General features: G+C 41.9%; 1 protein-coding gene, 8 non-coding genes and 1 pseudogene across 13 annotated transcripts; 6 read left to right on the forward strand and 4 right to left on the reverse strand.

Annotated features, from left to right (window-relative positions):
• The first annotated feature begins 199,468 nt into the window (after nt 1-199,468).
• On the forward strand, nt 199,469-827,398 carry MAGI1 (membrane associated guanylate kinase, WW and PDZ domain containing 1). 5 transcript variants are annotated; one of them, XM_038772794.1, is made up of 26 exons: nt 199,469-200,237; nt 567,621-567,737; nt 683,029-683,148; nt 700,719-700,925; nt 706,398-706,608; nt 711,380-711,462; nt 717,331-717,366; nt 726,165-726,222; nt 732,303-732,391; nt 733,745-733,837; nt 740,102-740,259; nt 743,465-743,519; nt 746,712-746,894; nt 747,698-748,318; nt 774,733-774,764; nt 786,284-786,500; nt 790,993-791,076; nt 794,494-794,585; nt 795,287-795,479; nt 801,067-801,360; nt 804,034-804,237; nt 815,953-816,043; nt 816,153-816,213; nt 816,766-816,912; nt 820,846-820,984; nt 824,740-827,398. In XM_038772794.1, exons 1-26 carry the CDS (start codon nt 199,934-199,936, stop codon nt 825,468-825,470), a joined length of 4,620 nt encoding a protein of 1,539 aa, XP_038628722.1. In that variant the 5' UTR covers nt 199,469-199,933; the 3' UTR covers nt 825,471-827,398. The 5 variants fall into 5 exon arrangements, with proteins under 5 accessions (XP_038628722.1, XP_038628727.1, XP_038628723.1 ...); XM_038772799.1 differs by lacking the exons at nt 740,102-740,259; nt 743,465-743,519 and adding an exon at nt 822,915-823,003 and having other exon boundaries at nt 816,769-816,912; nt 824,740-824,887; XM_038772795.1 differs by lacking the exons at nt 740,102-740,259; nt 743,465-743,519 and having other exon boundaries at nt 804,070-804,237; nt 816,769-816,912.
• Nucleotides 232,794-232,900, forward strand: LOC119920520. The gene has a single exon (XR_005448262.1). It is a non-coding gene; the product is annotated as a U6 spliceosomal RNA (small nuclear RNA).
• Nucleotides 447,625-447,762, forward strand: LOC119920450. The gene has a single exon (XR_005448195.1). It is a non-coding gene; the product is annotated as a small nucleolar RNA SNORA7 (small nucleolar RNA).
• LOC119920507 lies at nt 599,872-600,009 on the forward strand. Its single transcript, XR_005448249.1, has one exon. It is a non-coding gene; the product is annotated as a small nucleolar RNA SNORA7 (small nucleolar RNA).
• LOC119920079 lies at nt 807,593-807,730 on the reverse strand. Its single transcript, XR_005447846.1, has one exon. It is a non-coding gene; the product is annotated as a small nucleolar RNA SNORA7 (small nucleolar RNA).
• Nucleotides 827,399-863,636: 36,238 nt separating the features above from the next.
• LOC119920632 lies at nt 863,637-863,773 on the forward strand. The gene has a single exon (XR_005448363.1). It is a non-coding gene; the product is annotated as a small nucleolar RNA SNORA7 (small nucleolar RNA).
• Nucleotides 863,774-928,415: 64,642 nt separating this feature from the next.
• LOC119949865 lies at nt 928,416-929,028 on the forward strand (annotated as a pseudogene).
• A 2,976-nt stretch (nt 929,029-932,004) lies between these two features.
• On the reverse strand, nt 932,005-932,142 carry LOC119920239. The gene has a single exon (XR_005447996.1). It is a non-coding gene; the product is annotated as a small nucleolar RNA SNORA7 (small nucleolar RNA).
• A 131,030-nt stretch (nt 932,143-1,063,172) lies between these two features.
• On the reverse strand, nt 1,063,173-1,063,305 carry LOC119920365. The gene has a single exon (XR_005448116.1). It is a non-coding gene; the product is annotated as a small nucleolar RNA SNORA7 (small nucleolar RNA).
• A 2,048-nt stretch (nt 1,063,306-1,065,353) lies between these two features.
• Nucleotides 1,065,354-1,065,493, reverse strand: LOC119920610. Its single transcript, XR_005448340.1, has one exon. It is a non-coding gene; the product is annotated as a small nucleolar RNA SNORA7 (small nucleolar RNA).
• Nucleotides 1,065,494-1,153,433: the final 87,940 nt, after the last annotated feature.

Genomic DNA, 1,153,433 nt, shown 5'->3' on the forward strand with positions numbered 1-1,153,433 from the left:
TTTTCCAGAGAGTATCCACTCTGTCACTGTCTTCAACCTGTCACACTGTTGACTTCTCCCCTTCTGCCTTCAAATATGATTAAATAAGCCCTCTCTCAATCCCATAGCCCCTCCAGCTATCACCCCATCTCCATGCTCCCATTCCTATCCAGACTCTGGAAGAGGTTGATTACACTAATTTCTCACCATGAACTCTCTTGACCTGCTTCAACCAAGTTTTTGACCCCTTCACTCTAACAAAACTGCATTATCTAAGGTTACTAATGACCTCCTCACAGCCAAATCCAAAGGTCCCTACTCTGGCATAATCTACCAATCACATTTATTGAGCGCTTTCTGTATACATAGCAATGTACTCCAGGCTTCAGGAGTACAGTATAACAGAGTTGGTAGACATGTTCCCTGCCCACAACAAGCTTACACCTTCTTGATCTTTCAGCTGCCTTCAACACTATGGACCACACCCTCTTACTTAAAACACTACCAGGACTTGGTTTTGTTGATGCTGTACTAACCTGAATCACCTACTTCTCTGAATTCTCCTTTCCATTTTCATTCACTGACTCATCTACCCCTCATCCCCAAGTGGTAGGCATTCTGCAAGGTTCTCTTTCTAAACTCACTCTATCAGATAAATTTTTATGGCATTTATTAAGCACTTACTATGTGCTAAGCACTGTTCTAAGTGCTGGGGAGGTTACAAGGTGATCAGGTTGTCCCACTGGGGGCTCACAGTCTTAATCCCCATTTTACAGATGAGGTAACAGGCACAGAGAAGTTAAGTGACTTGCCCAAAGTCACACAGTTGACAATTGGTGGAGCCAGGATTTGAACCCATGACCTCTGACTCCAAAGCCCATGCTCTTTCCACTACGCCATGCTGCTTCTCTAATAATGATGGCATTTGTTAAGTGCTTACTATGTGCCAAGCACTGTTCTAAGCACTGGGGGAGATACAAGGTAATCAGGTTGTCCCACATGGGGCTCACAGGCTTAATCCCCATTTTCCAGATGAGGTAACTGAGGCCCAGAGAAGTTAAGTGACTTGCCCAAAGTCACACAGCTGACAAGTGGTGGAGCTGGGATTAGAACCCATGACCTCTGACTCCCAAACCCGGGCTCTTTCCACTGAGCCATGCTGCTTCTCATTGACTCATATGGCTCCAGCTGCCACCATTATGCAGATAACTCCCAAACCTACCTTACCAGCTGGACCTCTCACCATATCTACAATCCCACATATCTCTTGCCTCTAGGACATCTCTTCCTGGATGTCCCATTGGCTCCTCAAAGTCAACATTTCTCAAGCATCATCCTTCTTATAAATCTCCTCCTCCTGTCCCATCTCCTTCTATCATCGTGATCCCTGTTGCAGAAGCCTACAGCCTTGTGTCATCCTTGATTCCTCTTTTTTATGGTATTTGTTAAGTGCTGTACTATGTGCTAGGCACTGTACTAAGCACTGGGGTATATACAGTCTATGTCCCACAGGGGGCTCACAGTCTTAATCCCCATTTTACAGATGAGGTAATTGAGGCACAGAGAAGCTAAGTGACTTGTCCAAAGTCACACAGCAGACAAGTGACAGAGTCGGACACTCTTCACTCTCTTTCAGCTCTCCCATTCAATGTACTGCCAAGTCCTCTGGTTTTTCTTCTACACCGCTTCCTAGATCCTTCTCTTTTTTCCACTCAGAATGCTACCATCCTGGTCCAAGCTCTGGTCATATCATGTCTATACATATCATGGCTGTAAAGACAAGCAGCATGGTCTGGTGGATAGAGCGAGGGATTGGGAGAAGGACCTCGGTTCTAAATCAGACTCTGTCCCTTGTCTTCTGTGTAACTTTGGGCAAGTCACTTCACTTCTCTGTGTCTTAGTTACCTCATCTGTCAAATGGGGATTAAGACTGAGCGCCCCATGTGGGACAGTGCTTGGCACATAGTAAGCGCTCAACAAATACCAACATTATTATACACAGAATCAGGCCCTTTGCTGGTCTCTCAGCCTCCAGCCTTTTGCCTCTCTGTGTTCCCATCTATACTACACACTGCTGCATGGATTATTTTCTTGATGTGTCATTCAGCACACGTCTCCATTCCTCAGAAACATACTTCCCATTTCCCTTCACAGTAAGTAAAAAATTTCAAGGCATTTCACCTACTCTCCCCATCCTATACATCTGCTCTCTTTGCCTGTGACTACCCAGATTATTCTCTTTGTTTCTCCCAAGCAAAACTTCTAACTCTACCTCATTCTTGATTCTCACTCCTCCATCCCCTCACTCATGCTGTTTTCCCCTGCCTGGAACTCACTCTCCCACCAAATCCAACAGACACAGCTCTCCTCATAATCAAAGACCTCCTCAAATCCCAGATCTCCCAACTGGCCTTCCCAGATTAATTCCTAACTTTCCAAATCATATCTCACCAGCCATCTCTAACATTTCTGTACTTATCCCATCCTCAGCACTTGTTTATTCCAATGTATATTCCACTTGTTTATTCCAATTGATGCTGATTACTCCAGTTGAAAATACTTTTATGTCCGTCTTCCTTTTTAGAGTGTAAGGTCCTTGTGGGCAAAGAACCTGTCTCTTCATTCTGTTCTTCCTTTCCAAACACTGAATATAATGCAATGTGTCCAGTGGATACTCAAATATCTTTACTAGTACTTAGTCCTACTTTCGACTCAACAATTTCACTTTTTTGTCATCACATAGGAAGTTATTATTATTATTATTATCCCCATGTTACAGAAGAGGAAACAGACACAGATGACTCACCCAAAGTCACTCAGCAGGTCACAACCAGAGCTGAGTACTCAGCTCTCCTGGTCCTCACTCAGTCCCATGTTCTTTCTTTTAGATCTGTTGCTGTTTTTGCTCCAAAGAGAGAGATTTGGGAGTTTACTGTGATATTAAGCAGACTTCCTAAAAGAGGTGAGTCCCTATCTTTTATTATAATTATCATTATTTTAATAATAATACTACTAATAATTATTAACCATAATAATGGCATTTGTTAAGTGATTAATATGTACTGAGCACTGTACTAAGCACTGGGATAGATACAAGACAATCAGGTTCCACATTGGGGCTCACAGTCTAAGTAGGAGGGAGAACACAGGTATTGAATCCCCATTTTGCAGATGAAGGAACTGAGGCACAGAAAAGTTAAGTGACCTGCTCAAGGTCACACACACACACACACACACACACACACACAGCAGATACATAGCAGAGCTGGGAGTAGAACCCAGGCCCTATGAGTCCCAGGCCTGTGTTCTTTCCACTAGACCACACCGCTTCCCATGATGACCAAATTTTATGAAGAACAGATCCAAGAGTATATCTTATTAAAGCCCTCATTCTGTGGGTTTCACCATTTCCATATGTATAAAAAATGTGGAATATTTTCAGAGTGCATTGCATAGGGAATGCAATTCAGATATGTAAATACAAGTGCCAAGCTGCACATCGTTTATAAACAATTCGCATTTAGGGGCTTTTGAAAAGAAAGGCCAGAAACAACTGCCTAGATGGGAAATGTTCCCAAGTTATCCGAAGAGTTGAAGACTCTGTTCTTGCCTTGAGATGCTTGCAAACTAATGGGGAGGCCAGGTGGGGTGGAGAGAGAAGGAGATAACACACATAAAGAGAGTTCTAGGCAAAAAAGGTGAGAGAGATGAAGAGTGAGGAACAATGAGGTGGTTTGCTTGGGAGGAGCCAATAGCGCAAACGGGGGAGTAACAGTAAATGAGAAGATATGTAGGAGAGAGCACGAGCTAGTGGAAGGCCTTGAAGCCAATCATATGGAGGGAAATGGGTGGCCATTGAAGGTTTCTGAGGAGTGGAGGAAGGTTTGTTGAACCACATTGTGGAATATACTTTATAAACTTCCTAACATCCATGTCATCAGCCAAAGGTAAGTTTGAATAGATAGCTCTGCACGCGGTAAGTGCTCAATAAATATGACTGACTGAATGAATGAATACTCATATTTGCATCTTTTTAAGCAGGTCTTATACCTCTCACTTTGCAATAGTTTGAAAATAGTTGTTAGCTCCTTGGAATCAAAATGGCCGAAGTTAATGGGCAACTAAACCAAGGCAAACTGAGTATTTATTTCAGCCAGTAGATCCTTGCCACTAGAAGAGCCTTTCTATGAAATCCTGAAACAGAATAAACACCTTGGAAGGGAAAGGTCATTTGGGAATGGAAAAATATGTTGTATGTTAGTACTACTTCAGACATTTCAACATTTTTATTACTGAATGTAGGAGCCTCATTGCCCAAGAATTCATTCCAGAAGGAAGAAAAATGCAATGGCATCATTTAGCATAGCCTGGTGAACTGCTTGAAAACAAAATTTTCCACCAGCATCAAAGCTGAAAACTCCCCAGAGATATTCTCTAATGCTCCTTTAGGAAATGAACTAAAAAAACCAGAAAGTTGTTTCCATTTTTATTTTTGCTTCTCTTTCTGAAACCAGAAGCAATGTTGATGAAAGGTACTAAATCACTTGGCTTTGCTAAAGGACTACTATCCCAAAGGTAATAATGGTTGCTACCGAAATGTCTCACTGCAGACCTGAGATGCCCACCTCCAAAGTGCGGGAGTGGGCCTTAAAACCAATGGTTAAGGACAGCAAAATAATGAATGCAATATTATTTATTGCACTTTGTAGGGATCTTATAGAAGATTCAATCATATTTTAGAGTTTTCTTATTCTGAGCTGGTAAATTTTTCAGGATAATTTACATAGCCACATTAGGATAAATGTGGAGCCTTCACGATCCAAAAATGGAGGGTGCGGGTGTAAGGAGGAGAGACCCTCATTCTTTCATTCATTCAATCGTATTTATTGAGCACTTACTGCATGCAAAGCACTGTACTAAGCACTTGTTGGCATCATTATGCCTAGATCTGGATAACAGATGTTCTCTTAATATGGTCAGCTCCTTCCAATTTCTCTTAAAGCATTATAATTCACCTTGAAGTCATACCTAGGATCCCTGGTGCTAGACAAGTGTTGGTTCAGCACTTTAGCAAAATGCAATGTCATTAGAACCTATGCTTTTTTTTTGAAGTACATGGAAAATAAACTTTAAAATTATTTCACAATGTGAAACCGTGCTGATTTTAAACAAATACTTGCTTTCTGTTCATAACTTTGAATTTTCGAAATTGTTAGCAATATGGCCTTCCAGTTCAGAAACAATGACAAAATTTCAGTTCTTGTGATTCTCATCCTTCCCTTTAAAAACCAAATCTTGAGTTTAATAATGAAATTCCATTTTGCATAAAAAGTTTGCATTGTGTATTTTTAATCCTCAGTTTTCAAATTTTTACTACGTGTGTTTCTTTTTGACACTAACCATTTTGTATCCAATTTCCATATGGGAACAATGGCAGAAAAATGAATCTGACATTTGTTGATGCTATATGGCTGAACAACTCCTTCGAAAAAAAAAAAAATATTTAATCTCCAAGCAAAAAAAGGGAATTCTCTTTATGATGTGAGGCCTCATTCTCCTAAATATTCGCTACCCAATTCCCTGTTTGTGGTAATCACAAGGCTCATTACTGTCATTAGAGATCTAAACCTCCTTCTGTGGGGACACAAGACAGATTCCATTTTAGCATCAAAGGGTAAAGATCTGCTGTCCTAAAATTCTAACACACAAATAGAATAAACAGAGAAAAATAAATTATGCTCTTCAATTTAACCTTTCCTTTAATGACAGCTTACTGCTGAAGAGTGCTATGCATTTGGCAGAAGATGGTACTAATGCTTTCAAGAAATGATCATTTACTTGGATTGTTCTGATAGACAAAACTTAAGAAATCCATTAAACATTCTCCAAAACAGCATAATTACAAATAAAGAGTATGCAGAAGGCATTATTATGTGCTCTCTTTTTTAATGTTTCTAATGTTTCCAAGAGAAGAAAAATTGGTGGATTTGTCTGAATTCACCCAGCCTTTTCTTTCTCCACCCCTGGGTTGAGGCCACCAATTGCTAATAGAAAGCCTGCCCTGAAAAGTTCATCACAATTCTGATGTTACCTCATGACAGCTTGGCTATTCATGTCAGAGTTATGTTACCCTCATCTTCAATGGGGGTAAAGCAGGGATGCCTCACTGATCATATTCAATGTATTCTATACAGCCAGGCTAGAGGATGCAATAAGACAACAATTTAGCAGAGAAACAGCATGGCTCAGTGGAACGAGCATGGACTTTGGAGTCAGAGGTCATGGGTTCAAATCCCAGCTCCACCAATTGTCAGCTGTGTGACTGTGGGCAAGTCACTTAACTTCTCTGGGCCTCAGTTACTTCATCTGTAAAATGGGGATTAAGACTGTGAGCCCCCCATGGGACAACCTGATCACCTAATAACCTCCCCAGCACTTAGAACAGTGCTTTGCACATAGTAAGTGCTTAATAAATGCTATTAAAAAAATGAGAGAACTGAATAATTGAGCAGATAGACTAACATGGCATATTGCAGTAAATAAAGGGGTGAGTCTTTGTGAGCAGAAATTTCCAGAGCATCAGGGCACAAAGAGGCAGAATAATGATAATAATAATGATAATAATGATAATAATAATAATAATAATAATAATAATAATAATAATAATAATGGTATTTGCTAAGTACTTTACTATGTGCCAGGCACTATAGTAAGCACTGGGGTGGACACAAGCAAATTGGGTTGGACACAGTCTCTGTCCCACGTGGGGCTCACAGTCTCAATTCCCATTTTACAGAGAAGCAGTGTGGCTCAGTGGAAAGAGCACGGGCTTTGGAGTCAGAGGTCATGGGTTCAAATTCCGGCTCTGCCAATTGTCAGCTGTGTGACTTTGGGCAAGTCACTTAACTTTTCTGTGCCTCAGTTACCTCATCTGTAAAATGGGGATTAAGACTGTGAGCCCCCTGTGGGACAACCTGATCACCTTATAACCTCCCCAGCACTTAGAACAGTGCTTTGCACATAGTAAGCTCTTAATAAATGCCATTATTATTATTATTATGAGGGAACTGAGGCCCAGAGAAGTGAAGGGACTTGTTCAAGGTCACACAGTAGACAAGTCGCAGAGCCAGGATTAGAACCCATGACTTACTGACTCCCAGGCCCATGTTCTATCCACTATGCCATGCTGCTTCCCTTCTGCAGAAGAAAAGCAGTGTGATCTAGTAGAGAAGCGGCATGGTCTAGTGGATAGAGCAAGGGCCTGTGAGTCAGAGGACCTGAGTTCTAATCCTGGGTCCTCTACTTTTCTGCTGTGTGACTTTGGGCAAGTTATTTCACCTCTCTGTGCTTCAGTTACCTCATCTGCAAAATGGGTATTAAGACTGTGAGCCCCATGTGGGACAGGGTCTATGTCCAATCTGATTGCCTAAAGTGCTTGACACATAGTAAGTGCTTAACAAATTCCATCATTATTGTTATTATTATCTACCACAGTGCTTACTACGCAGCTTGACACATAGTAAACACTAAATACCATTTTTTTAAAAAGTGAAATCAGCTCCTGGGTCTGCATAAACAAACACAACAGCACAACAAAGGACAATCATTGTGCATGGTCTGGGTGGCTAGGACTGTGAGCCCCGCATTGGCCTTTTCAACCACACCAAATAATTTATATATACGTTTGTGTTATTAGTCCAGTGCTCTGCACACAGTGAGCAGTCATCAGTCAATCGTATTTACTGAGCATTTATTGTGTGCAGAGCACTGTACTAAGCATTTGAGTACAATATAACAATAAACAGACATGTTCCCTGCCTACAATGAGCTTACAATCTAGTAAGTGCTCAATAAATAATGACTGTTTGATTCCTAAAGGCAGGTCCCACTTATTCTTACTTCATCGAAGCTACTTAGCCTATATTAAACTGTAAGGTTCTGTAGACTAAAAACCATGTCATTTGTAGACCCTCAGGTAGTGGTAAAGGTTTTCCTTGTTACGCAATTTCACAGTCGGAAGAGAGGTCTGCTGCAGGAAAGAGGTAAGCTTATTGTGGGCAGGTAATGTATCTGTTTATTGTTATATTGTACTCTTCCCAGAACTTAGTACAGTGCTCTGCACACAGTAAGCACTCAATATTCATTCATATTTATTGAGCACTTACTGTGTGCAGATCACTGTACTAAGCATTTGGAAAGTACAATTTGGCAACATAAGTACAATTCTGCAACAAATACGACAATGAAAGGTAAGATAAATGCCATTTTCTTGGGTATGAGTTTCGGTTTGTCATGAGGTGCTTCCCTCCTTTTCATTTTCAGCCAATCAATCAATCAAATTTATTGAGAGCTTACTAGGTGCAGAGGACTGTACTAAATGCTTGGGACAGTACAATATAACAGAGTCCGGGGATGAAGTTGAGGTGGGGCTTCCAGGTGCAGAAGACAGGAAAAAGGAGAAAAAAGACAAAGACAGAGGAGGACTCAAGAGGAGAGAAGAGAGACATGCAGAGGCTGGGAGGAAATGAGAAGTTGGAGCTAGAGAGATAAAAGTACAAATTCATTCAATCGTAACAGATAGGAGATGGTCCAGGGAGACACTGGGTATCCAGTGTGCCAGCTGCAGAATACTTGCCGCAAGATACGGGCACTGAGCCTGCATCAGTCCAGGGCGGACAACCTGGTCATCTCTGGACCTTCTCAAGGAGAAGGTTCACACATTATTAATTACTATTATTATGGTATTTGTTAAGTACTTACTATGTGCCAGGTACTGTACTAAGTGCTGGGATGGACATGAGCAAATCAGGTCGGACACAATCCCTGTATCACGTGGGGCTCACAGTCTCAATCCCCATTTTACAGATGAGGAAACTGAGGCCCAGAGAAGTGAAGTGATTTGCCCAACGTCACACAGCAGTGACAGAGCTGGGATTAGAACCTTTGACCTTCTGACTCCCAGGCCCCTGCTCTATCCACTAGGAATATTAGCATCAAAACAAAGATCTTCCAGGAAATCTTTAAAGTTAAGGAACAGAGCAAAAAGATGGGCCTATATTTAAATGTCAAGGAAACAAAGATCATGACAACTGGAAGTTTTAACACATATGTAGTGGATGGAGAGAAGATTGAAATAGTTGACAGTTTTTCTCTCCTGGGATCAGTAATCAATAATAAAGGAACTAGTAACCAAGAAATACACCGAAGATTAATGTCAGGAAGAATTGATATGAAGAGCCTGGAAAAAGTCATGAAACGTGATGATGTAACAATTGCCACAAAAATACAAATTGTCAACTCTATGGTGTTTCCAGTGACAATGTATGGATTCAAAAACTGAACAGTGGAAAAAACAGGATAGAAAGAACATTGATTCTTTTGAAATGTGGTGTTGGATAAGGCTTTTGCAAATACCATGGACTGCCTGAAAAACAAACAAATGGATTTTGGAGCAAATTAAATCAAAGTGGTCTTTGGAAGGCCAAATGACTCGACTTAGATTAGCATATTTTGGACACACAATCAGGAGGACTAATTCCCTGGAGAAGACAATAACGTTAGGAAAAGTCCAGGGAAAACGTGGAAGAGGCAGACCAGCAGCTAGATGGATAGAGACCATAAGAATGATAACGGAAGAACTATTAGAAAGGTTGCAGATTTTGGCAAAGGACAGGACGTTCTGGAGAAATTATATCCATGGAGTCGCTATGAATCAGAAATGACTTGATGGCACTTAATACTAAGCAACAAAAAGGGAGGAATCAGTAGTTTATATAAACATGAAAGGAATTTCCTTTGAGAAGAGATTAATAATAATACTTGTTAAGTGCATACTAGGTGCCAAACACTGTACTAAACTCTGGGGTAGATACAAGATAATTAGGTCCCACATGGGGCTCACAGTCTATATGGGGAAGAAAAGGTTAACAAATCTCCATTTTGCAGATGAGAGAACTGAAGCACAGAAAACCTAAGTGACTTGTGCAAAAATCACACAGCAGGTAAATGGCAGATCTGGGATTAGAACCCAGGTCCTCTGACTCCCAGACCTGTGCTCTTTCCACTAGACCATGCTAGCTCCCCACATTCTATCAGCAAAAGAAAGAGGAACTTGCTCACCCTGAAGTACTCTGTTAGACTGGGAACTAAGGGGAGGACTCTGGAAAGTGTTGGGGAGTTTGTATTTCTTTGGTGATGAAAGGCACAAGCCTCTGCCATAAAGGTGTGAGTCAACCAGATGCTGATGGGATGGTGGACCTTGGCATATGGGGACAGTGGGTCCAATTAATAAAGAGGTTCTGTCATTAGCCATATTCCTAGTTTGTGGTCCCCTTTGGTCAGAGTTATGTAGCAGGACAGTCCTGGTACCTGAGTGATTCAGTGGTAACAGGGGAGACCCATGTAGAAGAGAACACACTGAGACAGATTAAAAAGCTAGGATAAGGAGAAGCCACAGATACAGGGACACAGAACCAGAGGTTTGACTTGTCTGCTATTCTTTGTGGGAAGATGCGGACGGAACCAAGCCAATGACAAGGCTGGGTCTCCATTCTCCTGCCAATGTCATCTTGTTGGGGACTATACCCCAAGATTTGGACCCTGAAGGGCCAACAAGAAGTATAAAAAGCCCTTGCCTGACCTGGAATCTGGTGAGTCACTGGATTCTCATGTGGGGCTCAGTGACTCCCTTCTCTCCTTCTACAGCCCACCCCGCACCCTCTGCTCCTCCGCCGCTAATCTCCTCACCGTACCTCGTTCTCACCTGTCCCGCCATCGACCTCCGGCCCACGTCATCCCCCAGGCCTGGAATGCCCTCCCTCTGCCCATCCGCCAAGCTAGCTCTCTTCCTCCCTTCAAGGCCCTGCTGAGAGCTCACCTCCTCCAGGAGGCCTTCCCAGACTGAGCCCCTTCCTTCCTCTCCCCCTCGTCCCCCTCTCCATCCCCCCCATCTTACCTCCTTCCCTTCCACACAGCACCTGTATATAAGTATATATGTTTGTACATATTTGTTACTCTATTTATTTATTTATTTTACTTGTACATATCCATTCTATTTATTTTATTTTGTTAGTATGTTTGGTTTTGTTCTCTGTCTCCCCCTTTTAGACTGTGAGCCCACTGTTGGGTAGGGACTGTCTCTATATGTTGCCAATTTGTACTTCCCAAGCACTTAGTACAGTGCTCTGCAATAGTAAGCGCTCAATAAATACGATTGATGATGATGACTTAACTCACCTTTCTCATTCAACCCACATATTCAGTCGGTCACCAAACCCGAGCAGTTCAACCTTTACAATGTCTCTAGAATCCACCCTTTCCTACTACACTGATCCAAGCTCTCACATCCCACCTTGATTACTGTGTCAGCCTTCTCGCTGATCTCCTGCTCCTCTTTCTCCAGTTCATCCTTCACTCTGCTACCTGCATCATTTTTCTAAAAAGATTTACAGTTCACATCTTCCTACTCTGAAAAAATCTCCAGTGGTTGTCCAACCACCACTGCATCAAACAGAAACTCCTTTTCGTCAGCCTTAAAGCACTCAATCAGTTCTTCCACTCCTACCTTACCGATTTCCTACTACAACCCAGCCTGCACACTCTGCTCCTCAAATGCCAACCTACTCACGCTACCTCACTCTCATGTATCTCACTGTCAACTCCTACCTCGCATCCTCCCTCTGGCCTGGAACTCCCCTCCCCCCCGGTCCTTATCTGCCAGATTGCCACTCTGCCCATCTTCAAAGCCCTACTAAAATCCTACCTCCTCAAAGAAGCTTTCTTTGACTAACCCCTCATTTCCCCACCCTATTCACCCTTCCCTCTGCATCGCCTATGAACTTAGGTCTGTAACACTTAATTACTTTGGTATTCTTTTATTCAATTGTATTTATTGAGCACTTACTGTGTACTGTGCTATGTGCTTGGGAGAGTACAATATAACAATAAACAGACATGTTCCCTGCCCACAGGGAGCTTACAGTCTAGAGCAGGAGACAGACATTAATATACATAACATATGGTATCTTTTACTCTGCTGCTTCCCCTATCTGTAATTCATTTTAATGTCTGTCTCCCTCACTAGACTGTAAGCTCCTTGTGGGCAGGGAGCATGTCTACCAACTCTACTGTATTGTACTGTATTATACTGCACTGTATTGCACTCTCCCAAGTGCTTAGTACAGTGCTGTTCACACATTAATACCACTTAACTGAAGTCAAAAATATCTCAGCTCAGCTCTCACTATTAGTAGAATCACAGACAACAGCTCCTGGTCCTGCTACAGAGCTAAATGGCAGTAAAGGAAGCCCTCATTAGGGCTCTGAAAGTAGGCAGTAATGAGAGAAACCCTTGACAAGGCCCCAAAGCTGAGCAGGGTCAAAAGAGTCCTTCATCATGAACCTAGCAATACAATTAATTGCTGGTTATCAATTTATTGCAGCTTGTCACAGCTGGTAATAATACTAACAACAATAGAGAAGCAGCATGGCTTTGGGTTCTAATCCAAGCTCTGCCAGTTGTTTGCTGTGTAACCTTGGGCAAGTCACCTAAATTCTCTATGCCTCAGTTTCCTCAACTGAAAAATCAATCAATCGTATTTATTGAACGCTTACTGTGTGCAGAGCACTGTACTAAGCGCTTCGGAAGTACAAGTTGGCAACATATAGAGACAGTCCCTACCCAAAAGTGGGCTCACAGTCTAGAAGAATGAGGATTCAATACCTGTTCTCCCTTCCACTTAGACTATGAACCCCATGCGGGACAGTTACTGTTTCCAACCTAGTTAATATGTACCTTGGCTTCACAGTCTCTGTCCTCTCCTGGTTCTCCTCATCTCTCCGGTCGTTCATTCTCAGTCTCTTTTGCAGGCTCCTCCTCCCCCTCCCATCCCCTTACTGTGGGGGTACCCCAAGGTTCAGTGCTTGGTCCCCTTCTGTTCTCGATCTACACGCACTCCCTTGGTGACCTCATTCACTCCCACGGCTTCAACTATCATCTCTATGCTGATGACACCCAGATCTACATCTCTGCCCCTGCTCTCTCCCCCTCTCTCCAGGCTCGCATCTCCTCCTGCCTTCAGGACATCTCCATCTGGATGTCTGCCTGCCACCTAAAACTCAACATGTCCAAGACTGAACTCCTTGTCTTCCCTCCCAAACCCTGCCCTCTCCCTGACTTTCCCATCTCTGTTGACGGCACTACCATCCTTCCCGTCTCACAAGCCTGCAAACTTGGTGTCATCCTCGACTCCGCTCTCTCATTCACCCCTCAAATCCAAGCCATCACCAAAACCTGCCGGTCTCAGCTCCGCAACATTGCCAAGATCCGCTCTTTCCTCTCCATCCATACAGCTACTCTGCTCGTTCAAGCCCTCATCCTATCCCATCTGGACTACTGCATCAGCCTTCTCTCTGATCTCCCATCCTCGTGTCTTTCCCCACTTCAATCCATACTTCATGCTGCTGCCCAGATTGTCTTTGTCCAGAAACGCTCTGGGCATGTTACTCCCCTCCTCAAAAATCTCCAGTGGCTACCAATCAATCTGCGCATCAGGCAGAAACTCCTCACCCTGGGCTTCAAGGCTCTCCATCACCTTGCCCCCTCCTACCTCACCTCCCTTCTCTCCTTCTACAGCCCACCCCGCACCCTCCGCTCCTCTGCTGCTAATCTCCTCACCGTACCTCATTCTCGCCTGTCCCGCCATCGACCCCCGGCCCACGTCATCCCCCGGGCCTGGAATGCCCTCCCTCTGCCAATCCTCCAAGCTAGCTCTCTTCCTCCCTTCAAGGCCGTACTGAGAGCTCACCTCCTCCAGGAGGCCTTCCCAGACTGAGCCCCTTCCTTCCTCTCCCTCTCATCCCCCTCTCCATCCCCCTCATCTTACCTCCTTCCCTTCCCCACAGCACCGATATATATGTATATATGTTTGTACATATTTATTACTCTATTTATTTTGATTGTACATATCTATTCTATTTATTTTATTTTGTTAGTATGTTTGGTTTTGTTCTCTGTCTCCCCCTTTTAGACTGTGAGCCCACTGTTGGGTAGGGACTGTCTCTATATGTTGCCAACTTGTACTTCCCAAGCACTTAGTACAGTGCTCTGCACACAGTAAGCACTCAATAAATACGATTGATTGATTGATTGTACCTACCCCAGTGTTTAGTCTAGTGCCTGGCACAAAGTAAGTGCTTAATTACCATAAAAGTTTTTTCCAATTTTTAACTCCCTTAAATCCCAACTATGCCCATTTCCCTTCCCTTGTCCAGGTCCTCCTCCACCTTCCCAGTCTCACCCCGCTTCTCCTCTCTTATCCTTCCCAACCATTCCTCAATAGGGGAACTCCTGTCTCCTTTCAAAATCTTCACCCTCCAACCTGTGCCTCCAACTCCATCTCTTAGCACCTTATTAAAACACTCACATCTCCCTTTCTCCCCCACATCCACAAACTGCTAACTTTAGCTCCTCACTCTCCAATGGCTCCTTTCTCTCTGCTTTCCAACATACCCACATATCCCTTTTCCTAAGCACTGAGGTAGATTCAAGTTAATCAGGTTGGACACAGTCCCTATCCTACAAGGGGCTTACAGTCTAAGTAGGAGGGGAGTAAGATCTAATCTCTATTTTGCAGATGTAGGAACGGAGGCACAGAGAAGTTAGGTGACTCACCCAAGGTCACACAGAAGACATGAGGCAGATCCAGGATTAGAATCCAGGTCCTCTGACTCCCAGACCTGTGCTCTTCTCACTAGGCCATACTGTACTGAATGCTTACTTTGAGTAGATAACTGTACTAAGCACTAAGAGAAAGGGAGAGTATAATACATCATCATCATCAATCGTATTTATTGAGCGCTTACTATGTGCAGAGCACTGTACTAAGCGCTTGGGAAGTACAAATTGGCAACATATAGAGACAGTCCCTACCCAACAGTGGGCTTACAGTCTAAAAGGGGGAGACAGAGAACAAAACCAAACATACTAACAAAATAAAATGAATAGAATAGATATGTACAAAATAAATAAATAAATAAATAAATAAATAGAGTAAAAAAAATATGTACAAACATATATACATATATACAGGTGCTGTGGGGAAGGGAAGGAGGTAAGATGGGGGGGATGGAGAGGGGGACCAGGGGGAGAGGAAGGAAGGGGCTCAGTCTGGGAAGGCCTCCTGGAGGAGGTGAGCTCTCAGCAGGGCCTTGAAGGGAGGAAGAGAGCTAGCTTGGCGGATGGGCAGAGGGAGGGCATTCCAGGCCCGGGGGATAAAGTGGGCCGGGGGTCGATGGCGGGACAGGCGAGAACGAGGTACGGTGAGGAGATCAGCGGTGGAGGAGCGGAGGGTGCGGACTGGGCTGTAGAAGGAGAGAAGGGAGGTGAGGTAGGAGGGGGCGAGGTGATGGACAGCCTTGAAGCCCAGGATGAGGAGTTTCTGCCTGATGCGCAGATTGATTGGTAGCCATTGGAGATTTTTGAGGAGGGGAGTGATATGCCCAGAGCGTTTCTGGACAAAGATAATCCGGGCAGCAGCATGAAGTATGGATTGAAGTGGAGAGAGACACGAGGATGGGAGATCAGAGAGAAGGCTGATGCAGTAGTCCAGACGGGATAGGATGAGAGCTTGAATAAGCAGGGTAGCGGTTGGGATGGAGAGGAAAGGGCGGGTCTTGGCAATGTTGTGGAGCTGAGACCGGCAGGTTTTGGTCACGGCTTGGATGTGAGGGGTGAATGAGAGAGCGGAGTCGAGGATGACACCCAGGTTGCGGGCTTGTGAGACGGGAAGGATGGTAGTGCCGTCAACAGAGATGGGAAAGTCAGGGAGAGGGCAAGGTTTGGGAGGGAAGACAAGGAGTTCAGTCTTCAACATGTTGAGCTTTAGGTGGCGGGCAGACATCCAAATGGAGATGTCCTGAAGGCAGGAGGAGATGCGAGCCTGGACAGAGGGGGAGAGAGCAGGGGCAGAGATGTAGATCTGGGTGTCATCAGCGTAGAGATGATAGTTGAAGCCGTGGGAGCGAATGAGGTCACCAAGGGAGTGCGTGTAGATCGAGAACAGAAGGGGACCAAGCACTGAACCTTGGGGAACCCCCACAGTGAGAGAATGGGAGGGGGAGGAGGAGCCTGCAAAAGAGACTGAGAAAGAATGACCGGAGAGGTAAGAGGAGAACCAGGAGAGGACAGAGTCTGTGAAGCCAAGGTCAGATAGCGTGTTGAGAAGAAGGGGGTGGTCCACAGTGTCAAAGGCAGCTGAGAGGTCGAGGAGGATTAGGACAGAGTAGGAGCCGTTGGATTTGGCAAGCAGGAGCTCATTGGTGACCTTTGAGAGGGCAGTTTCGGTGGAATGTAGGGGACGGAAGCCAGACTGGAGGGGGTCGAGGAGAGAGTTGTTATTGAGGAATTCTAAGCAGCGAGTGTAGACAACTCGTTCAAGGAGTTTGGAAAGGAATGGTAGGAGGGATATGGGACGATAACTAGAAGGTGAGGTGGGGTCAAGAGAGGGTTTTTTTAGGATGGGAGAGACATGGGCATGTTTGAAGGCAGAGGGGAAGGAACCAGTGGAGAGTGAGCGGTTGAAGATGGAAGTTAAGGAGGGGAGAAGGGATGGAGCGAGAGATTTCATGAGAAATCTCATAATATAATATAATACAGTAGAGCTGCTAGACAAGTTGCCCACAAGGAGCTTACAGTTTAGAAGGGGATGTCGACATTAAAATAAATCACAGATAGGGGAAATGGCAGAGTATAAGAATATGCATATAAGTGCAGTAGGGCTGGAGGCAGGGTGAGTATCAAAGTGCTTAAGGTGTACACATCCAGGAGGGTAAGTGATGCAGAGTGGAGGGTGGATAGCATGGGGAAATACAGGCAAAGCCTTCACAACATTGCTAAAATCTACCCTATCCTCTCCATCCAAACTCCTATCATGTTAATCCAAGTGTTTAATCTATTCCACCTTGATTACTGCATCAGCCTCCTTGGTGACCTCCCTGCCTCCCTTCTCTCCCCACTCCAGTCCATACATAATAATAATAATGATGGCATTTATTAAGCGTTTTACTATGTGCAAGCACTGTTGTAAGTGCTGGGCATCACTCTGTTGTCCGCATCATTTTTCTATGAAAATGTTCAATCTACATTTCCCCATTCCTCAAGAATCTCCAATGGTTGCCCATCCACTTCCACATTAAACATAGGCTTTAAAGCATACGCAATCACCTTGCCCACTCCTCCCTTACCTCACTGATTTCCTACTACAACCCAGCCCACACACTTCACTCCACTAACGACAACCTAGTCACTGTAGCTCGATCTCATCTATCTCACTGCTGACCCTTCACCCATATCCTGCTGCTGGCCTGGAATACCCTCCCTCTTCATATCCAACAGACTATCACTCTCCCCACATTTAAAACCTTATTAAAAGCACATCTCCTCCAAGAGACTTTCCCCAACTAAGCTCTCATTTTCTCTTTTCCCACACCCTTCTGTGTTGCCTTTGCACTTGGATTTGCACCCTTTATTCACCTCTTCCTCATCCCCTCAGCACTCCTATAAATATCTCTAATTTATTTATATTAATGTCTGTCTCCACCTCTAGACTGTAAACTTATTGTGGGAAGGGGATGTGTCTACCAACTCTGTTATATTGTACTCTCCCAAGCATTTAGTACAGTGCTCTGCACGTAGTAAGCTCTCAAAAAAACAGTGCTTGGCACATAGTAAGTGCTTAACAAATATCATCATTATTAATACAATTGATCCATTGATTGAATTGTGGGCTTAGTCAGGGAAGACCTCTTGGAAGATAAGTTATTTTAAAGGCTTTGAATATGGACAGAGTGATGGTCTGTCGGATATGAAGGGGGAGGGAGTTCCACAGAGTATTGACACCGGTCTACTTGATTTTTTTTTTCTCTCTCCCCCTTCTAGACTGTGAGCCCATTGTTGGGTATGGACCATCTTTATACGTTACCGATTTGTACTTCCCAAGTGCTTAGTATGGTGCTCTGCACATAGTAAGCACTCAGTAAATATGATTGAATGAATAAATGAATCTGGGCAAGGGGTCAGTGGTAAAACAGACAAGATCGAGGGACAGTGAGTAGGATGGTGTTAAAGGAGCAAAGTGTGCAGGTTGGGTTGTAGTAGATCATTGAGGTAAAAGAAAGTGGGAGAGAGTTATTGATATTAATAATGGTAATTGTGGTATTTGTTAAGCACTTACTAAATGCCAAACACTGTACTAAGTGCTGGGTCAGATACAAGATAAACAGGCCCCACATGGGGTTCACACATTAAGTATGAGGGAGAACAAATACTGAATCCCCATTTTGTAGATGAAGGAACAGACACAGAAAAGTGGAGTGACTTGCATAAGGCCACACAGCAGCCAAGTGGCAGGGTTAGGATTAGAACCCAGGTCTTCTGCCACCCAGGCCCATGTTCTTTCCACTAGAATATGCTGATTCTCTGTACCTTCAAATCTCTTCTAACTCCCTCCTCCATCCCCTGCAATGTGGGTTCTGCCCCCTTATCTCTACTGAGGCTACACTCTCCAAGTTCAGCAATGATCTTCTCCTTGCTAAATCCAATGGCCTTTACTCCACCCTAATCCTCCTGGACCTCTCTGCTGCCTCAAACACTGTGGACCACCCTCTTTTTCCTGAAAACACTGTATAACCTTCATTAATCTGATACTGTCCTCTCCTTTTAATCCTACTTTTCTTATGGTTTCTTCTCTTGCCAATTTCTTCTATCCCCCTCCTCAGGACTGGGTTCCTTTCTATTCTCCATGTATACCCATTTTGTTATGGAGCTTATGCATTCCTAAGGCTTCAACTACCATCTCTAAACAGATGATTCCCAAATCTACCTCTTCAACCCTGGCCACTAACCTTCCCTGCAATCTTGCATTCCCCTGGTTTCAGGACATCTCCCCTTGGATGTCTTGCCATCAAACTAAACAGGTCCCGAACTGAACTTCTCTTCTTCCCACCAAAACCCTCTCCTCTCACTGGCTTTCCCATCTCTGTTGATAACACAACCATTCTCAGTCTCCCAAACTTACAACTTAAGCATTATGCTAGAGTCATCTCAGTCTGTTAATCAGTAAATTACAAAAACCTGGCAGTTCTATCTGCACAGCATTTCCGGAATCCATCCCAACCTCTCCATCCAAACTGCTACCCTGCTGGTCCGATTACTCATCACAACCCATTTTGATTACTGCATCAGCCTCCTCTCTGACCTCTCTCCCACCAGCCTCAACCCCCTATAGTCACACACCACTCTGCTGACCCGATCATTTTTCTCACATCATTTCTGTTGAAGCCTAGTCTCTCCTCAAAAGTTCCACTACTTGCTCATCCATCTCCCCATCAAACAAAAACTCCTCACCATTGGCTTTAAGGCATTCAATCAGCTCTATAGCCCCTCATGATCCTTGCTCTCTCCCACACATAGCAGCCACACACTTAGATCTTCTATTACCTACTCACCCCTCCTCACTCTGTCAATCTCTTGCTCATGCCTCTTTCCTGTCTGGATCTGCTCCCACCATCATATCCAGCAGACCACTACTCTTCTCATCTTCAAAGCCCTATTTAAAATCACATCTCCTCCAGGAGAACTTCCCTGACTCAGCTCCCCACCCTACTGCATCACCTACGCACTTGAATCTTTATTCCCTAAGCACTTAGAAACTCACCCACCCCACTCAAAGCACTTAGGTACGTATCTTTAAATTATATATTATAAATTGATTATTTATCTTAATATCTGTCTTCCTCTCCAGACTGTAAGCTTGTTCTGGGCAAGGAACCTGTCTGCCAATTCTGTTGTATTGTACTCTCCCAAGCACTTAGTACAGTGTCTGTACACAGTGAGTGCTCAATAAATACCATTGATCATTTTCATGACCTTTAAACTTGGTTGTTTTCCCTATTTGTAGTTTATTTTAATGTCTGCATCCTTTGCTAGATTGCAATTTCCTCAAGGGCAGGCATCGTGACTAGTTATTCTATTGTATGTTCCAAGCACTGCATACAGTGCTCTGCACAGAGTAAGTACATAACAAGTACTAACTGATTGGGAAAGAACCTGCTGCCAGTTAAGGTGGGAGCTGGAAGAAACCTAACCCAGACTGGGGCCTGTCTCTAAGGAAGTGGCTACTCACATCCAGCTCCACATGGTAGAGCAGGCTTCCTGTGGTTTCCTGTCCCACCCAAAAGGCTGTGTGGGCCAAGTAGCTAGTTTAATAAATATCAAATTTTATTCTTCTGGTGTCTAAGGCAGTAACGGATAGGCAATCTGAGAGGTGTTTTAATTCTTTTAGGTCATGGCAACATTGCATTAATTTTTGTTTTTGTTGTTAAGCATTTACTGTGTGCCAAGCACTGTACTAAGCCCTGGGATAGATACAAGCTAATCAGGTTGGACACAACCCATGTCCCACATGTGGCTCACAGTCTGAATATCCATTTTACACATAGGGTAACTGAGGCACAAAGAAGTTAAGTGACTTGCCCAAAGTCACACAGTGGACAAGTGGCAGAGCTGGAATTAGAACCCAGGTCCTTCTAATTCCCAGGCCAGGGATCTATCCACTAGGCCATGTTGTTTCTGTAATTAATATAGCGAGCAGGGGTCTGAAGAGTTAATCTACCTCTCGAAGTGCCCAACTGCTATCATGGCTTGGAGGAAAATCAATCTCAAAACTGATTGAAGATAAAAGGTCTCAAGAATCTCTCCCTCAGTAAAACCTCCATTGATGTGCTGACTAGCCTCATTTTTCTGTCTCTACTCCAAAATGGGAGACTTCCTCAAGCAAGATTTACCTACAAAGACCTATCAAGACAGAGCAGAAGAGAAACTTCCCAGAGCACAGCCTCCCTGAGTATAAAGAGTAATTACAGCCAAAAGACTGAGCCGAAGCTTTCCAAACTGTTGTACTGACAAAGCCAAATCTTCAATAACTTCTGAGCCTGGTTTCCTTAGCTGAAACTTTTCAGTCAAGGCAATTACAAATCTCTCTAGACCTCTGCAAATCAAATGCTCTTTCCATATCCAACTCCAGCTTAATAGAAGAGTAGAAACTGTTAGTTGGCCTGACAGGATTTATTAAACTTTTAATCATTCCAACATATGTAATAAACATTTACATTCAAATCAAGATCTCCAGTCTTGGCAATATACAAGTCTACCACAAACAGGCTAATACCTTCCATTGGAAATGAAAGAACATTTCCTCCTATTTACTGTATTTAACTAAGGAAAAGAATGGGTTAAGGGCCTTTCTAAAGGTTTAAAAGTTTCTTCCATAAACTATCTTTTTAAAAGCTTGCTATTTGTGAAGAGCTTTAAAAATAACAAAGACCACCACTCTATCGGGGAGAGTCTCTGGGACTGTGCCACTATTTGTTTTACTTTCTTCGACATTTCCAAACAGATAAAGGCTTGCCTTAGAGAAGAAAGTGCACTGAGTTCTGATCTTAGAACTAACCCTGGTGGTTCTTTGACATTTCTCAGGCAACAAGGCTTGATGCAGGATTTAATGGGTTGCATGAATAGCAGCCTGGTGACTGACACCCGAAAGGAAATTGCATAGCTATGTTGCTATTTAGCATCTTGTTAGTTTTTACAGAACCACTATGAAAGGGTAGGACTTCTTGAGTTGTTCGATTTTTTTTTTCTTTTGAATAGCTCAATTGTTTGGTCATTTCAAAGGTAAACTGATTCAGAGAGCTCAGCAGGCTTAATTAAGGTGAGTTGGTTTGAAGTCAGCTAATCTTCTATATTATTGGGTAATGTGCCTGAGAGAGGGATTACGAATTCTACATGTCACCAACAGTGGGTGGGAAACAAGACCTTTCATATAAAATCAACTTAATGAAGGGCCTGAGCTAGATGCAATTAACTAAAAACACAGTGCATGCACCACTGGGTAAGTTGACATTCCCATCTAGGTTTCCCTGGGGAGAATATTTACAAAATGACTGCTTGTGCTAAAGTTCATAATTAAAGCTCTAAATCTTGACTTGCCACTGAACTCCCCTTACATGTGGAAATAAGAGAAGGGAGGAAGCAAAAGAAATTTATCCATTTCCCCTGGGTGGCCTTGTTCACCACTATTTTGTAGGTTTTATTATTTCTGGAGTGTTTCCCAGGTTTGTAAAGTTATGGGGAGATTCATATTAGCCTATGGCAATGGTTGACCTCTGCTTTAGATAAGACTTTTCAGAACCTGATAGCATCAAAATGCCACCCAGCTTGCCTTTCTCCATGGAATTCCTCCTTGCTGCCACCCAACTCCCCCCCAGAAAAAGAAAAAAATATACATACAGTCAAACCTGGAGGTGCCTTTCTTTTTAAGTAATTCGTTTTTGCACCTCTGGTCACCTCTGTTATGATACTAAGCACTTAGAGGAGTCTTTGGGGAAGGAGACTCAAACCCATAACAAACGCGTAAATAGTCCAATTTGCAAAACAAAAAAAATCCTTAGAAAACTTAATCTAATTTCCCATAACGTCGGTGGAATCCCCATCTTCACCAGAGGCCTGAGGAAAATATAAGAGCCAATGCAGGAAGACTCTGTCTGGATGCTGAAGTCCTTTCAAGGAAGTTAAGTTTTCTATTTTCACAAACAAATGTTAAATTAATGGGTCAGGCATATCAAAAGCATTCCTGGGGATGGGATTGCTTCTGGGGTTATACATCCACTTGTGGGCCTCACTTTAAAACTGCTGCATATGACTAACAAGTTCTTAATGAACAAATTAGCCACCCAAAACATTTTTAAATTAGGTAAAAAGGAAATTCTTCTGGAATTAGCAGCCAGGTTTCTTTGAGGGCAAAGAGAGTGTTTCAAGATTAGGGGAGGGGAAATAGCAGGTAAGGGAGAGACATAGGTGGGCTTTGAGTCCAGGACAGACCCTCTCCTTACTCCTATTGGGCACTGGAACCAGGCTAAAGTCTCCTTTCATCTCCAGCATAGTCCTGGAGCCTAAACTAGCTTTTGCTGAGCTCCAGGGTTAGGTCAGAAGTTCCTCTTTTTCTCAATGGGCTCTGAGACAGCAAGATGCTCTTCTCTCCACTGACTGGCTCTAAGGCTTACAAGGGGTCTTTGGAGCAAACATACCAGGTTCTGAGACTGCACTGGAGCCTTTTCTCTGATCTACCTGATTCTGGGGCCAACAGGGGGCTTTGTGCAGCCAGCCATCCCTCTCCTCGGAAGGGTTGCCAACCGTCCCTAAATTCCTTTTTTTTTTTTGTTTTAATGTTATTTATTAAGTGCTTACTATGTTGTAGGCACCACACTAAGCACTGGGGTAAATACAAGCTAATCAGGTTGGACACAGTCCATGTCCCACATAAGGCTCACAGTCTTAATCCCCATTTTAAGGATGAGGTAACTGAGGCCCAGAGAAGTTAAGTGACTTGCCCAAGGTCACACAGCAGAGAAGTGGCAGAGTCAAGATTAGAATCCAGGTGCCTGATCTATTAGGCAGTGCTGCTAGAGGTGCCACCAAAAGTGCTGGGGCAGAGGCAAATTGAAGTCCACTGCTGCATTTATGAATATCAAACTATTTTCACAGATTATATGGCTATAAGAACATTCAGATCCATTACATGGATTGTCTGTGAAGTGATAGACCTTTTGGTGGCAGCTGCAGTGGCAGGCACAGCTGCTCCTGCGCTTTCAGCTGAGGCAGCAGCCACATTTATGTGAATTTTATGGACAGTTGGCAACCGGGCTACCCTGGCTTTGGGACCAGATTGGAAGATTTTCTTTACTCCACCCAACTCTGGAATCAGTCTATGGGCTTCATTCCCCTGCATCAAGCTCCAAAGCCCAAGCCATGGCTCTTCGCAACCTATCTGGCTTCAGTGAGGGTTGGTGGCTTTTAGTGTCCCTACCAATCTGTCTCTCCCTTCTCTGTCTCTTTTTTTCCCTGTCCCTGAAAGCCCACCCCCATCCAAGTTTGCCCCAGTACTCAAAATATAAATGTTCACCCTTATGGTCCTTGCTATTGTCAGTAAGTCAGGGATTGTTTGTTAGGAAGGACCACTTTTTTTTTCTAATGGTATTTGTTAAGCACTTGCTATGTGCCAGGCACTGTACTAAGCACTGTGATAGACACAAGCTAATCAGGTTGGACACAGTCCCTGTTCCACATGGATCTCATAGCCTTAATCCCCATTTTAAAGAGAAGTAAAGTGACTTGCCCAAATTCACACAGCAGACAAACGGCATAGTCTGGACCGGAACACAAGTCCTTCGGACTGCCAGGCCTGTGTTCTATCCACTAGTCCATGCTACTTCTCATGCAGAGTGGCTTCCCAAAATATTGGCACCCCAGAGGATATCTTCTAGCATAATAATAACAATAATAATGATGATAATAATAATGATAATATTTGTTAAACACTGACTACATGTCAAGCACTTCTTTAAGTGTTGGTAGATACAAGATAATTGTGTTGGTCACAGTCCCTGTTTCACACTGAGCTCACAGTCAAAGTAGGAAGGAGATCAGGTACTGCATTCCCATTTTATAGAGAAGTGACTTTCCCACAACAGACAAGTCCTCCCCTTTTATTCCCATGCTGCCGGACCAGCTGTCTGGCACAGAACATAACAGTGGTTCTCCCTTGGAGAACTCATTGGTTCACATGGCTTCAACTACCATCTCTATGTGGATGATTTCCAAATCTACCTCCTCAGCCTTGATCTCTCTCCTTTGAAGTCTCACATTTACTCCTGCCTTCAGAACATCTCTACTTGGATGCCCTGCTGACACCTCAGACTAAACATGTCCAAAACAGAGCCCCTCATGTTCCCATCCAAACCCTATCATCCCCATCACCTCTATCGTCTCTATCTCAGGGACCCCTAACCTTGGCATTATCTTCAACTCATCACTCTCATTCAATCCAAATATTCAGTGTGTCACCAAATCTTGTCAGTTCTACCTTCACAACATGGCTAAAAGGATATCCATCCAAACTACTTCCATGCTGATCCAAGCACTTATTCTATCCCACCTCGACTACTGCATCAGCCTCCTCGCTGACTTCCCTGCCTTCTGTCTCTCCTCACTCCAGTCCATACTTCACTCTGCTGCCCGGGTCATTTTTCTCAAAAGAGTTCAGTTCACTTCTCCCCACTTCTCAAAAACCCCTAAGGGTTGCCCATCCACCTCTGCACAGAACAGAAACTCCTTACCATTGACTTTAAAGCATTCAATCAGCACTCCCCCTCCTACCTTACCTTGGTGATTTCGTATTACAACCTAGTCCCCACATTTCACTCCTCTAATGCCAACTTGCTCACTGCATGTTGATCTCATCTGTCTCACCTCCATCCCCTTTGCCACAACCTCCCTCTGGCCTGGCACTCCCCCCTCCTTCACATATGACAGACCACAACCTTCAAAGCCTTATTAAAATCACATCTCCCTGAGGCTTTCCCCCACTAAGCCCTCATTTCTCCTACTCCCTTTCCCTTCTGCATTACTTATGCATTTGTATCTGTACTCCTTTAAGCACTCAATATTCACCCTACCCCCAGCCCCACAGAACTTATCAATCAATCAATCGTATTTATTGAGCGCTTACTGTGTGCAGAGCACTGTACTAAGTGCTTGGGAAGTACAAGTTGGCAACATATAGAGATAGTCCCTACCCAACAGTGGGCTCACAGTCTAAAAGGACTGTATATATCTGTAATTTATTTATATTAATGTCTGTCTCCCCCTCAGGATGCAAGCTCCTCATGGGCAGGAAATGTGTCTACCAATTCTGTTGTATTGTACTCCCAAGTGTTTAGCACAGTGTTCTGCACACAGTTAGCACTCAATAAATGCCATTGATTGAATGGATCACCTGCATCACGTGAGCCCCGTGTGTGAGATGACTGACAGGTAGAAGGTACAACAAACAACTCTATGGAGCAGAAATATTAGGGCACGGTTCTATTTTCAGTAATGTTTTTGTTCTCTGCTTTATTCAATTGTCACTAAGTCAAAGCAACACCATTCTTATGAACTATGGAGATTTAATATTGCAAACAGTAATCAGCCTCCCACACTCAAACCTTTCTTCCCTTGCATTTCCAGCATGAATCACACATGCTTTCTCATTTAGAGGAGTATTTTGGCTGGGCCCAAAGGAAGTTAGCCAAGCTGCTCTTTAGCCTATTCATTAACAGGCACTGGGATAGGAAAATAGAACACATAAAAGACCAGTGGCCATATTTAAAGATTCTATGGGTGCCTCTATGGTTTTAGCTAAGCTTAAAATATTCCCCTGAAATCCTAACATTTCCAACACAAAAGGTTGGAACCAAACAAAAAAATTCTTCCTTATTGACTTCAACATTCATGTAAATATTCCTGATGACCTTCCAACTGCCAGCTTCCTCTTACTTCTCAACTACATAGACCTTCGGTTCCATCCCACCTCATGCATTCACCAACTTGGACACATGCTGCATCTCATCATTACTAACAATCCTGGGAACCAGAGGCTCCACCACCTGTTTGCCGTGTGACCTTGTGCAAGTCAGTTAATGTCTCTGTGCCTCAGGTTCCTCAACTGCAAAATGGAGATTCAGTATCTGTTCTCCCTCCTATTTAGACTGTGAGACCCATAAGGGACAGGGACTGGGTCTGACCTAATTAATTTGTATCTACTCCCAGTATTTAGAACAGGGGTTGACATAGTAAACACTTTACAAATATAACAAAAACAAAATCCAAAATCCCACTCACCTGTCACAACCTCCTAATCTGCCATCTCACCCACACTTTTTTTTGCACAACTGTCCTTGCTCCTCACCAAGACTTCCAGTCCATAAACACCCCCCACCCCACACTTATGCCAGTATTTATTCATTCATTCAATCACATTTATTGAGCGCTTACTGTGTGCACAGCACTGTACTACGTGCTTGGAAAGTACAATTTACTTCACTTGGACTCCCTTCCACACCACCCCTCTGTAAATGGACAGATCCATACCTTCAACGACGCCTCTTCTCCATCCGCTGAATTCAATTCCATCTTCCCCATGTTCCTTTTCTCTCACACTACCAACCCCTAGTCATGGATCATCTCCACAGTGCACTCCCTCCACTACTGAGCCAATGCTGGAGATCGCTGTTTAGAGAAATCCAGGGGCCATACCAATTTTGGCCATTTTAAATTCAGCCCTACTTGCTATAACTTCACCCTCCCACACTCAGCAATATTACTTCTCCTCCCTCAGTGACAACTATGCCCACTGCTCCACCAATTATTCAAGAACTTTAAGTCCCTCCTAATGTCTCCATTTCTCCCACTTCCTCCGTTACCTGCCCCTGATGAGTTTTCCAATGACTCTGTTGTCAAAATTACAACAGGCAAGAGCTCCCTCAACATCTTCCCCTCAGCTTCCCACCTCCCTCCCAACCTTATATCCACACACTTATCCTTCCCACCCATTTGTCAACTATCAAATTTTAAACCCTCTACCTGTGCCTCAGACTTCATTCCTTCTCACCTCCTAAAAACACTCAAACACACTATTCTTCCCTCCCTCATTGCTCCCTTCGGCCACTCATTCCTGTTGGTCCCTTCCCTTCGGCCTTCAAATATGGTCATATCTCCCTCATACTGCAAAACCCCTCTGGATAACCACCGAAACTTCCAGCTATTCCCTCCACCCTTTCTGTCCAAACTCTAAAAATGGGTTGTGTACACCCACTGCCACTTTCTGCCAGATTGACCTCTCCAATCCAGTTTTAGCCCCTATCAGTCCACTGAGACCCCACTCTCCAAGGTCACCAATGACTTCCTTCTTGCCAAATCTAAGGGCTCTATCTTAATCCTCATTGACTTCTTGGCCTCGTTTGATACTGTGGACCACTTCCTTCTCCTGGAAACACTATCTAATCAATCAATGTAATCTTGGCTTTCAATCAATCAATCAATCGTATTTATTGAGCGCTTACTATGTGCAGAGCACTGTACTAAGCGCTTGGGAAGTACAAATTGGCATCACATAGAGACAGTCCCTACCCAACAGTGGGCTCACAGTCTAAAAGGGGGAGACAGAGAACATAACCAAATATACCAACAAAATAAAATAAGTAGGATAGAAATGTACAAGTAAAATAAATAAATAAATAAATAGAGTAATAAATATGTACAACCATATATACATATATACAGGTGCTGTGGGGAAGGGAAGGAGGTAAGACGGGGGGATGGAGAGGGGGACGAGGGGGAGAGGAAAGAAGGGGCTCAGTCTGGGAAGGCCTCCTGGAGGAGGTGAGCTCTCAGCAGGGCCTTGAAGGGAGGGAGAGAGCTAGCTTGGCGGATGGGCAGAGGGAGGGCATTCCAGGCCCGGGGGATGACGTGGGCCGGGGGTCGATGGCGGGACAGGCGAGAGCGAGGTACAGTGAGGAGATTAGTGGTGGAGGAGCGGAGGGTGCGGGCTGGGCAGTAGAAGGAGAGAAGGGAGGTGAGGTAGGAGGGGGCGAGGTGATGGACAGCCTTGAAGCCCAGGGTGAGGAGTTTCTGCTTGATGCGCAGATTGATCGGTAGCCATTGAAGTTTTTTGAGGAGGGGAGTAATATGTCCAGAGCGTTTCTGGACAAAGATAATCCGGGCAGCAGCATGAAGTATGGATTGAAGTGGAGAGAGACACGAGGATGGGAGATCAGAGAGAAGGCTAGTGCAGTAGTCCAGACGGGATAGGATGAGAGCTTGAATGAGCAGGGTAGCGGTTTGGATGGAGAGGAAAGGGCGGATCTTGGCAATGTTGCGGAGCTGAGACCGGCAGGTTTTGGTGACGGCTTGGATGTGAGGGGTGAATGAGAGAGCGGAGTCGAGGATGACACCAAGGTTGCGGGCTTGTGAGATGGGAAGGATGGTAGTGCCGTCAACAGAGATGGGAAAGTCAGGGAGAGGACAAGGTTTGGGAGGGAAGACAAGGAGTTCAGTCTTCGACATGTTGAGCTTTAGGTGGCGGGCAGACATCCAAATGGAGATGTCCTGAAGGCAGGAGGAGATGCGAGCCTGGACAGAGGGGGAGAGAGCAGGGGCAGAGATGTAGATCTGGGTGTCATCAGCGTAGAGATGATAGTTGAAGCCGTGGGAGTGAATGAGGTCACCAAGGGAGTGCGTGTAGATTGAGAACAGAAGGGGACCAAGCACTGAACCTTGGGGAACCCCCACAGTAAGAGGATGGGAGGGGGAGGAGGAGCCTGCAAAAGAGACTGAGAAAGAATGACCGGAGAGATAAGAGGAGAACCAGGAGAGGACGGAGTCTGTGAAGCCAAGGTCAGATAATGTGTTGAGGAGAAGGGGGTGGTCCACAGTGTCAAAGGCAGCTGAGAGGTCGAGGAGGATTAGGACAGAGTATGAGCCGTTGGATTTGGCAAGCAGGAGGTCATTGGTGACCTTTGAGAGCACAGTTTCCGTGGAATGAAGGGGACGGAAGCCAGACTGGAGGGGGTCGAGGAGAGAGTTGTTGTTGAGGAATTCTAGGCAGCGCGTGTAGACAACTCGTTCAAGGATTTTGGAAAGGAATGGTAGGAGGGATATGGGACGATAACTAGAAGGTGAGGTGGGGTCAAGAGAGGGTTTTTTTAGGATGGGAGAGACATGGGCATGTTTGAAGGCAGAGGGGAAGGAACCAGTGGAGAGTGAGCGGTTGAAGATGGAAGTTAAGGAGGGGAGAAGGGATGGAGCGAGAGATTTCATAAGATGAGAGGGAATGGGGTCAGAGGCACAGGTGGCCGGAGTAGCATTTGAGAGGAGGGAGGAGAGTTCCTCTGAGGATACCGCTGGGAAGGATGGGAGAGTAGCAGAGAGTGTTGAGAGCCGGGGGGTTGGAGAAAGGGGGGAAGAGACTTTGGGGAGGTCGGACCTGATGGATTTAATTTTGTTAATGAAGTAGGAGGCCAGATCGTTGGGGGTGAGGGAAGGAGGAGGGGGAGGAACCGGGGGCCTGAGAAGGGAGTTGAATGTACGGAAGAGCTGGCGGGGGTGATGGGCATGGGTGTCAATAAAGGAGGAGAAATAGTTTTGTCTGGCAGAAGAGAGGGCTGAGTTAAGGCAGGAAAGGATAAACTTGCAGTGAACGAGGTTGGCATGGTGTTTAGACTTTCGCCAGCAGCGTTCGGCAGCTCGAGCATAAGAGCGAAGGAGGCGGACAGTGGCAGTGATCCAGGGCTGTGGGTTAGTGGTGCGAGAGCGGCGAAGGGAAAGGGGAGCGAGCGAGTCTAGCTGAGTAGAAAGGGTAGAGTTGAGAGCAGTAATCTGATCATCAAGACTGGGTAGAGAGGAGAGGGCGGCGAGGTGGGGTGTGAGGCGCTCCGAAAGATGGGTGGGGGTCCAGAGAGCGGAGATCTCTGTGAGGGAGTAATACGGATTTACAGGGGAAAGGAGTGTGAGTGAGGAGGCAGGTGAGAAGATTATGATCAGAGAGAGGGATCACAGAGTTGGTGAGGGTGGACACAGTGCAGCGGTAGGAGATGATGAGGTCGAGGGTATGACCAAGTTGGTGAGTGGGTGAGGTGGGGTGGAGGAAGAGGTTGGCAGCGTCAAGGAGAGATAGAAGGCGGGCGGCAGAGGAGTCGTTAGGGATATCCATGTGGATATTGAAGTCTCCGAGGATCAGAGTGGGCATGGAGAAGGAGAGAAGGAATGTGAGGAAGGGGTCAAAGTCGTTAAAGAAGTTGGAAGTGGGGCCCGGAGGGCGGTAGATGACAGCTACAAGAATCTGGAGGGGGTGGTAGAGGCGAATAATGTGGGCTTCAAAGGAAGGGAAGGAAAGGGAAGGGGGAGGAGGGATAGTGCGAAAGCGACATTGGGGGGCGAGAAGGAAACCGACACCTCCTCCTTTTCCGGTGAGTCTGGGGGAGTGGGAGAAGAAGAGGCCTGCACTGCAGAGAGCAGCAGAAGAGACCGTGTCGTCCGGTGACAGCCATGTTTCAGTTAGGGCGAGGAGGAGTAGAGAACTGGAAAGGAAAAGGTCCAGGATGAAAGGGATCTTGCTTAAAACGGAGCGGGGGTTCCAGAGGCCACACTTGGCATCAGCTGTCGAGGGTGGGGAGGGGGGGGGAAGGGTGCGAGGGGTGGGGAGGGTTTGGATTGGGATGAGTTGGCGGGGGCCTGGGCGGGGAGAGTGGGAAGGGGGGTGGCGATGGGAAAGGAGAACTGGGATGGGGTGGGGACAGGGAGAAGGGGAGGAGGGGGGCCGGGAGGGAGAAGCGGAGGACCTGCGCTGGTACAGAGGAATCCTTGGTAGGGCTTGAGGGGGAGCGGTCTTGGTGGGTGAGAGGGAGGGAAACAGCTGGGTGGGAGAGGGGAAGGGGAAGGTGAGGAATGGGAATGGCAGTTGGGAGCAAGGGAACTGAAAGTTCATGGTGAGGTCAGCAGGGCGAGTGACAGTACCGCGGGGGGTTAACAATTGAGATGCAGAAGCAATAAAACAGTAGCAATGATAAAAGTAGGCGATGGCATCACAGGGTGTAGTTGAGCAATCAATATGCTATGGCAATAATAGAATTGGGAGACAATGATGCCACAGAGAGCAGATACAAACTATTAAGAGCTGGAGTAGGGTGGGCCAGTTAAGGGGGGTCAGGGAGCAGAGATACCTGGGGAGGGGAGCGAACAGTTCTCCCTGGTATCTCAAGTTCAACACCTTCAGTACTCAACTCATCTTCCCTCCTAAATCTTCTCCTCTACCTAATGCTCCCCAGACAGACAGACAAAAGCACCAGCCTCCATTGTCTAGAGCCCATAACCCTGACATTATCCTTGACTCCTCCCTCTCTTTCAATGCCTATAATTTGCTTTGTCATCAAATCCTGTCGGTTCTTCCTCTACATCTTCTCTAGACTCTGCCCCCTTCCTTTCCATCAAACTGCCAGCATGCCAGTCTTGGCATTTATCATAGCCCAGCTCAACTATTGCAACAAACGTCTTGCTAACCGCCTTGCCACCTGTCTCTCCAATCTCCCATTATACTACATTCTAGTCCATCAGTCAACTGGACTTATTGAGCACTTACTGTAGGCAGAGCACTGTACTAAGTGCTTGGGAAAGTACGGTATAACACCATAACAGACACATTCCCTGCCCAGAACTGGATCATTTTTCTAAAACATTGTTCTGTACTCATCTGCCTACTCCTTAAAAACTTCCAATCATTGCTCATTCCACTCTCATCAAGCCAAAACTCCTGACCACTGGCTTTAAGCCACTCAATCAACTCTCCCCATCCTACTTATTCTCTCTCAATTACACTCCAGTTCCCACGCATTGTTCCTCTCAAGTCAACCTAATCCCTGTGTCTCATTCCCCTCTCTCCAGCTGCTGACCTCTTTCTCACATGTACACACCCTTCCTCCTGACTGGAACTCCCTTTTCCATTCATATCTAGAAGAACATTGTCCTTCACATCTATAAAGCCCTTCTGAAATTACATAACCTCCAGCAGGTTTTCTCTGCTTTGTCTCATCTCCCTAACCTATGCCTCCCCCACCCCACCCACCAACTGCCTCTCTGGTAAATTTGCATCAACTAAGCATTTGGGTACTCACACCCCACTGAACTTATGTACCTATACTCTATTGCATCCTCTTACCTAAAATTTATCTTGGTGTCCATCTACCTCAATAGATTATGAGCTCCTTGAGGGCAGGTATCATGTCTACTAATTTTTTTCTGATATTTGTTAAGCATTTACTATGTATCAGGCACTGTACTAAGCACTAGGGTAGATAAAAACGAATCAGGTTGGACACTGTCCATATCCTACACAGGGTTTACAGTCTTAATCCCCAGTTTACAGATGAGGTAACTGAGGTTCAGAGAAATGAAGTGACTTCCCCAAGGTCACACAGTAGAGAAGTGGCAGAGCAGGGATTAGAACCCAGGTCCTTCTGATTCCCAGGCCCATGCTTTATCTACTAAGCAATGCTGCTTCTCAATACTATGTGCTCAATAGATACTACTGATTGATTAGTTGATTGAACAAAGCCTGGGGCAAGGGCATCAAATTTCAAGCTAATCTCCAGGGAAGTTAATGTGTAACAGAATAAAAAAAAAAGAAAAAAGGAAATGGATGTTTTGGCTATAATGCATGTCAGCCCAGCCAGAGGTAACCACCAGATTGGTACATTCCTTTCCACCCCCTTTTTAGAGTGTATGGAATAATGTGGGAAGGAAGTGGCTTGGTGGATTAGAGCAAAAAGCTCCCCCCACCCCCTGGGAGGAGTGAGGGAAGGAGACTGGGTCTCAGCAGGATAATGTGAGGCAGGAGGTCTCAGTCTTGTCCTGAAAGATCCATTTGCATGTGATAAGTTATTGCTCTCTCACAAAGCTACATCTGGGATAAAAAGGAAGGGAAGGTTGGTTTGGGTTAACTTGTTTATAAGTATTGTTAGTGAATTTTTTCAGGCTCAACTCAGGTTTTCAGGAATCTCTTAAGCAGTTTGGCCTGGCCACCACATGGCCTACTACTCAGAATTGATTTCTAGGAGAATGGTCCATGAATCAGTCCTAAAACCCTTCAGGAGCTGTAGATAATTATCTTGCAATTCTCTCCCTCAATATTAAGAAGTAGTGTGGCCTAATGGAAAGAGCATGGGCATGGGAGTCTGAGAGCCTAGCTTCTAATCCAGACTCTGCTACTCACCTGCTGCATGACCTTGGGCAAATCACCTTACTTTTCTGTGCCTCAGTTAACTCATCTGTAAAAATAGGGCTTAAAACTGTGAGCCCCACATGGGACATAGACTGTGTCCAACCTGATTAGCTATAGTAAGCGCTTAACAAATGCTATTAAAAAAATTTCTGTGTTTTTCTGTGTTCTTAATTAAATCCTGTTTGTTTCTCTTGCTTATGCTGGATGCACATCAATCATGGCCCCTGGAACTCATGTAGCCTTATAATGGAATCCTGGGTGGAATTTCTAGTCCATACCATCCTTTGATACAGGATGGCTGGGGTTGGTCCGGGTTTATTGGCATACAGCAATGCACATCCCAAATTAAGTCCAGGGAGAAAAATCAATTAGTCATATTTGGGTGATTACTGTGTGCACAGCACTGTACTAAGTTCTTGGGAGAACACAATACAATGATATAATAGAGTTGGTAGACATATTACCCTGCCCACACTGAGCTTACAGTCTAGAGTAAAAGTATTCCTTCTTCAGAGCCTAATTATGCAAAAGTCTTTTGGAAGAACCTTACGCTATAGAAAAATCGCTTTGTAGTAACCATTAATTCAATGGAAATTAATTGGTTAAGGGGTAGATGTTTGGACGATATAACCATGATGAGCATTTTAATAATAATTCCCATATTATTATGTGGCCCCGGTAGTAGAATGCTTTAAATTCTTGCCACTCATTGCTATTTTAGTGCATTCACTGTGGCCAGGGAAAGGGTCTATCAACTCTCTTATATTGTACTTTTCCAAGAATTTAGGACAGTGCTCTGCACCCAGTGAGCTTGATTGATTGATTAAAGTTGCAAAAATAAACACAAAGCATTGTACAGTAAAACTGAGGCAGAATCTGGGAAGCACAACAGTAGCCTTCCTTGGCTGGTGCCATTCGTATGTACACAACTGTTTCTCCCTACGAGAAAAAAAACCCACAAAAAACCAACTACTTTCACGCATGTGGACACTAACGTTATACCAGAACAGGCTCACGTTGTGGGAAGAGCCTTCTCTAATTCTTCCTGCATAATGGAAATATACTGTACATGATCAGGGCTAGGCCTAGACACATTGCCACCTGAAATAGAGGGCCAATTACTGGTCTCTTTATCACCCTGGTTCTAATTTTCATTCTCTGCTCTCCAAAGGGCAGCAGAATATTCAACGGAAGGAGAAGGTGCTGATGACAGAAGGTTTCTGTCCCCTCTGCTAGCAATGTTGGGACATGCCCATCTTCAACACACTTTCTCCTCGTTCCTTACCTTCCTCTCCTCTGATGGGGAATATAATAATTATGGTACTTGTTAAGTGCTTACCATATGCTAAGCACTGTTCTAAGCACTGGGGTAGATACAAATGAATCAGGTTGCACATAGTCCCTTTCCCACATAGGGCTCACACTCTTATCCCCATTTTACAGATGATGTAACTGAGGACCAAAGAAGTGAAGTGACTTGCCCAAGGTCACACATCAGATATGTGGCAGAGCCGGGATTAGAACCCAGTTCCTTCTGACTCCCAGACCCGTGTTCTATCCTCTAAGCCAGGCTGCTTCTTACTAAGCCACAACATTCACACTTCACACTGAGCTGCCAGCATGTCTCTACCAGACACTGTGCCTCTGGGTGCCCCAAGTGGAACTGTATATAATACATGACATTTCTGGAGCACCTACTCAAACTGTAAGAATAATCATCAGGAAATATACCATGCCCTTGCAGAAATATGTGGGTTTTTTTTTTTGTCATCTGCAGTGTGCTGCCATTTATAGCAACCGAGGTGAAACCTGGGTACTCAGAAAAATGGAGAATTACCAAGTCATTTTCAGCTGAAGCACAGCATTCTAATGTGAATGTCCCACCATACACATACAAGAAAAATGTAAGTGCATATCTAATGCTAAGAACCAATCAGAATATTTTTTAGTAATGTCAGAAAATTCTGCCCTGTGACGTTACTATTAACACCTGAATCATAAATAATGTTTTTCAGGAGATTTGTCAGTTTACATTCTAAGGAGAGTTTAATCATCTTAATTTTAATGAATACTCACTCCAGAAATAGCTAATAAGATTTTTTTAGAAGGCGGTTTGGCTTTGTTTAGAAGGTCAGCATTCATAAGACCATTTTGGTGTAAAAGAATGCTAGTTTAAGAGAGAACAAGGGCAGAAAAACAGTGTGACAATTTAGCAATAGGGTGAGAACTGAAAGGATTGGAATTCTAATACAAGCTCTGGCATCAGTTCTGGGACATTTTGAGTTAGCCACTCTGTGCCTTAGTTTCCTCAAAGGGCAATAATACTCTACTGCAAGTGACTGTGAAACACTCTACAAAAGTCTGTTACAAACTCAACTGGAAAAACTAATCACCCAATCAAATCTTAATTCAGTCAACAACCATTAGCCTACTCACAGTTTATCCTGGGAGGGAGCTCCTGTTCACAGAGACAAAACGGCCTCCTGTACTTTGGATTCTCCCACTCTTGGGGTAGAAACAAGGTTTTAATAATAATTGTCGCATTTGTTAAGCAGTGGTTTTTTTAAAATGGTAGTTGTTGAGTGCTTACCATGTGCCAGACACTGTACTAAGCACTGGGGTAGATACAAGCTAATCAGGTTGGACACAGTCCATGTCCCACATTGTTAATCCCCATTTTACAGATGAGTTGACTGAGGCACAGAGTAATGAAGTGAGTTGCACTATGTGCCAAGCACTGTACTAAGCACTGGGGTAGATACAAGATAATCAGATCTCACATGGGGCTCACAGTCTAAGTAGGTAGAAGAACAGGTGTTGAATTCCCATTTTGCAGATGAGGAAACTGAGGCACAGAAAAGTTAAGTGACTTGTCCAAGCTCACACAACAGGCAAGGGGCAGAACAGGCATTGGAACCCACATCCTCTGACTCCCAGGCCCATGCTCTTTCCCCTAGGCCATGATGCTTCAAGGTTTTGCTCATACAATAATAAATCAGATCCTTCCCACTGCATAAGCTATATCTGAGAGGGAGGGAGTGGTGAGGAAAGGTGAAATGAACACTTCAGAAAGCTGTAGACACTTGATATCATCCCACTCTCAGCCACACAGCACTTATATACAGGTCTACAATTTAGTTTTGTCCATCTGCCCCTTTAGATCCTAAATTCACCATGGTTAGGGAAAGTACAAACTCTGTTGTATTATGCTCTCCCAAGTGCTCTGCACACAGGAGGCACTCAATAAATACCACTGATTGATTGTTACAGCCAAGTAGAAAGCAATTTACTGACTGGTGCCATGAATGGTGCCTGACTGTGAGAAACTGACACTCAACATTCTTCCTGATTTTTGGACTAATCAATCAATCATATTTATTGAGCAGTTACTGTACCAGAGCATAACAATGGAGAATACAGTATAACTGAGTTGGTATATATGTTCCTTGCCCACAAGGAGATTAGAGTCTATTTCAAAAGGTAAACACAGGACAAGCAAAGAAAGCTTTAGGGTACAAATGTTTGGCGCACAAATAATTCAAGTTTTCGACCTAAAGCACACCAAGAAAAAACTTACATACCTAAAATAAACAGAATGTTTATGATCATTGTCATTAAAGTACTCTAATAAATGTCAGTAATTACTCAAAATTTGATACAGAACTTAATCTCTAAAACATCCCAACAGTGGATACAAGGCAATGCCAAATATTTATGACTATATCTGTGTGGAAGATGATGGAGGCATATGATTGATGACACCAAGGAAACACAAAGCTAAATTCTCGGCTACTATATATTCAGCAAGAAAGCAGTTCTGCACAAATCTCTGAAAGGAGAAACCTTATTGTAGTTAAACCAGAGAGTTTCAGTTGTTACCAGTGCTTAAATGACTCTGTGATACTGCATAGCTGCCCTTCCTGTTTGAAAATTAGTTTACTGACAGAGAGATTGCATCTCTGTGTGTGCCTAATTTGAGAAGCGATCTCTTCCACATTGTGTTTATGAAATTATGGTGGTGTGCTTTTTCTGGCCTCTTGCCATTTGAGAAGAGCATCGCATCTCTAAGTAGGGTTTCTTGGACACCAAGAGTACTGTTGAATGTCACTACTGTGTATTTTAAACAACAAGGGATCTGGCAGTGAGGCTCAGTGGAAAGAATGTGCCAGAAATTCAGGATGCAGCATGGCCTAGTGGAAAAAGTATGGGTCCGGGAGTCAGAGGATATGGGTTCAAATCCCAGTTGCTTGCTGTGTGACCTTGGGCAAGTCACTTAACGTATCTGTTTCTAGGTTTCCTCACCTGCAAATTATTTTGCTAGTGTTTGTTAAGAGCTTACTGTTTGCCAAGCAATCAATCCTATTTGTTGAATGCTTGCTGTGGACACCATATTGTACTAAGCACTTTGGAGAGTACAATATAACAGAGTTGCTAGACACACTCCCTGTCCACAGTGAGTTTGTAGCCTAGAAGGAGATACAGATATTGATATAAATAAACTTTGGGTTTATACATAAGTGCTGTGGAGCTGAGGGAGGGTTGAATGAGTGGTGCAAATCAAAGTGCAAAGACGACACAGAAGGGAGTGAGAGAAGAGGAAATGAGGACTTAGTTGGGTAAGGCTTCTTGGAGATGTGCTATTAAAAAGGCTTTGGAGGTGGGGAGAGTGATTTTCTGTCGGATATGAAGGAAGTACAGTCCAGGCCAGTGGCAGGAAGTAGGCAAGAGGTTGGCGGTGAGATGACAAGATCAAGGGGGAGTGACTTGGTTGGCATTAGAGGAGCAAAGTGTGCGGGTTGGGCTGTAGTAGACCAATGAGGTGAGGCAAGGTGATTGAGTGGATTAAAGTCAATGGTAAGATGTTTCTGTTCGATGCAGAGGTGTCTGGGCAACCACTGGAAGTTCTTGAGGAGTGGGAAACATGGATTGAACGATTTTATAGAAAAATGATCCAGGCAGCAGAATGAATAATAATAATAATAATAATGTCATTTAATAAGCACATACTTTGTGCCAGGCACTGTACTAATCTCTTAGGTGGATACAAGCAAATCAAGTTGGGCACAATCCCTGTCCCACATGGGGCTCAGTCTCAATCTCCATTTTACAGATGAGGTAAATGAGGCACAGAGAAGGGAAGTGACTTGCCCAAGGTCACAGAGCAGATAACTGGCAGAGCTGGGATTAGAACGCAGGTCCTTCTGACTCTCTGGTTCGTGCTCTATCTACTAGGCCTTGCTGCTTTTCACACAACATGAAGTACGGGCTGGAGTGGGGAGAGGCACGAGGCAGGGAGGAAGCTGATGTGGAAATTGAGGCAGGACAGGATAAGTGCTTGCATTAACGTGGTAGTAGTTTGGATGGAGGGGAAAGGGAGGATTTTAACAATGTTGTGGAGGTGGAACCTACAGGTTTTGGTGACAGAATGAATAGGTGGGTTGAATGAGAGAGATGAGTTGAAGATTATGCCAAGATTATGGGTTTGTGAGACAGGGAGAATGGTGGTGCAGTATACAGTGATGGGAAAGTCATGGGGAGGACAAGCACTGTACTGAGCACTGGAGGTAGATACAAGCTAATCTGGTTGGAGACAGTCTGTATCCCACATGGGACTCACAGTCTTAATCCCCATTTTACTGATAAGGTAACTGAGGCACAGATAAATTAAGGGACTTACCCAAAGTCACACAGCTGACAAATGGCAGAGTCAGAATTAGAACCCAGGTCCTCTTTCCACTAGGCCAAACTACTTCACTACATGAAAATTCAATACCCATTTTCCATCCTACTTAGATTGTGAGCTCCTTGTGGGACAAGGATTGTGTCTGAACTGATTAATCTGTATCTACGCCAGGGCTTAGAACAGTACTTAAGACATACTATAAGGGCTTAGCAAATACAATAATAATAAGTCTGTTTGCTCATGCCATCTCTGTCTCTAGTTTGCTGTGTGATCTGGGGCAAGTCATCTGACCTCTTTGTACCAAAATTCCCTCATCTCTTATGGGTTAACAATACATGCCCAGACCTACCTCCTAGAAGTGTAATGAGAAGAAAATGGGAACATTCATATGAAAGAGCTGCAAGGTACTGTTATGGGGCTGTTTTCACTACATAGGACATTACTTATAGTTGGAGGGAGAGGAAAGACATACATTTGGTTTGCTTTACAGTAAATGGAAAGACTGTGGTCCTGGAAGTCAGAGGACATGGGTTCTAATCCTGGCTCTGCCATTTGCCTGCTGTGTGGCCTTGGGAAAGTCTCTGTGCCTCAGTTCCTCAACTGTAAATTGGGGGATAAATACCTATTCTCACTTCCCCTTAGCCTTAGACAGGGCTGATTAACTTGTTTCTACCTAAGTACTTAATACAGTACTGGGAACATAGTAAGAACTTAAATATCACCATTATCATTATTAAGTAGCAGTAGGGGTGGATGTGACTGGCTAGAGGAAGACACTATATACTAAGGCAGGTGCTTAAGGAGTTTCAGTATTTTAGGCCACTAGGGGACCCCAATAAGTGCTTACAAAATGGATAGCACTTAGTATGGTCCAAGCATTTAATAAATGACTGATTGAGAGGATCTAGCTTTAGGCCTCTTGGCTGTGCTGTCTGTGAAACCCAGGTTATGATGTATAATACATACCATGTGTGGGTGGCCATGTATTTTTTTTAATGATACTTAAGCATTTACTATGTGCCAAACACTGTTCTAAGCACTGGGATATAAACCAGTGTATTATATTTATATTCTTGTCCTTTATACTAGGGACATGACAAAGTCAATTTTACCTATACATGTGGGTATGATTGAACAGGCCATTGCATGATTTGCATACATGAACACTGCCTCTCTTTGGGCCTATATGATTGCCATTTTAAAATACACTGTAGTGTTTTCATTTTTTCTTCTTGAACCCCTGAATTTTCCATATCTCTGTTGCACTGAACTCTCTCCACTACTCAGTACAGTTCTCTGCACAAAGAAAATGCTCAATAAATACCACTGATTGAGGAGATCTAATTACTTGCAGCTCACTGGAGACCAAGCAATGCAGATAGGGTGGCTGTTTGTCCAAATTTACAATGGACAGTCCCTTTTTCGGGTGTTCTTTCCCCTGAGTGGTACAGATCACTATTATTATTATTATTATTATTATATGTGTTAAGCACTGGTCAAGTCAATCACAGATAGAATCCCTCTCCCACTTGGGGCTCACAGCCTAAGATTAGGTACAGGATGCTTTCATATATGTTAATTTTCAGGAACATAGTTCCTGCTGCAGAATTCTACAGCTTGTATATAGAAGGGAATGTAAAGCCTTTGGAGCAATTGGGATGGTCAGAATATACTAGAGAAATTTTTAAATTAGGGTTGAATCAGGAAGACATCCACAAAAAATGACATCTGTATGTTGGGCTAATTTATGTGATGTCATGTGTCTTGGAGCCTAGTTTTTTGTTGCGCTGTCATGGGCCATATTTAGGGGGATGGGGAAGGGGGGAAGAGGGAGAGGGAGCACATGCAAGTGGACTCCACAGTCATTTAGGGACTATGGGAAGGGCTGGATTCAAATCCTAAACTAGGTAAGCCAGAGGCAGTTGCAGTCTCCCTCCTCCCTCACAAATACTTAGAAGAAAATTAGTATACAGATAGTGAAAAGAAACTAAGTTTAGACAAAAAAAATCCCAACCATACAAATAGCAAAGAAAAAACATGCCGTAGCTCAAGCCATCAAGATTTATTTGAAGGAAAGGACTCGGATTAAAGAACCATTTGCAGCAAAAAAAGAATGTATCCTCAACACCTTATATCTCCTCATGATCTTGGCAAGAGAGGCCTTTAGAAACTGGCATCATGACAGGAACATGAAGAAATCCAAAGGCTTTTTTTCGCCGCCAAACTAAGACCTTCTATACATTCCTGAAAGAGCTATGTGGACCAGTCAGTCAGTCGTATTTATTGGGTGCTTACTGTGTACAGAACACTATACTAACCAGTAGGGAGAGTAAAATACAACAATAAACAGACACATTCCCCCCCTGCACATAACAAACTAAACCATCATGGTATTGCTGAGGAAAGATGGTTCCACCTTCATCGCAGATTAGAAGGGGATCCTGGAGAGATGGTAACTCTTGTACAATCTCTTGTACATACTTTTCAGGAATTTGCCCCACTAAGCACAGAAAACCCACCGTGGCTCTAGTTTCAGCTTTTGACGGAACATCTGCAGTCAAAGCCATAAAAAATGGAAAGCTTTCTGGACCTGCCAAGACTTCCAAGTAGGGAAGTCCTTGGTCCCCTGCATGAACTTTTTCTCCAAACTGGAAAATTCAAAAGTCTGATCAGAATTTCTCTAAGGAACTACACCATCCAGTGTAAGCAGCCATTGGCAATTCTGTCAAGTGCATTAAATGTTCTCAAAAGAAGCCTCAAACAACTCCAAACTTTACAGGCTCATACAACATTAATATAAGCTAGCCTCTAATCCAAAGTGGAAACAACAGGATAGCTTTTAAATGATCTCCAGTACAGTAGTTATTTCCTATAATGGTTTCTATTATAGCCAGATGCTATGAAAATACTTTATTGATTTGGTAAATAGAGAAAAAGAAACAGCTGCTGATATTCTAAGTTGGGAAGACACAACACTGTGCCCTTGGAAAACTGCAACACTACAATGAGTACACCTAATAATCGATCAATGGTATTGATTGATCTCTTACTGCGTGCAGAGCACCATACTAAGCACTTGGGAGAGAACAATACAATACAACTGATAGAAATGCTCCCTGCCCACAAGGAGCTTACAATCAGTCAATTGTATTTATTGAGTGCTTACTGTGTGCAGAGCACTGTACTAAGTGCTTGGGAAGTACAAGTTGGCAACATATAGAGACAGTCCCTACCCAACAGTGGGCTCACAGTCTAAAAGGGGGAGACAGAGAACAAAACCAAACATACTAACAAAATAAAATAAATAGAATAGATATGTACAAGTAAAATAAATAGAGTAATAAATATGTACAAACATATATACATATATACAGGTGCTGTGGGGAAGGGAAGGAGGTAAGATGAGGGGGATGGAGAGGGGAACGAGGGGGAGAGGAAGGAAGGGGCTCAGTCTGGGAAGGCCTCCTAGAGGAGGTGAGCTCTCATTAGGGCCTTGAAGGGAGGAAGAGAGCTAGCTTGGCGGATTGGCAGAGGGAGGGCATTCCAGGCCCGGGGGATGACGTGGGCCGGGGGCCGATGGCGGAACAGGCGAGAACGAGGCACAGTGAGGAGATTAGCGGCAGAGGAGCGGAGGGTGCGGGGTGGGCTGTAGAAGGAGAGAAGGGAGGTGAGGTAGGAGGGGGCGAGGTGATGGAGAGCCTTGAAGCCGAGGGTGAGGAGTTTCTGCCTGATGCGCAGATTGATTGATAGCCACGGGAGATTTTTGAGGAGGGGAGTAACATGCCCAGAGAGTTTCTGGACAAAGACAATCCGGGCAGCAGCATGAAGTATGGATTGAAGTGGGGAGAGACATGAGGATGGGAGATCAGAGAGAAGGCTGATACAGTAGTCCAGACAGGATAGGATGAGAGCTTGAACGAGCAGGGTAGCGGTTTGGATGGAGAGGAAAGGGCGGATCTTGGCAGTGTTGTGGAGCTGAGACCGGTAGGTTTTGGTGACGGCTTGGATGTGAGGGGGTGAATGAGAGAGCGGAGTCGAGACCTTTCAGTCGGGGTATTCAACTGATGATCTTGGAACCCAAAGGAATGGAGCGGTAATTCAAATCCAGAGTTTTTAATGGTATTTGTTAAGTGCTTACTATGTGCCAGGCACTGTACTAAACACTGGGGCAGATACAAGTTAAGTAGGTTAGACACAATGCATGTCACACATAGGTCTTACAGTCTTAATCTCCATTTTACAGATGAAGTAAATGAGGCACAGAGAAGTTAAGTGACTTGCCTAAGCTTAAACAGCAGACAAGTGGCAGAACTGGGATAAGAATCTTGTTGAATAATTTTCAGACTACAGCTTGCCAAACGGATGGAGATGTGGAATTTGGGCATGCCTCTATGAGGGACCAATGATGGGTCTTACTGAAAGAAACCATTAAATTGATTTTATTCAAACTAGTAGTAGATCTTTGCCTCCCCGCTCCACCCACCCACCCACCCCCAGCCACACACACACCTTTCCCCAGACCCGCAGGTCTGTTACCTTCCTCTCTTCTGTACTTCTGGTAGGGGAGTAGAGCTGATAATAGTGACCTTGTCTGAGAATAAATGCAAATTCCACACAATAGTTGTCCTCTAAATACACCTGACTGGGACCCTTGGGAATAATTGAACAATAGCAAGGTTTATAGCAGGCAGATAGTTGAGTTTACAGTTTAGTGTGGTTGTTCTTCAGTCCTGAAGATGCGAGTGATGGCGAAATTCAGTTATAGGTGTTTGTGACTGAAAAATACAATGTGTGACCTCCAGTTCTAACGACAGTGTGACCATACGAAAACCATACTTTGGCAAAGACAGCTAACGAAAGCACCACAGATAGGGAATTTACTGCAGCATGGAGTAGTGGATAGAGGATGGGCCTGGGAGTCAGAAGGCTATGGGTTCTAATTCGGGCTCTGCCACTTGCCTTCTCTGTGCCTCAGTTACCTCATCTGTAAAGTGGGGATTGAGACTGCGAGCCCCACATGAGATGGGGACTGTGCCCAACCTGATTTGCTTGTATCCACCCCAGCACTTAGTACAGTGCCTGGCACATAGTAAGCACTTAAATACCATAATAATAATTATTATTAACATTATTATTATTCCAGAGAGAAAGGCCAAAAAGCATTCATACTTTGCCATGCTTCCTTTGAACTACTTCTCAGCTCTCTAAAATAAAGGGACCATTATTTTTTTTTTAGTGGTACTTGTTAAGTGCTTACTATATTGCCAAGCACTGTACTGAACACTGGGGTTGATACAAATTAATCAGGCTGGATACAGTCTCTGTTGCACATTTTTTCAAATGGTATTTGTTCTTACTACATGCCAGGCACTGTACTAAGTACTCAGTAGATCAATCATTTGTATTTATTGAGCATTTATGTGCAGGGCACTATACAAAGTGCTTGGGAGAGTACAACAGAATTAGCAGACGCATAGATACAAGATAATCAGTTTGGACACTATGTCCTAACTGGGGCTCACAGCTTTAATCTCCATTTTACAGATGATGAAACTGAAACTGAGACCCAGAGAAGTAAAGTGACTTGCCAAAGATCACACAGCAGGCAAGTGGCAACTCCAGAATTAGAATCCAGATCCTCTGGCTCCCAGGCCCATGTTGGGAGTCTCTCCAATAGGCCATGCTGCTTTCTTCTTCCTGCCTACATCTCTCCATCTGACCAAATAGTTGAAGAGCTAGTACATCAGTATTCTCAATAGGACTGTATTAGAAGTCCATATTGGGGCTGCATTTTCAGTAAGTGACACTGAGCAGTTTAGTTGGTTTATATTTTCAAAAAACTAAGGATAGAAAACTACTTGGGGAAAATCTAGTTAGTCCCCAAACAAGCACAGGATTACTGAACTTCTCATCTGTACTATTTTTTTCTCATTTTATTCTAGCCTAGCTCCAACTGAGGTAGCTTCCAACTAAGAAACCATTTCAAATCCTAATTTGTAACCATGGTAACATTTCAACCATTCCTTCCTAGGTTTTATTTCCACCACTGTTCTTTCTATTGTATGCAAGTCTTCTGTTATGCATTATTGACTATAACACCCCCTTCTCTCCCATTTTAAAACTGACTTGCCAAAATAACCTGTATAGAAAGCCAACTAAACCTTGGGAGACTATTCTCCTGAACAAAAAGCCCAAGCGCTCCTCTTCCATCTCCCCAGCTCAGTGAATAGCAACTTGTTTTCCTTTGGATGCTGTCATCCACCTCCTTATTCATGACTAAGGAGTGAGAGAAAGGAGATTCTCTTTGAAACTGCAACTCCAGATAATCATTTTTCAAGATGCCTAATTATCCATAAGTATTTTGGTGGCACCAGTGGGTATTAAAGTAAGTGAGGCATTTCCATACTGGTCCTTTGCTATCATTTAAGTAGAATGAGGATGAATTCATTTCACTGTCAGTAGAGCAATCAATACTGAGATCTGGGGCTGGGAAGCTGAGACATACGGGAAGCTGAATCTTAGAAGTGCAATGGGTAGGTACCATATGGAGGAATTGGGCTAGATATTTCTTCTCCATCAGATTGAAAACTTAATGCTCCTGACACTGAACACTGTCACAACTAAGAGCACGAGCATTAAGAGGTTTATAGCTGAGCCCTGCAATAGTGAGAGGGTGGAATAATAATGATAATGATAATAATTTGTGGTATCTGTTAAGTGCTTACTATGTGCCAGGTGCTGTACTAAGTGCTGAGTGGCGGGGGGGGGGGGGGGGGGCGGGAATACAAGAAAATCAGGTTGGACATAGTCCCTGTCCCACATGGGGCTCACAGTCTCAATCCCTATTTTACAGATGAGGTAACAGGTATAGAGAGGTGATTTGCCCGAGGTCACACAGCAGGCAAGTGGCAGAGCTGGGATTACACATCAGGTCCTTCTGAATCCCAGGCCTGTGATCTATCCACTAAGCCACACTGCTTTTCAATAGTATTTATGGAGCACTTACTGTATGCAGAGCATTGTACTAAGCACTTGGGAGAGCACAATATAACAGAGTTGGTAGGCACATTCTCTGCCCACAGTGCACATCAATCAATAGCATTTATTCAGTGCCTACTGCATGCAGGGCATGGGGCTAAATACCTGGAAGCATGCAACAGCAATAGTACACATAAACCCTACCCTCAAGGACTTTACAATCCTCCATTGGTATTCTAGCTGGAAGAATCATTAAGGTTATATATGATTCTGTCTCTACCCATCATGCTTGAAACTTAATATGGTAGGGAGGCTGAATTTTAGGACAAAAATCTTCACTCATTGCCTTCATTTGGCTAGGAATGTTGATTTTATTATCCTTTATCCAGAATTCTGCAAAACAACTCCCACAAAAGTCTAGTCACCTTAACACCAGTGCATTTATAATGAAGACAGCAAACCACAGCTTTCAAAATCAACCACATTTTCCCTTCGCCTATTTCTGAAAGCTGATGGGTTGATGGCATTCCAAATTTATAGCATTTGTATTAAACAGGTAGGCTCAAGATAAGCTTGCTTGCTCACTAAGTATTTTGTCTATGAACCTGAGGTGGGGTGACTTCAGGGAAGGCAGAGGAGTACAGAGTTTCTACCTTACAATATTTTTTCTCATTGCCTCATCTCAGCAAAAAGCTTTCAATACTACATAAGATCATAAGCAATGCCATTAGCCGGTCAGGCCAAAGGTCCATCCTGTAAAATATTCTGTACCTGACAGTGGCAACAGATTACTTGCAAGAACTGCATGATGATTGCCCTGAATTCATTCATTCATTCAATTGTATTTATAGCATCCATCCCAGTGTTTAGGGATATACCATATACAACTTGGGAAGCAGCACTGTGTAGTGGATAGAGCACAGGCCTAGGAGTCAGGTAGTCATGGATTCTAATCCCAGCTCCACCACTTGTCTGCTGTGTGACCTTGGGCAAATCACTTCACTTCTCTGGGCTTCAGTTATCTCATCTGTAAAATGGCAATTGAGACTGTGAGCTTAATGTGGGACAGGGACTCGGTCCAACCCAATTTGCTTGTATCCACCCCAGCACTTAGTACAGTGCCTGGCACATAGTAAGCACTTAACAAATAACATTATTATTATTATTATTATTACCTACATCTCTAGTAATATTCCCTCTAGTAACCCATTAATCCAAACCCTTATTGAACCCTCTGATATTTTTGACCTATGCAATTTCCTTTGGCAATGGTTTATGTGCCTATCACCCATTGTGTGAAGAAGGGTTTCCCTTATATTTATCTGGAACCTTTGAGACTGCATAAGTGCCCATCTCCCTAGTGTTATGACATTGGGAGAGGAATTCCATTGCTGACCTGTCCACACCCATCAGGATTTTGCAAACTTCAACTGTGTGCCTTCCCAGACTTTGACTTTCAAGAGTCATAATCTTTTAAGTTCATGTTTATATGCCAAATCCAATGATCTCTAGTCCACCCTAATCCTTCTTTACCCTCTAAGATGCCTTCGGACACTGTGAACCACTCCCTCCTCCTAGAAGCATTATCTAACTTGGCTTCACTGACACTGTTCTGTCCTGGTTTCTTCTCCTATCTGGCCACTCATTCTCAGGCTCCTTTCAAGGGCTGCTCCTCTTCCTTCCATCCCATAATTGTGGGAGTCCCTCACGGCTCAATTCTGGGTCCCCTTCTATTCTCCATCTATACCCACTCCCTTGGAGAACTCATTCATTTGCATGGCTTCAATGTGGCTTCTATGTGGATGATTCCTAAATCTGACCTATCTCCTCAATAGTCTCACATTTCCTCCTGTCTTCAGGACATCTCTACTTGGATGTCCAGCTAATACCTCAAACTTAACATGTCCAAAACAAATCTCCTCATCTTCACACCCAAACCCCACCCTTCTTATATTTTTCCCATCACTAGAGACAATATTACTATCCTCCCTGTCTCACAAGCCTGTAACCTTAGCACTATCAACTCATTTCTCTCATTCAACCCACATATTCAATCTGTCACCAAATCTTGTCAGTTCAATCTTCACAACATCTCTAAACTCCACCCTTTCCTTTCCATCCATTCAATCATATTTACTGAGTGCTTACTGTGTGCAGAGCACTATACTAAGCGCTTGGAAAGTACAATCCAGCAATAGAGGCGATCCCTGCCCACAACAGCTTTAAAGTCTAGAAGGGAGGAGACAGACATCAAAACAAGTAAACAGGCAACAATAGCATCAATATAAATAAATAGAAGTATAGATAGGTACATATACACACAAGTGCTGTGGGGCAGGGGCTAGAGCAAAGGGAGCAGGTTGGGGCTAGGGGAGGGGGAGCTGAAGAAAAGGGGGGCTTAGTATGGGAAGGCCTCTTGGAGGAGGTGAGCCTTCAGTAAGGCTTTGAAGGGGAAAGTGTGATTGGTGGATTTGAGGAGGGAGGGCACAGTGAGAAAGTTAGCACCAGAGGAGTGGAGTGTGTGGGCTGGGATGTAGAAGGAGAGAAGGGAAGTGAGGTAGGAGGGGGTAAGGTGATGGAGATATTTGAAGCCAATAGTGAGGAGTTTTTGCTTCATGTGAAGGTTGATAGGCAACCACTGGAGATTTTTGAGGAGGGGGGTGACATGCCCGGAGCGTTTCTGTAGAAAGATAACCCGGGCAGCAGAGTGAAGTATAGACTGAAGTACGGAGAGACAGGAGGTTGGGAGGTTAGAAAGGAGGCTGATGCTGTAATCTAGTAGGGATAGGATGAGTGATTGTACTAATGTGGTAGTGGTCTGGATGGAGAGGAAAGTGTGGAACTTGGCGATGTTGTGAAGGTGAGACCAGCAGGCTTTGGTGATGGATTGGATATGTGGAGTGAATAAGAGACATGAGTCAAGAATGACACCAAGTTTGCGGGCTTGTGAGTTGGGAAGGATGGTAGTGCCATCCACAGTGATGGGAAAGTCAGGGAGAGGACAGGGTTTGGGAGAGAAGATAAGACGTTCTGTCTTGGACATACTGAGTTTTAGGTGGTGGGAGGACATCCAAGTAGAGATGTCCTGAAGGCAGAAGGAGATGTGAGCCTGGAGGGAGGGGGAGCGAGAACAGGGGAGGAGATATAGAATTGGGTGTCATCCACATGGAGATGATAGTTGAAGCCGTGGGAATGAAGGGAGTGAGTGTAGATGGAGAAAAGAAGGGGACCGAGAACTGACCCTTGAGGAACCTCTACAGTTAGGGGATGGGAGATGGAGGAGGAGCCAGCGAAGGAGACTGAGAATGAATGGTCAGAGAGATAAGAGGAGAACCAGGGGAGAACGGAGTCAGTGAAGACAAGGTTGGATAATGTGTTGAGGAGAAGGGGATAGTCCACAGTGTCAAAGGCAGCTGAGAGGTCAAGGAGGACTAGGATGGAGTAGGAGCCATTGGATTTGGCAAGAAGGAGGCCATTGGTGACCATTGAGAGGGTGGTTTCAGTGGAGTGGAGGGAACAGAAGTCAGATTGGAGGGTTGGAGGAGACGAATGAGTCAGCGAATGTAAACGATGCTCTGGGCATGTTACTCCCCTCCTCAAAAATCTCCAGTGGCTACCAATCAACCTACGCATCAGGCAGATACTCCTCACCCTTGGCTTCAAGGCTCTCCATCACCTCGCCCCCTCCTACCTCACCTCCCTTCTCTCCTTCTACAGCCCAGCCCGCACCCTCCGCTTCTCTGCTGCTAATCTCCTCACCGTGCCTCGTTCTCGCCTGTCCCGCCATCAACCCCTGGCCCATGTCATCCCCCTGGACTGGAATGCTCTCCCTCCCCACATCTGCCAAGCTAGCTCTCTTCCTCCCTTCAAGGCCCTACTGAGAGCTCACCTCCTCCAGGAGGCCTTCCCAGACTGAGCCCCCTCCTTCCTCTCCCCCTCCTCCCCCTCTCCATCCCTCCGGCCTTACCTCCTTCCCTTCCCCGCAGCACCTGTATATATGTATATATGTTTGTACGTATTTATTACTCTATTTATTTTACTTGTACATATCTATTCTATTTATTTTATTTTGTTAATATGTTTTGTTTTGTTGTCTGCCTCCCCCTTCTAGACTGTGAGCCCGCTGTTGGGTAGGGACCGTCTCTATATGTTGCCAACTTGTACTTCCCAAGAGCTTAGTACAGTGCTCTGCACATAGTAAGTGCTCAATAAATACAATTGATTGATTGATTGATTGACTCGCTCCAGGAGTTTGGAAAGGAAGGGTAGGAGGGAGATGGGGCGATAACTGGAGGGGGCTGTGGGGTCAAGGGAGGGGTTTTTTTTAGGATGGGGGATATGTGGGCATGTTTGAAGGCAGAGGGGAAGAAGCCACTGGAGAGTGAGCAGTTGAAGATGGAAGTTAAGGAGGGGAGGAGGGAAGGGGCAAGAGTTTTTATAAAGTGGGAGGGAATAGGGTCTGATGTGCATGTGGAGGGGGTGGCACTTGAGAGGAGGGAGGAGAGCTCCTCTGAAGATACTGCTGGGAAGGATGGGAAAGTAGAAGAGGGGATCAAGAGGAGGAGGGATGGAGGAGGGGAAGGGGTGATTTTGGGGAGCTCAGACCTGATGGTGTTAATTTCCAAATGGCTTACTATGCTGATTCAAGCACTTACTATATCCTGCCTTGACTACTGCATTAGCCTCCTTCCTGACCTCCCTGTCTCTCCCCATCCAAGGGCTTACACTTCACTCTCCTGTATGGATCATTTAAAAAAAAACAACAAGATTCAGTCCATGTCTCCCCACTCCTCAAGAACCTGCAGTGGTTACCCATCCATCTTCATAAACAAAACTCCTTACATTTGGCTTTAAAGGAATCAAGCAGTGGTGTTTTTTGAGTACTTCCTGTGTGCAGAGCACTGTAACTAAGAGCTTGGGAGAACACAATACAAAGGAGTTGGGAAACAAGTTTCCTGCCCATCAGGAGTTCACAGTCTAAAGCAGGAGACAGACCTTAAAATAAATTATAGATATGAACATAACTGCACAGGCAACATAGAAAGAGGGAGTAGGGAAAAATCAGGGCTTAGGGGAAGAACCTTGGAGGAGATGTGATTTTAATAAGACTTTTAAGTTGGGGGGACTGGTGATCTGTCAGTTATGAAGGGGGAGGGAATTCTGGGCCAGAAAGAAGACATAGGCAAGGGATTGGCAGCGAGATAGATGAGATAATAATAATCAATGTAGAATGAGTATGTTGGCATTGGAGGAGCAAAGCCTGAGGGCTGGGTTGTAATGGGAAATCTTCAAGGTAAGATTGGGTTAGCGGTAAGTTGGTAAGTGCTTTAAAACCAATGGTAAGGAATTTCTGTTTGATGTCTGGTGGATGGGTAACCATTGGAGGTTTTTGAGGACCGGGGAGATGTTAACTGAATTTAAAAAAAAAAGAACTGTTCTGCAGAATGAAGTATGGACTGGACTGGGCAGAGACAAGATGTAGGAAGGTCAGCAAGAGAGCTAGTTCAGTAGTCAAGGCACACCCTCCCCCACCCTGGAATGCCCTCCTACTTCATATACACTAGACCACCACTGTCCCCACCTTCAAAGCACTATTAAGGTCATATCTCCTCCAAAAGGCCTTCTCTTTTCCCGGGCTCAGTTTCCCTTCTGCATCATCTATGCACTGTCATGTGACCTTGGACAAGTCACTTCACTTCTCTGGGCCTCTGTTACCTCATCTGTAAGATGGGGATTGGGACTGTGTCCAACCTGATTTGCTTGTACCCATCCCAGCACTTAGTACAGTGCCTGGCATGTAGTAAGCACTTAGATATGATAATTATTCATTATTATTATAAATTGGTCTGGTTAAGTGTGGAAGTGTGTTTTTCCCTGTAAATTACTGCGTGCCTCACTCCTTCAGTTCACTATGGTTTGGCTCTGTGGATTATCATGCTTCTCTAGAAGCCACTTTGATTAAACAACCTTCATTTTACAATGTATTTAGGAAGTCAGGCAGATGAGGGAACCCTTAATGAAGAATTGCTTCAAGCTCAATTGCTTCCCTTCACCTTGAAGATGTGTGTCTTCCAAATATACAGAGGTATGTGATGAGCCTATTGGTGTTTAAAAGGGCAATGAGGAAATAATTTGACTGTCAAGTGATATCTCCCTATGCTCCCATATTATAAATTTGCAGAACAAGAACCTTTATTACAATTAATTACTTTGGTGCAAAAGGTAATTTCATTAATGGGCCTATTCCTTTAAATGGTGAGCCTATCCCATAGTTTCATTGCCCAAGGAAGTACGAGATATAATAAAGAGGAGAGAGAGTGTGTTTGTGCATGTGTGCGTGTTGGAAGGCAGGAAGTGAAAGGAGAAAGGAAAAGGGAGAAAAAGTGGAACTGAGGGAAAGGAGTGGAATGGTGGATGGAATAATAATAATAATAATAATTGTGGCATTTGTTAAGTGCTTACTATGTGATAGGCACTGTACTAAGGGCTGGGGTGGATACAAGCAAATCTGGTTGGATGCAGTCCCTTTCCCACATGGGGCTCACGGTCAATCCCCATTTTACAGATTAGGTAACAGGCACAGAGAAGTGAAGTGACTTGCCCAAGGCCACACAGAAGACAAGTGGCAGAGCTGGGATTAGAATCTGTGATCTTCTGATGCCCAGGCCCATATTCTATCCACTATGCCATGGAAGAGAAGGGAAAGAAAAAGAGAGCAATGAATGCTGGCTAGATGGCTTTGGTTACAGGGAGGAGAAGAGAAAGGTGGCACAGTAAAAAAAAAGTCAGGGGGGGAAATATTTACAGAGGTGATGGTTGAAGGAAGGAGAAAAACACCACCAAAGCTGTCATTTTGAGGTGCAGTCACAGCCCATCTATGGTTCACTGGAGTTAGGAAGATGCTTTTTTAGAGTCTGCAGCCAGCACCCTGCTCATCAGGTCACGTGATATCACGCCGATAGCATAAATACATTACCTAAGTGGCAGGATCAAAAGAGTTTGATTTTAATTCCAGATTCATTCATTCAATCGTATTTATTGAGCACTTACTGTGTACAGAGCACTGTAATAAACACTTGGGAAGTACAAGTTGGCAACATATAGAGACGGTGTCTACACAACAACAGGCTCACAGTCTAGAAGGGGGAGACAGACAACAAAACAAAACATGTAGACAGGTGTCAAAATCATCAGAACAAATAGAATTAAAGCTATAGCAGATCAGAAATGCGTATGATTTCTTAAGGGAGAAAAAATAAAGTAGCAGGAAGAATAAGGAAAAGATATGCAGAGAAACTTTGTAGGTATCTGTAATTTATTTATATTCATGTCTGTTTCCCTCTTAGACTGTAAGCTCGCTGTGGGCAGGGAATGTTTCTGCCAACTCTGTTATGTTTTTGTATGGTACTCTTCCAAGTGCTTAGTACAGTGCTCTGCATGCAGTAAGTGCTCAATAAATAAGATTGACTGATTACCTCAAAAGCTTGGTGAAAAAAATCACTTCTTCAACTGCCCTGTGCAGAGCTACTACATCTATAGATTTTGCCTGGTAGACCCTCTCTGGCCTCACCCTCATCCTCACCCTACCCTCCCCATTCTTGAGTTGTCACTGGGAATGCTTTTATGTCCCTCACTCACCACAGCCCATACTCTGCTCCTCCTCCTCCAACCCCAAGCTCTCCTCACCTCCCTGGGGTAGACAACATGAGATTAAAGAAGAAAACAAGAAAAATGCAAGCAGGAAAAATACAGATTAGGCCAAGGAAAAGGTCATGGGGCAGGGAAAAAAAGGCAAAGAAAGAGAGCAGAAGGAGATGGAGGAACTAAGTGCTGAACCGTCAACTCTACCATTGATTCCTAGAAAAATTCAGAAACAAGTAGAGGGCCCAGAGATGTGCCCAGAGTCCAGCACAACACAAAGACTGGAGTGGAGAGAGAAGAGGGAAAGGAAGAGGCCAAAAGCCAAAATAAGCAGGAGGATGAGGAGAGAGGAAAATGACATACATTTTTAAAATGACACTACAAAGTGATCAGTCTTGTGACTTCATAAGCTGAAGGAGGAGGTATGGGATGTTTCCTAATACAAGAAACCTGATTGTAGAGTCAAGAAAACATGAAACAAGCCAAAGACTAACTCCCTGAGGGCAGGGATCATGTCTATTTAATCTATTTTACTCTCCCAAGGATTTAGTATAGTGTTCTGCACACAGTAAGCATTCAATAAATACCAGAGATTGACTGAGATGTGCACATGGGGTGAATTAAGGGGGGTAATTAAGAGGAAGTGTTATCAAGATTTTTTTTATAACCCATAATATAAAAATGAGGAGGGTGGTAGAATCTTGGGTGGGGAGGAATCTTTAAATGGACTTAACATGGGGAAGAAATAAACTTCCACTTGTTTTTTTAAAATGAACTCCAAGTAGGGCTATCCTAAGAAGAAATTTTGGTTGCAGGATGAATCAAACATTGTGGAAAGGTCAATGTTGATGAGAAGGATTGGGCAGCAGGCCAGACATCTGGAGGCAATTTGTCAAAAAACTAAAGGCACTGCCGATCAAGGCAGTGGCCTCACCTATAAAGAGGGGAAGTTGGCCAGTAGAATTGGTAAAATATATGTGCAGGAGAGGGAGGAGGTTACAGGATATGAGGTGAGAGAAACTTGTTTCTCAGACTGTTCCATGATTAATGTCACTGTGAACTTTGGGGATAAAGTAAAATTTGAGAGATGGATTTGGAGGATGGGCACAGACTCTGAGGAAGAAAGAAAAGCAGAAAGGTCATAAAAATGAATAAAAGGGCAAGAGGTTTTTATTAAATCACTAGAAAAAAATCAGAGTGGTGGGAGAAGCTAACTCTTCCAATTGTTTAAATGTTAAGTAGGTTGTAACTGTTCTAACCAAGCACAGCTCAGTTTGGAGTGGTGAGGAGTCAAATAACTGTTCCTTCTAGGTATGATGAACTGGCTCTTTCAAGAAGTAGTATGGCCTAGTGGAAAGAGCCTGGACCTGAAAGTCAGAAGACCTGGGTTCTAATCCCACTCTGCCACTGGTCTGCTGTGCCTTGGGTAAGCCACTTCTCTTCTTTGTGCCTCAGTTTCCCCATCTGTAAAATGGGGATTAACTCCTACTGTGAGCCCTATGTGGGACTGAGATTGTATCCGACCTGATTATCTTGTTTCTACCCCAGCATTTAGAACAGTGTTTGGTACATAGTAAGTTCTTAAGTATCATTATTATTATTGTAGGGTTAATTTTTACTGAATTTTCCTGCTTCTCTGTTTCCTCGGGTGTCTGTCCTCAATCATTTAGACTATGTCACCTCTTGGGTAGGGACTCTGTCTGATTCAGTGTCCTTCTACCTGTTCCCAGTGCACAAAAAGTGAGCTCTTAACAAATCTAAGAAACAATAATAAGATATTGATGTGTTGTGGAAAAATTGTGTTGCGTTGTGGAATGTAGAATTGTTTAAGGAGAGTTAGGGAGATGGAGATGAGATTGTGAAAAAGGCCACAGGAGATTGGCAAAGAGATTGAAGGGAATAGTGTCAAACAGCACAATTGTATTTCCAGATATTTTAACGTAACTATTTGCGTGAATGGCTTTTATTGGGTAATTTCTGTAATAACAGAATAAAAAAAATAAAGAAAGAGTGTCATCGGGTACTTATAAAGAGCTTCCAGTCTCTGCTACTGAGTGGCTTATGTTGGGACAGGATGGGAATACATTTTTCTTTTCCAACACTTGGTAGCAAAGAGAGGGAGAAGAGAGAGATAAAGTGTGAAGGGAGAAAGAACAGGTGAAGACACAGGTGTAATGGTGTGATGCTACCTCAGAGACTAGCAGGGAAGAAACAGAGGTGGGAAGAGGCAGGAAAAGGAAAGAAAAAAAACAGGTAGAGGAGGAGGGGAAGAAAATTTGATCTTGACATGTGAGGGCTATAAGGTGGGCAAAGGAAATTGTATACAATCAAAATGTAATAATAATGGCATTTGTTAAGTACTTACTGTATGCAAAGCACTGTTCTAAGCACTGGGGAGGATACAAGGTGATCAGATTGTCCCACATGGGGCTCACAGTCTTCATCCCCATTTTACAGATGAGGTAACAGGCACAGAGAAGTTAAGTGACTTGCCCAAAATCACACAGCTGACAATTGGCAGAGCAGGGATCTGAACCCATGACCTCTGACTCCCAAGCCCGTGCTCTTTCCATTGAGCCATGCTGCTTCTCTAAAATGTGCAAAAAAAGAGGAGTCTTTCTATGGAAAAAGGTAGGTGATGGGTAAAAGGGGATGAAAAGGGTTAAGTATTGCAGAGTTTTATGGGATGAAGGAAAAGCATATATGGGAATATTTAAAAAAAAAACATACTAATTCTCCAATCCTTGTTTTAGCAATGATCCTTTTATGTGGATTTTAGTAATACCTAAATAAGTAAATTTCCTGAACTACAACTCTAACTCTGACTTCTCCCTCACTATTCAATCTCTCATTTCCTCTTGCCTCTACTCATATGGTCAGTTCTTCCAACATCTTTCTTCCTAAACCTTCTGGTCCTCACATTTTTTCCATCTTTATAGGTAATAGACTTGCTCCCTTTGTTCTCCCCTCTCCCAATCCCACAACACTTATGTACACATCTGTAATTTGTTTATACTGTCTGTTCTTGCCCCCCCCCACCCCGCCGCTAGACTACAAGATCATTGTGGGCAGGAAATGTGTCTATTATATTGTACTCTCCCAAGTGCTTAGTGCAGTGCTCTGAACACAATAAGTGCTCAATAAATGTTTGAATGAAAGTAATACCACCACTCTCCCTGTTCCAGAAACCACAATCTTACTGTCATCCTTGACACTTTTTTTAACTTCATTTAAGTCCCCACTATGTACCAGGCATTGTACCAAGTGCTGGGGTAGATATAAACTAACCTGGTTGGACACAGTCCATGTCCCACATGGGGCTCATTTTACAGGTGGGGTAACAAACATAGAGAAGTGATTTGCCCAAAGTCACATAGAAGAAAAGTGGCAACAGAGCCAGAATTTAGAACCCAGGTCCTTCTGACTCCCAGGACAATTCTCTATCCACTAGGCCATGCTGCTAGTTCTAAATAAGTTCTGCTGTTAAATCCTGCCAATTCTTCCTTCAAAACAGTACAAACTACACCAGATCTCAGCCCTACCCACCTTCAAAACTCTCCTAAAATCCCACCTCCTCCATTCCCCTACACAAGTCATATCAAGACAACAACCACTCCTAGCACTTGCATATTCTATTTATAACCCACCTCAGCACTTGTATTTAATTGTATATTCAATTGTGCAATTATTTATTCTGGTTTTTTCCTAGGGCTACTCTTTGTTAATATTTTTATGTCTCTCTCTCCTCCATTATGTCATAAGCTGCTTATGGCAAGGAATGTGCCCTATGCTTCCTTCATACTTTCCCCAGTCAGTGGTCTTTAATGAGTGCTTACTGTGTGCGTAGTACTGTATCAAACACTCAGTAAAGACCATTGATTTATTAGGGAAAAGTACAATACAACAGAGTTGGTAGATGTGATCCCTGCCCACAAGGAGTTTACAGTCTACTGGGGGAGACAGAAATAAAAATAGATCAGGGATAGTGGAAATTGTTGAATTTAAGAATATTTACATAAGTACTGGGCTGGGGGCCGGGGGGAAGAATCAAAGTGTTTAAGAGGCACACATCCAAGTTCATAGTTGACAATGAGGATATGGCAGATAGTGGAAATAAATACCCAAGTGTGGGAAGGCCTCTTGGAAGAGATGTAATTTTAGGAGAGTTCTGAATGTGGGGAAAATGGTGGACTGTCAGGTATCATGGGGGAGGGAGTTCTAGGCCCAAGAGACAATGTAGGCAAGGTGTCAGTGACAGTATACATGAGGTCTAGGTACAAAGAGTAGACTGGCATTAGATGAGTGGAATGTGTGGGGTTGGGCTACAGTAGGAAATCAGCAAGGTAAGATAGGAGGGGTAGAGCTGATTGAATGCCTTAAAGCTGATGGTAAGGAATTTGATGTGGAGGTGGACGGGCAACCACTGGAGATTTTTGAGGAGTGGTTCTGAGTGGATTTTTGGGAAAAATGATCTGGGCAAGAGTGAACTATGCTGTGGAGAGGGGAGAGACAGATTGCAGGGAGGTCAATGAGGAGGCTGACTCAGTATTCAAAGTGGGAAATGATAAGGGCTTGGATCAGTAGAGTAGCAGTTTGGATGGAGAAGAAAGGGTGAATTTAGCAATGCTGTGAAAGTGAAACCAGCTGGGTTTCATGATAAATTTGAATGTGTGGATTGAATGAGAGAGATGAGTTGAGGATAATGACAAGCTTACAGATTTGTGAGGTGAGGAGAACAGTGGTGTTGCCTACAATGATAGGAAAGACAAGGGAGGAGCAGGGTTTGGGTGGGAAGATGAGTTTTACTTTGGACAAGTTTAAGGCATCGGTGGGACATCCAAATAGAAATGTCCTGAAGAAATGAGAAATTGCAGAGGACAATGTTTAGCAGGTGCTCTATAAATATCTTTACTAAGATTAGGCCTGTTAATTCTCATTTGCCTATTTCTGACTCTGAAGTCTGCTTTTTGAGTACCCTCTTACAACACCCACTTGCCTTGCCATCAGCCTGTCTGACCTGGATCTTTGACATATCTGTAATTTATTTATATTCATGTCTCTGTCCCCCTCTAGACTGTAAATTCATTGTGGGCCAGGAACATATCTACTAAATCTGTTACACTGTACTCTCCCAAGAACTTAGTACAGTGCTCTACACACAATAAGCCCTCAATAAACATGATTGATTGACTTGGAGATCTTCAGACTGTCTTAGATCCAGGTTCCACACCTCAGAATCACAATTACAAATCATAAGGAGTTCTGTGAAAGCTTATCTCCCAGGATTAATGATGGAGTAACCAGGGAGAAGTTCACAATCACTCTTGTTATTATTAATCAATCAATCAATCGTATTTATTGAGCGCTTACTATGTGCAGAGCACTGTACTAAGCGCTTGGAAAGTACAAATTGGCAAGACATAGAGACAGTCCCTACCCAACAGTGGGCTCACAGTCTAAAAGGGGGAGACAGAGAACAAAACCAAACATACCAACAAAATAAAATAAATAGGATAGAAATGTACAAGTAAAATAAATAGAGTAATAAATATGTGCAACCACATATACATATATACAGGTGCTGTGGGGAAGGGAAGGAGGTAAGATGGGGGGATGGAGAGGGGGACGAGGGGGAGAGGAAGGAAGGGGCTCAGTCTGGGAAGGCCTCCTGGAGGAGGTGAGCTCTCAGCAGGGCCTTGAAGGGAGAAAGAGAGCTAGCTTGGCGGAGGGGTAGAGGGAGGGCATTCCATTAACCACCATAGTCTCAGACACAAAGGATTAGTTTAATATACAGCAAGAAAAAAAGGTAAAGAGGGATCAAATTCAAATTTTCACTAATTATATAGGCTTCAATAAATACACAACCTTCCATAAACACACCACCAAACTTACATTAATACCTAAAGTTCTATAACCTCTCCTGAGCAAACTACTTACAATTCTCCATTATGGTCAGAGGAAACTCCATGTCATTTAAGACAACCTACCTCATAAAAAGCTTAGTGAGTCAGCAAAATGTTAGAAAGTTCTTCTCTCCTGGTGCCTGATTGATTGGCCTCCCAGCAGGCTTCAATCTCCTGGAGAATTCTGAGAAATGTAATTATGCTAAATCCTGAGAATTTCAACTCCCTCTGGACTTAGTTCTTGCTTCCAAAAGAGGAAGAATATTTACATCTAACTCTGTTTTAGGTGTCCTGCTCTGTCCTCTGTCTGTTGGACCAGCCCACTTTGCCTGCAATCTGCCCAAACCTCTGCCCACCTGATCCTTATCATCTGTTTTTAGTCCAGATCTCTGCTCTAGCTGGCTTTACCGTTTTTTTCTGGGCTGCTGGGCTTCATCAGTATTTCACCAGCTGCTCCTGATACTCAAATCTATACAAGGTCAATAATTCATATGGAGACCCTGAAATCAAATAGTTATAGTCTAGTTGAGGAAAATTCTTTGTTTATGAGGTATGAAAGAGATCCAAATGAGATCACAGGATCATATTAAACCAATTCTGGGGGCTTGAGAAGCAGCAAGGCCCAATGGAAAGAGCACAGGCTTGGGAGTTGGAGGACTTGGGTTCTAATCCTGCCTCTTCCACTGGTCTGCTGTGACCTTGGGTATGTCACTTCACTTCTCTGTACCTCAGCTGCCTCATTTGTAAAATGGGGATTAAGACTGTGGGCCCCACATGAGACAGGGACTGTGCCCAACCCAATCATTTTGTAACTACCCCAGCACTTAGAACATTGCGGGGCCTATAGTAAGTGCTAAACAAATACCACAATTCTGGGGGCTTGGTAGGGCTTTTTAATCTACTTCAAATGATTTGAGGTAGTAGCAATGTTTTTTCTCCTGTGTTCAGGCCGTTTCCCAAAGGTTATTTCCTATATTCTGGCTGGTCCCAGATATTTTCCCCTTTCTCCTATGTGTCAACACTGAGATGGGCATAAATGACAACCCCTTGGGGAAGACTGTTTGGAAACCTGATCAGGACTTAGAGGCATTGAATGTAGTCAGGTTGATTTTTATCTGAAAAACACCTCATGGAGGATAGCTTTAAGTAGCTGCCAAAATATTTATCAGCTCTCACGTCTTTATTATTTCTTTGGTATGTTCCTCCAAACACCTAGTAGAGTGCTCCACCCACATTAGATGCTCAATAAATATTGTGGATGAGAATAAACAGGCCTTCAAAATGTTTTTGTGTCTGATAGTACATTATGCATGCCTGGCTTTCATTTTGGATGGGGAAATCATAGTTTTGTGTTTATCAAACACCGAAATATAGGAACTTAAAATCACAGAGAAAGGACTTTAGAAAGCAACAAAGAAACATTTAGATACAGTATTCACATTAAAAGTATTGTATTGTCTAAGCACAATCATTTCTGGAGATGATCAGAGGATGTTTCTAACTCATTTATTAGTGGAGAAATAGCTGAAAAAACCTCAAGATGTAAAGGGAAAATCAGTTTAAAGCTTTAATCTCCTTCTGAAATGCAGATACACATTTAAACTAGTTTATTAAGACTATGAATGTATTACTTAAATCACCAAAGCATCAGAAGCAATCCAAATATTAGAACAGGTATTCTCTTTCATTCTTGGTGTAATACCTCCTATAAGATTTATAAATGTCTGACATAAAATTTATGTAATGTAGTTTGCCTCTTGACAGAATATCCATCATAAAGAAATGGATTTTAAAAGAAAACCCATAAGGCATCTCCTCTATATGGAAATCTTTGCTATAAATTATCTTAAATGAATAAACACATTAAAGGATATTGTTTTAATGAACAACTAAAATAAATGATCCTTCTTATTTGGATTACTGTGCTCAGTAGAACTTTTTTTACTGAATTCCAAATTAGGTGCAAGTTAGCTTTATGTTGGTTTACTTATTTTCCATTTTATGTATTCACCTTTCGTGTAGTATTTGAGCAGTTCATTGGCAGCAATCTGCAGCTGCCATACAACTCATTTCAGGAAAAAAGAACTTTCTTATTCTCAATAAAAACAGAAACAACCTGAAATCAATGCAAGCAGTAAGCACAGTGTCTCTCTCCAGGATACATTTTCAGAATTATAATTAGTTATGAGGGTCCTTTCTATTCAGGAACCTCAAAATGCTCCCATAGAAGATAATGTATTTTTAACCAAAAATGAATCGAAGTATAGTAAATAGCATGACGATGCACGTATGAAACCCAATTAAAATGCACAAGCAAAGATCATTATGGCTAATGAAAGGCAGAATTGATCAGAAATGGTGAAATTAATTCCTTAGGCAGATATGCAATACTCTAAACTGAAAAGGGGGAAAGCTTGCTTTCTTTTATGAGAAAATGTCAACAAAATGTGCATTTTTGTAATGTGAAGAAGTATCCATCTCAGTAGAAAGATTTGAAAAATGTTCCAACCCATTGAAAAATATATCCCAATTATACCTGAGCTTAAATATGGTTATGATGTTTTATATAGAATAATAGAGACACTTAAACCTAAGTGTCTCTTAAAAGAAAGTGCAAAGAATATGGAGAAGAAGGGTATTTTTGTAGGGGGTCATCAACAATTTGTTTTGAATTGAATGAATTCATCAGACATTCAGTTCTAAAGCAGAGAACCAGGGTGAGAAAGCATGCATTGCAGCTTCTAATCTCTGGAAATGAAGCATTTCTTTCTCTTATCAAAAAAGAAGAGAAGGAAAAAGATAAGCAAGCTTGAAAGGCTGCTTTCAAAGCCTGCCAGAGAATAATGATTTATGTTGTGTCATGCTAACAGTGATCTTTGTCAAAGAGGTAGAGCAGGATGATGCATGTGGCCAACAAAGTGGTAATGACTCCAACTGACCATAATCAATATCTGAAATATGGAGGGAGACAATCAGTGGCACTACTAAAAAATACATATTACAGGGAAAAGGACATACAGGGGACAAAGCATATTTCTGGATGGGTGCAAAGCTTTCAAACTCCATGTTAGCTTTTGGAACAAGAAATAAATGGCCTCTTTCACATTAACATTCCCATTTTAATTCCTAAACATCTCTGAGGCAAGGCTTATTGATTTTTCCTTCAAGTAGCTACAGCAAATAGCAGATAGCTGTGAAGTGGGGGAGAAGCAGCCTAGCAGAGACAAGCACAGGGCTGGGAGTCAGAAGGACCTTGGTTCTGATCCCGGCTTTGCCAATTGCTTGCTACATGACCTTGGGCAAGTCACCTAATTTCTCTGTGCCTCAGTTTCCTCAACTAAAAATGGGGATTAATTACCCGCTGTGCCTCCTACTTAAACTGTGAACCCCATGTGGGGACCAGGACTGTCTCTGACCTACCTCCTTTTTGCCAAATCCAATGGCTCCTACTCTATCCTAATCCTCCTCGACCTCTCAGCTGCCTTCGACACTGTGGACCACCCCCTTCTCCTCAACACACTATCCAACCTTGGATTCACAGACTCTGTCCTCTCCTGGTTCTCCTCATCTCTCTGGCCGTTCATTCTCAGTCTCCTTTGTGGGCTCCTCCTCAGCCTCCCATCCCCTTACTGTAGGGGTTCCTCAAGGGTCAGTTCTTGGTCCCCTTCTGTTCTCTATCTACACTCACTCCCCTGGTGAACTCATTTGCTCCCACGGCTTCAACTATCATCTCTACGCTGATGACACATTATTCGCCTCTACCACCCCCTCCAGATTCTTGTAGTGGTCATCTACCGCCCTCCGGGCCCCACTTCCAACTTCTTTAACGACTTTGACCCATTCCTCACCTTCCTTCTCTCCTTCTCCATGCCCACTCTGATCCTCGGAGACTTCAATATCCACATGGATATCCCTAACGACTCCTCTGCCACCCGCCTTCTATCTCTCCTTGACGCTGCCAACCTCTTCCTCCACCCCACCTCACCCACTCACCAACTTGGTCATACCCTCGACCTCATCATCTCCTACCGCTGCACTGTGTCCACCCTCACCAACTCTGAAATCCCTCTCTCTGATCATAATCTTCTCACCTGCCTCCTCACTCACACTCCTTTCCCCTGTAAATCCGTATTACTCCCTCACAGAGATCTCAACTCTCTGGACCCCACCCATCCTTCGGAACGCCTCACACCCCACCTCGCTGCCCTCTCCTCTCTACCCAGTCTTGATGATCAGATTACTGCTCTCAACTCTACCCTTTCTACTCAGCTAGACTCACTCGCTCCCCTTTCCCTTCGCCGCTCTCACACCACTAACCCACAGCCCTGGATCACTGCCACTGTCCGCCTCCTTCGCTCTTATGCTCGAGCTGCCGAACGCTGCTGGCGAAAGTCTGAACACCATGCCAACCTCGTTCACTGCAAGTTTATCCTTTCCTGCCTTAACTCAGCCCTCTCCTCTGCCAGACAAAACTATTTCTCCTCCCTTATTGATACCCATGCCCATCACCCCCGCCAGCTCTTCCGTACACTCAACTCCCTTCTCAGGCCCCCGGTTCCTCCCCCTCCTCCTTCCCTCACCCCCAACATTCAGGCCTCCTACTTCATTAACAAAATTAAATCCATCAGGTCCTACCTCCCCGAAGTCTCTTCCCCCCTTTCTCTATCCCCCCGGCTCTCAACACTCTCTGCTACTCTCCCATCCTTCCCAGCAGTCTCCTCAGAGGAGCTCTCCTCCCTCCTCTCAAGTGCTACTCCGGCCACCTGTGCTTCTGACCCCATTCCCTCTCATCTCATGAAATCTCTTGCTCCATCCCTTCTCCCCTCCTTAACTTCCATCTTCAACCGCTCACTCTCCACTGGTTCCTTCCCCTCTGCCTTCAAACATGCCTATGTCTCTCCCATCCTAAAAAAACCCTCTCTTGACCCCACCTCACCTTCTAGTTATCACCCCATATCCCTCCTACCATTCCTTTCCAAACTCCTTGAACGAGTTGTCTACACGCGCTGCCTAGAATTCCTCAATAACAACTCTCTCCTCGACCCCCTCCAGTCTGGCTTCCGTCCCCTGCATTCCATGGAAACTGCCCTCTCAAAGGTCACCAATGACCTCCTGCTTGCCAAATCCAACGGCTCCTACTCTGTCCTAATCCTCCTCAATCAATCAATCGTATTTATTGAGCGCTTACTATGTGCAGAGCACTGTACTAAGCGCTTGGGAAGTACAAATTGGCATCACATAGAGACAGTCCCTACCCAACAGTGGGCTCACAGTCTAAAAGGGGGAGAGTCTCTCGACCTCTCAGCTGCCTTTGACACTGTGGACCACCCCCTTCTTCTCAACACACTATCTGACCTTGGCTTCACAGACTCCGTCCTCTCCTGGTTCTCCTCTTACCTCTCCGGTCGTTCTTTCTCAGTCTCTTTTGCAGGCTCCTCCTCCCCCTCCCATTCTCTCACTGTGGGGGTTCCCCAAGGTTCAGTGCTTGGTCCCCTTCTGTTCTCGATCTACACGCACTCCCTTGGTGACCTCATTCGCTCCCACGGCTTCAACTATCATCTCTACGCTGATGACACCCAGATCTACATCTCTGCCCCTGCTCTCTCCAGGCTCTCTCCAGGCTCGCATCTCCTCCTGCCTTCAGGACATCTCCATTTGGATGTCTGCCCGCCACCTAAAGCTCAACATGTCGAAGACTGAACTCCTTGTCTTCCCTCCCAAACCTTGCCCTCTCCCTGACTTTCCCATCTCTGTTGACGGCACTACCATTCTTCCCGTCTCACAAGCCCGCAACCTTGGTGTCATCCTCGACTCCACTCTCTCATTCACCCCTCACATCCAAGCCGTGACCAAAACCTGCCGGTCTCAGCTCCACAACATTGCCAAGATCCACCCTTTCCTCTCCATCCCAACCGCTACCCTGCTCATTCAAGCTCTCATCCTATCCCGTCTGGACTACTGCATCAGCCTTCTCTCTGATCTCCCATCCTCGTGTCTCTCCCCACTTCAGTCCATACTTCATGCTGCTGCCCGGATTATCTTTGTCCAGAAACGCTCTGGGCATATCACTCCCCTCCTCAGAAATCTCCAGTGGCTACCAATCAATCTGCGCATCAGGCAGAAACTCCTCACCCTCGGCTTCAAGGCTCTCCATCACCTCGCCCCCTCCTACCTCACCTCCCTTCTCTCCTTCTACAGCCCAGTCCGCACCCTCCGCTCCTCCACCACTGATCTCCTCACCGTACCTCGTTCTCGCCTGTCCCGCCATCGACCCCCGGCCCACGTCATCTCCCAGGCCTGGAATGCCCTCCCTCTGCCCATCCGCCAAGCTAGCTCTCTTCCTCCCTTCAAGGCCCTGCTGAGAGCTCACCTCCTCCAGGAGGCCTTCCCAGACTGAGCCCCTTCCTTCCTCTCCCCCTCATCCCCCTCTCCATCCCCCCATCTTACCTCCCTCCCTTCCCCACAGCACCTGTATATATGTATATATGTTTGTACATATTTTTTTACTCTATTTAATTTGTTTGTACATATCTATTCTATTTATTTTATTTTGTTAGTATGTTTGGTTTTGTTCTCTGTCTCCCCCTTTTAGACTGTGAGCCCACTGTTGGGTAGGGACTGTCTCTATATGTTGCTAATTTGTACTTCCCAAGCGCTTAGTACAGTGCTCTGCACATAGTAAGCGCTCAATAAATACGATTGATGATGATGATGACACCCAAATCTACATCTCTGCCCCTGCTCGCTCTCTCCCTCCCTCCAGGCTCGTATCTCCTCCTGCCTTCAGGACATCTCAATCTGGATGTCTGCCCGCCATCTAAAACTCAATATGTCCAAGACTGAACTCCTTATCTTCCCTCCCAAACCCTGCCCTCTCCCTGACTTTCCCGTCACTGTAGACAGCACTACCATCCTTCCCGTCTCACAAGCCCACAACCTTGGTGTCCTCTTCGACTCCACTCTCTCGTTCACCCCACACATCCAATCTGTCACCAAAATCTGCCGGTCTCACCTCCACAACGTCGCCAAGATCCGCCCTTTCCTCTCCATCCAAACCACTACCTTGCTGGCTCAATCTCTCATCCTATCCCGACTGTATGACTGCATCAGCCTCCTCTCTGATCTCCCATCCTCCTGTCTCTCCCCACTTCAGTCTATACTTCACTCTGCTGCCTGGATTATCTTTGTACAGAAACACTCTGGGCATGTTACTCCCCTCCTCAAAAATATCCAGTGGCTGCCTGTAAGCCTATGAATCAAACAAAAACTCCTCACTCTCGGCTTCAAGGATCTCCATCACCTCATCCCCTCCTACCTCACCTACCTTCTCTCCTTCTACAGCCCAGCCTGCACCCTCTACTCCTCTGCCGCTAACCTCCTCAATGCACCTCATTCTCGCCTATCCCACCGTCGACTCCTGGCCTACATCCTTTCCCCTGGTCTGGAAAGCCCTCCCTCCACACATCTGCCATGCTAGCTCTCTTCCTCCCTTCAAAGCCCTACTGAGAACTCACCTCTTCTAGGAGGCCTTCCCAGACTGAGCCCCCCATTTTCCTCTTCTCCTTCCCATCCTCCTGCCCTATCTCCTTCCCCTCCCTACAGCACTTGTATATATATTTGTACAGATTTATTACTCTATTTTACTTGTACATATTTACTATTCTATTTATTTTAATGGTGTGCATATAGCTATAATTCTATTTGTTCTGATGATTTTGACACCTGTCTACATGTTTTGTTGTCTGTCTCCCCCTTCTAGACTGTGAGCCCATTGTTGGGTAGGGACCGTCTCTATATGTTGCTGACTTGTACTTCCCAAGTGCTTAGTACAGTGCTCTGCACACAATAAGTGCTCAATAAATACGATTGAATGAATGAACTAACTTTCACCTACCCCAGCACTTAGAACAGTGTTTGACACACAGTTAATGCTTAACAAATGTCATAAAAAAGGGAAGAGAGAAGCAGAGAAGGAACAGGAGAAAAGCAGGGAAGGAACATGCTTCCTTATACACCCTACTGTGCCATCTTGAAAGGAAATGTATAACGTTTATTTCTTGAAAAGTGAAGTGCTTATTCTTTCCACATCCAAGTTAGTTTGTATTGCATTTGGGAAGCTTGGTTGGATTTCTGCTTTGAGATAGATAAATCAGTTAAATGCAATGCTAATGACTCTCCTTTCAAGAAGAAAATACTCAGCAACCCATAACCAATGTCCTAAAACCTCCACCTTCTCTAGCAATCAAGAGAGTAGGAAACGGTTGGGTATTTTAAGATATGGATAAGGCAGAATGTAAATGTAAATAGCACAGTTATTCTCCTCTTTAATGGAGTGCCTTTGATTTTTTGAAATAATAATAACGTTGGTATTTATTAAGCACTTAGTGCCAAGCACTGTTCTAAGCACTGGGGTAGATAAAAGGTAATCAGGTTGTTCCATGTGCGGCTCACAGAGCATTGCAAGCTGCAGGTAACTGTAAGACAACCACAGCATTTCACCATAGCAGTTTGGACTTGACAGACATTTCTTTCATGGCAGCTTTAGCTATGGAAATATCTGGTTTCTATCCCTTTTCACTTTCCTCAGTCCCCCCCCCCCAATAACAAGCATTTTTCTTCTCATGTTGATGTGTGCTTCAGCTTCTTTCAAAGGTTTGCCAGAATATGACTATCCTTTCCCCAACTACCCATAAATAGAAACCTGTTGGCTATTAGTTCTTGACCAATTTGATGCTTCAGGGTGTCTAGTCTTTATTTCTCAGTGATAGTTCAAAGAAACAATAGAAATTTTTATGTTCACATTTGATTATTTTTAGTCTTTGGACTGTATTCTCCTAGGGCCTAAGTAATTTTGGGACTATTAAATGAATAAGATTTGGAAACTATTAGTTATTCAGTCAGCATGTTAGTTATCTGCATATATTGTGTGACTACTGAGTGGAAAACACTGTTCTAAGCACTTGGGAGCATATCAAAAAAAGGTAGGTAGACAGTCCCTGTCTTCAAGGAGCCTCCCATCTAATGGGATTGAATACAGAATTGGTAAATAGGAAGATGAACATAGATATAATTAGTAACAAAAATAGGTCAAAAACAACAAATAAATAAGTGGAATACATAAACTAATATTCCCATAAATGTCAAGGACAGTTGATGGGATGACCCGGAAGTACAAGATTTGTAGGATAATTTTGAAAGTGGAGAGAGGGATGTGGTTTGGTGGGTTTGATGGGGGAAGTGTGTGCATAGTGGGTTGGAGAAGGGATAGTGGACAGTGAGGAACAGTGACAGGGTAACCTTGAGAGAGCAAAGAGCATAGTGGGATAAAATTGCAGTCAGGCAATAAGGAATTAGTTGGTGGAGACTCATGGATCCATAGGTCTGTTTGATGTGAAGGGGTAGGCACTGGAGGTGTTTGATGAGGGGAGTAATATGTTTTGAAGCAGCACTGCCTAGTGGATGGAGCATGGGCCTGGGAGGCAGAAGGACCTGGGTGCATTCTAATTCTGGCTCCACCCCTTGCCTGCTGTATGACCTTGGGCAAGTCGCTTGGCTTCTCTGTGCCTCAGTTACCTCATCTGTAAAATGGGGATTAAGACTGTGAGGGCCATGTGAGACATGGCCTGTGTCCAACCTGATTAGCTTGTATCTGCCCCAGTGCTTAGCACAGCATCTGGCACCTAGTAAACACTTAAATGCCACTGGAAAAAAATGGTGTTTGAGGAAGATGGTCAGGACAGAAGAGTGTAGGAAGAGAGAGGAGAGACTGAGGCTGGGAGAATAAGCCAGGGGGTGATTGTGATGGGGTCTCCTGTTGTGAACAATAGATGAGCTTCAGTCCTGAGACTTTAGGACTGAGAACCTGCACAAAGGAAAGTCGAAGCATAATTGAGTAAGTGCTTAGTACATTGCTCTGCACACAGTAGATGCTCAATAAATATCATTGATTGGCACAGTGAGAATTATACACAGTGCTTCTCACTGACTACAGTACCTCCATAAGAATTTTGAAAACATTTAAAACAGTTTCATATCACTTCACTCCCCCACTTCAAAGCCTTATTAAAGGCACATCTCCTCCAAGAAGCCTTCCCTAAGCCCTACTCTTCTCTTCTCCCACTCCCTTCAGCATCTCCCTGACTTGTTCCCTTTATTCATCCCCACAAGCACATATGTATATATCTGCATATATCTGTAATTTATTTATATATATTAATATCTGTCTCCCCCTCTAGAGTGTGAGCTGGTTGTGGACAGGGAATGTGTCTGTTTTTATATTGTACTCTCCCAAGTGCTTAGTACAGTGCTTTGCACACAGTAAGCACTCAATGAACGAATGTATTCTCTGCACACGATAAGTGCTCAATAAATATGATTGAATGAATAAATCATTCATGAGAACAACCTATCTGAATGAAAGGAGATATGGATCCACTAAAAAACAAAAAAAAAACCCACTGATCACCACTCAGAAATATTCCTTTGGGGGAAATGTATATTTCCAAATTTATCAGTGGCCTCCCGAAATTATTACAGGGTCCAGGGTTTGGCTGATGAATTTGCTTTTTAAAATGACCTTTGCCTAATAAAGGCCTCTTGGACAGGATATTTGTTTTTGAAGAAAAATCACCAAATGGGACCACATTTTCATTTAAATAACCTGTGAATTGCCTATAGTAAGAGCTGCATGAAAAATTGAAGGGCTTCACCCATGGAGAGAGATTCTAAATAGGCATTTATTCAAGATGATGTCAGTGCAATTGATTGTTACGATCCTGAAAAGTACAGCCAATTTGAGTGTTTATTGAAAATGGTAAAGAACATTGAGACAATTGAAAGGCTGAATGCACTTCCCATTTTTCCAAATAATACACATTTGTACCCACACAGCTATGATTTCTATCAAATATTTTCTTTCTAGGAACAGTGGAAGGAGGATCTGTAGCTGATTAAAGCTAGGCCAAAACCTATTTTGTGCTGCTAAGGGGAAGAGAAGCACTTCATTTGAATCTTTTAAAAGCTCAGTTTTAGTAGAGCATACAATCAAGACCTGAATCAAATTACAAAGCGACACAAGCCTGTGAAAGATGGGAGACCATTCCTCTTGTTGACAGCATAATTTGGGATCACATTCCAACTAAGACTTAAAGGGGCCTCTCCTCTCTAGGAAAACAGCAACTTCCTTTTTAATTTTGGGAGTGGGGGAGTGGTGTGGAAAAAATGGACCATTGTGAAGAATCCTTCTTGTCTCTTTTCACTGTTCAGCATTTTCTGCTGTAGAAAATCAAACTATTGCTGCTCTAATTAACTTGTGTGTTAGGCAACTGCTCAACTTATCAAAATTATTCTCTTATGAAAAGAATAGTAAAGGCAGCTTTTTTGTATAGAAGATAAAGAAGAATCATGGGCTTTTCTCTTCTGACCAATACACATTCTGTTAAACTTTGGACTCACACAGAAGCATGGACGTTGACTGATTTTTTTCAAACCAGAAATGACTTTCATGTAGGTTAGAAACATAAACACTGGCCTCTTCACTGATATCAAACATACTGGAGGGCTTCATAGCTTTGTTTTTTTCCAATACATCCCCATTACGGTGTATTAAAACTAGATTGGTTTGCTAAACTTTCACAAGACTTGCTTCTAAAAGCTCAAATGTGATTCACTAGAAATTAGTGGGGACTTGAAGAAAGGGATTTTGACTAATTTGGCTTGCCAGAGGCCCGACAAACCCACGCTATTTTTTTTTTTTCCTCTTCAGGTATTGTCCTTTACATGGTTCCTTTTACTTTGATTTCAGCAATGGCTAGACGGGTAAGGGTGCAACGATATCTGTTTGTCTACTGTTCCTCAGTTACACAGCACAGTCACATGAAGGGGACAGGGCCACCAGATGAGGGAACGTAGGTGGTTCGACAGAACCCTCATGACTCCTGGAATGACAAAGCAAGTGCTTGTCTTGCTGATGGAAAAATACCCTTCTTCTCCCACTCCCTGATATTATCTAAGTAGACAGCCTAATATTGGACTCCCATTGCTGTCTTTTGATAGCATCCTTGGTGTTTAAGCAGCCCTATTTATAAATGGACTGCTTTCTCATGCTTGACATGGGGCTTAAAAAAGGGCCCAAAGTCTTTTCGTGTTTACAGTATGGAAGAAATTGTCTTTTGTGTCACACCCAGACACACATACTGATGAACTCTCACTATCAGGGGTGGTGATTTTTAAATACAAAGGAACCAGGTAGTTAGATATGATAAACTTAATTTCCTTCCCTGAGAGACAAGAAACAGATATTGTTATTTCTGTTTTGTATCTACTTTGGTGGAGAAATTGAGACCCAGAGACCCAGCAAGATTCTCACTTGGGCTTCTCCAAAATTCCTAGTAAAAAGCTCTGCACAAAGTGGGCATGTTCATGAAAAATACTAATACTACTGTTGCTGCCTGAGCTGGTCAGTTTGTCCAACCCACACCTTCCTTCTTGCCATCAAAACTCTTCCTTCAGACATATTTTTCCATTGTCTTCCTGGAATAGGCAAAGATATTGCTTGATCTTCTAGACCCTGCTGTCTCCTTTTCATCATCGTTCCCTTCCAGCTATTTTTACAGATGAGAAGAAAGCTTCATTAAGAATATCTTCTGTAAGTGGAATGTAGAAATATTTTAGATCGAAGAGGAGAAAGGGATAGGATCCTGATGGGACTATCATCTCGGGTGAGAAATGCACAGGTGCTCCAAAAAGATAAAATCTGCTACTATCAAACGGAGATGAACAAAAGAGGAAGTAAACAGGTTGCCTTCAACTTTTAGAAGAATATGCATTTGAAGTAATACCTAAAGCCATACCAAATTAAGGAAAATAGATGGATTATTTTTTCTTTTGAAAAAAGTATGGAAAACCAACCACCAGCACCGAAATAAAAACTGCGGTAGGATAAGTGCCCTACCACAATGGCAAGAGGCTCTGGTTTGAAAGGGCGATACAATTTGCATGGAACATATTTCAAAACGTTTCCTTCCTAGTCAAGAGCAACCCAATGATGTTAAAAGGTTTATCCTTTCTTTGCTTTTGTCAAATGTCCCTATTTATAATTTCCTTACAAAGGCAGGACTGAAGGATTTGAGTGCCTCAAAATTGCTTTCTCTACTAACATTCAGAACGTCTTATTCCTTGTTCTTATTAGTAAAAACATATAAACATTTACTGTGTGGAACATCAGCTTCTATTGAGAAACACTCAGGGGAAAAGGAATAGTGGATTGATGACAGCAGTGTTGACTCCACACACCATTCCATGAAAAGTAACTGTTGCCTGTTGCAGAAAATGTAAAGAAAAGTCATTTCTTGTGTTTATTTCATCTTTGAATTTCACAGACATCATGATGAGATTCTAGAGCAAAGAGAAAGAGAATTAAGCGGCTTGCTGTTTGGATGCCAGAAACCATAAAAGTTTTCTTATTCATCTATCTAATCCTAGTGACACATGATGCATTACTAGCATTAATCTATCTAACAATATCAGGCTTCAGAACTTGTGAGCCATATGTTCATGTCATTGCTTTTTGTAAATAGATAATTCTAAATATGCATTGATCTGGCACATTTCATTATTATTTATCAAAATGTTCTCTTGTCTTCTAACACTTAAATTAATAACAATAATAGAGAATAATACTAAGTACTAACCATGCAGAGAGATTCCAAAATACATATTTAATTTGCAAATTTAATGAATGCTATTTGTAATCATTAAGGAAAAAAAAACACATCATTTTGCTTTTCAAGCACAGCTACAAAAACAGCCTCAAATCTATTAGACAGCCCCATATTCTAGGTGGGCATGACCAAGGGAAGGTGAAAATACAGCTGCATATAAGACACATCATTTATTGCAGTAGCTCTCAGAAGCATTATGGTCTATTGGAAAGATCATAGGCCTAGGTTCTAATCCCTGCTCCACCATTTGTCTGCTGACCTTGGGCAACTCGCTTCACTTCTGTGTACCTCAGTTTCCTCATCTGTAAAATGGGGATTCAATACCTGTTCTCTCTCCTGCTTAGACTGTGACCCTAGTGTGGGACAGAGATTTGTCCAACCTGATTATCTTGTATCTACCCCAGTGCTTAGTATAGGGTTTGGGATCTAGTAAGCACTTAATGAATGCTGCAATTATCATTTTTATGTGTGTTTACACCAAATCTGTCTGTATCTCTATCCTTTGGGCTCCTTTGACATTAATGTGTTTACTAGCAAAACTGCCTTGCCTTACCTGGAGTTAGGAAGACAAAGGGCAGGAGCAGCCCCACTGACACCCTATCACACCCAAATACTCAGCCACTGTTGAGTACTCTCTCTCTCTCTCTTTAAGGGTAAGGGGCCACGTTGTCTGGGGTGGAGAGGAGAGAACAACAGTGACAGAGGGACAGATAAAACAAGGGATGGGGAAGAGTGAGTCAGAGAGAAGAGAACAGAGGAAGGGACAGAAAGGAAAAGATAGGGATAGAAGAGGAAAAATCAATCAGTGGTATTTACTGAGTGCTTACTGTGTGCAGGACATTGTACTAAACACTTGGGAGAGTACAATGCAATAGAGTTGGTAGTCAGTTTCTCTGTCCACAACAAGCTTACAGTCTAAAAAGTGAGAGAAAGAGGATAAACAAGGGAGACAAAGCCTGGATTCTCGAAAAGAGGTCTGATTTGTTGTTCAATGACCCGTGATGAAATTGGAATTATCTACTCTGGAATCCTCATCCTTCAGAAATCTATTTGATAATTCAAATATATTCATCTACCTTTGTATATACTTGTCTCATGCATCTAGATCAATCATATTTATTGAGCACTTACTGTGTGCAGAACACCATACTAAGTGCTTAGGAGAGTACAATATAACAGAGTTCGTAGACAGGTTTCCTGCCCCAAATGAGTTTACAGTCTAGATGGGGATACAGACATTAATATAAAGAAATGACGGATATAAACACGAGTGCAGTGGGGAGGAGGGAGGGGTGAATAAGGAGTGCAAATCTAAATGCAAGCGTGACACAGAAGGGAGTGGGAGAAGAGGAAATGAGGGCATAGTTGGGGAAGGCTTCTTGGAGGAGATATACTTTCAATAAGATTGAAATGTAGACTGAAATGGATATGTTTTTGCCATCTTAAAAGAGGTAGCAGTAAAGATAGACAGAAACTGTTACAGTTCTTCCTATTAGGGTAGTCCCTGATGACAGTCGACGCTGCTGTCATAAGCACTGGGGTAGATACAAGCTTATCAGGTCAGATACAGTCCTTGTCCTACATGGGGCTTAAGTCTAAGTAGGAGGGAGAACTGGTATTGAAATTTCCATTTTGCAGTTGAGTAAATTGAGGCACAGCAAAGCAGTGTGGCCTGGTGGAGGGAAGATGGAAGTCAGAAGGCCCTGTATCCTAATCCAAGATCCGCCACTTGTCTGCTGTGTGATTTTAGGCAAGTCACTTAATTTTTCTGTGCCTCTGTTACCTCATTTGTAAAATGGGGATTAAGAGTTTGAGCCCCATGTGGAATATGGACTGTGTCCAATAGCTTGTATCTACTCCAGTGCTTAATACAGTGCCTGACACATAGTAAATGCTCAACAAATACCATAAAAACAAACAAAAAAACCAGAGAAGTGACTTGCCCAAGGTCACATAGGCAAGTGGCAAAGCCAAGATTAGAACCCAGGTCCCCTGGCTTCCAGGCCCATGCTTTCTCCATTAGGCCATGCTGCTTCCCAGGGCAGAGCCCTAACTTTCTCAAGAGCCTTTGTATTCCTCTCTCAGATTCTTCGGAACACAGGCATCACATCCTAGCTGTACATATCAGAGGCAGGAATCAAGATGGGTGCAGTCTGGAGGTTAAAATCAAAATACAGGACATCTAGGGTTATATCCGTAACCAATGGGAATGGACCAGCTGAAATCCAGACTTCCGGGTAAAAAACAGGGTTAATGGCTACCATAGTTCCTAGTTGTTCCGTGATTTTCACATTGGAAAAGTTTATCTTTAAGAGAAGGATTGTCTACAGGAGACAGAAAGCACAGAGTTCAAGCAGAAGAGGGCTTGACACAGATTCAAGCTAAATAGTTCATTTGCTGGGGGGGTCGGGGAACACCCGGGGTGGCTTCCTTCCTGACAGAGTGAAGTCCCATCCCCTACAGAAGAGGGGGAGAGTGAACCAAATCAGAAATCACCGTGGCTTGGAGCCCCCATGCCAACTGGGACGCCAGAGTGGCTCAATGCCAGAGCCAGTCTTCCTCATGATACCTAATATCATGGGAATGAAGCGCCCCCCCCCCCCCCCGCTTCCCCCCGCCCCCACACCATGGGAGTTCAGAGTAGGCAGAAGCCAGCTACAGAAAATGTTAGGACAAAATTGGGAGGGTTGTGGCTGTTAGAGAAGCAGCGTGGCTCAGTGGAAATAGCTTGGGCTTTGGAGTCAGAGGTCATGGGTTTGAATCCTGGCTCTGCCACTTGTCTGCTGTGTGACCTTGGGCAAGTCACTTAACTTCTCTGAGCCTCAGTTACCTCATCTGTAAAATGGGGATGAAGACTGTGAGGCCCCCGTGGGACAACCTGATCACCTTGTAGCCTCCCTAGCGCTTAGAACAGTGCTTTGCACATAGTAAGCGCTTAATAAATGCCGTTATTATTATTCCTCTTTCAATCAGAAACTCCTTACCATCAACTTTAAAGCACTAAATTGGCTCTCCCCAGCTTACCTCACTGATCTCCTCATATAGTCCAACTCGCACACTTCGCTCCTCTAGTACCAGCTTACACACTGTGCCCCAATCTCATCTATCTTGCCACCGAACCCTCTTCCATGTCCTCCCTGTAGCCTGGAATTCCTTCCCCCTCCATATATACGAGACCACCAGTCTCCCCCTCCTCAAAGAATTATTACAATCCCATCTCCTCCAAGAGGCCTTCCCCGATTAAACCCTATTTTCATTCAGTCAATCATATTTCTTGAGAGCTTACTGTGTGAAGAGCATTGTACTAAGCCCTTGGGAGAGTACAATATAATAAACACATTCCCTACCCACAACAAGCTTACAGTCTAGAGCGGGAGGCAGACATTAATATAAATGACAGATATGTACATAAGTGCTGTGGGGCTGGGAGGTGGGGTGAATAAAGGGAGCAAGTCAGGGTGGTACAGAAGGCAGTCAGAGAAGAGGAAAGGCATCTTGGAAGAGATGTGCCATCAGTCCCTGGCTCTCTCTCCTTTCTTAATCATCTATGCACTTGGAGCTGTGATTTTGGGGCATTTGATATTCGTCCCACCCTCAATCCCACAGCACTTACGTACATCTCTTTAAATTATATATTTTAAATCATTTATATTACTGTCTGTCTCCCCCTCTAGACTGTAAGCTCATTGTGGGCAAGGAACACATCTGCTAACTCTACTGTACTCTTCTAAGTGCTTAGAACAGTGCTCTACACATAGTAAGCACTCAGTGAATACCACTGATCAATTGAGTGCTTTCTCACCAAGGACTATTTACCTGGGACAGTGAAATACCTGAAGGAAGTTGTATACCGCTTGCGTATTATACTCAATATTTTTGATTGTTGAATTCTGAATTTTTTCAATGGCTCCTTGGATGATATGCTTATTGTTCTTTGAGCCTGTCCTCTCCTACTTAGACTGTGGGCCCTTTGTGTGCCAGACACCATGTGTGAATTGTTTTTTGTCTAGTCATCCCTGTGCTGTGAACATAGCTTTACATACTGCAAGGTCTGATAAATATCAGGAATAGTAGTAATAACTCACTTATTTCATTCATTAAACTTGTAGTGATTGCATTCCTTATCAATAAAGATACACAACACTCCACCTCTGTTTAAAAATAACACAATGATTTCACTAAGTCTAAGAGCACATAACGATATTTAAATTGTCTCAAAAACTGCTGAAATTCTGTTCCTGGGTACTCCCTTCCATTTCAACCTCTCACGGTAGCTGTTTGAAGTCACTTTGTCTTGTCATATACCAAGTTCAAGGAGGTAGCCCCAGTCAATCCATCATATTTATTGAATGTTTACTGTGTGCAGAGCACTGCACTAAGCGCTCAGGAGAGGATACAATAACAGTCACATTCCCTGCTTACAATGAGCTCCCAGCAATTCTTGTCTGAAGCACTTGCTTACACTATCCAAGTTTTTGAGTTCTTCTGCAAACAGTTAAAAACACCACGCAAAAAGACAAGGAATAAAGTTGGACAGCATTAAAGAGACAGAAACCCAGGAATAAATGCAGAGAGCTACACATTATGGGAGAGACACAAATACGGAGAAGCAAACACAGAGACCTCTGTGCTCAGAGACACTGTGACAGCAAGAGAGAAAGGGGGAGGAGAGGGAGGTGAAATAGGCACATCATCATCAGTGGTATTTATTCATTCATTCATTCAGTCATATTTATTGAGCTCTTATTGTGTGCAGAGCACTGTACTAAGTGCTTGGGAAGTACAAGTTGGCAACATATAGAGACGGTCCCTACCCAACAACGGGCTCACAGTCTAGAAGGGGAAGACAGACAACAAAACAAAACAAGTGGACAGGTGTCAAGTCATCAGAATAAATAGAAGTAAAGCTAGATGCACATCATTAACAAAATAAATAGAATAGTAAAATATGTACAAGTAAAATAGAGTAATAAATATGTACAAACATATATACAAGTGCTGTGGGGAGGAGAAGGAGGTAGGGTGGGGGGAATGGGGAGGGGGAGAGGAAAGAGGGGGCTCAGCCTGGGAAGGCCTCCTGGAGGAGGTGAGCTCTCAGTAGGGCTTTGAAGGGAGGAAGAGAGCTAGCTTGGCAGATGTGCGTAGAGAGGACATTCCAGGCCATGTGGAGGACGTGGGCCGGGGGTCGACTGCGGGACAGGCGAGAATGAGGCACAGTGAGGAGGTTAGCAGCAGAGGAGTGGAGGGTGCGGGCTGGACTGTAGAGGAAAGAAGGGAGGTGAGGTAGGAGGGTGCAAGGTGATGGAGAGCCTTGAAGCCGAGAGTGAGGAGTTTTTGCTTGATGCGTAGGTTGACTGGTAGCCACTGGAGATTTTTGAGGAGGGGAGTAACATGCCCAGAGCATTTCTGCACAAAGATGATCTGGGCAGCAGCGTGAAGTATAGACTGAAGTGGGGAGAGACAGGAGGATGGGAGATCAGAGAGGAGGCTGATGCAGTAATCCAGTCGGGATAGCACCTACTCTGTGCAGAGCACTGTACGAAGCACTTGGAAGGATATAATACAACAGAGTTGGAAGACACGTTCCCTGCCCATAATGCACTTATAGTCTAGAGGTAAGCATGCACACATATTTCCCATCTCCCCGCCCTCCCTGCCCTGTCACACATACACTGCAAAATATACACACTTACACATAGAGGAACACTCCAGGTTATGTTCATTTATGTACACTCTCTTCCTCTCCCCTCCCCCTTCTCCCTATGCCCCCTTCGACAACAGCTGGGAAAGAATTCCCTTTTTGTACCCTGTTGATATTCCATCCCAGTCCCAGTGGCAGCAGTGGAGAAAGAAACAGCTCTGTGCCTCCTCTCTTGCTGCTGCTCCTTGCATCACAACCTGCTACAAGGAGCTGTTACTGCTCAATTGCACTGTGAGACTGCCTGGTACATGATACCCTGCACTGGAATCTTCCAGAGAGCAGATTGTGGAAGTGAAAGGGCAGTAGGAGCGGTGTCAGCATCACAGTAGAGTGGGGAAGGTCATGGACTATCTTCACCCTTCCCACTGATCCAATATTTCTGCTATCCTGGGCAAAATGTCCTGTCACTACTATTCCAGCTGCTGTGGAATTTTCCCTCCACCCAAGCCAAAAGCTGGGGCCTTTAATGGAGCCACTGGCTATTTTTCAAGTGGTGAGATCAAGCCTGGCTTCAGATGATAAGTGAGGTAAGATATTGCCTCAGGGTGTGATGGGACAGAAGAGGCCAGGTGAGACTTTTAAAATATCAGTCAATCAATGGTATTTAGTGAGTGCTTACTATGTGCAGAGCACTGGACTAAGCGCTTGGGAGAGTTCAATGCAATCTACAATCTAGAGGGGGAGACATATTAAAAGAAATTGCAGGTAAGGGAAATGGTGGAAGATAAAGATTTGTACATAACTCCTGTGGGTGGAATATCAGAAGACAATGGCTACCTGGCAGTACTTGAAGAAGGTGGCAGAGTCTCTGCCTTTCAAAAGATGGCAGCAGGATGGAGCATAAGTCAACCTGCCTGGGGCCTTTGGTTAAAGTGCATCTGTGGGGAAAGCAGCGCAACATGCTTCCACAAAATGTTGCATATGACGTCTCTGCTTTTTGTCACATCCTCCCGTAGCTTGAGGTGATGGTGTCATGCAGAATCAATCAATCAGTGGTATTTATCAAGCGCTTACTGTGTGCAGAGCACTGTATTAAGTGCTTGGGAGAGTACACTAGAACAGAATTGGTAGACTCTGTTGTAGCAGGGGCAGCCCTTTTGGCCCCCCAAAGGGCAATAGAATATTGGAAGCAAATCCTGTATGGGATAGGAACTTACAATTGTAGTCAGGCCTATCTGGGCACATTAATCAAAATAGAACAGTGCACAACTTGTGCTGGAACCTGTACCCCTTTGTGAGCCCAGAACCAGTGAGTTGAGACCAACGCAAGCTGTTGAGAAGCTATAGAACCATATAGGAGCACATGGAGAGAAGGTTCTCTCAACACCCGTTTTTATTTCTTTATTGTATCCATTAAGCACTTACTATGTGCCAGACACTGTGCTAAATGATGTGGTAGATTCAAGCTAATCAGGATGGACAAGGTCCCTGTCCCTCCTGGGGCTCACAATCTTAATCCCCATTTTACATATGAGGTAACTGAGGCAGAAAGCAGGGAAGTGACTGGCCCAAGATCACCCAGGTGGCGGAGTTGGGTTTAGAACTTAGGTCTTTCTGACTCCCAGGCGCGGGCTCTATCCTTTAGGCCATGCTGCTTCTCTTAATCATCCAATTGCAAAGACTAGATTACATCTCAGGCCAGAGGGCAATGTAGGACTGAGGTCACAATTCAAATGATTCATGCAGAAATATCACTAAACATCTAGATCATTGTCTTAATTACCTCAGATATAAAAAATAAAGGCCGTAGTCTTGGAATACCAGAAACTTGGGATTGCAAAGAAGCACAATAGGTCATTTATCACTGGATTAATTGCATTCTCACCTGTCCCGCCATCGACCCCCAACCCACGTCATCCCCCTGGCCTGGAATGCCCTCCCTCCCCACATCCGCCAAACTAGCTCTCTTCCTCCCTTCAAGGCCCTACTGAGAGCTCACCTCCTCCAGGAGGCCTTCCCAGACTGAGCCCCCTCCTTCCTCTCCCCCTCCTCCCCCCTCCATCCCCCCCGCCTTACCTCCTTCCCTTCCCCACAGCACCTGTATATATGTATATATGTTTGTACGTATTTATTACTCTATTTATTTTACTTGTACATATCTATTCTATTTATTTTATTTTTGTTAATATGTTTTGTTCTCTGTCTCCCCCTTCTAGACTGTGAACCCACTGTTGGGTAGGGACCATCTCTATATGTTGCCAAATTGTACTTCCAAAGCACTTAGTACAGTGCTCTGCACAAAGTAAGCACTCAATAAATATGATTGATTGATTGATTGATCTATACTGATTTACAAATGGGTACCAAACTCCTTTCCCTCAGGGCAACTGGGGTGCAGATCCCAAACCTTTCTTGATTTTTGCTTGACTTTTCTCCTCCACAGTATATCCTATTACTGTAAAAAGGTTTGATTTTTTAAATTATCAATAGTGTTCAAATGTAGTTTTGATTTACTGGGCTCTTAACTGAAATTATATTAGTGCATGACCTCATAAGAAACAAGGATGGCCAATAGTAAAATATGCCATACATGGCTTTTCTTATTGCCTCTCCCTCAACCCCAAAAACATTTATTTTTCTTGCTCTTCATGTGTATTCAATTGGGGAATTTTCTTAGATCCCATACTACAGTCTGAACTTTTGGCCCAGAGTTTTCCTAAATAGCTATACATTTTTACAATCCGCTAGATTGCAAACTCCTCGAAGGCGGTGTTTATGTCTACCAATTCGACTGTATTCTTCCAACCCCTTAGTAGAGTGCTCTGCACACAGTAAGTGTTCAATAAATGCCAACAATTGAATGATTTTTCATTTCAAAAAAACTCATTAAAGAGTTTTAAAGTAATTCCTGCCCACATGTCTGTAAGCTCATTATGGGCAGGGAGTGTGACTGCTAATTCTGTTGTACTGTACTCTCCCAAGCACTTAAAACAGTTCTCTGTAAGTGCTCTGACTGATGCCTGAAACAAGATGATTACTTATAACTGGCTGTGGGGCATTTTCCTTTCAAGTTTTTTTTTTTTACTAGCTGGGTGTGGTGTTGGAGCAAAGATATTTTGAACTTTTTCAAAGAGTGGTGTTTAAACACACATTCAGGCACAATTAATGATTTGAAAATTTACTTCCTAACTCGTCAAAATATTTAATGGAATTTTGACAACAGGCCAGCAATACCCTACTAAAACCATGAGGAAAGTTTTCAGCATGGTAATGCTTTGTGATATTTTCATAATGCATTTTAATAATCCTGACCATCTCATTTTTCTTCTCTAAAAATAATGAATATTAATAATTGTTCCAGGTATACTGTCTAGTCTCATTTCTATTCTCTTATGGGAGCTTTGTCACATGAGCAATTTGGCTAAAATAAGATTCAAGCAGTTTCTAAGCTGGCACAAAATGAGAATACTAATATAAAAAGCAATTTCAGGAAAAGAGGGAGGCATAGTGGAATGAAAGTAGGCATCTTGACATTGGGCAATATAACACCAAAGGTAGATAAGTGGCAGCGTTATCAAAGGATTGTTGGGGGACTTCAATCCTGTAAAGTGTTAGAGAGACTTTGAATAAATGAGGCAAAACACTGGTATTGTAATTCATCTATCATCTATTAAGCACCTGTGTGCAGAGCGCTGTAGAAAGTGCTGATGAAATTACAAGGAAAGATAGAGCAGATCAGGAACATTATTGAATGGGATGTTAAAAAGAGAGACCCCTACCATTTCTCTCTCACTTCATACCATGTTTTATACATCATCCCTTGATTTTCCAATTAGTATAAAATAGATATAACCAGACTGGATAATGACACTGGTCCAATATAATGAATAAAAGTCAAGACCTACTAAAATCCATTGACATTAAATGAGACTCAATTGCTGTGATGTATGGGGCTCATTCAGACTATCTCGATAAACTCGACCAATTCGATCCAGGTTTTAAAAGGGCTGAAACTAAGGGGAACTGTAATTACTAAGCAAGTAGGATTCATCCAGAAGAGGGCAGCAGCACATATCCATACAATGATTTTATCCTTTCATTAGTAAAAAGTGCAAAGAGTCATACATTAATTAACTTTATGTGATTATTCATACCACCCCTCTTCTGGCAGGTAGGACTACACCTAAACCACCCTACAAATATGAGAAGCTCCCTTATTCTTACCTCTGGAGCTTTTCTTCTCTCGGGAATAGCAGCATGGCCTAAGCTAAGCACAAGCCTCAGGGTCAGAAGGACCTGGATTCTAATTCCATCTCTGCCACTTGTCTGCTGTGTGACAGACAAGTCAATTAACCCCTCTGGGCCTCATTTACCTCATCTGTAAAATGGAGGTTAAGATTGTAAATCCCATTAGGGACATGGGCTGTGTCCAACCTGATTGGCTTGGATTTACCCCAGTGCTTAGTACAGTGCCTGGCATGTAGTAGGTGCTTAACAAATACCATTAATAATTTTTTAAAGAAGTATGTTGCCTCACTGCCACCACATCTTTCATTCGTCTGACTCCATTGTCAAGAAATGCTTCCTCATAGCTAACGTACGACATTCATCATCCATTTAGAGAAAACACTATGTTTTTTTTTCTCCCTCCAATTTCTTTTTAGAATGTCCAAATTATTACAGGATCTTTTTCTAAGCCCGGGCCTAAATTTACCTTTCAGAAGAGGAACACAAAGGGATGAAAATGTGAGAAATGCAGGGGCAGTGGAATTCGGGGATCGCCTGACGGTTTACAAATGCTATTCCGATCAGGGGGCCCCTAATTATTTCCACTTTTATCACATATAATTCTAAAACTTTGGAGCCCTATTAAAATCACTTTAAACTGAAGCTTGAACCTGTCAAACATGAAAATGAAAGAACCGTAGCTACTGTCACCAAGTAATATATTTTTAATGGCAATGATCTCAAAGACCACTTTTGAGACTGGGGTTTCAAAGTGAATTGGAAAGTTTCTTAATGGCCATTTTCAGATCCATCTCCCTTCACATATCCCAAGAGTACTTTGCTTTGACTGAGCAGTTTTTAATATTTGTCAAAAAATAGCAATAGAATTCAAAACAAAATGAAAAATATCTTGCTTTCCACTAGCTTGCTGTTGGCAATGAATACACTTGCATTACAATTTGGTACTTTTGTTAGATGCTGAAGCTCAGTTTTCACTGAAAGGCAGTGATCTCCAACAGTTACAAATTTTAGTCCAAATTCTTTTCTACATTTGGAGATGTGGTTAAGTGCTGTATTCCTAGCAGATGTCTTTCAAATTAAAAAAAAAATGTAATTTCAACTCTGAATTTATTTTAGAGTTCCACAAGGATTTTTGCAAAATGGTTTTAAAATATAAAGATTACTAAAAAGCCAAATTGAGAAAAGAAATTAGAGGAAACATCTGCAAAAGTTTTTCAACTCTTTCAGAATTTCAGGAATGTTTATGTAACAGATTCATCTCAGTGCAGATGAAATAAAGTGCACTGAATTATGTAGTGCTTCAAAATTTAAAACTGAAACCCTCTAGGTACAATTGAGCAAAGTATCCAGGGAACTGTGGCAACCTTATGGTTCTTGTTATGAAGTAATGTAAAAGCCTGGTTTTATTAAACTTTTAGCAGCCATGACTTTGTAACCCATGCTTAAGAGTGCCAAGTCCTTTAATTCTGTTATTGAACTTGTTAAAAAATGAATAGATAAGTGGCATTAAATTTAGTACAAAGGGAAAAAATTGGAGTGTTTAGGTACTAAAATCAAAGATTACAATAGAACAGAGTGCTATTAAGTTCTTCCACATGCAGGCTGTAGTGTTAAGAGCTACACAGAAAATATTACAGCAGTGCGGCATTAATGCATTAAATGTTTCTCAAGGCACTTTATTCTTGGGCTGTGTCTTAAACAAAACAGTCTTGAGTGGACAAGAAATCCCAGATGATAAACATGAAAAGAAAGAAATTTGATACTCTTAATGGTATCCAATGAGATCCAAAGAGATTATACTCTTCCAGTCAAAAGGCTCGGTTGAAGTAAAAAAAAATAAAAAAGGATTTCAGGATAACTCTTAATGAGCGGTAAAAAGAATCCAATAATGGGTAAAACATATAACTATATTAAACCTATCCTTTACAACATACCTATTGATAGTAATTCAACCACATATCAGTAAAACTGTTTTCTGTCAAAGCTAAGGCCTCTAAGACCTTTTTCTCATCTCTCAAGAAATGAATTCTTTAACCCCATACCCAGTGTGTTAGAGGTGGGGGAGGGCTCAAAAACAACATGATTCTGACTTACATAATTTTTAAAACATATTGAACATTGCTTAGTACATTTCAAAGAAAGATCTATATGTTTGGGTTCCTTAAGCAGTAACCGAACATGATACAGATGATTAAGTGACAAAGATGGATAGAGTAGAGTTAATTATATTTTTCACAGCCTACTGGACCTGAGAAAAATAGTCATCCAAGTGGTTACTTGCAATCTGAATACAGTGTTATGATCATCAACAGAATCTACCAACTCTATTATGTTGTCCCCTTCCAAGCGCTTAGTTCAGTGTACGGTGAGTGTTTAGTAAATATGACTGATAAATTGAGTATCATGGGCTCCTCCTCCCCCTCCCATTGCTTAACTGTAGGGGTTCTTCAAGGGTCAGTTCTTGGAACCCTTCTGTTCTCCATCTACACTCACTCCCTTGGTGAACTCATTCGCTCCCACAGCTTCAACTATTATCTCTGCACAGACGACACCGAAAATCTACATCTCCTCCCCTGTTCTCTCTCCCTCCCTCCCTCCAGGCTCGTATTCATTCATTCAGTCGTATTTATTGAGAGCTTACTGTGTGCAGAGCACTGTACTAAGCCCTTGGGAAGTACAAGATGGCAACGTATAGGGATGGTCCCTACCCAACAATGGGCTCACTGTCTAGAAGAGGGAGACAGACAACAAAACAAAACATATTAACAAAATAAAATAAATAGAATAAATATGTACAAATAAAATAGAGTAACAAATATGTACAAACATATATACATATATACAGGTGCTGTGGGGAGGGGAAGGAGGTAAGGTGGGGGGGATGGGGAGGGAGAGGAGGGGGAGAGGAAGGAGGGGGCTCAGTCTGGGAAGGCCTCCTGGAGGAGGTGAGCTCTCAGTAGGGCCTTGAAGGGAGGAAGAGAGCTAGCTTGGTGGAAGTGGGGAGGGAGGGCATTCCAGGCCAGGGGGATGACGTGGGCCGGGGGTCGATGGCGGGACAGGAGAGAACGAGGCACGGTGAGGAGATTAGCAGCAGAGGAGCGGAGGGTGCGGGGTGGGCTGTAGAAGGAGAGAAGGGAGGTGAGGTAGGAGGGGACGAGGTGATGGAGAGCCTTGAAGCCGAGGGTGAGGAGTTTTTGCCTGATGTGTAGGTTGATTGGTAGCCACCGGAAATTTTTGAGGAGGGGAGTAACAAGCTCAGAGCATTTCTGCACAAAGACGATCCAGGCAGCGGCATGAAGTATGGATTGAAGTGGAGAGAGACAGGAGGATGGGAGATCAGAGAGGCGGCTGATGCAGTAATCCAGTCGGGATAGGATGAGCGATTGAATGAGCATGGTAGCGGTTTGGATGGAGAAGAAAGGGCGGATCTTGGCAATGTTGCAGAGGTGAGACCGGCAGGTTTTGGTGACGGCTTGGATGCGAGGGGTGAACAAGAGAGGGAGTCGAGGATGACACCAAGGTTGCGGGCTTGTGAGACAGGAAGGATGGAAGTGCCGTCAACAGTGATGGGAAAGTCAGGGAGAGGGCAGGGTTTGGGAGGGAAGACAAGGAGTTCAGTCTTGGACATGTTGAGTTTTAGATGGCGGGCAGACATCCAGATGGAGATGTCCTGAAGGCAGGAGGAGATGCGAGCCTGGAGGGAGGGAGAGAGAGCAGGGGCAGAGATGTAGATTTGGGTGTCATCAGTGTAGAGATGATAGTTGAAGCTGTGGGAGTGAATGAGTTCACCAAGGGAGTGAGTGTAGATAGAGAACAGAAGGGGATCAAGAACTGACCCTTAAGGAACCCCTACAGTAAGGGAATGGAAGGTGGAGGAGGATCCCGCAAAAGAGACTGAGAATGAACAGCCGCAGAGATAAGAGGAGAACCAGGAGAGTACAGAGTCTGTGAAGCCAAGGTTGGATAACGTGTTGAAAAGAAGGGGGTGGTCCACAATGTCGAAGGCAGTTGAGAGGTCGAGGAGGATTAGGAGAGAGTATGAGCCATTGGATTTGGCAAGCAGGAGGTCATTGGTGACCTCTGAGAGGGCAGTTTCCATGGAATGTAGGGGATGGAAGCCATATTGGAGGGGGGCGAGGAGAGAGTTGTCATTGAGGAATTCGAGGCAGCGCGTGTAGACAAGGAGTTTGGAAAGGAATGGTAGGAGGGAGATGGGGCGATAACTAGAAGGTGAGGTGGGGTCAAGAGAGGTTTTTTTTTAGTATGGGAGAGACGTGGGCATGTTTGAAGGCAGAGGGGAAAGAACCAGTGGAGAGTGAGCAGTTGGAGATGGAAGTTAAGGAGGGGAGAAGGGATGGAGCGAGAGATTTCATAAGATGAGAGGGAATAGGGTCAGAAGCACAGGTGGCCGGAGTAGCACTTGAGAGGAGATCTCCTCTGAGGATACTGCTGGGAAGGATGGGAGAGTAGCGGAGAGCATTGAGAGCCGGGGGGTTGGAGAAGGTGGGGCAGTGACTTTGGGGAGCTCAGACGTAATGGACTTAATTTTATTAATGAAGTAGGAGGCCAGATCATTGGGGGTGAGGGAAGGAGGAGGGGGAGGAACCGGGGGCCTGAAAAGGGGGTTAAATGTATGGAAAAGCTGACGGGGATGATGGGCATGGGTGTCAATAAGGGAGGAGAAATATCTCCTCCTGCCTTCAGGACATCTCCACCTGGATGTCCGTCTGCCACCTAAAACTCAACATGTCCAAGACTGAGCTCCTTAGCTTCCCTCCCAAGCCCTGTCCTTTCCCTGACTTCCCTGTCACTGTGGACAGCACTACCATCTTTCTCACTATCATCTTTCCCATCTCACAAGCCTGTAACCTTGGTGTCATCCTTGACTTCGCTCTCTCATTCACCCCACACATCCAATCCGTCACAAAAACCTGCCGGTCTCACCTTCACAACATAGCCAAGATCCTCCCTTTCCTCTCCATCAAAACCGCTGCCTTGTTGTTAGAATCTCTCATCTTATCCCAACTGGATTACTGCATCAGCCTCATTTCTGATCTCCGATCCTCCTGTCTCTCCCCGCTTCAGTCTATACTTCACGCTGCTGCCTGGATCATCTTTGTGCAGAAATGCTCTGGGCATGTTACTACCCTCCTCAAAATTCTCCAGTGGTTGCCTATCAACCTTCACATGAAGCAAAAACTCTTCACTTTTGGCTTCAAAGCTCTCCATCACCTTGCCCCCTCCTACCTCACCTCCCTTCTCTCCTTCTACAGTCCAGCCCATACACTCCGCGCCTCTGCTGCTAACCTCCTCACTGTTCCTTGTTCTTGCCAGTCCCGCCGTCGACCCCTGGCCCACGTCTTACCTCTGGCCTGGAATTCCCTCACTCCTCACATCTGCCAAAGTAGCTCTCTTCCCCCCTTCAAAGACCTACTGAGAGCCCACCTCCTCCAAGAGACCTTCCCAGACGGAGCCCTCCTTTTCCTCTGCTCCTCCTCCCCATCGCCCCTATTCATTCAATCATATTTATTGAGCACTTACTGTGTGCAGAGCACTGTACTAAGCGCTTGGGAAGTACCAGTTGGCAACATATAGAGAGGGTCCCTACCCAACAACGGGCTCACAGTCTAGAAGGGGGAGACAGACAACAAAACAAAACATATGGACAGGTGTCATCAGAAAAAATAGAAATAAAGCTATATGCACATCGTTAACAAAATAAATAGAATAGTAAATATGCACAAGTAAAATAGAGTAATAAATCTGTACAAACATATATACAGGTGCTGTGGGGAGGGGAAGGAGGTAGGGTGGGGGGGATGGGAAGGAGGAGAGGAAAAAGGGGGCTCAGTCTGGGCCCTACTCCCTCCCTCTACTCTACTTCCTTTCTTTCCCACCCCACAGTACTTGTGAATATTTGTACATATTTATTATTCTATTTATGTTACTAACGATGTGTACATACCTGTAATTCTGTTTATCTCTTTTGATGCCATTGATGCCTGTCTACTCGTTTTGTTGTCTGTCTCCCCCTTCTAGACTGTGAGCCCCTTGGTGGGTAGGTATTGTCTCTGTTGCCAAATTGTACTTTCCAAGCGCTTAATACAGTGCTCTGCACACAGTAAGCGCTCAACACAATTGAATGAATGAATGAATGAAAGCCTTTACTATGCACCAACTTGCACATGTTGCTGTGCTAAGAATATACACTTACCTTAGACTGCTTCATGAAGGCATAACTAGCTGTGACAGAGCTGGGGTGCCCTGGCTGATCCATTCCCCGTCAAAAGTGGAGTAAAGAAGGATGCATAGTGGGCTGGTCCTGTCCTGTTCAGTGTACTTTACACGACCATGCTAGAAGATGCAGATGTTATAATACACTTCTGTTCCACTGAGAAACTCTTCAAACTCAAAAATCTCTGAGCAACATCCAAAGTTTCGGAGACAGTCAGTCGAGATATGCTGTACACCGTTGATTTGTGGCTCATATTGGAGTAGTCATACAAATGATTGTAAATGACTTTTCTGAATCAGACTAAGGCAAAAGAAAACTGAGCTAATATATCAGCCTGCACCAGGGAAACCATGCACACCAAAAAATTCAATATTAGAAGCACAGAGCTAATCAGTTACAGAATTCTAGTATCTAATGCAGCGGTGAACAACAACACAACAATTGACAATCAATCAATCAGCAGTATTTATCAAGTGCTTACTATGTGCAGAGCACAGTGCTAAGCACTTGGGGTGGTACGATACAACAGGATTAGCAGACATGTTCCCTGCCCATAACAAGTTCACTGACTATAATCAAAATAAAATGGCAAGAAAGGGTCACAATGATCAGCCTCCTGTCACTGAAGCTACACTCACCTCCCACAGCTTTCTGGGTCGACATATGAGACTAGACACCATGTGAACAGTTTCTTTCCGGAGCAGCTCTTTTTTGCAAGCCTTTTGTACGGATTATGAGACAAGGAGTCTCCCTATTAACGTTTCCCTCTTTTGTCAAACAAATCCATGCCCTAAACATCATCATTTTCACAAAACTCAACTCCCTCACCCCTCTCTCCCTTTGCGTATCTCACACCACCAACCCCAGTCCTAGATCACCCCGACAGTATGCTTCATCTGCTCTTGCACTCATGCCACAGAGAACTATTGGTAGATTCCAGATACTCACTTCTGCCATTTCAAATTCCTCCTCACCTGCTTAGCAACACTACTTCTCCTCTGTCATCAACTCCCATGACCATTACCCCCACCAACAATTCCAGACATTTAACTCCCTCCTGAAACTCCCAATACCCTCCCTTTCACCTGCCAACTATGAAATCAAAATTATTGGCAGGAACTCCACAAAAAACTCCCCCTAATCTTCCTATATCCTCCTACTGTCACTTCTGTCCTTCCACACTACCTAAGCATTTGGGTACTCCCACATTCCCATAACATTTAGGTGTATATCTTTATACTCTTTTAATTCCTCCTCTATGTAATTTATTTTAGTATCTGTTTCCCCAACTAGCGTGCAAGATCCTTGAGAGCAGGGATCATGTTTCCAATAAGAGACAGAATCTCTGTCCAATGGAGTTCACAGTCTAGTGAAGCCATAAAATAATTTACAAAGAGGAGGAAGTGCTCAAATAGTAGAATATGTAAAAAGTAGTATTAATAGTCTTTATTAACCTTATTATTATTATTAGATTGTGAGCACCTTGAGACTGAGGGAGTGTCTTATTTTCACTTACTGTACTGTACTTTCCCAAGCACTTAGTACAGTGCTCTGCACACAGTAAGTGCTCAATAAATATGATTGAATGAATGAAAGAAGGAGAAGGAGCAGGTAGGTTGGGGAACGGGGTTGATCATTTTTGAGGATGGGTTTTAGAGGGACTCAATAGCTGATAAATTGAGAGGTACTTCTCAGATTAGCTGGGGGATATATCTCATGATTATATTCAGAAAGAGACCTTGATCGATGAAAAAAGTGACCAAGTTGCCCATGTAGTAACTGGAGTTCTGGAGCCGATTCAGCTAGTTTCTGGGAGTTTTGCCAACAAACCTTTCAAGACTAAAAGGAGAGGGAAAGGAGTAGTTTTATCAACTGGCTGTGTTCTGTTTATAAATATCTTCAAAAGAGTAATCTCAAAGACTGATCCTCAGCATTTAGAGGTCATTTGACCTCTGCCCTATGCCCCACCACAATATAGAACAATCTCAACACCTTCCTTTTGTCTTAGGGCACCACAATTGCATGAGCTGGACCTAACCATTATCATACCAACCATAACCCTTAATATATTGGCCTTCCCACTATCCCCGCCTGTGTCTGCTTGCATCTCTCTCTCAAGTCTACAATGAACTTCTTATGGACAGGTCCAACAGACTCTGCTCTGTCCTAATCCTCTTTGACCATCTCTGCTGCCTTGGACACTTTTGACCACTCCTCCAGGAAGTCGTCTCTGAGTAATTCCCAACATCTCCAAATGATATCAGCCCAACAGCCATCTTGAGCACCTTTACATTTATATCCCCCTTCAGCATTCAGATGGGGTGTGTTCTAGTGAACCACTAATATATAATTCAGGCTCGCCTTGTCTTGTCGACTGATCTCCAACTCATAGCTACTCCATGGATACATCTCTCCCAGAACACCCCATCTCCATCTGCAATCATTCTGGTAGTGTATCCATAGAGTTTTCTTGGTAAAAATACAGATGTGGTTTACCATTGCCTCCTTCCGCGCAGTAAACTTGAGTCTCTGCCCTCAACTCTCTCCCATGCCTCTGCTGCTCAGCACAGGTGAGTTTTGACTTGTAGCGGATTGCCTTGCACTTGCTAGCCACTGCCCAAGCTAGGAATGGATTAGGTATGCCTCTGCTTGACTCTCCCTCCTGTAGCCGAGCCCGGTAGAGTAATGGAAGCTCTCCAGGCACAATACTGAGAGGAGACAATTCAGGCTAGTGAAACCTCTAAAACATCCCTTCTGCAGCCTGAATGTTAAATCCAATAAAATGTTTACATTTAAAATTGTAATTTCATAAAATTAAACATTTTAAAATATATTTTATTCCATATTCTTAAAAAATCAGGAAAATAAGTGCAACTTAAAAAGAATATGAGTTTTGACATCTATCAATCAACGGTATTTATTGAGTGCATACTATATGCAGAGCATTGTATGAAGCCCTTGGAATAGTACAATATAACAGTTGGTAGAAAAGTTCCCTGCCCACAATGAGTGTACAATCTAGAGGGGGGAGACAAGATTGTGAGGCCATTGTTGGGTAGGGACCATCTCTCTATATTGCCAACTTGCACCTCCCAAGCACTTAGTACAGTGCTCTGCACACAGTAAGCGCTCAAATATGATTGAATGAATGAATTAATAAAATTCATACTATATAATTTAAAGATATGAATAAATTGAAAGGGGACCTCACACATTGCTCTTTCCTCCTTCTGTTTGTGTGAGCTTTTATATTACAGTATTCAAATATAGAACTCTGGGGGAGCTAAAAGCTGCCCCGAGCACAACTAGACTAGCTTCAATTTAATTTAGACAAATAGTGTTCTCTGTTCTTTTACATCTATCCAAGCCACCCCAAAGCAGCGTGGCTTAGTGGAAAGACCACAGGCTTGGGAGTCAGAGGTCGTGGGTTCTGATCCCGGCTCTGCCACTTATCAGCTGTGTGACTTTGGGCAAGTCTCTTAACTTCTCTGTGCTGCTATTACCTCATCTGTAAAATGGGAATTAAGACTGTGAGCCCCATATGGGACAACCCGATTACCTTTTATCTACCCTAGCACTTAGAACAGTGCCTGGCACATGGTAAGTGCTTAACAAATACCATAATTATTATTAATTATTATTCTATCTGACTCCACTTCCTGAAGTAGTAGACCTGAAAATAATCCCAGGGATTAGAATGGAGAAAGCCCAGGAGGCAGTAAAACAGACCCAATAGGCAGGATCACCTAATCTGGCATCTCTTTCCTTCAACAGGTCCAGTCCCAGGGATAAAAATCAACTAAATAAATCTTATAATCAATAAATATCATTGATTGATTAATTGACTGTAATGAAGCTAAAACACAAGTGGGCTACCAAAGGAGGTGGTGAGGGTTACAGTGGTACAGTGGCCATTTGTAACAACATTTTACCCACTTTTGCTAACAGGTCTGTAACTTCCTGCTTGAGTTCCTTTCCTTTTTTTCCCCACCAATTTGTGTAAAAGAAAGAAGTCCTCAAAGTCAATTTCAGTGTTTGCCCTGAAGTTTTGTGGTGAATCTTTTCCTTACTATCTATATCTTTTTTAGAGTTTCATAATTCATTCAATTGGCTAATTTTTGCTTTTTAAAATGTTTTCAAAGTTATACTGCTTCTGGTAGAAATTTTAAATTCCTCTCAACATTTCAAAATCAAACTGAAATGCAGACTTTAATAATTCTAATATGTCCATTGCAGCCTATCAAAACATTATGACCTTACTTTTGAGTTTCTCAGGTTTCATGGCTTTGAGCCAGACCTTTAATACTGTCTGAATTTGACCCTCTATGGCTTTTAGTCACCTATGAATTAGTAGCCTACAAACAAGTAGCCACATCATTTTCTACTTGTAAAGCTTCTAATTCTGTCATTAAACATTTTCTGCAGGTGGATCATACTCATAAAGTGTCTTTAATAGGTCATAGAATACTTCATCATTAGATTAAATTTTAAGGGACAGGAATCATTGATACTGAAAGGGTCCCCACCTTGAAAGCCAGTGCTCTGTGAAATTACTAAAGGAATTGCTTCACTTGTTCAAGATGGCAGAAATCCTCTACCAGAATTAATGGCATATTCCTTGCAATGATTTTGAATGCATTTGTCCAGACTTATGAAGTGCAGGCTAGCCACTACAAGTCATCGTCTCAGTCCTTTGAAGGACAAGGAAGGGGTGGAGCTAAATGAATCAGAAACAGATGAAAAATAAAATCCAAGTTTTTATGTCAACAATGATAAAAATCTGCACACAGATAAAGTCTTCAGGAAAAAAATCTATACATTTTAGACAAGTCCATATTTCGTTGTCATTTTCAGAATTTATAGCTGGATTGTCTCTGTTGCTGAATTGTACTTTCCAAGCGCTTAGTACAGTGCTCTGTGCACAGTAAGTGCTCAATAAATACGATTGAATGAAGAGGGGAGAAAACAAATGTACCCTTACCTCAGCTCCACATTTATGCAGAAGGAAGCTAATATTTTCAGATTATTAAACTTTACTTCTGAGGAAATTAACTTTGTCTTATGCATACAATGTTGCTGAACTACTTAAATTATTACCTAAGATTTTCAAAATCATGTTCCCGAGAAGGAAGCACAGAATTTTGTATGATCAATCAATCAATCAATCAATCGTATTTATTGAGCGCTTACTGTGTGCAGAGCCCTGTACTAAGTGCTTGGGAAGTACAAGTTGGCAACATATAGAGACAGTCCAATTTCAGGTTTTATTCAGCCTATGATAAAAATGAATCAGGCAAAGAAAAAAGAGGCAAATTATTCCACTTTAGCTCCCAATAACGTTAATAAAGAACATTCTCCACTAAGATTAAACTTTCCCTAATTCTTGCTTCCTTTTTTATTCTGATAGGGTATCTTTCTCTTGTGTACTTCAATATAACAGAATTTAGAAAACTGACAGAAAGAAGGCAAAGACATTCCTTTTTACTTTAAACAGGAGAGGAAGTTTCAGACATCTGTCCATCTTATTGCAAAATCCAAACAGAATGCAAATTTACTATTTAACACCAAGAGGAAGGATTAGTTTTAAGCCATCCTATTCATCAATCAATCAATCGTATTTATTGAGCGCTTACTGTGTGCAGAGCACTGTACTAAGCGCTTGGGAAGTATAAGTTGGCAACATATAGAGACAGTCCCTACCCAACAGTGGGCTCACAGTCTAGAAGGGGGAGACAGAGAACAGAACCAAACATATTAACAAAATAAAATAAATAGAATAGATATGTACAAATAAAATAAATAAATAGAGTAATAAATATGTACAAACATATATACATATATACAGGTGCTGTGGGGAAGGGAAGGAGGTAAGATGCTGGGATGGAGAGGGGGACGAGGGGGAGAGGAAGGAGGGGGCTCAGTCTGGGAAGGCCTCCTGGAGGAGGTGAGCTCTCAGTAGGGCCTTGAAGGGAGGAAGAGAGCTAGCTTGGCGGATGGGCAAAGGGAGGTTATTCCAGGCCAGGGGGATGACGTGGGCCGGGGGTCGACGGTGAGACAGGCGAGAACGAGGCACAGTGAGGAGATTAGCGGCAGAGGAGTGGAGGGCTGGGCTGTAGAAGGACAGAATGGAGGTGAGGTAGGAGGGGGCGAGGTGATGGAGAGTCTTGAAGCCGAGGGTGAGGAGTTTCTGCCTGATACACAGATTGATTGGTAGCCACTGGAAATTTTTGAGGAGGGGAGTAACATGCCCAGAGCGCTTCTGGACAAAGACAATCCGGGTAGCAGCATGAAGTATGGACTGAAGTGGGGAGAGACACAAGGATGGGAGATCAGAGAAAAGGCTGATGCAGTAGTCCAGACGGGATAGGATGAGAGCTTGAATGAGCAGGGTAGCGGTTTGGATGGAGAGGAAAGGGCGGATCTTGGCAATGTTGTGGAGCTGAGACTGGCAGGTTTTGGTGACGGCTTGGATGTGAGGGGTGAAGGGTGAGGGGTATTCATGGCAATCAACTCTCCCTCTTCCCCCTAACCACACTTATCTTCCACTATAACCCAGCCCAAACAATTCACTCTTCTAATCTACCAATCTAGTCACTCTTCCTTGCTTTCACCTCACCTGCTACTGAAAACGTTCTCACTTCCTCCCTCCTGCCTGGAACTCTCTCCCACTATCCAACAGAACAGCATTCTCCCCATTTTCAAAGCCTTACTGAAATCATATCTCTTCTGGGAAGCCTTCCCAAACTTCTCACCTGCCCCCCACCCTATTTTCCCTCCCTACTGCCTCTCCCAAGCGCTTAGTCCCACCCTATATGCACTTAAGTACTCCCCCACACTCTCACCCCCACCTACACTGGATTTATGTCCAACCTTATTAGCTTGTATCTATCCCAGTGCTTAGTACAGTGCCTGGCAAATAGTAAGCACTTTACAAATACCATAATAATGATAATAATAACAATAATGATTTATGTACACCTCCTTATAATCAGTTGCTTCCCTTACCTGTTCAATTAGATTGTAAGCTCCTCATGGGCAGGGATTGTGTCTACCAATTGTACCATACTCTCCCAAGTGCTGAGTACAATACTTTGCACAAAGTACTCAAAAAAATACCAGTGATTGATTACAACAACCAACAAAAAATCATTTGGGAAATATTTACAGAAATGAAATCTCTGTTTTGACCATTTCATAAATACAACTTGTAGGTTGATTCAGTCAGAAAAGAATCAACACAATCATTTACAGACAAAATCCAGTCATCATAGGTAATACAGTAAAACAGACCCAAGTCTGGGGAGTGTGCATATTACCAAATGAAACAAAACAAAAAATGGACTCACACAGCTTATGGAAACCTAAGATTGACTCACCTTTACTTAAGGCCATGTGCTGCTATCTTGACTTTTGTCTTGTAGTTTTCATGGTCCTCGATGTTGAATCCATAGCTTTCTCTTTGGGGTTGGATACCTTCAGACTCTGTAGCACCATGCAGTCCAGCTCAACCACAATCTTTAAAGGGAAAGAGGAATAGAGAGGCCTGTTGGACCCAGCTGGAGTAGATTTGGGCTGAAATAATAGAGGCCAGATGGGAGCAGTGTGAGGGAAAGCTCCACAAGTGAGAGATGTGGCCTCTGTGGGAGAAGGGAAATCCTTGGAGTCTTAACTGGGACAGAGGAGGAGAGAGAGCCAAGAAGTGTAAAACAGGGAACCAGAGTTAAGGTCTAGGTGAGAAGTGATGTTTCTGACTATAATCTATGTACAGCACCTACTAAACCAAGAACATGGTGCCCAAATGATTTCAATGCATTGTGAAGGTTGCATGCTTCAGTTATGTCCCCCAAGCCATTTACTAGTAGTCTCCATTCCACACAAAGACTCTGGATGGAATGAAAGTGCTTTATCCCTTTATCCTTTATGTTCTTTGAAAACCTAAAGGCAATTCCTTGTGATATCATCTATGATACGCAGCCTGGACATGCAAATCATACAAGAAGTCTAAAAATGTGTTAATAATGCTGCATAATAAAATGTGGGCCCATTTTAGTTTAATATATGCTCATTATGCTTCCTTTGTGCCTCGGTGGTACAACTCAGTATACTATTAAACCCCAAATCAAATCGTGTAAATTCAGCATGCCTTTCTTGTGCGTCCAAAAATGTCTTGTTTTTTTGCAAGCCATCAAAACTGTATCGGGAGGCAGCGTGGTCTAGTGAAAAGAGCATAGGCCTGGGAGTCAGAGGACCTGGGTTCTAATGCCGGCTCTGTGAGTTGTCTGCTGTGTGACCTAGGGCGAGTCATTTTAACTTCTCTATGCCTCTGTTTCCCTAACTGTAAAATGGGGAATCAGTACCTGTTCTCCCTCCCACTTAGACTGTGAGCCTCATGTAGGAGAGGGACTGTGTCCAATCTCATTAATTTGTATCCACCCCAGCGCTTAGGGCAGTGCTTGACACATTGCAAGTGCTTAATGAATACCATAATAAATAAATTTTTTAAAACATGTAGAAATTCAGTTCAAGTCATGCTGTGTTAAAAGGAATTAAGGCACCTGCAGAAATAGTTTTGGGGAGCCAGTGAGCCAGGGGAGGGGGCAAGACTGATGCTTGGAAATTAGGGGGGTCTGGCATCCTAGACTCTTGTGGTTCCCAGGAAACTTCTTAGGCAGAGGGGATGAACTTCTAGGGGGAAGGATGTGGGGAGGGCAGTGGTGATTAGTAGAGAATGAAAATAAGACAACAGCAGCAGCAAAAACCATCTTTAGATCAACAAGAAAGATGAGGCTGTTACTGCTGGGTCTTGCTTTCTTTCCTTCTAATGGGGGCTAAAAAGAAGTCAGTAAAAAACCCCTGGTGTTGGCTATTTTTAAGCTTTTCCAGGTACATGATGTGTCATGACACTGTAATTACTGCTTGACACTATAAAATCTACCACATGCCATGATTAGCAGTTCACCTTTTCACAGACAGCAAAAATATGAAACAGGGATACTGATTGTCTTCTTCAGAGATGGAGGTTTGTACCAGAAAAGAGTTTCCAGTCACAGCGGAATAAACATATACTCAATTATTTCCTTAAAATAAAAAAATCACTAAGAAAGATCAGGGAAGAAGCATGCCATTACCATGATTCAGCCCAGAGTATCCTTCTCACAACTGATCTCAGTCCTCCAACAGAGAAATGCCAACTGGAAGTCCAAGGGTGTTTTGCCTATATTTTGAGGAAAAAAAAATCAATCAATTAATTGGAACAGTTAAAAAATTTGCCGAGGTGCAAAAACGACAGCCAGTTAGTCCCTTTGCATATGGAGCCCTCCACCAAGCAGGCTGGCCTGCACAGAAACTTTGTGCCCCTCACACCCAGGAGCACTGTAGCAGTGTGGGGTGAAGATGGAACCTCTGCAAGTACTCAGAATAGGGTGAGAGTTGCTGTTTTTGGAGTATGAATGAAGGACCAAGCACTTAGTACAGTGCTTTGCACAGAGTAAGCACTCAATAAATATGAATGATGTGCATATAACTTTAATTCTATTTGTTCTGACAATTTTGACACCTCTCTACGTGTTTTGTTTTGTTGTCTGTCTCCCCCTTCTAGACTGTGAGCCCATTGTTGGGTAGGGACAGTCTCTATATATTGCAGACTTATACTTCCCAAGCACTTAGTACAATGCTCTGCACACAGTAAGCACTCAATAAATACGATTGAATGAATGAATGAAAAGAGATGGAAAAAGATGATTTTTAATGCTAAATTATCCATTCTTTTGGGGATTTGTCTTTCTTCCATGTAGCCTACTCATGGGCAGGTAGTTTTTGATTTACCTGTTTCTGTATATCTAAGCAATTAAAATGGTGCTGTACACAAAGCAGGGATGCAACAGTTTTTTAAAATAAAAATGCCAGCTCAGCATAGCATCTTTCAGTTTCTTAACAAATATAATCTTTTGGCTCTTTTTACTACTATAATCTTCCACTATTGACTTTATTATTATTTTATTATGGTACTTGTTAAGTATTTACTATGTGCCAAGCACAGTTCTAAGCACTGGGGCACATACAAGTTAATCAGGTTGGTTACAGTCCCTGTCCCACATGGGATTGAGTCTAACTAAGGAGGAGACATTAAAAACTGCAAGAAAGATGGACATATCAGCAGATCATCCATAAATATAGACCAGGGAACATAAATTCAGAGTAAAGGAATATTTCTCAAAATGGAGAAATATAAGTTAACAGCCCAAAGTGTGTTAAATATGGTTTCTGCATTCATTTTCTTGGAAGAGCTGCTATCCATTTTGTTTTGTGGAATAAACTGAGGAAGGTTATGTGGTACTAGTTACTCCCTATTGTACCAGAAAAAATAATAATAAAAGAATAAACTAAAAAGAGCTAATACCAGATGATAACTCTTTAGTACCAATCAAATTCAGGTAACAAGATGACCCTTATAAAGTTATTTTTACTTTCCACTACCACATCAGATTTCAGGCTGTTAATAAAACCAGCATGGAATGGCAACTATAATTGGGAATTTTAGTGCTGGAGTACATGTTTCTGAGAATGTTCTTGCCTTTAAGAGTCCTCATGTCAATAGTGTTAGCGTGGGGACAAGTTATGTATTCACATACACAGAGTCTTAGAGTGTGCAATATTTACTTCCATGAAGCCCAGAGCTGTAAATCATTACACTCATTTTCTATGTATCCTTGCTCCTTCATTCCAATGTTTTCCCTATCTCCATATCTCCAAGCAATAATTTCCTTTGACCTGGTGCTCTTGTGCACTGTGGGCAGTATAAATCAGCAAAGCAAATGAAGGAATGTGAGTGTATTAATGTTTTCGACCCGGTAATCCCTTCTTTTAAATAGGTTGTTCATGTGTCACATCATGACCAACCATCTTTACTGCTTATTTAAATTCACTAATGAAATGGTCATGGTGCTCATTGTTTATTTATGTGAGGGAGATGGCCTCATTCTAAATTCTAACTCAATCTTCAGCCCCTGTTAGTAGGCTAGGAGCTATAATGACTGCAGAAGAAATGGTCATTGCCCCAGATGGAGTTATTAAAAGAAAATTGTTCCCAATGAAATTCTTATCTTCTGATGGAGTAGCTGAATTACTATAAATTATGAAAGAGGAAATTGCAAATGTGTCTTGCTTTTCTTTTTATTGGAGGCATTGTTTTATCACAACTGTCAAGTAAAGCATACACCTATTTTGAAAGCTTTTTACATCTTTGAATTAAAGACAAATGGGAAAATAAGAGGCTGTTCAATTGCGAAGGCAAATAGGGCTGACAGTTTTAGCATGGAAAGGCATTCACACATGTAATCACTAGGGAAAAAGAGACAGTGAGACAAAGAGATCACTGGAAATCTAGTACAAGAATGGTGGATGATAATAATTGTAGCATTTGGTAAGTGCTTACTATGGGCCAGTGCTTAGAACAGTGCTTGGCACATAGCAATTAACAAATATCATCATCATCATCATCACTGTGCAAAGCACAGGAGTACATGCTGTATAATTAGGTTGGATTCAGTCCTTGTCCCATATGGGGCTCTCAATCTAAGGGGGAAGGAAAATGGGTATTTAATCCCATTTTACAGATGAGAAAACAGGGGCACAGAGAGCCAAAATTACTTGCTAAAGTCACACAGCAGGCAGAGTTGAGAATAGAATGCATGACTTTAAGGAAGCTACTTATGCCTTATTGGAATTCATTATTCCTAAGGCTAAGGATAAAAAGATGAGTCAGAAGGTATTTGCTGATCACTTATTGTATGCACTTAGTCCCACCACTTAAGCCCTTAGGAACATTCTCCTGCCGGCACGACACTTACATACCTATCCTGATACTCAGTTGCTTCCCCTGGCTATGCTGTATTTTAATGCCCTTTTCCCTCAGACTTTAAGCTCCTTGAGAGCAGAGATTGTGATTGTCACCTGCACTGTACTTTCCCAAGCGCTTAGTACAATGCTCGGCACAGGTAAGCACTCAATAAATACCACTGACTGATAGATTGATTAGGTCAACAGTAATAAGAAACACATTTCCTTTGTTGTCCACCAGTGCAGGGTTTCTTAGTGGAAAGAGCACAAGATTGGGAGTCAGAGGATGTAGGTTCTAATCCCACCTCCGCCACTTGTCTGCTGTGTGACCTTGGACAAGCCACTTAACTTCTCTGTGCCTCAGTTACCTTATCTGTAAAATGAAGATTAAGACAACCTGATTACCTTGTATCTACCCCTGTGCTTAGTACAGTGCTGGGTACATTGTAAGCGCTTAACAAATACCATCATCATCATTCATTCATTCAATCGTATTTATTGAGCGCTTACTGTGTGCAGAGCACTGTACTAAGTGCATGGGAAGTACAAGTTGGCAACATATAGAGACAGTCCCTACCCAACATTGGGCTCACAGTCTAGAAGGGGGAGACAGACAACAAAACAAAACACATTAACAAAATAAAATAAATAGAATAGTAAATAATGTACAAGTAAAATAAAGTAATATATCTGTACAAACATATATACAGGTGCTGTGGGGAGGGGAAGGAGATAGGGTAGGGGGGATGGGGAGGGGGAGAGGAAGGAGGGGGCTCAGTCTGGGAAGTCCTCCTGGAGGCCTTCATCATCATCAATGCCCAACCAAGGACTTGGCCAATCCCATGGGGGTGATGTCCCAACCAGCGTAGCTGTGTTCAAGTTGAACATAGCTTTGATGTAGAAAACTGATTAGGTTCCTGAACTCGTGGTTCATGATCTTGTCTTGCCATTTGATATTGAGTATGGCCTGTAAATGACACTGATGGAGCTGCTCAGTTTGCGGACTATGGCACCAATGTGGGGATCAAAGCTCTGGAAAAGTTTGGACAGCCCTGGAACCCAGTCAGAGTCCTCTCACCTCTGGACCAGCTAGGCAGGCTGGTGGGTGATGCTGGAGCCATGTGGCTGACCAGCCTCAGGAGCCACCTCGTGGAGCCAGAACTACCATCTTCGGCCTCCACTGCCCTCTGTTGCTACCACTACTAGCAGCTGCCATCCAGTTAGCCCATTCTGGGCTTCTAGGAACAGCCTAGCCTCAAGCTAGACACAAAGATTTCAAAAGATAGTGGAGATGGCATGGTAGCAAAGGATGAGTATCCTCACTTTCTTTACCTATTCTCCCTCACTCTTCTCCCCCTTCTTCCTGTTCCCCTTCTCCCTCCTGCCTGCCCCTGCTCCATTTCCCCAGGCTCCACCTAGTTCAAACCCTGTCCCTGTTATACCTAAGGTGGCCAAAATCCTGGTTACTTTAGTCTCACTAACTGGTCCAGCCAGACAGCAAAATGGGTGGTGTAAGTGTAAGTTGGAGGCTCTAGGGAGAATCCAGAGCTTCCTCTTTAATCACTCATTGGTATTTGAGTGCAATAGACTGTTATGAGACTTGGAAGGGGTAACTGCAAGGAGCTCACAATTTAAAGGGAGGCAGCATGGCCTAGTGGATACAGCACGTTTCTAGGAGTCAGAAGGACATGAGTTCTAGTCCCTCCTCTGCCACTTGTCTGCTGTGTGACTCTGAGCAAGTCAACAAACTTCTCTGTGCCTCAATTACCTCATTTTCAAAATGGGCAATAAAGCTGTGAGCCCCATGTGGGGCATGGATTGTGTCCAACTTGATTAGTCCCAATGCTTAGTACAGTGTCTGGCACATAATGAGTGCTTAATACATACCATTAAAATAAATAAAATAAAAATAAATCTCTGCTCCAATTTACTCCCACATTGATAATGAAAATATGGCACTGCTGCCTCTTGGGGTGCTTGAGTATCCTGAGCCCAATCTGGAACTACCAGGCAGGCTCTTTCCTTCTCCTGAAGAGCATGGAGTGAGGCACTCCCCATCCCTTCCTTCCTCACCCCTGTCCCCCCTCCATCCCCCCCATCTTACCTCCTTCCTTTCCCCACAGCACCTGTATATATGTATATATGTTTGTACATATTTATCACTCTATTTATTTCTTTATTTATTTTACTTGTACATATCTATTCTATTTATTTTATTTTGTTAGTATGTTTGGTTTTGTTCTCTGTCTCCTCCTTTTAGACTGTGAGCCCACTGTTGGGTAGGGACTGTCTCTATATGTTGCCAACTTGTACTTTCCAAGCACTTAGTACAGTGCTCTGCACACAGTAAGCGCTCAATAAATATGATTGATTGATTGATTGATTCCTCCCAAGGAGGGTACTGAGAAATTTACTAGACAGCCAGCAGCCCACATTACCATGAGGGCTCCAAGGGCCCACGGGAGTCCAATCCATCCAGTGCTCAGGATGGCCTCCTCCTCCCCGCCACTGAACATCACAGAATGAAGCCTGGTTTTATGACTTGTAAAATGTTATATATGATGTGGCAGTTTGTAACCCTGGACTGTTGGCCTGCACAAAGGGTTCCACTTGTATATTTTACTAATGATATCTTTGATTGTTGAGTTGTAATTTCTTTTCAGAGTTTTAATTATAATCTTGTTATATTTGTCCTCTCCCACTTAGATGATGAGCTCTAATGAGCCAGGGATCATAACTTACTTGATTTTCTTGTAATTATTACAGTGGGTGGTTTGCACATTGTAAGCGCTTAATATCCAGTAATTTTGTTACTACTGATAATAATACTAATGATGGACACAGACGGATCTTGAGGTCAGTGAAGTTCTATTCAGGTGAAACTATACAGAATCCCAGTGCCAGGGAGGAAACTGTTGAGAAGAGGATTTGCTGGCTCTTAATTAGATAGCAAAAGGGCACATTCTGCCATCATTGTTTCTTAGAGACAGCAGAGGGAGCCCACGTTCAATGGGTGATTTTCAAAATTTCTCAAATAAACTCACGCATCAGTGATTCAAGAGCTGATTCATCCGTCTGGGGAGTAGCATGGGCCCTTCGGTTTTCTTCCTCTCTCCCTCTGAATTTCCTTTCTGAGCAGTTCAGTTCTCCAGAATACCTCCACCAGTGGATAGGTAGGGAAGAACGATTGTAAATCATTTTCCTAATTCAGCCAGGTTAGTCCAAAGAAAACTCAGGTGATTCATTCATTCATTCAATCGTATTTATTGAGCGCTTACTGTGTGCAGAGCACTGTACTAAGCGCTTGGGAAGTACAATAGTAGGTAAGTAGCAGAGCTGAGATCAGAACCCAGGTTCTCTGACTCTCAGGCCTGTGCTCCTCCTACTGGACCAATTTGCTTCTTAGTGTGTCAAGGAATCCAAGAACAAACCCTACTAATTGCTGCCCACAAGATTACAATCTGTCCACTAGGGTGGTCTCCAAACTGTGAACTCTTTTCTAGAGACTGTCTTCAAAACTATTTGTTCTGCTCTGCTTGCTCACGCATTTCCCATTTCAGTTCACCACATAGCAGTTGCTTCAGAATCCTACTTTTCTATTTTTCCTACATGCCCCTTCCCTGCTAGTGAAGCCGTATTGGACTTAGTATTGTCTCATCGCTCACTATCTGACTATTGACAAAGAGGCTTGGGAATGCAACCTTGTCCAACTATTTGATGTCAAGTTTAAGTAGTTGGAAAGGCTGGTGTAACTGATCAGGAAACTAGTTGTGGCTTCTCTAGTAAATCAACAGATTACTGGAGATTAGCAACCTTCCATTCGATAGGAAATTTACTTTCCTGTCGTTGCCATTCTCTGTCACCCTCCCCCAAATCATGCTGGCCTTTAGAATTGTCAGCTGCTTCTCAGTAGTAAGAGTAGTAATGTAGTAGTGATCACTTACATAATGGGGAGCACCATGCTAAACTCTGGGTTAGACAGCCCCACATATAAAAGGCCATAAAAAGACACAAAGAAAAGAGTGAAACACGAAAGTTAATAAAAATAAACAATCCAGGATTACAATGCCAAACAAAGTAGTTTGAGGTACCTGGTGGAGGAGTCGCTATAATTGGCTAATGGAGAAGACCACTTTCAGCTCTGACCCACCCATCTCTATTTCTAAATAAGTAGCTACATTTGCAGAGCACCTCAAAGAGCCCTTGTCTGAATAGTGAAGTAAGGGAAAGTGAACAGTAAATAGAGAAGCAGTGTGACTTAATGGATAGGGTACGGGCTTGGGAGTCAGCAGGACCTGGGTTCTAATCCCTGTTCCACCACTTGTCTGTTATGAGACTTTGGGCAAGTCACTTAACTTCTCTGTGCCTCAGGTGGCTCTTCTGTAAAATGGGGATTAAGACTATGAACCCCATGTGGGACAGGTGATGTATCAACCTGCACCAGGGAGGCCTTACCCATCCCAAAAAATCAATGTGGGCAGCTAAACTTTATTACAGAATTCTGTTACCTAGGCAGAGTCCTGACCAATGATGCACCAATGGTCAAGAAGGCCAGCATATCCTTTGGGGGCTCTCAGACAGAATGGGGTGGCCATTTGGTATCAAGTTCCAGGCCAAACAAAAGGGTGTTCAGTAGTGCTCTAGACTGTAAGTTTGTTGTGGTCAGGGAACGTGTCTACCAACTCTGTTGAAGCACTTAGTACAGTGCTTTGCACACAGTAAGCACTCAATACATACAACAGAATGAATGAAATACTCTCCCTAGCACTTAGTACAGTGCTCTACACACAGTAAGCGCTCAATAATAATAATAATCACAATTTTGGTATTTGTTAAGTGCTATGTGCCAAGCACTGTTCTAAGAACTGGGGGAGATACAAGGTAATCAGGTTGTCCCACATGGGGCTTACAGTCTTAATCCCTATTTTCCAAATGAGGTAACTGAGGCACAGAGAAGCTGATAAATGGCGGAGCTGGAATTAGAACCCATGACTTCTGACTCCCAAGCCCACACTCTTTCCACTGAGCCACACTGCTTCTCTATAAATACCATTGATGATGGTGAGAGGGAGGACAGTAGTGCTGTCCAACCTTCTATAGAGCTGTGAGACCTGTACCCCACATAGGTGCCATAGCCAGCAAATTGAGCGGTTCCATCTGTGTCATTTACAGGCCATACTTTGAACAATGAATTCTGGAACTTAATCAGTTTCCTACATCAAAGCTATGCTGACTTCAACACAGCTACCCTGGGTGGGACACGTGAGAAGAATGGAAATCGACAAAATATCTAAAAAAACCCAAACTGCTGCATGGAGAGTTGAAATTGGAAATCAAATGCAAGGAGGGCAGAGGAAATGTTTTAAGAACATGTCAAATGAAGCTTCAGACAATGCTGCACCCCAGCTGAAAACTGGGAGTCAATTGTTGAGGACGGACCAGCATCATGTACTGCTGTCAAGAAAGTGGTTCTTTTCAAGCAAAAGCTTCACAAAGAATGAGACCCAGAGGCAAGAGAGAAAATAGTGCCAGATGCAGAAGATATTAAATATAATGACACAAGAGACAGCCTTTTCAAATTCAGAATGTCTGTTTGACCATTTCAGTCACCCATATGCTCATAGGTGAATTTCACAGTCAGTGGTATCTTCTTCAGATATGAAGGATAGCTTTATATGGAGGCAGAGAAGGGGACTCAAAATCCATTTAAATCTGTTAATTTGCTAACTGCTCTGGTAAAATTTTTAAGAAATTATTGGCTAAAATGAGTTGGTCTTTTATTACTGTTACTCCTTTCAAGGTCAAGCTTGGAAAAGGGGCTGGGAGCTGCAGGGGGGTGTGGAACATCTTTATTCATCAGTCAATTAATAATATTTATTAGTGTTTACTGTGTGCAGAGTAGTATACTAAGCATTTGGTGGAGAGTACAATATAACAGAGTTGGTAGACACACTCCCGGCCCACAGTGAGCTTTCTGTCCTTGGCCTTCTCCCCTCCTCTCTCCTGTCTTACATGCCCCTGTTCCCTTCTTGATATAGGGTTGATAAAGCACAAGAGGCTAGAGAGAGAGGGTACACATTCTCAGGAGGAAGCCTAACTTTGGGGGTTCACCTACCAAAACCAAAAGACCCAACAAGAAGCACGCAGTCCACAAGTTTGGGTAGGATTATCCTGATTTAACCCTTTCCTACAAGAAGTCTGATGAAAAGTTTTTATAAAGGCAAGTACTTATGTTTCTGAAATCTTAGTATGGCCTTATTTGCAGTGGTGTGGCAATCAGAAAGTTTAAATAACTCTTGTAAGAGAATTGTGGCTATCACATACACTAAATAACATTGAAGGAAAATTTAAATCCCTATTTGGGAAAGAGGCTGGAAGCAGGAGTAGGGTCAGTGTTTCCTATTCCCTTAAGTAGACCTCCTTTCTCCCAGCACCAAGACTTATTTGGACAAAAATATTTCCGTATTAGCAGATGTATATATTTTGGTTTTACGGTTGCCATCTAATCCTCACACTCCTATTTCCCTACAGCTGAAATTATGCAAACCCTGAAATTAATTGCAAGAACAAGAAGTGAAAGAATAAAAACATTTCTGCCCCTTGGGACAAGCCCTTCAAATTCCACCTACAATGATGGCAGTGTTCAGTGAAAAATGATAGAGAGTTCATTTTATTAGAAAATGGGTACTTCTCAGCATTTATCATGATCATAAATAATGTCAAGGGTTATCAAACCAGGATATCTGTGTTTAAAAGAGAACTGATAAGGAGACAAAGCATGCTAGTTATCTCTACTTCATTTCCCACCTTGAGTGAAGTTTACTGAAATAACTTTCCCAAACTGTAAAGGTGCAAGCCCAGCACAAATGACAAGTTTAATATACTATTCCTTTTCTCCTTTAAATTGATTATGACTAACAGAGAAAGCTGGGTCATTTAGTCTATATTTTCTATTGCAGCAAAATAGGATTTCTCTCACTGTGTTTCTGTAATTATCTGTTATATTTGCAGAATCTGAATGATAAATTAAAGTGTGATGAAACCCAGAATATTTCCAACTTTAAGTACCCTGATAACTAACCAAGGCACCACTTTGTTTTTACATTTTGTTTCCATTTTCCACATTTTAGTAACTGGAAACAGAAATAAGACTGCTGTAAGTTCACTCATATTTTGGATGCTTGAGCATTTCCTGGTAAGGCTTATGATAGATAATAGTCACATGTAGTCATTTCCTTGGATTTTCTAACATATTAAAATTCAATAATATCCTTTTTTTCTGACAAACTATGGAAAAAAAGAGCATGGAATTTTTACAAAAATGACTTCAGTTGGTCTGGTTGATAAGACAATGGAAGAAGGCAATGGTAAACCACCATTCACATTTTTACCAAGGAAACTCTATGGATATACTACCAGAATGATTGCAAATGGGAGGTGGAGTGTTCTGGGAGAGATGTGTCCATGGCATCTCTGTGGGAGGGAGATGATGACAGCATAAGACAAGACATTATTTTTATAGGTGTTTTAGCCCCATTTGTATCCTCCCTTTTAAATGCTATATATTCATTAAATACTTCAAATTTGTTTTTGCATGAAATATACAGTGATTTGTGAATTTAAGCTAAAATACTACATCCACAGTGCTCACTGTTAGATCCACATTCCTTCCTATTGATTATCTTTCCAAGTAGTGGTTTAATAATAATGATAATGGTATTTGTTAAGTGCTTACTATGTGCCAAGCACTATGCACCAGCTTAGTTCTGCTGTCCAGAGCAGTTTACTGGCCCTAGACAGTATCTATAGTCATAATAGGTGTTAAAAAGGGGCAGTAAAAACAATAATTTTTCTATTCAAGAAGGTGAAAAGGATTTTTTTTAATAACTGAATTCCATGAAAATCCCATGTAAATACAACTTAGAAAAAAACTGAAAGCACCAGTATAGGCTACAGCTAAAAAATATATTGCAGAGCTAAATATCAAAGCCTTTTCTAATAATGCACGCTAAATAGGAGTCAACATAAGGAAATGGTTTTATATCAGGGTAAGCTCAGGCCTTTTAAACTGGAATGGCATATTAAGCTCTTACCATGTATCTCCTTGAATAATGCCTACATTAAGCAGAGTTTGGTTATGGGCTGGCTACATTTTCCCTAAAAATCTCTCTCCAGGCCTTAATCTCCAAAGCAGTTCTAGAACATTTCTCAGAGGTGCTCTTGCCTGTCAATGCTCTGTTTTTCTCCATTATGTTTTCTTCATTTTTTTCCTTTCAATTCACCATATACCTCAGATAAAGCAAATATAAGCTGTACCAATTATGTGAGACAAACACTCTGCTCCTAAAGTCATGAACTCATGCCACCTCCTGAGAAATAGAAAAATGGCTAGGCAGAATGAAGAAGTTTTTCTCCAATCTCAAAAAAAAAAAAAATCACACAACTTGGAGTCTGAATACACTGTGAATATACTGGCTCTCCTTCCCAAATTCAGTTTTGAGTGAATTAGCACAGCTTGTATTGTTACTCTCCCAAGCTCTCAGTACAGAGTTCTGCACACAGTAAGTACTCAATAAATACCACTGATTGATTGATATGGTCAGTGGTGTGAAGGTAGAGGAGATGGATTTAGAGAGTAGATAAGACACTTCTTCTGGGAAACAGCAGAGAATTTGGAGAATGACTAGACAGGGATAGTGGAGATGATGGAGAAATTTTGAGACGTTCTTGCTTGATGGTTTCAATTTTGCTTGCAAAGTAATTGGCAAGGTTGGTTAGGGAGGGAAGGGGAGGAAGTACTTAAGAATAATAATGATAGTATATTTAAGCACTTACTGTGTCAAGCACTGTTCTAAGAGCTGGAGCAGATACAAACTAAGCAGGTTGGACAAAGTCCATGTCCCTCACAGGGCTCACAGTCTTAATCCCCATTTTTACACATGAGGTGACTGAGGCCCAGAGAAGTCAAGTGACTTGCCCAAGTCACACAGCAGACAAGTGGTAGAGCCGGGATTAGAACCCAGGGCTTTACGAAGGTAGTTAAAAGTTTCCAATTGGAGTTGTGGGCATGGGGTTCTATGAGGGAGGAACAGAAGAGTTGTTCAGCAGAATAGACAGCTGAATGATAGCAGGGCAGAGTAAACTTGTGATGGCAGAATTTGGAACTGTGCCGGGATTTCCACCAACTTCCTTCAACTGTGCTACCAAGGAGCAAAGGAAATGGGCTGTGGAGGTGATCAAAGACAAAGGAGGTTGAGGGGGGCAAGTTAAGAAGCAGCATAGTCTAATGGAGAGAGCACGGGCCTGGGAGTCAGGGGACATGGGTTCTAATCCCTGCTCTGCCAGTTGCCTTCTGTGTGACCTTGGGCAAGTTGACAACTTCTCTGTGCCTCAATTACCTCAACTGTAAAATAGGAATCAAGGCTGTATGCCCCGGTGGGACATAAACTGGCTCCAACCTGATTATCTTTTATCTCCCCCAGTGTTTAATATAGTGCCTGGCACATAGCACTTAAATACAATTTTTAAAAAAATTTGATCTCATCAAAGTGAAAGGAATATATTTTCACATTAAGGGAGGGGAGGGCGGGCATGGAGGTCCACAGCAGGTGTGACAGCCAGAGCCTAGATGTTGCCTGGGAGGGGATTGGGCAAGGTGGCAGATGAGGAGGTTGTGGGCAAAGAGTGGTAAATCAGAATTGGTGGGGATGGAGACTGTGCAGTGTTTCCAGGGAATGTGTTATATTGTATTCTCTCAGGTGCTTAGTGCAGTGCTCTGCACACAGTAAGCTCTCAATAAATACAATTAACTGTCTTTCTGAAAATTAGATTTAGTTTGTGTCCGCATTGATGAATGGCTGAGGTAGGGTGAATCAGGAGGTCAGCAGAATTGAGAAGTGAAAGGAAACATGGCTGGAAGGTCAGAGAGATCATTTAGATGGAAGTTGAAATCTGCAAGGATAAGAGTCAGAGAAGGGAGTGAACATTAGGAAAGCAAGAAAGACAGCAAGATCAGTCAGAAGCACAGAGATGGGGCCAGGAGAGTGTCATAGATAATGGTGACTAGTAGAGGGTGGTAAAGATGATCCAAGGAGGAGAAAGAGAGAGAAGGAGGGATGAAAGAGTGAAAGTGACACTAGGGAGCTAGAAACAGGCCAACTCCCTTCGCTTTCCCTATGAGATGGGGAGAGTGGGAGAATGTGAGAGATTGACAGTGGTAAGGAAGACCATGAGATCAAGTGAGACACACATCTGTAATTTATTTATTCATATTGATGTCTATCTCTCCCCCCTCTAGACTGTAAGCTCATTGTGGGCAGGGAATGTGTCTTTTCATTGTTGTATTGTACTCTCCCCCAAGCATTTAGTATTGTGCTCTGCACACAGTAAGCACTCAGTAAATACAATTGAATGAATGAATGAACAAGTCTCTGGTATGGCAAGGAGGAGGAATAGAAAGAAGGGTGAAAAGAGATTGTCCACAATGGAGTAAGTCTTCTCACACAACAAAGAAATAGAGCTGGGGAAGGGGAAGGTAGAAGGCAAGGAAAACAGGGATGGATAGGAGATGTCAGATGGGAGAGCTGTGACATACTGCGTGGTGTTTTGGGGGATGGATAGTTTTAGGGGACAATGGGAGTGAAGAACAGGGAAGTGGAGAAAGGAGAGCAGAGATTAAGGTCATGGAAGGCTAACTGTCCAGTACAAACTTTGATCGATTGATTAATTAGGGAAGCATCATAGCCTAGTGGAAAGAACATGGGCCTGGGAGTCTGTCTCAACCCTGCCACTTCCCTGTTGTGTGACTTTGGGCAAGTCACTTAAGCTCTCTATGCCTTCATTTCCTCATCTGTAAAATGGGGAGTCAATGCCTGTCCTTCCTCCTACTTAAGACTGTGAGCCCCATGTGGGGCAGGGACTGATTATTTTGTATCTACCCTAGCACTTAGTAAGTACTTGGCACAAGGTGCTTAACAAATGTTATTATTACTATTATTATTATAAATTATTAGGGAAGCAGCATGGCTTAGTGGGTAGAGCACGGGCCAGGGAGTAAGAAGGACCTGGGTTTTAATCCTAGCTCTGCCACATGTCAGCTGTGTGTCCTTGGACAAATCATTTAACTTCTCTGGGCTTCTGTTCTCTCATCTGCAAAATGGGGATTAAGAGTGTGAGCCCCATGTGCGACAGGGACTGTGACCAACCTGATTACCTTATATCTACCCCACGCTTAGAACAGCGCTTGACACATAGTAAGCTCTTAACAAGTACCATAATTATTACTATCATTATTATTATTGGACATAAAGATGGCCTGTCTGCCTTTGTGACCTTGGGCAAGTTACTTCACTTGGCCTCAGTTCCCTTATTTGTTAAATGGGGATTCAATACCTGTTCTCCCTCCTAGACTGAGCCCCATGTGGGACCTGATTATCTTGTATCTACCCCAGAGCTTAGTACAGTGCTTGGCGCATAGTAAGCACTTGACAAGCACCGTAATTATTATTAATTCGAGGGACTTCTAACTCAATGGGTTGGTTCCCATACTGACATGCTCTTCTATTGACTTTCCATACCCAATTCACTGCATTCAAATCATTTTGAGTGTTTCTACTATTTTTTTTTTTCCCATTTAAAAAATTCTGCATTACTGAACTTCTACAGTTGGGTTTTGCCATTTTGCTGACTCTGGCTGTTGCTGCTTGCTTCTTTCACCACCACTACTCACTCATCTGCCACCACTGCTTGCTAGCTAGCCTCCTCCAGTCCTTCCTTTTTAGTTAGCATTTCTTCTCATTCATTCAATCGTATTTGAGTGCTTACTGTGTGCAAAGCACTGTACTAAGTGCTTGGAAAGTACAATTCAGCAACAAATAGATACAATCCCTACCCAGTGATGGGCTCACAGTCTAGACAAGGGGAGACAGACAATCAATCAATCAATCAATCAATCGTATTTATTGAGCGCTTACTATGTGCAGAGCACTGTACTAAGCGCTTGGGAAGTACAAATTGGCAACATATAGAGACAGTCCCTACCCAACAGTGGGCTCACAGTCTAAAAGGGGGGGACAAAGAATAAAACCAAACATACTAACAAAATAAAATAAATAGGATAGATATGTACAAGTAAAATAAATAAATAAACAAATAAATAGGGTAATAAATATGTACAAACATATATACATATATACAGGTGCTGTGGGGAAGGGAAGGAGGTAAGATGGGGGGATGGAGAGGGGGACGAGGGGGAGAGGAAGGAAGGGGCTCAGTCTGGGAAGGCCTCCTGGAGGAGGTGAGCTCTCAGCAGGGCCTTGAAGGGAGGAAGAGAGCTAGCTTGGCGGATGGGCAGAGGGAGGGCATTCCAGGCCCAGGGGATGACGTGGGCCGGGGGTCGATGGCGGGACAGGAGAGAACGAGGTACGGTGAGGAGATTAGCGGCAGAGGAGTGGAGGGTGCAGGCTGGGCTGTAGAAGGAGAGAAGGGAGGTGAGGTAGGAGGGGGCGAGGTGATGGAGAGCCTTGAAGCTCAGGGTGAGGAGTTTCTGCCTGATGCGCAGATTGATTGGTAGCCACTGGAGATTTTTGAGGAGGGGAGTAATATGCCCAGAGCGTTCCTGGACAAAGATAATCCGGGCAGCAGCATGAAGTATGGATTGAAGAGGAGAGAGACACGAGGATGGGAGATCAGAGAGAAGGCTGGTGCAGTAGTCCAGACGGGATAGGATGAGAGCTTGAACGAGCAGGGTAGCGGTATGGATGGAGAGGAAAGGTTGGATCTTGGCAATGTTGCGGAGCTGAGACCGGCAGGTTTTGGTGACGGCTTGGATGTGAGGGGTGAATGAGAGAGTGGAGTCGAGGATGACACCAAGTTTGCAGGCTTGTGAGACGGGAAGGATGGTAGTGCCGTCAACAGAGATGGGAAAGTCAGGGAGAGGACAAGGTTTGGGAGGGAAGACAAGGAGTTCAGTCTTCGACATGTTGAGCTTTAGGTGGCGGGCAGACATCCAGATGGAGATGTCCTGAAGGCAGGAGGAGATGCGAGCCTGGAGAGAGGGGGAGAGAGCAGGGGCAGAGATGTAGATCTGGGTGTCATCAGCGTAGAGATGATAGTTGAAGCCGTGGGAGCGAATGAGGTCACCAAGGGAGTGCGTGTAGATCGAGAACAGAAGGGGACCAAGCACTGAACCTTGGGGAACCCCCACAGTAAGAGGATGGGAGAGGGAGGAGGAGCCTGCAAAAGAGACTGAGAAAGAACAACCGGAGAGATAAGAGGAGAACCAGGAGAGGACGGAGTCTGTGAAGACAACAAAAGAATACAAAAACAAGTAAACAGGCAATGATAGGATCAATATAAATAGAATTATAGATATATACACATCACTAGTAAAATAGATAGAATAATAAATATGTAAATATATACCCAAGTGCTGTGGGGAGGGTGGGAGTCGGGGTATTGGGGAGGGGAGGAGTAGCAGAGGAAAAGGGGGGCTTAGTCGATAAACTCATCATGGGCAGGGAACGTGTCTGCTAATTCTGTTGTACTGTATTTGCCCAAGTGCTTAGAACAGTGTTCTGCATATAGTAAGCACTCAAACACTACTGATTGATTGATTTTCCTTCACTATTTCTGCCACTTCTGAGGCTGCTTTAAATAATACTAGCATGATTCAAAATCAGGGCTGCTTCATTTTGACCAATTTTTGTGGTATAAAAAGCCACTAGTAAACAAGAGCAGTTCTAGAATTAGTGGCAGTGGAGAAACCATAATGGCATTTGCAAAGGAAGAACCTCTCTTCCTGGAAACTCTCTTGAGCCTTAGGTTTAAGATGCAGTACAGAAACAGTGTTGCCTAGTGGATAGAGCATGGCCCTGGGAGTCAGAAGACCCGAGTTCTAATCTTGGATTTGCCACTTGTCTGCTGTGTGACCTTGGGCAAGTCACTTAACTTCTCTGTGCCTCAATTGCCTAATCTGTAAAATAGGGATTAAAGCTGTGAACCCCATGTGGGACAAGGACTGTGTCCAACCTGATTATCTAGTATCTAGCCCAGAGCTCAGTACAGTGCCTGGCACATAGCACTTAACAAATACACCCCCCCACCCCCCAAAAAAAGTAAAGGCAGTCCTCGGACTTGACATCCATTCATTCCTGAAAATTGTGCCTTAAGTCAAAACACAATAAGCACTTTATATCATAATGATAAAACAAATTGGAACTGATTTTTGAACTTATAACTGATGTTATGAACGCAAGATTGGTTACCCAAATTACCCAGAACTGAGTACTCAGTCAATACGAGAAGCAGCATAGCTTAGTGGAAAGAGCACGGGCTTGGGAGCCAGATGTCATGGGTTCTAATCCTGGCTCTGCTATTTGTCAGCTCTGTGACCTTGAGCAAGCCACTTAACTTCTCTGTGCCTCAGTTACCTCATCTGTAAAATGGGGATTAAGACTGTGACCGCAACGTGGGACAACCTGAATACCTTGTATCTTCCCCAGTGCTTAGAATAGTGCTTTACGTATAGTAAGCACTTAACAAATACCATTATCATTGGATAAATAATGGAGCTACATCCATGTATTCATATTGAATCAAGGTGGTAGCTGACTAAGTTCATCATTAGTAAAATGGTGATGTCTACCTTCCCTGGTGACTCAACCTGGTGATCAAGTAATCCCATCCTGCCCATCCCCCAGGTTCTCCTGCCCTCTTGAAACTTTCCCTCTCTTTTCCCCTCCCATCACAGATTTTAAAATTGTTTCCCCCTTTCCCAACGGCTCCCACATGCCTCCCAGATCTAGTGCCAAAAAGAGTGCTAGTGATGGAGAGAAGCAGCATGGCGTAGTGGATAGAGCACAGGCCTGGGAGTCAGAAGGTCATGGGTTCTAATCCTGACTCCACCACTTGTCTGCTGTATGAGCTTGGGCAAATCACTTCACTGTTGCCTCAGTTACCTCATCTGTAAAATAGAGATTGAGATTGTGAGCCCCACATGGGACAAGCGACTGTGTCCAACTCGATTTGCTTGTATCCACCCCAGTGCTTAGTAAAGTGCCTGGCACATAGTAAGTGCTTAACAAATACCATAATTATCATTATTATTTTTATTATTAAAGTCAAAATTGATTTGTTGCTAAGTTGAAAGAGGGCACAAATTTAGGTATGTTACATCTGCCATTTAACCCAACTTAAAACATCAGATCGAAGACTGCCTGCACTTTCCTGGTTTTTATCCTAACTCTCATCTCTCCTCACTTTCCTGATTCCACTCCTTCTCCTCATCTTTTAACTGTAGATATTCCTCTGAACTCAGTTTTGGACACTACTTTTCTTACTTTGCACTTATTCTCAGTGGGAGTGCATGATTTCAACTGGAGAAGGCCAACAAGATGATAAGAGGGAATGGAAAAACTTTCATATGAGAATTGGCTGAATAAAGTAGGAAAGATGAAAGCTCAATGGGGACCTGCTAGGAACTTTAAAAATCATGAAAGAGGAATATGGAATTGTTTTTCACAGAACCTCACAACACGTGGGCAACAAGATGCACATTGAAGCTTGATGGTAGTTCAAAGCAAGCAAAAGGAAACACTTCACACAGTGAGCAATAAACATCTGGAATTCATTGCCATAGGAATTTGTGCGGGCTGAAAATATCAGTAAATTTTGGAAAGGCATGAAGAAATTCATGCATGAGGCATCCTTAATGAGTTACAAGAGGAAGAGTCAGGGACATTAGATGGAACATCCATAACCTGTCTTTAAAGCAATCAATCAACTTCCCCATTCCTACTTAACCACTTTCTTCTCTCACTACACTGTTCCTCACATGCTTCAAGCCAACCTGCTCCCTGTGCATTGTTCCTGTCTCTCCTGCCCCTGACTACATTATACTCACACTTTCCCTATCACCTGGAACTCCCTGCCCTTTACCTTCTAGCTGATCACTGCTCTACCCCTATTCAAATCCCTTCTTAAATCACATCTTCTCTTTCTGGAGTCCTTCAATCAGTCAACAAATGCTATTTATTTAATGCTTACAGTACGTGGCTGCTTAGAGAAGCAGCGTGGCTCAATGAAAAGTGCATGGGTTTGGGAGTCAGAGGTCATGGGCTCTAATCCCAGTTCTGCCACATGTCTGCTGTGTGACCTTGGGCAAGTCACAACTTCTCTGAGCCTCAGTTACCTCATCTGTAAAATGGGGATGAAGACTGAGCCCCACGTGGGATAACCTGATCACCTTGTATCCCTCCCAGCACTTAGAACAATGCTTTGCACATAGTAAGCACTTAAATGCCATTATTATTATTATTATTATTATTATTACTATTATTATTATGTGACACACTGCGCTAAGAACTTGGGAAAGTAAAATCAGTAGTTTATTTAGATTATTGTTTGTCTCCCTCTCTAGACTTTACACCTTCCCGCTTCCGCCATTTGTCTGCTGGGTGACTTTGGGCAAGTCATTTAACTTCTCTGTGCCTCAGTTACCTAATCTGTAATATGGGGATTATGACTGTGAGCAACCTGATTATCTTGTATCTACCCTAGCTCTTTTCAGTGCCTGGCACACAGTAAGCACTTTAAAAATACCATTAAAAAAAAGGGGGCGGGAGGGGGGAATGGCATCTTTAGGGAAGGAGAGACAACAGAGCCTACTTGTCAACGGTTTAGACAGGGGCTTAGTCAGGGAAGGCCTCTTATGATTTGAGTAAGGCTTTGAAGGTGGGGAGAGTGGCGATTTATCACATATGAAGGGGGAGGGAGTTCCAGGCCAGAGGGGGGATGTAGGTAAGGGGTAAGTGGTAAGATGGATGAGATCGAGATACAGTGAATCTGTTGGTGTTAGAGGAGTGAAGTGGGCAGGCTAGGTTGTAGTACCTCAGCGAGGTAAGGTAGGATGGAGAGAGGTGATTGAGTGCCTTAACTCCTATAGTAGGGAGTTGATGTTTGAGACAGAGGTGGATAGGCAACCACTGGAGGTTTTTGAGGAGCGGGGAGACAGACAACTTTCTTTTCAAAAAAATGATCCGGGCAGTAGAGTCAAGTATGGACTTGAGAGCGGAGAGAAGGGAGGGAGAGAGGTCAGCGAGGAGGCTGATCTAGTAGTCAAAATGGACTATGATAAGTGGATCAGTGTAGCAGAAGTTTAGATGGAGAGGAAAGGGCAGATTCTAGAGATCTTGTGAAAGTTGAACCACCAGAATTTGGTGACAGACTGAATATGAGGGTTGAATGAGAGAGATAAGTTAGGGATAATGATGAAGTTATGGGATTGTGAGACAGGGAGGCTGGTGGTGTTGTCTACATTGATGGAAAAGCCAAGAGGAGGAAGGGCTTGGGTGGGAAGATGAGGTGTTCTGTTTTGGACATGTTACATTTGAGGTGTTGGCTGGACATCCAAGTTGAGATGTCTTGAAGGCAAGAGGAAATTCGAGACTGCAGAAAAGGAGAGCTAAGGGCTGAAGAGGTAGATATGGGAATCATCCACTTAGAGATGGTTGTTGAAGCCCCGGGAATGAATGAGTTCTCCAAGGGAGTGGGTATAGATGGAGAATAGAAGGGTACCCAGAACTGAGCCTTGAGGAACCCCCACAGTTAGAGGGTGGGAGGCAGAGAAGGAGCCCACAAAAGAGACTGAAAAGGTGCAGAGAGATGGGAAGAGAACAGTGTCAGTGAAACCAGGGCCCATTACCAGCCTTGTCATGTTAGTGCAGCTGTTTTCCCAGGTCCCTAGTAACCAGTGTTGACTCCAAATTCCTCACTTGGAAGGGAAAAAAAAAAATACCTGACAAAGCCCTCCTCCCAACTAGCTGAGTTACCTGTTGAGTAGATCAGGTTGTTACTCTCATTCATTTGTTCACTCATTCAATCTTATTTACTGAGTGCTTACCATGTGCAGAGCACACAGTGCTTGGGAGAGTTCAATATAACAATAAACAGGCACATTCCCTGCCCACAACATAGTTTAGAGGGGTTTTACAGTCTAGAGGATCAGAAAACTTGGTTCCACTAGGGCTCAAACCCAGGACCTTCTACATCTAAAGCAGATGTGTAGTGGTTATCTACACTACATGGTGGAACTACATTCCTCTTCAGCCTGGACCTGCTCTGCTCTGCTTATGGGTCCTGAACCCTCAGCCTGAGGAGGAGGAGGAGAACGCTACTGAGAAGTTGAATGTGTCATTACAAGAGCCTGGATGTCCATGTGGATAAGGTCCTAGGTCCTAGTGTACTCTGGCGGGTGGAGGAGGGTACTGGAGATTCAGGAGGAGCTTTCTTCTCTCCTCCTCTTTCTTCACTGCCACTGGCCAATAACAACATATGCAGCATGGCATGATATCATATATTACATGGGTGACCCCGCAAATAATAATAGTTGTAGTATTTATTGAGCACTTATTATGTGCCAGGTACTGTTTTAAGCACTGGGGTGGATACAAGCAAATTGGGTTGGACACAATCCCGGTCCCATGTGGGGCTCATGGTCTTAATCCCCATTTTATAGATAATTGAGGCACAGAGCAGTTACGTGACTTGCCCAAGGTCATACAGCAGATAAACTGGATTAGAAACCAGGTCCCTCTGACTCCCAAGCCGGTGCTCTATCCACTAGGCTGCTTCTCCTAGCAAAAACTGATTAGTCTTGGGGGCTCAAGCGGGGCTCTATCCACTAGAAAGGGAGAGAGAGGTCAGAGCTGGAGAGGTAGATTTGGGATTCATCACCATAAAGATGGTTGTTGAAGCCCTGGGAACGGATGAGTTCTCCAAGGGAGTGGGCATAGGTGGAGAATAGAAGGGAATCCAGAACTGAACTAGAACTAGATTGGGTCCAAAAAGTCTGTGGAGGTTGTTGAATGGCTTAGCACCACCTATATCTGTCAATCAATGAGTAATTGTCCCCATGACCTCCCTCTCACTCCTCCCTGCCCCAAGCAAGTTGCCTCTAATTTGACACAGGTTGAGAGAAGATTCATATTTTTTAGTCCATACTCTTTTTGAATTGAAATTCACAGTTGGGCAGACTCTCTCCTTTCATTCTTCCTAATTTGCCCCACCCATTCTTCCAGCTTCTTCCCAGTCCTTGGAGCGCCTGAGCCTTATTTTAGTCACTGAAATTAGGACCATTTTCCAGAAGCTGCTGAGTGGTAGCCTAGGAATCCTGATATTTAAAACACTCTACTTTTCATGGTAAAAGAGTCAGTTATTAGCTCTTGTCAGCCTTTTATATGGCAGTGGCTGAAAGATTTGAAGTCTTTCCCCAAATAACTTCCAATTCCTTTGCCTAAACAAAGTGGCATGCAGACAGTTCGTGAATTAATAAATTTCAAATTAACAAGAATAATAATAATCACAATGATGGTATTTGTTAAGCACTTACTATGTGTTAAATACATAGTAAGCATTTATCTTTTATCTTGTACCTACCCCAGCACTTAGCATAGGCATACAGTGGCATACAGTGAGCGCTTAAATACTATTTTTATAAAAGCACTGTTCTAAGCAATAAGTAGATATAAGTTCTGATGTTAGACATAGTCCTTGTTCCACATGGAGCTCACAATCTAAGTAGGAGGGAAGGCAGGTATTGAATCCCCATTTTACAGATGAGGAAACTCGGGCACAGAGAAATTGATAGACTTGTCCAAGGTCATAAAGCAGCCAATTGGTGGGGTTATGATTAGAACCCAGCTCCTCTGACTCCCAAACTCATGCTTTTTCCATTAGGCCAAGCTGCTTCCTACAACAAATGGCACTTGCAATTTTTCTAAATTTATACCCTGTTTTGGTTGATCAGTTTTAGTTGATTTAGTCCCTCTTAGGACAAAGGCTGCATCCAGCCTGATTAACTTGACCTGCCTCAATGCTTAGCATATAATAAGCACTTAATAGCATCATTAAGCTGATTATCAATCAATTAGTAGTATTTGAGCACTTACTGTGTGCAGAGCACTGTACAGATTGGGAGTGTATATTATGACAATATAATAGACACATTCCCTGCCCAAAATGAGCTTACAGTCTAGAGGGGGAGATAGACATTAATATAAATAAATTACAGATACGTACATAAGTGAGGTGGTGCTGGGACGGGGGCAGTTAAAAAAGGGAGCAGGTCTGGGTGACAGAAGGGAGTGGGAGAAATGGAAATGAGAGTTTAGTCAGGGAAGGGCTCTTGGAAGAGATGTGCCTTTAATAATGCTTTAAAAGTGGGGAGAGTAATTGTCTGTCAGATATGAAGGGGGAGTGCATTCCAGGCTAGAGGCAGGATGTGGGTGAGAGGCTGGCAGTAGACAAGCTCAAGGTACAATGAGTAGGTTGGCATTAGAGGGGCAGTGTTTGGGCTGAGTTGTAGTAGGGGAGTAGAGGGTGAGGTAGGAGGGGAGGCTAGGTGATGAGCTTTAAAGCCAATGGTAAGGAGTTTCAGTATGATTCAGAGGTAGACGGGCAACCACTGAAAGTTCTTGGAGTAGGGAATCATGGCCTGAATGTTTTCGTAGAAAAACAATCTGGCCAACAGAGTGAAGTATGGATTGGAGTGGGGAGATACAGGAGGCAGGGAGATCAGCAAGGAGGCTGATATAGTAATCAGGGGACAGGATAAATGTTTGGATTAACATGGTAGCAGTTTGGATGTGGAGGAAAGGGCAGATTTTAGAGATGCTGTGAAGGTTGAACTGACAGGATTTGATAGACTGAATATATGGGTTGAATGAGAGAGAGGATTTAAGGATAACACCAAGGTTATGGACTTTTGATTAGCTCATATCTACCCCAGTGCTTAGTACAGTGCCTGCCACATAGTAAGCACTTAACAAATACCATAAAAAATTATCAAGTATTGCAACTACATAGGTTTGGGCTTTACAAGACTTGTCTTCTTTATGGCAGTAGAGCTATTTACTGCCTACAGTAAAGTACTTCACTCAGGTGGTAGATTGGGGAAATGCAGAAAAAGGGGAAAAGATTAAAGTTATAATAGTGGGTGGAAAGCAGGAAATCAGTCAATGGCATTTGAGTGCTTACTATGTATAGAACACCGTACTGTACACTTGGGAGAGTATGATACAACCGAATCAGCAGATACATTCCCTGCCCATAACAAGCTAAAAAGAGTTGCACTTGGATATGTGACTGCACTTGGATCTGCACCCTTTGGACTTTGATAATCACCCACCCCCAACCCCACAGCACTATATAAATATATCTTTTAATTATATATTATAAATTACTTATTTACTCACATTAACATCTGTCTCCCCCTCCAAACTGTAAACGCATTATGGGCAAGGAACATGTCTGCTAATTGTTGTACTGTACTCTCCCAAGCGCTTGGTACAGTGCTTTGCTCTTAGTAAGCACTCAAATACCACTGACTGATTGGCTGGGCAGATGGCCCAGAGTGGGAGAAGCCTTGGTGCTACAGGCTTGAGAGGTAGAGCTACCAATGAGATTTGATAGGTTCAGTTCATATGAAGTGAAAGTCGGCTACACTTTCATTCATTCAATTGTATTTATTGAGCACGTATTGTGTACAGAGCACTGTACTAAGCTTGGGAGAGTACAACAATAAACAAACACATTCCCGGCCCACAGTGAGCTTACAGTCTAGAGACGAGCTCACAGTATCTTGGAACCTCTGAACTCGATATAAATACATGAATGTAGCTATGCTATTCATCTATAATTGACTGAGTATACAACTGTGAACAGTTCTGGCATAAATATGGTATCTGGCTGTACAGGAACCAATGCCCCATTTATAACATCGTTACTATGAGAAAAGGCGTTCCATTGTATAACATTTCCATTTAAGTTAATGTTTTCAGGAACCAATTGTGTTGAGTTTAAGGACTATCCTGCTCTTAGACATTTTCCCTAGGAGACTCATTTTAACATCTCATTATGTATCACATTAATTCAAGCACTGGGGGTGGAGAGAAAGCCCTTCACTATTCCTCAGTATTTGCTGCTTTTCATTTTCTTCCATGTTCTAACAATGGAAAGTTACTTTTAAAAACAAAAAAGTAAAAAAGTGACAATGCTTCTTCCTGTGGTGTCCCTTAGTACAGTTAATGGAGCTTATGAAAGAGAGAGTGAAACATCTGCCTTCTCTCTGCATACCATCCCAGTACAGAAAGGAATGGTCACTTAATTAAATTGATGGCTGGCCAATCTTGAACAATTAGGAGGAAATTTCTTCAGATTGAGTGTAGCAGGCCCCTGGAATCTTTGGGTCTTAAGAGGTCCAAAGACTGTAGTAAAATAGTCAAACACCAATTATCCAAGCTAAAGGTCCTTTGGCTAATTGATAGTTAAGATGATTGGCACTCACCTAACCACTGAGCCAGTGGAGGTTTCCAATTGCTTGCCCACCCCTACCCTCACTGATTCTGCATTTGTTGGGCTAATTTGTTACTTGATCTCTTCCTTTCTTTTTGCCAACTCCTGTGTGCATACTGTTAAATATTTCAACTTGCTACGGAAATGCTTGAATGAGTAAAAACAAATATTCCGGGCCAGAGGAAGACCAAACCAGACAATTAATAATAATAATGATAATAATAATAAGAAGAAGAATAATGGTATTTGTTAAGTGCTTACTGTGTGCCAGGCACTGTACTAAGCCCTGGGATGGATACAAGCAAATTGGGTTGGACACAGTCCTTATCAGTGGTTCATTCAATCATATATATCAAGCACTTACTATAATAATAATAATAACAATAATAATAATAATAATAACAATAATAATAATAATAATGGCATTTGTTAAGTGATTACTATGTGCCGAGCACTGTTCTAATTGCTGGGGTAAATCCAAGGTTATCAGGTTGTCCCATGTGGGGCTCACAGTCTTAATCCACATTTTACAGATGAGATAACTGAGGCACAGAGAAGTCAAGTGACTTGCCCGAAGTCACACAACTGATAAGTGGCGGAGCTGGGATTAGAACCCAAGACCTCTGACTCCCAAGCCTGTGCTCTTTCCACTAAGCCATGCTGCCTGTGTGCAGGGCACTGTACTAAGTGCTTGGGAGAATACAGTGTAACAGTAAACAGACACATTCCCTGCCCACAATGAGTTTACAGTTTAGAGGGGGAGACAGACATTAATATGAATAAATTACAGATATGTACATAAGGGCTGTGGGGCTGGGACAGGGGGGTGAATAAAGGGAACAAGTCAAGGCAATACAGAAGGGAGTGGGAAAAGAGGAAAGGAGGGCTTAAGTCAGGGAAAGCTTGGGGCTCCCAGTCTCAACCCCCATTTTACAGATGAAGTAACTGAGGCCCAGAGAAGTGAAGTGACTTGTCCAAGGTAACACAGCAGACAAGTGGCAGAGCCCAAATTAGAACCAATGACTTTCTGACTCCCAGGCACATGCTCCACTACACCATGCTGCTCCTCTATTTTCTGTGCATGCATCTATTTTTAGTTTGGATGACCAGAAGTTCAGATGATCAGCATTAATTGCATTCATTAAGGTGTTGGTAAACCCCTAAACTAACAATAATTGATTATGGTATTTGTTAGGTGCTTACTATATATCAAGCACTGTTCTAAGAACTGGGGTAGATACAAGTTTATCAGGTCAGACATAGTCCCTGCCCACTTGGGGCTCACAATCTAAGTAGGCAGGAGAACAGGTAGTGAATCACCATTTCAAAGATTTGGAAACTGAGGCACAGAGAAGTTAAGGGACTTGGCCAAGGTCACACAGCAGGCAAGAGGCAGAGCTGGGATTAGAATCCAGGTCTTTGGACTCCCAGCCTTTTCCACTAGGCCATGCTGCTCCTACAAACTAGAAACAGCATAGCCTAGTGGATAGGGTGCAGGGCTGGGAATCAGAAGGACTTGGGTTCTAAAGCCTGCTCTGTCACTTGTCTGCTGTGTGACCTTGGGCAAGTCACTTAACTTCTCTGTGACTTCTCAGTTACCTTCTCAGTTACCTCATCTGTAAAATGAGGATTAAGACGGTGAGCCCCATGTTGGACAGAGACTGTGTCCAACTTGATTAGCTTGTATCTACCCCAATGCTTAGTACAGTTCCTGGCACATAATAATGATGGCATTTGTTAAGCGCTTACTATGTGTCAAGCACTGTTCTAAGCACTGGGGGGGATACAAGGTGATAAAATCGTTCCCACATGGGGCTCACAGTCTTAATCCCCATTTTACAGATGAGGTAACTGAGGCGTAGAGAAGATAAGTGCCTTGCCCAAAGTCACACAGCTGACTAGTGGCAGAGCTGGGATTAGAACCCATGACCTCTGGCTCCCAAACCCATGCTCTTTCCACTGAGCCATGCTGCACATAATAAGTGCTTAACAAATATCATTTAAAAAAAAATTCAGCCTGTGACATATCAGATGTAAAATGAAAACACCTGGGAAAAGGAAAGGATTCCATGGTCCTATATGTGGGTAAGGAATACTTTGAAAGAAAGGGGTAAGCTTTCTTTAAATCAATAGGTCATAGACAGAATCAAAAAAAGCTAGTGATATGATAGGTTGTAACATTCTTTTTTTGGCTTGAGAATTTTTTTTCTTGATAAACTGACACATTCTGTGGTTTATGGGTTAAAATTCTAGTGATAAAATTACTCATACTTGGTCTAGTATTAATCAGTCCTAGAAGACAAGAATGCTGAGTGAAAATATTATGCTTCCCTATCAGGTCCATTCCTAATATATTTATATCAAGTGAAAGCATTCCTGATAGATACGCTATGATATATGAATGGAGAGTTCTAATGTTCTCAGCTCTACAGCTAAATAACTTATGGGATAAATCTATGGTTATTGTAGTAAGCCAAATGAACCAAGCTTGTGACTTCAAAATCACCCTAGGCTAATAGCAAACCTTGATTAATGAAAATTACCAGCAATAAATAGTTCATAGGGATTACATCTTAAACCATAACTTTTAAAGTCATGGCAGAAGCATTTTGGAATCAAGATAAAATTTGGAATCAGTGAAAAATAAAAAGAATATATGTCTTTGATACAGAGTATGGGAAACAGATGGGAGTGATTCTTCATACAATATAGCACTGCAGAGTCCAAAAAATTTTTAACTGAATAACCCTGATGTACTTTGAATGTTCCAATCCAACTTGAGAGATAGAAAATGCACTATAGGATACTATAGCCCTTATAGAAAAGCAACGTGGCTCAGTGGAAAGAGCTTGGGAGTAGGATATCATGGGTTAAAATCCTGGCTCTGCCGCCTGTCAGCTGTGTGATTTTGGGCAAGTCAATCAATCAATCAATCGTATTTATTGAGCGCTTACTGTGTGCAGAGCACTGTACTAAGCGCTTGGGAAGTACAAGTTGGCAACATATAGAGACAGTCCCTACCCAATAGTGGGCTCACAGTCTAAAAGGGGGAGACAGAGAACAAAACCAAACATATTAACAAAATAAAATAAATAGAATAGATATGTACAAGTAAAATAAATAAATAAATAGAGTAATAAATATGTACAAACATATATACATATATACAGGTGCTGTGGGGAAGGGAAGGAGGTAAGATGGGGGGATGGAGAGGGGGACGAGGGGGAGAGGAAGGAAGGGACTCAGTCTGGGAAGGCCTCCTGGAGGAGGTGAGCTCTCAGTAGGGCCTTGAAGGGAGGAAGAGAGCTATCTTGGCGGATGGGCAGAGGGAGGGCATTCCAGGCCCAGGGGGATGACGTGGGCCGGTGGTCGATGGCGGGATAGGTGAGAACGAGGCACGGTGAGGAGATTAGCGGCAGAGGAGCGGAGGATGCGGGGTGGGCTGTAGAAGGAGAGAAGGGAGGTGAGGTAGGAGGGGGCAAGGTGATGGACAGCCTTGAAACCGAGGGTGAGGAGTTTCTGCCTGATGCGCAGATTGATTGGTAGCCACTGGAGATTTTTGAGGAGGGGAGTAACATGCCCAGAGCGTTTCTGGACAAAGACAATCCGGGCAGCAGCATGAAGTATGGATTGAAGTGGGGAGAGACACAAGGATGGGAGATCAGAGAGAAGGCTGATGCAGCAGTCCAGACGGGATAGGATGAGAGCTTGAACGAGCAGGGTAGCGGTTTCGATGGAGAGGAAAGGGCGGATCTTGGCAATGTTGCGGAGCTGAGACCGGCAGTTACCTCATCTGTAAAATGGGGATTAAGATTGTGAGCCCCACATGGGACAACCTGATCACCTTGTATCCTCCCCAGTGGTTAGAACAGTGCTTTGCACATAGTATGTGCTTAATACCAAAATTATTATTATTATTATTTGGAATTTATTTCAATGCCTGTCTCTCCCTCTAGACAAATAAGGACTCCCAGTGGTTACTCCAGCGAGCTCCTTGTGGACAGGGAAAATATCTACCAACTTTCTTGTATTACACTCTCCAAACGCTTAGTCCAGAGGTCTGCACACAGTAAGCACTCAAATACCACTGATTAATTGAATGAGACCTCACTGTAATATCAACAGAGCAACTAAATACATTTTAAAGGAACTCAATCATATGGCGGTGTGACAATAAAATGTGACTAAGGAGTCTGGTGATCCTCTTAAATTCCTCTTTTGTATGCCCTGCTTGCCCTATGCTAATGGTTGTTATCTTTTTCTTTCTTTTAAAGTAAATATCTACCCACTGAAACCCCCAAATGTCACATGCTTTTACAGGAACAAACAATTGAATTCTCCAGCCTGGCTTATGAAGTGCATGCACTTTGCCCCAAACCATGTAACACCCACAGGTACATTTTAAAAATATGTACCCACGCTGAGAGAGGATTTCCACAGGCAAAATAAATGGTTCCATACACAGCTTGGAATGGATTTTTAGGATATTTCCTCAGTTACAATAATAATGTTGGTATTTGTTAAGCACTTAGTATGTGCCAAACACGGTTCTAAGCTCTGGGGTAGATACAAGCTATTCAGGTTGTCCTGCATAGGGCTCACAGTCTCCATCCCCATTTTACAAATGAGGTAACAGGCACAGAGAAGTTAAGTGACTCACCCAAGGTCACACAGCTGACAAGTGGCGGAGCCAGAATTAGAACCCATGATCTGACTCCCAAGCCCGTGCTCTTTCCACTAAACCATGCTGCAACCACACACTTGGATAAGATTGCACCCACCATGAGTAGCATCATCTAACCTGAAAAACAGATGTTATATATGCACATATGAAGAGGTGAGGTGATCATCGAGATAATTCAAGCCCCTAAACCTGCTAATGAAGGCGAATGAAGGCGGCGGTGGGGGTTGGGGGGAGCCGTTTTAGGCCCTGAATTGTCCAAACTGATGGTCTACATCCCTGTGGTCAATAAGATTTTGGAATATATTAGAAAATGTTGATTGTTCAGGGTCTGAAATGCAATTATGAAGGTTAGGCTATATTATCAAACATATTGTGACGTTGCCTCTTTGATAGGAATGAGTAACACGAAGCTGTTCAAACTTTAAGGCAACTCAATATGTGACTATTACCCTTGTCAAATAAACACTCCCAGTGGTTACTCCAGCAAGCCCTGATCTGGGTTGATCCAAACTGGCACAGTTTATGGAGCATGGACCTGGGAGTCAAGTCCTGGGTTCTAATCCTGTTCTGCCACATGTCTGTTGTCTGACCTTAAATCTCTTAAGTTCTCTGGGACTCAGTTCCCTCATCTGTAAAATGGGGATTAAGAGTTTGAGCCCCGTGTGGGACAGGGACTGTGTCCAACCTGACTAATTTGTATCTATCCCAATGCTTTGAACAGCACTTGGTATATAGTAAACACCTAGCAAGTATAATTATTACTACTATTATTATTATCCAAAATAGCCCACCTAGTCAAACTGGAGTCCGCTAAACGTGTTAACCATGGAGGAATTATCAAAGGATAAGAATCGGTGATATTTACAGATCCTGATGGACTATCTCCAAATGTGGACTTTGGCAAAAACATTCTAGAAAAGTGGAGCAGACCATTGTGTAACCTCTGCTCTGTTTTACATAAAAGTTTAACGTTCTGAATCTCCAAAAAATTATGGGAAAAAGCTCATGGAAGATCACTCACACTAAACACAGCTCTCCTCTTCTCATGATGCACATAGTGAATATAAAACAAAGGGTCATTTATACTATGCTAGTTAAAGGTTAATTATGTAGTTTACATTTGGCTATGTTAGAATGCTCAGGATAGTTTCACACACACGTACACACACCGCCCCCTCAACCTGTCTCTCTTCTTCCTCTTACTTTGCCCTCTTATATACACTCTTATGTCTCTGCAGAGGAATCCTCAAAGCCAACTCTGTTATCTCTCACTGTCGGCGAGATAAAGAAAACTTTCAAAAAAAAAAAAAAGCCAGAGGGATATAGTCCCCCTAAATCTTCCAGGGTCTCTTTCCCTGCTGTCTCACAGGGCCCCAACTTTTGTCTGCATTGTAAGGAAGACTATTTCCAGGTCTCAGTCATGCTAATACAGAGAAAAAGTTGTTCCTGGTTCTTTTACAGCAGCCTATAAAACGAAAGCATATGAAAGCATTCATCACCCCTATTAGTAGCTTGTTAGGTGTGTTTAGGAGACAAAGAGCCTGCTGTTTTTTGGTTCTTCCTAGTATGTGACAAGGCTCTGGAAACAGCTCCAAATAATCTCCGAGGGAATAAGGATCAATGTCACGCAGGCAAAACAAGCAATCTTGAAAAACATTAAGTAAAAACACGAGTCTTCAAATGATTCAGGTTAAGACTGCCAATAAAAGCTGGTTGTGGAGTTCTTAATATTTTAGTTATTTATACTTGTACTGGTAAATGTGAGGAGTTTTTTACTTGAAAAAAACATTAAAAAAGATTTGATCATTTTATTAAGTTTTTACGATCTTAATTATGGCCATGATTTCTGGCTTAACTCTAAAAAAAAAATTAGAAAAAAGTTCTGGCAATTAGTCCTTTATAGAAGCCAGTGATATGTAGAGCTGAAAAGAGTGTTTGAAATATAATATTGAAATACAAATTAGAGAGATTTTAAAATCGCTTTTTTAAGGCAGTTCAGTAACTTTATTCTGATTTGCTTTCAACTCTTTCAATAATGACATTAAAATGTTTCAGTAAATCCAGGAAGACAATATCAGCAAATGCAAATCCAGTGATTTATGATGCTTTGGCAAAGTATTTTTGTTGAAAAGCTGAGTGGAATCCAGATCTGATAAAATCCACTGTATCCTTCATCTTTACCTCCAGCTTCTTTTCAAATTTCAATCAAAATGTCACTGCTGAAATTATTTTTCTTCCCACTGTTTTGATACTCTCTGCCCCTTTCTCAAGCCCTCCACTGGATCCTACTAATCACTGCATTGAAGCCCATTCCAACTGCGCCAACTCCCTCTTCCATCATTAAAACATATTTAGCAATCAATTTACCAATCAGTGATATTTGAGAGCTGTGTACAGAGCACTGTACTAAGTGCTTACAAGGGAATGTGTTTTTTTATTGTTATACTGTACTCCCCCAAGCACTTAGTGCTCTGCACGCAGTAAGCGCTCAATAAATACGACTGAATGAATGAATCAATCAAGAATTAGTGGACACATTCCCTGCTCACATGGATGTAGTCTTCCTTTAGAGTGCTGAGTCCTGGGCCAAAACTGTGGTTCCAAGTGATGCTCTCCATCCATACTCCCTGGTCCCCAGTGCTGCCGATAATAATAATAATAATAGTATTCGTTAAATGCTTACTATGTGCCAAGCACTGTTCTCCTCCCCAAATGTACAAATGGAATTTTGGGGGTTTTTTTGTTTGTTTGGTCACTATAATTCTAAGAAGTCTAGAGAAATCACCCATGACCATCTATTCCATTCAAGGTCCCCATCACCTCGTTCTACAGCTCCTATTTCTACCCCTTCATCAATGTGTTCCTTCTGGGACTCTGGGAAAATCCTCTACTTGCCACCTCAGTAATAATAATAATAATAATAATAATAATAATAATAATAATAATAATAATAATGACATATATTAAGTGCTTACTATGTGCAAAGCACTGTTCTAAGCACTGGGGAGGTTACAAGGTGATCAGGTTGTCCCATGGGGGGCTCACAGTCTTAATCCCCATTTTACAGATGTGGTAACTGAGGCACAGAGAAGTTAAGTGACTTGCCCAGTCACACAGCTGACAACTGGTGGAGCCAGGATTTGAACCCCTGACTTCTGACTCCAAAGCCTGGGCTCTTTCCACTGAGCCACACTGCTTCTCCCAAGTAGTCCCTTGACTCAGAACATATGTGAAATGCCTCCTCCTCTATTGAATGTATTAGATGGACATGATGCTGTACACAATAGTCAATCGTATTTGAGTACTTACTGTGTGCAGAGCACTGTACTGACCACTTGAAAGAGTGCACTATAACAATAAACAGACACATTCCCTGCCCACAACAAGCTTACAGTCTAGAGGGAGCTAATAAAAAGACATGATCCCTGGAAGACTTTTACCCTCATACTTATACATCTTGCCTATTTGTCTGCAAGTTTTTTGTCCCCTAAATAAATGAAAGGGAGTTTACATCGACATTTAAAAAAAAAAAGATTTTCTAGGTTTTTCTATCTTGGGGGGGTTGGGGTTTTCATTCTTACAGACACAGAGTGAGGAAATATGGAAAGAAGGGGATAGGTTGCAGGGTTGATGGCTGTATTTATTTTAATGTCTGCTAAAGGCTTGTAAACTCCCTGTGGGCAGCGAACATGTCCATTATGTTGTATTGTATACTCCCAAGCATCTGTCTAGTGCTTTGCACACAGTAAGCACTCAATAACTGCCACTGATGAGGGTAGGGAAAATGGCCTGAGGAAATCTGGGGACCAAGTATGGAGGCAGAAATACAAATGCCAAAAGCAGACATTTTAACTTTCCATGGATGAACTTGCACAGTCGTGCTATAGGCTCTGCTTCCAGTTGTTCCTAAGCAGCTGGAGAAATCCTGCCCTTCTAAGTTGTTGGTGCTACCTGAACACATTCCCTTACCTTTGGAAGAGAATGATTACATTTTGATGATGTCAATATTCATAGTAGTTCCTGAATACTATAATTCAAATGTCAGACTTTTAATCAACAACAGCAGGAGAAACTAACACATTAATAATGCTGTTAAATGTTTGTCAGACTATTTCTCTCCTGCTTATGCATATGGTAGAAAATGGTACCTTGATAACATAATGAAAACGTCAATTACATATTCTCTAAAGCCATATCCATTCTGATTTATTTTAAGTGTGCAAAGTACTGATTACATTTCAGAGTTTGATATCTCTTGATTCCCATTAGCAGGACTTCAATATCAATCAATCAATCAATCAAGCGTATTTATTGAGCGCTTACTATGTGCAGAGCACTGTACTAAGCACTTGGGAAGTACAAATAGCCAACATATAGAGACAGTCCCTACCCAACAGTGGGCTCACAGTCTAAAAGGGGGAGACAGAGTACAAAACCAAACATACTAACAAAATAGAATAAATAGAATAGATATGTACAAGCAAAATAAATAAATAAATAAATAGAGTAATAAATATGTACAAACATATATACATATATACAAGTGCTGTGGGGAAGGGAAGGAGGTAAGATGGGGGGATGGAGAGGGGGACGAGGGGGAGAGAAAGGAAGGGGCTCAGTCTGGAAAGGCCTCTTGGAGGAGGTGAGCTCTCAGCAGGGCCTTGAAGGGAGGAAGAGAGCTAGCTTGGCGGATGGGCAAAGGGAGGGCATTCCAAGCCTGGGGGATGACGTGGGTTGGGGGTCGATGGCGGGACAGGCGAGAACGAGGTACGGTGAGGAGATTAGCGGCGGAGGAGCGGAGGTTGAGGTCTGGGCTGTAGAAGGAGAGAAGGGAGGTGAGGTAGGAGGGGGCGAGGTGATGGAGAGCCTTGAAGCTCAGGGTGAGGAGTATCGGCCTGATGCGCAGAGTGATTGGTAGCCACTGGAGATTTTTGAGGAGGGGAGTAATATGCCCAGAGCATTTCTGGACAAAGATAATCCAGGCAGCAGCATGAAGTATGGATTGAAGTGGGGAGAGACACGAGGATGGGAGATCAGAGAGAAGGCTGATGCAGTAGTCCAGACAGGATAGGATGAGAGCTTGAATGAGCAGGGTAGCGGTATGGATGGAGAGGAAAGGGCAGATCTTGGCAATGTTGTGGAGCTTAAACCAGCAGGTTTTGGTGATGGCTTGGATGTGAGGGGTGAATGAGAGAGCAGAGTCGAGGATGACACCAAGGTTGCGGGCTTGTGAGACGGGAAGGATGGTAGTGCCGTCAACAGTGATGGGAAAGTCAGGGAGAGGACAAGGTTTGGGAGGGAAGACAAGGAGTTCAGTCTTCGACATGTTGAGTTTTAGGTGGCGGGCAGACATCCAGATGGAGATGTCCTGAAGGCAGGAGGAGATGCGAGCCTGGAGAGAGGGGGAGAGAGCAGGGGCAGAGATGTAGATCTGGGTGTCATCAGCGTAGAGGTGATAGTTGAAGCCGTGGGAACGAATGAGGTCACCAAGGGAGTGCGTGTAGATTGAGAACAGAAAGGGACCAAGCACTGAACCTTGGGGAACCCCCACAGTAAGAGGATGGGAGGGGGAGGAGGAGCCTGCAAAAGAGACTGAGAAAGAACAACCGGAGAGATAAGAGGAGAACCAGGAGAGGACGGAGTCTGTGAAGTCAAGGTCAGATAGCGTGTTGAGGAGAAGGGGGTGGTCCACAGTGTCAAAGGCAGCTGAGAGGTCGAAAAGGATTAGGACAGAGTATGAGCCGTTGGATTTGGCAAGCAGGAGGTCATTGGTGACCTTAGAGAGGGCAGTTTCTGTGGAATGTAGGGGACGGAAGCCAGACTGGAGGGGGTCGAGGAGAGAGTTGTTGTCGAGGAATTCTAGGCAGCGCGTGTAGACAACTCGTTCAAGGAGTTTGGAAAGGAATGGTAGGAGGGATATGGGGCGATAACTAGAAGGTGAGGTGGGGTCAAGAGAGAGTTTTTTTAGGATGGGAGAGACATGGGCATGTTTGAAGGCAGAGGGGAAGGAACCAGTGGAGAGTGAGCGGTTGAAGATGGAAGTTAAGGAGGGGAGAAGGGATGGAGCGAGAGATTTCATGAGATGAGAGGGAATGGGGTCAGAAGCACAGATGGCCGGAGTAGCACTTGAGAGGAGGGAGGAGAGCTCCTCTGAGGATACTGCTGGGAAGGATGGGAGAGTAGCAGAGAGTGTTGAGAGCTGGGGGGTTGGAGAAGGTGGGGAAGTGACTTTGGGGAGGTCGGACCTGATGGATTTCATTTTGTTAATGAAGTAGGAGGCCAGATCGTTGGGGGTGAGGGAAGGAGGAGGGGGAGGAACCGGGGGCCTGAGACGGGAGTTGAATGTACGGAAGAGCTGGCGGGGCTGATGGGCATGGGTGTCAATAAGGGAGGAGAAATAGTTTTGTCTGGCAGAAGAGAGGGCTGAGTTAAGGCAGGAAAGGATAAACTTGAAGTGCCAGTCCTGACATTCATAAACATGAATTTAGCTTTTAATTAACTTTAAATCCACTAGATTTATATTTTATTGAATCACAATATACTAAAGTTAAAAAAAATACTGAATTTACCTCAAACAAGATGGCTTTCAAAATGTAATCTGCAAATAGAGTGAAAGAGGGCAACTTGGCATATTTTTGAACTGGCAAAAACTGCAGTAGATCACATTATTCAGTGGGTAATGTAATGTTAATGCACACTTATTGCCAGAGGGAGAGAACCCTCGATTTTAATCATTTTGCAATGCACTTGCATCAGCTATTACAGATTTGTCAACTGCCATAAATGAACAGCAATTTGATTCATTCTGTCATTTTGGGCTAACTATATTTTTCATCTGCAGCATAAGCAACTTAAAAATGGAATCTACTTAGGAATAAATTTAAAAAAGCACCCATTCAGAGAAATTCTGAGCATCTTTTTGATATGGCAGAGTGCTGTAAGTGTGCCATGGTGAACAACATTAAATCCTAAAACGTTGGTTTCCAAGAGTCTTCTTTAATGCAAAGATCCATTCCATTCAAAAGATTTTTATACTAAAAGGAATGCATAATTGATGAAATTTGGTTTATACATATTATTCCCAGTGGTCTCATAGGCATTTTCACTGAGTCTGAACTGACACAGACAGTTTTAGTGGCTTTTGAGAAAAAAAATCCCAATTCATGTAGTTTGCTTACAGTTGTTTTTTGTATCAGTGATATTTAAACCTGAAGGAGATAGCACATTTTCTAATAGGCTACAAAAAAGGTATCATGAACTGTATAGATGCAGTCTTATGAAAAAGAACTAAGTGGAATTTATGTAGCAACCAGTGACCTTCATCCTGTCTCACAATATAGTGTAGCTTTGCTTCGAATGAAATTGGCAAATGAAATCACCCCAAATGAATGATAACCAAAATGAATTTGAGATGAAAGTAAACCAAGAGCAGGTTCATCTGCAGCATTTACCTACAGAACTCACAATAATTTATACAGAAAATGCAGTCTATTCTTAGAGCAGGATGTCCTGATTTATAGATTGTGCATCTGTTTCACATAAAGTGGCTTAAGTAGAACAACCTCCTATGTTGTAGCAAAATGGAGAACATTTTTCATAAATCTTGCTACCTAGAAGATATATTCTGCTAAATTTCTGTTAAAGCCAGTGAGATCTTTCCATTCCAGAATTTTTTACTCCTTAAAACCTATCTATGCCAAGAAGTCTCCCTTAATTCCCAATACCTCAAGTCACATCACCTCAAAACCCACCCTTAACATTTATGTATATTCATTTATTTATTCAGCTTTCTCACCCTGGTATATTTGTGTTATCTTTTACATTCTTGTCCTTCCTCCTGCTCCCATTAATTGTATATAAATTAATTCTGCTTCATTCCCCATTAGATTGTAAGCACCCAGAAGGTAGGGATCATGTCTATTGCTTTTAGCCTCCTCTCCCAAGGCCTGAGCTCTTTACACAATAGTTGCTCAATAAGTACTGATGATGATTATTGGCATGGAAAACATAACATTTCAGATTTGTTCTCTTTAAAACATCATGCCTGAGAAATGTCTGAAATGTATGTTCCAATTGTTCTGCTTTTCAAAAGCAATTCCTGTAATGCTTTTAACTTGCAAGTAGCTACTGTTTAAATCATGACTAAATAATTCCTTGGAAATTATTAGAAACGTCTAAAAGCCTGATTGTTTCCTTAAACATATTTTAGGATTTTTCCTGTCACAATAATGCATTTTTGTCTCATCAAATGAATAATGTGTTGTCTATTCAAATGTAAAAAAAAAAGGATAGCTATTGTTTAACAAGAAATTACTTAAGCCAACACAAGGACACAATGAATGACTTGGAACAGTGGGCAATAGCCTCAGTTACCTACCATTCATTACTGACAATAAAGTCATATTGCACACTTAATGAATTGGCTGTGCTATTCATTCTTTTCTAATCACTGTCTTTGTCTATATTAGAAGAAATATAATTCAAAGAAATCTGGCCCGATCCGCACAGTCGACTAATGGCATTTACCAAGTCCCTACTGGGGGTGAAAAACTAAGTACTAAGCACTTGGGTACAACACATTCTTGGCCCTCAAGGATTTTACCATCTAATGGATCACAGAAGGAGGGATTAAGTGGCTCCCCCTTAGAAGGTAAGTTAGCTCTTTCAGTCTCCTAAAGGGAGTTTGAAAGTGCTTCCACTGTAGACATAATGAACTCCCCAAATGGAGTACCATTCTTTGCTATTCTAAGAAGGACTGTAAGCTCCTGGTTGGCAGGGAATATGTCTGTTTATTGTTGAATTGTACTCTCCCAAGCACTTAGTACAGTGTTCAGCACAGAGTAAGCACTCAATAAATACAACTGATTGAGAGTGTTGAGCAGAGCCAACAGAAAAATCATTCTGGTACTTTACCAAATTGGGCCTCTTGCTCCTCTAGACAGCCCCTCTTGAGGGCTGACCTTGGCCATGGTCTTCATGCTAGGGGAGCTGTTCTTAGCATTAAAATAGGAATAATGATGATGATAGTGGGATTAATCAAGCACTTAACATGCGCTGGGGTAGATACAAGGTAATCAGACCACATATAGTTTCCAATTCCACATGGATCTCACAATCTAAAAGTTGTGGAGAGCAATTGTGCAAATGCATCCTGGAAGATAAAGTGTTGCTCTGTGGGTGTCCCTCCATTTCCAGTGCCCCAGATTTCCAGCCATCCATCATCTGCTGACTCCCTTCCAAGTGGGGCCTAACTATGCTGTGCCTTTGCCAACTTCCTTGGCTGAGTCATTAGAGAATGCTTGGAATGTCCTTCCCCTTTATATTCCACAGAAGGTACCATAATCCTTTGGAAAGAGAGTAAACTGGATCTTAGAGAAGCAGCATGGCATAGTGGATAGAGCATGGACCTGGGAGTCATAAGGTCACAGGTTCTAATTCTGCTTCTACCACTTGTCTCCTGTGCAACCTTGGGAAACTTACTTTATTTCTCTGTGCCTCAGTACCTCATCTGTAAAATGGGGATTGAGACTGTGAGCCCCACATGGGACAGGTACTGTGTCAACCCAATTATCTTGTATCTACCCCAGTGCTTAGTACAATGCCTGGCACATAGTAAGTGCTTAACAAGTACCATCATTTTTATCATCATCATCATTATTATTATTATTAAAGACTCACACCTGAATTTTGCCCAGGTGAGACTCCAAAGGAAGTGACATTTTAGCCTATGTAAAATTTGACTCAGATCCATATCACATCTATATGAATTAATATTAGAATTCTTGAAAAAAGAGACCATTAAATGTATTTGTATTTTTTTGAGGAATAATAAAAGTATGGTTCATTGATCTGATTTTTAAGTTCATTTATTCATTCAGTCATATTTATTGACTGCTCACTGTGTGCAGAGCACTGTAATAAGTACTTGGGAAGTACAATTCAGCAATAGAAACAATCCCTGCCCACACCAGGTTTACAATATAGAAGTTCTTAGGGCTCATTATTTTGTAGAACTTAGACTGGTGAGTGTTAAAGTGCATTAGCTTTAATGGCATGTGGCGGTCAGCGCACGTGGAGCGGGAGCAGGGCCGAGCCTAGCCCAGTTCAGCCCGACCCTTCCCCTCCCTTGCCTTCCCTCCCCTCCCCTCCCCATGGCGGCCACGGTGCTGGCGGACGAGAGTGGCGGCGAGTGGGCCAGGCCCGGCGAGCCTGGAGCCGCCCAGAGGAAGAGGGGCTCGGGCCCGCTGGCCACTGCCTACCTGGTCATCTACAACGTCGTCATGACCGCCGGGTGGCTGGTCATCGCGGTCGGCCTGGTCAGGACGTTCCTGGCCAAGGGGGACTACCACAGCCTCTACTACTCCATGGAGAAACCGCTCAAGTTCTTCCAAACAGGAGCTCTCCTCGAGATTGCACACTGTGCTGTGGCCCAGCCCGCACCCTCAGCTCCTCTGCCGCTAACCTCCTCACTGTGCCTCATTCTCGCCTGTCCCACCGCCGACCCCTGGCCCACGTCATCCCCCTGGCCTGGAATACCCTCTCTCCACACATCCGCCAAGCTAGTTCTCTTCCTCCCTTCAAAGCCCTACTGAGAGCTCACCTCCTCCAGGAGGCCTTCCCAGACTGAGCCCCCTCCTTCCTCTTCTCCTCCTCCCCCTCCCCATCCCCCCTGCCTTACCTCCTTCCCCTCCCCACAGCACCTATATATATGTATATATGTTTGTACATATTTATTACTCTATTTATTTTACTTGTACATATTTATTTTATTTATTTTATTTTGCTAATATGTTTTGTTTTGTTGTCCATCTCCCCCTTCTAGACTGTGAACCCGCTGTTGGGTAGGGACCATCTCTATATGTTGCCAACTTGTACTTCCCAAGCGCTTAGTACAGTGCTCTGCACACAGTAAGCACTCAATAAATACGATTGAATGAATGAATGAATGAATTAGCTGTATTCACAACACCAGGCCTACTGAAACAATTTGCAGGTCTCCTTTCCACTGGCCCCAGGGGTGGAAGTAAGATGGAATGGTCCAGAACAAATCCCTGGTAAAAAGATAAGTCCCAGGTGGACAGTTCCAGGTGGAATTGCTTTAAAGTATTTTTTTTTTATTTTCCAATGCCAATTCAAGTCACTATCTAGGGGAAAAAATCCTCTAGCTACAGTTCTTAAAAGAATGCTAGCAGCTGTGAGCAGTGGGTGTGGCTGTATATCTGCATATGAATATCTGTGTGAATATGTAAAGGCTTTGTATTTTCTGTGTGCCTTGTGTGACATGCTCTTTGTGCTCCTTGTCCTTGAAATATTAGCTGCTTTGGCTAATATTTCATCCATGTTTCTCAGAACATCTTCAGGACATCAAGCAATCTCACAAATTACACAAACTGAAAATGCCTCTACATCAGGCATCTCTTGCCCACATCCTGCCTCTGTCCTGGAATGCCCTCCCTCTTCATATCCGACAGACAATTATTCTCCACCCCTTTAAAGTCTTATTGAAGGCACATCTCCTGATTAAGCCCTCATTTCTTCTTGTCCCACTCCCTTCTGCCTTGCAGTTGAATTTGCACCCTTTATTCATTCCTCCTTCAGCCCCACAGCACTTATGTACATAGTTGTAATTTGTTTATATTAATATTTGTCTCCCCCTCTAGACTGTAAATTGTAGTGGGCAGGGAACACATCTACCAACTGTTACACTGTAATCTCCCAAGCACTTAGTACCCGGCTCTACACACAGTAAGTTATCAAATACAATGGATGGATTGATTGATTGATCTCACTTGAGGCTACATATATGTGAGGTTTAATGAGGCCCATCCGCAAGGAAGCAGGAGGAGAGCCAGGAGCCAGAATGACCCATCCCCCACCTTTGATGGCAGCTCACAAGGAAAGTGAAATAATGATAACTGTGGTATTAAGTGTTTACTATAAGCCAAGTCCTGTAATAATAATAATAATAATAATAACAATAATAATCATAATAATAATAATAATAGTATTTGTTAAGCACTCACTATGTGCCAGGCACTGTTCTAAGAACTGGGGTAGATACAAAATAATTGGGTTAGACACAGTCTGTGTCCCACATGGGGCTCACAGTCTTAATCCCCATTTGACAGATGAGGGAACAGGCACAGAGAAGTGAAGTGACTTGCCCAAGCTCACACAGCAAACAAGTGGTGGAGCCGGGATTAGAACCCATGACCTTCTGACTCACAGGCCCATGCTCTATCCACTAGGCCATGCTGCTTCTCAGAGCATTGCATTGGTCTGGAAATGAACCCAGGCCTCCCACATAGCAGGTGAGAATTCTACCACTGAACCACTAATGCTTACAACTCTACTAAGCACTGGGGTAGCTCCAAGATAACAAGGTCCCATGTGGGGAGCTCAGTCTAAGTAGGAGGGAGACCAGGTATTGAATCCCCATTTTGCAGATGAGGGAACTGAGGCATAGAGAAGTTAAGTGACTCACCCAAGGTCATCCAACAGATATTTGGTAGAGCTAGGTTTAGAACCCAGAGCCTCTAATCCCCAGGCCCATGCTCTTTTCACTAATAGTACTCTACTTATTATTCATTCATTCAATCGTATTTATTGAGCACTGTGTCCAGAGCACCGTACTAAGCGCTTGGGAAGTACAAGTTGGCAACATATAGAGACGGTCCCTACCCAACAGCAGGCTCTCAGTCTAGAAGGGGGAGACAGACAACAAAGCAAAACATATTAACAAAATAAAATAAATAGAATAGTAAATATGTACAAGTAAAATAAATAGAGTAATAAATCTGTACAAACATATATATATAGGTGCTGTGGGGAGGGGAAGGAGGTAGGGCAGCGGGATGGGGAGAGGGAGAGGAAGGAGGGGGCTCAGTCTGGGAAGGCCTCCTGGAGGAGGTGAGCTCTCAGTAGGGCTTTGAAGGGAGGAAGAGAGCTAGCTTGGTGGATGTGCAGAGGGAGGGCATTCCAGGCCAGGGGGAGGACATGGGCTGGGGGTCAACAGTGGGATAGGCGAGAACGAGGCACAGTGAGGAGGTTAGCAGCAATCAATCAATCAATCGTATTTATTGAGCGCTTACTGTGTGCAGAGCACTGTACTAAGCGCTTGGGAAGTACAAGTTGGCAACATATAGAGACAGTCCCTACCCAACAGTGGGCTCACGGTCTAGAAGGGGGAGACAGAGAACAAAACCAAACATATTAACAAAATAAAATAAATAGAATAGATATGTACAAGTAAAATAAATAAATAAATAAATAGAGTAATAAATATGTACAAACATATATACAGGTGCTGTGGGGAAGGGAAGGAGGTAAGACGGGGGAGATGAAGAGGGGGACAAGGGGGAGAGGAAGGAGGGGGCTCAGTCTGGGAAGGCCTCCTGGAGGAGGTGAGCTCTCAGTAGGGCCTTGAAGGGAGGAAGAGAGCTAGCTTGGCGGATGTGGGGAGGGAGGGCATTCCAGGCCAGGGGGATGACATGGGCTGGAGGTCGACGGAGGGACAGGCGAGAACGAAGCACGGTGAGGAGATTAGCAGCAGAGGAGCAGAGGGTGCGGGCTGGGCTGTAGAAAGCTACTCTACCAAGCGATCGCAAGAGTATGATACAACAGAATAGCAGGCACGAGCTTACATAATGAGCTTACAGTCTAGATGCAGTTGGGGCGACAGACATTACAATAAACGGCAGATAGGGGAAGCAGCAAATAGGGTCTCCCTCTCTTTCTCCTTAACTCCCAGGAAAACATAGGTGACTCTGTTGGTGGCATTAATCTCCTAGGGTGGTGGAGATGAAACTGAACAAGGAAAATTTCCGGCTGAGTATTAGGTAGCAATTGAGCACTATCTGACTGTGCTATTCATCCTTCACAAGAATTTGGGCACTTCCCTTTACTAGATTAATGAATCAACCAATTATCAGTATATATTGCATGTCTTCCCTGTGCAGAGCCCCAAAATTTAAATGCAAACTGTAGGTAAACCACTCACAGAATTCAATCTTCTGTTCCGGGCTTACAATTAGAGGTAGCTCAAAGTACTCAAAAGGGCTAAAGAACCGCTATCTCTTTAACACATAACCAATCAGTAGCATCCATCTTATATGATCTGAGCAATCCCCTGGTTGAGAACAATCAGTTTTATTCTTCTTCTAGCAGGATGGAAAATAATTCCCTCGGACGGCCCTTTGCCAGTCCTCAATTTCATTATGGCCACTTCTCACAAGAGAACAGAGAAATGACAATAGAAGCATTTACCGCATCCTTCCTGTTGTCTATTTCCCCGGCCCCTTGAATTCAGTTACTTCTAGGCTAGCCGAGTGATATTTTGTCTACAGAAGGCCCCCAAACGAATACGGGGCTCGAGCTGTAATACCATCACGGTATGACTTTGTATCTTTCTATTAGAACTCATTTTTAAGTGAAGTTCAAAGACCAGAATTACTCATTCTTCTTTTTTTTTTAAAATGGTATTTGTTACGTGCTTACCATGTGCCAGACACTGTTTTTAAGTGTTGGGGTAGATACAAGCTAAACAGATTGGACATCCTCCTTGTTACCATGGTGCTCACAGTCTTAATCCCCATTTTACAGATAGGGTAGCTGAGGTACAGAGAAGTAAAGTTACTTGCTCAGGTAACACTGTAAACACGTGTCAGAGCTGGGATTAGAGCCCAGTTTTTCTGACTCCCAGGCCTGGTCTCTATCCACTAGTCCATGTTGTTTCTCATTATTCCTGATATTGAGTATCCACATCAGGCTAAGAATCCTCACAGCTCGCTTCAAGGCTCTACACCAATTCACCCCACTTTACTAAATATCTGCTCTCTTCAAGTCTCTCTTCAAATATCTGCTCTCTTGTGCATATATTAACATATTATTCTATTTTATTAATGATGTCTATATATCTATAATTCTATTTACTTATATTGATGCCTGTCTACTTGTTTTGTTTTCTGTCTCTCCCCTTCTAGACTGTGAGCACGTTGTTGGGTAGGCATTGTCTATTTGTTGCCGAATTGTACTTTCCAAGCACTTAGTACAGTGCTCTGCCCACAGTAAGTGCTCAATAAATATGACTGAATGAAAGTCAACTGCTACCCCTCAACCTGTTTCCTCCCAAGCTAACCGTCTCAATTAATTGCACCTTGCTTTTGCATCTCTCACAATGTTCCCCCACCTTGGAAGTCCCGCACCCCAAAATCTATCAGAACACAACCCTCCCCATATTCAAAATTCTCATGAAAGCCCACTTCCTTTAACAAGTCCACCATCTACAGCACTTCTGTACATATTTAGACATATATTCTATATTCAATTCTTCATTCATTTATTTTGATGACTCTTTGTAAATACTTATGTCTGCCTCCCCCATTAGAGTGTAAGCTTATTTTGTACTTCCCAGGGGCTTAGTACAGTGCATTGCACCCAGTGGGCACTCAGTAAACATCACTATTATTATTATTATTATTATCATCATTATTACTACTACTACTACTACTACTACTACTACTACTACTACTACTACTACTACTACTACAAGAATACCCTTAGGAAAAGCAGCACATTTTAAAAGTAACAAACTAAACTCATAAAACACTCTGAAAATAACCACTGAAATGAAAATGATTTATATTTCCCCCTGCCACTACTCTCCTAGATTCAGTTCAGTCATTAGTTTGAAACTGCATTTAATTTGGATGAGCACACAAAGCTGGCACCTCTCCCAGTAATGGATCAATCTGCAGTCCCATCCCAGGAGGACTGGGAAGGTAGAGAGTCGGGCAGGAGGAGGAAGATGGTGGTTTGTTTTAGGTTTAGCCCCAGTCCAGATTAAATTTTTGCTTGAAACCATGAGAGGGGAAATATTTCCAAAATCATTTTTCCTGAAGATAAGGAAAATCCAAGATTATCCTCTGAGACATTTGTATATAAGGAACATTAAAATTGAAAATAGGACAATACCAAACCGAGAGAAGGAAAGGAGAAATAATGACTGGGATACATTCCAATATGCAAAATGTTGATGCCTAGTCATGTACTATTTAGTGATGGATATGTATTTTCCAGATCAATTCTTTGGATTCTAAGAAACCAAATTAACAATCTTCACAGTTTTTCTGAATGACTTTTATACCAAATAAAGCCAAGATGACAAAATTCAGCTGAAGTCAAGAGTTGATATTATTAACCCAGTAGGGGTTTTTTTTGTATAACACCTTGGACTTGCTCAAATTACAACTGTGTTACAATGCTATTCTACAAGTGACTGAAGCAGAGCTAACTGAGAAAGCAGCCATTCAAGTCATAATTCAGAAACAGCAATGAAACAGGATCTATAGAAAAAAAATCACCAGCACTTAATGAGAATCAGATGCAATGTAATATAAACTGCAGGGTATATTCTGAGCTCAATGCCCAGGGAATTACATATATAAACAGACTAGAATTTGATTTTACTCAGGACTTTTCAAACCAAAAATACCCAAAAGGTACTTTCCAAAAGAATGCTAATCACTGCTAGTGCAATGACCCTTTAGGCAAACAGGGTAATCGTTATCCACTGGACATTAACTCACCCTTAGTATTGGACAATAAAACAGGTTTTTTAGAGGAACCCTGTTCTCCAGGAAGCAGGGATTATATAGATTCTCTCTCTCTCTCTCTCTCTCTCTCTCTCTCATATATATATATATAAGAGAGAGCACGCATGCGCGCTTAACACTAGAATATGCACTCTTTCGCATAGGGAGCAACACAAGGCAGACAGTTTAATATCTACTTTGAATAATGGCAGCTGAACACTGCAACATTGCTCCTGTGGATGTCATGGAACAACACAAAAGCATATTCATTCAATCGTATTTATTGAGCACTCACTGTGTGCAGAGCACTGTACTAAGTGCTTGGGAGAATACAACACAAAGCATTCAACACAACTCAAGGCATTTTTAGTCTTGAACTTTCTTTAATGGTTAGGAATGGAGTCAGGCCAGTACTTCATTCCTGGTGGGGGGAGGGTGGGGGGAAGACTTCAAATGTACCCACTTTAGTTCGATCCAAGTCAGCAATTTTGTCCAATTTTGCTTCTTACCAAGTGACATTAAAAACAACATTCTGGTCTTACTTTACCTAGTCTTCCTGGCTGATTGCAGTTCTGTTCAATTCTGTGGCTTCATTTGCCTTCATCACATTTATTCATATGCATAGTGTCTTGTTTTGTTGTCCATCTCCCCCTTCTAGACTGGGAGCCCATTGCTGGGTAGGGACTTTTTATCTGTTGCCTAATTGTACTTTCCAAGGGCTTAGTACAGTGTTCTGCACAAAGTAGGCACTAAATACGATTGATTGAATGAAAAGAAGAGGAGAATTCAGGATCATTGTCTATTGTAGTTTTATCTCCCTGCCTCAAGCTAGAGTATCTCACTTGGCAGAATGCCAAACTTTCTTTCTTAGGAATTTCACAAGAAGCAAAATAAGGATGGTAAAATTACATACAGGAAATTTTTCTCGTGGCCAAAAAAAGTGATATGTCACCTTTAGACTCCACTTTGGGCATGGAATATCTCCTGACATAATTAGTAGCTTAATGTTTCATTAAATTTTGGCCACATGCTATTGAGGAGAGATGGGGAAAATCTACTACCGCCTCTCAGCCTTTTCTTTATTGTATCTAGATTTACTCTGCACCTCATTCTGTAAACAAAGTTTAATCCTGCATGTCACATTGAATTGAGCCTTAGTTTGTATGCTTAAATGATTGGCAAATTATTAAAAATTACAACTACTTTCTGCTCTCTTGTAAAGCAAGTATGTAAATGGAAAACAAATTGCTTGGTTTAAGGCTGCCAGAAAGAAAGAATGCATATTAGAGAAAGATAACAGATGCAACTATTTACTAATAATTTACTTAACATTCATCTTATAGAAAACAATGCAAAGCTGAAATTTTTAAATTTGGACAAAAATGATTTTTTTAAGTTATGCTTGGGAGACTCTGTTCTTCCATAACACACATTTTCACTACTCAGTCAGGAAGAATGTTGTAAGGGAGTTAAAGGAACATGTGTAACAAAACAAACCATTTTGGATATAGCATGTCACAGTGTCAGTCAGTGATTGGTGTGCATGCATGTGGCATAGGAACTGGTGAGTACTGCAGGGAAATTTTTCCTTCAAGTGGGGTTTTCTAAGAACGCACCCTTAGCATTATAGAAGTGGTTGTTCCTGAGAATTGTAAAAAAGAAATCACTTTCCCTTTGATTTGTGCATCTAATTCAGTGATCCTCAGAACTAAGTACATATTTATTACTCTATTAATGATGTGTATATAGCTATAATTCTATTTATTCTAATGGTATTGACACCTGTCTGCTTGTTTTGTGTTATTGTCTGTCTCCTCCTTCTAGACTGTGAGCCCATTGTTGAGTAGGGACCATCTCTATATGTTGTCGATTTGTACTTCCCAAGTGCTTTGTACAGCGCTCTGCACACAAAAAGCACTCAAATACGATTGAATGAATGAATGTTATTGTTGGTAAAAAAAAAAAAAAAAATTGTGGTATTTGCCAAGCACTGAACTCGGTGCTGGGAGATACAAGATGAGATCATTCATTCATTCAATGTCATTTATTGAGCACTTACTGTGTGCAGAGCACTGTATTAAGTGCTTGGAAAAGTACAATACAGTAATAAAGAGAGACAGTCTCTGTCTATAAGGAGCTCGCAGCCTAGAGGCGGGGGAGGCAGACATTAATACAAGGAGACAGACATCAATATAAATAAATAAAATTACAGATATATACATAAGTGCTGTGGGGTGGGGGGGTGGAGAGCAAAGGGAGCAAGTCAGGGTGACAAGGAAAGGAGTGGGGGCTGAGGAAAAAAGTAGGAGTTAGTCTGGGAAGGCCTCTTGGAAGAGATGAGTCTTCAGTAAGGCTTTGAAAGGGTCCCTGTTTCACACCTGGCATGCAGTCTAAGTCAAAGAGAGAACAGGTACTAAATCCTCATTTTACAAATGAGGAAACTGAGGCAAAGAGAAGTTAACTGACTTGCCCAAGGTCACACAGCAGGCAAGTGGCAGAGCTGGGAATCAGATCAGATCTAAGAAGCAGTGTGGCTTAATGGATAAAACAAGGGCCTGGGAGCCAAAACGAACATGGTTCTAATGTCAGCTCCGCCACTTGTCTGCTGTGTGACCTTGGGTAAGTCACTTCTCTGTATCTCAGTTACCTCATCTGTAAAATGGGGATTGAGACAGAGCGCTATGTGGGTTAGGGGCTGTGTCCGTGGCTCAGTGGAAAGAGCCCGGGCTTGGGAAACAAAGGTCATGTGTTTTAATCCTGCTTCTGCAACTTGTCAGCTGTGTGACCTTGGGCAAGTCACTTAATTTCTCTGTGCCTCGGTTACCTCATTTGTAAAACAGGGATTAAGACTGTGAGCCCCTCGTGGGACAACCTGATCATCTTGTAACCCCCCAGCACTTCGAACAGTGCCTCGCACATAGTAAGCGCTTAAAAATGCCATCATTATTATTATTAAATACCTTGTATCTGCCTTAGTGTTTAGTGCAGTGCCTGGCACATAGTAAGTGCTAAACAAATACTGAACTATTACAATTATTATTATTAGGTTCTCTGACTCCCAGGTCCCGGCTCTTTCCACTAGACTATGCTGCTTCAGAAGACATTCCTGCGCTGCACTTATTACCTCCAAGGTACAGAGATAGATGCACCAAAGCTTCAATACTATCCTTCGGTTCAGTAGTCAAAGGCACTGGACAGGCCCAGGCTTTCAGCAACCCGGTCAACCTCAATAAGGAACATGTCACTTCATAGTAATAGAGCTGGTAGACAGGCAAGCCAAAGCTCAATTCCTGCTGTGGATCCTTTAACTACCACTAGATGTGGCATCTGAGAAGTAGCATGACGTAGCGGATAGAGTACGGGTCTGGAAGTCAGAAGGACCTGGGTTCTAATCCCAGCTCCTCCACTTGTCTGCTGTGTGACCTTGGGCAAGTCACTTCACTTCTCTGGGCCTCAGTTACCTCATCTGTAAAATGGGGATTGAGACTAGGAGCCCAATGTGGGGCAGTGACTGGGTCCAACCCCATCATCTTATATCTTCCCCAATGCTTAGTACAGTGCCTGGCCCATAGTAAGCACTTGACAAATGCCACAATTATACTGAGCTTTATACTCAGGAGGACCTATGCATACCACAGCTCAGAAGCCCTAAATTGGCCTGTTAACTGGTGCTACATAAGGAAACCTGATAGGTTCTTTTTGCCTAGGAAATTAATGGGTATGTGAAGGGAGTGAGAAGGGAGCAAAGCTGACAAAAGAGAACCTTGGGAAAATACACTTTTTCACGGCCAACATTCTGCATAATGTGACAAGTTGGATTTAAAATGCACTTAAGATTGATGACAGAGAGAAAGAGGGCTCCAAAAAATGGTAATTGTGACAACTTCACGGTGATGCTGTACCCACATGCCCTGTGGCACAAACTTGTGATACTTTTGAAAGAAAGGCCTAAATGGCTATTTTTATGTGATGACTATACCTAACCAAGTGAGCACTCAATAAATTCTACTGCTACTACTACTATTGGTATTACTACTGCTATTACTACCAGCACTGCTATTACTACTACTACTAATAATAATAATAATTGTGGCATTTGTTAAGCACTTACTATTTGCAAATCACTACACTAAGTGCTGGGGCAGATGCAAGACAATCAGGTCCCACACTGGGCTTACAGTTTAAGTAGGAGGGAGAACAGGTATTGAATCCCCATTTTGCAGGTGAGGGAACTGAGGCACAGAGAAGTTAAGTGACTTGCCTAAGGTCACACAGCAGGTATGTGGCGGAGCCAGGAACAGAACCCTGGTCCATGGCCTTTCCACTGGGCTATGCTGCTTCCTTTACTACTATCACTAATCTTTTCACAGACTACCATTTATAGGCTTACCAAATATGGGTTGTCCATCAAATTAATTGGGTTGCTCTAGTATCTGGAAACTTTTAATAGCAGTAGGGAGAAGAGACTAGCAAACACATTCTTTGATTTCTACAGAATTCTTTCCTTCAATGATCTTAAAGTGCTTCCACCTGTAGTTCGCCTAAAATCCTACCTGAACATTGGAGAGGGGGTTATTGGGTGCTCAACAGTAAAGTACAACGGAATGTCCAACCAAGTTGCGGAGGTTAGAGGCTAGAATCCAGGGGAGTGGAGAATATGAAGTGTGGATAAAGCAAAAGAAATAACACAGCACTAAAGCTGGTCACCTAAAAACTCTGTTGTAAAAGTTTGCCAAAAGAGTTACCCAAAATATTAGCCTGGGAAAATGGGAGTGGACTTTGGTGTCAGCCTCTATTGTCTCATAGTCCATTCCCATTTTCCCAGGCTACTCCTGGGAGTGGACTGGGAGTCGGAGGACCTGAGGTCTAATCCCAGCTCCGTGGCTTGCCTGCTGAGTGACCTTTTGCATGACACTTTACTTCTTAGTACCTCAGTTTCCTCATCTATCAAATGGGGATACAATATCTGTTCTCCATTCTACTTAGATTGTGAGTCCCATGTGGGACAGGGACTGTGTCCAACCTGATTATCTTGTATCCACCCCAGAAATTAGTACTGTGACATATAGTAAGCACATAAATACCATCATTATTCAATCAATAATATTTAGAGTACTTACAGTGTGCAGAGCACTGTACTAAGCACTGGGAGAATACAATATAGCAGAAGTTGTAGACATTCCCTGCCCACAGTGAGCTTACAGGCTGGAGGGGAAATTGTCATAGCAATAATAAATTATTATTATTGGGAGAAACATGGAAGGAAGTACACAATGCAGTTGACAGAGGTCATAAAAATGATCAAAATCTGGTTTGTAGCACAAACACTATTTATCATGCAAACTTGCAAATGTGGCTCTAGAAGAAGTGAAAAAGTTTAATGCAGAAACTATGCATTTGAGAATACAGAACCATCACCTATGTTTTAGTAAAACAGAGCCCAAATCAGAGACACTGGATTTATTGTGAAGAACATGATGTCACTGATAAAAAGTTGTGACATAATTCCTCCAAGAATAGTGACACATCCTTCACACCAGTGATCACAGCACTTTTAAAATAGTTTGCGTGCCGAGCCCAGAGTCAGAGGATGAATAAACTGATGACTTATACTAGGAAGTGTAAAATGTGAATCAAGATACCAACATGTACCATGATGAAAGTAGATTTAAATGCTATAATGAGACCAAAATAGAATAACCAAGAATACTCCATTTACAAATGTGGAAAAGGGCCAAGGAGTGAGAAGTTCAATGTGTTGCTTTTGCGAGGCCAAATATCTATATGAAATATACACAGTGTATCAAAAAGAAAAGCAAAGTCAGTAGAGCATGAAAGCCCCAAAGAAACAGCATAGCCTAGTGCAAAGGGCAAACAGAGCAAGGATATCTGAGTTATCTGGACTATATGTGTTGTGGGCAGGGAACATGTCGACCAACTCTGTTTTATTGTACTCTCCCAAGCACTTAGTACAGTGCTCTGCACACAATAAGCGTTCAGTGAATATAATTGACTGACCTACGGATTGAGGTCTAATCCTGGCTCCATCACTTGCCTGCTGTGTGACCTAGTGCAAGTCACTTACCTTCTCTGTAATTCAGTTTCTTCATTTGTAAAAATGGGAATTAAATACCTGTTGTCCCTTCTCCTTGGACTGTGAGTCAATCAATCAATCAATCATATTTATTGAGCGCTTAGTGTGTGCAGAGCACTGTACTAAGCGCTTGGGAAGTACAAGTTGGCAACATATAGAGACAGTCCCTACTCCACAGTGGGCTCACAGTCTAGAAGGGGGAGACAGGGAACAAAACCAAACATATTAACAAAATAAAATAAATAGAATAGATATGTACAAGTAAAATAAATAAATAAATAAATAAATAGAGTAATAAATATGTACAAACATATATACATATATACAGGTGCTGTGGGGAAGGGAAGGAGGTAAGATGGGGGGATGGAGAGGGGGATCGGGGGAGAGGAAAGGGGGGCTCAGTCTGGGAAGGCCTCCTGGAGGAGGTGAGCTCTCAGTAGGGCCCTGAAGGGAGGAAGAGAGCTAGCTTGGTGGATGTGGGGAGGGAGGGCATTCCAGGCCAGGAGGATGACGTGGGCCGAGAGTCGATGGCGGGACAGGCGAGAACGAGGCACGGTGAGGAGATAAGTGGAAGAGGAGCGGAGGGTGTGGGCTGGGATGTAGAAGGAGAGAAGGGAGGTGAGGTAGGAGGGGGTGAGGTGATGGAGAGCCTTGAAGCCAAGGGTGAGGAGTTTCTGCCTGATGCGCAGATTGATTGGTAGCCATTGGAGATTTTTGAGGAGGGGAGTAACATGCCCAGAGCGTTTCTGGACAAAGACAATCCGGGCAGCGGCATGAAGTATGGATTGAAGTGGGGAGAGACACGAGGATTGGAGAGCAGAGAGGAGGCTGATGCAGTAGTCCAGACAGGATAGGATGAGAGCTTGAACGAGCAGGGTAGCGGTTTGGATGGAGAGGAAAGGGCGGATCTTGGCAGTGTTGTGGAGCTGAGACTGGCAGGTTTTGGTGATGGCTTGGATGTGAGGGGTGAATGAGAGAGCAGAGTCGAGGCTGACACCAAGGTTGCGGGCTTGTGAGACGGGAAGGATGGTAGTGCCGTCAACAGTGATGGGAAAGTCAGGGAGAGGGCAGGGTTTGGGAGGGAAGACAAGGAGTTCAGTCTTGGACATGTTGAGTTTTAGGTGGCGGGCACACATCCAGATGGAGATGTCCTGAAGGCAGGAGGAGATGCGAGCCTGGAGGGAGGGGGAGAGAGCAGGGGCAGAGATGTAGATTTGGGTGTCATCAGCATAGAGATGATAGTTGAAGCCGTGGGAGCGAATGAGGTCACCAAGGGAGTGAGTGCTGCGAGAACTGTTTCTTATCTACTTATACTGTATCTACCCCAATACTTAATGCACTGCTCGGCACATCATAAGTACTTAAATATCACAGTTTTTATTACATACTAACAAACATGGAAAGCATCTTTTCCAATGTCTCAGTAGTATATCAAAGTATCACTTGCTCTGGCTCAAACCATCAAATACTGCATTTTAAGATATAAATTGTGTTTATCCAAGAACATCAAATTAAAAAAGCTGTCGTCAATGTGGGAAATACCAATTTCATTAAGAGGCTGCAAAGCAAATGCACATATCTTACCCTGAATATGTCTGCCTTGTGAATATGACTATTATGCTGCATTTCTTACACCCCTCAATTCATTATGTAAAAGTGAAAACACCACCGGAAAGAAATGAAGAGTTAAGAAACACAAAATTATTTCAAAAAGGAATCACATAGAAACTAACCAAAAAAACTGAGCATAAAAAAACCAAAGCATTTTAAAGAGGATTAAAGGCTATTATGCAGAGGTCATTCAAGAAGGTGAGAGAGAGTAGAAAATAAAGAGCGTTTGAAGAGTAAAAATTGGGAGACAAGCTAGATACAGACTATTTCAGACACAATAAAAGATGAAATGAAAAAAAGAATGAGAAAAAAATATGTACAAGTTCTCCAATGCCCTTTAATAATCTCAAGTCACGGTAAAGCACATTCAGAGAGAAACTGGAAGCAAATCTGGGAAATTATTTGGGTATAAGATGAATTTTCAGAAACCCAGACTGAATTTCTCAAAAGCAGGAAAATATCTGATTTTAAGAGCTAGCATGATGGGTCAACATATGCTTCATGAATAATCACACTCTGACAAAATAAAAAGAACAAAGCAATACTGGGTGAAGAGGCTCTGAAGAACTTTAAACCAGGGTTTGGCAATCTTTTTGTGCAGAAGAGCCAAACAAAATGAAACTTTTGAGCAACTGGTGTACAAAGAGCCAATCATACAATTGGTAGCCCTCCTCACATGACATGATGTCAATGCATTACACTGTACACTGTCCAATGTGATATCACTGCACTCTGCAGCTTGCCTCATAGCAGCAGCTGTTGTTGACAGTGGGGAAGGGAGGAAAAGAGGAAAGAAAGAAGGGGAAACAGTGGAAGGAAAGGAAAGAAAAGAAGAGAAAGGGAAGGGGAAATGGAGGGGAGGGGATGGGAGAAGGGAGAGGAGGGAAGGAAGATCTCACATCTCAATACCCTATTTCCCTCCAGCTACTGTCACTTGAGTACTTTTGCAGCACCTTAACACTTACTCACCTTCCTTCTTCCCCAGTCAGAAACAAATACATCTCTTTGCACTCCCCCATATCTGTCTCCCCGACTAAATTAAAAGCTAAATCAATAATATTTGAGGGCTTAGTGTGTACAGCACTCTGTACTAAGCACTTGTGAGAGTACAACAGAGTTCATAGATAAATTCCCTGCCCCATATTCTAGAGGGGAAGACAGACATTTAAATAAATTATGGATATGAGCATAAGTGCTCTGGGTCTGAGGTGGAGTGAATATCAAGTGCTTATAGGGTAAAGATCCAAGTGCATAAGTGATGCAGAAGGGAGAGGGAGTAGGGGAAATGAGGACAGTCCAGGAAGTCCTTCTGGAGGAGATGTGATTTTAGGAGGGCTTTGATGGTGGGGAAGCGTGGTGGACTGTTGTATATGAAGGGGGAGAAAGTTCCAGGCCAGAGGGAGGATGTGGGCAAGGAGTTGATGGTGAGATTGATGAGGTAGAGTTTCAGGGAGGTAAAGTAGGATCTGGTGAGCAGACTAAGTGCCTTAAAGTCAGTGGGCAGGTATTCTACTAACACTATTGTACTCTCCTAAAAACTTAGTACAGTGCTCTGCACACAATAAATTCTCAATAAATACTATGGCTTGGTCAAATGCTTGGAGAGGAGGGGAGAAGGAAAGGAGAGGAAAGGGGGAGAAGCAGGAAGGGTAGGATGAGTGCAATGGGCTGGCACCCCTATCCTTGTCTCCCCCTTTCTTCCCCTTGCATCAGGGCCCTGCCTTCACCACCCAGAACCACCAGTGGAGAACAGAGGCCTCTCACTTACTTCACCCAGGGGTTGCAATGGAGTTTCCAGACACAGGCAGGGCTTATTCACCCCAGCTTGTCTTATCCTGTGACCAGCAACAGGCTTCACCTATTGTTCCCCTCCCTCCAGCTGATTCAAGGGTCAGTCAGTCATGTCTGTCAAGCACTTACTTTGTGCAGAGCACTGTACTGAGCACCTGACAGAATTTGTAGGTGACCTCTGCCCACAAGGAGCTTACAGTCTACAGGGGGTGTTGGACATTAAAGTAGAATAGGGATAGGAAGGAATTCCCTCCCCAGGTAGTACAAGGAGAGAATTTCCTCACCCAAATAGCAGAGGATGGGTAGTATGAGCAACATTTTTCCAGCCTCACTCAGGGTGAGCTCATTGTGGGCAGGCAATGTGTTTGTTTATTATTGTATTGTACTCTTGCGAGCACTTAGTACAGTGTTGTGCACACAGTAAGCGGTCAATAAATACAACTGAATTAATGACCCAGCTCCTTGCGGACACTGAGGCAGGAACTGGGTCCTTGATTTTCTGGATCTTGGCACTCAAACGTCCTGTCTGGCAGAGGGTCCTGGGCGGGCTGCCTGCTGCTGATTCCCCTAACCTTCCTCTCACTTCTGCACCTGATGTGATGGGCTGGACAGAGCCCAGGGACCCCATGCCATTTACTTCAGCTTTTATGTAGCTTTTAGGTTGGAGCTGCTGTGCCATACATGGCAATGACACTGCATATTATAGGGTGTTCAGTGGGGGCTTCCTCTTATCACAAGGCCCTCCTTGAGAGCCACAGTTAGCCTCACAAAGAACCAAGTATAATAATAAAAATAATGAGGTTTTTTTTTAAAATGGTAGTTGGTGAGCGATACTATGTGCCAGGCATTGTATTAAGACTGGGGTAGATGCAAGATAGTCAGGTTGGACATGGTCCCTGTCCCACAAGGAGCTCATAGCCTAAGTAGAAGGGAGAACAGGTATTGATTCCTCATTTGACAGATGAGGAAAACTGAGGTTGAGAAAAGTGAAGTGACTTGCCTAAGGTCACACAGCAGGCAAGTGGCAGAGCCAGTCAATCATATCCATTGAGTGCTTACTGTGTGCAGAGCACTGTACTAAGCGATTGAGAGAACAATAAACAGACACATTCCCTGCCCATCCCCACTCTCTTTTGAGAAGCAGCATGCCTTATTGGATAGAGCACTGTTCTGGGAGCCAGAAGAACCTGGGTTCTAACCCCGGCTCTGCCACTTGTCTGTTGTGTGATCTTGAGCAAGGCATTTTACTTCTTTGATTCAGTTCCCTCATCTGTAACATCTGAATTAAGACTGAGCCCTATGTGGGACAGGAACCTTCTAACTACCCCAGTGCTTAGAACAGTGCCTGGCACATAGTAAGTACTTAAATACCATTGTTATTATTATAGTAGGCCACACTGCTTCTAGGTACAGCTCTAGAGCCATAGACTGCGACTCTTGCTTTAAACTATAATCCAATAATTCTACCCCCCAAAACTCTTAATCTACACGACTAAAAACTGCACACCAGCCAGAGAACAGGCTGCCTTCCATTCAGGATAGTCTTCTATTGACCACATCCACTTCCTTCAGAAAAAAAAAATAGAGAATACCAAATCCAAGTTTACTTTGAATTTTCCAAATACAAGAAAGCAGCCAGTTCAGTGGAATTCAGTGCTGTTTTCGATCTTCTCACCAAAACTGGAATGGACTCAACAGATGCAAACTTCCAAAGAGATGAATTGCAGAATGGAAAACAATGATATAACAGACAATGCTGGGTAAAACCTACACAGAGGAATCAGGTAGGAGAAGATAATCTCCTCAAAGCTGCTCATAAAGGATTGGTTTTGCTCACTATCAAACTCAATTAGGAAAGGGGAAATCAGATTAATGGTGAATATTTGAAATATGTCTATTCCCTGAGACGGTTCTATTTCTGCCAATTCCAGTATAGTCTCATCAGGGCTTAGTTCAGTGTTTAGCACAATGTAAGTGCTTAATAAATGTTTCTGGTGATAGTGGTGTTATATTTTTAGCAGTGCTGCATAAGAGGAAAAGGAAAGTGCCGTAACTGCAGCTGCAATCACATGAAATTGAGTCAGAGGTGAAACGTCTGCAGGCTAAATGGATATACACTGAATCTTGCCTGGAAGGAATTTATGAGGAAAACCTACGTCTACTAAGGCGAGGAATAAACACAGCCAACCCATATGATGGCTAAAACAGCAGGAGGAGCATCAAAGACATGCTGTATATTAATCAAAAACAAGGTGAGTAGATAATGTCATTCACAGATGGTCTTCCTGCCAACAGATCAGATCCCGTGAAGCAGAGAAGTATGCTTGGCAGGCCAAGAATACTTAAGGGCAGATTCACGGCTAAAATGTTTTAGACAGAGATGGATGCAGTGACCTTGAAACAGACCATACTGGTGTGTCGGTGCATTTTTAGAGGGGCAGATAGTTCAAGGATCCCTTAAAAATCCTTCTGAAAAACAGATAAATTTTGGCCATCCTCATTTTACAGATGGGAAAAACTCCATCATCTTAGAGGAAGCAGCATTACTTAGTGGACAGAACATGGGCCTGATCTATAAAGCACAGGCCTGGGAGTCAGAAGAACCTGGGTTCTAATTCTAGCTCCACCACTTACCTGCTATGAGACCTTGGGCAAATCACTTCACTTCTCAGTGCCTACATTCCCTCATCTGCAAAACAGGGATGAAGACTGGGAGCCCTATGTGGGACAGGGACTGTGTCCAACCTGATGAGCTTGCATCTACCCTGGCACTTAGAACAATGCCTGGCACAAGGTAAGCACATAATAATAATAATAATAGTGATGGTATTTGTTAAGCACTTACTATGTGCAAAGCACTGTATTAAGTACTGGGAAGGTTACAAGGTGATCAGGTTGTCCCAGGGAGGCTCACAGTTTTAATCCTCATTTTACAGGTGAGGTGACTGAGGCACAGAGAAGTGACTTTCATTCATTCATATTTATTGAGCGCTTACTGTGTGCAGAGCACTGTACTAAGTGCTTGGGAAGTACAAGTTGGCAACATACAGAGATGGTCCCTACCCAACATTGGGCTCACAGTCTAGAAGAGGGAGACAGAGAACAAAACAAAACATATTAACAAAATAAACAAATTAACAAAATAAAATACAATAAATATGTACAGATAAGTAGAGTAATAAATTAATACAAACATATATACATATATACAGGGTATATAGATATATATATACCCATGACCTCTGACTCCAAAGCCCATGCTCTTTCCACTGAGCCATGCTGCTTCTCCACTTCAGAAATAGCATAAAAAAGAAAAAAGACCTGGGTTCTAATCCCTAGTCTGACACTTTTCTGCTGTGTGACCTTAGGCAAGTCACTTCTCTGTGCCTGTGCCTCATCTGTAAAATGGGAATTAAGACTGGGATTCCTTTGTGGGACCTGCACTGTGTCCAACCAGATTACCTGTATCTACCTCAGCAATCAATCAATCAATCAATCAATCAATCGTATTTATTGAGCGCTTACTATGTGCAGAGCACTGTACTAAGCGCTTGGGAAGTACAAATTGGCATCACATAGAGACAGTCCCTACCCAACAGTGGGCTCACAGTCTAAAAGGGGGAGACAGAGAACAGAACCAAACATACCAACAAAATAAAATAAGTAGGATAGAAATGTACAAGTAAAATAAATAAATAAATAAATAAATAGAGTAATAAATATGTACAACCATATATACATATATACAGGTGCTGTGGGGAAGGGAAGGAGGTAAGACGGGGGGATGGAGAGGGGGACGAGGGGGAGAGGAAAGAAGGGGCTCAGTCTGGGAAGGCCTCCTGGAGGAGGTGAGCTCTCAGCAGGGCCTTGAAGGGAGGAAGAGAGCTAGCTTGGCGGATGGGCAGAGGGAGGGCATTCCAGGCCCGGGGGATGACGTGGGCCGGGGGTCGATGGCGGGACAGGCGAGAGCGAGGTACAGTGAGGAGATTAGTGGTGGAGGAGCGGAGGGTGCGGGCTGGGCAGTAGAAGGAGAGAAGGGAGGTGAGGTAGGAGGGGGCGAGGTGATGGACAGCCTTGAAGCCCAGGGTGAGGAGTTTCTGCCTGATGCGCAGATTGATCGGTAGCCATTGGAGGTTTTTGAGGAGGGGAGTAATATGTCCAGAGCGTTTCTGGACAAAGATTATCCGGGCAGCAGCATGAAGTATGGATTGAAGTGGAGAGAGACACGAGGATGGGAGATCAGAGAGAAGGCTAGCACTTAGAACAGTACCTAGCACACAGTAAGCACTTAACAAATACCATTAAAAAAAAGGCCCAGCATAATGCATTAATGAAATAAGGCAGTGCAACAGGCATTTATACATTCAAGATCAGATAGGGATTTAGGGAGAAAATGTCACTAACCTCAGTGACATATAGTGGAAATCAAACCACACCTCTGGTCACCAAGGCTAATATAAAAGCTTTACCAATGTGCAAGGGAGTGACACATACACACATTCATTCACTCACTCCACTCCATCAGGGATCCAATACCAGTGTGTGGTCAAAGGAGCCCATTCTGCCAATGCTTCTTCTTACTGCTTCCAAGTGTTATTGCCTTTTTACTTCCTCTCCGTGCCTCCGTGCTGCCTCCAAGTTCAGCTCCATTCGTTCCATCCATCCATCTATCCATCCGTCCATCCATCCATCCATCCATCCACACCCCCCACCAGTACGATTCAGAATGAGCGTCTTTTATCTGTCTTAGGCGTAGCCGCTGGGGCTCTACTTGACAGTCATTGATTGGTCCAGGCCGGTTACCGGGTAGAACAGGGAGAGAAAGCCCCACCTCTCTCCATGCTCCGACCCCACAGGCCAGCAATCACCTGTCTCAGGTAGAGCTCATCGGTGGCTTTGCAAAGTCTCTTCCTTGTTGCTGTTCACGGGATCATAAACAGTCATTAATAAGGAAGCTTACTGTGGGCTCAAGAGAAGCAGCTTGGCTCAGTGGAAAGAGCCCAGGCTTGGGAGTCAGAGGTCATGGGTTCAAATCCTGACTCCGCCACTTGTCAGCTGTGTGACTTTGGGCAAGTCACTTAACTTCTCTGTGCTTGTTACCTCATCTGTAAAATGGGGATTAAGACTGTGAGCCCCATGTGGGACAACCTGACCACCTTGTATTCCCCCCCAGCGCTTAGAACAGTGCTTGGCACATAGTAAGCACTTAACAAATACCATCATCATCAAAATGGATTGAATGGTTGGGAAAACGTGCCAAAGTGACAGTCCCAATGACAAAGTGTATCACAACCCAGTTTTTGAACTCCTCACCCTGGGCTTCAAGGCTGTCCATCACCTCGCCCCCTCCTACCTCACCTCCCTTCTCTCCTTCTACTGCCCAGCCCGCACCCTCCGCTCCTCCACCACTAATCTCCTCACTGTACCTCACTCTCGCCTGTCCCGCCATCGACCCCCGGCCCACGTCATCCCCCGGGCCTGGAATGCCCTCCCTCTGCCCATCCGCCAAGCTAGCTCTCTTCCTCCCTTCAAGGCCCTGCTGAGAGCTCACCTCCTCCAAGAGGCCTTCCCAGACTGAGCCCCTTCTTTCCTCTCCCCCTCGTCCCCCTCTCCATCCCCCCGTCTTACCTCCTTCCCTTCCCCACAGCACCTGTATATATGTATATATGGTTGTACATATTTATTACTCTATTTATTTATTTATTTATTTATTTTACTTGTACATTTCTATCCTACTTATTTTATTTTGTTGGTATGCTTGGTTCTGTTCTCTGTCTCCCCCTTTTAGACTGTGAGCCCACTGTTGGGTAGGGACTGTCTCTATGTGATGCCAATTTGTACTTCCCAAGCACTTAGTACAGTGCTCTGCACATAGTAAGCGCTCAATAAATACGATTGATTGATTGATTTGAATATTTAAGATCTGAGAAAACATCATAAAGACAAGGCCGGTTTCTTTTCTTACATCCTAGATCACAGCTTGGATAGTCCTTTCGACATTATGGCACATCTGCTCTGTTGAGGGCAGATGGAGAGTTCAGTTGTGGCTATTCCCACTACAATAATCAATCAATCAATCAATCAATCAATCAATCAATCGTATTTATTGAGCGCTTACTATGTGCAGAGCACTGTACTAAGCGCTTGGGAAGTACAAATTGGCATCACATAGAGACAGTCCCTACCCAACAGTGGGCTCACAGTCTAAAAGGGGGAGACAGAGAACAGAACCAAACATACCAACAAAATAAAATAAGTAGGATAGAAATGTACAAGTAAAATAAATAAATAAATAAATAAATAGAGTAATAAATATGTACAACCATATATACATATATACAGGTGCTGTGGGGAAGGGAAGGAGGTAAGACGGGGGGATGGAGAGGGGGACGAGGGGGAGAGGAAAGAAGGGGCTCAGTCTGGGAAGGCCTCCTGGAGGAGGTGAGCTCTCAGCAGGGCCTTGAAGGGAGGAAGAGAGCTAGCTTGGCGGATGGGCAGAGGGAGGGCATTCCAGGCCCGGGGGATGACGTGGGCCGGGGGTCGACGGCGGGACAGGCGAGAGCGAGGTACAGTGAGGAGATTAGTGGTGGAGGAGCGGAGGGTGCGGGCTGGGCAGTAGAAGGAGAGAAGGGAGGTGAGGTAGGAGGGGGCGAGGTGATGGACAGCCTTGAAGCCCAGGGTGAGGAGTTTCTGCCTGATGCGCAGATTGATCGGTAGCCATTGGAGGTTTTTGAGGAGGGGAGTAATATGTCCAGAGCGTTTCTGGACAAAGATAATCCGGGCAGCAGCATGAAGTATGTATTGAAGTGGAGAGAGACACGAGGATGGGAGATCAGAGAGAAGGCTAGTGCAGTAGTCCAGACGGGATAGGATGAGAGCTTGAATGAGCAGGGTAGCAGTTTGGATGGAGAGGAAAGGGCGGATCTTGGCAATGTTGCGGAGCTGAGACCGGCAGGTTTTGGTGACGGCTTGGATGTGAGGGGTAAATGAGAGAGCAGAGTCGAGGATGACACCAAGGTTGCGGGCTTGTGAGACGGGAAGGATGGTAGTGCCGTCAACAGAGATGGGAAAGTCAGGGAGAGGACAAGGTTTGGGAGGGAAGACAAGGAGCTCAGTCTTCGACATGTTGAGCTTTAGGTGGCGGGCGGACATCCAGATGGAGATGTCCTGAAGGCAGGAGGAGATGCAAGCCTGGAGGGAGGGGGAGAGAGCAGGGGCAGAGATGTAGATCTGGGTGTCATCAGCGTAGAGATGATAGTTGAAGCCGTGGGAGCGAATGAGGTCACCAAGGGAGTGAGTGTAGATTGAGAACAGAAGGGGACCAAGCACTGAACCTTGGGGAACCCCCACCGTAAGAGGATGGGAGGGGGAGGAGGAGCCTGCAAAAGAGACTGAGAAAGAACGACCGGAGAGATAAGAGGAGAACCAGGAGAGGACGGAGTCTGTGAAGCCAAGGTCAGATAACGTGTGGAGGAGAAGGGGGTGGTCCACAGTGTCAAAGGCAGCTGAGAGGTCGAGGAGGATTAGGACAGAGTATGAGCCGTTGGATTTGGCAAGCAGGAGGTCATTGGTGACCTTTGAGAGCGCAGTTTCCGTGGAATGAAGGGGACGGAAGCCAGACTGGAGGGGGTCGAGGAGAGAGTTGTTGTTGAGGAATTCTAGGCAGCGCGTGTAGACAACTCGTTCAAGGAGTTTGGAAAGGAATGGTAGGAGGGATATGGGACGATAACTAGAAGGTGAGGTGGGGTCAAGAGAGGGTTTTTTTAGGATGGGAGAGACATGGGCATGTTTGAAGGCAGAGGGGAAGGAACCAGTGGAGAGTGAGCGGTTGAAGATGGAAGTTAAGGAGGGGAGAAGGGATGGAACGAGAGATTTCATAAGATGAGAGGGAATAAGACAGCTGGGTAGAAAATAGAAATGTTGATATCCTCATCAGGTTCTCAGTACTCACAGGCAGGTTAATGACATTTTTTTAATGGTATTTGTTAAGCACTTACTAAATGCCAGGAACTGTTCTAAGCACTGGGGTAGATAAAAGTTAATCAGGTTGGATACAGTCCTTGTCCCACATGGGGCTCACAGTCTTAATCCCTATTTTATTGATGAAGTGACTGAGGCACAGAAAAGTTCGGTGACTCGCCCAAGGTCACACTACAGACATGTGGCAAAGCAGGGATCAGTACTCAGTACTCCGAGGCCCAGGCTCTAGCCACTAAGCAACACAGCTTCTGCTTCTCACATATATATCACGCAACACAAAAATATAACTCCTGAGAAGGCAGCACCATTCTTCCCATAGGTTTTATGAACAACCTATAGTTCAAAGAAAACAAGTATCACAAATTTGGTCTGAAATCCTATCAATCAGTTACAAAGCAACTAAAATCTAAAGAAGGTAAACACAGGGAATTTCAATAGAGCACCATGATTCTCTTTACAAAGTCTGCAAAACAATTATTTTTCTGAAAAAGAAATGTAGGACAACATTCAGTAAAACATAAAAAGTTGGAGTAAGAATTTAATATGTGATGTGTCCATAGTAGCTCTTCCTTGGAAACAACACAGATAATTACCCACAATCCCACCCCAATCCCCACCCCCTTCAAAACCACCAAGACTTTTCTAGTCTCATGATTCAATGAAAACCTTTAAACTATGCTCAAAATTTACTAAGAAATGAACATTTCAAAAAGCAAAGGCCCTTATTTCACAAGAAAGCATTGCTATACTGAGATGTCAAGGGATCAGATCCAAGCAATTGGTGGAAATTGTGCCAAAAGGATGTATTTGCTTCTATGTGAGAAAACACAAGATAAACTCAAACATGCTGTCACTTATTTTAAGGCTATAGGAATGAAAATGAAATTTTATGTGTCATTTTGGAAAAATCATTTATTATCTTATAAAATTATTTTCAGATCAAATGTTTTTTTCCTGTAAACACAGTATCTTGCTCAGAGCAAATAAAGTACAGGAAGCAGTGTGGCTCAATGGGAAGAGCACAGGCTTGGGAGTAAGAGGTCATGGGTTCTAATCCTGGCTCCGCCACTTGTCTGCTGTGTGACCTTGGGCAAGTCACTACACTTCACTGCACCTCAGTTACCTCATCTGTAAAATGGGGATTGACTGTGAGCCCCAAGTGGGACAACGTGATTATCTTATATCTACCCCAGGACTTAGAACAGTGCTTGCCACATAGTAAGTGCTTAAGAAATACCACTATTATCATTATTATTATTACATCAAGGACAAGCAATGTTAATACAATTATTTCATATCAAATCCCCAAGTTGAGAATGATATAATAATGATGCTGTCATTTTTTAACAGCTGTTTATTGCACAAAATCCAACGTTATCCAACATTTCTTTAGACATCAAAAATTCAGGGGTACAAAGATAACTACAAATACAACATGCTGCAGCTGGGGCTGCATTAAATGACTCTGTGTTGTGATCACATATTAGAAGCTTGATGTTTCACTGTGAACTTAACTAGGCTGGGGCAATACATGGAACATTCTCTCAATTTTCAGATTTTATTGGCATTCCCCTAGTGAGTGTCTCCTTTTGCTGAGGAATTCTTTGTATTGGCCCCAAATCATGAGCGATTTGAAAAGAGGTGGAGATCAATGGCTTTATGAGTGACCTGACATGTTGTAATTGGCTTCATTACTAAAATGGACCTGAAACATTTTGGCTTGACTTCTTTTGTTCCATTCCCATTTCCACACAGTGCAGTGAAGAGTTTTGATCAGGAAAGCCTGCTGATTGACCCAGCATTCTGCTGTCCTGACTTGCAAAACATTTTGTTGTTTAAGAATAAGGCTTATATGTCAAATTACACCTTCTTCTCACAGGGCAAGGAATTCAAACCACAGCTCTGGCTTTGGGAAAAATCACATTACATGAGGTGAGGTTTGGTTGTGAAATGAGCTAATTACTCATACATACCTCGGGGGATTATGCAAGAGATAATTAACATTTATGAACTCAATTCATTCCTTCACATAAAAGGAACCATTTCAATGCATCACACAACCATTTTGGTAATAGGTTGGGGCTACACCTTGTGTGCTTCCTTCAGGATGATCATTTAAAATGAGATGTTCCTCCTGATCTTGGGCGGCCAGTTGCTATTGTTAGCCGCATTTCACAGATAAGAAAGCTGAAGCATAGTCAGGTTAAGTAAGGCACCTACAGCTACAAAGAATATTTGTGACAAAGAAGTTAAGAGATGTCACATTGGCACTCATGCAAAGCACTCAGTCATGCTTCTTCTCTTGATCTGAGAGAAGCCTGAAGCAGAGGTCAACCCCACTGACTATATTAACACATAAAGGAATCCATCTTCCCACTCTCTTCTTTTTCCTATCTGCAATTTAGTTTGTGTGTCTCCCCTGTTAGACTGTAAACTCCTTGAGGGCAGGGGTTGTGTCTTCTAACTCTATTGAATGACCCCAAGTGCTTCCTATGGGGCTTTGCAAAAAGTATTTGTACAATAAACACTATTGATTGATAAGAAACCTGGCTGGTTACTTGCTCATTGTCCCTCTATCTCATCTATCAGGCCACTGACCCCTTGTCCAAGTCCTGCCTCTGGCCTGGAACTCCCTCCCCCTTCATATCTGTCAGACTATCACTCTCTCCACCTTCAAAGCCTTATTAAAAACATATCTCCTCCAAGAGGCCTTCCCCAACTAAGCCCTCATTTCTTCTTCTCCCACTCCCTTCATCATCACTCTTGCACTTGGATTTGCACCCTTTATTCATCCCACCCTCAGCCTCACAGCACTGCAATCAATCAATCAATCGTATTTATTGAGAGCTTACTGTGTGCAGAACACTGTACTAAGCATTTGGCAGAGTACAATATAACAGTTGGTAGATAAGTTCCCTGACCATAACAAGCTTACAGTCTAGAGGAGGAGACATTAATTTAAATAAATTACAGATATGTTCAGAAGTCTCCCCCTCTAGACTGTACACTCCCTGTGCACAGGGAACATGTCTACCAGTCCTGTTATACTGTATTCTCCCAACCACTTAGTACATTGCCCTGCACGCAGTAAGCACTCAATATGACTGACTGATTATGAAAGTGTCTGGTACATACCACAAATGTTTCTGATCAATCAACATCTTCAGCAACAGCAGCTTTTACTAAGTGCCTATTCTGAAGAGAAGCACTTGTGTAATAATAATAATAATAATTGTGGTATTTGTTAAGCACTTACTATGTGCCAGGCACTGTACTAAGTGCTGAGGTGGACACAAGTAAATTGGGTTGGACACGGTCCCTGTCGCATATGTGGCTCACAGTCTCAATCCCCATTTTACAGATAGGGATTACAACTGAGGCTCAGAGAAGTGAAGCGACTTGCCCAAGGTCACACAGCAGACAAGTGGCAGAGCCAGATTAGAACTCATAACCTTCTGACTCACAGGCCCATCCTCTATTCACTACACCATACTGCTCCGCAAGGAGTTTATAAACTAATGTGGAGACAGAAAGATAAAAATAGTACTCAATAAAAATAATGGGAAAAACATGGTAAGAAAAAGTGGTCAAGACAAACAGAAGCAAAAAATGAATGATTTAATGAGTAGGCTAAATCAATTTATATTAATTATTGTATATACATAGGTGCTACTGGTGGTTTCTACCCAATCAGCCACAAACTCAAGGAGCAACAAATAGAGAACGGGCCCTGGGGAGCTTCAGGGAGGAGCAGCTGGGAGTCAAGGAAGGAGTCAGCAGAGCTAGGCTCTTATGGGTTGAGTTTTTCCTTTTTTTAAAAAAAAATTGGTTAAGTGTTATGCGCCAGGCACTGTACTAAGCACAGGGGTAGATATAAGATCATCAGGTTGGACACAGTCTTAATCTCCATTTTCCAGATGAGGGAACAGAGGGCCAGAGAAGTGAAGTTACTTGCCCAAGGTCATACAGCAGGCAAGTGGTGGAGCCAGGATTGGAACCCAGGTCCTTCTGACTCCCAGGCCTGTGCTCTTTCCATTAAACCACATTGCTTTCTCCCACAGATTTCTCTGGGCTGGCTGTCTCTTGCTTCAGTTTCCACTATCACCACTGTTTCACCTCTGCATGTTATTCAATGGAGGCCTCAGCCTTATTTTGTTATTATTACCATCATTATTAATAATAAAAAACACCAAATGGAAACCAAAAGATTAGTATTTTCTCCTTGCCAGATTAGAATATTCCAGCCAGTGAAACAAGAAAATGGGGACAAGAATCCAACATGATGGGAGCTACTGAGTTTATTGGATCAGGTGCTACATGTAGGACTAACTGCCCCTAAGGGCAGTTTTCATTTGTGCACCTTGTCCAAACTGCTCCTGAGCTCCTGAGGATAAAGCAAGCCCCAGAGAAGGAGAATATCTGGATTCAGAGGAAATAAATGGGACATATCCTCCTGCTGACATCCCTGTACCCTTTGCTTCCAAGAAGTGGGTCACCGCAGGATAGACCAAAGTGCCAGACAGTCAATCATATTTGTTGAGTGCTTATTGAGTGCAGAACACTGTACTAAACACTTGGGAGAGTAAACTAAAGCAATATAACAGACACATTCCCTGCTCACTATGAGCTTACAGTCAAGAGGGGGAGAAAGACACTAATATAAATAAATAAATTACAGATATGTACACAAGTGCTGTGAGGCTGGGAAGGGTGATGAATAAAGGGTGACGCAGAAGGGAGTTGAAGAAAAGGAAGAGGGCTTAGTCAGGGAAGGCTTCCTCCTTCACATCTGACAGAACACTATGCTCCCTACCTTTAAGGTCCTACTAAAACTTCATCTCCTCCAGGAAGCCTTCCCTGACTAATCTCTCAACTCCCCACCCTATTTCCCTCCAGACTACGCACTAAGCATCTAGGTACACAACCTACCCCATAGCACTTACATACATATTTTTATACTCAGTTGCTTTCCCTAGAGAGAAGCAGTGTGGCTCAGTGGAAAGAGCATGGGCTTGGGAGTCAGAGGTCATGGGTTCAAATCCCGGCTCCGCCACTTGTCAGCTGTGTGACCTTGGGCAAGCCACTTAACTTCTCTATGCCTCAGTTACTTCATCTGTAAAATGGGGATTAAGACTATGAGCCCCACGTGGGACAACCTGATCCCGTTGTATCCCCCAGCACTTAGAACAGTGCTTTGCATGTAGTAAGTGCTTAACAAATACCATCATCATTATCATTATTATTACAAAATTTATTTTAATGACTGTCTCCCCTGCTAGATTGTAACAAACTCTCTGAGGGCAGGAATTGTGTCTATTTACTGAACTTTCAAGTGCTTAGAATACTGCTTCACACAGAGCAAATGCTCAGTAAAATACCGCTGGTTGAGAATGCAGTAGTAGGAAATTCAATTACCAATCAATCAATTCTATTAATCGAACACTGTGTGCAGAGCTGTGTATTAAGCACTTGAGACGATACAGTGTAATAGAGATGGTAGATATGTACTAGGCACAAAGACAATTTGAGAACCTTTCATACATTGGATGCAAAGACAGTGAACCTGCTGGATAGAGACCGGAGAAGAGTCAACTGCTGTGGTACATTTAGACTATCCATGATATAGGGGAGTGAAGGAAGAAAGTCTTATAGACCACATTTAGGTTCCTAGGCAGGAGTCTGAAGTCTAGGACCTCCACGGGAGCATCCAATTGAAGGGTCTGAAAGGCAAGCAGAGCTCCACTATCTCAGTGTGTGTTTAGTTAGTTAAGTGCTTGCCAAAGTGCCCATTAAGGAAAATTCTCACTGTTGCATTTACCCAATGTCTGACACCATGCACGACCATTTTTGCTGATGATGTTCTGTGTTGTATCCAGGCAGATGCACACTGTCGAAAGAACGTTCCCTCATTCTGCCGTCACATTCTATCCCAAGCATATAGTAATAATACACATCCTGGGAGAATTCAGTGAATTCATCGAGTACTTAATATCTACCAAGCACCATGCTAAGTACTGTGGCAAATGCAAGATAATTACATTACACATGGTCCTTGTCCTACATGGGACTCCATCTGCCTGGATAACAGTACAAAGAGGAAGGATATAGATATATTAGGGCCTGGAGAGCCTTTAGGGACAAGTGGAACTTGTTCAAGAAGGGTATTGTTCTACCTGTACCAAAAAGGCTCAATGCCGCTGATGCTAAAAATTAAAAAAACTAGGGGGAAGCCAGTGAGTGTGATGTAAGCGCACAGTGGGCAGGGAACGTGACTATGAACTCTTGTTATATTGTACTGTCCCAAATACTTAGTTAAGGGCTCTGTATGCAGTAAACATTCAATAAATACCACTGATTGATTAATGCAAGTCTTGAATGAACATAACTCCAGGAGGAAGGCCATGAGAGAGCTAAGGGGTGAGAAAGAACAGTAGTAAGAGGAGTCTAGAGAGAATCCAATGATATTTTTGAGGCAAAATAGGAGGACAAATTGCACTGCTCATGAAACAGAAATTGGCAGATGTGGAAATCAGCAAAAAAGCAAAGCCCAAATATATGAATGCTCCTTCATTAATCCCAAATGTCTATAACATAAAATGGGTGAATTGGAATGGTTGACAGCAGTAAGAAATTTAGGACCACTGCAAGCTAACCCACTCATTGGGCCTCATTCTTTGTCTCCCTCACTCCCAACCTCTTGCTCACACCTTTCCTCCTGACACCTTCTTTTCTCCCCTTCTCCTACCACTAAACACCTGGCAGACTACTGCTCTTTGAGGACCTTCTGAAATAACATCTTTTCCAGTAGGCCTTCCCTGACTAATTTGTCATCTGCACCCACAATTTCCCCTCCACTGCTGTCACTTCAGCATTTTGCAGATCAGGGAACTGAGGCACAGAGGAGCTAAGTGACTTGCAGACAAGTGGCAGAGCTGGGATTACAACCCAAGTCCTCTGACTCCCAGGCCCATGCTCTTTCCACTAGATCATGTTGCTTCTCTGGCTTGATCTTCTTGTTTCCTCTTTGTTCCTTCCCCAGCTCTATTATATCCTTCATATGATTCAAGCAATAAATCAGTGGTATTTATTGAGCAATTACTATATGCAGAGCACTGCACTAAGTGCTGGAAGCATAATACAACAGAATTAGCAGTGACTAGAACTGTACACAGTAATCTAGGTAGCAAGATAAGATAGCATAATGTCTCCTTGGGGGATCCCCAGAATAAGAGGGGATTGAATTCCTTGTCATAAATAAATATTGGATATATTGAAAAACCAAACTCACACCTGTTCATTTTTATTACTACTACTAATAATAATGATGGCATTTGTTAAGTGCTTACTATGTGCCAAGCACTGTTCTAAGTGCTGGGGGTACAAGGTAATCAGGTTGTCCCATGTAGGGCTTACACTTTAAATCCCCATTTGACAGATGAGGTAACTGAGGTACAGAGAAGTTAAGTGACTCACCCAAAGTCACACAGTTGACAAGTGGCAGAGCTGGGATTAGAACCCATGACCTCTGACACTCAAGCCCATGCTCTTTCCACTGAGCAACACTGCATTAGTGTACTCATGCAGGAAGAGAAGAGGAGAGACAACTGTATTTATTGAGCACTTACTGTGTGAGGAACACTGAACTAAGTGCTTGGGAGAGTACAGTATAACAGAGTTGGTAGACATGGTCCTTGCCCACAACAAGCTTATGGGTGACATTAAGAAACGGAGACTCTAAACCAGAATTCACTCAGAGCCTCAGATTGGAATGAGGGTTTACCAGTAGTCAGAGCTGGTTTTAGGGGTGATCAAAGGAGGTGGTTGCCTGGGGCCACCAATTTTAGGAATCTGACATTTCTTAGTTCATTCCCTTGCCACTGCAAGTAGATGAGTCCCTATGGGGTTCTTCCTACTTCTCCCCGAACACCCAAGTGTGCAGCAGTTTGTCTAGAAGCCCCTTCCAACCGGCATTTTACAAGCACCCCCGACTCTAGTGTACGGCAGATAGTGAGGGCCATTGGGAAAGTGGAACTACTTTCTTCTACAAGAGGCCCACTCTACTGGGGGCATAGGACAGTATTAACCCTGGAACCACAGACTCCCAAGATTGATGCTGGAAAGGGACAGTCTATAGGCCTGGGAGTTAGAAGGACCTGGGTTCTAATTATGGCTCTGCCCCTTATCTACTGTGTGAGCTTGGGCAAATCACTTAACTTCCCTGTGTCTCAGTTACCTCATCTGTAAAATGGGGATTAATACTGTGAGCCCCATGAGGGACATGGACTATGTCCAACCCAATTAGCTTGTATATAGCTTGTATCTTTAAAGCACTCAATCACCTTGCCCCCTCCTACCTCATCTCACTATTCTTCTACTAGGACCCGGGCCCCACACTTCCCTCCTCTAATATTAATCTTCTCACTGTGACTTGATCTTTATCTCACCGCCTACTGCTCACCCACATCCTGCCTCTGGCCTAGAATGCTCTCCCTCTTCAAATCTAATAGACAATTACTCTCCTCCCATTCAAAGCCTTATTGAGGGCACATCTCCTCCAAGAGGCCTTCCCTGACTAGGTCCCCCCCTTTCCTCTTCTCCTACTCCCTCCTGCGTTGCCCTGACTTGCTCCCTTTGTTCATCCCTTGTCCCAGCCCTACAGCAACTTCTGTCATATCTGTAATTTATTTATTTATATTAATTCCAATCTACCCCTCTCTAGACTGTAAGTTCATTGTGGGCAGGGAATGTGTCTGTTTAATGTTGTATTGTACTCTTCCAAGTGCTTAGTACAGGGCTCTGCACACAGTAAGTGCTCAATAAATGACTGAATGAATAAATGAATCTACCTGAGTGCTTAGTACAGTGCTTGGCACATAGTAAGCTCTTAACACATACCATTAAAAACCCTCACAAAAACCCCAAAACAAAAACCACAAGTATTAAAGTGCCAAGTAGTTCTGCGCCTCAAACCTTGGCTCATAATAATAATAATAATAATAATAATGATAATAATGGCATTTATTAAGCACTTACTATGTGCAAAGCACTGTCCTAATCCCTCTGGCCTGAGGCTAATAAGTATCAGCCTTCCTGGGCCACCAAGCTACTTGCATCAACCCTTCCAGAACATAAACCACGAACACTAGCTTTGGTTTAGAAGCTCAGTAACACGACTCCGGGTATAGCTTTGCAGATTTACTTTCTTTTCACCCCTGTAGTCTCTACAGCTGCTTCTGATCTCTTGCATAAGCAGGAAGAAAAACCAGGAATATTAGCTAGCAGGCACAAGCTTTTCCATCCTGCAGCCTTTTTTCACCTTCCTCTCAACCATCAGAAATGTAGGATGTTTTCAGTCCATTAGCATTTGGCATTTGGTTGTTCCTCCTTACCTCAACCTCTGTCTCACCATCCTCTTCCTGGGAAAACTTCCTCCCCACTCCCAAGCAGCCTGAAAATCTCCAAACTGTACCAAAAATCCCTCTGTACAATAAATTACTTTTTCCCTTTCCAGCTCTCAGTGAGGAGAGGGGAGCCTTAAAGGGACAGCAGCCTACCAAGGTTATATGACTGTGCATGCAGTAAGGAGTTGGAGATTGGTGGGAAGTGAATTTTGAAGCACGGGAATAGTTTATTTGATCCAAAAATGACCAGCCCATACTGACACTTGTGAAATAAATGTGCCCCTTTAACATAATTCAACCCAAAATCCAAGAATCACACCAGTGTCCTAATCCTCCTCGACCTCTCAGCTGCCTTTGACACTGTGGACCACCCCCTTCTCCTCAACACGTTATCTGACCTTGGCTTCACAGACTCCGTCCTCTCCTGGTTCTCCTCTTATCTCTCCGGTCGTTCTTTCTCAGTCTCTTTTGCAGGCTCCTCCTCCCCCTCCCATCCTCTTACTGTGGGAGTTCCCCAAGGTTCAGTGCTTGGTCCCCTTCTGTTCTCAATCTACACTCACTCCCTTGGTGACCTCATTCGCTCCCACGGCTTCAACTATCACCTCTACGCTGATGACACCCAGATCTACATCTCTGCCCCTGCACTCTCCCCCCTCCCTCCAGGCTCGCATCTCCTCCTGCCTTCAGGACATCTCCATCTGGATGTCCGCCCGCCACCTAAAGCTCAACATGTCGAAGACTGAGCTCCTTGTCTTCCCTCCCAAACCTTGTCCTCTCCCTGACTTTCCCATCTCTGTTGACGGCACTACCATCCTTCCCGTCTCACAAGCCCGCAACCTTGGTGTCATCCTCGACTCCGCTCTCTCATTCACCCCTCACATCCAAGCCGTCACCAAAACCTGCCGGTCTCAGCTCCGCAACATTGCCAAGATCCGCCCTTTCCTCTCCATCCAAACCGCTACCCTGCTCATTCAAGCTCTCATCCTATCCCGTCTGGACTACTGCACTAGCCTTCTCTCTGATCTCCCATCCTCGTGTCTCTCTCCACTTCAATCCATACTTCATGCTGCTGCCCGGATTATCTTTGTCCAGAAACGCTCTGGACATATCACTCCCCTCCTCAAAAACCTCCAATGGCTACCAATCAATCTGCGCATCAGGCAGAAACTCCTCACCCTGGGCTTCAAGGCTCTCCATCACCTCGCCCCCTCCTACCTCACCTCCCTTCTCTCCTTCTACTGCCCAGCCCGCACCCTCCGCTCCTCCACCACTAATCTCCTCACTGTACCTCGCTCTCGCCTGTCCCGCCATCGACCCCCGGCCCACGTCATCCCCCGGGCCTGGAATGCCCTCCCTCTGCCCATCCGCCAAGCTAGCTCTCTTCCTTCCTTCAAGGCCCTGCTGAGAGCTCACCTCCTCCAGGAGGCCTTCCCAGACTGAGCCCCTTCTTTCCTCTCCCCCTCGTCCCCCTCTCCATCCCCCCGCCTTACCGCCTTCCCCTCCCCACAGCACCTGTATATATGTATATATGGTTGTACATATTTATTACTCTGTTTATTTATTTATTTATTTATTTTACTTGTACATTTCTATCCTACTTATTTTATTTTGTTGGTATGTTTGGTTCTGTTCTCTGTCTCCCCCTATTAGACTGTGAGCCCACTATCGGGTAGGGACTGTCTCTATGTGATGCCAATTTGTACTTCCCAAGCGCTTAGTACAGTGCTCTGCACATAGTAAGCGCTCAATAAATACGATTGATTGATTGATTGATTCATGACCTCCTAGTACCCAAAGGGCAGAAACTGTGAGAAGCTCTACATATTTCCAAACAGGCTTGCTATTGTAGTTGCTGGATACTCTGTGACAGCAATCTGAAGGCAGCTCCAGAAGATAGAATCAGGCTACAGTGCTGCTTAGTGTGAACTTAGAAAATGATATATTAGAAACTCAATCCATGGGTCAAATAGCTCCTGTACACACAAACACACACACACACAAGTGTATTTACATCACTGTCCTTCACTTTCAAAGATGATCCTGCTGATGGTAAGATCTTATACATGTGTGAAAATGTGACTGAAAAGACACATACACACACATCCTGTCACACTATTTTCACAGGAAGGCTAGATCCTTGCTGCATTAATGAGTTTGTCTTATATAAGAACTATCTGTTTTGGGGACTGCCTCTTTGCATCCTGATCTTTGAAAAGCCTTTGTTAAAGGAGAACAACTCAGCTCCTGATTACTGTACACCAGACTGGTCTGTCCACTGCATGCTCAGCTATCAAATATATATATATATATATATATATATATATATATATATATATATTTATAGCAAAACTAGAAAACATACTCTCCTGCTCCTTTGAATATCATAACTATTTTCTCAAAGTTCAACAACTCTGTGGGCCTTTTCTTTACCCACTGCTGAAGTGAGATGTGTGATTTCAATCACTGATGAGCTACCAGATTTCAATTTCCAGACCACAAAATACTCCACCTTTGTTGATGATACTTATTTTTCGGAAGTGCTAAAGCTGTGCAAAGGCAGGAGCTACATTTAAGTCACGGACAAAGTCAATCCTGTGTGCAGGGTTGGTTAAACAGCTTTAGTATCCTTCAGGGTGAAAGGCACAATAGGAAATTCAAGTTGTTTGTTATTCCAGGAAGCTCCAATAGCGGTAATGTTGCAGCAATGAATTAGCACATATAAAATTTACAAGCCTTATAACTGTTCCCAAGATGTTTCCTAAATCTTAGTTTAAGGTACACGATGGTCCAATGACAGACAATAAATCTGAGGCTGGCATTTTCTCAGATGAACTATAATTTTTTTTCATTTTTGGAGATAATTGTAGGTGTTCCATTAGTTGGCAGTGATAAATATATATATACATATATATATTTATATGTATATATAAAAATTATCCAAGTATGTATTTTGTAAAAAATCAATTGTTCTAGGATGATGTATTTCTTACTAACATTCCATCTGACAAAAATACCACACACACACACACACACACACACACACACACACACACACACACACACACACACAGAGTTGGAATGATCTAGATGACAAGAAGGCATTGCTTCATTGAGCCCATTCATCTGGGGCCCATTCAAGAAGTTTTCCCACCTTTGTCAGAGTAAGTCACAGACACCTAGGGAGTTGAGAGGCAGGAGAGGAAGTGACCAGCCTACCTAGTCAACCCAACTTGAGGTGGAAACAAGAGTTCTGTCACGGAATTAAGGGCAGCTCTCAGAGCCACTGCACAAAACCCTTGATTTCCAGGTTCCGTCATCAGCTCTGAATATCTGTGGGATTTCAGGACCCTCTTTGCTCCTACCTTGGTGGTCTTGAAGAGTCCTATTTTTTTGTAAACTCTCCATGTGACCTATACAATAGCTGAATGGTAATGAAATACTAGTGGATCAATCCCAAAATAAAAATGTTCTGTTTCCTGTAAATCAACAGTAAACTGACTGATGGGTACTTTATACCACCCATTTGACTGGGGAAATGTCAATCAGCTGTATAAGTCCAAGGAAATTGCTTTTACACTGAACAATTTTTTTCCTCAGCCTTAAGCTAAGGTCCAGTTCTGTAATAATGTTTCTTCCTCCAAATCTAAGTCAGTGGTTCACTACCAGGGTGTAAATGCATCTTAAACTAAATGCATCCCCCAAGTTTTAGGTCAGTTAGTTATATAGAATTCCAATGATGCAGTTGATTGAAAATGTGGTAGTTGATCAGCAATGAAGTTTATATACACAAATCCAGTATCCAAGAGATACAAGCTACACACAAGGAAGAGTTTTAATAAGTGAAAAATTCAATGGAACGAGCACGGGCTTTGGAGTCAGAGGTCAGGGGTTCAAATCCCGGCTCAGCCAATTGTCAGCTGTGTGACTTTGGGCAAGTCACTTAACTTCTCTGTGCCTCAGTTACCTCATCTGTAAAATGGGGATTAAGACTGTGAGTCCCCCGTGGGACAACCTGATCACCTTGTAACCTCCCCAGCTCTTAGAACAGTGCTTTGCACATAGTAAATGCTTAATATATGCCATCATTAAAGCCCCACCATTCAGTCATTCCATCATATTTATTGAGCGCTTACTGTGTGCAGAGCACTGTACTAAGCGCTTGGGAAGTACAAAAGTTGGCAACATATAGAGACGGTCCCTACCCAACAGCAGGCTCACAGTCTAGAAGGGGGAGACAGATAACAAAACAAAATATATTAACAAAATAAAATAAATAGAATAAATATGTACAAATAAAATAAATAAATAAAGGGAATAATAAATTCCCTACAAACATATATACCTATATACAGGTGCTGTGGGGAGGGGAAGGAGGTAAGGCAGGGGGGATGCACCAATGATGTTCATTGTCATTAGAAGCCCTAGTGCATTAGATGCACTTATGTACATACTTATGGAGAAGCAGAGTGGCTCAGTGGAAAAAGCCCGGGCTTGGTAGTCAGAGGTCATGGGTTCTAATCCCGGCTCCTCCACTTGTCAGCTGTGTGACTTTGGGCAAGTCCCTTAACTTCTCTGTGCCTCAGTTACCTCATCTGTAAAAATGGAGAATAAGACTGTGCGCCCCATATGGGACAACCTGATTACCCTGTATCCCCCTCGGCACTTAGAACAGTGCTTTGCACATAGTAAGTGCTTAACAAATGCTATTATTATTATTATTATTATTATTATTATTATTATATCCTATACTCTCCCATTCCCCTATCAGTAATTTATTTCAATATTGGTCTCCCCATCTAAACTATGAGTTCCTTGTGCAAAGGCAGGAGCTACATTTAAGTCACGGACAAAGCCAATCCTGTGTGCAGGGTTGGTAAACAGCTTTAGTATCCTTCAGAGTGAAAGGCACAATAGGAAATTCAAGATAGGGAACATGTCTACCAACTCTACTGTATTCTTCTCTCCCATGCACCTAATACAATGTTCGGCATACAAACAGTGCTCAATAAATACTATTGATTGATGCATTGTTAGTTTGACATCAGCATTCATGAGGCAAGTCAATCACACTGTGTTTCAATTTCTCAGTTCATACTGATAGGTCAGGGGTGGCCAATTCTCATGAATTGAAAAGTCTAAACCAAACTATCCGGCCCTTTGTGAAGATAGGGTGACCACTGATAATGGTGGAGGGAAAATGTTGCTCCAGACGTTTTCAAACAATTCGCTGCCATCACAGATAGAATAATTCTAGTTTAATCTGAAAGAAAAAGAGAAAAGCTAAATTCAAGTTTCTCTTATTTGAACTACAGGAGAAGGCTTCTGCAGTGGGAGTTAGAAACCCTTCCAAAGGGGCAGTTAACACAACTTTAGCCAAAACTCACACTGCTACTGTAAAAAAATCACTCAACCAAATGACCAGGTTCTAATTTATCTCCCCAGCCCTCACATCACTACAACACTGAAGTTACAACAATTACACTTTCTCCGACATGAGCCTAGATACTGAGTCACATGGAAATGGTAGAGTACACATTGAAAAGACAGAGAAGGAAAGAGAAAGACAGAGAGAGGGAGAAAGAGAGAGGGGGAGAAAGTATGCAAGAACATGATTCCATTCCATTCCATTCATTCCATTCAATCATATTTATTGAGCACTTACTATGTGCAGAGCTCTGTACTAAGTGCTTGTAAAGTACAATTTGGCAACAGATAGAGACAGTCCCTACCTAACATGGAAGAGGATAGGGTTAATAGGTATCTGCCTTGGTTGGTTCTCATTGATGGATAGAAAAAACACCTGAGGAGAAAGAGATAGCAGTTTTACAGTACTGAAAAAACAAACTGGAGCTCATACTGACCTTCATTATTTACCAGAGAGACAGAGGTCAGTGGGTGTGTTTCCAGGAAGCCAGGTAAATAATGATTTATGACCTAATTATATATAGAAATTATTATGTGACATTCAGGAGAATTTCTATCCACCATCTTCTTCTTTCTCATGAAACGTTTCATTTTTTTTCCTTCTTCTGCCATATCACATGTTAAAAAACCTAAAAGGAACTTTATAAAGTCCTTTGTGAGGGGGGATATTTGGGATACTGTTCTGTTCTATAAATCACCTGGAAGGTTCCATAGCAAATGCATGAAGAAGCAGTGTGGCTCAGTGGAAAGAGCTCGGGCTTTGGAGTCAGAGGTCCTGGGTTCGAATCCTGGCTCTGCCACATGTCTGCTGTGTGACCTTGGACAAGTCATTTAACTTCTCTGAGCCTCAGTTACCTCATCTGTAAAATGGGGATGAAGACTGTGAGCCCCCCGTGGGACAACCTGATCACCTTGTAATCTTCCCAAGTGCTTAGAACAGTGCTTTGCACATAGTAAGCGCTTAATAAATGCCATTATTATTATTATTATTATTATTATGAAGGCATAGCAGTCATTTGGTATCATAGGTTACACAGCTTCAAAGAGACGGAAAGAAGCACTAGGACTAGTTATCTCAGGAGAGTGGTGGTGTGGGGTTGGGGGTTGGGAGGGGTGTGTGTGTGTGGGGAAAATACTCCTCCCATCAGTCTCAGTCTGTGATGTTCGGCTGGAAACGAAGTGAATCAATTATAAAGCACAGAAGCATTTGTCTATCTCTGTTGAAGGGAGATTTTCTAAACCCTGGGGAATCCTTTGTGTTCCTTAACTCTGCTGCACCAATCATCTTTATATCAAAAAACATTCAGTCCATATCTCCCCACTCCTCAAAAACCCATCTACCTCCTCATCCAACAAAAACACCTTACTATCAGCTTTAAAGTATTCAATATCAGCTCTTCTCCTCCTACTTTTGGCTCTTTAATCTACTACAACCCAACCCACACACTTGGCTCCTCTAACCCTAACCTACTCTCTTTACCTCTAGCTCATCTATCCTGCCACCAAGCCCTTACCTACATTCTCCCTTGGGCCTGGAACTCCCTCCCCCTTCATATCTAACAGTCCACCACCTTGCCTACTTTCAAAACCCTCCTCCTAAAATCACATCTCCAATAGGCATTCCCAGACTAAGCCCTCTATTTCTCCTATCCACTCTTCCCTGTGTTGACTATGAACTTGGCTGTGTACCCCTTAAGCACTTTGATACCCAGCCCCACAGTACTTACGTAAATATTCTTATACCTTACTATTTCCCCCATCCGTAATCTATTTTACTGTCTGTCTCCTGCTGTAGATTGTAAACTCCTCGTGGGCAAGGATTGTGTCTATCAACTATGTTTGCACTGTACTTTCCCAAGTGCTTAGTACAGTGCTCTGCAAAGAGCAAGCACTTAATAAATATCATTAATTGATTGATTGATGGGAGACCAGGAAGCCTCACTAGAGAGGTGAATTTCCAATTTTTAGCAGGCCTATTTTCATCCAGTCCATTCTTGCCTGGAATTACTATTATTGTTTAGTACTTAACATGAGTAAGGCATATGAGAAAATAGTATTATTATAGTCATTATTATTATTTCACCTGGAATTTATATGGCATCTTTCTTACAGTGAGCTCAGAACAGTTCACCTGTATTATCAAATTCACCCATAGCATTTCTATGAGGTAAAGTATTTTACATATAGGTAAGTAAGGTAGGCCCGCCACCTAAAACTCAACAGGTCTAAGACTGAGCTCCTTATCTTCCCTCCCAAACCCTGTCCTCTCCCTGACTTTTCTGTCACTGTGGATGGCATTACCAACCTCCCAATCTTACAAGCCCACAACCTTGGTGTCATCCTTGACTCCGCTCTCTCATTCACCCCACACATCCAATCCATCACCAAAACCTGCCAGTCTCACCTTCACAACATCGCCAAGATCTGCCCTTTCCTCTCCATCCAAACTGCTACCTTGTTGGTACAATCTCTCATTCTATCACGACTGGTTTACTGCAGCAGCCTCCTTTCTGATCTCCCATCCTCCTGTCTCTCCCCACTTCAGTCTATACTTCACTCTGCTGCCCGGATTATCTTTCTACAGAAATGCTCTGGGCATGCCACCCCCCTCCTCAAAAATCTCCAGTTGTTGTCCATCAACCTTTCCATGAAGCAAAAACTCCTCACTATCGGCTTCAAAGCTCTCCATCACCTTGCCCCCTCCTACTTCACCTCCCTTTTCTCCTTATACAGCCCAGTCTGCACACTCAAGTCCTCTGCCACTAACCTCCTCACTGGGCCTCGTTCTCGCTTGTCCCGCTGTTGACCCCTGGCCCACGTTCTACCTCTGGCTTGAAATGCCCTCCTTCCTCACATCTGCCAAACTAGCTCTCTTCCCCCCTTCAAAGCCCTACTGAGACCTCACCTCCTCCAGGAGGCCTTCCCAGACTGAGCCCCCCTTTTCCTCTGCTCCTCCTCTCCTCCCCATCACCCCTACTCCCTCCCTTTGCTCTACCCCCTTCCCCACCCCACAGCACTTGTATAAATTTGTACATATTTATTATTCTATTAATTTTGTTAATGATATGTAATATCTATAATTCTATACCAGTGCTTAGAACAGTGCTCGGCATGTAGTAAGTGCTTCACAAATACCATCCATTATTATCCTTCTCATCATGAGAAGCAGTGTGGCTCAGTGGAAAGAGCACGGGCTTTGGAGTCAGAGGTCATGGGTTCAAATCCTGGCTCCACCAATTGTCAGGTGTGTGACTTTGGGCAAGTCACTTAACTTCTCTGGGCCTCAGTTACCTCATCTGTAAAATGGGAATTAAGACCGTGAGCCCCGCCGTGGGACAACCTGATCACTTTGTAACCTCCCTAGCACTTAGAACAGTGCTTTGCACATAGCAAGTGCTTAATAAATGCCATCATTATTTATTTATTTATGATTTATCCTTGTTATTTATCTATTTTGATGCTGTTGATACCTGTATACTTCTTTTGTCTTGTTGTCTGTCTCTCCCTTCTAGACTGTGAGCCCATTGTTGGGTAGGGATTGTCTCTATCTGTTGCTGAATTGTACTTTCCAAGCACTTAGTACAGTGCTGTGCACACAGTAAGTGCTCAATAAATATGATTGAATGAATGAATGAATGAAGAGACAGGAAATTCAACTGGTTATGTAATGTCCCATAGATGGTCAGTGGCAAAGTCAGGTCTATAGCTCAGATTTCCTAATTCCCAGTTAAGTTCTTACTCCAATAGACCATTCCATATCAAAGTCCCTGCTGATAAGGGCTTAAAGTTTAAGTAAGATACACAAACTTGGGGGCAAAAGCACTTACAGAAAGTAGAAAGCTTGCTGTAATGACAGATGTGTAGTTATACCTATACTTTTTTGTAACTTGAGATGATGGTTTTGAAGGGTGGTTCTGTCTGATAACACAAAAGTGAATAGAGTGGAGAGAGGGAAAATAGAGGAACTACCAGAGAGTGACCTAATTATCTTGTATCTACCCCAGTGCATAGCATAGTGCCTGGCTTGTAGTAGGCATTTAATAAATGAAAATTAAGTATTTTTTTAAATATGGGGACTCTGAAAATGGGCTTCTCTCAATTTCACACCTGGAGAATTTCCAGTACTCTACCAATCTCAACTAGAGGATGGAGAGTCAAACAGAGGCATATCCATTCCATTCCTAGCTTGGGCAGTGGCTAGCGAGTGGAAGGCAACCACAACAAGTCAAAACTCACCTGTGCTGGGCAGCAGCGATATGGGAGAGAGTCAAGGGTGGAGACTCACATTTACTGTGCAGGAGGCAATGGTAAACCACTTCCATATTTTTACCAAGAAAACTCTATGGATACACTACCAGAATGAATGCAGATGGAGGTGGGGTGTTCTGGGAGAGATGTGTCCATGGCATCGCTATGGGTTGGAGATGACTCGACAGCATAAGACAAGACAAGAAAATAGGCTAGGGAAACAACCAGGATGAAAAAGCAATAAAGAAAAAGTAAAACCCCAAAATGTGTATTATTATTTCTATGTTCCAACCAGTCAAGAAGCATTTATTGAACACTCACAAGGTACAAAATACTGCATTAGGAACTTCCAAAGTGTTGACTGTCTCTTGGCATTCCATCCATTAAGACACAAAATAAAGGTTTCAAAAAGATACACATATTCGTAACTGGAGTAGTGAAACAATTCCAAGTCACTCTGTAGCATAAACTGATGGACAGACCCAACTCAGCAGTTCTTACCTTCCCTTAAAGCCAGTGTAGTATTTGAATGAAGAACTATATTTTCAATTTGGCTGCCAGCTGTATCAGAGATCCAAACAAGAAAATACAGAGCAGAAACTCAGTGTATCTCAGCTGTAATTCTAGCTCTGCCATCAACTTCCTCTGAGATCATAAAAAAGTCACTTAATTCTCCTGTGCAATGCTCCTATGCCACATGGGAACATTGTGAGGAATAACTAATGAAAATGATCAGAAAAACCCACAAATATAAAAAAGGCCAGCTATGGTTCATTATTATTATTTTTGCTCTTTTACTATTTTGTACTATGAGCAAGATTTTTGGTGCTCTTTCATCCTAGGGAATTATTATTCCAAGGAGGCATATTTCCAAAGGGGCAGTATCTCTTTCAACATGGGCTAATAATTGGTCTGGGCCATTTGAACCAGAAATACACTACCTATTGTTTTCTTGTTATGTTTCTTGTGGTGACTTTAACCACTGGAGAATTCTATTAATGGCCCTATTTAACAGACCTCTGAGTAACATAATATGATTATAAAACTGAACTTCATCTCTTACCTTTTAAAATATTGTTAAAATAAATTAGAGGAGGCTATGAGCCCTTGAGGAGGGCCTTTAATTTGAGGCTCATATTTACATTTTGCTGTCATCCCAGATGAAAGCAATCTACCATTTGGTGCACTTAATGCGGGAAAATACAACCCTATATTCTTGGGCAAACTAAGTTCAAGCCTATGACTAGATTCAAAATATTTTGAATGGAAGCTTCCGGGTTTGATTCTATACTCTAATATCTACCCTACCTTTAATTTATTTTAATGTCTGTCTTGCCCCATAGTCTATGAGCTCCCTGTGGGCAGGAATAGTGTCTTACCAAATCTTTGTATTAGACTCCCCCAAGTGCTTAGTACAGTGCTCTGCATACTATAAGCAGATAGTATCAATAAATACCATTGATTGATTGACTCCACATACATAACAGGGAACGACTAATCCACCAGGATATCAGTAAAAGTCCAGTGGGCCAGTAACTTTGTGACAAGTGTGGGCTGTCTCTGGCTCCAAGCAGCTCTAGCTGTGAGCTTGAAGCAAGCATGGAGCACTGAGAGCCATTTTGAGGCAGGCAGTAGATGGAATTTAAGTAGTCTTTCAGTTCTGAAACTCTACTTATCTTCCTTTCCCTTCATTCTCTTATTGGGTATTCTCATTGAGAGTTTTCGAGTCAATCCAGATCTGCATTTATATGCAAATATAGAGTATTTTATTGACATTAATACATAGTTCACTGCTGGGTTACTGGAAATTTAAGATTATCTACAAAGCAAAAACGAATGGTTGGGAGTCTAAATAACCACTGCATTCGATTTTAGGTTCTATTACCATGAAAAATGCAGAGTAATCATTTAGGGTGGTTTTTAATGGGCTGTCTCCTTCAGTCTGTGGGCAGGGAACATGTCTACCAAATCTGTTATACTGTACTCCCCTGAACGCTTACTACAGTGCTCTGCGCACAATAAGCACTTAGTAAACAACAATGATTGATTGATTCATTTATTCAATTGCATTATTGAGTGCTTACTGTGTGCAGAGCCCTGTACTAAGCACTTGGGAGAGTACAATATAACAATAAACAGACACATTCCCAGCCGACAATGAGCTTGCAGTCTGGGGGGGAAGACAGATGTCAATACAAATAAATAAAAATACAGATATGTACATAAGTGCTGTGGGGCTGGGAGGGGTGAAGAGCAAAGGGAGCAAGTCAGGGTGATGCAGAAGGGAGTGGGAGATGAGGAAACGTGGGGCCTAATCTGGGAAAGCCTCTTGGAGGAGATGTGCCTTCAATAAGGCTTTGAAGGGGAAGAGAGTAATTGTCTGGCGGATTTGATGAGGGAGGGCGTTCTAGGCTAGAGGCAGCATGTGGGCCAGGGGTCAGTGGTGAAACAGGCAAAATCGAGGCACAGTGAGAAGGTTAGAAATAGAGGAGCAAAGTGTGTGGGCTGGGTTGTAGAAGGAGTGAAGTGAGGTGAAGTGGGAGGGGGCAAGGTAGTGGAGTATTTTAAAGCCAATGGTAACAAGTTTTTGTTTGATGCGGCGGTGGATGGCCAACCACTGGAGTTTTATGAGGAGCAGGGTGACATGACCTGAACATTTCTTTAGGAAAATTATCCAAGCAGCAGAGTGAAGTATAGACTGAAGTGGGGAGAGACAGGAGGCTGGGAGGTCAGCTAGGATGTTGATGCAGTAATCCAGGAAGGATAGGATGAGTGATTGTATTAACGTGGTATCAGTTTGGATGGAGAGGAAAGGGCAGATTTTAGTGATGTTGTGAAGGTGGAAATGATAGAATTTAGTGATGGATTGAATATGTGGGTTGAATGACAAAGAGTAGTCAAGGATAATGCCAAAGTTATGGGCTTGTGAGACAGGAAGGAGGGTGGTGCAATCTACAGTGTTGGAAAAGTCAGGGGGAGGACAGGGTTACGGTGGAAAGATAAGGAGCTCTGTTCTGGACATGTTAAGTTTGAGGTGATAGGAGGACATCCAAATAGAGATGTCTTGAAGGCAGGAGGAGATACAAGACTGGAGAGAGGGAGAGACGTCAGGGTTAGAGATGTAGATTTGGGTATCATCCGCATAGAGGTAGTAGTTGAAGTCATGGAATCAAATGAGTTCTTCAAGGGAGTGGGTGTAGATGGAGAATAGGAGACCCAGAACTGAACCTGAGGGACCCCCACAGTTAGGAGGTGGGAGGCAGAGGAGGAGCCCATAAAGGAGACTGAGAATGAATGGCCAGAGAGATAAGAGGAGAACCAGGAGAGGACAAAGTCAGTGAAGCCTAGTTTGGATAATGTTTCCAGGAGAAGGGGGTGTTCCACAGTGTCGAAGGCAGCTGAGAGGTCGAGGAGGATTAGAATGGAGTAGAGGTCATTGGATTTGGCAAGAAGGATTGATTGATTGATTCCACATACATAATACAATCGACTAATGGATTGTCTTTCCCAGCTCTCATATTCACTTTTGTTGTAAAAAATCTGGCTCACTGGTAAGGGAAAGGAAGTGCCCGTTGTTGGGTAGGGACTGTCTCTATATGTTCCCAATTTGTACTTCCCAAGCGCTTAGTACAGTGCACTGCACACAGTAAGCGCTCAATAAATGTGATTGAATGAATTGAATGAATGAATGAAAGTGAGAAAGGGTGAGAAGTAACAGGAAACAACTGCAGAGTGAAAATACTCAGTTCTGCCATAACATGTTTTCATTAAACATTTTGACTAGAACTCTGTGAGAGAACTAAGGAATGTTCATCAACAATGCAAGCCTATTTGGCTACAACATGTCATGGTGTCAGAAGAACGCACATGCACTGGACACAGTGAATGAGCACTACAGTACAGGTTTTCCTTAATGTGGGGTTTTGCAAGAATGTAACCCCCCAACCCCCACATTAAAGGAGATCTGAGGCACTCCTCGTAAAGGTAGTAATACTTATTTTAAAGATTAGAAAGCTATCTGGGAAGAAACTTTGCATTATTGGTAATTATATTCAAATTATACTAATATATTCAAATGACCCTCTATTTCACACATACTCACAGCCCTTTGAAAAATCCTGAGGGAGATCAATATTTAAAATGTTTGCATATCCCCTGGTTCTGTAACCCTTCTCAGTGCCTGAGGTTCCAAGACAGACTATTTCTCAGTCCTTCAGATTTTAGTCTACATTTTCCCTTAGGAAGTGAGCTATGGAACTAGTTCCAGATTTAGTCCCCGCTCTTAGGGCTCATTTCCTAGGTATTACTATGCTGGATCATCCTTTGCTGCATTGATAGGGTTGGAGAAAGCAGGTTTTCATTATTGCAGCTCTTCGATGCTATCTTAGGTGTTCCTAGGACTTGAAAGCATAGAAACATTATCGACCTGTCAATGTTCATACCCCAGAAAAGTAGAAGACATAGAAAGCACCCTTTCTTGTTCTAGTGATAGTTTTGAGACTAATGACTTGAAGACACTAAGAACTCATATTTAATGCTCCTCAGATGAAAGTCTCAAAGGAAGATCAAAGTCAAAATGTATGCTTTCCAGGTCAGGATATAGAACTAAATAGTTATCAAACTCCATTTCATGGTTACTATACATTCAATTGGGTTTCTCTTATTTTAACACCCAGGTTCAGCTTTAGGTTTCAGCTCTGTAGGCAAGGCTTGTTTTTTGGTTTTGTTGTTGTCATTGATATGGAAAAATTTCAGAAGGAAAGCAGCCTAAATTATTTGGTTTAAAAAAATTATCTGAGTCACATATTTGCTTGTAAGTTCCCTCTTTATATTCTATGGAAGATCACTCTCCCCACCCTCAAAACCTTACTGAAGGCCCACCTACTCCAAGGGGCCTTCTCTGACTAAGCCCTCATTTCTTCTTTTCTCACTCCTTGTGAGTCACCCGTGCACTTGGATTTGCACGCTTTATTCACCCCTCCCTCAGCCCCACCGCACTTATGCATATATCTCTCTAGACTGTAAACTCATTTTGGACAGGGAATGTCATTGTTTATTGATGTATTGTACTTTCCCAAGTACTTAGTACAGTGCTCTGCGCATAGTAAATGCTCAATAAATATAATTGAATGAATATCCATAATTTATATATTTATGTTAATGTCTGTCTCCTCCTCTAGACTGACAGCTCACTATGGGCAGGGAATGTGTCTACGAGCTGTGTTATATTATAATTTCCCAAGTGCTTAGTACAGTGCTCTGCACCCACTAAGCACTCAAATACGATTGATCAATTGACTGTGCTTTGGGATTTGGATTAGTTTTTCCCCCTAGTTGGAACATCTACATAAAAGGATCACATTTTGCTGAGTTGTTTAGAAGTTGCTGCTACTGTTCAAACACCATCTATAAACCATTGTTAGTCATTGTTGAAATGCTTGTTGTAAGGATCTTGTCTAGTTTTACTGCATCTCACAGACAAGATCTTCCTAAATATTTGAAATTAATCCAGAGGGGATTTAAAAATATGTCATACATAGGCCAGAGTTACAAATTCCAACATCTCCATTGTGTGTCTTTTCTTTCCACCACCAAAAGCCACATCCTTATAAGTAAATCTATCATTGAATCAATCCTCTTGGTGACTATGATGGATAGTCTAGTCATCCTTACAATAGTCTGGTAAAACATTAAATTCTCCAAAGTACTAATGGCAAATGAGGCACTCTGAGAAGTTAAATTAGTGGCATCAAATCATTCATGAGGCACTGGCATATTTGGATCCAGAATTCTAACCACCAGACTAAATTTCCTCCCTAAAAAGGTCACATACTTGGAAATTCAGCTTCACACCTCACTCTTGACATTTAGTTGGAAACCCATTAGATGATGAAATAGAGGCGACAAATGATGACTGTTAGCTAAAAAGAGTGAATAGACACATAAGGAACTTGTTTGGTAGACTGGTGAATGACAGAAAAGGTTAAATCAACAGGAAAGATTTGGGAAACAATGTTGTACCATCCCCAGGGTAAGACTAAAAGACATATGCTTCAGAGAAGCTTGTAAGCAATTAAAATGTAAAGGGAGATTTATAATGTGGGGGTTCTGTTTATGAAGAGCCTTGTGTTATGGGAAAGTTGTATTAGAGTAACTCTTGATTCAATGGGAATTACTGAGTTAGGCTTTGAAGATGCTGCCATAACTGATGATTTTTGCTCCAAATAACGATAGCATTGTAGGTACACCACTAAGCTTTACATAATTGGTACACATTTTTTTATTGTATTAAATGCTTAATGCTGCAAAACACAAATAATTATCTGGGAAAGTATACTAAGACTGAGGCAGTGGTTAGGAAATATGGCAACATCATGCCTTGACTGTGCACACACACAATCATTTCTTCCTACACTGATCTACTTGTGCTAAATTGTGAATCATGTTATACCAGACTAGGCTCTTACTTTGGGAAGACTGCTTTACTAATTCTTCCATTGTGTTATATCCAAATTACATAAATACAGGTTATTATGGAACTGGGAGCATTTATAATTTAGGCCAAGCACCTAGTAGAGTACTCTGGACACAGCAGGTGTTAAATAAAATCTGAGGTTGATGATCATGATGAAAATATCTTTATAAGTCACTATTACAATTGGCTTGATTGAGAGTCTCCTAGAATTGGTAATCCTTTCTTAGGAAGATGACACTTCCTCCATAAGTAGGTACTTTCTACTCATAGGCTTTTCAGTGAATCATTTCTTCTCATTTTACACTCCAATCAATTAGTTGATAGTATTTACTGAGTGCCTACTGTATTCAGGACACTGTATTCTGCACTTGAGAGAGTACAATAGTGGCAGAAGACATAATCTCTGCCCTCAAGGCATTTATAATCTAACAAGGGAGACAGACACAGAACAAGGGAGGAAGAAAAGAATGGCAAAATGGATCTCCCCGCTTCATTGTATACTTCACTCTGCTGTCCGGATTATCTTTCTACAGAAACACTCTGGGAATGTCACCCCCACTCCTCAAAAATCTTCAGTGACTGCCTATCAACCTTCACATGAAGCAAAAACTCCTCACTATTGGCTTCAAAGCTCTCCATCACCTTGCCCCCTCCTACCTCACCTCCCTTCTCTCCTTCTACAGCCCAGACCACACACTCCAATCCTTGGCTGCTGATGTCCTCACTGTGCCTCGTTCTCACCTGTCCCGCCTTCAACCCCTGGCCCATGTCCTACCTCTGGCCTGGAATGCCCTCCCTCTTCACATCTGCTAAACTAGCTCTCTTCCCCACTTCAAAGCCCTACTGAGAACTCACCTCCTCCAGGAGGCCTTCCAAGACTGAGCCCCCTTTTTCTCTGCTCCTCTTCCCCTCCCTATTTCCCCTACTCCCTCCCTCTGTTCTACCCCCTTCCCTGCCCCACAGCACTTGTGCACATTTGTACATATTTATTATTCTATTTATTTTATTAATGATATGTATAATTCTATTTATCTATTTTGATGCTATTGATAATAACAAATAAATAATGATGGCATTTGTTAAGCACTTACTATGTGCAAAGCACTGTTCCAAGTGCTGGGGAGGATACAAGGTGATGAGGTTGTCCCACGTGGGGCTCACAGTCTTAATCCCCATTTTACAGATGAGGTAAATGAGGCACAGAGAAGTTAAGTGATTTGCCCAAAGTCACACAGCTGACGAGCGTTGGAGCCAGGATTTGAAACCATGACCTCTAACTTCCAAGCCTGTGCTCTTTCCACTGAGCCACATATAGAGACAGTCCCTACCCAACAGTGGGCTCACAGTCTAGAAGGGGGAGACAGAGAACAAAACCAAACATGCTAACAAAATAAAATAAATAGAATAGATACGTACAAGTAAAATAAATAAATAAAGTAATAAATGTGTACAAACATATATACATATATACAGGTGCTGTGGGGAAGGGAAGGAGGTAAGATGGGGGATGGAGAGGGGGACGAGGGGGAGAGGAAGGAAGGGGCTCCGTCTGGGAAGGCCTCCTGGAGGAGATGAGCTCTAAGTAGGGCCTTGAAGGGAGGAAGACAGCTAGAGAGGAAGGAGAAAGATGATGGAGTACCTTAAAGCCAATGGAGAGGAATGACTATTCAATCTGGAGAGGAATGGATAACGATTGAAGGTTTTTGAGAAATGGGGAGATGTGTGCAGAATGATCTTTTAGAAAAAGGATCTGGACAGCCTGGTAAGGTATGGATTGAAGCGAGAAGGGCTAGAGACAGGGAAACTAGTACGGAGGCTATTACTAGACTGTAAGCTCCTCTTCTCGATTGTAAGCTCCTTGTGTCTAACAGTTGTTCTTTACTCTCCTGAGCACTTAGTATAGTGCTCTACACACAGTAGGTCAGTAGGTGCTAAAGAGAAGCAGTGTAGCTTAGTGGAAAGAGCATGGGCCTGGGAGTCAGAGGACATGGGCTTTGATCCCAGCTCTGCTAATTGCTCTGCCAATTGCTTGTTTCTCTGCGCATCAGTTTCCTCAATTGTAAAGTGGGGATTCAATACCTGTTCTCCCTCGTACTTAAGATTGTGAGCCCCCAATACCTGTTCTCCCTCGTACTTAAGATTGTGAGCCCCCATGAGGGACAGGGACTGTGTCCAACCTAATTAACTTGTACCTACCCCAGTGTTTTGAACAGTGTTTGACACATAGTAGGCGCTTAATAAGTACCATAAAACAAATACTACTGATTGACAATGATTAGTCTAGCATATGAGTGCCTGTACCAGGACAGTGGCCATTTGGATGAAGAGAAAGGGGCAACTCCTGGAAATGTCGAGAAGGAAAAAAAAGAGATTAGATTTAGCCATAGATTGAATGTGAGAGTTGAAAGAGAGCTAGGTGTTTAGGTTGCAGGCTTTGGAGACAGAGAGGATGGTAGTGTTGTCAGCTGTGATGGGAAAGTTAGATGGAAGAGAGGATTTGGAAGGGAAGATGAGTTCCATTTAGACCTATTGACCTTGGGTGTCAGTGGGACATCCATGTAGCGATGACCTGGAGGCAAAAGGAAATGAAATATTGCATAGGGGGTGAGAGGTTGGGTTAACAACACAGAGTTGGGAGTTAGCTGCATAGCGATAAGCTCTCCAAGGAAGTGAGTGTTAAGAGATGAGTAGGAGCCTTTAGGGTTACTCATGATTAGCGGGTGAGAGGTAGAAGAGGAGCCAGTGAAAGAGACCTGAAATGAGCAGCCAGAGAGGTAAGAGGAGAACCAGGAGAGAAGTATGTTAGTAAAATAAAAATTGACTAGCATTTCCAGGATAGGTGAGTGACCTACACAGTAAAAGGAAGCCAAAAACTAAAGGCAAATTAGGATAGAGTGGAGCCTAGTACATTTGGCAAGGATATCATTGGTGACCTTGGAGAGTGATGCTCCAGTGAAATGAAGGGAGTGGGAACCAGATTGTAGTGGGTCAAAAGGGGGTTTGGAGGAGAGGGAGTATAGGCAGTGGGTGTAAACAACCTGTGTGAGGAGTTTGTACAGGAACTTAAGCAAGGATATAGGGCAATAGCTGCAGGAGTCCAGTGGGATCCAGAGAGAGCACTTTTGGTATGGGGAAACGAGCATTTTTGAAAGGAGGAAGGAAAAAACCATCAGAGAATGAGCAGTTGAAAGTGACTAGAAGGAAGAACAGTGGGAGCAAGTGTTTTTAGATTTGAGAAGCAGCATGGCCCAGTGGAAAGAGCATGGGCCTTGGAGTCGGAGGACCTGGGTTCTAATTCTGGCTTCACTACTTGTCTGTTGTGTGACCTTGAGCAAGTCACAACTTCTCTGTTCTTCAATTCCCTCATCTGAAAAATGGGGATTAAAACTGTGACCTACCACAGCTACCATGCTGATCCAAGCACTTATCTTACCCTGCCTTGACTACTATATCTGCATCCCAACTAACCACCCTGCCTCCTAGCTCTCCCCACTCCAGTCCATACTTAACTCTGCTGCACAGATCATTTTTCTTAAAAAAGTTGTTATTATTATATAAATGTCCATGTCTCCCTTTAGACTGTAAGTTTGTTGGGGGCAGGGAATGTGTCTGCCAAATCTGATGATGATGATGATGATGGTGGAGGGGAGCCCTATGTGGAACATGCTTGGTGTCCAACTTGATTAACTTGTATCTATCTCAGCACTTAGTAATAATAATAATGATGGCATTTATTAAACGCTTACTATGTGCAAAGCACCGTTCTAAGCACTGGGGAGGTTACAAGGTGATCAGGTTGTCCCATGAGGGGCTCACAGTCTTCATCCCCATTTTACAGATGAGGGAACTGAGAGAAGTTAAGTGACTTCCCCAAAGTCACACAGCTGACAATTGGCGGAGCTGGGATTTGAACCCATGACCTCTGACTCCAAAGCCCGAGCTCTTTCCAGTGAGCCACGCTGCTTCTCTACTCTGCTCTACTTAGTAGAGTACCAGGCACATAGTAAGTGGTTTACAAATACCATCAAAAAAAATGGGAGGGAATGGGGTTAGAGGCACATATCAAAGGGGCAGATTTATAAAGCAGATCAAAGATGTCTTTGGAGATGGCTAGGAAGGATAAAAGAGTTGACATATGAGTACTGGAGAGTTGGGGAGATGAGAAGACTTTGAGGAGCTCACACCTGACAGTTTCAATGCAATGAACAAAACAGTTGATGAGGTGGTCATCAGGAGAAAGAAAGGAAGGTGATAGAGAAACTGGGGGCTTAGGAGTCAGTTATAGTTCTGGAATAATTAAGTGGGGAAACGGGCATGGGAGTTGATGAGGGAGGAGTAATGTTGCTCAGCAAAAGAAAGGGGAGCATTGTAGTAAGTGAGGGTGAATTTGAAGTGGCAGCTGTTGGCCTAGTGTATGGATTTTCATCAACAGTGCTCTGCAGCATGAGCACCGGAGTGGAGGAAACCGACTGTGGGGGTGATGCAGAGCTGGAGATTGACAGGGTTAGAACAGTGAAGGGACAAGTGAGCAAAGGATTTGCGACTAGTGGTGTGTTCATTCATGTCAGGTCCACCAGCTCTATGACACCAACATCCTCCCTGTCCCAGATGACTGCATCAGCAGTGTATGTTCTAAGTTCCTCTTCTAGACTGTACTTTCCTTGTGGGTAGGAATCGTGTCTCACAACTCTGTTGTAATATACTCTCAAGTACTTAGTACAGTGCTCTACACAGAGTAAACACTCAAATACCATTGATTGAATTTCATCCTCAACTCTTTGCTATTGTCCATCTCTCATTCAAGAGACCGCAAAATACCGCACGTAATTACTACACATTTCCCTCATACACCTATTCCTCTCCACTCAGATTGCTACTACCTTGGTCCAAGATCTCATCACATGCATCATGGCTTTTGTAACAAACTCCTCACTGTTCTCCCTGCCTCCAGGCTTTCCCCCTCTAATCTATCTCTCATCTCACATATCCACTATTCTTAAATCTCCCCAATGACTTCCCATGTTCCTCTGCACAAACAAAAACTCCTCATGATTGGCTTCAAAGCTTTCTACCAACTTTCCCCATCTTACATGCCATCTCTCTTTCCCTGCTACCCTCCAGATCACTCTCTTGATTCCTTCCAAGCCAACCTTCTAAATTATCCCTTATTCTAGATTTTTCTGCCTCCACCCCTCACTCACACTGTTCCACCACCCTGACACTCCCTCTCCCTACTAATCGGAAACACCACAGCTCTCCCCACATTCAAGGACTTCCTAAAACCATATCTCTTCTAGCAAATCTTTCCCAATTAATTCCCCAAATCAAAGTCACATCAACCCATCAGCCACCTCTAACATGAACAGATTTACTTATACTCTGCCGCAGCATTTATGTATATGTTTGGTTGTTCTATTCTGATTACCTCATTTATAGTGTTTTTATGTAAGTCTTACACCAGGAAAGTGAAAGGTCCTTGGAGGCAGGGAATATGTCTCATACTTCTATTGTACTTTCTCAAGTGCTAAGTGCTGTAAATTGCACCCAATGAAGGCTCAATAAATACCTTTATTACTACCACTACTTTTCACTGCCTCCATCTTCCCCACTCTTCTTTTTATTTTCGAAAGAGCACCTAAATTTATATTTTCTAAAATGCTGTACTGAGCACATCACTCCCCTCCTCAAAATGGTTCTCCACTGCTTCTAATAAAACCAAAAACTTTGCACCATCTCTTTCGAGAGACTTCATCAGTTGCCTTCCTCTTACCTATCTGTTGCTCCACCTATGTCCCAACTCATAAGCCTCACCCTTCCCAAATACATCTTATAACTTTTCATCACTTTCCCACCTTGGATACACTATTTATATCTTTCTCCCTGCCTTGGAGACGCCCTGCTCTCTTTAACTTTAACAAACCACATTTTTCCTTTTCTTCAACACCTTTCCAAAAGTCATCTCCTACAGGAGATATCCCAATTAATTTCCACCTTATCTGTCTTCCCTTTAGCCACCACAGCACTCAGTCTGATTCAGTCTGCCATTGGTTTATATATCCACATATGTTTATTACTCATATCTACCCTCATACTATTTTACTTACTGTATACTCACCAGCCTGTCTTCCCCATTAGACTACGAGCCCAAGGGTAGGGATTGCATCCTATATTTCTGAATGTCTCCCAAGTGCTACAGTGCTCTGAGTATAGCAGGATAAATAAATGATGACAATGAAGATGATTCTTAGTCACGTCAGGCTGTTTTCCAGGTTGCACTCATTCTCTGCCCAGACTTGGTCATGCAGGCACTCTGCCTGCTATGATTACTCACCTTCACCATAGCTCCTGCTTCCCACCATTACTCTCAGTTCCAAACTGAAGGGTTTCGAGGATGGGTATCTCCATTTGCCATCAGTGAAAAGGAAAAAAAGCACTGAGATTTGGGGTAAAACCACAGAGCATCCCCCCATACCTTTAAATGCTTATTTCATTTGGTTAACAAGAAGTGAGGGCAGGAGTGGTGGATGGAACAAGGGAGAAGATGCTGATGGAGCAATAAGAGGGGAAGGGAGAGGTAGTATGTGGGTTAATAGGAGAGGAAAACTGATTAGAATCCATTTCAGAATTAGTGCCAGAAAAATTAGCAGTGAGGGTGCTTTATATGTACAAAGTGTACAGCATATTTTCTTATTTTTTAAATATTTTCCCATTTTCTTTATAACTTTACCAATAAGACCACTAGGGAATGAGACAGTTAATAGTCTCTAACTATTTTAACTTGGAGTATTTCCAAGTAGAAATGGCTTACAAGGACCTCATGGGACCCCATTGCTGCTATTGTATTTCTGGACAACAGGGGAGTAGCAGCTGTTTAGAGGTGCTTGTGACACCCAGGGAGAAGGGATTGGATTTACTTGCTAACAACCTTCAATATCACTCCACCAGCTGCTTCTTTCTTACCTTTCTGCTCTCTTCACTCACTATAGCCCAGCTCATACTCTTGCCTCCTCTCAAACTATCTTAACTATATATAGATCAATCAATCAATGGTGTTTATTGAGCATTTACTATGTGCAGAGCAATGTACTAAGCACGTGGGACAGTACAATACAGCAGAATTAGCAGACATGTTCCCTGCCCACAATGAGTTTAAAGTCTAGAGCACTTTCGCTGGACAATTGTAAACATCTTTCCTCCATTTCTGGAACTCCCCCCAACTTCAAATCCACCAAAGCACATTCCTTCTCATTTTCAATTCCTTTCTTTAAAAGCCACTTCCTCCCGAAAGCATTCCTTGACTAATTATGGCATCCCAGCAACCATGATTAGCACTCAGATGTATAATCTACAATTTCAGGCTTAGCAGTTAGAGCATGGGCCTGAGAGTAAGAAGGACCTGGGTTCTAATCCGGCTCCATCAAATCTGCTGTATGACATTGGGCAAGTCACTTAACTTCTCTGGGCTCAGTTACCTCATCTGTAAAGTGGGGATTAAGAGTGTGAACCCCATGTGGGAAGGGGACTGTGTCCAATCTTCCCCCTCCTACCTCACTTTGCTACTCTCCTACTGCAACCCAGCCCACATACTTGGCTCCTCTAAAGCTGAACTTCTCACTGTGGCTCGATCTCATCTAGTTCACCGCCAACCCTTCGCCCATGTCCTGCCTCTGGCCTGGAACTCCCTCCCTCCTCAAATCCGACAGACAATTACTCTCCCCCTCTTCAAAGCCTTATTCATTCATTCATTCATTCATTCATTCATTCAATCATATTTATTGAGTTCTTACTGTGTGCAGAGCACTGTACTAAGTGCTTGGGAAGTACAAATTGGCAACATATAGAGATGGTCCCTACCCAACAGCGGGCTCACAGTCTAGAAGACTGTTAGCACACCATTGCTAACACAGAGTTCTGGACCTCATGTTGCCCCTGTGATCTAGCAGTCTTTATTGAAGGCACATCTCCTCCAAGAGGCCTTCTCTGATTAAGCCCATCTTTCCTCTTCTCCCACTCCCTTTTGTGTCGCCCTGACTTGCTCCCTTTATTCATCCCTGCTCCCAGCCGCTCAGCATTTATTTATATTAATGTCTGCCTCCCCCTCTATCATCATCATCATCATCAATCGTATTTATTGAGTGCTTACTATGTGCAGAGCACTGTACTAAGCGCTTGGGAAGTACAAATTGGCAACATATAGAGACAGTCCCTACCCAACAGTGGGCTCACAGTCTAAAAGGGGGAGACAGAGAACAAAACCAAACATACTAACAAAATAAAATAAATAGAATAGATATGTACAAGTAAAATAAATAAATAAATAAATAGAGTAATAAATATGTACAAACATATATACATATATACAGGTGCTGTGGGGAAGGGAAGGAGGTAAGGTGGGGGGGATGGAGAGGGGGGCGAGGGGGAGAGGAAGGAAGGGGCTCAGTCTGGAAAGGCCTCCTGGAGGAGGTGAGCTCTCAGCAGGGCCTTGAAGGGAGGAAGAGAGCTAGCTTGGCGGATGGGCAGAGGGAGGGCATTCCAGGCCTGGGGGATGACGTGGGCCGGGGGTCGATGGCGGGACAGGCGAGAGCGAGGTATGGTGTAAACTCGTAGTGGGCAGGGAATGTGTCTGCTTATTGTTATATTGTACTCTCCCAAACACTTAGTACGGTGCTCTGCACACAAAAAGTGTTCAATAAATGCAATTGAATGAATAACTTGTATCTCCCCAGCACTTAGAACAGTGTTTGGCACATAGTAAGCATTTAACAAGTGCTATTATTATTATATAGTCATGCTTATCTCTAGCTAAATTTCAGGTAGTGGCATCCTCTTCAGTTACAAATGACAATGCTCTCTCTCTCTCTATATATATATTGTATACACAGACATCACTCCATGATCACCCTAAATATAGCCAGATTATTTAAAAAAAAATCCTAGATTGAAGATCAGGTGAGACTATTCCCAATACTAGATCTGTTTCCCAGATTCTTTTAAACAGTCTGGAATAATTATCATTTGGAATACTGTTTATTCCAAAGCATTCTCTGTACTGATAAAGTTCCTTTCTTTTGCTCTCTTCATAATCAATATAAACAGTGATCATTTACTAAGCAATGGTGCAGATTAAAAAAAAAGAAAATTAGGTCATAGTTCCTGTCCTACACAGGGCTCTCTAAGAGCAGAGGGAAAGCATAGCTCTTATCTGCATTTTACAGATAAGGAAACTGAGGCCTAACAGGTTAAGTGACTTGACCAAGGTCACAGCAAGTTAGGCTTAGAAGACCCTCCCTTTTCCTGACCCCCAGGAACATGCTCTTAGGGACAAAGAGAGTACAATATTATAGGACTATACTCTGGGCAGGACTGATTCAAGATATTTTAGTGACCTTGACAAAAGAAAGGGCAGAAAACAGTGGAGCCAAGGAGAGACACGGAAGTCAGAATGAGAAAAGAGCGACCCCTCTAGTGGAACAGGACCCTGGACCTAGTTTGTAAATGTGGTAGAGCCAGACACCTGTAATAAAGAAAAACCATCAGCAGAGACTCCTTTACATGTTGGAAGGTTGAGCATTAAGGAGCAGCACTGTCAGGACTGGTTTTATTTGGTCGTTATCAAACAGAACCTCCTGATCACTGGAGTCCTAGCTCACCAATAGCTGTTTCCACCTCACCTTTTCACCCTCATCACCCACTACAATCGAGCTCATTATTCTTCACTCCTCCCAAGCCAACGTCCTCACTGTATCCTGCTCTTGTCTGTCCCCTTCTCTGTGTCCGTTTATTTATGTTCTCCCCTCCCTACCAAGAACCTCCTCACCCTTCAAAAATGCCAGACCATAGCCCACCCCACTCTCAAAGCTGTGTTGAAAGGTTACTTCCTCCAGGAAGCATTCTCCATTTAATCCGTACTTCCCCTGGTCATTTCATCCTGTCTGCCACCCTTAGCATTTACATAAATATTAGTTTATCCCATTTATTTACATTTTTCTTTCCTTTTTTGGTTTATTTTTGCTACCAGGTTTATCATGTGTTTCGCCCTGTTCCCCCTATATGTATACAATTGTGTCATGTTGTTTTCCCTTTTAAATAGTTAGGTCTTCAAGGTTAGGGATGTCTTCACTTCTTTAACAATCATATGCTCCCAAATGCATGTTGTGGGCTCTGCACACAAGCGCTCAATAAATACAAATGATTGACTGTGACCCCCAACTGTCCTCTTACCCATCTATTTTACAGGAAGCATCTTACCAATTCTGGGAGTATTTCCCAAGATTCATTAAAAGTATGCTCCCTAAAAATTTGGAGGGGCCTAAAGGAAACATTTTCCCCTCAAAAATAATCAAAATAAAAGACAGAAGCACCACACAAAAGAAATGGTGGGGTTATTCCTAACCAAAAAAGTGAGTATTTTTTTTTAATCCACTAAAAGTTGCCCAGTAAGCAGAGGTAGCTCTTTAAGGATGTGTTCATTAAGACAAGAAAAGCACGTGACACTCACATAGACCCCAGATGGGCTCAAGCTGTCACCAAGGAAAACTGTGCCTCTTGAGAGAAAGATAGAACAATATACTAACCCTGATGAGCTTCCCTAGCTATTCTGGATGAGACCCTGATCTAGGATAATCTCACCAGAAGAGGGGAAAAGGGAGAAGTTTCTTTCCGACTTCTGGGCAAATCTGCTGGATAAAATAACTTCCCTGTGCCCATACTCTCTGTCAGCTCTGGGATAGTCTCTGATTCAGAGTCCAAAGGAGACAGAGCTGGCAACGTGACTGACCACTGGACACTAGCCTAATGCAGTAAAGCAGCTTGGGTGTGTGTGTGTGTGTGTGGTGTGTCCAGAAGAATAAGCAAATCCAAGCCCACCCACCTAGACAGCTTCTGATTAAACCAAAATCCAGATTAATTTTGTTTTTTTAAAAAATAGGGAAAGATTTTAACCCTTCAAAAATTGCTGGATTGAGATATCCGTGGGAGAAGGGAATAAACCAAGGAAAAGGAGGTCGCTTGTGTTTCCTATGGGATGCCTTTAGGACCCAGAGGAAGGAAGGCAAACTGGAATCTCCCTCTTAGAAGAAGAAAGGGGGGGGGGGGGGAGAGAGAAAGAGAGAAAGGAGAGTGATTGCCAAACGCATGCGCGTGCGTTTACCATAGCCGACCGAGGAGCTGTAGAACGGAATAGAATGAAATGTAACAAAACAAGCCGAGTCTTTGTATCTACTTAAAGGGACCGCTGTTACTTCCCTCCTTCCAACCTTTTAATGTTCCTGGGAAAGTTGTAGGAAGGGAAAACAGTTTTTCTGCTACCTCAGGGCAGCCCAAGAGCAAGTAAGAGCCCAGGAGTCAGAGAGGAAGGTAGAGCATTTAAAGTAAGTAAGAAAGAAAAAAAAGTCAGCCCCGAGTGGACTCTCGTCATTGGGTCAACCTAACCAGCGGTGTAACGTGGATTCAAAAGGACTGGAATGCAAACAAAGATCGCAGCCGGGAGTGGAAGGAGCGAAAAAGAGCTAAGAAAGTTGTTTTTTTAAAAAAATGATGGCTTGAGTGTGGTTATGTGTGCGGGGAGATTCTGAAAAGTTTCTTTCTTCTAACTCTTTTTTGATTTGGGGGAGCTTTGGGGAAACGCTTATGTGAGCCAACCGACGACGTGGACTGCTGCTGGGGGCCACCTGTTTCGCGTTCCTTTTGACTTTTGCGAGATAGATCACCATGTCTAAAGTGATCCAGAAGAAGAATCACTGGACGACCAAGGTGCATCAGTGCACCGTGAGCCGGGGGCCCAAGGGCGAGTTGTGCCTGACCGTCTTGGGGGGAGCGGAATATGGAGAGTTTCCCTACGTAGGAGCAGTGGAGCCGGGGCAGACGGGGCTTTCCAACTGCGATGGGCAACTGAGCGAAGGAGAACTACTGCTGGAAGTGCAAGGGATCCGGGTGTCGGGCTTACCTCGCTATGACGTGCTGGGAGTTATCAACAGCTGCAAGGAGTCTGTCACCTTGAAAGCCGTAAGACAAGGTAAGGCAGGCGCGTTCACAGTCCTTCCCTCCCTCCCCCAACACTTACTCCTTGCTTTTCAAACGGGAAACTGAGGCGCTAACAGGCGTCCTTGAGCGCGCTCTCCCTTGCTGATCCTCCCCTCTCTCCAGGTAACATTATCCTGCAGAGAGGTATCATGAACTCAAGGAGGGAATTGCATGTCTCCTGACCTGCTCAGGGGAAATAACAACTTTTCACCTGTTCTGGAGGGCTTCGCAGAGGAGGAGGGAGGTTGGCATGGGACACCGGAGAACTATTCGGGGGGCTGGGAAGGTGGATAATGCAAGGGAAACCTGATCAACCTCTTGCCTACCGCCTCGGCCGCAGCGTCCTTTAGCAAGCCGGGGCATCTCTGCTTAGATCGGGTTAACGTCGCCACTTCGTCCGGCAGGGAAGTTGGGAAAGGGGGCAGCTGTAGATGGCGCCTCGGGAACTGGGGGGTGGCGTGGGCAATGAATGCCCTGTTTGGGACGGCTGGCCCTACACTGGGCTCTCTCAGCTGGCAATGTGTGCCGCCTTCTCCTCTCTCCTTGATCCTGCCACTGCAGCCCAGAGCTAGGGAGGTGTGGATTCACCCGACCTCCTTACCGGCGTCTAACGACAGATGGGGGTCAGACGGCCCCCAGATGATTTTTCTTCCTTCATCCCCTTGCTCTCTCCCACGCATGCGTCTCCTGATGTTTCTAGCAAGCTGTCTGACTGCTACCTCCTGGACACCAAAAGCAGCAACGCATAACTGAGAAGCAGTGTAGCCTAGTGGATAGAGCACGGGCCTGGAAGTCAGAAGGACCTGGCTTCTTATCCCGGCTCTGCGACTTGTCTGCTGGGGGAACTTGGGCTAGTCACGTACCTTCTCTGGGCCTTGGTTACTTCCCCCCCTTCTAGACTGTGAGCCCGTTGTTGGGTAGGGATTGTATATTTGTTGCTGAATTGTAGTTTCCAAGCGCTTAGTACAGTGCTCTGCACACAGTAAGCGCTCAATAAGTACAATTCAATGAATGAATCTGGAAAATGGGAATTAAGACTGGGAGCCCCATGTGGGACATGGACAATGTCCAACCTGAGTAACTTGTATCTACACTGGCGCTGAGTGCAGTGCCTGGCACATAATAGGCACTTAACAGATACCATTTTTGTTAAAGTCCTAGTTTCTCCCCTGCAAGGATAGACCCTCACCTCAGGGGATAAGGATGAGGGTTCTGTGTTGGACCAGTAGATGCTTTTCTGTGAAAGCTAGGAGGACGGTGTGGTGGGGAGCTTAGGGGGACACAACTACCTTTCTGAGTCAAGTTCTTTCAGGGGAATGCAGCCCCTTGAGTTGTCAAAAAGCAATACCCAGCGTCTTCCCTTTAATCATCTGCTGGGCTTAGACCGCCTTTTTTTTCCTCTCTATCTTCAACCAGATAAGAAAGTTGATTCCAAAAGTACTCCAGCCCGGCTAATGATGAAATATGTGCTGGAATCTTTGAAACGTTTCTGGTTGTTGGAGTTAAAGGAATGTACATGAGATAGATGAAGGCACGTTGTAGAATGCTGGCAACAGAATATGAAAGGAAAACGTGTCGTCCCCCCCCCCCCCCCCTTTTCTCAAAAAATACCACTGTGTTTTGTGAGGCGAGGGAAGGATTGGGTCTAAACTATTCAAGAAAGCAAACACTTGTAATCTCCCTGAAACAAGGCATTTAGATGAAAGACATTTTCTAGATTGTTATGGTTTTGAAAGATAACAGATAACCACCGAGAAGCCACTTCACATCATTGTCTACAGAATAGGCATTTAACAGGATCCCACGGAGGATCTGGTTAAAGTAGACTTTCTAATTTTCACAGGGAGTAGATTTGAGGCTCAGGAAACAGTTACTGTAGCAGCTATGCAGGGTATTGGGATTAGAGATAGTTTTGAAATATGCAGAGTAGAACATTAAATGGGAATACCTGAGGGTCTTCATGGAGTTGTGCAGTTGAAGTTCTATATTTGGGAAGGTAATGAAGTCTAACTTCCTGCCCTGGGACCTGAGTGTTCCCCAGTCTTTTGTTCATTTACATTGTGACTTAGGGTAAGTTGCTAAATCTATGTAGGTACAGTTTTCCCAACATGAAAATAAAGAAGAATAATTCCTGTAACCTCACCCCACTAAGAGAAAGGAAGTTATTGGGAGGCTGACTTCTTGGTAAAACACTAGATTTTCTGGCTTGTTGATATCTTGTGAATAAAATTAAGAAACTTGATAATGGGTAGAAAGGAAGATTGAAGCCTCGAATACTGTAATTGCAAACATTAGTGCTTCATGGGATAGTTATCCAACAACAGTAAACCTGTGTAGCACTTTCAGTAACTATTAAGAGGAATCTGAGGCACTAAGGGTGGGTTTGGTTGCTCTATTAATCTTTCTTTTTTCTTATCTGGATTATAATGTACTCTTTTATTGTTACACAAAATCTACACTCCTGCCTTTTGACTCTATCAAAATAAAACTATTACAACCTTGTGGCCTCACATACAGGATTATATCTTTTCCCTATGACTGTGCATTTGTTGGCAGTATGTAAATGTCAAGATTGCATCACCTTCGGCTTCAAGGCTCTCCATCACCTCGCCCCCTCCTACCTCACCTCCCTTCTCTCCTACAGCCCAGCCTGCACCCTCTGCTCCTCTGCCGCTAATCTCCTCACCGTGCCTCGTTCTCGCCTGTCCCGCCGTCGACCCCCGGCCCACGTCATCCCCCTGGCCTGGAATGCCCTCCCTCCCCACATCCGCCAAGCTAGCGCTCTTCCTCCCTTCAAGGCCCTACTGAGAGCTCACCTCCTCCAGGAGGCCTTCCCAGACTGAGCCCCCTCCTTCCTCTCCCTCTCGCCCCCCCATCCCCCTGTCTTACCTCCTTCCCTTCCCCACAGCACCTGTATATATGTATATATGTTTGTACATATTTATTACTCTATTCATTTATTTATTTATTTTACTTGTACATATCGATTCTATTTATTTTATTTTGTTAATATGTTTGGTTTTGTTCTCTGTCTCCCCCTTCTAGACTGTGAGCCCACTGTTGGGTAGGGACTATCTCTATATGTTGCCAACTTGTACTTCCCAAGTGCTTAGTACAGTGCTCTGCACACAGTAAGTGCTCAATAAATACGATTGATTGATTGATTTTGCTGTCATAATGGACCACTGGAAAAAATTTTCAAAACAGTCTGCAAAGAATATTATTTGGATCTTAATACAATATCTCCTGTGCTTAAAAGGACAGAGATCCCTCTATGTGGTAGTGAGGAAGGAAAAAAGAAGGTAGAGTGGATGGGCAAAACTGAGGGAAAGCAGAATATGAAATAGAGGGAATTCAAAGAAAGTGTCCTTTCCTTCTCCTCTAGCTTCATTTACAGTGAGGAGCTTATTACAGTGGATATTTAATGATGGTAATAAGGTGTAGCAGCCCCAGAGTGAAGGCTGGCTGGTGGAGGATGGACAAAGGAAAAGGAGGTCAGATTAATTACAGCTGACATCTCAGTTACTAACTGGCTAAGTGCCCTTTTGGCAATAGAAAAAAAAAAAGCATTAAGATGGATTTCCAAGATTAATTGCTAAATTTCTGGGCATACCACGTTGTGGGAGGATTGTAAGTCACCAAAACCATCATAGAAGAGGATCAAATGAGCATAGAACAGGTCTAAGCTTGGGGAAATTCAGGACATTCAGAAGAAAGGAAGTTGTGTGTTTCTCTTCTTTTTAGTGCCTCAAAGTTAGGGTGAATGTGGACACTGCATACTGTAGTTCAATGCTGAATAAAGCATCCTTCTACCTACTTAGAGGTAATCAGACATCCTTGGAAAGGCCAGCCATACTTTCTTGATTTCTGTTCTGCTTAGTGAATGGCCTAAAAAAGAGAACATATTGGGGTCACTATGGCAGTGGTGTGACAGCCAGAATTGAACTGGCCTTTCAGGACTGCTGAAGGAAGTTTCCTGTGCATCTGTAAACACATCATCTGGCCAGGTTGGAAGCTCCTGTCCATAGCCCAAAAGGACAAATTTTTGACATGGCTGCTCCAAAGTCACTTTACTGATTTATTTATTTTATGGTATTTAAGTGCCTAGTATGTGCCGGCACTGTACTACACGCTGGGGTAGATATAAGCTAATCAGGTTGGACACAGTCCCTGTCCCACATGGGGATCACTGCATTAATCCCCATTATACAGATTAAGTAACTGAGGCACAGAGAAATTGAGTGACTTGCCCAAGGGCACACAGCAGGCAAGTGGCAGAGCCCCAATTAAAACCCAGTCTTCTGACTCCCAAACCTACACATGGAAGCCTGGCTATTATATAACTCCAAAATCACTTTAACCTTTGTGTTTGGGGTGTGGAATATGCAAATTGGAATTTGGGTAGCTCCCATTATGCTTGCCTCAACCTCAGAATTAAAATTCATGAGGCACCTGGAAACTGAAACCTCCACCTTATCCCCATAATTCAATCAATCAATCATATTTATTGAGCGCTTACTGTGTGCAGAGCACTGTACTAAGCGCTTGGAAAGTACAAGTTGGCAACATATAGAGACAGTCCCTACCCAACAGTGGGCTCACAATCTAGAAGGGGGAGACAGAACAAAACCAAACATATTAACAAAATAAAATAAATAGAATAGATATGTACAAGTAAAATAAATAAATAAATAGAGGAATAAATATGTACAAACATATATACATATATACAGGTGCTGTGGGGAAGGGAAGGAGGTAAGACAGGGGATGGAGAGGGGGACAAGGGGGAGAGGAAAGAGGGGGCTCAGTCTGGGAAGGCCTCCTGGAGGAGGTGAGCTCTCAGTAGGGCCTTGAAGGGAGGAAGAGAGCTAGCTTGGTGGATGTGGGGAGGGAGGGCTTTCCAGGCCAGGGGGATGATATGGGCCGAGGGTCGACGGCGGGACAGGCGAGAACGGGGGACGGTGAGGAGATTAGCGGCAGAGGAGCGGAGGGTGTGGGCTGGACTGTAGAAGGAGAGAAGGGAGGTGAGGTAGGAGGGGGTGAGGTGATGGAGAGCCTTGAAGCCGAGGGTGAGGAGTTTCTGCCTGATGCACAGATTGATTGGTAGCCACTGGAGATTTTTAAGGAGGGGAGTAACATGCCCAGAGCGTTTCTGGACAAAGACAATCCGGGCAGAGGCGTGAAGTATGGATTGAAGTGGGGAGAGACACGAGGATGGGAGATCAGAGAGAAGGCTGATGCAGTAGTCCAGACGGGATAGGATGAGAGCTTGAACGAGCAGGGTAGCGGTTTGGATGGAGAGGAAAGGGCAGATCTTGGCAATGTTGCGGAGGTGAGACCGGCAGGTTTTGGTGACGGCTTGGATGTGAGGGGTGAATGAGAGAGTGGAGTAGATGACACCAAGGTTGCGGGCTTGTGAGACGGGAAGGATGGTAGTGCTGTCAACAGTGATGGGAAAGTCAGGGAGAGGGCAGGGTTTGGGAGGTAAGACAAGGAGTTCAGTCTTGGACATGTTGAGTTTTAGGTGGCGGGCAGACATCCAGAAGGAGATGTCCTGAAGACAGGAGGAGATGCGAGCCTGGAGGGAGGGGGAGAGAGCAGGCGCAGAGATGTAGATTTGGGTGTCATCAGCGTAGAGATGATAGTTGAAGCTGTGGGAGCGAATGAGGTCATCAAGGGAGTGAGTGTAGATCGAGAACAGAAGGGGACCAAGAACTGAACCTTGGGGAATCCCCACAATAAGGGGATGGGAGGGGGAGGAGGAGCCTGCAAAAGAGACTGAGAATGAATGACCGGAGAGATAAGAGGAGAACCAGGAGAGGACAGAGTCTGTGAAGCCAAGGTTGGATAGCGTGTTGAGGAGAGGGGGGTGGTCCACAGTGTCGAAGGCAGCTGAGGGGTCAAGGAGGATTAGGATAGAGTATGAGCCGTTGGATTTGGCAAGCAGGTCATTGGTGACCTTATTGAGGGCAGTTTCCGTGGAATGTAGGGGACGGAAGCCAGACTGGAGGGGGTCGAGGAGAGAGTTGGTGTTGAGGAATTCGAGGCAGCACGTGTAGACAACTCTTTCAAGGAGTTTGGAAAGGAATGGTAGGAGGGAGATGGGGCGATAACTAGAAGGTGAGGTGGGGTCAAGAGAGGGTTTTTTTAAGATGGGAGTGACATGGGCATGTTTGAAGGCAGAGGGGAAGGAACCAGTGGAGAGTGAGCGGTTGAAGATGGAAGTTAAGGAGGGGAGAAGGGACGAAGCGAGACATTTCATGAGATGAAAGGGAATGGGGTCAGAAGCACAGGTGGCTGGAGTAGCACTTGAGAGGAGGGAGGAGAGCTCCTCTGAGGATACTGCTGGGAAGGATGGGAGAGTAGCAGAGAGTGTTGAGAGGAGCCGGGGGGTTGGAGAAGGTGGGGGAGTGACTTTGGGGAGGTCGGACCTGATGGTCCCACCCTCACGTTCATCAAGGTCCACTTACAGACCTGCCCTGGAGCCTGAAACACCTTGTTTCACCCCTGAATTGACACCTTTACGAGTCCAATATAAATCTAGTTATCCACACGAAATCAAAGGTCAAGATGATTCATATAATGCCTTTGAGCCATGTTTAAATTTGCTTTGACCAAGTAGAGGTTAGGTACTTTGAATGTCTGTCCTGAATCCTCTTTGACAATAGTGTATTTTTTTTTTCTTTTTTGGGCGGGGAGGGAGAGGTAGGGGGTAATGGAAAGCAGGGAGGAAGAAGTTAGCCTTTGGGCTCACTTTTCATTGTTGGTATCTCTTTAAAGCAATTTATTCTCTGATAAGATTTCCCTATCATTAAGGTCCAATGTGTGCATATAGTGTTCCTTTCACATAATGAAGGGTGTGTGGTTGGATAGAGGATAACTAGAAATGGCTGTTCAACAGCAACGGGTTACTCTATTATCTTTCCTCCATTCACAAGCTGACTATATAATTTAGGTCCAGTAAAAAGGAATGCTACTCCAGTTGTCAGGAGACTTGGCTTTTAGTTCTCCTTTTAGTTGGCTAACGTTCACATACCCCTTCTCAATGTGCTTGACCCCTGTCTGCCTACTCGCTCTGTGCCCTAGCGGGAGCATAACTGGCAGGGAAGAGAGATTGTGAAGGTCACTGAGCAACCCATTAGCAGTGTAATCAGTTCTTGTTTTATTTCTTGTTTGTTGGTTTGGTTTATGTTTTTACTATTTGTTAAGTATCAATTAAGTGCTAGGGTAAACACAAGATATTCAGATTGGACACAGTCCATGTCCTACATGGAGCTCAAAGTCTTAATCTCCATTTTACAGATGAGGTAACTGAGGCACAGAGAAATTAAGTGATTTACCCAAGTTCATTCATTCAGTCATATTTATTGAGTGCTTACTGTGTGCAGAGCACTGTACTAAGCACATGGGAAGTACAAATCGGCAAAGGGGCAGTCCCTCCCCAACAGCGGGCTCACAGTCTAGAAGCAGGGAGACAGACAACAAAGCAAAACAAGTGGACAGGTGTCAATACCACCAGAATAAATGGAATTATAGCTATAAGCTATACACACATCATTAATAAAATAAATAGAGTAATAAATATGTACAAATAGACAGGAGTGCTGTGGGGCGGGGAAGGGGGTAGGGCGGAGGGAGGGGGGCCATGGGGAGGGGAGGAGAAGCAAAGCAAAAGGGCAGGGGCTCAGTCTGGGATGTGACCGTTTATTGTTGTGGTGTACTCTCCCAAACGCTGAGTACAGTGCTTTGCACACAGTAATACTAACAATAATAATGATGGCATTTGTTAGGGGCTTACTGTGTGCTGCGCACTGTTCTAAACGCTGGGGTAGATACAAGGTTATCAGGTTGTTCCACGGGGTGCTCACAGTCTTAATCCTCATTTGACAGGTGAGGTAACAGGCACAGAGAAGTCAAGTGACTTGCCCAAAGTCACACAGCTGATCAGTCGCAGAGCCGGGATTGGAACCCATGTCCTCTGACTCCCAAGCCCGGGCTCTTTCTGCTATGCCACGCTGCTTCTCTTTAAACACTCAATAAATAGGATTGAACTAAAGAATGAATGAAGGAGTTTGCACTCATTCATTCATTCAATCAATCAATCAATCGTATTTATTGAGTGTTTACTGAGTGCAGAGCACTGCACTAAGCACTTGGGAAGTACGAGTCAGCAACATATAGAGACGGTCCCTACCGAACAACGGGCTCACAGTCTAGAAGGGGGAGACAGACAACAAAACAAAACATACAGACAGGTGTCAAAATCATCAGAATAAATAGAATTATAACTATATGCACATCATTAACAAAATGGAGTAGTAAATATGTACAAGTAAAATGAATAGAGTAATAAATCTGTACAAATATATACAATGGCAGACAAGTGGCAGAGCAGGGATTGGAATCCAGATCCCCTGACTCCCAGGCCCAGGCTCTTTCCACTAGGTTATGCTGCTTCTCTGTGCAGGTTCTTGGTTCTGAAGTCTCAGGACCAAGGTTCATCTGTTGTTCTAATAGGGGACTAGAATATATTATCACATAATTTATGTATGAAACTAGGGTAAGGGAAGATGGCTGTGGTCCACTCCATTGTGAGCCCGCTGTTGGGTAGGGACTGTCTCTATATGTTGCCAACTGGTACTTCCCAAGTGTTTAGTAAAGTGCTGTGCACACAGTAAGCGCTCAATAAATACAATTGAATGAATGAACTTCAAGTCTGAATGCCATGGTAGGATGGAAGCACAGACTTAGTAGTAGAGCCCAAAATCAAGGCTGTACCAACCAAACTGAGGCTGAGGTATACGGATGGCCTGATAGTTTAAGATGATTTAACACCCTGCCCCCCCCCCCCCCACCACCAACAAAAAATCCCAGTTGCATTCAAAATATGAAATTATTTTCATTTAAATTGGCTGAGATGATAGCAACACTTGTCTTGATATGACTGATGTGATGGAATGTTTTTTTTCCAGAATGGTAAACTGGAACTTTGTACAAAATGTGTCTTTTCCCTTGCCCTGAAATGTTTGTTTGGTACCCATCTACTTCATTCAACCTCTCACACAGACAGGTGTGTTTTACCATGCCTTCTCCTTATTTTACCTTTTGAGCATCTCAATTAGATAAGACATATCTTTGTGTTTTTTGCCCATTGGAAATCTTAACGTTTCTTTAGCAAATGAACTGGGTGTTTCATTTAAAACATGATTTTTTCCCTTTATTTTCCTGAGAGCAACTCATTTCGAGGGATATTTCAAGGCCAGTCTTTTCTTTGCCTTTTTCACTTCTTGCTTACTTGACATTGTTTAAGTGTATATGCTTGTTGTCACTACAAACCAGGTATTTGCTAAAGAAAAGCACCTAATTTGAATCCTCTGTGCTCTTTTCTTTCACTCGTGGTTCTTGTTTTCCCCATTGAAATGACAAAAATCAGTATGTGTGCAGTTGTATGTGGCATCAGAAGATCTGTCTGAGTGAAATTCAGCCTATTCTCAAATCAGAGAGTGGGAAAGGGAACCATAAAAGGCCTTTTTTATTTTCTTTGCATTTTTCAAACTCCACATTCAGGGCATACAACCCAATTTTGCTAAGCAGTAAATGTTCTGATTTTACCATTAGCTGCAGTATGATATTTAGAAAAATATATTAACTTGACCCCTTGATAAAACTTAAATATGGTAAAAGCACAAAAGTACACTATTTAGTGGCATTCATTATACAGTCACTTAAGGAATAGCTGAATCGATTCCATCCAGTAATGACAATGAAATCATGTCTTCCCTAGCGTTCTGTTATCTCCTCATCACTATACCTTTGGAGGAGTTGTTTTTTTTATCCCTGCTTATTTTATACAAAACATTGTAATTTTTTAATGTTGACGAGGACCTGCAAATTAATAGAGGGAGACTGATTTTGTGTGCACTGGGAAGGCTTTCAGATAAGTTCAGGGTTAACATCAAGATCCTAATTGGTTACTGCATAACTAACTGCCATTTTATGCAGCTTAGATGTGAGTGAGCTACATAACCATGAAATGTATGCAATGTATTTTTGTCTCTTTGCCCATAAACTCTCTGTACATGCAGTAGGGTTAAGGATACAAGTTTAAGAATGCACTTTATTTTCCAATAGTGAATTCTTTCCTTCTGGTTTTAGTAAATATTTTAATTGTGGAATAATAATCTTTGAGCCAACAATTGAGTGGGCACTGTTCAAAACCTAGAAATAGGAACAGTCCCTGCCCAGTTAAATTTTCTACTGAACATTTATAGGGGTTCCAGATCTGCTAAATTAAATCAAGACCTGTGAATTTTAAGTTTTTTGTCATCTCATGGTTCTAGGTTTAATCAATCAATGGTGCTTTGTGCAGAGCACTGTACTACTACTACTACTACTACTACCACTACTACTACTACTACTACTACTACTACTACTAATTATGGTATTTGTTAAGCACTTACTCTGTGCCAAGCACTGTTCTATGCACTGGTGTTTGGGAAAGTACAATACTACAGAATTAGCAGGCACGTTCCCTGCCCATAACGAGCTTATAGTCTAGACTGTTTAAGTCTAGCTCTCTTGGTTATAATAATTGAACTCTTGATATTTCAAACGTCATTTTAAAAATTCAAAAGTATCTTCACAGTGGAAACAAATCTGTAGTAGGCAAAAAGTATCAAACTTTTGAAGTTGACACACACCCTGTGCATGTACTTTTCTGTTCCGTCTCCAGTGAATTTAGAATGAGTTGTGTAAGAAAGCTACATTGTGATTGCTTTGAATTGTAATATTAGTGCTATTTATTGTAAAAAATTACATTTAAGCATTCTTATGAATGCTTATTTTTTTAAACATCATGATAAAATTAGGGCTCTTTAGGAGCTGTAGGATTATAGAACAATTAAATGACAACTTTAGAATAATATGCAGTGTTTCTATATTCTTGAGATGTAAGGTGTTCACCACCATAAAGTGCTTTTAAAATGACCTAGTGATTGTTAATATGTTCATAAAATGTTTCAGACTAACACTTAAGATATTCCATTTTAAAGCATGTGGCTTATATGGAAGCCCATTCTGATTTTTGCAGATGTGAGGCACTTCAACTAGTTCCTGAAGGAACTTGTGGTATTTCAGTAAATGTGTTTGAGTAGATTAGGTCCCAAATTTCTTGACATTTGCACATCTTTTGGCTGTAGTACAGAAGAAATCCTCACCTCCCAACCCTGAAGATGATTGGAATCAATAACTGCCTTATTGAAGTTTCTTCTCCAAGAGGCCTTCCCTGACTAAGACTCCATGTCCTCTCTCCCATCCTTGCACTTGGTTTTCTTCCATTATTCACCCCTCCCTCAGCACTTATATACATATCTGTAATTTATTTGTATTCATGTCTGTCTCCCCCTTAGGCTGTAAACTGTTGTGGACAGGAAGCTGTCTACCAGTTCTGTTGTACTCTCCCAAGCGCTTAGTACTGTGCTCTGCACACAGTAAGGGCTCAATAAATACAATTGATTGAATCAGCCATGGCTGGAAGGGGCAGAGAGCTCAGTAATGCTGAGGTTGTAGACCCTTTACATTTTTTCCTGTACAGTGAGGGAGAGTGCCTTGTCATTAAATGGCTCAGGAAGCCATGCCAACCTATCACCTCTGCATATGGTTGAAAGATGATTTGCCATCCACCATGGGAACCAAGGTGCCAAGGCATGCCTTGAGGGACCAAAGAGAGCTATCCTTTCCTAGAAGGTGGAAGATTGGACTTGTAGGGAAGCTGCATGGCCTACTCTAAAGAGCACAAGCCTAGGAGTCAGAGGACCTGGGTTCTAATCCCAGCTCTGCCAATTGCTTGCTGTGTAGCCTTGGGCAAGCCACTTAATTTATCTGTGCCTCAGTTTCCTCAACTGTAAAATGGGGATTCAATACCTTTTCTCCCTTCCACTTAAACTGTGAACCCCCTGCGGGAGGACTGTTTCCAACCTAATTAACATGTACCTACCCCAGAGTTTAGAACAGCGTTTGACACGTAGTAAGTGCTCAACCGATACCATTATTATTCTTTATCCCAGCTCCACCACTTGTCTGCTGTGTAACCTGGGGCAAGTCACTGAACTTCTCTGTGCCTGTTTCCTCAACTGTAAAATGGGGATTAAATCCTGTTCCCTCCTAGTTAGACTGTGAGCTCCATGTGGGACAGGGACTGTGTCCAACTTGATAATCTTGTATCTACCACAGTGCTTAAAACAGTGCTTGACACATAAGTGCTTAACAAGTACCATCATTATTATTAATTATTATTGTATGACAGGATGGTCAAATAAATCAAACCCACATTCCTAAATTAATTCCTGACCTAGGGCACAGACCAAGAATATCTGCCTCTTGAGATGTCTGTGGCCCTTTCAAAAAGAAGGAATTGCTCTGGGACAACTCTTTGTGGCTCCTTGGCTCCCAGACAAGTTTCTTCCTCTTTCCCCTCTACACCTCCCCCCGCCCCCATCCACACCCAACTTTGTCACACAGGGGCATTCTTTACCTAGTTCATCCCTCCACTCATTACTCCAAAGATAATTTCCCTCTTCTCCCCTCCTTCCTTGATGATCTATTTAAAAGGTGTAATGCTAGCAATAAAAAGTCTGGGGGCTTTGGTAAATGGCAGGCAGGAAAAGGAAACCCTTAAGCAGGGTGCCAAGCAAGTTCCTGAGTCTGTGAGGTTCCCTTTCTCCCAGCTGTTTTTCTTGCAACCCATAGTTCTGAAGATGATTTTATGCTGCACTTTCTTTGGTTACCTCAGAAATTTAGAAGAGGCTAGTACTAGGCTACTTAATTTCTTGGCCTTATGAATCTATGTAGTTTCCATCAATGTGCCTTATTTGGCATGCCATGGGTCTTGTTTCATACCTCCTGAAGATCCTGTGAGCTAAAATACCTGTAACTTATTTTAAAGACCAATCATGTGCCTTATTTTTACATAATGACTTAACACTGGTGTTTGCCAGTTGTTGTAGCATTTCGAACTGTAAAGAAATATTGAATTAAATTTGCGCTCAGGGCCTTATAAGGCTTTATTCTGACCAGATGTGTGCCCTGAATAAATCTGATTTTTGTGTATGTACTTCAGATAGAAAAGCAGTGGAATGCATCTCTTTAATTTTCATTTAAATAAAATCATTATTTCACCACCTGGATCTCTGGCCAAATGTCAGAATCTACATCTGAAACAGAGAGTGTGTTCATTTCCTCTTGCAGCTACAAGCCTGTTTAAATTTGTGACTTTACTTGAGGCTTGACTGCATATTAAAAAGAATCTCAGTTGTGGCACATGCCCGTTTTTCTACCAAGAGCACCTGACTCCAAATCCTAATATTATTTTCAAATGCGGAAAAAAACCCCTATGACTGTAAACTCTATAAACTCACATGTAAGCTGCAGCACACACCTTAAAGGATCCAGCTACCTTGAAGAGCTCATTCTGCCATATGCAACACAGGATCCTGTAGATGGAAGCTCTATTGTAATGTACTTTCCCAAGTGTTTACAGTGTTCTGCACACAGTAAGTGCTCAATAAATACCATTGATTAAGTGGGGAATTCTTACAGACATTTTTCAAATTCCATCTAAATGGAAATGAAAGGTGGACATTTTGCATGAAGGGGAGTTGCAGAATTTTTCCTTAAATATTCCCCTTCCTCTCCCCCTGCCCCCTCCACAAACTGTCCACCTTGAGGCCTTGATGCTAGACCCATCTTTTTAAAATGAAATTTGATTGTTTTTTTTGTATATGTTGGTCATGGCTGCTATTCTCTTTATTTCAATTGATTCCCATTTTCATTTTTTGTTCTGAGGTGCTTTTATCGAAAAATGAAAAATTAAAACGTTTTAAAATATGAAATTTAAGTGCTTACTATGTGCCAGGCACTGTACTAGGAGCTGGTGTAGATGCATCAGATAGATGAACAGCTATCCCTGTTCCGCACAGGGTTTACAGTCTTAATTCCCATTTTACAGATGAGGTAACTGAGGCACAGAGAAGTGACTTGACCAAAGTAACACCACAGACAAGTGGTGGAACGGGGATTAAAACCCAGGCGTGTGTTCTTTCCACTAGGCCACGCTGCTTCTCTACTTAAACTTAAAACTCAAAATGAAACTTGTGTATTTTAAAGCATTAGAGAATAAAAAACAGGTGTGGTACTTTGTGGTGTAAGTCTGTGTTTATTCCATCACTGGGGCTGAAAGAAATTTACATCTGTGGGTAGGTAAAATGATCAAGTTGCTGAATCTTCCCCTCCATATATCCTGTTTTTGCCTTCTTCCTGTTCTCTGCTCTGGAGAAAGGCAGTCCCTATATTGGTCTTTCTGGGAAGACAGCACCCTTTATGTCTTTACAAGTCGTAGTTAGGACTGTGTGGCTCATATCAATTAGTAAAGTGGCTAGAAAAGGTGCCCAACTATTTTTGTGTGGAGGAGCCTATTTTCTATTATTAATGTTTTTATTCAGTCTCACAACCAGGGACACAATTGGACCATCAAAACCATCCTCTCTTGTGTCTTTTTTTTTTCTGTCACCCTCCCCCCCCCACCCCACCCCCTTTCCCCTCATTCCTTTCTGTGTGTGTGCGCACACGATTTCCTGGGGATTTCTTGAATTTCAAGACATGAAAAGGAAAAACACGGTTGAAGGTTTTCTGCAGTACAATGGTTTATTTGCTTTTTTAAAAGAAAGTGATGACTGTAAGGCAAATGTGAGCTCCGCAGGAAGGAACTTTATCATCCAAGACAATACAATTACAAAGGGTGAGGCTGGGTCACTGAACTTTGTCATTCCAGCTTCCAAAGCCAGAATAATTTAGTGTGACACAAATTGGAAAAATGGAGACTGGATACATGCTGAGCTTTGGTTTTCCTCCTCCTAGGGAACTCTGACCTACTAAATTCTTCTTCTGAGGATGATGATGATGATGATGTCCTTAGGGCTGCCTGGCAAATGGCTTTATTTCAATTGCTAATTTCATTCATTACCTGTGTATCTTCTAGAGGGAGGGCATCTTTTCCACCAAGCCCCCTAAGGGCTATTCCTTATTGAGCAGTGTATCTTCTAGAGGGAGGGGATCTTTTCCACCAAGCCCCCTAAGAGCTATTCCTTATTGAGCAGTGCTTAAACCTTGATCATTTTAGACTGTTTGGAATGGGAAGAGGTAAGCACTCAATAAATGCAATTAGTGATTTTTACATTTCTCATTGCTGCTTATTGGGCAACTTCTTTAGGGAGAAAGCATATTTTAGGAAAGAGCACTGGATATGGAGTGAGGACACTTGGCTTCTAGTTTCAACTCATTCATTCAATCGTATTTATTGAGCGCTTACTGTGTGCATAGCACTCTACTAAGCGCTTGGGAATTACAAGTCGGCAACATATAGAGACGGTCCGTACCTAACAACGGGCTCACAGTCTAGAAGGGGGAGACAGAAAACAAAACAAAACATGTGGTCAGGTGTCAAGTCATCAGAATAAATAGAATAGAATAAATAAATTAAGTTGTTCCATGGGTTATAACTAGAAAATCCACTTAACTTCCCTTTGCCTCAGTTGGCCCCTCTTTAAGATGAGAGAGCAGATGGTTTTATTTCAGAGGGGTTATGAGGCTGTGGAATAAAAGTTCTATAACAATGGTTAATGTCTTGAGCTCCTTAGTTTCATTCTCTGAGAAATGGAGACTCCAATCCTATTTTAATTCCTGTTTTTTAAATACTATTTGTATGGCTCCATCTCTTTCTTCCTAGTCAGGAACCATCAACCATCTACTCTTAATTGTCTCCTACCACCACTACTACCACTCACACAGCTTTGGTGTTGGAACTCTGTGAGTATTTAGGACAGAGAGATATGGTTCAATCACAAAGACTTACTCAATGTGATTTGGTTAATCGACAAAATGTGGTGGATTATTCATATGAATTGAGCATAGTCTTGGGAGTCAGAGGATCTGGGTTCTAATCTCAGCTCTGCCACTAACCTGCTGTGTGACTTTAGGCAAGTCACTTAACTTCTCTGTGCCTCAGTTCTCTCATCCCCAAAATGGGGATTCAGTACCTGTTCGCCCTCCTACTTAAATTGTGAGCCCTATGTGGGGCCTGATTATCTTGTATCAATCAATCAATCAATCGTATTAAGCACTTACTGTGTGCAGAGCACTGTACTAAGCTCTTGGGAAGTACAAGTTGGCAACATATAGAGACGGTCCCTACCCAACAGTGGGCTCACAGTCTAGAAGGGGGAGACAGAGAACAAAACAAAACATATTAACAAAATAAAATAGAATAGATATGTACAAGTAAAATGAATAAATAGAGTAATAAATACGAACAAACATATATACAGGTGCTGTGGGGAAGGGAAGGAGATAAGGTGGGGGGGTGGAGGGGGGAGGAGGGGGAGAGAAAGGAGGGGGCTCTGTCTGGGAAGGCCTCCTGGAGGAGGTGAGCTCTCAGTAGGGCCTTGAAGGGAGGAAGAGAGCTAGCTTGGCGGATGTGGGGAGGGAGGACATTCCAGGCCAGGGGGATGACGTGGGCCGGGGGTCAACGGCGGGACAGGCGAGAACGAGGCACAGTGAGGAGATTAGCGGCAGAGGAGCAAAGGGTGCGGGCTGGGCTGTAGAAGGAGAGAAGGGAGGTGAGGTAGGAGGAGGCGAGGTGATGGAGAGCCTTGAAGCCGAGGGTGAGGAGTTTCTGCTTGATGCGTAGGTTGATTGGTAGCCACTGGAGATTATTGAGGAGGGGAGTAACATGCCCAGAGCGTTTCTGGACAAAGGCAATCCGGGCAGCGGCATGAAGTATGGATTGAAGTGGGGAGAGACAAGAGGATGGGAAATCGGAGAGGAGGCTGATACAGTAGTCCAGACAGGATAGGATGAGAGATTGAACAAGCAGGGTAGCGGTTTGGATGGAGAGGAAAGGGCGGATCTTGGCAATGTTGCGGAGCTGAGACCGGCAGGTTTTGGTGATGGCTTGGATGTGAGGGGTGAACGAGAGAGCGGAGTCGAGGATGACACCAAGGGTGTGGGCTTGTGAGACGGGAAGGATGGTAGTGCTGTCAACAGTGATGGGAAAGTCAGGGAGAGGGCAGGGTTTGGGAGGGAAGACAAGGAGTTCAGTCTTGGACATGTTGAGTTTTAGGTGGCGGGCAGACATCCAGATGGAGATGTCCTGAAGGCAGGAGGAGATGCGAGCCTGGAGGGAGGGGGAGAGAGCAGGGGCAGAGATGTAGATTTGGGTGTCATCAGCGTAGAGATGATAGTTGAAGCCGTGGGAGTGAATGAGGTCACCAAGGGAGTGAGTGTAGATCAAGAACAGAAGGGGACCAAGAACTGAACCTTGAGGAACCCCCACAGTAAGGGGATGGGAGGGGGAGGAGGAGCCTGCAAAAGAGACTGAGAATGAACGACCGGAGAGATAAGAGGAGAGCCAGGAGAGGATGGAGTCTGTGAAGCTAACTCCAGTGCTTAGAACAGTGCTTGGCACATAGTAAGCGTTTAACAAATATCACAATTAGGGTAGTAGCACTTGGATCATTTAAGGAATTCTGTTAAGCACTGATAGAGCCATTGGAGCATTCAAACACCTGGGAGAAAAGTAGACTTTCTGTAATGGAGAGTGCCAGGTGTCTTCCCTTCATTTTCTTCAACAAACTACAGAGCCCATCATTTTTTTTTCTTTTTTTAATCTGCTACTCCACCCTTCATTTGTCCAAACAGAAGATGCTACTGTATATTGTATGGCCAGTAGCAGCCCCACTTACTCTTTACATATTGGTTTCTGTAGGGGACTCCTTGGAGTTGGAAAATTAGCTTGAGCATTCAGTTCCCAGTGTGCACAGCTGCTTTTTTTATTTTTATTTTCTTTGTCGTATTCGTTAAGCACATACTATGTGCCAGTCACTGTACTAAATACTGGGGGTAGATACATGCTAATCACTTTGGGCACAGTCCATGTCCCACATGGGGCTCACAATCTTAACCCCCACTTTACAGATGAGGTAACAGAGGCCCAAAGAAGTGAAGTGACCACAAGGTCTCACACAGCAGACAAGTGGCAGAGCTAGAATTAGAACCCAGGTCCTTCTGACTCCCAGGTCTATGCTCTATTCACTGCTTCTTTTTTTTCCTTCCAAGAAGATGGGCTGAAATTTCTTATTTTTTTCCTACCTTAGTTTGTAGCCTGACCTTTCCTCTGATTAGCCTGGAGAATTTTGAAGACAGCATCATTTACCTGGACTTCCAGGACATAGACAGTTCAGGAGACAGGGAACAGTTTTGAGTGGATCTAGCCCTCCATTTCAAAAGGTCAGAAACATTAACCATACCCATGCCTTGGCATTTCTAATAGTTTTGTGAATTATGTTAGTGCCTGCATTCTTTTATGAAGCCAATCATAATTGGCTTCAATATCACCAACAGGAAAGGGTTCAGCCTTTCAAAAATTTATTATTCCAATTTTGTTGGGTTTTAAAAATATATATTGGGAGTTTATTGTATTTAATCTACTCTGTGTCTACCTGCTTAACTTATTGATTTTTAAAAAAGGATATCCATCCTCTCTGTTAGACTTTATGGAGCCTAGTTTGCTAGACAAAATTATATTTATTCCTCGGTATATTTCCAGGGTAATTTATTTAAAGATTAGATGTAGTCATTGAACACAGATGAAGAAATATGTACAATTGAAGACCAATGACTTAAATTTTTTAGGTAAAATGTTCAGTGTTCAAGATAGTCCTAGTTTGCACAGTTTAGTGTCTTGTTTTACAATTTTGCAACTACCCTTAATGTTAGAACAGTTATCTCTTAAAACTTTTTGCTTTCGAGAGACTGGTGTTAGCTGCTAATGCCAAAAATGCACACGTCATCTACTGTGTAATCATCCTGCATTGGTGTTTTTCAGCACGCCCGAACAAGTCATCCCATAATTTACCCTATAAGGTGAGCCACCTATCATCATCATCATCAATCGTATTTATTGAGCGCTTACTGTGTGCAGAGCACTGTACTAAGCGCTTGGGAAGTACAAGTTGGCAACATATGGAGACAGTCCCTACCCAACAGTGGGCTCACAGTCTAAAAGGGGGAGACAGAGAACAAAACCAAACATACTAACAAAATAAAATAAATAGAATAGATATGTACAAGTAAAATAAATGAATAAATAAATAAATAAATAGATTAATAAATGTGTACAAACATATATACATATATACAGGAGCTGTGGGGAAGGGAAGGAGGTAAGATGGGGGATGGAGAGGGGGGCGAGGGGGAGAGGAAGGAAGGGGCTCAGTCTGGGAAGGCCTCCTGGAGGAGGTGAGCTCTCAGTAGGGCCTTGAAGGGAGGAAGAGAGCTAACTTGGCAGATGGGCAGAGGGAGGGCATTCCAGGCCAGGGGGATGACGTGGGCCGGGGGTCGATGGCGGGACAGGCGAGAACGAGGTACGGTGAGGAGATTAGCAGCAGAGGAGCGGAGGGTGCGGGGTGGGCTGTAGAAGGAGAGAAGGGAGGTGAGTTAGGAGGGGGCGAGGTGATGGAGAGCCTCGAACCCCAGGGTGAGGAGTTTCTGCCTGATGTGCAGATTGATTGGTAGCCACTGGAGATTTTTGAGGAGGGGAGTAACATGCCCAGAGCATTTCTGGACAAAGATAATCCGGGCAGCAGCATGAAGTATGGATTGAAGTGAGGAGAGACACGAGGATGGGAGATCAGAGAGAAGGCTGATGCAGTAGTTCAGACGGGGTAGGATGAGAGCTTGAATGAGCAGGGTAGCGGTATGGATGGAGAGGTAAGGGCAGATCTTGGCAATGTTGTGGAGCTGAAACCGGCATGTTTTGGTGACGGCTTGGATGTGAGGGGTGAATGAGAGAGCGGAGTCGAGGATGACACCAAGATTGCGGGCTTGTGAGACGGGAAGGATGGTAGTGCCGTCAACAGAGATGGGAAAGTCAAGGAGAGGGCAGGGTTTGGGAGGGGAGACAAGGAGTTCAGTCTTGGACTTGGACTGAACAAGGAGTTCAGTCTTGGCACCTATCTGACAGTGACAGCTGTCACATAATATATTCAGGTCTTATAGCAACTCTGCCAGTTAGTATTAGGATTTGGAATGCCCAGGTTTTTAAAATCTATTTTCTGATGATATTTGTTAAGCACTTACTATGTGCCATCCACTATTCTAAGCACTGGGGTAGGTACAAGATAATCAGGGTGGACACAGTTCCTGTTCCACACGAGGCTCACATTCTAAGATAGAGTAGGATTTAATCTTTATTTTACAAATGAGGAAACTGAGGCACAGAGAAATTATGTGACCTGCCCACAGTCACACAGCAGGTATGTGGTGGATCCAGGATTAGAATCCAGGTCTTCTGACTTCCGGGCCCATGCTCTTTCCACACTGCTTCTCAGAAGAAATGGCAAAGCACTGTTGTTCCCATTCTGCCGGGAACGTGTCTACCGACTGTTATAGTTTACTCTCCCAAGTGCGTAGTACAGTACTTTTCACACAGAGAGTGCTCAATAAATGGGATTGATTGTATTTCTTGACCACTTACTCTGTTCAGGCCACCGCATTATGGATGGGAGAGTCCAATAATATATGATCCATGTCCTCGAGTTTACAATCTAGCAGGGGAGATACACTACAATAAACTACAGTTAGGGAGGAGGGAGGCAGAGGGGGAAGCTAAGTTAATCATTCTTTTCTGTTCTCTTCATTCCCACTGTTGATCACTTATTGACACCATCACCTCAAATTCCCTACACCTTCATATCCACTGGAACACAGCTTACCCCCATCTTCAGAGCTTTCTGAAATCACGAGTTCTGGAGGCCTTAACCAATTAATTCCCAATTGCTGCAACTATTCTTTCAACACTTCAGTGCTATCTAAGAACTTCTCTTGTTAAACAAGAGGAGGAGTTTTACAGAAGTGTCTTCTGTAAAACTTGGGCTTCATTTGGTGCCAGTTCAGGGAAATCTCAAAGCTTTCCCCTCTCCCATTTTCTGTACCCCTCAGTTTCTCCTCATCCCTCTCATTCACCCTCTCATTATTTGAACAAGCTGTATAGTAATAATACTAAGAAAGTGGTATTTGTTAAGCACTCCCTATGTGCCAAACACTGTACTAAGCCCTGGAGTTGATCAAAGATAATCAGATCAGTCACAGTGTGAGGGGGGAGGCAGGAATGAGGAAACCGAGGCACAGAGAAGTTGAGAACTTCTCAAGACCACACAGCAGGCAAGTAGTAGAACCAAGATTAGAACCTAGGTCCCCTGACCTCCAGGCCTTTGTTCTTGCCATTAGGCCTTATTATGTCCCAATATGCCGTCTCCGACCTCATCTGACCACCATTTGATATTTGAGACCACAACAACTTGTACTGTATGCCAGGTCTTAAGTGTACAAAATTTCCACGTTCAGTCCCTGCAGAGGCTCTAACTCCAGCCAAAGCACAGAGCAGTATTGACAAGGTGATAAATGAAACCAGCAACTGAGTGCAGCTATCAACACTGCCAGCTGTTTAGAGATCCTGCCACCTTGAGTCCTAGAGAAAGGCAACTGACAAGAACACTGGGGAGCAGGTTGCAGTGGCTGTGCTCAGCACTGCTGCTCTTTCTCCATGCTGTATTTACTGTGCCTTTTTTTTCACCTCCCACAACGACTCCATACTTGGCCATTGGCCCTAGAAGCCTTCCCTCACTTTTTTGAACTTCAGAAAATGCAGCTCTATCTAGATATAAGCACATAGTGATATTCTTCCTCCTATTACAATCTTCCCCTTGATCCTCCAAAGCTATAACTTGAAGTAATGAAGCAAAATTAGGGAAAAGGAAAAATTTAGAATAAATATTAAAATGATCCCTTAGGCCTCCCAAGAAGTGTGGGAAGCTCTGTCTGTGAAAACTGGACAAACCACTGGAGAGCTTTTAGAGAACGATTTTTATCTTGGTAAGAGAGATGGACTAGATAGAAGGTTTCTATTTACACTTTTTTTATTCTCCCCTTTCCTTACCTATAAAAGGTTTATTTATGAATGTGGACAAATATAAGGTACAGGCAGCACTCCAAGTTACAACACAATCAGTTCCTGAAAACTGCCTTTAGCCAAAATACGTCAGAACTAATTTTCTCGTACAATGCAGTCTGTCATCAGAAATGACCAATGAGCCTCGACCGGAGACTGTGGGGCTGATAACCAAGGCAAGCCAATTGATTACAGTGATTTTTTTTAAAAATGGTGTTTGTTAAGCACTTACTATGTGCCGGGCAGTGTACTAAGTGCTGGGTAGATACAAAATAATCAGGTTGGACATAGACCCCTCCCTACATAGTTAACAGTCTTAATCCCCATTTTACAGATGGGGTAACTGAGGCAGGGTAACTGAGGCATAGATGTGAAGTGACTTGCTCAAGGTCACACAGCAGACAAGTGGCAGAACTGGGATTAGAACCCAAGTCTTTGACTCCCATGCTCTATTCAATGTCACTCAAACTCTTTCATCTCCAGACTGTAAACTCCTTGTGGGTAGGGAACATGTCTACCAACTCTGTTATATAGCTTAGCACAGTGTTTAGTACAGTGCTCTACATGCAGCTCAATAAATTCATTCATTTAATCGTATTTAGCGCTTACTGTGTGCAGAGCACTGTTCTAAGCGGTTGGGAAGTACAGATCGGCAACATATAGAGACGGTCCCTATCCAACAACAGGCTCACAGTCTAGAAGGGGGAGACAGACAACAAAACAAAACAAGTAGACAGGTGTCAATACCATCAATATAAATAGAATTATAGCTACATACACATCATTAATAAAATGGAGTAATAAATATGTACGATTGTTTGATCCCTGCCAGTCTTGTTTCTGTTAGGGCACTGAGTGTAATGAGTGAGTAGGGTGGGCAGAGATGTGGCCTACTGAAAAATGCATGCAAAGGGTTTTTTTTTTGTTTGTTTAGTTTTGTTTTTTTAAATATAGGACCCATTTTCCGGCCAGGGTGGGCAAGTCACTTAACTTCTCTGTGCCTCAGTTACCTCATCTGTAAAATGGGGATTAAGACTGTGAGGTCACCAATGACCTCCTGCTTGCCAAATCCAACGGCTCATACTCTGTCCTAATCCTCCTCGACCTCTCAGCTGCCTTTGACACTGTGGACCACCCCCTTCTCCTCAACACGTTATCTGACCTTGGCTTCACAGACTCTGTCCTCTCCTGGTTCTCCTCTTATCTCTCCGGTCGTTCTTTCTCAGTCTCTTTTGCAGGCTCCTCCTCCCCCTCCCATCCTCTTACTGTGGGAGTTCCCCAAGGTTCAGTGCTTGGTCCCCTTCTGTTCTCAATCTACACTCACTCCCTTGGTAACCTCATTCGCTCCCACGGCTTCAACTATCACCTCTACGCTGATGACACCCAGATCTACATCTCTGCCCCTGCTCTCTCCCCCTCCCTCCAGGCTCGCATCTCCTCCTGCCTTCAGGACATCTCCATCTGGATGTCCGCCCGCCACCTAAAGCTCAACATGTCGAAGACTGAGCTCCTTGTCTTCCCTCCCAAACCTTGTCCTCTCCCTGACTTTCCCATCTCTGTTCACGGCACTACCATCCTTCCCGTCTCACAAGCCCGCAACCTTGGTGTCATCCTCGACTCCGCTCTCTCATTCACCCCTCACATCCAAGCCGTCACCAAAACCTGCCGGTCTCAGCTCCGCAACATTGCCAAGATCCGCCCTTTCCTCTCCATCCAAACCGCTACCCTGCTAATTCAAGCTCTCATCCTATCCCGTCTGGACTACTGCACTAGCCTTCTCTCTGATCTCCCATCCTCGTGTCTCTCTCCACTTCAATCCATACTTCATGCTGCTGCCCGGATTATCTTTGTCCAGAAACGCTCTGGACATATCACTCCCCTCCTCAAAAACCTCCAATGGCTACCGATCAATCTGCGCATCAGGCAGAAACTCCTCACCCTGGGCTTCAAGGCTCTCCATCACCTCGCCCCCTCCTACCTCACTTCCCTTCTCTCCTTCTACTGCCCAGCCCGCACCCTCCGCTCCTCCACCACTAATCTCCTCACTGTACCTCGCTCTCGCCTGTCCCGCCATCGACCCCCGGCCCACGTCATCCCCCGGGCCTGGAATGCCCTCCCTCTGCCCATCCGCCAAGCTAGCTCTCTTCCTCCCTTCAAGGCCCTCCTGAGAGCTCACCTCCTCCAGGAGGCCTTCCCAGATTGAGCCCCTTCTTTCCTCTCCCCCTCGTCCCCCTCTCCATCCCCCCGCCTTGCCGCCTTCCCCTCCCCACAGCACCTGTATATATGTATATATGGTTGTACATATTTATTACTCTGTTTATTTATTTATTTATTTATTTTACTTGTACATTTCTATCCTACTTATTTTATTTTGTTGGTATGTTTGGTTCTGTTCTCTGTCTCCCCCTTTTAGACTGTGAGCCCACTATCGGGTAGGGACTGTCTCTATGTGATGCCAATTTGTACTTCCCAAGTGCTTAGTACAGTGCTCTGCACATAGTAAGCGCTCAATAAATACGATTGATTGATTGATTGATTGATTGAGTGCCCCCCCCCCCGTGTGATAACCTGATCACCTTGTAACCTCCCCAGCACTTAGAACAATGCTTTGTGCATAGTAAGTGCTTAATAAATGCTATTATTATTATTATTATTATGGACAAAGTGACCCTTGTCAGAAGTAGGAAAACATAGTTCATAAAGCCCTCCATAGAGAGGATGTCATGAAAAAAAGATCTGGGACTTTAGGAATCTTGTTTGCACTTGTTTGCTCCAGTCCTTAGGAGGGAGAGGTCTTGATGGGTCTTTGACTCATTCTCCCACTTGGCATTTTGGATTGAAAGCTATTTGAGTGGAAACCAAACTAACTCCCTGCTTTTGTGGAATTGCTAAAATGGAATGGCTAAAATGCCAAAAGACAGCCTCCAGGGGATTGTTTATGTGGTGTTTGTGGAGCTGCCAGCCAGGGCAAGGAAACTGCATTCACATTGCTGGAATCCATAGATAAAAAGGATTCCACTGCTTCTGAAAGAGATGAACCGATAGCAGCCGAAGCCCAGGTTATGGGTTCGTGAGACAGGAAGAATGGTGGTGCCATCTACAGTGATGGGAAAGTCATGGGGAGGACAGGGTTTGGGTGGGAAAATAAGGAATTCTCTTTTGGACATGTTAAGCATTAAGCATGAGGTGAGGGAGGACATCCAAGTAGAGATATCTTAAAGGCAGGCAAATGTGAGACTGCAGAAGGAAGAGAGATCAGGGTGTATACCCCTTAAAAACTTAGATGCTAACCTACAGCACTTATGTACCTATCCTCATACTCTTCCACTTACCTTATCTGTAATTTATTTTAATGTCTGTCTCCCCCTGTACACTGTAAGATCCTCGTGGGCAATAATCCTGTCCACCAACCCTAGGATGGTGATGATAATAATAATAATTGTGGTATTTAAGTGCTTACTATGTGCCAGGCACTGCCCTAAGCGCTGGGGTAGATACAATATAATCGGGTTGGACACAGTCCCTGTCCCACATAGAGCTCACAGTTTTAATACCTATTTTACAGATAAGGGAACTGAGGCACAGAGAAATCCGCATTAGAACCCAGGTTCTTCTGACTGCCAAGCCTGTGCTCTATCTACTAGGCCAAGCTGTTCTTGGGTACTCACCCAAGTGCTTAGAGCAGTGCTATGCACACAGTAAGTGCTCAATAAATAGCATTTGAGTGATTCCTCTCCCCTTGATGAAACTAGCATTGCAGTGAACTTCGGGCTACTAATTTATTGTGGATGGTCACAGCTGGTGATTTGTGCATCTTCTCTCTTGATACTATGAATATTTTTTCATTTGTTCCAGCTTCATCTATATTACCATTCCAATTTTTTAATGATATTTGTTAAATGCTTGCTATGTGTCAAACACTGTTCTAAGCACTGGGGTAGATACAAGTTAATTAGATTGGACAGAATCTCTACATGGGGCTCACTGACTAAGTAGGGGGGAGAACAGGCATCGAATCCCCATTTTACAGAGGAGGGAACTGGGGCACAGAGAAGTTGTGATTTGCCCAAGGTCACACAGTGGGAAGTTGACAGAGTCGGCATTTGAACCCAGGTCCTCTGAGTCCCAGTCTAATGCTCTTTCCACTAGACTATGCTGCTTGTCAATGTTGAATGTTGTTTTTCAGGCAGCAGAATTCTTGCTGCCAACCACTACTTAGAAAGCAATTAAGAAGTTTTACATGAGCTCTTGCACAGTTTCCCTCTGGCATAGACATAAGGCTTAACCTCACTGAAATATTTGGATTGTGCTGAGATAAGTAGGGTTAGGGTTTTACAAGCATCTCACTGATTCCTTTCATTCATTATTCAGGCCCTTTGTTTCGCCACAGCCTCTTTCTGTTGTTGCCTTTTGCCCATTTTGCCTTCATTAGCATCTCCATCGGAGCATGGGAAAAGGAAGGAAAAGGAAGTCGAGGAATTTTAGTCGGTTAGCAACTCTGATAGTATTTTGGTGAGGAAGGAGGCCACAAAGGTTGGTTCAGATGAGGTCTCTGGATAGTTGTGAATTTCTTTAAGCTTTTATTTGTATGAATAAAATTAAGGTTTAGTGCATTAGTATTTCACTACAATCTAGATTGCTTTCTGTATATGGGAATTGTGATGCATAATCCCTCACATTTTTCGAGGCTGGAACAGGGAGGCAGAAAGTAGAAGGTAAGAAGTAAGGCAGATGCATTGGCTAACCAGGACTTCATAAGGGCATTCAAACAGAAAATTAGGTATTCTATAGAGCACCAGAACAGAAGAACTCCAAAGCAGGCAATATTAGAGGGAAGGAAATTATAGTGAGCTGATTTTTTTTATCAGCTGTATTGATTACTTTTTTGCTGGTTGCATATTTGGCATAAGATTATAAATCCCTTGAGGACAAGGGCTGTGTCTTTTACTTCTACTCTGCATTCCCAAATGTCTAGTCCAGAGCTCTGCACTCAAGCATTAAATTAAGATGTTGATAATCGCGATTAGGAAACTTGTAGAGAGTGAATGGGGAACCTAGAAATTTAGGCTCTTGTGCTCTCACATTCTCCCTTTCCTTCTCTCTTTTTCTCCACAACTATTTTATAGGCATATAAATACCTGTCATTTTCATCAGTAGTATTTACTGAAGGCCTGTTGTGTGCAGAGTATTGTTCCAAGCTTGGGAGACTACAATAGAATTAGTAAATATGATCCCTATCATCAAGGGGTTTACAATTCAGTGGGGGAAACCCACACCAAAATTGTTTACAGATGGGAAGAAGGAAAAGGGGATATGCATAGGAATTAGTGCATTAGTGATAGATTATGTAAGATGTTCTTAAAACTGCAAGTGTTTGTATGTGTGTATGTCCATGGTGAATATGCGCTGAAGTGGCTGTTGAGGGATATAATAATAAGGTGGTATTTGTTAAGCACTTATTATGTGCCAAGCACTGGGGTAGATACAATCCACATTCATAGTTAAAAGGAGAACAGGTATTGAACCTCCATTTTGCAAGTGGGGGAACTGAGGCACAGAGGAGTTAAGCAACTTGCCCAAAGTCAGACAGCAAGTAAGTGGCAGAAGCTGGAATTAGAACCCATGTCCTCCTTTCCCCCACCTGCTACTTCTCAATCTCTTTTTGCAGGCCCCTCTTCTGTCTCCTATCCTCTAATCAATCAATTGTATTTACTGAGCACTTAGTGTGTGCAGAGCACTTAGGAGTGTACAATGTAGCAGAGGTGGTATATATGGTCTCCGCCCCTAAGAAACTTATGTGGGAGTTCCTCAAGGCTCAGTCTGAGTCCCCTTCTATTGTTCATCCATACCCAGGCCCTTAGAGAACTCCTTCACTCCCACAGCTTCAACTCCATACCTACCGAGATGATACCTAAATCTACCTTTCCAGCCCCGTCCTCTCATTCTGTGCAGTCTCACATTTCCTCCTGCTTTCAAGACATGCTGCTATCGAGAAGCAGCATGGCATAGTGGATAGAACACGGTCCTGGGTGTCTGAAGGACTTGGGCTCTAATCCTGGCTCCGCCACTTGTCTGCTGTGGGGCCTTAGGCAAATCACTTTACTTCTCTGTACCTCAGTTACCTCATCTGTAAAATGGGGATTGAGACTGTGAGCCCCACGTGGGACAGGGACTGTGTCCAACCTGATTTGCTTGTATCCACTCCAGTGCTTAGTACAGTGCCTGGCACACAGTAAGTGCTTAACAAATACCACAATTATTATTAAGACAGCTCTGCCTTGATATCCTCCTGACACCTAAAATGGACTCCTCATTTTCCTCCCCAAACACTGGCCTGCCCCTCTCTTTCCCATCACTGCATCAGCCTTCTCTCTGATCTCCCATTCTCGTGTCTCTCCCCACTTCAATCCATACTTCATGCTGCTGCCCGGATTGTCTTTGTCCAGAAATGCTCTGGGCATGTTACTCCCCTCCTCAAAAATCTCCAGTGGCTACCAATCAATCTGCGCATCAGGCAGAAACTCCTCACCCTTGGCTTTAAGGCTCTCCACCACCTCGCCCCCTCCTACCTCACCTCCCTTCTCTCCTTCTACAGCCCAGCCCACACCCTCCGCTCCTCTGCTGCTAATCTCCTCACCGTGCCTCATTCTTGCCTGTCTCGCCGTCGACCCCTGGCCCACGTCATCCCCCTGGCCTGGAATGCCCTCCCTCTGCCCATCTGCCAAGCTAGCTCTCTTCCTCCCTTCAAGGCCCTACTGAGAGCTCACCTCCTCCAGGAGGCCTTCCCAGACACAGCCCCCTCCTTTCTCTCCCCCTCCTCCCCCTCTCCATCCCCCCGTCTTACCTCCTTCCCTTCCCCACAGCACCTGTATATATATATATATATATATATATAAATATGTACATATTTATTACTCTATTTTACTTGTACATATCTATTCTATTTATTTTATTTTGTTAATATGTTTGGTTTTGTTCTCTGTCTCCCCCTTCTAGACTTTGAGCCCACTGTTGGGTAAGGACCGTCTCTATATGTTGCCAACTTGTACTTCCCAAGTGCTTAGTACAGTGCTCTGCACACAGTAAGCGCTCAATAAATATGATTGATTGATCACTGTAGACACCACCACAATACTCTCTGTCTCCCAGCCCATGATCTTGGCATTATCAACTCATTTCTCTCATTCCACTGACATATTCGATCTGTCACCAAATCCTGTTGCTTTACCTTCACAACATCATTAAAATCCACTCTTTTCTAACTGTTACTCTGCTGAGCTAAGCACTGATATCCCACCTTGGCTACTGCATCAGCCCCTTCTCTGACCTCTCTTCCTCCTGTCTCTCTGCTTCCCAGATCATTTTTCTACAGGACGTTCAGGCACTGTCTTCCCCAATCCTCAAGAACCTCCAGTGGTCACCTGTCAACCTCAGCATCTAACAGAAACTCCTTAACCATTAGCTTTTAAAACACTCAATTAGCTCTCTGCCTCCTATCTTACTTCACTGATTTCCTATGACAACATAGCACATACACTTTGCTCCTAACGCCAGCCTACTTGCCATACTTTGATCAATCAATCACTCTTAGAGAAGCAGTGTGGCCTAGTGGATAGAGCTCAGGCCTGGGACCTGGGTTCTATTATACCGGCCCTGCCATTTGTTTGCTGTGTGACCATGGGCAAATAATATGATGCTTCTGTGCCTCAGTTACTGCATCTCTAAATGGGGATAAAAACTGTGAGCCCTTGTGGGATGTGGACTATGTCCAATCTGATTAGCTGTTATCTACCCCAGTGAGACTGTAAGCTCATTGTGGGCAGGTAACATGTTTGCACACTGTTGTACTGTTCCAAGTGCTTAGTACAGTATTCTGCAAATAGTGCTCAATAAATTCTATTGATGAATGATTGACTTAGGAATTTGGATCGGTACCCTTTGAGCATTTGCTATTCACCCCACCCTGCAGCACTTATGTACATATCTGTAATTCATTTCAATGTCTATCTCTCCCTTCTTGACTGTAAGCTCTTTGTAGGCAGGGAACCTGTCTACCAACTTTGTGGTATTGTACTCTCCCAAGCACTTAGTACAGTACTCTGCACCCAGTAAGTGATCAATAAATAATATAGATTGAATGAATTAATCAGGGAAGACTGCCTGGAGGAGATGTGATTTATGTTGTGCTAATCCTTACCTATATAACTGGGGATAACACCTCGTAAAAGACCCTGGAAACCCATACTAGAAGGTTGCTTTGTAAAGAAACTCTAATTGAGCAGTCTGTGAGCACCATGGAGACTCTTTAAAAACTCATGGATGCAGTTTGGCCATCCTTGGTTTATAGGAAAGGTAGCATCTAGCACTCTGAGAGCTCCAAAAATTCATGAACCTGGCTTGGCTTTCTCATAGGCCATTGCTCACTTCATAAAACACTTTTTTATAATGCTGCTTTAGAGTTTCATTTTGCTTCATAAAATGTGTCCATTATGTGGACCATGTGTCCATTCATGGCCTTGTTAATCTTTTCAGGATGTCAAGAGTTGCCTTTCTTTTATAATTTTTTAGGTTTCTTATTGAGGAAGCGCAGTGGCCACTAACTTTGCTGGCCTTAATACTGTTATTATTTGTGATAAACTTGTGTTTACTATGTGCCAAGCACTGTACTAAGTGCTAGGGTGGATATATTCATTCATTCATTCAATTGTATTTATTGAGCGCTTACTGTGTGCAGAGCACTGTACTAAGCGCTTGGGAAGTACAAGTAGGCAACATATAGAGATGGTCCCTCCCCAACAGCGGGCTCACAGTCTAGAAAGGGGAGACAAACAACAAAACAAAACATATTAACAAAGTAAAATAAATAGAACAGTAAATATGTACAAGTAAAATAGAGTAATAAATCTGTACAAACATATATACAGGTGCTGTGGGGAGGGGAAGGAGGTAGGGCAGGGGGATGGGGGAGAGGAAGGAGGGGGCTCAGTCTGGGAAGGCCTCCTGGAGGAGGTGAGCTCTCAGTAGGGCTTTGAAGGGAGGAAGAGAGCTAGCTTGGCGGATGTGCAGAGGGAGGGCATTCCAGGCCAGGGGGAGGACGTGGGCGGGGGGGTCGACGGCCGGATAGGCGAGAACGAGGTACAGTGAGGAGGCTAGCGGCGGAGGGTGCGGGCTGGGCTGTAGAAGGAAAGAAGGGAGGTGAGGTAGGAGGGTGCAAGGTGATGAAGAGCCTTGAAGCTTAGAGTGAGGAGTTTTTGCCTGATGTGTAGGTTGATTGGTAGCCACTGGAGATTTTTGAGAAGGGGAGTAACATGCCCAGAGTGTTTCTGCACAAAGATGATCCAGGCAGCAGCGTGAAGTATAGATTGAAGTTGGGAGAGACAGGAGGATGGGAGATCAGAGAGGAGGCTGATGCAGTAATCCAGTCGGGATAGGATGAGAGATTGAACCAGCAGGGTAGCAGTTTGGATAGAGAGGAAAGGGTGGATCTTGGCAATGTTGCGGAGGTGAGACTGGCAGTTTTTGGTGACGGATTGTATGTGAGGGGTGCACGAGAGAGCAGTATGATAATCAGGTTGGACCCAGTCCCTGTCCCACATGGATTTTGTGGGAGTGTGTCTGTTTATTGTTATATTGTAGTCTCCTAAGCACTTAGTAGAGTGTCATGCACACAGTAGATGCTCAATAAATATGATTGATTCAATGAATAAAGCAAGGGGAGCAAGAACAGTTCTATTAATTCCCATTTTATAGATGAAGAAATTGAGACACAGAGAACTTGTAATTTGCTCATGTGTTGGGATTAGAACCCAGGTCTTCTGACTCCTGTAGATGGCAAACCTCCTTTTCAAAAGCAGTAGATTATGCTTTTATTTTAAACCTTTTTAGAACTGGTATGGCCTGGACCTCTAGCAAAATCACCTTAAAACCCCCAAAATGAGTCTGCATCATTTAATTGAAGTTTCCCAAATGCTTAGTTCATCAGGCTCTGCATAGGGTAGGTGTTCGATCAGTTCATAGTATTTATTGAGTGCTTGCTATGTGCAGAGCACTGTATTAAGCCCTTGGGAGAGTGCAGTACAACAGAGTTGGTATACATGTTCTGTGTCTGCAATGAGTTTACAGCCTAGAGAGGGAGACAGACATTAGTATAATTCATTCAATCATATTAATTGAGTGCTTACTTTGTGCAGAGCACTGTACTAAGTGCTTGAGAGAGTTATTATTATTATTATTACAAAACAGAAACATTTCCTACCCACAATGAACCTGCAGTCTAGTAATTTATAGCTGTGTACATAGGTGCTGAGGGTGAGGCGAATACCAAATGCCCAAAAGGCACAGATCCAAGTGCAATAAACACTATTAATTAGATATCCCCATCTTTCTTTTCTTTAGTATTTGACAAAATGATATATTTAAAGTTTACATTATTCCTTGGAGTGGTTAAAATGATTTTGGGAGGTGTCAGAATTCTCTATGCCTCAAAATGTGCTCGCTTTGGCAGCATATATACTAAAATTGGAACTTTCCAGAGAAGATTAGCATGGCCCCTGCGGGAGGTTGACACACACATTCGTGAAGCATTCAATATTTTCCCCTGCTATTTCCCTGCTCAGCTATTTCCAGGATGCCTCCATTCTACTATTTCGACAACAATAATGTTCTGATAGAGTTGGAATGGATGTTACCCCTTTAAGAAATTAGAGAGCACAGTGTAAGTAGCTGGAGAGTTTGTTTGTTGAGTGAGACGAGGTGTTCCATTTCATGGGTGCCCAGCCCTTCTATTGGTGCATTTAATGGCAAGTTTTGTGTACATTATATGCTCTGTGTTTGTGATTGAGAGTGTGTCAGATTACAATGATAAAAGAGTACAAAAGGTTGTCTTGACTAACAATGTCAAATGGGCTTTACCTAAAATGAAAGAGGGTGTTTGGTCACTGGGTTTATTGAATGGCGGTGGGGGGTGGGGGAAACCAACACAAAAAACTGGGCCGTTTCAGTGATTCACTGAATAGTTTAGTGATTAATTTGAACTGGGCTTCATGCTTGTAGAAGCCTTCCCACCCCTTTGAGTTTGCATGCTTAATTAGCTGTTTGGCAGCTAGAAGCAGCATGGCCTAGTGAATAGAGCACAGGCCTGGGAGTCAGAAGGACCTGGGTTCCAATCCTGGCTCCCTCACTTGTCTGCTAAGTGACTGTGGGCAACTGTGTCTCAGTTTCTTCATCTTCATTCATTCAATCGTATTTATTGAGTGCTTACTGTATGTAGAGCACTGTACTAAGCACTTGGGAAAGTTCAATACAACAAAAAGCAGTGACATTCGCTGCCCACAATGAGCTCACAGTCTACAGTGGAGGAGACAGACATCAATATAATTAAATAAAATTACAGATATGTACATAAGTCCTTTGGGGTTGGTAGAGGGGAAGAGCAAAGGAATATATGAAATTACAGATATGAACATAAGTGCTTTGGGCTGGGAGCAGGGAAGAGCAAAGGGAATAAGCCAGGGTAACCCAGAAGGGAGTGGGAGATGAGGAAAAGTGAGGCTTACTGTTGGGTAGGGACTGCCTCTATATGTTGCCAACTTGTACTTCCCAAGTGCTTAGTACAGTGCTCTGCACACAGTAAGCGCTCAATAAATACGATTGATTGATTGATTAGTTTGGGAAGGCCTCTTGGAGGAGATGGGCCTTCAATAAGGCTTTGAAGTGGAGGAGAGTCGTTGTCTGTCAGATGTAACATGGGGATTAAAGTGTGTCCAGACTGATTAGCTTACCTCAGCCTTAGTACCTTGCCTGGCATGTATTAAGTGCTTAACAAACACCATTTAAAAAAAACAACAATTCGGTAATAGAACTTTAGGGCTCTACTCTTAAAGTCTTCCTCCCTTGCAGTTCGCACAATTTCATGTGCCCAAGAAAAATACCCTGGGAGAAAAAATCCATCTCCTTTCACCAGAGGAGCTATGAGGCATCACCCTTTCCCTGCAATGCACTGTCAGCTAAACTCCCAATCTGCCCCCTATTCTACAACCCCCAGCTGAAAGCAACCTGTCAAATTCCTGCTCCAGTATGGGCAAACTCTCTCTTATCCTTGGTCTGTTCCCAGCCTAATCACCTGTCTTTCTTACACTATCCCCCCTGCCACTCACCTTTTTCCATTCACTGGACAAGGTGGAAGAGGTGGCCTGCTCTTTGATCCCCTAATGCCCCTTTAAATAATTGTGGTACTTGTAAAGTGCCAAACACTGTACTAAGCGCTGGGGTAGATACAAAATATTCACATCCCAAATGGGGCTCACTGTCTAAGTAGGAGGGAGAACAGGTATTGAATCCCTGTTTTGCAGATGAGGAAACTGAGGCACAGAGAAGTTAAGTGGCTTGTCCAAGGTCCCCCAGCTGGTAAATGGTTGAGCGGGGATTAGAACCCATATCCTCTAACTCCCAGCCCATGCTCTTTTCACTAGGCCATGTTGCTTCCCTTTAACCTCATCCATGATTTTCTCTTACTATTTGCAGTCATCTATAAACTCTCCTGGTGCTACCTCTGCTTTTCTGAGTGACTTTTGAGCCTTTCTCTTCTTCCAGCTCTCCTTCTCCTTCCCCACATTGATCCTGGTTTTCTTGATTCCATTTTCTACTACACTGTTTAATGTTGGTCAGCGTGCTACATAGAATTCTGTAACAGTCTTTAGGTCTTTGATGCCAATGTAGATTTGCCAATGTAGATTTGAGGGACCTGAGGCACAGAGAAGTTAAGTGATTTGCTCAAGGTCACACAGCAGGTACTGGGCAGTGTGAGGATTAGAACCTAGGTCCTATGGTTCCCAGGCCCGGGCTTGTTCCAATTTGTACTTCCCAAGCGCTTAGTACAGTGCTCTGCACATAGTAAGCGCTCAATAAATACGATTGATTGATTGATTGATTGATTGTTCCACCAGGCCATGCTGCTGCTCATTAGGCTGCACTGATTCTCGGTATCAATGCTAACTGTGACATTACAATCTCCTGATAGAACAAATTATAACGGCTATTGTAAAGGGATTTGTTAAGCACTCACTATGTACCAAGCACTGTGCTAAACTCTTGTCCCACCTAGGGCTCACAATCTTAAGGGAGTGGGAGAAAGGTATTAAATCCACATTTTATAGATGAGGACACTGAGTCAGAGGAGTAAAGTGATTTCCCAAGGTCATACAGCAGGCAAATGGCAGAGACAGGATTAGAACCCAGGTCCTCTGCCTCCCATGCCTATTCTCTTTTCACTAGGCTATGTGGCTTCAGTATATTTGATGTTGGCATTCTGGCAATGAGACTGTTTAACCTTTTTTTGGTAGAGTTGGTATTTTTCTTTATCACAGTAGGAAGATATGTTCTGATGGTGGGAAAGCCTTTTTGTTCCAGGTACAGGCACAGTTTGTACTTCTGGTCAGACTTGGTAGGCCTGATATTAGTGATTCTGGGATATCTCCCATGGGCTGCATCTGAAGTATGAAGGCCTCTCCAAAAGGCAGTGGTCCAACACCTAGCTCTGTGAACTGGCTGTCTGGTAATCTGGTATTACTGGTGTTTTTAAACACCCACTGGGTGCTGTGCATTGTACTAAGATCTTGGGAAAATCTCACAGTGCTGCAATCTCAACTTTTTGTGTGAACTGGTAATTGGCCAGGTACAACTGTAGTTGTTCCTCTAGGCTAAAGACTATTTTCATCATCATGTAGCTTCCATAATAATGCTAATAATTGTGGTATTTGTTAACCGCTTACTATATGCCAAGCACTATACTAAGCACTGGTGTGGATACTAGCAAATTGGGTTGGACACAGTCCCTGTCCCACACGGGGCTCACAGTCTTAATCACCATTTTACAAGTGAGGTAACTGAGGCCCAGAGAAGTGAAGTGACTTGCCCAAGGTCACACAGCAGACAAGTGGTGGGCCGGGATTAGAACCCATGACCTTCCGATTCTCAGGCCCATGATCGATCCACTAGACCATCCTCCTTCCATTCAAGGCAAGCAGTATATTCCTAAGTAGGGCTGCTTTGACATCCAGGGTCCTGCTGAAATGGCACTGTGAGCCCCACAAGGGACACAGGGATTGTGCCCAACCTGATTTGCTTGTATCCACCCCAGCGCTTAGTACAGTACCTAGCACATGGTAAGCGCTTAATACTACAATTATTATTATTAATATTTTTTATTATTATGACATGGTTCCCTCTTCAGCGACTACCTGACTGATAGCCTGGATCACATACTTGCATTATACTCTTTCGAGTGCCAGGTATGAAATATCTCACTATCAGTAGGCATCACATTTTAGTTTTTCAAAAAGATGATTTGTGCTCACCCATCCATAGTGTCTCGCCCCATCTTGCTCCAATTTATAGCGCCACTGTAAGAGAGATGGTGTATGTATGTTTGTTGTCTGTGGCTGAGGGATGTGATGTGAGATGTTCACAGAGGTAATCTGGTCTATGGTCACAGACCCCAGTGATTGGTTCAGTGAATGTGAATGTCTCACAACAGTATACCAACTGGATGAGAGCCCAGCCGGGTCTGCTGTATGGAGATATTCTGGGACACTTATTGGTAGTCCCCCATGTCCCATAAGTGTTGGGGGCAAAGAAGTCTTCTAACCCTTTGACTTTATTTTTTATTTTATTTTATTTTATTTTTTCACTGTCTCGTTTAGTGTCAATCGATGGCATTCAAGCACTTGGTTCAGTGCTCTGTACACAGTAATAGCTTGAGAAAATATATCATAGAGAAACAGGTCCTGCAGGATTCCTGGCAAAAGTTTGTAACCTACCCTTACAAACCACCATTGTACTGGAGGACTGGTGAATTGCCAATTCAATGTCCATCGAGAAGAAGGGTTCCAGGGGTGTTCCTGGGAATTGTAGATAATAATTTTATTTGCTAAGCACGTACTATATGCCAAGATCTGGGGTAGATATCAGATAATCAGGTTGGACTCAGTTCCTGTATTATACTCTCCCCAACACTTAGTAAAGTGATCTACATATAGTAAGTGTTCAAGAAATACCATTGATTGATTCCTGTCCTATGTGGGGTTCACAGTCTAAAGGAGGAAAAACAGGTATTCGATCCCCATTTTAAAGATGAGGAAAATTGAGGCACAGGGAATTTGACTTTCCCAGGGCCTCCTACCAGGCAAGTGGCAGAGCTGCTGTTTAGACTTCTAGGCCTATGCTCTTTCCACTAGGCCATGCTGCTTTAAATGAGCCTTATTTGCATATCTGGCAAATTGGTGGATTCTTAAATCAAGTTTAAGATTAGCAAGCACACAGAAAAAATGCATCAAACAGAAACTCCTTACCATTGGTTTTAAAGCACTTAATTAGCTCTCTGCCCCCTACTACCTTACCTTGCTGAGTTTTCTACTACAACTCAGGCTGCATTTCATTCCTCTTACCGTCAACCTGCTCACTGTAAGTTGATCTCTATCTCACCAGCCCCTTGCCCATGGCTTGGAATTCCTTCCCCCTTCATATAGGGCAGACCACTCTCCCTGTCTTCAAAGACTTATTAAAATCCCATCTCTTCCAAGAGCCTTCCCCAACTAAGCCCTCATTTTCCCTACTCCTACTCCCTTCTGTGTTGCCAGTGCACTTGGATCTTTACCCTTTCAGCACTTGATATTCACCCCACCCTCAGCCCTGTAATTAATGTCGGTTTCCTTCTTTAGACTGTAAGCTCCTTGTGGGCAGGGGCTCTATCTACCAACTCTGTTGTACTTCCCCATAAATACTACTGATTGATTGAAATGGTGTAGTATTTACTACCAGGGACTCAGGAAAGCAGTAGCTTCATCTTCAAACTTGACTTTTATTGACTTTTTTATGGATTCATTCTAGAAAGCTTCCCAGTTATAAAAATATGTAGCCACTCCCAATAGTAATAATAATAGTGGTATTAAGTGCTTACTATGTGCCAAGCACTGTACTAAGCACTGGGGTAGATGCATGCTAATCAGGTTGGATGCAGTACCTGTCCCATAGGCCTCCCAGTCTTAATCCCCATTCTACAGATGAGGTAACAGAGGCACAGAGCAGTGAAATGACTTGCCCAAGGTCACACAGCAGGCAAGTGGTGGAGCCGGGATTAGAACTCAGGTCCTTCTGACTCCCAGTCCCGTACTCTGCTAGGCCACACTGCCTCCTCAAGTGCTTAGAACAGTCCTCTGCACATAGTAAGCACTCAATAAATACCACTGATTGATTGAAAAAAATAAAATAAATTTGCATATTTGTTTCTAAAAATTCAGGTCTTCACATGTAAAACATGAAAAAAGCAATTGTGCACTACTTTTGCTCTCCATTACCGACTATGTATCATCTTCACACCCAGTTGCTAGTGTTTGCCAGTGAAGATTTCTTTGCATATCTTTGGGAAAGAAAAACAATCCCTGTAAACTCAGTGGCAGTGAAAAAGATGGCCACTGGAGTCTTGCTGACTTAATGGAGGTCTGCATTAATTCAAGAGAGTGACTTCAGAGCCCTGAGGAGAGTTCTGGGAAGAAGAAGGGAATTTGGCTTTGTATCTATGATATGTTCTGTGACTCTATTGTTAAAAGGGCAAAAACATTGCCTTTGTTATTTAGCACTCACTGTATTGTTCATTTTCATTTTTCCTTTCCAATATTAGTGACAGCTACTCTTGCCATCTTTACTTTTTAAAAATTCTTTTCCCACACTAACATAGCAAGCAGATCAAATGTGCAACAGTACAAAACTGTTTAATTATCTCAATTTATAATTATTGTGGTATTTAAGTGCTTACCATGTGCCAGGCACTGTACTAAGCACTGGGTGGATACAAGCTAATTGGATTGGACACAGTCCCTGTCCCATGTGGGGCTCAGTCTCAATCCCCATTTTGCAGATAAGGTAACTGAGGCCCAGAGGAGTGAAGTGACTTGCCCAAGGTCACACAGCAGACAAGTGGCAGAGCCTGGAATTAGAACCCATGACCTTCTGACTCCCAGGCCTGCTCTCTATCCACTATGCCATGGTGGAGAGTGGTGGGTATAAGTGATGTATTTTGGGTTAAGGTGAGCAAGTTGGTAGTTTTGGTTTTTAAGGCTATGTAGCAATTGTGCACATGGGTGCAATTTACTTGCACATGCAAGTGTCAAGTTATATCTAGTTTTACCCATAAAAGAATATATGGATAAGATTTTTTAGAAATAGAAATGTAAGTGGAAGGCTCTAATCTTGATTTCCAACCTTAAGGCTAGCCTCTCAGGTGAGCTTTAATACTCTCTTCCACACTGAATACACTTACAATTAGCTTGGGGTATTTCTTAGCCCCTTGGCCAATTGGGGTGAGCAGTACATTCTAAAATCAGACATCAGCTATGTTTTACTGTCTGAAGGCTCCACAACTGCTTCATCACCTAAGGCATACACTTTTTAATATAAGATCTTTGTAAATAGCCCTTTCTTTTTTTCCTTGAAGACCAGTTCATAATTTGGGAGATAAATGGTCTTTTTGTGTTATCTGATATCTTTGTTCTAGGACTGTGAAAATATTTGTGCTCATATGTTCAGCCTTGTACAAGCTATAGACATTTCATAAGGAAATTTGAGAAATAATCTCTTAAAAGAAAAAAACCTCAATGCATCTTATTTTTTTTACCATCTCTCTTTGCTTGTTTAGCATCTTTGCCATTATCACCCAGATCTGCAAGCTCTTAATTTCTTGCAACATTTTGTCCTTTGATACTTTCTCATGTTGTCAGGCCCCTTTTTTTTTCCTCATTGCTGAAATTCTCATGATGGAAAGAATATTTTCTGCATGATTTTTAGCTATTTGATGTGTTGGGATTTATGTTATACCATTTTATCCCTGGCAACATTTGTCTAAACAGATATGAACATTTTTAACTCCATACCACAACAACAGATACCCCACTAACCACTGAATATCATCTCTCCCTTCAGACCAATTTGGGCTGTTTTACTGTTTGTTTTTTTGGGGGGGGTTGAAATGATTCCTTATGATCTGTTATCACATACGATAATGGGTGATCCTTACTTAAGAAATGCAATAGAACATTTTATCCTGTTGTGGCTGTTTCTATTTTGCAAGAACCACTCTGTGAATCAAGAACTGTTAATAAGAATAAGTTTGCTTTTGAGCAAGTACGGAGGTAAATGTTCTATTTGAAGAGCACTAATGAAATTCCCTTTATTGACATGAAGAGGCCAGAGAGCCAGGCACTGTTTTCATTTTTGAGTCAAAGGAGAAGGAGCTGGCAGAGAAGCAGCAAGTCATGTCAAAAGGCTGAAATGGATTCATGAACATTTTCACGTAAAATCTGCTTCAGTTTTGAAGCTGACGTAACTGACAGTGAGATGGTTATCCATTTGTGAGTGAGGCTGATGAGATGACTTGTGACTGACAATCCCTTCCATATGGTATGAGCAATGGTGGGAATTCATCAAGTGCATGTGCAAGATAGCTTTCATTTTCCAGATAGAAATTCTTTCAGCTACAGGCACATATGCAGACACATGAGAATAGACCTTTAAGCCCAGAATGACCTGACAAGAAATCAGGTCATTTCTAAAAGGAGAGGAATAGGAAGTTAGAAGGAGAGAATCTCACTTCTTTCTGTCCTAGGCTGTAGACAAGTAAGATTTATAATTAAAATAAGTGCCTTGCGAGCACTGACTTTTTTGTATATTTTTGTGTGTGTATGGTGTTCTAGGCTTCTGATGTTCTCTTCCAACAGATTCATCATCGCTATGATTTTATTGTAAGGGAGAAACTGGCAAAATAACCTTCTGCATAGTCTTCTCCCTTCTGCATTATCTATGCACTTGGATCTGTGACCTTTGGGCATTTGATATTCACCCCACCCTCAACCCCACAGTGCTTGTATATATATATTTAAATTATACATTATAAATTATTTAATAATAATGACATCTGTCTCTCTTTCTAGACTGTAAGCTTGTTATGGGGAGGGAATGTATCTGCTAACTCTGTATTTTACTCTTCCAAGTGAGTAGTACAGTGCATAGTAAGTGCTCAATAAATACCACTGATGTTCTTTTTGTGTGTGTGAGCTGGTAAACTTTTCTGTGGACTTTTGATTGAAAAAAATCACTATAAGCCTGTTAAATTGCTTTTTTTGTTGTCATCCTATCTTATTTTGCAGTGGCTACTTCTAAAATGTAGTGTCCAAAGTGATTCAAAACTGATAACATCTGCCTTCTGTTTACCAAATGAGTAAATTGTCTGGCATTTTTGGTATTACTGAAGCTTTGAAAATTTTTTTAAAAAAGAACTATTGGATGTTTCCTTTGGGATAATTTGTGAAGGATGGGAGGAGAAGAGAAAGCTATGGGTTATACTGCCTCATTGCCCTCCCTTGGAGCTCTTCTAACTTTGCCAGCATGCCTTTCACCTCCCTTCTCTCCTTCTACAGCCCAGCCAGCACACTCTCTGCTGCTAACCTCCTCACTGTATCTCGTTCTCGCCTGTCCCGCCATCGACACCCGGCCCACGTCCTTCCCCTGGCCTGGAATGCCATCCCTCCACACATCTGCCAAGCTAGCTCTCTTCCTCCCTTCAAAGCTCTACTGAGAGCTCAGCTCCTCCAGGAGGCCTTCCCAGGCTGAGCCCCCTTTTTCCTCTCCTCCCCATCCCCCTGTCCTACCTCCTTCCCCTCCCCACAGCACTTGTGTATATATATTTGTACAAATTTATTACTCTATTTTACTTGTACATATTTACTATTCTATCTATTTTGTTAATGATGTGCATATAGCTTTAATTCTATTTGTTCTGATGATTTTGACACCTGTCTACATGTTGTCTATCTTCCCCTTCTAGACTGTGAGCCCGTTGTTGGGTAGGGACCGTCTCTATATGTTGCCAACTTGTACTTCCCAAGCACTTAGTACAGTGCTCTGCACACAGTAAGCACTCAATAAATACCATTGAATGAATGAATGAATTGGGACCACCCCTAGTTTCCTCCCTGTCTGACTTCTGCCACGGTTGGGTGTAAACCTCTCTGGGCTTTACCCCATCCCCATGAAGCTGTGGATAGTGGTGAAAGAGGGATCTGATGGGATGTGTGTGTGTATTGAGTAGTTTGTTTTAACTTAATATTCTGACAGCTTTTAAGCTTTCCTATCTAGTTCTCATGCTTCTCCAGGCTTGGGGTCTGTTATGTTTTCTGACCACTCATCTAATCATCTCTCTTTTCTTGCCATATCTCTCCATCTGGCATCTCACACTGCTTTTGCCAAAGGTTCATATGTGTGTGGATGGGGAGAAAGGAAGAAAGGTAGGAAAGAAGGCAGCATAGCATGATATAGACATATGGAATAGGAAGGGAGTGGCAAAGTTTACCTCACCTCAGGGTGGATAAATGTCTGAAGTTGGCCCTATAGGCAGGCGTGCAAAGAAAAAACAATGAATAGGCTTACCTTGGTGGAAGATGGGACATTGCCTCAGTTTCCTCATCTATCTACAAAATGAGGATTAAATCCTGCTCCCTACTACTTAAACTGTGTTCCCCTTGAAGGATAGGGACCATGTCCACAATCTGATTACCTTGTACCTATCCAAGCTCTTAAGTAGTGTTTGGTGCAGCAGTCAATCAATCAATCAATGGTATTTATTAAGTGCTTACTGTGTGCTGAACACTGTACTAAGTGCTTGGGGAAGTACAATGTAACAAACGCATTCTCTAGCCACAGCAAGCTTACAGTCTAGAGCACTTTAGTAAATATCATAATTGCTATTATTCTAATGGAAAATTCTGTTCAGTGTGCATGGACCACAAGTAAAAGATGCACCTTCTTTGAGAACTGATGGTGTAGACTGTTCTGTCAAAAGGGAATTTCTAGTGTAGATGGACTCTCCAAAATAAAATACACTTCCTTATGGGACAGGATCCATGTCTAATGCCCACCTACGTACCCTTTCCCGGTGCTTAGTACACTGCCCTGCACAAACTAAGAACTTAATAATAATAATAATAATGGCATTTATTAAGCACTTACTATGTGCAAAGCACTGTTCTAAGTGCTGGAAAGGTTACAAGGTGATCAGGTTGTCCCACGGGTGGCTCACAGACTTAATCCCCATTTTACAGATGAGGTAACTGAGACACAGAGAAGTTAAGTGACTTGCCCAAAGTCACACAGCTGACAATTGGCAGAGCTGGGATTTGAACCCATGATATCTGATTCCAAAGCCCATGCTCTTTCCACTGAGCCACGCTGCTTCTCTGAATACTACTACTACTACTGCTACTACTACTACTACTACTGCCGCTACTACTACTACTACTACTGTAGAAAAGCCTAAGGCTCCACAGGTGGCTTGGATGTACTCAGGTACAACTAGATGTTAAATGTGGCCCAAATGGGTATCTTTGAGATGTGATCCTGTGCACACACTTTAAACCTCAATGTATCTGAAATGAAAAGACACTTATAAAACATCAGAAAGGATGTTTTCCTCCTGTATGTAATTCTCTGTTTAAATTAAATACATTATAATTATTTTTTCATTCAATGGATTAAGTAATGGAAATACATTGACAGTTATCCTAGGAAGCTGTACATCTTTAAAGTTTACTGCCTCAGTTTTATGAGCTTCAAGGCTTTTTTGCACTGGATGAAAGGAATACTGTCATAAAAATTGCTGTCTTATGTATACTCAGCATTTTAAAAAGAAGCTGGAGAAAAGTAATCAGATGACTTCAATCCATAACCTGCAAAAGGACCAAGTCCGACAATTTTTTTTTTTAGTCATTAAGACCCAAAATGACAGAGATTGGATTTGCTGCTACCATCAGGTATAATGCAAAGGAAGTTAAAATTTGTTGTGCATGAACTCAGTGATATTTTTCCTACCAAAGGCTTTACAAAACACTTTTTTTTCCTCTGTTTGGTGAGAATTTCACTGACCAAAATCCAGGAATTCAAAAGTGAAGCTTGGCCCACGATATTTTTAAGTTGGTTGTGCTTTCACTGAGTTCCTTGGTTCATTTTTCTTTCTCATGAAACTGATAGCGAAGGCAGCATTTTGTCATTCTAAGCACAACACCTACAAAATGGAATTGGCTTATAGATACATTTTTTCTGGCTTAGGCTTTGTTAGAATGTATGTATATAGCATATGGAGGTATGTTTGTACCTAAAGAGATTGAAGGTTTGGGTTCATTCATTTGAAGTTTTGTGGAACTGAAAAAGATTAAATCTGCTTTCTTTTGTCAAGAAAAATTTGGGGAGCCCTTGAAGTTACCTTATACCTAGCCCTAGTGGTTGGGGGAGATGGATTCTGCGCCACAGAGAGAATGGGATAGGAGGAATGGATGTCCTGAGTTCTTCTGTTGCCTGCCCTTATCCCAGGAATGCAGATGGCAGGATTTCTGAACTGGATCGAGGAAAAAGGAGAGGGAAGAGGAGTCCTAGAAGCACTATGGCTGCAGAAGTGTGAACAAGAAGCAATGAGAAGGGAAGTTGGCTGAAGGAAGAAAAACACAGCAGAAAAGGGATTATGCTAGGCAGGAGAGGGTTGATTCTTTAAGTGAAATTCATAATAAATAATATTGGGAATCTGGGATTTTGGCGGGACTTTGAAAACTGTTCCTTAAAGTATAGGGAAATTTGGTGGTTGCTAAAATAAAGGTTTATTATAGAAGGTTAACTGTACCTCTCACCTAATTCTTCCATTTTCATTCCCTGTTTACATCTTTGGTGCACAAGTGCTGGAGATGGCTAATGGTTTTATATGACTTGGGATGCTGGGAATTATGTTGGGAAGGGATGTTAGATGCGATGGCTTTTGAGGAGGTCTTGAATATGGGGAGGGCTGTGATGTGTTGGATTTGTGAGGGAAGAATGTTGCAAGATGGCAGAAAGCATAAGCATGGGATGGAAGTAGAAGAATTGGGTATGAAGTACAGTTAATCTCTTCCTCTAGATTGTAAACTCCTGGAGGGTAGAGATTGTGTCTACCAACACTCTTATGGTCTCTCAAGTGCTTTTGACAGTGCTCTGCACCCAGGCACTCAATAAATATTATTGATTGATGGCCCAACTAAAACTCTTTGGGCTATGTGCTTGTGTATTTATCTGCACCAAACCCTGAAGGGCCATTTTCAGTGATGTATAACAGAGCTTAGGACCAGGTGATCCAGTAGAGTAATCATAGACTTTAGTGTCTCAAATGGCATATCCTAGTTCTGACTCATTTATTTTCTGTCTGGCAAGTCAGAGTATAAACATGTTCTCATCTGTGTAGGGAAATGTGGAACTACCGGATATGGATGTTGTCAAGTTGGTATCATTAAATGGCATAAATACAACTGTATGGTAACTGCTTACAAAAATGTAAGATTTAAAATTTTTACTGCAGTTATTTAATGCAGAATCTAATTTAATGCAGAAGTCTAGCCATTTATACTGATAACCTCGCTTTTAACCCAGAAAGAATGCTATAAAACTCTCCCGAGAGTTCCACCCAGCTTCATTTTCCTTGCCATATGCTGCAGTGTCTATTGCTGAATCTGCCAGGGAGCACTTAGCAAATAGCAGGAAGCGTGGGAGTCCCACACCCAATTATGACAGACATGAGTGGCTAGGAACAAGCCAGAAGAAAAGTTAGTTCTCAGACTGGGTGGGTTACTTATGTTTTGGGTTGATTTGCTTTTGGGTTTGTGGTTTATCGCTAATTTTTTCCAGTGAAGAGAAAACTGGTGTGGCCGCCCTGTCCTCGTTATCCTAATAATTATGGCATTTATTATCCTGAGCAACTGGGCAAACTTTGAGTCTGTGATTTTTGTGGGCTTGAAAGGGGTGAGAATTTTATTAGCAAGGAAAATACTCTTGTTTCCATTTGAATTTAGGGACTAGAGGGGTTTGTGTGAAATGTAAAGCATCCATTTTTTTTCTTTAGAGAAAGATACTACAGTTCAAAAAGTAGTATTGAGAAGCAACATGGTGTAGTGGTTTGAGCATGGGCCTGGGAGTCAGAAGGTCATGGGTTCTAATCCCAACTCCGACACTTGTCTGATGGATGACCTTAGGCAAGTCATTTCACTTCTCTGCACCTCAGTTACCTCATCTGTAAAATGGGGAGTTAGACTGTGAACCCCATGTGGGACAGGGACTGTGTCCAATCCAATTTGCTTGTATACACCCCAGTGCTTAGTACAGCAGTGAAGCAGTGTGGCTTATTGGAAAGAGCATGGGCTTTGGAGTTAGAGGTCATGGGTTTGAATCCCTGCTCTGCCACTTGGCAGCTGTGTGACTTTGGGCAAGTCACTTAACTTCTCTGTGCCTCAGTTACCTCATCTGTAAAATGGGGACTAAAGCTGTGAGCCCCAAGTGAGACAACCTGATAACCTTGTATCTACCCTAGCACTTAGAACAGTGCTTTACACATAGTAAGTGCTTAACAAATACCATTATCATTATTACTGCAGTGCCTGGCACATAGTATGTGCTTAAATAGCATAATTATTAGTATTATTAATATTGAGTGCTCACTGTATGCAGTGCACTCTACTAAGCACTTGGGAGAGTACAATACATTAGAGTCGTTAGATACAATCCCCATGAGATTTTAAGCTTCCCGAGGGCAGGGAATAATAATAATAATAATAATAAGAATAAGAATAAGAATAAGAATAAGAATAATAATAATAGCAGATTTTGTTAGGCGCTTACTATGTGCCAAGCAGTGTTCTAAGTGCTAGGGTAGATACAAGGTTATCAGGTTGTCTCACTTGGGGCTCACAGCTTTAGTCCCCATTTTACAGATGAGGTAACCGAGGCACAGAGAAGTTAAGTGACTTGCCCAAAGTCACACAGCAGACAAGTGGCAGAGCAGGGATTAGAACCGATGACCTCTGGCTCCCAAGTCCATGCTCTTTCCACTGAGCCACGCTGCTTCTCTAACATACAGACATTAAACTAAATTACCAATTAATCAAATTTATTGAACACTTACTGTGTGCAGAGCACTGTACTAAATGCTTGGGAGAGTACAATACAACAGAGTTGGTAGCTTACAGTCTAGTGGGGGGTGACAGACATTAACGTAAATAAATAATTTATAGATAGGTGCGCAAGTGCTGGGGGGTGAATACCAAATGCCCAAAGTGCATCCAAGTGCATAGTGCATCCAAGTGCATAGATGACTAAAGGAGAAGGAGTTGGGAAAAAAAAAACCATTAACCCGAAAAGGCCTCTTGGAGGAGATGTGACTTGAAGGTGGGGAGAGTGGCGGTCTGGTGTATATGGAGGGGGAGGGTATTCCAAGCCAAGGAAAAAATATGGGACAGGGGTCGGCAGTGAGACAGATGAGATTGAGGTACAGTGAGTAAGCCGGCACTAGAGGAGTGAAGTGTGGGGCCTAGGCTGTAGTAGGAGAGCAGTAATAATAATAATAATGATGGCATTTGTTAAGCATTTACTATGTGCAAAGCAATAGCAAGCTGATTGAGTGAGTGATTTAAAACTGACAGTAAGGAGTTTCTGTTTGATGCGGAGGTGGACGGGCAACTATCAGAGTATTTTGAGGAATGAGAATCAGTGGACATGAACTTTTTTTTTTTAGAAAAATTATCTGGGCAGCAGAGTGAAGAAAGGACTGGAGTGGGGAGATGGGAGGCAGGAAGGTCAGCAATGAGGCAGATGCGGTAGTCAAAGTGGGATAGGACAAGTGCTTGGATCAGTTTAGTAGCAGTTTGGATGTAGGGGAAAGGGTGGATTTTACAGATTGGGGAAATGACAGAGTATAAGGATATGTACAAATGTGCTGTAGGGCTGTGGTGAATATCAAAGTGCTTAAGTTCAAATCCATATACAAATCGCCATATTGAAATTCACTTTATTCCAGCATTTTATGAGCACCCATTTAGGTGAATTACTCTGAAAACAAATGCACCTGAAAAATTGCCAGTGGGAGTAGTGAGCCCCACATGTGGAATTAACATTTAGCTGGATGAGAAGTGGAGTCTGCTAGACTGTGACACCCTAGGAATTCATTTTCAGTGTTTTAATAATTCATCCCTTCCCTCTTATCGGCGAATAACCTCAGGCAAATGTTTCTTTGTACTCATTATGTAGGTTTTGAGCATACTGCTTCAGTTGTGTCAATTCTTCATACTCATCTTAAGATCTTTAAGCAGAGTAGCTCTTTATAGGAACTTTCAGAGCATTAAATCCCCAAAGGAAAAGAGTAGGAAGAATGTGACCCTCTAGTCAGTCTTTCACTGTACTATTTTTAAAAGTTAAAATAAACTTCATTTTCTTGTGACAAAATCTGCTAAACATTTTTAGTCCTGGGCTGCCATGTTTTGGAAAGTTGGAGGCCACTTACCTAATAATAACTCATTAAGTATTGATTTTAGCTAAGCATCTTATGGTGTATGATCTGTCTTTAGTCCATATTGTATTTGGTTTTTATACAGCATTTTTCTCTACTTCCTCTAATAATAAAAATAATGGTACTTATTTTTTTCCAATGGTATTTCTTAAGCACTTACTATGTGCCAGGCACTGTACTATGCTCTGAGGTAGATACAAACAAATCAGGTTGGACAGAGTCCCTGTCCCACATGGGGCTCCCAGTCTCAATCCCTATTTTAGAGATGAGGCAACTGTTAGTGCTTACATGCCAAGCACTGTACTAATCACTGCGGTGGTTGCAAGATAATCAGGTTGTTTTAGTTCCTGTCCCACAGGCTAACAGTCCAGGATTTTATAGACAAGGAAACTGAGGCACAAAGAAGTTGTGATTTGCCCAAAGTCACACAGCAAACAAGTGTCAGAATTGGAATTAGAACTCAGGGCTCCTGACTCCCAGGACCATGCTCTTTCTACTAGTCAATGTTTTGTTGTTTTGCTTTAAATTTGTTAAGCTCTTACTATGTGTCAAACACTGTGCTAAGTACTGGGGTAGGTACAAGTTAATTAGGTCAAACACAGTCTCCATCCCTCATGGAAACCCAGTAGGAGGGAGAAGAAGTATTTAATCCCCATTTTACAGTTGAAGAAACTGATGCACCGAGAAGTTAAGTGACTTGCTCAAGATCACACAGCATGCAATTGGCAGAGCTGGAATTAGAAGCCGGTGCTTTGACTCCCAGGCCTAACTCTTTCCACTATAGGCCACGCTGCTTCCTGAGAACGTATTCTTCCACTTACTGTGAAGCTTAGAAAGAAGGCCTTCCCAAAGAAGACAAGGAACAGTAAAATTTGCTATATTTAGCAAATTCTTCTGGAACTTTTTGGCATAAATTTATCAGTAAAGAATTTTTTAAAATGCATATGGTTTGAAAGTCAAGTTCTATAAACTACATGTTTTATCTCAAGATGCTTTGTGAAAATTAGTTCATATAAAGGCTCAGCTTGGATAATTAGCACTATTTTGGAGACAGTCCCTTTCATATGCAATTGCAATAAGATGGATACATCATGTTAACCGTGTTTTTTGCCACTACCTACAGTAAATATTTGTAGAGATCAAACAATCTTGGGGTACCAGCTTTTCTCTAAACACTAAGGCACAGTGTTGTTAATTAAGTCTATAGTTAGTGTAAATTTAAAGTAATTACTTTCTTGGAGGACTAAACACTTTACCACGTGAAAATGAAAAAAGCCACAAGAATACACGCCTTATTGATTTTTCTCTCCAAAGAGAAAACATTTTAATCAAATATTTTGTTGCCAAACTAATTTCCCAGAGCTTAAAATAGAGATAGCAAAGTCAAATTGGCATATGTGACTTAGGCCGGGTTGCATATATGTTAACTCTAGTTTCACAAAGAAGAAATCCCAGAAAGGGGAGAGGCCAAAGAGTGTTTTTTTTCAATATTTGTGGAAATATTTCACATGAATTGAATCCTGGCCCCCAACCCCCACCCCCAACCCCCCCACCCCGACCCCAAATTAAAAAAATGCAGGATCAGCAAGTAAAAGAAGATAAGCAGTATGGTGTAGTGGCCTGGGAGTCAGAAGATCATGGGTTCTAATCCCGGCTCTGCCAAGCATCAGCTGTGTGACATTGGGCAAGTCACTTAACTTCTCTGTGCCTCAGTTACCTCATCTGTAAAATGCGGATTGAGACTGTGAGTTCCATGTACCACAAGGACTGGGTCCAACCCGATTAGCTTGAATCCACCCCAGTGCTTAGTGCAGTGCCTGGCACACAGTAAGTGCTTAACAAATACTATAATTATTTATTTATATTTATTTATAAACGTGGGGAAAATGCAAATTTTGGCTCCAGTTATGCTTTTCCCATTCTCAGTAGTAAACCCCAAAATAAACACCAACTATTTAGTTAGACTGTTTTGAATTATTTACATACATTAATAATAATTGTGGTATTTGTTATGCACTTTCAATGTGCCAGGCACTGTTCTAAGCACTGGGGTAGATACAAGATAATTGGGTTGGACATAGTCCCTGTCGCACATTGGGCTCAGAGCCTTAATCCCATTTCACAGATGAGGGAACTGAGGCCCAGAGAAGTTAAGTGATTTGTCCAAGGTCACCCAGCAGACAAATGGTGGAGCTGGGATTAGAACCCAGGTCCTTCTGACTCTCAGGCCCGTGCTCTATCCACTAGGCCACACTGCACATATATGTGCAATAGTGTTGTGAAGTTCACCTTCATACATGTGCTAAACACCTAAAAAGTCTTTCTTCCAGGGAAATATTGCAGTTAACATACTTATATTTAATACACAATGCCACTATCAAGCTATACATCAAAGTACAGCTTGCAAGATGGCTCTCTCCATTCCACTTAAAGATAATTAATCTCTTGTTGCACTTTCATAGTTGTTGCTTTTCCTGTCTTCATACCTCTCTGTCTCCAGTAATGCTATGCTTTCACCTTTATCTTCTTTAATACTGGTAAATTCTGGCACAGATTTGCTAGTTGATAGGCAAATCTCTTATTTCATTTCTAAGCACCTGAAGAGGGGTTGGGGGGAAGAGGTGCTGCTTTTTTCCTTTTGTCCCAGGGGAAAGACAGGTAGAGGGAGATGGAAAGACATACTTAAGATCAAAACCTTACTACTAGGTTTTCTAAATCTTAAATGAATGCCACCACATTAAACTTGGTTGAGACTCATTCCATCCAGATCCTCAACTTTCAAAGTCATCACTTGATCATCTTCCCAAGATTGGAGCTCAGAGTTCATACAGATGAGCCTGCACAAGCAAAGTTTCATTTTTTTCAAAAGCATTTTCCAAGGAATAAACACATGACTCTTGCTGCTTTAAAAAAAAATGTGGGGAAAATAAATATTTTTACATTAATGTAAAATAGTTTTGGAAAGGTCCTCCTGCAACACAAAGGAAAAATAATATTTTCTTTTGAGGGGATTTTTAGGGATATTTTCATTGTAATAAAGTTCCAGTGATAAAGAAGCACATATCCAGGGAACAAAACTGACCCTGCAGAGGACAATGTAAGATCTGTACTGGCCCGTGGATATTGCCTATATGCTTTTGGTGCCCCTCTCCCACCGTTGAGGTGGAGGCGTTATTGAGGTGAGTTGGGGCACAACTGAAGATGTGTGGGAGACTGAAGATCTCTTACTGCAGGTATCTTTCTCTCTTGCCTCCCCCTACCACTGTTGAGGATACCACCACCCAAAGTGGCAGTGATGTTCTTGAGCCGAACATGTGTGCAATCAGGGGACGTAGACATAGGGAGAAGCAGTGCAAGATGCCATTTATTGAGTCATTCATTAAATCATATATATTGAGCACTTACTGTGTGCAGAACACAGTACTAAGCTCTGGGGAGAGTACAGTAGAACAATAAACAGACACATTCCCTGCCCACAGTGAGCATACAGTCTAGATGGGGAGACAGACATTAATATAAACAAATTACAGATCTGTACATGTGTTGTGAGGCTGGGAGGGGGGATGAATAAAGGGAGCAAGTCAGGGTGGTACAGAAGGGAGTGGGAGAAGAGGAAAGGATTTATATCAGGACCCCCAGAGAAGTACATTACCAATGTGTATGCCTAGCCACAGCCTTGGAGAAATCTTTTTCACTAGGGATCAGAAGTCCAGGCAAGAGAAGCTATTCTTCTGAAAACTGGAATAGGAGTAAATAGGAGTATTCATTCTAAGTACCTACAGCATGTATACATTTCTTTAAGTATAATTCAAGTTTTTTTAATCAATCTATCCAGCTTTGCAAAATAAGGAAGAAATATAACATCACTGCTGCATTTGAAACTTCATGAGTGTGTTTGAGAATCAAATGACAGTTTTGCTCATAGAGTTTTAGAGACTTCTGCCAAATATGGACAAACTTGAACTACAGAGTAACTTTTTGGCAGGCAACCATACTAAATGCCGGCCATCCCTGAGGAAATTGCAAACTTTTTTTTAATGTAACATGTCTTGGTTGAACTGGCAATTATTTAGCTTTTTCATTTTTTTATTTTCTTTTAATAAATCAAATGGGTTAACCGGGCAAGGCTTCTCCCTAGGACAAAAAGATCCATCTTAAAATAAAAGCTTTACTATAATTAATATTACATATAAATATTAATAAAAATATATTAAATATAAAAATCCCACATTTTTAAAAGCTTAAAGGGAATTTTTAATCTGCACGAATGAAGTAGTTTGAGAAATCTTGATAATGAATAAACTGGTAACCTTGCTAAATGGAGATAGAGCATATCTATTCACCCATAAAAACATACAAATATAGGACACACCTTTATATAATAGAGAGCTTATATTGATTATTGTATGTTTAATTGTTATCAGTTCCTAACTGCAGGATATTTCCCTAATGCTTGAATTGAACAGCAGCTGCTAATTACCCACTCCCCTCTAAACCCTTCCTGATTACAGTTTGTAATGATGATGTCCTCTTCAAACTGGATTAATACCGCAACTCATCATTCATTTGCATGATGGGCTTGCAAATAATAGACCCAGCATTAACGTCATCAAGAAGTGATTGCTGCAGTATTATTTCACTAATGGAGGAAGATGGTTGAATAAAGACCTTCTATGTTACCATCTGCTGTTGGGCTCCATGGTGATACCTGAGTTTGTTTTCTTTGGGCCCATTGGCCTCATTATTGAAAAGACAATTGTGTCTCCCTTAACCTTGGTCTCTAGTGATTTCAAAAATAGCAGCAGCCACTGCTCCAGTTAAGAAGAGTGGGGTTACGAAATGGGAAGCTGTGGCTATTCTACTGCCGTAATATTCGGGGAGATTTTTGAGGAGGGGAGTAACATGCCCAGAGCGTTTCTGTACAAAGATGATCCAGGCAGCAGCGTGAAGTATAGACTGAAGTGGGAAGAGACAGGAGGATGGGAGATCAGAGAGGAGGCTGAGGCAGTAATCCAGTTGGGATAGGATGAGATACTGAACCAGCAGGGTAGCGGGGAAAAAAACCCTCTCTTGACCCCACCTCCCCTTCTAGTTATCGCCATATCTCCCTCCTACCATTCCTTTCCAAACTCCTTGAACGAGTCGTCTACACCCACTGCCTCGAATTCCTCAACACCAACTCTCTCCTGGACCCCCTCCAATCTGACTTCCGTCCCCTACATTCCACCGAAACTGCCCTCCCAAAGGTCACCAGTGACCTCCTGCTTGCCAAATCCAACAGCTCCTACTCTATCCTAATCCTCCTCGACCTCTCAGCTGCCTTTGACACTGTGGACCACCCCCTTCTCCTCAACACGCTATCCAACCTGGGCTTCACAGACTCCGTCCTCTCCTGGTTCTCCTCTCATGTCTCCGGCTGTTCATTCTCAGTCTCCTTTGTGGGCTCCTCCTCCCCCTCCCATCCCCTTACTGTAGGGGTTCCTCAAGGGTCAGTTCTTGGTCCCCTTCTGTTCTCTATCTACACTCACTCCCTTGGTGACCTCATTCACTCCCACAGCTTCAACTATCATCTCTACGCTGATGACACCCAAATCTACATCTCTGTCCCTGCTCTCTCTCCCTCCCTTCAGGTTCAGGTCTCCTCCTGCCTTCAGGACATCTCCATCTGGATGTCTGCCTGCCATCTAAAACTCAGTATGTCCAAGACTGAACTCCTTATCTTCCCTCCAAAACCCTGCCCTCTCCCTGACTTTCCTGTCACTGTAGACAGCACTACCATCCTTCCCATCTTACAAGCCCACAACCTTGGTGTCATCCTCGACTCTGCTCTCTCGTTCACCACTCACATCCAGTCCGTCACAAAAACCTGCCCCCCACAGCACACACACCTTGGCATGAGCAATATATTCAGATGTAGACCCTGACAGAGGCTGTACCCTGTCTGTCCACACAAGCAGCGTGGCTTAGTGGAAAGATCCCGGGCTTGGGAGTCAGAGGTCATGGGTTCCAATCCCGGCTCCACTACTTGTTCGCTGTGTGACCTTGGGCAAGTCATTTCACTTCTCTGTGCCTGTTACCTCATCTGCAAAATGGGGGTTAAGACTGTGAGCCCAATGTGGGACACCCCGATCACCTTGTATCTACCCCAGTGCCTAGAACAGTGCTTGGCACATAGTATTTGCTCAACCAATACCATAATTATTCTTACTATTATTATGATGGAAAGGGTCTCATTGGAGCTCTGGATAGGGAAATTACAAGGCATATGTCCCTCTTCTGAATTCTTGGCTCCCAACCCTAGTTGGCTCCCAACTAGGGTGAACTCTCTGCTGTCATAGCCCGTGATGCAGATCAACAAGAATAGCTGCTTTATCTTTTTCCTCAAATGATGGGCCGATGATTGTAAACTCCCTGAAAGCAGGGATTGTGTTAACCAAATATAGGACGCTCTCCCAAGTGCTTGCTTCATTCCAGGGCTCTGCACCCAATCAAGGCTCCATAAACACCACTGGTGGATCTGAGGAGCCAAACTCCAGTGGAGCCATGGAGGTGAGGTGTCTGTTCCGATGCACGTTTCTCCTTCTTGGCCTTCTCTGCACTTCTCGTACTCTTGACTCTAGCTCCTTGACTGGAGTCGGGCAATCCCATGGAATCCCAGATGAGTTCTCCACAGCCCCTGGGTCTCAGGACTGACTGATGGCTTACTCTCCATCCCTGGGTTTCCCTAGAGGTATCGAGGAGTGCGGCTATATGAATCATCAAGCGGATCTGCCCTTCCCGGCCAAGCGGCGGTCCGGTCCTCTCCAGGACAAGAACTGTAGCCGCCGGCGAGATATGTGCCCGGTTATGGAGGAGACCTGGGAGACTTAGGTTAACGACCCTGCGCTGTTTCCACCCCCTAAGGCTCCAGCGATGGGGCGCAGCAGGGGAAGAGAGGTGGTTGAGGGGAACGGGGAGGAGGGAAAGGGGGAACCAGGCTCCCCGCAGGAACGAGCCCTGGGGCCGGTCTATTCTGTGAAGGGAGGAGGAGGAGGAGGAAGGGTGTGGGTGAGGGAGTGAGGAGACTCCCGGCCTGTCCTCAACGCATCTGGAACTACGCCTTTCGTATTCAGAAACTTAGGTGAAATATTTGGCCATATAAGCTGAATAGGTATATCATTTTAAAAACTTCACATTTATCTAAGAGGGATTAAAATAGCCAGCTGCTGTCACAGGATGTAGCATTTCATATTTATTAACCACCTGCTCAGAGGAAATGGCACATTGTTTCAGAACAATGAAGGATTTGCAAACACAAAGCTGTTTGGCAGGAAAGACAATAACTGAACATTCAGAATTAGATTCTGTTTTTTAATTTCAGTCCAATTGTATCTGAGTCCAGGTGAAAAGGATTGTCTCTAAGTAGAAAATCAACTGACTGGTATTTTGAAAGTCTGGTCTGGAAAGTCCCTCAGGCAGAGTTCACAAAGTGACTTGATTTACCAAGGAAAGGACAAGTGGTTAGAGAATGTGGTTTTAGCTATTGTATCATTAGTGGAGGGTTCATCTCCTTTTTCTTTATATTTACCCTTGGAGCAAGGAGTGAGTATTTTAAGGTTTTTTTAAAGTATGAATTATTCTTCCCTAGAAACAGAGGTTAGGATGTCTATTCCATTCGTACAAGGAAATCCTGATGAAGTTGAAAATATTTATTTCAAATGTACTGAGCATTTGGAGCCTGTTTTCAGAAGATTTCAATTTGAGCTTGTTACTCTTTGATAAAATTTATAGTTGGGTGGATAAATTCCAGGGGCCATTCTGCTGGTTAAAATTTCACCTAGAACTCACAATTCCACTGCCAAGGCTGAAGGTCAAATTCTAGCAGGGAATTACCACCCCACCATCCCCTTTCTGAGGACATTTCTGATGAGCACCTGGTTGGGATGTTTTGTTAAAGTCTTGAGACCATGTGCCTGATAGTCCTGAAATTGGAAAGGAGTAACACAGTGGAACTCTGGAGCTGGAAGGGTGGGGGAGGTTGCTTATAAGAATGACTGTTGTGGAGATTTCTCAACTTCTGTAAGAGGTCTTAATAGCCAAACCACATTCATCTTAACGTTGAATGATCTTGTCATTGGATCTCGTGTTTCTCTCCTGTACTTTGCAGGTTATAGGCTGTTAGTAAACATCATAACTACTATTCCCCTTGAACTAGTCACCTAAAATCACATCTCCTCCAAGAGGCCTTCCTTGACAAAGCCTTTCATTCACCCTATTTGCCCGCCCCTCCCTGTTGACTATGCACTTGATGGTGTACCCCTTAAGCACTTTGATACCCACCCCAACCCCACAGCACTTATGTACATATCCTTATATTGTATTATTTCCCCTACTCATAATTTATATAGAATTTATACTAATGTCTATCTCCTGCTGTACTCTGTAAGCTCTCTGTAGGCAGATATCACATCTACCAACTCTGTCATTTTGTCTTCCCAAGACCTTAGTAGGGTGCTGTGCATAGGTGAAGCAAATGATTGATGGATTGCCATTTTCTCTTCCCTAGCAATGTGGAGTAATGCAAACTTGACTGTGTTAAATTATCTAGGCTTTATTTTCTCAGCCGGTAATGTTCCTCACTTACCCTTGCGAATATGGGTATTAGAACAAATGCAATTATATTTGCAAAGCTCTCTGAAACTCTTAGATGAAATCTGCTATATAAATACAGCCAGGATTGCTATTAATGTTATCTATGGATGGGTGGTGTCTCGCAGGTAGGGATCTTGCACTGGAGTCAAAGCTGTCCTTTTTTTTTTTTTTTACTAGAACAGAGGTATATAATTAAGTTAGAGGGATGCTCTAAGGGCTCAGCAGACCTAAAATTTGATCTCTCTGGATTGTTTCTCCTGGTGCCAGAGAACACATTACACTATCCTTCAGGAGAGCTACCTTTGCATACAATAAGATCCAAGCAACCTCAGGAACGAGGAATTGGTTCTTGTCTTGTCTTATGCCGTTTGAGTCAGGGGACTCCAAATCACAGCAGAGATTCAGTGGAGGAGGCTGGTTTTGAGGTGCAATTACAAATTTTGGAGGGCTCTTTTCATGTTTTAGGAAATACTTTAAATTAGACGTTCAGGGCATGTTGTTAGATTCTCGAAGGTTCTTATGGGATATGTCAAATCCTATATTTCAGGCTGAAACATTACCATCAGATTTTTTGGAGGATTATGCTACTTTAATTGCTGGGTGGTCTTTGTAAGGGCGTGGAGAAGTCTTGTAGTGTCAAGTTTGATTTGGTGAAGATTACATAACAAGGAGATTTGTGGAAATAATTTAGTATCATATAAATGCAGCATTAATTTCACTGTGCAATTTCATAACCTTGTATGTACCCCAGTGCTTAGCACACAGTAAGCACTTAATAGTTGTCTTTTTAAAAAATGTTTTTAGCAAGGACATCAACTTAAAGATAGGTGGGGGGTACAAAAAGAAGCAGTAGGGGAAAGAGTACAGACCTGAGTTCTAATCCCTGCTCTGCCACTTGCCTGATTTGTAACCTTGGGCAAGTCACAAATTCTCTGTACCTCGGTTTCCTCAGCTGCAAAATGGGATGAAATTCCTGTTCTCCCTCCTATTTAGACTCTGAGCTCCGTTCAGGACAGGGACTGTGTCTGACCTGATTAAATTGTATCTATCCCATCACTTAGAACAGTACTTGATATGTAGTTAAATGCGTAACAACTACCATTAAAAAGTTGGTGTTACTTTGTACATCAAGGAGAGTTAGCATATGTGCACGATCTTTTTCCTCTCTCACCTTGATAGTTGTCTGATGTTTCATCTCTGTGGTTGAATGTGGTTGAATTTTTGAGATCCTTTGTGATCTTTTCAGTGTATTTTATGTATGAGGAAAAGTTTATGTAAATGCTTCAGCATTGTATCACTTCCATGGCTATGTATCTCAACAGATCACTCTTAGGTTCAGGTGATTTTTTTTTCCATTTTATGTGACAATCTTCGATGATAGAATGTGTATTCAGGAGGCTGCTAAACATTTTCCTCTTGTCTGTGGTGACAATGGAGCTAGCTTTGCTATTCAGAAGTGTTGTAGAGGTGTGTTTGGGGCTGTGTAGCTTCTTTAGTGAGGCATAGAAATGGAGTGACTGTGTTTGTGTAGCCTTGGATCTCTTCAGTTTTGGCCTCCTCTTGTCACACAGAATTTATTGGCATGTTACAAAGTGAACTTTTATACACCTCTCTTTGATCAGGGTCTTGAGATACCATAAGGTGAGACTGCATTACAGAATGAAGCCAACAGGTAGAATGTGTCTCAGTTAAAATGAAAGGCAAGGGGAACATGACAGTAGGATTTTAATACTGCCCTCCAAAACAGAAAGATGAGGTGAATAAAGACTTTTATGGTCAACTCACCTTTGATGTCAGAATTAGGTGGGGATGGGAGATGTCAGTCAGTGGTATTTATTAAGAAGCACCATGGCTTAGTGGAAAGAGCACGGGCTTGGGACTCAGAGGTCGTGGGTTCTAATCCTGGCTCCACCACTCGTCAGCTGTGTGACTTTGGGCAAGTCACTTATCTGTGCCTCAGTTACCTCATCTGTAAAATGGGGATCAAGACTGTGAGCCCTACGGGGGACAATCTGATTACCTTGTATCTACCCCAGTGCTTAGAACAGTGCTTGGCACGTAGTAAGCGCTTAACAAGTACCATCATTATTATTGAGCTCTCATCTGGTGCAAGAGCAGTGTACTAAGCACTTGGGAGAGTACAGTACAACAATGTTGGTAGACAAGCATCTCTGCTCACAAGGCAGAGGGGGAGACAGACATTAAAATTACAGATGGGGAAAAGGCAAAGTTTAAGGATTTGTACATAAAAGCTGTGAGGGTGGGGTGACTTAAAGGGTACAGATTCAAGTGCATAGGTGATGCAGAGGGGAGGATGAATAGGGAAGGGAAATGAAGGCTTGGTCAGAAAAGACCTGGTGGAGAAGATGGCTTTTAATAAGGGTTTGAAGATGAGGAGAGTAGCAGACTGTTGGATATGATGAGAGAGGGAGTTCCAGGCCCTAGCTAGGTCACTTTCATTATTTGATCTGTACAAGCAGTTGAGAGTCTAGGTGCATAATATCTTTGAAGCAACCCCAAGATAGTTGCATTCAAGATTTTATGAGTAAATAAATAAGCAAGATGAAGTAAATTAGCCTCAAGAAATTTTAGTAGGCTCTAAGACACTTGTAGGATGGATCTGAAGATACAGGAATTGAAGAAAACAGATTGTTTTCTAGAAGACAGTTTTGCAAGACCCAAAACAACCATGTCAGTGCAGTACAACACTGTGGATAACTCGATACTAAATTTGTTAAACCAAGAACTCTTGAGGGGAGTGAAGGTAAATGGAAAAATTACCAGCAATATAAAATTAGCCAGAAAACTGTAAAGAATGAAGACAGAATGATAGTTTCAGAATCAGATTTAGAGAAGGAAATGTCTGAAAGGCAGTGTAACAAAGCATAAGGCTTAAAGGGGAAAAAGTATTCATTTCGTTTATGCAAAAGAGAAGGTTGGCAGAACAAACTAGAACTAGGGAAGAAACAGTTCCAGAACAACTTTACAAAAGTGGCTGTATTTATATTAGCAGGACCTGATAGCCTGCATTCTAAAGAATTTTGACAAGGGGCTATTGTCCCCCACTTTGCTTACCTCACGGATCTCCTACTAAAATCCAACCGTCACATTTGGCTCCTCTAACACCAACCTTCTCACAGTACCTTGATCTTGTCCATCTCGCTGCCGACCCATTGCTCAAGTTCTCCCTCGGGCCTGGAACTCCCTCTCTCATCATATCCGACAGTTTGCTTCTCTCAATCAATCAATCAATCAATTGTATTTATTGAGTGCTTACTGTGTGCAGAGCACTGTACTAAGCGCTTGGGAAGTACAAGTTGGCACACATAGAGACGGTCCCTACCCAACAGTGGGCTCACAGTCTTCAAACCCTTAGTAAAAGCCATCTTCTCCACAAGGTCTTTTCTGACCAAGCCTTCATTTCCCTTCCCTATTCATCCTCCTTAGAAGTGTATAAAATTTTAGGAAGCAATAAATTTAATCTCCTGTGATAGAATTACTTTGGTCAGTTTTGAACTTGGGTGAAACTGGACTAGTGTCAAAAGTGACAAAGAATGAGCAGGAGAATAGGTTACATGAAAAATGACATATATATGCCTGTCAACTTGTTTTGTTTTGTTGTCTGTCTCCCCTCTTCTAGACTGGGAGCCCGTTGCTGGATAGGGATTGTCTCTGTTGCTGAATTATACTTTTCAAGCACTTAGTATGGTGCTCTGCACACAGTAAGTGCTCAATAAATACAATTCAATGAATTGAATGAATGAAAAGAAAGGTTAAAGGAATTAGGATGTTTTTGTCTGGAGAAGAGAAGACTCAGGGTTGAAGGAATTGTTTTCAAGTATATATTTTATATAGGGTGGATGCTAACTTGTTTTGTGGAAAACAAGAGGACTGAAAAAATAATTATAAGATGGAATGATTTTGGTTGGTTTGATGAAAAACAGAAACTTGAAAGATTAATATAATGTTTGTTTCCGCCTCTAGACTGTAAGCTCATTATGGCAGGGAACATCTCTGTTAATTCTTTTGTATTGTACTCTATCAAGTGCTCAGTACAGTGCCCTGCACATAGTAAGTGCTCAATGAATACTGCTGAGTAAAGAAATAGAAGTTGACAGAACATAAAATAGGTGGTATCCATGCACAGATGTAATAAGTTCCCTGGAAGTAAAGTGTCATGAGAAGGCAAAAGGCAGCAAAGAAGCTCCCAAGCAAGAGTGTGGAGTTTCCATCCTGAGACTCTTAAGAAAAAAATCAGTGATATTTATTAAGCACTTACTGTGTGCAGAGCACTATACTAAGCACTTGGGAGAGTACAGTATAACAGAGTTGGTAGATATATTCTCTGACCACAGCAAGTTTACAGTTTAGAGGGTGAGACAGACATTAATATAAATAAATTGAATTATAGCTATGTATATAAGTGCTTTGGGGCTGAGGGAGGGATGTATAAATGGTACAAATCCAAATGTAAGGGTGACACAGAAGGGAGTGGGAGAAGAGGAAATGAGGGCTTATTCAGGGAAGGCCTCTTGGAGGAGATGTGCTTTTAATAAGGCTTTGAACGTGGGGAGAGTGATTGTCTTTGGAATGCGAAGAATAAGGGAGTTGCAGGACGTGGGTGAGGGGTTGGTGGAGAGATAGATAAGATAGTAGTACAGTGAGTAGGTTGGCATTAGTATGTGGGCTGGGTTGTAGTAGGAAATCAGGGAGGTAAGGTAAGAAGGTGCAAGGTGACAGTGCTTTAGCGCTTTACGGAAAAGAGTTTCTGTTTGATGCAGAGGTTCTTGAGGAGGGTGGAAACATGAACGGAATGGTTTTGTAGAAAAATGGTCCGGGCAGCAGAGTGAACTATGGATTTAAGATGGGAGAGACAGAAGACAGGGATGTCAGCAAGGAGGCTGGTGCACTAATCAAGGAGGGATAGGATAAGCACTTGTAATAATGTGGTAGCTGTTTGGACAAGGAAGAGAAGGTGGATTTTAGTGATGTTGTAAAGGTTGAGCTGACAGGATTTGGTGACAGATTGAATATGTGGGTTGAACGAGAGAGGTGTCCAGGATAATGTCAAGGTTACGGGCTTGTGAGACAGGGAGGGTGGTGGTGCTATCTACACTGATGGGGAAGTCAGGGGGAGGGCAAGGTTTGGGCGGGAAGATAAGGAGCTGTGTTTTAGACATGTTAAGTTTGAGGCATTAGCAGGATATCCGAGTACATTTGTCCTGATGGAAGGAGGAAATAAAAGACTGCAGAAAAGGAGAGAGATCAGGGCTGGAGATGTAGATTTGGGAATCATCTGCATAGTTGTAGATTTGTGAATCATCTTGTAGATGAAGCCATGGGAATGAATGAGTTCTCTAAGGGAGTGGGGTGTAGATGGAGAATAGAAGGAGACCCAGAATTGAGCCTTGAAGGATTCCTACAGTTAAAGGGTGGGAGACAGAGGAGGAGACTGAGAATGAGTGACCAGAGATATAGGAGGAGAACCAGGAGAGGACAGTGTCAGTGAAGCCAAGGTCAGATAATGTTTCCAGGCTAAGGGGATGGTAGACAGTGTAGAAGATATCTGAGAGATTGAGAAGGATTAGGATGAAGTAGCGGCCATTGATTTGGCAGAAAGATCATTGATGACCTTTGAGAGGGCAGTTTCAGTGGAATGAAGGGGGCAAAAGCCAAAGTGGAGGAGAGGAAGTAGAGGCAGCAGCTGTAGACAACTCGCTTAAGGATATTAGATAATATATAAAATAAAGAAGGGAGAAACCATCAGTCCTGGGTGGTTTATTATTCACCAGCCTGGGGGCAGGGTACTGGATTTGACAGTCTCTCCAGGTCCCTTCAGCATTATGGTCCTATGATGTATTGGAGGTAATCATTGCCACAGGGCTAGGAGAGAAGTGAATGTCAAGGTGTTTCATTTTGACCCATGCTTTGAGGATTGTAAATTTTAAAACAAACCAAAGATTAGAGAAAGGAAGAATATCTGAAAAGTCACAACTTTCAACAAGACCTCTTCTGGTGTTTTGAGGTGACTGTAAAAGAAAGATGGAACAATTGAGATTTATGGATCTCTTCAGGGAAGTGCTGACTTTCATTGCTATGACAGCCTGAGCCTCTAAAGATGTTCATCACAGCTTCTTCTGGGTTGCTGGGTTACATTGCTTTGAGGAAAAACAGAAACTGCCTTGAGTAATAAGAATAGCTAAAACCACATGTCCCACAGAGATTACAGCCAACTTTTGTTAAAGGAAACAGATTTAACCACCAGTATCGTTTTCATTGGATGCTGTTTTGATTGAACAACATGCTACTTCCCAATACTTTTTTTTTTCCCCTGTGTATCTGGACCTCAAGTGAAAGATGATTTTTTTTTCCTTGATGATAGAAATGTTCATGCAGAGAGATTCATAGGCAGAAGTGGCATGTGACACTAGTTCATTCGGTTAGATTACCATGAGATAAAACCAGGTTTTGGGGTTTTTTTGTTTGTTTATAAGAGTTTCCATTTATCCAGTCACTTACCTTTGGATCATAGTGAATGGACTAAACTTGGTTATTCTCTTTTAACCTGCCTTGTTTTTCAAGAAAAATGTAATCCAAAAAAGTCAATTCTTGGACTCATTGATCCCTTCTCCTTAAACTGTAAACCCTATGAGGGACAGGGACAGAGACCTGATTAACTTATATCTACCCAAGCCCTTAGTAATTAATAAAGCATTTAACAAATGCCATTATCATCATTCATTCATTCAATTGTATTTATTGAGCGCTTACTGTGTGCAGAGCACTGTATTAAGTGCTTGGGAAAGTACAATACAATAATAAACAGACACATTGCTTGCCCACAATGAGTTTACAGTCTAGAAAGAGGAGACAGACATCAATACAAATAAATAAATTACAGATCTGTATATAAGTGCTGTGGGGCTGGGAGGGAGAAAGATAAAAGGGAGCAAGACAGGGTGATGGAGAAGGGAATAGGAGAAGAGGAAAGGAGAGGCCTAGTCTGGGAAGACCTTTGGAGGAGATGTGCTTTTAATAAGGCTTTGAAGAGGAGGGAGAGTAATTGTCTGTTGGATTTGAGGAGGGAAGGCACTCCAGGCCAGAGGCAGGACGTGGGCCAGGAGTCGGCTGTGAGAAGCAAAACAAGTGATAGTGAGAAGGTTAGCACTGGAGTAGCTAACCTCCAAATGTGCAGGCTGGGTTGAAGAATGAGAGTAGTGTGGTGAAGTAGCAGGGGACAAATGATGGAGTGCTTTAAAGCCAATGGTGAGGAGTTTTTTTTTAATATGGAGGTTGATGGGCAACCACTGGAGTTTTTTGAGGAGCAGGGTGACATGTCCTCAATGTTTTTGTAGAAAAATGATCTGGGCAGCAGAATGAAGTATGGACTGGACTGGGAAGAGACAGAAGGCTGGGAGGTCAGCAAGGAGGCTGATGCAGTAATACCGAAGGGATAGGATGAGTGATTATATTAACATGGTAGCAGTTTAGTTGGAGAGAAACGGGTGGGTTTTCATCATGCAACACAGATACCAATTAATACATTAACTTCTCTTTTAAACTTGAGCATATAATCAGTGTTCCATATCTATGAAAGGTGACAAGGATGAGAGCTATCCTTGTTCTTGTATTTTACCTAACTCCATTTTGTAAGCAATTGAGGGGGCACTATTAAACACATAAAATATGATCCTATGTATTCTGCAACTGACCTGAAAAATCCACATGCATTTAAAGCAAAAATGTATTTTTCCACCTAAAATTATGATTTTAGTTAGTGGAATTATGGATGTATTGTAACTCTGATCAGGGAATAGACGTTTGCAAATGAAGGTTCCTGTAGGAAGATGACCTATGGTATGTGATTTGGTTAACTTGGAAAAAGCTTGCACCTTATGAATGGATCAATTGAATCAACAGTTCCATGTTTAAACAAAGCAATAATCACCTTTCCACTTCTCCCATCTAAGGGTTGCATTGTAGACATTTAGAACTGTTTTCTGGGTAACCTATGCTTCTGGTCTAAGTGCATTTTCTCTAGTTCATTTGAAAATTTCTGCCTTGTTCAGAATGTTATACCAAAGCTTCTAATAGGTTTAAAAACATGAACAATGCAGCTTTGTGGCTATCACCATGAATTTGCACACAGTCGCTCAGTGCACACAGTTATGATATTGGCGGGCAAGTCAGCAGATGCCTGTGTGAAAGATCCGGGAGAGACTGAAGTTAGTTTACAGGTGGACTGGTATAGTTCTATCATCTTTGTATTGCTGAAGTGGTAATTGTGCTCCAAATATTTGAATACCACCCTACTCAAACTTGGTTTTACTTTAAGGGCATTGGGAATCAACAAAGAGCAGAAATCACATAAAATATTGTTTTCCACCTAATTTTTGAGACCCTAAATAGCCGTTGATTTCTTCCCAAGGGGATTATATTCAAGTTAATCCCAATTTTAAAATGTCACCTAAAGCATTAAGCATCAATTAAATTAGTTTGCCACAAATCAACCTTGGTTGAATTAAGAGATGAAGGAAGCATGTCCCATGTAGGATGAAGTAGAAAAAGAACAACTCTGGGTAATATGCATATGTAAAACCAACACTGACCAATTTGATTAATAAACCAGTGGTGCCAGAACATTTACTCCTGTGTTTTATACCATGCTGAATGGTGTCATGGATTAATATTTTTTGCAGCTACCATCAAGGAAAGAAAATCTTTCTCTATCAGTTCTTAACTTTGGCCTTAGTCATTTAAAAGGAATGGGGTATCTTAAAAATCTGTTTAGTGAATTCATATACTTTGTTTAAATGCTCTAGTTTTAAAAATAAGATATAATATTGTCTTTGCTAGAGAATTCTGTTGCAAGATTTTAGGTGTGCCGTGGTCAAAAAGAAAAGCTAGATTGCAATTTCTTGAAGACAAAAATAATTGTTTAATGTAGCTAATTCCTCATTTTGTGCATTTACAATATAAACCAGGTGGTTGCAGGGTTTTTACAACTGCAAAAATAAACATGCTTCTCAGAGTTCTTAGTTTCAAGTCTCTGAGTTTAGTTACAGATTTTGAGAAGGCTTAATGAGGATCTGGGAACAATTATGTTCATTACAGCCTAGCAGTAGATAGACAGGTGTTACTCTATGCTTCTAATTCCCAAGGTTGGAGCACTCTATAAAACAGTAAATTCTCTGTTTCTTTAATAAGCAAGAGATTATTAATCATGACTACCAACTCTGTTGTACTCTCCCAAGCACCAAGTACAGTGCTCTGGACACAGTAAGCACCCAACAAATACCATTGATTAATGTTATGTGGGCTTATATTGTTGGGAATTTTTCTTCATAACTGAATGTGGTAAGCACTGATGCTGGCTGTGTTTGGCCATCAGAGCAATTCATTTTTAATGACCCTAATGAGCATTTTATGACTAAAATGATTTTAAATTGACTAATAAAAATTAGCCTTTTTCCTCTCTTCCCTCCTTCCTAACTGCTGTAACACACTCTCAATTTTTGTTGATTGTTTGTTTAGCAGTCTTATTTTTCCTGGGAAAATGTTTACTATTCCTCTAAAAAAATCAGAAAAAACAGATGGCATTTTAAGCTTCAAATCACACAATGTCTTGCTTTCAGCAAGAAAGGCATTTCAAGATCAGCTTCACAAGCTCTACCACAGGACAGCAAATGATAAATAAAAGGTGCTGGTCATAGGTGCCAGTTCCATGGGGCAATGGCAGTGATAGCCCCTGGCAGCTGTTGCAGCTGAACTCCCAATCTTGCATATCTCTGGTCTCTGAAAATTTTCCAAGTGAGGCTGATAAGGCCCAAGATGGTGACTTTCTGGCTTGGTCAGCCCTTTTGAATGTTGCCCCTCTTCATTACCCAGTACTCCCAAAATCCCTGCCACATTTTCCCTCCTACACTCAAAATGAAATGTTTTTGTTTTGTGTTTATGGTATTTAAGTGCTTACTATGTGCCAGGCACTGTACTGAGTGTTGGGGTAGATACAAGCTAATCAGCTTGTAATCAGTCCATGTCCCACATGGGGCTCACAGTTTTCATCCCCATTTTCCAGATGAGGTAACTGAGGCACAGAGAAGTTTAGCAAATTGCCCAAGGTCACACAGCAGACAAGTGTTAGAGCTGTGAGTAGAACCCTCGCCCCCTCCTACCTCACCTCCCTTCTCTCCTTCTACAGCCCACCCCGCACCCTCCGCTCCTCTGCCGCTAATCTCCTCACCGTACCTCGTTCTCGCCTGTCCCACCATCGACCACCAGCCCACGTCATCCCCCGGGCCTGGAATGCCCTCTCTCTGCCCATCCGCCAAGCTAGCTCTCTTCCTCCCTTCAAGGCCCTACTGAGAGCTCACCTCCTCCAGGAGGCCTTCCCAGACTGAGCCCCTTCCTTCCTCTCCCCCTCGTCCCCCTCTCCATCCTCCCCATCTTACCTCCTTCCCTTCCCCACAGCACCTGTATATTTGTATATATGTTTGTACATATTTATTACTCTATTTATTTATTTATTTATTTTGCTTGTACATATCTATTCTATTTATTTTATTTTGTTAGTATGTTTGGTTTTGTTCTCTGTCTCCCCCTTTTAGACTGTGAGCCCACTGTTGGGTAGGGACTGTCTCTATATGTTGCCAACTTGTACTTCCCAAGTGCTTAGTACAGTGCTCTGCACACAGCAAGCGCTCAATAAATATGATTGATTGATTGATTGGTCCTTCTGACCCCCAGGCCCGGGCTGTATCCCCTAGGCCTTACCGATTCTAATTGCTGTTTCATGTTAGCACCTATAGTGAGAAGGCATTTTTCTCTATTTGAAGTAAGTACCACAGATGAAATATTAAATAAGAAAAGTAAGACGAATTGGGCCAAAGTTGGAGGGGGGAGGAGGGAGGGAAGAGTGCAGTGGTGGAAGCTTTTTATAAAGAACAGTGTGTGTGTGTGTGTGTGTGTGTGTGTGTGTGTGTGTGTGTCTCAGTGTGCAAGTGTTATAAGCATATAAGCATAGTGTTATCTTCCTGGTGCCTACTAGTCTTTTTCTATCTTTAAATCTGCCTAATGCAAATAGAAATTTGTTTTGGTTTCTTCTCCCCATCCCATTCACCCCATTCATTTGGCATTTTGCTCTTCTCTAAGGTTCTCACAGTGGACTCTTCCACACTGAAATATCTCGCCACTGATTTATTCATTCATTCATTCAATCGTATTTATTGAGCGCTTACTGTGTGCAGAGCACTGTACTAAGCGCTTGGGAAGTACAAATCAGCAACATATAGAGACGGTCCCTACTCAACAACGGGCTTACAGTCTAGAAAGGGGAGACAGACAACAAAACAAAACAAGTAGACAGGTGTCAATAGCATCAGAATAAATAGAATTATAGCTATATACACATCATTGCTAAAATAGAGTAATAAATATGTACAAATATATACAAGTGCTGAGGAGTGGGGAAAGGGGTAGAACAGAGGGCGGGAGTAGGGACGATGGGGAGAAGAGAAGGAGCAGAGGAAAAAGGGGGGGCTCAGTCTGGGAAGGCCTCCTGCAGTAGGTGAGTTCTCAGTAGGGCTTTGAATGGAGGAAGAGAGCTAGTTTGGCAGATGTGTGGAGGGAGGACATTCCAGGCCAGAGGTAGGACGTGGGCCAAGGGTCAACAGTGGGACAGGTGAGAACGAGGCACATTGAGGAGGTTAGCGGCAGCGGAGCGGAGGGTGCGGGCTGGGCTGTAGAAGGAGAAAAGTAAGGTGAGGTAGGAGAGGGTGAGGTGATGGAGAGCCTTGAAGCCCAGTGTGAGGAGTTTTTGCTTGATAAGGAGGTTGATAGGCAGCCACTGGAGATTTTTGAGGAGGGGAGTTACATGCCCAGAGCACTTCTGTACAAAAATAATCCAGGCAGCAGAGTGAAGTATAGACTGAAGTGGGGAGAGACAGGAGGATAGGGGATCGGAAAGGAGGCTGATGCAGTAATCCAGTCAGGATAGGATAAGAGATTGAACCAGCAAGGTAGTGGTTTGGATGGAGAGGGAAGGGCAGATCTTGGCGATGTTGTGGAGTTGAGACCGGCAGGTTTTGGTGACAGATTGGATATGTGGGGTGAATGAGAGAGCGGAGTCAAGGATGACACCAAGGTTGTGGGCTTGTGAGATGGGAAGGATGGTAGTGCCATCCACAGTGACAGGAAAGTAAGGGAGAGGACAGGATTTGGGAGGGAAGATAAGGAGCTCAGTCTTGGACATGTTGAGTTTTAGACATCCAGATGGAGATGTCCTGAAGGCAGGAGAACAGCCTGATGCCACACTCCACATGTGCTAGACAATCCAGCAACTACACTCGCCTTCCCAAGGGCATCCCTTTCTTTGCCTTCTTTACAAATTGCTTACTCGTTTTCACTTAAAGGCTACAATTAAGGGCAATTACATCAGGAGAAAAATATAGAGCACTGTGACTGGATGGTAATGGCATGAAACACAGTGTGATGGGAATATCAGGATGATCACTGAATCAATCAATCAATCAATGGTATTTATTGAGTGCTTACTGTGTGCAGAGCACTGTACTAAGCGCTTGGGAAGTACAAGTTGGCAACATATAGAGATGGTCCCTACCCAACAGTGGGCTCACAGTCTAAAAGGGGGAGACAGAGAACAAAACCAAACATACTAACAAAATAAAATAAATAGAATAGATATGTACAAGTAAAATAAATAAATAAATAAATAGAGTAATAAATATGTACAAACATGAAAACAAGAAGTGACCTAAATACCTGTCCTAACAAGGGAAAGTTAGAAAACTGAAGATGGAAATGAATCCACTATTCAAGGAAACCACATATACTGGAAGCTTTAAAAAAGTGAATAGCAACTCCCAAATGAAAAAACCTCAGAAACAAGCAACACTGCAATGTTTCTTTTCTTATGAAATTAAATAAAAAATGCAAGCCCACTTTCTTTATAGATTATCATGCTTTCCTTCCAGAGGCATTCGAAAATTGGAAACATGAAGTCTTGTATCACTTCTGATGCACTGAACATTACTGGCCCACGATGAGTGAAAAATCAATTAATCAGTGGTATTTATCGAGCACTTTCTGGATGCAGAGCACTGTTCTAAACACTTGGGAGAGTACAGTAGTTTAAGTAGACACGATGCGGCTAGTCCCATGATTTTGTGGTGTGTGTGCCTTTGAAATAGCATTAGTATTTTATCTCCAGAGGAGAGAAAAGGGAAGGGAAAGACATAAATATTGGGTCTGATAGTCTGTACCAGGAATGACTAGATTGTGTCTGCTAAGACATTCGTACCTCTCATGATACCAATTTTGTCCTTTTACAATTGTTGATGAGCTCCATAAAAGTCAGTGGCCCCTCTCTAACCTGAATTCAATGTCTTGCATATCCTTTTTTTTCCTTTATAAGTAGATTTAGTGGGATTAGATAGAGTTCTGTAGCTGATGATTAATGCATTTTACTGTGCAACATAGATCTAGCAGAGATTCCACTTGGGAATAGTGTTCTAGATGAATGGATTACCTTTTGGACATGGATAGGCAGTGGGATTTGAGAAACTTGCTTAAGTGTATTTCAGTTCTGTTGGTCTGTCCCTTCTGAGTGGACATATGCTAAGTGATATTCATGTCTTGAGCCCCTGGGGAAGAAAAGAAGACGGTTAACTTGTCTTTGGCACTTGCCAAGATAGTTTGAGTATTTTTTTTTTCAGTTTATGCAGTGCTGGAGATGTATTCTGCATGTATTAAAGCAAGGGGAATTAATGTTTTTTAAACAACCCATTAAGTTTATAATGGGTACAATGAGTTTTTCTAGTAATATTAGGTTGGGTCAGTGTAGAGCTCCATTTTCTAATCCAATTGCTGCACTAAATTATCAAGCCCATTTCCCTTGTTCGAGTAGCATATGGCCCATGACATACTGCAGCCTGCACAGTCAAATGATAACACATAATTTAATTTGTCCTTTTTACCCTAATTTTGTTGGCAGGCAGTGTCTTCAAGTAACACTTCTTTTGCTAATAAGTTTGTGCCCCTTGCTTTTCCTTTTGTTCTTCAAGAGAAACTCATAAATAAACCAGTGGTACCTAAACATTTCCTAATGTTTTATTCTTTTCCATTGAGTACTAAAAGTGTATCTTCCAATTTGTTCTTGAGTTCAAGTGAATGTTTGACCACTGCCCCAAGACTAGTTAGATGATCAGTTCCATTAAGAGGGGCCAATGAAGCAGAGAAGCAGCATGGCCTAATGGACAGAGCCTGGGCCTGGGAGAACTTGGTTCTAATCTTGTCTCTGCCATTTTATTCATTCATTCATTCAATTGTATTTATTGAGCGCTTACTGTGTGCAGAGCACTGTACTAAGCGCTTGGAAAGTACAAGTTGGCAACATATAGAGACGGTCCCTACCCAACCACGGGCTCACAGTCTAGAAGGGGGAGACAGACAACAAAACAAAACATGTGGACAGGTGTCAAGTCATCAGAATAAATAGAAGTAAAGCTAGATGCACATCATTAGCAAAATAAATAGAATAGTAAATATGTACAAGTAAAAAAATAGAGTAATAAATCTGTACAAACATATATACAGGTGCTGTGGGGAGGGGAAGGAGGGAGGGCAGGGGGATGGGGAGGGGGAGAGGAAAAAGGGGGCTCAGTCTGGGAAGGCATCCCGGAGGAGGTGAGCTCTTGCTTACTGTGTGACCGTGGGTAAGTCACTTAGCTTCTCCGTACCTTAGTTTCCTCATCTGTAAAATGAGGATTCAATACCTGTTCTCACTCCCACTTACTGTGAATCCCATGTGGGGTAGGCACTGCATTCAATCTGATTTACTTGTATCTACCACAGTGCTTAGAACAGTGCTTGGCACATAGTATGTGCTTAACAAGTACCATTTAAAAATGGTATCTACTCCAGTGTTTAGTAAATGCTTAACAAAATACCATTATTAATATTATTATTGTTAAAAAAAATCCTGCCTATGTCTCCTCACTCCTCAAAAGCCTTCAATGTTTGCCCATCTATCACCACCTGGAACAAACCTCTTACCATCAGCTTTAAGATAAGATTAGCTCTCCCTCATATCTTACCTGGCTGATCTCCTATTACAGGCCAGCCAGCACAGCATACCTCCTCCAGGAGGCCTTCCCAAACTGAGCCCCTTCCTTCCTTTCCCCCTCGTCCCCCCTCCATCCCCTCCATCTTACCTCCTTCCCTTCCCCACAGCACCTGTATATATGTATATATGTTTGTACATATTTATTACTCTATTTTACTTGTACATATCTATTCTATTTTGTTAGTATGTTTGGTTTTGTTTTCTGTCTTCCCCTTTTAGACTGTGAGCCCACTGTTGGGTAGGGACTATCTCTATATGTTGCCAACTTGTACTTCCCAAGCGCTTAGTACAGTGCTCTGCACACAGTAAGCACTCAATAAATACGATTGATTGATTCATTCTTACTGTGCTGTGATCTCTTTTATCTCACCATCTGCTCCTTGTTCATACCTTTTATCCTGCCCGTACTTCTAAAGTTATGTTACATTTGCTCCAGAAGACTTTCCCCAATCACTCTCATTTTTCCCCATCCTATTTCCCCCAGCTACTATCACTTTAGCACTCCCATGTCACCTAGCACTGGGGTAAACGTTTGTAGTATTTATTTTAGCGTCTATCTCCCTCACTGGATTGTAAGCTCCTTGAGAGCAGGGATCAGCTCCCAATGGTACTTGCCCAATCAACCAATGGTACTTATTGAGCACTTAGTGTGTGCAGATCAATGTACTAAGTGCTTGGGAGAGTACAGTACAATAGAGTTGGTACTCAAGTTTCCTGCCCACAAGGAACCTAAAGTCTAGAGGGAGAGACAGGCATTAAAATAAATTACAGATATGTACATAATTGCTGGGAGTGGGATGAATATCAAGTGCTTAAAGAATACAGATCCAAGTGCAAAGGTGATGCAGAAGGAAGAGGGAGGGGGGAAATGAGGGCTTAATCGGGGAAGGCCTCTTGGAGGACATGTGATTTTAGGAGGGAATTGAAGGTGGAGAGAGTGGTGATCTGTTGTATATGTGAAAGGGGAGGAAGTTCCAGGCCAGAGGGAGGATGCAGGCAAGGGGTCAATGGAGAGAGATTAAATTAAGGTACAGTGAATAGGTTGACATTAGAAGAGCTTGTGCTCTTTGTACTGGACTACACTGTTTATATGATTGGGAAATTAAAAAAAGATGATATTTGTTAAGCGCTTACTATGTGCCAAGCACTGTTAGAGAATGTTTTCTTTAGAATGCAAGGCTGTTTAGGCTTGGCATGCTACATTATTGAAGAAACTGCTTGGGCACATAGCATTAGAAATGGGTGACTACCACAGGCCAGGTTTTTTTTTCTTTTTCTTTTTCTCTGTCTTTTTTTTTTTAAACACAAGCTTTTTCAAGAACCCAACCCTGGCATTATAGAGAAGAACTGGGTGTAGTTCTAAAAATTGTTTATATCCTCATGCATAATAAAAGAAGGTCCTATTTGCTCAGATTTTCAGCCTGTTGCTTCTACAGGGCCTGGGAGGAAGAAGGGGGGTGATGTTTTAGAAATGTGCTTGGTGAGGTTTAGATAACCCTTGTGATGAGGAAACTTTTCTGCCATCTATGGTGGGATTAGCTAAACTCCTAAACTCCTCATGTGTTTTGGAGAATAGGAGAATAATGTACCTGCATTTAGCGAAGAAAATATTTGAGATAGTTGATCTGTTCTGAGGATTGTGTTGTCTCTTTTCTAAATTCATAAAGAGTTATATCCATGCACAGAAGTATAATAGGGGAAACAGGTGCAGATAACTATCAAAATGGTTTCTCACTAATGTGGTTCAGGAGTGCAGGCTCATAAAATGGACTGGCTCCTTATCTCTTGACCTGAGCCTAACTGGAAAGAACATTAGATCAGCTGGACTTAATTTGATTATGGCAACAGCATCAAAATGGACAATTTAGTGAGTCCATGAGAAGTAAATCCACCATAATTCCCAGATTTGCCTGATTCTTAGAGTCTGTTCAGTGGGAATAAAGGTCTGAAACTGCTTTCGAAAAATAAACACAGGACAATGAGACAACCACAATAAACAATGAAAAACTATGATTTGAAAAGTATTAAGACTGAGAGACTTTGATTTCTTGCCTGAAAATGCAAGCATATTTATAGACCCATTATACTGCTGTATTAAAATGTTGGGATGACTGGAAGCTCCTTATGGGCAGGGCAAGTGTCTACCAACTATTGAATTGTACTCTCCAAAATGCTTAGTACTGTGCTCCGCACACAGTTAAGTGCTTAATAAATATCATTACTTGTGGTATTTTGAGCACGTTTCCTCCCCACCCCCCGGTGTTCAGTGGTTTATAAAAGCAAGAAAAACGTCATGTTTTGTGCGTCATTATGATGTCATAAAAATAGTTTTCCTCTTTGGTTCTCTGGTTCCTATTTAGAATCCAGAGAACAAATTAAATTCTGTATCTCAATGATCCGTATTTCAGCATTCCTAAGGTATCCATTCTCAATATTCCTATGTTATCCTAACATGTTAATCTGCAATGTTTCTTCAATTTTGTGACACAGATTTTCATGGGTCCCATAATAAAGTATCAAAATTAGAGTACCTAGATTGGAAAAAAAAGTAAGTTCGCCCACAGTGTGTGTTTTCAACATGCATTTTGCATAAGACACTTTTGGAGGGATAGGTAATGTTCCTACAAAAACCACATGCCTATTTTGGTAGAATGCACTGTTATATTGGATGATTCAGGTGTGTGTGTGTGTGTGTGTGTGTGTGTGTGTACACATGCATGACTGTGGCATAGGTCAATGAACTAATATCATAATGCTAGTTTTACTTGTTGTAGAACTAATCATAGTTAAAACATCTTATAATCTAATGCTCAAATTTCTAGAGTTGAATTTGAACCCACCACACAACCCCCATATGTGCAAAAAACCCACTTCTAAATTGTTCTTATCAATTTTTTTTTCATAGTGGCATTTGGGCCATGGATGAAAGACCTCTTTTTCCAAGTAAATGTATGCCACCAAAAGGTGGGACCTGCAATTTCCAGTAAAGAAAGTGAGTCCATCATTCACTGACATGAACTCATATCACTGGAAGTGGAAAAAAAGGCTTATCTATGTAAACTGCCAGTCCCATCCCCATCAGTGGCAGTTAACTTGGCTGAAAATGGAGTACCTCATTACTAACTAGTGACTTGATCAGAAAAAGGAGTCAAAATGAATTTCCCTTCAGTGGGAGCTGAAATTCATTTTGGTAAAGTCCTATTGATGGGAAATCAATGGTTGTTCTTTGGTGAGTTCATTTTGTTTTTCAAATCAAAGGCAAAAGCAAGTTTTTGATAGTTGAACTATATCTGTCTTGGATGAAATGTTATGATTAATCCCTTGTTATGACCATAACCCCTTACAAGAAATATATGTGCCAATATGGTCATGTTATTAGGAGGAAAGTGACAGAACTTTTTTTTTTCATTGGAATTTGTTAAGCTCTTACTATGTGTCAAGGACTGTTCTAAGCACTGGGCTAGATACAAGTTTATCTAGTTGGACACAGTTCCTGTCCCACATGGGGATCATGGTCTAAGTAGGAGGGAGAAGAGTTATTGAATCCCCATTTTGCAGTTGAGGAAACCGAGGCACAGAAAGGTTAAGTGACTTGCCCAAGGTCACACAGCAGGCAAATGGTGGAGCCAGTATCAGAACCCAGGCCCTCTGAATCCCAGACCCAGGTTTTATTCACTAGGCCATGCACGAAGTGGGATCGATTGCATTTTCACATCATAAAGACTCTTTGAGGGCAGGGATCTAGTCTCCTAGTGCCTAGTTCTTTCCCAAGTGCTTAGTATAATGCTCTGCACACAGTAGGTGCTCAAATACTATTGTCTGATAAAAGGAGGTGAGGTAGAAAGAGCATGGGGGCTGGGAATCACAGAACACAGGTTCTAGGCCCAGCTCTGACACAGGCCTGGTATGTGTCCTTGGACAAGTTACTTAGCCTTTCAAGCATAAATTTCCTCATCTGTAAAATTGTGATGTTAATCTCTGCCTCACCCTACTTCACAAAGGTGTTGTAAGGAGACGAATAAACAGTGTGGAAAGTGCTTTTGGAGAAACAGCATGGCCTAGTGGATAGAAAACTGGCCTGGGAGTCAGAGGATCTGGGTTCTAATTTCAGCTCCATGACTGGTCTGTTGTGTGACCTTGGGCAAGTCACTTAACTTCTCTACACCTCAGTTGCCTCTTCTGTAAAGTGGGGATTAAGACTGTGAACCCTATGTGGGACAAGGGATTGTGTCCAACCTGATTAGCTTGTATCTACCCCAGCACTTAGTACATTGCCTGGCACATTGTAAGTGCTTAACAAATACCATAAAAAAATAAAAGCACTGAATCAATTCAAGATATCTTTAAATTCAGAATATCTTTAAATTGAAACCAAGTTGGATGCACATGCAAAAAGTGAAACCATTGAATGTTCATATATTGCAGCATATGCTGAATGGGATTAATAATTCCCACATCCCAGATGAGTTCTGACAAAACGCACTGCAAGGAAGTGGCATTCTGACGAGAATTATTATGGGAAAAGTCATAAATTGTTATGAAATAAAACACCTTTTTATTCTTTAAATCAATTTCCAGGTTAATTTAAGAACATCAAAAACTAGTGGTTCTTTGACTATTTCCATATACAACTGGAAACTGAAACCAGATAGTTGTCTGCTCATTGTCATGATTTTTCTTTTCTGATGGTTCATTTAGATTAGCAAAACCTATTTCCTCTTATTTCCCTACAGGATAGAATAAGGAAGGGGGGAAAAAGTTGATAGTGTTTTTTTTGTTTTGTTTTTTTCTTTTACAGTTGGGGTTGCTGGAACAGCTTTGAATTCTTTGTGGTTGAGAAATAGCTCTTTTAAAATCCTGCAATTCTTGATAACAAATTTAGTGTAAGGATGTGCAGCTTGGTTTAGAGCTTCTGGGGTGGTTAGTTTAGTGGTGGGTGAATCAGCCAGGGAGCGCTAGTCTAGGAGATCCTGAAGGTGAAGAGGTAGAAAGCCAGTGAGAGAGACTGAACTGTGAGGAGCCTTGTCCTAGTGCCTCTGCTCAGCTTCCTTAGCTCAGTCCCAGACTCCCCATCCCTGCTATTGCCTGGGGAAAATGTCCAGACAGATTTAGAATGTCAGGAATTCCTGATGCATGTGCCAGAATTTCTGATAACTGACCCACATCCTTAGTATAATAGGAGGAAATGAGCATTATTGATTATTACCCAGCAAAAAGCATGTATGATTTATTTTTTTGGAGGTCAAGTCTCAGATCAAGGGCATAATTTATTTCTCAGGTGACTCCCGAGTGCTCTGCTTTGCCAGGCAATTTGGTTTAAGTTGCTTTTGTTTACAGTGCACAGTGCATTCATTATATTTATCAGCAAGAAAGTGTTTTTGTTTTCAGTGCAGCGGTGATTGAGGATGTATGGTAAAGGTGGTGGGGGAAAAAGAAGGAAGCAGTTAATTATTAAGATGATTGCAGCCTTTGTTGTAAACTAGTGCAACTCATTGCAATTGTGTGATAAATCAGTACTACTTTGAATCAAAGGCATTCTTTTTCACACAAACACTTGGGTTTTTTTGTTATGTTTCCTAAATTACTTAGCATATTGATGTTCTGCAAAACTATTTATAATCTGAAGCTAACAATGCTTAGTACATATTTTCTTTTAATAGAAATTTTGTAATTGCTATGGGCATGGTCTCAGAAAATACGGAATCTGGACAGTTAAGGTCCATATGAATCCTTTGTCAGTCAAAATCATTTATGGAGCATGCAGTTGAATACAGGCACAGTAATTTACCGAGCAAGTCGTGTAACGTTTGATGATTTAGGAATAAAAGCAGCATGGCCTAATGAATAGAGCATGGGCCTGGGAGTCAGAAGAACCTGGGTTCTATTCCTAGCTCCACCTCTTGTCTGCTGTTTGACCTTGGATAAGTCACTAACTTCTCTGTACCTCAGTTACCTCATCTTTAAAATGGGAATTAAGACTGCGAGCCCCAGTACAGTGCTCTGCACACAGTAAGCGCTCAGTAAATACAATTGAATGAATGAATGAATGTGGGACACAGACCATGTCCAACCTGAGTAGTTTGTATTTACCCCCAGTGCTTAGTAAAGTGCATGACACATAGCGCTTAATGATATATATATGTATAAATATATATCATATATGTGTGTGCATGAATATGTGTAAAGCAAATTTTTGTTAAATCAGTGTAGTAAATGAGAATTCTTCGGTGTTCATTTTTGGATGAGCAAATATGCATGATTAATTAAACATCAAACCAGCACCATTCTGGAGCTCTTAAAACATTAGACTACTGATACACATGCAGTTTTTGTTCTCATCTCCCCATCATTTCTCAGAAACCTTTCATACAATAAAACCTTATTCACTGTTCTCCCATCCCCTGAACAATTACAACCCATTAGAAAAACTATTTTCCTCAGAGCTAGTCTGAGTGGATTTTGCATTCATAACATCGATTACCTTCTCCCTAACTATGGACCAGAATGTGTGGCAGTAAAATACTTAAAGCAGCTGCTGTATGATGAGCCGAAATGAGGTGACCAAAAGCAAGAGGGACAGAAGAAATACTTTAAAGGACAGGGTAAAGCACAGCCCCAGAAATTTAGGAGATTCATTCATTCAATTGTATTTATTGAGTGCTTACTGTGTGCAAAGCACTGTACTAAGCACTTGAGAGAGTACAGTCTAACAATATAGACACATTCCCTGCCCACAATGAGCTTCCAATCTAGAGGGGATAACTTCACAGTTTGGTGCATGCTAAAGAAAGAAGTAATTTTTTTTTCAAGCTGAAGCTTTGAAAAGATTGGGAGTTGCTGCAAACACATCTCTGGGTATACCCTATGTCCTTGGGATTGGTTTTTTCAACCGTGCTTGCACCAGTAGATATTTTTCTTTAAATACACAGCATAACTTTCATCCATCAGCAGAAGAAGTGCAGGTGGAACAAATGGAAGTATCTTCTGGCAGAAAAAGGCGAGAGGAATGGGTTGTTTGGGAAACAATAAGGATCTGTGTGCCAGTCAAATTGTGGTAATATGGGACTCATTGTTGCTGCTTCCAGAGTACCACAAGGTCAAGAAATCAGGAATATAGATGGGGTGTGGCTTAAATGGCTTGTGTTTCTCCCCCAACTCTCCCCCACCCCGCCTTTTACTCAAATATCTGCCACACACACAACCTTTTTGCCTCATCATTGTTCTCTGATTAGCACGGCCCTCATTTATGTTATGTTAGCACCATTTACAAATGAACATAAAATTGGGTATTACCATAAAATTGGGTATTACCATGTAGCCTTTTCTATCCCTTCATGCCATGAAGCAGTGTGACCTAGTGGAAAGGGCAAGAACCTGGGTTCTAATTTTGCCTCCGCCACTTGTCTGCTGTTTCATCTTGGAAATGTCATGTAACTTCTCTGTACCTCAGTTACCCCATTTGTAAAATGGGGATTGCATCCTTCTCCCTCTGACTTGGACTGTGAGCCCCATGTAGGGACTGTGTCCAATTGAATTGTCTTGTATCTTCCCCACACTTAGTACAGTGCCTGGCACATAGTAGGCACTTAAAAATGCCTTTTAAAAAAAGTATTATAATTATCCGAGTTCCACCATTTGCAGGTTGAGTGACATTGAACAGTCAACTAACTTCACTGTACCTCAGTTTTCCCATCTGTAAAATAGGGATTCAGTGCCTGTTTTCATGTGGTACAGGGACTGTGCCTGATCTAAGTGCTTACTATTTTCCAAGCACTGGGGAAGATACAACCACCTCTCATCATTATTATTAACTATTATTATTATTATCAATTTTGAATAAAGCAAATAATTAGTGAGAGTCTATATATGAGATTTTTGTTCATCACCATATTAAATGCATACTCCCTTAACAAGGTGTCTCTTGAAGGGGCACATTGCTCAACTTGCCAGAAAAACAAGTGATGAATCCTAGTCCAAAATGTGTTAGTGCAGGTCCAGACTTCTTTCCTCTTCCCATCCCATTCCAAGTGGTCTGAAAACAGTAACGCCAGCTGAATATGAAAATATACTCAAATGCAACTCGTGAGTCATTGCCTGGTGTCAGTGGAAGCACATGTAACTGGGATTATTCAGTCATGTCACACTGAGTTCAGCCACAGAACCTGCCTGCAAGCACAGAGCCACCTCATTTCCATGTTGCTTGTTGGCAAATACAAACTCTTTGAGAATGTTTAAACTATTTGAATGACTCATAATAAAAGAAAGTGTAGATATGGGGTTTTAGATTTTTTTTGTTTTTGCTTATTAGCCTATTTTTTACTAGCAAACTATCAAGTTCAAATATTGATGGGAGGAATCAGCCATACTCTATTAAAAATAAAGTTTGAAACTTATTTCATGAGAATGTATACATTTCATTTTATTTTCTCAATAAAGATATAAAATAAGACAATTTCATAAAACTTTTCAGAAATAGTAACCAAGGCAATTAGAGATATGCCCAAGGGTGCACATTGGTGGACTAGGAACCAGTTTTCCGAGATTTAATTCAAAGGTCTAGTCACTTTTTTATTTCACTGACTGTTAGCTCGTTGTGGACAGGAAATGTCTGATATTGTTGTTTGTACTCTCCCAAGAACTAGGTACAGTGCCCTACAGTGTTCAGTAAATGTGATTGATTGACACAAGTAGAGATCCCTGAAACTCTATTTGCCATAGACATGCATATTTTAGCAGTAAATACTGTCTTTGCTATGGTAGTAGACACACAGATCAGTAACCCTGTTTTTATGAGGGAATAGGTCAGATTTTTTAATTTTTCTTTTCACACCTCTCTTCAGAAAATTATTTCAAGGTATTTAGAAAGTAATCCAGAAATGACATGGTACTTCTATTCTTTTCAAGTGTAAATCCAGAGAGGAGACCAATTTTATTTGTTGAGAGACCCTAGCAAGAGGTCAGGAGTTTGTTAGGACTCTTAATATGTCTCTACTGTCTTTATTTCCATCTAATTCACCCTCATTTACTATAATTCTGCCCCTTCTGCTCTTTATTCTAATAATTATGGTATTTGTTAAACCATTAGATGCTGGGGTAGGTACAAGATAATCAAGTTGGACACTGTCTCTGTCCTTCACTGGGTGTACAGTCTAATTAGGAGGGAAAACAAGTATTTTTTCTCCATTTTACAGGTGAGGAAACTGAGGCATGTTAAATGACTTGTCCAAGGTTGCAAAGCAGGCAGTGGCAGTTCTGGTATTGGAGCCCAGGTCCTCTGACTCCCAGACCTGTGCTCTCCCCATTAGGCCACTGTACTCATTACCTTCAATTGTTCAGTCTCTGATAGCTCTTTTCCCTTATGCCTTCAAACATGCTCAAGTCTGCCTCAATAAAAAAAAGCCTCTTCGAGGTGACAAGTTCCTCATGGGCAGAGAGCTTATCTATTACCAACTCTGTTATACTGTACTTTTCCAATCTGTTAAGCCAGTTCCCTGCATACAGAAATTGCTCAATAAATATAACTGATTGGATCCAACTGTACCTTATAAGTATCACCCTATTTCTCACCTCCCATTCCTGTCCAAGATGGATAAATTATATGCACCTACCTCCACTTCCTTTCTTCCAACTGCCCTTTTGAGCCATGTAAAATCAGGCTTCTTCCCACTTTACTTCACTGGAACTACGCTCCCTAAGGTCACCGAGGTCATTGGTGACCAAGTCTAATTGTGGCATTTTTTAAGCACTTACTATGTGCCAGGTACTGTACTAAGCGCTGTAGTAGGTACATGATAATAGGGTTGGACACAGTCCCTGTCCCACATAGGGTTCACAGTCTTAACCCCCATTTAACAGATGAGGTAACTGAAGTCCAGAGAGGTGAAGTGACATGCCCAAGGTCACACAGCAGACAAGTGGTGGAAGGGGGATTAGAACTCAGGTCCTCTGACTTCCAGGTCCATGTTTTTTCCATTATGCCATGCTGCATCTCTAATTGATGCCAAGTCCAATGATCTCTACTTGATCCTAATCCTCTTTGATTTCTCAGCCTCCTTTGACATGGTGGATCACTCTGTTATCCAAGTGCTATCTAATTTTGGTTTCTTCAACACAGTTCTCTCTCGGCTTTTCTCCTACCTCTCTGGCCACTTTTTCGGTGGCTTTTACTGGCTTCTCTTCTACTCCTCAGCCCGTAACTGTGGGTGTCCCTCAAGGTTCTATACTGCATTCCCTGAGGAAGACCATTCTCTCCCATCTCTGCAGATGCCTCCCAAATCTACGTCCCTAACCTGTCCTCTTTCTCTATCTACAATCTTGCATTTCCCTTGCCCTAGTAGGTCATCTCCTTATGGCATCTCCCAAAGGCATGTGAAACTCATAATGTATCAAACTGAAGTCCTCATCTTCCCCCACAGATTTTCTTCACCTAACATTTTCATCACAGTCAACAGTGCTACCATCCTCCCTCTTCCTGAAGCTCACAAGCTCACAACATGTATCATCCTTGATTCTGGACTGACTATGTTCCAGGCACTCTACTAAGCACCAGGGTAGATACAAGGTACTCAGGTTAGGCACAGCCCCTCTCCCAAATGAGGCTCACAGTCTTAATCCTCATTTTACAGATGAGGTAACTGAGATGCAGAGAAGTGAAGTGACTTGACCCAGGTCACAAAGTAGACAAGTGGCAGAGCTGGGATTAGAACCCAGGTCCTTATGGCTCCCAGGCCCACACTCTAACCATTGGCCCATGCTGCCTCTCTAGGCTGCTACTGTTTCAAATCTCATTTTCAGTGTTTTGCTAAGTCCTTTTGGTTTTCCCTCCACAGTTCTCAGATCTCTTCCTTCTTCCCCATCCAAGTTCCAGGTGCTTGTCATCCTGGCTTTACTACTGTTTCCGCTTCTTCCTACACTTCTTACTGTGAGCCAGGCACTGTACTGAGCACTGGGGTGGATGCAGGTATATCGGGTTGGACACAGTCCTTGTCCCACATAGGGCTCACAGTCTTCATCCCCATTTTACAGATGAGGTAACTGAGGCCCAGAGAAGTAAAGTGACTTGCCCACGGTCACACAGCAGACAAGTGGTGGAGCCGGGATTAGAAACCATGACCTTCTGACTCCCAGGCCCGTGCTGTATCCACTACACCACGCTGGTACAGGGGAAGTGGTGTAAAGTGGAAGAGTGCCAGTCTAGACGCCAGAGGACCTGGGCTTAAGTCCAGGCTATGCTGTTAACCTGCCATGTGACTGTGGGTGAGTCACTTAACTTCCCTGTACCACAGTTTCCCCATCTGTAAAATGGGGATAATAATACCTGCTTTGTCTCCCTACCTCACAGGGTTGTTGTGAGGGTTGAAATGAACTAATTAATGTGAGAGTGCTTTGGGAATAAAAGTGCTATAGTAAACCAGGTTTGAGAAGCAGCATGGCTTAGTGGCTAGAGCATGGGCCTGGGAGTCAGAAGGTCATGGGTTCTAAACCCAACTCCTCCACTTGTTTGCTGTGTGACCCTGGGCAAGTCACTTCACTTTTCCGTGCTTCAGTTACCCCTTCTGTAAAATGGGGATTGAGACTGTGAGCCCCACATGGGACAGAAACTGTGTCCAACTTGATTTGCTTGTATCGACCCCAGTGCTTAGTACAATGCCTGGCACATAGTAAGTGCTTAACAAATACCATGATTATTGTTATTATAACAGAACAGACAATCGGCAGACAAAAGGGCCCTGAGGCTTGGCAACGGAAGCAGAGCTGGGCTCCCCTCTAAAGAAGGAGGAAAGACGAAGGGGAGTAAGACCAAGTATAGAATAGATAACCACCTGGTGAAAGGGACTCCAAGGCCAGGCAAGACCCCACTGCTCCATGAACAGCAGAAACTGAGCTTGGCTTCCCTCCAAAGAGGGAGGAAAGACAGAGGGGAGTAGGAAGACGGGAACAAAACAGATAACCAGTGACCTGGATAAAGAGGCGCCCAAGGCCAAATAGAACCTCTTCCCATGAGAGTTGAAACCATGCAAGCAAATGAGTTCTCCCAGGGAGTGGGCAAATCTACATCTCTGCCCCTGCTCTCTCTCCCTCCAGGCTCGCATCTCCTCCTGCCTTCAGGACATCTCCATCTGGATGTCTGCCCGCCACCTAAAACTCAACATGTCCAAGACTGAACTCCTTGTCTTCCCTCCCAAACCCTTCCCTCTCCCTGACTTTCCCATCACTGTTGACGGCACTACCATCCTTCCCGTCTCACAAGCCCACAACATTGGTGTCATCCTCGACTCCGCTCTCTCATTCACCCCTCACATCCAAGCCGTCACCAAAACCTGCCGGTCTCACCTCTGCAACATTGCCAAGATTCACCCTTTCCTCTTTATCCAAACTGCTACCCTGCTCGTTCAAGCTCTCATCCTATCCTGTCTGGATTACTGTATCAGCCTCCTCTCCGATCTCCCATCCTCCTGTCTCTCCCCTCTTCAATCCATACTTCACGCCACTGCCAAGATTGTCTTTGTCCAGAAATGCTCTGGGCATGTTACTCCCCTCCTCAAAAATCTCCAGTGGCTACCAATCAACCTACGCATCAGGCAGAAACTCCTCACCCTTGGCTTCAAGGCTCTCCATCACCTCGCCCCCTCCTACCTCACCTCCCTTCTCTCCTTCTACAGCCCAGCCCGCACCCTCCGCTCCTCTGCTGCTAGTCTCCTCACCTTGCCTTGTTCTCACCTGTCCCGCCGTCAACCCCCGGCCCACATCATCCCCCTGGCCTGGAATGCCCTCCCTCTGCCGATCCGCCAAGCTAGCTCTCTTCCTCCCTTCAAGGCCCTACTGAGAGTTCACCTCCTCCAGGAGGCCTTCCCAGACTGAGCCCCCTCCTTCCTCTCCCCCTCTTCCCCCTCTCCATCCGCTCCGCCTTACCTCCTTCCCCTCCTCACAGCACCTGTATATATGTATATATGTTTGTATGTACTTATTATTCCATTTATTTAATGTGTACATATTTATTCTATTTATTTTATTTTGTTAATATGTTTTGTTCTCTGTCTCTCCCTTCTAAACTGTGAGCCCACTGTTGGATTGGTACCATCTCTATATGTTGCCAACTTGTACTTCCCAAGTGCTTAGTACAGTGCTCTGCACACAGTAAGCGCTCAATAAATACGATTGAATGAATGAATGTAGATGGAGAATAGGAGGGGGACCAGCACTGACTGTGAGAGATGCCCACAGTTAGTGGGAGAGAGGCAGATGAGCAGCCAGAAAGATAGGAGATGAATCAGGAGAGGGCATCAGTCATATTTATTGCATGCCTACTGTGTGCAAAGCGCTTGGGAGAGTACAATATGACAATATGCAGAGTTGGTAGACTCATTCCCTGCCCACAACAAACTTACATTCTAAGGGGGAGACAGACACCATGCCTTCTACTTCTATTATACTATCTTCCATACTTAGTACAGTGTTTTGCATACAGGCACTCAGTAAATATTATTAACTGAGTAAAAGGATGCCCATTTTCCAATAGCCTTTGAGAAAATTCTCAATTGGAACTATAGTTGGTCATTTAATGTTCATTTGAAGGACCTCCTCAGTGTCAAAATGAGAATAAAAAAATTGACTGGACAACACTTTCTTCCTATCTAGAAAAGCCTTCCCAAGAGCTGGTCCATTTGATTGTCAAATCCAAATTTAATTAAAATTCAAGCTTGCCTGGCAGAGAGAGCTTGCTTCAGCTTCAACCAGTGCAATTACAAATCTCAGGCAGTGGAACAGAAAAATTATTTGTGAACATAATTGGTTCAGAGTCTGGGTCACAGTACTGCTTGCCCTAAAATCCACTCTGTATCTCTGTATAATAATACTTGAGAGTTGACATACTAGACAACACAACTGGCACCTTACAAAGATCCTATGTGCTCTGTAATGGGGAAGACAGAGTTCCTATTCACAGGGCAAAAATTTTTTTTATAGCATAAGCCATCGTACCTTGATGTCATCTGTCTGGCCGTCGACCTCATGCCCACATCCTGCCTCTGGCCTGGAATGCCCACCCTCTTCATATCTGACAGATGATCCCTTGCCCCACCTTTAAAGCACATCTCCTCCAAGAGGCCTTCCCCAACTAAGCCCTCATTTCCTCTTTCCCACTCCCTTCTGTGTTGCCTTTGCACTTTGTTTTGCCCCCTTTGTTCTCTCCTCCCTCATCCCTATGGCACTTATGTACTTGTCTGTAATTTATTCATTTATATTAGTGTGTATCCCCCTCTAGACTGTAAGCTCATGGGCAGGGAACATGTCTACCAACTCCGTTAAACTGTATCTCCCAAGTATGCATTACAGTTCCCTGCACTTAGTAAATGTTCAATAAATACGATTGGTTGTGGAGAATGTTGTGCTTTCTCAGAGGTTTAATGGATTGACAAAACACCAAATTTTACATTATCCTGCTAGGATAGAACCAGTGAATATATTGGTAAATAGTTTCTTGGTCTTTTTCTGGAGCAGATTAGTGATCTATTTTTCTTTTGTTATCCAAGTCAATTTTCATCTTTTTATAAATGGAAACTTCAAAAGTGTGGCTGGAAGGTGAAGTGATCCCCCAACACATCTGTTATTGCTTGTCTAGGTTGTCAGGATAAACAAAACTTCCTGGGTGCCTGTTTTCCCTCCATGCTTTCTTTCTTTTTAGGTGAAGGGTATGAATATTCCTGCCCATTTTCTAACATTTTTTGCATTACAATTTTATACTTTGTTGAGGTCAGGGGGCCTGAGACTTTGAACTGGATTAACTTATTGATCTTCAGGTCACAGGTCAAAGCTTTGTCTCAATGGGACTGGAGCTTAAGCAGGATTTCTGTAAGGCTCTGGCCACCTCCCCTCCTGTTATTTTCAAATGGAAAAAGTGGTCATAGAATACTAGAATTCCAAACACTATTTTTTAAAAACTGGCATAATTCATAGGGAGGAGGTAGTCTTCTTCTATATAACAAAGGTAGTCTTCTTCTATATAACAAAGCTTAAAACATAAACATTCTTAGCAGGATTGACATAGAGAGGAGAAAAGAACCATACCTCAGTCTCATTTGTAAACTGAACAAAAATTAGCTTTTTAACTGGTATTTAACTTACACTTTTATCAGTCCCGTAGTGAAAAAGAAACTTCAACACTTCCACAACTGACAGGAGAAGAAAAAAAAAATCAGTGGCTATTAGGTTAGTTTGCTCCGGAGATTGGAATGTAACTGTGATAATTGAATGGTTAATGATTATGTTTTGTTTCTCCCAAAAGGTTTCAAATTTATTGAGACTAGATTCTCTAAGCCTTGGAAGCAAAGTGAACAGAGTTTCATGAAGTGAAAATAATTGTTTACCATCATCGTCTAGTTTGAGCATAGGTTCAGAGTTCTTTTTTATGTTCTCTTGCATTTAAATTGAGGCATCTGTATTAACAGTGTATTAGTGGTGCCCCCAGCCATGGAGGAGCTAACAGTATTGATTCATTCAATCACTCAATCACATTGAGGCCTACTGTGTACTAAGCACTTGGGAGAGTACAGTATAACAATAAACAGACACATTCCCTGCTCACAAGGAGCTTGCACTTACCTTAGAAAATCAGAGATGGTCAGTTACAGTGCAAGCGCTAGCCTTCTAGGCCTCCAATTCTGCTTTGTTCACTATGAATTAGTTTTTAACAATTCAGTTTCTGAGAGAAATAAAGGAAAATAACTACACATTTGTCAAAGCATGGATCTATTTGTTTTAGAATTTACCTGGGCCCCCAAATATTAAGTGTACCATGCACATTGACATGTTTTCTTATAAATTATTCCCTTAAACGATTAATCTTAGAGAAATACAGCACTTTATGACTGCTTTTTTGCCCTCCTGTGTGAGGCATTATGTAAGAGAGGTTGCTTGTAAAGTGTTTGTTCAGAGGAAATGAAGTCATTCAGTTTAGAATGACAGTGACCACAGGTGCTCATATCACCTCATAAAGTGGTAGTCAATATGCCAAAAAACCTCACATTTTGGTAAACTAAATCTTAAAATATCATATATATCACTATTCCTTGAATGTATCAATCCCTAAAGATGCTTGCCTCGAATAAGTTCCCTCTAGTCGCACACAGTAAATGCTCAATAAATGAATTGTTTGAGCATTTGCTGTGTGAAACACTTTCAAAATCTTGGGAAAAATTATTTTGACAGATTTTACCTGAGTGTTTGAAGTGTTAATAAATCAAAACATTCCTATGTTAAGAAATTGTTTAAAAAAGAAATCTGTATCTGGCCTTCTCTGTGCTTAACTTTCAGCATTACAAACCTTCACTTGTTCATAGAAATAAAGAATGTAGCCTTGTACACCTGCCTCCCTGGATACACCTGTCTAACTAGTTTCATCGGGGAGGAGATTTTACTGCTGAGTTGTTTAGACAGGCAGGTTTCTCAGCCTTGGCAACAGAAGGTAAACAGACTGGCCTCATGGAAACAGAGTTTTCTGTGTTCTACCTTGCCCTTAGATCGAAAGGGCTGGTGTTACGGAGTTGAAACTTGTCTTATCTCAAAACTCTGGTTCTACCTAGGAATTTTCTAGATAAGGGGGAAGAAAAAGCCAAGCAATGTATCAGTTGCTCCAAGTTGTTGATGAGTTTTCATTTTCTTTATAGCTAAAGTGTTTTATTTTTAATAGATTTACAAAACCTGTTTGTAAATGGCCAATTCTTGAAACAACTTCATTGTATGAACTATTTAAGGTTTTCCACAAATTACTTAGGGTAATATAAGCTCAAAACTCAATGAATACAAGTTAGCTCAAAGCTAATAAGGAAAAAATTGAGCTTCTTGGCTGTTTGCATAGTTGATTCATTTTTATCATGGACTGCTGGGAAATATTTTCAATGCCTTTATGAAATATCAAAATTATTTTTTGCTGGATTTTTCTCTTTGTGGAACTCCAATAAATTGAATACTCTGGAGTAGATTGTTAAGTAACATTTGCATCCCAAGAAGATTAATAGAATTGTTTTCCCTGTGTTTGTTTTTCAACACATCTTCCTTCCTTTCCTGTTGCCTGAGCAGAGCAAAAGTATTGGGAAAAAAACAAGGTCTTCCTTGTAAAATTGCTTTGACTGTGGTGGAAAACAGGAATCATGAGTCATAGGTTCCAAATGAACACTAATAGACAAAAGTAAAATGACATACAAAAGGTGGGTCACCTCCAGAATCAGGAAGAAAGCTGCATTGACAAAGTTTTGGATGATTATGTGGGTGGCTGTAGGATTGGGTGAATTTTGAAGTTTAACAATGAAGTCCTCTAATTTGAATTTTCTGCTCTTTCTGACATACTACAGAATATTTGCATGGAGAAAAGAAAAATGGAGAAGAGTGGAGAGATTTTCAAAGTGTCAGAAGAGTTTGTTCATGTCTATTATTAAATAATCATTAATTATTTAAATATAAATGTTATCAGTAATAATAATTGTGGTGTTCATTAAGCATTTACTATTTGCCAAGCACTGTCCTAGGCACTAGGGACAGAAAGCAAAATACCAATTAACAAGCTTATTAGGTAGTCAGGTTGGACACAGTCCCTGTCCCACACAGAGCACACAGTTGAGATTAGTAGGAAGAACAAGCTGAAAATCAACATGGCCAAGTGGAAAGAGCATGGGTCCAGAGTCAGAGGGCTTTGATTCTGATCCTGGCTCCACCGCTTGTCTGCTTTGTGACATTGGGCAAATCACTTAACTTCTCTGTGCCTCCGTTCCCTCACCTACAAAATGAAGATTCAAAACCTCCCTCCTACTTAGATTGTGAACCCCATGTGGAACCTGAATATCTCGTATCTACCCCAGCGCTTAGTACTGTGCTTATTAGCACATAGGAAGCACCTAACAAATATCACAGTCATTATTGAACCCCAATTTTGGAGATGAGGAAACAGAGGCATAGAGAAGTTGTGTCATGCCTAAGGTCACAACATGTCTGTAACTCCCAGCATAGCTCAGTGGAAAGAGCACGGGCTTGGGAGTCAAAGGTCGAGGGTTCGAATCCTGGCTCTGCCACTTGTCTGCTGTGAGACCTTGGGCAAGCCACTTAACTTCTCTGTGCCTCAGTTACCTCATCTGTAAAATGGGGATGAAGACTGTGAACCCCACATGGGACAACCTGATCACCTTGTATCCCCCCCAGTGCTTAGAACAGTGCTTCGCACATAGTAAGCACTTAACAAATGCCATTATTATTATTATTATTCCAGTGCTTAGAATAGTACTTTGCATATGGTAAGCGCTTAATAAATTCCATTATTATTATAAAGTGGTGGAGCTCGGATTAGAACCCAGGTCCTCTTGAATTCCAAGCCTGTGATCTTTCCACTAGGCTCTTCTGCTTTATAAATTATCTGTTCTGAATCAAACAAATGTGTAGCCTACGCAATACTACTTCTGGGATGATAGATTGGGTTTATCAGCTGGAAAAGCTAATAGCAACCTTCAGGATTTAATATCCATTTGTGTAAAAAAAAAGAGCCACATTTTTTGCCTTGAGCTATCCTTTGGTTTGTTTTTCAAATATGACAATAATTGAATTGTATTCATATGTGGATTCCAGTTTCATGTTTGATTTCCATGACAAAATAATCATCACTACCAGATCATGCAGTTTAATCTGGCTTACACACTGTCCTTATTGTAATGATTGTCCTCGACTAGTTACCTGATAATCAAATTCTTCATTTTCCTCTCTCCCACTGCCAGACCTTTTGCTTACACATCCCCGACTAAATGGAACTTCCTCTCTTTTCAGATCTGACAGACCACAGCTCTCCCTGTCTTCAAAGCTCCTTTGAGACGATCTCTCCTCCAGGAGATCTTAATTCATTTCTATTTTTCCTATTTTATACACCCCAATTGCCACTTCAGCCCTTCCATGACACCTAAACACTTAGGTTATTGTCACCCTCATAGCACTTGCATATGTACCTCATTATTTCCCCTCTCTGTATTTAAGTATCTGTTCCTCTCCCAGCTTGGCTTGACTCAGTTCTACCTTCTAAACATGGTTAAAATTCACCCTTTCCGCTCCATCCAAACTCTACCACATTGATCCAAGCACTGATCCTAGTCTTCCTTCATTAGGGCACCAGCCTCCTTGCCTCCAGTCTCTCTCCTTTCCAGTCCATACTTCACTCTGCTGCCCAGATCGTTTTTCTAAAAAAAAATGTTCAGTCCATGTTTCCCCACCCCTTAAGAACCTCCAGTGGTTGTCCATCCACCTCCACATCAAACAGAAATTCCTTAACATCAGCTATAAAGCACTCAATCACCTTGCCCCTTCCCATCTTACTCCACTGATATCTTACTTCAGCCATGCCTACTCACTTCGCTGCTCTAAACGCCAACCTACTCACTGTACTTCAGTGTTGCCCATTGTGCCTCCAAACCCTCATCCCACTATCTACTTTTGGTCTGAAACTCCCTCCCCTCTTCATATTTGACAAGCACTCACTGTACATTCAAGGCCTTATTAAAATCACATCTCTTTCAAGAGGGGTTTACTAACAAAACTTCCAATGCCCGTACTCCCTCTCCCTTCTGCATTGCCCATGTACTTGAATCTGCACCCTTTACTCATCCCATCCCCAGCCCAACAACACTTAATCACTGTGGTATTTGTTAAGCGCTTTCTATGTGCCAGGCACTGTACTACAAGCTGGGGTAGGTACAGGATAATTGGGTTGGACTCAGTCCCTGTCACATGTAGGGCTCACAGTCTTAATCCCTGAACCTCAGTTACCTCATCTGTTAAGTGGGGAAGTAAGATTTGCCCAAGTTCACCAAGTAGACAAGTGGCGAAGCTGAGATTAGAACCCAGGTTCTCTGACTCGCAGGACCGAGCTCTTTCCATTAGACCACACTGATATCTGTAATTTAATGTCTCTCTTCCCCTGTAGACTCTAAGCTTCCTGTTGGCAGGGAACGTGCCTACCAGCTATGATACATTGTAATAATAATAATGTTGGCATTTGTTAAGTGCTTACTATGTGCAAAGCACTGTTCTGAGCGCTGGGGGGATACAAGGTGATCAGGTTGTCCCACATGGGGCTCACAATCTTAATCCCCATTTTACAGATGAGGTAACTGAGGCTCAGAGAAGTTAAGTGACTTGTCCAAGGTCACACAGCAGACATGTGGCAGAGCCGGGATTTGAACCCATGACCTCTGACTCCCAAGTACTTAGTACAGTGCTCTACATATAGTAAGCACTCAATAAATACTATTGATTGTTAGACTGGATAAACCTTGAGGGCAAGGATTTTGTCTCCTACCTTTTCTATTTTTCCAGGATCTTAGTAGTCACCTGCAAACTGCAGGGGTCCAATAAATGCTATTTATTGACATATTTCCTTCCTCCACTCAAGCGCTCAATAAATACTATTGATTGACTGGATAAACCTTGAGGGCAAGGATTTTGTCTCCTACCTTTTCTATTTTTCCAGGATCTTAGTCCAGTCACCTGCAAACTGCAGCGGTCCAATAAATGCTATTTATTGCCATATTTCCTTCCTCCACTCTCCTTGCATGTTGCGAAACAAAGACACTTAGACATCTGAGACCCTGTTTATTCAGAAGATGAGTAGTTTGAAGATTATCCATCTCTCTGGTATATAGTAAGCACTTAATAAATGCTATCATTGTTATCATTAGACTAAACCCCTTGTTGTCTGGGATTCCATCGTGCGACACTACTGTACTCGCCCAAGCATTTAGTACAGTGCTCTGTAAAGGATAGTTGCTCAATAAATATTATTGATTGTCTAGTTTGTTCAGTATGATATCACAGACCTGGAATGGATTAGAGAATTATATCTTAAATCCCATTTAACCCTTACACTGCTTGGATTAAAATCAGAGCTTTTGACACATGGCTCCCTAATCAATCAATTAATCATATTTATTGAGCTTTTACTGTGTACAGAGCACTGTACTAAGTGAGTAGAGAAGCAGTGTGGCTCAGTGGAAAGAGCACGGGCTTTGGAGTCAGAGGTCAGGGGTTCATATCCCGGCTCTGACAGCTGTCAGCTGTGTGACTTTGGGCAAGTCACTTAACTACTCTGTGCCTCAGTTACCTCATCTGGAAAATGGGGATTAAAACTGTGAGTCCCGCTTGGGAAACCCTGATCACCTTGTAACCTCCCCAGTGCTTAGAACAGTGCTTTGCACATAGTAAACACTTAACAAATACCATTATTATTATTATTATTACAGTATAATAGAGTTGGTAGGCATATTCTATGCCCACAATGAATTTACCAAATCAATTCTAGTCTGCTGAGTATGCAAAGTTAAGAAACTTCATATTTTAGGCATATCCAGACAGGTTTCACATAGTTGATAATCAGGTGGTTTTGCCAAAAGTGTACTTCCTGGGTGTAATTCTTAGATTAATCCACTCTCTAGAAATTATGACACTGTGGCCATAATTCAAAAATGTTGCAGTAACTAAATGCTGAGCGAAAAATCTAGTTATATGACAGTATCCAGAAGTTATGCTTTCAGAATTAGACATAATATAATGGATTCTCTTTTGTCCATTAAATTCTAATTGGTGTAGGTAGATTAAACCCCTGGCTGCTATGTTTTGCACTCAATAATAAACAATAACTCTTTGTGACCACCCACAGTGTTATTTATGCATAGTGTTTGCACTATATGGGTGCTTAATAAAGACTTGTTAACTGTGAAACTACCACTTTTAGGTCATAACAAAATAAACAGGTCTTCTATTGGTCTAAATGAGTTGTTGAAGCTTGCAAAGTGCCAACATATACCTAGAAAAGCATCTTTTTCTATAAACTGACAAAAGCATGCTTACTACTACAGAGTGGCAGAATTTTTTCTTTACTAAGGAATAAATAGCAAGTTGTATATTTGTTGTAATGTGGAATGTTCCACGTAACAACAAGTGAAATGTATTTTAAATTAACTCAGAAAACTCTGGTGTTCTTACGACCTCGTAATCAAAATATTATTTAGGGCAATTTGTTCTTGTTCGAGAAAACACATTTTCTGCTGTGGCATATGTGGCTTCCTTAATTTGATTTATCTTAATTTAGTTCACATTTTGAAAAGAACAAGATCCCATCAGTTTTAAAACCAGATTCAGAAATGTTAATCCCTTTATAAAGTTACAAACATATTTTAGAGTTAAACAGAATACATGCAGGTTTTAGTCTGATGGCACAACTGTAAAAGCAAATATTTCAAAAGTATGCATATAAATTTTAAACTAGCTTTCTAGTGAACGTTAGTTTATGTTTTACTATAATAAAAGTAAGGGAAGATACATTACAGTTGCTAAAAATGCTAATTTAGGTTATTTTTCTGCAAAAACTCCAAATATTTCTTATTGTGGGTAGGGAATGTGTCTGCTATAATAATAATAATGATGATGGGATTTATTAAGCGCTTACTATGTGGAAAGCACTGTTCTAAGTGCTGGGAAGGTTACAAGGTGATCAGGTTGTCCCATGAAGGGCTCACAGTCTTAATCCCCATTTTGCAGATGAGGTAACTGAGGCACAGAGAAGTTAAGTGACTTGCCCAAAGTCACACAGCTGACAATTGGCGGAGCTGGGATTTGAACCCATGACCTCTGACTCCAAAGCCCGTGCTCTTTCCACTGAGCCATGCTGCTTCTCCATATTGTTGTGTTGCACTCTCCTAAGCACTTAGTACAATGCCCTGCACACAGTAAGTGTTTAATAAATATAATTGATTGATTTTGAAAGTGTAATTTTTGGTAGTGTGAAGCAGAATTGCGTTTATGTTCAGTTTTTCAAGGAATCATAACCCACCTGAACTATTATAAATTAAGGAAGGTCTCTCTGTGTGTGTGTGTGTGTGTGTGTGTGTGTATGTGTACATACCTCAGAAAATCATTTCCAAGATGAAAATCTGTGTCATTCATTGTCAGTCATATTTATTGAGCGCTTACTGTGTGTAGAGCACTGTACTAAGGGCTTGGAAAGTACAGTTCAGCCATAGAGACAATTCCTGCCACAATGGGCTTACAGTCTAGAAGGGGGGGAGACAGACATCAAAATAAGTAAACAGGCATCAATAGCATCAATATAAATAAATGGAATTATAGATATATACATATCACAACAAGTAAACGCTTAGTACAGTGGCTCAGCACACAGTAAGCACTCAGTAAATATGATTGAATGAATGAAAGTAAACAGGCATTAATATAAATAAATATAAATAAATATACACAAGTGCTGTGGGGCAGGGAGGGGGATAGAGCAAAGGGAGCAAGTTGGGACATTGAGGAGGACGGGGGAGCTGAGGAAAAGGGGGGCTTTGTCTGGGAAGGCCTCTTGGAGGAGGTGAGCATTCAGTAAGGCTTTGAAGAGGAGAATTGTGATTGTTTGGCAGATTTGAGGAGTGAGGGCATTCCAGGCCAGAGATAGGTTGTGGGCCATGGGTAAATGGCGGGAGAGGCAAGAACAAGGCACAGTGAGGAGGTCAGCGGCAGAGGAGTGGAGTGTGCGGCTGGGATGTGGAAGGAAAGAAGGGAGGTGAGTTGGTGGGGGCACGGTGATGGAGAGTTTGAAGCCAATAGTGTGGAGTTTTTGCTTGATTCAGAGGTTGATAGGCAGCCACTGGAGATTTTTGAGGAGAGGGGTGACGTGCCCAGAACGTTTCTGTAGAAAGACAATCCAGGCAGCAGAGTGAAGTATAGATTGAAATGGGGAGAGACAGGAGGTTGGGAGATCAGAAAGGATGCTGATGCAGTCATCCAGTTGGGATAGGATGAGAGATTGTACTAACATGGTAGCAGTTTAGATGGAGAGGAAATGGCAGATCTTGGCGATGTTGTGAAGGTGAGACCGGCACAGATTGGATATGTGGGGTGAATAATAATAATAATAATAATGATGGCATTTATTAAGTGCTTACTATGTGCAAAGCACTGTTCTAAGCACTGAGGAGGTTACAAGGTGATCAGGTTGTCCCACGGGGGGCTCACAGTCTTCATTCCCATTTTACAGATGAGGTAACTGAAGCACAGAGAAGTGAAATGACTTGCCCAAAGTCACACAGCTGACAATTGATGGAGTCGGGATTTGAACCCATGACCTCTGACTCCAAAGCCCGTGCCCTTTCCACTGAGCCACGCTGCTTCTCTAATGAGAGAATGAGAGAATGGAGAATGAGAGAATGGAGTCAAGAATGACACCAAGGTTGCGGACTTGTGAGACAGGAAGGATGGTAGTGCTGTTCACAGGAACAGGAAGGTCAGGGAGAGGACAGGGTTTGGGAGGGAAGATAAGGAGCTCTATCTTGGACATGTTGAGTTTTAGGTGGCAGGAGGACATCCAAGTAGGCAGGAGGAGATGCGAGCCTGGAGGGAGTGAGAAAGAACAAGGGAGGAGATATATATTTGGGTATCATCCACATAGAGATAATAGTTGAAGCCATGGGAGTGAATGAGTTCACCAAGGGAGTGAGTGTAGATGGAGAATAGAAGGGGACCAAGAACTGACCCTTAAGGAACGCCTACAGTTAGGGGATGGGAGGGGGAAGAGGAACTCACAGAGGAGACTGAGAATGAATGGCCAGAGAGATAAGAAGAAAACCAGGAGGGAACAGAGTCAGTGAAGCAAAGGTTTGATAACATGTTGAGGAGAAGGGGATGGTCAACGGTGTCAAAGGCAGCTGAGTGGTCGAGGAGGATTAGGATGGAGTAGGAGCCATTGGATTTGTCAAGAAGGAGGTCATTGGTGAACTTTGAGAGGTTGGTTTCAGTGGAGTGGTGGGGATAGAAACCAGACTGGAGGGAGTCCAGGAGAGAGTTGGAGGAGAGGAACTTGAGGCAGCAGGTGTAGAAGACTTGTTCCAGGAGTTTGGAAAGGAAGGGTAGGAGTGAGATCAGGTGATAACTGGAGGAGGCTATGGGGTCAAGGGATGGGTTTTTTTTTAGGGTGGGGGAGACGTGGGCATGTTTTAAGGCTGAGGGGAAGAAGCCATGAATGTTTAGTGTATTGATATTTAATTTCATTTTGTGGGGTTTATATTGATGTCCTCAGCATGTTTTTCTTCTTTTCAAACTCTTGAACCACACTTAACAGTGGAGAATCACTGTTTGTGGACATAAAGACAAGGCTCATTCTCTTAGTTTATGGCCTGTTTATTTTCTGGAACTTTGTTTTAAAAGAGACTCCAAACTTGTGTCCATGATTCTTTTGTCCCTTTATGCCCCATTAATATCTATTTTAAATAGCAATAATTTGAAAAATTGTATTTATATTTAAGATGTTCAGGCTAGGTAACATGTTTATAAAGTAAAATTTTACTTGGCATTGATTTGCAAATTACAATTAATTTGAATAATATACTGATGAGAAAAAAATTTAAACAAGAATTTAGTGACTACTTTCATTGTTATGCCATCTTAGATTTTACATCAAGAGCATAATTGTACAAATATATTACTTTGAATTCTCATGCAACCCTCTTTCCTATCTTATGTCATCCTAGCATTTTGAAAAATATATTTTACTCCTTCCAATCCTTGCTTTGTTATTCTTTTCTTTGGCTTGGTCTTACCACTTTTCATTACTCACCAACTTGGTCACACCCTCGACCTCATCATCTCTTACCGCTGCACTATCTCCACCCTCACCAACTTTGAAATCCCTCTCTCTGATCATAACCTTCTCACCTGCCTCCTCACTCACACTCCTCTCCCCTGTAAATCTATATTACTACCTCACAGAGAACTCTGCTCTCTCAACCCCATCCATCTTTCTGAGTGCCTCACACCCCACCTTGCCTCCCTTTCCTCTCTACCCAATCTTGATGATCAGATTACTGCTCTCAACTCTACCCTCTCTACTCAGCTTGACTCCCTCGCTCCCCTTTCCCTTCGCCGCTCTCGTACTACTGACCCACAGCCCTGGATCACTGCCACTGTCCACCTCCTTCGCTCTTATGCTGGAGCTGCTGAACGCTGCTGGTGAAAGTCTAAACACCATGCCAACCTCGTTCACTTCAAGTTTATCCTTTCCTGCCTTAACTCTGCCCTCTCCTCTGCCAGACAAAACTATTTCTCCTCCCTTATTGACACCCATGCCCATCATCCCCGTCAGCTCTTCCGTACATTTAACTCCCTTCTCAGGCCCCCTGTTCCTCCCCCTCCTCCTTCCCTCACCCCCAACGATCTGGCCTCCTACTTCATTAATAAAATTAAATCCATCAGGTTTAATCCATATCAGATGGATATGTCCTGAAGGCAGGAGGAGATGCGAGCCTGGAGAGAGGGGGAGAGAGCAGGGGCAGAGATGTAGATTTGGGTGTCATCAGCGTAGAGATGATAGTTAAAGCCATGGGAGCGAATGAGGTCACCAAGAGAGTGAGTGTAGATCGAGAACAGAAGGGGACCAAGCACTGAACCAATGATGAGATCTCCTCCCTCCTCTCAAGTGCTACTCTGGCCACCTGTGCTTCTGACCCCATTCCCTCTCATCTTATGAAATCTCTCGCTCTGTCCCTCTTCCCCTCCTTAACTTCCATCTTCAACCGCTCATTCTCCACTGGTTCCTTCCCCTCTGCCTTCAAACATGCCCACGTCTCTCCCATTCTAAAAAACCCTCTCTTGACCCCACCTCACCTTCTAGTTATCACCCTATCTCCCTCCTACCATTCCTTTCCAAACTCCTTGAACGAGTTGTCCACACGTGCTGCCTCAAATTCCTCAATGCCAACTCTCCCCTCGACCCCCTCCAATCTGGCTTCTGTCCCCTACATTCCATGGAAACTGCCCTCTCTAAGGTCACCAATGACCTCCTGCTTGCCAAATCCAATGGCTCCTACTCTATCCTAATCCTCCTCGACCTCTCAGCTGCCTTCGACACTGTGGACCACCCCCTTCTCCTCAACACGCTATCCAACCTTGGCTTCACAGACTCTGTCCTCTCCTGGTTCTCCTCATCTCTCCGGCCGTTCATTCTCAGTCTCTTTTGCTCGCTCCTCCTCCCCCTCCCATTCCCTTACTGTAGGGGTTCCTCAAGGTTCAGTTCTTGGTCCCCTTCTGTTCTCGATCTACACTCACTCTCTTGGTGACCTCATTCGCTCTCACAGCTTCAACTATCATCTCTACGCTGATGACACCCAAATCTACATCTCTGCCCCTGCTCTCTCTCCCTCCCTCCAGGTTCGCATCTCCTCCTGCCTTCAGGACATCTCCATCTGGATGTCTGCCCGCCATCTAAAACTCAGTATGTCCAAGACGGAACTCCTTGTCTTCCCTCCCAAACCCTGCCCTCTCCCTGACTTTCCCATCACTGTTGATGGCACTACCATCCTTCCCATTTTACAAGCCTGCAACCTTGGTGTCATCCTTGACTCGAATGAATGAATGAATTACTCTCTTACCTAATTGGCTCTGGTGGTAGCTCTTTCTCAGAATCAATCTTGGAGTTGAAGCAGGAAGGGTAACAAATTGATGATTTGAGGTCTTTTTGAAGTCTTAAATATCACAACATTTTGAAGAAATCATGGCTGTACAACAGTCAGTTGTGCCCACTTGGAAATGATGCAAATTTTCATATTTCTAGGATGAAAAGCGCTCCCTTTTATCATCTTTTATTCTTACACTTTTCTCATAACCATGAGAGTAACTTTGAAAGATCTCAAATAGGCAGTCCAAAAGATTACAGCAAAATTTTAATACTAAAAATCCACAAATGATAGGATCAATTCTGTAAGACACATAAATAAGCAATTTGAAGGAAGGGCAGAGATCAGAAATTAACCAGATGTTCAAATGAGTTCCATATTCATATCCGTCTCATTCTAGGTCTTTTCTTGCTGTTCGCCAATAAACTGAAGTGGAATACAATCCCTCTACCCTACCACTTTATCCCTATCTTCTTCCCCATTCATTGAATAGTAGTGTACGAAGTGATATAAAGGTGAACATTTGTGTTATAACAATGGGAAATATTTACTGAGAAATAATATGCCTCTGAGAGTAGCGATAACCATTCATCTGCGACTAGATAATACTCTTTTTGTTGTTGTCCAATTTGCAGATTGACCTCTGGGTCATTTGTGAAAACGCATAATGGGTTGGGCTGTGAGCAGCAGGGAAGCTAATAGGATCAGTCCAAATCACTGTAAGAGGCAGGCTTCCTATGTTAGAAATGACTTGCAGGAGATTCCTGCTAAGGAGATAGCATCTCTAGAGCCATGTTCAGTACTACCAGGGCAATGTATTGCTATTTAGTTAATGGTTGGAAACAATTCTGTGCAAGTTAGCTCATGAAAAAAGGGTATTTGAAATCTATTAGCATTTACATAGCCCTTTTCAAAGCTACTGTGCCGAGTAATGTTAACTAATAAATTCCTGTTAGGTTACCATGGTAAAAGGTACTGAAAACTTCCACAGAAATTTAGCCAGAAGCTAGAAGCTTAATGTTTGTTTAAGCTCTCTTGGACATACTCTTTACCAAAAGGTAAAGCCATTTATTCTCACCCTGAAACCCACTCTCAGAACAAAAAGAAATGCAGGGGAAAAAAAAAATGTTTGTACTCAGTTTCATTTGTTGAGGCAAAGCAAGGCAAATAATTTCTGATTATGTTATTACATTTGCATTTTACCAGTTCTCCAAAAGCATTAAACATGATGGTTTCCATATTGACCTTATATATAGTGGGCAATTCAAGATGTGTTGTTAAAACTCTTCCAGTTTTATTATCGTTTGAAAAAGATCATATTCTTCCTTTAGCCTTTGTAGGCCATCAAGAAACGCATTTCCTATACCCTTTTGCAAGGAGTTTTCCATACGTGAAACACCAGTAAGTGGGGCTAAACTGTGAGAAGACCCCTCATATAGTTAGAGTGGGCAGAATATTAGCATATGAGCTTCACTGTGACCAAATTCAAGGTAGCATATTGTATGTGTGTGTGTGTGTGTGTGTGTGTGTGTGTGTGTCCAATTCCAAAATATAATTATATGGGGATGGGCACTGGGTTACCAGTCACAACTCCAGAAAGAAATCTTTGAGTCATTGTCAACTCTAATGTCAATATATATGTGGGGACAGCCAAAAAGAAGCACCCAAATGCTGGGCATAAGTAGGAAGGGCTTAGAAAATGAAACAAGTGAGATTGCTTTGTCAATATATAAAATCATCATACACCCACCGTTGGAATTCTTTTCAGTTATGGTCACCCTATTTTAGAAAGGTCATCACCTCTTGGTTATCCTTTCCTGGCCCGTCTCTAGCTTTATGATCATGTGGGTGCAGAAATTTCTGCATGGGGATCATATGCAAATCTTAAACATAAATACAATTTTTCAAATTATTGCTATTTAAAATAGATTTTAAAGGGGCATAAAGGGACAAAAGAATCATGGACACAAGTTTGGAGTCTTTTTTAAAACAAAGTTCTCTTCAGTCAAAGGCTGAGAGGGGTTTTGATAAAATAATAAAGGGTCAATAAATACGATTGATTGATAGTGAGAAAATTAGGAGTGTTAGCAGGTACATCAAGGAGGGCAACCATCACACAGTATCACAAAGCATCCTGTTGCCACTGTAAGAGAAAGAAGGCTGGGCTAGATGGACCACTGTGACTCTTGACCCTGTAATTACCCCATTGCTTAATGTGGTACTTTGCAACTGATAAGCACTTATTAAATACCATTACTACTACCCAATAAAGGCATTACTAATGTTCTTCTGGAAAACTGACTGGGTTGGTTTAACCACTATTAGGGCTTATTGCTGCTGGCTTTCATTTGTTATGGCCCCTGTAGGAGGTTTTGTGTTACTGATTTTGTGGTCCTAGATTTTGTCCATTGAGGTATTGTTGAATTAGTTTCAAACTTATGAGGATTTTTGCAGGGGTGCTATTTACCTCAATCTTGTCTATTTCACCACTGACCTCTGGCCTGGAAATCCCTCCCCATTCATATACGGCAGATCACCATTCTCCCCACTTTCGCAGCCTTATTAATAATAATAATAATAATAATGATGGTATTTGTTAAGTGCTTACTATGTGCAAAGCACTGTTCTAAGGACTGGGGAGGTTACAAGGTAATCAGGTTGTCCCACATGGGGCTCACAGTCTTAATCCCCATTTTACAGATGAGGTAACTGAGGCCCGGAGAAGTTAAGTGACTTGCCCAAAGTCACACAGCTGACAGTTGGCAGAGCTGGAATTTGAACACATGATCTCTGACTCCAAAGCCCGGGCTCTTTCCACTGAGCCATGCTGCCTCTATTGAAATTACATCCCCTCAAAGAGGACTTCCCCCACTAAGCCCTCATTTTCCCTACTCCCTCTCCTTTCTAAATCACCTAAGCATTTGAATCTGTTCACTTTAAGCACGTGATATTTACCACACTACACTTATGTACCTATCCATAATTTATTTTAATGCCATCGCCCCCTCTAGACTGTAAGCGTCTGGTGGCCAGGGAACGTGTCTACCAACTCTGTTGTATTGTACTCTCCCAAGTGCTTAGTACAGTAAGCACTTAATAAATACGATTGATGGCTCTGCACACAGTAAGCACTCAACAAATACCATTGATTGATTCCCTTGGGAATTACAATTTAGCAGGCTGTCAGCCTCTAAATCAAAGCATGCAATCATTTAACTTTGGCGAAAGAAGATACAAAGGGGCCTTTATGAGATTTTGTGTCTGGGGAGTGAGGCGTGGGAAGGCAGTAAATATATGTGTTTCATCTATCTTTTTTTCTAAAAATGATATTGCTCATGTCAACGTACACAGTGGGCTCTGCCTTGCTTGGTATAGGGAAGTGGGACTTGAAAACTTTTCCAAAATGACCATGTTTCACAAATCGATTTGGTGAGGTTGAACCTCGGAATTAATGCTTCCTAGGCTTGATTTGGAGATGGGAATATTTAAGGAGCGGAACCTCTGTAACAGCAGATAGTTCTGCTTTATCAGCTCTTTTATATCAGCTGTTGTCTTCTCACATGGTCTCTCTTCTTCTACTCCACCCCAGCTCACACTTTTTGAGAAGTTGCATGGCTCAGTGGAAAGAGCATAGGCTTTGGAGTCAGAGGTCATGGGTTCAAATTCTGGCTTCACCAACTGTCAGCTGTGTGACTTCGGGCAAGTCACTTAACTTCTCTGGGCCTCAGTTACCTCATCTGTAAAATGGGAATTAAAACTGTGAGCCCCCTTGGGACAACCTGATCACCTTGTAACCTCTCCAGTGCTTAACAAATATCATCTTTATTATTATTATTTTCATTCATTCAATTGTATTTATTGAGTGCTTACTGTGGCATCTTCACTCCTCTCATCATGACTTTCCCATGTCCAACCCTTGTTGAGTGCCTTTCCCCCTGCCCCCTGCCTAGAACTTCCTGCCCATTCACATTTGTTAATTTGTGCTACTATTGTATTGGTGATTTTTTTTTTCTTACAGTGAAATCGCAAGGGAGACTAAGGATTAATCATCATGGTGATACAATGTATCATGGTCTTATCTAGAAGTGTTTAGAGATTTCTTTTTGTGTGGGCATTGTATCTAAGGCACTCGAAATTTAAAATAAGTGGCCTTGCAGAGAACTATGAGACTACAGCCAGAAGCAATTCATGATGGATTCACAGTATAGAAGATTGACTTTTATTGAATTTTACCCTTTATGCAGCTTCTCTAGAGGGTGGGTTAGTGAAAAACAAGATACGTTTTATGTCAAACTGTAAAGCTATAAAGAAACGATTATCTTTTTTTAAGGCTAGAGAGCTGTAACACAAGAATATTGTTTTTTTCTGTGCCTAGTTGGAGTCTCACTAACTAATTAGTTAAACATGACAGGATATTACACCAGAAAAGTGTTCCTGCTATTAACCTATGTTTTTTTGTTGCCCTCTTGATAAATGTTGTGCAGCTATCCTCATTTATAAACATTGCGTAGGAGGCAAGCAGGATTTTCCTTTGTCTCTGTGGAGAGCTTTTCCATTGTACCTTTCCTTCTGTCCCCATAAAATGATTTTGGTGATGTGGTCTTATTTCAGGAAATGCGTAACTAGCCTCTCTTAGGAATACTAAAAATATGTCACTTTTCTCCTAAAAGATAAATACATCCTCAGGTCTCTGATAATTATATTGTCCATCCTAAGCCACCTCAAAAGCATATATGCTCAAGTGATACAGCTGAATAAATGAATTAAGTTCTTTGGGGGGAGTCTAGATTTTTTTGATGCATTTAACTGTATTAACAGTTTGCATACTCAGCTTCCCAAATCTGGAAATGGATATTTTTAAACAAATTATGAGAATGAGGCTGCAGTAGGATGCCATCTTAAAGACGTTCGGTGTGCTGGCTTCAAACATATGCACAGGCAAAGCAACCAGGGCAGGGAAGAATTTCAATCCATTTTTAAAGCCCTCTAACGAAGGAATGGAAAGACTTCTGGAAAAAGTATCCACAACCTTCCTTAGGAACTCATCCAGTATTTCACAGCCATCACGATCATGAAATTCTTCTTTTGAGTTAACCTAAATCCCTCATGGCGTTCCATCTTTATCTGGTCACAAACCTGTCATAGCCTTAATCAATCAATGGTATTTAAAGAGATGTTCCTTTGTGCAGAGCCCTGTACTAAGCGCTTGGGAAAGTACACCAGAGGTAGTCGACGTGATCCCTGGGTAGCATTATATCATAAAAATTTCTCTGGAAAATTTTAAAAGGAAAATGAAGAGGTATGAAGGAATTTAGGATGGGCTGTGCTTCAAGACCAGTGATACAGCAAACGGATAGGGATCCAAATGCCACAGGTTGAGGTGATTTCCTGCCACAGGTCACGTGTTTGGACCCCAACAGCCTGGGTTGGCTGGTGAGAGAATCCATTTAGGCTTCCAGAGACAAAATATCATTCTGGATGCAGCCGGGCCAACTAGAGGAAAAAGCTGACCTCTAAACAATTTCCTGATAAAAATGAAGGGATTTCCTTAGCTCAGTGCTCTGTGTGTTGGCATTCTGAACCCTACAAAAGGTTCAGGCCTTGGGAACTAGAGGCAATGCTTGCTAAATAGAGATCTAATACAAAGGAAAAGAGAGAGTGAGTAATGATACAGAGAGCAACTTGTTAAGCACAAAAGCTTCAGAATCATTTGTCACATGGATGTAAAACTGCCCTTGCTCTGACAACTCTGTGAAAATGGAAAATAAGCTACTGTCAGAATTTGGAGTCTTTGAATTGTTATTGATTGTGATAATTTGCTTTTCAGACATGATTACTTTCTTAATGTATCCAGGTTGCTGGCTTTGCTATTGACAAATATTGCCAACCTGCTTTTCCCAACATGCTTTTCTTCAGAAAAAGAGGTGCTGGGTGCTGCTTAATGGAATAAATCAATCAAGACTTTGCAATTTTCCAGGGATTTCTGGTGGTGTTGCTGACAAATGGAACTATAGTACACTGACCATATCTTTCTTCTCCCCTCTTAATCCTCCTTGCTATCTGTGGGAATTGGTGCATTTGTAATATGAGACTCAATGTCCGGGAATTGCTCATTTGTTTCCCGTCTACTGAGGAAAATTTGAAACCTAATTTTTTGAAATTTCAAAGTATGATTCTAGCCCAATTTAAAAAAGACTAAGTACTGAATCACTCCCCCCACCCCAAAACTGCTTAAAGTTCATTATTGTTAGATTATGGAGAATAATTTTTCTGGAATAGACAAATGGAATATATGTTCACACCTCTTGTATCATCATCCATCATTTATTTAGTGCCTATATTTGACAGAGGGATTTAGAGACAAGCCCTATTCTCGAGAGAGCTCACAATGTGGTGTTTGTTAAGCATTCATTATGTACCAAGCACTGTTCTTGGCGCTGGGGTACATATAAAATAATCAGGTTGGACAAAGGCCCTATCCCTCATGGGGCTCACAGTCTAAGGTTTTTAATCCCTATTTTACAGATGAGGAAAATGAAGCACAGAACAATGAAGTGACTAGTCCAAGGACATACAACCGGCAAGTAGCAGAGCCGGGATTAGAACCAAGGTTGTCTGATTCCCAGGACACTAGGCTATCTGCTTCATAAGAGACAAGCATTGGTGCAGTTAATAGATCAACACTAAGGATTGCAAATTTCAAAAATTCATTCAATAGCATTTATTGAGCACTTACTGTGTGCAGAACACTGTACTAAGTGCTTTGGAGAGTACAATACAACAATAAACAGACACATTGTGGGGTGGGGGGGCAGGCATTAATATACATAAATAAATTATAGCTATGTACGTAAGTGCCATGGATCCTCACATCACACCACTGCTGAGTGGGATATGTAGGAAAAATGGATAGCAGTAAGTAACCCCCAAACACCTGTTATATAGTGAGCCAATATGTGGAAAGCATAAAAAGAGTGGTCCAAAGAAATGTTTTCAAGATTCATTAAGGCAAAACAATATGACACAGCTGTGGACTCTTGAGAGGGGCAGCAGTAAAAGACAGACTCCCTGGTGTACAATAATTAGAAATGGGGTGACTCAAAGCAAAGGCTTTAAGTAGATCATGACTCAAAGGGGAAATAGAAAATGGTGCTAGGTACTTATGTTAGCAAACCTGAAAATGCAATGAGGGGCGATCATTTACTGGTATGTAGTGCTGAAGGAATTTTTAGTTGCACCTTATCAACCTCATTCTTAAACACTGCTGCATCGTTAATTGTCAATGCTCATTTTGGAGCCCTGAATATAGTGCACTTGCTTGCGCTCTCTCTCTCTCTCTCTCTCTCTCTCTCTCTCTCTCTCTCTCTCTCTCTTTCTCTCTCTCTCATAGCCTAAAAAAGTAACTGCTAATTAAAAGCCAGTAAGAACATGATAATTTTATTGTTTCTAGTAGTGAAGTACTGTGCTAGTTGGCATGCCTAATGCACACCTGAGTCAACAAACATGGGCAAAAAGTGGGGAAGGAGTGAGAAGGGTTTCTTCAGGGTAGGAACAACCACAAGCAATGACAACACAGGCTTGCCCATTACACCACATACTTGTGTTTTCTAAGAGATTTCACCAATTTTAATCTCCAATTCTTGTACAGAGACCAAAATGTTGGTAAGCATGGTCTTCATGATCTTTGAGTAGAATTGCCTCTTATGAGAATAAATCAGGATTTCAGTTATCCAAGTTGACTCTCATATTGTCAACTGAGTTGCTGGAGGAAGGGAGGGAGTCATTAGCTACCTCTCTTAGTCCTGGAGACCAGTGGAGCCAGCGAGCCACCTTTCCAATCCTTTGTCTTCATGATCTATCCATTACACTTTGCCCAAAGTACCACTGCCGACAATTAGCTGGGCTGGGGTTAGAACGAACCCAGGTCCTTCTGACTCCCACGCCTGTGGTCTCTCCAATAAGTCATGCTGCTTCATTCAGGTTCTGGCTCTTGAAGTTTTCAACTTGACCAAGGTACATTTGTGGTTTATGAAAGGAAACTCCGTACATCTATGCTGAAATATAATTATTATGGTTTAAAGTGTATTTATTAATCCATTTCAAAATCCCTGTGTTTCTCAAGTTAGCATTTTATTGGGAATAGTAAGTCAGATTTGGCATAGAAGTAAAAGCCGAGAGAGTCAAAGTCACCTATTGACTATAAGTGCTATGAATTGCCTTGACTTCTTGATAATACTATCCTCTAATTATTTGTCCCTTATCTTTGGGATGATTGAAATTTACTCAGTTATTGAGTATACCAAACAAAATTTGATTTTGAGCATGACTGATATAGAAAAATGTAGAAAAAAAATCCAGTGTTGTGTTGCCTTATTCTTTATCTGATAAACTGCTAGGCATCATTTGCTAGTCTCTTTTGCGCTTCATTTTTTCAGTAACATAGAATTTTTACCAAAGAAACTCAATGCCAATCACAGCTTTATTTAAAATTGTTTCAGTCATTTTCAATATTTAGTTAAAACGCCTGCCTTCCCATCAAGAAACATGAAGCAGAAAAGATTGCATTGTTTTACTTTAAAGACAAAAATGATTGACATACCCCCACTGCTTTCACTTTTCTTGCATAACAACTTCTATTGTTGTTCCTCACTGATTTGAAAAGGTAGAATTTTAAAATGTGAAGTACTCACTTTCTAAAGGCAAATTGACACACTCATCAGAAGATTATAACTATAAAAATTAGACCTGGGAAAATAAACAAGAAAACTAGACCTGTAGAAGTAGATTTAATGGAATTCCTTTTCGGAGGTCCTCGTTTTTAATGCAACCAATTTTTTGGACATGCAGAATTAATAGACTCAGCAGTCAATTTATAGTAAAAATGTGGCACTAAGAAGCATCGAAAGTATATTTCCTTAAAATTTAGAATCTTCAAAAGTGGTGGATTGTTCTTTCCTGGACCAGGAACCAAGGACCAAGCAAGATTTCTTCCCATGCTAATTAACATTATTAAGGTCGCATTTCTTCCAAAGAGGCCTTCCCTGATTAGGCCCTCTTTTTTCTCTTGCTCCCTCTCCCCTCGTGACATCTGTGCACTTGGATATGTGATCTTTAGACATTGGATAATCGCCCCATCCCCAACCCCCACAGCATTTATGGGCATATCTTTAAATCATATATTATGTATTACTCATGTATTCACATTAATGTCTGTCTCCACCCTCTAGACTGTAAACTCATTATGGGCAAGAAACGTGTCTGCTAATTCTGTCATTCATTCATTCAGTTGCATTTATTGAACATTTATTGTGTGTAGAGTTCTGTACTAAATGTTTGGGAGAGTACAATGCAACAATAAACAGACACATTCCCTGCCCACAGTGAGCTTACAGTGTAGAGGGGTGAGACAGACATCAATAAAAATAAATATTTACGTAAGTGGTGTGGGACTGGGAGGGGGGAAGAGAAAAGGGAGCATGACACAGAAGATGAGGAAAGTGGGGGAGGTCTTAGATTGGGAAGGCTTGTTGGGGGAGATGTGTCTTCAGTAAGGCTTTGAAGGTGGGGGGAGTAATGATAGAGCCTGGGAGTCAAGGTCATGGGTTCTAATTCTGACTCCACCATTTGACTGCTGTGTGACCTTGGTCAAATCACTTCACTCCTCTGGGCCTCAGTTGCCTCATCTGTAAAGTGGGGCTTGAGATTGTGAGCCCCATGTGGGACATGGACTGTGTCCAACCTGATTACCTTGTAATCCTACCTATCCTACCCTAGCGCTTAGAGCAGTTCTTGGCACATAGGGAGCACTTAACAAATACCTCATGATGATGATGATGATGATGATGATGATGATGATGATTATTATTTGAAGAGGGAGAGCATTCCAGGCCAGTGGCAGTAAGTGGCTGAGAGGTTGGAGGTGAGATAGGTGAGATCGAGGCACAGTGAGAAGATTAGCACTAGAGGAGCAAAATATGTGGGATCAGTTGTAGAAGGAGCGAAGCGAGGTGAGGTAGGAGGGGGCAAAGTGATGGAGTGCTTTAAAGTCAATGGTGAGGGGTTTGGGTTTTTTTTGATATGGAGGTGGATGAGCAACCACTGGAGTCTTTTGAGGAGCGGGGTGACATGTCCTGAACATTTCTGTAGAAAAATGATCCAGGCAGCAGAATGAAGTATGGACTGGAGTGGAGAGAGACAGGAGGCCAGGAGGTCAGCAAGGAGGCTGATCCAGTAATCCAGGAGGGATAGGATGAGTGATTGAGGTGACAGAAGGACATCCAAGTAGAGATGTCTTGAAAAATAATAATAATTATGGTATTTGTAAAGTGCTTACTATGTGCTAGGCAGTGTACTACGACTGGGATAGATACAAGGTAATCAGGTTGGACACAGTCCCTGCTCCAGATATAGCTCACAGTCTTAATCCCCATTTTACAGAAGAAGTAACTGAGGCCCCCAAGAAGTTAAATGACTTATCCAAGGTCACACAGCAGACAAGTGTAGGAGCCAGGATTAGAACCCATGTCCTCTAACTCTCAAGCCTGTGCTCTTGCCATCTACCCTCAGCATTAACATATGCACATATTCAGTTATTCATTCAGTCACTTCATCCCAATATACTGATATTTCTAACCACTACATCCTTGTTCTTTCTCCTGCTATACCTACATGATTAACATCTGCCTGTCTCACCCAATTAGGTTGTAGGCCCCACTTCTCCCACAGCAGGGATCGTGGCTTTGGCACATGGTTGTGCTAACCAGAACAGTAAGCGCTAAGATGCCATCGAATGATTTGACTAACAATTAAACTCAATACAGACCAGTGCAGCCATAAGGTCCTGCCTGGTTATAACCTGGCTTATGAACCTAATCTTTAATAAGTGTGACCTAGATAACATTGTAGCATTACTTATTGCCATAGCCAATTTTCTCTTGGCCAAAGAGTTAATTTCTTGGCACTGAATCCCCAGTTTTCTCTTCATCTAATAGTGTAGTTCAATTAAAGTTTTGAATAAGCACAAGTTCAGTAGTCCTTATATTCAAAATAATATCCAAGTCATCCACCTAATGAAAATTGGAATCTAATGAAGAATCTCATAGTCCTCCCATCTAAGAAGCCCAGGATGTTCAGCTCTTGGGTTTTATGCAGGTAGCATTATGGAGCCTCAAACCTGACCTCAACTCCAAGGTGTCTGCTGCAATAAGCATCTTCTTGCTATAAAGGACCAGTTTGCAGCCTTTGATGATGGCAGCTTTATTTGATTGCCAAAAAAACAGCCTTCCAATATGGCTACACAATTTCTACCACCTTTCAACAGGAGCTTGATGGCCTGCTGAAATAGCCCACAACTGTTTTGAGTGGATAGAGCCCTGGCAGGTGAGAGCAAATCAGCAACCGGACAACCTTTCTACTTGAGTCGAACCCATCTTCCTTCATTTGGAGGACATGGGAGAACAGCTGAGTTGGCTCCAGGAAACTGCTTCCTCCCAAATTCCAATGAAATAAGGAACACCATTGTCTGGAGCTGGTTCTCAGTCACTCAGTGAGTGACCCAGGCTGGTGACCTAATGCAGCCAATTGACGGCCCTGGGGAGTTGGCAAGGTTCTACACCTCCCAACATATGGGCTGAGACAAGTGTGAACCTGGCCCAGAGACTTTCTCCCAAAGTGCAGTGTAGTCTGGCAGCTAATGCAGTATTGGTATTAACAAGAATCGACAGTCATTATGACTAGTGTACACAACTTTACACTAATTCAAACAAAAAACAAAATGCAGCGTTGATATTAACAAATACCAGCAGTCATTATGACTGTAGTATGCAACTTTACACTAACCCAAACTAAAACAACAACACAAAAACCCACAGATGTTTTCTATGCCTGGATTGCAGATCTAGCCTAAAAGCTAATGCCCCAAAGTGGTTGGGTTAATTTGAGTTATCTATCACAATATACCAGAGGTCACAGTGGAAGTTGGAAAGCAAAATGACTTAGCTTATTAGTGGTAGATAATGGATTTCTTCATATTATATTTTATTGAAACCATAGCTTTATCCAGAGGGCCTCATAATTTGATTCAAGCAGTGCAAGATATGGTCTGCCCCTCAAAAGAAGTACAATTTACTTCAGGTAAGGGCATGTGTTAGGAAGATCAATTGGTTTCAAAGCATATTTCACCTCTGGTGTGAAAGCATCCTTGGGTTGCTACTACTACTACTAATTAATGATAATAATAATAATAATAATGATGGTATTTGTTAAGTGCTTACTATGTGCTAAGCACTGTTCTAAGCACTGGAGTAAATACAAGGTAATCAGGTTGTCCCACATGGGGCTCACACTTAATCCCCATTTTACAGATGAGGTAACTGAGACACAGAGAAGTTAAGTGACTTGCCCAAGGTCACACAGCAGACAAGTGGCAGAGGTGGGATTAGAACCCACATCCTCCTACTTCCAAGCCCTTGGTCTTTCCACTAAGCCATGCTGCTTCTCTGGTACTTAGAGTACTTGCTAATAGCTTATTATTTCATTCATTCATTCATTCAATCGTATTTATTGAGCACTTACTGTGTGCAGAGCACTGTACTAAGCGTTTGGGAGGTACAAGTTGGCAACATATAGAGACGGTCCCTACCCAACAGCGGGCTCACAGTCTAGAAGGGGGAGACAGACAACAAAACAAGACACATTAACAAAATAAAATAAATAGAATAAATATGTACAAATAAAATAAATAGAGTAATAAATATGTACAAACATATACATATATACAGGTGCTGTGGGGAGGGGAAGCAGGTAAGGCGGGGGGGGATGGGGAGGGGGAGGAGGGGGAGAGAAAGGAGGGAGCTCAGTCTGGGAGCTTATTTAACAAGCACTCACTGTACTAAAATACAAGATAACTCAGACACGACAGTCCCTTGTCCCACATGGGGGCTCATAGTCTAAGTAGAAGATAATAGGATTTAAATAATAATAATGGTATTTGTTCAGCACTTTCTATGTGCAAAGCACTGTACTAAGCGCTGGGTGGTGGGTTGATGATGATGATGATGATGATGATACAATCAAGTTGGGTTGGACACAGCCCCAATCCCATGTGGGGCTCAATCTCAATCCCCATTTTACAGATGAGGTAACTGAGGCCCAGAGAAGTGACGTGCTCAAGGTCACACAGCAATCAATCAATCAATCGTATTTATTGAGCACTTACTGTGTGCAGAGCACTGTACTAAGCACTTGGGAAGTACAAGTTGGCAACATATAGAGACAGTCCCTACCCAACAGTGGGCTCACAGTCTAAAAGGGGGAGACAGAGAACAAAACCAAACATACTAACAAAATAAAATAAATAGAATAGATATGTACAAGTAAAATAAATAGAGTAATAAATATGTACAAACATATATACATATATACAGGTGCTGTGGGGAAGGGAAGGAGGTAAGATGAGGGGGATGGAGAGGGGGACGAGGGGGAGCGGAAGGAAGGGGCTCAGTCTGGGAAGGCCTCCTGGAGGAGGTGAGCTCTCAGTAGGGCCTTGAAGGGAGGAAGAGAGCTAGCTTGGCGGATGGGCAGAGGGAGGGCATTCCAGGCCCGGGGGATGACGTGGGCCGGGGGTCGATGGCGGGACAGGCGAGAATGAGGCAGAGGAGCGGAGGGTACGGGGTGGGCTGTAGAAGGAGAGAAGGGAGGTGAGGTAGGAGGGGGAGGGGTGATGGAGAGCCTTGAAGCCAAGGGTGAGGAGTTTCTGCCTGATGCGCAGATTGATTGGTAGCCACTGGAGATTTTTGAGGAGTGGAGTAACATGCCCAGAGCGTTTCTGGACAAAGACAATCCGAGCAGCCGCATGAAGTATGAATTGAAGTGGGGAGAGACACGAGGATGGGATATCAGAGAGAAGGCTGGTGCAGTAGTCCAGATGGGATAGGATGAGAGCTTGAACGAGCAGGGTAGCGGTTTGGATGGAGAGGAAAGGGCGGATCTTGGCAATGTAAGTGGCAGACAAGTGGCAGAGCAGGGATTAGAAAACATGACCTTCTGACTCCAAAGCCTGTACTCTACCACTGTGCCATGCTGCTCTGTAAAAAGTCTATCACGCCATCTGTAGAAAGTCCATTATACAGATGAGGAAACTGAGGCTCAGAAGTTGTGACTTTTCCAAAGTCCCAGAGTAGACAAGTGGCAAGCCAGGATTAGAACGCACATCCTGTGATTTAGGGTCCGTGCTCCTTCCAGTAAGCCATGCTGCTTCCCTGAAAGAGGACTGAAACAATATAAGGAAATACAATATTTGAGAGTCAATTCCATTCAACGGGGACTCAATGTACATGGAACAAGAGCTTCAGCTACTGCTCCAGCTCTCTAGAGCATTTAACTGCAGAGTTAACTTCATTAATCTGACTCATTTTAACATCTTTCGGCCACAATCCCAGGGTATTGTGTTAATTCTACCACCATGCCACGATCTATGGGTATCATTATTCTAGTGCTTACAAGAAATGCTAGATTGATGCAGATAGCATACCTGTAGGAATCACTATGCCAATTAAATGGTAGATATTTACCAACTCACAATTATCTGGGGTTGACTATAGAGTTAGGGGCATATCCAAGCCTGCAAATTATTTTCCTTTTCCATCCTCTTGTTAATAATGATGATGACATTTGTTAAACACTTACTATGTGCCAAGCACTGTTCTAAGCACTGGAAATAATGTTGATATTTGTTAAGCACTTACTGTGTGCCAAGCACACAGAGAAGCAGCGTGGCTCAGTGGAGAAGAGCACGGGCTTTGGAGTCAGAGGTCATGGGTTCAAACCCCGGCTCCACCAATTGTCAGCAGTGTGACTTTGGGCAAGTCACTTCACTTCTCTGGGCCTCAGTTACCTCATCTGTAAAATGGGGATTGAGACTGTGAGCCCCATGTGGGACAACCTGATCACCTTGTAACCTCCCCAAGCGCTTAGAACAGTGCTTTGCACATAGTATGCGCTTAATCAATGCCATTAAAAAAAAAGCACTGTTCTAAACGCTGGGGTAGATACAAGATAATCAGATGGTCCCACGTGGGGCTCAGTCTTCATCCCCATTTTACAGATTTGGTAACAGAGGCACAGAGAAGTTAAGTGGCTTGCCCACAGTCACAAAGCTGACAAGTAGCAGAGCTGGGATTAGAACCCACAACCTCTGACTTCCAAGCCCAGGCTCTTTTCACTAAGCCACACTGCTTCTCTTGTTGGCACTTCTTCTGAAGGGTAGGTATGTGAAATGAAAAATATGAAACAACAAACTGTCAATTTGATTACTTCTTGCAAGAGAAAATTTTAGAATATTAGCCCTGAAAGGGACCTCAAGAGAACAACTGATCCAGCCCCAATCCTGCCCCGCCTCATTTTTTTTTAAAAAAGGTATTTGTTAAGCACTTACTATGTATCAGGCATTGTTCTAAGCACTGGGATAGATACAAGATAATCAGGTTGGACATAGTCCCTGTTCCACATGGGGCTCACAGTCTTAATCCCCTTTTTACAGATGAAGTAACTGGGGTACAGAAAAGTGACTTGCCCAAGATCACAGAGCTGACAAGTGGAGGTTTAGAACCCAGGTCTTTCTGCCTCTCGGGTCCATTCTCTGTGCTATGTTGCTCTCCCTTGCTCCCTAGCAGGTGAATAAGTAAACCCAGATAATAAGTTAATATTTTTCCTTAAAGGTTTCCAGAGATGAGACTCTGCAATTTCCCTTGGTAGTCCCTGCCAACATTTTATGATCCCGAGAATCAAGAAGATAAATCTCATGTTGTACTGGCCTCAGTTTCCTCATCTGTAAAATGGGGATTCAATATCTCACCTTCCTCCTATTTAGACTGTGAGCCCCATGTGGGATGGGGACTGTGTCCAACCTGGTCACCTTTGATCTACCTCAATGCTTGGTACATAGTAGGTCCTTAAACACAACACATTTATTTCAACTGTATGTCTTTCATCATTCCACTGAGACTGAACTCATCAAAAGTTTCCAGTGTGCTCTGTCTGTTGAAATCTAATTATCCCTTCTCTACCCTAAGCCTCTTTAATCTTTCTAATGCTAGAAACTCTCCCCAGTCTTATTTTATCAACACAAAACCTTTCCAGTTTCCTTTGCTGGCTTCTCGTTCTTTCCTCACCTTTTATGGGTGTTTCTCAGGATTCCACTCTTGGCTCTCTAGTTATACTTTACACTCACACTCTAAGGAGGTTCATTGTTTGCATGGTTTCCATTACCACTCTGTGTAGATGACTCCCAAATCTCCATCTTCAGCCCTGATCTCTCACCTGATTTTCCATCTATATTTCTTCCTGCCTTCGAGGCGTCTCTATTTGCCAACACCTTAACATACACTTAAAACTGAACTCTTATTAACACTCTCATCTTTTTAACTTTCCCACACCAAGATAATAATAGTTGTCATATTTGATAAGCACTTACTATGTGGAGCAGCATGGCCTAGTGGAAAGACCACAGCCCTAGGACTGAGAGGGCCTGAGTTCTAACCCAGCTCGTTGCCTGCTGTGTGATCTTGGGCAAGTCACTTAACTTTCCTGTAATTCAGTTTTTCATCTGTAAAATGAGGATTCAATACCTGTTTCCCCATCCTAGACTGTGAGCCCCACGTGGGAAGGGGGCTGTGCCTGACCTAACTTGTTCTTAGAACAGTCCTGGACAAATATTGTGATAATAATAATGTGCCAAGGACTGTACTAAAGCACTGGGGTAGTTACCAAGTAATCAGGTCAGACAGTTTTTGTGCCACATGGGGTTCACAGTCTAAGTAGGAGGGAGACCAGGTATTGAACCCCCATTTTGCAATTGCTTCTTGTCCCAAAAGCTCACAACCTTGGTGGCAACTTTGGCTCCCCTTTATCATTTCCCTCTATCTGCAAATTCTACCAGTATTTCCTGGGCAATTTTTCTTAGATCCTCTCCTTTCCCCCATCTCCTTACTATCACTACCCAGATACATGCACTGGTCCTCTCCTACCTTGATTATTATAAGGGCCTCCTTACTGGTCTCCCTTCTTCAATGTTCCTTCAGGCGAAGCAGCGTGGCTTGGTGGACAGATACACATAAAGGTGATAGTTGAAGCCATGGGAGCAAATGAGTTTTCCAAGGGGGTGGCTGTAGGTGAAGAATAGAAAGGTAGCCAGACCTGACCCTCGAGGGACCCCCACAGTAAGGGGGTGGGAGGCAGAGGAGGAGCCCACAAAAGAGACTGATGATCGTCAGTGATGCTCCCGTGTTCATTTTCACTGGTCCTGGTTCTTGCTGCCCCTGCCCCTTTCATTCAAGTCCCATACTCTACCAATTTAAAAATAAGTCCATACCACTATCTCACTCAACTCAAGTGGGTGATTGAGTAATAGAGAGGACAAAAAAAAGCACATAGTAGCCTCTTTGATCAATGCTAACTAGTTTGTTATGATACAGCTAAATGGGAACAGTTCAAAATCATGTAGCAGGATTCAAATTTTGCCTGTGGTTCAGTTTGTTCATAAGAGTAAAAATATATAGAGAAGCAGCGTGGCTCAGTGGAAAGAGCACGGGCTTTGGAGTCAGAGGTCATGGGCTCGAATCCCGGCTCTGCCACTTGTCAGCTGTGTGACTTTGGGCAAGTCAATTAACTTCTCTGGGCCTCAGTTCCCTCATCTGAAAAATGGGGAAAAAGACTGTGAGCCCCACGTGGGACAACCTGATCACCTTGTAACCTCCCCAGTGCTTAGAACAGTGCTTTGCACATAGTAAGTGCTTAATAAATGCCATTATTATTATTATTATTATTATATAATCTAGATCAGTCTGGATGTCCTCTGTGTATCTAACATTTGCTGGGAAAATGTTTTCATCTGAGACCCCCTCCAGCACAGGAGTTGGTCGAGATTGCCTCAGAATTATAGAAGTGTTTTGAACACTGCCCTTCATGGTCTCAATGAGTAGGATTGATTTAGGCAGACTTTTTCTGTAGGCAGTCTGAATATTTAGGTTATGCTCGCTTTCATAACTGGTCATTCATTCATTCAATTGTATTTATTGAGCACTTATTCTGAGCAGAGCACTGTACTAAGCACTTGGAAAGTACAATTAAGCAAATAGGATAAAAATTTTGACATATAATAATTAAAAATTCTTAGGATAAAAATTTTGATATACAGTAATTACAAATTTTATCCAGGCCATTTTGAGAACAAATGGCAAAGTAAGAACTGGAGGGTGCTATATCTATTGTTCTTTTTTAAAGTAAGAACAGAGTCACCCTACCAAAGAATTCAATTTAAATATTTTCAATGTAGTCAGCAGAAATATTTATGGTTTAGGGACTAGTGATGAGGAAAGTAAAGAATAAAACCTGCACAGCAATTCAGGGTCCTATTAAGTTCCTAAGTGGTATCCAGTTTCAACATGGGGACCCATATAAATAGTAGGGGAGGTTGGTTTTGGTTCATTTTACTTTCATTTTATTTTTTTTTCTGTTCATTGATTTGCTGTGGATTCCTAATAGAAGACTATCCTTCCTTTGATACTTTGTTATGCCATAATGCATATTTTCATGATGTGTTTGGGCTAGAACATTGGTAAGGAGTTAGAGAACATTCTTTGGATAATGCAAGTGTGTGTGGGCAGAGCATGCCACGGTGTGAGAGGAAAATGCCAATGTGCATACACTGTAGTGCTAGTTTTCCTTAACACTGGGTTTTGCAAGAGCACAATCCCCACATTATGAGAGAACTGGGAGCACCTGTAATAGTTCTACTTATTTATCATTCAGTCTGGCTTCAGTCTGGCTTCCGTCCCCTACATTCCACGGAAACTGCCCTCTCAAAGGTCACCAATGACCTCCTGCTTGCCAAATCCAACGGCTCATACTCTATCCTAATCCTCCTCGACCTCTCAGCTGCCTTCGACACTGTGGACCACCCCCTTCTCCTCAACACGCTATCCGACCTTGGCTTCACAGACTCCGTCCTCTCCTGGTTCTCCTCTTATCTCTCCGGTCGTTCATTCTCAGTCTCTTTTGCAGGCTCCTCCTCCCCCTCCCATCCCCTTACTGTGGGGGTTCCCCAAGGTTCAGTGCTTGGTCCCCTTCTGTTCTCGATCTACACTCACTCCCTTGGTAACCTCATTCGCTTCCACGGCTTCAACTATCATCTCTACGCTGATGACACCCAGATCTACATCTCTGCCCCTGCTCTCTCCCCCTCCCTTCAGGCTCGCATCTCCTCCTGCCTTCAGGACATCTCCATCTGGATGTCTGCCCGCCACCTAAAACTCAACATGTCCAAGACTGAACTCCTTGTCTTCCCTCCCAAACCCTGCCCTCTCCCTGACTTTCCCATCTCTGTTGACGGCACTACCATCCTTCCCGTCTCACAAGCCCGCAACCTTGGTGTCATCCTGGACTCGGCTCTCTCATTCACCCCTCACATCCAAGCCGTCACCAAAACCTGCCGGTCTCAGCTCCGCAACACTGCCAAGATCTGCCCTTTCCTCTCCATCCAAACGCTACCCTGCTCGTTCAAGCTCTCATCCTATCCCGTCTGGACTACTGTATCAGCCTTCTCTCTGATCTCCCATCCTCATGTCTCTCCCCACTTCAATCCATACTTCATGCTGCTGCCCGGATTGTTTTTGTCCAGAAACGCACTGGGCATGTCACTCCCCTCCTCAAAAATCTCCAGTGGCTACCAATCAATCTGCGCATCAGGCAGAAACTCCTCACCCTGGGCTTCAAGGCTGTCCATCACCTCGCCCCCTCCTACCTCACCTCCCTTCTCTCCTTCTACAGCCCACCCCGCACCCTCCGCTCCTCTGCTGCTAATCTCCTCACCGTGCCTCGTTCTTGCCTGTCCCACCATCGACCCCCGGCCCACGTCATCCCCCGGGCCTGGAATGCCCTCCCTCTGCCCATTCGCCAAGCTAGCTCTCTTCCTCCCTTCAAGGCCCTACTGAGAGCTCACCTCCTCCAGGAGGCCTTCCCAGACTGAGCCCCTTCCTTCCTCTCCCCCTCGTCCCCCTCTCCATCCCCCTAATCTTACCTCCTTCCCTTCCCCACAGCACCTGTATATATGTATATATGTTTGTACATATTTATTACTCTATTTATTTTACTTGTACATATCTATTCTATTTATTTTATTTTGTTAGTATGTTTGGTTTTGTTCTCTGTCTCCCCCTTTTAGACTGTGAGCCCACTGTTGGGTAGGCACTGTCTCTAAATGTTGCCAACTTGTACTTCCCAAGCGCTTAGTACAGTGCTCTGCACACAGTAAGCGCTCAACAAATACGATTGATTGATTGATTGATTGATCATTCTTTTTTAGATTTTGGAAGGGCTCTATGACCCCAAGTTACTGAATGCTGTGGTAATGGTTTCTATCTAGTAAATGATAACTTTAACAAAGCTTATGTTTTGAAGTTCTCTCTCAGAATCTACTACCATGACATGGTGCCAGGGCTCTGGAAGTAAGAGTGATACATTTTTAAAGTGAGCAGGTTTAGTTTTTCAGTGCTGCTTGTGGCTTTCTGAATAGGATCTTTAAGGGGAAGACTGTTTCCATTATAACTGGACCTTTACAACTGAGCTAGAGACTCAAGACCATAAGCTTGTCCTCTAGACTGTTAGCTCATTATGGGCAGGGAATGTGTCTGCTAATTCTGTTGTATTGTACTCTCCCAAGCACTTAGTACAGTGCTCTGCACACTGTAAGCACTCAATAAATACCATTGATTGATTGAGGTATTCTCTATTAGTTCTCCTGACACTGAGAGTTAATCCCCTGTTATGCAACAATGCAGGAATCAAGAGTATGATCCCAGGCAACAGCAGTGAAGCAGTCTTGGAAAGGCTTGATCACAAACAAAATAATCAAATCAAAATCAAAATGATAAATGATCTACCGGAAAACTTTACAGATAGAGTTCCTGCCTCAGTCACCTCAGTCAGCGATCATGTTCAGGAGAGAATATGGAGACAGATAATTTCATCCAGGGAAATCTCATATCAATCAGTGGTATTGAGCGCTTATTGTGTGCAGAACACTGTACTAAGCACTGGGGAGAGTATGATATGGGAACTTAAGTTAATCTCCATTCTAAACTAATATTATTAGACCATCCTAGGAATTCTCACATGACAATCCATTCATATTCACTGTAGCCCCTCATTAGTAATTATATGTGGTGCCACTAGAGCACAGAAGGAAATATCTGTGGCCTGCAGTTTTAAATTGATAATTGATAAAGAGTACGGGTCTTTGTTTCTTTAGCAATAAACATTAATAGGATATTCCTTAAAATGAAAAAAGATGATTTTTCTAACCACTCATTGAAGCAATTAAACTTGAGAAATAAGCAGTTAGTAAATCATCTGCCTACAGTGAAACCTGAAAGCAAACAGGCATGATGCTAGTAGAATGGTGTCAGTGTGTTAAACCTACTACGCAATTTAGAGCCTCAGTCTGAGGTCACTGCAGAGACATGAGGGAGAAATCTAAATACAAAATAGATATAAGACCTTGCAACATTAATTCCTGCTTTATGTGAATTGGGAATGCTTTTTCAGAATTTCTGAAACACTTGGTGAAGAATTGGCCTATCATTTGGTGGGATAATGCAGTAATCTTACATATCCAAATGGCTGTTTCTTCAAGAGTTTTCAGGATCAGTATTCCAATGTCTGCCAAATCTGCATTGCAGAATACTGTGATGGTTTGAATTGCAATAAAATTCAAATATTGGCAATAGTTGTAAAATTATGAAAGAGATTTGGCAAAGGTTTCTATCAAAAGAGCAAAATTGCAGCCCATTTTTACTCAGTGTTTAGAAAAATTGCATGCAGCATATATAGGCTGTCATTTTGGATATAAATGTTTGCGCCTATAAATCCTCATATAGACTCTGCAATTGAACAGATATTTTTAATGCCTGGTGTAGATTTTTTGTTTGTTTTAAAAGGGAGCATAAAGGATAAAATGCACCAGATTTAATCACATCCTGTTTTGGAGGAAAATGTGCTAATGCCTAAGGGAGATAATGCAATGCAAGATAAAGAACTATTAGGGTTTCACTTGACACTTATTAGGGCATTAAGAAAAAAATACAAGATACCAAGGATCTCTAAACTATTTGTGTTCAGTACTGCCAGAAATAGATTAGAATTCACATCTGTTTTGCTACACTCTGTTAGAAAAAATAATATGTTTTGGGTAATGAAGCTTAGAACATCATGTTTTGTTTCAGGTCTTAATTACAAAGATAGGAGGCTTGGAGAAGATTTCTTTTTACTGATAAAGTGGTTTCAGTTGATTCTCCAATACAAGGGTTACAGAAATAGAAATTACCTCCACGTTTCTTGGCTATATTCCATAGGCATGGACATATTTGAATAAATTAATGAAATTAAAGGAGAAACCGGGAGCAGAAAAGTTACCGTTGCCTAGGGGATAGAGCACGGGCCTGGGAGTCAGAAGGACCTTGGTTCTAATCCCAGCTCCACCACTTGTCAGCTGTGTGACCTTGGGCAAGTCACTTTACTTCTCTGTGCCTCAGTTAACTCATCTGTAAAACGGGGATTAAGGCTGTGAGCCCCATGTGGGACAGGGACCGTGTCCAACCTGATTACCATGTGTCTACCCCAGAGCTTAGTACAGTGCCTAGTACTTAAGAAATACCATAAAAAAACTTAAGAAATAGCATGAAAAAAATTGAATTATTCATTAGAGTCAAGCCTGTACTGCTAGATAATGCTTGCCCTCAGGGGGATTAACAAAAATGCACTAAACAGCTCCTCCAGAATACTAGCTGTTATAATAGCCCAGTCAAATTTGTATGAGCAGTACAAATTTCAGTCAATCAATGATATTTATTGAGTTCTTACTGTGTGCAGAGCACTGAGCTATGCACTTGAGAGAATACAGTACATTTCTCCCTGGGCGGGGGGAGGCAGACATGAATTAAATAAATGAATTGCAGATATGCACATAAGTGATGTGGGGCTGCAGCTGGGCCAAATACCAAGTGCCCAAAGGGTGTAGATCCAAGTGCAGAGAGGATGTAGAAGGGAGAGGGAGTAGGGGAAAGGCGGGCTAATGATGAGAGAGCATGCTGTGTGCAGAACCACTGTACCAAGTGGTCGGGAAGCTGTGGTACAATGAACAGCCTTAACATTGTACACATATAATGCAGATTTGGGGGGCTGTGCCCTCCCACACCCCAATATTAAAGCAGGGTAAACCAAAAGGGCTAATAATAATAATTATAATTGTGATGTATGTTAAGTGCTTATTATGTGCCAGGCACTGTATTAAGGGCTGGAGAGGATACAACAGATGAAATTATCTGTCCTTCAGTCTTCCTTCTCCAGGAGGCCTTCCCAGACTGAGCCCCCTTTTTCCTCTCCTCCTTCCCTCCCCATCGCCCCTCCACCCTACCTCCTTCCCCTCTCCACAGCACTTGTATATATTTGTACATATTTTTTACTCTATTTATTTTACATGTACATATTTACTACTCTATTTTATTAATGATGTGCATATAGCTATAATTCTATTTATTCTGGTGGTTTTGACACCTGTCTACATGTTTTGTTTTGTTCTCTGTCTCCCCCTTCTAGACTGTGAGCCCACTGTTGGGTAGGGACCGTCTCTATATGTTGCCGACTTGTACTTCCCAAGTGCTTAGTACAGTGTTCTGCACACAGTAAGCGCTCAATAAATACAATTGAATGAATGAATGAATACAAGCAAATTGGTTTGGACACAGTCCCTGTCCCACATGGGGCTCACAGTCTACAGGAATTGGGTACAGTTTTGGAAAACTGCACTTCAACACCCTTCCCAAACCCGTTTACCCAAGAACTCTCCCCTGGGTCTACCACTGGGGATTTCCCAGGGTGGGCTTGTATACTTGATAGCCCTACACGTTATTCCCCAGCACTTGCCCCTTCCCGAATTGCCTCTAGAAAGAGCAGGGGGAGCCAGCGTGGCAGTCTTCTCTGCTGCCTTCTGGTTCTTCTTCCTGTGGTTCCATGGAGCACTAATTTGCCAAGAACTGCCATCCAGGGATCCTTGGGGAGTCAGGCTGTAGATCCAGGCACTCCACTATCCACCCCTGCTGTACTTACTGCCTCTGGAAAAACAGCACAGATTCCCAAAGCTCCCTTGAAGCCAGTCCTGTTTATTTCTTTTATAGAGAAGCAGCATGGCCCAGTGGAAAGAGCCCAGGCTTGGGAGTCAGAGGTCATGGGTTTGAATCCCAGCTCCACCACTTGTCAGCTGTGTGACCTTGGACAAGCCATTTAACTTCTCTGGGCCTCAGTTCCCTCATCTGTAAAATGGGGATTAAGACTGTGAGCCCCAAGTGGGACAACCTGATTACCTTGTATCCCCCAAGCGCTTAGAACAGTGCTTTGCACATAGGAAGCGCTTAACAAATGCCATCATTATTATTATTATTATTTCTTAGTTGGCAATGCCAGGGGGTGCTCGGGGAAGAAAACAAGTATGTTCACTATTAGTCTGGGTCCTTGCTGCCCACAAAGGGGCGTGGGTACCACGATGTACATGGAGTGATCAAGTAGGCTGTATACACCTTGGACCTCCTGCTGCATCATATTACTGGCAACTGGCAACGTGGGAGTCCCGGGAACTTTCAGGGTCCTTCAGTCTTTTGGAGGGACATAGTGGGCCCTGTATTCATTCATTCAGTCGTATTCATTGAGTGCTTACTATGTGCAAAGCACTGTACTAAGCTCTTGGGAGAGTACAATATAGCAATGAACAGACAAATTCCCTGCCCACAATTCATTCATTCCTTCAATCTTATTTATTGAGTGCTTACTATGTGCAGATCACTGTACTAAGCGCTTGGGAAGTACAAGTTGGCAACATATAGAGACGGTCCCTACCCCACAACGGGCTCACAGTCTAGAAAGGGGAGACAGACAACAAAGCAAAACATATTAACAAAATAAAATAACTAGAATAGTAAATATGTACAAGAGTAAATATATACTATGTGCAAAGCACTGTTCTAAGCACTGGGGAGGATACAAGGTGATCAGGTTGTCCTACGTGGGGCTCACACTCAACCCCCATTTTACAGATGAGGGAACTGAGCTCCTTGTGGTCATGGAATGTGTCTATTATTGTATTATAATAATAACGATGGTATCTCTTAAGCGATTCCTATGTGCCAGGCACTGTACTAAGCACTGGGGTGGAGACAAGCAATTCGGGTTGCGTACAGTCCCAGTCCCGTGTAGGGCTCACAGTCTCCACCCCATTTTACAGATGAGGGAACTGAGGCTCAGAGAAATGAAGTGTCACCCGGCAGATGAGCAGTAGAGCGAGGATTAGAACCCATGACCTTCTGACTCCTAGGCCCGTGCCCCATCCCCTGCGCCAGGCTGCTTCTCTGTTGTCTTCTCCCAAGCGCTCAGCCCAGTGTTTTGCCTACAGAAAGCGCTCAACAAATAGGACTGACCTGGGTTATCTGGATCTGTGGTCAATCATATTGCTTGTGTACCTGGAACACTCGGTGTCCTTTGCCCATCTTTACCTGGGTTAAATCTAAGTCATCAGTGACAGGATGGTATTCAAGAAAGCTCACAACTCTCCCTCCTGAGATTAATGAGAAGAAGTGTGGTCTAGTGCTAGAAGACAGGCCTGGGAGTCAGAGGACCTGGGTTCCAATCCTGCCTCTGCCACATGCTTGCTTTGTGACCTTGGGCAAGTCACTTAACTTCTCAGTACCTTAGATCTCCTGTTCTCCCTCTTACTTAGACTGTGAGCCCCATGCGGGACAAGGACTGTGTCCAACCTCATTACTTGTATCTACCCTAGCATTTAGAACAGTGTTTGATGCACAGTAAATGCTTAACAAATACCATAAAAAATGAATGACCCATCCTTTTCCTCATCAAACCAACCACATTTTGGGTGCCTCCTAAGTGCAGAGGGTTATCAATCAATCAATCGTATTTATTGAGCACTTACTGTGTGCAGAGCACTGTACTAAGCGCTTGGGAAGTACAAGCTGGCAACATATAGAGACAGTCCCTACCCAACAGTGGGCTCACAGTCTAGAAGTTCTTGAGAACACATACAACTAGAAGTAAAAGATATGTTCCCTGACCTCCCTGGGTGAGGCAGTGGATGCAAAACTTACCAAGAAAGCTTTCTCTATGCCTAGGGCATAGTTGTTTTTTTTCTAAACAACTGTATCTGATTACTTTAAAATTGGATTCAAGCCTGATCATGTCTACCGACAGGGCTCCCTATAGTTGTGACCCTGTCTTACTTAATGCTGCTCCTCTCCACACAGTTCCTCCCCATGTTTTTTTTTTTTTTTCCCATTCTCATTTCCCACCTCCCTGCAACAGCTAGGGGCAGTGAAGGAGGGGAATTTTTTGTCTGCTGTTTCAAAGTGATTCAGGCAACTCTACTCTTTGGATTAGTAGTTTATATTATAACATTTTGTGAGGGTACAGATAATATTAATTTCTAGAATATATATGTTGGAAAGAAAAGATTGGTTTTCATTTTGCTTAAAATACACATTTTCTTGCCAAAAAGAGCCAGACATGGTGTTTTATGGGTATATGGTCTACATTACTTGATATTAAGCATATCTCTATCCTCCCTGGAGTGTAATATTATCTTAAATCTCTAGTCTGTAAACTTGTTATCTACAGGGAGTGTGTCTGCTAATTTTGGTGTACTGTACTCTCCCAAGCACTTAGTAGAGTGTTCTGCACATAGTAAGTTTTCAATAATTACCATGGATTGATTGATTACATCTATTTACTGGTATTTCTGAGTTCAGAGAGTTTTGTGTGTCTTCCATTAAATGTTTTGGTGTCCCTGTGAAGCAGGAATGCTGCAGATATTATTATTCCATTTTATAATAATAATAATGATGATGGCATTTACTAAGCGCTATGTGCAAAGCACTCTTCTAAGAGCTGGGGAGGTTACAAGGTGATCAGGTTGTCCCATGTGGGGCTCACAGTCTTAATCCCCATTTTACAGATGAGGTAACTGAGGCACAGAGAAGCTAAATGACTTGCCCAAAGTCACACAGCTGACAAGTGGCCGAGTTGGGATTTGAACCCATGACCTCTGACTCCCAAGCCCATGCTCTTTCCACTGAGCCACGCTGCTTCTCTTTTATAACAGGCGAATGTACAGTGTGTGTATTTTTTAAGAAGTAGCAGACCTTCTGGTGTAAAGATGGAGGTGTAAACAAGGGAGGTGTTGATGAGGAGGGTAGCTGAGCAACAGCTCTACCTCAAAAGCCCTCAGTGAAGCCCCCATTACCCAGGTGGGAGATACTAAATATACCAGGACTCTTCATTATGCTTTTTTGGCTTTTTGTGAGGTGTGATTTTTTTTTTTCTAAATGACATATCCACTTATATAACATGGGACTACAACAAACCACAACTCTCCCCACCATCAAAACCTTGTTAAAATCACATTTCCTCCAACAGCATTCCCCTGTTTTCTCCTAAATATGCCCTTACACTTGGATTTATTTCATTTTAGCACTTGATATTCACCACACCCTCACAACACTTATGCACATATCTGTAATTTATTCATATTAATGTCTGTCTCACTCTGTAGACTATAGGCTCCTTGGGGACAGGGAACCTATCGACCAACGCTTGTATTGTACTCTTCCAAGCACTTAGTATAGTGCTCTGCACACAGTGAGTGCTCAATAAGTACTATTGATTGCATCTTTGCAGAACCATACTTTAAAGAACAGCTGTGTGGTAGTACTCACACTGTTTTCCACTGTGTGCATTGTCCCCAGATCATTTCTTCTAATACTGAATTGCGTGGTGTCTAGACAGGCAGGCATTGTTGGAAGAATGTTCCCTAATTCTGCCAGCGCATTCTGGTGGTTCCAAAACCACCTAGTGAAAACCTGCATTCTGGCAGAACTGCATGGTAAATAAAGATCATCCTGGGCAAAACCTTGTCTGTGAAATCTGTGAAAGTGTTCAAAGATGGAAATTTTTTTTCCTGCAAAAAGGACAATACTCCAGTGAGATCATTGCTTGGGTTTCTGGTGGTTGTGCATTAAGCAAAGTCAGACTATCACCAAATGCACAGTCTTTCTTATATGACCCACCTTCTCTTTCTTTTTAAAAGTTCCATTAACTACATATGATCCTTCTTTCCTTTCCTTCAAGTGAGTGGCTTTTCCCCTCCACCTAAGATGTTTTAAAGATAGTTAAGAAAAATGTCCTTGTGTTTTTCAATCCAGCATACTGTTTAGATATATGGATCTTTTATTTCTGTCCAGAGCTGAGTAGCATGTATTTTTTCCAACTGTGAGCTGCAGGCAGCAGAATAAGTCAAAAAAAATTTTTTTTAAATAATGTTAGGTTACCCTGCTATATTGGCTCCAGGTGTCCTAATCCACTTCTTGATTTAGTACAACAAACTTAATCAGCAATTGTGTTCTTGGCTTATTTTGTAGTGCAAGGTGGTCCTCTGTAACAAAGAGGATTCATTCATTCATTCACTCATTCATTCATTCAATCGTATGTATTGAGCGCTTACTGTGTGCAGAGCACTGTACTAAGCGCTTGGGAAGTACAAGTTGGCAACATATATAGACGGTCCCTACCCAACAGTGGGTTTACAGTCTAGAAGGGGGAGACAGAGAACAAAACAAAACATATTAACAAAATAAAATAAATGGAATGAATATGTACAAATAAAATAGAGTAATAAATATGTACAAACATATATACATATATACAGGTGCTGTGCGGACGGGAAGGAGGTAAGGCGGGGGGCATGGGGGGGGCAGAGGGGAAGAGGAAGGAGGGGGCTCAGTCTGGGAAGGCCTCCTGGAGGAGGTGAGCTCTCAGTAGGGCCTTGAAGGGAGGAAGAGAGCTAGCTTGGCGGATGTGCGGAGGGAGGGTATTCCAGGCCAGGGGGATGGGTCGACGGCGGGACAGGCGAGAATGAGACACGGTGAGGAGATTAGCGGCAGAGGAGCGGAGGATGTGGGCTGGGCTGTAGAAGGAGAGAAGGGAGGTGAGGTAGGAGGGGGCGAGGTGATGGAGAGCCTTGAAGCCAAGGGTGAGGAGTTTTTGCCTGATGCGTAGGTTGATTGGTAGCCACTGGAGATTTTTGAGGAGGGGAGTAACATGCCCAGAGCATTTCTGGACAAAGACAATGCGGGCAGCAGCGTGAAGTATGGATTGAAGTGGGCAGAGACAGGAGGATGGGAGATAGGTGAGGAGGCTGATACAGTAATCCAGACGGGATAGGATGAGAGCTTGAATAAGCAGGATAGTGGTTTGGATGGAGAGGAAAAGGCGGATCTTGGCAATGTTGCGGAGGTGAGACCGGCAGGTTTTGGTGACGACTTGGATGTGAGGGGTGAATGAGAGAGCGGAGTAGAGGATGACACCAAGGTTGCGGGCTTGTGAGACGGGAAGGATGGTAGTGCCGTCAACAGTGATGGGAAAGTCAGGGAGAGGGCAGGGTTTGGGAGGGAAGACAAGGAGTTCAGTCTTGGACATGTTGAGTTTTAGGTGGCGGGCAGACATCCAGATGGAGATGTCCTGAAGGCAGGAGATGCGAGCCTGGAGAGAGGGGGAGAGAGCAGGGGCGGAGATGTAGATCTGGGTGTCATCAGCGAAGAGATGATAGTTGAAGCCGTGGGAGCGAATGAGGTCACCAAGGGAGTGAGTGTAGATTGAGAACAGAAGGGGACCAAGAACTGAACCTTGGGGAACCCCTACAGTAAGGGAATGGGAGGGGGAGGAGGAGCCAGCAAAAGGGACCGAGAATGAACGGCCAGAGAGATGAGGAGAACCAGGAGAGGACGGAGTCTGTGAAGCCAAGGTTGGATAGCGTGTTGAGGAGAAGAGGGTGGTCCACAGTGTCGAAGGCAGCTGAGAGGTCAAGGAGGATTAGGATAGAGTATGAGCTGTTGGATTTGGCAAGCAGGAGGTCATTGGTGACCTTTGAGAGGGCAGTTTCCGTGGAATGTAGGGGACGGAAGCCAGATTGGAGGATTATGATCTAGTTTCTTTCAAGCTACTGTGCTTCCCAAATCCTGCTTTTTTCCCACAGAAAAGAAAGCTATTAAACCATGAAGCATCTGGCAGTGATCCTAGCAGTGTATACTATGCTGTGTATCCAGTCAACAGAGGAGTGCCTACAGACTATTAGTGTTCTCCTAGAGTCCTTAAAATTCAACCTTCTAATTATCAAATCTAATAACTAATGGAAGGAAGAAGGGGTATAGAGAGAAAAAGCCAAGGTGACCCATTGTTAATAATAACAATGATGATGTCATTTGTTGAGCGCTTACTATATGCAAAGCACTGTTCTGTGCACGGGGGGGATACAAGGTGATCAGGTTGTCCCATGTGGGGCTCACAGTCTTAATCCCCATTTTACAGATGAAGTAACTGAGGCTCAGAGAAGTTAAGTGACTTGCCCAAGGTCAAACAGCAGACATGTGGTGGGGCCGGGATTAGAACACTGATCTCTGACTCCCAAGCCTGTGCTCTATCCACTGAGCCATGCTGTTTCTTATCATTGTTGTCCTCAAGTCATTAGTAAGAATGAGACAATATAACACATTAGAACAGTTAGCTTTGAATTCACATTTTGAACCATCCAGAGTTGTGTTTTGATGCCATTTTAGGCCACGGAAGTTTAAATCTGTGCTTTAGAGGCATCACCTGATGCTAGATTACTATGACCTTTTTAAGACTATGGGGTTGTCTGTTGAGAATGACAGAGGAACTTTGTTATGGTATTTGTTAAGTGCTTACTATGTGTCAAGCACTGGGGTAGATACAAGTTGATAAGGTGGGACACAGTCCCTGTCCTGCATGGGGTCAACACCCTAAACAGGAGGGAGAACAGGTATTGAATCCCCCATTTTACAAGTGAGGAAACTGAGGCACAGAAAAGTGATTTGCCCAAGGAAACACAGTAAGTGGCAGAGCCAGAATTAGAACCCAGGTCCTCTGACTTTCAGGCTTGGGCTCTTCCGTTAGGCCACACTGCTTCTCACTATGTTCCGGAGACTTCAGGCTGAAGAACGCATGTACAGGAGCTGATTGATTCTAGTCATAGTGGCTTTCCACAGCACCCTTCCCACTCTCTCATCCCTGTTAGTCAATCAATCAATGGTATATTAAAAAAAAATAATGGCAGTTGTTAAGCACTTACTATGTGTCAAACACTGTTTTAAGCACCGGGGTAGATACAAATTAATTAGGTTGGACGTAGTCCCTGTTCCACATGGAATTCACCATCTAAGTAGGAGGGAAAACAGGAGAACTGAGGCACAGAGCAGTTGTGACTTGCCCAAGGTCACAAAGGAAGCATTTAACAAAGCTGGGATTAGAACCCACTCTGAATTCCAGGCCTGTGCTCTTTCCATTAGGCCATTGAGTGCTGACTATGTGCAGAGCACTGTACTAAGTAGTTGGAAGAATACAGTGTATCAGAGTTGATAGACATGATCCCTGCCCACAGTGAGCTAATAGTCTAGAATAATGTTGTTGTCACTGGAGTGTGACATTCAAGGAGTGAGTAAGCCAGCAGGGGTGCATACATTATGAAGTGCAGGTGAAGATTTTTATATCTTTTCCTGAGCAGGACCCATTTCTGGGCAAAGTAAACTGCAGCATAGGGCTGCCCTGCCACACCACCACAACCCAGCACATTCATTCATTCAATCGTATTTATTGAGCGCTTACTGGGTGCAGAGCACTGTACTAAGTGCTTGGGAAGTACAAGTTGGCAACATATACAGATGGTCCCTACCCAACAACGGGCTCACAGTCTAGTAGGGGGAGAAAGAGAACAAAACAAAACATGTGGATAGGTGTCAAGTCAGCATCCACTTCTAAATTCCTTGAGGGCAGGGACCATGTCTCCCAACTCCATTGTACTCTCCCAAGTGATTAGAACAGTGCTTGGAATAGAGTAGCGCTCAGTAAGTACCATTAATTGAAGTGGTTGCCTTGGTAGATACTTTTGCCAGGTAATTTTCCGAATTACATCTGAGTTTCTTCACCATGCAGAATGTCCTAGATGGTCAGTCAATCTATCAATGGTATTTATTGAGTGCTATGTACAGAGCACTGCAGCGTGGCTCAGTGGAAAGAGCCTGGGCTTTGGAGTCAGAGGTCATGGGTTCAAATCCTGGCTCCGCCAGTTGTCAGCTGTATGATTTTGGGCAAGTCACTTAACTTCTCTGTGCCTCAGTTACCTCATCTGTAAAATGGGGATTAAGACTGTGAGCCCCCCATGGGCCAACCTGATCACCTTGTAACCTCCCCAGCACTTAGAACAGTGCTTTGCACATAGTGAGCGCTTAATAAATGCCATCATTATTATTACTAAGCTCTTGTAAGACTACAATACAATAGAATTAGCAGGCATGTCCCCTGCCCATAATGAGCTTACAGACCTTCACCATTGATGGCATAGCTCCAGCAGGTAGAACCCAGATTGGGCAGGTGTGGAGCCAGGACTAGAACCCGCATCCTCTGACTCCCAGGTCCAGCCTCTTTCCACTAGGCCATACTGCTTCTCTGGCCCACAAGGAGCTCGTGCTCTCTCTGCACTGGCTAAATACTCACCTGCAGTTTTCTCCTGTACAACATCTCCTGTCTTCACTTGTTCCTCACCACCTAGATGGCTACCTCCCCCTCTAGACTGTAAACTCATGGGCAGGGAACCTGTCTGCCATTCTGTTACATTGTACTCTCCCAAATGCTTAGTACATTACTAAGCACACAGTAAGCGATCAATTAATGCTATCATTGATGATGTTTAGAACTTCTGTCTATTGATTCCCAGAGCCATGCTCTTTCCACTCTGCAAACCTTTAAAAAAAAGCAGAGGCAAAATGTTTTCTTCAGAGGTTTTCTCACTTATCACATAATCTTTGCCCACATAAAGGCTTAAAATACCCAAAGTTAATGGTAAGGCAGCTGATACTTTCCATTAGAATAACCTATCAGAGTTGATGTTTTTTCTAATCAATTGTTAATTCAGAAGCAGCAAGGTCTAGTGGAAAGGGCACAGGCTTGGGAGTCCGTGGACCTGGGTTCTAATCTCAGCTCTCACTTGCCTGTGGTATGACATTGGGCAAGTCACTTAACTTCTCTGTGCCTCAGTTTCCCCATCTGTAAAATGGGGACTAAATCCCTCCTCTCCTTCCTACTTTCATTCAATCATATTTATTGAGCACTTACTGTGTGCAGAGCACTGAACTAGCACTCTTTGACTGTGAGCCCCGTGTGGGGCAGGGACTTTGTCCTACCTGATTATCTTCTATCTACCCCAGTGCTTAGTACAGTGCTTGGCACATTAGTAAGTGCTAAACAAATACAATAATAATTATTGTTATTATTATCATTATGGCTAAAGGACATTTTCTAGCCAGGAAGTCCAGTTTTCCCCTTTGACTTAGAAAATCAGAGAACCCACTAGTTATTTTTCTCTGCTGCACCAACCCCCCAAAACATTGAAATTTGGTGTTTGGTACTGCAAAAGAAAATTGAAGAACTAATTCCTCCAATGAAATTATCTCCTCACTAGCCATAGTGTCTTTTATAGGCTGAGGAAATATCCTCTTGGCACCTAACAATGTCATCTTTAAATTATTTATTTATGTTCATGTCTGTCTCCTCTAGACCATAACCTTGTTGTGGGCAGGGATAGGATCTGCCAGCTCTTTTATAATATACCATCCCAAGTGCTTAGAACAGTGCTCTGCACAAAGTAAGCATTCAGTGAATACCACTGATGATGAGCTCATTCTTTTTTTTAACTTTCCATCCACCAATAGTATTTATTGAGTGCTCACTGTGTACCGTGCACTGTACAAGTGCTTTGGAGAGTTAAATAGAGGAAATAGACACGATCCCTACCCTCAAGGAAGTTGCAATCTAGACAGGGGGAAAGCAACATTAAAATAAGTGACAGTAGGAGAAGTAACTGAGTATAAAGTGTTATATGTAAGTGCTTTGGGGGTGGCATAGTGAGGGGATTTAGGAAAAACCACAAGTGCTTAGGGGATAGGAACCCAAGGGCAAAGGTGATGCAAAAGAAAGGGAGATTCGGTTGTGGAAATGAGAGATTGGTCAGGGAAGGCTTCCTGGAGAAGGTGTGATTGTAATAGAACTTTGAAGATGGAGAAAATGGTGTTCTGTTGAATGTGAAGAGAGAGGGAGGTTCTAGGCAGGAGGGAGAGCATTCTTGATAACTTGTGGTTGAAAAGAGAACATTGTTTGGGAATAAACAGAGATGATTGTGCTGGACTGCATTCTGAATCAGAGCATGATGGAAATAAAAAAGTTATTGAAGATTTGCCTGGTGGCAAAGCTTTTTTTCTTCCCATCCATGCTTTGATGGGAGAAAAGTGAGCATAGATCAGAATAAAAATCCTCAAAAAAGTTCTCAAAAGCCATCACACTTCATGTATCTTGTGCTTGTTCTGTCAAAACTGCTTACAAATATTTATGTTTATTGTCACTCATTCTACATAATTCAGTGCAAGAATAAACATATGATTGTGCACTAACTCCTCACAAAAATAACTGTGTAGGGCTGTTTAGATTTCTGCAAAGTGCTAAATTCAGAAATAAAGTAAATGGAGAAAAGCCATATATATATATATATATATATATATATATTTGTGATGAACTATGATGGTTTCTCATTCTTCTACATCTTTTAGCTTGATTTAATGCACACTCTTGGCGATTGGCTGATCCATATTAACAGTGTTTATGGCGTGCCAATTGTGTTAAAAGTATTGTAGTAGGCATTTGAGAAACATACTAAAGCACTGAAACTCACAGCAGTGGAGCTCTGCCCTTCACTGTGGGCAGTTGGTGGGCAGAAACCTGGATGCATCCTGCCCGTACCTCTGTGTCGGCAGGGCTCTAAGTTCTGTGTCGGAGAGGGTGGCATGAGGCTTGTATACCCGCTACTTCAGGAGTGAAATCCCACCCCTCATAGGAGCAGACAGAACATACCTGTACAACCTTTTGAACATTGGCAAGGTTCTGGTTCTGCTTGGAGAGGTGAGGAGGCTATAAACTAGTTATGGGCAGGGAACGTGTCTACCAACTCTGTTATACTGTGCTCTCCCAAGGGCTTAGTTCAGTGCTCTGGACACAGTTAGCACTCGGTAAATATGATTGGTTGATTGAGACCAAGGACTTCCAGAAATAATGCAGTTTATTTTTTACTCGATATTTTTTCGCTTGTTATTTTTTGCTCTTTGTGGCTGTCCTTTTAGATTGTGACACTCTGGTGGGTCAGGGGCCATCTCTTAGTAGGTTACACATAAGAACTGACTCAGTAACACTACTGGGTTGAAGTGTTATTGAAGTACAATATGCTGTCCCTGCCCACAAAGAACTTACACTCTAATGAGCAATCAATATTTAGGAGTTAGATACACGTGAATAAAAATGTAAGCACATAAATACATGGGTGCTTAGGTTACGATGGAATGGATGGTTTGACAAAGAAGGTGAAGATACTTCTTGTAGAGGAGTGACCCTTTAGAAGGGCTTTGTAAGCTGGGAGGGATGTGTTCAGTGAAGCCAAAAATATCTATCTCTCTAGCCCCTCATTCTCGGTCTCTTTCGCAGACTCCTCTCCCCTCCTTCCTGCCCCCCCACCCCCCCGCCAAATTTAGGGAGGTCCTCAAAATTTAGTTCTGTGTCTCATTTTATTTGTTGCTGAATTGTACTTTCAAAGCAATTAGTACAGTGCTCTGCACACAGTAAGTGCTCAATAAATACAATTGAATGAATGAATGAATGAATTATCCATGTACAGCCACTCCCTCAGGGAACTCATTCATTCTCATGGCTTCAGCTACCATCTCTACGCAGATGCTCCCAAATCTACATCTCCAGCCCTGATCTCTCTCCCTCCTCTGCAGTCTCACATTTCCTACTGCCTTCAAGACATCTCTACTTGGATGTCCCATCGACAGCCCAACCTTAACATATCCAAAACAGAACTCCTTATCTTCCCACCCATACCATGTCTTCCCTGTGATTTTCCCATCACTGTAGACAGCAACACTGTTCTTCCTGTCTCACAAGCCTGTAACTTTGTTGTTTCCCTTCACTCTTCTCTTTCATTCAACCCACATATACAATCTATAATTAAATCCTATCAGTTCAACATTCACAACATGGTTAAAATACATCCTTTCATCTCCATCCAAACTGGAACCATGTTAATCCAAGCATTTATCCTACTCCCCCTTGATTACTATATCAGCCTTCTTGCTGACCTCCCTGCCGCCTGTCTCTCCCTACTGCAGTTCATTCTACATTCTGCTGCCCTGATCATTTTTCTACAAACTGTTCAGTCCATGTTTCTCCACTCCTCAAGAACATCCAGTGGTTGCCCACCTCCACATCAAACCAGTTCCTCACCACTGGCTTTAAAGCACTCAATCTCCTTGCCCCGTCCTTCATCACCTGACTGCTCTCCTATATGCATATAGAATCAATCAATACTTTTCAGTGTCATGTGCAGAGCACTTCACCCAGCACTTAGGAGAATACAATAGAGTTAGTAGACATGACTCCTGACCTCAAGAAGCTTATAGGTAAGGTTTGCTAGTTTTATGGGGAGTGAATCCAAGGTTAATTTGCTAGGCTTACGGGGAGCGAATCCAAGGTTTGGGAGCAAAGAATTCACATGTCATAGTATGGGGCTATGCTTAGTAGTTATGCTATTTATTGAGTGTCCATTTGGTGTGGTGTACTGTACTGAGCACTTGGGAAGTACAAAATAATGAATTGGCAAGTTAGCTGCTCACTAGATGCTGACACTCAAATAGGGGAGACAAATGTAAAAGTATTTACAGCTAGCGTGGTCTAAAAGAATCAGTTGAGCATAGATTGAGTACAAAGGAGGGTGCAAATAAGTTTACAAGTGCTGGTTGGACCCCAAATTGAACAAAGAGTTGGCATTAACTAGGCCATTCCTGTATAGAAAGTAGTTTGATTAGACCTAGAAATAGAGTAATATGTTTTCGGATCATAAATAAATATCAGTTTGTTGCATCATACTTTCTCAAGCGCTTAGTACAGTGCTCTACACAAAGTAAGTGCTCAATAAATGTGATTGAATGAATGAAATGGCCAGTTTTTATCAAAGACATGAGCTGCCTCCGTATATCTCTGAACTCATTCTTGCCTTACCCTGTGCCTTTAGATTGAAACTGGCAGGCAACCATTAATGTTTGTTGTGTCTGTCAAGGCAGAAACATTATGAGATGGGTTGAAAAGTTGACAATGACATTCTGACTTCTTAAAACCACATTTCATTTGAAAGCCTAAAATAAGAAGGAAAAATAACCAGTGGATGTATTGGAAGGTTTTTCTTGGATCCCTTGGAATATCTGCATGACTGAGCTCGCAACTTAATTTACACCATATGGTGGAGACATGAGGGCCAATGCAGATGCTAATTCAGGAGTGCTGTACAGTAATTGTTTCGAAGTTTAAAGTTGTCCACCATCTCACATTATCTGCTCGGACCAAGAAGGGGCTGGGGAGAGAAGAAAAGGAATAAAAATGATTGGATTATTGCAGATGGAAAAGCTAGGTGGGGATCGTAACAAAAACAATTAAGTAAAGGATTCTGGAAGCTGCAGCTTCCCAGGCATGATGGTAATGAGTTAGGCTACTGCAGATTATGCGTGTTTACAATTTTGCACCTGTATCAAATTGTCCGTGCAGATTTTTTTTTTCCTCCTAAGGGGAACTGTTGACCTGCAGGGCATGGTGAGCAAACCCATTCTTATTACTCAGGATTTTGATAATAATATGTTCCCTGATAGTCCTTTTGTAGTGTTATTCATTTAGATTGTAATGAATGAATCCAGATAATTAATGAGAGCATTTTGGAGTGATACATATATCAAATGATGGCGAGTCCCACATTTGGAGTAATCTAATTCCAGGCACAATTGCCATCTGTGTCCATCTCGCCTCAACTGGGGATTGGCTGGCACTGATGTTCAAGACACCTGGGCTAGCCTATTAGCAGCCAAGCACTAAGTACCCAACTCCTCTGAGAGCAAGAGAAAATGGAAGCAGGAGAGGATATGAAGGTATTAAAGTAGAAGAATGGAATGGAGGGATAAAGTGCTACACATGAAGCAAGAAAAAGAGGAGTATTGAAAGGTGAAGCAAATATGAGTAGAGACACATCAAAAAGATAGAGTATAGGGAGAGGAATGCTATGACAGAGAGAGGGACAAATAAGTAAATAGAGGCAGCACTTTTTTAAGGTATTTGTTAAACACTTATGCACCAGGCACTGTTCTTAGCACTAGGGTAGATACATGCTAATAAGGTTGGACAGAACCTAGGCTATGCAGCTTCAGAGGCGGGGAAATATTGCTGTCTCTTTCCCTTAAATATGACACTATTATGCTCTACTGTTTGTGTTACACTGAACATTCAGCCTGGTGTAGTGGATAGAGCATGGGTCTGGGAGTCAGAAGGTCATGGGTTCTTATCCCAGTTCAGCCACTTGTCTGATGTGTGACCTTGAACAAGTCACTTCACTTTTCCATTCCTCAGTTACCTCATCTGTAAAACAGCAATTGAGACTCTGAGCCCCACATGGGACAGGGACTGTCCCCAACGCGATTTGCTTATATCCACCCCAGCACTTAGTACAGTGCCTGGCATGTAGTAAGTGTTTAACAAATACCATTATCATCATCATCATCAATCGTATTTATTGAGCGCTTACTGTGTGCAGAGCACTGTACTAAGCACTTGGGAAGTACAAGTTGGTAACATATAGAGACAGTCCCTACCCAACAGTGGGCTCACAGTCTAAAAGGGGGAGACAGAGAACAAAACCAAACATACTAACAAAATAAAATAAATAGAATAGATATGTACAAGTAAAATAGAGTAATAAATATGTACAAACATATACACATATATACAGGTGCTGTGGGGAAGGGAAGGAGGTAAGATTCGGGGGATGGAGAGGGGGACGAGGGGGAGAGGAAGGAAGGGGCTCAGTCTGGGAAGGCCTCCTGGAGGAGGTGAGCTCTCAGTAGGGCCTTGAAGGGAGGAACAGAGCTAGCTTGGCGGATGGGCAGAGGGAGGGCATTCCAGGCCCGAGGGATGACGTGGGCCGGGGGTCGATGGCGGGACAGGCGAGAACGAGGCACGATGAGGAGATTAGGAGATACCATTAGTATTATTATAATTATTATTATGTTACATGGACATTGTCCCAACCTTAGCAAGTTGCTCCAGGTGGGACCGCTGCACCTCTCCCTGCCCCTCCCCACCAACCCAACACCTTTTTGATCCCCTCCCAGATCCCTCTTAACACCTGTGTTGCTTCCAATCTGAGGGGAGTGAGATTGTGTGTGTGTGTGTGTGTGTGTGTGTGTGTGTGGTGGTGGGCTTTCAAATTTTCAGTGGTGACTGCCTCCCTCCCATAGTGTGCCCCAAGGTGACTGCCTCACTCATTGTCTGAAGATGGTCATGGGCACATATCAAATGAGAGAGGATGAGAGATGGGTAAACTGATCTGAACTAACTGAGGTAGACTAGCAGGTAAACTAAACAAGAATCCATGGAAAGAGGAGAGATTTATAAAGAGAGAACTAAAACCAAGGGTACTGAGATAGAGATCTAGGAAAAGTATAGCTTCTATTTAAACCAGGAAAAAGTCATTATTTTTGCTAGTAATGTAAACATTTTTTTAAAAAAATGCTATGGAATTCCCTTAAGACTTCCAATTCTCTGCTTCTATTGAAAGCCACTTTCCATCAGCTTGGGCTTCTTTGCCCAAAGGATGGTGATGTGATTCTAGGCCAGGGAAAGGCAGAGACCTTTGAAATACCACTGCATAGCATAGTAACAAGGAAAACGTAGCTGGATGCATAAGGGGAGGAACAAAATAAACATTTTGCTGGAATATGTATGTCAAGCTACCCAGGGCCATTGAGCATCTCAAGTTGAGAAATTCGGGGGACAAAAAGATAAAAGGAAAGTCTGTTATTCCCTAAGAGCAGCTCCATTTTAAACAAATTTAGCTGGGTTTTCATTTTCTTCTTATAAACTGTCTTTTATTTTTTTAGACAAAAGAATGGGGTGTTTTGAAAGCCCCATAAACACTTATAAAGCTCCAAATAGTTTGGTAAACCTCTCTCACTACCCAAGTTGTTTCACAGTCACAAATCTGTATGAAGATACCTGTGTAGGGAATAAATCAGCTTGGCCTTAGTGGCTGGCAATCTTTGTTAGCTATGTTATATGACTGTCAGACTAATATGCTCCGGGCCCCATGGATATTTGCTTCTCTTATGTGTTGGAAAAGTGTGTTTTTCTTCTATAAGTTTAACAACATAGCAGGCTTTTCCTAGCGGTCCCCAGTGAAGTGAAATAGCAGTATTTTGTTGATCAGGAACACGTACCTAAGGGTATTCATAAAAACCTAAATAAGTGGACTTCCATGGGGGTGGGAACAATGGTCCAGGATTGGGGAGAGGGAAGAGGAATGTCAGGGAAGAGAGTTTCCCTTACTCTCTCCCCGCCCCCCAACCTCCTGTCATGTCCACCTCTTAACCAAGCAATGGTACTTATTATTTATTTAGTCTTTGTTATAATCTATATTATTATTTTATTGTTATTATTTCTTCTTTAATATTTGTTTATTATTGAGCACTTATTATGTGCAGAGCACTGTACTGAGTGCTTGGGACATACCCATAACATGCTTACAGTCTCCTCTTCTTCTCTTTGGTCCCTCCCTTAACTCACAATGTGATCCTGACACCGGTAATCAAAATTCATACCAGTCCCTAGCTTCGGAGGAATATTAAGCAAAGAAATGTACTGGCTTCGTACACTGAGTTGTGCCAACAGTGTAGGAGTCTGGCCACCTTCAGTCAGTCATTTGGGTCCCTCACGATGCAGTTCTAGTTTGTTTTTTTTTGCTGTGCAGATTATCCAAGTGATGATCAGAAAACAAAAGTAGTGGCAGCAGACAGAAATAATCATGCGAATGGCACAGCTGTTGGCACTAGGATTAGTGCCCCAGTTATGTCGAGGGGTTGGCTTTGCAGTCAGAATGGCTTGGAGTGGGGATTGTGATGCATTTGTTATTGACTGTCATTGAATAGTGTAGCCCACACCAGGAAATGCAACCTTGGCAGGGTGAGAAAGAGGTCCACCCAATATCTGGTATCCAGTTACACTCCTACCCCAGTAACCACAATGATCATTGGATCAAGGAATTGTCAGTCGTTCACTTCTGCACATTTGGAAAGAGCATGCTAGGAATGCTCATTTATAATCCCACACAGATACTGCTCCAATAACAAAATGAAATGTTCTTGTATAATTTTATTGAGTCCAACAGTGTGCTTGTCTCTTCTCCTCTTTCCCTCTCTTGCTTTCTTGCTTCCTCTTGCTTGCTTTTCTCTCTTCCTTTCCCCATCTCTCTTTCTCTCCCTCTCACTTTCTCACTCTCTCACTTTATCTTTCTCACCCCTTCTCGCTTTCTTGCCCCATCTCTTTCTCTTCCCTCTCTTTCTCCACCTTTCTCCTCTCTCTTTCTCTCCCCCTCATTCTTTCTCTCACTCTTTCCCTCTTCTCTCTTCCTCCTCTTTCCCCCTTCCCACTCTTTCCCCCATTGTTTCCCCTGTCTTTCTCCCACTCTTCCTTTATCTCTCCTCCTCTTCCCCCTCCCCCTCCACTGTCTCCCCTCTATCTCTCCCACTCTCCCCCTCTCTCATTCTCTTTTCTTGTCTCTTTCTTCCTCTCCCCTTCATTCTCCCTGTCCTGCTCTCTTGCTCTTCTACTGTCCATCCCCCCTCACCCTCTCTTCACTGTACACTCTCTCACACACTACCAACCAGGTATTTCTAGTAAATAGGTCAATGCTTATCTCACCCTACTTAGATCTAACAAAGGTGAAATTTGTAAAACTGGTTTTGATGACAGTTGATTTGACTCACCTTTGTGTGTTCTCTCTCCCCTTTCTCCCATCTTTGTTTGCTGGGAAACACCTAAATTTTGTGCCTCTCTCAAATGGATTCTCATTTTGGGGGGTTGGAGGGTGTTGGAAAGGGTCTTTCTAGAGCCAATATCAGGTTCCACTTAAGTTGGATTTCATTCGATGACATGGAATCAGGTAACTAATGAGTGTGTTTGAGGAAGTGGATTTGACTGGTCATGTGTTCAATTTGCAATCTCTTAAAATTTGGCAATGAATCCATCACAGAAATCATGCTGGACTCTTAGTGATTCCACATATGACATATCAAATGATTTTCATTTGATTTCCATGTTAAGAAGTCACGTAGCTGTAACTGGCTGTCTGCTTCCAAAGTTCTAAAGAGTGCCTAATAATCCTCTGACTTGACTGCCATCAAATCTAAACCTCAGATAGAGGGAACTTGATTTAAATTCTCTATTTGATTTTCTCCCTAATTGTTGATTGTATTAAATTATTAACACTAAATAGTTTTTTCTCTGCGTCTCCTGTCTTTCTCTTAAGATTAATAATACTGTTCAAAAGTGAATACTTACTGTTTTCACCATATCCGTGTTACAAAAAAAGGGTGTGTGTTGAATTTGGCTCTACAACATTATGTTCTGAGCATGCCCAGTTCCTATACTCACGAAAGAAGATTTTTGTAAGCCCCGCCCAAATCTCGTAGTTCGAGTGAATGCTCTGGCTGAGGATCACAAATTAAACTAAGAGGAAGGGAGGCAGAGAGATCCAGGTAAGAAACTTTTTTTTCAAGCACCTTTGTTTAAAAACATGTTTGTACTAAGGAAAGGCAAGAACCTGTATACATTCCTGTGAAAGGAGCATGAACACTGTACTGAGGAATGAATGAATTGTAGAATTCTTTAATTTGGCTCTTCGGTGACTGTCACAGCAGTCTAAAATCAATTTATATGTTACTCCTTGTTCAGTTTCATTTTGTATTTCATTGTTAGGAAGCCATCTTGACATATAGATTTTGTTATAGTATTTTAAGTTGTGTTTCTATTCCAGAATGGTGTCAGGCAGGGAACTTTAAACCAATCAGATACAGAGGCTTCACGGCAAGGCAGATACCCTGGAGCCTTGCTCGTATAAACTAGAGAGAGGATTGTTTTTTCCTTCTTGGTTTGCTTTTTTTGAGTTTTTTCTAATATCACAACTACAGGTTTCATTCAATCAGTGGTATTTATTAAGCACTTAGTGCATGCAGAGCAATGCAGTCACTAAGCGATGCAAATTCAGGTGCTGTAACTCAGTTTCTGTTAGTAGTAAAGTATGTTGTTTTAATCTTTTCAGGTAATTAAAAGAAAAATCCCGAGTATGCAGTATTCAAAATTGCTTTAAACAATTTAAATAGAATATGGTATAGAAACTGAAAAACAAACCAAAATTTCTGAGGGTAAAGTCGTTTTGATACAATGGAAGTGTTCACTCTTGACCTAGGAGAGTTTCGATATACAAATATGAGTAGAAAGAATATAGGTAAAATACTGTTTTATAAGCAGTGGTATGAGGCTCCTTTAGGTTCTTGGATAGTAGTGTTTTCAGTTGAGGGGTTTATTTTCCCATATTGAGAAGAGGTAGGAATGTGCAAACAAGAGCTGAATTGTATATTTTTTGTGGCTGCAAAAACCTTTTACTTCATCAGAGGAAACAATCATTCTTGAAAGTGGGCAAGATACTCATTCAATCATTCATTCCAGAGTATTTATTGAGCACTCACTGTGTGCAAAGCACTGATCTAAGTGCTTGAAAGAGTACAATATAACAGTAAACGGACATAATCCCTGCCCACGGTGAGCATCGTAATGGCATTTTAGAACTTTCACAGAAACTGAAATACTAAATACCCAGTTATGGGCAGATACTTAATCAGTTATACTTATTGAGTGCTTACTGTGTGCAGAGCACTGTATGAAGTACATGGGAGTGTGCGGTCCTACAGAGTTGGTAGACACGTTCCCTCCCCACAAGGAGGTCACAGTCTAGAGGGGGAGACTTTATCTTATACATTAGGGTTCATATTGATAGAATGATCCTAATGGTGAAAAACTCAATGATGTGTTGAAGGGAATATTTGTTTTTGATGCGTAGTACTGTATGTTAGAATCCAAGTATATTATCCACTAGAGATGGGGATGGGGAGGTCATAGACAGTGAATGGAAAGCCAAACACATCTCCAAAACTTTATTTTGAACAGTAAGTTCAATATTTTCTTATCAAATATTTTAGCAGGGCTGCTAGCAGTGATCATGACTTAAACTCTCTTCATTTTCCTTGCCTATCTTTTGGTTAAGGTGCTAAAGGGAGATGAAATTGTTGTAAGGCAGGAAGCCTGAAGAAGAAGGAGAAAGAAAGTCCTGGTTCGATCAATCAATCAATTGTACTTATTGAATGCATACTATGAGCAGAACACTGTACTAAGCATTTGGGAGAGTTGGTAGGCATGCTCCCTGGCCACAACAAGCTAAGTCACAAACAGCGTTATTCACCTTTGAGTGATTCTGATTTGATTATAGATCCTTCCATCATTCTGTGGCATCACATAGCTCCTTCTTCCGTTGTAGGAATCAATCAATTAGAAAGATATAGACATGGACAGAAGCATGAATGTATCATTCCCTGTCCACAGGGAGCTTACCCTGTAATGGGGAAAGAAACATAAAAGTCCTTAAAAATAGAGTAATCAGAATAAATGAATATTCTGATAAAATGTGTGTGTTGTGGGAGGTTATAAATATACAAGTACTACAGGTCGTCGATAGGTTGCCATAATTTGAGGTGTCTACCATCAAGATCTGTGAAAAAGAGATTGCTTTTAAACATTACACTCAGTTCTGCCAGAAGGTGTATTTTCCCAACACGTGTTAGCTAGTATGTAGTCAAGAAATTGGGGAAATGTTCATTTGATATCCCAGCCCATTTGGCTAGACTGTGACGCAGGTTCAATAGAATGAATTGTGAGAGGCATCAGACATTATGTACTGAGGCTGAGTTGTCTGTAACGTGGGGTTTTGTGAGACTGCAACATTTTAAGAGAATTGCTTCCTACCCCTTGAGAAATAGGGTCAAAACTTAGTTTTAGGCATGTTCAAACTCTCTCAATGTGGAATAGATTAGCATGTTACTTGTTGGGCAAAACTAATGCACTGAGGAAAAGTTATTTTTAATTTACTTTAACATGCCTCAACCCCTTTCCTCAGGTCTAATTAAAAATTGCACGGATGCTCTAACTTGTTGAAATGTATTTGTAATAGATGGACGGTATCACCTGCGGTTGAATTGGCTGACCTGCACAAATTTAGGAAAAGATGTAAATGCTGGGGAAGTGGGAGTGTCCTCACTAAAGTGCTCCACCTCACATTGACTCTCAGCCACTCATGTGTATTCCATTGCCTGGACTTAAATGTTGGGCTGGAGCATACCCAGTACCTGTAATATGTGTCTCTAGAGGTTGGGGGACTTTATCTCTCCTAGCTTACTCACTTTCAAAATTACCAGAGAGAAGAGAAAAATACACATACCTAGCAGGGTATCGTAATATTCCAATTTTGGGTAAATATAAGGTGGACCTTTTAATAGGAATCAGATTGCAAGTCACCTTGTGTTCGTTTGCTTGTGTCCTGAAGCATCTGTGAACATCTTGGCTTGAAATGTTTCATTGCATAAAAAATGGATGTTACTGCCCTTTCCCCCCATTTGCTTTTCTGTTATTGCTGCCTGTATCTGACCTACTCTGACCTATGTGGGTTAGCTATTAGAGGTTAATGCATTTCCATATTTCTCATAGTTTCTAAAAGGATCCAATTTAATCTAAGACTTACTGACTTTGTGATAGTGATTATCATTTCATGTTAAACCTGATTGCAGCAAAAGCAGGCTCATAATGGACAGTTATACAGCATTAATCAAAATTGTAGAGAATAAATCCTCCCCTGCCCATCACTGGGGCTGAGCCATTTCTAGAAACTAGTAGGTGACTAGTTTCTAGAGTCTTTCTCACAGTCTTCATTCCCATTTTCCAGATGAGGTGGCTGAGGCCCAGAGAAGTGAAATGACTTTCCCAAAGTCACACAGCAGACAATTGGCGGAGCCGGGATTTGAACCCACGACCTCTGACTCCAAAGCCCGGGCTCTTTCCACTGAGCCATGCTGCTACAGATGATTCCATTAGAGTCCCTCTCTCTTTCCCCAGCCTTTTGCTGTAATTAACTTGTAATGCTGCCCTCCACAACATTTTTCTTCTGTCAATAATTGGTGAAAAAAACCATTTGCTTCACCCATAAGTAAGTGCCACTTCCAAGGAGGGTTCATTCCCAGGTTTCTGTGGTGATTTGTGCGGTACTTTGATAGAATATTTTGAGCACTCACTGCGTGCTGAGGCCTGTACGTAGCACTGGGGAAGAATAGAGTGGTGGAAAAGTTTGACCCAATCCTAGATAATCCCAGAGACTCACAGTCTAAGGAGGCATTGGGTATTCTATCCGTGTTATTGTTCTCTCTCCAGTGCTTAGTAACGTGGCTTAGCGGCAAGAGCCCAGGCTTGGGAATCAGAGGTCATGGGTTCTAATCCCAGCTCTTCCATTTGTCAGCTGTGTGACTTTGGGCAAGTCACTTCACTTCTCTGTGCCTCAGTCACCTCGCCTGTTAAATGGGGATTAGGACTGTGAGCCCCACGTGGGACAACCTGATGACCTTGTATCAACCCCAGTGCTTAGAACATTGTTTGGCACATAGTAAGCGCTTAAATGCCATGATCATGATCACACGTAATTGATTGATTCATTGATTGGAGGCTGAAAATTGCAACCCTCAAATAAGTATATTCCCTTCTAGACTGTGAGTCCGCTGTTGGGTAAGGACCGTCTCTATATGTTGCCAACTTGTACTTCCCAAGCGCTTAGTACAGTGCTCTGCACACAGTAAGCGCTCAATAAATATGATTGAATGAATGAATGAATGAATGGAGAACAAATTCCCATTCTTATCATCATGTCAGAGATGCCAATGTCTCACTTCTTCCTTCCCTGACCATCATATTTTCAATGGCTCCTTCCTCACTGCTTTTAAGCATGCCTGTGATTCTTTATCCTAAAAAAACCCCAACTTTTCCATGACACACACACCCCCCCCCCCCACCTGGCCCTGCCCCCCCGGCACCCTCTGGTCATTGCTCCATCTCCCTCCTACCATTCCTTTCCAAACTCCTCAAGCAAGATGTTTACAACTGCTGCCTCCACATCCTCTCCTCCAATTCTCTCCTTGACCCCCTTAAATCTGGCTTCCACTCCACTCCACAGAAACTGTCCTCTCCAAGGTCTCCAATGGCCTCTACTTCATCCTTATCCTCCTCAACCTCTTAGCTCCCTTTGACACAATATAGACTACTTATTTCTCATGGAAACATGATCTAACTTTGGTTTCTTTGACCCTGTTCTGTCGTGGTTCTCCTCCTATTTCTCTGGCCTCTATTCCTAAGTGTCCTTTGCCGCCTCTTCCTTTGCCTCCCACCCACTAACTGTGGGAGTTCCTCAAGTTCTGAGTTCCCTTCTCTTTTTCATCTACACCCACTCCCTCAGAGAACTTAGTAGGTACCATCTCTATATGTTGCCGACTTGTACTTCCCAAGCACTTAGTACAGTGCTCTGCACACAGTAAGCGCTCAATAAATACGATTGAATGAATGAATGAATTCGCTCCCACAGCTTCAACTTCTATCTATATGTGGATGATTCCCAAATCTATCTCTCCTGCCCTGATCACTTTCTTTCTCTGCAGTCTCATATTTCCTCCTGCCTTCAGAACATCTCTACTTGCATGTTCCACTGAAACCTCAAACATACATGTCCAAAACTAAACTCCTCATCTTCCCATCCAAACCATAGCCTCCTGGAGACTTTTTCATCAGTGTAGACAGCATTACTATCCTCAGTCTCACAAACCCAAATCCCTGGCATCATTCAACCCACATATCAGTCTGTCACCAATTCCTGACTGTTCTACCTTCACAACATCTCTAGAATACACCACTTCCTCCCCATACAAACTGCTTCCAATGCTGATTCAAGCATGTCTCATATCCCACCTTAACTACTGCATCATCATCCCCACTGACCTCCCTTGCCTCTTGTCTCTCTCCTCTCCAGTTTATACTTTGCTGCCCAGATCATTTTTCTAAAGAAGTTCACTCCATATCTCCCCATGCCTCAGAATACTCCATTTGGTTGTCCACATCAAATAGGAAGTCTTTCCTATCCACTTTAAGGAACTCATCATTCCCCCTGTCTGACTTTACCTTGCTGATTTGTTATTACAAATCAGCCCACATCTCATTCCACTAACACCAGACTACACAATGTAGCTCAATTTTGTGTAGCTCGATGAATCCATCAAAGTATTTATAGAGTGCTTACTATATGCAGAGCACACAAGTAGTAAGTGCATGGGAAAGTACAATAGAGTTGGTAGACGTGTTCCCTGCCCACAAGGAGCCTACAGTCTAGAGGGGGAGACAGACAGTCATATAAATAAATGGATTACAGATATTTACATAAGTGCTGTGGGCTGGGGAAGGGATGCCTATCAACCAGTCATATTTATTGAGGGCTTACTATGTGCAGAGCAATGTACTAAGCGCTTGAGAGAGTACAACACAACGGAATTAGCAGATATGTTCCCTGCCCATAATGAGCTTACAGTCCAGAGGGGGAGACAGACATTAATATGGGTATGTGAATAAATTATAACGTATAATTTAAAGATGTGCTGTGTAGTTGGGGGTGGGGCGAATATGGAATGTCCAAAGGTCACAAATTGAAGTGCATAGATGATGCAGAAGGGAGATTGAGCTAGGGAAAAGAAGGCTTAATTGGGGAAGGCCTCTTGGGGAAGATGTGACCTTAATAATGCTTTGAAGGTGGAGGGAGTGGTGGTCTGGAAGGGGAGGGAGTTCCAAGCTAGGGGGAAGAAGTGGGAAAGGGATTGTTGGTGAGCTAGACAAGATCCGGGCACAGTGAGTAAGCTGGCGCAAGAGGAGTGGAGTGTGTGGGTTGGGCAGTATAGCAGGAGATGAGTGAGGTGAGATAGGATAGGCCAAGCTAATTGAGTGCTTTAAAGCCAATTGGAAAGGAGTTTCTGTTTGATGTAGAGGAAGATGGGCAGCATTGGAGGTTCTTGAGGAGTGGGGAGACATGTACTGAATGTTTCTGTTGATAAGTGATCCGTGCAGTAGAGTGAAGTATGGATTGGAGTGGGGAGAGGCAGGAGGCAGTGAGGTCAGAGAGGAGGCAAATGCAGTAGTAAAGGCGGGATAGGATAAGTGCTTGGATCAGCATGGTAGCAGTTTGGATGGAGAAGAAGTGGCAGATTTTAGAAATGTTCTTTAGATAGAACCAACAGGTTTTGGTGACAGATTGAATAAAAGTATCAGCATCCTTTCAAAATGAACATGCAAATAGAAATCTTTTTTCCTGTTTTAAAGCCTTGGAACACATAGTGGGTTCTCAGTATCAAGAGATCAAAGACCCAGGCTAGGATTAGATAGCTGGCAAGAGGAAGGGTATTTAAAGATTCTGCCACCAACAAAGACGCTGGACCAACCTTGTTATAGTTTTACTGTCTCATTGTCAGGTTTAGATCCACAAATTATCAGTTCTGGAATCTTTGTAGGAAGAGAGTATGCACTTAGAACAGTACTTGGCACAGAGCAAGTGTTTAAGAAATACTATCATTATTATCATTATTATTATTATTATTATCATCATCATCATCATCATATCATCTAGAAGCAAAAAGTCCTGTTTAAGGCCAGCAACAATAGCATTAGTTTTTCATTCACTGAGGTGAAAATGGACCTACATAAACTGAGGGGTGTGGTTGCTACCATTTTAGACCTAGATTTCTCTGCTTATTTAAATTCTTCACATTCATTTTTACATGTGACAAACAGTTTCCTTGTCTTTTCTGCGAGAGGAGGATCACACATAGCCAATGCACATTTAGCCTTTCGAAAATGTGTTTTTCTACCATTGCGCAAAAATCTGTTTGGCTGCCCGCGCCCCCCCCCCCCCCCCACCTTCTACACACAATGGATTCTGCTTTCTTATCTGAATTAGAGGTGTAGTGAATGAATGTTTTCAGTATCTTTCTAGAATCTTAGTACAGTCAATATATAGAGTTGAGGAATTTCTGACATATTAGCAGGTTTCCAGGGAGATACTAATTGCCGCTGTTGGATTCTCTTGCTCAATGTTAAGTGCAATTTGATTATTAGAGAGTTATTTCAACTGCTCAAGGATTTAGAGGAAAATGAACTGGTAATACAAAACTATATCCATTTATATATGCCTGTATTTAACATGGAGGATAATTTTGCAACATTTACCACTATTGAAATACTTTCAGTATGATGTCAGCCATTAACTGCATTCTTGGCACGTAAAGCGACAATTAATTTAGACTCAGGTATTCTTTCATAATAGCTAGAAAAGTGGTAGAATGAGTGCTTGTTAATCATCAAAAACATTTTAAGGGCCCCATCATATTAAAGGAATGGTGGTGGTTGGGAGTAGGGGAAAGAGAAGCTGTGGGAATTGTTACAGGTGCTGTTGGGAAAATGGAAGCAGGCCAGGAGAGCTGGAAGAAGAACCAATCAGTCAATCAATAGTATTTATTAAGCACTTACTATGTCCAGAGCACTGTACTAAGGTCATGGGAGAGTACAATATAACAGAATTAGCAGTTACGTTCCCTGTCCGTAACAAGCTTACAGTGTAGAGACTAGAGTGCTGGTGAGAGATCCAGCCTCTTTCTGACTGCCCTCATTCGAATGAACATCTGACATTTGAGTTTATCCCAGGCCCTCCAGCTTCTCAGGCGCAGCTACAACTCAGTCAATCAAACATATTTTTTGAGCACCCACTGGGTGCAGAGCCCTGTTCTAAGCGCTTGGGAGAGTACAGTATAACAATAAATAGGCACATTCCGTGCCCACAATGAGCTTACAGTCTAGAGGGGGAGATACAGGATCTATGTGGGAAAGTAAAGTAGCAAAAACACATGTTGGGGAAGAACTGAGTGTGTATGTCCAAAATGTAATAGTTGATTGTGGGGAAAATGGAATGTTGAGTGTATTCAGTATTGAATACACTGCCCTTTTATAATTTGTGCCCCTTTATAATTTCTGGACTTCGATCCAGGAAAACACTGAAGTGCCAGAATGGTAGCTACAGATATAGCCATTTTTTTGTAACTAGTTATTGCATACTTAATCACGCAGCATCTTTGGCCATAGACTCACAAAGAAGCAGGTGTTTTATTGTGAGGTCATGTGGGAGAATCATATTTTTCTTAAACATTTTGTAAAGACCCTAGAAAATGTTCAGCTGAGAAAATCCTTAAATTGCCTGCATTCACAATACAATTTTCATAGGCTGTGTTTCTTTAAAGAGTAGCTGTTTTTGATGATAATAGTTCATTTTTTCTGGGAATGTAATTATCCTGGGTATGTGTTATTGTGATTTTATGTCAGAGTGCCATGGAAACAATAAGCCTTCATTAGAGAAAGCATTCATATTGCACCTTTTTATTAGACCAGGAATCTAGAATTATGCAAATAGATGCAACATGAAATATCTATTGTGAAATTCAGAATTCTAGGAGGTCACATAGTTTGGACTGGTTCTATTAAGGCATTTGTTAATTAGGGTTGAGAACCCCATTCCACATCTTGGCACTGAACAAAACTTGTAAATTGTTTTATAAGGTTAGCCTAGTTGCTCAAGTTCAGTATGTCCAGTGCAGAAATTATTCAGTGTGCTTTGTATTGAGATTCATTTTTCAGAGTCGTTAGGCTGAGTGGCACCCTAATTTAAACAAGACCTATATGCTTGTTGTGAGCAGGGAGTGTCACTGTTTGTGGTTGTATTGTACTTTCCCAAGTGCTTAGTACAGTGCTCTGCACACAGGAAACACTTAATAAATATGATTGAATGAATGAATTAATATGAGCATGGGACATACCTAGCTAGCATTGCTGCTGTTTTTTAGAAAAATCCTGAAATGAAAAGACATTGTTCGATGTTAGTCACCTCTGTGGTGACTGTGGAGTTAGCGATGACACCCTTATCCAATGATTTGTTGTCTAAATGTCTACCTTTAGGATTTTCACCTTCCTGCCTCTTTTCCCTGGGTTCGTCCCTGGGTGCATAAATACCTCACAGTATGTTGTAATAGCATGCCAAATTCCTCATCCCCCTCCCCCACTTCACAGGCAACATAAACATGCAGAAGCATGCACACAGTCTCTTGAGAACTCAGTAAAAACTATTGGTTTAATCCTCAGCTATAATTAATGAAAGCTTCATAGTTTTACACAGTGAATCATCAACTGTTAACATTATTTGATATTTTGGAAGTACTGAAATTTGAGAACAGATTTTGTTGGTTTCAAGGGAGGTTCACATTGCTTAACATTGCTATTTGGAGATGCAGCTACTAAACTTTCTTCTCTCCGTTGTTGTTTTCATTGCCTTGGTGTGGTTTTTTTTTGTGTGGGGGAGAGTAAACACAGTAAGCTCTCAATAAATACCATTGACTGATTGATCAGGTGTTATATTTTGGGCATTATTGTTTGAAAGCTTGCTTAATGGTGAGTTGATATTAAATACTCATCATGATGGGGTGCCAAGATGTAATTTCAAAGTACAAATGTGAAACAGCATGGCCTAATACAAAGATCGTGGGCCCGGGAGTCAGAGGACCTGAGTTCTAATTTTGGCTCTGCCACGTGCCTGCTGCGTGACCTTAACTTTTTTTGCCTCAGTTTACTCATCTGTATAATGGGGATTCATTACCCATTCTCCCGCCTACTTAGACCATGAGCCTAAAGTGGGCAGGGACTTTGTCCGATCTAATTATCTGGCAGCTCATTGTGGGCAGAGAATGTGTCTGTTTATTGTTATATTATACTCTCCCAAGCACTTAGTACAGTGCTTTTCACACAATAAGGGCTCAATAAATACAGTTGAATGAATATCTACCCTAGCGCTTAGTACAGTTCTCGGCCCGTAGTAAGCTCTTGACAAATACCATTATTATTATTATTATCATTATTATTATGATGATTTAGTGCCCCATTGTACTTATGTGGAGAACAACTTTATTTTAAGTGGATTTCTGGGATACCAATGAAGTACTTTTTAATCCATTTGAATGTGCAGTTCTGGTTCAGGTCTTGTTAATTTAGGGATCACATTGTTTAAAATCTTATTATAAAAGTTGGAATTTCATTTGGAGATTAGGGACAACACACTGTCCCCACTTATCCAAATTAAAATGGGTGAATAGGTGAGCCCACTAGTTTGTATTTGTATAGTTACCTGAAAATCAGTTAGACTTAATCTGCTTCACTTAAATGGTATTTATGGAGTGCTTGCTAGGCTATGACCTGCACAGAGATCCTGGGGTATGCTCAGGTGATGCGGATCAACTTAATTTGGACTTCAGTGGCTTCACGGCTTCAACTATCATCTCTACGCTGATGACACCCAAATCTACATCTCTGCCCCTGCTCTCTCCCCCTCCCTCCAGGCTCGCATCTCCTCCAGCCTTCTGGACATCTCCATCTGGATGTCTGCCCACCACCTAAAACTCAACATGTCCAAGACTGAACTTTCCTGTCTTCCCTCCCAAACCCTGCCCTTTCCCTGACTTTCCCATCATTGTTGACGGCACTACCATCCTTCCCGTCTCACAAGCCCGCAACCTTGGTGTCATCCTCGACTCCGCTCTCTCGTTCACCCATCACTTCCAAGCCGTCACCAAAACCTGCCGGTCTCACCTCCGCAACATTGCCAAGATGCGCCCTTTCCTCTCCATCCAAACCACTACCCTGCTTGTTCAAGCTCTCATCCTATCCTGTCTGGATTACTGTATCAGCCTCTTCTCCGATCTCCCATCCTCCTGTCTCTCCCCTCTTCAATCCATACTTCACGCTGCTGCCCGGATTGTCTTTGTCCAGAAAGGCTCTGGGCATGTTACTCCCCTCCTCAAAAATCTCCAGTGGCTACCAATCAACCTATGCATCAGGCAGAAACTCCTCACCCTTGGCTTCAAGGCTCTCCATCACCTCGCCCCCTCCTACCTCACCTCCCTTCTCTCCTTCTACAGCCCAGCCCGCACCCTCCGCTCCTCTGCCGCTAATCTCCTCACTGTGCCTTGTTCTCGCCTGTCCCGCCGTCGACCCCCGGCCCACATCATCCCCCTGGCCTGGAATGCCCGCCCTCCCTCCCAACATCCGCCAAGCTAGCTCTCTTCCTCCCTTCAAGGCCCTACTGAGAGCTCACCTCCTCCAGGAGGCCTTCCCAGACTGAGCCCCGTCTCCATCCCCACCGCCTTACCTCCTTCCCTTCCCCACAGCAGCTGTATATATGTATATATGTATATGTGTTTGTACATATTTATTACTCTATTTATTTTACTAGTACATATCTTTTCTATTTACTTTATTTTGTTAATATGTTTGGTTTTGTTCTCCGTCTCCCCCTTCTAGACTGTGAGCCCACTGTTGGGTAGGGACCATCTCTATATGTTGCCAACTTGTACTTCCCAAGCGCTTAGTACAGTGCTCTGCACACAGTAAGCGCTCAATAAATACCATTGATTGATTGATTGAGCTTAACATTTTGACTTTGACCTGCATGTCAACAGAGGATCATTGCTAACAGGGCAACTCTAGGGGTGAGATGGGCTCTGATTCTGGCTGTGATATAAAGGGCATCCTTTTGCAGTGTGGACCAGCTATAGCTCTATACTGGTTTTTAGGGTAGCCTCCTGTAGAAACACATTGCAGTAGCTCAGTATGGGTGTTACATTAGCATAGATAAAAGGGAAAAATTGGCCTTGCAGGATGTAAATTTAAGGTTGACATTTTAAGAAGGTGGGGTTCAGAAGGAAAGGTCTGCTGGATCCAGAAAGTAAAGGAGCAACTATATTTCCCAAAAGATTTTCAGGTTGCAACTCTCAGTTTGAAAACTATATGAATATATAATTCAGTTGCTCTCAGATTCTGTACCATCTGGGTTAAATAAGCAAATATAGATGAGTATTCTCAGCATATATAAAAATCCTTCTACTTCCCAATTATTTCTTCCTATTTACTTTCTTCCAGAAATAGAAAATGAAAAGCTTTAACTCCTAATAGCTTGCTGTTTTTAAATTTAGTTTAATTTTTAAGTTACCCATAAAGGAATTATTGTGGCATTTTGTCATTTTACTTACAGAATTTGCATTCTTCCTAATCCAGTTTTTAATTATATTTTTAAAAAATGCTTCTCATTTAAAGATAGGGTATTTTTCATAATCCATACATATGCATATTGCAAGTGTACTGTTTTCTGCCACATGGTTATGATTTGAAATGTCTTTAGAATGTTTCTTCTTAATAGTTTTAGCAGAATGCAAGCATCAATAAATAGTTTTTATTGAGCGCCTACTGTGTGCAGAGCAGTGTACTAAGTGCTTGAGATTGTAAAATATAGTAGAGTTGGTAGACACCATTTCTACCTTTAGGGAGTTAGCAATCTAGTAGACAGGAACATAAATTATATATAGGAAATTTCAAATAAGAGCAAGTAACAGATTATTAGATTAGAGAAACAGCTTGGCCTAGTGGATAGAGAATGGGCCTGGGAGTCAGAAGGAGTTGGGTTTTAAGCCGGGCTCCACCACTTATCTGCTGTGTGACCTTGGGCAAGTCACTTCACTTCTGTGCTTCAGTTGCTTCATCTGTATAACAGATTAAGACTGTGAGCCCTATGTGGGACAGGGACTGTGTCCAACCTGACGACCTTGTATCTACCCCAGTGTTGAGAATGGTGCCCGACACATAGTAAGTGATTAACAAATACCATTTAAATAATTATAAAGATATGTGCATAGGTGCTATGTAGAGGTGAGGGGATTTATGGTTACTTCATTGTTTGCAGGGTGCAGAAGTGTTGAAAAGGCAGTTGGGGAGATTAGAAATTAATAGGAGAAGGCCTCCAAGAAGAGATGTGATTTCTGAAGGCTTTGAAGATAGGGCAGTGTTCTGTTGGATGTGAAGAGGGAGGGAGTTGCAGGTAGGAAAGAGGGGATAGGCAACAGGTCATTAGCAGGAAAAAAAAGAATGAGGCCCAACGAGTAGGTTAGCTGGTGGGGAACTATAAGGGTGAGCAAAACTGAAGTGGAGGCAAAGGGTGGATAGGTAGGAAGGAGAGAGCTGATTGAGTACCTTAAAGCCAATGGTCAGGAGAGGAATTGGCAACCATTGGAGTTTTGTGAGGAGTGGGGACACTTGGGTAGAGTGATATTTTAGATAAATGATACAGGCAGTAGAGCGAATTATGGGCTGGGAGATTTGCCTAAGGGAGGTGTTAAGCCAACCATTAGGAACTTCTTTTAATAGCAAATTTTGGAAATTTATGGCACTGGTAGAAAGCATAGTGAGGACAGGGACTGTAGTCATACTATATATAACCCCCAATCATTCATTCATTCATTCATATTTATTGAGCGCTTACTGTGTGCGGAGCACTGTACTAAGCGCTTGGGAAGTACAAGTTGGCAACATCTAGAGACGGTCCCTACCCAACAGTGGGCTCACAGTCTAGAAGGGGGAGACAGACAACAAAACAAAACATATTAACAAAATAAAATAAATAGAATATGTACAAGTAAACTAAGTAGAGTAATAAATACGTACAAGCATATATACATATATACAGGTGCTGTGGGGAGGGGAAGGAGGTAAGGCGAGGGGGAGAGGAAGGAGGGGGCTCAGTCTGGGAAAGCCTCCTGGAGGAGGTGAGCTCTCAGTAGGGCTTTGAAGGGAATAATAAATGCCATTATTATTGTGTCGTCTGGGTGACCCGGTCGTCTGAACCCGTCGGTCCGTTCGTCTGCTTGAGGCCAGGCTCCCTGTTCAGTACATTATAAAAAGGGGGTGGGTGGGTGGGGTGTGTGTGTGTGTGTGTAAACACACACACACACAATATATATAGATAATATTTTTTAATGATGATATGCTTGGTCCTTCCTGTAATACATGCAACCCACCATGAATATGATGACCATTCCATTACCATCCAGTAACAAGTATATCCAGTGGACATAAGTACCAAAGAGAATACACCCAAGGTTCTCGATTCACAACAGGCCCTCTTTATTTAAGCACCTCACTGCATCCTCAAGGCAGGGCTCACCATTGCAACATAATCCAGTAGGCCTAACTCAGTCACTATGAGAACATTGCCTTTTTATGTGCTACAAACTCCTCCCAAAGCCTCTTTAAAATAAATGCCCCCATTCCAGGCCATCTGCCCTTTCCTCAATTCCCATTTACCCCCACCCCCACCAACCACCACTTGCAAACAGAAGCACTGTAGCTCTTGAGGTTAACCTCAGTTCAGCTTGTAGTTAGGAAGCAACAAAAATATGGGCACCCCAGCAAGAACTGTCCTGGCCCAGGTATGACCACATTTACTGATCTCCTCACACCCAAGTATCCATGCTAACCAGCTGCAACCCTGGGCTTTGGTGCCATTGAATTTTTTTTTTTTCATTCCACTGTGCTGAAGAATTACAGCAATCCTAGACCAGGAATTAATAGTCTGACCCCACCTTTGGGTGACTCCCAAGGCTAAGAGATTGACCTCAAGAAATGTGGGGCAGGAAATCTTTAGCCCTTCCACTGGAAGGGCACCTACCTTCCTTCCCCAACCCCCAAAAATATATCTGCCTCTGCCTGAAAGTGATATTTTTCCTTCCATGTGCCATTTTTCCACACTATCATAACTTATACAAGGAAAAAGGGGGAGGATTCCTACAGAGAAGGGTGTCACTGGAATCAATCAATCAATCAGATTTATTGAGTGCTTACTAGGTGCAGTACACTGTACTAAGCACTTGGGAGAGTACAAAAAGCAATACAATAAACCTATTCCCTGTCCATGATGAGCTTACAGTCTAGAAGGGGAGACAGACATTAATAAAAATAAATTATGGTTATATGGCAAGTGCTATGGGGCTGGGAGCAGAAGTGGTGAATAAAGGGAGCAAGTCAGGGCAACACAGAAGGGAGTGGGAAAAAAGGAAATAAGGGCTTAGTCAGGGAAGGCCTCTTAGAGGACATATGCCTTCAATAAGGCTTTTAAGGTAGGGAAAGTAATTGCTTGTCAGATATGAAAGGGGAGGGCATTCCAGGCCAGAGGCAGGATGTGGGTGTAGAGGTTGGCTGCAAGTTAGATGAGATCGAGCTATGGTGAGTAGGTTGGCATTAGAGGAGCGAAGTGTGCAGGCTGGGTTGTAGTAGGATAGTAGTGCAGTGAGGTAGAAGGGGGGGCAAGGTGATTGAGTGCTTTAAAGCCAATGGTAAGGAGTTTCCGTTTGATGCGGAGGTGGATGGGCAACCACTGGAGGTTCTTGAGTATTAGGGAAACATGGACTGAATGTTTATGGAGAAAAATGATCTGGGTAGCAGAGCAAAGTATAGAGTGGTGTGGGGAGAGACAGGAAGCAGGGAGGTCAGCAAGGGGGCTGATATAGTAATCAAGGCAGGTAGGATAATTGCTTGGATTAACATGGAAACAGTTTGGATAGAGAGGAAAAGCGTGGATTTTAGCGATGTTCTGAAGGTGAACCGATGGATAGGACCTAGTGATAAATAGAATATGTGGGTTGAAATAGAGAGCGGAGTCAAGGACAATGCCAAGGTATGGGCTTGTGATATAGGAATGATGGTGGTCTTGTCTACAGTGATGGGAAAGTCAGAGAGAGGCTAGGATTTGGGTGGGAAGATAAGGAGTTCTGTTTTGGACATGTTAAGCTTGTGTTGATGGCTAGACATCCAAGTACAGATGTCTTGAAGCTAAGAGGAAATGCAAGACTGCAAAGAGGGAGCAAGAGGAGGGCTGGAGATATAGATTTGGGAATTGTTCACATAGAGGCGGTGGTTGAAGTCATGGGGGCAAATGAATTCTCCAAGGAAGTGGGTGTAGATGGAGAATAGAAGAGGACCCAGAACTGAGCCTTGAGGGACACCCACAGTTAGGGGGTAGGAGGCAGAGGAGGAGTCCGTGAAGAGAGACTGAGAATTTGAGGCCATAGAGATAGGAGGAGAGCCAGGAGAGGACAGTGTCAGTGAAGCCTAGTATTTTCAGGAGAACGGGGTGGTCAACAGTGTCAAAGGCAGCTGAAAGGTCAAGGATGGAGAAGAGCCTGTTGGATTTGGCAAGAAGGAGATCATTTGTGACCTTCGAGAGGGTGTTTCTGTGGAGTGAAGGGGATGGAAGCCAGACTGGAGGGGGTCAAGGAGAGAACTGTTAGAGAGGAATTGGAGGCAAGGGGTGTAGATAAGTCACTCAAGGAGTTTGGAGAATGATAGAGGGAGTTGGGGTGATAAATGGAGGGAGCCGTGGGGTAAAGGGAGGGTTTTGTTTTAGGATAGGGGAGACATGAGCATGTTTGAAGGCAGTGGGGAAGGAGCCATTGGAGAGAAAACAGTTGAAGATGGCTGTCAGGGAGGGAAGAAGGGAAGGAACAAGTGTTGTGATAAGGTGCGAAGGGTTGGGGTTAGATGCGCGGGTGGATTTTGAGAGAAGGCAGGTGACCTCCTCTTGATATATTGCTGGGAAGGATGGAAGAGTTGAAGGGGCAGAAGGTGGGAGAGTCTCTAGACTGTGAGCCCGTTGTTGGGTAGGGACCATCTCTATATGTTGCCAATTTGTACTTCCCAAGCACTTAGTACAGTGCTCTGCACACAGTAAATGCTCAATAAATATGATTGAATGAATGAGTGAGTGAGTGGAGAGGAGCAGAGGAGATTTTAGGGAGATCACACTTGATAGTTTCAATTTTTTCATTAACGTCGGTAAACCATGTTATTAGGGGCAAAGGATAGGAGAAGTGGGTAGACAGGGGTTTGAGGAGGGAGTTGAACATCTGGAACAACTTGTGAGGGTAATGGAAATGGGTATAATTTCCTTCAACCGTCCATCAGCTTAATGTAGATATAAGTGCAATGCTCATGATTGGAAAATGTGCTTGTGATACTTTTTCTGTGGCACTGTAAAATGTCCCTTGAGAATCTTTTGTCGTTTGACCCTAAAAAATGTAAAGGCAAGAGTACTGTGGGGGCTAATAATAACCGATTTTAATAAATCATATATTTTTTATGGGAGTACCTTTTAATTCAACCAGAAAATAAAACTATTTCAGCATGGGTGTCTGATGATGGAAGGCCTTTCTACTTATTACAACTTTATTATCTATATATCCAATTTCAACATCTTGGTCAATAGCCCTTTTATTTTTTCATTTTTCTCCTTGTTGGTTGATGAGCATACTTTTTAACCAATTAAGTAGAAATCAGTAACTTTATTGATGGATGTGTGCTTTGTTGTCTATTGAAGCATTGACCTATCTCCCAAAGTTGCTAGTGTTGCCCAAATAAAATATGCAGTATTTAAAAAGCTAAAAAGTATTGTACTACTACTTCCTAACAAAAAAATATCCCTTCAAACATCTGCCTTGCCCATGTAATAGGTGTGGTGCAAAGTTTTAAATGGTAGCAAAGAATTATATAAACTAGGTAAACAGGATCAACATCTACTTCCCAGTTCAGTGACTAAATGCCCCTTATAAAATACTAGCTTCCTTATATTTAATTGGTTTTGCACATCATTGGGAAATTAAATGAAAAATTTTAATTGTCTAAAAAAGTTATTTGCTCATCTTACCTTTTCCTTTTGTGAATTTTCATCCAATACTCTTAGCTGTATTCTCTTGTACTAAGCTATGTGCTTTATTCTCCCATACAGACAGACCCTTGTTCTTCTCTATATTCCTACTTTACTTCAGAGCTCTCCAGTTTGCTTCTTTTTAAATGAACACCAGTCACTTCTCCCATTATATGAATATGCTTGTCTTTGTTCATGCTTCCTATAATGAACCCACCTTTTTAAATACACAGATCATTGACTGCTTGATAACAAATGTTCCCTTCTAATATGTTAGATTGTCTTGTCTTATGCTGTCTAGTCGTTTCCATCACATAGCGACTCCATGGACACATCTCTTCCCAGAATGTCCCACCTCCATCTGCAATCATTCTAGTAGTATATCCGTAGAGCTTTCTTGGTAAAAATACAGGAGTGGTTTACCATTGCCTTCTTTCGCAGTAAACCTGTCCCCACCCTCAACTCTCTCCCATGTCCCTGCTGCCCAGCACAGGTGAGTTTTGACTTGTAGTAGATTGCCTTCCAGTCGCTAGACACTGCCCAAGCTAGGATTGGAATGGGTATGCCTCTGCTTGACTCTCCCTCCCGCAGTCGTGATGGGTAGAGTACTGGAAATTTTCCAGGTGCCATCCTGAGAGGGGAATAAGCTACATTAGCTCTCAGTTATATTGTAGATGCTTTGATCCAATTAGCTAGCCTCTATCACCCTAGATAATATTCAGATTTGCTGGTTTTTTGCACTCTTATTTTTGTATTTTGTGCTAGTTTCTCTCTCCTCCCCACTTGAACCTTACTTGGTTTTTTAATCTTTTAATGCAGTGATATTCTTTTTCTTTTTTTGTTCTTGGAGTAAGGAATTGAAATGCCTAGAACCTTATATATTTTCGATAACTTTCTTTTAAACTATGACTTTTTATAAATTGGAACCATATCAATTTCAGCAGATTTCTTTTGTGGAGTCATTTTTTTTTTTACCAATTTATTAACATAAATAAAGCCATTAGGATTAAAAAAAAGCTTATTTCAGCCATCGTTTTACTTCTGCTTGAGATGAGGGTGTCAACAAGAAGAAAATTCAGGGCAACATGAGAGTTTAGGGTCTATAGCAATCGTAGCTCCAGTTTACAGCAATATGCCGGTGTTTGGAGCTAACCACTTCTGAGCCAATATTTAATTGTATGTAATTTAGTAATTGACATTCCATTTTAACTGGGTGGTCCATATGCATATACACTGGTCTTTCAGTTTGTTGACAGGTTACCTGAAGTTTAATGGATTCCAGGAAGAGTTCATTTTTATAATCATTATTATTATTATTATTATTATTAATAATGGTATTTGTTAAGCACTTACTATGTGCAAAGAGCACTGTTCTAAACACTGGGGAGGATACAAGGTGATCAGGTTGTCACATGTAGGGATCACAGTCTTAATACCCATTTAACAGCTGCAGTAACTGAGGCACAGAGAAATTAAGTGACTTGCCCAAAATCACACAGCTGACAAGCGGCGGAGCCGGGATTTGAACCCATGACCTCTGACTCCCAAGCCTGTGCTCTTTCCACTAAGCCACACTATTATAAAGGATGATGTTAATTCTGTTCTCCCTCTCTAGACTATAAGCTCTTTTTGGTCAGGGAATGTGTCTTTTCACTGTTACATTGTGCTCTCCCAAGCACTTAGTGTCTTTTGAACCTATAAAAATGTACAGGCAAGAGTAGTGTGGGGGTTAATAATAACCAATTTTAACAAATCATATATTTTTGATTTTAGTGCTTAGTGTCCAAGCACTGTGTACTCTGCAAACAGTAAGCTCTCAGTAAATATGTTTGAATGGTTTACTTTCATAACAATGTATTGAACTCTTACCTTTACCCTCTTGTGAAATATCAGTTGCATTCTATACTGATTTGACTTGGAAATGCCAGTTTTGAATTCTGAAGGTTGACTGGCTTTAGTATTATATTCCATTTCATTCTGATTATAAATAGTATGTTCCTGCGATCTTAGATAAGTGGACTTTAGACTGCGTGAATTGTAATTTTAACAAGGAAACTAGATTGTTTCTTAAAAAGTGGTTATGCTCTATTTAAAAGTAAGGACAGGAACTGGGCCAGAGCACTCAGAGTTTGCCATGGACAATAGTATTTATTGAACACATACTGTGTGCAAAGCACTGTACTAAGCACTTGGGGGAATACGATTGAGTTGGAAGACAAGTTCCCTGTCTTCAAGGAGCTCACAGTATAGTGGGAGAAGCAGCCACAAAATAATTATAGATATGAGGAAAAAAGGGAATGGGCAAATGGATATATGACTATGCTTGAATAGGGTATGTAACTTTATATGTATAAGAGGGCTATGGGAGTTTTGAGAGCACAAGTGTGGAAGTGACACAAAAGAGCTGACGTGATATTTGGGAGGGTATATAACTTAAGGAGCAGAGCTATTAAATATTCTTATTACATTTCTGGCTGATTTTGGTAAAAATAAGCATCTGGTCTTGTTTCAGGAATCAATCCCCCATTTATAAAATTGTTCTTATGAGAAAATTGCTTCCAATTTGCATTGTTTTGATTTGGCAAGATTTGAATCCAAGGATTGCCTGTATAGTGAATGAAACTGGTCACGTTAAGTTAATAAGGGTTTGACAGGAGTAGAGTATAGTGAAAGGAGCACTGCCTAGAGGATAAAGCACACAACTGAGAATTGGAAAACCTGGGTTCCAATCCCAGTTCCACCACCCGCCTGCTGTGTGACCTTGTACAAGTAACCTAGCTTCCCTGTCCCTCAGTTTCCTTATCCCTTAAGTGGAGATAAAATTCCTGTTCTCTCTCCCTTTTAGACCGTGAACCACATATGGGACTTGACTGTGTCCTATATGATTACCTTATTTCTACCCAAGTGCTTAGCATAGTACTTGACACAAGTCTATAAATGCCATCATTATTATTATTATTACTGCATATTTTCTCTTTCTAACGATGATACTACACCACTGACTCATATTTTCCCAAGCGCTTAGTACAGTGCTCTGCACACAGTAAGTGCTCAATAAATACAATTGAATGTTCAGCTTTTTCTTAACAATGTGGCATCTAGATGACGGCCCACGTCATCCCCCGGGCCTGGAATGCCCTCCCTCTGCCAATCCGCCAAGCTAGCTCTCTTCCTCCCTTCAAGGCCCTGCTGAGAGCTCACCTCCTCCAGGAGGCCTTCCCAGACTGAGCCCCTTCTTTCCTCTCCCCCTCGTCCCCCTCTCCATCCCCCCGTCTTACCTCCTTCCCTTCCCCACAGCACCTGTATATATGTATATATGGTTGTACATATTTATTACTCTATTTATCTATTTATTTATTTATTTTACTTGTACATTTCTATCCTACTTATTTTATTTTGTTGGTATGTTTGGTTCTGTTCTCTGTCTCCCCCTTTTAGACTGTGAGCCCACTGTTGGGTAGGGACTGTCTCTATGTGATGCCAATTTGTACTTCCCAAGCGCTTAGTACAGTGCTCTGCACATAGTAAGCGCTCAATAAATACGATTGATTGATTGATTGATTAGATCCTTTTCTTCTGAATATAGCCACTCTTTCTCCATCTCCTTTAGAACTTTCTCTACACACTGTACTGAACTTTCACCTTCCACTTCAATCACATTGGGAATATGAATTGAATTAAAATGTCTGTTCTAATTTCAGTTTGGTCCTCATGAGGTTGTTTTTATGGTATTTGTTAAGCACTTACCATGTGCCGGGCAGTGTACTGTACTAAGCACTGGGGTAGATACAAGTTCAGAGTCACTTCATGCTGTATTATTGCATAGAGATACTGCCACATTCACAGCATGACCTGTGAGCTGGTCAGAGTCTACCAGAGAAGCAGCATGGCATAGTGGATAGAGCACAAGCCTGAGAGTCAGAAGGTCATGAGTTCTAATCCTGACTCTACCATCGACTAATCCTAACTCTCGTCTGCTGTGTGACCTTGGGCAAGTCACTTCACTTCTTTGGGTCTTAGTTACCTCATCTGTAAAATGGGGATTGAGACTCTGAGCCCCGTATGGAACAGGGACGGTGTCCAATCAAATTTGCTTATATCCACCCCCCGGCTTAGTACAGTGCCTGGCACATAATAAGCACTTAACAAATACCACAATTATTATTATTATTATTATTACCAGCCAACCCCAATAGGGCTCAGTCAGGAAATGGTTGGGAGATGATGGTGTTTGCTCAGAATTTCCCATCCCTCTGAGTCAGCATACAGATAATTCTTTAGGTTAATGTTAAGGGACACGAGTGCTAAAAATAGTGTTTTCTGGAAGAACTGGAAAACCCTGGCCCTATTCAGTTGTAGGCAGTATGCTTCAGTTGTGTTACCAATGGTCTGCATCACTGGGCAAGAGTACTGGTGCTGTGCTAGAGCATACCCTATTATTTTCTTTATTCCTCCTGGCCCATGCTTCTAGGCAAAAGAAAGTGGCACAACTTCCCTTTTTCTATTCTCTGTGGCAACAGGACATACCTTTCCCCACTTAACCATTAGTATCTGTGGTTTGCTCACATAACAGGCAAGGGGAGAGCAAAGGGGCAGTAATGTATTTTCATGGACAAAGAATATGTGATTCCCTCGCAAAGATATGGACACTCTTGTATGCTGTCTCCCCATCAGCAGCATCGCCTTGGAACAAAAAGCAACTCTATTAGTCCCAGAGGATTGATTGCTCTCCTGTTTGCTCCAGCACTGTAGCTAAGTGCTCTGTGTGGGTGCCTCTTTGAACGCTATGTAGGCACACCCCACACATGACGTGTTAATTGGGCCACCAACCCTCTTGTCCTTCTGGAATGCTTCTGTTAGTTCATGTGTCCTGCGTGGCACCATTCGTTTTCTTCTGGATTTTGTTGCTAATTAACCTTGCGGTGTAGCGGTGGTGTGCTTTTGTGGTGCACCACTGAATTAGCTTAATGTGATGAAGTGACTGTTAATTTGTGTGTACCAGTTTGAGTGTGGTGCTCTGGGGCCACTGGGAAAGAAAGGTTCAACAGAAAGTAACTGATACTTCCATATATACAATGTGGAGGAGCTGGAAATGCCTGTTTCTGAAATTGTGTTTAACATTTCATTCTAGGAAAATCATTGCCCATAACTTGCCCTCTACCCAAAGAGTCTTTGCTACTGTGTGCCCAGAAGCCAGCAGCAGATGTTGAATAAAATCCTCTTAAGTTTTTTTTCATTAGCACAAAAGAATATATTGTATTTTCGTGTTTCCTCCATAGGGTAGAGTACCCTGCATTGTATTCATTCTCCCAGGTACAGCTTCTTTTCCCGTTAGTGTAACTAAGAAAAACCCCATCTAAAGAATTCCTCTCAACACTGACCTTTTATCTTCCTAACATTTTGATGGCTTAGAAAAACAATAAGTGGACTGTGTTTCCCTACAACTTGAAGTTGATGACCCTTCATCTTTGCTTCAGATTTCAGTGCCATAGTGATGACTTTTCATGGCATAAATTATTTAGTTTTGATACTCTGATCCTCTGCCCTTTGGTCTTGAATGCTTTTCATAAAGGTCTGGAACAGATATGTTATTAGTAGAAAAAATTAATAGCTTACATTCTTAGGCAGCTTTTCCTAATCCTGTTGCTTATTTTGCATGTTGGAAGATGGCATTATGCTCAGCTCTTCCTAACCAGCTACTGATTAGTGTACTGAACCTAAGAGGTTTTCTTCAGAGATATTTAGCCTATGTGGGGATCTAGCTCACAGGCATCAAGCGTCTCCAAGGGTGTGCTAGATGAGGTGGGGACTGATTGAAAAGATGTTTATCCTGCTGAGAGAAGTTTTAACTTTCTTTGCAAAAAGCCTTTTCACCTGATATTTTGAAATGGTTTTACCAGCTGCAAAGAGGAGCACACTATTCTTCCAGCTTTCAGTCCGACACCAGATGATCACTTTTGTGCCGAACTCCGAGTTCTGTCTCCACTACCTAATTTCAGTTCTTGCATCAACAAGTTTGGAAGCTTTCATGAGACATCCAGTCCAGGAGTCTCTGGTGTATTGATAGAGCTGACTCATCACCAATTAAATGCTGCCCTGTTGGGGATTGCCTTGTTTATCAAGCCTGTTTTTTTTTAAAGAGGTATCGATGGCATAGCAAGAGCATGGAAGCAATGCCAGTATTTACTTTCATCACTCAATCAATCAGCTGAATCTGATTCCCAAGTAATAAAGCATAGGAGGGATGAAAAAATGAAACCAGTGCCTTCTCTCCAGAAATTTTTTTTAAGATGCATTTGGAAGCAATGTGAGATGTTTAAAATGTGGCAGCTTCTGTTAAGAGCACACCATTAAATCATTGCACTGGGCATTCCTGAGGGCCCTGGTCATAAGTAAGATTTCCAGCTATTTGTAAACTTACTGACAGGCTGCACGTGACGTGAAGTATTTAAACTGTCAGATAAACGAGTATGCACTACTGTTGTGTAACATTTATTTTGTTCCCAATGAGGTTTCTGAATTTTTCTTATTATTGTTTGCTCCCTTTTCTTCCCCTTCCCCACAAACTATAACTGGCCAATAATTAGGACTTGTTTTTAGAAGGCAAGAAGGTGCCAGATTTGTTTCATCTTGATAAGTTAGTAAGTGCCCTCACAGTTTAGGAAGTGATCCTTGTTTCTATGCCTATGTTTCCTTAATCCCCATTTTCCAGATGAGGTAACTGAGGCACAGAGAGGTTAGGTGACTTGCCCAAGATCACACGGCTGATAGGTGGCGGGGCTGGGATTGGAACCCATGACCTCTGACTCCTAAGCCCATGCTCTTTCCACTGAGCCATGCTGCTTCTATGTTCCAAGGCTTATTATGTGCCAAGAACTGTTCTAAGCGCTGGGGTAGATTCAAGGTAATCGGGTTGGACACAGGCCCTGTCCCACATGGGGCTCACACTCTTTTCTAGACTATGAGCCCACTGTTGGGTAGGGACCGTCTCTATATGTTGCCAACTTGTACTTCCCAAGCGCTTAGTACAGTGCTCTGCACACAGTAAGCACTCAATAAATATGATTCATTGATTGATTGATTAATCCCCATTTAGTGGATGAGGCAACAGAGGCCTGGAGAAATTGTGGCCAATTTATGCCCTTCTAGACCATGAACCCGTTGTTGGGTAGGGACTGTCACTATATGTTGCCAACTTGTACTTCCCAAGCGCTTGGTACAGTGCTCTGCACACAGTAAGAGCTCAATAAATACGATTGAATGAATGAATTTATGCCCACCGCCGGCCCGCTGGCCTCCAAGTCCGACCGGGGTGTGACGACTCCCTGAAGTTAACAGAGGGGTGAGAATGAGGTTCAGCAGTGTCCCAAACTCTCTGTTCCCACGTCTTTTTTTTTTAAATGGCATTTGTTAAACGCTTACTATTTACCAGGCACTGTTCTAAGTGCTGGGGTAGGTACAAAGTAATCAGGTTGGCCACAGTCCACATCCCACATGAGGCTCACAGTCTAAATTCCCATTTTACAGTAATAATAATACTGTGATATTTGTTAAGTGCTTACTTTGTGCCAAGCTAATCAAGTTGGACGCAGTCCATATCGCACATGGGGGTGCCCAGTCTCAGTCCCCATTTTACAGATGAGGAAGCTGAGGCCCTGTGAAGTGACTTAAGTAGCCCTCTAGAGTAGAGAAGCAGCGTGGCTCAGTGGAAAGAGCGCGGGCTTGGGAGTCAGAGGTCATGGGTTCAAATCCCAGCTCTGCCAGTTGTCAGCTGTGTGACTTTGGGCAAGTCATTTCACTTCTCTGTGCTTCAGTTGCCTCATCTGTAAAATGGGGAGTAAGACTGTGAGCCCATATGGGACAACCAGATCACCTTGTATCCTCCCCAGCGCTTAGAACAGTGCTTTGCACATAGTAAGCACTTAACAAATGCCATTATTAGTATTATTATGCCTCACCTTTTCTCAGGTACCTGTGTGTGTTTGTGTGTGGCTGTCTCTCCCTCACTTTGCCAGCATGGGCAGCAGTTTTGTGATGTTGCACCCAACTTTTCAACACTCCTTGATGCTTGATATATATGTCGGTAAAATGAGTGAGCAAGACTGTTTTCAAAAACCCAAGCAATAGCTTACACTCACTCGCCTAGATTTCAGAAAAGTCGAGGTGCTTATTTTTTTTTAACTCCAGCTTCACTCTGGTTCACTTGGTTACTTAAAAAGATGTAAAAATGTGTCTAAGGGTAGTGCTCACCCCATAGGCACTCAGTATAAAATTTAGTTGGCCATTATCATTTCAAGGCACTAGCAAGAAAAAATGTGAATTCTGAAAACTTCCTTAGATACATATAGGACCTTTCTCCTTACTACCATAACTTTCTGTATTAGATATCATTATAGCATCATTTAGGTAAGAAAGAACATACTTGTTTTGGTGGAGAGGAGTAAGGAGAACTTGCCAGTGGCTCTCAGTTTTCCTTATGAGGTTTATTTAACAGAGTTGATCATACTAACAGAAAAGAATTAGAAGAGTCAGCGGTTCCATGTGTACCAGTGATTCAGTCTTGGGTTAGTTAAAACGATGATTTCTGAAACAACACACCTGCATAGGATTTCTATGTCAGTAATGTTGTCTTCAAAGATGGACAGCCATGAGTTGGTATCGTCTCTACCACACGATGTGCTGCCCCTGCAAAAATTTAGTCAGTTTCGTAGCACCTACATTTTGGGGGATGATGTTTTCAAGCTATCACATACTTCCTTCTCTGCCCAACCTCAAAACATATTTTGTCTTCCTTTCTCTGCTTTCCATCATGCAGCATGAGAAGCTGCACAGCCTAGATGGGCCTGGGAGTTAGAGGATCTGGTTTCTAATCCCAACCCTGACACTCATCTGCTGTGTGACCTTGAGCAAGTCACTTTACTTCTCTGGGCCTAAGTTTCCTCTTCTGTAAAATGGAGATTCAATACTGTTCTCCCTCCTACTGTGAGCCCCATGTGGGACAGGGACTGTGTTTGACCTGACTAACTTGTATCTACCCCAGTGCATAGAACAGTGTCTGACACTGAGTGCTTAAGAAACACAATAATAATAATGATAATTATTGCTATTATTATATTGCTGTAGAGTCCACTGTAACATCAGGGAATTTTTCAGGTTTTTCCAGAAGAACTGCTCACCTTCACAGGGCCACACCTAGGCCTGTCTAATTGCAACACAAGTATCATTAGCAGGTTAGAAATGAAGCCTTGTGCTTTGCTGTAACAGTAAATGTATTCCCAATCATTATAGGCATTTATTGAAATCATGGGCTGGAGCCCATAGCAGTAATAAATGTTTGGTATTCTTGCTGGTATAAATAACTTTTTCCAAGAAGAGGTGTATTTGATGAAGAATGAGTAGCACAATCTGTAAAAGTGGCGGAGTCAGTTGTAATGGTAGTAAATGATACAGCGCATGGTTGCCTGGGCCCCAGCAAAATGTATTAAAGTGACAATGTTTTTTTCTCGACACAAATACTGAAGCAGGGAAGGAATGAGTTTGGGAATCCTGGAAATCCTCCTCATCTCCCAATATCTCAACAAATATAATAATATCAATATCTACTACTCACTGTCAGTTGGTTTGTGGAGTTTTTTTTCTTTGTTTTGTTTTGTTTTTTGCTCCTGATTTGGGTTAAGTAATCAGTAGGATTGGAAACAGGACCATATTGATGGCGGTGGTTGTTCCGGATGGCCACCAAGTCGCCGGGTGACTAAAGAATTAGTCAGACAGCATGTGACTGCCGAAAATTTTAATACAGTTTTATTAATAAGGCCGAAGACCGAATAGGGGGTAATGCACCCGGCGAGCTCATTTCCATAAGGGAAAAGGCCCCGAAGACAGAATAGGGGGGTAACGCACCCAGCGGGCTCATTTCCTTAAGGGAAAAGGCCCCGAAAACCGAATAGGGGGTAACGCACCCAGCGGGCTCATTTCCTTAAGGGAAAAGGCCCCAAAGACCGAATGGGGGTAATGCGCCCGGTGGACTCATTTCCTTAAGGGAAAAGGCCCCAAAGACCAAATAGGGGGTAATGCGCCCAGCGGGCTCATTTCCTTAAGGGAAAAGGCCCCGAGTGCCCGATACAATGGGCTTATATACCGCTATTGCTGATCACAGTGATTGGTAGATTTGAAAACAGTGGGGACTGGATTGGTGCAGATTTGGTACAGAGCTGGGCGGAGTCTACCTCCTTATTTGGTTTGGTTCCTGGACCCAGCCAGTGGGCTGCAGGGTCCAAGGCTCATACCAGATATGGCAACAGAACCGCGTACATTCAAACAATATCTGCAACCTTTCCGTGGTGCATGAGGGGCCCCCATCAATATCATGCGTAGGTGGGTCTTGTCCTATGCTGTTGATTCGTCTCTGACCCATAACAACTCCGTGGATATATCTCTCCCAGAATGCCCCGTCTCCATCTGCAATCATTTTGGTAGCATATCCATAGAGTTTTCTTGGTAAAAATTTGCAAATGGTTTACCATTGCCTTCTTCCATGCAGTAAACTTGAGTCTCCACCCTCACTGTCTCCCATTCAGCTGCTGCCCAGCACAGGTGAGTTTTGACCTGTAGCAGATTGCCTTCCACTCTCTAGTCACTGCTCAACCTAGGAATGGGTATGATGCCTCTGCTTGACCCTCCCCCCCTCAACCCCAGTAGCCGAGACTGTTAGAGTACTGGGAACTCTCTAGGCCTGATCCTGTTGGGGGACTAAGTGGGTACTCTGGCACTTTCCATCTCCCACTCTTTGACTCTTTGACCTTGGCAAGTGGCTTATCCCTTTCTCCCCCCAGCACTTATGTACATATCTTGTCTCTAGATATAAGCTCCTTATGTGCAGGGAACATGTCCACTATTTCTGTTGTACTTCCCCGAGAACTTAGTACCATACTCTGCACATAATAAAGCTCAAAACATACCAATGATTGATTGATATCTTTTAACTCCATTGTTTCCCCCTACCTGTGATTTATTTTAGCATCTCCCCCCCCCCTCCCCCCCATGGTAAAGCTCCTTGACGGCAGGGAACTTGTTTACTAACTCTATTGTTGTCTCCCAGGCTCTTAGTACAGTGCTCTTCACAGATTAAGCACTCAATAAATTCCTTTGATATGTTGAATTCGTGATACCAACATGGGAGTTGGAAGAAATAGCTGGGAAAATCAGCAATTCACAAAGAGGGACAGCAGGGGAGAAGGGAAACATATGTTTTTCTGGCCCATTATATATCTCAGACTGAAATTAGTTTTGATTGGAATTGAAACCAGGGAGAAATTTACTTAGGGCAGTGGTTAACAATCATAATCCCTGAACCTCAAAGAGTCACATCTGACTTGCTTGAGAGAAAAACAAAAAACTAAAAACAATAACCTGCATTTACAATGTCTTCGTTTTCTTAGAACATTATTGTAAATGATCTCATTTAGCTTCATGGTATTCCTCTGAAATAGGAAAGTCTATCCTGAGTGACCTGCTCCTGCCCAGGCCTAGTGAAGGGGTAGCTTGAACCATGACTTTGCACAAGGTAGACCTCCCATTTGGATTGTTCAAGCCATAAAAAAAAACCCATATGAGCCCTGAATTATCCAGATAGGCTATTTACATGGAGCAAGCATTCAGATAATGCTCTAGTCTCTAATTCATTTGGACTGTGCACAGTCAGTCAGTGAGGCAGAACTGTGTCTCTACTTCCAGCCCGATGCCTCTTGCACCTGACTACACTGCTTTATTCCTCGGTAACCGATTTCATTATTTTACTACTAGTTCGAGACTCCTTTAAAGCAAATTACATATTAATACACTCTTCTCCACTATCTATTGCCTGGAAAAATCCCGGTTTTCTCTACTGAATACAAATATGGACAAATCTCAGTTCCTAGGCGACAGTGAGGGCTTGGGCAAAGGCATGATAAGCAGGCAGGACTGCGGTATATTTCTCACATGTTGGAAAATAAAAGAAAAAAGCTAGCTGGCTGTCCTGTAAAGAAATCCAGAGACAAGCATCAGAAACTTAAGGAGGATAAAATATTCTTCTCATTGCCACTCTTCCTCTCACCTTCTGACAGAGAAGACTGGTTTGAGCTTGGTATTTGAAGCTGAAAGAGTTAGGTTTTTTTTTTCCATTTTCTGACTAGCAGCTGCACAAAGCCAGACCTGTCAAGCACAGCTGATCAGCCTGTGCTATCGGCTCTTTGCAACTTTGCTTCCATTCCTGCCATACCTCCCTCTTCAAAATCAACGTGTGCGGGGGTGAAGCCTTTGATGGACAGGCTCCACATTGCAGACAACTTCCGGTTGCTCTCCCCATCTCTGTGATTGGCACCCAACTTGATGACAGGTGCCTTTTTTCCCCACTTTCCATGAAGGTTAGCCACCCCTTCAATCGTGCCCAAGGACAACATACCACCCGTTCCAATGAGGAATTCAAACCTCGTCTGCTAATGGCACAGCTTATCTTTTCTGACAGCCTTGATGCTCTCGAGTGGAGAGAGGATGGATGGAAGCTAAGAGAAAAAATGCGCAAGTTGCCAACAAACAGTTGTTTCCCTTGACCTTTGTTACATGCAGTCAGAGCATATTAGGTAATAGCAGCTTGAATGGAAGTCTGCTTTCAGCCATTTGGGTTTTTTGTTGTTATTGCTTTTATGTCCTCTTTGGTGGCAATGCAAATGATTTACAGTGCAGACAGCTCAGGAGCAATATCCCCTGTTTGAGGGCAGCCACCTCCTAGACAATGGTATTTAACATTCAGAAATGCTATGGTAAATGTATAGGTTACTCTATACATTTTCTTTTATTGTCACCTGTGTTTTTATATTGGTTACAGGTGAGGAAAGTGAGACATAAATTGGCTAAGTGACTCCTCCACTGTCACAAATCATTTTCAGCCTCAGGACTGAGAACTGGAGTTTTTGCTTAGGCTACTGAATCAGGGCTACCCTGCAGCATTTCAGAGGAAACTGTGGTTTCCTCATTCTCCGGATAATATTATCTCTAAGTAATAATGATAATAATAATGATGATGATGGTACTTGTTAAGCACTTACTATGTGCCAAGCACTGTTCTAAGTGCTGGTGGGGGGGAATACAAGGTAATCAGGTTGTCCCATGTGGGCTCACAGTCTTAATCCCCATTTTACCGATGAGGGAACTGAGGCACAGAGAAGTTAAATGACTTGCCCAAAGTCACACAGCTGACAAATGGCGGAGCCGGGATTAGAACCCATGACCTCTGACTCCTAAGCCTAGGCTCTTGCCACTGAGCCATGCCGCACAGCATGGCATGGGCACAGCATTTGATTTTTCCCCTTCTGTATTTGTCTATTTTTCCATCTTGTAACTCCTAAAAAATAACAATGAATCTATTATACGCCTAGGTTTTTAATTCATTAATCCCCTGATGAACTGATGGAATTCATGCAGTGTTTGGAAGAGTCTGTGGTGGATAACAGCTAGCCAACTCCCAGGGGAAAATTTTGAAGGCTGGAGATTTTGTACAAACACGGCTGCCTGCTTTTCTTCACCTTCAATTCTTTGTTGGGTGTTTTTCTTTTGCAATATGTTTTGCAAAGCTGTCCTTTGTAAAGTTAGATTAATTAGTAATATTTTAAGCTAAGTGAGCCTGACTGCTGCTCAGCATGTCCTGTGCTGGTTCCATGGAATCATTTGACCAGGTGTCAGAACAAGTCAGCCAGCTCTGTGTTGCTCGCTCCAGCTCTGAACACTTCTTTTCATTCCGGAACTGCCATTAGTTCATTAGTTGTCATGGAGTCCTTCCTCCTTTGCCCTGTTTAAAGAGACAGTCTGCAACATTAGGGTAGGGCTTTGAGAAATTCATTCAACCTTTTTTGCAGCAGAGAATTTTAGAATAATAATGGTGGTATTTGTTAAGCACTGTGTGCCATGCACTGTACTAATCAATCAATCAATCAATCGTATTTATTGAGCGCTTACTGTGTGCAGAGCACTGTACTAAGCACTTGGAAGTACAAGTTGGCAACATATAGAGACAGTCCCTACCCAACAGTGGGCTCACAGTCTAGAAGGGGGAGACAGAGAACAAAACCAAACATATTAACAAAATAAAATGAATAGAATAGATATGTACAAGTAAAATAAATAAATGAAGTAATAAATATGTACAAACATATGTACATATATACAGGTGCTGTGGGGAAGGGAAGGAGGCAAGACGGGGGGATGGAGAGGGGGATTAGGGGGAGAGGAAGGATGGGGTTCAGTCTGGGAGGGCCTCCTGGAGGAGGTGAGCTCTCAGTAGGGCCTTGAAGGGAGGAAGAGAGCTAGCTTGGCGGATATTGGGAGGGAGGGCATTCCAGGCCAGGGGGATGACGTGGGCCAGGGGTCGACGGCGGGTCAGGTGAGAACAAGGCACGGTGAGGAGATTAGCGGTAGAGGAGTGGAGGGTGCGGGCTGGGCTGTAGAAGGAGAGAAGGGAGGTGAGGTAGGCGGGGGCGAGGTGATGGAGAGCCTTGAAGCCGAGGGTGAGGAGTTTCTGCCTGATGCGCAGATTGATTGGTAGCCACTGGAAATTTTTGAGGAGGGGAGTAACATGCCCAGAGCATTTCTGGGCAAAGACAATCTGTGCAGTGGCGTGAAGTATGGATTGAAGGATGGGAGATCAGAGAGAAGGCTGATGCAGTAGTCCAGATGGGATAGGATGAGAGCTTGAACGAGCAGGGTAGCGGTTTGGATGGAGAGGAAAGGGCGGATCTTGGCAATGTTGCGGAGCTGAGACGGACAGGTTTTGGTGATGGCTTGGATGTGAGCCTGCTAAATATTGGGATAGGTACAGGATAATCAGGCTGGTCACAGTTCTTGTCCCATGTGGGGCTCACAGTCTAAGTAGGAGGGTGGACTGAAATTAAGTGAATTGAAACTTAATGGAGTACAGATTGGGGCATAAGAAGAGAAAATATAATTTTGATTTAGAGATATCACTTAGGCGGACCCAGGAGTTAGTTAACTTGGTTAACTGCTTTGGTTTTCTACCTGAGGTGAACTTTTAGTTTGCAAGTGATGGCTGGCATAACATCCCTGGATTGCTTTAAAGCACAATATGGATCATTAAGAGGGGACATATCTGTTATATTGTTGTGTTACACTCTCCCAAGTGCTTAGAACAATGTTCTGCACACAGTAAGTACTCAGTAAATACCATTGATTGATTGATAGGAGACATTATCCTGTTTTTAGGTCACTTGGATTAGTACTATTTTGATTTTCCCTGCTGCAGACCTGGCCTTAAAGAGTGAGGTGGTAGAGTTTAAAAATCAAATGGCTGAGTCAGTGTCAGAACTCGAGTATTCTGTCACTGCCAGGGCATTTTCTGAGGCCTTCTCCCATTAGCAGCAGAACACATAACCTCAACAGCTGATGGTCTCACCCAATCCAGAGGGCTACACCTCAAATAAATTTTTCCTACATTTGCTACAAGCAGTCTTTTTCTCCTTAAAGAAAGGACTGTGTCACAATTAGCAAATCTTATCTTTTTCCAAGTTTCAAGTACTTCTGCAACCTAGACCTCACACTTTGCTCCTCTGATGCCAACATTCTCACTGAACCTCGATCTTGCCTGTCTTGTCATCAACACCTTGCCCACATTTTCCCTCTGGCCTGGAACTCCCTTCGTTGATAGATGAACACTTTCTCTACCTTGAAATTATTATTAAGATCACATCCCCTCCAAGAGGCCTTCCCTGATTAAACCCCCTTTTCCTCTACTCCCTCTCTCTTCTGTGTCATCTGTGAACTTGGATTTGTACCCTTTGAGAACTTGATATTCACCCCATCCTTAACCCCTCAGCACTTATGTACATATCCATAATTTATTTTAATGTCTGCCTTCCATTCTCGATTGTAATATCTTGGTGGTCAGGGAACCTGTCTACCAACTCTGTTGTAACGTACTCTCCCAAGTGCTGAGGACAGTGCTCTGCACACAGTAAGCACTCAGTAAATAGCACTGATTGATTTTGTGTTCTTTCTTTGGGAAATAAAGTGGACCAAACATGGTACAGAAAATTAGAGTTTTTAGAAAACTTAAATTTTGCCCTACTGTAGCAGTTATGATTACATTTAATGCTTTCGACATTCTGTGAGTGACATTCAGCTGCTGATAGTCAGCCGAACCAAACCATTAGTTAAGGGACATCTAGGGCCCTATTTTCTTTGTGCTTTCACTCTTGGCATATGTCAATTTTAATGTATTTTAAGTATGCGTGATGTGCAGCACATCTTTCTTTGAAATGTTTCAGGAGTATATTAAGGTCTCTGTACCTGATCTGTATCTCAAATCCCTCTTCTGTGGTAATAGGGTGGTATGTTTCAAAGGGAAGAAAGACTCTGTGGGCAGGGTGGAGGAGGAGAAGGAGTAGAATCAGAGAAAGTGAGCAAGTAACATATATTCTCTAATCTCTTCCCCTATCCTTTCACCCTGGAAGTCTTAATGAACCTAGATAAAACACTAACAGTTGCATCTTGGGAGAGCTCTCTAACTTAAGGAAACCAGGCATCCCGATTGCACCAAGATGGTTGCATCTTTTATCCCTCCATTCTATAGGCCCAAGGAAGGTCGGGTTAAAGGGGCCCACATATTGGCTGAGGTGGTGAGAAAGAACCCATTTGCCGTGGTGATGATAGTGCATCAGCAGGGAGGCAGCCACCCCTACCACTGTTGCCACCATCACTGACAAGTTGAATTGGTTGTTCTGGTTCAACCACACCTGAAAAATCTCACCCAGCCACTTTGGAAACTCCCATGCCCAGGTGTGGGCAGGTAGCTGTGTTGATTGCTACTGGCCTTCCCTGATGCAACTGCCCAGGTCTTTCTGGGCAGGGTACCCAGGCCATGGGCAGGGACAGCAGGAGCCTGCCTCTGAAGCTTTTTGCTAGCATCCTGCTGTCAGAGCCTGGGCAATGACGATGACTGGTACCTCCCTGGGGAAGCTGTGATCCATGCTTCTGCTGGGATATGGTCAGTGGCTTAAGTAGCAAGCCCTGGACCACAAGTAGATGCCCCAGGTGGTGTGTTTTTAAGTGTATGTGTGTTTGTAAACTGTGACTATGTTCACCTCACCCCTGCCTTCCAAACCCATTTTTTAACCTCCATATCTTCTGTCTTCCATAACTCTTGCTCATTGTAAACACCATTTGTCCCTTTCTCACTGTTCCACTCAGTCCAGTAATCTTTTTACTTTCCCCTTCTGTCACTCTTTTTTTCTTTCTCTGTCTGAACAACTCTGGCCCTTCATCTTTCTTCTCTTTTCAGCCCCGTTCCCTGTTTCACTTTGAACTTTCCAAATCTGGTCATGTAATTAAAGCAATAAGACTGGAAATCATACACTAAAGACATTATATGAAAAACATCCTTCAAAATCATGCATAATTTGTGCAGTTTACTCTCCAGTACATGCAGTTTGGCTGAATTTTCCTGGAAGACATCTTTAGTTGCAATCCCACACCTCAATGAACTTATTTCTACCTTCTTTGAAAATGTAGCTAAATTCCCCTCTTCTTTGCAGAGAGCAAAGTGCAACACAGAACATAGTGGTGATAATCCCTTAATGGTATTCATTAAGCTTACCATGTGTAAAGCACTGTATTAAGTGCTTGGGAGTGTACAGTACAGTAGAGTTGGTAAACATGACCTTTACCCACAAGTGTGTGTGTGTATGTGTGTGTGTGTGTGTGTGTGTGTGTGTGTGTGTGTGTAAATAGCTGTTAAAATTACTTTAGACTACATCCTGAGTATAAAACATTGCCTCTATCCTTCTCTGCAGTTTCACATTTCCTCCTGGCCTCAGGACAACTCTACTTGGATGTCCCACCGACATCTCAGACTTAACGTGCCCAAAACAGAACTCCTCATCTTCCCACCCAAAATCTGTCATCACCCTGTCTTTCCCATTACTGTAAAAAAAAAAAAACCAAAGCCATCACTATCCTCCTTGCCTTACAGGCCCGTAACCTTAGCATTATTCTCGACTCATCTTTCTCATTCAACCCACATATTGAATCTCCTGTGAGTTCTACCTTCACAGCATTGCCAATATCCATCATTTCTTCTCCATTCAAACTGCTAGCATGCTGATCCAAGCGTTTATCCTATCTCATTTTGATTATGCATCAGCCTCCTCATTCATTTCCCTGCTTCCTGTCTCTCATTCATTCATTCATTCAATTGTATTTATTGAGTGCTTACTTTGTGCAAAGCACTGTCTCTCCCCACTCGAGTCCTTACTTACTCTGCTGCCCAGATCATTTTTCTAAAAAAAGTTCAGTTCACACCTCCCCACTCCTCAAAAACCAATAATGATTGCCCATCCACCACCACACCAAACAGAAACTCCTTACCATCAGCAGTAAAACCCTCAAACGTCAAAGGTCTATCTTATCGAACTGATTTCCTCCTACAACCTAGCCTGCACATTTCACTCTAATGTCAACCTACTCATTGTACTTCAATCTCATCTATCTCCCTGCTGACCCTTTGCCCCCCTCCTCCCTCTGGTGTGGAATTCACTCCCCATTCATATATGACAGTCCACCAGTCTCCCCACCTTCAGAGCTTTATTAAAATCATTCTCAGTCTCTTTTGCAGGCTCCTCCTCCCCCTCCCATCCTCTTACTGTGGGGGTTCCCCAAGGTTCAGTGCTTGGTCCCCTTCTGTTCTCAATCTACACGCACTCCCTTGGTGACCTCATTCGCTCCCACGGCTTCAACTATCATCTCTACGCTGATGACACACAGATCTACATCTCTGCCCCTGCTCTCTCCCCCTCTCTCCAGGCTCGTATCTCCTCCTGCCTTCAGGACATCTCCATCTGGATGTCTGCCCGCCACCTAAAGCTCAACATGTCGAAGACTGAACTCCTTGTCTTCCCTCCCAAACCTTGCCCTCTCCCTGACTTTCCCATCTCTGTTGATGGCACTACCATCCTTCCCGTCTCACAAGCCCGCAACCTTGGTGTCATCCTCGACTCCGCTCTCTCATTCACCCCTCACATCCAAGCCGTCACCAAAACCTGCCGGTCTCAGCTCTGCAACATTGCCAAGATCCGTCCTTTCCTCTCCATCCATACCGCTACCCTGCTCATTCAAGCTCTCATCCTATCCCGTCTGGACTACTGCATCAGCCTTCTCTCTGATCTCCCATCCTCATGTCTCTCTCCACTTCAATCCATACTTCATGCTGCTGCCCGGATTATCTTTGTCCAGAAACGCTCTGGGCATATCACTCCCCTCCTCAGAAATCTCCAGTGGCTACCAATCAATCTGCGCATCCAGCAGAAACTCCTCACCCTGGGCTTCAAGGCTGTCCACCACCTCACCCCCTCCTACCTCACCTCCCTTCTCTCCTTCTACAGCCCAGCCCGCACCCTCCGCTCCTCCGCCGCTAATCTCCTCACCGTACCTCGTTCTCGCCTGTCCTGCCATCGACCCCCGGCCCACGTCATCCCCCGGGCCTGGAATGCCCTCCCTCTGCCCATCCGCCAAGCTAGCTCTCTTCCTCCCTTCAAGGCCCTATTGAGAGCTCACCTCCTCCAAGAGGCCTTCCCAGACTGAGCCCCTTCCTTCCTCTCCCCCTCGTCCCCCTCTCCATCCCCCCCTTCTTACCTCCTTCCCTTCCCCACAGCACCTGTATATATGTATATATGTTTGTACATATTTATTACTCTATTTATTTATTTATTTATTTTACTTGTACATATCTATTCTATTCATTTTATTTTGTTAGTATGTTTGGTTTTGTTCTCTGTCTTCCCCTTTTAGACTGTGAGCCCACTGTTGGGTAGGGACTGTCTCTATATGTTGCCAATTTGTACTTCCCAAGCGCTTAGTACAGTGCTCTGCACATAGTAAGCGCTTAATAAATAAGATTGATGATGATGATGATGATGATGATAAAATCACATGCCCTCCAAGAGGCCTTCCCCGATTAAGCCCCAATTTCCCCTAATCCCTCTCCCTTCTGTGTCATCTATGCACTTGAATCTGCCCCTTTAAGCACTTAATATTTACCCCCTCCCCAGCCCCACAGCACTTATGCGCATATCCAAAATCTATTTCAATGTCTGTCTTCCCTTCTAGACTGTAAGCTCCTGGTGGCCAGGGAACATATCTACCAACTCTGTTGTACTGTACTTTCTCAAGAGCTTAGTGCAGTGCTCTGCACACAGTAAGGCTCCATAAATACCAGTGATTAGTTGGTAGTTGGTTGTCAGTCTGGCCCCTTTCATGGCCAAGTCTCTCTTACCACAGCTGAAAGACGAAATAAAGGAGAGGTATAGACTAAGGCACTATGGGGGAGAAAGGCAGGTTGAGGACGATGTTCATTCATTCAATCGTATTTATTGAGCACTTACTGTGTGCAGAGCACTGTAATAAGCACTTGGAAAGTTCAATTCAGCAACAGAGACAATCCCTAACTTCATTCTCCACTCCTCAAGAAATGTTTGATTACTGCTGACAGCAGAGACAGGCCAAGTGCTAATCTAGCATGCTTTATTCACCCTATTGATGGGCTTTGGAATTGAGAAATCAATCTGTGGTGTTTATTGAGTGCTTACTGTGTGCAGGGCACCGGACTATGCTCTTGGGAGAGTACAATGCCATTTGGTAGTCATGTTCTGTGCCCACAATGAGCTTACAGTCTAGAGAAAATAGTAAAGAGTCAATTCAATTAATTAGTTTATTTAGTGCCTACTATGTACAAAGCACTATATTACGTGTTGAGGGAGGACAGTAGAAATAACGGACATGATCCCTGCCCGTGAGAAACTTAAAATCTAATGGGGAAAGTTATAACAAGAGAATAGAAAGAGAGTGTTATTAGGTGCATAAATAGAGTAGGTAAAGCAATATCAAGTGGGAGAGGAAATTAATCAGGAAAAGCCTCCTGGGGAAGATTGACATTGAAAGGTGGAGGAGGGAGGGTGTTATGGTCTGGTAGGCTTGAAGGGGGAAGTGGCTAAGTTCCTTGGCAAAAGAGAGGCCTGATCAAGGAGATAAGACATAAATTGGTCTTTGAAAAATATGGAATGTTGCCCATGAGCTACTCATCAACCTTGAATTTACCCTCTCAGGTCTGTAGCTTTGTTGTGCCTCATATCTGTGTGTATTCATGTAGTATGATATTTGTATTCCTAGTATGATGATACTCTCAAAGAATATTGCCTTTTATGTGTGGATGAATTTGAAAAGCAGCCGTTTTTGCTTTGTGCATTTGTAAAGCATGTCCTTTGCATTCATTCATTCATTCATTAATATTTATTGAGTGCTTACTGTGTGCAGAGCACTGTACTAAGCGTTTGGGAGAGTACACTACAACAATAAACAGTCACATTCCCTGCCCACAACAAGCTTACAATCTAGAGGAGCGGAGACAGACATCAATACAAATGAATAAAATTACAGAGTGCTGTGGGGCTGGGAGAGGGGAAGAGAAAAGGGAGAAAGTCAGTGTGACACAGAAGCTAGTGTGAGATGAGGAAAAGTGGGGTTTAGTTTGGGAAGGCCTCTTGGAGGAGATGTGCCTTCAATAAGATTTTGAAGTGGAGGGAGAGTAATTGTCTGTTGGGTTTGAGGAGGGGAGGGCATTTCAGGTCAGAGGCAGGAAGTGGGCTAAGGGTCTGTGGCCAGACAGGTGAGATTGAGGCACAGTGAGAAGGGTAGCACTAGAGGAGTGAAGTGTGTGGTCTTGGTTGTAGAAGGAGAGAAGCTTTAAAGAGTGCTTTAAAGCCAATGGTGAGGAGAGTTTGTTTGATATGGAGGTGAATGGGCAACCACTGGAGTTTTTTTTGAGGAGTGGGATGACATGTTCCAAAAGTTTTTTTAGAAAAATGATCCATTCATCCAATCGTATTTATTGAGCGCTTACTGTGTGCAGAGCACTGTACTAAGAGCTTGGAAAGTACAATTTGGTAACAGATAGAGACGGTCCCTACCTAACAATGGGCTCGCAGTCTAGATCCAGGCAGCAGAGTGAAGTATGGAATGGAGTGGGGAGAGGCAGGAGGCTGGGAGGCAGCAAGGAGGCTGATGCAGTAACCCAGGTGGGATAGGATGAGTGATTGTATTTATGTGGTAGCAGTTTGGATGGAGAGTGATCATAATAGCCTAGCACTGAAATTTCCTGAACCTGTAGGAATGAAAGTAATGCCATTTCCGAGCTCTTTCAGTGTTCTGTCTCCAATAATAGCTGTAAAAGATGCTTGGGGAAAGAGCGTGATGCTCCTTTGCTTGACATCCATTTTTCAAGAACTGCACAGTTCGGGTTGGCCAGATCCTAGGCTTCTCTATCCTCTATTACCGCTTCCCAAGAATCCAGTGCTTTTCCATATTGCTTGAGGTTGTGTTAACAGTGTCTTTAAAATCTTTCTTCTGCCTTTCCATTTGCACTACAGAAGCTGCTTTGTTATCTTTCTGTCATCAAATCTCTCTATTGTATGCCTTGTTACAGTACTTCATTCCTTTTAGTCTACTGCAGTATTTCAGGACCTCCACTGGGGTCCTGTCTTGCTCATTTGATAAGGTGCAACAGAAGTAATGCTGATGTGACTGCTCAAAAGTTTGGATTCTGACACATCTTTGGATGGTCTAAGTCCCGCAGATATATAGAAAAAGTTGGACAATACGGTTTTTCTGCCAGTTTGGATCTGTGTACCCTTTAAGCACTTGATGCAATGTTAGCTCCACACTTGGGTCATTTTCCACAATGACATACCCGTCCTCTGGATGGGCCATTTCATTTTTTGGTCTATCAGTGACAGCATGCACTGAGGCCAATCCTCCCCTACTTGAAGGGATTTATCATCATCATCATCATCAATCGTACTTATCGAGCGCTTACTATGTGCAGAGCACTGTACTAAGCGCTTGGGAAGTACAAATTGGCAACATATAGAGATAGTCCCTACCCAACAGTGGGCTCACAGTCTAAAAGGGGAAAGGGGATTTATAGGAAGAAATGTCAGGATTTTAGGAAAGAATCTGAGAAAATAATCTCTTCTTGTCCCCAGTGATCATTCCCAACAATTACTGTGTTGGAGGAGCTAAAACCATGCCCACCCTACCTACTTCCAGGTTCTTCAATGGAAACATCTGTCCTAGGCTTCACACCCAGGGGACTATGTCCCTCTCATCAAGAAGGCCTCTGGACAGGCCTTATCAGGGAGGGAGAGATAAGAGTGGTACCGTGCCTAATTGACCAGCCTCTCTCACTCCTGTGCGCATCAGCCAATTAGGCCCCTCTCCAGAGGTTTGGGAAGACTTGGTAGAGTGCTCTTCCCCTCCTTACCTCTTTCCTCCCACCTTGGACCAATGAGAGCTGTATGGAGTTAGTGGTTCCAGGTTCTTCTCTACTTCCCCCCACACCCCCCTTTGGGAGCCCTGCCCTTGTGTGTCTGCAGATGGGGGATTTCCCCGGCCTCTGTGCATATTCTGCCCTTGGGACCTTGTGAAATCTGCTACCTCCATAGAGAAGATCCTGTGGACAATATAGCTTTGACCGATAAGGGAATCACCTCAGCCTTCCCTTAGAAATATACCTATTTCCCCTCTAGATAAATCATAGTGTCTGGTAAAAATGAAGCTTAACACCTACTTCCCCCTAGTGGAAAGATGAGTTTTTTTTTTAATTCAGAAAATCAGCCATTGATGGACTTAAACCTCAGTGGAGTTCTAAAGGACAGTACCCCGCCCAACAACAACAAAAAATTGTCGTCCTTCCCATCAGACAAGTTAAATCAAGATTCACATTTAAAATGATTGTATTTCTGGAAATGATTCTGTTGTGTGGTGCAATCCATCCCTCTGTGCAGAAGCATAGACCCAACTAACCCTTAACACAATGGGGAAATATTAGCTGAGTGATGTCATCCATGTAGCATTATACATTCATGTTTGTGTTTATCACTGCTTATATACAAGTTTTAGTTGCTGGCTTTTTCTACAGTGAGAGAAGAGAGGTGAAATGACTAAGCTTTTAGGTCTCTAGAAAGTTCTGGAAATTGAGAAGTTCAAACAGCTGATACCTGTGTTTGGGGAAGGGTCCCTTGGTTGTAGTTCATTGGCCCTATATTTGTATATTGAGATTGTCCCACCTCTGGATGAAAAACCCATATTGGTGAAGTACCCACAACATTTTACACCCATTTCTGAGCTTTTATTCCTTGTCCAGTGTTCCATTTTCATATCTCCCCCTGCCTCACCACCTGGTCTCCCAGAGTTTACATTCCATTCTAGGAGGGCTGCTGTAACAAATGCCACTCCTGTTCAGGGATTTGGCTTGGAATCTTTTGGACTGTAAGCTCCTTGTGGGCAGGGAGTGTGTTGACCAACTCTACTGTACTTTCCCAAGCACTTAGTGCAGTACTCTGCACACAGAAAGTGCCCAATAAATGTGATTGATTGGTTGACAACTCTTAGCTTATAGTCTTGCCCAGGCAGCAATTTTACTAAATAATTATCTTAAAAATCTCTTTTCATTTTAAAAGTTTACTTCATTTTCGAACAGTTCAGGGTTTCCTTAGTGCAGCTTGGAAGAATCCTTTGGAATCTTCAGGCTAATTATCAATCTTAGCCTTTTGTTTATCAAGAAAAAGAATTTAATCATCATTTCTCTGTCTTCTAATATGTGCCCTTTTGGAGCACAGTCATTATTCCAGAGCACAATCATTGAGTAGTTTCTGTATGGAGCCTGTTGAGAATGAAGCATTTCTTTCCCAGAGGGGTGGAAGCATATTCTAACACAAGCCTTCAAATGCCAGATTCCCTCATCAAACCTGTGAATCAGTACAAAAATATGGCAGAGCTCTCAAAAATGCCAAAGTTTCTGGAGTGTTAGATTACACATTTTTTTCACAATTTCTCCTGAACCTTACATGACTGTCCAAGTCATTTAGATCTGCTGACAGTATTTTTCTGCCCTTCTGTGGATTTATTGTATTGTCTGCTGAAAGAATGTGGTGGAAATGTCACTGCCTTTCAAACGTCATGGTCTTGAGGGCCAATAGGGTCCCAAAGTGGAAATCCAGGTGAGGTGAACTGTTTTTGATAGAGCCACCTGTTAAAAACATTTTACCAAAACCAGAAGCCTTATATTTTAAACCCCTTCTCTAGAGCAAACATTAAAAATGCTTTCTCTAAAATGGTTGAGCCTGAATTCCTACAAGAATAACATTAAATGGCATTGTGTCTTGGAACTCTTCAACAGAAAGGCCCTATACATGGCAGATTCTATATTTAAAATAATTATGGCTACTGGCAGCAATTCATTTATGTTCCTCTGAAGTAACATGCCCACTTTGCAGATATGAAAACTGAGTTTCAAAGAGAATATAATGAATATTGGGGGTCTAGAGAGGCACTTGAAAAGCTGAGATTCAGTCTTTGCTTAGAAATATACAGGTTCTCAAGAAGAACAAGTGTTGTAGTGAAACCTTTAAAGACTAAAGAGAGCTTTCAAAGCATTTTGTTATATTAACTTTGGCATTATCTTCGACTTGTCTCTCTCATTCAACCCACATGTTCGGTCTGACACCAAATCCTATCAGTTCAACCTTCACAACATCGTTAAAATCTGCCCTTTCCTCACCATCCAGACTGCTATTATGTTTTTCCAAACACTTATCCTATCCCTCCTTGCTGACCTCCCTGCCTCCTGTCTCTCCCAGCTTCAGTCCATATTTCACTCTGCTGTCAGGATCATTTTTCTACAAAACTATTCAACCTATCTTTCCCCAGTCTTCAAGACCCCCCAGTGGTTGCCTATGCACCTCTGCGTCAAGCAGAAAATCCTTACTATTGGCTTTAAAGTGCTCAATTACCATGTCCCCTCCTACCTTACCCCTCTGCTTTCCAGTACAACTCAGCCCACACACATTACTCCTCTAATGCCCACATACTCTCTGTACCTGGATCTCCTCTATCTTGATGCCAGTCCCTCATCCACATCCTGCCTCTGGCCTGGAACTCCCTCCCCATTCGTATCAACAGACAGTCACACTCCCCACCTTCAACACCTTATTAAAATCACATCTCCTTCAAGAGTCTCCCCAACTAAGTCCTTATTTCCTCTTCTCCTACTCTCTTCTGTCACCCTTGTACTAGATTTGCACCCTTTATTCACCCCACCCATAGTCCTATATATGTGCATATCTGTAATTTATTTATTCGTATTAACGTCTGACTCCCCCCTCTAGATTCTTAACCTGTGAGTAGGGAACCTGTCTACCAGTTATATTATACTCTCTCAAGCACTTAGTAGAGTGCTCTGCACACAGTAACACTCAATAAATGTGATTGATTTCTTTGCACACAGTAAGCTCTCAATAAAATGATTGGTAATGCTGCGACTACAATTTAGAAGAACCCTATATCAGTGGAGAAGCACTGTGGCCTGGGGCAAAGGGCATGGGCCTGGGAATTAGATGACCTGGGTTCTAACTCTGCTCTGTCAGTTGCGTGCTGTGTGACCTTGGTCAAATCACTTAACTTTGTGCCTCAGTTACCCCATCTGTAAAATGTAAATTCAATCCCTGTTGTCCCGCCTACTTAGATCGTGAGCCCCATGTGGGACAGGTACTGTGTTTGACCTGATTAACTTGTATCTTCCCCACCCCTTAGGAGAGTGCTTGGTACATAGTAAGTGCTTAAATATCAATATGATAATAAAGGAACTTGTGTTATAGTACAGTTAGAAGCAGTATGGCATAATGGATAGAGCACAGGCCTGGGAGTCAGAAGGCCATGGATTCTAATCCCGGCTCTACCGCTTGTCTGCTGCGTGACCTTGGACAAGTCACTTCATTTCTCTGGGCCTCAGTTACCTCATCTGTAAAATGGGGATTGAGACTGTGAGCCCCATTTGGGACAGGGACTGTGTCCAACCCAATTTGCTTGTATCCACCACAGTGCTTAGTAGAGTGCCTGGCACACAGTAAGCACTTAACAAATGCCACAATTATTATTATTATTACATCCACCTTGACCAACAGTGTACACCTGCACACAGCCATTACCTCCGACAAAACCTCTTTACCATCATCTTTAAGGCACTCAATCAGCTCTCTCCCTCCTACTTGACTACTCCTACCACAACCCAATCTGCTTGCTCTGCTCCACTCATACAAACCTACTCTTCACCTCAGTCTTCTCTATCTTGCTGCCGACACTTTGCCCACCTCCTCGTCTGGCCTGGAACTCCTTCCCCCTTCGTGTCTAACAGTCTGCCAGTCTCCCCACTTTCAAAACCCACCTAAAATCACATCTCATCCAAGAGGCCTTCCCTGACTAAACCTTCATTTCCCCTACCCATTGTCCCCTCTGTGTAACCTGTGCACTTGGATCTGTACCCTTTGAACACTTAGTATTCACCCCACCCTCATCCAGGCAGTACTTATCTAGACTGTGAGCCCATTGTTGGGTAGGGACTGTCTCTATATGTTGCCAACTTGTACTTCCCAAGCACTTAGTACAGTGCTCTGCACACAGTAAGCACTCAATAAATATGATTGAATGAATGAATGAACATACCACTCTGCCATTTCCTCTTTCTGTAATTTATTTTAATGTCTTTCACCTGTCTAGATTGCAAGGTTCCTGTGGGCATGGGTGGTATCCACCAACTCTATTGTATTGTACTTTCCCAAGCCCCTACTGCAGTGTTCTGCACAAAGAATCGCTCAATGAATACAGTTGATTGTATTTATTGAGAAGCAGCATGGCGTATTGGGTAGAGCGTGGGCCTGGGAGTTGGAAGGACCCACATTCTAATACTGGTTCTGCCAATTGTCTGCTATGTGACCTTAGGCAAGTCACTTCTCTGTGCCTGGAACATGGAGTGTGTCCAACCTGATTAGCTTGTATTTACCCCAGTGTTTAGTACAGTGTCTGGCGTGTAGCAAGCGCTTAACAAATAACATTAAAACAGTCCTGCCTGATTAGATTGGCTCTACTCCAGCGCTTAATACAGAGCCTGGAACATAGTAAGTGCTTAACAAATACCATTAAAAGAATTGATTGACACCACGTTGTGCTCTATTCAGAGTGACATTGTTGGGTGAATAGTCCCTCAACCATATTATTTAGCTGTTTCATTCATTCGTTCAATCGTATTTATTGAGCTTACTGTGTGCAGAGCACTTTACTAAGTGCTTGGAAAGTACAATTCAGCAACAGAGACAATCCGTACACAACAATGGGCTCACAGACTAGAAGGCGGAAGACAGACGTTAAAACAAGTAAACAGGCATCAATAGCGTCAATATTAATAAATAGAATTATAGATATATACATCATTAATAAACTGAATAGAATCATAAATATGCATATATATACACAAGTGCTGTGGGGTTGGGAGGGGGGTAGAGCAGAGGGAGGGAGTAGGGGCGATGGGGAGGGGAGGAGGAGCAGAGGAAAGGGGGCTTAGTCTGCGAAAGCCACCTGGAGGAGGTGAGATTTCAGTAGGGTTTTGAAGGGGGGAAGTGTGCTAGTTTGGCGGATGTGAGGAGGGAGGACATTCCAGGCCAGAGGTAGGACGTGGGCCTGGGGATGATGGTGGGACAGGCAAGAACGAGGCACAGCGAGGAGGTTAGCGGTACAGGAGTGGAGTGTGCAGGCTGGGCTATAGAAGGAGTGAAGGGAGATGAGGTAGGAAGGGGCAAGGTGATGGAGACCTGTGAAGCCAATAGTGGGGAATTGTTTAATAAAATTCCACCTTGAATAAAGCAAGTTCACTGACCTTTCAATCCAATTACAACCCTATATTTTAAAATGAAATAAATTAGTTCAATTGGACAATACATGTTTGATAAACCTATTGAAGAAAATGCTACTTTCCTTAAATAGTCAAATGTGCTTCTCAGTTATCTCCTATTCGTTTTAATTAAAGATTGGTGGTCAGCCTTGTTGAAGTGTTTTATTATCGTAAGTTGAACAGTAATAGGCTCCAAGGGGGAAAACTAATGAACTTCAATACAAAATGAGATTCACAATCAATAGGCGGTCTACTGGAGCATCCGAGTTGTATCATGTAGAACCCTGCAGGTGGTTTGGGAAAAGACGGGATATTCTGCTGTATAATAACAGAGTAACATCAGTGATAGGACTTGAAAGGGAAGAACTTTCCAGTATCGCTACCATCAGAGTTAATAAGACTAAATAAATTAATGCTTTACAAATTCTAATGTACTCTGCCAAGCTCTGAGTACAATGCTCTGCATACAGTAGGAACTCAATGAATGCTAGTAAGTGATTGGATTAAATATGCATGATACCTGATTCATTTGATGATTAAATTGTGGAGAGGGTAGTTATTTGAGGAAATGTATCTATATCATTGAGATTCAATTGGGGAGCTGAAGCTGCTCATCAGAATGAAAATGGGAGGTTACTTTTGCCCTTTTCTTTGTGTTCCTCACTAAGTTCCAGAGAAAGGACCTAAACCAGGTGGGGCTTAGCATTTCTTAATCTGCAGGGGTAGACTTTTCATTTAATGTTCTTTCTTTCTACCAAGGAGTTGTGTGAACACTTTGCTTTTTCCTTTTTTTATTTGGCATTCGTCCATCTCTCAGGCATAATGTTATCATCAATATTGGAATTCTAGAGTCTTAAATCTGTATATGATTTATGATCTGACATGCTAAAATTATGTCTTAGCTGATCAATCAATCAATCAATCGTATTTATTGAGCGCTTACTGTGTGCAGAGCACTGTACTAAGCACTTGGGAAGTACAAGTTGGCAACATATAGAGACAGTCCCAACCCAACAGTGGGCTCACAGTCTAGAAGGGGGAGACAGAGAACAAAACCAAACATATTAACAAAATAAAATAAATAGAATAGATATATACAAATAAAATAAATAGAGTAATAAATATGTACAAACATATATACATATATACAGGTGCTGTGGGGAAGGGAAGGAGGTAAGATGGGGGAATGGAGGGGGGGTGAGGGGGAGAGGAAGGAGGGGGCTCAGTCTGGGAAGGCCTCCTGGAGGAGGTGAGCTCTCAGTAGGGCCTTGAAGGGAGGAAGAGAGCTAGCTTGGCGGATGTTGGGAGGGAGGGCATTCCAGGCCGGGGGGATGACGTGGGCCGGGGGTCGATGGCGGGACAGGCGAGAACGAGGCACGGTGAGGAGATTAGCGGCAGAGGAGCGGAGGGTGCGGGCTGGGCTGTAGAAGGAGAGAAGGGAGGTGAGGTAGGAGGGAGCAAGGTGATGGAGAGCTTTGAAGCCGAGGGAGAGGAGTTTCTGCCTGATGCGCAGATTGATTGGTAGCCACTGGAGATTTTTGAGGAGGGGAGTAACATGCCCAGAGCATTTCTGGACAAAGACAATCCGGGCAGCAGCATGAAGTATGGATTGAAGTGGGGAGAGACACGAGGATGGGAGATCAGAGAGAAGGCTGATGCAGTAGTCCAGACGGGATAGGATGAGAGCTTGAACGAGCATGGTAGCAGTTTGGATGGAGAGGAAAGGGCGGATCTTGTCAATGATGCGGAGCTGAGTCCAGCAGGATTTGGTGACGGCTTGGATGTGAGGGGTGAACGAGAGAGCAGAGTCGAGGATGACACCAAGGTTGCGGGCTTGTGAGACGGGAAGGATGGTAGTGCCGTCAACAGTGATGGGAAAGTCAGGGAGAGGGCAAGGTTTGGGAGGGAAGACAAGGAGTTCAGTCTTCGACATGTTGAGCTTTAGGTGGCGGGCAGACATCCAGATGGAGATGTCCTGAAGGCAGGAGGAGATGCGAGCCTGGAGGGAGGGGGGAGAGAGCAGGGGCAGAGATGTAGATTTGGGTGTCATCAGCGTAGAGATGATAGTTGAAGCCGTGGGAGCGAATGAGGTCACCAAGAAATTGAGTGTAGATCGAGAACAGAAGGGGACCAAGAACTGAACCTTGGGGAACCTCCACAGTAAGAGGATGGGAGGGGGAGGAGGAGCCTGCAAAAGAGACTGAGAAAGAACGACCGGAGAGATAAGAGGAGAACCAGGAGAGGACGGAGTCTGTGAAGCCAAGGTCAGATAGCGTGTTGAGGAGAAGGGGGTGGTCCACAGTGTCAAAGGCAGCTGAGAGGTCGAGGAGGATTAGGACAGAGTATGAGCCGTTGGATTTGGCAAGCAGGAGGTCATTGGTGACCTTTGAGAGCGCAGTTTCCGTGGAATGAAGGGGACGGAAGCCAGACTGGAGGGGGTCGAGGAGAGAGTTGTTGTTGAGGAATTCTAGGCAGCGCGTGTAGACAACTCGTTCAAGGAGTTTGGAAAGGAATGGTAGGAGGGATATGGGACGATAACTAGAAGGTGAGGTGGGGTCAAGAGAGGGTTTTTTTTAGGATGGGAGAGACATGGGCATGTTTGAAGGCAGAGGGGAAGGAACCAGTGGAGAGTGAGCGGTTGAAGATGGAAGTTAAGGAGGGGAGAAGGGATGGAGCGAGAGATTTCATGAGATGAGAGGGAATGGGGTCAGAAGCACAGGTGGCCGGAGTAGCACTTGAGAGGAGGGAGGAGAGCTCCTCTGAGGATACTGCTGGGAAGGATGGGAGAGTAGCAGAGAGTGTTGAGAGCCGGGGGGTTGGAGAAGTGGGGGGAGTGACTTCGGGGAGGTCGGACCTGATGGATTTAATTTTATTAATGAAGTAGGAGGCCAGATCGTTGGGGGTGAGGGAAGGAGGAGGGGGAGGAACCTGGGGCCTGAGAAGGGAGTTGAATGTACGGAAGAGCTGACGGGAATGATGGGCATGGGTGTCAATAAGGGAGGGTTTTTGTACTAATTATAAAACAAAATGAAGCCCTAATTTATCTTGTGGTTACTTTTTGCAGTCATCCCATTGTGATCAAAGCCGAGGTCCAAATGTGGAGATCTTGAAAAATGATTAAGTAGTTATTTGGTTTAAAAAAATGCCCATAACTTTTTATGTTCAGTTGCTCTTTGATGAAATAGTATTTTCAATGAAATGGTAAAGCTTCATTCCCCTTGGTGAGGAATAGGGCAACACAGTCTAACCGGAAGAGGAACTCAGTATACCTGTCAATGAAAAGGGTGATTTTATAAATACTTAAGAATAGAGTTTATGGCATGAAATATAGGCCCTAACCTGACAGATAAGCAATATTGCATTTGGCATGCTGACAAATCATACTTTAAGTATTTGTTTATAATGAAAACATTACAAAAAAATGTTCTATTCAGCCTGGTTTTTCAGGCTCGGGTTGAAGCAAAGTTATTATTTCTAATCATGTTTCAGTCTAAGTCAACCTATGCAACTCCTGGAGGAGATCAAAGGCCTAAACATATGGTGAGTCATACTGTGCCCATTAGCAACACGAAAGATGCTCACCGCTTTGGACATAGGCTGTTTTAGAGAATCCAGCGTATACTGAAGAGAGCCTGCAACTGGAGTAAAAATAGAGTTAGCTAATAATGGCAGTGAAATCTACCAGGCTCTGTTTTCTTTTCCTTAAAGTGCATGTGCTGATTTCTTTCATAGTCAAGTGTTCCAACCTGAGACCTGGGCATTGCAGTGCTTCTAAGGCTGGTTTCTAAATCACACAGAAGGTGCCTTTCAAGTTTAGACAGAAGGAATTATCATCATCAGATCTTAATTTGCTGATTTTTGTCGCATGAGTTTTATTAAAGCCAAAAATCAGGTCAGTTTATAGGCCAAGACAATAATGACATTTCTTTTCAACTCTGCAAGAGTGAACGTGGGTTGAAGTAAGGGCATATGAGAAATAGCATGGGGGTGGCTGGAAGTATATGGGAGAGACATCTGGAGCCAGCTTCAGCATGTCAAATGGATTCTCTAGCTGGTAAATATGATGGGTGATAGAAACTTTGCTAGGATAAGCAAGGTGCACCTTTCCTTTATATTGTTTTGCCCCCTGCCTTCTCCCCTCACCCCCTTAATTTAAAAAGTGCCTGTTTCCAATTTTCAGCCTCCTGTTTCCTGCTTCAGGATTAGATGAATAAAGCCATGGCACATGTGCAACTAAATAAGGGTCAATTGGTCAGCTCATCTCTGCCCCTAACTAGCCAGTGACCTTTGTGGCAATTGGGAAAGAGAAACGAGAGTTAGGGAATAATTGTGCTTTGGTCTGAATATTTCTTCCACCTGGGAACTAAAAGTTCATAGACATCCATTTAAGGTGACTAAAGTAGTAGTGAGGACAGGTATGAATTTTAATCACCTCCTTAGCATTTTTTGTGAACACACAGATGGTCTCCCATCAAAGCTACTGAAACGGCGAGGAGACTGAAATGATTAACATGGTTTCTCATAGGTGAAGAAGACAATAGGAACCTTTTTGAATGCTCAGTAAGCACCCAATTAATACCACTGATTGATTGGTATAGCATACCAGTATATTGGTACATAAAAAATACTATTCTAAGCCTATCAGAAAATGTTCGCCAAGATGCAGCCATTTGTGATACCACCATATTTTCAGGGAACATAGCCCTGTTTTATTGTGGACTATACTCATTTAGAAGATCCCATGGTATTTCAATAAATACAATTGAATGAATGAATGAATATTTCACGGTGGCTTAGCTATTCAGAGTTGGGCTAGGTGGCATGTGTCTGACAGGCAACCTCTGGGAGCAGGGAAATTTTCAGGAACAGTGGGTTAGATTCAAGAACCATCTATTGAGAGAAGACCTGTATTCCTAACACGGTAGTTTTACTGAGGCCTCAACTGCCCTAGTTCTGCACCAGTAGACACCTCCCCACCCCTCAAACACCTGGCTATGTGAACCTTTTATTTTTGTTCTTTGCTTGGAACTGCAAAGCTGTTTGAAGAGCAAGACCTCCAATTGGAAGCTTGACACTAGCTGGGTGTGTTAAGGATTTTAGGATAATTGTGTAAAGAAACCTAGAAATAAAGTGGGAACTGTGTCAAAAGCTATGTGTGAAGGACGATATAACGAGAACCGGACACATTCCCGCGAGCTCAGAAGACTATAATAAAAATAATAATGGCATTTATTAAGCGCTTATTCTGTGCAAAGCACTGTTCTAAACTTTGGGCAAGTCCCTTCACATTTCTGTGCCTCAGTTCCCTCATCTGTCAAATGAGGATGAAGACCGTGAGCCCCCCAGGGGACAGGCTGATCACCCCGTCACCTCCCCAGCGCTTTGAACAGTGTGGCTTAGTGGGAAGAGCCCGGGCTTTGGAGTCCGAGGTCATGGGTTCAAATCCCGGCTCCACCACCTGTCAGCTGGGTGACTTTGGGTGACTCACTTCACTTCTGTGGGCCTCAGTTCCCTCATATGGAAAATGGGGATTAAAACCGTGAGCCCCCCTGTGGGACAACCGGATCACCTGGTCACCTCCCCAGTGCTTAGAACAGTGCTTGGCACCTAGTAAGTGCTTCACAAATACCATCATCATTATTATTACTTGTACATATCTATTCTATTTGTTTTATTTTGTTAATATGTTTTGTTCTGTTCTCTGTCTCCCCCTTCTAGACTGTGAGCCCACTGTTGGGTAGGGACTGTCTCTATATGTTGCCAACTTGTACTTCCCAAGCGCTTAGTACAGTGCTCTGCACACAGTAGGTGCTCAATAAATACGATTGATTGATTGATTGCTCACAAAGGAGGGGGCTTAAATTAAATCCTGCTCTGAAGGGCAGGCACCAATGGCTCTTATAAGCACCTCCCCGTCCTGCACGTCTGGAGCTTTTCATTTTTAGCATTGTACAGTGTAGTAGCATACTTTAAAGGAAGGACTAACAATCAGCTGCAACTCCTAGTGGAGCTCACTTCTTTCAGATTGCTTCAGGGCCCTAATTTTAAATTTAGGCCACTGGTGGAAACTCAGGAAAATGATTGCTACAGATGACTAGTTGGTTGTTAATCTTCACAAGGCTTTAAACATCTTATAAAATTAAGCACAAATCCCCCATCAACACGCATGTGAGAATTGCCCCAGCCCTTTCACATTTTAATCATCCCGACTTCCTAATGACCCTTTAATGACTTAGCAGCAAAAACATAACTGCAGCCTGTACTATACCACCAATTAAACAAGCCCAAATAGACAAGATGCCAATTTCCAAGACTGGTGTCATGATTGCAAGCAATTTGATGTTGAAAATCAGCACCAGAGGCATAATCGATCCATTAATGGGATTTATTAAGCACTTAGTGTGTGCAGAGTGCTGTAGTATAGTTTTGGAAGAGTACAATATAACAGAGTTGGTAGGCATGCTCCCTGCCCGCAGGGAGCTTAACGGTCTAGAGAGGGAAACAAACATTAGATAGGTCTTTTACTCAGTTCTCTTAGAACAAAATGTATGATACAATTTCTCATGCAATTTTGTAATCAGTGTTTATGCCATATGGTCACAATGTGTTCTTCCTCTGAGCATAGAGAGAGCTGTTGTCCATGCTGCAATGTGACAACAGAGGTGAATTTGAAATCTAATATTTGTCAGTGATGTTTACTTGCCTTGTGTCATCTTATGTGATCCATGCAGTCTTGGCTGCTGCCCTACAACAGAGAGTTGAGCTTACAACTATTAATTTTTGAGTAGGATTATCAAGAACAAAAATGCAAAATTCACAGATAAAGCAAAAATAAAGAGTATTCTGACCATTTAAGTACAACATAAATCAACCATCTCTATATGTTGCCAACTTGTACTTCCCAAGTGCTTAGTACAGTGCTCTGCACACAGTAAGCGCTCAATAAATACAGTTGAATGAATGAATGAATGGTCTTGAAGCTTTCTTCTTCTTGGTTTAGGTTGATTTTTATGGATTGAAAATATTGCATTAGCCTTATTGTGAATGCCTCTGTGCATTTTCTTTGAGAGAGCTGTTTTGGGCAGGGAATGTGTCCGTTATATTGACATATTGTACTCCCCCAAGCACTTAGTACAGTACTCTTCCCACATAAATACTCAAGAAATATGATTGATTGACATACTAAGAGCAAGACAAAGTGTTATCTCTAGGATTTTAATGACTAATGAATTTAGCTGATACTCGGTTATATATGCCAGGTAATGCTGTTTTGTTATCCACTTTATTATTTTGAGTACTAAGGAACCTTTGAGTAGATCAACTTATTAAACGGACACTTTATTTGTGCACTGGTAAAGTGTTGGGTCTGAATGAAGAACAGATGCAGGATCTAATTACCAATAAAAAAACAAACAAAAAATGAAAGTTCTGCTCAATAAATACATCCAATCCCCAAGCTATAAATTCTTCCACCAGAACAGCACCTGTGAATCCATGGCTAGTGCAAAAAGCAATAGGTTAAGGAAAAAGAAAGATTGGAAGAGTTTTGTCCTGATGGCTTAAGGTGTGAAAACCTGTGACTGGCCAGGATCTTGACTCGAAAAACTGTGCAATTGTGAAGCCTCATGGCCTAGTGGCAAGAGCCCGGCTTGGGAGTCGGAGGACATGGGTTCTAACCTTGGTTCCACTACTTGTGTGCTCTGTGACCTTGGGCAAGTCACTTAACTTCTCTGTGCCACAGTTACCTCATCTGTACAATGGGGATTAAGAATTGTGAGCCCCATGTGGGACAACCTGATTACCTTATATCTACCCTGGCGCTTAGAACAGCCCTTGGCACATAGTAAGTGCTTAGCAAATACCATCATTATTATAGAAAGGTAATAATTTAATCAATAAGGACAAGAGGTCATGTGGTGGACTCCACTCAGAGAGGAAAGATTCCTAAATGAAAAGCCCTTAGTGTGAGGTGGTTACTTTTACGATAGGTTGGTTGAAGTGAAGACTGCACAGTAGAAGTGAAAGTGTAGGGGAAAAATGAAAAATAGCAGAGGCAATAAAATTGATTTTATTTTTAGACTCCTAGGCCAGATTTCAGCCTTGTTATTTCTTCGCTGAATTGATGGAAACCTGGAATGGGTGCATACTGATAGTTAAATATTCACAATATTCATAATAATAATAGTAATTATGGTATTCGTTAAGCACTTACTATATGCCAGGCACTGTACTAAGCATTGGGGGTAGATATAAGCAAATGGGGTTAGACACCGCCCCTGTCCCACCTGGGGTTCACAGTCTTAACCCTCATTTTTACATTTGCGCTAACTGAGGCATAGAGAAGTGAAGTGACTTACCCAAGGTCACACAGCAGACCAGTGGTGGAAGCGGGATTAGAATCCAGGTCCTTCTGACTCCCAGGCCTGTGGTCTATCCACGAGGCCATGCTGCTTCTCATCTAATCTAGGGACAGCTACAGCTTGACAACGTGCCTTATTTTGCCAGTTGTGGAAAACTTGACTAAAAATTAAAACAATATTGTGTCGTCAATTTTAATGTTTCTCCTCGAGGATAGTGCATTAGATAAGGACACTGCATCATTATTTTGGGCATTTAACCCAAAGAGAACCACCATCATGCAGGTATTCCATACACTCTGCTACTATTCGTGGACCCAGAACATTGGCTGGATTGAAACTTTGCGTTGATAGACCGATAGAATTTCTTGAGCTATGCTACGGCAGAGTGCCTAGTTGGCACCAAGATTCTTTCCAAAGTGAAGGTCTACCAAACCTGAACCTACCACAAGTACCACTTAAAATTCATAGTGCCACCCTTATGCCCTACTCAGGAGTAAGACAGAATCACAAACAGTGACGTTCCAGAAATACAGTAAACCCACCAGACATGAAACAGTCCTCAATGAATCATACCTTCAATGGATGGGACAAATGAGGAGAATGTCAACAGCAGGGTACTGAAACAATTGGTAGATAGTGAGCTGAAGGTGAGCGAATCCTTAAACAAGGAGGGTAGAGAAATCACTTTAGAGACTAGTAGTAATAATTGCAGTGTTTGCCAAGTGCGTACTATGAACTGAGCACTGTATTGAACACTGGAGTAGAAACAAGATAATCAGGTCCCATTTGGGACTCACAGTCCAAATAGGAGGGAGAATGAGGTATTGAATCCCCATTTTGCTCCTGAGGGAACGGAGGCACAGAGAAGTGAAGTGAACTGCCCAAGGTCACACAGCAAGCAGGTGGCAGATCCAGGATCATAACCAGGTCCACTGAATTCCAGGCCCGTGCTCTTTCCTCTTGGCTGTGCTTCAGTGACATACACCTCAGGTAGATGTGGTACAGCCTTGGACTGGGAGAGACAGCAGAAGAAGGAAAATCATCCCGGTATACTCATTTCTTCCATAATGTATTAATTATATTCTTAAAGGGCCTCATATTACAGGAAAATCAAATAACCTTTGATTCTATGGAATTTTGTAGATTCAAGTGTATGTTGTCTGATGATGACACCATGACTGACATTTTCTGATACAAATTCCTTTGTTATTATTAAATACACCACTAGCAGAGTACTTTACACCCTTGCTACTTTTATTTTACTCTTTAAAAAACTGTAATCATTGTAGAAATACAAAGAAAAGTAAAGATGAGGCAGAAATTTCACAGCATCTGGCCTTAACCGACACCATTTGCAAATACACAGCTGTTCTTTCCTACACAGGATATACTTGAAACAATTTATGAATTCTTATTCCTGAAAAGACTCATGCTGTGTGAAGAACACCCCCTAATTCTTCCATTATGCTACTGCTAAACAGTGTAGTAAGACATGTTGTAGCAGAACTGACTATATGGCATCAAAATTAGATGACTCTTAAATGAAGGCTTTGAGAAAATAAAAGCTGCCATATGGGTAACATTGCAAACAGGGACCATCTTTACATAGACACAATGTGACAGAAATTTTCTGCATACATACTGGTTTCCTAATAAATCTCACTGCTAAGTAACATCCCCTTTGAACCTTAAAGGATAGCTTGTGTGTTCACTTCCAGGAAGGTGAAAACAAAATAAGTTTACATTTTTACCTCTTACAAATAAAAAAAGTAAATGATAGGTATTTAGTTGAAAACCTGAATCCTTTCATATGATTAATTCATAATATAATAATATAGGTTAAAGTAGAATAACAGACAGGAAAGTTTATGGAGAAGGCTGGTGAACATATTAAAAATACTTAATAGCTCTGAAAAGGAGAATCACAATCCTGTTCTCTCTGCTAAACAATGGAAGAATGAGATTAAATCTTACTTGGTAAAGGAAACCTGTTTTATTACATTCTTATTAAACAATTAATGATAGTGAGAGTTTACTTTGTGCTAAGCACTTGGGAAAGTATACTAATGTTGGTATTCATATCATTGAACTCTAGGAGCTCACAGTCTAACAGGGGTGACAGACATTAAAGTAAATTACAAGTAAGGGAAGCAACCTAGTGTAAGGATATGTATATAAGTGCTTTGGGGAGCTCTGGGGGAGGAGCAGTACCTCAGTGTGTAAGTGGTAGGACTAAGTCCATCGGAGAGGCAGTAGAGAAGGGAAATAGGGCAGAGGGATGACAGTTTTGTCTGGAATGGCTTCTTGAAGGATATATGATGACAGTAGGGCTTGAAGACGGGGAGAGTGCTGGTCGGTTGGACATATTAGTAGAAGGGGGGATATGAGCCAAGTGGTTGATGGGATGTGAGGTAAGAGTGAAGGGCACTTCTAGTCTAGTGCTTAATCCACACCAAGGAAAGTATGTATAATAATAATAATAATTGCATTATTTTTTAAGGGCCTACCTAGTGATTAATCCACACCAAGAAAAGTATGTATAATAATAATTGTGTTATTTGTTATGGGCCTACCATGTGCCAAGCACTGTGCTAAGCACTGGGGTAGGTGCAAGATAATCAGGTTGGGCATAGTCCCTGTTCCACATGGTGCTCATAGTAAAAGGGGAGAGAGAACAGATATGGAACCCCCATTTTATAGATGAGGGAACTGAGGCACAGAGAAGTTCAGCCAGTGGCCCAAGTGGCAAGTAAAGGAGCTGAGAAGCAGCATGGCCAAGTGGATAGAGCACAGACCTGGGAGTCAGAAGGACCTGGGTTCTAATCCTGACTCCACCATTTGCCTACTCTGTGACCTTGGGCAAGTCATTTCACTTCTCTGTGCCTCAGTTACCTCATCCATAAATTGGGAATAAAGACCGTGAGCCGCATGTGTACATGAACTGCGTCCAACCTAACTAGCTAGTATCTACCCCAGTGCTTTGGACATTGGCCAGCACCTAGTAAGTGCTTAACAAATACCATAAAAAAAAACTGGGATTAGAACCCAGGTTGCCTGATTCCCATGCCCTTTGTCCTAGGTCACACTGTTTTTTTGAAGTGTGGGAGAGGCTGGAGGTAGGGATGTCAGCGAAGAGGCTGATGCAGTAGTTGAGATGGTATAGGACAAGTGCTTGAACCAGTCTGGTGGCAGTTTATATTGAGAAGAAAGAGTGAATTGTGGAGATGGACTCAACAAGATTTAATGACTGACTGAATATGCAGGTTGAAGGAGAGCGACAAGTTGAGGATGAGGCCAATGGTGCAGGCTTGTGATACAGGAAGAATGCTAGTGCTATCTATAGTGATGGGAAATTTGGAGGGAGAAGTTCGAGAGGGAATCAGTGGTATTTATTGAGTTCTTACTATATGCAGAGCACTATAGTAAGCACTTGGGAGAGTACAATATAAAAGATGAAGAATTCAGTTTTGAACATGTTGAGTTTGAGTTGATAGCAGTGCATCCAGTGGAGATGTCCTGAAGGCAGGGGGAAATGCAAGATTTCAGAAGAGAAAGGATGGGGCTGGAGAAGTAGATTTAGAAGTCACCCACATAGAGATGGTAGTTGAATTTGAGGGAGCAAATGAGTTCTCCAAGGGAGGGGGCCTGGAACTGAGCCTTGAGGGACTCCCATAGAGAGTGGGAGGCAGAGGAGGAGCCTGTGAAAGAGACAAAATGGTGATGAGAGAGAAATATGATCCATATTTCTTTTGTTTTCATCTCCTTCTGTGGTGAGCTTTTGCGTGCTTATTTTTCAGCTTCATTCCATTTGAACCTTCAGGAATAAATCCTGTTTCTCTTGGCAGTCCTGAACAACAAGTAGGAGATGATGTATTTTTATTTCTTTGTATTGATGTCTTTCTCCCCCCTTCTAGACTGTGAGGTCGTTGTGGGCAGGGAATGTCACCATTTATTGTTATATTGTACTTTCCCAAGCGCTTAGTACAGCGTTATGCACACAGTAAGCACTTAATAAATACAAATGAATGAATGAATGAAATCACTTGTCAGAGCTATAGTAAAAAACAAAAAAATTGCAAATACAAAAGCAGTATATAGTTATAGTCTGAATCAAATGTTTTACTAGGGTCATAATGCCACTGTTATATCTGTATTTCAAATATTGTGATATTCATAGTGGCCAAGGATGAACTGACTTTTTTTATGGTATTTAAGTGGCTACTTTGTTCCAGGTGCCGTACTAAGCACTGGAGTAGATCCAGATAATCAGGTAGGACACAGTCCATGTCCCATGTGGGGCTCAGTTTTAATCCCCATTTTGCAGATGAGGTAACTGAGCCAGGATAAGAATCCAGGTCCTCCGACTCCCAGGCCCATGCTCCTTCCACCAGGCCACCCTGCTTCTCAACTTTAGATTTACTGTGATGAAAATCTAGTCTCTGTGTATGTCAGATTATTCTTGTTTTTGTCTATGATTTCCAGCCTGAATGTTAGCTTGTGGTGTTGGCAATCAAAGCATTATTGGCTGTGGGAAGAACGTGTTGTTGGAATAAGCTTCAAATGACAAAATGAACAGGACTGATGAGGAGTGTAAAGTTAACAGGGAAAAATATCATAGCTTCTGATTAGAAAGTGTCTAAATTCCCCCCTCCACCCTCCAACTGGACAAGAAATTCCATTATGCAGATGAAAACCATTCAGGCAGACAAAGGCTTAGTTTAAATTGTCTTGAAACTCATCTGCTCTGTTTGAACTGAGAAACCGTTGGACTGTTGTCACCACATTCTAAAATTATGTTAATGTATTATGAAACTGACTACAGATGAAGATAAATTTTTTTGCGAGCTTGTGATTTTCAGTATTTCTGGAAGATGAATTTGGGGAGAATTCTGGTTGATTCACTTTCACAATTTTCAGCATTGGACTCTCAAATAGCTTTAAGGAAATGTATGTTGCTTGTGTCTCTGGTCTTGCAACTGAAGATATCATTTTTCTGATTGTACCACAGCCAATTAAAAGGATCTGAAGGTTATTTAAACTTTGCATAAATCATCAATCGTATTTATTGAGCACTTACTATGTGCAGAGCACTGTACTAAGCGCTTGGGAAGTACAAATTGGCAATGTGATGCTTGGACTTTAAACTGTTGATTTGTCTCTTGCTTCATTTTATCTCTCACTGGGAATTGAATGTTTGTTGTATTATATGTTGGCTCCTTTTGTGATTTATGTATATCTCGGGAGATGAATTGTTTATTACAGTATTTGGAGGTGATGGTAACAAAGACATTACCATTCATTGTGGAGTTAGTGGAGCTTAATACATTTGGATAGAATGCCCCTAATTACAATCCTCTCCATCTCCTATCTCCAGTTCATCCCATAAAAGTACTAAAATATGTTTGAAAAGATATCCTAGTGTAGTGCTGCACTTTGATTTTTATTTCTTTCAAGAAAATGAGAGTAATTTCTAAATGCTAAGGGAACCTTGAAAAAAAACTCTTTTGAAATATTATTTTGGTTTTGAGGGGCAGAGAATAAAATAATGGAGTTACACAATAAACTCTATGGCTCAATATCCAGCATGCACAAAATCTGTAGAAAGTAAATCATTTCTTAAATCAATCAATCATATTTATTGAGCACTTACTGTGTGCAGAGCACTGTACTAAGCGCTTGGGAAGTACAAGTTGGCAACATATAGAGATGGTCCCTACCCAACAGTGGGCTCACAGTCTAGAAGGGGGAGACAGAGAACAAAACCAAACATATTAACAAAATAAAATAAATAGAATAGATATGTGCAAGTAAAATAAATAAATAGAGTAATAAATATGTACAATCATATATACATATATACAGATGCTGTGGGGAAGGGAAGGAGGCAAGACAGGGGGGATGGAGAGGGGGATGAGGGGGAGAGGAAGGAGGGGGCTCAGTCTGGGAAGGCCTCCTGGAGGAGGTGAGCTCTCAGTAGGGCCTTGAAGGGAGGAAGAGAGCTAGCTTGGCGGATGTTGGGAGGGAGGGCATTCCAGGCTGGGGGATGACGTAGGCCAGGGGTCGACAGCGGGACAGGCGAGAACGAGGCACCGTGAGGAGATTAGCGGCAGAGGAGCGGAGGGTACGGGCTGGGCTGTAGAAGGAGAGAAGAGAGGTGAGGTTGGAGGGGGCGAGGTGATGGAGAGCCTTGAAGCTGAGGGTGAGGAGTTTCTGCCTGATGCACAGATTGATTGGTAGCCTTCTAGTTTATCCTGGATTATAGAAAGTGAAAACAAAGAGTTTGTGTTAGAACCTCAAAGTGAATTGCTGAGTGTTTTTGAAGGGCTACCAGGAAATCAGAACAGTTGAGTTACTCAGTGGAGGGGCTGAGGATACTGACAGTCAGTGAATGTAAAGATAGATGGAGAAATAGCAGTAAGGGCAAGTTGAGCAGGAAGTACAACATTTTCTTTTTCTTACAGCAACTGTGTCCCCATCCTGGGATATTTAAGCTTTATAAGGCCATAAAATGATGTCCATTATTCTGCTCCTTATTTTTCAGCTTTCCAAAAATGATCCAAGGGTGGAAATTTTCAAATGGTTTCCCTGGATAGAATCATGTATAATTTGAGTCAAATCTATTTTAAAGTGAAAATCCCTCATCTCTTTTTAGGCTTTCAAAGAAAGTTGTTATTCTTTCTCCCTTTTTTTTCATGCACAGCTGACTGTCAGCCATTTTGGAAAAGTGCCATGTCCCTCTCAAGAAGTGTCTTGTGGTCATTTAGCATCTGTTGAATCTTCAGAATTTCTTTGGAAATATCTCTGCTGATTGGTCCCCATGAGGAGAGGGAAAGGGGCATATTGTTTCTCTTCTGTTCCTAGTTATTCTCACAACTTAAAACATTTTCACACCCCTGCTATAAGATTTAATTATTGGAGTACAAGAAGAAAAATTGTGGCTTTAATATTTATACTTCCTTCTTAAGAAGCCTAAACATCAAATGTTAATTTCGAAATGAAATTTACATGAGCAGTTTGGTTCAGAAGGAAACTGAGTGTGTGTGCATCTTCCATTTCTGCCCAACACTGAACATATGAAATAAGACATTGAAAGTCCTTGGCAAAAGATTGGGTCTGATTAAGGCAGCATATGGACATAATTCTCCTAATGAGGGCTGCTATGATAAAGTGTGTTAGCTCTATTTATGCAATTTTCCTAAAAGCTTTCCAGTGCCTTTCATATGGTTTTAACTGCCATAGAATGGAAAGTGAGTTAGGTTCACTGGTCTGCCTTGTTTTTTTTTCCATTCATGCAGCCCTCTTCATTGGTTTACATTAATTTAAGATAGAAAGCTGTAAATCACAAATGTACTGGATTACTTTGGCACTTGCTAGGGATGTTTGAACCACAGAGGAAATGAAAAGAAAGCCAGACAGTGAAGCAAAAATGAACTCCAATCATGTGAAGGACCCCTGATAAGGTAATTCAAAATCCTCTCCCTTCTGAGCTCTCCTAAGTATCAGGGACCCCAGAAACAACTGACAAAATGAGATGGTGATAGACTATCATAAGAGTTGGAAGTGAGATGATTGATTGAGGATAATTTGAATCAATCAATCATATTTATTGAGCACTTACTGTGTGCAGAGCACTGTTCTATGTGCTTGGGAGAGTACAGTATAACAGATATGGTAGACACATTCCCAGCCCACAGCAAGCTTAAAGTCTAAAGGGAGAGACAGCCATTAATATAAATAAATTGCAGATATTTAAATATGTGCTGTGGGACTGAGCGAGGGTGCACATCCTGAGCGATACACAAATGAATGGTAGTAGAGGAAATGAGGGCTTATTCAGGGAAAGCCTCTTGGAGGAGATGTGCTTTTAAAATGGATTTGAAGGTTGAGAGAATGATCAACTGAATGTGAAGAGGGAGGGCATTTCAGGCCAGAGGCAGGGTGTGGGTGAGAGGCTGATGGAGACATAGATGAGAGGCTGATGGAGCATAGGAGAGCAGTGAGGTAAGGTAGGTGGGACAAGGTGATTGAGTGCTTTAAAGCAGCCGGTAAGGAGTTTCTGTTTGCGGAGGTGGACAGGCAACCACTGGAGATTCCAATTTCAGGTTTAGAAGAATCATTTGCTCATCTATGAAAAGTCAGTATGCATGTACATATCTTAAAAAATTCTTACAAAACACAGAATTAGTGGGCATTTATTTTCTTTACAATATTTTTTTAACTGTCAAGAGGAAGGCACTCAAGGATAATAATAATAATGGCATTTATTAAGCCCTTACTATGTGCAAAGCACTGTTGTAAGCGCTGGGGAGTTTACAAGGTGATCAGGTTGTCCCACGTGGGGCTCACAGTTTTAATCCCCATTTTACAGATGAGGTAACTGAGGCACAGAGAAGTTAAATGACTTTCCCAAGGTCACACAGCTGACAAGTGGAGGGGGCCGGGATTTGTACCGATGACCTCTGACTCCAAAGCCCATGCTCTTTCCACTGAGCCACGCTGCTTGCCTAGGACAAATTTTCAGTTACATTTGTTGCATGTAGTAATGTGTAACATACATTGTGTTGTGGAAGAATGCACAGTAGAAATTAAAGGAGATGAATGACAGGAGGGGGAGTGAAATTTGTAGGCAGGGAAGTGTATTATAGTTTTCTAATTGTACAGAGTTAACCTGGAACTTTGTGCTACTTACCTGAGAGGGGAATGACAGTTAATGAGTAGTTTTCTGTAAACTAGAATTAGCTTTCTTCTTACTAACGGGTGGGCTTTGAATTTTCCAAATTTTGCCAAGATCAGAATCAATCATAATATGTGGAAGGCAGAGTCCTGGAGGCACTTACACTCACAGATGCATTCTCCCTGCTGGCAGTACCATCTTCAACCTCTATAGAGTTTTGATTATCGGATTTGAGAAGGGCATAGAAAAACTGCAGAGAATCCAAAGAGCAACAAAAATGAGTAAAATACTGGAAAATGGGTCCTATGCGGGAAGGTGGTGTTTTGGCCTGAGAAACGAAGTCTGGATGACTATTCAAGATCTTAGGGATGAGCAAAGTGCAAAAAACTGGGGTGTACTGGGAAATGTAGAAGGTTAAGACTGGAGCCAGCTGATTGACAGCTTTGAATTGGGTAACGGGGAGCCTTTGGGAGATTGTTGACTAGGGACTTGATGTCCCCCAGATGGCATTTTAAAAAATATACATATAGCTGTAGAGTAGAGATTGATGTTTTGCATACATCTCCCCCCTCCTCAAAAACTTCCAATGGCTGTCCATTCCCCTGTGCATCTTGCAGGATCTTGTTCCCATCCTAGCTCCTGCCACCTCACTGCAGGACTCAGCCTCGGCTCCTGGGTCACCGGGCTCAGGTAGCTGGAGGAGGTTGTGACAATCGCGGCTGGCCCTGCCTGGGCTGGAGCTGTGGGTCAGCCCAGAATGCTGCTGAGCCACGCTGGGGAACGTACTAAGAGGGAGTGTAGGTGGCTGGGCCATCCTTTGGGAGGAGAACAGAAACAAAGAGAAAACATGAAAGAAGAAGAGAAAAGAAAGGTGCTCCTCGAGAAGCAGCGTGGCCTAGTGGTTAGAGCGTGGGCCTGGACATCAGAAGGACCTGGGTTCTAATCCTGGCTCCGCCACTTGTCTTCTCCGTGACTTTGGGCAAGTCACTTCACATCTCTGGGCCTCAGTTGTCTCATCTGGAAAATGGGGATCAAGATTGTGAGCCCCTGTGAGACATGGACTGTATCTAACCTGATTATTTCGTATCTACCCCAGCACTTAGAACAGTGCCTGGCACATAGTAAGGGCTTAACAAATACCATTTTTTTTTTTTGAAAAGGCTGTTACTTTTTGGAAAAAACCCCAAAAACTAAATGTAAGAGGAAGCCAGAAGCCTAAATGCTTGAAAGAGGAAGACCCAAGACCAACCCAGAAAAGCTGAAAGAGCCATCTTCAAAGGACCCACCTCCTTCCTGTGTCCCTTAGCTGACACTTCTCCTTAGACCCCCAACTGCTTCATATCTCTCTCTCTCTGTGTATGTGTGTGTGTGTGTGTGTGTGTGTGTCTGTCTCTCTTTGTGTGTCTCTGTCTCTGTCTTTCATATTATGTGAATTATATTATTCCTGGACCTCCAACAGAGGACAAGAACATAAACCCACACCCATAAGTACTCAGCTATAGCACCAGCGGGCCCAAAATACCAAGCCTCAAATAATGACGACTCACACCATTAGTGAAATCTGCCCTTTCCTCTCCATCCAAACTGCTACTATGCTGATCTAAGCACTTTTACTATTCTGCCTTGATTACTGCATCAGCCTCCTCCCTGATCTCTCTGCCGCCTCACTGATTTCTCTGTCTCTGGTCTCTCCCTACTCCAGTCCATACTTCATGTGGCTACTCAGACATTTTTCCAAAAAATTATTCAGTCCAGGTCTTCCTCGCGTCCTCGTCAAACAGATCGTTAGAGAGAAGAGACTGTTGGAGGAAGGGAAACCAATATGCAGGCTGAACTTAGCCAGGAGGTCAGTAAAATATGTTCCAGGGTGGTCGTTGTAAAAACTGAGGGAAAAATCAGCAAAGCTCAGAGAAGGATGACTGTAGGAGGAAGTGAAAGAAAGGAGTCAAAGATAAAGTGACCTGCTGTACTACCAGATTTGGACAGTTTGGAAATTTGACAGTTCATCTTGCTGCCAGCTTTCATTCATTCATTAAATCATATTTATTGAGTGCTTACTGTGTGCAGAGCACTGTACTAAGCGCTTGGGAAGTACAAGTCGGCAACATATAGAGACAGCTGGTCTTAAAAGACACTGTAGGAACTTCACAGTTCTCTCGCTTCTTACAAGAGGAGCAGGGAAACAAGGGAGAAAAGAAACAAGCCAAATTCTTTGGAGCCCACCCCTAAGAGCTGGGTCCCATCTGCAGAGAAGAGATAGTGGACACCACCCAGGTGGAGATGCTGAACAGATGAATTTCCCAAGAGTGCAGGCAAAATGAAGGGAATGAAGGAACTGGAACTCAGCCTTGCAGGGCACCTACAGTCAAAGCGAAGCAAGAGGAAAAAGAACCAGCAAAGAAAACTGGGAAAGGAGTAGTTTATAATAATAGTAATCATCATAATAATTATGAAAGTGAATGCTTACTATGTGCCACACACTGTTCTAAGCACTGGGATAGGTACAGGTTAATCAGGTTGGACACTGTCCCTGTCCCATATGAGGCTCATACTCTTAATCCCCATTTTACAGGTGAGGGAACTGAGGCACAGAGAAGTTAAGTGACTTGCCCACAGTCACACAGCAGACTTGGAGAGCTACAATGAAACCCAAATGAGTCTGCAAAGCCAAAACCAGTTTCTAGGATGAGAAACTGGCCAAAAGCAGCAGAAAGGTCAAGGTGAATTAGGACAAAGCAGAGATTAGATTTCCTGGAAGGGGGTCATTGGAAACCTCCGTGAGGGTGGTCTTGGAGAGGAGTTCTTCCAAATATTTTAATGTTCTGTACCCTATCCAAATATGCATTATTAGACAAAGGAGTTGAAAACAGAATCAAGAAGACCAGCATATCCTTTGGATGAAAAACAGGATGCAGCGATAATGGGGCTTCACCCTTCATATTAATCAAAAGGTCTACAGAGCTGTGTACAACCATGTGTTTGGCTGTTTCCAGGGATCTCTCTAAAATAGCAGTTTTATGGAGCATGCTTTGCATTTAGTGCAGAATAATTGCACTATATATACCACAGTTAGGAGCTATAGCATTTTCTTTTTATCTGAAGAATTTGCTCTTACAACAGTGCAGATTTGTTTTTGTTTGGGTGCTGATTAGATTCTACTGTGATTCAATTTAAAGGCCCACAAGCTGAACTGTTTGGCTATTATTGTGGCTTTCTGAGGATATGTTTTGTTTTCTGTCTTTGAGTGGGTGTATATGTGCAGACTATACATACACCACAGCAGTATATGAAGATAGCATTGTGTTCATTTGAAATCTCAGAATTATGCATATCAACGATTACCTATTCATTATGTTTGAAGCACTGAACATATAGAACAGTGCAAAGTACATCCTGGACTATAGAGAAACAATTGATCTTCATCACGGTTTTTAGTTCATTGAGCAGTGCTTCTTATATTTTGTTTTAATTTTAAATAATAGTTGTGGTATTTGTTAAGTGCTTACCATGTGTCTTACAAGCACAGGGAAGGTACAGGATTATTGGAGTGGGCAAAGTCCCTGTCCTACTTGGGGCTCACTGTCTAAGTAGAAAGGAGAACAAATATTAAATCTCCACTTTATAAATGAGGAAACTAAAGCACAGAGACATTAAGAGATCTGCCAATGGCCACACAGCAAAGTAGAGGCATTAGATTAGAACCCAGGTCCTGATTCTTAGTCCTGTGCTCTTTTCACTAGGCCATGCTGCTTTTCAGTAGGCATTTATGTTTTGTTCCATTTAATATTTTTTTTAACTAGCCTCATGATCACAAGACTTCACTTGAAGTATGGGAAGCAGCATGGCCTAGTGGAAAAAGCATGGACATGGGAGTCAGGGAACCTGGGTTCTAATCCTGACCACTTGCCTGCTGTGTGACCTTGGGCAACTTCCCTTTGCCTCAGTTGCCTCTGCTATAAAAATGAGAAGATATCTCTTTTCCCTACCACTTAGACTGTGACCATCTCTGATCTGCCTATAGTGTATCTACCCAGTGCTTAGTACAGTGCTTGGCACATAGTAAGTGCTTACCAAATGCCATAACTATTATTATTGTGATCATGACTATTAAGTAAATTCCTTTTGATTAAATGTACCACACAAGTGGAAACAAAGGTATCAACTCAAATTTGCTCTTCAGTGTACAGTTCTTTCAGGATTTATCAAGACATAATACAAAACAAAACAATATATTTTTTCAGAAAATGCAATACAGGATTTTTTTTAAAAAAATTGAATTAATGAATTTACATATATTTAATTGGCTAAATGTAATTCAATATAGTATAAAATTCAGGTAGAGGAAAAAACTCAATAGTTGATCATTTGAGTTCTATTTTATTGACCTGAGAATGAAATTATTTGTATGGGTAAACAAATTTTTCTTGCCAGAATATTATAGGCTAATGTCATAGAGCACTTTAGTTATATTAAAAGAATATTAAGTTTGTGTGTTAGAGGGTGGGTGGTGAGGTGAAGGGACAGGGTGCTTTCAAAGTGAGGTTAAATTGGAAATGAGAATATTTGAATTGGAGCTAAAAATGATTCTAATCAAACACAGATTAAATTTTCCCTTCTCAGCCATACTTTGGCTGCTACAAAGTTACTTGGATTGGGCATAAATATTCCTGGCAAACATTGAAATTTCATGATCCAGGTATCACAAGTTTGGTCAGTTTCTAACCCAATTACTACTTACCTACACTACTGTGTCTTGGAATTTCAAGAGAGTATGAGCATCCATGACCCAAATATGAAATACTGTAGGTTAAGGGAACTGAAAATATTGATGGCTGATCAATCACTGGACTGGGTATGAGATCAAAATGAAAATGGTATTGTCCCAAATGATCAAAGAAACACTAGGATGTTTCAAACCTGATTACATGTAGCAGGGTGAATCTGGGTTCTTCTGAAAATAATTGGAATGGCATTCCACTCTCTTTTAGTGTTTGTGTGCTTCAGTTTCAAAGATAATTCTTTTGTTTGTGAAGGGTTTTTTTTTAATCCTTGTGTTCATTGTGGCAGAAAAGACTGATGTATGACTGACAAACCTTTCTGCACTGAACACATATACAGAATGTCCTTTGCTGTGCCTGTTGTGTGGGTTATATATAGTGCCAGGTAGTTTTCACTTTTTCCTCTTAGAATCACTATCTTCCTGGAGCTCCCCTGCAAAAGAGCCCATTCACTCCTAATTGTCACTTGTCATACAAGTCTGTCATACAAGTCTGTCCACCATAATTCTTCTCTCAACAGTCAGTCTGTAGTTATGCTGCATCTCCTGATATTAGTATAGGGCATTCTTAAAATGTTGCTTTTTTTCTCCTGCCCTTTTTGTTAGTTCTGCCCTAAACTTTAGGTTCATGATACCGAAGCTTCTTACAGCCATCTATTTTCATGTGAGAAGCAGCATGGCTCAGTGGAAAGAGCCTGGACTTGGGAGTCAGAGGTCATGGGCTCAAATGTTGGCTCCGCCACTTGTCCACTGTGTGACTTTGGGCAAGTCACTTCACTTCTCTGTGCCTCAGTTACCTCATCTGTAAAATGGGGATGAAGACTGTGAGCCCCACGTGGCACAATCTGATCACCTTGTATCCTCCCCAGCACTTAGAACAGTGCTTTGTACATAGTAAGTGCTTAACAAATACCATTATTATTATTATTATTATTATTATTATTATTATTACTATGTGTCCAGTTCTAAAAATGTCTGCCATGATGACCATTGCTTAATAGCTGTCAAATTGACTTGGCTGTCAAACAGTGGTATGTGTGTATCTGAATAAAGTAAGAGTGTGTGTGTGTGTGTGTGTGTGTGTGTGTGTGTGTGAGAAAACAGAAACAATAAAATGCTAAATGTTCCCCTTTATATTTAAATGCTGTTTGTTTCCACTGCAACATGAATTATTTTGAGTATTCCTTCTGTTAGAGATATAGGATAAATTGGGGATTGATATACTGATATACTTTTACTGCTGTAGAAGTCAGATGTAGCATTCATTCATTTAATCGTATTTATTGAGCGCTTACGGTGTTCAGAGCACTGTACTAAGCGCTTCGAAAGTACAATTCAGCAACAAATAGGGACAATCCCTACCCAACAATGGGCTCACAGTCTAGAAGGGGGTAGCATCTGTGGTAAATCCAGGTTCACAGCCACAAAAAAGGGTTGGACACTCCAACTGCTTTGAATGCTAAAGATATCTGGCACTGACTGCACTTTTTTTTTTAAGGGTATTTTTTAAGTACTTACTATGCATCAGGCACTGTACTAAGTGCTGGGGTGCATACAAGCTAAGCAGGTTGGAAATAGTCCCTGTCTCACATGGGGCACAGTCTTAATCCCTACTTTAAAAGTGAGATAACTGAAATAAAGAGAAGTGAAGTGACTTGCTCAAGGTCACACAACAGTTGTGTGGCAGAGGTGGGATTAGAACCCAGATCCCACTGAACCCAGGTTCATGCTCTATCCTCAAGGACACACTGCTTCTTTTTCTGTCAGATTCTCAAAGTACGCACTAGAGTTGCCCAAATGATCAGAATGCTATTCTGAGCCCAGACTCACTGTTGCATCCTCAAGTGTTGCTGCATAGACTAGGTTGAACAAGACTGGTTCTACTGTACACCCCTACTTTAGATGGTGTAATGGGGAAAGGATCAGACAAAGATCATCCAATCTGACAGGACCGTTTTGGAATGCAGTCAGTCTACCAGCATTGAAGCAATACTCTTTTTTACAACTTTGCTGGAAGACAATGAGGAGAATAATTTCCCCCACTCCCCTCCCCACCCCAAAAACACACATCTGACTCCTACCCCATCCCTTCTCATCTTCTGACAACGCTCATATCTACTCATTCATTTTCTGATTAACATCTTCACCCACTCTTTCTGCAATGGCTCCTTCCCCTCTGCTATCAAACACACCCACATCTTCCCTGTCCTACTCGCCCCCCCCCAAAAAAAAAAACCTGTTAATGCAACTATTGCCCCATCTTCATTCTCCCATTCCTGTCCAAACTGCTAGAACAGGTTATCTATTCATTCATTCATTCGACCATATTTATTGAGCATTTACTGAGTGCAAGTCACTTTACTAAGTGCTTTCACTGTACTAAACGCTTATATCCAGTGCTTCCACATCTCCACTGAGACTGCTCTGTGGACCACCCCCTTCTCCTCAACACGCTATCTGACCTTGGCTTCACAGACTCCGTCCTCTCCTGGTTCTCCTCTTATCTCTCCGGTCGTTCTTTCTCAGTCTCTTTTGCAGGCTCCTCCTCCCCCTCCCATCCTCTTACTGTGGGGGCTCCCCAAGGTTCAGTGCTTGGTCCCCTTCTGTTCTCAATCTACACTCACTCCCTTGGTGACCTCATTCGCTCCCACGGCTTCAACTATCATCTCTACGCTGATGACACACAGATCTACATCTCTGCCCCTGCTCTCTCCCCCTCTCTCCAGGCTCGTATCTCCTCCTGCCTTCAGGACATCTCCATCTGGATGTCTGCCCGCCACCTAAAGCTCAACATGTCGAAGACTGAGCTCCTTGTCTTCCCTCCCAAACCTTGCCCTCTCCCTGACTTTCCCATCTCTGTTGATGGCACTACCATCCTTCCCGTCTCACAAGCCCGCAACCTTGGTGTCATCCTCGACTCCGCTCTCTCATTCACCCCTCACATCCAAGCCGTCACCAAAACCTGCCGGTCTCAGCTCCGCAACATTGCCAAGATCCGTCCTTTCCTCTCCATCCATACCGCTACCCTGCTCATTCAAGCTCTCATCCTATCCCGTCTGGACTACTGCATCAGCCTTCTCTCTGATCTCCCATCCTCGTGTCTCTCCCCACTTCAATCCATACTTCATGCTGCTGCCTGGATTATCTTTGTCCAGAAATGCTCTGGGCATATTACTCCCCTCCTCAAAAATCTCCAGTGGCTATCAATCAATCTGCGCATCAGGCAGAAACTCCTCACCCTGGGCTTCAAGGCTGTCCATCACCTCGCCCCCTCCTACCTCACCTCCCTTCTCTCCTTCTACAGCCCAGCCCGCACCCTCCACTCCTCCGCCGCTAATCTCCTCACCGTACCTCGCTCTCGCCTGTCCTGCCATCGACCCCCGGCCCACGTCATCCCCCGGGCCTGGAATGCCCTCCCTCTGCCCATCCACCAAGCTAGCTCTCTTCCTCCCTTCAAGGCCCTGCTGAGAGCTCACCTCCTCCAAGAGGCCTTCCCAGGCTGAGCCCCTTCCTTCCTCTCCTCCTCGTCCCCCTCTCCACCCCCCCCATCTTACCTCCTTCCCATCCCCACAGCACCTGTATATATGTATATATGTTTGTACATATTTATTACTCTATTTATTTTACTTGTACATATCTATTCTATTTATTTTATTTTGTTAGTATGTTTGGTTTTGTTCTCTGTCTCCCCCTTTTAGACTGTGAGCCCACTGTTGGGTAGGGACTGTCTCTATATGTTGCCAATTTGTACTTCCCAAGTGCTTAGTACAGTGCTCTGCACATAGTAAGTGCTCAATAAATATGATTGATTGATTGATTGATTGATTGCTCTCTCCAAGGGCTCCAGTGACTTCTTTCTTGCCAGAACTTGCCAGTAGTAGATTCTACTCTGTCGTATTTTTCTCATTCTCTCTGCTGCCTTTTGGCAGGGTGGGTCATTCCCTTCACCTGGAAATTCTATCTAACTATGGTTTTCCCAGTTTTCAATTTTTGGTCCTCAAACTCCCTGTGTCACAAATTGTGCTGCTGAGTTCCATGGGTCAGACACTGCCAAATTTCACACTAACCTGCCAGGGGAATTTAAAGGAGCTGAAGCAAGTGGAGCTATTAGGATCCCCTTGGAGAAACACTCCAGGACTGTGCAAAAATTGTGTACTTCCAGAAAATGGCACTCGTGGCATCATCACCTGATGCTGCATGCTTGGCATGACATGTACAACATCACATATATCTTCTTGTCCAGTATGTGGGAGGGTTGTCAGTGACTGCCCTACTCATCAATCGCACTTGCACACACTGATGAAATCTCACTATCCATCATGTCATCTTCAGAGTGAAGAGGCCTCCACCTATAATCTACCAGTATTTCAGGTTTCAGGCTGCCCATATTCATGCATTCCTGTCCAGTTTTAAGGCACATGCTTTGAGATTCACCATTTGAAAACAGAGGGAAACTGTATGATGCCCTTCTTGTGTTTTAGTGGAGATCGCTCATTGCTATAGCCCTGAAGAAGCAAGGGAGGATCACAGGGAGTGGGTGTGGAAAAAAGAAATTGGAAAGAGAGGAGAACACAACTGGGCCAACTCAAAAATGATAGACTGGACTTTGTACCACTGTGGGAATATCTTGGCGTATTTTGCCGTCTTCATTTCTAGAAACATGATTAGGGAATAGCTAGTAAGGTGATATGATTGAGCAAAGAAAAGTGAAAGACTGGGATTAGAGAGCCATCAATTCACTTTCTACTTTCTCCACATAAAACGCAGCAGTGCTGGTGAGAGAAGCCACCAGGCAGATCTTTGGGCCAGTGACTTAACTCAGGGAGATGGAAATGTTTTTCAATCGCCTTTAAAAGCAGGCTCCAAGCCATTGCAGTTAATGAAGCACTTGCTGTATCCTTTTTCTATTATTAATTTTCTGATAAATTTAATTTAAAACCTGACAATCTTTCTGTAACCAAGAATAGGATGAGTGCAGTGCCCCTTTTATTTGTTTCTAAGTGCGCTAGTGTTTTTCTTTTCCCAACTCTTCATACCATTCACAGTTCTGTGGGAGTGAGCCTGTTACTAAGTAGTCAAATTCATGATCTTAAGTAAATTAACCTAAAAGTCACGTCATAAATGTGTGATCGTTTTATATTTTGTGAATTTCTCATTTGTCGTCAGTTTACACAGTGAATTGATTGTGGTAAGGATTGAAAAGGTGAGGAGGTCCACACAGAGTTAATGCTTCTCTAGCAATAATGACTGTCAGCCTCAGCAGCCTAAAGAGGAGGCATTTAAATATGTGAATCAAAAGCACAAGACAAAAATTAGCATGCTCTGCATTGTTTGCATGTTATTTCCAGATTTCTCACTTTTAGAAGTATCCTATTTTGTTCTTCAAGTGTTTAGACTAAAATTCCATAAAGCAATATTAGTACCTTGGAGTTTCGTTTTTGACAATTCGAGAGCTCTATTTCAAGCTGAGATTACTTGCAAGTCTGGAGTTATTAGTTGTATTTGTTACGGGTTTACTGTGTGCACGGCCAAGTACTCGGCACAGCCATGTACTAAGGAAAAGAATATACAGGTGAAACTTAGGCACCGTAGTCACTTAGTGAGAGATCACAACAAACTAGAATATTTCTCAGTCTTGGGGAATAGAAGTTGGGCAGGGGACTGGCAACAGATGTCCTGGAACTCTCCCAGGGTCTGGTTCTGTGGGTGGGTTGGTGGGATGGACCCATTTCTCTCACCCCCATCCCCCACCAAACCACATTAGTGAAGATCATGTACCTCTGCAAGCTTCCCATTGGGGGTATTGGGAAAGTTGTGGAGATTTGGCCTTTGCTGACATGTTGATTTTACTGTTGTTGTACTTGAATTAATTGGCTGTTAGGGTTTTTTGTTGTTGTTGTTTTCTTTCCTGTGTGATTGGTCTTCTCTCCTGTAGATTCCCAGAATCATACTTCACTTACCAAAGGAGCTTAATAAATGTTAATATTGATTGACTAGGGAGAGGACTAGGGATTGATTGGTGACAGGGCAGAAACAGAAAAACATTTCCACCCCCTGAGTTAAGTCACTGGTCTAAAGATCAGTTTGGTGGTTTGGGGAATGGGAAGGGGCAGTTTTGGAGAGGCTGAGCAACACATTTTTTTTAATGGTATTCAATAAGCACTTATTATGTGCCAGGAACTGTACTAAGCACTGGGTTAGATACTGCCTGCTCTGCACATAGTAAGCGCTCAAAAACTGTGATTGAATGAATGAATGAATGAAGTTAATCAGGTCAGACACAGTCTGTGTCCCATGTGGGGCTCCTAGTCTTTATCCCTATTTTAAAGATGCTCACTGAGGGCAGGGAATGTGCTTGTCATTATTATATTGTGTTCTCCCAAGTGCTTGTACAGTGCTCTGCATACAGTAAGTGCCCAGTAAATACAATTGATTGATAGATACAGATGAGGTAACTGAGGCACAGAGAAGTTAAGGGACTTGCCCAAGGACACACAGCAGACAAGTGGCAGAGCTGGGACTAGGGCCCAGGTCTTTTGACTCCCAGGCCCATGCTCTTTTCATTAGGTCATGCTGCTTCTCAGAATTCTAAGTGATGCTCTCCCTGACCCTTTTTTAAATCTTTTGCTTATCAAATTGAATTTAATTGTAGCTCATTACTTAGGCAGCGCACTGGTCACAGTGCACCAGAAGACAAGGAAGTAGACCATCACATCCAAGAGGCCAACAGTGGAATTTAGGTTAGTTGGTGGGCTTAGGATTTGCCTCACTTGTGTTATTTTTATTTAGAAATAAAGTTGTCCCTACCTGTAACCACATTCTCTACCCTCAGTCCCATCCCCCTCCACCCCTTGCTTTACCCGTCAAGGACCGAAAGGTTCAAATAAGCTCATTTGTATTTCTTTTTTTTTAATGGTATCTGCATGGAAGTGTACTAAGCACTGGGGCAGATACAAACCTATCAGGTTGGACACAGTCCCTGTCTCAAATGGGGCTCACGGTCTTAATCCCCATTTTACAGATGACATAGCTGAGTCACAGAGAAATTAAATTACTTGCCCAAGATCACACAGCGGACAAGTGGTAGAGCCAGAATTAGAACTCAGGTCCTTTTGAATCCCAGGCCCATGCTCTTTCCACTAGGCTTTGCTGCTTTTTCACTCAGCCATCCGACTGTTTTATTCTCTCTAATGGGGATCCATTTCAGATTAATTTTTTCCTTTGTCTGAGATCCTTCTGCACTTAAATTTTATGAATAATCAGCAGAATAGGTGACCTGTTCGCCATATCTGCTTCTGTTTTTCTTACTGCATGTTTCAAAATGGCTTCCTAGATAAATCCTAATCCAAAACCCTGCTTTACTCCACTAGGAATGAGGAAAAATTAGACAAGGCAAATGTGATGGGCTTAACCCTAGCATTAAATAGGGAGACCACAGCAGAAGATTGACTTGTTTAGCACACAGCAATTGAAAATTCATTCATTCAGTTGTATTTATTGAGCACTTACAGTGTGCAGAGCACTGTACTAAACACTTAGGAGAGTACAACAATAAACAGACACATTCCCTGCCTACAAGGAGTTTACAGTCTAGGGGGGGAGGACAGACATTAACGTTCAACCTGATGAACTTATCTTCCCCACGGCTTAGGACAGTACTTGACACATAGTAAGCACTTATCAATCAATCGTATTTATTGAGCACTTACTATGTGAAGAGCACTGTACTAAGTGCTTGGGAAGTACAAGTTGGCAACATATAGAGACAGTCCCTACCCAACAGTGGCCTCACATTCTAAAAGGGGAGACAGAGAACAAAACCAAACATACTAACAAAATAAAATAAATAGAATAGATATGTACAAGTAAAATAAATAAATAAATAGAGTAATAAATATGTACAAACATATATACATATATACACTTATCAAATACTATTGTTGTTGTTATTATGTTATTATTATTATGCACTCAGTAAATACCTTTAATTGATTGGGGCCAGGTGCTGCAAGTAGCAAATACATCAATCAACCATAAAATAATTTGTATGTGCTCTCAGTGTGAAATGGGTTGCTTAACACGGATAGGTTTTTAACCTATCCTGCCTCATGGATGGAATTTTTCCATCCTGGTCCAATTTGTATGTGAAGAACTTTGGACTACTACTTTGGACATTAGGAATTTCATCCATAACAGTGATGGAAATGATGTTCATTGTAAAGTCTCTATTTGTACTCTCCCATTTAATTATTATTTTTTAATGGCATTTATTAAGCGCTTACTATATGTAAAGCACTGTTCTAAGTGCTGAATACTGTTCTAAGTACTGTTGTGTTTGCAGTTGTGGGGTATAGTATCTCATTGTTAAAATAGCTCTTATTCTGCACAAGGTCACTTGATGGTCCTAAGAGCTGTTCATATCTCTGTTGGTGTTCCTGTTTTACAAATATTTCTCTGACTTTAAGTAGCTATTTAGCTATTTGTGAATTCTTTCTATAGTCCCTTTTTGTCTACCAACTCTGTTATATTAACTCTCTCAAGCACTTAGTGCAGTGTTCTACACACAGTAAGTGTTCAGTTATCAGTATTTAGTGTCTACGGTCTGCTGTGTTGTGGGGGGACATATAAGTAAAGTCTAAAATGTGATCCTTTAATCTTATAACAATATTCTTTTGGAATGACAGTTGTGCAAACGTACAATCTATAATCCCATTTTCAGCAGAGGCAGTGTATCCTGAGCCTTTGTGTACCTTTAGTAATGAGGTACTAGAAAAAAAGGTTAGAACTAAAATATTTTCTTTGCATGTATGTCTTTGCACATATTGACAAATGTTCATTTATGAAGGACAAGGATTTCTATTTTTTTAGAATATGCACTACAAAATAGAAACTTTAGTTTTGGAAGAGACAATGGAATCATGCTCTAATGTGGGCTTTTATTTTAGACATCCCGAACTGAAATAATGAAAACATGCCCTCTGTTCTTGGGAAGAAAAGGTGTACCTGAAGCCAACTCTTCTCAGAGAGAAACAGCCTGTGCTGTTCTAGAAGCCAAGGGCATTCTTCTCAAAACAGAAAAGAGGTGACAGTTTCAACTATATTCCTCTTACTAATCTATTATGGGCCTCTCAGAAATCAGAGGTAGGCCTTGTATTATAGGCTTCTTAGTGATATCTGTTTCTCAGTTTTCTTCTAGAAAGTTGGACTAGTAAGTGAAAAATGGCAGTCAGTGGTATACTGATATTCCCTGAGGCCAAGAAGAAATTGCACCAACAGAGCAGAATAGGAGCTCAATTTCTGAATCTCCCAGCCTTCCCCTGACCTGCACACGAATGCCAATTCTTCCTGTATTCTCCCTTACCGTGCACACATCTTAGCTTTTGAGCCCAACCATGCCTCATTGCTTCATTCTTCCTATACAAGTAGTATTATTTTTAAAATGTGCTTTCCCTTTTTTCTCATCCTTTGAATAAAGTGAATAATAAAATTTCCATAAACAAGCAGCTTACAAAAGCAGCAGTTGCCTTTTTGGATGTCATGGTTATTAAAAAGCCTTTAGGTAGTACTGTTCCAAGGCAAGGTGTCTGAAGTAGCATCTCCTCATAAAAGCCTCTTAGGGAGCTTCATTAGTTCTCACAGAGCCAGTGTTTTAGAAAGTGGAGGAGGAATTCAGAGAGCAGAACACGTCAGCCAATCTGGAGGAGGAGAGCGTGGTCTGACCTTTTGTTGATTTTTGTTGTTGTTTTTTTCCCCAAACACAGAAATTGCTGTTTTGTTACTTGATGAGTTATTTTCTTTTATTTGGATGAAAAATAACAGTTTGGTTAGTCACATTCCCAGTCCTGAAGCCACACCTCATTTTTTGTTTTTTTTTTTTGAAAAACTGCAGATAGTAACCAAATATTTCCTTCAATCAAAATGATTGGAGAGTAAAATGTGGCAGGGGAAGAGAAGGCACTTCAAGGGCTGTACTTAATACTTTTCCACTATCATAATGTTCTCTTGCTCTTCTAGGGCCAAAGTCCTCTTTCTGTAGGGATTGGGTGTTCCTCACACATCTATTTCCAAAGGGCAGGAAAGGGTCAGTCCTTTCTACTCATGGAAACAGATACTGCTATTCCATGGTCCATTGGAATTGGAAACCATCATCGGGGGTGGTCACATGTGCATGTGTGCATATGTGTTTGCGATTGGGGATTCCCTATTACCTGGAGACTGTGAGAAAATTGAATTGGATAGTGAGGAAACAGAGGATTTATGATACCCTAGACCAAAAGTGTTTTCTTCAGGTTAAGTGTTTAACGCACTGCATATTTAGAAAGTGAAAATAGGTGTGTAAGAGGACATTACAAGGTGTTTTGGGTAAGGAGGAAATATAATATCACATACAGCCAAGCTCAGTGGCTCTCACTAATGCATCTAAGACTCAGGAAGATTTTTGTGACATCTTTTATATATAATTTTATTGATAATAATAATTGTTGCATTTATTAAGTGCTTACTATGTGCCAGGCATTCTATCAAGCGCTGGATAGTGTGGCTTAGTGGAAAGAGCCTGGGCCCGGGATTCAGAGGTCGTAGGTTCTAATCCCGGCTCTCCCACTTGTCAGCTGTGTGGCTTTGGGCAAGTCACTTAACTTCTCCATGCTTCAGTTACCTCATCTATAAAATGGGGATTAAGACTGTGAACTCCATCCGGGACAACCTGATAAGCTTGTATCTCCCCCAGTGCTTAGAACAGTGCTTGGCACACAGAAAGCACTTAATAAATACCATCATCATCATCAACCTAATCGGATTGAACACAGTCCCTGGCTTACATAGGGCTCACAGTCCTGTGGAAAATGTCCATTTTACAGGTGAGGTAACTGAGACCCAGAGAAGTGAAATGACTTGCCCAAGATCACACAGCAGACAAGTGGCAGAGTCGGGATTAGAACCCATGTCCTTCTGACTCCCAGGCCTGTGCTTTATCCACTAGGCCATGCTGCTTCTCTGTATTATCTGTTAAGCGCTTAGTACAGTGCTCTGCACACAGTAAGCGCTCAATAAATACGATTGATTGAATGAATGAAAGAATCTGTCCCCCTCTAGGCTGTACGCTTGTTGAGGGCAGGGAACATATCTAACAACTCCATTGTATTGTTCTGTTCCAAATGCTTAATACAGTACTGTGCACATAGTAAGCACTTGATAAATACTATTGATCGATCTGTCGATTGATCTTTAAAACCTACCATGAAGTCTGCCCCATGTCTACAGGGCCAATTTGGAGATTACCTCCTGGAGTACAGATGATGTGTCTCATTGTACTCCTGGGTTTTCAGGAACCTTTCTAGCTTCTTTTACCTTCCACTCCCGGACTTCCCCTCTCTTTTAGTTTCTTTCCTAATTCTGAACTCATTGATAAGTCCATTTTCTGATCAATCCTCTTCTTTTTTCCCTGCTGATAAATCCTCAACAAATAAAACCCAAATGTTCAAATTCTTAAGGGGTTTTACCAGTCAGGGCAATTTTGATTGCCATTAGCAATTTATGAGAAACTTTTCCCTTACACTAGCTGTAAAATTAACAGGTTGCACAGCATGACAACCTATGTTCCAGGAAGTAGGAACTTACCTCTTTTAACGTTTAAACATAAGTATTCTGTAATGATTTTAAAAAAGAGTTAGGTTCCTGACCACCTACCGAGGTCCACTGGAAATCCATTTGCCATCCCTTTACCTCTTACTTAGAGAGAAAAGGAGGCTAGTCTGAGAGTCCAGAAATATATTTCTTATTTAAACCCTTCTATGGACAGATGGTAAGCCAATGAACCAACCAGGTAGGTCTGATATATTGATACTACCTCTCAAGCACAGTTACCCTAAGGCCAGGTCCAAGTTGTAGTCAGAACAGACCAATAACATATACTGTCATGACATTTTGCTTCAGACGAAGGCTTTTATTGCAACAATCTCCTGTCAGCAGTACAATTCGAGAGGCTATAATCTTCCCTGTTGGGTTGGACAGTTAAACTTCAGTAGCATCCATCGATTAGACTCAAAGACAGGTTATCCATTACTCTTTCATTTAATCTCTCGATGCTTTGCCAGAAACAAGGTGGTAAATTGCCATTTCATCTGCCTGCTCAGTAAATTGTTAACATAACCCGTGAGCACTGGCCACCTATTTAAGACCATGCTGTACTGTTCAGAACAGGTTGCCATCATAAAATATGTGATGAAGCATTAACCTCTGCAATAATAACTAATTTGGTTCCTAGTCAAGAAAGCACAAATCACTCTGACTACTACAGAGAGCAGAAGAGCTTTCTAACCAAAAAATGCAATCACAAAAAGCAGTTTGGGAGCCGATGATTCTGTGTAAATATTTGTAAGCAGGCCACAAACCTGTCTCTTGCATTCTTCTTTTCCCCTTACCAATTACATGAAACTTATCGAAGTGGCAGGGAAGATTAAAATGTTAGCTCTGCTAGCTATTTTGAATTTTTTTTGGTGTGCAGGCCCTACAGTTGCCCTTAATTTTGCATATTGTGCTTTTTCATTTTGAATTGTGTGTTGTTTAACATTGGATAGTGAACAACTTTGATTAGTAGAAAAATAGAGGGTGTTTAATTTACAGGCTATTTTTACAAGTAATTTTTCATTCCTAGCCTTTTGCTTGTAAATGATATTGATTTATGTTGTGGTGAAAAAGTATTGTCACAATTATTGGACTCTTAATTAAAAATATAAATGTGAATTTTTGTTTGTCGCTTGGTGAGAGTTGCTTCCTTGGTTGAGAAAAGGGCACAAAGGGCAGGATAATACTTCTAGAGAAATGTTTCTAATCTTTGTCAATGACTTAGTTCCCACATTATCTTGTTTTCTTATTTTGGTCATCTAGCTATTAGGGTAAATTGCAATGGAAAAGGGATCTTGTGAGTTGTTTTTAGCTTTTCATATCTAGGATAAGATGTCCAGAAAAGGCTTTGGCGTGTCCAGAAATAACTACAATGTTGAAAGCACACACTTTGTGCCTCTCCTGGGCAAACATCTCTGGATTTCATGGATTTGGCTATCACATAGAGAAGCAGCATGACCTTAGTAGATAGCACATGGGCCTGAGAGTCAGAAGGACCTGGGTTCTAATCCTGACTCTGCCACATGTTTGCTATAGTGACCTTGGGCAAATCACTTAACTTTTCTGTACCTCAGTTACCTCATCCGTAAAATGGGGGTTAAGAGAGTGAGCCCCATGTGGGACAGGGACTGTGTCTAACTTGATTAACTTGTATCTACTTCAGCACTTAGAACAATGCTTGGCACATAGTGCTTAACAAGTACAATCAGCAGCAGCAGCATTTCTGATACTAACTTGAGTTGGCCAGAAATCATTGACTCAGAGATGCATAATGATGGCTTTCTCACCTGAACTTGTCAGATTTTCCAGCCTACCTGCGTTGTAGGTTGTAATGGTGATAGTTATTTACTGTAGTGGATGCTGCCTGTCTCTTTCCCCAGTGGATTTGGTGGAACCTTCTCTCTTCGTCTCCTGTCTTTCTCTTTGATTAGGTGATCCTTTGCAGGTTGATATAGAAATAATGGCAGAGAGTGGGAGCTTCAGGAAGAGTTGGAGTAGCTCAGTGAATCAATCAGTGGTATTTATTGAGCACTTACTGCATGTAGAGCACTCTACTAAGCAATTGGGAGAGTACATTACAACAGCTTTGGTAGACACATAATCCCTGCCCACAAGAAGCTTAGTTCATAGAAATATGGGCACTTGGGCTGCTCATCTTGAGTAATTGTTTATTGGGCATAACAAGAATAATTATTATCATGCTTTCTCTCCACCATTTTTTAAAAATTGTGTTGAATAGTTGGAGATGATCACTTGAGATGGAGGAGAAAAGTAAGCAAGCATAGGAAATGCCTAAGTATTACCTCATATTTTGCAAGGATCTGTTGGGCTGACTTTGTAGGAGACCAATTTGGGCTAGTGGATAGAGCACAGGCCTGAGAGTCAGAAGGACTTGGCCTCTAATTCTGGCTCTGCCACTTGTCTGCTTGGTGTCCAGGCAAACCATTTCACTTCTCTGTGCCTCAGTTACCTCATCTGTAAAATAAGGATTAAGACTTAAGCTCCATGTGGGACATGGACAGGGCCCAACTTGATTAGCTTGTATCTACCCTAGAACGTGGTACAGTGTCTGGCATATAGTAAGTGCTCAAAAAATACCACTTTTTCCCTCTAGACTGAAAGCTCATTATGGGCAGGGACCATGTCTACTAATTCAATTGTGTTGTACTCTCCCAAGTACTTAGTACAGTGCTCTGCACATAGTAAGCATTCTATAAATACCATTGATTGATTGAGAAGTAGACATAAAAATAACAAATATAGTTCATCTAGAGGTACCGTTAGCACATCCTTTTACTCCTCTTGAAAACCATTTATCTGCTGTTGCTATTTAAAATAGTAATAATAATAATAATTGTGGTGTTTGTTAAGCACTTACTATGTGCCAGGCACTGTACTAAGCACTGGGATGGAAACAAGCAAATCGTGTTGGACAGAGTCCCTGTCCCACTTGGGGCACACAGTCTTAATCCCAATTTTACAGATGAGGTAACTGAGGCACAGAGAAGTGAAATGACTTGCCTGTGACTCATCAAGCACTAGAATATTCTGACAGAGCACATAAACCAGATGACACCTAAATCTATATCTAAATCAACATCTCCTCCCCTGGTCTCTCCCTCTGTCCAGGCTCATATCTCCTCCTGCCTTCAGGACATTTCCACCTGGATCAATCAATCAATCATATTTATTGAGCGCTTACTGTGTGCAGAGCACTGTACTAAGCGCTTGGGAAGTACAAGTTTGCAACATATGGAGACAGTCCCTACCCCACAGTGGGCTCACAGTCTAGAAGGGGGAGACAGAGAACAAAACCAAACATATTAACAAAATAAAATAAATAGAATAGATATGTACAAGTAAAATAAATAAATAAATAGAGTAATAAATATGTACAAACATATATACATATATACAGGTACTGTGGGGAAGGGAAGGAGGTAAGACGGGGGGATGGAAAGGGGGACGAGGGGGAGAGGAAGGAGGGGGCTCAGTCTGGGAAGGCCTCCGGGAGGAGATGAGCTCTCAGTAGGACCCTGAAGGGAGGAAGAGAGCTAGCTTGGCGGATGTGCAGAGGGAGGGCATTCCAGGCCAGGGGGAGGACGTGGGCCGGGGGTCGACGGCGGGACAGGCGAGAACGAGGCACGGCAAGGAGATTAGCAGCAGAGGAGCGGAGGGTGCGGGGTGGGCTGTAGAAGGAGAGAAGGGAGGTGAGGTAGGAGGGGGTGAGGTGATGGAGAGCCTTGAAGCCAAGGGTGAGGAGTTTCTGCCTGATGCGCAGGTTGATTGGTAGCCACTGGAGATTTTTAGGCTGTGAGCCTGCTGTTTGGTAGGGACTGTCTCTATGTGTTGCCGACTTGTACTTCCCAAGTGCTTACTACAGTGCTCTGCACACAGTAAGCACTCAATAAATACAATTGATTGATTGATTGATTTTTGAGGTGGGGAGTAACATGCCCAGAGCATTTCTGGACAAAGACAATCCAGGCAGCAGCATGAAGTATGGATTGAAGTGGAGAGAGACACGAGGATGGGAGATCAGAGAGAAGGCTGATGAGGTAGTCCAGACGGGATAGGATGAGAGCTTGAACGAGCAGGGTAGTGGTTTGGATGGAGAGGAAAGGGCGGATCTTGGCAATGTTGCGGAGCTGAGACTGGCAGGTTTTGGTGACGGCTTGGATGTGAGGGGTGAACGAGAGAGCGGAGTCGAGGATGACACCAAGGTTGCGGGCTTGTGAGACGGGAAGGATGGTAGTGCCGTCAACAGTGATGGGAAAGTGAGGGAGAGGGCAGGGTTTGGGAGGGAAGACAAGGAGTTCAGTCTTGGACATGTTGAGTTTTAGGTGTCGGGCAGACATCCAGATGGAGATGTCCTGAAGGCAGGAGGAGATGCGAGCCTGGAGGGAGGGGGAGAGAGCAGGGGCAGAGATGTAGCTCTGGGTGTCATCAGCGTAGAGATGATAGTTGAAGCCGTGGGAGCGAATGAGGTCACCAAGGGAGTGAGTGTAGATCGAGAACAGAAGGGGAACAAGAACTGAACCTTGGGGAACCCCCACAGTAAGGGGATGGGAGGGGGAGGAGGAGCCTGCAAAAGAGACTGAGAATGAACGACCGGAGAGATAAGAGGAGAACCAGGAGAGGACGGAGTCTGTGAAGCCAAGGTTGGATAGCGTGTTGAGGAGAAGGGGGTGGTCCACAGTGTCGAAGGTAGCTGAGAGGTCGAGGAGGATTAGGATAGAGTATGAGCCATTGGATCCGGCAAGCAGGAGGTCATTGGTGACCTTTGAGAGGGCAGTTTCCGTGGAATGTAGGGGATGGAAGCCAGACTGGAGGGGGTCGAGGAGAGAGTTGGTTTTGAGGAGTTTGAGGCAGCGCGTGTAGACAACTCGTTCAAGGAGTTTGGAAAAGAATGGTAGGAGGGAGATGGGGCGATAACTAGAAGGTGAGGTGAGGTCAAGAGAGGGTTTTTTTAGGATGGGAGAGACATGGACATGTTTGAAGGCAGAGGGGAAGGAACCAGTGGAGAGTGAGGGGTTGAAGATGGAAGTTAAGGAGGGGAGAAAGGATGGAGCGAGAGATTTCATGAGATGAGAGGGAATGGGGTCAGAAGCACAGGTGGCCGGAGTAGTACTTGGCCCACCAACTAATGTCATCCGATTGTCACTCCATTACATGTCCAAGACTCATCTCCTTATCCTCCACCCCAAACCCTGTCCTGTCCTCGACTTTCCCATCACTGTGGATGGCATAATAATAATAATAATAATAAGAAGAAGAAGAAGAAGAAGAAGAAGAATAATAATATATATATATTATTTATTTACATATATTTATTTATATACATATATATGTATATATGTTTGTACATATTTATTACTCTATTCATTTTACTTGTACATATCTATTCTATTTATTTACTCTATTTATTTATTTATTTATCTTGTACATATCTATTCTATTTATTTTATTTTCTTAGTATGTTTGGTTTTGTTCTCTGTCTCCCCCTTCTAGACTGTGAGCCCGCTGTTGGGTAGGGACTGTCTCTGTGTGTTGCCGACTTGTACTTCCCAAGCGCTTAGTACAGTGCTCTGCACACAGTAAGCGCTCAATAAATACGATTGATTGATTGATTGATTTCAGGGAAACTAAAATTTTAAATGCTGGAAGATGGCCTTATTGGAGCAGGCCATTCAAACTGACTGTATCATTGATTATTGGTACCTCTTTCACCAGTGGTTTTTGAATAGTTGGATTTTGAATGAGGGACTTTTCTTCTCTAGCACATACTTTCATTATACAGTTGCGATAAAATACTTGGAAGTATTAGGGAACTGCCCCTTCCCATGAGTTCTGTTCTGGTGTCACACAAACCACAGATTGGCACAGTAGATTCTGTGTAGGAAGAAATGGTTGTGTGCAAGAATGTGGCATCATTCAAGGTGTGATGCTGCTATGCTTCCCAGCTTGTTTCAGGCTCTCTGCACTTTTTATTCCTTTGTGTATTTGCAAGGTTGTAAGTCATGTCAGTCATGCTGCTATCTTTGGAATAAAATTCTTCCATTTAACCCACTAATTCCCATCGAGTTATTCTTTTTATTTGAAAACTTGCATTAGAGGAATTTTTTTTTCAAGAATTTAGCCACTACATTATAGCGGAAATGATTGTATTAACCCAAATTGTCATCCAATTGTCACTCCATTATTCCAAAATAACATTGACAGTATGGAGGTCTGAGATCAGCTGCACATACTTCATTTTTAAATGTGCAAGTTTGAGTTTATAGAATGAAAGGAATTCTTGCTTTCTGAACTCGAATCCCTGTGGGATAACAGGGTCCCTGTTAATTGTTGCATCATGAAGTGTTTAAACATCAAAGCTTATTGAAATATGAGATTGGCTTGATGATAGACTGAACAGTAAATCAGGTTTCTTCTAAGGAAACCATCTTGGCTGATGATCTATTAATAGGCACATTGATGGAAGCACTCTGAATGTGAATAGACCAGAGGAATAAGAAAGAAATAGGCTTAGGATAATGCTAAATTATTCCTTGAGAAAGGAATTATGATACTTAACCTTAAAAAGCAGTAATGTCATTGTGGGCAGGGATATTTGTTTATTGTGATATTGTACTCTCCCAAGTGCTTAATATAGTGATCTGCACATAGTAGGTCCTCAGTGAATATGATTGAATGAATGAAAGGAATTGAAACTGCACAATAGGTGCATATTTTGTGAGTTTATTAATATACTTTGTTCATTTGTATAGGACTCAAAATATTCCCGAGGATGATCTCGACAGCATGCTTCTATATTACAGTATAATGTAGTATATATGTATTGCCTGTATGTGATCTAGTTTAGTTTTAGAATGTTAAACAAAGAAGTGTGGAACACAGTATGTAATGTTGAATAATGGTGGTGGGAAGGAATTATTTAAAATACTGTCTTGTCATCACTGAAAACTTTATTTAGCAATTACCTTATTCATTATATATTTTTGTTCTGGGAAAAGGATTTCAATAATTAGGTCTGATTTGAATCTTTCAACAAAATTACTGTGTTCCAGGAACAACATTCTAAGAACTCTGAAAACAGAATAAGAAGGGTGAAAGAAAAAAAGATGAAAAGTGAAGGAGTAAAAATGAGGGGGTAATGAAATGTACATACCGACTGTATTACTCTGTTATTCTTAAGTGTCGTCATGGCTTAAGCTTGCTATTGTGGTTAGAAAATTCTCGTGCAGTGTCTATGAAGAAAGTACCCTCTTGTGGTGGCATATAGCATTTCTTCACATTATTTGCTGCTGTTATTAATTATGGTATTTGTTAAGCACTTTCTATGGGCCAAACATAGTGCCGTTGGGATTTTATATTATTATAATGCAAATATGATAAAATTCGTGTCAAATTTAGGTGATTTCATAAAAAAAATCGTGATATGACTTGACTGCCCAGTGATCTTCATTTTCTGATTTAATGCAAAAATCAAGAGAAATATAAACAGAACCTGACGAACAGACCGCGTTGTTTGCTCAGCCTTCCAACAAAGTGTTAAGCTTATATTCTAAGCTAATTCTAAGACAATTCCAGAAACTATGCCTTCTAGTAAAAGGGTCATGATAAAGATGGCTTTCCAATACCAAATGGTTTATTTACTATCTTGATCTTTGTCAGAATGACCAAAAAGGGCTTTTAAGGCCTATAAACTTCCCTGTCCTGAGAAATATTGTTGTCCAAAAAACGATTATTGCAATTGTGTCTTATCTGAGTATCTCAATGGGATGCTATATAGAATCTGCAGCATCCAGTTCAGGTGTTTTCAGTTTTAATATTTCAGTTCTACATCTTTCCCAGATTCAAATCCACTGTACATCAAAATTAAACAACTTTTGCAATCACTTTTTTCTGTCTTATAAGATGATATCTCTTTGTCCAGAGATTTAACATTTTAGCATATAACCTACTACACTAGGTTTTCCAGATTCAAAGTTAAAAGTAACTAAAATGATCTGCTTCCAATACATTATTTTAGACCATTGTTGGGCTTTATTTTGGCCACTTCTTAATGGGTAATTCTAAAATGCCTGCTTTTAAAAACTAACCTACATAATTGTATTTTGGAAAATTGCCTCATCTTAGAATCAGATGTTGACTTTGATAAAATCTGCACATATTTAATAGAAAAAAGTGTATCCCATCCCCATTACTTTCTCTAGTTCTAACACTGAATGGGTTTGTAGTAGATGCCAGTGGTAGCCAAGCTTCATGAAGTGATGGAGCCACATACCAAAAACATAATATGGCTAAAAACTGAAGTTTTTTAGAAGTGGCTTTAACTAGAATGGTGAGAGGCATTCAGGGTGAGTGGCAGAGAGCAGGGTTCCTGGTCTTAGTGGGGCGCATGGGGAAGGGATAGGAGGTGGAATGAAATAGGGGCAAACAAGAGACAAGTGGGACAGTGGCTGGGGGCTGGGCCAAGCATCTCATCCCTCCCTGATCAAGGCCCTTGTGAGCAGGAGCACTGCTGCAAAATGGCTAGAGTGGTGATACATTGCACCCTGCCACAGCAGGGGCAAAATTCTAAGTAATTGAGCATACATTACCTGGCTTTTCATCCGGAATTATGCCGCAAATAAAGAACAGCCCATCAATCAGTCAGTCAATCAATTGGATTGTGGTATTTGTTGAGCGTTTATATGTGCCAGGCACTGCACTTAGCGCTGGGGTGATAAAAGCAAATCGGGTTGGACACAGTCCAACATGGAGCGCACAATCTCAATCCCCATTTTACAGATGAGGTAACTGAGGCAAAGAGGAGAGAAGTGACTTGCCCAAGGTCACAGCCTACAAGTGGCAGAGCCAGGGAGAGTACAACCCAACAATATAACAGACGCATTCCCTGCCAATGTGGCGTGTGAGCTTTAACTTGCCCACAGCTGGTAAAATGCTTTCACTCTCTTTGTTTCTTTCTCTTGTGCAGAAAAACATTCAGAGAATCCCAAGTTTCTATCTTGCAGGTGGTTTCCTTTTTAGTGAGATTTTTGTCCTTCAAGATACACTTTGTAAACTGCATTGTCAATAATAATCACTAAGTCTTCCAAGAGCTCTTAGGGAGACTTTATGCTATTGTTTTGAAAAACAAGTACTTTATCATCTCATGAGCTATATGTTTTGGAGCTCTCTAAAGGAGTCAAGGGTTTTTTTCTTTTTTTTTTCAGCTGTTGTTGTTGTGTTCACATTTTGTAGGTAAAAGCATGGTTCCAGAAACAGATTTCTGGATCCAAAAATTTTAGACTAGTATTTGTAGAGAGTGGGTCAGAAGCACTGATTTAAAGGCACATATCCATTATTGTGTAACGCCACACTATCCTGTTGAAAAGTGTTTATAAGTCATCCTTCAATCATAAAAGTACTTGCAGTATGATGATAAAAAAGAGAAGCAGCATGGCTTAGTGGAAAGAGCATGGGCTTGGGAGTCAGAGGATGTGGGTAATAATAATGATGATGGTATTTGCTAAGCTCTTATTATGTGCCAAGCACTGTTCTAAGCTCTGGGGTAGATACAAGGTAATCGAGCTGTCCCACATGGGGCTCACAGTCTTAATTCCCATTTTGCAGATGAGATAAATGAGGCACAGAAAAGTGACTTGCCCAAAGTCACACAGCCGCCAAGTGGCGGAGCTGAGATTAGAATCCATGACCTTTGACTCCCAAGCCCGAGCTCTTTCCACTAAGCCACGCTGCATTCCCAGCTCTGCCACTTGTCAGCTGTGTGACCTTAGGCAAGCCACTTAACTTCTCTGTGCCTCCATTACATCATCTTTAAAACTGGGATTCAGACTGTGAGCCCCACGTGGGACAACCTGATTACCTTGTATCTATCCCAGTGCTTAGAATGGTGCTTGGCACATACTAAGTGCTTAACAAATGCCATCATTATTATTATTATAAAGGCATGGGCCAATCCAACAGTGATTGAGAAATGATATTGTTATGTTACAAACTCATCTAGTAATAGCTTTGGTTATTTGGAGTTCTTGAAGAATGGGGAGAGGGGGTGTGAGCTAATTAAATTTGCTGGTTATCTAAAAGTTAGGACTGCCCAGGGTCTAATCTCACAGAGCAAAATCTAGCCCTAGGAAGAAGGATAGTAGAATACTGTTTGCTAATCACAGTAACAGGAGAACAAATCCTACTAAGACTCTGAGATCTTTGATAATTATGCAGAGGCTCAAGTAATGTCACTCCAGAAGCCCCAGTAAGAATTGTTAAGAGCAGTCCAGTGAGCACCTGGCCTTATTTAGGTTCAGCAGATTGCCAATCAGATTTGTGGGCAATTTGCAGTAGCATCCCAACTCTCTTACATTGTACTCCCCCAAGTGCTTACTGCCCAATACATACCATATATTTTCATACACCTTGGCACTTCTCAATTGATATTGACTTACTCTTATTTATTTATCTAGTTATCCTTACATACTTTTGTTTTCAGTAGCTATATCGTTTGTGAATTCCTTGTTTCTGTTAGTCTCCCCGTTAGAGCATTTAACCCTTAAGAGCAGAGAGAGTCTCCTTCTCTACCAAGCACTTCATACCATTCCCAGTATTCATTCATTCATTCATTCAATCGTATTTATTGAGCGCTTACTGTGTGCAGAGCACTGTACTAAGCGCTTGGGAAGTACAAGTTGGCAACATATAGAGACGGTCCCTACCCTACAGCGGGCTCACAGTCTAGAAGGGGGAGACAGACAGTAAAACAAAACATATTAACAGAATAAAATAAATAGAATATGTAAATATGTACAAGTAAAATAGAGTAATAAATCTGTACAAACATATATACAGGTGCTGTGGGGAGGGGAAGGCGGTACGGCGGGGAGATGGGGAGGGGGAGAAGAAGGAGGGGGCTCAGTCTGGGAAGGCCTCCTGGAGGAGGTGATCTCTCAGTAGGGCTTTGAAGGGATGAAGAGAGCTAGCTTGGCGGATGTGTGGAGGGAGGGCATTCCAGGCCAGGGGGAGGACGTGGGCCGGGGGTCAATGGCGGAACAGGTGAGAACGAGGCACAGTGAGGAGGTTAGCGGCAGAGGAGCGGAGGGTGCGGGGTGGGCTGTAGAAGGAAAGAAGGGAGGTGAGGTAGGAGGGGGTGAGGTGATGGACAGCCTTGAAGCCGAGAGTGAGGAGTTTTTGCCTGATGCATAGGTTGACTGATAGCCACTGGAGATTTTTCAGGAGGGGAGTAACATGCCCAGAACGTTTCTGCACAAAGATGATCCGCTCAGCAGCGTGAAGTATAGATTGAAGTGGGGAGAGACAGAAGGATGTGAGATCAGAGAGGAGGCTGATGCAGTAATCCAGTCGGGATAGGATGAGAGATTGAACCAGCAGTGTAGCGGTTTGGATGGAGAGGAAAGCGCAGATCTTGGCGATGTTGCGGAAGTGAGACCGGCAGTTTTTGGTGACAGATTGGATGTGAGGGGTGAACGAGAGAACAGAGTCGAGGATGATAACAAGGTTGCAGGCTTGTGAGACGGGAAGGATGGTAGTGCAGTCAACAGTGATGGGAAAGTCAGGGAGAGGGCAGGGTTTGGGTCACGGAGAGGGCAGGGTTTGGGAGGGAAGATAAGGAGTTCAGTCTAAACAGGTACTCAGTATTATTGTGTGTGTGTGTGTATGCCTGTGTATCAATCACTGGTATTTATTGAGTGATTAATATGTTCAAGAGCACTGTAATAAGCACTTGGGACAGTATAATACAATAGAATTAGCAGACACATTCCCTTCTCATAATGAGCTCACAGTCTAGATGTGTTTTGTGTATTTGAAGAAGACATCACTGACAGTGAAATTCACCTATGAGCGTATGTGTGACTAAAAAGGCCACTATGGGACTCAGGGTCCCAGCTATATTGTACACAAAAAAGGAGGTCCCATGCCATGTTGTCATGCTTACAGTTTGTAGCATCTGATGCTCTTTTCTCTTTTGCCTGCTTTCCCCTCCAACAGAGCCTTTTCCTTCTTGATAGTGGCATGCCTTATGTTTGGCAATAAATTCCCAGTTGGAAGCTGGGTTACAACATTGTCTGAGGCTATGTGTTACTTTGTATTTAAAAGGCTTCCTCTACTCTCCTTACTTCGGATAGCTCACTTTTAGCCCTTCCAAGCAGTGGTTATTTGGGTATCCTGTTACATTTCATTCTCCTCAAGTGTCCCACCTAGTATAGCCAGGTTGAAGTGAGCTTAGCTTCGATGTTAGGAAATTAACTACGTTTCAGAATTTCATTGTTTGTGAGCTATTAATTTATTGATTGATTGCTCATAAATTGCAGTTAAAAAGAATGAATGTTTGCAGCACAAGGGCATACCCTGCTAGGACCTTGGGGAAAGCTTATGCCCAAGTCCTAGACATGAGTGGTGTGAGCCAGCATACTAATGGGCAGTGAACTGAAGCAGTTTGCCATTCAGATTAGCAGAGAGTTTATGCAAACACTTTGGAGAGGATTCAAATCTTGTAAATTCCTTATCCTCAAGGTAACAGTCAACCAAGGATGCCCTTTATGGGGGAATTCTGGTTGGCTAGAGCTCTTCAGTTGCTTGGTGCTGGAGAAAGCAGATTTTCTATATGTGGAAAAGCATTGACCTTTACAACTAAAAATGTCACTCCCTGTCCCGTGTTGATATGGTCTAGGCTCTTTCAGAAACTAATCCAGACTTTCTTGCATCAACTTAAGATGAGCATCAATCAATTTTTTCACCTCTAGTTGGAGAATAGGGCTGCTCGTATTATTGTTGGCCATGTCACAGACCCATGATGGAAGAGGTCGTATCTGCAGTAATGTGTGCCGAAGCATAAATTTAATAGTTGAGCAGAACGAGAGACTCAGTAAGTTGCTATTCTGTGGAATTTAAGAACTTTTTCACTGCTTAGTGCAATTCATTTGAAAGTCAATGATTGGTAACCATCCACTTGATGTGCTCCTCTGGTCCTTAGAGCCTTTTAGCAATTTTTTTTTGTGTGTGTGACAAGCTGTGTTGAGAGTTGGTTTAAAAAACAAAAACCATAAAATTGAAAGTGAATTATAAAACAAAGTGAATTCACATATTTCATGACACATTTTCAAATCTTGCTATTTTAAGTGTCGGAATACGGAACGGGGATAAACAGTATGAAGCATTCTTTTATTACATCTATATTAGAAGTGTACATTTTCATGTATAAAATACTCATATACAATTCACTGTACGAATGCTGACTAGTAGTGCAGCCAGGTTCCCTGATAATGTTATCCCTGTGTTAAATATTGATAGCTGTTTTATGAATAAACAGATCTGTTTGAATAGATCTTGGATAAATTTTCCTATAATATTTATTCCTAAGTAACTAGAAAGTAAGTCTAGTGGCTAGAGTCTTAACTCCCTTTTAATGCTCCCCAGGAAGTGGGTATAATGGTAATTGGATTGTTCTTTCATGGCTAGTTCAGTCACGTATAAATGAGGGTATGGAAAATACTTTTTGAACTCTTTTGTTGTTAATAAGTTGCATATAAAAATATTGCCAGTATATGAATGAAATAGCCAATGGTTCAGTGTAAAAAAAAAAATTGAAATCTAGAAAGGATGGAAGAGATTGAATGACCCTTTGTTCATGAATCACACAAATGTCTTTCAGCTGCTTCTGGCTTTAGGCAGCATGTATGCATGTTTTACATTAAAGCTGTGGTTACAATGAGGGGCACTGGTTTTCAGTGCTGTCATTTTTTTTTTTTCATTTGGATGGTCTAAATCTGGCATCAATTATTTTAGCGGCATGCCTCCCCAAACTCTTCTGGGGTTGCCAAGAAAATTAAATATTCTAGTAAAGTCTTAAAATTGCTCCAGATGTCCTCTATTATATCTGAGAAATCAGCCTTTACAAAATGATCTGAAATGTATAAACAAACTAATTTGTTTGACAGAATAACTTGTATTTTTTGAAGGGAAGATACATATGTTTTATTGCATATTTTGGAACATATAAACCATGAAAGATATTTCAGTAAACAATATTTGGCATCATTATCTTTGCACCCTATAATTTTTTAGACACTGTGAAATTTGGGGATTTTATTAGTAGAAGACAGTGTGGTTACAGCAGCCCTGCAAGGTGTCTGTGTTCACATTGTGTCCCATTCACCTGTTGGATATGCAGATTCTCACTGGTGATCTTAAAGAATGCTGTTTTGTATATTTCCGTGAGGGAGGAGAGTCAATCAACCAGTCAATCAATCATATTTATTCATTCATTCATTCAATTGTATTTATTGAGTGCTTACTTTGTGCAGAGCACTGTACTAAGTGCTTGGGAGAGTGCAGTATAACAGAGTTGGTAGACACTCTCCCTGCCCACAAAGAGCTTATGGTCTAGAGGGGGGGACAGACATTAATATGAATAAACAAATTACAGATATGGACATAAGTGCTGTGGGCCTGAGGTGGGGAGCAAATCAGAGCAACGCAGAAGGGAGTGGTAGAAGAGGAAATGAGGGCTTAGTCAGGGAAGGCCTCTTGCAGGGGATATGCCTTCAATAAGACTTTGAGGGTGGGGAGAGTAATTGTCTGTTGGATATGAAGAGGGAGGATGTTTCAGGCCAGAGGCAGGATTTGGGTGAGAGGTTGTCTGTGAGATACATGAGATTGAGGTACAGAGAGAAAGTTGGCACCAGAGGAGCCAAGTGTGTGGGCTGAGTTTTTAGCAGGAGAGCAGCAAGGTGAGGTACGAGGGGGCAAGGTAATTGAGTGCTTTAAAGCCAATGGTAAGGAGTTTCAGTTTGATACGGAGGTGGTTGGGCAACCACTGGAGGTTTTTGGGTAATGGAGAAACAAGGACTGAACGGTTTTGTAGAAAATTGATCTGGGCATCAGAGTGAACTATGGACTGGAGTGGGGAGAGACAGGAGGCAGGGAGGTCAACAAGGAGACTGATACTGTAATCAAAGAGGGATATGATAATTGCTTGGATTAACATGGTAGCAGTTTGGATGGAGAGGAAAGGGCAGATTTTAGTGATGCAGTGAATGTTGAACTGACAGAATTTAGTGATAGACTGAATATGTGGGTTGAATGGGAGAGATGAGTCAAGGATAATGCCAAGGTTTTGGGCTTGTGAGACAGGAAGTATTGTTATGCTTTCCCCAGGGATGGGAAAGTCCGGGTTGGGGGACAGGGTTTGGGTGGGAACATGAGGAGTTCTGTTTTGGACATGTTAAGTATGAAATGTTGGTGGGACATCCAAGTAAAGATGTCTTGAAGGCAGGAGGAAATGCAAGACTGCCGAGAGGGAGAGGTGTAGGTTTGGGAAGCATCCACATGCAGGTGGTACTCGAATCCATGGGAGTGAATGAATTCTCCAAGGGAGTGGGTGTAGATGGAAAATATAAAGCAACCCAGAATTGAACCTTGAGGGACTCCCACAGTTAGGGAGTGGGAGGCAGAGAATAGTTTGGTTAAATACACACATGCACCCACAGAGGTATTACAATTTATTATTATTCAATTTAGTTTATTTTGAGTGGCCAACCCCTCTTTCCCTCCCTGTAGCCAAATCATCATGCTAATTAATCTCTTCCCTAAAATGGTTCCTCTATTTCAGGGGCACTAACTATTTGGACTGGATGGGCCACTTAATGAGTTTTAGTAAACTGTCTAGGGCTAAACGGCTGCTGTTCACAATTATTGAAGATGGTTATGTATTTTAAAAAGAGCCCTTAATGTCATTTCCACCTAAAATTACAATACATCTACATTATATATTATACATTTGTAATTTATATACATTATTCATAATGTATATATATTTCATCCAAGACAGAAGAGTTTTCATATGCATTGTAGTCATTCATCATTGTATTTTAGCTGAAGCAGTTTGGCTAAAGGATACAGTTTATTGTAACATGCTTTGACTAAGAACCAATGCTCACCTACATCCTTAAATATAGAGTATAAATGTAAACCATTTATTCTAAGAGGTTATTTTTTCCATTCTGCTTGTACCTTTGAGGCTATCCTTGTTCCGCTGTTCCCTTGAGATTCACATGTAATTCCCATTAAAAGAAACCTGCACTACAATTTAAAACGAATTCTAATCAAAATTACAAAAAGGAAGTAATTGAACATTAGTGCCATGAAATATAATTGAAGAATAACTGTCAATTGGGAACCTGATCTCCGAGTAGTCCGAGGAAATAAGAAATTTGAAAATGTCGAGCAAAAGAATAATTGGGAAACAAGTCTGTCCAGGGATATTTCATTGGGCAACCAACAGTAGTAGTAGTAGTAATAATAGTATTTATTAGGTACTTACTCTGTGCAGAGCACTGTACTAAGAACTAGGAAAGAATGCACAGTGCGAATTAGGCTTGGTCCTTTAGGGGGCTCACAATCCAAAAATAAAAAGGGACAGAGGGGACTGGCAGCAGATAAGGAGAGATAAAACACAGTACTAAGTGCTTTTACATAAAGACAAAAACAGAGCTCAGTAGGGCACTGTGGGAAGCAGCATGGCCTAGTGGAAAGAGCTCAGGCCTGGGAGTCAGAAGACCTGGGTTTGAAACCCAGGTCTGCAATTTCCTTCTGTGTGACCTTGGGCAAGTCACTTAACTTCTCTGTGTCTCAATTCCCTTATCTGCAAAATGGGAATTCAATACTTGTGCTCCCTCCTGATTATCTCTCTCTAGACTGTAAGCTCACTGTGGGCAAGGAGTGTCTCTCAGCTCTGTTGTACTGCCCCAAGCACTTACTTAGTACAGTGCTCTACACACAGTAAGTGCTCAGTAAATGTGATTCAGTTGATTGATTGTGGCTTGAAGAGCAGAATTTCAGGCTCCTTGTGGCTCAGAGTTCGCAGTCACAATTATGGCCACAGTGACCACTGCAGCAGCAGCCACCACAGCCCTTGTGGAGGTGGGGTAATACCATGACTTCTTTTCTCTGTCCTGGTAAGATAGTAAAAGGCAAGTCAATGTGCAGTTGAGCTGGTGTGAGATCCTGGGGAGGCTGCATGGCACTCGGAACAGTGAGGGACCTGGGAGCCATGTTGTGGGGTCGCATGTCCCTTGAGGAGTCACTTGGCCATTTGGTGGAGAGGTCTGGAGTGCACTCCACAGGAGCTTAAGTCCGTGAGAGTAGCCCATGGTGCCCAAGGCATGTCAGGAGTGGAGCCTTGGGAGTCAGAATGGAGGGATGGCAGGCACTCATCATGTGGTTGTGTGTGAAGTGTTACCATTACCATTTCAACATCTTACATATTAGTTCTCTTTCCACTACCCACTCACTCAGATATCATCTTCTAACTGTACCGTGATCTCTGTTTGCCTGTCTCCAACTCCTGGCTCATTCTGTTCTCCCTACCAGGAACTCCCTCCCCCTCAATATGCGAGGCCACAGCACTTCCTATTTTCAGAGCCAGTCAGTTGTATTTATTGAGTGCTTACCATTCATTCATTCAATCGTATTTATTGAGTGCTTACCATGTGCAGAGCACTGTACTAAGTGCTTGGGAGAGTATAATATGGCAATATAACAGACACATTCCCTTCCTACAACGAGCTTACAGTCTAGGGGTGGAGGGACAGACAGTCCTACTAACATCCCATGCCTTCCAAGAAGCCCTCCCTGGTTTAATTCTGTACAACTCAAGCTGCATAAACCCATGTATTGTATTGTACCCATCCTTAGAACTTATGTGTTTATGTATTTTCAGATCACTGTTTTTAGTCCAGTGTCCACTACCCTGGGAATCAGGAGACCTGGGTTCTAGTCTAGATTCAGCCTACTGGGGCGCTGCCATCAGTGAAGAAGGTTTCTGACCAAAGGACCACCTAGGGAGTTTTGTGAGAGAGACAGGCCCTGCAAGAATCTCGAAAAATGGTGGGCCCTAAGACTGCTATGCCACAACATCAGCACTATGCTGTAATCACTTTGGCTCTGAATTGGTCCTGCATGTAAAAAAAACCCAAAACAACCTCATGTTCATGTCACAGTATGTTGCAACCCTGTCCAACATGATTGGTAGGGATCAGAGAATCTGATTTGTACTGTGCCAGCCACTATCATGATAGTCAATTTATTAGTGCAAATTCTCAGGCCTGAAGTTGTTTCCAGTGTCCCGCTTGGGTAACAGGATTGTCCTGCTAGGTAACTAATTACCCTCAGTGGTGTTTATTGAGTGTATTTAATGTGCTGCATTGGGATTCAGGGACCATAATCAATAGTAGAATGTCTTGATTAGCATTTAAGAACCCAAAATAAGCATGATCATGCTCGTGACATCACAGTTAAAAGAACAAGTAGGTCTTTTGCAGTATTCATTTTAGTGACCTGAAGGTGGGAAGTTAAGTAATGAAGTGTCTGAATGTATCTTGAGGATGCTGGTGACTATCAGACTGCATCAGTTTTGGCCAACCTTTATGAAGAAATGGCTGGAAGGGAAATGTTTCCCAGGTAATGATGCTTATGGATACCTCCCAGAAGTGAAGCCACTTGAGGAATGAATAGGGAAGCAGTGTGCCTAGTGGACAGAGCATGGTCCTGGGAATCAGAAGGATGTGGGTTCTAATCTCAGCTCTGCAACCTGTCTGCCATTACCTCGTCTGTAAAATGGAGATTGAGAGACTATGTAGGATAGGGACTGTGTCCAACCTGATGAACTTGTATCTACCCCAGTACTTAGTACAGTGCCTGGCATATAGTAAGTGCTTTAACAAATAAAGAAAGAGAGAAAGAGAGAGAGAAAGAGAGAAAGGAAGAAAGAAAGAAAGAAAGAAAGGAAGAAAGGAAGAAAGAAAAAGAAAGAAAGAAAGAAAAGAAAGAAAGGAACATTTGAAGTCCAGTGGGGCATTGAAAAGTGAAATGACTACTCGTCTGGGTGAAATTCCTGCACCAGAGGTTCTAGGTCAAGCTCTCTACAAGCTGGAGTAACACTCTTTAAAGTGTGATGGTTTCACTCCACCTGCCAGTCTATGATTGCATATCCCCATAGTGAGGCTCCTGAGAGCAATAATGTTGTCAAATGCTTCGAAGGTCACAATATTCCAGTTGTGGGATTCTGGAACTTGAAGTTAAGTTGATTTGAAGAGAGTGTAAGACTTGTTAAATTACAAAAATGGTTTGATCATCCTAGTAAAACAAAGTAAAAATATGTTTAAGGAATAAGGCATTTTCTTAATTTTAGGGAAAGTAAGGACCCTGAAGGACTAAAGCAAGTGACACCACTTATATCCTCTAGACTGAAAGCTCACTGTGGGCAGGGAATGTGTCTACAAACTCTGTTATATCATTATTTTGTACTCTCCTAAGAGCTTAGTACAGTACTCTGCACACACTAATCGCTCAATAAATAGAATTGATCGATTGATTGTTGTGCTCTTTGGGATATTCTCTATAAATGTAAGCAAGCATTATGGATTCCACGTTCCTTTCCAGAGGATTTTATATGCTAAGCCTGAGAGCCTCTTTTTCTCTTCTTGTACTTAACGTTTATTTGAGCTGTAAATGGAACTCAACCCCAGAAATGGGGAGTAAAGTGGAAGCCAAGTGATCAGTAACACAAATGGAGTCAGAACTATGCCTCCAGTATAAATTGAGACAATGATACTTTTCTAAGTGAACAAATGAGACGTCTTCATCATAGCATGCCAGTGGTTTGAATGCTAAAATGGATATGTTTGTCAGTACTTCTGCAATTTTGGTATCTTTCTTTTGCCATGCATAGCCTCACCTGGTGTCATTCTGAAATTTGGACAGATTTTAGCTGCCCTTGGAGACTGAAAAGAACCACCACCACCTTCCTAGTCAGAGTAGGTTTTTAGAAGGAAAATGATATGAAAAGGTCTTTTCCCTCATCTCCCTTTTTCTCTTTTCCCTTCCTCCTTCCCTCCATCTCCGCCTCACATTTAGTGCTTTCTTTTCCCGCTCTCCCCTCTTCCCTCTGCCTCCCTCTCTTTCCTTCCTTCTGTTTCTCTCCCTTTCCTTCCCTCTCCCTCCCTCCTTCCTAGCTAATTACCTGTGAACACATTAACAAATTCACTGTAGTCAGCTCTGCAGCAAAAATACCCTGGGTTCTGATCTCTTAATTGAATTTTAGGCTAATCTTTCTTCTCCTGTAAAGTTGCTAAAAATGTAACCTGTTTTGGTTGTAAATTATTTAATAGATATGACTAAAGTCATTTCATCCCTGAGTTGAATTAATTATGTGGAACTGCAGAAGCCATTGGTTTTTGCCAGAAAGTATTTTAACGTACTGCAGTTTGATTACAATAGTTGGTTTTATGTTCAAATAAAGCAAAATATCAAACTTGATTAAGGTGAATGGCCTCATTATCATTCCTGGAATCTCGTATGGCAGACCCACTGTAGTTACATTAATTTCATTGCCTCTTGATAACGTGTTTTCTTTAATAAAGTTAAGGCATTCACCTTATCATGTATCTCCCCTTCACAGTCTGAGGGTTATTGGTAATTTATTCTCCACTTGCAACAGTGACAGTTTTTAAAACAAGGATTTGACGGTTCTTGTTGTTCCTAAAAACTAGTTGTTTTTGATGATTTCTAAATTATGGCAAAGTTGTGTGGCAGACGTTATTAAACTGGGTATATTTTAGAAGAAAGTGATGCATTCCTGACATAAGCACTGAGTACAATGTAAGAGTAAGCCCTCAATAAATACCATTGATAATCCTATCTTTGTTTCTGCCTTCTCCCTTTCTTCTTTCCCCTTCTCCTGTCTTCACTGTCATTATATTGAAGAGGAATTTTTTGCTCACATTCTGTTTTGCCCTGGAAATAGTGTTGCTGGACTATACTTAGCTATGTGGTTTCAATCTGCATTATGCAAAGTCACCATCTCCCTAAATGCCTTGATTTAGGGGATAGTTTCAGAGTCACTGGGTTCTACTCTGTCCAATGATTAAATTGTTAATTAGTAATAAATCAGATGTTTAGGGCTCACTGGGGTGATAATGCACTAAGTGACTCATAGTGGCCCAAAGTGTAAATCTATTTCAGCAGTCACTTAAACTTCTAGTACTTCTTGTAAACTTCTAGCAGGGAGGGATTTAGGCACTGAGATATGGATCAATATGAGGAAGGGGTCTTTAGCTCAGTAGTCTCCTGAAATATTAGCAATTTCAGAGATTATGTTTGATTATACTGATGCACTAATTCTCACGTGGCTCCTTCCATACTATGGCTATTTGTTAAGGTGGACATGTCAAAAAAGTCATTTTTGACCAGAAAATTCATTGGACTTGAACTTAAATGAGGAATTCACCTTAGGACCCTTGTCTAAAATATACTGGTTAGAAATTGCCCATTTGGAGCCTTCTCTCTCCTTTGAGGAATTCTCCCGCCTCCTCTCAAAATCCACCCCTCCACCTGCACTTCCAACCCCATCCCTTTACACCTTATCAAAACACTTTCTCCTTCTCTTCTTCCCCCCTGACCACAAACTTCTACCATTCCTCTCCAAACTCCTTGAGTGAGTTGTCTAGACCCACTGCCTCAAGTTCCTCTCCTCCAATTCTCTCCATGAACCCTTCCAATCTGGCTGCCACCTCCTTCATGCCACTGAAACTGCTCTCTCAAAGGTTACCAATGAATCTGCGCATCAGGCAGAGACTCCTCACCCTGGGCTTCAAGGCTGTCCATCCCCTCGCCCCCTCCTACCTCACCTCCCTTCTCTCCTTCTCCAGCCCAGCCCGCACCCTCCGCTCCTCCGCCGCTAATCTCCTCACCGTACCTCGTTCTCGCCTGTCCCGCCATCGACCCCCGGCCCGCGTCATCCCCCGGGCCTGGAATGCCCTCCCTCTGCCCATCCGCCAAGCTAGCTCTCTTCCTCCCTTCAAGGCCCTGCTGAGAGCTCACCTCCTCCAAGAGGCCTTCCCAGACTGAGCCCCTTCCTTCCTCTCCCCCTCGTCCCCCTCTCCATCCCCCCCTTCTTACCTCCTTCCCTTCCCCACAGCACCTGTATATATGTATATATGTTTGTACATATTTATTACTCTATTTATTTATTTATTTTATTTGTACATATCTATTCTATTTATTTTATTTTGTTAGTATGTTTGGTTTTGTTCTCTGTCTCCCGCTTTTAGACTGTGAGCCCACTGTTGGGTAGGGACTGTCTCTATATGTTGCCAATTTGTACTTCCCAAGCGCTTAGTACAGTGCTCTGCACATAGTAAGTGCTCAATAAATACGATTGATTGATTGATTGATTGATTGATCTCCTTCTTGCCAAATCCAATGGCCTTTATTCCATCCTAAACCTCCTCAATCTCTCAGTTGCCTTTGACACTGTGGACCACCTCCTTCTCCTGGAAAAATTATCCAACTTTGGCTTCACTGACACTGTCCTCTCCTGGTTCTCCTCTCTCTCTGGCTGCTCATTCTTATAATCTCTTTCATGAGCTCCTCTTCTGCCTCCCACCCCCTAACTGTGGGAGTCCCTCAAGGCTCAGTTCTGGGTCCCCTTCTATTTTCTATCTACACCCACTCCCTTGGAGACTTCATTAGCTCCCTTGGCTTTAACTACCACCCCTATGCATCTCCAGCCCCGATCTCTCTTCTCCTTCTCTTCAGTCTTTCATTTCCTCTTGCCTTCAGGACATCTCTACGTGGCTGTCCCACTGACACCTCAAACCTAACCCAGGCAAAACAGAACTCCTCAACTTGCCACCCAAACACCATCCTCCCCATGACTTTCCCATCACTATAGACAGGACCACCATCCTCCCTGTCTCACAGGCCTTTAATCCTGGCACTATCACTCCTGAATGAGAAGCCACGTCAGTTTCTGTCAGCAAATCATAAACTGCTACTTGGTTATTCTCAGGGATATGGTGAGGGATACCTGGCATATAAGAGAGGTTTAATTATAAAGGACCAATATAGCCGGTTTTCCCTCTAATTCTTACTCAGCATGTGTATTCCTGGTGTATGAACTGATTGCATATGTAAGCAATTGTTTCAAAAGTGAGCACTCAATGCTGTTGCCGCTACTACTACAAATATGACTACTACACTACTTCTATCAACCTGTGGTTTTTATTGTGCTTTAACTGTATGCAGAGCACAGTACTAAGTTCTTGGGAGAGTACAACAGAGTTGGTAGACATATTATTATTATTATTATTATTATGGGAACAAGGACCCCTGAGTTTGGTAACCTGTTGTGATGTCAGCCTTCATCAAGTTGTTTAACTCTTCATTTAACATGAAGAGAAATAGCATTCACCTATCTAAAGATTAATTAAATTTGTGAAGTGCCTTGCAGATGGAACAGTGCTAAGAAAGTGTTGGTTAATTAGTATTTAACTTTAGGAAAAAAATCAAATATCCATAGCTGTTAATTGAAGAAGTGGAGAGATGTTAGGCATATTTCAACTTGCTCTATTTATCTCAATTTAAAAAGGGAACTTGGAAGTGGCTATGAAGTTATGAATGAAATAGCACCTTTTGTGTGTGTGTAATGGAAGTAATTACAACATTACAGAATGTATTTGCTATTTCATAAAGAAGAGGAAGTAACTACAATGTATTTACCATTCAGATAGTAATTTTATAGTTTAAGTATTGGTTGTAGATAGTATATTTGCCAACTGATTTTTTAGTCATATAGCTTCTGTCTGTCACTGCCAACTGGATGGAAAAACAGAAACATCATATTGCCAATAGATAGGAAATTAACTCTCAAACTTTGGACTGACTTACTTTTTTGGGTTTAGTTCAGTTCCTCCCGTGATGTAATCTAATGGAAAATACTCATTGTTCAGGTTTCCAGTAATTTCCTTCTCTCCCTCTCTCAAATGTACAATAGTTTCTCAAGGTCCTAGTCCATATGGGAAACTTGCTTTTAAAAGTTAGAACTCCCTTTTTAGAAAAGGCTCAACTCACTGCCAGACAGCATCCTCCTTAAAATGGCCAAGCATTTTGTACGTTGGACTCATTGACCAAGACCTCCAAGACCCCCTGCCCATTATGTTTTCAATAAAGTGATACATCCTTCCATATTTAGCAATATGGGGCTTAATTTAGTAAGTGTAGGTACCATCCCAAAGGTAAGTGGTTGGTCAAGGCTGTTCGAAGTGGGATCTCCATGGAAAGTGTGCTTTTAGGATATATTTCATGCCCTAGGGATATATTTGCTCTCAGAAATGGTATAGTGATGAGTCATTTGGGGAAGTACGCTTTCTGTAATGAGCATTAAGCGGTTGTCACTTTATCAGTCAATTGATCAGTGGAAAGATCACGGGCTTGGGAGCCAGAGGTCATGGGCTCTAATTCCGGCTCTGCCATTTGTCAGCTGTGTGACTTCGGGCAAGTCACTTAACTTATCTGAGCCTCAGTTTCCTCATCTGTAAAATGGGGAGTAAGACTGTGAGCCCCACATGGGAAAACCTGATCACCTTGTATCTGCCCCAGTGCTTAGAACAGTGCTTCACACATAGTAAGCGCTTAACAGATGCCATCATTATCATCAGTGCTCTTTATTCAGTGAGACCCCTCTCAGGGTTGCACCTGGAGAATTTCCAGTACTCTGCCAGTCTTGAGTACAGGAGGGAGAGTCAAGCAGAGGCATACCCATTCCATTCCTACCTTGGGCAGAGGCTAGCGATTGGAAGGCAATCTGCTACAAGTAAAACTCACCGGTGTTGGGTAGCAGCAACATGGGAGAGAGTCGAGAATGGAGACTCAAGTTTAATGCATGGTAGGAGGCAGTGGTAAACGATTTCCATATACTTATCAAGAAAACTCAGTGAATAGTCTACCTGAACGATTGCAGATGGAGGTGGGGCATTCTGAGACAGATGTGTCCATTGCTTCCTGTGGGTCAGAAACGACTTGACAGCATAAGACAAGACAATCTATTAAGCCCTTACTTTGTGCAGAGCACTGCAGTGAGCATCTGGGAGAATACCTTTGACACTGTGGACCACCCCCTTCTCCTCAACATGCTATCCAACCTTGGCTTCACAGACTCCGTCCTCTCCTGGTTCTCCTCTTACCACTCCAGCTGTTCATTCTCAGTCTCCTTTGCAGGCTTCTCCTCCCCCTCCCATCCCCTTACTGTAGGATGTCCTCAAGGATCAGTTCTTGGTCCCCCTCTGTTCTCTATCTACACTCATTCCCTTAGTGAACTAATTTACTCCCACGACTTCAACTATCATCTCTACGCTGATGACACCCAAATCTACATCTCCGCCCCTGTTCTCTCCCCCTCCCTCCAGGCTCATATCTCCTCCTGCCTTCAGGACATCTCCATCTGGATGTCTGCCCACCATCTAAAACTCAATATGTCCAAGATTGAAGTCCTTATCTTCCCTCCCAAACCCTGTCCTCTCCCTGACTTTCCTGTCACTGTAGACAGCAGTACCATCCTTGCCGTCTCACAAGCCTGCAACCTTGGTGTCATCCTCGACTCCGCTCTCTCATATACCCCACTCATCCAATCCGTCACCAAAACCTGCCAGTCTCACCTCCACAACCTCCACAACCAAGAGCTGCCCTTTCCTCTCCATCCAAACTGCTACCTTGCTGGTTCAATCTCTCATCCTTTCCCGACTAGATTACTGCATCAGCCCCCTCTCTGATCTCCCTTCCTCCTGTCTCTCCCCACTTCAGTCTATACTTCACTCTGCTGCCCAGATTATCCTTGTACAGAAACACTCTGGTCACGTCTTTCCTTCCTCAAAAATCTCCAGTGGTTGCCTATAAACCTTCGCATGAAGCAAAAACTCCTCACTCTCGGCTTCAAGGCTCTCCTTCACCTCGCCCCCTCCTACCTCACCTCCCTCCTTTCCTTCTACAGCCCAGCCCGTACCCTCCGCTTCTCTGCCGCTAACCTCCTCACTGTGCCTCGTTCTTGCCTGTCCCACCGTCGACCCCTGGCCCACGTCCTACCCCTGGCCTCCCTCCACACATCTGCCAAACTAGCTCTCTTCCTCCCTTCAAAGCCCTACTGAGAGCTCACCTCCTCCAGGAGGCCTTCTCTGACTGGATTGAGCACCCTTTTTCCTCTCATTCATTCATTCATTCAATCTTATTTATTGAGTGCTTACTGTGTGCAGAGCACTCTACTAAGTGCTTGGGAAGTACAAGTTGGCAACATATAGAGACGGTCCCTACCCAACAGCGGGCTCACAGTCTAGAAGGGGGAGACAGACAACAAAACAAAACATATAAACAAAATAAAATAAATAGAATAAATATGTACAAATAAAATAAATAAATAAATAGAGTAATAAATATGTAGGGAAAGGGAGGGGAAGGGGGTAAGGCAGGGGGGATGGGAAGGGGGAGGAGGTGGAGAGGAAGGAGGGGGCTCAGTCTGGGAAGGCCTCCTGGAGGAGGTGAGCTCTCAGTAGGGCTTTGAAGGGAGGAAGAGAGCTAGCTTGGCGGATGTGCAGAGGGAGGGCATTCCAGGCCAGGGGGATGTCGTGGGCCGGGGGTCGACGGTGGGACAGGCGAGAATGAGACACAGTGAGGAGATTAGCGGCAGAGGAGCGGAGGGTGCGGGCTGGGCTGTAGAAGGAGAGAAGGGAGGTGAGGTAGGAGGGGGCGAGGTGATGGAGAGCCTCTCCTCTCCATCCCCCCTGCCCTACCCCCTTCCCCTCCCCACAGCACTTTTATATATTTGTACAGATTTATTACTCTATTTATTTTACTTGTACATATTTACTACTCTATTTTGTTAATGATGTGCATATAGCTGTAATTCTATTTATTCTGATGGTTTTGACCCCTGTCTACATGTTTTGTAGTTTTGTTTTGTTGTCTGTCTCCCGCTTCTAGACCGTGAGCCCGTTGTTGGGTAGGGACCGTCTCTACATGTTGCCAACTTCTACTTCCCAAGCTCTTAATACAGTGCTCTGCACACAGTAAGTGCTCAATAAATACCATTGAATGAATGAACAGAGTTGGTAGACACGTTCCCTTTCCACAAGGAGCTGCAGTATAGGGGGCGCTAATAATGGCATTTGGTAATAATAATAATGGCATTTGTTAAGTGCTTACAATGTGCAAAGCACTGTTCTGGCATTTATGAAGTGTTGACTATGTTTAGATAGCACTCTTCTAAGCATTGGGGTAGAATTGGGGTAGATACAAGTAATCATTCGTATTTATTGACTGCATATTGTGAGCAGAGCACTGTACTAAGCACTTGGAAGAGTACAGCACAACAATATAATGGACACAGTCCCTGCACACAGTTAGCTTACAGTCTACAGGGGGAGACAAACATTAATATAAATAAGTAAATTATGGATATGTAAATAAGTGCTATGGGGCGGCAGGTGGGGCGAGTAAAGGGAGCAAGTCAGGGCAATGCAGAAGGGAGTGGGAGAAGAGGAAAGGCAGGGGGCTAGTCTGGGAAGGCCTCTTTCAGGAGATGTGCCTTCATTAAGGCTTTGAAGGTGGGGAGAGTGATTGTCAGATTTGAGGAGGGAGGGTGTTCCAGGCCAGAGGCAGGATGTGGGCGAGGGGTTGGCTGTAAGATAGACAAGACCGAGGTACAGTGAGTAGTAGGTTGACATTAGAGGAGTGAAGTGAGTGGGCTGGGTTGTATTAGGAGAGTAGTGAGGTAGGAGGGAGCAAAGTGATTGAGTCCTTTAAAGCAGATGGTAAGGAGTTGCTGTTTGATGCGGAGGTGGATGGCCAACCGCTGGAGGTTCTTGAGGAGTGGGGAAACATGGACTGAACATTTTTTAGAAAAATGATCCAGGCAGCAGAGTGAAGTATGGACTGAAGTGGGGAGAGAGAGGAGGCAAGGAGGCTAGCAAGGAGGCTGATACAGTATTCAAAAGGGGATAGGATAATTGCTTGGATTGATGTGGTAGCAGTTTGAATGGAGAGGAATACATGGATTTTAGCGATGTATGAAGGTTGAACTGACGAGTTAGCGATAGATTCAATATGTAGCTTAAATGAGAAGGGGTCAAGGATGATGATGATGACATTTATTAAGCGCTTACTATGTGCAAACCACTGTTCTAAGTGCTGGGGAGGTTACAAGGTGATCCGGTTGTCCCATGGGAGACTCACAGTCTTAATCCCCATTTTACAGATGAGGTAACTGAGGCACAGAGAAGTTAAGTTACTTACCCAAAGTCACACAGCTGACAATTAACAGAGTCAGGATTTGAACCCATGACCTCTGACTCCAAAGCCTGTGCTCTTTCCACTGAGCCATGCTGGATAATGCCAAGGTTACTGGCTTGTGAGACAGGAAGGAAAGTGTGCCATCTACAGTGATGGGAATGTCAGGGGTAAGGCAGGGTTTAGGTTGGAAGTTAAGGAGTTCTGTTTTGGACATGTTAAGTTTGAGGTGACAGTGGGACATTCAAGTACAGGTGTTTTGAAAGCAGGAGGAAATGCGAGACTGCAGAGTGGGAGAGCGATCAGGGCTGGAGATGTAGATTTTGGTATCACCAGCAGAAATTGTAGTTGATGCCATGAGAGCAAATTAGTTCTTCAAGGGAGTGTCTGTAAGTGGAGAATAGAAGGGGACCCAGAATTTAACCTTGAGGGAGGGAGCCCCACAACTAGGGTGTTGGAGGTAGAAGAGGAGTCCACAAAAGAGACTGAGAATGAGCAGCAAGAGAGATGGGAGGAGAACCAGAAGAGGAAAGTAATCAGGTTGGACTGAGTCCCTGTCTCACATGGGGCTCACCATTTAACTAGGAGAGAGGGAGGAATATTTAATGCCCATTTTACTAAGAGAAAACTGTTAGAATGACTAGAATGGACACTTTCCATTCCACTTTCGATTCCCCCTCTAGACTGTAAGCTCACTGTGGGCAGGGAATGTGTCTGTTAAATTATTGTGTTGTATTCTCTGAAGCACTTAGTACAGTGCTCTGCACACAGTATGCACTCAATAAATACTATTGACTAACTGACTTTAATGTACACTAGATAGAACCCGTGCCCTCATGGCTTTCACTAGGGCAAGTATTTGAGCATTCCTTGAAAGTGGGTTCATCGTCCTTGGGATCCTTTGATACTTATTTTAACAACCAAAGAAAAAAATGCAGGGCAGATTGACTAAAGTGGTGGCTTCCTCCTGAGAGTACTGATTTTGATATTGTGCTTACTCTTTTTTTCTTGTAAGCCCTTTGTACTCTACTTGCACTCTCAGGGAACTTAAATGCAATTCCTATGTGAGCTTAGGTATTAAAGAAAGAAAGAGCACTATAGAGGTAATACATTGCAAGATGGATGGGTTTCAGATTTAGTATTATCCACTGGGTACTCTGAATTTCAAATTCTAGGGTGCAGGATGAGAAACTCAGAGTAGCTGCCAATGAAAATGGCCTTCAGTGAGATATTCATGATTCTTGTTTAAAAGAAAATACTTGAATGGTGATTGTTCTGTGGATGGCCTGCCTAAACCTAGGCAGGGAGCTTTCAAGTGGCTTTTATCCCTCAGCCACACGGGAATGCAATCATAAGATGAGAAATTTAGCACTTAGAAAAACTGTTATAACTTACTTTTAAAAATTATTCCAAGACTCTCCTATTGATTACCTGAGCGCTTGATGGCAATTAGGAATAGAATTCCCACCTTATTTCCTAAGGAATGGTGCCAGAATCATAAAGCAACACTCATTTTGGGCCACAGTGCTGGCCCATTTAGGTATTTGATATGAAGAAAAGACCATTTTCTGAAATGTCTTTCCATTATCCTTGTCTTATTCTCCCCATCTCCTTCCTGCCCCCTACACACACCTGACTTGTTTTCACAAGCACTTGGAAGCTCAATAATCTTTGAAAGGAGAGGTAGAAATGACACAGATTGCACACCTTACCAAGTGATACTGGTAAAGGAAGACAATCTATGTTATCTGCAGCCATCAGTAGCATCTGTTTTTACCTGATTAGTTTAAATTGTATATTCTGGACTCATTCTCAGCCTATTAATGAGGAGCAACTATCCATGGAGTAATGACTTCTATAATAGCACTTTATATTCATTTTGTGGGTTGGTTATAACAACCTACTGATCTGTTCTCATGTGTGCTTCCTACCCATCTTCCTTTTCAGTTTTTTTGGCTCTTGTACTAAGAGCTATAGACCAAGAAGAAATATTACAATGCTGCTTGTTGGATTTTTTTTGACTAGTTATCCAAATATGATTAAGAAATTTTGCTTCTCTCACTTCCAAATACCTATCTCAGTAAAATAACTGGAATGAAGATGCTTGACACCACCATCCTCCCTGTCTCACAAGCCTGTAACCTTGGTAGTATCCCCAACTCAACTCTTTCACTCAACCCACACATTTAATCTATCACCAAATTTTTTCAATTCTACCTGAACATCTCCACAAGTCACCCTTTCCTGTCCATCCAAACTGCTTCTAAGCTGATAATAATAATGGTAATAATAGTAATAATTGTGGTACTTGTTAAGCACTTACTGTGTGCCAGGCACTGTACTAAGCGCTGAGGTAGATACAAAATAATTGGTTCAGACACAGCCCATGTCCCGCACAGGGCTCACAGTCTTAATCCCCATTTTACAGATGAGGTAACTGAGGCACAGAGAAGTAAAGTGACTTGCCCAAGGTCACCCTGCAGACAAGTGGCAGATCTGGGATTAGAACCCAGGTCTTCTGACTCCCAAGCCTGTGCTCTTTTCTACTAGGCACTTATCACATCCCACCTTGACTACCGCATCAACCTCCTCGCTGACCACCGTGCCTCCTGTATCTCCTCTCTCCAGTCCATATTCCACTCTATTCTTTTTCTGAAAATATATTCAGTGCATATTTCCTCACACCTCAAGAACCTCCAGTGATTGCCCATTCACCTCCACATCAAACGGAAACTCCTTACCATCTGCTTTAAGGCACTCAATCAGCTCATCCCTTCCTTCCTTACCCCACTGATCTACTACAACCCAGCCTGCACACTTTGCTCCTCTAACGTCAATCTACTCTCTGTACCCCAAACTTGTCTATCCTGCCACCACCCCTTTGCCTATGTTCTCCATTGCCTGGAGCACCCTCTCCCTTCATATCTGACAGTTTACCACTTTCTCCACCTTCAAAGCCCTCCTAAAAATCACATCTCCTACGAGAGCCCTTCCCTGACTAAACTATCATTTCCCCTACCTGACTTCCCTCTGCGTCGCCTATATACTTGTTTGTGCACCCTTTTAGCACTATGATACTGACCCCAGCCTCACCATACTTATGTATACATCCTTGCATTCTATTTCCCTTATCTTTAACTTTTTTAATATTAATCTCCCCCAAGTAGACAGTACGCTCCTTGTATCCGGGGAATTGTGTCTACCAACTCTATTGTATTGTATTTCCCAAGTGCTTAGTGTAGTGCTTTGCACACAGTAAGTGCTCTTGTACATCAATCAATCAATTGTATTTATTGAGCGCTTACTGTGTGCAGAGCTCTGTACTAAGCGCTTGGGAAGTAAAAGTTGGCAACATATAGAGACAGTCCCTACCCAACAGTGGGCTCACAGTCTAGAAGGGGGAGACAGACAACAAAACCAAACATCTTAACAAAATAAAATAAATAGAATAGATATGTACAAGTAAAATAAATGAGTAAATAAATAGAGGAATAAATGTGTACAAATGTATATACGTATACACAGGTGCTGTGGGGAAGGGAAGGAGGTACGACGGGGGGATGGAGGGGGGAGGAGGGGGAGAGGAAGGAGGGGGCTCAGTCTGGGAAGGCCTCCTGGAGGAGGTGAGCTCTCAGTAGGGCCTTGAAGGGAGGAAGAGAGCTAGCTTGGCGGATGGGCAGAGGGAGGGCATTCCAGGCCAGGGGGATGACGTGGGCCGGGGGTCGACGGAACGAGGGACGGTGAGGAGATTAGCAGCAGAGGAGCGGAGGGTGTGGGCTGGGCTGTAGAAGGAGAGAAGGGAGGTGTGAGGTAGGAGGGGGTGAGGTGATGGAGAGCCTTGAAGCTGAGGGTGAGGATTTTCTGCCTGATGCGCAGATTGATTGGTAGCCACTGGAGATTTTTGAGGAGGGGAGTAACATACCCAGAGCATTTCTGGACAAAGGCAATCCGGGCAGCAGCATGAAGTATGGATTGAAGTGGGGAGAGACACGAGGATGGGAGATCAGAGAGAAGGCTGATGCAGTAGTCCAGACGGGATAGGATGAGAGCTTGAACGAGCAGGGTAGCGGTTTGGATGGAGAGGAAAGGGCAGATCTTGGCAATGTTGCGGAGCTGAGACTGGCAGGTTTTGGTGACGGCTTGGATGTGAGGGGTGAATGAGAGAGCGGAGTCGAGGATGACACCAAGGTTGCGGGCTTGTGAGACGGGAAGGTTGGTAGTGCCGTCAACAGAGATGGGAAAGTCAGGGAGAGGGCAGGGTTTGGGAGGGAAGACAAGGAGTTCAGTCTTGGATATGTTGAGTTTTAGGTGGTGGGTAGACATCCAGATGGAGATGTCCTGAAGGCTGGAGGAGATGCGAGCCTGGAGGGAGGGGGAGAGAGCAGGGGCAGAGATGTAGATTTGGGTGTCATCAGCATAGAGATGATAGTTGAAGCCGTGGGAGTGAATGAGGTCACCAAGGGAGTGAGTGTAGATCGAGAACAGAAGGGGACCAAGTGATGTGCATCTAGCTTTACTTCTATTTATTCTGATGACTTGACACCTGTCCACATGTTTTGTTTTGTTGTCCGTCTCCCCCTTCTAGACTGTAAGCCTGTTGTTGGGTAGGGACTGTCTCTATATGTTGCCAACTTGTAATTCCCAAGCGCTTAGTACAGTGCTCTGCACACAGTAAGTGCTCAGTGAATACTGTTGAATGAATGAATGAATAAATTACCACTTATTGATTGATTGACTACATATTTAGATCAGGAATCTACAAAATAGCTAAAATTGAGAATTTAGCCATTTTCAGGCTACTGATTCCATTCAGTTTAGTTGGGTTCTATAGAAATAATAATCTTAATAGCTTCACCTAGTGGTTTTACATAAAATCCTCCCCTCCCCTACAAATATAGGTAGGTATTGCACCTGTCCCGCCGTCAACCCCCGGCCCATGTCCTCCCCCTGGCCTGGAATGCCCTCCCTCTGCACATCCGCCAAGCTAGCACTCTTCCTCCCTTCAAAGCCCTACTGAAAGCTCACCTCTTCCAAGAGGCCTTCCCAGACTGAGCCCCCTTTTTCCTCTCCTCCTCCCCATCCCCCCCTCCATGCCTCCTTCCCCTCCCCACAGAACCTGTATATATGTATGTACAGATTTATTAGTCTATTTTAATTGTACATATTTACTATTCTATTTATTTTGTTAATGATGTGCATTTAGCTTTAATTCTATTTATTCTGTCGACTTGACGCTTGTCCACATGTTTTGTTTTGTTGTCTGTCTCCCCCTTCTAGGCTGTGAGTCCATTGTTGGGTAGGGACCATCTCTATATGTCGCCAACTTGTACTTCCCAAGCGCTTAGTACAGTGCTCTGCACACAGTAAGAGCTCAATAAATACAATTGAATGAATGAATGAACGAATATAGAGCCAACCTCCATAATGAAAATATAAACCTTCCCTCCCCATATAAATATAGGTAGATATTGCACATGTGTATATATAGAGCCAACCTCCATAATGAAAATACCACTACTGATGGTGGTATTTCACATATTGTATAGCATTTGTCAACAGGAGAGACACATTCTAAACATGAAATGATTGAAGGACACACTTTGTAGAGCCATATTCAATTAGAATGAACAGTGCATTTCTCTATTAGATTTGTCACCTGTTTAGGACATCTCCAAAAGGGATTGTGATCTCATCAGCAGCCCCTCAATCATACTTTCCCAGAAAGACTACTTTTCCTGAGATTTTAAGGGACTTCTTTATCCCAGGTGTACAAAAAGTCTTGTCTTATGCTGTCGAGTTGTCTCCAACCCATAGCAATGCCATGGACACATCTCTCCCAGAATGCCCCACTCCCATCTGCAATTGTTCTGGTAGTGTATCCACATAATTTTCTTGGTAAAAATACAAGAAGTGGTTTACCATTGCTTCCTTCAGCACAGTAAACTTTGGTCTTCACCCTCAACTCTCTCCCTTGCTGCTGCTGCCCAGCACAGGTGAGTTTCGACTTGTAGAAGATTGCCTTCCACTTGCCAAAAACTGCCCAAGCTAGGAATGGAATGGATATGACTCTGCTTGACTCTCCCTCCTTAGTTGAGACTGGTAGAGTACTGGAAACTCTCCAAGTGTGACCCTGAGAGGGTGCATAAAAAGTAGTAGTCATAATTAATAATCATTATGATATTGGAGCCTTGGAGATGGAAGTGGCTCTTTCCATTTCTAGTAAAACTATAAATTTTGAAACATTTTTCCCCCTGTTCTGCAGGACCTTTTATGAAACATAACAAATTTTTTGAATGTATACTGTCACGGCTATATAATCGCATATTCGGTTATTGAATCTTCTGAGGTAACCTTTTTAGTGTTTTGAGAGCTTGTAATTGAATGGAGTTTATGGTAGGTTAGGGTGCTACTGATTGTGAAGTCATGTCCTTGGACCCTATAATTGCTAATCTTGTCCTGCCTTCTGACGTTGATTGTGACTTGTAGGTGGTTCAATGAACTGGATGTCCACAATTTTTATAGCCATAAGTAGGATAGTACTGCAGTTTTACAAACCTGTAATTTTGTTTAAAGACGGATGCATTGTTGATGATCAATTTTCATTTTCCTATCTAGCTGTGCTTTGTTGAATAATGTAGATTCTAGGTTGCAGAATTTGATGACAACGTTGCATTCTTAAAATTGATGGACAGCTATGGTGTTCAAGTGCTTACTCTGTGGCAAGCATCATACTAAACACTGGGGTAGATACAAGATAATCAGGATAGAAACAGTCCCTGTCCCACATGGGACTCACAGTCTATCGAAGAGGGAATAGATTCAATCTTCATTTTACATTTGAGGAAAGGGAGGTACAGAGAAGTTAAATGACTTCCCCAAGGTCACACAGCAGGCAAGTGGCAGAGCTGGGAGTGGAATCCAGATTCTCTGACTCCCTAGACTACACTGCATCCCATCCATATATGAAAGTTATGAAGATGATAAAATAGTTAAATTTCACCAGAAGTCCTTGTATATAACATGACAACTTTTTTTTTACTTCTATTCATTGTTTTGCCTTAGTTCTCTTAAGCAGTAACATTTGGATTTTTCTCCCAAATGTCTCCTGAGTAACTCTTTTTCTGCATTTACCTTTTTCTATTTTATTTACCTAATTACAAATGCTAACTGATGGTGTTAGTGACTATAGCACACTATTTATAAAATTAAATAATATTGATAAAATAGGACATTTTCCTTGGGATTATTACTTGCTAAAGAGACATAACTTTGATGTGCTAAATGCTAACCGGAGGGTTGCATAAAGGACTTCAGTTACAAGAAGAGAATGTTTGGTTAGTCATAAGGAAGAATTTCTTGACTGTAAGGTGAAAATGCACTGGAAAGGTTGTGGAATCGCTATCCTTGGAGGCCTTTGAAAAAGAGATAATTAGTCATCTCTTTCGGTTGGTTTAGGCATAGTTTAGCTCCTTAAGACAAGGCTGTGGACCTTTTGGGCTTTCTAATAGTTTTACGTTTCTAGACTGATGGGAAGACATCTGGTACCATTCATCTACCTCAACTAGTTGTAATAAATCAGAGTGCAGAGCCGTGTACTGAGCACTTGGGGGAATACAATGCAGTATAGTTGGTAGACCTGATCCCTGCCCTCAAGGAGCTTTCCATTTAGGTGCAGTTTGTCAACCAGGTGGGTATACTAATGTCAGGGTTCCTGAGGTGGGCTCTGAGATAGAAGTAATAGTATGTGATTCTCAAGACATTAGGTTCTTTTGCAGAGGGAGGTCCCACAGATGTTCTTTTGGCAAAAGGGATTTGTAACAGTGGAGATTCAGGGAGAAAATGGTTATAAATGAATGATAATAATCCACATGTGGTTATTACAAATCCATGTTTAGTTACAACAAAGTCATACAGTGAAATTAGAGTTTGCAGCAGTGTGGGCTAGTGGATAGAGCACGGGCCTGAGAATCAGTAGGACCTGGGTTCTAATCCAGGCTCTGCTATGTGTCAGCTGTTTGACCATGGGCAAGTCACTTCACTTCCCTGCTGCTCGGTTACCTCATCTGTAAAATGGGATTTAAGATTGTGAGCACTATGTGGGACAGGAACTGTGTCCAGCCTGATTAGTTTATATCAACTGTAGCACATAGTAAGCGCTTAACAAATACCATAAAAAACTATGTGCTAAAAGGGCAAAGAGCAATTCAAACAATACTTATGTACATAATCTCTAAATTATATATTATAAAGTATTCATTATTTATTTATATTGATGTCTGTGTTCCCCTCTAGATTATAAATTGGGGGGGGGGGGGGGTGCCAGGCACTGTACTAAGTGCTGGGTTAGATACAAGCTAATCAGGTTGGACGCAGTCTTTATCCCCATTATACAGATGAAGTAACTGAGGCCCAGAGAAGTGAAGTGACTTGCCCATGGTCAAACAGCAGTCACGGGATTAGAGCTGGGATTAGAACCCATGTCCTTCTAACTCCCAGGCCCGTGCTCTATCACTAGAAAACACTGCTTCCCATGCTTCTTGTTGTGGGTAGGGAATGTATATACCAACTCTATTGTATTGTATTCTCCCAAGTGCTTAATACAGTGCACACAGTCAGCACTCAATAAGCTCCATTGATCGATGGATTTATCTGATTACTAACATTTTGAAATGTTTTAAAAAATAATCAGTGGTAGTTATTTGCAAGAAAAATGTATAAGCCACCTTTATTTCTCATTCCCCTTTTTTGAAAGAGAAGTTTGGGGTTACATTTAATACTGATTCTCCCCCATGAGACTCTTTACAATTTTTTTTTTTGTAGGCGATTAAGACCATCTATTTTATCCACTATAGTACTTTATAGAAGCAACTCAAGTAAGGTTGTGAGATTAATCTCATAAGATTCATGAAACTCTAGAAGTAAAGTGAAGAATTTTTTGAGGATCATTCCTAATTTGGCACCAGGGCATCAAACTCTTCAGACCTTTGCTATCTGTGTAAGGATCAAGGTGATTAGTCATCAGAGAGCAGTCCCCAAGTATGTTATTAGTGAGGTGAGTTTCTGGCACTCTTCTGAAAAGATTGAGTGTTAGCCAATACTAAAACCAGTTGAAAACATGGAAAAGCAGCCACAAAAAAAGTCACTTTGGATAGAAATCTTATGGAGATGGAGCACCATCCTGCTTCCTCTCCATCCAAACCGCTACCCTGCTCGTTCGAGCTCTCATCCTATCCCGTCTGGACTACTGTATCAGCCTCCTCTCTGATCTCCAATCCTCTTGTCTCTCCCCACTTCAATCCATATTTCACGCCGCTGCCCGGATTGTCTTTGTCCAGAAACGCTCTGGACATGTTACTCCCCTCCTCAAAAATCTCCAATGGCTACCAATCAACCTACGCATCAGGCAGAAACTCCTCACCCTCGGCTTCAAGGCTCTCCGTCACCTCGCCCCCTCCTACCTCACCTCCCTTCTCTCCTTCTTCAGCCCAGCCCACACCCTCCGCTCTTCTGCCCCTAATCTCCTCACCGTGCCTCGTTCTCGTCTGGCCCGCCATCGACCCCCGGCCCATGTCATCCCCTGGCCTGGAATGCCCTCCCTCCCAACATCCGCCAAGCTAGCTTACTTCCTCCCTTCAAGGCCCTACTGAGAGCTCACCTCCTCCACAAGGCCTTCCCAGACTGAGCCCCCTCCTTCTTCTCCCCCTCCTCCCCCTCTCCATTCCCCCGCCTTACCTCCTTCCCTTCCCCACAGAACCTGTATATATGTATATATGTTTGTACATATTTATTACTCTATTTATTTATTTTACTTGTACATATCTATTCTATTTATTTTATTTTGTTAATATATTTGGTATTGTTCTCTGTCTCCCCCTTCTAGACTGTGAGCCCACTTTTGGGTAAGGACCGTCTCTATGTGTTGCCAACTTGTACTTCCCAAGCGCTTAGCACAGTGCTCTGCATACAGTAAGCACTCAATAAATATGATTGATTGATTGATCGATTAATTCTTAAGCTTGAATTCAGACCAATAAAACTGATGCTCTGTGTGCCAGTTCAAACTGATATTCTATCTGCTGTGAAAATAAAAAAACTTAACCAATGGGGCCGGGGGCGGGGGCGGGGCGGTGACAGGAAAAGTTTGCTTTCAAGTTTATTGATAGGTGGAATTTGGGTAGAGATTTTTTTTTAACTATCGAAGGCACTCTGATTGCCTCAGAAGTTGTTTTGATGACAAATTACAGAAAGAGATTGGTCCTTTTTTTTTTACAGTTTATAAATCTTGTCTGGAAAAAAAACTGTTTGAGGTCATAAGATTGCGCACTTGCCACTCAAAATGATTCTCTGCTAAGTTTGAGCAAGAGTGAAATTTGATCAATTTTATAGTCTTAACTAAAGCGGGTTACTTAGAGAAATACATTGAGGGACTAAAATGTGGAACTTACAATTTTACGATTAGAAGTAGAAGCTCTACCTACCATTTGTATAATTGGATAAGTAAAGATTGTAAATTGGAGTTTGTGAACCATCTCTGGTGTAGTCTATTTGGCAAAGCTTTGTTAAATTTGAAATGTAAGGGATTGGGAAAAAGTGGGACTTGAGTGTCTATGTTGTATTGAAAAACAATGTTAGCTGGCTAATAGCCATTATTTTCAACTATTTGAAAGAGAGGTTAATGAGGTTAGTATATTGACTTGTTCTCAGGCAAGGGTGTGCTTTAGTTTCATTATTCATGTTCTCTGACTTGGGTAGTTTTCATGACCATTCCTCGGGTATCTTATTTTTGTGATTGACAAGACAAAGCATTAAAAAAATCAGCTACAAATCATGGGCATGTGAGTGTGCATTTGGGGGCTTTTATTTTAGAGTGAAAGTAAGTATTTGGACATTTTCTGAACAGGTATATAGGTTATGCTTATATGTTATCCTAATAGCTAAATTTATTAGTCACCTACCTCAGTTGCTAAATTCAAAATTAAATAGCAACTCTAATCTTTTCATTATTCTCTTCCCCATGCTCCATATTTATTCCTCCCACCTTTGGATAAACAACAAACATTATGCTTTTGTCAATAAAACAATTTGAATGAAATAAAAATTTATTCTCAAATTTTTTTAATAGACATTTAGTTGTCCTTTGTATTCCAAAATAACACCACCTATGGTGGTGATTGCCTATGCCACATTATAGTAGAACTGTGAAGAAATTCATAGAAACAGCATTTCTAATTCACTACTAAACTAAGATAATGGAAATCATTTGGCAGTCATAGCATAGTGATATAAAAAAGGAAAGCATATTCATTATCCCACTTGCTTTGTTATTAATTTGTTTACATCAAATTTGTCTTGTTTGTTTTGCCAAAGTGTTGAACAAAGTATTTGAATACCAGGTTGACTTTGCATTTATTAAATGTAACTGCCCATCTCTTGTTGCTCCTTTTGAAAATATTGAGACTGCTTTAGAAATTAGCTTTCTTTTGATAATTTCTTTATAAATAGCACTAACGTGCATAATGCACCTTTACAATGCCAGTTTTCTGAGAGTTGTGGAAATATCTTTTCTGCAAACGAGAGCGATGAGTTCTTGGGAACAAAACAATTCAATGATCATAAAATCTGGTGAATGTTTTTGTTTAAATCTCTGAATATTAAGTAAGTCTTTGATGGATATTTTAAATAGTTACTTTTTCTTTTTTGTCACTAATGATCCTTTTATTCTTTTTTTCCCAGCAAGTGTCACTAAGAGCGGGAGAGGAAATTAATTTTTAATGCACTATTGTCTTTGGAGCATAGATGTCGGTTTGCATGTTGAATTAATGTGTGTGGTGTTTTTCAAACTGTCAGCTTACAAAGTAGGGGTTATTAGCTTTGATTTGGTACTCTGAAGTGACTGGTAAAGGTTTGTGTGCATTATAAGAATACTTACTTTGCTAGTTTTGCTTTATTATATGTTGGGGATTAGCTTCTGAATGGCAAAAAGCACACAAATTTGAACCCATTATGTTACAGTGGCCTTTGTTCCGCACTTGCTATGTGCCAGTCACTGTACTAAGAGCAGGGATGGATACAAGCTAATTGAGTCGGACACAGTCCATGTCCCACATGGGGCTCACAGTCTTAACCCCCATTTTACAGATGAGGTAACTGAGGCCCATAGAAGTTAAGTGACTTGCCCAAGGTCACACAGCAGACAACTGGCAGAGACAGGATTAGAACCCAGTACCTTAAGACTTCCAGGACCGTGCTCTATCCACTAGGACATGCTGTTTCCTATTCACCCATTAATGAGTCCAGTTTCCCCAGGGCCTAAGTTTATATTACCTGATAGTAAAATTGTCATTTGCGGAGGAGCAACTAACTCTTTTCCTACTACTTGGAGACTGTTTAATACCTTGTGATATATTGTGCAAACCCTAAATTGGGCTCACAAATTCTAGTAATTATTTATCATCTTAAAATAATGTTGAAGAATTGCAGTTTAGAGGGAATTGTTTACATTCTACTTGAAAATGAAAAACTATTAATAAATGCGTGAATTTCATTAATTTGAGGAGCAGTGTGGCCTAATGGATGGAGTATGATGTGGGTTCTAATCCCAGCTCTGCCACTTGTCTGCTGTGTGACCTTGGGCAAGTCTCTTCATTTGTCAATATCTCAGTTACCTCATTTGTAAAATAGCGATTAAGACTGTGAACCGTATGTGGGACAGGGACTATGTCCAACCTGATTATTGTTTACTACAGTGCCTGGCACTTAGGAAGTGCCCTAAGGACAAAAAAAAGTCAAACATTCTCATGATAGGCTAGGAATCTACTTTTATTTTGACAATTCATGCTATTTTCAGCTAGGGATCCATGAATAGGTTTCTCAGTATCAGCCTTCATTTTGTTGGAATTACCTGTTCTATCCAAGTCTGATTGAAATGAAAAGAATGCTTTTTTCCTATTCTTTTGGAAAGCAGCATTGCTCACTTTCCAGGAAATGACCTTTTTTTTTAAGAACAACATTGAATTCAGCCAAATTTTTCTGAAGATACTAGCAGCTTCATATCCTCACATAGGAAAGTAGCACCTCAAAGTAAGGCTGTGAGACCCAGTTTCCCCTCTCTACGTGACATGTCAAAACAAAATCCAAATATTAACTGTCCCTGAGGATTATAATTTACATTTTTTCTAATGCTTTAATTGGCCACCAGGGAGCAGAACGGATCTGCTTCAGTAATGGAAAAGCCGCCAGCATGGCACATTCCCTACGAAGCTCTTTACTAGCGCTATGTGGCAGACGGTTTTAAGAGATGGAATCAGAGAAGCTTATGGTTTCCAAAAGCCTGGTGAGGTCATCTAGTCCAGCTTCCCACCTTTTAGGCATAGGCACACTTGAACATCCTCAGCAAATTTCAGAGAAGGAGATAGCTTCTTCAGGGACAGTGTTTATCAACTCTGTTGTAGTGTACTGTCCCAAGCACTTAGTACAGTGCTATACAACAGCAAGCGCACAATAAATAACATTGATTGGGAGTGTTAACATCTCTGGTGATATTCATTATTTGCATCCTAAATGTCCTGATGATTCAGATAAAGCCTATTTCCTGTTGTCCGTTCTTCAGTGGAAGTAGAGAATAACTTTTCTCCTATCTATATAAAGTCCTTTCAGTAATTCAAGACTATCACTAAACCTGTCTATACATTAGGACCATTTACAAAGGTATGGTGGATAATTACAATACCCTTAACCATTCTTCACAGGTCTTAATTTCTAATATTGTAATCCTCCAAACCGTTTCTAAATTCTCCGCATCTCATTTTAGTTGGAATGCCTGGAACAGGATACAATAGTCAAGTAAGCACCCAACCAAGGCTAGTTATAATAGCACCTATGGTTGTCTTCCCACAGTGATGCTTCCTTTTATATAAACTTGCCATTATTGTTTTTTTAAAGTCTAGTTCTACATTGTTTAATTGTTCAATTTGTTATTCACAACGATGCAGAGATCTTTTAATATTTTGTTTCTGAAATTTTACATAACCAAACCTACCCCAGCTTGTATTTTTGCACTTTTTCTTATTTTGCCAGGTACATTAACCTGCCCTTATCTCTAACAGAACTTCATTCTATTTATTCTACTTCTCTAATATACCAGTCTCCCTTTCCTTTAATGGTACTTGTTAAGCACTTACTATGTACCAAGCACTGTACTAAGTGCTGGGGTAAATAGAAGATAATCAGGTTGCACACAGTTCCTGTCCCACATGGGGCTCACAGTCCAATCTTATTCATCAAAATGCTGGCCACCTCTACCATCTGGTTGCTGTCACCTGAAAATTGAATGAGTGGTATCCTTTTTGTCATCACCCAAATGATTGGTACAATCAGCCCTGGGTTATTGATTGGTACAATCAGCCCTGACTATAATTGCTCCACACTCCTTGATAATTTTCCCCAGGGTAACACTCATATAACTGCTGCCGCTCTCTGGACTTGATCCGTCAGCATTTACCTTATAGTTCAGTGGTTGAGGTCATATATTCAGTTTTGTGATTATCAGAAAGAGCAATCAAACAATCAGTGATATTTATTGAGCACTTACTGTTTGCAGAACACTGTACCAGGGGCTAGGGAGAGTATAATATAATATAGTTGGCAGGCATAATCCCTGCCCACAAAGATCTTACTTAGGAGCTAGTGAAGTGGAATCAAGAGGTTTGTTGGCATCAGCATGGACAGTGTCCACCACTGCTTCTCTATCTAATAGATTTATCACTGTTCTCTTTATACCCTCATTGTAGTTTGAGTATTTCTGAGTACAGTTTTAAGTGTTGTGTTCATTATACTTACTCTCTGAATAAATCAATTGCTGAAAAAATCCAGAGCGCCACAAAAGTTATGTGCTGGCAAATTGCAGCAGTATTTCCAATATGTATCTAAGTACAATTGTAGTTCAGGTCCTGAGAGGTTAGAGTGGTATAGACTTTTATTGCAATGCAAGTGGAAGGCTTGGGAATTTGTTTGATGGTTTCCCCTCTATATTGTAACCTCGTTATGGGCAGGAAAGGTATATATCAACTCTATTACATTGTGCTCTCCTGAGCACTTAGTTCAGTCCTCTGCGTACGGTACTCAATAAATAAAATTAATTGACTGATTGTTTCATCTGATATCCAGTGGAATGTTTTTCATTTTCAGTGTTAAAAATGTTTCAACCTGACTTGTTTAAGCCTATTTGTGTTTCAACCACATCAAATGTGCCGTTGTCTCTATTCAGAAATACAATACCTCATACTTTGTGAAGAAAAAAGGTACCAGAATGGGTGTACCCATAACTCTACAAAAATGGATGAAGCAAACCACATCTTAGTCAAATTCAAAAAATATTGTCATGCATTGGAGTCAGGAGCAAAACTGCAGCTAACGCAAATTGGAAGGTTATCCAACGGTTAGAGATTTAAAGGAGGATCTGAGCATCCATTTGACTTTCTGATTGCTTTTTCCTGAAACTGATAAATTATAATATTAACTACTGTCAAATCTAAATAGTCTTGGCTGCAGTAATTTCCTACATCTGCATTATTCACACACACATGTGTGCATATATATGTATGTGCATATATATATACGTAATACATATATATGTTTACTTGATAGAAGTGTTTACATTCAAAATGGGTTTAAGTGGAAAAATATATATCAAATTATAAATATCTTACATTGCCAAGTCTACATGTCAGATAGAAAAAAACTGATGATACATGTGACTTAAGATACTAAATTAAATATCAACTAATGCAGAGTAAATGTAACTCTATGTTATTGTTTATGTTTTTCAGGTAAGAAATTACATTTTGTTGACCATCGCTGCCTAGGAGACTTGACAGATGCTGCCTTGTGTTTATTTGCAAACTGCCAAATTAAGCATGGTATACTAGCCTGCAAAATTAGAGATTCTGATTGTAAGTAAACAACTATTAATTGTAACATGGTGGAGGTAATTTTGAAGTTGAAGCTCAGGAATATTTTGGATAACATACAAAATAGATCTAAAGGCAACAGCTAATGGAGAGAGATCCACTTATCAAAACAAGGTGAGATTTGAGATTATGTTGCTGAAATTTTTACTCTCAGTTATAGAAGTAGAATAAGAAGCCGCATTATTACATTCCATTAGGGACGATTACATGAATAATACATTGCAATGTATTAAAGTCATCATTCTTTATTTTGATGCAGAAGATGTAACAGAGATTGTGTTTGCACAGAGCATGCATGTTTTTTGAAGAGATTTTTCCAGTAGAAAAATTGGTTTGAGCCCAAATTTGTGAAATGCTAACATCAAGTTAGTAGGGATTGTGCCCTACCAACAAAGTCTTCATTTTCATTATTAATAATAGCAATAATAATGTAATTATGGTATTTGTTAAGCACATACTATGTGCCAGGCACTGTACTAAGTGCTGGGGTGGATATAAGTAAGTCAGATTGGACACAGTACCTATCCCGTATGGGCTCCCAGTCTTCCCAATTTTACAAATGAGGTACAGGCCACTATTTCTGTGCTTTGTTCTCTCAACTCAGACCTCTGACTTCATTTCAAGGGTTCAATCATTCGAAGACCTGTGAAGCCTGAGAAGCAGCATGGCCTAGTGGAAATAGCAGAGGTCTGGAACCTGGGTTCTAATTGTGCTGTGCCCTTGCTTGCTGTGTGACCTCATGCAAGTCACTGAACCTCTCTGTGCATGTTACCTCATCTGCAAAATGGGGAATAAATACCATTTCTTCTTCCTATTTAGACTGTGAGTCCCATGCAGGACAGGGACTGTACCCAACTTGATTAACTTGTATCTACCCTAGTGCTTAGAACAGTGTTTGGCACATAGTAAGTGCTTAATATACTATAATTATTATTATCTTTCCACCAGGCCATCCTGCTTCCTGTAATTGGTAGAATAACATCATTGAATTGCATCACACCTATTCAGCCCTCCCTCTGCTGCCTTTTCTAAACCTAAATTCCCACCCTTCCATCCTCCCTTTTGTTCTGCCTGCCTCCCAAACCTCCACATCTCAGTTCTTGGGACAAAGTCAAGACCACAGGTGCCCGCTCACATGAGCTGGGGAGTCCCCGTGATCTCCCATTAAGATTTGTTGATGTCTAATCAATCAATTTTATTTATTGAGCACTTAATGTGTGCAGATCACTGTAATAAGTGCTTGGAAGAGTACAAGATGACAATATAACAGACATGGAGCACAGTCCTGGGAGTCAGAGAACATGAATTCTAATCCTGGCTTTGCCACGTGTCTGGTGTGTGACCTTAGGAAATTCATTTCACTTCTCTGTGCTTCAGTTACCTAATCTGCAAAATGGGGATTAAGTCTGGGAGCCCCATGTGGGACAGGGGCTGTGTCCAACTTTTCTCCTTCCCCGCAGTCCCACATTTCTTCCTGCCTTCAGGACATCTTTCCTTTGATGTGCTGCCAATACTTCAAACTTCTCATGTCCTAAACAGAACTCCCCATCGTCCTACTGAAACCCTGTCCTCACCCTGACTTTCCCATCCCCGTACACAACACCACCACCCTCCCTGTCTCACAAGCCTGTAACCCTGGTATTATTTTCAACTCATCTCTCTCCTTCAACCCACCGATCAGTCTGTCACCAAATTCGGTCTGGTCTACCTTCACAGCATCTCTAGAATCCACCCCTTCCTCTCCACCCAAACTGCAATCATTCATTCAATCATATTTATTGAGCTCTTACTGTGTGCAGAGCACTGTACTAAGTGCTTATGCTGATCCAACCACTTGTCCTATCCTACTTGGACTGCTCCATCCATCTCCTCACTGACCTCCCTCCCTCCTGTCTCTCCCCTCTTCAGTCCATACTTCACTCTACTGCTCAGATCGCTCTTCTGAAAAATTGTTCTGTGCACATCTCCCCACTTGCCCCAAAACTCTAATGATTGCCTATCCATCTCTTCATCAAACAGAAACTCCTTACTGTTGGCTTTAAGGCTCTCAATCAGCTCCCACCTTCCTACCTAACCTCACTAATTTCCTACTACCACCTGTCGTACACTTTGCTTCTCTCACGCCAATCTACTCACTCTGCCACTTGTCTGCTGTGTGACCTTGGGCAAGCCACTTAACTTCTCTGTGCCTCAGTTACTTCATCTGTAAAATGAGGATTAAGGCCGTGAGCCCCACGAGGGACAAACTGATTAGCTTGTAAATACCTCAGTGCTTAGATCAGTGCTTGGAACATAGTAAGTGCTTAACAAATACCATAATTATTATTATGATTATTACCTCAGTCTCATCTGTCTCACTGTCAGCCCCTTGCTCACGTCCTCCCTCCTGCCTGGAACTCTCTCGCCTTTACATCTGACAAGCTATCACTCTCTCATCTTCATAGCTGTAAAACTAAAATCACGCATCCTTTAAAAGGCTTTCCCTAATGTCCTGCATTAAAAATACCATAAACAACAACAAAAATATTCTCATGAAGCAAGTTGACCATTATATTTTAAATTGCCATGAAGAATTGCAGAAACAAATGGCAGATGATAGGAAACATATAAACTATTGTAAAATATAAAAAAGTCAGGCTTCCTTACCAGCAGATTAAAAAAAAAAAACCTCAGGCTTCATGTGGCACTATTTGCATTGCATTTTGCACCTTGAGAGACCTTTATTTAATACCATAGAAACATTCTCTTGCCTCTGGTTTATTGAAAAATATCACAAAGTTCTTTAGGGAGTGATTTTTTGAAATGTCAAAATGTTTTTAGTTCAAACCCACAAAAGCACTTGGAAAAAAAATCACAATTCTTTAGACCTTCATAGAATGAAGGTCTAATACCTTGCATATATGTGGATGCCTATTTATTGTACTAATTATTCCATTTTAAGAAGAATACAGTCTTTTTAGCCATTTTCTTACATATGGATAGAGCAAACACTCAATAGGGCCATCTTAGAAGGTTATATTCATACCTAATCTTACCATGAAAGTAGGAAAATCTAGGAATGGTTATATGGCTCTAGTGGCCATGTTTTGCTTTCTGAAGAAGAGAAACAAGCTTGGAAGCCCTAATGCGCTATGCATAGTGATTATATTAATATCTGACAGTGGAGGCAATATAAGCATCTTCAGGTTTCACTTTGGGTAATGCTGAGTGTTGGACTGATTCATTCCAACCTTTTACTAAAGATAAAACTAATGTTTTGGAAAGTGGAATCCAAACCACCAAGACCGTAGCTGCCTTTTTTTAATGGTATTTATTAAGCACTTACTTTGCACCAGGCACTGTTCCAAGCGCTGAGGTGGGCACAGTCTCTGTCCTGTATGGGACTCACAGTCTTAATCCCCATTTTACAGGTGAGTAACTGAGGCACAGAGAAGTGAAATGACTTGCCCAGGGTCACACAGCAGACAAATGGAAGAGTCGGGATTAGAACCGGCCCGTGCTCTTTCCACTAGGCCATGTTGCTTGATTCTCCAGGTCAAATTCCTGGAGAATGAAGACACATGTAAGAAACTTTGCATCAGCACTGAACCAGTTCAATTAGAGCAAGAAGCCCATCTGCCTCCACCAGTCTTCCCATTGAGTTAGAACTTTTAAAAGGTAAAGATCAACCAGATAAAAAAATGTATTGCACACCCAAATAAAAGCATAGCATACATAGCATATGGCCAGTCCTTTCTAATTTACTGTATGTTTTTGACTCTCCTACAAAGCAATAATCCCACTGAGTTCTGTTCCATTTTTGAACAAGATGTTTGCTTTTGGAGAAATGACTTTGGGTTTAAAATGGGAGGAGAGTTTAAACCAGTTTTCAGACCAACGGAAGTGAAAATAAAGGTAAGGCTAGGACCTACCTCCTTGGTGGTTCCTCTCTGGAGAGGACCAATCATTACCACAAGGATTTGTAATAGCCACAGAAATAAGACCTCGTAACAGAATTTGACAATAGAATTGTGGTTTCACTGCTGCCATCTTTTCCTTGGTGGTATTTTCCTGTTTTTCCTTGTGGTTTCCTGATTGAAAAAAGACTTGGGCCAGCTGTTTTAAAGATTCTGTACTAGATTTTATTTTTCTATATGATACCACTTTATTAAGAAACTAAGATAAAGCACCCCAGTATGGAACTGGGAGCAGACATAAGCCATTTGTAATATAGAGCATCTGTTCCTATTAACACTATGTTCTTTCACTGAATAGATCTCAAGCCAGTTGTTTCAAAGATTAATTATTTTTCTTTAGTGATTACTTTATTGTCTTCATTCATTCATTAATTCATTCATTCAATCGCATTTTTTGAGTGCTTACTGTGTGCAGAGCACTGCACTAAGCGCTTGGGAAGTACAAGTCGGCAACATATAGAGATGGTCCCTACCCAGCAACGGGCTCACAGTCTTCTTGATTTGGGATGTCCTGGTATCAGGAATTTCTAGTTAGCAATTAAAATTGAGATGGGAATTACCTCTTTAAGCTAGTTTTACAAATCACATAAGCATTTTGTCTTAGAGAAATGATTTTGAGCAAACAAGTCTTGAAGAATGCTGACTTGATTACCCATGTACCTTTAAAGTTGATTTTTAAGGGAAAAAATAAGGGTTTTGCAAATTGATTATACCTATCTACAAGGAAGTTGTAGTACTTTTGTAGGTTTGGTCACATCTTTAAAATCGTGGTTGGTTTAACATACCATTTATTTATGCAAAAAAAAGCAGTGTTCATTAGACTAGGCTGGAGGGGCAACATTTGGGGAGAGAAAGGGCAAGATGTGAAAGGAAGAGGTTGCTTTGTATGTGTTACTCTATGCTATATATTGTAGGCGTATAAAAAAATCTTTTTGTTCAGAAATTGTAACTTCAAGGTGACATGTCCTAACCTGATTTTAATCCCTGAGCTTTTGGACAAGTGCTAATTCATAAAGTAGTCTATTTTAGTGAATATGGGTTTCATAAAGCTAAAAGCAGTATGTTTACCTGTAATGTTTAGAATCATTGAATCACCAATGGATCTGGGCCAAGAGTTTTTATCAACAGCATCTTGCACTGTGGTCAACACTTCACCATTGCTACCCTTTTCATCTTCATCCTGATCCTAGCTCCAGAGGTTTAACAATCCAGTATTTCTATTCTTTGCAGAACATCTGCAGTACTGTAAATTCTTACCTCTGCACAAGATGTCAAGCCTAGGGACAGGACCATCTTCCTCGGGTTGCCACCTGCCGATAACCTGCCCCTAGGGTTGCTGTGTCTTGGTTTTGTGTCCTTCACACTATTTTTGTCATTGAGCAGAGTTACAAATAGCACTGTAGCAGATGCCAAGCAGAATATGGAGTGGCAAGACAGGCTACAATTCTAAGAATCAGCATGGCTTAGTGGATAGAGTATTGGCCTGGAAGTCAGAAAGACCTGGGTTCTAATCCTGGCTCTGCCACTTTTTTGCTGTGTGATCTTGGGCAAGACACTTCACTTCTCTGTGCCTGTTACCTCATCGGTAAAATGGGAATTACCTCATCTGTGAGCCCCATGTGGGACATGGACTGTGTCCAGCCTGATTAAGTTGTATCTACCCCAGTGCTTAATATAGTGCAAGGCACGTAGTAAGTGCCTAACAAATAGATATTTTTTTGAAAAAGCAGAACTCTGGCAGCTCCTTGTGGGCAGAGAACATGTTCATCAGTTCTGTTACTTTTCACTTTCCCAAGTGCTTATTAGAGTGCGCTGCACACTGTAAGTGCTCAATAACTGATTGATTGATTGATTGGCAGTTGTGACGAAAGATGAGCTGCCTGACATTGAATGATAAATGTGGCAATTAAGTGCTTATTATGTACCAAGCAATGTAGTTAGCACTGAGGCAGATACAAGATAATCAGGTTGGACAAAGTCCCTGTCCAACATGGGTCACACAGGCTAAGTAGGAGGGAAAGGAGGTATTGATTCCACATTATACATATGAGGCAACTGAAGCACAGAGAAGTTATGTGAGTTACACGAGATCTCACAGCAGGCAGGTGGCAGAGCCAGGATATGAACCTAGGTCATCTGAGTCCCAAGACCATGCTTCTTCCACTAGACAATGAGAAGCAGCATGGCATAGTAGATAGAGCATGGGCCTGGGGCTCAAAAGGGCCTGAATTCTAATCCTGACTCTGCCACTTGTCTGTTCTGTGACCTTGGGCAAGTCACTTAACTTCTCTGTGTCTCAGTTACCTCCTCTGTAAAATGGGCATTAAGACTGTGAGCTCCATGTGGAACAGGGACTGTGTCCAACCTGATTATCTTGTATCTACCCCAGCGCTCACTACAGTGTCTGGAACATAGTAAGCACTTAACAAATCCTATTATTATTAGGGTAGGGACCATCTCTATATGTTGCCGATTTGCACTTCCCAAGTGCTTAGTACAGTGCTCTGCACACAGTAAGCCCTCATTAAATACGATTGATTGAATGAATGAATTATTATTACTTTTAGGCTACTTGGCTACGTAAACCTTCTGCAATCCAAACTGCAGTCATTTCTCATTTTTCATATCTGCACTATTGATTCATTCAATTGTTTTTATTGAGCGCTTACTGTGTGCAGAGCACTGTACTAAGCGCTGGGGAAGTACAAGTTGGCAACATATAGAGATGGTCCCTGCCCAACAGTGGGCTCACAGTCTAGAAGGGGGAGACAGAGAACAAAACAAAACATATTAACAAAATAAAATAAATAGAATAAATATGTATAAATAAATAAATAGAGTAATAAATACATACAAACGTATATATGTATATACAGGTGCTGTGGGGAGGTGAAGTAGGTAAGGCGGGGGGGATGGAGAGGGGGCAGAGGGGGAGAGGAAGGAAGGGGCTCAGTCTGGGAAGGCCTCCTGGAGGAGGTGAGCTCTCAGTAGGGCCTTGAAGGGAGGAAGAGAGCTATCTTGGTGGATGTGCAGAGGGAGGGCATTCCAGGCCAGGGGGATGATGTGGGCCGGGGGTCGACAGCGGGACAGGTGAGAACGAGGCACAGTGAGGAGATTAGCGGCAGAGGAGCGGAGGGTGCGGGCTGGGCTGTAGAAGGAGAGAAGGGAGGTGAGGTAGGAGGGGGCGAGGTGATGGAGAGCCTTGAAGCCAAGGGTGAGGAGTTTCTGCCTGATGCATAGGTTGATTGGTAGCCAGTGGAGATTTTTGAGGAGGGGAGTAACATGCCCAGAGCCTTTCTGGACAAAGACAATCTGGGCAGCAGCGTGAAGTATGGATTGAAGAGGCGAGAGACAGGAGGATGGGAGATCGGAGAAGAGGCTGATACAGTAATCCAGACAGGATAGGATGAGAGCTTGAACAAGCAGGGTAGTGGTTTGGATGGAGAGGAAAGGGCGGATCTTGTCAATGTTGCGGAGGTGAGACCGGCAGGTTTTGGTAACGGCTTGGAAGTGATGGGTGAACGAGAGAGCGGAGTCGAGGATGACACCAAGGTTGCGGGCTTGTGAGACGGGAAGGATGGTAGTGCCGTCAACAGTGATGGGAAAGTCAGGGAGAGGGCAGGGTTTGGGAGGGAAGACAAGGAGTTCAGTCTTGGACATGTTAAGTTTTAGGTGGCGGGCAGACATCCAGATGGAGATGTCCTGAAGGCAGGAGGAGATGCGAGCCTGGAGGGAGGGAGAGAGAGCAGGGGCAGAGATGTAGATTTGGGTGTCATCAGCATAGAGATGATAGTTGAAGCTGAAAGAAAACTGATTGTATTCATTGTCAGTATGTATGCCTCCAGGAAGCCTTATTTTGTGTGTTCAATACCTAAAGAAACCATATCAGTATAGTTTGTCTTAATCTTTTTTCTATTGTTTCTTTAGAGTAGGATGTGAGGCAGATGTTGAAAATACAACAGGGCATATTGTTGGTGAAAACCTGTCTAATTTTTTAGTTGAAGATAAGGCCTCCATAACATTGGCAACAACAAAAAAGTAAATCCAGCAATATGATTAATTAAATCATTCTGTACATCAAGCTTCCCTATATAGTCAAATATAAGAAATAGGGAGCTTGGTATTTGTGATAATTTACTTTTGCTCTCTTTTCTGCAATTCTCTCATTCCAAGTCTTCCCTGCAATACTCTATTTCCAGTAATGATTAAGGGTATAAAAAATCAGTCGTAAGAGGAGCAGCTTGTGAGACTTTGGTATTTGATATTCAGTACAACTTTTAGGAGCTGAGGAAACTGCTCAAGAAATTGAATATGAAGTCTGTTGTGGGTTCATGCCTCACAGTGATAAAGAAGGTTGGATATTACAGTTTGCTTTGTAGGCCTTCAGCTTGATCTGAAGCTCAGTGTAATGTTAGGGTACACTTTCAGCTTCCCCCAAATCACTTTGTCTGTGTATTGCTAATTTGATGCCTATCCAGCAGAGTTACATCATTTAGCCCTGGATTAATGATGAAAATGTTTGGTTGTACAAAGACATTCCTGGTGCACCCTGGAACATAATTTTAGCCTTCTTGGGTCAGCGTGGCTCAGTGGAAAGAGCATGGGCTTTGGAGTCAGAGGTCATGGGTTCAAATCCCGGCTCCACCAATTGTCAGCTCTGTGACTTTGGGCAAGTCACTTAACTTCTCTGGGCCTCAGTTACCTCATCTGTAAAATGGGGATTAAGACTGTGAGCCCCCTGTAGGACAACCTGATCACCTTGTAACCTCCCCAGAGCTTAGAACAGTGCTTTGCATATAGTAAGCACTTAATAAATGCCATCGTTATTATTATTTTTATTATTATCAATCCACCATTCTTTGCTAATTCAGTAAATCAGATCGTAACCAGTTCTGTGTTTTATGTGCATGTCCGCTACCAGAGCTCAGATAGCAGCATATACCTTGTTTTGCTGAATAATTCTAGGTCTTTTGATATACCTTGTTTTGCTGAATAATTCTAGGTTTTTTGATGATGCTTGTAGCCTGTTAAGATGAGAGTGGCACTGAAATGGCAGGAAATGTATCCCAAAACCAGGATTCTGGCTCCTTCCTTACATCCTCAAGCATTCCCATAGGGAAGAAGTTAAATGTAACAAAACCTGTTATAAAACCCTGATTTACTCTATTGGTGGTAGAGAAAAGGTCAGACCAGGCCTTGACCTCTGCTAAGATAGGTCATGTCAATATGGAACAACCATAAGATTTCCATAAACTCCTCAGGATAGAGAGCTTTGTTTACTAACAGAGCCTGTGACTACTGGTGTTTTGTGTTTTGATATAATCTAATAATAATTGTGGTATCTGTTAAGCACGTACTACATACCCAGCACTGCACCAAGCACTGGAGTTGGACACAGTCCCTGTCCCACACCGGGCTCACAATCTAAGTAGGACGGTGAACAGGCATTGAATTTCCATTTATGAAGAAGAAACGGAAGCTCAGAGAAGTTGAATGACTTGTCCTAGGTCACACAGCAGACAAGTGGCAGAGTTGGGATTGGAACCCAGATCCTCTAACTCCCAGGCCATGATCTTTCCACTATGCCACACTGCTTCTCAAATTCCATATAGAACCATAACACTTTTCATACATTTGGGGTTTTATTTTAGCTTTTATTTTTATGGTACACATATCATAACATCTCAGCTCCATGATGTATTATTTTTTCAGTAATCGTACTCCTTTCCATTGTGTGCAAATATTTGGCAAAGAGTTATATAAGCACTCATTTATCAGCATTTAAGTGCCTGGGTGCTTGGGGTATAAAATTTTGAAGGCAAAATCCTTGGCCTTGGAGGAGCTTAAAAAACACTCAACATCACTGTTACCAGTTGGTATACATAGGAAAGGTAAGGCCTATTTACTTATTTCAGGATATTACTACTTGAGTATCAGTATAAACCCTAGCCAAATCTTGGTTTTGATGTGAGGACAGTATATAGTAGAAAGAAAAATGATGGCATACACAAGTCATTAGGAAAAACAAATTCACTTCTGGGTTCACTCATCCAAAGACACCTTTACAGAGTTGAGTGAAGCAAGATCTTCCAAAGACAATAAAATAAATTTAAACTTTCAGATATTGCATTCCAAATTCTATTGAGGACTGGAAATACTGAAAATTGCTCACACTGTGGCAGAATTAGGGTGGATTTGTAAATGGCAGTGGAAGGGTAAGGAAAACAATAAAATACTGGGAAAAGGTACATGGATGAAATAATAACTTGGTGCCTGGTCTCCAAGGGAATCACAACCCAGAGAACAACCATCATACAGTTCCTACATACACGATCTTGCCACTCAGAGATTGAAAAAAAGGCTGGAGATCATGAATCTGAGTCATGAATCATGAAAAGATCATTGATCTAGTAGTGCCATTGCATATTAGCAGAAATTAACATATATTTCATCAGCTATTTTTTTTTCACTTGGACGTTAGAGTCCCTGGTAAGCTTTGCTTTTTTGGGACTTTCCTGTCAAACTCAGAGTGTCTGATCTCCTTACCTCAGTAGGGCTCAGAATTCTTTGTATTTGCCAAAGCGTCTACCTAGATTAGCAGTCCCTACCGGGATCTAGGCCTGCCAACCTCTTTCTTTTACCCTCTCCTCTTTCTCGTCTGTTGAGTCTTGCTTTGGGGTTTAGCTGAGCTGAGAATGTGGGGCTACTTATGTGTGATGACTCACAGAAATCAGTCAATCAATCATATTCATTGTTTGCATTGTTTTATGGTATTTGTTAAACTCTTACTATGTGTCAAGCCCTGTTCTAAGCCCTGAGGTAAATAAAGGTTTATCAGGTTGGACACAGTCCCTGTCCCACATGGGGCTCACAGTCTAAGTAGGAGAGAGTACTATTTTACAGTTGAGGAAACTGAGGTACAGAGAAGTTAAGCAACTTGCCCCATGCTGCTTATTTATTGAGTGCTTACTGCATGCAGAGCACAGTACTAAGCACTTGGGTGAGTACAGTATAACAGTATAACAGAGTTGGTGGGCAAGTTCCCTGCCCACACTGAGCTTACAGTTCGGGGTGCGGGGGTGGGGGGACAGACATTAACATAAATAATTACAGATATGTACCTGAGTGCTAATTCCATATGTGTCTGTGGGGATGTATTTATGTGACTCTCTTCATCCCCAAGACAGGCCCAACCAAATCTGGACTAGAAGCAGAGTAAGTGCAGGAGGCTGAAGACCAAGTATCAGGAGGCAGGCAGGGGTGTAGCACATTGAGAAATGCACACAAAGGTCCTCTAAACGCACCCACATATGGTCGAAGTGACCACAGCAGGGTGTCGCTACTGTGTCGTAGTGCCATGACCCAGTGAATGGTTGCCTTGGTAGCTGCTGTGGTGTCTGCTGCTGACATTAGCCAGCTACTTTCCAGGATTCCTACTAGGCCTTTCCACCTCACATTATACTCTAGGTGTTCCTTTGGTCAGCACTGAAGACTTAACTCCGGTAGGCACATCCCTACTTGCAGAGCTAGGCTGTAGCCCTGTTCTGCTAATTCCTAGGTTTGTGCTCTTTCTCCTGGACTAAGGGTAACCTGCACACAGTAGGAGCTTGATGAATTCTGCTACTGTTGAGGAGAAAAGGCCTGTTATTTAGTGACTGACCCTTTAGCAATCTGGGCTTTTACCTACTTGATTAATGATACCTTTAACTGGGCAGATGAGCAACTTCAGGGATTTGTTTCTGAGAGATGGAGCAGAAATATACTTGTTTGTTGAAAATGCCTTTCTTTAATCCAGTCTCAGTCTCAAATTAAAATAATTGTGGCGCCTGTGAAGTGCTTTCTCTGCACCAAGCACTGTGCTAAATGCTGGGAAAGATGCAATGCGGTAGGATCAGACGCAGTCCCACATGAAAAGTGGAATTGACCCTGAGAATGCAAGAAAAGCTGTTGTGATGCAGGATGGAAAAAGATCAATTCGACATTTAACAATAATGAAATTGACACATTTGATTCAAATGAAATCGCACAACTCAGCAGTTCACTTGATTAAAAATGCATTTCCCATTATGAGGTTCTGACATGGGGAGCAACTGAGAGGAAATGCAGCCTGGGTAATTTTTGTTTCACATCAGGTTCACAGTCTGAGAGGGAGAACAGATATCTTATTCCCGTTTCTATAGATGAGGAAACTGAGCCCAGAAAATTAAGTGATTTGCCCACAGTCACACAGCAGGCAGGCTGTGGACCTGGGGTTAGAACCCAGGTCTCTGACTCTCAAGTTTGTACTCATCCCACTAGGCCATACTGCTTTTCCCACACTGAGCTCTGTTATCAGATCAGCTAGATAGTTCAGCCTTAAAGGCTGGATTTTTTTGTTTGTAAATGAATAAATTCAAATGAAACTTGGGTGCTTTGTATTCATTCATAAGGTGCACAAAATCCTATGATTAAATTTATTATTTTGTTAAAATGATCTGGCATAAATATTTCATTGATGCATTTTCTGTTATTTGATTATTCTATAGGATGACTCATGCCTGACACAAGTGCAAAACCTAGTTTTTAGATTGAATTTTAATGGCTAAATTCTCCTGCATGTTTTGAAATTGAGTGTACTTTAGCCAGGTGCCCCCCCATAACCCCCTTCCCGACTTTCTAACCCACATGAGAGGTGGATGTGACCCTGAGGAAGTAAAGAAAAGAGGTTGTGATGCAGAAAAGGAAAAGATCAGCTTTGCATTTAACAATAACAATGCAATAGACATATTTGATCTGGGTGAAATCTTAAAACTCATCAGTTCACTTAATTAAAAATGCATTTTACATTATGAGGTTCTGACACATGGAACGACAGAAAGGAAATCCAGCTTGTATAATTTTTCTTTAAAAAAACTATGCTAGGGAGAAGATACTTGGAAGAGAGAAGATAGGTGATACTCCAGGGGAGGGAGGGGCAGAACAAACTCTTATATAGACTTCTTCCTTTCAGCAATCAATAGCCTTTGGGTATTTACTGAATTATCAATCAATCATATTTATTGAGTCATTGCTGCATGCAGAGCACTGTACTGGGTGCTTGGGAGAGGACAATATAACAGAGTTGTAGACACATTCTCTGCCCACAAGGAGCTTACAGTCTAGAGGGGGAGACGGATATTAATATAAATAAATAAATTATGGAAATGTACAAAAGCGCTGTGGGAGTGAGGGTGGGCTGAATAAAGGGTGCAAATCCAAGTGTAAAAGCAACTCAGACGGTAGTGGGAGAAGAGAAAATAAGGGCCTAGCCGAGGAAGGCTGTTGGATGAGGTGTGCTTTTAATCAGGCTTGGAAGTTGGGGAGAGGGATCATCTGTAGGACATGAAGGGGGAGGGAGTTCCAGGCCAGTGGCGCAACATGAGCGAGAGGTCAGTGGCGAGACATGAGATGGAGGTAGAGTGAGTAGGTCCTCTGGGGAAATCCAGGTTTCAGTGATAATGAAGAAAAGCAGTGAATGCCTGGTTCAGGAACAGGTCAAGGACTGGATCTCACATTTGATTAAAAAAAAAAATCCTCCTCAAAAATAGAAAGACAAAAATTAACCAGCTACCAACAACAAAGCAAGAAATGCACCAACATTTTGTGCATCATCCTGATTTTAACAAACCAGAGACCCATAAATAGCTGTGACCAATAAGATATGCATGCTAAACTGAGAAACATGTGGGCAGGGAATGTGTCTGATATATTGATTCATTGTACTCTCCCGAGCACCTAGTATTCTGCTCTGCACATTTAAGCGCTCAATAAATAAGGCTGATTGATTGATTAAATGATTGAGCAGTTGTGGCATGCCAAAGCTAAAGAGATCCTGGAATATGCTAACCACTACCAAACTAGGGGTTTTTACCCATCTCTAAAGAAGCTTTATGGTCCCATAAATATATCAAAGACTGAAGGCTTTTATTTAACTTAATTATACCATGACTCATCATCAAAGGTATTTATTGAGCATTTACTGTGTGCAGAGCAGTGTAAAACAGAGTTGATGGGCATGTGCCCTGCCCATAATAAGCTTATGACTAAGAGGGGAGGAAGACATTAATATAAATAAATAATTTAATTCAAAAGAGCGTTTTCACACGAAAGACTGTCATAAAAATATGCCAGTAAATTTCAATTCGATGTGAAATTAGTGGAGCAATTAAGTTGTAATAATAATAAACAAACAGCGACATGTTATTATCAAAATCCCCAGTGGGTGGCAGTATGCTAGACTTTTGACCAGAAAAGCTGATTTTAGTCTCTGGTTGGTTTCCATGGTGATGATTGCAGCTTTAATCGGGCTTCTGTAGAAATGAAGCAAAGGAAAGAGGCCAGTATTGCATTAAAACAGCAGCTGAACAGCTCAGAGCTGCCACTGTGACCACAGTGAGCAGCAACCACTGCAAGTAGGCATGTAATATAATCAGGAATTGTGAGTGCTTAAAGAACCATCTTGTATGATTCCCCCCTCCTTAAGACTGCTAACCCCTTCAGTTAGCCAGATAGCATCATCAATAGTATTTATTGAATGCTTATTGTGTGAAGAGCACTGCATAAAGCACTTGAGAGAGTCAAATACAGCAGAGTTGGTTCCCTGACCACAATGAGGTAACTCTCAGCAGTCTGAAAGGGGCTGAAAGGTAAAAGCAAAACAAACTTGGTAGTTATATGTATGATGGTGTTCACCTGCCTTTTCTCCAAGAGAATTCAGTTTTAAGGGTTTTATATTAGATCACTGAAGGTGCAGTGATTTTCAATTGAAAGCTAGTCATTTAAGCGATTTTGAAGTTCTTAGAACCATTCTTTGTTTGCCCTTTCTATAAATTCTCTAGTAAGCACTTGGCTTGTCAGTTAATTAAGAAAGAATCAATTTTCCTAGTCTTGAAATTAGTTATTTTTGACATGTAATTAACTTAGTTTTTGCCTGATTCCTGTTTCTGCTAATAGTTCTGAAAGTGGATAATTCTTGTATTGACTGATTCCCTTTGAGCAGGGGAGATGCATCAACTATTAGGCTGCAGAACGTAGCTCTCTCCCTTTCAAAAATGGAACAATCAACTAGACTTGGTAGACTTAAGCAGTCAGGGACCAATATGTAGATGCAATTGCCAATTTGAAAATTTGAAATTCCCAGAGGTACTATTGAGCCAAATATCCTTCTGTAGGGAGGTGAGGGACAGGAACACAAGGGAAGACAATTTGTGAGCTCGCAAATTGTCATGGAATCTCATTTACAAGGCTAAGAATCAAAATTGGTTAGTGTTCATTCCATCTTCATTAGCCCTTACTGTGGATATTTTAATGATTTGCTTATTTCCTGCATGAACTAACAACAGCTAGATCCCAGGCTACAAACCAGCATTGCATTGAATGGCTCCAAAGCGTATGATTGAATGAAATTGAGATTTAGAAATAACAGCACTAGCAAGCTGGTGACCGATTTCATCAATTTAATAATAATTGAGCACGTACCCGATGATCAGCGGTGGATTACATAAAAAAAATAGCATTTGACATTTGGAGGAAGCAGAATGCTTTACTGAGAACCTGTACCTGGAGGTTGACAATTTGAGAATATAAATTCCCGGAAATATCATGTCATTTTGGTTAACTGTTATATTTGATATTATATCTGTCTTTGTTATTTCTTGCCAATCTAGTTCAATAAGTATTATCTGATAGTAATGCAGCTGCATTGGGAAGCTTAGGTTCAATTTTTAAAATATAACTTTTATGAAATAAGATGTTTAGAAGGGGAAGGAGGAGGAGGTGGGTAGTAGATAGTAACCAGGGTGTTGGGGACAGAAATGGCAGCTGTATTTGAGCACATGCCTATTTATTTTATTTTGTTAGTATGTTTGGTTTTGTTCTCTGTCTCCCCCTTTTAGACTGTGAGCCCACTGTTGGGTAGGGACTGTCTCTATATGTTGCCAATTTGTACTTCCCAAGCGCTTAGTACAGTGCTCTGCACATAGTAAGCACTCAATAAATACGATTGATGATGATGATGATGACATGCCTGCATCATTTGCTACCATTTGCCTACCTTGCTACCGTCTCCCATTAAGAGAACTAAGCCTCTGCCAGGAAGTCTCACTTAAGTCTCACATAAGTCTCGCTGAGAAGCAGCGTGGCTCAGTGGAAAGAGCATGGGCTTTGGAGTCAGAGGTCATGGGTTCAAATCCCAGCTCTTCCAATTGTCAGCTTTGTGACTTTGGGCAAGTCACTTAACTTCTCTGGGCCTCAGTTACCTCATCTGTAAAATGGGGATTAAGACTTTGAGCCCCCCATGGGACAATCTGATCACCTTGTAACCTCCCCAGGACTTAGAACAGTGCTTTGCACATAGTAAGTGCTTAATAAATGCCATCATTATTATTATTACTAAGGGGCTCAGAGCCTTGGGCCTAGGATATAGTATGGTGCCATCCAAAATTTTCTTGAGTACTTCTTTTTTTTCCTCCTTTCCTCTAGCTTTACTTCCCCACTTTCCCATGCTACTTTAAACACAATGATCAGAGCTAGGTAGACTTCTTGAGCAGCTGGGTGGTTAACATGCTATAATTATTATGAATTATTATCTGGGACTGGGGAGCCTAGGGAGAGCAGGAATGTAATAGCAGGGACAGCAGGGGAATAGCTCAGAGCCACCATATCCCTATTTGTAGGTTACAGTGAGTGTATAATGTAGAACTTTCTACTAGGATATTTTTCATCCATCTTTATTGGCTTCCTGAGAAAATACTATTAGTCTTCATTTACTGGTTTTTATGAGCTTTGGTGGTTGTGCCTACAGAATTCTCTTGTCTTTCATAGGCTTTGGGGAGTTGGCTTAGTACAAAGCAACTCTGTCACTCAACAAATTGTTTTTAGTGAGTGCTTACTGTGTGCAGAGCACTATACTAAGCACTTGGCCACTTGCAATACAATAGATCTGGTTAATGAGATTCCTTTCCACAAGGAATTTACAATCTAAGTAGGGGGAGACTAGATTAAAATACATTATAGACATGGGAAGCAGCAAGGTATAGGAATATGTACATAAGTGCTGTGGGGGCTGGAGGGGAGTAACAAAGTACTTAAGGGGGACAGATCCAAATTCATTCATTCATTAATGTCGTATTTTTTGAGCGCTTACTGTGTACAGAGCACTGTACTAAGCACTTGGAAAGTACAATTCGGCAACAGATAGAGACAATCCCTACCTAACAATGGGCTCAAATGCCTAGGTGGTACAAAAGGGTGGGGAAATAAGGGCTTTCTCAGGGAAGGCCTCTTGCAGGAGATATGATTTTAATAAGGCTTTGAAGGTGGGGAGAGTAGTGGTCTTTTGGATATGAAGGCAGGAGTGAAGCTGTGAGCAAGGGGGCTGAGGTGAGACAAAGGAGATTGAGGCACAGAGTGTAGTTTGGTGTTAGAGGAGTCGAGTGTGAGGGCTGGATTGTAGTATGAGACAAGCAAGGTTAGGGATTAAGGGGAGAACTAATTGAATGCCGTGAATCCAGTGGCAGGGCATATCTGCTTTATGCTTGGATGGATGGGCAGCCGTTGGAGGATTTTGAGGAATGAAGAGATAATGTACAGAATGTTTTTTTTTTTTAGAAAAATGATCTGGGCAGCAGAGTGAAATATGGACTGAAGTGGGGAGAGGCTGAAAGAAGGAAGGTCAGCAAAGAGGGTTTTGAGGAGGGAGTTATGTCAAACTCTCTGAGAATTACACTAATCAGTCAATCAATGATATTTATTAAGTACTTACAATGTGCAGAACACTGTACCAACCGCTTCGGAAAGTACTGTTCAGTAGAGTTGGTAGACATGATCCCTGCCCACAAGGAGTTTACAGACTATTGAATTGTACCTGCTGTCTTCAGCCCCCCATTAGATTGTAGCTTCCTTGAAAACAGGGACTGCACCTTCTACTTCTTTTATAATCCGTTCCCCCTGTCCTTCTTGTGTAGTACAGCATTCCGCACAGAGTAGGTTCTTGAAATACCCTGTTAACCACCGGAGAGATGATACAGCAGTGTGTCTGGCTTATAAATAGCAAAGCCTGGCCATTAACTTTACCCAAAGAGACAAATTAAAACAAAATCCTTATAATAAATCCTCCTGCAGGAGAAGGATGATGGCAGGTTTCCCAAGTAGCTGCTGAATCGGGAACTAAATGGAAGGCATGCAAGCAGGGAGGGCAGACAACTGATTTAAAGATAGTGTGGAGCAGTCTTAATACATCGTAGCGGTATACTGTTGGGAGCCACTGTAGTAGACGGATCAATCTGGAACGTGGCCCAGCAGAAAGAGCACGGGCTTGGGAGTCCGAGGATCTGGGCTCCAATTCTGGCTCTGCCAATTGCCTGCTGTTTGACCTTGGGCATGTCACTTAACTTCTCTGTGTCTCAGTTTCCTCATCTGTAAAGTGGGGATTAAATACCTGTTCTCCCTCCCGCTTAGACTGTGAGCCCTATGTGGGACACGGCCTGTGTCCAACATGATTAACTTGTACCTACCCCATTGCTTAGAACAGTGCTTGGCACATAGTAAGTGATTAATAAATTCCATATTTAATTAAATTTTGGTTGGGAGCTGGTCTTTAGTGGTGGCTTTGTGAAGATTGGGATAAGAAGAAGTAGTCTCAAAACCCCACAGATTCTGTATGGGGAAATGCATTTGTGCCATAAGAAACTATCTTTATGCACACGCAATGTGGAAAAGAGTTAGTTGAATATCGATCTCACAAATACATTTCACATCTGTGTAATCATCTTTGATCCCTGATCTTTGATCCCCTTCTAGACTGTGAGCCCACTGTTGGGTAGGGACCATCTCTATATGTTGCCAACTTGTACTTCCCAAGTGCTTAGTACAGTGCTGTGCACACAGTAAGTGCTCAATAAATACGATTGAATGAATGAATGATAATGGATATAGGTTGAAAGATTTTATATATGTATATATATCAGTGTATCAGTTTGCATATTTGACCTACCCCTCTTGGGACCTCCTTATTATAGCAGTTGTATAATTATACTTTTATACCATATGGATGTATAGTTAAAAATAACTAATAAAAAGAATCTCAATATTTAAAAATCCAAAATTTCTATCATTTTTATTGCTAATGCTATGTTATCAGATATTTGCTTCAAGAATTAGTTGGACTCTAATTCAGTATGAACGGTGGACCCATACTACTCTAGTCAAAATGATGTGCCAATGATTTTTCAATATCAACTCTGAAGAAGATCTTAGGGGTCTATTTTAGGGCATCAATATTTTATTGAGTTTGTTTCTTTCAATACATTCATGAAAATGCAATTAGAAATCTTAAAGAGTTTTCTAAGTGTAGTGAGAGGAAGAAACTTTTAATTGTTGGCCAGTGAAAGTATTTTCTCTCTGCTTTTCCAGGGAGTGTCTTTGCCAGTTCAGCAGGTCATTTTGATTATTTTCAAAATGTGCCCATAATTTTCACTTTGGTGTATCAACTCCGGAAAGTAAGATTGTAAAAGATTGTAAAAGTAAAAGTAACCTGCCGGTCTCAGCTCCGCAACATTGCCAAGATCTGCCCTTTCCTCTCCATCCAAACCGCTACCCTGCTCATTCAAGCTCTCATCCTATCCCGTCTGGACTACTGTCAGCCTCCTCTCTGACCTCCCATCCTCTTGTCTCTCCCCACTTCAATCCATACTTCACGCCGCTGCCTGGATTATCTTTGTCCAGAAATGCTCTGGACATGTTACTCCCCTCCTCAAAAATCTCCAGTGGCTATCAATCAACCTATGCATCAGGCAGAAACTCCTCACCCTTGGCTTCAAGGCTCTCCATCACCTCACCCCCTCCTACCTCACCTCCCTTCTCTCCTTCTACAGCCCAGCCCGCACCCTCCGCTCCTCTGCCGCTAATCTCCTCACCGTGCTTCGTTCTCGCCTGTCCCGCCGTCGACCCCCAGCCCACGTCATCCTCTTGGCCTGGAATGCCCTCCCTCTACCCATCCGCCAAGCTAGCTCTGTTCCTCCCTTCAAGGCCCTACCGAGAGCTCACCTCCTCCAGGAGGCCTTCCCAGACTGAGCCCCTTCCTTCCTCTCCCCCTCATCCCCCTCTCCATCCCCCCATCTTACCTCCTTCCCTTCCCCACAGCACCTGTATATATGTATATATGTTTGTACATATTGATTACTCTATTTATTTTACTTGTACATATCTATTCTATTTATTTTATTTTGTTAATATGTTTGGTTTTGTTCTCTGGCTCCCCCTTCTAGCCCACTGTTGGGTAGGGACCGTCTCTATATGTTGCCAATTTGTACTTCCCAAGCGCTTAGTACAGTGCTCTGCACATAGTAAGTGCTCAATAAATACGATTGATGATGATGATGATGATGATGTCTTAGGGAGTGAATATTTCAGTGTGTATTTAAATACTTGCCTTCTCTAATGCACTGGTGCAAATGGAGAGAAAATCGAACTTGTAGGTGGAATTTGACTCACCACCCTTGATGTCTAAACAAATGGGGGTGGCCGGGGGAAGGGTGGTGGGGAGGAGGGTAGGGTGGAACTCTGTCAGGTAGCAGGAGATGTAAATGTTTCCGTATATAACCTCAAGTTCCCTCAATCCATTTAGTTTGACAGGAAAATAAACAGACCTGCCTGCTAGGAGATGTTTGTTTAGTGTTCACCCTTGCAGCTTGGCCCCTTTGTTGAATCCATGACTGAATGATTTGTTATTCATTTCTTCTCTTTGGCCTTTAACAAAAAGTAGTAATTAAGGTCACCTACTCTCTAAATTATTCTATATTCCACTTTGTGATTAGAAAAGATACTTTCTCTTTAAAAAGATGATGAGGGAATATTTTAGTGCCTGTGTTATATACAGTTTTAATTGATGTTTTGTGTTGTTGGAAACTGATCTTAGAAGATCTTTCTTTTTCTGTCTCTAAGTCTACATTTCTTTCTCCTGTGTTTTCCATCATCTTGTGCATGTAATAGACTACAAAGAAAAATACGATGGATTCAGAATTTGAGTTCACACTAAAGTCTGGAGTGCTTGCTTAATGCGGGCAGACTGAACTGAGCACTTAAGAAAGTACAATAGAGTGGGTAGACATGATCCCTGCCCTCTAGGAGCTTTTATGTTGTAACTGTCTCTTTCTAGGATTCAGCCAAAGCCTAAGGAGACACAGGTTGTATTGCCCAGTAGCTTGATGGTTCACTAAGTACAGTTTGGCTAGCACTAGGGCCACCTTGCTCTTGAATGGGAGCCAGGCAGTGGATTAGTAGATTATCAATTGATCCTTAAGTTCTTGTGCATCTCCCTACCCCATTACGTGACCTGGTGATATCATACTACTTATGGCATCACAGACAGAACTGAGCCAAACTAAGCTTAGCGGGAGGGAAGGGCCTGGAGACTTCCCTTCCTTGGGACCCTGCAGGCTTTGGACTCTGTCTTGCTCAGAACCCTGGTGGAGCCAGTGAACCTATCGAGAAGCAGTACGATCTTATGGATAGAGCCCGGGCATGGGCCTGAGAATCAAAAAGACCTGTGTTCTCATCCCAGTTCTTCCACTTGTCTGTGTGTGACCTTGGGCAAGTCACCTCACTTCTCTGTGCCTCAGTTGCCTCACCTGTAAAATGGGGATTAAGACTGTGGGATAGGGATTGTGTCCAGCCCACTTTGCTTATATCCACCCCAGTATTTAGTACAGTGCCTGGCACATAGTAAGTATTAACAAATTCCACAATCATTGCCCCTTGAGACTGTAAGTTTGTTGTGTGCAGGAAACATGTCTGCCAACTCTATTATAGTTCACTCTCCCAGGCCCTTAGTACAGTGCTCTGCACACAGTAAGCCCTCAATAAATATGATTGATTGATTGGTTGATCACACGGCCCCCATATACTAAGGTTAGTAGTACTCTCTGGAGCCTGTTAGTTCACTGGGCCCCCTGCTCCAGTCCTGGGCAGGTCCTGCTGGGCCCTGGGATGATGGGATAAGTGCCAGGCAAGGGGTTGATGGGCTAGATGCCAGATCCATTGTGACTGGGAGCAGGATCATTGGCCCCTTTTCTTTCCAACACAGTGTGAACGTGTTTCCTGGCTCAGTCCCTGCTCTGCCCACTAGTAGCTGAGCTCTGGGCACCAGCCACCCCACTCCTAGAAAATCCCCATGGGCAGCAGGAAATGTCACTTGGGCGCCAGAATGGGAACTGATAGCCCAACCCACCTTTCCTCTTTCCCTCTAAGTGCAGCTGAATCTTTCTGGTTTTCCTCCCAGAAGTCTGCAGCGCATCCTCATAGACCCACACACACCCTCTGGCTTCTGGTCCCACTAAGGTAGCCTGGCCTGATCTCCACCACTCACTCTCTGCATTTCCCCTTTCCCTTCATCACCCACCATTGCCCTCCTCCCTGACCCCATGCCACACCACACTGCCCCTCCGTGTCAGACTGCTGGGGACCACCGGAGTCACTAGCGGGAAAAGAAGAGAGGAGAGAGGGAAATCAGTGATCCAGTAGTGCTTCAAAGGAATGCTAGGCCTGGGACATGCACAAGCCCCCCACTGCTGCCTCTGCTGCTTTGGCTTCTTCTCCTGCCAGAGGATTCTCCTGCAACCCCTCCCAGTAAACGTATGAGTTGGATCAGTGCCCAAATCTTCTGCCCCTGCCTTGAGCGTGGCCTGGTCCTCCTGGTATCTGGCTGCCCTCAGCCCAGGTGTGCAGTCTGGATTGCTAAAGCTGCAGTCTCCCAGGCCTGTGGGGAGCCTGTGCCTAATGGGTCTCCTTACCATTGCCTGAATAAAAAGTAAAAAAAAAAGCCCAAATATACCCTATGACAGAGATGCTTTTATTTTAAGGGGAAGAGGAAGGAATGCTGGGGAAGGGAGGATCACACTGAAGAATGAAACAAAGATGGATGCCTCACATGCACAGAATGGAGGGGTTTCTGCCTGGTCACCATGTTTATGTGGTCTGGTCTGGGCCCCATCTTAATACTATCCCAAGTGCTGACCTTCTCTAGTGACTCTTGAGTGTGGCCCTGACATCATCACATACCTTGCTTACTATCTTAGGCTGGTCCTGTCCAGTACCCAAGATGCCATTAAGAGTTCTCCACAGGCCTTCCTCACTGGGGCAGCAACTTCCAGTCTGTCGTTTCTGTTATGTCCTTTTTGGAAAACAAGCATCTCAGTCCTTTTAGGCAATAGGATCATGTTGATAGTCAAAAACTGTCGGTTGTTTTTGTTTTTTGTTTTGCAATCTCTTTGATAAAACAAGGTGAATTCTACAACAATTGTTTTGCAATCTAGTGATGGATTTTTCTTCAAATCCATAACAAGAAATGGTACACCATCCACAGCATCAATCAAAAGTGTTTAGAGAAATGAATTTATCTAGGTTTCTGATGCAGCAAGAGCTGGCACATCTTTGTAATGAAATCTAACCTTTTTGTTTTGCTTGAACACGAAGTGTTGGCTGAAATGAATATATCTATTGGAACCATTTAGAGGAGCATTTGAACATAAGAACGTAAGAAATGCCATTACCAGGTCAGGCCAACAGTGTATCTAGCAGAGTATTCTGTCTCCCATTGTGATAATAGGAGGCTTTGCTGGAGCAGTGTGATTTGCAATTCAGTGGATTCCTGCGTACGGTGGAAAAGCCGACCCCATATTGAAAGCCACTCTCCACATGCACCAGGAAATTGGATAAAAGGAAAAGTGTATCTATCTTTAATTGGAACTAAGTATAGTGGGTATCTAGAGAATCATTTTTATATTCTCTAAGCAACTAACTAGCAAATGGAGGGTGCTGTATTACCAATAAATATTGATTAACTGGTGGATGAAATCATCATGTATTTTTGTGGTATTGGTTTCTGCTTTCCAAGGCTACAGTGGGGTTCCCTAGGGTATCTGACTTCCTGGACATCTTGGGCGTAACCGGACCCCTGTCCCCTGCCAAACTCTCTCCCTTACCACCTGCCACAGTTCTTTTAAAAATTAGCTCTGGATAAGATTAATTGAGGTGGCCTGTTAAATCTCTCACCAGAAGTTAAAACAAGGAGAAGGCTGAGGTTGGAAATGTTGCTATTCTAGACTTTGGAGGATTTTATGTCCATATTTTAACCCTAACTCCCATAGATGCAGATGTGAGAAATTGGCAGTGGCTTCCCTCTATAACCACATCTGTTGTTCAGCTCTCACTCTCCTCTGATATTTGCTTGGGTTTTCAAGCAGCTCTACAACTCATGGGCAAGACATTACAAATCTCAGTATGCCATGCCCCCTCCACGTCACTGTGTGCTGGGAGGATGTCTGCAAAGCTTGTCCTTCAGTCTGCTGTCACCTATGTTAATTCTGAATATTTATGTCCTTGCCGTCATGATGATCAGCTGGTAAATAGCTAGCGAATGTCTTCTTTTTGCATCACTCTACATGTCCCAGTGGGCCCTGCATCATGTGCTGATGTGAAAGGGTAGGAACCTTACCCTTTTTCACAATCCTGCCACAGTGACTGCTGCCACTTCTTGCCCAAGAAGAAACCAGGTGATTTATTTTGGGGGTCACTATTTCCGACATAGCCTTGTTGGGTTTTCATTTAGGCCCATCTAAGCAAGGGAACCAAGCACCAGTCATCAAGCTGTATAGGGCTTTTATCATGTGTTTTCGCTCACCCAGTAGAATTCTTGGCACCTGCCCCAAGTCCAGACAGACTTTCTTTCCTGAATCCCAATGTCTGGAATTCAATTGCTTCTTTGACTTCCGGCATTGGACCTGTCCCCAGACACTCACGTGTGCTTATTCTTCCGAGATTAGATAGCTTGAATGTAAGGGGACTAAGCATCCTGATTATAGTGGGATAGCCAACTCACTCACCAATTTAGCCTCAGTTTCCCCTGTTACTTTTTGTGTTTAATTCCTTATACACCTTCTCTTGTAATGTAGAGGTGAAATACTTGCTAACCCCAAATTAAGGAAAGCTCTCACTGTACTGAGAAGCAGTGTGGCTTAGTGGATAGAGCTTGGACCTGGGAGTCAGAGGACCTGTATTCCAATCCCAGATCCTCCACTTGCCTGCTGTGTGACCTTGGACAAGTCACCTTATTTCTATGTCTCTCAGTTCCTTCATCTGCAAAATGGGGATTCAATTCCTGTTGTCCTTCCTACTTAGATTGTGAGCCCCATGTGGGGCCTGAGTATCTTATATCTACCCCAGCACTTAGTACGGTGCTTGTCACATAGTGAGTGCTTAACAAATGCCACAGTTATTACTATTATTATTATTATTATCCATACTGCTTGTTTACTCCAGTTAACAATGTCTCCCCTGCTGCTCTCTTCCAAGGGGATCCCAATTTTTCACAATCTCCTTCACCATGAAACGAGGAGGAAAGCTTTCCCTCACCTCCAAATACCACTTTGGCACCATTCTCCCCCATCCCTTCTCCATCTGTCACCATATCTTCCGTTTAAACCCATGTCATCTGACTCTATCACCCATTACTAATTACTATTTGCTAATTACTATTTGCTGTCATATACTGTCCCCTGGCTCCACCTCCAATTTCCCAAAGGATTTTTATGCCTTTCTTACCGTTTTGCTCTCCTCCTCTTTCCTTACACTGATCCTCAAATAATTCAGTTTCCTTCTGGATGCTCTTAATAACACACCAGCTTTCTGCTACCTCTTATTCCTCAACTCCACTGAACTCCTGCTCTATCCAACCTCATCCACTCACCAATCTGGACATGTGGTGGATCTCATCATCACTGGCCATTCCACAACTTTGAAATCCCACTCTCTTTTCATTTTTTAATATAACAGTATTTGTTAAGCACTTACTACATGTCAAGGCATGACACAGTCCGTGCCCTACATTGGGCTCACAGTCTAAGATGGAGGAAGAACACATATTTAATTCTTAGACTGTGAGCCCACTGTTGGGTAGGGACTGTCTCTATATGTTGCCAACTTGTACTTCCCATGCGCTTAGTACAGTGCTCTGCACACAGTAAGTGCTCAATAAATACGATTGATTGATTGATTGATTTAATTCCCATTTTACGGACGAGAAAACTGAGGTACAGAAGATGTGATGGGCCCAAAGTCACAAACCAGTTCTTCCCTAGTTTTCTCTCTACCTCTCTGGCTGACTCTTCTTGGTCTCTTTCTCTGACTCTTACTCTGCCCCCAGCTCCCTATCTGGGTGTCCATCAAGCCCATTCACTTCAACTCACCCGTCTTATACCTCTTGTTCCTGCCCTCCGTTCTGCTTGGAATGGCCTCCCTGTTCACATACATCATATCACTGTTCTCCCCATATTCAAAGCCTTTCTGAAATCATATCTTCCCTAGGAGGCCTTCCCTGATTCATCTATTTTCTTCCTATCCTATATTACTCCTCAACTCCCACTTCAGGACTTCCATATCATCTAAGCACTTGGGTACTCACTATCCTCGTAGCACTAAATGCGTGTCTTAGATTCTATACTATTTCCTTATATCTGTCATTTAATGTGGTGTCTAACTCCCTTGCCAGATTGTAAGTCCCTTGAGGGCAGAGATCATGCCTACTAATTCTATTGACTCTCCTGCCTGCTTAGAATGGTACTCTTCACACAGTAGGTGCTCAATAAATACTATTGATCAGTGTATCGATTAATTGAATAACTGTTGCCTGGAACAGCACAGAACTATGTGCAGAGACGTTGATGTGATTGGAAGAACGTTCCATAATTCTGCTAGCCAAAATATGCAGTGAAGCCACTGTTTTGACAGACCTGCCATATCTGAAATATAGGCGGGTATATCTTTAAGACCTCTATCTACTGAGACAAGGGAGAGGAACATTGGGAAGGCAAATTGGTGGGCTTTTTCGACACAGCTGTGAGAGAGGATAAGAAACAATCTGCTTTGTAGGACATAACAAAGGGCTGTGAAAGTGAGGGTTTAGCAAACTACAGGAGAGGAACAAGAGGCCACAGCCCAAAAAGTAGGTTGCATAGCTGCTGAGGGGCAAGTGTGCAAATATTGAAGAAGGAAGACAAGAGAATGAGGCTAAAAGGTTGTGGAATGGAGTGAGACAAACAAAAGGCAACCGTTTTGAGGTTCTGTCTCATGTCTGAAGTGACCCTTTGGATGGGTATGGGGATTTGTGTGTCTTCTCTAGATATAGATGAATATTTATGTGTATATAATTTTCTGCCGCATTCCCCTGGAAGCACTCTTTTCCTAGAAACACTCGTTTCCCCTTAGTAATTTAGAAAATTAGATTTGTAAAATGGGGATTAAGACTGTGAGCCCCAAGTGAGACAGGGACTGTGTCCAACCTGATTTGTTTGTATCCACCCCAGTTTTAAGTACAGTTTTTGGCACATAGAAAGGGCCTAACTCATACCACAATTAGTATTATTATTATTAGCAATCGTGGCCGATTTGATGCATTGGCCTAGTTAATAGAGAATAAGGTTGTAGTGTTTTGGTTCTGCCCAGATGAGTATTCATCTTTTTTGCATACTTTTTGCTTATATTCTCTGCTAATTTGATTTACAAGCAGGCTCATTCTCCCTTTACATCCCACCTCCATCTTTATTTTTCCATCCCTCTAGGCCTTGTTCCCATCTAAAGAATTCCGGTCACAATGGTGACTCTCATGATCTCTAGCACTTTCATTTCCTCAATCCAATGAAAAGAATCAGAGTTTCATTTAAGTGTAAAAGCTCAGGCATTCAACAATATCCTTGCTTCCCAAATCCTTTCCCCACACTTAACTTGGATAGTTGTGACATGTGTTACATTATTATTCGGATAATTTTTATCTTGTATTGATTATTCAAAGTCAGAGTCATTAAATAGAAATTGGAAATGCTGCAATTGAATTTGGTAATCATAAAATGCTTAAATGGATTATGTACCAACATCATCAGAGGCTTTTCAGCATTATTCTCTGTTGCTGGAGTTCTGCTGTGAATGATTAAGTTTCCCTAAGGGAGTAACAATGTTGCTGGTATTGATTTTCTTTAGTATTCCTTTGATATTTCTCATTTAGTGGCCTTGAAGGAGCTCTATTTCTCTTTAATTAGAAATTCAGTGCATATGACTTCTCCTATAGGAGTGAAGTAAAACAGTTCCTTTACAAACTATGGGGTAGAAAATGTGCAATATTAAAAGAACAGTTTGTAACCATAATTTTGTATTACTTAAAATAACATTTTATTATCTTTTCCTAATCTTATGGAATTAGGAAAAGATAATAAAATGTTATTTTAATGGGCTTCAATAAGACCATAAGGATGCAAATCCCATTTCATTAGAAAACGATAGTAATTCTCAGATACTCATGGAGACTTTTATAAAAATTGGATTGAAAGTTATGTCCATTATTCATATCATATAACTTGTCCCTCTTTCTGACCAACCATAACACCTTTCTCTCCTTCCTAGGGTTTTTTAATGCTATTTGTTAAACATTCATTCATTCAATCATATTTATTGAGTGCTTTCTGTGTGCAGAGCACTGTACTAAGTGCTTTAACAGCATGTCCCAGGCACTGTTCTAATCACTGGGGTAGATACAATGTAGTCTGGTAGGACACAGTCCCTGTCCCATGTGGGGCTCACAGTCTTAATCCCCACATTACAGATGAGGTAACTGGAGGTAACTGAGGCACAGATAAGTGAAGTGACTTACCTAAGGTCATACAGCAGACAGGTGGTGGAGCCGGGACTACAGCTCTTATCCTTCGTTCTCCCAGGCCCACTTTCTATCCCCTGTGCCACACTGCTTCACGTTTGCTCACTCCCTTTTCCTGCCCTGATGCTTCGGGACTTCCACCACTATGTTCATAATCTCTCTGACCCTCCCACAACAAGCTTCTTCACACTATTCAGCTTTGCCAACCTCTTGCTTCACCCTATTTGAGCCGTACATTAGCTTGGGCGCACAATAGATCTCATCATCTCTAGACAATATTCCATCTCTAGTCCCACCAACTCCAGTCTCTCACTGTTCAACCACAACCTTCTGACCTGCCACCATACTCCCTTCACCTCCAAATTCTGTCCATATCCTCTCCAATCACCGCCAAATTCTGTCCCTATCCTCTCAAAAGTTACCTTTTGATTCTGGACCCATTCCATCTGTTCTAGGTGGTCACACTTCCTGGAAGACCTACCAATCCTCTCGTCTCTTGTTGTCCATTGTAGGCAGGGAATGTGTTTGCCAACTCTGTTATATTATACTCTCTCATGCACTTAGTTCAGTGCTCTGCACACATAAGCGCTCAATAAATATGATTGATTGATGCTAATATCCACACCATCAATACCGCCCTCGCCCTCAAACTCAGCTCCCCTCTCTCCCTGTCCCTCCAATTCTCTTGAGCCACTTACCTCCAGCCCTAGACCACCCCCACAGTTTGTTTCTATCACTCTTACACTCATACAGCTGAGCATTGCTGGACAGAGTCCAGATACTTGGCTGATTTCTGCTAGTTCAGATTCACCCTGTCTGTCTTTAATTCAGGTCTGTCTTCTGCTTTTTACCTATTCTGTTTATCCTACATTGATTCCCAAACCTGCAGACCCCACCAATCATTTCAGGCTTTTAACTCCATCCCCAATGGGATGATCCCTCGATGACCTTCCAAGTACTTTGTTGGTCAGTCAGTCATATTTATTGAGTGCTTACTGTGTGCAGAGCACTGTTTTAAAAAAATTACTGTACTTGTTAAGTGCTTAGTATGTGCCAGGCACTGTACTTAAGTTCTGGGGTAGATACAAGTTGATTAGGTTGGACACAGTCCCTGTCTGTCCCACATAGGGCTCACACTTTTAATCTCCATTTTACTGGTGAGGTAACTGAGGCACAGAGAAGTGAAGTGACTTACCTAAGGTCACACAGCAGACAGGTGGAGGAGCTGGGATTAGAACCCAGTTACCTCTGTCTCCCAGGCCTATGCTCTATCCACTAAGCCATGCTGCTTCTCAAGCACTGTACTAGGCATTTGGGCGAGTACAGTAAAACAATAAACAGACATATTCCCTGCCCGCAAGGAGTTTACAGGCTAGAGGGGAAGACGGACATTAATATAGATGAATAAATTACATTGGTAAAATAGAAACCATTAGGAGTGAACTTTCCATAGCCCCTCCCTTACTTTCCCACTGCTCAATTACCCCATTCCCCCCACCCCCCCAACCCGGCATCTCTTCTGCTTCCCAGCCCCATCTCAGGAGATTCCTTTCTAATCTCCACTGCCTCCGACTCCATACCTTCTCATCTCTTAAAGACAATTCCTGCCACTCTCCTCTTCTCCTTTACCACTATCATCAAATTATCTCGCTCTTACCCTTCTTCTTGGCCTTCAAACGTGCTCAAGTCTCAGGAATGACTTCCTGGCCAGCAGCGAATCCCAATACCCACATTCAATACACATTTGACGCAGATGGGATTTTGTGTGGTTTACTACCTAATATGCCTACTGGTTAGGAAGATGAAGGCCCCCCTCTCAGATGTCCCCAAGCCAGAACAAGAATTAGTCACAAGCAGTCCATTCTGGCTGCCTCAGGAGGAGCGAGCCCTCTTTTATTCACTAACACACAGCTTTATGCACAGTTTGCCCTTTGCCATGCAAGTATCCAGCACCTGCATTTTTTGTTGCTTCATGGTAAATCCCTAATGACTGCAAGCACCCATGTTTCATGTCCTGTGTATCGCCAGTCAGTGAACACTGTCCTGGGTCACTCTTGCCAGTCTTGAGGGACCGGGTCTGGACTTTTGACATCATGCTTCAGAGATGTTTGAGTCATCAGCTCAGCGTGGCTCAGTGGAAAGAGCCCGGGCTTTGGAGTCAGAGGTCATGGGTTCAAATCCTGGCTCCGCCACTTGTCAGCTGTGTGATTTTGGGCAAGTCACTTCACTTCTCTGGGCCTCAGTTACCTCATCTGTAAAATGGGGATGAAGACTGTGAGCCCCCCATGGGACAACCTGATCACCTTGTACCCTTCCCAGTGCTTAGAACAGTGCTTTGCACATAGTAAGTGCTTAATAAATGCCATTATTATTATTATTATCGGCTTCACATTGGATCCCAGCTCTTTGATATCTCATGGCTCCCTGCCCCCCACCCCGCCCCCCAGACTCAGAACTGGGCTTGTAGAGGGCATCCCCAGATATCGAGAGGGGCATTTCTAAGTGCTTTTGTATAGTTTTGGGGGTAATTCATCAGAAGTTTGTTTTCTCTTTTTTTTTGGACAAAGGGGAAACTCGTCATCAAACACACATGCACACTATTGCTCTCTCTTCTGCAAATATACACACACACATACGTACTTTGCACCAACTCTCTTGAATGCTGCTGTCAGGATTTTGGCCCCTTCACTCCATTAAGACTGCCTTTTCTGAAGTCACTGATAATCTCCTCATAGACAAATCAAATAGCTTCTAGTGTCATAATACTCTTCGACCTCTTGTTGGGCTTCCAAGCTGTTGACTACCCCTTTCTCCTTGTAACACTATCAGATGTTGATTTTGTGGCTGTTGTACTCATCTTATTCCCCTCTTACCTCCCTCTTAGGTTCATTTCCTGGCCCCTTGTCCACAGGAACCAATCTGATTTCCTTTTCTTTTCACTCAACACCTTCTCTTTCAGGAAGCTCATCCACTTGAATAATAATAATAATAATAATAGTATTTGTTAAACGCTATGTGCCAAGCACTGCTCTAAGGGCTGGGATAGATAAAAGGTTCTTGGGGTGTCCCACATGGGGCTTCTAGTCTTAATCCCCATTTTACAGATGAGGTAACTGAGGCACAGAGAAGTTGTGACTTGGCCAAAGTCACAAAGCTGACAAGTGGTGGAGGCAGGATTAGAACCCATGACCTCTGACTCCCAATCCCATGCTCTTTCCACTAGGCCACGCTTCTGATACTGCCTCTGGGAGGATGACTTCCAAATCTAACTGTTTCTCTAGCCCTGACCTGTTTTCTGCTCTTCAATCCTACATTTCCCCTGCCTCCAGAACATTTCCTCTTGGATGTTGCACTGGCACATCAAATTCAACATATCCGAAGACTGAACCTCTTCCTTCCTGCTTCTCCAAACCCTCCTTAACGGTTCCATCTGATGATGATGATGATGATGGTATTTATTAAGCGCTTACTATGCGCAAAACACTGTTCTAAGCGCTGGGGAGGTTACAAGGTGATCAGGTTGTCCCGTGGGGGCTCACAGTTTTAATTCCCATTTTACAGATGAGGTAACTGAGGCACAGAGAAGTGAAGTGACTTGCCCAAAGTCACACAGCTGACAGTTGGCGGAGCTGGGATTTGAACCCATGACCTCTTACTCCAAAGCCTGGGCTCTTTACACTGAACCACACTGCTTCTCTCCATCTCCATCAATATACCAGTATACTCCCTGTTCCAGAAGCCCACGACCTTGGTGTCATCCTCTTTCAGCAGACACATTCATTCAACCACTAAGTTCTACCAATTCTTTCTTCACTTAATTTTCCAAGTCTACATCTTCCTCTCCAGCCAAACAGCTACCATGGATCAAACTCTCATCATAACACGATTAGACTCCTCACTGATCTCCCAGCCTCTCTCCTCTTCAGTCCATTCACCACTGGATTATCTTCATGAAACGTCACCAAACACATGTCACTCCCTTTCTCAAAGGCCTACAATGATTGCTCATCTTCTGCCACATCAAACCAAACCTGATTATGGAATTCGTTTTCAAATCATCTCAAATCGCCGTGGAACCATCTAATCAACCCCACCTGTGCCCATTTTGTGGCAGGGGAAAAGAGGGAAGAAAAGGAAAGGGTTTTAAAAATGTCTCAATTTGGCCCAACATAGGAAGGAAAAATATGTTTTGCATCTGTTGTACTTTCCAAAGAACTTAGTACAGTGTGTCACAGTCAGGAGGTGCTCATTATATGCCCTGAACCAGGACTGATTAGCTGTTGGGCCAAACAGACATTTTTAATTCATTTGGGATTTGATAGGAGTAGGTACAATACTTGAAAGTAGCTGAGTAGAGAAGAGAAATGAGAATTTCTGGGAAAGAAGAGCAATGAGGAGATCACAGTTCTGAAGGAAGTACAGAAAGTCCTCCTTCTAACAATGCAATTAGATTCTGACAACTGTGTTTTAAGTTGAAGTGCACTGGAAACCATTTTTCCAGAAAAACAATGTTACAAATGGGAGCTTGGTGACTGAGCCAAGACTGGAGACTGTTTTAGCCACATTATCCTAGATTGTGTGTGCAATTATAGATGACTAATGCAGGTACTTTAATGTATTTTATGTTGTCAATAGCAATCATATTGACATAATTATATAAAAAAGTTGAAAATACAGGACATAAGGGGATATAGTACAGTACTAAACTCTATATTGTGAATTGCCTCTATTTTTCATCTAAACCCAGTGACATTTAAAAACCCTTTACTTCTTCCTCTCCCTTCCCCCCACTCTGCCACAAAATGGGCTCAGGTGTGTTTGATTAGATGATCCCAGGGTGATTTGAGATGATTTGAAAAGACTTTTTGAAGGGCTCTAGCTGGCATCTTCCCAAGAGTCCTACCATAGTTTTTTTCAGCAGTTTTGTCTGTATTGGGCAGTTGCTGTCCCTGCTGCCACCAGCGTCTCTGCAATCTGTGATTCTTGCCTTCTGGTCTTGCCCCAGTCCAGCCCCCTGGCTTAGCAGCACAAGGGGAGCCTGGCTGTGGCCATGACATAGAGTGTGAGGGGGAAGAGCTAATTCAGAGTTTTGAAAGTGCTGTTGATTTTACCGCAGACTCTAAAGGATAGAAGGAAGAAAAAAAACTGTGGTCCCTTCTGCAAAAGACTTTGACCATGCATATTTACACTAAAAAAAAGAAGTTGGACTAATCAATCAAGCGTGTTTATTGAGTGCTTACTGGGAGCGGAGCACTGAACTAAGCACTTGAAGAGTACAATATCAGTAGACATGGAGTTTACAGTCTAGAGGGGAAGATAGACATTAAAATAAATTATGGATATGCATGTGGGTTTTGTGGGGCTGAGGGTGGGGTGAATAAAGGGTACAAATCTAAGTGTAAAGGCAATGCAGAAGGGAGAGGGAGTAGGGGAAAAGAAGGTTAGGTTGGGGAAGGCATCTTGGAGGAGGTGTATTTTTAATAAAGGTTTGAAGGTTGGGAGAGTGATGCTCCGTCAGATATGAAGGGGAAGGGTGTTCCAGGCCAGCAGCAGATTGTCTCTCCATCCCCCCCATCTTACCTCCTTCCCTTCCCCACAGCACCTGTATATATGTATACATGTTTGTACATATTTATTACTCTATTTATTTATTTATTTATTTTATTTGTACATATCTATTCTATTTATTTTATTTTGTTAGTATGTTTGGTTTTGTTCTCTGTCTCCCCCTTTTAGACTGTGAGCCCACTGTTGGGTAGGGACTGTCTCTATATGTTGCCAATTTGTACTTCCCAAGCGCTTAGTACAGTGCTCTGCATATAGTAAGCGCTCAATAAATACGATTGATGATGATGATGATGATGATGTAAGATTGTTGTGGGCAGGGAGTGTGTTTGTTTATTGTTGTAGGGCATTCTCCTCAGTGCTTAGTACAGTGCTTTGCACACATTAAGCACTCAATAAATAGGATTGATTGACTAATGACTTATAGTATTCTTAATAAAAAATCTTATCAACTCCAATGGTTTCTTCATCAAAATTTGCAACCTTCTAAAGTTAGATTAATATAAATCCATATGGCAACTGAAATTACTCAACCTGGAGATGTCCCCAAATTCCTTAGGATGATTGTGGATGTAAAATTCAACCTGAATTTGTGTGGGTAATTTTGACTTGAAATTCTGATCATTTTCAGAATTGAGGAGTAGATATCTGAGAGACTATATTAATTTAGAGCAATCAATCAATCAATCAATCAATCAATCGTATTTATTGAGCGCTTACTATGTGCAGAGCACTGTACTAAGCGCTTGGGAAGTACAAATTGGCATCACATAGAGACAGTCCCTACCCGATAGTGGGCTCACAGTCTAAAAGGGGGAGACAGAGAACAGAACCAAACATACCAACAAAATAAAATAAGTAGGATAGAAATGTACAAGTAAAATAAATAAATAAATAAATAAACAGAGTAATAAATATGTACAACCATATATACATATATACAGGTGCTGTGGGGAGGGGAAGGCGGTAAGGCGGGGGGATGGAGAGGGGGACGAGGGGGAGAGGAAAGAAGGGGCTCAATCTGGGAAGGCCTCCTGGAGGAGGTGAGCTCTCAGCAGGGCCTTGAAGGGAGGAAGAGAGCTAGCTTGGCGGATGGGCAGAGGGAGGGCATTCCAGGCCCGGGGGATGACGTGGGCCGGGGGTCGATGGCGGGACAGGCGAGAGCGAGGTACAGTGAGGAGATTAGTGGTGGAGGAGCGGAGGGTGCGGGCTGGGCAGTAGAAGGAGAGAAGAAAATTTTAGGGCAGGGAGATGAAATAAGGACATAAGGGAGATGAGTAGTCAGGATAAATTTGTAGATTAATATCTGGGCATAATGGTGAGGATGGTGTCATGAACAGAGTACAAACAATTAGAAGATCAGGATAGTGAGAAATGAAAGGATGAAATTTAGGAAAGATAATGTTCTATTAAATCAATCACCAATGTATTGGAATAAACAACAACGAGTCTGAGTTGGGACATTTGATAATGATCAATGGTGTTTAGCACTCGCTGTGTGCAGAGAACCGTACTAAGCATTTGAAGAGTACAATACAATAGAGTAAGAAGACCCAATCCCAGCCTTCAAGGAGCTTGCAGTCTGTTGAGGGAGACAGGCATTCAAATAAATTCAGGTAGGTGAAGCAGCAGAATATAAAGAGATGCACATAAGAGCTGTGGGATGTTTGTGAAATAACTTCTTTACCAATCTGAGCACCAAAGTGGTTCCATGTTTACGTTGAAGATAGTATATCTTTTAACATTTTACACAGTTACTGGGGTCTAGGGTAGTAGATCCTGTTAACCTTTTTTCTAGTTACAGCTGATGTGGCTCTATAAAGTGTTTTTTCAAGGATGATTTACCGGGAAAGCTTCAAAAACACATTTTGTCATTATAAGAACTTAAAGTTTAATTTACATAATGTTTGAGGTTTGTGGTTCTCCGTCTTGCCAAATCCAATGGCCTCTACCCCATCCTAATCCTCCTCAACTTCTCCGCTGCCTTGGACACTGTGGACCACCCCCTTCTCCTGGAAATGTTATCCAACCTTGGCTTTACTGACTCTGTCCTCTCCTGGTTCTCCTCTTATCTCTCTGGCCGTTCATTTTCAGTCTCCTTCACAGGCTCCTCCTCTGCCTCCCACCCCCTAACTGTGGGTGTCCCTCAAGGTTCAAGGTTCTGTTCTGGGTCCCCTTCTATTCTCCATCTACCCCCACTCCCTTGGAGAAGTCATTTGCTCCCATGGCTTCAACTACCACCTATGTGCGAATGATATCCAAATCTACATCTCCAGCCCGGATCTTTCTCCCTCTCTCCAGTCTCGCATCTCCTCCTGCCTTCAAGACATCTCTACTTGGATGTCCTCCTGTCACCTCAAACTTAACATGTCCAAAACAGAGCTCCTTATCTTCCCACCCTGTCCTCCCACTGACTTTCCCATCATGGCAGATGGCACCACCATCCTTCCTGTCTCACAAGCCTGTAACCTTGGCGTTATCCTTCACTCCTTTCTGTCATTCAACCCACATATTCAATCCATCACTAAATCCACGTGGTCCGACCTTCACGGCATAGCTAAAACCCACCCTTTCCTCTCCATCCAAACTGCTACCATGTTAATACAATCATCCTATCCCACCTGGATTACTGCATCAGCCCCCTTGCTGACCTCCCTGTCTCCAGTTTCTCCCCACTCCAATCCATACTTCACTATGCTACCTGGATCATTTTTCTAAAAAAATGTCCAGGACATGTCCTCCTGCTCCTCAAAAAACTCCAGTCGTTGCCCATCCACCTCTGCATCAAACAAAAACTCCTCACTATTGGCTCTAAAGCACTCCACCACCTTGCCCCCTCCTACCTCAACTTTTTTCTCTCCTTCTACAACTCAGCCCTAACACTTCACTCCTCTAGCCCTAACCTTCTCACTGTGCCTCCATCTCGCCTATCTTCTCGCTGAACCCTAGCTCATGTTTTGCCTCTGGCCTGAAACGTCCTCCCTCCTCAAATCATCATCATCATCATCATCATCAATCGTATTTATTGAGCGCTTACTGTGTGCAGAGCACTGTACTAAGCGCTTGGGAAGTACAAATTGGCAACATATAGAGACAGTCTCTACCCAACAGTGGGCTCACAGTCTAAAAGGGGGAGACAAAACCAAACATACTAACAAAATAAAATAAATGGAATAGATATGTACAAGTAAAATAAATAAAGTAAATGGAGTAATAAATATGTACAAACATATGTACATATATACAGGTGCTGTGGCGAAGGGAAGGAGGTAAGATGGGGGGATGGAGAGGGGGACGAGGGGGAGAGGAAGGAAGGGGCTCAGTCTGGGAAGGCCTCCTGGAGGAGGTGAGCTCTCAGAAGGGCCTTGAAGGGAGGAAGAGAGCTAGCTTGGCGGATGGGCAGAGGGAGGGCATTCCAGGCCCGGGGGATAAAGTGGGCCGGGGGTCGATGGCGGGACAGGCGAGAACGAGGTACGGTGAGGAGATTAGCAGCAGAGGAGCGGAGGGTGCGGGGTGGGCTGTAGAAGGAGAGAAGGGAGGTGAGGTAGGAGGGGGCGAGGGGATGGACAGCCTTGAAGCCCAGGGTGAGGAGTTTCTGCTTGATGCGCAGATTGATTGGTAGCCACTGGAGATATTTGAGGAGGGGAGTAATATGCCCAGAGCATTTCTGGACAAAGATAATCCAGGCAGCAGCATGAAGTATGGATTGAAGTGGGGAGAGACATGAGGATGGGAGATCAGAGAGAAGGCTGATGCAGTAGTCCAGACGGGATAGGATGAGAGCTTGAACGAGCAGGGTAGCGGTATGGATGGAGAGGAAAGGCCGGATCGTGGCAATGTTGCGGAGCTGAGACCGGCAGGTTTTGGTGACGGCTTGGATGTGAGGGGTGAATGAGAGAGTGGAGTCGAGGATGACACCAAGGTTGCTGGCTTGTGAGACGGGAAGGATGGTAGTGCCGTCAACAGACGTGGGAAAGTCAGGGAAAGGGCAAGGTTTGGGAGGGAAGACAAGGAGTTCAGTCTTGGACATGTTGAGTGGGCAGACATCCAGATGGAGATGTCCTGAAGGCAGGAGGAGATGCGAGCCTGGAGAGAGGGGGAGAGCGCAGGGGCAGAGATGTAGATCTGGGTGTCATCAGCGTAGAGATGATAGTTGAAGCCGTGGGAGCGAATGAGGTCACCAAGGGAGTGTGTGTAGATTGAGAACAGAAGGGGACCAAGCACTGAACCTTGGGGAACCCCCACAATAAGGGGATGGGAGGGGGAGGAGGAGCCTGCAAAAGAGACTCAAATCCCACAAACAATTATTCTCCCCCACTTCAAAGCCTTATTGAAGGCACATCTCCTCCAAGAGGCCTTCCCAGACTAAGCCCCACTTTTTCTCATCTCCCATACCTGTCTGCGCCATCCTGACTTGCTCCCTTTGTTCTTCCCCCACTCCCAACCCCACAGCACGTATAATAATAATAGTAATAATAATAATGATGGCATTTATTAAGTACTTACTGTGTGCAGAGCACTGTTCTAAGAGCTGGGGAATTTATAAGGTGATCAGGTTGTCCCATGTGGGGCTCACAGTCTTAATCCCCATTTTACAGATGAGGTAACTGAGGCCCAGAGAAGTTAAGTGACTTGCCCAAAGTGGCGGAGTCGGGATTTGAACCCGTGACCTCTGACTCCAAAGCCCGTGCTCTTTCCACTGAGCCACGCTGCTTCTCTTCTACATATGTACATATCTGTAATTTTATCTGTAATGCTGTCTGTCCCCACCACTCTAGACTATAAGGTTGTTGTGGCCAGGTAATGTGTCTGTTTATGGTTGTATTGTACTCTCCCATGCTCTTAGTACAGTGCTGTGAACACAGTAAGCACTCAATAAACACGATTTGATGAATGAATGAACATACTAAGCACTTAACAAATACCATAAAAATATATCTGCAATACTGTACTTTTCCCAAGTTCTTTGCACAGGTGCTCTGCCACAGTAAGCACTCAATAAATATGACTGACTGCATTCAGGCAGGAGTCTCACCCCTCCTCATTCTAAACCTCTCCGAAAAGCCATATCCTGAAGGAAGATCAGTTTCTTCATTGCTCTACTCTTCTTTACATGCCATTATCAGCACTCTTATTACCTTAAAATATTTGCTATTGACTTATTTATCCATATATGTTTATTTCTATGTACTTTGAAATCATTCAACTATTGTTTCATCTGTTTATGTTGCTCTGTCTTCCTCCATTAGATGCTAAGCTCCTCAAGGGCCAGGATTGTGCAGCATTACTTAGTGGAAAGAGTACAGGTCTGGGAGGGAGAGGAGCTGCTTCTTTTTTTTTTTGTATTTGTTAAGCACTTACTATGTGCCAGACACTGTAATAAGCATTGGGATACATACAAGCGAATCGAATTGGACACAGTCCATGTCCCACATGGGGCTAACAGTTTTTTTTCCCCATTTTACAGATGAGGGAACTGAGGCACAGAGAAGTTGTGATTTTCCCAAGTCACACAGCAAACAAGTGGCTTCTAATCCCAGCTCCGCCTCTTGCCTGTTTTGTGACGTTGGCCAAGTCACTTGACTTCTCTGTGGCTCAGTTTCTTCATTCTGTAAACTAGGAATTAAATGAATGTTCTGCCTCCTACTTAGATTATGAACTCGTTGAGGGACAGGGACTATCTGACCTATTTATCTTATATCTACTCCAGTGCTTAGTACAGCGCTCAACAAAGACCACTGTTGTTGTTCTTATTATTATCATTATTATTATGTCCCACAGGATCCTCCTACAGTGAGCTCTGCACATAGTAGGTACTCTGTAAATACTGTTAATGTAATGATAATGAACAACTTGAATAAAATTGATCACAGATGATTCCTTTGGAAGTCCAGGATCCCAGAATGACATTTCCACATTTACCACCATGGTTATCACCATATCCATGGTCAGGGACCTTATGAAATGTGACCCTTGGTGACTCTTACTCTTTTCAGTGTCTACCAACTGCAAGGAAGTATTCCCTTATTTGCACATACCTTAAGGGTCAGAATAAGGGCAGTAAGCTTTGTGGCTGACCTTAAAAAACAAGCATCTGAATCAAGAAGGAGACTGTGAACTTTCTGCTTTGCTTCTTGGAAAAAAAAAGTAAATATTGAATTGCAGTATCCAAGATTCTGGCAAGAGTTTGTGTTTGCCAGAGAGAATCAGCAAAAGATGCTTAGGCCTTAAATTATGATCCTTTGAAGCCTGTCTGGCTAATATAAATCTTGGTGTGCTGTTTCTCTGGGAACAGTAGATCCAGGGGATTTCATTTAATATTGATATCCCTCTACTTACAGATCCCACCTCATATGGAATTTTTTTGTCCTTAATTTCCTTTGCAGATTGTAGTAAGATTCAGAACAGTGACCTTTTAGAATTGACGGAGAGGGAGATGCAGAATGTCTTTGTCTTGCATTCTGTGTACTGGAAAAGGGATTTTTTTGACATAACATAATGAGGCAATCTCTATTTTAAGAGGGCTTTACCATGTGTATAATCATAATAGTTACTGATAGCTGTGCAGTAGCTAAGGAATTGCCTCTATTTCTATTCAGAGACCTGAGATTCTTCTCTAAAAATCCTGTTTGGACTAATATGTGTTGTACAAGAAGAGAGCTCTAGTACAGGTACATTGATTTGTAAAGACATAGGGTTCATCTTGTTCTACCCTATTTGAATATTTCAGGTGGCTGTGGAAATTCTTATTGAAATTTCTGGTCAGTAGGCACATATGCAGATATTATGCCAATAAAACGAATCAGAAAACTTTCCCGTAATATCTGAATCTTGGGAAGTTTTCAGGCATCGCAGAGCAGATAATTACGGGGCATATGGGTTTGTGTTTTTCTCTCACTCACCCACATACCTCTAATTGTTTGTTCAGCATTGCTCAAAAACCTACAGGATTTAGATATTTGGAGAGTGGTATCAAAAATGGAGGAAAGTGTCTGTGGGCTTACACTCTTTCCCTCTGTCTTTCTCCTTCCCTCTGTTCCTCTCTGTTTTTGATGCTACTAATGCTGAAATACTTTGCATACATGTGGGTATGGCAGTAAAGACAACAGTCCATTCTCCATTATGGGCATGTGGAGATAGTTCCACACTGTGCTCATGCCTTTGCTACCTATAGCCCTGTCTCTGTTCTGAGACTGCTTTTTGGCAGTGCAATCTTTTGCAGAGTTTTATCTCTAAGATAGCAATTAACCTCTTGATTGCTGCCATCCAGGTTTGTTTGTCTGCTGTGGTGTTGGGAGAAGCTATGTAACAATAGGTCTTTACAATATTTCTTCTGCCCTCTGTGCATGTATATGCCTTCTTTCAGTTCCCCAAACAGCAGCTGCTTGGATATCCACTATCACGCAATCACTAGCATTGCAAAAAACTGCAACACATTTTCAATGATTGGGACATCTTAAGAGAATGGGTGATAGTGCTTAGCTGCTGTTGGGGAAACTGAAAGGAGACATATACAAGCACAGAGGGCAGAAGAAATATTTTAGAGACCTAGAACAGGACTTCATGATTGATGCTCTTGCCCTGCCATTTGCTGTCATGAGGTTGGTAGGTGACAGTGATAAAACTAACCCGGAAATGAGATTGATCAATCCATTAGGAGTGCTTACTGTGCACACAGCACTGTACTAAGCGCTTAGAAGAATCCAGTACAATAGAGTTGGTAGACACGATCCCTTCCCACTAGGAGATATACCTTCTGTTCTGTCCAGGTCTTACAGACATAGAAGGTTGACCATTCCTACAGTTGACCATCCCTACAGCTCTATAGACCTTTAATTTGGCATGCTGACCTCATTGTGTCTTTGTCTATCAGACCATTGTTGGATAGTGTAGTGCCTAAGCAGCAACATTTATGGACAGCATTAGGTTCTGTATCATCAAAGAGAATCTTTGACTGTGTGCAAGCTTCCCGGGTACATAACCTTGTTTTTTGGTTTTTTTTCCAAATTTATGGTCCATCCTTCAGAAGAAATTCAAATCATTAACATGTCTTCTATGTGTGCCTCAAGAACACAGTCGCTAGTCAGCATTTACGGGGTGATTCTTTGCAAGAGTTTTGGTGATGCTTATAGACTTGAGTTGGAAGAGTTTCCTGTTGGATTGGAAGCACACTTTGACTTCAGCTCCCAGACCTCTCATTGCATTCCCAAGCATGGTGGTATTGAACAGGACTATAATCTACCACACTGCACTGCTTTAATTGGATGGTGATGGGTCAGTCAGGACACCGCCTTCAACTCTAACTAGACCACTCATACTGTCGTGGAGTGTTCTTAAGAATTTGTTGAACTTCTCAGGGTAACTACATGCGCTTACAATGTGCCAAGCACTATTCTAAGCACTGGGGTAAATACACGTTCATCAGTCCTGTTTGTTGGTGTTCTTTAATTCCTTCTCAGGTCTCTGAAAATGACCTAGAGATCTTGGAGTTAGGCTATACTCTCCTCCTGTATCAGTGTTGCTGCAAATATATAGTCTGCTGTGATGTTTTGGCCTGAAACCATGTTGGAATTCATATTGGACATGGCTATCCATTTTCTTCAGTAGCCTTTCCAAAGTGATTATATTCTAGTTAGTTCCCTATTGTGAATGGTGACTGCAGCTCTGGCCCTGCAGAATAGAGCTGTAGTTTATATACACTCACATTTGTCTTTTCAATTATCCCCTTTGGGAACAATTAAAATTGCCTTTTGGAAAATACGTTTTGTGATTTGCTATTATTACAAGATTTTACATACCTTGCATTACAGGATTTAACATACTCATTTCTACCATAACTATGTTTTCATTCTGCAATTTGGAAGGCTAAAGGAACAAAACTACCATAATGGATTAGCTATACCGGATGGGGTTCTGCCAGAAATGCAATTTCAAGCAGATGCGTGGAGCCCTGTTATCAGTCCACCATTAGCATCTCAAAGGGAACCATTGAAAATATTTAAAATTCATTGTTTATTAGAAATTGATTGTAAGCAGTGCAGGTTGCTTCACTTGGAGGGTACTCATAAGTCTCAGGTATCAGAATAATGTCAGAAAACAAGGGAAATGTATAGTTCAAGCTTTATAAGGCCAGAACCTGAAAGAAACAAGCTTTATTAAAGCTTTTTTTGTCTTCCACAACCTTCTTGGATTTCACCAGGTGTTGTGGAAACCATGTAGTATTTAAGTTGTTTTCAGACCCATGCAATTTAACTTCTAGGCCTACTTTCAGTTTTATAGCTCAAGTTTTATATTTTGTTCACCCCCTCCCATTTGCCACATTCTGCCGTGATAGTATTTCCACCCCACCCCTCAAGAATGCTGCCAATTTCTGTTGAGTTTGCCTTTGACTGTTTCCTCCTCTTTCTATACCTTGTACCTCTACCCCAGTTTCTGTTCTTCCTAGCCTGCTATCCCACCCAGCCCCATAATTTGGGCTACAGAAGCCCACATACAAACTACCGGGATTCCTCAGGACTATATTTAAGGAGTTATAGTGTATTTTATTGACCTGTCAATGAGTCAGTATAAGGGTGCTGTCTATCATGGTCACAGAAAGTGCCATAGCAACCCCAGCATTCTGTTTCATTACCATGAGCTGGTAGGATGCTTAAAGAGGTGAGGAATATTGTAGTCAAGAAGGAATAATGGTAAAATAGCACTAGAAAGGATAAAAGTGTTAAAGATCTGGTTTGAGGCAAAAGGAAAAAGTTGAAGTTATGAAAAAGAGAGGAGATAATCAAACAGGAAAAATGCAAAGCACTATTCTGAAATAGCCACCTCCAAGATTAGGCAGTAATGCACATCATATGGCTAACTACATTATGTTGTCGCTGTTATAAAGATGTGGCCAGGGAGTAAATAACAATGCTGTCATCAGTTGCTCGCCCTGAATCCTATGATGCAGTAAATTCAATTTAATGTGGAACAATACTACAATTTGGGAGAAGATCATGTTTTGTAATTGTATCTTGGGATGGTTTAAGTATAATCCTACCTGAAGGCAGTCCTATTATCTCATATTTAAGCCAAACATTTAGGTAAATGTTAAAACTTCTGTTAAATTAGAGGAAGATCGTTTCCATTAGTCAATTGATTAGTGCCCATTTCTTGAGCTTTCTTCCTAGGGTAGCAAGGAGGATCTAGAAATGTGGGTAGTGATTAAAAAGATCTCAGTGAATTTTTTCTCTCCACCTAGTCTGGTATACCTGGTAGAGTGCGAGTACAAGTACAGTTGTTAAAACATTGCAGATTAGCAGTTGAATTAGACATATGGATTAGTGATAACTTAATATTTAGTGATGCTGAAATTGAGGTCTTAGACTTCTTTTTAATTATGTTTGTTTCTGCCCCAAGGGATTGGACACACTTCTTCCATGAGAGGTCAACACTGCAGTTCGTGTAGAACTGGAAAAAATTGTCTTTCTATGGTGATGTAGGGGCAGAACTGCCTGGAAACAGGATAACCTATATGATTTCTTGAGGCCCCTTCCAGAACTGTAATCCTATCACTGTTTGTCCTCTCCGAGTGTTTGTTTCATTGGGATACTTTTCCAGAGATCTGTTCCAGACAGTTAGACTTGTTAAATTACCTTTATGGATGAGTCAGAAAAAGAATCAAGTGAGAGAGCCAGAGCAATGCCAGCTGGGATGCGGATGAAGCACTAGGTGGAGAATCAGAAAATAAAAGAGAAAACAAAGAAATAGTGTGACCCAGTAGAAAGAGCACAGGCTTGGGAGGCAGAGGACCTGGAGTCCAATCCTGGCCTACCACTTGCCTTCAGGGTGACCTTGGGCAAGCACTTAACTTGTCTGTGCTTCGGTTTCCTCAACTATAACATGGGGACTAAATAATTGGTGTCCTAAATAGACTGTTAGCCCCACGTGAGACAGGGACTATTGTCGTGCCTCTACCTTAGCACTTCATACAGTGCTTGGTACATAATAAGCACTTAAAAAGCCCACTATTATTGCATATTTTTTTGCCCCAAACCCCCTCCCCTTGAAACCTTGGACAAGTAAGTCATCTTCCTGAGCCTCATTGCTTTCACCCCGACTTCATCTAAATCACAGTGATATGGTAAGGAAAAATGAGATAACAAATGGAAAGGTACTTAGAGCTTAGCAAATATGCAGAATATAAACACTTGTTATTAGCCAGGAAGCAGCATGGTGTAGTGGCTAGAATATGGGCCTTGGAGTCAGAAGGTCATAGGTTTTAATCCCAACTCTGCCACTCATCTGCTGTGTGACCTTGGGTAAGTCACTTCACTTCTCTGAGCCTCAGTTACCTCATCTGTAAAATGGGGATTGACTGTGAGCCCCACGTGGGACAACCTGATCACATTGTATCCCCCCCCCAGCGCTTAGAACAGTGCTTTGCACATAGTAAGCGCTTAACAAATGCCATCATCATAAGCAGGAGCCTGTCTGGGGACCGTGAAGCAGCATGTCCACTTTAAAGTCTATATTCCGAGGTGCCCTTGGGAAATAGCCAAATAATAATAAACATTAAAAACCCCAAAAGATAGATGCCCCTCTCCCCCCTTAATGGTTTGTACAGCAGATGGGATTTCCACCCTGAACAAGAGTATAAAAAGCGGGAGAGGGCCCAGACCTATCTGCTGCTGCAGAGGGTGTATGGAGATAGTCTACCCCACACCCACAGACTGCACCCCTAACTCCAAGTAGCCATCTCACAGTGCGTGCTGGTGGTCAGAGGGGGAACCGGGAGAGGGAGTGTGGATGGCTCTGCACAAACCATCACCACCCTTTTGAAGGAGGGAAGGGCATTAAGGATGGGGGGAATAGCAGGAATCATCGATCAAAGGTGGGAGAGCCGAGTTCGGGGGTTGGTTGTTAGGAACAGTGCTGAAGCTAGAATACATTTCTAGGGAACAGCTTTAACTTCCTACTCGATACACTGAGTATGCAGCATAATATAATGGCATCAGAGGGGGGGCCAGGTGCCCCAACTTCTCCCTCTCCCCCATCTGCTACGTATCAAGTAGGTGGAGGCAGGACAGACATGCCCAGAAAGGGGCCATTTCCCTTCTTATAATAATAATAATTTTTGTATTTGTTAAGGGTTTACTATGTGCCAAGCATTGTACTAAGCACTGGGTAGATAATAATAATAATCATCATCATCATCAATCGTATTTATTGAGCACTTACTATGTGCAGAGCACTGTACTAAGTGCTTGGGAAGTACAAACTGGCAGCATATAGAGACAGTCCCTACCCAACAGTGGGCTCACAGTCTAAAAGATAATAATAATTATAATGGTGGCATTTATGAAGCACTTACTATGTGCAAAGCACTGTTCTAAGTGCTGGGGAAGTTACAAGGTGATCAGGTTGTCCCACAGAGGGCTCACAGTCTTAATCCCCATTTTACAGATGAAGTAACTGAGGCACAGAGAAGTGAAGTGACTTGCCCAAAGTCACACAGCTGACAATTGGTGGAGCCGGGATTTGAACCCATGACCTCTGACTTCAAAGCCCGGGCTCTTTCCACTGAGCCATGCTGCTTCTCTACAAGATAATCAGATTGGAAACTGTCCCTGAACCACATGCGACGTATGGATAAGTAGGAGGAAAAACAGGTATTGAATCACCATTTTATGGTAGTAGTAGATAGTATTAAGCATTTACTGTGTGCGGAGCACTGTACAAAGTGCTGGGAAAGAGTTTGAGTGGGAATTAGACATGGACCATGTCCCTCAGGGGGCTCACAGATGAGGAAAGCTTGTTGTGGGCAGGGAATGTGTCTGCTTATCGTTATACTGTACTCTCCCAAGCACTTCAGTTCAGTACTTTGCGCACAGTAAGTGTTCAATAAATACAATTGAATGAATGAATGAGGAAAGTGAGTCACTGAGAAGTTAAGTGATTTGCCCGAGATCACACAGTGGGCAGGTGGCAGAGCTGAGATTAGAACCCAGATCCTCTGTTTCCTAGGCCTGTGCTTGTCCCGCTAGACCAGACTGCTTCCCCTCCTCTCCCCCAACCCCGGGCACCCAGAGCGGTTTTCCTTATGGCCAACATTTTGGGTCACACAGGGGCTGGAGGGCCGGGCCACTCCACCCTCTCAGATGCATGCTCTCCCTCCTCTCCCCTGGCTCCTCCATCCCAGGATCTGGCCCTGAGCACCCCCAGAAGGAGGATGGAAGAGAAGGGGAAGGGAGGGAGCAAGCTGGTCGGAATTGCCTTTTCCCCAGAAACCAGGCTCCGGACAAGGCGAGAATGAGAAATGAAGAGCAGCAGTGGATCCCGAGGTGGACAGGGAGGCGACAGCTGGGCGACCGTACTGGCTGAATTGGGTGGATAGAGCATGGGCCGGGGAGTTGGAAGGATATAAGGTCTAATCCCAGCTCCACCACTTGCCTGCTGTGTGACCTTGGGCAAGTCACTTTACTTCTCTGTGCTTCAGTTACCTCATCTGTCAAATCAGAATTCAGACTGTGAACCCCATCTGGGATAGGGACAATGTCCAACCTAATTACCTCGTATCTACCCCAACGCTTAGAACAGTGCCTGGCACATAGCAAGCACTTAACTAATACCATAAAAATAAAAGACTGGCAAGGAAGCTGATAGAGTTGTCTAGCCATGGTATGACTAGAGTTTGTACCATAGTGGGTTGCTATTTGGGATGATTAGATGGGGAGGATCCTGTCCGATCAGTATTTTGGGATATAATTCTGTATGGAAGACAGATGAAGGCAGGAAGTTCAGTAAGAAAGCTTTACATAAGCACAGCCCGATTGGATTTTGGCTTGTATTTGGGTTGTGGTGTAAGTGTGGAGAAAATAGGGGCAGATCAGTAAACATTATTTGATATCCATATTCCTAAAGACATGATCTGAAACATGTTCCCAGGCTTCATCAATACCTTTGAGTTTCGACTGATGGGAACTTTGTTAGTTACTAGCTGATCATCTGAAGCCATAGTTTAAATCGGGGTATTAAAATGGAGAAGGCTTTATGTTTTCATAGAGCAGACATCAGAAAGGCTTGAATATTTGCAGAATGGGAGAAAGGGATAGAACTGACATTGTCCAAAAGACAAATGGAATATTAGCATGTACTAAATTATGTATTTCCATTCAAGCTATTGCTACTTGAAAATGTGGCATAGCTAAAATGTTGCTGTTAGCGCTATTCTTTACCTTGCTACTTCTTTTTTGTTACCTGGCAAACTTCCTAGCTGGAAATACATGACTTCTTGTTCTTTTTTCCTTTTATTTAATGTATCAACATTGAACAAGCTTAACTCTTTATTTGTTTAGAAGCCCCTTGAGGTAGAGGTAAATATAATCTTTTTGTGAAGTGGCCCAATTTCTGCCCCCAATAATGAAATTTTAAATGTTAATGATCACATTTGTGCCAAGCCATGAAAGCCAAGTGAACCAGCCCTAGATAAGGTTTCTACCTTACTACATAAAATCAGAATTCTCATTTGAGGAAAAGCCATTTGGGCATCTTTGCCTGAATCATGGAATATATATATTTTTTCCCTGCCTGCTTTTGAGGCTCCTTCTTGGAAAAAGGTGAATAAGCGTGATTTTCTCTTTGGCTGCTTGAACAATAGTCTGACTTGTTAAGTGGCAAGAGGGCTTTGAATTAGATTCTTTAGACAAACCAAATTCTCCCTTGAGAAGACGACAGTGGATATTTCCAGTTTTGAATGTAAACAGAAACCCAGTTAGACCACTTAAGTTTATTTAAAGAAAAAGTTTGTTGAGGTTATCTCTTTGAGTCAGGTTTCCAAGTAATATGCCATAAGAAGAGGAATATAAATTGTAATGTCTGTTCCAGGAACAGACATAAACTTTAATGGAAAGCCCTTCTTTTTCTTGAAGATGTTTGGGTCCTTCATTTGGGGTGAAAAAGATGTAAAGCATGTTAGGGGAAAACAGACACATTATGCAGAGAATACTAACAGTTCTTTGTATATTTTTAGTCATGTCATGTTAGGAAACAGAATTGAAGCTATTTTCCCAGGGCCAGATTTTGGAGTGGAGTAGTCTTAATGGAGAGATTGCCCAGGGGCTCCAGGCTTCTGCAGATCTTTGTGGGACACTGGAATAAATGTGGTGAATGGGAAGGACAAGAGCCGGGCTACTGCTGCTGCTTTTCATCATCCTCTCTTCTTTTTCTCTTCCCCCATTCCGAGACACTGAGTGTGATGAATTGCTTGGCCCATTCCATCATCCCAACTGTTGGTGAGACAAGGGATTCCCCATTACAAAGTATTTAAACTGCTGTCCAGTATAGGCCCCAACTTAAGAACCGACCCCAATGATTATGAGCCCCCACTCCGGCTGAGCTCCTAATTTCCCTTGGCTGGATCTGAGTGGTCCAGCCGGACTTCAGTACAGATGAGGTGAGATATGGCTGTTAAGTGTACACATCTGGAGTTTGTCTTCCTAGCAGACCCACCTGGAAATAGTAGCACATGTGTACTGAGATGCTGAAGCCACTTCACTTGCCTAGAGCCAGGGTCCTTTCTATTCAGTCTGCTGATGGATGAAGCAAAGTCCATTTCACGGCAGCTGAAACTTTTCTGTGATCCAGCTTCCAGAGCAGACCCAAATGTATTGCAGAGCTGTAGTCCAAGGGCCAGCTCTGACATGGAAGCATTATGCTTATGCATTCCCAAGGGTAGCCATTGGACTGGTTTGATGCTGGGCATTCGGGTTTTAGCAAGTTTGTCCCCTGTCCCAATATCACTGTGTATATCTGGGAAGAGTGGGGGAGGTGTTGGCAAAGGGGTGTGCAACAGTCTTGATTACCATCAGTGGCTACCCTGTCCCCTCCCTTCCCCTCTCTACACTGCAATTACCTTGGGAACTGGTTAGGCAAAGGGGAGACTAGTATGGAATTTTTGCTGGTTTGTGTGGGGCCTCTTACCCAAACCTAGTTTACACCCTTCTAACCTAAGGGCACTCTAATGCTCAACTATTGTGAGGCCAACATCTCAAATTCCAATCTGAAAGATTTCAAGAGCCATGATAATAGGTTGTATACATATTTCCAGAAATAAAGACCAAGGCCAAGGTAGCTAGCACCTTAGATGATGAGAACTCCAATCCACCTCAGAAATGGCATACACCTTAGAGTAAAATTGGTGGTAGGCCACAATAAATACTTGGTTGACGAGAAATTAAACAAGACTGAGGAATGGCTGAGAAAGTGCCATATAATAATAAAGATGGGAAGTTTCATTTTGATGTGGATTACCTACTTAGACTGAAGATTAGCTGGTTCCTAAATCTTCAGTAATATGTCAGTGGAGGTATGAAATAGTTGCATTTTAATTAAAAACTGTTAAATTGATAGCAGCCAGAGTGTTGAAGAATTCAGTGAATACTTAATTCAGGGTACTTAATTTAACAGACTGTTAATGTTGAATTTCAAGATAGAAAAGAAATGCTACAACAACCGATAATTTACTTTGTAGAGAAGAAGCATCATAGGCAACAAAATCTAAAAGAAACGTGCATTGAAGTTCAAACGAAAGATCAGGCATGGGATCTCTTTCAGGACCCCAGACAAAGGTGGAAATGCAAAGCTCTGAACTTCCTTGAGGGAGTAAGAGATGAAAGGGAAGACTGGAAAGATGGCAGGATGGAAGGGAGCTAAGCAGAGTAGAGCCAATAGACCTGGATTTATAGAGGAGGCTATTGCCTCCAAACTGGAAAGCATGGGTAAGGTGATAGTATTTTTCAAGGGAGGAGGAACAGAAATACAAGAAGTAATGATTATAATGATTAATAATTATAATATTTGTTAGGCACTTACTATGTGCCAATCAATCAATCGATCGATCAATCAGTCATATTTATTGAGCGCTTACTGTGTGCAGAGCACTGTACTAAGCGCTTGGGAAGTACAAGTTGGCAACATATAGAGACAGTCCCTACCCAACAGTGGGCTCACAGTCTAAAAGGGGGAGACAGAGAACAAAGCCAAACATACTAACAAAATAAAATAAATAGAATAGATATGTACAAGTAAAATAAATAAATAAATAAATAGAGTAATAGATATGTGCAAACATATATACATATATACAAGTGCTGTGGGGAAGGGAAGGAGGTAAGATGGGGGGATGGAGAGGGGGACGAGGGGGAGAGGAAGGAAGGGGCTCAGTCTGGGAAGGCCTCCTGGAGGAGGTGAGCTCTCAGTAGGGTCTTGAAGGGAGGAAGAGAGCTAGCTTGGCGGATGGGCAGAGGGAGGGCATTCCAGGCCCAGGGGATGACATGGGCCGGGGGTCGATGGTGGGACAGGCGAGAACGAGGCACGGTGAGGAGATTAGCGGCAGAGGAGCGGAGGGTGCGGGGTGGGCTGTAGAAGGAGAGAAGGGAGGTGAGGTAGGAGGGGGCGAGGTGATGGAGAGCCTTATAGCCGAGGGTGAGGAGTTTCTGCCTGATGCGCAGATTGATTGGTAGCCACTGGAGATTTTTAAGGAGGGGAGTAACATGCCCAGAGCGTTTCTGGACAAAGACAATCCGGGCAACAGCATGAAGTATGGATTGAAGTGGGGAGAGACATGAGGATGGGAGATCAGAGAGAAGGCTGATACAGTAGTCCAGACGGGATAGGATGAGAGCTTGAACGAGCAGGGTAGCGGTTTGGATGGAGAGGAAAGGGCGGAGCTTGGCAATGTTGAGGAGCTGAGACCCGCAGGTTTTGATGACGGCTTGGATGTGAGGGGTGAATGAGAGAGCGGAGTCGAGGATTACACCAAGGTTGCGGGCTTGTGAGACGGGAAGGATGGTAGTGCCATCAACAGAGATGGGAAAGTCAGGGAGAGGGCAGGGTTTGGGAGGGGAGACAAGGAGTTCAGTCTTGGACATGTTGAGTTTTAGGTGGCGGGCAGACATCCAGATGGAGATGTCCTGAAGGCAGGAGGAGATGCGAGCCTGGAGAGAGGGGGAGAGAGCAGGGGCAGAGATCACTGGGGTGGATACAAGCAAATCAGGTTGGACACAGTCCCTGTCTCATATGGGGCTCACAGTCTGAATCCCCATTTTACAGGTGAGGTAGCTGAGGCCCAGAGATGTGAAGTAACCTGCCCAAGGTCACACTGCAGACAAGTGGCAGAGCCAGGAGTAGAACCCAGACCTTCCGACTCCCAGGCTCGTGCTCTGTCCACAACAGAGTAAGACAAAGACGGGAGACAGAAAGAGAGATGTGTGCAAGGGTGATAAACATAATAAATTCAACACATGCGAACATAACTCAGCCTATTAATGATAATAAAAAGAATCATAGTTGTAGTGTTTGTTAAGCACTTACTATGTTCCAAGCACTTTTCTAAAGCCAGGGAGAGATGCAAGGTAATTAGATTGGATGCTGCCTCTTTCCCCCATGGGGTTTACAGTCTCTGAGGGAACAGGTATTTTATCCCCATTTTACAGATGAGGAAAGTGAGGCACAGAAAAGGTAAGTAACGTGCCCAAGGTCACACAACAGGCAAGGAGCAGAGTTGGGATTAGAACCTTGGGCCTCTGACTCCATGACTTGTGCTCTTTCCACTGGGCCATGCAGCAGGTGGAGGGGGAGGAAGAGGGAGAGGGAGATGGGTAGGGGATGCCAGGTGGTCCCTCCTTCCATAGCACAACTCTGCTTTGCTGTGTTCTTCACAGGCTTTTATCTAGAGGTTTCTGATGTGATCTCTCCCTCTACAGTTAAGCCGTGGTAGCTTCTACTATCCCCCTCCGGGCTTATTGCAACTGTTGTCACAGCCCATATCAGATCTGAAGGGAGTCCCACTACCATTTTTGGGGATAAAGGACGGTTCTGCTTTTGGAGTTAGTCTAGTGTCTGTCTGAGATTTTTACTTAAGATTCAACCATATGGAGAGTTTCATTTAACCTTTGATTGTATTCCTAAAATAATATTGTCATTTAATTTTCCTCTGGATTCTTGCATTTCAGTGGTCCACATTCTGAATGAGGGACACCTGCTGGATAAATGTATGCTAGGAGGATTAGGACGCATCAGTACATAATGTTATTCCCCCAGATAATTTCAGACTCTTTTATCTTACAAGATCCTGCCGGCCTGCTGCTTGAGAACCTCGGCAGTACGGCTTCAGAATGTAAATGTGTTTCTTTTCCCCCCTTCCTTTTGGCCTTCCGATTCTGAATTCAAAACAACATCAGGAATGCAGATTACAGGGTCTGTAGGAAGTTTAAAGTTTATTAACACAGAATACATCTGTTGGGATGTAGTGATGAGATTAATCCTCATTTTTAATATTTGATTTAGGACTGATTAATAGCTTCAGGCTTTTACCCTGGCATGAATCCAGGCTACTAATGTACAGAAGAACTAACAAAGTCTTGCATTATTCAGGAAAGTAGAAGATGTATTTCTAGTAACTAACCAATAAAAATCTGAGCACTGGGTTGTGGATGGAATCCAAGTGCTTGAATGGTCAAGTGCAGAGGAAATTATAATTAATTGATCACAGTCAGTTACAGATTTCTTCTCTCGAGACTTTGTATGATCCTTGTGGCCAGGGCAGGTCTGTACTTACTCTCTTATATTGTACCCTCCCAAGCACATAGCACAGTGTGCTGCACATACACTAAACACTCAATAAATATGATTGATTGATTCATTTTGTTGGACTGTTGTCCTACAGTTCAAGGGGATGGTGAAGGCAGTGATCTTAAAAAATAATAATGTGCTCTCCCATGTAGGAAAGGCAGAGCCAAGTAATTAACCCTCTAGATGGGAGACAAGTTTTGAATAATAGTTCAGGAGCCGGGGGAGGAGAAACAGAAGAGTCTATTCATTTGAACAGACTACTCCTCCCTCCATTCAAGTAGGCTTTTCTGGAATGGACTTTCAAGAGCAGTCAAGGGTTTGGAAAAAAATCCCTGAGTGGCATTATCGTGAGATGGAAAAACCTCATTGGGTGGGTAGAATTGGTCTTGCTCACTAAAGCAGTTTACTTGCCCTACCTTTCTAAGGTTCATGCTTCCAAGGGTACAAAATGGAGGGAGGCCCCATGCCAAGCTCATTTGGATAATAATAATAATCTCCCCTTCTAGACTATGAGCCCATTGTTGGGTAGGAACTGTCTCTATCTGTTGCTGAATTGTACTTTCCAAGCGTTTAGAGCAATGCTCTGCACACAGTAAGCGCTCAATAAATATGATTGAATGAATGTTAAGCACTTACTGTATCCCCAGCTCTGTTCCAAGTGCTGGGGTAGATACAAGGTCATTCAGGTTGGACACAGTCCCTGTCCCATATGGCACTCACGTTCTTGATCCCCATTTTACAGATGAGGTAACTGAGGCAGAGAGAGTGAAGTGACTTGCCCGTGGTCACACAACTGATAAGTGGCAGAGCAAGGATTATAACCCACTTCCTCTGACTCCCAAGCCCATGCTCTTGCCACTAGGCCACATCGCTTCTCTAAGCAATGTGGAGTTGTCACCTCTGCCGTAGTAAGTCCAGTGATAGAAGGAAGAACCAGGATTAGGTGGTGTTGTTCCCCTTTGGGACCAGTTATCCTTGGGAATTAACTGAGGATACAAATCGACTAGAATTGTAGATGCATCCAACGCAAAGCAAAAACTTTTCATGATTACAGAGTTGCAAGGTACCTGCAGCCCTCTCCCCAAGCCCTTAGTGGATTAAGACAATCCTCCACCTTCTAGATTGGAGAGCAAAACCAAAACCAGCTTTATATGAACCATATTTGGTACAATATTAGGAAATTATACATTATACTTGTAGTACCATTGTAGCAATACCACTAAGCAAAATTTAGGCCCCCTTTATACCATTTAGCAATGTGGCATATCCATGTGATTTGTTCAGTTTTGAAATCCAATATGCCTTCTATATTTGCTGCTTTGAAATGTATTCTAAATTTGTGTTATCTTGTTAAAAATAGGAACCTATTTTGATATTTGAAGTGAAAATTGATTCTTTTTCACCCATATAACAGGAAGATTTTTTCCTGTTCGAAGAATCAATAAATCATTCCTATTTATTGAGTGCTTACTGTTTGCAGAGCACTGTACTAATTTCTTGGGATAATGCAGTATAACAGAGTTGGTAGACACGTTACCTGCCCGAAAGGAGCTTACAGTCTAGAGGGGGAGGCAGACATTAATATCAATAAATAGATTAAGGATATGTACATAAGTGCCGTGGGGCTGAGGGTGGGGTGAACAAAGGGTGCAAAGCCAAAGGGAGAGGGAGGAAAGGAATTGAGGGCTGAGTTGGGGAAGGCCTCTTGGAGGCTATGTGTTTTAAATAAGGCTTTGAAGGTAGGGCAAGTGATCGTCTGTCAGATATTAAGCCAGAGGGAGCTTCAGGCCAGATGTGGGCGAGGGGTCAGCGGCAAGATAAATGACATAGACAAGATCAAGGTACGGTGAGTAGGTTGACGTCCTCTCATATTCCTACCCCAGAGTCAAAGATAATTTTAAAAATTATAGATAAAATAACTAGGGTAAAGTAACCTTGAGATAGTTTCCTGCAATTTAAGCCTTGTTAAAATCACTTCTCCAAGAGGCCTGCTTTTCCCCTACTCCCTCTCCCTTCCGTGTTCACCTTCACAGCATTTATGTACATATCTGTAATTTATTCATTTCTGCCTCCCCCTTGAGACTTTGATCTCCATAAGGGCAGGAAACATATTTACCAACTCCATTGTATTGTACTCTCCCAAGCACTTAGTACAGTGTTCAGTATACAGTAAGTGCTCAAATACCATTGATTGATTGTCTGACTCGTAACAGACATTAAAACAGATTAGTTTGGAAAATGCACTTTCTGTTTAAAGTACTAGTTCATCAACAATATCCTCATTTTATCTTTAACTTTTAACTAGTGTTCACGGGTACAGTAATTGTAGCCTTACCGAGTTTAGCTGCAAATTTCCCCTTGATTGCTTACTCTACCATTAATGTTGCAGGGCTCAGGTTGTGTAAGGATTTTTCCATAGAACTACCCACATTTATAACCAGTAAGTTTAGAGGAAAACATATCCTCATGATGCAGCCATTTGTGATACATCTGTTTTAGAAGAACACCACATGGCTGTATCATTGGGTATGCCTGAACGTAGTAAACCCTATTTCGAAGCTGTTCCTGGTTTTTTGAAACTGGATTTTCAGTGAAGCAACAGTCATTCTATATCAAGTGAGAGTTTGTATAATGAGAATTGAATCCTAGCTTTCTCAAAAGTGCGATGGAAATTACTCTTACTGACTGAGGGTGAATTAACTAGATATAGAATATATCTGTTCCTCAGCCATCAATCAAATAATCATTAGCTTTTATTGGGCATTTACTGTGTCCAGAGAACTGTACTAAGTGCTTAGGTTAGTGTAATAGAAGTAAAGGACAAGGTCCTGGAGCTACCAACATCTGTTTTATTCTTCATTTTCTCTACAGGAAAGGCTGTCAGATTCTTTTTTGGCTAAATTGCCTAATGGCTGCAAGCAGTAAGATGTTTAAAAAGTGGTTCAATCCAACTTGCTCCTTTAGGAATTGATTAAAATATTGATGAATCATATCAGTGGATAAAAAGATTCAGATGTTTTTCTGTGTTTTTTTCGAAGACCATAGCCAAATAAATATGAGATATCAAACTCTTAGATTAGAAGCAGTCCCACTGCCCAGACTGACATTGGACATTCCAAATTTCACTCTCTCTCCCTGTTGCTCATCTCCTCATTATATTTCCCTCCATATTGCATCACCCAACTACTCGAGTCCTTACCTGCTAAGGACTTTTGATACTCATTTCCTGCCCCCCCCCCCCCCCCACACACAGCACGCTTTCTGCAACACAAAAGAGGGAAGAAAGTTTTAGAAATAAGAATGTGTTCATCAAGTGAGGATGTATTTTTTTTCTTTAGTTTTAAATAAACAGTTCTCTTGCCTTAACTGAGTGGATAGCTTTGATGAGGAGGTCATGTGGTGCTTCAGTGCTGGTGAACTGACTGGTTCACAGCAGGCAAATGACAGTTGCGATCAGAACCCAGGCCCTCTGATTTCCAGGCCCATGCTCTTTTCACTAGACCATGCTGCTTTATTTATTTATCTATTTATTTGTTTATATTAACGTCTGTTTCCCCCTCTATACTGTGAGCTTGTTGTGGGCAGGAAGATGTCTGTTGTTATATTGTAGTCTTCCAAGCTCTTAGTACCGTGCTTTGCACACAGTAAGTGCTCAATAAATAAGATTGACTGAACGAATGAATGAATGAATGGTTCACTAGGATGCCATCGATGTTAGCTATAGCTTATAGGTGATGATAGCCTCCTCAAGAACTTAGTCATTGCTTTTCTGGAAGTTCACGTCTCATGGCCACATAGAAGGCTGGATGCTACTACAGTTTGATATGAGGTTTGATTCCCCATTTTGCTCATACTCTGGCAGTGTCCCATAGCATCTGTTGGTTGTAGGATTCAGTAACTCCATTCAATTTTGTTATTACACTGCTTGTGGATCTACTTTTCCTTGTTCAGAATGGTCCTTGGCCTTCTGGCCTATTTCAATCTAAACTGCTGTGTCAACTCTACATAGTGCCTACAATCATCTATGTGTTTGTGTGTGTGCACTAACAGAGACCAAAGTTAGCAGTCCATAGAAATTAGCACTTTTGATGAGGCCCATAACCTGCTGAGTTGGTAGATGATCCAAGTACACTATTTACATTGGAATCACTTTCCCCAAGGGAAATATCTACCTTAATCTGAGTCAGAAGGTAACCTTTAGGTTTATATAAAGGTTTTTAATCATCATGTGGTCTACCCCTGAATGGACTCAGTGATGACATATCAGAAGTCAGGAAAGTCCGCAAGTCCAAGATGGAAAATGGAGATGGGATGGGATGGCCTCCTGTGTGTGCTGTGTTGTACTGAGGGGATGAACTGTGTGCACTAGATTATCATAAACATTGAAATATATAGTAATTGGTTTCTGAAGGAACTGGGGGCTACAAAGATGATTGATCTGGAGTGCACAAAAGAATCAAGGGAAAGTCAGAGAGCATAAAACTGACATAAACACTGATCAGATCATATTGGCAGATTGGTCTGCTGGTTTCTGTGGCTTTGCTAGCATTTATAATGAAGATGAAGATTGTTAGTAATTAACTGTGGACAGAAGAGCCCTTAAGCCTTCACATGAAACACACATAAATTAAAACTGAGAATACAGATACTATTTCTGATTGATACTATTTCATGCCCATTGCCCTTCCCAGTTATTCCAGACATTTAACTCCCTCCTCAAAACCCCATCCTCTCCCTCGCCGCCTGCCCACCGCCTCCCCCATCTCTTGCTCTTAATGACCTGGCCACCTACTTTATTGAGAAAACAAAACTATCAGGCGTGATCTTCCTAAAATCTCCCCTGCCCCTCCCCAGTCCCTCCCTCCTCCTGACTCTCCTTCAACTCTCCCATCTTTCCCAGCAGTGTCTCAAGAGGGTATCTACTGTTTTCTCTAAAAAATCCACTCCCACTACCTGTACATCTGACCCATCCCTTGACACCTTATCAAAACACTTTCAATCAATCAATCGTATTTATTGAATGCTTACTGTGTGCAGAGCACTGTACTAAGCGCTTGGGAAGTACAAGCTGGCAACATATAGAGACAGTCCCTACCCAACAGTGGGCTCAAAGTCTAGAAGGAGGAGACAGAGAACAAAACCAAACATACTAACAAAATAAAATAAATAGAATAGATATGTACAAGTAAAATAAATAAATAAATAAATAAATAGAGTAATAAATATGTACAAACATATATACATATATACAGGTACTGTGGGGAAGGGAAGGAGGTAAGATGGGGGGATGGAGAGGGGGACGAGGGGGAGAGGAAGGGGGGGCTCAGTCTGGGAAGGCCTCCTGGAGGAGGTGAGCTCTCAGTAGGGCCTTGAAGGGAGGAAGAGAGCTAGCTTGGCGGATGTGGGGAGGGAGGGCATTCCAGGCCCGAGGGAGGACGTGGGCCGGGGGTCGATGGCAGGACAGGCGAGAACGAGGCACGGTGAGGAGATTAGCGGCAGAGGAGCAGAGGGTGCAGGCTGGGCTATAGAAGGAGAGAAGGGAGGTGAGGTAGGAGGGGGCGAGGTGATGGAGAGCCTTGAAGCCCAGGGTGAGGAGTTTCTGCCTGATGCACAGATTGATTGGTAGCCACTGGAGATTTTTGAGGAGGGGAGTAACATACCCAGAGAGTTCTGGACAAAGACAATGCGGGCAGCAGCATGAAGTATGGATTGAAGTGGGGAGAGACACGAGAATGGGAGATCAGAGAGAAGGCTGATGCAGTAGTCCAGACGGGATAGGATGAGAGCTTGAACAAACAGGGGAGCGGTTTGGATGGAGAAGAAAGGGTGGATCGTGGCAATGTTGCGGAGCTGAGACCGGCAGGTTTTGGTGACGGCATGGATGTGAGGGGTAAATGAGAGAGCAGAGTCGAGGATGACACCAAGGTTGCAGGCTCGTGAGACGGGAAGGATGGTAGTGCCGTCAACAGTGACGGGAAAGTCAGGGAGAGGGCAGGGTTTGGGAGGGAAGACAAGGAGTTCAGTCTTGGACATGTTGAGTTTTAGGTGGCGGGCAGACATCCAGATGGAGATGTCCTGAAGGCAGGAGGAGATGCGAGCCTGGAGGGAGGGGGAGAGAGCAGGGGCAGAGATGTAGATCTGGGTGTCATCAGTGTAGAGATGATAGTTGAAGCCGTGGGAGCGAATGAGGTCACCAGGGGAGTCTCTTTTTCCCTCCCACTACCATCTTCAACTGTTCACTCTCCAGTGACTTCTTCCCCACTGCTCTCAAACATGCCCATGTATCCCATATCCTAAAAAATCCCTCCCTTGGCCCCACAGCTCAGTCCAGTTATCACCCCATCTCCCTCTTACCATTCCTTTCCAAACTCCTCCACAACATTGCTGAAATCTGTCCTTTCCTCTCCATCCAGACTGTTACCACATTAATCAAAGCACTTATCCTATCCACCTTTATTACTTTTTCGGCCACCTAGCTGACCTCCCTGCCTCCTGTCTCTCTCCCACTCCAGTCCTTATTTCATTTGGCTGCCCGGATCATTTTTCTACAAAAACATTCAGTCCATGCTTCCCCACTCCTGTAGAACCTCCAGAGGTTCCCCATCCACCTCCGCAACAAATAGGAACTCCTTACCATCGGTTTAAAGCACTCAATCACCTTGCCCTCTTTTACCTCACCTCACTACTCTCCTATTACAACCCAGACCGCACACTTTGCTCCTCTAATGGAAACCTACTCACTGTATTTCTATACGGCCTATCTCACTGTTGACCCCTCATTCACATCCTGCCTCTGGCCTGGAATGCTCTTCCTTTTCATATCTGACAGATAATTTCTCTCTCCCCCTTCAAAGCCTTACTGAAGGCACATCTCCTCCAAGAGGCCTTCCCTGTCTAAGTCTTCTTTTACTTTTTTTCCCACTCCCTCCTGCCTTTCTGTGCTGCCCTGACATGCTCCCTTTATTCATCCTCCCTCCCATCCCCACAACACTTATGTACACACCTATAATTTATTTAACTATATTAATGTCTGTCTCCCCCTCTAGGCTGTATGCTTGTTTTGGCAGGGAATGTGTTTGTTTTATTCTATTCTCCCAAGCGCTTAGTAAAGTGTTCTGCACACTGTAAGCCCCCAATAAATATGACTAATTATTGGTTGATTGATTTCTTTTGAAGAGATTGATTCTCGTGTCTTAGTCATATGAGCTGATTTGGTTATCCTTCCTGCCTTATAACATATTTTTGCAATAAAGCAATTGAAATAATTGAAATAAAAGTCCCATAGTGTTCAATTGTTATGAAATTCCAATAGTCAATCCCTCCCCTGCTCTTCAGGAAATTCTCCATGCTGCACTCTCCCTCCTGGAGGTTCCCCACTCCACTGCTCTACCAACAACTGCTATCCCATTGTTCTCTTCCCTGCATTCTCTAATCTTGCTTCTCCCCTTTACAGAGGGATTCCTAGTCTCATAATCCTCTGTATATGGGGTGGGTTCCCTCCCTTTCTTATCTCTCCCTTTATTCCCCTCCCCCATCCTTTTGTTTTTAATGGTATTTGTTAAGCACTTACTAAGTGCCAGGCACTGTACTAAGCACTGGGGTAGATGCAAGCTAATCAGGTTGGATACAGTCCATGTCCCACATGGGGCTCACAGTCTTAATCCCCAATTTCCATATAAGGTAACAGAGGCTCAGAGAAGTGAAGTGACTTCCCCAAGGTAACACAGCAGACAAGTGGTGGAGCCGGGATTAGAACCCAGATCCTTCTGACTCCCAGTCCAGTGCTCTATCCACTAGACCATACTGCTTCCTTTCCTTGAAGGACTTCCCCATTTATCTCTCTTTCCTTCCTCACTGGGATTTCCAGAGCCAGTAGCAAAGACAGCAATATACATTGCATAATCCAGGCAATTAATCTTTCTCATTTCATTCATTCAGTCATATCTATTGAGCAATTACTGTGTGCAAAGCACTGTACTAAGTGCTTGGAAAGTACAATTCAGCAACAGAGATTGGTTCCTGCCCACAACGGGCTCACAGTTTAGAAGGAGGAGACAGTCGACAAGTAAACAGGCATCAATAGCATCAGTATAAACACAAGGAATTATAGATATGCGTATATATATGCATCAAAACAAGTGAACAGGCATTACTATAAATAAACAGAATTATATATATGTACATATATATACAGCATTAAAAGTTCAAACCAATTAAACTGAAAAATAAAAAGGCTTATTTTGTCCTGAAAATGTACTTAAATCAATGCTAGATAGTACCACAGGAATAAGGACTTTAATTTGTCAATCAATCAATGATATTTCTTGAACACTTACTGTGTGCGGAGCACTGTACTAAGCACTTGGAGAGTACAACACAGCAATATAAGATATATGTTCCTTGCCCACAACGAGCTTACAGTCTAGAGGGTGAGCTTAACGTCTAGAGCACTGTACTAAGTGCTTGGGAGAGTACAGTACAACAGAATTGCCCTGCCCATCATGAACCTACAGTCTAGGGGGGGAGACATACATTAATGTGAATAAATAATTTATAATACATAAAGATATGTACATAAGTGCTGTGGGGTTGGGGGTGAGTCGAATAACAAAGGTCCAAAGGTCACAGTACAGAGCACTGTACTAAGCACTTAGCACAGTGCTCTGCACACAGTAAGCACTCAATAAATATGATTGCATGAGTGAAGTGCTTGGGAGAGTACAATAGAACAGAGTTAGTGGACATGTTCCATCTGGATGTCTGCCTGCCATCTAAAACTCAACATGTCCAAGACTGAACGCCTTGTCTTCCCTCCCAAACCTTTCCCTCTCCCTGACTTTCCCATCACTGTAGACGGCACTAACATCCTTCCCATCTCACAAGCCCGCAAACTTGGTGTCATCCTCGACTCCGCTTTCTCGTTCACCCCTCACATCCGATCCGTCACCAAAACCTGCCAGTCTCACCTCTGCAACATTGCCAAGATCCGCCCTTTCCTTTCCATCCAAACCGCTACCCTGCTCGTTCAATCGCTCATCCTATCCTGACTAGATTACTGCATCAGCCTCCTCTCTGATCTCCCATTCTCCTGTCTCTCCCCACTTCAATCCATACTTCATGCCGCTGCCCGGATCGTCTTTGTGCAGAAATGCTCTGGGCATGTTACTCCCCTCCTCAAAAATCTCCAGTGGCTACCAATCAACTCAGCATCAAGGCTCTCCATCACCTCACACCCTCCTACCTCACCTCCCATCTCTCCTTCTACAACCCAGCCTGCACACTCTGCTCCTCTGTTGCTAACCTCCTCACTGTGCCTCATTCTCTCCTGTCCCGCCATCGATCCCCGGCCCACGTCATCCCCCTGGCCTGGAATGCCCTCCCTCCGCACATCCGTCAAGCTAGCTCTCTTCCTCCCTTCAAAGCCCTACTGAGAGCTCACCTCCTCGGGGAGGCCTTCCCAGACTGAGCCCCCTCCTTCCTCTCCCCCTCCTCCCCCTCCCCATCCCCCCCGCCTTACCTCCTTCCCCTCCCCACAGCACCTGTATATATGTTTGTACGTATTTATTACTCTATTTTATTTGTACATATTTATTCTATTTATTTTATTTTGTTAATATGTTTTGTTGTCCGTCTCCCCCTTCTAGACTGTGAGCCCACTGTTGGGTAGGGACCATCTCTATATATTGCCAACGTGTACTTCCCAAGCGCTTAGTACAGTGCTCTGCATATAATAAGTGCTCAATAAATACTATTGAATGAATGAATGAATGTTCCCTGTCACAGTGAGCTTATGCACAGTTGTGCCTTGAAAGTAAAAACAAAGCCCCCCCCCCCCAACGGGCTTTTCTCTCAATTACATTTTAAGATGCCTGTCACTTTCACCTCCAGCTATAGAGTTATTGAGTTAGAAGCAACCTGGAAAGATCATTTGGTTCCATGTCTTGCCTCCAGGCAGGTGAATACCTACATCATCCAGGACACATGCCTGTCTATTCTATTTTGGTGAGGTTGGACACTTTAATTCAGCAACTTGGGCTCCAAAACAGGTACTCACTCCAATGTCAAATTATGGAACCACAACAGTGTCAAGATAAAACATGGCCAAGTGGAAAGGTCACAGGCCTGGAAGTCGGAAGACCTAAGTTCCAGTCTTGGCTCCTCCACTTACCTGCTGTGTGAGGAGTTGTCCAAGTCACTTAACTTCTCTGTGCCTCAGTTTCCTCATTTGTAAAATGGGAATTAAATATTTATTCCTCTTATTTACACTGTGAGCCCTGTGTGGGACAGGGACTATGTACAGCTACATTAACTGTATATACCCCAGTGCTTTGTACAGTGGTTGGCACGTAGTATGTGCAGAACAAATATCATCATCATCATTGTCATCATTGTTATTATTATCACTATTACAATAAAAAGTGGGACAAGTGCATAAACAATTGAGAGGAACTGACAGAAATATTTGACCCCAAATCCCCTCTTTTTCTTCCCATTCCTTAATGTAAGTTCTGTCCATTAGCATCATAGGTGCATATGCATTTGAGAAGAATGCCCTCTCCCTGAAGAAATAGGTGTAATGTATTAATAGGTGAGATGTACACACACACACACACTTTGATTCAGTGTTCTATTTAACCTGCAGTTGATACCTGTTCTCTACTGATGATGTGTTTAAGTGCATTATGCTTCTTTGAATTTGGTTTGTTGAAAATTGTACCATTTTTGTATTACTTGTTTTTTTGTGACACTGTGATCTTGGTAGAAATTTTGCTGTGCCTTTCTTTTTAGTTTGAATGTTGGCATATGTCTTTTCTCTTTGGAATGAAAATATTCGTAAGCTTAAGTAGATATTTTTCTCCCAGTTTGTTTCTGTTTAATTGTAAAGTGCAGTGTTTAATAAAATGCTTAATCCCTAATAATGTCACGTTTATACCTTTACTAATAGGAAATCATTTATCTTGCAATTTACATATGGTAATGGAGGCACCACTTGAAATTTGCTTCTCTCCACAACCTATCTAGATTCTAGGCAGGGACCGACTAGGCTTTCAAACTAGTGGAAATATTATAAGATATAAATAGAAATATAACATGAACTAGTGGAAATAGTGGAAACCAGTATGGTGACATCTGTATTTCTATTTTAAATTCACTGAGGGCGCTAGTCATAGTTTTATCACAAGCCAAATCTAACTGATTTTTAATTTTTGAATGATGGGGATTTAGATTTTAAATATCAACTGCATTTCCCCAAGAAACTTGATTTCTTGAGGGTGCTTCATGTGTCTAGAAGCAAATTGCTATGTCCTCAAATGTTTGAATATTTTCTCTTTTTAGGATAAAAACGTTTCAATTTGCTAATGCAGAGTGGTATATAATTTAACTACATGCTGTAAACACCACACTGGGTCCATCAGTGGCAGGCCATGGCCCCAGCTTCTTACCTGCCTGCCTGTAAAGTGTCTGTATGACCTCCTGGAAGGATTTTTCTAAGCATCTTAGTGTGCACATATATGTGAAACTGACACTATTTAAAAAAGCAAACTACCAGTTGATTGTATTTATTGAATGTTTACGGTGTGCAGAGCACTGTACCAAGTATTTGGGAGAGTGCACTATAGTAGAGTTGGTAGACAAATTCCCTGTACACCATGAGTTTACAGTTTAGAGAAGAGCTAACAGTCTAGAGACGTTAAGTGCTGTATTGATGTACGGCCTAGAGAGTCTAGTCTCTAGACGTCTAGAGACATCTTAAAATCTAGAGAAATGGAGAAGCATCTCCACTTCCCCTTTAGCAGGAGGATAAGTGGAGATACTGGGGTTCTGGGTTTTCCAGCTAGGTTGGGGTCCCAGAGGTTGAAAATCTCATACCATTTACCTTATTCTCTGTGTTAAGGTATGTTTATGGGGAATCTGAATTCAGGGCTTTGGGTGTTGGACTGAAAATCTCTGGGGAATTTTTTGAACGAGGTCCAGAACTAGAGGGTTGACACTTACAGATGCTAAGATGGCCCGCAGGTATGGTGAGATCCGACCATCCTAAGTGAATGAGTTAATTGGAAAACCTGAGTGTGAGAATACCATTTCTTGAAATTACCCTGGGACACATGTGCTTGTTTTGTTAATTTCATGATCATTTATATGTGTTTAATATCAGCAACTTTTAGTTTAAGCTCTCTACGAACTGACATCTGTAAAACATTCATGGTAATTTCATATTTCTAATTTATTCTTTATTATTGCATTCTTGGTTTTCTCTCCCAGCTTCTTCAATGACCTTTGCATACTCCTTTGCTTCTGTTTGTTCTCTCAGATCATCTATCCCTTACCCCTAGTCCTCTAATAATTCTGTCTTCCCTAAATGTCATCTCTTTTTATCTCTGTCCCTTTACTCTTCTCCTGTGCTTACCTTTTCCTCTTCTCCATAAATCTTGCATTTTTCTACCCATCTGTCTTTGTTTACAGAGCCTAAGAAATGCCATTGTTAGGTCAGACTAGTGTTTCATTCAGCCCAGTATTGTAGCTCTGAAATGGCAGTCCTTTATATTTAGGCATGTACTATCTATTATACCTAACTGTTAACTCTCCCACCCCGTACCTTACAGTCCTGTTTAAATGTAGTCCCTGGAACTCCTGCTCCATCATGGGCAAACTCCCCTTTATATTCAGCCTGTTTCTGACCCAGTTACTTCTCCTTATCATCATCGCTGAGACCTGGCTCATTCTAGAAGACACTGTCTCCCTTACCACTCTCTTTCCTAACCGGACTGCATCTTCTCCCACTCCACCCCACTTAATAAGATAGGAAGAAGCATGAGGGGTAGACCTATTCCTTGACCCACTATGATGATTTTGCCCTGTCTTCCAACACTAAATCCCTCACCTTCTCTACCTTCATCTACCTGTACCACCCACAAAGATGACTAAATGCTACCATTCATTCATTCATTAAATCGTATTTATTGAGCACTTACTGTGTGCAGAGCAGTGTACTAAGCGCTTGGGAAATACAAGTCGGCAACATGTAGAGGTGGTCCCTACCCAACAATGGGCTCACAGTCTAGAAGGGGGAGACAGACAACAAAACAAAACATGTAGACAGGTGTCAAAGTCATCTGAACAAATAGAATTAAAGCTATATGCACATCATTACCAAAATAAATAGAATAGTAAATATGTACAAGTAAAATAGAGTAATAAATATGTACAAATATATACAAGTGCTGTGGGGAGGGGAAGGAGGTAGGGCGGGGGAGATGGTAAGGAGGATAGTAAAAAGGGGGCTCATTCTGGGAAGGCCTCCTGGAGGAGGTGAGCTACCACCTTCCATTCTTTTAGTTATTGTGATCCTTTCACACCTTCCTTCTCTCCCTCTTCCCCTCAGTCCCCAGCCACCCTCTTCATTTATTCATTCATTCAATCATATTTATTGAGCACTTACTGTGTACTAAGTGCTTGGGAAGTATAAATGGGCAACATATAGAGACGGTCCCTACCCAACAACGGGCTCACAGGCAGAGACGGACAACAACACATAACAAGTAGACAAGAACTACACAGAACAAGATGCCTCTTCCCCATCTCCTGTGCTATGTCTTGTAGTACCTGTGCTTGGTTTTGTAGTGCCAGCCTGAACAGCATGGCTTAGTAGAGCACGGGCCTGGGAGTTCTAATCCCAGGTCCGCCACACATCTGACCTTGGGCAAATCACTTAACTTCTCTGGGCCTCAGTGGGCCTCAGTTATCTCTTCTATAAAATGGGGATTAAGAGTGTCAGCCCCATATGGGTCAGGGTCTGTGTCCAACCTGATTAACTTGTATCTACCCCAGACTGAGCCCCCTCCTTCCTCTCCCCCTCCTCCCCCTCCCCATCCCCCCCACCTTACCTCCTTCCCCTCCCCACAGCACCTGTATATATGTATATATGTTTGTACGTATTTATTACTCCATTTATTTATTTATTTTATTTGTACATATTTATTCTATTTATTTTGTCTTGTTAATATGTTTTGTTTTGTTGTCTGTCTCCCCCTTCTAGACTGTGAGCCCGCTGTTGGGTAGGGACCGTCTCTATGATGATGATGATGATGATAGCATTCATTAAGCGCTTACTATGTGCAAAGCACTGTTCTAAGCACTGGGGAGGTTACAAGGTGATCAGGTTGTCCCGTGGGGGGCTCACAGTCTTGATTCCCATTTTACAGATGAGGTAACTGAGGTATAGAGAAGTGAAGTGACTTGCCCAAAGTCACACAGCTGACAATTGGGGGAGCCGGGATTTGAACCCATGACCTCTGACTCCAAAGCCCGGGCTCTTTCCACTGAGCCACGCTGCTTCTATATGTTGCCAACTTGTACTTCCCAAGCGCTTAGTACAGTGCTCTGCACACAGTAAGCGCTCAATAAATACGATTGAATGAATGAATGAATCTATCTCAGCACTTAGATCAGTGCTTGGCATATAGTAAGTGCTTAATAAGTACTATTATTATTGTTATAATTATTATTAGTATTTTATCATCTAACCTATCCAGTCTCTTGGTCTCAGGCCTTCCCAGACTTTTCTCTCCAACCCCTAGCACCTTCAACCTCACTTTTCTTATCACACCTATGCCAGAATGCTTGCTTAGCCTGCTGACATACACACAAAGAGATGGACAACTATACTCCATAAATTTTAGATATGCTTCCTTCAAGCAGTGGAATTTGTCTTTGTTGCACTGTCCCTCAGAATGAAACAGTAAGAACTACTAACATCTGTCTGAATGTTCTTTTCAATGTTAGCTTGACCATAAAGATCTGAGTTCTGAAGTCCTGTCAACTTCTCTTGGTGGTTTATGCTTTAAGAAAGAAAATAAGCACACACACGCACATACACACACATTTCACTAAAATAAATTCCAAATGCCAGTCTGAAAAATGAAGTAATAATAACAGTGATTTTATTTTGGACATTCCAGGAACCTTCCTCCTAATGCCCTGCCAGAGCAATGAACAAACATGGTGTTACCAGGACTTTAAACTGAAATCAGGGCATTGCTGAATTCTTTTTTACACACCAGGAACCACTTGTGAGGTGATAACCAGAAACTGAAGGCTGGGACCATTCTAGGTTAATGCTTCTATTTGGACCACTGAAGTCACTTGAGTGTCTTTTATCTTTGTACAGGAAGGGGCTCATCCTTTCTAGCAAGAGTAAGAAATGTCTAAACTGCATAGGGTTCCCATATTTTATCTGGATGCTCTTCATTTGAACTCAGATTGTAGGCGCTAAGATTCAGTGATTATGATGAAGGCTGGAGGATCCTAAACAATCATGCGTCACCCTGATTTGCTGCCTTTATTCACCAGTCTCTCAGCCTCACAACATTTATGCACATATCCCTAATTTATTCATTTGCATTATTTATCGATTATGTAGACCCTAAGCTTGTTATGGGTAAGAAATGTGTCTCCCAACTGTTATATTAAATCGGTGGTATTTGTTGAGTGCTTATTATGTGCAGAGCACTGTACTAAGTACTTGGAAAAGTACAGTACAACACAATTAGCAGCCGCATTCCCTACCCATAACAAGCTTACAGTCTAGAGGGGCAAACAGACATTAAGTGTATGTCTCTTATGGTGCAGATTAGAACCATTATGAAGCACTTAGTACAGTGCTCTGCACACAGTAAGCATTCAATAAATGCGATTGAATGAATGAATGACAAAGATTGCTCTGTGATGAGGAGGAGGCTTTTAGTTCCCCAAACCATTTGGTTGAAACGTGAACAGTGACAAGCCTAGGAATGCTCCAGCAGATGGTGCTTATGGGCCAAAGTGAATTGTTCATCAGCATTTGGAAGAAGCACCTGAACAATCTAATAATAATAATAATTATAGTAGTTGTTAAGGGCTTACTATGTGCGTAGCACTGTTAGGTGTTGGGGTAGATACAAGTTAATGAGGTTGGACACAGTCCCTGTCCCACATGGGGCTCACATTCTTAATCCCCATTTTACAGATGAGGTAACTGAGGCCCAGAGAAGTTATGCGACTTGCCCAGGGTCACACAGCAGTCATGTGGTGGGGCCAGGTCCTTCTGACTCCCAAGACAGTGCTCTATCATCATCAGTCGTATTTATTGAGCGCTTACTGTGTGCAGAGCACTGTACTAAGCGCTTGGGAAGTACAAGTTGGCAACATATAGAGACAGTCCCTACCCAATAGTGGGCTCACAGTCTAAAAGGGGGAGACAGAGAACAAAACCAAGCATACTAACAAAATAAAATAAATAGAATAGATATGTACAAGTAAAATAAATAAATACATAAATAGAATAATAAATATGTACAAACATATATACATATATACAGGTGCTGTGGGGAAGGGAAGGAGGTAAGTTGGGGGGATGGAGAGGGGGATGAGGGGGAGAGGAAAGAAGGGGCTCAGTCTGGGAAGGCCTCCTGGAGGAGGTGAGCTCTCTATCCACTAAGCCATGCTACCAAAAGGGTGTTAAATCAACCTGGACTGTTGGAAAGGCAAAGGATGGTAGCTAAATCTCATCCAAGCTACTTGGATGAGCATTGATTTTCCCTGTTGTAAGAAAAATAATTGAAATGCATGGTTGACAATGTGGGCTCTGTCTGATTTACAAAATACCACACAGCATAATGTATTGAAATGCATCGGTGACCATTTTTTCATCACATTCTCTCTATGCCTTGCTTTTCTGGATGATCCTTCCAAAACACAGTAACGACAAGTGTGGTTAGCACTGCAGTTGCCATATTCATTGACCTCTTAAGGATCAGTAGCGAGCTACCTGCCCCAAACCCCACTGGCCCTGGCGCCACAGGTCAGGGATAGTGGGAGTGAGGTCACGCGATGTTTGTTTTCTAAATGTGATCCTTTCTCATGCCCTTCTCCCCTTCCAGCGTGCCCATCACCCTGCCTACAACATTTAGACAGGCAGAATGAGGGCAACTCTATGTATAGAATTGACCTTTGAGTTGGACTTCTGGGTTACATCTTGAGCCTTGGGAGATGGTGAGATGGAAAGGAATTTCTTTAAGGTGGAGGGGGAATTAGCTTCCTCAGTGATGCTTTAAATGACTCATATTGTTTGTAACTTGGATGCCTTTTTCTTCATTCTGTTTTGAGTTTTACATTACTGGTGCTTCCTCCTATTGTCACATCACTTATTTGGTACACCCTGAAAAATAAATACAGGAACGAAAATGTTTGTTTTGTCTGGCTGATAGAAGCAGTTACTTATTTCCTTTTCTTTTAACCCCCATTACACTTCTTGAAATATGAGGTACTAATGACAAAACAACTTCAGAAGAACAACTGTCTTAAATGTCATCCTTGAAATCTCAAATTCAAGGAATCATTTTTGAATTACAACTAAGTGATCTATATGTGAATTTGGGTCACGTTTATATTCAACCCAACAATTCTGAAATCATATACCTAGTGATTGATTAGGGGGACTTGCTTGGTTGTTTTTTGTTTTATTTTCCTCCTTCCTACTCCAGAACGTCCCCTTGGAGCACGGGCTTTGGAATCAGAGATCATGGGTTCAAATCCTGGCTCTGCCAACTGTCAGCTGTGTGACTTTGGGCAAGTCACTTAACTTCTCTGTGTGCCTCAGTTACCTCATCTGTAAAATGGGGATTAAGACTGTGAGCCCCCCATGGGACAACCTGATCACCTTGTAACCTCCCCAGTGCTTAGAACAGTGCTTTGCACATAGTAAGCGCTTAATAAATGCCATCATTATTATTATTATTATTTCCCTGCCTATTAATATCTCCAGCAGATGGAAGAGAGTATGGTAATAATGAGTGCTTACTATGTGCAAGCACTATACTAACTGCTGAATAAAATGGTGAATGGATCTCAAGTCAGTCAACTTCTACTTGCTAATAGTTCGGGCCAAAGACTAGACCGGAATGAAAATTAGGATACATTATGGATTTTAGCTATTCCCCCATTTCAAATAATAATTAAGATGGGGTAGATTCAGAAGAAAATAACGTCTCATGTTTGAAGATTTTATTTGCTTTATTCCATAAACTGTTTAAGTAATGCCACAGAACTGCCCAGCCCAACATGTTTGTTAATTGTCCAGTAATGGACAGATCTTTTCAATGGTACTTTTAGAGGGCATCTGGTGTTGTAATGAGCAAGTTCTTGCTAAGACACAATGTAAATAGGAAATGATTTAGGAAACGTTAGTTTCATTTCAAGAGCTGAAACACGTAATTTTTCCCCCTATCCAAAACTTGGGAATTCATCACCTCTTGGCATCACTTAGCCTACTGAAGAGAGCCTGGGAGTCATAAGGACCTGGCTTCTAGTCACAGCTCTGCCAATTGCTTGCTCTGTGACCTTGGGCAATTCAGTTTACTTCTCCGTGACTCAGTTTCCTCAATTGTTAAATGGGGATAGGGTACCTGTTCTCCCTCCTACTGCGACTGTGAGCCTCATGCAGGACAGGGACTGTGTCCACCCTTTTCATTCAATCGTATTTCAACCTAATTTCATAATTCAACCTAATTATCTTGTATGTACCCCAGTGTTTAGAACAGTGTTTGACACATAGAAAGCGCTTAAATACTATGAAATTTTTTAAAAATTCTCTGCTCCAAACCTAACTCTCACCACGCCCACCTCCCCTATGATTCCAGGTTTCCTTTTCTCCCTTTTCTTAGGTGCCTACCTCTTATTCCCATTCCCTGTCCTCATCCCAGGCCTGATCTCTTGACCCATGAAAGCAGGATTTCCCCATATTGCATCTGTTCAATTGTCCCTTTGAGGACAGGGACTGTGTATGATATCTCTTTTGTATGTTCCCAAGTCTCTATCATCATAGTGCTGCACTGCTGCTGTTGCTGTGCTTATTGATTTCTGATTTTCTGATTTCCTATAAACTGTGAGCTGATATCAGAGCAGCTGAAATCTTTCAGCAAAGGAAAGGAAGAACTTGATTGTTGAAATGTCAGGAGTATATTGAATCAGTGAATTTTAACCAAATGGCAATGCATGGGTTTCACTCAAGCACTGAAATAGTGATACTAGTCCATAATAAGTTTATTAAAAGCCAGTGTGAGTATTTATTTTGGGGATGGTATTATTACTTTAGTGACTTGAGGGTTTGAAAATTATAATTATGGAAAGGAAACTGCTGAATGTTAATCAGCAATCTCTTCAACTGAGGTTGTTTTAAACAATGGCTCTTTTTAGTGCTATGTGCTCAGTCTAAGTAGGTACAAACACTTTTCTAGGAGACCCGTAAATTTCGAAAGTCTGCAAGACCTTAATTTGAGGTTTCCTTTGGAAATATTTTTGTTAGTAAAAGTGCATTTATAATCAGAATCAAATTTTTTTCTGTTTCATTCTGTTGTGGGTTTATTTTATACTTTTTTCTGCAAAATAGGGATTATAGGCAGCAACTAATAACATTGCGTTCTTTGAGATTCGAATAAAAAATGAGATGCAAATTATAAATTTTTGTTCTATAAATGTTTTAAGATCTTAGCAAATTTAAAGCTATCTGAACTATCACAAAGTAAGAAGATGCAAATATGCAAGGTGGAAATTATTTAAAATACATTTTCATAAGATAATTTATAAATAGGCTCTTTATTACCTTCTCCCTGTACTCTTTTAGGTAGTTATTTGGGCTGGTTTGTGGACTGGATGGGCTGTTATCTAGTTAGAAATGGTTTTAAGATGAGAAGTAAATTTAAATAATGCTTCCACTTGTTTATTTACTTAAAAGGAAGGCTTAATATAATTTTCTTATGTACTGTAGAAAGGAAAGTAATTATTTTGCTTCAGTATCCTATTTTCATGACTTCAATCAATCAATCAATCGTATTTATTGAGCGCTTACTGTGTGCAGAGCATTGTACTAAGCGCTTGGGAAGTACTTCAGTGCACTATAGAAGATGCTTCAAAGAACATTTTACTCTTAAGGTATTGCAAGAGTTACAACTGTCCTGAATAGCAAATAAATAATACAATGAATCATGCCTCCCTTCTCATCTAGACCACGTGGAAGAGGGGGAGGAGAAGGGGTTTAGTGCAGGTGGATTTTATTTCCATTGGAATTGTATCCATTCTTTTGGAACAAGATTAGTTGCATTATGCTGACAAACATTGATGAAACAAATATGCTAATTTTAGTCTCTTAGAGAATTCAGAATACATGGCTGTTATGTTCAGCAGTATTGAATTTTAATGTACAAAAACTGTGCAACTGGTTAGTATTGGTTGCTCAGTTGGGAAATAAATTTATAACCTTTAGAAATGATTCCCATCCAGTGTATTTGTTGTCTCAGATTTTCTTTGTTCATATAGGTTCATTGAACTATGGTTAGTCTACAAGTGACAACTTTTGTGTTTAAACAAATAAAGCAATAGGCCTATCTCACATAGACTCAGTGGTTTTTGAAAATGAAGCCATCAAAGTTTTGTTTGTTTTTAATGATGGTTTTGAAAACAGCATGTGTCTCTTTTTAACCAGATTCAAATTAGACTTTAATGCGAGCAAAACCTAAGGGTTCACTTCATACACAGGATAAAGCATCCCCCCAAACTTTGAGGATAAATAAAGCAAAACCTATTAGTATAAGTATTAAAATACTCAGAACCAAATAGCCTGATGCTGCTGTTCAGATTTCCCACAAGGTTAATGAGAGGAACACATGTTTCAGAGCTTGTCTCAATATACTGAGGAATATTTTCTCCATTTTGTTGGTAGAGTGGGGTGAGGGTTTGATTATTGCTTCCTAAAATTTTTGTTATGAAAGTGAAATCCAAACTTTTCTTATGGACTGTTATATATTTGGTCTTGGAGCTTTCCTTAGTATTAGAATCTTTGGGGATTTAAAACAGGCTTTGTTGAATTCACACAAAAAATAGAAGCGTATACTGAATTTTTGTTTCTTAAATGATGTTACCTTCAGTCATCTCCAACAGCAGGGTTGTTTCCTCTGGATGAAATGAAATAAATTTTCAACTTTCAATGTCTTCTGAAAAGAGCATTTTTTTTCTTTACAAAGAATTCTTAATTCTGTTGTTTCATTTTAAAAATAAAACGATAAACTCTGTTTTCTATTTTTCTCTTTCCTTTGGGGACAGCAGTGAAGGAATCACATTTTATGCCATCATCTGGGACTGTAGGGTATTTTTTTCCCCCATAGCCCTGCACCCTCTGCTTCTAGCCATTAAGCTCTCAAACTGTTAAAATGCAGATGAGTTGAATCACAGAAAAGAGAGACTCCCACTGGTTATGCCTTCACATTGGTGGGAGAACCTCTTGAAGACAATAGAGCTGGAGAATATAGAGCTCTTAGTAACAGTATTGCAGCTGTGCTTGCTGTTCCAAGGAGAAGACAATTGTCACTTTTCAAAAAAGATATAAAAGAAATGAGGATGATAAAAATGTCTGTTAAAATTTCTGACCTTCAAATATGACTACTCTCTATACTATGCATTTTTAAAATTGTCCACTTTTAAGGAAACGCATCAACAAATAGCTATGTCATACCTCCGGCAACTGATGCTGGTGTATGAAGCATTAGAGATATAATGGAATTGCAGGTTTGTGTGTTTGTTTTGTTTCCCCCGTGTTCATTTCTGGTTTGATTCTGTTTCATCCTTCAGTCCTCTAGAGCAAAGATTTAAGAGAGTCTGTTTCTAAATGAAAGAAAATGATGTTTATTTGACCCAGCATGAAAAAAAAATTATGCTACTTAATAAATGAATGTCTTAAAATATCTTTCAAGTACAATATTACATGAAAAAATTTGGTCATTCGAAGAATACCTTTTTTGATGGAACATTGGATTTGTAGTGGTTAGGAATATTTTTTCACTGGAAATATTTCTCACTGACTAGAGAATCATGAAGTCACCCAACATTGAATATTAAAACCTGATCTTTCCTTCACTACAGTCTTGTATTTCCTTCTGCCTCAGGACACTCTACTTGGATGTCCTGTGGACACCTCCAACAAAACATAACATTTCCAAAATAGACTTCCTCATTTTCCTACCCAGCCCTGTCCTCCATTCCCCTTTTAAAAAAAAAAAAAAAACGGTTTGTGTTAAATGCTTACTACATTTCAAGTACTGTTCTAAGCAAGTCAGTCAGGTGGGATGCAGTCCTTTTTTAGTGATATTCCTTGAGCGCTATGTGCCAGGCACCGTACTAAGTGCTGGGATAGATGCAAGCTAATCAGGTAGGACACAATCCCTGTCCCACGTGGTGCTCACAATCCACCCCACATGGGGCTCACCAGTCCAAGTAGGAAGGAGAACGGTTATTCAATCCCCATTTTACAGGTGAGGCAATGAGGCACAGAGAAGTTAAGCGACTTACCCAAACTCACACAGCAGACAGTTTGCAGAGCTGGGATTAGAATCCAGGTCCTATGACTCCCAGGGCCATGATCTTTCCACTAGATCATGTTGCTTCTGTTTTTCCCATCAGTGTAGACCCCCTGCCATGATCTCTGTCTCACCATCCCATAAACCTGGCATTCGCCTCAGCTCATCTCTGTCATTCAGCCTACATATTAAATCTGTCACGAAATCCTGTCAGTTCTACCTTCACAAAATCTCTGGACTCTTCCCCCTCCTCTCTATCCAAACTACTACCACGCTGATCCAAACACTTATATCCTGCCTTAACTACTGCATCATGCTCCTTGCTGACCTCTCTGCCTCCTATCCCCAACCTCTCCAGTCCACACTTCACACTGCTGTACAGATAATTTTTTGGGAAAACCATTAAGTCCACATTTCTCCACTACTCGAGAACCTCCAGTGGTTGTCCATCCACCACCATATGAAACAGAAACTCTTTACTATTCACTTTAAGGTATTCAGTCAGCACTTTCCCTCCTACCTTACCTCCTACAAAAACCCAGGCCACACACTCCACTCCTTGAACACTAACCTATGCAGTGTACCTCACTCTCATCAATTTTGTTGCCAACCCGTTACCCATGTCCTCCCATCGGCCTGGAACTCCTTCCCCCTTCATACCTGACAGTTCATCACTGTCCCCACCTTCGTTTCCTCCAAGAGGCTCTCCCTGGTTAAAAATGATAATAATCATCATCATAATAATAATGATATTTGTTAAGCCCTTACTATGTGCCAAGCACTGTTCTAAGCACTGGGGGGATACAAGGTAATCAGGTTGTCTCATGTGGGGCTCACAGTCTTAGTCCCCATTTTACAGATGAGGTAACTGAGGCACAGAGAAATTAAGTGATTTGGCCAAAGGTCACACAGCTGACAAGTGGCGGAGCTGGGATTAAAACCCATGACCTCTGACTCCTAAGCCCATGCTCAATGTCCTTTCTTTTATCTACCCTCCCTACACTTCCACATCAAACAGAAACTCCTCACCATTGACTTTAAATCATTCAATCACCCTGCCCCCTCCTACCTCACCTCCCTACTCTCCTGGTACAACCCATCCTGCACACTTTGCTCCTTTAATGCCAGCCTTCTCACTGTACCTTGAGCTCGTCGATCTCACCCCTGACTTCTTGCCCACGTTTTGCCTCTGGTCTGGAATGCCCTCCCTCCTCATATCCAACACGCAGTTACTCTCACCTTCTTCAAAGACTTAATGAAGGCACATCTCCAAGAAGCCTTTCCTGACTAAGCCCTCCTTTCCTCTTCTCCCATTCTCTGCTGCATCACCCTGACTTGCTCTGTTTATTCATCCCCTCTCTCAGCTCCACAGCACTTATGTACATATCTGTAATTTATTTATTTATATTAATGTCTATCTTCCAGCTCATTGTGGGCGGGGAATGTGTCTGTTTATTGTTGTTTTGTACTATCCCAAGCGCTTAGTACAGTGCTCTGCACACAGTAAGCACTCAATAAATACAATTTACTGACTGACTGACTTTACTGTTGACTATGCACTCGCTGTGTGCTCCTTAAGCACTTTGATACTCACCCCAGCCCCACAACACTCCCATACTGTACTATTTCCCCTAGCTAAAATTTATTTTAATGTCTGTCTCCCCCTGTAGACTATAAATTCCTTGTGGGCAGAGTTAATGCTTAATTACTACTACTACTAGTAATAATAATTATGGTGTTTGTTAAGTGCTTACTCTGTGCCAAGCACTGTTCTAAGTCCTGGGGTAGATACAAGGTTATGAGGTTGTTCCACGTGGGGCTCAGTCATAGTCCCCGTTTTACAGATGAGGTAGCTGAGGTACAGAGAAGTTAAGTGGCTTGCCCAAGGTCACACTGCAGACAGGTGGCAGAGCCGGATTTAGAACCCATGTCCTCTGACTCCCAAGCCCATGCTTTTTCCACTAAGCCATGATCCTTCCCACCTATCATTATTACTATTATTATTATTAGATTTGTTAAGCATTATGCACCAAGAATTGATGTAAGGGTTAGGGTTGGACACAGTCCCTATCCCACATAGAGATTCACAGTCTAAGCAGGAAAGAGAATAGGAAGTTAATCCTCATTTTACAGATGAGGACACTGAAGCACAGAAAAGTCAGTGATTTGCCCAAGGTCACACAACAAATGGCAGAGCAGGGATTAGAACCAGGGTCCTTTGGCTTCTAGATATGTGCTCTTTCCACTAGGCCACGGTGCTACCAATACCATAATTTCTTAAGTGCTCAGTATAGTGCCCTGCATACAGTAAGCACTCAGTAAATACCATTGATTGAATGATTGATCCCTTATTCTGTAATCAACCATACAGTCTCATACTCAGCTTTCAACTCTGACCAAAGGATGCTTGGAGTAACTGTATTGTTCTCTGTTACATCCATCATAATGTTTAGCACTGTGCCACCTAGCAGCCCTAACTTTCCCCTTTATGTCCCTAACTAGCCACAACCACAGCCCATCATTTGTTTCAAAGCCCCTCTTAAATTAACTGGTATTTGTAGTCTATACAAATTATCTGGCAATCAAGTACATACGTTTGTATCTGATTTGTGGAAAATGTCCATATATTGTTATATTGTGGTTTCCCAAGTACTTAGTACAGTGCTCAATAAATATGATGGTTTGATTAATATATGAGATAGGTTTGATCTCAAAGGTATGTGTAGGTCTTCCCAGGTCACCAGTCAATCCCTTTCAAGTGCCTGAGGAATTTGAGGCTCGTTTAAAGCTTCTGGGCTGGCCTGCCGAGAGTCTTGAGTCCAGCCAGTTGGGTCCAGACTCTCCCTTCCTCCTTGTTCCTCCTTCTGATCACCTTTTGGGATCTCTGGGCATGGTAGCACATCAATCAATCAGACAATCAATGGTATTTATTGAGCACTTACTGTGTACAGAGCACTGTAGTAAATACTTGAGGGAGTACAACACAACAGAGTTGGTAGACACATTCCCAGTCTACAAGGGGAAACCGACATCAAAATAAATAAATTATGGCTATGTACCTAAATGCTGCAGGGCTGAGGGAGGGGTGAATATCAAATGCTTTAAAGATCTAAGTGCATAGGCGACAAAGATGGGAGAGGTAGTAATGGAATAGAAGACTTAATTGGGGAATGCCTCTTTGAGGACATCTGGTTTTAAAAGGTTTTGAAGGTGGGAAGAGTGGTGCACTGTCATGTATGAGGGGAGAGGGAGTTCCAAGCCTGAGGGAGGACATGGGCAAGGAGTTGGGGAAGAAATAGGCGAGACTGAGATACAGTGAGTAGGTTGGCATTAGAGGAGCAAAGTGTGTTGGCTGGTTTATAGTAGGAAATCAGCGAGATAAGGTAGGATGGGGAGAGTTGATTGAGTACCTTATAGCTAATGGCAAGGAGTTTCTGTTTGATGAAGAGGTGGATGGGCAACCACTGGAGGCTCTTGAGGAGAGGGAAGATAGACCTAATGTTTTGAAGAAAAATGACCCAGGCAGCAGAGGGAACTAAGGACTCAACTGGGGAGAGAGGAGTCAGGGAGGTCAGTGAAGAAGCTGTTGCAATAGTCAAGGCAAGATATAAATGTTGGATTAATGTGGTAGTAGTTTAGATAGCAGGGAAGGGCAGACTTTAGCGGTTATAAAGGTTCCTGACTATTTTTGCACTGATATTGTTTAAGCACTTTGGAGGTAATGCTGAATTTGGAACTTTTCCATGTTGACATTACCCCTTTAATAGCTTTTTAGTTTTTCTTGAGTCTTTTAAGTAGGGATGTAGATTTTAATATATGTTTATATATACACATTCACGTACCATGTATGAACTGTAAATAAGCCTACATTGATAGGAGATGAAAAGAGCTTGCAATAATGAGTCCACCATTGTAAAGTCAACAGAGATGTTATATGAACCTTACAGACAATTTTAAAGGCAATTTTAGTAGGTGAGAAAATGCTGACTTCAAAGGCAAAGGAAAAAAGAGAACAAATATTATTTCTTAAATACTTTAGAAATAATATGAAAAATTATTACTACTTCTGTTGGAAGGTGTAGGTGTAAGAAAAGCATGTGGCACCACAATGGAAAATCAACTGAAGTGTCTTATATCTGTAGAAACTTACATTGAACTAAATGGAGAATTTTAACTGCAGGTAATAACTTGACATACCCACGGAGTAATCTATTTCTTTGTAGTGTATGAAACAAAAGCTCTCAGTTAGGATTGATTATCTCAGCTCTGCTTTCTTTATTACTCATTCTGAACGCCACTTTTGGATGGAATGAGTGCACTGTTTTCAAGTGCACAATAAAAATCATTCTTGGTTCTTTGAAAATGTTAGGTTGCTTTCTTCTTGCACATGCTGGGTCTCTGGTATAATGAAATAGAGGGAAGGCAGAGAATTAAATTACTCATTCACTGATGTGAAGTCAGTTGATTCATGGTGTAGCAGGTGTCTGATGTACAATTGCTGAGGGAGTGGTTTTGATACATATGTACAGCTCTCATGGTTTGGAATTTAAACAGGTGGCAAATAAAAAAACTCAAGGTACAAGTTGTTCCAAATATAAGACCAGTATAAATGGAAATTTGAAATCATTAGCTTGAGAACACTGTAAGGCACTAAGAGGCTAGTGCAATCTACTTGCTGATGGACAATTGCTTTCGCCTTTGGTAATTTCTGATTTGCCACTTCCTAACTCCAATAGCCTACAATCTTGAACTGTCTTACTCACTGCCATTATATCCCTTCCTGGGAAAAATTTTGGTTTAGCCAAATGTGAGCTGGTTTATGCTTAAGTGTGAATACAAATTAAAGTGACGCTTGTGAAATGAGTTGAATTGGAAAATAAAAATGAGATGGGCAAAAATAGACTTCCATCCTGCATGGAGTATTTGGTCCCATCTCTGATCCCCATGCCCCAGGAATACTTTCTTTAGCTCAAGATCTTGGTTTATCGTTCTTTGTGAAGCTTAGCATCCCCTCTGTGTTGACTGCAAATTAAGCTGCTTTATCTGCTGCTGTTGACTCTGTCTGCTACTCTGTCACTATCTTTGGAACTAAGATTGACTATGTCTTTAAAACATTTGTTCCAGCCTCCCTGCTTTCATGTGCTCCATTTCAGTCTACCATACACCCTGAAACACCTTCAGGGGAGGCAACAGTATTTATTGAGCACCTGCTATGTCCAGAGAACTATAGAAATGTAGAGAAACTATGGCCCTGGGGAAAATGCAAGAGAAATGAAAGATTCAATCCCTACCTGTGAGGCATTTACAATCCAGTGGGGTTTTGAAGATATTGAGAGAGTTTCGTCAATTTATGTCTGTCATGTCCTGCTAGACTGGGTTGCAATGAACATAAATTCTATAATGAGCTGATGGCATTCCAGGACCTCCTTGTTGTTCACCGTGGGTTGCCATTTTATGGGAGGCATGACTTGATGAAACTGCTCAAAAAGTGAATGTGCTTTCTGTGATGAGTCCGAGTTCCCTTCCCTAGAGGTAGCATGGCCCAGTGGGAAGATCACGGGCTTGGGAGTCAGAGGTCATGGGTTCTAATTCCGGCTCTGCCATTTGTCAGCTGTGTGACTTTGGGCAAGTCACTTAACTTCTCTGTGCCTCAGTTCCCTCATCTGTATAATGGGGATTAAGACTGTGAGCCCGACGAGGGACAACCTGATTACCTTGTATGCCCCCGACCCCCCACCTCCCCCATGCTTAGAACAGTGCTTGGCACATAATAAGCACTTAACAAATGCCATTATTATTATTATTATTCCATGCCCTGTATATTTAGATTCTGAGCCCGAAGAGAGCCAGGAACTGTCTCATTCTCACCCATCATCCTTTCCCAGTGCAGTGCTTTGTACACAGGAAGTGCTTTAATAAATGTCGCTGCTACTATTATTACTTCTAGTACTTTGCTGCACCTACAGTTCCAACTCTGCCTCCATACCATATTGGGTATCCTTGAAATTTTGGTAATCTCAGGATATCTAAATTTGCTTACCAGTTGCCATAATTGTGCTGTTGTTCCAGACAAGTTAACATTTCTGAGTCTGTTTCCTCGCCTGTAAAATGGGGATAGTCATTTTTGCTTCTTTTTCATGGGAATGTTAAGCTTCTTGAAGGCAAGGATTATGTATAATAATTTTTTATGGTATTTGTTAAATACTAAGTGCCAGACACTGTACTAAGCACTGGGGTAGATACAAGCTTATCAGGGTGGACACAGTCCCTGTCCCTCTTGGGGCTCACAGTCTTTATTCTGCATTTTACAGATGAGGTAAATGAGGCACAGAGAAGTTAAGTGCCTTGCCCAAAGACACACAGGAGACTAGTGGCAGAGCCAGGATTAGAACCTGGGTCTTTCTGATTCCCAGGTCTGAGCTCTATCCACTAAGCCTCACTGCTTCTCTTTTGCACACTGTCAAGTGTTTAGTGCTCAATTAATACTGTTGATTGATGTGCTGTGATGTGAAATGCTTTTGAAAAATAGAAGCTCTATGATTAGAAGATGGTACTATAACATGGTGGCATGATGTCAGTGGTTTTTATAAGGTCCACAGATACACTATTGAATTCTAGGTGTCGGATCCTGGAGTTTTCCTTTTTCAGTAGTGCTGCAAAATTATGTCTGCTGTGTTGTGTTTTGGCCTGAAGTCACATTGGGATTAAGGGAGAGCATGGTTATTGCTATTCTTCAGTAGCTTGTTCAGACATATTCTTGCTAGATTTTGCCAGCAATAGGTAGCAGTGAGACGTCATGGGAATTTTCAGGCTTGGCTGCCAAATTTCCTTTTGTAGATGTTGATTATGGCAAAGTCTTTAAAGACTTGTGGCATTTTCTCAGTGGTGAAGAACAGCTGTTACAAAGCAAGGGAGCCTTGCTCTTCCTTTTAACCCTGAGTACTCACCCAGTTCAGCCAGAATGCACGTTTTCACCATGTGTTTTAGCTAGAACATCCAGCACCGCTAGCCTGTTTGGAATCAGGAAGCTGCAGTGTCAGAAGAACCAGTGTATGCCTATGGCATTGGTGAACGTGAGCACTACAGCATGAGTCTTTCATAACATGGATTTTGTTTGAATGCAAACCCTACACTGTAGAAAAGTTGGGTGTTTAGCAATTTTAACAGCACAGAATCTTTGGTAATCAGATCCTCTGTAAGATACTGACCAGGAGTCACTTTCTTGGCTAAGCACCAGAGTAACGTGTGAATGTAAGAGGGCAGAGGTCTTTATAAATCTAGGAAAAATCTACTTAGTTTTGTGCTTTCCTGTATATTTGGAAAGCACTTAAAATCAGAGGCTGTATTGGCAAAATAACCTCCCAAACCATTGTAATTATTAATCAAAGAGCAGAGTTTGCTGCAAAAGTCCAATCTCTCCTACCAGTTAAATGTCCATTCAAGGGAGACAGTATTAGAAAGCAAGCAAACAATAAATGGAACTGCAAAATAGAAAATATCAACCTAGAAAGAAAGGTTACTGTTGGAGAAATTACATCGGTAAATGGAGGAACCAAACACTAAATTTAAGCCAAGGAAAGATTTAAAAAAATTTTTTCCCTTCTAGTTTTGTCAAATGTATTCCTTGCCATATTATGTTAAGATTTGTTCTGCTAAAGCTTAGCAGCACCTTCTGCTTTTTCAAGCTGATCTGGCTTTCACAACTCAAACACTAAGCCCTAGTTTTGAAACAAAACTAGGAGATAGATGGAATTGTGCATTTAACTATTAAACAGGTAATTCCTATTACAAGAATGATAACTTTTTTCAGTGTAAGCTTCTTTTTAGTACTAGGTTTTTTCCTTCTTTCATTTGAGCAACTTCCTAGACCAGAAACTTTTTAAGCTTAAAGAGAAAAGCAAATGTTAACCCAGTCCATTTGAGGTGAAAACATATAAAGGAAAATATGTGGTGTAACCAACTTTTCAAGTCCTAGCCTGGCTTTAGTTGTGCAAAATAAAAAACAGTGTAACTGAAATATAGATTAATAAGCCCTTTATATCCATCATATATAGATAATATACATTTCTGGGGACCTAATATTGGAGAATGTAAAACCTGAAATTACACATATAACCTAATGTAGGGTACTTTGGCTAAGAAGGACTTTCTTTTTATCTGTAATATCTTGTTTCTCTGACAGATGTTTTTGGCTCCTTTTTACAATCGAGTATGTCAGTGGTTTTTATGCTTAATCATGGGATATGAAAGTATATGCATATCTTTAAATCTGTAAATTATGTATTTATATCAATGTCTGTCCCCCATCTAGACTGTAAGCTCATTGTGGGCAGGGAATGTGTCTGCCAACTCTGTTGCATTTTAATCTCCCAAGTGCTTAGTACAGTGCTCTGCACATCGTAAGCACTCAGTAAATGCCATTGATTGTTATCTGAAGAGATATGCAACTAAAGGTTTGGGTGCTCCTTGCTTGATCCATTCTTTAAAAATGTGCTGAAAAGAATGTATTCTGCAATGGTATGTTGGAAACTTTTAGAAACTGTTGCCGGCATTATTTTAATATTGAAGTTTAACAAGAATTTATATTCACTGGGTAGCAGACTTCTTGTCAAATGATCAGATTGGGTGTTAGAGATCAGTAGTCAAAACGATGATCCCATTAATGAAACTTCCATTGCAGTCGTGAGTAGTCTCATGAGACCTTCTGTAACTTTATTCTTTTAACTTCACTAGTTATCCCTGAACTTTCTAATGGGTTGGCACCTCATTCCACTTAAGAATTCAGGCCTGTCCTTGATGTTTTCATTTCATCCCTGAAATGTCCTGCATTTGCGCTCTCAGCAGGTCCTTTTTCTCACCTTGCTCCTTGTCAATTACAGACATCTGAAAACCTAGTTCATCCCCTCCCGTGTGTTAGATGTTTGTTCTTCAAAGAAAGGAATACCTGAACCAAATGTAAGTAATAGACAACTTTCCTCAAGAATTGGTATGGAGATGAAAAGGGTAGCTGAGACATCATAAAAGCCATGGAAGTAAACAGAAGTTAGTCCTCCAACTCAAAGGGGATATTTTATATTGTGTTAATTGTTTTTCCCTAGCAATGTCATTGTCCTAGTACTTGAAACCCAACTCTGTTTAACATTGATTGAAATAAACCTGGATGCTAATCAAGAAAATGGATTATAACAATATTAGCGCTCCTCTCACCATTATCTACATTGATAATTTTAAAATACTAATTTTTCCCTTGAAAATACTAATGCTCATTCCCTCTCCTTCCAATTTTTGGATTAAAAACACCCCCAAAATTTCTTCCTAGAAAATAATGGCAGAGACAGCATACATTTGCATTTTTGGACTAGATATGGCTTGGCTATAAATTGAGGAGCTCAAGTGTATTTCTTATAGTCATGTTGAATTATCATTTAAATTCTGAATTCCACATCTTTGCTCAACAGGTTAAGAGCTGCCTGAAAATATATGTATACCAGGAAAGTTGTTCTCAGCTTTTTCGGTTAGAATACCTTAGAAAATTTTGAATTGAATCCTCATCAGATGCCTACTCTCATCCCACTAGCTTTAATGTTAGATTCACTATGGAGGAGTGAGAGGTATCTTGTTTCCCTGACAAATTTCTTTGGCCCCTTTGTATTACTCTGGAGTGTGCCTGTGATTTGAATGCTTAATCATGGAATTTGAAAATATGGTTTTATTAGCTCATTTGGTGTCTTGTGGCACAGGTTCTAAAATGTTATTTTAGGAGTTTGTTCCCTAGGAAATATATTATGCTAAATGAGGAAGCACTAGCTGAAAGGATGTTACAACTCCCCTTTTATTATTATACTGGATTTAGAAATCCTGAAAAAAAAGTCATTAGAGGAGTTAGTAGTGAAAGAAAGTGAACAATGAGGTCAGTGTTCTAAGGATTGGATTTGCTTTTGTTGTGTATTACTGGCAGTGCATGCTCAAACTAATCATTATGGCCTTTATTTAAGACAGAGGTTAGGAATTATACTCATTTTGTAGACAGGTCCTGTCCTATACTCCCTGTAGAAACTAAAATACTTGGTTGGGTAATGATGATTTGTCAGGGACAAAGATGATGGAGCCAGAAATAGAGTTCTTGACTCTAAGTGCTTGACCCACACCAAGCAAGGTGTATAAATAATAATAATAATAATAATAATAATGTAAGTGTTCACTAAGTGCCGAGCACAGTACGAAGCACCGGGGAAGATATAAAATATGAGTACAGTCCACATCCCTCATAGGGCTCACTTATTAAATAAGAGGGAGAACAGGCATTGAATCCCCACTTTACAGATGAGAAACTGTGGCCCAGAGAAGGTAACATAGCAGACAAATGGCATAGTTGAGATTAGGACCTAGGCCTTCTGACTCCCATGACCGTGCTCTTTCCATTAGGCTATGCTGCCTCCCTGTATGCATATTTCTGGCCAACAAACTGAAAGCAATCTTTTCACTAATGGCAGATGTGTTTGTGGTCCTCTTCTTATGCGCCTTCCAATAATAATGATAATAATGGTAATAATAATAATAATAACGGTGGTATTTGTTAAATGTGTACTGTCTGCCAGGTTCCGTGCTAAGTGCTGGAAGATAATTAGGGCAGACACAGTCCCACATGGGGCTCACTGTTTATGTGTTCCCAGCCAGTTTAAATGGGTACGTGCATACTGTCTGATACAGTGATCAGGAATAATACACAGATCTCAATTAGTGTGCAGACTTGTGTATGGAAAATGTAGCTTGTTTTACTACTTTGTTTTATTCACTGAACATCGTTATTAGAGATTAAAAAAAGAAACCCAACTATGATCAGAATAGTTGAGGTAAATAATATATAATCCAGATAGGATATCCTTCCATTATAGTTACAGCCTAATCACCACCATGATCTCGTGGATTGTTATTTTTGTGTGTGTGAAGAGTGTTTATATGTATATTCTACAAATGTCTTCCCTAATCTTGGCAGAAAGATTTTCTAATGTATTTCTTGTCAGGTGTCTAAATGTTTATTTAAAAAGGTTATCTGCATTGTGTTTTCAAGGGGGAAAAAATCACACACAAAGGCAGCTAGCTATGCACTGCTGACCACTGCAGATCTTGGTTTGAAAAGCAGTTAACTAAGATATGGACTTTAAAAAGCTTCTTGTTTGTGGGACCAGATTTTGTGTTTTTAGGCCCTCAGAAATCTGTTTTGGTGTTTATTTGGGCTGTCTCCCAGATAATGCAGAAGCGAAGAGCTTTGAACTGAGCCAGTTAAACATTTATCCTGTGTTCTTGGGCGTGTTAAAAGGGAAGAGTGAGAGGGTACGCTAGATTTGTTTTACTCTGTTGGGGGGGGGGGGGGGGGGGGGTGATTTTAATGATTTTTTTTCTTGCTTGCCATCCTGTCTGACTCCTATTCAGGAAAAATATCTGCTAAGAAAGATGTTGAGTTATGACCTTAAAGTCCCATCAGTGTGGAAACTGGGCTGGCAGATGTGATACACTTGACTTACATAAATCACTCTCCTTTGTTGTGGCTGGCATATGGCCAGTGAGTGTCCTAATTATTGAATGGCTTTTATAGCCCCATTATTTATAATCACTTATGAATAGCAGCTGGAAGACTAGCATGGAATGAAATGAAAGAGTTCAGAAGTATTATCATTTGTGTAGCAGCTACTGGGATTAGAAATATTTGATGATGATATTGTTTGAGCACATGCTCTAGTTAAATGAGAAACCCACTCTACCTTGTATTTGTTGGCTCCTGTAATGAGCTATTGTTTAGGGATAAGTTTGATTAGCAGTGGATTTATCATAATAGTAAAAATATGTGCATATCTACTAGAACACTCCACAGGATTTCAGTATGCACCCTAATATGAAAAGTTTATAAATGTTTGTATTCATAGTATAGCGCTTTTCAAGGCTGATGATGGCAGTGATGATGACCTGGTTTGTTGCTCTGTGCCTTTGTTTATCTGTTGGTTTGTTTGAATTTGTCATCATCTCAGTGCCTTTCTGCCTCCTGCTTCTATGTTTGCTAATTACACATTGGATTAAACGGGCATTTTTCACAGAACACTAATAAGTAGAGTGTATTTGCCGAGCTCAGAAAAGACTGATGCAAAGGGAAATAATTGCATTTGTGTTTGAGAGTTGCTACCTGATAACCAGTGTTTTCCAAGAACATTCCCTTTGCTTTGGCAGCGGTTTAGTTAAATCTATTAATTTTAAGTCACCGGTTGCTGTTGTAAAATCTGGTCAGGGGGAGGAAGCTCTTGGATAGTTATAGTAGTGATCGTCCTATGTTATGGAAGTCTTTTCATTCTTGGCCTCCCAGTTCCATGTCCTCTGGCCTCAGATTTGATGAGACCCTTTTCATGGCAAAAGCAAAATATCGCTAGCCTGTCTTTTTCCTAGGTGTGCAGTTTGCCCTTATTTTCAGTCAGAACACCTGCCAAGTGGTTGTATTTCACAGCTGCCCTGTAAGCCTTTACATTCTTACGGGTTCATGCTGGTAGTGATTGAGAGTGCATCCTTCAGATTTCTCTTTCACTCAGTCTTTAGCAAATTTAGACATCTTGCTGGGGAGAGGAATTGTGTTGCTGCTCCACTAATGGGAAATGGTCCTTGTCTCTTCAAATCTATTAGGCAAGTGAAAGGTTGCCATTCGTCTGTGCTCTATGGTTTAGGAAGAGATTGTGATTAGGTACCAATGTGTAAACCCGATAGTGTGAGATTTCTAATGTAGGTCAGAGTCCATAGTGTTTTGGCCTCAACCTATTGCTGCATGAATGTGATTTGACAGTTTGGGACTTAGCTATGCCAGTCTCTGATAATAAATGGACAGGGAGGAGGAGAGGGGGCAGAAACAGCTGCAGTAATTACTATAAACGTTCAAGGCTGTAGAATGCCAATTGGATCCCAGATTGCACTGGTATAAAAACAGATTTAAAACATTTAAATGCTTAATCGTCTGCAGACTATATGTCACAAGGCTCAAGAGTACAATGTTTAAATCCTTCCTGAAGATGTTCTGCCTATATAGATGGTCCATTCACCTGAATGTCTAGCTGTCTAGCTGAGCATTAGCATAGTTGTTCTCTGGGAGCCTTGTCCAGCTAACTAGATGCTTTTAGGATTCTGTTTAAACAGGACCTCCATTCAAGTGAGAAGATGGGAGTTTAGAAAGGTAGCTGGCCACAATTCAGCACTCATGGAAAGCAGCTTATAGTTGTAAATGTTTCTCATCTGATGACTTGGGAAATGTATAACTACTTGAGAAAAATTATGGAGTTGGGAACTGAGAGAATCGTGTTTGAGAAACATTTATCAACTTGCTGAACATTTAAAATACTTTGGGGCAGGGGATTGAGAGGTGGTGGAGAGTAACACATAGGATTCTAACCAGACCTCTTGATTAATTAATGGGTAAGTAAACTAGTACATAGCATGTTGGATCAGTGAAATCTTCCCACTTTGAGCTTAGAAAACCTCTCCCTTAAGCCTCATTCCCTTTATCTACTCCTGCAGATAGCTCTTCTTCTGGGCCCAAAAGGTTATCTGACTGAAGCTCTGCAAGACTCGAACAAAGAGTGACTGCCCGACTCTTAGGACTGTCTTTTCAAAGTGCTCAGCCTTCTGTCTTCCGGGTTTCAAACCCAGGAACTGTCCACAGAAGTTTCTTTTCTGTCCTCAATTGTCTGCATGGTCGGAGGGCTGGAAATTTATTATTGCTGGAAGCACGTTCACATAAGCAATATTACTTTCCCCTCATGGGTGTATTTTCTTAATGCTTTCCTTCTTTGATTCATTTCTTTTTCTACTCTGAAATATTATTCTACTAACATGGTTTAACAGCAAAAATATATTATAGAGGTCATGACTGATGTTATAATGGACGAAGTGGATATGAGCAATTAAAGGGGGTGAGCTGATCTACTTAATTTTATTTTTTAGTTCAATCTTTTTTTCTGGAGGATGGAATTTATTTGGAAAAAAATGATACACCACGGGAAGAGAAAAAACAGACAAGGAGGACAGGAAATAAGAAAGGTTTCTTGAAACGTGACCAAAGGTTTTTATGCTAGGATGTCCATCTGTGTGAGCAGTTAACTGTAAACAATTACATCTTTGCTTTCATCATTGTACTTCAATTTCTAAAACATCCTTTGTCTTTTCTATCACCAAACTAGATTTTCATCATTTGTTTTTTTTAAAAAGAGAAAGATACAATCTCTGTACCACTGGTATGAATCTGGTCTTTGCTAAACTGATGAGATTATCACCTGCTTAAAACCATGTGACATGCAGATTTATTTGTTTTCTGCCTTTCAAGTGTTATTGTGTGCCCAACAATTGATGACAGTATGATAGGAGTGTGAAAGACAAGAACCTCATTTTTTCATGGAACAGTTAGGACATGTAAGATCACACAAGTTCCTATTCTGCCTACCCACTTGCTTAAAATTAATATTTTCTATAGGAAGTAACCCAGAAGTGTCCCTGTAGCCTTCCCAGATTAAGCCCTCATTTCCCCTACCCACCCTCCACTCTGTGTTGCACTTATATATCAATCCTTATTTCCCCTATCTGTAAATTATTTTAATGTTAGCCTCCTCTTGTAGTATGTAATCTCCTCATGGGAAGGGATTCTAACTACCAACTCGTACTGTACTTTCCCAATCTTTTAGTACAGTGCTCTGAACATAGTAAGTGCTCAATGAATACCATTGATTGATTGAAAAATATGGGGATAATTTATTTCCAGATTTAGCATTGGGTTTTTCAATTTTAATTTTAGTAAAAATATGGAACAAAAGAGAAGATCTTGCTACTAGACACAGTCTCATGGTTCATTTCTTCATTACAGCAAATAATTTATCACAGTTTGAAAACATGCTGTTGCTATTTTGACCTTATATCAACCTCATTTGTGGATATTTATTTTCGTTTGGTGGTAGAATTTTCAGAGCATGACATTATGATAAGACATATGTTTAATTCATGATAGTGAGAAAAGTGTACATCCACATGCCCTATTCATACCAAAAGCTCTAGCCAAACTCATTGTGATAGCTCTAAAGATTTAATACTATAAGGCTCTCAAATATGAAGACAAAAAAGCAATATAGTTCCATCTGTAGCAAATGGTGTGGCTCATATCACACCTAATAATGAAAGGATAATAAATGACATTCACCCTCATTTGTTTAAGTTTAATTATTACCGAGGTCTATACTACTAATTCACAAGCTCTTATGGGCAGAGAGATTGAAAGAAACAAATTACTGCATTATAGGAGAGAAACCAGTTTTTGTGAAGTGATTCACTATCCTGCTCAAAGCTCATTAGTGTGAGCTCGACAGCGCTGATAAAAATGGCTTCCGTTTAGCTCCCAGAACAGTGTCTGGAATTGGAATTCTTGAATAAAGTGGTGAAAATGATAACATGGTGGAATTTTGTTTTATCAAATATTTCCAAAGTCAGATTTAAAAGCATGCTTCTACCTTTCTGTGAGTGATTGCTAAATGGATCATTTGTTTATGGATTTAGAATAAATGTTGAAGGAAAATCCCAATAATGTTCACATTCTTTATAAATCAGAGATGCTGACCCAACACAGATTTGCTTGCATTATTATCTCATAGTACAAACCATTTTTTAAAAACTTCATTACATTTAACATTTTGACATCTAGGAGAAACTGAACTAAAGCAAAAATCATCTGAATATGCGGTTATCTAAAGATCATCTTTTTTTTTAGTTATTTTAGATTTGCTACTGTCTAGGTAGACTTTATTAAGGAACGTATTCATTAGCATTGGATGATCCAAAGAATGATTTATTTTGTGATTTCTGGTTCAGTAACATTTAATAAAGAATAGTCAAGGTTTAGTACCTACCAATTATTTGATGGAACATTACAACAAAACAAAAAATAAAATGTTCATTTGCTACAGATACTGGGGTGCAGCTGTGTGTGTTATGTGTGTGTGTGTGTGTGTATATATATATATATATATATATATACATATATATGTATAGGATTGGCTGAAGATGAACAGGGAGTAAAGATTGGAGGACGGAATATAAACAACCTTAGTTATGCTGATGATACAGTGCTACTAGCACAAAGTGCAGAAGATTTGAAGGGCTTATTATTAAAAGTTAAGAAACAGAGCAAAAACATTGGCTATATTTGAATGTCAAGAAAACGAATATCATGACAACTGGAAGTTTTAACACATTTGTAGTGGACAGAGAGAAGATTGGATGTTGGAGAAGGCTTTTACGAATACCGTGGACTGAACGAAAAACAAACAAATGGATTTTGGAGCAAATTAAACCAAAGTGGTCCTTGGAAGGCCAAGGCCAGTGACTCCGAGCATTAGCGGCACAGCCCCGGAGGACTCACTTCAATCAGCCACAAGTAGAACGATAAAGCCACCAAGGAACCATTTTCACTTCTAGTAGCAAACACAGCGATGATGATTCACCGGTTCCTGAAGTTATAAATTAAACCAAAGTGGTCCTTGGAAGGCCAAATGACTCAACTCAGATTAGCATATTTTGGACACATAATCAGGAGGACTAATTCTCTGGAGAAGACACTAATGCTAGGAAAAGTCCAGGGAAAACGTGGAAGAGGCAGACCAGCAGCTAGATGGATAGAGACCATCACAACGATAATGGAAGAACCATTAGAAGGTTGTGGATTATGGCAGAGGACAGGATGTTCTGGAGAAAGTAGATCCATGGAGTCGCTAGGACTCAGAAGTGACTCAATGGAACTTAATAATAATAATATACACAGAGGTATATATATATATATATGTATATGACGTGTATACATATAGATAGACATATAATGAATGCTCTGTGTATACATTTTTTATTAAGCGCTTACTATGTGCAAAGCACTGTTCTAAGCACTGGGGAGGTTACAAGGTGATCAGGTTGTCCCACGGGGGACTCACAGTCTTAATCTCCATTTTACAGATGAGGTAACTGAGGCACAGAGAAGTGAAGTGACTTGCTCAAAGTCACACAGCTGACAATTGGCAGAGCCGGGATTTGAACCCATGACCTCTGTCTCCAAAACCTGGGCTCTTTCCACTGAGCCACACTGTTTCTCTATGTGTATATAGCCTGAATTATGTACATATATGTCCTGTTGGTATGAAGATAAGTACTGTGAAATTATCTTGATATATTTGGATCCCACTGTACCATCTAAATACTGTCCTCTTTTCTTTCTACTATTCCTATCCTAGAATGGGCATTTTTCATGGGTTCCTATTATGTCATCCACCTTGTAACTGTGGGTGTTTCTCAAGACTCTGTTTTGGGTCCCCTATTCTTCTCACTTTATACTCAGTCCCATGGGTAGCTCATCCACATCCTCGTGTCTCTCCCCACTTCAATCCATACTTCATGCCGCTGCCCGGATTGTCTTTGTCCAGAAACTCTCTGGGCATGTTACTCCCCTCCTCAAAAATCTCCAGTGGCTACCAGTCAATCTGCGCATCAGGCAGAAACTCCTCACCCTCGGCTTCAAGGCTCTCCATCACCTCGCCCCCTCCTACCTCACCTCCCTTCTCTCCTTCTACAGCCCAGCCCACACCCTCCACTCCTCTTCCTCTAATCTCCTCACTGTGCCTTGTTCTCACCTGTCCCGCCATCGACCCGCGGCCCACGTCATTCCCCGGGCCTGGAATGCCCTCCCTCTGCCCATCCGCCAAGCTAGCTCTCTTCCTCCCTTCAAGGCCCTACTGAGAGCTCACCTCCTCCAGGAGGCCTTCCCAGACTGAGCCCTTTCCTTCCTCTCCCCCTCGTTCCCCTCTCCATCCCCCCATCTTACCTCCTTCCCTTCCCCACAGCACCGGTATATATGTATATATGTTTGTACATATTTATTACTCTGTTTATTTATTTATTTATTTATTTTATTTGTACATATCTATTCTATTTATTTTATTTTGTTAGTATGTTTGGTTTTGTTCTCTGTCTCCCCCTTTTAGACTGTGAGCCCACTGTTGGGTAGGGACTGTCTCTATATGTTGCCAATTTGTACTTCCCAAGCGCTTAATACAGTGCTCTGCACATAGTAAGTGCTCAATAAATACGATTGATGATGATGATGATGATGATGATCCACTCCAATGGTTTCAGCTATCATTCTGTGCAGCAGACTCTCAAATCTATCACACTAGCTTCGATCTCTCCTTCCAGTTGCTTTCTCACATTTCCTTTTTCCTGTAAGGCATCTTCATCTAGACATCCTGTTGGTACCTCAAGCTCAATAGGTTAAAAATTGAACTCCAAATCTTCTCTCCCAAATCCTGTTTTCCACCTAACCTTTCCCTCGATTATCCACCTGACTTCTAATTCTGCAACCTTGGCATAATCCTTAACTCCTCACTCTCTTTCAATTTTCACGTTCAGGCTGTTGCTAAATCCTGTGATTTTTTTTTTTCCGGCCACATTTCCTATATCTGTCCTTCCTATTCCATCCAAATGGTCTAAACAGTATCAGTCTCCTCATAGATGTTTCTGTCTCCAGCCTCACCTCTCTCTAGTCAATGCTTCACTCCACTGCTTGGATCATCATTCTGTACACATCTTTCCTTTCCTCACAAGCTTTCAATGTTTACCTCTTTCTCTCTGTAACATATAAAAACACTTATCCATTGGCTTTAAGGCACTCCATCAGCTCCTTACATAACCACTTATTTCTCTTACTATAGCCCAGGTCACACTCCCCATTTCTTCCAAGATCACCTTCTCACTGTACCTCATTACCAAGCCTCCTGCCTCCATTCCTGGTCTCATGTCCTTCCTCTTGCCTGGAACTCCATTTCTGCTGCCAGTTCTCCTCTCCCCAGTTTCAAAGGACTCCTGAAATCCTATCTCTCCCAGGAAGCCCTTCCTGATTAGGTTTTTTCCCAGCTTACATCCTTCCAACTGTCATCTTTGCACTTTTTAATCACCTCAGCACTTTTGCATTCACAAAATGCCATTGCACTTTTGATTTAAATACTCTACTATCTAAGCAGATCTTCCTCCGATCTGTAAGTCGTTGTGTGGCTGTTTCCTAGGAGTTAAAAGTACAAATTGACTCATACTGGAACTGGGGCTGGGGAATACTTGCTGCCTCCCTACTTCCCTCCCTAACTGCCATCTTCAGCTGTTCACTTTCCAATGGCTTCTTCCCCACTGCTTGGGTGTCCCTCAAGGTTCAGTTCTGGGTCCCCTTCTTTTCTCCGTCTACACCCACTCCCTTGGAAAACTCATTCACTCACACAACTTCAACTATAAACTCTATGCTGATGACACCCAAATCTACATCTCCAACCCTGATCTTCTCCCTCTCTGCAGGCTCACACTTCCTCCTGCCTTCAAGACCTCTCTACTTGGATGTCCCTCCATCACCTCAAACTTAATATGGCTAAAACTGAACTTATCTTCCTAGCCAAACCCTGTCCTCCTGCTCACTTTCCCATCACTGTTGACGGCATCACCATCTTTCCTCTGTTGCTGAACTGGACTTTCCAAGTGCTTAGTACAGTGTTCTGCACACAGTAAGTCCTCAATAAATACGATTGAATAAATGAATGAACCCATCCACCTCCACATCAAACAAAAACTCCTTACCATTGGCTTTAAAGCACTTAATCTCATTGCCCCCTTCTACCTCACCTTACTACTCTCCTACTACAACCCAGCCCACCCACTTTGTTCCTCTAATGCTAATCTTCTCACTCTACCTCCATCTTGTCTATCTTACTGCTGACCCCTAGCCCACATTGTACCTCTGGTCTAGAATGCTCTCCCTCCTCATATCAGACAGATAATTGCTCTCTCCCACTTCAAAGCCTTATTGAAGGCATATCTCCTCCAAGACGTCTTCCTTGACTAAGCCCTCCTCTCCTCTTCTCCCACTTCCTTTTGTGTCGCTCTGAAGCAGCATGGCTCAGTGGAAAGAGCACGGGCTTTGGAGTCAGAGGTCACGGGTTCAAATCCCGGCTCCACCAATTGTCAGCTGTGTGACTTTGGGCAAGTCACTTAACTTATCTGTGCCTCAGTTACCACATCTGTCAAATGGGGATTAAGACTGTGAGCCCCCCGTGGGACAACTTGATCACCTTGTTACCTTCCCAGTGCTTAGAACAGTGCTTTGCACATAGTAAATGCTTAATAAATGCCACCATTATTATTATTATTATTCATTCATCCTCCCTCCCATCCCCACAGCACATATGTATATATCTGTATAAATCTGTAATTTATTCATTTATTCATATTGATGACTATCTAGACTGTGAGCTCGTTATGGGCAAGGAGTGTGTCTCTTGTTATATTGTACTCTCCCAAGTGCTTAGTACAGTACTTTGCACACAGTAAACACTCAATAAACCCAATTGAATGAATGAATGAATGAATGAACAGGGCATTTGAAGTTGTCTAGCTGCTCTGTGAGATCAGGCGTTATAGGTATGAAGCAGAGGAGAATATGGATGGGGCAAGGGTTTTCAAACTGCGACAGCAAGACTCTAGCTTAACCTGGCAGCTGAAAGAGTTGGGCCAGCATTTCCCCAAGGAGCAGTCCCCGCACAGTGCCATACCTGCTTTCTGTGGGAGCCGAGAGCTGCCAGGCACACCAGTTCAGCACCTGCATCACAGCCTTGGACATAGGCTGGTGCTGCAACAGAACCAAGTCTTCTCCCTTGCATGCACGACTGTGACAGGCATCCCAGCCCAGGCCTTGGTCTAGGAAGCTTGACTTGGCACTGGAAAAAAAACAAAACAAAGCACCCTCTTTGAAACTATTCAAACCAGAACAGGTGATGTGACACTTTGTTCTTTCACCAACACCCCATTCTGGACCATTCCACTTTATTAGAGTGTAAGATTTTTGTGGGCAGGAATCACGTCTCTTATGCCTATCCTGAATATTTCATATAATGTTCTTCCCTCAAGAACTCCATAAATACTACTAATTGATTCATGGATGCAGATTAAGGAGGTATTACCTTATAGAAGACTGTGGAGCCATTTGAGAGTTAGAAAATGGAAAAAACTGGAGTTATTTAGTGAAACCAAAGTTCACTTAAAAAAAAAACAAAAACAAACACCTGAACTTTTACTGAAAAAAGATTCCATTCTCCCATTTGGTGTTCTTTGTGTTTATATATACATTATATATATATATATATATATATATATATATATATATATATATTTTTTTTTTTTTTTTTAACAGATTTCTAGGGAAGTTGGAAGGCAGGAAAATATGACAGATTTTCACTCTTGCAATTTATTCTTTCATTGGATCGCTGCCCTTGACAATTAGAAGATTTATAGACATATCCCCTGAGTAATTGGCAATTAATTTTAGATGAGATGCCAAAACTACAGTACTTTTACCCAAATGGTAAGGTCGAGGATTCTTTTCCTCTCAAATATCATGCAACACAGATTAAATTTTAAAAGGCAGCAGGGTTAACTCTGCCCTTTTACCATCTTGGTTTCTGATATTAGATCCTAGACCATGTAGACTTTCCATCTTTGCATCAGAAATCTTCGCTGTGTATATTATTCTCATTTGGAATCCTGACCTATGAATACAGGCTACCCTAGTATATATGTAATTCAAGGGAACTGAATAGGAAAGCTTTCTTCTAAATTTTGAAAGTTGGAAGTAAATCTCACATATCTATTCATTTCTGCCTTTCTCCTCCAGTACTGTTTTGAGAGGTATGTGTATCTATATAAGGGCAGCTCTGGGCATATGCAGAAAGAAAACTCAAAATAGGATTCACTAAGCTTCATCCATCGGAAGACATTTTAAACGAACTCAGCTCTAAAAGCCTAGAAGGAACAGAACAAAGGAAAGAAAGCAGTAAGGAGAGAGGAAGCAGTGAGTTTGAGGAGCCAGGTATTGGTGACACAGAAGGCCTGCATAGAGAAATAAAATATGGCAGCATGCAAGTCCATACTCACTTCCAATTTGAGTCAGGCCTGCTTTCAGTCTGTTTTAGCACTTTTTAGGGTCAGTATTAGAGTAAGCAGTGGTTGAGGCAGTCTTGTTCGTCTGAACACAATCTGGGACTGGAGTGAACTTGGCTTCACAAGGTTCAAAATTTTGCTACATGCATAAGACTCCATTCGTTCAATCATATTAACGGAGCACTTAAAATAGACACATTCCCTGCCCACAACGAGCTTACAGTCTAGAGGGGAGACGGACATTAATATGAATAACTAAATAAATAACTGACTCTAGCACAGTTCAGTCCAGAGTGATTCTTCTACCCTTCCACCCTTGGGAAATCTGAGCCAGATGTTGAGACAAAAGTCCTAGATTTCTGTTGCCTTTTATCCTCCCCGGCATCATGTTGGCTTCTATTTCACATATTCAGCTCTAGCCAGGTCCAGCTGCTGCTGTTAAGGACACTTCTTCACAGAGGAAACACAACTTGAATTTCAGAACTACTTTAAGGTTATCTGCCTTCTGAGACCTACCTGAGGAAAATACAAAGGATCTAGAACAAGTTGGGAGTGTGTTTGTGGGGGACTCACTCTGGAATTGAGTGAAATTTTATGGTGTCTGTGATATCATCATATTACACTGTGTTCCTGGCATAGCATGTGTGATGCTACCTGCATCTCTGTGTCCAGAATGGCTATACGTGGCTACCCTAGCCCCCATCCAGAACCCCTGGGACACTGATGGATGTTGGGTGGATTCAGTCACTCTTAAAAAAAAAAAGAGAGTGTTATTTATTTTTTATCCAAACCATTGGCCAATTCACTCAAGGCCACATCCTTCCACTGCTTCATTCTTAGTTTATGCAAAACCCATGGGATGAGCCGGTTATCACTATTGCCTGTCTGTATTTGTATAGTGCTTATATGAGAAAGTTCCATGGATAGGCTATTCTTATATCAGAATCTTGCTTTATATGTACTGTCTTTGCTCAGACTGTGAGCCCATGTGAGACAGGACCTGTGACTGACCTGATTATCTTGTACCGACCCCAGTGCTTTAGTACTGTGTTTGACACAGAGTCAGTGCTTAACAAATACCACAAGTATTATTATTTTTATTATCATTGTTACATAGGTTGGACTCTATGCGTCACATCTGAGAAAGATGATTTATGGTAGGAGGACCTGAAAACATGGGCCATGTTAGCCTCTTGGCTTTGTAAGAATCTATGTGTCTCTTTTTTTATTGTATTTTTTAAGCACTTACTATGTGTCAATCACTGTTCTAAGGGCTAGGGTAGGTACAAGTTAATCAGGTTGGACATAGTCCCTGTCCTTCATGGGGCTCATATTCTCAATTTTCTTGTCTGTAAATTAGATCTAACCAGTCTCTGCCAATCTTTACTATCACAGTGAGGATCATTTTCCTTTGGATGTATCAGCAGCCTAAGTGACTGATGAACTCAGCTGATAGTACTATTCTTTCAACAGACAAAATTTTGAGTAATCAGTTTTTAGTTGGATTGTAATACTTATATGCCTGCTATTCTTATTATGTTCCCCAGATGATGTAGCAGTAGACTGCCTTCTTATGACATCTGCTTCTTCTCTATTTGCTGAATTGAACAAATGAAGTGAGAAATTGCAAGCTGTTTTAAGAGCAGCTGAAGGAACCAATGGGCAGTCAAATAAAATAGGGAGTTATCTAGGGATTATTTCTTGTGGAGGTGATGGAGAGAATGCATATTTTTACGGGACAAAGGATGTTAATGCCAGGAATGAATGAAAATGTAGCTCTCTTAATGGGAGACAAAATAATGCAGAGTAGATGCTCAGTAAATGTCAACAGTGTAAATGTAGATACTTTCGAATAAGTGGAGAGTTTTTTAAACAGCCAACCCAGTTACTACTTCCACTACCAAATGCTATGCAGAATTGTCTAGCTCCTGGTTTGAGGGTTCAGTATTATGGGGGACACTCACTGTCCTGACCTCCTGATCTTACATCTAGGTTTTGACTCAGATGCCCTAAGTCTTTTGGTGTAAAAAAAAAAAAAGAAGAAGAAGAAGCCTGGCTTGTGCTTATTTATGAAGAAAAACCAACACCAAAAGATTCAATTACTATGTGATAATTTAGGTGGAATTATTTTCCAGCACTCATCTTGGATATGATCTAAAGTCTGTTTTCTTTGCAGGAAGTAGACTAAACAAAGATCTGAGACACTTTCTCAATCAGCGGTTTCAGAAAGGATCCCCCGATCATGAACTGCAGCAGACTATAAGAGATAACCTGTATCGCCATGCTGTGCCTTGTAAGTATTCAGAATTATATGCCTCACTGGGTAAGGTGGAAGGAAAAACAGAGGGGATTTGTAGAAGACAACCAAGTGATCTAGACAGGCAACCGTAGATGTGTCAATTGAAGACAGCTGAGTAGCAGGAAAGACCACTTTGAAGGATGACAATTACACTAATGGTTGAAGGCAATGAGCTTTATACCTTTCCTCTCTTCATTCCAACCATTTACCAGTTCTTTTCCCCCTTTCAGGGTTGGGTGGGGCTGGTGCTGAGGTAAATCCACTCACAAGTGTGCAGAATGGATTTGGAGCATCTCCTCCAGATGTCCTTATAATTAACCATTCAAATCTACTCAGGTTGTATTTACTCCAAATGGCAATGTCTCAGTGTATACTGGATGTATCTTGGCCCTGCATTTGTCAAAAATGAGAGGTTTGTCATTCTTTCAGTGGCATGGAGGGAATAGTGTTTCTGGGGTTTGGGGTCACTTAGATGAACAAGACCTCCAAGAGTGAGCAGAGCAACATACTCTGCAGTCTTTGAGTCACTCTGTGCTGCCCCATTAGGAAGTCTACCACGCCAGGCTAGTGGCTGCTAAATCTGGGTTTGGGGGGACCAGATCCCAAATTTCACCAAGACCTTTGGACTTAGACTGGGTTGGATTAGGCCCCCATATCCTAATCCCTAGAGAGCTCTTGCACTTGGAAGTAATAAAAATGGTTAATTTCAGTGGAATTTTACTGTCCTCTCCCAAACAATGTAATATCTCTTATAGATGGTGGGGGGTTGTGTGAGGAGTGTGTTTTGGGTGAGGGTGGGGTGGGTAGTAAAATAAATTAATGGACAAGGACTTAATAATAGGATACTGTAAGTAAATAAATTATGGTATTTGTTAAGTGCTTACTATGTGCCAGGCACTGTACTAAGCTCTGGGGTGGATACAAGCAAATCAGGCAAGATGCAGTCTACATCTCTAACAGGTACTTAGAGCTGTAGAGGAGAAAGATGAGTATAGATGGAACATCCCTAACCATTAGACCGTATGTCAAAGAGGATGGCTATCATACTATCCCCACCTTCAAAGCCTTATTAAAATCACATCTCTTCCAAATACGATTGATTGATTGATCCAGGAAACAGAATAGTGGGCTAGATGGACCATTGGCTTGTCAAATCTTTCAAATCAGGTTGATTAGGTCAGAATTAGATATCCAAATTTTATTTAATTTTCTTTTGTTGAACAACTTAGATTTCAATAAGGGCTGCTCACTAGTACAGCTTCCCAGTTGTGCTGTAGCTGAATAAGACTCATGGTAAAAAAAATACTTTGTTTTGGTAGATATTCTTAGTCTTTTAGAGTCTTAAGCTGCAAAATTCCATTTGGTTTGAGTTTTTTCAGAGAGATCCCTCCCATTAGATTGCAGGGCTGTAGCTTGAATGGAGTTCTGCAGAGTCCATTTGCTGCAGAATCATGATTCTTCCCTACATGATTTTTCTTCTCCTTCCTACTTAAATTCCAATTTAAGAATCTAGGAATGAGGCAAATGAACATAATTCTGTTAAAGCATTTGCTGGGATGCCAAGGTTACATTTTGAAGTGCTTTCCATTGATTCTTTCCCCTGAGTTATTGGATTTGACTGTGAGCTAAACTGCTTGATTTTAAGCTTAACAAAGGCTTTGATTTAGGAATTGGAGCAACAATGATTTTAGCCTTTTAAGGAAGACTGAAAAATGTATTTAGTTTTTGTATGTATGGTTCCATCTATATTCACATTTCATTTGTGTCACAGATAGAGTACTAGGAGAGGTGATTAATTTATCAAGAAACTTTATTCCTCCTGAGAGAGAAATCTCATTCATAAGATAGCATTTTATATTCCTTTCCTAAATGGTGAAAAGATTCAGAAAGGACTCTGTTTCCGGATGTGGCGGTAATGTTAAAACTACACAACTGAGCCATATTGAAGGTCCCGAAATCAGGGTGACTTGCAATACTGTGTTAGATCTAACAATTAATCTAGCCGCATACTTACATATCATGATTCTTTAGTTCATGTGACTGTTAAATCCAAAGCTCTGGACCAATCTCTAGGGCTAATGGATTAAGAAGTCTTGTATTTTGAAAATGGAATTTCCTACTGATTATGTGGTAAACATTCCACAAGAGCACAAGGTCAATCAAACTGAGCATGCCAGAACTACCAGTGGCTGATATGGCACTGCTAATACCAGGGCTAAGATTTTTCCTATAGAAATGAATCAGAATTCATTCACGGTGGAAGTGGAAAACACTATCAGTGCTCAATAAATGCCAACCATCAGCAACAAAGAGAGGGTGTTGGAATCTAGGAACCACTATGTGAGGGTTTTAGGAGCCATTTTGTCCTCAACTACACCAAAGAATAGCCTGTAGCTCTAGTAGCTGGGACTCTCAGTGACCAACGGTGACTAAATCTATCTTCCCTAACCTAGAGGATTACATATCCAGAAGTCAACAGTTGTGTGACCTCTTCTTGTAAGAAAAAAGTGCAGGATTCAACAGTTAAAAGAGGTGATGATGACTAATGTAGGTTTGGCTATGTGTGGCTGGGGAAAAACTGGTTCTTTACCGCAGACCTGAAGGGATTTCTCTATGTATCCTTAAAATTTTGAAACAGATCCCTAGTAACCTAACTTGCGCATAAAGCCATAATTTTTCCAGTCTCATCCTCTTCTACTAAATGGAAGGTAGTTACTTAGCAGCATGAGAAAGATATCATTAATTTGTGTTTCCCAATTCAGAACCAGAGCAAATATAAAACAAGTGAGGAAGAGTCTGGAATCTGGTCCAACAACTAATTGTCACAAATGTTGAGCATTAGAAAAGCAGATTCAGTTTCTGAGGTTTTACAAATCCTGTTCTCATTCCCTGGGTATAAAAGATAAACTGTAAAGTGACTGTGCTTGGAAAATCAAAAAGGTTATTAATAAAAACATGCATCCAGTTTTCAAGTAAATTTACATGTATTCTTTTTCTTAAATATCCTATATTTTTCTTCTTTATTGCTGCAATCAATCAGTGGTATTCATTGAATACATACTGTGTGCAGAGCACTGTACTAAACACTTAGGAGAGCATAATAAAGCAGAGTTGGTATTGATATAAATGAATAAATTATGGATGTGTACATAAGTGTTGTGTGGCTGAGGGAGGGGTGAATACAGGATGTAAATCCCGGTGCAGTGGCAACACCGAAGGGAGTGAGAGAAGAGGAAACAAAGGCCTACTCAAAGAAGTAGGCTTTGAAGGTGGGGGGAATGATCGGCTGTCGGATATGAAGAAGGAGGGGATCCAGTCCAGAGGCAGGATGTGGGGGAGGAACCTGTAGTGCTATAGATGAGATTGAGGTACAGTGGTGGCATTAGAGGAGCGAAGTATATGGGCTGGGTTGTAGTAGGAAATCAGGGAGGTAAGGTAGGAGGGACAAAATGGTCGAGTGTTCTAAAGCCGATGGTAAGGAGTTTCCGTTTCATGTGAAGGTGGATGGACAACCTCTGGAGGATGTTGTGGAGTGGGGAAACATGGACCGAATGGTTTGGAGAAAAATGATCCGGCCAGCAGAGTGAAATATGGACTGGAGTTGGGAGAGACAGGATGCAGGGAGCTCAGCAAGGAGGCTGATGGAGTAATCAAAGTGGGCTCGCTTTGGTGAAATGAAGAGGGTGGAAGCCAGATTGGAGGGGGTCAAGGAGAGACTATTGGAGGAGAGGAAGTGGAGACAACTGGTGTAGACGGTCTGTCAAGGAGGTTGGAGAGGAATGATATGAGGGAGATGGGGCACTGCAGTGTACCTATTTAGAGAAACAGGTCCCGCAACAAATAAATATAATGATTTCCCATGCCTCTTAAACCTGCATTAATGTTCCTAACATTCATATAACTCCATGTCCCTTTGGCATTTGTTGCCTCTTTAATTCACTATCCTAACAATAGTAATGAACTACCTAAATAGTAATAAACAGAGAAGCAGCATGGCTCAGTGGAAAGAGCACGGGCTTTGGAGTCAGAGGTCATGGGTTCAAATCCTGGCTCCGCCAACTGTCAGCTGTGTGACTTTGGGCAAGTCACTTAACTTCTCTGTGCCTCAGTTACCTCATCTGTAAAATGGGGATTGAAGTTGTGAGCCCCCCGTGGGACAACCTGATCACCTTGTAACCTCCCCAGTGCTTAGAACAGTGCTTTGCACATAGTAAGCGCTTAACAAATACCATTATTATTATTATTACCTATAATAATAATTGTGATATTTAAATGCTTACTCTGTACCAATCACTGTACTAAGTGCTGGGGTAGATATAAGAAAATCAGATCCAACGCAGTCCCTGTCCTGCATGGTCCTCACAGTCTAAAAGGGAGGAATAACAGGTATTTCATCCCCATTTCAAAGATGAGGAAACTGAGGCTCAGAGAAATTACATCACACAGCAGACTAAAGGTGGGGGTCGGGATTATAACCCAGGTCCCCTGACTCCACGGTACGTGCTCTTTCTACTAGGTGATGCTACTTCTTTTAACTCCACATTTTTCCTTTGTTTCCTGTCTTGGAAGTAGTGGTAATGGAAGCATCTCTGCTAGATATTTGAATTTTTTCCCCCAAAGTTCATTCCTCTGCAACAATAGATGTCCCCGCTGCATCTCTTTAGTCTAGCAACAAATGCACTGAAATCCTGAATAGCATTTCATGTTATTTACTATCTGCTGGAGAAAATTTGACCCTAGGAGGGGCTGATTGCCCTTAGGATATCCTCATACAGTTGGTTTATCCACCCATACTTATTATTCAGATTTCTTTGTACTTTATCCAGTATTATGTAATTTAGCATTTTTTTCACCTTCCTGTCTATAGAGACACTGGCTGGAGTTGGCCTCTTTGCTTCACGCATTTATCTTACATGGCTTTGCCATTTTTAGTAAAATGCTTTAAAACATGAAGAACTTATCCAGCAGCAGTGGATCTCTGTAATACAGAGAGCATATCCAGGCCATCGTGAAACTTCTCTTTTCTCACTGTTCACCTGGAATTCTTCTGTATTCTTTATTCTTTTATCTTTCAAAGGCATATTTGTACCAGGTAGTTGAAGAAATGGAAGGTATATAGGCTGAATGCTTTCTTGCCAAAGGTTTTGCATGATACGCAAGTCACTTAACTTCTCTGTGCCTCAGTTACCTCATCTGTAAAATGGGGATTAAGACTGTGAGCCCCTTGGGACAACCTGATCTCCTTGTAACCTCCCCAGCGCTTAGAACAGTGCTTTGCACGTAGTAAGCGCTTAATAAATGCCATTATTATTATTATTATTATTACTCCTAAAATTACATGAGAAGTGAATCATCTATGAGAATAAAGTAAAAGAGATCCATAAATTAAATAAAAAACAGTGTGTTTTAACAGTTAAATCCCCAGATACTTAAAATAAACAATTGAAAATTTAGACAACTTTTGAAACCTGGAGATTAGAAATACAGCTGCAGAAGTAGTTCATTCCTACTAGATGAGGATCTTGATTTTAAAATAAAAATGGTCAAGCTATTTTCTAAGCTGATGAAAGATAGCACTGAATTTAGATGGCCTTGAAACCCATGGATTTTTGCAAAGCTTAGCAATATCTACTGAACAGATCATAGAAATGCCCAGGGAAGGTTACTTACCTTGCATTCCTGGACCTCCACTTTAGGCCACAATGGGCCCATTTTAGAATTAAGTAAAGCTTGAGTCTCTACGTCCGTGTTACTGAACAAGATTGATTGCCTATCAACTTCAATATCAAACCAAAACTCTTCACTATTGGCTTTAACACTCTCCATCACCCTGCCCCTTCTTACCTCCCCTCCCTTCTCTCCTTCTATATCCCAACTCACACACTCCACTCCTCTGGTGCCAACCTACTCACAGGGCCTTGATCTCCCCTGTCTCGCCACCAACCCCTGGCCAACATCCTACCTCTGGCCTGGAACGCCCTCCTTCCTCAAATCCACCAATCACTCTTCCCCCTTCAAAGCTCCTCCAAGAGGCCTTTGCAGACTAAATCCCCTTTTCCTCAGCTCCACCTCCCTTCCACGTTACCTCGACTCTCTCCCTTTGCTAGTCCCCCCTTCTCTCCTGCCACAGTACTCATGTATATGCCTATAATTCTACTCATTTATATTTATGCCTTTTTAATTCTGATGTCTGTCTCCCCCCTGTCTAGAGTGTAAGCCCATTGTGGGCATGGATTGTCTCTCTTTATTGTTGCATTGTACTTGCCAAGCTCTTCGTACAGTTCTCCACTCACAGTAAGCACTCAGTAAATACAGTTGAATGAATGAATGAATTTTTTGTAGAAAGAACACTAGTGATTGGATGGTAGGTCTACTGACAAGAAAGCTCACACCAGCATTCTGGTTAGAAGTGTGGTCACATAATAATAATAATAATAATAATAATAATAATAATAATAATAATAATAATAGCATTTATTAAGCACTTACTGTGTGCAAAGCACTGTTCTAAGCACTGGGGGGGTTACAGGGTGATCAGGATGTCCCACGTGGGGCTCACAGTCTTCATCCCTATTTTACAGATGAGGGAACTGAGGCAGAGAGAAGTTAAGTGACTTGCCCAAAGTCACACAGCTGACAATTGGCAGAGGCAGAATTTGAACCCATGACATCTGGCTCCAAAGCCTGTGCTCTTTTCCACTGAGCCATGCTGCTTCACTTGTGGATGTTTAGGTTTATAGGGCTAACAATGAATTAATATTTTTCCAGAGTGGAACTTGTCTGGCTTTTCCTTTTCTTTCTCCAGATCAATTCATTTGATTCTTCTCTTGTGGCTCCTTTAGGACACTGTGTGCCTTGAGATTTATTCAGACAGTGAGTTCTGAGTTGAAGGACTTTGGCAGCTACAGTCAAGTTCTTGGTTTTATTATTGGCTAGTGTATTCATTCATTCAGTTGCATTTATTGAGCGCTTACTGTGTGCAAAGTACTGTACTAAGTTCTTGGGAGAGTACAGTATAACAATAAACAGACACATTCCCTGACCACAACAAGCTTACAGTCTAGTGTAGTATGCCAAAACTGAGTTCATAGTGCAGAAGGGCACTATGAGTCAGCAATCACTTTCTTGTCAAATCAGGAATAATTTTCAATGTGCTAAATGTGTCATCTGTGGATTTTTATGAGATATGTTTTGTGTCCCTATTGGTTATAGCTGAGTTATCACCAATGGCATATTTGGAAGGGGAAGGTCCTATAGCTACCAGGCTTTTACCTTTATTCAGTCAATCAATCGTATTGACTTTCGGTGTACAGAACACTGTACTAAGTGCTTGGGAGAATACAATGAAATAAAGTTGGTAGATATGATCCCTGCCTTTGGAGAGCTTACAATCTAGTGGAAACCCAGTAACAATCTTGCTTGGAGTCCCCATTTGCTTTATGAGAAGAGGAAGATGCAGGGGTGGTGGTGGCGGGGGGCAATTTTACATGGGAGCAAAGTTGAGAGTGGAACTTAGCAGGGATGGAGCATTGGCGGCGGGGCTTTGAGGGAACAGGAGAGGACAAAGTGGAGGTGAATGGAGGAGGAATGGGAGGACATAGGGAAGAAAGAGGGAAAGGGAATGGAAGTCAAAGATGCAAAAGGAGGAGCTTCTCCTTCACTGCCTCTCCATCGGTCCTCACATGGTATTGTGGCTGGACAGAAGAGGCTCCTTTTGCCCCCACCCTGGAATAGGGAAGCAGCGTGGCTTAGTAGATAGAACACGGGCCTGGGAGTCCAAAGGACCTGGGTTCTAATCCCAACTCCACCACTTGTCTGATGTTTGACCTTGGGCAAGTCATTTACTGCCTGTCTACTTGTTTTGTTTTGTTGTCTGTCTCCCTCTTCTAGACTGTGAGCCCATTATTGCATAGGGATTGTCTCTGTTGCCAGCTTGTACTTTCCAAGCGCTTAGTACAGTGCTCTGCACACAGTAAGCGCTCAATAAATATGATTGAATGAATGAATGAATTTTTCTTCCCTGGGACTCAGTAACCTCATCTGTAAAATGAGGATTAAGACTGTGAGCCCCGAGTGGGAGAGGGATTGTGTCCAACCTGATTGACTTGTATCTACCCCAGCATTTAGAACAGTCCTTGGCACATAGTAAGTGCTTAATAAGCACCATAATTATCATATTATTATTATTGTCTGCTCACCTACCTCACCCCTTCTGGACCACACACCCCACAGGACCACCCAAATCCCATTATCGAGGCAGCTATGATGCTGCCACGCTCCAGAGTTCCAACACCTGCAAAGACCCCCGACCCTTCCAACCTCAGCTCCCACTTGCACTGTGGACACCCCATTCTCTAACCATACCGTAAAGACCCCAGCCCCGGTCTGTGCTACCAGGACCCCAGCCCCTGTGGACGTCATGAGGACCTCAGTTTGTGCTTGTGACACAAGGACCTCAGCCACTATTCCTGCTAATATGACCTACGCTTGCTCTGAGGACTCCATTCCCTGCTGCCTGGAGGCAAAGGGGTGGAATCATCATCGTGGCTTCTCTGAATCCAAGGTAGGCTATCTCTGCCACCCTTCCTACCCCTAGGACCTGGTGGGAAGCAAGCTAAGTGTGTCACTACCACAGTGCCAAGCCCCCAGGGGCTCTGGCCAACTTGTTGCCCTTGGCCCCCATGCCAATGTGGGGGATGTATGAAAGGGGTTAGAGTCAGTTCCTCTCTAATAGGCTTCTGTGTAGACCTTGCTTCTTCCTAACCTCATTTTAAATTGCCTAATTGTATGTTGCCTTCCTTTCTTATACACAGCCAATAAATACAGTCAATTGTGATTATTATTGCTACCTTACATTTATGGTAGAGTATTTAAGACAGAGGTTAATGATTGACAGATTTAATGAATAATAGTTTATGCTTTCGAATAGCATCATTTTCAGATATTCGCAACAGCCAAATCCCTAGTGTGCTGTTCATTCTAACATTTTTTTTTCGGTATTTTATGTTGCTAGATCTATGTGCCAAACCTGAGTTTCTAAGTTGATACTACTGTGTGCAGACTTCCTGAATTGATACCCTATTACTTGGAAAAGGACTGGGGGAAGGATGGGGATGAAGGGCCTCATTACCAATTTCATTAGACTTTGGTTCAGTGCACCTAGGATTCGCTTCGTTCTGAAAGTTTTTCTAGGAAGAAGGACTTTGAAAACAGCTTTCTTTGATGGTCAGGTAACTAGTTAATATGCAAATATTCCATTGCCCAGTCAGGAACAGTCCTTTTTCAAGTGCATATATACACATGTACTGTGGGGTGCTTTAAAAGGATCCTAAAGATACATTAAAAGTAATGGATCAGTAGAGGAATACAGGAACACAGGATACAGAATACAGAAATACACTCACCCATGTAAGTGTATTTAGGGTTAGTTAGCTTTTGTGAATCAAAGTTTAAAAACTTGTCCATATGTGTTGATTTGGTTTCAGTGTAAAAGTCCATTTTTTTCCCATCATTGAATAAAATTATTTCAGATCATGGCAAGCTGTTAAGTACATATACTTAATGTAGAACAGCGTGTTCCATGGTTAGGCTTCTAATATCTCCATTCAGTAGCAAAGTTAATTTATTTAATTGCTTTATAATTTTAGGTGACATTTTTCATCGGGATTTGTTGAAATTTTAAAGTAATTAATGAATGTACATGAAACTTTCCATGATATCCTTATACTTTTAATTTTTGTATTAATTAAATTTCATCATGTGCTAATCTCTTAGGTAAATAGTGAATCAGGAAAATGATACAGAATATATTTTCAAGGACTCCTTTTTAACAAAACTGTCAGATAATGGACTTTCATATTCCTTCTGTAATATATACATATATATTACATTATATACTGTATATATACTATCTATATATATATAAATATAGATATACACACACGTGGGTCTGGGAATGAGGAGACCTGGGTTTTAGTTCCAGATCTACATTTGGCGAATGTCTGTTGGGGCTGTCTTAAGCAACGTAAGGTTGATTATGCTGTATGTGCAGCGAAAGAATTCAACTGGCTATGAGTTCTAATTCATATTTTGTTGTCCAAGATATACTTCTCCCAAGCAATGTACAGAAAAACTATGGTTATGTTCAAGTTTGCAAACTGCAGTGCTCGAAAATTGTATATGCCAGATTGAATCCACTGCAGTTAGATGATTGGTAGAGTAGTATAGTATCTTTGTGTTTTACTTTTTAGTGGGGCTAATTTAGGAAAAAAGAATTGAGCTGTCAAATGTAATTAGAGAATAGGGTTCTTCTAATGAGCATGTAGTAGCTGGAAAATGCTAGTTTAGTCCAATAATAATTCATTTTTTTCTTCACTCAGTATCTTTCTTCTTAGATTTCAAAATGCTTGGCAAACTTATTTTGTTATACTCCATGACAACTTTAGGAGGTAGGTATGTGGTCATTGTACTACAACCATTCCCAGGAAGAAAAGATGGTGTTTATCCAATCAGTCAATCAGCCCATGGTTTTTATTGAGCTCTTTACTATGTGCAGAGCACTCTACTAAGTGCTTGGGAGAGTACAGTACAACAGAGTTGGCAGACATGTTCCCAGCCCACAAGGAGGTTACAGTCTAGAAGGATCACAGTAGGAAGCGAAGGAGCTCAGTGTACGACCAAGGTAGATTTGGAAGCTTAGCGCTTGTATATGAAGCCAGTTTCCTTTCTCTTGCCTACTTTACTGGGTAGACTGAACCAAAATTTTAGAATCAAAGTTTGGCAACTCAGACTTTTATTGATTTAGTGTATGTAGTGGACGTTCTATCTCTCAGCCTGAACAATAATCAGTTCATGGCAAATGCAACTGTGTGGCACATAGGCATGCGACCAGAATGTTTGCATGTAAAGACTTTGCCTTCTACAGTGCTATTACCAAATGTCTGGCTCCATCCCACCTCACCCTCTCACCAACTTGGAAACATGCTCAATATCATCACCTTACAGTCTCTACCCTCACCAACTCTGAAATTCCATTCTCTGACTTCAACCTCCTCACCTGTCTTCTTTCTCTCCCCCATCCCCTGGCAAAGTTGCCCTGTTCCCCTACAGAGATCTCCAATATCTCAATCCCATCCAATTGTCCAGTCATCATGCCTCATTTGTTCTCCAAACCCAAACTATGCTTTTGAAGCATAAATACACACCCTCAACTCCGTGCTCTCTACTGAACTCAACTCCCTTGCTCCCTTGTCCATACCACCAACCAGCAGCCCTGGATCACCTCCAACTGTATGCTTCCTCCACTCTTCTTCTTGAGCTGCATATTACTGCTGGCAGAAATACAGACCTTGTCAATTTCAAGATCATCCTCACCTACCCTAACTCTGCCTGACACCAATATTTCTCTATCCTTACTGACTCATTGCCCACACCAGCTGTTTCAGACTTTTAACTCCCTCCTCAAGCTCCCATGCCTCTGACACTCTATTTCACCCCTAATAACCTTGCCACCTACTTTGTTGAAATAAATGAAACCATCAGGAGTGATCTCACTAAAATCTCCCTTGCACCACCCCAGCCCCTCGTCTGCCACCCCCCTCATTGATTCTTTCATACTTCACAGCAGTTTGGCAAGAGGAGATCTCTTTCCTCTTCCTAAATCTTTCCCACCCCTTTGCCCCTCATTAAAGTCCTTGACTCCTCCCTTCTTCCCTCCCTGACCACCATCCTCAACTGCTCAGTCTTCAGTGGTTCTTTCCCCATTGTTTTCAAACATCCTCGTGTATCCCCTATCCTAGAAAAAAACCTCCCTTGACCAATGGATCCCTCCAGTTTTTGCCACATCTCCCTCTTACTATTCCTCTCCAAACTCCTGGAGCAAGTTGTTTACACCCACTTGCCTCCACTCGCTCTCCTTGAAACCTTGCAATCTGGCTTCCTCCCCCTTCACTCTGCTGAAACTGCCCTCTCTAAGGTCGCCAATGACCTCCTTCTTGCCAAATGCACAGATGAAGAAACTGAGTCACCGAAAAGTTAAGTTACTTGCCCAAGGTTACACAGCAGGCAAGTGGCCGAGCTGGGATTAGACCCAGGTCCTTTGGTTCCCAGGCCCACGCTCTTTACCCCAGGTCACACAGATTTAAGGCACTCGAATCAGCTTATTCTCTCCTATTTTACCTCAGTGTTCTCTTACTACAACCCAGCGCACACTCTCTACTCCTCTAACACCAACCTAGTCCCTGTACCTCGATCTCATCTACCCTCCGCCGACCCCTTGCTCACATACACCACTGGTCTAGAACTCCCTCCCTCTTCCTATACAGTAGACCACCTTCATAACCCTCCTAAAATCACATCTCTTCCAAGAGGCCTTTCCTGTCAGCCCTCACTTCCCATACCTACCTTTTCTTCCACATTGTCAATGCACTTGGGTCTCTACCCCTTACACCCTTTAATTTTCACCTCATTCCCACAGCACTCTCATACAGAAATTGATCTGAAATTATTTTAATGGCTGCCCCTTACCCCCAGACTTCAAATTCCTTGTGGGCAGGGATCGTGCCTATTTTCATTATATTGTACTCTCCCAAGTGCTTTGTACAGTGCATTGCACATGGAAAGTGTTCAATAAATACCATTTATTTATTAATTGATTCTGTTGATGAGAAATAGCTGTTGAGGTGAGGCACTCTAAAAATATAAAGGGGCCTGCATTAGATACCTTGCCATTTATTAACATTAAGGACCTCTGATGGCAACATCAAAATAGTCCGTTGAATATTCAGAGCTCTCATGTTTTACCCTCATTAATCCTGATTTGATGACCGTCCATCAGTCCTCTGAATGGATACCCCTGGAGAAGTCCTGACTTAATGAGCAATTTGGCTGCTTATGTCAACAATCACCCACCAAAGTTTGAACTGTGTATCAGTGTGGCTTAGTGGAAAGAGCCGGGCTTGGGAGTCAGCGGTCATGTGTTCTAATCCCGGCTCCGACACTTGACAGCTGTGTGACCTCAGGCAAGTCACTTAACTTCTCTGTGCCTGTTACCTCATCTGTAAAATGGGGATTAAGACTGTGAGCCCCACGTGGGACAACCTGATTACCTTGCATCTACCCTAGCGCTTAGAATAGTGCTTGGCACATAGTAAGCGTTTAACAAATGATATTATTATTATTATCATTATCAACTCCTTACAGTCATTTCAACTCTTTTTTATGATATTTGTTAAGACTTATATTTTCCAGGGTACTTTACTAAATGTTGGGGTAGATAAAGCTAAGTACATTGGATACACTCCATTTCCCACATGGGGCTCTCAGTCTTATCCCCATTATACAGATGCGGTAACAGGCCCAGAGAAGTCAAGTGACTTGCCCGAGATCACACAGCAGACAAATGACAGAATGGATCCTAGTAATTCTGTTGCATTTCAGGTCACATTTCATGGTTTGTGGTACATCGTGGTTCATGCCATCTTTATAGTAAATTATCTTATTGGGAAACTCTCTGGCTTGTATAGAAATGCACTGTAAAAATTGCATTTGGAAACACATTTAAATAATGCATCTTGAAGAACTATGTGTGAGAGTGGTAATTTGTGTCTGGCAGTCAGGAGGTGTCAGATCCAAAAAGTCAAAAGATAGCTTTAATCTTGATTTAAGAATGAAGTAATAATTCAGGAAAAATATTGGAGAATGGATTATATGTAACAGATTTTGGGATGAAACTAAAGTGGCAGTATGACCCACCAACACCTCAAATTTAACATATCCCAAATGGATCTCTTCAGCTTCCCACCCCAAACCCCACTTTCTGCGTGATAAACTAGAATTCTCAAAATGTGTCTGGGACAGTTTATAATAAAGTGTCTATTTTATTATAATGGGTGTAATGGTTTTATTCAGACCAAGGCAGTGCAAATATGCCCTCTGATCCCAGGAGATCCAGTATGAATTGAACCATGGCTTTCTGTTGCTTTCAACTATATATAGTGTTGGAATCATCATAAATATGTGTATATTTCATGCAGTAGCACAGCCATGCCATAGAAATACAGCTCAAGTCATACTATGTTGTGATATCTTTGGGCATGTGTAGACATTGTGCAGGAGGGACATGGATTGGAGGTTAGGTTGGATGCCCATGTGCAGGAGGAGCTTGGCACCATGTAGTCTTGTGTCTGCCACATTTTATCACCTTGGGAAGGAAGGAAGAGGCCTGAGGCAATGGAAGATTCATAGGAAATGAAAATAGGACTCTGGTAGCAAGGGACCTCACCTTTAGATCGATAACAAAGATGATGGCTGTTACTGGTGGTGTCCTCCTTTTGTTCCCTACTAATAGCTGCTATTGGGAATTTGGAAAACTTGCTGATGTAGGCTATATCCAGAATTTTTTAATGTATATTATGTTGCACCGGGAGAGGGCAAGAGATTCAAGGATGACACCAAGATTGTGGGCTTCTAAGACAGGGAGAATGTGGTGGTGGTATTGACTGAGATGGGAAAGAGGAATTCAATTTTAGATATATTGAATTTCAGCTGCTGATGAGACATCCAAGTGGAGATGTTTTGGAAGCAAAACGAAGTGTGGAATTGCAGATCAGGGCTGGAGAGAGGGATTTGGAAATCATCCACATAGAGGTGGAAGCTGAAACAGTGTGACTGAATGAACTCCCCAAGGAAGCCTCCTTGCTGGATCCCAGCCTCTTATCTCTCCCGGCTTCAATCGCCTTATACTACACAGTGCTGCATGGATCATCTTCCTGAAGCATCATTGCTCAGTTCACATCTCATCTTGCTGGATTCCTTTGTCATTCCTCATTTCCCCTACTCCCTGTCCCTTCTGCATTGCCTGTGCACTTGGATCTGTATCCTTTAAGCTCTTGGTATTTCATCCACCCCTGCAGCACTTATGTACATATCCTTATACCCTCCCATTTCCCTTATCTGTAAACTAAAATTGAATCATTCAGTGTCTGTCTCTCCCTCTAGACTGTAAGATCTTTGGGGTCAGGAGATGAGTCTACCTACTCTACCGTATAATAATAATAATAATGTTTGTATTTGTTAAGCGCTTACTATGTGCCAAGCACTGTCCTAAGCACTGGGGTAGGTACAAGGTCATCAGGTTGTCCCACGTGGGGCTCACAGTCTTCATCCCCATTTTACAGATGAGGGAACTGAGGCACAGAGAAGTTAAGTGACTTGCCCAAGGTCACCCAGCTGACAAGCGGCAGAGCTGGGATTTGAACCCATGACATCTGACTCTCAAGCCCGTGCTCTTTCCACTAAGCCACGCTGCTTCCAAGAGCCTAGTACAGTACTCAGCACTAAGAGCTCAAAAAATACCACTGATTGATTGATTAGCTTTGAAGTTAATAATAGTTTGATATTTTTTAAAAGATGGGTTATGTTTTGTGGTCAGAAAAAAAAACAGTATCTTCAATATCATTATCTTTTATGCTCTGGCCCTTATTCCAGTCATGTATTCAGCCTAGATAATGTCAGATTTATTGGGTCATTTTTGGTGCTTCCCTTCTTTCCAATTAAGCTCTTAAATTTTCTGATGAACATAATTTTGAGTTCATATTATGAATTAAAACTGCCATGACCAATAAAACATTTTCAGTGCACAGATGTGGTCAGCAGAGTTTGTTGCAGCAGTCCAGGGAATAAAGTCCTGACTTGGACTTTGTCATTTTTAGTAACATTTTATGGCTATCAGCTTACCTCTTTCCATCAATCAATGGTATTTATTGAGCACTTACTGTGTTAGAGCACTTTACTAGGTGCTTGGGAGAGTACAGTGCAACAGAGTTGGTAGACATGTTATGTACTTGCACAGTATGTAATTTGATCGTAAATATCCTTATGTTATAAATCTTTAGCAAGTTAAGAATAAAGGATAGTGAAGCACCTGTTAGTTTTCTCTTTTCAAAATCTAGAGCAGGGAAATATATACCACTTACCGAACATAACTATGCTCATGATCACAGAAGTCCTTCTCGTAAAGACTAGGGATATAATCTGTTTCTTTGTGTTTGTTTTCTAGTTGGGAAAATATAGTCTTCAAAATGCAAATTAAAAATAATTTATATTCTCATCAAGTACATTTTCAATCCACATAGAGGACATTTTTCTTTTCTCTACAGCAGATTGGAAGGCTTCATCCTTGAATACATATAGGAAAAAAGTGCCCCTGCTCTCTTTTTATGAAGTAAATAGCTTTAGTATTTTTCCCTTTGGTGCAGTATCCATGTAGCATCATCTGGAAAGAACAATTTAATTTGCTCTGTGAAATCGCTATCTAGTGGAAAAACTAATAAAATATAAATTCTATTTTTCAACATTAGGTTTAAGGCTAAACATTTCTCAGGATCTCATCTAGGATCTACTTCTCTTTTCTCTAGTTTCTCAATGTGATTATTCAAGCTGGTGATGTAAAATCTTAACTGTATTATGTCCAACTTCAGTAAAGCCAATTTCAGAACTTTTTTCTTTCCACCAAAAAAACAAAATAATTCAATTCTGATGACATTTAATCTTCTTAAATGTAGATACAAAGGTCAAATGATGTGAACTTCACCATTTTACAATGTTTACTACTCATAGAAGGCAGCCCTAGTCATTCTTTTCACAATGAGAGCTGGCATTAGATGACCCTGCCTCCTTCTTCAGTTCAAGTGCACGTCAACGTCGGGGTGTGTGCTTTTCCCAACAACTGTACTTTAGTGTTCGATTTTCCTATGTCTATTTGCAAGCTCTCTAAGGAGTGAAGTGTTGGGATTTTCTAAATTTGGCAGGTTAGGAGGATGCCTCCCAAGCAAGCACTGTAAGCACCAGTGACTCTTTGGGAATAGTAGATGCCAGGGTATAAGTGCGCATGGAAGTAGTTGGCTCTCTTCAAACACTAAAAGTGTGTTATTTCTAACCTCCTTGAGGTCAGAAACCATGTTTATGCCTTAAAACATACTCCAAGTATCTACTCTGTGGCCTAACATAGACTTGTTGACTGCCTGATTGATGTGTAGTGGTAGTAAAATTCACTTTGCTTTTCATTGTAATTAGCCTGTGGTGGTTTGTTTTGGAGAGAGGCAAGTAGATGGTAGTTCATTTTCTTGGTTTTATTTTTGTGGGGTTTTTTTGTCAAAGACTACTTTGACATGATTCAATTTTGGGAACTGACTTGTGTGATTGTTAAATACATCTGTTGTCTGTATCAACCTGCTACACCTCCAAGGTCCTGCTGAGTTCCTTCCCCACCCCTAAATCCCAGAAGACCTTAGACCCAACCTTTAGACAACACTGGCCAAATTTACAGCGTGTTTTTTTCCTCCCATCTTCCCCTCGAAGGGGTGTTTGTAGCTTTCATATTTCTGTCCAGTCATTAGGAGTCCTCTGCCCAGCCTGAAGGGGGTACTCAACTTGGCCGGAACAGAGGAACTCACTGTCATCATGCAACACAAAGCATGGATTATCTTCAGAAATCTAGGAAGCCAGCCACTCAAATGCTTGAATTATTCCACAGAACATAATTTTGGCAAACATAAAACACCCTGAGATGTAAGATCCAAACCCAGGAAGAATTTTTATAATATAAAAATGGGAGAGTATGTTTACAGGTTTAAAGGGAGAATTTTGAACCAAAGGGAAAGGTAGCAGACAAAAATCTCTGCATTCAAGTAGACAGAAGTGTTTCCTTTCCCATAGGTTTTATTCTTGATGATTAATATTAAAATCCAGATTCAGTGGCTTCCTTTTTAAAAATGGAAGAGCTGGGGAAGAGATAAGACAGTAAGAGATTCAGAAAAACCTACAAAGAAGAGAAGCAGAGTTACAGTGCCTCATCTTGGAATATGCCCGTTGAAAATGGAGTGCTGCATTTGCTACGAACAGAATTCTCCTTATTAATGTCTTGAAAACAGGACAGTACCATTTTCATGGTTTTCCTGGGCACAGCCTCACTATTAAAAATGCAACTGAGAAATTAAAAATAATGAGGGGGAAATCAGTGCCCTGCTCACTCCCATTCCTTCATCTAGGTGCCTTTTAATCCTCTGGCCTACATATTCAGCAGCCTCTAGGAATAGAGGAACTGTGATGTAATGCTCTTTTCTCACATTCCCATCTTAAATACAGATGGAAATTGTTGTCATGTGTTAGAAATGTCGCCAATAATATAAAAGGCGCAGGCTTCTGCATTTTCCCTTTTGCACTGTCAGCTGCTCCTGCCAGCTTATTCTCTTCTCTCAAACCTTTTGTCATATGGCAGAAATCCTGATGCAAGTAAGCCCTGTCCTCCCCCACTTCACATTTGATTCCTGCATTTTTGATTTCCTTCTGCTGCAGTACTGAGGATCATTACATACCACGACTTAAGGCAAGTCCTTACAACGGAAGGATTAATCTTGTATTTGTTGCTTGAATTTCGGACGACTCAGGCAAGTGCAAGCGTTTCCTTTTTCTCTCCTTCAACTCCTTCCGCCTCCCTCCCCCGACTCCATCCCCTACCCCCATACCCGGCCCCCACCCTCCAGATGCTAGCCCTAAATGCAAAGTAGGAAATCTGGTAGCAATACCCGCATTAACTTAACAAACCCAGAGGTTTATCAGCCTCCGGTTTTTATGTAAATGGTGATTTGAGGAGGAAATAGAGAGAGTGGATGGGGGGGGGGGGGGTTAGTGGAGGAAAAATCTAAACAGTTATAGTCCAGCCTGGGAGGACAGATGGCTAGAACTGCTTTTTAATTCATCCAGCAGGCTTTACGTGAGGCCCATTCGCAAATGGGTGTGCTATGAAAAGAGGGGTCAATGGGCACAAATAGGCTGAGATCAGGACCAGATGCCTACCAAACAATGGGGCTTTTGAAAGAAATTCAGGAGGAAGCGTGGCGCTAGCTTTGTATTGCCTCTGCATTGCAGGTTGGAATTGGGCAGCTACATTTTAATGAAGTGCATTCCAAAGTGTGGTCGTCAGCCTAGGCTACTGAAAAGAGACTTCTGAAAAGCAAGGATATTGGGCAGGGGTGGACTGAGCTACTGATGGACTGTAGAGGGGACGAATGCTGCCTTGGTGTTCTGAGGGCTGAGGCAGGGGTGAGGCAATTCATCCCTTTACAGCAGGTGTGGGTAAATTTATGTTCTAGCATTGTTTGGCTTTTAACCAGGGGGAGGGAGGGAGAGAGAGAGAGAGAGAGAGAGAGAGAGAGAGAGAGAGAGAGAGAGAGAGAGAGAGAGAGAGAGAGAGAGAGAGAGAGAGAGAGAGAGAGAGAGAGAGAGAGAGAGAGAGAGAGAGAGAGAGAGAGAGAGAGAGAGAGAGAGAGAGAGAGAGAGAGAGAGAGAGAGAGAGAGAGAGAGAGAGAGAGAGAGAGAGAGAGAGAGAGAGAGAGAGAAGGAAAAGACCTGCTCTACAATTCACTGATGCTGAGCACAAATTCCTTTGCACTTAGGAAGCTTTGCCTTTTCCAAGGGAAGTAGAGGGGAAAAGCAGGTCGAATTTCTCTTTCTAATCAATCAATCAATCGTATTTATTGAGCGCTTACTGTGTGCAGGGCATTGTACTAAGCGCTTGGGAGGTACAAGTTGGCAACATATAGAGACAGCCCCTACCCAACAGTGGGCTCACAGTCTAAAAGGGGAGGCAGAGAACAAAACCAAACATACTAACAAAATAAAATAAATAGAATAGATATGCACAAATAAAATAAATAAATAGAGTAATAAATATGTACAAACATATATACAGATATACAGGTGCTGTGCGGAAGGGAAGGAGGTAAGATGTGGGGGATGGAGAGGGGGTCGAGGAGGAGAGGAAGGAAGGGGCTCAGTCTGGGAAGGCCTCCTGGAGGAGGTGAGCTCTCAGCAGGGCCTTGAAGGGAGGAAGAGAGCTAGCTTGGCGGATGGGCAGAGGGAGGGCATTCCAGGCCCGGGGGATGACGTGGGCCGGGGGTCGATGGCGGGACAGGCGAGAACGAGGCACGGTGAGGAGATTAGCGGCAGAGGAGTGGAGGGTGCGGGCTGGGCTGGAGAAGGAGAGAAGGGAGGTGAGGTAGGAGGGGGCGAGGTGATGGACAGCCTTGAAGCCCAGGGTGAGGAGTTTCTGCCTGATGCGCAGATTGACTGGTATCCACTGGAGATTTTTGAGGAGGGGAGTGACATGCCCAAAGCGTTTCTGGACAAAGACAATCCGGGCAGCAGCATGAAGTATGGATTGAAGTGGGGAGAGACATGAGGATGGGAGATCAGAGAGAAGGCTGATGCAGTAGTCCAGACGGGATAGGATGAGAGCTTGAACGAGCAGGGTAGCGGTTTGGATGGAGAGGAATGGGCGGATCTTGGCAATGTTGCTTTGTTTCTAGCAACAAAGGAAATGCAAAAAATTGTAAGATTATGTTTTCTGGACATGACTGCGTTCTCTCTAGGTAAAAAGATATGTGTTTTTTGAAGGATTCAGTTAGAAAAGAAAGGCTATGTCTGAGGTCTCTAGAACTATATGCTTGTAGGTTGAATATGTATTCGAGACTTGTAAGTGAATGGGCAAAGCAGGAGGAGCCTGGACATTTCCTTAAAGGGCCAGTAGGCCTAGGTTACATGCTTTCCCTCCCTCCACCTATGTTCTTAAGTTTCACTGACCTAAGTACAAGACCAGAAACCAGCTGAATTTGTGAACAAAACACTCAGTCCCAAGGCTCTAGTTTATGTGCCCGTAGCATATATCGTATATTATTAGACAATGTGGGTTTGTATTTGGAAGTGAGGTTAGGGACAATGCAGTATATTTCACATAAATTGAAAATGTATCTTTCCCTCACACTTGGTGATTATTTGCTAATTGACTGAATATCTTTTTTATGAGGGTTCTGATGGCTCTTCTGGAATGTAACTAATGCATATAGTCACAGCCATATAAGGGAATACAGAAAAAAATTGAAGCCTTTTGATCGCAAATCAAACATTTTTATATTTTCTTGTATATTTAAATTTGTATTTTTTTTTATTCCCTAGGCTGTATTGCATATCACCACTGTTTTTGAAGGAAAAAAATACGTGAAAAGATTATTTGCTGGGTTTTTGTTCCTTGTGCTGGACTGTTTCTTTGGGGGAAAATGTCGTCTTTTTTGTAATTTTGGTTCAGTACCTAATATTGATGATTAGGTGGTTAACATGGTTTGAGATTATTTTTGTGGTTTGATTTTTATTAGAATTCGGTGGTCAGATTAACCTGATCTTCCTAAAAGAGTCTAGTGCTGTTTAAAGCAGTAGCAGAATTTTGTGGTCCCCACAAATTCACATCCTCCTACCTGCTGAGCAGACAGAAATCAGAGAAGCCCAGATGAAAGTCTAGCTTTCAGCACTGAAACTGTGAACTTTACCTTGAATATCCAAGTTGTTGTACCTTGGTTGTTGCTCCAAGATCTGATTTACTGTGATCCTTTCTCTTCCTAGTTTCAGTAGTAAGGGGTTTTATTTTTTTTTTCTTTCAAATGATTTGATGTATTTTGGGAAAGCATTGAAAGAGGATTAACCATTTTTCCATCCTGTTTAATTGTTCCATTCTGTTTAATTGCAGTCCTTCACATGGCCAGAAAATGACCTCTAGATCAGTGCATGTTTATTCTCAGACAAGACTGTACTTGCTGCTATATGTAGCTGGTCAACTGGAGTTTTGCCTATTGCCAAACATAGCATTGACCTCTCTAGGGTGATCAACATTCCTAACTTCCTATTAAGTGAGTCAGGTGGAGGAGTGGTAGCAAGTTGGTTTTGGAATTCCAGTAAGGATTGAATGGGGACTGCACAAATGTCATACTCAATAGCTATCAGTTACGTCATCTGTAAAATGGGGATTAAGACTGTGAGCCCCCCGTGGGACAACTTGATCACCTTGTAAACTCCCCAGCACTTAGAACAGTGCTTTGCACATAGTAAGCGCTTAATAAATGCCATTATTATTATTGTTATTATTCTCAGATAATCAACTGAAATTTCTAGTACCATAAAGCAACCCATGGCAGAGCACTAAATAAACTAAATCAACTGTAGAAGACCTTCAAATTACTGTGCTTTCCATTCTCTTCTTACTTCCTAGTATCACCAACTTACTTGCTTTCCATCTTAAAGGTGGAGATATTTTACATCTTTTTTTTATTACATTTTATACATGCAAATGGAAAACCTTAGAGTCTGAGGTTTCTAAAGCACAGTGGCTATTCTAGTTGCTTCAGACAGGGAACAGTCACATCCAAAAGGGACTCCAAAGGGACCTTGAATGCTCCCACTTCCATCCTTGCTTCTTTTCCATTTTGATATGAGTGTGAGAAAGCATGGAAGGCATCAATAAGGGAGACCAGGGCAGAGGTCACCTTACAAAAGTTTTAGTCGTAGTGCTTTCTTGGTGCGGTGCATTGTACTAGGGACTTAGGATGTACAAAATTACCTGACTAGAAGTAGCTTACACTCTACCAGGAGAGACAACCATAAGAAGAATATTATTCGACTGAATAAAATTAATAATTGAATTAATTGGGGAAGGCTGGTTGAAGGAGAGGGAGGTAAAATAATTGTCACCACTAAATACTCTGAATTGGTCAGAGACCATGCCTGGTTGGATACTGGCCAGGAGAGCTAGGCCATGAAAGGGCAGGAAGACCAGTTTGTAAGAGTAGGAGAAGGTTGGTTTGGCAGAAGTGTTGGAATCTGAGAGGATCGAGCCACCAGGGAAAATGGTGTGAGAAAAGGGTGGCAGAACTGCTCCTCGGGGGGAGAGAGAGAGAGAGACTGGTTTTGTAGGAGACAGGACCACTGACATGGGCTGTTGACAGGAAGAATGACAGGGGCAAGGACAAGGTCAGAGACAGCTGAGCATATAGTGGGTATTTCTGTTCTGTATAAATCAAGAGGGTGAAAAGAGGTTAAGTTGGAGCCGTTTCCCCTAGCTATGAGTATCTACTTAGTGGAATTCAATCAGTCAGTCAGTCAGTGGTAGTATTTATTGAGCTCTTACTGTGTGCCGAGTACTGAACTAAGCACTCGGCAGAGTACAATGCAATAGAGTTAGAATTAATGTTATCATCAATCGTCATCATCAATCGTATTTATTGAGCGCTTACTATGTGCAGAGCACTGTACTAAGCGCTTGGGAAGTACAAATTGGCAACATATAGAGACAGTCCCTACCCAACAGTGGGCTCACAGTCTAAAAGGGGGAGACAGAGAACAAAACCAAACCTACTAACAAAATAAAATAAATAGGATAGATATGTACAAGTAAAATAAATAAATAAATAGAGTAATAAATATGTACAAACATATATACATATATACAGGTGCTGTGGGGAAGGGAAGGAGGTAAGATGGGGGAATGGAGAGGGGGACAAGGGGGAGAGGAAGGAAGGGGCTCAGTCTGGGAAGGCCTCCTGGAGGCGGTGAGCTCTCAGCAGGGCCTTGAAGGGAGGAAGAGAGCTAGCTTGGCGGATGGGCAGAGGGAGGCCATTCCAGGCCCGGGGGATGATGTGAGCCGGGGGTCGATGGCAGGACAGGTGAGAACGAGGTACGGTGAGGAGGTTAGTGGCGGAGGAGCGGAGGGTGCGGGCTGGGCTGTAGAAGGAGAGAAGGGAGATGAGGCAGGAGGGGACGAGGTGATGGAGAGCCTTGAAGCCCAGGGTGAGGAGTTTCTGCCTGATGCGCAGATTGATTGGTAGCCACTGGAGATTTTTGAGGAGGGGAGTAATATGCCCAGAGCGTTTCTGGACAAAGATAATCTGGGCAGCAGCATGAAGTATGGATTGAAGTGGAGAGAGACATGAGGATGGGAGATCAGAGAGAAGGCTGGTGCAGTAGTCCAGACGGGATAGGATGAGAGCTTGAATGAGCAGGGTAGCGGTATGGATGGAGAGGAAAGGGCAGATCTTGGCAATGTTGCGGAGCTGAGACCGGCAGGTTTTGGTGACGGCTTGGATGTGAGGGGTGAATGAGAGAGCGGAGTCGAGGATGACACCAAGGTTGCGGGCTTGTGAGACGGGAAGGATGGTAGTGCCGTCAACAGAGATGGGAAAGTCAGGGAGAGGACAAGGTTTGGGAGGGAAGACAAGGAGTTCAGTCTTCGACATGTTGAGCTTTAGGTGGCGGGCAGACATCCAGAGGGAGATGTCCTGAAGGCAGGAGGAGATGCGAGCCTGGAGAGAGGGGGAGAGAGCAGGGGCAGAGATGTAGATCTGGGTGTCATCAGCGTAGAGATGATAGTTGAAGCCGTGGGAGCGAATGAGGTCACCAAGGGAGTGCGTGTAGATTGAGAACAGAAGGGGACCAAGCACTGAACCTTGGGGAACCCCCACAGTAAGAGGATGGGAGGGGGAGGAGGAGCCTGCAAAAGAGACTGAGAAAGAACGACCGGAGAGATAAGAGGAGAACCAGGAGAGGACGGAGTCTGTGAAGCCAAGGTCAGATAGCGTGTTGAGGAGAAGGGGGTGGTCCACAGTGTCGAAGGCAGCTGAGAGGTCGAGGAGGATTAGGACAAAGTATGAGCCGTTGGATTTGGCAAGCAGGAGGTCATTGGTGACCTTTGAGACGGCAGTTTCCATAGAATGAAGGGGATGGAAGCCAGACTGGAGGGGGTCGAGGAGAGAGTTGTTGTTGAGGAATTCTGGGCAGCGAGTGTTGACAACTCATTCAAGGAGTTTGGGAAAGAATGGTAGGAGGGAGATGGGGCGATAACTAGAAGGTGAGGTGGGGTCAAGAGAGGGTTTTTTTAGGATGGGAGAGACATGGGCATGTTTGAAGGCAGAGGGGAAGGAACCAGTGGAGAGTGAGCAGTTGAAGATGGAAATTAAGGAGGGGAGAAGGGATGGAGCGAGAGATTTCATGATATGAGAGGGAATGGGGTCAGAAGCACAGGTGGCCGGAGTAGCACTTGAGAGGAGGGAGGAGAGCTCCTCTGAGGATACTGCTGGGAAGGATGGGAGAGTAGCAGAGAGTGTTGAGAGCCGGGGGGTTGGAGAAGTGGGGGAAGAGACTTTGGGGAGGTAGGACCTGATGGATTTAATTTTGTTAATGAAGTAGGAGGCCAGATCGTTTGGGGTGAGGGAAGGAGGAGGGGGAGGAACCGGGGGCCTGAGAAGGGAGTTGAATGTACGGAAGAGCTGGCGGGGGTGATGGGCATGGATGTCAATAAGGGAGGAGAAATAGTTTTGTCTGGCAGAAGAGAGGGCTGAGTTAAGGCAGGAAAGGATAAACTTGAAGTGAACGAGGTTGGCATGGTGTTTAGACTTTCGCCAGCAGCGTTCGGCAGCTCGCGAGTAAGAGCGAAGGAGGCGGACAGTGGCAGTGATCCAGGGCTGTGGGTTAGTGGTATGAGAGCGGCGAAGGGAAAGGGGAGCGAGTGAGTCTAGCTGAGTAGAAAGGGTAGAGTTATGAGCAGTAATCTGATCATCAAGACTGGGTAGAGAGGAGAGGGCGGCGAGTTGGGGTGTGAGGCGCTCCGAAAGATGGGTGAGGTCCAGAGAGTGGAGATCTCTGTGAGGGAGTAATACGGATTTACAGGGGAAAGGAGTGTGAGTGAGGAGGCAGGTGAGAAGATTATGATCAGAGAGAGGGATTTCAGAGTTGGTGAGGGTGGACACAGTGCAGCGGTAGGAGATGATGAGGTCGAGGGTATGACCAAGTGGGTGAGTGGGTGAGGTGGGGTGGAGGAAGAGGTTGGCAGCGTCAAGGACAGATAAAAGGCGGGCGGCAGAGGAGTTGTTAGGGATATCCATGTGGATATTGAAGTCTCCGAGGATCAGAGTGGGCATGGAGAAGGAGAGAAGGAAGGTGAGGAAGGGGTCAAAGACGTTAAAGAAGTTGGAAGTGGGGCCGGGAGGGCGGTAGATGACGGCTACAAGAATCTGGAGGGGGTGGTAGAGGCGAATAATATGGGCTTCGAAGGAAAGGGAAGGGGGAGGAGGGATAGTGCTAAAGCGACATTGGGGGGCGAGAAGGAAACCGACACCTCCTCCTTTTCCGGTGAGTCTGGGGGAGTGGGAGAAGAAGAGGCCTGCACTGCAGAGAGCAGCAGAAGAGACTGTTTCGTCCGGAGACAGCCATGTTTCAGTTAGGGCGAGGAGGAGTAGAGAACTGGAAAGGAAAAGGTCCAGGATGAAAGGAATCTTACTTAAAACGGAGCGGGGGTTCCAGAGGCCACACTTGGCAGCAGCTGTCGAGGGTGGGGAGGGAGGGGGAAGGGTGAGAGGGGTGGGGAGGGTTTGGATTGTTATTATGTTATTATTATTAATTAGTATCATTAATGATTAATTAATTAATTAATAATTAATAATAATATTATTTATTATTATTATCAATAACATGTTATAATGTTATTATTCTTCTTCTTAGTAGTAGTAATAATAGTAGTAGTAGTATGGCATTTGTTAAGCACTTACTATGTGCCAGGCACTATACTAAGTGCTGGGGTAGTCAGAAGTCGAATTGGGTTGGATACACCACAGTCCCTGTCCCATGTGGGGCTCACAGTCTCAATCCCCATTTTACAGATGAGGTAACTGAGGCACAGAGAAGTTAAGTGACTTGCCCAAAGTCACACATACCAATACACCAAGATCTGGCTGCCTTTTAGAAATGTAGAAATGCTAGAGAATGAATAAATTGAATCAAGCAAAACTCCACGAATTGATCGAGTTGTTGATTTTTTTCTTTCGTTTTTCAGAGTGATTGTCAGGATGATAATAATAAATTCCCCATTATGTTTATTCTTTAAAAAATACTTCTATTGATAATCAAATCCAAAATATTTGAGCATAAGCACATCACTTGGAATAGTACTAATACCCTCTGACAGTAGGGAAACTGTCAGAGAATTTTTAAAAGTCTGTTGAAAAGAAAAAAGCAACAAGTCAAGCCATTAATTCAGTAATTCAGCAGATTAAATGGAGCAGGGCTCTTGACTTTTTGTCTGACAACACTATAGCTCATTGAATTTCAGTCATTTAAAGCAGTAAAATACAACAGCCTTAGATCTTGCCTTCACTTAACAACTTCAGATTGATGTCTTATTGACAGCACTTTGTCCTTTTTCAGATTTTTTTTTCTCTTGGATACCCACTGCAGAGAATAATTCATATTCAGTATATTTTACATAGTGATGTTGCCTGTCATTTTATTCAGTAATATGAGATTACATATTTAGAAAATTGACACTTCATTATTATCATTTCCTCTTGAATATTCTATCAAATGTGATGTCTGGTTCACTATGCTTTCTAGCTGAAGCTTTTCTGGAGTGGCTGTTGCTGTTCTGCATACTTGAGAAGGATTTCCCTCCTGGTATTAATATTTATTAATGTTTCTATAGGCTGTGAAATACATGCACCAAAGAGATGAAGAAAACCTTATGCAATTTATTTTTACATTTTTTTTATCATGGAGAACGTTCTTGAAATTGGAAGATGGGTATAATAAATTACTGATTTAAAAATAATGTGTAATGAATTTTGATTAATTATTGTTGTACAGGAAGACACTAGGCTGTGAGGCATGGAAAGGAGCACCCTTTTCAGTAACTTTAAGGACACCAGAACAAATCAATGGCACTTATAGAGTGCTTACTATGGGCAGAGCACTGTACAAAGCACTTGGAACTGTACAGTACAACAGAATTGGCAGACATGCTCCCTGCCCACAAGGACCTTACTGTCAAGAGGGAGAGATAGACATTAATACAAATAAATAATTTATGATTATATATTGTTTTAATATGACATACTCTTGTTCTACAGTCATGTCAAAATGAAAAATAATTTACACTCATATTGTTCATGAAAAATGATATTGCCCTCTTTCACCATGGACTTTAAGGTATTTCCAGATCTAGTTCTGAATATACGCATGTGTAGTTCTAACCCTATGAAAATTTGAGCTAGATCCATCAGTATGTTCCAGTGGTTCAGATGGAAGTTGGACGTTCTCCTCTAAGGCCATAAGTGATGTTATTTTTAATGAAACATTGGTTCTCTCCCCAATTTTCAGTTCTATAAAACACAAGGCAAGCTTAAAATTACTACTAAGAAATTACTTTCAATTATCTGCACTAATGGAGTGGTATCTGTATGCAGATAATTGAAAATCAAAGAGTCATTTGCTTCTCTAGAAGGAAAAATACCGACTGCTAAGCTTGGAGTTGTGTTCTATGCGGATTTTAGGGCTCACCAGGACACCTGCAAAAGACAGCATACATCTCACATGCAGTTTAACTAGACAGAGCCAGTAAATGACTGGAAAACATTGAGTCACTCTTGTCGGGCGTCAGAGTGATTTTAAACATAGCTCATGGCAAGTTCTCGTCTTTTTACTCTGAGGTAAGCTTAGCTGTATTTTCATATGAAACATAAGCTGAATACTTGTGGGTATTCATGTGTGCACCTGAGCCTTTATACATGTTTGTGCATGTGTTATGGTCCCTGTGGTGGCAGGGAGGCCCTCTGAAGGGAAATATATCTATATTTAACGGTACTTGTTGAGCACTTGACAAGTGGCACAGCCAGGATATTTGGAGAAGAGGGTGGGGGACGATTATGGAGACAGTGGAAACAGTATAGTCATGAAGGCTTCATTAGAAGTGGTAAAAATGTCTCCAAAGGATTCACTGAGAAAAATTAAATATGACAATGTCAATATATGACATTTTATTACTGAAATGATAATGTTTAAGATTGAACTTATATTTAATTTCCTGTTTTTCCATTATGAAATATATGGTGGAATGTTCATCTTAAATTCAATGTTAAGTTGGGTTCTTGGTGATCATTGACTAGCCCAGGGGTCAGCAACCTATTTCTGCAAAAGAGCCAAGCAAACTCTACATTATTCTCACCTCTCTCAGCAATGACCTCTTGCTCATGCCTCATTCCTGCCTGGATCTCCCTCCTTCTTATATCCGGAAGACCACTATATTCCTCATCTTCAAAGCCCATCTAAAATCACATATCCAGGAGGCCTTTCCTGACTCATCTCTCATCTCCCCATCCTATTGCCTACTCCTACTGATAGCTCATATGTACATGTCTTCATACTCAGTTGTTTCCTGTATCTGTAATATTTTTAGTGGCTTTCTTTTCCCCATCAGATTGTAAATTCCTTGAGGGCAGTGATCGTGTACTCTCCCAAGCACTCAGTAAAGTGCTCTGCACATAACACCTAGTAAATACAATGAATCATTCAGACTAAGACTTTAATCTTATATACCAAGTAATTATGTTTGAACTATTTTTAGGTGGAGTAGCAGGGGTAACACTATCTTTCCAAGCAGTATTTTTCCACTATTATGCTGCAAAGAGATCTTCCCAGACTAAATCCTTTATTCCCCTAAACCAGGCTTCCCTCTGTGTGAAACTACAAAGTTGGCCATGTATCCCTTCAGCACTTTGATACTCATCCCAGCCACACAGTACTTACATAGGTATTCCTATATTCTGCTTTAATGTCAGTCTCCCCCTGTAGGCTGTAAGCTCCTTTTGGGCAGGGATCACGTCTACCAACTCTGTTGTAGTGTACTTTCCCAAGAATTTAGGATAGTGCTCTACATAAAGTCTCAATAACGACTGATGAAAGTATCAAAATATATTTAGGTTGTAATAAATGAAATAGAAGCTTGTCACAGCACCTAGAACCAAAGAAAATAAGGCAACATACCTAAGATAATCAGGCAGCTGGTCTAAAAGATAGTGATTATATACAGCCCCCCCCCCCCCCCCATCAATTCACTTTTTGCTAGACTTTCAAGGGAATTGATTTTTGAGAGAATGCGCAAGCAGATAGATACTTAGATTAAATGTAATAGAAGGAGGTAGAGGAGACAGACGGGTAATAGTTGAATCACATTTTCACATTTCTAATGATTTTTGAGAACATTTGCAAGTCTTCATCATACATTCATCCCTGTCCAAGCAGTTAATGAGAGACATGTCGGGGAAGAGAGACTTTAAAAAAGCACATCTTTCCCTTGAAGGAGAACTTTTGAATTACCATTCACAAAAAGAACAGTCTGTTCTTTCATATTGACAACTTGTATTTGCAGTTGTTGAATCAGGGAGTTAGGTGGCACCATCAAAGTAACAGAAGTATAGTTGATTGCAATTTTTCTGTGAAATTTCCTTGGGTTTCTAGAATCAAGCACAGAATATAATGCCTAAGTGTTTATCTGTCTTCAGTAGGTGCTATTTGGGACCTATCTGGAAGCATCATCTAAATTTCTTTTCCTACCCTATCAAACGCCTGATTTCAATCAGGTAGAGAACCAGCTGGTAGGAATCAGGATACTGAGTTATTGGTGCAGCTCCAGTGCTGAAGCAAAGGGTAGGTAGAGCCAGTCCAGTTAGATGGGAGATGAAACAATATCAGCAACAGACTATTTATCTGAACCAGTGAGAGGTGAGACAGGAAGGTGAAAAAGCTGGCATTGGGTGAGCCAAAATGGTCAACCAGCAGTAAGCAAACAAGAATCAGTGAGGAGGGATTGGGTAAAAACCTCTTGCTGAGAAGCACCATGGCTTAGTGGATACAGCACAGATGTGGGAATCAGAAGAACCTGGGTTCTAATCCTTACTCCGCCACTTGCTGGCTGTGTGACCTTAAGCAAGTCACTTCATTTCTCTATGCCTCAGTTACCTCATCTGTAAAATGGGGAATAAGACTGTGAGCCCCATATGAGACATGGTATATGTCCAACCTTATTATCTTGTATGTACTTCAGTGTTTAGTACAGTGCAGTACACATACCACAAAAAACCCCAATCATCTGGCCTTGAGAGTGCTTTGGAGAGTTCAGTAGAATTAGTACACTCCCCACTTAAAAATAGTTGGAAATTGTTGTCATGAGTCAGAAATGTTGCCAGAAACATAGTAGATGCAGAATGGCATTCAGGTTTAATCATACTTATTGAGTGCTTGCTGTGTGCAGAGCTCTGTACCAAACACTTGAGTGCATACAATAAAAAAAAAATTGTAGGCATGTTCCCTACCCTCAAGAGCATACAGTCTAGAGGATGGGGTCTGACAGGTCCTGGATATTAACCCTTGGTGCAGTCACTGAATTGAGGTTCCTGACATTTATATCAGTCCCATCAATCGCTAACAGTATTTATTGAGGACTTATTGTGGGCAGAGCAGCACTGTGCTAAGTACTCGGGAGAGTACAGTGGAGTTAGGAGACACAATCACTGCCTTCACAGAGCTTTTACCTTCACTCCCCTTCACTCATTTAACAGATAGCTACATAAGAATAGGAGTTAATTTCAACAATTTTCTCAAAAAAAATTGAAAGACCCTTATCCTTAGTGTGGATGTTTTAATGTGGATCATTTTAAAAAGAATAATTCATGAGACTGTGTTTAAATAATCTCCATTCTAATTGCAACAATTCCTTCCTGTTTTTTTTACATGCCTAAAACACCTGTGTACTTACTTCACTATTGTTTCCTAGTATACCTAACATTCTCTTGCTTTAGTTAGCAAAAGGCCAAGACTTTAACGGGGTCAAATTCAGGATTGAATGATTCACCCATGTAACTGGCTGAGTTTCTATTCTTGAAAACTGACACAGAAACTGAGAATACAATGTCTCCAATGGTTTCCCATTTTTATTCTTACACTTTTCACTTCATGCTTTGAATTGCCTGCTGGATGGGTTTTTAGAGAAACTTCTATAGACAAATGAGCCACAGATATTGTATTTCCTTAACTGAAATGAGGAGAAGGAGAAGGAAGGGTCTTCAGCTTCAAGGAGAGAACTGACCAGCACATGGACTACAATCTCTCTTTCTCCCTCAGACTATATTAGCTGCATTCCATCAGTTACGTGCTTTTTTAAATCACTAGCTGATTAGGTACTAGTATTTATTCTCTCTCTCTCTCTCTCTCTCTCTCTCTCTCAGCTAGTACTATAATAAATAGCTGTGAATGCCTGAGAAATAGTGGCAGGAAAGTCAAAATTTGTATCTTTTCACAAGCATGTAGTATCAAATTTTGAGGAAAGGTCGGCCAGGTGCTCTATACCAATGAGAAGTTTGCTCCCTCTAAGCTCAAGTTTGACCAGAGAAATATTACCAATTATCAGTTGACTAAATAAATGACAGTCCTCTCAAGGTCACACCTAGAGAGTTTCCAGTACTCTACCAGTCTCGACTACAGGAGGAAGAGTCAAGCAGAGTCATACCCATTCCATTCCTAGCTTGGGCAGTGGCTAGCTAGTGGAAGGCAATCTGCTACAAGTCAAAACTCCCCTATGCTGGGCAGAAGCAACATGGGAGAGAGTTGAGGGAGGAGACTGAGGTTTACTGTGTGGATGAAGGCAATGGTAAACCACTTCTGTATTTTTACCAAGAAAGCTCTGTGGTTTCACTACTGGAATGATTGCAGATGGAGGTGGGGCATTCTGGTAGAGATGTGTCCGTGGTATTGCTATGGCTCAGAGACAACTCGACAGCATAAAACAAGGCAAATAATTGACTAACTACATAAGGGTCAGTCTGAACAAAGCCTTTGAAATTATGTTTCAGTATCAGTTCTCTGTAAATTGAATATTATTTAGAGTTTAAACATGCTCCATTGTCCGACAGTGTTTCCTCTTTTTGCTTTCCAGAGTATTAAGCATATTCTTTTTGCTTTCCAGAGTATTAAGCATATTCATCATCATCATCATCATCATCAATCGTATTTATTGAGCGCTTATTGTGTGCAGAGCACTGTACTAAGCGCTTGGGAAGTACAAATTGGCAACATATAGAGACAGTCCCTACCCAACAGTGGGCTTACAGTCTAAAAGGGGGAGACAAAACCAAACATACTAACAAAATAAAATAAATAGAATAGATATGTACAAGTAAAATAAATAAATAGAGTAATAAATATGTACAAACATATATACATATATACAGGTGTTGTGGGGAAGGGAAGGAGGTAAGGTGGGGGGGATGGAGAGGGGGAGGAGGGGGAAAGGAAGGAAGGGGCTCAGTCTGGGAAGGCCAAGTATATATACTCGTCTATACCTACCTATACAGCTTCATATTAGAAGGTGGCACCACTTAATGGTGAAATTCACCTATAAAGTGTGCGGGGCTGAAAAGGATAATGCAGAACCCACAGTCTTCACCACCATGGATGCACAAAAATGCTATCCTTTGTTGTGTTATCACATTTGATGTTTTCAGCGCTTGGCACCATTTTCCATTTTGTCTCCTCGTATCTCATTCCTTGCAAAGCTTTTGCTTGAAAAGAGCTGCTCTTTTCTTGATGGCAGAGTGTCATGCTGGCATATTCTTAGCAGTTAGTCCCAGCTTTAAGCTGGGATGCAGCATTGTCTGAGGCTTTGTTTTAGTGTGTCCTTTAGTGCTTTTGATTTCCTATTTACAGCTTTCTGTACTGCAGTTGTTTGGGAATTCTGCTGTCATTCCTTCTCCTCGTGTATTTCACCCAATATAGCTATGTTGAGGTGATCATAGTTTCAGTGCTGAGAGACTGAATTAGTTCTAGACATTGTTGTGATCCTGGTGTGCCATTTGATAGTAAAGAAATACAACTAACAATTCTGCATTTGCTAGAAAAGGAATTTTTATGGTATTTGTTAAACACTTACTAAGTGCTAGACACTGTACAAAGCACTGGGGTAGATACAAGCTAATCAGGTTGGACACAGTCCATGTCACACATGGGACTCACAGTCTTAATCCCCATTTTACATATGAGGTAAAACCGAAGCCCAGAAAAGTTAACTGACTTGTCAAAGGTCACAAAGCCGGCAGGCTTAAAAACTAATGTCTAATTATTGCCCAGTCTAAAGTGTACTTTTTCCGTCTTTTACAGCTATTTTTTTGTTATTGTTTGAAGGGATTTCCAATCTCTAGACCTTGTTCACTTATGCCAGGCGATCATATCTCACTTGGACTCCCTACCCAACCTCCCCTTTCTTGAGGCATGCCCGCAACACCACTTCTTGGCTGAGCTCAACTCCCTCACCGCCCACCGTCCTCTCTAACTCCGTCGGTTTCACAAAACATGATCCAGCCCTGGATCACCTCCACGGTACACCTCCTCACTCCTGTGCGCATGCCATAGGGCACTGTTGGTAGAAATCCAGGCCCCATGCTGACTTCAGCCACTTCAAATTCACCATTGCTTGCTACAACACTGCTCTCCTGCTCAGCTATATGTTCTTTTTTTAGTTACATTCACTAAGTGTATTTTACTTTTTATGGTATCTAAGTGCTTATTAGGTGCCAGGCATTTGGGTAGATAACAAGATGATTAAGTTGGGCACAGTCCCTTTCCAATATGGGGGTCATAGTCTAAGTTGGGCAGGGAATATGTCTGCTATTGTTATATTGTACTCTCCCAAGTGCTTAGTACAGTGCTCTGCACACAGTAAGTGTGATTGAATGAAAGGAAAGAGGATTTAATCCCCATTTTGCAGATGAGGGAACTGAGGCACAGAGAAGGTCACACAGCAGACAAGTGGTGGAGCTGTGATTAGAACCCAGGTCCTCTGAGTCCCAGACCTGTGCTCTTTCCATTAGGCCAATGCCGTTTCTTGACCGCTACTGCATTAAATATAGCAATGTAAAGTTGCAAAAACACAAAGCAACAGAAAGTGTGATTCAGTAAGGCTGATACAGTTCCATAAGGCTGTCGGAGAGACTAGGGAAGCCTAGGAGTGGCACACCAAGAATGACACCACTACACGTGTACAACTACTTACACGGAGAGAACTCGCAACTGTCGGAAGAACTTATTATGATTCCTAGTAGCATTCTATCTGAGTCATGCACTGTAAGAACTCAGTATACTATAGATACCTAGATCTTAGAGAATCAGCATGGCCTAGTGAATATAGCATGAGTCACAAGGGCCTTGGTTCGAATTCTGGCTCTGCCGCTTGTCTGCTGTGTGACCTTGGGCAAGTCACTTAACTTTTCTCTGCTTCAATTACTTCATCTGTAAAATGGGAATTAAGATTGTGGTCTATGTCGGACAGGGACAGTGTCCAACTTGACTAGCTTGTATCTACCCCAGCACTTAGTAGAGTGCCTAGCACATAGTAAGTGCTTAGCAAATACCATAAAAAAATGCCATAATGATAATGGTGTTTGTTAAGCGCTTACTATCATCATCATCAATCGTATTTATTGTGCGCTTACTGTGTGCAGAGCACTGTACTAAGCGCTTGGGAAGTACAAGTTGGCAACATACAGAGACAGTCCCTACCCAACAGTGGGCTCACAGTCTAAAAGGGGGAGACAGAGGACAAAACCAAACATACTAACAAAATAAAATAAATAGAATAGATATGTACAAGTAAAATAAATAGAGTAATAAATATGTACAAACATATATACATATATACAGGTGCTGTGGGGAAGGGAAGGAGGTAAGATGGGGGGATGGGTATGTGCCAAGCACTGTTCTAAGCACTGGGGTAGATATAATCAGGTTATCCCATGTCGGGTTCACAGTCTTATTTCCCATTTTACAGATGAGGTAACTGAGGCACAGAGAATTTAAGTGACTTGCTCAAGGTTACGCAGCAGCCAAATGGCGGATCTGGGATTAGAACTCACAACCTCTGACTCCCAAACCCGTGCTCTTTCCACTGAGCCACGCTGCTTCTCTGGGACCTAGTCTGAGCAGGGCATAGTGCCTTTTATCTTTGTAGGACAAGTGTCACTTCTCAGAAGTCACTCCAGTCCATACCTCACTCTGCTGCCCAGATCATTTTTCTAAAAAAAAAAAAATTCAGTCCATTTCACATCACGCCTCTAGAACCTCCAGTGATTGTCCATCCATCTCTGCATCAGAAACTCTTTATCATCACCTTTAAAGCACTCAATCAGCTCTCCCCCTCCTATCTTACCTCACTGATTTCCTTCTACAGCCCAGCCTGTACACTTCACTCCTCTGTCACCAACTGACTCACCACACTATCTCATCTATTTTGACACAGACCTCTTGCCCACATTCTCCCTTGTGTCCAACTAAATTAGCTTTTATCTACCCCAGTACTTAGTACAGTGCATGGCACTTAGTAAGAACTTAAAAAATACAGAGAAAAAATTATCTCCAATTTCAGTGATTTTTTTTTTTCCTCCAGCCACATCTTTTTCATAGCTGTAAAATTCAATTGCTTGTCTGTTCACTTCATTTAAATAAATTATATCTTACTTTGAAAAGAACATCACAAAACAAGGGTGGTGTTTGGAATGTACTCACTCTTTTAAAAAAAACTTGAATTCATATCTTTGAAGAGTCCACTGACATCCAAATAACTTTTATAACTTTTGCAAATGGTATTGGTGTTTAATTTTGTGATGATGCCTAAGGCTTTTTCTTTATTTTTTGTGTCTCAAATTGACAAAAAACATGGGGTCAATACGAGTGATTTCCCTGATTGAATTTTAGGGATAAAAGCAAAGCTATTGCTTTCACATCCATGGTGGTTGTTTCTGGGTCCTCAGTCTTGCTCATTCCAGATACATGACAAAAATTGAGAGATCCTCAGAATGAAAGAAAAGCCTGAATCAGTCCTTTCTGGCCTGTCAGCTCTTTGAAACCGGACTGCAGCTCATGCCAAGCTTTGTTCCCTTTTCTCCAGTGCTCTCAAAGTGAAAGTTGGCACCTACCGGCAAAAATAAATCCAGCTGTAGAAAAATAAGTTCTGGATTAGATTTAAAACTAGGTGGCCATTTTTTTGTCCAATCAATAGGAACATCTTTTTAAAAATAGTATTTGTTAAGCTCTTATGTGCCAGGCACTGTTCTGTGCTCTGGAGTAGATAAAGCTAATCAATTTGGACACAGTCCCTGACCCACATGGGGCTAACAGTCTTAACCCCCATTTTACAGATGAGGTAACTGAGGCATAGAGAAATGAAATGATTTGCTCAAGGTCACACAGCAGACATGTGGCCGAGCCAGGATTGGAACCCAGGCCCTTCTGATTCCCGGACCCGTGCTTTATCCAGTAGGCCAAGGTGCTTCCCTATTCTGATGTTGCCTTTTACAATGGAAGTTGCTGGTGCCTGTCTACAAAAATCTTCATTGACCTGTAACCAAATTTGGGAATAGAAATGGTTTGCTCATTTGTATGAACTGAAAAATTTGCATAGCGGTGAGCTCAGGAGAGCCCAGAGCTGCATTTGTCGCATTTCAACTGAACCTAAACCTCACATTAACACAGTTGTGTATCTGCCCTAACCACACTCCAGTGACTTGAATAATGTAGGGAGATTTCACTAGGCATTCAGTTAATAGCTCCAATCCCATCAAGTGACTTGGAACCCAGAAGACATGATTTTTGCTAACAGATCTAGAACTCAGTAACCATTCCATCGGTGTATAAAGAAGGTTTATTGAGAAGTGGCTTGCAAGGCTATTTCCTTGGCCAGCAACCTGCCAGATACCAGTGATGGGAAAGAGAAATCTCCCAAGAATCCAAATTGGAGCCTGCAGAGGCGGAACAGCAAGAGGCATTTCTTGTCTCTTTTTCAGGCTGGAACCTCCCACAGCTGGTAGTTTCTAAATAGTTTTTACTGTGAAAATGCTGGTATTTTGACTTCCTGCTATTTTTATCAAATACAATATGCCCAAGAACAAAACAGAACCCTGTTGCAGTGTGAGAAATGGTGGAATTCCATCTTTGGATAGATACACTTATGAGAATGGGGAAAGAAGAGAAACATGGGTTTTGGCACTTAGGAAATGAAAGCTGGTATTTGCACATAGCTTTGCTGCCAGAGACCCTGCATCTTGGCAGTTTAAGGTCCTGGGAAATCTGTAGCATTTGGTGGGGTCTTACCACGTGCAGACAGTCAAAATTAATCTCTAAAATATTTATAACTAATAATAATAAAAACTGGCAGCAACATGAACCATGTTTTATGTGGCTACAGGAAATGAAAATTACCAAGTAACAAATGAAGCAAGCCCAGATCACAGATTGCTGGCAAAGCTCAGCTAACAAATCTATAATACCTCTGGGCGTATGCATCAGATGTAAAATTTCCTTTCAAATCAAGGGAAGGTAATTCAGTCAGTCAATCAGTTGTATCTATTGAGTGCTTACCTTTAGCAGAGCACTGTAATAAGCGCTTGGGGAAGTATAGTATAGCAGAGTTGGTAGACACATTCCCTGCCTACAATGAGATTACAGTCTAGAGGAGGTGTCAGGCATTGATACAACTAAATAAATTACGGATCTATAAACAAGTGCTGTGGGGCTGAGGGAGGGGTAAATAAAGGGTGCCAATCCAAGTGCAGATTTTATCCAGAAGTCCAGTTGGGAAAGGATGGAGTTGGAGTGATTTAGTAGTAACATTATGACCGCACCATGGTACTTTCATTGGATTGGAATTGTTAGCATCACACTGACTCCAGCGTGAAGATGTTGACATCAGCACTTCCTCGTTTGCTGTTATCCTGGCCTAGCATTGGCTCTCGGCTGGATGTCATTAAGTGGCTCATTGGGGCTAGTGTGTGTGCCTATCCAGAACTTAATGAATCAGTGTGTAGAGGCAGCACAGTGATGTTCCCTGGCAGTAGGCCTGAAGCAAACAGAGAGTATGTACCAGCCAACACGACCAAATAGTTCAGCTGGTAAAACAGAATTTTAACATGGACATCAAATTCAGCTACCTTGACGGATTAATGAAGAAAATGAAAATAGATTAAAAAATAGCCCCTGTGGCTTTGGGAGATTTATCGTTGTCATCATCAGCAGTAGTCGTATTTATTATGCCTACTGGGTACAGGGTAGTAGTAATGGTATGTATTGAGTGTCCACTAAGTTCAATGCACTATATCAGGCACTTGGAAAAGTACAAGAGCAGTACAGGACACACTTCCTGCCCATTAGGTGCTTTCACTCTAACTGGGAAGACAAACATTAAGATATTTACGTACTATATTACTCACTTGCAATTTTGCCAAAGAAATAAAAGATGAATTTTCTGCCTTTGATAAATTTACAATCTGTGGGGGAGATAAGGGGGCACAGATCACCAAATGAGTAAAGGAGCCAGTAAATAGATGAAAATGAGAGGCACAAGTGAACAAATAGAGAAATAATAATATGATTATTATTGATATGAGCAGGAAGTGCAGGTTTAGTCAGGGAATGACTCCTGGAGTAGGTGACTAGCAAATGTTTGAAGGTGGGGAACTACAAAATTTGCAGAAGGGAGGTGGATAGTCATGAGCCATCAAGCGTCAATCAAATTTAATGTCTTTAAAGCTGCAGTGATGTCCAAAATTCTGTATGACTGAGACCTGAACACACCAACAAAAAAAAATGTTTGCCGCCTTAAGCAGTTCCATCAGTGTTATTTATGAGTCTTGCAGAACATTAAGGGACAAAACAAAATTAATAGCAATGAGGTCCTGGAATATCAGAACATGAATCTGAGAATCTGCTCTGTGGTGAACTAAAAGCAAGGAATAAATTCATTCAGTCAGTCAGTCATTCAATCGTATTTATTGAGCGCTTACTGTGTGCAGAGCACTGTACTAAGCACTTGGGAAGTACAAGTTGGAATTCAGTCATATTTATTGAGTGCTTACTGTGTGCAGAGCACTCTACTAAGTGCTTGGGAAGTACAGGTTAGCGTGCCTTAACTACATAAAGTACAGTCTCAAAAATATGATATAGTAGTGGACTGTTGGGGCATTGCCACAGAAAAGAGACTAGTCTAATACTAGTAATAATAATATTTATTCATGCAAGAGCCAAAGTGTGCGGAGCAGTCCCAATCTTGGAAAGACTTAATCAAACAACGATATTTATTGAGCCCTTCACTGTGTGCAAAGCACTGTATTAAGCACTTGGGATACCATTATAGAGTAGGTTGACCCAACATATACCATCAAGGAGCTTACACCTAGCAGAAGAAATACACAGATGAGCTAGAGGGACACACTCTAAGAATCAATCAATCAGTGGTCTTTATTGAGTACTTATTGTGTGCAGAGCACTGTATTAAGTGCTTGGGAGAGTACAACAGAGTTGGTAGATATGTTCCCTAATAATAGTTGTGGTACTTGTTAAGCACTTACTATGTGTCAGGCACTGTTGTAAGCACTGGGTTTGATACAGGATAATCAAGTTGGACACAGTCCCTGTCCCTTTTAGGGCTCACAGATGAGGTAACTGAGGCATAGAGAAGTCAAGTGACTTGCTTAGGATCAACACAGTAGACAGGCCCATGCTCTATCCACTAGGCCACACTGATTCCCTGCCCACAAGGAGCTTACAGTCTAGAGGGTGAGACGGACATTAACATAAATCAATTAGAATATGCACATAATTGCTGTGGGGCTGAGAATGGGGTGATCTCAAGTGCTTAAAAGGTACAAATCCTAAGTGCCCAGAAGACACGGAAAGAAGAGGGAGCCGGGGAAAAGAGGGCCTAATTGGGTAAGACCTCTTGGAGGAGATGCGACCTCAGGCATAGGAGGGCATAGAGGAGCTGGCAGTGCACACATAAGGAATGATGAAACAGAAACATTAAACATAAGGATAATGATAAATATGACAGGGGCAGCAAGGTTTCAGGCTTCTCACAGCCCAGACCAACAGTCATAGAACTTGCAGCTGCAGCTGTGTCTGACTTCAACATTGTAAAGGTTGAGAAAGTCTCATACTGCCCTTTGAGCCCTTCCCTAGATGGAGCAAAGGTCAATGGGAATCTTGGTGGAATATGAGTGGGGAAGCTTGGGGTAGGGGGCTCTTGTTGCTGCTGCCTAAATCCTAATGGGCAGCAATCCTTGAGCTGAGACATAAGGGTGATTAGGATCAATCAACCATATTTATTGAGCGTTGTGTGCATAGCACTCTACTAAGTACTTGGGAGAGAACAATATAACAGAGTTGGTAGAAACATTCCCTGCCTACAACAAGCTCATAGTCTGGAGGATCCCAAAAAGCCGTCTCAAAACTGGAGCCTCATTAGTCAATCAAGGATTGTTTATTTACTTCTGGTATTTGTTAAGCACTTATTATGTATCAGGCACTGCTTTAAGCACTGAGGTAGGTTCAAATTGATCAGGTTGGACAAAGTTCTTGTCTACATGGGGCTCACAGTATAATGAGAGATATAATCACAGTATAATGATGAGAAGCAGTGGGGCTTAATGGAAAGGGCACAGGCTTGGGAGTCAGAGGAGGTGGGTTCTAATCCCGGCTCCGCCACTTGTCTGTTGTGTGACCTTGGGCAGCCACTTCACTTCTCTGTGCCTCAGTTACCTCATCTGTAAAATGGGGATGAGAACTGTGAGCCCCACATGGGACAACCTGATTACTGTGTATCTACCCCAGCGCTTAGACTTTGTGTTTCGCACAAAGTAAGCACTTAAATACCTTAAAGACAAAAAAAGTTTCGAATCCCCATTTTATGATTGAGGAAACTGAGGCACAGAGAAGTTGAGTGACTTACCCAAGGTCACACAGCAGGCAACTGGCAGAGCCAGGATTAGAAGCCAGGTCCTTGAACTCCCCGCCCCGGGCTCTTTCCACTAGGCCATACTGCTTCCCAAAAGGATCTCCCTTTACATTCATTGAATGTGGAATATATTGTTGGCCATAAATTGCTCTTGTTAGTCATACTCTCACACAGTAGTAGGATCTCACTATTGGTAGCAACATCTTTTAACATGAAAGATAGTTCTGTGTGTGTGTATAAAGCATAGCTATTAGAGAAGTATTTGTATATGGTTCTGTATACATACACTCAAAAAGCTATTTCTTTATGACATTATCCTTGAGTGTAACTTCAGTAGCATTGTCAGGAAATCGATGAAAAATTACATTAGGCATCTGAATTCCAGATTTATTTCTTAAAGACTGTGGCCTTATAATATTTCTTCTGTAAAATCTGGAAATATATGTCCTCGAGGGAGTAAAGTTGAAACTGAATTCAAATAAGTATCTCCCTTCTTTCCAAAGCAAAAGCAGAAGATAACTTTTTTATTATGTATTTATAAAACATTCCTGAAAAATTGGTTACATACACTCAAATTCTACTTTAAATTACAAAATTTTTAAAAGGGAAATCAAAATTTCCTTTCAGCTTTCTGTCAAAACCTTGCTTTTTTTTTAATAATGAAAATTTCCAGAGTTAACCCTGTATGTGGGTTTTTACATTTTGTATTTTTATTTTCCGGGAGCCATTTCAAATTGATAGTTACTAACAGAAAATGGTCCAATATATGTCTTCATAATAAATGTTCATCAAGAGAGAATTCATCAAGACTGATTATTCTGTCAGGCAGTAATCATTGATAGCATGACATAAAGCACAATACTGTCTAATATTTTAAATTCAGATTAAAATGTTGTATGTGAATACAGGAAAATGGGTTTTAATGGGAAAAACCAGGGAAGCTGGAAATTTAGGTGTGATGAATGATCTAATTCTAGGATTTATAACAGTTGGCTACTGGGGAAAGTTTAAATTTTACTTAAGGGTTTTGTACGTCTTTGATTGAATCATGACTGCTGAAAGGACCTGGAAACAGCAGGTCATATAAGAATGGATTGGAATTTAGACCGACTTACATTGAAGTTATTACCGTTTAGGAAATTTGGACCTTTTTATATTTGTACATTTTAGTGTGTTTGGGTGGTGAATAACATTGGTGGTTTTAGGTTGCAGCCTTGCTTAATTTGTCTGCTTCCTTTCACTTGATTTCATTTTCTAGCCCAGAGGATATGGAAAATTGCCAACCTCTATTTCTTTTTCTTCATTGAAGTTGCCTGTATCTGGTCAGTTTCCATTGCACAATTTAATTTTTCCTTTCAAATTGAACTGATTAAATGTATTATTGAAGGTGGTAAAATCTCAGAGAAGCACATAATGCTGAAGTGGGAAAATCCTAATAAAATGCTTAGACTTAGGAACCTAAGGTTGTTGCTTATAATAGCCTTAGACAGTCTTTATCTTGATAGGAACATAAAAATGTCATTACTAGGTCAGATCAGTAGTCCATCCAGACAAATCTCTAGAGGTATTAGCAGTATGGTTCCAGGAGTAGTGTGGTGGTGGCCCTCCTTGTTACCCATCTTAATGGTTAGGGATATCCCATTAAACATCCCTAACTTTTCTTTCCACATCCCTAGATTTTCCTACAATAACCCTTTATGGAATGGACCTCTCATCCACAAACTTATCAAAACCCATTATGACCCTATTGATACTTTTGGTCTGCACAACATCATATGGTGTCAAATTTCACACATGTGCTGTGGGAAAAAAAGTGTGTTTTATTTATTTAAACCTTCTTTTGTTTGTTTGAACCTACCAATTTCAATACAAATTCATACCCGTTTACCCCAGTGTTGGAAGATTTGGGGAACAATGTTTGCCCTGTCAAAATGCTGTATCATTTTATAAACTTTAATCCTATCACAACCTCTTCAGCCTATAGTCCTCTGGAAGCTGTTGTACTCCTATTATTCTATACTTTCTTCAACTCTATTGAGCTTTTTAAAATCTATCATATTTACTGAGCCAAGGACTTGGTAATGGATGATACAGCAAGGGTTGGTACTCCACCATTTGTCTGCTGTTTGACCTTGGGCAAGTCATTTACTGCCTGTCTACTTGTTTTGTTTTGTTGTCTGTCCCTCCCTTCTTGACTGTGAGCCCATTGTTGGGTAGGGATTGTCTCTGTTGCCAAATTGTACTTTCCAAGCGCTTAGTACAGTACTCTGCACACAGTAAGTGCTCAGTAAATATGATTGAATGGTAGACATGTTCCCAGCTCACAAGGAACTTATAGCCTAGAGACTTTGACCAAAAAATACTGTCAGTGTTCCCGGTGTGAGCAGAGTTTTTATCAATTTTTGTTTACCTGTCATGGTTTTCTGTAGTGGCAAAATATACCTTTTGTTTTGTTTTTCATTGCATCACTGGTTGATCTTTTGGGCTGTCGTCATATTGAACCAGTGATTTGAAAGAAGAATCCTCAATGACTCTGAGGTCTATTTCATGAGCCATGACTAATAGCTCAGCTTTGTGATGTCTTCCTACACTTTATCTCTGTCTGCATGCAATTTATTACAGAAAGGTTTAGTGCAAAATTGGAGATTTCACTTTGTCTTGCAGAACATTTATGAAGTTACTAAACAAAATTAACCCTAGCACAGATCCCTGGAAGATCCCACTATTTACACATCTCAGTCCCCAAAGTTTGGCAATCATTCCTTCACAATCAGTCCTTTCTTTTAGCTCATTTTCTGTCCAGACTGATTACAAGATGTGAAACCTTATGTGAAGGCCCTTTGAAAGATCAAAGTGTATTATGCACTTATGTTGACTTGTCCCACCTCAATAATTGAAAGAAACAAAAGAAGATATAGGATTCCATTTTTGCTGGGCAGCCTTGCCTCTGGTTTGAAGAAGGGAAAATTAGTTTCCTGAAGATCAGGAAATAAAAGGCATTTAGGATGTATTAGGGTAACCCCTCCCCCCCCCCCCCCACACACACACAAATACACACATAAGGACTCACAAATACATATAGGGCAATAGATAAAGCAAGTGTTTTATATACCTATCCATGTTGGGCAAGTGACTATTGAAAGATGGAGGGTGTAAAAATTAGAAATGTTGTTACTAGGAGACATAAATAGAACAAACCTGAGGTAAATAAACTTAGAGTAGCAAAACCTATGAAATGGAGTGGGTTTTTTTATATAAGTAGCTAATGGTCTGTACGAAGTGCTTGGGAGGGTATAATAGAGTTCAATCAATCACACTGATTCAGTGCTTGCTGTGTACAGAGCACTGTATTAAGTGCTTGGGAGAGTACAGTATAGCAGAATTGGTAGACGTGATTCCTGCAAAAGGTAATTATGTACCAAGCACTGTTCTAAGCACTGGGGTAGGTACAAATTAATCAGGTTGGATACAGTCCCTGTCCCACATGGGGCTCACAGTCTAAGTAGGAGGGAGTAGGATTTAATCTCCATTTTCCCATTTTCCAGATGAGGTAATTGAGGCATAGAGAAGTTAAATGTCTTGCCCAAGGTTACACAGCAGACACACGGTAGGTCTGGGATTAGAACCCAGAACCTCTGACTCCCAGGCATGTGCTCTTTCCACTAGGCCATACTGCTGAATGTGTTAGAATGTGAATATTCCAGAAAATAATGAACTTCAGGCATACATGATATTACTGATGGCAAAATTTACCCATAGGTGTAAGTGTGTCAGAAAAGGTCAATTCAGGACTGACAGTCTGGACGACACCAAAGCCCAACGGTCTTGTTTGCTGTTTCCAGTGCCCAGTGATGTTTTTCTTTTTCCCTCAATCTGATATTCCTCTTGCTTCTTTAATTGAATGGTATTTTGTTTTTCTCTACATTTCCTCTAAATTGTTGGGGGAAGTCATGTAGTCTAGAGTTGCACTGCAATGTTACTATTGTAACTATTGTGACTAGTTTCTATTGTTATCATTCTTCTTAATGTTGAATTCCTACAGTGCACTTACCCACATCCTGCCTCTGTTCAGGAACACCCTCCCCTCTTCATTTCTGTCCGACAGTTAGTCTCCCCGTCTTCAAAGCCTTATTGAAAGCATATCTCCTCCAAGAGGCCTTCCCTGACTAAGCTTGATTTTCCTTTTCTTCCACTCTTTTCTGCGTCACTCTGACTTGCTCCCCTCCCAGCTCCACAGCACTAATGTACATATTAGTAATTTATTTATAATAATGTCCATCTCCCACTCTAGACTGTAAGCTTGTGGGCAGGGAGCATGCCTGTTTTATCGTTACAATGTATGCTCCCAAGCACTTAGTACAGTGCTCTGCACAAAGTAAGTGCTCAGTAAATAGGATTGATCGATTAGTGCCATCCTGAGTGCATGGCAGTAAATGCTGATAATGATGTTGTTGATGATGACTTAATCTCCAATTGGAAACTACGAATGATGCTCCGTCCTGGATCCTGAAACTTCAGGACTGAAAACTTGTGCAAAGGAATTGATTATTAAGCTGTTGGCTTTTGTGGCTTCTCACACTTTCCCTTGAGGGCGGGGATCATGTCTCCTAACTACTGTACACTCCAAAGCACAAAGTGCCCCCTTTGTGCTAATTGTTCAGTCCATATCTTCTCACTTCTCAAAAACCTCCTGTGGGTGCCCATCCATCTCCACATCAAACAGAAACTCCTTATTATTGGGTTTAAAGTATTCAGTCATCTCCCCCCTCTCTGATTTCCTACCACAACCCAGCCTGCACACTTTGTTCCCCTAACGCCAACCTGCGTTTTGTACCTTAATCTTCTCTGTCTCGCTTCCAACCCCTTGCCCATGTCCTCCCTTGGGCCTGACACTCCCTCCTCCTTCATATACAACAGGCCACGAATCTCCCCACTTTGACAGCCTTATTGAAATCATACCTACTTCAAGAGGTCGTTGCAGACTAAGCTCTCATTTCTCCTACTCTTTCTCCCTTCTGTAATTGCCTGTGCACTTGGATCTGTACCCTTTAACCAACTGCTATTCACCCAAGCCCCACAGCACTCATGTACATAACAGTAATTTATTTTACTATCTGTCTCCCCCGCTGTACTATAAGCTCCTTTCATTCAATCGTATTTATTGAGCACTTACAGTGTGCAGAGCAGTGTACTAAGCGCTTGGGAAGTACAAGTTGGCAACATATAGAGATGGTCCCTACCCAACAGTGGGCTCACAGCTCCTTGTGGACAGGTAACATGTCTACCAACTCTCTTGTACTGTACTCTCCCAAGCACTTAATACAGTGCTCTGCACTCACTAAATACTCAATAAATGCCATTGATTGATTTATTGCTTAGGAGAATACAAATGCAAATACATAAGTGACAAGAGTATCCTCTTCTCTTTTTATTTTTACTCTCCAAAACCTCCTTAGTTTTTCAGATAGCCATTTTTCCAGCTGTCTGAAGGCATTCTTTATGTCCAAGAATGTTCAAGATAATAATAATAACAATGATATTTGATAAGCACTTAACAAATTAAGAAGCCACATGGCTCAGTGGAAAGAGCATGGGCATAGGAGTCAGAGGTCATGGGTTCTAATCCCGGCTACGCCACTTGTCAACTATGTGACTTTGGGCAAGTCACTTAACTTCTCTGTGCCTCAGTTACCTCATCTGTAAAATGGGGATTAGGACTGTGAGCCCCATGTGGGACAACCTGATTACCTTGTATCCCCCCCCCCCCCCAGTGCTTAGAACAGTGCTTGGCACATAATAAGCACTTAACAAATGCTATTATTATTATTACTTACTGTGTGCCAAGGACTTCACTAAGTGCTAGGATAGATACACTATAATTAGATCCCTTGTCACACATGGGGCTCACAGTTTAAGTAGGAGGGAGTACAGGCATTGCATCTCCATTTTACAGATGAGGAAATTAAGGCACAGAGAAATTGTGACTTGCACAAGCTCAGACAGCCCAACTAGGAGAGCTGGGATTAGAACCCAGGTCCTCTGATTCCTGGGCCTGTGCTCTCCCACTAGGCCACCCTGCTTCTCATATAATAATCGAGGTAATTACATTCCCCAGTGTTTTTCACAAGGGAAATTGTCTGACTCATTAATGGGGTGAAACCAGGTCAGGGCACAGACTACATCTCTATTCCTGACCATACATTTCTCAATGTCTGCTGCTTGTCCCCAAAGAGTGACTAGGCAGGAAGATTGGGATGGGTCACTGAAGACCATCACCTTTGGAAAACAGTTCCAGCATCTGTCTTGCTGACAGTTGGTTTCCCTCTAAACAAAAGTCCTAAGTAACTAGGCAGCCCAGGATTTTGATCGTCCACTCATTGATGAGGAGCCGAGACATTTGGTGATAGCTCAGATGCCTGAGCAGTCCAATTTAAAAACATACTTCTCATTCCAAAGCATATTGCCAGCTTTATCAAAAACAAAACCATCTTGCCAGAAGACCTCACCTAGTAAACTTTAACCTTGCATAGCACTTGCTCCTAGAAAATTAATGCCTAGGAAGCAAACGGTGATTACATCATGGAACATCAGGACACTGCTGGACACCAATTACATATAATAATAGTAATGATGGTATTTGTTAAGCGCTTACTATGTGCCAAGCACTTTCTAAGTGCTGGGGGAGATACTAGGTAATCAGGTTATCCCATGTGGGGTTCAAAGTCTTTAATCCCCATTTTACAGATGAGGTAACCAATGTCCCTTATTGACACCCATGCCCATCATCCCCATCAGCTTTTCCGTACATTCAACTCCCTTCTCGGACCCCCGGTTCCTCCCCCTCCTCCTTCCCTCACCCCCAACGATCTGGCCTCCTACTTCATTAACAAAATTAAATCCATCAGGTCCAACCTCCCCAAAGTCACCCCCCCCCCTTCTCCAACCCCTCAGCTCTCAACACTCTCTGCTACTCTCCCATCCTTCCCAGCAGTATCCTCAGAGGAGCTCTCTTCCCTCCTCTCAAGTGCTACTCCGACCACCTGTGCTTCTGACCCCATTCCCTCTCATCTCATGAAATCTCTCGCTCCGTCCCTTCTCCCCTCCTTAACTTCCATCTTCAACTGCTCACTCTCCACTGGTTCCTTCCCTTCTGCCTTCAAACATGCCCATGTCTCTCCCATCCTAAAAAAACCCTCTCTTGACCCCACCTCACCTTCTAGTTATCGCCCCATATCCCTCCTACCATTTCTTTCCAAACTCCTTGAACAAGTTGTCTATACGTGCTGCCTCAAATTCCTCAACACCAACTCTCTCCTCAACCCCCTCCAGTCTGGCTTCCGTCCCCTACATTCCATGGAAACTGCCCTCTCAAAGGTCACCAATGACCTCCTGCTTGCCAAATCCAACAGCTCCTACTCTATCCTAATCCTCCTCGACCTCTCAGCTGCCTTCGACACTGTGGACCACCCCCTTCTCCTCAACACGCTATTCAACCATGGCTTCACAGACTCCGTCCTCTCCTGGTTCTCCTCTTATCTCTTCAGTCGTTCATTCTCAGTCTCTTTTGCAGGCTCCTCCTCCCCCTCCCATCCCCTTACTGTGGGGGTTCCCCAAGGTTCAGTTCTTGGACCCCTTCTGTTCTCGATCTACACTCACTACCTTGGTGACCTCGTTCGCTCCCACGGCTTCAACTATCATCTCTATGGTGATGACACCCAGATCTACATCTCTGCCCCTCCTCTCTCCCCCTCCCTCCAGGCTCGCATCTCCTCCTGCCTTCAGGACATCTCCATCTGGATGTCTGCCCACCACCTAAAACTCAACATGTCCAAGACTGAACTCCTTGTCTTCCCTCCCCAACCCTGACCTCTCCCTGACTTTCCCATCACTGTTAACGTCACTACCATCCTTCCCGTCTCACAAGCCTGCAACCTTGGTGTCATCCTCGACTCCGCTCTCTCATTCACCCCTCACATCCAAGCCGTCACCAAAACCTGCCGGTCTCAGCTCCGCAACATTGCCAAGATCCGCCCTTTCCACTCCAACCAAACCGCTACCCTGCTCGTTCAAGCTCTCATCCTATCCTGTCGGGACTATTGCATCAGCCTTCTCTCTGATCTCCCATCCTCGTGTCTCTCCCTACTTCAATCCATACTTCATGCCGCTGCCCGGATTGTCTTTGTCCAGAAATGCTCTGGGCATGTTACTCCCCTCCTCAAAAATCTTCAGTGGCTACCAATCAATCTGCGCATGAGGCAGAAACTCCTCTCCCTCGGCTTCAAGGCTCTCCATCACCTCGCCCCCTCCCACCTCACCTCCCTTCTCTCCTTCTACAGCCCAGCCCGCACCCTCCACTCCTCTGCCGCTAATCTCCTCACCGTGCCTCGTTCTCGCCTGTCCCGCCGTCGACCCCCGGCCCACGTCATCCCCCGGGCCTGGAATGCCCTCCCTCTGCTCATCTGCCAAGCTAGCTCTCTTCCTCCCTTCAAGGCCCTACTGAGAGCTCACCTCCTCCAGGAGGCCTTCCCAGATTGAGCCCCCGCCTTCCTCTCCACCTCACCCCCCTCTCCATCCCCCCGTCTTACCTCCTTCCCTTCCCCACAGCACCTGTAAATATGTATATATGTTTGTACATATTTATTACTCTATTTTACTTGTACATATCTATTCTATTTATTTTATTTTGTTAATATGTTTGGTTTTGTTCTCTGTCTTCCCCTTCTAGACTGTGAGCCCACTGTTGGGTAGGGACTGTCTCTATATGTTGCCAACTTGTACTTCCCAAGCGCTTAGTACAGTGCTCTGCACACAGTAAGCGCTCAATAAATACGATTGATTGATTGCACAAAGAAGTTAAGGAACTTGCCCGACGTCATACAGCTGACAAGTGGCGGAGTCGGGATTAGAACCCATGACCTCTGACTCCTAAACCTGGGCTCTTTCCACTGAGCCACACTGCTGTATCCATATCTGTTACTTGTGAACTGGTCAGGTGCAGAGTTGACATAGTGGCATTGAGCATTAGTCTTGTCTAGACTATAAACTCACTGTGGGCAGGGAAAATGTTTAACAATTCTGTTATGTTGTACTCTTCCAAGTGCTTTGTACAGTGCTCTGCGTGCAATAAGCACTCAACAAATTTGATTACTGATTGAATACATTGATTGAGGAAGACTAGGGTCCCTGATGAAAATAAACTCAAAGAAGTGTTTCCAAGTGCAACTTCTGGGTTGGTCTCTCCTCTTCAGTGATTTCTCCCTGGTTTGGGATTTGCAATTAGATAGTCTTTAGTCTCTGGCTTCCCAAATCCATCTACAAGCTTAAGTGACCAACTGATGACATTACAGCTACCTCTTGGGAGAAAATGCTACTATCATTAGAGCATTTGTCCAAACAGTGACTAGTGAACCAACGTGGCCTAATGGATAGAGCACAGGCCTGGGAGTCAGAAGGACCTGGGTTCTAATTCTGACTCTGCCACTCATCTGCTATGTGACTGTGGGCGAGTCACTCAACTGCTCTATGCCTCAGTTACCTCATCTGTAAAATGGAGATTAAGACCCCCCCACGTGGGACATAGACTGTGTCCATCCTGATTAGCTTGTATCTGACCCAGCACTTAGTATAATGCCTGTAGCATAGTAAACACTTAACAAATACCATAAAAACATGACTAGTAGTAACGTAGAGAAAAATTCTTGAAATATTTGAATAGACTGTAGCAATCCAACAAGCTGTTCATCGTGGAAGATTTCAAGGCCCCAGTAGGTAGTGACACTGAAATATAGGGAAAAAAAGCATGTGGCCTATTTGGATTGGAAAGCCCAGTAGCAATGGTCAACATCTGTCAGTCATTTGTATTTATTGAGCACTTACTGTGTGCAGAGCACTCTACTATGCACTTGAGAGTGCAATAAAAGAGTAAACAGATACTTTACCTGCCCACAGTGACTCAGAGTGAGTATGCCAAACATCAGCTTGTTAACTTCAACACTCTCTTCCTGCCTTCTAAATAGGAGAAAGGCATCGTAAATGTACCCAAGATCTAACTAAACGGTGGCATCTCAAAAGTTATATTGTTATCCTTCAGCAGACTTGAAAGATGTATGGATCGCTACAGCCATGCATGGAGCTGAGTCCTGGACTGGCCACTGATTCATATGCTCCAAACTCAGGCCATCAGCACAATAAAAGGATAATTATAAGAAGAATAAAGAAATCTGTAAAGCACCACGGGACATCACAGCATCCCTATTGAGATAAAGATTGTGAACCACTAAAGACAACTTCTCAGAGATACTGTGCATCAGGCAGTTATTCAGACTGTGGGTATGATAAGGAGACAGCCGCAAGGCTGATTTGTTACAAACAACTCAGAAATGGAAAAGCAGTCAAGAAATCTGTCAGCTATATCTTGTAGCTCCTGTGAAATGGAGGGCTACAAGTGTCTGATATGCATATCCCTGAAGAGGTGCGGGGATCAGCGTGGCTCAGTGGGAAGAGCACGGACTTTGGAGTCAGAGGTTATGTGTTCAAATTCCGGCTCCACCATTTGTCAGCTGTGTGACTTTGGGCAAGTCACTTAACTTCTCTGTGCCTCAGCTACCTCATCTGTAAAATGGGGATTAAGACTGTGAGCCCCCCGTGGGACAACCTGATCACCTTGTAACCTCCCCAGCGCTGAGAACAGTGCTTTGCACATAGTAAGCGCTTAATAAATGCCATCATTATATATTATTATATGTTGACCCACCACCAAACGTAGGACTTTACTGATGAGTGAAGGCAAGCAGTGTGCCCAGATGGATAAAGCACAAGTCTGGCAGTTAGAAGACTTGGGTTCTAATCCCGGCTCTGCTAATTGTCTACTGTGTGATCTTCAGTTACCTCATCTGTATAATGGTGATTAAGATTGTGAGCCCTTTGTGGGACATGAATCTATGCCAGCGCTTAGTACAGTCCCTGGCACCTAGTAAGTACTTAACAAATACCATAAAAAGAAGAGTATAAGAAGCATTATGGCTTCAAAAAACTTCATCAGTATAATAAAGGTCTATAGTAAAGCTCTGTAGTAAAGTAACCTACTGTTGTGAGACCTAGACCCCACCAGCCGTGAAGCCATGCTCATGCGAAGACATAGGAGAATGAGAGACAGTAGGATACCTAAACAGCTGAAAGTGGGAAACCAAAACAAGGAGGGCAGAGGAACTGTTTAAGAACACGGTAAAACAAAGTCACTGACAATGCTGCATCACAGCTTAAAACTGGGTGTCAGTTGCTAAGGATAGGCCAGCATGGCACACTGCCATCGAGAAAGGAGTGGCTCTCTTCAAGCAAAAGCTCCATATGGAATGAGAGACAAGGAGCCAAAAGAGAAAACATTGTCAAACGCTTGTGAACATTAGCTATAACAACACAACAAGAGGCAGACGTTTTGTGTGCACAATATGGCTGGGACTATGGGGTCCCACATTGGTCTTTCCAACCATACGTGCACTCATAGGTGAACTTCATCAACAGCAGAATCTTCTTCTAATGTGAAGGACAACTATATACCCCTGTACTGATGAAAATTACACATGGAAACACCTTCACCACGAAGAGGGAATCTTATGCAAATGACAAGAAGGCTATAATGAGTGTCTGAACAGCCTTTTCCTCATCAAGGGAAAGATCCTTTGAAGTATAGAAAACAGGCCAAAATGCAAAACTTGACCTTAGCTCCAATCTGATGAAGTACCAAAGTATAACAAGGATACAAAGAGGGACATGATAGATGGAGGCTGAATGCAATTCCAATACAATGGAAAACCCTGTAGCTCAACAAGCTTTAAACATCATCATTAGAGAAGCAGCGTGGCTCAGTGGAAAGAGCACGGGCTTTGGAGTCAGAGGACATGGGTTCAAATTCCGGCTCTGCCAATTGTCAGCTGTGTGACTTTGGACAAGTCACTTAACTTCTCTGTGCCTCAGTTACCTCATCTGTAAAATGGGGAGTAAGACTGAGCCCCCTGTGGGACAACCTGATCACCTTGTAACGTCCCCGGCACTTAGAACAGTGCTTTGCACATAGTAAGCACTTAATAAAGGTCATTATTATTATTATTAAAAGTCTTTGATAGATGACTTAGAAATTGTATCTGACTGTATCTTGAAATGCATACACGAGAAGACATACTAATGATTATGAGTCATTTTGCTTTTTCTGTACGGGGTATGACTGGCAGTAAGTAGGAAGAAAATTGAAGTTATGCGTCAGTCTACAGTAGGGGATTTTCTTCAACAACAGAAAATATATTGCCTTCATGGATTTCTGCTACCTAGGCAGTTTACTATCCTGTGATGCGTGGATAGACAAAGAAAAATTTCATGCTGGATAAATGCAAGATATAAAGTGCAACCTATATATCTTTATGTTGTGGAATAGGTTGTTTTCTTAGTCAATAACTAGACTTCTTGAAATAAGCGGGAATCGGTGTGGCCTAGAGGAAAGAGCACAGGTCTGGCAGTCAGAGGATCTAGGTTCTAATCCTGGCTCGGCCGCTTACCTACTCACTGTGTGATCTTGGACAAATCACTTAACTTCTGTGCCTGTAACCTTATCTGCAAAATGGGAATTCAATACCTGTTCTCCCTTTTACTACTCTTTAAGCCTTCTGATTGTCCTGTTGCTTAGTACAGTTCTTGGCATAGTCCTTAACAAGTACTGCAATTATTATTATTGTCATTATTAGAAATCATTTTAAATAACTTTCCAAGAGCACTTAATTTTAAAAAGGGTAAATGTGTAAACTTAATTTAAATAACATTTCAACAGAAATTTCTACTCTAGGTATATTTTTGAGCCTTTGTGCACTAAGCCTTCTCATTAAATTATTCTGCCTTTTTAAAGTATCCATTTCTTCCACTTAGTTGGGAAGAACCAATTGTCCACATTTTCTCCTTCTGCTAAGCATAGTGTTTTGTTAGACTGGGCCCGTTGTTGGGTAGGGACTATATATGTTGTCGACTTATACTTCCCAAGTGCTTAGTACAGTGCTCTGCACACAGTAAGCACTCAATAGATATGATTGAATGAATGAATTCAGTATGCAGAGTTGTAATCATAGCTGAAAATTCATTTTACTGAAACGCAGAATCATGAACATTTTGGGGTACTTATCTCCATATTCTCAAAACTATTTAAAGAGTATTTTAATTTTCTTATGAGCTATTGATTGTAAATCTCCATGCCCTGCTTTACAGCTTACTTCAGTTCTATTTTCACTGTTGATGCACATGCCAGTAAGAATCCAGGGACAGTCAGACATTTCTGCAGCAGCTGTCTTGGCTTTCAACAACTACAGTGATTCAGGATTCCAAGAGCCACTGTCATCCCAGATTCATAGCAATGGAAACACAGAAGCAATTTTTGTCAGGCTACCTATATTTGGAGGTACAGGCTCAGTGTAGACAGGGGGGAAAGGGAGGCCCACCAACATGAAAGATGGCTAATGTTGCATTGACCCCGATGTATGTGATGAGTGTTGTACTGAAAAATGTAAGATGGATCCTTACCATTCTAACAGTTCCCCTGAAGAAATTCTGAACCCAGAGAAGAAACCTGGCTTAGTGGAAAGAGCACGGGCTTGGGCGTCAGAGGTCATGGGTTCTAATCCCAGCCCCGCCACTTGTCTGCTCTGTGACCTTGGGCAAGTCACGTAACTTCTCTATGCCTCAGTTACCTCATCTGTAAAATGAGGATTCAAAGTGTGAGCCCCATGTGGGACAACCTGATTACCCTGCATCTACCCCAGCGGTTAGAACAATGCTTGGCTCATAGTAAGTTCTTAACAAACACCATAATAATAAGCCAGAAATGCAACCACAGTCCCTAAAAGGTGGAATCAGATGCCAATCATCCCGGGGCATGTTATCACTTATGATGTTCAAAAAACTGGCTGAGGTTAGTCATTGGTCTTCCTGGTTATTCAGACTGCCTTTGTGGAAAAAGAAGGATGGAACTCACTGAGTTACAAAAGATAGATTATGATATTTTAGGGTAACAAATTATGCATTGCAGATTTTACTACTTTTGAGATGGGTGGGAGTTTTGCTTGCAATTGACCTTTATTTGTGTCTTTTATAGACTTAATGCTGTTTTGGCCCCCATTGTTTGTAAATTACTATAAATCTGGCCATTGTATAAGCCTAGCAATAATAGTTATGATATTAAGCACTTGTTTTGTGCTAAACATTAGGCCAGACACTGGGGTGAATACAAGATAATTGGCTCAGACACAGTCCCCCTCCTGCTGGGGGGCACACACTCTAAGTAGAGGTAGACAGATGACAGGACAGTGCGAGCAAATTTAAGAAGAAATTCTTAAAACTTCAAGAATTACAAATACAATAGTAGAAAGATAAATTTACAACAAGTAAATAAATAGTACTTGGAGGGGGAGCCTCACGATCCACTACTGGAGGCAGCAATCAGCATGGCTTAGTAGATAAAGCTCGGGCTTGGGCATCAGAAGGACATGGGTTCTAATTTCGGCTTCTCCATGTGTCTGCTGCATGACCTTGGGCAAGTCACTTAACTTCTCTGGGCCTCAGTTACCTCATCTGTCAAATGGGGATTAAGTGTGTGAGCCCAGTGGGGGCAGGGACTATGTCCATCCTGATTAAATTGTACCTACCCCAGCGCTTAGAACAATGGCTGGCATATAGTAAGTGCTTAACAAGCACCGTAATTATTATTAACTCTTAGTTAGAACTGCCACCGCTGTCCCGGCATTCTGTATGTGCTCTAAAGCCAAGCATCAGTTACTGTGGTCTGCAGAGGCAGCAGGGGGGCTGATTTAGTCCCGGAACAGTCTTGTTGACCTGGGAGCATGTAGTTTTAAAGGGATCCCACGTCACATGGGTTTCCTGTGGTTTCTAGCCATCTTTCAATCCTGCAGACAATGGAGCTTCTGTCCTGGTGGTGTGTAGTGGCAATGAGGAGGCCTCCGGGCATGGATCTCTCTAGGTACGGATCTCCTCAGTGGGAAATTGAGGCAGTTATTAGGTAAATTCCAACAAGTGGCTTGTTCTCAAGGAGAAAAGCCTTTGGGATGTATTTTATCCCAGTTATTGTCCCATATCACCAAACTCACTGGATAATTGCTCCTCTCTCCACTGAGTGTTGTCTCTAAATACCCAGCTTGCCATTACATGGTGCATGGGAAACCTCAGCAGCTCTTTGCTGCCCTGATGTAGGTCTCTTATTTTCACGCTACCCTAGGGAATACCTTATGATGAATTTTTGTGCTGTCCCATCTCTCTTTTTAAAATGTTGATTCATTATTTTAAATGCTTTGAAAATTTTACACTTACATTCTATTAGTGTGCTGGTTGACGGAGTGTTTAGTTAAGAGCTATTTCAATGTTGACAAAAACAGTAGTGATATCAGTCAAAAGTATTCTGACAAACAGTCCCTTCTACTTATGGTTGTTAAATATTAAGCTACCTAGTACATTGAAAATGTTAAGGAAATAAATCTTTTCATTTCTTAGAGAAAAGGTTGTCCATAGAAATTAATTCCTAGGAAATGGGGGAATAATATGATTACCTACAGCTTAGTGAATTGAATTTTGTTAGAATCAGAGAGTGGATGACATCCAGAGAAGCAGTGTGGCTCAGTGGAAAGAGCATGGGCTTTGGAGTCAGAGGTCGTGGGTTCAAATTCCGACTCTGCCAATTGTCAGCTGTGTGTCTTTGGGCAAGTCACTAACTTCTCTGTGCCTCAGCTACCTCATCTGTAAAATGGGGATTAAGACTGTGATCCCCATGTGGGACAACCTTATCATCTTGTAACATCCCCAGCACTTAGAATAGTGCTTTGTATATAGTAAGCACTTAATAAATGCCATCATTATCATTATTATTATCCTGTTTGGGCTTCACTCTTCACAGTTATTCCAAATTTCTGCGGGGAGATATTTACAAAGAATTCTGTGGTTTTCATCCCATTCACTCCCCTGCCATCTAATGTCTCTTCATGTTGGTAGAGCTATTCAGCAAGCTAGAAAGATGGGAGGGAACCACAACTAATGGTAGAGGACAGCAGTGGGAACAACAAAATTAGAGCATTAGGAAAAGCGCTTTGCTCTCATTCCTTAACATAGATGTTTTTCATTAATTTTTAGTTACCCATCTATTTCTAGGTTAATTCCAAACTAAAATGCATTCATGTCACTTGTAGTAGTGACAGTATTTATTGAGAATTTACTGCATATAGAGTGCTGCACTAGGCACTGTGATAAAATAAATAAATGAGAATTACAGAGTCCAGGGCTAACAATATAAAAATAAAGTGGAGAAAGAATTGGAGACCTGGCAGTATAGGAAAGATGAGGTTCTTTTGGGCAGGCAATGTGTCTCCCAACTCTGTTGTATTGTACTGTCCCCCAAGCCCTTAGCACAGTGCTCTGCACACAGCAAGTGTTCAATAAATATGATTAATCGATTGATTGAGATAATATGCCTACTTGGACTGTGAGCCCCATGTGGGACAAGGACTGTGTCCAGCCTGATTAACTTGTATCTACCCCAGTACTTAGAACAGTGCTTGGCACAGAGTAAATGCTTAATGAGTACAATAATAATAATAATAATAATACCAATCAACGTAAAAGACGAAGTTCAGAGTTCAACAAGTCCAGTGATAAAGAGAACCTGAAGGGGCTCAGCATGCTGCCATTGAGAGTCCAATGATTTCCAAAGTTTCCAAATGTTCTAAACTCTTTAGGGACTGCACATTGTCATTGCCTAAATTATCCAGGACCTTGTATACACAGGTCATGCTGAGACCTGAAGCCCTGGTTGGTTGTTAGAGGAAGGTGGCAAGGGTTCTGGGTGATTTTTTCCATTTCTCAGTTGGCTTGTCTATCTCTGTGTATTGTGTCTCAACTAATACTGAATGTGAGTGAATGGATTGTTACTGAACCCTATTATGATTGCATGTGTAGTATCCTGAATATTGGGTGAGATGACAATTACAGGAAATTTGACTAATGAATTGTATTTCACAAGACTAGAATTAGGACTAGAATTAGAACTTTTCCATTTCAAAAAATTCAGGTTTATTTCACTCAGTAGACTGATACCTTTCATATGAGAATCATATTTTTCTAGGAGATCTCTTACTCATACTACCAATTATTCACTTAAGCTATATAGATAGCAAAGATAAATTAGTGACATCTTGGGACAGGAACAAAGTCACTGTTCCAGTATAGACCTGGGCTGGATGCAGTCCTCTTTTAACTGCAGGCTTCATTTGTCATTTTATTTGGTTATTTTAACTCCTGTCTGGAAAGTGAGCTAGCTCTTTGTTCTATTCCAGGAATGACAGCATGACTGTTCTGTGAACAGATTCCTACCTACTGCCTACTTTTAGCTGGGAATTTAAGATAGTAAGTGTGGGGAAAACTCCTCAGGCCCCCTGTTCCTCCCCTTCCTCCATCCCTCACCCCCAACGATCTGGCCACCTACTTCATTAGTAAAATTGACACTATCAGGTCTGAGCTCCCCAAAGTCACCCCTCCCCATTTTCCACCCCCTCACCCCGCTCTCAACCCTGTTCAATACTTTCCCATCCTTCCCTGCAGTATCTTCAGATGAGATCTCCTCTGTCTTCTCAAGTCTCACCCCATCCACCTGTGCTTCAGACCCCATTCCTTCTCATCTTATGAAAACTCTCACCCCTTCCCTCCTCCCATACTTAACGTCCATCTGCAATTGCTCACTCTCCACTGGTTCCTTTCCCTCTGCCTTCAAACATCCCCATGTCTCTCCCATACTAAAAAAAAACCCTCTCTTGACCCCCACTCTTCTAGTTATCACCCTATCTCCCTCCTACCTTTTGTTTCCAAACTCCTAGAATGAGTCATCTACACTCACTGCCTCAAATTCTTCAACTCCAACTCTCTCCTAGACCCCCTCCAATCTGGCTTCCGTCCCCTACACTCCACTGAAACTGCTCTCTCAAAGTTCACCAATGACCTTCTTTATGCCAAATCCAATGGATCCTACTCGATATTAATCCACCTCCACCCCCAGCTGCCTTCGACACTGTGGACCACCCCCTTCTCCTGAACATGCAATCCAACCTTGGCTTCACAGATGCCATCCTCTCCTGGTTCTCCTCTTATCTCTCTGGCCATTCATTCTCGGTCTCCTTCACGGGCCCTTCCTCTCCCTCCCCTTCCCTTACTGTAGGGGTTCCTCAAGGGTAAGTTCTTGGTCCTCTTCTGTTCTTCATCTATACTCACTCCCTTGGAGAACTCATTCACTCCCACGACTTCAACTGTCATCTCTACGCTGATGACACCCAAATCTACATCTCCACCCCTGTTTTCTCTTCCTCCCTCCAGGCCCGTATCTCCTCCTGCCTTCAGGACATGTCCATCTGGATGTCTGCCTGCTATCTAAAACTCAACATGTCCAAGACTGAGCTCCTTGTCTTTCCACCCAAACCCTGTCCTCTCCCTGACTTTCCCGTCACTGTAGATGGCACTACCATCCTTCCCATCTCACAAGCCCACAACCTTGTTGTCATCCTTGACTCCGCTTTCTCATTCACCCCACACATCCAATCTGTCACCAAAACCTGCCGGTCTCACCACAACATCGCCAAGATCCGTCCTTTCCTCTCCATCCAAACTGCTACCTTGCTGGTTCAATCTCTCATGCTATCCTGCCTGGATTACTGCATCAGCCTCCTTGCTGACCTCCCATCCTCCTGTCTCTCCCCGCTTCAGTCTATTCTTCACTCTGCTGCCCGGATTATCTTTGTACAGAAATGCTCTGGGCATGTCACTCCCCTCCTCAAAAATACCCAGTGGTTGCCTATCAACCTTTGAATCAAGCAAAAACTCCTCACTCTCGGCTTCAAGGCTCTCCATCACCTCGCCCCCTCCTACCTCACCTCCCTTCTCTCCTTCTGCAGCCCAGCCCGCACACTCCACTCCTCTGCTGCTAACCTCCTCACTGTGCCTCGTTTTCGCCTGTCCCGCTGTCGATCCCTGGCCCACAGCCTACCTCTGGCCTGGAATGCCCTCCCTCCACACATCCGCCAAACTAGCTCTCTTCCTCCCTTCAAAGCCCTACTGAGAGCTCACCCCCTCCCGGAGGCCTTCTCAGACTGAGCCCCCTTTTTCCTCTCCTTCTCCTCCCCTCCCATTGCCCCCCTTTGCCCTACCCTCTTCACCTCCCCACAACACTTGTATATATTTGTACATATTTATTACTCTATTTTATTAATGATGTGTATATAGGTATAATTGTATTTATTCTGATGGTATTGACACCTGTCTATTTGTTTTGTTTTGTTGTCTGTCTCCCCCTTCTAGACTGTGAGCCCATTGTTGGGTAGGGACCATTTCTATATGTTGCTGATTTGTTCTTCCCAAGTGCTTAGTACAGTGCTCTCCACACAGTAAGCACTCAATAAATATGATTGAATGATTGAATGAATGAAAAGCACTCAGCTGAAGCAGCTAAGGATATGAGGTTGGGTACTCTAGTAAATTCTGGGATTGGCTGTACATTCATGAGGGCCAATATTTTCTCATGAAAACTGCATTTTCTGGAGAGCTAGTTTGCCATTTACCAACAATGCACATTGGTAGCTCAGTGTTGCAATCTGTCAGAGTTATGGGTGTTGGTCTGGTTCAAAGTTTTAGAGGCTGCATTCCACATTAACCTTCAAAAGAATTAAGCTCTGATGTCAATTCCAGTAGAATACAGGTTTTTTTCATTCTCTTATATTTCTCACTCCATGAGGAGATCACCTTTCTTTTTCAGCGCTTTAATGTAAGGGTTTTCAACGTATACTCCTGTTTTCTCAAAGTTTTGTGTACCCTGCTTTCGAACTGGTGGAAAGCGGACTGCTCTGGGAGTCATGAAACTTGGGTAGTTCGGATTCTGCCCTTAGCTGGACAATATGGGGGAAAACCACACATGCAGTTCATAATGTGTTACACCTCTGCCTGTCTACTTACCCACTCGTTGGACTCCATGCTCTAGCGGGAACACAACTGGCAGGGAAGAGAGAGTGGCTCCTGTTGCTTTAGGCAATAATCACATGACTCCTAACCCTATCAATGTATCCACCACGTGGGACATTCTTAGAATGAACTAGGCCTTCCCAAGATGGCCACTGTGCATGTGCAACATCCCGGGTTGTTCACCTGGATGTGTGGTTTGTAGGGGCAGTCATGACAATCAGAGTGGCTTGCTGTCTACGCTCTCTCTCTCTCTCTCTCTCTCTCTCTCTCTCTCTCTCTCTCTCTCTCTCTCTCTCTCTTTCAGTCTTTTTCAATTTCTCTCCTGTCATGTCTCTGTGACCAGGGTTGGAATGTTGCAGTAAGTGCACACGAGTGAGACAGTGAGATATTGTCTGCTGGCTTTCAGTCCCTGCTGGTGAAAGTCAAGTCCTCTAGGTGTAAGCTCACTGTGGGCAGGGAATACGTCAGTTTACTGTTGCATTGTACTCTCCCAAGCGCTTAGTACAGCTCTCTGCACATAGTAAGTGCTCAATGAATATGATTGAGTGAATGAAATTCAGCTGGGGACTGTTCATGCCCACAGCTTCCCCTCCCCTCTCAGTGCAGGAGGGTCCTCCCAGATCCTGTTCCCATACTGAAACCTCCGTTGAGATTGTGGTGGAGACAAAAGGCCACACTCATTTATGACTTCAAATTTGGGTTTGGAGGCCTGGGCCGACCTGGTATCAGAAGAATCCTGATTCAGTTTGCTCCATGGACAAGTTGGATAGAAAGGGTATCTTTTCACCTGGGGAGCAGTGGCACAGTATATTTGCCCACTGAGTGGCAGTTCTTCCAATTCCCAGCATGTTCTTTGGCATTGAATCTTGGGTGGTTACTGGACAGTGGGCAGAGGACAAGATGGACAATTACATCTATTGCTGTTTACCACTGTTTTGCGCTGATAGTGGGTAATGTCTCTTCATTTGTAATGGTGCTTAACAAATGCCATTATTATCATTATCATTATTATTATTCACCTAATCAACATATTATCTTTATCCCAAAATATTTCAATTATTTAGACAACCTTTAAATAGGCCATATGTCCAGATAAGGACTTTCTCTGGTATTACCCATTTTTACCTGATTTCTACTCCCTGATTGTTTTTGATTTTTTAATTCAAGTTAAACACTCCTAGAACATTTGTTTCTGCCCTCAAAGCTTTCTGAATGTCTGTTGGCATCTGTTGCTCACCTAGTCATTCCATTTGAAGGAATTGCACAGTACAGAGCAACTCCATTGACATTACATATATAGCAGGTAAAGTGTCCATCTTTTAAAGGATATAAAATTTCCCAAGTAAAACTGTATCCCTTATCCCAAATGAGAGACTTTTGTCTCCTGCCTGTGCTGAAAGACCTTGCTATTTTAGGGCTAGCAAAGTCCCTGTTCTTAACAAAGAAAGAGAAAATAATCATCTTCATCGTTGACATACTTTATTAATCTTCCCGTTGCTCATATTTTTGAAGGGCTGTGACAGGATAAAATGCAATCTGCCCAGGCTATGATCAGATGTTATTTTATAGTTATTAATTGACTCTTGTGTGACTATGCAATTTAGTACCAGGTGTTCTGTCATGTAAAAGCAGTTCAGAGAGTAGCTAAAGGGGGTTAAGGCTGTGGGTATAAAAGTAATTTGCACAGAGAGCTTGTATTCATTGTAACTAAATTGTACTGTTCCCAGGAAGTCTAATTCCTCATTATCTAATGCCACTTTACTCAGAGCTCTGAATTATAAATTGCACAATACCTTACTGGATGAAACCTGAGGGTCGAATTTTTACCAAATGCTATGACTAACCCAGATCAAGTGTTTTCAGATGATACTCATTGGTACTCAGCCAAGAAAAATGTAAACTTGTTCTGATTTGCCAAGTATTTCTGCTTTCTCAAACAGTATGATAGTGTTTGTTTTGTAATTTTCATGAGAATTTAAAGACAGGAAAGAGCTGACAGGTAACTCTATGTATATCTTTTCTGGTTGCCAATGCATGTCTTTAAAAAATGAAAATCCATGAAATTATTTGTTTCAGCTTAATTTTTCAAGTGGCATGTTCCAGTAGGAAAGAAGGTGTCTATTTTTATTACTTCAGGTCTGAGTGGGTGATTAATCTGGCCGGAGTGCTAATTTATTAAGTTTTTATTTCACTTATTTTTGCTTATTTTTGCTGGATAATAATAATTATGGTATTTGTTAAGTGCTTACTATGTGCCAGGCACTGAACTAAGCACTGGGGAAAATACAAGCAAATCAGGATGGACACAGTCCCTGTCCCACATGGGGCTCACAGTCTTAATCCCCATTTTATAGATGAGGTAATTCAAATTCCTCAACTCCAACTCTCTCCTAGACACTCTCCAATCCATCCCCTACACTCCACCGAAACTGCCCTCTCAAAGGTCGCCAATGACCTCTTTTATGCCAAATCCAGTGGCTCCTACTCTATCCTAATCCTCCTCGATCTCTCAGCTGCCTTTGACACTGGACCATCCCCTTCTCCTCAACACATTATCCAACCTTGGCTTCACAGACTCTGTCCTCTCCTGGTTCTCCTCTTATTTCTCTGGCCATACACTTTGTCTCCTTCATGGGCTCCTCCTCCCCTTCCCATCCCCTTACTGTAGGGGTTCCTCAAGGGTCGGTTCTTGGTCCTCTTCTGTTCTCCATCTATACTTACTCCCTTGGTGAACTCATTCACTCCCTTGGCTTCAAACTATCATCTCTAAGCAAATGACAAACAAATCTACATCTTCTCCCCTGTTCTCTCTCCCTTCCTCCAGGCTCGTATCTCCTCCTGCCTTCAGGACATCTCCACCTGGATGTCTGCCCACCACCTAAAGCTCAACATATCTAAGACTGAACTCCTTTTTCTTTCCTCCCAAACCCTGTCCTCTCCCTGACTTTCCCGTCACTGTGGATGACACTACCATCCTTCCTGTCTCACAAGCCCGCAACCTAGGTGTCATCCTTGATTCCGCTTTCATTTACCCCACACATCCAGTCCATCACCAAAACCTACCAGTCTCACCTTCACAACATAGCCGAGATCCACCCTTTCCTCTCCATCCGAACTGCTACCTTGTAGGTTCAATCTCTCATCCTATCCTTACTGGATTACTACATCAGCCTTCTTTCTGATCTCCCAACCTCATTCATTCATTCATTCATTCATTCAATCATATTTATTGAGTGCTTACTGTGTGCAGAGCAGTGTACTAAGTGCTTGGGAAGTACAAGTTGGATTACTGCATCAGCCTCCTCTCTGATCTCCCATCCTCCTGTCTCTCCCCACTTCAGTCTATACTTCACTCTGCTGCCTGGATTATCTTTCTACAGAAATGCTCTGGGCATGTCACTCCCCTCCTCACAAATCTCCAGTGGTTGCCTATCAACCTTCGCATGAAACAAAAACTCCTCACTATTGGCTTCAAAGCTCTTCATCACCTTGCCCCCTTCTACCTCACCTCCCTCTCTCCTTCTACAGCCCAGTCCTCACAGTCCACTCCTCTGCTGCTAACATCCTCACTGTGCCTCATTGTCACCTGTCCCGCTGTCAACCCCTGGCCCATGTCCTACCCTTGGCCTGGAATACCCTCCCTCCACACATCCACCAAACTAGCTCTCTTCTTCCCTTCAAAGCCCTACTGAGAGCTCACCTCCTCCAGGAGGCCTTCCCAGACTGATCCCCCCTTTTCCTGTGCTCCTCTTCCCCTCCCCATCACCCCAATCCCTCCCTCTTTCCTACCCTCTTCCCCTCCCCAATGTACTTGTGTATATTTGTACATATTTATTACTCTAGTTTATTAATGATGTGTATATATCTATAATTCTGTGTATCTATTCTGATGACACTGACATCTGTCTACTTGTTATGTTTTGTTGTCTGTCTCCCCCTTTTGGACTGTGAGCCCGTTGTTGGGAAGAGACTGTCTCTATCTGCTGCCGGACTGTACTTTCCAAGTGCTTAGTACAGTACTCTGCACATAATAAGTGCTCAATAAATATGATTGAATGAATGAATGAATGTTGTAACTGAAGCCCAGAGAAGTGAAGCAGCTTGCCCAAGGTCACACAGCAGATAAGCGGCAGAGCAGTGGTTAGAATTCATGAACTTCTGATTCCTAGGCTCATGCTGTATCCACTAGGCCATGCTCCTTCTGTATGTAAAAGCAGTGGTCCAGATAAGAGCAGTTGGCTGATCGAATGTGGCATCCGAGCCACATTTTTCCCCACTTGTATTGCCACCTGATGAATGGCTAGAGGGAATCCCTAGAGGGAATCCAATTTGGGGACTGGTTTGGTAGTAGGTGCCATGATTGTTGTGGCAGCATTGGTAGAGTTATGGAGTCCAGTATGCAGTAGCAGTGACAGTACTTGAAAGTGAAGGATTGGCAGCCAAACTTGCCCTCACTTGCCACTCTGGCTGCCACGGCTGGCTCTTCCATGGCCTCGTTTCCAGGAAGGCAAAATTACACTGAGGGCCATCACACCACACCAGAAACCTCCAGAGAGCATCTTGATGAGTTGAATAATGGTGGCAGGAGCAACGGCTCCAGAAAGGCTCCTCTAGACTTTCAGCTCATTGTGGTCAGGGATTGTTTCTACCAAGTCTGTCTTATTGTACTCTCCTAAGCACTTGTGCTCTGCACAGAGTGAGTGCTCAATAAATACCATGGATTGATTGATTGATTCCAAATGGTGAGCAATAGTGAGAAAGGGGCTACTTGATATCACAATTTTCCATATTTGGCATCCTGTGATTTAGTTTGGGAAGCAGACTAAGTGACCCATTATGTATTTGGCAAAACAAACTCCAAAGCAATTATATATAAATGTTTACTTGGTGCATAATCTCTTAAAATGTGGTACCTTTGACATCTAGGAGAATTGTATGATGTATTTAAAAATCATTTAAGAGGCAAAATGAGAATTCACTTCCTTTAATACTAGCAGTACTTCCTACTCTTAAAAATAACACCGTTGATTCATGAAGTCACTGAAAGAAACCAACCCCACAAACTACACAACATGGGTGGCCTATTCGAATTTGATGTTAAAACACCCTGCAGCTAGTCAAAACAAAAACTTCTAAATTAGTATTATTATACTCTATGTAACTGATACAAATTGTTAGACTTAATGTTCAGGCTGTCTTTAGGAGGTTTCTAATACACAGTGCCATTTATTTAGCTAGAATGAGTGGGTGCATGACTGGTGGGAACATAAGTGGGAGCTTCCCCTTCTCTGGGTCCCAATCACCAGGAAGAGCATTGACGTTGCCTAACACTGAATGAGAATTGGTTGTGCAGATCTAACTCTGCTTTGAATTCTTTGCTCACTCATCTTTATTCTGCATCCGGCCCATTCAAATCTAATGAATTATCAGGAGATTCAGCTAAATCCTCTAGAGAATTGCTGAAGCGTAGACATAACCTATGGGAAATTAAAGGGAGGATTTTTTTTTTTTAAAAAAAGACCATTCAAATGTTTGAATAGTAATGCTTTTGAATGCACTGGTTCTGAAATCCTGTCAAAAGACAGAACTATTTGCTCTTACATTTGTGGATAACATTTCTGAGTGTGCCATGAGGCTCACTCTAGTGCCTTCCCTGGAGGATTGAAGCCTTATTCTGGGAAAACCATTATGTGCCCTCAAATTATCAAAAATGACCCCAAATAGACTTCCTTATTCCTGGAATCTGGGCACTTGGGAGCAGCAAGTTCAAAGGGATCTAAATGATCTTATGCATAACATTTCCCCAGGATTTGGGGAATATATCTCCTAGAATGCCAATTCACTTCCCCTCCAAATTGAAATGCAGACATGTGTCTGAGCTTCTCCAATGTCTTGTTTCCCATAATAATAATGGCATTTATTAAGCACTTACTATGTGCAAAGCACTGTTCTAAGTGCTGGGGAGGTTACAAGGTGATCAGGTTGTCCCACGGGGGGCTCACAGTCTTAATCCCCGTTTTACAGATGAGGTAACTGAGGTACAGAGAAGTTAATTGACTTGCCCAAAGTCACACAGCTGACAATTGGCAGAGCCATGATGTGAACCCGTGACCTCTGACTCTAAAGTCCATGCTCTTTCCACTGAGCCATGCTGCTTTTCCCATAGGTAGGGGTTCTACACTGTGGTAGACTGAAATTTGATTTCTTTCTCATGCCGTTGTTGCTGACTCACCTGCTAGGTGTTACATCTGGGAGGAAGAATCCCAGAGCTCATCTAATGTTAGGTAGTCACTGAGGCAATTCTAATGAAATCTCATGATTTAGAGTGCTGCCTGATGACAATAAGAAATTGTTTTCTTACCCATACATGTTCAGCTCTTACTGATGGAAGGACAGGGTGTTCTGACTTTCCCCTGGTGATTAGGTAGCAAATGAAATATATAGACCAGTAATCTGTCTTATTAGAGAAGTCTATGTTTTCTTTTAAGTAGGTTTTCTCTCTCCGTTTTCACCTAAACTCTAATCATTTCCCAACCCTGGAGTTTTGAACCCAACTTTGTGACAGAGAAATGAGATTTATGAATATTTTGTACAAAAATTAAGAAAAATGTACAAGGTATCTACCAAAGTAGCATCTTGTTGAGAAGGTGTTTTTAGAGATCTTATTACTTGAAAAATTAGTGACTATTCTGTGTTTAATAATCAGATATATATTGATGCCATTTCAAGGGCAAGAAGGGCAAGAAGTGCAGGTCATGAGAACTGGATAAATGTAGGATTTGTTTGAGGAAAGCATATTTCCATAAACAAGAATGGCTATTTTACCACATAGCCCACTGCTTGTTTTCTTAGAGACATTTATTCATGGCATTGAAGAGAGAGATTTGGGTTTTTTCTGGTTGCCAGCCAGCTTGAAAAGACAAGATGCTTTCCTCCTCCACACTTCTCCCCATTTGAAAGTCAGAAAGCTTTGAAGATTTGGATTCCAGTTGTGCTTTCCTAAACTTCCATCTTCAGAGTGTTTAAAGAAAGTTTCTGTTTCTCATCTGCCGTATTCTTTTGTATTCACCCAGAAACTTGTCCCACTCCTAAGACTAGATGTTTAAGAATTTGTTGATCAGTGAGAAGGCAGAAAGATATGATTTTGTTATTTCCTCTCAGTCCAGGTTACCCAATTATTTTTCATCTGCAAAAGAATCCTAATTTTTTATTAATGGTATTTGCTAAGTTCTTACTCTGTGTCAAATACTGTTCTAAGCCTTGGGGTAGGTACAAATATGATTAGGTTGGACACAGTCTCTGTCCCGCATGGGGCTCACAGTCTAAGTAGCAGGGAGAACAGGTATCCCTGTTTTACAGTTGAGGAAACTGAGGCACAGAGAAGTTAAGTGACTTACCCAATGTCACACTGTAAGCAATTGTCAGAGCTGGGATTAGAACACAGGTCCTTCTGACTCCCAGGACCATGGTCTCTCTACTGACTCCCAGGACCATGCTCTCTCCACTAGGCCATGCTGCTTCTCCAATCCTACTTACAAGTATTTTTGTTTCTTTGTCTTTTTTGGGGGGAGGGGGGATTGAGGATTGTCATAGCAAGAATCTGGAAGTACTATAGATAGTTTCAATCAGTTAATAGTATCTATTGATCACCTACTGTGTGCACTGTATGCTACTGTATTAAGCACTAGGATGCATGCTCTCTGTCCTCAGTAGTTTTAACATTCTAGCAGGGACAGACATTAAAATAAGTTATAGATAGAATGAAGTAATAGAGTACCAAGATGTGTCTATAAGTGCAATAGGGAGTTATGAATATTCAAATGTTTAGCTGGTGTGGAAGTGCTGATGAGGCAGTTGAGGAAATATAAAGTGAGGAGTTTAGAAATTAATTTGAAAGGCTTCCTGGAAAGGATGTGACTTCCAAAAGGCTTTGAGAAGAGGAGTGATCTGTTGGATGTGAGTGGGGAGGGAATTCCAGTCAAGAATGAGGGCATCAGCAAGAGGTTGGTAGGGGGGGTTGGGGGGGAGATTGAGACACATTGAGAGGAAAAAAGTGTGAGCTGGGGTGTAGTGGGAGAAGAGAGTGGATAAGTAGAAAGAAGAGAGAGATGACAGTGCCTTAAAGCCAGTGCATTCCAAGACTAGTGGCCCGATGTAATAAATTGAAATTGAAAATCACCTTCATGCTAACAAGTATTCAAAAAATTTCCCCTGTGGATATTTCCTCATTGCATAAGTTAATTCGGTCCAATAATTGCAGAAATTCGGAGAAACTTTGTGAGGAAGTCTGATATCTTCAAATTCATCTTTTCCCCCTAAAAGAAGCCCAGTTTTGCCCCCAGTTTTGTTTTGGGTTTTTTTTTTTTGTCTGTGTCCACGCATGTGTGCATAGTGGGTGGGGGTAGTGGTCTTCCTTAACATGTGTTCCAGAACATCAGATGAACAAATCTATTTAAACACACAATATTTTCAAGAAACTATGTTTTTCTTTGCTATACTATGCAGTGAAATGTACTTGGGCTACCAGTTCATAGGTAGCTTAGTTATTTTCCATTAATTCCGTTGCTAGAGATGTGATTTGATATTTCAGCTAAAATACCTAGTTTATCAGGCATAAACCTGGCCTAAAGTAAATCCCGAGTCTGCCACAAGTCTGCTGTGTGACCTTGGGCAAGTCACTTAACTTCTCTGAGCCTCAATTACCTCATCTATAAAATGGAGATTAAGACTGTGAGCCCCATGTGAGACAACTTGATCACCTTGTATCCCCCCCAGTGCTTAGAACAGTGCTTTGCACATAGCAAGTGCTTAACAAATGCCATTATTATTATTATTATTATTATTATTATTAATGGGTTAAGAAAGAGAACCATGAATTGAGATCACTTTATTATTTTTTTCCCCCCACATACAGAAGAAATAAAGAAGGAAATCTTTCAGGGGTTCTAAACATACCTGGTTCCAAGGAACCTCCCTTCCTCCTCTATCAGACAGACAATTGCTCTCTGCCCCTTCAAAGCCTTATTGAAATACATCTCCTCTAAGAAGCCTTCCTTAAGTCCTCCCCTCTTCTCCCACTCCCTTCTGTCACCCTGACTTGCTCCCTTTCATTCATTCCCCCCTCCGAGCATCATAGCACTTTTGTATATATCTGCATTTTATTTATTCATTCATTTATGTACAGTAATTTCCGTTTCCCTCTCTAGGGAGCTCCTTGTGGGCAGGGTAATGTGTCTGTCAATTGTTGTACTCTCCCAAGCACTTAGTGCAGTGCTTTGCACCCAGTAAGCGCTCAAAAAATACGATTGAACGAATAAATGAAAGGAGGAGGTGAGTTTGGTCAAGACGTTCATTTGGGACTAAAGCAAACTGACCAGCTGGAAGTAGTTATTATGTGGTAGACCTTTTGAAGCAAGAATCATTTTATTTCAAGTCTGAATCTCTTTACATCCCTTGCCTCGGCCATGTCTCAGTTTATCTGGGTAGAACCTTAAAAGACTAGGGGAATGGGAAAGATAGTGCTCTCGCTCTCCTCCCCTGCTTGCAGCTTTCTTCCCCACCCTCCCCTTCTCCCCAGCCCAGACTGTTGGCAGTCAGGATCATGTGATCTACACAGTGGGTGATGTGAAAGCCTTGTTTATCTGAAGGCCATGTGGAGGTGGGCGGGTGCACACCAGGGGGACAGAGGGACAGGAGAGCTTGTTTCACAGGAGAGCTGGCCAGTGAATAGCTCACATTGACTGAGCTGTCTAACGGGGCAGGACGACTAATTTGCTGTGCCTGTGGGTTTGATAAAAGAAGCAGCTGCTGGTAAGTGCTTTCTCAGATGCATGGAGATGAGGCAGAGGATAAACTGCAAAGGAAGCTAAGCACCCCCCCCCCCCCCCCAACAGCTTTGGATTCTTTCTTCTTCCTCGGTGAAGTTGCAGAAAATCAGGTAACTGTTTCAGTTCATGCTTCTATTTTGTCCTGGCTTCTGGAAATGTCAGAGGGAATGAATGAATGGAATGAATGAGCGAGTGAACGAACGAACGAATGAACGGACCGTATTGTGGACCGGGAGGCTGCGGTCCTAGTTTCCCTTTCTAAAGGAAGCCTGGTTACATGATCATCTTCCACCTGAAAATCCAGCTGCTGTGATGTTATGTAGCCCTAACAGCAGCACCACTGGAATTTTTCCGTGAACTGAAAACCAGCCTGAGCTCATTACTTCGTGTTTGCATCTAATGATGCACCAGCCAGCCATGTTTTCAGTGCAATTATCTATCCACACAGTGCTAGGTTTTGCTGAGAATGTAAGGGTGTTGGTTGCCCCTGAGGCACTGGGGCCCTGACAGTTTTTTCTATAAGAAGGTATCAGTAAAGAGAAATCAGTTTTCTCTGTACACTCGGATGTTTGGAGTCTGTTTAAAAGGATTTACTTTGGCTGAAATATATGGGGGAAGTGTTCCGCTATTCCCCTCCTCCCCCCTTGCTTCATTTGTCTGTTTCTAGTTAATTAGCTGTTTTACTTCCATTGCCTGCATTTTTTGGTGTTTTTAAATAAAGCCTAAGCTCAGCTGGAGAAAATGGAGAAACAGAAAGAATAAAAAGGATGGTCTTTTGTGTTGAGCTCTATTGTGCAGCTTTGCATCCCCCTTTACCCCCCTTCTCGCTCCACACACGGCTCCCAGAGGGAACACCAGCAGTCCTTAGTTAACTGCCCACTGCCTGCAGAAACAGGTTCACAGAATGGAGGGCCGGTGTTCTGCATTAGCTTATAGTGTGAGAAAGATGGTAAATAGTGTTCGGAATCCGCAAACTGGAAAATGCTGTCCAATAACTGAATGTGTATTACCTGCAGGGATTAACCCTATTTCCCAGCAAGCTTCTTTCTCTGGCTCCTGCTGACTGGAAATATGTCTGAGTTGAGAGGCTTGCATTCCTATGATAAGCAGAGGTAGTGTGGTAGGATTTTGCAGAGAGGAGGGACAGAGAGGGCTTAATCCTTTTCAGAATAGGATTGATTCAGCTTAATGAATACCAAGGAAATAACTGAAAGCCTTTAAATATAATTGTTACTTTATTAGTGCGATGGTAGACTATTTCATATAAACTTGGTACTCTGTGACTTATAAGTGCCCGTTTACATCCATAGGAATCCTGTCGTTAAATTTCCCATTAAATCATAGTGTTTTATGTCTCTACATCATGTGGTAGAGACATATCCCAATTTGATTTGTGGGATAAATTGTTGTTCATTATTTGATAACCTGGGAAGGATTTGGGGACTTTTAATAGTGACATTTTGGATCTAACCTTCCAAATGTGTGCCATGAACAATAGCTCTCTTAGCCATTGAGTACAATGAGCCCAATTGTGGAAAGTTACTTCTTGGTGGAAAGTTAAGCACTTTGGGAGGAACATTCACAGTTCCAGACTATGAGAGATCTATTTACTACATTGCTGCAGTGCATGGACAATGTATGCAGCACTGCACTTAACAGTCCCCTAGCGGTCTGAAAAAGTGAATGCTCCTCCCAAAGTGCCTAACTTGCTGCAAGGGAGAAAACTTGCACAAGGGAAGAATTGGGTTGATGTACTCTTTGGAATAAAATATTTCTATAGGTGACATTCATTTTTCTTTGTAGTTTATGTACGTACAAAAATTGAGGCAATTGTAGGTCCTCAAGCATTCATGAACCCAACATTATGAAGTTTAATATGTAGGCTATTCTATTAAGTCTTCCCTATTCAGCTAGGCGTAAGGTTGGGAAGATTTCCAAGTTAATTTTAGGGAAATAACTGGGGAAATTACTTGCCCACTTGGCATCATAAGCCCAAGAAAAAGTTGGGTTGGCTAGGATAGTTCTTTTGTCCTAGTCCCGTAAAGATGAATGTCCTAAATTATAATGGAGAAATGGAGACCTGCCAGTAGTAAAACTGTCCCAGCACCAGGCTCCTTAGTGAAATTTGGATTCTCTAGATAGGAAAATGCAAATATGTGTCATTTAATGAAAAACATTTCTGGACATTTCATCATGGTTCCCAACATTTCGCGAATATTACTATTTCGTTTGGTCAAAATGTTCATTTATAAATAGCTATTCCAATGTATACAGGGCATGGAAGTGTTTGGAATTAGGATTGGCTTGTAATTAAAACCAGCCTCCGGCCAATTCACCCGGTTCAAAGCTTAGTTCAGCACTGATGTCCTTTGAAAAGCCTTTCAGCATATCTGCCTCAATTTTCTTGGTTGTGAATGTCCCCATGATAAACCTTAATGTGCATTGTTAAGAATCCTTGTAATCCCTCTTCAAAGGAGATGCTTTGTAATTAGACTTTTTTATTCCATAACCTTTATTCAAATCTTTTCTACAGAGAGATCACTCCTCAAAAATTTGTGGAAGACATTTTATTGACATTTATTTGTGGAAGACATTTTATTGACATTTATAGAGTCCAGGGTTATTAATTAGATTGGGGGGGAAAGGAAACACATGGGAACTCCATTCTAGGACCTCCTGCCCGACCAGTTTCTGAATCATTAAAAAAACCACAAATGATTCAGTGGTATTACCAGAATAAATCATTGCCATTTCTATCTTCCACACATATGCACGTGTGTGTGCGCGCGCGCACGCACACACACACACACACAACCTCATTTTCTAGTGAGGGAAAAACACAATTTAAATAAGACTGGGCAAAAAGATGGCTGCTTTCCATTCAAAGGAAAATAGCACAGAAATGCACTTGAGATGCCATTTCTTGAAGCTGAAAACATAGGCATTGTCACATGTTAATTACAGAGGGGACTATGTGAACTTAAACTCCCTCTTGAGAGATGCCAGAGCACAGAAACGAGAATAATAATGGAAAGCAATCCCGATTGTGTCTTGGAAATGTGTATCTCTTACTGAAACATGTTTCTCAAGGAGCAGCCCTAAAAATGTGCCATTTACCTCAGTTGAGAGAGGGTGACCGCAGGCTGTAATCTGATAGACAATTTTGAGGAAGAAAATTCGGCTATTATGTTTTTTGTGACCACTAGTCATCATAACTCATGTCAAAGTCAGTCACTTCCTTATAGTGTTGTGAAATTTTAGTGATACTATACTTCATCGAGAAAGTAATTAATTGTGTATTTTTTTAATGATGAAGGTAAAATTCAACCTTCATTAATTACCCGCTAACACTCATCACACTAGTTATCATATAATTTTAATGCTAATATGCTGAATCATTGCTGGTGACCCAGAATCACCGATTTAACAGGGGTCTCTTTCCCTCTTATATGGGTCCAGCAGTAATGAGAAGCCTTGATCATAAAACCAAGGCAAGAGAAATCCCCTCTCTTCTGCTTTAACGTGCTATCTATATGTAAATATCTGGTGGCTGGGTTTAAGGGGCCAAGTAGCGATTCATTCTTAGGTCTTTCTCCACTCCCCCGTCCCCCCCACCTCCCCATCCTTAATGATCCGGGCATTCACCCTGTGTTAGCCTGCTAGAACTAAACCTCTTTTTAATGAAGCACTTCCAAAACAGCACTGAAGATAGAAGCACTGAGCCATGCAATAGCTCAGAATTACACCGCATGCCCTATGGATCACAATCACAAAATATTAAACAGATTGCTGTGTGTCACAGTCCCCTTGTTAAAGGGAACAAGCCCATTTACACCACCAAATGATCTGAGTCGCCAAAAAATTAGTAAAAGCAATTAGCTGTCTCTTGTTCAATTAGGTTTTAATACAAATATTTTAGAATTAAGCATATTTCCAGGTGAGGGTTTGACTTCCAAGCGCAGTGTCAATGTCCTTTGCACTCAAAGATGTTGCTATTGACGGTGAGATTTTTATGACTGTACATGTGTGTATGTGTTGGATAAGACCAATGTGCAATTGACAATCCCTTCCACATTGCATGCATATAAAGATTGCCCCTTGCTGCATTTACTAATCAGAATATTTGGCACCATTTTTGTTTCTCCCTCTTGGTGTCAGTATCTTCCTGAAACCTCAATTCCCAAAATTATTTGCCAGGTTGATCTCACTTCTGCTGTTTCACAGTCTTCCACTGCGATCAATCAATCAACCGTATTTATTGAGTGCTTACTATGTGCAGAGCACTGTACTAAGCGCTTGGGAGAGCATAACATAATGGAGTTGGTAGGCAAGTTTCCTGCCCACAAAGGGCTTGCAGTCTAGAGGGGGAGATGTCACACTGGAAGATTTGCTTCACTGTGTCCTTAAAGCATTTCTTCTGTAAACCTTGCTAATGATTTCCTCCTTTCAGGTCACCAGAGAGCAGCTGTTTGAGTATCCTGCTATTGTCCATTTTTCACACATGTCCTGCTCAGGGAAGGTGTGATGTCAAGCCTAGCTTTGATGAATTCCAGGGCCTGATTGATTGTTATCATATCTTGCCATTTGATGTTTTATTGCACATAGGTGGGATTGGTAGAACTGCTCTATAAATCAAATGTGGTAAGTCCCCATCTCAGAGCCATAAAGAAGGGTGAACAGTGAAGTTGTTCTCTAAAGCTTCAGTCTGGCTAGAAATATGATATTGTGCTGGTGCCTCACTCCATCAGTCTTCCAAATAGCATACTAGCCTTCTAGTCTTGGGTTTTCTAGCCATATGTTGGTTATGCATAATTGGAAAGAATGGATTGCCTAGGTAGCAGAATCCGGTGGCAACATTCAATTCTGTGCTGCTGATAGAGATCCTTGTAAAAACTTTGCTTGGTACATCATTAATCTGAAAACAGAGATTTTCAGTCTGTAGCATTTGACTGATTCTGAGACGCAGTCCATAACCACCTACCTATTTTTCTTGTGTGTATGCTCCCAGAACACATTGATTAGCATACAGACCAGGTCCTTAGTCATTTAATAATACCTACTCAGCACTTACTGTGTGCCTAACACTGTACTAAGTGCTTGGGAGAGTACAATAATGTAGTAGATGTCATCACTGACTTCACTCCAACCCAGCCTATATTGCTCCAGTAATACCAACCTACTCAGTGTCCCTTGCCATGACCCCTTGTTCGCATCCTTCCTCCTACCTGGAACTCCCTTCCACTTCAAATCCAACATACCAGCACTCTCTCCAAATCTTCAAAGCCCTACTAAAATCTCATTTCCTCCAGGAAACCTTCACTTATAAGTTCTAGCCCCTTATAGCACTTAGATGCTTGCTCCATATCCTTATACTTGGTTTCTTCCCCTCCCTGTAATTTATTTTAATGTCACCCCCATTAGATTGTATGAACCCTGGAGACAGGGATTCCAATTACTTAGTGGAGTGCTTTGTACAAAGGAAGCACTCAATAAATACCACTGATTGATTAATTGACCTCAAGGAGATTGCAATCTAGCGGAGGAGACAGACATTGATATAATTTACAGGTAGGAGGAAGGAAAATGTCAGTACATGAGTTAGTGTTTAACTATTAGGGTATGTAAGCTTTGTACACAAGTGCTACAGGATTGTGAGAATTTAAGTGCTTGGTGGTGAGGAAGCACTGAAGTGGCACTTTGGGGGATATAATCAGGGGAGATCAGCAATTTATTCAGGCAGGTTTCCTCAAATAGATGTGATTTCAGAAGTGCTTTGAAGGTGGGGAGAGCTGTTGTCTGTTGAATTTAAAAGGAGGGGGTGTTCCGGGCACTGAAATGAAATGAAAACAAGGCTTGAGAGAAGGAAGAGGGTGAGCAGGGGCCTAGGGGGATAGGTAGAAAGCTGTTAGAGCCAATGGGCAGTAGTTTCTGCTTGATTCTGAGAGAAATGGGTAGCTATTTGAGGTTTTTGAAGAGTGGGTAAGCATGTGCAAAATTATGGTTTAGAAAAATAATTCAGTGACTTTGGGATGATGCTTCCACTCTTTCGAGTTAAAAGACTTTCCCAGAAGTTTGAAATCCCATTCGACACCAGCTTCCAAATTCTTTGCTGTGGTCGTAAACATGGCTGCATAGAATAGATTGAGCAAGATGGGTAGTGAAAATTGAGTCTTCCTTCAGGAAAGGTAATTCAGCCTTAGTAGAAACTATAGACATCTTTCTTCTGCTTAGGCTGAAAACAAAGTCTTTGTAGGTTTCAATTAAGTAGGCTGATGTCCACATAAGTGCCTAGTATAGTGCTTGGCACATAGTTAATGTTTAACAAATGCCACTTTTATTATTGTTATTATTGGCACTTTAGACTCTATGACTATTTTAAGCTTTTAACTATGCCACTAGCTACAATTTCCCTTTCATATTTTTATGGTTTTTTACTTTGGAGAATACTACTTGATCAAAGAAAATGATAAATGTTGCAGGTGGAGTTATAAAAGAGGTGGCTGAGTATAGTGATTTCAGAAAGGGGTTATTCTTTTTTATTACACAGCATCTATCAAGGGGAGTGATAAGTGTTTCTTACTAACCATGAAGTTCAAAATAATTTATTTCCAAGGGTACCCATTTAAATAACCCGCTGTACTGTACTTTTATCAGTGACCCACTACTGTCAGTATTTGATGGAGTAGAAACAGTTTCCTCTTTGGCAGCAGGAATTGTATCTCATTGTAATTTTCTTTCTGCTATGGTAAAGGATTGTATGTTTGTGTGCTTTAATAATTGGGACACACAGACATCAAGGTTGTGGGGTTTTTTTAAAGAATGATTCCAACATTTGATATGAGCTGGTGCCACCATTTTAACTCTTGAGCTACTTCATTATTGGAGAGTGTTGAGTTGCCTCACAGATTTCTTCTCTTAGCCAGTTGGTTGGGGTTTGAATATACTGACTTGAAAACCCACCTAATATTGTTGGTATCAATTTATAGATGGCTAGAACATTTAAGTTATTTTGATAGGTAGGGAGGTAAATTGCAACTTAGCTGCTTGTTAATTGCAGTACTGAGGTTTAAAATAGTGTCCACCATATATATCTCAGGGAAAGGGCTAGATTTGGCAGTTGAAATTGCAGCAGCATATCTTTTTTAACTTGAAATGTATTAGCTGATCCATACAATAGTTTCAGTTTGTGTAATCTTTTTCATTGCTCTGTCAAGACATCTTCCTTGAAATCCTACTACTCAACTTTAAAAGTAAAGCTACAGGGCTAGAATTTAGGAACCCTGCACAGTAGTTCATTTGGGAGTGAGGGTTTCCTGCAAATCCTTCCAATGAATGGGACTCAATACTACAGCCATGGTAGTATATGCCTTGGTTTAAAAGAAATCAGGCAACAAGAATAATGGAAAAAAGGCAATAGACCTTGAAGAACTCAAAGATTCTTGTCCTTGTCCTTCCTTTTGACTTTATTAAGTTATCACTGGAGTTAAATTATCGGGTAACTTTGAATGTACTCTCCACAAACACTGGTGGCTCTCAGGTCTTGTGGTACAGGAGATAGGAGACAGGGGTTGCATGTATTTGAAAGTGAGAAGCAGAACAACTGGGAAATATGCAAAAATACACATATTGTAGAGAGCCTAATATACATTTTCTGTTGGGTTGCCCATATTTTGGGTCAATCAGCCCATTTAATTTCACATTAAAAAAAATCCAGCAGATTACCAATGCTCTTGAACTCCTCTAATAAATTTCACTTGTCAATCAATCAATCAATCAATCAATCGTATTTATTGAGTGCTTACTATGTGCAGAGCACTGTACTAAGCACTTGGGAAGTACAAATTGGCAACACATAGAGACAGTCCCTACCCAACAGTGGGCTCACAGTCTAAAAGGGGGAGACAGAGAACAGAACCAAACATACCAACAAAATAAAATAGGATAGAAATGTACAAGCAAAATAAATAAATAAATAAATAGAGTAATAAATATGTACAACCATATATACATATATACAGGTGCTATGGGGAAGGGAAGGAGGTAAGATGGGGGGATGGAGAGGGGGACGAGGGGGAGAGGAAGGAAGGGGCTCAGTCTGGGAAGGCCTCCTGGAGGAGGTGAGCTCTCAGCAGGGCCTTGAAGGGAGGAAGAGAGCTAGCTTGGCGGAGGGGCAGAGGGAGGGCATTCCAGGCCCGGGGGATGACGTGGGCCGGGGGTCGACGGCGGGACAGGCGAGAACGAGGTACAGTGAGGAGATTAGCGGTGGAGGAGCGGAGGTTGCGGGCTGGGCAGTAGGAGAGAAGGGAGGTGAGGTAGGAGGGGGCGAGGTGATGGAGAGCCTTGAAGCCCAGGGTGAGGAGTTTCTGCCTGATGCGCAAATTGATTGGTAGCCACTGGAGATTTTTGAGGAGGGGAGTAATATGCCCAGAGCGTTTCTGGACAAAGATAATCCAGGCAGCAGCATGAAGTATGGATTGAAGTGGAGAGAGACACGAGGATGGGAGATCAGAGAGAAGGCTGGTGCAGTAGTCCAGACGGGATAGGATGAGAGCTTGAATGAGCAGGGTAGCAGTTTGGATGGAGAGGAAAGGGCGGATCTTGGCAATGTTGCGGAGCTGAGACCGGCAGGTTTTGGTGACGGCTTGGATGTGAGGGGTGAATGAGAGAGCGGAGTCGAGGATGACACCAAGGTTGCGGGCTTGTGAGACGGGAAGGATGGTAGTGCCGTCAACAGAGATGGGAAAGTCAGGGAGAGGACAAGGTTTGGGAGGGAAGACAAGGAGCTCAGTCTTCGACATGTTGAGCTTTAGGTGGCGGGCGGACATCCAGATGGAGATGTCCTGAAGGCAGGAGGAGATGCGAGCCTGGAGGGAGGGGGAGAGAGCAGGGGCAGAGAAGTAGTTCTGGGTGTCATCAGCGTAGAGATGATAGTTGAAGCCGTGGGAGCGAATGAGGTCACCAAGGGAGTGAGTGTAGATTGAGAACAGAAGGGGACCAAGCACTTGTCCCTCATCATTGCATAAAACTCTGTCTCCTAATATGCTCCTTCTGGTTTGCATTCTTGTGGCTTGTGTAACCTGATATTTTTCACTCTGAAGTGTTCAAATACTATTGTCCCTTATTGTAATTCTTATATACTGTAGTTGTGAGGTTGATAGGAAGGAATTATATTGTATTGGGTTAACAAGAGACCCTCACTTCCAATAGAAGCTTCAAAAGACCTTGGGCAAGTGATAGAACTTCTATGTCCGTTTGTTCACCTGTAAAACAGTATTTCAATACCTAGTCTCCCTCACATTTAGACTATGAACTCCATTTGGGACAGGGTTGCTGTCTAACCTAATTATCTTTCATGTACACCAGTACTTGGTGCATACTAAGTACTTAATAGATAGCACAATTATTATTATGAGTCAGAGGCAAAAACAAAAAGATCATCGACCCCCTCTCAATCCCCCACATCTTACCTCCTTCCCTTACCCACAGCACCTGTATATATGTATATAGGTTTGTACATATTTATTACTCTATTTATTTATTTATTTTACTTGTACCTATCTATTCTACTTATTTTACTTTGTTAGTATGTTTGGTTTTGTTCTCTGTCTCCCCCTTCTAGACTGTGAGCCCACTGTTGGGTAGGGACTGTCTCTATATGTTGCCAGCTTGTACATCCCAAGTGCTTAGTACAGTGCTCTGCACACAGTAAGCGCTCAATAAATACGATTGATTGATTGATCAGGTGCTGCCAAACAGCAAGCACGATAGAATAAGAGACAGTGTTGGTGTGCAAACAGGGAGGTTAGGACTGTGGGTCCAGCACCAGCCTTTTCAGCCACACATGCACCCAAAGGTGAAGCCTGCTCAAATTTCTAATCCAGAAAGAAATGCTATAAATGGTCAAATATTATTGTTGATGGAAAAAAAAAGTTTACCTAGAATCCATTGATCATTAGTAATTATGACAAATATTAAGTGCTTGTTCTATGCTTGTAAAGTACATTTATATTGATAACATGGGACTTGGTGTGTAGGAAATGCATCCTTTTCTAGTCTTCATTTACTAACTAGTTAGTTCATTCATTCAATCATATTTATTGAGCGCTTACTATGTGCAGAGCACTGTACTAAGCGCTTGGGAAGTACAAGTTGGCAACATATTCATTCATTCATTCAATCGTATTTATTGAGCGCTTACTGTGTGCAGAGCACTGTACTAAGCGCTTGGGAAATACAAGTTGGCAACATATAGAGACAGTCCCTACCCAACAGTGGGCTCACAGTCTAGAAGGGGGAGACAGACAATAAAACAAAACATATTAACAAAATAAAATAAATAAATAAAATAAATAGAATAGTAAATATAATTAGTTGTATTTATTGAGCATTTATTGTGTGCAGAGCACTGTACTAAGTGCTTGGGGGAGTACAACACAACAACAGACACATTCCCTGCTCACAGTGAGCTTTCAGTTTGGAGGAGCTTACAGTTTAGAGGATTGTTGTAAGTGTGTATTCTTAAAGTGTGTATTCTAGTTGTAACTGTGTATTCTCAAAGTATTACTGTAGTTTATTTAACATACGTTTCCCTCCAGTTCCTGTTATGTCATAAGCCTAAGGCTGAGATCCTAAAATGTGACTATTGGCTAAAAAAAATTGAAATGATACTTTTTGTTCTCTTAAATTATCTGGTGACGCTTTAGAGCTATCACAAAGTGTTTCTTTCAAAAGGTGGATACTATATTCAATGAAGAGATATGTACCTTAGTGTAAATAATGAACAGCCAGTATCTATTATTAGTTTGACAACTCCTTTTTATTTTGATATTAATCTTGTTATACACAGGTTTGGGGATAATGGGAAATACCCCCGATTTGGGGTAGAGTTGATTTTGCCAATTGAAGAGTAATTTCTTCATTACGCAACTGAAAATGATATTCCAGCTATATTTTATGGTTCTTTTCATACAGCTTAAGTTCTGTTTTCTTGATTTCCAAGAGTTCTGAAGTATAATTAGAACTAGTTCAAATTAGCATAAATCTGCCTGGCGGTAATTTCTGTATCTGTCAGAAAGCTCTCCAAATTGTATGGATATTTTTCTGAAGAGAAAAGCTCCATGAAACCTAAGTGGACTGAAGGCACTTTCTCCAATGAAACCCACTTTGTTAGCTGGGAATCATGAGTCAGGTATATGCTTTCTTCCATTTTTTTTTTTCCTGCCAGAATCTACACCAGGCAAACCTAATATTAAGGGCTGGCTTAACATTACTAGAATTTCGTTGCAAATATGTCATTAAATTTTTGAAGTCTCATACACACTAGTTTCGCCTCAAAACTATCACAAGGCTTCTCAAGCTTTGGGTCTACTCCTCAGTCTAAGAAGTTCTTTAGCTTCATTTTCCACAGTTTGGGAGATACCTATCACCTGCAAAGGGCCATGTTTTTGAAGTTCACACGAGTCATGTCCTGTGAGGTACTTAAATTGGCTAAATTCGATTAGTAAAATATACATTTCTTAACCTGTTGATAACATGGTATTAATGTGGCTCTTCAGATTAAATGTTTTTGATGAGCTAAATATGGTATTTGTTTCTCTTGCTTTTTTATTCAATTCTCAATCAATTGTATTTATTGAGTGCTTACTGTGTGCAGAGCACTGTACTAAGTGCTTAGGAGGGTACAATATAACAGGTGGTAGACACATTCCTTGTCTACAAGGAGCATAAAGTCTGGAGGGAGTTTACAGTCTGCAGGGACTCTGGAGCTTACGGTTCTGATTACTGCTTTTCTTTTTTTTTCTGTAAGAAATCTAACTCCAATTATTTTGGCCACTTCCAGGACTTTACTGGCACCCAAAATCCCACCTCAAGTGAGGGCACATTTTTCATCCCCTCACTTCCTAAAGAACCGTACCTATAAAAGCCAGGTTTTCTAAACTGATTTCCTCTGGGATTCCATCCAAGCTAAGCCCTACTTTCTGTGTAGATTTGACATACAATGGAATCTTTGGGAATCTTGCCAAAGTTATTATTATGAATCCATTTCTCAATTCACCAAGCTTCAACTTTAAATCTTAAAAAAAATTATTTGCTGATTCTCTTCAGTTGGTTGTTGAATCAATCAAACTCATTTTTGGTGAGCCTTAAATTCTTTTCCCCCTTTTGTTATTTTACTAATGGTTTCATTTGTGACTAGCACTTTCAGTCAGTTCTGAAAATCACAAGGAAATGAACATTTTTGATGGTTTGGGGGATTTGGAGCAGACCATGATTGAAGTTTACAAAATCATGAACAAGTGAACACAGACTTGTTGACTCCACATTCTATAACAGCAGGACGATGGAGTACCCCTTGTTACTGTCCTATGTGTCTGTTTACCCCCATTTAGATTGTGACCCCAGGTAAGGGGGTCAAATCTGTTTATTTGGTAATTACCTTAGCACTTAGCATGGTCTTTTGCTTATTGTAATTGCTTAATAAATACCATCACTACTGCTTCTACCAGTTGGAGCTGAAAGGTAATATGTAGGTTAAAAGCCAACAGAAAAAACTAAAGAAACATTTTAACTCAGAGGGTGATAGACATATGGAAAGATTACTACAGGAACTTGTGCAGAGTATTAGTATGTTCAAGAATGGGTTAGATAAATCACTGGATGAAAGGTTCATAATGTGGTGGTGTTTTTTTTATGGAAATATCAAGGTGATGGCCATTTCCAGTTAGGCATAGGAGAGAATTGGCCCCCTGAAATTGGGACTGTAGGGCATGACTATCGGCTTCTCTACCACAGCGAGAAGTGAGAAGCAGTGTGTCCTAGTGGTAATAGTATGGGCCTGGGAGCCAGAGGACCTGGGTTCTATTTCCAACTCTGCCACTCACTTGCTGTATGACCGTAGGCAAGTCCCTTAACTTCTCTGGGCCTCAGTTTCCTCAACTGTAAAATGCAGATTAAAAATCACTCCTTCCTACTTAGACTGTGAGCCCCATGTGGGACAGGGACTGTGTCCAACCTGATAAATTTGTATTTACCCCAGTGCTTAGAACACATATTAAGCACTTAACAGATACCATAAAAAAACCCGCACCTGGGACTGGACAGGCAACTGCAGCTAGCCCTGTCCTGAGAGTCAGAAGGACCTGGGTTCTAATGCTGGCTCTGCCACTTGTCTGCTGTGTGACCTTGGACAATTCACTCCACTTCTGTGCGCCTCAGTTCCCTCATCTGTAAAATAGGATTAAGACTGTGAGCCCTATGTGGGATGGGGATTGTGTCCAACCCAGTTGTCATGTATCTACTCCAGCACTTAGAACAGTGCCTGGAACATAGTAAGCACTTAACAAATACTATTATTATTATTATTATTATTATGAGTAGAGATTGACTTCCCTGGCAAATGAGTACAGCAATCTTTGAAGAGAAAGCAAAGAGCAGGTTCTAAGGTAGATTTTGGGCTTTGTTAATCAAACAATCAAACAATGGTATTCATTGAGTGCTTACTATGTGCAGAGCATTGTACTAAGTGCTTGGGAAAGTACAATACAACAGAAGTGGTAGGCACATTCCCTGCCCACATAGCAAAAAGAATGTGTTTCCTATTCTACTTCTCACTGAAACCAGGATGGGCTAAGACAAATGACCACTAATTTGTCCATTAATGACCATTAATTTGAAGCAGCATGGCTCAGTGGAAAGAGCACGGACTTCTGAGTCAGAGGTCATGGATTCTAATCCCTGCTCCGCCACTTGTCAGCTGTGTGACTTTGGGCAAATCACTTAATTTCTCTGTGCCTCAATTACCGCATCTGTAAAATGGGGATTAAGACTGTGAGCCCCACATGGGACAATCTGATCACCTTGTATCCCCCCGCCCCGGGCACTTAGAACAGTGCTCTGCACATAGTAAGTGCTTAACAAATATCATTATTATTATTATTATTATTATTAATGGGGAATGCTATTTTCAAAGTTTTTCTTTTTTTCAGGGAACACAATAAGCCTGTATTTTCAGGAGAAAGTTGAGACTACTTATGGATGGTTGGTATTGTATGTTATATCAAACTGGACTTCAGGCTATTTTAAAATTGGACCTGAAAATAAAAATAGAGGGCTATTCAAGTTATTTGCCCAGGGGTTATAAGATAGAGCATCCTGCTTATAACATATTCTTGTTCTCATTTCTCTTAAGTAGAAATAAATTCCAAAACAATATGAAAAGCTTCAGGTTCTAGATATTTGGGTAAAATGTGATTCATTACTGAAAGTACTAGAAGATTAAAAGAGATTTCCATTAAATACTAAACGGTGTGTGTGAGGGGGGGAGGAGGCTTTGCCTTTAATAACAATGATGGTATTTGTTAAGTGCTTACTGTGTGCCGAGCACTATTCCAAGTGCTGAAGTAGATACAAGTTAATCAGGTTGTCCCACGTGGGGCTCAGTCTTAATCCCCATTTTACAGATGAGGTAACTGAGGCACAGTGAAGGTAAGTGACTTGCCCAAAGTCACACAGCTGACAAGTGGCCAGCAGGGATAAGACTCCATGACCTCTGACTCCCAAGGCCCTGCTCTTTCCACTAGGCCATGCTGCTTCTCATATTATATCTTTATATCTTCCAGTGGAACACTTTGTTATGATAACAGATAACCTGAATGTAGATCTTATTTTTAGCTCCCTGAGATATTATCTGAGGCAAGTCTTTAGAGTACTTTGAAAGAGCTATGTGAAGGAGAAATTAGGCTTATAGTCACCATCCATCTACTCCTATAACATAGGTGACATTGGCATCTTGAATTAAATAAGTATTCAGAGCTGCCTGCAGCACTCTGAAGATTATTTTGAAGAAAATAATGTATACTTCATTTCATAGTTTGCCTTGAATATTATATTGTTTATAAGCAGATGGAAATGTATGCACTCTTCTAAAAGGAAATGTGGGTAGAAATTTATGAAAAGGATAGATTAGGTGTAGGTGGGAACAGATTCAGGGAGACAAAATCTGGAAAGGCAAAAAATGGCAGATGAGTTTCAACTCGAACAACTTATTGTAAATAATCCAAACTGCAACTTCATGTTGATAGACTCTGAGCTACCAGGCATGCATGACTCAAGCAAGAGCTCATACAATGATTTTCAATTTTCCCCCCAAATTATCATTTAAATGGCAGCATTCAGAATGGGGAAGCAGCGTGGCTCAATGGAAAGAGCATGGGCTTTGGAGTCAGAGGTCAGGGGTTCAAATCCCAGCTCTGCCAATTGTCAGCTGTGTGACTTTGGGCAAGCCACTTAACTTCTCTGTGCCTCAGTTACCTCATTTGTAAAGTGGAGATTAAGATTGTGAGCCCCCCCCCCCCCCCCCACCGTGGGACACCATGATCACCTTGTAACCTCCCCAGCACTTAGAACAGCTTTGCACATAGTAAGTGCTTAATAAATGTCATCAGTATTATTATTATTATTATTAAATCAAAAATAAGGGAGGCACCCAGGGCTGCATTAAGTGAAGTCGGGGCCCTGGGCTGGACTGTTTAGTTTGGCACCCCATCATGTGACTCTCATTGGGAAAATCACAGCACCACTGGCCAGAATAGCAGCAGAGATGTAGGGGATGTGGGATCAGGAGGCCATTTGTCTGGGAGTAAGGGAGAGAAGGTGCCTGTTAGAGGAAGGAAGGAGGTTCAGGAGGAGCCCCAACCAAGTGCCCCACTTCCTCCTTCCCTCTCCATACAACGCTCTGACCCTGGGTTGGGGGAGGAAGAGGGAGGGCAGAGGGGAGGTTCTCCACCACCCCTCTTCCTACCAGGCAGAGTGACAACCAGCAGCTGGGATGAGTTAACACAGTGGAGTAAAAACACACCTCTACTCCACTTAAACATCAAACATACTTTTCTATTCACTATCAACTTAATTACCTCTCCCAACCAAATAATCAACAAGATTTCTCTTGAAGTAAAAGGGCTAGGGTGGTGATTAGCACCTATTTGTGTTGGTCAAGGGTGAGACAGAGATTTATATAGGAACTCCTGGGTGCAAGAAGGCTCCTCTCTCTGCAGCCCCATTCCCTGCTATATGAAGAGCAGCATCCCCTTTAAAAGCCAGAGAAGCCAGCACCAGTTGTGTAATAAATTCAGGGGCGGGCAGGCGGGTGTGTGTGTGGTTGTGTGTGTGGGTGGGGGCGGGCGGGCAGGGAGGAGTGAGAAGGAAGGGGTGAATGTCAATATCAATACAGTCATGTAAGATCACCACATTTTAGGAAGGTTATAGCAAAGCTCGAAAAGGTAAAGAGAGATGGGGACCAGAAGGGGACTCAAAATTATCAGGAGGAAATCCCAAACCAAAGCCAGACAGAAAAGATAGGGACTCATCCTCCTGAAAAGACAAAGGCTGAAGGTTTTCAAAGTCCTGAAGGGTGTGGATAAGGCAAACATGGAATTGAACAAATTTTGAAATTCCAGGACTAGGAGCGTTCAAATGAAGCTTGAAGATGGCAGGTCTAAAACAAAAGAAACACAGTGGTTGAGGAAGTAGTGGAAGCAGGATACATGTTTGGATACATTGATGGATGACTGCTCCATATTAGAGAACTAGAGGGGAAAACTTAGATATACTAGACGCCTTAAAATGAGTTTATGTAAATCCATGGTTTCTTTATAAACACGATCCATAGATCTTGTTGGATTATTACAAAAATTAGGAAGACAGCATGGCCTTGTGGAAAGGTCATGGGCCTGGGAGTTGGAGGACTTGTGTTCTAATCCCAACTCTACCTTGTGCCTGCTGTGTGACCTTGGGCAAATCACTTTGCTATTCTGTGCCTCAGTTATCTCATCTATAAAATGGGGATGAAATCGTCCTCCCTCTGACTTAGACTGTGTGCCCCATGTGGGTCAGGGACTGTGTCCAACTTGACTGTTCTTGTATCTATAGCAGTGCTTACAGCATGTGACAAGTACTTTAAAAAAAAATAGGGTTAGACGATATACCCCCCTTAAGGATGTTGAATGTCATGAGGGCATTCATCACACAGTTCCTCCAAGCAGTCTTTGGGCGCCAGAGTCAAACCTAGCATACAGGCTTCAGTGTGCCAGTGATCTGATCCAGAATGATATTGCTAATATGAGGATCAAACAGGCCTAGTGCATGAAAAGAAGTGGAACAGAAAAATCAATAAATAGTATTTATTGAGCACTTACTGTTTGTAGAGCACTGTACTGAGCTCTTGGGAAAGTACAATGTAGGTAGACACATTCCCTGCTCACAACCAGCTAGCTTATGGCCTACAGAATAGGTTGAAGGATTTGATGTTGTACATCACTGAGTGCCACTAAGGGTGAGAGGGATGGATTCAAAATAATATGATTGAATAAATGTTTCAGCATCCCCAGATCTCTGCAGAGCTGCTTGTAGTTTGAGGGAGGAAATCCAGGAAAATTTCAGCCTATGTTGCAGACAATTTATAGTGATTATCCTAAGGAATTTTTGCTGTCTTTTTCTACTTACCAAAAAAATAGTGGACTTGAAGGTACAATTATTTATTTAAATGAAAGGCCCAGGAAGAAACTTTCAATTGAACAGTAATTTTTAAATAGGTGCTAATTGGTGTAATTAATTTATGTGAAGAGTTGAATAATTTAATTGGAAACTATTGTTGCAATGATCTACAATCCAGAATTGGGTAAGTGTACTTATGTTAATATTCCAAAGAGAACTGAGAATTAGATCATAAACTATTCTCACATACTGATGCTGATACATTGTGAAATGTGGCTGCTTGTTTTGGAAGAGAGGATGCTTCTCCCTTGGTATTACAGGAGAGTAAACACCACAGAAACAGTGATCCAGAAAAAGACTGATTTATGATATCACAGATGAAGATACCTTCTAAAATCAAAGAGAACTAAACTATAATGATAGTTATGGTTAGAAAAGTCCATTAGTTGCTTTTGTCCCTATGCTGAAGTAGTAGTGTTTTCATTATTTTATCCCCTAATCTTTAGAGTGTTAGGGGAATATTTATTTACCCACCTGTCCACACTTAATGTCATTTCCATTGAAGTAATCTACAGATAATTCTTTGCTCAGGTAGTTTAGAAATTCACCTCTTTGATCATGTATTTATGAGAAGTAGCTTGGCAAAGTGGGTAGAGCCCTGGCCTGGGAGTCCGAAAGTCATGGGTTATAATCTTGGCTCCACCACTTGTCTGCTGTGTGACTTTGGGCCGGTCACTTAACTTCTCTGTTCCTCAGTTACCTCATCTGTAAAATGGGGATTGAGACTGTGAGCCCCATGTGGGATAGGGACTGTGTGTCCAACCCATTTAGCTTGTATCCACCCCAGCCCTTAGTTTGTGGCATTTCTTAAGCGCTTAATAAATACCATAGTTATTGTTATGTATTTCTTTAAATCAGTCAATCAGTGGTGCAGAGCACTGTACTAAGCGTTTGGGAGAGTACACTATAGCAGATAACAATATGGGTAAAGTGTAGAGTTTTGGCAGATGGAGAGATGTGCGTTTGGCTTTTCTGTATGGAGCAATTGTTTGTGTGTAGTGTGTTATTAAAGTAATTGTACTTTGTAGCCGTAAAGAGGATAGTTTCATTATAAAATTCTTGTTTTAATACTATCATTATAGCAGCTGTATAGCATATGAACTAATTTGCATGCAGATAAGTATGTCCTGACAGCTTGGTAGCATAATTACCACATAACATACGTTACTAGAAGGAACCGAAGCTGTCACTGGAGATAGTCTCGTAGGGACTAACCTTCCTGACTTTATTCATTGTAAAATGATATACAGGTAAGCAGTAGACATTTTGGTGATGCCCCATTTATTGTAGGTGCAATAACTTCCTGAAGTTACGTGAACTGCTGCAGCCATTTTAAAATGACTGAACTGAAAAAGGTGTCAACAAACTTTTTCCTCTTTAAAAATAAGTAAAAAGGAGCCTGTGATATCAGAATGTGAAAACACACCCTACCCAGTGTTAAATATTATTTAGCTGATTTGTAATTTGCCAAACATGGCGCAAAAACAATTTAGAATATGAAAAATAAAAAGCTTTCATTTAACAAAAGGGGTTTTGATGATAATTAGGTGGCATTCTCTGCACCCGGTATTCCTAAGAAGGTGCTCCCAGCCTCCTTCCAGTTCTACCCCAAAGTTGAGAATAGTGTAAGTCTTTTTTCAGTGCTTTTGATCTCATCAACTCCTGCAGAACAGAGAGCATATCTCCTGGTTCTTTGGCACTCGCCCAAGCACTTAGAACAATGCTGTGTAAACAGTAAGTGCTCAAAAAATACTATGTTCATTGAATACCCTTGCCCTGAACAAAAAGCTATTTCATTCAGGTTGAAAAAGAAATTCACAGCTTGTTTGAAAAATCGGAAAATGTTTTTCAGATGACTTTTTTCCTCTTCCTAGGATTCGATTTTAGATATTAATATTCAATCAAATTCAAAAGACAATTCTAACATTAATTATAAGGGGAAACGGTTATATTTGCCTTCCCCTTGACCTTTGCGCACTTGATATTTGCCTCCCCCATCCCCACAGCAGTTATGTACAGATATTTAAATTATATACTATAAATTATTTATTTATTCATATTAATGTCTGTCGCCCACTCTAGACTGTAAACTTGTTATGGGCAGGGAACGTATCTGCTCCTTCTGTTGTACTCTCCCATGTGCTTAGTACAGTGCTCTGCACATACTAAACAATAAATACGATTGATTGATTCCCCTACCCTGCCCCCTCTATTCCCCCTCAGAATAGACACTTCAACCCAGAAGCCCTTCAGAAAAGCTTCATTTATGTTTCAGGTCAGTACAGATTAAAGATAGATCTCCCCCCGTCCTTCTGTAGAGGGATAGCTGTGTTTTAAAGAAACAATTAGCATCTTGCATGTATAGGATCCTCTTATGAAGCAACATGTGTAGGCGCCATGAAATTATGCTGATTTTAAAGAACACTCCAAGTTAAGCATTTAGGAATCAACCAGAAATTGCTACCTTACCATGCAGTGGAGCATGTGATATACTGTATAGTAGTTAACTGGAAAGAACACTAAGGGTTATAGTGTATATAAGGGTCACAGATTCTTTGGAGTAGTATGAAAATAACATTGTTTAGCATGTGCTGTTGGTCTGGGAAGTGCTTAGAGACTCTCCAGGGATGGTTGACCATGAATAAGGGAGCCACTTCAACTCCACTGTGGAACTACAAAGAGAGGAGAAAAAAATTCTGCCATTTTGTGATTGATTGCAGAAAGCTGGAAACAGGATACAAAGTCATCATCTTCATCTCAAACTCACAAACTTAAGTCTGGGGTTCTTTTATATTTTGGAGTGAAAAATAAGCTGTGGACAAGGAGGTTAAGTGGGAGATGGCCTTTTAAATGGGATTTTGGTTACAGATAAAATGAAAGGAATATTGGAAATGCAAGAAAAATTACTCTGAGGTAAGCTTTTGATTTTGAAATCAGTTCCAAGGTTATGCATCTTGGTTGAATCGTCTTTATAATTTGATGATTTGAAAGTGCCCTCCAATCATCATTATGCATAGCACAAGTCTCCTATTTAATAGTGAGAAAGAGAAACTTTACCCATGTGGAAAATGCTCAGAAGTGCCCTAGTGTGACACCTATAGCACACCTGCTGGACTTCCTTTTGAAAAAATCCCTCACCAACATTCTCAATTCTTTCTTTATCGTGGCCATTTAAGTTGTGGCCACTTTAATATTTTTATATGAAGAATAACAAAATTGTGGCTTATGGTTTTCAAGGAGGACAAGCTAAGTGCAATTCTGGTCTAGAGGAGTAAACAAAGAGTTTATAGATGCTCCCACTGAATATGAGAAGTGGTAGATGTGTCCATGGTGTTGCTATGGGTCGGAGATGACTCAACAACATGAGACAACACAAATGTGTATATATTAAAGGCCTCCTGGTATTTTACAGGAAATAGGTATTAGTCATTAGTTATTTTTTTCAAATTATGTGTGATTATTCTAGGGTTGTTATCACCCCTTTATGTCAGCATTTCTATTTTGAACCTCTATTTTCAGTTCTTGAAGACAGCTAGAAAATAATTCCTATTCTGGAATGTCTATACCCCATTTTATCTTTGTATTCCTTCATTCTTGCTTCTCCTGAAGTTGTGAGATATTGCCTCAGTGACCAAATAGGTTCATTCTGTAAAACCTATCTGATGAAAAATGTATTAATGCATTTGTCAACAGAAATGGTAATTAATTACTGGCCAAGTTACTCAGGGAGAAGGTGTGGAATTTCTGTCTTTGGGAAAATTTCAAAATAGGACAGCTGAGATGACTTTTTTTGATATCTTTTCCAGTTGAATTATTCTGTGACCTTAAGCAAGTACTCCCAATTTCTGCTCACAATTTCTGCTATCTATTCCAGGGAATGAAGACTACACTGCTAATTGCAACTTAGTTATTGCAAAAAATAATTGATTAGAATTATAGTGAGGCACTCCACAAATATATTATTTATCTAACTGAGAACTAAGACTAGTAGCTACTAGTGTGTCCTAGTGGAAAGAGTACTGGGACTAGGAGTCAGAGGACCTGGGTTCTAATCCTGGCTTTGCCACTTTCCTGCTGTGTGACCTTGGATAAGTCACTTAACTTGCAAAATGGAGATGCAATATGTACTCTTCCTCCCACTTAGACTGTGACCCTATGTGGGAAAGGGACTGTGTCTAACCAGATGATCTTGTTTCTACCCCAGTGCCTAGTAGAGTGCAGAATGTAAGGTCCTTGAGGACAGAACCCATATCTCTTGCTTCTGCTGTACTTTGCCAAGTACGTAGTGAAGTGCTCTGCACTTACCAGGCACTCAAGTACTATTAATAATGATGGCATTTATTAAGTGCTTACTATGTGCAAAGCACTGTTCTAAGCACTGGGGAGGTTACAAGGTAATCAGGTTGTCCCACAGTCTTAATCCCCATTTTACAGATGAGGTAACTGAGGCACAGAAAAGTTAAGTGACTTGCCCAAAGTCACACACCTGACAGTTGGCGGAGCTGGGATTTGAACCCCTGACCTCTGATTCCAGAGCCCGTGATCTTTCCACTGAGCCATGCTGCTTCCCCAGATATTATTAAACATTGTATTATGCTTCACTAATGTAAATTATCAGAAGGTTTCTCAATAACAATTAATGTATTTCTATATTTTGGAGTTAAAATGACAATGTTTCTAAAAAATAAACTATTGGGCCATTAAGCAGCCATTCACATTTGGACAGGAGTATAGCATTTTGATTTAATGCAAATGTTTTAGACCAGACCAAGTGGAAAAGCATGAATTTTTCAGGAAGCTAATTCACAAAGCACATATACTTAAAAATATAGACTTTCAGCATTCCTGAGTAGTAAAGTAATCATTATTTAAAGTTCATTTCCAAAAAAATTATATCTTCCTGCCAATATTTTGTAATTGACACTTTTAGTGATTCATCTGCAAAATAGTGAAGCATTTTACAAAACAAGAACCTAAATTTCATATAGTCTGAGCTAGTAGTAATTTTTTGTAAGCGCTCTACTTTCTTGATCACCTTTCCACAAAGTATCTTAAAAGCTGAGTGTTTGAATTAGAGGAGCTTGTGCTATGTTTCTGTCAACATACAGTTGTTTTCCAAAGCAACCACAATAAGGTCTCCTTCAAAAGATTACTGACTCTGATCTCATTATCAGTTCAAAGTTAGCAAAACAAAATTGATGTTTCTGTTTGTAGTTATATACCGAGATCTGTGGTAGATTTTTGTTTTTACCTCTGATGTCTGTAGTGGCATTTGCTGTAATTATAAAGAGCAAGAATCTGGAAGGGAATGATACAATCATGTTCTGTCCAACTGTTCCTTCCTTTGTGTATTCACGGAAACTAATAAATTGGTACAGTAATAGTTTGAGCTCAACTGAGGTGGATAAAACATTTGGCCAAAAAAAAATCATTGGGGAACAGCAGGTGACATTCTTAAACCTTCGTAAAAAGTATTGAGCCAGAGGTGGGTATTATTCAGTTGGCTGTTTCCAAATAGACACCATTTGTTTAGGCTTTGTCTGTCTGAAAGTTTTTGATGAGAAGAGGTTTGGCAGATATTCATGGGAGATCTTAATAAAATTCAGTGGTGCGTTGTTGAAGGAAACTTGACTAGGGCACATTATTCTCCTGTAACTAACTCAGCATTCATCTGGGCACTTGATTTAATTGAAATGAGTGAGCTGTGTGATACAGTGCTTCCATTCAGATAATGAACAGAAAGATGATTCCATCTATGAAAATCCCAAAGAATTCTCATTGATCTCCACCCTACCATTATGTTGTAAGGGACTTGGATATAGAACTAGGTTTTAATACCTTAAAAGATATTTCTTTGTAGTTCCACCCTACCATTATGTCATAAGGGACTTGGATATAGAACTAGGTTTTAATACCTTAAAATATATTTCTTTGTAGTCCCCAGTAATGGTACCATTCTATCACTTGTACGTTACGTCCTCGGAAGGGCTGGCGTGTTGGACATCTTGCCTAAGACCATGAGCAGCTTTAGCCTCTAAATGGGCAGATGCACAGTGTTAACCACAAATCAGAGAGAATAGCTTAATCTCCATTTTTTTCATACGCTTATATTTTTTTCAATTTTTTTTTGGACCATGGGAGCACATCAGTGTGCTTTCTATTATTTCCTTTGGGGACATTAGACTCTGCCTAGTACCCCTTCACTAAACAGTTGATGTTTTTAGCATGCAAACTGAGATTAGTTGCAGTAATAATAATAATAATTTTGGTATTTGTTAAGCGTTTATTATGTGCCAAGCACTGTTCTAAGCGCTGGGTAGATACAAAGTAATCAGATTGTCCCACATGGGGCTCACAGTCTTAATCCCCATTTTACAGATGAGGTAACTGAGGCAGAGAGAAGTTAAGTGACTTGCCCAAAGTCACACAGCAGACAAGTGGCGGAGCTGGGATTAGAACCCACGACCCCTGACTCCTAAACCCGTGCTCTTTCCACTGAGCCACGCTGCTTGTAATTATTAGTAGTGTTGTTACTTCTGAATACTTACTGTGTGCCAAGCACTGTACTAAGCTCTGGGGAAAGTTTAAAGGATGATAATTCAGAAACCTTCACTGGCCTACAGAGGGCTCACAGTCTCAGACCATATTTGCCACTCCTGTTTTCTGTCACAAACTTTAATTTGCAAATTGTTACCCCCCCCCCCCCCCTCCTATTTTTAATGGTATTTAAGTGCTTACTATGTGCCAGGCACTGTACTGAGCTCTGGGGTAGATACAAGGTAATCAGGTTGGACACAGTCCATGTCCTACATGGGGCTCACAGTCTTAATCCCCATTTTACAGATGAGGTAACTGAGGCACAGACAAATTAAGCTGCTTGCTCAAGGTCCCACCAGACAGGTGGAGGAGCCAGGGTTAGAATCGATGGCCTTCTGACTCCCGGGCCTATGCTCAATTCACTAGATCATCCTGCTTCTCAATTACCCCTAGTAATTTGGAGGATGTTAAAAGGGAGTCAGTGTGAATGCAAGTGATGGGAAAAATTTATCAGAATTAATATTACCCACCAAAAGAGTATCAAAGATTGTTTTGTGTTTGCAGTGGATAATAACAAACGTTATTGCCTGTAGTTGAGAATTCCGAAAGCTTTAATTATAGCATCTTCAAGCATTAACTGACTGCTGAGTGTTGAGGTAGATACGGGGTTACAAAATCTGGCATAGTCCTCTCCCAAACGTGGTTCACAGTCTCTTTTATCCACATTTTAAAGATGAGGAAACTAAGTCTTAGCGATGTTATGTGCCATGCTCAAGGTCACACTGTAGGTCAGTGGCTGAGCTGGAACTCAAACTCGAGTCTCTTAACTCCCAGTCACATGCTTTTGGCACTAAGGTCACCGTAGAAAGCAACACTATCAATCTCCTTTTTTCCCCCTACTTTGTTAAGGAATGCTAAAACCACTCACACAACTGTTATAACATACAGTATACTTAAAGGCTTCTTGGATTGGATAGTCAGAGCTTAGTTTAGGATGCCAGCAGCTTGAAGCCAGGCAGGATTGGCACTGCAGAACTCAGAACTGCACTGGACCCTTACCAGAATTTGAGAATGGGACTGAAGGGGAAGAAGGGTTTGAAAGGTAGAGGAGCCTCTTCTTCTGCTACATTACTCTCTTATTTATTTATTTATTTATTTTACTTGTACATATATATTCTATTTATTTTATTTTGTTAGTATGTTTGGTTTTGTTCTCCGTCTCCCCCTTCTAGACTGTGAGCCCACTGTTGGGTAGGGACTGTCTCTATATGTTGCCAACTTGTACTTCCCAAGTGCTTAGTACAGTGCTCTGCACACAGTAAGCGCTCAATAAATATGATTTGATGGATTGATTGATTAGTTGACTTTGAGAAGCTTCTTGGATTGAAGGCAGTTAGAGGTGTGGAACAGAAGTCAGGGGACTTTATTGGAGTCCTGCACAGCAGTTTTTGCATTGCACCAGTGATAATTTAGCTCTGGCATCCATCTACAAGAAAGGATTAGTACAGAAATGGAATTTAAACGTTGCTAAGCCTTTTCAAAGTAAATTTATACTGTCTGTATTAGAAAATGAATTGGAACAATCTTAGCAACCCTGAAACTATTTGGAGTAAATACTTAAAATTTGCTATTAGCTGAGAGGGACATGGTTTCCTACTAAGTACCTTTCAAAAGTGTATAAGTGATGGAATCTCTGCTCACAAGGTGCTAACAGTCTGATGGAGAAGCAGTGTGGCCTAGTGAGAAGAGCATAGGATTGGGAGTCAGAAGACCTGTGTTCTGATCCTAGCTCTGCCACTTGCCCCTTGTGTGATCTTGGGCAAGTCTCTAAATTTCTTGGTGCCTTAGTTTCCTCATCTGTAAAATGGGAATTACTTATCTCCTTCCTTAGATTGTGAGCCCCATGTAGGACAGAGACTGTGTCTGCTCTGATTGTATTGTACCTACCCCAGGATTTGGCAGAGTACTTGGCACATAATAGAAACACCGTCACTATTTAGAAAGTTGAAACATTTCTTAATCCTAAAGCAGTTATCTTCAGCAGTGAGCTCTTGCAAGTGGAATTTTTCCAACCTTGTTGAATATCTGTCTCCCTGTCTACGCATGTCTCATAAGGTTGATCTGAGACCAAAAAGTTGTATATTATGAATATTCTGTTCCTAAGAGAAAAGTGTTTTACAGTTCTCAGTTCTCTTCTTTTTTGCCTTTCCTTTTTTTTCCATTTTATTCTTTAGCTGTGATGGCAAATGCAGAAATCATTTTGTTACTCTCCTCATTTGAAGCGATGCATAACCATAATTCACTCCCAAACTGCGCTGTAGGATGTTATATTTGGACATTTTTAGCTAGCTAGTGAATGTGAATTACGTGTTGAAAACCCATTTATCAATCTTTAGTTCACGTTGCTCCCGTTATAATCTTCCCTTTCCTCTTTTAGGAATCCTAACATGTTGTAAGCTTGTTCCCTCATTTATTGAAGGCTTTGACTGTTTGTTACCCTCTGGTTATATTTTTAGTTTCACAGAACAAAAAGTCGATCATTGCAAATAATTGCTATAAACAAGTAAATAAAACAAGTGTCATGAATTCAGCCCATAATTTCCTCTATTAAATGATTTCAGTTTTTAAATATTACTGGTTATTCTCTCCTGCCTGTACACATAAATGTGACTGACTTTAATGGAAGCTGCACCCCAAATGTCCCAAGAAGAAGAGATTATATTTTACGGTTGAACGTAGTCACAGTACACAGTAAAAGGTAACAAAGACAAAGCTGGAGCCAGATATTTCAAATAGGTGAAGAATTTGTATTGCATTATATTTGTTATAGAAATTGTGAAAAATCTTAAATAATTGCCTGTGATACACATTTGTTCACAGCGTAAATTGTGGTGGTCTTTAGGGTGTCGCTAGTTTTAGAATAACTAGGAAGAGAAGCAGTGTGACCTAGTGGATAAGCCCAGACCTGGGAGCCAGAAGACCTGGGTTCTAATCCCGGCTCTGCCACTTGCCTGCTGTATGACCTGGGGAGAGTCTTTGATCTTCTGTGCCTCAGTTTCCCCATCTGTGAAATGGGGATTCAATACCTGTTCTCCCTCCTACTGAACTGTGAGCTCCAGATAGGACAGGGACTGTGTCCCTCCTGATTAACTTCTATCTACCCCAGTGCTTGTGACAGTTCTTGACACAAATACCATTGATTGATTGATAATAATGATAATAATAATAATAATAATAATAATAATAATAATGGTATAAAGTGCTTACTATGTGCTTACTACACTGTTCTAAGCGCTGGGGTAGGTACAATGTAATCAGGTTGCCCCACGTGGGGCTCACAGTCTTAATCCCCATTTTACGGATGAGGGAACTAAGGCCCAGAGAAGTTGTGACTTGCCCAAAGTCACACAGCAGACAAGTGGTGGAGCCTGGATTAGAACCCATGACCTCTGACACCCAAGCCCATGCTCTTTCCAGTAAGCCACGCTGCTTTTCCAGTGCTGCTTTTAAGTAAACACTTAAATACTATGCAAAGAAGAGCTGAACCTAGTCCAAAGCCACGAGTTTCCAAGACTAATATGATTTGACTAGGCTCACTGTCAGTCATGTTTGTTTGAGAAGGTAGGTCTTCAGGTGCTTTAGGAACATTTTACAGTAGGTTTATAGTTTGTCCTATTATTTTCTAAGTACCCAATAGGCCCAGAGGGTTATTGAGGTGAATTAAAAAAGGCAAAGCACTGATGCAGAATTTTTGACAAATGAAATCTAAAGAGAAGTAGTTTCTGGTACATAGCATAATTGATTAACTGAATGTAAATTAATTTTCTGAGTGGTTCTTAAGTGGGGTTTAAAGGCAATATCTTTCCAATGATATTGCTGTATAGGAAGTATTTCTCTTATAGTGAGAAGCACATTAGGTGCAAAACAGTTTTATTTAGGACACTGTCAGCAAAGTTTTCCCCCCACTGTCTACATTAGTTTTCCTCAGCAAATGTTTAGAAGCATTAATAATTGTTTTTTCCTCATCACCTTTAAAAGCTGCCTAATTTGGCCTAACAGTCAATGAAAAATAATAATTAATGTGACTCATCCATCTAGAAAGTATAATGCATAACAAAAAATGAGCTGTAATGGTGGCAAGAGAAATGTGTAGATAATGGTAGTCTAATTTTCCATTGAGGAATGAAGTGAGCAGAATGAAGGCCATTCCAGTTAATCAAGCAAGCTTAGATCACTTGGCAGCATTATGGTGGCATCCTTTTTTTATTGTGACATTAGCTTCAGTGATAATTGGCAAACTTTAGATAAGATAATGGATGAGCCCAGAGTGAATAAAGGATGTGAATTCTGTTTCCTGGGAAGCTGCTGCTATCAGAAACTGCAGCAGAAGAGTGCAAGTGGTTATGAACAAAAGCAGAGCACCAAGTAAAAAAAAAAATCAAAAATAGATGCAATGTGGTCACTGATTGTTAATAAATATGTGTGTTGTTGACCAAGCAGAAACTCCATTTTAACCTAACCAGTCTAAATCCCTTCTCTCCTGAGTGTGTCTAGCAGCTCCATTATTATTGGTGCTCTTTTCGTCATGGCTGAACTGTATTTCTTTAGAGGGCAACTACCAGATTCTAAAAATGACCACCTAATTGGGCTTCAGAAATGGCTGAATGTTCATTTAAGGAAGTTGAAGTATGTTCATTTGATGATCATTTAGCTAAATTCATTATTATTATTATTATCATTATTTATTGACTAGCCAGCACTACAAGGACCATACTCAGTACTGGAGTAAATACTAGATAAACAATTAATGACATTCATTCATTCATTCAATCATATTTATTTAGTGCTTACTGTGTTAATTAATAATTAATAATGGCATTTGTTAAGCACTTACTCTGTGCAAAGCACTGTTCTAAGCGCTGGGGGGATACAAGGTGATCAGGCTGTCCCGTGTGGGGCAGTCATCATCCCCATTTTACAGATGAGGTAACTGAGGCTCCGAGAAGTTAAGTGACTTGCCCAAGGTCACACAGCAGACATGTGACAGAGCCGGGATTCAAACCCATGACCTCTGACTCCAAAGCCCGTGCTCTTTCCACTGAGGCACGCTGTTCAGAGCACTGTACTAAGCACTTGGGAAGTACAAGTTGGCAACATATAGAGACGTTCCCTTCCCAACAACGGGCTCACAGTCTAGAAGGGGGAGACAGAGAACAAAACAAAAGATGTAGACAGGTGTCAAAACAAGCAGAATAATGACATGGTCACCACCCCTCAGAAGGTCCAAAATCTAAGTGGGGGAAGACAGACACATAGCACAATAATAATTATGAACTGTAATATGTTGAAAAGAAGAGCAAATTAAACATAAAACAATACAAATCAAGAACATTTAAATAAGTACCCTGAACAGTAATTGAGGGGGCTCCTCACCATTCCCAGAAACAATCCCTTGGTAATAAATGGCCACAGCATTCCAAAGGTTGGTAAGGCGGGCTTTACACTAGTGGTGTCAGGTGGGAGGAGAGAGATGTCCTTCCATGAACGCTGGTGGTCGCAGTTGTTTAGGAACCCTGGCCCACATGAATCTCAGTATCTAAGGGTGGGGTGGGATGAAGGGATAGGTTTTTTTCAGTATCAGTCAATCAATCAATCGTATTTATTGAGCACTTACTGTGTGCAGAGCACTGTGCTAAGCGCTTGGGAAGTACAAGTTGGCAACATATAGAGACAGTCCCTACCCAACAGTGGGCTCACAGGCAGTACCGGAGAGACTCTCTTGTTCTGTAAATGCAAGACTGGGTTGATGATTTCAAGTGGATGCTTGGCACACTCAGGCAGTGATGGTAATGGGCTCCATTCTGTCCTAATCCTCCTCAACCTCTTGGCTCATTTCAACAGTGTTGACTATTCCCCTCCTTCTCCTCCAACCTCCTCCTTCCCCGCTCCGGCCAACTCCCCTCCCTCATCCTAGAAACTCTCCCCAGCCTTGGCTTTGACAGCAATACAGTGCTTTCTTAATTCTCTAACTGCTCCTTTTCAGCTACCTTCTGTGGTCCCGTTCTTTAATGGTGAGTATCCTGCAGATCTGACGTCTGGGTTTTCTACTCCTCTCTGTCTATACTTATTCTCTCAGAGCTCATTTGCCCAATATGGATGGCTCCCAAATCTACCTATCCAATTTGTGTGGTAAAGTCCAATTTTATTAAACCTATTTTATGCATCTGTGTTTGAAAGGCAACAAGACCTGTTAGCTGATGTTAGAATCATTTTTCAGTGTTCCAGGAAACACTTCTGTTTCAACAGTGTATGAACACCACTGAAAATCTTCAATGAATAATAGAGTATTCTATGCTGATAACTTTTGGTGTCACAGGTGCACAAAAAAACACATTCAAATGATCATGAAGAACTTTGAGGAATCACAAAGTGTTTGGAGTCAGAGGTCATGGGTTCAAATCCTAGCTTCGCCAATTGTCAGCTGTGTGACTTTGGGCAAGTCACTTAACTTCTCTGTGCCTCAATTACCTCATCTGTAAAATGGGGACTAAGACTGTGAGCCCCCCGTGGGACAGCCTGATCGCCTTGTAACCTCCCCAGCTCTTAGAACAGTGCTTTGCACATAGTAAGCACTTAATAAATGCCATCATCATCAAGAAGATTTAAGATTATATATTATCCTACATGTGGAAATCCCTGCATATAAGCAGCAATTTCTAATATTGAGCAGTGTTTTCTGCAACATAGGCAGTATAACATTCAATATTCCATGACTAGACAAAGAAGTTGAAATCACAGCTAGGAAAGTCAGTGCGTCCTTGGGAGATTGACAGTGTGGTTCCAATATAGCATCCAGATTAAGACTAAACTGAAGGTGTATAGGGGAGCTCTGATTCCCACCCTCGTTTGACAGAGTCTTGCACCATGTCATCAGTTTTATTTCTGTGCTTTGTTCACCACCAAATGGGACTTTATCCTCCCATTACACTCTATCTGGCTCACTTGGTTCCTCTCAAATTAAACTACTCCCAGTCTTTGCTCTCTCACCTCTGACCTCTTTCTCACATTCTTCCTCACACCTGAAACTCTCCTCCCCCTGCAAATCTGTCCAAGCACAATTCCCCCATCTTTGAAGCCTTTTTGAAATCGAACCTCCTCCAGTATTGTTCTCTAGTTAATTTTTCTTCTCCCCACATCAAACTCTCCCAGTTGTCACCCCCTATACTTTTATGCATTTACAAATTACCCAGAGAATTTCTGCACATAACTAATTCATGTACCCTATTATTTAGACACATCCATATATCCAACTTTTCATTCTCATTTTCTTGCTTTCTGTATTTTTTAAAAATTTGTCTCTCCCCACCCTCTCCAACTTGATTGTAAACTCCTTCTAACTCTTGTACTTTTCCAAACATTTAGCACAGTGTTCCACACCAAGTGGGGGCTAATTAAATACTATAGACCTACTGATTCATGGCAAGAAAGGATAGGAGCAAGAAGGACTATGATCAGTCCACCAGCAATGAGGCAATGCTAATCACACTAGAACTAGGAAAATGGATGAAAACAAGACAGACTGTGAGCCTGTTGTTGGGTAGGGACTGTCTCTATATGTTCCTGATTTGTACTTCCCAAGAATTCAGTACAGTGCTCTGCACACACTAAAGCACTCAGTAAATACAATTGAATGAATATTCTGACACTTGGAATACATGAGCTGAAGTGGAGGATTTGTAACTAGAACCTGGAGGAAAGCAACAAAGCTTTGGAAAGCTAATCTGTTTAGGTCAGAAGTGGGTACATATCTAATTTTGTTTTCTGATAAATCTGAAATCTCTGTTAGATTACCATGCAAAGCAATTACTATGTTAGCTGCTCCTTTTCTAGGCTGCAGATGGTTGGTCTTTAATAGCTGTTGGTTAGCAGCTGTGATCCCCGCTATGGGTGCTTACCAGTTAATGAGTTCTGCTTCAAAGAGGTGAGAACCAAGCTGACACCCTAGTCTGGACAAGCCTACCTTTGGCTCTCAACAATCATTTCCCTTTCCTTGGTCTTTCCCCTTTTCATGGCTCAATAAATTAATCATAATCTCCAGTGTTTATTAAACATCTGCTAGGTGCAGAGCACAATAAAATTAGTCGACACACTCCCTGCCCTCAAATAGAAGCAGCGCAGCGTGGTGGGTAGAGCATGGACCTGAGAATCAGAAGGACCTGGGTTCTAATCCTTACTCCACCACTTGTCTGTTTTGTGAGCTTGGACCAATCACTTAACTTCTTTGTGTCTAAATTAAGTCATCTGTAGAATGGGTATTAAGACTGTACACCCCATGTGGGACATGGACTGTGTCCAACCTGATTAGCTTGTATATACCCCAGCACTTAGTACAGTGCCTGGCACATAGCACTTAACAAATACCATAAAAAATTGCAGCTACAATGTAGTCATAGAAATAAAGTACACAAGAAGGAGAAATACAATAGGTATAGAATTTATATACAAAAGTGCCGTGGGAGGTTGTGAGTACCAAATGCTATAGGTGGTGCAGAAGTGGGGCAGCAGCATAGCTAAGTGGAAGGGAAATGGCCTGAGAGTCAGAGAACCTGAGTTCTAATTCTGGTTCCACCATTTGCCTGCTGTGTGACCTTGGGCAAGTCACTTCACTTCTCTGGGACCCAATTTCCTCATTTGTAAAATGTGGATTAAATTCCTGTTCTCTCTGCCCCCTAGACTCTGAGCTCCATGTGGGACTGTGTCCAATCTGCTTATATTGTAGTTGCCCAAGTGCTTAGTGCAGTGCTTGGCTCATAGTGAGCACTAAGCAAATACAATTATTACTGTGGTTTTTATTATTATTAAATGTTTGAGTCTGTAAAAACTCCTCTTTCTTTCCTCTTTGTCACAAAAACTGCTGTTTTAAAGATCCCTGTTGGCTCTTTCTGTTAACAGGGACTGCCCTGTTGCCTGAGCTCTGTCTGGATCACTTCGGAAGAAATACGATCCCCAAAGTATTTTTATTTTCTGTTCTTCCATTTCAGAATTTCTTCAGGTGTGATTATGAGCATGTAGGAATGAGTCTTGATATGGATGTGCCCATGTTTGTAAAATGGATTTTCATTTCAGAATTGTATATAAACCTGCGCTATACTGAGGATGACATTTAAAAGATAGAAGTGTACATGAAATACAGTGCTGCGTACATTTATTCGGTTGTGCATTTGGGAGTTTTTGCTGTCAAAATTCAGACTGTTAAAATCCACTAGCAAGCCTAATATAATGGTTGAATGTGCCTGGATGATGCTATCACATTTAACAATCTCATCAATGATTGTGTGTGTTTTATCCTTGAACTATTGTTTAGATGGGGTGTGACACTAAGGCATTCTTTTAGTGATAAAATTTACTTAAAAAAAAGACCCAAATATCAGAAGAAAATGTCTTCTGATATTTGAAGAAAAATGCATCTATAAAATTCAGGTAACATGAGCTTAGTGAGCAATACATTTTTATCGTGCTTCTGGTTTCATGAGAATTGAAAACAGTTCATTTTCAGAGTGCCAATGAAGTCTTAATGACTGCCATCTTTCTGTTTCTGAAAGAAAGGATTTAAGTGAACATTTTATACATGTGAACAGAGCAGACATTTGTACTTCTAGGAATGAGGACAGTAAGCAGGATGAATAGACATTGCCTGTAGGCACAGATCAACTCAGCAATCCAACACCTATTTATTTATTGCCATCCTCTGCACTACTTTGTGTGTGTGTGTGTGTGTGTATCTATATCTATAGGTATGCATTTATATATATATAGTGTGTCATTTAAACATTTAATTTATTCTAATTACACTGTTCAATATCTTTGTCTTTCTGCCATGTTGACTATAAACTTCATCTGGTCATAGAAGTGTCTGTGCATCTGGAAACTTTCCAAAGCACCTAGTAAAGTACGTTGCAGGTAGTAGGCACCCTATAAACATCATTATCACTATTTATATTGCTGCTATTACTGCTATGAATAAGGGCTCTAATTTTTACTAGAATCTCATTAGCTGTAAATAAAAGTAATCAGATGATCCAATTTGCAAAAAACAAATATAACTCTTCCCAGACCTTTGACACTAATGACAGCGTATCAGTTTGATGTATGAGAACATTGTCTGAAGACCAGTCAGGTGCAATGATTGCAAGACAATGAGGCTTTTTTTCCCCCCAAAATAGAAAGATAATTAAGGTGACTGGACTTTTCAAAGTCTTGTTCTTCTATTACACTAAACAGGATTCTGATTCATTTAGTGGAGGAGCATCAATGACTATTAACATAAAAATAAGAAATGCTAAACTGGGCCAGGCTAATGGTCCATCAAGCATAGTATGTCTCTAACTGCGGTAACAAAAGATGCTTAGAGGAATAGTTTGATGCTTGCACAAATGGGCATTCATCGTCATAATTAGAATTTGTCATTTTACATCCCAAACACTTCCTTCTAATCATGGTCCTTTCATTAATGTATCTATTGAACGCTTTGTGAACTTCTAACAACCCTAAACTTTTCTTTGACCTCCTTGACATTCTTTCTCCAAACATGATTTGCTCCCACCTATCTAGCTATATCATCTCTCTCTGTCTCACTCTCTCTCTCTACACACACACACACACACACACACACACACACACACACACACACACACACACAGAGACACACACACACACCCCACCCCCCTACCCCCCATGGCCTCAGTCCTTTCATCTGCAAAATTGGAATTCAATGCTTGCTCTCCCTCCTTCTTAGACTTTGAACTCCATATGGGACCTGATTATCTTGTATCTACCCCAGTGCTTAGTACAGTGCTTGGTATATAGTAAGCCCTTAAGAAATACCGCAATTATCATATATAATAAACCATATAATTGTGGTATTTATCAATCAATTGTATTGAGTGCTTACTATGTGCAGAGCACTCTGTTATGTGCTTGGAAGAGTACTATATATATATATATATGTAAATATATATACATGATAATTGTGGTATTTGTTGTCTATAGGATCTAGATAGACATACAGTTCAATTTATTTATTTTGACTACTCTAGTTTTAAAAATTTCTATGCTTGTCTCCCTTATTTGAGTGTAAGCATGTTGTGGAAAGGTAATGTGCCATTTTGTTATTCTATAATTCCCACAAGCATCACATCATGTTTGCCCTTAATAAATGCTGCTACTTCTACTCCTACTACCTCTCATCTATGAATACCCAAACCCTTCTTGAAGCTGTTGCTGTTTTCTATCTCCACGACTTTGTGATAAGTTCCATATTCTTATTACTACTAGTAAAGAAATGTTTCCTTTTGTTTTACATACTTTTCAGCAGCAATGTATACCTCCTAGTATACATAGGTAAACAGCTATTTTGAATTCACCCTTTCCATACCATTCATATTCCCTTTCAGTTTTCAGTTCTCCAGGTTGAAGAGGATTAGTCTAGTCAGTCTAGCCTCATGGGGAAGCAGCGTGGCTCAGTGGAAAGAGCATGGGCTTTGGAGTCAGAGGTCATGGGTTCAAATTCCGCCTCCGCCACTTGTCAGCTGTGTGACTGTGGGCAGGTCACTTAACTTCTCTGTGCCTCAGTTCCCTCATCTGTAAAATGGGGATTAAGACCGTGAGCCCCACATGGGACAACCTGATCACCTTGTAAACTCCCCAGCGCTTAGAACAGTGCTTTGCACATAGTAAGCGCTTAATAAATGCCTTTATTATTATTATCATTATTATTATTATGTGGGAGCTGCCCCTCCCCTCATCATTTTAGTCATCAGTCAGTAAATAAATCAATCATATTTGCTTGATTTCACTTGCCCTTCACTTGGATTTGCACCCTTTATTAGGCCCTCAGCCCTACAACACTTATGTACATGTCCTCAATTCAATTATATTAATGTCTGTCTCTCCCTCTAGACTCTAAGCTCTTTGTGAGTGGGGAACATGTCTACCCATACTCTCCCAAACACTTAGTACAGTGCTCTGCATACAGTAAGTACTCAGTAAATAAAAATGTGATTGGTGTGTACAGAGGCAGAATATGGGTGAGGGGTCGGAAGTGAGATAGATGAGATTAAGGTACAGTTGGTTGGTGTTAGAGTAGTGAAGTGATTGAGCTGGCTTGTAGTAGGAAATCAGCAAGGTAAGTTAGGAAGGGGCAAAGCGATTGAATGTTTTAAAACCAATGCTAAGGAGTTTCTGTTTGATGCAGAGGTGAATGGGCAACCACTGGAGGTCCTTGAGGGGTTGGGAAACATGGATTGAATGATTTTGTTTTAATGATCCATGCAGCAGAATGAAGTATGGACTGTAATAGGAAGAGACAGGAGGTGGGAAAGTCAGCATGGAAGCTGATGTAGTAATCAAGGCAGGTTATGATAAGTGATAATAATAATAATATTGGTATTTGTTAAGCGCTTACTATGTGCAAAGCACTGTTCTAAGCACTGGGGGGGGATACAAGGTAATCAAAGTTGTCCCATGTGGGGCTCACAGTCTTCATCCCCATTTTGCAGATGAGGGAACTGAGGCACAGAGAAGTGAAGTGACTTGCCCAAAGTCACACAGATGACAAGTGGTGGAGCCGGGATTTGAACCCATGACGTCTGACTCCAAAGCCCGGGCTCTTTTGTCTGAGCCACTGATACCAATTATACCTAGCACAGTAAGGGTAGGGGAAGAGAGAAGGAGGGAATACTGTCAAGTAGGCCATGGTAAACCTCATGGACAACTGAGGTCATTGTTACCATGGTAAACCCCATGATAGAGAAGGTCTTGAACAATTGCTCACATTCATTCAAGTGGCCAGACATCTTCGCTATTTTCAGCAAAACCCGAAGTTATCACTTAGATGAGAGTTTATTTTTTTAATGTCCTTGAAACTATACATCATCAAGTGAAAAAAAGGCAGTTTGAGAAAAGAAGCCGCAATTTGGCTAAGTGGCCATTTGCTCTTCTGAAATATTCCAGTTTTTTTTAAGGCTTGAATACCTCAGATATCAAAGAATCCTCTCAATCATTCCTACGATTATTTGCCCCTGTCAAGGGAAGTTTTCCCAGTTGCATCTCTGAGCATCCCATTCCATTTTTGGTAAGCCATTCCAGCTACAGCAGGACAGAGTTTTGTGTAACTAAAGTTCTCCATGGCTGTCGGTGAGACTACTCACCATTTCTGTATATATGTTTGTACATATTTATTACTCTATTTATTTATCTATTTTATTTGTACATATCTATTCTATTTATTTTATTTTGTTAGTATGTTTGGTTTTGTTCTCTGTCTCCCCCTTTTAGACTGTGAGCCCACTGTTGGGTAGGGACTGTCTCCATATGTTGCCAATTTGTACTTCCCAAGCGCTTAGTACAGTGCTCTGCATATAGTAAGCGCTCAATAAATACGATTGATGATGATGATGATAAGTGCTTGGATCAGGGGAGTAGCTGTGTGGATAGAGAAGAAAAGGCAGTTTTTAGTGCTTATGATGGTTGAACTGACAGGATTTGGTGACAGAGTGAATGTGTGGGTTGGATGAGACAGGTGGGTTGAGGAGAATGCTTGTGGGACAGGGAGGATGGTGGTGCTGTCTACAGTGATGAGAAAGTTGTAGGAGGGAGCAGAGTTTGGGTGGGAAGATGAGTTCTGCTTTGGATATGTTAAATTTGAGGTGTTGGTGGGACATCCAAATAGAGATGGCCTGAAGGCAGAAGGAAGTGTACACATATGTCCTCCTTGATGGGGAATTACCATTGTTTATAAGCTTTAACAAGCACACTTTTTGTTTCATTTTCTACACCATTTGTGGTGAAACCCAGCAGAACATAGCATGAGATCATTGTAGATTGATGATAAAAAGCTAAACAGGCAGTGAATCACACATTAACAATCTGGCCTTCTCATCATTTAGACATAGATTGGGTATTTTGTCAACATTGGTACTCTGGTGGGCAGTCTGGTGGTAATAAGAATGTGTATTATAAAATAGGAAGTTCCCTTATCTTACCACAGTCATCCATTCTGTTGTACATTTCAGCCATCTACTTTTAAGAATTACTGTAAAATAGTAAGAGAGAAAGCATGCCCTCTGGACAGGTCTGACCATAGCAATGCATTGTGCTTTGTGACGTTTGATTGATAGGTTACCCTCTGCCTTTCCTCAGTAAATAGGCCACCCTCATTAAATGTACTAAAAGTTTCTGAACCATAAAATGTGCACAAGGAGCACGTAACTGCTCATGCTTTGCAGTACTGACATTGATTCTGAGTGTTATACCTTAGGGCACACCTCAAATTAATTAGGTAAATTTTGATCTAAATATCAGTTCAGATAGTGTAGTTGGATTAACTATGATCTAGATATTTCAGTTCAAGTAATGTGTAGGTAGGTTAACATAATCAAATAGATTGGCCTTTTGTTTCAACCTTTGGCCACTATGTAGTTAAAAGAATTTGTTGAAGTGTCGTCTTCGCGATATGATCTCAAAGATGACACAGTGTTTTGTACCTCTCACCGTACCTCGATCTCGTCTATCTCACCGCCGACCTCTGGTCTACGTCCCGCTTCTGGCCTGGAACACTCTCCCTGTTCACATCTGATGTATAATTACTCTCCCCTCCTTCAAAGTCTTATTGAAGGCACATCTCCTCCAAGAGGCCTTCAGTGACTAAGCTCTCCTTTCCCCTTCTCCCACTCCCTTCTGTGTTGCCTGGACTTGCTCCCTTTATTCGTCTCCCCTCAGAGTCCCACACCACTTATTTACGTATCTGTAATTTTATTTATTTATATTAACGTCTCTCTCCCCCTCTAGACTATAAGCTCATTGTGGGCAGGGAATGTGTCTGCTATATTGTACTCTCCCAAGCACTTAGTACAGTGCTCTGCAAACAGTAAGCACTCAATAAATTCAATTGAGTATGAGGGTAATGAGAATTTTACATTGTATCAGCTGCTGCTTCTCCTTACCCATGGCAGGTGCTGCTATTCTCTGCTCCAGTACCACGGACTTCATCTTGGGAAGTACTTAGGGTTTTGTATTTGAGCAATTGAAATGATGCGAAGAGGAATAAATCAATCAATGAATGGTATTTATTGAGCACTTACTGTGTGCAGAGCACTGTACTAAGGAATTGGGAAAGTGCAGTATGTGCAATATGTAGAGTTGATACAAACCTTGCCCACAAGGAGCTTGAAGTCTACAGTAGCAGACAGGTAGTAAAATAAATTACAGATAGGGGAAATAGGAATGTATAAGGATAAGTATTTAAGTGCTGTGGGGCTGGGGTGAGTATCAAAGTGCCTAAGGAGTACATAACCAAGTGCAGAGTCAAAGTTGAGGTGAAGCAAGTGGGAGAAATGAGGGCTTAGTTGGGGAAGGCTTATTAAAGGAGATGTGTTTTTAGGAGGGTTTTGAAGGTGGGGAGAGTGGTGGTCTGTCAGATATGAAGGGAGAGGGGGTTCCAGGCCCAAGAGAGGACATGGGCAAGGGGTAGGCAGCAGAATGAGTGAGATCTTGGTATAGAGGGGAGGGTGGTATTAGAGGAGCAGTGTACGAACTGGGTTATCGTAAGAGATCATCTAGGTAAGGTAGGAGGAGGAGAGATGAATGAGTGCTTTAATGCCATTGATGAGGAGTTTCTGTTTGATGCAAAGATGGATGGGTAACCACTGTGTGTTTTTGAGGAGTGGAGAGATATGGACTGAACTGTTTTTCATTAAAATGATCCTGGCAGCGAAGTATGGCCTGAAGAAGGGCAAGAAATGGAAAGGTCAGCGAGAAGTTTGAAATGTTTGCATTGAATAACCCTGTGTGTGTTTGTAGCATGACAAGGGGAGCGTGGGTTTGTGTGAATATATCCATCACCTCTAGGTTTCTGGCTTTCTAATCCCACTGCACCCTCATCTACCCCTTCCTAAACTCCTTGAATTGTCTACACACACACACAGTCTCTCTCTCTCTGTTTCTCTCTCCCTCTCTCTCTCCTTAACTCTAACTCTCCCTATTTCCTTCCTATGAACTCTATTTCAAATCTGCTGCCTTCTGGATTTTACACTCATCAATTTATTTACTGGCACTGCATCCACCAATGCCTTCAATAACCTTCTTCTGCTAAAACGCAGTGGACTCTGTCTGAATCCTCTTTGACCTCTTAGATGTTTTCTAGACTATTGACAGTCCTCTCCTCCTAAAAACACTCTCTTGCCTAGGTGTTGCTGACTAGTTTTTTGGTTCCATTCTCATCTCTGATTGTTCCTTCTCAATTTCCTTTGCTGGTCCTGTTTTCTCTCCTCACTGTAACTGTGACTATTCCACAAGGCTCAGTTCTAGGTTTTCTACTCTCAATAATTAATTATGGTAATAATAATAATAATTTTGGTATTTTTAAGCTCTTACTATGTGTAAAGCACTGTTCTAAGCGCTGGGGAGGATACAAGGTGATCAGGTTGTCCCATGTGGAGTTCACAATCTTAATCCCCATTTTACAGATGAGGTAACTGAGGCACAGAGAAGTTAAGTGACTTGCCTAGTCACACAACTGACAAGCAGCAGAGCTGGGATTTGAACCTTTAAGTGCATACTATGTGCCAAGGTCTGGGGTAGATACAAGATAATCAAGTTGGACATAGCCCCTGTCCTGCATGGGGTTCATAGTCTAAGTAGGAAGGAGTGGGTTTTGATCTCCATTTAACAGATGAGAAACTGAGGCACAGAGTTCATTCAGTCAGTTGCTGTTATTGAGTGCCTACTGTGTGCAGAGCATGGTACTAAGCGCTTGGGAGAGCACAATACAACAATAAACAGACACATTCCCTTCCCACAATGACCTTACAATCTGGGGAGCGGGGAGAGGGAGGCATATATTAATATAAATAAATACATTTCAGATACGTACATAAGTGCTCTCCTTTGTAGATTATGAGTTCTGTGTGGGGCGGGGACTATGTCTGATCTGATTAACTTATATCTATCCAAATACTTATATATTGGGCATATATTAAGCACTTAAATACCATAATTATTATTGAATTCTCCTGATCACCTCCCAGCTGGATTGCTGCATCAACTTTTTCTCATTCGTCTCCAGGATTCAAGCCTCTCCCTTATCATGCGTTCAGGTGCCTGGCTCATCATTTGAAAGTATTGATAATAATGATGGCATTTGTTAAGCACTTACTGTGTGCGAAGCACTGTTCTCAGTACCATTTGGAAGGCACCACTTTCCCCATCAAAACCTTCCAGTGGTTCCCCCTTTCTTTTTGCAGAAAAGAAAACCCCTCACCACTGTATTCATGGGTTTCCTCTAACTTTGTCACCCCCTCCCTACCTGTCCATTCACTTGTCCGGCTACATCCCAGTTCTCGGTCTTCTCTCCTTCCAAGCTCACCTTTCAACTGGCTTTTGTCTCTCTGTCATGGGACCATCTACCTGCTCATTTTCTGTAACTTTGTATTGATCTCTGTCTCCTCCTCCTTCATTCAAGTATGATTGAATGAATGAATGTATCCCTTCAAAACTCTCATTAAATGTCATCTTCTACAAAATCCTTACTGGCTAATCCTCCATCTTTCTGCTCATTCCACCCAATCAGCACACAGCATTCTGAAATCTACTTCTTATTCAATTTCTTACTTACGATAATAAAATAAATACTTTGAATCATCTCTTTAATCTGTTGTATCTCTGTTGTTTCATTTATTTCTGCGTATGTCCCCCATTAGGTGCTAATTGAGTTCTCTGAGGGTCGGGGGTGTTTCTTATTTCTGTCATCTATTCCTCAAGGAACAGTTGTAAAATGGAAAAGCTTCATTCATGTGAACTTTTAAAGATGGTTTACTGTGCAAAAACTGATAACACATAGATGATCTATTGTACATTAAAAGTGAATCACGCTTAAGGTACTGCAGGAAACACAAGGTGAATAACGTATAAAGGAAGACTACTTTTTTTAAAAAAACCTAGCCTTCTACATCCTTCTATATGAATCAAAATAATATTTCTGTGCTGTTTTTAAAATGTCTGTGTCATCAGTAGAGCCACAGCAGTTGGGGGGGGGCAAAAATCCTACAAAACATATATAAAGCTGTGTGTGAAATCTCCCTTGCATAGATGCTTCTGCATTAGGTGGCGGCAAGAAGTTTGTGATTTTAATATGTTGGCCCTGAGAAAAGAAATAGAATTTGTTTTACTCCTCTTACTGTGAGGGAGTAACCCTTCTGGCTTTGTTGTAAGTGTGGTTTGTAATCATTGTATGCATCCCAGATGGCTCATGAAAACCCTTTGAAATGCCATCTGCCAGGAGTGTGTCCAGCCTGGCAGCCTGTCATTCTGTTACAAGAAAAGAGGAGGCAGGGCTTCTATCCCCATTGCTGCCTTATATTGCTTCTTTGAATGAGACCTCGGTAGCATTTGCTATAATGGAAGGCCCGAAAGTAGGTTCCACGGGAGATAGCAGAGTAAACATCTGAGGACTAGTCTCTGTGCAAGATGGCCACATAGAAAGGTTTTATCTGAGGAATAAACCCTAAAATTTTAGGAGATGAAGATTTAAACCCTATCTGTGTTTGTTGAAAATAATTCCAAGGAGGGGGAAAACATTCTCTCTGGCATTTTTATTTTGCATTAATAAATGCAGTTCTTAAAGTCTCAGCCCTTCTTACGGCATTTTCTGTGGCACATAACCAATTGAATGAAGTTAAGGGAAGATTAAAAATACATCCAGAATAAGTCAGAATAATGATAAATGGAGAATTTTGACAAAACCAACTATGTCTATTCCTTGTATTTTCAGAATTACCAAAAAGAGAGAAAATGAGCAGGGTGCTCTGACAGATTTTTTTGAAATGGGAAACAATGAAATAATTATTAACAGCCCTTCTGAACCATTTTTTGCGGGTAGCTCTAAGGAATACATAAAGATACAGTCCTTGCTTTCCCAAAGCTTACATCCCAAATAAAGACAGACTGCATTGAAGGTTATGATAGGGCAATCTCTCTGATACTGAGATAACGAATGTTAAAAAAAGGTTCTAGCATTTTGTTAATTCCTGGTTTTTTATTATTACTATATTGACTATTATTGTTATTATTAGTTAACCTTAGCAAATCATGCAGCCGATTTTTGTATTTTATTAAGTGATATTTGGGCATCAATGAGGAGGGAGAAGTGTTCCTGAAAATGAGGAAAATAACGAGGAACTAACGGATGTGAAGAGTGGTGGCACCAATGTGAATCAAGAACCATGACTACTAAATGAGGCTTTTTTCATTTTAAATAAGGAGCTGGAGAGGAAGATGCACATTCCTGTTCTTCATTTGGAACTGTGACATGGATAAATTGTAATGAAACATATTTTATCTCAAATTAGGAAGAATCATTTCCAAGGGCATGTCTCCTTGCAAACTGGTTGATAACTTTAAATTCATGAGTGCTGCTTATTCCTTTGGATAAGTATAGAAAAGAATAGTTTTCCTGACGATATGTTCAGTCTTTATTTGTCTCTTCATAGATGAATTTCCTCTGCTCATTGAGGACAAAGCACTTCCATGCTATGTACGGTAACTTCCCTACTTCAGATCTTGTTCAATAGCCTCTTGAGCACTGTCAGATGTTTCACACAGGCTGTGGGTTTCCTTTGACTGCCCTGGAGGGACTGTCACAATAAAATGAAGCAAATATATCTTCCAAGACTTTGTGTGATTATCTAACTGTGAAAGCAGCCGTGAAAACTTCATCTTACTGACCAGGAAATCCTTTGCATAGGTATATTTTGACTCTCCCATTTACTCATTGATGGTGTCCTCTGCATTTGTATTTCCACTTTAGGCACAACCCGTCCTCCCCGAGAAGGAGAAGTGCCTGGTGTGGACTACAATTTTCTCACGGTGAAAGAGTTCCTGGATCATGAGCAGAGTGGAACTCTTCTAGAAGTTGGAACTTATGAAGGTCTGATCAGTGGTTTGAAAATCACTTGCCTGTTCCCCTGTGGGATTTCCAGTTTCTTGATTGATTTATATGTTCTCTTCCTTTCATGTGTTGGGGAATAATATTTCTGACCGTCCATAGTTCACCTTTATTCCGAAGGGATCACGGTCCTTTTACTTGGAATCCCATCTCATTTTATGTGATTCTGAAGATCGTTCACTTGGCTGCAGGTTACAGGATTTTGTGGAGTTGAGAGTGGGATGACAATGAGAAAAGGACAGTGTATTTGGCGGGTGGAGAAGGGGAAACAGTGAGTGAGATTTAGTTTTGTACAATTGACTGGAAAAACATTTCTGTACTTTTCAATTGAAATGTCCCTTCTTATTCTACCACTGAGGGTGTGTAATCATCAGGCTTGCACATTTGTACGATATGTCCAACTCATGTAGAGCAGGCCTACAGATTCAATTTGTGTAGATTCAACTAAAATCTACACAAATTGAGAAGCAGTGTGGCCTAGTGGAAAGACCATGAACCTGGGAGTCAGAGGATCTGGATTCTAATCCCAGTTCCAGGACCCTGGGCAAGTCATTTAATTTCTCTGTCTCAGCTCATCTGTAAAGTGGGTATTAAGACTGTATGCACATGTGGGACATGGACTGTGTCCAATCTGACTATCTTATATCCACCCCAGCACTTAGAACAGTACCTGGTACATAGTAAGCACTTAACAAATACCATTATTTTTTAATTTAAAAAATATTCAATAGTGCTCCTTTTTGCCTGCTGTCCCATGAAAAAGTGTATTGATGGTGAGCAGTTGGCACACCTCCTATTCCTGGAAGATTGGATTGTGTGCAAACCATACATTACAACTAGGAGACTTGAAGATGCAACCACATAAAATTTGGCTTGGGGTGAATCCCTCGAAGACCAAATGACAATCATAATTAAGGATCCATCAGTGATATTTACTGAGTGCTTCCTGTGTGCAGAGCACTGTATGAAAGTGCTTGGGGAAATAAAATTCAATAGAATTGAAAGCCACAACCCTTGCCTACAAGGAGTTTACAGTCTACTCATGTGGAAGATGAAGAATGCAAAGAAGTAGAAAGCTACGTCTACCATAGCCAGGAAATAAACAAGGTAAGCACTTAATGATTGTGGTATGTAAGTGCTTACTATGTTCCAGGCACTGTACTAAGCACTGGGGTGGATACAAGCAAATCAGGTTGGACACAGTCGCTGTCCCACGTGGGGCTCACGGTCTCAATCCCCATTTTAAAAGATGACAGAATTGAAGCACAGAGAAGTGACAATTCTTGCCCAAGGTCATATAGCATACAAGTGGTGAAGACGGGATTAGAACCCATACCTTCTTACTCCCAGGCACATGCTGTATCCACTACGCCTTCCTGCATCCCCAGTTTTTAACAGTGCATGCGGCAGGAGGAGGAAGGCATTGTATATCAATCAGTCATCGTGTATCTGTTTGCACTAAGTTCTCAAGAGACTGTGACAAAGTTGATAGACCCATTACCTGACTACAAGTATTTTATAATCCAGAAGGCTTCAGTTTCAGTAGACTCAGATTTTGGGGCAAAGAACTATCTACAAAGAAGACAAGAAAACTCCATTGCTTTCTTAATGTTGCATCAATTAGAATGGTGTCAAACAGTGAGCACAGAGGAAGACAAGGTGATTGTAATCCAAAGAGTAATGGAAATATGTGAGCAATGTCTCATTTTGAGAACACATTCCAAAGATAATAGAAAGCATACAGATTCAAAAACACGTCAAAAGCCATATGCAAATGAGAGATGACAGGTGGGCCATGCAGCTCCCAAATGGGACAACATTCATTCATTCATTCAGTCGTATTTATTGGGCACTTACTGTGTGCAGAGCTCTGTATTAAGCGCTTGGAAAAGTACATTACAACAATAAACAGTGACATTCCCTGCCCACAGTGAGCACACAGTCTAGAGTGGGAGAGACAGACATCAATACAAATTAAATAAAATTACAGATATGTACATAAGTGTTTTGGGGCTAGAGAGAGGAAGAACAAAAGGATAAATAAAATTACAGATATGTACATAAGTGTTTTGGGGCTGGGAGGGGGGATGTCTGAAATGTTTTTGTAGAAAAATGATCCAGGCAGCAGAGTGAAGTATGGACTGGAGTGGGGAGAGACAGGAGGCTGATGCAGTAATCCAGGCGGGATAGGATGAGTGATTGTATTAACAACAGGTGGGCTTTCAGCCCAAGAACCCAAATTGGGTGTAGAAAATATTTGATGAGATGAATGCAGCAGGCCTGAGACAATAAAATAATATATTGTTGATTTCTGTTGATGGACAAATGAACGGGGATGAGCTGGATTAAAAGATAAATAGATGAACTGTAACACTGTACGTTGATGTTAAACAGCAGTGATACAATTACAAAAGTCAGCCGAGTTCGTTAATCCTATGTACTTGTAAGCTAAGTACTTTTATATGAGTAATGGTGTGTTATATCAGGATCAAGAAGTGGAGAACCTTGCTGGACTTGGAGCTGTGGGGCTGGCTCTCCAATTGCTCTATATACTGAGCCAACTGTACTCCTGAATGCTGAAGACGAAATTGGAGACTTATCACAGTGGTAGTTGAACTAAGAGGAGGATCATCCTACACTGTTGTGCGGGATTGGCTTCAGACATTTGGCCACCCTGAGACAGTGCAAAATTCACCGCCCCACTCACTCCACGTGACATCATCACATTGCTCTCAGCATAGAGCGTGTGACATTACATGGAGGTCTGCCGAACTCTGAACCTAGAGTGTTTTTCTAGAGAGATCCTGGACCCCTTACAACAGAGCCTTTCATCGCCTTCAGAAGTCACAAAGGCTCCAGTTTCAACTTGGATAGAGGGAGCTATCCCCTGCCGGACAACTCGGCTGCAACCTGTTCCTTTCTGCTCGTTTCGTCACTGGTTGGGGAACCCAGGGCTGGTGCAGCGGCAGAATAGGATCTGACTATAGACCTAAGTTTTAAATAAAGAAAATAAAAAGACACCGCCAGAAACATTTAGAGGGTTGTGGGAGGTAAGTGCATGTGTTTCTGGCTGCCGGTACCATGGCTTTAGCCCAACCACTTGGAGAGAGCTGCGCATTCCTTTGGGCTAATAATAGGCAGACAATCATGGCCAGGTGTTGGGGCAGAGAGGATCTCGTAACTGGTGAAGACAGCACCAAATGAATTGGAGGGGCCTTTTAGTATGGGTACCATCTTGAATGTTTAAACAGTGGCCATCTTGGGACACTTCATATGACTAGATAGCTTAAAATGGATAGTTATGATTCAGGGGATCTGCCCCCCCCACCTTAAAACATTGACGGTGGGATCCTTTAAGGCTCACCTTTGACTGGGGCAGTGGGAGGGGACTTCAAATGCTCACAGCCATGATGGTCATTGCAGTGGTGATGCAGCAGAGTGGGGAGAAGAGAGGACAAGGAGGAGGCCATTAGGTCCTGGAAGTATCCACCCCAGTGCTTAGTACAGTGCCTGGCACACAATAAGCACTTAACAAATAACACAATTATTATTATTATTATTTTTCGATATGGTCAGGGAGGTAGCAGCCAATAAGATGCAGCTTCAGCTAAAGTGGTAGATACAGTCAGAGGGGCATAGCGCGGTGGCAGCAGTGTTGGTGAAACTGGGACCTGTTTCCCTATCATTATATACTGCAAATAATCAAAATACAAGGAATGCCTGTTGACAAATAAGGCTTAAAGGTTCTTTAAGTTCTCCAAGTTTTCCATGTCTTGTATTCTGCAGTCTTTTCTGCCTAATTCACACTTTAGATAAGCCACAGGACCTAGGTTCTAATTCCAGCTCTGCCACTTGTCTGCAGTGTGAGTTTGGGCAAGTCACTTCTCTGTGCCTCAGTTTCTTTAACTTTAAAATGGGGTTTCAATACTGGTTCCCTCTCCTACTTGACTGTGAGTCCCACGTGGGATACGGACTGTGTCCTATTTGATTAATTTGTATCTACCCCAGTGCTTAGAACAGTACTTGACTCATAATAAGAGCTTAACAAATATCATTTAAAAAAATAGCATTGATTGCAAACTCTTCAGAAGGGCTTAGAGACTGTCTGAATGAAGGGAAGCACGATGTTGCTTGTGCTACTAATTACAGAATGAAGTTCTAGAGGGGTTCTAATCCCAACTCCACAACTTCAGTCAGTCAATCAATGGTATTTATTGAGTGCTTACTATGTGCAAAGCACAGTTCTAAGCACCTAGGAAGGTACAATGCAATAGAGTTGGTAGACACAGTATCTACCCCCAAGAAGCTTACATTCTAGAGGAAGCATGCTGTACAATGTATGATTAGCTGCCACATGTCTGCTGTGTGATCTTGGGCAAGATGTTTTAAATTCTCTGTGCCTCAGTTACCTAATCTGTGAAATGGGGATTAAGACTGTGAGCCCCATGTGAGACATGCAGCGTGACCAACATCATGATCATACATCTACTCTAGTGCATAGTACACTGCCTGGCACGTAATAAGCATTTAACAAATACCCTTAAACATGAGATCAGCAGGTTTGTAAATGATTGTTGTCATTATCGCTGCCTTCCAATTTGGTTCGACTCCTCTCTTCCTGAGTTGATGAGATTAAATGACTCCAGTTGAAAATGTTAGTAATATTCTCAAGCCCTGAACATGAACTGGATATATATGTGTGTATGTGGGTGTGTGTGTGTGTGTGGGTGTGTGTTTGTGGGCTCTCCCTTTTTCCTAATTATGGCACTAAGCTAATTTCTCAGCACCGGTGCTTGAAAAAGATGAGCTGAACTGTCGCTCTGTTGCCTCCCTTTTGATTTGTTCCCTTTTGATATTTTCAGTTAGAAAGATGAGATGAGTTGCTTTCTAATTTAGCTGTTGGGAATTTTTGGGGATGAGTTCACAGGGGATGAGCTGTTCTCTAGTTCTAAACATGACTGGTTTACAAATGACAGAGAGAGAGGGAGACTGATTAACAGCTACTGCCTTTCAAAGGTCTTGTCTCAGCAAGAAAGGGTAATGGTAATATAACATTGCTGATTTGCCTTACTGGGTGGCTTATCTGTGCATATTATAAGCAGGTGTGTTGCTGTTCAAGAGTAGTATTGTTTTCCTCTCAGAAATCACCAAGGACCAGGATGCATGATAGGGATAGGTAGAAGTAGGAAAAATCAGAAAGGCTGCCATGAGATTTGGAGTCATGAACCACGACCACCTCATTGATATACTGGATCTCTTTGGAGAAACTAGGGGATAAGGAATGGAACACCCCATATGAGTGACAGAGCATTCAGTTGAGACTGAAAGATAAGGTGAAGCTCCTTGTATGCTTACAAAAGTTTGGGTGGGTGTGGGTGTGAGACAGAGATGGACCACCTGCGTGGAACAGCCTTACAGGCTGGGTGAATGTATATTGTAGTTATTAATCATCCAGAGTATTTGTTAGGTCCTGTACCAAACAGGTTAAGCATATAATTCTTAGTTATGTATGCAAGCATTTAAGTAATTAAGTAAACAAGCGTTGATCAAATGCATAATTATTCAGAGAGAATACTGTTTGCGTCTCTGTGAAGGGAGAGATTGGGTCATGATCGTTCCAGAGAGCCTTGCACTATGGACTTACTATGGGAAAGATGTTTTCCAGTTTCTGTGATGGTCTTGTGTCCCCTGTGTAATAGCATCTGTGCCTGATTTATTTATAGTAACATCCGTCTCCCCTTCTAGACTGTCCCCTACTACAACACAGCCCGCACATGTCACTCATCTAATGCTAACCTTCTCACTGTACCTCGATCTTGTCTATCTTGCAGCCGACCTCTTGCCCATGTCCTGCCTCTGGCTTGGAACATCCTCCATTCTCATATCTAACAGAAAAATACTCCCCCCCCCGCCCCCTTTAAAACCTTACTGAAGGCACAGCACTTCCAAGAGGCCTTCCCTGACTAAGCCCTGCTTTCTTCTCCCACTCCTTTCTGTGTCACCCTGACTTGCTCCTTTTATTCATCCCCAGCTCCCAGACCCACAACACTTATGTAAATATCTGTAATTTATTCATTTATATTAATGCCTGTCTCCCCATTCTAGACTCTAAGTTCATTGTGTGCAGAGAATGTGTCTGTTTAATCAATCAATCAATCAATCGTATTTATTGAGCACTTACTGTGTGCAGAGCACTGTACTAAGCGCTTGGAAAGTACAAGTTGGCAACATATAGAGACAGTCCCTACCCAACAGTGGGCTCACAGTCTAGAAGCTGGAGACAGAGAACAAAACCAAACATATTAACAAAATAAAATAAATAGAATAGATATGTACAAGTAAAATAAATAAATAGAGTAATAAATATGTACAAACATATATACATATATACAGGTGCTGTGGGGAAGGGAAGAAGGTAAGATGGGGGGGATGGAGAGGGGGGTGAGGGGGAGAGGGAGGAGGGGGCTCAGTCTGGGAAGGCCTCCTGGAGGAGGTGAGCTCTCAGTAGGGCCTTGAAGGGAGGAAGAGAGCTAGCTTGGCGGATGGGCAGAGGGAGGGCATTCCAGGCCAGGGGGATGATGTGGGCCGGGGGTCGACGGCGGGACAGGCGAGAACGAGGCACGGTGAGGAGATTAGCGGCACAGGAGCGGAGGGTGTGGGCTGGGCTGTAGAAGGAGAGAAGAGAAGTGAGGTAGGAGGGGGCGAGGTGATGGAGAGCCTTGAAGCTGAGGGTGAGGAGTTTCTGCCTGATGCGCAGATTGATTGGTAGCCACTGGAGATTTTTGAGGAATTTTTAATGTTATAATGTTTTAATGTCATATTGTACTCTCCCAAGCACTTAGTAGAGTGCTCTGCACACAGTAAGCACTCAGTATATATGATTTACTAACTGACTATAAGCCAGGTGTGGGCAGGGAACATGTCTACCACCCCTATTTTATTTTACTCTCCCAAGTGCTTAGTACAGTGCTCTGTACACAATAAGCACTCAGAAAATTCAATTGATTGCTGTTTGGGCAGCATGACAGAGTTGGGAAAGATTGGGCATGGTTTCCCATGATTCTTCGATTAGGGCAGCTGCTTCTCCACTCCCCTCCATCTGCTTTTATATTGTCCCCATGGGGCAATTTTTGGAAAATAATAATAATAATAATAATAATGGTATTTGTTAAGCACTTACTATGTGCCAAGCACTGTTCTAAGTGCTGAATAATAGTGATGGTATTTGTTAAGCACTTACTATGTGCCAAGCACTGTTCTAAGCACTGTGAGGGATACAAGGTAATCAGGTTGCCCCACATGGGGCTCACAGTCTTCATCCCCATTTTACAGATGAGGTAACTGAGGCTCAGAGAAGTTGACTTGCCCAAAGTCACACAGCTGACAAGTGGCGGGGCTGGGATTAGAACTCATGACCTCTGACTCCTAGGCCCGTGCTCTTTCTACTGAGCCACGATGGCAAGAGGCTTGCCATTATATCTAGATAACTTGCAATCAGTCTTGTCTACAAGAGTTAGGCATAAGCTTGGTTCTGGCAGGTTGAATGGAAAGAAATAGAGATTCTAATGTTTCTAAACTTCTAGCTCCAGCTACCTCAAGGAGAGAACAAGCTTTTTGTGTGAAAGCCAAGGAGTAAATATGCTCATTTTTATAAAGTGGTGATTGAAGGAGGATTGATAGTTCTACCAGTATTTTGCCATGACAAATTCAGAATGACCAGATGATCATACAAATCTTCCCTTATTTATTTTAATATCTGTCTACCCCATAGGTTGTAAACTCTTTTTTTTTTTTTTTGGTGTTTAAGTACTTACTGTATGCCAGACATTGTATTAAGTGCTGGGCTAGATACAAGCTAATCAGGTTGAACAACAGTCCATGTCCCACAGGGGGCTCACAGTATCAATCATCATTTTACAGGTAAGGTAGCTGAGGCACAGAAAAGTTAGGTGAAAGCAGGGATCAAACCATATTTTGTGTCCTCTCCTGAGTGCTTAATATAGTGGTCTGCACAGTCATTGCTCAATAAGTACCATTGAATGATTGATTAAATTCTAAAATGAAGAAAAAATTGGGGGTGGCATGTAACGTAAAAGTGTATTCTTAGTTCAGGATCCTGACAAGGAGCACAATACCTCAGCCCAGTGGATAGCGCACAGGCCTGGGAATCAGATGACCTGGGTTCTAATCCTGGCTGCTCCACTTGTCTGCTGCTGTGTGATCTTGGAAAAGTCAGTTAACTTCTCCGTGCCTTCGTTACCTCATCTATAAAATATGGATTAAATAGTGAGCCCCATGTGGGACATGGCCTGTGTCCAACTTGATTAACTTGATTAACTCAAGTGCCTAGTACAGTGCCTGTCGAAGAGTAAGCACTAAACAAATACCATGAATAAAAGTATCTATGGAAAGCTTTTTTATTTCTGATATGTCTCAAATAACGGAAGAGGCATTCAGCGTCATTCATTGATAATCTTAAAATCTCACCAACCATCCAAGAGAAATCCAGAGAGGGTAGAAAACAAGCAGCATTTCTGATTTTATTAAAGGCTCTCTGGGTAAATTCAGTGAATAGAATAGAGAAACCCAGCCCTTCCCTTTCTGCTAATCAGAAAATGAATTCCACCCCTGAAATGTTCTTCGGCTGTTCTTAGGTTAGTGATTCTGTTTTGAAAAACTCTTTGAGTTCTTACTACCTGGTGCCAGTTAAACTGTCTTCATCTTAATGATGATAATAATAGTAATAATTGTGGTATTTGGTAAGCCCTTACTATGTGCCAAGTACTGTACTAAGTGCTGGGCTAGCGCCAAGATAATTAGGTCCTACGTGGGGCTCACCGTCTAAGTAAGAGGAAGAAGTACTGAATCCCCATTTTTCAGATGAGAAGTAAAGTGACTTGCCCCAGGTCACACAGACAGTAAGTGGCAGAGCTGGGATTAGAACCCAGGTCTTCTGACTCCCAGGCTCATGCTCTTTCCACTAGGCCATGCTGCTTGTTTTTGAAGATCAGTAACTGACATTTAAAATGTAGACTCTGGAAGCTGTCCTTGTAAGCATTAGTTGAGAACGTCAAGCCTATGTCTTCTTATCCAAATGCTACAACTATATTATCTTTAAATACTGCACTATTAATGTTAAGCTCTTTATATTAATTTTTGTTCATCATCATTATCATCATCATCAATCGTATTTATTGAGCGCTTACTGTGTGCAGAGCATTGTACTAAGCGCTTGGGAAGTACAAGTTGGCAACACATAGAGACAGTCCCTACCCAACAGTGGGCTCACAGTCTAAAACTTCATAGAAGTTGTTTCTCATTAGTACTCATCAGATAATCATGAATCATGTATTTGGAACATATGAAAGACTCCATTTTCATTGTAGCTCGCTTGTTTATTTCCTGATTTTCCTGGCTTGATTTTTTTGGACAGGACAACAGTTTTTCTCATCTCAAGAAATTGCTAATTTTCATTAAATCCATCACTTGTGTTCTAGCAGCAATTTCAGCTGTCCCCGGGAATGAGTAACCTATTCATTCAGTCATGTATAGAATAATGTCCTATATTTAACCCATTTTTAATTAAAACTATTCAATTAAGATAAAATATAGACATACCTCAAGGTATTAAAACCTATAGTGGATATCTTCGCTAGGACACATGCTCCTATATCATCAAAAATATGTAAATATATAGATGAGATTTTCAAAGGAGTGGGGTTTTCATTTCAGGTTGCTGCTTGGTTCAATTAAACTATCTGGATTCAAAGTTAGGAGGTGTTTAATAAGAGGTTAGTTTGACATTGTGCACCTCCCCCTTCTCCTGGAAACACTATCTAACCTTGGTTTGACTGGCACAGCGCTCTCCTACATCTCCTCTTACCTCTGACTGATCCTTCTCAATCTCTTTTTGTTTCACCTTGTCTCCCGTATTTAACTGTGAGTTTCCTTCAAGGCTTTGTTCTAGGTGCCCTTCTCTTTTCCACTTATATTCACTCCTTTAAAGAGCTCATCCACTCCCACAACATATAGACTGTGTAGCCAACTCCCAAATTAACCTCACTGGCCCCGACCCCTCTCCTCAGTTAAAAGTATTCACTGAGCACTTACTACTACTAATGATAATTATGGTATTTGTTAAGAACTTACTATGTGCCAGGCACTGTACTAAGTGCTGGGGTGGATATAAGCAAATCGGGTTGGACACAGTCTGTCCCACAGAGGGCTCGCAGTCCTGATTCCCATTTTACAGATGAGGTAACTGAGGCAGTGAAGTGACTTGCTCAAAGTCACACAACAAATAAGTGCCCCGGATTAGAATCCTTGACCTCTGACTCCCAGGCCTGTGTTCTATACATTATGCCATACTGCTTCTCTGCACACGTACCATGTGCAGAGCACTGTACTAAGCGCTTGGGAAAGTACAGTATAACAGAGTTGGTAGACATGTTCCCTTCCCACAAGGAGCTTACAGCCTAAATGGGGAGACAGGCATTAAAATAATAAATTACGGATATGAACATAAGAGAAATAATGCGCCCTAGTGGATAGAGCCCAGGCCTGGGAGTCAAAAGGACCTTATTCTAATCCTGGCTCTGCCATTTGTCTGCTGTGTGACCTTGGGCAAGGCACTTAACTTCTCTGTGCCTCAGTTACCTCATCTGTAAAATGAAGATTAGGAATGTGGTACATGAACTGTGTCCAACCTGACTACCTTGTTTCTAACCCAGTGCTTAGAACAGTGCCTGGCACATCGTCAGCACTTAACAAATACCGTTGAAAAAAAGTGCAGTGGGATTTAGGGTGGGATGAATAAAGGGTACAGATCCAATTGCATAGGTGACAAAGAATGCAGTGGGAGTTGGGGACATGAGGGCTCCGTTGGGGAAGGCCTCTTGAAGGAGATGTCATTTTAATAGGGCTTTGAAGGTGGGGAGAGTGGAAGCTGCGTGGCTAGAGAAGCAGCGTGGCTCAGTGGAAAGAGCACAGGCTTTGGAGTCAGAGGTCATGAGTTCAAGTCTCAGCTCTGCCACTTGTCAGCTGTGTGACTTTGGGCAAGTCAATTAACTTCTCTGGGCCTCAGTTACCTCATCTGTAAAATGGGGATTAAGACTGTGGGCCCCCCGTGGGACAACCTGATCACCTTGTAACCTCCCCTGTGCTTAGAACAGTGCTTGGCACATAGGAAGCGCTTAACGCATACCAACATTATTATTATTATCTGTCATATATGAAGGAGGAGAGAGTTCCTGGACAGAGAGAAGGTGTAGGCAAGGGGTAAGTAGTGAGGTAGAGGAGATCGAGATACAGCGAGTAGGTTAGAGAAGTGAATTGGATTATAGAGTAGGAAACCGGGAAGTTGTGGTAGGAGGGGAAAGCTTTATGAGTGATTTAAAGCTGATTGTAAGGAGTTTCAGTTTGATGCCGAGGTGGATGGGCAATCACTGACATTCTTGAGGAGTGGAGAGATGTGGACTGAATAGTTTTTTATAAAACTGATCAAGGCAGTGGAGTGAAGTATGGACTGGAGTAGGGAGAGAGAAAGGAGGCAGGAAGATCAGCAAGGAGGCTGATGCAGTAGTCAAGCCGGGATAGGATAAGTGCTTGGATCAGCATGGTAGCAGGGTGGGTGGAACTGCAAGGATTTGGTGACAGTGAATGAGAGATGAGTCACAGTAAGTGCTCAATAAATACGATTGATGATGCAGAGTATATATGTATATATATATATATATGCTTGTACATATTTATTACTCTATTTTACTTGTACATATCTATTCTATTTATTTTATTTTGTTAGTATGTTTGGTTTTGTTCTCTGTCTCCCCCTTTTAGACTGTGAGCCCACTGTTGGGTAGGGACTGTCTCTATGTGTTGCCAACTTGGACTTCCCAAGCACTTAGTACAGTGCTCTGCACACAGTAAGCGCTCAATAAATACGATTGATGATACGATTGATGATGAGTCGAGGATAATGCCAAGGTTACTGTCTTGTGAGGCAAGAGTATAGTGGTGCTGTCTACGTGAAGGGAAAGACAGGAAGAGACAGGATTTGGGTAGGAAGATCAGTTTTGTTTTGGACATGTTAAGTTTTAGGAGTCAGAGGATCATCTAATTAGAGATGTCTGAAGGCAGGAGGAAATGTGAGACTGCAGAAAAGGAGAGAGGTCAGGGCTGGAGAGGTAGATTTGGAAATCATCTGCATAGAGATGGTAGTTGAAGCTATGGGAGCAAATAAGTTCTCCAAGGGAGTGAGTGTAGATGCAGAATAGAAGGGGATCCAGAACTGTTAGAGGGTGAGGCAGAGGAGGAGCCTACGAAACAGACTGAGAAGGAAGAGCCAGAGAGTTAATAGGAGAGCCGGGGTAGGACAGTGACAGTGAAGCCATAGTTAGATAAGGTGTCCAAGAGTAGGGAATGGTGTTGATGGCAGCTGACTGGTCTGGATGATTAGTATGGAGTAGGGGTAGTTAGATTTGGCAAGAAGGTCAGTATGACCTTAGAGAGGGCAGTTTCCATGGAGTGAAGTGAGCAGAAGCCAGTTTGAAAAGGTTCAAGGAGAGGAAGTGAAAGTGATGAGAGTTGACTACTTGCTCAAAGTGTTTTGAGAGGAATGGTAGAGAGGGAGAAAGAGTGCTAACTTTAGCAATCTTACATTTCTTTATATCTCTGCATGGGTGTACCACTGATTCTTCAAGCTCGCTCAGTATGTACAAAGCTTAACTCCTCATCTCCCCTCCTATATCCTCTCTGCCTCCTAACTTTCCCATCTCCATTGACAATACATCATCCTGATTATCTTGTCTCTACCCCAGTATTTAGTACAGTGCCTGGCACATAGTAAGTACTTAACAACTACCATTAAAGCAAAACAAAACAAAATCCTCTCCATTTCTCAAGCAAACAACCTTGGCATATTGTCTTTCTCGTTCAACTCTCCAAGTCTGTCACCAAATTCATTCATTCAATTATATTTATTGAGTTCTTACTGTGTTCAGAGCACTGTACTAAGCGCTTGGGAAGTACAAGTCAGCAACATATAGAGACGGTCCCTACCCAACAACGGGCTCACAGTCTAGACGGGGGAGACAGACAACAAAACAAAACATGTATACAGGTGTCAAAATCTTCAGAACAAATCCCGTGGACTTCTCCTGTGCACTATTTCCAGGATCTGCTCCTCTCTATCTAAGCAGCCATCTCAGTGGTCCAGGCATTTGTCGTATCCTGGCTTTATTTTATTCTCCAGTCCATACTTCATTCTGTTACCCAGACCACTTTTCTGAAATGTTTTTCAGTACATCCTCAATAACCTTAAATGGCTACCTATTCCTTTTCACTGTAGTTTAGACTATAAGTTCCTTGTGGGCAGGGAAAGTGTCTACCAACTGTTTTATATTGTACACTCCCAAACAGTACATTGCTTGCTCTGCACACAGCCAGTGATCAATACACATGATTTATTCAAGTCAAGCTGAAACTCCTGACCATTGGCTTTGACAGTCGATCAACTGTCTTCCTTCTACTTATCTAATATTCCCTTGAACTGTTATTTTAAACTTTCGTTATGTTACCTTACTTCTGAAGTGCTAATTCATATAAATATCCCATCTTCTTCTTGTCAGTAATTTATTTTAGTGTACTGGGCATTTTCCTAGTGTCCCATAGGTTAAGAGGATGTAAAAGTAATAATAATAATATTAATAATAATAATTATGGTATTTGTTAAGCACTTACTATGTGTCAGGAACTGTACTAAGCACTGGGGTGGATACAAGAAAAACAGGTTGGACACAATCCCTGTCCCATGTAGGATTCACAGTCTCAGTCCCATTTGACAGATGAGACACTTGAGGCACAGTGAAGTGACTTGCCCATTAAGTGTTGGAGCAAAACCCATGCCTCAGTCTATTGGTAAGCAAAATATTCTTCATAGAGTGTCATCCTCTCTATTACTGCATCAGCCTTCTCTCTGATCTCCCATCCTCATGTCTCTCCCCACTTCAATCCATACTTCATGCTGCTGCCCGGATTATCTTTGTCCAGAAACGCTCTGGGCATGTTACTCCCCTCCTCAAAAATCTCCGGTGGCTACCAATCAATCTGCGCATCAGGCAGAAACTCCTCACCCTGGGCTTCAAGGCTCTCCATCACCTCGCCCCCTCCTACCTCACCTCCCTTCTCTCCTTCTACAGCCCACCCCACACCCTCCGCTCCTCTGCCGCTAATCTCCTCACCGTGCCTTGTTCTCGCCTGTCCCGCCATCGACCCCCGGCCCACGTCCTCCTCCGGGCCTGGAATGCCCTCCCTCTGCCCATCCTCCAAGCTAGCTCTCTTCCTCCCTTCAAGGCCCTACTGAGAGCTCACCTCCTCCAGGAGGCCTTTCCAGACTGAGCCCCTTCCTTCCTCTCCCCCTCGTCCCCCTCTCTATCCCCCATCTTACCTCCTTCCCTTCCCCACAGCACCTGTATATATGTATATATGTTTGTACATATTTATTACTCTATATATTTATTTATTTATTTTACCCGTACATATCTATTCTATTTATTTTATTTTGTTAGTATGTTTGGTTTTGTTCTCTGTCTCCCCCTTTTAGACTGTGAGCCCACTGTTGGGTAGGGACTGTCTCTATATGTTGCCAACTTGTACTTCCCAAGCGCTTAGTACAGTGCTCTGCACACAGTAAGCGCTCAATAAATATGATTGATTGATTGAACACAGCCTCTCTACCCCATGAGTCTCATAGTCTCAGTGGGAGGGAGGACCTATAAAGAACCCCCTATTTAGAAATGAAGAAACTGAGGCATAGGGCAATTGAAAGACAGCAGGCAAATGGTAGAGTCAAGAATAGAACCCAGGTCCCCTGATTCCCAGGTCCTTGCTCTTTCCACTAGGGCATGTTGCATTCGTTCACATTTGCCCCTATTATCCTTTCCAAAATAGTAAGGCATATACACCTAACGAAAATTCAATTTATGGTGTCACAAGGACATCAAGGCTTGATCTTTCATTTCCTAAGTGATGCAACCTTTCTATTAGGAAACCTTTCTTTAGAACAGAAGCAGGACTGGGATGAACCTGCTGGACTTTCCCCTCTAGGCTATAACCTCTTGTGGGCAGGGAACATGTCTATTAACTGTTACATTGTACTCTCCCAACCACTCAGTGCAGCGCTCTGCACCCAGCAAGCATTCAGTAAATACGATTGATTGAGTCATTGGACAAGGTGGGAAACAGCAGGGTGGGTGGGTTGATTTCACACCCTCTCTCCTTGCTACCCTTTGTTACTACCACTGGTGCTTAGTGGCAACCACAACAGCATTAGAAGAAGTGAGGCCAAAGAAAGTCCAGATTTCCCTGTTGCACCATTCCATTGCCATGATTCCTTTTGCTGACTTTGACTTCTGAGTTCATGTCTACTTTTTAATCATGGGCTGCTACATGGAAGTCATGAGAACCAGTGTGGCTTAGTGGAAAGAGCACGGGCTTTGGAGTCAGAGATTGTGGGTTCTAATCCCAGCTGCACCACTGGGACAAGTCACTTCTCTGTGCCTGTTACCTCATCTATAAAATGGGGATTAAGACTGTGAGCCCCAGGTGGGACAACCTGATTACTTTCTATCTACCCCTGCGCTTAGAACAGTACTTGGCACATAGTAAGCACTTAACAAATGCCATAATTCTTGACAAATACTGTAACTATTATTATATGCATCTATTTGTAAATTTCATCATTGGAGACATATTTGAGCATGAAGGACTTTACTACAGCTACAGAAGAAGGGACAATTCAAATAACCCTGACTAGCAGAATGCATTGTTACATGAAAAACTATTGGAGAGAATAAGCTTCCAACAAAATACGATTTCCTATCAACAACTTTCAGTGCTTCACAGGGCAAATACTAGTGTGTTTCACAAGCTTAACTTTAGCGATCTTTGATTCTAACTTTCTTTAAATGAAGTTCTGAGGCCCATTTTAAATTTCATATCTTTAATTATAGTGTACTTATTCATCTATATATCAGCATGCACAGAAAGTAAAATTGTGTTGGAAAAGTTGATTTGATGAATTAGATCAGGTCACCTAATACAAAACAACTCCTCTTGAAATGAGATAGGTAAAAATGGATGCAAACTAATTTTCATATTATTCAATTCTGCTGTGTTATAGCTATTATAAAGCTATTATAGCATGTTGCAATAAAGTTATCATTGTGTAATATAGTATTGTCTTTTAAATCATTTTAGAACTAATTGTGTGTCTCAATATACATATATTAAAAACTTAAATTGAGCTTGGGATCCTTCAAGGAGATAAATGAAAGTGATTTGTTTCTTGTAGTCTTTGCTTATTGAGGACCAAGAATAGAATTCCAAACATTTCTTAAATTAATAATCCTGTTTAAGTGCTTACTATGTGCCAAGCACTGGGGTAGACACAGAATAATCGGTTGCCATGACAGTCTTTTTTAACTATCATATTGGTGCCTTGAAAATGTCATACTTACGTATTTCCTTTCATAATTCCTCCTAACCCAATTTTTGAGAAGGAAATCAAATTTTATTTTTGTAAGCAGTGTTAGTGCCATGTGCCACAGTTGGGGAGAGGGGTAGGTAAAGAATGCTGAGCGATACAGGCTTGCAGAGGCTTGTGAACTCCAGGGTAGAAAGATAAGGGTCCAGATATAGGCTGTGGAAATGAGCAAAGCCCCTCCTTTACTCTTTTTTTTTTCCCAGCTCCTCTTATCATTTGACTAAATTCCCCACAGAATATCCCCTCCATCTGTTTTAAGGTGGTAAAATATATACAAATACTGGGACAATTTTGTGAATAAAGCCAGTAAACTAAGTAGGTATTTTTTTTTTGACAATGCTGCATGCACTGTTCAGTTGTGGTTCTTTTATTTCTCTCTTTGGAGGGGTGGTGTTTAGAGAGCAAAAATGGCCACTTTTAAGAGGCACCAATGTGAATACATGAGAGGTTTCTTTAAGGGTTTGACAAGTGGCATTCTTGCCAGGCAGATACCAGAAATCAAAGAGCTGCCACGTGGTGTCCACTCTCTTTTGGGAAAGTTTCTTGTAAGGCAAGATTACTTTCTGTAAGTGGCCTTGACCCCTCTGGGAGTTCTTATTTCCTTGAAAGGTTATCTCAGCCTCTCATAAAGCTTTTCATAATGATTTTTAAAAAATTTTCTGCAGCACTCTAATTTTGAAACACTGTTGTGAGGGTGCATATATGTAAAAAAGTGACTAATTGAAATTCAAATGTAATGAAATGAAGTTTTGCTATTCAGCCCAGTTGTCTTTGTTTTAATCCTTGTATGCTCTCTGCACCAAAACAATGCAGCCCTCATTTTTGCTTCTGAATTGAGCACAAAAAACTGAAAAGGAAACAACATCTTTTTCTAGTTCATTCCAAACATGAAATACAGTTTATTCTGGCTTTTGAGCTCATTTTATTGTGTGCAGAGAGGTTTGGATGTAAAATCTGTCTTTTTTTAAAATCTGACTCTTTTGAAACATGCAAATTTGTCTCTGTCACCTAGGTAACTATTATGGGACACCCAAGCCTCCCAGCCAATCCATCAGTGGGAAAGTGATTTCCACTAATGCTTTGCAAAACCTTCAGTCTGGCTCCAAGCAGTCAACCCCGAAGAGAACCAAGTCCTACAATGATATGCAAAATGCTGGCATAGTGCAGGCAGAAAATGATGATGATGATGACGTTCCTGAAATGAACAGTAGCTTTACAGGTAAAGCCAACTAATTATTTGCTTCTTGTGACCCAATACAATTTGGTTTTCCCTTTCTTTTGTTTCTTTTTTTTTTTTACAAGAGGCGCCTTGCAGAATTACAAGAGTTCTGAGTCTAACTATAGCATACTTTGGTCCACATTGGTTCTGTACAGTAACCATTCTAATAATATTGAAAAATGCCAAAAGGTATTTATGGAAGGGGACAGTAAATAATGTTCATGTTTTTAACCCACTTCTCCTTCTAGTCCTTAAAATATTACTACCAGTGGCTTTATTTTTTTCTCTGGACATATTTTTAATGGTATTTGTTAAGCGCTTACCCTGTGCTGGGTACTGTATTAAGTGCTGCGGTAGCTAAAAGATGATCGGGTTGGACAGAGTCCAGTTGAATTGGACATATTCCCAGGACATACATGGTGTCTTTGGGGAAAAAACTATTGAGATTCTTTGATAGTTTAATGGCAAATGTTACTTTGACAGTTAATGATAGGCTATGCCTTTTTTGCACAGGCCATACTGAAAAAGGATAGGTTACGAAAAAGTTGAAGCAATGTACTGATTTTTTCAACCTTCTTTAAACCTTAAGTTTTTTCTAAATATTTTAAATGACATCTTCTCTCATCAGCATGTTAGGTGACAACTTCTAAACAAGGTGACATTTCATAACATGTCCATATTCTTTTTTCTTTTGTCATTATAATATATCTAGTTGCCATTGTGTCCTATCATTCTCCCCACAGCAAAAGATCAGGTAGGTTTCCTTTGCCAAGAAAAATAATTGAGAACTTATGTCAGGAAGTAATGCCCTCTGTCATTTATAGGCTTCTGAGTATAATACAGACACCTCCATTCTTGACTAGTACGTAAGTGATATATTATAATGCCTAAACCTGGAGGGTTTGGGCCCTTCATTGAACACGAGAGAACAGTCCCTAGAATAATTCAGAGAGCATAGAAATGGAACTGAGAATCAATCGATCAGCCAGTGGTATTTGAGTGCTTATTGTGTGCAGAGCTCTGTACTAAGCACTTGGGAGAAAGAAAGGAATATGATTGCATAGATGGCAGCAGCTCTTTCACAGTCACTTTGGAACACTTTGCATTACATTGATGAGGCCCCAGGTGATGTGGAGAATCTGTCAAGGGTGCCAACATGATTGGAGCTCTGTGTCTGGGCCATGAAGGATGAAAAGACTTCCATGCCTGATGGTGTTTGTGCCTATAAAAACACTTAAGTGACATGGGGCCCAGCTGTCTGACTGGGTGCTTTACTAACTCAGTGAAACACGGAGTTCTTCTATTAATGTCTGCGAGAGAGGAACATCTTTTAAAATGGAAGCTAACATAAGCCAACCTGTAGGTGACTATGAGGACATGTTTCTGTGCTGCATTCCTGTATATAATTCTTATGCAAAGCTTTAAGGCTTTTTTATCACTAAGGCTTTTTTTATCACAAGAGGCACAGAGAAGTGAATTGACTTGCCCAAGGTCACACAGCAGAGGGGAGGTAGAGCTGGGATTAGAACCCAGGACCTCTGACTCCCAGGCCCGTGTCTTTCCACTAGGCCACACTGTTTCTCATTAGTCCCAGCTCTGCCATCTGCCTGCTTTGTGACCTTGGGTAAGTCACTTTACTTTTCTGTTCCTCAGTTTCCTCTTCTGGTTAATGGGGATTAAGATTGTGAGCCCCATGTGGGACAGGTACTGTGTCCGACCTGATTAACTTGCATCTCATAGTAAGCATAGTAAGTGCTTAACAAATACCACAATTATATTATTATTATCGTAATTATTAATAGTACTGAGGAATCACATAAAGATCTCCAGCTAGGATCAGTTGGTGGAGGCAGGGGCAAGGATTAACATGTTGCTTTTTGGTAGTGGCAAGTCTCTTCCTATCTTACTTTTTTCTTAGCCTAGGTATTTCCTGTGTTGTTGTTGACATTTATTGAGTGTGCCTACTCTATGTTTTTAATTTCTACCATGAGGGTTCCATGCAGTGAGGGCAGATGCTCCCAGTTACAATGTCCTCAGTCCAAAGAGGTTCCAGAAATGAAGCCCTGAGAACACAACATGGGAGTTGAATCATCTTAGAATTGGAAGTACCATTTATTGTGTGTAACACTGTAGCAGACCAATTATCTACATGTTTCACTATCCATATCCGTACTTCTGGCAGTGCCAGGGATGCAGGTCTGCCTTTTCACTTCTCATTAAAACTCGTCCATGCCGAAGTAGAATTTCTCCTATCAATCAATCAATCAATCGTATTTATTGAGCGCTTACTGTGTGCAGAGCACTGTACTAAGCGCTTGGGAAGTACAAGTTGGCAACATATAGAGACAGTCCCTACCCAACAGTGGGCTCACAGTCTAAAAGGGGGAGACAGAGAACAAAACCAAACATACTAACAAAATAAAATAAATAGAATAGATATGTGCAAGTAAAATAAATAAATAGAGTAATAAATATGTACAAACATATATACATATATACAGGTGCTGTGGGGAAGGGAAGGAGGTAAGATGGGGGGATGGAGAGGGGGACGAGGGGGAGAGGAAGGAAGGAGCTCAGTCTGGGAAGGCCTCCTGGAGGAGGTGAGCTCTCAGTAGGGCCTTGAAAGGAGGAAGAGAGCTAGCTTGGCGGATGGGCAGAGGGAGGGCATTCCATGCTTGGGGGATGACGTGGGCCAGGGGTCGATGGCGGGACAGGCAAGAACTAGGTACGGTGAGGAGATTAGCCGCAGAGGAGCGGAGGGTGCGGGGTGGGCTGTAGAAGGAGAGAAGGGAGGTGAGGTAGGAGAGGGCGAGGTGATGGAGAGCCTGGATCCTGTGGGCCTGTGCTAATTTGTGTGTCCTCAGTACTCTAGCAATGCTAAGTCTTTCATAGAAGATCATTTGTGTTCAGTTTGTGTAGAGTAGGATCACAGAGCACATCAGAGGTCAAGGGAGGATTGGAATCTTGTTTTCCAAAGACCAACTCCAGGGAATGTTAGTGTTGCTGAATCTTCCTCTCAGTTTAAAGCAATTAGACTTTCTATTTAACTTTGAAATAATCAATTTGAGCTGTATTATAAAGAAAGAAAACATATAGCTCCCTCTAGAATGTAAGCTCATTGTGGACGTGGAATGTGTCTTTCAACTCTGTCAACCGACACATTCCAACTAAACTCTAGAGGACTCTGTTAGATTGCACTCTCCCAAGCGCTTAGGTACAGTGCTCTGCACACAATAAATGCTCAATAAATATGACTGATTGATTGATATAGATGCCAAACATGAAACCAGCAATTGGGATCATTTCAGATTAGCTTGAGAGGTGAGACGTTTTATAGGAAATTAAGATCACCTAGAATATGTCTCATATTTCTGGATATTTGTGCCATCACTTTCCTCATTTCAGAACACTGAGCACAATTTAGAATGGAACTGAAATGTGTATTCAAAGGATAGCTAAGGAATTTACAATATGCTTTTTTAGAAAGGAAACTAAATTGAGGTTTTCCTCATTTCCAGTTCTGGAATAACCTTTCACTTTTCCAATTACCTTCTGCCTCTTATCTTCTAGCCACCTGGAACCCATAGATTTGGGCGACATGAAATTATTCTGAGATGTTATATTTTCAGGACTGAATCGAAGGGACCCAAGTTAACTTTTTTTAATGGTGTTTGTTAAGAGCTTACTGTGTGCTAGACCCCACTAAGTGCTGGGGTAGATACAAGATAATCAAATTGGACACAGTCCCTGTCCCACATAGAGCTCATAGTCTTCATCCCCATTTTATAGATAAGGTAACTGAGGCACAGAGAAGTGAAGCAGCTAGCCTAAGGTCACACAGCAGACAAGTGGCAAAGCTGGGATTAGAACCCAGATCCTCTGACTCCCAGTCCGTGCTCTTCCCACTAAACCACACTGCTTCACAGACAGTTTTTCAAAATTTGTGTTTCTTTAGCCTATTCCTGTGGAAAGCATAGGTTGTTGGAATATGAAATGTCACTCATTTAAGTATCTATCCTTTTTGTAGATAATTATGTATCACATCTGCTTGAAATCTCAGGAAAGTTAAGATGTCTCATTCCTCTTCTTCTACTGCCCCATTTGCACTCCTGTTTTCTGTCTCTGGCTTTTCTTTCAATCATTTTGTCCCTTTCATTCTGCCTCATACTGTGTTGAGAGTTCCTATTTTGAGCTACCACTCTGTTTTTTCAACCCCTCTTAGATTTATTTGCTACATTCTCTTTCATGCCCCCTTCTCTCTCCATTCATTCTGAGGTGATTTGAGGTCACATATGCACAAAATGCTTTCTGCCCTTCACCCATTCCGTTCCTGCCCCATGCTTAGTTGAGGTGTGACAAGCCTCTCTGGTCTTAAAGACAGTAATGAAGATGAAGATTTATGTCTGCGTAGTTCCTTGATATCCACTCCAAATTATTTGAAGATTGGTGATATGGTGCTGCTTGATTTACTTTTTTACTTCCATCTTCCTTTTTCTTCCTGTACAGACTCTATTTACACTTTTGAACTATTTCCTGTACACACCTCTTTGAACACAAGATGTAGATGTTACTCCTTTTAATATTTTTTTTCGCTTCTTGTCAGCATCAGCAGTAGAATTACTGTGAAGATATAAAATACCTGGTCTTAAGTTTTTGAAAAAAAATCTGTGAAAGAAATTGATATTCAGTAATATTGAGATATGCACTGGGATTATACAAAAATGTCATTTTGGATGTTTTGATATCACTCTTGAGCTTCTACTTATCTCTAATAAATGAGAAGTTTGAAAGACTAGATAATTCATTCCATTTGGTAATGACACAGGTCATATAATTTCCCCTAATCTTCTTCATACAGGGGAGGTAATTGCACCAACCTCCATATTAAACGACTTTGCTCACTAAGATTTCTTGTTTCCATGTTGTGTTTATGCAGTTCTCTTAGTAGTGGATGATTCATTTAAGTATTCAGGTCTTGCTAACCTATTCTAAAAATATTGAAATGAACTAATGCAAACATTAGACCACGAAGCTATTGCTACTTAGAGTTATTCATATCACCCCCCTTCTTTTCTTTTCATATTTTTCCTACTAAGATAAAACTGAAAGTACAAGAACATATTAGAGGGTGGGTTTTCATGGTCTGCTCAGCTGATAAGTCCTCTAAAGTTTAGTTGGAATGTGTCGGTTGATGGGGAGGGCCCTTCAATAAGATTCTGATAGTTCGGGCCCTTTTTCTTCTTAAAGGTGAGTACTTACAAGCTATACTTGGCTTGAATTGTTTTTCACTTTTTCCTTTTTGGATGAAGAAATATTTCTCTTACTGTGTCTAGTTGCGGAATCATTTTGATGCTTCCAAATGATGTGTGTTAAATAAAATGCCAGCCCCTCAAATCATGAAGAGTAGATAGTATAATCCTCTAATTTTGAGTTGTGCTAATACCATGTATCCCTTTTTTCATGTTTTAACAGCAGATTCTGGTGATCAAGACGAGCACAGTACCCAAAGTACAAGAGAGACCACCCAACCACCTGTTGTTAATAGTGTCACATCTGTTCCCATCACGGAATCATCTCAGAAGCCCCCTCAATATCTACCTCTTTCCGTAGAGGAAAACTTAGGTCCTCTACCTGAAAATTGGGAGATGGCCTACACCGAGAATGGAGAAGTCTATTTTATAGAGTAAATCATACACTAATTTCTTTGAGTGTGCATGTGGGTGTGTGAAAATAAAAAACCACAATATTTGTCTGCCTGTCGCAGGGGCTGTGATTGTGAGCTTTATTCAGAAGATTTTCTTGTTAGCTTCTGAATTAATACCCCACTGATAGCATTCCTAAGGGAGATTGGTTGGGAAATTTTGATTTTGCATAAATTATAGCCAATACCAATTCTGTGGTGTTAAACTCAAGGCAAATGCCAGCTATTTTCCATATAATTTCAGTGTTATTAAGAGGTTCATCCATTCATTCAACTAATTGTATTTATTGAGTGTGTACTGTGTGAAGAGCACTGTACTAAGCGCTTGGGAGATACAATATAACAATAAACAGATACATTTCCTGCCTACATCAAGCTTACAGTCTAGAGGGGGAGACAGACTTTAATATAAATATAAATAAATAAATGACATATATATATATATCCATTAATATAAATACATTACAGATAAATAAATTACAGATGAGGTGAAGGTGAACAGTATCTACAGAGAAGGAGATGAAGATACAGGTGAAGGTGATGACCAGGAGAAACTTGCAACCAGACATTTTAGGACTTAATTTTCTTCCCAAGTGGCAGAGGGAAAAGATGTCTCCTCACCAAAATGAAAGGTGCCCTGTCATGACACAGGACACTGGTTATTAAGTTTACTTGACAGTATTGGTTCATTATTGGTGATTTTTAATATGGGGTTGATAGCAATATAGTTCTAATCTCTGAGAATAAGAAGCAGTAGCAAGTTCATGTTTTTAAATGTTAATATTTTTGCAGTTTGTACGCTTGGGCATTTGGTGGTATCCACCCCACCCTCAGCCCCACAGCACTTATGCACGTTATCTACAAACTATTTATATTGTCTGTCTCCCCCTCTGCACTGTAAGCTTCTTGTGAGCAAGGAATGTGTCTACCAACTCTGCTGTATTGTACTCTCTCAAGTGCTTAGTACAGTGCTCTCCACACAGTAAGCTCACAATAAAAACCAGTGATTGATTGCAGTAGTTCATGAAGAATCAATAGTATTGAAAGCAGGAAAATGTAATGTGGTTATCCTGGCACAAAAAGCTTGATTTGGGAAGCCTTAATTCTTCTTGAAGGAATCAAAACTTAATCCACAAGCATAATTGCCTTGCTGAGATGAAAAAGATGAGGCTTAGTATTTTGGAACTACTAACCCCATTCAGGGTCCCATTGCAAGATCTGTTTAGGAACCAGTCATGGCAGAACCAAATTCCCAACCAAGATCATGATCAAACTTGGGATTTAATTAATATCACAAATCTGGAAAAGGTGACAACATAAAATATGCAAGTGGAGGTTTGCAAGTTACTATTTAAAGCCACTGAGGTTCAAGACTTTCAGGCTCAAGCTGATGATCTGGCTGCCAGAAGTCAAACACTCTGTGTTTCAGCCATGCATCAGGTTGCTGAGAACTTCCCTGGGGAAAACGCTGAGAAATAGGATTTAGTTGAACCCCACATTAAACTAATGACCAAATTAACTTGCTCCAGCTATCCTGCAGTTACAGCTTTCGTAGAGAGAAGCATTTTAACACATGAAACTCCTGGTGAGTCTTGAGAGAGCAGGCAAGAGCAGATATCACAACTGACAGCTCCACCAGCCTGACTTCCCTTTCTTCTGCCCTTGACTCCAAGGGAGTGTGGCACTTTCCCATTATTGGCAGAATCAACCTCCTCCCAAAATGTTCCAAACTATATACATATGTGTGTGTGTGTGTGTGCGTGTGTGTACATGTATGTATATATATATAGAAAGAGAGTGTGTGTGTGTGTGTGTGTGCGCATGCGTGTGTGTTGGTGGTGAGGGGGAAGTGGATGGGAAGGACTTGTTACTCTACCAGGCAAGTGACCTTGTTGTCTAACTCCCATTATCTAATTCAGTTCATTATCTCTTCTGCAATAATAATAATAATGGTATTTGTTAAGTGCTTACTATGTGCCAAGCACTGTTCTAAGTGCTGGGGTAGATACAAGGTTATCAGGTTGTTCCACGTGGGGCTCACCGTCTTAGTCCCCATTTTACAGATGAGGCATAGTGTTTTGGAATTACTAACCCCATTCAGGATCCCATTGCAAGGACCCAGTCATGGCAGAACCAAATCCCCAAAGAAGATCATGATCAAAATTGGGATTTAATTAATATCACAAATCTGGAATGATTTGCAATATCATCTGATCAAATCTGGATCACAAATCTGGAATAGATGAGGCAACTGAGGCACAGAGAAGTTAAGTGACTTGCCCAAAGTCACACAGCTGACAAGTGGCAGAGCTGGGATTCGAACCCATGATTTCTGACACCCAAGCCCATGGTCTTTTCACTAAGCCATGCTGCTTCTCTATTTCTTCCATTTCAATCAGTCAATAGTATTTAGTGAGCATCTACTGTGTGCAGAGTGCTTTACTAAATGCTTGGGAGACTTTAGTAGACATGGTCCCCACCTTCAAGGAGCTTACAATATAGGTGGATACAGTCAATGAAATAATTTGCAAATAGGTGGATATGAAGAGAATACTTTTCATAGGAGAAATGGATATGTATATGAGTTATTTGTATAAATGCTATAGGCAGTTTTAGCATTTCTTGGATGCACATCTAAAGTTTTTGTTAGATCTGGTGGTTGCTGAATGGTATTGAAAGATAAATTGGATATCATGCCCAGTGATTAGAAAGAAGATTGAAATGCCCTCATTCAGTTTACAACACTGAGAGGTCTCGCCCACACATTTAAAGAATGAATTGGAGGGAACAATGAGAGCCTTTTCAAATGCAAGGCTTTTGTCCACATCATATATCTGGATAAACTCCTTTCATTACTTCACATTGGCTGACAAGAAAGTTGTGATATTGAAAAGCTATTTCAAATATTTTCAGAGCTTTTCATTGTGTATGCCAACTTTAACTGAACCAAATCCTTGTGAAATTTCCCCATTTGTAAGACCAAACCTCTCAGATTGTAATTAGTAGGAATGTTGAAATTTCTTAACTTGTTTACTTGGCTGAAATCCTTTCATTCCAGTACTTTTGGAATGCCTGCAACACTTTAATGAACTATGTTTAGGGTTTTTAAAGTACTTGAATAAATTAAAGTGCTGTCATTCATTCTACAGTAGAATTGCTATACTATATAATGGCTCAAATGACAGCTTTCAGTCCTATTTACAGTGTTTGGGTCTTGCATTTCCTCCTGTCTTCAGGACATCTCTATGTGGATGCTCTGCCAATTCCACAAACCTAACGTGTCCAAAATGGAGCTCCTCATCTTCCCACCTAAACCCTCTCTCCTCCTGATTTTCTCATCACTGTAGGCAACACCACCACCCTTCCTGTCTCACAGGCCCATAATCTTGACCCTATCCTCGACTCATCTGTCTGATTCAACCTGCGTAATCAGTCACCAAATCCTGCCTCGACTATTGCATCAGCCTTCTCGCTAACCTCCCTGCCTCCAGTCTCTCCGTCTAGTCCATTCTTCACTCTGTTGCCCAGATCACTTTTCTTAAAAATAATTGTACCATGCACATTCTCCCCCTCCAGAAAAACCTCCAATGGTTGTCCATCCAGCTTTGCATAGAACAAAAATTCCTTAACATTGGCTTTCAAACACTCAATCTGCTCTCCCCTTCCTACCTTACCTCACCCTTCTCATACTACACCCAGCCCATATACTTCACTGCTCTAATACCAACCTATTTACTATGTCTAGATTTTGACGTCACGGTCACATCCTCCCTCCTGCCCAGAACTCCCCGGGGCTACCCCAGTATCCAACAGATCACCACTCTCCCCATCTTCAAAGCCCTACTAAAATCATACCTCCTCCAAGAAGCCTTTCATGACTAACTTCTCATATCCCCAAACCTATTCTTCCTCCCTTATGCATTGCCTATGTACTTGGGTCTGTATCTTCTAAGCCCTTTGATACTCACTCCACTCCCACCCCCTAGCACTTATGTACATATCCTTCTGCTCTGCTGATTCTCCTCTCTGTAATTCATTTTAATATTTGTTTCTCCCTCTAGATTGTAAGCTCCTTGAGGTCAGGGATCTTTTCTACCAACTCTATTGTACTGTACTCTCCCAAGCATTTAGTACAGTGCTCCACACACAGTAAGCACCATTACAGATTGATATGTTCTGCCTTGAAAATAAGTGTGGCCAACTAGTGGGAAGAGATTCCTCCTCACTAGGTACTGGAAAACTCCTCAAACAATGTCAAACTGATATTCCCACCTCAATGATCTCTCTCTAATGAGAAATATAGGCCTATGAGAGTTAAATAACTTTGAGAAGGTATGAAGATGAATGGCTTGAATATTTTACCCAAATTAAGCATAAATAAAAAATGCAGGTCCCATTATGCTCTTAAAACACACAGTCACTTGAAATGGAAAACATTTCAATCAGTTATATTTACTGAGCATTTCCTGTGTGCAGACTACTATGCTGAGTGGTTGGGAGTGTACAGTATAGGAGAGTTTGTAGACATGTTCCTTGCCCACAAGGACTTTACAGTCTAGAGGGGGAGATAAAATATTAAAATGAATTATGAAAAAATCACCCTAACCTGTTAGAATCAATGTTAGACCATGCAAAGTGATGTGCTTTTGGGATGTGCAACATGATTATGCCTTCAGTTTTGTTGAACAACTGGTAATTGGTACTTTAGTGAGAATTTGTTAACAAAGGTCATATTTCCATTTCTGGTTTGCAGCCATAACACTAAAACAACATCTTGGCTAGATCCTCGGTGCCTGAACAAACAGCAGAAGCCTTTGGAAGAATGCGAAGATGATGGTAAGGGTCTGAGAAATGTTAAATAAAATTGAATTCATGCTTTATCTTATTTGCGGACTTTAAAATAGCTGTTTAACTGGGACTAATTGGCAATATGAGGGATTCAAAATTTGTGGGGATGATTTCCTATGGGTAAACAGATTTGACTCGAGAAAAATCATCTTGGTTTGTGCAAGGATTCACAAGGACAGCTATTGTAGAATTATTGGTTTTTGTATAGTGCTGGAGAAGCAGAATCATTGAATTGGCAAATCCTTGCTCTAAAGACCTGTGTGGATGTGAGACTAAAGGTATCTGGGTTTATTCATGGAACTTTGTGTGGCTTTAATGGCCTTCACTTTATTAAACTGTTCAACTCCCTACTCTCCCCGACATGTCCTGTCATCACATAGTTTGGAAGAACTTTCAGCTGGAGATAATCACTAAGTTGTGTGGAAACAGTTTAAACTTGGAAGCTGATTGAACCTGTTCAGATTGGTCCAAAGGCAGTAGCTATTTTAGTATGGTGCCATCTAGTAGGCAGGAGGGTTTTGTTCAAGATGAAGTCATTTTGACATGTTGGTCTTCTAGGGTGTTTTTCTCCCCAGCTGTGGTCAGATTAGGAATAGTACTTCAAAGGGGATAAACATTAGCTATCTATGGGTTTAACACCCATGGGGGATTTAGGAGCTGTCCATCAGAGAGGGCTTTTTCCTTTGGGTGGAACTTTTGAATTTCCTACACTTTCCTGTTCCAGCTAATAGAGGGTACTCAAGCAATCTTATGTCTTAAGGATTCAATTTCTGAAAATTCCCATAGAAGCTCAGTTTATAGACATCATGAAATCAAGTGAGTCCTGTAAAACTGACAATAAGGAGCTTGTTTTGGATGTTGAGGTGGATGAGCAACCACTGGAGGTTTTTGAGGAGTTGGTACCTACGAACTGCATGTTTTTTCAGAAAAAGGACCCAGGCAGTGGAGTGAAATGTGGGCTGGAGAGGGGAGAGTTACAATATAGGACAGTAAGGAAGGAGGCTGTTGCAGTACTCAAGGGAGGAAATGGGTACTTGCATCAGTGAGGTAGCAGTTTGGATGGAGAGGAAAGGGAAGACTATAAAAATAATAATAATAGTAGTATTTATTAAGCATTTACTATGTATCAAACACTGTTGTAAGTGCTGGGGCTGATAAAAGATCATCATGTTGGACAGAGTCAAATTATGTGAAGATAGAACTGACATGATTTTGTGATAAAGTGAATGTGCAGTCGAGAGAGATGATTGAGGATAACGCCAAGGTTATGGACTTGTGAGCCATGAATGATGGTCGTGCTGTGTACAGTGATGGAAAAGGCAGGAGAAGGATGGAGTATGAGTGGGAAGATGAGGCTCAACTCAAATTCTGTAAACCAAATGCAGTGATAAATCAAGCTGAAGACTTGCAAGTCTGTGTGCATGTGGTCCTGTATAGTGGTGAGCATCTTCTGGAAGTTTATGTTATTTTATATTTAGACTGTTTTGTATTCTAGAAGGCAAAGCATACTCGCGGTTTGTTTTTTATGGTATTTAAGTGCTTACTATGTGCCAAGCACTGTTATAAGCACTGGAGTAAATACAAGCTAATCAGGTTGGACACAGTCCATGTCCCAGGTGGGGCTCACACTCTTAATCCCCATTTTACAGATGAGGTAACTGAGGCACAGAGAAGTGAAGTGACTTGTCCAAAGTCACATAGCAAAGAAGTGGCTTAGCCGGTATTAGAACCCAGGTCCTTCTGACTTCCAGGCCAGTGCTCTATCCACTAGGCCATTGTTTTATGTACTTAAGTGTTTACTATGCATCAAACCCTGTTCTAAGCACTCGGGTAGGTACAGATCAATTAGGTGAACACAGTTCCTGTCCCTCATGGGGCTCACAGTCTCAGTGATATAAATATGAAATTACTATACTTTACCATAAATGGGGCCATCCTCCATACACTCCAGGGAACACCTGATATCCATGAAAAGATGAGAGAAGAACCATCTACATACTTTCCTCTCCCTTACATCCTTCTCTTCACTCAAGTTTACCCCTGATTGTGAGGACACGTTGGCAATCCTTTAAGAGTGGGACCTTAACCACTCTGGTGCTGACCAGCAAAGCATCAGAGTTGAATAAAGTGAGGGATAGTTCAACTTGAAGAGAGTTGGAGAGGGCAGCTGGAGGGTGAAGTTTGTATGTTCTCAACACACCACTACTCCTGACCCCAATCTCACCTCCAAAGCAGGACAATGCTGCTCCTCTTCTCTTGGTGCAGCTTGTAAGGTCAGGATCCACTGATCCTGATGGAAATTCAGTTCTATTGAAATGTGGAAACATTTACTTAATTGATGATGGTGTTAATAATAAAAATTGTGATATTTGTAAAGTGCTTAATGTGTGCCAAGCACTGTACTAAGTGTTAAGGTGGATACAAGCTAATCAAGTTGTACATAGTTCTTGTCCCACATGGGGCTCACAGTTTAGGAAGGAGAACAGGAATTGAGTTCCCATTATACAGATCAATCATATTTATTGAGTGCTTACAGTGTACTAAGCTCTTGGGAGAGTGCAATATAACAATATAACAGACACATCCCCTGCCCACAAGAAGCTTACAGTCTAGAGGGCAAATTGATGAGGAAACAGAGCACAGAGAAGTTAAGTGATTTGCTCAAGGTCACAGAGCAGGCAGATGGTGGAGCCGGGATAAGATCCCAGGTCCTCTTACTCCTAGCTCTGTGCTCTTCTCACTCACCACGCTGCTGGAGACTATTGATCGTCAGGATTGAGTTATAAGGTTAGAACATTGGCTTAATCTGATGCATGCTCTTTGTAGATTTCGCACTCCAAGGACCTGCCAGGCTAACTTCCCATGATAGAGGTTTGGTTACAAGCCCTGAAAACAAAGAGTTTTCAATAGTTATAAGAGCAAGTTCAAAGTTAGGAAGAAGGCCAGGGTCTTTCTTTTTCTGATTTGGACACCTATTTAGTGACCCTAATTGACTTTTCCTAGGCTTTCATTTCTCCAGGTACTGATTCCTTCTCCATGAACTAACTCACAGTGACGATGTGGTCATAAATGAAGTACTGTGAAAAGTTAGGATTATATGATTTTTATGTATACAAAAAGTACAGTGTGCACTAATGTTGGCTCAATTTGTAGGATATGAACCTACAAAAACACTTCAAGCCACTGAAAATTGCTTTCAGGCCACTCAGGAACAAAATTTAGTAAATTATTGCTTTGAACTACTAAAGTAGTGTGTATCAACTCATTTTACATCTAGACCTGGGCCCAAGGTTTATGAGACATGGCAATGAGCCTGATTATCCTAATGCCTATAGTCCCTGCCTGTCACTTTGAGAGGGCCATTAGCTGCCCAGTCCTATAAGTGCCCATCCTACTGGTGGTAGAACACACCTTTGCCACTTAACCTGAACAGTGCCTCTGAGCAATGTTTGCCCAAATGGCAAGGGGACAGCAAGGGGACAATACTGCATTTTCAGAGAAGAGCCCAGTATGTGAGTGTGCAAGAGAATTTCTCGGACACATTCATGGGTGCAGGCATACCGTCACCTTCTTATTGAAGGGCAATAATGAATAACTTTTGTCACAGAGAGAATTGGACTCAATAGCATTTGATTCATCAATTGGTAGGATTTTGGAATGCCTACTTGTGCAGAACATTGTATTAAGTGCTTAAGAGAGGTAAATATTGTTAGGAGACATGATCTCTATCTGCACAAAATTAATTACAGATAGGAGGAAGAAAAGATGAAGAGGTGACTATCTGGATGAGTAAGTCCTTAAATGGTAGAGAATACAAGTTGATAAGGACAGATATGCTATGGATGGCCATCAGTAAATGAGGTGGTACAAATCACTCAGTCAGTGGTATTTGAGTGCTTACTGTGTGCAGATCACTGAACTAAGTGCTTTGGCAAGTACAGCACAACAGAGTTGTTAGTCACATTCCCTGCCCACAAGAAAATTACATTCTAGGGTTCTGAAGGTGGTAGTTAGAAGGATAAGAGAAGACACAAATTAATCAGGGAAGGCCTCCTGGATGAGATAGGATTTCAGAAGGGGTTTGAAAATGAGAACTGTGGGTCCCCCATCTTTCAAAAGAAGGATTTTAAGAGAATGGTTGAAAGAAACAATTCTGAAATCTACCCATATTGAAAGGGAAAATTCTTCTGCTGAAAAATTATTTTAAATGCTCCAAATCCATTCAAAGTACTGTAATATATGCCTAGGAATGTACACAAGGAATCATTTCCATAAGGAAGAAGCAAAATCATTTTCAATCAAAGCAGAAAGTAACTAGCTGGTTGAATGAGCAATTAATTACAAAATATAGTTGGAAGCACTGTGATTTAATGTTTCTCCAAAAGGAAATGGTCACTAATTTTCTCCATTATTTGTTCAATTCATTAAAGTACACTGCTGGGCATTATTTACTGTTCAGTGTATTCAATTTGAAGAAATCAAAAGACTGATGTATTGCTTTGCTTTTTTGTGTTAAGTCCTTGCAGTCTAATTAGTAGTATAACTATTGAATAGATGCTACACAGTGAAGTAATGAACCTCTTTCATTTAATAACTTACATTGCAAGAAGGAATTATTTTGCATTCCTTGAGATTTGGTTGGCAATTCAGCCAACATTTTCATTGCCTACTGGACACTGCCATGAATATATAAAGTATGGCATCACAAAAGGTATCCATAGTTTGGGAAGAAGTCCCATAGACTTAATTGGATCTTGGTATATTTGTATGCCAGTTTTCATTTTATCTGGAGTTTGCTTTTTTCACATTGTTTTCTCTCAGTCCTGGACTCCCCCCTTCTTCAAACCTGACAGTCCACCATTCTTTCCACCTTCAAAGCCCTCCTAAAATCCATCGCCTCCAAGAGGCTTTCCCAGATTAAGCCATTAATTTCCCCTATCCACCCTGAATCAACTGTGCACTTGGCTGTGTACCCCTTAAACACTTTGATACTCACCCCAGACCAGAGTACTTATTTAAATGTTTTTATATTCTTCCATTTTCCCTATCTGTAATCTAACTGAACAGGGAACATGTCTACTAACTCTGCTGTATTGTGCTCTCCCAAGAGCTTAGTACAATGCCCTGCACATAATAAGTCTTCATAAACACCATTGATTGAATAATTGATCAAATTGATAAATAAAATAGTAATAGTAAATAATGTCATTCAGTCATTTTTTAAAAAATTTGTATTTTTGAAACTGTTCTCTCTAGCCAATTTTTCCCCTTTCAGCTGATTCAGGGAATGTATCTGTTATGTATTGTTATGTTGTACTCTCCCAAGCATTTAGGACACTAAGTGATCAATAAATATAATTGCCATTTTTGAATTTCACATAGTACATTTGGTCATGCAAATGTACATCCTTAGCCAAATTTGAATTTATTCTTCTACCTCAGAAATGAAAACAAACTAGCATACGTGTTCAAACACCCCCTTCCCCCCACAACACATACACAAGATGTTCACCTGTCATTTGAAATGAGATCAGTGATCATTGACTTCCCTCTTAAAATGTTTAAACTACAAAGAGATTTGTCATCTTTTGCAACCAATCAAATCTGCTTCTGAAATGAAGGTAAATGATCCATATAATTATTTTGCCAATACAAGTGCTTGCAATTTTCATGATGTACACTGGGGTTGTAAATATTCCAAGCCTGAAGATGAGGTCAGCAAAAAATGCAGGTAAGGTCAATATCAAGGGTTTTGTGCATTACTGTTTTTCTGAGGTGATTTTCTTTCTTGGTGCTGGCGTCTGAATTCTTCTTTTCATATTTTCTGCCTCCTTTCCTGCCCTTCCTTTGGAGAAGAAGGGGTACACACCGAGGAATTGGACAGTGAACTAGGTAAATTACCCATCTATCCTTTTGCTGCATGATTTTAACTGCATCTGTTAAAGTGTTTAGTGAATTGCCTAATCCCTTTGTATCATTGTTTTTCATCTTTCCGGTGGTGATTTTCATTCAGGCTTATCATTTGAAAGGTCAGTCTGTAACCAAATATTTCTGGATACAGATTCCATAGAAATGATGGTAAATCGATATTTGAAAGAGAAGTTCTCAGTGAATGTGGCAAAAGAGAAGGGCATAAAGTAGGCAAGGGTCTTTGGGTGGGAGTGGGAGATAGAGGTCCTAAGGTATAGACATGTCCCTGACATTACCTTAGACAAGGCAATTAGTGTCTCTAAAAATCCATTTCTAGAGTTTGTCATCTGCTCGATAAAGTTAATAATACCTGCACTTTCCACCTAATGAGGGTTTGAAGGCAAATGAGATCTCTGGTGTATGAACTCTTTGAATAAAGGAGCTAGGCATGTTAATCTCAATAGGCATGATATAATTGATCAGGGTTGGGGAAGCAAACTAAGAATTTACAATTTGGCTATTTTGCCTCATTTGCCATATTCCGTAGTAAAGAATAGGTCTAGTTGGCCAGGTGTGGTATATTTCTCAGGTTGTGAATATTATTTCTTTTACATCTTGTGATCCTTTAATACTGATGTAGCTATTAAGAATTTGGTAGTATTTATAAGATGGCTTCAAGAGCTGTAAGACGATATGTTGTATTCAGATTTTATGCCAACTCTATAGGGGAAGAGGGGGAGGAGAAGGACTGTTGTTCCCTGAGAACTAATAGTGAAAATTCTCTGAGGTTTTTTTTTTGAGTGGGGGTGTTTTGTTTTGTTTTCCACAAGGTTATTTTACTATAAAATTATTCTTTTGTTCCCTGGACCCTATTTTATCTTGCTGTGGATTGATATTCCAGCATCAGTCAATATTTATCGATTAGCCTAGTTAAAAAATAAACAAAGAAGCTGTTCTGTGGTTAGTGTGTGGTTGGAATGTCCCCAAAACTAACTCTTTATATTAAAAGAGTTTGAGAGAAATTAGGACCTATTTGTCACTTTCAGCAATATATTGCTAAAGCAGTAAAGAAGGACAGCACTAGACCTTCATGCCAAAACACATTGTGTTAATCATTTTGTCAAGCCAACTGAAATAATAATAATAATAATGGCATTTATTGAGCGCTTACTATGTGCAAAGCACGGTTCTAAGCGCTGAGCACTGTTCTAAAAATCACACTGCGAAGTTCATGGGAAGCAGTGTGGCCTAGTGGAAAGAGCACAGGCCTGGGACTCAGAGCACCAGGTTTCTAAATCCCTGCTCCACCACCTGCCTGCGGTGTAACCTGGGGCAAGTCCCTTATCTTCTATGCCTCAGTTTCCTCATGTCTAAAATGGGGATTCAATACCTGATCTCACTCTTACTTAGATTGTGCATCGGATGAGGGACAGGGACTTTGGCCAACCAATTAATTGCATTTCCCCCAGTGCTTAGAACAGTCCTTGGCACACAGCAAGCACTGAAATACCATAATGATTATTATTATGTGCACAGATAAATGGATGAACAGGGAAGGTATTGACTCTTCAAGCAATATCCATTGATATGGTCTGAAAGAACCTGGTTTTCAAAAAAAAGAATTGAAGCCTTGCTGTAGGATACATAAGATTAGTTTTAAGTATTATCAGAGGGAAGAAGAAAGTCTTCATTTCAGTGTTATTAATAGGTAGTCACATTTTACCTGGTTAGAAGCTGCCATTTTGTTTTTTTGCGGGGGGGAAGTATTAGAATCTCACCAGTGGCTTTAAATACCAAAATTCAGGCCCATGCTTTTAATTTAAGGAAACTCTTTAATCTCATCACTTCGACTGTCATATTAAAAAGATGGAAATACCTAGAGAGATGAAGCATTAATCTCCATCACCCACCATTTTCACTGCACTTTGAGACACATTGAATCCATTCTTTCATTTGTTTTTCTTCAAACGTCACTTAGTGAGATGGAAGGCAGTGTGATTATCAGCCAAATAGAGATGTTGGGCATCATAGAAATTGACCAAATAAAAACAGAAATGATCAAATAATAATTGTGATATTTTTTAAGTGCTTACTATGTGCCAGGCACTGTACTATATTCTGGGGTAGATGCAATATATTTATGTTGGACACAGTCCCTGTCCCCCACAGGGTTTATGATGGTAATACCCATTTTACAGATGACGAAACTGAGGCCCAAAGAAGTGAAGCGATGTGCCCAAGGCTGCACAGCAGACAAGTGGCAGAGTCCGAATTAGAATCCAGGTCTTTCTGACTCCTAGGCCCCTGCTTTTTCCACTAGGCAACACTGCTTCTCAAATAAGTTGTACTTAGCTAATGTAGACAGCCCAAGTTTCTAGCCAAAGGTATTTTAGGGAGTACCACTGCCTTGGTGCAGTAGAAAGAGCACTGCTCTGGAAGTCAGGAGACCTGGGCTCTAGTCCTGGTTCTGTTTGTAGCCGTCTAAGGTGTGTGAAGACCGTACATACGAATGGCAGTGTGTTGTAGCCTTCCCTGCCTCCTTGCTCATTGCACTCTCTGTCCCATAATAATAATAATAATAATAATAATAATAATAATAATGGCATTTATTAAGCGCTTACTATGTGCAAAGCACTGTCCTAAGTGCTGGGGAGGTTACAAGGTTGTCCTATGGGGGTCTCACAGTCTTAATCCCCATTTTACAGATGAGGTAACTGAGGCACAGAGAAGTCAGGTTACTTGCCCAAAGTCACACAGCTGACAGTTGGCAGAGCCGGGATTTGAACCCATGACCTCTGACTCCAAAGCCTGTGCTCTTTCCACTGAGCCACGCTGCTTGTCTGAACATGGCTGGCAGGACAGAGAGTGAGTGGTGCTGCATAAACTACTAGCACTGTAATCAATTCCTCTGTGTGGGTTCTTGGTTCTGATGTCTCGGGGCTGAGGCTTATATACTGATCCTGATGGGGGAGATGCCATAATCAGTTATAGGATATGCAGAGTGTTTCCTGATTGTCATCAGCGATAACCCTGTTTTTATTCACAGGCCTATTCTTTAAGATTTCTGACCAGATACTGATTTCTGACTTCAGAAAATCATCTGGTTTCCTAGGGACAAAGGATTTTCAGATGTGAAAATGTAACATTTCACTGTAATTCATCTTCCAGAAGTGATTTGTAAGCTTAATATTTTTGAGGCAGAGCATTTGTCAATAGAGTTAGGGTTTGTAAACTACATAGCATGGGAGTAGCAACACTGCCATCATGACAGTTTCAAGGATTTACAATTCCACTGAAAAATCATTCTGGGCAATATACTTTCCTAGCATGATGCTCTTGGCTCCAACTTTGCTCAGTTTAATTTTAGAACAATAGAAATCCAGAACTGTGTTAGTGAATTACTGGAAAGGAGTCAATTGGTTTTCATACCATTTGTCATTTCGAAACCATGATCTAAAGAAAAAAAAATGATCTGTGATGTGAGCTAAGAAAAATTGACTTTGAACTCTAAAATGAATGTCTTCATTTTATCTTTTGGAAATAAATAGTAGTTTGAAAGCCAAAATATTGAGTCATGCAATATTTCCCTTTGTGAGGAAAGTAATCCTGTTTATATATTTGGAAGAGATTAGCAGTGGCCTCCAAAATTCAGAAGGACCTTCAAAATTAAGAAGGCCTTGCAGCTCTCTTCCAGCATTACCCCAAACCTTCCCCAAAAGACGGGGTGTCTGAGATGTTATTAAGGATTTCCAGGGAAGGCGATGCCACAGTGACTGCCTAATGACTGTTAGGGTTAGGAAACATTTCTTTAAAGAACTAGTTATTTGATATTAGTTCATTCATTCGATCACATTTATTTAGCACTTACTCTGGGCAGAGCACTGTACTAAGAGCTTGGGAAGTACAGTTCCTCTTTGGATGCAGGGTCTTCCTTCCAGTTCTCTTGTTACTATTTACTTTCTTCACCAAAACTGCAGTGGTTGCTATCCTACAGTCTTACCTGAGGCCAGCCTGTGCCTACATAAGTATCAAAAAGATTACTTACTGTAATCACCCTCATAAATTCTAAAGAATTTGAAAATCAATCTATAAATGCAAATGAATTTAATTTTGCCTGAGGGACTGGAAAACCTTTGTGGCTTTTTTCCAAAAGAAATGTTCCCTGTTATTCTCTGATGAGAGATTTTTTTTTTATTGTGGTTTCAAAGAAACTAAGACATTCAGTGTAAACCTACAAGGAATACCATTCCCATGAAATATATATTTTTAATATATACATTGGAAGCATAAATCCTTCCCTTAATCACCAGGATACTCCTGTTCTTTTTCCCGGTGTTCAAATTCAAAAAATCCAAAGGCATAAATGAAGGAAACCACATTGAAAAAATTGTGATTTAGCTTAACAGAACCTACTATGTTCCAACAATCCATCCTTAACCCATGGATCTAATGATTTCTTCTGCTTAACTCCAGAATAAACAGGGATGGAGAACCACATTTACATTTTAAAAATTTCCAGATTTCTCACCTTATAAGCCAAGTTGTTTTTCTGTTCTATTTTAGTTTAAATGGTAATTTTCAACTTCTGATGAGAAAGTGATTTCCAACAACATTCCTTTCATAAGGTCCCAAGATATCTGTTTTTGTTAAAATAATTTATAGCAATGTTAATATTTGCAGATTGGCCCTGGCTTGCATATAAGGGCTTGTGTTTCAAGGAATGAAAAGACTTTAAATACCTGATAAATTCAAAAAAGTGTGTTTTTTTGGGGGGGGTGGTTGAGGGGAAGGAGGTGGGAGACATGGAATAAAAACCTGTGTCTGAGTTTGCAAATAAGGAATATATGGAGCAAAATCCATGCAATTACTTTCTTGTGATGTTTAGCCAAATATGATTGCAAACATAAACTTTGAGTAATTAGTTTGTGTCTCTGTGTGTTCTTCAATTCATTCTGGAACTATCTGTAGCCTTATTACATCAGTGTAGCAAAGTCTCTGAGTAATAAGCCCTGTGTCATTCTTCCGATGAATAGATCACTATTTTCATCTGGTTGGATATGTGACACCTCACTTTTAATAATGTAGTAGAGTTTGGCATTTCAAAATCAAGAACATTTAGAGTCATATCTATTCCTCTTTCCAGGTTCATTGCAATTGTTACACTTAGTAAGCCTCTTTCTCATTGGATGTAGTTTTAAGATAAGCTTAATTTGCTATTCATTGGCATGCATATGATAAGAGGATGTTTAAGGGTAGCCTCATTATGATAATCACTATTAGGTAAGAAAAAAGCAATAAAATTCAGCACTATCTACTTGCATAATTCATGAGAGGATCTCAAGTAAATGTATTCAGAGAAACATTTTGATGTCCTACAGAGAAAATTATGTAGATGGTGCTACCACTTCCACTGCAGCCCAGATTAAAAAGCAAGGCCAGAGAAGCAGTGTGGCCTATTGGAAAAAGTATAGGTCTGGGTGTCAAGGGAGCTGGGTTCTAATCCCAGCTATGCCACTTACCTACTGTGTGACCCTGGGCAAGTCACCCAATTTCTGTGTTTCCTCAGCTGTAAAATGGGGATAAAATACCTCTTTTTTTAATGGTATTTATTAAGTGCTTATTATGTGCCAGGCACTGATCTAAGTTCTGGGGTAGATACAAGGTAATGAGGTTGGGCACAGTCCATATCCCACTTGGGGCACACAATCTTAATCCCCATTTTACAGATGAGGTAACTGAGGTGCAGAGATGTGAGGTGACTTGCCCAAGGCCACACAGTAGACAAGTGGTAGAGTCAGGATTAGTACTCAGGCCTTTCTGACCCCCTCTCCTTTAGATTGTGAGCCCCATGTGAAACTGTCTGACCTGATTGTCTTGTGTCTAACCCTACACTTAGTACAGTATTTGGCAAATTGAAAACAATTAATGAGAACCATTATCGTCATCATTATCTTTATTGTTATTAACTGTCTTCTCCGGTATTCATTCAATCAATTGTATTTATTAAGTGCTTTGTGTGTGCAGAGCTCTAGTAGTTTGACCTCTTGAACTTCTTCCCACCAAGATGAAAGCCAGCGGACAGTGGTTCCCGAACCATACCCAACCCTTGGTGAAATTTTGGTGGAATACTGTCTCACCCTTTAAATTATAAACTGCCTGAGGGCAGGAACTGGATATAAACATTGCTATGCATTTAGGGGAAGCAGCGTGGCTCAGTGGAAAGAGCGTGGACTTGGGAGTCAGAGGTCATGGGTTTGAATCCTGGCTCCGCCACTTGTTAGCTGTGTGACCTTGGGCAAGCCACTTAACTTCTCTGTGCCTCAGTGACCTCATCTGTAAAATGGGGATTAAGAGTGTGAGCCCCCCGTGGGACAACCTGATTACCTTGTAAGCTCCCCGGCACTTAGAACAATGCTTTGCACATAGTAAGCATTTAATAAATGCTCACTCTCCAATGATTCCTTCCCCTCTGCCTTCGAACATGCCCATGTCTCTCCCATCCTAAAAAAACCCTCTCTTGACCCCACCTCACCTTCTAGTTATCGCCCCATATCCCTCCTACCATTCCTTTCCAAACTCCTTGAACGAGTTGTCTACACGCGCTGCCTCGAATTCTTCAACACCAACTCTCTCCTCTACTCCCTCCAGTCTGGCTTCCGTCCCCTACATTACACGGAAACTGCCCTCTCAAAGGTCACCAATGACCTCCTGCTTGCCAAATCCAATGGCTCATACTCTATCCTAATCCTCCTTGACCTCTCAGCTGCCTTCGACACTGTGGACCACCCCCTCCTCCTCAACACGTTATCCAACCTTGGCTTCACTGATAACGTCCTCTCCTGGTTCTCCTCTTAGCTCTCCGGTCGTTCATTCTCAGTCTTTTTTGCAGGCTCCTCCTCCCCCTCCCATCCCCTTACTGTGGGGGCTCCCCAAGGTTCAGTTCTTGGTCCCCTTCTGTTCTCGGTCTACACTCACTCCCTTGGTGACCTCATTCACTCCCACAGGCTTCAACTATCATCTCTACACTGATGACACCCAAATCTACATCTCTGCCCCTGCTCTCTCCCCCTCCCTCCAGGCTCGCATCTCCTCCTGCCTTCAGGACATCTCCATCTGGATGTCTGCCCGCCACCTAAAACTCAACATGTCCAAGACTGAACTCCTTGTCTTCTCTCCCCAGCCCTGCCCTCTCCCTGACTTTCCCATCACTGTTGACGGCACTACCATCCTTCCCGTCTCACAAGCCCGCAACCTTGGTGTCATCCTTGACTCCGCTCTCTCATTCACCCCTCACATCCAAGCCGTCACCAAAACCTGCCTGTCTCAGCTCCGCAACATTGCCAAGATCCGCCCTTTCCTCTCCATCCAAATCGCTACCCTGCTCATTCAAGCTTTCATCCTATCCCGTCTGGACTACTGCATCAGCCTTCTCTCTGATCTCCCATCCTCGTGTCTCTCCCCACTTCAATCCATACTTCACGCCGCTGCCCGGATTGTCTTTGTCCAGAAACGCTCTGGGCATTTTACTCCCCTCCTCAAAAATCTCCAGTGGCTACCAATCAACCTACGCATCAGGCAGAAACTCCTCACCCTGGGCTTCAAGGCTCTCCATCACCTCGCCCCCTCCCACCTCACCTCCCTTCTCTCCTTCTACAGCCCAGCCCGTACCCTCTGCTCCTCTGCCGCTAATCTCCTCACTGTGCCTCGTTCTCGCCTGTCCCACCGTCGACCCCCAGCCCACCTCATCCCCCTGGCCTGGAATGCCCTCCCTCTGCCCATCCGCCAAGCTAGCTCTCTTCCTCCCTTCAAGGCCCTACTGAGAGCTCACCTCCTCCAGGAGGCCTTCCCAGACTGAGCCCCCTCCTTCCTCTCCCCCTTGTCCCCCTCTCCATCTCCCCCGTCTTACCTCCTTCCCTTCCCCACAGCACCTGTATATATGTATATATGTTTGTACATATTTATTACTCTACTTATTTTACTTGTACATATCTATTCTATTTATTTTATTTTGTTAATATGTTTGGTTTTGTTCTCTGCCTACCCCTCCTAGACTGTGAGCCCACTGTTGGGTAGGGACTGTCTTTATATGTTGCCAACTTGTACTTCCCAAGTGCTTAGTACAGTGCTCTGCACACAGTAAGCGCTCAATAAATACGATTGATTGATTGATTGATAAATGCCATCATTATTAGTATTATTATTATTTCTAACAGCCGAGTCATTGTGCTAGTGCACAGTACTTTTATTTAACCACCTGAAGTAATAAAATGCATTTTATGTCACCTAATCTATTTAGAAGAGATGCTCAAGTCATTATCTAATCAGTATAAACTAATTAGAAATAATGAAAACTCATTTTGATTAGCTGCAATTAGTCCCAAAACTCAGCCGCTTCAAAAGTCTGGCCTCTTATAATGAATACAACAATCTGGTTTTCCTTCCATTAGTTAGTTTATTTCTTAATATTGTCAAAAAATTGAGGTGAAAATTAGAAACAGTTGAACATTAAGAGCAAATTTCTAGGTTTTTCATTCAAAAATGATTTAATATATTGGATTGTGTGTATTCACATCGGCTCAAAACACCAATATGCATTGAAATGCTCTTCACCTAGTTAATATAATTCTGAAATAAGCATTATGCATGTTTTCTTTTTAAGATAATCTTAATGTGGATTTAAGTGTTCCCATTTCACTCTTTTTTTGTAATATTTGGTAGAGGTTACTCAGCTTCACATAGTGCTCTGTTCTCAAAGTTGTATATTTCTATTTTTTTTTCAGAATTACCTGCTGGGTGGGAAAAGATCGAAGACCCTGTTTATGGTGTCTACTATGTAGAGTAAGTTGTGTTTGGAAAATTATATTTCGGGTTCTGAGAGAGGCAAGCAGCAAAAAGTCTTCTCATAAAAGTATTTGATTTAGCTGCCACTCTAAATGGTAGAAGAAAGTATCGAATGAACAAATCAGTTAGTAAATAAAAGTTAGCAAAACAAAAATATCAATATTTTTATAAGGAAGATGAAGTGTTGTCTCTGGTTAGGCATGTTTATATGACGACGAAAGGTTCACTTTGTCTAACTTTCTCTGTGGAGATCAGGCTTGGCTATAGGATTGTATATAGAGTACATAAATTCTGAAAAATAGATAGGATTATTTAGGTAAGAAATACAAAATAAAATAATTGGTGAAAGTTATTAAGTCTTATATATCTCAGTGACTGCTTTGGTGGCTTTGAGGGCCTACTTAGAATTGATGAAAAACAAAATTTAAAAAAGCCTTCTTAGAAGACTGGACAAACATCCTCGAATGTCTGATGAATTCAGAGTTTTATTATTATTATTATTATTATTATTCCTTCTTTGTTTAATCTCCCTTTACAGTAAAAGTTCCTTGAGAACAGGTCCTACACCACCTCCTCTTTCACCACTTAACAAATACCTATCTCCATGTGAATGAGTCCCAAATTTACCTCACTAAACCTGATCACTCACTTACCTCACAGTCTTCCATTTCTTCCAGCCTCCAGAACATATACATGTGGATGATCCACTAGCACCTCAAAGTGGAAAAAACCAAACTCCTCATTTTCCTCTAAGTCTCTTTCCTGGTTTTCCATCATCATCAACAAGATCATAATCCTGCCGCCCTTTAACCTTCTAAGTTTCCCATCCCCTAACTGTGGGTGGGAATCCCTCAATTTTCAGTTTTGGGTCCCCTTCTACTCTCAATCTACACCTACTCTCTTGGAGAATTTATTCTCTCCTATGGCTTCAACTACCACCTCTTTGCGGATGATTCCCAAATCTACGTCTCCAGCCCTGATCTTTTGCCCTCTCTGCAGTCTCACATTTCCTCCTGCCTTCAGGACATCTTCACTTGGATGTCCTGCCGACACCTCAAATTTTATGTGTCCAAAACAGAACTCCTTGTCTTCCCAACCAAGCCCTGTCCTCCGTGTGATTTTCCCATCACTGTAGACAGCATCACCTTCCTTCCTTCTTCCTGTCTCACATGCCCATAATCTCGCTGGTGTTCTTGACTGAGCTCTCTCATTCAATGCACATAATCCTGTCGGTTCAACCTTCACATCTCCAGAATCCACCCTTTCCTCTCCATCCAAACTGCTACCGTGTTAATCCAAGCACAAATCCTATCCCACCTTGGTTACTATATCAGCCTCCTTCCTGTCCTCCTTGTCTCCTGTCTCACCCCAGTCCATACTTCACTCTGGTGCCCAGATCATTTTTCTACAAAAATGTTCAGTCCATGTTTCCCCCTCCTTAAGAACCTCCAATAGTTGCCCATCCACCTCTGCATCAAACAGAAACTCCTTACCATCGGCTTTAAATCACTCCATCACCTTGCCCTCTCCTACATCACCTCGCTGCTCTCCTACTACAACCAGCCCGCACAATTATCTCCTCAATTGCCAACCTGTTCACTGTACCTTGATCTCATCTATCGCGCATCCCACCTCTCGCCCCCATCCTGCCTCTGGTGTGGAATGCCCTCCTTCTCCATATCTGACAATTGCTCTCCTATCATCAAGCACTTAGTACAGCACTTTGCACATAGTGAGCGCTCAATAAATATGATTAATAATGATTGATAATAATACCTTCAAAACTTACTGAAAGCACATCTCTTCCAAGAGGCCTTCCCTAAGACCTCATTTTCTCTTTTCCCACTCTTCTGCAATGCCCTGATTTGTTCCCTTTATTCACCCGTCTCAATCCCACAACACTTAAGTACATATCTATAATTTATTCATTTATATCAATGCCTGTCTCCCCCTCTAGACAATAAACTTGTTGTGGTGGACTTCTGAATGGGCCTCTTTTCTGGTCTCCATGTCTCCAGACACCCTCCTCTTCATCTGTCCTACACTCAACTTCCTAGATCAACATATTAGAGCATCATTCAGAATGCATCACTCCCCTCCTCAAAAACCTCCTTTGGTTATCCATTTATCTCAACATCAAACAGAAATTCCTGATGTTGATTTCATTGCTGCCCATCAGCTCTGTCCTTCTTAACATTCATTCAATCATATTTATTGAGCGCTTACTGTGTGCAGAGCACTGTACTAAGCGCTTGGGAAGTACAAGTTGGAAACATATTGAGACGGTCCCTACCCAACAACGGGCTCACAGTCTAGAAGGGGAAGACAGACAACAAAACAAAACATATTTACAAAATAAAATAAATAGAATAGTAAATATGTACAAGTAGAATAAATAGAGTAATAAATCTGAAAAAACATATATACAGGTGTTGTGGGAAGGGGAAGGAGGTAGGGTGGGAGGGATGGGGGGGAGAGGAAGGAGGGGGCTCAGTCTGGGAGGAGGGCCACTCTGTTCTCCTGCTACACCTCAGTTGGTACTCTTCATTCTTTCCAGGCAAACTTTCTTACTGTACTTTGATTATGATGCTTCAGTATTTATTCCATTGCTCATACCCTTTCCCCTATCTAGGACTCCCTCTCCATTTAAATACAACAGACCACATCCTTTCCTACCTTTAAAGTCCTCCTAAAAATCTACCTCCTCCAGGAGGCATTACTTGAATAATCCCCAACTCCCATGTTGTTATCATCCCATCAGCCACCCATTGAACTTCTTGTAGGTATTGGTTGTTCAATTCCATTTATGTATGAGATTTTTGCTTACTTTTATTTTTATCCATTATGTCTAGGATTTTCTCTTGTTTCTGTTGAACCAATACACAATGTAACTGTATCCCTACCATTATATTGTAAACCACTCAGGACAGAGACTGTATCTGTTACTTTGTCTTTACAGAGCTCTGTATGCGTAGGTTCTTAATAAGTACTAATGATGATGGTGATGATGAGTGCCATGCAATCAACCCAGAAGTCATCTATAAATGTCATGTGGAAATAAAAGAAAATAAATCCACAAGAGAAAACATTTAGAAATGTCCTTATACTGTGATCTTAGTCATCATCAGTGGTGTTTACTGAGCACTTACTATGTGCAGAGCACTGTACCGAGCACTTGGGAGAGTACAGCTGAGTTGGTAGACATGTTCCTTGCTCACAGTAGGAAATAGTGGATGGACAATACTTCAACTTCATAAGCATGTTTACTAATATTAGTGATGAATTAGATTACTGTCGTGCATTCTTTTATTCTTCCCACAGTGAGCTAACATTGGTGTACTACTGTTGTTAATTCAAAAAAAGTACATGAGTTGTAAGCTCATTTTGGGCAGGGAACATGTCTACAAACTCTGTTATAATCTACCTGCCCAAGTGATTAGTACAATGCCCTGAACACAGTTAGCACTCAATAAATACGATTGATTGAGTTAAATTGGTTGTGTCCTGATTTGAGTCGGGTGGTTATGCAATTTTTGCCAGCATTCTACCTTTGAAATGATATCCAGCAGTAATATTAAGATCCCACTTTAGGCCACTGTGTAGGTGTCAGGGAATCAGTCCTGTCACTGCTACGACCAACAGTTGAGGGTTGACCAACAACAGCATCAGGGAAGTCTTTGATAAAAAAGCAGCCTTTTCCACTGCTTATCTGCCCCCATCATGTTCTCCCCATCTGACTGTGACTCATGACTTCCATGCAGCAGCCCATGATTAAAGTAGACATGAAATCAGAAGTCAAAGTCAGCAAAAGGAATCGTGGCAATGGAATGGTGTAATAGGGAAATCTGGACTTTCTTTGGCCTCATTTCCTCTAATGCTGCTGTGGTTGGCACTAAGCACCAGTGGTAATAACAATGGCTTACAATGGGTAAATCATCCCTCCCACCCTGCTGTTTCCTGACTTGTCCAATGAATCAATCGATTGTATTTATTGAGCGCTTGCTGGGGGCAGAGCACTGTACTGAGTGGTTGGGAGAATGCAGTGTAACAGAGTTAGTAGACATGTTCCCTGCCCACAAGAGCTTACGGTCTAGAGAGGGAAGTTCAGCAGCTTCAGCCTAGTCCTGCTTCTGCTCTGAAGAAACGTTTCCTAATAGAAAGGTTGTGTCACTTAGGAAGTGAAAGGTCAAGCCTTGATGTCTTTCTCACACCATAAATCAAATTTTCATTATGTATATATGCCTTTCTATTTTAGAAAAGATAATAGGGGCAAATGTAAATGAATGCAGCATGCCCTAGTGGAAAGAGCATGGACTTGGAAATCAGGGGACCTGAGTTCTGTTCCCAACTCTACCATTTGCCTGCTGTCTTTCAACTGCCCTATGCCTCAGTTTCTTCAATTGTAAATTTGGGGTTCATTACAGATCCTCCCTCCTACTTAGGCTATGAGACTCATGGAGTACAGAGGCTGTGTCCAATCTAATCATTTTGTATCTATCCCAATGCCTAGTACAGTTCTTGGCCTATAGTAAGTTTACAAGTAACACAAATGGTGTCATCCAGGCCAGATTTTTAAGTTGCTGGCTGTCATAATGTGGGTAACCTGATATAAGTATAATTTATCATCTTTCCTATTTGTCACTGTTTCCCATGCCATTTTAGTTTTGATGCATATTAGTTAGGGGCCATTCCATAGAATGAAACTGTTGAGGAGAAAAAAGAAGTGACAACTGGGCCTGTATGGCTCAGTAACAGTTAGATCTACTTAAAGTTTACCACATCATCCTCACTGATGAAGCAGTGAAAATTTGTCTCTGAAATTTTACTTTTAGAAATACATGTAACATTGTGATTAAAGGCATAATAGACTTATATTCATATCATAGTCATCTCCATCATAAAGAGCAATTTTTAAACAACTATTGCTTATAGGGCACTGAACTAGGTATTTGGGAAGCATACAGAAGTATGTCAGTCATCATCAGTCAATCATACTGAGCGCTTACTGTGTGCAAAGCCCTGTACTATGTGCTTGGGAGAATAGAATGTATCAATAAACAGATACATTCCCTGCCCATAACAAGCTTACAGTCTAGAAGGGGAGACAGACATTAATATATATGAATAAATTACAGGTATAATAAGTAAATTACAGATATAAGGTATGAGTCCTCCCCTAAAGTAGGTTATAAGATTATATTTTTACATTGATTGGGAATTTAAAGTGAGCTAAATTTTCCAAGTACTTAAAATAATTCCCTGGTAATAAATTATGCAATTTGTAAGGAAACATTTAGGAAATTACAGCAATGTAATCATAATGTTTGCAGCAATACCACAGATTTTAACTAATATCTGATCCTGGTCATTCTGTTGTTTTAGGCTTTTTTTTCCCCAAGAACATATTTTTATATTTAGTCTCAAAGCAAAATTATATATGTGTCTCTTGGAAGGTCCTATTCCACAATATTTCTTCTAAAGTTAGCTAAACAATTGGCAAAAACCTATCTAAAAACTTTCGCCTCTCATGTAAAGTAATGTAATCTCTGTGAGACCTGACAGTTGATATCTTTGCTGGTTTTCAAAATTTAACGTCACTGAGCTACAGAATGAATCCCTCTCTGGGAATCTGACTAAACATGGATGGTCTCCCCCTCTAGACTGTAAGCTCATTGTAGGCAGGAAAAGTATCTACCAACTCTCTCGTATTCTCCCAAGTGCTTAGTACCATGATCCACAGGGAATGCTCAATAAATATTACTGATGATGATGGTGGTGGTGAGGCCTTTTGAAACTGTATAGCCAGAAAGGGTCATGCTTCTTTCTTGAAGCCTTGCTTTTTTTTTTAACAATAGACTACTGTTTGGTTTATTTAAACAAATTATCCATTCACAGATTCTTCACAACAAATAGCAAAACACTGACTAAGTGTTTGGGGACAAGTACGTGAGCGGCAGCCCACATGCCTCATTAGGCTTTTTGCCCTCTTTTGGATCGGAGGAATTTCTAGTCTGGCTAACATTTTGTTTGACAGATGAAATGTTCCCTCGTTTATTGTGATCTGTATTCTTCACCAGCCACATCAACAGGAAGACACAATATGAAAATCCTGTTCTGGAAGCCAAACGGAAGAAACAGCTTGAGCAGCAGCAACAGCAACCAGAAGGTTGGCACTCACGGAGAGCATTTTTGGTGGGATGTTTGCTAAACAGAACTCATGCTCCCTTGAAGCTTCCACCCCCATGTGGTCAAATGTGTCCTTTATGAATACATTGCCACTATGGACCCAGAGATTTTTCGGGAATTATGCGTGTGCTTAGTGATAGGAAAAGCTAGCTTCAGTGTTTAATCTCTATGATCTTGCCTGGCTAAAGATCCTTTCCTCTTTGAAAAGAGGTGACTGTTTTAGTATCGGCCTTCTAAGCCTAAATCGGTTTTTGAATTCTGGAACTGCTGTGCTCACTTTGAAAACAGAGGTTAGTTTCAAGGTAGACTTTCTATTTTTCGGTTCTTAATGTCTGGAAGTCATCTAAGGCTAGTAAGTCAGCTAAAGCTAGTAACATCATCTACTTTAAAAAAAAAAAAAACCAGGCTCAGAACCAGTAAAGCATAAACCCAATAGAAAGAGCACACAGATGGGTGTATAAACTAAATATTTTGATTTTGATTTATAGATGTCCTTGAGCTTTAAAGTGATTTTTTCCTCATTGTGTCTCATTGCTGAATAGATTAAATTCTATTCCCCACCCCAGTCTTATTGCTTTTTTGCCTGTGCTGGGAAGAACTGGTAGCATTATGAGAGTTGGGGTGGGGTGTGGGACTGTGTTTGAAAAGGGAAACGCACTATTAAGTCCATGAAACAAAGGATGTTAGGACAAAACCTTCTTTGGCCATTCCTGGGGCTTAGTTTAGGATCTTCTGAGTGATTAGGTCAGTTCCTGGGGAGCGTTGGTAAAATATCCCACTTGGATTGTAGTCCATGAGGTCTAGATTGGTAGCTGCACAATGAAGTGATTGAAATCCAATCTCAGCCCCTAAGGACATCTGAGCTGCAGCAGTTCAGCCTGCTCTGTGTAATGGGGAGAGATCCCATCTGGAAAGTGTAATGAAACTGAGGTTCTGGAGATTTCCCCAGCCAAAGAAGAGAGGACCTTCTTCTCCACACCCAGTGTGCTCCCCTTGGACCAGGTTTTATTACCTGGGTGCTGTTATCACACACACTGGAATCCCAACTGCTGATCTGGATAGAAGGAGAACATTTTCAATTGCCCTGTTACACCTGTTTCTTCAGGAAGCAGAACTGGGGTGTTTCCTGTGTTCCCTGATCTATAACCAATCTATACTAAGCCCCTGGGAGTGTACACTATAATAGAGTTGGTTGAAATGTTTCCTTCAAATGTGAACATCTAGCTGTTGTATGCGCACCTGGCCACTTTGATTTTTGACACCCTGGGATGCAGATACTGGTTTAACCTCTTGAGAAAATCAAACAGTGCCTTCTTTCCCTTTTATTGCCTAGAATGGACAGAAGAACATTCATCCCTCCCTCCTCCTGCTGTTCCAAGCCACTCTGCAAGCAACCAGGAACCTGTCAGAGAAGCTCCAGTTCAAGGTAACATTGTAAATCATCACCTACTGATTTTGAGTGGTATCTAAATAATGACCCATGCTTTTTTAGTACTACCTTACCATGACCCAAACTCTACTAATTTGGCTGTTGCGAACTGTGAGAGAACCCTATGAATTGCTCAGTAGCTACTGTTTACCACATAATGACAGCAAACAAGACTCACTAGCAAAAAGATTTGAGGACTTACCTAGCTCTCTTCCCAAATCTGCAAAATTAGTTAGTATTTACTATTGAGAGTGAAGGTTGCTGACAACAGAAGTTGGTTAGCAAGGCATTTGTGATCAGTGTGAAACCACAGACTCATTGATGAGCAGCAGGTACATTAACCACTTCAAAATACTGCCCTAAAGAGTGAAATCGACTGAGAGGCACTTGTGTGAATTAAAGCTCTCACCCCAACAGCCAGACTTCTTACACAAGCTTTACAGTTATGTTTAAGTGTTCTTGGTATATTCTTACACTTGTCACCAATTGACACCTGAGACTACCCCATTTTAAAAAGTGAAAGACTTAGAAAGAAATCTGCTTTATTCAGCCCTCACTCCTTATCAAAACAGAAAGTCCTCTATGTTCTGGAAAAGGAAAGCGAGGCAAAGAAGCAGCTAACCCTGAGAGAGGGGATAGACAGGTTTATGAAGAAAATCACACTCAACTATGTTTAATGTATTTGAGGATGGCCTCAGCTGGAGCTAATGAGAAAGCTGTAGAAATGCCTCCTCTTTTGCTTTCACAAAAAGGGTTTTAAAACTCAAGGATCTCTCCAGATAAAAAAAAATGAAAAAGAATTTCTTCAAGCCCTTATTTGCCCAGAAGTATGCAGGTATAAGTCTAGAAGCATATGGGTACAGAAATCTGGGATCCATGAGATGGTGCTCCTGCTGTGAAAAAAGAAGGATGGAGTATATTAGCCTCTAAAGATTTTTCCAGCCATGTAATTTTCCTAAATCCTTCACTATACCTTCACTACACCTCTGATGTCTTAGGACAACTAAGGGCAGTGCTTTTTGAAAGGCTGAGAAGTGGTACAGCTGTCGCCATCTAAGACGTTAGGGAAGATGCTTAATATATAGAACAGTCATGCATATGTTATGCTAACAAACAATATTTTCCACTGCATGGAATTGATTTTTAGTGTTGCTCAAAATGAAAGATTGCCATTAAAACCATTTGAAGATGTACTTCCAAAACTTTGCAGATCATAATCTGTACAATCATAATCAGCTCCTAATATATAACAGAATAAGCTCATTTTCCACCCATTAAGGAGAAGAGGGAGTGTGGACACTATGCTCTTGTCAACTTCTTGGTTTAGGTGATTTACTGAGGGTGCATCATACTGTATTTGTATTAGCCTGCAGGACTGGGCACAGTGGAGACAAGACCAGAAAACCCTTGAACCCTGAATTCTAGGCCTCCTGCGTTTCTTGTATTCACTTAATGGATAAGCAGATAAAGCTTGGCTGCTGGCTGATTCCGAGCTGCTAAAAACACAGTTCCTGAGGGACATCCAGCACATTCTTCCATTTCCTGAGTGTGAGCCTAGGTGAATGGCAGAATGTAGAGAGGAGGCAGGAGGCTTTACTTCTCTCTGCTCCTGGTGGGTGTAAGAATCACAGTACTGTACATACAGGAGGATACCACACTTACGTGGTTTTAGTCACACCAGCAATAGGTTAGGACTTTATTATTTTTTTCAAACCTTTTTACCCTTCATTCTGTAAATATGAAAGCTAGTAAAGATCCAAATGTCACTCAAAATAGTCAGTGGTAAGATTTTCATTCTGTAATCAATTAGGCTTCCTTAAAGATAGTTTCATGTTCTAAAAGCATTTTTTTCTTTTTAATAAAAGATCATCATCAACAAATTAATCTTTTGAGCACCTATTTTGTGCAGAGCACTGTTCTGGGGGCATGGAGAATTTCAAAAGAAAACTGAGTTTATGTAGTAACAGCCTAATGGGGAAAACAGATCAACTGCCACATGAGCATACACTTAGCTAAAGAGTGAGGACTAAGGGATTCAACTGGGAGGACAAATAACAGAATACAGATGGTAGGTGTGTAGTAGAAACTAAGTATTGGGTCTCCCCCAAGTAGGTGATATGGCTGGGGCCAGCAGAAGAGTAGATGATTCTGGGAAGACCTCATCTGTGAGGTAGATTTTCAGTAGAGGTTTGAAGAGGGTTATAGTTGAACAGAGTGATATGGAGAGGGTCTTTAAGTTGGGAAGAATGGAATGTACAGTTATGTAGAAGCCAAGCATGGGTTGCTGGGTGGACAGGTTTGCTCTGGCACAGCAGAGAGTATCTTGAAAGAAAAGGGCAGCTAATTATGAGGAGAAAATTTGTGAAGTCCTTGAGGTTTACAGTCAGGAACTTTAATTAGTATGTTGCTACCAGTGATTTTCTAGTCTTTTTTGGTTCGGAGTGACTCGAGCAAATCAGCACTCGAGAGCTGATTCTTGTTGCTGAGAGTCCAGGGTGCAATGAGTCCAGAGGCAGGGAGGCCAGCAAGGCTGAATTGATTAACATGGCAAGGGAACAATTGTCAGGATCAGGTGATGTATTGCATGAGCATGGAAAATGAGAGGAGTCAGGGAGACTCCAAGGTTACAACTGTGGGAGAGAGAAAGAATGGTGACAGTGATGGGATAGGAGATAGCTTTGGTTTCTGACATGTTAGGTTTGAAAGGGTGACACATGACAGGGAGACAGATTTCTGAGTGGAAATTTCCCAGAGGCAGGAAGAAATCAGAGCAAGGTTGGAAAAAAAAAGGTAAGATGTCAAAATCCTCTGCAAGGATGTTGTAGTTGTCTCTGTGCTGACTGATGAGCCTCCTCAAAGAGTGAGGAGAAAATGAAAATTGCAAAGGATTCTGCTAAGAAACTAGCTAAACTGTCAAAATTGAGGGTTTGAGCAGATTGTCTGGCTGCTAAATTTTGCCAAGAATTGGGATTTGGATTGCGGTGGAGACCAAAAGCCAACCTGGATAGTCCTCACCACCCACGTTAAAAGGTGAGGAGAGGAAGAGTTACAAGTAAAGGGAAATAAGAGCAGTGGTCAGATATGAAGGAGGAGAACACAAAGAACTGGGTCCCTTGCATCCCAGACCAGAAGGCTTTTGAGGAAGAAAAGGTGGTCATTAGTGTCGGGCAACAAAGAGATGAAGGAGTATTAGATTTGAGAAGAGAAACATTTTAACCTTATCAGAGCCAAATAATCATGCTGACACATTCCTCTGCACATGGCCTACTTAAAGTACTCCTGCATTGATGTTTAGCATTTGTTAACCTCTTTTCAGATACTGGCTACTTTTTCCTCTCTCTGTCACCTCCTCCTTCTCCTCTGTTTCATTTTCTTTCGCTATTCAGGCATTCTGTTGCTGACCTGTGAAAGTTGATACCATGGCAACTTGGCACTACCAAGAGCAAGGAGAGGGAACAGCATGTGGGGCAGTTGCCCCTGGCATAGCAGGAGGAGGAAGAGGAGGAGGAGAAGAAGGAGGAGGAGGAGGGCAGAAAGGGATCTAGAGTAACTAGCCTCCAGCTTTGGAGAACAGCTCTTTCCCCTTCTCCATCCCCAACCCTCTCCTAGGCCTTCTGGGAAAATGGAAAGATGGGGACAAGGCAGCCTCCAGTGTTCCTTCCACTATGTTCCCTGCTCAGGAAAGGCCTATTTTGTGGGTCTCATGAATAGAGGTGGTTAGGAGGGATCACAGCTAGTGCTGGTGGGTTGGTCGGTGGTTTGTCTGAGGAGCCAAAGACCACTACCAAACAAGGGAGACCAGAGAGGGTTTGAGACCAGAGGGGACTCATTTTTCCTCCTCCCCACACAGTTCCTCCTCCACACTCACCACAGTGGCAGCACTGAAAAAGATTTGGTTGGGGAGGGTGGGGTAAGGGCACATGCAAAATTGGTGCCATCCATCTGGGGGCAAAATTGAAATTGCCTGACCTTGTCCATCGTGCTCACTGAAGTATTTCCTTGCATTATATTGACCTGTGTTTCTTTTCATGCGGTGTACAGAAGAGGCTTTGCTATCCCTCACCCAACCATGAGAGTGTGAGCCCCTCAAGGGCAGGGACTTTGTGTGTTCCCAAGTGACTTGTACAGTACTCTGCACCTAGTAGGCACTCAATAAATGCTTTTGATGATGATTCACGTGCTGTCATACTCCCTTAGACCCTGTCAAATGCGCATGTCTGATCTTATATTTCCTACCCTTGTCCGTAAAAGAGAACCAACATTTAACAGACAATACTATCACTTGGTATTTGTATCACCTCTGAACCAAGTCACTTCCTTTTTTAGAGAAGGGGTACAACAATGGCTAGTCCATTGTCCCATAGGGCCAGGCTCATGAAGGAAACAACATTCACCAAAGAATTGCACCAGCAAAATGATAACACTCCAGGCAGTTTACTTCTTTTGCTATATCATCACATCAAAAGAAAAAAATATGTATACATATATGTTTTCAGAAGTCTTCATTTCCTGACAGCATGCACACTTGCCCACATATGCCAGCAACTTGATCCCTCAGAAGATCTGATTAGATGACATTAATGAAGAGGGAGACAGACAATTTGTTTCCAGGATCCTGGTCAGGGCCTAATGGAATGCTCCAAATAATCGGGGGACCAACTTGATGATCATATTCAACTAAAACACACCGTTACAAACTGGGAGACTTAGGCCAGGTCAGACACGCTTTAGGTAGCAGAAAATCCATTGATTTCAAAGGTGGGTATAGGTCGCTTCAGCTCATCAATTGGGTAATCTCTTCGGGATATGCTTGAGGACTCAGAGTTGCAAAAGCTTCAGGGCTGGCCCTCTAGAAACCAGATGGGTTATCCCCCTGTTCACCTGCTCCCTGCCCTTGCTTTTCCCCACCATCACTACAAGAGGAGCATCTGGGCAGATCAGAACATCCCTTTCCCCATTTCCTTCCTCTGTTAGAGGAACAAACTGCAATCTCAGAAGGTAAGTCGTATATTCCTTCCGCACAGGGCAGGGAAGGGGGTCATAATTGCCCCCTCCCCTCTCCACCCTAGCTAATAGGGTACCTTCAACCCTCCTTTAGACTGCAGGGTGCTTGAAAGTTCCCACCTTTTTCCTTTTTCCAGCCCTGCCAAAGCTGGGATGTGAGCAAGGGGGCGCTTCCCTGCCTGGGAAGCCTCTGACCTCCCTCCCTTCCAAATCCCCTTTCCCCATCCACGATTTCTCTCCCAACCATGCTCCTCTCTCTGGAGTTCTCCTGTTTTATCCCAGGACCCCTGGTAGGCAGTGGGGGTGATAGGGATCTCTAAGCTGAGATCTCACCCCCTTCCCTTTTGGGATAGGGGGGAGGGGAGGTGTGCACATTCATTGGTAGAGTGCTCGCCACCCCTCACCCAGGATCAAGCTAGGGCCCAACACCTCCTGGTCCCCACTCTGTGCCCTATGCTGCCTGTTCTCTCATGTGGGGCGGGGGGCGGTACAGGAAGGACAACAGCCTCCCCTTTAGGGGAGACCCTTCCTGAGCCTATGCCCCTCCCTCTGCCCCTGCCCCATTCACTTCCTTAAGCTACCTTTCTGCACTGCTCTGCTGTCCCACCTGGTGACCCAGTGCCCAACTTGGCCTTTAGCCCCTCCTGGGCTTTATCCTCTGCCTAGGTTCGCTGTTCTGTTCCCAGCATGGGCAACGAGAAGGCTTTCCCGGCAGAGCCAGCCAACTTGGCTGGTGGTGGCTATTTGGGGCACTCTTCACATGGGAGTCAGAAGCCACACTGGTTTCCTCCCATGTGGGTGGCAGCAGAGTAGGTGCAGGTAGCTGCCCGCGTTCCATGCCAGGGTGTATTTGTGTTCCCCACTCCTCCATCCCCTCTTCCCTCATCCCTGCTCTCAGGAAGGAGGAAAATCTTAAACCCCGTAAAGGTCCACAAGGCATTCAGGGAACAGGAGCTGCAGACACAAACGTTTTTTCCACAGTTCCTGTCCCCTGCCTGGAATCAGAGTTGGGGAGGGGAGCTCTTGGGGTGAAGCTCCCCAACCTGGGGACTGGAGGACAGGCCACATGGGAAAAGGGACCCTCGAGGGGAGGGTCCTAGGAGAGGAGCCCCAACTTTGTTTAAACAATGAGGAAGAAAAGGAGAGAATCCCTTTCTCCTCTAGGCACCTCTCCTTTATGCCATAGTGGCTTGCCTATTCCAGCCTCGGGGCTATAGACTAACCCGTAACTGCTCCAGCCACTTCCTCCTACCATAGGCACCAGGGCGTCGATCGCTAAATCAGCAGCCCGCGAGTACCTGTCCTGCGGATCACGGCTCTACAAAGACCAGGGGGACCACTGCAGGCATCGCACGGACCACACTGCACTGCTGGAGTCCGATGCATCCCTGCCACCCTCGGGAACCCCTGACGAGGTAAGCCGCTCTGCGCCGACCACAGCACCAGCTGACCCCGTCACGGGCCTCTCAGGCCTAGCCACAGCCTCTACTTCCTCCACCCTACCAGAGGTCACTGCAGCCGCGGGAACTCCCATGCAGGCCCTTTCCAATTGCTGTGCGACTTGCTCAAGGAGCTGATCACCTGGGTGGTGACTCAGCTGATCCCCACCAGCTCACTGACACCAGCCCCGCCTACCTGACTGACACTCCACCCGACAGGATCAAGGCTGCAGCAGTTCATGAAAAAGCATTACACCCTCCAAGCGCTCAGTGCTGCAAGAGATGCAGAGCATATACCTCATCCTCCAGGATATAGCTTCTGCTCCTCTTTGCCAAGTGGCAAATCAGCAAAGGAAGCGGGCCCTGTTGCACCTTCCTCCCACTGAATAGATGACCAAAGTTCTGCATTGGCACACCCCACGGTAACTTAGAGATGATGGAGGACATTTGTGCCCTCAAGAGGATACAGACCGAGGCAATCCTGGAGTAAAATGACCTGATATGGGAGTACTTGGCTAGAGTTCTGAGCATCCATCCCAGCATTATTGAGTGCCTACTTTGACCACAACACTGTTTTAAGTGCTTGAGAAAATTAAAATAGAAGGAAAAAACCTTGTCCCTGCCCACAAGGAGTTTACAGTCCAATGAGTGCTACTAATTTCAACTCAGAGGCATGCCAGTGAGAATAACCTCAGCCCTCTTCTCCTGCTCCTCCTGCTCCTGTTCTTCCTTCTCCTCCACTCCCCACCCCTGTGTGTATTAAATGTCTGAGAACCCCTCTAGTCAAGCGTTGGAAGTAAGGAAACTATGTCTTTCCATATCTCTTCAATTGACTCATTAAGAGCCAATCAGAGCAGCCACCCAAGGCATTTTTCACATGACTGGGGTAGAAACTAAACCCTGCCAAAATTGCAACTCCCCTGAACCAATCAATGACCTCAATTAGGCCCAACTTGGCCCATACTAGATCATGGCCTCCCTATCAACTAACAGATCCAAAGACATATGGGGCACAAGGCTCCCCACTCTGTTCTCTCAGAAAACTCAGCACGATTCTACTTCCCTTTTAGGGATAAATGGCAAGTACCTTAGACATCATACCACTGCTTGATACAGTGGTCTTCACACAGCAGGTGCTCAGTAGATGTTGATGATGCTGATGACACCTCAGGTTCAAAAACCCCAGGCTTCCCTGAAGGCTCAATGGTCACAGGCATCTCAACGATTATCAACCAAGTTTGGAATCAACCACAAAGCGAGTGACTCCTTATGGAGGTGGACACTAATTTGGAATTTCACATCTGAGAAGTTCTCCCAGAATCCCCGCTCGAGAGGAATGCTCACAATAGAGGTGTCCAAACGGGAAAAGGATTGCAAGGGACTTGACTCCTCAGGGAGGCAAAACTCCACATCACTATCTTGAGTACAGGCATTTTTGAATGACCTCAAGACTTCCAGAAACCCTTGGGACTAATACATCATGACTTGAACAGACAATCTGACGACAGAGTCCTCAATCATCAGGCAGAGGATCTTCCCACAGGTTACCATGCAGGAGACCCAGAAAGCTTCTGAGTAGGCACTAAAAAATGGAACCTGGATAATCGCCTCCGACCATATGGACACACTGAACATGGAGTCAGTAAACTCCCGTGAGTAGTAAAATATCACAATAACCTGTTCCTGTTCTCATGGCAGGATAGTTCTAAGATAGACCTATGCACCATGAGAGAGAGAACAGGTGTGCCCACAACTACAACCCCAGCATCAGGGCCACCAACACCTTCAACATCCCCGAGAAGGGACTTCTTCATGTGGCTCCTCTCAACTCTCCTCATTTCACAGACATGCACAAAGCTGGTCCACCAGGAGTGAAACATTAGCCAGTCTCCCCCTTCTTCAGGAGAGAGGTATGAACCCTCCTCAAGTCAAGAAGCAGCCCACAGGGAAAATACAGGATTACAAATGGCAGAAGTGTGCCCTTTCCTAACTGGAACCCTTCTTGGATCCAACAAATCTGCAAGCACTTTGTGCCACCGGTGACCATCTGGGTTCAGAACATTGGTGATCACAGTTCACCTGGCCACATTCTCCTCCTTCCACAAAACAGTGTGAGAAAGAGCCTCCCTGGATTCCATTTCTCAAGTCTATGGTATACATGAAGCCAAAGTTAAGATTGCACAAAGCCCAAACATCAGCTGTACATAGCTGACCCATGAATCCTGCGGACTGCTGCACTCCTGCCCTCAAAAATTCCCAACATGGAAGACTCTGATTCTGATAATCTCGACAGCAGTGAGACGGATCAGTGACTCCTGGAGTTTAGTCCTGCCCTCCTGTTTCCAAACCTGGAAAGGATGAGGCATCCTGCACACAAACCCAACTTTCTCCCCAAGGTCACAACCTAAGCATTGTTGTTTTCTAGTCTCCTTTTCCTGTCCACTCTGGGGCAAAAGGTGGAGGCAGTTTGATGCATTCCCAACGTGTTGATACAAGTCCAGCTCATCAGCAGAGGCCAGTATTCATAAAACGTAGCCTGTCAGTAGCTCACCGCCGGGATAGATTTCCACTCTGACAAAGCTAACATGCAATTTGACTGGTAGAGGGATCTTCTACTCCATCAGGGAATGGGCCACCACAACCAACGATGACTGTAATATGTTAATAAACAATGTAATGAAGTGTCTCAGCATGGCCCATATCATGAACATTTGCCAAATACAACTCTCATCAACCCAGCTCCACACCAGGAAACCCATCTGAGCCACTCAGTCCTTCAACCCCTGCTTCGGTAATGGCCTCGGATTGATCACCCGGGGCACCCCATTAGGCTACATTTCTACCTGGTTGTTGAGTTGCCAAGGGAGTCGACGAGCACATGGATATAATGCATTTCGATTTTCCAGATGCTTTTCCCAAGGTTCCATAGGAAGAGCTCTTAAAAAAATAAAAGGAGAGTAATTATGGGAGTAGACGACATGTTCTTCCTGAATAGAAAACTAGCCAAAAGTTAAAAAGTAAAGAGATAAGCAGTCGCTTTTTGTGATGGAGAGGTGCAAATAGTTGGGTTCCCCAGGAATCGGTGATAGGACCGGTTTTGTTTGATAGCTTCATAAATGATCTGGAAGGCAGTGTGTGCCATGAAATTGCCAAGTGTGCAGCTGACACTAAACTCTTTCAGGTTGTGACATGCCATGCTGATGGTGAAAGGCTGGAGGAAGATCGCATAAAGCTGAGTGAGTGGTGAAAAAAATCGCATTTGAGCTTTAGTGTGAGCAAATACAAGGTAATGCACCTCGGGAAAGAAAATTCAAATTACAACTCCACGATGATGGGCTCGGAGCTGTCAGTCACAATTTAGGAAAGTGATCGCAGGGTCATTGCTGACTATTCTTTTAAGTCACCAGTTCAAAGGGAAACAGCAGCCAAAAGGCCAGCTAGAAGCTGAGCATCATCAGGCAAGGGGTACAAGTGAAAAACCAATGCCATACTTGCCCATTATATAAAGCCAGGGTACACCCACACCTGTGTGCAGTTCTGGTCGATGCAATTTGGGAAGGACATAATGGAACTGGAGAAGGTACAGAAAAGGGCAGCCATGCTGATGGGGGGATGGAGAACCTTCCTTGTGAGGATAGACTGAAAGAGTTAGGACTCTTCAGGCTGAGAGGGGACATGATTGAAGGCAACAAAATCATGAAGGGTGTGGACAGGGCAAATAGGGAATTGTTTTTCCCAAAGTCCACACCACCATCCCCACCTGGGTGGGCCCAGGTTTCCTGGCAGGCCAGCCCTGAAGCTTGTGCAGCTCTGAGTCCTCAAGCATACCCTGAAGGGATTACCCAATTGTGATGAGCTGATGGCACCACACGCCTTTGGAGAACCAAGGTTACAGGTAAATAACCTCTATTTTGGCGTTCAAATATTCTCAGGGCAAATTTCATGCTGAGAGTCAACCTCAGTTATGGGGAGCATGCCATTTAGGTAAGACCGATATATTTGGACCTAGGGAATCCTGCCTCCAAGCCCATCTGAGAAACTTGGACTTCCCATGTTAATTTGTATTTCTGCCTCTCCCAGGGTTCTCTATACCGCCGCACTCCCCCCCCCACCCCCACCCCTTAGCACCACCTCCTTGGCCATTTGGAAGCACATTCAGCAAAGTGGGCTTTACAGCCAAAACATCCTTTCCAATAGTCCAACTGCTGTATTGCCCAAGAAGTAATGTCAGCAATCCCTCTATAATAGGCTGGCTAATGAGTCAGCTGCTGTTAACATTATTAAGGCACAGGCAGATTCCTTTAAATTTTTTCAGCCTGCCCTTAGCTTTGCCCCTTTGCACACAAGATTAAATGAATCCAATAAGTACATGCTTTTTCTAGCACATTTGTGAGTTCTCTTGATGCTCGTAGTTTTAGGCTGATTTATGCTGTTGCTGTCTTTGATCTTCACTCTGCTCACTCAAACACACACACACAAACACACACACATACACACACAATCACAAAGGAAGGGTGCAAGAAAAGGGATCAGAGATCCGGGGTTTGCATTATTATGAGTTTTCTCAGAAGAGTGGTTATCAGTAGGAAAAAAATTCAATCCTAAAATCCATGACTTTCTAATACTGCAGTGTCTTCTACTACTTAGCTATCCTTTATGAACTTGGAAGCTTCAGCTTGGGATGCTTTAATGTGTTGTGGTTATCTGCCTCAGGAACATAAGCCAATTATGTTTTTACAGCAGTTGTAAATCAAGATTTTGAATTTAGCTAATCTTACTGTTTTTTATAATATTTTTTAAGCACTTACTATGTGCCAGGCACTGTTCTTAGTGCTGGGGTAGATACAAGCTAATCACGTTGAACACAGCCCCTCTCCCACATGGGGCTCACAGTCTTAATCCCCATTTTACAGAAGAGGCAGAAAGAAGTGAAGTGACTTGCCTGAGGTCATCCAGTGCACAAGTGGTGGAGCTAGGATTAGAACCCAGGTACTTCTGACTCCCAAGACCTTGCTCTACCCAGTAGGTCATACGGATGTTTTAGTGATTGCTTCAGCGGTTTAGATCACTTGAAGTTACTGGTTTGCTATGATTTCAGTATTAGCCATTAATTTCTAAGACGATGGGGGGGTGACATTTGCTTCCCTTACCTGTTCAAGACGACAGTAGGGTGGCATTTGTTTCCCTTACCTGTTCAAATAGGTCTTTCATAATTCCGGTTGTGGGGAAGGACTAGCCCAAAAGGAAGTGATGATGGAGTGACCATTGTGGGCGATTTTAGAAATTTTTTAAGACTTGGAAACTTTGAAAAATACCCGAATTTTAAAAATTGAATATGTGCCCAGAGATGTTCTAATGTTCCAGGCATATTTTACAATTTAAAAATAGCTCCTCTTATTTGGAGCCAGACTATTTTTAAAAAAATAATAATTTTTGGTGTTAAAAAGAATGAAAGGATGTGAAGGTAAGATGGCTGGAAGGGAATACTGGAACTGAGAAATAGCTCTTAAAGTGTATATAGGCAGAAAACGTTCTTCTGAAGCCCTGATTATTGGGACAATTCACAAAACCCATCCTTATAGTTAGCAGGCCCTATTCAAAAGATGCAGAGCTGTAATAAGGAAACTAACCCAAAAAGGACTTGAAAAGCTTAGAGCTGAGCCTGGGAGCTTACAAATGGTGTGGCTGAACTTTGTCTGCTTTTAGTCAGTGCTTCAGTCAGTTCCTTTTTCTTCAGGAGCAACACATTCTCAGCCTCTTCTCAAAACTTAAGAGTTATTGTAAATGCCATTGGTGGTTCTAAAATCTGCTACTGGAATGAAATATGGGATATGTCAGGGTTGTCAGCATGTATTTTTAAGAAGTGGCCATTTTGATCTTCGCTGGTAACTAACCATTTTCATGTTTAGGAGTTTGTGGCGATCTTAAGTCCTTTCAACCCCTTAGAGGCTCTTGGGCTGTATGTGCAAGAATGAAAGATTTTTTAAGAATTTGTTCTTTTTATTTTGCATTGAAACAAAAGTTGTATTCCATAATGGGAACCAAACCCCAGACAACATGTTAGGAGCCCATATTATGAAATAAAAATTCCCATTTTTGTTTTAACTGACTGTGTGGTCATGTGAAGTTTGTATTTTTAAAGGAAACTCAATAGGTACAGTCATTCAAATTGAAACTTGATGCCATTTTACCCAACTGTGAATGTATATTTTAATACCCTTTGAGCTGTGCCTCCGACCTATATATCATCAATGCACTTGTTCCTGAAATCAAAGGAGAGCTCTTTCCAAAAAAAAAAAAAAACCAGACGAAAGGATACACAGTTACCTTTGGGTTCACTTAGGGGTGGCACAATTTTTATTTGCATTTTCTGTTTGTTCCCTTTTTAACTCATAAGATTTTTTTTGTCCCTCTCCATTTTGTCTTAGGCAAACCCTTTTTTACAAGAAATCCGTCAGAGCTGAAAGGCAAGTTCATTCACACGAAACTAAGAAAAAGTAGCAGAGGCTTTGGCTTCACTGTTGTTGGAGGGGATGAGCCTGATGAATTTCTTCAGATCAAAAGTTTGGTGCTGGATGGTCCTGCTGCATTGGATGGCAAGATGGAGACAGGTAAATAAAACGCATGGGCCAGAGCATGTATAGATGTTAATTCCCACTTGGAAACATTTGGGGAGTGGGTGGGTCTGTGATGATAAGCAGTGTCAGAATTTTGTAGTCAGTAGTTCTGAAGTCCCACTAGGGAATCATTATGGGGAGAGTGAGAAGCATTAAAATGGACCAGATTGTAAATTGAACCCCTTTGAAAATTCTATTAATCGGGCTACATTTAGTGCCCTCATAGGATAGTTTACTTAATCTCTTGATTTTATTTAGGAGCCTATTACATCACCTATACATTTGAATCCTCACTCCCTAGGCAATTAGGTACTCACCCCACTTCACCCTTCCTTACCTCCATCCCCCACCCCACCCCCATAGCACTTACGCACATGTCTTTAAACTCTGTTGCCTTCCCATACCTGTCATTTATTTTTGTGCCTGTTTCCCCCTGCTAGATTGTAAAGTCCTTGAGGGCATAGATCATCTCTAACTAACTCTACTGTTCCCTCCCAAGGGTTTAGTACAGTTTGCTGCCCAGAGGAAGTGCACAATGAATAGTATGGATTGATTGATCTTGAATAAAGTGGTTACGTATTTTTATTCATGCCAGGTACATTTGCAGAAAAAGAATGCATTCCTCATCCAAAATGAAAAGAATATGGTCAGCTAAGAAAAGTGGGAGAACAGTCTCTTTGTGAGGGCCCCTAGATTAGGTTTCAGCTTGGCTGCAGAGTGATGGGTGGGTTGCTTTTTTTTTCACCTTGACAGTCTCATTGAACTGAATTCTCGTTTCAACTCTCTTTTCTCTGCAGGAGACGTGATCGTTAGTGTGAACGACACCTGTGTGCTGGGGCATACCCATGCCCAAGTTGTCAAAATATTTCAATCCATTCCAATCGGTTCCAGTGTGGACCTTGAACTTTGCCGAGGTTACCCGTTGCCTTTTGACCCAGATGACCCCAACACAAGCCTGGTGACATCAGTGGCCATTTTAGATAAAGAGCCAATCATTGTGAATGGGCAGGAAAGTTATGATTCTCCAGCTAGCCACAGCAGCAAAACAGGAAAGGTAAATGGCATGAAGGAGCAAAGGCCCAGCAGTCCTGCTGAAGTGTCTTCAAACAGTTCCCATGGCTACCCCAATGATACTGTGTCCTTGGCTTCCTCTATTGCAACCCAGCCTGAACTTATAACAGTTCATATAGTCAAAGGGCCCATGGGATTTGGTTTTACTATAGCAGATAGTCCAGGTGGAGGAGGTCAAAGAGTAAAACAAATTGTTGACAGCCCTCGGTGCAGAGGCCTCAAGGAAGGAGATCTTATAGTTGAAGTCAATAAGAAGAATGTGCAGAACCTTACTCACAACCAAGTGGTGGATATGCTGATTGAATGTCCCAAAGGAAGCGAAGTGACATTATTGGTTCAACGAGGAGGTAGGTTTGTTTCTTTCATTTTCTCAATTTGCTCTCTTTCACCTTAAAAGCCAAGAAAACCTTTCAAGATCTATCTCTGATACTACTGAATATTAGCCATTCTAAGTATTCATGAGGAGGCTTTTTACCGATTGGGTATTCTCCTTTAATCATAATACACCTATTCAATAAAGGAAGAGTGCTGCCTCTATTTACTTTATTGTGAATCCAACTCCTTAGATAAACAGACCCCATAGTACTTGGGCACAGCCTGCTTCATCTTAAGCTACGTGAGGACGGGGACCATGTCTCTTCCATCTGATGACATTTCCCTAGCACTTAACACACTGCTGTCTACATAGTAGGCACCCAATCAATATCATTGATTGAGTCACCCCAAATCCCTTTTTTGGATCACTTATCCTTAATGTGATGAAAGTAGAATGGAATCCATTCTCTCTTCTGGGCTACGTTCAATCTGCTGGGATAATACAATGATAGCAATTGTGGTATTTAAGCACGTTTTATGTGGCAAGCACTGTTCTAGGTGCTGAGGTTGATACAAGTTAATCAGATTCCACGCAGTCCTTGTCCCACATGGGGCTCACAGTCTAAGTAGGAGGGAGAACAGGCATTGACTCCCCATTTTGCAGATGAGGTAATGGAAGCTCAGAGAAGTTAAGCAATTTGCCTAAAGTTGCATAGCAGATATCTGGCAGGGCCAGGATTAGAACCCTGGTCCTCTGACTCCAGGCCTATGCTCCTTCCATTAAGCCATACTGCTTCTTTGAGCCCCATTTAAGGCCCATTTCTAAAATTAGCAAATTGCAAACTTAACTCTCAGTTCTCTAAAATGTCTCTTCATCTTTGCTCCTTTGCCAATGTGATTAATCTCACAAAATATCCTTTTGTCTTCTCTCTCACACTGGGTATTTCCCCTCAGCCATGGTGTTAGGCCTAATAATGTTTTGTGATTTCAATACCTGTAATCTATTTATCATCTCATTAGCATGTGTTAGAGTTCCATCACTCAGTTCTCTAAAATGTCTCTTCATCTTTGCTCCTTTGCCAATGTGATTAATCTCACAAAATATCCTTTTGTCTTCTCTCTCACACTGGATATTTCCCCTCAGCCATGGTGTTAGGCCTAATAATGTTTTGTGATTTCAATACCTGTAATCTATTTATCATCTCATTAGCGTGTGTTAGAGTTCCATCACATTCTGCTCTTTCAAATGAGTGCTTGGTTTCACATTTCTTCTCAGTCCTTCCAAAAACTTTGTTCCATAACAACTAATGAGAATTATATATATATATATATATATATATATATATATATATATATATATATATATATATATATATATATACATATATCTCTTTGGTAAGTTAAAAAGAAAAGATCTAGATTGTGAATGAATTAAAATCACTGTTTTGATCATCTTGAAAATACAACTTGTCTTATGGTTAGTTTATGTAGAACAATGATCTCGGTGGAGCAAATGTCTCTGAAGATGACTCAGAGAAGTGGGGAAGGGAGGGGGAAAGGGCCCTGCGTTTATATAGAAGCTTTCATCTTTTTCCTTTGGGGAGATATTTCTCCCCCCTTTACTCCCCTGCTAACTTTTAGCTTCTGCTTCAAGTGTGACCCTTTTAGATAAGGAGATATACAGTAACAGCCTCATTCTAAAAATAGTGTCTGTTATGCCCTGTGGTGCAGATACAGATACACTTAGGGAAGGGACAGGGAGACAGAGATTACCCTCCCCACTTTCAAACGCTTACTAAAATCACATCTCCTCTAAGAGGCCTTCCCCGACTAAGCCCCCATTTTCTCTTCTCCCATTTACTTCTCCCATTTACTCCTCCCTCAGCCCCACAGCATTTACGTACATATCTACAATCCATTTATATTAATGACTGTCTCTCCCATTAGACTGTAAGCACCTTGTGGGCAGGAAACATGTCTACCAACTCCGTCTTATTGTACTTTTCCCAGCACTTAGAACAGTGTTCTGCACAAAGTGCTCAATGTATATGATTGATTGATTTGAGGTGATGAGGGAAGTGCCATTCTAGAGATGAGAGCCTTGGAGCAGCAGTATCAATCAGGCTACAGATATCAATAGGCCTACTCATGGAGCTATGGAGGCCCATGGACCATAGTTTGCAAAATGCTGATGGGCGAGATAGAAAAAGTGTGGTATGTGTCAAGCATGTTCTTATGTGCCAATTATTAACTAAGCACTAGGGTGGATATGAGAAATTGAGGTTGGACACAGTCCCTGTCCTACATGTGGCTCACAGTTTAAGGGAGAACAAGTATACAGAAGAGAAAATTGAGGTGCAGTGACATTAAGTGGCTTGCAAATGGCAGAGCCAGAATTAGGACCCTATTACACTGTCTCACAGGCCTGTGCTCTTTCCACTAAGCCATGCTGTTTCAGGAAAGTCTCTAGCACATGGGAAGACTATAAATGCTTGTATTACTGCCCTACCTTATTTATTTGAATCCTCCCACCAATTAGTCTTTCTTCCTCTGCCACATATTGTTTTGGGAAGCTGCATGGCTCAGTGGAAAGAGCACAGGTTTAGGAGTCAGAGGTCATGGGTTCTAATCCTGGTTCCGCCACTTGTTGGCTGTGTGACTTTGGGCAAGTCACTTAACTTCTCTGTGCCTCAGGTACCTCATCTGTAAAATGGGGATTAAGATTATGAGCCCCACATGGGGCAACCTGACCATCTTGTATCTCCCCAGTGGTTAGAACAGTGCTTTGCACATAGTAAGCACTTAACAAATACCATCATTATTATTATTATATTGTAATGAGAGGTTTGATCAGTGGGTAGTAGTTCAGACTGCATGTCATTTAAGAATTCCTGTTAGAACAATGCCCAGAATTTCTCAGACACTGAGACTTTCTTCTCAGCTGGTATCAATCAGGTCTTCTGACTTCCAGTCCCATATTATTTCCACTGGATCATGCATGACAGGATCATAAACGAGGTGTGCCACACAGTCAGACCATGAACACCCAAGCAGTTCTTGCCACACTACATGATCTTTGGTGGGACATGTGCAGGCCTCAGTTGCCGTGACCTGACTTTCTAGAGGGTGAGGGAGGGAGAAACCCCAATTTGTCAGGCTTCCACAGCCCTGGGGAGCACATGGGTTTGTTGACCCAGCGCCACACACAAACTTGTAGGCACATTCACAAAATTTTGTACATGCAGAACCCGAAGGTACCTTCCAGAGTGCTTTCCAGAAGACAGCACATCCTCATTCTGCAGCATTCAAAAACAGGCTGGTCAAAGGTTTATAGTTCTTTACAAGGCTGAAAAGAAAAGTAGCCCTTGTTCAAGAACTCTTATTTTGAATTGTCTTAACAATAACAATCCAGGAATCAGTATGGTCAGATTTCTTTTTTTTAATCCTCAGACCTCCTTTTCAGGAACTATTTTGCCTTATTTCTACCAGCTTTCTTATAAGGAATGTTGGATCGAGAAACAGTCACTATTTATTTTGGTGTAATTCCAGAAACCCTGTGTGTCTGCAGTGGTGGTTAAACTCATTTTCAGTCTCTTGTGCTCCTTCTTGTTTCCACTGGATGTCCTCTCCTCCTCCTCCCTCTGGTGTCCAGTAAAGATAATGCGAAATCAGGATTTGGGCATTTGCATTCTGACAGAATTTCTAAATTGCCATTCCCCTAAGGGTGAAAGCAGTACAAAGACTTGTTAGCAATTCCCTCAAATTATGTCAGTACCCAGTAGGGGTTATGAACAACTCCAAAATCTAGTGAATAACCCAACTCTGGCAGTTTTGCTCTACTTTAAAGCAAAGCTTTGTAACCAGATGAAGCTCCTTTTCACTAGGACATTTTCAAGTGAAGATTTCATTTACTGTAATTGTTAAACTTTTGCCTTTTCAAGAATAGAAAATAAAAATCAACCTCAATTATAGTATTTAAAATGGATCATTTTTCTGGTCTAAAAGTATTTTATTTCCCAGTGTAAGAACATTTTTTTTATTCCACCTCCTTTCTGTAAAACCTTTAATGTGATTAAAAATTGGTTTCATAAATGCAACTTTGTGAGCACAATTATTTAGTGGCTTAGAAAGCATGGAGCTAATCCATTTGCCCACCTTCTCAAACACTTCTATGAAAAACCAGTTGCTCGAATGGGCATCGCACTGTGGAGTGAGAGGGAGGGAGAAGCAACTGTGAATGCAGAATTATTAGGAGTTAATCTGGGTTCTGCATGCTGTCAGATCAACTGCCAACTTATTCTGTGGTCTTTGATTGGACATTCTGGGAGTGTTTTGTCTTGAGCGAGGTGGAAACATTAATAGCTGTCATCAGCTTTAGGGACCGAGTGAGGGAAATATACTGATATTTACTTCTTGAGGTTTCCAACTTCACTTGCTGGGAACTACTTCAGGGGCAAAGTATAAAATTGTTGAAAGTAAATTTTGAGAGTTTTAGGATGGGCTCATATGTAATAGTTGTTTTTTTTAATGGTATTTAAATGCTTACTATATGCCAGGCACTGTACTAAGGACTAGGGTTGATATACACTAATCAGGTTGGACACAGTCCCTGTCCCACATAGGGCTCACAGTCTTAATCCCAGTAACTCGGGCACAGAAAAGCGAGGTGACTTGCCCGAGGTCAAACGTCAGAAAAGCGGCAGAGCTGGGATTGGAACCCAGGTCTTCTGACTCCCAGGCCTGTGCTTTAACCACTAGGCAGAACTGCTTCTGGTGACTGAAGAATTCCCCCATTGTTGCTTTTTACTGGAAGTGCAGTCTGCCTGTGAAAATAAGTCCGAGGTATAGATAAATAAATGGAGTTCTGGGTATAAAGAACAAATTTTGACTATCTAATTCTCATCAGAAGTACTAAAGGTATTTAGTTCATTAAATTGTATTGATTCAGAGGGGAAAAAAGCAATGTCTAATATCATGTCATTAGCATTAACTCTACTTTTAATCCCCCCCCCCCCCCCCCCAGTGATGCAAAACCATCCTAATTAGAGCTGCAGTGAGCTGTTTGCAGCTGAGCAGTTGAACTTCGGTAATCAAGTCATACTCTCTGGTTTGCCCTTCAGGCCTGCCCAGAAGAGTGATTTAAAAATTGTACCACTTAAGTGTTTAGTTGCTACATCATCACCAACTGCCCAAACAGAGCTGCAGTTCAGGATATAGTGATGATGGATCAAGTGGTAACCTGTTGTATGAATTGGTGTCAGTGGGTTAAAGCATTTGAGAATGGCAAGGAGTGTTTGAACTTTTGACTTATTTCTTTTGAACATCTTGTGGGGCCTATTCTAGTTGTCTTGAAAAACATTCTTGATGGTAGCAGAGTCATGTATCAGTTTAGTTTTGTAAAAACTACGGGTTTGTAGCCACCATCTTAGGCAGAACTGATCGCTGTGGTAGCTCGTCCTCGTCACGTCTTGTTATTTTTAATCCTTTGAGATCCTTTCCCACCTTGAGTTTTTCATCAGCTTCCTTGCTGACCTCCCTGCCTCCTGTCTCTCCCCACCCTCATCCATCCAGTCCATACTTCACTCTGCTGCCTAGATCATTCTTCTACAAAATCATTCAATCATGTCTACCCACTTTTCAAGAATCTCCAGTGCTTGCTTCTGGCCTGGAACTTATTCCCCCTTCATATTCAACAGACATATACTCTCCCCACCTTCAGAAGCTTATTACAATCTCATCTCCAAGAGGCCTTCTTCGACTTCTTCGACTTCCACGTGGGACAGGGTCTGTGTCCAAACCGATTTGCTTGTATCCACCCCAGTGCTTAGTACAGTGACTGGCACAGAGTAAGCACTTAACAAATACCACAATTATTAGGAATTATTTAGTCAGACCCACAACAATTATGTACATATAATACTGAAAAAGCACGGGCTTTGGAGTCAGAGGTCATGGGTTCAAATTCCGGCTCCACCACTTGTCAGCTGTGTGACTTTGGGCAAGTCACTTAACTTCTCTGGGCCTCAGTTCCCTCATCTGTAAAATGGGGATTAAGACTGTGAGCCCCACGTGGGAAAACCTGATCACCTTGTATCATCCCAGCACTTAGAACAGTGCTTTGTACATACTAAGTGCTTAATAAATGCCATTATTATTATTATTACATATCCATAATTTATTTATCTGTATGAATATCTGTGTCCCTCTCCAGAATATAAATTCCTTGCAGGCCGGAAGTGTGTCTACCAACTAAGTTATATTGTACTTTCCAAAGTGCTTAGTACAGTGCTCTGCAAGTGCTCAGTAAATGCAATTGATTCAATCGATGAATCGTGTTTATCGCATGCTTACTGTGTGCAGAGCACTGCACTAAGTGCTTGGGAGAGTACAATATAACAATATAGGCACATTCCCTGCCCACAACAGATTGATCGATTTATTTGAGTATGACCAAAATGGAATACAGAGAGATCATTCTTGAGTAGAAAGATTTGGTTTTTGAAGAATGGAGGTTAAGTGTATAAAGTGAATTGATTTTTCTTTAAATAATAATTGAAGCAGTGTACCAGAGAATCAGGCAGGCAAGCAAGACAGCAAATCATTTTTGGAAGGATAATAAAAGCAGGATTGCATCCTAAGTGCTTGCCCCAGCGACTTCACCCATTTGTCGCATATTCTAATACCTATTCTCATATCATGTATGTTCTCCGGGTTGATTTAATTTCTTTAGACAAAAACACCTCAAGCCTTTTATCTTCTTGTTCTTTTTATAATGCAGAAAATGGTCAGCTAATCTTGGACTACTTATAACGGTCCTGTACCTTCCATTCCATCATCATTTATCTTTATTGTAAAAAAAGTACATATCACAGTCTTCCCTTTTGAAAGCTGCTTCTGCTTTTTCGGTCTTTTTTTTGGCGCATCAAACTGGGTATTTGTTTATTAATAATAATAATAATAATGATGGCATTTGTTAAGCGCTTACTATGTGCAAAGCAGTGTTGTTTAAGCAGTTGTAGTGGTGCAGAAATTGAGAGACAGGATTGCATTCAATTTTATATTGCCTAGGTTTTCTTAATTATAAGTGACTTACATTTTATGTTGTCTTTCATTCGTATACTTTTTTTTCTGCCTCATCTCTATCTGATGATTTGTGTCATCATATTACTCAGATCTTTCATTCGTTCAATCGTATTTATTAAGTGCTTACTGTGTACAGAGCACTGTACTAAGCGCATGGGAAAGTACAATACAGCAATAAAGAGTGGCAGTCCCTGCCCACGACGAATTCACAGTCTAGTGGGGATGGGGACAGACTAGTACAAATAAACAGACATCAATATAAATAAATAAAATTACTGACATATACATAAGTGCTGTGGGAAAGCGGGGCAGGGAGAGCAAAGGGAGCAGGTCAGGGTGACGCAGAAGGCAGTGGGAGGTGAGGAAAAGTGGAGCTTAGTCAGGCAAGGCCTCTTGGAGGCCTTGACATTTTAAGAGCAAAATCTTGCATTTGACGTTATATTTGCAGTTGAAATTGATTTCTGAGGCCTTCTTCACTAATGTCAAATTGCCTTATATTGTCTATTTTCAAATATATATCATTCTATTTAGAGAATGATACCTAAGGATGGTTTTCCGGCTAGTCTATGTCACAAAAGCATCTCTTCGGATTCTTTTTGTTTGGGAAAAGTGATTGAGTACTCCATTGCACATGATGTAAGTGTAAAGATAGTTCCTTGCTAATGCACATGCATTTGCTTCACAGAGGGCTAATCACTGTTTTTGAGATAGTCTCTTGACATCCTGATCTTTGCAAAGCCTCTGGCTGAGTAGAGTACCCCCTCTCCTGATTGAGGCCCTCTCAAACCTGTTTCCTCTTCTGTGGTGGTCTATAAATTAACTGCCATTAGTACATTATTTGAAAGAATGTTTCATCATGCTTTTAAAACATCTGTCCTCCCTGTCTGTGTTTACCCTCTTTCAACTAAGCATTCCATAACTGTTTGAATATCAGTTCGATAACAGCAGCAAATGTGTTGCTGGTGAGGATTGCTTCAATGGCTGGTGACTGTACTTTGTTGGAGGACACAGTGGTTAACAATCTTACCTACCTACCTATAAAATCCCACTATTTGTTGCTCATGAGGCTCGTATGTGATGTTGATGAACTGCTCAAGAAGCTGGGTGTATCATCAGTGATAGATCAAGGTCTCACAACCAAACAGAAGGTTGGAGACAACTGCAGCTTAGAGACCATTAGCTTAAATGAAGTGTGATGTCCTTTATTCACTAAACTCTTGCTTGACAAACTGCCAAAAAATAATGCTGGCTTTCCAGTTCTGTTTTCCACTACCCGGACTATCTGTGCATCATTGGCTAGGGTATTGCCTAACTCGGTAACATGGAGACCACATTAAGTTATGTAGCAGCAATGAAAATTTTTAGTTATGTGTAGGGTTTCCCAGGTGTAGGCTGATTCATGACCTTGGTTTTCTTCAGGCTTGTTGTCAGTTTTAGCATTGCCCCTACTGAATGAAGCTGTTTCCTTAATCATCTGCATGTCCTCTGGGGATGTACTTCCATAGGATTCATCAGATTATACTATTTCTCGGATAACTACCTCAGTGACTCCAAGACTTTCAGTGATGCTTGTAATAATAATGATGATGGCATTTGTTAAGTGCTTACTATGTGCAAAACACTTTTAGCTGGTTGAGTTAGAAGAATTTCCCTTTGGGTCAGGAATTATTAAACAGTGACCATCCAATGGATACAGGAAGTTCAGAAAGCTTTCTTAAAAGATTCTTTTTATTTAAATGGAAAAAAAAATTGAGATATAATAATTATTTCTATTTTTTAAGCACTTACTATGTGTCAGTAAGACTTTAGACTGTGAGCCCACTGTTGGGTAAGGACTGTCTCTATATGTTGCCAATTTGTACTTCCCAAGCGCTTAGTACAGTGCTCTGCACATAGTAAGCGCTCAATAAATACGATTGATGATGATGTCAAGCACTGCACTAAGCACTGGGGTGCATACAAATAAATCGGGTTGTGCACAGTCCCTGTCCCATATGGGGCTCACAGTCTCAATCCCCATTTTACAGTTAAGGTAACTGAGGCACAGAGAAGTGAAGTGACTTGCCCAAGGTCACACAGCAGACAAATGGCAGAGTCAGAATTAGAACCCATGACCTTCTGACTCCCAGGTCTATGTTCTATCTACTAAAGAAGAGATTTCCTTTTTATCAATCAAATCCTGCTTTATCTGGGTACTAATCTTTGACACAATCTTCTAGTTAAGGAAAGATCAATCAATTGCATTTATTGAGCCAATTATGTTGCCAATTTGTACTTCCCAAGCGCTTAGTACAGTGCTCTGCACACAGTAAGCGCTCAATAAATACGATTGATGATGATGATGATTGAGCATTTATGGTGTGTAGAAGACAGTCCTAAGCACTTGGGAAAGTACGATACAATAGAGTTAGTAGATACAATCCCTGTCCACAAGGATCTTACAATCTGGAGGGAGGTAGGTAACCTAAATCTGAGATGATGAAATTAAAAAGATGATATATTTGATTCCTGTAATGAGAAACCTGTTGAGTATCACCCTGAAATTTAATGTTTGGGGAAGTATACATATAAGCAACAGCAAAGTTGTCTGCATTTTGTCTTTTACACTGTACACATGAGTATTAAATTATGTATCTCAGACCATATTAAAATACTCCAGCCAAATACCCACTTGTTTTGGCTTTGTCCTGAGCTTCACAAAGCAAATCTAATAAAGATGCAGTTCTGAATAGAGGTCTGAAGAAAGTTGATTGCCTGAAATGAATACTAGATGAGATAAACTATTTGTAAACTCCTTGAGGGTGGGGATTGTGTCTACATGTTATGTTGTACTCTCCCAAGAGATTAGACTGTAAGATCAGTGTGGGAAGGGAATGTGTCTACGAACTCTGATATATTGTTATATTGTACTCTCCCAAGCGCTTAGTACAGTGTTCTGTGCACAGCTCTCAATAAATGCAATTGATTGATTGACTGTTGACAACATCAGATCTGGAAGCCAATAACAGAGAAAAGCACTCTTTCATGCAGCTCCCTTCAAACACCTACATCTCTATAGCAATTGATTTGCAATAAACAGCTTTCTTGCTTGCTTGCTTTATTTCGTAGTTCCCACAATTATTTATACAACTGCAAAGATACTTCCCCAGTGTTGGGGAACACCACTGCCTGTCAATTAATCCTCAACTTGGGACAATTTGAGCAGTCTATAAATTGTTCTTTCCATTTGCTGGGTGTCTCATTAATTGTATTTGAGCACTTATTGTGTGCCGAGCACCGTACTCAGTGCATGGGAGAGTATAATATAGCAGTACAACAGAGTTGGTAGGCGCATTCACTGCCCACAGTGAATAATGCAAGAAGGTGAAATTCAGTGATAGCTGCATCGATGTATGATGGGTAATTCTAAAGGCTAAAATGATTACTTAAATTTGTGTGTTTTGAGAGATGTATGTCATGATGCCAGAGAGGCAATAGTGGCTAATAAGCATTTGGGTAATTGATTTCATTGGGATGGCACATTGATATTCACCTTTGAGAAATGAGCCTCACACTTTGCAAAATATTGTAGTCATGTGTGTCAAATTACAGTAAAGCAACTGTCATAGCAGTATCTTTAGGTTTTAACTCAGTTAAAATCATTTAAGTAACTTGAGGGCTTACCAGAAGAAAATTGTCTTTTCATCCAGATTTTATTTTTTTGACTGCCAGCTTTTAAATCTACTTTAAGAAATTCATTTTTAAGCCTTGTGATTTTCCCCAAGACTATAGCTATTTGATTAATTTAAAAGGCTTATTTGTGATTAATTTTATTCTCACTGTTATCATTAAACCAGGGGAAGCAGAGCACATGAAGGTGCATGGTGTGATTCTGTATCAGATTTGATGAGATTAAACACAAGGTGGCACAGCAGAACTTTTCACCATGCATTAAACCTGGCAGTTAACCAGAGGTGCCTGGAAGTAAATCACTAGTAAATCAAGGAATAAGTAGTGGGTCAGGAATTGTAGAAAATTAATACAGTGGGGGAAAAAAACCTACTTTTCTTTCATCTTGGTAGCAAAATTGGATTTTGCTTGCATCCTGGGGTGTGCTACACTAACATGGGGAGCAACATGAGGATGCATCAAAGCTCTGCCTTTGGGGAGTCCAGAATCCAAACATTGTTTCAGTGACCCAACACCTGACTACAAAGCATTTTTGGTAGCCCTAACAACTTGTCCCCTCCATGATGGTTTAGCTTATGAAGTGAAGATGCACGTTTTGACCCTTTCCACATCACCATTGGAGCAAAGCAGGCCTATGTAGCAGGATGAGTTCTGCTCTATCAATCAGTCATTCTATGGTATGTATTGAGTACTTACTGTGTGCAGAGCACTAAGTGCTTAGAAGAATACAGTACAACACAACTGGCAAACAGGTTCCCTGCCCACAAGAAGCATGTACCTAGGATAATTGACTGGGGAGAAGAAAAGGATTCAGGAATCCCATAACTAGTTGTAACCCCATCACAGAGTTTGGACAGTGCCATAAGTACCATGTCTGATAATATATCGAAAGAATATGCATCGGTCATATTTATTGAGTGCTTATGGAGAGCACTGTACTCAGCCCTTCATAGAGTAAAGCATGACAGAGTTAGTAAACAAATTGCCTGCCCACAACGAGCTTACAGTATAGAGAGGGAAAAATACCTCTGTATGAGAAGAGAAAGCTAGTATGAATATCAGCAGCTTCATAAATCATGTCATTTTTTTCATAATTGGTTGAAAAATTGGCCTATTTCGTTCCCCACGAAGACTAGGATGAAACACCTAATGAATTTTTGAGATTCTCTATGTCTAAGTGCTCCAGTGGGTTGGATGGTCATGTGACCCTCACAAGGCACCCAGCGAGCTAATAGCCTGGACTAGTTGGGAAACTAAGATCTGGCAATCAGTAGAAATTTTGCTTGAGCAATATGAACCTGTGGTTTTATGTTAGGGATATTTTGGTTGATTTTATTAGGGAGAAATGGGCACACAGACCGGGTGGAGATGATGTGGTAGGCGAGGCAGGATTCAATGGAAGATGGGACACTTCTTTTTTTTACACCGTGAGCCCCTTAAGGGTAGGGATCGTGTGTAATTTCCACCTGTGTATTCTCTCCCATTGCTCAGTACAGTGCTCTGCACACAGAAAGTGCTTATAATAAAAATAATAATAATGATAATTGTGGTATTTGTTAAGCGCTTACCATGTGCCAAGTACTGTTCTAAGCACTGGGATAGATACAGGGTAGTTGGTTCGGACACAGACCCTGTCCCACATGGGGCTCACAGTCTTAATCCCCATTTTACAGATGAGGTAACTGAGGCCCCAAGAAGGTAAGTGACTTGCCCAAGGTCATTCAACAGACATGTGGCAGAGCTGGGATTAGAATCCACATCCTCTGACCCCCCCAGGCCCCGTGATCTTTTTACTAGGCCACACCACATCCCTGCTGCTTATTAGATTCTATGACTACAGTTTGCTCCTCGGACCATTCATCTGACTCTCTCGAGTTTCTCTTACAGTTCTGAGGAGAGTAATATGCACAGGCTGCATTGATTCAGCTCTGCTAAAATTATGGTGCTTCTCTGTGGGCTTTTGCTACTCCAGGGACGTAGGCAAAAATTAGCCAAGGAGTAAACATACTAAAAAAGACTAAAGCACATCTGAAGTGAAGAAGACTGCCGATAGTATAACGTACCATCTTCTTCCCCTTGCCAGAATTATTTTTCTGGGTTAAAACTGGAAAATTCACAGATCAGGGAGGCCAAATGGTCAAGTGGAAACAATGGATTGCAAGTCAGGAAAGCTGAGCTCTAGTTCCAGCATTGCCATGCTGTGCAATCCTGGGCAAGTCACTCAAACTCTCTGGGCCTCATCTGCAAAGTAGGGACAAGATTCCTCCTCTCCCTCCCTCTTACACACTCTGGTGTGGAGTTTATTGTAATGCCCCAGTGATTACCCAGTGGTTGTTACATAGGAAGTGCTTAACAAGTATCATAATTCAAATTATACTTGGAGAAAGCAATCATTAACTAATGAGTTGCTTTTATTATTTATTTTTTATGGTATTTGTTAAGTACTTATTATGTGCCAGGAACTGTACTAAGCACTGGGGTAAATACAAGATAATAAGGTTGAATACAGTTCCTGCCCACATGGGGTTTACAGTCTTAAATCCTCATTTTCCAGATGAGGTAACTGCAGCACAGAGAAGTTAAGTGACTCCCCCAAGATCACACAGCAGAGAAGTGGTAGAGCCAGGGTTAGAACCCAGATCCTTCTGTCTGCCAGGCCCATGGTCTCACCACTAGGCCATGCTGCTTTTCCAAAATTATTGCATACAAGATTCCAGAAGTCTATCTAAACCACAGAAAAACGTATTTTCTTGCAGCACTACCAAATGATGTTCTGTGGTTGAGATCATTCACTCATTCATTCAATCATATTTATTGAGCGCTTACTGTGTGCAGAGCACTGTATTAAGCGCTTGGAAAGTACAATTTGGCAACCTATAGATTATGATTATTATGGTCATTTTATGGCATTTAAGTGCTTCCTATGTGTCAATACTAAGGTTCTTTTCCAATCTACTCTGGAAAAACCTTACACTCAGCCAAATATTTTGATCCAATACACAGGATTGAAGCCTGTCATCAAATTCTGATACCTAAGAAATATGGTATCCAATAATGCATGGGTAGACAAAGTAGAGCTCGTGTGTGCTGGGTGCATTACAATGGGAGAGGAGTGAGGATAAGTAGTGGAGAGAGAGCTTATCGAGTGCTTTGGATCAATCAATCAATCAATCATATTTATTGAGCGCTTACTGTGTGCAGAGCACTGTACTAAGCGCTTGGGAAGTACAAGTTGGCAACATATAGAGACAGTCCCTACCCAACAGTGGGCTCACAGTCTAAAAGGGGGAGACAGAGAACAAAACCAAACATACTAACAAAATAAAATAAATAGAATAGATATGTACAAGTAAAATAAATAGAGTAATAAATATGTACAAACATATACATATATACAGGTGCTGTGGGGAAGGGAAGGAGGTAAGATGGGGGGATGGAGAGGGGGACGACGGGGAGAGGAAGGAAGGGGCTCAGTCTGGGAAGGCCTCCTGGAGGAGGTGAGCTCTCATTAGGGCCTTGAAGGGAGGAAGAGAGCTAGCTTGGCGGATGGGCAGAGGGAGGGCATTCCAGGCCCGGGGGAGAACATGGGCCGGGGGTCGATGGCGGGACAGGTGAGAATGAGACAGGGTGATGAGATTAGAGGCAGAGGAGTGGAGGGTGTGGGCTGGGCTGTAGAAGGAGAGAAGGGAGGTGAGGTAGGAGGGGGCGAGGTGATGGAGAGCCTTGAAGCCCAGGGTGAGGAGTTTCTGCCTAATGCACAGATTGATTGGTAGCCACTGGAAATTTTTGAGGAGGGGAGTAACATGCCCAGAGTGTTTCTGGACAAAGACAATCCGGGCAGCAGCATGAAGTATGGATTGAAGTGGAGAGAGACACGAGGATGGGAGATCAGAGAGAAGGCTGATGCAGTATTGTTTTAATAAGGTGCAAAGGGATGGTATTGGAGGTGCAGGTGTGTGGGGGGTGTTAGTTTTTCAAAGGAAATGGGAGATCTCTTTTTGGGAGATGGCTGGGAAGGATGAGGGAGTGGATGGTGGGGTCATACAGGGACCTAGGGAGGTAAAGGGATTTGGAGAAGTTATCTCACAGTTTCAATTTTGTCAATGAAGTAGATGGCAAGATCACTGGGTCGAGAGATGGAAGAGGTGGAGGCAGTTGGGGTTTAAACATATGCTTGTATGCCTCATTACTGACCCTTTTTAAAAATAAGGCAGGTGGGGAAGAAAAAGTTGTGAACCTGTTAGTCTGGAAAACATAAAGTTTCTTTTAGAAGCTGAGTGTTTTCATGGTTGCAGAACTAACCTGAGAAAAGCAAACTCAGAATTATGTTACATTTTCTATCCATACTCTGTCAGAAGACTGAAGCTGGAAGCAGTCCCAGTTAAATTCTTGATTGTGTTGGATTACTTCTAAATAATGTACTTTTGCATTATTGATGAAAACATACTATATCTGGTATATAGTATATACAGTTGCCCTTTGGTTTGCTGCTGACAGTGAGATTGTATCTGTGGGAATGTGTATCACATGAGAATCTTTTGCACATTTGTGTACTCTGCCCCTCAAAGTATAGTAGTGCACCTTTTTTTATCCCCATGCCATTTGGGGTGAGTATTGGTAAGACATCATTCATTTAGAGAAGAAAAGTAGACCCTACCACCAGCAGCATGTGCAGTAGAGTTGTTTATACAGTAGTCATGATCGTTTGCATGAGCCATCCACACTCTCTCACCTGGTCTCCATTTGCCCAGTGGCAAACATTATGAGATGACTGGTAGGGAGTCTGTGGTCATAGTACAGAATTTACACAGTAAATAATGGCGATTAGAGCACCTTGATAATACCTTTGAAAATTACCAGCTATTGCTTATTGCTCAGGGTAAAACCAACAGTACATTTTTATCTTTTTTTCTGCACTATTTGAATCTCTCTATCCGACCCCACCCCCTTCCTGACATGGGGAATACCAAAGAGTTTGTTACCATATGGCATTACAGGTGTGCCAAAAGCTATGTATGTGGGCTAATATAGCCTCAACATTTTTCCCCTCAAAAATCAATTGTCACTACAGGAAGACCATAGCTTTGCTAGCATAGTAGCATAGTTTAAAGCTAAGTGACCTAAATTATAACATTGAATATTTTTGGACTTTTGATTAACAAAGATATTTCCATGTTGTTTGAGAAAATTGTCCGAGTGCTAATAATTTCCAAAAAAATTCCCCCTGAACAAAGTCCTCTGTTCAAAGATTATGAAGTCTTATAAACTGATCCTACAACTCTGAAATAGGCTTTTAGCCATTGCTTCCAAAGACCATTCTTTTTCATATTTGACAGGCTCTGGACATGTTGAGTACTTGATCACTTTGCTGAAGTTGTCAGTAGTTACTCTGTGCCTTATATGATGTCACTTTTCCTGAAGTGGCTTGTGTAATCACCCATTCATTTTACCCAGGCCTCTGAATAGGCATCCGATGTTAATGACTATGAGGCACTTCTAACCTTTACCAGATCTGAGATCTGACACTGAGGTGAAAGGTTCTTTATCCCATTAATAGTTGCCAGTATCCCAAACCATCCATTTTTTCTCAGGACATATTTATTAGGCGGCATGTATGACATAATTGAAATAGACCTGTTACGTAGAAATATAAAGCCTGAATGAGCACCTTCTTACTCTTTTTAACAAATGCCAATTGACACACCATCTTTTTTATTACATTGAAGCTATTTAATTGAGACACTTGAAGTATGACTGTACCTCTTAATTATAATTAACAATTGTCCGGTGCTTCGTTATTATCGTTAAGAACTCATCGAAAAGTAATATATGTTTGCTTTCCAGAGCCACTGGGTCTTGTGCTACTGGTAGTGATAGACTGTGCACTGAGAAACTTGGGCCACAGGGTTGATAATAACAAATTAGTCTCAAGATGAAGGAAAAATAAATTTCCTAATTCAGCATTTCAGAAATTGCCATCCTATATTTTGTTTCATGGTTCATTTTCTTTCAAGTGGCCCTGAAATTCTCTAGTGGAAACTTAGCCTTGCCTTTATTTGGATGCAAGATGATAAGGTTATTTTAAAGTCACCATCAGGAGGCTTTCAGAATTTTTCTTCCCTTTCCTTGTAATCCCTCTGCCTCATTCCAACCCCACCTCAATCCAGTTGTTATGGTGCTATGGCAGTTATGGTACTAAAGGATTTTCACTTTTATTCTTTTGACTTTCTAGTACTTGATTTTTATGACTTGGTGTAGTAAGAAGCAGCATGGCCTAGTGGAAAGAGCATGTGCCTGGGCATCAGAGGATCTGGGTTCTAATCCAGGCTCTGCCACATGTCTGCTGTTTGACCCTAGACAAGTCCCTTAATTTCTCTGTGCCTCAGTTTCATCAACTCCTACTTAAACTGTGAGCTCCATGTGGGACAGGGATGGTGTCCAACCTGACTAACCTGTATCTACCCCAGCACTTAGAAGAGTGCTTGGCACATAGTCGACCCTTAACAAGTAACATAGTTGAATTAAATTAATTGATAAACTTAAATATATTTAATGGTCTATTCATCATACATGAAAAATTAGATGCCAAAGATTTATGTCTTTTTTAATAATGTTTATAGCCATTGGTGTTATTTAAAGCTATGGGTTTAAAATCTGCCCCCCCCCCCCCCCCCGCTACCTCCTTCCCTTCCCCACAGCACCTGTATATATGTTTGTACAGATTTATTACTCTATTTTACTTGTACATATTTACTATTCTAATTATTTTATTTTGTTAATATGTTTTGTTTTGTTGTCTGTCTCCGCCTTCTAGACTGTGAGCCCGTTGTTGGGTAGGGACCGTCTCTATATGTTGCCAACTTGTACTTCCCAAGCGCTTAGTACAGTGCTCTGCACACAGTAAGTGCTCAATAAATACGATTGAATGAATGAATGAATGCAGTTCTAAATCTGCACATTGCTTTTTATGTTGTTAGGTAAATGGTAGTTTTTATTTGGCTACAGTGTCTTTCTTCTAGCTCATAATTTAGATTCTGGATGATAGCCTACTATTTTTATCAAGCAGAGAATAGGGAAAAAAAATTCTCAATGAAGTTGGCCAAAAATGTTAGCCCTCTGATGTATCCTTTAATGTATTTTTTTCCATGGTGCATTTTTTATTCATACCTTCCTAATTTGTCAGGTTCTTTCTAAGAGTTGTAGCCCAGAAAAAAACAAGGCTGCAGCAAACAAACGACCTTTTCCATTTTGCTCTCCTACTTTGGGTCTGCTCATCAAGCTGTCCGTTTGCGGAAACATAATGAGGTTTACTGATTGGAAATGAAAACCCAACGTGATAAACCCCAAATCAGAAATTAAATATGTATGTTCTTTCCTTTGCTACCTCACTTCTTCATTCCAGCCACATAGAGGACAGTGCTACTAATAGCACTGCATCCCCCATCTTATCTCCCTGCTTTCCTACAACAATCCAGCCTGCACACTATCTCACCGCCAACCCCTCACCCACATCCTGCCTCTGGCCTGGAATGCCCTTCCTCTTCCTATCTGACAGACGATCACTTCTCCCCACCTTTGAAGTCTTATTAAAAGCACATTTCCTCTAAGAGGCCTTCCCCAACTAAGCCCTTATTTCCTCTTCTGCCACTCTCTTCTGCGTTGCCTTTATGCTTGGATGTTCACCCTTTATTCACCCCTCCGTCAGCCCCACAGCACTGCTGTACATATCCATAATTTATTTATCTATATGAATGTCTGTCTCTCCCCCCAACTCCCCGTACTATAAACTCACTGTGGAGAGGGAACGTGTCTACCAACTCTTGTTATATTGCACTCACCCAAGCACTTAGTACAGTGCTCTGTACAAAGTAAGTGCTTAAAAAACATGATCAATTGATTGATAGAGCAAGTGTGTTGCTAATGTGCAGTTATTTTTGAACATAGGAAGAAGCTTTAGGAAGTAAAGCTTCAATAGTCTGTAAGGCAAATTTAAAAGATCCCAAGTCCTGTTTGTTATGGAAAAAACGTTTCAGAATACCTGGGCTAGTGATGTGAAAGACTGAATGCAGTATGAATGCCACTCTGCCCTGACTCGTGGTGTGGCCTTAGGCTTGCCTCTTAGTCTACATGTTTCCCTCAGATTGAAAGCCTGTTTACTTTTTATGCACAATAGATTTCTCTGGATTTCATTCTTCTTGCTCCTTACTCAACTGAATACCTGTCCACTTTAGAGGAATGTCCAAGTGTGGAACAGAATATGTGGCTATGGAAATCTCAACCAGGACAAGAATAAATACTTTTATTCACAGGTGTTTTTGCAGTGTTTTCTAAGGAGATCAGAATTGCTTATCAAAGACTCTCATTAATCCTACATTATCCTGATGAGGATAGGAAGGGGCAGTTATTATTTACATTTGAAGTCTGTAACCCACTTCTTAATTACAATCCAGTGCTCTATGCACTAGATCCTAGTACCATTCTTACCTGCATACTGTCTGCAAGTTTCCAATAAATGACAGTGTTTTGGAATATGTGTCACTACAGTCCACTTGAGATTATTGCGATTCATTAGTGATGACTGGGAAAAGGGATATGTAGAAGCTACATGTGATCTTCAAACACAGTTAGATCCAGAGTCTCATGCTCTTTCCCAGTTCATGGAGACTCCTTGGTCTGTGTTTCAAGATAGGTTTGTTTTTTCCATTTTCCTTAGTATCACAAACTTTTCTGTAGAGCCTTTGCTCAAGGAGAATAACCTCTAGCCTTATTTCCACATTGATTTGTCTGATGCAGTGTGACCCAGAAATCCACATGTTTAAGCCTGTGTGCTTCACAGTCCTTAAAGAATTTATTCTGACCTCTCAACTTGGGTGTTCCCAATTGTCTTCTAAGCAGCCAGTCCCTTTGTTGGAGAAAGAGCTATGGGACCATAGGAAAAGGCGTTTGGACTAAGAATTTTCCCTAAAGAGACTACTTTCTCAGAAGCAAGGGCTGTTCCCTATTCCTAAACCAGAACAGGAACTAGAAAATCTCATTAATAATCCCTTTTTTTTCCTGCACTTCCTGGGGAAAGAGCTTTAAATACAGGAGAGCTGAGATATTTTGATCTCTTCTGTTCTTGCTACTGGCTTATTGGCTTCCCTCTCCGTTGTGCTGGTGGGACTAGAACTCTTACTAGCCCCTCCACATGGAGCCCCTCCTTAAACCACTTTACTCAGTCATTCAGTGATATTAACTAAGCACTTACCTTGGGTAGGGCACTGTACCAAGTGCATGGGAGAGTACAACAGAATGAGTAGACATTATTGCCCTCAAGGAGGTTACAACCAAGAATGAGAGACAGTCGCTAAAATGAATTATAGGTAGAGAGGAAGAGGATGGAGGGAGATATACATATGCAGGTGCTTAGGTGAGGCATAAGTGGAAGTTGTAAGATGAGCATGGCTTTGACTCTGTTGAGCTAACTACATTCTACAGCCTCATTGTTGGGAGCTTATCTTGCAACTTAATTTTGAGGATGGCCTACCAGTGATGCTGATGAAACTGTTCAGGAAGTCTGATGTCTAGACTGTAAGCTCTTTGTGGGCAGGGAATGTGTCTGTTATTATACTGCACTCTCCCAAGCGCATAGTACACCGCTCAATAAATACGAATGACTGACTGACTCCTGTGGGTTGGTCCAGCTCTCGAAGTCATAGAGAAGACTGGGCATCACCATGGTTTCATTGACTTTGGTGTGAAGCCTGATGTTGTGTGGTTGCTACACCCTGTCAATCTCCCTTAGTCTTAGACTTCCCTATCAATGGGCAACATTACATACTGCACTGCCTAGTTATTAAAATTTGATGACAGCCTAAGTTCTGAGTTGCCAGGAAAAACTTTAGTTGGGTTTAGCCTGGTTCAGGCTAGTATATAACCCCAATCTTCTTTCAGTTTATTGTCCATCAGAGATGCTGTACAGTGGTTCAAAATGGGTTGAAAATCTTCTTGTGTCTGGTTTGGGCCTCCAGAGCACAGTCATCAACAACAGAAGTTCTTGGAAAACTGGTTTAAAGACTTTAGATGATAATCACAGCCCATTGAATTGGAAGAGTTTTCCATAGGATTAGAAGCCTAATGACACCGGCTTCCAGATCTCTGTTCTGTCCTCAAGCAAGGTAGCATTGAATAAGTGGAACTGGATCTCCACCCAGTCCTTGGATGGGGAAAAATTCAGGCAGGGCACCTTCAACTCGGAATTGACTCTGAATGATACCGTCATGGTTTAGCCTTAAGAATTTTGTGAACTTCTTAAGGCAGAAAAACTTGCTTAGCTGTCGCCAGAGCCCAAATCTGTTGATGGTGTTTAATGAATTCATTGATCTCTGAATCTGGGATAGAGACAGGGCTGCCCAGTGGAAAGAGCATGGCACTGAGAGTCAGATCCAGCTTCTAGTCTCAGCTCTGTTACTGTCCTGCTGTGTAACCTTGGGCAAGTTGTTTTCCATATGACTTGTAAGACTTCGATTGTTGATTTGCCCGCTCCCCCCCACCCCCACCCCCACCATCCACCTCCTAGGTGAAGCTACCCTTTTGTTCGTTAATGAGCTAGTTTAGCTCAAAAAGGCAGGTGTTGCTTCCTTTCACAAACTGTGATTTTCACTAGCAACAAAAGAAATGTTGAAAAATTTTTATAACTAGAAATGTTGCACATTTGTATATCCATCCCACTGCAAGTCACTGACATTACTGCATGTGTGGCACCATAAATAGAACAGTGCTTGGCACATAGTAAGTGCTTAACAAATGCCATCATTATTATAAATGATTTCTGGAAAATGCTAATTACCACTTGCTCCACAGTAAAGTTTGGCCCAAAACAATATCATTCTAAAATTCTTAGGCCTTAGAGGGACCATTCTAACAATAGCTTTGAATATGTGTGTTCCATCATTTTCAACCATTTCAAATCAATATGCAGCTGAAAGTAATTATAAATTGCAAGAATATGGATTATTGCATTGTTCATTGTTGTCAAATTTTAATATCTTAATATACAGTTGTCTTTAATCCTAATCTCTAATGTAATTTGAATAAGGAGTGCAATGGCAACTCTTGAGTTTAACCACCTGGAGAATAATTTGGAGGCTACAGACTAATCAGACTAACTAAGCAGTGTGGCCTAATGGAAAGAGCACTGGCCTGGGAATCAGAAGAACTGAGTTCTAATCTTGGCTCTACCAATTTCTTGCTGTGTGACCTTGTGCAAGTTACTTAATTTCTCTGTGCCTCAGTTTCTTCAACTGTAAAATGGGGATTAAATACCTGTTCTCTCCACTTAGATTGTGAGCCCCTTCAGGAAAGGAACTGTGTCCAACCTAATTAACTTGTACCTACCCAAGTGCTTAGAACAGTGTTTGACACATAGCATGCACTTAAATACCATTTTACAAAAAAAAAAAAAGATGCCCATTTACAGAAGTGCTTGGAAAGGTCTGGGATAAGAGTAGCTTTTGGAGAGGAATGTGTACTACTTCTGTTAGGGCAGGTGACTTTATTTTTTTTAACACTTAATATGCATTTGCTGTGTACCCAGCATTGTATTAAGTGCTGATATAGATGCAAGATAATAAGATTGTACATGATCCCTCTCCCTCATGGGCTCATGATTTAAAAGGTAGGAAGAGCAGGTCTCCCATCCCCATTTTACAGATGAGGAAACTGAGGCAAAGAAAGGCTAAGTGACTTGCTCAAAGCCAGACATCAGGCCAATGGCAGAGCTAGGATTAGAACCCAGGACTCCTGAATCCCAGTCCCATGATCTTTCTTCTAGAAAACTTTTTAATCTTAGTCCTTAATTTATTGAGACAGTGGGAAAATCAACAAAGCCAAATTGAAGTCTTGTTTGATTTGTGCAAGTGTTACTGTTTCCCAAGTCACCCAGTCAGCCATACCTTTAAATAATAATAATAATTGTAGTATCTGTTAAGCACTTACTATGTGCCATGCACTGTAATAAGCGCTGGGGTGGATACAAGCAAATCAGGTTGGACACAGTCCCTGTCCCACATGGGGCTCTCAGTCTCAATCCCCATTTTACAGATGAGGTAACTGAAGCACATAGAAATGAAGTGACTTGCCCAAGGTCACACAGCAGACATGTGGCAGAGCTGGGATTGGAACCCATAATCTTCAGACTCCCAGGCCTGTGCTCCATCCTCTATGCCATGCTTGACTGGGCAATATGGTCATGTAGTTAATTGAATGCAGAAAATTCAGTAGTAGAATAACTGAAAAAGAAGTCCATATGAAATACAATTATATCCATTTACCCTAAAACACACTGGTTGCATGCTTGAAAATCCCCAAGTTACGGAAAATTGGCATTATAGTAGTCAGTGTCCGTTGCTGTGGACGTAGGCAGAGTGTGCTGTATCTAAAAAGGCTTGCGTTGTCAGGAGGTCATTCCTTAGCTCTTTCTAGTCATTACTGATTGTGTAATAGTTGGTATTGTGAAGAGTGGGTGGATTTCATTTAATATGTATTGAGTGCTTACTGTGTGCTGAGTATTGTACTAAGCACTTGGGAAATCTTCCTCAGGCACTACAATAGTAGTTGGTGGACATGTTCCCTGCAGACAAGGAGCTTAAAGTCTAGATGGGGAGACACTCATTAATATAAATAAAAAAATCACAGATATGTGCTTAAGTGCTGTGAGACCGAGCATATCAAGTGCTTAAAGGATACGGAGAAGCAGCATGGCTCAATGGAAAGAGCACGGACTTTGGAGTCAGAGGTCATGGGTTCAAATCTTGCCTCCGCCACTTGTCAGCTGTGTGACTTTGGGCAAGTCACTTAACTTCTCTGTGCCTCACAGAGCACTGTGAGCCCCACTTGGGACAACCTGATCACTTTGTCACCTCCCCAGCGCTTAGAGCAGTGCTTTGTCCATAGTAAGCACTTAATAAATGACATTATATTATTATTATTACAGATCCAAGTGCCTATGCAATGTAGAAGGGAGAGATAGTGTACGAATTGAAGACTTAATCCGGGAAGACCTCTTAGAGGAGATATGTTTTTAATAAGGTTTTGAAGATGGATAGAGTGATGGTCTGTCATATGTGGGGCTGGGTGGGGAGGGGTTTATAGGCCAGAGGGAGGGCATGGGAAAGGTGTCAGGGGTGAGATAGATGAGAGCTAGGTACAGTGAATAGGTTGGCATTATAGGAGCAAAGTGAGCGGGCTGTCTTGCAGTAGGAAATCTTGAGCTAAGGTAGGAGAGGGCAACTGACAGAGCTTTAAAGCTGGTGGTAAGAAGTTTCTGTTTAATGTGGAAGTGAATGGGCAACCATTGAAGGTTTTGCAGGAGTGGGGAGATGTGAATTGACTTTTTTTTTTTTTTAAATGCTCCATTTAACAGAGTGAAGTAAGGACCGGCTAGCATGGAGCAAGGCAGGGAGGTCAATTATGAGGCTGATGCAGTAGTCAAGGTGGGATGTGATAAAGTGCTTGGATCAGCATAGCAGCAGTATGGTTGGAGAGGTAAGGGAAGATTTGAGCAATGTTGTGAAGGTAGAAATGACACAATTTGGTGATGGCTTGAATGAGAGATGAGTCGAAGATTATACCAAGGTTACAGGCCTGTAAGGTCATGGTGGACAGGGAACCTTAGTGGGAAGAGCAAGGGCTTGGGAGTCAGAGGTTGTGGGTTCTAATCCTGCCTCTGCCACTTGTCAGCTGTGTGACTTTGGTAAAGTCACTCAATTTCTCTGTGCCTCAGTTACCTCATCTGTAAAATGGGGATTAAGACTATGAGCCCCACAAGGGAAAACCTGATAATCTTGTATCTATCCCAGTGCTTAGAACAGTGCTTGGCACATAGTAAGAGCTTAACAAATACCATTATTATTATTACCAACTCTGTTGTAATCTCCTAAATGCTTAGTACAGTGCTCTGCACATAGTAAAGTGCTCAATAAATAGAATTGATTGATCGATAGGGAGGATGATGATGTCTACAGTGATGGAAAGACAGGCAGGACTGGTTTCGATGGGAGGATAACTAGGGATATCATATTTGGATATGAAGCTTGCTGATATTCTGATTTCATTTTCTGATTCCAATCTCCACGTGTGTTTCTTTTGGGTCAGAGTTAGTTTGTAGTCCAGTTTAGGACTAATTGATAGGATTGATAGGATTGATTGATTGATTGATTGATTGATTGATTGATTGACTTCTTTTTACAGAGTTGACCTCACTCTACATAAAGACTTTTGGATCATTTTCCATATAGACTATAAATTATTGTGGGTAGGGAATGTGTCTGTTTATTGTTAGACTGTACTCTCCCAAGCACTAGGTATAGTGCTCTGCATACAGTATGTACTCAATAAGTATGATTGACGGACTGACTAAAAAAGGAAGCTGAAGTTTCCAGTGAAAATTATTTAGATTAAAAATTCATTAATGTTCTTCAGATCATCTGCAGTTTAGTGGTTTTATCACGTGTTGTAAAAATGCCTCACATGAACTTTAATTTCAGACTGGATATTATTTATCTCTTCTCTCCTCTTTAAATTCTTATTCCTTTCATGTTTCATGTTTCCTGACAATATTCATTCATTCATTCATTCAGTCGTTTTTATTGAGCGCTTACTGTGTGCAGAGCACTGTACTAAGTGCTTGGGAAGTACAAGCTTGCAACATACAGAGACGGTCCCTACCCAACAGTGGGCACATTAGATAGCTAAAGGACAAGCTCAAAAATTATGACTACCTTTCTTTCCATTCCTCCATTTCAGGTATTTCTTCTCCAGCACTACTGATGCTTACTATTAAAATTGTCCATCTTGTGACCAAACCTCATGCCTCCTAATCCATTACAGGTTAAACTAGAGTGATTTCCCACTAGAATGATCAAAACTAGCTTGGATGACTGTCGGGAAATAAAAGTGTATGATATCTAGAGTGGTTTAGATATCCAGAATCCATTTAGAGTTAACTCTCAGAGTCACGTTAATGAATTCTTTGCTGTTGCAAGATCAACCATCTTTCTTTTGGTGGTCAACCTGTGTTTTCTCCAAAGCAAGCATACAAATGTACATTTGCAGTTCTTGAAACAGATAATCCATTTTTAGCAAGCACTTTTCAAATAAACTTGCGTAACGTCTGCTCTTCTGATTAGTTTGATAAAATTGACAAGCAGGTTGTGTCAAAAGGAAATATCCAGATCTTAATTGTAAATTAAATCTCCCGTAATCCGAGAGAGCATTTGAGATTCTGTCCAAGTGTTCAATTTCCCAGGCTGCTGAGGTCTGTGAATTTCTTTCCCCAGCCTCCAGGCTGCTGCAGCACAAGTCAACATAGCTAATGCAGATAGATCTTTCTGCCTTTCTCTCTGTCTGTCTCTCTGTCTTTCCCTCTTCCTCCTTCTCCTATCCCATTTCTCTCTCTCTGCCTCTATATTTCTCTTTCCTTCCTACTCTCCCTCCCCCACTCCTTTTTCTGATCCATTCCCCCCATCTCTCTGTCTCTCTCTCTCTCTCCCAGCTTCGATTCGTTATGAATAGACTGGTAACTCTAGTGCTAGGAAGAAATCTGACATAACTCTGCAGATGTCCATGTTACGATGAAACACCTTGGGAGTTTTCTTTAAGGAAAAGGTAATAATAATATTCTAATGTTTATTTTTCCCTTGTTGCCATTTTTCAGGACTGCCAGTCCCAAAGAGGAGCCCAAAGTCGGTAAGTACTTCTTAGCTACTCTATTCTTGGGTCTGGGGCATTGGTTTATTTACTTGGCTTTGCTGTATGTGCTTTGAGGTGGTTCAGAGCAAAAGGGGATTACAGATAAATTTATTAAATTGTGGGTGTCTATTTGGTGAAGCAGAGATTGTTTTGAGGTGCAAGGAGGAGATTTGAAAACAAGTTGTAGCAGTCAAAATGAAGCATGACAGAAAATAAAAACTCTCCTTCCAGCTGATGAGTTTTTGAGCTGCTTTAACTTGAAATAAATGGCACTGATGCCTTTGAATGAGGCTCTACCTTGTCTCCAAATAATGTTCCTCTCCATCTTGTTCCTAGCTTTGAACATTTTGTTATTCACTCACTGGTTTTTTTCAGACTGCAGAAAATGAATTATTTACAAAATTTAAATCTCATAGATTTTAAAAAATAAAGATTCTCAGTTTATTTACATTTTATGGAGTATAGCATTTGGTGCCATTGCCTTGAGGATGAGATGTTTCCCAGCTAGGGAATAAATCCTTTGTTGTTTTGCTGATTTTAGCAGCATTATGCTGCAGGTGTGGGATCCTTTAAAAAAAAATTCAATATTTCACTGTCTCTTTCTAATAAGGTTTCCCTATAGGACTGTTACCTATTTGACATGTTAGCTAATAGCCTAGAGGTTATAGTAGAAAGTAATATAATGAAAGCTCACCTCTCAGTGCATTGGTAATAAAAGAGTATCTTTTTCATGTTAAATTTAATATGTTATGATAGGAATTTCTGATTCTTTAAAATAAGGTTAAGAAGAGTATATCGTTATCTGCAGAAGATTTTTGGAGATTGTTTTAGTAAGATAACTCTCAGCCTGTGAAACCTTATAAAACTTTGTAGGCTGTCTGCTAAAAGCATAGCTAAATACAGGTGATTTTGTTTCTCCTCTTTGCAAAAAGCCTTGAGAGAGAGAGGCAAGGTTATTAGGGAAATAAAATGAAGTGTCCTGATTTTTTTTGTCTCAATGTGCATTTTCTATCAATCGAAAGAGAACACCCTAAAATAAAATAATGTGATTCCAGTGCTTAGAGCTGTGCTGGTAATGTCACATGATATAAGGCCTCTAACACTGTCAGTTTGCATTAATGTTGAGACTGGCAAGTTCAGTTTTTTGCTCACACTTAAATCACAGAAATGCCGGATCATGTGTGTGTGCTTTCCGTGTCAGCCAAAGATTAATGTGGCCTTTGGCAAAACAGAAAAAAATGTGTAAAATATGCTTGAGGGCCCCAAATTAAAGTGACACAAATTTTCCCTTCAGCCAAGAAACATATATTGATATATGGAATTGCTTATAACCACATGGAAAATAAACAGTATACATTCTGAGCAGAATCAATTTGCAGTTTTTAATAGATAGCAAAAAAATCAGGTAAAATGGAATCGGCCTATTCATTTTAGATCATGTTAAACATTTTCTTCATGAAAATCATTCATGTAGAGTCATTTGCATTTCTTCCTTATCTAATGTCCTTTTATTCTATTAAGAGGGTATCGGACAGGTGTTGAGGTGGGTTCTTCAAATAATTTACAAGTCTAGTTACAGAGTTTATAATTGGGGTTATTTTTGTTAAAAACTATTTCATTAATAGCAAGCAGATTGCTTGTGCAGAGTTCATGGGGGAAAAAAAGGCTCCTTAACTGCTTTGCACACAGCATGATTACTGTTGATTACCTCAGTCCAAAATAGTAATATTGTTGTTGTAGAAGAGAAAGAGTTGTCCCTGACCACACATGAAACAGGCCATTTTCTGAGGTAGCCCTGAGCTGGAGGTTATCACTTTCCTCGTGTACATCCTTGTTCCCGTTTTAAGTCTTTTCTTAAATAGTAAAGGGACTGTATTTGACATATATACTCTTCCTGGCTTCTATGATTAATGTGATCCATTTACAGATTGGTTTCTATGTTAATGAGACTTCCTTTTTCTAATTTATTCTTTGCTTTCAATTTCTTTATTTCATCGTACCGTGGAAAAGAAAACAGTTGCAGAAGTTCCTAGTAGGGCAGGTGAGAGGGCAGCGTGAACAGGCACAATCATTTCTTAGGGGCAATGTGGTAGACTCTACATAACATGGATTTTGTAATGTAAAATTGCCAACAGTTTTGGAACTTTCTTTGCTACTCAATGGTCATTCCAGTAATATATCAGCTTGATGATGTTTCCCTTGAGTAGTAGTTTTGAACATATTTTTAATACAGTCGTTAGGTTTCTAGGAGAAAAGAGGAAAATGTGTTTTTGTCTTTGTTTTCCCTTCAATTTTTTCTTTCTTGTAAGAATAATTGTATCAATTGTATTAAGTTAAGGTGTTGAAATTGTATTTATATGCATACATAGGGCAATGGCAACACACTTTAAATGAATAGGAGACAAAATGTGGTTTTCAGCGTAAGCCATGGTATTTCTGCTGAAATGTATTGTTGAAAAAACAAAATGAATTTACCAGACTATTTCAGCCCTTTCGCTGAATCCCAATTCTTCCTCCCAACTCTGTAACAAATGACAGTGGCTTAGAACTATATGTGGAATGAAGAGTCAGGGGGCAGAGTAGTGGTGATCAGCGATAAACATAGATGATTGGCGGCATCTCATCTAGCCAATAGCTACCACCTCTTTTCCATCAAAATATTTTAACATAGCTTCTTATAAATGGTATCATTTTTATTTTACTGTCTGACTTTGTCAGCCCCTTTATTGAAGAACTAATGAGTAGTAAAATGAATAAAATGACAGGATGGGAGAAGCTAGGGTCCGGATGAACCATTAAAAAAAAGAAAAAGAAAAGATTCTTACCTCAAAGCTGAACATTTCACTGCTGCTTCTCACTTAACACAAAACTTCCTGAACATCAGTGTCAAGGCTCTCCATCAGCTGATTCCCTCTTAGCTATCTGTTCTTATTTTCTGCTACGATTAGTTCAAGCTTTTCACTCCTCCCAAGCCAACCTCCTACCTGCTTCTCAAATTCAACTTCCCCACTTCCAAACCACTGCTTTCACCATTCCCTCTACCTGGAATGCCCTAGGCAATAAGTCTCTCCCTTTCCACCTTCCTCAAAAGTCACCTCCTTCTGGAGACATTCCTTTATTAATTCCCCGAATTGTTTTTTCATTTTCCTTGACACTCGTGTGTTTTATTAACCTTTATTACTAATGTCAACTATCTCACCCAACTTTGGTATAATTTGTCAATTTATGATTATTGCCTTGACTATTCAATTCTAAGCTCCGGGAGGGCAAGAATTGCATCTTTAATTTGTATGGTGACCAAGTGCCTAGTACAGTGCTCTGCATATAGTAAGTACTTAGTGCATATTTTTGTACTGGTGACACCATCCTCACACATAAATTCCTCTTTCCTGAACCCTCATACTCATATCAGATTTTTCCAAAGTTTTGTGTGAACTTAAATGCACTTTCTTGTACAATCAATGCACTTCCTCTCTTATCTCTTCTGCTTTTTTGTCCCTCTTCTCCCATCCCACTCCCCCGCTACCTTCCCCAGAAGCACTTTGTTGTACCAGGGACTCCCGTAACTATTGGGGTCCCTCAAGGTTCAGTTCTGGGTCCCCTTCTATTTTCCATCTTCACCCCCTCCCTTGGAGAACTCATTCACTCCCACAACTTCAACTGACATCTCTATGTGGATGATTCCCAAATCCACTTCTCCAGCCCAGCTCTCTCTACTTCATTGCAGTCTCATATTTCCTCCTGCCCTCAGGGCATCTCTACTTGGTTGACCTTCCAACACCTGTTTAACATGCCCAAAGCAGAACTCCTCATCTACTCACCCAAACCCTGTCCTCCCCCTTTTTTTCCCATTACTGTAGACAGCATCACCATCCTCCCTCTGTCTCAAAAGCTCATAACCTTGGCATTATCCTCAACTCATCTCTCCCATTCAATCCACATATTAAAGATGTCACCATATTCTGTTGATTCTAAATTCCCTACATTTCTGCATTCACAACATTGCTAAAATCTGCCCTTTCCTATCAATCAATCAATTGCATTTATTGAGCACTTACTATGTGCAAAGCATCATACTAAGTGCTTGGGAGAATACAATACAACAGAAATAGCAATATGCCCAATATGTGCTTACAGTTTAGAGTGCGGGACAGACATTAAAATGAATAAATAATTTATAATATATAATGTAAGGATATGTACATAAGTGCTGTGTGGGGTTGGGAATGGGCGATTGTCAAATGTCCAAAGGTCACAGATCCAAGTGCATATACAACGCAGAAGGGAAGGCGAGCCAGGGAAAAGAGATCTTAATCAGGGAAGACCTCTTGGAGGAGATGTGACCTTAATAATGTTTTGAAGGTGGAGAAAGTTAGGGCCTGGCATATATGGAGGTGGAGGGAGTTCCAGGCTAGGGGGAGGACTTGGGAATGGGATTGACAGCGAGATAGATGAGAGCAGGGCACAGTGTGTAAATTGGCACTAGAGGAGTGGAGTGTGCAGGCTAGGCTGTAGTAGGAGATCAGTGAGGTTAGGTAGGATGAGGCGAGCTGACTGAGTGCTTTAAAGCCAATGGTGAGGAGTTTTGTTTGATGTGGAGGTGGATAGGTAGCTATTAGAGGTTCTTGAGGAGTAGGAAGATATGAACTGAAAATTTTTGTTGATAAATGATCTGTGCAGCAGAGTGAAGTATAGACTGGAGTGGAGAGAGAGACGAGGCCAGGAGGTCAGCCAGGAAGCTGATGCAATAGTCAAGGCGGCTAGAATAAGTGCTTGGATAAGCATGGTAGTAGTTTGAACGGAAAGGAAAAGGCTGATTTTAGTAATGTTGTGAAGGTCGAACCATCAGGATTTGGTGACATATTGAATATGTGGGTGGAATTAGAGATGAGTTGAGGACAATGCCAAAGTTACAGGCTTGTGAGATAAGGAGGATAGTAGTGTTTTCTACAGTGATGGGAAAGATGGGGGAGGACCAGGTTTGGGTGGGAAGATAAGGAATTTAGTTTTGGATATGTTTAATGTCTCCATCCAAACTGCTTATATGCTGACCCAAGCACTTATACTATCCCACTTTGATGACTGTATTAGCCTCCTTACTGACCTCCCTGCCTCCTGTCTCTCCCCACCCCAATCAATCTGGTCCATACTTCACTCAAGTACCTGGATTATTTTCATTAATAAACATTCAGTCCATGTTCCCCACTTCTCAAGACCCTACAGTGATTGCCTATCCACCTCTGCATCAAACAGAATTTCCTTACAATTGGCTTGCAATCACCTTGTCCCCTCCAGTCTTACTGTGCTGATTTCCTACTACAACCCAGCATTCTTACTTCACTCCTCTAACATCAACCTACTCACTCTACCTTGATCTTGCCTATCTCACTGCCAACCCTCACCCAGCTCCCACCTCTGGCCTGGAACTCCCTCCACCTTCCTATCCAGTGGATCAGCACTTTCCCCACCTTCCAATCCTTATTGCAATTACATCTTTTTTAAGAGGCCTTCCCCAGACAAGCCTTTATTTCCCCTACTCCCTCGCCCTTCTGGATCACCCTTGCAGTTGGATTTGAACCCTTTAAGCACTTGATACTCACCCCACCCTCAGTCCCACAGCACCTATGTACATATCTTTAATGTATTTAATATGTTTTCCCTCTAGTCTGTGATCCATTTTTTTTCTCCAATGGTATGTGTTAAGCATTTACAATGTGCCAGGCACTCTACTAAGCAGTGGGGTCGATACAAACTACTCAGGTTGGATACAGTCCATGACCCACATTCATTCATTCATTCATTCAATCGTATTTATTGAGTGCTTACTGTGTGCAGATCACTGTACTAAGTGCTTGGGAAGTACAAGTCAGCAACATATAGAGACAGTCCTTACCCAACAATGGGCTCACAGTCTAGAATGGGGAGACAGATAACAAAACAAAACATGTGGATAGGTGTCCAAATCGTCAGAACAAGTAGAATTAAAGCTATATGTACATCATTAACAAAATAAATAATAAATATGTACAAGTAAAATGAATAGAGTAATAAATCTGTACAAATATATGTACAGGTGCTGTGGGGAGGGGAAGGAGGTAGGACGGGGGGATGGGGAGGAGGAGAGGAAAAAGGGGGCCCAGTCTGGGAAGGCCTCCCGGAGGAGGTGAGCTCTCAGTAGGGCTTTGAAGGGAGGAAGAGCACTAGCTTGGCGGATGTGTGGAGGGAGGGCATTCCAGGCCAGGGGAAGGACGTGGGCCGGGGGTCAACGGCGGGACAGGCGAGAACAAGGTACAGTGAGGAGGTTTGTGGCAGAGGAGTGTAGGGTGCGGGCTGGGCTGTAGAAGGAGAGAAGGGAGGTGAGGTAGGAGGGGGCAAGGTGATGGACAGCCTTGAAGCCGAGGGTGAGGAGTTTTTGTTTGATTCGTAGGTTGACAGGCAGCCACTGGAGATTTTTGAGGAGGGGAGTAACATGTCCAGAGCATTTCTGCACAAAGATAATCTGGGCAGCAGAGTGAAGTATAGAGTGAAGTGGGTAGAGGCAGGAGGATGAGGTTCATAGTCTTAATCCCCATTTTATAGATGACACAACTGAAGCCCAGAGAAGTTAAGTGACTTGACCAAGGTCACACAGTAGACAAGTGGCAGAGCCAGGATCGGAACCCAGGTTCTTCTAACTCCCAGACCCATGCTCTGTCCATTAGGCCATGCTGCCTCCTTGTGGGCAGGGAACATGTCTACCAACTCTGTTTTATTGTAGTTACCCAAGCACTTAGTACAGTACTCTGCACATACTCTGTGCTCAATAAATAATTAGTAGAATTAGCAGTTAAGGCACTACAGCTGTAGAAATGAGAAAATACTTCAAAGGAAGGATTTGGATAGCTGTTTCCCAAACATGAAGCATGGCTCAGTGGACAGAGCATGGGCTTGGGAGTCAGAGGACGTGGGTTCTAACGCCGACTCTGCCACTTGTCAGCTGTGTGACTTTGGGCAAGTCACTTAATTTCTCTTGTGCTCAGTTACCTCATCTGTAAAATGGGGATTAAGACTGTGAGCCCCATGTGGGACAACCTGATTATCTTATATCCCTCCCAGCACTTAGAACAGTGCTTGGCAAATAGTAAGCACTTAACAAATGCCATCATCATTATTATTATTATTGATTCACTCTGAAACTCATTTTCATAACATTGCCCTAACAGATCATTAGGGCAGATCATGCTCCTAGCCAGAAAGAGGTATAGTACCTTGTTACTGTCAGGACCATTGGGTTTGGGCATCTGCTTCAGCAGGTCATTTCCTTTTAGGATTTATGGGGATAAAGATATCAGTTCAAGGAGGTACTTTTCATTTTAACAGGGCAACTCCTTTGGAGATTTCCCAAAAGGCTGATGCCATAGTTCACATTTTTTTCCTTTCTCCTTTTGGTTTGTTTATTTCCCCAAGCCTCACTGAACTTGAAAATATTAGACTTGCCAAGCAGCTAGGAATGCACCAAGCTATAATGCACCAAAGACTGCTACATTTCTCTGAATTTAATCTTTGAGGTTATTTGAACATCATAAACTCTACTGTGTCATAAACTCAGTGGGGCAGTGTCTCATTCTAGATAATGCTAAGGGAGATATAATAGAGCAAAACCTTCAGAGTAAGAGATGAAAAAGTGTCCTGTTGCAGTGTCAAATAAGATAACTAACAAGATGACTCTTACTTGATGCCAGTGTAAAATGTTGCCTGTCTTCCAGTATGCCCATTAGATTGTAAACTCTTTGTAGGCATTGAGTCTTCTTATTCTGTTGTACTCTTCCAAGTGCTTAGTAGTACAGCGATCTGCATAGAGTAAGTACTTAATAAATTCCATAGATTGATAGACTTTAAAGGACAATGTGATGGGACACGTTAACAAAGTTAACACTCATTTTTTTTTCTTTAAAGCCTGTTTAGCACTTTGTGTTCACAATGCAGGGAACGGTGGTGCCATAAAAACCCAAAGCTCTAATTGGATCTCAAATACAGATTTCCATTGTAGGTTGAAATCCTCTAAGTTATTAATGTTTGAAAATAATTGAAATGAGGTGATCTAAACGAAGGTTTTATTGGCAGATATGGGAAGGGATATCGCTATTTGTTGTTCTCTTTAGGATGTATGTCACTCAGGAATATTTTAGTTTTAGTTCTCTTGCTTATAATGATCCATACAGTGCATTATTCACAGAAAGCTGTTTATTTTTATTTACCACCAATGAAAGCTGAAATTTAGAAATTAAGGATTAGCATAGAAGTTCATCATGACTAAAATAGTTCTGTTATGCTTTTCATAAAGCATACGAAGTTCTGGGGAAAATTGGTTTGTAATGGCTGCCTATGCAACCCAAATTGGTAAGTGATAATGATGATAATAACAATACCATGTGCCAAGCTCTGTACTAAGCATTGGGGTAGATGCACGATCACCAGGTCCCAACTGGGACTCAAGTCTAGAGTAGGCAGGTGACAGGTATTGAATCCCAATTTTGAAGATGAAGAATCTGAGGCACAGAGACGTTATGTGACTTGCAGACAAATAGACAAGTGGTGGAGCCAGAATTAGAACCCAGGTCCCCTGTCTCCCAGGCCCATGCTCTTTCCCCTAGGCTGTGCTGTTTCCTGTGATTATGTAGTTATTTGGTCCACATAGATAGCCCTAATGAACAATGCAGATTTCAAAATAGATGTTTGAGGATGTGAGTGATCTGGTTAGGCTTCCTGAATAGAACAAATTGACCAGGCAGCTACCTAATAGCCCAGTTTCCTTGTGCTGTTGCAAACCCAGGCAATATGTGGCTTTTTCATGTACATTGAAAGAAAAAACAGTTGGAAATGGTTGAAAGTTGAGTAAAAATATTATTTGAGCAGTCTGCTTGAGTAGAACTCAAAAACGTTGTTTGAGTTTGAATAGGACTGCTAGGATGTATCCATGCAACTTACCCCAGTTCCCCCTTATTTGTCTCTGGAGGACTAAATCCTTTTAACACTTTTCCCAACACCCAGGAGAACAATTTAGTATTAGTTATGTCAGAGATGAGTCAGTGATATTTTACGTGAGAGTGTTATTTATGACTTCCAAGTATGTAACTGTCAGAAGGTATCATGCCCCTTCTTGCACCCTCTTAGGAGCAATATGATTTAGATGGAGAATTGAAATCAAAAAAAGGGGAAAAAAATCTCAAAATTCAGACCACTTCGGTTGAATGAGTCCTGTTCACTGTGCTCTATCATAGGCAGTTTTCTTCAATTCCTAACCACAGTGTCCAGGAACAAATGCTAAGGAGTTCCAAGAACCATTATGTAACTTTGAAGTGAATTTGGTATTCATAGAAGCTGCTGGAATAAAAGTGTGGGAATCTCAAATTTATTATTTATCAGTGGGTCTGGTAGCTGGGCAGAATGAATGCTGAAGTGTCAGTTTACTTAGCTCCATTCTGAGCAGCTAATTTCAATTCTGACCCTCTTTTACATGGAGATTTGTAAAGTATGCTCCTTTAAAACAACTGAGGAAATAAAACCACACTTACCGTTAATGTAACCTGCTCTTTCAAAGAGAGCAAAGCAGTGTATGGCTGTTATCAGTATGCTTTCCCTGATTTAAATTCTCATGCGCTCAATTTATAGAAAGCATTCTTGCAAAAAGAAAATGTTAAAAAATCAGTGATTTGTTCCCAAGTCTCGGCTTCTAAGCATAGTCAATATTCAAATCAGTTAGCCCTTGTGCAGCAAATCTAACTGTTGAGCCTTTCATTCATTCATTCAGTCAGTCAGTCATATTTATTGAGCACTTACTGTGTGCAGAGCACTGTATTAAGCTCTTGGACAGTACAATTTGGCAACAGAGACAGCCCCTACCCAACAACAGTCTCACAGTCTAGAAAACTTTCTAGATTTCCTTCTAGTGGTGCATGTAAAGAAATTGAACTTTTTCTCTTCCCAGTTTTCCCAGGTGTGAGGCAGCAATCCCGAAACTGGAAAAACAAATACTGGGATGGGGATAACTGAGCAGGGAAGATGAGTCAGTCCTGGAGAATGGAGAGCGAGAAGTTGAAAACATATATTCCTTGCAGGGAAAGAGACTGGAAGGTCTTGGTAGAAAGAGGGGCAAGAAGTTGGAGAGTCAGTGCTGTGATGGAGATTTTGGTTGTTAGGTTGCTTGATAGCAAAGGCTTTACCTATTTTTTTATAGAATCTTAGGGCAGTAAGAAACCTTGAAAGGTCACCTAGTCTATTTTCCTCGCTTCTCAATTCATCTTCATGAAATCTTGAAAAGAACAGTAAGTCAGCCTCCAAAAGAATCCCCAATTAGAAAGCATAATATCCCATGGCCCCCTTCCTCCCTAAAAATGCTTCAGAATAATTGGCAGCATCTTTTGTAAGCTTGTCCACGATGCTAGGATTTAATGAGCTTCCTCCCTAATATCATTTAATTGGTATACTTTTTTACCTTTTTTAATACTGTTGGTGCTCATGGATTGAATGGAAAAAAGTGACATATGATACAAGGAAAGCCTAACTGAAATCTTCCAAAGAAAATAACATTGAAACATATGTTTTGATGGCTACATTGCAGCCAGCAACATGTGGATGATCCCTTATATCAGGGTTTGGCATCCATGCCAAGTGGGTTATGTGAAACAACAGTGCTCTTTTCTTTTTATTAAATAACCCTACACACCAGATTGGGAACTAGGTATGTACTTTGCATTATTAATAACTGTGTCATTTATTAAGTGCTTACTATGTGTTAAGCGCTAGGGTAGATACAAGGTTATGAGATTGGACACAGTTCCTGCCATGCAGTGAGAGCTCCCAATCTATCTTATCCCCCTTTTACAGATGAGGAAACTGAGGCTCAGGGCAGTTAAGTGACTTGCTCATGATTACCCAGTAGGCCATTGACAGTTGGGACTCCAACACATGTCTTCTCTTTCCCAGTCCCATGCGCTTTCCCTAAAATGTAGTCTCTGGCCTCTGGGAGCTTATCTAATATACATGGCAGAAAGACAAGTGTCATTTTGCACCTGTCTAAAATGCAAGGGAGTAGAGGGTGGGAGGTGTAGTTTGAGCCTTGGTCCTGTGCCTCCTGATTTTTATAGGGTGAAAAATCAAGCCATTTTTGTCATTTTGTATAGCCTAACAACTTAGAAATGATGATATTAAAGCCAGTTTCTCTTGTAACAAACCAGTGTGGTGTATTAGCCAGCCATTCTGTAGTGTCATTTTGATTTCTTTAATTCCGCAACATGGAGACCAGTAGGTTTTGTGATTCTATGCTTTCTATTTTACACACCCATCTACCTCTCTCTCAGTCACGAGGGAATTGATCTGCACTCCGTGTTAACCGGTAAAGGTAGAAGCCAAAAGGTTGTTATATATTTATGTATGTGTATGCAGAAGTGCTGAACAAAGAGAAAATGATGGAAAAACACCCACATGAAAACCAATAATAAACTTCTGTCCTTTTCTTTTCACTTGCTTACATATAGCAACCGCTGGAAAGGAAAGACAGCCAAAACAGTTCTCAGCATAGTGTTTCTAGTCACCGCAGCACCCACACTGCTTCTCCCGTACACAGCACTCAGGTGCTTCCTGACTACACTACAGCCGAAGGACCAGCAGTGGACCTAACAGAAAATTCTGGGCAGAAAAAGCCGGATCCATTCAAAATCTGGGCTCAATCCAGGAGCATGTATGAAAGCCGACGTGAGTATAGCACAGATTTCTGTTGTAGCTTACTATTGTTCTGACTTTAGCAGTAATCATTTTCCTGCTTAGGTATCACTGCTTTAACTATTTTAGATGTTTTTTGAAAAGATGTGATTTACGGTTTAAGTGAATGCATGCAAATTCAGTTCGGAGAATAAAGATGCAAAAGGATCTGCCAAGTTGAATCTGCTGGAAATGCACAGAGAATTAATGTCATTTGGGGGTTGTGTTTTTGTTTTTAAGGAATTTGGTATTCAAATAAAAGGCTTGAATGAAATTTAGGTTTTTTTAAAAAAATTCAGTTTTAGAGAAGTGAAGCTGTTTGCTTTTTCATCAGTCATTTCTGGAGCGGTGATTCAGATGTATTTTCAGATTACATTCTTTTTTTCATTACCAATAGTAGCTATGATATGCAATAGAACATACAATTATTTTTTGTCATCAAGATAAGGAGTAGAAAATGAGATGCTTTTTGCTCTGTTCTTGACTTTTAAAAATGCAAGGTGTTTTTACAGGATATCATTCTATTGATTCAAGATCCAAAACCTACAGTGTGTGTATTTAGTTGGGTTTCACCTCGTCTCTATTTCTGATAAAGCAGCATTATACAATATATCTTATGTTCTCTTTTGAGGGAAACACAATATTTGCTTCATTTTCATTTCCCTACTTTATGAGGCAGGTTTCGAAGATTATTCATCAACATCTATTTTAAGAGTAAGGTCTGGATCTTGGGAAAAGTAGATTGAGATTGATAGTTTCTCCAGAGTCAGTTACAGTCAGTCCAACTTTAATTGTTGTTAGTTACGTTAATCATAGTTATAGAAGTATTTACTGTCTACTGTGTGCAGAGCACCTGGTATGAAACTTGAAACTTCTTCGGAAGTTATACATCATTGCTTTCTCCATAAAACGGGAACATCTTGAAACTCAAACTTATGATCTTCCCAAATTTAGGATTTGAGGATTGGCCTCATCATTCTTCTCAAGACTCTTCTCAAGGGAAGTGTCACTGCCTTTCTTCTGATACAGTACTTAGAATTAAATAGAATCCATCTAAAGCGCCCCAATGATTACTACATAGATGAAAAGTCAGTGAATGCAAGGAGACAGTTATTGATTCCCCTAAAGTGTGTATATACAATCGGCAAAGACCTTACCGAAAGCGAAATCCCTGCAACCAACAGTACCACTGCAGTATCAACCTGCAGCCATCCCAGGGCATCAACCCCATGTTCATTTTTGTGCCTGCCTCATTTCAAAGGTGTTTGAAATAAGTGTGGTGTTTCATTTTAAGAAGTTTAATAATCCTTTTTCTGGACACCCTGTTGATCTCTGGAAAGATCACCTCCTGAGGTATAATGAGATCCTTTATTCCATAATACCTTTCAAACTTTCAATTTTTGGAGACTGGTGTTGGAGGAATCGAGGTGGAGGACTAAAGAATATGAAGAGGATGAAGAAGGCACACAGAAGGAACTGGACCGAGAGAAAATTCAGAGAGATAGGTTTTTGGTTTCTGATGGTATATGTGTAATTTGTGAAAATATCAATAGCAGGAAGAACACCTCTTTTTAAAATTTCTCTATCAGGAAAACTTTCATGGGTTAAACTAAAAGACTTTGAGGCGACAATTTTGCCAAGAGTAGTTTAACAGCAATGTCATATCCTTTACAAATAGTTCCTTACTTAAAAGAAGTTAATCACACAATGCAACAGTTTAAATTCAGTTGACTTCCGCACTGTCTCTTTATTGCCCTGGGCCCAGGTTTGTGCTACAATGATAAACACTTGGATTAGATTCAGTATATAATCTTGTCTGTGATACAGTAAACTGTGCATAGAAATGCTGGGGCATAGTAGAGTGGATTGCTTGCTGCTAAAGTACGCTTGTTTAAAAGCAAGGCTATAGGCTAAGTGCCTTTTTTTTCATTTTTGAGGAAAGAAAGATTCATGAAATTAAGGCATGCAATCCAGCTTCTCTAATTTTGCTAGAAAATGAAAGTTCTCATGCTAAAGCCAAGCCCTTTACCCATGGGACTGGCCAAAGTGGCAACCAGCATGAAAAACATTTGCACTTCCCGTGCAGAGCCAAGAACCTAAATAATTAGTTTAAACAAATGTTGAGATGGCAGAACAATTAGTCCCTCACTCTTTAATCAGTCCATCAATCAATGGTATTTATTGATCTCTTATTATATGTAGAGCACTGTACTAAGTGCTTGAAAGAGTACAATAAAACATAAATATAATGATGGCTCATTGCCATCCTATAATGAGCATATAGTCTAGAGGATATCCTCCTTGGAGAGGATAATGAAGCTTTGCAGTAGTGAAAAGCCTCAGGAAAGCTTTCCAGGAAGTCCTGAAAAGGAATTGTAGAATAATTTTTGTCCTCTAATGGGCAGTCTACCTTATCCACAGTTCCATCAGGCTAGCCTTTTAAATGATTGCTATGGATGCTCTGCATCTGCACACATTGGGGAGGTTGCAGTTTGTCGGTTAAATTTGACAACTGGTTTATTTCCAAGGCAGACGTTAAAAACTGGCAAAGCATTCCATGAAAAGAAGGATAATTGAATAGTCTGCCACAGTGAGGTGATTGTAGTATATCATCCCACTTTTTATTGAAAAGATATTGTAGCCTGTGCTTTTTGCATTTCAGTTTATTAAAGTTAATTTCAAGATTAACCCAGTCGGCTATCAACATGTTTTTACGTGACCTGATTGCTTTGCTTATCATATCCTGAATATGGCCATCTGTCAAAACTGCAGTGACAAAATGAATTAATCTGAATTGCAGATGTGTTAATGAATCCCTTTAATGAGCTTCAACATTTCATTGAAAGTTAAGGCAAACACTGTAAAACAATTTTGTAACTCACTAAAAAAAACACACGGTCACCTTTTTATTATTTTAACTTCATTCCTGATCACAAACTGCTTTGGAAAATTGAATTTTTAAAATGTTAGGGTTAGCTGAGCCATAATGTGTAATACTACACTAAGAAGGATTTTGAAAAAAAGTAACATCAAATGCAATTAAGTGTATGCTAACCAGAATGACTATTTAAAATATATTACTTAACATCCTTTTAAATGATTTTATGCACAGAACACAATGCCCACAGCAACTTTGTTCCTGCACAGAGATCACATATCCTGAGGTTTAGAAATCTGTAAATTCTTTTAGCATGGGGAATTTCAAGAGTCTAGTGGTTCAAGTAGGCTCTTATAATAATAATACCCTGAATTTTCTATAATTTTCATTTTTCCTAAAGCACTTTATCATGGCTTATCTCATCTTTGTCCCCACAACATCACTGTGAGGTAGAAAAGGACAGTGTTATTATTATTATTATTAATATTTTGCCCAGTTTGCAGAAGAAGAAACTTAAGTATAGATTATATGAAGTGACTTGCCCAAGGTCACACAGCAGGCTAGAGTCAGAGCTGAGTGTAAGCCCTGCTCCTCCTACTCTCAGATCCATACTACTTCTTGATCTCTGCCCACTCAAGACTTAAAGGTGGCCACATAGCATCCCCTGGGCAGGCATCTCTGAGTTTCTTCTTATCCCCTGTCCAACCCTCCACTCTCTTTAGTTTCTGCTCCATTCAGAGGCCATGGAACCAACTAGGACCCTGACATCAAATCCTTAAGGCTTCAGAGCTGTGATCAAGGTGATGGATCCTTCATTCAGGCGGTTCTCCTCTAAAGTGGGGTTTGTGTGCTTGACAAACTTCTCAGTTTAAATAATTTGGGCTTTAGTACTAAACCCATTCATATCCAACACTGCTACATGTTCCACCCAGGCAGATACATGTTGGGAAAATATTCCTGATTTCTGCCTCCGTGTTCCATCTAAAATGCAGAGTAAAACACACCTGTGGCCGAACCGACCGTAATCGTACATGTAGGTATGGTTTAACATCTTTCATATGAAGATGCATTGTTACACACATTTAGCTGTTGTTGTTTTGTATTATAGTCCTATAGTAAGCTTCAGTGATCTGTCATTCATTTCGGCAACTTTGCAGGGCATCAGTCAGACAAGTACGTTTTATAAAACTTTTAAAAAAAGGATTTCAATAAAACCGTAGCATAACAGGCTTGCCACAATCCTCCAAAAAATATCTCACATGGAAATGTTCTGTATATTGTTCATTAACAATGTGAAAAGATTCAAAGACCCTAAAGATGATAATTTCCTAAGATTCCTAATGTTATTTTGTGAATTCCAGTTTTATTGCATTTTCCAAAAAGGATCAGGTAGTGTGATATCAACTGTTTTCTTCTTTCTTTCTTCTATTTTTTGAAAATAAGTCAATAAATCCACATGCTTCATTGAATCCATAGTAGCCATGACTTTCACAATAGTATGTATGAAAGCTGAACTGCACATTGCTCATCAATCAAAATTAAGTTAACATGAAATAACAAGAAAGCAAATACATTGAGGATTGCAAAATTGTAAAATTAATATTACAGCTATGTCACCTTCGCCTGCATCGGGATTGAGCAAGGGTGAAAGAGAGAGAGAAATCAATTCCACGAATTTTGGAGAATGTAAGAGTAAGAACCAGTTGAAAACTTTACTTCTGTATTGTCTTGCATCCTGTTTGATGTTTCTAATCTTCTGGAATGGGAGAGAGCCTTATCACTCAGGAAAAGGGGGGGGGGGGGGGAGAAAAGTCACAGAAAGGAGTGATGAGGGGAGAAAGTGCCTTGGATCCTCCAATCGACAAACTGGAGATCTGAGGCAGCAAATTGTATGTGTGTCCATTGCATTTGAAAAGGAGTACTAACTGTGAGGTGCACCCTCAAAGCTAGTAGCTCTGTTCCTTGTCATTTTCAAAAAAGTCTTTGTATTGTTTTTTTCAGTTTTGCCATTGTTTATGAGATGATGTTCTGAAGTTGTTCACTGGACAAAAGTTATTAAAAAAAATAGACCTAGCCCCTAAGCATTTTTAATGGTCTATTTTGACTAAGGCTATGATCACATACATAGGAATCAAGAAGCCATACCAAAGTCCTCACTTCAAATAGATTTTTAATTGTCTGGAAAGTGAGGTTAGAATATTGATTATGAAAGACATGCTGAACATTTTTTTCTGCTAAGAAAAGAAAACATTGATCAGAAATGCGAGATTTCACCTCTTCGATGGTCAAATTTGATTGATGAGATTTTTAATTGCTTGATCTGTATTTCGGCAAACTTCCTGTAAAGAGCTATAAAAAGACTTTCTTTTATCATAGTCCCTGTGAATTAACATGTTGTCTATTTATGCTTGGTCTGTGTTTCTCATCCTGAGCATTTCAAATTCTGGATGCCATTTAATTCTGGATGGATCACTCAATGTAGCAGAAAACTCTGATTTCTTTTGCACCCATTAAGTACAGATTATATGAAGTGACTTAGAATTAGAGTTAGAATTGCATTAGAATTTTAAGCTTGGAATATCCTATTTGTTGCTGTGGTCTAAAGCCCGTGATAAACTCAAGCCTATGATACCCGTGCTTTACCAGGCTTTTCTCTATCAGTAAATGAGGAACATAAGGCAAACATTTGCTACATTTGGTGTCCCCATGGGGTTGACAAATGTGCATGTGTGAAAAGGTGTTAAAAAGATGGGTCCAGGCTTGAGTTCTCTGCAGAAACCATTTTGTTTCTCACAGGCAGTATATGCACTCCAAAGGATTTATCCAGACTCTTCCAGAAATCCTGTGATGCATTATTGGAAAGAACTAGTGGTATATTTTGGTGGTATATTATGCTTGACTTAACTGAAGACCAAAACATAACCTGATTTAATATATTGTTGAAATTACATTGTTACAAAAGCCTCCTTTTAACTGCAACTGTCCTTCAGCCAGCTAGTTTATATGATTAAAATTAAAATTACTGTCATCTTAGCATGTGTAAGACCCTAGTTTTCTGCAATTGTGCACATAGTACACTGATTTTGTAGCTTAGTTATATGTTACATAGGATTATACAGCTTAGTTTATAAGTTATCTGTAATTACAATGAGAAAGTATTGTATTGAAAGAGCATAAATGAAATCATAGCATTTAAATGGCTGAAACAGAAGCGTCAGACTCAAATGCATAGTACCCATTCATTTGATCATTTTGTTACCATGCAATCCAATTTGTGAATTTGAATAGCATTTAAAATTCTTTAGTAAGCCATTTAAAAAATAGCAAAAAGATCCTGTTTATCCTCTGTGAACTTTTTTAATATCTGTTAAACGCATACTATATTTAAAGTGCTGTCCCTGGGAAAGATACAAGATAGTCAGTTGGACACAGTCCCGGTTGCATATTGAAAGGAGGAGGATTTAATCCCCATTTTACAGAGAGATAACTGAAGCACAGGGAAGTTAAGTGACTTGCCCAACGTCACACGGCAAACAAGTGACAGAGCCAGGGTTAGAATCTAGGTTCTTTGACCCGGACTGTTTCCACTAGGCCATGTTGCTTTCCTATAAGCTTTCAGAATGAAATCCCCAGTGTAGTGAACATGTCAGGGAGCATTTCAGTAAATTAAAAGCATTAAAAAGTCTAGAAGAAATGTTTAAAAATCATTTAAGATTTTTGAATGGAAAAATTTTAAATTTTGAATTGAGCGGTGACAGATTTACCTTTGTTGAGTCCTGTTTGTTTGATTGTGAAGTGATATTATAATCTTAATTTATATATTTCACAAAAACAAGAAATATAATTTAAAGTAGACTTTCCTAAAATAAGACCTTTGGATTTTAACAGACTCTTTGGCTTAAGAAAAATAGAGTATAATTGCTTGCAGTGTAACACTGAAAAACATAAATGAATCTGCAAGTCTGTTTCATTCTTCTATCAGGTAATAGAAATGCATTTTAGTAATGAGAAATGTAAGTTTAGGTCCCAAAACCCTTACTTCTGTTTGACTTCATTGTGTAGAGAAATGTTCCTCTTGTCACAATATCATAGTATGCCAATGTGTATGGTTTCCTTGGCCTTTGCATCTTTCTAAAGACAATTTATATAATAATGATGGCATTTATTAAGTGCTTACTATGTGCAAAGCACTGTTCTTTCTTGGAAGCATTTTGTTAAAATGCCAAACAACAAACTTATATATGAAAAATTAACAGTACAAGTATGTAGTATACCACTTTTATCTTTCCAAAAGTAATTTCACAGTGATCATCTAATTTTAACACAACATTTCTATGAAGTAACAGAGGAACTGAGGATCAGAGAGGTTACATCCCTTGCCCAAGATCACACAGTTGGCCAGGAGCAGAGCTGAGAGTAGAACTCGGGTTTTCTGATTCCCACTCCCGTGCTTTTTCTACAAGAGCCTTACAGATCTTAAAATATACAAACCTGAACTGTTTTATGGAAATAGAAAATAGCTTCCTTTTTTAAATGATCTCAAACCTTACTGGATTGTATACTCTGATTTTAAAATGACCATTAGATTGATCATTGATAACTAGTGCTGCTGAATCCTAAAAACAGCACCAGCATTTCATAGGTTTCTGTCACTTATATTTGCTCCATTTCATTAAACCATCACTACTTACACTTAGAAGCTGACAACTTGATGAGGGCCCAATTCTCCTATCTCAAACACTGGCTCAAAGAGAACTTGGAGAGTGAGTTCAGAGTGAGGGAAATATGAAAAGTAGAATTATACTATATAAAAACATTTTGGCTAGGTTTTATTAGACCTCAAATGATCAGCTGTTTTAAAAAGGTGTCGGTAAACAAGGTCATCAAGTGTATCAGGGCCCTACTTTGCCATCTTTCATCCAGCATCCTGTATCAATTCTCAGTTGGTCCATTTTTCTCCCACTTTTGTGTTGCAATGCTTTAATCTATTTGTGCCACCTCTATTACTCACTTCATTTTGATCACCTTTCGTATGAGAGAGAATGGATATGACCCTTGGGAATGTGGAACTTCTATAGGTAGAAATAATACATTTTCTCCTTTATACAGTTCCAGATTATCAAGAACAGGATATCTTCCTGTGGAGAAAAGAAACTGGATTTGGATTTAGGATCCTGGGTGGAAATGAGCCTGGAGAACCTGTAAGTACTTTATGAAATTTTGTTTTGTTCTTTTTTCAGTACCATTTTCTAAATATATGAAGCTCTTATGTAGCAAGGTAAACTGCAATTTTTATTCAAGTGGTTTAAGGTTACAAAATTCATTTGACTTCTTTTGAGCATGAAAGTAATTTGTTGTTTGTTAGGAAGTTCATTTGCCATTTGGATAATTTGTCAATGTGGAATTTCTGCCAACTATCTAAATATATGGAAAATGACAATGGCACCCTGACTTTAATCATAGGTTAGCAATGCTAAGAAAAATGTAAACCTATTGCAAGTCAAAGTTGCTCTCACAGGTTGACGATGTCACAGAACTACTTGGCATTTATATAAAATTACTCAAACCAATAGAATCCTTTTTCAGCATTTATAAAATTCAGTGTAGCAGTTGTCATCTTAGTAGTTATGGTTGACATTAGAAGGTGTGGCAATTAGCCTGATGCACACTGTATCTTCTGTGTGTCAACTACTGGTCTTCCTTCAGATGATCATTTTTAAGAATGGTGATCACGTTTAGTTAATGGTATTTGGGCAAATACAGTGCACAGTATTCTGCACAAAGTAAGCCCTTAGTAAATGCTGTTGATGATGATGATTATGATGATGATAATGTTGCTGTAAACTGGCCACTTTTGTCAGCTCTGTGCTTATATGATGCATTCAATTTAATAATTTAATAGATTTATATTGGTCACATTGTACCACTGGGTGCTGCTGATGCTGATGGTCGCTTAAGGTCTGGAGATGAACTGATCTGTGTGGATGGAACACCAGTGGTTGGGAAATCTCACCAACTTGTGGTCCAACTTATGCAGCAAGCTGCCAAGCAAGGTCATGTCAATCTCACTGTGAGGCGCAAAGTAGTGTATGCAGGTAAGTTTTGAATTTGAACAGTGGGAACATTTTCTCTTACCAATTTGGAACCATAGAGCTCTTTATATGTCTGCCTTCCCAAACATTGAGTCTGATTGAGTTCTATATTCGTACCAGAAAGCACAGCATTTCTTTTAGGAGAAGGAAAATAAGCTTCACTGATACCACAAATCTGCAAAATCACCATCATGTAGAAGTACTTTTAATGTGGTATCACTATGTAGTTTCCAAAGGCTACGTGAATAACCATTCCTTAGTTTCTTCGATGGGCTCCACTACTAAGTCTTCTTCACTGAAGATATAGTAAGGTCTCGTCTAATGTGAGAAGGATGTTCCCATTAAACCTCAGGACAATTTGCATTTGAAAACTTAGAGTAAAATGAAAAATGTATATTGTGCAGATATGTCTAAAATCAAAACTAAAGAGTGCATTTCTTTATAGATCACACAATGACTCAGTTGACTTCCAGCAGCTGGAAGTCCAATAAGGCAGCGTGGATACTAAGGAAAGAGTGTGTAGTGTTTACTTATTGTCTTGTACATGACATCAGAATCATGTGTGAATAAAATGTTTTTGTCACGGGCATATTAATTACCTATATTGTGACAAGTGTAATCAAATTTGTGTTGCCAAAATCTGTGTTTACCCTATTACCCTATTATCTGAATTTACCCTATTAAGGGAGAGATATTAAGTAGACGTTTCAGGTCAGTGGGAGTCTGGAAGAGTATAGCTTCCAATTATAAGAGCAGGGGGAAAATAAACTAGAAATAAGTTCATTAAAGAGAATGACAGCTTTCTCTAGCTAAGAGTCACTGTTCTAATTTTTCCATCCTAAAGTATATGAAATTTTGGTGAGATTACTTGCAAATGTTACCTATTCACCAGCATAGTGAAGGATTATTGCCCACTGGAAATATTTGGGTTGCAAGGTAAGATAATTGTAACTTTTTTATTGGGAAAGAGATGGACAGTGAGCGAGAAACTCTAAATGTATGTCTCCTAGCAAAAGCTTGATTTTAAAAGGTAGAGCAGGCTACTTCAAGCCCACATATTGCACCAGATAGCATGCTGGGAGATGCCTAAACCCCTTGCTAAAGGGGCAAGAAAGTGTTTTCTATGTGTGTACTGGTAACACACAGATTATCCCTATGATAATAATAATAGTAATGATGATAGTGGTATTTGTTAAGTGCTTCATATGTGCCAAGCATTTTACTGAGTGCTAGAGTAGATTCAAGATAATCAGGTCCCACATGGGACTCACAGATTAAGTAGGAGGGATAACAGATATTGAATCCCTGTTCTGCGGATGAGGGGACTGAGGCACAGAAAAGTTATGTGACTTGCCCAAGGTCACACAACAGGTAAGCGGCAGAGCCGGTATTAGAGTCTAGGTCCTCTGACTCCAAGGCCTGAGCTCCTTTCTCTAGGCCATGCTGCTTCCCTGACTTTTCCAACTTTTCTCTTCTTTAATCAAATAAGTTTGGACTACTACACCTGTGTAGTTATTTGTATACATTTGCTGATATAACAACACACTCTACTGTGTTTCCAAATTCAAGTCTTACTACTGTTTTGTGGTGAGACCCAAAAACCTGCACAGTAAATCTAAGGACTTCCCTCAAAAACCTCCCAAAAGCAGGAGTGTGCCACAGCTGTCTGCCGGGTTAGACTCTTCTGTTCCATTGCCCCAGATTGCATCCCTGTTAGTTGTTAATTGTTAATTTGTTAAGCACTTACTGTGTGCCAGGCACTTACTAAGCTCTGGGGTGGATGCAAGTAAATCAGGTTGGACACAATCCCTGTCCCATGTGAGGCTCACAGTCTCAATCCCCATTTTACAGGTGAGGTAACTGAGGCACAGAGAAGTGAAGTGACAGCAGATACGGGACAGAGCTGGAATTAGAACCCACGACCTTCTGACTCCCAGGCCTGTGCTCTAGCCAGTACTCCATGCTGCTTATCTATAGTTATGGTATTTTTTAAGCACTTATTATGTGCCAGGCACTCTACTAAGCACCGGGGTGGATACAAACAAATTGGGTTGGACACAGTTCCTGTCCCACATGGGACTCACCATCTCAATCCTCATTATACAGATGAGGTAACTGAGACACAGAGAAATGAAGTGACTTGTCCAAGGTCACACAGCAGAGAAGTGGCTGAGCTTGGATTAGCACCCATGACCTTCTGATTTCCAGGCCCATGCTCTATTCACCATGCCATGCTGCTTCTCCCACCTGCTGTGTGCCCTATTGGTTATAGAAAGGGTGAGAATGGCTCAGTACAATCTATTACCAATGCATTGAAAATTAAATTGAGCTTATTTCCCTCTGACTGCAGGTAACCTTAAATCAAAGTCCTGGGCAGGTAAGCAGGCCCGGATTTTAACCCATTGTCACTGAAGAGAGAGTAATAACCGGCAGTATGTGAACAATCCCTTTTCAGAATACACTGCTAACCCTTAAAAGGCTCCCTGAAATCAACTGTATCATTGAGAAGCAGCGCGGCTCAGTGGAAAGAGCCCTTGCTTTGGAGTCAGAGGTCATCGGTTCAAATCCCGGCCTCGCCAATTGTCAGCTGTGTGACTTTGAGCAAGTCACTTAACTTCTCTGTGCCTCAGTTACCTCATCTGTAAAAATGGAGATTAAAACTGTGAGCCCCCCATGGGGCAACCTGATCACCTTGTAACCTCCCCAGCACTTATAACAGTGCTTTGCACATAGTAAGCACTTAATAAATGTTATTATTATTATTATTATTATTATTATTATTATTATCCAAACCGGACTTTAAGTTTATAATTCAAAAGAAAAGGAAAATGACCAATAGCAATCATGTCATGGGACATACTAATCTTACCCTTACCTCTGAAGCTGCTCTTGCTCTTATCATTAGTGTGTGTGTCTCCCACAATAATAATTAATAATAATTACGATACTTGTTAAATGCTTACCATGTGCCAAGCACTGGGGTTGGTACAAGTTCATTAGGTAGGACACCATTCCTGTCCCACATGGGGCTTACAGTCTAAGGAGCAGGATTTAATCCCCATTTTTAAAGATGGAGTGACTGAGGTAAAGAAAAGTTAAGTGACTTACCCAAGGTCACAGAGCAGACATGTGGCAGAGCCAGCATTAGAACCTAGGTCCTTTGACTCGCAGGCCCGTGCTCTTTCCACTAGACTACACTTCTTGCTAAAATGAAATGAAAGATTCTGCAAGTATATGGACAGATTTAATCCCTATGTTCCTGCACCTGACATACTAATCGTCATGGGGAAGTCTGGTGAAGGTTGCCAACCATATGTTAATTTATTCAGCTAGTGCAGCTGTCAATAAAGGGGCTGGAGCAGTGGCACCAGGGTTGCCAATCCTCCCCAAATTTATGGACAATCCATAAAAATGAACTAAAATTGGTCCTATCCATAAAGTCTTGATTAATATTTTGATTCCTGTCAATACCATGGTGGGCTTCATGCTGCCACTCTAACCCAGCACTTTTGGCAGCTGCTGAGGTGGTCACAGCTGCTTGAATTTGCCAATAGTTGGCAACCCTGAGTACAGTGTCCAGATTGCTAGTGATGCCAGAATGGTGGAGAAGCAGGTTGGGAAGAATCATTTGACCACATGAGGTTGTAGAGTTGGCTAGTAACATCCCTTTCTGCTCACCAAAGATGCAAAACATCAGGCCGTAGTTTTCAAAAATCATTGTCCAACTCTCAAATAAAAGAAACATATCCTGAGTGCTCCCTAAATCTATACAGTGACCTATCATTTTTTCTGCTGTGTATGGTAGCATGGCATACAAGTTACCAGGGTTATGTCTAGTTGGGATGCAGGACCTGGGAAAACTTAGCTATTCTGGGATGCTCATAACAATGCAAACCATGAGTCCCTTCTAGACTGTGAGCCCACTGTTGGTTAGGGACCGTCTCTATATGTTGCCAACTTGTACTTCCCAAGCGCTTAGAACAGTGCTCTGCACACAGTAAGTGCTCAATAAATATGATTGATTGATTGATTGAAGAGCAGGGCTCCAGAAAGGGAGGAAAACATCTGAGTTGCTACCTTGAGGGATGAAAGCAGGGGCTGTTTGATAGAGATGGTGGGAAATGAGAGGGGACATGCTAGAGATGCTGTGGGGAAGGGCAGAAAGGGAACAGCTTATGTAGTAGTTCTGGCTGGTGCACAGTTAGGGGTGGCTCCCATTGAGCAGAAGCTGCTGGAAGACTGTGATACTAAGAAAGAATCAAAAGCAGCAGCAGGAAAATGGGCAAATGCAGCAACCCAATGAGAAAAATATTTGTGTGCACAATATGGATAAGCCTGTCAGTGGCACAGTCTTTTCATCCACACCAGCATACCAGAATCAGATTCACAATCAGTAGCATCTTCTTCAAACTTAAAAGTGCTCTTCCACTCCTTCCCTCCCACTTTCCTTTCCTTCCTCCCTCTCTATCTCTCTCACTCTCTCTCTTTCTCTCTTCACCATTCCTCTCTATCATTTTTTTTACTTCTCCCTTTCTCAATCCCCCTTTTAACTCTGATGAGGAGAAATTATTGGAACCCAAATATCATAGCTAAAGGTTTGGCACTACAGATTTACCCTTTGATTTTTTAGGTTCGCTATTTGGAAATTTTGCGAATGAGCAAAAGGCCTGTACCAACAGAAAGAGGATGATGTACAATTTGCACAGTGTAATATTTCTCTTTGAGACTGACCTTTTAAATTGGGATTTAAATTTTTTATATTGAAGGGATTTTTAATATTTGGTGTCATGTATGTAAAAGCATTTCTGAAATAAGCTTAGTTCTTATGCTGAACTTGACACTAAATATTGAGCAAAAAGTTGTGGGTGGGCTCAAAATACTCCCAAGATAAATCATAATATTGTTAATAGAGTTTTGTTTGGCCCTTTTCAAAGTAGAGGATTCAGAAATAATGATCCTTCAATATGATTAAGGCATTAAAGTAATTACAAGGCAAGAGCCCAGTCATCCATCCAAGTGCATGATTAGGATAGGAACATCATTAGAAAACTGTGTAAGTGAAAGAAGCAGGCTGTTTGTTAAAGAAGGTGAGAATATTTTTTACAGTGTTGATAGATCGTAGATGATACCAATGGATTTTACAGTGCAAAAGATTACAACAGTTTTAATAACATAATAAAAACATGACCGGGTGGCTAGTCTATAATATATATATAATTTAAGGAGACATTGAAGATTGAAAGAAGCATGCCATTTACAGAGCTTTCTTGACTGTCAGAAGAGAACCTAGTGGTTGTGTGTTCTGATGCTCAGAATGCATCCATTCTTAGAAATTCTGCTTGCCTGACATACACAGAATATGTAGTAGTATGAGTTATTCAGAACAGCAAGCCTTGCTAATTAAATAAGACAGCATTTAATGAATGGTGAATGCAGAATAGAGAGTGGATTTCCCTATATCTCTCCTCCGATATCATGGGAGAAAATCGTCACATATGTCACTTAATGCTTCATTTATATCTGGACCACAAAGATCAGTATATCAAAGTCAGTCCAGAGAAACACAGGGCACCTTTTTTTGTTGTTGCAGTTCCCAAAACTGAGAATGAAGTACCCTCCCCGGCTTCTTCTCACCACAGCAGCAATCAACCAGCTTCCCTGACTGAAGAGAAACGTACACCTCAGGGAAGCCAAAATTCCTTGAACACTGTGAGCTCGGGCAGTGGCAGCACCAGTGGGATCGGCAGTGGAGGTGGGGGCGGCAGCGGGGTAGTTAGCACCGTTGTGCAACCATATGATGTGGAGATCCGCAGGGGAGAAAATGAAGGCTTTGGTTTTGTCATCGTTTCGTCAGTGAGCAGGCCAGAGGCAGGGACCACTTTTGGTAAGTGCTGGCAATTTTTTCCCAATGGGCTGGTGGACATGATTTAGAGTGCAGTGTTGCAAAGAAATAGTGAAATGAGCCCCAAAATGAAAGTATGTAAATATGATTCATTTTAAATAATTCAATTCTTGTTTGCCTTTATGTAGTAGGTGTTTCCCTCTTGCATCCTATCTATGATGTACACTTGTGCAAATATGCGCGTGCGCACACACACACATTCAAAATCCAAGTGGCATTTAAGATTTGAGTAATGCCGACTGTTATGACAATACCTGCCAGGCTTGAGCTCTGGGCCTTTTGCCAGGTGTTGCAATGATATTCCCAGTGCTGTATCATTAATATCAATATCATGGAGGGGTGCCTAGAACATTCAAAGAGAAGCAGCTATTTTTTAATTTTTTCATGATAAAGAGAAACATTTGAGGATTTTAAGAAATGAAGACACAAATTTCCCTCAAATTAGAGGTGTTTTCTTTGTTGAAGATTAGTTGCAGTAGCAATTGATAAAATTGAATTCATAACATTAATTAAAATGGAGGAGAGGGACAAAGAGATTTATGTAATTTGGCAAAGGACAGTTCAGGAGCTGGCTGCTGAAGGACCACTCTAGGCTCCTAATTTGTGAAACAGATTGAGATCTATTGAGGGTTGAGTGATAATGGTGGCACCCTCCTGCTTGAAAATGGTCCTTCTTATTTCCTATTTGAGGGAAATGTCAATACCCACACATGTGTCCCTGCAGTAGATGAATGTGACTTTACTAGGGCACTTGGAACCAACCAACCAATGTTAGAGGTCCCTTAATACATTATTGATGAATATCCTGAAGTGAAGTGTAACTTTTGTTCCTGGCATTCAATAGATTTGATATCTGCACATTAGATGATTTTTCTAGAAAAGCAATATATCTGTGATTTCCCCTAGAAGTCACCATTGCTCACATTTATTAACCATTTTATTATCTTGTAGGTAGAAATAAATGGAAATTATAAGTGGAAGGAAGTGGGATTTCTCTTCTGTCATTTTACCGTCAACTGTTGTTTTCCTTTGGCCCACACAATAAGCAAATCAAGCATTTTCTAATACTCTGCATTAATTGCTTCCTCTCAACTTGGTGGTGCTTGCCTCATATCTATAGCTTCATGCCTTTCTCATATGAGTAGATCATAGAGATGGGCTGAATTTTTTTCCCAAACTTATATACAAATATAGATCCATTATTCACTGCCCTGCAGGTACTGATTTGTTGCTGGTAGACCAGCCAATGCAGCTCTGTTTCTGAGCCCTTCCCCAGCATATACCAGTTGATGTGAGCAGGGTCATCTTGCTGAAATTGAAAGAAGTTTAAATCTGTTTATTTATACGTACTCTCATTGTCTGAATCTACTCATTTCTTTTTTATGATGAAAGCACCTTCTCAATTGACATCATTAATCCCCTGTAATCCCTAAAATAGAATAGCTCTTTGGTTCAAGTATCTCTAAAGTTACCCATGCTTCAAAATATGCATATTTATGCAAACATTTACCCTGGAACTCAAGGTGATTCAGCCAGAAATGCTTTTGCAGGCTATCAACCACATTTTCACCTCTTGTAGTTAAGTTATTGAATCAAATTTGAATTGGCTATGGCTTCCAAAGGCAAAACAAACCAGCCTGCTTACATGTACATTTCTGCTTTGTCCACAGAGTAGATGGACAATATTTGAAGAAAATGTGCTTAACGGATATTAAAAGGGTTTGAACTCAGCTAGCTTATCAGTAATGTATTTACCCTATATTGTACTTTTGAAGATATTAAATTTCCAATTCCAATTTTAGAATTGAGAGATATTTACTCAGATAGCTCCTTCTCTAAAAGATTGGAAGTGGTGGAAAGTAAGCAAGTATTTTGAGGAATCTTTGTGATCTATGTCGGTCATTGCTTGGGGATTGCTCTTGACCCATCTCTTAGAGTTATGTGACCTGCCAAATGCTTTCTTCATTCCACTTTTACTTCCCAAGCGCTTAGTACAGTGCTCTGCACACAGTAAGCACTCAATAAATATGATTGAATGAATTCACAATATTCACAGTGGAAAAGAGAACGTCTTACTGCTTACATTTGTAGCATTTTCGGAGTGGATATCTGTGGTGACGGGAGTCTGTTTCCTTATTAGACATGGAATGAATTCTTTCTAAATTGAGAAAGAACAAAACATTGGCAGACGTTTGGACAGGACCTGGCAAAAATGAAAATAGGAGACAATGCATTGACCCAGAAGAAGGGTGAAGAAATTGTTTAAATTATCAGTTTCAAGTTCATAGTCCAGAAATACACTAGTGGTGGGTTGTTTCAAGTTCACAGTCCAGAAATACACCAGGGGTGGGTTATTTCTGGACTGCTCAATGTATTTGTAACCAATTAAGTAGGGGAGGGAGAGCTAGAGAGAGAGCTTTCTCTCAGATTGGTCAACTACCTATAGTGAATTCCACACAATTACATTTGACATACATACAGTTGCTTGCCAATGTTTTGACTAGCACAAAACTCTCCTTAATAACTTTTGCTTGGTGCTTTAATTAATTAACCCTTAACCTTCTCTTTCCCTTTTCAACCCCTTTTCTCCTTTTCCCCTCACCGTATTCCCACGTAACTTTAAAAACAAACATTTTTTAAAACTCAATACAAAAGCAGGAAATGCATGTGTGGCCATGCCTCACAAAATAGGTCGGATTATTGAGGGAAGCCCCGCAGACCGCTGTGGCAAGCTGAAAGTAGGAGACCGGATTTTGGCCGTTAATGGATGTTCCATCACCAACAAATCACATTCAGACATTGTCAACTTAATCAAGGAAGCAGGAAACACAGTTACCCTGCGCATCATTCCAGGGGATGGTAAAGTATATCTAATTTGTCTTTTTCTCCCTTGCTCATATTCTCAGAAAGGAGCAGTGTTGCTTTAGAGGTAGCCTATCTGTTTCTTCATGAGGCAATCAGTGTAATTAGAGCACAGTTCTTCCTCTGATTTAGATATCTGTATCATGGGGTGCGCCAGTATCTCTGAAGTTGGTTTAGAAATAGAAACCTGCACCATTTTTCACCTTGCCCTTGCCCCTTTGTGTTTAAAATATTGTTTAAATTATGTATATATGCATAATTTATTTATATTTATATCTGTCTCCCCTTTCAGCTCATTGTGGGCAGGGAACATATCTACTGATCCTACTGTATTACACTCTCCCAAGTGCTTAGTACAGTGTTCTGCACACAGTAAGCACCCAGTAAATACAATTGACTGAGTAAATGTAACAATGCCACTCTGGAACTGATGTGGATTTTAAAGTATGAAATCGGAAAATCTAACAAATATATTAAAGCCCTTGATGGATTTGAGAGCTCACACTGTGTTCAACACAAAGTTTAAGTAAAGCTTGTTAAGAAGCTTTGTTTAATGTAAAGTTCATGTTATCTTGAGAGCAAGGGTTCAGAACATTTTAAAATAGTTTGCCTTATTCCCTGCAGCATAGGGTTATTCCCAAATAAGCTCACCCTGACCAAGGGTAAACTTATTGATTTTTGGAAGTGAATGAGAGCAGGAAGGAACTAACTTCCCATATCACTTGGGGCCTCAACAAGACATAGAGCTGATACTTTGCCTGTAGCATTGCAAAGAAAATTACTTTGAAATATGAGACATTTAGACTAATGAATAAAATTGGGTGGCTCTGGTCCCCAAATTCTGAAATTAAATTACTGGCATTTTGTGACCAAAAGAATCAGAGTGCAAAGCTTCCTGAAGAAAGGTGAAGTGCTTGCCTCTTCTTTTCTCTCCTTTTTCCTCATTTTTATAATGTTTCTTGTTCAGCATTATGTCAATGCAACATTTCTTCTGTTGTGATTTGCATTCCTCAGAAAGAAATTGCAGTTTATAGATGATTAAGTTGTTCAAGTTCCAGTTCTGTAGAAATAGAAATAAATCAGAAATAAGGTATAGTTTTATCAGTGGCTTTCCACATGCTAAATAAGTAGCTTAAAAAACAGATCAGACAGATCAGAGAGTTAACAATTTCTATGTGCAGTAACTTCAGAGGAACTGTACTTCATAGTAAGTGACATACATACTTTACCCAAAAGGGTAAAATGTTTCTGTCATAAATACTCTTAACAAAATGATGTGGGAGGATAAAATGGCTCCTGAAATGATGGTCTGTTTTTCTTTCTTAAAAAGTGATCTTAGTAAATTTAAATTTTCTATCTACTGCAAGTCCATGCACCATTTACCATTTTAAAACATGACCTGGCAATTTGAAAGTAATCACCACCTCAGAAATATAAGGTCTTACTTGAAAAGGATCAAGGAAACCAGAATTTCCCAGAAGCCTAACTTCTTTCTAGACTATAAGCTCTTTGTGCGTAGGCAACATGTCTACCAAATCTATTATGTTCGTACTCTCTCAAGCACTTAGTACAGTGCTTTATGCACAGTAGTTGCTCCCTAAATGCAATTGATTGGTGGATTCAACTGGCATAGGAAATGATTAGGAAAGGATCTCATCACATCCTAAGGAAGTAGTTGGCATCACTTGAGGACATTGCAATTATTTTTGGTAATTATGGAAGCCTGTAAAATATTGTTGGCAAATGAAGTGCTCATCTTCAAAAATGGGGAAAAGTGCTACCAGGATATTTATATAGTAACCCACATAAAGACACGAAAGTAATTCTTCAAATAATTTTCAAACTGCTAGTAGTAGTGTATAATAGCCATTATAGCCTTGGGGAGAACAATTTTTTCAGACCAGAACTACAAAACAGTCATAATTGTAGTGTATAGTTGAGAGATGACCAACCTCTCATGAGGTCTTTCTTCAGGCCTTAAATTTTGTGCTTTAACTTATCAATAGCTTCATCATAGAATAGCCTTAAGGTTCTTCAGTGTAAGCTCCCTGTGGGCAGGGAATGTGTCTATCTACTCTGTTATATTGTATTCTCCCAAGTGCTTAGTACAGTGCTCCACACCCAGTAAGTGCTCAATAAATATGATTGATATTGGGGTATAAATTAAACCAATCGTGATCATCGTGCCATTTCCCAAAATATCAGAACATAGTTAATATTCATGCTTTGGCTAATATTAGGCTCTCTACTTACAAGCTAGCTCTTCATCTAGTTTATTAATGTATTTAGTGTCTGCTCTACATTGTTCCTTATTTCATTCCCCAAAATGCAACATGCCAAAACTTTTTCCTCAAATTGTTTTTGCATTTTCAGTGTTCATTAGTATTTTTTTCCTCTCTTCCTCTCCTTCCTCCCCATTTTATTCTGTCACTTTCTCTTCCCTTCCCTCTCTGCCTACTTTTTCTCTCTTCCCTTCTCCCCACTCCTTTTTCTCCCCAACACGTATGAGGAAGGCAGTAAGTAGAAAGTAACCAAGACGCAAAAGGGTGGAGCCCCTGCTAACATTGAACTGATGGATTGCACAAAATACATACCCAACACTCTTGACTTTCACTGGTAGCATAAATAATCCTAGTGAAAGTAAAAGCAATAATTAAATTTTGTTAAGAACTGTTAGCCATTTTTCCCCAATATTGATTTACTTCTCAAAGATACTTGCCAATTCCCACCTACCACACAATTCTCTTATATTTTGAAAGGCATGCAAATTCAGGTACATGAGATTTGGTGGGCTAAAGGTATCATAAACTGGAACAAAGTTTTTGTGTGTGCTACAACCCTTTTCTTAGTCACCATCCTCTTCTTTGAAAGTGTTTATTGAGCACTGACTAGATGCAGAACACTGTATGAGTTGCTCTGGTAAACAGATAAAAGAGGCAAAAGATATGATCCCTCAAAGTCAAATGTAATCACTTATGGCTGATGTTATATCCCCTTTATCCAAAGGCACTGTTATGAGGCCTTGGACTTTCATAGCATCTTTCCTCCCATGAGCTCAAAGCTCCTCTCTACTTCATATATATCGTCACATTTATCCTTACAATATCCCTGTGAGGCAGAGTCGTGTCTTGTCTTATGCTGTCGAGTCATTTCTGACCCATAGTGACGCCATGGACACCTCTCTCCCAGAATGCCCCACCTCCATCTGCAATGGTTCCGGTTGTGTAATCCATAGAGTTTTCTTGGTAAAAAGACATAATTGGTTTACCATTGCGTCCTTTCACGCATTAAGCTTGAGTCTCCACCTTTGACTCTCTCCCATGCTGTTGCTGCCCAGCACAGGGGGGTTTTGACCTGAAGCAGATTGCCTTCCACTCGCTAGCCATTGGCCAAGCTAGGAGTGGAATGGGTATGCCTCTTCTTGACTCTTCCTCCTGTATTCAAGACTGGTAGAGTACTGGAAAGTCTCCAGGTGCCACCCTGAGAGGGCGTGAAGCAGAGTAGTGAAGGTTAAATAATATGCTCACACAGGGTGTCTGTGCCAGAGGCAGGGCTCAATTTAAGCATCAGGGAATGTCTACCAACTGTGGTATGTTATATTGTACTCTCCCAAGATCTTAGTACAGTGCTCTGAACGCAGTATGTGCTCAATAAATACAATTGATTGATTAATTGTCATGATTGTGAGTCTCCATCTCTAACCAATAAATGGCCCTGCCTTCAAAAACTCTTCTGATATAAGCACCTGGGCTTGTTACTTCTTGTTTGTTAGAGAACATGGAACAACCTAGAGTAAACTCATGGAATTGGCCCTTAGTCTGTGTAAGATAAAATTAGAGAAAAGGGGAAAATAAGCAGTGGGTCATAACTGAACATGAACTTTCTTTCCCCAACATGTTTAAATATTCATGGTTTCAAATTTTCTAATGCTTATTCAAATATTTGTTGCATAGGTATTATGTATTGAAATATTTGTGGCATGAATAATTTGGTCCTTTGTTGATTCGCTTGGTTTTGTAATAGAGAATTATATAACCAGGTTTGGGGATGCTAACATGAGAAAAAGGTTTGAATGGGTATTTGGTGTCATGTTTTATATCCAAAACCTAAGTGCAAATTGATATTTAAAAAGTCCATGCCTTTATTTAGGACAGCAGCCTTATGATACTGTTGCTGGAGAAATCCAATATGCTCTGACTGGTATTCTATAACTATGGAAAGTATAACAGTAACTCTTTTGATCCAAACCAGAGACCTCAAATTATCAACTTGTTAGCAAAGTATATAGGATTTTTAAAAATAGGATGTGACTGAAAATAGCTTATCTTTCCACCTCTCCAGGAGATATTTTAAGCAGATGAAAAATAAAGAAAGGAAGTTGCTCTTTTTGGAGAACATTTCAGCAAACACTATTCTTTTTTTAGACTGTGAGCCCACTGTTGGGTAGGGACTGTCTCTATATGTTGCCAACTTGTACTTCCCAAGCACTTAGTACAGTGCTCTACACACAGTAAGCGCTCAATAAATATAATTGATTGATTGATTGTTTAAAGATAGAATGAATGTGAATGAATGTTAATTCAATACATTTTCATAGGTTTATTTTTCCAGTCTTTATTATTCATGATGTAATGGCAGTGCCATGAAAATCAGTATCTAAGTGGTGAAAGTATTTTTGATACTCTTAGCTTCACCCATGAGAGCTAAAAAATAGTATTCCTTTTGTAGCTGTTTTTAGTCTTATATCCTAATATTTAAGGGAGACCTTTCCCTTCTACAAAATAGTATGCAGCTAGGGAGCTTTTTATATGTGACTTTACATCATGATTAAATTGGTGACACTGGAGCAGCAGACAATGGGTACCAGTTGCTAATAAAGGATATCCCTTCCTTATTCTTTATTGTTATTAGTATCATTATATTTATAACAACCGAGTAAATTACCAAATATTATATATTTATCATTGATTCCAGTACATATTTTCTATTCCTACCTAAATAAGGGTACTTTCAGAGAAGAATGCAGATAGTTGAACAGAGACATGAAAACCCAGGATAAAAAAAATTCTGAAATATGCATTCTTCAGCCACATTAAATAGATGATGTCCTACTTTTTGTTTCCCTTCAGTTCCCTGTTTTCCTCCACGTGTTCTCTCTCTACAATATTTCTCCTCTATCCTTGAACTCTTGTCCTCCCTGTCTCCCATTTCTCTGTATTTATCTCTGTGTGTCTGTCTGGCTGTGTCCTTAGGTAAGCATGTTTCCTTTAGGACCTAGCCTGAGCTTTTGCCCAGTCCATTTTGGGTTTTTTTTGTGAGTTTCTATATATGTTGTGTAAGAAACAGCACAAGAAATGCCATTTTGGGATCAGACCAATGGTCCATGTACCTCAGTATTCTGTCACTGATAGTAGCACCTAAGTGCTTGGAAGAACAATGTATCCTCACTATCATTAATCTAATGACTAAGGCTGTACCATCAAACATCCTTAACGTTCTCTCTAGTTATCAAGTGGGGACCACTCATATAAGAATGCATCCAAACCCCTTCAAAGCCTGCTGATATTTTCAGCCTGCACAACTTTCTGGGGTAAAGAATTCTGTTTATTAATCAACTTTATGCTTTCTGGTGCGCACTTGTCCTATTGTTGTAGGACAACTATTGTTGTTGTAGTTGTACAGCTATTGTTGTATGATGAACAATAGTTGTGTTTTTGCCTATCCACTCCCTTTGTCATCTTGTAAACTTTAATTAGCTTCCCCTCTCAACCCTCATCTTTCCAGGTGGAAGAGTTCTAACCTTTTCAGCCTATTATCCCACACCTCTCATCACCTTGCTTGCCCTTTTCTGTACCTTCTTCTGCCCCTTCCTAAAATGCAGTCAGCAGAAATATACTCAGTATTCCAAGAATAATCATGCAGTCTTGCCAAATCCAACACCCTCTATTCATCCTAAGCCTCCTTGACCTCTCAGCTGCTTTTGACCCTGGGGACCACCCCTTTCTCCTGAAAACATTATCTACCCTTAGCTTCACGGATTCTGTCCTCTCCTGGTTCTCCACTTATCTTTCTGGCTGTTTATTCTCGGTCTCTTTCATGGGCTCTTCCTCTGCCTCCCACCCCCTAACTGTGGGGGTCCCTCAAGGTTCAGTTCTGGGTCCCCTTCAATTCTCCATCCAAGTCTACTCCCTTGTAGAACTCATTTGCTCCAATGGCTTCAACTCCACCTCTGTACAGATGAGATCCAAATCTACATCTCCAGCCCTGTTCTCTCTCACTCTCTCCAGTCTCACATCTCCTCCTGCCTTCAAGACATCTCTACCTGGGTGTTCTCCCGTCACCTCAAACTTAACATGTCCAAAATAGAACTCCTTATCTTCCCACCCAAACTCTGTCCTCCCCCTGACTTTCCCATCACTGAAGTCAGTAACTCCATCCTTCCTGTCTCACAAGCCAGTAAACTTGGTGTTATCCTTGACTCCTCTCTGTCATTCAACCACATATTCAGTCCATCACAATATCCTGTTGGTCCCACCTTCACAACATCGCTAAAATTCACCCTTTCCTCTCCATCTAAACTGCTGCCACATCAATACAATCACTTATCCTATCCCACCTACATTACTGCATCAGCCTCCTTCCTGACCTCCCAGCCTCCTGTCTCTCCCCACTCCAGTCCTGCTCACTCTGCTGCCTGAATCATTTTTCTATAAAAAAAGTTCAGGACACGTCACCCCCCTCCTCAAAAAACTCCAGTGGTTGCCCATCCACCTCCGTATCAAATGAAAACTCCTCACAATTGGTTGAGAAGCAGCGTGGCTTAGTGGAAAGAGCATGGCTCGGGAGTCAGAGGTCATGGGTTCTAATCCCTGCTCTGCCACTTGTCAGCTGTGTGACTTTGGTCAAGTTGCTTCACTACTCTGTGCCTCAGTTACCTCAACCTAATTACCTTGTATCTACCCCAGTGCTTAGAACAGTGCTTGGCACATAGTAGACACTTAACAAATACCATTATTATCATTACTTTAAAGCACTCCACTACCTTGCCCCCTCCTACCTCATCTTGCTTCTCTCCTTACACAACCCAGCCTGCACATTTTTTTCCTCTAGTGCTAACCTTCTCATTGTACCTCAGTCTTGCCTTTCTCGCAGTCAACCCCTAGCCCACATCTTGCCTCTGGCCTGGAATGCCCTCCCTCCTCAAATCCCACAGTCAATTACACTTCCCCTTTCAAAGCTTTATCGAAAGCACATCTCCTTCCCAAACTAAGATGAGGCCTTCCCAGACAAAGCCCCACTTTTCCTCATTTCCCACTTCCTTCTGTGTCACCCTGACTTGCTCCCTTTGCTCTTCCCTCCTCCCAGCCCCACAGTACGTATGTACATATATGTAATTTTATTTATTTGTATTGATGTTTGTCTCTTCCGCTTCTAGACTGTAAGCTCACTGTGGGCAGGGAATGATACTCTTTATTGTTGTGTTGTGCTTAGTACAGTGCTCTGCACACAGTAAGTGCTCAATAAATACAAATGAATGAATTATATTAAAGGGGGCAAAAGTGTTTTTTGTCTTTTCTGTGTCTTTCCTGATGTTACTCAGCTTTTTGATTAAGCTTTTTAAATATTGCTGAACATTACCCAAAGCCTCAAATGTCTTGTTTCTGAGTTTTGACTGATAGCTTAGAGCCCAGCATCATGTAGTTACAGTTTGGATTATGTTAGCCTAAAAGCATTACCTTGCTTTGGCTCAAATTTGTCACTTTTCTTCACAGTTGGTTCCACTGTGTATTTTCCATATGTGTGCCTATGTTCTCATGTGCCTGGATTTCCATATATGATTGTGTTTCCATTTGCATATCCTGTATATCAAAAGTAACCTCTGTGCATTTGTGTGTGTGTGTGTGTGTGTGTGTGTGTTCACAAACTTGGGGTTTGAAGGAGGAATTCTGAAACTTCAGACTCCCATATTTAATACCCCCCTCCCCAAATTAAAGATATTAGAATTCCACTCCTTTATGGAGCCAAGAGAGGCTCTGAACCCTGCCAACAAGAAGGTACTTTTAAGGCCTCAGAGCACCTCCCAGTCATACTACTACACCCTGAATGTCAGTCACAATCCAAGAAAGAAAGCTCATATTTTTTCATCAATATGCAGCAGTACCCAGAAATTCCAAGCAAATTTTGGGCATCCCAGGAAAGGCATAAAATGGACTGGACTCCTAGAATTACTAGGTCAGGCAGTGGTGGAGGGTGAGAGAAGTCTGAGGCAATAACTTTCAGCCACATACACCATACTATCCCTTCTGCTGAAGGTGATTGGCATTGAAGTGAGGGCATGTCCCCTTCATTTGTGGGTATCATTCAAATAACACTTCATTCATTTGAATAAGCAGCACATTACTGATATACACACATTAGGGAATCTGTTTTTCGGGTAATCTAGTAATTAACGAAACCACAGTTCATATTTATTTGTAAAACAGAGTTCAAAGTCTAAAATAAATTTGCAACTAAACAGTCATTTGTATCCAAAAGCTATTTTGACAGAGTGTCTGGAGTCCAGAGGTCATGGCAGTGTTGTTGGGTGGGTGAAAGGGGGTGGTGGGCAGGGGAGAGGATTTCTGAAGCTTTCTCCCTCCTAGTTAGACTGCGAGCCCTATATAGGACAGGGACTGTGTCCAGCTGGTTTACATTGTATCTGTACCAAGACTTACTACAGTGCCAGGTACACAGTGAGGACTTAACAAATACCACAATTATTGTGCAATGCAACCTTATAAGCTGTTTCCAGACCCAATCCTGGTCCCAGAAAAGGGTAAGATTTTTATATCTCTAATGTGTTATGGTGCTAGGCCAAAAAGGATACTTTTAGATGTTTCTATATGGCCCATATCCAGTGTGGGAGATCTGGTAAAGCCATGCTCTCCTTTCTGCCTATTCTTCATTGAGTCAGGGAACAGTACTGGGTTCTGTCCATCATGGATGGGTCTTTGTGCATCAACGTATTTACTGTTTGAGATCCCCAGTTTTATATCGTGAATGTGCAAGTCACCTACACTTTTTCATCTCTTATTTCTCCATCTGTAAAATGGAGATGACATTATATGCCTCCACCTACTTCACTGAGATTCTATGAACACACTGTCAACATTAAATGACATCAGATAGGATCTTCAAAAATGCGGGCCTGGCTATTTGAGGAGAAAGGATATCAGCAGAATACCCAAGCACTGATGAATAGTGAGCTAAAATAGAGCATTTGAAAGCAAGAATACAAAAAAAAACCCCAAGTCCTGATCATGCATACTCTCAAACAGTGCAATAAAGCAGAGGATTATTGGGAGGCAATGGCAACAAAATCTGACCGTGGTGAGTGATAATTAGGAAACCATAGCTTTCCTCAAGCTGAGTATTCAGAAAGATGGGGAGAAGATTTGAAAATGATGCCAGGTGCAACCAGGGGGAAATACAGCAGATCAAGAAAAATCTTGAGCTGCCCTCTGTATGGGATAGGTGGTTGGCCATACCCGTGCACCTAATTAAGACCACACTGTCAGTGGGTTTATCTCTGAATACACAGGACACCTATTTTATAACAGAAGAAAAGATCAAGTACCCAAGAAGGTATTTTGAGTTCTTTGGAGCAAGGGTATTATTTCAATCCAAGGATTCATATTAGTAATACAAAACAAGTGTCTTTATGTGGAGTAGATTTCTATTTAATATGTGGTGGTCAGTTGAAGTTAGCAATTTAATATTTTGATTTCCTTTGTATTTTATTGTCAGAAAACTGACTTGAGGCTTAAGACTTCCAGAAGCGTTTTATAAGGAAACCAGAAATGGCTTGGTATTTAATTTTGTTGCATTTCTTTTTGGCTCATTACAATGATTCAGAATGTCAGGTTCGGTGAATATGCTCAATGAGCCGGTTACTGGCTGGCCGTTAGGCTGCCTCGGAAACTGCATTAATTTTTTCAGGCCAATAGGATGCACTGACACAGCAATTTTTCAAATGGCACTTAAGTGGTCTGAAAGAGTTAATGCCACCTCCAGAAAGGCTAATTCTGGCTTAACAGTTTGTAGATTGGGATGTGATCCAGTGAATACACAGTAAAACTTTACCCTCCCTTTTTCTCATTATCTCCTTTGATCTGCCTGTAGTAAGGCTAAGCAGTTGTCAGTGAGAACAGGAAGTTTTCTGCCTCTTCCACTGAATCCCTCCCACTGTCTCAATTTCTCCTGTCATCCTGAAGTATTTATTTACTGCAGTGAAGAGCAATAGCTTCCTTTTATGGAAATTAGCTGTAAAGAGAGGAAAATGACCAAATAAGGCTTTGGGTAGGCATACGCAGCTAGGGAGGGCAGAACAAATGTTTTTAAAGACATAGTGAAATCCGGTCCCAAATAGCATAGGGTAGCAGTGGACTTTGGAAGGCCACTGTAGCAGGCAAACCAGCTCGGAGAATGCTGATCAACATGGGGATTGTTCTACTTGACAAGACTTTGGGAGGATCAGGGGATCAAGTTAGATTCAAAAGCTGCAACAGGTGCTGCAAATTGCAAATGTATCAGTGCACCAAAAGACAATTTTTACATGTGTGCAGTATAGAATGGAATGCCATGCACGAATAGGTCCTAAAGGACACAACTTTCCAACTATACCCAAATGCATTTATAGGACCTTATCATTAATAGGGCTGTCAATCAACCAATCAATCCATCAGTGGTATTGAGCACTTAACTGTGTACAGTGCATTGAACTAAGTTTTGGGGAAAGTACAGTATAACTGATTATTTGAATATGAAGGACAATTATGAATATATAGTAATCTGGAAAATACATGCATGAATTTGATGATGAAAATACTTTGCTATCTTGGGAAGAAAGACAATTTACATAGAATAAGATAATCACCAGTAGTACAACTTGATTTATAGTTGCATTGAATGCCCAAACCTTAGGTTTTAAAATTACACTTTCAGGAATAATACTAGACAAGATGCAGTACAACATTCAAAGTTATCTTTTATGCCAGATATCAAAAGAAGCAGGGCAAAGATCAAACATGTATTATTTAAGGTTTTAACAGACTTCCTATTTTAAAAGTTCAGGAGGGCAGAATCTGACTCAACAATTTGTGGTTGGGATGTGATCCAGTGAATACACAGTAAAACTTTACTCTTCTTTTTTCTTATTATCTCCTTAGATCTGTTTGTAGTTTGTGGGCAAAAACAGAATGTCATAAATATATGTCCAGAAAATAGCAGAAAGTATAATTAGACCATAATATCTTTATTGTTAATTCTAACACCCAAGGTACCCTTCACATATGGTTTCAGTGATAAAGTTATTTAATGTTTGTGGAATGGCATCTCTTGAATAGGGAGGGGCATACTGAGAGAAACTACTCCAAAGTTCAGATTAATGATTTCTTTATCAAAGATTTTCCATTATTTGGAAGATTTTAGAGGCATCATCATATAATGTCTTAGGAGGTTCATTGCTACCTGGTCACCTGAGTTTTGAATTAAGAAATTTTAGAAACAATATTTACAGCAGTGTTGAATATATGGTACCACAGCCTAAGATGGCATTCCTTTAACAAATTCATGACATTCATTCAATTACTATCCCTTTATTTTCTTTGGTCTGTTAAAATTTGTTCTCTGATTCAGCTCCTTTCTTATACCGTATACTGTCATATTCTTCAGAATCCTCCAATGCCACGTTGTTGACTAACGCAGAAAAGATTGCAACCATCACCACCACTCATACGCCACAGCAGGCACCACAGGAGGCTAGGTTTGTTGAAAGCTTTCTATTGTTTTAAAAATGGTCATTTTGAATAGGTTGCTGACTCTCTTTTGGTATGGTTGCCAATTGTTTTATTTCTTTCTGTTCATTTGAACAGGAATAACACCAAACCAAAGCAAGAATCTCAGTTTGAATTCAAAGCGCCCCAGGCAGCACAGGTAAGGGTCGTATCTCTAATTTGCTTTTGTTACTTAGCACATTTGCTTCCGATTTCAATTATTTTTGCAAAGTGCTTGAAAAACATATTGTTTAGGAAAATATAACGTCTTGTGAGGTATACGTTTATCAAGCATATTCACACCCACCTAAGTTGTGTAGGAAATGTATCTTTATGGATAGTCATGTCTGGGAAAGGGAAGTTGACAGCCCAAAAAGTAGCAGGCAGAGAAAAAGCAAAGCCTACTGATGACAGGTATAATGTAGGTATTTATGGCAACAGAATGTGTTCTGGGCAATGGTTTCTCAATTCTGTGTGACTTAGAAAACAGATTTAGAAGACACTGAAATTAGCTCTTCAACAGAGAGAGGATGAACTTCAACTGTTGTAATTATTCCTTAACATCTCTGTTCTTGTCTGGGCAAGTGGATAGGTGAAGTATAATCTTGAATGAAATAAATCAGGTTACAATAGTCTTCTGTGAATGATCCTATTTTTTGTTTGTTTTGTTTTGTTTTTGTTTGTTTTTGTTTTTTGTTTTGTGTTTTTGCAGCAGGATCAAGATTTTTATACTGTTGAACTGGAGAGGGGAGCTAAAGGCTTTGGCTTTAGCCTGCGAGGTGGCAGAGAGTATAATATGGATCTTTATGTGTTGCGGTTAGCAGAAGATGGTCCAGCTGAGAGATGTGGCAAGATGAGTGTACGTACCAAAAGGACCTTGCACAGTCTGATCTTTTATGATTAATATATATGCAGTGATTCCTTGGGGTGTCGGTACTATTCTTTGGAGTCTGTTAGTAGAAAGTAAAATCAGTCAAGCATATTAGTTGAGCATGTGTAGAGCACTGTGCACTGTGCTTGGGAGAGTACAATTTAACAATATGACAGTGAGCTTACAGTCTAGTGGGGGAGACACATATGTCTCCAGATATATGTATTACATGTCTCCAAATGTATTACAGATATGTACATAAGTGCTATGGGGCTGGGGTGGGGGGATGGATAAAGGGAGCAAGTCAGGGTGATGCAGAAGGGGGTGGAGGGAAAGGAAATGAGATGCATTTACTTTCTTTAGTCTTTACTCACTTACTTTCTTAGTCCTTTCTTAGTTTATATCCCCCACTAGAATTTTAACTGCCTGGGAGCTGGGAATGTGTTACTTCATTATTCTCTGCTTCCCAAGTACCTAGAACATTGAATGCAAAGCATCAGGTGGGCACTCAGTGCTGCTGCTAGTTCAGTAAGGATACAATTTCCATGAAACCCATGAAGAATGGAGTCAACATAGAGCTGAGCACCCGAAAGAGTAGAGAGCAAGATGGACTAGAAAAAAAGGTACCCTGCAGTTTACCTTTAGGAGATAGAGAGTGGGAAGAAATTGGGGTAAGATAATTGGGCCTTTTCAACTGTCTCTCAATTGAAGTTCATCATACCCAATAAACCCAATAATCTATAGGATTTTAAGTTCCCAAATATATTGGGTCCTAGGAATTTGATATGGCCCTGGAAACACTTCTGCATCACAAGAAGCAGAAATCATGAGAGAGGATAGGTTGGACCTCTATCCTGCTTTGTAGCTTGAAAATGAGGGGTCATCAAGTTTCACTGTGGCTGAGGATTGCCACACAGTCCTTGTGCCAAGAAGCTGCACAACCCTGCTCTTGGCTTTGTGTCCAGGCTTTCCTTATCCAGCAAATTGGTTCTTTGCTGAGTGTCTAGTTACTCAGTGATTATCCTCCCATGGCCGGTTCCCCAGGAGACCTAAGTGTCACATTAGTAGTATTATCACTAGTGATGCTTCCCAAAAAAGGATGCTCAATTATGTTGACATTGTATGAGACTTATGTTAGAGCAGCAAACAGTTTTATGAAGAAATATGTGCTCTTTAAGATCAATCATATTTATTGAGCGCTTACTATGTGCAGACCACTGTAATAAGTACAATACAACAGATTTAGCAGACACACTCCCTGATAGATCATAAGCAAATTCTACAGTTTGTCAGTTATCGAAGGCCTCCAAAATTCCTTATTCCAGTATCTTTCCCCCTGTGTCTGAAACAAACACATGATAGTGCACTACAGAACTGAGAAATTTTTATTTGCTGCATTGTTTCTCATTTTTTCTTAAATATGCTCACTGAATATGTTTATGTATATCTGAAATTTCCTGTGCTGTTGCATTCAGCATTTTCAGGGGAAATTGCTTAGGAATTTGGTGAGCATTCCTCCACTTCCACCACTCTTTCTGCTTCCCCTAGTCAACATCACTGACTACTCAAACTGGAATGGAATGGCTGGAACTCTGTGGCCAGACAGTAGCAGAAATTGGTCTATCATAAAAATTGGGTTAAAGATGATGTTTTTAGTTAATGGCTCAATTTTGAATGTTATGAATTATGAAAACTTCTGTAATGTTTTTTGCCTTTAATGCAGTCCATTTTAGTACTGGAACATAGTCTTCCTCACTCTAATTACTGGGTTAAAGAGCATAAATATTAGGCAAATATGTCATATCAGAAAGGTCAGTTCCATTATCTATGTAGTTACATGTTTTCCTCATTTCTTGCTGAACGGAATTCGAGATTTTAATTTCAACAAATTCAAATATAATTTGGAGATGCTCTTCTAAAAATAAGAAGATATTGAGAAATAACAGATAATTCAGAATCCAAAATTCAAAATGTGCTTTCTTTAAGGAAATCATTTGATGGTCTTTTTCATATGTGCAGCATAATTCACTGAGCTTCCAAAAGCAGAATAGAGATTGAGACCCTCAGACATTTACAAGAACCTTCATATAAAACAAGAATTGCTGGCGTTGGCAGTTCATTTTTTTTCCTTTTTTTCCTCTCCCTTAGTAGAGTAGAGGGAAAAAAATAACTCATCCTAAATGATAGGCAAAGCTCAACAAATACACTCATCTGATTATCAGTTACCAGAGATAAATCAGGGCTGATGAGGAGACTCCCCCCTTATTCCTATGTGCAATTAGCAAATCAGCAGGAGGCAGAAAGACCTTGAAAGAATTACTGAAGAAGAGAAAAATCAAAGCAAGCAGAGAGCATATGATGAGGGATGATTTTGTTGATCTTTGACCTTTCAATCGTATTTATTGAGCGCTTACTGTGTGCAGAGCACTGTACTAAGCGCTTGGGAAGTACAAGTTGGCAACATATAGAGGCGGTCCCTACCCAACAGTGGGCTCACAGTCTAGAAGGGGGAGACAGAGAACAAAACAAAACATATTAACAAAATAAAATAAGTAGAATAAATATGTACAAGTAAAATAAATAGAGTAATAAATACGTACAAACATATATACATATATACAGGTGCTGTGGGGAAGGGAAGGAGGTAAGGCGGGGGGGGATGGAGAGGGAGAGGAAGGAGGGGGCTCAGTCTGGGAAGACCTCCTGGAGGAGGTGAGCTCTCAGTAGGACCTTGAAGGTTGGAAGAAAGCTAGCTTGTCGGATGTGGGGAGGGAGGGCATTCCAGGCCAGGGGGATGACGTGGGCTGGGGGCCGACGAAGAGACAGGCAAGAACGAGGCACGGTGAGGAGATTAGCAGCAGAGGAGCGGAGGGTGTGGGCTGCGCTGTAGAAGGAGAGAAGAGAGGTTAGGTAGGTGGGGGCGAGGTGATGGAAAGCCTTGAAGCCCAGGGTGAGGAGTTTCTGCCTGATGTGTAGGTTGATTGATAGCCACTGGAGATTTTTGAGGAGGGGAGTAACATGCCCAGAGCGTTTCTGGACAAAGACAATCCGGGCAGCGGCATCAAGTATGGATTGAAGTGGGGAAAGACAGGAGGATGGGAGATAGGAGAGGAGGCTGATACTGGCTGATGTTTGGTGAACAAAACCAACATTTGTTGAGCTTAGGGTAAAAGCTTATTAGCCACTGTCACTGGGGAAATTAGCTTGCACATATTTACTTGTGTAATGTTCAAATAATTATCCATCTAAAGTAGCAAGAACTGGATCCCATAATTCATATATATATATTGTGTATGCACACACACACAGTATTCGTTAAGTGCTTACTATGTGCTAGGCACTCTATTAAGCGCTGGGGTAGATACCAGCCAATCAGATTGGACACAGTCCCTGTCCCATATGAAGCTAACAGTCTAATCCCCATTTTATAGATGAGATAACTGAGGCACAGAGAAATTAAGTGGCTTGCCCAAGGTCACACAGCAGACAAGAGGCAGAGTCAGAATTAGAACCCAGGCCCTTCTGACTCCCAGGCCCGTGCTCTATCTACTAGGCATGCTGCTTCTCAATATTCTGGAAATCTGATTTGGGTGTAAAGGGACTTGGGATGGACAAAGAATTTGCTGCAGAAACACTCATTTTTGTTTCTAGAGAGCTAAGTCTCTGTTCCAGATTGGGTCTGTGGCAGCCAAGTCTAAGGGATTTTTGCTTTGTTTTGTTCTGTTTTTTTACTACCTCAGCTAGCTCCCCTGTTGACTTTGGAACATTATCTGTTTGCATTCTGTGTCCTATAATAAGTAACTTATTATTTAAAAATAACCCACTCACGTATTTTAGTTGTAGTATTTGTTATCCATGTATAGTTATGATGTACTCTCTTATTTTTGATGCTTTGATGGTGTTTTCTTTTTCCATTGGCAGATTGGTGATGAAATTTTGGAGATCAATGGAGAAACCACGAAAAACATGAAGCACGCTCGGGCTATAGAACTGATTAAGAATGGTGGCCGGAGAGTCCGCCTGTTTCTGAAACGTGGAGATGGCTCAGTACCAGAATATGGTGGGTCAAACTATGAAAACATTCCTTTCCTTCCTGGCATCACTCCATGAATTTGTCTCCAGAGCTACAGAAGGAAATCCTTTTTGTTTTTCCTTTTCACCAGTGTCTTATAAAGCTTTTGCAACTTGTGATTAATTGCCTCGCTTGTTCTGAAATCTCTACGCATTTCATCCTTTGCTTGCTTCACGGACTGGGGTGCGGTGTAAGGCGAGCTCATCACAAGCACCATATTCTGGTGATCAAAGAGAGTGTTTTGTCTAGTCAACACAAGCAAGAAAGAATGTTTGTCGACCTGTGCCAAACCGTTTCTCGATGGTTCAATTGTTAGCACAAAATGACTTTAATCAGTTATGAGGTAGAAGATTGGGTTTTCGGAGTGTTAGGTTGAGGCACAAATGTTTTCTCTTTTGGTTTTGTTTTGGTTTTTGTTAAATAGGTGTCTGTATTCAGAGGCATGAATTTTGAGATGGCTTAGTTGTTTTGATCATCTTAAAATGCTGTATATCATAGAATCCTCATCCCTCTCCCCTCAGATTCAGACCACTTGAGCCTATTGTTATAAAAACGTCTACTAGTACTTAGTTATACATTTGAAATGGTAACAGATGAATCAGACTTCTAGTGATTGCCTGGAAGGAACCATGCTTCTAATCTACTGTGAGGAATGCTAAAATATACATTGAGATTCCGTTATCATAGCTATAAATATGAACTGAATAGACAGCAATTATCATGATTTTGTGTTCTTAAAAGAAATTAATGTATATCATTATAATTACATCATATTTATTTGAGATATTTGTTGAAATCTATGCCCTAGATGTAGGGCTGTTCCCAACCAAAGGTCTTTGAAGTTTCTGTAGAAACAGTGATGGAAAGATGTACCCTTATACTTTTTTCCCCTTTTTAGGGATATTGCTGTTCTGATCCATTTCCTAAAGTCCTTCTGAATGGTTCATGATTGAATTTTGAATTTGCTCAGATGTTTTGACCAAGTACAACTCACACTTTAGGATTGCCTTTTTGATCCATTGGTGTAGGCTATTTTAGCAGGTGCAAAAATATTATGGACTATAAAAGGGATTGGCAGGAGGTCCTATAAAAATTTCTAAATGGAACTAGTGAAATATTTAGCAACATTAAAATGTAAAGGCTGTGATTATATCTCTGTTATTGAACCTCTTACCAATAGGTTTGATAATGGCACTGAAACTGTGTAATGTTATTTCTACTCTTTGTCTTCCCTTCGTTCCTTTTTGCTGTACTATACCATTTGATAGTCATCAAAAATGCCTTGTAAAGCAAGAGCTTCACATCTCAAAATATATGTCTGTTGCACTGAGGATGAAAATCCAACCCCAACAAAAATGTTATTTTGGCTCAAAATAAAGCTCATGAAATATGCAGTTTTCAAGGAAGGGTTTACTATGCCAGGGTTGTGCTGCTGTAACACTTAGATGTATCATTTGGGCTTCGTCTCCTCAACTCTATTGATTACAGTCACACTATGTTAAGTTCCAATATTTTTCTTACCTAATTGGAATATGCTTCTCTGTGAGGCTGTCTATTTTTGTATAGTTTTTGTACTTAATTTAAATGTTGTCGATTTCAGGGGAGGGATTTTGGTTCATTGTTAATGCTCTTCATGTCAGCCTGTGTCACTGTTTCTGTTGTTTTAAAAATGGATGCCTGGTTATTGAGTCACCTTCGAAATGTCTACTTATGTCATTATTATAATTGCTGTCTCCGCAGCCTTATTTGGGTGTGGCCTAGACTGTCTGATTGGACAAATAAACTTTCTTGACTCTAAGATAATTATGCAGATTTTTTTCTTTCATCTTTGTTCATAGGGAATCTAAATGTTCTACTTTTCTCTTTCTCTTTCTCTTTCTCTCTTACTGTTCTTGGTGCTGGGCTCTTCCTTCCTCAGCGATGATACCTCCTAATATCGCTGCATGTATGAGAAATGACAAGCTCGGGGAGCCTTGCTTCTACCTTATGGGCCATAATCAAACTACGGTTTGTAGCTGAATCAATATTAGGTGTTTCTGTGCTGTGGCCTAATTCCCTCATTGCTTCTGCTTTGCTATATTTTTATATGTATGGCAATTCATTCTGAGCACCCTGCATTCTTTGAATTGTAAGTACCCGACTGATTATGTTTAAGCCTTGTCCTTAATTGCACTGTAACTAAGTTGCAAGAAGCTCAAAGCTTGCAGCTGTGGATTAAGACTTCAGAACCATCCATCAGCCTATTTTCAAGCCTAAATTTTTTTAAAAAAATATTAGCTTGTTCCCTGCCCCTCAGTTTATTACCAGTAGTGGCCCGCACACAAGTCTGAGTTTAACAAGCTTTGTGTCATGGAGTTTGCCCTTAGGCAAAAATGGAAAATGAAGTTTTTTTTCCCCCCTTGATGGGGAAATGAAATGATGCAGTACCAGACAATTGGTTTGGCATTTGGTTGCTTAGCAATCTGTAGCTGTCATCAATATAATCTTTATCTTAAATTGGGGATGGACGCAGACCATTCATGAAATGGTCCGAGTAATGCTCAAAAGCTGCCTCATGAAAGATGCATCTGCCTTCCACTTGCTCCCAACAACTACAGAAATAATATACCATGTTGCAATCAATCATTTATGAGTGACTATCCCAAATGGGGCAGTAAGTGTGATTGTTGGTTAGCTGCAGGAAACTTGCATTGCTTTAGAGCAGGGGTGAGTGATTATTTTGGCCAGGGACCACTTTTCTTGTTACTATATAAGTGGCTGCCCATTGACCGATAGTGAAGAGCAGGGAGTGACAGGGGAAGTAGGGTGGCTTTGAAACGCCTTTCCACCCACGGTAGCTCCTTCCTGACTCCCAGCCAGCTGTGGTTACAGTTAGTAACCCCCTGGTCTTGGGGTCACATCGTGCCAGGAGGTTACTACCAGCATCCATGGCTGAAATGGAGCCAGGTAGGATTCCGTTGGTGAGGTGAATTAAATTGCTTGGTGGGACATGTCTGGCCTACCCCTGCCTCCGAGTATCTTAGTTGGTTTAAACGTAACCAGTCAGTCAATGTACTGATCGCTCATTCTGCACAGAGCACTATATAACTTAGTATATTAAGACTCAAATATATTCCAATACTAGTGTGTAATATGCTTTAATGGCCAGTTGGACATTTCATTTTAAAGTATTTGTGTCAACCCTTAATGATTTTTAAAAAGTCATACAGAACTATTATTCCATTGGGATTTAATCATCTTTGTCCTTGGCCATACTGAAACTAAATATAATCCACCTTAAAAATGGTACGTCAGGGGAACGGATGAACACAATCATATTTTTCTGCACATTACAATCAAAAACTTCCAGTCAAGCAACTCTTGTTTAAAAACAATTGTGTTTTTATGAAAAATTAAATTTGAGTACTTGTCATTTTAGTCCTCTCCTGGAACCAATTCCATTGTTAAAACTTAAAGTTCTTTAACATTTTAATGAAAGTCTTTACATCCTTTATGCCTCAAATAATTGTAAATTATAAAAATACTTGGGTGGGGGGAATAGATGAGGTTCAGGGAATCATAAATACTAATCTATAACTCTCAGTGTTTGCAGTTACTTGTAAATTAACAAAGCTTCAGATAGCTTCAAAATTACTGACTGCTTTAACAGTTGTTTGTTTTTGTCTCTAATGGAGTCTGACACTTAGTAAATGGAACCCCAACAGAAATCCACTTGTACCAAACTTTTGCTCTTATTTTTTCAGACCCCAGCAGTGACAGGAACAGCCCCACCACAGGTCCACAAAATGTACCGGAAATGAAAAATGTGCCATCTGACAGACGACAACACTCATCATTGGAGTTCAGTTATCCACCAGACATCCACTCATCATCACAACATGGGGACAAGCGGGCATATGTCAGAGACACTAAAGGCAGCAAAGAGTATAGCAGACAAACCAATGAACACCACACTTGGAATGGAACTTCAAAAAACAATGACAGTGGCCCCGGCAGAACAAAGGAGAGGAAGTCAGAGGGCCGAAGAGAAATACCACTTGACAGGGTGGCGGGAAATGGAGCAAAAAAGAGATCTCCAGAAAAGAGGAGGGAAGGAACCAGGAGTGCTGATAATACTTTGGAACGGAGAGAAAAGCATGACAGGAGGAGAGACGTTTCTCCTGAGAGGAGGAGAGAGAGATCCCCAACTCGTCGAAGAGATGGGTCACCAAGCAGACGGAGAAGATCACTTGAAAGACTCTTGGATCAAAGGAAATCCCCAGACCAGAAGAGAGATAGCTCTCCTGAAAGGCGGGCAAAATCCACAGATAGAAGGAGGGAGAGGTCACCTGACAGGAGGAGCAAAGACGAAAAGCTCAGTCATAGAGAAAGGGAAGAGCATAATTTAAAATATGATACCAGTAGAAGTTCTAGACAGCCCCCTGAACAGAGAAGGAGGCCATATAAAGAATGCAGCACTGATCTCAGTATCTGAGGTATTGAGTCACATTCTAGCCTTTAAGTGTTAAAGGTTCTAAAAGGGAAACAACATTAAGCTGTTTAAGTTTTTTCACAGTAAAACATCTGACGCCTGATTATCTTATAAATAGTATCAATCATGTTATGCAGATAAAATCTTATAACAAAATATATGAGAAGTGTTGTGCCTGATGCGTAATATTAAAGAAAGTATTTTGAAATGCATAGTTTTTTTGGAAAATTACTTGCCAAATGCTGATCCGAAAGAATATAAAATTGTGTTTTTAAAGCACTGTAGGTTTTTTGAGGATTGTTCCTTTATTGGGTAACTTTTCCTATTCTATCTAAATGAGATGGTGTCTCATTAAAGGAATTATATTGTACTCTCCCAAGTGCTTAGTACAGTGCTTTGCACACAATAAGCGCTCAATAAATACGATTGAATGAATGAATGAATATATTGATGTTTGATTAATTTGATCCAGATTGTTATGTAGTGATTTCCTACCATGCTCTACTTAAGAATTTTTGACTGAGGAAATGAGAAAGGAACAAGCCATGTTTATCAGCAGGAGCTAAGAATTCCTCCTGAAGGAACTGGAAGAAATGTTCCCAAAATTAAGTGAACTGTTGGTAGAGACTACTATTTCAATGAAGGATATTTATACAAAAATACACAGCACAAAGAAATTGATCTTCATGATTTATAGGTTATTCAGGAAACAGTTTATATTTTTCCTGATCCTTAGGATACGAGGAGACAGGGGCTGCAAGCCGCCATGTCTTTAACATGAATGTATACTGTCAAACTCATTGAAGTTGATAATTCTTAATGATAGTTCACTAAGGAAGTGCTTCTGCATTTCAGTTCAACTGTTTGAAGTATATGGACAAAATTCTGCACGTGTGGCTTTGCTTAGAATAAGGATAGTGGATTGGAAGGGAGCGGAGGTGAGAATAGCTATCCTGAAACGTAGGGTCCTTTTGCTTGGTCTATTCCATTGGGTGTTTTTTGCCAAATTGAACCCCCCACCAGCCTCCCCCTCCCCGTCTTCCCCCTCACCCCCTCAAAAAATATGTTGTATTTCACTGGCTCAGACATTTTATACTAGCAGAGTGCATTTCATAAATAATTGATAAAGAATATCCAAGATACCTAAGATGTTTTAAGATGCATAAAGAAACAATCAGTAGAGTGATAGATCTGGTTGTGAAGTCTACATACTGGTTTTCCTATCATTTGAATCTCTGGACAGCAGCAAAAATGCAAGGGTTTTTCTTCTAAATTGTATTTTTAAAGTTGCAAAATTGTGTGGTAAAGTCTGCTGTAGTATTGGTATAAGATTTAAATGGATTACTGCCTAGCTGAGCCCAAATGTTTGCCATTACTGTTGGACCACTAAACTGCTGCTTACAGTGCATTGGTGTGTACATGTAATACTGTTTGACATTTTCCATTTTTGACAAACACAAAGCATTGCAAGTCTATCACTGTTGTTGCCATGGTACTGTAAAAAAAAGATGGCCAATCATTGTGTGTACAGAGTTTAAACTGTAATTAATAGAGCCTGTTGAAGAAAACTGTTGCCTTTTTTCTTGTATAAAAGAGACTTTATGACAAAATTTAGCTGTGAGGAATGTGATAAGTGTTTATATTTCTGAAAATGGAAAAATTGATTCATGGGGATATATTTTAATGTAAACTGAATCAGGTATGTAAAGCTGTTTTAAAATGGGAAACTATATATGTAATTCTAAAGCTTTTGTTGTTTTGGATATCATTTATTGCTTCATGTGGGCCTGCTTGTGTGTTATTAAGCACTTGTATGCATTCTGTGTCCTTCAATCATCACTTCTTGCAATGTGCTTTAGACATAATGCTCTTTTCTGTGTTGCTGAAAAGCAGTATGTGGGCCAATCTTTTTATAAAACACTATGCATATATAAATACTTCATTGTTCATAGCTTTATTTGATTTATGGGTTTATACATGACATGAGTATAAGTAAACGTAGATGTGGATTAACTCAGTACAAGCTTCTTTCCTTGAAACAAACACAATGTACATTATGTAGCTATAAAGGAGAAGAAAGTCTGTGAATGCTATTTTTATGATCAAATAAAGTTTTCCATGCAAAGCATACATATGACTGAAGTAGTTAGATTAAGGAAGAGCACAACTGAATAATGATGTTTTGCCCAACCTTTAATAAGGGATTGAATTAGAGAGTTCATGCATACCCATCACTGTCTAGGATTGTACTCCTGAGTTTGAGAAAAATGCAGTTTTAAACATCTACTACTCCCAGTCCTGTATTTGATATTTTATGACAGAAGAGGGTTTGTGAGTTGGTTCTGATGTTGAAATCACATTTTATAATTTGGTCTCAAAGGAATAGTCCCAATTCTCAAAAAAAAAAAAAACCCAAACCTTAACAACCATGGGCTACCGACCTAGACCTAGAAAGGTTTTAAGTGCGACAATTTGGTCATCATAACCCAAGTTCATGTCCTGTGTTGGAATAGCTGTTCTATATGAAGTTAATGCTTGGTGTAGAACAAATATTCTCTGAAGTAATGTAATATTCAATTGGGCATTTAGTCCTGTGATTGTAAGTTTAAATTAAGCCAGCTAATTTTTTTCCCCCATTACACAGTTGATGCCTGGAAGAATGTTAGGGTGGAAACGTAGTGCCCTACTTGTATTTTTTAAGTTTAAGTCTTTTTGTGAGAGGTTTTTTTAATGCATTTTTACTGTGAAAATACATGAAAAATGTATGTGTTCCATAACAAGTATTGCCTCTGAATTTGTATCTTGCCGTCTTTAGTTCGTCTACTCTACTTCCAGTAGGAATTCAGGTTAAATATTCTAGAGTGGTCAGTTGGGAACAAGTGATTTGAACTAAATAAAACACCACAGTACTGAAAACATGGACAGATGATTAATTCACTAGTTATACCTGCAATACAGGGCAGCCATGTAAGCTGAGTGCATCATAAGAAAGATCTGCATCATGAGACTTGCTTCATATACGCCAGTGTTTTGTTTTCCCATGTCATAGATAGTCTAATCCTTAATATTTGAACATGCTGTAGAATTCTCATTAGAGGAGAAAAAAGGTATTGCTCCATTAACAATTTTGATACCTTTTCCCAATCATACTTATGATGGTAACTATGACTACAGACATTACCTATCCTACCATGCTTTTGTAAATGTTCTCCTGGGATAGCATTATTGATTTTTAATACTAACATTATTTCTCTACACTCTCACAACACCATGAAGATGGTTTAAAAAAGTCTACCTCAGTCTAAGCACTTCTCTTCTCCTTCCTTTGTAATATTTTATAAGTTCAATTGAGTGATTAAAAACCATTGCAATCTAGCACTAGATGATGACATCTATTTAGCACAGATAATGGAAGATCAATTCCCTCACTGCCAGGGTTGCCACCTGCTAAGACCAAATGTGATTCCTTTTGCTGCACACTCAGTGTGGCAACTACCCATGTTTATGGACATTGAAACCTTTTTACAGGCTTTTTGGACATGATTGATTTTAGATGGTTTTTACAGATTGTGCATGAAATTCTGGATGGTTGGCAACACTGAAAAGTTCCATTTTGCCAAATGGGATGTGAAAGATGACACTTTAAAAATAAAGTGCTATATTTGCATATATGTATATATAGAGAGAATTAGATTTTTTGTATATATATATATATATATATATACACACATAAAGAATCTAATTCAAAATCTTCACTGGTACATATATACACTACTATTTGATCATAAAACTATTTTGTGGTTTTTTTATCACTGGTTTTCAATATATTGGTATTTGGCAGTTGATCTGCATCTTGGGAACACATTAATGTCTTCCCCAATTAAGTCCTCTTTTCCCCTACCACCTCTCCCTTCTACCCAGTTCTCATCCAAGTCACCTATGCACTTGGATCTATACCCTTTGAGCACTTGATATTCACCTCACCCTCAGCCCCACAGCACTCATGTACATATCCATTATTTATAGCAACATCTGTCTCCCACTCTAGGCTGTAAGCTCCTTGTGGACAGGGAATGGATCTACCAACTCTGTTGTACCCTCCCAAATGCTTAGTACAGTGCTCTGCACACATCATTCAATAAATACCATTGATTGATTGTACTTTACATTCCTTACCAACATTCCTTATGGGAAACTACTTTGTTCAGTATTCGTTCTCTTAATACTGAATTTTTCTAGGAACCAAATGAGCGCTAACAGGATATGGCATAAAGTATTGAACTTAAACTTTGTCTAGGAGAATAAGTACAAACTGCCCTTTTTTTTCTTATTAAAACCACCCTAGAGTTGCTGATTTAAGAATCTGGGCTGGCTGAGAGGCAGTGGTAGGAGATCAATAATCCTCAGTAATGTTGGCCGTGGAGATCAGAACTGGGAGACCTTAAAGAGCTGTTTAGAAGAGAGAGTGGCTTTTTAAAAGCTTATACTTCAAGACATCTTCTAGTTTGCTACTCTACAGCCCTCCAGTAATTGTGTTTTCGCTGTTTATTGGGCACCGCCTGTGAACGTCACCTCTACTGCACTGAAGGTTCAAAAATACTTCTGCATTAAGCCCCTCAACCCGTCCTCTGCCCCCCAACAATAAAAGCCCAAGATATAAATAGCCCCCCAAATCTGAATGTGTAAATGTAATCTGTTGTTTTTTTTAAAAAATTGTCATTAGTGGGGTTAGTCTTTCGCATTATATGCATTATTCAGTTATTTGTTTCATGTGAATTCAGTCTGTGACTTTGAGAACACTTAGCACATTCTTTTTCATCCCTATGGTTTGGGTGTGTTTTTGAATCTGCACACAGAACTAAGTTCTGGGCACTCATATGTATTCCTTACATCTTCCTTAAGTGCTTACTATATGCCAGGCACTCTACTAAGAGCTGGGGGTAGATACAAGCTAATCAGTTTGCACCAGAGTCCGTGTCCCACATGGGGCTCACAGTCTTAATCCCCATTTTTCAGATGAGGTAACTGAGGCCCAGAGAAGTTAAGTGATTTGCCCAAAGTCACATAAGACATAGGTGTCAGAGCTAGGATTAGAACCGAGGTCCTTCTGACTCCTAGGTCTGTGCTCTATCCACTAGATCATTCTGCTTCCTTCACTCTGTCATGCTTTGCTGTGCTTTGCTTATTATGCCATAGTTGTTTTATTAAAGTAAGCATCAACTATTGGTTCCTGGCTGCCTGTACCATAGAAACGCACTGTATAGTCCATATAATATGCAATTTCTTAGACTCCATAATAGCAACCCAAAAAAGATATGGGAAGTACAACTGTAGATGGCATGGCATGTCATCTGCTTGTGTGTGACCCTGCAGACATTCTGGGACTGCCTTTAATAATAGTCTGTTATAAGCCAAAGTAAGGCCTCTTTAAAAAAAAGTCACCTGGAGGAATTTTAATCTAAGAAAAACATGTCTCATTAGGACTTAACCTAGCAATTCCTGAAGATTTGGTGCATGTATACTGATAAATGACATGAAAAGACTTTACGAACAAATTATTGTATAATATGTACCTTCTGTAAAGATGGTTGTTATTGCTTCAGGAGAAGTTATCCTACAATAGAACAATGTTAATGTTCTATTAATGTTAATGTTAATGTTAGCAATGAATCATTGGTGTGTTTTGAGTGACTATATAATGCAAAGCAATGACTTAAGTACTTGGGAAAGTACAATGGAAGCAAAATACATTTGCCTATGCACTTGGGTTTGTACTCCGTGTACACTTTGATTTTCACCTCACCCCCATCTCTATCACACTTATACGTATCCTTATACCTTATAATTTATTTTAGTTTCTGTATTCTCCTTGAGTCTGTAAGCTTCTTTTGGGCTGGGATCACGTTTACCTACCCTATTGTATTGTACTCTCCTAAGCACCAAGTACAGTGCTCTGCACACAGTAAGTGGTCAATAAATGCCACTGATGGATTGACAAGGGGCTTACAGTCTAATAGATTGCTTGTTTAGGACTTGAACTTGAAGCATCAATTTGCTGTACTGGAATTACCCTGTTTATAGTTCTGGGCATTACTCAATGAATCAATCGATGACTTTTGCAGAGCACAGTACTAAACATTTGGGAGAGTACAGTAGAATAAAATTGTTAGACATGATTCCTACCCTCAAGGAGCTAACAGTCTATCATTATGACTACGACAGCAGTAAGTCTATTTTATTCATGTAGGGTTCAATTCACTGGTTAGTAGAAATTGAATCTGAGGCCCAAAATACATAAAGTTTTTCAAATAATGGAACACAAAGAATTCCACCTAATATGTATCCTTAGAGAAATTTGCTATCCATTTTGCTTCAAGTATCTACTACAATATACCTGGCCCTGTAAAAGATGTTAGAAAATAAAGTCTCCCTGGCAGGCCAAACCCCACAATGTACATACACATCACCTATCTATAATATTTAGAATCTAGCCATTTTAATGAATGCATTTTTATTTAATATATGATAAGCACTCATAGTTGCTACCCATTATGAATGACACATCACATGGATTGGATTGTTGGGGCTTTCAAATAGCCCAGCCATCTCTAACCTTGGCCCTCAGGTGAACCAGCCATGTTATCAGTATAAAACAATTCTGATTTTATCCTTATTTATTCATAAAATTATAGGATTTAAACTTTTATGCAGATATCTAGCTTATCCTTATTGCCCCAGGGAAGAAGGAATAGTCCTGAAATGACCCAATTAGCTTGGTGTCATTTTGAAATGTCTCCTTTCACTGGTCAACTTCATTTTGAAATATCTCCTTGTACTGGTCAACTTCGTTCAGGAGGCTCTTCGTTACATCTAATGGAAATCCATAGTACAGTTCTCTGCACACAGTAAGCACTCAATAAATACAATTGAATGAATGAATAAGGGGGCATTCCAACCCTATATCTACATATTCCTGCCATAGGTGTTAATCATATTTATTGAGTGCTTACTGTGTAAAGAACACTGTACTAATCACTTGAGAGAATACAATATAACAATGGTAACAGACTCATTCCCTGCCCACAATGAGCTTACAGTCTAGAGGTGTTACTGATGGCCATCACACTCATGATAAGTTGTTATTATCATTATAATTATTATCATTATTGTACTTAAGGACTTGCTGTGCACCAAGCACTATACTGAGCTAGGGTAGGTACAAGATAATCAGGTTGGTTACAGGTCCATGTCCCCACATGGAACCCACAGTCTAAGGGGGAAGGAAGAACAAGTACTGAATCTCTATTTTACAGATGAGGAAACTGAGGAAACTGTTGCCCAAGGTCACATAGCAGACAAGGAGCAGAGCTGGAATTAGAACCCATGTCCGCTGACTCAGGCTCCTTCCGTTAGACCATCACTGTCTTTTGGTACACACCAGGTTACTTGGCGTCTCTTCAATCACCATCTCATCTAAAAAACCCAGATAATCCTAGTGAAATGGGACTGTGCTGGTGTGTAAAAGGATCGTCTTGTGAATTAGAAACACTTTACTATCTTACCTGAAAAAGAAGCGCTTTTCATCACCATTGATCAGAAAAATGAAAGCGATCAATCATGCTCTGATGAGTCTTAAGGCTTCAAAATAGTGTTTACAGTTTTTCAAGTATGGCTTCTAGGCCTCATCTTATTTTTAGATGTGTATTTGGACTGTAATTACTCTGTCAATTCCTTTAACATAAGCAAGCCATGAAACACAAAATAATTTTTATAAATAATGTTCTTACAATCCTAGGCAATATCAAGAAGCTACATGTATAAACCAGTGTAGACTAGCAATTCAAGGGTGCTTCAATGATTTCATGAAACACATCTGTAAAGAAGCAGGACTTGAGTACCTCAATGCTGGGCCTCCCCAAGAAACGCCAGTTCCCAGTTTAGAGAAGCTGAAGTACTTGAGAAAATAGCTGAAGGTGCGGGAATGTAAAATTAAGTCTCCTGGAAGCTGCACAAGTCAAATGCAAAAACTAGAAGAGGTAGAGAAATTCAAATAGCAGAAGAATTGCAGGATGAATGACCAAATTTTAAAATCCTTTAATCTACAAACCTGGAAAGGAGAAGTGTTTGATTTGGGGGAGATGTGTTGAAAACTGAATTTTTTTTATCCCTCAGACAGGTGTCTATACAGAATGTAAAAAAATTGTTTCTGCTGACAGTTTTTTCTGAACTATCATTTCAGTTTCCTTAATGGGTCACCTTATTGTCAATCTGAAACATGAGAAACACTCAGTACATTAGATTGGTTACATTATTGGATGATTCTGTGAAAACAGTTAAATCTCCTAGGAAGTAATTTGTTCCTCTTCCTTTCTTAGGTGTTCTGTCCACTTACTACTTCTCCCTCTTTCAAAATATTTTTCTTGGGACAGTTTTCATTGTTTTGTTTGTACTGTGCTTTTTCCAAAGCCTCTCATCATTTTGGTCCTCTCAGTTTTTGGCCCTCTTTTGATGGATTTCACTGAGATTTCAATCCTTTCACTCCCAAGAGCTGTCTTTAGAGAATGAAGACACAATGTTAATTTTCATATCATTGTGCAGGAAAGGATTTGTTTCCTCCTAATGGGAGTTTTTTTTCTCTGATGCAGTGTACGGTGGGTCAGTGGATCATCTTGTCTGAAAATTTTCACATGTCTCTGTTTTCTTGAAAAATGCCTTAGCCTGTGGAATTCTTCAGTCATTTAAATTTTACATTTCTATCATTTGTTTCTGATCTAGTTATTCATTGTGAATTCAAAATAAACCACATCCTCCAAAAACAGAAGCTATTAGGTTGTAAATTAGATATTTTCTGCTCTTTGAGTTAGGATATTCATGTTTTTCAGATGGTCTGACCCCTGACTGTATGGCTTCATCACCAGATGCCTTTGTATCAGTAGTATGTAAGTGCCTACTATGTGAAAAACACTATACTAAGCACTCCAGTAGGTATCAGATTGTCAGAGCTGTCCACTTAGCTCTTGCCACCATGTTTTGAGGCTCAAAACAGCATCCACCTTCAGAGGAATCTGGGAAGGGAGCACAAAAGCTCTGGAGCTAATGTGTGAGTAGGGGGAATCAAATGTTACCCCGGACAAACACTCTGGAAGACTTTTTTTATGGTACTTGCTAAGCGCTTACTATGTGCCAGGAATTGTATTAATTACTGGGCTAGATACAAGCTAATCAAATTAGACACAGTCCATTTCTCGCATGGGCCTCACGATATAAATCCCCATTTTACAGATGAGGTAATTGAGGAAGAGAGAAGGGAAAGGACTTGCCCAAGATCACACAGCAAACAAATGGCAGAGCTGGGATTAGAAGCCAGGTCTAATCCAGGTCTAATGACTCCATTCATTCATTTATTCAATCATATTTATTGAGTGCTTACTGTGTGTAGAGCACTATACTAAGAGCTTGGGAGAGTACATTACAACAGTAAACAGTCATTTTTTTGTGCCCACAACACACTTACAGTCTAGAGCAGGGAGTCAGACAATACAAATAAATAAAATAAAATTGCAGCTATGTTTATAAGTGCTGTGGGGCTGGGAGAGGGGAAGAGCAAAGGGAGCAAGGTAGGGTGATGCAGAAGGGAGTGAGATATGAGGAAAAATGGGGCTTAGTCTGGGAAGGCCACTTGGAAGAGATATCCCTTTAATAAGCCTTTGAAGGTGGGGAGAGTAGTTGTCTATCAGATTTGAGGAGGGAGTGCATTCCAGGCCAGAGGCAGGATGTGAGCTGAGGTCAGCAGCTAGACAGGCAAGATCGAGGCACAGTGAGAAGGTTAGCACTAGAGAAGCGAAGTGTGAGAGCAGGGTTGTAGAAGGAGAAAGGTGAGGTGAGGTAGGAGGGGGCAAGGTGATGGAGTGCTTTAAAGCCAATGGTGAGGAGTTTTTGTTTGATGTGGAGTTGGAGGGGCAAACACTGGAGTTTTTTTGAGGAGCGGGGTGATATGTCCTGAACGTTTTTGTAGAAAAATGACTTCTACAAAATGATGCATATGAATGTCTATACACCATGTGGTGTTCCAACAGGTGATGTATCTGACCAGCACCCATGAAGGCCATCAGTATTTCCTAGGGAAAAAAGGACAAGGAGACAAAAGAGAAAACAGCATCCAGCACCACAAACACTGAGTACAGCAAGACTATGAGCCGTATGGTCTAATGGGTAGAGCTCAGGCCCCGAGAGTCAGAAGAATCTGGGTTCTGATCCCAGCCCTTTCACTTATCTGCTGTGTGACCTTGGGCAAGTCACTTAACTCCTCTGTGCCTCAGTTACCTCCTCTGTAAAATGAAGTTTAAGTCTATGAGCTCCATGTGGGACACAGATACAAGCTAATCAGGATTGAAAAAGTCTATTCCAGCATTTAGTACAGTACCTGGCATTTAGCAAGCACTTAACAGATACCATAAATAGTTGTAATAATGATAATAATAATAAAACCCCCAGCAAAGCACAACTCTTTTTCATGCACAATATGACCGATACTGTGGATTTCACATTGGACTTTTTCAGTCACATACATATCCATAGGTGAATATCACCATCAGTGATGTCTTCTTCCAACATGAAAGACAAAAGGACAACTATATATATATATATATATATATATATATATATATATATATACACATATCCTCTTGTCTCTCCCCACTTCAATCCATACTTCATGCCACTGCCCGGATTGTCTTTGTCCAGAAATGCTCTGGGCATGTTACTCCCCTCCTCAAAAATCTCCAGTGGCTACCAATCAACCTGCGCATCAGGCAGAAACTCCTCACCCTGGGCTTCCAGGCTGTCCATCACCTCGCCCCCCCACCTCACCTCCCTTCTCTCCTTCTACAGCCCAGCCTGCACCCTCCACTCCTCTGCTGCTAATTTCCTCACCGTGCCTCGTTCTTGCCTGTCCCGCCGTCGACCCCCGGCCCACATTATCCCCCTGGCCTGGAATGCCCTCCCTCTGCCCATCCGCCAAGCTAGCTCTCTTCCTCCCTTCAAGGCCCTACTGAGAGCTCACCTCCTCCAGGAGGCTTTCCCAGACTGAGCTCCCTCCTTCCTCTCCCCTCCTCCCCCTCTCCACCCCCCGCCTTACCTCCTTCCCTTCCCCACAGCACCTGTATATATGTATATATGTATTTATTACTCAATTTATTTTACTTGTACATATCTATTCTATTTATTTTATTTTGTTAATATGTTTTGTTTTGTTCTCTGTCTCCCCCTTCTAGACTGTGAGCCCACTGTTGGGTAGGGACCATCTCTATATGTTGCCAACTTGTACTTCCTGAGTGCTTAGTACAGTGCTCTGCACACAGTAAGCTCTCAATAAATATGATATATATATATATATATATGTATGAGACATATATAAGACAAAAGGGCAAACTAAACTGATTCATAAGACGTACCATTTAGTTAATTATTTATGTGGTCCATTGAAAAAATATGATTGTGCCCTGATAGTTACAGAGCTTTTCAAAGTGTCTTGTTTATGATCTTAGAGTCGTTTACACACTGGAAACCTGCCTTGTTGGCTCAGTGGTCATGGATTCAAATCCCGGCTCCACCACTTGTCAGCTGTGTGACTTCGGGCAAATCACTTAACTGCTCTGAGCCTCAGTTACCTCATCTGTAAAATGGGGATTAAAACTGTGAGCCCCCCGTGGGACAACTGATCACCTTGTAACCTCCCCAGCGCTTAGAACAGTGCTTTGCACATAGTAAGTGCTTAATAAATGCCATTATTATTATTATTATTATTGTTAAATATCTACATTATGGAGAAACTTGATTGCTTTTATCCTACACACAGAATTGTTTAATTCAAGACTAGAATTCAGCTTGTTGACCTAAAGCCCAACCGGGTGGCTGTTAATAAGAGCACATTATCATAGGTGTTCAGATGGCTTGAAAATATTTGCCACGTGATTGGTTGGAAAGCAAGATTTGCAGGGACCCAAATGGAAAGAGGGAGTTAGTGAGTAATGTCACAGGGTTAGAGCTACATAATGATTTAACTCCTCCTCTCCAGTAAACTAGGAATTGCTATGGGGGAACAGGTAGCATGGGGAAAAGTCATTAGTCAAGCAGCAATTGAACAGGCAATGTGGCTCAGTGGAAAGACCATGGGCAAGGGAATAAGAGGATCTGGGTTCTAATCCCACTCTGCCACATAACCATAATAATAATAATTGTGGTATTTGTTAAATGCTTAATAATAATAACAATAATAATGGCATTTATTAAGCACTTACTATGTGCAAAGCACTGTTCTAAGCACTGGGGAGGTTACTAGGTGATCAGGTTGTCCCACGGGGGGGGCTCAAAGTCTTATTCCCCATTTTACAGATGAGGTCACTGAGGCACAGAGAAGTTAAGTTTCTTGCCCAATTTCACACAGCTGACAATTGCTGGAGCCGGGGTTTGAACTTATGACCTCTGACTCCAAAGCCCGTGCTCTTTCCACTGAGCCACGCTGCTTCTCTAAAGCACTGTTCTAAGCGCTGGGGAGGTTACAAAGTGATCAGGTTGTCCCATGGGGAGCTCACAGTCTTAATCCCCATTATACAGGTGAGGTAATAGGCACAGAGAAGTTAGGTGACTTGCCCGAAGTCACACAGCTGACAAGTGGTGGAGCCAGGATTTGAACCCATGATGTCTGACTCCAAAGCCCGTGCTCTTTCCACTGAACCACACTGCTTATTATGTGCCAAACACTGTCCTAAATATTGGGGTAGATATAAGATAATCAGGTTCCACATGGGGCTCACAGTCTAAGTAGAATCAATCAATCAATCAATCGTATTTATTGAGCGCTTACTATGTGCAGAGCACTGTACTAAGCGCTTGGGAAGTACAAATTGGCATCAAATAGAGACAGTCCCTACCCAACAGTGGGCTCACAGTCTAAAAGGGGGAGACAGAGAACAGAACCAAACATACCAACAAAATAAAATAAGTAGGATAGAAATGTACAAGTAAAATAAATAAATAAATAGATAAATAGAGTAATAAATATGTACAAACATATATACATATATACAGGTGCTGTGGGGAAGGGAAGGAGGTAAGACGGGAGGATGGAGAGGGGGACGAGGGGGAGAGGAAAGAAGGGGCTCAGTCTGGGAAGGCCTCCTGGAGGAGGTGAGCTCTCAGCAGGGCCTTGAAGGGAGGAAGAGAGCTAGCTTGGCGGATGGGCAGAGGGAGGGCATTCCAGGCCCGGGGGATGATGTGGGCCGGGGGTCGATGGCGGGACAGGCGAGAGCGAGGTACAGTGAGGAGATTAGTGGTGGAGGAGCGGAGGGTGCGGGCTGGGCAGTAGAAGGAGAGAAGGGAGGTGAGGTAGGAGGGGGCGAGGTGATGGAGAGCCTTGAAGCCCAGGGTGAGGAGTTTCTGCTTGATTCGCAGATTGATCGGTAGCCATTGGAGGTTTTTGAGGAGGGGAGTAATATGTCCAGAGCGTTTCTGGACAAAGTTAATCCGGGCAGCAGCATGAAGTATGGATTGAAGTGGAGAGAGACACGAGGATGGGAGATCAGAGAGAAGGCTAGTGCAGTAGTCCAGACGGGATAGGATGAGAGCTTGAATTAGCAGGGTAGCGGTTTGGATGGAGAGGAAAGGGCGGATCTTGGCAATGTTGCGGAGCTGAGACCAGCAGGTTTTGGTGACGGCTTGGATGTGAGGGGTGAATGAGAGAGCGGAGTCGAGGATGACACCAAGGTTGCGGGCTTGTGAGACGGGAAGGATGGTAGTGCCGTCAACAGAGATGGGAAAGTCAGGGAGAGGACAAGGTTTGGGAGGGAAGACAAGGAGCTCAGTCTTCGACATGTTGAGCTTTAGGTGGTGGGCGGACATCCAGATGGAGATGTCCTGAAGGCAGGAGGAGATGCGAGCCTGGAGGGAGGGGGAGAGAGCAGGGGCAGAGATGTAGATCTGGGTGTCAGCAGCGTAGAGATGATAGTTGAAGCCGTGGGAGCGAATGAGGTCACCAAGGGAGTGAGTGTATATTGAGAACAGAAGGGGACCAAGCACTGAACCTTGGGGAACCCCCACAGTAAGAGGATGGGAGGGGGAGGAGGAGCCTGCAAAAGAGACTGAGAAAGAACGACTGGAGAGATAAGAGGAGAACCAGGAGAGGACGGAGTCTGTGAAGCCAAGGTCAGATAACGTGTTGAGGAGAAGAGGGTGGTCCACAGTGTCAAAGGCAGCTGAGAGGTCGAGGAGGATTAGGACAGAGTATGAGCCGTTGGATTTGGCAAGCAGGAGGTCATTGGTGACCTTTGAGAGCGCAGTTTCCGTGGAATGAAGGGGACAGAAGCCAGACTGGAGGGGGTCGAGGAGAGAGTTGTTGTTGAGGAATTCTAGGCAGCGCGTGTAGACAACTCGTTCAAGGAGTTTGGAAAGGAATGGTAGGAGGGATATGGGACGATAACTAGAAGGTGAGGTGGGGTCAAGAGAGGGTTTTTTTAGGATGGGAGAGACATGGGCATGTTTGAAGGCAGAGGGGAAGGAACCAGTGGAGAGTGAGCGGTTGAAGATGGAAGTTAAGGAGGGGAGAAGGGATGGAGCGAGAGATTTCATAAGATGAGAGGGAATGGGGTCAGAAGCACAGGTGGCCGGAGTAGCACTTGAGAGGAGGGAGGAGAGTTCCTCTGAGGATACCGCTGGGAAGGATGGGAGAGTAGCAGAGAGTGTTGAGAGCCGGGGGGTTGGAGAAAGGGGGGAAGAGACTTTGGGGAGGTCGGACCTGATGGATTTAATTTTGTTAATGAAGTAGGAGGCCAGATCGTTGGGGGTGAGGGAAGGAGGAGGGGGAGGAACCGGGGGCCTGAGAAGGGAGTTGAATGTACGGAAGAGCTGGCGGGGGTGATGGGCATGGGTGTCAATAAGGGAGGAGAAATAGTTTTGTCTGGCAGAAGAGAGGGCTGAGTTAAGGCAGGAAAGGATAAACTTGAAGTGAACGAGGTTGGCATGGTGTTTAGACTTTCGCCAGCAGCGTTCAGCAGCTCGAGCATAAGAGCGAAGGAGGCGGACAGTGGCAGTGATCCAGGGCTGTGGGTTAGTGGTGCGAGAGCGGCGAAGGGAAAGGGGAGCAAGCGAGTCTAGCTGAGTAGAAAGGGTAGAGTTGAGAGCAGTAATCTGATCATCAAGACTGGGTAGAGAGGAGAGGGCGGCGAGGTGGGGTGTGAGGCGCTCCGAAAGATGGGTGGGGTCCAGAGAGCGGAGATCTCTGTGAGGGAGTAATACGGATTTACAGGGGAAAGGAGTGTGAGTGATGAGGCAGGTGAGAAGATTATGATCAGAGAGAGGGATCACAGAGTTGGTGAGGGTGGACACAGTGCAGCGGTAGGACATGATGAGGTCGAGGGTATGACCAAGTTGGTGAGTGGGTGAGGTGGGGTGGAGGAAGAGGTTGGCAGCGTCAAGGAGAGATAGAAGGCGGGCGGCAGAGGAGTCGTTAGGGATATCCATGTGGATATTGAAGTCTCCGAGGATCAGAGTGGGCATGGAGAAGGAGAGAAGGAATGTGAGGAAGGGGTCAAAGTCGTTAAAGAAGTTGGAAGTGGGGCCCGGAGGGCGGTAGATGACGGCTACAAGAATCTGGAGGGGGTGGTAGAGGTGAATAATGTGGGCTTCAAAGGAAGGGAAGGAAAGGGAAGGGGGAGGAGGGATAGTGCGAAAGCGACATTGGGGGGCGAGAAGGAAACCGACACCTCCTCCTTTTCCGGTGAGTCTGGGGGAGTGGGAGAAGAAGAGGCCTGCACTGCAGAGAGCAGCAGAAGAGACCGTGTCGTCCGGCGACAGCCATGTTTCAGTTAGGGCGAGGAGGAGTAGAGAACTGGAAAGGAAAAGGTCCAGGATGAAAGGGATCTTACTTAAAACGGAGCGGGGGTTCCAGAGGCCACACTTGGCATCAGCTGTCGAGGGTGGGGAGGGAGGGGGAAGGGTGCGAGGGGTGGGGAGGGTTTGGATTGGGATGAGTTGGCGGGGGCCTGGGCGGGGAGAGTGGGAAGGGGGGTGGCGATGGGAAAGGAGAACTGGGATGGGGTGGGGACGGGGAGAAGGGGAGGAGGGGGGCTGGGAGGGAGAAGCGGAGGACCTGCGCTGGTACAGAGGAATCCTTGGTAGGGGTTGAGGGGGAGCGGTCTTGGTGGGTGAGAGGGAGGGAAACAGCTGGGTGGGAGAGGGGAAGGGGAAGGTGAGGAATGGGAATGGCAGTTGGGAGCAAGGGAACTGAAAGTTCATAGTGAGGTCAGCAGGGCGAGTGACAGTACCGCGGGGGGTTAACAATTGAGATGCAGAAGCAATAAAACAGTAGCAATGATAAAAGTAGGGATGGCATCACAGGGTGTAGTTGAGCAATCAATATGCTATGGCAATAATAGAATTGGCAGACAATGATTCCACAGAGAGCAGATACAAACTATTAAGAGCTGGAGTAGGGTGGGCCCGTTAAGGGGGGTCAGGGAGCAGAGATACCTGGGGAGGGGAGCGAACAGTCAACTAGCATGGGAGGGCTGAGGAGGTGTGAATGAGGTTGTCGTTAATGTAACATGTAACATGGTGCTAACATGGTGCTAACAAGGTGCTAACAAGGGCTTTTTACCTGGGGGCGGGGGAGAGTCAGTCAGGACTGGACCGGGAAGGTGGTGGGGGGATGAGGGGCACTTTACGGAAGGCCTCCTAAGTGGGGGGGTGGAAGCAGGGGGGGCGTCCGTGGGGGCGCTGAGATGGCGGGCCTCTCGGGAGTAGAAGGGAGAGTAGGTATTGAATCCCCATTTTGCAGATGAGGGAACTGAAATGCAGTGAAGTTAAGTGTCAGCAGGTACAAGGTGGAGCTGGGATTAGAACCCAGGACCTCTGACTCCCAGACCTGTGCTCTTTCTGCTAGGCCATGCTTCTTCTTGCTGTGCTTTCTTGGGCAAATCACTTAGCTTCTCTGTGCCTCAGTTACCTCACCTGTAAAATGGGGATTAAGACCATGAGGCCCATGTGGGATGTGGACTGTTTCTAAACTGTACCTACCCCTGTGCTTAGAACAGTGTTTGACACATAGTAAGTGCTTCACAAATACCATCATCATTATTATTATTATAATGAAAATCGTTCAATTCTTAGAAATGACATTGTGGGTGTATGGAGATCTACATGTGATACTAATTAGTACTGATAATGGTATTTATTGAATACTCACTATGTTCGCTGCACTACACTAAGCATTAATGAAGGTGCAACAGAAACATAAAGCATGTTCCCTACCCACAAGGAGCTTACACCTTAATGGGGCAAGAATAGGAATTAATTAATAGGAATTGTTATACCTGTCAGTAGTATAATCAGAATAAATAACATTACAATAGCAATAAGAATTGACTGAATGCATATTTCCAAGTAATGAGTAAGAGTATCAATGTGGATACGCTAGAGGTGAATATTGTCAATATGACTCGCAACATTAAGACTCAATCAGGAAAAACTTGTCAGACAATGTGGGATTTTAGGATAGCTTTGAAAGTGAAGAGAGCTGTGGTCATCACATAAGGTCAGGAGGGAAGTCCAAGCTGGGGCAATAGTGTGAGTGCAGTTATGGAGGTGGAAGAGTAGAATGCAAAGTTGAGTTAGAAGTTAGGAGGAATGAAGAAAGTGAGCTAGTGAGTTGGACATGAAGAGATTTGATGTTTAAATTGGAAGAGTTGATAGAGAGCCTTAAATTTGGTCTTGAGAATATTTTTTTGATGTTACGGGAATTAGCCACTGGTGTGTTTTGAGGAGAGAGGAGATGTATGCTGAGTAACTCTTCCAGGAGATGATCTATAGCAGCAAGGTTCAATATTGATTTGAAAGGAGAGAGGCTGGAGGCAGGAAGACTAGTGAGGAAGATGAAACAATAGCAAAGATATGATGAGTTTATATCAAGTTGGTAGCTGTTTGGAGGAAGATGAATGGTCAGAAAATTATGTGAAGGAAGGTTGGAAAGGATTTAACAGTTGATTGACTATAGAAGTTGAAAAAGTGTGGAGTAGAGGATTACACCCCTCTCAAGATCGCACCTGGAGAGTTTCCAGTACTCTACCATCTCAGCTACAGGAGGGAGAGTCAAGCACAGGCCTACCCATTCCATTCCTAGCTTGGGCAGCGGCTAGCGAGTTGAAGGCAATCTGCTACAAGTCTAAACTCACCTGTGCTGGACAGCAGCAGCAAGGGGGAGAGTCGAGGGTGGAGACTCAAGTTTACTGCACGGAAGAAAGCAATGGTAAACCACTTCCATATTTTTACCAAGAAAACTCTACGGATACACTACCAGAATGATTGCAGACTGAGGGGGGGCATTCTGGGAGAGATGTCTCCATGGAGTATCTGTAGGTTGGAAATGTTTTGACAGCATAAGACAAGATAAGACAAGAGGATCACACAAGGTTGTGTGCTTCTAGGAAATGGAGTATGGTAGTGTTATCAACAGAGGTGAAAATTTAGGAGAAGGAGTAAGTTTAGAAATAAAAATGAATAGTTCAATTTTAGACATGCTAAGTTTGAGGTGCTGGAAGATATCCGATTTGGAGATGTCTAGGAAGCAAGAAGAGATATGCAACTAAAGGGTGGATGAGAGATAGATTGGTAGTCATCTGCATAGAGGTGGTAGTGGTAGCCATTTGAATAAATGTGCTTCTCAAGAGAGGGGGTGTAAAGTGAGAAATATGAGACCCAGAACACAGCTTTTTGGAACACCTATGATCAGGAGATGAGAAGCAGAAAAGAATCTAGTGAACAAAACCAAGGAGTGGTCAGAGTCATAGGAGAACCAAGTCAATACCCAGCCAGCAAAACCAAGGAGTGGTCAGAGTCATAGGAGAACCAAGTCAATACCCAGCCAGCAAAACCAAGGCCTAAGGAGCTAGTCCATAGTTATAAAAAAAGCCGATAGTCCAAGGAGGATAAGGACAAAGTAGAGCCCATTGGACTATGAAATAAGGAGGTCACTGGGGTACTTAGAGTGCCATATCAGTGGAGTGAAGGGATCTAACACTTGATTACAGTGGATCAAAATGGAGTCTCCTGGAAAGGACAATGGATGAGCCTCAGCCTTGAGACATCAGGATGAAGAAACTGATTATCGTGCTAGTGACTTGCAGTAGCATCACTCACATTCTCTTGTCCTTGATAGTCTAGTAACCACTGGAGCAACAGTGCACTGAACAAGTAGTTGGGCAGGGGTACAGAACAATGAACTGTACATGTGCAGTCTTTGTCCACAACCGAGAAAAGACAAAGCTAGGACTAACACTGGTCTCCTGCTTCCTCGAAGAGAGTTTTTTCTACTGGACCATCTGCAGGATCAATGAGTTAAGAAGAGAGTTGATGGAGAGGAAATGAAAGCAGTAAGGGGGCATACAACTCATTCCAGGAGTTTACCTAAGAATGGCAGCAGGGCGATAAGGTGACAGTGGCCTTTTTTACTATGGGGATAACTTGATATCGGTCACTTATTACATTTTCTATTTTCATTTTATAGGGATCTTGGTTCACAATCTCAGATGTCAATTGTGGAGACACTTTAAGTTCAATTTCAAATAGTGTTTCACAGTGGCAAGGATTAATTAGCAAAACATTTGTCAGGTTATTTGCAGAATAGTAGTAAGAGAATTTATTAAGCACTTACTTTGTGCAGAGCACTACTAAGCTTTGAGAAGGAATACCCAGCTGGAAATTTGATAAGGTACCTGATCCTCAAGGAACTCACAGTCTAAGAATGTGTGAGGTGAGAGGACTGAAGAATGACACATCAGGGGAGATGAAACAACAAAATGCTAAAACAACATAAGACAGATGCATGAAATAAAAACAAAAATCAGCAGGTTGCTGTGGCTAGAGCAGTAATTCAAGCTCCTCATGGCTCAGCGTCCAAGGGACACCCTTAGCCACGGCACCCATCAGCCATACTGAGGTTTTGTAGAGACCTTATGCTGTAGATACTGTTCTCTTTCCTGCGAAGGCGGTGGAAGACAGGACATTCTTCAGTAGAGCAAAGGAAAGTCGGTTCTGGTTCACTGGAACAGAGGAGAGAGGAAAGCCATATATAAATCATGTATATTTTGCACTTTCCCCATGTAACTATCAGTTTTGATCCTAACTACTCTCTAGCATTGACTCATGTTCCACCAAAAGGGGCTCTGATAATATTTTGGAATTAATTGTGGCAGTGGATGAAAAGCATAAAACCTCATTTGTGGCTGTCTTGGGGTTTTTTTAAATCTTTAGCCTGAAAGGAAAAGAGAAGAAGCCAAAAGGTATAATTTAAGTTCTGTGCCAACCATGGGCCATTAACATCCTAAATGAATATATTTCTTATTTTTTGTGGAGGTCCTTGAAAGGTCTTCCCTTTACTGCTTCAGCCTCTTAGAAATTGTTTGCTGATTCTGCTTAACGGTGACCCTGTAAAACAAGTTTTGATGCATCAAGCTCTTTCAGGCTGCTTTTGTTGTGGGAAAGTGGAGACAGGTTTGCTTGGCATTAAGATAAACTTACGTAGTTCTATTAAATGAAAATGTACAGACTTAAGGGGGGACTTATAAACTAAACCAGTAGACTCCTTTGAAAAGACCCAGCAATCATTATACTTTTAACTCCCTCCCTAAAACCACAGAGAGGGTCTGCCAAGCCCACAGCAAAGAGCCTCCTGTGTCACGTCCCCTGCCTATCTGCCCATCCACAGCAGCAGCGGGGACACTGAGGGGCTCAGTCTCTGGGCAGAGAAGGAGTCCTGTATGTGGTCCTTACGTACAGAGCCAGGAGGCTGGCACCACGCGGTCTGACTGCAGCCATGGGTGGGCCCGGCTCTGGGTAGGAGATGGCTGGCACGGGGGCGAGGGCAGCCCCTGTGCTTTACTGCTAGGCCTCAGGACGCCAGGTCTCTGAACTGTTGAGTTAAGCAGTTGCAATGGTGGCCATGGAGGAAGATGCAAACAGCTAGATATAAATGCAGTTCTCTTTCTCTCTTTCCTCTGTCTACAACATTCTCCACGCCCCACCTCCAATTTCTTCTCTTTTGTTTTCTTGTCTGTCTCCCCATTCTAGACTGTGAGCCCACTGTTGGGTAGGGACTGTCTCTATATGTTGCCAACTTGTACTTCCCAGGCGCTTAGTACAGTGCTCTGCACACAGTAAGTGCTCAATAAATACAATTGAATGACTGAATGAATGAATTCCATAGTCATAAGATCCTTACAGGATCTGCAGTGTTGCTTAATGGACAGAACACAGGACTAGGAGTCAGAGGACCTGTGTTCTAATCCTGGTTCCGCCACTTGTCTGCCGGGCAACCTTGGGCTAGTCACTTAACTTCCCAGTGCCTCAGTTACCTCTTTTGTAAAATAAGGGTAAAGACTGTGAGCCCCATGTGAGACATGGACTGTGTCCAATCTGATTAGCTTGTATGTATCCCAGCACTTAGTACAGTGGAAAGAGCACAGGCTTGGGAGTCAGAGGACATGGGTTCTAATCCTGGCTCTGCCACTTGTATGCTGTGTGAACTTGGGCAACCCACTTAACTTCTCTGCGCCCGTTACCTCATCTGCAAAATGGGGATTAAAACTGTGAGCCCCATGTGGGATAACCTGATTACCTTGTATCTACCCCAGTGCTTAGAACAGTGCTTGGCACATAGTAAGTGCTTAACAAATATTATTAATTGTTATAATACCATAAAACAAATACCATAAAAGCCATAAAGTTGAGGAGCAAATACCATAAAAACAAAGGTGGCAAGAAAATGATTGTGCTGTAACTTCAGTAACTATAAAAACCAAGTAAATCTCTCCTGAGCCCCAACAGGGTGAGTAGTACTTTACTATCTATTTCTTCACCCTTCTCTCCAGAACTCTACTGTTATAATTATTCAATTGCTTTTCAATATGGGTTCTCTATTCAGAAGTGACAGTCTGAAAGGACTAAGACAACATCTTTATCCATGTGGTTTACTAACATACTCATATTCCTAATGAAATCATTCTTACTTAGAGCCCTTATTGGGCTACACATTTACAATGCCTTTTTAGGTTCTACTGTGATCTCAAATGTCAATTATTAAATATTCAGAAGTACAGTAGTTTCTTAATGCAGATAGATGTACCTGAAGATAACTAATTCAATAGCAAATTCAGCATTTGAGAACTATTGTTTCAATGTGAAATAAGAGAATTCTTTCCAACTCATTTCACCAAATTGTGTATTGGCTCTGAACGTGCATATACAGTATACCTCAGTTAATGAGAATCAGAAACCTTACCCTGAGCCATAGCCAAAGGAACTCATTTAAAGGCACCGGGAATGGCTTTGTAAAAGCATTAAGCCTCCTAGTCTAAATCTTGAGTGATCCATATGTATAAACCCAATATTCACAAGCAAGAGTTTAATTAGAGGAGAACTGGAATTAGCAGGCAAAAGGGAAACTTGCATCAGTAAGTCCAAGCCTTTATTTGCTGGCCTAAAATTTTTCCCACAGAAGTTCCATTAGTGACAAAGGCATACACCATACACCAAAAAGAACCTAAATCAGAGAGGCAGAGCAGCAGCAGAGCTTTATTTTTAAAGTCTCACACCTGAGTAGACAGAAATCATGGGAAGAGGCTTTCTGGGAAGCCTTGCTATTACCAGTTCTTTTTAGAAGCAAGGAAATGTGCTTCGCCTTCTGCGAAATGTAATCTCCTTCAGGATGATACTCAGCCCAAACTTCACTTCCCCTCGGTCCCTTGGTTCTGCCTCCAAAGAGAGGTTGGAGAGCTTATAAGACATTGCATCCCAACACTTGTCACCTTGTGACCTACAGGATCATAAGCCAAAGCAACAATCTCATGGCATGTCAGTGTGCCTGATGACTCCCAGCCACCTGATTTCTTTCAACTCCATGGACTTTTGGTTCCACCCTATCTCACCCATTCATCAACGTGGATATCCACCGTATCACAACATCACTAGCCATTCCACCATGTCTGAACTCACTAACTCTGAATTACTAGTCAGCAATCAAAGCCTCCTAACCTGTCTTCTCAGACACACAAATTGTTTTCTACCTTCCAATCTGTGCATCAGGCAGAAACTCCTCACCCTGGGCTTCAAAGCTCTCCATCACCTCGCCCCCTCCTACCTCACCTCCCTTCTCTCCTTCTACAGCCCACCCCGCACCCTCTGCTCCTCTGCCGCTGATCTCCTCACCGTACCTCGTTCTCGCCTGTCCCGCCATCGACCCCCGGCCCACGTCATCCCCCGGGCCTGGAATGCCCTCCCTCTGCCCATCCACCAAGCTAGCTCTCTTCCTCCCTTCAAGGCCCTACTGAGAGCTCACCTCCTCCAGGAGGCCTTCCCAGACTGAGCCCCTTCCTTCCTCTCCCCCTCGTCCCCCACTCCATCCCCCCATCTTACCTCCTTCCCTTCCCCACAGCACCTGTATATATGTTTGTACATATTTATTACTCTATTTATTTATTTATTTTACTTGTACATATCTATTATATTTATTTTATTTTGTTAGTAGGTTTGGTTTTGTTCTCTGTCTCCCCCTTTTAGACTGTGAACCCACTGTTAGGTAGGGACTGTCTCTATATGTTGCCAACTTGTACTTCCCAAGCGCTTAGTACAGTGCTCTGCACACAGTAAGCTCTCAATAAATACGATTGATGATGATGATGATGATGATACCTTCACCTACCCCACTTGGGCTCCTTAGTCTTGATGCACCAATCAGAGTCCTAAATATTACCCTCTCCACCAAACTCAGACAACTTATCCCTCTCTCCCTCTGAGGCTCTTGAATCACCAGCCTTGAATCAACTTCACAGGGCACTTCTTTATCTTCTTTTTCCATGAGAGCAGAAATCAAGGTATTAGGTTACTTCGGCCATTTCAAATTCATCCCTCCCTTCTAAAACTCTGCCTTTTCTTCTATAGATCAACAGTACTTCTCCTTCATAGAGAAGCAACATGACCTACTTAATGGAAAGAGCATGGGCCTGAGAGTCAGGAGAGTCAGGGACTCCGGTTCTAGTCGTGGCTCTGTGTGATCTTGGGCAAGTCACTTAATGTCTGTGTCTCCTTTCCTCACCTGCAAAGTGGGGTTAGAAACCTTGTCTCCTTCCTCCTTAGACTGTGAGCCCCATGTGGGAGGGGAACTGGGTCAGATCCACTTAGATATTGTATATACTATAGCTCTTAGTGTATTGCTTGGCACATAATAATTGCTTAACCAATACCACCACTATCATCATTATTATCTACCATGCTCAGTGCCCCAGCCAACTATTCCAGACCTTTAATTCCTTCCAGAAACATTCAGTATCCTCACCTCCTCCTGTTGTCCTCCTTCCCTCAACTCACCCTTCAAACAATGAGTGGTATTTATTGGGTGCATACTGCAAGCAGAATTACTAGACTTGATCCTTGCCCACAAGGAGATTACAGACTAGAGAGGGAGGCAGGCATTAAAACAAATTACAGGTAGGGGAAATGGTAGAGTATGAGGATATGTATATAAGTGCTACAGGGCTGGGTGTGGGGTGACTGTCAAAGTGCTTTAGGAGTCCACACCCTAGTGCATAGGCAATACAGAGGGGAGAGTGAAAAGGGTGGGGAACTGAGGGATTAGTCAGAGATGGCCTGTAGGAGATGTGATTTTAGGAGGGCTTTGAAGGAGGTGAGAGTGGTGGTCTGTTGGATATGAAGGAGGCGGGGTTCCAGGCCAGAGGGAGGACATGAGCAAAGGGTCGATGGCGATGTAGACAAGATTGAAGTACAGTGATGAGTAGGCTGGTGTTGAAGAAACAAAGTGTGTGGGCTGGGTTGTAGATTGGCGAGATAAGGTAGGAGAGGGGAGCTGGTTGACAGTTTTAAAATTGATGGTAAGGAGTTTGTGTTTCATCCGGAGATGATCCGGAGAGGTCAGGGCTGGAGAGGTAGATTTGGGAATCATCCTTGTAGACATGGTAGTTGAAGCTCTGGGAGTGAATGAGTTCTCCAAGGGAGTGGGTGTAGATGGAGTATAGAAGGGGACCCAGAAATGAGCCTTGAAGGACTCTCACAGTTAGGGGGTCTGAGGCAGAGGAGGAGCCTGCAAAAGATACTGAAAAGGAATGACCAGAGAGTTAGGAAGAGAAGGAGGGGAGGTCAGTGTCAGTGAAGCCAAGGTTATATAGTTTTTTCCTGAAGAAGGGGGTGGTCTGTAGTCTCTAAGGCTTCTGAGAGGTCAAGGAAGATAAGCATGGAGTAAAGGGCTTTGGATTTTGCAAGAAGGAGTTTATTGGTGATCTTAGAGAGGGCAGTTGCTGTGGAGTGAAGCAGGTGGAAGGCAGATGGCAGGGTAAGGAGAGACTTGGAGGAGAGGAAGTGGAGGTGGCAGGTGTAAACAACTCATTCAAGGAATTTGGAAAAGAAAGGGATGGTGGTCATGGAGGGACGAATGGAGTGGACAACTGTTTTTAAAATGGAGAACTATTGTTGCTGGGCAGAGAAGAGGGCCGAGTCATAGCAGGCAGGGGTGAGTTTGAGATGGATAATAGCCTGATGTCAGTATTTCTGCCAGCAGCACTCCTCAGCTCAAGCTCAAGAGCAGAGGAAGCATAATGTGAAGTGATCCACAGCTGTGGGTTGGTGGTATGAAATCAATGGAGGGACAGGGTATTGAGGGAGTTGAGAAGCAGCATGGCCTAGTGGAAAGAGCACAGGCCTGGGAGTCAGAGAAACTGAATTCTAATCCCAGCTCTGCCACTTTTCTGTGTGACCTTGGACAAATCACTCAAGTGCTCTTAGCCTCAGTTTCCTTATGTGTAAAATGGGGATTCAGTACCTGTTCTGCCTTCTCCTTAGACTGTGAGCCCCATGTGGGACGGAAACCATGTCCAACCTAATTATCTTATATCTACACCAATGCTTAGTACATAATCAGTGCTTAATATGTGCCATAATCATTATTGTTCAGTGGAGAGAGTGGAGTTGAGGGCATAGATTTATGCATTAAGAGAAGGTAGGATGGATATAGAGACCAAATGGGGCAAATGACTGGAAAGTTGGAGAGGGTCGAGAGATCGGAGGTCTCTGTGGGTGTTGAGTGCATGAGAAAGAAGGCAGGTGAGGAGATTATAGTCGAAGAGTGGAACTTGAGTTGGTGAGGTTGGAGATTGTACAGTGATTAGGGATGGGGAAATCAAACATGTGTCCAAGCTGGTTAGTGGGTGTGATGGGATGGACAGTACGTCAGTGGAGTTGAGTGAGAGAAAGTGAGAAGAGGAAGGGTTATTAGGAACATCAATTTGGATATTGATGTCTCAGAGGATCAGGGTAGGGACAGAGCAAGAAAGTGAGAAAAGGATCAAAATTGTTCAGAAAGTTGGAATGGGGGCCTGAGGGTGGTAGATAATTGTGACTAGTAACTGGAGTGGGTGGTAGAGGCAAATGAAATGGGCTTCCAAAGCAGAAAATGAAAGGAATGGGGGAGATGGTGTGGTGTGAAAATAGCATTAGGAAGCAAGAAGGATGCCAACTTTTTCCTCAGTGAGTCTTGGGGAGTGGGAGAAGATGAGACCCCCTAGATGAAACCGACAGTGATTTCAGTGATTGCAAGTAGAAGAAGTGACTGGGTCAGGAACAGGTCATTGTAAGCTCACTGTGGGCAGGGAGTATGTAATATTGTTATATTGTATTCTCCCAAGCACATACTGTGTGCAGAGCACTGTACTAAGTGCTCAATAAATGTGATTGCCTGACTGACTGAAGGGAAGCTTTCCCATGATGGAGTGGAGGCAGGGGATGGCTTGAGAGGTTGGATGGGAATGAGCTGTACTGGAAGAGGGGGTGGGTAGAGAGAGGTAGGGGGTTGAGGGGGCATGGTGAGGTCAGAGAGATTGGCAGCAGCAGTAGCTGCTTAATCTGGTGTTTCCTGTGATTAATCCAGGGACTGAATGCAGGTCATTTTAGGTGGGAGAGAAGGAACGCACCTTGTCAGGGAGATCTTTGGGATCCTTGAGAGTAAGAGGTGAATGTTGAGATTAAACAGCTGGCTGTTGATATGTAATAAGGATGGTTTCTCACCTCTGTCAGGCAGTTTAACCTAGTCTGAGTTTTCTGCTGTGTATTTAGGCTGGGCAGCATGTGGAGTGGGAAAAGGAAGAGGAGAAGGAAGAGAGATGAAGGAAGGAATGGCCGCTTCTCCACTCAAACAGCTGTGGAATGAATCATAGGCAGAAGGCAGTGGTTCAGATGTCTGATCAGGCTAGCTGATCAGGGCTCAACGCCCTGTGCGATGGCTGGTTCTTGGCTCCTTACCTCGGTCCAAGACCTGCCTGGGGGCTTTGCTTGGAGTCCAGTAATGCTTCATATCTGTTTGGGGAGGGAGCTTCCCCTCCAATTTCTTTACTCAGTCTGGGACACAGTAAGTGCTCAATAAATACGATTGATTAAGTGGAAGAGAGGAGGATTTAATCCCCATTTTACAGGTGAGGTAACTGAGGCACAGAGAACTTAAGTGACAAGGTCACACAGCAGACAAATGGCAGAGCCAGGATTAGAACCCCGTGGCTCAGTGGAAAGAGCACGGGCTTTGTTTGGAGTCAGAGGTAATGGGTTCAAATCCCGGCTCCACCAATTGTCAGCTGTGTGACTTTGGGCAAGTCACTTAACTTCTCTGTGCCTCAGTTACCTCATCTGTAAAATGGGGATTGACTGTGAGCCCCCCGTGGGACAACCTGATCACCTTGTAACGTCCCCAGTGCTTAGAACAGTGCTTTGCACATAGTAAGCACTTAATAAATGCTATCATTATTATTATTATTATTATTATTATTATTATTATTATTATTATTATTATTATTATCCCTCTGACTCCTAGGCCCATGCTCTATCTACTAGGCCCTACTGTTTTCTGCTTCTGATCCCTGGTTCTGGCTCTAGTCCTTGATGATCTAGCCAATTACTTCATTAAGCATGAGCTCCCCAAGGTCTCCCTCATCACTCCAACTCCTCCCGCTAATGCCTACATGCACTCTCATATTTCCAGGCCATCCCTCAAGAGAATATTTCTTTCCTGCTTTCAAAACTGACTCTTTCACTTTCTAAAACAGTTCCCTCTCTGACTGCCAGTTTCAACCACTCACTTTCTGATGGCTTCTTCCCCTCTGCCTTCAAATACTCCCACATCTCTTCTATTCCCTCTAGACTGTAAGCTTCTTTTGAGCAGGGCATGTGTCTACCAACACTGTTATATTATACTCTCCCAAGCTCTTAGGGCACTGATCTGCACACAGTAAGCACTCAATAAATACAGTGGATTAATTAATCCACCCAAAACCATCACTGGACTATAGTGCACCCTCCAGCTATTTCCCTTCTCCTGTTCCTGTCTCTCAAAGGGTCATAGACATACACACATAGACATAGACACATAGACGTAGACACACATAGACATAGTGGGTATTGCCTCCTCTCCCTCTTCTCTGACTCATTTCTTGACCCTCTAAAACTGATTTCTGCCCTCTTCATTCGACTGAGACCACTCTCTCCAGCATAACCAATGGTCTCCTGTATGCCAAATCTAAGAAGCAGCACGGCCTAGTGGAAAAAGTATGGGCTTGGGAGTCAGAGGACCTGGGTTTTAAGAGGAGAGAGTGATTGCTTACTCTGATTTCTCTTCCAATTCACCACCAGGGCTCAGATATAAAATATGTTTCTTTTCACAGGGTAGAACTATAACATAGCCAAGGAATACTGTAACATCTCTGTGACTTTAAGTCCAGAGAGATTTTCACTCTCTAAATAGGCAAAACACAAACCTATTGTATTTCTCTCTCTCCCCTCCCCCCTAGCCCCACCATGAAAGTCCCTCATGAGATTATTTAGTGGATTAGACTTTTCATTTATAATTTTTTTCTCCCTAAACCATTTACATATGAATCCTTCTTTGAGTTGGAGAATCTTTGGTATTCCAAAATAAATAATTCAGTGGTTAAATTGGTAATATAGAGGAAATTTCTGCAGTGGACAGCTATATTGCTACTAAAGGGTATTAGATAAATGTTTCAATTACATTCATAACTTTTAAATTTATATTTGGTGTTATCAGATGAGACACAATCCCTAGCCCATACAGGTCTCACAATCTTTCTTATCCCCATTTTACTGGTGAAGAAACTGAGGCCTAGAGAGGTTAAGTGATTTGCCCAAAGTTACAAAGCAAGTCAGTGGCAGAAATAAGATTAAAACCCAGGCCAACAGACTCCCAATCCCATGCTCCTTCCACAAAGTCATACAGTGAATTGGATTTTTACAATAACCTTGATATTAAGTGCTCAAACCATTTCTTCAATTAATACTGTATTGCTCTGAAACCAAATCACCCCTGGATTTAAGATAATCCTTTAAAATATGAGGTAGCGGAGAGAAAAATAATTTTCCAAATACATAATGCATTTAATTTTGCTATTAAAGTAAATTTCAGCTAAACTGATGATTTATGGGAGAAAAAGATGTCTTTCTATTCTTCATAACCCAGATGCAGGATGGTTAGATCCAATTTTCTGAAGTTCTGGGAGAACTTTCCCATTGTTAGCTTGTTGTGGGCAGGGAGTGTGTTGTACTCTCCCAAGCCCTTTGTACAGTGCTCTGCACACAGTAAGTGCTCCATAAATATGATTGATTGATTGTTAGAAACATAAACCAGACAATTATCTCTGTCACCTTAAGCATGCATGGGACAGAAACCTTAAACTGGCCCAGACCAACAAAGAGCTAACTTTATCACGGTGCCCTCAATACCACCAACCTGGAAATGAGCCAGGTAAGATTAGAAGTGGCTGGAAAAGTGTTACTAGTTCTGAGGTCATGACTGGATTCATGCAGGGTCTCATGGAGCTGAAGCCCAGAAGCCATGAGCACTGATGGCTCCCTCAGCCACCCAACAATACATCCCCCCAGCTACATAAATTGCTGTACCAAAAGAGGCCCTCAAGTGTGGCCTAATGGAGCACACTCTCCCACTAATCACTCCTTACAATCAAGGCATAGCTCCCTCATTGTATTGCAGCTCTGGCCTATTGCCAGGGATACCATGCAGAACAAGTTCAGGAACTACAGCCCTCAACCATGGAGGGAGCAGTAGATCTGGATCAGAAGCCCCAAGCTCAGCTTTGGTATGTCCCTGTACCTGCAGGGAGATCAGTTGAGGAGTAGGATCACCCCCTCACCTGTCCTCTCCTCCCTTTCCCCTTGCCCCAAATTCCTTGGCAGTGACCTAAATGCTAATAGCCCTTCGATTGATTATTAATAGAACCATGTACAGGGGAGTGATAAATCCTCATTGGCCTGAAAAGTTGGTGGTAGGGTGGAAGTTTGAGAGGACTTTTTCTGGGTTCCAGTCAATTAAACTGGAGAGATGGCACCAATGTTGTCATATAGAGTGTGACAATGATGTCTCATGTCAAATGGGGGACCCCACAAAATCCATTAGCCCTGAGCCCAAGGGGCAGTTAACATGTCATAAGGTGTAGTTCTTATGAAGTTGTCTTCTAGGCTGCTAGCCCATATGAACCACCCTCTGGAAGCAACTTTCCAATCTCTTCCAGTTTGGTGTTGCTCAGTTTGGACTCAGTAGCATCTCAGTCCATGCTTCAAAATGAGGGCTGGGGAGCTACCTGAGCCTCTCTGCAGTCTGTGCCAAAACTTATCTGCAGTTGGAGAAAGCTGTTTTTAAGTCTGCCTCTTACCAGATCTTAATAATTATAATAATCGTGGTATTTGTTAAGCACTTACTGTATGCCAAGGCACTATACTAAGTGCTGGGGTAGATAAAAGATAATCAGTACAACACAGTCCCTGTCCCATATGGGGCTCACAGTCTTAATCTCCATTTTACAGATGAGGTAACTGAGGCAAAGAGAAGTTAAATGACTTCCCCAAGGTCATACAACAGACAAGTGGCAGAGAGACGGTATTAGGACCCAGGTCCTCTGACTCTTTTCACTAGGTTACTCTACTTTGAGTCAGCCTCTTACTTTCTAAAACTCTGCCCTTTCTTCCAGATACCAACAGTACTTCTCCCTTATAGGGAAGCAACATGACCTACCTAGTAGAATGAGCTTGGGCCTGGGAGTTCAGGGGACCTAGGTTCTAATCCTGGCTCTGCCACTGACTTGTTGTGTCTGGGCAAGTCATTTCTATGAGCCTTAGTTTCCCCATTTGTAAAATGGGAATTCTGCACCTGTTATTCCTTACCCTTAGACTGCAAGCCCAATGTGGGACAGGAACAGTATCCTGATTGTCTTATAGCTACCCCAGCACTTAGTACAGTGCTTGGCACATAGTATGTGTCTAACAGATTCCATTGCCATCATCAGGAGAAAGAGAGGATGACTTGGTTCCATTTCTAACCCTAGAAGAGTCCCGAAGGATCCCCTAAACTCTTTCCAAAAATCAGAAAATGGAACATAGGCAATTTCTTCTCTCTTACGGTAGGCTAAATATAACCCTCTCCAGTCCAGAGAAATGAACCAGAGGAAATAGGTTATTAATAACAATACTAATAATTGTGGTATTCGGTAAGTACTTACTATGTGCCAAGCATTGTACTAAACACTGAGATAGAAGGTAATCGAGTAAGACACAGTCCATGTCCCACGTGGGGATTACAATCTGGTAGGAGGGAGAACAGGTTTTTAATTCCCATTTTACGGATGAGGAAACTGAAGCACAGAGAAGCTAACTGACAATGTCACACAGCCGGTAAGTGGTGGAGCCAGGATTATAACCCATCTTGGTGCTTCAAAGTATTACCATTGTTTTGATCTATGACCCGATTATCAGAAGAAGGAAGCAACCACAGTTCCTCACTGCCTCATACATCATCTAAATGGATCAAACTTAAAAATCACCAGCCTAGCAGCAAGGGAGCAGAGTCGGGGAAGAGGAAGCACAGGACATTCTGTGATTTCCTTGTTCCTACCCATCCTGGAGTGGCTCTATGTTCACCACACCCCTCCCAACCTCTTCTCTGTCCTCCAGAAAATCATCAGTACAAAAGACCCAGAACCTCTCTGCACTTTCTCGCTGTCCTCCATTAAGTGACTATACACTCAAGGTGGCATGCCAATGATTATAAACATCTCTGTCAAATCAGCCAAGACTTATGAGTTAATATGTCTAAGGAAGAATAAGGAGATATATTGACCTGCACCAAGGAAGCTATTTGTGCAACCAAAAGTGTATGTTGGAAACACAAATCTAAACACTACTACAGAACTCTGTTACCAGGGCAGCAAATATTATTACCAATGCATCATGCTGACCAAAGACATCAGTCAGTCTGTTACTTGTATTTATTGAGTGCTTGCTGTGTTCAGACCACTGTACTAAGAGCTGGGGAGAGTGTGGTATACCAATAAACAGGCACATTCCCTGTCTACAACGAGCTTACAGTTTCAATAATACCCACACATCCTTTGGTGGGCTGTCAAACAGAAAGTGGTAGCAGCATGCTATCAGGCTTCAGACCAGGATAAATGTCTACAAAGCTGTAGAGTTGTCCTGCCTCCCTTATGACTATGTTCTACACTGGCTTAACCTAGGAAAAGGGGTGTTTCTGGGGTACCTGGGTTCTTTTGCCCCATGCCTTCTAGTTAATACGATGAAAAGCCTGAAGTTTTATAGTGCTCCAGTAATTTCCTATTTGGACCCGACCCAGCCATTCTTAATGGGCTTTCCTGTGCTTAGTTGCACTTGGCCATTAAATCTCTTTCATCTCTTCCTTCACAGACATACACATATGCATGGACACTTAGAGTAAATTGGGAAACAGACTAGTATAAAATTCTAAAGACCGTTTCATTCTGTAATGATTTCGTTGCTACATCTAGGGCTATTTGCTTATTTAACCTTGAACTCTTTATGTCTTTGCAGTTAGTTACCGATCTCCTCCAGCTCCATTTTAGTAATGATGAGGGTAATATTGAAACGAATATACTGTATATAATAATAATGGAACTTGTTTAGTGCTTACTATGTGCCAAGCACTGAGGTGGATTCAATAAAATCAGGTTGGACACAATCCCTGTCCCATCTGGGGCTCACAGTGAAGGAGATTGTAATTCCTATTTTACAGATGAGGTAACTGAGGCCCAGAGAAGGAAGTAACTTGCCCAAGGTCACACAGCAGACAAGAATTAAGGAAGGTATTAGAATCCAGGTCCTATGACTCCCAGGCTATGCTGTTTCCATTAAATGATGTGAATACCTGCCTCAGTGTAAATTAGTGAGTGTTCTTTCTTCCTGTAAAGGAGAATAGCTCAAAGAGCTCTTAAATCTAGCTCCTTGTATTTTCTCTATTTTAAATATTTATTTTTCATCTTTTGTTCAAGAAATTTGACACACATTTTAATCTCTTACGCAGTTGGCTTTGATGTCACACGTACTTAGTTGTTTTTTTTCCATCATTAGCTCAAATAATTTGAATGCATCTCTGAATGAATGGATTACCTACTTGGGAATCTCTGGATCAAGGAGAATTGGTGAATGAGGCTTGTGTTTTCGAAGATGTAATATTGTACACCAAGGCCTCCTATTGAGATACACAAAAGAGTAGTTATTTCCTATTGCCTGCTTTTTCGAAGGCTGAATTCTTAGAATGAGACAAACTGTCCTTCTCTTCCTAAATTTTGTGTGGTGAGTGATTATAATTGTCCCTGTGTATCTCAAAATAAGCCCCTACATATTCACCCAATGTGAGCAAATAGATTAGAATGCTGATTGCATTCATTTCAACTGCTAGTTCTCTCCATATGGGAAGGCAGAGGGCCAAACATTAAGTGTGCTGGTAAATTTTCTATATTATCTTGTACAGGTCTGGCTTTAAGATTAGACAATAAGCCTAAGGTAATTAGTCTTGATGTGAAAAGCCAGCAGTAAGCTTTAATTCACCAATGCCCTAAGTCATTGTTTCCTCCTTTTTCTAAAACCAGGTCCTCAATGCCAAATGATAGATCTTTTTTTTCCAATTGGTTTGGAAATTCTGTAGCTACAGCCATCTTTGGATTCTGAAATGTGATACTGAACTTACCCTCTGAATTTTCTTGTATATTAATTGTTTTGGGGGCAGAAAAGGTTCAACCATTCTGTTTTCATTTTCCTGCTAAGAGCCTTATTATACTGTCTTTTGTATATGATTTCTGCTATACTTTTACCACATGAATGAAACTTTTAGTGATGCTCATTTTTCTCAAGTAATAGTAGTTTTCAGAAGAGGATAAGAATGACATCACAGTCTTTCCTTTCTGTGACATGGTCAGTACTGAATGAAATAAGCCAAATTTGAAAGGTTCAAAGTTGTTCTTCCTGTCTTCATGGAATTAGACAATTACTGGATGACTCTTAATAGATTTCTAGATCAGTTACTTTGTCAAATCTGACTTTCATCCCCTTCACGCCACAGAAATTGCCCTCTCAAAGGTCACAAAAAATCTCTTTCTTGCCAAATCCAACGGCTTCTAATCCATTCTAATCCTCCTCGACCTCTTAGCTGCCTTCAATACTGTCGCCACTCCCTTCTCCTGGAAACATTATCCAAACTCAGCTTCCCTGACACTTTCCTCTCCTCCTATCTCTCTGGCCACTCATTCTCAATTTCTTTCAATGGCTCCTCCTCTGCCTCCAACCCCCATATTGTGGGTATCCCCCAAGGTTCAGTTCTGGGTCCTCATCTATTCTCCATGTACATCCACTCACTTGGAGAATTTGTTCACTCCCATGATTTCAACTACCAACTATATGAGGATGTTTCCCAAACCTACATCTCCAGCCCTGATCTCTCTCCTTCTTTACAGTCTTACATTTCCTTCTGCCTTCAAGAGGTGTCCTCTGGTCACCTCAACAGACCTCCTTATCTTCCCACCAAAACCCTGTCTTCTCCCTGACTTTCCCATCACTGTAGGCAGCACCACCATCCTTCCTGTCTTACAGTCCCATAACCTTGGCATTATCCTTGTCTCCTCTCTCTCATTTAACCCACATATTCAATCTATCACTAAATCCTATTGGTTCAACATTCAAAACATCACTAAACTTGCTATGGCCTGATAATAAGCCTGAGGAAGAATGAGGAGGTATTCCAGCCAAACCAAAGATGATATTAGACTAGTAAGCTTTTGCTTCTAGAGATTGATGGGATTGCTTGATTGAATTACATGGAAAAGGTATTAAACATAGTAAGACCATAGACCATTTATATTCAGAAAAATCATGGGGAAATGAGGGGACATAGATGTTGGCCAAGCTCATTTTGCTAATTCTGCAAAAGCCACATTAATTGTGGCTGAACCAGATTCCCAAACAGAACAGTGGCAAAAGTCAAGATGTAATTAATATTACAAATTGGAAATATCAATAGAGCATGAGGAATACAGAATGTAATTTAAAGTCACCAAGAGTTAAAACTGTGAATGTGGAACTAGGTTTCCTGATTACGGAAGCCACTCACTATGTGGCTCGATCAGGGGTATTTATCGTGCATTCACTTTGTGCAGAGTACTGTACTAAGCTTTGGGAGAATGCAATACAACAGAGCTGGTAGACATGTTAGACATGTTCCCTGCCCAAAAGAAGTAAGCTTTTGTTAGAGAAGAGTGGAAAGGCTTTAGACAAAAATAACACCAAATTAGCTCACCCTAGAAAAAAATGACGTCTTCACAGAGAAAGCAGGGACAAACCTACTTTCCTCAACTGCATGATGACATATTTCTCATAATTCCATTTTATCCTTAATAACTTCTCTACATCCCACTCTACACACTCTATACCCTCTCTATCCACCCAACAGCTACAGAAAGAAGTAACTCCGGACCATTTCTGAGCTAAGTTTTGATTTAAGAGTGCAAGTCTCTCATCACATTTTCAGTCCCTTGATGCAGTCTATTTTTCACTGATGCTTGGTCATCAAAGTAGTGTCCAAAGGTGCAGGTTGAAGGCTAGAGAAAGAAGTTTCTCACCCATTCAATTACATGCCTCTCCAGGTTGTCAATGCACTTCACAAGATCTATGCTTGATTGTGCTCTCAGTTCCATGGGAACAAGGCACTTTATCAGCTGCCGATTGCTTCCCAGAAAGAGTAAGCTGTTATTGTTCAGCACCTTAATTTAACAGAGTTTAATTCTCTTTCTGCTGGTGGAGAATAAAACTGATATCTTAGTGTGCTACCATGCAGTTTCAGCCTTACAAGGTTTGTAAATATGCACAACTTTCTTTACAATTTATGGAGTTAATTGCCAGGCACATAACATACATAAAAGACTTGTGAAAAATGCCATTAATGTGGATGTAGAGAGGTTATTAAGGATAAAATGGAATTATGAGAAATATGTCATCATGCAGTAGAGGAAAGCAAACTTAAGCAGAGAAAGAGCTTATTAAAATGTGACTTTCTGAAATGAAAAGAGGCCAAGCACTTCTGTTGGAGACACAAGAAGCCAAGTAATGTTTCTCTGGCTGGAAAAGAACAGGGGTGAAAAAATGAACTTTTTCCTAAATAAATAGCTGAACTGCTCCTAATTCATAGAAACTTGAGCTGTTTTGCAAGGTTTAACTTATTATTTGTTTCTTTCCTTATTTAGCAAGGTTAGAATTAGGTCAGGCTACACAGTAACGTACTGAAACTAACCATGATGATAGCCTAAAGTAATCATTAGATCTTTTGTCAATCAAGATGTATTTACAATCTTTCACATAGGTTCTAAATGCCATGTAATTCAGAAAGAAATGAAGGAAGAGTAGGGAAGAGAAAGATACAATCTTGCAGATGAGTAAGTACCAAAAGAAAACCTAATACAAACAGTGGCTGCTGATTTATGCATAATGAATGTAGAAGGTGATGGACGGTGAGAGGAAAAGCATATTTACTTAAGGGGACTAGAAGGCAGGAAATGCTGTTCCTAACTTCAGCAGAAGACTTGGTAGACTTGGCCAGGGAAAATGTCTACCAATTCTGTTATATTGTACTCCCCAAGTGTTAGTACAATGCTCTGCCCACCACAAGCTCTCAATAAATATGATTGACTGATTAGACTTTCTTTACAGCAAAAGGATATATGAGAGGGGAGGCTGGTGGTGCTAAACCCGAGCTGGATAAATCCAATCAATCAATTGTATTTATTGAGTGCTTTATTGTGTGCAGAGCATTGTACTAAGCTCTTGGGAAAGTACAATATAACAGAGGTGGTAGTCAATTTTCCTTTCCACAACGAGCTCACAGTCTAGAGGGGGAGACAGACATTTATATAAATAAGTCACAGATATGGACACAAATGCTGAGGGGCTGTGGGAGGAGTGAATAAAGGGTGAAAATCCAAGTGCAAGGGAGACACAGGAGGGAGCATGGAGAGAGGAAATGAGGGCTTAGTTGGGGAAGGCCTCTTGGAGGAGAGGTGCTTTTAATAAGGCTTTGAAAGTTGGGGGAGTGATCAACTGTTGGATATGAAGGGGAAGGGAGTTCCAGATCAGAGGCAGGACATGGGTGAGGGGTCTGGGTTGAGATAGTTGAGATTGAGGTACAGTGACTAGTGTGACATTAGAAGAATGAAGTGTGCAGGCTGGATCATAATAGGAAATCAGAGAGGTGAGGTAAGTTAAGAGGGGGCAAGCTGATCGAGTGCTTTAAAGGTATAGAATTTCTGTTTGATTTAAAAGTGGATGAGCAACCATTGTAGATTCTTGAGGAGTCGGGAAACATGGACTGAATTGTTTTTTAGGAAATGGTCCAGGACAGCAGAGTGAAGTGTAGACTAATTAAGCAGAGATGGGAGGCAAGGAGACTGGCACAGTAATCAAGGTGGGATAGGATAAATGCTTCGATAATGGGGTAACAGTTTGAATGGAGAGAAAAGGGCAGATTTTAGCGATGTTGTGAAGGTATATCTGTCAGAATTTGGTGACAGGTTGAATGAGAGAGATGAGTCGAGGATAATGCCAAGATTATGAGCTCAGGAGATGAGGAGCATGGTGGTGCTGTCTACAGTATTGGGAAAGTCGTGGGGGGGATAGGGTTTGGGTGAGAATATGAGGAGTTCTGATTTGGACGTGTTATTAGATTTGTACCCAATACACTGTATAGTACCCCTCTCAGGATTGCACCTGGAGACTTTCCAGTACTCTACCAGTCTAGCTATGGAAGGGAGAGTCAAGCAAAGGCATACCCATTCCATTCCTAGCTTGGGCAGTGGCTAGTGAGTGGAAGGCAATCTGCTACAAGTCAAAACTCACCTATGCTGGGCAGTAGCAGCATGGGAGAGAGTTGAGGGTGGAGACTCAAGTTTACGGCACAGAAGAAGGTAATGGTAAACCACTTCCATATTTTTTCCAAGAAATCTCTATGTATACAGTACCAGAAAGGTTAGATGGAGGTGGGGTGTTCTGGGAGAGATGTGCCCATGGAGTCTCTATGGGTCAGTCATAGACAAGATACTGTATAGTGGAATGCATACTCCAGACATTGATATTTACTGTGCAACTTCTTATCAATCAATCAATCAGTGGTATTTACTGAGAACTTACTATATACAGAGGACTGTACTAAGAGCTTGGTTCAATACGACAGAATTAGCAGACACATTCTCCACCCATAAGGAGCTTACAGTCTCTGTCTGCTATTGGGCTCTTACTAATGCCTTCCTATGGCAAATTATGTTTTCATTGCAGACACACTGTTTCATCCACTCTAGAATAGCCAGCATACATTGAATTATCATGATATTGTTCCTTTCAAGCTACCTAGGCTGCCTCTACTTCCCCTTAGGCCATATTAAACATTTTTGAAAGCCTCCAAAGATTTAATGGTCAGTGACTTGTAATTTCATTTAGACTCCCCTTTCCCTAAGATACTTTTATCCAATGCAAGGGTCAGGAGATTATTGGAGTCTTGTGTGGGTTATAGGGAAATGCCAATGAGTCTGGACAGAATGGGACATGAGATGGGCTGTGTTGAAAAGGATTTGTTTTGAAACGTCCAGAAATTTTAATCACACAAATACTACTCTATTGAGCATAATTGTTTGTAAAATTAAAAAGCGTTCTGAAAGTGTCATGCCATTTGAGATTATGCTAAACAGAATGGAAGGACTGAGTGTTGCAGTGAAGAGTCACTAGTGCACAAAAAGGGGACCCCCAGGGAATGCTTTGTGGGAGTATAGAGATATGATAACAGAGGTGATTTTAGGGCATCCTGAGTTATGCTTGCCACTTGGGAATTTTTCAGGAATAGTGCAGATCATTTGGGGGGAGGCTTCTGGGGTAAAATTATATATCATTCAATCAATCAATCAACCAATCATATTTATCGAGTGTTAACTATGTGAAGAGCATTGTACTAAGCACTTTGGAGAGTACAATATAACAGAGTTCCCTACCCAAAATGCGTTTACAGTCTAGAGGGATATTCGGGGAGAGGAAGGGGAGAAGAGGTAGCATCAGGTATAAATCACTTGAGTCCCTGTCAGGATTCATTCATTCATTCAACTGTATTTATTGAGCACTTACTCTGTGCAGAGCACTGTACTAAGCGCTTTGAAAGTACAATTCGGCAACAAATAGAGACAATACCTATCCAACAACGAGCTCACAGTCTAGAAGGGGGAGACAGACTAAAACAAAACAAGTAGATAGGAATCAATAGCGTCAATATAAATAAATGGAATTATAGATATATACATATCATTAATAAAATTAATAGAATAATAAAATAATGAATATGCACATATATACACAAGTACCGTGGGGTGGAGAGAGGGGTAGAGCAGAGGGAGGGATTAGGGGCAATGCTGCAGAGCACTTCTACCTTCCCTGGACATAGCCGGAGGAGAAGAAGACATGGGGGGTTGTCTGGAGTGCACCCCTAGAGATGCTCATACTTGATCCCTCCCTCCTTGCCTCTGCTGATGTCTTTTTGCACTACTGCAAAACTGGAGGGGAAAAAACAGGGAACTGAATTGTAAAAAATGATTATAAGGAAACAAGATTGAGCAAATAAATTTCCCATATAACTCGAGCTGTATTTGGGAAGGTAAAATCATTTGCCAGTTATGAACTGTGCAGATGCCAAAACTCTATTATCTAGTGTTTTTTTGTTTTGTTTTGTATTTGTTTTGTTCTTTCCAATTCTGTGGTTTGATTTTGCTAATTCAGTTGATGTTTCTAGTGTGGAGCACAGCATGTCAGGAGTGTCCAAAGAACACCCCATATGTAATTGCAAACCATTCCCCATACATACCCAGAAGAGAACACTAGGCAGAGGTGCTTATTTCATTGAAGACCCAGCAAAGGTTGATCTCATTCAGCTTATGCTAAGGAACAAAGGACCATTAATGGTATATAGATCGGAACACATTAGGGCTTTTCACTCAGGGTTAATTTGACACTTACAGCGATCTTATCATTGAAATGCAACTCTCTTGAACATAGAGGTGTTTACATTTGTAAATTTAAAGATCTATATGACTGTACCATCTGGAGATACTGCTGAGGGGAACTGAAGTACAAGCCTAAGATGGCAGGCTACCTGTTGTGGCTCTTCAGTCACTTAGAGAATTAAGATCTGTCTCTATTTTATTTTAGCCTAGAACAACAGTGTTTGCTTGCTCAGGTGTTTTGAGCCTTTTAAACTCTCTCTTTGTCTTGCTGGGCTTGAAAATTAGGCTCTCCAGTGGCTGTGTATTCTTCCACAAACTGGAGGGTATTTGTTTGCAGAAAAACTTGAAACTATTTACTCAGGAAGAGATCACTTGGTTCTCTTGTTTGAAGTGGTACTGTTGCTGTAGTAAAAAGGAACGGAAAAGTAAAGACAGGATGTTTTTGGTGGAGGTAGAGGGAAGGTGAGGATTTAGAAAGGCTTTGTTGCATTCATTAAAAGGACTGTTGACTCAAAAACTCCCACTCCACACCCAACCTTTTTAGGTGGAAACAGAAGTCATTCCATAGCTCTGAGCTGAGAGAGTACTATAAAGGGCAGAAAAAGGCAAATGATTCTGGTGTGTAAATGTAACCGTATGGCTGGGCTGGTTTTTTTTTTCTTTTTTTCATGTAATCATGCGCCTTCAATAGTGGTTGGGAAGCACTAAATAATCTAGCTTTTGAAAGCAATGTTCCATGCACAAAATTCAGAGTACTACCCCAGCCCGTGCTTGTACTGAAAGAGATAACTGAGTCATCTCAGCAGGAAAATAGAAAATGCTGTACATCAGAATGGAAGTTATCTGAAGCATTAGTGAGATGTATTGCAATGATTCCTACACAGGACGATATTGCAGACCTAGAGTGTCCCATGGGGTTGCTGCACTACAGTTCAATGCTTGCTGACACAGCCAGATTAAATTGCTGATTCGGCTAGTGCCAAAATCCACCCGCTTTTGCCCTTCCTAAGGTGTAAGTGTTCCTGCCTAGAGATGGGAACCCCTATCCATGGCACTGGTAGAGCAATTTTGAACCCAAAAGCATTTCTGGCTGAGGTAAGAGTAAGGGAAGAACAGCTACCTGATGACGTTTAGGGTCCTGCTCCTAAGAAGATGGGCCTGAGACAGCTGACCCTTTTGCTGAAAAGCTAAAACAGGTATTCTTGTATCAAGGGGCAAAGGTATATCAAACCAAGGACCTCTCCAATACCCGAAAAGACAGGGCAGGACCATAATGAGGTGGTCTATATTCCAATTTGTCCGCATTGCTTCTTAGGGATGGATAATTATTCCTTAACAACTTGAGAAAAGGCACTTAAAACTCTTGGAGCTACATACTCTGTCGGCCTGTAAATTTCTGTGTGCTCTCAGTCATCTGCTTCAACAAATGGCATCATTAAACATGAAGGTGAACATTCACATTCTTAAGTTGTGATGCATGTCAGTGGGAATTACAAAGGAAGATTAACTAAATTTTGCTACCCCCTCACTGACACGCTATTAAAAAATGAAGAAAAGAAATTCAAACATGGAAATTTAATGTCCACAGGAATTATAGTAAGCAAAATGATTTTTTCAAATAAATAATTTGATACATATTTCACCTAATGTTAGAGCCATCCCGTCCTCTGAGTTAAACAATCAGTGACAGAATGAATTACACATTTAACAAGTTAAATTAGGAGAATAGCGGTGACTGTTATGTAAGAAATCCAAGTGGAATTATTTAGCCACAGTAGTGTTATAATAGAAGACTAATTGGTAATCGAAAATATAAGTAAGAAATGCAAATTCATTCGTGTGAAAGCTGGGCACCACTGGGAAGAATTTTCTGGGCTTCTGATGGAAATTTGGGGGTGAGAGGGTGGTGAAGCTGATTTGCATTTCCAGAGTCATAAAAAGCAAACTTTGATGACATTTGTATTCTCCTCTAGCCACCTTTTTCTTGAGGACAAACTATGCTGATTCCTTCTGCAATGTAAATGCCAAATATTCAGCTGTTATTGGCTCTTTGGAGAATATTGTGGAATAGAACTATGTTATTAAAGGAAAATTTAAGATTTTGCATGGGCGTGTTTAACAGACCTCATTTTTAAGAAAACATGTTCAAAAATGTGTTTACAAACTCTCATGGCCAAAAGGACATCATCTGAGAAAAAAACCCAGATTTTTAAATCATTTGAGGAAAGACCTGTCTCTTTTTTCTAATTCCCTGGGAACAATTTATTCATACATGCATTATAGGTGCAGGTGGGTGGATTCATGAAGAAATGGGGAGTTTGTTATATTTTTTATGTAATCTTAATTTCACTTTAGATTTACTAGGATTCGACTGCAGCTTGAACATATGACCGCAGTGATTCACATATTATAAAAAGCTGTTGGATTAATCCAAACACAAGGATTGTTTTGCAGCATGCTCAGATAAAACACTTACCAAGTTCTGCATTCACTAAGTAAACACTGTAAGAACAGTGGCAGCCGAAGTGCCTGGAAGTGGGTGATGGTAGCAATGGGAACTGCTGTAAATTTGGGTGGCAGTGGACTCCCAGTCGGATTCCCTGTGGCTGTTACATTCCCTGGGGTGGCAGAGGGCCCCTGGTGTCCTTTCTGCGACCTTTAGCCCGTTGTTGGGTGGGAACTGTCTCTAAACGTTGCTGAATTTCCAAGCGCTTAGTACCGTGCTCTGCACATAATAAGTGCTCAATAAATACGATTGAATGAATGACTGAATGAATTAATATTAGGTGCCCTGGCTTTGTAGAGGGGCTTCTTATGCTGTCAGGTGGCCTGGAGTGGAAGAGGGACTCTGGGGCACTTCCTTTGTAATGTCGGGTAGTCTGCTGTGGCAGAGGGCCTTGGGCGGCTTCCTTCAACTGTCAGGTGGCCTGGTTTTAGAGCAGGCCCCATGGTGGCATCCTGCAGCTGTCGGGTGGTCTGTAGTGGCAAATAGAACCAGTGGTCTTCCTGTGTTGGTCAGGTGGCGTGAGATGACGGAGGGCTGACTGTGGGTCTGTAGATATTTTATATCTACCTTTGGAGGATTGGTTAGCATTTACTTGGTTAATTCCACCAGAACCCAATTGCGAAGAATGTCAATGTCACCAATGTAAACATTTTTACATCAGAATATTTGCAGACAGATGTAAAATCACTTTCCAAAGAGCCCATTAAAAGAAGGAACATATAGCAGAAATATTCCCTGGCTCAAGACTAGGCATTTTCTATGGCTTTTTCCCCCTCAATTGGTCAAAACACCCAGAGAATTTTAATTGAGAGGAAGCAGAAGTACCAAGGAGTACATCTTTGTATGCCCCAAATCATAGTTTTTCTGACACTGTACCTGAAGGGTAACTGTTCTCGGAGAAGTGCTAACAGATCACAGATGAAAGGAAGAAATGTCACCCAAAAATGTGCAGGGGGAAAAGAATAGGCAGTGTGGAAATGGGACACAGCAGCCAAGTCATAAATTGATTGGTTCAAAACTAGAGGATAGGATGAGGTGACAATCTCTGTTTCATTTTCCATACCCTACACTAGCCATTCCAATGCATCACTCAGTTTCCCCATCATTAGCCATGAGCCTTCCTTCATCAATCCCTTTTCTTGTCCCTCCATTATCTCTCTCCTTTCTGTTGTTGTTCTCCTCCCCAGTGTTTTCTAATAGTAATTGTAATTGAGTGCCTACTGAGTGCAATGCATTATACTAAGTGCTCGAGAAGTACAACAAAAAGAAAAAAAGACATTTCCTGCCCACAAGAAGTTTACAATCTACAGGACTATATTATATCCTTTTTTCCCCCCTTCCCAGGCCTTGGCTTAGTTTGCTTCTTGCTTCTTTCCTCTAGGGTACTCATTGCCCCACCTCTCCCACTTTCCAGCCACTTTCTGACCTCCTTTCACTCCCTCTTCCACTCCCAATGTGGACATTCCCAATCCTTCTGTCTCCAAACTGAAGAAGGAAGAACTCTGGATGAATGTCTCAAAGGCTTTGGGTGGTGTTCATAGTAGGCAAATGAAATAGTAGTAAAACAATCTAATATTTTTAATTTGCAATAACCTTTCAAACTCTCCTGGGTCTTAGGAGTCTGAGTCCTGAGTCTGTGAGAAGCAGTATGGCTTAGTGGAAAGAGCATGGGCTTGGGAGTCAGAGGATGTAGGTTCTAATCCCAGCTCTGCCACTTGTATGCTGTGTGACCTTGGGCAAGCCACTTAATCTCTCTTTGCCTCAGTTAACTCATCTTTAAAATGGGGATTAAGACTGTGAGCCCCACATGGGACAACCTGATTACCTTGTATCTACCCTGGCACTTAGAACAGGGCTTGGTACATAGTAAACACTTAACAAATACCATAATTATTATCATTATTATTATTATTGTTAGGACTTGCATTAGCTATTTCAGAAAGCCGAGCACAACTACTTCCTGATTGTTTTTTACTTTCCCTAAAAATGGAAAAAAAGGGTGAACTAAAATGTGGAAGTAACTGGGATAGTAGGAATAGGATATTTTTTTTAAAGTTTTTAAGGAAAAAGTTGCACTTGTCCTCTAATTGAACTCCAATTGCAATAGGCAGAATTGTCACCTGTCAAGCATTTAGCTTAGGTAAACACAGTTTTAGTTAAACTAATTCTCTAGGATCTCCTTCACCTTTAGTGTATTGACAATCTGTGCATCTTTATTGGCACCTAGAAAGCAGTGTTGCGGTGTACTTCCTGCTGAAACTTTCCAGAATTCATCTCTCCAAACACAATTGAGAAATTGGTTAATTATATGCCACTGTTTTTCAATTACTTCCAAAACAATTCAGTTCTACTATCTAATAGGCTAGTAAATATTAAAGCAAATCTTTTTGTTTGCAATTCATTGCAGTCTGTAGGTTGAAGAACTTCCCCAAGACTTGGAAGCATACTGATGAAATAATCACCTCCCTAGCTTATTCTTTCTCCTCTTCCACTTATTTAGAAGCAGCCTCATTTTTTTCCCTATAATTACCTGGCATCATTTTGATTCCCATATCTAGTTCACAAAATCAATAAGATTTTCTATCCTGTGAATGTGGGCCTTTGTAGATTTGTTAATCTTCAACTTTTGAATCTTTTCATGTCTTTACAATTTATGCCTGGATCAACGTCATTTTTATTCACCTCCTGATATTTAATTCAATGTGGTATTGTCTGTAATGAAATGTGTGTGTGTTAACTAACAAAAGCAATTGATTTTTTTAACTGATTGTTTAAAGAATATTTCCTTGAGGAAACTTCATGCATCAACGTATCATATAGATTGGACAATAGAAATGTGAACTCCTTTTGAAGACTTGTATGTAGTTATTGAGAAAATATTATCTTGAGAAGTTCTGAAGGGAAAAACTGATATTGGCTAAATTTAAGTGTAGGAAATAACGGGATTTTGTTTTTAAGTATGCCTTATAGTAACCATTCATTCTGTCATTTTAGAGTCACCAGTGTGTTTGTGGGGATCCAATGCCAATAGGAAATATGAGATTTGATTCAGTGGTAACTGAAAACAATTAATATGATCAAACAAGCCAAGAGGGCTGCCAGTTGGAGTCAGCAACCATTACTAAGTTTAAAATTCCCTCACAAGAGTTGAGGGGGGAAGTAGTCAGTTTCCTCAGATCATGAAGCTAACATGCTGAACGAAGAATGACAAAATTGTCCAAAATAAATATGTTCCTTCAGAGCAGGTAACTAAAAAAGACCTACAATCCTTACAAGTAATATTAAATTATGCTGAAATACAGTGAGTCAAGATTTTGATTATATTTGTAGTGCAGAAAGTTGGACAGTTTGTGATTCAAAGGCGATATACGTAATACAGATAAGTGAGCATCAGAGTTTGGTAGCATAGAGGTAGTTTTAAGGACTGAATTCATCAATTAAAGCCTTACAGTGACTTTGCGTCCAAGTCAGCAGACTTTGGAGGCTGTGGTAGTCTGGGTTTTGGTTGAGGCCTCGAATCCATACTTTTCCCAAAAAATGTTTACCAAGTCCTTCAACAACAAAATGAGGTAGGATCCGCTGATAATTGGAAGTAGGAGGTTCAAAACAAACAAAAGGAAACACTTCACCCAATAAGTAATAAACATGCAGTTTGTTACCAAAGGTTCAACCATATTTATTGTGTTTATTGAGAGCTTACTGTGTGTAGAATGCTGTACTAAGTGCTTGGGAGAGTACAATATAACAGAGTTGATAGACATGGTCCCTGCCCACAAGGAGCTTACAGTTTAGAGGGGAAAATGATATTGTACTGGCCAAGAATATCAGAAAATTCAAAAGGGAGATTTAGGTAAATTTATGGATGAGTGGTCCATAATGGGTTACTAGAGGAAAGGCTAGGGATGTAGGTGTTAAAAATTAGGGATGTTAGTGGGAACATACCTAATCATTAGGACGGATGTGAATTGTTCTCTGTCTCCCCCTTTTAGACTGTGAGCCCACTGTTGGGTAGGGACTGTCTCTATATGTTGCCAATTTGTACTCCCCAAGCGCTTAGTACAGTGCTCTGCACATAGTAAGCGCTCAATAAATACGATTGATGATGATGATGATGTGAAGCAGGTCAACCTTTACACTGTTCTTCCAAGGATTTTGTTGTCACTTTACAGACAGAGTTCTGAACTGAATGGATTATTGGTCTAAACCAGTAATTATTATTATTATCACGTGCTGATGAGTTTTTTCCAATTCATAGAGACTCTATGGATACATTTTCTTCACAACATCCTGTCTTCTGTCATAATCTTTAACCTTCCATTATTGTTGTTATGGTTTCTATCCATCTAGCTGCTGGTCTGCCTCTTCCATGTTTTCCCTGGACTTTTCCTAGCATTAGTGTCTTCTCCAGAGAATTAGTCCTCCTGATTATGTGTCCAAAATATGCCAATCTAAGTCGAGTCATTTAGCCTTCCAAAGATCACTTTGGCTTAATTTGCTCCAAGGGCTTGCCTTCTAATAGAAAAGACAGGCAGACAAGTTATTTACAAATAGTGAGATTAAGAGGAGCAACAAAGAAGCAATTATAGTAACGGCAGGAGTATGGAAATATGAATAAATAGTATGTGCATATGGGGCAGAATATACAAGTATTAAGGATAGCTGTGTATACAGAAGTGCTAAGAGTGGTTATTGCCTTGACATCATCTGCTAAAGTGGAAATTAATTGGGAAAAGCCTCCCAAAATAGATGGGACTTCAGGAAGTCTTTGAAGATGGGAAGGGAGTTCCAGGAAGGGGAAGAACATGAATAAGGGCATTCATTCATTCATTCAATCGTATTTATTGAGTGTTTACTGTGTGCAGAGCACTGTATTGAGCACTTGGAAAGTACAATTTGGCAATAGATAAAGAAAATCCCTACCCAACAACAGGCTCACAGTCTAGACTCCCAAGGTTCCATCCAGGAGCCTGAGGTCCCCACTCCAGCTTTCGGAGGCTCTGGGTTCCTGAGGCTCTAGGTTCCTGAGGTGGCTCCAGCACCCAGAAGCTCTAGGTTCCTGAGGAGGCTCCAGCACCCAGGGGCTCTAGGTTCCCAAGGCTCTAGGTTCCCAAGGTGGCTCCAGCACCCGGGGGCTCATGGTTCCTGAGATGGCTTCAGCGCCCCGAGGCCCTAGGTTCCCAAGGAGGCTCCAGCCTCTGGGGGTTCTGGTGTCCAAAGGCTCTAGGTTTCTCCGGCATCCCGAGGCTCTAGGTTCCTAGTTGGACACATGCCACCTTCAAATTGAACCATAAATTGAGACAAGGAGGGATTGTATGTATTGGGGCAGGAGGGAGGCACCTACTTAGGAAATGGGCTGGTTCTGACCCAATTTTAGCTATCGCCTGGCATGGACCTACAATATAACAAACAGGCACAAACCCTCATCTGACTCCCACTCTAAACTGTAAGCTCATTGTGGACATTGAATGTATCTGTTAATATTGCTATGCTGTACTCTCCAAAATGCTTAGTACAGTGCTCTGCACACAGTAAGCGCTCAATAAATACGATTGATGATGATGGACCCTTGTACTGCTTCACAGGGACACTACATCTCCAACCTTTTCAGCCCCACGAGCACTTTCCTCTTCTCACACTCCCTTCTGCATCACAATGACTTGCTCCCTTTGTTCATTTCCCCGTGTCCCCCAACCCCACCCCAAGCCCCACAGCATCTATATCTATAATTTATTTATTTATATTAATGTCTGTCTCCCTTCTAGACTGAAAGCTCATTGTGGCAGGGAATGTGTCTACCAACTCTGTTATATTGTTATTTTGTACTCGTCTAAGCACTTAATGCAGTGCTCTGCATACAGTAAGGTCTCAATAAAATAAGATTGATTGTTTGATTGCTGGGGATGGAGTCTGCCACAGTGGCACAAATGGGTGTCCAGTATAAACTGACTGCCTTGGAAATGTATATTGTCTAACCTAAGAGTCAGGAAGCTTAGCTATGCTACAGGCTCACAATGTGTTCAGCTAATCGTCAATCAGTCATATTTATTGAGTGCTTACTGTGTGCAGGGCACTGTACTAAGCATTTTAGAGAGTACAGCATAGCAATATTAACAGATACATTCCATGCCCCCAATGAGCTTACAGTTCAGAGCGGGAGTCAGACGAGGGTTTGTGCCTGTTTGTTATATTGTACTCTCCCAAGTGCTTAGTACAGTGCTTTGCACACAGTAAGTGCCCAATAAATATGACTGAAAATAAAGAAAGAAACATTAATATAAATAAATAAATTACAGATATGTACATAAGTACTGTGGGGCTGCGGGGAGCAGGGGTGGGGGTGAATAAAGGAAGCAAGGGAGGAAAATGCAGAAGGAAGTGGAAAAAGAGGAAATGGCTTAGTCAGGGAAGGTAAGTCTTTTAACTTTTCCTCTTCCACTTCCCTCCTCATGCATATTAAGTGATTACTGTCTCTGAGCTCTGAGTGTTCCATGAAAGAGAGATTGTGGCTGGTTCCTCAGGCTACTTAGAAGCAAAGAGTGTTAGTAGAAAATAATGGCATGATTATCTAGAGCCTGCTCTGTCTCTGTTCACATAGTGTGTTCTTGTTTAGGAACTTGGATCTCTTTCTTATGACTGACTTTGGAAACTAGGGTCCAGAAGTTTGTAACTGTTTTGGTCCTCTTTTTGGGGGCCAAGAGTTGTTGGCCCTAAAAAACATACTTAAAAGATTACAAAGCTAATGTGTAAGACTCCATGTTAACCAAGACAATGAAATAGTGGAAGAACTGAAGCCAGGGGCTCCTATCCAAACCTTTGAACTCTTATTTTATTGCTGACCTAATGAGTTTTTCATAACCAGATGATTTTGGCATTAGTTCATTCAACAAGCTGTTTTCTGTAGAAGTGATTGTAATGGAAGAGCCAGTTCCACCCAGATAATTTGGGAAGCTTATTACTTTGAAGAGCTTAATTTGAGCCATCCTGGGTCTAGCTGCTGAACACCAGATGCCCTTTATTTTATAAAGAATTGGTCAGGTTTGGGTTTAAATTCTTTTCAAGTTTATTAAATGCTGAAATGCTACATTTTAATTTCTTCACATTTCTTGAATATGTATTCATCAAGACTCTGAATTAACCATCGATGTCCACTGCATTTTTCCTGCAGTTCCTTAATTGTTTTTTTAAACTATTTTAAGGAGTAATACTATTAAATTCTGGCTTTCTTGAAATACCTAGAAGAGAGTAAAATGATCTTAAGAACTTCTACTCCTCCTGAAAATTGAGAAAAGTCCATGATACATCTTTCAAAGTTCTCCTGAGTTTTTCAATCACTCAAATGATGATATTTCCTGGGTGATTACTATATCCATAACACAATTTTAAGTGCTTGAGAAAATACAATACAATAGAGTTGGTAAGCACAAAACCTGCCCACAAGGAGCTTACAGTCTTGTGGGGAAGACAAACTTAAAATAAATTCCAGAAAAGGAAAATAGCAGAGTGTAAGCTATGTACATAAGTGCTGTGGGGCTGAGGGTGGAGTGATTAGTGCTTAAGTGGCACAGAGTAGAGTGCATAGCTGACAAAGTGGGCGGGGGGGGCGGTAGGGGAAATAAAATCTTGGTCAGAGAAGACCTCTTGGAGGAGATATGATTTTAATAAGGCTTTGAAGGTGGGGAGAGGTCTGTCAGATGTGAAAGAGGAGGGAGTTTCAAGCCAGAGGGAGAGCAGTGAAATATACAAGATTTACATACAGAGATTATTAGATTGGCATTAGAGGAGTAAAGTGTGTGGGATGGATTGTATAGGAGATCAATGAGGCAAAGTAGGAGGGGAGCTCGTTGTGGGCAGGGATTTTCTCTATTTGCTGCTGAATTGTACTTTCCAAGCACTTAGTACAGTGCTCTGCACACAATAAGCACTTTATTATTGACTGACTGATGTGGGAGAGAGGTAGGCAGTGAGATAGACCAGATCAAGGTACAGTGAGTAGGTTGGCATTAGAGGAGGGTAGTGTGTGGATTGGATTGTAGAACAGTGCATTAAGGTAGGAGGGGGCAAAGTGGTTGAGTGCTTTAAACTGGATGGTAAGCAGTTTCTGGTGATGCAGAGGTGGATGGGCTACCATTGGAGTTTCTTGAGGACTGGTGAAACATGGATTGAACATTTTTGTAGAAAAATGATCTGGGCAGAAGAATGAAATATGGACTGGAGTGGGGAGAGATGGGAAGTATGGAGGTCAGCAAGGAGGCTGATACAATAATCAAGGTGGGATAGGATTAGTGCTTGGATTAACATGGTAGCAGTTTGGATGGAGAGGAAACAGTGGATTTTAGTGATGTTGTGAAGGTTGAACTGATAGGATTTAGTGACAGTTGAATGTATGGGTCGAATGAGAGAAATGAGTAGAGGATAATGCCAAAGTTACAGGCTTGTGACACAGCAAGAATGGTGGTACTGTCTACAATGATGGGAAAACCCGGGGGAGGACAGGATTTGAATAGGAAGATAAGGAGTTCATATTTTGGACATGTTAAGTTTGAGGTGTCAGTGGGATATCCAAGTAGAGATGTCTTGATGGCAGGAGTAAATGCAAGACTGCAGAGAGGGAGAGAGACCAGGGCTGGAATGTAGATTTGGGAATCATCCTCATAGAGATGGTAGTTGAAGCCAAGGAAGTGAATGAGTTCTTCAAGGCAGTTGGTGTATATGAAGAAAAGAGGACCCAGAATTGAACTGTGGGAGAATCCCAGATTTAGGGGATGGGAGGCAGAGGAGGAGCCGACAAAAGGTTCTAATAATGAGTTGCCAGAGAGATAGGAGGAGAACCAGAAGAGGACAGTGTCAGTGAAGACAAGGTTGGACGATGTTTCCAGGAGAAGTGAATGGTCGACAGTATCGAAGGCAGCTGAGAGGTCAAGGAGGATTAGGATGCACTAGAGGCCATTGGATATGGCAAGAAGGAGATAATTTGTAACCTTTGAGAGGGTGGTTTCTGTGGAGTGAAGGAGACAGAAGCCAGAATGGAGGTGATCAAGGAAAGAATTGGAGAAGAAGAACTCATGACAGTGGGTATAAACAATTCACTCAAGAAGTTTAGAGAGGAATGGTAAAAGGTAGATGGGGTGGTAACTGGAGGGACTGGTGGGTTCAAGGGAGAGTTCTTTTAGGATAGGGAAGACATGAGTATGTTTGAAAGCAGTGGGGAGAAGACCATTAGAAAGAGAAAAATTCAAGATGATGCTCAGGAACATCATCATAATAATAATAATAATAGCATTTGTTAAGTGCCTATTATGTGCCAGTCACTGTTCTAAGCACCAGTGTGGATACAAGCAAATCAGATTGGATACAATCTCTGTCATTCATGGGGCTCACAGTCTTAATCCCCATTTTACAAATGAAGTAACTGAGGCCCAGAGAAGTGAAGTGTCTTGCCTGAGGTCATGCAGCAGATGAGTGGTGCAGCCAGGATTAGAACCTAGGACCTCTGACTCCCAGGCCCGTGCTCTATCCACTAGAGAGGGGGCAAGTGCTTTGATAAGGTGTGAAAGAATGGGGTCAAATGCACAGGTGGAGGTGGTGGATTTTGAGAGAATGCAGGAGATCTCTTGGCATACTGCTAGGTAAGACAGAGAGTAGTAGAAGGGGCAGGAGTAGGGAGGGACTGGAGTGGAGATGGGAAGATTTTAGGGAGATTACTCCTGGTAGTTTTAATTTTCTCAATAAAGTGGGTGTCCAGGTCATTAGGCGCTAGGGATGGGGGAGGCAGTTGGGGTCAGCAGTTTTGAGAAGGTAGTGAAACATTTGGAAAAATTAGCAAGGGCAGTGGGGATAAGTGTCAATCAGGATGGAGAAATAATTTTGCCAGGCAGCAGAGAGGGAAAAATAATGGTTAAATTAAACTGTGCTTAAAGCACACAAGGATGAACTTGCATGGATGAGATTGGCCTGATATCTAGATTTTCACTAGCAGTGTTCTGTGGCTTGTGCCCAGGAACAAAGGAAGCAGACTCTGGAGGTGATACAGGGCTGTGGGATAGTGGTACAAGATCGATGAAGGGATAGGGGAATGAGTGAGTAAAGTTCAGTAATATTGAAGGCATCAATTTGGTCATCAAGGGAAGGAATTTTGGGTATGGAGGCTAAGAGAAGCAGCGTGGCTCAGTGGAAAGAGCCCAGGCTTTGGAGTTAGAGGTCATGGGTTCAAATTCCGGCTCAGCCACTTGTCAGCTGTGTGACTTTGGGCGAGTCACTTCACTTCTCTGGGCCTCAGTTACCTCATCGTAAAATGGGGATTAAGACTGTGAGCCCCTCGGGGGACAACCTGATCACCTTGTAACCTCCCCAGCACTTAGAACAGTGCTTTGCACATAGGAAGTGCTTAATAAATGCCATTATTATTATTATTATTAAGTTGGACATGATGACCTGGGAAAATTAGATGGGGTCAAAAGATCTGAGGTCTCTATAGGAGGAACAGGACAAATTTGGGAGGAGGAAGTGTGTGGGGGGACAAGACAGGTAAGGAAGTTGTGGTCAGACAAAGGGATTTCAGAGTTGGTGAGGGTCGAGATTGTAGAGTGACTAGAGATGATGAGACCGAGTGTGTGTCCAAGTTGGTGAGTGGGAGAGCTGGGGTGGAGCAGGAGGTCAGTGGAGTTGAGGAGTGATAGAAAGTGGGCAGTAGAATGGTCATCAGGAACATCTATGTGGATATTGAAGTCCCCAAGGATCAATGTAGGGATGGAGAAAGAGAAAAAGGAATGTGAGAAAGGAATCAAAATGGTTCAAAAAGTTGGAGGTGGGGTCTGAGGTGCGATAGATAACCATGACTAGTATCTGGAGTTGGTGATAGAAGCGGATGATATGGGCTTTGACGGAAAGGAAAGAAAGGTATTGGGGAGGTGGAAAGGTGCTTGACTTTGGGGAGCAAGAAGGAAGCCGACTCTGCCCCCCTTCCCAGGGATTCTGGGGGAGATGATGAAGTCCGTTCTAGAGAGAGTGTTAGGGGAGACAGTGTCACCTGTGATGAGCCAGGTTTCAGCGATGGCGAGGAAGAGGAGTGACTGGTCAGGAACAGGTTGAGGATGAAGTGTGCTTCCCCTTGATGGAGTGAAGGTTCTACAGGCCTCACTTGGTTGAGGCCATGGGGGAAGGTGCTGGAGAAGTGGTTGGATGGGAGTGAGCTGACAGGGGTTGGCATGGAGGGAGGGGGATGAGGGGTTTCACAGGCTTTGCTTCTTTAAAGCTAACACTCTTACTATGCTTCATTAAAAAAAGTTTCTACCTCCCACCTCTTGCTCACGCCCTTCCCCCTGCATGGAACTCCCTTCCTCTTTAAACCCTTCAGTTCACCACTTTCCCAAACTCCATGCCCTAAGAAATTGCATCCCTTCCAGGAAACCTTCCCTGATGAATATTTCTCCTCTTCAGGTTGCATCTTCCTTCAACCACTTCACTACTCCTGTGATAATTGCATACTTATGCATCTGTACTACCCTACTACTTAAACACTCATATACCTATCCATTATTCCTTTCTCCTTTTCTTTCTCTTAATAACTTTTTGTTGTCCTCCCCATTTAACTATAAACTCCCTGGGGCAGGGATCATGTCTTCTGACTATGGTAGTCTCCCAAGTTCTTAGTGCATAGTCGGCTCTCACGTAATAGCATTGATGAATTGATTTATTTTAACTCGAATTACTGTTTCTAGTACTTTGAATGATGCTCATAATGATCAATTAATCATTGAAACAAAAGGGTTTTTTCCATCTTTAAAATAAGAGGATACCTTTTACTAGATACTGTCTTGCATTTCGTTACAGATAAACTATTCCTTTCTGATAGTGGATTAAGGGATGATTCATCACCACATCCACCCTCCAGAACTCTGTTCTGAACCAGATTGGATCTGAACCTCTGGGAACTGTTCTGGACTCAAAAGACCCTCGTTGGTTGAGGCACAAGGTAGTTTTAGGGGGAGTTCACCATTCTGTGGATTCATGCTAGTAAGCTAAATGACCCTCTTTCATATGATTTGTATTGAGCTAAAAAGATCAAAAGTAACAGAAGAATTATTAAGTATTGTGTAAAAGGACTCACTGAGTTTCAGGAATGGAATAGAAATGATCTTAGACACACATAAAGACATCCACCCACAGATAGCTACTATGGATGTATGCTTATTAATAGTGTAATGGCTGAGCATAAGAGCATATGCCATTCCATTAATGGACAAGAAAAATGGTCTACCCAGCTCAGTATTTTGTCTCCAATAGAGATAGCAGGACTCTTGGAGGAAGAGTGAATGGTAGCTGTTCCCTGACACCGCTCCAAATGGTTTGAAATCTTACATCTAGCATCCCTAACTTTCTCTCTGATAACCCAATTTACATAACTTTATGGAAGTGTTTAATATGTCATGTCATCTTAGGCTGTTTGGATGGTATTACAGATCATTCAGAGAAGCAGTTCTCTCCTTGCCTGTCTGTCCATTGTTATGTGTATAATGTGTTTCAAACACTTGTCTAAACAAGATTCATTGATCCTACAGCAGTACTAGGTCTTGGAATTTTATATAGGGGAAAGCATGTATCTGAAGAATAACAGGCAAATTTCACACCACAGTAGGTCCTAGGCTGAATCTTCATTAGCTTCACAGTGGGATTGACTGAAATTCAGTGTGCCTGGTTTTACTAACCTAACTGGTTCAGGAAGCAAATCTTTTCCAAATTAGATGGTGATGATTTTGCTAGTGGTTTGAAAATGAGAGCTTCACTGAGAGGATAAGAAATAAGTATGATCCTTTTGGTTATCAACAACAGATTCTATTTTTGGAGGAATTGAAAACATGTTGGTGAGAAAGCAGAGTGCATTCCAAATGTTCATGAAAATCCATTAAGCTTTCCCAGTTGGAGTGACATCATGTCATTCATAGGTAAGCAATTCCACTGTCAACTTCCCTGCAGGCATACAGCCTCAAAACCAGGAGGTTAGATTTCTGACGCCCAACCAAGAACTACTGGGACTATTATCTCTAAGTTAGCATATCAGAAATGGGAAAGATTGCCAGCTCCATCCTCCAACCAGGATGAGCCACGAACCATAAATATTGGAGAGGGAAAGTTTGAGGAGAACAGCGAGAAGGAGAGAAGGGATTCAGAAGCTCCAATCAGTCTGGAGACTGCTGCAAATTAAGATGATATAGTTGGCAACACAAAAAATTTAATGTAACTTTGACATTTTTACATTATCAAAATTTTTTCTAAACCCTGGCAAACTGTCAACCTCTGCAGCACTAGTTTAAATCCCAATGAAATAACTGGACTGTCACAATGAGTTCTGAAATAGTTGACACACATGTACTCAACTGGGGCTCAAGATATCTTGATGACTTTAGCTGAATTTTTGAGTTCAACAAAATTTGGTGTGACACTCCAAGCCTGGAGCTCAGCTACTGAGGTTGAGATCCACTAATTGTAATCCGGCAGAATTTCTGTTCTAAGGAAGCGCAAGCCTGTTTTGTATTTCTTGTTTAGTACTAGATACTAGTACTAAACTACCTATCTTGGGGAAGAGCTGGTCCTTTCTCCTAAGAAAGCACTGTTTGCAGCAAAAACAGAAGAGAAATGTCTTTCTCTCTATTGCATTTCCCCTTCTGTTTCAGCCATAAAACACTGTAAGCAGCCTTTTCAATGCCATATTTACCCTTGGCAGCTTCTGGTAATTTACTGTGTTGGTAAAAGAAGGGTATGATTGGGAAACATTAAAAGTAGAATGTTCAGTAATCTTTGGCAGTGTGGGGGCTGGTGAAAAACTGAAAAACTCAGCTCCAGTGTTCATTTATTACCTCATCATTCTCCTGGTAATCAGTGACAGAAAAAAAGATGCAGTGGCTTAAGTGTACTCAGCATGCATTGTGCAAATGTTCTGGAGCCAAACCATTTTCTGAGAAAGTTTCCAACCCCCAGGGTGTATTCCACCAAGAAGAATTCAAGGTGAATAATGGTAGTTAACTGCAGTGTATCATGGAGAGAGTGGTGAGTGGAGTTAATCTGAAATGATTTTAGATTCAGTTGGCTCAAGAAATTGACCTAAACCCAGGTACACTGTCATTTGTTATCAGACTTGAAAACAATTTAACACTAGATTATGCATTCTCCTTCAAACAACCATGTCATCACCCCAACAGACACAATTCCCATGTACATCACCTGAGGCTTTTGGATAATTTAGCAAAGGAATTACTTTGCATGCTGGCAATTTAAACTGGCCATATTAGCGCGGGGATTTAAATCTTCAGTGGTACATTTCTCATTTCTGGAGTGGCAAGCTAATATTTCAAAGTGTCACTTTGTAGTGACAATTACAGTTATTAGGAGGTTTATGGGCTTCTTTTGATTGTTTAAAATCAATTAAATGAAAATATTTATTGAGCACCCACTGTGTATAGAGTCCTATACCAAGTGCTTGGGAGAGTATAATAGAATCAATAGATTCATTAGAAATTAATTGGGGAAGGCCTCCTGGAAGAGATGTGATTTCAGAAAGACTTTGAAAATGGTAAGGACTGTGGACTGTCAAATTTGAAAGGGGAAGAAATTCCAGGCAGAGGAGAAAAAGGGAGCTAGAGGTCAGTAACAGGAGGGAAGAGAATGTGACATAGTGGGCAGTGTGGTGAGCCCACAATGAGCTGCCTTATTAGTGACTGTTTGTGATCCCATGAACAACAATGAGGAAGACACTGGTGAAGGCATCGATGGGCTTTACTTAAAACAGGTGATTGCTGGCCTGTTGGGGTGGAGCATGGAGGGAGGTGTGGCTTTCTCTCCCTGCTCTACCTGGTAACAGGCCTGGACCAATCAATGACTGCTATGTAGAGCCACAGTTGTGACACCTAAGGCAGATAAGAGGTGCTCATGTTGAATTGTGAAGAGGCACATGCAGAACCAGTAAGAGAAGGAGCTGAGGGCATATACAGAGGAAAGCACGTGGAATAGAAACAGCAGTAGTGCAGCACTCAAAAGCACCAGAAGGGAACAGCTCTTGGAAGCAGAAAGAAGAAGCATTGGCAGACTGGGCTCCTTTGACCACAGACTGGTATTGGACCCTTGGTGAAGTGAGTGAGTGAGTGTGTATATGTGTCATTCCCTTGCACGCTAGTAAACCTAAGTAAAAATTTTCCACAGTAGCCTTGGTGATCGGAGGTGTGGTTTGAACTCTACTGCGTGTCACTGAGGCTTTCCTGCTCCAGAGAGGTCCTTGTTGGTATGAACCAGTGGCTTATGACGGGCTGGTTCTATTGAGATAAACTCAGAGTGTAAGGTGGGCTATAGTAGGAGAAGAGGGTGGCAAAGTAGGAATGAGAGAATTAATTGAATGCTTTGAAGACAGTGGTCAGAAGTTTTGGCTTAGTACAGTGCTCTGCGCACACTTACTGTGTGTGTGGTGAGATGTGGATTGACTGTGTGGGGAGATGTGGATTGACTGTTTTTGGTTGTTTTTTTTTTAAATGATTCAGGCAGCAGGGTGGACTAGATAGAGACTGGAGAGAGGAGAAACTGAGAGACTGGATGCAGGGAATTCAGTGAAGAGGGTGGTACAGTAGTCAAACTTTACTATGACAAGCGCCTATACTGGCATTTCATTATTTGGATAAAGAGGAATAGACATCTTTAAAATGTTGGGGAAGAAAAAGCAACATGATTTGGTGACAAGCTGAATATGGTCATTGAAAGAGAAGACAGAGTCAAGGATTATTCAGAGGTTAGGCAAATTTGACAGGTGGGAAAGATGTTAACCTGCCAACTGGAATGGCAAAATTAGGTGGAGAAAAGAGTATGGGAGTGAAGATAAGCTCATTTTTGGACATATTGAGCGTTAGGCTCTGAAGTGCCATCCATTTGGATTCGTGCTGGGGTTAGAAGGAAATGTGAGACTGCAGATTAGGAGATAGGTCAGGGCTAATGAGGTATATATAAAGGTATTGAAGCCATGGGACTAGATGTACTCCCTAAGGTGGTATGTGAAAAAGTAATCCCTTGCCTAATTTTGTTCTCCCCTAAAGCTTGCTATGGTTGAAGCCTGATTTTATTTTTTTCTTAAATGTGATAGTTTGAATTTAGGACTGGAATATGTTGAGCAATGTGTATAATTTTTTTTTTCATTTTTATTAGTGCAATTTTCCCCAGAAATTTGTTTCTAGATAAGGAGAAGGAGAAATGTGATCTTTTTGTTCAGAGATCCTTATGAAAAAAATGACAAAATAGAATCACAGAAAGCATCAGATGTAGCTATAGGCAAGAAGCAGAGTGGGCTTATTGACCTTGCTGTGAATGCTGTAGTTGTTATGGCAACAGACTAGTGAAATTGTGGTTGCTAAGGCACTCTGAACTAAAGCAAATGCTAGCACTTATTGGTCATCCTGTTCCCCAAATGCTAAAATCCACCAAAGTGAATCAGAAAAATATATTCAGAGTAATAACCTAAAATATGACTGTATTGAGTAACATGTCATAGCTGGGCCTCTTGAGTACATAGTCCTCTGCTTGCAGATTTCTTATTCATCATTATCTTTTTAAAATGAAAAGAAAATGTGTTTGGCCATGTTCAAATCTCAGATTTCCAGAGCACCACTTAATTTACTAAAACAGATCGTTATAAAAGGGTGACCTAGTCACATTTGCAAATTATTACTTCCTGAAAGGTCAACAGAATTAGCAGAAATTCCTGGAAGAAATATATTTCTCATTTAGCTAAGTGATCCCCTCTACCGTAACTTGGCCCAGTGGCAAACCCACCAGGACGTTATACCCATTTCAAAGATACTCATCCCTGGTTGCCCAGACAGGAGGTAGTTAGTGGTTCAAATATTCACTTCCTCCCTTGATAGCACATCCCTTCCTTGATTCTGATAAATTCTGGTAAAATACACATCATCTAATAGGTACTGACCAAGCAAGATAATGATATCTACCAAAATGTTTAGCCCAAGAGATTGAATTCAGGTTTTCAGGCAGTTCCATCTGCTGTTTACTTATGGAATTGGAATTAGTGTCCACAAGGAAGACTTCTTGATTTTATGGGTAATGAAACTCTGAGCAGACTTCAGAGGGAGGTTGGGAATTTTCCTTACTTGGAGAACTGTAAAGAAATATGGGGTGTGTATGTGTGTGTGTGTGTGTGTGTGTGTGTGTGTGTGTGTGTGTGTGTGTGTGTGTGTACACACATACGTAGTATTTTTAAAGCACTTACTATGTGCCAAACCCTTTCTAAGCGCCAGGGTAGATACAAGGTAATCAGGATGTCCCATGTGGGGCTCACAGCCTTAATCCCCATTTTACAGATGAGGTAACTGAGGCACAAAGAAGTTTAAATGACTTGCCCAAAGTCACACAGCTGACAAGGGGCGGAGCTGGGATTAGAACACATGACCTCTGACTCTCAAACCTGCGCTCTTTCCACTGAGCCACACTGTGTGTGTGTGTGTGTGTGTGTGTGTGTGTGTGTGTATAGTTTTAAGTATTTGTCCGACTGATAATATAGATGACTTGTTGATGCCCTTTCCACCTCAGTGAGCCTAGATTTACCATTTCCATTTTGAAAGGGAGGATGGTTGGTTATAGAATATTTTTAGTTACTGTTAGAAATTCAAATTTAATTAACATGCATTGTGTACCAGGAGCATCACAGTAGTTGCAGTGAATATAAGGCAGTTTGTTACTTCACACCCTAACGTAGAAAAATATGCTTTTGCATAAATGTGTAGCTGTCATTTGATGACTGTACTCTTAAAGCACACATCAGAAAAAATGCAGATGATTGTGAACAGTGTTACAGAATTATTTTAGGCCTGACAATGAACATGAAGAAAACTGAGGTTCCACACCAGCCTACATCCATGCTGCAATATAAACAAGCAAAGATTCTCATCAATACAGAACTTTAAGGCTGTCACCAAATTACCTAGGCAGTATACTATGCAGATAGAAAATGAAGTGGGAAACTAAAATTTTAAAAACCAGCATGACCTTGGGGGAAATAAACTTTCCCAAGCTCTTAGTGAACTGCTCTGCAACAGTAAGCACTCAACAAATGCCATTGGTTAACTAGAGAGAAATAAGTAAGGTGAAGGAAGGAAATAAATGTTACCATATATAAATAATAGCTCTGGAATAGTTCTTACTGGGTACCAAGCACTGTGCTAAGCACTGGGGTTGATACAACACAAGCAGATTGGACACAGTTCCTGTTCCACATGGGGCTCACAGTCTAACTGGGAGAACAGATAGGTAATTTATTTCCATTTTATGGATGAGGTAACTGAGGCACAGAAAAGTTAAGAGGCTTGCCCAAGGTTATACAGCACAAGTGGCTGAGCCAGAATTAGAGCCCAGGTCCTCTGACAACCAGCCCCATTCTTTCTATTAAGACTTTTTAGAACTATTTGAAAAGACTGATTGATGAGTAGCCTAAGAGGCGAAGAAGTCCAAGAATGCTGGCTGGTCTTTAAAAAGAGGGTCCTCTAGGCTCAGGAATAAAATTCAGCATATCTTGGCATAGAAAGGACAAGAGGGCTCATTAAACACCATTAGAGTTACACCCATAATTCAACAGATATATGAAGGGCAAATGAGAAAATTGCAAAAAGTACCTCTGTTCAGAACTATATTTTCAAGGATCCAGTGAAGTCCAATTTCTGAAAGGAAAGTCATTCTGAAGATGGCCAGTGAAAACAGAATGATCCTTTGACTAAAGCAGTAAAGACCTGCACTTGGATCAGTGACCTTTGGACAGTTGATATTTGCCCTGACCCCACAGCATGTATGCACATATTTTTATAAATTATTCATATTAATGTCTGTCTCCCCTCCTAGACTTTAAGCTCTTTATGGGCAGGGAACGTGTCTGCTAATTCTGCCATATTATACTCTCCTAAGCTCTCAGTATAGTGCTCTGAACATAGTGAGTACTCAAATAAGGACTGACTGAGGAGTAAAATACCGGTAGTACATGCTAAAAGTTTGAAACCTCTCAGTCCATTACATACAGGGAATCCTAAGCAACAGCATGTGTGTGTATTTGTGAGTAGACACTTTTCTCACCACTTTACTTTTTTTCTTCACTTGCAGTTGCCCTGCTCCTTTTGTCTGTCTTCTGCTCTCTATTCCTCTGTCTCTTTCTCCCATGCATATAGAGGACTTAACAGGTAAGCAAAATAAGCAGTGGTCAAGAGCCATATAGCAGGAGAGTTGGCACACCTCCTGACACACTCAAGATGGCCACTGCTCGAGATCTAAAAACTGGCATTGGACCACGACCACTCTCACAGGGGTCCTGGTACCTGCCTCTGATGTGGTGCACAAATGATGACCATCTTCATTTCATTCTAGCCTGTAAGCTCATTCTAAACTTGTTGTAGACCAGAAATGGGTCCACCAACTTTGTTAGTATAGTGCTCTGCACACAGTAAGTGCTCAATAAATCTGATACATTGATTATTTTTCTGTTGTTGTTGGTAGGACACCCATGAGCAAAATAAGGCTTAAAAAATCAATGACATTTATTGAGTATACAAGCTTACTACACACTGTGTGCAGAGAGAGCACTATACTAAGCACTTGGGAGAACACAATACAATGGAGGTGGTAGACCCAATCTCTACCCACAGGGAGTTTACGATCAGTCTATATATGTGAAGGACATAGGAGGGTCTGCTGATCTTGCATCAGTCTTTTCATTCCCATTCACATGTTTCAATAAGACCTCACCATCAATAGCTTCATCTTCATGTAAGGACATCTATGTAGAGAGCATTGCATCAGGCGGACTAGCCGACGTGTGGCAATTTGGGGTGGGATTGCTGTCATTGAGCAGCAGCTGTAGAGGTGTTAGGACACCAAGACAGAAATGTCTTATGCTGTCAAGTTGTCTTCATTCATTCAATCATATTGAGCACTTATTGTGTGCAGACCACTGTACTAAACACTTGAGAAAGTACAAAACAGCAACAAAGAGTGACAATCCTTGCCCATAGTGAGCTCACAGACTAGATCTGGGGGACCTATGGGTCTCTGACCCATAGTGACACCATGGACACACCTCTCCCCAGAACTCCCCTCCTCCATCTGTAATTGTTCTGGAAGGGTTTCCGTAGAATTTTCTTGGTAAAAATATGGAAGTACTTTACCATTGCTGCCTTCTGTGCAGTAAACCTGAGTCTCCATCCTTGACTCTCTCCCATGCTGCTGCTGCCCAGCACAGGAGAAGTTTGACCTGTAGCAGATTGTCTTCCACTGGCCAAAATAGGAATGGAACGGTTATGCCTCTGCTTGACACTCTCTCTCCCGAAATTGAGACTAATAGATTACTGGAAACTCTCCAGGTGTGACTCTGAGAGGGGAGGAGACAGAATAGATAATAACTGTGGTATTCAAGCGCTCACTGGGTGTCAAGCATTGTTCTAAGTGCTGGGGTAGATATAATCAGGTCCCACATAGGGCTTACAATCTAAGTTGGAGGGAGAAGAGCTACTGAATCTCCATTTTGTAGATGAGGGAACTGAGGCCCAGAGAACTGAAGTGACTTGCCCAAGGGTACAAAGCATAAAAATGGTGGAGCTGGGATTAGAACCTAGGATCTCTTACTCCCAGGCCTGTGCTCTTTCCACTAGGCCTCGCTGCTTCTCAAAAAACAATGAGGTGTTTCAAGTATCATTCACAGGCATGAAGATGATTTCACTCACACAGGCCCTTGCTAGGTTTTAACTTCTAATATTAGATGCAGAAACTTCCAGCTGTGGAGGAATGCTTAGGAGGGGGAGGAAAGAAGAAAGGGTGGATGACAAGGACCACTGAAAATTGGTCAGTGCTATCTCAAATTTGGTCACACTCTGGTTCTGAGATCCCTAGGCAGCCTGGTGGATGATAATATCAAGTGAGCTTGAGGCAAGATGATCAGCATTGTCAAAGGAAAGTGTTTTTTTTCCCATCAATTCTTGTAATTCATCTGGGCTCCAAATGAAATGTACAACTAAATGGAGGGGAAATCTAGAAGGATGAATATAGGCAAGATATCCATCACTACTGGCATGCAATCAAGTGTTTATAGTAAAGTGTAGTTTAAGGCATTATTCTGCCAAGCTCAACGAGTTGTAAGGGTCTTGGTGGGGTAAGGAAATCAAAGTCTTTAAAAATCATGTAATCAACATCTAGTAATCTCCCAGAGTTAAATAATTAAAGGTTAATTAGAAAATACTTAAAGTAAAGCTCTGTTATGGACCTAAATATCTTGATGAATTGCTCTTTATTATTTGAAGGGAGTAAAGGGCACTTAGTCAAAGTGGCTCCCTGTTCTTGTGTCATTTCCATTTTTGGAGCAACCATGCTGGAGGGGAAAACTAATTCTGGCTGAAACAATCACACAAGCATATTTCATCTCTGTTTCTGGAATAACAAGTGAGGATAAGGAGGCCAAGGGTATCTGGCAGTTTAAAGACTGTGATTTCAGTTTTTTGACATTGGAAAATCAGTACGCCAAGAACTGGGTCTGGGAGTTCCCTAGAGAAGAAGTGTGTTTAGAGTTTCCAGTGGCCAACTCATAGTAACAATGGAACTAAGTTTACTGTTTGGTTTGAGGCCAGATGTTCTCCAAGAACTGCTTCACCATGCTTCTAGGGACAGTGACTACTGCATTGAGACTTCAGTGAGTACACTATCTCAATGTCACAGTTAATAGATTGGAATTGATCTGCACTAAGTAATCATTTCCTAGGTTCTAGGTTTGACTGTCATAATGAAACTGGATGCTGTAGCAATCTTAGAGGAATGAATAGTCTATTGAATGCCATATGAACTCCAAGAACTCTGCCTTTTCAAGTTTGAGGTTCCATGATGCCCCCTTTCATAGCCAAGTATGGTACCCAGAAGCAACTAAATCATTAACACAATTCAGATTTTGAATGAACAAATATCCAGCTCTAGTCACCCCTCTTAAATCCTAAACATGAAAATGAACTGAGTTTTGGGAAGCAGCATAACCCAGTGGATAGAACATGGGCCTGAGTGTCAGAAGGACATAATAATGATGGCATTTGTTAAGCACTTACTATGTGCAAAGCACTATTCTTAGCGCTGGGGAAATACAAGGTGATCAGGTTGTCCCATGTGGGGCTCACAGTTTTAATCCCCATTTTACGGATGAGTTAACTGAGGCTCACTCAGAAGTTAAGTAACTTGCCCAAGGTCACGTAGCAGACAAGTGGTGGAGCCGGCATTAGAACCCGCAACCTCTGAGTCCCAAGCCCATGCTCTTTCCACTGAGCCATGCTGCTAATCCCCACTCTGACACTTGTCTGCTGTTTGACCTTGGGCAAGTCACTTAATGTCTCTGTGGCTGTTACCTCAGCTGTAAAATGGGGATTAAGATTGTGCACCCTATCTAGGATAGGAACTGTATCCAACCCAATTTTCTTGTATTCACTCTAGTGCTTAGAACAGTGTCTGGAACATCGTAAGCACTTAACAAATGCCAAGATTATCATCACTGCACATCGTCTCATTAGCTCACTGCTTTGTATCTTGCACCCATAGAGCTACTCTCCACTGCTGTCAGCTATCTCCCCTCTGTTGCCCTGTGAGTAACATGGGAGGGAGCAGAGAGGTTGGGATTTGACCCTTTTCTGACAAATATGCTGGAGTTCTAGCCCACTACTGGCTTCTGGGAGATACAAAACTCTGTTGGCTGGCATTACCTCCTCACCTGGCACCCAATTAGTTAATCAGTGACATTTATTGAGTGTCTACTGTGTGCACTAGGCTAAACATTGGGGAGGGTGCATCAATAGCGGGTGTCTTTTTTTCACTGTCAAAACCAGTTTCAGGCACTGTTTTATTTGTAAAGAGGAAATGGCTGCCTTCCAGAGGAAATGGTGTTCCTGGCCTAGATAATAGGAAATAGAGTAGCATGTTCAGTTATCACCATGGTGCACCTATCTTCCCAGACAGCAACTCTTGTTTCTCCAGTGATTTAAAATCAGTTCTGAATGCTTATCCCTAATATGAATGCATTGCTTGTTGGTTAGTTTAGCCCCAACTTATTACCATAAATTTAAGATACTTTCTGCACCATTTCAATTAACATGGTGGCTTAGTATTCGCATCAGAATGGCCAAGCACAGTCAGAATTTAATTGATTTAATTTGCATGTCTTATTTTGGAAGAGTTATACATTCAAATCTAACCTGAGGCAGTTTCTGACCATTGCCTTATCCCTTGTGAATATAAAATTAACTTTGCTAAAAACTCCCCTGCTACTTAAGCATTTATTTTACTCAAATATTTTAATGCACATTTAGTCCTATTAGAGACTAGAGAAGACTTTAGCACACAATTGGAAAATAACTACCAGCTTCTGGAGGCTTCTGGTAATGACTAAATAATTTTAAAGAGTAGCCAACGACTGACCTTATTTGTGTCCTGTCCTATGTGACATTTCTGAGAATAATACTGTAACATGGAAGATGTTCTGGATTTAATAGTAAAGAAGATAGCACCAGTCCTTCTCCTTCCACCTTTTTTACAGCACAAACTGCACTTCCTAGCAATATCCTTTGGCATGCACAAAAAATTTCCACGCTGGAGATTTCACAAGTTCCTAATTGATTTAATGGTCTATCTTAGATTCTCTCTTTTTTTTAATGGTATTTAAGTGCTTACTATGTCAGACACTGTACTAAGCACAGGGGTAGCTATACGATAAGCAGGTTGGACACAGTCCTTGCCCCACATGGGACTCAGAGTTTTAATCTCCATTTTACAAATCCTGAAGAACAGAGAGGTTAAGTAATTTGCCCAAGGTCACACAGCAGACATTTGGCAGAACGAGGATTAGAACACAGGTTCTTCTGATTCCCAGGCCCATACTCTATCCACACTGCTTTGAAGGCAGTATTCCATTCTTCACTTTGGTAAGAAAAGAGCTAGAATTCTGAACCATGCATTTAAGTTCTTAGTTCATAAAATCATTTAGAACAAATTGGGACAATGGTCAGTATCATCTCTCCTATCACAGACCTACATTGCAGAGCGCTGATGCAAAAATCCAGACTGACTTTGTCCATTCCAAAGTCATCCTCACTTGCTATAACTGCACAACAGAACTTCTCCCTTACTGACTCCCATGCCCATTGCCCATGCCACTGTTTCTGACTTTTCATTCCATCCTTAAAGTCCTTTCCCTGACAAAATCGAATCCACCAAGCATGACTATTCAAAAATTCCCTGAACCTCTCCAGTATCACCTTCACCTGCCCCTCCAACTCCATCCCTTGGCACCTAATCAAAACACTTGGCCCCTCCATCCTATCCCTCCCAGAGTGCCATCCAATGTATCCTTCCCCACTGCTTTCAAACATGTTCATGTATCCCCTATCCTAAAAAAAACCCCACCCTTGACCCCACAGCACCCTACAGTTATCGCTCCTTAACCCTCCCACCACTCCTTTCCAAGCTCACCTTCTGCCACTATTTCCGAATAATTATGATGGTATTTGTTAAGCACTTACTATGTGCCAAGCACAGTTCTAGTTGCTGGGGTATATACAGGGTAAAGTTGTCCAATTTGGGGCTTACAGTCCTAATCCCCATTTTACATATGAAGTAACTGAGGCACAGAGAAGTTAAGTGACCTGGCCAAGGTCACATAGCGAAGTGGTAGAGGCAGGATTAGAACCCACAACCTCTGTCTCCCAAGCCCATGCTCTTTCCACTGTGCCAAGATCTCCTTAATCCCTATAATTTGGCTTCCAACCTCTCTAATGATACTGCCCTCTCCAAAGTCACCCATAATCTTTACCTTGCCAAATCCAATACTCAACTTCATCAGCTGCTGAGAGTCAGACCCCTCAGCTGCCTTCAACATTGTGGACATCTTGTTCCTTCCCCTCTGCCTTCAAACATGTCCATGTTTCTCCCATCCTAAAAAAACCCTCTCTTGACCCCACCTCACCTTCCAGTTATCGCCCCATCTCCCTCCTACCATTCCTTTCCAAACTCCTTGAATGAGTTGTCCACACACGCTGCCTCGAATTCCTCAACACCAACTCTCTCCTCGACCCCCTCCAGTCTGGCTTCCATCCCCTACATTCCACAGAAACTGCCCTCTCAAAGGTCACCAATGACCTCCTGCTTGTCAAATCCAACGGCTCATACTCTATCCTAATCCTCCTCGACCTCTCAGCTGCCTTCGACACTGTGGACCACCCCCTTCTCCTGAACATGCTATCCAACCTTGGCTTCACAGACTCCATCCTCTCCTGGTTCTCCTCTTATCTCTCCGGTCGTTTATTCTCAGTCTCTTTTGCAGGCTCCTCCTCCCGCTCCCATCCCCTTACTGTGGGGGTTCCTCAAGGATCAGTTCTTGGTCCCCTTCTGTTCTCCATCTACACTCACTCCCTTGGTGACCTCATTCGCTCCCACGGCTTCAACTATCATCTCTACGCTGATGACACCCAAATCTACATCTCTGCCCCTGCTCTCTCCCCCCCCCTTCCAGGCTCGCATCTCCTCCTGTCTTCAGGACATCTCCATCTGGATGTCCGCCTGCCACCTAAAACTCAACATGTCCAAGACTGAACTCCTTGTCTTCCCTCCCAAACCCTGCCCTCTCCCTGACTTTCCCATCTCTGTTGACGGCACTACCATCCTTCCCGTCTCACAAGCCCACAACCTTGGTGTCATCCTCGACTCTGCTCTCTTGTTCACCCCTCACATCCAAGCCGTCACCAAAACCTGCCGGTCTCAGCTCTGCAACATTGCCAAGATCCGCCCTTTCCTCTCCATCCAAACCACTACCCTGCTTGTTCAAGCTCTCATCCTATTCCGTCTGGACTACTGCATCAGCCTTCTCTCTGATCTCCCATCCTCGTGTCTCTCCCCACTTCAATCCATACTTCATGCTGCTGCCCGGATTATCTTTGTCCAGAAACACTCTGGGCATGTTACTCCCCTCCTCAAAAATCTCCAGTGGCTACCAATCAATCTGGGCATCAGGCAGAAACTCCTCACCCTCGGCTTCAAGGCTCTCCATCACCTCGCCCCCTCCTACCTCACCTCCCTTCTCTCCTTCTACAGCCCAGCCCGCACCCTCGGCTCCTCTGCTGCTAATCTCCTCACCGTGCCTCGTTCTCACCTGTCCCACCGTCGACCGCCGGCCCACATCATCCCCCTGGCCTGGAATGCCCTCCCTCTGCCCATCCGCCAAGCTAGCTCTCTTCCTCCCTTCAAGGCCCTACTGAGAGCTCACCTCCTCCAGGAGGCCTTCCCAGACTGAGCCCCCTCCTTCTCCCCTTTGTCCCCCTCTCCATCCCCCCCATCTTACCTCCTTCCCTTCCCCACAGCACCTGAATATATGTATATATGTTTGTACATATTTATTACTCTATTTATTTATTTTACTTGTACATATCTATTCAATTTATTTTATTTTGTTAATATGTTTGGTTTTGTTCTCTGTCTCCCCCTTCTAGACTGTGAGCCCACTGTTGGGTAGGGACTGTCTCTATATGTTGCCAACTTGCACTTCCCAAGCACTTAGTACAGTGCTCTGCACACAGTAAGTGCTCAATAAATACGATTGATTGATTGATTGGACAACCACCCCTTTCTCCTAGAAACACTATCTAACCTTGGTTACATTGATACTGACCTTTCCTGGTTTTCTTCCAATCTCTTTGACCATTCCTTCTCAGTCTCTTTTGCAGGTTCCTCCTTTGCCTCCCACACTCTGTGGGAATCCCTCAGAGCTCAATTCTAGTTCCCCTTATAGTCAACATCTACACCCACTGCCTTAGATAACTCATTCACTCCCATGGCTTCAACTACTTCTCCAGCCCTAACCTCTCCCTTGACTTGAGTCACATATTTCCTCCTGCCTTCAGGACATTTCCACCTGGTAGTCCCACCAACAGTTTAAACTATACATGTCTAAAACAGAACTCATCATACCACCTGAACCTTTTCTTCCATCTAACTTTCCCATCTTCCCTGTCTTGCAACCTGACAACCTTGATGATATTATCCTTAACTCATCTCTCTCTAGCAATCCATGTATTCTGTCTGTCATTAAATCCTGTATGTCTTCCTCTTATGTGTGTCCTTGGGCAAGTCACTTCACTTCTCTGTGCCTCAGTTACCTCATCTGTAAAATGTAGATTGAGACTGTGAGTCCCACGTGGGACAGGGACTGTGTCCAACTCGATTTGTTTGTATCCACTCAAGCGCTTAGTACAATGTCTGGCACATAGGAAGCACTTAACAAATACCATTATCATTATTATTCAACCAACTTGACTACTGCATTAGCCTCCTCTCTGACTTCCCTCTCAAGTCCATACTTCTCTGCTGCCCGGATCACTTTTCTGAAACATCATTCTGCACACATCTCTCTATACTCCTCAAAAAACTTCCTGTGGTTGCCCATCTACCTTCGTGTCAAGCAGAAATTCCTCCCCATTAGCTTTAAAACACTCAATCAGCTCTCTCTCTCCTACCTTACCTCATTAATCTCCCACTACAACCAATCCAGCACACTTCACCTATCACTAACCTTCTTTTTCTGCCTTGATTTCATCTATCTTCCACTGACCCTTTGCTTGTGCCCCCCATCAGAACTACCTCCCCCTTCATATCCCACAGACCACCATTCTCTTTATCTTCAAAGCCCTGCTAAAATCGTATCTTCTCTGACTAAACCTTCATTTCCTCCCTCCAATTGCCCTCCCCTCTACATTGCCTATGCTCCTGGGTATACCCCTTAAGCACTTTGATATTCACCTTAACACAAGAGTACTTATGTACATATTCTCATACTCTTTCCCCTTGCTGTACTTTATTTTATTCTCTGTTGTAAGTCCTTGTAGTCAGAGATCATGTCTATCAATTGTATTGTGCTCTACACACACTAAGCACTCAATACATACTACTGATTGATTACCAATCATTCTTGGATACTCTGGCTAGAGAAGTTGAATCGTGTTGACAGAGACATGATTTTTTTAAAATAAGAGAGCTGGCTGTGGAGTCGCACTCAGTTCATCCATAATGCATGTGGTTTCCCTATGTGATTTGAATAGAACATGGTTAGGGAATTAGGGTGCATTCTTCTGACAGTGCATGTTTTTCTGGAAGGACCTCATTGCAATATTAGACCAAATGTTTGTGCACATTCAATGTGGTCTTCAGGCCAAAACACAGCAAAGCAGATAAGAATATTGCAGACCAACAAGTACAGGGAAAGTGGAGGGTATAACATAACAGTTTAGATACAAAAGCATTTGACCCCAGTAGTAGACTATGGTGCTGGCAATTGCTTAGCAAATTTGGCTACACTAGGTACTTAATTGAGTCCACGATGGTACTGTCAATTGTTGGAGTTGAAAATTCAAGTCTGACCACCTCTCCATCATCATTGGAGCAAAGTGGGGCTGAGTGGTAGGTCTGGTCCTGTTCAACTATTCTATCATGTCATGTTTCAGGAAAAAACAAGGGAGTAGTTAGCTGGAGTCTGAATATGCTTCTATAACTTATAGGCATCATTAAAATTGTTTGACATAGTGCTCTAGAGGAATTGACTCAAGGAGACATGCACAAGATTATAAATCACTTTGCGGAGTCAGTACTGTCCTATGATTGACAATAAACTGAGGGAAAAAAAAGTGTGGATATTAACCAGTCCACACCCAGGTAACACTATGCACCAGCCCAAAACTTTCCTTGATGAGACTATTTAATACTATTACCAAATTCTGTTACCTAGGCAGTACACTATTCAATGATATAGCAATAGACCAGGAAGTAGAAAATAAAATTTAAAAGGCCAGGATGGATTTTGGGAGATTGAACAGCTGAGATTAATAACAAGTGTACAATGAACAGCAGGGTCTAGTGGCTTTGGAGTCAAAGGGCCCCAGCTCCACCACTTTCCTGCTGTTTGACCTTGGGCAAATCACTTAATTTCTCTGTGCTTGTTTCTTCATCTGTACAATTGGCATTCAGTACTTGTTCTCCCCCTTTGACTGTGAACCCCATGTGGGACAGGGACTGTGTCTGACATGGTTATCTTGTACCTGCAGCAGTGCTTAGTATGATACTTGCCACATAGTAAGTGCTTAACAAATACTATTTCTATTATAATTAATAATAATTATTGTTATAATTATCAAGCTTCATACTAGATTGAGGCTGGGATTGTGGAGCAGGTGTGTACAACCTTTTATGTGGCGGTGAGATCTGACCTACTGCCAAAGTCACATTCAGTTTCCTGAGTGGTTTTAGTGCTCCAGCACTTAGAATAGTGCTTGGCACATAGTAAGTAGTTAAATACCATAATGGCTTAGTGGAGAGAGCGTGGGCTTGAGAGTCAGAGGTCATGGGTTCTAATCCTGACTCTGCCATATGCCTGCTGTGTGACCTTAGGCAAGTCACTTAACTTCTCTGAGCCTGTTACCTTATCTGTAAAATGGGGATTGACTGTGAGCATCACATGGGACAACCTGGTCACTTTGTATCCCCCAGTGCTTAGAACAGTGTTTTGCACATAGTAAGCACTTAACAAATGCCATCATCATCATTATTTATTAGCCATACTGAACATCAAGTAGAAGGAGAAAATGACCAACAAAGAGGTCCTGAAACACAGTTGGCACATGAACACTGAAACAATGCTCGCAGAAACTCAGCTTTGCTGGTCAGCACATATGATCAACACGGTTTTTTTGTTGTTGTCTGTCTCTGCCTTCTAGACTGTGAGCCCATTGTTGGGTAGGGACCGTCTCTATATGTTGCCAACTTGTACTTCCCAAGCACTTAGTACAGTGCTCTGCACACAGTAAGCGCTCAAATACGATTGAATGAATAAATACGATTGAATGAATGAAGTTATTGAGCACTTGCCATGTGCAGAGCACTGTACTAAGCACTTGGGAAAGTACAATACGGCCAACTTGGTAGATATGTTTCCTACTCACAAAGAGATTATAGCAATTCAAGAGTGGGTTCTCCATGATCCAGCAGCAGCCATTGTTCTGATCTCAGCTATCTCTGAACTGGATGATCAGAGCAGAGTCCCCTGGGCAGTGACTGTTTGTGGACCCCAAAGAACTTGGCAGGGGTTTAGGTGAGTCATGAGAGAGGGTTAGATCTGAGTCAGGCTTAGAATGTGTATAACGATCCCCTTCCCCTTTCTACCTCATTTTGGTCCACAGAATCTATAGAAGTTCAGCTTTGCTGCACCATACAAAGCTTCTGAAGCCACGTGAATGATTTTCTCCATTGCAACAGCAGTTGCTTCTAGAACGCCCCCTGAATAACAATTAATCCCTTCAGCTGTAAACAGGTCCTGCATGTAAGGCACCTTTGCATATGAGAATGGATTACAGCAGGGATGCCAAACAGGTGCTGTTTGAGGAACTGAAAGAGTGTATGCCAGTGTCCAGGACAGTATAAACAATTTAAAGATACAGTGAAGTGCAGCTTCAAATATTGGAAAGTTGGCAGGGCACTGTAGCAGAGCAACTAGCCTGGTAGGCAGCAATCAGATGATGAGTTGTTCTCCTCTAGCAGTCTTGAAGAAAAAATCATGATACCGAGTGGCAGGCTGGAAAAGAAACATATTTATACATTAAGGAACTATTTTTATGCAATCAGTCAATTGTATTGAGTGATTACTATGTACTAGATGCTTGGGAGGGTAGAATATAACAGACACATTCCCTGCCTGCAGTGAGATTAGAGTCTAGGGGGTGGCAGATATTAATATAAATGTACAAACAAAAGAAATAGACCTTCAGCCGTGCATCAGTCTGCTGGTAGAACTATCATTGGGTCTTCACCTGGTCTAGTGGGTGGAACATGGGCCTGGAATTCAGAGAGATCTGGATTCTATTCCTGGCTCTGCCATTGGCCTGCTGTGTGATCTTGGGAAAATCATTTAATGGTGATTAAGAGTGAGCCCCATGTGGGACAGGGACTGACTGTGTCCAACCTGATTAACTTGTATCTACCCCAGGGCTTTAGAGCAGTGCTTAACAAATACCATTATTATTATTATTATTATTATTATTATGCCCATGTAGGATTTTTCATTTACACTTTAGGGTTCAGGGCAGGGAGAAGAACAGGTTGTCTTGTTTTCAGAAGGACAACCTTGATTTGATTTTCCAATAATGCGATGGGTTGTGCTGCTTACAGCTTCAACTGTTTCCAAGGGAATACAATAACACTAATAGTTTTAGTCTGAGTTGAGTTTTACTATTTTAGTTTTTAAGCTTTCCTCTTTATATACTCATCTTCCTCCAGATTGTAAACTCCTTTTTTTGTGGCATTTGTGAAGTGTTTACATGTGCTAGGCACTGTACTAAGCACTGTGGGAGATACAAGCTAGTCAGTTGGAACACAATCCACATGGCTCATGGGGCTCACAGTCATAATCTCCATTTTATAGATGAGGTAACTGTGGCACAGAGAAGTTTAGTGACTTGCCCAAAGTCGGAGAAGTGACAGAGCAGGGATTAGAACTCAGGTCCTCTAACTCCCAGATCCATGCTTTAACCACTAGACCATGCTGCTTCTCTGTCTGCCTGTCTGGCAACTCGGTTATATTGTGCTCCCCCATGCACTTAGAACAGGGCTCTCTGTATATAGTAAGCACTCAGTAAATACAATTGATTGATTTGTGAAGCTTTTACTCAGAGAGCAACCCCGCCCCTGATTGTTGCTTATCAGGGTGGTCTGGTGGTTTCTTAACAGGACTTTAATCTCATTGTTTGATACTGCTTCACTAAATCTGCACAGTCCTGACTTTTAATATTCTCTAGCTTCCTTTGATGTGACTCAGCCATTTGAACCTCTCTCTTATGCCTGATCTCTTCTTTTATCACTTCTCTTTCAAAAATTTCCAAGCATCTGTTTGATTAAAATACCCTTTTACTGCAAAACCTGTTCTCAATAAGTTATTTTCTTTTTAAACATTTACAAATTTCTGATTTGCCTTAAGTGCTATTTTCTGTTGGCCATCTTTATAATGCAGTCCACCGGTCCACGTTCGCAGTGCATCAAAGATGCCATCTTTGATTTTTCAGAAATAATGAATCTGTTTGCAAGAGGAGCAACCTCGAGGGACCATATTTCTTGGGGAATAGTGTGAAAAATTTTGCACAACAAGGAGAAAATCTGGGCTTCCCTTTGTGCCATTTCATAATTTTTTTTTCACGAACAAAACTGCTTTAAGCTTTGTGAAGGCCATCATTCTGCATCATGATGGAAGAAAATTATTTCTCATGTGACAGATAAGATTCGATATTGGAAAGAATCTGGTTTAGATGGCTGGAAGGAGTATTGTTTGATCTCTGGAGGGAAATTCTTTAGAAGTACACAAAAAAAGTCCAAAGGTAATGAAGTTTCTTACTCTTAATTTTAATTTATCATATCTGAGTCAAGACCCTGGATTTCATTTCTATTATTCATCTAGGGAAACTTTTCAATGGACAGAGGTTTTTCTGTGACACTAAATATGAAAGATTGACAAAAATCAGGCAGGTTGAGAGTCATCACGGGTTTTCATCTGTGTCTTCATATATCATCATCATCATCATCAATCGTATTTATTGAGCGCTTACTATGTGCAGAGCACTGTACTAAGCGCTTGGGAAGTACAAATTGGCAACATATAGAGACAGTCCCTACCCAACAGTGGGCTCACAGTCTAAAAGGGGGAGACAGAGAACAAAACCAGACATACTAACAAAATAAAATAAATAGAATAGATATGTACAAATAAATTAAATAAATAAATAGAGTAAACAAAATGTACAAACATATATACATATATCATAAACCTACATGGTCAAAGCCCACTCAGTGACAACAATTGAAAGATATACTTTGGGACAGTGAGCAGCAATTTGGGATGTGCTTCAGGATTTTGAGGAAAGATAATTATGAAAGGTAGGGAATCCAATCAGTCAGACTGTGGGCTGGGCACTTACAACAGTTGCTCTGGAACAATCCACCAATAATTTAAAATGTTTCCCAGTAAACGTAGATAGAGAGTTCAGAGTTCTCATACTATTTTCATTCTCAACCTAAAAGGAACCCCTTGCAGAACACTATGGGGTAGAGAAGCTTGTGTTTAACATCAACTGTGATGTTGAAGGAGGGGGAGCCTGGGAGTCAGACGACCTGGGTTCTAATCCCAGCTGTGCCACTTGTCTGTTATGTGACCTTAGGCAAGTCACTTCACTTCACTTCACTGCTGTCTGTGCTTCAGTTACCTCATCTGTATACTGGGGTTTGAGACTATGCTCCCCATGTGGACATGGACTGTGTCCAGCCTGATTATCTTGTATCTACTCTATTGCTTAGTACAGTGCCTTGGAACATAGTACTTAACAAAAACGATTAAAAAAAACAAACAAACCAGGCCACTCTATGGTGTACACTCAGGAGCCATCTGGCCAAGAGAAGACTTTGATTAGCTATATTTCAAGATTGAGTGGACAAAGACATAATAATAATTGTGGTATTTGTGTCAAGCACTGTACAAAGTATTTGGATAGATGCAGGATAATTAGGTCCCATGTGGGTCTCACCCTTTTGAGTATTAGGGAGAATGGTTATTGAATCCCCATTTGGCAAAAGTGGGAACTGAAGCACAGAGCAGTTTAAATGACTTACCCAAGGTCACACAGCACTTAAGTGGTAGAACTGGGATTAGAAACTAGCTCCTCTAACTTCAGGCCCATGCTCTTTCCATGCTGTTTCTGAACATTCAATCCAAAGTAGAGTGTGTGTGTGTGTGTGTGTGTGTGTGTGTGTGTGTGTGTGTATGTATAGTTTTTATTAAATGCTATGTGCCAGGCACCAAAAGTGCTGGGGTAGATACAAGCTAATCAGGTTGTGCACAGCAGCATGGCTCAATGGAAAGAGCACAGGCTTTGGAGTCAGAGGTCATGGGTTCAAACCCCGGCTCCACCAGTAGTCAGCTGTGTGACTTTGGGCAAGTCACTTAACTTCTCTGGGCCTTGGTTACCTCATCTGCAAAATGGGGATTAAGACTGTGAGCCCCACGTGGGACAATTTGATCCCCTTGTATCCCCCCCAGCGCTTAAAACAGTGCCTTGCACATAGTAAGTGCTTAACAAAATGCCATTATTATTATCTGTAAAATGGGGATTAAGACTGTGAGCCCCCCATGGGACAACCTGATCACCTTGTAACCTCTCCAGTGCTTAGAACAGTGCTTTGCACATAGTAAGTGCTTAACAAATGCTATTATTATTATTGTTGTTAACATGGAGCTCACAGTCTTAACCCTCATTTTACAAATGAGGTAACTGAGGCACAGAGAAGTTGAGTTGCCCAAAGTCACAGAGTAGACTAGTGGCAGAGTTGGGATTAGAGCCCAGGTCCATGCTCTTTCCACCGGGCTATGCTGCTTCACTAATTGTTGGATGAACAATTCCCTAACAATATTCTAGCCAATACAAAGGGTAAAAATGTGCTATGGCTGAAATAAGTGTATATGCATGACTGCCAAAGAAACAATAAACACCAATTATCTATTGGGGAAGTCAGAGCTCAAGATGGGAAAGGATCATTGCATTCATACTCTCTTAAGCAATTAAGCCTAGAATTCTTCTAGACTCCAATTGTAATCATTGCGAAGTCTTCAGGAGGTTAAAAAAAAATAAAATAAAATCCAGTAATTGGTGTCCAGAGGCCAATGTTCATTGAATCTACTATTAAAAAAGGACTGTTAGTGTTGACAATTCAAGTCAGGCTTAATTGATATAAAGGCTATATACTTCAAAAGTTTAATGTTTTACAGCTGGGTAGCTTACCTTTTAATTAACTCTACATCAACTCTCTTTGATCTGAAGTACAATGCCTCAAAAAAACCAGTTTGGCCTATGTTTCTCCAGGTGATTCATGGCCATCCTAATTGTTCCTGAGTATACAGATTGGAATTACAATAGGGACTGTCTTCCAGGTGAATGTTGTGTGACTAGCCTCTGCGTTTTCAACTGGCTAGCCCTCCAGATCTAAACAAGGGAGGCGCATATACCATACTATACAAAGGCCTGGTCAGACAGAAGGTTTAGAAACTGTTTGCAAAGAAAATATAAGATGCCTGGTTGCAAAATCATGCTTGCTCAAATGTACATCTCGGTGCTGTCTGTAAATTAAAGGGTGTACTTAAATAATTCCTCCATGATGTTGTTTTCCAGGTAGTTAAGACATTGGATAGGGGTAAGTGAATTCACAAAATCAGCTTGATGCAGATGACTCAAAAATAAAAGTCTTATCAGTCAATCAGTGGTATTTATTGAGCCTTGTACTAACCACTTAGAAGAATACAACAGAGTTGGTGTATAGGTTCCCAGCCTATCTGCTGTCATATATCGACTGCACCAGCAGCATCTTTCTGTACCCAAGAACTGACAGAAGTGAGACTTTCAGAAAACTGCATTGCAACTTCCAAATCAAATGAAAGCTGATACTGGAATGCCAAGTAAAAGAGGTCTAAGACTATGAAATGAAAGCAAAATAAAAATGCATTTAGCTAAAAACATTAGATAACTCAGTTCATAAGTTCATTGGTACCTCTGAAGAGTGAAGATGGCTCCAGTCTCATCACAAAGAGTTTAAGTTTATTTCACTGCTCTTACTATGCTCTCTTAGGGTTTACATCTTCAACCATAAGCATATAAAACCTTAAAACAGGTGAAGACATTGCACTTGTCCCAAACGTAAGGGATGTTACTGCAGTCAGAACCATGAAAAACAGCGGACTGATGACAATCCTGCTGAGCTCTACTAGTGGGGAGGAGACAACCTGCTTAAACACTATTCAAGCTCTTCCTTAACATACAGATCACTGAGGCTATACTATCTTCAAGAAGAAAGGCAATAGGTTAAATTTTAGCAAGTAGCAAGGCATCTCATTACACTCCATTGTGGAAAGGCCTTGGAAGTCAAAGGACATGGGTTCTAAACCTGACTCTGCCACTTCTCTGCTGTGTGACCTTAGGCAAGTCACTTAACATCTCTGTGCCTCAGCTAACTCATTTGTAAAATGAGGATTAAAGTGTGAGCCCCACGTGGGACAACCTGATTACCCTGTTTCTATCCCAGCACTCAGAACAGTGCTTGGCACATAGTAAGTGCTTAAGTACCATTATTATTATTATTATTATTATTATTATTCTTATTATTATTACAAGGTCCTTCCCAGTGTACTCCAGAATCGACTAATAAAGAACATCATTGATCAAATGTTCTGGATTCAATCATTTATCGAGCACTTACTGTGTGCAGAGCACTTCCTAAGCACTTGAGAGAGTTCAGTATAACAAATATAACAATATAACAGAGTTGGTAGACATGTTCCCCGACCAAAACGAGTTTACGGTCTAGAGGGGGAGAGAGACATTTAATATAAATAAATTAAGGATCTGTACGGAAGGGTTGTAGGTTTGAGGGAGGGTTGAATAAAGGGAGCAAGTGCAAGGGTGATGCAGAAGGGTGAGAGAAGAGGAAATGAGGGCTTAATCATGGAAGGCTTCTTGGAGGAGACGTGTCTTCAATAAGACTTTGAAGGCAGGGAGTGTAATTGTGTTGGATATGAAGAGGGAGGACATTCCAGGCCAGAGGCAGGATGTGGATGAGAGGTCAACTGTGAAATAGACCAGATTGAGGTAGAGTAAGTTGGCATTAGAAGAGCAAAATGTGCCAGCTGGGTTGCAGTACGGGAACAGCGAGGTGAGGTAGGAGGGGGCAAGGTGATTGAGTGCTTTAAAGTCAATGGTAAGGAATTTCTGTAGGTTGTGGAGGTGAATGGGCAGCCACTGGAGGTTCTTGAGGAGTGGGGAAACATGGACTTAATGTTTTTGTAGTAAAATGGGGCAGCAGAGTGATGTGTGGACTGGAATGGGGAAAGACAGGAGTCAGGGAGACTGATACAGTAATCAAGGAGTCAGGGTGGACATGATCTTTGCTGCATTTCAGATATAGGAAAATGCAGGGAACAGTACCATTCATTCATTCAATAGTATTGAGTACTATGTGCAGAGCACTGTACTAAGCTCTTGGGAACTTTACAGCAATAAACATTCACATTCCCTGCCCACGATGAGTTTATAGTCTGGAAGGGGAGGTAGACATCAGTACAAATAAAATAAAATTTCTGATATGTACCTAAGTGCTGTGGGGCTGGAAGGAGGAAAGAACAAAGGGAGCAAGTCAGGACGATGCAGGAGGGAGTAGGAGATCAGGGTTTGGGTGGGGAAATTAAGTGCTCTATTCTGGACATAAGTTTGAGGTGACAAGAGGACATCCAAGTAGAGATATCTTGAAGGTAGGAGGAAAGGCAAGACTGGAAAGAGGGAGAGAGATCAGGGCTGGAGATGTAGATTTGGGTACCAGAACTTCTACACAGTATCAAACTCCAGATAAAACTGATTCTACAGAGCTGAAGTGTTGTCCAATCTCCTCTACAGCTGAAAGACCTGGGCCTCACATTGGTGCCCCTTGAGCAGCTCATCAATATTTATTCATTCATTCAACTGTATTTATTGAGTCCTTACTGTGTGCAGAGCACTGTACTAAGCACTTGGGAAGTACAAGTTGGCAACATATAAAGACTGTCCCTACCCTACAATGGGCTCACAGTCTAGAAGGAGGAGACAGACAACAAAACAAAACATGTGGACAGGTGTCAAGTCATCAGAATAAATAGAAGTAAAGCTAGATGCACATCATTAACAAAATAAATAGAATAGTAAATATGTACAAACATATATACAGGTGCTGTGGGGAGAGGAAGGAGGGGGCTCAGTCTGGGAAGGCCTCCTGGAGGAGTTGAGCTCTCAGTAGGGCTTTGAAGGGAGGAAGAGAGCTAGCTGTAATGCTATTTACAGACTATACTCAGCAGCAAATGGAGACCCTGGAACCCAACAAATCAAGTTCTGAAACAAAGTCTGTTTCCCAGCACTGAAGCTCTGATCACCTCAACATAACTCTGCTGGGTGGGACACATGATCTGAATGAACCACAGCAGAATACTGTAACAATTGCTCCTTATCAGAGTTGAAAATGGATAACTGAAACCAAGCAGAGCAGAGGAAGTGTTTCAAGAATACAGTAAAATCAAACCTCATGCAATGCTGCAACCCAGCTGAAAACTGGGAGTCAATTGCCAGTATGACTACTATCAAGAAAGGAGTGGCTCTTTTCAAACAGCTGTGTAAGTAAAGAGGCAAAAACAAACAGCCTCAGATGCTGCAAACATTTGATATGTCAACCCAATAAAGGGGTCAGTTCTTTTGTGGACACATTGTGGCCAGTGTCATTGAAGCCAAGGTTGGATAATGTTTCTAGGAGAAGGGGGTGGTCCACAATGTCAAAGTCAGCTGAAAGGGGGAGGATTAGGATGGCGTAGAAGCCCTCGGATTGGGCAAGAAGGTCATTGGAAGGCAGTTTCCATGGAGTGTAGTGAGCAGAAACCAGATTGGAGGCTGTCTGGAAGGCAACTGGAAGAGGGGAAATGAGCTAGTAGGTGCTCAAGGAGTTTGGAGAGGAATGGTAGGAGGGAGATGGGGTGATGAGGGAGCCATGGGGTCAAGGAAGGGTTTTTTTAGGGTAGAAGAGACATAAACATGTTTGAAAGTAATGGGGAAGAAGTCAATGAAAAGGGAACAGTTGAAGATGATGGCATTCAGGGAGGGAAGAAGGGAAGGAGCAAATGTTTTGATAAAGTGTGAAGGAATAGGGTCAGAAATGCAAGTTTAGGGGGTAGATTTTGCATGTAGGTGAGAGATCTCTTCAGATTCAGCTGGGAAAGATGGGTGACTTAGGGCACAGGAAGGGGGAGGGACTGGAGAGGAGCAGGGGAGATTCTAGGAAGATCACCCCCAGTGGCTTCAATTTTATCAATAAAGTACATGGCCTGGTCATTAGGAAAAAGAGAGGGAGGAGGCATGGGGACAGGAGGTTTGAGAAAGGAGTTAAATGTCTGGAATAGCAGTTTTGTTGGGTTATTTTTATAATGGCATTTATTAAGCACTTACTATGTGCAAAGCACTTTTCCAAGCATTGGGGAGGTTACAACGGGGTCAGGTTGTCCCACGTGGGTTGTGGGCAATGGTTATGGGTGTCAAATGCCAAATTGCTTACAAAATTATTATATATTTGGAAACACATTGTTTATGACTAATCACAGTGATAATAAAATTGGTTACTTAGGAGCCATTAAAATGTCAGGCATATTTCCAAGGAGGAATACAAAGGAAATTCAGCATATTAAATGTAGGACTTTTCCAATTATTGTAAGACCAGGCAGTTCTTGACTTCGCATTCATTCATTCAATCATATTTATTGAGTGCTTACTGTGTGCAGAGCACTGTACTAAGCGCTTGGGAAGTACAAATTGGCAACATATGGAGATGGTCCCTACCCAACAGTGGGCTCACAGTCTAGAAGGGGGAGACAGAGAACAAAACAAAACATATTAACAAAATAAAATAAATAGAATAAACATGTACAAATAAAATAGAGTAATAAATACATACAAACATATATACAGGTGCTGTGGGGAGGGGAAGGAGGTAAGGCAGGGGGGATGGGGAGGGGGAGGAGGGGGAGAGGAAGGAGGGGGCTCAGTCTGGGAAGGCCTCCTGGAGGATGTGAGCTCTCAGTAGGGCCTTGAAGGGAGGAAGAAAGCTAGCTTGGCAGATGTGCGGAGGGAGGGCATTCCAGGCCAGGGGGATGACGTGGGCCGGGGGTCGATGGCGGGACAGGCGAGAATGAGGCATGGTGAGGAGATTAGCGGCAGAGGAGCGGAGGGTGCGAGCTGGGCTGTAGAAGGAGAGAAGGGAGGTGAGGTAGGAGGGAGCGAGGTGATGGAGAGCCTTGAAGCCGAGGGTGAGGAGTTTTTGCCTGATGCATAGGTTGATTGGTAGCCACTGGAGATTTTTGAGGAAAGGTATCATGTAGTACTTGGAAGAGTTCATTGGAGAGCTACAAAAAAATAGAAAAAGGTGGGAAATCAAATTAATGAGGAAAGGTTATAATAAACTTTAAAGGTGAAAGCTGAGGGATGAAGGATCTACATTGAGAGAACAAGAGGCAATGAAACTAAACTACAGAGAAAGGATTTATGTTAGATAGTAAGAACAATTTTGCCATGGTGAGAGTTTGAGCAGTGGTCAATGCTACGAAAATAAGTTATGGAATCTTCTCTGAAAATATTCAGAAATAAAGGTCAGAGTCTTATGTGTTTGGGATGGTTTAAGTGAGGTCCTGTCTGAATGTAGAGTGATGGAATAGATAGACCCTTGAAATTCCTTGCTTCTATAGAAATACACCTAGTGTCTCAGTAGATTCTTAAGTGCTATTCTGATTAAAATGAATGTTATCTTGTTGGTTTCCCTTCTTCCTTCTGGATACTAGTCCAGGACTTGAAGTTTTAACCATCGTTTTTTTAAAGTTCAGTTAGTCATATGGACTAGCATATGACTAAATCATATGGGCCAACCACACACGTACATTTTTATAGCTGTCCTTTGGATTTGAAGATGACTTCCCAGATGGTGAGATTTTTATTCATGGGTGCAAGTTTGGCTTATATTCCTAGTGAGAGACAGACAATTCCTTCCACATCATATACCTATAAAAATTTCCCCTTTCTGCACTTCACATTTGTTATCTTCTGTGCCCAGCCCCAGTTTTCAACTATGCTCTTTGTGTTACCATTTTCTCAAAGCCTCTGCTATAAAGAGTCACTCCATTTCTAACTGCTGTACACCAGACTGGATCTCATGTCCTACTCCTCCCAACTGTATAACTGTAAAACCCATTGCTATATAACATTGTGGTTTTGCTCTTTTGTCTTTAAAATGTTGCTTCTGTTCACCCTTTTAGGGTTACCTCATTTCAACTCTATAGAACAGTTTTTTGGGCATGCTGCAGCTGACCATACTCCTTATGTCCCATCATAGCTGTGACTGCACCAAGTTTGCTTCTATTATGATGGGCTTAACATGTTCGAGGATTACATTATTTGTGAGCCTGACTTGAGATGTGATGTCAACTTTGGAGCGTGGGTGGCATTGATTGAACTAATCTGAAAGCCAAATTTATGGTGTTTGGGGTAGGTCCATTTCTCTCTAGTCTGAGGCTATGAGGCTGGATCCTGCAATTGCCCAAGAGGCCTTCAGTTTGCTCTGAATTCATATGCATTGTTGGCACTTCATTCTGACTTTAAGACTCTCAAAAGACAAACTAGGCTTCCTGATTGTTTCCTATGATTTTGTCTATCCATGAATTTTGGACAGTGCAGAATTTAGTGACAGCATTCAGCAATGTATTGCTGATGAAAGTCCTAAAATTGGCTTTCAAATGTAAGCTGGTTTATAACCTTGATCGTCTTTAAATTATTTGCTGGTCAGAAGTGCTTTGTTGGTTGTGAAAAGTGGATCATAAGTGTCTATACATCATCTTGTGTACATGATTTCATAGCATAGTACTTAAGCTGTACAAATGATTCAAGAAATTTTAATGATGCTTCTGGCCTGTTGAGTTGGTACTGCATTGATCCATGTATTACTCTTCATATATTGTGAGCCCCACGTGGGACAACCTGATCACCTTGTAACCTCCCCAGTGCTTAGAACAGTGCTTTGCACATAGTAAGCGCTTAATAAATGCCATTATTATTATTATTATTATTACTGGTTTGTTTTGCTAGGCATGGCCTTGTGTTTTTTCAGCCTTGGTGTTCCAGTGAGTGTTGCCAGTGGTCTTTAGCTTGATCTGTAGTCCACAGTGTAGGCATTAACAAACATCCCTTTCTCCCTTTTATCAGGGTTATGAGAATCTGCACTTTGCAGATCCTCAGGACAGATATCAGCTCTACAAAAACTCCTTTTGTATTCCTGCAAAACTTTTCTTTTCTTTTAAAGATCTAATGTAGGAAGTGAAGTGGTAGAAGAAAAAATTCAATTGTTCTGTAGTGATGCAACCATTTGTACTTTTGTCCTTTGGTTTTTTTTTTCCTCTAACACTCCAGACATTGAAAGCCTTTTTGAAGTATTCCTATCAGATGCAATCAGCTTCCTCTTTCTTTTCTGGATGCTTAGCAAGTGGACACTGTTAATGTGTTGTTATACCTGATCCACATTACCCTAGGTACCTTTAACAGAAAGTGTCCCTCTTGATCTTCTTCTCTTCTCAGTTTATGCTTAGTCTTTGGACTCACTCATCCACTCACATGATTTTATTTTCCATTTCTAGGTAGATGACTACATCTCAAATGTGGATCTCTCAACTGCTCTCTAAACTTGTACTTTCCTTTTATGTAATTTGTTACACATGTACCTTATGCCTTGGGCTGTACTAAACACAGGTAGATGCAAGCTAATCAGTCCTTATCCCACTTGGGGTTCACATTAATCTCCATTTTACAGATGAGGGAATTGACAGAGAAGTAAGTGACTTGCCCAAGGTCACACAGAAGAGAAGTGGCAGAACTGGGATTAGAACCCAGGTCCTGCTGACTCCCAGACTTGTGCTCTATCCACTAGGCCATGCTGTTTCTCTGATTTCATCCTGATTTAGGTACTTCAGCACATCATTCATCCACCAACACCTAAAACTTAAACTTATGCAAAACTCTCCCAAGCGTTTAGTACAGAGCGCTGCACACTGTAAGCACTCAATAACTATCATTGATTAATTCAACTTATATTCCTTCCCCAAATCTTTCTCATTACTTTCTCATCACTGTAGCAACATCATCATCCCAAGATTTAGCTCTTCTCCATTCTTAGTCACTCCTTGGGAGAAACCCTAATTAATGTCTAACTGAATCATTGTAACAGCCTCCTTATTTATCTCGTTACCTGCAGCCACTTCCATTTCCATATGTGTGTGTGTGTATGTATATATATATGTATGTATATAAATAAAATAATTATGGTATTTGTTAAGCACTTTGTGCCAGGCAAGTGTTGATATGAATATAAGCAAATTAGGTTGGACACAGTCCCTGTCCCATGTGGCACTCACAGTCTCAATCCCCAGCATACAGATGAGTTTACTGAGGCACAGAGAAGTGAAGTGACTTGAGCAAAGTCACACAGCAGACAAGTGGTGGAGCCAGGATTAGAACCCACGACCTTCTGACTCCCAGGCATGTGCTCTATCCACTATACCATTATGTTTCTCTTAAAAAAAAAAGTAAGTTTATATGTATATATAAAACCACTTATTGTCTCTCACAAAGGACAATAATAATAATAATAATGATGGCATTTGTGAAGCACTTATTTTGTGCCAAGCACTGTTCTAAGTACTAGGTGGTATAAAAGGTAATTACGTTGTCTCACATGGGGCTCACAGTCCTAATTCCCATTTTACAGATAAGGTAACTGAAGCCCAGAGAAGGTAAGTGACTTGCCCAAAGTCACGCAGCTGACAAGTGGTGGAGCCAGGATTAGAACCCATGACCTCTGACTCCCAAGCCCATGCTCTTTCCACTGAGCCATGTTGCTTCTCTAACAGGACACGAGATCCTGTTGATTGACTTGAAGGTTCCCTATCAGATGACTCCTTCACACTTAGCTTCTCTTTTTTCCTGCTACACCCCAGATCACGTTCTTCACTCCTTCCAGACAAATCTCTTAACCATTCTCAACTCCCCCAGTTCTATCTACCATTCAGGCTATTCCCCAATCGGAAACACTCTCCCCACAGTCAACTTTCCCAGACCACATCTCTCCTCTCTTATAAAGGCCTACTGAAAATTCACCTTGCCAAACCATACACTTTGATTAATATTCCTACGATCTGATTATGAATCCTATACTATACATTTATGCTATACATATATATATGTACAGTGCCTGGAACAAAGTAAGCACTTAACAAATCTATTATTATCATTATATATACTTGTCTGGGTTTTTTAATGTAATTTTACTCCATTTTATTGTATTTGTTAATCACTTACTATGTGCTAGACACTTTACTGAGTGCTGGGGTAGATACAAGCTAATCAGGTTGGATATAGTCCATGCCCCACATGGGGTTCAAAGTCTTAATCCCCATTTTACAGATGAGGTAACTGAGGCACAGAAAAGGTCACATAGGCAAGTGGCAGATCAGGATTAAAACTCAACTCCTTCTGACTCACAGGCCCATGCTCTTTCCACTTGGCCTTGCTGCCAGTGACCCAGCATTTGAATATACCCTGATAATAGGGACTAGGCTTAATACTACCTTTGTAAATTCCAAGTGTTTAGCACAGTCCTTTTCATGTCGTATAAACTTCATAAATATTACCTTTAATAATGAAAATATGGCTTCTAAAAGTCTACCTCCTGCATGAGGTAATTCCTGATTTATCCTCCCCACAACCTTCTCCCTGACACCAATCCTTCAACCACCTTATTGGTTCTATGGTCTTATTTGTTCAAATATTTATTATTCAGGTATCCACCAATGCATTTTCATTTAAATCTACTTTAGTGATCTTCTAAGTATTAGAGTTTCAGCTCCCTGTCCTATCCATTAGCTGTAAGCACCTCGAGGGTAGGCATTTTCCTTTATACTTTATAGGCATTTTTCCTTATACCTTATACATTTCCTTGCCCACACAAGCTTACGGTCTAGAGGAAAAGGAACGTGTCTACCAACTCTGTTATACTGTACTCTCCCAAACACTTAGTACAGTCCTCTGCACACAGTGAGCACTCAATAAATATGCATGAGTGATTGTGATTACTACTTCTGAATGTCCTCAAGCACTTGCACAATGCTCCACTCAAACAATACTGTTGGCTAATGATGTACCTTTTTTTCCTCAGTCCTAGGGTGCCTAACTGGTCATTAAAAGGCTTGAAGTGAAGTTGCAGTAAATACAGAAGTACAATTTTTCTCTTTAAAAACAATACTAACTACTGTACAAATGAACAGGATAGTCCATTTAATGCTTGCATCTATTAGTGTTACAAAAACAACTCCTATTCTACTTAAAATACTATGTTATCATTGGAAAAATATTGCATCAAATTCTACTTGGAAAGACATGTTATATCATTACCTGTAAATAATTATGATCATGGCTATATCTGAGATTATTTTAGGAAAATTAAATTGGGCAAGTAAGCACTCTCATCACTGTTACATTAGCAACAATAGTAAGGGGCAAGAACTTCACAAATATAAATATTAGTTATAATTCATACCACAAGCTAATTTTTCCTTCAAAATATGCAGTTTGATCCAAATTTCTGAAATAAAATGACACCAAGAATGTTTAATAACCTAGCACAAATCAGTGAATTTTTTTGTCTTCCCCTCCCCCTTGGGGAAACATATAGTTTCTTCATACAATTGTCTGTGCTAAGAACAGCTTCTCTATCTTTTTCTCTTTGTTTCATATAGACTAGTCTGTAACAAAAATAGATTACAACAAGTTCTCTGAGTTAAGTTTGACAATAATAACAGGCCCTATGCTTTTGTACTTTCCTCTCTATTTGCTTTTCTTACTGAAATCAAGGGAAATAGAATGAAATGAGGAGATATGCTGCTGGAAAAATATGAAAAAAGCAAAGGTTAGGTAGTTGATCGCTAAGAACAATGAGTTGTTATATGGATATTATCACCCACCTCTAGGATATGTCCTCCCTCCCTACCCCAATTCTATCCTTAAAAATAAGCTGAGAAACAATACCAGAGGTACATCATTAACTAGATGATTGGCTTTAGGGAAAAAAAATGCATCTTTCAGGAGAAAAGGTCTCAGAGGAGTTAAAGAAATGTTTAATTAGATATGTGGGAGAAAAGACGTAAAGGTTGAACTACCTACACAAGTCAACTTTTGTTTTAGAAATCTAATGAAAAGTTGGTGTATTTAATATGCCTTATTCTTCTTTTCTAGGGATTTTTATTAGATGTACTTAGTGACACTGCTAACTCTGAAATATTGGTCTAAATTTCAGAACTTAGAAATCAGCTTACTTGTAAATGGGTGACATAGATGACAGTGGGTAATGGCAGTAAAGCTATGACAAGAGTAGTGGCAGCCCTGGTGGTAAGACCACTAGAGATAGTTGAAAAGAGTTGACCCAAGGGAAATTTAAGGCTATAGAGTGGAGAATTTGCTTGGCCTGGTGGAAAGAATGTGGGCCTGGGAATCAGATGACCTGGGTTCTAATCTTGGGTCTGTCAAATGTATGCTGTGTGACCTTAAGCAAATTACTGAACTTCTCTGTGTCTCAGGCATTCTGTTCTCTCTCCTACTTAGACTGTTAGATCCATGTGGAATAGGGACTGTGTCCAACCTAAGTCACTTGTATCCACCCAACCACTTAGATCACTAAGTGCTTAACAAAGATAATAAAAAAGTGGTGAGAGACTAGGCTGTAAGGGGTCCAGCTGTATTGGATTTCATATAAATTGTCATAATAATGTCTCCTTGGCCCTCTTGGGCTAGGTAAGATCCTTGAAAGCAATGCCCATGGCTTTTACTTCTGATGTACTCTCTCAGGTACTTATTATGGTGCTCTACCCATGGTAGACACTCAATAAATGTCCTTGAGAGTTTCAACATAATCATCAATGGTATTTATTGAGCACATACTTTGTGAAGAGCACCGTACTGAACACTTAGGAGGATATAATACAACGGAGTAGACAGGTTCCTGCCCACAGTGAGCTTACAGCCTAGAGGGAGGAGGCAGGCATTAATAGAAATAAATTATTTATAATATGAAATTTAAAGATAGGCAAATAAGTGCTGTGGGTTTGAGGGTAGGATGAATATCAAATGTTCAAATGCTCAAATCTCTTAGTCGAGGGGGTCTCAAGGCACCCATCCTTCTGACAGGCAGAAATTGTGGGATCCTAGGCAGGACAGCCTGCACTTGACCTGCCAATGTGGAGGGCAAATTAGAGAGAAGAAGAAAAAAAAAAAAAAAAGGTGAAACTAGCCTGTGAGGGGTCCAGCTGGACTCCAAGGTTGAAAGCACGAGAGACAGAGATGATGGCGATAGTGTGTGTCAAGGGTGATGGAAAGTGAGGAAGGGTTTAGAAGAAAAAAATGAGTTCCATTTGATACATGTTTAAATTTATCTTTAAATTTTTAGTGAATCAGCCTGAAAAAGATGTCCTAGAGAGACAAGAAAGCTGGTGAGAGGTCAAGGCTTCGTGTAAATTTGGAAGTCATTGCTCTAAGTGGTAATTGAAACCAGTTGAGGGATGAGATGGCCAAGTAAAGCAATAGGAATTGAGAAGAGCAGAAAACCCAGAGCTGAGCCCTGAATGTTAAAGGGTGAAGCAAGAATGAGGAAAAGAGAAATGAAGAGTGATTAGAGAGCTTAAAAAGAGTATCGTGTCCCTGAAACCAAAGCTGGAAAGAATTTCAAAGAGGAGAGAGATCAAGGAAGATTAGAATGGTGAGGGAAATATCAGTGGTCTTTAATGTATAATTGGGCGTGGGGGTGGGGGGAGTATTCTAGTAAAGGGATCAAAAAGAGAAAAAGAGCAGTCAACTTTTCTATTGCAGTTAACAGCACTGTCCTCCCTGTTTCTGTGCCTTGGTATCAACTCTTTTCTGTCTTTCAACTTTCATATTGAAGTCTGTTGCTAAATCCTGCTCTCTTTTTTTCTCCACAACATTTCCCAGATTCTCCCCTTCTTTTGCACCCATATGGCAACCACCCTCTTATGGTCTCTTTTAATATCCCAACTAGACTACTGAATCAATCTCCTCTCTAGTCTCCTGTCTTCAGTATCTACACAGTCTGTAGCCCAGATCATCTTTCTGAAATGTTGTTAAATTTAGACTTCTCCACTCCTCAAAAACTGACAGTTACATTTTTCTCTGCATCTAGCAGAAACTCCTGAACACTGACTTCAAGTCTCTATCAGCTCTCTTTCTCAGACATATCAGCTCTGTTCACCTGCTATACTGCAGCCTACACTCTTTGCTCCTTCCAAGCTAACCTTCTTACTGTGCCTCACTTTCAATTCTCCCGCCTCTACTCCCTTGCCCACACCCTTCTTCTTGCCTGGGACTCAATTCACCCTTTGACTCCAACAGACCTCAAATTTCCCTGTATCTAAGCCCTTCTGACTTATCCTTTAGGAGGCTTTCCCCGATTCATCTCTCATCTTCCCTGTTTATATTCACCAACAGCCACTTCAGCACTTCTGTACTACCTGAATACTTGGGAACTCACAACCACCATATAATTAATGTACATAGTTTGCCTAATAATAACAACGCTGGTATTTAAGTGCTTAGTATGTGCCAGGCACTGTACCAAGCACTGGGGTAGATACAAGGTAATTGGGTTGGACAACAGTCCCTGTCCCACATTGGGCTCACAGTCTTAATCCCCATTTTACAGATGAGTTAACTGAGGCACAGAGAAGTGAAGTGACTTGCCCAAGATCATACAGCAGACAAGTGGCAGAGCTGGGATTAGAATCCAGGTCCTTCTTTCTTCCAGTGCTCTATCCACTAGACCAAGCTGCTTCTTTGCCTGCTGTGTGACCTTGTGTTACCTCCACTTACCTACTTGGTGATCTTGTGTTACCACCACTTACCTGCCATGTGACCTTGGGCAAGTAACTAAACTTCTCTCTGCCTCAGTTCTGTAATCTTCAAAATAGGGATTCGATCAATGTGAATTTTACCTCCTTCTTGGACTATGAGCCTCATGCAGGACCTGATTATTGTGTATCTGCCCTAGCACTTAGTACTGTGCTTGGCACACAGTAAACACTTAACAAATACCACAATTATTATTATTGTAGCTTACATACCCTGTTGCTTAAGCACTAGCTTCACCTAGAATTCACCTTTCCTTCTTCTTTCTATCTCTGAATTATTTTAGGGTCTATCATCCTACCTAGATTGTAAACTCATTTAGGGGAGGGATCATGTCTGACTTAATTTTACTCTTCCCACAGTGCTATGCAAATAGTAGATGTTCAGTAAACACTATTCACTGAGGCTCTGTCCATAGTCAGTGCTCAATAAATACCGTTGATTGATTAATCTCCTTCTTTCCATGTCATATCAATCCAACTAAATGCCCATAGCATTTCTGTTGATGCACCTATCCTTATGTACATCACTAGTGAATTTTAATTTATATTCAATTTATCCTGCCATACTGGTGCTATCAATTGTAGCATTATTTTACCTGTTCTCACTATTTGTAAATAATTTGTGTCTTTCTGATTTGCTGATCAGATTATAAATTTGAGTTCAGGGACCTTATCTTCTACTTTCATTGTATTCCCCCAAGTGTTTAATACAATACTCTCTGCACTGCTAGTGCTCAATAAATGTGATTGATGAATTGATTAAAAGAGAGGAATTGTGATAGTAGTTATATTCCACCCTACTGAGGAATTTAGACATGAACAGGAAAGGGTTAAAAAGGTCACTGGCCATGGATTATAAAGTAAACAAGGGGGACAATCAAGAAAGAGAATGTGGTAGCATGGACAATATTACCATTTTCGAAGTCTTGTGATATAAAACATGACCAGAAAATGACAGTTAATTTCTGCTCTGAGTTAATTTGCATCTATGTGTTTATGCCCATACAGAGATTAATTATGATTCACATTCATAGCAGAACAGCACTGAAAACAAGAGTGCCAGGGAGAAGCCTGCATGGGTAAAGATCCTTTGGTTTCCTTAGTCTTTCCTGAAATATGACATTTGGCTGTTCCAATTCAAAAAAAATAAAGGTGAAGAAGTGAAATAATGGAGGATCACAGTGTGACTGCTAAATTGCATGAATAATAATTTCTGTACACTGCTGCCATATCTGCCTTCCTAATCATCCAATTGGGCAAAATGATGCAGTACTCAGAATGTGTTCAGAAATCAGCCCTTTGAAATTTTCCTTGTTCAGCCCTCCCACATGGGGTTAGTGAAAAATCACTCTACAGAAGTGATCTTCAAAAGGTCAAAAAAATTATACAAGAATTCTTGAAGGCACTTTAAAGCAGTCTCTTAAAGTGGGAGACATGTATTTAAGGTGAGTTTGACTGAGTTTTGCTGTGTTCTACCAAACCTTTCAGACAGGGGTATTTTCAGACAAGATAATGACACATAAAGACAGGGGACAAAATACCTACTTATCTTCCTCTGTTACTGACTTATCTGTCGAGAGATCACTTGCAGGATTGGGACCATAGGCATCTAAGGAGCACGTCTGTTTAACTAGTTTTGTACAGCTTGCAGCAAGGGGTGAGGTACCTTTTAACTGTTTGATGAGAATTAGGATACAGCCGTGGCTGTCTTCCATCCCCCTACTGCCCTAAAGGGCTGCAGAAGTAAGGGGCAGAGTATTGGAGGTACACTTGCATCCTAAAGATTCTAGCCTATTCCTAGCTCTCACCTACCCCACATCCACTCATCCTTCTTAGCCCTCTCTAGAGGAAATCTCCTGTCTGCTGTGGAAATCCATTCCCTCCATCAGCTCCTCTGACTCCACCCCTTCACAACTTATAAAAACATTTGTGCCTATTCTTCTTCTCTTCAACTGCCATCTTCAACTGCTCACTCTCTGATGGCTCCTTCCTCTCTGTCCTCAAAAATGACCTGGTCTCCCCTTTCTTAAAAATTCTTCTCTGGACCCCACTCTACCATTCAAGTATTGCCCCCATCTCCCTCCTCTGATTCCTCTCCAAATGTCTCAGATGGGTTGTTCACATCCACTGCCTCCATGAGACCTTCCTTCCTCTAGATTGTAAGTTCGTTATGGGCAGGGAACATGTCTAACAACTCTGTTATATTGGACTCTCCCAAGCACTTAGTACAGTGCTCTGCACAAAGTGCTCAATAAATACAACTGATTAATAGATGAATCTCTCATTTCACACCCTGTGTCAAATGCTTCAACACCCAAACACTTGGGTAACTCACTCTGCTATAACATTTATGTACATATCTTCGTTGTGGGCAGGAAATATGTCTGTTATATTGTTACAGTGTACTCTCCCAAGCACTTAGTACAGTGCTCTGTACCCAGTAAGCATGCAATAAATATGACTGATATCTTTATATTCTATGTCTGTCTTGTCTTAGTGTTTTGTTTCATCTCTCCCTATATCTCTGTAAACAGACCCTTCTCCTCCTTTTTTTTTTAATTTTTAGATTTTTGAGCCCCCCAAGGGACAAGGACCATGTCTAATTTCCATGTGTGTATTCTTTCCCAGTGTTTAGTACAGTGCTCTGTGCACAGCAAAGTAAATAACTACTATTACTACTACTACTCTTCATGGCCAAGAACTGTTGGCCTTCAAACTTCCAACTGCCTGCTGATATTCTTCACATATAGTGGTCCATCTAAGCACTGTTGATAATGATTTTCTGTCATACCTATGTATATCTTGCAGTTCCCATTAAGGCTTAATCAGCTTATTTAGGCTTCACCAATGGAAACCATTTAATAGCAGTCCCTCTTGGATGGGATATGAGATTGGGAATAAAAAATAATCAAAATTTATTGTCATCTCGAAGATGATCAGGGGAAAATGAGTTTATTGATATTTTGAAAATTAAAATGCATCTTTCTCAATGGAGGCCTCCTAATACAGCACAAGAGGGCAGTATTACGTTAAATTAGACTATGTAAAGATGTATTAGGGTAATTGCCTTAGAGGGCTGATTAGATTAATCATGGTTTTGGAAATGAGGTCACTGTGCCAGGGGCAAAGGGAGAAATGAGCTTCCGTCACTGAAGTGAATAATGGAAGAATTGAGCTTCTATTTCTTTCAACTATTAATCAATGGGCCACATTTCGAGTCAAATTCTAAATGGTTCTTATAAAGAAAAGCTTCTTCAGGGTTGCCTACTTAAGAATATTTTTTAGAGACTCCTTAAATTTTTAGTAGTAGTGCATGTTTTGGCTACCATTTGTTATCTCTCAAAGTGAAGCCTAGGAAAAAAGTAATTTAAAGAAGGTTGGGGAATGGTAAAGTTTAAAAGGTAAAAACCTAGAGGATATTTTCTGTGACTGCCTCTCTTCAATACATACTTAATATTTGCTTGAAAATAACAGAGGTCTACATATGCAAAGTGAAGTGGAGACTTGATAATTGTCCAGGTAATTTAATAATAATAACAATAATAATAATGGCATTTATTAAGAGCTTACTATGTGCAAAGCACTGTTCTAAGCACTGGGGAGATTACAAGGTGATCAGGTTGTCCCACGGTGGGGCTCACAGTCTTAATCCCCATTTTACAGATGAGGGAACTGAGGCCCAGAGAAGTGAAGTGACTTGCCCAAAGTCATACAGCTGACAAGCGACAGAGTGGGAATTTGAACCCATGACCTCTGACTCCAAAGCTCGAGTTCCTTTCCACTGAGCCACGCGGCTTCACACACGCGAAGAACAGGGGACGCAGGGAGCAGGGGAGCGCATGCGCGGAGAAACGGCAATGCATGTACGAGGACCCGGGAGCACATGCGCGAAGAACGGGAAACGCAGGGAGCAGGGGAGTGCATGCGCGAAGAACGGGAAACGCAGGGAGCAGGAGAGGACTATATAGATAGTCCAATGGTGTAACTCAAGAAAAATAATCCACTTCGGAGCCTGAACTTTCAGATTGATTGTCAACATGGAGCAATTTAACTGTGTAATGGTCAGCTTTCCACTTCACCCTGGAGTATAGTAATTTTGATTGCTAGTTTGACTGAATTAATTATTCAGTTGCCCCTTGTCTGAATCCGTTATCTGACTTAGATTATATACTCCTGCAGGTTTCCATACCTGTCACATCTCCTATTATAACCCAACCCACACACACTTAAGTCCTCACCATACCTATTTCATCTGTCTCACCACCGTCTCCTTGACCATATCCTCCCCCTCATCTGAAACTTCATGTTCAACTCCTAAACAAGTAAATCCCTTGTAAGCCCTTTGTCAATCTATCAGTTGTATTTATTAGCATTTACTGTGTGCAGAGCACTGTGCTAAGCACTTGGGAGAGTACAAAAAACAGAATTGGGAGATGCATTCGCTACCCAATCTAGAGAAGACTGACATATAAATAAATGTTATGGATACATGCAAAAGTACAGTGAGGATGAATAGGTGCAAATCCATCTTCAAGGGTGATGTAGAAGCGGAGGGAGAAGAGGAAATGAGGGCTTAATTGGGAAAGCCCTTTGGAGGAAGTGTGATTTTATTAAGACTTTGAAGGTGGGGAGAGTCTGATATAAAGGGGGGAGACTTCCAGTCCTGAGGCAGGATGTGAGCAAGGGGTCAGCGGCTAGATAGATGAGATCAAGGTATAGTGAATAGATTGGTATTAGAAGAGCAAAATGTACAGGTTGGGTTGTAGTAGGAAACCAAGGAAGTAAGGTAGAAAGGGCCAAGCTTATTGAATGCTTTGAAGCCAATGGTAAGGAGTTTCTCTGTGATGTAAGCTCATTATAGGCAGGGACGAGTCTGCTAATTCTGTTGCATTGTACTCTCCCAAGTGGTTAGTAAGTGCTCAATAAATATGATTAATTGAATGATGTGGAGGTGGATGGGGAAAGCTTGTTGTGGGCAGGGAACATGTCTATCAATTCTAAGTATTTTCATGCCACAAGTGCTTAGTACAGTACTCTGCACATAGTAAGTGCTCCATAACTACCACTGATGATGATGATGATAGTATTTTTAGAAAAAATGATCCAGGCAGCAGAGTGAAGTATGGCAACTATTAGAGAATAGGCTTAGAAACAATCAAGATATGTTGGGTAGAGACGAGAAATAGAAACAAAAATCAAACCAGATACTTTGGGTAGCAAATGCAACAGTACAGGAAGGGGCAATGTTTTTGTGTATGTGACACTGAACAGGTTGTTAGTAATTTATCAATCCCTGTCAGTAGAAATCTCATTACTAGCATCACATTCTAGACTGTGAGCCCATTGTTGGGTAGGGATTGTCTCTATCTGTTGCCAAATTGTACTTTCCAAGTGTTTAGGACAGTGCTCTGCACACAGTAAAGCACTCAATAAATACGATTGAATGAATTAATCTTTGCATTAGAATGACAGCTGTGTGTGTGTGGGGAGGTGTATATTTCTATTAATTGAGAACATTTAAAATCTCAGCTGTTTCAGCACTACTATTGAGTACACTAATATAAAAAAAGAAAGTAATTATAAAATAGATATGAAATGTATAATAAAATCAACCCATTTTAAAAATTCCCTCTTAATCACTTTAATATTGCAGTCTTAAAAGCAATGTGTGTTTATAATCACCATCACCTTATACACTCTAAACTCACTAGCACTGCATTGGAAAAAAAAAGCACCCAAAGCAACAAAATGGCTTAATGTTAACTTTCTGGAGAACATAGATGCTGTATGGCAACACCACAGCAACTCTACTGGAGCAAAGAACACCAGCTACAAGTATTGATTTGAAAAAGAACTTGGCACTCCTCCTCTATATTAGCCTACCGGGCAACCACCAAGACCTTGGCATATAGACAAAAGGTACATTTGTGGAAGAGCCAGTGTTTGGGGGGGTCTGCCTTCAGTAATTCATTATCCCTTATTTTTCTAAGAAATCATTGTCTGGGGGAGTTTAGGGCTCTTAATGGAAATTTTGCTCCCCTGGACAAATCACTCAAATCTTTTATGCTTCTATTTTGTTGTAAAACACATAGGCCTCAGTAATTTCTGTATGCCAAACAACAGGTGTCACTTTCCACAACAATTGGAAATTTTTGAGTTAATGCTAATGATTTTGGAAGCCTCAGAAAGATACTCCATATATAAGAGCTTAGACTGACAGCAGTCCAAAAGTAGCGTTTCTTAGTAATTGCTATTTATTTCACTCTGATTCGGAAAAGTGGGCCAAATTTGGAAGGGAGAAGAAAGCGGGAAAGACAGATTAACTGAGATGGAGACAAGATAAATGCACAACTCACACACACCCACAAGCCCTGTGTGTGTCTGTTTCTCTCTCTCTCTCTCTCTCTCTCTCTCTCTCTCTCTCTCTCTCTCTCTCTCTCTCTCATTCTCACACATAATTCCATAAGTGTTGGAATAAGTATGGCCTAGAGAAAAGATCACTGAACTGGGAGCCAGAAGACCAAGGTTCTAATTCTAGTTTTGCCACTGGCCTGCTGTATGGCCTTCGACAAGTCACTTGACATTTTTGTGCCTCAGTTTCTTCATCTGTAGATTGAGGATAAGATCCCTACCTGATATTTGTATGTTTTAGAGTGTGAATTCCAAGTGGGGCAGGAACTGTGTAAGATTCGATGATCTTGTATCTACCCCCGACATTTAGATCAGTGCTTGGCATATAGTTATGGAGTAACCCTTCAAGAACAACAGACAAGCATCAATGTTACACGTCAGGACAAAGAATGCAAAAGAATTGCAGAAGACTACAAGTGAGTAGGTGGGCATGCTAATATTTTTTTATGTGAGGGACCCATTTTTGGCCAAGGAAAGCAAGACATAGTGCCAATACTGTGTAGTAGCACCATGCCCCAGCAGGCGGTTGTCTTGGTAGCTGCTGAAATCTCGCTTTAGCCAGCTATTTTTTCCAGATTCTTGCTGGGCTTGTCCTTCTCATGGAATGCCATGGATGGCATAATTCCAGAACATCCCATCGGGCTGTCATGAGAAGAAGCATGGCCTAGTGGATCCAGCATGGACCTGGGTTCTAATCGTGGCTCTACCACTTGTCTGCTGTGTGACCTTGGGCAAATCACTTAACTTCTCTGTGTCTCAATTACCTTATCTGTAAAATGGGGATTAAGACTGTGAGCCCCATGTGGAAAATGGACTGTGTCCACCTGATTAACTTGTTTCTACCCCAGTGCTTAACAGATACCATGAAAAAAAAAGTGAACACCCTTGGAAGAATTCTCAAGGTGAATATGAATAATATCCTGGTTGGAAAGCATTTCATTTCTCTGCATTGTTGTTTCTTGTAAAAAAAAAAAGTACCCAAATGGAAGCAGTGAAAAAAGGGACACTTTCATCTAATGGCTGGGGAAAAAGCTACTTGGTAGGTGGTAGCTGAATTGTCAGATGTGTTTCTGAGCCAAACGTTGTGCATAAGTCATTGGTGGAGTGGGCAAAGAGAAGCAATAACTAAAGAAAAACAGTCATGCACTTTTGGGGGCGGGGGGAAAGGAACAGTAATTATTATAGATCACAAGAAAATGAATAGTAAAAAACAATCAATTGTATCGAGTGCTTAATGTTTGCAGAGCACTGTATTAAGCACTGGGGAGAGTACAATGTAACAGCGTTGGTAGACATGTCCCCCCTACCCAAAATGAGTTTACAGTCTAGAGGGGGAGACCAACGTTAATATACATAAATAAATTACAAAACAATTATTTGTTATAAGAACAACTTTTGATGGATTACAAGACCTGCAATGTCAATCAATCGTATTTACTGAGTGTGTACTGTGTGCAGAGCACTGTACTAAGTGCTTGGGACAGTACAATACAACAGAATTAGCAGACATGTTCCCTGCCCATAACAAGCTTACAGTCAAAATGCCACTGGAAAGTACAAACTCAATAAACCTTTCTATTAGAGGCACTGCCATTCTGAGAGGTGAACGTTCTTTCTAATTTTATTAATTGAATGGAAAATTGTGCACATAATAAAATTCCTTAAAATTACACACTTTTCAAGATCAGGGACTAAATCAAGTGCATCTTTTGGGAAGCAGAATGGCCTAGTGGAAGGAGAACGGTCCTGGAGGTCAGAGGACCTGGATTCTAATCCCAGCTATACCACTTGTCTGCTGTGTGACTTTAAGCAAGTCATTTAACTTCTCTGAGTCTTTTTCATCATCTGTAAAATGGGGATTAAATCCTGCTCCCTACTATTTAGACTGGAAACCCCATAATAATATAATTTTGGTATTTAAGTGCTTACTATATGCCAAGCACGATACAAAGTGCTGGGGTAGATACAAAATAATCGGGTCCCACATATGGGGCTTACATTCTAAGTAGGAGGGAGCAGATGAGGGAACAGAGGCACAGAGAAGTTAGGTGACTTGTCCAAGGTCATACAGCATAAATTTGGTGGACATGGGATTAGAAGCCAGGTTCTCATGCTTTTTCCCCTAGGCCAAGCTGCTTCCCATGTGGAACAAGGACTGTGTCTGACCTGATTAGCTTGTATCTTCCCCAGCACTTAGTATGGCGTTCGGCACATAGTAAACAATACATTCTACAATTATTATCATCATTATCCTTTTAACTCTCAAATTATCTGAGTGCTCTGCATACTGAGGATTCTCAATAAATACCACTGACCCATGCACTACCCAAAGCAAATAAATTAGGTTATCGTCCATTATGAATAAAAAGGAAATAAAATTGAGCAGTTTAGCTGTATCAAAGTGCAGCAAATAAGAACTGAGACAGCAATCTTGGGATGATAGAGCTGAGCTTTTGACTGGATTCAACCTTACTTGTGTTTTTTTTGGATAATTACTGTTCTTAGGACATTGTAGGCAGGTAAATTTGGTGATAGTGCCAAGAGCCCATCATTCTGCTGTAAAAGAGTCTAAGCTCTCTCCCTTTCCTAAATTACTTGAGGTAGTTCTACTGGCTTCCCTTTTAAGAGGGACCTGGTCTTTTGATTAGATGGCATAAAATAGGGAGGCCTCTCTTCTTGGGGAGGATCTGGCTTCATGGGCAGCTGGGTGACCGGTTGTCTGGTTTTGGAGATGCAGCATGGTTTAGCAGATAGAGCACTGGTCTGGGAGTCAGAAAGTCATGAGTTTTAATCCTGGCTTTGCCATTTGTCTGCTGTGTGACCTTGGGCAAGTCACTTTGCTTCTCTGTGCCTCAGTTCCCTCAGCAGGAAAATGGGGATTGAGACTGTGAGACCCATGTGGCACAGGGACTGCATCCAACCTGATGAGCTTGTATCTATTCCAATGCTTAGTACAGTACCTGGCACATAGTAAGCACTTAACAAATACCCCAATTATAAATACACTGGACTGGCCAGTTTCCAGCTGGCCTGTCCCCTCCCTGGTTCCAATATGGATACTTTTTCTATCCATTTTGAAATTTTCAATGCTGACTCTCCCTCCCCCATGACTCCTTCCAGTGAGTTCTGTGGCTTGGATGCAGCATCAGATTTCATAATGACCTGGGGAGGAAACACTAAGACTCTGGAGCAAGTAAGGGATTCAGGTGGTTTCCCCTGAGAAATCTGCATACTTCTGGAAAACGGCAGCTGTGACATCATCCCATGAAACTGTGTGCTCAGCATAAAGCTGGTGACATCTTATTGTCCCATACACATGAGAGACCATCTGTAACCATTCTATGGGTAGCTACTCTATAACCAAGAAAACCTTTTTATCAGAAATTTCCTTTCTGGGTAGTGGGGCGGTTAGTTCTGCTAATAGGAAGACTTACTAATAGATCTCTGGATTAGTTCATCCTTCTCTTCTCCAAATGCCGTAGAGTCATTGCCAACCCACAACAAGTCTATGGACATACCCTCTTCAGATGTCCCATTTTTTAGTTCATCCTTACCTGCTATAATTCTGGCCTTTCTTCTACACAACAACATTATTTCTCCCTCATTAACTCTTATGCCCACTGTCTCCACCAATTATCAAGCAATCAATCCATCATATTTATTGAGCTCTTACTGTTTGTAGAGCATGATACAAAGTGCTTGGGAGATTACAGTATAATAGAGTTGGTAGACCCATTCCTGGTCTACAAAAGAATGTATCCAGAACTTTAACTCTCTTATGAAGCACCCAGTCCCTATAGTACCCCCTGCTACCCCAACCCTCTGGCCCTGACAAACTTGCACACTAATTTGACAAAACCGAAGCCATTAGGTTTGAGCTCCCCAGTTTTCCCCTCAAGTCCCCAGCTCTCAGCCACCCAACCCTGCATTCACTTTCTCGTCCTTCCCAACCAGATCTCCCATCTGGCTAAGGTAGTGTACCAGACTTGCAGTCAGAAATCTTGGTTGTATTTCCTGCTCTGTCATTATCGTTCATTGAACATAGGATAAATCACTTCACATTTCTCTAACATAAATTCTAGCCCTAGAAATGATGATTTTGCCACTTTCGTGTCTCTCAGAGCTGGGAAGTAATGTTTGTCAAGTATTTTGTTTTTGTCTCCCTCCCCATGTCCTGCTGGAAAGAGTTCCAAAGGGAACACCTCAAAAGGCTTGGAGCATAGTGACATGCTGTGCCTCATTGCCTCAGATAATCATTTTCTGGAAAAGATCATTATTTCACCTAACAGCATAGGTTGCCAATTATCCCTAAATATGGTTACTCTTTTGTGGTGAGTAGTAGTTGATTCTTATTAAGATTGTTCCCTTACAAATATTTATATTATGATGCATAGCCACAAATATAGTGATTGGTAAATAAATTGATACATAACTAGGCTGCTAAACCTTATTTCTGTGCCTTTGGAGAACCTTCAATCCTCAAGTTTGAGTAATCCTATATTTGTCGGCTGCCTGTTTTGTTTGACCACAATGTTTTAGTATAGGTTGTTTCTTAATGTTAAATGAGCTTTGATGAAGTACACATAATGCACTTGGCTTGCCCAATCTCCCTTTGCTAAACATCATGAACTAACATGTGGCACATTAGTGTGATAATAAGTTCAGTTCAGTGTGGGTGACAACTTTGGTTCTAAAGCCATCTGATAATAGGCCTGAAGTTTTCAATTGAACTTGAGGCAGGGAGAATCAATCAATCAATCATATTGAGTGCTTACTGTGTCCAGGACACTGTACTGAGCACTTGAAAGAGTACAATGCAACAGTATAACAGAGTTGGTAGACACATTCCCTGCCCACAATGAGCCTACAGTCTAGAGGGGGAGACCAACATTAATATACATTATACACAGTTCAGCATTATAAATGAAAATGCCACCAACGAGAGGTATGCGCTTATGCAACAACTTCTCGGAGCCAGTATGGTTTTTCCATCAACATTTTTTGGAATTTGCCCTCGACTCATGATGACTCGCTATGCACTGAATGGACCTACTCTGCAAATGGTCATTACAAAGGTCCTGCCCATTCCTCTTCTGGCTTTCTTCAGTGTGTTCAACGTGGTGGTCTGCAGAAGCCCAGAGTACCAATATGGCATCGAAGTAATGGATGATGGCAGCATCATTGGCGTGTCCCGGCAAGCTGGAGCTAAGGCAGTAAAAGAAACAGCCCTATCCAGAGGGTTCCTGTTTGGGGTGTCGGCTCTCGTTCCAAGCGCCCTGACCTCTCTATTGGAAAGGACCAGTTTTATGCTCCAAAATCCATGGTTTCTGGTGATCCTGAAGCTAAATTTGACTGTAGTAGTAATGGGACTGATGGTGCCCATTTCATTTAGTCTCTTTTCCCCAACAGGGCGGATACACCATGTTGACCTTGAAGAAGAAATTCAGGCTTCCACCGAAGAACCAGAACTTTTTTTATAATAGAGGACTTAAGAGAACAGCTTCAACCTGAGGGTGGCTTCTGATCTTAATACAAATCAGCACAGTTTTCCGATTAAGGTCTGAGGCCGTCGCGCCTGTGGGAATCATTAGGGATTTTTCCAATTAGGATAGATAGCAATAATACAATGATGAAAGTAAGCTTCAAGGTTATCTGCTTGCATGGTAGTTCCTTTAGCCTACTATGTTTTTGGCAAACTCATTTTCTATTGTCCTTCCCAAGCGCTTAGTACAGTGCTCTGCACACAGTAAGCGCTCAATAAATACGATTGAATGAATGAATGAATATAAATAAATTACGGATATGGACATAAGTGATTGTGGGTCTGAGAGGTGCAGGGGCAGATAAAGGGAGCAAGTCAGGATGAGGCAGAAGGGAGTGGGAGAAGAGGAAATGAGGCCTTAGTCAGGGAAGGCCTCCTGAAGGAGATGTGCCTTCAATAAGACTTTGTCGGTGGGGAGAATAATTGTCTGTCAGATATGAAGAGAGAGGGTGTTCCAGGCCAGAGGCAGAATGTGGGTGAGAGGTCAGCGGTGAGATAGGCAAAATTGTGGTACAGTGAGTAGATGGGCATAAGAACAGTGAAGTGTGCAGCCTGGGTTGAAGTAGGAAAGCAGCAAGGTGAGGTAGGAGGGGGCAAGGTAAAGCAGAGTAAAGCAAAGTAAAGCAGGAGCAAAGTTAGGAGATGGTAAGAAGAACCTTCTTACATTTGACAATTTCCTGGAATGAGCCAGATTTCTTCACTTGTTGGTGAGAAACACTTCTTCATTGTCTGCTATGCCTTTCCCTATCCCTTGTTAAATGGGGAAGCAGTGTTGCCTAGTGGAAAGAGTTTGGGCCTGGGAATCAGAGGACCTGAGTTCTAATTCTAGCTCTGCTACTTGTCTGCTGTGTGACCTAGGGCAAGTCACTTCACTCCTCTGTACCTCAGTTGCTTATCTGTAAAATGGGGATTAAATCCTACTCCCTCCTACCTAGACTGTGAGCCCCATATGGGACAGGGACTGTGTCCAATCTGATAACCTTGTCTCTATCCCAGTGCCTAGAAAAATGCTTGGTGCATAGTAGCCCTTAACAAAAACCATAATAATAATAGTCATTATTAACTTCAGATTTTCATTAATTTACATTAATTTAGCCAAAATAAACACATTTATGCCTTCTTCCTTTCCCACTGAAACCTAGCTACAAACTTCACTCCTCTAATACAAATCTACTCACTGTTCCTCAACCTTGTTTGTCTCACCACTGATCCCTTGCTTACATGGTTGCCAGGTTCCCTGACTAATGGGACCAATGACTGCAGCAATGTCAATAGGTTGGGTAATTCAATTAATCAAAGATATTTGTTGAATGCTTACTGTGTGCAGACCACTGTATTAAGTGCTTGGGTGAGTATACTAGAGTGAGTAGACATGATCCCTGGCCTCAGGGAGTTTACAATTTAGTAGAGGAGACAAACATTGCAGTCAAGTACAGGTAGCGAGAAACCGAGTATGAAGATATATGTGTTGTAGAGGTGGGAGTTTGTTTCCCATGGGTCAGGAAGGGGGATGGCAATGGGAAAGGTAGGACAGAGATAAAACTAGAAAAAGCTCTGTCACTCTCCCCAAACTACCAATCCTTAGAAAATGGGGGATCCTACTTGAACAACAAGCAGCATGACCTAGTGGAAAGAGGACAAGCATGGAAGTCAGAGGACCTAGGTTCTAATCCTGACAAGTCACTTAACTTCTGTATGTCTCATTTCCCTCATCTGCAAAATAGGAATTCAATCCCTGTTCTCCCTCCTGCTTATATTGTGAGCCCTGTGTGGGACCTGATTATCTCACTCAGTACAGTGTCTGATATATAATAAGCACTTACCAAATTCCACAATTATTTCCTCTTATTGCTAATTCCTTTAAGTATCTGTCTCCTCCTCTAGATTATAAATTCATGGAAGGCAGGAACCATGTATGCTAATTCTATTGTACTTCCCCAAGCACTTGGTACAATGCTCTGCTCACACAGAAGTCCAGGAAATGCTTTTGATTGATTGACTGAATTTTTACAGGTACTTATCTCACAGGGAGTTTAACCTAATCCTTTAAAAATTCTATTAAATTGTTAATGCCGTTCTGAGCATTTTTATAAGACACAGTTTGAAACATGGCTCCTTAAAAATATAGAGTAGAAGAAGCTACCTCTAATCTACTAAATCAGGAAAAGATAAATACAGTGAGGACCAAAGTGCTTTCTGACTTCTGGTTTTCAAAATAGCCCAAAGACACTCCTAAGTTTTCAGATGTGGTTATAGGGATAACAACATTTCACATGAGAGCAAGTAAGCCAACAGAGCCCCATAAATGAAGGACTTTTGGATAGAATTACCTTCATGCTTTCTGAAGGATTGAACTCAAGGAACTGATGAAGTTTGAGAACACTTGGCTATGCACTTTGGGTAAAGGAGGGGAATTGATAAACACTAGACTGGACAACTGAAATTGCTGCAAGGCTTTAAGATGAATGCAATTTTTAAGGCATGGCTTTATTATTAATGAGGAAAAAACATGGTGTTAAATTACAAGTGGATAAAGGAAGTTTAATGCTTGGAACTGCCTTTGGGTAACTAATAAATAACTGTGGTATTAAGTACTTACTACATGGAAAGCACAGTACTAAATGCTGTGGTGGGTACAAGATACTTGAATCAGACACAGTCCCTGTCCCAGGGGGCTCACAGTTTGTGGGAGAGGGAGAATAGGCATTTAATCCCCATTTTGACTTGTCTTCTACTGTCGAGTCATCTCCAACCCAGAGAGTCTCCATAGACACGTCTCCTAGAATGCCCCACCTCCATCTGCAATCATTCTGGTAGTGTATCCATATAATTTTCTTGGTGAAAATTTGGCAGTGGTTTACCATTGCCGCCTTCCATGCAGCAAACTTGAGTCTCTATCCTCAGCTTTCTCCCATGCTGCTGCTGTACAGCACAGGTGAGTTTTTATTTGTAGCAGATTGGCTTCCCATTGCTAGCCACTGCCCAAGCTAGGAATGGAATGGTTATGCCTCTGCTTTACTCTCCCTCCCATAGTCGAGACTGGTAGAGTGCTGGAAACTCTCCAGGTGCGATCCTGAGAGGGGAATCCCCATTTTACAGTTGAGGAAACTGAGTCCCAGAGAAGTTAAATGACTTGCCCAAGGTTACACTTCCAGCAAGTGACAGAGCCAGAATCCCGTGGCTTAGTGGAAAGAGCATGAGCTTGGTAGTCAGAGGATGTGGGTTTTAATCCCGCCTCCATCACTTTTCTGCTGTGACCTTGGACAAGTCACTTAATCCCTCTGTGCCTGTTACCTCATCTGTAAAATGGGGATTAAAAGTGTGAGCCCCACTTGGGACAACTTGATTACCCTATATCTATCCCAGTGCTTAGAACAGTGCTTGACACATAGCAAGTGCTTAACAAATATCATAATTATTATTGTTATCATTATTAATTAGAAACCAAGCCCTCTGACTCCAGGGCCTGTGCTTTTTTTCCATCAGGTTTTTGCTGTCATTCACTCTTCTAGTTTTGCCCTGTAAAAGGGGTTGTCCCTCCCTCCATGCTCATTTGGTATCTTTCATTCTTGTATTAATGTATCAAACAGTTTGTCAATTTCCTCTTCACCTGCACCACACCTGAGCAATATAACAATATACAGTATGTACAGAGCAACTGTTACCGTAATAGGGTTTGGAAGGGAAATTTGACTATGGACAGCAGTGGTAGGTATCTGACAGTGTCAAACAATTGAAAAGTTGATTTCCATCATTTTCTCTGTAGTGATACTATGCATTACATTTCTAAGGGATGGTTTAAGCATGTTTTCACCTGCAGAGAGTCTGAAATGAAGTCTTCAAAGACAAGCAGATTCCCAAATTTAAACTCTATGAATCACTGTTGTTTATTGATTTTCCTCACTATCATGTTGTTAGGGACAGCTTTATTTAGTAAATGTCAGCTGCCTTTCTGTTCGTTCATTGCCTTAAATATAAATGTCTGCTGATGCTGATACTAGTCAGTCACATCTGAAAAAGACCTTCATGTCAACCTTTTCACAATACATCTTTTGAAATGGCAGATCCTCATCCTGAATCATAGAGAATTTGAACATTTCAGGTGAAAGGCTGTAGCTATTTCATAGGCCTAATGCATTTACTTTCTAAAGATGCTTATAAGGTTAGCAACGTTCAGAAAGATAGAGACCAATTCAGCTCTTCTGATATGCTATATTTAAGGTTGACATTGCTTTTTCTCAGAGAGATGAGCTCATTTTAGTCTGGAAATCATATGTTTCAGAATTTAATAGGTAGGCTTCAGAGTTCCTTGAGAATTTTGAGCCAGAAGGTGGTTATTATGGGAAAATTTTATCCATTCACCCATTATTTTTCAATTCTGCAATGGATCAGAATTTAATGGTTTAATACCATGATTAGAGTAAGTGGTAACTTATAATGGGGTCATTCTCTTTGTCCTCAGCTTGCCACTCAGTCACAGAAGTTTTTAGGAAAGGCTGCATCTTTCCTCTAATATTCCTCTTGTTTTATCTCTTTGAGAGGTCTTTTTGTGCAATATGGTCTTGTCCATAATGAGGGGTATGTTCCTGGCATTTGGTAAAATTTGCCTTCCAGAAGTTAAAGAATACACTGAATACACAAGAATACTCCTACCACAACCCACACAGCATTGAAGTAGCATGGCGTAGTGGATAGAGCATGGGCCTGAGAGTGTTCTAATCCTGGTTCCACCACTCGTCTGCTGTGTGACCTTGGGCAAGTCACTTCACTTTTCTGTGTCTCAGTTCCCTCATGTGTAAAATGGGGATTGAGACTGGGACCGGGACTGTGTGCAAACGTTTTGCTTTTATCCACCCCAGTGCTTAGTACAGTGTTCTTCACATAGTAAGTGCTTAACAAATACCATTTTAAAACCCAGCCTGCACACTTCGCTCCTCTGATGCCAGGCTTCTCATTGTATCTCAATATTGTCTATCTCGCCACCAACCTCTCACCCACGTCCTGCCTCTGGTCTGAAATGCCCTTCCTCTTCATATCTGACGGGCAGTTACTCTTCCCATCTTTAAGGACTTATTGAAGGCACATCTCCTCCCAGCACTTACAGCAGTGCTTTACACATAGTAAGCACTTAATAAATACCATTGTTATTATTATTGAGACATTCACTGATTAAGCCCTGCTTTTTTCTTCTCCCATTCCCTTCTGCGTGGCCTTGAGTTGCTCCCTTTATTCATCACCCCTCCTATACCCACAGCACTCATGTAGATATCTGTAATTTCATTTATATTAATGCCTGTCTCCCCCTCTAGACTTTAAGCTTGTTTTGGGTAGGGAATGTGTCTGTTTGCAGTTATATTGTTATATTTTACTATCCCAAGCTCTTAGTAAAGTGCTCTGCACATAGTAAGTACTCAATGAATATAATTGACTGACTACACTGCACACAATATGAAAAGTATTTTCTTGTGTGGACTCATAAGCTTTAAAAGTAATGTTGTACGCACATATGTTAACTAAAGAAATCATACAATGACTAGTGTTTGAGGTATTACAAGGTAGGATGGGCAGAGTACACATTTATGGGTAAAACTTAATGTGCCCGTTCTGTCAGTCAGTTGTGTGTATTGAGTCCTTACTGTGTGTAGAGCACTGTACTAAAGGCTTGGGAAAGTACGGTATAGCAATGTAACAGTTACATTCCCTGCCCACAACAAGCTTACAGTCGAGGGGGTTCTCTAAACCGTGACTCCAAAACCATCTATATTTAAATTTTATTCTTTCTGAAACATTGCAATCACATACACTTCCACATATGTAATCAAATTTGTTTTTCTGAAGTCCATATTAGAAGAGTATTTTTTAAATGGTTTTTGTTAAGCGCTTACTATGTGCCAGGTTGAGAAGGATTACAGTGTAGTAGACGCCATTGGATTTGGCCAGAAAGAGGTAATTGGTAAACTTAGAGGAGTATCTGTGGAGTGGAGGGAGTGGAAGCTAGATTGCAAAGGGTCCAGGGGAGAACTGGAGGAGAGGAAGTGGAGGTAGCAAGAGTAAACAACTTTCTTGAGGAGTTTGGAAACGAGTAGTAGGAAGGAGATGGGACAGTAACTGCAGAATGTGGTGGAGTCAAGGGAGGATTTTATTTTTTGATTGGGGCTACATTAGAATATTTGATAGCAGTGGGGAAGGAGCCATTGGAAAGTGAATGGTTGAAGGTGATGGTCATTGAAGGAAGGAACTGTTTAAATAAGGTGTGAAAGGATGGGGTTGGAGGCGCAGGTGGAGGGGGGATACTTTTAGAGGAGGTGGGAGGTCTCTTGAAATGGTGCTGGCAAAATTGGGAGGGTAAAGAAATGGTGTTAGTAAATTTACTTTTAACTGCTTTCTAAAATTAGAGAATCAAAATCTAGCAGGAGAAAAAGTAGAGTGCTCTGATTGAAATAAATCATATTTATTGAGCACTTACTGTGTGCAGAGCACACTGTTTTAAGTGCTTGGGAAAGTACAATATAACAGAGTTGAGAGACACATTCCCAACCCACAATGAGTTTAGTAAGAGTCCAAATGATGAATGACTTCAGTGGATTTTAAAATGTGCATATTCCAATGTTTACATATTGATGACCAAACAGAATCCCTGCCTCCTGATCTGTTAGGTATTTTCTATCTTGCTGCACCTGCCATATCATCAGTTCTTAGAACAGTGCTTTGCTCATAGTAAGCACTTAATAAATGCTATTATTATTATTAGCATGTCAGACTCTTAAAGGCCAAGACTGTGTCCTTTCTTTCTATTCATATAGACTGTAAGCTCGTTGTGGGCTGGGAATGTGTCTTTTATATGGTTATATTGTACTCTTCCAAGCGCTTAGTACAGTGAACTGCACACAGTAAGCATTCAATAAATACTTTAGACTGACTGACTATTGTAGTTCAGTGCTCTTCATAGGTTAAGAGGTCAGTTAATATTATTGATTGATTGCTAGCTATGGTGGTGGCTAGGATGTGAGGCCTGTGAAATGTTTCCCGGATCTCCAGTCATAACAATGTTCTTAGTTTGGAGGGGAAACCCTCCTGGTATCATGGGTCATACTGTCCTTGCCATCTTCTACTGGTGGAAGGGAAATGGCAAAATGGGTGGGTCTTTCACTCCTGCAGTTGTAACTCCAATCCTAGAAGACCTAGCAAACTAATAAATAGCATGGTTTAGTGGAAAGAGCACGGGCTTGGGAGGCAGAAATTGTGGGATCAAATCCTGTTCTGCCACTTGTCAGCTGTGTGACTTTGGGCAAATCACTTAACTTCTCTGGGCCTCAGTTACCTCATCTGTAAAATGGGGACTAAGACTGTGAGCCCCATGTGGGACAACCTGATATCCTTGTATCTCCCCCAGTGCTTAGAACAGTGTTTGGCACATAGTAAGTGCTTAACAAATGCCATCATTAATTAATTAAAAAGCTGCAAGGGAGTTGGAGAAGAATGAACAGAAGAAATATGCTTTATCTTTGCTTGGTTTGACAACAGCATTTCTGGTCTTGAGAGTGGCAATTTTGTTCACTAAGTTTAGCAATGGTATCACTAAGAATTATTTTATTATCTAATTTCCATATCCATATCTCACATATTTCCGTATGTGAGAAGCAGCATGGTGCAGTGGATAGAGCACCAGCCTGGGACTCAGAACATAGGTTCTAATCCCATCTCTGACACTTGTCGGCTTAGTGACCTTCAGCAAGTCACTTCACTTCTCTGGGCCTCAGTTATGTCATCTGCAAAATGGGAATTGAGACTGTGAGCTCCACGTGGGACAGGGACTATGTCCAACCCAATTTGCTTGTACCCACCCCAGTGCTTAATACAGTGCCTGGCACATAGTAAGCACTTAACAAATACCATTATTATTATAATTATTATTATCCAAATAGTCAACATTTTGCATTTTGAAAATCCCTTACTGAAGAGGAATCCTACGTGGAAGATCCATCAAAAACGTAAGCAAGAATGATAGCCTGAGGGGTATTGGCATCTGTTTATTTTCTGGCTATTTGGTTTAGAAGACTTGTGAAGTTCTAAGAGCTGCTCAAGTTTCTTCAAAGCAAGGAGGACAGAAAAAAAAATTAAACACTGAGTGAAGGATAGTCTCAAATAACAGAGTGACAGCCTCAGACAGACCAGCCTAGTGTGTGGCAATCTCTCCTTTGAGGAGAGATTTCAGGAGGACTGGGCTAGAAAACTGCCAAAGGCAGTGAACAATTCTCTGTCCCCTCCTGTTTTATATGATGCCACATGTTACACTGTGGACTTGAGGATCAGAAGACCTGAGTTCTAATCCTGTCCTGGCAACTTGTCCATGTGTGACCTTGGGCAAGTCATTTAATTTCTCTGTGCCTCAGTTATTTCATCTGTAAAATGGGGATTAAGACTGTGAGCCCTTTGTGGGACAGTGACTGTATCCAGTCTGATGGTCGTGTATCAACCCCAGCACTTAGTAAGTGACCAGCACATAGTAAATGCTTAAGAAATGCCATAAAAAAGTGCAATGTAATGACATAGTGAGGCAGTCCATTTGATCCGCACCCCCCACCCCCACCCCTGCTCCCCGAGACTAAAGCATTTCTTGAGGGAAACCCCTAAACCACCCCCAATAATCCAGTCACTGTGTTCCCCTCTCAGCTCACTGTTAAGCTTGGGAATTTTTAATCATCTGCAGCCCTATGCTTTTCCCCCTGCCATGCGGCACCATCCACTCCAGAGGTTCCATCCTGAGGTGGTACTTTATCCCATGGGAGATCTGAAGCTGGTCCTGTTGGCAGATATTTCAAGCAGCTAATGTATCAGAGCAACCATGGACCATCTGGATGTGTAAACATGGTGATGAACCTGCCAGTTGCCCGTTATTCCTTACAATTCTACTTGATCGCATGACTAAGATCTCACTATCGGCCCTGATGATTTTTTCATTCAAAAGAGAACATGGTTTTTATACAAGGAAAACTTACTGGTAATTGGGAGACATTTATAGGTTCTTTGGAAAAAGACACTTAGAAATCAAAGAATTACTATTAAGTGTCCTAAAATTATAATCTTTTGGCATGCAAATTCAGAACAAAACAGAATTTGCACAGCATCACTAACAGAGAGAAACAGATGCTAATTGGCTTGATATATCACGCTACAATAGGTGTTGAAATGATTGCTAGGCAGCCACTAACCTACAGGATACATTCTCAACAGAAATACCCCAAATAGTCACAGCTACAGCTCTCTCAGCATAAAACAGGGTGCAATGATAGGTGTCCACCCAGCTAACACAGTTAAAATCTTTTGCTTGCTTTTAAACTAATGAGCAAAGGAGGTACAGCATCTATTTTAACTTGAAGCTTCATGTGATTATAAACAATTTGGGCCCCTGTTCAGAGTTCCTGAAATCCACCCTCATTAACTGAAAGAAATATGTGCTGTTCCTAATAAGGTGGATTCTGCATAATATATTTTTCATGAATTCAGCAAACATCCTGAAATCGGAAGTCTGAATAAACTGTTAAGAGCATGTAATCCAGCTGTAGTGTTTCATGTTCACCAAGCATATTCAGCAGCCATCAAATTAACAAAGGATGATAGACTGAAAGTTTTTGGCATCTGGCTTTTTTCTGCCTCTTCAGTTTTGACAAATCGTGAACTCCTAAACACTGCTCATGTTTCTTCAAAGCATACACCGATAACTCATAAGCCATATCAGGCTGAAGACAGATGTTACTTTATTAACTGTTGAAAAAGTCTGGATCAATTCTTTCACATCCAGATTAAAACCTCTTGGAAAAATCACATTAACAGAGTACAGTGGCACAGTGACATGGCAGTTACAGGTTCCATCATGAGCTATTTATCACTGATATATTATCTGTTCCTACGCTTTTTTTCTTCCACTTTTCCAAAATGAGCTCCTCATCCCTAGACTGGAGCATCAATTTTAAAACTAGGTTATATTGGCAGTGCAACAACAGCCTCCTGAATTCAAAGGAAGAGCAAGCCTTGCCTGGGAGGTGGGAGAAGAGGAGAGTATGGTCTGCTGTGCTCTCCTGCCAGTACATGTGGTAATCAGGATAGAACTCGAATACAGCTCAATGTGGCCAAGGAATAGTTATTGATTTAGATTATTGTAATAATAGGGAACTTGAGTTTTTTGGGTGAGGAAGTAGATTTAGGATTTACTTAACCCTGGGACTAACTTTTAGGATACAGCAATCAATCAATCATATTTACTGAGCACTTACTGTGTGAAGAGCACTGTAATAAGCACTTGGGAGAGTTCAGTATAACAGAGTTGATATACAAGTTTCCTGCTCATAGTGAGTTTACAGCCTAGAGGAATATCTTCTAGACTGTGAGCCCACTGTTGGGTAGGGACTGTCTCTATGTGTTGCCAACTTGTACTTCACAAGCGCTTAGTACAGTGTTCTGCACACAGTAAGCACTCAATAAATACGATTGATTGATTGATTGAATATCTTAGGTCAAATGGAGGTTGATTTGGCAACCGCTAAAACTCCAATGGTTGCCCGTCCATCTCCACATCAAACAAAAACTCCTCACCATTGGCTTTAAAGCACTTCATCACCTTGCCCCCTCCTACCTGACCTCACTACTCTCCTACTACAACTTACCTCACACACTTCACTCTTTTAATGCTAACCTTCTCACTGTGCCCCAATCTCACTCATCTTGCCACCAACTGCTCGCCCATGTCCTGCCTCTGGTCTGTAATGCCCTCTCTCCTCAAATCCAACAGACAATCCCTCTCCCCTTCAAAGCCTTATTGAAGGCACATCTCCTCCAGGAGGCCTTTCCTGACTAAGCCCCCACTTTCCTCTTCTCCGACTCCCTTCTGCATCGTTCTGACTTGCTCCCTTTGCCCTTTCCCCCTCCCAGCCCCACAGCACTTATGCACATATCTGTAATTTTTTAATGCTAATTCATTCATTCAATCATATTTATTGAGTGCTTACTGTGTGCAGAGCACTGTACTAAGCGCTTAGGAAGTACAAGTTTGCAACATATAGAGACGGTCCCTACCCAACGGTGGGCTCACAGTCTAGAAGGGGGAGACAGAGAACAAAACAAAACATATTAACAAAATAAAATAAATAGAATATGTACAAGTAAAATAAATAAATAAATAGAGTAATAAATACGTACAAACATATACATATATACAGGTGCTGTGGGGAAGGGAAGGAGGTAAGGCGGGAGGGATGGAGAGGGGGAGGAGGGGGGAGGAACGAGGGGGCTCAGTCTGGGAAGGCCTCCTGGAGGAGGTGAGCTCTCAGTAGGGCTTTGAAAGGAGGAAGAGAGCTAACTTGACAGATGTGCGGAGGGAGGGCATTCAATCAATCAATCAATCAATCAATCAATCGTATTTATTGAGCATTTACTATGTGCAGAGCACTGTACTAAGCGTTTGGAAAGTACAAATTGGCAACACATAGAGACAGTCCCTACCCAACAGTGGGCTCACAGTCTAAAAGGGGGAGACAGAGAACAGAACCAAACATACCAACAAAACAAAATAAATAGGATAGAAATGTACAAGTAAAATAAATAAATAAATAAATAGAGTAATAAATATGTACAACCATATATACATATATACAGCTGCTGTGGGGAAGGGAAGGAGGTAAGACGGGGGGATGGAGAGGGGGACGAGGGGGAGAGGAAAGAAGGGGCTCAGTCTGGGAAGGCCTCCTGGAGGAGGTGAGCTCTCAGCAGGGCCTTGAAGGGAGGAAGAGAGCTAGCTTGGCGGATGGGCAGAGGGAGGGCATTCCAGGCCCGGGGGATGACGTGGGCCGGGGGTCGATGGCGGGACAGGCGAGAGTGAGGTACAGTGAGGAGATTAGCGGTGGAGGAGCGGAGGGTGCGGGCTGGGCAGTAGAAGGAGAGAAGGGAGGTGAGGTAGGAGGGGGCGAGGTGATGGAGAGCCTTGAAGCCCAGGGTGAGGAGTTTCTGCCTGATGCGCAGATTGATCGGTAGCCATTGGAGGTTTTTGAGGAGGGGAGTAATATGCCCAGAGCGTTTCTGGACAAAGATAATCCGGGCAGCAGCATGAAGTATGGATTGAAGTGGAGAGAGACACGAGGATGGGAGATCAGAGAGAAGGCTAGTGCAGTAGTCCAGATGGGATAGGATGAGAGCTTGAACGAGCAGGGTAGCGGTTTGGATGGAGAGGAAAGGGCGGATCTTGGCAATGTTGCGGAGCTGAGACCGGCAGGTTTTGGTGACGGCTTGGATGTGAGGGGTGAATGAGAGAGCGGAGTCGAGGATGACACCAAGGTTGTGGGCTTGTGAGACGGGAAGGATGGTAGTGCCGTCAACAGAGATGGGAAAGTCAGGGAGAGGACAAGGTTTGGGAGGGAAGACAAGGAGCTCAGTCTTCAACATGTTGAGCTTTAGGTGGCGGGCGGACATCCAGATGGAGATGTCCTGAAGGCAGGAGGAGATGCGAGCCTGGAGGGAGGGGGAGAGAGCAGGGGCAGAGATGTAGATCTGGGTGTCATCAGCGTAGAGATGATAGTTGAAGCCGTGGGAGCGAATGAGGTCACCAAGGGAGTGAGTGTAGATTGAGAACAGAAGGGGACCAAGCACTGAACCTTGGGGAACCCCCACAGTAAGAGGATGGGAGGGGGAGGAGGAGCCTGCAAAAGAGACTGAGAAAGAACAACCGGAGAGATAGGAGGAGAACCAGGAGAGGACGGAGTCTGTGAAGCCAAGGTCAGATAGCGTGTTGAGGAGAAGGGGGTGGTCCAATCAATCAATCAATCAATCAATCGTATTTATTGAGCGCTTACTATGTGCAGAGCACTGTACTAAGCGCTTGGGAAGTACAAATTGGCATCACATAGAGACAGTCCCTACCCGATAGTGGGCTCACAGTCTAAAAGGGGGAGACAGAGAACAGAACCAAACATACCAACAAAATAAAATAAGTAGGATAGAAATGTACAAGTAAAATAAATAAATAAATAAACAGAGTAATAAATATGTACAACCATATATACATATATACAGGTGCTGTGGGGAAGGGAAGGAGGTAAGACGGGGATGGAGAGGGGGACGAGGGGGAGAGGAAAGAAGGGGCTCAGTCTGGGAAGGCCTCCTGGAGGAGGTGAGCTCTCAGCAGGGCCTTGAAGGGAGGAAGAGAGCTAGCTTGGTGGATGGGCAGAGGGAGGGCATTCCAGGCCCGGGGGATGACGTGGGCCGGGGGTCGATGGCGGGACAGGCGAGAGCGAGGTACAGTGAGGAGATTAGTGGTGGAGGAGCGGAGGGTGCGGGCTGGGCAGTAGAAGGAGAGAAGGGAGGTGAGGTAGGAGGGGGCGAGGTGATGGAGAGCCTTGAAGCCCAGGGTGAGGAGTTTCTGCCTGATGCGCAGATTGATCGGTAGCCATTGGAGGTTTTTGAGGAGGGGAGTGATATGTCCAGAGCGTTTCTGGACAAAGATAATCCGGGCAGCAGCATGAAGTATGGATTGAAGTGGAGAGAGACATGAGGATGGGAGATCAGAGAGAAGGCTAGTGCAGTAGTCCAGACGGGATAGGATGAGAGCTTGAATTAGCAGGGTAGCGGTTTGGATGGAGAGGAAAGGGCGGATCTTGGCAATGTTGCGGAGCTGAGACCGGCAGGTTTTGGTGACGGCTTGGATGTGAGGGGTGAATGAGAGAGCGGAGTCGAGGATGACACCAAGGTTGCGGGCTTGTGAGACGGGAAGGATGGTAGTGCCGTCAACAGAGATGGGAAAGTCAGGGAGAGGACAAGGTTTGGGAGGGAAGACAAGGAGCTCAGTCTTTGACATGTTGAGCTTTAGGTGGCGGGCGGACATCCAGATGGAGATGTCCTGAAGGCAGGAGGAGATGCGAGCCTGGAGGGAGGGGGAGAGAGCAGGGGCAGAGATGTAGATCTGGGTGTCATCAGCGTAGAGGTGATAGTTGAAGCCGTGGGAGCGTGGGAGGGTCCACAGTGTCAAAGGCAGCTGAGAGGTCGAGGAGGATTAGGACAGAGTATGAGCCGTTGGATTTGGCAAGCAGGAGGTAATTGGTGACCTTTGAGAGCGCAGTTTCCATGGAATGAAGGGGACGGAAGCCAGACTGGAGGGGGTCGAGGAGAGAGTTGTTGTTGAGGAATTCTAGGCAGCGCGTGTAGACAACTCGTTCAAGGAGTTTGGAAAGGAATGGTAGGAGGGATATGGGACGATAACTAGAAGGTGAGGTGGGGTCAAGAGAGGGTTTTTTTAGGATGGGAGAGACATGGGCATGTTTGAAGGCAGAGGGGAAGGAACCAGTGGAGAGTGAGTGGTTGAAGATGGAAGTCGCCAGGGGCAGGATGTGGGCCAGGGGTCGGGTGAGAATGAGGCACAGTGAGGAGATTAGCAGAAGAGGAGCAGAGGGTGCAGGCTGGGCTATAGAAGGAGAGAAGGGAGGTGAGGTAGGAGGGGGTAAGGTGATGGAGAGCCTTGAAGCCGAGGGCGAGGAGTTTTTGCCTGATGCGTAGGTTGATTGGTAGCCACTGGAGATTTTTGAGGAGGGGAGTAACATGCCCAGAGTGTTTCTGCACAAAGACGATCCGGGCAGCGGCATGAAGTATGGATTGAAGTGGGGAGAGACAGGAGGATGGGAGATCAGAGAGGAGGCTGATGCAGTAATCCAGTCGGGATAGGATGAGAGATTGAACGAGTAGGGTAGCAGTTTGGATGGAGAGGAAAGGGCAGATCTTGGCGATGTTGCGGAGCTGAGACCGGCAGGATTTGGTGACGGATTGGATGTGAGGGGTGAACGAGAGAGTGTAGTCGAGGATAACACCAAGGTTGCGGGCTTGTGAGACAGGAAGGATGGTAGTGCCATCAACAGTGATAGGAAAGTCAGGGAGAGGGCAGGGTTTGGGAGGGAAGATAAGGAGTTCAGTCTTGGACATGTTGAGTTTTAGATGGCGGGCAGACATCCAGATGGAGATGTCCTGAAGGCAGGAGGAGAGAGCAGGGGCAGAGATGTAGATTTGGGTGTCATCAGCGTAGAGATGATAGTTGAAGCCACGGGAGTGAATGAGTTCACCAAGGGAGTGAGTGTAGAGAACAGAAGGGGACCGAGAACTTACCCTTGAGGAACCCCTACAAGTAAGGGGATGGGAGGGGGAGGAGGAGCCCGCGAAAGAAACTGAGAATGAACGGCTGGAGAGATGAGGAGAACTAGGAGAGGACAGAGTCAGGGAAGACAAGGTTGGATAGCATGTTGAGGAGAAAGGGGTGGTCCACAGTGTCAAAGGCAGCTGAGAAGTCGAGCAGGTTTAGGATAGAGTAGGAGCTGTTGGATTTGGCAAGCAGGAGGTCATCGGTGACCTTTGAGAGGGCAGTTTCCATGGAATGTAGGGGACAGAAGCCAGATTGGAGGGGATCGAGGAGAGAGTTGTCATTGAGGAATTCGAGGCAGCGTGTGTAGATGACTAGTTCAAGGAGTTTGGAAAGGAATGGTAGGAGGGAGATAGGGCGATAACTAGAAGGTGAGGTGGGGTCAAGAGAGGGTTTTTTTAGGATGGGAGAGACATGGGCAGAAACTCCTCACCCTGGGCTTCAAGGCTGTCCATCACCTCGCCCCCTCCTACCTCACCTCCCTTCTCTCCTTCTACAGCCCACCCCACACCCTCCGCTCCTCTGCTGCTAATCTCCTCACCGTACCTCGTTCTCGCCTGTCCCACCATCGACCCCCGGCCCACGTCATCCCCCGGGCCTGGAATGCCCTCCCTCTGCCCATCCGCCAAGCTAGCTCTCTTCCTCCCTTCAAGGCCCTACTGAGAGCTCACCTCCTCCAGGAGGCCTTCCCAGACTGAGCCCTTTCCTTCCTCTCCCCCTCGTCCCCCTCTCCATCCCCCCATCTTACCTCCTTCCCTTCCCCACAGCACCTGTATATATGTATATATGTTTGTACATATTTATTACTCTATTTATTTATTTATTTATTTTACTTGTACATATCTATTCTATTTATTTTATTTTGTTAGTATGTTTGGTTTTGTTCTCTGTCTCCCCGTTTTAGACTGTGAGCCCACTGCTGGGTAGGGACTGTCTCTATATGTTACCAACTTGTACTTCCCAAGCGCTTAGTACAGTGCTCTGCACACAGTAAGCGCTCAATAAATATGATTGATGATGATGATGATGTTTGAAGGCAGAGGGGACGGAATCAGTGGAGAGTGAGCAGTTGAAGATGGAAGTTAAGGAGGGGAGAAGGGACGGAGAGAGAGATTTCATAAGATGAGAGGGAATGGGGTCAGAAGCACAGGTGGCCAGAGTAGCACTTGCGAGGAGGGAGGAGATCTCAACTGAGGATACTGCTGGGAAAGATGGGAGAGTAGTGGAGAGGTTAATTTAATTTAAACCATATCCTTTCATTCCATTCAATTTAGAAAAATCCTCTTTAAAAGTGGTGAAAGAGTTGCTATAAACTCTGAATAATTACTGCTTCCTCTACAAATGAATATCTTTTGATATTCATAGATCATTTATGGCAAGGCACAGGCATGGACCCCATGATTCATCTCATTCAAAATGGATGAACTTTGCAGACATATACTTTGCTAAAAAGAGAAAAAATTGACCTGAATCTGACTTTGCTGTACATCTGTCTCTTCTAACCAGAATGGTCTTCCTTAGCTCAGCCTTTCCACCCCTTTCTCCCTGCCCCTGCATTATACATTTTGCTCTGCAAGATGAATGACGACCAAATTGTCTACCATTTGATGGTTCAGTGGGTTGGAAATTGTGGTGCAATAGCAGTTGCTTTCAAATCTTGTCTTTCGTAACAATGGTGCTGCCAGAGTTAGATTGACTATATAATGTCTGCCAGAACTACGTTACATCTTAGAACTCTTGTGGTATTCCCATCTACAAAATGCAGTCTTGGTGACTTTCCTGACCCTGAACAATGTATGACCTATGCACTCGATTTTAAGATTTTATTTCATTTCATGTCTCTTGATCGAAAACATTTTAAGCCAAGTTTTTATTCCTTTGAAACATTCTTTGCCCAAGGGCTATACCACAAAATGTTCAGTTTGGAGTTTTTAATTCTTACAAGGTTTCTTTAGTAAAAGAGATATGTGTCACTGCCAGCTCAGAATGGCCTATTAGACTATCACTGTACTTCATCTGATGATGACAATGCTAGGTTTTAGAAAGCCATTGCTTCTCTGAAACTTCAAAGGGCTGTATGAACTAATCAATTGGTTGTATTTATCAAGCACCTACTGTGCTGGGAGTTTGAAATAAGAACGTGAGACAGTATGGAAGAAGCTAAAGATATGGTCCCTGCCCTCAAAGATCTTGTAGTCTAATTGAGGAGAAATGGGCATATAAATAATTTACAAATAGTGGGAACAGGAGGAAGGACAAGAATACAAGGGGTAGTGAGAGTAAGATAGGATGAAATAGATGAATAAATAGTCTAGGTACACTACTATATAAGCATGTACATTAATGCTGAGGAAGGGTGCCAATACAAATGTGCTAAGGGAGGCTGTTGGGTTGAAGTAACTTGGGGTGGTAGGAATTAATCAGGGAGGGTTTCCTGGATGAGGTGGATTCTAAGGGAAGCTTTGAAAGTGGGAAGAGCTGTGTAGTCTGTTAGATTTGAAGGGAGAGGGATTTGTGGGCAGGGGCAAAATGCTAAGCAAGTGGTCAGAGGCAGGAGAAGCGAGAATGTGGTACAGTTAGAAAGTTAGCATAGAAGGAGCGAAGTATGTGAGCTGGCTAATAATAGGTGGAGAGAACTGATTCTAAGATGGAGGAAGCTGGCAGAAAGAACAGTAAAGGTATTTTGCTTGATGTGGATTGAAATAGCTACCTGCTGGAGATTTATCAATAGTGGAGAGTTGTGTGCCAAACAAATCTCACTACTCGCAGTAAGGTGCATAGATCACATAAGTTAGTGTCTGAAAATATATGCCACTATACAAAGAGAAAGTTGTCTTTCTATGTCACAGATAATGATACCAACAATGAGATGCTATTCATGTTTAAGTGCGACTGAAAAGACCAGTGAACCCCCAATATGCTCCTCTGCATTTTATGCGCATTAAGACAGTTCCTAGCTGCACTGTTGCATTTGCCCCTTGGCTCTGTATGACAGCCCTGAATTCTGGATTGCTAATGTTAATCTTTGCTTGTATGTAGGATTTCCTTGGTGAAGCCTGGAAGCGAGTCAAGGTGACTGAATCTCCAAAGTGATCAATTTGTATTTTTGCAGATGAGTGGATCAAGGCATTTGTTTAAGATCAAGGAGTAAATCTGTGTTGTAGCTGGGTTATGCAGAACAAAGCATATGCCTAATTCCCCTGAAAATGAACTTTATAATTGTAAATAATTTCGTTTTAGATATTTGGCAAATACCCTCAATTTAACTTCTTATAGGTATGTATTTCTCTGAGAAAAACACATTTTTTAGACTGGAATGTAGTGCGATTTGAAATTTACTATTTTATTCCCTTCATCCCCTCAACAGTTCGATATTATTCAATGAATTGATTCTTTTCCTTGTGTTATCAAATAATAACTAAGTTCTCTTCAAAGTTTGATAAGTGATTGTGGCAATCGCGATGGGTTTATCTGGAGTTATTTTTCTGAAGGAATGCATCAACAGCCAGAGGTTTTATGACGTAATTAGTGGTTAGGGGGAGCCAGGCACATGCATTTTTTAAAATGCAAAGGAATCAAAGAGCCATTAATGTCAATGAAATTATCTCCCAGTGGACTATGTTCATTACTAATTGACCACTGAATCCCTGAACAAGCAGCCAGAAGAGATGCTGCGCATCTTTCTTAAGTGGATGACAAGTAGCAAATGACCTAAATGACTTTGATCAAAAAGTTACCTTTTATGTGGGGATCTGGAGATATAACAACCAAAATAAAACTTTGTTTTAATGTAAACCAACCACAGTGTTGTGCAATCTGTGTGTTCTCAGTCTAGTTGTCCATTTTTGAAGATGGAAATACTGGTAATGAGTTGCTATTCAGCAATGAATATGGCTGAAAAGATTCACCTACTGGCACTCCTACTGACACTCCCTTCTGCTCTACGTGTATGTAAAGTTAGTCTATTGCAGTGCTAATGCATTTGTTCTCTAGACTACATCATTTTCATTCAGTTTACTATTTCTTTGTCTATCGGTGCAATGTTAGATAATCTGCCTGGATCATTGTTATTGACAGCACTATTCATTCATTCATTCATTCAATCGTATATATTGAGCACTTACTGTGTGCAGAGCACTGTACTAAGCGCTTGGGAAGTACAAGTTGGCAACATATAGAGATGGTCCCTACCCAACAACGGGCTCACAGTCTAGGAGGGTGTGCCCACAAAAATCTTAGGTTTGGTGTAGAGTTCCCCAGAACTGCTATAAACTTCAGTTTTCTTCAAACATATTGTCGGTCCAGAGCACTGTGTCGGATCTACAAAGTAGGTCAGAACCATTTGTAAGTCTTCATATATACGTTCTCCCTATCATCCACCTCATCGTGGATGAAACAGGAACAGCCAAGAGAGTGGAGATAGATCAGTGCAAACTATGACCACTACTCCCAAAACCAAACAAGTGCATGACCAGCTGGTGGTAAAATATGCCTACCCTTCTTAACGACTGGTATATGAGTGATGCTTTTCCTGGAAAGGAAATATAGCAAGTTGCATTACTGTGTATTCACTGCTGTATTTTCATGGACATATTGGGCAAATGTGCAAGAGATTCTCTCTCAGACACTCACACCAATGGCTGCAGCTATGAATATACCTTTCAAGTCCTGCAGAAGTTAATGACATTCTGTGAGAGGGTTTGCAATCAGGGTGCACTGATGATGTTCTTTTCTCATTTGGGAGATAGAAGATAGTATTGGTAGTTATAAACTGATGTTTGGCACATTTGCTGTGGAGAAACAGCGTGGCTTAGTGGAAAGAGCATGGGCTTGGGAGTCAGAGGATGTGGGTTCTAATGCTGGCTCTGCCACATGTTTGCTGTGTGACAACTTATGTCTCAGTTACCTCATCTGTAAAATGGGGGTTAAGACTTTGAGCCCCACGTGGGACAGCCTGATTACCTTGTATCTACCCCAATGTTTAGAACAGTGCTTGGCACATAGTAAGCACTTACCCAATGCCATAATCATCACCCAATACTATTTTACTTTACTTTCCTTTGGGTGTCCAGTGACTTTTTTTCATGTTGCAACAGCCTGTAAGCTCAGGGATTGTGTCGATGAGCTCTGTTGTACTGTACTCTCCCAAGGGCTTACTACAGCAATCTGCACACAGTGCCCAATAAATACCAATGATGGATTGATCAGTGATAGAATGACCAATATTCTGGGCCACCTACATGCCCAGGACTTGTGCTTAGCATAGGGAAGGGAGTAGTTCCCTATCAGTAGATTATGTGCTTTAGCCCAGTCTCCATATGATAGCAGATAATAATAATGATGATGGTATTTGTTAAGCGCTTACTATGTGCAAAACACTGTTCTAAGAGCTGGGGGGATACAAGGTGATCAGGATGTCCCACCTAGGGCTCACAGTCTTAATCCCCATTTTACAGATGAGGGAACTGAGGCACAGAGAAGTTAAGTGACTTGCTCAAAGTCTCACAGCTGACAATTGGCAGACCTGGGATTTGAACCCATGACCTCTGACTCCAAAGACCATTCTCTTTCCACTGAGCCACACTGCTTCTCTGGGGTAAGGGTAGAGACTGTGGTTGTGGGACAGGACATCCCTATACTGCATCTGCAGCAGCAGACATCATTATACCCACATCAGCTTTTATGTCGTTGTTCTGTCTGACACTTAACATCTGTCACAAATTCTTGGAGTATTTTCTACTCATTAAGGAGAGGAAATTACATAAGCTATTAGGTGTATTCATACCCCACAGGAAAGTCAGATTGTAGGTGCCTGGGAAGCAGTTACCTGATGACTAATGAAGATTTAGAGGGCAACAGATAATGGAGAAGTGGCAATGGCCACAGAAATAGACAGGCCTGAAAATTGAAGGATCAGTGAGAGCAATTCTTAGAAACGTCCTTGAAATTTTGTCCTTCCACTGCAGCCTTTCTTCTGCCCCATCATGCTCCATCTTGAAGGAGTGGAGATGGGGTGAGGTCAAATGTTTCCCCAACATTTTCAGCTCTCTTTACTGAACTATCCATCTACCTCTAGCCTCCTCCCTAACCTGCTCCATTTTAAAGCTGCTCAAATCCTCTGCCTTATAGTTCAAACCAAATTGCAGACCACTCTGTGATTTAAGAATTACCCAATTACATCTCTTTCATATTTAAAAAGCCACCATCTACTCAGCAAAGGGGACAGTGTTATCATCACCATCATCATTACTAGCTGCATTACATATTATTTACCAAGTATGTGGCTCTCTCCTTCCCTAACAGCTCCAGGGAATGAGAGGTAATAATGTGCTGGGCTGAATTACAGAACATTCTCTCTCCACTTTCTCTTATTTGCCAATTAAACCAGGCTCTTGCAGGGTTCAAACAGAGAATCACTCCCTGAGAAATGAGGGCCCCCTCCATGCCTACCCTCAGCCTGTCCCTCTTTAAGAGAAGTCACGTAAGAGGAGCAGAACAAATAGTGTGTGCTTGACAGAGGCAATTGAGAGAGGTTGAAGGCTCACAAACCACACCTATGCATGTTCCATAGGCTAGACTGTTGGACCCTCAGCACCAGCCACAGTTCTGGGACCTATTATTTTGCAAAAAAAAAAAAAAAAAGCATTGCCAATGAATATCTTTGTGGGCAAAGACAGGGAGCTATCATACTAGACTGTGAGCCAGTTGTTGGGTAGGGACTGTCTCTATATGTTGCCAACTTGTACTTCCCAAGCGCTTAGTACAGTGCTCTGCATACAGTAAGTGCTCAATAAATATGATTGAATGAATGATACTTTGGTCTTCATGTGCATGCTGTTCCTTCAGAAAACTATTGACTATAAAATGTCTGCACATGAAGGACAAAGTACATCAATCAATCAATGGTATTAAGAATGATGATAATAATAATAATAATAATAGTAATAACAGTACTTGGTAAGCACTTACTATGTGCCAAGCACTGTTCTATGCACTGAGGTAGATATAAGATAATCAGGTTGGACACAGTCCATGTCCCACATGGGGCTTACAGTCTTAATCCTTGTTTTACAGATGAGGTCAGTGAGGCCCAGAGAAGTGAAATGGTCACACAGCAGACATTTGGTGGAGTCAGGATTAGAACCCAGGTCCTCTGACTCCCAGGCCCATGCTCTACCCACTAAACCATGTTGTTTATTTATTGAGCATTACTGTGTACAGAGATTGGGAGAGTACAATGCACCTGTTGCCACTATTTCAGAGGATGAAAAGTACATGGAATTTGTTACCACAGGAATTTTTGCAGCCTCTAAATATCAGAAAGTTTAAGAAGGGTTTGGAGGAATTCGTGAACAAGAGGTCCAAAATGGGTTCCTAGGCAAGGGGGAAATTTGAGGAGACGTAAGTCTGATGTGTGCAGGGATTGTCTCTCTCTCTATTACTGAACTGTATACACAGTAAGCGCTCCATAAGTACAATTGAATGAATGCTACATCCATAGCCATTAGAGTGGATGCAAAGGAGGGTGGCAATCGCATTGATTCTAAAAGTGCATCGTCATCTTTGAAAACAAAGGACAGCTATATTTAGGCTAGATGAAATATCAGTCTGACCCAGGATGGTATTTTGGTGTGTGGGTTTGTGTTTGTTGGCAGTAGCTGTGCTCCCATCTTCCCAGGTTGTGTAGAGTACTTTCTGAGGACAGAGAAGGAATTGGGGAGCAGACCTTAACAGATTGGAGCAGGAAGGCCTTCTCACCTCTTCCCAAGCACCCATCCTCCTTGCTGACCAAGTGTAAGGTAACTCTCCCATCCAGCAAAAGCGGTGAGAAGAGCAGACCACCTTCCAGGTCAGGGAATGTATCTGAATCAATTGATGTGTTTTTCCCAGTCCTGAATATTCTACTACTCACCTTCTAATCATTTAAGAAATTATAGTAATTCACTGTGGCAAAATAAGCAATTCATCATCACCTTGAAGATCCTTATGGCCTTGATGAAAGGGGTGTTCATCAAAGCATACATAATGGAATGCAGACCAGCTAAGAAGTGTGTGTCATGAGCAGTGGAATGTCAAGGCTGAAGCTATAATGCAGTGAGAAAAATCAAGGCAAGAACTACTAGGCATTCTTGAAGTGCATATATGCATGCATATCCCACTTACAGTATGCCTGGCAAACAACCAGGGGATCTTAAAGAAATTTCAACAAAAGTAGGAATCTACTGAACATACCTGCCAGAATGCCACAAAGAACAGTTGATAATTATTATTATTATATATTTGTTAAGCACTTACCATGTGTCATTCATTCATTCAATCATATTTATTGAGCGCTTACTATGTGCAGAGCACTGTCAGGCACTATTCTAAGCTCGGGAGTAGATACAAGTTAATCAGGTTGGACGCAGTCCCTGTTCCATATGGGACTTAAAGTAGTTGGGAGAGCAGGCATGGAATCCCCATTTTACAGTTGAGGAAACTGAGTCCCTGAGAATTAAGTGAATTGCCCAAGGTCACACAAAAAGTCATTAACAGAGCAGAGATTAGAACCCAGGTCCTCTGACTCCCAGGCCTGTGCTCTTTCTACTAGGCCATGATGCTTCTCATGAACCTGTGAAGACATAGCTTTCACTCTAACACTTATTGAAGTCACCAAAGCAATTAGGGCCATGACTAACTTCAGAAGGTGTAACTCCTGAGGTCTATGAGCAGGGAAGAAATATAATTTCTGTTAAGTCTTTTCTTTTTTATATTCAATACTGATGAAATGTTGCTGGATTTCAAGAAGTGTCTAGAAGCAGCATGGCATAGTGAATAGAGCACAGGCTTGGGAGTCAGAAAGTTGTGGGTTCTCATTCCAGCTCTGCCACTTATCTGCTGTGTAACCTTGGGCAAGTCACTTTACTTCTCTGTGCCTCAGTTACTTCATCTGTAAAATGGAGATTGAGACTGTGAGCCCCATGTGGGACAGAGACTGTGCCACACCTGATTTTCTTGTATCCACCCCAGGGCTTAGTAGAGTGCCTGGCACAAAGTAAATGCTTAACAAATACCACAGTTGTTATTAAGAAGAAAATCAAAATTGATTGCAGAAACTCTCATGGAATCTCCCTGCTTTCCAGTGCTGGCAAGATCATAGCCAGAGTCCTCCAGGATATACTGTTGAAGAACACCATTAGCTTGATTCTCTCAAAATTGCAATGTGGCTTCAGATCACAATGGAACATAGCCAGTGTAATCTTTGCTGCAAAGCAGCTTCAGGAGAAGTGCAAGGAACAAAATCGAGATCTTTATAGAGTATTCATAGGTCTACAAGAGCTTTGGTAGATTTGGCACTGGGCTGCCCTGACACCTTTGTATTTTAGGATTACTCCATAATGGAAATGAATGACAACAGTTTACCCAAACAGGTGATCTATAGTGAACTGAAATAGGACAACTATTAAACAAGCTGTACAGAAAAAAGTGCTTTAAGGCAAAATGAGTTAAATGTTTAAATGATGTGGCATAGCTGAGGGCAGCTGGAAGACAATGAAAGAATTCAGAGCAGTAACTTTGGGAAGGTTGTAATGTCATTAGGGAGAATTGAAAATGATGCCAGGCACTGTAGGAAACAAATGCAAAATTGTGACATGGCAATCTTAAAATGCACACAATATGGGAGAGATTGTCTTTTCAGCCATGCTTGCAGAAAGTGGTGATAGTCTCACCATAATCTCTGTTACTGTCAAACCTAAATAACATGTGTGTGTGTGCATATAACGTTTTTTCATTCTCGGAGATGTCACCAACAGTGAAATTCACCTCTGAATGCCTTTGTAAAAGTTCAATTCAGAACTTACACTTCCAGCCATATTACGCACACAAACGTTTGTCTCATTATATTGTCATGCTTGAGGTTTGTAATGCCCGGTGCTGTTTTTGCCTATATCTCACTCCTTCTGAAGCTTTTGCTCAGAGATTCTCCTTTCTTGATAGCAACTGACTAACAGTTATCAGCTGGAATGCAGCATTGTCTGAGACTTTATTTTACTAAGTCCTTAAAATGCTTTCTCTATCCTCCTTACTTTCTGTTCTAGAATTTCAGTTCAATCTATAACAATTGTTTGGATATCTTGCAGTCATTTAGTCTCCTCAAATGTCCCAACCAGCCAAGCTCTATTAAGGCAAGCATAGTTTCACTGCTAGGAGACTGACTTCCATCCAGAAACGCACTGTTTATAATCCTTAAAGCCCCTTCCCAGCCCTTCCCAACACACACACACATATATACGGAGTAAGAAATATTCATGTTCTATGCTCATGTGTCTCACTCAGCAAAGATTTTCATAGTGAGCATTTTTATTATTCCAAAGCTTCTTAATAGTTTTGCTTCTGGTGTTCCCTCCCAAGTGTACTTAGCACTCTGCTAGTGCTCCATAAATGCCATTGATTGCTTGATTGTCTCTTCCCTTTCTAGACTTCACTTTGCTACTTGGCTAATCTTTCTAAAGTGGCTCACAGAACAGATTTATCTACTCATCAAAACTTTTAAATAATAATGATGATATTTGTTAAGCACTTACTATGTGCCAAGCACTATTGAATGAAACCCTCCTTGCCCCATGGGTTCCAAAATTCTGATTCACCAAATCTTGTCTATACTAGGTTGGAATCAGCTGAGTATACTGCCCTTATATAATAAAGAAGAGTGAACTGCAAGTGACCTTAGAATGCTGTGCCTCAGAAATCATTTTTTTCCTTGTTTTATCAACCATAAACACACTTACTGTCATGTTTTTGGAGGTGCATCCTTGAACTGGAGTAAAAAGTGCCTGTAATTCCACCAGGAGCAACACTTGATTATATAAGAAAGTCTATGAGTCAAGATAAACAGAATCACTAAGTATTTATCATGGCTACTCTTTTTATTTACCTTGGCCTAATGCTCTGGTGTAAATGTGTTTCTCATATTCTCTCAGCATTTTATTTCTGACGTGTAGCATTCTAAAGTTCATGAAGCTGCTTTTTATGGTTTCTATTCCCCAGTTTTCTCTGGGACGTTCATAATTTGCATAACACTACATCCAATCCTTGGAGAATACATTACATAAAATTTTGTAAAGCAGATTTAGTCTCTTACCATGAAGAAAAGCAGACTAGTAGTATTACTTTTCAAACTGATCCAAAGCTACACACACCCCAGGGAACTATATTTTACAGTTATGTTTTTCTGAAAATTTGAAATTTAGAAGAAGATATTGAACAGTCAATAGATCTGTCATGGTGAAGCATAAACCAGCATTGTCAAAACAATGGAAACTGGAATTCTCCCCAGAAGAATATTATAATCAATCAGTTGTATTTATTGAGTCCTTATTATAGGCACCCTCTCTCAAGGTCACACCTGGAGAGTTTCCACTACTCTACCAGTTTCGGCTAAGGGAGGGAGAGTCAAGCAGGGGCATACCCATTCCAAGCTTGAGCAGTGGCTAGAGAGTGAAAGGCAATCTGCTACAAGTCGAACCTCCCCTGTGCTGGGCAGCAGTGGCATGGGAGAGAGTCAAGGGTGGAGACTCAAGTTTACTGAGTGGAAGGAGGCAATGGTAAACCACTACCATTTTTTTTTTTATCAAGAGAACTCTATGGATCCACTACCAGAACAATTGCAGATAGAGGTGGGGTGTTGTGGGAGAGATGTGTCCATGGTGTCGCTATGCATCGGAGATGACTCAACAGTATAAGACAGGACTATGTACACAGCTTTGTATTAAGCACTTGGGAGAGTATAATACAACAGAATTAGCAGGCATATACCCTGCCCATAATGAGCTTAGGTTGTCCTTTAAGTAATTATGAATCACAGGCTTGTAGGGGTAGTAGAACTGGTAATTCAGTAGCACAGCATGGTATGTGTGTGTGTGTTTGTATTTTATGAATGTTCTATAAACACCTTCATTCCGTAAAGCCAATTTTATTTGAACTTCATTTCTATATTTCAACTTGCAGCAAAAAATACTTATTTAGGACATTGTGGTGAGTAGGGCTTTGGGTTAAGAGAAATATATATTTGCTTTGGAATTTGGGCCCCCTGCCAGGGATACAGAACTTTAACTTTTTAATATGTTCTGTTGCTAAGCAATCAGGCTGAAAAGATTAATAATAATTGCTATATCTTCCTATTTTTCTTGCAGGTTGTTAGGGATGATAAATGTGAAGATCACCATGACCACCATTTGCTTAGGGGAAAACTTCAGAAGCTGTAGGTAGTCTATGACCTTAAGGATGAGGAAAAAAATTCAGTGCAAAATATATCTGCAATCAGAAACAAAACCAATCAAGCAGAGAAAGAAAAATATAAGGAAAGCAAATTAAAACATTCACCTAGATTAAGATTTCTTGATTAAAAGGTCAGACAGGCAAAATGATGCATTTTGGACTTCGATTATCTCCTTAAATCTGGGAGAAAAGTAATGGTAACTGTTTCAGTTGCAAGCTAGTGGGGGAAAGCCAATTCATATTGTGAATTTTCCTCTATTCAACGAAGATCAGGAAGCCCCTGATATCTGTATAGCAGTGAACGATGAATTTAGAAGACATTAGTTCCCTGTTTCTGAGAAATGTGTAATCTGAGTGGGTAGCAAAGAAAAATACATACATGATTTTTATCCTGAATGATCTTTAAATATTAAAATAGCCAAAACTCAGTAAAGTATAGAGGAGGATAGGAAATGGTGCAGGTCTGTTGGCAATAGTCTCACTGAGTTGGTCATAAGACTTCAGGTTATCCTAAAATCCCGGTTGTGCTGTACCCTGGGAGTGCATGAGTCTTGAGATTTCTTACAATAATTTAATTATTTATTAAGTGCTTACTAAACACCTAGTCAGTGGGAGAGATAAAAGATAACTGAAACAGACATAGTCCTGTTCACAGTCTAAGGGGCAGAGAGAGCAGGTATCATATCCCAATTTTACAGATGAGGAAACTGAGGCCCAGACAACTGTCCAAAATCACACTGCAGGCCAGTAGCAGAGCTGGGACTAGAACTCGCATCTCCTGACTCACTAAGTCTCACTAACTTCAGAGAAGCAGCTGCATCAGAGAAGCAGCATGAATCAGTGGAAAGAGCCCGGGCTTGGGAGTGAGAAGACATCGGTTCTAATCCAGGCTTTGCCACTTGTCTGCTGTGTGACTTTGGGCAAGTCACTTAACTTCTCTGTGCCTCTGTTACCTCATCTGTAAAATGGGGATTAAGGCTGTGAGCCCCATGTGGGACAACCTGATTACCTTGTATCCCCCCCCCCCCCCCAGTGCTTAGAACAGTGCTTGGCATGTAGTAAGTGCTTAACAAATGCCATCATTATTAACTTCTTCATTTTTTGTTTTCTTTCTCAAAGTTGTGTGGGATGGTACTGAAACCAACTCTACATGTATTCTATAAGGAAAACGAGGACCTCCACTTCAGTGGAGAGTAAGCCCCAATAGTTGTTGTTGGGCTGGGAGGGGAGAGCAGGGAACCTGAGGATGTCAGTCAGACTCTAAAGTTTCTGCATGGGACCACCAATAAGATTTCTCACTCCATCTGAGAGTGGACCACACCTAATATGGATGGAATGGAGTATGGAGTTGGGGAAGAGTAGAGATCTTACTAAAACATTGCTTTTTAAAAAAAATCTGGCAGTTTCAAGGTGATATAATTGTAAATTCTACTTTGTAAATGCTCTGAAGATTGCAGATGGTACTGAAATTTTTTGCCCTTTATGTTGAGAGCAAGAAAGTGCCTTCAACTAACCTGAAATAGATTTTTTCCAAACAATACAAATAGCAATAAATAGGTTTCTGAAGGCATTGTGCATGCCTGAGAGTAAGAATAAGAGCAATGATGGATGGTAAAAATCAACACATCGTGTGTGCCTGCATCGTGTGTGTCCAGGCTTCACTGACTTACAATATTCATTCAGATTTTTTTTTCCCCCATGAAGGCTTAACTGTCCCCAGACTAGATGCTTCTTGACATTTGAGGTATTACATTACAGTAATGTCAGCACCAGGAAGCCAGTTTTCTGTTATATGGTTATTTATGTGATTCTTGGGGTTAAGATTTTGTTTCTTTTAAAGAAAAGTAAGCCTAATCTTATTATAAAGCTAAATAATAGTGAGTGAAAAATGCCCCTCATGAAAATATGAGGTTACATTAAAGGTCAGCAAAATCTCCTTGCTGAAACAAATGCAACATTTCTGATTCAGCTACAATATTTTTTTTTCAAATTTTTTAATGGTATTTGATAAGCACTTGGACACAGTCCGTGGCCCACAAGGGGCTCAAAGTCTTTTTCCCCATTTTACAGATGAGGTAACTGAGGCCCAGAGAAATTAAGTGACTTACCCAACATCACACAGTAGACAAGTGGTGGAGCTGGGATTAGACCCCAGGTCCTTCTCATTCCCAGGCCTGCTTCTAACCACTTGGCCATGCTGCTTCTCCACTATACTCAGTTGTACTCAAATAACTAATGACTGGTGAACTGTGGCAACTCAAAAGTTCGAAAATGTTGGCTATTAGTCTCAACGCTTACCTGAGATTCTCTGATAGCTTTGTCCTAGAAATCTTCCGAGATTGTCAGTGGAGTCTTAGTTTTGATTTAGGGTTGAACCACTATGAGAACTGCCTTGCTCTAAATCTGTGAGCAGGGTCAAACTATGACAGAAATGATCAGGCTGATTTTCCTTTCAGGACACTGGATAGGGCTTCCAGAAAGTGAGCCTGTGGTGAGGACCTGGGATCTTTGGGGAAAAAGATGGTGGGGGAGGGAGACAGAATAGAAGCCGTATTCAGAGGAACCTGGGAGGAATGGCAGGGAATAATTAAGTGTATTGGAGCAATTGGGAGGGTACTTAAGAAGAATACTCGAGGTTCAGGTAGAATTTGGTGGATTTATCTTTCCAACCAAACCCTGTCTTCCCCTTGACTTTCCCATTGCTGGGGAGAGCACCACCATCATTCCAGTGTCACAAACCCAGAAACTTGGCGTTATTACTTCACTCCTCTCATTCAACCCACGTATTCAATCTATTATTAAATCTGTCAGTTCAGGCTTCACAGCGTCACTAAAATCCATCCTGTTCTCTCTATCCAAACTGCTACTTATCCTAACCCACCTTGATTCCTGAATCAGCCTTGTGGCTGACCTCCCTTCCTCCTATCTCTCCCCAGACCAGTCCATACTTTACTCTGCTGCCCAGATCATTTTTCTACAGAAACATTCAATCCATGTTTCCTCACTCCTCAAGAACCTCCGGGGGTTTCCCACCCACCTCCGCCTCAAAAAGAAGCTCCTAACCATCAGCTTTAGAGCACTCAATCACCTTGCCTCTTCTACTTCACCCCATTATGGCTTAGTGGAAAGGGCCTGGGCTTGGGAGTCAGAGGTCATGGGCTCTAATCCCAGCTTCACCACTTGTCAGCTGTGTGACTTTGGGCAAGTCACTTAACTTCTCTGGGCCTCAGTGACCTCATCGGTAAAATGGGGATTAAGACTGTGAGCCCCACGTGGGACAACCTGATTACCTTCTATCTACTCCAGTGCTTAGAACAGTGCTTGGCACATAGTAAGCACTTAACAAATACCATTATTATTATTACCCTCCTAGTATAACCCAGCCCACACACTTCATCCCTCTGTCAACCTACTCCCTGTACCTTGATCTCATTTATCTTGCTGCCAACTTCTCACCTAAGTCCTGCATCTGGACTTGAACACCCTACCTCTTCACAACAGACAGATAATTACTCTCCCCACCTTCAAAGTCTTATTGAAGGTATATCTCCTCCAAGAGGCCTTTCCTGACTTTGCCCTCATTTCCTTTCCTCCCACTCCCTTCTGCGTCACCCTGATCTGCTCCCTTCGTTCACTGCCTACCTTCAGCCCCACAATCCTTATATATAGATATCTGTAATTTAATTATTCATATTAATATCTGTCTCCCTCTCTAGACTGTAAACGTTTTGTGGGCAGGGAATGTGTCTATTATATTGGACTCTCCCAAGCACTTAGTACAGTGCTCTGCACACTGTAAGTTCTCAATAAATATGATTCAATCAATCAAGTGTATTTATTGAGTCCTTACTGTTTGCAAGGCACTGTACTAAGCGCTTTGGAGAGTGCAATAGAATTGACTTGCTAGACAAGATCTCTGCTCTAAGAGAAACAGCATGGCTTTGTGGAAAGAGCACGGGTTTGGGAGTCAGAGAATGTGGGTTCTAATCCCGGCTCCACCACCTGTCTGCTGAAATTTGGATTAATTTTGGATAATGATGCTTGTTGGATCTGACATTATCTGAGTTAATTGACAACTTTGTCTCCATAAAATCTGGTTGTTGGTTTTCTCATTACATAGCTTTACAGTGAACAGAACAAACCTTGATGGGAGAGAAAGTTCTCTAAAAGCAACTACTCACTGTGTTGAAGGATAAAATGTAAAGCCACATGGATCTATATAGACAGAAACCCTTTCCTAATTGAAAATAAATCTTCTGAATCATCTTGTATATTCTTTGGAAATAAAGGTCCTTTTTGGTATTGGAGTGAGCAATTTCATGCCTGTTTAGCTCCTGCCCAATCATTTTATCTTTCATTTCCTCTCTTTGTACTCTTTTGGGTACATAGCACATCAGTTGTGAGTCCCAGATAAAATGAAGTAATTTCTCAGATTTATAGGAAGGGAGGAATCAAAATCAAAGGTTTGAATCAAAGGGGCTTCAACTTGCTGAAGTTTTACAGAAATCACATGTGAACCTAGAAAATGTAACAAGAATTCTTTGAAGAAAAACAAGAGAGATAAAAATAACAAATTTTTGACAGGAGACATTCACTTAGTATAGGCATAGAAACCGCTAACAAATGGAGAGCTGTACAGAAACACAAAAGTAATGGTTGTTGTGACTTTACCAAAATTAAAACTTTTTTGGGGTCTCAGCTTTTGTATTTCTGATGAAGATAAGAGGCAAATGTTCAAAGACAAAAATCTCCTTTTCTCCTAGGAAATGTTCTATGGGCACAGATTATGTGAAAATATTAAATCTTTTTAATAAACAAAAGAGGATTCTAATGACAATACCCCAGGCTACATTTTCAAAGTAAATTTTCTCTTAGTAACCACTGTCTAATAGCATGTTTATGAAATTAATCAAAATTTTGTGAATATGGAATTATGTAAAAGCTTTCCAGTGCCAAAAAAGTACATATGTAGTCAAGAGCTTTAAGCATTGAAAAATCTAAACATGGACTGGATGGTTGCTTGGCAACTTCCTATCCTGGCCCCACCTTTAAGGTCAGTCAATCAGGAAAATAACTGCTGAAATCTGTCTCTAATGACTGAAAAGACTAAATAGCACTTGGTTGCCTTCGTTCTGTTCTGCCTTTTTGAAATCCGTCTTTATTAATTTATTAGTATTCTTGTGACAGGTCAACTGGATTTGACATGATACCTGGGGCCTAATTTTGCCCTTCCCAGTTTAAATATTCTTTAAGTGCTCTCCAGAGCCTTCCCTAAGTGCTTCTCTAATAGACACTCAATAAATATTGTTGTTAATGATGGTGCTCTATGTATGACCTCCCTTTTCTTGATTGTCTTTTAATTTGGTCATACTGTTTGAACACGGGGTGAGATTCCATGTTTTGATTATCAATAACATAATTGTCATGGTAATATCATCAACTGAAGTCTAGTTGAAGAAGACTTGGGGTTCAGTCTCACCACTGGAAAGGTCTAAAGTGGGACTAAGAGTTCTGTTTTTGGCTTGGTGGGTGGAAAAGTATCCCTTAGCTTAGAACCTTATTGTCAGGTGGTGGCAATGATGAAGAAAGACTATGTGGACTATTTTATATATCTGTGTTGTTTATATGTGTATTTATGTCAGAATCTATATATCTTTGTATATATTAGTGATCTATGAGGCTGTGTCTGTGTACACCTGTATATATTCCCTTGTCTCCTGCTTCCCTCTCTTTGTCTCTCTTTATATCCCCTGAACTACTTGTGTGTCCCTTCATTTTTGTCCCTAGTTACTCTCTTTCTGTCTCTCCCTTTTGTCCAACAGGCCTCTTGTTTGTCCCCTTGCCCCTTTTTTATTTCTCTTTTTTTTTGTCTCTATCTCTTTTCCTATGTCATTATCCCTCTATGCCTAGTCTCAGGCTGACCAACTGAACCAGTGAACTAATCCTTCTGCCAAGTCCTAAATCCGCTTCACTAGGATCCATCTACCAGGCGCTGTAAAAAAAATCAGGGCTACTTATTCACCCACGGCCCACCTTAGCTTTCTCAAACAATCTATTTCAATATGTCATAGCTGGGTTCCCATTTTGGTAGGATTCACTTTGTTTCATTTTTACCTTGAGCTTTATTTCCTATGATTTGGCTTGCTTTTATTCTATTGCAGTTGTCTTTGATAGACTTCAGTGGCATCACACAGAGTTTTTCTTCAAATCATTGATTTATTCAAAAATAAGAAAACCAGTGAAGATGAAATTTCAAACCTTCAAACTTCCAGGATACACTCAAATGATCTTTAATGAGAAGTGTAAAGTATTTGAAAATTTGAACTTTCCTCTATATTCCTTCCTCAATTGTCCTGCAATTGAGAAGCAGCATGGCCTAGTGGGAAATAGCCTGGCCTAGTAGATAGAGCATGGACTTGGGAGCAAGAGGGCCTGGGTTCTAATCCTGACTCTACCAGGGGCCTGTTGTGTGACCTTGAGCAAGGCACTTAACTTCTCTGTGCCTCAGTTTCCTCAACTGCAAAATGGGGATTCAGTACCTGTTCTCCCTCCTACTTAGACTGTGAGTCTCATGTGGGACAGGGACTGTGTCTGACCTAATTAACTTGTATCTTCCCCAGCACTTAGAACATTGCTTGATGCATAGTAAAAAATTCAGCACTTTAGCTTTATAGTACATTATCGCATTAGAGGAATGTTCCATCCGGCAAGTAATTTGCTAATCTCACTGTGGGTAGGGAACATGTCTACCAATTCTATTATATTGTACTCTCCCAAATGCTTAGTACAGTTCTCTCCGCATGGAAAGTGCTCAATTAATACAATGGATTGATTGATTGATTTGGGACATTTATCACCAAATTTTAAAACAAGTTTACTGTAATCAATGACAGAGATGAAAATGAATTATTAGTTATATTACTAGGAGAAAATGTCTAAAAGTAAATATCTAAAATACATAAATTTTATATTTTGTTTTTCCTTTTTGTGAAAAGGAGCCAAGGGTATACCAAGTGGGTTCTAGATGATAAAGAGATTAGAGAAGGCTATTTTGCCATTTGCCCACAGAGGGCTGATTCTCTATGAAACTGATGAATGGGAAGCCTAGTATTTAATGGATAAAAAGGGATGATTCCAGTATTCTCTATCATCAGGACAATATTACATTTGGCTCCCAGAATGTGTTTGATTTCATCTGAAGTAAATGAACTCAGGGATGAAAATAAATGAAATCTTTTCTGTCGGTTGAATTGTGAGTGTATTTAATGGGAAGTTAATTAGCAATTATTGTCCTTTGGAGTAAATGTTACAATTTTTCATTGCAACATCCATGTTCCTTCAGTTTTCTCCAGTGATACATCACAGTCAGTTGCTAACAGGTGCAGTAGACTGCGTATTTCTATTATATGCACTGGGGATTTGGAATCTTAATGAATATGTGCTATATCTAATGTTGGCTGTTTATCCTCTGCATTTGAAAATGACTCTTCTGCCAGTGTTGCTGTCCATAAGCATGAGTGATCATTTCTTGTAGTCCATTTTATGCTAATTATATTCATGGTTTGTCTTCTGCCTAGCAGCTGTGGCCTCTGTTTGTAGGGCCTGCACTGTGTGTGGCTCATCCTCTTGGTCTCTTGGGAAGTGCAGTATTGTTTCTCAGATGGAGCAAGCCCAACTTGGGTGGCAGCAACTTTGTATGGCCTGTCTGCAGTTGTTGCTTCACAGCAGTCAGTAGGAACACCAGGTTGTTTCAACTTGCTTTTGAAATATTCCAAGGTCCATTGCCCTTCTGGTGATAAGGCATCTTTTCATTGGTCTGATAATCCTTGCTTTTGGGGTTCAAGGTTTTTCTCTAGCTGTATTCCTGCCATTATTCCAGCTCATCCCATCAACCTGACTCAGATTTCTTCTGCTTTCATTTGTCTGTCAATCAACCAATCAATCAATAACAACATCTATTACATGCTTTCAATGTGCGAATGCAGTGCCACCATTATGACTCATACATTGAGAGCTCTTAATATTATTATTATTATTAATAGAGGGGCTCTAAATGTTTGGCAGGGTTTATGCTCTCTCCCTCAGCTATTGTGGAGGGCAGGACATGGCTGCTGTCATCTCTGGTAGAGGGTAGTGGTATCCCTACCCCTCAGACCTCCCAGACATGTCCCAGAGCACCTGATTAAATAACCCACATTTTGAAACATGGCTTATATTTTTCTAGGTAACTTGAACTATGAGGTATTTTGAAGCCCTATTGATCTTCATGTTTACTGTCACTGCAAAAGAGTATAGCTGCATCAAATTTACACCTCCTCCACGACATTTTCTAGTTCCTCTTTCACCTCACATTCTCAACTGCAGGGTGTCCCACAAGGCTCTGTTATGGGTCCCATATTCTTCTATCTTAACACTCACTTCCTTGAAGAGTGGCTTTAACTTACATGGTTTTAACTGCCATGTCTCTGTGGATGATTTCCAAATCTACCTGCAGTCATGTAATCTCCTCCTACATTCAGGGCATATCCATGTAAGTGCCCTATCAACAATTTAAATTCAGCTTGCCCTCACTGGAACTTTTTATCTTCCCTCCCCAAATTAGTACTTCCATCATTCCTATCTCTGTGAGTAATGCCACCATTCTCCCTTTTCTGGAACATACTAACCTTGGAATCATCTTCAGTCATCCCAGCCAGTCAACTGTTCAGTTTTGCCAATTCTTGCTTTATGACATTTCCTAGACACACCTCTTCCTCTCCACTGAGGAATGGTAACTGAGGCCCAGAGAAGTTAAGTAACTTGCGAAAGTCACACAGCAAGCACTTGGCAGAACTGGGGTTTGAACTCAGGTCCTCTGTCTCCCAGACCCGTGCTCTTTCCATTTATTCATTTGTTCTTTCAATAGTATTTATTGAGTACAAAGCACTGTACTAAGCTCTTGGGAGAGTACAATGTAACAAACAGTCAACCGTTCAGTTTTGCCAATTCTTCCTTTATGACGTTTCCCAGACACACCTCTTCCTCTCCATTGAAACAGCTAATTGGCGGTCCAAGCTCTGGCCGTATCAATCAATGGTATTTAATCAGTCAGTGGTATTTATTGAACACTTACCGTGTGTACAGCACGGTACTAAGTGTTTGGGAGAAGACTACAAAGTTGGTAGATGCATTCCCTGCCCACAGCAGCGAGTTTAGAGCTATAACACAATTAAGCTCTAGCATCAAACTTCTTTGCTTCCAGCTACCCACCTTAAATCCATATTCATGCTGCTGCATAAATCAACTTCTTGCATTGTCCCTCAATACACATTCTTCCATGTCTCAGAAACCTCCAGTGGTTACTCATCTTCCTCTGCATCAAATTCAAACTAGCTACTATTGGTTTTGAGGGTCTCTCCATCTTCCATATTGGCTCTCTTCACCTGCTTCTTCCCACTCATTTTTCAGACTCTTTGCTCTTCCTAAAATCCCCATCTAACTCTATTTCTTTTTCGACTCTCCCGCCTGCAAACCCTAGCTTATGCTGCTTCCCCAGCCAGGGAGCTACCTTAATTCAGTTGTTTTCATCTGTTTTGTTCTTATATGTTATACTGCTTCCTGTTGGTATTTGTTCTTTCTACAGATTTCATTAAATCATTTTTGTCAGCCTTCTATATTATATTATAAACCTAAGGTCAGGGAACATGTTTCCAGCTACCATTGTACTCTCTCAAGCAATTAGTACAGTGCATAGCACTCAGGACTCAAAAAATGCCATTGATTGATTAATACAATGTTGTCATTTGCCCACAGAGGGCTGATTCTCTATGAAACTGACAAATGGGAAGCCTAGTATTTAATGGATAAAAAGGGATGATTCCAGTATTCTCTATCATCAGGACAATATTACATTTGGCTCCCAGAATGTGTTTGATTTCATCTGAAGTAAATGAACACAGGGATGAAAATAAATGAAATATTTTCTGTCGGTTGAATTATGATATATATGTATATATGTATATATATGTATATATGTTTGTACTTATTTATTATTCCATTTATTTTACTTGTACATATCTATTCTATTTATTTTATTTTGTTAGTATGTTTGGTTTTGTTCTCTGTCTCCCCCTTTTAGACTGTGAGCCCACTGTTGGGTAGGGACTGTCTCTATATGTTGCCAACTTGTACTTCCCAAGCACTTAGTACAGTGCTCTGCACACAGTAAGTGCTCAATAAATACGATTGATTGATTGATTGATTGATTTAGTGTATTTAATGGGAGGTTAATTAGCAATTATTTTCCTTTGGAATAAATGTTACAACTTTTCATTGCAACGTCCATGTTCCTTCAGTTTTCTCCAGTGATACATCACAGTCAGTTGCTAACAGGTGCAGTAGACTGTTAGATCACATTTACTGCTGCTAAAATTTGGACAGAATGGATGGTAGAATCAAGTTTTTCACAGGCCTCTTAAGATAGTGCAGGACAGAAAAGAGACAGAGAATTTTGCATTTTAACCTGCTTTTTAATTGAGAATAATAATAATAATTGTGGTATTTGTTGATCACTTACTGGGTGTCAAGCACTATTCTAAGTGCTAGGGAAGATATAAGATAATCAGGTCAGACACAGTCCCTATCCCACTTGGGCCTCCCAGTCTAAATAGGAGGGAGATCAGGTATAGAATCTCCATTTCTCAGATGCAGTAACTGAGGCCCAGAGAAGTTAAGTAACTTGCGAAGGTCACACAGCAAGCACTTGGCAGAACTGGGGTTTGAACTCAGGTCCTCTGTCTCCCAGACCCGTGCTCTTTCCATTTATTCATTTGTTCTTTCAATCATATTTATTGAGTATAAAGCACTGTACTAAGCTCTTGGGAGAGTACAGTGTAACAATAAACAGACACATTCCTTCCCACAACTAGCTAACAGTCTAGAGACTATAGAGACTCCACTAGGCCATGCTGTACCTAAGGGGAATGGGAAAGTGTAAGAGACTTAACTAAGATTCAGGAAATATATGTATCTCAATATTCATTTGTTTAAATTGGCACCTGGACTGAGAGAATCCAAGTTTCATTAATATCCTCTGCAGTTCTTGCTGGAGGTACAGGAAGATGGGGTGTGGTGAGGATTAATCCGTTCTGCTTGAAGTGAGGGTTTTTGGGGAAAGTGTCATGTTGAAATGACAGGATAAATGGGCACATCTCCTAAGAAAGAGCTAAGTATACTATTTTACTCTAAAGGTTAGCATGGCTTCTATTTTATTTAGATAATCCAAGGTTAATTGCAATTATAGGAGACATACTGCTCCTTTTACATCATTTTGAACTGGTAACAATAGCTGGAACAGCATGGATCCAGGCCTTTTTATTGAGAATTTTACAGGCCAAAATTCCATTTTTGCCCTGAATATGCACAGGAAAAACTGGAAGCTTGATGCCAACCCAACGTTTATTCTGCATGCAGATAATGCTAATGTTTGGAGCAAGCCCACCCATGGAGCCTTCATCTAAGCATGTCCACCCAGCTGCCAGATTGTATTGTGCATCTTTCAATTCTCAGTCACATTTCCTCTCTACTGCTGCTACCCCACTGGGGACCTTAAGACAGTCCCTAGAGTTTGGGCCACTGGGTGAACTTCCATGACAATCAGGAGACACAGATAAGGAAGCAGTCTCATGGGAAAAATTACTTGTTGGCTCTACCTCAAACTAATGCTTTTCAATCCTTTGTGTTGAATTATACCAAAAAAGACTACTATCCAATCGCCTAATATTAACTTAATAAATCCATTGGCCATTAAGATGTGGATTCTGTAAAATGATTTAAATTTACAAAATTATGTATGCCTAAAATGACTAGATCTGTGAAGAATCCAGGCAGGTTGGGGGCCCTCCATAAAGTAATGAACACATGTGAATGCACATGGGCATGTATGGTGCAGATATGCACATATGTCCACTTATACAGTACCAAGATTCATGCAGCATCAATTGTTGACACTGCTAAGACAGAGGGCTGCAAGATGCTACTTACACAGCAGCCGTGGAAGCCAAATCCTGAAGGTTTCACATACATCATAGTGCCATAGAAGCACGTGTTAGTGGCTACTTCCAGGACGTGGCTGGAAAGTGCCGGTTTAGATGGGTTAGTGTTAGCATGGGGGTGGGGGTGGAGGGGTAGGAAGATGGGGAAGGGGAAGGGAATGTCTTACCTCTACCTCTCTGCATTTACTGGGCCACCATGACTGTTAAGCCCTCTCCCACCACCCTAACCATAATCAGTCCCACTAATGGCCTTTCAGGAAATGGGATGAACCCACTCCAACCGCCTGCAAACTGTGGCCTTGCTGCCAGGATATTTGGTCACACTGGGTTTTTTCCAATGAGCCTTGATCTATTTGTCTCAATATTAAAGATGATTATTTTAAGATCAAATTGGCCTGAGAAGGAAGAGTCAAATGAAAAGAAACCAACCTTCCCACCTACAAAGAAACAGTATTAACAGTGTGGCTCAGTGGAAAGAGCCCAGGCTTGGGAGTCAGAGGTCATGTGTTCTAATCCCATCTCTGCCACTTATCTGCTGTGTGACTTTGGGCAAGTCACTTAACTTCTCTGTGCCTCAGTTACCTTATCTGTAAAATGGGGATTAAAACTGTGAGGCCCATGTGGGACAACCTGATTACCCTGTATCTACCCTAGCACTTAGAACAGTGCTTGGCACATAGTAAGTGCTTAACAAATACCAACATTATTATTATTATTATTATTATTATTATTATTATTAATTAAATGATTTACTATTTAAAAACTGGGTTTATAAATCCCATGACAGCTGACTCAGAGACAACACATTGTGCATGGCAGCAAACTTGCGGCAAAGCTTGTTGTTGAAATAAATTATGCCTATCAAGAAGAGCCTCTCCTATTCAAAGTAACCCAAAATCTCATAATTCAGTGTCATCAGCTATTAAATTACAAAGAAGAAAAACTGGGCATCTGCCCAACGTTTTTCAAAGCCACAACAGTCAAGTTTAAGATGTTAGCAAGCACGTTTTTCATTTATAAAATTGAATTTTAGTTCCTCAGAAAGAATAGCTGAATTTTAACTTTGGCATCAGGTCATATTTCAGTGAGAGGGTATTTTCCACATTTGCTAATGAGCTCAGTAACCTACTTCAAGAAACTGTCTGGGCAGTGCTGTATGGTTCAATAGCATTTTCTACCAAACTTGATGAACCTTATTAAACTTATTTGCTATGAATCTTTTTGTTGTAAGTAATCTCAATGTGAAGACATTGAGATAAAAATGATCACTGTTAGGGTAGTGAACTGTAATTTGTATTTTTATGGCATACATTGTGTGAGGAATTATGATTCTTTTTTATTTGAGTTGAACATTTCCCCTTATTTCCTCCTCTGTAGAAATCCTTTTGGACAGCAGGGATTTTAGATTTTGACTTGCAGTTATGTGTTTCAAATATTTGGCCAGCCTCTAGGGAATGAAATTTGGCACTACCTTCTAAACTAGACAAACTATTCACTCAGAAGGGAAAAAAGTTAAACAGCTAAGATTCAAATAACAAATGGGTTTCAAAGGTTTTTCAAAAATGATTAGTTTCAAATGCATACAGAATTTCAAATTTGTTTTAAATGTGTGCTGCTGAGTTTTCTCATATCTGGTAATTGGAAAAAAATATTGCATTGTAGTCTGTGATGTTGGAAATGGCTTAAAAAATAAGCAATGAAATGCAGATGCCCCCAAAACATTATGGGTGCAACTTTCAAAGAATTAAAAGCAATTCAAGGGCAAGGATCAAGCCTTTTTCCTTTCCTGCATATTCTCCCTGCATCTAATACAGTACAGCACACCCCTCTAGACTGTAAGCTCCCTCTAAACTGTAAGGTTGTTATGGGCAGGGAAAGTATCTGCTAATTCTGTTGTAATAATAATTATTATTATGGTATTAAGCGCTTATTATGCGCCAAGCACTGTTCTAAGTGCTGGGGTAGATACAGGGTAATCAGGTTGTCCTGTAATCAGGTTGTCCCACGTGAGACTCACAGTTTAATCCCCATTTTATAGATGAGGTAACTGAGTCATAGAGAAGTTAAGTGGCTTACCCAAGGTCACACAGCAGACAAGTAGCAGAGCCAGGATTAGAACCCACATCCTCTGACTCCCAAGCCCATGCTCTCTCCACTAAGCCACGCTGCTTCTCTTGTACCCTCTCTTGTTCCCTCCCAAGTGCTTACTACAGTATTCTACACATGGTGAGCGCTCAATAAATTTGACTGATTAATTGCTCTGCACAAAATAGGCTCTCAAATCTTCTTGATGATAATGATAATTATGGAGGAGCTCAGCAGCAATTTGTCAAGTCCAAATAGCAGATTGATTGCAAAATGGATGGGGTTGCCAACATCGCTTTCATCCCTGAAAAAATCCCACTGTGTCATCCCCAGAGATGGCAGTTCTGAAATTGTGCTCATCCACTGTGGCACTGACGATGGCTAATGGTAGCTGGAGGTTATGACAGGATTGGTGTGATTTGATACACACATTTGTTATAATACTATTGGGTGTGAGGTGACAAGACAAGGCTAACAATGATGTTCTGGAACATAATAAGACACCAGGATGAAGTAGTTGCTTCATGTAAAATGAAAAAAGGACACAGGTAATGCTGGAGGGCAGTAAAAAGATTTAAAAACAGGGTGAATCACAGTCTCCAAAAATGTGACAGATCAATGGGCAGTTGAGAGATGACTATGGCAAACAGACTAGCTGGTGAGGGGTAACTGGGTGGGTAATTTACTCTCCTTGAGCAAAGGCTCTGTGAAGATTCTGATACCAAGAGGCACTGCAACATTTCATTGTCTCTCACTTAAAATGGTTAATTATATTTTTTGCTCTATCAGGTGACTTGGGGAAATATTTAATGGACATTAAGATATTTTGAGGTTTGTGGGCCAGATTTGTAAGTCAAAAATCATTGACTTCACTTATGTAATTAGCCTTTTTCTTTGAACAGTGGAATGTTTTATGGGCCATTACTTGCATCATTACCATCATGGCCAGGATTCATGCATTCCTATCTGGTACAGTAGTACTTGAGAGTATACAATAGAAGTATTGTCCTTGGGGAGCTTATGGTATAATAGGAAGGACAGGCAGATTGAAATGGCAAACATATACTAGGAATAAAAGGCAATGGATAAAAAAGTAGGCATTTAAAAATATATAGAATAAACAGGTGAATGTTGTGTTGCTTATGAGATATCATATCATGAAATGAAATGTCATGTCATGAAATGACATGACCAGGGAGGTGGGAAGTGTCTCTTTAAGGAGGTGGCATGGGCGGATGTGATATGGTGGATTTGAGGAGAGAAGTAGTGCTTGCAGAGGAAAGGACATATGCAATTGTTTGGAAATAGGAAAGTTGAAAGGGAAGTACAGTTGGTAGGTTAGCTTGGGAAAAGCTCAGGTTCAAACTAGGGTGTAGCACGAGAAGTTGGTGGCTAAGTAAAATAATGGTAACTGGTGGTGGTCCTTAAATCAGTTGTTTAAGGATTTCTATTTGATGAAGAGACAAAATAGTAGCCTTTGGAGGTTTATGCGGGGGGCGGACAGTGTATTCTGAATGTTTTCTTAGGAGGATGATTCAGGCAATTGTATATCAGACAGACTGAAGAGGAAAGATAGTAAAGGCAGGGGCTCCAGTAAGGTGCTTGTTGCGATAATCCAGCTGGGGAATATGTGAGTAGCTGCGTGGAGAGGAAGGGGTGGATCCAGAAAATACTGTGGAGGAAAAACTGACTGTCTTCAGAGGTGGGAGGTCAAAGATACAGGAGTTAAAGATGCTACTTAGAGAAGCAGCATGGCTTAGTATTGAGGCTGGGGTTGGGAGCCAGTGGTAATGGGTTCTAATCCTGGCTTCCTCACGTGTCAGCTGTGTGACTTTGGGCAAGTCACTTAACTTCTCCGTGCCTCAGTTCCTTCATTTGTATAATGGGGATTAAGACTGTGAGCCCCACGTGAGACAACCTGATTACCTTGTATCTACTCTAGTGCTTAGAACAGTGCTTGGCACATGGTAAGCACTTAACAAATACCAACATTATCATTATTACTACCACATCAGCCTCCTCGCAGACCTCCCTGCCTCTTAGCTCTCTCTACTCCAGTCCTTCCTTCACTCTGCTGCTTGGATGACTTTTATAAAAGAAATAATTCAGTTCACATCTCCCCACTCCTCAAGAACCACAAGTGGTTACCCTTCAAACTTTCCATCAAAGATAAATTCCCTAGTTTTGGATTTAAAGCACTCAATCAAGTCTTACTTCACTGATCTCCTACAACCATCCAGCCCAGACACTTCACTCTGCTAATGCCAAATTACTTACTGAATCTTGATCTCATCTATTTCACCAGTGAACCCTTGCCCATGTCCACCCTCAGGCTTGAAATTCCCTCCCCCTTCATATACAATAAACCACCATTCTTTTCACCTTCAAAGTCCTATTTAAATCACGTCTCCTCCAAGAAGAGCACAGAAGCAGCATAGCCTAGTGGAAATAACGTGGGCCTGGGAGTCAGAGGACCTGGGTTCTAATCCCAGTTCTGCCCCTTTCCTGCTGTGTGACCTTGGGTAATCACTTAACTTCTCTGAACCTCAGTTACCTCATCTGTAAAATGGGGATTTAAGACTGTGAGCCCTATGTGGGACTGGGTCTATGTCCAACCCCATCATCTAGTATCTACCACAGTGCTTAGAATAATAATAATAGCAATAATAACAACAATAATAATAATAATAGTCATATTTGCTAAGCACTTACAGGAACTGTTCTAAGGCTGGGTGGATACAATCAAATCAGGTTGGAAACAGTCCCTGTCCCACATGGGGTTTGCAATCTTAATCCCTATTTTATGTGTGAGGGAACTGAATCACAGAGAAGTTAAGTGACTTGCCTAAGGTCACACAGCAGACAAGTTGTGGAGCTGGGATTAGAAACTAGGTCCTTCTGAATTCCAGGCCAGTTGGGGTGCTTATCTACATAGAAATGATGACAGAGAGAATGAGTTCAGATCAAGACCAGAAGACGACCCAGAACAAAGCTTTTTGTGAAGCAACATGGAGTAGTGGAAAGAATATGGGAGCATAGGCCTAGGAGTCAGAGGACCTGGGATCCAATCCTTGCTCTGACACTTTTCTATGTGGTCTTGGGCAAATCACTTACCTTCTCTGTGCCTCAGTTGCCTCATCTGTAAAATGGGGATTAAGATTGTGAGTCCCATAATGGAGAGGGACTGTGTCCAACCTGATTAGCTTGTATCTACCCCAGCACTTAATACAGTGTCTGGCACATAGCAATCACTTAACAGAAACCTTAAAAAAATACTCAGTTAAAAGCTGAGGGGAAGACAAAGGAGACTGAAAAAGAACAGTCAAAGAGGTGGGAAGAGAACCACTAAAGTACAGTATTAAGGCTGGAGAGAGTTTCTAGGAGTAAGGAGTGGCCAATATCTGCTTTGCACATAGTAAGCGCTTAATAAATGCCATTATATTATTATTATTATTATTATTATTATTATTATTATTATTATTATTATTATCTGAGAAGTTAAGGAAGATCTGGTCCATTAGGTTTAGACTGAAAAATGGGTGTTGGTGATCTTTGGTGAGCACAGTCTAAGTGGAACAAAGGAACAAAATGACTGATGGCAAGGTTGAGAACAGAGTTGGTTGAGGGGTAGTGAGAGTATGGGGTATAAATAATTTGTTGTAGGAATTTGTATAGGACTAGGAGCATGGAGATGTGACAGGAGCAGATAAGGTCTAGTGGAAAGAGCTTGAGGCTGGGAGTCAGAAAACCTATGTTCTAATCCTGGTTCTGCTATTTGCCTGCTGTGTGACCTTGGGCAAGTCACTTTACTCTCTGTTCCTCAGTTTCCTTATCTGTTAAATGTCTGTTCTCCCTCCTACTTATACTGTGAGTCCTATATAGGAGAGGGAATATGTCCAAGCTGATTAACCAAAGCTCTTAGAACAGTGCTTGACAAATAGTAGGCTAATAATAATAATAATAATAATAATAATAATAATGATAATTACAACTGAAGGGGGTTCTGGGCAGATTTTTGACCCTTATGGAGTGAGAGTATGTGGACCTCTTACCTATTTGGTCTCTTCTGCTACCATCTAATTTGTACTCTAGATTTCTCCTGAGAAAATCTAAATACCCTTCACTCTCCACTTTGGCAGCTCTAATAATTCCTCACACTTTTCCCTCTGCCTAGATTGTCCTCTTTCCCTCATACTTGCCAAACAACATTCCTTCTCTCCTTTAAAGGCCTTGTAAAAAGCCATTTCCTTCAGGATGCATTCTTCGATTGATCCCCACCACATTATTATTCCAGTCATGTTCCTCTCAGCCTCCAAAGTACTCTGAACTTATTTGTGTGTTTAATTTATCTACTCTTACACCATTGCAACTGTAGCTAAATCAATTTATGGTTTTTTTTTTTGTTTTCCCCATTAAATTATAACCTCCTTGAAGGAAGTTTTGTGTTTTATTCTTCTTTGGCAAGTCCCTCAAATGCCTAGTATGGTCCTTGGCACACAATAGACACTCAGTAAATGCTGTTGATTATCATGATGGTGATAATAGACTTGCTTTGTAGAGACAATGCCATGGTTCAGCATGGTTTGCTAAACTGGCACTGTTTCTTTCCTGCTTTTTTAATAGTATTTGTTAAGCGCTTACTATATGTCAAACACTGTTCTAAGTGCTGCGGTTGGTACAAGTTAATCAGGACAGATACAGTCCCTGTTCCACATGAGACACACAGTCTAAGTAAAAGAGAAAACAGGTATTTAATCCCCACTTGACAGTTGCGGAAACTGAGGCATGGAGAAGTTAAGTTACTTGATCAAGGTCACACAATAGACATTTGGCAGAGCTGGAATTAAAACCCAGGTCATCTGGCTCCCAGGCCCCTGCTTTTCCACTAGGCGATGCTGCTTCTCACAGTACATTCCTATCACGTTTTTAGGCTGTACCTCAACTTAAACCATGGACCGTGGCAGGCCCAAAATTGTAGTTCTTGTTCTTTCCAAGAGGGAGACCATCAATCAATCAATGAATCAATGATATTTACTGAGTGCTTGTACTGTACCCTCCCAAGTACTTACTACAGTGCCTTGCACACTGTAAGTACTCAATAAATACCATCGATTGATAGACAAGATTCTTGCCCACCAGGAGCTTATAGTCTTAGAGTGGGAGACAGACATTCAAATGAATTATAATAATAACAATAATGGGACTTGCTAAGCACTTATTATGTGCCAAGCACTGTTCCAAGCACTGAGGTAGGTACAAGCTAAGCAGATTGGACACAATCCCTGTCCCTCATGGGACTACAGTCTCAATCTCCATTTTCCAGATGCGATAACTGAGGCAGAGAGAAGTGAAGTGACTTGCCCAAGGTCACTCAGTAGACAAGTGGTAGAGCTGGGAATACAACCCAGGGCCTTCTGATTCCCAGGTCCGTGCTCTATCCACTACGCTGTTCTGCTTCTGTATGGATCATACGGATTACTCTGAGTGAATTTTTGATTCCATCTCTCTTTGTGGGACCATTAATGCCATACACCCCCTCCCCCAACTTCTCTTTTAACTTCTAAAATAAGCTGCACGTTGTATGGGTAATTTGGAGATGTAAATTGTTAAGTGGTGGTTAAGTCTGTCTCACAGATAAACTATTACTTGCTTTTTTGTGTGTTATGTGTTATCCCCAGGTTGCCTTGGGGGTAGTCCCTGAAATCCTGGAAGGGGTTTCAGAAGAAAAAGCCACACTCTGAAAAGTAGATTTATGAGCATCAAGTTCTACCCTAATCCTATTCAATTTGAAGAATTTCTGTGCACAGTGTTCCTTCAAAATTGACTCATTAAAGGGTTAAGCCTGTTTTTCAAAGTGATGATATTTTGGGGGCACTTTGAGTAATTTCATAATTGCACCATGAAGAGAAGATAACTGTGGGGCCTAAGTTCAAGCACTTCAGTGGTTCTCAAACTCGGGCAGTACATCTGTGATGTAAAAAGTGTTTCCTGGTGGAAAGTTCCCAGCAATGCCTGACTCATTGGAGACTTTCAAGCCCAGTCACTTACCACACACTTGCATTTATCCCAAGTCTATGACAATGTCCCAGACTGCTGCTCATCTGAAAAATCATACACTATTCTAAACATTCACAGAGGTCCAAGGAGGAGCTTAATATGGCTGAATGTCTTGGGAAAACAAATGACGTCACAAAGGAATTCCAGGGCTTGGAAGACTGACAGGTTGTGTCCTTGCCAGTTATGCAAGAGAAGCCAGAAGAGAATTTATCTCACAGTTTGCTTTTTCTAGCCTCCTGCCAGTCAAAACGAGAACAAATCGCACTAAACATCTGTCCATAATGTTTATTCTAATAGCTTAAAAAGCTGAAAAAATCGCTAAAGCCCTCCTGTACATGTCAAGAAAATAATGCCTTATCCCAAGTAGCACTTATTAATCTTCGATATGGCAGTGGTAAAATAGTTATTCAAATTGACAAGAAGGAAATATACGATTAAATATTTCTTAATCTGGTCCAGGAACTGACCGCTTTTAGCGTGGGAACTGCGATGATATACTGTCCAATTCTATGTGAACTGTAGGGGGAGCTATTTTGTTTTTAAATGCATTACTTGTCCTGCTTTTGCCAGACCATTTTCTTTGAATTTGAAGCATGTCTCAGAAAACGACATTCATTGCAAAGGAAAGAAAATTAAACCAAACAAATCTGGGCTCTTTTACTTTTGTATTTATTTTACATGCCAACCTCCTTCCTTCCCCCACTCATTTTCACTCCTAAAACTGCTAAACATTTACATTAATCTAAGAGAGTTAGTAAATGTTTGTCTGATATAGATAGATAACACCAAATGTTCTCTGACATGTTCACTCTTACCTGACTAGATAAGTAACTGGATGTGTAAGAACTGTGTGCATTACGTGTGCATTCAAATAAGTAACCTCATTTTATTGCGAGGCCATATTTGGGGCTGTGAACAACTTAGTAAATTTCTCTATAAAGGAAAGAACATTTGCCATTCCAAAAACCTTACAATACCTCTGGCAGGTTAGATCGAGAATAGAGTTTCAGTACCAACTCAGAATTCATGGACTTTTAACCTAAATGTGACTTTTGACATTGCAGAGAAACGAAACTTGTGCCAAAGTGCCTTCAAGTCAGAAAATAATCACAAAATCTATATATCTATTTATTCTGCCTTTTTTGTTTGGATCCCAGCAGGGAATTGTGAATGATTCTTGAATGAAAGCATATTGCCTTATGCACTGAATATATATGGCTAAGATTTGTACAGAATACTCAGATCAGCATAAGCTTCTCTGGTAAAGCAAGAGGCCAGAGCTAGAGCAGGCCAATTTCTCTGCCACTTACAATAAAAAAATGTTTTGGAATCCATTTATAAATCACAAATGTGATTTTTGTACTAGGCTAAGTAGTTTTTTCTTCACTGATAAATGAAAGCAAGAGAAGAAAAAAATTAAGATCCACTAAAGACCTGCAATATGCTATGAGAGAAAAATGACCTGTACTTCAGTTGAAAGTTTGCTAGAGAATTTTAATGAGTAGGAGCTTACTTTTAGTACATTACTTCAGAGAATAATTAGAATCCTTGCCAAAAGCTTAGTCTTTTAAACTTTTTTACAGCCAAATTTATACAAAATAAAAATCTTAGCATTACATACATTTAATGTAGGCATTTTTTCCCACATGACAGTGGAATTTATCCCCGGTAAAGTTGAGGCTTTTATATGTATGGTATTAATTGCTTACTAAGTGCCAAGCACAGTTCTAAGCAATGGAATAGATACAAAGCAATCGGGTCAGACACAGTCCCTGTGCCACATGGGGGTTCACAGTCTAGGAGGGAGAACAGGTATTGAATCCTCATTTTACAGATGAGGAAACTGAGGCACCGAAAAGTGAAGTGACTTGCCCAAAGTCACATGGCAGGCAAGTGGCTGAGCCAGGATTAGGACTCATGTCCTCTGACCCCCAAGCCCCTGAATTTCCAATAGACCACATTGCTTCTCCAGCATGTTATAAAGGTATAAATCATTGTAGATAATTATCAAGTTTAGTATAGTGCTCTGCACATAGTAAGTGCTCAATAAATACGATTGAATGAATAAAGGTATTTACATATGAATGTAACTTGGAAAGTTTCCACAATGGGGTAGATGATGTCCTCAACTGTTTTTGTTTTCATTCTCACTTTGCTTACTTTAGGAGAGTTTAGAGGGGTGTAAAATATCAGGATAATAGAGAATGAGCCTCTTTAATCTGGAAAATTTCTAACAGCTATGTTCACAGAGTGCAGATATAAATTGGCAGGCTCTCTCAGACCAGATATTCAAGTGAAGAAGAGGGTTGGAAATACATCCTCAGCTGGTGTGTGGGAAAAGAGGCATCTGGTTCCTTTAAAAAAATGAATCTCTTTACTGGGGAGATTTCACAATTGCCACTTTCTGGGCTCAGTCCTCTGCTATCCCCCGGGCCTGGAATGCCCTCCCTCTGCCCATCCGCCAAGCTAGCTCTCTTCCTCCCTTCAAGGCCCTGCTGAGAGCTCACCTCCTCCAGGAGGCCTTCCCAGACTGAGCCCCTTCCTTCCTCTCCCCCTCATCCCCCTCTCCATCCTCCCCATCTTGCCTCCTTCCCTTCCCCACAGCACCTGTATATATGTATATATATTTGTACATATTTATTACTCTATTTATTTATTTATTTATTTTACTTGTACCTATCTATTCTATTTATTTTATTTTGTTAGTATGTTTGGTTTTGTTCTCTGTCTCCCCCTTTTAGACTGTGAGCCCACTGTTGTGTAGGGACTGTCTCTATATGTTGCCAATTTGTACTTCCCAAGCGCTTAGTACAGTGCTCTGCACATAGTAAGCGCTCAATAAATACGATTGATGATGATGATGATGCTATGTTTCATACACCACAGTTCTTTTTGTGAAAGTTGAAACCCTTGAATGATTTATATTATCTGAATGGGTGGGGGAACAATGAAGTAGAATCCTTTTGGCCAGAGGTCACTAATATACAGCTCTTATTCAGAGTTTCTACAATTTGAAGTGGAAAATTGGATTCAAAATATGTATATGGCATCTTGATTGAAAAGATTCTGAGGCAAAAAAAAAATCCTCATCCATGCTGGAAAGACGCTATCGTGAGGGGAAAGCAAGATGGCAGAAGACAGTGCACAGTGCTGCTGTGTGCTGGAGGCCATTGTATAGAACTAATAGATTTATCAGAAACGGGGGTGTGTGTGGGGTGTGTGTGTGTGTGTGTGTGTGTGTGTGTGTGTGTGTTTGTGTGTGTGTGTGATGTTTCCCGGATTCTCAACCTCAAATGCCCTTTGAAACAGCCCCACAGAGCAAGAAAGGAGTGGAAACATTTTAATCAATCCATCAATCATTGATATTTATTGAGTGCTTGCTGTGTGCAGATCACTGTACTAAGCATTTAGGAACATTGTACTAAGCAGATCTGACAGATGCAATCCCTGCCACAAGAAGTTTTTAGTCTACAAGAGAAGTTTTAAGGATTGAGAGAGAAGGTGGCAAAAGTGAAAACAGAGCCAGGAACTGGAAACATCATGTATGACAACACAACAAGAAACAGCCTTTTTGTGATCACAGTGTGGCTGTGACAGTGAGTCCCACATTGATTTTCTCAGCCAGCCACCCCACTCATATGTTATTTTCACCTTGGGTACTGTCTTCTTTGAGTATGAAGTACAGCTATCAGGCACACTACATACCTGTAAGGTAAGTAGGGAGAGGCAGATATTAACTTCATCTTTATAGAGCCCAAGAAGGTTAAGATGTTAAGTAGTTGCTACTCAGTGGCAGAGATGGGAATTGAACCCAGAACCCTTTTCACTTGATCATATTGTGGCAGATTTATTTAGAAACTTACAAACTTAAACGTGTCATGCTTTCCAGTAATTCAAAGGTTAGGAAGTCCTTTTCGAAGATTGACCGTTAAACCAGTTTTACTCTGGATTCATACATTGAAGATCAGTTGAGGACCTACCATTTCCATGAATGGACAATGCAGGATATGAAACCACATTAGATACTGCACATTTTTTCAGCTAAGTTAAGAATAGAATATAGGGGTCATTAGGTCTTATGCAAGATCCCTCAGATATTTCTGTGTCTATCTAGAAAGCTTAAAACTCTTGCTTTAGTTGAAATTATCTTACAGTCTGTTTATGGTTTGGCTATCCTTATTGTTGTCAGAATTTATGAAACACTTTCCTGTTGGGAAATGGAGCCAACACTTATGCTGTAATCTGAATTTCCTCTGGGTAAAAATCATGGTGGATTCAGACATAAACATAACATGATAATGCTGATAAGGATTTATTAGCAAGGAACCAAGTGTATCTTCTGGATGTGGGGAAGTTTATGATGGTATATCTGAAAATCCAACAGTGACTAACTGCAGAAGGACCAAGGAAGAATAATAATTTCCTGCCCACAGTGTGAGTCAGCTGTTGTGAGAAATGGATTTGAATACCTGGATCTGAAGCTGGTATACTCAGCGTGCAATATGGCAACTGAGAACTGTGAAACAAGAAGGGAAAAAATAAATGATTACATTAATTGAGCACCAACAGTGTGCAGGGTACTGTACTATGCTTGAGAGAGCACTAATAATCATTGTAATAATAATTATGGTATTTTGTTAATCACTTACTTTGTCCTGCCTCACTTAGACAATTATGAAGAAAGTATCAGACAGGCTTCCTTAAATTCTAACCCATCATGAAGTAGCCTAAGAACATTGGTGAATTATTCTGTACAAACAAATTTGCTCAGATATTTTCAGAGGCCAGGGCAGTTGATGGTGCCTAATGCTATTTTGTAAAATCAACAGAAAAAGATATAACTATCTTGCAGTTGTACTGTACATTTTGCAAGTCACTTAACTTCTCTGTGCCTTGGTTTCCTTATCTGTAAAATGGGCATGAATTCCTACTCCCTACTACTTAGACTGTGAGTCCCATGTGAGACAGGGCCCTTTTCCAACATGATTATTTTGTATCCACCCCAACACTTAGAACAGTGCTTGACACATATTAAGGGCTTACCAACAACAATAATGATTGATAATAATTATGACTCTTGCTAGGCACTTGCCAACAACAGAAAGTGGGGAGATTCCTCTTTAGTTCCCACAGTCAATTCTTGTTTCTTTCCTCTTGGATGGTGAGTATGGTTGCATCTCCCTTGTGATCCATATGTTGCGGAAAAGCTCAGGCAGATATCTGAAGATTAGGCTCCTCAGTACTTGTAGGTTTCTGCTGTAATGCTATCAGCTACTGGTGCTTTTCCATTTTTCAAGGCTTTAACTTGAGGTGACTTCCTCAAAAGTTAGGGCTGAGGCCGTGTAATCAATCAATAGTATTTGAGTACTTACTGTGGGTACAACACTGTACAAAGGGCTTGGGAGACTACAATACAATCCCTATCCTCAAGAAGCATTTAATCTAGCAGAGCAGACAGGAGTAAAATAATTTTTAAATGGGAGAACTACTCAAATCATAGAGTTTGTAAAACAATATGTAAAAAAAGTACAACAGGAAATAGTGATAGGGCAAAAGTGAGGTGATTATGGTAAGGAGGATATAACCTGGAGAAAAATAAAATAATTGAGAAAAGCCTCCTGAAAAAGGTGGCATTTTAGAAGGGCTTTGAAGGTGGGGTGTGCAGTAGTCTGTCTTCAAAACAGGATGGAGATCCAGGCAAGAGGAAGGGTGTAAGCTATGAGTTAGAAGAGGGAGACTTGAAAACAGGGCACAGTGAGAAATTGAGTTTAGAAGAAATGGAGAGTGTAAGAAGTGTTAAGTAGGAGAAAAGAATGGATAGGTAAGAGGGAGTGAGCTGAATAAATGCCTTAAGCCAATTTTCAGTTTCTGTCTGATGTGGAGAAGAATGGGTAACTGTTGGAAGGCTATTGAATTGAGACACGTGTGCAAAATATCTTAGAAGGACGATCCAAGCAGGATTGTGAAGTGTGGCTTGGCAAGGGGAGAGACTGGAAGCAGGGAGAACAGTGAAGGAGCTGACACAGTAGTTAACAAGGATATGATGAGTACCTGGAATAGGGTGGTGTCATTTTGGATAGAGAGGAAAGAATTAAGGAAATGTTGAGGAAAAACTAATAGGATTTAATAAAAGACTAGATATGAACCTTGAAAGAATGAGGAATCAAAGATAATCCAATATTTTGGGTTTTGTTAACAGAAAGGATGGTGGTGGTGTCAACTGTGATGGGAAAGTTAGATAGAGGAGTGGATTTGGAAAGGATGAGGAGGAGCTTGGTTTTCCACACACTGAATTTGAGATGCCAAGGTGACATCCATTGCTATCTCCTTATATTAATGTTTGTCTTCCCCTCTAGAATGTAAACTCCCTTCTGAGCAGGGAATGTGTCTACCAACTCTATTATTTTGTATTCTCCCAAGCGCTAGTACTGTGCTCTGCACACAGTTTAAGCACTCAATAAATAAGATTGGTGATCCACATTGCGATAGATCTTTTGGTTTTTGTGGGCTTCGGCCTCAATGTTAGAAGGCATTTTGGGAGTTCGTTGTAGTGTTCCTGCCATTACCCTTGATGAGGGCGGTTCCATCTGCAATTCTCAGTGGCATGGTAATAGTTTGTATTGGAACATCATAAAAATAATAATAATGATGGCATTTAAGTGCTTACTATGTGCAAAGCTCTGTTCTAATAATAAGTGCTGGGGAGGTTACAAGGTGATCAGGTTGTCCCACGGGGGACTCACAGCTTTAACCCCCATTTGACAGATGAGGTAACTGAGGCCCAGAGAAGTGAAGTGACTTGCCCTAAGTCACACAGCTGACAGTTGGCAGAGTCGGGATTTGAATCCATGACCTCTGACTCCAAAGCCTGTGCTCTTTCCACTGAGCCACGCTGCTCCTAAATTCCCAGATTTGGTGGTGGCGAACATATCCCTGTATCTCTACAGCTTTCTCCTCCCTTCACTAGTCATACATGTTCCTTAGCTTGACCTGTATTTCCTGTCACAGCTTTTTGTAGAACTCTGTTATCTTATGATGTGGAGGAGCTGTATGGCTGTGGTGATGCACTTCCGGTTTTGTTGCAAATGTATCTCTTTAAACTGCTGAATCTTTTTTTATCAAACTGATCCTGATGATGTCTCTTTGCTATTCCTTCTATCTTGCTGGCTGCCTGATAGTGCCTTGAGAAGTAGCCATTCATTATCATTGCCATCAGTTGGGCTGAGATTCTATAATCCAACAGAGCTGCTCTGATATGTTCATTGAGTGCCTTGCTGCTTTCCTTTCAACAAGCTTGATATTTAGGCTTGATAATTTTGGATGCCACCTTTCAATGCATTTGATGTAAGATAGCTCAAGTTCAGAGAATATGAGTCATTCATCAATGATGGGGAACAGGCTCACAACACCCTGAACAGCTCTTGCTTCAGCTGAAAGAAGGGATGGAGCAGCACCAGGGTCTGGAGCTGCAGAGTTTCCATGTAGAGCAGGAGTGGGTCCAGAGATCAGAGTGAGTGGGTGTTTCCAGGCTGAAACTCCATGCTCCTCTCACCACTGCCCCATGCACCGCCCAAAGGACAGCCAGGGTCACGTGAGTGTAGCTTCTGGCGCTAGCAGCCCATTCTCAAGCTGCCAACTCCAATAGCAAAGAGCCAGTTGTTGGGGTCAAAGCTGTGGAAGTCAGCAGATGCGTGGCCTGGGTTTGTTGCCTGGGTTCCCTCAATGAGCAGGGAAAGGAAAGAGGACCACCAGCTTCAGCTCCAGGAAGTCAAGCCCAGAGTCAACTGCTCACGTTTCCCAGGTTCCAATGTTGGGTCCTGGCTGAGAAGCATGGGGAAGGGGGATTGTTAGGGAGGGCCCAGTGTGCAGCAGGAACTGAGTGTAGAAGCAGAGAAGAGCAGAATTCAAGCTGCCACAGAAGTTGTGGGTCCAAAAAGAGAAGATTGGTGAGGGAGGAAGAGAAAGAGCAGACCCATGAGTGATGGTATCAGAGAACCATACCACCAGTTTGGCATTGGCATCACTAATCAACCCAACTCAGGCTATCCAGGCAACCTGGCTTGGAGGGATGGACAGCTATATTTCTTCCTCTGAATCCAGCCCTGCATCCATCCATCCACCATTCATTTCATTCATTCAATCATATTTATTGAGCACTTACTGTGTGCAGAGCACTGTACTAAGTGCTTGGGAAGTACAGGTTGGCAACGTATAGAGACGGTCCCTACCCAATAGTGGGCTCACAGTCTAGAAGGGGGAGACAGAGAACAAAACAAAACATATTAACAAAATAAAATAAATAGAATATGTACAAGTAAAATAGAGTAATAAATATGTACAAACATATATACATATATACAGGTGCTGTGGGGAAGGGAAGGAGGTAAGGCAGGAGGGATGGAGAGGGGGAGGAGGGGGAGAGGAAGGAGGGGGCTCAGTCTGAGAAGGCCTCCTAGAGGAGGTGAGCTCTCAGTAGGGCCTTGAAGGGAAGAAGAGAGCTAGCTTGGAGGATGTGGGGAGGGAGGGCATTCCAGGCTAGGGGGATGACGTGGGCCGGGGGTCGATGGCGGCACAGGCGAGAACGAGGTACGGTGAGGAGGTTAGTGGTAGAGGAGCGGAGGGTGCTGGCTGGGCTGTAGAAGGAGAGAAGGGAGGTGTGAGGTAGGTGGGAGCGAGGTGATGGAGAGCCTTGAAGCCGAGGGTGAGGAGTTTCTGCCTGATGCACAGGTTGATTGGTAGCCACTGGAGATTTTTGAGGAGGGGAGTAACATGCCCAGAGCGTTTCTGGACAAAGACAATCTGGGCAGCGGCGTGAAGTGGGGAGAGACAGGAGGATGGGAGATCGGAGAGGAGGCTGATACAGTAGTCCAGATGGGATAGGATGAGAGCTTGAACGAGCAGGGTAGCAGTTTGGATGGAGAGGAAAGGGCGGATCTTGGCAATGTTGCGGAGGTGAGACCGGCAGGTTTTGGTGATGGCTTGGATGTGAGGGGTGAACGAGAGAGCGGATTCGAGGATGACACCAAGGTTGCGGGCTTGTGAGACAGGAAGGATGGTAGTGCCGTCAACAATGATGGGAAAGTCAGGGAGAGGGCAGGGTTTGGGAGGGAAGACAAGGACTTCAGTCTTGGACATGTTGAGTTTTAGGTGGTGGGCAGACATCCAGATGGAGATGACATCCTGGGAGCCAGAGCACCTGGGTTCTACTCCTGGCACCACCACATGCCTGCTGTGTGACCTTGGGCAAGTCACTTAACTTCTCTGTGCTTTAGTTTCCTCAACTGCAAAATGGGGATTCAGTACTTGTTCTCTCTCCTACTTAAACTGTGAGCCCCGTCCGGACAGGGACTGTGTCTGACCTGATTAACTTGTATCTAGCTCACAACTTAGAATAGTGTTTGGCACATAATTAGTGCTTATCAAATGCCATTGAAAAAAAAGAGCAGATAGGGATCAGTGCACACTGACCAGATTATCCATGACAGTTGCAGGTCTGGGTCATATGAATACATTCCCTTGTGCAGGCCCCCTCTTTGAAAGGAAGTACCAAGCCCTCTAATTAAGGGATTCCCCTGACACTCAACTAGAGTCCCCCCGCCCCCACCCAAATAAATCTGATACACTGGCAACAGGAGTTCACAATGGACAGGCTAATGAGTTGAGGATGGTTTATTCGATCCTCAGTAGGATCACTAAGGCATCCACCTTGTTGTCTCAGACAACATCTCAAAATGGATAACATAATCCCAGAAAGTCTCTGTCCAGGTTCCAGGGTAACCCTGTGGCTAGAACTAGTCTAGCATATTGAATACCTGACATGACAATAAACAAAATTCTTATTCCAGTGGCATAACTGTGAGCCCATTACTGTTCTCTTCTGCAGTGATAGCAGGTTTCCCTCAGGCAGTGCTAATTTGGAGGTTGGCCTGGTGGAAAGAGTACAGGACTGGTAGACAGGAGACTGAGATTTGAATTCCATATTTGCCACTGGCCTACTCTGTGACCTCATTTAATCTACCTGGACTTCAGTTTCCTCATCTGTAAAATTGATATAAGAAAGATTATGAGTCTTGTGTGAGACAAAGATTGTGTCTCATAAGCTGGTATCTACCACAATGCTTAGCACATAGTAAGTGCTTATTAAAGTAATTGGTTAAGTTTTGCCCTAAGACAGTCTTTATGGATCAGTCCCTCTGGGTCCCCTACCAGACAAGGGTTTTTTCTGTTCAGGCTGACTGATCTTCAACACAAATAGGTCAACCCTCCAACTACTGTTATAGCACTCTCAGCCAGTTGAATTTCTTCCAAACTTTTCATCTTTAAGCCGTCCTTTCTAGCCAGTCCTAATACACACAAAGTAACTTTCTGCCTTTACACCGAATACCTAATGAGAAAATCCAGATTGGCTGAAGACGAATGGGGAATAAAGATTGGAATATAAACAACCTTCATTATGCTGATGATACAACCCTACTAGCAGAAAGTGAAGAAGATTGGCAGGGCTTATTATTAAAAGTTAAGGAACAGAGCAAAAAGATGGGTCTATATTTGAATGTCAAGAAAACAATGATCATGACAACTGGAAGTTTTAACACATTTGTAGTGGATGGAGAGAAGATTGAAATAGTTGAAAGTTTTTCTCTCCTGGGATCGATAACCAATAATAAAGGAACTAGTAGCCAAGGAATATGCCAAAGATTAATGTTAGGAAGACTTGTTATAAAGAGCCTGGAAAAAGTCATGAAATGTGCTGATGTAACAATCACCATAAAAATGTCAACTCTGTGGCATTTCCAGGGACAGTGTATGGATCTGAAAGCTGGACAGGGAAAAACCAGAATAGAAAGAACATCAATTCTTTTGAAATGTGGTCTTGGAGAAGGCTTTTGTGAATACCATGGACTGCCTGAAAAACAAACAAATGGATTTTGGAGCAAATTAAACCAAAGTGGTCTTTGGAAGGCCAGATGACTCGACTTAGATTAGCATATTTTGGACACATAATCAGGAGGACATTCTCTGGAGAAGACACTAATGCTAGGAAAGTCCAGGGAAAATGTGGAAGAGGCAGACCCGCAGTTAGATGGATAGAGACCATAACAACGATTACGGAAGAACCATTAGGAAGGTTGCGGATTATGGTAGAGGACAGGACGTTCTGTAGAAAGTATATCCAAGGAGTCGTTATGAATCAGAAACGATTCAACAGCACTTAATAATAATAACTTCCTGCCCCTCCCACTATAGAATTCTTGTATTGATCCTCATATCCTAGGACTGTCATTATCTGGATAGGGAACCACCTCACCTTGTTTACCTTCACTTTCCAATGAAGTTAACTGGATTTGATTTATTCCCCAGAACCCTTAACCATAGGATGATATGCAAATCATGTTTGTTGGAAAGTAGGTCATAGATGCAATTCAGGTGAAGACTCGGTTCAGTCACTAGATGGCAGCAGAAAACCCCCTGTAGGCGCCCTGTTATAATTTTTTTTTTCTTTCTAAATTTGCCTAGAAAAATCTCTAAAAAATCTAGATTCTACTTAGGCTAAAATAAGGCATAGGGGCCTTTACTCTTAATTTTGTTCCCTAATCCCTTGGGACACTTACCTTCAAAAGGCAAGATATTAGCAGCATTCATTTCATTTATCTCTAGTGTAACTGCCATGTGGGAGAGCATTTGAATCGTAGTGGTAAACAAAAAAATTTTAAACAAAACCTTAGGTGTAATTGCAATATGATAGCTCACAAAACAGTACCAGTGTCTGTGTGTTACTAATTCTGCTGTAATGGATATTACAGCGATAGCATCAAAGTCAGGCTGCTTTATCTGTTTACATTTCTCAGAGTAATAGCTATTTCTTTCCAGAATAATTCCACTTCAGACATGTTAGTGGTTGACCAGAGAGATAGCTGGAAGCGTTTGTTCTCTGACTCATAAAAATGGACCTCCTACATTGCATTTTTAATGAAGGTTTAAATTAAATTAATGAATTTTACATGATATCCTCATTAAGTACACATTATCTCAAATCAGAAATCTTCCGGCACTGCATTCTCTGATTCTCTGTAGTAAAGACATCAGGGAAACCATGACTGACTCTACAGCCGCACTTCTTAACTTAATATTATTGGGCCACCACCCACCAGGAATGGGACAGTTTGTGTCTGTCTGGCTCTGATGGATTAAATAACAGCTGGATGCATGGAATTGCCTAGTAACATTTGCTTGATGAAAATATTCTTTAGGGTTAATTCTTTTCTCATGGTGTTTGACTATCATCTTGTTTTGCCTACCTCACTGAGGCTTGGGACCAGAGACTGAGTTTTTGTGTTTGAATTTTCTAGAGTGCTGAGCATACTGATAAAGAAAAAAAAACCAAATTAACAACTTTCAATTAATCAATCATGTTTTGAGAACCTACTGTGTGCAGAACACTATGCTAACTGCTTGGGAGAGTATAAAAGAATTAAAAGACATGACACCCCCCCCCCCCCCATTATTGAAGATTTTACAATCTAGCTGAGGAGATAGACACTTAAATTACAGATTGGGGGAGTAACAGATTATATCGTGTATGAGCATAAATGCTTCTGGGGTTGTGGTATGGAGGGGCAGGACTGGAAATGGGAATATAAAGTGGGGAGATTAAAGATTACTCTAACTTCCTGGAGAAGATGTGATCTTATAAGGCATTTGACAATGGGAAGACCTGGGGATATGAAATGGGGAGGGAGTTTCAGATGGGAGGAAGGTTATGAACAAGAGGTCAGCAGTGGGAGAGATGAAAACAAGGCACAGTGAAGAGATATTCAGTGGAATGAAGATGGTGAATTGGGGTACATTGAGAGAAGAGAGTGGATAAATAGTAGAGCCATTGATAAGCAGTTTCTGCTTGATGTAAAAAGGAATGGGCAAAAATTGGCAGTTTGTGAGGAGTGGGGAGATGGGGGCCATACAATGATGGTTACTATATCAGCCTCCAACTTCTCCCCACCTTCAGTCTATAGTACCTTCTCCTGCCCAAATAATCTTTCTCAAGTGCTTTTTGGCACAAACGCTTGACTTCTCAAAAACTGCCCATAGCTACCCATTTCCCTCTAAATCAAGTAGAAGCTTCCTCCCATTGATTCAACACTCTCCACCAGTCATTCAGTCATTCTTCCATCATTCATTCATACCATCATATTTATTGAGCACTTACTGTGTGCAGAGCACTGTACTAAGCTCTTGGAAAGTACAATACAGCAACAGAGACAATCCTTGCCCACAGAGTGCTCATAATCTAGAGGTGGGGAGAAGATATCAATGCAAATAAACAGGCATCAGTATAAATAAATAGAATTGTAGATATATACATATATACATAAGTGCCGTGGCATGAAGAGAGGGGTGAAGAGCACAGGGAGTGAGTCAGGGTGATGTGGAGGGGAGTGGGAGCTTAGTCTGGGAAGGCCTCTTGGGGGAAGTGAGCCTTCAGTAGGGCTTTGAAGTGGGGAAGAGTGATTGGAGGATTTGAGGAGGGAGGGCATTCCAGGCCAGAGGTAGGACATAGGCCAGGGGTCATCGGCAATACAGGAGAGATTGAGGCACAGTGAAAAGTTTATTACCAGAGGAGCAGAGTGTGTGGGCTGGGATATAGGAGAGAAGGGAGGTGAGGTAGGAAGTTAGGAGGGGACAAGGTGATGGACAACTTTAAAGCCAATAGTGAGGAGTTTTTGTTTGATATGGAAGTGGATAGGCAACCACTGGAGATTTGTGAGGAGGGGGGTGATATGTCCCGAACGTTTCTTTAGAAAGATAATCCAGGCAGCAGAATGAAGTATGGACTGAAGTGGGAGAGACAGGAGGTTGGGAGGTCAGAAAGGAGGCTTATGCAGTAATCCAGTCAGTATAGGATGAGTGATTGTACTTACCTGGTAGCAGTTTGGATGGAGAGGACAGGGTGGATGTAGGCGATGTTGTGAAGGTGAGACTGACAGGATTTAGTGATGGATTGAATATGTGGGTCGAATGAGAGAGCGGAGTCAAGGATGTCACCAAGAATATGGACTTGAGAGAAGGGAGAGATCAATCAATCAATCGTATTTGATTGATATCAATCAATATTTGATTGATATCAATCAATCAAATTGATTGATTGGAGAGATGGTTGTTCCCCTTCCACCGATGCCTGACCCTGAGCTATCTCTGCCCAAGAAGGTCCATTCTGAGACTTTTCCTTGTACTGGAGCTGAGTTCAGGCCAGTTTCAGTTGACTTCCAGCCTGGGACCTTCAACAGTTTGGTGAGGCATTAGATAGCCAATGGGCCTATGGAGGGCATTTGTCCTACTTTTATTGTGAAAAATAAAGGGACCCCCCCCCCCCGAAAAAAAACCCAAACAAACAAAACCACCCAAAAAGAACAATAGAAAAAAAGGCCTTTTTACTAACCATGCAACATGATAATCAACAACACCTACAGTGTGTGGAGAACATTGTGTTAGATGCTTTGCCGACATGAAGAAGTATAAAACATAACCCTATCTCCCAGGAACTTGTCTTCCTCATTTGATTGTAAGTTCTGCACATGGGAGGTGCAGAATGAATGCATTGGCTTGGCACCAAAGTTTAGGTTTGAACTCCATAGATTTCAAACAAAACAATACTTTTCCACTGAACAGAGCCTTAAAAAAAATTGTCTATCCCATTCAGATTTGGTCATGTTTTGATGCAAAAGAACCAGGGGATGAACTCGGGTGAATTTTTCCTCTTAAATTATGTCAATTGTTTTTGAGCTTTGAAGTCAAGTTATCCTTTCCTGAATTGTCAAGAGAAGATTCTTTTTTTCTATGCTATTCACATTTTCTTTGGGTAATTAACATCTATTCTCCCATTGTGTCATTCCTTTGTTGTAGTTTCCATTATGCTGCTAGATATTTTCTTTAAAATTCTGATGCATTTGGCATGTAGAACCCTGCTCTATTACTGCTAGTAATAAGTAGCACCCTCTTAAAATCCTTGTGTGGGCTTTGATGCAATTTTCTGCCATACTTATGTAGCAATGTCATTATATTTCCATCTTTATTTATAGGAAGGGGTTTTTCCCACAACCTTGTACCATCCCATTCTTAAAATCTTGGTCCAGATCAGCATATTCTCTGCAATCAAAATAAAGGGTAGTTCTGTGGAACTTATTCAGCTCTGGTGTCAACTAAATGTTAGAGAAATTGTTTCAAAGGGGGAGGGAATCATCTGTACAGACCCAGGGAACACCTCTGAATTATTCTGGGTAAGTAAGCTCTTTGAACTCTCTCCCCACCCTATACTTTTCCTCTGTTTAGGCTGTGTTGAGAGAGATATGCACAGAAGTTGTGGCTTTGCAGAGGGCTGAGGTTCCCGGGTCTGGGTGGGGGAGACATTTTCCATGTATAAACAAATGCTGGCCTTGCTGTTCCAGAGGGAATTGGTGCCAGGCAAACAGAGGATGATTAAGACTTACATAGACCAAACATTAGACCATCTTTATACTAAATACTGAAGAAGAAAACCAAAAGTATGGTAAGATGATAGGGCTTCCTGTCTTTACAGCCATGTCTCCAACAAATGAAAGGGATGTTAAGAGTTTAGCCCTGTACTTATTTTTATTATAGTAAAAAAATTGCAAAACAAGATTTGAATGCTAAATGTTAAATTCATTTGGAAAATCTGAAAAGTAATCATCAGTAAAAGTAAAGTGAAGTAAAACCGAATTTTATGTAAGAAAAAAATTTTGCCAACTGAAAGTTACCTCTGGATCCTCATTTCCTCATCTCCTGGTCACATCATCCTTCTTAGCATTTATGTGTATCAGTTTATTCCATCTATTTATTCACTTTTTACTTCTTTTGATTTTTAGCAGTTGTAGCTCTGTCTTTGCTATCATTCCTACTATATGTACACAATTTATGTCATCCTGTCTCTCCCATCGATGCTTGCCCCTCCAGGCAGGGACTATGCCTTTCAGTTTTATCATGTATTCCCAACTACCTAGAACAGTGTTCTGCACACAATATGCACTCAAATACTGGTTGAAGTGAGAATAATGATGATGATGGTGATGCAACAAAGGATCTGGATGTGATATTTTAATATCCTTCCTATCCTGTGAGAAAAGCGTTTCAATAGAATAGGTTTTGAGGGTCATAGAAAGTCCCAGAGACAGCCATCCAGGAATTGCTATCTGAGGATAACTTTCCACTAGAGGCACAGACTCAAGAAGATCTATAGAGAATTAACCAGTTTGCAAGGTCAGACTCTCAGGGGAGACAAACGACAAGCCTCAAGAAAACTGAAGTAATGCATCAGTCTGGCACACAACCAAAGATCTTCACTGGTCAGATGGAACTGAATGCCATCACAAAATTCTGTTATCTAAGCAGCATACTGGACAGCTATGCAATATAGAGAAAGAAGTAAAAAATCAGATCAAGGAGGCCAACAAATTCCCTGGGGCACTGACAGATTGAATGTGACTTGACATTAGGTTTCTTACCAAACTAAAGATGTTCGGAGCCGAACTGATGTCCAACTTTTTTCAGGGTTATGAGATCTGGGCCCTCAAACACCTTGTCAGGATGCTTGAGCAGTTATAACTGTTTCATTTCTAGGCCATATTCAACATTAAATGCCCAGACAGGATTACTAACTACCAAGTCCTGGAAGAAAGGCTGTCTACTAGCATTGAAGCCATGCTCACCTCAACCTAGATTCTCAACCGTGACATGTGAGGATGTTCTTTCCAGTGGAGAATGTGCGATGAGCCTCGGTCTTGAAACTCCAGGACCAAGAATCTGCACAAAGAAACTGATTACAGTGCTAGTGGTTTGCTCAGTGCCACTCACACTCCCTCATCCCTGCAAGTCACGTTCCCTATGGGATTCCGCAGTAAGTAAATTGCTGCCTGCCCTGTCTCACCTTGGGCAGAGAAGCGTGCATGGTGTAGTGACTCCCAGCAGGGCCCTGGGAGTCAGAAGGTCATGGGTTCTAATCCTGGCTTCCCACGTGTTTGCTGTGTGACGTTGGGCAAATTGCTCCACTTCTCTGTGCCTCAATCACCTCATCTGTAAAATGGGGATTGAGACTGTGAGCCCCACATGGGACAGGGACTGGGTCCTAGCTGATTTGCTGGTATCCACCCCAGCACTTAGTACAGTGCCTGGTACATAGTAAGTGCTTCACAAATACTGTAATTATTAATTATTATTAAATTAAAAAACTAATAATGAATGGATTTTAGAGGAAGATCTGCCCACAGTTTTTGACAGATTTACAAGCCATTGAAGAGAACCCAAAGCAAATGACCAAAGAAGTTGTTGGACTTTTAAGAAATGCATTTAGAAATAGATGATGCAGATGTTGTTGAAGTGATTGCATATCTTTCAGAGGAACTGACCAACAAGGATCTCATCAAGCTCTAACAATCCAATGAATCATTGCCAGGTGCTGAAACAGACGAAGAAGAAATCAGGATTTATATACCACCAGCTATGATCTAAGGTCTAAAAAGTTTTGCATTGACTTTCAAGTAAGATAGATGAATTTACAAATGCAATGAAAATGAGCACCTTAATGGAGGGAGAAGTAGAAAGGTGCCAGTTACGAGGTGCTTTAAGAAGGAATCGAGGCTGCTCTTCAAGCTACATTGGACAAATTCCTCCAAATTCTTCATAAATCTGGATTAACACTAGAACAGCCACCTCTGGCAAAGACACGTATTTAATATACTGTTCCTTATCTGCTTACTATTGTGATGTTACCCTTTGAGTTACTTTTGTAAAGATTAAACAATAGTTTAGTGATATTTATCATTATAATATATAGCACACAAATTACTTTCATATTGCTTTTCCAGAAGTTCTGGAGTGTATCCTCATTTATGATATGAATATCTGTGGGAAATGGATCCCTTAATATGGTCATTCTCTACACAACCACTTTTTCAAAGAACACAGCCCCATTATAATGTGGTATGCTTGTATGGTGTCTCCAACTTTTTATATGGCTGTGAGACTTGGACCTATCTCAGAAAGCACATTTGGCTTCTCCTGCAGTATCACCTGTAAGCCATTTGAGGACATAGAACATCAAATGGCAAGACAGGGTTACCAACAGTGAAATCCCAGAAAGCAGTTAGCTGACTAGTACCATGTTGATGCTTAGTGTGACACAGCGTTGCTTCATGGAACATATGAGGTGAACAGTTAATAATAATAATAATAATAATGATAATAATAATAATGATAATGGCTTTTATTGAGTGCTTACTATGTGCAAAGCACTGTTCTAAGCGCTGGGGAGGTTACAAGGTGATCAAGTTGTCCCATGGGAGGCTCACAGTCTTAATCCCCATTTTACAGATGAGGTAACTGAGGCACAGAGAAGTTGTGACTTGCCCAAAGTCACACAGCTGACAATTGGTGGAACCTGAATTTGAACCCATGACCTCTAACTCCAAAGCCCGTGCTCTTTCCACTGAGCCATGCTGCTTCTCAGTTGTTAGCAGAATACCTGAACAGCTACAGTATGGCGAGCTGAAATGGGATTCACACAAGCGAGCAGAGCAGAATTAACTTGCTAAAGATATGATGAATCACAGACTCAAGTAATGAATTCTACCTTCAGTTTTGACAAGATCAAATACCTTGAGGCTGATTAGAAAGGCTATTTGACATTGGTGAGTTTTTCTTAAACTCATCAGCATGACGGGGAGCATCTTCACACGTGTGGTGAGATTGGCTTGCACATCAATTTTTTTCAGCTGCATCCATAAACTATTGGTATTTTACAGCCAGTGGTGTCTTCTTTGAATATGGATATGTATGTGCGTGGACATATTTGTAGTAAAATTAATATACAGGGAGCCTTTTGATTTTCTAAAATACCTATTGTTTTCACAGCATGGTCATAACCCATATGGCAACTGCAATCAAAGAGAACTGAAGGAATAGTAATGAATGTACATCAGGGACACTTTAAAGGACTCTGAACCTAACAGTTACTGATTTCTTAAAGTGTGGACATGAGCAGAGACAATTCGAGCATCCACAAAAACTATTAAGACAAAGGCTACAGTTAGTCATGGAAAGCATCTCTGTGAAATGAAGGATGAAGTGTCATGATTTGGTCTGGAACATAAAATCTATTGATTGTTTTAGTGGCACTTGTTCTAGCCATCCCATAAACACTTGGGAAGAGAAGGGGATTGTCTTGATTCAAGAGATGCCGAATCTGCAAAATGCTGTTGCTATAAAATATTCATAATGAACAGTGATCAAAATTTTAAAACTGCTATTTTAAAAAATCAGAACCTCGGGGAACCTCCTTCTATAGAAGGAGACATATTCGTTACACTGTTTTCCCCTTGCTAAGTACTCTGGTGTCAGGGTGTTACTAGTGGAATCTGTTTTCAAAATACAGGCATACCTTATGAATCAGCAGGGTTACGTTCCTTGAAAATGTGGCTGTATTGTGGGGAACATTTCCCATAGACTTACATGTTTCAGATTGAGATCCTTTGCAAAGCCTCTGAAAAAATAATATGAAATTTGTTTATGCTCTATATACTCTTACATTAAGCATCATTAAACTGTTTAATCCCTTCTTTTTAAGTGGTTCAAAGCAACATTAAATGGAAAGTTGTAGTATAATTATTAATCTTCACAGGAGACTGTAAAATTAGAAATCTTTTCTACTGACTTTGGTAGTGGTCTTTCCACTTTAATGAAGAATTTGTTCAACTTAGATAGAAAAATTACCTTTTTCTTCTCTTCATAAAGTACCTTGATGTAGACCAGCTCTTTCCAAACACCTCTACACACTTTTGAACTCCTTTCATTTTTATAAATTCATCTAGTTTTTATAAACACCGAGGCAATCATCATAATAATAATTGTAGTATTTGTTAAGCACTTGCTATGTATGAAGTTCGGTTCTGAAGCACTGTTACAAGATAATCAGGTTGGATTCAGTCCCCCTCCCACAAAGGCCTCACAGTCTAAAGGAGGGAGAACAGGTATTTAATCCCCATTTTACAGATGAGGAGACTGACACCCAGAGAATTAAGTGACTTGTCCAAGGTCACATAGCAACCAAGTGGCAGAGGTGGAATTAGAACCCAGGTCCCCTGACTCCCAGGCTCAAGGTTTTTCCACTAGACCACACCAGTAATGGAGAAACCACTACTACTTCATTTGTTTTGGCATCTTGCAGTGATGCATTGTGTGGCCAAAGGATTAAAAGGAAATCACTGTATCCCTGGGTCATATGTATTATGGGATGATTGTAACTTGAGGGATGCCTGTACTTGATTGTTGGTCGATCATCATCTCATTGTAAACATCAGGCTTGTCCTACTTGGAATATTAAATAGAGTGTTACCTAACAACTAGCTAAATCCCGTAGGGCCATAGTACACCTTTACCTTGACTCTAAGCCAGCAATCAGTATCTGATTTTCGGATCTTTGTTTGTTCCACTACTCTGAATAAGATGGAACATATTATGAAAACAGTATGAAACTTAATTGCAAAAGGAGACAGCATAACCCTTGGGGAACCTACTCTTTTCCCCTCTAGTTGTATGGATCCTATCCACCAAATGATTTAATCCTGTCTGTTCCTATCCTCGATGGCTCCCATGTGGCTCCAAGCCATGCATGGGTGTGGTTAGCAGTCATAACCCCTAGCATAGGATGGGTGGGGGTCAATGACGGTTTTAGGGGCTGGCTCAGAGCTGGGTAGGACCAACTGCAATGGAAGCGCAGCTGCCCTAGGCTTTCAAATCAAGCCCCTTTCTTCACTATCAGCTCCTTAGATGGCTCACAAAATGTGAGAAGTAATAATCGTCTAGTCCAGCTCTATGGAAAGCATTGTTCAGCTCTTTATCCTGATCCCATCACTGAAGCCAGAGGGAATTTATTGGCTGATGCATCTCCATCTCACGAGACAATGTGGGTTCCTTCCATAGTAGCTCAGATACATATTTAAGTTGCTGAATGCTGTCAAAGTTATCAGCTGTAAGGGGATACAGACTGTGTCTGCAAAGGCAAGTGAAGTGGAAAAATGAGACAATCGCTGAATAATTCAAGACAAAAAAATCTGTCATTTCTTTGCTCTAACATACAGAATTTTGTCTACCTGATCAAATTCACACTCAAATATCCTCTTAATAATAATGATAATTGTGCTATTTGTTGAATACTTACTATGTGCCAAGCACTGTTCTAAGCACTGGGGTAGATATGAGGCAATCAGGTTGGACACAGTCCCTGTTCCACATGGGGCTCACAATCTCAATCCTCATTTTACAGATGAGGTAACTGAGGCACAGAGAAGTTGTGACGTGCCCAAGGTCACAGCAGGCAAGAGGCAGAGCCGGGATTAGAATCCAAGTCCTCTGACTCCCAGGCCTGTGCTCCATCCATTAGGCCATGAAGCTTCTATTTTCCTTTACAGACACAGTTCAGTTACAAATGTAAGACTGAAGAATCATCTTCTCTATAGAACAGTTTATCGAATATGACAGAGGTTTGAGCAAATGTAAAGTGGAAATTGACTGACTTTTGGCCCCTCTGCATATTGCTGTCACCTGGAACCAGTAATATTTGTGTTTCTCTTTCCCAAACAATGGATAATAGTTTTTAAAAAATCCTGCAAAATATAGTACTTAAAACAGAGTCCATAGTGGTTATGGGATAGTTGTAAGGCAATCCCAGAGCTTAAGAAGTGGATGGAATTCCCCTTTTCTTTCTCTAGCTCTGAATGGTCCTTTTTCTCCCACACTATCATTTTGAATCCTGTCCAACCCCTCCTAGGGAGTATCTCATTCACTACCTAACCCCATCTGTTGTCACCTCTTCTTTTTTTCTCCATCTTGTCTCGGTCTTAGAGAGACAGACCATTATCACTTGAGAACCCAATCATTTTTAAAACTAACTCTCCAGTGGGGGATTGGCAACCTATAGTTCTAGAGTCATAACTAGCCCCTTTTGGGATCAAATGTGGCTCTCGAGTAGGGCCTTAGGCTCAGGGAAGACTCCCAAAACACACAGTGCCATTACTATCCTGGGCACTGCAGCTGGAACCTACCTAAAATCAATCAATCAATCAATCGTATTTATTGAGCGCTTACTATGTGCAGAGCACTGTACTAAGCGCTTGGGAAGTACAAATTGGCATCACATAGAGACAGTCCCTGCCCAACAGTGGGCTCACAGTCTAAAAGGGGGAGACAGAGAACAGAACCAAACATACCAACAAAATAAAATAAGTAGGCTAGAAATGTACAAGTAAAATAAATAAATAAATAAATAAATGAATAGAGTAATAAATATGTACAACCATATATACATATATACAGGTGCTGTGGGGAAGGGAAGGAGGTAAGATGGGGGGATGGAGAGGGGGATGAGGGGGACAGGAAAGAAGGGGCTCAGTCTGGGAAGGCCTCCTGGAGGAGGTGAGCTCTCAGTAGGGCCTTGAAGGGAGGAAGAGAGCTAGCTTGGTGGATGGGCAGAGGGAGGGCATTCCAGGCCCGGGGGATGACGTGGGCCGGGGGTCGATGGCGGGACAGGCGAGAGCGAGGTACAGTGAGGAGATTAGTGGTGGAGGAGCGGAGGGTGCGGGCTGGGCAGTAGAAGGAGAGAAGGGAGGTGAGGTAGGAGGGGGCGAGGTGATGGAGAGCCTTGAAGCCCAGGGTGAGGAGTTTCTGCCTGATGCGCAGATTGATCGGTAGCCATTGGAGGTTTTTGAGGAGGGGAGTAATATGTCCAGAGCGTTTCTGGACAAAGATAATCCGGGCAGCAGCATGAAGTATGGATTGAAGTGGAGAGAGACACGAGGATGGGAGATCAGAGAGAAGGCTAGTGCAGTAGTCCAGACGGGATAGGATGAGAGCTTGAATTAGCAGGGTAGCGGTTTGGATGGAGAGGAAAGGGCGGATCTTGGCAATGTTGCGGAGCTGAGACCGGCAGGTTTTGGTGACGGCTTGGATGTGAGGGGTGAATGAGAGAGCGGAGTCGAGGATGACACCAAGGTTGCGGGCTTGTGAGACGGGAAGGATGGTAGTGCCGTCAACAGAGATGGGAAAGTCAGGGAGAGGACAAGGTTTGGGAGGGAAGACAAGGAGCTCAGTCTTCGACATGTTGAGCTTTAGGTGGCGGGCGGACATCCAGATGGAGATGTCCTGAAGGCAGGAGGAGATGCGAGCCTGGAGGGAGGGGGAGAGAGCAGGGGCAGAGATGTAAATCTGGGTGTCATCAGCGTAGAGATGATAGTTGAAGCCGTGGGAGCGAATGAGGTCACCAAGGGAGTGAGTGTATATTGAGAACAGAAGGGGACCAAGCACTGAACCTTGGGGAACCCCCACAGTAAGAGGATGGGAGGGGGAGGAGGAGCCTGCAAAAGAGACTGAGAAAGAACGACCGGAGAGATAAGAGGAGAACCAGGAGAGGACGGAGTCTGTGAAGCCAAGGTCAGATAACGTGTTGAGGAGAAGGGGGTGGTCCACAGTGTCAAAGGCAGCTGAGAGGTCGAGGAGGATTAGGACAGAGTATGAGCCGTTGGATTTGGCAAGCAGGAGGTCATTGGTGACCTTTGAGAGTGCAGTTTCCGTGGAATGAAGGGGACGGAAGCCAGACTGGAGGGGGTCGAGGAGAGAGTTGTTGTTGAGGAATTCTAGGCAGCGCGTGTAGACAACTCGTTCAAGGAGTTTGGAAAGGAATGGTAGGAGGGATATGGGACGATAACTAGAAGGTGAGGTGGGGTCAAGAGAGGGTTTTTTTAGGATGGGAGAGACATGGGCATGTTTGAAGGCAGAGGGGAAGGAACCAGTGGAGAGTGAGCGGTTGAAGATGGAAGTTAAGGAGGGGAGAAGGGATGGAGCGAGAGATTTCATAAGATGAGAGGGAATGGGGTCAGAAGCACAGGTGGCTGGAGTAGCACTTGAGAGGAGGGAGGAGAGTTCCTCTGAGGATACCGCTGGGAAGGATGGGAGAGTAGCAGAGAGTGTTGAGAGCCGGGGGGTTGGAGAAAGGGGGGAAGAGACTTTGGGGAGGTCGGACCTGATGGATTTAATTTTGTTAATGAAGTAGGAGGCCAGATCGTTGGGGGTGAGGGAAGGAGGAGGGGGAGGAACCGGGGGCCTGAGAAGGGAGTTGAATGTACGGAAGAGCTGGCGGGGGTGATGGGCATGGGTGTCAATAAGGGAGGAGAAATAGTTTTGTCTGGCAGAAGAGAGGGCTGAGTTAAGGCAGGAAAGGATAAACTTGAAGTGAACGAGGTTGGCATGGTGTTTAGACTTTCGCCAGCAGCATTCGGCAGCTCGAGCATAAGAGCGAAGGAGGCGGACAGTGGCAGTGATCCAGGGCTGTGGGTTAGTGGTGCGAGAACGGTGAAGGGAAAGGGGAGCGAGCGAGTCTAGCTGAGTAGAAAGGGTAGAGTTGAGAGCAGTAATCTGATCATCAAGACTGGGTAGAGAGGAGAGGGCAGCGAGGTGGGGTGTGAGGCGCTCCAAAAGATGGGTGGGGTCCAGAGAGCGGAGATCTCTGTGAGGGAGTAATACGGATTTACAGGGGAAAGGAGTGTGAATGAGGAGGCAGGTGAGAAGATTAAAAGTTGTCACAGATAGCCTGGGGTTGCTGGACTCCATCGAGCCCACTGCTGACATGGGTGGGAGAAGAGAGGAAGAGCTGCAGAGACAAACAATGGGCAGTCAACCCCTCCTCTGAGCAGAGTGGGTAGATGCTGGATCATTCAGGCAGGGGAATTGTTGCACTGTTCTCTCCACATAGGGAGTTTCTGCCCCTTCTCAACTCTAGCGACATATGGAGGCTCATGCAGGTTCAGCAGCTCTTCAGTGCCAGAAGAAGAAGGTCCCAACTGATGATTCAAGGGGACTCAGAGAGCTTTGAGCATGAGCGAGAGTAGGGGCTGAGACCAGATCAGGAACAGGAACCCTGGGACACACTTCCCCAATCCTTGTCCAGAGCAGCACAGCTGAATAAATGGCCAGGAAGCAGGGAATAATAATAATAATAATGGTAATTGTTAAGCACTTACTATGTGCCAAGCACTGTTCTATGTGCTTGGGTAGATACAGGGTAATCAGGTTGTCCCATGTGTGGCTCTCAGTCTTAATCCCCATTTTATAGATGAGGTAACTGAGGCACAGAGAAGCTAAGTGACTGGCCCAAAGTCACACAGCTGATAAGTGGCAGAGTCGGGGTTAGAACTCACGACCTCTAACTCCCAAGCCCATGCTCTTTCCACCAAGCCACACTGCTTTTCTGAAGGAAAGGATGGTGTCTGCTTCGAATTGATGAGAGCAGAATCTGCCTGTCCCCAGAAATCTCTCAGTAGTTCTCATCCTGTCCTTCTCTGGTGGGTCCAGGTAGAAAGGTCGGGCCTCTGCCATTGCTGTTCTAATGAGGCTGACCACATGAGTCTTGGATCCCTTGAGAGAGAGGAAGAGGGGGAAGAGCCTATTTTCTGTCAGTACCAGAACCCCATCTTCCTTCCTCTTTCCATCCCCTTTCCCATCTCCTAGACTCTTTTTTCTCATTTCTCCCCTCCTTCCTTCCCCTTTCCCTCCCTTTCTTTTCCCATCCCCTATCCATTTTCTTCTCTTCCTCCTCCCTTAGCCTCCCCTCCACTCCCTCCATTCCCTTCTTCCCTCTTCCTTAGTTTCTCTCCTCTTTCCCCTCTTCCCTCTAACTTGCTCCTCCTCACCTTCCTGTACCCTTTCAGCAGCAACAGCTATTGCTACGAAGCAGCTGTGTGGTGCAGTGATATCTTCACAGCCTAGTGTAAATGACAACACATGCTACATCGGGATGATTCATATATTGCTTGACTTGTTCTTTGAGCACCAACTACTCAAAGGTTTCATTTCAAATTGACAATTCTGCACAATAAGGTTACTGGCTCGTAGTGGTATGTATTAAGCAATGACTCTGGGCCAGTCATTGTGCTGAACTCTGGGATGAGACAATGCAATCAGATCAGACACCGTCTCTGTGCCAGATGGGGCTCACAGCCTAAGGGGAAGAGAAAATAGTAATCCCCATTTTTCAGGAGAGGAAACTGAGGCGCAGATAATTTAATGACTTGCTTTAGGTCACACAGCTGGCGAGTGGACGAGTTGGGATTAGAAACCAAGTCTGGCCTCCAGGCCCATGCTCTCTCCACGAGGCCATGCTGCTGCTCCACAGCATTAAAATTATATCACACATTGGTGCAGGGACCTAGGTAGATCATGGGATGAAAAAAGTTTGAAAAACCCTGATGGTTATCGTGTATGGATGAGAATTGATCAAAAAGAAAGAGTTGCACCATAGCCTAGTGGATAGAGTATGGGCCTGGAGGTCAGAATGACCTAGGTTCTAATCCCGGCTCCACCACTTGTCTGCTGTGTGACCTTGGACAAGTCACTTCACTTCTCTTTGCCTCATCTGTAATATGGGGATTAAGACTGTGATCCCCATGTGAGACATGGACTCTGTCCACCCGGATTTGCTTGTATCTAACCTAGGCAGCGTGGCTCAGTGGAAAGAGCCCAGGCTTTGGAGTCAGTGGTCATGGGTTCAAATCCCATCTATGCCAATTGTCAGCTGTGTGACTTTGGGCAAGTCACTTAACTTCTCTGTGCCTCAGTTACCTCACCTGTAAAATGGGGATTAAGACTGTGAGCCCCCTGTGGGACAACCTGATCACCTTGTAACCTCCCCAGTGCTTAGAACAGTGCTTTGCACATAGTAAGCACTTAATAAGTGCCATTATTATTATTATTACCGTACCTGGCACATAATAAGCACTTAACCAATATCATAAAAAGTGGCACATAGTGAATGTAAAACGCTCATGCATACAACTGAGCCCAAATGACTAACAAGATAAGGTCAAGGCCTATTATGTGAATTGGAGATGGTCATTACATTACAGGTCCAATGCAGGGCTCGTTTAATACAGGGTTCATGGGGCTGAAGCTTGAGAATTCAATCAATCAATCAATTAATCAATCAGTGGTATTTGTGGAGTGCTTACTTTGTTCAGAGCACTGAACTAAGGACTTGGAAGAGTATAATTCAATAAAGTTGGTGGACATACTCCCTCCTCACTTGGAGCTTGCAGTCTTGAGGAGGGACAGACATTAAAAAAATTATGGATATGCACATAAGTGTTGTGTGCTCCTTACTTGGAGCTTGCAGTCTTGAGGAGGGACAGACATTAAAAAAAATTATGGATATGCACATAAGTGTTGTGGGGTTGAGGGTAGGGTGAATAGCAAATGCTTAAAGGGTATAGATCCAAGCACATAGATGATGCATAAGGGAGAGGGAATAGGGAAAATGAGAGTTTAGATGAAGAAGACCTCCAGATTAAGTAGGGGGGTGCCTCCTCCCCAAACATATCACAGTGTAGTCTCTAACTACGTGAGATATCTCTGTTGCTCCAGCACCCCCACCCCCATTAAAATCCACCCTCAAACTCAGAAGCCAGAAGGAGCAGACTCTCCCCCAACCCTTCTCTTTCTCCCTGCAGCTCTGATTCACTGCTGAAGATAGAGTTCAGGAAGCATGTGGAGAGCTGCAGTCCTGGTCAACCCAATTCATCTTAAATGAGTAAGGGGAGAGCACCCCTGAGACCTGCAGGAAGAGATGTGAGGGTGGAGGATAGTACCCCCACTTGTCCTTTTCTCACCTTTCTTCTAATGGCCCAGAAAACCAGGCTTTAAAGGAGCCAACCCTGGGGAAACTGCAATAGATGTGACTGAAAAGCATCAGCCCTGGGACTGCCATTTTAATTGGTCCAGGGCTAGGGATTGGTAATGGGAGTGACACCCAAGGCATGAGAGAGTGGGATGAGAGAGGCCACTGTGGGATTGGGGGCAGCTCCTCCCTAGGCTTTAATCATTTAACCTAATCAGTTAAATTATTTTCAGTGCTCTGGAGCGAGAGAGCTCTAATATTGTCATGTGGAGCATGATATAATGATGTTATGGGTCACATGGGGAACTCCACAAAATCCATTAGTTCAGGGCCAACAGGGGGCTTCACATAGACCTACTCCTAAAGACATTTTAGGATGAGGATGGGATTCCCTTAAGATGGGAAAAATTGGGAACCAATGTTTTCAAATTCCACTAAAATATATTCGGCATTGCAAGCAAGGCATTTCAATTCGCAGAATCAGTCTTAATCCAAAGTATGGGGTTGTTTAAAAGACAAATGCAAATTTGCCTGCTTTAAAAGCAACAACAAGCTCCTCCAATTAGTACTTCCTTAAATAATGTAAATCAGAAAATAATTGTGCAGATTGTCAAAGCAGATGTATTTGTAAGTCTATAGTATCTGTTGCATTATACTATATACTGGTCCTGCTATTTTTGTACAAGAAAATATTTTCATTCATTGTACTTTCACATTCCTAATATCTTATTCAATAATTTCTATACCTACAGAATAAGCTATAGATATGTATGTGATACAAAGTTTAGGTTTCAGAATAAATCCTGCTGAGATACTTTCAGCTGGTAGATAGCTACAGTCAAGATAAAAATCAGATTGATTATTTGCATAGGTGAAAAAGAAATGTAAAGTGTTTGATGTTAGAGACTGTAGTTTTTGAATAGACTGCATTTTAATACATAATGCTTAATACTGCTTTTTCTTGGAGAGTGATTTTAGTTGATTCCCTGAAAATAGAGTCTAAGCGAAGTCTAAGTCCCTTGTGTCGTATGATCCAGAAAACTGACCAAAACAATGTAAATATATAAAAAGTAATATGAAACACAATTAGTATATTTACATTTTGTAAACAGTAAGCACTCAGTAAATATGATTGATTGATTGATTGAAATAGCAATGTAAATACGAAACCAATGACGAAAGTTTTCTTTAGATTTTTGTATATCATGGCTTAGTGGCAAGAGCCTGGGCTTGGGAGTCAGATGTCATGGGTCATCCTGGCTCCACCGTTTGTCAGATATGTGACCTTGGGTAAGTCACTTAACTTCTCTGTGCCTCATTTACCTCATCTGTAAAATGGGGATGAAGACTGTGAGCCCCACGTGGGACAACCTGATAAACTTGTATCTACCCCAGTGCTTAGAACAGTGTTTGGCACATAGTAAGTGCTTAACAAATACCAACTTCATTATTATTATTAAAACCGTACACAATTTTTGATAATATGGTGAACAGCTTATTCAGCATAAAGCCAACTTGTTAGAGAAGTTCTTATCTATGTTAATGATAATCATCCACTATCTATGCTAAATGGACTTTAATTACTTAGTCAAAATACCTCAAAGGAAATAATAATAATTATAGTATTTACTAAGCACTTATTATGTACCAAGCTCTGTACCAAGCTCTGGTGTAGATACAAGATAATCAGGTTCCACAAGGTGCTCACAATTTACATAGGAGGGAGAAGAGATATTGAATCTCCATTTTGCAGAGGGGGGAACTGAGGCCCAAAGAAGTTAAGTGACTTGTCCAAGGCCACACAACAGACATGTGGTAGAGCCAGGATTAGAACCCAGGTCTTCTGACTCTCAGGCCTGTGCTCCTTCCATTAGGCTACACTGAAAGGTACTGCTTATAACAAAGGTAAATTTTGCAGCTCTTACATCAGAGTGAGAAAATGTGAGCAATACCACCATGATAATTCAATAGTGCTATATGAAAAGCTTTCCTCTCCAACCAAACTGCCATCACGTTAATACAGTCACTCATCTTATCCCACCTGAATTACTGCATCAGCCTCCTTGCTGACCTTCCAACCTCCTGTTTCTCCCCACTCCAATCCATACTTTACACTGCTGCCCAGATCATTTTTCTACAAAATCGTTCAGGACTTGTTTCTCCACTCCTCAAAAAACTCCAGAGTTGCTCATCCACCTCTGCATCAAACAAAAACTCCTTACCATTGGCTTTAAAGCACTCCATTACTTTGCCGCCTTATACCTCACCTCACTACTCTTCTACTACAACCCATGGGCTCCTCTAATGCTAACCTTCTCACTGTGCCTCCATCTCATCTAACTCACTGCCGACCCCTTGCCCACATCCTGTCTCTGGCCTGGAACACCCTCCTTCCTCAAATCTAACAGGCAATTACTCTCCCCCTCTTCAAAGTCTTATTGAAGGCACATCTCCTCCAAGAGGCCTTCCCTAAGGCCCCCTTTCCTCTTCTCCCACTCCTTTCTGCATTGCCCTGACTTGCTCCCTTTGTTCATTCCCCCCTTCCAGGCCCACAGCACTTATGTAAATTTCTGTAATATATCTATATTAATTACTGATTCCCCCACTCTATAAGCCCTTATTTCCTTATAACGACTATAAGCTCGTTGTGGGCAGGGAATATATCTGTTTATTGTTTTATTGCACTCTCCCATGTGCTTGGTACAGTGATCTGCACACAGTAAGTGCTCAATAAATCCAATTAAAGAATGAATAAAAAGCTTTGCCTAACTTTGAAATGCATAGAAGGCTTTGTCATAGCAGTAGCAAAATCTAAGGAAATATGATATGGAAATCTGTATTGTAATTTGTGATTTTTTAGTGGGAGAACATTAACCTGAGGATATTGCTCTTTGTCATTTGGAGGGGCATGCATTTACAGAAGTTAAGTATACATGGGGTAACAATATACATCAAGCATAACTCTCTCATTGGAATGATTGGCCATTTAACAATGAATCTTTTTTGCCCATATTTATCTTTCATGGGTCATTAGAGGAGTCTTCGAATTTTCATTTGCCATCACTTATATACCTTAAGGATTCAGGGGCAGGGTTTATTTGTTTGGACCTGAATTGCATGGAGGAATTCCTTTATGCATGAGACCATGATATTTCAAAGTGAAATTTAGATTTTCTGTCAGAATTTTCCAATAGCAGTAACTTTTGAAAGGGAACGTACCCTATTAAAATTTGGTCTGATTGGGTCAAAAGCACTGTATGGTTTAGTTCAACTATAGAGCACCAATATCTGTTGATATCTATTGGGAAGCAGTGTGGTCTAGTGGAAAGAGCATGGGCAAGGGAGTCCGAGGACCTGGATTCTAGTCCCAGCTAATCAATCAATCAATTAGTCAATCAGTTGTATTTATTGAGCACTTACAATGAGCAGAACACTTGACTAAACACTTGGGAGAGTACAATATAACAGAATTGGTAGATACATTTCCTGTCCATAATGAGCTTACAGTCTAGGCAAGGATACAGACATTAATATGAATAAATAAATTACAGGTAAGTGCATAAGTACTGTGGAGCTGATGAGGGTGGTGAATAAAAGGAGCAAATCAAGGTGATGCCGACGGGGGTGGGAGAAGAGGAAATAAGGGCTTAATCAGGGAAAGTCTCTTGGAGATTTGTGTTCAATAAGGTTTTGAAGGAGGGAGAGTGATCAGATATGAAGAGGGAGGATGTTCCAGGCCAGAGGCAGGATGTGGCCGAGAAGTCGTCAGCAAGATAGGTTAGATCAAGGTGTAGAGAGTAGGTTGGCACCAGAGGAGCAAATTGTGGGGGCTGCATTATAGTAGGAGAGCAGCAAACTGAGATGGAAGGGGGAAAGGTGATTGAGTGTTTTAAGGCCAATGGTAAGGAGTTTCTGTTGGATGTGGAGGTGGATGGAATGGGGAAACATGGACCAAACATTTTTGTAGAAAAATGACCTGGGCGGCAGAGTGAAGTATGGACTCGAGGGGGAAGAGACAAGAGGCAGGGAGGTCAGCAAGGAGGCTGATGTAGTATTCAAGGCAGGATAGGATAAGTGCTTGGATTAACATGGTAGCAGTTTGATTTGTACTTCCCAAGCACTTAGTACAGTGCTCTGCACACAGTAAGTGCTCAATAAATATGACTGAATGAATGAATGATGGAGAGGAAAGGGTAGATTTTAGCAACGTTGTGATGGTTGAACAGCAGGATTTAATGGCAGATTGTATATGTCAGTTCAATGAGAGAGATGAGTTGAGGATAATGCCAAGGTTACGGGCTCATGAGATAGGAAGGATGGTGGTGCTCTCTACGGTGATAGGAAAATCAGGTGGGTACAGGGTTTGGGTGGGAAGATAAGGAGTTCGGTTTTGGACATGTTAAGTTTGAGGTGTTGGTGGGACATCCAAGTAGAGATGTCTTGAAGGCAGGAGGAAATGCGAGACTTCAGAGAGGGAGGGAGATCAGGACTGGAAATGTAGATTTGGAAATCATCTCCATCATAATAATGATGGTGTTTGTTGAGCACTTACTATGTGGCAGGCACTGGGGTGGATACAAGCAAATTGGGTTGGACACAGTCCCTGTGCCACCTGGTCTCAGTCTTAATCCCCATTTTACAGATGAGGTAACTGAGGCCCAGAAAAGTGAAGTGACTTACCCAAGGCCACACAGCAGACAGGATTAGAACCCATGACCTTCTGACTCATAGGCCCATGCTCTAACCACTATGCAAAGTTAGGGCAATGCAGAAGGGAGTGGGAGATGTGCAAAGGTGGGGGTTAGTCAGGGAAGGCTTCTTGGAGGAGATGGGCCTTCAATAAGGCTTTTGGGGGGTAGTCATTGTCTGTCGGATTTGAAAAGGGAAGGCGTTTCAGGTGGAGAGGTCACCATCCATCCAGCCCTGACTCCAGACCCCATGTGTCCCCCACGCTTCCTCTCTCCCCGCCCCCAATCCCTGCTGGGCTGAGGCACAGGGAAAGGCTCCTCACTGGCCTCCCTGCCTCCAGCCTCTCCCCAGCTCACATATTGCCTCGTTGTGTTGCTCAGCTCACTAGAGTTCATGGGGTGGGAGTGGGTGGGGGATCCACTAAAGAGAAAGAGGGACCGTGGGGCTTTAGAGAACAGACTGGAGTCAGGACACCAGGGTCATAGCTCTGACTCCATCTGGGCCTGCTTTGTGACCTTGGGCAAGTCATTCAGTCTCTCTAGACCTCAGTTTCCTTGTCTGTGAATTGGAGACAAGAGCCCTGCTTGCCCTTCCCTTGAGACAGTGAGCCCCATGTCAGACAGGGACCATGCCCGACCTGATTACCATTTTTTGAATATAGTACATGTTAAGTATTTATTATGTGCCAGGCACTGTACTAAGTGGTGGGATAGATATAAACTCATCAGGTTGGACCATGTCCCCCATGGCCCCCATTTTAGAAAGGAGATAACTGAGGCACTGATAATTGTATACTATATATGTACTGCAGTGCTTAATCATATTTACTGTGTGCAGAGCTCTGTACTAAGAACTTGGAAAGTACAATTCAGCAATAAAGAGAGCCAATCCCTGAATCCCTGCCCACAAAGGGCTTACAATCTGGGGGGGGAACAGATATCAAAACAACTAAATGGACATCAATATAAATAAATATAATCATATATATATGTGCTGTGGGGCAGAGGAGGGAAGAGCAAAGGGTGTGAGTCAAGGTGACTTGGAAGGGAGGGGGAGCTGAGGAAAAGGGGGCTTAGTCTGGGAAGGTCTCTTGGAGGAGATGAACCTTCAATAAGGCTTTGAAGGGGGGAAATGTGATTGTTTGATGGATTTGAGGAGGGAGGGCATTTCAGGCCAGAGATAGGATGTGGGCCACGGGTCGATGGCAAGACAGGCAAGGTGGAGATCCAGTGAGAAGGTTAGCGGCACTAAAGGAGCAGAGTTGTGGGCTTGGATGGAGAAAGAGAGAAGGGGTGGTACATAGAGGTGGTAGTTCAAGCCATGAGAGCCAATGAGTTCTCCAGTTCTGCCAGTGTCTGCTGCGTGACCTTTGGCAAGTTGCTTAAGTTCTCTGTGCTTCAATTTCCTCAACTGCAAAATGAGGATTAAATACCTGTACCCACTCCTACTTTCATTCATTCATTCATTCATTCATTCAATCATATTTATTGGGCACTTACTATGTGCAGAGCACTGTACTAAACACTTAGTAGAGTACAAAACAACAGTAAAAAAACACATTCTCTGCCCACAACGAGCTTATAGTCTAGATGGGGGGAGACAGACATCAATAAAAGTAAATTACAGATATGTACATAAGTGCTGTGGAGCTGGAAGGGAGGAAGAGTAAAGGGAGCAAGTCAGGGTGACGCAGAAGGGAGAGGGAGATGAGGAAAGGTTAGGCTTAGTGTGGAAAGGCCTCTTGGAAGAGATATGTCTTCAGTGAGACTTTGAAGGCAGGGAGAGTAATTGTCTGTTGGATTTGAGGAGGGAGGGCATTCCAGGCCAGAGGCAGGGTTGGCGATGAGATAGACGAGATCAAGGCACAGTGAGAAGGTTAGCACTAGAGAAGCGAAGTGTGTGGGCTAGATTGTAGCAGGAGAGAAGTGAGGTGAAGTAGGAGGGGGCAAGGTGGTGGTGTGCTTTAAAGGCAATGAAGAGGTTTTTTTTGATGTGGAGTTGGATGGGCAGCCACTGAAGTTTTTTGAGGAGTGGGATGACATGTCCTGAATGTTTTTGAAGAAAAATGATCTGGACAGCAGAGTGAAGTATGGACTGGAGAAGAGAGAAACATGAGGCTGGGAAGTCAGCAAGGAGGCTGATGCAGTAATCCAGGCGGGATATGATGAGTGATTGTATTGACATGGTAGCAGTTTGGATGGAGAGGAAAGGTCAGATTTTAGCTATATTGTGAAGATGGGACTGACAAGATTTAGCGATGGACTGAATATGTGGGTTAAATAAGAGAGAGTAGACAAGGATAATGCCAAGGTCACATGCTTATGGGGGCCCCCACTTCACTTCCTATTTATTGAGCGCTTACTGGCTGCAGTGCACTAGACAAAGCACTTCTCCCCCCCCACCGGACCTGGGTCCCTGCGGCCTCCTCCGTAATAATAATAATAATAATGACAGCATTTGTTAAGTGCTTACTAGGTGCGAAGCACAGTTCTAAGTGCTGGGGAGGTTACAATGTGATCAGGTTGTCCCCCCGGGGGGCTCACAGTCTTCGTCCCCATTTTACAGATGAGGTAACTGCGGCACAGAGAAGTGAAGTGACTTTCCCAAAGTCACACTACTGACAATTGGTGGAGCCAGGATTTGAACCCATGACCTGTGACTCCAAATTTTACAGATTAGGGAACCGAGGCCCAGTGAAGTGACTTCCCCAAAGTCACACAGCTAACAATAATGGCATTTATTAAGCGCTTACTATGTGTATGTTTGTACGTACTTATTACTCTATTCATTTCTAAACTGTGAGCCCACTGTTGGGTAGGGACCATCTCTATATGTTGCCAACTTGTACTTCCCAAGCGCCTAGTACAGTGCTCTGCACACAGCAAGCACTCAATAAATACGATTGAATGAATGAATGAATAGGAAGGATGGTGGTCCTTCCCAGACTAAGCCCCCTTTTCCTCAGCTCCCTCTCCCTTCTGCATCACTTCATCTCATTCCCTTTGCCCTCCCCCTTGCCCCACAGCGTTTATGTATATATGTATCTATCTATAATTCTATTCACTTATATTGATGCCTGTTCACTTGTTCTGATATCTGCCTCCCCCCTCTAGACTGTAAGCCTGTTTTGGGGAGAGATTCTCTGTCTTTATTGCAGTATTGTACTTTCCAAGTGTCTAGTACAGTGGTCTGCACACAGTAAGTGCTCAATCAAGAAGAGTGAATGATTGAATGAATGAATGGTGAAATCTACAGGGATGGGAAAGTCAGGGGTAGGACAGGGTTTGGGTGGAAAGATAAGGAGCTCTGTTGTGGACATGTTAAGTTTGAGGTGATGGGAGGGCATCTGCCCAAGTTGGACAGGGACTGTGGCCAACCCGATTAACCTGTATGCACCCCAGCACTTAGAACAGTGCTTTGACAGAGTAAATGTTTAACAAATACCATAATAAATAAATAAAATAAAAAAATGGATCCCTTACTCTTGTCATGGTATTACACTATTATTACATTACATTATTACTTCCCTCCTCCCGGACACACCCATAAACCCAAAGATCCAGTCCCCTGGGAGGCTCCTGATGAGGCTGGGATAATGACTCTTGCAGGTGTTTGCCCAGCACAGATTCAGAATTCCAAGGTCCCAATCTAGGCATGCTTGTGACTCTGTTTTCCAGAGATCATTTGTTGCATGGTTGTTGGCTCCACGGCCAGCTGCATTGCATTCTGTGTCCTTTCTAGCATCTGCCTTTTATCTGGGTCAGTGGTCTCAGTTAACTTGGCTGGAAAAGGCTTGAGAGTGGTTTGAACATCTTCAAGAAGCTGGACTGTTTGTGTACTTGGCTAATGAGAAGTTACTCTCTTGTACATCTGGTACACCGTGTGACCATGGACAAGTCACTTATCTTATCTGCCCGCTACTTTCTTCATCTGTTATGGGGATGTAATACCTGTTTTTCCTCCTGCTTAATCTGTGAGCTCCATAAGGGATAGAATGTGTGTCTGACCTGATTATTTTGTGTCTAGCCCAGTATAGTGCATGGCACAAAGTAAACACTTAACAAATACCACAATTATTATTATTGTGATTTTACCTGGAATATTATTGGGCTTACTCTTTTGTGCTATATTCTGCCACTTTTTGATCTGGGAGATTCAGTGGAAATGTGGGAGGACAATGTGGTAAATGATCATTCACTCCTTGCTACAGCCTGAATAGCCACTATAGACCCAGTGTCACTTCAAAAAAGTGTGTTCAGATCTGAGAAGTATAGGGAGATGAATTAGTTTTGGGCTAGACTTCCTGGGGCCACTCTGGACCAGGTCAGATCTCCGTAGTCTTTTGTAACTTATACTAACACCCCTGCAGCTAAACTGGAATTTGATTGATTTTTTTATTTTTAGGGTGGAACATGGCCGAGCAGGCAACTTTATCTTTAATGTCAACACTTTTTTACACTATTCATGAGGGCACTGTTGTGGATCAAAGAACTAAACATATACATATGAATAGTTGTCCACTCTAATAGTAGTAGTAGCAAAAATATTTTTTAAGTGCCTAATATGTTAAGTGTTAGAACTGTCCTAAATGCTAGGAAAAAAATACACAAGTGTTCACATCTAAGAATAAGGGGAGAAGGATTTGGTGACAGACACAGTTGGAAAGATTGAACAACATAAAAGACAGAGCTCGTAGTCCAATAGGTGGGGTAGTAAAAGGGACCACTGGGGGCTTTAGGGTACTTGTCACCAGGACATCCTATGTCCAGTCAAAACCAAAGCCTTTCCAATGGTCTAAAGTTTTGTTGCAACTTGAGTTCTTTACAACGTCCCAGTCTCAGAGCATGTTGGGAATGAAGGCTTGAATACCTCATTTGCCCATCTACCTCTGCAACAAATGGAAACATGGAAACTCCTTACCATCAGCTTAAAAGCACTCAATCAACTCACCCCCTCCTCCCTCACCTTGTTGATTTCCCAATGAAACCCAGCTGGCATACTTTGCTCTGCTAATGCCAATTTACCCAGTGAACCTCAGTCTCTTGTAACTCACCACCAACCCCTGACCCACATCCTCCCTCTAGCCTGGAACTCCCTTCCCCATTATATATGACAGGCCACCACTCTCCCTACCTTCAAAACCCTATTGAAATTACATTTCCCCTAAGAAGCCTTCTCCAATTAAGTACTCTTTTCCCCTTCTCCCCTTCCCTTCTGCATCACCTATGCACTTGGATCTGTTCCCCAACACTTAGAACAGTGCTTGGCACATAGTAAGCACTTAACAAATACCAGGATTATTATTATTATTATTACTAAGCACTTCATATTCCCCCTACCCTCAGCCTCATAAAGCTTATGTCTTGTCTTGTCTTATGCCATCAAGTCATCTATGACCCACTGCGAAACCATGGACACATTTCTCCCAGAACATCCCACCTCCATCTGCAATCATTCTGGTAGTGTATTCATAGAGTTTTCTTGGTAAAAACATGGAAGTAGTTTACCATTGCAGCCTCCTGTGCAGTAAACTTGAATCTCAGCCCTTGACTCTCTCCTTTGCTACTGCTGCCCAACACAGGTGAGTTTTGACTTGTAGAAGATTGCCTTCCAGTCGCTAGCTACTTCCCAAGCTAGGAATGGAATGGATATGCCACTGCTCGATTCTCCCTCCCGTAGGGTAGAGTGCTGGAAACTCTCCAGGTGCCACCCTGAGAGGGGAGCACTTATGTACATATCCATAATTTATTTTAATGTCTGTCTTCCTGCCTATACTGTCAGCTCCTTGTAGGCAGGGAACATGTATACCAACTGTATTGTATTATACTCTCCCAAGTGCTTAGTGCTTAGTTTCCTCAACAACAACTCTCTCCTCGACCCCCTCCAGTCTGGCTTCCGTCCCCTTCATTCCACGGAAACTGCCCTCTCAAAGGTCACCAATGACCTCCTGCTTGCCAAATCCAACGGCTCATATTCTGTCCTAATCCTCCTCGACCTCTCAGCTGCCTTTGACACTGTGGACCACCCCCTTCTCCTCAACACGCTATCTGACCTTGGCTTCACAGACTCTGTCCTCTCCTGGTTCTCCTCTTATCTCTCCGGTCGTTCTTTCTCAGTCTCTTTTGCAGGCTCCTCCTCCCCCTCCCATCCTCTTACTGTGGGGGTTCCCCAAGGTTCAGTGCTTGGTCCCCTTCTGTTCTCAATCTACACTCACTCCCTTGGTGACCTCATTCGCTCCCACGGCTTCAACTATCATCTCTACGCTGATGACACCCAGATCTACATCTCTGCCCCTGCTCTCTCCCCCTCTCTCCAGGCTCGCATCTCCTCCTGCCTTCAGGACATCTCCATCTGGATGTCCGCCCGCCACCTAAAGCTCAACATGTCGAAGACTGAGCTCCTTGTCTTCCCTCCCAAACCTTGTCCTCTCCCTGACTTTCCCATCTCTGTTGATGGCACTACCATCCTTCCCATCTCACAAGCCCGCAACCTTGGTGTCATCCTCGACTCCGCTCTCTCATTCACCCCCTCACATCCAAGCCGTCACCAAAACCTGCCGGTCTCAGCTCCGCAACATTGCCAAGATCCGCCCTTTCCTCTCCATCCAAACTGCTACCCTGCTCATTCAAGCTCTCATCCTATCCCGTCTGGACTACTGCATCAGCCTTCTCTCTGATCTCCCATCCTCGTGTCTCTCTCCACTTCAATCCATACTTCATGCTGCTGCCCGGATTATCTTTGTCCAGAAACGCTCTGGGCATATTACTCCCCTCCTCAAAAATCTCCAGTGGCTACCAATCAATCTGCGGATCAGGCAGAAACTCCTCACCCTGGGCTTCAAGGCTCTCCATCACCTCGCCCCCTCCTACCTCACCTCCCTTCTCTCCTTCTACTGCCCAGCCCGCAACCTCCGCTCCTCCACCGCTAATCTCCTCACTGTACCTCGCTCTCGCGTGTCCCGCCGTCGACCCCCGGCCCACATCATCCCCCGGGCCTGGAATGCCCTCCCTCTGCCCATCCGCCAAGGTAGCTCTCTTCCTCCCTTCAAGGCCCTGCTGAGAGCTCACCTCCTCCAGGAGGCCTTCCCAGACTGAGCCCCTTCCTTCCTCTCCCCCTCGTTCCCCTCTCCGTCCCCCCATCTTACCTCCTTCCCTTCCCCACAGCACCTGTATATATGTATATATGGTTGTACATATTTATTACTCTATCTATTTATTTATTTATCTTACTTGTACATTTCTATCCTATTTACTTTATTCTGTTGGTATGTTTGGTTCTGTTCTCTGTCTCCCCCTTTTAGACTGTGAGCCCACTGTTGGGTAGGGACTGTCTCTATGTGTTGCCAATTTGTACTTCCCAAGCGCTTAGTACAGTGCTCTGCACATAGTAAGCGCTCAATAAATACGATTGATTGATTGATTGATTGATTGATAGTATAGTGCTCTGCACACAGTAAACATTTAATACCATCTATTGATTGAGCGATCGATCCCTTGCAGTCCTACAAGTGAAGATGCTGCTGATGGTGACAGTTATTTATGTGCTCAGGTAGTGCTGAACAGACTGATTGATGCATGACTGGTGCATGATCAACACATATAAATTATCCTTGGCTGTGTGACTAACAAATCAATGGCATTTGAGTGCTTACTGTGTGCAGAGCACTGTACTATGCACTTGGGAGAGTAATGTAGAATTAATTGACATGATCACCAGCCTCAAGGAACTAATAATTTTGGGGGGTATTTCTGGTACTCATTTCTTGGTAGATTCGTAAACTACCCCCAAACTGATCCATTGTTTGAGGTGGAGCTTCACCCTATTATTGAAATGTTTTCTTCTGCTTGTGGTTGCCCTGTTTCCATTTACCATACAGTAATTCCTTGGGTATCTTATTGCGTGTATTTTTTTCCTGCCTCTGCCAGCGAAGTCTTGTTGGAAAATAAAGTCCAAGCCCATGTACTTTTCAGTGTATCACTCCCTGAAAGTGGTGCTTAGTGGAGAAAGTCTTAAACTTTTTTTTTTTTTTAAATAGACCATCTGTAGAGGACAGGAAGTGGATCTATTGACTTTTTAAGCTTAGTGGGGAGAGGGTTAGTTGGTTCCTATTATTAAAGTTCTTATGGGTAATTTGTTTTTTTTATTAACAGCACATGGAAGCTACAATTGCTGTTAGAGGGTATTTCAGGAGAGTTGTCATTCTGAATCACTAGCAGATGCCATCCTCTTGTCCTGGATTGAACTTCTGGATACCTCTGCACTACTTTTTCTGAATTATATTTTCAGGGAGACAAGCACAGGAAGATTTCAGAAGCTTCTTCTCCACCTTTGACCTGCACAAAGCTTTTTATGCCTTGTCCCAGGTTTCTGTGCGTTAAACATGGTTCAGCACAGAAGAAGCATTTTTTCTATTTGAGGGACAGGAATGCAAGGGGCATGTTTGCCTTTTTCAGAGGAAATTATGGAAGGTGCTGTCAGTGTCAGTTCAGTTTGTCATCAAAGTGCTTTTTAATAACTACCTGATGTCCCTCACCAAGACTGCTTCTTTCAATTTTTCCTCAGGTCTGGTTTTGAAATAAGCCTTTGAAGAAATTTGATAGTTGGAAATCAGAGCAGAAGGGAACGTAACTGGTTATAGCTGTTAAATGCCTCTCTGACCTCACCATTTGTATCAAGGGACAGATCACAGTGATAGATGGTATGTATTTGTCTACATCATAAAATTTTGTACAATGAAACCAATCAAAGCTATCAGTCACATCTACCATTTGTTATATATGCATTCTGATATGTTTGCTTTAATGAAAACTCAGTTTTGTTTTTACAATTTAATGTACTCCAATTCTATGAATTTTTATAACATAAACTGTCCAAGCATTTAGTCATTGTTGAAGAAAATACTTGAAAATTTAGTAATACATAAAAAAGTGTCAGTATTTTTTATGGTACTTTTTAAGCACCTACTATGTATGTGCCAAGCTCTGTGCTGGGGTAGCTTCAAGATAATAAGGTTGGACACATTCCCTGTCCCAAATGGGGCTTACAGTCTAGGAGGGAGTAGGATTTAATCCCCATTTTGCAGATGCAGAAACTGAGGCACAGAGAAGTTAAGTGATTTGCCCCAGGACATCCAGCCAGCAAGTGTCATAGGCAGGATTAGAACCCAGATCCTCTGACTCCCAGGGCCATGCACTTTCCACTAGGTCATACTGCTTCAGTTCTTTCCATATTGAGCAATAATAATTATGGTAGGCGTTAAGCACTTTCTATGTGGAGTATGAACTGGAGTGCGGAGAGACAGGAGGTTGAGAAGTCAGCAAGGAGGCTGATGAAGTAATCTAAGTGGCATAGGATGGGTGATTGTATGAACGTTGTAGTAGTTCTTCATGGGGCTCACAGTCCTAATCCCCATTTTGCAGATGATGTAACTGAGGCATGGAGAAGTGAAATGACTTGCCCAAGTTCATACAGCAGACATGTGGAGGAGCTGGGATTAGAACACAGGTCCTTCTGACTCCTGGGCCCATGCTCTAAGAGTAATAATAATAATAATGGTATTTGTTAATAATAATAATGGTATTTGTTAAGCGCTTACTATGTGTAAAGCACTGTTCTAAGCGCTGGAGGGATACAAGGTGATCAGGTTGTCCCACGTGAGGCTAACAGTCTTAATCCCCATTTTACATATGAGGTAACTGAGGCACAGAGAAGTTGTAACTTCCCCAAAGCCACACAGCTAACAAGTGGCAGAGCTGGGATTAGAATCCACAACCTCTGACTCCCAAGCCTGTGCTCTCTCCACTGAGCCACAATGCTTCATAGCCACACTAAGTGCTTACTATGTGCCAGGCACTGTACAAAGTACTGGGGTGTATACAAGAAAAGCAGGATGGACACAGTCCCTTTCCCACACAGGGCTCACAGTCTCAATCCCTATTTTCCAGATGAGGTAACCGAGACCCAGAGAAGTGAAGTGATTTGCCCAAGGTTGAAGCCTCTCCCCTCCAGTCTATTCTTCACTCTGTTGCCCAAATCATTTTTTTTCAAATTGTCATTCTTCACACCTCTTTTCCTCAGAACCCTCTGATTGCCCATTCCTCTCTGCATCAAGCAGAAACTCCTGACCAGTTGATTTAAGGCACTCAACCATCTTTCTCTCTCCTACTCACCTATTCTCTTCTCTCACTATACCTCAGCTCTCACTCTCTTCTCCTTTCATTGTGCCATGTTCTCATCTTTCTGGCTGTCAACCAATTACTCAAGCCCTCCCTCCTGCCTGGATTCCCCTCCCACTACACATCAGACACAACACAGCTATACTCATCCACACACCCCTTCTAAAATCATATCTCTTCCATTAGGTCTTCCCCAATTTATTTCTAATCTCTACTCAATATTTTCTTAACTGCCACTTCATTACTTCCTCGGCACCTAAGCACTTACATACCCAGACCCCCCCTGAACTCTTTCATTCAGTGTTCTGCTTCATTACTAAAAAACATCTGTGGCCTAATAGAGTATGGGCCCGGGGGTCAGATGACTTGAGTTCTAATCTCTCCTCTGCCACTTGTCTGCTGTGTGACCTTGGGCAAGACACTAAATGTCTCTGTGCCTCAGTTCCCTCGACTGTAAAATGGGGATTCAATACCTATTCTCCCTCCTACTTAGACTGTGAGCCCTGATAATAATAATAATAATAATAATAATAATGGTGGCATTTATTAAGCACTTACTATGTGCAAAGCACTGTTCTCAGTGCTGGGGAGGTTACAAGGTGATCAGGTTGGCTCACAGTCTTAATCCCCATTTTACAGATGAGGTAACTGAGGCACAGAGAAGTTAAGTGACTTGCCCAAAGTCACATAGCTGACAATTGGCAGAGCTGGGATTTGAACCCATGACCTCTGACTCCAAAGCCCGTGCTCTTTCCACTGAGCCACGCTGCTTCTCCAATCATCTTGTATTTACCCCAGTGCTTATTACAGTGCTTGGAACATAGTTAGTGCTTAACAAATACCACAATCATTATGACCTATCCTTGCATTATCAGATGTGCACAGCATTCATTCAATTCTGTGTCACCCATGAAAAATTTTGGTTTGGACTAATATATACCAGATTTGGGCTAGTATATAGCATCCCTCTTCTTTTTATTTAATTGTCAGTCTGTAGATCCAGAGTGCTTTGCTAATTCTTAGGTCCAGTTCATCATAATTTGCCTGTCGTCTTGTGTGGCTACTTTGCAATAATTTGACTTTACCAGTCATAAATCCCAATGATTGGGATTTATCAGGAAATGATAGCTCCTGCACTCAGTGACACACGTTGCAGCAGCAGTAAGAACTCAATCCAGGTCTACCTGTTGGATGATGATATAATCAATAAAATGTTACTGCTGAGATCTTGGATAGATCCAAAATTTACTTCTCTTATTTGGTAAGTTAAAAACAACAACTGTTCTGGTGATTAAGAGCTGATGTGAGCTGATGTTTGGCACTTTCTTTTTTTTGTGGTACTTGTTAAGCACTTACTATGTGTCAAGCACTATAGCAATGGGACTCAGCTCAGTGGGGTCAATATAATGGAAAGGCTGATTCCCATGGGCCAGGCACCATTAAGGGCAGTGATGCTACAATATGGAGAAACCTCATTGAACAACCTGACCTTGGTAAATTAAACAGAAACAGCCAATACTGGTAAACCTGTGTTGTAATCCTGGCTCCGCCATTTATATGTTGTGCAACCTTGGGAAAGTCATCTAACTTCTCTGTGCCTCATTGTTGATTCTGTATCTGACTAGTTCACATACAAGTGATGTTATTCTTATTGCACATTTCCTTTCTCATTGTCATATAAAGACAATCACTGTTTTCAGTATGCATTTTGGACAGAAAGCTGCTAGGGGATTAGGGAACGTTCCGACAATACATGTCAAGTTATGCATTGCAATGTTGGAAGAAATAGTTCTGTGCATAATAATGATAATTTCAATTATGATATTCATTAAGTGCTTATTGTATGCTAGTACTGTACTAAATGCTGGAGTAGATACTAATAGGTCAGACACAGTCCCTGTCCCACAAGGAGTTTCACAGTCCATAGGAGGAAGAACAGGCATTTAATCTCCAGCTAACAGATGAGAAAATTGAGCCACAGAAAACCTCAGTGACTTGCCCAAAAGTGACTTGCCCCAGGTCACATAGCAGACAAATGGCAGAGCAAGGATTTGTACCCAGATCCTCAACTCCCAAACCCATGCTTTTTCTGCTAGGCATTTATTAAGCACTTACTCTATTCCAAATACTGTGCTAAACACTGAGGTAAATGCAAGATAATTAGATCAGATACAATTCCTGTCCCACGAGTCTAAGTGCACTGTGTTAGTCTAGCTGCATGTTCTATGGTTCACATTTTCTTCATTTGGGGCTCATTAAGAATGTAAGCCCCACATTAATTGTGAAAAGAGTGTACAAACACAAAGAAAACACCAAAACACCAAATGCAAAGAAAGTAACAATTGCATCATTGATATTTTCTGCTCTTTGAGAAAAGGCAACATGTTTTTTGCTGGAATAACTAGGAAAATGAATGCATTATAGTAAGGAGACATCTGTTTGTTGGAAAGGATGATAGTCTCAGTAAATATATATTGATATTGAATTTCTGTGGAGCAATTGAAAGTTTTATCCTTCTTTTTTAGTTTGTATTTACATGAGACAAACATATATTTTGCAAAGACTTTCCCATTGAAAATGTCATTCAAAGCCCATATCTGCAAGAGTAAAACCTTCAGATAAGGGCATAATCTCTGAACATTGTTTGGCAAACAAGTCAGATTTCATCAATGCTGTAATGAAACAGGTATATTTGATGATTTTTTTCAGCCTGACTTTCCTGGCACTGATCAGTATTGATGAAGAGATGGTGATGGCATAAAAGGCAGAATACCCTCATTTACTACATATTAAGGCAGAGACCCCCTCATCATGTTTGTTTGATGAGAAGCACTGAAATGGAATAGATACACAGATTTAAGGGTGTTAGCTATAAACTAAAATTATGCTAAATTCATTTTGGTCTTAATGTCACTGGTGCATCTGACTCACTGGCCAATCAATCGGTGTTATTTATTGAGTGCTTACTGTGTGCAGGGTGCTGTATTAATTGGGAAGCAGAGTAGTCTAGTGGATAGAGCATGGGCCTGGGAGTCAAAAGGACCTGGGTTCTAATCCTGGCTCTGCCACGAGTCTGCTGTGTGACCTCGGGCAAGTCACTTTACTTCTCTGTGCCTGTTACCTCATCTGTAAAATCGGGATGAAGACTGTGAACTCTTTGCAGGACAGGGACTATGTCCAACCCAATTAGCTTGTATCCACCCCAGTGCTTAGTACAGTGCCTGGCACATAGTAAGCACTTAACAAATACAATAATAATAATAAAAGTAATAATAATAATTGTGGCCTAGTCATCTGCCCAGTGTACAACCGACGAACAACTATCACCATTCTTCCTGCCCCCATCTCACTGCTAACCTGTTCTGAAACCCTTTGGGGACTTATTTTTGTGGGACTAGGGTTGGAAAAGATTGGGAGAACATCATCTCTGTTGAAACACGTTAAGCTTTTCTCAATTTTGGTGGCTACCCTGGTTATCTTGGCTCTGAACTAATTTATCAGTGAGACAGCGCTTGTTCCTTCAAAATTGATATTGTGTTCCATATCCTAGACTGCGTCAGAACAAATCCTTCTACCCTTGGCCCTATTTTACTGCAGAGAAGTATTTCTGGTGTTGGAAAGTGATTTTCTCCCCACATCTGCTAGCATCTAGGACATCTAGAGCTTCTAGAACTATTTTATCTTCCTCTGCTCTTAGTATCATTTCAATCTTCTTGGGAAGTTTGTGTATTGTTTTATTTAATGATCTCATAGGAGTTTATCAATTTTGGCCCTTTCATATATGTAAAATGTGCTAGAAAATGGGGGATGAGGTTCTCCAGGGACTCTGAAAGAGCTGCCAAATTTGCTGTTTTGAGCCTTATTGGTAGAAAAAACATTATTTTCTAGGTCCTCCTGCCTTTGGTGGTTATCACCTGTTGGGCTTTACAGTTGGGTAACAAGCATTTTGAATGGTAAATGCATGTGGACTAGAGGACAATATTGAACAGATAACCATTCTGAAGATTTTGGGTGAGAAACCTTGTATAAGTCCTTCCCTGAAGGGGATTTGCCTACTTTGAGTTCACTATATCGTAGCTGCCTGGGAATCTTGCTATTGTCCAAATCCTCATGAATTACACCCATTTAAGTATACTTTGGTGAGCATTGCCTTAATCATGGTGAACTGACTGTGTGACAGAACCCTATTGTTTGTAATCTTGGTACTGAGTGTGGCTTCTAGGTGATGCTGGTAAAATTGCCCTAGGAGCTGGAAGTGTCTTTCATGGTAGGCCCATGTCTTAACAGCCAGCCAAGAGGTTGAACACCATTACAGTGTAAGACAATTTCAAATTGGTATGAAGCTGATGCCCTGTTATGGTTAAAATCTGTTGACCTCTCAAAAGTTATTCTGGCCTTCTGGATTCTATCTTGTGCTTTTGTGACAATCTATGGGTCACGGTAGGAGAAATCATTGATAACATTTATATCAATGTTTAAACTGGTAAATACCGATGATTTTCATTAGATTGACTGTCAATTCACATCCCTGTGCTAACTCTGCAAAGTTTTTCATAATCATCCAAGTGTGTCCTTGGGTATGTACATCAAGAGCATGTTTATCAGCTTGCGGCAGTTTCTAAATGACAGTCTTGAAGAAGTTCAGTGTTGTTCATAGCCTGTTGAGGGGGAAGAGTTACCCAGGAGAAGCGGCTCCAGCTTCCACTTGTCATATCCTCAAGCATGACAGTATTGAATAGTTTGAATAATAATGATGGTATTTGTTAGGCACTTACTATGTGCAAAGCACTGTTCTAAGTGCTGGGGGAATACAAGGCGATCAGGTTGTCCCACGTGGGGCTCACAATCTTAATCCCCATTTTACAGATGAGGTAACTGAGGCACAGAGAAGTTAAGTGATTTGCCCAAAGTCACACAGCTGACAATTGGCGGAGCTGGGATTTGAACCCATGACCTCTGACTCCAAAGCCCAGGCTCTTTCCACTGAGCCATGCTGCTTCAACCTACTACCTAGCCCTGCTTTCTAAGTAATGGGGAAAAACTTGATGGTAACAGGGAAAGGGACACCAGAGCATCTTCAATTCTTGATGGGCCATAATCAGTCTTCTCCTTGTTCATAGATTTCTGAAGTAATGCCATTAGATCCAAATCCTTTTCCATTTTTCATGACTTTGTAATGGTCACTTCCTCAATTTTTGTAGTTGAGGTCATGCTTTTACATTTTCATCACTTTTCTATGCTCTGAAGGGAATGTCAGTGGTGGAAGGCATGCTGGGCGGATAATTGTAGTGTTTTTGCCATCTGTGAAAGAATCTCTCTTTATGAGTAATGAGGATGATTCCATCTGTACTCTTTATTGGTGTGGTGGTAGGAGTGTAAGGCAATTCAGAGCTATTTTCGGGATGGCTAATTCTCCTAGTTATCTTGTAGGGCACTCTCCCAAGTGCTTAGAGCAGTGCTGTGAACATGGTAAGCACTCAATAAATGCCATCGATTGCTTGATTGACTAAAACTGCTTAGTTTGGTGGTGGTCAATTTTTCTCTGGTTATCTTCAGCTTTAGCAACCCATCACTGATCGTGCATGTTTCTCAACCTGATAGCATATCCTGACGTAGGCTTTTGAAGGCCTCTTATGGTTGTAATCATGAGGAGCTGCACAATGTTGATAATGCATTTCTTGTTTTGATAATCTCTGGGTAATTAACATTCAACTGAGTTTTGGGCAGGGAATGTGTCTTCCAACTCTGTTGTATCGGACTCTCCCAAGTGCTTAGCACAGTGCCTGGCTTACAGTAAGCACTTAATAAATACCATAAAAAATTTAAAAAATACCATTGATAATGACGATGACTGATGGTGAGGTCTCTTTGCCTTGATCATCATCATCATCATCAATCGTATTTATTGAGCACTTACTATGTGCAGAGCACTGTACTAAGCGCTTGGGAAGTACAAACTGGCAACATATAGAGACAGTCCCTACCCAACAGTGGGCTCACAGTCTTAAAGGGGGAGACAGAGAACAAAACCAAACTTACTAACAAAATAAAATAAATAGAATAGATATGTACAAGTAAAATAAATAAATAGAGTAATAAATACGTACAAACATATATACATATATACAGGTGCTGTGGGGAAGGGAAGGAGGTAAGATGGGGGGGATGGAGAGGGGGACGAGGGGGAGAGGAAGGAAGGGGCTCAGTCTGGGAAGGCCTCCAGTTTCTTGATGGCTACCTGATAGCCATCTCAAAGAAGTGCCAGTTTTCTGTTCATGTAACTACTTGTAGCTAGTAGTCTTTGTTTCAGTGGAGCTGCTAGTGATATCATCACCAATGACTTTTCAAGCTACTTTGTTCTACAGACAATTGCTCTCCCTTCCTTCAAAGCATTATTAAAGGTACATCTCCTCCAAGTGGCCTTCCCTAAGCCCTCCTTTCCTCTTCTCCCACTCCCTTCTGAGTCGCCTTGACTTGCTTCCTTAATTCATCCCCCAGCCCCACAGCACTTATGTATATAGCTGTAATTTATTTATATTAATGTCTGTCTCCCCTTCTAGATTGTAAGCTCATTGAGGGCAGGGAATGTGTCTGCTCATTGTTATATTGTACACTTCCAAGTGCCTAGTACAGTGCTCTGCACACAGTAAATGCTCAATAAATAATGATTGACTGACTGACTGACTCCAGGAGCTGGATACCTAGCCTATTTTAGTTTGGACATCACTTTTTGATACAACATTGGATGTACTGCTAGCTCACGTTGAAGAGTATGAGCTAAGTCATTCTAATTGTTGGCACCTTGCATGGTTCTGTATCTTTTATGGACAGTGGTTCATCAATCCATCAATAGTATTTATTGAGCCTTTGCTATATGCAGAGTACTGTATTAAGTGCTTGAGAAAGTACAATAGAATTAGTAGACTTGATCCCTGACCTCAAGGGTCTTAAAATCTAGTTGTGGAGACAGACACTAAAATAAAATACAGATAGGAATAAATAATAGAGTATAAAAATATGTACCCAAGTGCTCAGGAGCATTGTATTTAAGTGCTTCAGTGGTGCCTAAGTGATGAAATATCATTTGGGGGATATGAGGTAGGGAGATTAGAAATCAATTGGAGGGAAGGCCTTCAAGAAGGGACATGATTTCAGAAAGGCTTTGAAGATGGGGAGAACAGTAGTCTACCAGACGTGAAGGGGGAAGGAGTTCTAGGAAGGAGGAAGGGTATGATCAAGAGATCAACAGTAGGAGAAATAAAAAAAAAGGCACAGGGAGTAGGTTGGCTTGTGAGGATTGAAGAATTCCAGCTGGGTTATAATGGGAGGAGAGAACTGACAGAGTGTCTTAAAGTCAAAAGCTAGGGGTTTCTGCTTGATAGAGTGAGGGACAACCACTGGAGGATTCTGAGGAGTGGGGAGATGTGTGCAGAATGATGGCTTACAAAAATGACATGGGCAGCAGAGGAAATATGGACTGCAGATCATCATCAATCGTATTTATTGAGCGCTTACTGTGTGCAGAGCACTGTACTAAGCGCTTGGGAAGTACAAGTTGGCAACATATAGAGACAGTCCCTACCCAACAATGGGCTCACAGTCTAAAAGGGAGACTGCAGATGCGAGAGCCCAGAGTCAGGGAGATCAGTGGGAAGGCTGTTACAGTAGTCAAGCTGACTTAAGTGCCTCAACCATTGAGGTGACCTTTTGGGTGAAGAGGAAAGGGGAAGATTCTGAAAATATTGACAGAGGAAAACTTAACATGCTTTGGTGGCAAACTGAATATGGAGGTTGGAAGTGAGTGGTCAAGGATAGTGCCAAGATTAATGGCTCAAGATATACAGAAGATGGTGGCATTGATAACTGCAAGGGGAAAGTTAGGAAGAAGTGAGGATTTGGGAAGGGAAGATGAGGTGTTCAGTTTTGGGCATATTGAGCTTGAAGTTCTGGCAAGACATCCATGTAGAGACATCCTCGAGGCAAAATTGCAGAGGAGAGAAATCAAGGCTAGTGGGTAGATTTGCTGATGGCAATGATCATAATTTATGAGATTCCAATTTCATGACCTTGGATGCATCCTTTTCTTTCTTTTATTTGGGTGGTGGAAGTTTGTGTAGGTGATTATGTCCTGATATTTGGCGCATTCACTGAGCACATATGGACCACTATTATTTTTCCCATATTTTAGGATCATTACCCACTCTGCCTTGAAATCTCTATGAAGACCAGCTTGTCAAATTTTGCAAATGATGAAGTGAAGCTATACAGATCTTCTGCAGACTGTTAGTTTTTCTTCACTGTTATTTGTCATAGTTGGGACATTTGTACAAATGTTAATACTTCTGCTTTAGAGGGTAGGCATACAGTCATTAATCCATCACCTGCTTCCAGGCAGATTTGGGACTAAAGGAGCAAAGGGACATACTGATTACAAATCCAACACCTGGGATAATATTGCAATGAAGAGGGGAAGGCCCTCCAGAAGATGTATTCAGCACCTGTTTCTGTTAGATTCTCTTTGTTAGCTACTTTCCTCCATGCCATGATGTATACCTTGTGTCTGGTCAATGCACATGCTATGAGTTCTGTCCTCATTTGTTAAAGACTCTTTTGTCATTGTCAGATAGTGTCATAATGTTCCATGATGTAATGTTTATTGTCTTTTTATACATTTTTTTTAACTTTTGTTAAAGCCTTGAAAGATTGGGAAGCAATGTGGCTTAGTGGAAAGAGCATGGGCTTGGGAGTCAGAGATGATAGGTTCTAATCCCACTCTGCCACTTGTCAGCTGTGTGATTTTGGGCAAGTCACTTAACTTCTCCGTGCCTCAGTTACCTCATCTGTAAAATGGGGATTAAGACTGTGTGCCCCAGGTGGGACAACCTGATTACTTTGTATCCCCCCCCCCCCCAGTGCTTAGAACAGTGCTTGGCACATAGTAAGCACTTAACAAAAACCATCATTATTATTATTATTATCATTTTTGAATTTTACTAGACATGGTGTAATGATAAGCCTGTGCTGAGTTGTTGTCAGACAATATTTAGGGCACCTTTTCTTGTCCTATTTTATTTAGGTGAACCACAAATAATCTAAGCTAGTTATTGTTGACTCATTACACTTGGACATGGGCTTCACCAAGAAGCTATACAGAGTATTAGTAAAAAATTTGTAAAATCATTAGCAATCCTATACATTATTTTCAAATACACAAACTGAAATGAAATTGGTGAATAAATCTACCTTTGAAAATGTGTTATATAATACTGTCCCATGCAGTCAGAGACTGTGGTCCAATATTATGAGGGAGAATAGGCAGGAAAGGGAAAGGAATTGAGAGAGGGAGAGAGCTAGGATGAGGAAGAGGAAAAGGCAGAAAGAGACAGTGTCTGGTGCACAATCTCTCCTCAGATTCACAAACACACACTCTGTCACACACACATTCATACTCTCTCTTTGCCATGGATACACATACGCAATACTCACATCAATCACTCATATTTATTCAGTGCTTACTGTGTGCAGAGCACTGTACTAAGCATTTGGGAAGTACAATATAACAGAGTTGATAGACACATTCCCTGCCCATGAGCTTACAGTCTAGAGGGGAGACTGGGCAGTGAAATAAATAAATAAATTATAGACATGCACATAAGTGTTGAGGGAATGAGGGAGGGGTGAATAAAGTATGAAAACCCAAGTTCAAGGGCAATGCAGATGGGAGAAGAGGAAACGAGGTCTAGTCAGGGAAGGCCTCTTGGTGGAGATGTGCCTTCAATAAGGCTTTGAAGCTAAGTGGGTTGCATAACTAATTAGTATACTGCACACCCTTATAGTCACTCAAATGATCTCTCCTTTGGATAGGTGGTTGGCTGCAGTAGGGGAAAAGAGTTTATTGAGGCAGGTGATGTTAAGGGGCTCTTTTCCAGCCCCTTCCCTATTTGAGGGGAGAAGTGCATTCCAAATATGGGTGCTCAGAAACCCAGGTGTCACTAAATAACAATATTGCCTCATCAGCAATTGAATTGTCTGTATCTTGGACTGCTTCAGCCCTCCCTTTCCTGTCATGCCTCACTGATCACCTACTACAACCCAACCTGCACACTTGGCTCCTCACTGTACTTCAATCTCTCTGTCTTACCACTGACACCTTGCCCGCATCCTCCCTGTTGCCTGGAATTCTCTACCCTTTCAAGCTGGCAGACTACCACTCTCCCCATCTTCAAAACCTTATTAAAATTGCATCTCCTCCAAGATGCCTTCCCTGATTAAACACTTATTTCCCCTATTTGCCCTCCCTTCTGCATCATCTATGCATTTTGATCTGTTCCTCTCAAGCACTTGATTGATATTCACCTCACCCCCAGTCCCATGTATTTTCATACATAACCTTACTCCCCCATTTCTCCTAGATGTAATTTATTTGAATGTCTGTTTTCCCCTCTAGTGCGTAAGCTTCCTGTAGGCAGGGATTGCATGTTCCCACTCTATTATAGTGTATTCTCCCAAGTGCTTAGCATAGTTTCCTGCACATAGTAAGCACTCACAAAATACCATTGATTGAGAAATAAGGCTTTAATTCAGTCTTATTGTTTATTAAGGATAAGGCTCTCCTAGCAAGCACTTGAGTTATTTTTCCACTAGTGATGGTGGTTTGTACTGAAACATCCATATTCCTTCACTCATTCTCCCATGTGACCAGCAGCACACATTGATACACACACAGACAGTTGATAGGGATTACTTTAGACTGTTGTGGCCAAGAGGATATATCTGTGTGCCCTTTCCAATATTTTATGCTGCTATTGAATGTGACAATCACATCCTCAATAAAAACCATTAGAATCTTTTTCTTCTTTCCAGGATGGTAAGTAGGACTGTAGTCCCTCTGAAGAAATGTCAGTTCTGCTGGTAGCCCTCTCACTTAGAACTTCAACCAGCCTTAATCCCTGGAAACACAAATGACATCTTTCGATGGAGGGCTATTAAGCTCCCAATATCTTCATTGCTGAGATTTGTCTTCATGTGACACTTGGCTTGACAGTTCAGATGATAAGAAATACCCATTTATATCGGTATATAAATCAGTCAATCAATTGCATTTATTAAATGCTTACTGTGTGGAGAGCACTGTGCTAAGCCTTGGGAGTGCACAATAAAATAGAGTTAGTAGATGTATTCCTTGCTCACAGTGAGTTTACAGTCTTAGAGGGGGACACAGACATGAATATAAATGAATAAATTATGGGTACATACATAAGTGCTATGGGGCTGAGGGAGGGCTGAAGAAAGGGTGCAAATCCAAGTGCAAGAGCCCAAGGGTGTGGGAGAAGAGGAAATGAGGACCTAGTCATGAAAGGCCTCTTGGAGGAGTTGTGCTTTTAATAGGGCTTTGAAGGTGGGGAGAGTGATCTTGGGTATGAAGAGGGAGGGTATTCCAGACCAGAGGCAGAAAGTGGGTGAGAGGTCAGCAGCACAATAAGCATAATCAAGGTTCAGTGGTTAGATTGGCAATAGAAAAGTGAAGTGTGCAGGCTGGTAGTAGGAAATTGGGCAGGTAAAGTGAGGGCAAGGTGACTGAGTGCTTTAAAGCTGATAGTAAGGAGTTTCTGTTTGAGGTAGAGGTGGATTGGTAACCACTGGAGGTTCTTGAGGAGTGGGGAAACATAAACTGAACATTTTTGTAGAAAAATAATCTGGGTTGCGGAGTGAAGTATAGGCTGTAGTGGGGAGAGACAGGAGGCTGATGCAGTAATCAAGGTGGTATAGGTAAGTGCTTGGATTAATGTGGTAGCAGTTAGGATGGAGAAGAAAGCGTGGATTTTAGTGATGTTGTTAAGGTGGAACTGCCTGGGTTTGGTGACATTGAATGTGTGGTTTGAATGAGAAGTGGGAAGATAAGGTGTTCTGTTTTGACCCTGTTAAATTTGAGGTGTAAGCAGGGCATACAAGTAGAAATGTCCTGAATGCAGGAGGAAATGTGAGGCTGCAGAGGAGGAGATAGATCAGGGCTGGAGTTGTAGATTTAGGATTCATCCACATAGTGATGATAGTTAAAGCAATAGGAGTGAATGAGTTCTCCAAGGGAGTGCATGTAGATGGTGAATAGATCCAGTGGAATAAGATCCAGTGGAAGACCTAAAGCCACCAATAAGGTAATTGCACTTTACAAGTGCTTCCTCCCAGCCCCACAGGACTTATGTATATATCTGTAATTTATTGAATTATATTAATTGTCTGTACCCCCTTCTAGACTGCAATCCCATTGTGGGGAGGGAATGTGGGCAGGGAATGTGGGCAGGGAGGAGCTCATATCTCCTCAAAAATCTCCAGTGGCAACCAATCAACCGATGCATCAGGCAAAAACTCCTCACCCTCGGCTTCAAGGCTCTCCATCACCTCGCCCCCTCCTACCTCACTTCCCTTCTCTCCTTCTACAGCCCAGTCCACACCCTCCACTCCTCTGCCGCTAATCTCCTCACTGTGCCTCGTTCTCACCTGTCCCGCTGTCGACCCCCAGCCCATGTCATCCCCCTGGCCTGGAATGCCCTCCCTCCACACATCTGCCAAGCTAGCTCTCTTCCTCCCTTCAAAACCCTACTGAGAGCTCACCTCCTCCAGGAGGCCTTCTCAGACTGAGCCCCCTCCTTCATCTCCCCCTACTCCCCCTCCTCACAGCACCTGTATATATGTATATATGTTTGTACGTATTTATTACTCTATTTATTTATTTTATTTTCACATATTTATTCTATTTAATTTATTTTGTTAATATGTTTTGTTTTGTCTTCTGTCTCCCCCTTCTAGACTGTGAGCCCATTGTTGGGTAGGGACCGTCTCTATATGTTGCCAACTTGTACTTCCCCAGCGCTTAGTACAGTGCTCTGCACACAGTAAGCACTCAATAAATACGATTGAATGAATGAATGAATCTACCCCAGTGCCTAGTACAGGGCCTAACACATAGTAAGTCCTTAACAAATGCTTTGAAAAACAGGAATAACTTTGCAGGATTTGTGTCTGGCTAAGTCATTTTGGCAGTGCTCAGTTTTGTTCTTAGTGTAGAACTCAGGGGAAAATATCTGTCACAAAGAAATAACTAGCTTCTCTGGGCAAGTCTTTGGGGTGTGTATCTTTATATTACCCCATCTCACTATGATCTGTTCATCTGTCTGTGGGAGGACAGACTTTCATTTCTCTTTTTTTCCTGGCCTAAAGCATTGGCTCATTAGTGCATTCCCACTCTAGATGAAGACTGATGGTTGAAGTTACTTCATACCCTTTTGTTGAAAAAAATCCACACAGAAACCATATGTCCTTTTACTACTAGAAAATATGAGTAAACATTTCTTGTCACTTTTATTTTCCAAGCCAAATTCTAGGAATTGTTTGGAGCCGATGGCTAAGTCAGCATAGTGCTATTTCCTAGGCATACTTTCAATGCCTACTTTTGGAGGAAAATATTACAAAGTAGTCTTTACTGCTTACAGCTTTGCTGCAAGAGATTTTACCATACTTCCCTTTTACTATGTCAGGTTAGTTTTGTTGCCAAGATTCATATGCTGCAGGAACACCCATAAAAATAAGCTTTGAGATTTTCCATATAAAATATGTTCAAATAAATAGATTTTACCAGGCTCAGACATGTTAAGATTATTATCTCTTCTGAGAGTTGTAGCACTAGCCTTCCCCATAATCGCTGAACTGGTATATTGCTATATGGTAGCTATATTTATTATAAACTAACATCTAAGCAAGTAATTTTTTTTCTAGCCAATTGTAGTTGACACCAATCTCTCAAGAAGGTATGAAATGAAAAGTAAACTGCTTTCTGCTACTACAAGAGTATTTTATGATCAAGGTATTGTGAATTTCTTTAGGGTCCGAGAGTAGGACAAAAGTTTAGAGACTGTCCCTGATTAAATATTGAATTTGGCTCATGCAGAAACCATTGGGCCATTAAAGGAGCCATAGTGCACAAAGGGCATACAAATAAGTGTTAGGAAAGCCCTACCAGGATTAGATTACATAAACATACTATGGAGGGCTACATCTACTAACCATAACTACATCTCTAAACTAAATATTGAACTGCTCATTTCTGGATGCTGAATTCCTTAGAGTAAACCAAGATGGGGAATCTGACCTGGTGACAGGCAGTAATGCTTCAAGAAAGAGGGTCCTTGTGAGTAGTGAGTGTTGAAATCTACCCAATCTCTCTGACGATTCTCAAAAGAATAGCTTGGAGGGTAGACTAACTACAGTATCTGTTGTCTGATGTTACTTTTGCCTTCTTATTAGATGCCTCCCATTCATGAAAAGAGCCTTAAGAGATTTTTTGAATGAGATTTTTTGGCTTATGAGATAAAGAATTTTCACTTGTTGCCCCTATGAAGTTTATTTCAAACATAGCTCTGCTTTGTCATTACATTAGCTAGTACTACTGCCAAGAAAGAATCCTATAGTGGCCAAAACTTAACGGCTCTGATATCCTTATTCATAAACTATTTTAGTTGCCAATTAATCAGTGAGTCAATTAATGGAATTTACTGAGCATCTACTATGTACAGAGTGCTGCACTAAGCACTTCGAAGATTGCAACAGGAACTCATGATCCCTGTCCTCAGGGAGCTTTCAATCTGGTGGTGAACTGGTCTCTCTCCCAGAGAGAAGAGTAAATTGGAGATTCAGTACCTGTTCTCCCTCCTACTTATACTGTATGCCCCATGTGGGGCAGATTCTGTGTCTGACCTGATTGATTTTTATCTACCCCAGCACTTCAAACTGTGCTTGATACATGGTACGAGCTTAATAATACCATAAAAAATAAAAATAAAAAAGGCAAATGTGCCCATTATGAGGGTATGTGCTGAAGCAGATCCTCTCTCCTTTGGGGATCAGTGTGAAATGAATGGGCAGGAAGTATTTCTTGGCCCCCTTTCCTAGCTGAAATGCCAGAATGGGAGAGTCCTTTAGCTTTGGAAAAATCCCTGAAGGGTGAACAGTCGGCCACTGGCAGGTGAAGGATTTGGCTCAGCTACACCAAACCAAATCACAATTTACTAGGAAGTATCAAATAATTATAAAGGCTATTTTGAAGTTGATGAAGTGCCCAGCTGAAGAAGGAGAGGCGACGCGGAAGGAGAGGCGACACGGAGATGGATATTGATCAATGAACTGTTAGGTGGATGACCAAATAGATTTCTTTATCTGAAATATTCTCATTTTCTAATTTTCTCTGGAGATGTAATTTCATGAAAAACTCTATCTCATCATTGCCTAGGGGAAGAAATAGAAACAGAAAGGAAGGAAGGCAGAGGTGGGATTAATATTAAAGTTCTTGATTGCTATCATGAAAAAGATAAGTTCAAGAACATCTGGGCTCCTTATATTTTTCAGTCTGCAGTCTGTAAATGACCTTTTCAGAAGAAGTAGGCTTTGTTAAATGATGTAGCTTGTTCCAAAATCTGCAGTCTTGAGTCTGCCTTCCAATGTCTTGGAATAATGCTTTTCCTATCAACATGTTACATCATCCATATGCAATGCTTTTTGACAACAGTTTGAAGCATTTTATTTTCTTTGCTTATATAAAAAACAAACCAGTAGTAATTGTTCCCATATCCCAGATCCCATTGTGATAACAAAAGCTGTAAGTTTCTTCTTTTTCAGTTTCCATTCCTAGCAAATCTTATCCCAAATGCAAGCACTATTAGGTATCTATTTGAAGTGACTTTCACTATTTATTTTCTTTCATGTATCATTTAAGTTATGGAGACATATGGCACCAAGTAGTTGAATGAACTGTATTTTCTGTATCTGGTGGAATGTGCTTGCAAGAATTTCCATTTTCATCTTCTGCCTGCTAAACTCCTAAACAACATGAAAAAACATAATCTTTGTTTTAGGCATCTTTCCAAAGTCAATAAAAAAGGAAGAAAAATAAATGTATCATAATGTGGCCTTTTTCGTGTTCCCGTGTTTCACTCTTAGGTCATGTCCATTAAATTAGTCCTTTTTTGTCTACTATGAACATATTGGAAAACACCTACATTGCTTATAATATAGCCTCTCCAATTATGTATTTTTTCCCTAATTTGTAAGATTCCACCTTCACTGTTCCTCTGAAGAGACTGTTTAGACATTTTTAAAGGCCCTCCTAACATTCATTATTCATTATTTACAAACTTCCTTCACTCTAGTGGCTTTAATCAATTTTTCTTGGGGGGAAAAATCAGTAACAGCTTCTTCCTACTCTGTCTTAAACAGCCAGAAATCTTTCATACTAGGGAATTTCAACCTTTTTAAGGGAACTGTACTTCTGTGGCCTCAAGATTTCACCTTAAGTTCCCACTATCACAGAACTCCTCATGTACCCCTGCTTCATATCCAGACCTCCCAACATCCAGTAGAACAGTAGCAGGAGCAGCAGCATAACTGTTTCCAATGTTTACCGTAGTGGCTGAACCCTTTCCAGTGCCTTAAAATACTCCCAGGACTTCATGAATTCCCCTTGACAACCTCTGCTCTGTATACAGAAATGTAATGTAAACTTACCCTTAGGGACCGCTCACTGAATGTAGAAAAGCTCTAGACTGTGAGCTCGTTATGGGCAGGGGATGTATCTGCTAATTCTATTGTATCATACTCTCCCAAGTGCTTAGTACTGTGTTCTGCACCTTGTAAGCATTCAATAAATACCACTGATTGATTGGTTGATTCTAAGAGCTGTGGTTGTGTGCCTCTTGAGAAGTTCTACGTAGGCAGGGATTTTGTCTCTCAGAATGTTTTGTTTAGCATGTAGGCAAATCTGAGAGATAAGCCAATACTGAATGATAGTTGGAGTTATCATTCCAGAAAGTCATTCCTTGGGTTGAAATTTGCATTTCTGGATAAATTCATCTTGCGTTATCGAACCATAATGATATATGTATTCCTTGCCTGCCTTCCCTGAATCATGTCTGGAATTGTTTATGATGCAAGTGCATATGGTTTGGGGTAAGTCACTTTCTAATATGCTCTAATTGTAGCTTATTATTCTCTCCCCTCCCTGCACCCCATAAATGGTTAAGGAACTCATAATATTAGAGGATATTAGAGGATTACCCCAAATAAAGCAAACAAAAAAAAAGCTCACGAAAAATAATCTAGTTATTTTCCAAAGGGTCTTCATCAGGGTTAAAAAAGTAGTTGCTGGCTCTCCCTTTAAATCCCACCTCAAATGTGTCTGCCATATCAGCCAACCTATCCCTTCTGCATGTTGGAGCTGCACTTATCTCTTACTTGGGCGGCAAACCTTTTTGCATTCTTTGGCCCAGGACCTCAGCAAGCTTCATTTTAAGTTCCTGGTCATTCAATACATTTCAACCATTTCAGTTATGCAAAAGTGATTTCCTACCTAACAATCTGTTTATGAATTTTACCTTTTTTATTATTCTTATTCTTATTATGTTGTTGCAATTATTACTATATTACTAATAATATACTATATTATTTTTATTATACTATATTGTTAGTATTATATATTGTTTAGTGTGTACTATGTGTCAAACACCGTTGACAGCATTGGGGTCATTACAGGTTAATCAGGTTGGATACAGTCCCTGTCCCACGTGGAGTGCACATTCTAAGGGAGAACAGCTATTTAGTCCCCATTTTACAGTTGAGGAAACTGAAACTCAGAGAAGTTAAGTGAATTTCCCAAGGTCACCCAGTAAGCAATTAGCAGAGCTGGGATTAGATCCCAGGTCCTCTGAATTCCAGGCCCATGCTCTTATCATTAGGATATGTTGCTTTTCTAGGATAATCAGCAAGCAAATTGCCTAGTGTTTGAGGAAAAATTTCCTGGAAAAGTCGCCACCTTGCTTTCGTTGCTCATCCTGAATCTACAAAGTTGACCAAATCATTTTTTATATATTTATAATTACATCTAAGGTGTTTGCTCCTTTGAGCTTGATACGAGCTGGTCTCTCCCTTGTTGTTAGGCCATCATCCTCCCTCTATATTGCCATTATTGAAACTTTTCAGATCACCAGACTGATATCAGCAAGCTGACAACTCATTTAACTGCCAGACCAAGTATAAGCTCTCATTAATTCTACTGGGCAGAGGCTGGTAACATACCGCACCACCACAAGCAATTCACCTCTCATTTCTTGAATTTTCCAGGCAAGGTGCCTGAACCTAAGAAGTATCTGTGATGGATTGTTTTTCTTCTTCATTTATTTCTACTCGCATAACTGGAGCAGGCTGATTCCAATTCCCTTGATTAATGTATCAACCCTCTCTGTGAGAACATTAATTTGTCCTCCTAATCACTTGTTCTTTTTGGAAAAACAACTACCCACAATGTGCGTCATCAGATCTCTGTTCACCACTATCTTTCTGAGCCATAAACTCTTCTCATGCTTTCTGAGTTATATAGCCTCAACTGCTGACCTGTGTTTCTTTCCAAACTACATCTAAAGTTAGCATTTGAAGTGATTTGCCAACTTCTTAAAATTTTGCTACAGTTCATGTTTAAAATGGTCTGATTCTGAGAGACTATGATGAAATCAAGGGTAGTAGGTAACCAATTGTGAAAAAATAGAAATTTTAGGACACAGTTTGTGGCCAGTCCTAAAAAAAATCTAAAAAAGAGGCAATCACACCTTGGGATGGTTTCTATAGAGAAACTGCACTTTCCTGAGTAAAGAGGAAGGAAGCTACAGATAACAATGTGTTCTCTGAAAATTTGATATGTAAAGAAGAAAACTGAATCAAAAAGTCTTCAACAAATTTATATTAGAGAGACACATGTGTAGAGAAAAACTAGCCCAGCTCTAAGTGCATAGCCACCAGCAAGTAACATTAAGATTAGATGGCATAAGAAATATGCAATTTTTCTGTATGAATGATGTTACTGATTCTATTTCAAATTATTTTCCAAGCCAATTTTAGTTTTCACAAAACATGCTAGAGAAATGCTAGAAAAAGGTCCTCTAACCCCAGAAAATGAAATGATTAAAAGCTATATTTAGAGTAGTTAATTTTCCAGATGATTAGAGCCCCTCAAATTAGAGAATAATAACATTCTAAGAGATCTTGAGCCATCTCCCTCTAGTGTGTAAGCTCCTTGTGGGCAAGGAATGTGTCTACCAATTCTGTTATATTCTACTATTCCAAGCATTAAGTACAATGCTGTACACGTGAGAAGCAGCATGGCTCAATGGAAGAGCACGGGCTTGAGAGTCAGAGGTCTTGGGTTCTAATCCCAGTTCCGCCACTTGTCAGCTGTGTGACTTTGGGCAAGTCAATTAACTTCTCTATGCCTCAGTTGCCTCATCTGTAAAATAGGGATTAAGACTGTGAGCCCCACGTGGGGCAGCCTTATCTTGTATCTTCCCCAGGACTTAGGACAGTGCTTGGCACATAGTATGAGCTTAACAAATACCATAATTTTTGTAATACATAGTAAGCACTTAATAAATACTATTAATGGAGTGATCAATTGGAAGGGGTTGAGAAAGCTGGGGAGACTGGAAGGCAATATTCTGAAAGTCTGAAGATATCAGAACACCTGTAAGAAAGAAGAGTTAGCACAGTTCATTCATTCACTAATTCATTCCTTAATTCAATCATATATATTGAGCACTTACTGTATACAGAGCACTGTACTAAGCATTTGGGAGAGTACAATACAGCAGTAAACATTCACATTCCCTGTACACAATGGGCTTACAGTCTTACAGTGTAAGGTTGGGGAGGTAAACATCAGTACAAATAAATAAAATAACAGCTATGTATGTAAGTGCTGTGGGGCTGGGAGGAGCAAAGAGCAGAGGGAGCAGGACAGGGCAATGCAGAAGAGAGTGGGAGATGAGGAAAAGTGGGGCTTTGGGAAGGCCTCTTAGATGACCTGTGCCCTCAATAAGGCTTTGAAGGAGGGGAGAGTAATTGTCAGTCGAATTTGTGGAGGGAGGGCATTCCAGGCTAGAGGCAGAACATGGGCTAGGGGTTAGTGGTGAGACAGTTGAGATCGAGACACCATGAGAAGGTTAGCAGTAGAAGAGTGAAGTGTGTGGGCTGGGTTATAGAAGAAGAGAAGTGAAGTGAGGTAGGAGCGGGCAAGGTGATGGAGTGCTTTAAAGCCGATGATGAGTTTTTGCTTGATGTGAAGGTGGATGGGCAACCACTGGAGCTTTTTGAAGAGTGGGGTGACATGTTCTGTACATTTCATAGAAAAATGATCCAGGCAGCAGAGTGAAGTATTGACTGGAGTGGGGAGAGACAGGAGGTTGAGAGGTCAGCAAGGAAGCTGATGCAGTAATCCAGGCAGGATAGGATGAGTGGTTGTATTAACATGGTTTCAGTTTAGATGGAGAGGAAAGGGTGGATTTTAGCTATGCTGTGAAGGTGGGACTAACAGGATTTAGTGATGGATTGAATATATAGGTTGAACGAGAGAGAGGGGAGTCAAGGATAATGCCAAGGTTATAGGCTTATGAGACAGGAAGGATGGTGGTGCCATCTACAGTGATGGGAAAGTCAGGGGGAGGACAGAGTTTGGGTGAGAGGATAAGGAGCTCTGTTCTGGACATGTTAAGTTTGAGGTGAGGTGAGGGGAGGATATGCAAGTAGATATGTCTGGAAGACAGAAGGAGATGCAAGACTGAAGAGAGAGAGAGAGATCAGGGCTGGATTGTAGACTTAGGTTTCATCTGCATAGAGGTGGTAGTTGAAGGCATGGGAGCAAATGAGGTCTCCAAGGGAGTGGGTGTAAATGGAGAATGGAAGGGGGCTCAGAACTGAACCTTGAGGGACCCCCAAAGTTAGGGAGTGGGAGGCACAGGAGGAGCCCATGAAGGAGTCTGAGAATGAACAGCAGAGACATAAGAGGAGAACCAGGAGAGGACAGAGTCAGCAAAGCCAAGGTTGGATAACGTTTTCAGGAGAAGGGGGTGGTCCACAGTGTCCGCAGCTGAGAGGCCGAGGAGGATCAGGATGTAGTAGAGACCATTGGATTTTGCAAGAAGATCATTGGTGACCTTTGAGAGCATGGTTTCTGTGGAGTGGAGGGGACAGAAGCCAGATTGGAGATAGAATTGGAGGACAGGAATTTGAAACAGCAGGTGTAGACAACTCGCTCAAGGATTTTGGAGAGGAATGATAGGAGGGAGATAGGGTGATAGTTGTAGGGAGCCGTGGGATCAGGGGAGATTTTTTAAGGATAGGGGAGACATGGGCATGTTTAAAAGCAGTGGGGAAGAAGTCATTGGAGAGTGAGTGGTTGAAGATGGCTGTTAGGGAGGGAAGAAGGGAGCAGGAGAGAGTTTTGATAAGGTGCAAAGGAATGGGGACAGATGTACAGGGGGAGGGAGTGGATTTTGAGAGAAGGCAGGAGATCTCCTCTAGAGATACTGCTGGGAAGGATGGGAGAGTTGAAGAGAGGGCTGGGATGGGGAGGGGCTGAGGAAGGGGAGGGGCGATTAAAAGGGAGCTCACACCTGACGATGTCAATTTTCTTAATAAAGTAGGTGGCCAGGTCATTGGGGGCAAGGAATAGGGGAGGTGGGGGGAGGGACAAGGGGCCTGAGGAGGAAGTTAAATGTCTGGAACAACTGGTGAGGGCCACTCTGACTCCAAAGCCCGGGCTCTTTCCACTGAGCCATGCCACCTTGGGGTGCAAAGCAAGAGGTGTTTGCAGCCGAATTTACTGAGTCCGTCTCAAAGCTGCTGCTCCCAACTTTGGTCCCATCACTCCCGGAGCTGCCCTTTCCCATCCTTTCTCACTGCCCAGATCTGCTCATCCCCATATCACCACTGCAGCCTGCTACTGTCCTTTTATTCCCTGCTCTCTTTTGGCCCCTTCCTGACCATCCCTCCTTCCCACCTCCTAGCAGGGATCCAGAGGCGGCAACAAAGCAATACAGGCAACAGATTCTGGGCTTGGCTTTCCTCCTACCCTACCTTGGGAGCTTGTCAAATGCTCAATAAATAAGATTCAATGAATGAATGGATTAAAGTTGAGGTTGATCCTTTGTTCTGTGAATCAGAGGGTGCAGCTAATCACCCCTAGATCTGTGTAGGGCTACACAGCCACTCCTCTCCCTTCTTGCTACTGCCATTGATCAGCCAATTAGTCAACTGATCAATGGTATTTGAGTGCTTACTGTATGTAGTGTGTCGTACAAAACACGTGGGACAGTACAATACACTTGGTAGACAGAATTCCTGCCTTCAAGGAGCTCTACAATCTGTTACCAGGCTCTGTTTTCCCCCTTAAGGAGAAGGACTCTCTACCTCTGTTAACAAAATGTCTTCTTGTCTTGTTACACCAATGACCTGAAATGGGACAGAGCAACATGAGAGGCAATGGCAACTTTTGAGGAACGGCTCTCTGGAAATTAGAATGAGATCACCAGCACATTTGACAAGGTCACAAAAGAAGCATCCTAAATAGAAGAGGTTGTTTGCCCTGAAATTGAACCAGTGACCTAGAGTTGAATGGGTTTGTGCTTAATTTGATGACAGATCCTCTGAATCACCTCACTAGTCTACATTTGCAAACTATAGATTGTAGAGTGGCATTATGGCATCGTTCCATGGATTGTTGATTGACCTTTCCAAGTCACTTGTATAATCCTTTTTGAAAGAGAGAAATGATTTACTGGCACTTCTTATACACAGACAAGATATAACCTACCCTAAATAAAGCATAATCTTCACCAAGATGCCTCAAATTGAGACAATCTATACTGGTCACAAATTTCAACTCTATAACCCTAATATTGTTTAAGGTTTGCCTTCTTTTCATTTGTTTTTTTAGTTTGCTTTTCTCCAAGACACACCATCCATTTTTCTGATTCAAAACCAAGTGACAGGTTATAATGGAAATTCTGAACGCATATGTCATTAGAGAAAACATTCAGTATATGCAATCTTACCACAAGAACGAACAAGAAGTGTCTCCTCCCCCTGAAATGGTCTAGTTATATTGAGAAGCAAGTAGTAAAGCAAGGGAGGAGGACACTGAAGGAGGGCCAGGTGATATCCGTGATTCAGTGATTTAAAAGAGGGTGTTTGGAGATCTATTTGGCTTGGGGTAACTATTAGGTTCTCTTACTTAGCTGCCTTCAGTAAACCACCAGAATGTTGACTTCCTAAGAGTGATGGGGGAATAACGAGAGGAGGTCTTAAGGTTCTTTATGTTGTGTAGAAGAAATGAATTAGCCACATATTAATATGCAATCATCACTGTTTATATATACTTCATGTATCCAATTAAATATATATTTTCCAAACACTTTTGCTTAAAATGGCTTGGATTTGAGGTACTCTTTAAGTGCAGATAAAGCACAATGAAATCTATATTATTGCATGACTGTAATGCACATTTTCCTGCCACCTAAATCTTCATTTGTAGACTCTTGTAGACTCTTCGTTTGTAGCATCTACTGTGTGCAGAGGACTGTGTTAAGTGTTGAGGAGAATACAGTAGAATTGGCAGACATGATTTTTGCCCTCAAGTAGCTTACAATATAGCTGGAGAGACAGACACTAAAATAAATTACAGGTAGGAGGATGCAATAGAGTATAAAGATATATACGTAAGTATTACAGTTGGTGGTGGGTGGGGAATAAGCACCCAAATTCATTCATTCGTTCATTCAATCATATTCACTGAGTGCTTACTGTATGCAGAGCAATGTACTGAGTGCTTGGGAGAGTACAATACAAAAATAAACAGACACATTCCCTGCCCACAATGAGCTTATGGTGGTGCCAAAGTACTGAAGTGGCAGGTGGTGATATAGGTTAGAGAAAAGATAAATTAATTGGGAAAGGCTTCAAAAGGGCTACAAAGATGGAAAGAGCAGTAGTCTGCTAGAAGTGAAGGGAGATGGAGTTTCAGGTAGGAGGGAAGGCATGAGCAAGAGGTTTGTGGTGAGAGAGATGAGAAGGAGTCAGAGGGAGTAGGTTGTGCTGAAAGAAACAGAGGGTTCATAATGGGGTGTAGAAGGAGGACAGAGTGGATAAGTAAGAACTGATGGAATGCCTCAAAATGAAAGATTAGAAGGGTGTTTTTAATGGTATTTGTAGGTGCTTACTATGTGGCAGGCACTGTACTAATTGCTGGGGTAGATACAAGCTAATCAGGTCGGACACAGCCCTGTCTCATATAGGGCTCACAGTCTTAATCCACATTTTACAGATGAGGTAACTGAGGCACAGAGAAGTTAAATGACTCACCCAAAGTCATACAGCAGATCTGGGATTAGAACCCAGGTCCTTTGGTCCCAGGCCCCATGCTCTTTCCACTAGGCCACACAAGTTTCTATGTAGCCAGTAATTAGAGGATTTTGAGGAGTAGAGAGATGTGTGCAGAATGAAGTTTTAGAAAAACAGTCTGAGCAGCAGATGACAAGAAGCTCTGGGCCCCCAGAATCAAGTGACTCCCTACTGCCCCTCAAGCCCTGGAAATAGGAGGGGAGTAGGATGGATGGAAGGAATAGCCCTCCATGCTTAAATAAATAAAAAAAACTCAACCCTTTTTAAAGGAGCCCTTTACTTCTAAGGTAGGAAAACAGAAGATCTATGTACAAATAAAGCCAAAGATGGTGATGTGTGTGTGCGCAGAACCGAGGTTGGTGGCAGTGACTCAGCAGCCATCTTCATAAGGAGGTATGGTGCAGGTGCCATTTTAAACATCCTTAGAGGAGGAAACCATCTTGGGATATTCAGATGCAATACGTCGCTTCTATCGGGTGCCACCCTGAGCGATTGCTTACCTTCCTTATTGTCTGAAGCTGGCCCCTGCTTTAAGGGAAGGGAAATTGAGGGATGATGGAGGCAGAATGGGGCAAAAAGCCATGCATCTGTGGGTGAAGAGCAGGACAACTCTTTGCCCTTTGCTGGTGAGTCCGGTGGCAGGGGGGTCAGGGTATTAGAAAATAAGGTTATAGGATTGCTCAGGCCTGGCCAAAACCCTCCCTCTTCACCCAAGCATGGCTGAGATAATCTGGGAGGGGGCTGGCTTCTGGGCCAATAAAGTAAAAAGCTCCACTCCCACTGGTGGCAGAGCTGAACTCTCCTGGGGACAGAGCTAGAAAAGTAACTCAGTTTGAAAGCTGGTTGGCCTAGTTTGCTAGAAGGTCCAGTTCTCCTGGAGATCCAGCTAGAAAGATCTACAAGTAAGATTGCATTTCTCTCTCTCCAAACTATATCTGGGGAGTGAAGGAAGTGGTTCAATCCTGAAGATAGGTAGTTTGGGGTCATGGTGAAAGCCTGAAACATCAAGGACTGCAACTTCTGGTCCCTAATCTTGAGATGTTGCCCATTGCATGGAAAAGAGGAGCTGGTCTACTTTAGGGTGCTGTGGTGCCTCAAGCAGGGTCAGACTGGGGGGAGGGGGCTCCTTAGATCCAGTCTATAAGAACAGTTGGGGAGCGGGTAGAGGGAGAGGGAGGGAGATTTAAGGAATGGAGATTCATACACATCTGCAGGCCCACTCACTGGCTCTGAATCAAGTACCCACTTAGAGCCAGGTAGGAGCATGATGCCGATGAAGTGAGAAGCAGTGTGGCCCAGTGGAAAGAGAATGGGCCTTGCTGTCACAGGCCCTGGGTTCTGATCCTGGCTCTGCCACTTGTCTGCTGTGAGACTTTGGGCAAGTCACTTCACTTCTCTTTACCTCAGATAACTCATCTGTAAAACCAGAATAAAATACCTGTTCTCCCACCCTTTTAGGCTGTAGGTTCCACGTGAGACAGGGACAGTGTCCCACCTAATTAGCTCATATCTACCCCGGCACTTAGTAAGGTGTTTGGTGCCTAGTAAGCAATCAGTGAGTCCATCGTATTTATTGAGCACTTACTGTAGGCGGAACACTGTACTATGCACTTAGGAGAGTACAATGCAACCATAAACAGATACATTCCCTGCCCACAGTGAGTTTACAGTCTAGTGGACACTTAACAAATACTATAATAATGAATTGATAGAGCTTCCCTGAGCCACTCGATCCAATGTCACTCACATGGGATTAGGCTTTTCCTAGCCCTGGGAAATCCTGGGAATGCAGAACATAGTGCAATTGCTCTTTGGCACCAAGGTTTAGCTGGCCCTGAAGAAATGCAGGCAAGCCAGGAGGCATTGTCCTTTGGGCATAGAAGAGAAGAGGATAAATTGGATGAAGATGCTCACTAGGGCAGATTAGGGGAGAAGGTATTTCTCCTACACGCCTTGGAGAAAGATGTGACTGTGTCCTTTTCTAAACCAGGAGAGAGCTGTTTTGGTTGGACCAAGATTAACATGGTTGCTTAATTTCTCAGTTGAAAACAGCTCGAGGCTGTTTGCTTTATGCAGAGCTGGATAAAGGCCATGTAGTGTCAAGGGTGTATCTCCTCATGCAAATAGAAACTAATGCCTTAAAGGTATACAAGATGGTGAATGTATTAATGTCCTCAGTTTTACACTTTCCTGCTATTTGTAATGTTTATCCTGCTCCCCAAAGATGTATGGGATGGGGTGGAGAGGGCAGTATTAAATACAGCAAACATTTTTGGAGGGTAATTTATATCGTCGGTGAAGAGGAGAGTCACCACATCATTTAGATGGCATGGCAAGAGAAGGGAGCTTTTAAACAAAATACCAATAAAACAAAATACCAATAAAAGGAGGTAACTTTAAAAATGTAAACTTCTTGACAGCTACTAGATTCCATAAAGCTTCCTTGTGGTTGGGGAAATATTTTTATATCACTTAAAGGGTTTAGAATGGTACACTTAGGAAGTGTTTCAAAAATATAAGAATGACAGTCACAACCTGAGTCAGAAAGACTAGACAGAGGCACAGCTGTGTGGCTGGACCCCAAGTTCCACATATGTGGAAGATTAAATGAGATGCCCAGTGCATATTAATGCAGAAAATGTCTCCTTGTCTGAAAGAATATCTGTGCTTATTAGTGAGTTGATACTAAGTAGTTTGTGTCCAACTTTTCATCTCAATTTGGAAGTACTTGAGGCAAATTCACATGTGAAGACAGAAACATAAGAGCATTGGTCCCTGTACTTTGTCCAAATCTCTGGTGAAAAAAAGTGGCTTATTCTTAAGTACAGTGATAAGCAAGGGGGCTGATGTTGGTTTGGACATGGTGCAGGTATTCCCCCAAAATGGCCTTCAGATTGGAGGGGGTGGACACCCCCTCTCTCCAGTCCCTTTACCCACGTAAGCATGATTGGAAGCAGAGGAAGAAGGGGTGGAGCTGAAGTGCAAATTTTAAAAGAGACTCCCATGAGGCTCAGCCTGAGGAAACAGTTTTATCCTGGCTAGATCCTGAGAGAAAGAGAAAGGGGCTGGATTTTCAGGTCTTTCTCCCTTTCTCTTCCCCCTTTTCTTTTACCCTCCCAAGCTTCCACAGACCAATTTTGTCTATATAACTCTAAAACAAATGCATTTTTGAAAGACAGCTTTCTTGAAGAATGTGAGTGCTCAACCACCTCATAAAAGTTGGATAAGGTCATAGCGATGTCTGCTGCTACAGAGGGTGCCCAGAGATATTTTGTCCCATAGCCACAGGCTGCACCCCATCCCATTCGACCATTATGCAGTGCTTGGTGATGACAAGGGACAGCACAAACTATCACCATTACTGGCAAAGCAAGTCAAGTGTATGTCCTGTTGATGGTGGGATAATCCCTTCCCTATCCTAAATAAAACTTGACAATTGTATTGGTCCTCTGATATCAGATGAGACAGCAGCCTGAATGTCAGAGCAGCTCTATTCACTCTGAATAGGAAAGGCTTCCTAAACTTTTGTGTCTTACCCAACTTAAAACTGGCTCAATGGGCCTAGCGAACTTTTTAATTTTGTGCTAAAATGGACGTACAAACAATGCCGAAAGGAGTGTCAGTCAAATGTTAGTCTTTCAAGTGCATTTGCTTCCAGGGATAAGATATTAGTAATAATAATAATTGTGGTCTTTCTTAAGCATTTACTACATGATAGGCACTGGGGAGGATACAAGCAAATCAGGTTGGACACACATTGGGCTCACTGTCCCCATTTTACAGATGAGGTAACAGGCACAGAGAAGACAAGTGACTTGCCCAAAGTCACACAGCAGACAAGGAACGGAGCTGGGATTAGAACTCACGCCCTTCTGACTCCCAGGCCTGTGTTCTATCCATTAGGAAGTACTGCTTCTCCAGTAGGGTCATCTTAAAAAATGAGATCACCATATACATAATAAAATTGTTGTACTTGGTGCCCTAGCCAGAATGCAACAGAGAATGTGAGTACTACTGCACAAGCTACTGTCACCATACAGTAGTCCCATGGCATTTGTGGATTTTTGTGTTCATGATTTCACCTTCCCGCTGGCTTTATTCAGCCACAGTCCATGCAGTATCTTTGAGTGCTGGCATATGAACTTCCACTAGGCCATGCTGTTGGCAGAGAAGCAGCATGGCCTAGTAGAAAGAACGAGGCCCTGGAAGTCAGAAAACTTGGGGTCTAATCCCTGCTCCACCACTTGTCTGCTTTATGGCCTTGGGCAATTCACTTAACTTCTCTGTACTTCATTTACCTCAACTGTAAAATGGGGATTAAGACTGTGAGCCCTATGTGGGACAGCAGTTATCTTGTATCTACCCCAGAGCTTAGTACAGTGCTTGGCAAGTAATAAGCTCTCAAAAACACCATTAAAACCCCCCCCAAAACCTTCTTATTTTTATTAAACAACATAAAAAATTAGATCTTATGGTATCGTAATATGCACAAGCACTCTATACAGTTTCACCTCATCTTCAGTAAAACTAATCCTCCACAAATATCAAGGGACTACTACTGTAGTCAATTCCTTCACAGAGGACATTTACAATTACAATAGGGATATTTTTCAAATACAACTATCAATGATGGACTTTTGCTTTTAAATGAGAAGGGAACAAATGGTTGACATTTTGGAAGTACATTAATACTATCAGTTTCAAGGACAAACAATATTAATCTTGTTTACTCCTTTCTCTCTAATAAATTATCAAATTGCACAGCCAAAGCACCTTTCTGTGTTTCTGTTGGAGAAACCAAGACACAGAGAAACCACAAAGAACCACAGAAGCTATTGAGGAGACCCTAGGAATTCCCTGAATGCCTCCTCCTTACACTCCACTTTCTGCTCTTGTGTGAATGAGAAAGGAGGTATTTTATGGTCTCAGAGGTTTTAGCAAACCACAGGAAATAAGCTTTGAACTTCTGCTAAAAAGGTAAATCTCTCAATGTCTGCAAAACTGGACTGGTACTCTGCTAGATTGTACTGGGCATTTTCACTGTAATACCATAGACACATTCATATGGAGTTGTCAATAGATAATACTCTGGGTTGAAAGCATTCATATGAATTACCTTACCAATAGCATTTTTAAAAAACAGAATTGAAAGAAAATTAAGGGTGCATGCAAAAATGAAAGTCTCATGTTTTCAAGGGGCTTTTCTGAACAGAATAAATCTTTCTTGCCTAGAATAGATCTCTCAGTGGTCTTCATTCTTACCTAGTGTGAATCATATTCTTTGGACAATTCAACAGCCATCTCACTCCAAGAAGACAATGAAAGGGCTGAAGTGCATTCAGTGAAAAATGAATTATCAGTCCTGCATCAATTCAAAAGTGATAATTGGAAAGCAGAAATAGAAATATTTAAAATATTTCTGGAAATTCATTAATCAGCTTTATGGTTTGCACTAGGGAGTGCCAATGAATATTTGCACCATGTGATAATTTTCTTCCTTCCATGGTACCCTTATAAAAGCCATTTATGCCTTATTTTCTTTTGTTGCCTGTTTTTAAATAACAAATTCAATTTGCCTGAGTGGTGTAATGCGGTATGTTGAACTCTTTATACTCAGCAACATCCACTTTAATAAAAATTACGACCCAAATCTTTTCTGAGGGTTTATAAAATGCTGAGCTAGTAAGAGCATTAGCTCAAGTAAGAGCAAATTTGTTTTAGACATTTAACCCTTAAGTCTCAGGTTGATTTGAACATTGATACAGAGCACGAAGAAGAGGTCTTTTAGATGATGGTGATGATAATGGTATTTGTCAAGTGCTTGCTTTGTGACAAAAACTGTACTAAGTGCTGGGGTAGATACATGGTAATTAGGTCAGATACAACCCCTGTCCCACTTGGAGCTCAGAGTCTGTGTAGGAGGGAGAACAGGTATTGAATCCCTATTTCACAGTTGAGGAAACTGAGGCACAGATAAGTTAAGTGGCTTGCCCAAGGTGTCACAGCAGGAGAGTAGCAGAGCTGAGATTGGAACCCAGGTCCTTTGACTGCCAGACCCATGCTCTTTCCACTAGACCATGCTACTCTCTTGCCATGAGAACAAGGGACACACTTCGATGTTGAGATTTCAGGACTGAGATCTTGTGCCAAAGTAACAGATAGTGATAGTGGTTTGTACTGCATGACCCACACAGTCTCTCTTCCCTTTCAGTACGTTCTTGCCAGAACATGAAGTGAAACAAGTGGGTAGGTGAATAGAGGTAGCAGGGGGTACAGCATATTGAAAAGTACAAGGAAAGGTTTCTTTCCTCCATAAAGGACCCATTTATGGCCAAAGTGACTACAGAATAGTGTGGCTATTCTACCATAGAGCCATAACCCAACAGGTGGTTGTCTTGGTTGTGGCTGTAATCTTCACTGACCTTGTTAACCAGCTATTTTTCAGGCAGTCTACTGGACCCATGCACCTAAGCTCCGTAGGTGGTTCTTTGGTTAGGGACTCTTACCACTGATGGCTTAGCCCCAGCAGGCATTTCACTACTGGCAGAGCTGAGACTTAGAACCCAGGTCTCCTGATTCCCATAGATGTGCTCTTCCCTCTGGACAGACAACAGGGCTAGACCAAATAGGAGGATAGTTATCCTTCTAGTTATCGCCCCATCTACCTCCTACCATTCCTTTCCAAACTCCTTGAACGAGTTGTCTACACGCACTGTAGAATTCCTCAACACCAACTCTCTCCTCGACCCCCTCCAGTCTGGCTTCCGACCCCTACATTCCACGGAAACTGCCCTTGCAAAGGTCACCAATGACCTCCTGCTTGCCAAATCCAACGGCTCATACTCTATCCTAATCCTCCTTGACCTCTCAGCTGCCTTCGACACTGTGGACCACCCCCTTCTCCTCAACACGCTATCCAACTTTGGCTTCACAGACTCCGTCCTCTCCTGGTTCTCCTCTTATCTCTCCGGTCGTTCATTCTCAGTCTTTTTTGCAGGCTCCTCCTCCCCGTCCCATCCCCTTACTGTGGGGGTTCCCCAAGGTTCAGTTCTCGGTCCCCTTCTTTTCTCAATCTACACTCACTCCCTTGGTGACCTCATTCGCTCCCATGGCTTCAACTATCATCTCTACGCTGATGACACCCAAATCTACATCTCTGCTCCTGCTCCCTCCCCCTCCCTCCAGGCTCGCATCTCCTCCTGCCTTCAGGACATCTCCATCTGGATGTCTGCCTGCCACCTAAAACTCAACAAGTCCAAGACTGAACTCCTTGTCTTCCCTCCCAAACCCTGCCCTCTCCCTGACTTTCCCATCACTGTTGACGGCACTACCATTCTTCCTGTCTCACAGGCCCACAACCTTGGTGTCATCCTTAACTCCGCTCTCTTGTTCACCCCTCACATCCAAGTCGTCACCAAAACCTGCCGGTCTCAGCTCCGCAACATTGCCAAGATCTGCCCTTTCCTCTCCATCCAAACCGCTACCCTGCTCATTCAGGCTCTCATTCTATCCCATCTGGACTACTGTATCAGCCTCCTCTCCGACCTCCCATCCTCTTGTCTCTCACCACTTCAATCCATACTTCACGCCGCTGCCCGGATTGTCTTTGTCCAGAAACTCTCTGGGCATGTTACTCCCCTCCTCAAAAATCTCCAGTGGCTACCAATCAATCTGTGCATCAGGCAGAAACTCCTCACCCTCGGCTTCAAGGCTCTCCATCACCTCGCCCCCTCCTACCTCACCTCCCTTCTCTCTTTCTACAGCCCAGCCCGCACCCTCCGCTCCTCTGCCGCTAATCTCCTCACCGTGCCCTGTTCTCGCCTGTCCCGCCATCGACCCCCGGCCCATGTCATCCCCCTGGCCAGGAATGCCCTCCCTCCCCACATCCGCCAAGCTAGCTCTCTTCCTCCCTTCAAGGCCCTACTGAGAGCTCACCTGCTCCAGGAGGCCTTCCCAGACTGAGCCCCCTCCTTCCTCTCCCCCTCGTCCCCCTCTCCATCCCCCCATCTTACCTCCTTCCCTTTCCCACAGCACCTGTATGTATGTATATATGTTTGTACATATTTATTACTCCATTTATTTTACTTGTACATATCTATTCTATTTATTTTATTTTGTTAATATGTTTAGTTTTGTTCTCTGTCTCCCCCTCCTAGACTGTGAGCCCACTGTTGGGTAGGGACTGTCTCTATATGTTGCCAACTTGTACTTTCAAAGCGCTTAGTACAGTGCTCTGCACACAGTAAGCGCTCAATAAATATGATTGATTGATAAGTGAAAGGCATTCAGTTTTGTTACATGGTACATTGGGGATTAAGCATGAGGTGAATTAACAAGATCCAGTCAATTGGAGAAATGATGGAGCCATTTCACTGGCTGTCAGGAGATAGCAAAACATGAAATTTATCATTTACATGTTTATCTCATGAATACGTTAAAGCACATTTATGTACATGGTATCATTTTTATCAAATTAAATTAATTTCCAAAGCCATATAGGAAAGGCATAACAAATAGTAATTAACACCATTTTTTTTAACTGCCAGGTGCTCTTCTTGGAGTGAGATGCTCTAAAGGAACTGAATTTCAGACATCATACGTAATCCAATCTGTAAAAGCACAGACAGTAGAGGATCAAACAGAGCTTGAAATCTCTTGAAGAGAGGGAATAGAAAATGCCTCAGAGCTGTCTATCCTGTTGCAAATTTATGGTTTGGTGTCTAGTGAATCTTCAGATTAACACACTCAAACTCCCATTGTTTTATAGCTGGAAAAGGAAGAAGATTGATGTCAACAGTCAAGAACACTGGCCTGGCTGCTCAAAATAAAGATTTTGCTGTTTCCTCAACCGTAGATCAAAAAAGCCTTCCATGATTCTGACAGGCACTGAAAGAGGCTTTGCAAATCATGAAGACTCCTACAGATCAAGTGTGAAAAACGGGCCAGAAAAAGGTGAATTAGTGCCAAGATGGAGTAAGAAGCAATCTAATATTTTAGTCTGGGCAAATAATGACTCTTAGTTTGTACTTGTTAAAAACTGGAAAAGGGAGGATAGTAAGCATTCTCGAGGTAAAAGCTATCTTCACAGTCACCATGGAAGTATCTCACGTGCTTTACGTGTCCATTGAGCAGATCTAGGGCAAGATGTTTGCTTTTATTACAAACCCTACTCAGAGTTCATCAGTTTGCAGTTTTAAATGGAACCTGAATCACTTGGTTATTTGTTCACCCTGGAGAACTTTAGCTTCCAGTTTCTAAAGAGGAGCAAGAGCTTTTTGAAGATTTATTAAACCTTTCTGGGTACCGGCTATCCTTTTAAAATCACATTGTGATGAAGGATCTAGATTAATCCAAAAAGGTAATTATGCTTAAAATTACAGAACAGAATATGTCTATGGAAGAATCTAGCACGAGCAGATGCCCTTGAGGACCCAGAGTTTACATAGTGGGTAAGGAGCCACTGAAGACACTCAAGAATACCTGACTTTGAGACACACATAACATTGCATGTAATGTGCTTGGCACTCAACTTACTGATGTCATATGCATCATTTTATGTGTGTCCATCTGAGACCCTCCGAATCACGAGCATTTCTCCAGGGGATCTCCTGATACTTCCCACCTCCACTTTCTCCAAAGCCACTGCATTCTCCTCACAGGTCCAGTACTTCATCTGAGCTATGGAACTCACTGGCAAGAGCTGCAGGGGAAAGAGGTTGGGATTATTAACATAAAAATAGGAGACCTAAAGGTATATGGGCAGGGTATGGATAGGTTGAAAACTGGACTCTCTGGTATAAAACCAGATGACTGGCCACCCTAATGATGGGGGCAGGTGTGGGCAATAAGGACCTAGATGCTGCTTGCTTTCCATGCATTCCCCAAGCTCCCGCCTTACAGTAACTCTTCATTAAGGCTGCCAGGTGACTATCAGAGGGAATTGCAAAACTAATACTGAAAAAAGGATTCAGTATCAGAATTTGCCTTTAGAGATCCTCTCTCCCCTCTCTCCCCCCAAAAAGCACAAGACCAGGTCATTCATCATGTCCAAGAGTAAAAAGTGGTTCTTGAATTTCTCAATCACCAGAATTCCCCTTTAAGAACAGATACTATTTTACATCTACATCTCCTTCCATGCAAAGATCTCATTTTCCTGTCCCCAGCATGCCCTCACAGTCATCTCACCCGTTTTATGAAGTCAAAACATCATTCTCTTTTGTAATTAAACACTGAAGTCTACATATATAAATAAATAGCACACTTGCCTATACACAGGAAGTTTCTAACATTAAAATTTTATGGGTTTTAGTAAAAAGTAAATTACAGTTCGCTTAAGCAGAAACCCAACTCGGTGACATAAATTGGGGATTTTGATTTGCAAAGTTAGTGAACCCTGCTGAGATACATTCCACCTCTAAACAGTGTTTCAATTTAAAAACAAAAATATGAGAGACAATATAGAAAGCCATAGCTCTTTGACATGATATTCAGAGCATACGAAAACACCAACCTTATGTCTAAGAGGTCAGTTTCTGTCTAGATCTTCCTTCAGGGGCTATTTTATTTCTGAAAAATTCAAGGCTTGAAATGTTACAATTTTTCAGATCCATCCATCATGCCCCTTTATCATAATCCTCTATGTATTTGTTTTTGTAAATTTCTAGAAAATTAGAAATTTTCTAATTAGAAAATTAGAAAGCCTAATTTCTTTGATTTGGGCTTTAAGATGCAATATTTGGCAATCTCTCTCCTTTCTCAGATTCTTTACTTGAAGACAGAAGATGAAAGAGAGGGAACATTTTTTCTCTGAAAAGACATCTTAAGCCAGACATTAAATTGCCCTTCACAGTGAGATAGGGAAACACTAACATAGCAATATACCATGAAATATGGATTAAACAAATACATTTCCTGGAATGTAATGGAGTGCTATGCCATTATTCATTCATTCATTCAATTGTATTTATTGAGTGCTTACTGTGTGCAGAACACTGTACTAAGCACTTGGGAAGTACAAGTGGGCAACATATAGAGACGGTCCCTACCCAACAGTGGGTTGACAGTCTAGAAGGGGGAGACAGACAACAAAACATATTAACAAAATAAAATAAATAGAATAAATCTGTACAAATAAAATAGAGTAATAAATATGTACAAACATATATACATATATACAGGTGCTGTAGGGAGGGAAAGAAGGTAAGGTGGGGGGATGGGGAGGAGGAGAAGGGGGAGAGGAAGGAGGGGGCTCAGTCTGGGAAGGCCTCCTGGAGCAGGTGAACTCTCAATAGGGCTTTGAAGGGAGGAAGAGAGCTAGCTTGGTGGACATGCAGAGGGAGGGCATTCCAGGCCAGGGGGATGACGTGGGCCGGGGGTCAATGGTGGGACAGGCGAGAACGAGGCACGGTGAGGAGATTAGCGGCAGAGGAGCGGAGGGTGCGGGCTGGGCTGTAGAAAGAGAGAAGGGAGGTGAGGTAGGAGTGGGCGAGGTGATGGAGAGCCTTGAAGCTGAGGGTGAGGAGTTTTTGCCTGATGCATAGGTAGAATTTTACCATTAGAGTGAGGTTAGGGAGTTCATATCCATACCAACCAGATACTGCTCCTCTGCAGGATGAATAAGTTTTCTCATGAGGATTTTGGGATTTGGGAATTTTAATCGTATTTTGGAGACACTGGGAATTGGAACATCATTTCGTGTTTGGCCCTGAAGTCTTGTGTCAGTTAAGATATGCTCTTCAGCAAGCCTAAATTATGATTTTTATTTATTTGAGAATACACCCTTTAAAAATCATTTTAATTTTTGCACTTCTTAGAGCTGGACTTGTTTGGTTCAAAGACGCATAGCTCTTGAAACTAGTTGGGAGTCTCTTTTACTTGTCACTTAAAAATACACAGTAGTCTTATATTCATCAAAGCAACAATCAATATTATTTATAAAGGCCTGTAACTGCACAGCATTTGTTTGGTATAAAGTCTGAAAATGTTTACAACAGCTCTTTCTTCTTCCACGGAAGGATTTTTTGGCAGAGGTTTTCTTTTTATCTGCATCTCATGTATCTTGCCAAGAGTGGTTCTTTTGAATGAAGTCATAAATATATCAAGACCTTGGGAATCTGTAAGGTCTTCAAAAATTGTTCTCTCTCATTATCCTAGCTCTCTTCCTCACCCCTGCTTTTTCCTTCCTCTCTTCCTGTCACTCTCCTTCTTCATCCTCCATTTTCTAATTTGCAATTTTCATTCTTTTTTTTTCTCTTCTTGCTTTTCCTCTTCATATTTATACAGTAGTTGCTTGCCATTAGGGAGTTCTTGCCCTAGTTAACATGGCCCCATTTTCTGTTTAATTTTAAGCAACTGAGTTGCCACCAAGAGGATAGCCATACGCAGATATTTTTACTATAGTGAGAGTGAGCTGGAAAAACATAATCTGGAGGGCCTGTTACATAGGGTGGTATGGCACTCTGGTGAAGTGGAAAATTTTCCTGAAGTCGTGGGCACTCTGTAGAAATAGGCCTCATAATTCACTCTAATGAAGCAACAGTGAATGATGCAGGCTTTTTCTGTCTTCATTCCAAGTGTGTACTTGTTTTACATCTGGCAGAAAAATCAATATAGTTTTTTCTTGATATGGTCCTTTGAATATGGATCAGTAATGAACAGTAATCTCTCTTGCCTTTTCTGCAGCAGGAAGACCTTTTGAAGTCAACAACTAGCAGTTTGCCACCATAATGTTTTTAAAAATTGAATACACTTTTAGCATTTTGACAGAGTTCAGCCCTCCCTCCAACGATACTGCATCTGTGTTAAGAATCACAGCATCCAAAGTGCTAATTAAATGCCACCTCTGTGGAGAAAAGGGCAACGATTCACTTAAATGTCTTAGAAATATTACCTTACATTCAATTTCTGAACAATATCAAAGTCAGGCAGTATTGCCTGTCACTACATGTAGCTAATGCGACATCAAAGGCAAGACTGAAATAAAAACAAAATCTTTCATTTTTTGCTTTCATAATAAAAATTACCCACCTTGTTTTCCAAGAAAAAGTATTATTTCATCTACCCTTCCTTTGAAGGGTGAAAAGCCTGGGAGTCAGAAGGTCATACGTTCTAATCCTGGTTCTGCCACTTGTCTGCTGTTTGACCTGGGGTAAGTCACTTCACTTCTCTGTGCTTCAGTTACCTCGTCTATAAAATGGGGATCGAGACTGTGAGTCCCGCATTGGACAGGGACTGTGTCCACATCAATTTGCTTGTACCCACTCTAGCACTTAATACAATGCCTGGCATATAGTAAGTGCTTAACAAATATCATAATTATTATTATTAAAATTTTCCACAAAAGAGTATTTTATTTTTAATTTTTAGATAAATTTTCTCATTTGCACAAATAACTTGATATCCCATATACTGTGATTACTGTGTGCTCCTATGTCATTCTTGATTCCCTCTTTTGGGTAGCTATCTAGCGTTTGCTCAGTACCACAGAATTGAAACTGTCAATCAATCAATCATATTTATTGAGTACTCGCTATGTGCAGAGCACTGTACTAAGCACTTGGGAGAGCATATAACAAAGTTGGTAGACACATTCCCTGTCCATAATGAAATTACCTCATGCACATAGAAGAGAATCAGGAAAACAGGGAGCTTATTAGCATGCAATGTATAACATGAAAAGCAGATGACTGAAATTTTCTAATAATTAACTGGTGTAAACTATCAGGAGATTAATGTTCATTTATTTCCATGGAATCAGAATTCTTTAAAGGTGATCTAGTCCAATGCCATACTTATGGATATCAATGGTCCTTGATACTTTTGTTTGAAGTAATCTGGAGACAGATTTTCAACAAGCCATCATAAATGTTACATTTCCTCAAATGTGAATAAAGTGTCATATTATCTTTTTAAGACAAAGCCTCTATATTTGTGACATATCCAGCCTGTAGTTTGCTGTGACTTCTGGGTCACTTTCTGCTTTTCGCTTGTACAGTGTGCTACTCTACTTGTTCATTTCGTTGTTCATTCTTGCCTGTCCCGCCGCTGACCCCCGGCCCACGTCATCCCCCTGGCCTGGAATGCCCTCCCTCCCCACATCCACCAAGCTAGCTCTCTTCCTCCCTTCAAGGCCCTACTGAGAGCTCACCTCCTCCAGGAGGCCTTCCCAGACTGAGCCCCCTCCTTCCTCTCCCCCTCGCCCCCCTCCCCATCCCCCCATCTTACCTCCTTCCCTTCCCCACAGCACCTGTATATATGTTTGTACATATTTATTACTCTATTTATTTATTTTACTTGTACATATCTATTCTATTTATTTTATTTTGTTAATATGTTTGGTTTTGTTCTCTGTCTCCCCCTTCTAGACTGTGAGCCCACTGTTGGGTAGGGACTGTCACTATATGTTGCCAACTTGTACTTCCCAAGCGCTTAGTACAGTGCTCTGCACACAGTGAGCGCTCAATAAATATGATTGATTGATTCATTCATTTCTCAAACCTGTCAGGATGTTTTGAAATTTAATTGTGTCTTCCAAGGTTCTAGTCAACATGGTGTCATTCATGAATTTAATCAACATATTCTCCATTCTATCATGAAAACCATTATAGAAAAAGAAGTAAATCATACCAATCCCATGGTAGACCCCTGCCTAATAAAACTCAATAGGCCAACCCAGGGTGACAGTGAACCATTGGTGACCTACCTCCAACATAACATACATTCATACAATTTGAAGCACAATTTCTTATTTTTTGAAGTACATCGTAATTCATGACTTTCTCGATGTCAAAATTGCTTGTATCTGTTATTTCCTGTCTATAGGCCTGTCACTCAATGTTTGAAGGCAAATAGGACTGGCTGACCTTAGTGGTTCTTCATAAGTTGCACTATTTCCCAGTACAGTAAGCTTTTCTAGATGCTTCCAGATTGTTTGCTTTATTTGTTTCCAAATTTCTCCTGTAATGTGGTTGAGCCTCAGTAGCTAATTATGGGGCTACCTTATACCTATTCTTTGATCTAAGCATTCCTTTTGGGGGTGTCTCACATATTTAATGACTTTTCAAATCTGATGAATTAGTCCTATGATAACTTCAATCCAGTCCTTAAGTATCCATCTTCAACCGCTCACTCTCCACTGGTTCCTTCCCCTCTGCCTTCAAACATGCCCATGTCTCTCCCATCCTAAAAAAACCCTCTCTTGACCCCACCTCACCTTCTAGTTATCGTCCCATATCCCTCCTACCATTCCTTTCCAAACTCCTTGAACGAGTTGTCTACACTCGCTGCCTAGAATTCCTCAACAACAACTCTCTCCTCGACCCCCTCCAGTCTGGCTTCCGTCCCCTACATTCCACGGAAACTGCCCTCTCAAAGGTCACCAATGACCTCCTGCTTGCCAAATCCAACGGCTCCTACTCTGTCCTAATCCTCCTCGACCTCTCAGCTGCCTTTGACACTGTGGACCACCCCCTTCTTCTCAACACGCTATCTAATCTTGGCTTCACAGACTCCGTCCTCTCCTGGTTCTCCTCTTACCTCTCTGGTCGTTCTTTCTCATTCTCTTTTGCAGGCTCCTCCTCCCCCTCCCATTCTCTCACTGTGGGGATTCCCCAAGGTTCAGTGCTTGGTCCCCTTCTGTTCTCGATCTACACGCACTCCCTTGGTGACCTCATTCGCTCCCACGGCTTCAACTATCATCTCTACGCTGATGACACCCAGATCTACATCTCTGCCCCTGCTCTCTCCCCCTCTCTCCAGGCTCGCATCTCCTCCTGCCTTCAGGACATCTCCATTTGGATGTCTGCTCGCCACCTAAAGCTCAACATGTCCAAGACTGAACTCCTTGTTTTCCCTCCCAAACCTTGCCCTCTCCCTGACTTTCCCATCTCTGTTGACGGCACTACCATCCTTCCCGTCTCACAAGCCTGCAACCTTGGTGTCATCCTCGACTCCGCTCTCTCATTCACCCCTCACATCCAAGCCGTCACCAAAACCTGCCGGTCTCAGCTCCACAACATTGCCAAGATCCGCCCTTTCCTCTCCATCCCAACCGCTACCCTGCTCATTCAAGCTCTCATCCTATCCCGTCTGGACTACTGCATCAGCCTTCGCTCTGATCTCCTATCCTCGTGTCTCTCTCCACTTCAATCCATACTTCATGCTGCTGCCCGGATTATCTTTGTCCAGAAACGCTCTGGGCATATCACCCCCTTCTCAAAAATCTCCAGTGGCTACCAATCAATCTGCGCATCAGGCAGAAACTCCTCACCCTGGGCTTCAAGGCTCTCCATCACCTCACCCCCTCCTACCTCACCTCCCTTCTCTCCTTCTACAGCCCAGTCCGCACCCTCCGCTCCTCCACCGCTGATCTCCTCACCGTACCTCGCTCTCGCCTGTCCCACCATCGACCCCCAGCCCACGTCATCCCCCGGGCCTGGAATGCCCTCCCTCTGCCCATCCACCAAGCTAGCTCTCTTCCTCCCTTCAAGGCCCTGCTGAGAGCTCACCTCCTCCAGGAGGCCTTCCCAGACTGAGCCCCTTCCTCCCTCTCCCCCTCGTCCCTCTCTCCATCCCCCCATCTTACCTCCTTCCCTTCCCCACAGCACCTGTATATATGTATATATGTTTGTACATATTTATTACTCTATTTATTTATTTATTTATTTTATTTGTACATATCTATTCTATTTATTTTATTTTGTTAGTATGTTTGGTTTTGTTCTCTGTCTCCCCCTTTTAGACTGTGAGCCCACTGTTAGGTCGGGACTGTCTCTATATGTTGCCAATTTGTACTTCCCAAGCGCTTAGTACAGTGCTCTGCACATAGTAAGCGCTCAATAAATACGATTGATGATGATGATGATCCTTAGATGCATCAACTTCAGGACCTGTTCATTAGAAAAAAATCCAGTTTTAAAAATTAATCTTTAATCAGTTACATCTCTAGTTTGCCCCACTGTTATAGGTAGCATACATTCTGGTTTCCTAATTGCAGTTAACACTCTTTTTTATAACTTCATATCTTAAGAAATACTCAAAATCCCTACCTTTTGACTATCATCTGTTATTACTACCTTAAACCCATCTAGATTGTAAAATCCTCCCTCTAGACCATAAGCCCCTTGTGGGCAAGAACCATGTCTACCAACCCTACTGTTTTATCCCAAATGCTTAGTATAGTGTTCTGCAAACAGTAAGTGCTAAATTGTACCATTGATTGATTAGTAAAAGTAGAAACAGCATGGACTAGTGGATAGAGCATACACCCAGGAGTCAGAAGGACCTTGGTTTTAATCCCGACACTGCCACTTGTCTGCTGTGTGGCCTTGGGCATTTCAGTTAACTTCTCTGTGCCTCAGTTTCTTCATTTGTCAAATGGGAATTAAATCCTTCTCCCTCCCACTTAGACTGTGAGCCCTATGTGGGACAGGCACTGTGTCCAGCCTGATTAACTTGTATCTACCCCAGTGCTTAGAACCATTTTTGACAATAGTAACCACTTGAATAGGAGTATAATAATAACCATAATAATTGCTAGGTTTTACATGCTCTCAGGTGCCATTGGTGGACCCTCAGACCACAGGACTCTACCTGTGCCGTTCACTTAAAAGAATCTTTGAATACCTGGCAGAAGAGTTTGGCCCCAACCTGTGGTGGTAGGCCTTAATATTATAATGGCCTTTGTCTATATTGCATTAGTTTGTCAACAGTCTCTCCAGCACACCTACACTGTGTTGCCACCTTTTTTGTGGTGGGTTGCTCCTTTGCAAGAATGATATTTCCCTTATTTGACTCCTCTCTTTTGGCTATAGTAGTTTTTCAAGATTTACAACAAAATATTGACCTCCACCCACTCCTACATCCCTACTATGGAGGCAGCAGACATAACTAGCTCCTCCAACATAAAATAAGTCATTCATTCTGGGAACCCTCTAGAATCTTCAATTTGCTTCCAAAGAAACAGAACATACTCTCCACATATTGGTAGGAGAAACACAACCGTGTTCTCTATTTAAGACTGCACTTACGGATAATAGTTAAATCCGGTTTATTTTTTTGGGACGTACATTTCCAGGAGAATGGATCTGGTGAGATGCTTTATCTGGGAAGAACACACTGCTTCTGAACAGCTACAGGCTACATTTGTTTTTCCATCACATTACCAAGGAAGATAGAAATGATTTAGCTCTGCTGGAAACAAACCAAACTGAATTCCATGATCAACTGAAAGAGAAAATAATAATTGTGGTACTTGTCAAGCATTGACTATGTGTCCACCTGTGCATCTGACCCCATCCTTTTGCACCTTATCAGTGTGCTTACCCCCTCCCTTCTTTCCTCCCTAACCACCATCTTCAACTGTTCACTCTCCAATGGCGTCTTCTCCACTGCTTTCAAACATGCTCATGTCTCCCAACTCCTACCACTAAAATCTGCCCTTTCCTCTCCATCCAAACTGCTGCCACGTTAATCCAAGCACTGTTTTTATGGTATTTTTAACACTCACTATGTACGAGGCACTGTGCTGAGTACTGGGGTAGATATTACCTAGTCAGGTTAGACACAGTCCATGTCCCACATGATGCTCACAGTCTTAATCCCCATTTTACAGATAAGGTAACTGAAAGACAGAGAAGTTAAGTGACTTACCCAAGGTAAATGGAGGAGGCAGGATTAGAACCCAGGTCTTTCTGACTTCCAGGATCATGCTGTATCCACTAGCTCTCTCCATGATGCTTCTGCACTTATCTGCACCATGCTCTGCTTGCCTATCCCACCTTGATTACTGTATCAGCCTCCTTGCTGACCTCCTGGCCTCCAGTCCATACTTCATTCTGCTGTCCAGATCATTTTATTATAGAACTGTTCAGTCCACGTTTTCCCAATCCTCAAGAACTTCCACTAGTTGCCCATCCACTTCTGCATCAAATGGAAACTCCTTATCATCAGCTTTAAAGAACTCAAACACTTTGCCCCCTCCTGTCTTACCTGATTTCCTACTACAATCCAGCCAGCACACTTCACTCCACTAATGCCAACCTACTCACTGTACCTCGATCTTGTCTATCTCACCACTGACCTCTTGCCCACATCCTGCCTCTGGCCTGGAATGCCCTCTTTCTTCATATCTGACAGACAATCACTCTCCCCACATTCAAAACCTTATTTAAAGTGCATCTCCTCCAAGAGGTCTTCCCTGACTAATTCCTCATTTTCTCTTCTCCCACTGCCTTCTGTATTTCCCTCACACTTAGATTTGCACCCTTTAACTCACCCCTCCCTCAGGCCCATAGCACTTATGTACATAGTAATTTATTTATTTATATTAATGTCTGTCTCCCCTTCTAGATTGTAAGCTCATTGTGGGCAGTGAATGTGTTTACCAACTCTGTTATACTGTACTCTCCCAAGTGCTTAGTACAGTTCTCTGCCTACAGTCTTGTTTTATGCCATTGAGTTGTTTCTGACCCAAAGTGACACCATGGACACATCTCTCCCCAAACGCCCCACCTCCATCTGCAATCATTCTGGTAGTGTATCCATAGAGTTTTCTTGGTAAAAATACAGAAGTGGTTTACCATTGCCTCCTTCCACATAGTAAACTTGAGTCTCCACCTTGACTCTCTCCCATACCGCTGCTGCCCAGCATAGGTGAGTTTGTAGCAGATTACCTTCCACTCACTAGCCACTGCCCTAGCTAGGAATGGAATGGACTCTGCTTGACTCTCCCTCCTGTAGTCGAGACTGGTAAAGTACTGGAAACTCTCCAGGTGCAACCCTGAGAGGGTCTGCCCAGTAAATGTTCAATAAATGCCATTGATTTATTGATTGACTGATTGACCGTCAAGTACTGTACAAAGCACTGGGGTAGATACAAGATAAACAATTTCCATATGGGGCTCACAGGTTAAGTAGGATGGAGAATAGGTATTGAATCTCCATTTTACAGATGGGGTAACTGAGGCACAGAGTAATTAAGTTTCTTTCCCAAGTTCACACAGTTGCAGATCTGGGATTAGAACCCAGGTCCTCTGACTCTTTCCAGCAGGCCACAATGCTTCATCATCATCATCACTAAATCTAGATGGTAAGTTCCTTGTGGACAGGGAACATGTCTATCAATTTATACTGTACTCTCCTAAGCCCTTAGTACAGCACTCTGCAAACATTAGGCCCTCAATAAATATGATTGATTGATTGATAGAGTATTATCATAGTAAGCTTAGGTATGACAATTCAATAAATCAATCGGTCATATTTATTGAGCATTTGCTGTCTACAGAACACTATACTAAGCACCTGGTAGAGTACAGTATAGCAGAGTTGGTAGACATGTTGCCTGCCCACAACAAGCTTACAGTCTAGAAGGGAAGACAGGCATTAATATCTAAAAATAAATTAAGGACATGTACGTAAGTTCTATAGGGCTGAAGGAAGGGTGAAAAAAGGATGCAAATCCAACTGCGAGAGTGCTGCAGAAGGGAGAGGGGGAAGAGAAAATGAGGTCTTAGCAAATGCGTCTTGGAGGAGATGGGCTTTTATTAAACCTTTGAAGGTGGGGAGGGCGATAACCACAATTATTCTGTGGTTTGGAGAATTTAACAAGGAAAGATGTTCCATTCAGGAGGAAGGGTTTGTACTGTAGGTCAGAGGCAGGATTCAAAACAATTTCTTTCTGGGAATATTCCATAGATCAGTGGACTATTTTACTTTGGTGTGTTCTATGTAAACTGTGCATAAACCATTCTATCTGCCTAAATGGTTAAAGTATTTTGACACTGATTGGCTTTGTCAGTAGTGGTGATGGCTTTACACTGCTCTATGCATTTAATTTTCATATTTTCTTTGCTTCTTCCCAACTGAATTTTTGCTCAAGCTGCCCAATCCACAACCATTGAAGTGGTTTTCCAACTGTAGACAGCAAGCCAAATTGCTTCAAGTGTCTTCTAAACCCCTCAGCTGTGGTCTCTACTTCCTCCTTTCCTCCCTACCCCCACCTTTCATATTAGATTTACAGTAATAGTAGTGTTAGTCAAACAATGCATAAAAGCACATTCAATTAAAACTTGGAAACCACTAAGTTGGCTAACTTACTGCCAGTATCATTTTTCATTTTTTGTTAACACAGACTTCTATTATTTTTCAGCAGAAAAGAAAAAGATGTCATATTATCTTATTCATATTTCTCCAAGGAAACAATGGAGTTACACATATGCTGTATGAAGACAACTGAATATGATGGATGATTAGCTGCCATTGATCAAATACTGTGCTAAATATGATTTTCTGGAAAGTAAGTTACAGGCAGTCCTCAGAATTATGACTCAATTGGCTCCTGAAAACTGGATCTTAAGTCAAACTGTTACTGCATCTTAAATCGCAATATTGCAAACTAGAAACAATATTTTTAAAAATGGGAGGCTTAGTTTCTGTATTGAAGTTTTCCCTGAATTGTGGAGTCCAACAGTTACCGATTAATAAGGTAGCTACATCCATGTACAGTTATACCACAAATTACAGCCATTCCATGATTACAAACCCAGTGGATACAAGTGTTATTTTCTATCTTACCTGACACATATGTCTGACCAGCCCTGATGTTCCTACTGAGTGCTTGTCTTATGCTGTCTAGTCATCTCTGACCCATAGTGACACCATGGGCATATTTCTCCCAGATGCTCCACTTCAATCTGCAATCGTTCTGGTAGCGTATCCATAGAGTTTTCTTGGTAAAAATACAGAAGTGGCTTACCATTGCCTCTGTCAGCACAGTAAACTTGAGTCTCCACCCTCGACTCTCTCCCACACCATTGCTGCACAACACAGGTGGGTTTTCACTTGTCGCAGATTGCCTTCCACTCACTAGCAACTGCTCAAGCTAGGAATGAAATGGATATGTCTCTCTGCTTGACTCTCCCTCCTATAATCTATACTGGTAGAGTACTGGAAACTCTCCAGGTGTGACCCTGAGAGTGTAACTGAGTGCTACAGGTATATAAAACCTCCTCTTCTGAGCTGATTTTAAGCAATCAACAATGAATAAAACCTGTAGGAAGCTTTGCCCACAATTTGTATCATTTTTCTGAGGTGTTTCAATGACCACTAAACAGATGACTAAATATGTTGTCAAAATTCTGGTAAGGAAATCTTTTTACTTCACCTCTACATGTCAAATGCAGGAGAAGTTAAGAGATGAACTACAAGAACACACGATACCCATGGACTTTACAAAAGCATCTGGCACCTCAGTACACGTAAGTTTTGGCAACCAATGAAAAGGTTTGTCTGCTCTAGAAAGTTCAGTGAGATTTCAGTATTACTCCACAATCATGACTAGCTGATTCTCTATTGGAGGGCCTTGTTAGATCCTTTCCCCATCACCATTAGAGTAAATTCAGTACAGTGTACTTACTTGATTCAGTTCTGTTCAACCTATTCTATGCAGCAGATTTTCAAGGACACAATAAGGAATCTGGAAGCTAATGTCAGTCTGATCTTCTTGGAAACAGTTTGATAACCTCAAAATATCATTGCAAGTTCTTGGATTACCCATAAAGGGGATCCAGTGTGCTGAGGACTATGCTGTGTTAGCATATACTCAAGAAGACTTGCAAATGATTATGGGTAATGTCTCAGATATGAATTGACAATTGACCAGAAAATGACAAGTTTACATGCCAGCCCACACTTGACAAATCTTATACAAAACCAAGAATCTCCATTGGCAACACAGAACTGAAGGTTGTCACCTAATTATGCTCCTTAGGTAGCACTGTCTGATGTTGCAAAGATAGACAAGAGGAGAGAAAATTGAATCCAGAAGGTTACCATTCACTCTGGTAGACCAACAGAATGAGGTATTGACTGAGCATCAAGATCTAGACAAAATGAAAGCAGATAGAGCAATTATAGTGTATGACTTCTTCATGGCTGTAAGACTTGAACCTAACAATCCATCAGTCAATCAATCAATTGTATTTAGAGTACTTATCATGTGCCAGATATTATACTAAATGCTTGAGAGAGTACATTATAACAGTATATCAGAGTTGGTAGACACATTCCCTGCCCACAGTGAGCTTACAGTCTAGGGCAGGAGACAGACATTAATATGAATTAATAAGTTATGGATGTACACATTCTATCGCATTTGGCTTGTAGGGAAGTTTTATCATGCAGCATCATGTCATATTTTAAAGGGTAAAACAGGATCCCCCTCTCAGGGTCACACCTGGAGAGTTTCCAGTACTTTACCAGTCTTGACTACAGGAGGAGAGCCAAGCAGATGCATATCTATTCCATTCCTAGCTTGGGCAGTGTTTACAAAGTGGAAGGTAATCTGCTACAAACTCACCTGTGCTGGGCAGCAGCAGCATGGGAGAGAGTCTAGGGTGGAGACTCAAGTTTACTACGTGGAAGGAGGCAATGGCAAACCGCTTCCATATTTTTACCAAGAAAACTCTATGGATACATTACTGGAACAATTGCAGATGAAGATGGGGTGATCTGGGAGAGATGTGTCCATGGCCTCGCTATGGGTCGAAGATGACTTGACAGCATAAGACAAGAAAAAACAGAATCACAAGTAATGCGATCATGGAATGCAGTTAGACCACCAGCCTTCCATCAGTGCTGTCATATTACACCTTTGCTTGTTGGGGCATAAGGAGAGAATGGACAGAAGCAAGATACACCAACAGTTGCATTATGGAGAATTGAAATGGGTTAATCATAACAGGATGAACTAGAGATAGACGCAGTAAAGCAAGCCCTCAGTGGTGCAGCGCAGCTATAGACTCTTGGGAAAAAAAAAAACAGTGGAAGACATTCAACTTGTTGTATAGCTACCAGAAATGCGGTGATTGTCTTGGAGTGGAAGCTTTGGGGAGATCATGACACCAAAAGGGAGAAACAGAAAGAGAGCCAGGCACTGTGCATAATAAATATAATAGTCAAGCAATGCATAATCTTTATTTGCATGTGGTGGAGGGAATTGTTAGTCACATGTTAGGCTTAGTCCCTCTCCTCTTTCTACCCCCAACTTCTCTCTCTCTGTCTCTCTCTCTCTGCCTCTCTCCATTTCACTATCTTAATTTTATTTCCTTCTTTCTCTCATTCTCACTCCATATGTGTTGTGTTTAATTGTCATTTATATGAAGCAGAACCATTATGAAAAAATACAATAGCATGGAGAGATTGTTTTTTGAGGTTCAATTCAATGCATCCTAGCAACTTTAAGGATATTTACACTAAGGTAATTTGGTGAATGCTCCTTAACATTAGTAAAGATAGGCACCTGATTTCCTTAGTTTGATTCATTTTATGATTAGAAGTATACTTTATTCTTCTTGCATACCACAATACTCCAAAGCATTCTGGAACAGTTTTAAATTGTAAACAACCCCAATAACTATGGAAGGTTTACTTGAAACGTGTTTAAAGACCATCAGCCTTTCTACTGCTTAATCTTTCTATAAAATGTAAGTGGAGTAAAATCAGTGGAACCATAGGCATTAGATCACTCTATTAGTTCACTTAAGAACATATTAGACTGTAAACCATCACTAAATTCTCTAAGGCCTAGCACTCTTTCAGAAGAAGGTGATAGAGGGAAAGGCAGAGTAGTTTGAAGTCAATCAATTAATCAATCCATGGTATTCATTGACTGCTTGCTATGTGCTGACCTGATCCTTACTCACAAGGAGCTTACAGTCTACAGGGGAAGGCAGAAATTTAAAGCCTGTCTATCAGAACACTGTCTGACCTTCCCCATGAACAGAACATGTCTCACAATAATGCTGTTCCTTTTTGGAGGAGCAACTAGTGGAAAGGATTCACACACATAATGTCTTGGTGCCAAGTGTAAGGAGAAAGGAGGAGAGATTTATTCTCCCCCTACTTATACCTATAAAGTCATTTCTCCTCAAAATTGCAACAGTATGTTGTCTCCTTACCCACATAGTGGGTAAATGGGTTCATATTGGGTTCAACTAAACCAGGGTGGGAAGTGATATATAAAATTCTTTGTCCTCGTGTTCTTGAAAGGTTCCAGAAAGATTTCCAGAATGTCATGAAATGGGTAATAGTGAACAAATATAACAAATCTGTGACTATGACTAAGTAAAGTGGAGGGTAGAGGTGATTATATGATTTAGGATAAAAATTCACAGTACTTTTTCCTGCAATCATCTAATAATAAGAATTATGGTATTTTTGTTAAGTGCTTATTGTGTGCCAAGCACTGTACTAGGTGCTGGGGTAGATACAAGAGAATCAGTTCCTACATGAGGCTCACAATCTAAGTAGGAGGGAGGATTGGTATTGAATCACCATTTTGCAGATGAGGGAACAGGCACAGAAGTGACTTGTCCAAGGTCAAAAAGCAGGTAAATGGCAGAGCCAAGATTAGAACCCAGGGCCTCTGACTCGCAAGGCCCATGCTCTTTCTATTAGGCCATGCTGATAATTAAGACCAACATGAAATTTTTTTGTTTGAATATTCTGGATGATTACCTTCATGCCTCACTTCACTACTGTATACTTGAACTTATCATGCTGACAGGTTCTTACGTTTTTAAGAGCTATAAAAGAGTTCTTTCTGTTTTCACATTGTTGTAGTCTGTTTTTCTTCCATTTCAAAGGGAAGTCTGAGAGGCAAAGTTTTGATTATTATTACTCACTTTTTAAATGTATTTCCCACTTTTTTTTTCAAAGGCAAGTATGGGAGAAGCTACAGTACAATCATAAAATGTAAAATGGTAATTCATAATATAAAAAGGCCTCAGAGATTGATTCAACTGTTTCAACATAGTCCATCCTGGAAGAATCCTGAATCTCACTCTCCAAATAGATTGTGGCCCTTTCTTAAAAGCATAGTGGATTGCTAGTCCAGGGGATTGCAAAGTCAACTCTTCTTCTTCTCACCTGAAGTTTAAATCTCAAAGTGTTAATAGAAACCCTCTCTCTTCATGTATACAGGCATTCTGGAACTCAGTCTGTCAACAGTATTTATTGAGCTTGCAATATGTGTAGAGATTTGGGCTAGGCAATTTGGGCAGATGGAAGACCGAGACAATGCTTAATGTGTATAGATGAGGCCATAAGAGGTTTCAGGGTTAAATACTTTAGAACTTTGTAAAAGCACTGAAAATCCAACACAAGAGGATGTTTAGAAAACTCCTATCAGAGTACAGATAAATTGTAACATGGGAAATGCCTGCCTCCTGATAAATTGGAATGAACTTCAGCAAATAATGTTGTTCAAACTATCACATACATTTAGAGAAAGGCATTTGGATTTCATTCTTTCATGCATTAGGCTTAACTCCCTGACATCCATACCCTTGGCCTCCGGGTGCTCTTTCTTGCCTTCTTTTGGTTGCAGCTTCTCACTGCCACTAGTTTTCTCTTTTTTATAATGGTATTTGTTAGGCTCTTACTATGTACCAAATACTATACTGAGCACTTGGGTATATACAAGATACTCAGGTTAGACACAATCCCTGTACCACTTGGGGATCACAGTCCAAATAGGAGGGAGTAGAATTTAATCCATGAGGAAACTGAAGCAAAGAGAAGTTAAGTGACTTGCCCAAGATCATACAGAAACCAAGTAACGGGGCTGGTATTAGAACCAGGTTCTCAAACACCCAGGTCCATGCTCTTTCCACTAGGCCACACTGCTTCTCTTTTGTTTTGTTAATTGCACTAGGTTTGGACCCTTGTACACCAGAGCTCTCATTTCTCCTTCCCCTTTCCTTTTTATCCATCAATGATTTTTTTATCCCGTACTTTTATTTAAATACTTGAGTAAAGAGAGTTCTCAACAGCTCTTCTGTAATTTACTTTTTTATTTCTGGAAGAGCTCACTTACATTTCTGTGTGATGAAATTTTACAGAGCTCATTAAAACTAGTCTTGCAGGCACATTATTAATCTCTTGCTGTTTACATGTAAGTCATTTCATCCAGTTTTCCAAATGTTTGAATATGTGGTCAAATGTTGTGGTTTACCTCCCTATGTTGTTTAGAAAAAACAAGCTGAAACAGCATTGTGTTTCTTTCTTCTTTGGGAGATGTTTTCATAAACCTGGAGCTTTTTTCTCAAGCTAGAATGACTTACATAGCACTCCTGTTAAGAGTATTTTATGCACTATGCCCTCTATAGTTCCAGAACAGCTTGCTGGTGAGCTAGTTAAGGGGACAGAAAATCACTTTCATATTATGAGCTGGATTGAGGTAGCCAGATTTTCAGAAGCCCAAGGAGGAGGAGGAGGAGGGAGGAGACAAAAAATGGAGGGCACGAAAAAGTGAAAGAAGTAGGGAGAAGAGTGCTGGAAAAAGGACTGAGGCTTGGAAAGAGAGAGGAGGAGACACAAATTTAGAGAGATGGAATGGGGGAGGTGGAACAGAGTAAGAGAGCAAGGGAGGAAGGTGGGGAAAGAGAGAGGTAACTCATTTCCTACAGCATGGCTTAGTGGATAGAGCTCGGGCCTGGGGGTCAGAAGTACCTGGGTTCTAGCACTCTTCCTCTACCATCAGCATTCCCCTCCACAGTTACCTCTGCTTGCCTTCTCCCTTCTCCGACATTCTCCTCCTCTGCTACTGCCACTGCCAATCAAATTAAGGAGTGATGACAGCCTGGCTCTGGCAGAATTTAACATTCCTAGCAGAAATGCCAAATTAGACTCAAAAGGGCCAAATCTGCTGAGGTTGGGATGCTGAACGGTGATACTACCAGAACTTCTCAAGTTGGGTAGTTGGTGGCCAGTGGCAGTGGTAACAACTGTGATCACTAAGTACCCCCCCCCCCCACCCCAAATTGATCCTTCTGAGCTGTTCCTAGAGCCCTATATGGGACAGGGACAGTGTCTAACGTGATTATCTTGTATATAACCCAGAACTTAGTACAGTGCTTGGTAGGCAATGGGCATTTAACAAATTCCATGATTATAATTATGAGAAACAGCATGGCCTAGTAGAAAGAGCATAATCCTGGGAGACAGAAGACCTGAGTTCTAATCTCATATCTTGTCTGCTGTGTGACCTTGGGCAAGTCACTTATCTTCTCTGTAATTCATGTTCTTCTTCTTTAAAATGGGTTTAAGTCAATCAATCATATTTATTGAGCACATTCTGTGGACAGAGCACTGTGCTAAGCACTTGGCAGAGAATATAGCAGAGCTGACAGACACATTCCTTGCGCACAATGAGCTTACATTCTAGAAAGGGGAGACAGACATTAATATAAATGAATTACACATAAGTGCTGTGGGGCTGAAGGAGCGGTGAATGAAGGGTGCAAATTAAAATGCAAGGATGATGCAGAAGGGAGTGGGAGAAGAGGAAATGAGGGCCTAGTCTCTCTAGGGCTCACAGTATATAAGGGGGAGAAAGACAGCAAAACAAAACATGTGGACAGGTGTCAAGTCATCAGAACAAATAGAATAAAAGGCAAATGCACATCATTAACAAAATTAATAGAATAGTAAATATGTACAAGTAAAACAAATAGAGTAATAAATCTTACAAACATATACGCAGGTGCTGTGGGGAGGGGAAGGAGGTAGGGTGGGGGAGTGGGGAGGAGGAAAGGAAAAAGGGGGCTCAGTCTGGGAAGGCCTTCTGGAGGAGGTGAGCTCTCAGTAGGGCTTTGAAGGGAGGAAGAGAGCTAGCTTGGCGGATGTGTGGAGGGAGGGCATTCCAGGCCAGGGGTAGGAGGTGGGCTGGGGGTCAATGGCGGGACAGGCGAGAATGAGGTACAGTGAGGAGGTTAGCAGCAGAGGAGTGAAGGGTGCAGACTGGGCTGTAGAAGAAGAGAAGGGAGGTGAAGTACGAGGGGGTGAAGTGATGGAGAGCCTTGAAGCCGAGAGTGAGGAGTTTTTGCTTGATGTGTAGGTTGACAGGCAGCCACTGGAGATTTTTGAGGAGGGGAGTAACATGCCCAGAGTTTCTGCACAAAGATGATCCGGGAAGCAGTGTGAAGTATAGACTGAAGTGGGGAGAGACAGGAGGATGGGAGATCAGAGAGGAGGCTGATGCACTAATCCAGTCGGGATAAAATGAGAGATTGAACCAGCAAGGTAGTGGTTTGGGCGGAGAGGAAAGGGCAGATCTTGGCGATGTTGTGGAGGTGAGACTGGCAGGTTTTGGTGACAGATTGGATGTGAGGGGTGAAATGAGAGAGCAGAGTCGAGGATGACACCAAGGTTGTGGGCTTGTGAGACAGGAAGGATGGTAGTGCCATCTACAGTGATGGGAAAGTCAGGGAGAGGGCAGGGTTTGGGAGGGAAGATAAGGAGTTCAGTCTTGGACATATTGAGTTTTAGGTGGCGGGCAGACATTCAGATGGAGATGTCCTGAAGGCAGGAGAAGACACAAGCCTGAAGGGAGGGAGAAAGAGCAGGGGCAGAGATGTAGATTTGGGTTTTAGCTAGATTTTAAATCTAAATTTAAATTTAAATCTAAATCTAGATTTAGCTAGATTTTAGCGATGTTTTGAAGGTTGAACGGACAGGATTTGGTGACATGAAATATATGTGGGCTGAATGAGAGAGATAAGTTGAGGATAACGCTAAGATTATGGGCTTATGAAACAGGGAGGATGATGATGTTGTCTACAGTGATGGGAAATTCAGGAGGAGGGCAAGGCTTGGGTGGGAAAATAAGGTGTTCTGTTTTGGGCATGTTATACCTGTTTTATTATGAGGTGTATTGATTCATTTAATCATATTTATTAAGGGCTTACCATGTGCAGAGCACTGTACTACGTGCTTGGCAAAGTACAATACAGCAATAAACAATGACATTGGTATACCGTAGAAAGTTTTTTAAGAGCCACAGAGCAGGAATATTATTTAAATAGGCTGCATATTGCTTTTAATGGGGCAAATGTTTTCTTGCATTATATAAATTGGAGAATGAATGATTCTACCCTACACTGTTGAATCTTTTCAGACAAACAGATTTCTCTTTAAGATTCTGAAGTAGTTGCTTAAGAAATGTTGGGGTGGGGGTTTTTTTGTTGTCGTTTTTTTTAATTCTCATTCCCAACTAGAATTGGGAAATGTGGAGGAATATACTTTCTTCTATTTTTTTGTATCATTGAATTCTGTAGAGGGTTTGAATGGGATTCTGTTTAGGAACAGAAATAGAGAAACCAGAAATCTGTAAAAACTTCTCCCTAAAGGTTTCTAGCAGTACTCAAAAGTAAAGGTTTGTCAGTTTATATTAGCTTTTAGTGATGAATCCCAAACCCAGGTTACCGAGGTTAATCTGGTCCTTATTAGTAGTGGCAGAAGGTAAAAAATGTCAATGCCACGATAATCCTTTCAGGCAAACCATGCTACATGTAGGCTATCTTCCTGTATCTCAAATATGGTAAAGAGGAAGGTTAGATTCTTTTTTATATTTGTCTGTGAATATAATTTACTGTAGCATTTCTTAAAGTACTAGACCTGATGATACATAATGATATTATGTTTTCCCATACCTATCTTCAAAGTATCCATGGGGGTTTTTTTGAATTTTTTGTGGGGTGGGGGGAAGAATATTATAAAGAAATAGAGGTCATTTGGCTTCTTGAAGTATGTTTTACATCTGTTTCACTGTTACCTTCCCATCACCTGCATGTTATTTGGTGATGTGCATGGCCTAGTAGAAAGAGCATAGGACTAGGATTAAATTGGCCAGTCACTTAATCTCTCTGGGCCTCAATCAGTCAATGAATGGTATTTATTGCATGCTTGCTTTGTGTAGAACATTGTATTAAGTGCTTGGAAGAGTGAAAGAGAGGCCTCGGTTTTCTCATTTGGCACAGGGGGTGGGGAGTGTTTGGATGGGAGTGAGTTGGCACATACATTTTTTATGCTTGATAAATGCTATTATTATTATTATTATTTTCACTGAAATATCTTTATTTAAGGCAGTTCTCTAATCTTTGAAATTTTAGGGGCGGTGGAAGGGAGATGGAAAGAGGAATTCCTCACACTAGTAAATGTGAGTGAAACTCTTCCAGTAGAATTGAACATCGTAGTCTCCTCTACCTCCTTGTTCTGGGGTGTGAAGGAGACACAGTCAGCCCTCCAACACAAGACATGTCATTCCTACTCAAAATGGCTTCAAATAGCACCCAGAAAATGCACATTTCATACCAGCAAACTCTCCTGCCTACTTCATGTCGGGCCCTTGAAGCTCTCAGTGAAACTACTTAACTAGGACTCTGCTTTTACATTCCAGCTCTACCTCCGTGACTTTTTGTGCCCTTTTACCTTTTTAAGAGTTAGGTAACTGGGATTAATTTCTATTTCAATGTCTCCAGCTGTTTTTAATAATTAATTCCTACTTTACTGCTGCAGATTTCCTATTCATTATAGAATTAAAATGAAAATGCCCTAAGGCATTTCACATTCCCTCATTGTCAGCTTTCCTGAAGTTAAAGGGAAAAAAAACCTTAAAATTGCTTCTGGAACTTTCTTTGCCCTTTCAGCTATTCAAGTCCAATGCTGATGCACCAGAATTATTATATACAGGATATTTTCCTATTCTAACCCTGTTTATTTTGTTGGCTCAAAGATTAGGCTCCCTTCCAAAATGGGCCTAACATTGTGAACTGTTCAAGAAACTATAAACCCCCCTGAAATTTTCACTTCCTCTTAATAGCATATTGACTTCTCAGGTTTTGCATGGTGGTAAATTGCTCATTGAGGAGCAATCAAAATGCCCAAGGTAGAAGTTTGCCTTGACCATAGATCTCAATAGCGACAAGTAAAATGAGTTGAGACAATGTTTAAACAGATACTGAGTGATCTGGAAAACTACTTAACCTATTTCAAACTCTACTGTCCAACCAAATTCTGTTTTTATATGATTTCTTTTTGCATTGCAGGGAGTTAAATGCCAGTGATTTACACTTCTTTTTCTATAGTCCTCACATCATTTTAAAAAACTCATTCCTATTTTCCTTCCAGATCATTCTATTTCCTATTTCCATACCACCGTACTCTCTCAGAGATCAAGACTTTTTAGCAATGTTATATTTAATCTTCACCACATATCTGTGAGGCAGAAAAGTTAGCAATCCTGGTGATCTCATTTTGCAGATGGAAAAATTGAATCAAAGTAAAGTGATTTACCAATGACTGCAATGACAGAGAACACTTTAAGCAGCATTTAACTGGGCAAATGATTTACATAAATTAAAACATATGCCCATATTTACAGACCACCAAAATTAGAGTAAGATTAATACATTGATGTAGTAATTTGCCCCCCACCCACTATAGTTTCTTTATATAGAGAAGCCTTAGATTAGAGATGTTTAGAATAGTCTTAGGAAACATTTTTCAAAACTGTCCATCTGCCAATGCAATTTTTACTGTGCCACCTACCCTTAACAGTGTCAACATTAACTCTTTTATAAACAACCCCCATCTGTCCCCCTGTCCCTATGTCCCTATGGTTAGACTAAGAAATTCAAGTAATTATTTTTCATCCATGTATCTGTTCATTCTCATTTATTTGTCCATGAATGCAAGTTAAAGATACCCCATTAATTTGACCTGAACTTTTCTCAACGATCTCTGTTGAAAATAGTTGTACCATTAACAGGACCGCCTTCTAAAAGTCCCGTGCCCTGAGACAATAGTCTTTAGTGCCACCCCCATGTGATAAATGATGTAACCTTTTCAAGATGGCAACCACATTTTTCTGTACTTTTCCACATTTGCCTTGTGAAGCATTCCCCAGCTTTTTCTTTTTGACCTCCTGTACCATGGAATGCATTGATCTTTTTCAAAGTGGATCTCCAGATTTTCACATCACCTCCCTCTTGTGTTGGACTCTACGAACTATTTCCAAGGCACTGTGACATTTTGTTTCTCTCAGAGAAATGACATCACAGCTTTCTATGAGTGGCATTGCATCTTTCTTCATGATAAACCTAAAGCCTGAAATTTTGGTTCTGTTATCTGCTCAACTAAGGGACATTTCATCCCTGTTCGTTCCACCGATGATGCAGTTTTATCATTGGGCAAGTGTGGTTGCTATATACAATTTGATGATTCCCCTACTGCACCCTGGTTACTTGGATGGACACAGCAGCCCACCCCCATTTTTCCAGCTCATAACTTCTCTGGCATTTGGGGACAACATCTGCAACAGAGAATTCAGGTGTCAGTCCTTATGCCCTATAGTCCTTATGCCCTATAACCCGTGGTAATGCCTCTACTTTAGCTAACATGGTACAAACTCTCTGATACTCTGAATCTAAGCTCGACAATTTCCCAGATTAATTGGACGTGGTGGAGCAGGCAGTCTAACACACTTTGCTAGCATGCAACTCTCCACACCCAAACAGTGATTTAAGAGAGAAAATTTTATCAGTGAATGCAAGTCAGGTAAATGCTTCACCAGGATCTACACAAATACAGCATCCAGGCATGAGACCCCATGGACCAGTCAATCAATCAATCAATCAATCAATCAATCGTATTTACTGAGTGCTTACTGTGTGCAGAGCACTGTACTAAGCGCTTGGGAAGTACAGGTTGGCAACATATAGAGACAGTCCCTACCCAACAGTGGGCTCACAGTCTAGAAGGGGGAGACAGAGAACAAAACCAAACATATTAACAAAAAAAATAAATAGAATAGATATGTACAAGTAAAATAAATAAATAGAGTAATAAATATGTACAAACATATATACATATATACAGGTGCTGTGGGGAAGGGAAGGAGGTAAGACGGGGGGATGGAGAGGGGGACTAAGGGGAGAGGAAGAAGGGGGCTCAGTCTGGGAAGGCCTCCTGGAGGAGTCCAGGTGTGGCCATGTAAGTCATTCTGAAAACTTCATTTTAGGTCACCACAACTAATTAGTCTGACTATAAATGTTTGATCCTGTTGAGTCTCAAAACTACTGCTGCTCTTGAGTAGAGATGGTCTCAGCATTTACGCACAATCATAATTTCCGTGAAAAGAACCCGGGTCCTTCTAACTCCCAGGCCCGTGCTCTATCCACTTGGCCATGCTGCTTCTTTATATGCCCACTTTCTATTATGAAAAGTGTTGTTGTGATACCAGGCTTGGTTGGATCTACTGCATTGGCATTTCCAAAGGTGGCCATGGCCAAACAGCACAAATTTCTGCCTTAAGAAGCATATAATCCTCTTTGGGCTCCTTCAGAGCACAAACCTAAATTCAGGCAATTAAGTAATTTGGGTTTAAGGAGCATGACTTAGGGTAAAAGCAGTGTGGCTCAGTGGATAGAGCGTGGGTCTGGGAGTCAGAATGATATGGGCTCTAATCCTGGCTCTACCACGTGTCTGCTGTGTGGCCTTGGGCAAGCCACCTACTTTCTCTGTGCCTCAGTTACCTCATCTGTAAAATGGGGATCAGAGTGTGAGCCCCATGTAGGATAGGGACTGTATCCAATCTCCTTAACTTGTACCTAGCCCAGTGTTTAGAACAGTGCTTGGCACATAGTAAGCACTTAACAAATACTATTATTATTAATTATTACTATGCTAACAATAGTAATGGAAAGGAATGCTTTCTAATGCATAATGATAAAAAGTAATAGCAGTATTTGCTAAGCATTTACAATGTGCCAAGCACTGAGGTAAATACAAGATAACCAAATTGGACATAGTCCTTATCCCTTATGGGGCTCCCAGTCTAGGGGGTAGGGAGATCAGATGTAGATACCGAGGCACAGAGAAGTTGTGACTTGCTCAAGATCACAGCAGCCAAAAGGTGGAGCCAGGATTAGAACTCATATACTCTGACTCCCAATCCTGTGCTCTTTCCACTAGGCCATGCTGATTCAATCCATATTTTTTTATGCTTTTAGTTAGATTTTGCTAAATTTAGCTATTTTTCTCCAAGGCACTTTCCTCTACATGAGAGTAAATAAATACACTTCATGTACCCAATAAAAACAAGTCTTTTCACTATGTAAGCACATTATTGAATGAAAAAGTAAGCCATTTCAAGTATTAAAGATTGTTCTGATGCTAACTGCAGAATGGCTTTCCTCTAAACTGATCTCATTCATGTGGGGGAGCTAGGAATATAACAAGAGTTTAGAAAATATTTTAATCAGTTGATCTCTGAAATAATAGCTGGTCCCGTGAATGTTGTTGACAACATCCTATTTAAAAACAAGAGAAAAGCCATTTCTAGGTCAGACCAATAGTTCATCCAGCCCAGTATTATGCTTCCAACCACACAAACAGGAAATTTGAGAGAATATTGGCTGACCTATTTAACATCCATCCTCATGGTAATAGATATACCATTTAACATCCTTAAGTTTCCCCTCTATATCCCTGATTTTCCCCTTACTGATTCATTAAGGATCACTGGACAATGAATTTACCCAAGACCATCCCGAACCTACTTGTAGTACCTTCAATCTGCACAACTTCCCGTGATGAAAAATTCCATATGATAGCCTCTCCAAATTGACTATTGTTTTTAAGAGGTATTTTTACCCTAATGCATTTGAAGCTTTCTCCATTGTCTATAGTTCATTCTATCCTGGAATTTCCCCTGAGTTTTGCTTTTGGTCATCTTATCTTGGTACCTATTTTGTTCTTAACTATTTTAACAGGCAGCATATTCTGGAATAAGCTCTAAGAAGTCATCTAAATTTTTAAAGAGGAATTCTATACATACAGCAGTTAAGTTTCAAGAAAACTGTTTCAATTGTGAGCCCGGTTGTTGGGTAGGGACTGTCTCTATCTGTTGCTGAATTGTACCATCCAAGTGCTTAGTACAGTGCTCTGCACACAGTAAGCACTCAATAAATACGATTGAATGAATGAATGAATGAATATTGCCCTGTTTTATTAATCCTGATTACTCTTTAAAAATGCCAATGAATTTATATGATGAAAATATGTGTGGTGGAGAAGAGGGAGAAAGAAGCTACTGTTAAAGTATGGTAATGCAATAATTTCTTTTTTTCTTTAACAATTAGCTTTTCAACCAGCCAGGAGGTTGGAAATAACTGGAGTATTTTATCCCCAGAAGCATTCAGATGATATCATATGAGGAACAAAGGGTAGTAAGTATCAGGAATGTTCAGGTTGATTAGAAGAAACAGAAAATGAATGATATACTAAATGGGAAAAGAAAATAAAGGGAGGGAACGGTCCTTTGTTTCTAGAATAACATTCAAAAAATGAAAATAGTCCTAGTATTTTTTATGTTTCAGTGAAAATATTTTATGGTAGTTGCAAAATATTTACCATCGTGATGAGTTTTACTTTCCATGATGAATTGCCAAAAATGGCCTAACTTTCTTTACAGAGGCATATCTTTCTGTTACCTTTATTAAGGCTCCAACAGTTGTCATGGTTAAACCATTAAAATACAAACAAGTAAAGTTTTTTGTTCTGCCACATGTAGCAATGTGCTATTTATTATCTCTTTCTGACTAATCCTCATTTTGTATTTAATGCTCAGCATTTTCTTTTTTGTGGAGAACCATGGGTTTGGCAGACATTCAGGGGAAGGATGAAAAATGCTTCTTAGAAACTATTTTAATCCCAAACAGTTAATGTTTGGGGAACAGGTTGAAACATATGTAATATAGACAGTAAAGTATAAGCAATTATCTAGAAAGAGTATTAGGGAAAGGAAACGAAAACCCAATTTGCCATTGGCTTTAATGAGAAGATCTTGAATAAGGTCTTCTGTATTTTTCCATGGATTATATACTTTATGTCCAAGAATAATATGATATAGCAGAGAGCGTAGGTAGGCAGCAATGAAATAACAATTTTGGAAATTCAACTGTTTTCAACTCTGGTCAGGCAACCATTTTGAATGATATAAAAGATTCAGAATAGCAGATGAAAAATGACATGGTTTAGCTATGATATTGGACAAAGTGTGTCATTAACATCCATACAGTGTGAAGATAGATGCCTCAGTGAAAGGTTTTTGTCTCATCAGTATGGTGTTTCTCTCAATTTCATGAACATTATGTATGACTCATTGAGACCATTCATGCAGCTTGGTACTTTCAGCCCCTTTCCCACAACTCCTGCCCCTCAAGTGCTACATTTAGGACTAGTCTGTAAAGCCCCTCAAGGGTAGGGAATGTGCCCCAACACTATTACATTGTATTCTCCCAAGCACTTAGTACAGTGCTCTGCACCCAATAAGTGCTCAATAAATGCCATTGATTGATTGACTTCCCTCCCACCCCACCAATTAGAAGGCTGGAAACATCCCATTACAGTGTTTTCAATTCTTCCAACCTTGGCTTTACTGACCCCGTGCTCTCCTGGTTCTCCTATTCATTCAGTCGTATTTCAGTCACTCCTATCTCTCTGGATGCTTGTTTTCAGTCTTTTTCATGGGCTCCTCCTCTGCCTCCCAACCCCTAACTGTTTGACTCCCTCAAGGCTCAGATCTGGGTCCCCTTCTACTCTCCATCTACACCCACTCCCTTGAGAACTCTTTCACTCCCATGGTTTCAACTACTATCTCTATGTAGGTGAGTCCCAAATCTACATCTCCAGCCCTGATCTCTCTCCTTCTCTGCAGTAATGCAATTCCTCCTACCTTCAGGATTTCTCAACTTGGATGTTTCTTCAGCACCTCAAACTTAACATGTCCAGAACAGAACTCTTTATCTTTCCACCCAAAACCTGTTTTCCCTGGGATTTCCCATTACTACACACAGCACCACCCTGTCTCATAAGCCTGTAAACTTGGCATTGTCCTCGATTCATCTCTCTCATTCTACCCATATATTAAATCTGTCACTAAATCTGGTCAGCTCAAACTTCACAACATCACTAAAATCCACCCTTCCCCTCCATCCAAATTGCTACCAGGTTAATCCAAGCACTTACCCTATCCCACTTTGATTACTGCATCAGCTTCCTTGCTGACCTCCCTGCTCTCTTGTCTTTCCCCACTCCATAACTCACTCTGCTGCCCAGATCATTTATCTACAAAACCGTTCAGTCCAAGTTTCCACACTCTTCTATAATCTCCAGTGGTTGCTCATCCAAGGCCACATCAAACAAAAACTCCTTGCCATCAGCTTTAAAACACTCCAATCACCGTGCCCCCTTCTACCTTACCTCCCTGATTTCCTACTACAACCCAGCCCATGCACTTCACTCCTCTAAAGCCAACCTACTCACTGTAACTCTTTTTCATCTATCTCACCACTGATCCCTTACCCACATCCTGCCTCGGGCCTGAAACTCCCTCCCCCTTCATGTCCGACAGACAATCACCCTTCCCAACTTCAAAGCCCTTTTAAAAGCACATTGAGCCCTCATTTCCTCTTCTCCCGCTACCTTCTGTGTTGCCTTGCACTTGGATTTGCACACTTTATTCACCCCTCCCTCAGCCCCATATCACTTAAGTATCCATAATTTATTTATTTATATTAATGTCTGTCTCCCACTCTAGACTCCAAGCTCATTGTGGGCAAGGAACATGCCTACCAACTCTGTTATACTGTACTCTTCCAAGAGCTTAGTACAGTGCTTAATAAATATGATTGATTGAGTTATTGATTCCATCCCTCCCTTCTTCTGTCTTCCTTCTGCTGTTCCTCCCTCTTTAGCATCCACTAGGTGATGCTGCACACAACATGATGTAGAACATAGGGAAAAGCATTGCACTAACTCAAAATCAGCTTTACTTTGCTTTTGTTTAGTATTAGTGAAAAATTATGACAACCAGTGAAAGACTATGGGTTTCTATAGGATGAGAATATTTCCCTAAGGACCAGTTTCTATGAAAATACAATATGTCTGGTATTTGCCTTGTCAAAGCCAGACAAATTTTTTTAATTGAATCTTGCCCTGAGAGTACTGATTTTTTTTTCATCTATAATTTGCTTTTTATGTGAGGGGAAAAAGGTTATGTTCTCTTCTTTTGGGGTTGTCATATTCCTGTAAAAACAATCAACTTTGGCCCATTTATCTTTTGTGACATCAAACTGTGATGTGGGATTTGAATATGTATATGTTAGCAATATAGATTTTTCATTTCTATATTTTATAGTCATGTGATTCTCAAGTGTTCCAAATGAATTTTCCAGAATATTTATAAACTGATGACAACCCTTCAGTTTTTGTTAACTGTGTCCTGGCTGCTTGACTTTTCATGTAATAATTGCTTGCAGGAGAAAAGAAGGAGCATTACATTGTTTAATATTCTTCAAATCAAATAGATCACAGGGCAACCATGTGTGAAAATAGGCTTCAGCTTGCATCACATTCTGTCTTGGCTTCTTGGGGATTACTAATACATTCATGCAGGAGTGCATATCCTGCTAATGGAATAGTACTTGAGAAAACAATGCTGTAGTTGTGTCTGGCATAAGTAAGAATGTTGTTTTCTGAACAAATTAATGAATATGATTATCCTACATTATTATTACCATGAAAAATGCTTTAACATTATAAATGACTTCTCCACTGTATCCTTTCTTAGTGCAAAAGAACAAATAACAATAGCTATTACAGAGTAATTTATTACTCTACAGACTAATTTTGGCATGCATAGTCCCTTCTCAGATAATAATGATGAGACATGTTTTGCCTAAATTGCCTATCTAGGTATAATCAGCATTCTTCCAGTCTTTCAATTTCATGTTTTTGTTGTTTAAACCTGGGGTGAGTCATTTCGAGCAAGAACACTGTAAAGAAGTTCTGAACAAGCCTTCCATCATCAAGGAAGAGGAAGCCATTTGAAGTGTACAAAGCTGGCCAAACTGTGAAGGCATAACCTACTCTCTGCTTTCTGAGGAGGTAGCTTTAAGAGTCAGAGCACTAAAAGTGGCAAACTACTAGGATCTGATGGCATTCTGTTGAAATCTACAAGCAGGGAGGGAACTGAATTTCCAGATATCTGCACAAGTCCTTCCTTAACACAGAGAGCATTGAGGAAATGCCATGGGACTTCAGAGGCACTACTACAGTCATCATCTTCAACAGGAAAGAGGAGAAAGCTGATTGTGAAAACAATAAGGCATCTCACTGCCCTCCATTGCCTGAAAGATTCCAGATTGAATCAATCTGGACAAGCTACTGATGAGCATAATCACATCCACCTCAATGAGGCTTCAGGCCAAAACATGGGACAGTAGATAGGATCTTTGCAGCGTGACAAATTATGGAAAAATATTAAGTGCAAGAGCAGAACCACAATAAGGCCTTGATGGACTTCACAAAAGCTTTTGACACCTCCGACAGACCAAAGCTCTGGAAACTGCTAGTATATTAGAATGCTTTGAAAAATTCACCAAGATCCTGACCATGCTCCATGGAGGTTGCTTGAAAGAGAGTTGAAGATGCCCTATGTGACCTTTTCCTCATCGTTACTGGAATAAAGTAGGCCGGTGTGGTAGTTGCTCCTCTCAGGGCCACATCTGGAGAGTTCCCAATACTCTGTCTCAACTATGGGAGGGAGAGTCAAGCAGAGTCATATCCATTCCATTCCTAGCTTGGGCAGTGGCTAGCGAGTGGAAGGCAATTTGCTACAAGTCAAAACTCACCTGTGCTGGGCAGCAGTAGCATAGGAGAGAGTCTAGGGTGGAGATTCAAGTTTATGGAAGGAGGCACTGGTAAACAACTTCCATATTTTTACCAAGAAAATTCCTTGGATACACTACCAGAACAATTGCAGGTGGAGGTAGGGCATTGTGGGAGAGATGTGTCCATGGCATTCCTGTGGGTTGGAGATGACTCAACAGCATAAGACAAGTGTGGTAGCTCCAGTTATATGTCATACCGCTATCGTTGAGGATACTTTCGAGATCTGAAAGCTGGAGTCAGGATACCTTTCTGATCCACTGGCTCAATGCCACAGGTACCGATCATCATGGAAGATGTCTGAAACAGACACCCAGGAACTGCTCTATGCTGATGTCCATGCTCCTGAGGCGCATCAGGAGATGTGATGGATTACAAAACATTTTGTACATTCAGCTCAGCATTATGGACTGAAAGTAAGCTGGAAGAAATTAATGTTAAGTACCAGCCCACTTTGGAGACACTTTACAGACAAGTGAATTCTTCCATTGGCCTCACAAAAGGTAATTTTGTCACCAAATTCTTCCTAGGTCCTATACTACCTAATGATGTACAGATAGCAAGGGAAGTGAAGTGCAGAATAAAAAAGACCAGCATGATTTTTGACACATCATTGGGCACAGTGTGTTGACAACATGGCACCAAGCTCCAAAACAGGTTGAAGTTCCATAAAGATGTTGTAGTACCTAACCTTCCATGTGGCTGTGAGAGTTAGAACTCCTACAGAAGATGTATTTAGTTACTGGAGCAGTTTCACCAGTGCCATCTATGAACATATTCAACATTAAATGACACAATGCTCACAACAGCACAACTCCACTCAGTTGAGGACAATATATGAGGACAATGGGTCATAGCAAGATACCTAAGTAGGCAGCTGTATGGTGAACTGAAAAGGGATGCATGAAAGTCAATCAATCAATCAATCAATCATATTTATTGATCGCTTACTGTGTGAAGAGCACTGTACTAAGCGCTTGGGAAGTACAAGTTGGCAACATAAGTCAGTAGGGAAGAATAAATGTTTTCACAATATAATGAAATACAGTCTCAAGCAATGTGACCTTAAAGTGTTGAGAGAATATACAACAGATAGCCTAGCCTTGCAGGCAGCAACTGAGACAGATGTTGCTCTCTAGGAGCAAAAGCTTATCTGCTGTGTGACCTTGCACAAGTCACTTGACTTCTCTGTGCTTCAGTTACCTCATCTGTGAAATGGGGATTAAGATTGTTAGCCCCATGTTTGGACATGGATTGTGACCAACCTGATTTACTTGTATCTACCTCATTGCTTGGCACAGTGCTTGGCACACAATAAGTGCTTCACAAATACCAATTAAAAAATACTGCGATATCAAAAACACAGATACAGGCCCTGTACAGGACAAAACCATTAGTGCATCAAGGAATTATCTTTATGTGCACACAATGCAGAAGGCAGTGTTGGTCACATAATTTATTTTTCAGCCACAATCAAATGCATTGGTAGAACCTCATAATCAGTAGTGTCAGATTCAAAATCAAAGGACATTTTATATATATATATATATATATATATATATATATATATATATATGTACAGTTGTAAATTCCTGATTTACTTTCTGGTTTAAACATCTTCTTTCTTCTATTATGATGTAATTAAGTATCAAAACCATACAAAACATTTGGATTCTCTTGTATGTGCTCCACCTTACTAAGGGAAATTTTTTTTCATGATGATGATGATGGTATTTGCTAAGTGCTTACTATATGCCAAGCACTGTTCTAAGCACTGGGGTAGATACAAGGTAATCAGGTTGTCCCAGATGGGGCTCACAGTCTTAATCCCCATTTTATGGATGAGGGAACTGAGTCACAGAGAAGTTAAGTGACTTGCCCAAGGTCACATAGCAGACAAGTGGCAGAGCCGGAATTATGAGACTCCCAAGCCCAGGCTCTTTCCACTAATGTTCAAGAAGGTACTGTATTTCAACATGCCTACATTCTGTGTTGGAAAAGTCAAATATCTTAAATGAATACAAGAAATGCATTCTGGGTCAGCACTCTAGTATATATCTCTATTTAATTATGTATACAATCATCTATTTTAACTATTCTGGTAAAAGCCTTAATGTTTGCCTCCCTATTTAGAAAATAAGCTCTTTGTGGTCAGGGAATGTGTCACTTCTTTATACTGTACTTCTCAAGTGCCTAGTGCAGTGCACTGTATCTAGTGGGAGCTCAATTACCACTACTACTATTATTACCACTAATTTATTTCCAACAGTGGTACCAAAAAATTATTGGGGTAATAATGAAATAATTTTCCTCCTTCCATCCATCTTTATAGGTGTGGTTTTAACTTCGCTTATCCCTAGCTTTTTCTTCAAATTAACCCATCATGGATCTGTTGTCCATGCACCCAACTAAACACTTTTTCAGCCTTCTAACTTCTCTAGTTTTTCCCTCTACTAAGTCATTATGAACCTCTTCGTCTATGATTTATCCTCTTCTTGCATAGCTATAGAAGATGCCAATTGCCGTAGCAAATATCTGAAATGCTTAAGGTGCGGATTTTTCATTAGACCAACAAGGTCATGGCTTAGGGTAGAAATTTTATGTTGTGGAAAAAGTTGGGGTAACTGTCCTGAACCCTTTGCTAATACTCTGCTACTCCCCAACTGCTCTGCAACTGCTACAGAACTACTGTTGAGGGAGATAGAGTCCTCATCATAGTGCAATAGACTACTCCTTTCAATATAATCTGTCCCTGTCTCTTCAATCCTTCTCTCCCTTCTCTCCTAGCTCACTGGAAAAGGACAAGGGTAAAGCAAAATTTCTCACTGACTTAGAGATCATTTGCAATTAAAATCTGAATTAATTTATCATTATTAAGGGATTTGCCTTATCTGACTTAAAATAGCCTACAAAAAGAGGATAGTCATTTTATGTGGACAGGAGGAGAATTTAAATGTTTATCTGAGTAATTATTTGCCAAAAAGTGACATACCGTTCAAACGTTAACTGGCAAAGGAAAAAAAAATGATTCTATGTGTTTCCAAATGCCTATGTTTTCTCAGATACTGTGTTATTTTAGACAAACCCCAAGGTTTTATGACTGCAAATGTCTCACATATGTAAATACATTGTAAGAGAAATTGTCACCTGAAAACAGAATTATTAACAAGGCCATCATTAATCTTGGTTTCAATAGAGTGGAGAAAAAATGGGGAATGAGTTTCTTTTGTTTTTGACAGATTTAGAAACTATTTGAACTGGAATTAATTGAGCCATGTGATCAGTACTGCACTTTTTCAGTTAAAATGGTTCTCCTTTTTATAGAAGAATGATGTTGATAAAATATTGAGATCTAAGTGTGTTTTAAAACTCCTTGGAATAATATGTAATTTGCACCCCAGAGATGATGGAATGGACTAAAAATGTTAACCTTCTGTTTCAGCAGTAATAATCGGTATGATCCTATGGTAAACTAGGAGGTGTAAAATGGTATTTGGGATTAAGTGTCCTGAAGTAAATGAACTCTTTAGGACAACAGGTTATTGCATTCTGATAATAGTTCCCTCACTGTACCTGATAACAAACGAGGCCTTTAGATTAATTCACTTCAATAATAGGACCTATTTCCTGCCCCTCACTGAATGTGGCTATTGTTTCTTTGAGGCTGTTTTTCTCTAAAGTTTTCTATGGAATATTTTCTTCGTGGGCTGGGGAATGGATCTTTTGCTTTTCTAAATTGCACAGTAAAGCCTGAGAAAAGGAGGAGGAGTGAGAGAGGGAGGAGGAGGGCGGGTGGGGGGGGGGGAGAGAGGAGAGAACGAGGGGAGGAGGAGGAGGAGGACTAACCAATTATGCAAAATATAAACCTAGGATAAATTCCTTCTGACCTGTGTATATGATCTTCTTAAACTCTGAATCATGGGATTTGATTACCCTTTTTTACAAAGCCTAATACAAGTGGCTTTATTCATTCTTTTCCTTTGGAGAGCAGGAAATAATATTCAGAAGGAATTTCAACCTTATCTGGATTTATTCTTTTTATAAGTTAATGCAATGCTTTAGATATAAAATCATTGCATATAGTTCTTAAATGCAATAAAATCATGGAGCAGATATGTTAATGGATATATTTTCTGAAATAGAATTGAGGATGAAAGCATCTTCAGTTTGAAAGAAGCTATATTATTTCAACACTTTAAATTTCCAGACTACAGTGAAAAATGCAGTAATTTATACTTTTGTCAGTCTGCATACATTCTAAATGACTAGGGCAGTGAATTTTATTCATAGTTACTGCAATTCTCCTTTGATTCAAAAAAAGAAACAAGCATTTGACTTTCTTTCATATCTCCAGAAGCAGCAAATGACAAGATTTCTCTACCCTTGTTTAGTTGATCTTGGTTACCATACCCAGCAGTCATTTGGGGTTGGGAGGATCTAGTCCTCAAACACCCATTTTGTAGCCAACTCATCTTTCTGACCAAGAGTTGCATGTGGCTAACCCAGAGCACATCAGGACACCAGAGTTCAACCAAAGGACACTTTCTGAAAAGAGCTCCAGTCTAAACTTGACCTAATGGGTTTGTTTCCAAGAGCCAAAACACTCAGCCCCTGTTGGCCTAGGGCATTACAATCTGAAAGCAAGTTTCCTGGAGGTACTACAGTGTCAGTCGGTCAGTGCTTACTGTATGCAGAGCACTATACTAAGCGCTTGGAAGAGTACGATATAACAATCAACAGACATATTCCCTACAATAATGGGTCTGGAGTGGCTGACTTTTTAAAAAGTGAAACCAGGCTAGAGTTCATGATTGGGAGGCAGGAATGGAGAATCTGGATTGGTGAAGGCTGACAAGGGGATGTATCCTATGCTGACGCAGTGTGAGATTTCTTTCTCCTTCTTCACCTCCACCTCTTCTTTGCCTTTCTCCTCCCTGCTCTCCTCTCATGGACCTCTGGGGGCTTCTCAAATCTTCTCAAATCTTAAGTCCTGATTGTAATAACTGCCAAGGTCATTAGTTCAATCAATCAGTCAGTCAGTCATAGTATTTACTGAGCACTTAAGCGCTTGGGAGAGTACAGTATAACAATCTAACAGGCACATTGTGGGCAGGGCACTGTAGTAGTGCCCTGAGACTTTCAATTGTCTGCTAGGCCTCTAGGTGATTAGCTGCATGTGACTGGCGGCATGTGATTGGTAACATCTAGGCTGTGCCTGCAGTTGTGAATCCACTATGCCTATCTGCATCTGATCTGATTGCTTTATATCCACTGGGGAACAGTGTGGCCTAGTGGCAAGAGCACGGGCTTGGGTGTCAGAAGGACCTGGGTTCTAATCCGTGCTCTGCCACTTTGCTGTGTGACCTTGGGCAAGTCACTTAACTTCTCTGTGCCTGTTTCCTTTGTAAAATGGGGATTAAGACCGTGAGCCCCATGTGGGACAGAAAGTATGTCCAACCTGATTACCTTATATCTACCCCAGTGCTTAGAACAGTGCTTGGCACATAGTAGTAACACAAAAAATACCATTATTATTATTACTCCAGTGCTCATCACAGTGTTTAATGCACCAAATTCTTTGATAAGATAGAGAACCCAAGGCCAATTCTGGGACTGAGGGGACATCATTCTACGGAAACTGCCCTCCCAAAGGTCACCAATAACCTCCTGCTTGCCAAATCCAACAGCTCATACTCTATTCTAATCCTCCTCGACCTCTCAGCTGCCTTTGACACTGTGAACCACCCACTTCTCCTCAACACGCTATCCAACCTTGGCTTCACAGACTCCGTCCTCTCCTGGTTCTCCTCTTAGCTCTCCAGTCGTTCATTCTCAGTCTCTTTTGCAGGCTTCTCCTCCCCCTCCCATCCCCTTACTGTGGGGGTTCCTCAAGGTTCAGTTCTTGGTCCCCTTCTGTTCTCAATCTACACTCACTCCCTTGGTGACCTCATTCACTCCCACGGCTTCAACTATCATCTCTAAGCTGATGACACCCAAATCTACATCTCTGCCCCTGCTCTCTCCCCCTCCCTCCAGGCTCGCATCTCCTCCTGCCTTCAGGACATCTCCATCTGGATGTCTGCCCGCCACCTAAAACTCAACATGTCCAAGACTGAACTCCTTGTCTTCCCTCCCAAACCCTGCCCTCTCCCTGACTTTCTCATCACTGTTGACGGCACTACCATTCTTCCCGTCTCACAGGCCTGCAAACTTGGTGTCATCCTCGACTCCGCTCTCTCGTTCACCCCTCACATCCAAGCCGTCACCAAAACCTGCTGGTCTCAGCTCCGCAACATGGCCAAGATCCACCCTTTCCTCTCCATCCAAACCGCTACCCTGCTCGTTCAAGCTCTCATCTTATCCCGTCTGGACTACTGTATCAGCCTCCTCTCCGATCTCCCATCCTCTTGTCTCTCCCCACTTCAATCCATACTTCACGCCACTGCCCGGATTGTCTTTGTCCAGAAACGCTCTAGGCATGTTACTCCCATACTCAAAAATTTCCAGTGGCTACCAATCAACCTGCGCATCAGGCAGAAACTCCTCTCCCTCGCCTTCAAGGCTCTCCATCACCTCGCCTCCTCCTACCTCACCTCCCTTTTCTCCTTCTACAGCCCAGCCCACACCCTCCACTCCTCTGCCTCTAATCTCCTCACCGTGCCTCGTTCTCGCCTGTCCCGCCGTCGACCCCTGGCTCACGTCATCCCCCTGGCCTGGAATGCCCTCCCTCTGCCCATCCGCCAAGCTAGCTCTCTTCCTCCCTTCAAGGCCCTACTGAGAGCTCACCTCCTCCAGGAGGTCTTCCCAGACTGAGCCCCCTCCTTCCTCTCCTCCTCCTCTCCTTCTCCACCCCCCGCCTTACCTCCTTCCCTTCCCCACAGCACTTGTATATATGTATATATGTTTGTACGTATTTATTACTCTATTTATTTATTTATTTTACTTGTACATATCTATTCTATTTATTTTATCTTGTTAATATGTTTTGTTTTGTTCTTTGTCTACCCCTTCTAGACTGTGAGCCCACTGTTGGGTAGGGACCGTCTCTATATGTTGCCAACTTGTACTTCCCAAGCACTTAGTACAGTGCTCTGCACACAATAAGTGCTCAATAAATACAACTGATTGATTGATTGATTGATTGATTGACATCAAGGCTTCACAATTCTATATTTATGTATGCAGAGGGAGCTGCTAGAATTTATGCCACCATCATCGTAATTATCTTCATCCATAGTGAAGATTGTGAAGATCCCAGTTCTCCTATAATGTGTGGACTACATTCATGCAAAACCACATATTTTAAGGAAATTTGCCCTTTCATAGCCATCTGTTCTGACACTGGGTGCATTTGATAGTATGTCACACCAAACCAAGACTGGCTCACATTACCAGGAAAACACTTCCTAGTTCTTTCCTAGCACTTGAGTCAAAACACATACTGAGAACACACATTGTAGCAGAACTGAGTATATGTAAAGAGGTGTATAGCACTGTCCTATGGCCTATTAAAACCCAGGATTTCATATGCCATAAGACAGAGAATGAGAGGGGGCGGGGGGCGAGAGAGAGAGAAAAGCAAAAAAGGTAACAATCGTTTCTCTATGCAACAACGAAAACTGTGTTAGGCAATAATGAAAGGAAGAATGGTAATTGTATGTGAGCTAGCAGGAGCAATGAGCGAAATAAGAATGAAAACCTCACCTGAGTAAAAATTCACATGCATAGTTTTCAGCTAGGAAATCAGTTCTTCCCTGGGTTCCTGACCAAATATCTAATGACCCTACTATACTTAAATCTAAACAGAAACATTCTCCTGCTAAAGTCAACAGTGCACTTGCCCCTACTACAGCTGGCCCCAGTGAGGAGACAAAAAGATTGTATAAGGATTTAGATAGCCTCATTCCATATTTACTGATATCTGACAGGTTTATTGTAATGCTGCCAAATTGATGTACATTTAGGCAGTGATGCTGAAAAATGGAAAAAAAATCTGAAGATGTGAGACATAAAGCTAATGAGCCATAGTCTACTACTGCTCCTCAGTGATTGTGTTAACCAAATAAGAGAAAGAATCTCAAATGGATCGAAGATCCAAGCAGTGGCACTGCGTTGATTATATCATTGTTAGGCAGTGACACCTGAAGGATATTGATATTACTACTGCTACATCTAGTGCTGATTGCTGGACTAATCTTTATTTGAAAAATTACAAACTTTCACTAAAACCACATTTAACAAAATGAAACTATCCAAACTATCCAGACAGCTTTCTGATTTTCAAGTTCCTGAACAATGAAAACAATCTGAAAACTGGTATCAGAATATGATTCTGGTCTGCTGAGAAAATCTTCCAGTTCGATTGTTTGAGAGACTCATTTTTTAAGCATCTGAATCAGTCCCTCAGGATTTTCTCAATGCTGATGACTGTGCCTCAGGCTGCCTCGGAAGAAGAAAATCTGCCATGGACTGACCTTATAAAGGAGATTGAGCTTTTTGTACCAGCTGACACCTCTGGACTAGTGGAAAGAGTTTGAGTCTGGGAGTCAGAGGACCTAATCCTGGCTCTGCCACTTGTCTGCTTGGGCAAGTCACTTAACTTTTCTGTGCTTCAGTTTCCTTATCAGTAAAATGGGGATTAAGACTGTGGGACATGGATTGTGAACAACCTAATTAACTTGTATTTACCCCAGCACTTAGTACAGTACCTGGAACATAGTAGGAAGCAGTGTGTCGTAGTAAGATAGAGCACCATCATGTAAGTCAGAAGATCGTGGTTCTAATCCTGACTCCACCACCTGCCTGATGTGTAACCTTTGGCAAGTCATTTCACATCTCTGGGCCTCAGTTACCACATCTGTAAAATGGGGATTGAGACTGTGAGCCCCACATGAGACAGGGACTGTGTCAACCCAATTCGCTTGTATCCACATCAGCACTTAGTACAGTGCCTCGCACAAGGTAAGTGCTTAACAAATATCACTATTATTATTATTATCATCATTATTATTAAATGCTTAAGCAGCATGGTTTAGTGGAAAGAGCACAGGCTTGGGAGTCAGAGGACATAGGTTCTAATCCTGGCTCTGCCACTTGTCTGTTGTGTGACCTTGGACAATTCACTTAACTTCTCGGTGCCTCAGTTACCTTATCTGTAAAAGTGTGGATTAAGACTGTGAGCACCATGTGGGACAACCTGATTACTTTGTATCTACCCCAGTGCTTAGAACAGTGCTTGGCACATAGTAAGCACTCAATGAATACCATTATTATTATTATTATTATCATCACTAAATACCATTAAAACTGAAAAAATACTCACTGTGCCTCCCTCTTATCTTGCTTACACGCTTCCATCCTCCAGGAAATCCCTGCCCCTTTATCTGCACCAGACCACAGCTCTCCCCTTCTCCAAACCCTTCTGAAAGCTCATCTCTTCCCGGAGGCCTTCTCCAGTTTAATTTTTCTCTCCTGCAGTTTTATTTCCCCAGATGCTCCCTCAGCAGTTTGTGCCATCAACACATTTATGCACTCTAAACCTGCACTTTTGTCCATGTCCTATTCCTTAAGCACTCACTAACATACATATCCCTTCTCTTTGTTGGCATCCAACATTTGCCCTTAGTACATATTTATACTCCTATCCTTTGCACTGATGTAAATATATTTATGTTTTATTAGCATCAGTCAGTGCTAGTATTTTATTCAGCACTTGTGTGCAAAGCACTATACTAAGTGCTTGGGAAAGTACAATGCATAGCTATTCCCTGCCCTACATGTATTTCTTTATTTGTTCTTCAAACTATTGAAATCAACTGTTGTCAAGTGTTATTATTTCTCTCACTCCCAGTATTTGTAAATAATTTGTGTCTACCTGCTTTCCCCAAAGTATAAACTCCTTTAGGAATGGGACGTTATCTTTTACTTTTGTTGAACACTCCAGTACTCTCTACAAATGGTTGGCACTCAATAAATATGACTTAATCCATTGCTTTGCATGGAGAATGTGCTTAACAAATCAATCAATCATATATATTAAGCACTTACTGTGTGCAGAGCATTGTACTAACTGCTTGGGAGGATACAGTATAACAGAGGTGGTAGACACATTCTCTGCTGAAGATGATGATAATATAGGGAAGAAAATATTTACTTCCCAGACAATTTGAAGGGATTAACTAATCAATGCTTGAAAACAATTTGCAAATAATATACCATTATTGGTTTGGTTTTTTGTGTGCTATATTTTGTTTTTGTTATATTTTTAGGGATCCCTTTATATATCATGTGCTGCTGATAAAATCAGCCATCTCTTAATGCTTGCTCAGCACTAAAAGCCAAGTCCTTCTTTATTTATGTGTTTTTTCCCCTACAATTCCTCAGAATGCTGCAACAGTAGTCCTTGCAGATCCCAGCCAAGTGGAAGTTTTACACTTACCTATGGGTATGAAAAATTACTTTATTATAGTACAAAGTGAAGTACATTCAATTAAATCTCCCAGGCAATGTGAAATTTAACTTTTATACTGTGGATCCTTAATTTTTAAAGTCTTACATTTGCCTTAGTTCTTGGTAGCCTGTGCTAATTTGAATCATGGGATCTGAAACTATCTCTACTTTTCCTTTAAGAAAAATAACTAGGGAACTTCAAATTAGACCTTTAGTTTTCAAGGTCTTATCCAGGAGGCCTGCACACTAAACTGTACTATACTTAATTTATCTAACTGGGAAGCATGAAGGACTGAGTTAACCTGCTAGGATTTGAACCTGTGGTTCCAGGGAGTCTAAGTATGCCAAAGATAATGCTTAGACAACTAAGCCATTACTCCTGGCAGTAAACTGGCACAATTTCAGGTCTGTTTATACTGACAAAGCTTCTTAAGATAAGGGATTACTAAATTCTCCTAAAAGCTGAAGAGTGTCCTGCCTGTTTAAACAGACTAGGTAGCGTAGTCCAAACTCTGCAACAAAACAATGCTGAAAAAGCTCTGTTTGAATACCTTAAATGGGAATTGTGAAGAAAGTTCAATCAACCATGACAATTAAAAGTGAATTATATTCATTCACCATGGCATATCATTCTTGGTTTACTCTGAGAAAGGGAAGAGGAGAGAGATAATCAAAAGTATTAAATGTGCCAGGTGGAACCCTTTTGGATCTCTTACTAATCTCTTCTTTGCTTCTAGGAGTGTGGTAAAGTGGTTAGATTAGTAAATTGCAGCAGGACTACCAGATTGATTTCCCAGACCAATTTATGATTTCCTGTTTCTCCTTGGGTAAATTGTTTTACCAGTCTAAGGAACTTGAATTACCTGTATTTCAATTTATCTATCTGAAATAATAAATGCTTCATTAAGGGTTTTGTGATGTTTAAATAGTAAGTGTGAAGTACATTTAGATTTATAGATTGCTGGCATCCTGGCTCTGAGGGGAATATGCAGGAGCAGCAATCGGGGAGGTTCGATTAATGAGGAAGTTTGAGTCTGATCTACCAACCCCCTGCCCCTCCCCCTGGAGTGTTTGTTTGCTTGTTTGTTTTTTTACACTGGTATGTACAATTCATAGGATATTTGTTACTCATTGACTAGGTAGAGGTTATCTGTCTACAAGTCTTTCTCCAAACAATGAAATTCTCCAATGCCTTGCTATGGGACAAGGAAGATTCAGATGCTGGTGGTATCAAAAATTTCTTTCTGCATCAGATATTTGAGACATCTATAAGACTGTGTTGAAAATACAATTGAGACTTTTTCCTCTTGGCTGGGTCATCACAACACTATGTTAGGAAATATTTGGACAGTGTTAACAGCCATTGGAAAACGTTTAGTACATATTTACTATTCTTTTTATTTTGTTAATAATGTGCATATAGCTTTAATTCTATTTGTCCTGACGATTTTGACACCTGTCTACATGCTTTGTTTTGTTATCTGTCTCCCCCTTCTAGACTGTGAGCCCGTTGTTGGGTAGGAACCGTCTCTATATGTTGCCGACTTGTACTTCCCAAACAGTACAGTGCTCTGCACACAGTAAGCGCTCAATAAATACGATTGAATGAATGAATGACAAATATGCACTAAGTAGTGTCTCTACACTGTAAACTCATCTCTAGACTTTAAACTCGTTGTGGGCAGGGGATTTGTCTACCAACTCCATTGTATTGTACTCTCCCAAGGGCTTAGTCCAGTCCTTTGTACACAGTAAGTGCTCAATAAATACAATTTATTAAGAGTTTATAATTATTGATTAACCTGATGAAGATTGCCTGAGTTCCCTTAGATCCTCATTTCTGCATAACTGAGTTATCTGTCAGACTAAACTTGAAAGCAAAATCTGCCATTGTATATAAAGATAATATGTCCTTGTAACCTGAATATGATCAAAATACCTTATTCTCTGTGTCTGGGTTGTCTTACATGACTGTCTCCCCCTTCTAGACTGTGAGCCCGCTGTTGGGTAGGGATCGTCTCTATATGTTGCCAACTTGTACTTTCCAAGTGCTTAGTACAGTGCTCTGCACACAGTAAGTGCTCAATAAATACGATTGAATGAATATCTTCTTTTGAATTAATTTGGTTTAGAGCCTAGCATGGGAACAAAAGGGCAGAATTTATAGTTGAATAGAAAAGTGGGGAGTTAATCACTGAGGGCCTGATCTGTGGTCCTTTCTCCGTTGAAAAAAAATCCCATTGAAATGTGGATGTTCTGATGCCATCAACTGAACGGGACTCTTCAGTTATATTAATTCAGATCACTGGAGTACCATGTGACTAGAAGGTGGCCTGAGGCAATAGAAGGGGTGCTTCTCCACCAATTGACCCTTTTGACATTTCTTTCTGCTGAGAATATAACTCTTATATGGGGATAAACTGAAATAATTTGTTTATTCATTCATTCATTCAGCTTAGAAACAAAAGGTTTGTGTTATAAATGAGTAAGGGAATGGATCAAGAATAGTTTCCAGATTTATGAAACAAACCATATGTGAGGGGAAAGGCAAAGGGAAAATCAGTCCAGAAAAAAATGGACTTTGCCACATCATCGTTGTCAGTGAGAATGTGGACCTAACTCATCAAAAGAGAGTTCCCAGTATGGTAGACATAGTTCTTGAATTAGCCAAGCCCCTCCCCACCAAATTGGTTGCAAACTGGTCTTTGATACCATCATTTGCTTTTTCATAGCAGTTAGAATGACTGCTGTTCAGTTGAAACCAATATTCCTTCAATCTGGGGTGTTCAGAGATAATGACTCTCCATAAATCATAGGCAGAATGATGCCAGTATGATCCATCATCTAATTAACATAGTATTGGATACTCTGCTTTATACTGAAGAGAAGGTTATTGTCTCTGACTGGACATCAATCCTGGAGAAAAAAGACCCGGAAACTTGATTATTTCAAGGCCTCATTTATATATGCTTCAGCAGGTATCTATTTTCCACATTAGCCATTATTTCTACTTTGCAGTTCTTCTACCCCACTCAACAGTCAAGAATCCATTAACCTTCATTATTCCTGCAACTTTACTGACTTGTTCAGGTAGTTTTGATCTCTGCAGAGGATACTCCATTCCTAAGGAAATTTCCTTTGTTCCTTCTCCCCTCCTTAGAATTATTTAGTTTGAGTTCAGTTTAGGACTTTAGTTTAGGCAACCTTGTCCTCAAATGGCTGAAAGATCATAAGACCATAATGTCATTACTGGATCAGACCAGTCATCCATCCCCGTATTCTGGTCCCCAACAGTGACAATACAATGCTTAGAGGAAGACCTAGTTTGGAGAATTCTCCTAAAATCAACCATCTTCAGGTCTACCTGGGGCAGCACTCCAATGAAGCTTTGCTCCCAACCCAGACTGAGCTTTACTGAAGACAATTTCAGGAAAATTCAATCCTTAATAAATTGAGGGCCAGCTATAATGCTGGGCAAAACCTTGGGCTCAATAAATGATTCATGAATGATCATTTTGAAAGTTGTCCAGGATCCAGGCACACACAGAGAAACACACCAGCTATGTCTGCGCAACATCATTTTTTTTTTCCTTATAGGAACTATTTCTAGTGAAAAATTATTTGTCCACCATCCCTGGAAATATTTCCCCTAATAGGAGATCATTCTCGGTCTGGCTTATATATGACCTAGAGTGTCTCTATTATCTATGTCAAGTACTTAATGTTAGTGAAGATTGTGCTGCACGGGTATGATTAATATATCCTCTAGACTGTAAGTTCCTTGAGGGCAGGAAATGTGTTGTGTCTATCAACTCTGTTACATTGTATTTTCCCCAGTGTTACTACAGTGCTTTGCCCACAGTAAGCATTCAATAAATATTATTGATTGATTGTATTGTACTCTCCCAAGTATTTAGTATGGTGTTCTGAACAAAGTGCTCAATAATTATCCTAATCACCACTAATCCACTGGCATTTGAAGCCATATTCACTCCTACCACCTCCCAGCCTGCCACAGTTACTTTGACATCAGCATATCCTCCTGATTTGGCAAAGAGTACTTTGAGCTCGGCTTCTTCACCAGCAAAAGAGGGAATCTTTCACAGATGGCAAGAAAACATCAGTGATTTTATTAACATTCTTTCCACTATTAAGGAGGAGGCAATTTCAAGCACAGAAAATTGGCCAAAGTATAAAGGCATGTCTTTAACTCCAGCTATTGAAATTCCTACTCCAGTCAAAGCCAAGGAAAATTAAACAATATTTATTGAGCACCTAGTGTGTATAGAGCTTTATAGATGGCATCTGAGTAAATACAAATAATGATAAAGACTGTCCCTGCCTTTGAGGAGTTTCCAATTTAATTAAGGATACAGGCAGGCTCAAATTGTATACATACAGATGGGAGAAAGAAGAAAAACATAGATGCAACTTGCAGCAGCAAGAGTATGTAAATGAATGAATATATGGCGTAATAATGATGATAATAGTAATAGTGCTGTTAATCATGCATTATGTGCAAATAACTTTGCTGAATTCTGAGGTAGATGCAAGACAATCAGGTTGAACATAGACTGGGGGAACAGGTATTTAACCCTCATTTTACAGATTAGGAAAATGAGGCCCAGAGAAGTTAAGTGTCCCAAAGTCACACAGCAGGCAAGTGGCAGATCTGGAATTATAATCCAGTTCCTCTGACACCCATGTCATTGGGTTTTCCACTAGGCCAAACTGCTTCTTGTCTTTTATTCTGAATTTACATCTGAGGAAACTGGGGTAAAGAGAGGTTAAGTGACTTGCTCAAGTTCACACAGCAGGCAAATGATAGAGCCAGGTCTCCTGACTCCCAATCCCTTTCCACTAACCCATGCTGCACATCTCTCTCCCTTTCCCTCTCCTTCCCCCTCCCCCTCTCCTTCTCCCTCCCCCTCTCCTTTCCCCTCTTCCTCTCCATCCTCCCTCCCTCCCCTTCTCCTTCCCCCTCTTCCTTAGGGGAAGCAGCATGGCTTAGTGGCAAGAGCACAGGGTTGGGAGTCAGAGGTCGTTCATTCTAATTCTGGCTCCACCACTTGTCTGCTGTGTGACCTTGGGGCATGTCACTTCACTTCTCTGGGCCTCAATTCCCTCATCTGTAAAATGGGGATTAAGACTGTGAGCCCCATGTGGGACAACCTGATTACCTTGTATCTACCCCAGTGCTTAGAACAGTGCTTGGCACATAGTAAGCACCTAATAAATGCCATTATCATTATTCCTCTCCCTCTCCTTCCTGCTCTCTCCCTCTCTTTCCCTCTCTCTCTCTTTCTCTTTCCCGCTCTTGCTCTCCCTCTCTTCTCTCCCTCTTTCCATCTCTCTCTCCCCCTCTTTCCTTCTCTCATTCTTCTCTCACCAGAACATCCTGGGAGGGTTGGTTGTAGTGGTAGTTACCACTAACACAATTGTTTTCCTTTTCTTCAAACTGCCCTCTGCTCCATCTCCTTATGAAAGTTTGAGGAAAGGGATAGAAGTAGTCATAGTGAATGGTTGAAGAAGCTGAGTGCAGTGCCTTAATCATTCCTGGGCCACCAGGGAACTAGCCCTTAGGTAAGCAAGGACTCAATCCTGGAGCTTGCTGAACCTTTCAGGTTTTCCAACCTCAAGTGGGCTTTACTTATTTGAACTCCACAGACATGAACTGAACCCAAATTCCAGACCTTTTGAGGTTTATTCATTACTTAATGTAGTCTGCTTTGTGGGCACTGAAAAGTAGATAGGTAACCTTCATCATCTTTTCTTTTGGATTTAAACAGCTTTGTATCTGCAAACAACATATGAGGAACAGATGTCAGGGAGCCAGCTGATGATTCACTAGGTTTGGTCTGGTGAACAAGAGAACAAAGAGAAAGATATGTCTGCATATTGTACAAGATGTTTGTAATGTTCACCAAATGAGATTGGGTACAATATGTAGAGCTGGGATTGCTAATATTATTTGTTGATATCTTTGTTATTCTTTGCTAAACATTGTCACTATGTAAATGAGTCAAAATATAAGGTTAAATGTTTCCAAAATGTAGGAGAAGGTAAGCCATTCAAGGAAGGTGACACACCCCAAAAGAACACCACTATCAGTCCTCTTTCTGGCAATCTGTTTGTTTTCTCCTACTTCACTATAGGAATTAAATTCTTTGTATGTCAATATAAACAGTAACCACAATGTCAGGACTATGGAATGATATGAATCCTTATTAATGCAAGCACATATTTGTGGAAATGACATTTAGTGGATGAAGATTGCTTCACCTACTGTTGGCGACCAGGACTGATGTTTCAGGGCCTACAAAATCAGGAAGCAGGCCTAATTAGAAATTGAATGAATGCTGCTTCTTCTCTACTCTCTTTCTGTTTGATTTTCATGGGAAGCTGTGTCTGTTTTGGCAGAAGCTCACACTGACTTATCTAGTGATACTGAGAGCCATAGAAATTGAGTGGATGGCTTCAGGAGGAGGTAAGGCATAGGTAAGCTAAAAACAATTTGGCTAGCTAATGGTTTTTCAAAACTATTTATTTGATTGGACTGTAGACTGAATTGTGTTTCCAAATGGTCTTATCAAAATTTGCTCTTTAATTACTTGAAGAAGGATAAAATTTCCCTCGTAAAGTTTTCTAACATAAACATTCTAAACTGAAGTATATTTTCTTTTACCTGAGAACAGCCTGTTGATTATATGAGATGAATGCTGCTGAGATAGGCACTAACTATAACTAGCAGAATGACCCATGCGGCATTCAAGTATGAGAGAATTAGAAGGAGGAGGAGGAATAGTAATTATTAACCCTTCCTTTGTGCAGGGTCCTGTCCTGTCCAAGACTGAACTCCTTGTCTTCCCTCCCAAACCCTGCCCTCTCCCTGACTTTCCCATCTCTGTTGATGGCACTACCATCCTTCCCGTCTCACAAGCCCGCAACCTTGGTGTCATCCTCAACTCCGCTCTCTCATTCACCCCTCACATCCAAGCTGTCACCAAAACCTGCCAGTCTCAGCTCTGCAACATTGCCAAGATCCACCCTTTCCTCTCCATCCAAAAAGCTACCCTGCTCGTTCAAGCTCTCATCCTATCCCGTCTGGACTACTCTCTGATCTCCCATCCTCGTGTCTCTCCCCACTTCAATCCATACTTCATGCTGCTGCCTGGATTGTCTTTGTCCAGAAACGCTCTGGGCATGTTACTCCCTTCCTCAAAAATCTCCAATGGCTACCAATCAATCTGCGCATCAGGCAGAAACTCCTCACCCTCGGCTTCAAGGCTCTCCATCACCTCGCCCCCTCCTACCTCACCTCCCTTCTCTCCTTCTACAGCCCACCCCGCACCCTCCGCTCCTCTGCTGCTAATCTCCTCACCGTACCTCGTTCTCGCCTGTCCCACCATCGACCCCCGGCCCACGTCATCCCCGGGGCCTGGAATGCCCTCCCTCTGCCCATCCGCCAAGCTAGCTCTCTTCCTCCCTTCAAGGCCCTACTGAGAGCTCACCTCCTCCAAGAGGCCTTCCCAGACTGAGCCCCTTCCTTCCTCTCCCCCTCGTCCCCCTCTCCATCCCCCCCATCTTACCTCCTTCCCTTCCCCACAGCACCTGTATATATGTATATATGTTTGTACATATTTATTCCTCTATTTATTTATTTATTTATTTTACTTGTACATATCTATTCTATTTATTTTATTTTGTTAGTATGTTTGGTTTTGTTCTCTGTCTCCCCCTTTTAGACTGTGAGCCCACTGTTGGGTAGGGACTGTCTCTATGTGTTGCCAACTTGTACTTCCCAAGCACTTAGTACAGTGCTCTGCACACAGTAAGCTCTCAATAAATACGATTGATTGATTGATTGATTGACTAAGTGCTGGGAAAAAATAGAAGTGGGAAGAAAGCATGGGCCCTGTCCCTTGTGGTCACCCCCTTCCTCCCCTATGAATCAATCAACAGTATTTATTGATCACCTACTGTGGGCACAGCAGTGTACTAAATGCTTGGGAGAGTACAATGAAATCAGTAGACATGATCCCTGTCCTCAGAAAGTGAAGAATTTAGATGGGGAGTCAGACACTAAAATAAATGATAAGTAATGGTGCATAAAGATGTGGACATATGTGTTACAGGAGGGTGAGTACCCAAGTGTTCACACTATGCAGAAGGGCTGATCAGAGGTAAGACCTGGAAAGCCTACTGGAGTAATTATGATTTCAGAAGGGCTTTGAAACAATAATAATAATAATTGTAGTATTTGTTAAGAACTACCGTGTGCCAGGTACTGTACTAAGCGCTGGGGTAGACAAGGTCTTGTCTCATGTGAGGCTCACAGACTCAATTCCAACTTTACAGATGAGGTAACTGAGGCCCAGAGAAGTGAAGTGACTTGCCCAAGGTCACCCAGCAGACAATGAAAGTGGGGTGAGCAGTTATCAGTGGGATGTGAAGGGGAAGAGAGTTCCAGCAGGAGGAAGGGTAAGTGGTCAGTGGTGAGAGACATGAGAACAAGGCCCAGCAAGTAGGTTGGCTTGAAAGGAGGGAAGCACGCAAGCTGGGGTGGAAGGGAGAAGAGATAGAATAAATAGCAGGGAGAGAGCTGATTGAGGGCCTTAAAGCAGATGCTCAAGGTTTTCTGATGTGGAGAGGAATGGGCCATCACTGGACATTCTTGAGGAGTGGGATGTGGGAAGGGACCTGATAGGAACAACATTTTAGAAAAGTGATCTGAATAATAACAGTAATGATCGTACTTGTTAGGCACTTACTATGTGTCAAGCACTGTTCTAAGTGCTGGGGTAGACACAAGATAATCAGGTTGGACGCAGTTCCTGTCCCACATAGGGCTCACAGTCTTAATCCCCATTTTACAGATGGGTTACTGAGATATAGATACGTTAAGTGACTTCCCCAAGGTCATTCAATTGTATCTGTGTGCAGAGCACTATACTAAGCATTTGGGGGAGTACAATACAACAATAAACAGTCAAATTCCCTGCCCGCAAGTCTAGGTGGTCACCCAGTTGACAAGTGACAGAGCTGAGATTAGAATCCATATCTTTCTGACTCCCAGGTTCATGATCTATCCACTAGGCCATCCTGCTTTGAATGCAATATGGACAAGTTGGGGAGATACTGGACGGGAGAAGTCAGCAAGGAGGCTGATGCATTATTCAGGTTGGGATCTGGCAATTGACTGGACCAGTGTCTTGGCCATTTGGATGGAGAGGAAGGGGCAGATTCTATAAATGCTGTAGGTTAAGAAGCAGCATGGCTCAGTGGAAAGAGCCTGGGCTTTGGAGTCAGAGGTCATGGGTTCAAATCCCAGCTCCTCCAACTGTCAGCTGTGTGACTTTGGGCAATTCACTTAACTTCTCTGTGCCTCAGTTACCTCATCTGCAAAATGGATATTCAAACTGTGAGTCCCCCATGGGACAACCTGATCACCTTGTAACCTCACCAGGGCTTAGAACAGTGCTTTGCACATAGTAAGCACTTAACAAATATCATTATTATTATTATTATTATTATTATTATTATTATTATTAATTGACAAGATTTGGTGACAGACTGAATACGGGACTGGAAAGAGACGGAGGAGTCAAGGGTAGGGCCAGGCAAGGATATCCACACTCACTTAGACTCCCATAAATCCACTTAGCATGAACAAATAGCTTGCTCACTCAGATATCCACCCTCCCAGAGATGACACATTTACTCACTAAGCACAGAGTAGACGGAAACAATAGGAGCAACCAGAGAAGGTAGGTGAAACAACAGCAACTACAGCAGTTCAAATCATTGCTGCTAACACTGTAGTAGTGCTTCTAGCTGGACATAATTTCTGCTATATAGGAGCTACCAGAGGTGGGAAGTTGATGATGCATTGGCGGTAGAGATGGCAGCAGTAGTGATGGAAGTTTCAGTTACTTTCTCCTTCAAAATCTGTGTCAGGAATTCTGGGTAACCAGTGACAGTGTAACAATTGCCCATTATGACCTGGAACTATCTGATCCAATCAGTACACTCAGAGATGTAGCGTTTACTCAGAAAAATACTCTTGGCCTTGACTTCTCTTGCCAGAATCCTAAATGTCAAAATGTCTTCTGCCCATTCAAAAAACAGAGTAGGAAGCACCGTGGCTTAATAGAAAGAGCATGGGCCCGGGCATCAGAGGACCTGGGTCCTAATCCCAGTTCCGCCACTTGCCTTAATGTCTCTGGGCCTCAGTTTTCTCATCTAGGGATTTCAATATTTGTTCTTCCTCCTACTTAGACTGTGAGCCTGATTAACTGGTATCCTCCCCAGAGCTTAGAACAGTGACATATAATATGCTCTTAACAAGTACCATAATAGTAATCCTAACAATAAGAAATTCAATGACAAAGATTATGCCAGAACGTCAACAGCACAGATTGACCCCAAATCCCTCAGCTGAACTTGTGGTTTTGATTTTGCTCTGAGTGCTACAGAATATTGTTTTTCCAAACTAGACAATGCTTCTTTCCTCGATGATTCCATGGTGAGTCCCAGGACTCCTAGCTTCTTTTAAATCTACTTCTGAAAGCAAATATGGGCTCCACTCAAACTGAACGTTGGTGTAGATAAATCAAGAACAGAGCAGATACAGGAGTTACTGGAACCTAATATGGGTCATTTAAAGGTAGCACAAGTATATGTGTATGTTTTCGGAAGAGGAGGTGTCGGGTGAGGCTATGCGAAGATTTAGGGGCAATATACAGGGATCAATTGTGCTCAATCTCATGAGCCCCTTTAATCACCTTTAAGCAGCATAGCCTAGTGGATAAAGCCTGGGCCAGGGAGTAAGAGGACCTGGGTTCCAATCCTGCCTCTACTACCTCTCTGCTGTGTGACCTTGGGTGAGCCATTTAACTTCTCTGTGTCTCAGTTCTTCTCTTGTCTTAGGCCGTCGAGTCGTCTCTGACCCATAGCAACTCCATGGACACATCTCTCCAAAGAACACCACACCCCCATCTGTAAGTATATCCATATACTTTTCTTGGTAAAAATATAGAAGTGGTTTACCATTGCCTTCTTCTGCTCAGTAAACTTGAGTCTCTGCCCTCGACTCTCTCCCACTCCGCTGCCGCCCAGCACAGATGAGTTTTGACCTGTGACAGATTGCCTTCCACTTGCTAGCCACTGCCCAAGCTAGGAATGGAATGGGTAAGCCTCTGCTTGACTCTCCAGGTGTGGTCCGGAGAAGGGTGTGCCTCAGTTAGCTCATCTGTAAAATAGGGATTAAAACAGTTTACTCCATGTCCCATGTGGGACATAGATTGTCCAACTCGATTATCTGTTATCTATCCCAGGATTTAGTACAGTGCCTGCCACATAATAAGTTCTTAACAAGGACCATAAAAAAATCATTACTTAGTTTGCCTAATCTTTAAAATCTTACTCAGTCTGAATTAAATGTAGTAATTGAACAGCTTTTCCAACACCTCAGTATTAGCCCGTTATGGGCAGTGATTTATTGCTGTATTGTACTTTCCAAGGGCTTAGTACAGTGCTATGTACACAGTAAGCACTCAATAAATACGATTGAATGAATGAATAAATTTGCTCTATTTTATTTATTGCTTTTGTTAATTACCCACTGATCTTTACCACTACTCACTCTTCTCCACCCGCAATGTCCTATTTTCTTTCTGTCATAATGCTTTAAGGTGGTTTGTGGCTAAAAACAAATAAAGCTGTATTACTATTCTCTCTCCATCCGGAGCTTCTGGAGAGCAGGGATGCTGTACGCTGAATCTTTCGTAAATCCCAGGGCCATGTACAGTGAGCGCTCTACCCAAGAGCACTCCAAGAAGTGCTCCTTGACTAAGCCCTCCTCTCATCTTCTCCCACTCCCTTCTCTGCCACTCTTACTTGTTCCTTCATTCATTCTCCCTCCCATCCCCATGGCATATAATGTATATGTCTGCAATTTATTTATTTATCTATCACTTTATTTATATTAATATCTGTCTCCCCCTCTAGACTGTGAGCTAACTGTGGGCAGGAATGTGTCTATTTGTTGTTATATTGTGCTCACCCAAGTACTTAGTACAGTGTTTTGCTCATAGTAAGCGCTCAATAAGTATGAATGAATGAAGACAGACCAGGCTTATAAAGACAGATCACACACTTTATTTCCCATTTTAATTTTACCTTATGCAACGGAAAGCAGCATGGCCTAGTGAAAAGACCATGGGCCTGGGAGTCAGAGCTCCTGGGTTCTAATCCCTGCTCTGCCACCTGTCTGCTGTGTGACTTGAACAAGTCCCTTCATTTCTCCGTGCCTCAGTTACCTCATCCATAAAATGGGTTTAAGACTGTGAGACCTATGTGGGACAGGGACTGTGTTCAATCTGATTAATTTGTATCTACCCCAGTGCTTAGTGCAGTGCCTGGCACACAGTAAGCACTTAACAAATACTATTAAAAAACTTACTTCTAGAAGCTTCCATCCTGTTCTTGGTTTAAAGGTACAGTATATGGAATGGAGCAGTTCCTCATGACAAAGCTGGGGTAGTGATCACTGAGCTGTACTGTACTATGACCATTTCTCCAGTTTCCAACTGGTTTATTCCCCCGTCCATGGCTGATAAGGTCCCTGACACCTCTACCTCTGGTATTGTTATTTTAAGGAACCAGCCTCTCTTTGCCTCAGCTCCTACATCCAGTTTCAGGGCTTGGGAGCAGAACTCCTGTTTATAGGGACCCAGGAGGGGAATACAATTGTTCTGGAACAAAGTGGGGAGCTGGGGATCCCTCCTGAGCTCATGTTCTGGCTCCTGAATGTTCGTAAAAGGATTTCTGTATGACATCATTACATGGCATTGTGCAACCTGTGGAGTGAACAAAGCATGACATAGGCCTGTTGTTTCCAGATCATCGAAAGCATGTCCAGTATCTGCCAGTACCCCCAATGGCCACCCTTCTATGATGTCCTTTAAGTTTTTACCAGATTTCAGGCACTGAGTATAAATTATTAGAAGGTCCAAAAATAACTCAGAAGAATAATGCTTAGCTGTTCAGAATTACAACCCTGAAAATATTCCATTTACCCATGAAAGGCCATTACGTCTTTAAAAAAAAATTGAAACCGACCTTGAAAATGCAATTGCAGTAATGAAACAACATGGCCTATGGTTAGCAAAACTTATCATAAAGTATACCTTTTTTCCTTGTACCTCAGAGAGCCTCCAGGCTGAGATTATCTTATGTTAATAGCACCCCTGTTGTTTCCCTTCTTCTATTCTAAGAAGCCTTTATTGTGGGGGGAAATGTGCTTTTTTGTGCCAGAGCAAGTTGAAGCTGTCTGGTTAGATTGCTAAAGTTTTTAGCAAAGCTGTGGGGCTCACAGTGATTAATCTGCCATTAGAAGGTTCACTGGCCAATTAGAAATTATTCTTTGTGTTTAAAGATTCAAGTTGGAGGTACAGCCATGGGCTATGCAATAAGGACAATCTTATGGGAGCAATGAGATGTACAATAATTAGCTCTGAAGCTTGAAACAGAGGTGCCGTGGAAACAAGTTTCTTTCTGTGTTCTCAGTGGAGGTTTGTGTAGAGTGTTCAAATCTTAATAAATCAGTGGGGGGTAGGAGACAAAACTTTTTAGGACAAAAGCCCAGCTTTGTGAGTTTTCAGACCAGTAGAAAATGGATTAACATTTGATTCCGGTGGGGTTATCAGTAATCAATCAATCAATCAATCATATTTATTGAGTGCTTACTGTGTGCAGAGAACTGTACTAAGCACTTGGGAAGTACAAGTTGGCAACACATACAGACAGTCCCTACCCAACAGTGGGCTCACAGTCTAAAAGGGGGAGACAGAGAACAAAACCAAACATATTAACAAAATAAAATAAATAGAATATATATGTACAAGTAAAATAAATAAATAAATAAATAGAGTAATAAATATGTACAAACATATATACATATATACAGATGCTGTGGGGAAGGGAAGGAGGTAAGATGGGGGGGCTGGAGAGGGGGACGAGGGGGAGAGGAAGGAAGGGGCTCAGTCTGGGAAGGCCTCCTGGAGGAGGTGAGCTCTCAGTAGGGCCTTGAAGGGAGGAAGAGAGCTAGCTTGGCGGATGGGCAGAGGGAGGGCATTCCAAGCCCGGAGGATGACTTGGGCCTGGGGTCGAAGGCGGGACAGGTGAGAACGAGGCACGGTGAGGAGATTAGCGGCAGAGGAGTGGAGGGTGCGGGCTGGGCTGTAGAAGGAGAGAAGGGAGGTGGGGTAGGAGGGGGCGAGGTGATGGAGAGCCTTGAAGCCGAGGGTGAGGAGTTTCTGCCTGATGCGCAGATTGATTGGTAGCCACTGGGGATTTTTGAGGAGGGGAGTAACATGCCCAGAGCTTTTCTGGACAAAGACAATCTGGGCAGTGGCACGAAGTATGGATTGAAGTGGGGAGAGACACAAGGATGGGAGATCAGAGAGAAGGCTGATGCAGTAGTCCAGACAGGATAGGATGAGAGCTTGAACAAGCAGGGTAGCTTTTTGGATGGAGAGGAAAGGGTGGATCTTGGCAATGTTGCGCAGCTGAGACCGGCAGGTTTTGGTGACGGCTTGGATGTGAGGGGTGAATGAGAGAGCGGAGTCGAGGATGACACCAAGGTTGTGGGCTTGTGAGACGGGAAGGATGGTAGTGTCGTCAACAGTGATGGGAAAGTCAGGGAGAGGGCAGGGTTTGGGAGGGAAGACAAGGAGTTCCGTCTTGGACATGTTGAGTTTTAGGTGGCGGGCAGACATCCACATGGAGATGTCCTGAAGGCAGGAGGAGATGTGAGCCTGGAGGGAGGGGGAGAGAGCAGGGTTAGAGATGTACATCTGGGTGTCATCAGTGTAGAGATGATAGTTGAAGCTGTGGGAACGAATGAGGTCACCAAGGGAGTGAGTGTAGATCGAAAACAGAAGGGGACCAAGAACTGAACCTTGGGGAACCCCCACAGTAAGGGGGTGGGAGGGGGAGGAGGAGCCTGCAAAAGAGACTGAGAATGAATGACCGGAGAGCTAAGAGGAGAACCAGGAGAGGACGGAGTCTATGAAGCCTAGGTCGGATAGCGTGTTGAGGAGAAGGGGGTGGTCCCTAGTGTCGAAGGCAGCTGAGAGGTTGAGGAGGATTAGGATAGAGTATGAGCCGTTGGATTTGGCAAGCAGGAGGTCATTGGTGACCTTTGGGAGGGCAGTTTCTGTGGAATGTAGGGGACGGAAGCCAGATTGGAGGGGGTCGAGGAGAGAGTTGGTGTTGAGGAATTCGAGGCAGCGCGTGTAGACAACTCATTCAAGGAGTTTGGAAAGGAATGGTAGGAGGGAGATGGGGTGATAACTAGAAGGTGAGGTGGGGTCAAGAGAGGGTTTGGTCAAGGATCAGTAACACAACTGAAGACATTTTTTGAACAAATTAACCTTTGTATCACATCCCACATGTTTTCTGTGGGTCACACAGAAAACAGCACAGTGTGGAAATCATTGATACGTGTCCTTGGAGTAAATTGCAACACACAAACACATTACTCATCATTCTGTCCTTTTAGGTGTAGATTATATACTTTCAACAATAAGTGGAATAGGCTTTCAACAAGATATGGACAAAATGTTCTTGTACAGTTTTAAAGATAAAAAAACTTTTAAAAAGTATATGTATTTCTAAGTTTATTCATATTCATTGACCCTTAGATTAGGTTGTTTAGGCTTAACATTTTTCTAATTACTGTGTAAACTTCATACCCCCAAGTTTAACCAAGTGGACCACGTATGTCTGCCTTTTTTTAAAAAAAAACTCTCTTACTCCATATATTTCAATGCAAGAAAATTCAAACATGGGACGAGACATTTTTTCTCTGATTAAATAGCAGGATATATGATCAGATTTGTCTGTTACAGGGATTTTGAGAAATAAAAATGACTATTGTAAAGTAAAAAGTGTGAATTATTTGCAAATGGGGATTGTTGTCATTTACACCATTTAAGTGTTTCATTTTTGAGTAGATCTCAGATTGCAACTTAAGTTCAGTTTGTCTGTGACCTAGTATTTTCTAAAAATAAGGTTTTATTATACCAGATACTGGTCCTTTATCATGCAATAGGATGACAATTTCACCTGCCAAAATACATGCATAGACAGAAAAAATTGCCATGGATCTCACACACACACACACACACACACACACACACACACACACACAAACACACAGTTCTTCCAAAAAGCATGTTTTCTGAACTTCTCTAAAGAACATAACCCCCATGTGATAAGAGAACCAAATGCATTCATATGTATGAACACTTTCAGGTCCATGATACTACTGAAAAGACCTATATAAGGTTGACAGTTCCTTTCATATTATGTGCATGGGACTGGAACTGTCTGGAATTCTTTTTGTTTCTCCCTCTTGGCTTCACAATCTCCTCAAAGCTTCATTAACTCAAAATCTGATTGCTCCATTCCAAATAATCAATCAACCAATGGTATGTATTGAGTGTTTACTTTGTGCTGAGCAATGTGCTCAGAATTACAGTAGAGTAGAGAGCTGGCCAGTTTTCTGCAGCTATCTCCCAACTGTCCAAATGTGGCTATCACCCACTGTTTGAGGCTGTCCTTACCTATGGCCTTTAAAACATTTATTTTATTCATAACAATAATAATTATAGTCCTTTTTAAGCACTTGCTATGTGCCAAGCACTGTTCTAAAAACTAGGGATGATATAATTTAATCAGGTTGGACAGAGTCCCTTCCCCACATGGGGCTCATACTCCTATCCCCATTTTACAGATGATGTAACTGAAGCCCAGAGAAGTTAAGTGCCTTGCTACACACAACAGACATGTGGTAGAGCCAGAATTAGAACCTAGGTTCTTCTGACTCCCGGGCCCGTGCTCTATCTACTAAGTCACGCAGTTTCCTCTGTTTACTGCCAACCCAATTCAGCTCACTATCCAGAAATTTTGGGGGTATCCTATTTTTGTACATTCTCCCTATAAATCCTATCAGGGTGGCAAGTCAACCATTTTTTTACCCCAAATTTTCAACTTCCCCAAAATGTGTTGTTCTAGTCAAGGGCCTCTAGTGCTTAGTGAGAAACACACTGGAGTCTTCTCCTCAGCTTTTCTCTGATTCTGCCCTCACCCCAACGTCAGCTTTTCCCCTAACCCACCCTCATACACATATACTCCCATCCCGTTGGGGATCAATCGGCTCTAAGAGCAGCATGTGTACCTCCCCCTTCCCTACCCTTGCCACACACACACACACACACACACACACACACACACACACACGTGCGCGCGCGCACACACACACACACACACACTCCCAAAGCTGCATGGATCACACTCTTTGCATTAAAATATTCCCCGGCTATTAACTAATCATAAGCTATGAGCATAAGTGGTGACCACCAATAGCAGCTCTCTCCAAACCAAGGGTTTTGGTGGCAGGGGAAGGGGAGAAAAGGAAAGGAGAAGGGGTGATCCTCTACCCTTGCTTCTTTTGCTGCAAATCTGGGGACTCTCTCTTCTTCCTGACTTGCTCTGGCTAAGCCCGTGATCTTCTGACCTGGTATTGGCCAAAGCTGTTGCTCCTCTGTGGTTGGGAGCATTGATTTCTATAAAGCTCTTGAACACTGGTAGGAGCTGTGGCTCCCATCTGGCTCCTGCATCATTGGGGCTTCGGCTCCCATGAGGCTCTGGTATACTGTCCCCAGCAATAGGCCAGAGCTGCAGGGATGAGAGGGATTTCTGCTGTGAGATAAGTAAATGTGTTCTATCCAGCCACCCTTCAGGGTGGCTTGAGATGGGAGTGGAGGTTGCAGTGGTTGCTGTCGCTCTTATGGTTGCCAGACCTGAACCCCTGAGCCTATATGCTAACGCAAGTCAGGTCACAGACAAACCCAGGCCCAGACATACACAAAGATGCAAACACAGGCCAAGGGACACACTGAGACCCACAGTAATGAAGACTGCTAAGGATTAGGGAAGAATAAAGGGGAAGGAGTCACAGACGTGAGGAAAATCAGAGTGGGGTGAGGAAGGGGACTGGGTAGGGCTAAAAAGTGGTCAGGCAGAGGAAGAAGGGAGAGGAGGAAATGGAGAAAAAGTGGAAAGGGGATATAGGGGAATAGGGAAGAAAGGGAAAAGTGGAAAAGGAAAAGAGAGGGAAATGAGCATATAAATGCTTATTTATCCCATAGTATTCTATCTCCCATAGTGGCAATTAAATTCTTGGAGGACCAGTATGATCACTGACCTTGACATTGATCTTAATTAATCTTAATCCAGGACCAGTCTTTCTATCTGCCTATATTTTCCCTCTAGAAACCCATGCTGGACAACCCATCCACAACCCCTATTGAATCTACTGTTATTTTATTCATTCAACACTTCCTGTGGTAATGCATTCCATATGCTTGCCACCAGCTGTTTGGAGTTGTTCCTTTTGTGGGTTTTGAACCTACCACCTTCAGGCTTCACTGGTGGCCCTCATCCTGGTGTTGGGGGATTTGATAAATGACAGTTTTGTTTTGCCCTTCATGATTTTGTAGACTTGTACTCTCTTCTTGACTCTTCTCAGGCTGAGGAATTTTAGGCCATTCAGTTTACCCCTTTAAGAAAGCACTTCCATCCCTCTGATCATCTTGGGTTTCCTTCCCTGTACCCTCTCCAACTCTAGGCTTTTCCTCAGCTACCGCAAAAAGTACTCCAAGGACAAGCCTGCCATGGTGTTGTGCAGTGGCAAACCACTGCCTTTGGTTTTGATTTTGATCTCCTTCTCGATGATGCCCACTAGTCAGTTGAACCTTTTAGCTACTGTGGCACATTTAGATCAGTGATTTAAAAGCCCAGTCAACTATGACTCCAAAGTCTCTCTTGTGACTCATAGTTGATAGCTCCAACACCAATATCATTTAGCTGTATTTTTGATTATTTCATACTTTCCTTTTCTAAAATTAAATATCCTTAGAATGGGGATTTGGGGCCTTCCCTTTGCCCTTTCCCCTCCCTGAGCAAGGATTTTCAATTTTTTTGAGTTGTGGTTTGGTGTGCAGTGAGTTGCCAGTGCTTGATCTGTAGATTTAATTTGTTTGAGCCTTTCTGAAACATAAGTGGCTTCTTAGGGCCCATTTGTTCCTTTCTGATTCTTAGGCCTGTTCCCTTAGCAGTAATTCCCTTCATTAGACAATTCAAAAGGCCAAGTGTTCTCTTTTTTGCTATGTTTTTTCCTACCAGTTGTAAGGTGCCAGGTGACAGCAGAGCTTGGTGGTTCCCCATAGAGATGAAAACTACAGCCAGTACCCATTGTGCTGTAACCCGTTTAGCTCCAAAGTGACCCTAACCTAGTCCCTCAGCAGAATGGGGGCAGATCACATATTCATTTATTCTAGCGTTCCTTATGTTTGAAGGTCAAATAACACCTGTGTATTCCTTTGAAATAAACTAATTTAGCCTGAATGATTTAGAGGCTTTCAAGCCCAAGAGCCTCAGTGCATTATCATGGTAAGGTGAGACATTCTTTTGAAAATCCTGCATCCCTCATATAACAGGTAATAGACCCTAGTGCAGCTTTATTAAATGGTGATAAACATTTGACACAGATCATAGGGCATATACAAGACCAACACTAATAAATAAAAGTAGAACTGATCTCCATAAGGCAGACAGGAAAATGAATGCTGGCCCAAGCTCTCAGGTCTGAAAAGGATAGGGGAATGAGCCTTAAGAGAATTATAAAAAGGTATTTAATCAACTCTGCCTCTCCTTTCTATTCCTTTTTGTTAAGTTTTCATAGAGAGCAGTGGGAGCCCATTGTTGGGTAGGAACTGTCTCTATATGTTGCCAACTTGTACTTCCCAAGCACTTAGTACAGTGCTCTGCACACAGTAAGTGCTCAATAAATATGATTGAATGAATGAATGAATCAGAGTAGATTTGCTGCAAAGAAATTAATAGAACCAGGAGGGGAAGGCACATAGATGGAAGAATGACAATGGTAAATGTGTATGGGGCCAATTCAATTTTGTACATCAAATAAAATTTGGGTGGACTAATAGTTTTTGAATTATGTTAGCAAGAGTGTCAAATTCAGATTTACCCAACCCCGTAAGATTATAGGATCAAAGGCAGTATATTTTTTATCAAGTATTGCTTGGTGCTTTTATAGCAAGCACACATTGTGAAGGGATTTGGGTAGTCTAGAGAACTGAGAGTATAGATTATACAAAATCACAATCAATCATTACTCCCTCAGTTCACTGTGCATGTCCACCTTCTTGAGGAAGTACTAACAATCAATGGGAATGACAAAAGACACCACGAAGGAAAAAGAAAGGAGTCTTAAGTCCTGGATCATCACAACCTCTATTATCAGTCCCTGAAGAATTAAGAGTTAGCCACAGAACTGAACAATACTGAGACTAGACCATGTTCAGGGTGCTCATCAAAAGCAGTCCAGTGAAAATTGGAAACCGAGAAGTGAGTTTGGAGAAATACAAGAATTTACTTTGAGAAAAAAATTATGAAAACATGCTCTTTGGAAGGGGTAGTTAAATTAAAAAAATGGATGATATAATAAGAGGTGATTTTAAAAATCACCATTTTAGAGGCCCAGGTAAAATATGTTGCCAAAGTACAACAAAATAATCATGCAACAAAACAGAAACCCTGTACAAGTAAAAGAGCATCAGAAGGGAAAATTCATTCTTTAAAAAATGGAAAGCTCACTGGTGAGAAGAAGAATGTCCATGAAGAGTAGTAGTGCAAACAGGAACTTGGGAGGAGTCAAAGGTTTGAAGAGCACCTTTCAAGGAATGCAAAAGCGTCTAACAAAATATTCTTCAATTATATTCATTTCTGACATTTGTCATGTGCTTGTTTTATGCAAAGCACTGGGCAAAGGTAGAAGGATATTAGTTTGGACATGATTCCTAACCCACAGGGCACTCACAATTTAAAAGGCAGAGGGAGGATGGATACACATAAAATAATGGGACAATTTGGGTATATGCTTATATACTTATATAGATATACAAAATACACACACATACATTTGTGTGTGTGTGTGTGTGTGTGTGTGTGTGTGTGTGTGCAAGGACCTGGAAGTCTAAAGGACCTGGGTTCTACTCCTGGCTCTGCCACATGTCTGCCATGTGACCTTTGGGTAAGTCACAACTCTCTGGGCCTCAGTTACCTTATCTCTAAAATGGGAATTAAGGAGGTAAGAAGGAATTAAGGAGTTAAGAGCAGTTAAGGAGGGAATTAAGAGTGTGAGTCCCATGTGGGACAGGGACTGTGTCCAACCTTATTAATTTGTATATACCCCAATGCTTAGACTAGTGCTTGGCACATAGTAAGTGCTTAAGTACCATTACCATTATTATTATTATCATATACAAATACACAAACACAAATATATATACAAATACAAATTTTACCTCCAAGTTTGACCTACAAGTTCGATTTTGACACCTGTCTACGTATTTTGTTTTGTTGTCTGTCTCCCCCTTCTAGACTGTGAGCTCGTTGTTGGGTAGGGACCATCTCTATATGTTGCCAACTTGTACTTCCCAAGCACTTAGTACAGTGCTCTGCACACAGTAAGCCCTCAATAAATACAAGTGAATGAATGAATGAATGAAAAACATGTCACAGTGAAATTTACTTAGGGGTGCATTTGTGAAAACAGTGCATAAAAACAATTTATGTAAAAACAATGATTTGGTAAAAGCAACAAAGAAAAAAGTAATAGTTCATCACTTTAGAGAGCTAATGGCCTTAAACTCCTCACCACTCTAGACAGGGTCATCCCAGTCCAGTGATCACAACCTTCTTAAGGATTTAAGTGGCTTTAATATGGCTTAAGGGTTTAATATGAGAAGCAGCGTGGCTCAGTGGAAAGAGCACGGGCTTTGGAGTCAGAGGTCATGGGTTCAAACCCCGGCTCCACCAATTGTCAGCTGTGTGACTTTGGGCAAGCCACTTCACTTCTCTGTGCCTCAGTTACCTCATCTGTAAAATGGGGATTAAGACTGTGAGCCCCCCGTGGGACAACTTGACCACCTTGTAACCTCCCCAGCACTTAGAACAGTGCTTTGCACATAGTGCTTAATAAATGCTATTATTATTATTATTAAGTGGTGGGAATGAAGGCTTTTATCTATCCACTCCTCTGGAATTGGTCTTGTCCTAGGCAGTACCAGATCTAAAGAAAGTTTAGGAATGGGGACTCATCTGCCTCAGGAGGCCTCCAAATGACCCGTGACAAAGATGACACCATATGCACTGTTGCATAGCAACATCACACACACATGGAATGATTTCTACATTGCATCGCAATGTACAAGTCCATCCATATGGCAACTCCTCTCTTCACACATCCCCAAGACCACAAGTCTCTCTAGTTTCAAGGCCCTTCTGATAAAATAAAAGAACATACACAACTCCACAATATCTTCAAGTACTTTAGTGATGGCAGTGACACAAATGACGTGAGGAGGTGGGGGGGGTTGGAATATGTTGGATAGTGGCACTGGCATCCTTAGACCATGTCTCTGTGGCAGTGGCAGCAGCAGGAGCAGCATGAGACTCCATGGTGGTGGCAGTGGTGGTGGTGGTAGCGGCAATGGCAGTGACCTGTGCACTCATGGCAGCAGGAAGTTGAGCTATGCTGGTGGAGATACAGTAGGGTTGGAAGATGGTGGAGGCTGCGGATCACAGGGTTGTGAGGGAAGTGAAAGGAGGAGGAAGATGGCGGTGGAAGCATGTGCATTAGTGGCATGTGCATTAGTGGCATGCGTATTAGTGGCAGTGTTATAGTTGGACTTCCCTATAGTAGTAATGTACTACTGGGAGGAATGGGGCTTCTGAATTCCAGTGTGCCCTCTTGAGCCAGAGGCCTGGGGCTTAAACCCCATAATCTGTCCTGGTCCCAGGTGATAGTAGGTAGAGAGGGAGAGGGAAGTTGCTCTATGGATTAATGCATTCTAATGGTGGGAAATTCTGGGCCTGTGGCTTCAATTTTCTGTCTGCTCCACTCCTATGGGTCAGGACTTTTTTTTAAATTGGTATTTGTAAGCACTTACTATGTGCCAGGCTCTGAGGTAAGCACTGGGGTAGATACAAGTTAATCAGGTTGGACACAGTCCCTGTCCTACATAGGGCTCACAGTCTTAATCCCAATTTTATAGATGGGATAAATGAAGCACAGAGAAGTTAAGTGACTTGCCCAAGGTCACACAGCAGAGAAGTGGCAGATCCAGGATTACAACCATGTCCCTTCTTACTCCCAGTCCCACACTCTATTCACTAGGCCCCACTGCTCCTAGAACTTCTGCCTAGAACAAGGGATGGTGGATGTTACCCAGTCCTGAAGTACAGCCCTACAGGAAGCTGTCTATAGAATCAGTAGGGAAACTTGAGGATTATGGCATAAAAGGTGCAGGCAAGGATTAAAAGAAGGTGGGTAAGAGGCTCAATGAAAAATTTTATTCAGCCCTGATTGAGGACATTTTTAGTGGGATTCTTACCCCCAAATTATGTCATAACATCAAATAGGTCAGAGGAACTGGATCAAGTTGGTGTGACTTCACAGAATGCTGGACTGAATGTTATTTACCTGAGGCTTCTTAAGGAACTTAGAGGACAAACTGTGGAACTCCTGGCAAATGTGTATGGTTTCACAGAGCACTACTTTACCAGTGGACTGGCAGGAAGGATTCCAGAGGTGATTCTGGGGATCTTCCTGTTAAGAGGAAGACAACATGCTTTATATATAAGGAGAAATCAAGCCTCACTAATCTATTGGAGTTCTTTGAATGGGTCAACTAGCATGTGTGTGGAAGGGAATCAAGAGATTAAATATACCTAGATTTCCAAAAAGCCACCAGAGAGGTCCCCCACCGAAGACTTGTACAACATGATAAATCATAGGATTGGAAGGAATGTTCTGCATGAATAGAGGCCAGACTAAAAGATAGGAGACAAAGATAAGGAATAAATAGTCACTTTCCTAAACAGAGAAGTGCTAAGGCCAGTTTTGAGTAACATCTTTATAAATGATCTAGAAGAGGGGGTGGGGGAGGGATGAACAGTGAACTCTCCCAATTTTCAGATGCCACTAAATATTTCCAGCTGGTGAAATGTCATGCAGATGGTGATCAGCTGCAGGAAGACTTCATAAAGCTGAGTGAGGAGGCTGAAAAATGCCAGTTTACTTTCAATGTGAGTAAAGGCAAGGTAATGCATTTAGATATTGGGGTCAAAACAAAGCTCTTCACTCAGCAGTTGCTACATAAATGGAATTTGTGAATTTAGAAAGCTGTGCAGGTAAAAAGTGTCAAGAGGTTTAAAAAAGGTTTGGATTAATGGATGAACAGACCATAATGGGTTACTAGAGGAAAATTCAGGGAACGAAGAAGAGAAGTTTAAGGATGTTAGATTGTCCATCCATAAATACTAGGCTAGAGGTTGAGGAGGGCAATCATTCATTCATTCATTCAATCATATTTATTGAGCGCTCACTGTGTGCAGAGCACTGTACTAAGCACTTGGGAAGTACAAGTTGGCAACATATAGAGACGGTCCCTACCCAACAGTGGGCTCACAGTCTAGAAAGGGGAGACAAAGAACAAAACAAAACATATTAACAAAATAAAATAAATAGAATAAACATGTTCAAATAAAATAGAGTAATAAATACGTACAAACATATATACATATATACAGGTGCTGTGGGGAGGGGAAGGAGGTAAGGCGGGGGGGGTGGGGAGGGGGAGGAGGGGGAGAGGCAGGAGGGGGCTCAGTCTGGGAAGGCCTTCTGGAGAAGGTGAGCTCTCAGTAGGACCTTGAAGAGAGGAAGAGAGCTAGCTTGGCGGATGTGCGGAGGGAGGGCATTCCAGGCCAGGGGGATGACGTGGGCCTGGGGTCGACGGTGGGACAGGCGAGAACGAGGCACGGTGAGGAGATTAGCAGGAGAGGAGTGGAGGGTGTGGGCTGGGCTGTAGAAGGAGAGAAGGGAGGTGAGGTAGGAGGGGGCGAGGTGATGGAGAGCTTTGAAGCCGTGGGTGAGGAGTTTTTGCCTGATGCGTAGGTTGATTGGTAGCCACTGGAGATTTTTGAGGAGGGGAGTAACATGCCCAGAGCGTTTCTGGACAAAGACAATTCGGGCAGCGGCATGAAGTATAGATTGAAGTGGGGAGAGACAGGAGGATGGGAGATTGGAGAGGAGGCTGATACAGTAATCCAGACAGAATAGGATGAGAGCTTGAACGAGCAGGGTAGAGGTTTGGATGGAGAGGAAAGGGCGGATCTTGGCAATGTTGCGGAGAATAATGTTGGTATTTGTTAAGCGCTTACTATATGCAAAGCACTGTTCTAAGCACTGGGGTAGATACAAGGTAATCAGGTTGTCCCACGAGGGGCTCACAGTCTTCATCCCCATTTTACAGATGAGGGAACTGAGGCCCAGAGAAGTGAAGTGACTTGTCCAAAGTCACACAGCTGACAAGTGGCGGAGCCGGGATTTGAACCCACGGCCTCTGACTCCAAAGCCCGTGCTCTTTCCACTGAACCATGTGAGCGAGCATCTTGTTTCCAGTGAGAATTAAGGAATACTGTGCTGTGTGAATCATTACTCTGCCTTGGTATTGACAGTGTTTATATTGCTATGCCTGGCACACCAACCTCAGGCTGCACCTGAGCCACTGAGGCCTTTGCTAGAGGCTGCAGTATGACATCACTGGCTGCTGATTTCTAGTTGCTGTTTCCCCAGCTTGGTAAGTCATCTTCCAAATAAATACTCTGTTTATTTATTTATTACTCTATTTATTTATTTTACTTGTACATATCTATTCTATTTATTTTATTTTGTTAGTATGTTTGGTTTTGTTCTCTGTCTCCCCCCTTTTAGACTGTGAGCCCACTGTTGGGTAGGGACTGTCTTATATGTTGCCAATTTGTACTTCCCAAGCACTTAGTACAGTGCTCTGCACATAGTAAGCGCTCAATAAATACAATTGATGATGATGATGATGATCTTCCAGCTGTTCTCTTAGTATCCATTTCAGTAACAGAGATACTATATGATGGCCAGTGCCCATTGTCTGTAATGGAACCACTTGATCAGTCCATCAATTGTATTCATTGATTGCTAACTGTGTTCAGAGAACTGTAATAAGCTCTTGGGAGAGTACAAGAAAACAGAGGTGGGAGACATGTTCCCTGCCCACATCGAACTTAGAGTTTAGAGGAAGAGACAGGCATTAATATAAATAAATAAATTATGGATAGGTACATAAGTGATGTGGGGCTAAGGGAGGGCTGAATATCAATTGTTTAAAGGGTATTCAGTCAAATGCATAGGCGATGCAAAAGGGAGAGGGAGTAAAGGAAATGAAGGCTTAGTCAAGGAAGGCCTTTTGGAGAAATGACTTCAATAAGGCTTTATAGGTGGGTGGTCTGTCATATTTGAAGGGAGACGGAGTTCCAAGACAGAGGGAGGATGTGTGTAGGGGGTCGACAGTGAGATAGAGATTGAAGTACAGTGAGTAGGCTGGTGTTAGAGTAATGAAGTGTGCAGGCTGGGTTGATGCAGTGTTGGTTGGGCAACCACAGGAGATTTCTGAGTAGTGGGAATAAAAAAATTGAATGTTTCTCTTGAGTTTGGTATAAACCTATCAATAAAGGTAATTGCTCCAATTATGGGACCCTGCACTATCCAGCCAGTATGATAGTCCTGTGAACACAAGATGAGACTTAGCCTCTAACTATAGCGAGAACATAAGTTTGGCTAATTGACATTTATTGCCTAAGGGAATTTTCTTTGGATTTAAGCCTAGTTCTGCTCTGAACTTTAAGAGAGCCAGTGAATGTCATCTTGAAGCATGTTTATCAACTCACCCACTTGTCAATCAGTTAATGGTGTTTATTGAGTATCTACTGAGTTCTAAAGAAGGGGCCTGACCTGGTGTAAAAAGCGCAGGCCTGGGTGTCAGGGAAGCTGAGTTCTAAACCCAGCTGTGCCAAGTATCTGCTGTGTGATCTTGGGCAAGCAACTTAACTACTCTGAGCTTTCTGTTTCCTCATCTGTAAAATGGGGATTAACTATCCATTCTCCCTCCCCACTTAGACCATGAGCCTCATGTGGATAGGGACTTTGCCCTAGCTGCTTATCTGTAACTAACCCCATTAGTGCACATCAAACAATATCAATTGTATTGACTTTGTGTGCAGAGCCCTGAACTAAGAGTTTACGGGAAAATAATACAAAAGATGTAAATATTACAGATCCCCTATAGATAGAGGGGACAGACATTAAAATAAAGCACAGATGTATATGTACATAAATGCTGTGGAGCTGTGGGAGGGGTAAATATCTAAGTGCTTAAGCAGAACAGACCTAAGTGCACAGGTGACACAGAGGGGTAAAACAGAGAAGTGAGGGCTGAGTTGAGGAAGGACTCTTGGTAAAGAGGTGATTTTAGTAGGGCTTTGAAATAGAGGGATTAGTGATCTTTCAGAAAGGGGGAGGGAAGACTTGGGCAAAGGGTTGGTGACAAGATTGAGGAACAGTAAAAAGTAGTATGATACATTGATCCAAGCACTTATCCTATCTTGCCTTGACTACTGCGTCTGCCTTCTTGCTGATTTCCCTGCCCTCTTTCTCTCACCTCTCCAATCCATACTTCACTCTGCTGCACAGATAATTTTTCTAAAAGAATGTTCAGTCAACATCTCCCCCTTCTCAAAATCATCTGGTGGTTGCCCATCCACCTCCGCATAAAACAAAATCTTACCATCACTTTTGAAGCACTCAATCAACTCTCCGTCTCCACCTTATTTCTCTGATTTCCTACTACAACCTAGCCCAAACACTTGGCTCCTCTAAATGCCAACCTGATCTCATTTATCTTGATGCCGATTTCTTTGCTCACACCCTCCCCCTAGCCTGGAACATCTTCCCCTTTCATACATGACAGAATCTCCCTACCTGCAAATCCTTATTAAAAATCACATCTTCTCCAAGAGACCTTCCCTAACTAAGCCCTCATTTTCCCTATGCCCTTTCCCTTCTGTGTTGCCTATGCACTTGGATCTGCATCCTTCAAGCCCTTGACATTCAGTCCACCCTCAGCTCCACAGTACTTGTGTACATAACTGTAATTCATTATAATGTCCATCTCCCCATCTAGACTGTAAGCTCCTTTTGGACAACTCTGTTGGACTCTCCCAAGTGCTTAGTACAGTTCTCTGCACAGAGTAAACACTCAATATAATAATAATAATAATGGTATTATTATCATTATCCTAGTGCAGTGCTTGGCACATGATAAGGGCTTAACAAAATCATAATTGTCATTATCAATCAATGGTATTTATTGAGCATGTTTACTGAACACTTACTGTGTGCAGAGCACTGTCATAACTATTTGCTGTACTAAGTGCTTATTATTATTATTATCATTTGGAAGAGTTCAAGAGAAGCAAAGCACATGCTCCCTACTTTCAGGGGCCAACAGTTCTGTGGGAGATAGGCAAAAAATGCTTTACAGTGATAGAAGGAAGAACAAGGATGAAACAAGCAGCATTACCAACACATCAGGATAAAAACAGCTGAGAAAATAACGGAATGTACATATAAATTTAATGACAAAATGCATACATTAAAGAAATAGAGATGTGCATGAATGCTGAAGGTGGGAGTAAATTATATGAGTGGTAATAATGGGGGCTGGGTAACTAGGATGTTATGAATTAATAGGGGAAAGCTTTCTGCCAATGATGGCATGCTTAGGAGGGCTTTGACAATGGGGAGAACTGTGGTCTGGTGGATTTGGAGTGGGGAGGATGGGAGATCCAGTCTGAACCAACTGCATGAGTGAGGGTTCAGAGGCAGGAGATATGAGAATGAGGTACAGTTCATTCAATCGTATTTATTGAGTGCTTATTGTGTGCAGAACACTGTACTAAGTGCTTTGGAAGTACAATTCAGCAACAAATAAGATTTGTGCACCTGCCTTTTTCACTCCTGTCTCCCTAGAACTACCAATAGTTTTCTTAGTATTTATTGAGCACCCATTTGTCCTAGTGCCCTGTACTAGATGCTTGGCAATCAGAGAATATAAATGTAATACATTCCAATCAATCAATCACTGGTATTTATTTAGTGCTACAGTGTGTGGAGCATTGTACTAAGAGCTTGGGAGAGTACAATACAAGCACTTAGTACAGTGCTCTGCACACAGTAAGCACTCAATAAATACAATTAATAAATGAATAGCAATGGAAACAATCCCTACACTCAAAGAACTTACAATCTAGGCGGGTGAGACAGATGTTAAAATAAATTACAGAGAGGTGAATCAGCAGAGCATAAAGTCATGTACATAAAGATATGGGGCTGAGGGTGGGGTGAGTATTAAAATTCTGATGGAGTACAGACCCAACTGTTTAGGTGACACAGAATGGAGGGCAAATAGAATGGAGCAGTGAGAGGTTACTGGAGGAGGTATGATTTTAGTGGGACTTTGAAGATGGGAAGATTGGTGGTCTGTCGGATATGAACGGGGAGGGAGTTCCAGGGAAGGAGGATGTCTGTGTTGAGAGTACGTTGGTGTTAAAGAGCAAAGTATGTGGGCTGGGTTGTAGTGGGAGAGGACCAAGTTTAGATAGGAGGGGGAGAGCTGATTAAGTACATTGAAGCTAGAGATGTGGAAATGGATGGCAATCATTGGAGATTTTTGAGGAGTGGGGAAATGTGTGCAGAATCTTTAAAAAAATGATGAGGGTGAGAGAATATGGGAGGGGAAACAGAGGGATCAGTGAGAAGGCTCCGTCAATAGTCAAGGCAGGATAGAACAAGGGCTTGGATGGAGAGGAAGGGGTGGATTCGAGAGCTGTGTGAAGGTAAAACTGATAGGATGTGGTGACAGACTGAATATACAGGTTGAACGAAAGTCAAATTGAGGATATGTCAAGGTTATTTATGGGCTTGTGAGACAGGGAGGATGGTGGTGTTGTTGCCAACAATGATGGGAAAGTTGGGTACAAGGAGCTTACACTCTAATGAGGGTGACCAACATGAAATATTTACAATTATAATAGTCAAATAATTGAATGTGCAATTAACTCACTGTATATAGAATAGTGCTCAGGAGGGGTAGCAATAAATTTATAAGCAATAGAGTTAGCAGATGTTTATATGACAGAATACTGGGTAATTATTCAGGTAAGGCTTGTTGTCAGTGGTGAGATTTAAAGAGTTCTTTGAATGTGGGGAGAGCTATAGTCTGTTGGATTTGGGAAGAAAGAAAGTTTCAAACTGGAGTAACAGTATGATCAAGGAGACAGAGGCAGGAGAATGAAGTCTAAGGAACTGGGCAGATCTACACTTCAAGAAAATGATTTGTGCAGCGGTATATTCTTTAGATTCAAGAGAGGAAAGGCTGGAAACTAGGAGACTTGGTGGATGCTGATGCAATGATCCAGTCACGATATGCCCAGAGCTTGCATCAGGGTGGTCATGGTGAGTGGAGAGGACGGAGCAGATCTGGGAGCTATTGTTAAGGAGGGAACCAGCAAATTTTGGGAATAGATTTCATGTAAGAGTTGGAAAGATAGGAGTTGGTGATATCACTGAAGCTGTGGGCTTTTGGAACAGGGAGGATGGTGGTGTTATTGACTGAGATGGGAAAGTTAGGAAGCAGCATGGCCTAGTGGATAGAGCACAGACCTGGAAGTCAGAAGGACCTGAGTTCTAATCCTGGCTCCACCACTTGTCTGCTGTATGACCTTGGATAAGTCACTTCATTTCTCTGTGCCTCAGTTAACTCATCTGTAAAATGGGGATTAAAGCTGTGAGCCCCATGTGGGATTATGGACTGTGTCCAACCTATCTTGTATCTACCCCAGCACTTAGTACAGTACCCAGCACATATTCAGTACTTAAAAAATACCAAAAAAAAAAGGAAGAGAGGTTTGTTAAGGGTGAAAGATAAGTAGCACTACTTTAGACAGTAGCATTTGAGGTGCAGACTATAGTTGTCACAGAAGATAGTACTGATCCCATAGAGAGTGGAGGCCAAGACAGTGGGAGGTAAAGTAGGACTGTAGGAAGTGCTGAGAACAAGGGGTGCTGGATTGTGATGGTAGAGGCACCATTTCGAACCATGCTCCCCATACACTGAGAAAAGACACACCGGATACCAACACAAGGTTTTGAATCTTTTTTGTTCAGACTTTAACCAGATACTGCTACAAGTTGCAGAAAATTCAAGCCATTCTGAAAGATAAGTGAAACAATAATAATAATAATAATAATAATAATAATCATGGCATTTGTTAAGCGCTTACTATGTGCAAAGCCCTGTTCCAAGCGCTGGGGGGATACAAGGTGATCAGGTTGTCCCACGTGGGGCTCACAGTCTTAATCCCCATTTGACAGATGAGGGAACTGGGGCTCAGAGAAGTTAAGTGACTTGCCCACGGTCACACAGCTGACGTGGTGGAGCCAGGATTCGAACCCATGACCTTGACTCCAAAGCCCGGGCTCTTTCCATTGAGCCACGCTGCTTCTCTAATCCACTTTAATATTCTGCCTCAGTTCAGGGTAACATGAAAATGAGGCTAATGAAGTTAACCAGGGTAAAAGCGCATTTTCTAAAACTTTCAAAGCACTTAAAGGAGTGTGTTAGAGAATTATTAATGAGGAATCTGCTTCATGGGTGGAATTACTAAGGCTTGGGTCATCTCCAAAGTGCAGGACTCCAGATTAATCCCCTTTTAGCCATTCTTGTAAACCCAGTCTCAAATTAAGTAAAAGAATGTCTAAAGCAGAACAGCTCTGAATAGACTTTCCTATTTAAAGGGTTTAAGCCTACATCTTTCATAGTAAGCAGCCAGAAACGTTAAAATTCATGCCATAACCTTTCCCTCTACTCAGAGCCTTTTAAACTGTTGGGCAAACTTTGGAATTGTTTACCACCCTCAGGGGATTCTCCATGGCCATCATGGAGTCAACTGTAGTAGTCAGAGGGGGCCACTATAAGAGTTAGACAATTTTCCCTCTTTTTATCTCTGATTTCACCTCCTACACAGTCCCTGTTACTAGCTAAAAATCACTCTGAAAGTGGTGAGGAGAAAAGGTTGCGTGAGGAATTCGAGCACAAATTAATCATGAAGAGGGCTCAGAGGAGACAAATGTAGGTCTTACGACTCCCCTGGCTTCCATGGTATTGGACCTGGCAGCGTCTACTACTGCACCCGGCTGCACTTCCCTTCCTACTTTCTTTGCATTTTGGTCACTGAAGCTCTATCAATCTAAAGCAAGATGTCGTGTCCCAAGAATGTCATTAAAACTGGTTGGGATCAAGCAGGATTTTGTGACCGTGGGATCTGTAACTGTAGCAGTTTCTTTAGAAAAAAGGGGTTACTCCAATCACATAGTTTGGTGTCATATTCTTTGGAGGGCAAAATGGGAGGGGCACAATAAATAGCCTTCATTTTTCACCCTCCAGCTTCCAACCTGCCAAAGACCCTGCATCTCTCTTGGGATTATGTTGGGTATTTACTAGGGAAGAACACTCATTCTTTAAGGCTGGTAAGATCCTAGAGAGTCCATTATATTATCCTAATAACTGAAAAACTGAATGCCTTCGCCATGTCACCTGAGCATATATGCTCCTGAAGAGACAAATATTTATGAAGAGAAATAAAAACTCTATAAGGGTCTATCCAGGCTTATGGCAGAGGAGCCAAAATCTAATTGGTTGGTCTTCATAAGAATCAATCAATCAATGATATTTATTCAGTGTTTGCTGTGTTCAGAGCACTATACTAAACTCTTGGGAGAGTACAATAGAATTGGTAGAAATGATCCCTTACCTCAAGGAGCTTACAATGCATAAGTTGGAAGTGATGCTGAAACTTGGAAAAAACTCATTATACCACATGGATTTGAAAACTAGCTCAGTGAGTGTAGTGAACATCAGCTTGTAATTACCAATATGATCTTTCTCCTATTGAATAATAGGAAGGTATCACAAATGTCCCTAAGGATTACACAGTGTCAATGGTATTTACTGAGTGCTTACTGTGCGCAGAACACCATACTAACCACTTAGAAGAGTACAACAGAGTTGGAAGACACATTCCCTGCCTACAACGAACGGTCTCATATTATATCATGAAAGCATCACACTGAGCTCCCTACCTCTAACTTCCCCACTTTTCCTCTGTTCTCCAGATTGCTGCTCCAATCATCACCCTGAAACATGACTCGGCACACATCTCCCCTCTCCTCCTAACCTCCAGTGGTTGCCCGTCTCTCTCAACATCAACCATCAGCTCTAGGGCTCTCAACCAGCTCTCTCCACCTTGCTTACCCCCTTTTTTCATCCTCTCCTTCCCTGCTTTCACTTTTTACTCCTCCCAAATTCACCTCCTGGCTGTACTCTGCTCTCACCTTGCCCACCTCCAAACCCTTGCTCACATTGTTTCTGGGCCTGGAACTGCTTCCTCATCCCCACACCTGCCTGACCTCAGCCCTCTCCAGCTTAGTGCTGCAGTCAAAGCCAGGAAAAAGAGTAAAGTGCCAGAATTTGACAGCATTCTCAAATAAATCCAAAATCAAATAGGAGTTCTACTTTTTAAAAATGCGTGCAGACCTTGCCTCAGTATATACATAGAACCCTGGCAAAATGTTCCAAGACTTCAAAGCACACATTATGAAAAGAAAGGTGAGAGTCTAAATTGTTGAAATAACTACAGAAAGTCCTTCTGGTTCGCTACTAAAATATATTTCTTATCATTTATTCCCTGTGTCAGGACCTGAGTTCTAATCCCAGCTCTGCCATTTGTCTGCTGTGTGACCTTGGGCAAGTCACTTAACTTCTCTGTGCCTCAGTTACCTCAACTGTGAAATTCATTCATCTGATCCTATTTATTGGCTGCTTACTGTGTGCAGAGCACTGTAATAAGCATTTGCATGAGTACAATACAACAATAGACACATTCATATTCCCTGCACACAATGAGCTTACAGTCTAGAGCAGAAGAGATAGAAATTAATATATATAAATAAATTACAGATGTGTACACAAGTGCTGTGGGGATAGGGGGGATGAACAATGGGAGCAAGTCAGGGCGACACAGAAGGGAATGGGAGAAGAGGAAAGTGGAGCTTAGTCAGGGAGGGCCACTTGGAGGACATGTGTCTTCAATTAATTCATTCAATCATATTTATTGAGTGCTTACTGTGTGCAGAACATTGTACTAAGCACTTGGGAATGTACAATGCAACAATAAGCAGTAACATTTCCTGCCCACAACAAACTTACAGTCTAGAGGGCTTTCAAGTAGGGGAAAATAATTGTCAGATTTGAGGAGGGAGGGCATTCCAGGGCAGAAGCAGGACGTGGGCAAGGAGTTGGTGGCAAGATAGACAAGATGGAGGCACAGTAAAAAGGTTGACATTAGAGGAGTGAAATAAGTCAGCTGGGTTGTAGTAGAAGAGCAGCTAGGTGAGGTAGGAGGGAGCAAAGTGATGGAGTGCTTTAAAGTCAATGGTGAGGAGTTTTTGTTTGATGTGGAGGTGGACTGGCAACCCCTGGAGTTTTTTGAGGAGTGGGGAAACATGTCCGGAAAAATGACCCGGGCAGCAGTTGAGTATGGACTGGAGTGGGGAGAGACAGGAGGCTGGAAAGTCAACAAGGAGGCTGATGCAGTAATCTAGGTGGGATAAGCTGAGTGATTGTATTGATGTGGTAGCAGTTTGGATGGAGAGGAAATCTTTTCCTGTAGCACTAGTGAATTATCATGATGGTATTGTTGACAAGACTTTCTCAGATGTAACAGCTGCAAAATTCACCTTAGTTATAAGCACTTCCTTTCAGTGTAGCATAATAGAAGGAGCACAGGCCTGGAGTACGAACTGGAGAGGGAAGAGGCAGGGTGCTGGGAGGTCAGCAAGGAGGCTGATGCAGTAATCTAGGTGGGATTAACGTGGTAGCAGTTTGGATAGAGAGGAAAGGGTAGATTTTAGCGATGTGAAGGTGGGACTGACAGGATTTAGTAATGGATTGAATATGTGGGTTGAATGAGAGAGAGGAGTCAAGGATAATGCTAAGGTTAGAAGCCTGTGAGACAGGAAGGGTGGTGGTGCTGACTACAGTGATGGATAAATCAGGGCAGGACAGGGTTTGGGTGGGAAGATAAGGAGTTCCATTTTGGACATGTTATGTTTGAGGTGATAGGACATACAAGTAGAGATGTCTTTGCAGAAGGAAATGTGAGACTGCAGAGAAGGAGAGAGATCAGGATTGGAAGTGAGATTTTGGTATCATCCTCATAGAGGTGGTAGTTGAAGCCATGAGAGTAAATGAGTTCTTCAAGGAAGTGGGTGCAGATGGAGAATAGAAAGGCACCCAGAACTGAACCTTGAGGGGACCCCCCCCACAGTTAGGGGGTGGGAGGCAGAGGAGGAGCCCATGAAGGAGACTGAGGGTAATCTTTTGATGTTGAGTATGGTTTGCAGGTGATGCTGGTGAAACTGCTCTAGGAGCTGGATACATTTTCTGCAGTGGGCCCACAGTTCAGGGTCACAGATGATATAATTGTTATTACTATCATTGTTATATCTTTTAAACATTTACTCTGTGTTAAACACTGTTCTAAATGCTGGGGTAGAAACGAATTGGTCAGGTTGGTCCTAGTCCCTGTCCCACAAGGGGCTCACAGTCAAACAGGTATTGAATCCCCATTTTGCAAATTAGGAAACTGAGACCCAAAGAAGTTGAGTCACTTGCCAAGGTCACACGGCAGGCAAGTGGCAGAACTGGTATTAAAAGTCAGGTGTTCTTTCTTCCAGGCCTTAGCTCTTTCCACTAGGCCTTGCTGCTCACCTGTTTGATTCAACAACCTTCAACTTGGTATAGAATTCAATAGTTCCATTGTCTCCAAACTCTGTGTTTCAAGTCTGCTAAAAGGTATGCGGTCCTTTTTTGTTCTCTTTATTTATCCATGCATTATCAGACAATATATTGCCTCAGTCGCAGAATTTAGTGGCATCTTTAAGTTCTGTGGTATCAGTGGAACCCTTTGGTTGAGTTTAGAAAGATTCCCACATGTAAGCTGTTACATAACTTCTGTTTTCTTCCAGACTTATTGTCAGCCCACAGCATTGTGCTGAATCTGCAAAGAGATTCAAAATTATTTGCATGTCTTTTATTTTAGCTCCCATTGTATATCACTTGTTCCATTTTCAAGCTTGGCAGCATAGAATAGGTTGAACATGACTGGGTTTACCCTACAGTCCTGCTTCACTCCAGGGCACCTTGGACTCTAACTCCATCTATTGTTTTATTGTGTCCAAAGATCTTGACAAATTCTCAGGGCAGCTAGATTTACATAGCAACTTTCAGAAGCCTGGCCTGTTGATGGTGCCAAATCCTTTTTTTAAGGTCAGGTGCCCATAAAGGCAGTCTTGGAACAGAATCAGCTCACCAACATAGACGTACCTTGTCACATCTATTTTGTTGTATGGGCCATATGAAGAAAATGGATAACACTAAAATAGCCAATTAGCTACTAAATGAACAACTGGAATGATGATGATGCCTAAGATGATGGTATTCAGTACTTACTGTGTGCCAATCGCAGTGCTAAGCTCTGGGATAGATTCCAGATAATCAGATCGCACAGATCTCACAAATAGAGTAGGCAGAATCAAGATTTTAAAGACTAGTGAACCACAGACTAGAACAATGAAATTTAGCAGTTGATTGTTGGAAGGTACAGCAGACAGACCACCAGGGGATAATTTACTCTCCTTGAGCAGAAGCTTTAAGAAGAATGCAACACCAAGAGGAAGACTTGGAAAACAATGACAAATACTGCAGGTGGCAGATACATTATCATGACAGGAGATGATCTTTATGTGTACATAATATAGAGTAGTTTTTCTTATTAGTCTTTTCAGGCACACCTGCAAATATGGATAATATCTCACAGCAGTGTCATGCTTGAATATTAATGATATATATGTCCATGATATATATATATATATATATATATATATATATATATATATATATATATATATATATATATATATTCTGTATATATTTGTACACACACACACACACACACACACACACACACAGAGTTTTTTAGGCCAATTTTGGCCTAGTAATTTGCAAATAATCTATATGTATCTCACTACTAACTCCAAGATAAGTCCCTGAACAAATAGCATTTATGGATATATAAGGAAATATTAAATGCATTCTAAACCTCAAAGTCTCTATTCAACATTTGAGCTTTCTAAGGCCAATTGTTTCCATTCCATTTTCCTTAAAAGTTGACTTTGCTTCTGATAAGAATCTCTGGGTTCTGAGTAGCTTCCCATATAAAATTACATGTAGAAAGAGAACTTTTATTTAGCTTGAAAAGGTCCTGCACTATTAAAAGCGAATTACTTTCCAGTCCCAAGATGTTTTCAACATGTTGGACTCAATTCTCTTAGTCAGCACATTATATCATGTCTTGGAAGACCTCAGTCAGATTGATTTCTTCAGGTCTTTGTGATATGGTTTTCAACAGTTTATTCTCAAGGATGAAATTGGCTGTTTTCTTTCAGGCCACAGGGTGCGGCAACCCTGGGAAGTGAGGAATTGTGCATCAGAGATTTCAGGCTAGAAAGGTGAATACCACATACCCGAGTGGTCAATTGAATTTTCCTGGGGCTTGTTGAATTCCTTCCTATTTCCATCCAAGCACAAAACCAGAAGGAGAACCCAGCAACCCAGAGTTTATAGCCACAAATAAAAGAGAGTGAACAGCTCTTAGTTCAACTGATGAAAACCAGTCAAAATATTTCCTTATTGTGGGCTCAAATAGCTCCTAGGCCTGGTCCCAAAACACAGAGGGCTTCTTCAGGAATTATTTCCGACGTCGCCTAAACTAGATTTCCTTGACAGCTGCTTGAAAGCACTCCTGCAACACCCATTTCCTGGGTACGTTATATGAAATTATTTCTCATGAACCTGTTTTTGTCATTACATGGAGACTGAAAAATGGTTCGAGAGAAGCACTATAAAAAGTTGGTGCAAATAACACATGCTAGCTTTTAAACACATGCTTTCTGAACACTTGAATTTATCATGTTATGCTAAGGTCTTTTGTAATAAAACCTATAAAACTTGGTAGAAAGCTCTAACTAATGCTGAGTTACTTTACTGAGAATACTTTATTCTTGATTAAACATAGCTCCCATATTTATTCATTGCATTAGGTACCTAGAACACTTGTTTCCTCCTTTGCTGCTTTTACTTTAATTTCATATTTATTGTCCTTTTTTCCTACCATTAAATTAATCATATTTTCCTCTTAAATGGTTTATCAAGATAAAGAGCTCATAATTTGATTTCAAATTCAAATCACTTTGGTACTACTTGGTACTACTTCCTTCTCTGTCCTGTTTTCCTGGTTCTTATTTACACTGATATGGAATACTTTTTGGAATATCTAATTTAAACCACTTGTTACCTCTTTCTACTATGAAGTTATTCAAACTGTGGTAGGTGGATATTGTTTACTAGATTGACCAGAGCTACTTTCATTCATTCATTCAATCGTATTTATTGAGTGCTTACTGTGTGCTGTGCAATCATTGTTGCAATCATATTTGCTTCCATTTAATACCCCTAAACAGTTTATTAAACTCAGGCCTATGAGATCTATGCTTTGCAAATAACTGAACTTTATATTGACCAATTTACACTGGTCTTAAGTTGGGCCTTTAAAAAATGGGTTTAAGAACTAACAAAAAGGTCACACTGTCTTTGCTGTTGGCTCCCATCCCCTTCTCGCCTTGTGTGTTTATAACATTTCTATCTTGCCTCCCCTAAAACATTAACAGATAGAGCCCACTGTGGGCAGGGATTGTCTCTCTTTGTTGCTGAACTGTATTTTCCAAGCGCTTAGTATAGTGCTCTGCACACAGTAAGCACTCAATACAATTGAATGAATGAATATAAAACAATTAGTTGTCAGTAAAAGATGGTTGATTTTTTCATCAGGAGAAATGGAGTTTCAACAAAAATAGGTCATGAATTTTCTCTAACAAAGCCAAAATTGAAACTGTGGTTACCAAAATCCAGTTGACTCTATGACCAGATGCTGTCATTTATCATTCCCCTACTTCACATCTTTTTATGATTTAAAACACAGTTCAGTGGAAACTACTCCTTGACCATGCAGGTTTAGTTTAACCTACAGGTGATTGGGGTTCATTTCTGTAAAACTTTTCCAGGTATATTGTGCTGTGAATTTGCTAGAAATGAAATGAAACTGCAAAGTAAATGTGTATCTAATGGCAATTAGAAATGCCTTGTTTTTTTATATCAAGTTTATTTAGCACATAAAAAATGGTGATTTCTGAAACTTTTTATTAACAAAAATGGTAATATTTCCATATTTAACAATTTACAATTAGAACTAGTAATAAAATCACTTAAGTTCAACAATGCATTTTTATTCCTTAAATAGAAGTGTTAAGTATTCCTAGAAATTAAATTCTTAATGGATTAATATGTCTACTATACCAGGTGACTGGATGGCAGTAGTTTTAAAGACTGTCAGCAAAGATATTTATTGCCTTTTCCTAATGGGATCTGTCTATTCCCTTCCTTTTCTCTAATCCTTTAAGTAAATGAATCATTTTTAAATGAAAAGCTGATGGCAAAGACTTAGCATGCAATAGGAAGAGAACTTAGGGCAAATGCTTAAGTCCTTACACTTATTTATTTTAAAATAAATTTACTTCATAATTGTCTCTGGGTTTCCACTGAATTCACCAAACAATCTCCTTGGTTTCTTTAACAGCTATAAATTCCCATGGGTCTTAACTTAAGCTGGTCAGAGTTTAAGTTGATTCCTCACTTCCTTTAAGTCTTATCATTTAGATTCCAGGTTGATTAACTTTCCAACCATGTACATATTACAATCAGATAAAGTATGTTAGAGAACTACCGAAGTTAGCCCGCGCCAAATTAAAGTAAAAAAATAGATGAATGAAAAAGAACCGAAACAGGTAACCAGAAAATAATTTCCTTAGTCTACTTTCAAAGTCAAAGCATAAATGTACAAATTCTCCTTTCCTTAGTCCCTTAAAGCACAACTTTGTAATTTATTCTTCAATAATTATGCTAGTATTTTATTCAGGGTAAGTTAAATAAAACATCACTCTTCTGTACTTTGTTGGCTGCCTAGAGTTTCAAGGTTACTCATTTGAAACTAACATTACAATTTCATCTGGTTTAAATATTGTGTTATTGCCTTTTCACCTCACTTCCTATTTCGATTTCTGCAGCTGCAACATCTCAGACAACTATTGATTCGAGGTCTCCTTGCTAAAGATTGCTAACTTTATCCACAATAATTATATAAATTGCATCTGCTGAAATTTGCTCATACCTTGTTAATGGCTTGAGAAGTATTTTGAATTCTGTCAGTTACATCTGCTAGCATTCATTTTTGCCAGCAATTCCAACAACATTAAGCTCAATAGTATTGTCTAGCTGCATCACTACCCTTTAAGTGTCCATATTGAGTTGAAGCTAATCAATCTAGGATATGCTGCAGAGAAACCTAAAGATTACTTTGTTGTATCCCAAGACATCTAAATCCTGAAGAGCCTTATAGGAGGGAGATACATGTAAAAGTAGCTTTGAGGAACCCTGATCACAGCTTCCTTCAACCTGATAATGCTTAGCAGAGTTTTATGAAAGCCTGTTGAAGTTGTCCCATCGAACAAAATCAGGGCTTGGAAAGATCTGCGTACTCAGCAGATAACCTGTCTGTTCCGCGTTTACTATTAACATGGAGGGGGTGAGATGAAAAGGACTTTGAAAGAAGAAGTTAGTTAGAGGGATAGATCAAGAAGATGAGAAAGGGATAAGACCTACTAAGAAGACTGCTTCTAATTCTGCATTTACTCAGAGCCAAATGGCACTACAGTATTGAAAAACTGGGTTAGAGGCTCCTTTTGGCTTACAACTATCCAAAAGCAATCTGACTAGCTCAATTGTTATTCACAGTCTTCTCTTTTTAGGATAGTTTGGTGATTAGATTTTACAATCTATGAAAAATCCGCTTTCTCTTTGTAATTCTTTTGAGGTCTAATACACCCAGCATGAATGTCAGTTCACATGCTGAAGCACAGTCTATAAATCCAGCATTTTCAAATGGTGTTACTTATCTGTTTTCAAGGTTTGGCCTTAAAAGGAAAATCTCCGTTTTACAAGAAATAAGCCTGTGGCCCATTAACTTCCCATAATTTAGGACTTCCAGGATGCAGGATGCTATCTGATTGCAAAATAAATTAGTGCCTGTAGATATGATCTTTTATACTTCTTTTCACATTCTTTCTAAAAATCATTTTTGTGCACTATTTTTGTATCTCTCCATTCATCACTCATGATTGTGTTTGTGTTTTTTATCTGTGTCAGTTTGCAAATCAACAGCTCTTTCACTGAAGATTTGAAAAGCTGGGCATACCATGCCTCTCTCTTATGGAAGCATAAAATCAGTACTTGAGAAAGGAGTTTTCTGACATTCCAGACTTAAAAGCCTACTCCTTGTCTGGCTATTTAGATGTTTTTTACATATGTGTCAACCCACAAAGAGGCAAGGGGTAGGGAAAGATGAACATATTCAAAATGAATTAGTATATAGCATTCACTCTCTCCCTCACATCAGATTACATAAAGGCCTTATGTAATCATTAGCCTTCAGATTTCCAGGCTTTTAAAGTAATTTCTGAAAGGCACATTCTGGAAATTCATTTTATTCCCTAAGGAGAAGGTTAGAATTTGAGTATAAGATTCCAGGAAATTTGTATAATTCAAAATTTAGCTTTTAAACAACTAAATCATCTAATCAGTGGATTTAAATGACAGAGATACTTCCCACCTTTCTTTCTAGAAGTTAAATTTTATTATTATTATTATTACTGATGGTTCAGTGTTTTCATTTGGAATAATTCATGTTCCTTTTGCCATTTTAAGTCCTTAGCTAACAATCTGAGAGGCTGCCATTTTCTGCAATGTGTCCCTCAAAGAAATCCCATAGGTTCTACCAACACAACATTTCTAGAATTCACCACTTCCTCTCCATCCAAAATGCTACCAATGCTGATCCTCAACTACTGCATTAGCCTCTTTGCTGACCTCCCTACCTCCTGTCTCTCTCCACTCCAGCCCGTACTTCACTCTGCTGCCTGGATCATTTTTCTGAAACATCATTCTGCACATATCTCCCCACTCCTCAAAAACCTCCAGTGTTCACCCATCCATCTCCCCATCAAACAGAAATACTTTACCATTCACTTTAAAGTACTAAATCTGCTCTCCCTCTCCTATGTATCCTTGCTCTTCACTCCTCTAACACTATTCTACTTACTGTTCCTCAATCTCATCTCTCTCACCATTGACCCTTTGCTCACACCTTCTCTCCTGCCCAGTCCTCCCTCCCCCATTATACTCTATGAACCCCCATTCTCCCATTTTCAAAGCCCTACTAAAATCATATCTCTACCAGGAAATCTTCCTTAACTAATATCTCATTTCCCTCCCTTTGGCATCACCTATATACTTGTCTCTGGACCCCTTGAGCCTTTTGATGCTCATCATTCCCTCACACTACACCACTTAGGTACATATCCTCAAACTCTGTTGCTTCCCCTGTCTGTAAATTATTTTATTGTCTGTCTCCTCCACTAGATTGGATGTTCCTTGTGGATTTCTCTCCCCATCCGCTTCCTGCATAAGTACACTGGATGAGGTGAGATTTTTAAAAAAGTGAGAAACTATTCTAATGTGGATGATTATCATTCATGTCTGTCTCATTCCAGTTATGGTCACTTCTATTGAAATTAAAATAAACTCTCATTCATAAGAAGTAAAACAGGCCGGGGATAGCATGGATAAGTGAAATCCATGGGTAATCCAAATACTATATCTTTGAATTCTCCCTCTTTAATCTTACTATCAAAAAACAAAACTAAATAATCTGACTTTCACTTCCTGTCATTGTTCTATATGGTGCTGCTAATGAATAGTTGAAATGGCCTAAAGGCAACTAGCTAGAGAAAGTGACTTGGGTAATCTATCCCCAAATAATAAAGCATTGACTACAAATATATGAAAATCCTAGCATCATATAAGGTATTTAGTAGTAGTGGTGGTGATGGCAGTAGTAGTAGTATGATATTCATTAAACACTATTTGCTAAACCCTGTGCTAAGCACTGGGGTAAATACCTAAAAGTTGAGACACGGTCTCTGTCACACATGAGGCTCACAATATAGGTCGAAAGTAGTAATGATCTTTTAACCACTCTAACAAATCCCTGTACTTCCAAATTTCACAGGAATTAAAGATTCATGTTCCTTGCTACCCAAGCAAGGTTGTTCAGAGTTCAAGGTCTTTAAACAACCAGTAACAGTAATCCCAAATCCCAGAGTTCTCAGACTTTCAGAAGGAATTGGGCTGTAGCTCCTTCACACCATGTACCATGGAGAAAGCAGGGTGGAACCACTGTGAGAGGAATGGCAGCTGCAGGGTCTTCAAGGTGGGGAAGGGGGCTTGCCCTCCAGGATCAGAGGTGCTACTGCCAGATAAACGGCAGCTGCAGGGTTGTCTCTGCAGAGGTGGGGAAGGGTGTGTCTGATCCCTGTTACCTGGTGACTTTTCCCCTAGTTTTCCTGCAAAACCCCTGGAAAATCCCAGGCGGGGTGGCTGGCTGATGGCAAGGGAAGGCACGCTTTCAGAGGCGGGAGTCCAACTGCCTTCTTCCCGCTTCCCGGCCCCTCTTCATTAGCAGTGCCAAAACCAAGCTTTACACTTGGGAAAGAGTATAGTCCCCTTGACAAGGAGCCTCAGAAGCAGTAAATCTGTGAATAATATGCCAAACAGAAGGCTGATTACCCATAAAGTCATATTGGCTTCATGGTGCTACAGAGCCCTCTTGAAAGAACCTGTGCATTGCATGGCCATGGGGGGCTCCTATAGAACCAGGCAATCTTCAGATTTATGACGCAATCGATTCCTGAGATTTGCAGCATAAATTAGAACATGAATAAGATCTGAATTATCTTCTATTCACACATACCAAGGTGTTATTTTCAAAATTTGGGCAGATTTTCATCGTGCTTGGCACTCCCATTCTGAACTTTCTTTGTCTTCAAAATGACCCTTAGTGCAGAGGAGGTTTCTGTGGGTCTGGAAAAGACCAGGCTTTTGGCCAACTCCTTTTAATGTCATAGGAAATGCAGTGTGAGAGGGAAGATACCCTTTGAATCACTTATCTGGATATTGTAGTAGGAATTAAACTGATAACTCATAGATCTCTGCTATAGGAACAAAATGGATGGAACATGGGAACATATTTTCACAAATGAATTTCCTCTCTCTTTGTGGTTTCTGAGGTTTTAAAAGAATTTAAACCTTGTGGTGTTCAAGTTCATGACAAAATATGACTTCCTGTTTCACAAGCCAGATTCATTAAAACCTAGTCTGAGGTTAATTAGAAAAAATAGCTTTTTAAGAACCATATTTTGATGAATTAAACTTAAATAAAACAAACTTGCATTTCTTTTGAAAATACACAACAGCTCAAAAATCAAGGAGAAAATATTTGAGATGAAACTGATTTAAGGTCAATTCAAGTCCTAAAGCATTGAAAATTATTTGAGATGTGATAAAATGTTAGCCTTGGTAGTAGGTTCAATAAAGCACAACAACAATGTAGGGGGAGGGGTGAGCTTTTCCCTATTCTAAAAATGGCAGTAGGAGACAGAGGCAATTGGAGGTGGAATGGAAGTTTCCTGATTACCTTGACAAAACTCTCCACAGGGAAATAAGCCCCTTGACTTTTCTTCCCCTCATCCTGATATATTACAAGTGATTTGCCTGCCAAGAAGTAACTAGCCTGGTGTGTACAAGAAATGATAATGGTGGTATTTGTTTCAGCACTTACTGTGTGTCAAGCACTTTACCAAGCTCTGGGGTAGGTACAAGATAATCAGGTTGGACATTGTCCCTGTCCACATGAGGCTCACAATCTAAATAGAAGGGAATAGGATTTAATCTCCATTTTATAGATGAGTAAACTGAGGCACAGAGAAGTTAAATGACTTGCCAAAGGTCACACAGCAGACAGATGAAGGAGCCAGGATAAGAACCCAGGTTCTTTGACACCTAGGCCCGTAGTAGGTCAGATTTTTCTGAATCAGTTAATCACTTCTTGCTGAAAATGACCATGCTTATATAAAAGCTCAGAGAGAACATTACAAATAACCTAATAATTATGGTATTTGTTGAGACCTTACTATGTGCCAAGCACTGTTCTAAGCAATAACCTAGTAGTACAGTCCTTTAGACTGCAAGCTTGTTATGGGCAGGGACTACGACTGCTAATTCTGTTATATTGTACATTCCCAAGTGCTTAGTAGTGTGCTCTGCACTTAGTGAGCACTTAATGAGCACTCATTGATAGAAACTAACATTTAAGTGTTTTCAGCCATGCAGCCAATAAATATACCAATCATTACTGCATGTTTCTTGAAATTTAAAGCTCTGGCTCAGAATATGAAATATTGAGGAAATGTTACAGGATCTCAAAGACACCACCATCATCACGATAAGCCAAAAGAAACACAAGATGACCTTTTGGATCCACAGTAGCATCTCACTGTCCAGGTAGGGCTCTTTTGCTATTTCTAGAATTACAATTGATTTTTTTGGCCACAGCATGGCAAAAGTAGTGAATAATATTAATAATGGTATTTGTTAAGCTCTTACTATGTGCCAAGCACTGTTGTAAGTGCTAGGGGAGATACAAGGCAATCAGGTTGTTCCACGTGGGGCTCACAGTCTTAATCCCATTTTACAGATGAGGTAACTGAGGCCCAGAGAAGTTAAGTGACTTGCCCAAGGTCACACAGCAGACAAATGGTGGAGCCAGGATTAGAACCCACGATCTCTGACTCCCTACCCCGTGCTCTTTCCACCAAGCCACGCAAGAACCTCTTTCAGTTTAACAGCTCACAAGTATTACTGACAGCTTTTCAAAATGTTAGAGAAGAGCTGCAGTAGGATGATTCATTCATTCAATCAATCAATTGTATTTATTGAGCAGTTACTGTGTGCAAAGTACTGTACTAAGCACTATAAGAAGACACGCTTACTGAGAAGCAGTGTGGACCTAATGGAAAGAGCATGGGCCTGAGGGTCAGAGGACCTGGGTTCAAATCCTGGCACCGCCACTTGTCAGCTGGATGACTTTGGGCAAGTCACTTAACTGCTCTGTGCCTCAGTTCCCCCATCTGTAAAATGGGGATGAAGACTGTGAGCCCCACGTGGGACAACCTGATCACCTTGTATCCTCCCTAGCACTTAGAACAGTATGTTAAGCACATAGTATGTGCTTAACAAATGCCATCATTTTTATTATTATTAAGTAGTGTCAGGGCAGGCTATGCTCATTCAGTCAGCTGCTCTTGCTCTTGGAAGGAGAGTCCTTCTTTGGTTTGGATACTTTGATCCCTAAGCCTGCTTCAACAAGAGTTCCTGTGCCCAGTCTTGCAGGGAGAGTGCCTTTGTCAGTGGCATTGACCTGATGCTAGTTTAAAGGGAGTTCTTGTATAAGCGATTACTCGGGTAGTAGTGTCTATAGGTAATTGGAATTGGTACCCTGATTGAACATTGCCTGGGTTACTTAGGTTGGTACTTCAGTGGTCCTACTAGGTAGGCCTCAATGTACTACCCTTCGCTTCTGTTTGTAAGTATGTCCAATTAGAACTCCCAGCACCCATCAGAGTCCTGGAGATTTGGGTGGGTACTTGAATTAGGCATAAAGAAGATGCTCTAGTGTAGTGGACCTGGCCTTTCCAGCCCAAAGTGTCATAGCAGAAGAGTTACATGTGTGTGTGTGTGTGTGTGTGCGTGTGTGTGTGTGTGTGTGTATTAAATACATGTGTTTATGCATATCTGAATTACCAAGTATTAGAATTTTTGTCCCTCTCTATTTCTCTTTTTCTTTTCTCCAGTAGCCCCTACTCACCCACACGTGTTTGCCTTAGTACACAAATATTTCGCTCCTGTCCCTGAAATAGGAGATAAAATTTTCCTTGATCTCTTTTTCATTTCATCCAGATGAGGCTGAATGGAAAATATGGAGAGCCGCCAGAAGAATGGGATTGTGATTTGCGTGAGCTGGAATTCTTGGAAAAAAATGATAGATTTTACATATGATTTGCTTTACAATTGTATAGCAACTCAGGTGGCATTAGGTTAGGACTGTTCTACAGTAGGGAGGACTATATTTTAGACTACTTTATTTTACACTATTTTGGACCATGCCACATCAAAATCCTACACTTTTAAAAGTGTCAGTATTCATTTCTGTAAAATGAGGATTCAATACCTGTCCTCCCTCTTACATAGCTCGTAAGTCCTATATGGGACAGGGGCTGTGTCCAACCTGATGATCTTGAATTAACCCCAGTGCTTAGTACATTGCTTAGCACATAGTAAGCACTTTAAAATACCATTATTGTTATTATTACTCAGAGTGAGTAGCTTCAAAGAAGAACATTACCTAGTGACAATTATATTCATAAAAATTTCAATAAGGAATGACTTTGAAGAAATTGATGCAAAAACTGGTGAGGCTCAATGTGTATTTCTGTCTGGTGTGACATTGTGCCAGTGAGTTGCAAAGCAAATTTGGTTACCCTGTATGGTTTCCAAGATTCTTAGGCTATTGTGTTTTAGTATTGTCATCTGAATCGGAGTTGAAGATACCTTGGCATCATCAGACTGAAGCAGGGCTGCGTGATAGGTACAGTTTCGTCATCCTATTCTATGTCAGTATGCTCAATAAGGGCTGAAAAATCTGGAATAATATTTCATTTACAATCCTCTAGTAAACTCTTCCTATTCAACAATGTTCAATCATGAAAAGTCTGTGAGATAATTAGCCAAGACCTCCAGGGGGCTGAAGCCTGGATTTTTGAGGCACACAAGGAAATAATCAGATGACTATGAATCACACAATGGTATAGACTAAGGTTGTATACTAATTTACAACCAAATTATTTCATTGACAACACTGAACTTAGTACTGTCTTTGAATTGCACTGCTGAGGCAGACACTATCCCAAAATGCACAGAAAGACAAAAAAGAAGAAAATATAATTTAAAAATCAAGCATGGCTCTGGGGAAACTGACAAGAGTTTGGAAACAATTAGTATTCTGCTTCATAATAAGTTGAAGGTCTCTAAAGCTCTAGTAGTATCAATTTTCTATATGGCTGTGAGACCTGGACCTGTTTCAGAATACAACTTTCTGAGCAGTTCTACCAGCATCACCTATCAAATATTCTCAACATGAAATGACAGGACAAGATTACCAACACAGATTGCTAAGAATGAAGTCCTAATCAAACAATCAATCGATAGTATTTATTGAACACTTACTTTGTGTACAGTACTAAGCTATTGGGAGAGTCTAATAGGTATAGGAGACATGATTTCTTCCCCCAAAGAGCTTATAGTATAATGAGAAAGACTAGTCCGAGCAGTAATCAGTTTTGTGAAGATTGGGATACTAAGAGGCAGTCTTGGAAACACAGGCTCTCTTTGGAGCAAATGCATCAGCGTAGCAACAAACCACTTATATACATAATGTGTAGAAGAGAATGTTGATCATGCATCAGTATTTTCAGTTAGTCTCATTCATGAATAAGTCACTATCAGTGTCATCTAAATCAATCAATCCATGGTATTGATTGAGTGCTTACTCTGTCCAGAGTGCTTGGGAGAATATAATGCAATGGAATTGTCTGACCTGATCCCTGCCCTCGAGGGATCTTACAATCTAGTGGGATTAAAGACATTCATATATGCCCATATATTTCAAGAATAAAGCATTTTGCATATCTAGTAACTGTACAATCTCTACTGTCACCAATTCTGAAATTCCTCTGTCAGACCACAACCTTCTCACCCACACACCCACCCCCTGCAAATCTGTCCTTTTTCCCCAGAGACCTCAGTTCTTTTGACTCCAATATTCTACAGCCATCATAATCTCATCTGATCTCCATACCCAAACTACCTTCTCCTGGTGCACAAATCTACACACTGAAAACCACCTTCTCCACTGAACTGAACTCCCTTGCCCCTCTATCGGTCTTGTACCACTAACTCGCAACCCTGGATCACCACCACAATATGCTCCCTCTTCTCCTGTGCCCAAGTTGGAGGAAATCCATACATCTTTCTGACCTTGTCCACCTTGAATGCATTCTTAACTGCTTCAATTCAGTCCTCTACACTACCCAACAACAATATTTCTCCTTCCTAGTTCACTCTCATATCCACTGCCCCCGCAAACTATTTCAGATATTTAACTCTCTCCTCAAACCTCCTCCCTCTCTGCCCCCACCATCTCTTTCCCCGAATTACCTGGTCACACGCTTCATCAACAAAATTGAAACCTTCAGGTGTGATTTTTTCCTAAAATCTCCCCTGTTCCTCTCCAATTCCCCCCTCCTCCTTCATCCTCTTCAACTGTCTGTATATTCCCTGCAGTAACTCAAGATAAAATCTCTTTCCCTCCCCCTCTCTAAATCTGCCCCCTCCACCTGTGCTTCTGACCCCATTGTTTCATACTTTTTTAAAGCACTCGCCCTTTCCCTTCTTCTCTCCTTGACTGCCATCTTCAACTATTCACTTTCCAATGGCTTCTTCCCCACTGCTTTGAAACATGCTTATGTTTCCCTTATCCAAAAAAACCCCTCCCTTGAACTCATGGCTCCCTTCACAATTATTACACTATATCCCTCCTACCATTTCTCTCCAAACTTCTTGAAGGAGTTGTTTACACCCACTGCCTCCACTACCTCTCTTCCAATTTTTCCTAGATCTCCTCCAATCTGGCTTCCACTCCCTTTCCTCCACAAAAACAGCCCTCTCCAAGGTAACCAGTGACCTTTTTCTCACCAAACCTGATGGCCTCTACACAATCCTAATCCTTTTAGACCTCTCAGCTGCCTTCGACACTGTAGACAACCCTCTTTCTCCTTGAAACTTTATCCAAACTTATATCCTCTGAGACTGCTCTCTTGGTTCTCCTCCTGTTGCTCTAACTGCTCCTCCTCAGTCTCTTATTCTGGCTCCTATTATGCCTTCCACCCTCTGACAGTGGGGATCTCTCAAGGCTCAATTCTAGGTCCCTTTCTATTCTCCATCTATACCACTTCCTTGGAGAACTCATTCATTCCCGTGCTTCAGTTACAATCTCTATGTAGATGATTACCAAATCTACATCTCCATCCGTGACCTCTCTCCTTCCCTGCAACTTGCATTTCCTCCTGCCTTCAGGACATCTCTACCTTGATGTCCTGCCAACACCGCAAACTAAACATGTCCCAAACTGAACTCATCTCCCCATGCAAACCCTGTCCTTTTCCAGTCTTTGCCATCACTGTAGACATCATCATTATCCTACCCATTTCACAAGCTTGTAATCTTGGCATTGGGCTCAACTCATCTCTCCCATTCCACCCACATACTTAATACCAAATCCTCTAGGTTGTACCTTCCCAACACTGTTAAAATACATCCTTTCCTCTCCATCCAAACTGGTACTGTGCTGTAGTAAGCGCTTGGGAGAGTACAATATAACAATAAACAGACACATTCTCTGCCCATCCTATCCTGCCTTAACTACTGGACCAGCCTCTTTGCTGACCTCCTGGCTTTCTGTCTCTCCCCACTCCAGTCCATACTTCTCTGGTACATGGGTCATTTTTCAACAAAAACATTCAGTCCGTGTCTCCCCACTCCTCAAGAACCTCCAGTAGCTGCCCATCCACCTCTGTATCAAACAGAAACCCCTTACCATTGTCTTTGAAGCACTCCATCAGCTCATCCCATCCTACCTTAACTCACTGATCTCCTACTACAGCCCATCCCATACCTTTTGCTCCACTAGTGACAGCTTACTCACTGTGCCCCAGTTTTGTCTATCTTGCTGCCAAGCCCTTTCCCACATCCTCCTCCTAGCCAGGGATTCCCTTCCCCTCCATATACACCAGACCACCACTCTCTCCACCTTCTGAGCATTATTAAGGTCACATTTCCTCCAAGAAGCCTTCCCCAATTAAACTCTCTTTCCCCCCTCTCACTCACCTTTCTACATAGTCTTTGCACTTGGATTTGTGAGCTTTGAACATTTGATATTTGCTCCATCATCATCTCCACTGCATTTATGTGCATATCTTTAAATTATATAGTATGCATTACTTAGTCACATTAATGTCTGTCTCCCCTTCTGGACTATAAGTGCCTTATGGACAGAAAATGTATCTGTTAATTCTATTGTATTCTACTCTCCCAAGCACTTAGTACAGTGCTCTGCATACAGTAAACAAGTGTAGACACCATTGACTGATAGATATCAGATGTTCACTTCCCACCCATTCAATGTGGATTGGGGGTATACAATAGGAACTGTTTGCATGCCTCTTAATCTTTAGGTAATACAGTGGTGGTTGTAGTGGTGTGTTGTTTTTGTTTTTCAGTGGTATTTGTTAAGTGTTAATTATGTGTCAGGCTCTCTTTTAGGCTCTAGGGCAGTCAAGTATAAGGTAGAAGAGGTATCATCCTCATTTTACAGTTGAGAGAACTGAGACACACAGCAGGCAAGTGGCAGATTCAGGATTAGAACCCAAGTCCTCTGACTCCCAGATCCATGCTTTATCCACTTGATCATGCTAATTTTGTTGAATTGCTTTGGCATTCAACATCTGTATCACTCCATATATCCGAAAAATTCAGATTTTCTGGATACAGCAAATAGTATCAGAACTGGCTGCCCTGTCTTATGGAGCCTGAAGGAGGAGGGGATTATTGTCTGGAAAATCCTGGCCACTAATCTGCTTCCCAAACTCAATGTGCTCATGGTATGGAATGGAATGTTTTACTCTGGTCATCTCTCAATCCTGGTGAGGCAGTAGGTCTACATCACAAACATAATTTACATTTTAGATTGCATCTTTCAGTGTGGTTGAAAAGCTGCTTTGTAAAATATGCAGTTACTAAAAATGTTCATTTTATTGCCTGAAGCAAATACAAGTCCTTTCCAGTCTATTTTTGACATGGTTTTCCAAAATCACTATCTGAGAAATCCTGCAAGAATTTTTAGAGTCAGTGGTGGGGAGAAGGAAAGGGAAGGGATCTGAAGAGAGTCCTCTACCTCTATCCACTACTCTCCTAATTGCCTCTGAGTAGTGCCTTGCCTTGCTGTAAATGTCAAGCAAATAAGAAGTCTCTCAGAAATAGATGTGATTTGAAACTAAGGATACTAGAAGTCTCAATTTAGGTGGGGAAGTCCCAAAAGTTTGGATTCTAATGCACTTCTCATTTTAGGGCATATTTGTGCCTAAAAAACCCAAAAGGGTAAAAAAATGGTCACCTGAAGTGCCTGCACATTTCAGCTGATGGTAGAGGTCACAAAAGGAGGATAAGAGAGTGGGTGGAGGATAAGAGAGTGGGCGGAGGAGGAGAAAAGGGATGTAGGTCCCAGTCCTCTGAGCTCATGACTTTATGGATCCGACTTTTGTTGTAGGCAGGGAATGTGTCTGTTATATTGTTATATTGTACTCTCCCAAGTGCTTAGCCCAGTGCTCTGCACACAGTAAGCACTCAATAAATATGATTGAGTGACTGACCTTTGAGGCAACTACTACAATCTCCAGATTTGGCATGAGGCTTGGGGTTCTGAAGCCAGTGTAGTCTAGTAGGACCCTACCTCTAAGTGAGCATCAGGGGCTTTCACCCACCATCATGAGCCAAGCAGCAGGAGGCCTGTCACACCAACTCCTCTGTCCAGAGCATATGGAATCGAGCCTCCTTTTTCTCAGGGCACAGTGTTCGTGTTAGGGTCTCAAAACACAGCACCAGGCCTGATCCTTGGGAGAGTGGTGAGAGAGATCCTTGGGAGAGAGTTCTTCCCCTCCTCCTTTCCCTCTTTCTTTTTCCCCTTTCCCAGTCCTGCCCTGCTTGGATCATTGTCAGCCCTTTCGTATTGAAATTATAATCACTGCAGGCCCTTTGTATAACATATCAGAGCTGTGAATTCTCTAGAAGTCATACCTACCTAAAATAATAATAATGGTATTTGTTAAGCACTTACTATGTGCTAAGCACTGGAAGAGACTGACCTTCAGTTACCTAGATAGATAAAGGGCCAAAGGAAAAAAAAAGAAAAATTCTGAAAACCCTATTTCCTGTCCCCATGAGCACCTTGGCCTTCTCCACTCTCCATGCCTTCTGCATTCTCACAAACATGCCCCAGTCTCTGGGGCAAATGGATACTGGCCCTAAAATAGCGACTAGAGGTATCCGTAGGGAAGTGATAGCTTCTGGCCCCCACATTGAAACAACTGTCAACCATGATCTCAATCCATTCAGCCACACTGGAATCCACAATAAAATGCATTACATGGAGAGTGAGACCTGCAAGCTAATTTTTAAGCATGGTTACCAATGTCATAATTATTTGTAATAATAGAATAATGATGTTAGCAAAACAGTAGTTAAAAACAGTAGTAGAAAACTAAACAACAGTCTAAACAACAATATTTATTGAAAAAATTAAGAAATCCTCAGGGCATAAAATTAAAATCTACTATAAAGTATTAGTGGTTTTTCCCAATAAACATGAATACTTTAGAATGGAAAAAAAAATCAATTTGAATAATAAAGTCAACAAAATGGTTAATTTAAAAGATGAGATGTTTAGTTGGTTTTTTTTAAATCTCAGTTGCAAAAGGGTCTTGAATTATTATAATCTCCATACAGCCAGGTCATAAATACTTTGCAGAGTGCCATTTCCTAGGTAAATGTCAAGAGAGAAGTTAGCATTCTCGGTAGCCTTCTAGGATGGGTGTAAACAGTGTTTCTCAATTAAAAACAAGCAGAACTGACTATTAATCAAATTCCATAAAAAGGCAGAGAAGTCTGATTCCTACAACTTTAGACTTTACAAAAAGAGGTGATTAATTGAGGAATCCTATATTAATTCTCAGAAGTTCACCCCAGACATCCAATTCAGCTGATAGAAGTGAAAATGTTTTAAAATATTAGACACACTCAGCAGAGTGAATATTGAAGAGGGCAGCCTTAACTTTAATTTTCTGCCTTTGCGGATTAATGATGGCAGATTGAGTTCCTGGTCCTCATTCTCTGGGACACTTCTCCGATAGCAGTGCCATCAATCAGTCAATCAATGGTATTTATTGGGCACTTACTATGTGCAGAATAGGCAACTTTAGGTTTCTGGAATATGAGAATAATATTTACTTAACATTTTAACATTTTAGGAATAGAATGAATGTTGTGTCATTAGCCTTCTTAATATTAGCCTCAAGATGTTTATATATTTTTCTAAGACTTAAGTATCTGACCTTGCCCCTGAAACTTTTCACTCGCATGGCTCTGCAATGGACCAAATAATCCAAGTATGAGAAAGGCTCTTCCTTGTAGCCTTAGCCAATGCATGTTTCTCAAATGACTGAAGTTTCAAAATTCTGTAATAACTCTACTACCTAGCATAGTAACTTCTAAGTTGAATAATTAAAAATATGGGAAAGAAGCAACTATTCAGAAAATGGATTAAACTCCCTCTCTTCTGGCGTGTAAAAATCCACCATCCGCAACCCAATATTGTGGTCTGTTGGCATATCACTGCTCAATTTCTTTTCAAGGAATTACATGCTCATCTAAACATCTGTTCTCTCTATACTAACTTCCCCTCTGGTAAGTAGTATCAACCGCAAACATTTATGTTGTGGAAGTGAGTGTCACAATGGCATAAAATGAGGAGGAAAATATAGCCATGTCTGCTACTGAGGAGGTCACAAGGAGATCTTCAATTCCTTGGTGGTAGAGGTCACTCCTAATCAGGGCTAGTCTGGTTTTGCAGTCATTACTGGGAGATCCTGGTGTGAAAGCATGAAAGATGGAGGGGCATTTGGGCAGGAGTAGCTCCTTGACTTCCATCAGCTATTCTCCAAATGACAAGTAAGAAACGGCTTGGAGCCAGCTACAGTCAAGATTATCAATCAGTAAATCAATGGTATTTATTTATTGAGTAGTTATGATGTGTAGAGTACTGAACTAAGAGCTTGGGAGAGTACAATACAACAGAGTTAGCAGACATGTTCCCTGCCCACAATGAGCTTACAGTCTAGAGGGGCAGACAGACATTAATATAAATAATATAATAATGGCATTTATTAAGTGCTTACTATGTGCAAAGCACTGTTCTAAGTGCTGGGGAGGTTACAAGGTGACCAGGTTGTCCCATGGTGGGGCTCACAGTCTTAATCCCCATTTTACAGATGAGGTAACTGAGGCTCAAAGAAGTTAAGTGACTTGCCCAAAGTCACACAGCTGACAATTGGCAGAGCCGGGATTTGAACCCATGACCTCTGACTCCAAAGCCCGTGCTCTTTCCACTGAGCCACGCTGCTTCTCATAAGTTATGCATAATATATAATCTAAAGATATGTACATAAGTGTTGTGGGGTTGTGGTTGGGGCAAATATCTGTGGCAAAGGTCACATATACAAGTGCACAGATGATGCAGGAAGGAGAAGAAGTTGGGGAAAAGAGTGTCTAATCCGGGAAAGCCTCTTGGAGGAGCTGTGACTTTAATAATAGTTTGAAGGTGAAGAGAGTGGTGGTCTGGTGTATATGGAGGGGGAAGGAATCCCAGGTTAGGGGGAGGATGTGGGAGAGGGGTCGGCAGTGAAATAGACAAGATTGGGGCACAGTAAGTAAGCTGGCACTAGAGGAGCAAGGAGTGAGGGCTGGGCTGAACTAGGAGATCAGTGAGTTAAAGTAGATTGGGGCAAACTGATTGAGTGCTTTAAAGCCAACAGTAAAGAGTTTCTGTTTGATGCAGAGATGAGTGGGCAGCCAATGGAGGCTCTTTTTTTTTAATGGCATTTGTTAAACACTTACTATGTGCCAAGCACTGTTCTAAGGCCATTCATTCAGTCATATTTATTGATTGCTTACTGTGTGCAAAGCACTGTATTAAGAGCTTGGGAAGTACAAGTCAGTAATATATAGAGACGGTCCCTACCCAACAATGGGCTCACAGTCTAGAGGGGTCTATTGAGGAGTGGGGAGACATGGACTGAACATTTTTTTAGAAAAATGATCATCATCAATCGTATTTATTGAGCGCTTACTGTGTGCAGAGCACTGTACTGTACTAAGCGCTTGATCCATGCTATAGGGTGAAGTATGGACTGGAGTGGGAAGAAACAGGAAGTAGGGAAGTCAGCAAGGTGGCTGATGTAGTAGTCAAGGCAAGGTAGGATAAGTGTTTGGATCAGCATCATGGCAGTTTAGATGGAGAGGAAAGAGCATATTTTAGCAATGTTGTGAAGGTAGATTTGGTGACAGAATGAATAAGTGGGTGGAATGAGAGATGAGTCAAGAGCACTGCCAAGGCTACAGGCCTGTGAGATAAGGAGGATTGTCTACAATGGTGGGAAATACAGGGGGAGGACAGGGTTTGAGTGGGAAGATAAGGCATTCAGTTGAACTTGACTGAACCAGATCAGCCCAGATTGACCCAAACTGGATTTTCCCAGTATTCTCTGGTAAGGCAGTCTGGCCTGGCTCATAATCCCAGACAACTGCCTTTATGACTATTGGAAGCCAAATAAGGAATTGTGGATGGCTCAGCACAGTTCATCATCACTGTGACTGGACAATCAACTCAAATTTTGTCCTAGCCTAAACAAAATCCAATGCAAAATAGACATCCCTTTTACTGGTATATTGAACATGGAAGAGGCATTTGGTGACAGCCTAGGTTTCTGAAAAGCCCTGTATAAGACTGCACTGTTTACCAGAATGGTCATGGGACTAGAAAAAGGTGCTTTAAAAAATTCAGCCTTATCAAACTCAAAACAGTCTTATCAAGGAATGTCCCTTGTGAGCATATGCCACTGGAAGTTTGGAAAACCTTCTGCAAAATTAACTTCTTCAGAAGGAAAAGTGGGAGCACTAATTGGGGTTCTGAAGGGGAGTCTATCTATGTCCCATCTGGTTCACATGAAGCAGCATAGCCTAGTGGAAAGAGCACGGGACTAGGAGTCAGAGGACCTAGGTTCTAATCCTAGCTCTGCCACTTGTCTACTGTGTGACCTTAGGCAAGTCACTTAACTTCTCTGTGTCTGTTATCCCATCTTGTAAATTGGGAATTTAATCCTAGTCCCTCCTACTTGGACTGCGAGCCCCATGTGGGACGGGGTCTCTGTCCAACCTGATTAATTATTATCTCCCCCAGTGCTTAAAACAGGGTTTGGCACATGTACATGCTTAACAAGCACCATAATTATTATTATTGTTACTGATGCTGCTCAGGCACCTGTCTCAGATAGCCCTATCTCCCAACTTGTCTCACACAGCTTTAGATTTCCTCTTCCTAGTGGGGAATTGCCACAAATGGTGACAACCTTCTCGCAGAGTGTACCAACTTCTGCCCACAGGTTGCAAATAATTTAATTTTGTCTTTTTCCCCTCATTAAATTGTAAGCTCCTTGAGGAACTGAATGTATGTCTTGCTACTGATATGTCCTCCCAAATACTTATCACAGTGTTTATCACTCATTAAAATGGATTTGTTGATACAGGTTATGTGGAAGGTCTAATACTCTAATGCTTGATGCTGCAACAAGGAACTTGGAAGCTGATCAACCAGGAAGCTCTTTATCGAAAACATCAATCAATCTATGGTAGTTATTTTTTATGGTATTTGTTAAGTGCTTACTATGTGTCAGGCACTGTACTAAGTGTTGGGATAGATACAAGCTAATCAGGTTGGACACAGTCCCTGTCCCACATGGGGTTCACAGTCTTAATCCCCAGATGAGATAACTGAGGCACAAAGAAGAGAAGAGACTTGCCCAAGGTCACACAGCAGACTAGTGGCAGAGCTGGGATTAGAACCCAGGTCCTTCTGACTCACAAGCCCATGCTCTATCCACTAGGCAATGCTGCTTTTCAGCAGTGCTTACTACTGAGCACTTACTGTGTGCAGAGAAACTGTACTTACCTTGTGGTGAGAGTGCAGTATAACAGAGTTGGTAGATATGATTGATCCCTCTTGTCCAGGAACTTACAATTTAGTGAGAAGACAGACACAAAGTCACAGAGAGGATAAATTCAGAGTATAATGATATATTCATTAATGCTGTGGGGCTGGGAGTGGGGTCAGTATCAAAATTCTTAGAGGGTTCAGACCCAAGTGAATAGGTGATGCAGAAGGGAGGAAAATAGGGTGTGGAAATGGGAGGCTAGTCAGGGTAAGCTTCTTCAAGGAGATAGAATTTTACTAGAGCTTTGAAGATGGGGAGAGTGGTGGTCTGTCAGATATGAAGAGGAAGGGAGTCCCAGACAAGAGGAAGGACATGAGTAAGAGTTCAACAGAAAGAGACAAGATCGAGGTATGAGTGTGTAGGTTGGAGTTAAAGGAGCAAAGTGTGAGGGCTGGATTGTATGTGGAATAAGGTAATGGGGGTAGAGCTGATTGAGTGCCTTAACGCCAAGGGTAAGGGATTTCTCCTCTCCCCCTCGTCCCCCTCTCCATCCCCCCGTCTTACCTCCTTCCCTTCCCCACAGCACCTGTATATATGTACATATGGTTGTACATATTTATTACTCTATTTATTTATTTATTTATTTATTTTACTTGTACATTTCTATCCTACTTATTTTATTTTGTTGGTATG

This window comes from Tachyglossus aculeatus, chromosome X1 (genome assembly GCF_015852505.1).
Source record: "Tachyglossus aculeatus isolate mTacAcu1 chromosome X1, mTacAcu1.pri, whole genome shotgun sequence".
NCBI classification, from domain to species: domain Eukaryota; kingdom Metazoa; phylum Chordata; class Mammalia; order Monotremata; family Tachyglossidae; genus Tachyglossus; species Tachyglossus aculeatus.

Bases quoted from the DNA above. Each gene is read 5' to 3' on its own strand.
- MAGI1 (XM_038772794.1), top strand. From the start codon at position 199,934: ATGTCTAAAGTGATCCAGAAGAAGAATCACTGGACGACCAAGGTGCAT. The intron at 717,367-726,164 runs GTAAATTACCCA...TTTTTTTTTCAG, and splicing joins GGAATTGGACAGTGAACTAG to AATTACCTGCTGGGTGGGAA. The intron at 791,077-794,493 runs GTAAGAACCAGT...TCCTTTATACAG, and splicing joins GAATTTTGGAGAATGTAAGA to TTCCAGATTATCAAGAACAG.